The following is a 1,050,919-nucleotide window of genomic DNA, read 5'->3' as shown; positions in this document are numbered from 1 at the left end:
GGGATGTGGCCGCGGCCCATGCCCCCTCCTCCCGCCCTGCAGCCTTCACAGGCGCTTCTCCCGGGGCCGTGTGACAAGCGGCCCATGGCCAGTGCTTAGCAAGTGTGAGAGCAGAGGGCCCGCCGCCCAGAACCCCGCCGGCGCCGAGCCTTTGACCCGAGTCCGCTCCCCCTGGGAAGTCGCTGTGCTCAGGAACTACCTGGCCGGAGTCACACTGGAGGGCCAGAGCTGCATCCAGCGACTGCCTGGGGCCGGGCTGCCACCCGCGGCCCAGAGCAGCCCAGCTGTGCCTCCGCCCTCTGCTCCCTCCCCTGACGGGCAGGTGCCGACCCCAAGGTCAGTCCCTCGCGGAAGTCCTGCAGGCTCCTCTCTGCCTGGGAGGCCCAAGGAGCTGACCCTGCCGTCCTCACCACATCCGGGTGCTGGGAAGCAACGTCGACACCTGGTCGGTGCCCCAGGCCTTGGTGCAGCAGGAGAGCCGACCTCGGACGTCAGTTGGCGAGGCCCTCGGGAGAGGCCCGGGCAGCGGCCGGAGGGGGCTCCTCTGGGGAGCTGGGCCCCACTGGGTGTGTCATAGTGTCAGTGACATCGGCAACACGCTGGAAGTAACCAGGTGCCTAGCAGCAGAGGACGTGTTAAATAAAACGTGCTCCGCCCGCCAGCTGCGTGGCCACTGACGGCGATTCAGCCTGGAGCGTGAGTCCGTTTCAAAACTCAGTCGTGGCAGCTGCGTGAGCCCGCTGTCTGGAGGAACAAACACCACCTGTACACACGTGGAGATAAGGAGCGAGGCCAGGGTGTGCCCACCGAGACATTCCTGTGCTTTCCTCGGGGGTTTAGGGTTACGGTGTGTTTTGTTAGGGCTTTCGTAATCCACTGTATTTTCCGTTGTTCCACACGGACCAGAACTTTGTTCTAACACCACCGCCCCCCGCCCCGCCCTGCCGGCTCCAAGCCTCCGAAGGCAGGTGGCGGGTGCAGCCTCGCGCCTGGGCGTGGGTCCAGGGTGCCGGCCCTCGCTTCCCGCCGGCTGTCAGGCCCAGGGGCGACCCCTCAGCAGAGCCTGGATCTCCCTGAGCAAAGAGCTTCCCGCCTGCTAAGGGGGCAGTGGGGGTGTGAAGCCTGCCGGAGGGACGTGGGGAGACCAGGCAGGGTCCAGGGTACGTTGGGGCTGGGGGGTGGGGAACCGAGGCGGCAGGAGGGGTCTTGAAGCTACTCAGACGAGCGTTGGCCGCGAGTCATGGCCCTGGCACGGGAGGTGCAGCGCTGAGCAGACGGGAGACCCTCCCCCGGGGGGCCCGGAGGTCGCTGGGGAGACGGACCGGATGAAATCCAGGCTAGAGGGTGTCACGCAGTGGAGAAGACGTGGGGCCGGGGGGCCAGGAGCGAGGGCTGCCCGCACACACCCACGCCGCTGCCTGTCTGCCCACACCCAGACCAGGAGCTCCACGCGGCCCCGGCCCGGGACCCAGCCCTGCCAGGTCCGGGTCGCGCTTAAGGAAGACACTTCCGCTTCGTACCTGACAACCTGCCTCATTAAATTTAATGGGCTGGTTGTTCCCGTTAAATAAACATCAACTAATTAGGAAAAACATATTTGCTGAGGTTTGGCTATGGAACGGATAAACCAATTACACGGTTATTCCGCCTCAAAACACACGCGGCCATGAGGAGGGTGCAGACCGCAGCAGGGAGGGCTGGTGGAGCCCGGGGACTCGGAGCCTCCCCACCGCAGTCCACCTCCTCCCCAGGGCTTGGTGGCCCCCAGAACGTCACCCTGGAATGACACTCCAGGCTCCTGGAGCGCAGGAGTCCGGGCAGGGTGGACCCAGACGGGCGCCGACTCCTGCCCTGCACGAGCCAGGACCCTGCAGCACGAGGGACAAACCCCTACTCGACTTGACAAGCGAGAAGAGTGCTGGCTTGTGTGACGGAAGAGTCCAGAGGACGGTTCAGGCATAGCTGGATCAAGGAGCCTAGACAGAGGCGTCAGGATCCGGCCGGTCTCCTTCCACCTCAGCCCTGCTCTCCGCCCTTATCCTCGGGCTCCAGGAAGGGCCCAGGGACTCGTGCCTTCCAAAGAGTTTCTCTTTCCCTCTAGGTCCAGCTTGGGGGTTACGGGCAGACAACAAACCACCCTCGAGCTGACCCAGGAATGTCAGAAACCTCTGGGGAGCCCGGGAAACATGAAAAAGTGCCCCACAGCCTGGATGCATCAGGGAATTGCAGAGAAATACCCATGCGGTGGCTGGAGTTGGAGGCCAGACAGCGCAGCTGTGGGTGCTTCTGCTGGGTCGACGCCCCGAGATGAGGGCGTATGTCGCCTTGAGGGCGATGTAGGGTTGTTGGCACGGCGGCAGCCTCGGCATTGGAACCACCCAGGTGTCCAGGGCCAGCGACGGGTGCCCTGAGGTCCGTGCTTCCACGAAGAAGCACAAACCGGAGCTCCCGGAACTGCCTGGACGCACCTTAGGCATCTTGTCAGCACGAGAAGCCGGGCGGAGAGGACTTCCCACCTGACCCTGGCAGCTCGCAGCCACGTCTCTGTGGCCAGGGCCTGGGTGCAGCCCAGCAGGTCCCCCGCTCAGCGTCCCACAAGGCTGCCGTCAGGCTGTGGCCGGGTGGGCTCCCCTCCCGCAGCAGGGCCAGCGGCGGAGCCTCTTGGAGACCTACAGGAGTCCAGCAGTATCCTCCCCCTCTGCTGTCCTATCAGAGTCACACAGCAGAGTGACTCACGGGGCACCTGGCGTGTCTGCCTCGGAACTGGGTGCTTCCACTTGTGTGACCTCCGAGAGGGAGAGGGAGGGGTCCTGAGGCGGCTCTTGTGGGACGGCCTCCAAACCCTGTTAGTGAGAAAAGAAGACGTGCAAAGGTGGTTCGGAGCAGGTGTACAGGTGCCTCTTTCAGCAGACAGAGAGGCGAGAATATCCTTGTGCGTGTTGCTGCCAGGATGCAGGAAACTGGGGACAATTTTCACTCCCAGGAGGTGACCTGGGGGCCCAGCAGGGGGACATACCTTTTCACTAGGGGTCCTTTCGTGCACCACTTGGATTTTTCTTTTTACCATGAGCATAATATTTTAATAATTAAAAGGCCTGTTTTAATTGTTAAAAAACCCCGAAAGGCCAGACCTCTTGGAAGGTAAAGGACTCTGGAGCAGCTGTCGCCAGAGGGGTTGCCCCCTCCTGACCCTAACGTTACAGCGAGCAAGGGGGAGGGGGGTTCAGTCACACGACTCCAGTAGATCCAGCGAGCTGCCAGGGTTGCCTTGGCCAACAGGTAGGGAGAGCACACCTGAGAATTGCAGAGGCAGGCAGAGCTGAGAGAGATGCCTGGTGACGTGTCTGGGCCTGTGGATCCAACCATGCCTGAAGCTCAGACCTCCTTGGACCTTACAGAGAAGCAAGTCAGTGAATGTGCTGCTGGATGCAGCAAAGCGAGGTTTTCATCAAGGCTTGTCCTGTCCTCTGTCTATGTCTGGTGTCCACTCTGGCTGTTAAACATTTTGAATGTCACCTCTGGTGTTTGTCCCAGAACAGCCCTGCCGGCCCTGGAGGAGGTTTCCAGTGAGCCAGCTTATTTGTTCAGGGCCCAGCCCCCGACCGGCCCCTCTCTGCTGCCCCCTGCTCCTTGCAGGGCCTGTGCCCAGGATGGGGAAGCAGCATGGCTGACTGTTGCCCTCCCCACCAAGGACACAGAAGATACGGGCTGCCTCTGTCACACTTCCTGCCAGGGACCCTGTGACGGCTCTCGGTGGAGGAGACCCAGGCCCAGAAACAGATGGTGATGTCCACGCTGAGGTCCAGAGCCCACGAGCCCAGGGCTGCTGCCGACCAGGCGGTGGGCTGGTGCTTCGGGAAGGCTTCCCTGGAGAGGAGGGGCTGCCCCGGGGCCACGGGCAAGGTCAGCAGGGTGACCTCGTGGGCGCAGAGGAACAGCATCACATGCAGAGCTCGTGGTAGATTGGGGAAATCAGAGATTCCATCTGTGACAGAGCAGGGCGGGTGCAGGAAGGGGGTGCCCAGCAGGCTCAGCATGTCCCCTGGGCACGGGATCCTGTGCCTGGGTTCCCCGCTGTGAAAAGGGACGGTAACAGCCCCCCCCCGGCCGGCGGGTTGGGCTGGGGATGGAAGAGCTGTTGGGAGAGCTCCCTGCCCCGTGTTTCTGTGGTTCCCACAGCGACCCTGGGGGCGATGCCATCTGCCCCGTGACCCAGAAAGCGCACCGAGGGGTGGGCACGTGATGGGAGCGGAGCCCGTGTCTCTGCCCCGGAAGGCTGTGCTCTTCTGAATGGGGCCCTAGTGGCACAGGGACGTCCTCCAGGGGAGGGTTTTGCCAGAAGGGGTGACACCGCGGGGACCGTGGGTGGTTTCAGAGCCTCCCCAGAAATTCCAACTTACCTCTCCATTGCTGTGCTCACCCTGAGGCCGACTGTGCCCACGGGGCAGGCAGCCACCGAGGGGCACGTGGGACGGGGCAGGAGGCGGGTCTGTGCCTGAATGCTGGGGAGGCTCTGTCCAGCCGACTGGAGGGCCGGGCCTGCCCCGCTGCACCCCGTGGTCCCCGCAGAGACCCTCAGAGGCGGCACACGGTGCTGTTTGAAGCTACTGGATTCAGGGCGATCTGTCGTGCGGCAGAGTGAATACGCAGACTGGTACCTTGTGTCCCCACCCTGAGACGAGGCCCTGGCTTCCTGGGATCTCCCCGTCCCACCCCACGATGGAAATACCAGGGCGTTGGTGCTGTCGTGACTGAGTGGGTGGGGCCAGCCTACAGGGAGCCGGTAGTGTCCCTGAGGAGGTGACATGAGCTCTGAGCCTGGAGACCAGGAGACGAGGGCGGCTGGAGGGGGGGTGGGCGGCGGCAGGGCAGCCCCAGGACACCTGCGGGGGCTCTGCCGGTGGGACATCTGCCGTCTAACCTGCTCGTCCACGGGGCCAGCTCTGCTTCCGGAGGTGGTGGCGGCAGCAGAGCTGGGCCTGGGTCAGAGCAACAGCAGGGGTACCCTCTTACCTTCTGATTGTGAAATCATCATCATCTACAGTAACAGTAGCTTCACGAGAAGTTGGGAAGATAGTGCGGAGGCCCCATACCCTCTCCTGGCCTCCAGCATTCACATCTCGGGAGGCTGTCATACAACGTGGAAACCAGGACGCCGACGTCCACACCAGGTGCGTGTGAGCTCTGGGTCCCTCATCACAAGTGGATTCCTGGAACGGTCACCGCGAAGGAGATACAGAACCAGCCTTCCCCGCCCCCCAAGCCACGAATCTGTTCAGCACCACCAGTCTGTCGTTTCAGAGATATTCCAGAAGGGTGGATTGTGAAGCGTTGGGGTCGACTCTGCCCTCTCATCTGTGTTGTTTGCTGCCTCCCGTGGCTGGAGCGCGTGCAGGGTGGCACGTAGGTCAGCGCGTGTCTGATGCTCAGCGGTAGCTGTGGGCTGTAGGCTCCGCTCCGCAGGAGAGGGGCCCTGTCCCGCGCGCAGCCTTTCCCTATTCCCGTCTGCACGTCTGCGCCCACGTCGCAGCTGTCCCAGGTGCGCCGTCTTCTGCGCTGAGACCTCCGATGGGGGGAGTGGCGGCGGCTTCAGCGCAGCCCCGGTTCTCCGACCCTCTCCCCCGTTGCTTCCTGGGGGGAGGGCTCCCGCCAGCCATTCCCTCTGTGTCACCTGCGTGTTGGCATCTGTCGGTCCTGCGCCCCCAGGCAGGCTCCATGGTGCTTGCTCTGACGGTGACTCTGGATGGGGTCCCGCACATTTGGGGGCCATGTGCTGAGCTCCTCAGCTGCATCTCCATCTGGGGTTCGCAGCTGGCCTCCTCTGACCCCACGTGGGTGGGCAGACTGGGGGCTGCCCGTTACTTTGGGTGGGAGTCCAGCCTCCCGCTTCAGCCCACGGTGTTTCGCAGAGTGAGAAGGCCTGGGCTGCTTCCCCGTCCCCAGGTTCTCACTCCTGGGGCTGTGGGTTGCGAGGGCCACTGTGTCCCAGAGAGGGTGGAGGGGTGGCTTTTCCAGAGGCCATGGCCCTGCCGAGGGCATCCATCCTTGGGAACATCTGTGAGCTGTGAGCCCCAAGGCGACAAGCACCCACTCTGGACCTCCTGGGCGTGGCGTGCGCTGCACCAACTACAGACCCCTGGCCGGGCTCTTCCCGCTGGTGCATCTTGTTCCCTCCGCCCTGCCTGATAGCACGTCCACGCTGCTATCCGCGGGGCAGGTGCCCTCCAGCCAGCCCCTCGGTCCGGCCTGTCTCTCTGTTTACATCCCTCACCTGATTGGCCCCTGAAGTCATCTCAGTTTGCAGCCCCGGGACAAGGTGATGCTGAGGCCTCCAGGGCTCCGTGTAGTGGGGGGCAGGAGCTTTGCTACTGCCTTCTATACAGTGTAGGGCTGACAGTGACCTGGCTCTGTCCCCAGGGTCGGGACTCTCAGCCCAGGCTGGTCACCGCTGGTACCGAGTGGGGCAGAAAGCCCAAAGAGGGCTCACGGGCGGGGAGGGAGCTGTAGTAAGGGAGGCTTCCTGGAGGAGTGGGGGAGGGAACTTGGGCCTTGAGAGATGAAAGGTTGCAGTGGGGGCACTCCTGGTCAAGGGCACAGCATGGGCACAGGCCTGAGGCGTGAAGGCATCTTTGGAGCAAGAACGCTGGGCACGTGGGGGAGAAGGTAGGCGGGCGGTGGTCCGCTGACACCACGGGGTCCTGGGTGCCCTGCCTGTCCTGCTTTGGCCTACTTGTTTTAACACCTGCACCTGGACTTTCTCTGGGGGACCACCCCCGGCTCTGGAGAGCTCCCTGTGCCAGCCAGCCCACCGTCAGGTTCTACCCCCAGCCAAGGTGACTGGTTCAGGGGGGCCCTGTGATCCAGCCCACTTCATGAGGGTCCATTCTGGGAATATTCTGGACCTATTGGAAAGAAGCACCTGGAGCTACAAAGGCCACTGGGCACAGAGGCTGGGTGGGGGGGGGGGCCCTGCAGAGCCCACAGACGGGGAGGCAGCACCATGACCACGCTTCCCTGCTGCTCACCTGAGCGGCCCTGGGAGCTCGGGCCCAGGTGAGGCTTGTCTCCTGGACCACAGCACCCGCTGGGGAGGGCGGGGTGGGTGGGGATGTGCCTCCGGGCTGAGCCCCGTCCTGCTCTAGGGGACCGCTCTGTGTACATCCCTCCATCGGCCTCACTGCGACGCCGGCCCCCGACAGACCCCCGCTCCCATCTCCACCCAGCGGCCGGCGTGGGCTTCCCAGAATGCGGCAGTGACTGCGGCCGCCCCGTGTGCACGGCAGCTGCCGGGGGGCTGAGGCTGACGGCAGCCACCCCACGGGGTGGGCGAGGGTAGGCCACGGGGACCCAGGGCGCTGCACACGCAGGGCTAGCCCCGGGTGTGCATTCGCACACGTGCACGTGTCCGTGCGTGCACACGCCATGGGTGCAGGGTGGCGGGCTCCGTGTGTGAAGCAAGCCCCTGGAGGGTCTGCCCAGGGGGGGCCCCACCCTGCGTCCTCCCTCCTCGCAGACCCTCCTCCAGCCGCATCCCTCTCCATTTGTGTGGAAAGCTGCGTGGGGAGGGGCGGGCGTGAGCCGGCGCATCTTCGGGGCAGGAGGTGACAGGTGGGGGTGAAGGCCAGGCAGGAGTCAGGGCCACCCCCAAGGGGCTGAGGCTACCCCGAGCCTCTTCCTCCTGCCACATCAGCGGTGGGGTTCTGCCTCGAGGAGGGGAGAGGCCCCCCAAGTCTACTTCTGCACAAAGCTCTGAGTCACAGAAACGCAGAAACGGCCCTGGCATGGCTCCAGAGGCAGGAACACTAGAGGTTCGGAAAGGCCCTCCTCCCCCGCCCTCCCCCCGCCCCCCCCATGTTTCTGGTTCTAGGAATTGTTTTCCCTGCCTCGCCACACACTGCCTGCCCTCCTGGAGGGTGACAGAAGCGAAACCCACACAGGAAACCCAAGGAGGAAGAGCCCAGTGCCCGCTGACTCATTTCCCTCCTTGTGAGGTGGGATGGGGGGGCGCCTGAGCTGCAGTCCCCACCCCCCATGAGCCCCCGCTGTGGTTCCCCCTCCATCTGCACCCGGCCGGCCTCCTCAGGGGCAGGGACCCACTGTGCAAGGCTTTTAGGAGCAACAATTGGCCATCTTTGCTCCAACCAACTGCGGTGCTGGGGTCTCAGCCCTGTGTCCCTGTTGGACTGTGGGCTTTCCTTGTCGATCCTTGGGAATTTCTCATAAATCCTGGATACGCAGCTTTTGCAAGTGTACGTGTGTTGCAGATGTGTTTTCCTGAGTCCTGGCTTATCTTGATATTTCCTTTCCTAACTTTTAATGAACAAAAATAACCAATATTAAGGTAGTCAAATTGACCCGTATTCTCTTTTATATATCTTTGATCTGGGGTTGAAGAACTCCTTCCCTGGCCCAGGGTCGCGAAGACAGTCTGCTCCACTGTCTGGAGTGCCTTTACGGGGCCCACCTGGATTGATAGTGCTGCGTGGTGCGGAGCGGTGCCTCATCAGGTCTCCTCTGGGGAGCGGACCGCAGGTGAGGAGCAGGGGTGGAGGAAGCCGTGTAACCTGGGACGTCTCCAGAGACACTCCCGGGGCTGGAGCTGGTGGGTGCGGGCCCGGCGGAGGCTCTGAGAACCGGTGGGACTGCTGTGCTTAACCAGCCACGCTGGGATCCGCGCACCTTCGGGGGACGCCGCAGAGTAGAGCGAACGGCCCGCCTGCCCGTCGGCCACTCGGTCGCGTCCCCACGTCCCCAGACGAGCGCGACGTCCCGACAAGCCAGCCATGCCGGAGCCACAGGAAATGGAGAACGACCAGCTCAGAAATCGGGACGCGGCTGCGTGAGGCGGGGAGGGGCGGGGGCTCACCCGGGCCTGCGGGGGTCCCTCTCCTAAGGGGTGACCTCCCGGCTCGTGGCCACCCCCGCGGCCCTCGCTGCGCCCCAGCTCGTCCTCCCGCACGGGCCCCCGGCCCTTTGGTTGTTTCCATGGCTCCGGCCGCCTCGCCTCCCCTCGGCCAGGTGCCCCTGTGGCCTCACCTTCGGGCGGCTCTGGGGCGCGCGAACCGCTGCGGGAGCGCGGCCACGGGGATCGCGTCTGCCCAGCCGCCCAGGCGAGCTCGGACCCGCGCCCCCCGGACCCACTGTCCGCCCCGCGTCGCCCCGCCGCCCGGCCCCGTGCCAGCCCGCCGGCCTCGTCCCGGACCGCGCGCCCCACGCCCCGCCGCCCCCTGCGGACCCCGAGCCGTAACCGCCGTCCTCGGCCGTATCTGGACCAGGTTCCGGCAGCTCCTGGCAGCGGCGTTGCCCTTTGAAGCGAGCGATGGGCTAGGGCGGTCGGCGGGGATCGAGCGCCCCCTGGAGGCCCCCGAGAGCCCCGCCCCGCGCAGGCCCCGCCCCCGCGCAGGCCCCGCCCCGGCCCGGCCCGCCCGGGCGGCGCATGCGCGCGACGCTCCGCGGGCGGTGAGAGCGAGGCCGGTCCGCATCCGCGCGGCTGGCGCCCCATTCATGTTGGGCAGCGGCGGCGGCCACGCAGTGGATCCCGGGCGCGGCGGCCTCGGCCTGGGTGGCCTGCGAGGCTTCGGCGGCCCCGCGGCGGGGCGGGGCGGACGGCGGCTCGGGCGGCGGGCGGCGATGGCCGGCGGCGGGCGCGCCCCGGGGCAGCCCGTGAGTAGGGGTGCAACTTTCCCCGCAGCGGGGCGGGCGGGGGTCCGGCGGGGGTCCCACGGTGGTCTGGGCGCGGGGCGGCCTCGAGCCGGGGTCCGGGCGCGGGGCGGCCTCCGCGGGGTTGCGGGCGGGCGGGGGTCGCGCGGGGGGCGGCGGCGCGCGTGTCCGCGCCCCCGCGTGTCCGCGCCCCGCGTGTCCCTGCGTCTCTGGCCCGGTTCACGCGTGTCCGGGCGCGGCCGCGGCGCCGAGCCCGCGCGTCCCCGCCGGGCCGGGATGGGACCCTGCCCGCCGCGCTCGCGGGGCCGCGCCGCCTCCTCCGGGCCGGGCAGGGAGAAAGTTCGCGGCGGCGCCGCCGGGAGGGCTCTGCGGCCGGACCGGGCCGGCGGAGTGCGCTGGATCTCCGGCGCCGGCAGGCCCGCGCGGCCGGAGTGGGCGCCGGTCCGCCCAGGCCCGCAGGCCCGCGCTGGCTGGGAGGGGCGGTGCGCCAGCCGCGCTCCCGGCCTCCTCGCCGCCCCGCGCGGGGCCTCTCCAGGGTCAGCCGCTTCCCGCGGCCGCTCCGAGGGCTGCTGCGCAGCCCCGGGCCTGGTGGGCGGCGGGGCTGGCGGCGACGGGGCGCGATCGAGCGGCCTCGGGGTGGGGATTGCGGCTCCGGGTACCCCCGCCCGTTCCGAGACCCTAGGGGATCCCGGGAAGGGGGCGAGAGGGCCAGAGGGGCTCCGGTGGCTGCCTAGAGCCGGGAGCTGCCCCTGGCTCATCTGTGGGGTGCTGGGGCCACGCCCCTTGAAAGAAAGAGGGGTGTGTGTTGGGGGACGTGGACCGAGCCTCTGCCCGCGAGCCTGGGCTCCGGTAGCGCGGCCGTCCGCGCTGCTCCACCTCCTTCCGAGCTGAGGCCGGTTCTCTGGGTCTGCGCGGGGGTGGGCTCAGCCTTTGCTCCTCCGGCCCTCTGGAGGCCCTGGGCCCTCGGGAGCTCACCCCAGGCAGGTCCCCTGGCTCCCTGCTGGTTTGGGGTGTGCAGGAGAGACCAGGTGCTGCGCCAGGCAGCCCAGAGCATGCCCGGTCCTGTGCCAGAGGCGGACTTGGAAGCCAGTGATTCCCTTCAGGGCCGGGCAGCAAGTGGGCCTGGGAGGGGGCCCTGGAGGCCCCAGAAGGGCATTTCAGGCAGGGGAGACAGCTCTGCCGAGGCCTGGCCCGCCCCGGTGTGGCTGAGGTGTGTGCTTGGGGGTGGGAGCGGATGAGGGCTCTGGACAAAGCAGACAGCCCTTTGCTGGCTCCTGGCTGTGGCTTGTGTGTTTTAAGCTCCCCCGCACCCCTGAAGGTCCCAGCGTCTTGAGTATGGCGTCAGGAGGAGAGGACCCTCAGGGAAGCCCGAAGGCAGGTGCTTTTTCTGCGAAGCAGGACTCCAGTGGTCCTGGATCCTGGTCCTGTGCATGCTGGTCCCATAGGGCAGGCCTGGAGGGGGAGCGGGCGGCTGGGGACCACCTCCCGGGGCCTCTGTTGGGGGAGGTGGGGTGACTGGGCAGCTCTTGGTCCCAGTTGCTGACAAGGTACCTTTGGGTAGGAGGGCCGTGTCTTCTTGGTCCCCCACACCTCAACCTGTCCGTGCCCCAGAAGAATCCAGATCTGGTGGGGCGGGGGGCGGGGGGGCGCAAGATTGGGGCCGCCCCTCCGTGAAGAGGCCTCTGAGGGCCTTTGTTTCTCAGGGCGAGGAGTGGTGGTGGCCGCTGGGCCCGGGAGAGAGCAGGGGATGACGCTCGCTCCACGCTCTGCTGGGCAGCTGAGCCCGTCCTGTGCAGGAGTGGAGGCCACTGTGCCGGCCCGTCTGGCCTTTCCCTGCCCTGCGCACCTCCAGTCGGCACACCCGGCACCAGGCCGCTTCTCCTTCCCGGTCTGCTTCTCACTGGCCAGGCCCAGCCTGCTTCCCGTGCCGGCGCTGCGGTCACTCTCACCACCCTCTGCGTGGTCCAGCAGGTTCCACCCCCAGCTCTGGGTCCTCTGTGCACAGGATGCCCCTCCCCCGCCAGCTCTGGGGCCTGGTCCTTCTGGGGCAGGTGGAAGGGGCTCCCCAGACCCCAGCGCTGCTGCTGCTTCACCGCCCCCCCACCCCGGCCCGGAGCGTGCATCTGTTGCTGCTCCCCTCCCCCAGCCCAGCATGGAGTGAATGCATTTTCTCCTGGGCAGACCGGAGGCCTGTGGGAGTCCAGGTCCCTGTAGGAGTGCTGAGAACTAGCTGGGTGACCTTGGGTGTATCCGAGCTGCGGGCCCGTCCCTCTTGGGTAGGGGCAGTCACCCAAAGTCTTCAGTGGCCCCTGTGAGGTGGTGGCCGGGAGGACTCAGCCCCAGGCCTGGTGCCCCTTTCCTGGCTGCAGCCCCGTGCCTCTGGCTGGTCCTTTCGGGCAGCTCTGTTGGGGGAGGGGCAGCAGGCCCCCGGCCAGGCTGGAGTTTGGATGGTGCTTCTTCAGCTGGGTTCCTCCCGTTTAATATAAAAAGTAGGGCCCGTAAATGCGTTAAGACGCGTATAATTATCCCAGAGGAGGGGAGAGCCCAGCCCTTGGTAATTGCAGGCCTTCTTTGAACTGATAAACGGTGCGTGATTCATGCTTTCTTTGGAGTTCCCAGGCTGTCAGCCCAGGCCTCACCGCCACCGGGAGGAGCCACCAGGTCTGCCCTGGGCTCCTGAGCTGGGGGCAGGGGCCGCCTGCGAGGTACCCGGCGGCCATAGTTCCTGGGGTGTCTGGGCGGAGATCTGCAGGAAGGCAGCTGACAGCCTGCTGGGGGGGCCCCTGCGGGCAGCACAGCCCTGTCCCCCTACTGCGGGATCCTGGCCAAAGGCCCGCATATCCTAAGCCTCAGCATCCCCCCTCCCCACCACCTGAGCAGAGGTGTAGGTTTTCAGTGGCATCCGGTGAGTGGGGAGTGAGGACACAGGGAGGGAGCAGGTCCTGCTCTGCAGGAGCCAGTCGTTCACTCTTTCATTCGCAAGTGCTGGGTCCTGGGCCGGCCTCGGGGGGTTCAGCGGGAAACCACAGAGCCAGGCCCTGCTCTCGTGGGGCTGCCACTCTGGTGGGGAGAGCATCGGGGAGCAATACGTGACAAAACCGTTAGCAAGCACCTTGCCACAAATTAAACTGGGTGACTGAGAGGGACGGCTGCTGCCTTCGGCCCGCAGGTCGAGGGCTGTGGGCAGGGAGGGAAGAGCACCCCAGGAGAGGGGCAGGAGGCCAGAGGAGCCCTGTGCTGCAGGGGCAGACGTGGGAGCCCGGAGACCCACAGGCTCTGGGGCCAGTTCCCAGCCTGGACTTGGCAGGAGGCACCTATCCTTTGGGCCTCGGCTTCCCCACCTGTAAAACGAGAGGCGTTGTCTGGGGGCAAAGAGCGTGTGCTGCGCGCCAGTGCCTGCCTGCAGTGGGGACCTGGCATTGCTGTGGTCGGTTTCCATCCAGGAGTGGGGTGAGGCCCCAGCAAGCCCGTCTGGGGGTGTGACCAGCAGAGCCAGGGCGGGACCCCTGCTGGCCCTGAGCGGGCACCCCCCCTCTTCCGGGAGAGGAGCTGTCGTCATTACCATTGCACGGATCGGGAGACCGAGGCTGGCAGAGAGGAGTAGCCCCCACCGGGGCCACGTGGCTGCAGAGCAGCAGGGTCTAGGTTTACCCTGGTGCCCGACTGCCACCTTCCAGGCTGCGGGGAGCTGAGACTTTCCGAGAGGAAGTAGGGCCAGGGCAGGATTCGGGGGCCTCACGCACGGGGCAGGGGCACCGGTGGGCTGGGGGTGGGGATGATGGGTGGGAGGTGCAGGGCTGGGGGCTGGGCCGGGGTCAGCAGGGAGCGGCCCTGGGGTCAGTGTGACCGGCCCCCCTTCTGCGGGCCCTGCCCGAGCGTCCTTGTCTAGCTGAGAGTAGGACTGCCCAGGGCCTCGGGCAGAGAGGTGGTCACCCACCTTGGGAGCTTGGAGCTGGGGGTCTTGTTCCCTAAGGCGTGGGGAGGCTTGAGTCAGGGGGTGGTGGCCCCCAGGTTTGGGTGTCGGTGGGGCTCCCGATCTAGACCCTGAGCCCTTGTCACCCGCCTTCTCGTTCTGGGTTCATTTTTCTCCTCCACCCGGCCGCGGTGGCCCAGGCAGCGATGGAGCGTGTGTGGCCCGTGCTGCCCGCAGGCCCTAGGCTTGGTGTAGCCGCTTGCAGGGTTCCAGGCGGGGAGGTGTGCTTCCTGCACCTCGGGCTTTTCCTGGAGGGGTGGGTCACGCCCCAGAAGTGGGATGTCCCAGGGGAGGACGGGCGCGTGGAGCTCGGTGACGGCACGTGTGTGCGTGTGGGGGGGCGCGCGAGGGCTGCTAGCGCTTACACACTTTGTCCCCCGTTCTCCCCGCAGGGCTGAGGCTCCCGGCCCCGTGATGCGCATCCCTGCAGGACCTGAGCGCCGCAGCCCGAGGCCGCAGCCCGTCATGCTGCCGCCACGTCTGAGCCCACGGGCGCTGCCGCCGCCACTGCTTCTGCTGCCGCTGCTGCTGCTGCTGGGGGCCGCGCCCCGGGCGGGCGGGGGTCCACAGCCCCCTTTCCGCAACTTCACGGCCGGTGAATGGGCCCTCACCCACCTGGTGGTCCACGAGCAGACGGGCGAGGTGTACGTGGGCGCCGTGAACCGCATCTACAAGCTGTCGGGGAACCTGACGCTGCTGCGGGCGCACGTGACGGGCCCCGTGGAAGACAACGAGAAGTGCTACCCTCCGCCCAGCGTGCAGTCCTGCCCGCACGGCTTGGGCAGCACCGACAACGTCAATAAGCTGCTGCTGCTGGACCAGGCCGCCAACCGCCTGCTGGCCTGCGGCAGCGCCTCGCAGGGCATCTGCCAGTTCCTGCGGCTGGACGACCTCTTCAAGCTGGGCGAGCCGCACCACCGCAAGGAGCACTACCTGTCGGGCGTGCGCGAGGCGGGCAGCATGGCGGGCGTGCTGATCGCCGGGCCTCCCGGCCAGGCGCAGGCCAAGCTCTTCGTGGGCACGCCCATCGACGGCAAGTCCGAGTACTTCCCCACGCTGTCCAGCCGCCGGCTCATGGCCAACGAGGAGGATGCCGAGATGTTCGGCTTCGTGTACCAGGATGAGTTCGTGTCCTCGCAGCTGAAGATCCCCTCGGACACGCTGTCCAAGTTCCCGGCCTTCGACATCTACTACGTGTACAGCTTCCGCAGCGAGCACTTCGTCTACTACCTCACCCTGCAGCTAGACACGCAGCTGACCTCGCCCGACGCCGCCGGCGAGCACTTTTTCACGTCCAAGATCGTGCGGCTGTGCGTGGACGACCCCAAGTTCTACTCCTACGTCGAGTTCCCCATCGGCTGCGAGCAGGCGGGCGTGGAGTACCGCCTGGTGCAGGACGCCTACCTGAGCCGCCCTGGCCGCGCCCTGGCCCGCCAGCTGGGCCTGGCCGAGGACGAGGATGTGCTGTTCACCGTGTTTGCCCAGGGCCAGAAGAACCGCGTGAAGCCGCCCCGGGAGTCGGTGCTGTGCCTGTTCACCCTCAGGGCCATCAAGGAGAAGATCAAGGAGCGCATCCAGTCCTGCTACCGCGGCGAGGGCAAGCTCTCGCTGCCCTGGCTGCTCAACAAAGAGCTGGGCTGCATCAACTCGGTGAGCGTCCCGCGGTCCCGGAACGAGGCGCCGACCGCTCGTTGCGTGGCGCTCACCCTGCGCTGGGGGCCGCTGTTGGCCCGTCTCCCAGGGTCAGGGCTGCACCTGGGCTGCGGCTGTCCTGCCCGTTAGAAGACGGGGTGGCGTGACCGCGTGCACGAGTCCACGAGCCCCCGCGGCCGTTGGACGGAGCCCCTCTGACCACGCGTCTGCTGCTGTTGTGGGTGCTTTTGCGGGCCCCATCTTGTTTCCATTTCAGAGACAGGGTTGCCCGGGGCGGGGTGACTTGCCCAGGGTACACGGCCAGTAAGGGGCAAGCTGGGGCCACACCAGGGTCAGGTGGACACCAGATACCGTCCTCCCTCTGGGTCCTGTTGATAGGCTCTTCTGACTCTTGCGCTGGGCGCCTGGCCATGCACCTGACTTGGGAGCGGCCCGAATGCCCAGGGGCTGGGCACTCAGGAGCCGGCAGTCCCATCTCTAGGCCCTGACGGGGTTCTCTAGGGGCCAGCTGCTTTTTGAGGGGTGTCTCTTGCACACCCCCAGGCAGTAGGACCCATTGTTTCTCTGAGTAAGGTCCCAGGCTCAGAGGGGATAAGGGACTTGTTCAGGGTCGCTGGGTAGAGGACCTCCAGTGCCAGGCCTTAGACCCTCTGATGCCGCTGCCTGGGACGCGCTGGTGGCCTAGGGAAAGCCCGGCCCCTCCCTGGCCTCAGTTTTCCCATTTCCGTCCTGGTTTGTCTTCAGAGCAGTGTGGGTTGGCCCTTCTTTCTCACATCTGTTGCTGTGTGCGGCGGGGCCTCATCGTAGCAGGGCTGCTCTCCAGACCTCGGCCTCGGGTGCACAAGGCTGGTGCATCGCCCATCCTCCCCTCGGCCTCTCGAGGAAGGTGTTTGATCTCCGTCGTATAGGTGGAGAGACTGAGGCTCGGAGGGCCAGCGCTTGCCGAGATCGCCGTGTGCTCTGCGCGCCCTGTGCCACGGCTGGTCCCCCCTGCCTGGGCCTGGTCCCCACTGCCCCCCGCATCTCCCCTGGCCCCTCTTCCCCTGGCCCAGCCCTGACCCCGCCTCCTGTGCTCCTTCTGCATTGGTGACCTCGCGCACTGCAAACCTCAGACCCCCAGCCTGCTGCAGGGGAGCCGCGCAGACTCCCTCCCCCAGCCCCCGGCGTCCGCCCTGCCCTCCCAGGCCCTTCTCCGGAACCTCACGCTATCGATTGTTTCCTCTCTGGCCGTAGCCGTCTCCTCTCAGCCAGCCCCTCCCTTTGCCTTTTAGGTGTAACGCTGTGTCCTGTCTTGAATAAGCCGTCCTAGTGCCCCACCGGTCCCCGGCCACCGCCTGTGCGGCCTCACTGTCCAGCAGGCCTGGCCCCTCCCTGCCCACACCCAAGGCTGCCTCTTGCCTGCTCCCCACTCAGCGGTGGACGCAGGGCCTGTGCCTGGTGTGTGTGAGGTGCCCACCCCTGGCGCCTGCTCCTGGGCCTCGAGTGGCTTCCAGGGCCTCAGTTTCCCCATCTGTCAAGTGGGTCCAGGAGTCCCTGACCCCTGCCCCCGCCGCCCAGGCCGCTGCCCCACGTGTGGCCTGTGCAGGCCTTGGAGAGCGGCCCCTGAGCCCCCGCCCCAGCCTGGGGAGGGGAGCCGGCCGGTGCTGGCTGCGCCGCCCCGCAGGGCCCCAGGCGCCTGGCCTCACCCCCGACCCTCCCCGGCTCCCGCAGCCCCTCCAGATCGACGACGACTTCTGCGGGCAGGACTTCAACCAGCCGCTGGGCGGCACGGTCACCATCGAGGGGACGCCCCTGTTCGTGGACAAGGACGACGGCCTGACCGCGGTGGCCGCCTACGACTACCGGGGCCGCACCGTGGTGTTCGTGGGCACGCGCAGCGGCCGCATCCGCAAGGTCAGCCTGGGCCGGCAGCGCGAGCTGCCCCGCTCTGTGTGCCGTGGACGGGGGCGGGGACCTCCAGGGGCTCACGGGTCCGGGCCTGAGCGCTCCCTGTGGGCTGCTTCCGCGTCCGGCCCGAGGCCCTGGCTGGGCGTCGGGGCCTGGTGACGCCGGAGCTGCCGGAGCTGCCGGCCTTGCTCCCCACGGGTGTGGGCGGCGGGGGCGGGGCGGGCCTGTGGGGCCCCCTCCCCTCCCGGATCCGGTGTCTGCTGAGGCAGCACTCTGCCCTGGAGGGAGGCCGCATCCTGCAGGGAGACGGCAGGGCCGAGGGCAGGGCAAGGGGGCGCCCCGCCCCCGCTGGAGCGCCAGTGTTGGGGTGCTCTGGAGTGGAGGTCAGCTCCTGGGCCCCTCGTGGGCCCCTGGGACGGGCCGGTCCCGTGCTTCCAGGTCTGTGTCCCCGCCGGCAGGTGCCGGGCTGAGCTGGGCAGGGGCGGGCTTTCTGGGGCAGCAGCCCCCCACGGCTCAGCTGCGACCTGGTGGGTGGTTAGGGACCAGGCCAGGGGGGGGCCGCCCGGCTGTGGAGGAAGTTCCTGGGGCACATCGGGGTGGGGGTGCCTGGGAGCCCCAAGGATCAGCGCAGGGGCGGGGCCTCGTGCATGAAATAACAGCCCTGCGGAGGCTGCTGCTGACACAGCTCCCCAGCCGGCGTGCGCCCGGGGGTGGGCCTGGGCCCGGGGCCAGCCAGAGCCTTGCCTGCTCCCAGAGCGTGCGGGGTGGGGTGTCTCCCGTCCCTGCCATGCTGGGTGCCCTGGGAATCACGTCCCACTGCCGGCTGGCTCTGTGGCCTCTGGGAAGGGCCCTGCCCCCAGCCTCAGCTTCCCCATCTGTGAAACAAGCCTGAAGCAAGGGCTTCGGGCAGTGGGGGCCGTGCTGACCGAGGGCCCCCCGGGCCGGGTGCTGCGGAGTTCTGCTCACAGGACTTGCGGGCCCCTGGGGTGGTGGCAGCCCAGCTCGGGCCCCTGCCACCCTCCGGGCCAGCCCCTGTGCCCCCCGTCCCGGCCCTGGTGTCGCATCCTGCCTGCGCCCTGGCTGAAGGGCACTCTCCCTTCCTAGGGGTGGGGCCTCACCCAGCTCACAGCTCGCTGCTGCCGCCCCAGGGCTGGGGGAGCAGAGGAGAGGGACCGTGGACCCCCGTGGGTGTGCGCTGGTGGGCTGTGCCTGGCGGGGCCTGCCCCACTGCGGCAAGAGCCCCCGTGGGGTTCGGCTGCAGGTGAAACACTTGGAGACCTTCCTGCGGGGCCCTAGAGCCTGTCACCTGGCCGCAGGCCAGACTCCAGGGGCTGGGAGGGGCCCTCTTGATGGCTGGTGGGCTGGCGGGCAGCTGGCCGGGCGCCGTCTTGTCCCACGGCAGCCAGCCACCCTGTGAGGCTGGGGGAAGGCGTGAGTCCAGCGCAGCCTCCCTCTGCTGCCTGCCGGTCTTGCTCCCTGCCCCAGTCCCACCGAGGGGAAACTGAGGCCCCGAGAGTGGACCACGGGGGTGGCCTGGGCCCGCCTGTGAGAAGAGGCTGCTTCGGGAGTGAGGAAGCCACAGCTGCGGTCCCCTCGCCCCTCCGCACCTCCCCCGCACCTGCCCACCAGGGCACTGTCCACCCTGGTGCATCCAGCTGGGCCCCACACACCGTGTGAGTGGATGGCGCCCTTTTCGGGGGTGTGGGGTTGGCCACGCCCAGGGGCGGCGCCTGCTTGAGGCTCTGCTCCCTCGCCCGCAGACCGGCCCCCTGCACCCCTCCTCCCTGCGCGCCCCTGCCCCGTGGGCACCAGGTCTCGTGGGTGGCCCAGTCCTCTTCTCTCCGGGCCTCCCTGTCCCGCGCTGGGGCCTGGGGCGGTGTGAGGGCCGGGGGGAGGGGTGTCCCCTCTCTGCTCGTAGGCCTGGGCTCCCTTCCCCTCGGCCCACCGGTTCCTGGACCTCCTGAGGTCCCCAGGAGAGGCCTCTGGCCTTGGCCCGCTTGAAGGACGCTGCTCCCTGCGGGCGCCCACGTCTCCCTGGCCGGGCCTGGCCTTCAGCAGCAGAATTCCCACCCCTGCCTCGTCCCTCTCGTGTCATCCTGACCCAGCCCCGGGGTGGGTGCGGCCGTGGTCCGGGGGCCGGAGCCGGGGCAGGGGGCACTGCAGCCGGCACGGTGCCCCCTCCCTGCTGGCCCGCCTGGCTGCCTCCTCTGAGCCTGGGGCGGGCTGGGCCCTCGGCTCTGTCTCCGGGGTTGAAATCCAGGCCCTTCCTGCCGGAGCCTGGCCCCACCACGTGAGCCGCGAGCCCTGGCTCCCTGTCTCGTGTCCTTTGTCTGCCCCGAGCGGGAGCCTGGGCCTGAGGGCTCGCCTGCACCCAGGCACAGGCCCGCTGCGCTGACACACCCCATCCTCCCCACGTCCGGTCTTTCCCGGGCTTTAAAAAGCGACTGGGCAGCCCTGGGGACGTGGCTGGCTCTGGGCCATCTCCAAACGGTGTTGTGTAAAATTGTAGCTGATTAATTTAAGCGCTGCCCGCTTGAGCCGCTGAGGGCTGGCTGGGGTGCCCCGAGTCCGCTGCCCTTCCCCAGAGGCCCCGCCCGCCACCTGCCCCTCCGACCCCAACCGAGGCCGTCATCCTCCTGTGCAGACAACCCCAGACCTCCGCCCTGCCTGTCCCCTCCTGCGCCTCCCCTGCCCGGTGGCCTCCGGGTCCTTGGGTGCCCGCGGGGGAGTGGGGGGTTGGAGAACAGCCTGTGGACTCCTGCCGGGGCGCCTGCCCTGCGAGTCCACAGCTGGCGGCATGGGCCTGGTGAGAGCGGTTGTCCTGCCACTGCTGCAGGGCCAGACTGCGCTGGGGACGCAGCTGGCCCTGCCGCTTGGTGGCCGTGCCAGGCAGGCACGTGGCCCCGTCCCCCCAGTTAGCCGGTTTTCCGAGAGAACCTGAAGATCTGTGTTGTGTGACGTCTCTCGATGGTTAAGTGTCGGCAGCTAATCTACGTCTTAAGACAGCATCGTGGGCCGGCCTGAGCGGCGGGGGTGCATCACGGGCCCACGGGGCACCGGGCCGCGGGGTGGGCCCCGGGGCCGCGCAGCTGGACCCCCAGGCTGGGCCCACCAGTGGGTTCACAGTGCTTGCTGCCTGTGCGGTGATCCCGTAGGGAGGAGAGACCACGGGCTGCGGTCTCAGTGCTCTGTCCCCACAGCGGGCCTGGTCTGGCCTGGTCTCCGGCCCCTCGGGCATCAGTGCTCCGCGTGCCTGCCGAGTGCAGCGCTCTGGGCCTGGGTTGCCGGGAGGGGAACGTCCCTTACCCTCCAGAGATCTTGGTCTTGGAAGCTGCCTCCTGGCAGCCCCTCCCTTCACGCACCCCCCCACCCCCGCCCCAGGATTCTGAAACTCAGAGGCCCTGGAAGCCGAGTGGCTGTGGGTAGGTCTCTGCGCCAGGGCGGCCTGTCCGCAGGGTCCCTGCTGCGCGCCCCCGTCCCGGGCCGACGTCCTGCTTGGTGCGTCTGTGGAGACCCCTGCTCCCCAAAGCCCAGGTCTGTGCGGGGGTGGGGGGTGGGGGAGGCCCCGTGGCGCTGGGGACGCTGACCTGTTGAGAGATGCTGGCAGGGCCTGGCTGGGCCGCCTCCCCGGCCTGCTGCCTGCACCCCCTCGGGGCTCGTCTCGGGAGTCTGGAGGACGCGTAGATTTCCAGCATCCGCTCTGAAGGTTACCCACCCTCAGGAAAGCGCCCGGCCCGGGAGGTGTCACAGGAGAGCACGGCGGGCGCCTACTCGGGCGCTGCCCTTCCCGTGGGTCCCCTCAAGGCCTGACCATCCGTCCCTGGGCCTGGCTGTGGCCCGAGTCCCCCGGGACGTCATCTGTCTTCCTCTGCTCAGCACCCTGCGAGACTCACCTGTGCTGTGCAGTCAGTCCTGTGCCGTGGGGGCGTCCTGTGCTCCAGACACTCTTGACGACGTCGCCTCCTTCTGGGTGGACGTGACGTTGTTTCTGTCCGTGTTGCCGTTTCCAGCACCCGGCGGTGGGTGGGTCAGCGGTCAGCACGCAGCCCACCTCGTGGACAGTTTTTGGGTCCCTGCGGTGCTCCCTGCCCGAGGAGTCGTCGGTGGGGAGTGGAGGGGCTTCAGCCGCCTGCTTCCTGCGTGTCTCAGCTGCTCTGCCCATGGGGCCCCGTGGGTGCACTGCCCCTGCCCACCCAGGGCGGGGGTCCCCGGAACCTGCGGGTGGCATCGCATGGTGCCCCGCGACGTGGCTGTGTCCTGGGGTACGTGATGTGGTCTCTGGCTCTCGAGGCTGGCTGGCTGCGGCAGGCTGAGCCAGCGGGCACAGGGACCTGTTGGTCACCCTGTGGGTCTGTCCGACCCACCTCAGCCCTCACCCCAGAGCCAGTGTTGCACCAGGGCACATGCAGTGACGGCCAGCGGGGGTGCCCACAGGGGTCTTGCCCCAGGTCCACCTCCCTGCAGGGTCTGGCTGGTCAGGCTTAGGCCCGGCGTCAGCACCGGGGCACCTTTGGAAAGAACGATGCCCTTGGGTGCAGGCCGGCAGTGGCCTTCCTGTGCCCGGTCCCCCGAGTGCCCAGGCTCAGGGCCAGCCTGGTGGGGGTGGCCTCACACGGCCCAAGGTTACCACCCACAAAGTGCAGGACCCCTGCCCCCTGGGCAGACAGGGCTCTGCCCTCCAGGGCCCATCTGCAGTGGGGTGTGGGAGCCCCCGGCAGCCCAGGAGATGGGTACGGAGGCCGGAACAGGCCAAGGAGCTGTGCAGTGCGTGGGAAGGGTGTTCTGGGTGTGGTGGACACGTCACTGGTGACCCTGCAGTGGTCACCAGAGGCTGCAGAGGTCAGGCCTGGGGACGGAGCTGGAGGGCAGTGGTGGTTTTGGGAAAGTGGAGGAGGTGCGTCAACTGCTGGTGCAGGTGGGGTAGAGTGGATGGGGGGGTCTTGGGTTTGAGACAAGGACATCTGGCTGGGTGGTCACTGCTGCCTGCTGCGGCACCCTGGCCGTGTCACTGCCGTGTGACGGAAGGCTGTACGATTGCTGCTGCCTCCTGGCCCAACCTTCTGCAGCCTCCAGAAGCAGGGGGACAGGCTCCCCAGGACAGCTGTCACCTCCTCCCCCCTGGCAGGGCTCAGCCGTGGGGGCCCCCCTCCAAGCACCTCCCAACTGGGCTGGCCCCTCCGTGTTTAGGAGCCATGAGTTTCTTAATTCTCACAGCTCTGTGAGTGGGGTGTCTGTGGGCAAATGAGGAAACTGAGGGTCAGGGAGGACCACTGCTTGCGTTGGTTGGTCCCTGCTCTCCCGTCTGCGTGTTGAGGGTTGAGAATAGGAAGGATGAGATTCCTGGGCCCCCACACCCCAAGCTTACCAGGTGTATCTGGCCCGATTACAACCATCAGGACTCCTGCAAATCATGTTTTAATTACCTAATTACTGCCAAGAGGAAATTGCTAATTGCTTTTCCAGTATCAAATTCTTCCTGGCCTTTCTGAGGACGGACCCAGGAAGGGGCCTGGAACCTGCCCCCCGTCACAGAAGGGGGGATGCTGTGGTGGCCTGTGAGGGGGTGGGGAGGGGTCTGGGAGCTGGACCCATCGGGCGGCCTCAGCCCCGTCCGGGAAGGAAGGGGTGGCAGGGCTCCCGTCCCTTGTAGCCCCTCCCGGGACCACCCTGCCTCCTGGGGGCTGGGAACAGGTTTGGCCGCTGCATCTACAGGAAGAGGGGGTGCCCGTGAAGTCCCAGCACCGCGGTGGCCTGCTGGCCGCTGCCCGTTCTCTGCCTGTCCCCCCACCCAAGGGCCTGTCCTACTCCTACCCTCATCCTCGTCCGGAGACCAGGAGTCTCGCTCAGGCAGGGCAGCCCCACTTTGCAGATAGACAGGGGTGGGCGGGACAGGGAACTTGCCCTTCCCGGTAGGGGCCGAGCTGGGCAGCCCCCTGCCTCCGGGGGCTAGGGCGCGTGCCGGCCTTGGCATGCAGCCTGGACGCCCCAGACATCCTCCCTGGTGCCCACACCCGCCCTCGGCCCAGAGAATGGACCCTTTGTTGGCTCTGGGCTGGACAGACAGCTGACCTGGCCGGGCCGTCAGCTGCCTGCCCGCAGCCGTTGGCCAGGGCTTCGCAGTGGTGGGTATGGGTCAGCCAGCTGGCCAGCCTAGGGCTGGGGCCTCCAGGGGCCCCTGTGCAGGACTTCCTGTCTGCTGGGCCCTGGGCCCCAGGGTCCTGCTGGCCTGGGGATGCTGAGGTGAACCCATTCCCTGGCCCGTCTGTGTGGTGCGGTGGGCCCGTGGTGGCGGTAGGTACACAGCCCGTGGTCAGTGCCTTGCCTGGCCCTGGCTCCCAGAGGCTGCTGGGGCCCAAACCCTTCGTGGGGGCACTGACAGCCCTTGTGCCTCAGCTCAGAATCCAGGGGACTCCCCCTTGTACAGAGAAATAGGGACGACCCCGGTGGAGAAGGGAGCAGGGTCCAAGGGTCTGGGTCAGAGCCGGGCTGGGTGGGTTTCTGGGCCGGCAGGCGTGCCAGGGCAGCTGGACGGCTCCGCTCAAGCCAGGGGGACCGAGCTGGCTTTGGGGAAGGAGAGCTCTCAGCTGGTAGTGGAGAGTTCTGGTGGTCGTGGGGGGAAGGTTTGCAGAGCACAGAGGTGACAGCTGGAGGTCAGGGAGGACACCAGGGAATGAGGAGTCTCCTGCCCAGGGTGGGCCGCCCCAGGTGGGTGGCCCTCGAGTGACCGCTGTGGGCAGGGGTGTGGCGTCAGCACGCACGCTGCCAGTGGTGTGTGTCCCGCTGTCCTGCCAGCTGCTGGGCCCCGTACCCGCCCTGCGCGCCCCTTCTCCCCGGAGCGCCCTCCTGGTGGCCTGCCGCATCCCTCCTCCCACTTGTGGAGCAGACTCCGCGTCCCCAGCTGCAGCGTGCGGTCTGGAGCCCGGGGTTTCTCTGGCAGGTCCTTGTGGGCCTTCGTTTACCTCGGTGCTGCCCGGGCCCTGCAGCCCGAAAACCAGGCTCCGTGGCAGGTGTGTCCCGAGGACTGGCCGAAAGCCGGTCTGTCACGTGTGTGTGTGGGGCTCCTGCGGAGCCTGGACGGGGCTGCACGGTGCACAGAATGGGGCATGTGCACCCACTGGCCTGTGGGCCGTGCCTCCCTGCCCCCCCCTGTTCTGTGCCCTCCGGAAACAGGGGAGCCTTGCGAGGTTAAGGGCTGGGGCCGCCCAGTGGAGGGCAGGTGGGTGGTAGAGGGGTGCGTGGCGGATGGACAGCTGGACGAGCACACTCCTGCCGCAGCTGTTGGGAGCCACCTGTCGAGTCGCGGCACTTGGCGGGCCTGGGGGCGGGGCCACTCTAGAGACGGGCTGGCCGCCCTCCCACCTTGCCCGGGACTGTGCCTTCCCCTGGGTGCCCCCCTCCCTGAACTGTCCCCCTTGTCCCCTACGGGGTGGTGGGGGCACCGCTGATGCGACGTCCACGCCCCAGCCTGCACCCTCGGCCCCGAGCGGGTGGGAGAGGCTGGGGCCCGGCAGTGTCAGGTCTGGGCTCCAGGGGGGCTGCGGCGGGTGGAGGCGCCTGCAGGGAAGAGGCGCAAAGGACCCTGGTTTGGGCCATTCGTGTTGAGATGAGTCTGGAGCTCTGGGTCCCCCCTGGTGCCCTGCCCTGCTCTCTGGCCGTCCAGTGCCCGCTCCCTGGCTGTGGTCCAGCCTGGCCTTGCTGCGCCTCTGTGGCCGGCCCTTGGGTTTTGGGGGTTGCCTCGGGGCCTGGCCCCCCGGGCACCCTCTGCTGGGTCATTTAGTCCCCGGAGTGGCTCTGGTGTTGGGGGAGGCTCCCGTCGCTCAGGCTGCGTGGGGGACCCTGAGGCAGAGGCCCCGCAGCCGGGACGCGCCTGAACAGGGCTTGGGCCCAGGTGGTGTGGGTGCAGAGGCCAGCCTCCCGGCCTCCCGGCCTCCGTGGCCAGGGCCCAGTCAGCTCCCTGTGAGAGCAGGGCAGCAGGCTCTGGGGTTGGGGGGTGCAGGCTGGGTGCGTGGCGGATGGACAGCTGGACGGGCACACCCCTCCAGGCCCTACCCGGGGGGCTGAGGCTGGGCTGCTGCACGCCCCCTGCCCCCCTCCTCCCTCCCGGCCCAGTCCTGCTTCCTCCCCTGCCGGCAGGCGCTGGACTCGGCTCTTCCGGGTCTGGTTTGACTTAAGCCTGCCTGCCCGGCGGGGCGGCAGCTGAGCGGAAGTGGGGGGGTGGCCGCGGGCGCTCAGGAATGCGGCCCTCCCCTCCCCCTCCCCCTGGCCTCCCCGGCCGGCCGCCCTCTCCCAGCCGCCATGGAGCTGGCCCGAGCTGGGGGTGTTCGCCTGGCCGGTCAGGCCTGCCCTGCCCTGTCCAGTCAGCGTGAGGCGCCAGGGAGGGGCGCTGGGCCGAGGTGGAGGTGGGCTGGCGGCCCCGGGAGCCTGCCTGCGGGCTGAGCCGGCCGCCCCACGAGTCCCGTCTCTGGAAAGCCCCCTGGCTCTCGCTGCTAATTAAATACTTTTGTTTGGTAAGAGCAGCTAAAGATACTTGCAGCGTGGCGCGCAGCGGGCGAGAGCTGGCTGAGTGAGCCCCCGCGTGTCTGGGACGTAGACCGTGTATTTCCTCATGCCTGTACCATCCGCCCCCCTCCCGCCTTCGTGCTGGCGGTGCCCGCTCTCTCGGCCCCGGGCCCCCCTGCCTCCCACTTGGGAGGATCCTGGTCTCTCTCCTCAGTTGCACTGGACGTCCCTGCGGGCCCACCGCCCCTCGTGCCCCCTCCCCTCTGCACAAACAGCCCTCCCTCGGCGATGGGGATGCCCAGCCTGGCCCCAGGGAAGGCCGCCCCGGGCTCCTGCCGCCTCTGCCCTGGACGTGGCTGTGCGGCTCGGGACGGGTGGTGGCTGGAGGGCTGTGGTTTTCTCCAGCCCCCAGAGACCCCCACGCCCGGCAAAGGGGCTGGGCCGCACCGGCTCCTGGGCGTGGTGGGGGGGCCTCGGCCTCATTCTTCAAGGGCTTGGGGGGGGTTGCTTGGGGCGCTCCCAACCCCACACCTGGGCTGGGGGTGGGCAGCGGCTGGAAGGCACTGAGGCAGCACCACGTGGCTCTCGCTGCCACAGATGCTGGTGGACCTGGCGAACCCCGGCGTCTGGCCGGCCCTGGCCTACGAGAGCGTGGTGGCCCAAGAGGGCAGCCCCATCCTGCGTGACCTGGTCCTCAGCCCCGACCGCCAGTACCTGTACGCCATGACGGAGAAGCAGGTGGGTGCCCCGGAGAGCGGGCGGGGCCGTCACTGTGCAGCCAGCCTCCAGGCTTGCCCCTCGTCCCTGGACGACTGCACACCCACGGGAGCAGGTGCCCAGCGAGAGCGTTTTCAGGGGAGTGGTGTTGGGGGTTTGGGGTGTCCGTTGGGGCCCCCCGTTCCCGGTCTCTGGCCTGGCCGGCTCGTCAAGGTCGCGTGCCGTGTTTCTGGTCCAGCCTGCTTGGAGCCAGCCTCTGCCCTTCTGCTCCACCTGGTGACCCCGTGGCTGCCGGAGGGGTGCAGGTGGGGCCGCGCCTCCCTTCTCTCCTGGTGGCTCCCTTCCCCTTTGCCCCCTCCCGCCATCGGGTTATTACTCGGTCGCTCTGTGTCTCGGGCCAAGCCGGCGAGGTTGGGGTAAGCGGTGCCCTGCCGGCCTCCGGGCTCAGGATTGGGGCTCCCCTGGGAAGCTCGGGGTGCAGCAGAGCGAGAGGGACTGGCCAGAGCTGTCGCCCGCACCGACTCGCGCCCTGGAGACTGGCCCGGTCTGCTTGGCCTGGCTCGGCCGGTCAGGGTCACCCAGGACTGGCCCTTGGATAGACAACGCGTGAGGAAGGCCCGAGACGGGGCTGCCTGGTGTGTGGGGGACAGGACAGGCCCGAGAGGACCTGATGCCGAGGCCCTTCCTGCCAGGTGACTCGGGTGCCCGTGGAGAGCTGTGTGCAGTACACGTCGTGTGAGCTGTGTCTGGGGTCACGGGACCCCCACTGCGGCTGGTGTGTCCTGCACAGCACGTGAGTCCGCGCAGGCCGTGGGGGTGGCAGGGGGCCCGGCGACCTCACTGGGAGCCTGGGGGCCCGGCGACCTCACTGGGAGCCTGGGGGCCCGGCTCCCGTGACCCGCTGAGTGACAGGAGCCCAGCTTCCCGGGTCTGGATGGGGTGCAGGGTGGGTCAGGGGCTCCGCTGGCCTCTCGCCTGAGCCCGCCCCACGCCTCTGCCCACAGCTGCTCCCGCCGGGACGCCTGCGAGCGGGCGGCTGAGCCCCAGCGCTTCGCCGCGGACCTGCTGCAGTGTGTACAGCTGACGGTGCAGCCCCGCAACGTGTCCGTGACCACGTTTCACGTTCCGGTGAGCGCGGCTGCTGGGGCCGGGGTGGGGCAACGCGGCGGCGCAGGGGGATTGGCCAGTCACCCTTTTCCCCTGCCACCCAGCTTGTGCTGCAGGCCTGGAATGTGCCCGACCTCTCGGCCGGCGTCAACTGCTCCTTTGAGGACTTCACCGAGTCTGAGGGCGTCCTGGAGGATGGCCGGATTCACTGCCACTCCCCCTCTGCGCAGGAGGTGGCGCCCATCACACGGGGCCAGGGTGAGGCCGAGTGGGCCGGCCTGGGCAGCGCGGGGTCCTCCTGTCGGGGGTAGACGGTCACTGGGACAGTGGGCGGGCGTCCCGTGGTGACCGAGGAGGGCGTCAGGGGAAGGCGGGGCGGGGGTGGGGGCGGGGGCGGTGCCCTTGGCCGTTGGGAGGGTCCTCGGCGAGGCCTTTTTTCTGCGCGGGCCTCCTGGGTTCGGCTGCCCCGGGGCCCTGGTGACGGAACCTGTGCCACTGTTACAGGAGACCAGCGGGTGGTCAAGCTCTACCTGAAGTCCAAGGAGACGGGCAAGAAGTTTGCGTCTGTGGACTTCGTTTTCTACAACTGCAGCGTCCACCAGTCGTGAGTGTCTCTGGCCTCCTGCACAGAGTCCCGCGGGGCAGCACTTGGTCGGGTCGCAGGAGCCAGGACGGGGCCTCGAGGGGGAGGCCGGGTGGCGGGAGCGGCAGCTGGGGTGCGACATGTGCTGATTCCCCTCGAGTGGGGAGTGGGCCGCGGGCACCAGAGCAAGGCAGGGAGCTGGGGGCGCTGCTGCGTCGTCCAGGCAGGGCACGGCCAGCCGGGGCTCGGGCATTGGATACCTGCTGCTCTGGGGCAGGAGGGGTCCGGGTCCCCTCTGGGTCGGGCAGCCCCTGGGGCACGGACAGCTGGGTGTGGGCGCTCTCCCTGGGCCTCTGGTCTTCTGCGAGCGCGCCAGCCTCAGAGGAAGAGCAGGAATTGCTGAGGGCCCCCTGCGCGTCCCGCAGCGGCCAGAGCCCTGGGTCGGGAGGGGGTCAGCCTCGAGCCGAGGCGCTTAATTTTTCAATCGTGTTTTCGTTTGTCAACCGACTTGCAGGCTGACGCACTCCTGGCTGTTCGTGGGGCGCCCACCGTGGGCCTGGGTGTTGTTGGCGCTGGGGTCCAGCCTCCCCGCGCTGGGCGGGCTGGAGTCTTTGGGGCGGGGGCTGTGCGCCGAGGCTTGGAGGGGTCGCGGGTCTCTGTAGAGGCAGGGCGGTGGGTTATGTGGCGCTACAGGGACGGTGAGGTGAGGTGAGGTGCGGGCTGTGCGGCCCGTCCAGGCCCTGGAGACACGTTGGAACGAATCAGGCCCTTGCCAGGCGAGCCTGCTTTCTGGTCGGGGAGGCGACGTCTACCACGGCCGTCCAGCCTGCAGCCGCCACTCGACACCTACGTTTAAATCTCAGCGAATTAGAACAAGGTGGACTTTATAACGTGCTCCTCGGCTGCACTAACGCGTTTCCAGCGCTGATGGTCACGCGTGGCCTGGCACCGGCTTTACACGTGTGCTTCTCTGGGAGGTTCTGTTGGCTGGCGCCGGGGTGGACTGTCAGGCAATGGAGGGAGGAGGGAGGGGAGCCCCGGCAGGCAGAAGCAGACCAGCTCTGAGCAGTGAGGAGCGGCCTGTGCAAAGGCCCTGGGGCGGCTCCCTGATCGGCAGCAAGGTGGGGGCCCGGGCTGCGGCCTCACCACGCGCCCTCTGCCTGCAGCTGCCTGTCCTGCGTCAGCGGCTCCTTCCCCTGCCACTGGTGCAAGTACCGTCACGTGTGCACACACAACGCCGCCGATTGTGCCTTCCTGGAGGGCCGCGTCAACGTGTCCGAGGTGAGGCGTCCCGCGGGCTGGGTTTGGAGGTGCGGAGGAGTTGGGTGCCGCCTGGGGTGGTGGGGATGCTGGCCGGAAGGTATGGGGGATGCCCTCCGGGGCTGTATCGGCCTGGGGACGTCACACCCAGGGCACGTCCGGGGACGATGGGGGCAGGGACCGTCCTCCCAGTGCGCCGGGAGCTAGCTGGGAGCGTGTCTGGCTGGGTCCACGTGGACGGAGCTGGCTGGGCGAGGTGCAGGCGGCTGGTCTCTCCCGGAGTCGCTTGCAGGGCTGCGTGGTCGCCAGTAGCCATCAGGGAGCAGTTGCTTCGGAGCCGAGCGAGCAGTGGGGCTGAGCACCAGGCCTGAGCCGGGCCTGCCCGGCAGGGGGTGGGGGCAGGGCTCCCCGTGTCCAGCCTTCGGGTGCGGAGCCAGGCCTTGATGCCAGGCCTTGCCTCTCCGGTAGCTAGCGCGTCTGTTGGCTGGATGGGGTAGGAGGGTGTGAGTCCCACCAGCCATGGGGCGCCTGGGGGCTGCATCTGGACTGGACCTGCCCGTCACAGAACCTGCCCTGGCTGCCCCGCCCCCTTCCCTCGGGCTTTGGTTCTCCCACTCCCTGGTGACGACGTACAGGATAGATATACGGGACAAGACGGCAATGGCGGGGGCGGGCCAAGAGCAGGCGGGGACGTGGGGTGGGCAGGTGGGCTTCCAGGTGTGCGGCCTGCTTGAGGAGCTGGCCCGGGGGTCCTGGGGGTGGGGCAGGGGGCGGGGGCAGCAGAATGGACGTGTGAGGTGGGGGCCCGGTCTTCCCTGGCCGTCTCTGAGCTCTGTGCCCATTCGAGCCATTCCAGCGGAGCAGGCCGCCCGGCGGGACCCTCAGGGAGGGCTGGCATGGGCGTCCCGGGAGCGGCAGGGGGGTAGACCCTGCTCAGGAGCTCGCCTGCGCCAGGCGGGGCCGGGGACCTGGTCGGGGTCAAGGGGGGCTGTCTGGGGATGGACTTCACAGACGGTCCCTCCTCAGCCAGTCCCAGGTCGCGTGGGGACGCCCCTAAGGAGCGTGACGTTTCCACAGTCCCCCCATCCCTGGTTCAGGTTTGGTCCCCGGGGCGACCCCTCCCCAGCTCGTGCTCAGGCCGCAGGGTCCCAGTCCCAGCACTTCTCTGCTTCCCGCCCGGGATGGGACGGGGTCCCTGTGCTCCCGCGTCTGCCCGGTCGGCTTCGGCTGGGGCGGCCACCAGAGCACGGTGGGGACGGGGTGGCCCGGCAGGGGTCCCACGCGGAGCACCCCCAGAGCAGAGCAGCCCCGGGGGGTGGCCTGCGCCCAGACCCGGCCTCCCCAGGGTCAGGAGTGAGTGGGTCGTGTGCTCCCCCGGCAGCCTTGTCACCAGGAGGCTCTGGGCCTGAGGCCGGTGCCCCTGCGAGCGGAATGGAGGTCAGTCTTTCAGACACTTCCTTGCTTTGTGTGAGAGGAGGGGCTCTAGGTGAGGAGAACCTAACTTGAGTTATGAAAACAGAGTCGCGGTCCCTCGTTCGCTCATAGGCCCCGAATTCCCTGGACGGCAGAGCCTCTGCGTCCACACTGCTTATCAGCTCCCTGCTGCCTCCGGCTCAGCCTGGTCTCAGGCCACTCGAGGAGGCTGGGGCCAGGCCCGGGCTGACGCCCGTCCATGGCTGGAATCATGAGGTGCCGAGGCCCAGCCACAGGGAGGCTATGGCCCGACAGGGGCGTGGAGCCTGCACCCCGAGACCCACAGGGGGACAGACAGCGGTGCTGGCCTCCCGGCAGCAGAGGTGGTATCAGTGGAGAGGGAAGGTGCGAGGTTGGGGGACAGTGGGAGCGGGGCCTGGTGGCCAGGACGAGCTGGGGCTGCTGAGGGATGTGGAGGGGCAGCAGGGGCGTCCCTGGGCTGGGGGCTGGCACGGGTGCCCTTTCAGGTGGCCACCGTGCACACCGGCAGCTCCCACAGGGCTGCAGCCTGAGCTCCAAACGCAGCCCACGTGCCGGTCAGTGCCCCGTGTGCAGGTGGCCGTCAGGGCAGCCGCAGATCCGGTGGTCAGTAGTCAGCCTGCCAGTCCTGCTCAGCTAGCTCTGCTCCCCCAGTGCCCCCAGGGGCCCCCAGAACCTCTGCAGAGCCGGCCCGTGGTGCCGCGGGAGCTGCCGTGGGGCGTGGGGATCGCAGTCTGTTTTCAGCGTCTCTATTTAAAGCACCTTCCGCAGGGTTCCTGCGGGCCGGCTCCTCCACGGTCGCTGCAGCCCTGCTGCAGGGAAGCCGGGCCGTTGCGTTAGTTAGTGTTGCTGACGCGCTGGGCCCGGGGGCCGGGCTGTTTGTGTGCTCGCTCCGGCTATTTTTATCTACTCCCCGGGCCCCCAGCTGAGAGCTTGCTCCTGCTTCTGCCTCAGGGGCCTCTCGGCTGCTTCCAGATGGGGCCCCTCTGGTGGGGTCCTAGGACCCTGGGGCAGGGCGCTCGGGCCCCGGGGCGGGCCTGCCCAGCTCACAGCGTGCAGCCCGGAACCCGGGCCCGGCTGGCCGTCATCGACGTCCTCAGTGTGCCGGCGTGTAAAATGGGCGCAGGGCTCTTGTCTTGGAGGAGCTCGGGCTCCGCGCAGCCCGCCCGCCAGCCTCCGCCCCGGCTCAGCTGGAGCCTTGTCCCCCAGGACTGCCCGCAGATCCTGCCCTCCACCCAGATCTACGTGCCGGTGGGTGTGGTGAAGCCCATCACCCTGGCCGCCCGGAACCTGCCGCAGCCGCAGTCGGGCCAGCGGGGCTATGAGTGCCTGTTCCACCTCCCGGGGGGCCCGGCCCGCGTCGCCGCCCTGCGCTTCAACAGCTCCAGCCTGCAGTGCCAGAACTCCTCGGTGGGTCCGTGTTTCTGCCTTAGCAGAAGGGCTGCGCGTAGTGGGGTCTGCCACGCCCTGCTCAGGGGGCACCTCTGGCCCCCAGGCCGTGCCAGCCCCTCAGCCCGGCGGGTGAGCAGGCTGCAGGGGCCACGCCCAGAGCCACGCCCGCGTTTGGAGGGAGCGTGTCTCAGACGTGGCACCTGGGTGAGGGGGCTGGGGTTGAGGGTGCGGGGGAGTGACCCTGGGGGCCGAGGTCAGGGTGACAGCACCGGCTCCTTTAAGGCGTACTGTGTCCGGACACAGAAGCCGTGCACGGTGGCCGGTGCATTCCCCCGACCCAGACGTGCCAAGAGGCAGTCACCTTCGGAGCCTCAAATCTGATTCGTTCCACGAATTAGGGATGGTGGTCTTTGCAGGGCCAGAACCTCCTGGTGGGCGAGGGGAGAGGGCCCAGTTGGTGGTCCTGAGGCCGGCTTGTGTGTCGCTCGCCCGGCTCGCCCCGTGACTGCCAGCAGGCCTCAGTCTGCCTATCTGTCCAGGAGAGCAGTGGGTTTCCCGGGGCTAGCCAAGGCCCTGAGTGGGGAGTGGGTACCTCTGGGCCACCTGCAAGGCCCCCAGAACCCTGGGGAGGGACAGGCTCCATTCCAGAGGCAGTGGACCCTTGGCCCACCAGGTCTGTGCTGGCGGGGGGGCTGGGGTCCAGCGGTCGCCACAGTCTCCCAGCACAGGTCGGCCCCTTGGCCGGGCCCGAGGCTCCCCGAGCCTGCCGGCCTGTCCAGTCCTGCCTCCTCTCCGCTGCACCCTCCGCCTGCGCCTCACTCTGGCTCCCCTGGCCTGACTGCCTGCACCCTCTCCTTCCTTTCTGCGCGTCCCCGAGGCCAGCTGTCTCTCGGTTTCTCCCCCATCCCCGAGCCTCTGTCACCTCTGTCCCTGTGCCCCCGCCCCCCCCCCCCAGGCCCACATTTATCTTTCTTGCAGCCCTTGTGTAAAGGGAAAAGGGAGCGTTAGAGAGTTTGATAGGATCCAATTACATCCCTGCAGATAAGATGATGATGAATTGCCCTGGGGTGGAGCGCAAGTCTTCAACTGCAGAAAGTGGGACACAGCTGGGCGTCCGGGCCTGGGCTCTCCGGGGAGGGCTGAGACCCTGAGCCCAGCCCAGCCTGGGGTCGGGGGTGCCAGGGCACAGGGGACACACGTCTCACACCTCAGGGCAGTCCCGGAGGAGGGCTCGTTGAGCCCGTTTGGAGACGAAGCCGAGGTTCACAGAGCAACCCTGACGTGTGTCCAAGGGGTACGGGGAGTCCTGGCTTCCTGGCGGGGGCTCACCCTGGAGGCTGTGCCCCTGTAGCCGCTGGAGGTTGAGGGCCGTGGCCGTCCTTGTGCAGAGGGGGACCCGGGTGGAGCCCCCTCCGCGGGCCCGCAGGTGGGCAGTGCTGTGGGGAGCCTGCCTCCAGACTGGCCCCCAGACCCCGCCCTGCTGAGCCCGGGCCCCCAGCGGCCAGTCCCGCAGGTGGCCACAAGGGATACACAGGCCCTGGGCAGCGGCCCGGGCTCGGCCCGTGTGGCCTGACCACTTCTCCTGCCGCCACAGTACTCCTACGAGGGCAACGACGTCAGTGACCTGCCCGTGAACCTGTCCGTGGTGTGGAACGGCCACTTCGTCATCGACAACCCGCAGAACATCCAGGGTAAGCTGGGTGGGGCGGCTGGGGGGCGGGGCCGAGGGTGGCCGCTGACGCCCAGCCCCTCCCTGCAGCCCACCTGTACAAGTGCCCGGCCCTGCGGGAGAGCTGCGGTCTCTGCCTCAAGGCCGACCCTCGCTTCGAGTGTGGCTGGTGTGTGGCGGAGCGCCGCTGTTCCCTGCGCCCCCACTGCCCCGCGGACTCGCCCGCCGCCTGGATGCACGCCCGCCACGGCAGCAGCCGCTGCGCCGACCCCAAGATCCTCAAGGTGGGCAGGCTACCGGGCCTGGGGGGCGTCGGGGGGCGCTCCGAGCGCCCGGCCCGCATCCCAGCCTCTGCCTCCACAGCTGTCCCCTGAGACGGGCCCGCGGCAGGGAGGCACGCGGCTCACCATCACGGGCGAGAACCTGGGGTTGCGCTTTGAGGACGTCCGGCTGGGCGTGCGCGTGGGCAAGGTGCTGTGCAGCCCCGTGGAAAGCGAGTACATCAGCGCCGAGCAGTGAGTGCGGCCGGCGGGCGGGGGGGGGGGGTGGGGTGGGGTGGGGTGGGGCTGGCGGTGGCCTGGCGCCCACGGCTGCTGAGGCCCCCTGTGCCCGCAGGATCGTCTGCGAGATCGGGGACGCCAGTGCGCTGCGGGCCCACGATGCCTTGGTGGAGGTGTGCGTGCGGGACTGCTCCCCCCATTACCGCGCCCTGTCGCCCAAGCGCTTCACCTTTGTGGTAAGCCCGCCCGCCTGGCCCTGAGGGCTCGCTTGTGGGGCTGGCCCGGGCCACGGGCAGCCTCGAGTGATGGGCCCCGCCCCCTCCCCCCTCGCCCCAGGCCTGATGCCGCCCCTTGCGGCGTGGCCCCGCCCATGGGCGGTGTCTCACACCCAGTGAGCGCGGGCCTGGGCCTGGCTGGGGATGCCGGCGCTTCCCTGGGGCTCCAGCAGATCCCTTCTCCCCCTAGACGCCGACCTTCTACCGTGTGAGCCCTGCGCGCGGGCCCCTTTCGGGGGGCACCTGGATCGGCATCGAGGGTAGCCACCTGAACGCAGGCAGCGATGTGGCTGTGTCTGTCGGCGGCCGGCCCTGTTCATTCTCCTGGTACGGGGTGTGGACGGACGGGCAGTGGGGACCCCAGGCACAGGCTGCCTTCCCCTTGTGGTCATGGGTTCAGATGGCTGGTGCCCCCTCCCATTGCCTGGGAAGCTGGAGGGCTGTGGAGAGCTGGGCTAGGGTGATCACTATGGAAACCTAGAGGCGGAGAAGGTTACTATGGAGACAGACAGGCTACCCCGGAGCGGGGAGGGCGGGGTGGTGGGTGGGGCCTGGGTCTGAGGGGCGGGCACAGCCGCTCTGTCCTGGGTTTTGGGGGAGTCCTGTGGAACGTGAGAAGGGCGTTTAGAAAAATTCTTAAGAGGGAAAGAGGAAAACTTGACAAAGGCTCGGAGCCCTGAAGTGGATAATTTTAGATTAGGGATGATAATGGAGCGGGCCTTTAAATATTTTCCTGCGGTAATTACCTGTTATCAGACTAATTATTGGTGTTTGCAGCCTGCTGTGCGCGGGCCTGGCGGCTGTGGTGAAGGCAATGAGGGGATGGGGCAGGTGCCGGCGGTGACTGGCCGCTGCCCTGGGGGGGACCCAGCGCCCCCAGCCCCGCCAGCTCGTTTCATCCACTCACGGCCCAGGCCCACGATTAGCCTGTTTTCAGATCAGGGATGATGGGGGCGGGGGGTGCGTGTGTCGTGTGCGTCCCTCCGCGGAGCGGCAGTTGGCGCTGAGCGCGGTACTCCAGCCCTCCCAGGACATTGAAGCCGTGGGCCCCGCCCGTGGAGGGGCCCTGCGGCTGCCCGGGTGACTGATGGAGCCGCTGCGGGGCTGCTGTGAGGCCCGCGAGCCCTTTCCCGCCCCGCAGGCCTGCTCTCGGCACGCGTGGGCCAGGCTCTCGCGAGCTGGGGCGCGGGCAGGCTTGCCGGTTGACGCTGCCGAGGAGGCGGAGCTGGGGGTGGGGCCACCTGGACAGCAAGCTGGTGAGGCAGGACCCGCCCCTCAGCCTCCCGCCCACGCAGGGCAGCATGGGGGAGAGGGCCAGGCTGCGGCCCAGGTAGGCACACACAGCACCCGGCCCCTCGCAGGGGCTGACGGGAAGGGGCCCCGCCTGGAGACAGGCCCGCCGTGGCCTGTGCCATAGGTAGGCAGATGTAGCGGGCGGGCTGGTGACTCGCGCTCAGCCTGTTGGTGGTGGAGCCTGGACGCTCGGTGGCCTCGGAGGTGAGCTCCAGCACCTGCGTCCTCAGGAGGAATTCCCGGGAGATCCGATGCCTGACGCCCCCCGGGCAGAGCCCCGGCAGTGCCCCCATTGTCATCAACATCAACCGCGCTCAGCTCACCAACCCCGAGGTCAAATATAACTACACCGAGGACCCCACCATCCTGAGGATCGACCCCGAGTGGAGCATCAACAGGTGGGAGCCCGCCTGGGCCCCCGTCCTGCCCGTCCTGAACCCCACGACCCCCATCCGAGGTTTCCTGAGCCCCCCCGAACCCCGTCCCGCCCACCCTGAGCCCCACGCCCCTGTCCTGAGCCACCGAAGACCAGCACCAGGTGTGGGGCTCCTGCACCAGGCCCTCCGCTCCCCCCCACCCGTGGCCCTGCCGCCAAACGTGGTGCTGAAAGACTAACCCGCTCGCTGTCTTGCAGCGAGCCGGGTGGTGTGTCTGGTCCCTCCCGTTTGTGCCGGGCCGGGGCAGAGGGCCCCGGAACTTCCACCCCTGACTTCCATCTCCCTCATCTCTTAGCGGAGGGACCCTGCTAACGGTCACGGGCACCAACCTGGCCACCGTCCGGGAACCCCGCATCCGGGCCAAGTACGGAGGCGTCGAGAGGGAGAACGTGAGTCCCCCTGGGCCCTGCCCCCGCAGCTCCTGCCATCCCAGCTGCACTTGGAGGCCCTGGGAGGGGTGGGGACCGTGTGCGGGTGTGGCCGCAGCCCCGCGGTGTCACAGCCTGGATTTGCATGGGTCAGCCAGCCCAGTGTCCCTGTCTTGCATCCCCAGAGCTGCCAGGTGTACAACGACACCACCATGGTGTGCCGGGCCCCGTCGGTGGACAACCCTGCCCGCAGCCCGCCCGAGCTGGGCGAGCGGCCAGACGAGCTGGGCTTCGTCATGGACGACGTCCGGGCCTTGCTGGTGCTCAACACCTCGACCTTCCTCTACTACCCGGACCCTGTGCTGGAGCCGCTCAGCCCCACCGGCCTCCTGGAGCTGAAGCCCAGCTCGCCCCTCATCCTCAAGGTGGGCTGCTCGGCGGGGCGGGGTTGTGCGGGGGGCCGGCGCGGGGGGCCGGCGAAGCCCCCGCTCACTCCACGCTGCCCCGCAGGGCCGCAACCTCCTGCCACCCGCGCCCGGCAACTCTCGGCTCAACTACACGGTGCTCATCGGCTCCACTCCCTGCGTCCTCACCGTGTCGGAGACGCAGCTGCTCTGCGAGTCGCCCAACCTCACCGGGCAGCACAAGGTCACGGTGCGTCCACGGGTCCTGGCAGCTCCAGCCTCCTGGGCCCCACGTAGGGCAGCCCCGCTCTGAGCAAGCCCCAGACTTGCCTCCCACCCAGAGGGAGCCCCTCCCTGGTGCCCCGGCGGGCCTAGCGTCTGCCCTGGGTGCCCGCGCCCCCACCTCGCCGACCGTGCGGGGCTGGGGCGCCCCTGAGTGGCCTGCACCCCCAGGTCCGGGCCGGCGGCTTCGAGTTCTCGCCAGGGGTGCTGCAGGTGTACTCGGACAGCCTGCTGACGCTGCCCGCCATCGTGGGCATCGGCGGGGGCGGGGGCCTCCTGCTGCTCGTCATCGTGGCCGTGCTCATCGCCTACAAGCGCAAGTCGCGGGACGCCGACCGCACCCTCAAGCGCCTGCAGCTGCAGATGGACAACCTGGAGTCCCGCGTGGCCCTCGAGTGCAAGGAAGGTGGGTGGGGGCCGCGGGGAGGGTGCGGGGTGGGGGGCGCCGGGGGCTGGGCAGGGGCCCGACTGGGCGCGATCACGGGGCGCTGCTTGAAACGCAGGCTCTGTCCAGAGAGCCCCCTTTGCGTCCCAGCCTGTCCGTGGGACCCCAGGTGGGCACACGGCGTTTCTGTGCCTCAGTCTCCTCTGTAGGACAGACGTACCACCAGGTGCGGGGACGCTGGGCCTGCCCGCTCCGGGCGGGGGGCCATTTCCCCAGGTGTTGTGGGCCGTGCTCGTCCACGTGCTGGCGCGGCTGGTTCCCTCCGGCGGCCGGTGGGGGGCACTGAGGAAGGGGCCCGTCTTCAGCCTCCCTGTGCGCACCTAGCCCCGGGCCTGGGCTGCCTCTGCCCGCGGGGTGCTTGCTCAGGCGTGTGTCTGTCTCACCCTGGGGTGCACGTGACGCAAACCAGCTCAGGCCACTTCGGCGGGGAGGCTTCACCGGGGTCTGGGGCCCAGCCAGGCCCTCACTCCGCTCCCAGGACCCCCTTCCTCTGCGGCTCCCCCTCCCCGTGGTGCTAGGACGGCCACAGGGACAGGCTCGGCATCCCCACACCTGGCCACATGCCCCCTTCCCCAAAGCCTGCTCCCCCGGGAGCTCCCGACTGGGAGGTGGACCCCGAGGGCAGGTGGGGGCGGCCCAGGGAGTGAGAAGGGCAGGGGCTGCAGGCGGCGTCGGAAATCTGAACGGTGGGCCGGCGGGTCGGCGGGAAGGGCCAGGATGGTGGTCTCCAGCTGGAACAGAGCTGTTCCCGGGGACCGATGTGTCCAGGAGACCCGTAGGCCCAGGGCTGGTCCCCATGGAGCAGGTGCTGCCGTACCCGCCGGTGCTGAGTACTGGGGTCGCGGCTGCTGGGAGGCCAGCGGGTGGGCACTGAGTGGTGGGCACCCAGGCCAGGGCCACGGGGGCCCTGGGGGGTTCAGCTCCTGTGTGCCCGTGTGGGCTCCAGGCAGTAGCCTGCGCCCGTGCTGGTTTCTCTTGAGCCCGGCTGGCCTCTCTGGCTGGCGTGAGATGGGCCTCAGGGCTGGGTGTCCCCAGCCAGCTGGAGGCGGGGGGCTCTAGTTGAGCCCCAGCTCACTTGTGCCTCTGGGAGCCCCGTCTGGGTCCAGCGCTGTCACGAGGGGTGAACAGGGCGGCGCGGGTGGTGCCTGGCGGTCTCTCGCGTGTCAGGAGCCGGGGTAGGGGAGGCCTTGAGTGTCCTGCAGGGTCCGTGAGTGAATGCTGGCAGCCCTGGGGCAGACGACAGGCATCGTCCTGCCTGGGGATGAGGGCAGGGGCTGGGCAGGGTCGGAAGCCTCGCCTGGGGGGCCTCATGCCTAACAGGCCTCGTTCTGGGTGGTCACTAATTCCACTGGCCTGGGGTGTCCGGTCTGCCCGGGACCCTGGCCCGTCTTAAGACAAAGGCCCGTGTCCCAGCGCCCCCTCAGTCCCTGGCAGACTGCCGCCCTGAGGGGCTCCGGCACGTGTTGGGGGCTTGGGTGGGAGGCGGCGGCCTGGGCCTTCCTGGGACAAGGACAACCGTCTGCCTGTCCTGTCTGGACTGACCTGTGATGCCCGTGTCTGGCAGCGTGTGTGCGGGCCCCCAGGGCCAGCCAGGTGGAGGTGACCAGACTCCAGGCAGCAGTGCCGGGGTGGGTGGCGGGGGAGGGCCGGCTCCTGACCAGACAGCGCATCCTTGGGCTGCCGCAGGGCTCACACCTCAGGGCTCAGGAATGTTCTGAAAGCAGCGGGCGGGCGTGTCAGGGGCCCCTGGCCTGAGCCGGGAGGGCTTGCTTGTTGGCACGCAGGGCTCTGCCCCTTCCCAGCCGGCCTCATCCCCGCTCGTCTCCTGTGGCTGGAGCCAGGGGGCCACGGTTGCTCTGCCCCATCGGGACGTGGAGGCCCCTTCCAGCCCCATCCCGGCACCGCCTCTGCTCTCGTCTTGGTGAATTCTGCAGCAGGTCAGGGGTGGAGGGCTCAGCCTCTGTGTCAGGACTGGGGAAACGGAGGCAGAGGAACTTCCTCAAGTTCACCCAGCTGGCGAGTAGCAGAGTCAGGGGCTGGCCCGACCCTGAGTGTGTTGGGGGAGAGTGGGGGGTGCCGCGGGGGCCGGGGCAGCTGCCGTGACACCTCGTCTGGCCGCAGCCTTTGCAGAGCTGCAGACGGACATCCACGAGCTGACCAACGACCTGGACGGTGCCGGCATCCCGTTCCTTGACTACCGCACGTACGCCATGCGGGTCCTCTTCCCCGGCATCGAGGACCACCCAGTGCTCAAGGAGATGGAGGTGGGCTGCTGGCTGGGGTTCCAGAGGCGCTGCCTCTGCCTGCGGGGGCTCCTTGGGTGCTGGGGCGGCAGGGTCCTGGGGGCGGGCTCGAGACTGCTGGGAGGGGGGCCGGGTGTGGGGGGCCTCGCCCCAGCAAACCACCCTTAGCCTGGGCTCCCCAGGGCCCAGCCCTGTTTCGTTGGGCCCCTAGCCTAACCACCTGCAGCTCGTCCGGCCTGGCTCCTGGGTGGGCCTGGGTGCCGAGTTTCACTGGGCCAGGGGGGCTGTTGCCATGAGTGTTGGGAGGTGCGGGCGCTCAGCTGGGCTCTGCGCAGCCAACGCGGCCCCCGAGCCTGCCGAGGGGAAGCCGCCTGGCACCCACGTCCTCCTGGGCTGCCCGGTAGCTGGCCAGACGCCCAGGGCCCCCAGCTCGGAACGGGTAGGGGCTCAGCGAGTCTGCTCTGTTGCGCTCTGTGGGGGGCGTGTGCGTCGCGTCCTGCACCCCTCGGATGTTGGGGAGCCAGCCCCCTCACGTGGCTGTGTTGGTGGGACATTCCCTCTCGAGCTGCACCTCAGCGGGCCTTCCTGTCGCGCTGGCTCGGGCCCAGACGCCCTGGGCTGCTCACTGCCTGCTTGTCTGCTGGGGTGTCTGCCATGCTGGGGGTTCCCCATCCGCCATCAGGTGTCTCTCCCGGCATTGCCGTCTGCCGGGCCGGTCTGACTGTTCTCTTAGCTGTGACTGTGTGTCCTCTCTGGTACCTGTCACCTGTCTTGCCTGGGCTGGGAGCCGTGTGTCATGCTATGACAAGCCTCGGGGCAGATAAGAGTGGGCGGGGACCTGGAACCAGCCGTGCCTGGCATTCCATGGGCCCTTTCCCACCTCAATGCTGTGTGGCTGCAACGCGCTGCTGCCCTCTCTGGACCTGGGTGTCCTCTGTGAAGGGGGAGGGTGGTTTCTGCATTGGTGCCGGCTGGGAGGGGCTGTCGGGCACTCCCGGTGCCCGGTGGACGAGCTGGGCCACACAGAGGGTGGCTGGCGCAGGCCTCCGTTCTGCTCCCGCACGCTGCTGTGCCCCGGGCCTCTGCCTGCTGTGGCTTCTCACGCAGCGGCCAGGCCCTGTCCATTCTGCTAGGACAGTTGCAGCTCAGGGACCCGCCCTTTGTACCGGGGCCTAGACGGGCCCTCGGCCAGCAGGGGCCGGTGCGCTCTGAGGTCTGAGCAGGCCCGTGGCCCCGCAGGTGCAGGCTAACGTGGAGAAGTCTCTGACCCTGTTCGGGCAGCTGCTGACCAAGAAGCACTTCCTGCTGACCTTCATCCGCACGCTGGAGGCCCAGCGCAGCTTCTCCATGCGGGACCGCGGCAACGTGGCCTCGCTCGTCATGACGGCCCTGCAGGGCGAGATGGAGTACGCCACGGGTGTGCTCAAGCAGCTGCTGTCCGACCTCATCGAGAAGAACCTGGAAAGCAAGAACCACCCGAAGTTGTTGCTGCGGCGGTGAGTCTGCGCCCCGTGCCTGCCCCCGCGGCAGCGCGCCCACCGGCGCAGCCCAGGCGCCGCCGCTGCAGTTCCGGGGACCCACTCCGGGGCTTGCCTCGTCTGGGACCCCTCGGCGCGAGGGGACACCTGCTCTGAGGCCGAGGCCTGACCTTTGGCCCTGGGGAGGGTGGGGTGGCGAGGTGGTGGTGTGGGCGGGCCTGGCGGTAGGACTGAGGCCGCCCCTGCATGTGTTCTGTTCCCAGGACTGAGTCGGTGGCAGAGAAGATGCTAACTAACTGGTTCACCTTCCTTCTGTACAAATTCCTCAAGGTGGGTGGGCCGCGGGGGGCCCCAGGTGGGGGTGGGAGGCCAGGGGTGACTGGTGGGCTCTCAGCCGAGACACCAAGGGGCCAGGGCCTCGGCAGGACCCCCCCGGCTCGCGGCTGTCCCTTCGCGTCTTCCCTGCACCTCCTGGAGGCCGTCCTGTCCTCACTCAGCCGCCGGGGCAGAGGTGGACGCCGGGGTCCGACGTGGGTCCCGCAGCTGCACGTGACTGAGCTGGGGCGTGCGTCCGGGCTCCGGTGGGGTTCATGCAGTGCCCGTGGCCCAGACCTGAGGTCGGAGGGAGCTCCCGGGCAGGGGCGTGTGTGTGTCCAGCTCCTGGCCCTGGGCCAGCCTGAGGAGGCGCCCGGGGGCGGTGGGTCCTGTTGGCCCTGCTGTGAGGAGGCGGGCAGCTGCCTGGGCTTCCACTGTTCTTGCCCAAACAACTCCCTCTCGGGCTGGGAGAGCCCTGACCCCCAGACAGACCCTGGGGAGCCAGGCTGTTCTCGGAATGGGTACAGCCTGCAGGCCGGCTAGACGTGGGTCCAGGTGGACTTTGTCAGGGCCGTGAGCAGCTAGCTGGGTCGCCTGCATTTTAGAACTGGGAGATCATCAGACCCAGATGTCTGTCTGGCTTCCCTTGAAAACCCCAAAGGCTTGGCAGCCGGGCCCGGTCCTCGCATGGTGGCCCCTGGTTAGCTCCACGGTGGGTGAGGGAGCGGGCCGTGGAGCCTCGTGACGCAGGCGGCCTGGGTCTCCTCTCCGTGTGGCTCTGCAGGCTCCGCTCGCTGCAGTGTCCCGAGGAGGGGATGGCGGTGGGGCTTTCCGTCCTCCATGGAGGATGTGCTGAGCCCAGCTGCTGCGGCGCAGAGTGCTCAGGACAGAGTCCTGGCTGGGCTGAGGGGCGCAGATGGGGAAAGGGGCGGGGTGTCCACAGGGGCGTGAAAGCGTGGATGGGGTGGTGAGATGTGAGCATGAGGAGGGGCCGGAGGTAGCCAGACGGGGACCAAAGGCCCTGAGGTGGGCGCGAGGTCCAGAGGGGAGGGGGTCGGGCTGGGTGGGGCTCGCCCGGTGGGTGGTGGCCCAGTGATGCCCAGAGTACGACGACGTTGTTGTCGTGTAGGACAGGTGGCAGTAACAGAGCTGTGCCTTTCCTGTAAAGCGCACCTGTTTGCAGACCGCGTGACTTGGTCACGTGCTCATTAAGTCGTCTCTGGGAACCTGGAGGAGGGGGTTCAGAGGAGGCCCGCTTTCTTTGAAAAAAGAAGTTTAAAAGAAATTTTTTTACGAGAATTTTTTTTAAGTCATTGTTGAATTTGTTACAGAATTGTTTCTGTTTTGGTTTTTTGGCCTTGGGGCATGTGGGATCTTAGCTCCCCGACCAGGGATCGAACCCGCACCTCCTGCACTGGAAGGTGAAGTCTTAACCACTGGACCGCCAGGGAAGTCCCAAGAGAATGTTGAACTTTCCTGTCATTTACAGCTCTCGTGTTACGCCGAGGAATGTTTTCCGCTAGTATATGGTGTGAGACAGGGATCTCACTCGATTTTCTTTCCCGATTGGAGAAGGGCTTGTTCTAACGTTTATCGAACAGCCTGTCCTCGTGTCACCTTTTCACTTGGAGACTCACTGGAAGTCTCTGCACATCTCTTCCGGCTGGGCCTGAGAGTCACCGAGGTCGCCCTCCTCCCTGTGCAGGAAGTGGGCCCAGCAGGGAAGGGCCGGGTTCTGGGCCTTCCCAGTCTCAGAGCTTTCTGCTCCCTGGTTCCTGCTTCCCGGCATCTGGGCAGGCCTGTGGGGGTGGGTCAGAGCCTGCCAGCCAGGCTGGGAGTGAACACCCTGCTCAGCCTGCATGTTCTGTAAGGACGCTTGGCTTTTAAGGACCAGCTGCTTTAGCGGTAGATTGTCTGGGTTCGAATCCTGGCTTCTCGTGATGTGCTGTGTAACCTCACCCTCTGACCTCCTGAGGTGCCCTTTTTCTTCTGAGAGGAGTAAGTGTCGTGGCGTCTGCAGGGAGAGGCAGCTGTTAACGGCTGGACCTCTGTCCTAGCTGATGTAATGCAGCCAAGTTTGCAGATGAAACGATTTCAGAGATGGGCGTGTTGCTGGAGGGTCTCCGGATGACCTGCGCTCACTGCCACTCCCTGGCAGCTGTCTCTTTCATCACCGCAGATGCTAACGAGCTGCCTGGAGCATCTGGTTCCGGGCAGAGCCACTCTTGGTGGGCCAGGGAGCAGGCCGGCAGCTGCCTGCTAGGGCCACACTCGCTCCCAGCTCCGTTGGGGGGGGCGAGACGCGAGGGGCCTGTGTCCGGCTGAGGTGGGGACTCAGCTGTGCAGGGCACGCAGCAGCTTGGTCACTGCAGTCGGGGCAGCCCTCTGGCGGGGGCGGGACGGGAGCCCTCCTTCCGCAGCTGTTCGTTAACGGTGTTTGTTGTCCAGCAGCGTCCGTAGAGCCCCCCACGCGCCTGCTCCGTGCTGGGCACTGGGGATGTAGCGGGCGGGGCCAGGCACGCCCTGGCTGCGGCAGGCAGCTTCCACTCCAGAGGGGAAATGGCAGGGAAGCAAACAAGACCGTCGAAGAGGGCTGGCTCTGTGTGATGGCAGTGAGGGCCAGCGGGCTCGGCCCAGGGCCCGGGAGAGCCTTTCTGACAAAGGGATGTCGGGTGGGGTCTGGAAGGGGCAGTGAAGACCTGAGGGGGACAGTTCTGGTTGTAGGGGGAGCAGGTGCAAAGGCCCTGAGGTGGGGACGCGCCCAGTGGCTGCAGTGGGGGCGGGAGGTGGCACGTGGTCGGAGATGGGCAGCGCAGACCTTCCCCGAGTGCCCGGACAGCCGCCCTGCCAGCCTCCTGCCCTGGGTTGGTGCGTTTGCACCTGTGAGTGCGTCGGCCACGTGCTCTGGAGGGAGGGGCGGCCCTCTCCTGCAGGCGAGTCCTAGCTGAGGGGGCCCCCCATCTGATAGATGATGGTCGCACCGTTGTAGCCCCCTGGGCCGTGGGGGCGGCACCGGAGCCTGCGCCTCAACCACATGCAACACTGGCTGCTTTGGGCAGAGGGCCGTGGTCCTGCCGAGGCCTGAAGCGGGCGAGGCTTCAGCCGGGGTTGACTGGCCTTGGTCCTCCCCGCTTGGCCCCTTTGCTGAGGTCGTTTTCCGGGATTTTCATGCCCGTCTCCGCGGCGGGGGGGGGGGGGGGGGGGGGGGGGGGGCCGGGGCAGCGGCTGGGGCGGAGCCTGACGCCGCCCGCCCGCCCACAGGAGTGCGCCGGGGAGCCGCTCTTCCTGCTGTTCTGCGCCATCAAGCAGCAGATGGAGAAGGGCCCCATCGACGCCATCACGGGCGAGGCGCGATACTCCCTGAGCGAGGACAAGCTCATCCGCCAGCAGATCGACTACAAGACGCTGGTGAGCGCCGCCCGCCCGCCAGGGAGGGGGAGGGGGCTGACTGGTGAGCGCCGCCCACCCACCCCTCCCCGCCCGCCAGGGAGGGGGAGGGGGCTGACGCCCTGCGCTCCCACCTGCAGACCCTGAACTGCGTGAACCCCGAGAATGAGAACGCGCCCGAGGTGCCGGTGAAGGGGCTGAACTGCGACACGGTGACACAGGTCAAGGAGAAGCTGCTGGACGCCGTGTACAAGGGCGTGCCCTACTCCCAGCGGCCCAAGGCCGGGGACATGGACCTGGGTGAGCCCGGCAGGGGCTCTGTCGCGTCGTCCAAGTACTGGGCGCTGGCCCGGAGGGTTGCAGGGAAGGGGTGCGTGACCCAGGCTGGGTCTGTAGGCTGCTCCCCGGGGTGGTGGAAGCAGGGTGGCACTGAGAGGACTGCGCCCCTGCTGGTGGGGGCAGGGGTGGGGTCCCCGTGTGCTCTAGGAAGCAGGCGGGCCCTTGGAGCTGGGTGGGGGCTCACGAGCGGGGCGTGGGCAGGGGCACCTGCTAAGTGGGAAGGGCCTGGGGAGCAGAGCCGGGCTGGACCGGGCTGGTCCCTTGGTGGGTGAGGCTGGGGCCGCGATGGAGGGAGGCCTTGAGTGCCAGGCTAGGAGCTCCGGAAGGCTGGGCTGCCCAGGGTTGGGCGGGCGGGGGGCTGCCAGAGGGGCTGGGCTTCTGCTCTGGGCTGGGCCTGTCACTCTGCTGCCCAGCCTTCACTCAGGGCCCCTGGGCCCCTGCCCCCTGGGCCTGTCCTGATGGAGGGAGCAAGGAGCAGGGCAGCACTCCAGCGTTCCCCTCCCCCGCAGAGTGGCGTCAGGGCCGCATGGCCCGCATCATCCTGCAGGATGAGGATGTCACCACCAAGATCGATAACGACTGGAAGAGGCTGAACACGCTGGCGCACTACCAGGTGACCCCCAACCTGCGGCCACGGCTCGGGCCCCTCTCTCCACGACGGGGCTCAGGGCTGGGGGCCGCGCTCCAGGAGGAGAGGGCATGGTCACACGTGGGGGTCGCCCAGGGTTGGGGGGAAGGCTGAGGCCCAGGTGAGAGACCAACCGCGGGTGGTGGGTCACGCGTCACCCGGCCCTCTGCCCGTAGGTGACGGATGGGTCCTCGGTGGCCCTGGTGCCCAAGCAGACGTCTGCCTACAATATCTCCAACTCGTCCACCTTCACCAAGTCCCTCAGCAGATACGGTGAGCGCCGGCAGGGGCAGAGGGCCGGCGGGGGCAACGGGCAGACCACCGACCTGGACAGAATGCCACTCTGGGCGCCGCTGCGGCAGCCTGGGACGGCTTGGTTACAGCCTGTCCCGGGGACCCTCGGCCTTTCCCCGGGCAGCACCGTCCCCAGAAACCCAGGGAGGTGGGGGCGGACGACCCCAGCTGTCGGGGGGGAGCTGAGGCTCACACAGGGAGCCGCCTGCCCAGCAACCTGGTGCCGGGCGGGCGGGGGGGGGCGGGACGCAGCAGCTGACGGCACGGTGCCCGCAGAGAGCATGCTGCGCACCGCCAGCAGCCCCGACAGCCTGCGCTCGCGCACGCCCATGATCACGCCCGACCTGGAGAGCGGCACCAAGCTGTGGCACCTGGTCAAGAACCACGACCACCTGGACCAGCGAGAGGGCGACCGGGGCAGCAAGATGGTCTCCGAGATCTACCTGACGCGGCTGCTGGCCACCAAGGTGGGCGGAGGGAGGGGGCCCGGGCGGGCCTCACGGGGCCGGGGCAGCCGCTGGAGCTGTGCGCCGCCCCCCCACAGGGCACGCTGCAGAAGTTCGTGGACGACCTCTTCGAGACCATCTTCAGCACGGCGCACCGGGGCTCGGCCCTGCCGCTGGCCATCAAGTACATGTTCGACTTCCTGGACGAGCAGGCCGACCAGCACCAGATCCATGACGCGGATGTGCGCCACACCTGGAAGAGCAACTGGTACCGGCCTGGGGTGGGGGCGGGGCGGGGGCGGGGCCGAGGTCCCCGCTGGAGCAGGAAGCCTGGGACCTGGGGGCAGCCCGGCTCGGCTGGGGGCTGCAGTGCCAGGAGGCTGGTCCTTCTCCGTCTGGGCCTCTCTGACTCAGCCATCGGGGGCATCCGCTGACCTACCTGTGGGACCGGATGTGGGTGGGGGGGGTGTGTGCACACGTGTATCTGTGCGTGTCTCTGGGCGTGCGCGGCTGCGTGCAGGTGTGTAGGCTTCTGCGTGAGAAACGGGCTCAGTGGGACAGGCCCGTCCCATGCTGGCTACAGCGACGAGGGTGACAGTGACAGCAAACGCTCCTGGGGCTCTCAGTCCCGTCGCCCCCTCGCTGCCGGTCTGGCTTTTGCCTCCAGAGCTGCCCGGGTCCCTGGCAGGGGCTGCCTGGTCCTCACAAGTTTTGTGCCTCTGGCCTCTTCCTCCCCGTGACCCGACTCCTCCCTGTACACTGCTGCCCCCCCAGCCTGGGATGAGCCCAGGTCCTCTCCAAGCGAACCCACCCTGGGCCTCAGCTCCACCTGCGCTGCCCGTGGCCCTTGAGGGGGTCCACCGGCCACCAAGGGAGGCAGTGTAGGTCAGCACTGTCCAGGGGACCTTTCTGGACTGGTAGAAAGTTCTGGGTTGGTGCCACGCACGTGGCCACGTGTGACTAGGGGTATCTGACGTAACTGGTGCAGTCGAGCCCCTGAATCTTTAACTTTATTTAAGTTTAAACAGTGACACGTGGCCAGAGGCTGTCGCTGGCCCAGCTGAGGGTGGTCGTAGAGGTGGCCTTCTGGTCGGGGTCAGCTGTAGTGGGGCTGCGTCTGCTGGCCCCCTTCCCGGTCTTGTCACCAAGACTCGAGGGGAGCCGGCCCAGCCGTGAGCAGGCACTCAGGCCTGGAGGACTGCAGCCGGGCACAGTGGGTGCCCAAGGGCGAGAGAGCCTGTGGGTGTGCACACCCTCCCCTGGGCCCGTGGGGAGGGGCTGGCCAGCAGGAGCAGCCCTCGCTCACGGCCCAGCTCTCTGGGCCTGTCTCCCCGGCTGCATGGAAATCCACGGTCACCGTGAAGGCCAGAGCCGGGAGGACGGTGAGGCCACAGGTCAGCCCCCGCTCCCCGCCGGCCCGAGGGCCGCTGAGGCCCGTCCGACCGTGCGCCCGCCTGCCCGCAGCCTGCCCCTGCGCTTCTGGGTGAACGTGATCAAGAACCCGCAGTTCGTCTTCGACATCCACAAGAGCAGTATCACGGACGCCTGCCTGTCGGTGGTGGCCCAGACCTTCATGGACTCCTGCTCGACGTCCGAGCACAAGCTGGGCAAGGACTCGCCCTCCAACAAGCTGCTCTACGCCAAGGACATCCCCAACTACAAGAGCTGGGTGGAGAGGTGGGGGCGCGGGCCCGGGGCTGGGCGGGGGAGGGGCCGGGACCCAGCTCACGCGCCCGCCCGCCCGCCTGCCGCAGGTACTACGCGGACATCGCCAAGATGCCCGCCATCAGCGACCAGGACATGAGCGCGTACCTGGCTGAACAGTCGCGGCTGCATCTGAGCCAGTTCAACAGCATGAGTGCCCTGCACGAGATCTACTCCTACATCAGCAAGTACAAGGACGAGGTAAGCTCGCCAGCCTCACCAAGCGTGCTCCCGCCCCGGCCCGGGCTGCCTGATGGGTCTGGGCGCGTCTCCAGGGCAGGGCACGGACCATCCTCGACCCTCGGCTCCCGATCTGCTTCTGGAGCCGGGCGCGTGCGGAGCTGGGCCTCCCTGAGACGTCAGGACAGACGACTGACTCGTGGGCTGCACTGGATGGACAGAGCGCAGGGCCGGAGGGGCAGGGCGGGCCCGGCCAGAGCCCAGGCCCTGAGGCCAGAGCAGGCCGGATGCAGAACGGCAGAGGCCGTGCGGGGCTGAATCAGAATGTCCTGGGAGGAGGGGGAGGCGGGGCCGTCGCCGGGTGTGCAGGCTGTAGGGTCTTGGGCTGCTCCCGAGGGAGACGGCCTTTGGGGTTCAGAGACGGAGCCTGACTGCTGGGTGCGGGGAGCGGGGGAGCAGGGGCTGTGGCCGGGCTGCCCGGCTGCAGGGACCACGTCAGGAGCTGGAGGGCTCAGGCGCCAGCTCCAACTTTTGTGTGGGTTTGAGAGGATGGGGCGGTGAGCGCAGGAGGCCTGGCGGCAGGTCAGAGCATGGGGGTGGCGGGCTGCGGTTCTTCCCGAGGGGCTGTGCTATGAGGGGTGCAGAGACGCGGGGCGATGGGGCTGTGGAGGGAGACGGCAGCTCGGCCACGTGCTGGGGGCTGACTGGCCGCCGCGGGAGACGGGTGTGAGCACAGAGCCCAGCAGGACCCGCGGGTGCAGGGGGCAGGCCCTGGGGCTCGGGGGCCTGGAGGGCCGGCAGGGACCTGAGCCCTGTTCGGGTGGTTTTGGGGGATGAGGGGCGGATGGGGACCCCGGGGTCGCGGGGTCTGGGGGTCCCGGCTCCAGGCCCAGGTCCCTCAGCTGAGAGTGGGTGGGACAAAGTGGCCGCAGCCTGGAGCCCACTCTGGACACAGCCAATGTGTGCTACCCCGAGCCCCGGACAGGCCTGATGCCCCCCTCCCACCTCCACAGATCCTGACGGCCCTGGAGAAGGACGAACAGGCACGGCGGCAGCGGCTCCGGAGCAAGTTGGAGCAGGTGGTGGACACCATGGCCCTGAGCAGCTGAGCCATCGGCCATGACTGCCTGGCCAGCAGGAGAGTGAGAGGGCCCTCGGGGGCGGCCCTGTGCAGCAGCCGGAGCTGGGAGGTCCACGGAGGCAGCCTCGCCCCAACCATACCAGGTGCCCTGCGCTGGGGGCCGGGTGTGCAGTCCTGGCCCCCCTCGCCGCCCCGTCCCCTTCCCGCCTGCGGGGGTCCCGGTTCTTAATTGGTGTTGGTGAGACGGTGCCCTGCAGCACCTTCCACGCCCAGAGCTGCTCGCCGTGGGGCTGGGGAACCCAGGTGTGGCCGGGGGCCTTCTCAGGACAGTGGGTGACTGCTGCTGAGGCCCCGGGGGTGAGGCAGGAGTTCTCCTATAGGGAGAGGTTGGGCTGCCGAGGCCAGGAGGGCCAGGCCCAGGGGCTGGGAGGGGGTCAGCTGTGCCCGGCTCCCTAGGCAGAGTCTGAGGGCTGGGGCGTGGCTGGCGGCCGGGCGGGGAGGCTGAATGCCCAGGGCCCAGCCACAGCGAGCTGAAGTCGGTCCAGGCGTCACCACCCACCTGCCACGTTCCGGCAACACCACACGCACCAGTGCACCGCCGCCACCATCCTCCGATTCACCGCGTGCTCTCCGCGGCCGAGGCCAGAGCGCCACGTCGACCTCGCCCAGAGAGAGGCCCCCGGCTCCCTCCCATGGAGGGGCTGCAGGACGGCTCCACGCGGGGCCCAAGTGACTTCCAGAAGGACTCGGATCCCGTTCCGTCCTCAGGGCTGTTCCTCTGGGAGCCGCTGGGGCCTGGGGCTCCGGGTCATGCGTGCACGTTCCCTTATTTATTCCCCCCACCGCGCCCGCCCCCGTCCCGGCCTGAGCTCTCGGCTGTGGAGGTCCCGGGAGCAGCCCCGAGCACCCTCCTCCCCCCTCCCCGGCCCCCACCCGCCTCCCAGCGGCGTCAGTCTGGCCCCTCAGCAGCGTGCTGGTCCCTCGGAGTGGAGGGATATCTGGGGCTGTTGCTCGTCTTTTAGGGGAGCAAGGGGGTCCTGCTGTGCTCTGCTTGGGCAGCGGGGCCACGGGGGCCTCGGACCACACCCCCTGGCCTGGCCGGGAGCAGGACGCAGTGACCGGGGGGCCTGCAGAGCCGGTCTGCCCGTCCTGCTCTCAGCGAGCAAAACAGCGCGTTTTTAATTAAAAAATCTGTACATATATATCCATATATATATATACATATATATGTGGTTCTAGCCTGTCTCCAGCCCCAGTGGGGTCCTGTATAGTTACCTGGAGGAGGAGAAATTTTACACTTTAGAATAAGAGAATTAAGGTAGCGAGAAAGCAATACCAAATGGTCGTGGAGAACGTGGCCAGAGCTTCCCCGCTGCAGCACCCCCGAGGCCTCCGCCCTCGACCTGCGGGTCGTCCTGTTTTCGTTTTGACGTGAGAAGGAGAGGACTTCTCGGGCCGAGAGCTTCCCGGACGCGGGCCGTGGATTCCTGCATGACTGTGCTAGCGTTTAGTCTGACTTGATCTTTTTAAAACTGCAAGTGTTGAATACTAGAGGTGGTTAGGCCCTTTTTTCATGTTTTCTAATTAATCAGTCACTTGTGAAGGCAGTGGCCTGTTCCCTTTTCAATTCACTTTTTCGACGGTACTACAGATTCCCGCGGACTTTAAGGGACAGTTAGCTGTGGCCGGCCCCACGCCCCCGGCCGCCCGTCTTGGGTACCCCCCCCAAGCCGCGTGAGCCAGACCGCACACCTCCGTCAGCTGAGGAGCTGCTCCCTCGCGGGAGGAGGGGTGAAATCCGCCCCCTCCTGACTCAGGAAGCTCCTGGAACCGGGGTGCAGGGGGCCCTGGGCCCCGTGGGCACTGAGCAGGGCTCGGGCCCCCCGCGTGGCGGGTGTCCAGCAGGAGCTCAGGCCGGGCGGGCGCTGGCCGGGGCCGGGTTCCGTCCGGGTGCGGGTCTCGCTCCCCCCGAGTCTTCCCTGAAGCTGCTTCTGATCGAAGCCCCCGTTCTTCCAGCCCCGCTCGGGTCAGGGGGCTCCTCGGCCGCTGCGCCGCCGTCTTCAGAACCCAGTCCCAGCCCCCCTTCCTCGGGCCTCCCCGGCCCCGTGCTTGCCCCGCGGGCGGCGGGCTGGGCGGTGGTGACGCAGGAGGGGAGCCGGCCCTGCGGGCGCGAGGCCTCATGGAGTGCGTGCGCAAGCACTTTAGCGCTGTCTGTTTACACACGAGCCGATCGCTGACCTACGCCTGCAGCCCACCCCGCAGCACGGCCGCACCTTCCTCTCCCGGGGCTGGACTCGGGCCAAGTCCTCCTCCTGGCTCGTCTCCAGGGTCCTGCTGGCTCCACCGCGCCTTCGGCACTGGGCCCAGGCGCCTGCCGTCACATCCCCGTCCTCCTGCCGGGCACTCGGACCCCAAGCTCCGGCTCTGGCCTGAGGGTGGCTGGAGTGTGGCATGGGAGCGCTGCTCTGTGCAGGTGGGTGGCCCCCAAGGCCCCTCTGCAGCCCCAGGGCCGGGGCTCTGGACTGTGGTGTGGGGCGGTGTGCCAGGATGCCTGCCCGCCCCGACACTGCTGCTACTGCCCGCCGCCCCGGGCCCCCTCCCGCCCTCGCTCACACGCGTCTCAGGAGCGCCAGGGACAGCTCGGCCTCGGTCGGGAGCCTGGCCTCTCCATATACCTCGAGCTTGCCCGCACTCCCCGACCCGGGCCCCAGGCCCCAGGCCCACGGGAGAGGTCCCCCCGCCCTCCCCGCTTTGCCCTTGCTGAGCGAGCCCCGCCTGGCTCTGCCGCCAGTGCTGGAGCTGAGGGCTCACGCCGTTGGTGCTACACAAGCTAGAATAGATATATTTAGAGAGAGAGAGATATTTTTAAGACGAAGCCCACGATTAGCTGTCCTTTGACGCCGCAAACCCCACCCAAAAGAAGAGCGATCGCTCGGCAGCCTGAGCGGCCCCTCTGCCGCTGCCTCTCCCGGGGGTGGCGTGGCTCGCAGGCTGTGTAAATACACGGCCGTTTCCTAGTTTACTGTCTCAGATTTAGTACTTGTAAAGACACACACATTAAGGAGAGAATAAACATTTTTGCTAAAACTCGCGGCTCTGGGCTCTCCTTACTCAGGGGTGGGGGAGGGGGAGGGTCCTGGGCTGGCGCCACGCGGCCAGCAGAGCTGCAGGCACAGCCGCCCCCCCACCTCGGCGGCAGCATTGCCCGAGATGCCGGGACTCCTGGCCTCAGGCCGTGGCCAGTGCAGCAGGGCCTCCCCAGGACCTGGCATCACAGAGCTCCTGTGCTCCGGGCCCCTGAACCACCGGGGAACCATCAGCTGAGACTGAAAACACAGGGCCCGAGCCCCACCCAGGGGGTCCTGTTGACCTGGGCCCACACGGTGTTCTCAGCTCCCCTGGGTGTTCTGCCTCGGCTCAGAGCAGTCGGTCCCTGGAGACCGTGTTAAAGTCCAGAGGGCCTGGGGAAGCCTGGACATTGGCCTGGGTCCCCACCCTGAGCAGCAGCGTTGGAGCTGCGCGTACCAGATTTTCTTAGCTAGGAGCACCCCACTCAGAACCTTGCAGCTGAGGGGCCCAGTTTGGGCAATGCTGGCCCTCCCAGCACAGGCCCATCGATCGGTCCCATGAAGGTTCTGGAAGGTGGTTTCCTGCCCTGACGGAGAAGGTGTCGGTGCAGGCTCTCCCAGCGTGTGGCTCTGGGCAGCACCCCATCTGTCCCTGGCTGTTTCCTCCAGGGCCCAATAGGCTCGGCCGTTCCTGCCCCGGGGGGGGGGGGGGGGGCGTGGCTATCAGAGGTGACAACTGGGAGAGGCAGGCCTGGGTGTGGACGGGATGAGCGTGATGGATCCCAAAGGGCGACCTGCACGTTTGCTTGTGCCTGATCTGCAGGCGGACACAGGCAGCTACAGTGATGAGGCTGACGGCCCACTCGTGGTTCAGCCACTCTTGTGGCCAGTGAACTTGTGTGGACCTTACAGTGACCCAGACAGACAGGAAGCTGAGGGGCATGGTGGGGAGTGGCCTCGCGGGACTGGAAGCCGGCCACCACCTCACAGGAGAGAGGTTCCCCAGAGAAGCCCAGCGGCACTCCAGCCTGCCTTCCTGTAGTATCTCCGACCCAAGAGCTCTGACAGTGGGCCATAAATCATCGTCAGTACCTCCTGCTCCAAAATGGGCCCATCCTGACAGCCGGGGCTGCAGGCGGTGAGCTCGGCACCAGGCTCAATCACTAAGGAAGTCAGTGTAATCAGCATGACATTGCATCGGAAACAGATTTAGCAAACATGGACCTGTTTGGGGTGTGACGCAGCCTGTCCCCACAGCTCTGTCCCCTCCGGCTTTCCGGCACAATCAGCCCTGCCTCAATTACCCTCATTAGGCTGCCGAGGGCCCCAGCCCCACCAGCCTGAGAGCAGGCGCCGTCTCTGGGCGCAATCAGCACTCACGGTGATCAAGTGTGATTATGCAGGGAGCGCCACGCGGCAGGGCGGGTGGCGCCTTCTGATTGCCGTGCACGTGGGCTCCTCCCGGCTGTTAGTCATCGGCTGTCAAGGCCGGGGCTCGCCAGCCGCTCTGGGCAGGGCACGGGGTGGGAGTGTCCGGGCGGCAGCGGTGAGGCTGGCTGACGGTCCAGCATGTCGGGCTGAGCCCTTCTGGGTGCCAAGCTCTGCGCTAAGCCCTGGTGATGGGGTGGCTGGCGGAGCAGGGACTCTAATAGGCAAGGCCAGGTAGCACCCAGGTGACTGCAGAGGGGGCATGTGGTGGCAGCCAGCTGGACAGACAGGGAGAGCCATCTGGGGAGGGGCAGTAGCGTGGAGACCCGAGAGGGAACACTGTCCCTTGGGCGGGGGCGACCCAGGCGTGCTCCATCAGGGAGCAGAGCCTGGCGGGTGGGCAGCATGTGAGGCCAAGGGTCGTCCACGCTGAGAGGGGGCCTCAGGCCCAAGAGGAGCAGAGGCTGTTCTAGGCTCTTTGGGAAGCAAGGAGGGCAGGCTCTGATTCGCATCTGGAGGCTGTGTGTCTCCAGGGGCCTTGGCCCTGCTGCACCCCTCCGGGTCCTCCTGGAGACCCCGTAGCCTGTCAGGTGATGTTGCTTCATGGCATGTGTGGCGTTTCTGAAAATGGCTGGGTGGGGCCTTGGGACTCGTTCTGACCATGGGGGTGTCAGTGGAAGATGCTCGGGTCACATCTGCGCCGGACATCTCTCTCCTGGAGTGAGGGTTCCAGAGAGCAGGGCCGCCAGCCAGCATGCATTGGGGGAATGGCGTGAGCTTGTGCAGGACATAGACATTTGGAGAACTGTTGTTTCTGCAGCACAGCCCGGACCACACCGACTATTATAAGCTGGTAGCATTCAGGACACAGGAGGACCTGGGGTCAGAGCTGTCTGTCCACCGGCTTGCTTGGGGTCTAATTAGTTTCAGAAATCGGCTGTTCAGGCATCATTGCTGCGCCCAGCTGAAGATCCCCCCACCCCCCAGCACGTGTTCCTTGCCCTGTTTACTTTTAGTGGATAAACACTTTTTCCTTATATAACCCCGTGACATTGTCAAAATTAGTATTTGCATATTTGAATCTCCTCAGTTGTCTCAAAACTGAGTTTTCCCAGGTGGTTTGCTGAATGAGGCCCCGTGGCTTTGTGTCCTCTTCATCTAAGGCCCTGGGTCCGAGGCTCCGGTTACCGCCCTCCTTGGCTCTCGAGGCCTCGGCTGGCGGCCCCGCCCCCACCCCGGCGGCCTCTCCCTTCGCGGGTCCTTCAAACCGCCTCCTCTAAACACACTTGTCCCGTTTTAACTCAAAGACATTTTTTAAACGGCAACTTTATGGCGCTGTCATCACTGGATGACCGGTATCGCCTGCCCTCGATAGAAAATGGCCATAAAAATAATACGATGAAAGTGAAACTAATATGAAATTCTTAACAACCAGCAGCTGTCTGCGCGAAGTTACCACGTGCTGGCCCCGCCCTCCTCCGCCCCGCCCCCGAGTTCCCACCCTGCACTTCCGCTTCCGGTCAGGTTCTGCGCCACGGCCCTCCGGCCTCTCCTTCCCGACAGGAGGACGGCGCAGCCTCCTGGATGGCAGGTCTGTGCCCCGAAGCCCTCAGGCGTCCGCCCGGCGGCCCAAGGGCCTTTCCTGCCTCGTCCATCCCGTCCCCGCCCCTTGCCTGTATCTCCCTGTGGGCTGGTCTCTCCTGCGACATCACACACACAGGTGTGACACCGCGGAGGGGACGCGGGGGAGGGCGCGGAGCAGCTTGTAGGGCAAGAAAGAGCCTCTTTTCTCTTCTTTGAATGAATTTCTCAAATAGAGTTTCTCAGACACACATTCCTCTAAAATGATCAGTCCGCCCTCCTGGCTTGGAAGCCGGGTCTCCTACCGAGTGCCGTGCGACCGCGAGCAGGTGTGTGTCTCGGCCTCAGCCTCCTGGTCGGTAAAGGGGGAGAACAGCTCTAGCAGACCCTGCGGGCCGACGGTTCGAGTCGTTACCCTGGAGGGTGGAGGCCGCCTCGAGCCAAGGAATCCCGTCCTCGCTCCGCCGCAGCCTGAAGGGAGGGGCCCTAAACCCCGTAGGCCTCCTCACGTGCCACAAGCAGAGTTTCAGTGTGCAGAGGACTCAGGGTCCCTGCCGCACGCGCGGGCCTGGGGGCCGGCCGACTGAGGCCCCTGCTGCACTGGTGAGGAAAGGGTAGGATGAAGGTCTGAGGGACAGCGGCCTGGGTCACAGAGGTGCTGAGGGGCCCAGCAGCAGCAGCAGGAAGGAGCCTGCAGTCAGCAAGAGGAGGCTGCTGGGCGGGGGCGGGGACCAGAGCCACATACGGAGCCACTACAGAGGAGCACCTGCCCGCAGGCCGCGGTGTTCAGTGAGGACTGAGGCCGAGGACCAGAGGTGAGTGGGATCAGGGCTGCTGCCCACACAATTACAGGAAGACCTGTATGCACTCTAGTCTGAGCTGATGGTTCCCCATGGAGTTTTGCAGTGCACAACCTGTGCAGCTGTACAGGGAGGCCCTGAGTGCGTGAGACACTCGCACTGGAGGCCGGCAGAGGAACAGACCTCCCCTTCCTAGTGTCAGGAAGCCCTGTCAGCTTTGCCTCAGACCCCACCACCCTCCTGGGAAGAAGCAAAAAGGAGGGAGGGCCTGTTAGGGAGTTGAACTGTGACCTGGACTTGCCATTTTCCCAAAAGACACCGTTTAAATACCACAGATTGAGATATTTGAACGTTTAAGGTTTGTTTCTACTTCTCAGTAGGGCAGAAGCTTGGGAGCAAGATTAGATAAGTTACGGACAATTAAGAAATTACATTAACAAAACAGCAGCAGAGCTGTGTGCGTTTTCAACCCCAGAGGCTGCACTGGGCTGCGATTCAGGGCGCGGGTGTTGGACTCTGCCTGTGGCCTGAGTCCTTGGTCTTTGGAGCTGCTCCTCGCTTCTCACCTGGAGGGATGCTCCAGTGGGGCTGCCACGCCTCTGATGGGCACATGACCCCGACTGGCCAGTAAGAGCATCCCTGCTGGTCAGGCTCAGCATGTCACCTGATAGGAATGATGTTTTTTCCCTGAGACTGTTAAAAAGGGAGAATACTCCTTAATGTGGGGTGTTCGGGGGGCAGGGGGGGCAGAATTCATGAACTTGCCTAAGAGTGACACCAACTCAAAAACATGGACCCAAGAGATGAGGGAGAGGGAGACAAACCTCCTGGACCCAGCCCCACCTGTAGACAAGATCTGCGTGGCCTTCGGTTACATTAGCCAACACGTTCTTTTTTACGGCTTTGCCCAAATGGGTCTGTCACGTGGGATGTAGGGAACGAGCCCCACGCTGCTGGATGCTCTGCCGCTGGTCGTTCGGGGGAGTTAGACTGGCTGCCTGACCTGAGACGTGCTGCGGGTACACACCCAGCGTAAAATATCTCAGTAAGCTGTTTATGTTGGTGATGTGTTGAAATGATAGTCTGTTGGAGAGACAGACTTAAATAAGATGATATTAAATTAAGTTTTACTTGTTTCTGTTAACTTTTCAGATATGGCCACTAGAAAATTTAAAATTACATTTCTGGCTTGTGTTCTGTTTCCACTGCACAGAGTAGGACTAGACCAGTTTTCTAGGGATTCTAGGGATGAAAGAGCATGGTGTGTGTGTGTGCACTAGAAAGTGTGTGTGTGTGTGTGTGTGTGAGAGTGTGTGTGTGTGTGTGTGTGTGTGTGTGTGTGTGTGTGTGTGTGTATAGGTGTCCGTCTTAACTACTGCTGCTTCGGAGAGTCAGTTCTGCTAACCAGAGGGGTTCTGGGTTTTCTGGGCTGTGGTGGATCTCAGCAAGTTCGGGGAGAGAACTGGGCAAGAGAGGAAATGCTCATTTTTGTTTCCTAAACAGCTTTGCTGAGCTGCACGTCACATACCACACAGCTCACCATTCAGAGTGTACAGCTCAGTGCTTCATGTTCACACAGCTGTGTGACCACTGTAATCCCTTTTAGAACCCGGTCGTTGCCCCAGAAGGGCCCCATGCTCCTTAGCTTCCACTTCCTCCCTTTCTCCGCACCCCCAGCCCCTGCCCCAGTCATCTGCTCTCTGTCTCCATCCATCTGCCTGTTCTGGACACTTCACATAAATGCAGTCACACAACATGTGGCCTTTTGTGTCTGGTGTCTTTCCCTTAGCGTAATGTTTTCAGAGTCCATACCTGTGGTAGCCTGTGTCAGTGCCTCGTTCCTTTTTATGGCTGAATGATATTCCATTGCATGGATGGACCACACACTGTTCTTCCGTTCATCAGTTGAAGGGCCTTTGAGTTGTTTCCAGTTCTTGACTTATGAACAATGCTGCTGTGCACATTTGTGTACACGTTTTCATGTGGATATACGTTCATTCTCTTAGGCTTGTACCTAGGAGTGGAATTGCTGGATCATATGGTAACTGTGTTTAGTTATTTAAGGAACTGCCAGAGTAGTTTCCACCGTGTCTGCACCATTTTACATGCCCACCATTAGTGCACGAGGGTCCCCATTCCTCCAGGTTCTCACCAACGCTGGTGATCGTATGCCTTTTTGACCATTGCCAGCCTAGTGGGTGTGAAGTCGTGTATCATCGTGGTTTCGATTTGCATTTCCCCGGTGGCTAGTGACACTGAGCATCTCTTCGTATGCTTATTGGCCACTTACTGGCTATATATTTTCTTTAGAGAAACATCTACTCAGATCCTTTGCCCATTTTTAAGTTTGGTTATTTGTCTTTTCATTATTAAATTGTAAGAATTCTCTATATATTATAGATACAGGTTCGCTATCAGATACATGATGTGCAAATTTTTTTCTCCCATTCTGAGTTTTCTTTTCTTTCTTTTTTCTTTTCTTTCTGTTTTTTTTTTTTTTGGCTGTGCCACGCAGTTTGTTTGCAGGATCTTAGTTCCCGGACCAGGGACTGAACCAGGACCACGGCAGTGGAAATGCTGAGTTCTGACCTCTAGACCACCAGGGAATTCCCTCTTTTCACTTTTTTTTTTTTTAATTTTTTTTCCACTTTCTTTAGATGCTTAACTTTTAATAAAAGAATGGGAAATCTGATGTTGGGTTCGGGGGGAAGGATGGAAGCCAGGAAGCAGATTAGAGCAAGCAGGCAGAGTGGTACCTGGGAAAGACAGGAGAATGAACTCAGGAAAACAGGATCCTGAGGCCTTCAAACCTGCCACTTCGTGATAAACTCTGTTTCTTTTAATTTTTTTAAAATTGTAAAATACATATAAGAAAACTTACCATCTTAACCATTTTTAAGTGTCCAGTTCAGTGGCCTTAAGCACATTCACACTGTTGTGCGGCCATCGGCGCCGTCAGGTCCAGAGCTTTCTCATCTTCCCCAACTGAAGCTCTGTCCCCATCAGACACTCACCCTCCCCTCGCCTCCCCAGCCCCGGCCCCCACCATCTACTTTCTGTTTCTGTGGATTTGACCCCTCTAGGGACCTCATCTAAGTGGATCACACAGTGTTTGTCCCCTTGTGACTGGCTCATATCACTGAGCACAACGTCCTCAAGGTTCATCCATGTTGTCACATGAGCCAGAATTTCTTTCCTTTGTAAGTCTGACTGATATTCCATTGTGTGTATGGACCATATTTTGTTTCTCCCTTCATCTGAGGATGGACGCGTGGGGTACTTTTACCTCTTAGCTGTTAACGGATAATGCCATGAGAGAGCAAATACTTCTTTTGAGACCCAGCTCTCAGTTCTTTGGGGTACCTGCCCAGAAGTGGAATTGCTGGGTCACATGGTGGTTCTGTGTTTCATTGTTTGAGGAACTGCTCTAATGGTGTCCACGGCGGCTGCACCACTCTACGTTCCCATCAGCAGCGTGCTGGGGTGCTGATTTCTCCACCTCCCTGTGAACACTTGTTATTTTCTGTGTGGTTGTTTTCCTCCTGATAGTCGCCTTTGTAACCAGGTGGTGTCTCATTATGGTTTTGATGTGCATTTCCCCAGTGATTAGTGATGTTGAGCATCTTTGCATTTGCTTATTACCATGTGCGTATCTGCTTAGGATCTATTCACGTCCTTTGCTCATTTCTCAACGGGACTTTTGTTGCTGAGTTTCAGGAGTTCTCTCTGTACTATGGGTATTCATCCTTTATCAGCACGTGATTTGCCAGTATTTTCTCCCGTTCTGTGAGTTGCCTGTTACTCTGTTGATACTGTCTTTTGATGCACAAAAATTTTTAATTTTCATGGGGTCCAGTTTGTCTATTTTCTCTTTTGTTGCCTGTGCAAAGAAAAAACTGTTTTATTTTCCCTGAAATTATCTTAATTTTAGTTCATCCTTTCCTTTGAAAGATAGTTTGACCAGGTACACAGTTCTGTTGTTATTTTCTGCCATTGTCACGGCCTCCCTCATTCCTCTCAAGAAGTTGGCTGTCTTTCCTCGAAGGTGACCTTCTTTAGTGGCTACTTTAGTGTCTGCTTTCCATCTCTGGTGTTCTGCACTTTCCATCCCATGTCTGCCTGATCGTCACCCCACAGCTGTGGCAGAATGTTCTGGATATCGACACTTCCAGTGGGGGCCATCCAGAGGCCGTTTCTTGGCCTTTCCAGCCATGGTGCCGGGGCTTTGTTCCCCTCATTCAACACCTTTCTCATGGCATTGCTGGAGTGATCGTTTTGTGTAAGGAGCCCTCATGGCCATGGGGCCTCACCCGTGACCGCACTGCCCTGAGCTGCATTTTGCCTTTCGTTTGAGTTGCACCAGCTCTGACCCCAGTGCCTCTGAGGAAGGTCGTGGGGGGCGGGGCTTATGGTTCCCAGGTCGGGGGTTGGGGAGCCTGCATCCCCCATGCGCTTCCCCCATGCGCTTCCAGTTCTCTCCTTCCCTTGTTCCTAGTAACCCCCTACTCGTGCAGCATGGTGGGGGAGGCCAGGGCGCTCCCTGTTGGCCACCCCACAGATCACCATTATTTCTCTGGGTGAGCCGCACCAAGGCACAGATGTCGTCCAGGAGTGTCACTGCCCAGCCCCAGCCTCTGACAGTTGCTTATAAACCACCAGGGCTCCACCCTGGCCTTTCCTGAAATCTGAGAGTCTTTTCCAGCAGTCCCTTCTCTGCCTGCAGCCCCTGGCCCATACGTGCGTGGTGTCGGGGGCATCTGTCCAGAGCCGCCGTGGCCGCGAGCAGCTGAGAAGTTGGAGTGCCCCTCAGCTGAACTCCCCACTGGGTGAGACTGTCCCCTCTGCCTCCATGCACTGAGGTCAGCGGACAGCTGGGCATCCTGCTTGGACATCACTGAGAAGGCTGTGAAGCCTCGGACTGCCTTATGGCAGGAGCTCCGGGTCAGGGAGCAGCTGCTAAGCCTCAGGGCCACGCCACTGCAGGGCGAGCTCCCAGCGTGCCTGATTAAGCCCCTGAATCTCCCGGGTGGGGCCCTGAAGGCGGACAGGCAGCTGCTCTTCACTTCCAGATCCCTGCCAGTTGAAATAGTTCCATAGCAGCTGACTCTCAGAACCCCTCCTGCAGGGAGGCTGGCTTGGAGTCAGGAGAAGGAATGTCCCCGGCTCCGTGCACAGGGGCTCACAGACCCGCTGGGATGGCCGGCGTGATGAGCAGATGGGCTGTTGCCCTGGCGCGGGGTCCCGGGTTACGACCGCTGGATTCTAGAAACTGAACAAGCATCAAGTCTAGTTATTCTAAGGTTTGTGAGTCTGAATTCTCCATCCGTTTAATCAGGTGCCACCTTCTAGCGAGACCTCTGACCAACCGTATCCCCAGAGCTGTCTCGGCCTCTGCTCTGCTGTTTGTCTCCCAAGCATAGGTCATCATCATTTTCTTTGTCTTGTTGATGGCCCTGTGAGGCAGGGGCTTTGTCTGTCTTGGTCCCTGCTGGGTCTTCTGTACCTAGAACAGTGCCTGGCACACAGTAGGCCCTCAGGAAATGTCCGTGGAATGAGTGACGCGGGGATGCCCAGTCTCTGCACATGCACGGCTGCACTTCCGTGTGGACGCCTCACCCGTCTTCAGCCAGTGCATTGGCATCCGTTTCTCCTGCAGGTGAGCAGAGATGTCACCCATTCAGAGACAGGATTATCTGTTTCCACAGCCTGCTCCCATGGTTGTGCAGGACCCTGTACAGGCAGACCTTGTTTTACTGTGCTTCTCAGATATTGTGCTTTTTACAAATAAGGTTTGTGGCAACCCTGCCTGGAGCAAGTCTACCGGTGCCATTTTTCCAACAGCATTTGCTCACTTTGTGCCTCTGTGTCACATTTTGGTAATTCTTGCAATGTTTCAAAGTCTCCACCAGCAAAAGAATTACAAAACACTGAAGGCTCAGATGATGGCTAGCAGTTTTTAGTAAGAAAGTATGTCTTCATTCAGGCAAGTACATTTCTTTAGACATAATGCTATTGCACACTTAATAGACTGTAGTATAGTGTGAGCATAACTTTCATATGCACGGGGAAACCGAACAATTCACGCAGCTTGATTTATTGAGATATTCGCTATATTGAGGTGGTCTGAAACCAAACTTGGAATAGCTCCAAGGTGTCCCTGTTATTAATTGTGATTGATAACTTCCCATCTCAGAGCAGAAGCTCTGGGCCTTGGAGAGATCATGTGCCCTCCTACACTGAAGACCATTCCCCCAACCCCATGACTATGGCTCCCACTTAGCTCTGTGCCCGAGCTCCACCATCCCACGCGGAAGTCACCATGGAGTCAGTTCGGGCGGCTCCAAGGCTGCCAGGGTAGATTGAGTGCAGGAGTGTCCCTGTCCTACTCCCAGAGACATTCTGTGAAGCCACCATCAGTCACCCTGATACCAAAACCATCTACTCCCAAAGACATTCTGTGAAGCCACCATCAGTCACCCTGATACCAAAACCAAAGACACTACCAAAAAGGAAAAATTACAGACCAGTATTGTTGATGAATATAGATGTAAGAATTCTCAATGAAATATTAGCAAACGGAATCCAACAACACATAAAGAAATGATACACTGTGACCAATCTGGATTCATCCAGGGTTACAAGGATGGTTCAGCGTACACACATCAGTGTGATACACCACGTCAACAAAAGAAGAGATTAAAAACCACGTGATCTTCTCAATAGATGCAGAAAAAGCATTTGATAAATTTCAACATCCATTCATGATAAAAACCCTTATAAAAGTGGGTAAAGAGGGAACACATCTCAACATAGTAAAAACTATTTATAACAAACCAACAGCTAATATAATACTCAATGGTGAAAGCCTTCCCACTAAAACCTGGAACAAGACAAGGATGCCCACTCCCACCACTTCTATTCAACATAGTATTGGAAGTCCTAGCTACAGCAATCAGACAAGAAAAAGAAGAAAAGGTATTCAAATTGGTAGGGAAGAGGTAAAATTGTCATTATATGCAGATGACATGATACTATATATAGAAAACCCTGAAGACTCCACACAAAAATTACTAGAACTGATAAATGAACTCAGCAAGGTAGCAGGATGCACGATTAAAATACAGAAATCGATTCCATTTCTTTACATTAACAATGAAATATCAGAAAGGGAATGTAAACAAACAATCCCTTTTAAAATTACATCAGAAAAGTACTTAGGAATAAACCTCACCAAGGAGGTGAAAGACTTAATGCTGAGAACTACAAAACTTTAATAAAGGAAACTGAAGATAATTCAAAGAAATGGAAAGATATCCCATGCTCTTGGATTGGAAGAATTAATATTGTTAAAATGGCCATACTACCCAAAGCAGTGTAGAGATTTAATGTGATCCCTACCAAATTACCCATGACATTTTTCACAGAACTAGAACAAATAATCCTAAAATTTACATGGAAACACAAAGGACCCAGAATTGCCAAAGCAATCCTGAGGAAAAAGAACAAAGCAGGAGGCACAACCCTCCCAGACTTCAGACAATACTACAAAGCTACAGTAATCAAAACAGTGTGGTATTGACACAAAACGGACATATGGATCAACAGAACAGAGAGCCCAGAAATAAACCCACACACCTACTGTCAATTAATCTTCAACAAAAGAGGCAAAAATATGCAATGGGGAAAGGAGTCCCTTCAGCAGGTGGTGTTGGGAAGGTTGGACAACCACATGTAAATCACTGAAGTTAGAACACTCCCTTACACTATACACAAAAATAAATTCAAAATGGCTTAAAGACTTAAATATAAGATAGGACACCATAAAGCCCCCAGAAGCGATCACGGCAAAACATTCTCTGACATAAATCATACCCAAATTTTCTTAGGTCAGTCTCCCAAGGCAATAGAAATAAAAGCAAAAAATAAACAAATGGGACCTAATCAAACTTACAAGCTTTTGCACAGCAAAGGAAACCATAAACAAAACGAAAAGACAATCTACAGACTGGGAGAAAATACTTGCAAACGAAGTGACTGACAAGGGCTTAATTGCCAAAATATACAAACAGCTCACACAACTCAATAACAAACAACCCAATCAAAAAATGGGCAGAAGACCTAGATATTTCTCCAAAGAGACACACAGATGGCCAATAGGCACATGAAAAGATGCTCAACATCACTAATTATTAGAGAAATGCAAATCAAAACTACAATGAGGTAGCACCTCATACCAGTCAGAATGGCCATCATTAAAAATCTACAAACAACATGCTGGCGAGGATGTGGAGAAAAGGGAGCCCTCCTACACTGTTAGTGGGAATGTAAGTTGGTGCAGCCACTATGGAGAACAGAATGGAGGTTCCTCAGAAAACTAGAAATAGAGCCACCATATGACCCAGCAGCCCCACTCCTGGGCATGTATCCATAGAAAACTCTAACTGAAAAAGATGCATGCATTTATAGCCGCATTATTTACAGTAGCCGAGACACGGAAGCAACCTGGATGTCCATCGACAGATGAATGGACAAAGAAGATGTGGTATACGTACACAGTGGAATATTACTCAGCCACAAAAAAGAATGAAACAATGCCATTTGCAGCAACACGGAGGGACCTAGAGATCATCATACTAAGTGAAGTAAGTCAGACAAAAATATCATCTATTGCTTATATTTGGAATATGAAATATGACACGGATGAACATATCTGTGAGACAGACTCAGACACAGAGAACAGACTTGTGGTTGCCTTGCCAAGCAGGGGGTGGGGGAGAGATGGATTGGGAGTTTGGGGTTAGCAGATGCAAGCTATTATATTTAGATGGATAAACAACAAGGTCTTACTGTATAGCACAGGGAACTATACCCTGTGATAAACCACAATGGAAAAGAACATAAAGGAGAGTGTATGTATATATCTATATGTATGTATAACTGAGTCACTTTGCTGTGCAGCAGGAATGAACACAACATTCTAAATCAACTCCACTTCAATAAAATGGAAAAAAGAAAAAAGGGTCCCCCATCCTTATTCCTCCCTGTGACATGCTAGGCTGCCCCTCCCTTGAGGATGCAGGGTCCACCCCCCACCCCTGGAGTCTGGGCTGGCCCCGTGACTTGTTCTGACCCAGAAAATGTGGCTGAAGTGATGGTGTGCCAGTTCTGAAGGCACGCCTCAAGGGCCTTCAGCGGTCACTTTGTCCTGGTTCACGGGAACAAACGTGGGCCAACCTGCTAGCGGATGACAGACCATGTGGAGGAGAGGCTGGCTGCCCAGGCAAAGGCCAGCCAGGACCAGCCTGCAGCCAGCTGACCCCAGGCAGTTGGCCTGCCGGCCTGTGAACAATAATTGGTGCTTGTGATTTTAAGCCACAGAGTTTGGAGTGGTTTGTTAAGCATAAGGTTGCCAGAGAAAACACAGGACACTTAGTTAAATTTGAATCCCAGATAAACTACAGAAATGGGTTGCTTATCTGAAATGCAAATTTAACTGGGTGTCGTGGTGTTCTTATTTGCTAAATCTGGCACCCCTAGTTAAACAGCAGTGTTATGGACTGAACTGTGTCTCCCCCCCAAATTCATACGTCAAAGCCCTAACCCTCTGTACTTTAGAATGGGAGTGTATTTGGAGACTGGGCTTTGAAGAGATGATTAACTTAAAATAAGTTAATCAGTGTGGACCCTAATCCAGTCTGGTTGGTGTCCTTATAAGAGAAGATCGGGACACAGACACGCACACAGGGTGGCCCGTGTGAGGACACAGGGAGAAGACCATCTACACGCCAAGGAGAGAGGGCTCGGGAGGAACCAGCCCTGCTGACACCTGCATCTCCGACATCCAGCCTCCAGGACTGAGAGAAATAAACGTCTGTTGCTTAAGCCGCCCCTCGCGTGGTATTTGTAACGACCACCCAGCTGACGCAGAGGCAGTAGCTGACTGAGCTGTGGGGCTGCCTTCTCAGGGGCGGGCATGGTCCGCCGCATCTCCCTTCTGCGGCCCCTGCTCCACCCCAAGGATCACCCCCTCGCAGTCGAGGCTGGGTCTGCAGAGCCCGGGCGGCTGCACCGTTAGTTCTCAGCCTTTAACAGCAAACTGCTAAGTGGCCAGTTCTGTGCCAGTAATTGAAGAGGCCGATTTCTGCTCATGCTTGGAAGGTTCTGCTAAACCGAATCTACGTCTGTGCTGAGAGCTCGCGCTGGGGCCCCCCATGGGGGAGTGGATGAGCGTGTTCCTCAGGACCCTCCCAGCTGGGTCGCCAAATGCCGTGGGGACAGCTGGACCCTGAAAGCAGCTGCAGCGGTGTGACATCCCAGCTGCCGGAGGCGGGAGGCCGGCCACCTGGCTGCGTGCGACCTCCTGCTGCCCCCGCGCGGCCCCGCCCCCGCGGCACAGCGCGCGCGCGCGCGCGCGCGCGCGCGCCCTCCCCCACCCCCCGGTCCCGCCCCCGCCCCCGTGGCCGGGGCCTACAGTCACCCTGTCCGGAGTCGAGCCTGGCGCTCGCTGGGCCGCCCTGGCCGCCTACCCCGGCTCTGGGTGTGGCGCCCGCCCGCCGGCCACACCTCTTGTCTTCGCAGTTAGGGTTAGGGCTCCCAGAACCTTCCGGAGTCCGCGGAGCAAAGCCTGACAGAACGGAAGCAGGGCTCCCAGAACCTTCCGGAGTCCGCGGAGCAAAGCCTGACAGAACGGAAGCAGGGCTCCCAGAACCTTCCAGAGTCCGCGGAGCAAACTCTGAGTAAAAGGCAACCAGAGCTCCCCGGGAGGCTCTGGGCTCACAGAACCTTCTCGAGTGCGCCACGCAGCCCTGCCCCGCTGGCCCGGTGCTGGCGGCTGGACACGCGGCTGCTGGGCCGTCGCCGCCCGTCCTCGCAGGGGGCTGCTCTGACCCTCCGTGGCGCGGGCTGCGGCCTTGCGGCGTGGCCGCCTGTTGTCGGTGGGCCGCGGGCCCCCGGGGCAGCGCCTCCCGCACTGCCGACTCCTAGGCCTGGGGCAGCGGCCCGTGAGCGAGTGCGCCTTGGCCCTGGTTTCCCAGTTATCTGCTGCGCCACGACCAGTCACTCCAAGCCACAGGTGCTAAAGACGGAAACATCTCTGAGTCGCGCCGTTTCGGAGCGTCGCTGCTGGTGTGGCCGGAGGTGGGGCAGCTCCTGACTGCAGCGCCGGTCCACCCCATGGGACCTCTCGAGTGTCGTTACAACTCAGCGGGTGGTCCAGAGAGCCAGGACGAAGTCCCGGTGCCTCCAGAGTCCCCTGTGTCGTCACCCAGTTCGGCCGCTCCGACCGGGAAGGATGACCAGGGCCGTGACACCGACGGAGAGGATCCCGGGGCCGACACGGGGCTGCCGGCCGCTCCCGGTCCAGGTGGAGAGGCACCAGCTCCCCGCGAGCTCGCACCGTGACGCCCGGGGGCTGGAAGGTAAGCCCCGCTGTTCGGGGGGCTCTGCTCACGGGCAGGACGACCAAAAAAACCCGCCAGGGTCATTTTGTCCTTTCCTCACCTCTTAAGTGGGCTGGTGATACTGTGATTTATCGTAAGAAGTTTGTGTTTGCTCTTTGTTCCCATGCCTGGCCTGGAGCTCCCAGGACCCTTGGAGTTTCCTGAGTGAAGAGAGGGGTGAGGATGTCTTTCTGCGCCCGAGGTGACTTTTGGAAAGTCTCATGGTCCCGTAAGAGTGGGGGCTGACGATGAGAGGGGTGGAATTTTTTCAGTCCCCCCCCTCGCCGCCCCGCACCGTGGAGGGGAGGGCAGAGGGCTGGAGATGGAGTCCACTCACCGGTGGCCAATGGCTTAATGAGCCATGCCTGTGTCATGAGACCTCCATTAAACCCCCGACGAGAGGGTTCGCAGAGCTTCCTGGCGGGTGGGCGTGTGGTGATTCACGGACAGGTGTGGGTTTGGGGAGGGTCGTGAAGCCCGTGCCCTTTCCCTGTTAAGAAACAGAATTCAGCTGAGTCCATTTGAAAGCGTCGATTGGCTGTATTGTGGATTTGTGAGGCGGGCAGCGTGTTAGCAGATGGAAAGGAGCTGAGGGGCTGAGCAGGCAGAAGGACTGTTACAGGCGGAAGGAATTACACAGGCAGAAAGCAGGCTGGTTATGGCGCGGCCGCTGCCCCTTAGGGGAGGCAGGGCCTCCCAGGCAGGTGCTGGTGGTCTGGCTTGAGACCCCATTGCTGGGCGAGCCGAGACCAGAGTGGCGTCTAAGTTTGGTGACCTGTTGTCTTTGCCTTGCCCTGTGCGTCCCTTCCGTCTGGCTGTTCCGGAGTCACCTCCTTCTACAGTAAATCCGTAATCTCATGGGTAACAGGTTTCTCTGAGTTCCGTGAGCCATGCCCCCAAATTAACCGAAGCCGGGCGGGGGTCGTGGGAACCTGCAATCTACAGCCGGCGGGACGGAAGCACAGGTGACAACCTGGACTTGCGTTTGGGGTCGGGGGCCCGGGGCATCTCATGGGGCTGAGCCCTTAACCTGACGTTCCCTCCAGGTAGAGAGTGTGGGAACTGAGTTGCATTGCAGGATCCCCAGCTGGTGTTGGAGAATTGTTTGGTGGTGTGTTACAAAACACGTACATTGGCATTGGTATCAGAATTGTAGGGGTATTTAATTCAGTTATTTTCATTGCTTCTTGTTTATTAACATAAATATTTAAGGCTATGAATTTTCCTCTGAGGAACGTTAGCTCCGATGTACTGTTTGTAGTATATCTGGATATTCCAAATGTGGGTTTTGATTTCTTCTTTAATCCAAATGTTGCTTAAGAGAGAGCTTTCAGATTTCCAGGTAGAGGGCCTTTATATTGGTTTTCCGTGATTGTATTGAACTGTGAATAGAGACTTCTCCTGAACTTACTTTTAAACCTAATAAAATGGGTGTAGCTTAAAAATGCAGACTGTAGCATACCAAGCTCAGAACAAAAGCCCTGTGCCCCGTCCTACCCAGCCCCTCCCCCGCGGCAACTCTTCGCAGTCCTTTCAGATGTGTGTCCTCCTCGGTCTCAAGGACAGAACTGCTGATGCTGGGCACTTGGGTGTGAGGCGTAGTCCGCTGAGGTCATCTTCATAGGATCAGGTTGCCGCTTTTTATACCCTGCTGCCTCACGCACACGCCCCCTTCGTGTCCTGCACTTAACCTGAAACATCTCGGGTTAAGTCAACGTCCGGAGGTTCTCCTGCTCTGGGTGTGGATGTGTTCACAGTCTCCCTGACCCCATTGTTTTCTTAGGCACTTTTCCCCTGGAATGGCCCTCCTTGCTTTTGTTGTATTATTATTCAAACACATCAGGTAATCCGCCAGCTTAAATGATGACAGCCCCGGAGCCCGGGTGCTTACCTGGTGGCCGCCTCCGTCCTGGGTGCCTCCCGGGTCTGGGGTCCCCGCGCCTCTCCCTCCCGGCTTGTGCCCTCGTGTAGCCGAGTGCATTCTCGGGGCTCCTTCATAAGTGTGTATGTGGGAAGGCAGGATTTTTGAGACCTTGGTGTCCAGAAATACTGCACTTTACATACTCTTTAAAATGCGTATTTTCCACTTACCCTGAACTCCGGGTGGGAGTGTGTTTTCCCTCAGTATTTGGGGATCGTCCAGCTTCCGTGTCGCTGCGGAGAAGGTGGACGCCCCTGGCCTCCTGAGCTTGTGGGCCCCGAGCTGGCCCGACGCACGCGTCTGTGGCACTGATGTGTCTTAGTTGGGGTCCTTTTTCATTCGTTGGCCCTTCGCGAGGGCTCTCAGTGTGGAAACTAATGTTATTCAGTTCTGGAATGTTCTCTTTGGTTGTTTTCTGGATAATTTTCTGTCCTTAGTTTTCTCTAGTCTCCCTCAATTCCTGTTATTCAGACGTTGGATGTCTTGGATCGACTATCTGATTTTCTTATGTTTTCTTCCCTTTTGTCCTTTGATCTTACTCCCTGGAAGATTTCCTCAAGTTTGGCTTCCAGTCATCCTGTTTAATTTTAAAGTTTGTGCTCCCACAAATTTAACTTCTGAGAGCTCCTCAGAGGTTGTTCCCTGAATTTCCTTTGCTGTTTCCTTCATGGAGCTTCTCTCATTGCTCTGCAGGCATTCATTTTAGTTTTACTTTGCAGTTGTGCTCTGGTGCTTGCATCAGAGGCCCTCTGAGACCCTCTGTTTTCCATGTTTGAAGCTTTCTCCCGGTGATCCTTGCCCGTCTATTCATATTTAGAAGGGAGGCACTCAAAGCTGATGAAACACATAACGAGTATTAGAGCTGAAACTGGAAGTTGCCCCCGTGCCCATCAACAGTAGGGTGGATGAAGCCGTGGATTCCACAACAGATACTGTGTTGCAGTGAGAGTGTGATCTGTACACACATCCGTACAGGCAATTCTCACAAATGTGATGTTCGACAGAAGCCGTGCACACGCATGATTCAACTTACAGAACCATAAAAACAGCAGAAGGAATCTGTGTCACCAGACGTCAGCACAGTGGTTGTCTTTGAAACAGAGTGGGGCTGGCAGGGGATGAGGGGCTTCTGGGATGCTGGTGACAGGTGTGTTGGGTTAGTGAAAATCCATCCAGCCGGACACACGTGATGGGTGCACACCACCGTGCGTGGATTATACTTAAACACGGTTAAAAGCATATGAATGAAACTGTGTGTTTGGGGAGGGGCTTGTGGATGGGTGCCCCTCCTGGTGGTGACCCCACGCCCTCCCCCTGGCGCATGTGCTGTGCGTGCACCAGGCAGGGGTCTGGGGTCTCGTGACCCCATGAGCAGACTTTCTCCCGCTCCCCACTTTCTCAGTAAGGAGGCTCCCGTCTGCCCCAGAGAGCTTCTGGTTCACCTTCTGCAGAGAGTACAGCTGCTGTCTTCTCCGGGGTGGGGAAGGGGGTCCCCTGGCTGCACAGGCCGGTGGGGACCGTGCCATCCCACCGCCAGACCCGTCTCTAGGGAACCCGGCATCTCCAGTTTGCAGCCTTCTGGGACGCTTGACTGTGAGCTGGGTTCTGCGTGGCTTCCCCGTCCTGGCATCCAAACAGTGTTCGTCTCCCTGTATCTTCTCTGTTGTTTTTCTGGGCCTCCGATTACTGAGTGAGGGGCCATCTGGACTGATTCTCTGGGACTTCTTTTTTCTCTCATATTTTCATCTCCCTTTCCTTTTGTTCTACCTCCTATTAGATTTCTTCAGCTTTGTGTTCCAGTCCTCACGTAGATGTTTAAAAAACAGCTGTCATAGCTTTACATTTTTAATTAAACTGTTTATCTCGAGATAGTCCCATGCAATTATAAGAAATAATACAGAGGGATCTCATGTGCTCTCTACCCAGTTTCCCCCAGCAGTGACACAGGAAAGCATCAAGACCAAGGTACTGACGTGAATGCAGTCACAATGCAGAACCTCCCACCACCAGGGTCCCTGTGCTCCCCGTTTACAGCCACACCCACCTCTCCCTCATCCCTGGTCCCAGGCAGTCACTTGGCTGTGCTCCAGTTCTATCATTTTGTCGTTTCAGGAGCGTATGTGAATGGAATCACGCAGTGTGAAGCCTTCTGTGATGGGCTTTTTTCCACTCAGCGTAATCCCCTGGAGAGTCACCCTGGTTGTCCCTTGTGTCCGTGGTCTGTTCCTTCATTGCTGAGCAGGGTTCCACGGTGCGGGTGGACCACAGTCTGTTTAACCATTTACCTGTTGAAGGACATCTGAGTTGGTTCAGTTTTTGACTGTTATAAATAAAGCCGTGGATATTCCTATTCAGATTGTTGCAGGAACGTAGGTTTTCATTTCTCTGTGACAAACGCCCAAGAGTGCAATTGACGATCGTTTAGTTTTATGAGAAGCGGCCGCTGTTTTCCTGAGAGGCTGCACGCATTCACAGAAATGTGAAAGCAATGCAGTTTCTCTGCATCCTCACCAGCATTTGATGTTCTCACCGTTTAAATTTTAGCCATTGTGGTAGGTGTATCTCGTTGCAGTTTTAACTTGGATTTCCCTCATGGCGATGAGGTTGCACATCTTTCTGTGTCCTTACTTGCCATCTGTCTGTCTTCCTCAGTGAAATGTCTGTTCATGTCTTTTGCCCATTTTCTAATTGGATTGTTTGTTTTTTTACTGCTAAGTTTTGAGAGTTCTTTATATGTTCTAGAGACTAGTCCTTTGCTGGACTTGTGGTTTGCAGATACTTCTCCCAGTCTGTAGCCTTTCTTTTCATTCTGTTAATATGGTCCTTTGCAAGCAAAACTGTTTGATTTTGATGAATTCCAGTTTATCAGTTTCTCCTTTTATGGATCATGCTTTTGGTGACAGGTGTAAGCACTGGCTCTAGAGCTTGAAGATTTTCTTCTGTTTTATTTTCTGAAAAGTTCTATGGTTTCACCTTTTCCATAAATGCCGTGATCCATTTTGAGTTAATTTTTATGTAACAGGTGAGGCTGGAGTTCATTTTTTCTTGCAGCTGTCATCTGAAAAAGTTGGTTATTAGATTTTTTTTTTAGAACACTTTTAGATTTACAGAAACATCGAGTCAATTGTTTGGAGAGTTCCCTTATCATCTGCCTCTGTCACACTTAGTTTCTCTTATTATAAGCATCTTACATTAACGTGGTGCCCGTGTTCCAATTAATGAACCCATATTAGTGCATTATTGTTGACTGAAGTCCATAGTTCACACTTACTGTTGTACATTCTGTGGGTTTTCACAGTGCATATCGTTGTGTGTCCACCATTACAGTCCCATGCAGAGCAGTTTCACTGCCCTAAAAACGCCCGTGCTTAGTAGTCACTGACCTTTGTACTGTCTCCGTAGTTTTGCCTTTTCCAGAATGTCATCGATTTGGGATCATGTGGTGTGTAGCCTCTTCATACTGGCATCTTCAGTTAGCAATAGGCATTTAAGTTTCCTCCATATATATACTTCTGTGTTTGTGGCTTGATAGCTCCTTTCTTTTTTTTTTTGCGGTACGCGGGCCTCTCACCGCTGTGTCCTCTCCCGTCACGGAGCACAGGCTCCGGACGCGCAGGCTCAGCGGCCATGGCTCACGGGCCCAGCCGCTCCGCGGCATGTGGGATCTTCCCGGACCGGGGAACGAACTCGTGTCCCCTGCATCGGCAGGCAGACTCTCAACCACTGCGCCACCAGGGAAGCCCACTCCTTTCTTTTTTACCACTGAATAGTATTCTCTTGTATGCGTGTATCACATTTGTTTAGCCACGCAACTGTTGACAAATACTTTGAATGCTTCCAATTTTGGGCAATTTTAAATAAAGCTGCTATACACATAGCAGTAGGTTTTGTCTGGATGTAAGTTTTCAACGCCATTGGGTAGATACCTAGAACCGTGGTTGCTGGCTTATATGGGAGGACTATGTTTAGCTTTGTAAGAAACCTCCAGTTTTCCAGAAGAGCTCTACAGTTGTGCGTTCCCACCAGCAGCGAATGAGCGTTCCTGTTGCTGCACACCATCACCAGCTTTTGGTGGTGGTGTTTTTTAAAACGAGCATAGGGCTTCCCTGGTGACGCAGTAGTTGAGAGTCCGCCTGCCGGTGCAGGGGACACGGGTTCGTGCCCCGGTCCGGGAAGATCCCACATGCCGCGGAGTGGCTGGGCTCGTGAGCCATGGCCGCTGAGCCTGCGCGTCCGGAGCCTGTGCTCCGCAACGGGAGAGGCCACGACAGTGAGAGGCCCGCGTACCACAAAAAAAAACCCAAGAAAACCGAGCATAGTGCTGTCGTTTTGTGGACTGGATGCAGCATTTCTTTTGTCTCCATTGCAATGCTAATTAGCCTTTCTTTGCGGGTGTCCTGTTTCCTACCTTACTCTGTTGGCTTCAATTCTCTTTTCTATGGTCATTTTGTTCTCTGTCCTGCATCTTGGGGCTTTCTGCACATGTCTGGTCATCCCGGGCTTTCCATTCACAGTCAAGAGCTAATTGGATGCTCTGTGCTCTCGGGCTGGGCTTTTCGGTTGGTCAGTGGTCCGGAGCAGCTGTTTTATTGGGGGGAGGCCAGATGTCTGGTCTTCTGCTGGGTGCAGGAGGTGGGCAGCCTCCTTCCTGCTGGTGTTGTATGTGGGGTGGAGGGGCAGTCTGGTGGGGATGTCCACTCTGCATCAGCCCTGGGCCTCATCCTTGTGGCCTCATGCACTCACCTCCCCGTTCAGCACACCCACAGAGGGAGTCTGCAGTCCTGCCCGGTGGGGGGTGGGGGGTGTGGGGGGGGTTGGCGTCTGCCAGGTGTCGGGCGGGCGTGGGCCTCGCAAGGGACTTGCTGTAATGCGTAGAGACTCCAGTCCAGCCTTGGTTTTCTTCCCGGCGCCCCTTCCCTTTCCTGCTGGGGCTCTCGCGCCTCTGTGGGGACATGGCTCAGTCTCAGCAGGTCTCTTCACTGTCCCTTGGGGTCGGGACTTTCCTGACCTGTTAAGTCAGGTGTCCTTTTCCACACCTTCCAAAGGGCGAGCAAATCTCTAGCCACTGATGTTCCGTCTGATGTTTCTTATGTCTTTATGGGTTTAAATTTTTAAACCTCTGAAAGTCTTTTAGTATGGTCTTGGGTGAAAGCAGAAAGAAACTCACCACCTTTAACCCCAGTCCCTCAATTATTTCATAAATATAAATTAGTAGATAGAGAAATACTTCAAACGTTCCAGCCGCATGTAAAGGGAAAGAAAAAAGGCGACATTTTCTCCCTACCTTCTGCCACTTTTCCACGTCCCAGATGTCACACTGTCAGCTGTTAGGAATGTACCATGTCCGGTGTTTGTCGATGTACGTGGGTGATTACAGACTGAGAGGACACGCCTGTGTGGGCACAGCCCCACAGACTGTGACCACAGCACGTGCGCCGACGTGTGGCGTGCCCCCTGGATTCCCGCTCTAGAAGGGGCTCCCTGGTGCTAAGGCAAGATGGTGCCTTCTTGGGGAGCCTGGGCCAGGAGCAGCAGCAGGAGTCACCGGCCCTGCCCATCTCGGCTCCGGAGCTCCCGCCGGGCGGCCGGACTGGGGGGCTGCGTGGAGGTGCGGGCCCCGCCCAGCCCTGCGTCGCCCTTCCGTCCCCGGGGGGCCCTCCCGCCAGGCCTCGGCACCACCCTGCTGGCACAGCTGCCGCCCGTGGGGTCCAGCAGACCTGCTCTTTCCCCCACCCTGACGTATTTCCACGTCAGTGCACGTGGGTCTGTCCCTGCCTATTTCTTTTTCTTTTCTTTTTAAAATTTTGGGCTGTGCTCCCAGGCACGTGGGATCTCAGTTCCCTGGCCAGGGGGGGAACCCGTGTCCCCTGCAGTGGAGGTGTGGAGTCTTAGCCACTGGAGCGCCAGGGAAGCCCCACCACCCATCCTTCTTAACCTCCATATAGTACTTTGTGGCTCAGAAGTAGTGTTGTTATTTCGCCTTCTCTTTTGGGTGAACCTTTAGAGCTCTCTCCTTTTTACTAAAAATCTTGTGATATTTAAAATCTGCATGTTTCAACACAACAGACTAGTTAGTGCCCGAGCAGTGTGTGCCTCTGTTGATGTTCTCGTAGCACCTCCCACTCAGGATGCATGCACAGCAGACCCCAAGACACCTCTCCCGTAGAGCAGCCCTTGTGCTCGGAGGGAGGGGAGCGGGCCGGGGACGGAGGCACACGGGGGCTGTCGCTCGCTGCACCGGCCTGGCTCCGGAGAGCTGTTTACACACAAACCAACCACAAGGTAATCACATGCCACTCTCCTGCCCACTCATTAAACCCACCCCAGAGGCCCCGGGGAAGACGCTGCTCTCTTAGCTCTGTTTGAATTTCTACACAAATCAGAGAATTTTAAAAATATGAATTTTATTCTCCTCAAGTGTCGCTGCAGGATTTTGACAGGTATTTCTTACATTTTGATTCTTAAAAATATTTTCCCTTTTCCATGCTGGTCACCCACGGTTAAATTGTCATCTGGTCTCTCCTTCCCTGCCTCCTATGACCCTGAGCCCCGCCCTTCCCCCCCCATAGCCCTGACTCTTCTCAGTGTCTGGAGGGGGGCTCCCCTTTCTCATCCCGCCCCTTCCAGCAGGGGTTTGTCCCTGGGGACCCTTTCATGGACTCTCCCCTTCCTCCCCAACATAGCCAGGAGTGGACACTGGACAGTGTTTCTTTTAGCAGTCCAGCACCGGCCCTCCCCCCCTACTTTCAGTTTAGTGGGTGTTGTGTGGAAAGTTACCTGATGCAATGGGACTACACTGTCTGTAGGGTGGGCGTGCATACCCAGAGGTTACCAGCAGAGGTTCATGGACCATAGCAGATGCCCAAAGCGCACGGCTTGTTCAATAAATAAAAACCACACAACAAGAAGCAAGGGGCTAGAGGTGGGAGGGATGCCCACACTCCCTGCATCTGCTCTGCGATGCCCCGATGTCCAGGCTCCCTCCCCGCTCATGGTGCCGTAGGAGGACCAGAGTTGAGGACGGGTCGGGGGGCCGAGGACACGTGCTGGCCCTCCTGGCGATGCAAGAGCAAGGATGCCAGCCCGGAGCTGTCGCAGCCACTCACCAGCCAGCAGCGGCTGCAGGTTTTCTCTGGAAGAGGAGCCGAGGGGCCCCGATGGGTGTCGCCAGTGAGTGGCCGACGCAGTGCCTCATGAAACTTTTCTCCTGTGTGTTCTCAAACTGCAGAGTAGCAAATGCACATTACAGTCACCTTTGTTCTGAATTGTTTTATGAAATTATGTGGCGTTACATCAAAGTGTGTGGACAGCGCATACGTGTATCTACGTTTGTAACAGAACAAATACCTGTGCGTCACTCTCAGGGCGTAGATGGTCCTGCAGAGGCCCTGTGAGCCCCCGGCCCCCAAAGCAACGCCCCGTTCTGTAATTTGTGCCCAAAGTTGACAGCTTTTATCAGTAGGTTCATCGCAAAACAACGTATCCTAGAGAGGCCTTGCTGTCTCCCTGCTGCAGACGCCCGGCCCACACCTCGGCTCACGGGCTGCCGACACGGGGGCTCTTTGCGCAGCACGGTGGCCGCCGCGCACCACTGTCTTCCAGGGGCCGAGGCAGCTGCTCTCCCACCAGCACCTCTGGGTGTTCCACTTCCAGCCGCACTTGGTTTTTGTCCAGTTTCTATTTTTTACCCGTTTGATGGGTGTGGAATGGATCTCGTAGTTTTCATGTGAATTTCCAAGGTTACTAATAAGGCTGGTTGGACATTGAGATTTCCTTTGTGTGAAAGGCCCGTTTTTCTACGACACTGTTTCTTTCTTGACCCCTGGCCTCCTTTATAGATTCTGGATATTAATCCTTTGCAGTTGCCCATGTTACAAATATCTTCTCTTAGTTTGTGGCTAGTGATTTCACTTTCTGTGGGGTTTTGTGAACAGAAACTCGTCATTTTGATACAGTTGACTTTGTCTTTCCTGTTTTCTGTTCCTTGGAGGAGCGGCTGTAACCTGAAGTCATGATACGCTGCTGGCCAGCCTCCTGGAAGTTCTGCATTTCTGCCTCTCACCGCCTGGAGCTGATTCCTGCTTAGGGTATGAGGCAGGCTCTGATGTATTCTGAGTTTCGTGTGGGTCACCCATGAGCACATCCTGTGTTTTGACCAGTTGGTCTTTTCCTGCTGACTTGCAGCATCACCTGGGTTATAAAACGAGGTTCCACGGACATGTGGGTCTGTTTCTGGGTGCTCCTCTGTTTTCAGTGAACAACTCTCCTCCTACACCTGCCGTGCTTTTGGCAGAATCCTACTCGGGGTTGTCTTGGCGGGAGGGGAGGCTGCCTCCCAAGCGGAGGTGCACCTGGGCCAGGATGCCAACTGCTCCTCACTCCCTGCGGGGTTTGCTGGGCTCTGTCTACAGATGCCCTAGCACAGCGTGTTCCGGGCAGGTCTGCCTCCTGCTTGCCTCTGGCCCATCAGGCAGGGCACATGTGCCTCAGGGCCTTTGCACCATCTGGTCCCTCTGCCTGGACACTGTTTCTCCAGGTGCCTGCACTGCATGTTTGCTCCCTCACCTCTGTCTGGTCTTTACTCGAAGCTCCCTCTTTGAGGGAGACCTTCCCTGACCACTCTTGAAAATTGCAGCCCCATGTCCCCCGATGACTCCCTCTCCCCGCTTCCAGCTTTAATGACCTTCGCTGAACCTCTACCGACTGACATACTATATAATTACTTATTTTGTCCATTGTTTCCCCTCCCCTAAAAGAGACTGTGCCCTGATGCCGGACACGGGGTAGGTGCTTAGTCACGAGTCACTGAATGAGTAAGTGAGAGAATGAGGGATCACTGGGGCCCAGGGCCCAGCACAGAGCGGGTGCTGAGCGAGTGTGGAAGAAAGAACATTCATGCTGGGACCAGTCATTCTCTTGATGCACTTGGGGACCCTCGGGGCCCCTCCCACGTGCAGCCGTGGCTCTGCCTTTATCCCGTCTGGGCTTCCCCGCATCCTTTCAAGTGAGACAGTTCAGACGTGATCCCAGTTTGACAGATGAGAACTTGACCTCCAGAGCTGGTAATGGGCATTCCTCAAGGCAGCCCAGCCTGGCCAGAGACCTGCCCACATGCAGGCCGGCCCAGCGCCCAGTGACACTCATTTCCTCATCCCGACCATGGAGCAACCACCAGATTCTTCCAGCGTTTCTTTCTGAAGAGTGGTTGCTTGGCAATGGTTGCTAGGCAAAATTTCATAATTAATGAAGAGTTCAGGGCTGTTGATCGTGAGCCCTCAGGAATGCCGAGACACCTGCAGGCTGCGGCGGGCAGAATTCTGAGACGGCCCGAGATGCCTGTCCCCACGGGCACACACCCTGTGTGATCTCCTTCCCTTGAAAACGGGCAGAGCCTGTGATTCAGTGGGATAGCTGCTCCCTGGATTAGGTTACCTTACGTGGCAGAGGGGCGTGAGGGATGGTCACTCCCCGATCATGCTACGTCCAGCAGGCTCCGTCCCAGCAGCGGGAGAGCGTTCTCCTGGGCCGTGAGGAAGTGCGCTGTGCCGTGGCGGTGCCCACTGACAGCCAGCAAGGAGCCGGGACCTCGGTCCCACACCTGCAAGGAATGAATCTTGCCAACAACACGTGAAGCTGGAGGAGGACCCGGCCAGCACCTTGATCCTGCCTGGGAAGCCCTCGGGCAGAGGACGAGCTAACCCGGGCCGGTACCTGACCCACAGAAGCTGAGGGATCGTAGTGGGTGTTAAGTCGCTACATTCGTGGTGATTCGTGCAACAGAGGAAACCAACATGCACGCCTTGGGGCACGGGGTGGGGATCAGCTTTTAGGATTGGCCTTGCTGCAGTTGGCCGCCAGGACCATGAGGAGAGGAAGGAAGGACCCAAGACGACTGTGCACTGACGCGCAGACCTTTCCCACGTTAACTCAGGTGGGCCGACCTCGCTCTGCAAGGCTGCATCGTCCTCCTCTGGACACATGTGCTCAGTGATGGAATTTAGGTGTCCCCCCCTTTTCTGTCTTACTGACCCAAATACTTTAAAAATGGAGCCTGGGGATGTTGCATTTTGAGAAAATCTTGCTCTGAGCCTTTGAAGGAAGATCCACTCCGAGGTCAGGGCATGGGCAGGCTGGGCCGGTCCCACGTGGGCTCAGGCTCCTTTCCACTGGCTGTCTGTCAAGGACTCGGCACATCCGCCTCCCTGCCCCACAGCCACATCTGAACGATGGATGGGCGGGCGAGCCTGGGCTTGAGGATGTGCACCCAGGTGTCTCCTCTGGGCGTGGTGGTGGAGGGCCCTCAGTCCTAGAAAACCATGGGGGCCTCTTCCCAGAGAGAGGGGCCCAGGCCGCAGGTGCTGCTGGTAGAGGGGAAGGAGCCGTGGCCCCTCAGTGCTGGTGCAGCCCACAGCCCCGCCCACCTGCCGTGCTGGCTCCGCCCACCGCCCTGCTTCCCTGCCAGTCCCGTCCTGGTCCCAGGTGGACCTGCGGTTGTGAAGAAGCCCCTGAGGCACAGAGTGGGAAGAGGGGATGCAGATTAGGTGACTGGGGGGGAGGCTGGTGAGGGTGAAACAAAGAGTTAAGCGGAACAGTAAAAGAACGGATCTTGCTCTAACGTGTAGCAGAAGATTTTGAAACAAGGGGTTTAAGGAACGATGAGACCTTTAGAACGTAAAAAATCACAAAAGATATGAAAGTGAGATTCAAGGTAAAGAGATGAAGGAGGAAACCGGCGAGGTGCTGGAGCAACGATGAACGAGGCTGGAGTTAACACCCACGACATGATGTTTTAAGTAGATGAAACTGTAGATTGAACATGAGAATTAAGGGCTGAGTTGTTATGACTGGAAATGAGCATAAAAATACAATAAAAGAACAACACTTTAAACGATCCCCCCCACCCACCATCGTAACACAAAAGCAGCCCACCCATCCTCAAATAAAACCAGGAAGGAAGTCGGAAGAGGGCAGATTAAGTAAGAATGCAAGTAAGGTCAGTTCATAGCACAGACATCAATAAAGTGACATACAGATAATGAGCTTAAAAGTTGTAAAATCCTATTTTCTTCCTCCAAAAGCCCACAGCCCCAAAGGGGGGGATTTCCAGAAGCATTCAAAGCCCTCCACTCTGGCCCAGTGCTTTACCTGCCCTGCTGCCACCCTGGCCATCTTGTCGCCCCTGCAACCCGTCCCCCTCCCTCTGAGTGTGGACCCTGCGGAACTCCCCGAACTACAGCCACTGGGTCGTCCTGGTTATGTCACGGATGGACGGACAGAGGACCTGGTGAGAGAGGCTCCCAGCCGCGAGCCAGTGGCAGAATTGCCTGGAGGCGTGTGGAGCCCGGCCCCAGGAGATGGGAAGGTTCCGCACTGAGGCCTGCAGGTGAGCAGGTCGCTGCTGCTGGAACCACATCGGGAGCACCTCTCGGGACACGGGCACCCGGGAGCTGGCCCTCTGCCTGCCCACTGCCCGTGTCATGGGCCAGTGCCCTTGACCACTACAGGGTGGAGGCCTGAAGGTCGGGGGGCTGGTCTGCCTTGGCTGGAGCGCCCCCTTCCCCCGCCGATGCCCCGACCTTGCAGGGAGTGTCCCCGAAGCTTCCCACTCCACACCCAACTCCCCCCATCCTGGTCCTCTTCCTGAAAGGTGCGTGGGGTTTGACAATTTCATCAAAGCTGCGTGCTTCCCGGGCTCACAGGCAGGAGGGCGGTGCTGGGAGCCCCGGGGGGCCTAGGGCTGTCATGCTGCCTGTCTAGCACTAGACGCTGCTCTGGGTTTTCACAGGACTCAGGTGAGGAGCCCCTGGTGTGCAGACATGCGCAGTGGCGGGGCTGAGGAGCGGGGTGGGCAGGAGTAGGGGTCAGTGAGTGGGCGGCAGTGTCCCCTGGCACTGGACAGCACACATCCACTCTCTTGTCCTCTGCAGCTTTTTTCTTTGTTATTTAAAATCAGATAATGCATTTACACAGTTTAAAAACAAGGGTGGACATGCTGGACTGTTCCTGTTCCTTTGCTGCCACGAACACTGCGGGGACACCTTCGCCCAGGTGCCATTGCAGGTGGGCAGGTGCGTCCGCAGGGCAGATCTGGAGGTGGGGTCGCGGGGTCCGTTTGATGGCATCCCCCGGCTTCCCTCACACAGGGTGCTCCGTGGGGCGCCCCCAGCAGCAGTGTAGGCAGTGTGTGATTCCCGTGTTCTCGCCAACAGAGCGCGTTGCAGACACCTGGAGATTTGCCAGTTTGATGGGCAAAGAAGCTGGTTTTCCCTGTCCTCTTCAAGCCACGTTCTTAGCAGACAGTGGCAGGACGAGCTGTCCTGTGACCGGAGGATGACAAGCTTGTCTAACCTTGTTGGTGTATGTCCTTGCACACGTGTGTGCGTGTCTTACTCAAACATGCCCACCTCTGAATCTGCAGGGCCAGTCACGGAGCAGAAGGAGGCTTAATGTGAACGCAGAGCCTATTGCCTCCTGTGGGGAGGGAACGCGTGCCCTCAGCCCTGCTGAGGGGATACGTTACGGGGACCTGGCTGGCGCGTCTGCGTGACGAGGGGCCAGCCCCAGTGAGGGCTGGGCCGTGGGGTTGGCTTGGCCCTGACTGGTGGAGGGTGTGCTGAGGCGGGGCGCTCCCTGGAGCCAGGGGCAGCGCCCGCTTGCGGGGGAGGCGTGGCGGTGTGCTGCTGGGGCGGGTTATCAGGCCACCTCCGGACCCGGAGCGCTTACCGTTTCTCCAAGGGGAGGAGGGTGGGCTGAGCGAGGCTGGTGTGGGCCGGTGTGGACTGGTCTGGGCTGGCCTTGGGCTGAGCGAGGCTGGTGTGGGCCGGTGTGGGCTGGTCTGGGCTGGCCTTGGGCTGGGCTGAGCTTGCTTGAGCACCAGCGATCAGGTGCAGGCCTGCTGGGGCTGGCTGGTCTAGGTCAGCTCTGCGGGGACAGCTGGCTGTCTTCCACGGAACCTCCCACTCCACGGCAGGCTGGCTGGGCTTGTCCTCGGGCAGAGGCTGGCCCTGGGACAGAGGCTGTGGGCTCAGCACTGGCACAGTGTCATCTCCACTCCCCCCCGCCCCCCATCTAGTGGCCAGAGTGAGTCACAGGCCAGACTCTCAGGTGGACACGTGGACTCCACCCCTTGATGGACGCTCTATGCCGTTACATGGCCCAGGCTGTGGGCACAGGGAGGGGGAGCCGTGCGGCCACACTGGGACCCATCTCCTGCAGCAGGACAGGCGTGCTCGGGCCCTCTGCAGAGCTGACCACCAGCACTCAGCGCACAGGACACAGCACACGGTGACGGGCACGATGCGGCCGTGGCTCCTGGGGATGGGGAGAGCACGTGGATCTGATGAAAGATGTGGGGAGGATCCCTGGGGAGAGGTTTGGGCAGGGGATTGAAGCATGTGTAGGAGTTCACCTGTGACAGTAGGGTGGGGCAGGGGCCTCCTGACTCCTGGGTCCCCCTCCTGAGCCTGGAGTCAGAAGGCAGAGGACACCCAGCCTAGAGCTGAGGAAGGGGGAGCCTGTGTGCACGTGGCAGGCGCTCCGGAGCCCCCGGTCCCGTACTGGCTGCTCCTGACCAGGCAGCCCAAGGATTAAACAGACTTCGTTAGGATTACTGCTGCCAGTCAAGTTCAAGTGCATTTTTAAGAGCTTAATTTGCGGCCCTGGGTTTCAAATAAAATCATCAAGTCCAGTCGATTAAACTCATTAAGGCGGGTGGACTGGCTGGCGTTGGCGCTGCCATCAGATTCGGAGAATTAATTAGGGGCCTGTTATCCTTTGTGGGATTAGCGGAGCCAGCCCAGAGGCCCGGGGTTTCACTGAAAGACAGGCCAGTAATCTCTTTAGCGGGGTCCCAGGAGACAGAGCTCTGGGCAGCTCCTGCGAAGCAGGAAGCACCGTGCTGGGCGTCTCTGATCCTGCCCTGCAAACCTGGGAGCCCGTGGGTGGGGGTGGGAGACTCCAGGGACCCCACCCTGGGTGGCCTGCACACCATCCTGACCTCACAGTCACCTAGGAGGAGGGGGGCCTGTGTGGAGGGCGTCTGTGGGCACCTTTGCTTCTCAAAAGTGTCCCCCACCCCAGCTGGTGGGGTTTCAAGCCTCCGTCTTCTTGTTAGCCCGGCCATGTGACCAAGCTGGCTGCCAAGAGCATCCTCGTCTCTGGGGGTGGGTGGGGGTGGGTGGGTGTTGGTTGGTTGGTTTCTGTGAGCCATGCAGAGCCAGTCAGAGCATGCAAGGGGTCTGGTGTAGCCCAGGGTTAAACAGTAGCCTGGAGCTGCTGAGCCAGGCAGGCACTGCCTGAAATGTGAGCCAACCCCGAGGAGGATGCAGACGAGAGACATGAGCTTCTAATGACACTGGGTGAGCGCCTGGATCAAGCCGTACCTGAAGCTTTTCCTTGGACTTTTCAGTTTCATGAGCCAATCTGTTCCTCCTTTTTCTGCTTATGCCAGTTGAAACCAAAAGGGTCCTGATAAGTCAACCCGGATCTCAGGTCTTCTGCCTTCCATGCATTGGAGCTGGGGAGGGCTTTAGAGGATCTCTGTCCCTCCCATTTTGTATGTGGGAAAACTGAGACCCAGAGCATCGGAGACGACTCTGGGTGGAACTCTTGGTTCCAGGGACAGTAGGGATGGTAACCTAACTCAGTGGCCCAAGAAAAGCATATATGGGGCCCCAGGGCAGAACAGGGGGGGCCTTTGGAGGTGGCTGGAGCAGCTGCTTCTGTAGGGGTCCCAGGCCTCTCTCCATCGCTCGGCTCTTCTCTGAGGCAGCTCCCCCCAGGTCAGGCCAGGGCTTGACTGTGGTCTCTTCACCCCCTCCAGCAAAAAAAAGAGAAAGTGGGAAACTTTCCCTGTACTTCCCGGGATTGTGCCTGATTGGCTCTGACAGGGTCACGTGCCCGTGACCAAATGCCAACGCAAGGAAGCGCAGCGCCCCCACTGGCCAGGGCACATCACACGTGGGAGCTGGGGATGAAGGCCGCACCAGGAAACCATGTGGCCTGGGAGCTGGGGGGACCCCACGAACGCCTGGGGCAGTTACTGTGCACGTCAGGCAGGCAAAGACCACGGAAACTGAGTGAGAGTGCATGGCAGGAAGAAGGGATGCACTTGAGGAGGGGGAGGGGCAAAGGTGTGGGCCCTGGGGCAGGCGGCAGGTACAAGAGCCTGAGGCCCTGACGACCCTGCAAGCCTTGAGGTCCTCCTGCAGCTTGCAGTCAGGATGCCCCTGGGGAGGGGTGGGTGCCCTGGGGTCCTCCCTGTCTGCCAGGCACCGGGTCAGAACACGTGGTTCCTGGCTGCAGTGAGCGGCTCAGAGGGGGGCAGGCAGGTGTGCGAAGGACTCTTTCCACACGTGAGGTTGGAGACTCTGGGCCTGGGGCAGGTAGGGGCCCCGTCCGCCACGAGGAGAAGCCGGCAGGAGGGACAGGCTGGCCCGGGAGGTGGGAGGTTGAGGTGGGTGCCGAGGGTGCTGCTGAGCCGCGCCTGAAGCTTGTACCCCCCTGGGGCCCCCAAACCTGTGGGCCGACAGCAGAGGAGGCCAGTTGTGATCGGTCCCCGGGTCCCAGCTCCCTGTGCCCAGAGGAGGCCTGTTCTGTGCTCAGCAGTGCAGACGCCCCCCTCCTCCGCAGGGCCCGCCCATTCTCTCCCCAGGCCTCCCGCCGGCTCCCTCTTGCAAAGCGGGGTGAGAACCCTGCACAGGGATGCTGCCTGCGCGCATGTGTGCGTATGGTCCAATGCTGTTCGCTGATTCGGCACCTCCCTCACCTGGGAGCCCCGGGCGCAGTCAGCCTGGCTTAGTGAGGCCCTTGACCAACGCCCAAGTTTGGGCTCCGCTCTAAGCGTGTTCCCATCGCTGGCTCGGGCCGTCCTCACCGCAGCCGGGGGTAGGTGTGGTCGGTATCCCGGCGGAGGCCACCCCTGAGCTACACTGCTGCTGCCCGAACGCCACCACCTCTGGCGCAGCCTCTCCTTGCACCCCGCCCCAGTTCTACCCGGGAAGCTCCCCCAGGTCCTTTCCTCTCCGCTGATCAATAGGCCTGGAAAGTCTCCTCTGATGGTTTCCTTACCAACCAGCCCACAGGCAGCTGCCCTCCGTCAGCTTGCTTTCTGATCCGAAACCCAGCTCAAAGGCCCTGCCAGCACCTCCTGTGCCCGGCTGAGGGCTGCAGGGTCCCAAGCCGCCATCTTGTCAAGTGGGCAATGCTGACGCAGTGCCCGGGGAGCCCAGGACTGTGGGTGGGCCCGCAGAGGGAGTCTGGGTTCACAGGCTGGGTGTGTGGGGGGGGATGCCTACCTGACTTGACCATCTGCTGTGGGCCAGAGCGGGGAGATGGCCCCAGTGTGTGACACCTGGTGACCTGGGCGCTGGCCAGTCACCATAGGCCCCAGCACCTGCCACCTCGGGGAGCGAGGGCTCCCTTCCCCTGCTGTAGAGGAAGCAGCAGACTGAGGTGGGGCAGTCTGTGAAATGGGCCTTGACAGCACTCCCCCCAGTGGGGAGCCGACCCAGCACCCAGCTCAGACTCGGGCCAGCCCCCCCCGCCTGTGCTGACCGTCACCAGAGCGGTGTGCTGGGGCTGCAGCTCAGCCGCCTGGGCCTGTCCCCCCGCTTACGACAGCCTCCCTGAGCCACGGGTCCCCTCCCCGCAGTGGGTTGCTGTCCCTGGTTCACCCTCTGAGCCTTCCCCATCCTGGACGGTTATCCTTCCTGAGCTTGGGGCTGGGACCTGGTGGCTAGACACCGCGTCTTTCCTCCCAAGGTTTGTTTGTGTTAATTTGGGGCTGACAGACTTCCGTGTAGTTCGCATAAAAATCCCGATTCCTGGCTTCCCTTGAACCATGGGAGCCACTCAGCTGGCTCGGCACTTGGGACACTGGCCAGGGTTGAGCGGGCTGGCCCTGTGGGCATGAGGCCAGCAGTGCTTCACCCTGAGTGGACAGAGGCCTCTTAATACTTCTGTGAGCTGGGGGAGGCCCAGGACGGGGAGGCCCGGGGCCCAGGAGAGGAAGGCCCAGAGCCCAGGATGGGGAAGCCCAGGGCCCGGGACGGGGCGGTCCGGGGCCCAGGGTGGGAGGCCCAGAGCCCAGGATGGGGAAGCCCAGGGCCCAGGACGGGGAGGCCCGGGGCCCAGGGTGGGAGGCCCAGAGCCCAGGATGGGGAAGCCCAGGGCCCGGGACGGGGAGGTCCGGGGCCCAGGGTGGGAGGCCCAGAGCCCAGGATGGGGAAGCCCAGGGCCCGGGACGGGGAGGCCCGGGGCCCAGGAGAGGAAGGCCCAGAGCCCAGGATGGGGAAGCCCAGGGCCCGGGACGGGGCGGTCCGGGGCCCAGGGTGGGAGGCCCAGAGCCCAGGATGGGGAAGCCCAGGGCCCAGGACGGGGAGGCCCGGGGCCCAGGAGAGGAAGGCCCAGAGCCCAGGATGGGGAAGCCCAGGGCCCGGGACGGGGAGGTCCGGGGCCCAGGGTGGGAGGCCCAGAGCCCAGGATGGGGAAGCCCAGGGCCCGGGACGGGGCGGTCCGGGGCCCAGGGTGGGAGGCCCAGAGCCCAGGATGGGGAAGCCCAGGGCCCAGGACGGGGAGGCCCGGGGCCCAGGAGAGGAAGGCCCAGAGCCCAGGATGGGGAAGCCCAGGGCCCGGGACGGGGAGGTCCGGGGCCCAGGGTGGGAGGCCCAGAGCCCAGGATGGGGAAGCCCAGGGCCCAGGACGGGGAGGCCCGGGGCCCAGGAGAGGAAGGCCCAGAGCCCAGGATGGGGAAGCCCAGGGCCCGGGACGGGGAGGCCCGGGGCCCAGGAGAGGAAGGCCCAGAGCCCAGGATGGGGAAGCCCAGGGCCCGGGACGGGGCGGTCCGGGGCCCAGGGTGGGAGGCCCAGAGCCCAGGATGGGGAAGCCCAGGGCCCAGGACGGGGAGGCCCGGGGCCCAGGACGGGGAGGCCCGGGGCCCAGGAGAGGAAGGCCCAGAGCCCAGGATGGGGAAGCCCAGGGCCCGGGACAGGGAGGTCCGGGGCCCAGGGTGGGAGGCCCAGAGCCCAGGATGGGGAAGCCCAGGGCCCAGGACGGGGAGGCCCGGGGCCCAGGAGAGGAAGGCCCAGAGCCCAGGATGGGGAAGCCCAGGGCCCGGGACGGGGAGGTCCGGGGCCCAGGGTGGGAGGCCCAGAGCCCAGGATGGGGAAGCCCAGGGCCCGGGACGGGGAGGTCCGGGGCCCAGGGTGGGAGGCCTGGAGCTGAGGAGGAGGAGGCATGGGCACCTGGCATGGGTGTCACTTTTCCTGACCCCCAGCCTCTGGGAAAGCCTCCTGCCCCCGCACCGAGTACCCAGCCAGGTGGGCTCTGGAAACGCACGGTTCCTTTCTTCCTACCTGCACTGGGGAAGGGTGATCTCTAAACTCACTCCCTGTCGCCCACTTGGCCTCTGACCTCAGGAGCCTGACCTGCACTGCAGTGACCACCATCCTGGACACCCCAGGCCGAGGCCAAGGGGTGTGTGTCCCCCCGGCCCCCCTGCCAACATAGCAGGCCCCAGCCCTCCCTCTGGGAAGTCCCTGGCTGGGTTAAGGCCAGGAGTGGGGAGGCCCCCACTTCTGAAGGCTGAGGTCTACCCTTGTTGCCAAACCATATCTGCTGACCCCAGGTTGTGGTGAAGGAAAAGTACAGCATTTATCGTACGGCAGACAAGGAGATCGGGCAGCTCCTGCTCAGAAGACCCGAACTTCCTGATGGTTTTCAGGGGAGAGTTTTTAAAGGCTGTGTGAGGGAGGGGCTGCAGGTGTGTGAGCAGCTCGTGGACAATTCCCAGACTGGCTGGCATCAAGGTGCAGTTTCGCGCATCACCAGCCTTCTGGCTTGAAGTGGTCTGGGGTCTACGTGCGTGCGGTCAGCAGCTTTCACCTGGGGGCCGGCTTTCTGCAAAGACAGCTTAGGAAGGGGTCTCGGGCCTTTGTCTGTACTTCTCAGGGAACTGGGAGTTTGGGGACTCTACTGCGTGGCTGGTCCAGAGTCTACATTGTTCCCAGTTGCCCGGTCCAACAGCTATGCGTTGTCTCTGCATCTTTACGTTTCCTTAATCACTGACTCTCGAGCCAGCTGTTTTGAGGCCCAGAGGAGGCCTGGGAGACTGAAGTGAAAGCCTTTCATTGCAAAGGACAGGGACACGGGCTTCAGCCTCCCGCCAGACCCCCAGACCCTCTGCACGCCCACCTCCCACCCCAGAAACCACCACCACTCCCCTGGGTATTGGGGCCCAACAGCTCAGCCCCACCATGGGTGGGAGTGGGTGACACTGGGCTGCACCCTACCTGTCCCTCCTGCCACTGCCCCCCTCAGTGGAAGGAAGGCCACCTCCTAGCACTGCTGTGTGGGTCTCTCCTCGTCAGGAGCTTCCGAATGGCAGGAGAGAGGTTTAATTACAGCCCGCTCAGGAGCCCCCGTGGCACTGACCCGCCCTGGCTACACCCTAGCCGCGGCACGCTTTAATTAAGAACAAAGAACTGCTCCCAGGAGCCCCACTCAGCCTGTCTGCCTCCCACTGGTGGGCAGAGCTGGGCTGGCGTGGCCACCACGGGATGGCCAGCTGACGGTCCAGGGGCGGGAGTGGGTCTGTGCCTTCAACTGAGGGACAGAGGGTAGCAGTTGGCACACGGGGGCTGGTTTGGGCCAAGTTGCTGGGTTGTTATTTTCTGATCTGTTGACTGCAAACAGAGCAAGACATGAGCCCTGGAGCTGCCCTTTCCTGGAAACACACCTGCTTGTGGATGGCCCCCCTTTGTTTCATCCTTGGCGCACCTGTGAGCAACGCCAGTGGGGTCCTTCTCCCAAACGCCAGAGTCTTATCCACCGGGCACCACAGAGCGGAGGCTGAGCCCACGAGCTCCTGGCCGTGTGGCCTTGGGCAAGTCACCCAATCTCCCTGATCAGGGGTCCTCATCTGAACAGTGGAAGGAGCACGGCAGCCTCTCTCGAGGACTGACTGATGGGCAGTATGGTAACCCCAGGGGCGTCCTCGCCCCACCTCTGCGGCCCCAGGGCTGGGCTGCACCGGGACTGCGTCCCTCTACGTCCCTCTGCGTCCCACGCGCCCACGTGCTTGCGTCCCTCTGCTCCTGCGCTCCTGTGTCACAGGGGCTTAACAGCCTGGGGACAGGGTGGCCTGGAAGGTTAGCCCTCAGTCAAGGCAGGACGGGAGGTGGGAGATGAGCGCCCAGCTCCCCGCCCTGCAGTCCACTGCGGCAGTTCTTTTTTTAAATCTGTTATTTTTATTTTTTCTTGTATAGCTCTCCCTTATTTCCTCATGTAGTTCTTAGGGTTATTTCATTAAGGATATACTGTCTGATTACTGTTTGCTTGTTAGAAATTTTAATCGTAGTTAAATACACATAATGTAAAATTTACCAAACTAGCCAATTTTAAGTGGACAGCTCAGTAATGTTAAGTACATTCATATTATCGTGTAACCAGTCTCCAGAACTCTTCATCTTGCAAAACTGAAACTCTGTCCCCATTAAACAGTCACGCCCCATCTCCTCCCCCAGCCCCTGGCCCCACCGTCTACTTCCTGTCTGTGTGGATGTGACTCCTCTAGGGACCTCCTGTAAGTGGAATCAGACAGGATTTGTCCTCTTTGTGGCAGGATCGTTTCACAGAGCACAATGCACTCAGGGTTCATCCATGTTGTCACACGTGTCAGAACGTCCTTCCTCTTTAAGGCTGAATAATACTCCGTGTGTGAATGACCACCTTTGCTTATCCATTCATCCCTCCATGGTCACTTGGCTTTTGTGAATCATGCTGCTGTAAACGTGGGTGTAGAGATATCTGAATCCCAGTTATCGAGTCTTCTGGGTTTGCACTCAGAACTGCTGGGTCATATTGTAACTCTGGGTTTCACTAACTTTTCGAGGACCCTTCATACTGTTTTCCACAGCAGCTGCACCATTTTACATCCGCATCAGTAGTGCGCAAAGCTTCCAATTTCTCCAGATCCTTACCAACATTTATTTTATCCCTCCCTCCCTTCCTTCTTCTCCTTCCTTCCTTTCTTGCTGACAGCGGCCCCTTAATGGTTCTGAGGTGACGTCTCTTTATGGCTGTAGCTTGCATTTCTCTAATAACGAGTGATGTGGAGCATCTCTCATTTGCTCATTGGCCATTTGTGTGTCTTCTTTGGAGAAACATCTATTCAAGTCCTTTTCCCATTTTTCAGTCAGGTTGTTGGTTATTCTTGTTGCTGACCTGTAGACACTCTTTATGTACTTTGGGATATTAACCCTTTATCAGATACATGATTTGCAAACATTCTCTCCTGTCCCGTAGGTTGCCTTACCTTTTCACTCGATTGTGTCCTTTTTTTTTAAACTTTTTAAAAAAAAAATTATTTGTTTATGGCTGTGTTGGGTCTTCGTTTCTGTGCGAGGGCTTTCTCTAGTTGTGGCAAGCGGGGGCCACTCTTCATCGTGGTGTGCGGGCCTCTCACTGTCGCGGCCTCTCGTTGCGGAGCACGGGCTCCAGACGCACAGGCTCAGTAGCTGTGGCTCACGGGCCCAGCCGCTCCGCGGCATGTGGGATCCTCCCGGACCAGGGCTCGAACCCGTGTCCCCTGCATTGGTAGCAGATTCTCAACCGCTGCGCCGCTGGCTGTGTCCTCTGATGCGCCGAAGTTTCTAATTTTGAAGCAGAGTCCACGTCACTTATTGTTACTTTTGTTGACTGTGCTTTTGGTGTTACATCTAGGAGTCTGTCACCAAATCCAGTGTCGTGAAGCTTTCCCTGGTGTTTTCTTCTAGGAGATTTATGGTTTCTCCGTAAATCTAGGAGATTTACGGCTCTTCCGTTTAGGTCTTAGATCCATTTTGAGTTAATATTTGTAGATGATGTGAGGTATGGGCCCAGCTTCATCCTTTCCCTTGTGGACAACCAGTCTTCCCAGCACCAACTGTGGAGAAGACAGCCCTTCCCCACGCATGGCCTTGGCCCCTCGTCAAAGCCCAGCTGGCCGTGTACCCGAGTGGTTACCCCCATGGCGGGCACTCTGAGGCATGCTCTCCACGGGCTCTCGGAGGGCCCCTGCCCGCGGTCACACCCTGTTGACCCCCTCTTGCTCTCACCGCCTCTCCCTCTTGTATTTTCTGGGTCATTTCCCAAGAACCTGCCTGCACCCAAGTCCTTGTCTCAGGTCTGCTTTGGGAAACCACGCAGACACCCGGCACATAGTAACTGCTCAGCAAACGTTTGCTGTATTGTCAGTCTTTCTACGAGAGCTTGTTTCCCTGAAGCCTCAAATGAGCTGCTTTACACTTTCCATCCTTCAGTCACCAGGGCGACCCCGAGAGGTGCTTCTTATAACCCTTGTCTGACAAAAGGGGCGGGGCTCCCAAGGGTGAGTGCTGGGCCCGAGATGACAGCTGCAGGAGGCTGGCCTGGGGTCACATCTGGGTTCCGTGCCTGCCTTCCCCTGGACCTGGAAGCAGGACAGAGGTTGCTCAGAGCCTGGCCCCATGCTGGGCTTGGGCGCATCGCAGCCTCCATAACGCCTTCCCTTCTTGGTGCTGGAGCCAGGCCGTGCCTGTGGCCTGAAGCAACCAGTGGGGCCAGTGTCACAGCCTTCACCCCGGCTGACACCGCTGCAGCCAGGGAGGCTGGGAAGCGGGTGTTTAAAATCCCCATTTGGAAAACTGGATGTGTGCTCCAGGGAGCTGATGGTGGATGGATGGACAGTGAACATAAGAGAGAGCGCAGAAGGTTGGGGGCAGCCACGAGTGGTAGGTGTCCACTGCCCTTGGCAGCGCTGTTCCTCGTCCAGTGGCCCTGAGGGGTCAGTAAGGAGAAGGCTGGGATTCTTTCCTGCCGGGCGAGGCGCAGAGAGGGGAAGTCACCTGCCAAGGTCACACAGCTCCTGAGAGGAGGGACAGAGGTTCAAATTCAGGTGTGTCCACCTGCACACTCTGCACTCTGCTGGGAGCTTGGGAGCATGACAGAGACAGAAGCCCAGGCGCACAGTGAGCCTCCAAAGGACAGGTGGCACGGGGAGAAGCCACGAGCATGTCGTGCCCTCGCCCCGCCCCCGCCCTCCCCACCACGCAGCCCGGGGGCTGAGAGAAGGAGGGGATGCCCATTCACTGACCTCTCATCCAGAACCAGCAGGCGGAGCAGGCCTCTCCACCAGAGTTGGAGATGCAGAGCAGGGGCCGCTGCCTCATTTGGTGAACGAAGTGTTGTTGGAACACAGCCACACCCCTTCACACCGCTTCCACGAGACCGTAAATGGCAGAGCTGAGTAATTGTGACAGAGGCTGTGTGGCCTCCCTGCGAAGCCAGAAATATTTACTGTCTGATCCTTTGCTGAAAAGTTCGCCAACCCCTGATCTATTACCAACGACCACGTGTCCTTATGCCTAAAACACCATCATTAAGATTCCTTTGAATTTTGAAAAAAAGCATTTCATCCCTCTGGAGTCCTTCAGGACCGTGTAAATCACCCATAATAGAACCTGTGTTCTTTCAGGGCTCTTTGGGTTGTAAGTGACAAAATACTCAAACCAGCTCTAACAAAAATGGAAACGTACTGGCACGTGTAACTAGAAGTCCAGGATGATTGGCTTCAGGCATGGCTGGATCCAGGTGCTCAAATGACATCTCTCTGCCTCTCAGTTCTGGTTTCCTCTGGGTCATATTCATTCTCAGGCAGGCTTTCCCCGTGTGGTAGCCAAGGGGACCAGTGGTAACTTCAGGCCAGTAGCCTTCCTCGAGAAAGAAAGTGTCTGATTCCCAGTAGTTGCTGTAAAGTCCTGAAGACGGTTCACAGTGGGCTATGTGCTGAAACCCTCAACTGGTCACTGTGGCCATGGGCTGAGTAGGTGTGGGTCAGGAACTGGGCTGGGTCAGTTCCACCTGGGCCATGAGCACTGAGAGTTGGGGGGCAGGGGTTCCTGAAAGAACAGAAGGGGACAGGGCCTGGAGGGCACACAGAGCAGCCCTGCACTCCTGGCATCACCCCGGGGCGGCCCTCCCTGTGGCTGCTTTCCTGGGGGCCCCGCCTTGCCATGCAGTCTTCACCTCGTCCTGGTTCCCCGCTCCTGACCCCCACCCTCCTGTCAGGGCCACCTTAACCCTGAGTCTCCCAGCACAGCTCCTCAGCTGCTGGCAGGATTCTGCGAACTCAGAGGTGGCCAGCAGTGGGCGACGTGGGGTTGCGCAGGCAAGATTTCGAGGGTGAGCTGTGGGGCCATCTAAGAGGGTTCATGCTGGACTCTGGGGTCACGGAGACACCAGCCACCTTGAGGGGGTCCACTGTGCTGGCATGACAGTTAACAGGTAACTGGGAAGGCTTCCTGGAGAGGGGACCCCTGAGATGAGTATTGGAGGGCACTCTGGGGACACGTACATACACACACACGCACACACATACATGCACGCACACACTGGGCTAATCGTGGATGACACCTGAGTCCAGGACTTACACTGTCTGATGCCTACAGAGGCCAGTAGATAACACTGATGGGGAGGTGGGCAGAGATGAGACTACAGGGAACGGTGGGGCCTGGGGCAGCCTGGGAAGCACCCCCACTACATGGGGACCATGCTCATGTCCAGGCACCTGTTCCTACACAGGAGTGCTACCCAGGGGGGTAAATCTTTAGATATTTCAAAAGAAATGGGTAATTCTGATTTTTAAACAAAGACTTCCCATTTTTAAATGTTGGCAACTTACTCAGATTTTTATAAGACACTAAGTGCGTCCTACGAAAATAGGCCTGTGGGCTCCCTTCACCTGTGATGGTGATGAGGTCACCGAGTGGAGGGGGAGGGGGGCGAGAATAAGCCTGTTCGTGTCTGTCAGTTATCCGTCAAGCTCGTGGAGGCCCTGGACACAGGGCTTATATTCTAGTAGGGAAGTCACACACGGTGCGGGCACAGCCCTTCAAGGAACCAGGCCCCACGCAGGGTGATGTCACGCCCCGATCTCACTAACCCCCGTGGCGCCCCGTGGTGTCCCTACTGGGGAAGCTGAGGTGACACCTGCTGGTGGGCTTCTTGGTGACCAGGAGGTGAGAGAACTGGACGGGAGGGTGTGAGTGGTGCCGTGTCGTCCGTGCCCCTGTGGCACCGGCCTCCATTCACACACCCTCCGGGCCCACAGACGCGATTTCCACAGATGCTGGAGCTCAGCTGGGTCAGGACCGGCAAGCCCTGCAGCCCGAGCTCCATCCGACACAGGCTCCTGTGTCCTCCATTCTGAAGACTTAAGCCGCTGGTCCCCTGGAGCAGTGCGAGTCCCTGGTCCTGGCTGGGGGCCTGTTCACGTGAGACCTGGTGGGCTTGTCACTGCCATCTTGAGCACTCTCTGCCTGTCCCTTCCCTTTCTCTGTGGCTGTAACGGGGGCAGCATGTTTTTCTGTAACGCCCACCACACTGGGCGTGGTTGGTACAGGGGCGGGTCCTCAGCCTGAGCCTGGCCCACCCGAGGGCTTCCCTGGGACATGTCAGGACTGGAACTCAGCAGGAATGGCAGTCCTTCAGTAGCCACATGTCCACATGGAGGAAGCTGGTCGCCGGGGAGAGAGGGGACCATCCCGTGGGGGGGGCAGGTACAGGTCCCATGGCTGGTGACCCTCTCTTCCTGATGTTTCCCACCCCCCTTTGCATGAGATACCTGGATCTTTCTAAGAACTATCCTTTTTTTGTCTATTTTTAAAAAAACGTTTATTTTTTAGCTAAAAAAAATTGTGGTAAAATTTACCATTTTTAAGTGCCCAGTTCAGTGGCCTTAAGCACGTCCACATTGTTGTGCAGCCCTCAGCACCATCATGTCCAGAACTTTCTCATCTTCCCAACCTGAAACTGTCCCCATCAGACACTAACCCTCCCCTGCCCTGCCCTGCCCTCCCCTGCCCTCCCCTGCCCTCCTCTCCCCTCCTCTCCCCTCCCCCCTGCCCTCCCCCTCCCCTCCCCTCCTCTCCCCCTCTCCTCCTCTCGCCCTCTCCTCCTCTCCCCCTCCCCTCCTCTCCCTCCCCCTCCCCTCCCCTCCCCCTCCCCTCCCCCTCCCCTCCCCTGCCCTCCCCTGCCCTCCTCTCCCCTCCCCTCTCCCCCCTCCCCTCTCCCCCCTCCCCTCTCCTCCCCCTCCCCTCCCCTCTCCTCCCCCTCCCCTCTCCTCCCCCTCCCCTCCCCTCCCCCTCCCCTCCCCTCCCCTCCCCCTCCCCTCCCCTCTCCCCCTCCCCCTCCCCTCCCCCTCCCCCCTCTCCTCCCCCTCCCCTCTCCTCCCCCTCCCCTCTCCTCCCCCTCCCCTCCCCTCCCCTCCCCCTCCCCTCCCCTCTCCCCCCTCCCCTCCCCCTCCCCTCCCTCTCCCCCCTCCCCTCCCTCTCCCCCCTCCCCTCCCCTCCCCCTCCCCTCCCTCTCCCCCCTCCCCTCCCCTCCCCTCTCCTCCCCCTCCCCTCTCCTCCCCCTCCCCTCCCCTCCCCTCCCCTCCCCCCTCCCCCTCCCCCCTCCCCCTCCCCCTCCCCCTCCCCCTCCCCCTCCCCCTCCCCTCCCCCTCCCCCTCCCCTCCCCTCACCCCTCCCCCCTCCCCTCCCCACCATCTACTTTCTGTCTCTGTGAATCTGCGTGCTTTTGGAGTCTCGTATTAGTGGATCACACGGTGTTTGTCTTCTGCGTCTGCCTCATTTCACTGAGCACAGTGTCCTCAATCTAATAACCATCCTTTTGTCCAAGCAAGTTCAAGTGGCGATTTTGTCACTTGCACCCAGAATGACACTGACTAACTCAGTCATTAAGACTAATTTTTAGCAACTTAATCTAGAAGAATATTGAAAGAAACAGAAACACCTGCGCGTAAAGTAAGTACCTTTTTTCCCACGAAACTCAGCCGGTTCAGTCACTGCCTGATGAGATGCTGACTTTTCTCGCATTTTCTAGCGGTTGCATTGTCAGGACTCTCAGATCTTGTACGTGGTCCTGCGGTTCCATGCTTTGCTTTGCTCTCCCCTGGACGTCAGCCGGATGAGGGCTCTCGGTCGGGGTGCACGGCAGGGCCTGCGGTCTTTGCCACTCGGCCTCGTCCTGTGTTGGGGTAACTTGTGGGTCCAGGTGCTCGGTCTGGACGGTGCTGGACTGTTCTCAGGATGGTCTCAGCGTTTCCTCTGGATCCTTAGCCATCCTCAGAGCCACATAACTCTGTGCTGGATCTCTGCAGCCCTCCTGCTTTCACCACCTGGCTTTCTGCTGACATGACGGTTTCCCCACTTGACGAAACCCAGTTTCCAGGGTCAGATCCTTAACCACTTAGTTGCTCAGCTGCCACAGTGTCTGCTGCCCAGGCTGGGCTGTCCCAGGCCTGTCCTGAGTCCTCCTGTCTGTCTGGGCTTTGTCCCCTGCCTGCCTGTCCTCAGTAGCAAACAGAAGCTAGTGTTCAGCGGACCACACGTTAGGCTTGGAGTCCAGGACGTGTCCAGGGGATGGCTGGGCCAGGGTCCTGTTTGCACTCTGTGAGGGTGGGCTCAGCTGTGCAGGGGACCAGGTGGGGCGGGTAATGAGGCGCCTGGGGGTCAGCTGCTGGGAGGCCTGATGACTCTGGGCAGCCCCCTGCCTTGGGAAGATGGCCTTCAGCCTCAGGGCAGCTGCTTGTTGGGGGTCGCCTCCCCCTCCCCTGCTCCGAAGCCCCACTGCCAGTGATGATGGATGTCGGGGGGCAGAGGGCCAGCCCTCTGCCTGGGGACTGCTCCGTGTGCTGCGGTTCCACTCGTTCCCAAGCACACTGGGATGCGGCTCCTGCTGGGACGGTGTTCTGGCCCGTGTCTTCCTGGCCCAGCCCTGCCCTGGTCCTCACTGCCTCCGAGGCCCTGTTCAGCCTCTGCTTCTAGGAAACCCTGGGGTGGGTCCGGGCTGGAGGAATAGATAGCAGACAGGAACCAAGTGAGGAGTTCCGAATCTGAGGGGAGCTGGGACTGGAAGGGGCTGGGTGAAGGGCGAGGCCTGAGCCGGGAGGGGCTGGTGAGCTGGTCCTCTGCGAGCAGTGGGCGGGGCTCCATGTCGAGCAGTGGGCAGGGCTCCATGTCCAGCAGCGCCCAGAGCCCTCCTCCCGGCTCTGCCCTTGACGCGCGGCGGTTTGGAGCGTCCCTGCAGAGTGTGCTTCTCGGGAACCGGGAAGCTCTGGGTGGTTGCCGAAGAGCATCTGTTTTCAGTAGCTGTGCCTTTACCTGCGTAGAGTTTCGTAAAGGATGCCCAACAGCCGAAGTCAGGATTTCAGGGCTTAGGAAGTATCGAGGTGACATTAAGAAAAAAATATTCAGGGGCTTCCCTGGTGGCGCAGTGGTTGGGAGTCCGCCTGCCGATGCAGGGGACGTGGGTTCGTGCCCCGGTCCGGGAAGATCCCACGTGCTGCGGAGCGGCTGGGCCCGTGAGCCATGGCCGCTGAGCCTGTGCGTCCGGAGCCTGTGCTCCGCAACGGGAGAGGCCACAGCAGTGAGAGGCCCGCGTACGGCAAAAAAAAAAAAAAAAAAAAAAAAAAAATTCAGTGACACTCGTTAAAGATGGTACGGCAGGCTGTATCCAGCCCGTTGCGGTGGGTGTAGGGATTTTACGGTGGGAAAGGAGACTGGGCTGAACTCTGAATGCATGGACCACTGGGGGTGCACAGCCAAGGAGCAGGGTGGGTGCAGCTTGGGGGTGAGGAAACGCAGGGTGGGGAGTTCTGGCTGAACTGTGCAAGTCAGGTGATCAGACCCCCCTGGGAGCGGCAGAGGGTGGAGCCAAGTCAGATCCCAGGGCCGGCAGATATCGAGGGTGGGGGTCCCTGGTTAAACTGACTTAGCAGTTTTCTTGCTAAAAATGGGTTTTACAAGGAGGTGCAGGACGGGTCCGGGTGGTCTCAGGAGCCTGACTGAAGTTTGGCCAAGCAGAGCCTTTGTCGGTGAGTGAGAACGAGAATAAGCAGCTCTGGCAGTGCCGTGCGGCTCTGCGGGCATCTCACTGGCAGCGGCCCACAGCATCCCTGCCCCGGGAACGGGCGGGCTTGCTTCCCTCTCCACCTGCGTGGAGGGAGGGGCTGGCCCCATCCCAAGGCACGTGAGGCCTTGCTGCTTCTGGGGCTCTGGTCCCCAATAGTGAATTCCCTGTCCTTGTGTCCTTGTCCTGGGCTGCAGGCAGACATCCACAGTGGGCATTGCCTGTGGGGGAAAAGAAGGGGGTTGTCCCACTGCCACAAAGCCAGGCAGACTCCGCCTCGCCCTCAATAGGGCAGTTTCGAAAGAAAAGACCAGGGGTGGCCCAGATTCCTGGTCACTTCTCCAGCCGCTTCGAGCCCCTGAGGAAATCACCCCGTCCTTTTGCAAAAACAAAACGCAGACCGCCTCCATGTAACTTCAGGCGTTAGGGAGGACATCTGTGTTGCTGCTTTAAGAAAAGGAACAGCTCCTGTCAGCAGAAAGCAGGTTACTTAGAGCCTGGTAGAAAGGAGCTCAACTGTGTGCAAATGGAGGAGCAGAGTCGCTGCTGAGGGCACCGGGGAAAAGCCTCTGATCAGGGCCTGACAGCCGCAGAGTCATCAGTTCTTACAACCAAGACGCCCTAGAAGAGCAGCAGGAAGGGAAGCAGGAGGAGCACGGTCGCCTAGGCCTCTGTGAGCCAGGCCGCGCAGGGGCTTTGCTCGCTGCCGCGAAGCCTGCAGCACACGGCGGGCTCTGGGTCCAGACGGGCCTCCAGCGGCCCCTGAGCTCGGGAGATGCAGCGGATCTGCATACAGGCACCAGGGTTCAAAGACTCAGTGTGACAAAGAGGATGTAGGATATCTCACTGGGAGCTTCTGCGTTGATTACATATTGAGGCAGTGGTTTTCAGACGCATTCAGTAAAATCAAATACATCATGAAAAGGGACTTTGCTAGTCTTTTTGTTTTTTGCAAGTGTGACCTGTTCCTGTTGGTCTTTGCTGGTGAGGACGGGTGGCCCCTTGATGGGAGAGCCCTTGAAGGGCAGAAGGAACTAATCTCAGAACAAGCTCGGCCCCTGTGGGACCCCTGTGCCCCTGGGGCGGCCAGGCCTCTTTGTGGCTGGGTCCCCGGAGACTTACCTCCAATGTCCGAGGCTCAGTTTTCACATCTGCTCACAGGATAGTGGCAGCTCCTGTCCTTGGTGTGGTTGTGAGGATTAAATGAGACTCTTGTCACCAACTGGGCCAAGAAATAATGAGACAGGTACGCAGGAGGCTTTCCCCGTGGCTGCGTGATGGGTGGTTGTGATGCCGAAGGCCCGGGGTGACGTGACAGCTCTCGGGTACGAGGAACAGGGCGCCTGTCAGCGGGTACAGTGAAGGGCTTCAGTCGGGAGGGGGGCAGGGGGTCAGAGGCTGGGGCTGGAGCCGGGGGGGCCTGGCACCCTTTTCCCACCAAAAAGCCCCCGACGCACACGGTGACCACACAGCGCGTGTCAGGGAGGAGGTGGAGCTTGGGTGAGCAGGCAGGGCCGCATGTGGGAGAAGTGGGGCTGGCTCCAGGGAGGACTGGCGTGAGCCATTTGATGGAGTGACAGCCCGCCGGCCACTGTCGGGTGAAAGCCCCACTTCGTCCGTCCCCCCAGCTCCTTGACTTGCTCTGGGAGAAGCAGGAATCTGTACTTCTGAGCAGAGAAGGGTGGGGTGTGTGGGCACACCCTTGCAGCGGGCGACCTGGCCTCATGTCTCTGGGACTGGGCACGTGGACTCTAGGGTGCTGGGCTGGCCTGGAGAAGCTCCCGAGCCCCAAGGACGTGCACTTTCGTGCTTGGCTTGTTGTGTCCCACCTGCATTGTCCACCTCGCAGTGGGAAAGGCAGCGTTTCTGGAGGGGTTGAAAGGACCAGCAGGCAGAAGTGAGTGACCAGGACCCTCATTCATACTTTGATTTCAGCAGGACGCACCATCTTACGTGGAGTACCGAGTGGGTTGGAGGTTTTGAGACAGCTGGGAACAATGGGAAAAATCATAATGTTTCAGCTGGCCTGAAATGGAGATTGTGGCCCACATAGCTGAGAGCCATGAGACCCACAGAGAAAACTGCTGGGTATATATGTTTGAAGAAATGTCTCTTCAAATCCTTTGCCCATTTTTAATTGAGCTATTTATCTTCCTATTGTTGAATTGTAATAGCTCTTTATATATTCTGGGTACTAGAACACTATCAGATATATGATTTGCAAATATTTTTCCAATTTTGTGGGTTGTCTTTTCACTTTCCTCTTTTGAAGCACAAACTTTAAATTTTTGGTGAAGTCCAATTCATCTGTTTGTCTTTGGTTGCTTGTACCATAAGTATCATATCTAAGAAACCATTGCCTAATCCAAGGTCACCAAGATTTATCCCTGTGTTTTCTTCTAATTGTTTTATAGTTTTAGCTCTTACATTTAGCTCTGTCTCAGAACCTCTGACTCAGTTGGCATTCTGAATTAATTTTTCTATGTATTGTGAAGTAGGGGTTCTCATTCTTTTACTTTCAACCTATTTGTGTCTTTGAATGTAAAGTGTGTCTCTTGTAGACATCATGTTTTTTAAAAACATCCATTCTGCCAATCTCTGTCTCTTAATTGGAGGGTTTAATCCATTTATATTTAATATAATTACCGATTAGGTAAGATTTATTTCTGCCATTTTGCTCTTTGTTTTTTATTCCTCTATTCCTCCACTAATGCCTTTTTTTGTGTCAAATAGATATTTTCTTGTGTGTCATTTTAGTTCCCTTGTTTCTTTTCCTTTATATTTTTCTGAGTTATGTTCTTAGTGGCTTGTCTGGAGAACACAGTATATTAATTTACCACAATCTAGTTTGGATTAATACCAACTCATTTCAATAGTATACAAAATCTTTGCTCAATATAGCTTTATTTCCTCTCCCTCCTTTGTGCCATTACTGTTATACAGATGATGTCTGTATACACTTTGAGCCCATCAACATATAATTATTGCTTTATGCAGTTGTCTTTTAAGTCAGCTAAGAGAAAAAAATACTACAGATGGAAAATTGATATTTTATACTGACATTTACACCGTCTTGTGTATTTACCTATGTACAGCAGTTACCTTTATTGACACTCTTTGTTTCTTCATGTGGATTCAAATTTCTGTCTTTTCATTTCAGTCTGAAGGAGTCCTTTTAGTATTCTTGTGGGATAATGAATTCTCTGTTTGTGTTTAACTGGGAATGTCTCAATTTCTCCTTCACTTTTGAAGAATAATTATAGGACTCTGGGTGGAAGTCTCTTTTAACACTTGGAATATGTCACCTCACTGCCTTCTGGTCTGCATGGCTTTTGATGAGTTGTTAATAATATTAAGAATTCCTTGTACATGGAGAGTTGCTTCTTTCATGCTGCTTTCCAGGTTCTCTTTGTCTTTGACTTCTGACACTTTGATTATGATGTGTCTAGGAGTAGATCTTTTTGAGTTAATCCTACTTGGAATTCGTGGAGCTTCTGGGAGACGTAGGTTAGCATTTTTAAATCAGATTTGGGAATGTTTCAATCATTTTTCTCTTTGCCTATTCCTTCTGCTCCTTTCTTTCTCCCCTTCTTCCATTCTATTTATGGTGATGTGCCTGAGGGCGCCCCACAGGCTGCTGGGGCTTTTTCTTCATTCTTTTTCCTTTCTCTTTCCCAGATTAGATGATCTCAATTGATTACCAAATAGGAAGTTCATCATTGCAGATTCTTTCTTCTGCCTGTTCACATCTGCTTTTGAGCCCTTTTAGTGAATTTCTCATTTCTATTATTGTTATTTGAATTTCCATTTGGTTCTTTTTTCTGTCTCTTTATTTTTGTTCCCTATTTGGTGAGATATTGTTCTCATACTTTCCTTCAGTTCTTCAAACATGGTTTCCTTTATCTCTTTGAACGTAATAAAAATAGCTTACTTAAAGCCATTGTCAAGTAAGCCTACTGTGGGCTTCCTCAGGGGTATTTCTATTGTTTTCTTTCTGCTTTCTTCTTTCCTTGCATGTCTCCTCATTTTTTGTTGAAAAATGGACATTTAAAATAATCTAATGTATCAGCTCTGGAAATCATATTCTCCCGCCATCACAGAAGTTGTTTTGGTCGTGGCTTTAAAAAAATTATTTGTGACTTTTCTGAACTAATTCTGTAATGTGTGTATTCTTTGTCATGTGTGGTTACTGAATTCTCCATTTTGTTAGCTTAGTGGTCAGCCTGTGTTTGGACAGAGATTTTCTATTCGCGGAACCAGTGCGTCTCCCAATGCCTGCTGAGGGCTGTGTGTGTGCTTTAGGGCCTCAGCTCTTGGCTGGGCAGTATTCAACTCCGTCTTAGCGTTCACCTCCTGCCCCTGCAGATTCTCCGAGTCAGCCAGAGGTGAGAGCTTAGGGACTCCTCAGGACTTTTCTGCACAAGTGCACGGCGCTGTACATCCACACAGTCCTGCACAGCTGCATGGTCATCTAGAATCCCAGGACTCTGTAGGTTCAGTGTCCCTGTGGACATGTCACTCCCTAGCTTTTCCTTTTAAGCTTTTTGGTTAACCTGTTGTTTGCCTCAGCTGTTACTCAGGCATCTGCGACATTCAACAGTTGCCTTTGACGTTTTCTGCAAATAACTCTAGGAGACAGGCTGTTTGCTCGGGGTGGGCTCTGTCAGTTCAAATGAAGACAGTTTTGATAGTGGGGTTTTCAGGGTAGCCACTGGACAGGCCAAATGACAATGGGGCCTTAAAGCAGCACCCACACCGTGCTGCCACCCCCCGCCTGCCTGGCTGCTGGGTTTCACCACAGTGGTGGGCTGTTGGTTTCCAAGGTATCGTGGAGCTACAGGCAGGGAGGGACCGCCTAGGACCAGCTAGGAGGCACAGAGCTCCTTCTGCTCTTACCGAGAGTCAGTGAACACCACTCTTTAGGTTGCTGCACCCCTTTGGTTAAACCCCAGAATTCTGAGATGTTGATTCTGACCATATTTGCCAGGATTCTCATCGCTATTATGCAGGAGAGAAATGTTGGCGGTCCTTAGCCATTTTTGCTGCTGTAACATCTCTGAGTGGTTTGTGACTCTTACTTCACATACAGTTATAATCAGTTTGGTTTCCCACCCCCAGTGGCTAGGCAGCAGCACGTTGGAAGGCGAGAAAGTGGATGCTGTAGTGATGCACTAGTGCTAAAGTAGTGCATTGGTGCCGTAGCGATGCATTGGTGCTATAGTGGTGCATTCATGCTACAGTGGTGCATTAGTGCTTTAGTGAGGTATCCGTGCTGTAGAGATGCATTGGTGCTACAGTGGTGCATTAGTGCTTTAGTGAGGTATCCGTGCTGCAGAGATGCATTAGTGCTGTAGTGGTGCATCCGTGCTGTAGTGAGGTATCAGTGCTGCAGAGATGCATTGGTGCTGTAGTGGTGCATCTGAGCTGTAGTGAGGTATCAGTGCTGTAGAGATGCATTGGTGCTATAGTGGTGCATCCGTGCTGTAGTGGTGCATCAGTGCTGTAGAGATGCATTGGTGCTATAGTGGTGCATCTGAGCTGTAGTGAGGTATCAGTGCTGTAGAGATGTATTGGTGCTCTAGTGGTGCATTCTTTACCACAGTGAGTGTTCCTTCTTCCCATTTCTTTTCAAGCCAGGGAGACCTGCTTGGATATCAGAACAGGAGTCTAGCTGTATTGAGCGGGGAAAGTCAGGAAAGACCTGCTTCCCAGCTCCTCGTTTTCTGTACCTGCTCCAGTTAATGAGTCCTGTGCTCTGCAGACCCCTGTCTGCAGGCCCGGGCCCTTTTCTCTTTGAGGTTTGAGGAGTCTTGTGGCTCTGGCAACTAGCTGTCCTGCTCTGGAGTCCTCCTAGCATAAACCCCCGCCTCTCCCTGTCATCTTCCTATCCTGCACAGCTGGTGGCAGAATGACTTTATTAAGTACATCCTGCACTTAATTCCCCAAGGATGTCAGTCCATCAGGAAAGACTAAATCTGCTACCTGCAGCCACACAGCTGGTTTGGTCGCATCTGCGCAGACCTGGGGGGTGTCCAGGAAAGGTTCCCAGTGGCTGCTCTGCAGGCCCCCCTGATTCTCGGGTCTGGGGGCTGACCTGGAGGGAGGCCACGCCCTCTGCATGGAGTCGAGGGAGCCCTGTGGGTCTGCCTGCCTGGTGGGATGAGCCCACCTCTGAGTGGGCGTCTGGGGTCTGGGCATGCATCAGCATCCAGAGGCCTGGGAGGGGTCTAGGATAAGGACCCACGTTCCCCTGAAGCTTCCCCACAGGGGCCGTGGGGGTCTGAGCACACTCCCGAGTGCTGTCGGGAAGGGCAGAGGGAGAATTCAGATTCGAGGAGGTTCTGAGAGGGGCCGGCGGGCCCAGACTGCAGAGGTCGTGTCTCAGCAGAGGTCGTGGGAGAAGCTGCCTGGGGGACGCCTGCCGCCTTGGATGGGAGCAAGGAGTTTACACCCTCAGCCTGAACTTGTGTTGTTTCTCTGGGCCTTAACCGTCTCAGCTCTGATATGGGGATAGTGGTTCTTCACTTTTACGAAGCCCAAGGTCAGAGAGAAGCAGGGGTTGCACTCTGCACACTGCTCCAAGGCAGCTCACCATGCGGCATCGTCCTGCACTGGCCAGAGCGTCCTGTGTCTGTCAGGACCCCTCCGGCTGCGAGCGAAGGAAACCTTACTTTGCTTAACAGAGGGCAGGCGTGATAGCACACGTGGCTGAAAGTCTTGAGATGCTGGTGAGGCTGTTTGGTCCAGGCTGGCACCGTCAGGAGTGGATCCCGCCACACCCCGTCTTTCTCCTTCCTTCTACGTGGCTTCATTCCCGGGCAGGCTGTCCTCACTCTGGGTCCCGATGGCCACAGCCTCCATTCCACCAGCTCCCAAACCCGGGGAGGTGGGCCCTCAAATCCCAGCCTGACCCACTGGTCGACCCAGGGTCTTGTGTCCATCATGGAGCCAGTTGTCTGACTCTGAAAGTTCAGGCCTAGACTACAGTGCCTCTTCTTGGAAGGGAGTGGGGACAGGGCTGAGGGTGGATGGGAGAATCTCGGCTCTTTTCATACTACATGAAGTGAAAGCAGGGCGTGGTTTTCCCCCAAGAGATTGGGGTACAGCTACCAGAAGGGTGCTGGGTGGGCAAAGCCACCAGGTGCTGGATCCGTCTGCTCGGGCTGCCAGAGCAGAGTACCCTAGACTGGGGGTGTAAACCACAGACATTCATCTCTCACAGGCTGGAGGCGGGTGAGTCCAAGGTCAAGGAGCTGGCAAATTCAGTTTTTGGTGAGGATTCTTCCCAGTGTGCAGAAGGCCACCTCTGCCTGTGTCCCCCCCATGGAGGAGACAGAGTGAACACGTATCTCCTCTGAGGACGCTAATCCCATCAAGAGGGCCCCACCCTCATGCCTCATCTGACCCTCGTGACTCCCAAAGGACCCCACCTCCAAATCCGTCACATTGGAGGTTAGGGCTTCAGCATGTGAGTTTGGGGGACACATGACAGGTCCCCGCATGGCATAACCAGGTCCACCCCCCGGGGCTATGTCCAGTCAGCTTTGCATCCTCCTGGCCTCCGGAAGGCTCTTGGCTTTCCTTGGGGGTCTGAGCTTGTCCTCGCTCGTTGCTCCCTCAGCTGAGAGCCGTCTGCCGTTGCTGATTCAGGCCGGGGCTAATCCGCTTGTTCATTGTGTATTCCTTTGTGTGTCCGTCCATCGTTCAGCCACTCCTCACTGAGTGACTGAGTGAGGCGCCATCCTAGGGAATGGAGAAGCTTAGACAAATTGGTCTTTCACGGCCCCAAACCAAGGGGACGCCCTCTCCTTGCCAGGCCCTAAATTAGCTGATCCATTAAAGATAGTTTTATTGAAATGTTATTATCATACAGTGAAGTATGTGTAATTGAAGTGTACAGTTTGATGTTTTGACCTAGTACCTACCCGTGAAACCACCACCCCATCAAGACCATAGCCACATCCACTTCCCAGAGCTTCCATGTGTCCGTCCCTTTGTCGGTTTGCCCTCCTTCCCTCCTGCCCCTCCCCCGCCCACAGGCCGTAGCCGTGGTCTGCTTTCAGCCACTACAGGTTGGTTTGAATTTCCTGAAATTGTTACAAGTAGAGCAGGCGGTCTGTCCTCCGTTTGTCTCGTTCTCTCACTTAGCACAGTTCCCTTGAGGTCATGCCCTGGGCTGCCGAGTGGTCCCCATCGTACAGATACACTCATTATCTCTTGATGGACTTTGGATTTGCTGGGAATGTTCATGTGAGGTCAGCACTGTGAAGGGACTGGAGGGAAACCTGACAGCCTTGGGGTTTGTGATGTAGGAATCCCAGCACACAGAAGACTGGGTGTTTTGGGAAATGTGGGAACACGCTTGTCCTCGGACTGGCGTTTTCCACACTGTTCTGCAGGAAGTGGGTCCCCATTCTTGGAGACACACCATCTATATTGGCTTGTTAAAGGCTCTGAGAAGTCCTGCAGTGAGGAAAGTCCAGTGTCTGATGAGCTGCTCTGGCCACACAACCTCCAGCCCCTTTTTGTCCTGTGATGACGGTAGAGCCCTCATGGAGGCGGGTTGATAAGCTCAGCCCTGGACCGCGGCGCTGCCAGCACACGAGGGACAGGCGTCCACTCTCAGATACGCCACCCCAGTGTCCTGAGACTTCTTCACCCACCGGGTCCCACATGTGTTCACAACGGACTTAAATGTTTTAAATTGTAAATGTTGCAGGCATACAAAAACGTTGAGAATAAAATGACAAACACTAGTAAACAAAACCCGGTTTGTCAGCATTCTGCCTCTGTGTGTTTCAGAGAGTGTGTGCGTGCGTGTGTGCGTGTGTGATTTGAAGCAGCGGAACCTCGCCAAAAGCCGCCTGAGTCTCTTTCCCACCCTCCTCCCTCTGTACTGAGTTCGGTATTTCTCTTGTCCACGCGCACCCTTATTCTCTGACTGCCTGGGTTCTTGCATCGCTAAATAATGTGTAGTTCCGCCTTTCGCGTCTTACGCTTTCTGCTCTAAGCGTGAGTCCAGGTGTGACCCCTGAGCTGCTGCATGATGTTCCACCCAGTGAAAGACCGCAGTTCGCGCTCCGTTACCTGGTTGGTGGGCGTCCGGGTCGCTCCCCACAGTTCGCGCTCCGTTACCTGGTTGGTGGGCGTCTGGGTCGCTCCCCACTTTTCTCTGTATTAACGGAGCTGCAGCGACAGTTTCTGTGGGTGTCTGCTTGTTACACGTGTGAGAATTAGGGTGGAGTTCCTGGGTCGTGGGCTCAGGGTCTGTCTCCCTGGTATCACAAAAGGGCGGACCCGCAGATGCTCTGTCTGCAGTGCAGGAGAGCTCCACTTTCTCTGCACTCTTACCAGTGGCCGATGTTTCCAGACATTCATTTAATTGTATGGGGCAGGAGCCCCAGGCCTGGACCCATGGGGGCCTGCGTCCCAGCTGTCCTCCCACTGCGTGGGTGATTTGGGAGAGAGCCTGTACCACTGCCCAGCTGAGCGCAGCCGTGGCCTTCCCGCTTCCAGGGAGGAAGGCTCTGGAGCGTTGAGGAGCTGAGCCCTGCACATTACTCTAGGGAAGTGCCAGGGCCCCCGCAGCCCCCAGAGGACTGGCGACCCCGCCCCCGAAGTCCAGGCCTTTACCGGAAGCCATAGCAGCTCCGACCTGAACTCAGCAGTCCCCGGTACTGAAGTCTCGGTGCTGGGGTCATAGTTCAAAGATTTGCCAAGGTCATAGCACTGCCTGCCCCATCCCTTCATGCAGAGAGGCCCCAAGCTCACACTCGAAGGTCTGGATTTGGGGTGTGGTAGCGGTCACCCCACCCAATCTAAAAGCTCACAAGGCCTCCTCTGCTTCCTTAGGTCCACAGACCTGTGATCTTGAGGCTCACGTACGCGGGGGGTGAGTTCCCACATCCGGCCTGGGTTTGCATAGCAGGCGGGACTGTCTGGGAATCCCAGACTTCCAGTGGCAGGAAAATGCCTGGCCCGTTGTAGGTGCTCAGTAAACATGCAGAGAATGGCACGAGATGCTCTTTTTTTTTTTTTTTTTTTGGCTGCGTTGGGTTTTCGTTGCTGCGCGCGGGCTTTCTCTAGTTGCGGCAGGCGGGGGCTACTCTTTGTTGCGGTGCACGGGCTTCTCATTGCAGTGGCTTCTCTTGTTGCGGAGCACGGGCTCTAGGCGTGTGGGCTTCAGTAGTTGCGGCACGTGGGCTCAGTAGTTGTGGCGCACGGGCTTAGTTGCTCCGCGGCATGTGGGATCTTCCGGGACCAGGGCTCGAACCCATGTCCCCTATGTCGGCAGGCGGACTCTCAACCACCACGCCACCAGGGAAGCCCCACGAAATGCTCTTTAGCTCCCCCCTCCTTGGTTCCTGCAGCCCCACTGCCTTTCCTCCTGTTCACTGGCCACCCCCTTCCCTCTTCCGTGAACTACGTGTTTCTGTCTTTTTCCTGTCCTCTGTCTGGGCTGTTAGGCGTCTTCTTTATGATTTGTAGCAGTTCCTTACATATTCTGAACAATAATCTTTTGTCAGTTATGAGCATAGCACATATCTTTCCCAGTTTGGGGCTTGTGTTTTCATTTTGTTTATTGTGCCTTTTGTCTTACAGCAGCTTTGAATTTTAATGTACACAAAGTTCTCAGTCTTTTCTTTGGTAGTTTGTGATTTTGTGTCTTATTCAATAAATCCCCACCAGAAAACATAAAGATATTTTCATGGTTTTTAATAAGCCTTAAAGTTCTTCTTTGCAGTTTAATTCTGTAATGTATCTTTTTAAAATATTGCGTGATTTGGATTAAAGATTCCTTCTTTTCCTGCAGGGATAACCGTGTCTGTTTTCTGTCACCTACCCCACTGTCTGCAGGTCTTTTCCTTCTGTGTGATCTGCGTCTGGGTTCCCTGCTCTGTCCCTTTGGTGTCCTCTTACTGTGCCGTCATCTCCCCATTTTAGGTACTAAAGCTTTGTGGTCGATCTTAAGACTGTCTTGGCAAGTCCCCACCCCTTTGTTCAGGATGTCATAGCTATTCTTAGTCCTTCGTTCATCCACATAAATTTTAGGATTAGTTTGTCATGTTCTATAAAATTCCCTAGTGGGATTTAACTGAGATTAAATAGGGACTTCCCTGGTGGCACAGCGGCTAAGAATCCGCCTGCCAATGCAGGGGACATGGGTTCGAGCCCTGGTCCTAGAAGATCCCACATGCCGCGGAGCAACTAAGCCCATGAGCCACAACTACTGAGCCCGCGCTCTAGAGCCCACGAGCCACAACTACTGAAGCCCGCGCTCCTAGAGCCCATGCTCCGCAGCAAGAGAAGCCACCGCAATGAGAAGCCCGCGCACCGCAATGAAGAGTAGCCCCCGCTCGCCGCAACTAGAGAAAGCCAGCGCGCAGCAATGAAGACCCAGCACAGCCAAAAATAAATAAATAAAATAATGGAGATTAAATTAAACTTATAGATCAACATGGGAGGCTTGTCATCTTTACGATGCTGAGTCCTGTCATCCGTGCACGTGGCCTATCTGCCTAATTTACTTTGGTCTTCTGTGTTTTTCGATAAAGTCTTACAGTTTTCTTTACAAAGATCATACGCATCTTTTGTTAGAGTTCTTTCCAATCGTATAAATGTGTCGTTACTGTTCTTGGTGCCTTTTTGAGTTAAGCGCTCTGACCGGCGGCTGCTGTGGTCTGGAGGTGTGCTTTATGTCTGTGCTTTGGCCTTGCGTCCTTCATCAGCTGCACCAGGTTGTTGTAGGTTCCCGGGACTTTCAGTGGAGCCGATCTTGCAATCTGTGCACGATGAAAGCTTTCACTGCTTCCTTTCCAGTCCTTACGCATTTAATTTCTTTTTCTTGTCTTACTGCACAAGCTGAGACTTTCCGTGCAGCGTTGAGTAGCTGTGGTGATGGTGGGCGTCCTTGTCACATTCCTGGCTCTTACTGGGTCATGCTCCTAATACTTCGTCATTAATCGTGACTCTGTAGTGGGTTTTTCGTATATACTTTGTATCACTCTTAGGAGTTCTATTTTATTCCTCTTTTCTTAAGAGTTTTTGTGTGAATGGACGTTAAATCATATTAAAGTGCTTATTCTACATATATGAAGATGATCTTATGGTTTTTCCTTTAGTCTCTTGAGAATAAATGTGGTAATAGTGGTTTTTCATGTGAGCACCCTTACATTGCTGGAAGAGAGTTGTTTGGGTCACATATCTGGAGACGATTGTCTGGAAGTGGTCCGGCCTGTGGGGCAGTTTTTTCTTCCGTGGAAATAAATGAAGGCCGTCTGAATGAGAAGAAGCAAAGGCCGTTTACACAGAGGTTTCTGTAGCGGGGGAGTCGGCCACCATCCCTTGCGTTTGGCCGAGACGCAGAGGCAGCGGAGGGGTGGGAGCCTCACCCAGGAGAAGGGATGGCTCCAGGCGTGCCGCTGGCCCGGGAAGCTGGAGATGGCACCCTCGGGGTCAGGCAGGTCCTCCGGCTGGGGCTCGGTTGGAAGCAGGGACAAGATCAGGGAAGCTGTGTGTGACTGATGCAGTCCTGGCTCTTTGGGGCCGGTCATGACAGGCTCTCGTTTGGCTTCCTGGACTGGCTGCTGGAGCTTGTGGTCTGACTTGCAGGTGGCAGGCTGGCCCCCTGGGCCCGTGTCTGTAGGTGGTGGTCCGTTCCCCTGGGCTGGTTGCTGCGGACGGTGGGTCCGAGTTCTGTCTCCGTATGTGGTCTGGCCGTGGTCTGTTTGTACATTCAGTCTCTGCCCCATGAGGGGTCTCAGTTTCCACCCGCCTCTGCCCAAGGCCACGGCTTCCGCTGCAGGAGCCTTGGCACCTGAGCCCTGCTCTCGCGCGAGCAGGTCGCCCCTCGCACAGCCGCGCCTCCCCACCGGCGGTTCTCGTGCGGCTGCCGCTCGCCCCGTGTTTGTGGCTGCTTCGCTTTCCTCCTGGGTCTGCGTCCTGGCGCTCTCCCCACCCCCGTTTCTACCAGTTCCTCTTGCCTTTAGAGGAATCTTTGTTGGATTTTATCTCCTCTTTCTGTGTGTTTGCAGAAGGGGATTGTCAGGCTTTGCAGTCTGCCAAGTTGCTGGTACCAGAAGTCTCCAAGCATCTTTTAAAGTGGGAAGCATTCTCATTCATTTTTTTTTTTGCTAAAAAACACTCATTAGCTGTGTCTTGCAGAGGGCTCGAGCTGGCAGCCCTGAGCGGGATCTGGCCCTCAGTCATGTTTTTGTGCAAAATGGAACCGAAATCGGTTTGTTAGAGCCTGATGCAGGTGCTCTGCAGAAAGCACACCCTTGATGCTCGCCAGGTATTTGGAATTTGTGGTCGACGGCTCACAGAAAGATCCCAGTCCCTCCTGCACCCTTGCTCCCCTGCCCTGTGGTGCTGCCCCTCCCATAGGGCCCCCCTCCCCCGCCTCTGGGCCACCGGACCCGCGTTGGTCAGCGGAAGTGGTGGTGTTCTGGTTGCCAGCCCAGGTCTCAGGAGGCCTGTACTTGCCACCGCGGCTCCTGCACTGCCCACTGCCGCGTGCACCGGCCAGGCTGGCCTGCGGAGGACGGGACACACGTGGAGAGCAAGGCTGTGTCGGGAGGGCTTCCTGCTCAGGCTGCCCTCGGCCGCCGGGCGCCGAGGGGGCGAGCCCACATCATGAGCTCAGTAAGTGGCCGTCTACGCGTGTACAGGCCTCTCCGTTTGGGTGGCTTATTCTGCCGCGAAAGCCAACTGGCCCAGGGCCCCTGGCCACCCCTGTGCCTGGGTTTGCAGTCGAGGCCGCTTGTGTCCCAGACCTGGTGCTGGGTACCCAGCCTGGATGAGCAGAAGGGAGCAGCCAGGTCAGGCCCCTGTGCCCAGTGTTCCTGGGGGCCCAGAGCTGCTGCCCTGAACATGGGATCTGCAGTGTGAAAAGGGGACGAGGGGTGGGGGATGGGAGCGGGAGTCCTTGCAGAGAGAGGGAGGAAGGCCCTCAGCTTGCCTCGGAGGAGCGAGGGGCAGGGCTTGGACCAAGAGTGGGGACAGAAAGGTGTAGGGTTGGGACCCAGCTTCCAGCCACAGGTCTGACGCTAACTTGCCGTGTGACTTGGGAAGTCCTGTCTCTCCTTTGAGCCCAACGTTTCTCATCTGACTGCAGGGGGCCTGGGGTGAGATGCTGGTCTCCGCTCCCCAAAGAGGCCCAGAAAGCCCAGTGGCTGGGGGCCCTGCTGAGCTGGGTGTCCTGCGTTCTGGGCTCCTCGTCTGGTGAAGGGCAGACTCCTCCTTCCCTCCTGCTGCCCTCCTTCCTCCTCTGCTGTGACCTGGTCCCTGAAGCTTGCTCCCAGCTGGCCCACAGCCAGCCCCCACGTGGAGTCCCTGGGCTGCGTAGAAATCCCCACTGTTGGGGGCCCGGGCCCCTCTCCTCTTTTTGTAAGTGATCTGGGAAGACCGAGCATCGTCAGGACCGCAGGGACTGAGCGGACGCTCTGACATTCAGGTTTCGGGAGCCTGGTCCAGAGCAGTTGCTCGGGAGCACGATCTGTCGGAGGCACGTGGCAGCAGGCGGCAGAAACCCACCACAAAACCGCCTGAGCAGAGAGCGATTTTATGTTGGTCTGCGTTGCTTAGAGGCCAAGGGTGGATGTCGTCAGGCTTCAGGCTGCAGGGATGCTCTGCTGCTCAGAAGGCGCTGATCTCACGCCCCCTCCCCCAGCTCGGCTCCGCTCATCCTCTTCCAGGTTGGCTGAGTTGGCCGTCGGCCGCTCCAGGCTCACAGCGGAGCAGGGAGAGAGCGTCTCCTGCGCAGCAGAGGGCCGAAGGCGCTGAGGGTCAGCTGCACCTGAGCCACTGGCTGACGGAGGGAAAGGGGGTTTTGAAGGGAAGTGCGGGCTGGTGCCACAGGAAGGGGGAAGGGTGCTGGGCAGGTGAAGATGACAGGTGTCTGCTCCTCGGGACCCTGGACGCTTCCAAGTCCTCCTGGGTTAGTCCTGTGTCAGGTGGGAAGCGAGGAGGGCCAGGGCGCAGTGTGTAGCTAAGGACACAAGTCAAGAGAAGACGGCACCCCAGGGGCACTGGAGAGGCCTCCTGGGTGGGACCAGGGCTACCTGGGAGTGGGGGAACCAGACCGCAAGCCCCCTCAGACACCCCCCACCCCCACCGCAGGGATCTCGGAAAAGCACACAGCTCACCTCCTGCTTAAACCCCTGGGGGCAGCCCGCTGCCGCCTGCACCTCCAGGTGAAGGTCAGACCCCCGGTGACCTGCCCTGGGCCTCGCCCTTGGCCTCCTTGCTTACTAGCCCTCCACGGGGTAGGTCAGGTTTGCGCTCCAGCCTGCACGTCTCCACGGCACGTCCCTTGCCCGGCCACGCCTGCACAGAGCAAGCACATAAGAGGGGCGCGTCCAGGTGCCAGGCGTGTGCCCCCATGGCCACGCCCAGCAGAAGCCGCAGTCCTGTCTTCTGTTGTGGTCCGTCTTAAGAGCAGGAAGAGGCCCACTGGCTTGCTTTCAGCAGGAAGAATAGCAAACCCAGAGCTCTGTGGTGTCAGAAGAAACGTGCCCTGCTCCCTTGGCCAATCCTGGCTGCCAGAAGTGGGTTATGGGGAGACGGGAAGCCCGCGGGGCAGGCCGAGGCGCGAAGGCGGGGGCCCCGCACCTGGAAGCCCACGTCAGCTTTAAACACAGAGCTGAACGCTGCTCACCGCGCCAGGTCGAGCGGTGGAGAAGGGTTAGGGCGAGCCCGGAAGCCCTCGCAACCCCCGCTCTGCCGTTTTGTACCGCCCTCCCTGCGGTGATCACTCTTAAAGGATCTGTTTTTGTCCTGACCTTTTTTAAAATGCGCATACATATGCATATATAATTGCAGTTTAAAAAGTAAACGGGATCACGTTATATTATTATTCTGTAATTCGATTTTTTCAGTTGACAGCATGCCTCTGAGGTCTCTCTAAATCTGTGTGCCTTTCTCACAGTCTTGTTAAGAACATACTATAGTTTCTTAAGTTCCTTAATCAGTGAGTAAATTGTTTCCAGTTCTTCCTTTCTGTGTGTGTATGTGTGCCCCGTGCACGTGTGTGGTGAGTGTGTGCGCGTGCACGTGTGTGCCCAGTACCTCCTCTTCCCTTCTCATTTAGCAGGTGGCCCTCCTTGGGAGCTGCTCACCGTCACAGCCCGTCAGGTTCTGTGGGACCCCGGCCCTGGCCTCCAACGTGGTGGGCCTGGGACTCCACCCCGTGTGCCACTTAAGTGTGGGCTCCCGGAGGGTCTTGGGCTCAAGCCGGGCCCATCTGGAAATTTCCATACAGAAGCGAGTTCACCACCTGTCGGGAGGACCCCAGGGCCCCTGCAGGCTGCCGCCGTGTCAGCAGCAGAGGCCAGCGAGGTGGTCACAGGGGGCTCCCTGCGCGTCTTGGTCTCTGGATCAGGCTGCCCTCCCGGTTACGTGAGCCCAGATGGGCCAGCGCAGGTTGGGTTTCTGCACTTATTTAGTGCCTACTGTGTACCTGGTACAGGTTTCGGGCAGAAGTGAAGGCAGGGTCTCTGCTCTCGTGGAACTTACACTCTGTCCCCACATCAACTCGTGGGCCGTCGTGTCACCTTCCAAAGACGGATGCGGGTCCTGGGATAATGCCCCAGCTTTGGGAGGCGAGACGGCTGTAGTGACGGGCTGTATGGGGAGTGACGGCAGGAACTCTGCAATCGGCTGGCTGCTTCTGATGGTTCAGGGGGGTTTGCAGGAAAAAGTGGAAAAGCTCAGGGCTTTAAAATCTCAGCTGAAGGCACGTCAAGGAGTTAGAGAGCTGCCACCATGTTCCGAAAGCAGTCCCTTCTCCTTTGAAGTGACAGGGCTGGTAGAACCGAAACGAGACTCTAGCTTCGATCGTGGGGTCGCAGAATTACAGCCTACATCGAATTAGCAGCCACAACAGACCTGCTGCGTAAATGCCAGGCGCTGGTTGGAAAGGAGGGGAGCCCTGAGGGGGAGAGCAGGGCCCCTTGTCTGAGAACAGCCTCTTCTCCCCATCGGAAGAGACCAAAGACCCTGGAATGACCTCCCGTGAGCCAGTGTCTTTGCAGTAGGGTGCCAGTTCTCCCCAAGAAGTACCCCTTGGGGCTTCCCTGGTGGCGCAGTGGTTGAGAGTCCGCCTGCCGATGCAGGGGACACGGGTTCGTGCCCCGATCCGGGAAGATCCCACATGCCGTGGAGCGGCTGGGCCCGTGAGCCGTGGCCACTGAGCCTGCGTGTCCGGAGCCTGTGCTCTGCAACGGGAGAGGCCACGGCAGTGAGAGGCCCGCGTACTGCAAAAAAAAAAAAAAAAAAAAAAAAAAGAAGTACCCCAGCACCCCTGCTGCCCGCGGAGCCCCGTGTGCACCAGGAAGCAAGCCCAGCGTCCGGCCGGCTGATGCCAGGTGCTGGGCATTGCAACATCACGCTCAGAGCCAGGTTGTGACGGGTCAAGAGTTATTACCGTCTGTCTTCTCACCGTCTCTCCCAGTCAGCCCCCAAAGAGCAGAGACCTCCTTCCTCTGCCCCTCCACGCCAGCCACCTCCAAGCCACCGGTGTGCACAGCTCACCAGAAGCTGTTTTCTGAGCACCGCAGCCCTGACATTTATATGTGAGTTATGTGCCCATTCTAAAGTCAGTCCATGCAATAAATATTAGCAAAGTTTAGTTTCTTCCTTATTCATTAGGTTATATGTCTCCAGGTACTTTATTTGGCCCTCCTGCACCCAGGTAGAAAAACTATTGTCTCTGCCTCCCTGACCTGCCTCTGGGTGTCTGCGTGGTACAGGGTCCAGAGGCTGAGCGGAAGCGGGTAGAGTCAGAGGCTGGAGAAAGGGGGACCCTTAGGCGGAGAGCTGCGGGGATGAGTGGAGAGCCCCGGGGGAGGGGCTGGCTGTGCAGGCTGCTGGTTGGTGCGGCTGAGAAGCGTCCCCGGATTACAAGCCAGCCGTCGAGGCTTCTTCGTGGGCGGAGGACCAGTTTGCACACCCCTTTCAAGTGCCTTTAGCTTCTGGGCTTTTCTGAGTATGACCGTCTGCAGAGACGCAGGGCTGCGTGGGGGAATGTTTTGTCCTTTAAGTAGTAAAAGAAGAAATGATGGTTGAAGGCAGGTCTCGACCTCAGCACTGACGTTGGCGCCGGATCATTGTCTGCTGTGGGGACCATCCTGCGTATCGTGGGATGTTCAGCAGCATCTAGCCAGTCAGTGCCAGAGCGCTCCCATCCCCAGGGTGACAACCAGAAGCTCCCAGGCATTGCCAGCGCCCGGGGACACCGTCCTCCTGAGTGACGATGGCTGGTTTAAGGAAACTAGTACGGGGAGGGGTCATTTCCTCGGCACAAAAACCTTAGAATTATGGGATGCAAGGATGCAAATATTTTCTTAGAAGTAAGTATAATTTCTAATTATAAAATTAATACACTGTAGCTGCAGAAAACTTGGAAAATGCAGAAATGCACAAAGAAAACAAAAAGATAGCCCATCACACCCTCCAGAGATACTCATTCCCAATATTTCATTTTATGATCTCCTGTCATTGTCTATGCATATAAATAGACATATTTTCTGTTTTTAAACAAAAGGAGATTATAGTGCACACACCGTTCTGTAACAGACTGTTTCCGTTTAACGATGGATGTTGACCATCTTTTCATGTCAATGAATGTGATCCTACAGCCCAGACTTTCCTGGCTGTGGGTGTGACTGTGATTGTGTGATAATCTAGTCATTCACCGTTCCTCCTGAAAACATGTATTCTTATTACACGATTGATGTATATTTATGGTAGGAACATTTTTAAATGGAAATAACCGCCATGTAGCCAGTATACGGCTCACCCACAGCCTCACCAGCGGTGGGTGATCGATGTTCATAGCATACAGCCTTTCTTACTTTTCTTACAGAAACGGATGTGGGGGGCATGTCCTAGTTCACCTCTTGTTCTTTTCACGTAACAATACTACACCGATGTACCTACTCATACGACAGCATTATCGCTGGCTGCGTAGAATGCCGTTGCGTGAAAATATGTGATTTTATATAACCAGCGATTGCCTCCTAGTTGAGATTTAGGCTTCTTATTTGCCATTCAAAAGAGGACCTCGATAAAGAGACTTGTAGCGAATTATTTGTTTAGGACGAATTTCTACCAGAAGCATGGGTGGGTCAAAAGGGACACAAAGTGGGTATGGATATGGGAGGTGAAACCACAATCTAAAAAGCTACACCACTTTGTTTCCACCAAGAAGGAATAAATGCCCGTGTGCCCACACTCTTGCTAACACTGAATACAATAATAGCAATAATAAAGTGCCGATTTTACAGGTGAAGGCGTTAGCTGCTTTTAATTTGCATGTGCTTGAATGCTAAGTAGCTGAACAGGTTTTCAGTTGCCTTTTGGTGTTTGTATTTCTTCTGTTGGAAATTGTTCATGTTCTTTGCTCATTTTTCTATTTGTATGTTAATATTTCCTTGATTATTTACATGTTAAGGATATTAACCCTTTCCCTGGACACATATATTACGATTATTTCCTCAAATAATCTTCTCTTTTTCATTTCATTCTGTTTTCCATTTTGTTTGCTTCATCCGTTTGATAGAAGTTTAAGATGCTGACGTAGTCACACCTGGTGCTCTTTTGTGATCTTTGCTTTTCGTGTTGTGCTCGGGGAAGCTTTCCCCATCTCGTACGCTCAGCTATATTTTATGGTTTGTTTTTAAGTTAATTTTTCATTTTTTTCCTGGAGCTTAGTTCCTTGTGGTTAGATGACGTTATGGAACAGAACCACGTTATCTTGCCCCCCGACTGGCACTCCTCAGCCAGGAGGTGGTGGAGGGCCGTGGCCTCCCACGTTCCCCCCCAGCGGGGTCTGCAGCTCAGCGTCCCCAGCATGCGTGTCCTCGGGGCCTCGTAAGGAGCTGCGACACCGGAGACACCCAGCGTCTCCTCAGTGGCCGTCTTTTCAGCAGTTCCCCGTCCATCCGTGAACTGAATCTTCCCGGGCCACTTTTCAATGTCAAAAAGATAAAAAATAAAGATAAAAAAAAAGATTAAAAAAAAAGAGAGATAAAAAAAAAGATAAAAAAAAAGATTAAAAAAAAAGATAAAAATCCCAACTGGGTCTCGAGTTGAATTGTGTCATCTTCAGAGGTCAGTTTGGGTTGAATTTATACATTAAGATTAAACCTTCCAAACAAGGAAGAGGGCACGTCTCGATAAGTACTCAACTCTTCCTTGAACTTTTCTGAAGGCTCTTTCTGAAAGTTTCTGTAGTAAAGAATGAACTCTTCAGTTGTATGGCCTTGAGGACAGAGAACTGGACAGCTTCTCCATTTTTGTTTTTTTGTTGGCAGGGTTGATTGAGGCATTTTGATGGTCCGAGCAGTCTATTCCAGGGGTGTTGCAAAGGAAGGCGAGTTTTCTGTTTGCAAGGTTCAAAGTTTTCTACACCCGTCCCTCTGCCCCACCCCTGATGACCCTCCATATTCACACAGCCCCCCCACGCGATGTTATTACTAATATTACTCAGAACCTTTATTGCTTTCTTTTGCCTGTGTGGTCTCTCAAGATTGGACGAAGGGAATTGCAGTTCTCAATCAGTGGAGTATTTTTCCAAGCCTTCTCATGTTTCTGGGAGTTTTTACTCCCTGTACTTGACTGTGCTGTGAATTGCGTTGCAGCTCGTGACGGTTTGGCACTCTTGTCTGTGGAGCGCTTTTTCCCTTATGTGTGGCCGTATCTGAAGTTGGTATTCGACCCGTGCTTTCCTTCTGATTTTACATCCTGGTGTATTTTGATCTGTTGTAACTTCGCTTTGCACATGTCTGCCGTGAACAGGGTTTAGTTTGATTCTGTTTCACTCAGTGTGAGAAGGTGGACTCTGAAGTTGGGTTTGCTTTATACCTGTTGTGAAACACTAAGTTCAGCGCGTGTTGTAATGAATAATGTCAGGCTGACTTCTGTCATCTTCTTTTCTGGTCTCTGCTTTTTAGCCACTTAAGAGTCTGTTGCTATTTTATTTGCTTTTTATGTATGTCAAGGTTTGGGAAGTTCACATGTTCTGTTGTTAGCTGAACTCATTTCAGGTTTTCAGACACATTCTTTAGCCCTTATTTTTCTAGATGTCAGAGACAACAGTCAAGCGCAGCATCTTTGGGGGTTTCCCTACTTAAGACAACTATTAGGGACTTTTTTGCTTGCGAGACAGAAATCCAGCTGAAATTGCCTTAGTTTCCAGCGGGGGCGTTGGCTCCCAGGGGTGTGGCAGCTTCACCGAGGCCAGGGCGGGCACCTCGGGCCCCGCGCACATTTACTTTGTAATTGTCTGTTGGGAGGTCTGGCTGAGGCACTAACGGGGGTTCTGGTAGGACCGCTCCCAGCACGTGTGTTTGGCGGTCTCCCGGGCAGCGAGCTGTGTGGTCTGAATGAAAGGACTGTCCCCAGGCCCCGCGGTTGCTCTCTGTCCCCAGCGATGCTCTGCGTCCCCTGGGGTTGGTAAGTGGGGTCGGGGCGTGTTCTCGCGTGTAAGCTGCTCTCGCTAAGGTGGTTCTGAGATGTACCGCAGTGTGCTGAGCGGTTTCCGCTGCATGGACGCACCACGCCCCGCCGACCCACGCGTTCCCCCCTGAAGCACCTTCTCCACTTGGTCTCAGGAGAAAGGCCCCCCTCAGCCTTGTCTGGTTTCTTTCTCTCTCTGACTGTCCACGTGGGGCCCCGGGTCAGGCTGCGGCCTCTTCTTGTATCTGTTACACAGGCTCCTTCAGGGGCTTCCAACACTTCCCAGAGCCCCGCAGCTCCCCAGTCTGTGTCCCCTGCTCCTCCTGGGACCCGCCCTGTGCACGCAGCATTCCCTCAGCAGCCCCGCTGCACAGGTGTGTCTGCATTAGCCACGCGGTAAGCTGCCCATGGACCTGGTGGGTCGAGCAGTAGAACGCTCTCACAGTTCTGGGGCTCAGGCTCCCGGCATCGAGGTGCCCGGAGGCCCCATAGGATCTGTTTCCTGGCCTTTGCCAGCTCCCTGGGCTCGTAGCCCCACCACCTCTTCACGGCAGCTTCGATCCCTCTGTTTCCTTCTGTGAGTCTGAGCCGCTGCCCCCGTGTGAGGACGTGACCCCATGGGCCACCCCGATACTCCAGAATCACGTCCTGGAGCTCTCTTGTCCCCCCAACCCACTCTTCAGTCTCCCTCATCTCGGATGGTGGTGAGGTCAGCCGTGCCCCTCCCTCCCCTCCGCTTCTCCCACCAGCCCATCAGCACCATCTCACGGCCCCCCCGAGGTACACCGGGACCCGGCCACCTCCCAGCTGCCCGGGGTTAATGCCACGGCCTCCTGCTGGGCTCGGCCGGCAGGTCCTCAGTGGCCACGCGCCGAGGGCCGTCTGCTCCTTTGTGGTCTTACTTCCTGCCCCCCTGCCCCGCCCCCGCTCTCTCTGCCCGGAGCCCCCACCGCCTCCTCCCTGAGGCCTTTCAGGACCACCATTGACCCCCCACCCGCTCCGCTCTGCTCTTCTGTGGCCTTTATCCCCTCTCACGTGCCACACGCGTGTGCTCCACTCACTGCGGCTCCTGAGGGGGCCTTGGCCTCGCTGCTTACGAGTGACCCCGGGTGGAGCTCGGTCCTGGAACGTTCAGGACATGTTGCTGAGTGGGTGACCGGGGAGTGGACATGGGCGGGCCCAGGGCCGGGGGCCCGGGTGAGGCTGCCTGGGGCCGCAGAGCTTCGGTGAACGGGATGGTGGGCGTGAGGGCAGAGCCGTGTTGAGGATGGTCCTCCCATCCGCCAGGGTGAGATGGGGTCTATCCCAGACAGGGCAGGGAGGGGCGGCATTGCACGGCTGGGATACTGGGGGCTGGGGGGGCCCTGCAGGGAAGGGGGCTGTGTTCCGGGGGCATAGTGTGTGGTTGTGTGGACGTGCCCCGAGTGGGAGGGGTCTGGTCACCATGTCCATGTGTGCAGGACCTGTTAGGAGTGTGTCCCGGTGTGACTTGTGTGCGTGTGTGTCCTCATGTGATTATGAGTGGTGTGTGTCTGTGAGCACGAGCGTGTGTGTGTGACATGTCCCGTGTGTTCATGTGTGTCTGCGGGTGCGTCTCGTGGGCGTGTGTGTCTGTGCACGAGCGTGTCTGGGTGTGTTTTGTGAGCGTGTGTGTGCTGGTGTCTGGGTGCTTAGTGAGTGCCTGGGAGTGAGCGTGTGAGCGTGTCTTTGGGTCTGGGTGTCCAGGGTCCTGTGCGCCGGCGCGTGCGTGTGTAAGCGTGCGTGTAGCCCGGGCAGTGCTCTGGTTGGCCGTCCGGGGATCCAGTTGTGGCCTGGGCGGGGCCCGGGCCTGTCGCTGTCACAGGCGGGTGTGCAGGGCAGCTGGCACGGGGCCCTCGCTGTCAGCCGCGCCATGAGCGTGGGTAACTGACGGCAGGGGACCCATGAAGCACCCCCTCTCCCGCCGTCTGTCATTGGCTCATCCGCTGTTCTCCCACTGCCTTCACGTAATTGAAGAAAGTTTCCCCATTACCACTGTCTCTGCCATCACACGGTTTCTCGTTTCTTTCCTGCTCCTAAGAAGCTGACCTAATTTCCACTCTGTCATTTTCTCCCAAACTCCCACCGCATCACGTGGGGAGGTGGCCTCAGGCAGGGCTGCTCCCCTCTGGGCGGGTCTGGGGGGACCAGGGGGCCACGAGCCACTTCTCGGCCGTGTGCCTGGGCGCTGTGTCCCCGCCTGAGCCTGACAGGCTGAGCTGAGGTGCACCGGGACAGACGTCCCTCCTGCGCTTGTCCAGATGGACCCAGGGCTGACCTGGGCATCCTGACAAGTACAGCCACCAACAAAAGCTCTTTGTTCTCTGGGCAGCTCCTCCCGGGGGAACTTGGACCCTTACCGGCCCCCAGGGATGGCCTGGCCAGAGGCTTTCTCTTCCTGCTGGGGTCTGAGGTCGGCAAGCTGGTCTCCCCAGCACCTGCTGCAGCCCCTAGCTCCCCACCCTCACATTGGCCTCTGAGCCTCTTCCTTCCCCAGGACCCTCTGTGCCCAGCAATGTGGGTAGGAAACAGGGGCCGGCATTGTCCTGGCAGGCCCCCAGGAGGTCCTGGTGGGCAAGACCCCAGGGAGCAGCTTGCCAGTGGTTTGGGGGCATTTCTGGTGTTTAATTCAGCCTTTCCCTGACCTTCTGACCCCCGGACCCTTGGACCGTCTGCCCCCAGGGTCTCAGGTGGCTGCTGGCGCGGGCTCTGTCCTGCAGACCTCCAGCCCCTGCCTCTTCCCGTGCCTGTGCCCCACACTGTCAGAACGATGCTCCTAGCCCCCAGGGGGTCAGCAGCTACAAGGGGACCAGCTCGGGCCATGTCCACTCCACTCGTGTCCCTCTGGTGCCTGGACTTCGGTCACTCTGGGAAGCACAGAGTCTGGGCCTCTGGCTCCTGCCAGGCCCAAGAGTGCCGTCCTGCGGTCCCGGACCCGGGGCCGCTGGGCCTGATGTCGCGACCAGCCTGCATCTGGCCAAGGCCAGCTTTCCAGAGAAGCGACACCTGCACCCGCGGGTCCCTCCCGCCCCTGGTCCCCCCACGGCCCTGGGGGAGGTGGAGGCGGCTGGACCGGGCAGGGTACTCCTCACCCCGTCCACCGCCAGGCCGAGGCCACCGCAGCCGCCGCACACGCGAGCCGGCCAGACAGGGCCCTCCAGCCCCACCCCTGGGACATCTGTGCCCCCAGATGCCCCCCACCCCCAGCACTGGGCTTCATTTTGTCCTTGTCATCCCCTGAAGACGGCTCTTGTCAGCCACACGTCAGCCATAGGTCTGGAGGGGCCGTCTCATTTCCACATCTGTTTCCTCCAGTGTGGCCCACTGATGGATGGATTGATTGCAAAACTGGCCACAAACCCCGCCCTGCCCTGCACGCTCGCCGCTTCACAGTGGGGCTCTGCGGTGCCTCCCATGCAGGCGGGGTCTCTGTCCCAGCTCCGCATGGGGCTCGCTGAGGGGGCTGGACCAGCTGCTCTCCTGGGCTCTGACCAGCTGGCTCTACTCCTTGGGCGCTTTCTTCCTGCAGTGCCGCTGCGTGCCTTGGTGCTGCTGGTCTCTGGGCCTCAGTTTCCACTTCCCTGCAGTGGGTCTCCCGGCTCAAAATCTCCGTCCCAGTTTGCGGAGCTGGCATGCAGCTTCCTGGGCCTCAAAGCACCGGAGCTGTGAGCCTGAGCGCAAGGGCCCCGGAGAGCAGGTGGGGACGGATAGAGCCTGCCCCACCTGCAGCTCTGGGAGGGATTGTCTCACGCCCTCCAGACCAGCTGGGGCTTTCGACCTGTCTTAGCCCGTTCCTGAATCCTCCTCCCCCCGCCTCACTCAGATCCAGATGCTTCAGGCCCGGAAAGGTCCCCGAACTCCCAGAGCTGGTCAGAGGCCCTCCTGGGGCTCCCACAGGGCCGTGTCCCTCCCAGGGTGGCGCTCGGGGATTATTTTCGTGCTGGTTTGCCAAGCGCGTGTCTTGCACTGGACCATCAGCTCCGCGAGTGCGGGGCTGTCCGCTCACCACGGTGCCGCCCCTGGACCTGGTGAGTGCCGGCAGGGCAGCGTTGGAGGTGCCCAGGAGATAGTTGCCAGATGGACAAATGCACTTCCAAGTGCTTCTGGTGTGGGGAGGAGCGGGGAAGGGCCATGTCCCCGGGGCTGCTCTGGCGATCGATCGTGGCTGGGCCGCGCCAGGGGCGGAGACGTCAGCCAGCTGAGAGGGGTCCTCGGAGAGACAGGTGCTTCTCAGCTGCAGGCGCCCCCCGGCCCGGGCTGAACTGGCTTCCCGCAGCCCCTGCTTCCTGGGCTGACTGGGGAAGCGGAGCAGGGGCCAGAGAGGGGTGCGCTGTATTCTGGGCCCAGACTCCTGACGGTGGTGAGACACGGCGATGCAGGGAGACTACACGTGTGCGCGTGGTGTGGGTCTGTGTGTCGGGTCCACCTGGCCTTGGGACTGAGCTCTGCGTGTGCGTTTGCACGTGTGTGTGTGCTCTTGCGTCTGTGTGAACGCAGGCCTGTGCCTGTGTATGTGTTTATCTCTGTGAGCACGAGTACATACGTGCCTTGCGTGTGTCAGTGTGTCTGTGTCTGAATTTGTGTGTCTCTCAGGACTTGCTTTTGTGACATGTCTGCTTGTTCCAGTGTGTATGCTTATTCGCGCGGGTGTTGTTGGTGCCTTGTAGGTGTGTTTGTGTGTGTGTGTGTACCTGGAACGGTGTGTGTGTGAGTGAGGCATACCTAGTGAGCAGTGATTGAAGTGTGTGTGTTTGCTTACCCCCCGCCCCCCGGTGCAGAGGCCCGTTTCCACATGGGGATGGGGGACTGTCCCCTGGAGCCGCAGCCCAGCGCCAGCCTGCACCCCTCCAGCTCCCTTGGCCTCCTCCACCCGTGGCCTCCTGATTGCCCTGCCCCTTCTCTGGGCTCCAGCCTCATCCTGGCTCACCTCCATGGGTCCCTGGCAGCCCAAGCCCACACCTCCACCCTGGGCGTGCTCGCGGTTTCTGTGGACACCGTCAGACTGGATGGCAGGGTCCCTAGCAGACCCTTCACTGGGGCCTTCAGGCAGCCCCTGGTCCTCGTGCCCGTGTGGGCCTGCAGGACCTGGTCTTACAGGGTCGTCCTGCCATGGGACTCGGCCACTTTTGTGAATGAAAGAAGGCACCACTGATGGTCACACAGGGCAACAGGCACCAACCAGGACTGTCCCAAGAAATCGGGGACAGCCACCTGCTCCGATTGCCCACGCAGACCCCTGCCCCACCCCGCAGGGGCCATCCTGGGGCCACGCTGACCCAGCTGGGCGGCTCTGGCCACACCTTGCCCCCTGGGGAGCCCATTTCCCCCTCTGCACACAGTGGCCAGGAGGGGATGTGGGAGGGTGCTCTGTCCACAGAGGGCGCCCCCGCCCCTCCCACTTGCTCACTTTGGAGCAGCTGCTCCACATCAGGTGGGATGCTGGGCGCTGGGGGAGCCGCAGGGACACCCCCGCCCTGGTGCTGCCCTCCTGGAGCTTGTGTTCCGGCGGGGCATCGAGAGGCAGAAGGCAGACGCGAAACAGATAACACAGACAGACACAAAATCCCACCCGTGGGGATGCCACCAAGGGAACCCGGCGCCGTAGGTGCCAGGAGGCTTCTGGGAGGGCCCAGAGCAGGGGCGGCACGTGCTCAGGCCCAGTGAGGGGAGTCGTGGGGGAAGGTGGGCTTTGGGGGGGGGATGGGGCCCCTTGCAGGGCTTAGTGGGGCTCGGTGAGGCCCCTTTTCTCTTCCCGCTGTGTTGAGGAGGATGCTGTGGGGGGGGGCCGAGGGGTCAGTGCAGGGGTGGGTCCTGGGGCCGGAGGGGTCGGGGGAGCACCTGGACACCTGGCTGATGGCGCTGGGCCCAGCCACACTCTGGCTCTTTGGAGTATCCCTGGCCTGGTGTGGGGACAGGCAAGCTGGGTCCTGTCTGGGGCGGGCAGGAGATGGCCCTCGTCCAGAAGGAGAGAGCGGTGCCCCAAGGGGTCAGACTCGCTTGGCCATGAGCTGCTGGGCCGGCCCCGGGCCACGTTGTCAGCGAGGGTTGAGGGTCGAACTCCGCAGTCTTCTCCCCAGGTGTCTTTGCATCTTCTCGCCAGAGGTGTCATGGGAGTGGGAGGGTCCTCGCTCCCTGGGGGCAGCTGCTGGGCATCTCCTCCACGACCCTGGGCTGGCTCCCAGGTCCGCAGAGGGGAGCTCCGCCTCCAGGACAGGAGGGCCAGGCCTTCTCCGCAGCCTCAGTCCCTGGGGGCTTTGTCCGCTGGGGCCTGGGGTCTTCCGGCGGTTTGGACCGAGTGCCTTAATTGGGCTGATGGGAAGCCCGGGCCTGAGGACGGCAGCAGCGGGCACAGGACGGGCGCTGCAGAGAACGCAGGTGGTGCTGTCAGTGGTGGGCCTTCTCCCGTGGCTCTGGGCTGATGGCCCCCTTGCTGAGAGGCCTCTGGGGGTCGTGACTCACCCTTCCCTGTGGGATGGGTGGCCTGCAGCCAATGGTTGACTGACATGGGGTTCGGGGTTCAAAACGCCAGTCCCCTGGCCTCAGGGTGGGACGGCCGTGGGGCGATTCAGGCTCCATCACCCCTACTGGATCGGCAGAGACAGATGAGCTGGAACCCGTCCCTCTGTGTCTTTCTCCGGCCCCTCCCTTCCCTCACTCCCTTCCTCTAGAGGCCCCCCCACCCCAGCAAATGGCCAACACAAGACCCCGTGAGGTCGGCTCCCAGGAAAACTGCTAGCCAGCCCAATGCTGCTGTCGCGGAGAAGGAATGAGGAGTGAGCGCACAGGAGGCTTTCCCTGCCCCGCCTCTCCGTGAGCCGCTGGGGTGGTCTGGGGAGGCCGCAGTGTGGGTTTCTGTAGAGCGGGGGCTTCTGAGCATTACGTGTAGCCTGGGCCTGGGCTTCCTCTTCCTGTGGGGTAGAGTGATAACTAGGGACTCAACACAAAGGGTGCTTGCTAACTTAGGGTCCCTTAGGAAACTGAGGCCCAGGTGGGAGGCCTCCTCCAAGGGCCCAGGCCCCCACCCCAAACACAGGCGCCTGCTGGCAGCTCCCGGGAGAAGGACAATCCGGCCTTGAACCCAGATGGGAACTGTCCTTCCTTGAGAAACCCCACCAGGATGCTGCAGGCACCGCAGGTGTGCTGAGGCCGTCAGCACGCGGGCCTGTGGGACAGACCTCAGGCAGGAGCAGAGCAGACGGGGCCCTTCAGTGCGTTTGCGCACAGCTGTCCTCTGCTCACAGCCACAGGCCCAGCAGGGCCCCCACTCACGGGGCGGCACGCTGCCTGCTCCCCACCGGCCACTGTCCTGCTGGGCCATCCTGGGCAAGGAGCTGGCCTCTGTGAGTGGGTGTGAGCACGTGCAGCGTGTGCATGTGTGTGAAGCACGGCCTCGACTGGGGGAGGCCAGCCGTCCAGCACAGGGTTTTAAACGTGCTTATTAATGTGCTTGTTCATTGGCTTGTTTGCTGCTTTCATGAATATTTAGCAGTGTTGTTGCAGTGACATTTCCTGGGAGGAGGTGAGAATGGGAGGGGAGGACGGGATGTCAGAGGGGAGCTGACAGGCAGAGGGAGCAGAAGTGGGGGCCCCAGCCCCAGCGGGGGGCAAAGAGGGAGCTGAGCTGGGGACCCCAGGAGAAGGGACAGGCGACCTGGTCCAGGACCCACCAGCATGATTCAGGAGTGGGCAAGGATGAGTCGGGACTGTCATGTGCCTTCTGTGGAGTGACAGGTCCTTCACCATTCACGTGGGTATTCATTAAACACCAGCAGTTAGCACTGGCTTGCTGTGTGCCAGGCCCTGTTCTGAATATCCACTTTTCTAATCCTTACAGACAGCTCAATACGAAGGAACTAGTCTCCCCATTTTACAAACAAGGAAACCAAGGCACTGGGATTGAGTTACATGCCCAAGTCATGCAGTTGTGCACAGAGCTGGGATCTGAGCGTAGTCAGCTGGTTGCAGAGCCCCAGCCCTTAACCACTGCACCATCCTTGGTGCATGCAGTGGACACTCAACAAATATCTGCTGAATGAATGAATGGATGGATGGCTGGGTGGATGGGTGGATGGATAGATAATGGATGGGTGGATGGATGATGGATGATGGATGGACGGATGGGTAATGTATGTTTGGATGACGGATGGATAATGGGTGGATGTATGGATGGACGGATGGATAATGTATGTATGGATGATGGATGGATGATGTATGGGATAGATAATGGATGATGGATGGATAATGGATGAATGATGGATGGATGATGGATGGATGGAGGGATGGATAATGGATGATGGATGGACGGATGGATAATGTATGTATGGGTGATGGATGGATAATGGGTGGATGGATGGATGGATGGATGATGGATGGATGATGGATGGGATAGATAATGGATGATGGATGGGTGGGTGGGTGGATACTGGCTGGATGATGGATGGATGGATAGATGGATGGATGGATGATGATGGATAAAGGATGATGGATGGATGGATGGATAATGGAGGATGGATGGACGGATGGATAATGTATGTGTGGGTGATGGATGGATAATGGGTGGATGTATAGATGGATGAATGGATGGCTGGATGGATGATGGATGGGTGGGTGGATGATGGATGGATGGATGGGTAATGGATGATGGTTGGATGGATGATGGATGGATAATGGATGAATGATGGATAAAGGATCGATGGATGGCTGGATGGATGGCTGGATGGATGGATAGATGGGTGGATGATGATGGATAATGGCTGGATGGATAGATAGATGGGTGGATGATGATGGATAAAGGATGATGGATGGATGATGGATGGATGGATGATGGATGGATGGATGGATGGATGATGGATGGATGGATGATGGATGGATAATGGATGAATGATGGATAAAGGATCGATGGATGGCTGGATGGATGGCTGGATGGATGGATAGATGGGTGGATGATGATGGATAATGGATGATGGATGGATGGATGGATGGATGGATGGATGGATGATGGATGGATGGATGGATGGGTGGATGATGATGGATAAAGGATGATGGATGGCTGGCTGGGTGATGGATGGCTTTGAGGTCCCACGCATCCACTGCCTAATTTGCTCACTGTGTAACCCTGGCCAAGTTGACCAGCCTCTCTGTATGCCCCTTGTTACATGAGGGTGGTGGAGACGTGTTTTGACATGGCGGACTGGTAGCCCAGGCGTGAGTTTCGTGTGGCTCACACAGCGTTTTAAGCAATTTCAGTGGCTTGTCAGAATGGACAAATATGGAGGTTTCATGGAAAGTTCCAGATTCCAGCTGTCTGTGAAAGAAGATGGTTCTCTTGCTCTGGGGGCTGCTGTCTGTCACCTGGGGCCATACCTCACTGCAGCGAGGGGGGCTGCATCTGCCAGCTCTCCCCTGTCACGCCTGGCCTGGGTAAGCGAGTGAGACTCTGCTGTAAAGCATGTGTACCTGAGGCCTTTTCTGGAAGAAGAAAGAGCGGGCGTTCAGCGTGGTCTCCCCGTGAGGCCGACACTTGGTTTCTTCACGCCTTTGGCATGTCTGTGAGCTGGTTCCCTGTGGTCACCCAGGATGCCTGTGACACGGGTCCAGGGAACAGCGAGGGGCGTGGCCTGCCGGCACCACCCATTTTGTGGATGGAGACACTGAGGCCCCAGGGCTTACACGGCTTCCCCAGGATCACACTCGTGAGTGGCAGAGCTGAGTCTGGGGTCCAGGGCGGCCTGACTCCCCCACCCCCAGTATCAGCTGCCTCTGGTTAGGATGCCGTAACCCTTGGCAATCCCAGGCCATCTCTGGCTCTGCGTGCAGGAGTCTCTGTTCCACCGTCTCCTGGAAGGCTCTGCTTTGTCCCCTGTCCTGACCCTTCGTGGCGGGAGCTCGGAAACGTTTAATTGAGGTATTACACACAGGTAGCAAGTGCACACGTCTAAGTGTGCAGCTCAGAGGCTGCTCACACAGGTAGACTCCGGAACACGCCGGGGTCAGCATGCAAAGCACAGCTTACAATGACCTTTGTGTTGTTTTTAAACACTGTCTCCCGTCCACGGCGCAGCTAGCTCCTTGTCCCCACGATGTCCCCATCACCTTGGGGACATCCTCCAAGATACACCGTCACTCCTGTTTGAGCAAAGGTGTGAGGACCTGCCTCAGGGTGAGTGCAGGTCTCCTGGCCTCAGCGGGGCTGTCCAGGGCGGGGGGTGAACAGGACCTGTGGTCTCCGACGGGGTGGCTGCAGGGTCATTCATCCCTTCGGTAACTTCAGCTAAACGTGGTTGTCCTTTATTTGGACTTTTAGCATGGATGTGGTCACCTAACATTGAAGAGTATCAGTTGTCCTCAAAACTGTGTTCAAACCCTTCTGGGAAGTATCTGTGTGACTAGGGGCTGGATGTGTCTTCTGGAACTTAATTGCAGACGAACAGGCTGTAAGATAACAAAAGGTGTGAGTGTGTTGACATCAGTATAAGGGCTTCTTTGCTTTGAAGGTCACTGAAGAAGGTTCGCAGACAGGCGGCTGGTTGGGGAGGATCTTTGCGACGCCTACCCTGATGGGACTTGGATCTGTGCTGGTTGCTACGTGCGTTGACCGCATAGTGTCTGCGGGGAAAGTCCTGCAAATGAACTAGAGCAGCAGAGGAAAATAGGCAAAGGCCCAGTCGGGAACCACAGGAAACCAGCCTCACCACCACTCAGAGGAACACGGGTTCAGACGACAGGAGAACCTGTCAGTTTCCCCTGCTAAACCGATGAAAATGGGAGCCAGTGGATATGTGGCATGTGCTGGGGGGCTGCAGGGACCTCAGGTGCGAAGCAGGTGGGCCCAGCACCAGGAGGGAGCTCTCACGGCACCTGGTCGGGGAGAGCGCTCGCCCATGGCCTGAGCCAGCCGGCCACTCCCGGTTGGTCCACGTCCATCCCTGAGACCTCATGCCCTGCGGGCAGACAAGTGCCTGCAGGGTCCTGCGGGGATGGGGGTGGTCAGGAGAGAGTCGCACAGACAGGCCGGTCCCCTGACAACATGGAACAATCCTAAAACCAGCTGTTGGTGGGGAAAAACACACAGCGTGAGGCTCAAACATAATACTGTTTACATAAATTAAAATACCCATGGGAGAGCAGCGCTCACTTTAAAAGCACACGTACAGAGCACAGCCGTCCCGCACAGGCCGGTCACCTTGAGTGGCAGGGGGAGGGGACAATTACTAATAGCCGGAAAGGGAGGAACCTTCTAGGGCCCGACCATGCTAATCAGCTACAGAGTGAGGACGGTGGTTAAGGCAGCCCTGCACCCCTGAGGTCCAATTTCCAAAACAAACACACGAAAATTACAGAATTGCCTCAGGATTTTATATATATATATATATATCACATCTTTCTTATCCATTCATCCATTGGTGGACACTTGGGCTGTTTCCATATCTTGCCGATTGTAAATGACGCTACAGTAGACCTAGGGATGCATATATCTTTATGAATTAGTGTTTTGTTTCCTTTGAATAAATGCTCAGAAGTGGGATTGCTGGATCATATGGTGGTTCTAGTTTTAATTTTTTGAGGAAGCTGCCCACTGTTTTCCACGGCGGCTGTGCCCGTTTACATTCTCACCAGCGGTGCATGCGTGAGGGTTCCCTTTTCTTCACATCCTCGCCAGCTTTATTTCTTGTCCTTTTGATAATAGCTATCCTTTTTGTTTTGGCCGTGCCATGCAACGTGCAGGATCTTAGTTCCCCGACCAGGGATCGAACCTGTGCCCCCTGCGTTGCGAGCGTGGAGTCTTAACCGCTGGATTGCCAGGGAAGTTTCTGCCACAGGATTTCAAAGAACTTAAACTTGTTCTAAAATTTGCGTGTAAGACTACAGTAGTTCAGATAGTGACGGTCATTCTGAAGAAGCAGAGCAAAGAGGCTCAGTTCGCTCCAGCAGATTTTAACACATCCTGCAAAGCCAGGGTCAGAGACAGGATGGCAGGAGTGGACACGGTCTGTAGATGCTCCAGGCCTCTGAGCTGGGGTCCACGTCCCCCTCCCAGCAGGAAGGCCAGGTAGCAGCCAGGAGGATGGGGCCCAGGCCGGCCTGACAGACCCCTCCCCCACACCTCGCTTCTCCACGGTGAGCTGCACGCCCACCCCATTGTTCGTGCTTGGACCAAGCAAAGATTTCAGGGAACTTCCATGCATCTTATAATCGGCATGAAGTCGCCGCTGCTTCCGTCACCCGCTCCGTCACCAGCCATCACAATCCACCTGTCACTGAGTGTTTGCTCTGTGCCTGGTGCCACTCTGAGCACTTGATACAGGCTCACCCGTTTTGTCCTCCCCACCGAGCTGCGTGGCAGGAACCATTTCAGGGGTGGGCAGCATTCTTAGCCCTGCCTTCCAGTTAAGGAGCCTGGTGAGTGGCTGTGGCTGGACCCTGGCCTGAGCAACCCAAGTCCACGTGGCCACACACCTCGGGAGGGCAGCCCACGTGACAGGGTTGGGATGGTTCCACAGTCCCTCTCCACTGCCGGGAGCTCCGCGTCCCTCAGGAAGGGTCCCAGTGGGCCATGCCATTGGCACAGTACCAGTCAGAGGCCCCAGAGAGGGGTGCATCCACCCTGGGAGCACCCCGACAAGCCATGAGGGTGCAGGAAGATAACACTGCAATTGCCTCAGGAAAAGCAACCTAAATTAGACATTACATAGACACTAGAACACATACTGGTGTGCATATACTGAGGTGCATGCTCCAGTTTTTTGTCTGATGGGGAAGTGAAACAAAATGTCATAGACATCAAGGAAATGTAAACTAAAACTAGTGAGATACTCCCACACCCCGGGAGGACGGTTAGAACTAAAAGGATGTATCTGTCTGCTCTCACCACTTCTATTCAGCTTTGTGTTGGAGGTTCTAGCCAGGGAAATTAGGCAAGAAACACAATAAAAGGCATCTGGTTTGTAAAGAAAAAAGTAAAACAATTCCTATTCATAGACAACATGATCTTGCATGTAGAAAACCCCAAGGAATGCCCCACATGACTATTAGAGCTAAAAAAGAAGTTCGGCAGGGTTACAGGATACAAGATCGAATGTATTTTTTTCTTCACTAGCAGCAAGTGATCCAAAATGACATTAGGAAAACAGTTTGTTTACAGTAGCATCAAAAAGAATAAAATGCTTAGGAATAAACTTAAAGAAGTGCAAGTCCTGTGCACTGAAAACTACGAGACGTTGTTGAAAGATTTAAAAAGACCAAAAGAAACGGAAAGACATCCCATGTTCATGGATTGGAAGATTTCATATTGTGCAGATGTCAGTCCCCCCTAACTGGTTCTGCAGATTGAACACAGTCCCTGTGAAACTCCTAGCTGCCTTTTTTGAAGAAGTTTACAAGCTGGTCCTAAAATTCTGCATTAGTCTGGGTTCTCCAGAGCAGTAGAAACAGTAGGGTGGATAGCTAGCTGCCTATCTACCTGTTTGTCTATCTAGAGATTTATGTCAGTGAACTGGCTCACGCGATCGTGCGGGCTAGCAAGTCTGCCTCCCGCAGGGCAGGCCCTCAGGCTGGAGACCCAGAGAGGAGCTGATGTTGCACGTGGAGTCCAGAGGCGTCTGCAAACAGACTTCCTTCTTCCTCAGGGGACCTCCCTCCATCTTTTTTCCTTGAGGCCTTAAACCCCTGGGATGAGACCCACCCACATCATGGAGGGTCATCCACTTCGCTCAAAGCCTACTGATTTGAATGTTAACCACGTCTAAGAGACACCCTCACAGCAACATCTAGTCCGTTGTTTGGCCAAAACCTGGGTACCATGGCTACCATAGCTTAGTCAAGTTGATGCATAAAATTAACCACCACAAGCTCTTATCGAAATGCAAGAGACCTGTAATAGGCAAAACAATCTTGAAAAAGAAAATGTTGGAAGGCTCACACTTCCCAGTTTCAAAACTTACTACAAAGCTACAGTAATCAAGGGCTTCCCTGGTGGCGCAGTGGTTGAGAGTCCGCCTGCCGATGCAGGGGACATGGGTTCGTGCCCCAGTCCGGGAGGATCCCACATGCCGTGGAGCGGCTGGGCTGGTGAGCCATGGCCGCTGAGCCTGCGCGTCCGGAGCCTGTGCTCCGCAACGGGAGAGGCCACAACAGTGAGAGGCCTGCGTACCGCAAAAAAAAAAAAAAAAAAAAAAAAAAAAAAGCTACAGTAATCAAGACAGTGTGGCACTGGCATAAGGACAGATGCATAGACTGGAATTGGAAGTCCAGAAATTAATCCTTACATCTACAACCAACTGCCTGTCAACAGAGGTGCAAGTGCATCTTTTCCCAAACTATCCTGGCACAATGGGAGGTCCAAAGGCAAAACAATGAAGCTGGACCCCTACCTTACAGCACGTACAAAAAGTATCTCAAAATGCATCAAAGATCTAAATGTAACAGCTGAAACTATGAAAATAGAAGAGAACATAGGTGTAAATCTTTGTGGCCTTAGATTTGGCAGTGTTTTTTTATATATGACACGTAAAGCAAAAACAACCAGTCAAAAAAGTAGATAAATTGGCCTTCATTGAAATTTAAAACTTTTGTGCTTCAAAGGACATTATAAAGAAAGTGGAAAGACAACCCCATAATAGGAGAAAATATTTTGAAATCACACGTCTTCTAAGGGACATGTATCTAAAATACATTTTTAAAATTCTTATAACTCAACAGTAAAAAAAAGTACAAATAAGTCAATTTTAAAATGGGCAAAGGACTGGAATAGACATTTCTTCAAAAGAGATATACAAACGGCTAATAAGCACATGAAAACATGCTCACATAATTAGCCATCAGGAAAATGCAAATCAAAGCCACCGTGAAATACCTCTTCATGCTCGCGATGATGACTGTAGCTCGAAAGATAAAAAATAACACGTGTTGGAGGACATGTGGAGAAATCAGAACCTTCATCACTGCTGGTGGGCACGGAAAATGGTGCAGCCGCTGTGGAGAACAGTCTGGTGGTTTTCAGTCTTCAAGAAGTTAAACAGAGAGTCACCATACGACCCAGCATTTCCACTCCTAGATATATAGCAATACTTGAGAGAATTGAAAACAAACGTCACACAAAGACTTGTACAGGAATGTTCATAGCAGCGTTACTCATTACAGCCGAGAAGTGGGAACGACCCAAGTGTACATCAACTTGGGGCCTTCCCTGGCGGTCCAGGGGTTAAGACTCCGTGCTCCCAGTGCAGGGGGCATGGGTTCGACCCCTGGTCAGGGAACTAAGATCCCGCATGCTGGATGGCGTGGCCAAAAAAATGTCCATCAACTTACAAATGGACAGAGTGTGGTCAATCTACACAGTGGAATATCATGCAGCCCATAAAAAGGAGCGAGCACTGATCTGTGCCACAGCACCGCAGACCTACAGACACTAAGTGAAAGAAGTCGGTGAAGAAAGGCCACATTGGGGCTTCCCTGGTGGCGCAGTGGTTGAGAGTCCGCCTGCCGACGCAGGGGACATGGGTTCGAGCCCTGGTCCGGGAGGATCCCACACGCCACAGAGCAACTAAGCGCACGTGCCTAGAGCCGGTGCTCTGCAATAAGAGAAGAGAAGCCAACACAACGAGAAGCCTGCGCACCGCAGCGGAGAGTAGCCCCCGCTCGCCGCAACTAGAGAAAGCCCGCACGCAGCAACAACAAGACCCAACGTGGCCAAAAAATAAATAAATTTATAAAAAAGAAAGGCCACATTTGTATAAAATATCCAGGATTGGGCTTCCCTGGTGGCGCAGTGGTTGAGAGTCCGCCTGCCGATGCAGGGGACACGGGTTCGTGCCCCGGTCCGGGAAGATCCCACATGCCGCGGAGCGGCTGGGCCCGTGAACCATGGCCGCTGAGCCTGCGCGTCCGGAGCCTGTGCTCTGCAACGGGAGAGGCCACAGCAGTGAGAGGCCTGCGTACCGCAAAAAAAAAAAAAAAATCCAGGATTGAGACAGAGGAATGAGTGGCTGACCAGGCTGGGGAAGGAGGCAACTGGTGTCACTACTGGGCCGGGGGGTGGTGGGCGGGGGTGGGCAGGGTTCCTTCTGGAAGGGGATGGAAATGTTTGCCGTGGTGATGGTGATGATGGTGACTGTGCAACGTTGTGAATATTCTGAAAACCAGGGAACTGTGTACTTCCTAAGAGTGAATTGTGTGGTATGTGAATTGCATCTCAGTCCCTGAAAACGAGGAGCGACAGGTACGGGTGAGGATGAGGAGTGACCGGAGCTCTTTCATGGTTGGTGACAGTGTGAAACCGTGCGGCCACTTTGGAAAACTGACCGTTTCTTGTGGAATTGCGTATAGCGGTATCTACCCATAGGACTGTGCCCATGGGCGGGTTTCTTTCACCAAAATACCATGGACAGTAGTATTCTTAGCAGCATTACTCATAATAGCCCCCCAGAGGAAGCAACCCAGATGTTCAAAAACAGCAAAAGGGGAAGATCATTGTGATCTAATACTGCGACAGTGTCTACACAGCGATGGCAGAGTGAGCTGCTGTCCCACGCGGCCCAGAGGCATCTCAGACAGACGATGACGCAGAAGAGCACGGCTGCGGAGGAGCGCGCGGGGGGACTCCATCCACACGGCGCTGCGAGGCGGGTACAGCGGCGGGAGTGATGCCTGGAGCGAACGGCACAGAAGTGTCGTCTTGAAGTGTTGGTCCGGGCAGCAGTGACAAGGGTGACACACACGTGACGTTTCTCTTTGAGCAATGCCTTCAGGTCTGTGGACTTAAGCCTGTTGTAGTTCGGTAGTTTTTCAAGTGTCGGGGTCACTGGGTGCTGGGCAGGTCCTCACAGAAGCAGGCAAGAGGCAGAAGGCCCCAGATTCTGCCCTGAAGCTGCCGCCCCCGGCCCTGGAGGGGGGTGGGGTGGGGGTCAACCCCTGAGAGGGCACGGGCTCTGTCACACACGGTCGACACAGGCCCTGAGCGCTGGGAGGGGCCGTCCTCCCAGTGGCCAATCCCCAGTGGTCCCTTGACCGGGGCATCCTGGGATGGGGGCTGACCAGCCTGCAGGGCCCCCTTGACAGGAGCTTCGGGCCGCGTGGCTGGCGGCCGAGTGGAGTCGGGATGCCTTGGGCTGGCAGCTGCCCGCTCCCCGAGGGTGTGCACCAGCCAGTGTTCTCCTCCTGCCTGTTCCCTGGGTCCCAGTCTGGGCCACATGCTAATCTGGTGCAGAGCAGAGGCAGCCGGAGGCTGGCTGGGCCACACTCACGTCACAGGTCAGCACGTGACTGTGACCCAGACCTCGCCAGTCTGGCTCCTCTGCCTGCGGCCTGAGGGCCGTGGGCAGGCGCGGGCAGAGGGGAGGGCAGTAGGTTCTGGGGGCCGTGAGCTGGCTGGCTGAGCTTGGGGGGCGGCTCTGGGCCTCCTGCCTTCAGCCTGGTCTTTGAAGGCTCCCCTCCTTGCTGGCGGTTGGCTCTGAAGAGGGCACCGTGGGAGGCTCCAGTCCCTGTCCAGGTGCGTTGTCTGTGGGTCGTGTGGCTTCAGAGGCACCACCAGGGACTTGCTGGGGCTCCCGGGAGAGTTGTGTCATCTTCTGGTGACACCAGCCATCGGCAAGGTGCTGTGAGGAGGGCAGAAGGCGTTCCTTCCACGCTGCTGAGTGTGCCGTCGCCGGGATGCTGGCCGGGTGTGCGTGCCGCGCGGGCCCGGCCAGGGCGGGCATCCACAGCTCAAGGGTATCACGCCGGAGAAGGTGCAGGGCACAGCGGGAGTTCACACGGGGCCCTGGCAGGGAGCAGGCCGCGGCAGCAGCAGGGGAGGGGACGGTGACTGTGGGGCTCGGGCAGCGGGGCGGGAGAAGAGGGCCGGGCCTGGCTCAGCTGCTCCGGCTGCCAGCTGTGTCTGCGTGTGTGTGTCTGCCTGGCGGGTCTCGTCTCCTCTTCTCTTCCTTAAACCGCCCCCCGATTTTACATTTTTGTCTTAAAACAATTTTATTGTGGAGCACGTCACACGTTCAAAAGTGTGTAAAATGTATGTGTGTGTTGTCGATCAGTAAACGAGCCTGTAGTGAACAGAACGTTTCCAGATTGTGGGGGCCTCCGTGTGCCCTCCCCATCACACCTCCCACCCCCAAACCGTGCCGACCGTCGTCGAGTTTGCGCTAACGCCCTCCGCGCACCGTGCAGCCTGCCCCGGCGGAGCACCCGGGCAGCGTGTTGTTTAGGCTTTCTGGGTGCTTTTAACTTCGTGTAAATGGAATTGGGCCCGTGTACTCTTCTGTGACCTGGTTCTCCTGGGTGACGTTGTTTCTGAGGGTCCTTCGCAGTGACGTGTGTACCCAAGATCCGTCACTTTCAGCGTTGTCTGCAATCCCATTGTGTGAAGGTGCCCCGTTTCCTTGTCGGCTCTGTTGTGAGCAGACGTATGGATTGCTTCCAGGAATTTTTTTCTGTTCGAGAACAGTGCTGCTGGGAGCATCCTCACACACGTTTTCTGGGGCACATAACTTTCCGGGGTGTGGGAATGAGTTTCAGGGTCACGGGGATGAGAACAGTGCAGGGTTCGAAGTGGTTCCCCAGTGTTCCGTGCTCTCCTGGCTTCCCCTCCCCCACCCCCCTCGCGGCTCCCCTTCCGGATACACGCGGGGGTCAGACATGTGCTCAAGTCTTGCTGAGTTTGATCAGAGCAGCCTGGCGCTGAGCGTGGGCCACGTCCTGTAAACGTGGCCGTGATGGGATCCGGTGGGGGTAGGTGTCCTGGGCCCGGCTCAGTGGCCCCCGTGTGCCTGCTGATACGGCTCTGCCCCTCCCCCGCAGCTGAACCGGGCAAGCTCCTGTTTTCTGTCTCAGCCAAACCGTCATCCGCAGTGCAGCCCCCGGGGAGGCAATCAAGGTGCTCTTGTCCGCGGGGCAGCGGCCGCCCCTCTTGGGGGAGCAGAAGGCCTCCCAGCCCCGCGTCAGCTTCTCCTCCGCCTGCCCTGGGTCCGTGGCTCTGACTTCCATGGGAAGCTGCTTGGAAAACGTGGGGAGCGGGTTCTTTGTCACCGGTTTCCGGGTGGTTTGTAAGCGCTCCGAGGAGATGCTTCTCGGGGACGAGCGAGACCCGTGCAAGCAGAGTGTGTGGGCGGTTAACCCCCGGCCCGGTGCACAGCACAGCGTTGATGCCTGGCGGTTTCTGAGGTTGCACAGCTCCCCTTGCAGTGCCCACCACTGGGTATCCCTCCCACGTCGGCGTCTGTGGGGATGAGTGGGGGGGGGCAGGCGGCTCACGCTGAGGTGTGTGGGACAGTCACGGGCACTGTCAGCACTGCACTCAGATGCATCTGTGCCCGGCCGAGAACCATAGGCGGGGTGCAGGGGCACGCCTTCCCTTGAGGCTCTTTTATGGGGAGGCCACACTTGCCAGGGGTCTCCACCCCCAGGACTAGCCTGTGTCCCCCTCAGCTGCCACAGAGGCTGGGAAATGAATATCCAGCTTGTTCCAGCCCCACGGTGGAAGGCAGAGTCTGCGTTCAGGGGAGAAGGGGTGGGATGACTCCGGGTAGGTGGAGTTGGGCCTTGAAGGTTGAGTAGGAGTTCACCGGTATAGAAAAAGGGGGGAGGGAACAGCACGTGGAGGGCAAGATGCCTTCCAGGAACAGCACAGGGCTGGGGGATTAGCATGAAGAGGCGAGAGGAGGGACTGGGGGGGCCGGAGTCAGATTCCCTGCTGTGAATCACAGAGAACCATCCGTTTTCCCAGGGGGCATAAAACTCCCTGGTTTGCCCTCTTGAACTTTTCTGGGATCTCGGGAATGTTTTCTTAGGCCATCTGCCTGGAGTCCCCTTTGGCCATCAGGCCTGTGAAGGTCTGAGCTGGGGGAGGACAGAGCAGGGGCCAGGGCACAGGTTCTGGGCTGACAGCTGGCCGAGAGGCACTGGGGACATGGCCCTGCGGAGCCCGCGCTCCCCGGTCCGTAGAGCGGCAGCAGGACCTGTGTCCCGAGGCCCTGTGTTCATTCAGTGGGTTAAATCTCTCCAGGGTTTGCACGTGGAAGCAGACCCACATGCTCGATATTTGCACTGTGGCTACTACCACCTGGCCACTGCCAGGCCCGGGCACATGGCCGAGAACGGGCAGACGGGGGCCCTCCTTCTGGGGTGAGACCGTTCCAGAGAGAACTCGGGGAAAGTCAGCAGGAGAGTGTGTCAGCAGCCAGTGTGGGCTGTGTGTCTACTCTCAGGCAGTCAGGGAGGGCTTCTCATAGGAGGTGACAAAGGGCTGAGACCCGAGCGACAAGGAGGAGCCAGCGGGGCAAAGCCCTGGGGAAGAGGGAGCAGCAGAACAGAGGCCCCGAGGCAGGAGCCTGCCGGCACGCTGCAGAAGAGCAAGGAGGTGCACGTGGCCGGAGCAGGGTGCGTATGAGTGGGGTGCGCCGCTGCCCTCCTGACGGCCTGCTTCTGCTGCGCTTGGTGGGGTCTCCGCTGCGGGGCCAGGCCCAGCCCTGTCCAAGGTGCTGAAAGGTCCGCTCTGCGCTTTCCCCTCCGCAGCGTGGGGTGACGGCTCCCCCGACCCGGGCTGTCAGGGAAGAGGCAGGCCCAAAGCACAGGTCGGCGGCTGCGTTTGGTTCCCTGCTCCGCCCTTCCCGGCTGCGCCACCTGGACAGGCCTCTCGCCCTGAGAGCCCTGGTTCTACCGCCCATCACGGAGGTGGGCACCGAGGTGCGTCCTGAGCACGGTGCTGGCGGGACAAGGTGAGGGGCAGGTGCCACAGCTGGGCCCCTCCCCCAGGGCAGGGAACATGGGCCCCTGGGCTCTTAGTTGGGGCGGGGTGGTGAGGGGAACAGCCAGGAGCTCTGGCCTTGTGGTGGGGCCTCCCCCCTCCCAGATAGCATGTCCCTCAGAGATTGGGGCTGCCCTGCAACCCAAGGCTGGACTTTAGGGCACAGGTGGGGCTCTCCTGGGACCAGCTGCTCCCCTGACGGGGGCTCCAGGAGTGGGCGTTTGGGAGCAAGCGGCAGCAGCAGGAGAAGGGGTTATAAAAAGCTGGCGAGTGAAGTGTGAGGCCCGCTCTCTCCTGTTAAGAGCTCGCACAAGAGCCTCTCTGCCGTCGGATTCAATTTATTCCCATCGGGGCCCTGCTGTCTGCATCAATTCGGCTAATAAAGAGAGGGGGACGGCTGTGACCTGGGCTGCCGAGGAGGCCTCTTCTGAGCTAATTAACCGGCCTGAACAATCCCTTTTAATACTTCTGTGCTTAATGCCCTAAAAGGAAAAAATGAACTGGAGGCAGGGGAGGGGGAGGGGCCGGGAGGCTGCAGCTGGCTGTGGTGGGAGGCGGCGGGAGGCTGGTCACTCAGCGCACTGCTGCGGAAGTGGGGGCTGCCAGGGCCCGGTCCCCAGACCCCGCTCTGCACCCTGAGTGGGCACCCTTTCTGTCTGAACCCCGGTTTTCTCACTTACAAGGTTGGGGGCGGACTGGTGTGAACGCCAGTCTCCCTTCTCGTGAGGACCCAGAGGAGGGTGCGGTGTGCCGCGCTGTGCACAGAGGTGGGCCGTCCACCGGGGCTCACACGTCCCAGCCGAGGCAGCCTGGGCGAGGTTCTTCCCCACCCTCCCCTCATCCGTAGCGTGGGAATAAGAGCAGGGCTGCTCCGGGGCTGCATGAAACAACGTTGGCAAAGCACTTGGCGGTTCCTCAGTAAATGTTTGCTGTAGTCATAATCGCTGCAACGGGAATTTCTACCTTGCACGTCTGCTGGCTATGAAGAGGCAACCATTTGCTTAGAAAGCACAGACTAGACCCCGTTGTCCTGGGAATCACCCCGCAGACCTCCCAGGCCATGGTGCCCGGTGCTGGCCGCTCAGCAGCTGCAGTGCCCTGTGCCCAGGACCCGCCCGTGGTTTCCTGTCTCATTCAAGGTGGGGGCAGGAGTCCCTCCCTGGCCCCTGAGACCCTGCTGACCCGGCCCGCTGACCTCCATCTCCTGCCCGCGCCACCCACTGCCCCCGCCACTGATACATGTCTTGATACATGTCTTGTCTGAACGGGGATGTGCCGTCAGTGTAAGAGACGCACAGATTTTGAAGACACAGTAGAAAAAAAAATAAAAAAATAAAAAGGAAGTCGTATATAGCTCATTAGTAATTCTTGTGCTAACTATACGTTAAGATGATAATATTTTCAATATATGTATATTATTAAAACTAATTTCACCTGTTCCATGTTCCATTTTTTATTGTGGCTGCTAGAAAGTTCTATTTCTGTTGGGCACAACTGTTTGAGAGTGGAGTCTAACATGGCCTGGGTTTTCTTTTGTTTTTTTTTTTTTTGCGGTACGCAGGCCTCTCACTGTTGTGGTCTCTCCCGTTGCGGAGCACAGGCTCCGGACGCGCAGGCTCAGCGGCCATGGCTCACGGGCCCAGCCGCTCCGCGGCATGTGGGATCCTCCCGGACCGGGGCACGAACCTGCGTCCCCCGCATCGGCAGGCGGACTCTTAACCACTGCGCCACCAGGGAAGCCCGGCCTGGGTTTTCTTTTTCTTTGTTTGTTTTTATTTTTATAGATTTACTTATTTAATTTATTTAGTTAGTTATTTTTGGCTGCGTTGGGTCTTTGTTGCTGTGCGCAGGCTTTCTCCCCAGTTGCGACGAGTGGGGGCTACTGTCCATTGCAATGCATGGGCTTCTCGTTGCAGAGCACGGGCTCTAGGTGCGCGGGCTTCAGTAGTTGTGGCTTGCAGGCTCAGCAGTTGTGGCTCACAGGCTTAGTTGCTCTGCGGCATGTGGGATCTTCCCAGACCAGGGCTCGAACCTGTGTCCCCTGCATTGGCAGGCGGATTCTCAACCACTGTGCCCCCAGAGAAGCCCAAGCCTGGGTTTTCTTTATCTTGGTTTCCCTTGCTAGGGGCCTGGTCTGTCTCTCTGACGAGCTGACCCCTGCCCAGGCCTGGACTGGGGGTGGGACGCAGGGGGTGGGCATTAGCCATGGAGCTGTCCATTCCACGGTGCTGAAAATTCCCTGTCCTGCAGCTGGGCAGAGACCTCACTGACAGGTGCTAACCCAGCAGTCGAGCCGCTGGCCTGTTGAGCGGCCCTGGGGCCCTCGAGGATGCCCTTGCGCTGTCGACAAGTCCGTTCCGAGTCCTGGCCTCGTGCTTTGTGCCAGGCACAAGAGGAGCATCATGTCCTAAAGACGTGCTGCTCTCCCTGGGGAGGGCACGGCTTTTACAGGGGACACTTGGGAAGACAGCCTGTCATTACGGCAGTAAATTGTGGGGCCCTGATGGCAGGCGTGGGGGAAGGTGGGGAGGAGGGAGCTCGTGGCAGGCTGGCGGGGTCAGTACGTTCGTCTCTGCGGAGGACTGGACGGGCCCTGAACACAGCAGGGTTCAGATGGGCGAGCCTCCACTCCGCTTGTTCTGTTACACACCCATGCGCTGCTCTGAGGGCCGGGGACCATGGGCACGAGACACGAGGCCCTGCCCCTTGGGGCTGGCGTCATGGGAACCGCCGGGCCCCTTCCAGGGTAAGCACGGCCTCCCTTCCTGCCTGGGGCCAGTCCCAGCCGGTTCCTTCCTAGCCTCAGCCTGCTCCCTCAGCTGGGACTCCTGAGGGGTGAGTGAGAAAGGAGGGGAGGGTCCAGGTGGGAGACAGGGCTCCGTAGATGTAAAACTCCAAACTAAATCCTTCAACCTTCCTTGATTGTGATTTGCTAACATATTTTAAAACATTTGACATTTTTATCAAAGTAAAACAGTTAAAACTTCAAATTGTGGGAGGAGTTATGAGCAGCTAGCCCCCACCCTGGCCCACCCTCTCCCTCCCTGGAAGCATCCTCTTGACCCCGAGCTGTGGGAATGTCCTAAGCTGACTTAACCCACTGCATCCTGGCAGGTCCCGTGCCCTGAGGAGGGGTCTGCTCTCCCCTGCGCCCACCTCCCTCACCCCCTGAGGGCTGGTCCCTCTCCTGCCCCGCTTCCGGAGCCGGCTTTGCTTCCCATTGCAGAAGCACAAGCTGGGGACAGGAGGGGGCTTGTTCTCTGAGCCTCAGTTCTGCCCCCAAAGCCCCAGATCTGCTGGGGCGGAGCCCTGGTTCCTTCCTGTCTCCCCAGAGAGCCCGCCAGCACTCACCTGTGCGACGCTCCAGCCCGGCCGCATCCCTGCAGTTAGGCAACCGGGCAGGAGAGGTGAAGGGCTTAACCCTGTAGGAGGGAGAGGATGAGGCCGGTTCACTGGGTGTTTAGCCAGAGCGTCAAACGCAGCGCATCTGTCAGGACGACTAGCGCAGCAGAGAAGGTGGGACTAGGTAGGGTCTCGTTTAACTCCTGAGAAGGTGTTGTCAGCTCCGTGTTCAGGTGAGGGAGGTGGGGCACACAGCTTGTGAAAGGTGCAGGGAGGACACACACCCGGGCAGGCTGGCTCCCAGTGGCCTCGGGGCGTCTGCAGAGCCTGGTGCCTGTCTCCCTCCTCGGAATGTCGGCCCAGAGCAGGGGCCCCGTGCATTCTACCCGCCTCGTTTGACACAGGCCTGGTGCAGAGCGTGTGCCCAGTAAACGGTTCCAAAGGTCTGGAAAAAAGGACACAGTCTAGGCACAGTGGCGTGGGACAGCTCGCTGAGCAGGTGACATCATTGTTCTGCATTTTGTACTGTGATGTAACGTACATAACGTAAAATTTACCGTTTTAACCATTTTTTAAGTGTACAGTTGAGTGGTAGCAAGTGCATTCACGTCGCTGTGTAACCATCGCCACCACCCATCCCCATAACTCTTTCTACCTAGTGAAACTGAAACCCTGTCCCCATCAACACTCACTTCCCATCTTCCCCCAGCCCCTGGCCCCGCCGTCTACTTTCTTTCCCTAGGGATTTGACTCCTGTAGGGACCGCATGTAAATGGAATCATACAGTATTTGTCTTTCTCTGTTGGACTTATTTCACTAAGCGTAATACCCCCCAGGTCCATGGATGGACCACACTTTGTTTATCCGTCATCCATCCATGGACACGGGTTGCTTCCATGTTTTCTCTGTTGTAAATAATGCGTCGGTGGACTTCCCAGGTGGTGCAGTGGTTAAGAATCCACCTGCCAGTGCAGGGGACACGGGTTCGAGCCCTGGTCTGGGAAGATCCCACATGCCATGGAGCAACTAAGCCCGTGCACCACAACTACTGAGCCTGCACTCTAGAGCCCGTGAGCCACAACTACTGAGCCCACGTGCCACAACTACTGAAGCCTGTGCTCTGCAACAAAGAGAAGCCACCACAATGAGAAGCCCGTGCACTGCAACGAAGAGTAGCCCCCGCTCGCTTCAACTAGAGAAAGCCCACATGCAGCAATGAAGACCCAACGCAGCCAAAAATAATTAATTAATTTTTAAAAAATGATGTTGCTATGAACGTGAATTGTACACATATCTCAAGACGTTGCTTTCAGTTCTTTGGGTTATATACCCAGAAGTGGCATTTCTGAGTCATAGGGTATTTCTGTTTCATTTTCGAGGAAACCCCATACTGTTTTCCACAGTGGCGGCGTCATTTCGCATTCCCACCAGCAGTGCACTGGGGTACCAGTTTCTTCACGTCCTCGCCAACACCTGTTATTTTCTGTTGTTACGATAGTATCCATGCGAATGGGTGTGAGGTGATACCTCATTGTGGTTTGATGTGCATTTCCCTAACGTTAGCATCTTTTCATGTGCTTTTTAACCATCTGTGTATTTCTTTGGAGAAACGGCTATTCAAGTCCTTCGCCTGGTTTTGAGTCAGGCTTTTCGTTGTTGAGTTTTAGGAGTTCTCTATACATCCTGGATGTTACCCTCTAATCAGAAAGTGATTTGCAAATGTTTTCTCTCATTCTGCGAGTCACTCAGCTTTATACTTTTGCCAGATGCGTATGTGTCTTGCAAACAGCGTATAGAACCGTTTTGCAACGTTGAAACTTTATGTTTTCAGGCTGCAGGTCTTGTTTTCTCGCCCGCTGTTCTTCACGGTATGTGGCTGGTGATACAGCATCCGTTGTCTCTGCTGCGTGAAAGTGCACAGCTTGTAACGTGCGTATGCGCTTTCCTGTTGATGAGCATTTAGCTGGCTTCCGTTTTCTAACTATTATTTTTTGCCATTACAAAGGGCGACCATCCTTGTCTATCTGTTCTTCTACACATGCGCGAGGGCTTCTCTGGGCTGATACCCAGCAACGGGATGTCTGAGTCATGGGACGTGTGCACATCCTTGACCCTGCGAGGCAGCACCAAGCTGTTCTCAGTGCCTCTGTGCCAGCTTACGCTCCCCCCACGGTGCATGGGAGTCCCCGTTACTCCACACTCCCACCAACAATGATTTATCGTCACACTTCACATTTGCCACTAAGGTGATGGCTGTGGAAGGGCATCTTATAATTGTTTTAATATGCATTTCCTGAGTTTTCATGAGCTGTATTGTGTTTTCATGTTTATTTATTTAGGTTTATTCTCCTCTGAGTTGCCTGTTCATATTCGTTGCCCATGTTCTATTCAGAGTTCTGTCCTTTTCCCACTGATTTGTGGGAGTTCTTTTTAAAGCCAGATATGAATTCTCCAGCAGTTATGTGCTTTGCACAAATCTTCTCCCTTCTATTTGCTTTGATGATGGTGTCTTTTATCATCTAAAACCTTCATTTATTTCAGTAAAATTCATCAATCTTATCCTTCATGCCTTGTTCAAGCAGCTCTTCCCTTCCCCAAACAATTAAAGATATTTCCTTATTTCTTCCCTAATGTTAAGGTGCTTCTTTTCAGGTTTAGGCATTTCGTCCGTTTGGAATTTGTTCTTGCACATGGCGTGACACAGGGAATTCACTGAAAATTCCCATGTGAATCACCAGTTTCCCAGCACCGTTCATGTCCTAGTCTGTTGTTTCACTAGCAATTTATTATGGCTTCTCTGTGGTGTAAGAGTTTTCCCTGAGAGGTTCAGGGCCCTTTTTGCACTGCCTATTCTATTTCATTGTTTTTTGAAAAACTACTACTCTGATAACAAACTGTCTTTAATTACTCTGGTTTCCTAATAGGTCTACATGTTTGCCAGAGAAAAAGGTCTGGTTCGCTTTTGTGGACGTCCAGGTGAACTTTAGGGTGTGTTTCTGTTATATCCTCTCTGGCATTTTTGGTTTTTGTGGTTGGAGGCCCATCTGTATTTTTGACTCCTCTGGGGACCGCACATAAGTTGATCACACAGTATTTGTCCTTTCATGACCGGCTTATTTCACTGAGCATAATGTCCTCAGGGTTCATCCCTGTTTTAGCCTATGTCAGAATTTTCTTCCCTTTTAAGTCTGAATGATATTCCATCGTCTGTATAGACCATGTTTTGCCTGTTCATTTACCTGTTGATGGACGCTTGGGTTGCTTCCACCTTTTGGGAATAATGCTGCAATGAATGTGGTCATACAAGTATATCTGAGTCCCTGCTTTCAGTTCCTTTGGGTAAGTATCCGGAAGTGGAACTGCGGGGTTTGAAGACCCTCTGTACCGTTTTCCGAAGCTGCAGCATTTTATGTACCCACCAGCAGTGCACAGGGGTTCCAGGGGCCACGTCCAGCATCACTTCTGCCACGTCCTGTGGGCCAGAGCGGTCCTGGAGCCCGCCTGGCTTCAAGGGGTTGGAGAAGGGGTCCACGGGTCATGGGGCGGGGTGGCCAAGCCAACCGCAGAGGAGCCTTGCGGGGGACAGCGAGGCCCCCGGGCCGTGAGTGATGGTGGGTGGGGGTGGGGGACACGGGGGCTGTTGTCGGGGGAGAGCTGAGGACGCTGGGCGCAGGCTGGGGGACGTGGGGAGAGGAGTGGATGAGTCAGAGATGAGAGCAGACGGGTGAAGGCAGAGAGGGAGGGACAGGGGTGGAGGAAGGCTCCGGGTTTGGGCGCAAGTCCCTGTGTTAACTGTGCCTTTTACTTTCGAATGTTCTGGCATCTCGGGGCTGTGCCGGCTCTGCAGGGACCGCCCCTCCCAGGGAAGCACTTCCTAGGGACCGATGACTCATCCCTGAACGTGCTTTCTCCGTAAAAATCATCCCATCCAGAGCTCACACATCCCACCTCCTCCACGGGGCTCTCACACACAGGGCCACTCTCCGCCTGCCCTGATGACCCCTCACCACGGCCAGGTGCCAGACAGCGCGGGACAGCCCTGGGCCCAGAGGCCTGAGATCATTCAAACCAGCCAGTCCCAAGCCTGCTCACCTGCCTCACCTGTTCCTTCCCGGGAAAACCTCAGTAGAGGCTGTGCCCACTCCCTGCACCCCAGCCCCCTGAACAACCCCGGTGCTCCTCCGTGTGGCCCCCGTGGCATGACGTGCCCCCTCCTCTTGGGGTCTGTGAGTGTAACAAGTTATCTTTTCAATGGCAATCATTATGATCCACGGGCCCCTGAATAATAACAAAACCTACATTTAAAACAGCCACTGAGATCAGGACACCCCGGGCAGCCTGCCCCTTCACCAACGGGCTGCCTTCCTTGGCTTTCCTGGCTGGAAGAGGAAGGCTCGTGGGGTTGAGCCCACCCTCCCCCCACACACCGTACCTGTCCGATTCCCTGGTGGGAGAGCGTTCCCATGGCAACCAAGGCCAATCCCGTTCTCTAACAGGTGGACTTGGCTGAGAATCGAAGGATGGGGGGGTTGTGCGTTGTTCCTCTGAATCAAAAGGAGAGTACACGGCTGCAGTCGCGTCCACATCAGAACGCACGCTTTTGCGTATTCGTCCAGTGGGCATTTCCATGTTCCTCCGCTGCAAACACAGCATGCGTGGGCGTGGGCGTGGGTGTGGGCGTGGGCCTGGGGTGGCCATGGCAGGGTAGGGTGGTGACCTTCCGCGAGCACCTGTGCAGACCTGTCCCAGGGGGCTGAGTGCTGTCACGGAGGGCAGCAGCGTGGTGCTTCTCACCTACAGCTGCTGGGTCCGCAGGTGAGCCACAGCCAAGGAGGGACGTCCAGAAACATGACCAGGTCCAAACATGCCACGAGTGAAGGGCAGGCTGCGCTGCCAGGTCCGAGGGCGGGTGGCTAAGGGCACGGCCAAGTCCAGCAGCCAAGTCACCGCGGGTGGCAGAGCTGGGCGAGCCAGCCGCCAGGCTGGGCAGGAGCCGGGGGCCAGCTGCTCCCGGACAGCAGGGGCCCTGGGCGCCCAGGCAGGTGCACCACACGCTGCCTAAGCGGCCCTGGGCCTGTTGAGGCTTCCCATTTGGGGGGCGTTATCTTAAGTGCCTCAGTGAAGAAGGAAGGGGGGGAGCCTCTACAGAATAAAAGGGACAAAAGCACAGCGACCAAATGCAATGCCTTTCCCTCGTTTGCATCCTGCTTCCGACAAACTGATTCTAAAGTTATCTAAAACATACGGAAAAATTTGAACACGGGCAATGGATAAAAAGATACTAAACAATTATTATTGGATATGATGATATTATGATTAGATTTTTTAAAATCCTTATTTGCTAGGGATGCAAATTGCAGTATTTATGGGCAAAGTGAAACGGTGTCTGGGATTCACTCTACAATACAAAAAAAAAAGTGCGTGTGTGCGTGTGTGTGCGCCAGCGTGTGTGCCAGCGTGTGTGTGTGCGTGGTGGGGGACATGAAACAGTGTTGTCTGTGAGCTGATAAGTGTTGAAGCTGGGGGATGACACATGGGCTCATTATCCTCTTTCCTTTTGTGTGGGTTTGACATTTTCCATAAGAAAATGCTGAAAAGGGCTTCAGCCAACATATTCTCGTTCATGGCTTTTCCTCTTCCCTTGCATTGTCTCCTGCGGGTGCATCTGCAGGGCTGGGATTACGGATCCGGGGCTTGACACGTCTCCGGGCTCTGGACATGCGCCGTCAAACCGCGCTTCAGGAGGACGTGCAGTTTACGGGCTGTGAGCACGGGCGTGGCGGTGGGTTGCAGGGGGGTGGGGCGCACCCTGGCCGGTGGCCATGCCAGCACTTATTTCTGGTTTCAGCTTGTGCTAATTCAATAGGTGTAAAGCGTCATCATTTCATTTCCAGCTCCCCCATCAGCCTCTCACCGCATGTTCTCCTGGACCCTGGCCCTGTGCACATTCTAGCCATGGGATCTGTTGTTTGGACGAATACTTGTAACCCACAGACGATATCGACCCTGTACCCCTTTCATGCAAACGTCTTCTAATCTTTTTAAAACTTCTGATGTCTAGAAAGCGTGAGCGTTCACACTATTAATTCTGTTATTTCTTCTTTAATTTCTTTGATTCCAAGTCAGGCGTTAATGCCTCCGAACACCTGCCAGAGCTGAACTGTGATTGGGTCGCACGCAGTCGGATCTTTCGTTTACCTGTGTTGAGTCTGTGGCGTAAAGCGTAGATTCTTGTTTTTCCAGAATTGATCTCCAGGTATCTCAGCATCGTTTTGTAAATTACTTTTCCTGTGCATTGTTCAGTCTTGGCAGTTCTGTGAACGGGAGCCCTCCTGTACCCGAGGGGGTCTGTTTCAAGGCTCTGAACTCTTTCTCTAGCCACGACTCCTTTGGAGCCAGCGCCCCACGCTTTCAGTCACTGTTGGAGTGTGTGCTGATCGCTGGCAACGCTGGGATCTCTTCACGCCCAGGCCCATCAGACACCCACGTGACTCTTTCAGCTCCCCGTGGTCCCCAGCGCCCTGGACCTGAAGTCAGGGGACGTGGTCTGAATTCCAGCTGTGTGTCTTTGGACAAGTCCCTTAGCCTCTCTGAGCCTCATGTGTAAGAAGAGACAGTATGTGACCTGTCACCCAGGTGAAATGCCTGCACTTACTAGGTGCTGAGTGCATGCTTGCACTTGGGGATTTTATTTTACTTTATTTTAAAATTTATTTAGTTATTATTTTTGGCTGTGTTGGGTCTTCGTTGCTGTGCGCAGGCTTTCTCTAGTTGCGGCGAGCGGACTTCTCATTGTGGTGGCTTCTTTTGTTGCGGAGCACAGGCTCTAGGCACGCGGGCTTCAGTAGTTGTGGCACACGGGCTCAGTAGTTGTGGCTCGAGGGCTCTAGAGCACAGGTTCAGTAGTTGTGGTGCACGGGCTTAGTTGCTCCACGGCATGTGGGATCTTCCCGGACCAGGGCTCGAACCCGGGTCCCCTGCATTGGCAGGCGGATTCTTAACCACTGTGCCACCAGGGAAGCCCCACTTGGGGATTTTAAATCCATCCCTGAGGGTACCGGACCTGCAACTTGGGGGGGTTTGGGAGGACCTGACGGCGTCTCCTCCATCCCTCTGGGTAATGCTGGGGTTACCCCCATGGGGGCGTCCCTGCCAGACTGCAGAGCTGGGGGTCGGTTCCTGCTTAGGTGCAGGAACTGAGGCACCTCATACTGTGCGAGCCATAGCTGCTCTGGCCCTGTTTCCATGGTTACCACATCAGGATGAGATCACCTTCCTGTTCACAGGCTGGGGGCAGCCAGGCGCTCTGCCAGGGACGCCCTCCCGGCTGTCAGTGTGGGCGGCCATGCGGTGGGGGTGGGCTGCACTGTTAGTCTCTCCTGGACAGCAGGGGCGGGCACAGGGCACAGGAGGGGGTGTCACTGAGCTGAGCCCGAGAACCGAGCTTGTCCAGCCAGGGACCGGGAGCCTGTCAGCTCTGGCCTCCAGGGAGCAGACGTGGAGATGGAAGGAGGCGTGTGAGAGGCTCACAGGGAGACGGGGAAGCAGGAGGAGAGCGTTAGCCGCTGCAGGGCGGCACCTGGGAAGGGCTGGGCAGGGCCGCAGCACAGCTCGGAGACAACGTGGCCCGGGGGCAGCCCGGTGCAGAGCCCAGAGCCCAGGCTGCCCGCGGGGGAGCCCTGGGTCGGGCAGGAGCGGCTCCAGCACCTGCTGGGCTCAGTGCTCAGCCCCCAGGTGAAGCTGCTGTGGATCCTGACGGCTCTGGAGCTGTGGGCTGTCAGCCACACGCCTCCCTCCCAGCAGGCTCTCCGCCACGGGCAGTGCCTTGCTCACCACGTGGCCTTCCGGAGTTCCTCCTTCCCTGCGGGTGCGGACGTGAGGGTCTTCCCGGCCAGGCAGAGAAGCAGCATCAGGTGAAGCCCAGAGAGGGCCACCCCCACTTCTGGTGCCACGGCCAGGCCCCGTCCTGTCCCGCGGGATGCTGTGCCCACACTGGTGGCTCCCAGGCACCGGCCGGGTGTCGGGCCCTGGGCTGCGTGGGGAGGCCCTGGGGGAAGAGGCTGCCCGCTCGCTGGCTCGGTGTCTGCAGTGGGGCGACAGGACCCCTGCAGCGAGCGGGCAGGAAGGGTGCCCTCTGCCCACACGGAGGGCCTTTCGTGGGAGGCTCTGGGAAGGGAGGTTTCCTGGGGCTTGGGCCAAGCTCGGCTGCGGACGGGAAGAGGCAGGGGGCAGAGCGGGGACGGGGCTCTGGCGGCCAGGAAGTGAGAAGGTGCCCAGGACGGCGGCCGAGCTCAGGGAGCCCATTTGCGGGTGTTTGCGGTGTGTCTGCTGTCGGCTGGCGCTTGAAATGAGGGCAAAGTTCTCTTCTCTGGGGACCCACCTCTGTCGGCCGGCCCTGGTCCACTCTGTTCCAGCCTCGCGGCTTCTTTACCGGGACGTAGTAGAACCTTTGCCCTTGCCGTTCCCGGCGCGCAGACACGTGTCCCGTGAGCGCCCTGCGCCTCCTGCAGGTTTGGTCCAAGTGTCCCGTCCTTGCTGAGGCCCCTCTGGCCATCCCTCCGAGAGAGCCGCCCCAGGGGCTCCCGTAGCCGCCTCCTGCCTGTGACGACAGTGGCCTCACCTGTAGTCACCCTGGTACTTCCTTGGCTTCCTTGTCAGCTGCGGGGGGGACTGTGTCCCTCTCCTTCACGACCGCAGCCCCAGCCCCTAAATCGTGCCTGGCGCGCAGCCGGGGCTCCACAGATACCGCTGGCGGCTGAGTCGTGGCGTGTGAATCCCTCCGCGGGAGTCGGGTCCTGGGGCCCCGCGGGGAGCGGGCGTGGACTCTCCGCTTCCCGGCTTCGTGGCCCAGCGGCCCTCGCCGCCCAGCTGCCCGTCTCTGCGGCAGGGGAAGGACAGGCCCCCGGGCAGCAAGGGTGGCTGAGGCAGTGCCCGCGAGACGCCGACGTGGCCCGATGCCGCCCCCGCTCGAGGGGCCCCTCCCACGCGGCAGCTGCCCCCGCCACGGGGAAGCGTGGGAAGGGACTGCGTGTGGCCCCTCCGAGCGGGTCGGGCCCCTGTGGGGGGTTTATGGGACGGCGCTCGGAGGGAAAAGCGATTCAGCCCAGTCCCCGGGAGGCAAGAGACTTCCCGGAGCCCCGCCAAGTGGTGTGGAGGGCGATCAGTGCTGCAGACCTGTTAGTGGCTCTGGGCACCGGGGCTGTGTGCGGGACTCGGCTTAAGGAGCCAGGAGGCCGGCAGGGCCAGCAGCTACTCATCAGCTAAACTCCTCTCTGTGTAATTAAGACAAACCATTGGCCTGCTGCTGCAGCCCCCCTCCCCAGGGTCACGCGCCCTCCAGGCCGCCGCAGTCACGCTGCCTGTTTTCCTGCCCAGAACCGGCCCCTGCTGGGGGCTGCCCGCTTTGCACACCGCCAGCGACAGGCGTCTCACTACCTCCACCCTTCGGCAGACCCAGGCAGGCCGGGCAGGTGGTGGGGCGTGGCCTTGGGGCTGCTGCCTGGGGCCAAGACTTCTAGGCTGTGTAACCTCAGCCAATCCCTAGGCTCTCTGCGCCTCGGTTTCTCCATCTGCGGGTGGAAGGGCAGGGCTACTTTGATGATTGAGTGAGGTAGTGCTCACGGGGAGACACCTCCACACTCAGCGCTGGCGTGTCCTCCACGCTCCCACTGCTGTCTGCTGCTCCTTGGCAGCCGGTCCAGCCGGACCCCAGCCTGTGGGCAGGGCCAGGGCCTCGAGTGGCCTCCAGGCCACAACCAGGCGCCAGGTCATCTCACGCCCTGGACGGGGCAGTTAGGGGGCAGGTCTCAGTGCCCAGCACAAGCCCTGGTGCAGCTCAGGGACAGCAGGGGTCCTGGATGCACGAATGAATGGATGTAAATTCTTCTTCCTTGGATGTTTCCGGGCCTCGGAGAGTGAGAAAGAGGCCGGTGGGCCGGGAACTTGCCAGCCGTGCATCGATCGGGCAGCTCCACTTAGAATCCCGGTTCCCCCACGGTGTCCTTTCCGTCTTGGGGCCTCAGTGCTTCATCGGCAGAGTGGGTGCCACACAGATGCCCTCAGCCGTCTGGTCCCTGTGCGTTCCTCTCTTCTTCCTTATTTTGGGAGGGGTGCCTGTGTGTTTCTCCGCACAGCTGGGAAAGCACCCCTTTTCCAGGCCCCCTTGCAGCTAGCTGGGGGTGGCCATGAGACCCGACCCACCGGTGAGATGTCAGCAGGGTCTCCTGGGGCTCTGGGAGGCGCCCAAACGTCCGTCACCGTGTACTCGGTCATGGCGTCAGACCACCTGTGCTTTTATTTACTTCATACGTTCTCTCCAATCTCGTGCACTTTAAAAAAACTTCAACATGTGTGTATGTGGATCCGCACAACACACTGGAGAGCTAGTACCACTTGCTGTCACTGGAAGGTAAGCGTAAACCAAACACCAGGAACACCTACGATAGCAACCAGCTCCTGCCAAGGCCCTGGGCCGGATGCCTGCGCTCTAACAGAAGGGAGAGTAACGCGTGCTTGCTAGGTGGTAGAGACAGCCTCGAGGGAAGCTCAGCCTTTCTGAGGGATGCGACAAGTAGGATTGGAAGAGAATTCAAAGGGACCTGACGTCCTCATGACGTGGTCATGACGTCAGTGATGCCTGATTCAGTGCCGGGTCTGCAGACGCGAGGCCATGGCCGGCTCTGAGCAGGAAGAAGCAGTCAGCGAGTGTCACTGGGGAGACATGATCTGAGTCCCGGGTCTGCAGACGCGAGGCCATGGCCGGCTCTGAGCAGGAAGAAGCAGGCAGCGAGTGTCACTGGGGAGACGTGATCTGAGTCCCGGGGGAGATGGAGAAGCAGGTCCTTCTGAAGCGGGAGAGGGCCCCAGGCAGAGCTGGAGTCGGGAGCCGGGACACACACAGCTCGGAGGCCAGGCTCTGCCTGCCAGCGGGTGCCGGGTCTGCTCCGGCTCCGACGTCCCTCCCTGGGGGAGAATTACCCTCGGCCGGGGAGGAGGGGCCTTACCTGGGTCCCGGACGTGGAGACTGAGATGGGGAGAGAGCAGGAGAGATCCCAGGACCTCCGATCCCGGATCATGGGCTCGGAACGGCCTCTCCCAGGTCCCACATTCTTCCTGCCTTCCCACCAGCGAGGACACAGAGGGGCCACCAGGGTCGGGACGGGCAACGTGCTTCCCACCTTCCCAAGGGCAGATTGGAGGGGCTGCAGGAAGTCAGCCCAGGAAAAATTCTACGTGGAGCACGACGTGCACGGCTTGAGACCAGAGGACAAGTCAGCCGGTCGGCAGGCGCGCACGGGGTCACTGGGAAGATTTCAGCGGGTTCGTCTGCCACAGTGCACGGCGCCCATGAGATACATGCGAGGGGAAAAGGACAGTCTGCTCACCGGGTACCAGCTGTCCGTCTGTTCACTGTACTCTGTGGGGCTTACAAGGGGTTTGCTCTAGTACGAAGAGGAGAGGCATTTCAAGGCAACAACTAATAGCACTCAGGATTGTCTGGGCATTCAAGAGTAAAATGGGGCTCTCAGTTATAACCATTTACTTTAAGTCTCACTTATTTATTATTTTACTGAAGCATAATTGCCATAAAACATTGTATTGTTTCAGGTGTACAGCATGATGATCCAGCACGTGCATGCATTGCAAAGTGAGCGCCCCGATAAGTCTAGTGAGCACCCCATCACCTTACACAGATGCAGAGCCATGTCAGATAGGCAGTACAGCATTACTGACTACAGTCAGCACCCGTCACCTTACACAGATGCAGAGCCATGTCACATAGGCAGTACAGCATCACTGACTACAGTCAGCACCCGTCACCTTACATAGATGCAGAGCCATGTCAGATAGGCAGTACAGCATCACTGACTACAGTCAGCACCCGTCACCTTACACAGATGCAGAGCCATGTCAGATAGGCAGTACAGCATTACTAACTACAGTCAGCACCCGTCACCTTACACAGATGCAGAGCCATGTCACATAGGCAGTACAGCATCACTGACTACAGTCAGCACCCGTCACCTTACACAGATGCAGAGCCATGTCAGATAGGCAGTACAGCATTACTAACTACAGTCAGCACCCGTCACCTTACACAGATGCAGAGCCATGTCACATAGGCAGTACAGCATTACTAACTACAGTCAGCACCCGTCACCTTACACAGATGCAGAGCCATGTCACATAGGCAGTACAGCATTACTAACTACAGTCAGCACCCGTCACCTTACACAGATGCAGAGCCATGTCACATAGGCAGTACAGCATTACTGACTACAGTCAGCACCCGTCACCTTACACAGATGCAGAGCCATGTCACATAGGCAGTACAGCATCACTAACTACAGTCAGCACCCGTCACCTTACAGATGCAGAGCCATGTCAGATAGGCAGTACAGCATTACTAACTACAGTCAGCACCCGTCACCTTACACAGATGCAGAGCCATGTCACATAGGCAGTACAGCATTACTGACTACAGTCAGCACCCGTCACCTTACACAGATGCAGAGCCATGTCAGATAGGCAGTACAGCATTACTAACTACAGTCAGCACCCGTCACCTTACACAGATGCAGAGCCATGTCACATAGGCAGTACAGCATCACTAACTACAGTCAGCACCCGTCACCTTACATAGATGCAGAGCCATGTCACATAGGCAGTACAGCATTACTGACTACAGTCAGCACCCGTCACCTTACAGATGCAGAGCCATGTCAGATAGGCAGTACAGCATTACTAACTACAGTCAGCACCCGTCACCTTACACAGATGCAGAGCCATGTCACATAGGCAGTACAGCATTACTGACTACAGTCAGCACCCGTCACCTTACACAGATGCAGAGCCATGTCAGATACGCAGTACAGCATTACTAACTACAGTCAGCACCCGTCACCTTACACAGATGCAGAGCCATGTCACATAGGCAGTACAGCATCACTGACTACAGTCAGCACCCGTCACCTTACACAGATGCAGAGCCATGTCAGATAGGCAGTACAGCATTACTAACTACAGTCAGCACCCGTCACCTTACACAGATGCAGAGCCATGTCAGATACGCAGTACAGCATTACTGACTACAGTCAGCACCCGTCACCTTACACAGATGCAGAGCCATGTCAGATACGCAGTACAGCATTACTAACTACAGTCAGCACCCGTCACCTTACACAGATGCAGAGCCATGTCACATAGGCAGTACAGCATCACTGACTACAGTCAGCACCCGTCACCTTACACAGATGCAGAGCCATGTCAGATAGGCAGTACAGCATTACTGACTACAGTCAGCACCCGTCACCTTACACAGATGCAGAGCCATGTCACATAGGCAGTACAGCATCACTGACTACAGTCAGCACCCGTCACCTTACAGATGCAGAGCCATGTCAGATACGCAGTACAGCATTACTAACTACAGTCAGCACCCGTCACCTTACACAGATGCAGAGCCATGTCACATAGGCAGTACAGCATCACTGACTACAGTCAGCACCCGTCACCTTACACAGATGCAGAGCCATGTCACATAGGCAGTACAGCATTACTGACTACAGTCAGCACCCGTCACCTTACACAGATGCAGAGCCATGTCACATAGGCAGTACAGCATTACTGACTACAGTCAGCACCCGTCACCTTACACAGATGCAGAGCCATGTCACATAGGCAGTACAGCATCACTGACTACAGTCAGCACCCGTCACCTTACACAGATGCAGAGCCATGTCAGATAGGCAGTACAGCATTACTGACTACAGTCAGCACCCGTCACCTTACACAGATGCAGAGCCATGTCAGATAGGCAGTACAGCATTACTAACTACAGTCAGCACCCGTCACCTTACACAGATGCAGAGCCATGTCACATAGGCAGTACAGCATCACTAACTACAGTCAGCACCCGTCACCTTACATAGATGCAGAGCCATGTCACATAGGCAGTACAGCATTACTGACTACAGTCAGCACCCGTCACCTTACAGATGCAGAGCCATGTCAGATAGGCAGTACAGCATTACTAACTACAGTCAGCACCCGTCACCTTACACAGATGCAGAGCCATGTCAGATACGCAGTACAGCATTACTAACTACAGTCAGCACCCGTCACCTTACACAGATGCAGAGCCATGTCACATAGGCAGTACAGCATCACTGACTACAGTCAGCACCCGTCACCTTACACAGATGCAGAGCCATGTCAGATAGGCAGTACAGCATTACTGACTACAGTCAGCACCCGTCACCTTACACAGATGCAGAGCCATGTCAGATAGGGAGTACAGCATCACTGACTACAGTCAGCACCCGTCACCTTACACAGATGCAGAGCCATGTCAGATAGGCAGTACAGCATTACTGACTACAGTCAGCACCCGTCACCTTACACAGATGCAGAGCCATGTCAGATAGGCAGTACAGCATTACTAACTACAGTCAGCACCCGTCACCTTACACAGATGCAGAGCCATGTCACATAGGCAGTACAGCATTACTGACTACAGTCAGCACCCGTCACCTTACACAGATGCAGAGCCATGTCAGATAGGCAGTACAGCATTACTAACTACAGTCAGCACCCGTCACCTTACACAGATGCAGAGCCATGTCACATAGGCAGTACAGCATTACTGACTACAGTCAGCACCCGTCACCTTACACAGATGCAGAGCCATGTCACATAGGCAGTACAGCATCACTAACTACAGTCAGCACCCGTCACCTTACATAGATGCAGAGCCATGTCAGATAGGCAGTACAGCATTACTAACTACAGTCAGCACCCGTCACCTTACACAGATGCAGAGCCATGTCACATAGGCAGTACAGCATTACTGACTACAGTCAGCACCCGTCACCTTACACAGATGCAGAGCCATGTCAGATAGGCAGTACAGCATTACTAACTACAGTCAGCACCCGTCACCTTACACAGATGCAGAGCCATGTCACATAGGCAGTACAGCATCACTAACTACAGTCAGCACCCGTCACCTTACATAGATGCAGAGCCATGTCACATAGGCAGTACAGCATTACTGACTACAGTCAGCACCCGTCACCTTACAGATGCAGAGCCATGTCAGATAGGCAGTACAGCATTACTGACTACAGTCAGCACCCGTCACCTTACACAGATGCAGAGCCATGTCAGATACGCAGTACAGCATTACTAACTACAGTCAGCACCCGTCACCTTACACAGATGCAGAGCCATGTCACATAGGCAGTACAGCATCACTGACTACAGTCAGCACCCGTCACCTTACACAGATGCAGAGCCATGTCAGATAGGCAGTACAGCATTACTGACTACAGTCAGCACCCGTCACCTTACACAGATGCAGAGCCATGTCACATAGGCAGTACAGCATCACTAACTACAGTCAGCACCCGTCACCTTACATAGATGCAGAGCCATGTCACATAGGCAGTACAGCATTACTGACTACAGTCAGCACCCGTCACCTTACAGATGCAGAGCCATGTCAGATAGGCAGTACAGCATTACTAACTACAGTCAGCACCCGTCACCTTACACAGATGCAGAGCCATGTCAGATACGCAGTACAGCATTACTAACTACAGTCAGCACCCGTCACCTTACACAGATGCAGAGCCATGTCACATAGGCAGTACAGCATCACTAACTACAGTCAGCACCCGTCACCTTACATAGATGCAGAGCCATGTCACATAGGCAGTACAGCATTACTGACTACAGTCAGCACCCGTCACCTTACAGATGCAGAGCCATGTCACATAGGCAGTACAGCATCACTAACTACAGTCAGCACCCGTCACCTTACACAGATGCAGAGCCATGTCACATAGGCAGTACAGCATTACTGACTACAGTCAGCACCCGTCACCTTACACAGATGCAGAGCCATGTCAGATAGGCAGTACAGCATTACTAACTACAGTCAGCACCCGTCACCTTACACAGATGCAGAGCCATGTCACATAGGCAGTACAGCATTACTGACTACAGTCAGCACCCGTCACCTTACAGATGCAGAGCCATGTCAGATAGGCAGTACAGCATTACTGACTACAGTCAGCACCCGTCACCTTACACAGATGCAGAGCCATGTCAGATAGGCAGTACAGCATTACTAACTACAGTCAGCACCCGTCACCTTACACAGATGCAGAGCCATGTCAGATACGCAGTACAGCATTACTAACTACAGTCAGCACCCGTCACCTTACACAGATGCAGAGCCATGTCACATAGGCAGTACAGCATCACTGACTACAGTCAGCACCCGTCACCTTACACAGATGCAGAGCCATGTCAGATAGGCAGTACAGCATTACTGACTACAGTCAGCACCCGTCACCTTACACAGATGCAGAGCCATGTCAGATAGGGAGTACAGCATCACTGACTACAGTCAGCACCCGTCACCTTACACAGATGCAGAGCCATGTCAGATAGGCAGTACAGCATCACTGACTACAGTCAGCACCCGTCACCTTACACAGATGCAGAGCCATGTCAGATAGGCAGTACAGCATTACTAACTACAGTCAGCACCCGTCACCTTACACAGATGCAGAGCCATGTCAGATAGGCAGTACAGCATCACTGACTACAGTCAGCACCCGTCACCTTACACAGATGCAGAGCCATGTCAGATAGGGAGTACAGCATTACTAACTACAGTCAGCACCCGTCACCTTACACAGATGCAGAGCCATGTCAGATAGGCAGTACAGCATTACTAACTACAGTCAGCACCCGTCACCTTACAGATGCAGAGCCATGTCACATAGGCAGTACAGCATCACTGACTACAGTCAGCACCCGTCACCTTACACAGATGCAGAGCCATGTCACATAGGCAGTACAGCATCACTAACTACAGTCAGCACCCGTCACCTTACACAGATGCAGAGCCATGTCAGATACGCAGTACAGCATCACTAACTACAGTCAGCACCCGTCACCTTACATAGATGCAGAGCCATGTCACATAGGCAGTACAGCATCACTGACTACAGTCAGCACCCGTCACCTTACACAGATGGAGAGCCATGTCAGATAGGCAGTACAGCATTACTAACTACAGTCAGCACCCGTCACCTTACACAGATGCAGAGCCATGTCACATAGGCAGTACAGCATTACTAACTACAGTCAGCACCCGTCACCTTACACAGATGCAGAGCCATGTCACATAGGCAGTACAGCATCACTAACTACAGTCAGCACCCGTCACCTTACATAGATGCAGAGCCATGTCAGATAGGCAGTACAGCATTACTAACTACAGTCAGCACCCGTCACCTTACACAGATGCAGAGCCATGTCACATAGGCAGTACAGCATCACTAACTACAGTCAGCACCCGTCACCTTACATAGATGCAGAGCCATGTCACATAGGCAGTACAGCATTACTGACTACAGTCAGCACCCGTCACCTTACAGATGCAGAGCCATGTCAGATAGGCAGTACAGCATTACTAACTACAGTCAGCACCCGTCACCTTACACAGATGCAGAGCCATGTCACATAGGCAGTACAGCATCACTGACTACAGTCAGCACCCGTCACCTTACACAGATGCAGAGCCATGTCAGATACGCAGTACAGCATTACTAACTACAGTCAGCACCCGTCACCTTACACAGATGCAGAGCCATGTCACATAGGCAGTACAGCATCACTGACTACAGTCAGCACCCGTCACCTTACACAGATGCAGAGCCATGTCAGATAGGCAGTACAGCATTACTGACTACAGTCAGCACCCGTCACCTTACAGATGCAGAGCCATGTCAGATAGGCAGTACAGCATTACTAACTACAGTCAGCACCCGTCACCTTACAGATGCAGAGCCATGTCAGATAGGCAGTACAGCATCACTAACTACAGTCAGCACCCATCACCTTACACAGATGCAGAGCCATGTCACATAGGCAGTACAGCATCACTGACTACAGTCAGCACCCGTCACCTTACACAGATGCAGAGCCATGTCAGATAGGCAGTACAGCATTACTAACTACAGTCAGCACCCGTCACCTTACACAGATGCAGAGCCATGTCAGATACGCAGTACAGCATTACTAACTACAGTCAGCACCCGTCACCTTACACAGATGCAGAGCCATGTCACATAGGCAGTACAGCATCACTGACTACAGTCAGCACCCGTCACCTTACACAGATGCAGAGCCATGTCAGATAGGGAGTACAGCATCACTGACTACAGTCAGCACCCGTCACCTTACACAGATGCAGAGCCATGTCAGATAGGGAGTACAGCATCACTGACTACAGTCAGCACCCGTCACCTTACACAGATGCAGAGCCATGTCAGATAGGCAGTACAGCATTACTGACTACAGTCAGCACCCGTCACCTTACACAGATGCAGAGCCATGTCAGATAGGGAGTACAGCATCACTGACTACAGTCAGCACCCGTCACCTTACATAGATGCAGAGCCATGTCAGATAGGCAGTACAGCATTACTGACTACAGTCAGCACCCGTCACCTTACACAGATGCAGAGCCATGTCAGATAGGCAATACAGCATCACTGACTACAGTCAGCACCCGTCACCTTACAGATGCAGAGCCATGTCACATAGGCAGTACAGCATTACTGACTACAGTCCCCAGGCTGTACATCGCATCCCCAGCGCACATTTAGTTTTTAACTGGAAGTGTGTACCTTCTGGCCACCTTCACCCGTTTCCCCAACATCACCACCCCCCCCCACCTACGTATGACTGTTCTCACAAGCATTTATTTGGGGGTAAATTCTGGCTAAGGCGTTAACACAAGAAACTGAAATAAGAGGCAACCCGTTGTAGACAAGCAGACAGAATCATCACTGACGTGCACAAGTCCATCCGCCGGAATCAACGGTAAATTCACCGCCGTTTAAGGGGCTTCTTTAAGCTACCCAAGTGAACAGCTTCCCTGTCAGTGTAAGTAGCTAGTTATGTGCCCCCGAGCCCCCTTCACAGAAGACTGATGCTCCGTCTGCGGGGAGCACGGTCAGCAGAGAGCTCCCCGGGGATGGCACTGGGGCCGAGAGCCTTCCCCACCAGGGACACATTTTCTCAAGGCAGCGCACATCCAATGACCGAGGGGGACAGGGGTCACAGCCACAGGGCCAGCCCCGCTGCCCGCTCCCTCTGCCCAGCGCTGCCGCCTGCCCCTCTCTTCCACCCGCCAGGGCATCAGTCCCAGGAGTTGGCTTCCTGGAGAACCCGACACGTGACAGGGATGCTATGGGAAAACGTCCCATTCACAATAGCAACAGAAAGCTTAAAATATCAAAGAGTAAAACTTTAAATGACTTTCATAAAGGAACTTAAGAGCAGGGGACATAGTCCTCGTTCAGGACAAAGGCCGGGGAAGGCTCAGCTCACCCCCGCCTTTGCTAAATCCGTGAGGGCACCGAGACTGTTCTACAATTTAAGAGAGAAAGCAGGGTCCCCCTTGCACACAGGACGGGGACTCTATGGTCTGAACTTTGAGGAGTCTCCGGAACGCACAGAGCAGTGGGCTTTCAGGGTTCTTGCCGGCGCAGAGGAGCCCGGGGGGCCGGAGATGCCGGGGGGAGCCGAGGCGGCTGCACACAGGGCGCACGACACCCAGGAGGAGGTTACAGACTAATCCAGGAGCTCGAGTCATTAACAACCAGCCAGGCACAGTCACTCATGTCACCAGGCAGATAAGGACGATACCTCGCACACAAAACAAAGACAGAGGGCCATGGAAACGGGAGATGAAATATGTGCTCCTTCACGGGAAGGACTAGCAGACGGGGCGCATTGCAGGGCAACGCGGCACAAAGGAGTAAGAGATGGAGAGTGTGACGGGACAGTTAGGAAGTCTGATTATCTGCCCCGTAGGGATTCCCACCCAGAGGGAAGAAAAGAAGGACTAGACAGGAAGCTACGTTTTCAGAAAATAAGACTGAGCACCCCTTGAAAAGCAGACCAACACAAAACAAACAGCAGACACGCGGTGCTGGAATCTCACTGCATCCATGACGAAGACTCACCCTAAAGCCGCTGCCGAAGCGGACCGTCTGCAGTGAGAGACTCGGGCGAGAGCGCAAGTATGGAGCCAAGGATGGAGAACGGGCTCCACGTGCTGAGACGCAGGAGCCCGGCGGCCACGCTGTCCGCTGACAGCGACCAGGACGCGAACAGGCCTTACAGGACGAGTTGTGGAGCCGCATCCGGGGTGACGCGAAGTCCAGGAGGGAGCCGTGGTGAGCGGGGAGAAGCGTTGGTTAAAGACAGTCCTGGGACGTGTGAGAAGAGCAGAGGGGGCAGAGTGATGCCAAGAAGATGGTCTCTGCTGGGGGAGAACCACGGCATTGACTCAGTGAACGAGAATGGGTTAAACTTTCTATGGAAAGGTCAAGGCTGACAGGTAAACGCCAACGCCGGAAGGAGGGTGTAGCAGTAACAATACAGGACAGCCCAGTACAAGGCAGAGGCCGTTTTAAAGACTCGAAGATAACGGATCAGTTCTGTTCCAGGAGGAAACACTTGAAGGTTAACAAAAGAGCAACTAGCGAAATGAAAATTTATTTACAGAGGTGTCGGCGGGCTGAAGGAGCCAGCAGGAGGGGTGAGCCCCCTGGCGGGGGCCAGCCTAGACCGGCAGAGCAGGGGGAGAGGCTGCGCTCCCAGGACCCGGGCAGTGAGGCTGCAGGAGGGGAGCGGGTGGGAGGGGCCTCAGACCTGAGCTCACTCCCCTCCTGCCCTCTGGTCTCCTGGAACCCGGAGAGGGCGGGGGTCCGGGGATGCAGTCCATTGAGGCCAGCCTCTGGGGCACCCAGTGGGGCAGAAGAGAGGGGACTGGAGGTGCAAGGAGAGACTCATCGCTGAGCTGTGCATTTCATGCCGATAAAAGGAGCCACAGAGAAAACACGAGTGTAGCCCTCAGTATGTGCAGTAACACACCGGAAAACATAGAAAGCAAAGTCATGGTAGAGCTGGGAGCAGTCATGGGACCATCCTCGTAGCTGTCACAAGCAGATCACATTGAAATGGGAGCGTCGGAAATCTTCAAGATGAGATCGAATAGGGTCAATTAAAACAGGAGAGCGGGACATTCCTAGTTAGATGGAAGTTTCCAATGATAACATTGGGTCTGGGCGCGGGGGGGTGCTGGAGTCACTCAGAGAACGAAAGGATCTGAGAGGTTTGTAATATATTTTGGGATAAAGAATACAGATGTCAGTTAACACTAGAATTTGAGTAATGTGTGTGTGTGTGTTAACAGTTTAAGGATAATGACTAGAAGAACAGAACTAAAAGGTATAACTTTCAAGGCAAAATGAACTAAATGATCCAATGAATGGCAGGATGGGAAGAAGAGTAAAAATCATAGCAAATAGAAAAAAAAACCTGGGAGGAATAAACGTAAATGGGTATTTATTTATCAAGAGGCAGAGGCTCTGGAGTTGGATGAAGCCGCAGGATCAGCTATGCTGTATTTACAAGAGATGCACCTGAAGTGCAATAGAAGAGAAATGGGGAAGAGACAGTAACACAAAAGACATGGAAGACAAACGCTGACAGAAACAAAGATGGAACAGAATTATGTGGGAAATACAGTTGAGGGTAAAAGTGTTAGAAGAGACAAAGCAGTATGCTTAATTTTGACATAAAGCACATTCCACCGAGAATAAATACCTCTATTGGTCTAAAAAAGCAGCTTCAACATATATAAATAAAACCCTGCTGTAATGAGGGACTTAACCACACACCCCTGTCAGAAAGAGGCAGATCAAGGAGAAGAGCCAGGGGGAAAGGGGGAAAGGGTCCCTTTGACGTGACTGGTCTGAGCACCTGCACGCATGTGGGGGCGGGCGTGCCGTCCAAGGTTGTCGGGGGCAAAAGCTGTGAGCCTGACCCGTTTCTGAAATGGGGGCGCTGTGAGAGGGGCCCCAGCGCCAGCCCAAGTTCTCACGCGGGGCTGGGGGATTGGCTGCTGCCTCTACCACTGGGCTGTCTCCCCGCCACGTGGCCCCTCGGGGAGTGACTGCGCCTTCCTGTGTGACTTCTCAGCCCCCAGCTCTGCGCTTTCTTCCTTCAGGGCATTTTAGACGTGAGAGAGCTGTGAAAGTAAATGTCTTAAGAAATAATCTTACCGTAGTGACAGCCCACGTGTGTCCCCGCGTTGTCCCCTGGCTCCCACTGATGTAGTCGGGGAGAGGCGGGTCTCACGACAACGCCTACCTCCCCGGAGTCGGCATGAGATGGGGTCATAGGTCAGGGCAGAGCCTCTTCCCAGGGCTAGGGTTGAGGGGCCTAGCAATTTTATGTTCCTAAATTTGAATGATTTTTAAGGGAGTTGCCCCCAAATCGTGCAAATTCAGGTCTGACCGCTGCCTGCTAAGCACGTCACGCCCCTCTACAACTGTTGGGCTGCTCCTTGTAGGGGCTGAGGGTGGGGCAGAGACTGCTAGAGGGCCTAAGAAGTCAGTTTCTTGCTGGTCCAGCTCCATCTCCCCTACACCCCCTGGCTTCCAGCTCTGCCTCTGGCCCTGTGGGCGCCTGGAGGGGTCTGCTCCCCGCTGGAGCCCTGGAGCTGGGCTTTCTCTGCCTACAAGTCCTCCACTCCCTGACCCCTTCTCCCAGCGGCGCTGACTCTCTCTCCCCCTCCAGACCAGCTCCAAGCCCCTCCATCGTCTTTCCCTCCTCTGATAACCAGGTCAACTGCACACCCGGCCCCTCTCCTTGCCAGCACTCAACACAGCTCCGTCAGTAACTTGGTTTCTGGGATGTTAGATAATTGGATCAATCCAACCAACTTCTCTCCTACGATGGAGTCATGGGGCGATGGGTCATTTGACAGGAATGCTACACTCTCCTTCAGAGTCCCACCTGGTCCAAGCCCCACCCTCCCCATCCCCATTCCTCCACCTCCCCCGCCTGGGGAGTCTGGGCCCCTCCATCCCTAGGTGAGAGCAACAGTGCTGTGGGGATGCCCTTGCTACCTGGAGCCCCAGCACCCCAGCAGTGCCGCTGTGCTGCCCTGCAACATTTAAGGCCAATCTTTCTAGGCACAGAGCCAGAGAGGGACATCCCAGGACTGCAGGTGTCTCTGATGGGTGACGAGCAGGTTTTGTCTGCTGGGTTGGGTGGGGGATCCTGTTGCCTCAGGAGAAGGGGGTCAGTCTGCCCTGGACAGAGGGCTGCTGGTCCTTCCCTCCATCTCCCCTTTGCTCAGCGGTTAAGCCACCATAGGTGTCCCTCCCCACATGCCCCTCACAAGGATGCCCCCTCCTTCCTTGCCCTCTTGGCTACCTGCCCAGCTCCCCTGCCCTGAAGTTGTCTTTGAAATTGGATAGGAGAGAAAAAGAGCTACAAACAAAAACTGCATTCAGGGGCTCCCCTGGTGGCGCAGTGGTTAAGACTACGCCTGCCAGTGCAGGGGACACGGGTTCGAGCCCTGGTCCGGAAAGATCCCACATGCCGTGGAGCAACTAAGCCCGTGTGCCACAGCTACTGAGCCTGCACTCTAGAGCCCACAAGCCTCAACTACTGAGCCCGCGTGCCACAACTACTGAAGCCTGCGTGCCTAGAGCCTGTGCTCTGTAACAAGAGAAGCCACTGCAATGAGAAGCCCGCGCACCGCAACGAGGAGTAGCCCCCGCTCGCCGCAACTAGAGAAAGCCCGTGCGCAACAACAAAGACCCAACACAGCCCCCCCCAAGAAAAACAAAACACATTCATAGGTCTTTCATATACTTGCTATGTGTACGGTGCTCTTTATTTCTCCGTGTGCATTCAAGTTACTGTCTCATGTCCTTTCATTTCAGCCTGAAGGGCACCCCCCACCGCCTTAGTATTTCTTGTAGAGCAGGTCTGGCAATGAGTTCTTCGTTTTTGTTTATCTGGGCATGTGTTAATTTATTCTTTATTTTTGAAGGATAGTTCTGCTGGATATAGAATTCTTGCTTGACAGTCCTTTCTCCCTCCAGAACTTTGAATCCCTCCCCCTGCTGTCTCCAAGATTTATGTTAATCTCACTGAGGATCCCTTGTACATGCGTGATGAGTTGCATCTCTTGTGCCACTTTCAAGATTTTGCCTTTGGTTTTGGTTTTCCGTAGTTTGATTACGATACGTCCAGGTGTGGATCTCTTTGAATTTATCCTACTTGGAGTTTATTAAGTTTCATGGACATGGAGGTTGTTTTTCGTCAAATTTGTTAAGTTTTCCGCCGTTGTTTCTTCAAATATTCTTTCTGCTCTTTTTTGCTGTCCCCTCTCTCTGGGATCTCATTATGTCAATGACCTTTTGCATACGTAGGCACACGTGGAACCACAGCTCAGATTACGATATAAGGTATCCACAGCCCCCAGAAGGTCCCACGTGCTCCTTTCCACCAGTCCACTCTGCCCCACTTTGAGGGCAACTTCTACTCTCACTCCTATCACTACGGTAACTTTTTCCTTGTCTTGAATATCACATAACTGAGACCACGTGGAATGAGCTCCTTTATGTCTGACTTCTTTAGCTCAACGTGATGTCTCTGAGATTCATCCTTCCTGTACATGTAGCAATAGTACGTGTATTTCTATTGTTGTATATCCTTCTATTGTATGAACATGTCACACTTTATTTATACATTTTATTGTCGGTTAATATTTCAGTTTCTGATTTTACCTTCTGTGAATACAGTTGCTAAAAACATTCTTATACATATTTTTTGTGGACTCATACAGTCATATTTTTCAGATATAAACCCATGAGTGTAGTTTCTGGATTACAGAGTATTGGCAAACAGTTTTCTAAAGGACTATTCAAATTTAAGGTCCCACCACCAACTTTAGAGAATTCCCATTCTTCCACGTGCGTGTCAGTACTGGATAATCAGTATTTTTGATGTGAGCCATCCCAGGAGGTGTGGAATGGTATCTTATTTTGGCTTAAATTGCATTTCCCTGATGACTAATGACGTGGAACACGTTTTTGTATGTCTGCCGACCAGTTGCATATTCTCTTGGTGAAGTCAAACCTGTTTCTAAATTAGGCTACATGTCTTTCTCGTATTGATTTGTAGGAGTTCTTTGTGTATTCTGCATACATATCCTTGGCTGTATACACGTATTACAAACATAAAGAGAATGTCTTCATTCTCTTTACGGTGTCTTCTGATGAACAGTTCTTAGTTTTAATGGCGTCAAACTTATCAGTCTTTTCTTTTTCGGTTAGTAACTTTTGTGTATTACTTAAGTAATTTTTGCCTATCCCGAAGTTATAAAGTTATGCCCTATTTATTTTAACTTTTTAATTTAAACTGATTTTAGATTTACAGAAAAGTTGCAAAAATTAAGTGCAGAGAATTCTCGTATACACTTCATCTAGCTTCCTCTGATTCAATATCTTACAGAACCACAATACCTTTATCAAAAGTAAAAATAAACATTCTTTTCTTTTCTTTTAGAAGCTTTATTATTTTGTCTTTGAAATTAGGTCTGTGACCCATTTCAAACTACTTTTGTGTATGGTGTGACATGTGGGTTATATCTTTATTTTTAATATGGATATCCATGAGCTCCAGAACCATTTATTGAAAAGTATTTCACTTATATAGTGAATCGTTGTCAACTTAGCTGAAAATCATGAATGGCTCCGTTTATGTACCTAGTTGTCTACTCCTGCATAAAACCATGCTGACTTATTTATGCTATAGCTTTATAGTAGGTCTTAAAATCTGATAGTGTTAAGTTCTCCATCTGTATTCTCGTGAAAGTTATCTTGGCTATTTCTGGCTGAATCCCACTCTAAGTGTCAGAAACAGATTTTCTTTGGTGATACTGGGGGTTCATTAATCAACATAATAAATGTTAAAGATTTTTAAAACTGGAGAAATTAATCTTCAAACATAAAGATCACACCAAGTGTGTATCAGCGCAAGCCACCGTGGAACGAACAAATCATAGTTACACTCCAATGACATGTCAACTATGAAAGGATGAAGGAAGAGTGCTCTTGGTTATCAGGAGAAGAGCACCGCTTATGAGGAAAGAGATGCTGATAAAAATCACAGTTCTCAGCAGCAAACGTGGAAGCAAGAGGTTTATTAAACACTGTTTCCAAAGTGCTAAGACCAAATGACTCTGGACCTAGGATCCTATACCCAGCCAAACTATCAAAAGTGAGAATGAGAGAAGTTTTCAGATATAAAAACTTTCCAGACTTTACCATGTACAGGTCCTTAGAGAATGAATAATAGGACAGAGTTATAGGATTATTTGAATTATATATTACATTATAGAAATTATAGAATAAAAATGTAGAAGGAAATAAATCCAGAAAGAAATTGTGTTAAGTCATACAGCAGCAGTGAACAGAGCCATTAGTGAAAGCTATTGTTAAATGTAAATAAGTGTTGAGTTAAAAAATTATATACCAAGATCAAGCTAAGGTCCCAGACATCAATATAGGATGTTAGGGATATACAGGAAGATAATACAAAAATGGTGCTCAGAAATTTGTTTCCTTGGAGGGAGAATATGACTATTGATTTCCTAATTTAATGTAAACAGACATGAATGGATAACATTATTTATTGAAAGATAAATACTGACAGGTAATACTGATGACTCAACAAAAGCATGTATGGTAATGGTGGCATCAGAAAAAAATATAATTCAAGGCAAAAACCATTTCTGAAGAGTCAAGGGAAGTGTATTGGTCAAGATTCCTGTGTGAAGCATTCCGGTGGTTCACTGGAGAACGTTTAATGTTTAACGATGAACTATTTTCAGAGGCCTGGGAGGAGGTGAGGAAACCAAGAAAGGATGACCAAGCACCCCAGGGCTATGGTCAGTGGCGGGGTCCTTGCCATTTCTGGGCCTGAAGGGGCAGGAAGGGGCGGTGACATCAGTGCCCACAGAGCTACGGCTCTGAGAGAGGCCGCCTGACAAGAGCGGCAGCTTTCTGTCCAGGATGTAAAGGGTTTGAATAAGTCTTATAAAAAGCTTGCCTTTATGAAACCGTCTGTATGTACGCAAGCCACAGGGGGCTGTGCCTAGAAGCATGGAAATGCCTGGAAGCACGGACTGGAGCCGATCACCTTGGTGCAAATTCTACACTCACGACTACTGATGCAGCCTCACCTGTGAACCAGGGAGAGTAATGGGGTCCTCATGGGGGGAGGGGGTATAAGAAGTGACGTCTCCTCATCACGGGGGACCCTCAGTTGCGTCCTGCGTACATTTTCCTGTTTACTTTGGGGCTTCTCATGACCTTCTGGAATCTGTATTAACCTCACACACCTGAAAATGCAGCCCCCCATTTTAAGCGATTAGATTTCCTGCACACTGCTGGTTGGTTGCGCTCTGGTGGGTCTCACAGGAGAACGTGAGGGTCAAAAGAGTTAACACAGAGGCGCGCACGGAATCAGCTCTTGCTAAATGTTAGACGTGTTGGGGATGATCGCACGTAGGCCTACATGACTGGACCCAACAGCTCGGGCACCCAGGACGTCTGAATTCTTGTCCCGGCTACATAAGCTTCAGGACGGTCCAGGTTGGACCAGCCCCAGCTCCCCGATGGAGACCCACATCTCCAGACCCCACAAGGCCCTGGAAGGTGCAGCCTCGTGCCTCTGGCTCCAACCTTCCCAAATGTGGGCTCTGCTCCCGTCTTCCTGCGGGGCTCTGGGCCTTTGCGTCTTCTGTTCCCTCCCCCAACACAGCTGAGGCCCGTCAGATTCAACGAAAAGCCACGTCCTCTGGGGATCCTCCCTGACCCCTCCATCCTAGAGAGAGGCCTTTTTCACACCCTGGTAACACCCCGCCCCCGCTCAGACTAGCCAGTAAGCCAATCTAGTTACACCTTCATTGGGGGATAAGCAGATGATCCCATCAACCCCTCCTTGAGCCTTTTGTTTACCCTCCTGTGATCACTTCCCGGGGAGGCTGCCCATTAGCCGGATCTCTGCCCCCCCCACACCCCAGATGCATTCCTATTAAAGAGAGGCCACCTGCCCTCAGATTCTGAGCGTCCACGGGTGCAGGGGCTCCAGCTGAGGCTGCAGAGCCTCGGAACCAGGACCTCTTCGGGCCATTTCAGCTGCTACTGCTAAGCGTCGAGCGTTCCAGGGACTTGGCTAGAAGGGGATAGTCCAGGAGACTCAGGTGAGTACGATGTTGCGATGGGATGGGGTGTGGATGGCGAGTCAGATCTGTAACCTCCCCCCCATCCCCATCCCCTCTCTTTACTCAGCCGCTAAGCAGGCCCCGAGGTCTACTCCCCATGCCCCACTTGCACCCGCCTGCCTCTGGAGCCAAGCCCTGGGAGCAGAGGACCCCCGTGCCCCGCGCCCCGCAGGGTGATTCCTCCTTGCACCGCCCACCGCAGCCTCCAGCCAGAGCTGGGGTCTTGGGGTCTGGGCCTCAGAGAAGGGGGTAGACTAAGGTGTTGCCCTGCAGATTCTGCCCTGAAGACCCCAATCTGAAAGATTTAGCCCCAGGCCTGCCTGACGAGTACACCTCTGTCTGGGACATAGACGGGAGTTTGTGGGTCAGAGACGCACGCTCCACATTTCCGTAGTTGTTTCCAAATTGAACCTCCCAAGAGTAACCCGCGATGGTCCTCCAGCCACAAAACAGCACGTGTTTCTCTGCATACCCTTTAAAAATACCAGTATAGGCTTTATTCTTTACCAAATTAATTATAAAAGTCAGAGTGCCGTTCTTTATACGTTTTGATTTTTCAGACATCCGGGTGAAGCAGGACGCTCGAGCATGATAAATGGCCGGCGTTAACTGTGTGACCGGCCTGTAGGTGCCTCCTTCCCGTTTCCGTTGGCCGGTTTCTTTTATTTTCCCACTGTTGACCAGTAGGGGCGGGTATTTAGCTCTTGTCACCATATTGGAAATAGCCCCCCCCTGCCCAGTTTTGTAGTTTTGTCTTTGGATCTCAAACATGCTAATTTTGTATTTTTATTTCTTTAACCAGATATTTGCTTTCTAAATCGCCAATGTTATTTGTCTGTGTTTCTGGTCTTGGTATGAAACACAGATGGCCCCCCCATCATGCCACTTCAGCTTTTGAGAAACCGTAGACATGTTTGGATGTTAGTTCTGTAGAGGACGCTGAGCCTGCGAGGTTCCTGTGTACACACTTGGGTGTTTTTCTGGAAGTGAGCTTACTTTGCATCTAGAGCCTGCCCTTGTGCAGTCATGAAGAAGGGGTCCCCCTCAACCTTTGGGGCTAGTCTCTTCCCCTCTTTCAGGGGTCTGCATGTCCTCAGGCCTCCCCTCCAGCAGCTGGTCCTGCCCACGGGTAGGATTGAGGGCATCACCCAGGCCCTGGGAGGGTGGGCAGCTGGTCCCCATGTGGCACCTTGGCCGGGTCCGCCTCGCCCTGGTCCTTGCTGGCATCCGTGACACACCAATGCACAGGCATTTTATGAGATATGTGATAGTGAGTGTGTGTTGTACATTTGAATAAATGATGCTGATCTGTCAATTGTATTTATGTTTCATTCATTAGTATTATTTTAAGGCCCAGCCTCACTTGTATATGTATACAGTTCCTTCACATCTTCAGATTCGTTAGCAAAAAGGTTTTCATGCTGTTCTTTCCTACTACTTTTATTATCTTCGGTATCCCACTTCTCTTTCCTAATATTGCATGTGTTAAAAGAAGAAGAAATCTTACCATGGGTCTCTTGGTCTTACTGAACGCACTGTTCACTCATTGATTCTCTCGTGTCTTCTGAAGACTCTCCTCTTGTCTGTGAGCTTATCGTGCGTTTTGTAACATCTTACAGATGGCCCTCAGTCAGTTCATTTTTAGCATTTATTCTTTTCTAATATAATTTTTAATGCTATAAAATTTCCTCTGAATATACCATTTGAGATGTATTCCCTAGTAATAGTAAAACAACACATGCTGTTTTTATTTTTGTGTCTTTTTAAGCAGTTCTTATTAAGGAGGAAATCGAGTTAATTTCCAATGTCTTCTTATTGTTGCAGACAAGCCGGAATCTTCTTTGTGGTTTTAAGAGTCTCTGTAGATCTCTCTATAATCATCCAGTTACTGTTCTGTTCACTATTGGGGTTATAATAGAGTACTAATTGAAATGAAAATATTTATATAATATAGCTTGAATGTTAAAACAGACGTTATCCACTTAGAATATTCAAGTACTAATCGTATGCGCACTACCCTGAGAACTACAGTTTCTCAAGCAGCGCTTTGCACAAGCTCTCTGAAGCAGAAGTATTTTCTTATACTGATTCTGAGAGAAGTCATTAAAAATACATTTTGAAGGGAGTAAAAAGAAAATGCTCGGTTTCTTGGTATAGTTTTGGAATTTGAAATAATCGATCGGTTAGAAGGTTGAGTTAACCTTGAGGAACCCACGTCCGTGCCCGGCATCTGAAGGTTTCAGCTCTCGACCTGGAAGCGGTTTCGTCCTAAACCGGGGACGAGCCCCGGAGACCAGCCCCGTCCGTTCCTTGCATCTTCCCTCCAGGCCCCGTGCTCTGGGTGATGCTTCTTCAAAGAGGGTGCACGTGCCTCTCAGCTGAGGCTTCTCTTGGGTAGTGAAGATGCCTTCCTCTTTTTGCACTGATTGCAAGAGTCTGGACAAATCTGAGACTGCTGGGGACGGGTGCCCACGTGACTGGCCCCTAGAGGTCACGGAGGGTGGGCATGGCCTCCGGCGGCTGGGCTGCTAGGCCAGGCCTCCCACAGTGTCCCAGGGAGCAGCCCAGACCAGGTTGGGGAGCCCCGCCGTGTCGCCAGCTTCCACCCCAGGCACGACAGTGCACAAGAACGGCAAATGTCACCTCCCAGCTGGGACAGGACCCTTGGTAGGCCTGCTTGGCAGGGGGGCTGAGGGCCATCCTGCTCCCTGTTTGCATTTGAAGAATTTCAACGGTAGGAGTAACAGGAAGAATGGATACCCATATACCCTCCAGCTAGGTGGATCGTTACTATTTTGCAGTTTTTGTTTCCTGTCTCTCCCTAGTCAGCAAATATTCTTACAAGTGATGTAACCTGTATCTCTGTTAATCTGTCCACCTATCAGTCTGTCATCTCCCTATCAATCTGTTAAACGATTTCAAAGTAAATTACAGATGCCTGACACTTGCTCGTGTATCCCCATAAAATAAGGCATTTTCCTGCGTTACTGCTGTCGTTATCCTTCCTGACAGTATCGAGTGTTCAGAACACATGCAAACATTCCCAGCTGCCCTAACAGTATATTTTATACCTGGCTTTTTTTTGGGGGGGGTGGGGGGGGGTTAGGATAGATCGTATGGTGAATTTAAAAAAACAAACTTTATTTATTTATTTAGGCTGCGCCTGGTCTTAGTTGCAGCATGTGGGATCTTCCTTTTAGTTGCGTCATGCGTGCGGGGTCTCATTCCGTGACCAGGGACAAAACCAGGCCCCCTGCATTGGGAGCGCAGTCTTAGCCCCTGGACTGCCAGGGAAGTCCCAATCATATGGTGATTTGCCTGTCCTATTTGGGGAAGTGAGAGTTCCCGACCTATCACCACTGTTTCCTTGGGTTGGGGCTGTGTTCTGGGAGTGTGTGTGTTTATAAAAAGTTCTTTATGTATTCTATAGGAAAGTCTTTTGTCAGATACAAGTATTGATTAAATATTCTTCGTGGCTTTTTAAACGGTATCTGTTGATGAGCAGAAGTTCTTAACGCTATAGAAGTCTGATTTGTCAATATATTTTTCTTTATGATCAGTGCTCTGGAAACCTGTTTAATAATTCTTTGTCTAGTTCAGAGTCACGAACACATTCTCCTAAGTTTTCTCTTGGAGTTTTATTGAGTTACCTTTCACGTTTCCAACTCAAATTAATTTTTGAAACATGCTGAGTCAGCCTTTGGCACAGCACAGAGTGCGAGTTAGTACGTTTTTGTGTACTTAAAAATTCTTCAGTTGTTTGGTATAGCACACTACATATGTCAGTTAGGGCAAGTTAGGTAATCATTTTGTTCACATCTATTTTTTTATGTCTCTTGTTCTATTACTTATTGAGAGAATTAAAATCTCTAATTACAGTTTTGCATTTTTCTCTTTAGTTCTGTCAGTCTTTGCTTTATATTTTAAAGATAAGTTATTAAGTGTATACAAATTTAGGATTGTTATATTGTCTGGACTATTTGTCTCCTTTATTCTTTTTTTAAAATTTATTTGTTTATTTATTTTTGGCTGCATTGTGTCTTCGTTGCTGCACGTGGACTTTCTCTAGTTGCAGCGAGTGGGGGCTACTCTTCGTTGCGGTGTGCGGGCTTCTCGTTGTGGTGGCTTCTCTTGTTGCAGAGCATGGGCTCTAGGCCTGCGGGCTCAGTAGTTGTGGCACATGGGCTCAGTAGTTGTGGCTCGCGGGCTCTAGAGTGCAGGTGCAGTAGTTGTGGCGCACAGGCTTAGTTGCTCCGCGGCATCTTCCCGGACCAGGGCTCGAACCCGTGTCCCCTGCATTGGCAGGCGGATTCTTAACCACTGTGCCACCAGGGAAGTCCCAACCCTCATCTTCTTTATCCATTCGTCTGTCGATGGACATTTAGGTTGTTTCTAAGTCCTGGTGACACAGAGGGGGAAGGGGAGGGTGGGGCAAATTGGTAGGTTAGGTTTGACATAAATACACTACCATGTGTGAAATAGAAAGCTAGTGGGAACCTGCTGTATAGCACGGGGAGTTCAGCTCGGTGCTCTGTGATGACCTAGTTGGGTGGGATGGGGGGTGGGGGGGAGGAGGGAGGTCCACGAGGGAGGGGATGTGGGTAGGCGTATGGCTGATTCACTTTGCTGTGTGGCAGAAACTCACACAACATTGTAAAGCCATTATAGTCCAATAAAAAAATTAAAAATACATACCCTCCATTGATTATAGCCCACTAGATGCAAGGTTTTGTACCAGTTTCCAAACCATGAAGTTTAACTTCATTCTTCCCCTTCCGCCTTACGGGCTATTGTCGTGATGTACTCTGTGTCTATGTTGTAAACTTCGTAAGACGTTGTTAATGTTTTAGTCTTCAATAGTCATTGCTTCTACATTTGTCCATACTCTCCCCTTTCCAGCGTTCTTTCCTTCCTGAATTGCCACGCCTCCAACTGGAATCCTTTTCTCTTCTTTCTGTGCTGCTTTTTACTTCAGGTTCTTGTGAGTTATTCTCTCAGCTTATGTTTTCCCGAAAAATGTCTTTTTTGGTCTTTCATTTTTAAGGGGTATTTTGCTAACTCCTTGTTAGGTTGGCAGGTTTTTTTTTCTGTTTGTTTTATTTGTTTGTTGTGTTTTTAGAAAGTAAAGCATCATTCCATTTCGCTTTTTAGCGGGCATCTAGGTCAGAAGGAAGACTACACACGTCAGACAGCTTTGAGAGCGGGGAGGATGTTCACAGGTTGGGCATCCACGCCGACGTCCTCACTGCTGTCCGTTTTTATCTCATTGGAACCTGATTCCCCTGCTGGAGAATGTGGGCTGTATTAAACCAGTTCTTCAAAGTGTATGGATGTTGTAAACCCCGTAAGTTTTGTCGATTTCCTCTCATGCATGGTGATTGCAGAGTTCCACGTGTGTCCGTCGGATCACACCTGCTGAGTGTGTGGTTCAGCTCTTTCGCATCCGTAGCTAATTTTCAGTTCGCCTGGACTGTCGTTTCCTTAGAGGCGTGTGTTGGCTGTAGCGGCTTCATCAAGTTCAGCGCTCTTCCCTGTACTCCTCTTTTTCTGGGAGTTTTAAAACTTATGAATGCGTTGAAATTTTATCAGATGCTTTTCCTGCATCTCCTAAGTATCATTTTGTATTAAAATAATCGTTAAGATAGTCACTTTTTATCTTCTGTAGCCTAACGGCGAGGTGAATTATTTCCTGTTGAATCATGCTTGCGATGCCGGGGTGAACTACATCTGCTCGTAGTTTTTATCTTGAAAGACATTCTGCATTTGGTTAGTTCACGTGCTATTTAAAGGGGGGAAGAACCTATATGTGTTTTCTTGTGTTGACTTTACCAGTACTGAATGTAAGGTAATAATAGCTTGAAAATATTGAATCTCAAAATTTTCCTCTTTAAAAAAATATTCTGGAGTGTACTTATGAGAAAGTTTGGAAAATTCATCTGTAAAGTTGTCTGTGCCTGGGACCTTTTAGTAGGAAGGGTACCGTCATTTTGCGTCTCACATTTACTTGCATAATTTGCAGTTCATAAGTTTCTTTTGTAGTTTTGCATGTTGCTTACATACACCTCTCGTCTTTCTTAATCAGTGTTCCCAATGTTTTGTCTCTTTTTTTAAACCAATAGTGTTTTGGTTTTTTAACTTTTTTATTATTTCATTTCCTGTGTTTGATGATTTTCTTTTTAATATTTATTTATGTGTCTGGCTGCACCGGGTCTCAGTTGCGGCACATGGGATCTTCGTTCCCGCATGCGGGGTCTTTAGTTGCGGCGTGCAGGATCTAGTCCCCTGAGGGACTGAACCCGGGCCCCTGCATTGGGAGTGTGGAATCATAAGCCCTGGACCACCAGGGAAGTCCCTATGTTCGTGGGTTTTGTCTTTGTATTCTTTTTCTTTCGTTTTCTTTCCATGGATTTTTTCTGTTGCTGTTTCTCTGACTTGCGTTGAATCGGTCTCTCTCCTCTCTCTCTGTCCCCTTTATGATAAACCTAAAGTGACGCACTGATCTGGCAGGTGCTCTGTTTGCTGTCACCTCTTCTGCAGGGTTGAGGGCTCCTCTTAGCTGGCCGGGGGTCAGCTTCCGCAGCTCAGCCCCTCCCGTGGGGCGATATCTAGATAGACATTTAGACATGCAGTTCTAAACTCTGGTTGGTCCAGTGCCAACCTTGCAGCTTTCCCGCATTCCTGTACTTTGTATCTTATTTTAAATTAGCTTTTGTTACTTCACCTGTTGTATTTTCGATGGAAGTGTCACGTATGAAGTATAATCACTAGAGTACTTGGGAATTCAGTGTCTCTCGCCATACATAGAAAATAAACTGTTTTTTTGTTATTAAGCTGCATGAGCTGCTTGTAAATTTTGGAGATTAATCCTTTGTCAGTTGCTTCATTTGCAAATATTTTCTCCCATTCTGAGGGTTGTCTTTTTGTCTTCTTTATGGTTTCCTTTGCTGTGCAAAAGCTTTTAAGTTTCATTAGGTCCCATTTGTTTACTTTTGTTTTTATTTCCATTCCTCTAGGAGGTGGGTCAAAAAGGACCTTGCTGTGATTTATGTCATAGAGTGTTCTGCCTATGTTTTCCTCTAAGAGTTTGATAGTTTCTGGCCTTACATTTAGGTCTTTAATCCATTTTGAGCTTATTTTTGTGTATGGTGTTAGGGAGTGATCTAATCTCATACTTTTACATGTAGCTGTCCAGTTTTCCCAGCACCACTTATTGAATAGGCTGTCCTTTCTCCACTGTACATTTCTGCCTCCTTTGTCAAAGATAAGGTGACCATATGTGCGTGGGTTTATCTCTGGGCTTTCTATCCTGTTCCATTGATCTATATTTCTGTTTTTGTGCCAGTACCATACTGTCTTGATTACTGTAGCTTTGTAGTATAGTCTGAAGTCAGGAAGCCTGATTCCTCCAGCTCCATTTTTTGTTCTCAAGATTGCTTTGGCTATTTGGGGTCTTTTGTGTTTCCATACAAATTGTGAAATTTTTTGTTCTAATTCTGTGAAAAATGCCAGTGGTAGTTTCATAGGGATTGCATTGAATCTGTAGATTGCTTTGGGTAGTAGAGTCATTTTCACAATGTTGATTCTTCCAATCCAAGAACATGGTATATCTCTCCATCTATTTGTATCATTTTTAATTTCTTTCATCAGTGTCTTATAATTTTCTGCATACAGGTTTTTTGTCTCCTTAGGTAGGTTTATTCCTAGATATTTTATTCTTTTTGTTGCAATGGTAAATGGGAGTGTTTTCTTGATTTCACTTTCAGATTTTTCATCCTTAGTGTATAGGAATGCCAGAGATTTCTGTGCATTAATTTTGTATCCTGCTACTTTACCAAATTCATTGATTAGCTCTAGTAGTTTTCTGGTAGCATCTTTAGGATTCTCTATGTATAGGATCATGTCATCTGCAAACAGTGACAGCTTTACTTCTTCTTTTCCGATTTGGATTCCTTTTATTTCCTTTTCTTCTCTGATTGCTGTGGCTAAAAAGGATTAATCTCCAAAATTTACAAGCAGCTCATGCAGCTTAATAACAAAAAAACAAACAATCCAATCCAAAAATGGGCAGAAGACCTAAATAGACATTTCTCCAAAGAAGATATACAGACTGCCAACAAACACATGAAAGAATGCTCAACATCATTAATCATTAGAGAAATGCAAATCAAAACTACAATGAGATATCATCCCACACCAGTCAGAATGGCCATCATCAAAAAATCTAGAAACAATAAATGCTGGAGAGGGTGTGGGGAAAAGGGAACACTCTTGCACTGCTGGTGGGAATGTAAATTGATACAGCCACTGTGGAGAACAGTATGGAGGTTCCTTAAAAAGCTACAAATAGAACTACCATATGACCCAGCAATCCCACTACTGGGCATATACCCTGAGAAAACCATAATTCAAAAAGAGTCATGTACCAAAATGTTCATTGCAGCTCTATTTACAATAGCCCAGAGATGGAAACAAGCTAAGTGTCCATCATCGGATGAATGGATAAAGAAGATGTGGCACATATATACAATGGAATATTACTCAGCCATAAAAAGAGATGAAATTGAGCTATTTGTAATGAGGTGGATAGACCTAGAGTCTGTCATACAGAGTGAAGTAAGTCAGAAAGAGAAAGACAAATACCGTATGCTAACACATATATATGGAATCTAAGAAAAAAAGTGTCATGAAGAACCTAGGGGTAAGACAGGAATAAAGACACAGACCTACTACAGAATGGACTTGAGGATATGGGGAGGGGGAAGGGTAAACGGTGACAAAGCGATAAAGAGGCATGGACATATATACACTACCAAACGTAAGGTAGATAGCTAGTGGGAAGCAGCCGCATAGCACAGGGAGATCAGCTCGGTGCTTTGTGCCCGCCTGGAGGGGTGGGATAGTGAGGGTGGGAGGGAGGGAGATGCAAGCGGGAAGAGATATGGGAACATATGTGTATATATAGCTGATTCATTTTGTTGTGAAGCTGAAACTAACATACCATTGTAAAGCAATTATACTCCAATAAAGATGTTTAAAAAAAAAAAAGAAAGAAAATAAACTGGATGTAATGAGATAGAACACTGTGATAAAACGGGCCAGATGTCGTTGTCTCTGAAGGCCTCCCCTGCCTGGCTTTGTGAATGAGAGACATTGCAGCATGGGAGTTGGGGCCGACGGCCCGGGCCCCTGGCCGTCTCTCCGGTGTCACAGGGACGCTGGTGTGCCAGACCCCTCCAGCTGCAGAGCCTGAGCCGGCAGAGGCTGCGTCTAGGATGTTGGACGTAGCAAACCCGCTTCTGCCCGCCCCAGGCTCCCCACGTGCAGTTTCTGTTCCGTCGGGTGCACAGAGCAGAGCTGGACACGAAGCTGTGCTGCGTCCCTGGCTGAGGGACCCGGCCTGTCAGACGGCCGGGAGCCGCCCCCACGCCCCTTTCCGGCGGGCTTCTGACGCGGGTTCCCCGCACTCCTCTTCCATCTCCTGCCAGGGCCCACACCGTGAGACGCAGCGTGGGGACAACTCTGGGGGGTCCCGTGTCTTTCCCCCTCTGTGCTGCACCAGCGAACTGCGCCTCCCGGCTCTCCCCCCTTCCTGCTCCCTGGCAGGTTCAGCGATGGGCGGCGCTGGGGAGATCAGAGGGCGGGAAAGCGGGGAGAAGCCGGCCCGTTCCCGCTCTGCCTGTCCCCCACCCCCCACCCCGGGCCCCGGCTCCCCTGTACGGCCCTGCCGAATCACGGGGCCCGCGGCGTCCTCTCCTCCTCCTGACCCAGCCCTGAGACCACTCCTCCTGCCGGTGCCCCCCATCCCCTCAGCTTCTCAGCTCCTCCCTCACCCGAGTGACCAGCGCTCTGAGATCGGTCCCTCGGACTGTAGGTCACAGGACGTGCAGGGCCCGTCTCCTGCGGGATGGGCTGAGGGTGGCAGGACGGCATCCCTGAGGACAGGCACAGAGGCAACTTGGGAGGACGGGGGCGGGAACTCCAGAGCCCCCTGCTCTCCCCTTGGCCACTCAGCCGGTCGCCGTGCATTGCGATGTGGGGTGTCGGGGGAAAAGGTTCTGCAAGGAAGGGGCATCGGGGCACTGGGTCCGGCTGCACAGGCAGCCTCTGGAGTGTGCCCTGCTCACAGGCTGGCTCACCACCCGTCTCCGGCCTGGAGAGCACGCGGCGTCTAGGGCAGGGTGTTGGAAGGAGACCAAGCCTGGGTTTGGGCCTTAATTGGGCAGTTTGGGGGAGCATGTAAGCAGGTGGGGTTCACTCTGCATGGTTATTGCCAAAAAGCAGAGACAACTCCACAATGGGTTTCTGGGTCATCTTACCCGTACAGACGACCCAGGATGGGTAGAGAAGCGGCAGAAACTCATTTTAGCCGAGAGAAGGGCGCTGGCATGAGCTGTCTGGGCTGAGACACACTGTGACGGGGCCTCTGTCGTTGTCTTCGAGGGACCAGGTCCGAGGCCCTGGGACGGTTTAAGCCCCGCAGAGAAGAGCTGGGAGCCAGGCCAGCCTCCGGATGGAGGGGCTGCTCCTTTTTCTTCCTCGTGAGGCACCGTGTAAGCACTTCTGAGCGTGGCCTTCCCCGGTCAAGCCCCAGAAGGCCCTGCACGGCCAGCGGGACGCAGGCTCACAGGCAGACGCGGGCAGGGAGGCCAGGGCTGGAGCCGTCAGGCGCAGATGCTGCACGCGTACCCGTCGCTGTAACCTCAGGGCGGCCCTGCAGCCTGGCTGGTACCGTGACGCCCAAGTCCCGAGGGAGAGACTGAGGCACAGAGAGGCGGAGGCTGCGCTCCCCGGGCCTCCGTGCTCACGACCGTGGTGCCCCACCAGCCCCGGGCTCGGCCCTGCCCCTCCCGCCCCAGGCTTCCCTCTTCCTGGAAGGACCCCACAGTCTTCCTGGGCTCTGTGCTCCGCACGGAGCGCCCGCCACCCGCCATGCCTTCCCCAGCTCACCTTCCCAGCGATAACGTGCCGCAGATACTCACGACAACCTGCCGACTTAACGAGCGCCGCTTGGGGCAGAGGGATGCCGACAGGCGAGGGTGGGCCACGCGAGGAGGGACCGGCCGTCTGTCTTGCGGAGGCCACGGATGCAGGCAGGGAAGGAGTGAAGGCTGTGAGTGGGACCTGGGGCCCAAAGGTGGCCGCTCTGAGCCGGACAGCCAGGCGGAGAACCCAGTCTCACTGCCTGGCACCCGGTAGGGCTGGAGCGCCAGAGCAGCAGGCAGAGCGACCCCGACGCGGGGGCCATCGTGGCTGCCATCGGCATCTGGCCCTGTGTCCCCGGGAGCTTTGTGTGACACCAGGGGCACGTGGCCTCACCGCATCTTGTAAGAAAAGCCCCGCTGCAGAGTGGCTGCCACGCCACCACGTCTGCTCGGCTCCCCGTGAACCCAGGGCCGTGGCCAGTCGGCCTCGTGGTGGGTAGGGTGAGTTTTCAGCAGCGGGAGGGGCTCGTTCACCTGCATGACGGGCTGAAGGCGGGGTCTCCCCGGGAAATCACTGGAGGTCTGCTGAGTGGCCGGAATATCGGGGAGATGTTTCTCCCCTTTGACCCCCAAGCCACCTCTGTCCGGCCCTCGGCTGGGAGGTGCTGGCAGGTCAGCATCTGCCTTTATGGGAGGGGAGGCCGGGGCGGCAGGGCTGCATCTCAGCGACAGACGCGTGGGAGCTGCCTTGCTTGAGAATATTCTCGTGCTGCGCTCCGGGCGCAGGGAGGGCTCTGTGCAGACCGGAGCCCTGCTCTCAGGACCCCGGTGACGCGGCGGGACCTTCGGCCAGCCGCTGCTAGTCCCCACAAAGCACCGAGCGCTGGCGGGACCTGGCTGAGGGGGGCGCAGGGCGGGGGTCCCTCGCGCTGGCTCCCTGAGGGCGCCCGGCGTTCCATCCAGAGCAGGGGACAGGCTGAGAGCTGACGGGGAAGCAGCCAGCGGAGCTCGGCCTGCCCGTCAGCCCGCGCCCAGCCGGGAGGGCCTCTCGGAGCCGGGACAGGCGCAAGGTGGCTGCTGGCCGAGCGCATCCAGGCCCCTGGGCCCCAGAGGCTGGGCGGCGGGCGGCGGGGCTGTGGCTGCATGAGGGGCCGGCAGACTGGGGGCCGGCCTGCCCTTTCCACGGGGTCGACCCTGGTCCCTGAGAAGCTTCCCGTTCCTGAACCGCTTCGGGCCGTGGGGCTGGCGGTGGGGATTTTGAGAACTTGGACGTGACCCTCACCTGAGGGGCCCAGTCTGGATACGCCTCCCAGGTGGGCCGCTCGCCAGCCCCTCCCCACTGCCCCCGCCGAACGCTCAGGCCCGCAGGCCTCCTGGCAGACACGACTTTGGACCAGGCTCTGGTAGGGCGCGTGGTGCCCCCAGCTGGCTGCTCACCTGTGTGTCCAGTTCTCACCTGGCGTCCCGTCCTCACCTGCAGGAAACAGGGAGGTCACCTGCTCGGGGGAGGCCAGGCGGGGGGGCTGCTGGTCTGACTCCAGGCCCTTCATCACTGCTGTATGGCTCAGCCCCAGCACCACCTCCCCTGCCCGTGGTCCCTCAATGGTCACGGACAGGCGTCGCAGGAGGCTTAACTGGGTCGCCGTGGGCTCGGGGCCCGGACACCGCGATGCGCGTCTGTGCCGAGCTCTTCGTGGGGTTGCCGCAGCCTGGCTGGCGCAGGTAACAGGACACCACGGGGTGGACGGCGCAAGGCCTTCTGCTGAGGGGTCGATGCTTCCGGCGGCCTGACTGTGCCCTGGGGTTCCTGGGTCGTGGCCGGGACAGGCTCCAGGGGAACGTGAGGGTCGCAGCTAACTTTGATGGGCACCCACGGCGGAGCTTTTTGTGGGTCATAAAGTCAGGTGAGAAACCGAGGCCCAGGAGCGTCAGGACCTGCTCATGCACACGGCCAGGGAGCGCCAGGGCCAGGCTTGAAAGCACGGTCGCCATCCCAGCCCGGGGCTCTGGGTCTGAGAGGGGATGTTTTCGTGGTCCAGGCAGGACTACGTCTTTGGCAGAAGAGCTTTCACCCTGGATTTAACGAGACTGTTTCCAGTGTATTTACTTCTACAGCTACCTTCTGTTTAGGAAAAGTGACGCTGGGTCTCCATTCCCCCAAATGCCCTAAGTCACACCTTTAAAGAGCACGTTAAGCAAACAACGTGACTGTCACCGCAGGGGACACATGACCGTGGAAGGAGACCCCCAGCCCCACGATCGTGAGGTCTGTGAGCTCGTGGTCCGTGAGGAGAAGGCAGGGAGGCCGAGGGCAGGGGAGGTCGGGGAGGATGGCCTGAGCGCCGGGCCCGTGCCCTGCACCCCCAGCCAGGCATCCAGTAACCTGTATTTCAGGTTTCGGTTTCGCGGCATCGGCTGGGCCGAGGCTGGAGCTGGTCTGGAGGGCGCTGCCTTCTCCCAGGCACCCACGAGGCCAGGTGGATCCTGCACGAGCCGTGGAGCTGACCCCCGAGGCCAGACAGACGCAAACATGCCTCCCCGTGTCGATGCAACCTGGTGCGAGTCCCGCCATCCACCCGAGGGCGCGGCTCGGCACGGCGCACAGGCCGGCTGCTCTCCCGCTGGTTCCTCTCAGTGATCTTATTCCTGCTGTGGAGGCCGCAGGGCTGGGGGAAGCTGCAAAGCCCTGGCCACTCAGCATCACCTCAAGACTCCAGGGGCCCCTCTGCTGGGAGCAGCAGTGACACCACAGAGCCGCCCCTCCAAAGAGGCCAGAGCCCCTCAGGGCCGGACACTCGTGGTTCCAGGTGTGGAGTGACTTCCACCCTGAGGGACAGGACGGCACTCGGCATAGTGACGCCCCCAGGTCCAGGTTGGGGGAGGCCACGTGGGAAGGGCACAGCTAGTACCTGGGCCACCACGAAGGCGGCTGCCGTCCCTGGGGGCAGAGAGCCGCCGTCCAGGGGTGGAGCCCGAAAAGCGGGGCAGGTAACCCGCGCAGATGGAGCAGCCCCGTCAGGAATGTGAAGGAGCCGTGAGGAAGATCCCCGCGGGGATGGGAGGGTGGGTGTCAGGAGCAGGAACGAGCAGTGGAAGGAAAATGCCAGAGAGACGGAAGGAACGAAGGCATGAAGACCTTGCAGGTGGAGGAGGGACCCGGGAGCCGGGGCCAGGTGAGCAGTGGGGTCAGAGGGCACGGGACGGAGTCAGGATGCTGCAGGACACATCTCGGGATCCCAGGAGAACAGAGCTGATGAGGCGGAAGGAGTATTTGAAGACACTGTGACCCAAATCCTCCAGAATTAAACTTTAAAGATTGAAAAACACCAGAAAGAACAGAAGGAAAACCCCCGCCCTCCAGACGCATGATGAAATTGATTATCCTTGATAGAAAGAAACCTCTGAACCGCTCAGGAAATCGGCATCTCTGAAATAAAGGGTTAGCTTTACACTCCTGGAAATGAAATCACAGACTTCTAAATAACCCTTTGGATTAAGGCAAATCACGAAATCCTTAGAATTAACGATAATACTCCACATACAAAGTTTACAGGATACGGCAAAAGGGTGTCCAGAGGGTGAGACATTGATCAGATACGAGGAGTATTGGGAGGAAAAAGAGCTCAGCGTTGCAGTCTGGAAACGGGGGCAACAGAAGAAGGTAAACCCGGAGAAGCGAGGAAAAGGACGTCAAGATCAAAGCAGAAACGGATGCTGTCAACGCGTGTTTCCTTCTTCATCTTAACAGTATGAGAAGCCGCCTCTTGGAAAAGACCGTTTAGACATCTTCTGATACGAAGGATCAAGGAAACGGCGTATTTCTAATCAAACTGTGAACAGGAAAGAAGCCGCTGCGCTGTCGAGTGCACGCAGTCCTGAGGCGCTAACCGAATAGAAGTCCCCGTGGGAGGGGCCGCCGAGGGGGTCCACCGCCAGCTGCTCCACCCTGATGATCTCAGCACACCGCCCACCACCCCCCGACACCCCTCGGCACCGTCCCAAGGCTCCTGTTTCAGGATGACAGGAGGCCGGGCCCCCCGCCAGGCCAGGGCTCCCCCGCGTGTGCTCTGACCCCTGGGCTGTGCGGGTCACGCGTGTCCTCAGCAAGTCCCTACGCCCTCAGCCCCTTCGCTGAATCCTGCTCTCACCCTCTTACTGTGGAACGAGCTGGCCAAACCTTATCAGGCCTGACGCTGCTTTTCTGTACCAATTATTTAATAGCACTGTCGGCATTATTTTGAAAAAAGTTCATAGGTCGTGAGGCTTTCAGGCCAGACGAAGGTGGGATCCACTCACTTCTCCCTGTTCACCCCACTAAGCACAGCTGGGTGCTCTGGGTGCCACACACAGACAGACAGGACGAGAAACCTGGGGAGAAGGCACGTGGGCCAGGGCCTGGGGCTGAGGACCGCACAGTGGTGAGCTCCCCTGCTGGACCCCAGACCCGCTGCGAGAAGCCGGCCCCCCAGAGACGCCGAGGGAGCGGACACACAAACAAGCAGGCTCTAAGAAAAGCCGCCGGTCGTCAGGCAAAGGCCCGGGAAAGGGGCCACCTAGGAAGACAGGAAGCCTGACAGCAGGAAGGGCCCTGGCCCGGCACCACGGGAAACACCACGACCCCCTTCCCTCAGCAAAGGCAGGGAGACCCCGACTTCCACTCCTGTTGCACTACAAGGGGGCAGCCCTCCCCTTCCCCTCACTCATCCCCACGCCCACTGCAGGTGCGGGGAAGGCCGAGAGGGGAGCCCGGACGTCCATCCCTGCCTGGCGGGAACAAGGCCCCCAGCCTCACGGTGTCTGGAAGCTACGTGCAAAGTCTGAACTTCCACCACCCTGGCCGCTCTGTACTGTGTTTGCAGCTTCCTGGGAATCTATGATTTCAGAACTTCTTAAAATCACAAATTATAACTTAAATACACACTTTTAGGAGCTCGATGCACTTGTATACCAAGGAGAAGTGATATTTCACTGTGTCGATGCTTGGGTGTGACGTCCCAGAAGACGTGACGTCATGAGATGTCACACAACTATGAAGAAGTTAGGACGTGAGAGATAAGGCCAGAGCCATTTCCATTAGAAACACAGGAAGTGGAAGGGTGGAGGTCGCACCGCTAGTGTTCAGTGCGCTTAACATGTGCGAACTCACTTTGCGTTTCTATGTAGAATGAGTTCCCGTCTAGGCTTCGGTAACTATCAACCGATTTCTACCCCCACAAGCCCCGGGCGGGTGCGTGAGGCCGGGAGAATCAGGGCGGCTTCCTGTAGGGAGGGGCCGCAGGGTGCTGGTCACTCAGCTTTGCAGCCCCACCCGTTGGAAGCCAGCTGCACTCTCCCAACCCCGTGTCCATCAGAAAAGCCCCAGAACGTCCCTGGTCTCTGAGATGTCCTCCAGGAACGCGCATCAACTCTGTGAAGCGTCCCCTCCGGAAAGGACCCCCGGCCCCGGGGACACCGCTGTCCGAGGTCCTCTCCAGCGATGGCCGTCTCCCTTCCCGGGTCTCCTGGTCCCCCTGCCCCTCTCCGCTACTTCCTTGGACGGTTCCGTCAGACTAGCCCCAGCTACTCCCTCTGGCCCTGTCCTCTCCCCCCGTTTCTCACCATCTTGCAGCTGGGCTGGCTGTGTCTTCACCACTCTCCTGCCCTGTTCCTTGTAGCCTCCGCGCCCACCTGGACGGATCTCCCAGCAGCTGCTTCGTCCCTTTACCTTGTCACTGCCAATCGCCGTGTTCTCTGACCCCCGCGCCCCCGCGCCCCCTCCCATGGCCAATCCCAGGCCTGGTCACCTCGGAACTGCACCCGTTCCTACATGAAGCTGCAGCCCATCCTCTGCAGCCCGTACCTGCTACCTTCCCTGCCCACTGGCTCAGCCAGGGGTGGTGGCCGCACTGTGACCTGCAGAGCGGTTTGGAGCCGAGAACTAAACGGACACCAGCTTGGTGGGCGGATCTTAAGCGGAGTGACAACTCTAAGAGCAAGAAGTAGCGTCATTAGAGTACGTCGTTACGGAATCTAAAAGCACAGGCTACACCCGTGGTACGAGGTTGCAAGGATACGAGGTGCTGGCCCGCGATAAGGGCTGGAGAGGCGGCAGGGTGCAGGCGGCAGGGCTGAAGGGCAGAGGGAAGAAGCCACCTGAGGACAGATGACAAGTCGAGGGGCCTTACGTGGGCTGGTGGGAGCGTGCTGTGCACGGAACAATAGTGAACAACGTGACGTCTGAGACCCTTTAAAAAATTAAAACCCGAAACCTAAACGTCCAGCAGACCACAGCTCACTGGGTACCACGCCGTGTCTCCCCTGGTTGGGGAGGGTGATCGGGGATTGATCAGAGCTGGAAGAGGCGGTGGCGGGCCCTGGGGGGTGCTCGGCGGGGGGCGGGGGCAGTGGGGTTTGGGCTGAGGGTCATGTGGGGGGAAGGGGGGCAGAGGGCAGAGTTCTGGGCTGCAGAACAGTTTGGGGGCCCAAACGCTGAATCTGGACGCCTGTTCTGACGGAAGGACTTGGCATGTCTGCATGTGGGAAGCGTCTCTGGATGGCCCCTGCACTGCAGCCCGGGGGCTGAGCTGCCCGGAGTCTGCCACCCGACCTGGGCACAGGGGCTGGGGGCGTCCCCGCTCGGAGCTGGAAGGACGGAGGAGTATGGGGCTGGGGGTTCCCCGGGGTAAGGAAATACTCCAGAGGCCAGGGGGCCGAGCGCTGGCTTCCCGCGGGGGGTCCAAGCTGGAGACGCCCCAGGCCCAGATTGAAGGCACTGAGGCAGCTGGAGGGGGGCCCATCCAGAGACGTCAGACGAAGGGCGCCCAGGTGTACCTCCAGGGGGTGGGGTACCCCACCCAGGAGGGGCCGGCACAGGGGGTCCCCATGTCGGCCAGCAGGCGGGGTCAGTTAGAGGTCCATTCCCTGCACAGGCATGGAAGCCACAGACAGACCCCGCGTCTGCCCCGGGGGCAGCTGGAGGCATGTGGATTTCCTTCAGGGGCTGGTCAGGGGTCTTGAGTGTCTGCTCTGACGGCTCCTTCCTGGGAGGTGGCTGCCCCCGTCGTGGATGTGGCCAGCTCGCCGTCCTGGCTCCCGCCTGTGGAGAGGACAGAGGCTGGAGGCGGAGGGAGGGGGTTCGGGAAGGGGGTGAGCGGCAAACCTGAGGCCGGGGGCAGCAGCACAGCTGCAGTTCAGGGTCAGGGGGCTGGGGGTGTGCGGTGTTCCTTTGAGGCAAAGTCTCAGGTCAACTTGAGCTGCTCTCTCCTGTCCTTGCGAGCCCCCAGCCCGCTCCCCAGTGTGGAGAACAGAAGCTGGGAGGACTAACACGTGGGCTCCATAGGGACCCAGAGGCGTAAGGAAGAAAAAAATGAAGCCAATCCCAAAAGGAGTGGGGTCCTCCCAGCCAGAGTCAGAAACATAACTGGGACGGGCAGAAGGAGGGGCTCTCCTTGGGGTGTGAGACGCACGCCCTCCAGGCAGGGTGGCCCGCTTCCCTAGGAGGTCAGCGAGGGCTGAGCAGTGCACCAAGGTCAGGGCCGTGTTTCAGAAATGCACCTCAACTGAGAGGTAGAGATCGGACCGACGGGCTTCACCTCAGAGGAAGGAGCGTCAGGGGCCGTAGCGGCAAAACCAGGGGGAGAAGGGGGTGGGCTCCAGGTGTGATTAGGAGGCCAGCCTAGAGCCCCAGAGCGCAGGTGCTGGAGGAAGAGCTCAGAGCACAGCCCAGGCAGACGCGGACCTGCAGGTGCACCTTGGGCACCGGGTGGGTGGGAAGTTCTCAGGAAGCCAGCCACGTCGGAGCCCGTCTCCTGCAGCACTTCCTGGGCAGGTGGATGGCATTAAAGGCCTCAACTCTTCCCTCTCCCCGTGGCCACGTCCCAGGTCACATGAGCCACTCCAGCCGGGCTCAGGGCACGTCGGCAGGTGTAAGGCTAGCAGGTCTCAGAGGGGCTCGTCCAGTCTGGCTGGTGCCTCTGCATCTGCCTTGAGAGCCTGGCCAAGTGGGAGAAACCACGCAGCGCTGGGGCACAGCAGACGCGCACCAGCGCAGGAGACGCGGACGCAGGCCCCCCAAACCTTGGGGGGTGTAGCTGGGGACCTGGGCGCTGACTGCTGCGGAGCACCGGCCTCGGTGGTCTGCAGCTGCCTCCCAGACCCCAGCTGGGACCGGAACCGAGAGCTGAGCCCGGTGCGGGTCAGCAGGGCAGGGAGCGAAGCCGTTTGAGAGCTTCGCCGTAGGGTTAAGCGTGAGGGCTGAGCCGTGTCTGCTGTGCACTACTGAGGATCCTTGTGTTGTTACTACAGCATTGTTTTGCAATAGATGCCTGGTACACTCCCCCACACACCTGCCTTCCTAAGAGTAGACAGGTTTTAAAGGCGAAGCAAGAAAAAGTCGGGGGGCAAAAAGGCACTGGGCCCTCCTTCCTGTCCCTTCCTTTCAGAACACATTCTGAGGGGCCTGAGGGGAGAGGGGAGCTGTGCTCGTCCCTGCCCCCTTGCTGGGTGGGACAGCAACTGCGTGGAGCCAGCTGTGGGGGGCCCTGGCAGGGGCCCTGGTGGAGCGAGCAGTCAGCTGCCCTTTGCGGTGGCTGAGGAGCAGGGGTGCTGTGACGGGGCACACACGCCTGAAGGCACGAGGTCAGGGTGCAGAGGCTTTTGCGGAATGCAGGTGGGAACGCAGATGTTTAAATGGATGCGTCCACGGACGCCAGAAGCAACAGAGGCTGGTGACAGGAGGGCACAGGGCAGGGGCCCCCACAGGTTGTGCACGAGGGGGACCCACAGAACACTTTGCACGTGTGACCCGCCTGGAGCAGGACACGGCTTCTGTGCCCAGAGCTGGGGGGAAACCTCTGCTGCAGGAGGATGGGAGAGCACTGAATGAGCTCGAATCACCTAAGAACATTTTCCCCAACAAGCAAAATGGGGGCAGGTAGAGATTACGTTCAGTTGGGGGAGGGGAATAAAAGTTGTTAGTATTGAAATAATGAGACAACAGACAGCTCCGCTGAGAAATGGCAGAAGGACCTTAAAAAAAGCCACAGAGGGCTTCCCTGGTGGCGCAGTGGTTGGGAGTCCGCCTGCCGATGCAAGGCACGCGGGTTCGTGCCCCGGTCCGCGAAGATCCCACATGCCGCGGAGCGGCTGGGCCCGTGAGCCATGGCCGCTGAGCCTGCGCGTCCGGAGCCTGTGCTCCGCAACAGGAGAGGCCACAACAGTGAAAGGCCCGCGTACCGCAAAAAAAAAAAAAAAAAAAAAAGCCACAGAAAGTGCGGGTGGGAGACTAGAGGCCAGTAAATGCCTGAGAAGATGCTCAAACTTGTAGATAAAGACTGAGCATACGAGTTTGCTGGTGCAAACTCCCCTCCCCGCACGCCCTGAGATAACGACCAAGGCAGCGCACAGGAAGAGCAGCCAGGTGAGCAGAAACAGGGCAGGATGTTGGGAGGCGGTGGCCACACACTCACTGACCTGCAGAGGGAGGGAGGGGACTGACCCCTGAGCCCCTCCTCACGCTCAGCAGAGCATCACCTCCTCCCTCCCCACCCCCGGCAGAGGGGACTACACTTTCCTTCTCTGTCTGGAAACGGAGGCATGGGTGGGAGTGGGCAGACCTCTGCCTTCTGCTGAGACCCCAGGTCCCACCCTCGAGGCGCCCAGCGTGCCGCCCTGGTCCCTTCAGGGGTGTGGACGTGCCTCCTCTCAGGAGTTCAGCTGAGAGGATGCAGCTTTGGAGATTCCCCAGGGCAAGGCCCAGCCATGTCCCCAGGCTCTTTAGCACCCACTCCTAGTGAGAAGCCCACAGCCAAGCTCCCGGGCTTTGGGGAAAGCCTGTGGCTACACGATAGAGACTGAACCGCCACTGAGCAAACAGAGACGCTGTTATGTCAGGTGCCGCAAAGACAGAGAGCAAAATACAACTGAGAAAACGAAGCCTGGAGGACAGAGACAGTGTATACAGAGAGAAAGTCAGAGGACTATTACCATCCTCAGAGAGATAAGATTGTATCCTTGAAACATAAACAACATGCTTTTTTTTTTTTTTAATAAAAAATGCACTTAGAGCAAAGAGCTTGCAAATTAAATGGTTAAAATGAGAAACATATGGGTTGGAAGGTAAAGTTGAAGAAATCCCCCCAGAGAATAGAAAAATGGGAGAGAAAATAAGAAAACAAAAGGATTACTAGACATCTTCTATCTGAATAATTAGAATTCTGGAAATACACTAGAAATTGGAGGAGAGTTAATCAAAGACATGATTTAGGAAAATTTCCCAGAACCTGAAGTATGTGTCTGGAGTGAACGGGGCCCAGCAAGGGGCCAGCAGATCATTGAAAACAGGCCTGCACAAAGTATTGTGAAATTTTAGAACTAAGGGCAGAGGAAATCCTACATTCCCCAGATAAAGCAGAGACAAAGGCTTCAGAACTGTAACAGCTTCAGACTTCATCCCCACGTTGAAACGTGGAAGGAATGGGGCAGCGCCTTCAAAATTTTAAAGGAAAGTGATTTTCCAGCTTAGAATTCTAAGCCCAGGCAAGATATAAATTAAGGGTGAGGACAGAGTAAATGTGCTTTAAGACATGCGAGATGTCAAAGTTTTCCTCTTATGTATCTTTCCTCAGAAAACTACTAGAGGATGCGCTCCATTGAGATGAGGGCATCGGCGGAGGAAGAGGAGGCCAGGAATACAGGTACACGGTTCATCGTGCTCACTTTATCGCGCTTCGAAGGGATTGCATTGTTTGCAAATTGAAGGTTTGTGGCAACCCTGCGTCGAGCTAGTCTGTTGGTGACACTTTTCCAACAGCAGTTGCTCACTTTGTGTCTCTGTGTCACATTTTGGAATTTCTCCTGGTGTTTCAAGCTTTTGCATGATGATTACATTTGTTACGGTGATCGGTAATCAGTGAACTTTGATGAACGCGCTGAAGGCTTAAATGATGTTTAGAGGTTCAGGAAACCAAAACATTCACATGGCTGTTTACTGTGGTATTTGCTTCGCTGCGGAGTCCGGAGCTGACCCCACAGTGTCTCCGAGGCCAGGCTGGCCTGGACCCGGCAGGCTGGACAGATCCTGAGTTGTCTGAACACGTGGAGGGGAGGTAGGGGGAGGCACGGGTCGCAGGAGGTGCCCTGGGAGAGGGGGTGGCGGGGCAGGGCAGACGACCCCTCTTGCAATCAGCTCTCTGACACTGTTTATTCCTAAGTTGTGTGTCAGAGCTGAGGCTCTCAGTTTGCACCATCACATGGGCCCGGGTTTAAAAGACTGACAGCACTTGTGTCTCCAGAGGACAGTCTGGCAGCTGTGGGTGGAAGGGGGCCCTTAAAGGCACCCCTGGGGTTCGGGTGGGACAGACCTGGGGGCTGGCATCTGCAGGCGGGGCTGGGACACGCCTCTCAGGCTCCCAACCTCCCTCCTGAAGGGAAACCACGGATTCCTCCTGCGGGGGAGGGGTTCCTAGCCTGCGGGAGGGGTGGGCAGGCTGACAGCCGGGGAGGGGTGAAGAGTTTTGCTCATTTAGGGAATGATGGAGATAAAGAGTCACTAGGAGGCGAGGGAGGAGAGGGTGTTGGAACCGGAAGGAGGGACTAGAGTACCCAGATGCTGAGGAAGCGGGTAGAAGACCTGGGTTAACTTTGACCAGGAGACGGGACACCCCTGCTGAGTAAAGCAGAAAAGGACCCACCCCCGCTTCCTCTCCCACACACACCTGACTCTCTGGAAGGTTCTTCTTTGGTGCTGAAATGCTGTGCTCGCAGGAGGAGCCCATGGTCCTGGGAGTCCCCAGGTCAGCACTGCTTTCTGGCCGTGATGCCCCAGCTCACGCAGGCTCCAGGAAGGAGCGGCGGCCACACTGGCCTGCCTCGCGCTGTTTCCTCGCGGCCCGTGTGCTGGCCCTGCCCGTGGTGCTTCTCTGTGAGGACGGAGAGCCAGCGTCTGCAGGTGAGGAGGGCGGGGCTAGGCCTCCAGGTGTGACTCTGAAGGAGAGTGTAGGACCTGCCGTCCTCCCCGTGACTCCACAGTAGGTGATAAGCTGGTTGGATTGATCCAGTTATCGGTTTATCCCAGAAACAAAGGCACGGGGGAGCTGTGTCGAGGGCTGGCAAGGAGAGGGGCCGGGTGTGCAGCTGACCTGGTAATCAGAGGAGGGAAAGATGACGGAGGGGCTTGGAGCTGGTCTGGAGGGGGGAGCTGTTGCCGAAACTCGGCCTCTGTGCCCCGGTGCCGAATAGAAACACAGAGACAGAGTTTTGGGTGAAGGAGCAAAGAAATAGCTTTATTGCTTTGCCAGGCAAAGGGGGCCACAGCGGGCTAATGCCCTCAAGACTGTGTGTCCCCCCTGGAGGGGGCAGTGAGGAGTTGTATAGTGTTCAAGGAGCAGGGCGTGGTCAGCTCGTGGACATCCTTCTGATTGGCTGGTGATGAGGTGACCGGGAGTCGGCATCATCAACCTTCTGGTTCCAGCCGGTCTGGGGTCTACATGCTTGTGGGCAGCAGACAGTTAACTTCTCCCACGTGGTGGGGGCTTGAGTATCTGCAAAACAGCTCAAGGGACACGGCTCAGAATAGCGTCTGTAGCCCTGGAGGAGGAACTAAAGGTCCTTCACTTTAATGGCTAAAGTATTATTATTTTGTCTTGCTTGGCTGTCTTCCTTTCTTTCTGCATTTTCTCACTTCTCTGATTAAATTTCTTCTTTGACTAAAGTTCTTCTAGAGACAGGAGGCAGGTGGAGAACGTGGGTGGGGTCTATTCTGAGAAGGCCTCGTAGGGTCCTGCCGGGTTACAGAGAGAGTCAGCGCCGCTGGGAGAAGGGTCGGGGAGCGGGGGCCTTGTGGGCAGAGAAAGCCCAGCTCCAGGGCCCCCAGAGGAGGAGACCCCTCCAGGCGCCCACAGGGCCAGAGGCAGAGCCAGAAGCCAGGGGGCTGGGGAGGCCGGGCAGCCAGCTGTCCCCACCTTCCAGGGACCAGTGGGCCGGAATGAGGGAGCTGTGGTGGAGTTCGCGTTGGAAGGGGCAGGCGGGCACGGGTCTGAGTGTCAGAGCAGCGCGCCCTGCTGCGGCCCCAGGGACTGGGCGGACGTGGGCACAGCAGCCGGGAGGCTGTGCGGCATCCCCTGGATGAAGCGGGGGACGGGGTGTGGAGGAGAAAAGCTCGGGGTTGGGACACGGCCTGGCGAGAAGGCAGCCGTGCGGGGGCCGCTGAGATACCCACGGACATTATTCCCATCCCCATAGCTTCCCCTGTTTTTGTGAACTTGATCTGTAGTTTTCCAAGAAGCGAGTGTTAAAAATCTAACTTTATGATTGAGGATTTGCCAATTTCTCCTGTATTCTTGTGGCTTTTTAACACATTTGAAATTATTTATATAGTGCTTACCATGTGCCAGACACTGTCCTAAATACTTTCCAAATATGAACTCATCTAATCAATTCCAACAATAGAAGATTAGCTCAGAACATTATACAGTAGGCCTTGGCGAAAACTGTAACGAAATTTATTGATTAACAAGGAAAATTGTCCATGATATATTATGAAATAAAAAAGGCAAGTTACAGTGCAGTTTATACACGTTGAACACTTTTTTGGTGAGTAAAAGAAAAGTATCTATGCATAAGAGAACGGTCTGGAAGTGTGATACCAAACGGTGACAGATTATCTGTGGGAGATAGAATTATGGGTAATCATAATTTTCTCGTTTCTGCGTGTATGCATTTTCTGTTTTGATAATGGGGATCTATTCGTTTAGTAATTTTAAAATGAAATAAATCATTTGATAAAGGTCCTGTTAGTCACAATATGAACTTGAGAAACTGTAGGTAAACGGATTCAAAGTTCTCGTTAATGAAGTGTAAGGCGCCCCATCTAAAGATCAAAGAACTGGACGCACAGCTGTGTGACTTCTGAACAAAGAGTCACAAAATATTTTTGGAAAACTCTAATAGATTGCTCGTCATCTTCTCCAAATTTTTATTGCGATAAAAAAATGAACATAAATTTTATCACTTATAACATAAAATTTATCACCTGAATCATTTTAAGCGTCCAGTTAAATGACATTAAGTCCATTCATAATGTGCCGTCATCACCACTGTCATCTCTAGAGCGTTTTCATCTGGCAAAACTGAAGCTCTGTCTCCATTAAACACTCACTCCCCACCCTCCCTCCCCAGCCCCTGGCACCCACAGTCCTCCTTCCGGTCTGTGGACTTGACTCCTCTAGGGGCCTCGTATACGTGGGATCATACAGTGGTTGTCCCTTCGGGACTGGCTGATTTCATCGAGCACAGTGTCCTCAAGGCTCTTTGTGTTGTAGCTGGTGTCAGAATGTCCTTCGTTTTTAAGGCTGAGTCATATTCCATTGCGTGTGTGGACTGCACTTTGTTTATCCATCCACCTGTCGATGGGCATGGGGTGCTTCCGTGTTTTATCTGTTGTGAACAGTGCTGCTGTGAGCATGGGGTACAAATATCTCTTTGCGACCCTGCTTTCAGTTCTTTGGGGCAAATACCCAGCAATGGAATTGCTGGATCGTGTGGTTCTCATTTTTGAGGAGCTGCCGTACCGTTTTCCACAGTGGCTGCACCGTTTTACGCTCCCACCGCCAGGGCACAAGGGCTCCGATTCCTCTACCTCCTCACCAACACTTATCATTTTCTGTGTTTTGCTCTGTTTTATAGCAGCCGTCGCAGTGGGTGCGAAGTCCTATTTGTGGTTTTCATTTGCGTTATCTCTCATGATGAGTGATGTTGAGTATCTTTTCATTTGCTTCTTGGCCATCTGTATGTCTTCTTTGGAAGAAGACATACAGTCCTTTGCCCATTTAAAAATAGTTTTTATTGTTGTAGGGTTTTAGGAGTTCTCTGTATATTCTGGGTATCAACCCCTTATTAGATATACGTTTTGCAGATATTTTCTCCCATTCCTTAGGTTGCCTGTTCACCCTTTTGATTGTGTCCTTTGATTCACAGAAGTTTTTAATTTTCATTCAGTCCAATTTATCTCTTTTTACTTCTGTCACCCATGCTTTGGTGTCATTCCAAGAAATCATTGCCAAATCCAGTGTTATGAAGCTTTTCTCTGTGTTTTCTTCTAAGATTTGTAGTTTTAGGTCTTGCATTTAGGTCTTTGACGCATTTTGAGTTCATTCTTGTTCGTGGCATAAGGTAAGGGTCCAGCTTCCTTCTTTTGCACGTGGATGTGGGTTTTCCCAGCACCATTTCTGAGGGAGTAAAGAGACGAATCCAGGATGTGAGACAGTCTCAAGAACCACCGCCTGGTTTCTGTACCGCGTCAGCACTGTGACGAGGAGCTCGCAGAGATCTTCCCAGACAAGAGGCAGAACTACCACCTGTAACCACCCATAGGAGCTGGTTCAGGTCCAAACAACGGCTTATGACAAGGTGGTTCTGAGACAGTACGGGAAGTTTCATTCTGGATTAGAGTCTCCCAAGGACCGATTGCAACTCTTGTCAGGTGAGGTGACAGCAGCATTGGGACCACGTAGACACAAAGCAGGAGGCTCTTAATCCAGGCGGGAGATGGATGGGCGGGGACAGTGCCTTCGGAGAGAAGCGGGTAGTTCTGAGATGCGCTTTGGAAGGAGAAACACCAAGGCCTTCTGATGGGCCAGGGGTAAGGGGTGAGCAGTGCGGGTGCCCACAAGCAGTGGACAGCTCAGCAGCTCCCAGGATCTCAAAGGTGCTTGGAACGTGTGTGAAGCCAGCATCGAGGTGGTCCCCTTGCACCTGTTCTGCTCCAGCGTTCCTGACGTCAGAGAAGGCCCCACTCTCCCCGACTCATGCAAGCCAGAAGTTGGGGACACTGCTCTCCCTGGGGACACCTGGTGGGCCGGGCTGGGTCAGAGCTGCCCTGGAGGAAGACGGCCCCTCAGGGCTCTGCAAAGTGGACCCTGTTTTCAGGCCAAGCATGATGAACATCTCAAATATTTCAAATTGGAGGAAAAATCCTCTGCTTCTTCTCATATGATGCAGTAACAAGTGAATCACTGCATTCCCAGGAAGCAGACACCATAGCCCATCCTGTGGTGCAGGACCCTGGGAAGCAGAGAAGGTGTAAAAGCCAGTTTGGCTTCAGTGGCGGAAAGCAGGCCAGAGGTCGCCTGGGGCTGGGTGGGGAGGGGTCTCCTGCAGGGGCCCGAGGACGCTTCTCGAGGTGATGGAAATATTTCGCATGTCCGTTAGGTGCTTGTGTGACTACCTATGTGTCAGCACTCAAACTTCACACTTAACACAGATGGACTTCATCGTGCATAAATTACATCTCAAAGCTAATTTTTTAAAAGCCAGTTGGGTAGGGATGAGGGAGGGCATCCCAGGGCGGCCGTAAGGAGGAGAGAAAGGAGCAGTTTAGCAACTGAGGGCCTGGCATGTACCGGCCAGGAGGTACAGAGAAACCTTCTTTGCGGGTTTTGGAGACTCCACTTTCTACTTGAGGGCCTTGGCCCCAGGTAAACGCGACATACTGCCGACAGCAGGTCAGCCGTGGGCCCTGGATTTGGGGCTCTGTGCTCCGCTCAGGAGAGACCCCCAAACGGCCCACAGCAGGAGAGGGCCGCACAGGTGCCGACGGGGAAGCAGGGGGCCCAAGGCCCTGGTCTGGCCTAGAGGTTACAGAAGGTGTCTGGGCAGCGGTGGTCGCAGGTGGGGGCCTTGGGGGTGGGGAGCCCTTTGTGACAGCCAGCGTCTGGGGACTGAGCACAGCTCCTCAGGCTGCGGGCTGGGGGGTGGGGGCGAGGGGCCGCTGCGAGCTGGCTGAGCCGTGAAAGTTTCAGTCGATCCTGACGGCAACAGGGAGCGATGAAACCTGCTTAATCTAGGAGCGGCAGTCAGATCTGGCTTTTAGGAAGAGGGCTCTGAAGGGTGGACAAGGTCAAGTGGCCCCGCAAGCACCCCTTACGAGGAGGCGGGAATCTGGCAGGGATGTGTGTGCAGTGGACGGGGGTGGCGGGCGGCTTCAGAGCTCTCTGGGGGAGGAGAGGAGCGAGGACGGAGCCCTGCGGACGCTCAGGTGCGTCAGCAAGGGCCTGTGGACCCCCTGTGGCTCGGGGCTTCCATCACGAAGCGCCTCAGGTGTAGACTCCGGGCATCCAGCCAGCCTCGCGTGCAGCCGTTAGAGGCGGAATGTGTGTGCACCGCTAATTCGCTACGTTTCAATATTTAAATGCCTCTAACTGTGCTGTCCCAGTCTTGACACGTGGTCCCCTTGGGGGGCACACGTGAAACTTCCAAGCGGAGGTGGCTGGGCTCTCTCGGCCTGGGGGTGGGGAGTGGAGTGGAGAGCCTCGGAGCAAGCTCGGTGATGTCACGTTTCCGACCAGCTTTCCGGGGACGCGGGTGCTGCTGGCCCGTGGACCTCGTGTGAAGAGCGAGACTGAAGAGGGACGTGTGGGTCTGGAGCTCCACAGGGCTCCCGGCTGAGTTAGATGAAGGTGTCATGATATTCAGATGCTCTTGGGAGCAGGTGCGATGCACGGGTCACAAAGCAGAATTCCCAGGGGTCCAGGTGAGCAAAGGAAGGTGTGAAGTGGGCAGAGGGTGGAGGAGCCGCAGGCTTGGGAAGGTCTCTGTGAGGCCCGGACCCGAGGGCCTGCAATCAGAACTGGGGAGGACTCTACACATCAGTGAAAAGGACAGAAAACCTAAGACAGAAACACGAAAGAGGTTTGCAGACACTGCACAAGAGGACCCAAATGCCGTAAGCCTGCGAAAAGGTGATTGTGGAAATGCAAAGTGACGTCACAGTGAAGTGCCACCACATGGCCACCAGCGTGGCTAAAATTAGAGTCTGACAATGCCAAGAGCAGACAAGGACCCAGGGCAACCGAGTGCTGACGCGTGACTAGGAGTGCAGCCAGGTGCAGTCACCTGGCGGATTGCTTGGTGATGATAGTGAAGTAGAAGCCGTGACGTCCCACGGTCTGGCAACTCCGCCCCCAGTGACACGCCGTCTGGTTCTTTGCTTTCAAGCCCCTGGGACCCTGGGACTGTGGTAAATAGGAAAGCAGGGAATCGAATCCTGTCAGTTTCCTGGGGGGAAATAACTCTTGCAAGAGTGGGATATTATTTTTCAGTCATCAGATTGTCAAACACTAAACCTACGGGTGATCCGCCGTGTCAGGTGGGAGTGGCCATCCTGTGTTAGCACCATCGAGAATCCCGACATACTGTCTGGAGGGCATCGGGCCCTGGGGGCGGGATCTGGCGAGGGGGTGGCACATGTCAGCTCTTACACTCGTCCGACTCGGGCTTGCCCGCAGGAGGGGAAGCAGCCTACTTATGCAGGGGCCTCCGGGCCCTCTTGCCCTGTCCTCACAGCCTGTTTTAGGGTATCCGTGGGTTTTCACTCTCCCATGTACATCTGAGAACGAGCCACTAAGTCCAGGGAAAATCTGTATAGAATGTGGGATCGCACTGAACTCCTGATGGCATGTTTCCTGCCCCCCAGGCGCCTGTCCAAGCCGCTGTCCCTTCATGGAATCTGGTCATCCGCTGCCTAAGCTGCATCTCTGGTTAGGGTCGTTTCTAGGCGCGTCAGAGGTTTGGTTGCTCTTGTGAAGGCAAGTTTTTACGTGTTTTGCCTTTTTTTTCTTTTGGTCTGCATTGGGTCTTCGTTGCTGCACGCTGGCTTTCTCTAGTTGCGGCGAGTGGGGGTACTCCTTGTTGTGGTGCGCGGGCTTCTCATTGCGGTGGCTTCTCTTGTTGTGGAGCACAGGCTCTAGGTGCACGGGCTTCAGTAGTTGTGGCTCGTGGGCCCTAGAGTGCAGGCTCGGTAGTTGTGGCACACGGGCTTAGTTGCTCCGCGGCATGTGGGATCTTCCCGGATCAGGGCTCGAACCCGTGTCCCCTGTATTGGCAGGCGGATTCTTAACCACTGTGCCACCAGGGAAGCGCCTGTTTTCCATTTCTGATTGGTAATTACTGGCCTATAGAAATGTTATTGATTTTTGTATGTTGATCTTCTACTTACCGCTATGTGCGGGCACCAGCCTAAGATCCTTACATGTATGAAATTAGTTAATAGTGTTAACAAGCCCATGGGGTACATGCTAATCGCATCTCTATTTTGTAGCTGTGAAAAGGAGGCCACAGAAAGGTGTTTCTTTGTAGACTCTCTTAGATTTTTTAATAGATGACTTTGCCTATAAATAATGACAGTTATTTCTCTCTCTTCCCGAAATGTATGCTTATTCTGTTTTTCCTTTTTATTTGCATTGGCTATAATGAGAATTCTCCTATTTTTCCTAGTAAGATGTTTGCTGCAGATTTTTGATAAAAGTTCTGTTCAATTAGAGACGATGGCATCTACACCTGGTTCACTAAGAATGTTTACTATGAATGAGTTTTGAATTTCATCAAATGTTTTTTTTAGCATCTATTGAGACGAACGTGTAGCTTGTCTCCTTTAGTCTGTTAATGGAGTGAAAAACACTGATGACTTTCCTAATGTTAAATTATCCTTAAATTCCTGGACTAAACCCTACTTGGCGTTTTATTTTAATGCACTGCTGGCTTTGACTTGCTAGTATTTTATTTGAGATTAGTTCCGTCTGTTTATATATGAGATTGGCTGTAACTTTCTTAGGGTGTCTTTAACTGGGTTTTAAGTCAGGTTTGTGCTTATTTTAGAGAAACTCAGCCATAGTAATAAGTAAGCCCTTTCGACGGTGTCTGTGAGAAGAAAGCGTAGAGGTGGGTGGCCGCTGCTGTGCCTCTGCGTCCCCTTGGCCATCCACCCTTGGGTGCAGCTGGCCACCACAGCTCCAGGCACCCGGGCCCTGGCCAGGACAGGGGAGGAAGCACCGGACGACTGTCCGCGTTGACTGAGAAAATAAACACTTCCCCTAGGGCTCCCAGAAAATGTCTGCTTGTGTTTCCTGGGCCAGAACGTCCTACGGGAACCTCCAACTGCAAGGAAGAAGGGCAAGTGAGTAGTTCATCTTCCAGCCTGTCTCGGTAGTTAGATGGGGATGCAGGGGGCTTGGGACCGCGTGCAGCTCGTCGGCCAGCAGACTCGGGGAGCTGCCCTGAAGCTTCGGTAGAATCCAGCCCCAAAACCAGCCCCTCCCAGTGATATTTCACACGTAGGTCTCTGCTTCCACTTTCAGTTTATGTTAAGCTTATCGAGTACTTCAGATTATCTGCTTTTTCTTGGGCTGAGTTTTATTATTTACATTTTCCTAGAAAGTTGTCCGTTTCATTAATCATCTAAAATGTAGGGATAGTACCTGTACAAGACATGCTCTTACGTTTTTTGAAAATCTCCTCTTTACCTGAAGTTAAATTCCATTTCGTTCTGAAATGAATTTGCATCTCCTGCCCCATATTCCCTCTTGCTTACAAAGATTGGCCAATTTTGTGAGTCTCTTGAAAACTTTGGTTTTATCGATAAATACTAATGAAATTTAAAAATACAGAAGTAATTTCCTCTTTTATTAATTTTTTTCTCCCCTTTTTGGCTCTTTGCTGTTGCTGTTCATTTTCTAGAGTTTGGGGTTCATGACTTAGTGCATCTATTTTCTTTTTTATTACGAAATATCTCAAAACACTGAAAAGTGAAGAGAACAAGATAGTGAGTATCCATGTATTTACCACTATAATTTGGCAAATTTAACGAACTGTAATATTATGCCACAGTTTTTATTGGAGATTTTTAAAGGCTATTACACTTAATCTCTCTTTTTCCTCTTGAACCTGTTTCCTCCGTGTCTCCTTCACTGTTCTAACCGCCCTTCAGTTTCTCCTTTCTTTTCTTACTGTAGTAAAATGCACATGACATAAAAGTTACCACCTTAACCATTTTTAAGTGTACAGTTCGGTGGTAGCAAGCACATTCACGCCGTTGTGTAACCATCACCACCACCCATCCCCATAACTCTTTCTACCTTGTGAAACTGAAACCCTGTCCCCATCAACACTCACTTCCCATCTTCCCCCAGCCCCCGGCTCCGCCGTCTACTTTCTTTCCCTACGGATTTGACTCCTGTAGGGACCGCATGTAAATGGAATCATACAGTATTTGTCTTTCTCTGTTGGACTTATCTCACTAAGCGTGATACCCCCCAGGTCCATGGATGGACCACACTTTGTTTATCCGTCATCCATCCGTGGACACGGGTTGCTTCCATGTTTTAGCTATTGTAAATAATGCGTCTGTGGACTTCCCAGGTGGTGCAGTGGTTAAGAATCCACCTGCCAGTGCAGGGGACACGGGTTCGAGCCCTGGTCTGGGAAGATCCCACATGCCATGGAGCAACTAAGCCCGTGCACCACAACTACTGAGCCTGCACTCTAGAGCCTGTGAGCCACAACTACTGAGCCCACGTGCCACAACTACTGAAGCCCACGTGCCACAACCACTGAAGCCTGTGCACCTAGAGCCCGTGCTCCGCAACAAAGAGAAGCCCCCGCTCGCTGCAACTAGAGAAAGCCCACGTGCAGCAACAAAGACCCAACGCAGCCCAAAATAAATTAATTAATAAATTTTTTTTAAATGATGCTGCTATGAACGTGAGTTGTACACATATCTCAAGACGTTGCTTTCAGTTCTTTGGGTTATATACCCAGAAGTGGCATTTCTGAGTCATAGGGTATTTCTGTTTCATTTTCGAGGAAACCCCATACTGTTTTCCACAGTGGCTGCGTCATTTCGCATTCCCACCAGCAGTGCACTGGGGTACCAGCTTCTTCACGTCCTCGCCAACACCTGTTATTTTCTGTTGCTACGATAGTATCCGTGCGAATGGGTGTGAGGTGATACCTCATTGTGGTCTTGATGTGCATTTCCCTAACGTTAGCATCTTTTCATGTGCTTTTTAACCATCTGTGTATTTCTTTGGAGAAACGGCTATTCAAGTCCTTCGCCTAGTTGTGAATCAGGCTTTTTCGTTGTTGAGTTTTAGGAGTTCTCTATACATCCTGGATGTTACCCTCTAATCAGAAAGTGATTTGCAAATGTTTTCTCTCGTTCTGTGAGTCACTCAGCTTTATACTTTTACCAGATGCGTATGTGTCTTGCAAACAGCATATAGAACTGTTTTGCAACGTTGAAACTTTATGTTATCAGGCTGCAGGTCTTGTTTTCTCGCCCGCTGTTCTTCACGGTATGTGGCTGGTGATACAGCATCCGTTGTCTCTGCTGCGTGAAAGTGCACAGCTTGTGACATGCGTATGCACTTTCCTGTTGATGAGCATTTAGCTGGCTTCCGTTTTCTAACTATTATTTTTTGCCATTACAAAGGGCGACCATCCTTGTCTATCTGTCCTTCTACACACACGCGAGGGCTTCTCTGGGCTGATACCCAGCAGTGGGATGTCTGGGTCATGGGACGTGTGCACATCGTTGACCCTGCGAGGCAACACCAAGCTGTTCTCAGTGCCTCTGTGCCAGCTTACGCTCCCCCCACGGTGCATGGGAGTCCCCGTTACTCCACACTCCCACCAACAATGATTTATTGTCACACTTCATATTTGCCACTAAGGTGATGGCTGTGGAAGGGCATCTTATAATTGTTTTAATGTGCATTTCCTGAGTTTTCATGAGCTGTATTGTGTTTTTTTGTTTGTTTGGTTGGTTTTTTGTTTTTTGTGGTACGCGGGCCTCTCACTGTTATGGCCTCTCCCATTGCGGAGTACAGGCTCCGGACGCGCAGGCTCAGCGGCCATGGCTCACGGGCCCAGCCGTTCCGCGACATGTGGGATCTTCCAGGACCGAGGCACGAACCTGCGTCCCCCGCATCAGCAGGCGGACTCTCAACCACTGCGCCACCAGGGAAGCCCTGTATTATGTTTTCATGTTTATTTATTTAGGTTTATTCTCCTCTGAGTTGCCTGTTCATATTCGTTGCCCATGTTCTATTCAGAGTTTTGTGCTTTTCCCACTGATTTGTGGGAGTTCTTTTTAAAGCCAGATATGAATTCTCCAGTAGTTATGTGCTTTGCACAAATCTTCTCCCTTCTATTTGCTTTGATGATGGTGTCTTTTATCATCTAAAACCTTCATTTATTTCAGTAAAATTCATCAATCTTATCCTTCATGCCTTGTTCAAGCAGCTCTTCCCTTCCCCAAACAATGAAAGATATTTCCTTATTTCTTCCCTAATGTTAAGGTGCTTCTTTTCAGGTTTAGGCATTTTGTCCGTTTGGAATTTGTTCTTGCACATGGCATGACATAGGGAATTCACTGAAAATTCCCATGTGAATCACCAGTTTCCCAGCACCGTTCATGTCCTACTCTGTTGTTTCACTAGCAATTTATTATGGCTTCTCTGTGGTGTAAGAGTTTTCCCTGAGAGGTTCAGGGCCCTTTTGCACTGCCTATTCTATTTCATTGTTTTTTTGAAAAACTACTACTCTGATAACAAACTGTCTTTAATTACTCTGGTTTCCTAATAGGTCTACATGTTTGCCAGAGAAAAAGGTCTGGTTCGCTTTTGTGGACGTCCAGGTGAACTTTAGGGTGTGTTATATCCTCTCCGGCATTTTTTTGTTTTTGTGGTTGGAGGCCCATCTGTGATACTTCCTTTCTTTTTGCTGCTGGTGTTTAGAAAAGCTTTGGATTTTTGCCTGTTGATTTTGTTAACTGGTCACCTTATTAAAAATATTTTAAGGCTTTTTAATCTCTTCTCTTGGGTTGTTAATAATTAGCGTGAGCTAAGGACAGCTGGGAACCTTCCCTTTAGTCTCGCAAGAACTCCAAGGCAGGGCCCACCGCGCTCCCATTTTACAGATGAGGACACAGAGGCAGAACACAGCTGAAGGACTTCCCAAGGTCACCAGTTAGCAAAACGGTGGCGATGGAAATCAGTTCTAGGCTTAATAATCAGACCATACTGTCTCTTCAAAGTTGGGGATTTAATATTTTACTCAACATTTACGTCTTTCTTTTTAGATTATTGAACCATGTTTTCTCTCAGTAAATGACTTTATCTCTTACTTTGCAGAGGAAACACAAGCCTTTATAAGTCCTTGAAGGGTTTTTCCCTAATACTGGCTCTGGTTTTCTGACACCAGCTGGGAGTCCAACAACCAATTCTGACGCTAAAGACCAGAGTTGCCGTCAGGCCCCAGGGTTAAGGGTCGGTCACATAAGGTGAGCCCCCCCCGACACCACTCTTCAAAGGCAGCTGCAGGTGGGGAACCCAGGCTGCCCACACTTCTGCCCGGCTGACTACATGTTGGGGGTTCCCCCGACCCACCGCCTGAGGACTTCAGGAAAGCAGTTGACTTACTAGATGACCGGTTTATCGTAAAGGATGCAACTGGAGAACAGCCGAACGGAAGAGGTGTGCAGGGCAGTGCACACGGCGAGGGGCTCAGGGCTCCCACGCCCCTCTGGGTGCAGCTGCCCACTCACCCTGCAGGCCTTGGGGCCTGCCTGCCTCCAGAATCGCGTGAGGCCATTCCTTGTCATCATTTTCTATCCCTCTGTCTGTCTGTCTGTCTACATCCTATTGGTTGTGCTTCTCCGGAGAGCCCTGACTAATACAGAACCATCCCTTTCAACCTTCTCTAAACTTTATTTTCATCCTTCCCACTCTGCTGTTTTGGACCCGGACCTTGCCCCACACTATGGCAGAGAGAACAGAAGATGGTAGAGAAGGATGTCAAACCATGATACCCCTTAATCCCAATATCCCCCCAGTTATAACAGGATCGGCCTAAAACAGCTGAGTAATTCAACCGGGAAGTTTGGCTCTTTGGTGTACAGAGATCGATACTCCAAATAACCGGAGGATGCACATTCTTTTTGAACACACGTGAAAGACCGACCATTTGTCAGGCCACGAAGGCGGTCTCAGCTTGTTCCCCTGGAGTCACCATCACAGAGGTTTTGTTTGATAACACAATGTGATAAAATCACAATAATTCACAATTGATCACAACATCACAACTAGGAAAAGAAGCCGCCAAACAATCCCATGTGGCCAGAAACTGAATTACACGTTACTGACGACCCCGTGGTTTAAAACAGAAACCTGAAAATTACTAAATCTTCGTAAATCAACAATATGGAATTGTGGTCAAGCAGAATTCACTAGGAAATTTTTTTAACATCTTTATTGCAGTATGAATGCTTTACAATGGTGTGTTAGTTTCTGCTTTATAACCAAGTGAATCAGTTATACATATACATATGTTCCCATATCTCTTTCCTCTTGCGTCTCCCTCCCTCCCACCCTCCCTATCCCACCCCTCTAGGTGGTCACAGAGCACCGAGCTGATCTCCCTGTGCTATGCGGCTGCTTCCCACTAGCTATCTACCTTACGTTTGGTAGTGTATATGTGTCCATGCCACTCTCTCGCTTTGTCACAGCTTACCCTTCCCCCTCCCCATATCCTCAAGTCCATTCTCTAGTAGGTCTGTGTCTGTATTCCCATCTTACCCCTAGGTTCTTCATGACCTTTTTTTTTTTCCTTAGGTTCCATATATATGTGTTAGCATACAGTATTTGTTTTTCTCTTTCTGACTTACTTCACTCTGTATGACAGACTCTAGGTCCATCCACCTCACTACAAATATCTCAATTTCGTTTCTTTTTATGGCTGAGTAATATTCCATTGTATATATGTGCCACACCTTCTTTATCCATTCATCTGTTGATGGACACTTAGGTTGCTTCCATGTCCTGGCTATTGTAAATAGAGCTGCAATGAACATTTTGGTACATGACTCTTTTTGAATTATGGTTTTCTCAGGGTATATGCCCAGTAGTGGGATTGCTGGGTCGTATGGTAGTTCTATTTGTAGTTTTTAAAGGAACCTCCATACCGTTCTCCATAGTGGCTGTACCAATTCACATTCCCACCAGCAGTGCAAGAATGTTCCCTTTTCTCCACACCCTCTCCAGCATTTATTGTTTCTAGATTTTTTGATGATGGCCATTCTGACTGGTGTGAGATGATATCTCATTGTAGTTTTGATTTGCATTTCTCTAATGATTAATGATGTTGAGCATTCTTTCATGTGTTTGTTGGCAATCTGTATATCTTCTTTGGAGAAATGTCTGTTTAGGTCTTCTGCCCATTTTTGGATTGGGTTGTTTGGTTTTTTGTTATTGAGCTGCATGAGCTGCTTGTAAATCTTGGAGATTAATCCTTTGTCAGTTGCTTCATTTGCAAATATTTTCTCCCATTCTGAGGGTTGTCTTTTGGTCTTGTTTATGGTTTCCTTTGCTGTGCAAAAGCTTTGAAGTTTCATTAGGTCGCATTTGTTTATTTTTGGTTTTATTTCCATTTCTCTAGGAGGTGGGTCAAAAGGGATCTTGCTGTGGTTTATGTCATAGAGTGTTCTGCCTGTTTTCCTCTAAGAGTTTGATAGTGTCTGGTCTTACATTTAGGTCTTTAATCCATTTTGAGTTTATTTTTGTGTATGGTGTTAGGGAGTGCTCTAATTTCATACTTTTACATGTATCTGTCCAGTTTTCCCAGCACCACTTATTGAAGAGGCTGTCTTTTCTCCACTGTATATTCTTGCCTCCTTTATCAAAGATAAGGTGACCATATGTGCGTGGGTTTATCTCTGGGCTTTCTATCCTGTTCCATTGATCTATATTTCTGTTCTTGTGCCAGTACCATACTGTCTTGATTACTGTAGCTTTGTAGTATAGTCTGAAGTCAGGGAGCCTGATTCCTCCAGCTCCATTTTTCGTTCTCAAGATTGCTTTGGCTATTCGGGGTCTTTTGTGTTTCCATACAAATTGTGAAATTTTTTGTTCTAGTTCTGTGAAATATGCCAGTGGTAGTTTGATAGGGATTGCATTGAATCTGTAGATTGCTTTGGGTAGTAGAGTCATTTTCACAATGTTGATTCTTCCAATCCAAGAACCTGGTATATCTCTCCATCTATTTGTATCATCTTTAATTTCTTTCATCAGTGTCTTATAATTTTCTGCATACAGGTCTTTTGTCTCCTTAGGTAGGTTTATTCCTAGGTAGTTTATTCTTTTTGTTGCAATGGTAAATGGGAGTGTTTTCTTAATTTCACTTTCAGATTTTTCATCTTTAGTGTATAGGAATGCCAGAGATTTCTGTGCATTAATTTTGTATCCTGCTACTTTACCAAATACTAGGAAAATTTTGGTCTTAAATAAAATGACTAGGAATAAAAAATGTAGGAAAAATGCACTAGACATTCAAAGAAAGACATTAGACAAAGGTCAACAAAGCAAACCCAAAGCAAGAAGGAAGGAAGTAATAAAGATCAGAATTCACTGAAATAGAGATCAGCAGAACTGTCTATACCAAAAGTAGAGAGAGGGGAAGAGAGAGAGAAAAAATATAAAAATATATACTCACAGAATGAAAAAGGGAAATTAACTTTGGATACAACAGAGTTTTTACAACAATAAAAAGGTATAATAAATAATTATTTGCTGATAGATTGGAAAGCCTAGTGATGTAGGTAAGTTTCTAGGAATATAGAAAATGAAAAAAATGGTGCAAAAAGAAATAGAAAATTTGAATAAGCCAATGATTATTAAATAAATTGAAATCTAATATTTCCCTTCCCAATGAGCCCCCAGCCCAGACTGTTTTATGGGGGATTTCTACCAAACTCTTAAGTGGTGGTTAATTCCTATCTTGTCCAAGTCATTTTAGAATGTCCAAAAAGAGTAAAAACTGCTCAGCTCATTTTAGGAGGCTGGTGTAATCTTGATTCCTAAATTGAATTTTAAAAAACGAAAAGAAACACGTATTACTTACAAATGTAAATGCAAATGCCTTAATAGAGTATAAATGTATTAAAAATATATGTTATAACCAGGTAGGGTTTATCTCAGGAATGCAAGGATGTTTTCACATTAGAAAGTACATTAATGTTTTCATGATTTATTAAAGGAGAAAATTCATGATTATTTCAATTGATGCTGAGAAATCATTGATGAAATTCAACATCTGTTTATAATGAAAACATTAATTACAACAAGAACAACAGTAAGACTTCTTGATGAAGTAGGAATAGAAGGGAGCTTCCTTAGCTTAATAAAGGTAACATACCGAGACATTCTACTTCATGCAGGAACTTCAGACACATTCTCTTAAATGTTCTATTAAAGGCAGAGATGCCTTCATTAATTACTGGTGTCCAACGTGGAAGCGGAGGGCTGGACCAACACCAGGAGGAAAGAAGCAGACCCCGGAGGGGTGAGGATTTTAAACAGAAGAGATGAAACTCTTATTGTGTCTTATGTAACTATACACATGTCACTTCATTCATTATACATGTATGTCATTATATAGATGATGTTTTAGACATATGTCATATAAAAGGAGCATCACGGGCTTCCCTGGTGGCGCAGTGGTTGAGAGTCCGCCTGCCGATGCAGGGGACACGGGTTCGTGCCCCGGTCCGGGAGGATCCCACATGCCGCGGAGCAGCTAGGCCCGTGAGCCATGGCCGCTGAGCCTGCACGTCTGGAGCCTGTGCTCCGCAGCGGGAGAGGCCACAACGGTGAGAGGCCCGCGTACCACAAAAAAAAAAAAAAAAAAAAAAGCATCGCAATATAAATCAAAATCTAATAATTGAGCAAGGTTGGTGGATACAAGATCAACTTATGAAAATCAATAGCATTTCTCCACACCAGTTAGAAAATGTAACAAACATAATGAATTAGATATTATTCATAACAACGACAAAAAGTATAACGTCTAGGGATTGCCTTAACAGAGAGCACGTAAAACTCCATGGGGAAGAAACTCCAAAGGCCAACAAACACGGAAGGAGAAAGTCCTGTGTATTAGAAAAATGCAAAATTCACTGCAGGGGTTCACCTGTGCTCACCAGGTTGGCAAAAATCAAAAACTGGGTGATGCCCGTGTCGGTGGTCCCTCTTGGCTGGGACGGTGGACCCGTTGCTGACCAAGGGGGTTTCTGCAAGCCCACCCTGAAGACCCCATGTCCCCGGACAAGCTCCCGTGCTGGAAACAGCCCGCAGGCCCGTCTGGAATGAGCGGCTAAGAAAATGGTCAGGTGAACACCATGGAATAGCTTATTCGCCCGTGAGATGCCTCAGGGAAGGACCCTGAAACAGCAGGGGATGAAGGAAGTTAGAGCCAGATGAGCCCTGCATGGTTCAGTGTGGACCGCAGGCAGGACATCACCGGAGCCTGTGAGAAATTCACAGGCTCAGCCCTCACCCAGACGTGCTGAGTCACAGTCTGTCTTTTAACAAGACCCCCAGGGTTAAGGGAAGATGCGGGGGTCCCGTGTCTGACCAGATGTCACCGCTTACTGGGGTCAGAGCGCTCTGGGGTCAGTGCAGGGCAGACAGATACCCGAGTGGCTGGGCTGGCAGGACCCATGTGGGGACTCACGTAAGTCAAGGCCAAAACGGACCCCTATTTGCTGTGAGATTCCGGGAAACTGGTCGACTACCCAGAACCCGGCCCAGAGGCATGCCCCCCGCTGCAGCTTAAGGATTGCTGGTGGTTTAAAAGCCGCTCTTCTTGCCTGGCCCCCAGACGTTTGCATCTGTTCCCTGGGTTTATGGGGCTGTGGGTGCGGAGGAAACAAAAGGCAAAGCCCCTCCGCCCCGCGCCCCCCCCCCCCGCCCCGTGCCGGGTTGGGGTGGGGCGGGGAGGGGCCGAGGGGAGATGCCGTTTTCTTCCTTCATCAGCGCCTTCCTCCTGCGCTGGTGTGAGTGGGCACATTCCTAATTGTCACGGTTCCCTCTGTGATTTCCCCTCCATGTGGGACGTGGGTGTCCTCACTTGGACACCTGGTGCCCACACGGATTCCCCACTTCAGAGACTCCCTGTCTCTGACCCCCCCGCCCAGGGCAGTCCTTCGCAGGTGTCTGGTTGCATCCTTTTTAGCGTGGGTCTCACTGTTATTTGGGTTTTTTTGGAAACCATTTCGTTCAGATCCCCAAACAGACAGCATTGAGTTTGCAAGTGGAAAGGTGTGAAATGCATGATCATTTGGGAGGATTCCTTTTATGGTAAGGAGGCTTCCCAGGCCCTGTCCCGGTCTCTGCACCCTTTCCCTGGGCAGGTGAATTCTCCTCTCAGAGCTCACGAATGTACCCGTGACTTCACATCCTCTCACCGCCCGCACAACCCCGCCCCCTCCCCGGGTCAAAGGTGAAGCCCCCGCCCTCCCTGCTCCCCGCCCAGACCAGTCCCTACCCCTGTTGGAAGATTACCCCTGACCAGCCCCGGACTTTCCTGTCCCCCTTCCTGGCCCTCTCCTTAGCTCGGGGAGTGTTCCTGAGACACTGCATCGCTCACCCTTCCCAGCCTCCCTCTGCTCCCGGGAATCCGTCTGGGCGGCTCCAGCCGCCCCCGCCCCCGCCCCCTCGAGCTGCCCAGCCCGGCCCAAGCCCAGTCCAAGCCAGCCTAGCCGTAACGAGAGTGGTGGGAACGAGTGCCGGCAATCACCACTCGGGCCGGCTGGGCCAGGCCTGATTTTGTTTTCATCTCAAAAATATAAATCTTCCACTCGGGATTTTAGTTACGAAAGTAAGGTACACAGAAGCGTAGGAGGTAAAAACGGACACTCCGTGTCCTCCACTGCCCGTCCCCAGAGGCGACCTCGCCAGCCTGGGCGTGAAGCCTTCCGTCAGCTCTCTTACGGTGGGATTTGAAGGCCCCCTCGCCACCCTGGGCCCTCCCCGGCCTGTCCCCCGCATGCTCGCCCAGCGCCCTCCCCCTCACAGCCAAGCCCCTGGCAGTGCTCAGGGCCCCGGTGGTCCCCACGGGCAGGTGTGGAGCTCGAGGGGCCCTGGGGGCTTGTTTGCAGCCCACCCACCTGTTCTGTTCCCCTAATAGATCTCCATGGACCCACTTCCACCACAGAGACGCCTCCCACTGGAGCTGCAATTGCCCCTTTCAGTTAATAGCTCATCTTGGCTGTGGAAGCAGAGCAGCAGGGCCGAAGGGAATAGACGCCTCGAGTGTGAGAGCAATTTCCAAGTCCCTCTCCCTGATGGAGGAGAGTCCCCCAGCCGCGCAGGTGAATGCATCTGTCTTCACGGCCTCCGACCCCACCTGTTCGAGTCTTTAATATGCCAATCGGACAGATGGAAAATATATCCCGTCCTAACATGTTTTAAAGTTCCTGTAATTACTCTTGAAGGAGTCTCATGTGTTTATTGGCCTTTGGAAAGCTTTCCCTGTGACTCAGCTGTCCGTAGCTTTTCTGTTTCTGGTGTTTTGCTTGTTTTTGGGTTTGGGGGTTTTGTGCAGAGAGATGTTTTAAAGCTTCTTTGTCATCACATCAATTTGCCTTTAGTGCTTCCTGCCTGTGGTGACTTGGCCAGGAAAGCCTTTTCTTTTCAGATTGTTCATTTATCACTCATTCCGCGAAATGATCCAGCCACTGGGTTGTGGGTCTGTAGCGCGTTCACTTTTCCCAGAGGCTCAGATGTGGAAGGGTAATTCTGTCTCTTGGTCCTCAGCTGGATTCCACCCTCAGCCCTGGGCCACGGGCGCTGCGAGCCTGGGGGGCGGGGCGTGTCGGGGTTTGCCCCGCCCTCCACCTGCGGGCACCCTTCCTTCCCATCCGGGTCCTTCTGCCCTGGCCCTTGTCCCTCTGCTGCGGCGCCCCACCCTCCAGCGCCCCCCAGCCGCGTGGCCAGGCCCGGAAGTGGTCCTAGACTCACGCGCCCCCGCGAGTTCAGACCCCGACCCTTCTTCCAGCCTAGCGGGGTCTTCAGTCTGTCGACTCTCCAGCCGTCCCCTGCCCCGTCCATCCGGGCGCTTCCCTGAGCGGCTGGCGTCGCCCTCTGGTCCCCGCTGTCCTTGGGCTCGAAAGCGTCAAGCAGGGCCTCCTGGAGGGCCCGCCTCCGCTGAGCCCGCTCCAAGCCGCCGTACAGAGGCGACCTCCTGCGCTGGCTCTGGCAGATGGAGGCGACCCCTGACGCCCCCGAACACCTGCGCACGCGCTCCACCCACTGCCGCGCTTGTGGGGTGGAGTGTGTTGGTCACGGGAGAGGATGCTGAGGCCGAGGGTCTGCAAGTTGATGTGCACACCCTGGGCTTCCAGAAGCTTGTACCCGTCGGCGTCCAGCGAGCCTGTGTACTTACCGACCGCGACTGGGGGCTCGTCGGTGAGAATGCTAGACCAGCCGTCTTTCCATTTGACGTAAAGGGTGAGCGAGGTGGGACCTGTCATCCGCCTGGCGGTTGTGGTTCTGTTATTCGGGGCCTGCAGGTTGAGGACCCTGATATGTGTTCAGTCGACTGTCCCTTTTCTTAACCGCTGCCGCCCTCCTAACCTTCACAATACTCTGCTGGCCTGAAGTCCACTTTGATTGATGTAAACGTGACTGTGGTGGCTCAGATTCTAGGCGTGGGACCCGGACCCCTGAGCTCCTAAGCCTCCAGGGTCTCTGTTGTGTGGCATGAGGCCACGGAGGTGGCCCCGGGCCCCCCAGGTGCACAGTCTTGATGAGCGGGCGTCAGTGCGAGGAAGGGTCCTTCCCTGTCCCCCCCCCCCCGATTGCACGTTCCGTCTCACAGAGCCGGGATTCTCCACGTGTGTGACTCCTCATAGGTCTGCAGGCTGGTGCCCATGTGGTTGGGTTCTGGGGGGCGCCCCCCCTTGGGCTGCAGACGCCCTCGGACTACCTCTTCCTGGTGCACGCAGTGGGGCGGGGGGAGCCGGGCTCTCCCTACCTCTTCTTTTTTATCTTTTATAAATTTATTTTTTTTTGGCTGCGTTGGGTCTTTGTTGCTGCGCGCGGGCTTTCTCTAGTTGCGAACGGGGGCTACTCTTCGTTGCGGTGCGAGGGCTTCTCATTGCGGTGGCTTATCTTGTTGCGGAGCACAGGCTCTCTGCACATGGGCTCAGTAGTTGTGGCGCGTGGGCTCAGTAGCTGTGGCTCACGGGCTTAGTTCCTCCGTGGCATGTGGGATCTTCCTGGACTAGGGCTCAAAACTGTGTCCCCTGCACTGGCAGGCGGATTCTCAACCACTGCGCCACCAGGGAAGCCCCTCTCCCTACTACCTCTTTTTATGAGGATCAGGCCGCACCCTGATGGCCTGGTGTAACCTTGGTTGTCTCCTCAGAGGCCCCGTCTCCAAATACAGCCACACTGGGAGTCAGGGCTTCCCGTGAATCTGCGTGCGCGGATGTTCAGCCCATAGCAGTGCGTGCGCACGCTCCTCTGTGTTTCAGACAGGAAGGCCTGTCTGCAACCTCTCATCACACCTGGATCACATCTGGCAGGTGGCCAGGGCCTCCCAGGGGCCAGGGAAGTTTTCCTAGTTCTGGTGATGGGGGTGAGTTTCGGGGCCTGTGGTGCTCGCCAGGCGCAGCCCGTGTTCAGACAGTAAGGGGCCGCCTGGCCCAGAGCCAGCCCGGCAGGGCAGCCAGGAGGGGGTCACCTGCTGGGTGCTGCTGGCCTTGGGAGCTCTGGCTGCCCACCTGCCTAGGCTTCCACCTGGGTGGTCCTGTCCGGCCCTTAGGCCTGTGACCACCTGCTTCTGGCCATGAGCCTGTCCTGCACCCCGCCCAGGTGCAGTCACCCCAAAGCCCTCAGCTGCTCAGGCCCGTCAGGCACCAGGTGGCCCTGCCTCTCCAGCCAGCACTCCTGGCCCTGAGCCCTGGCACCCCATACGGTGGTGAGCCTGGCCCCGCTCCGACAGCCAGGCTCCCAGACATGGCTGTGCCGCGTGTCTGCAGGTGCCTTGCCTCTGAGACGCGGTCTCTCTGCCAGGAAAGTGGGGAGTGACCGCCTCGGCCCCGGGACTGTGCCCCGGGTCCGAGTCGCTCCTGCAGAGGGCTGGGGGCAGGAGTGCCAGCTCGTCCCTCGTGACTGGGCGGGCTTGACCTCCGGCCTCACCTCTCCTTGGGGTGAAGGGTCCCCAGGGGCCAGCAGGCTTCTGATTCTTGCTGAGGGAGTTGGACGGCCTCTGCCAGCGGAAGGTAATGACTCCGGCCAGGAAATTATTTTTAATGAGTCCACCTCTCCCGCAGGCTGTGAGGCCTGGGCGGGCTCCTGCGGCCACAGGAAAGGAGGTCTGTCAGGGTGCAGGGCTGGGCAGCGCCGGGTGCGTGGCGCGCACTCCTGCCCCTCCTGGTGTTTCGGAGGGAAGGTTGATGTTAATGAGGAGCCCTGTCACCTGCCCCAGGTGGAAAGGAGCCCAGGCAACAGGACGGCCGTGACAGCAGAGCCGAGCTCCGCCTTCATGGATCCGCTCTGAGCTGGGCCTTTCCTCTTGCCCCGCAGGAAGGGAGGCTCACGAGTTAGCAGGCCAGCGGACGCGCAGGCCCTCTGAGCCCTTCTCCGGGATGTGATGAGAAGCCCACCTCCTCGTGCAGAGGAGTTGCTGCCGCTCAACTCGGAGGCCGTGAACCTTCCCACCCGACCTGTGTCCCCCGCCCCGCCCCGTGGCTTGAATCCCGCAGGGGCGAGACCAGGCGACGTGCGTGCCGAGGGGTCTAGGAAGTGACTGCTCTGGCGGGGATGTGGCAGGGCTTGCCGGTGTCCGGGACGGCTTTGAAGGATGAAGAGGATTTCCAAGTTACGCGCCGGGAAGCGTCCCGCAGGAGGGAACCCCAGGGAAGATGTAGGAAAGCGGACGACCTCCTGGCAGCCGCTGGGGGTCTCGGGCCAGCAGAGGCCGCATTTGGTCCCACGAGGTGTGGTGGCGCCTGAGCAGAGGGGCTGGGGTTGGTCTGCCCCTGGAGAGGTCCTGGTGGCCCTGGGGGTGGGGATGCAAGGGGCCAGGGCCCAGAGCTGCCCTAGAGACCCCCTTCCTTCCTCTTCATGATGCCCCACCCAGCCCACCAGCAGACCACCCCTGGGGCTCCCTGGGGGCCCCGTGCAGGTCACCTGGCCCTAGGGACCCCTCCACTCCGTCCCACTGAGCTCTCCACGCTGGGGCCGTGGGCAGAGGGGTGCTGGCCTGATGGGTCAGGGCGAGGGTCTGGTTCTCGCTGGGGTCAGCCTCATGATGGTGGCTGGCCACCCGTTGACCCCTGACCTCAGTCCCACACTGACTCTTGGCCCAGCCACACAGTCACTCTGGAACCCAGGGGTGTTCCAGCCCCTGACCCGGCCACACGCTGGCCTCTGGCAGCTGTGCTCTGACCCTTGACCCCAGCTCATGTGGACCCTTTAACCGACAGGTGGGCAGGCCCTGATGGCCACCACTGGCCCGGAGAGGACCACACCCTGGTCTCTGCCCCAGAGCCTCGAAGTGACCCCAGTCGCTCACAGCTGGGAGCCGCGAGGGCACGGGGGCGGCGGGCAGGGCGGCACCCAGCGCCGACTTGCTAGGTGGCGGGCAGCCTCCGTCTCTGGAGCGCAGCTCGCTCAGGCATAGCAGCCAGGGTCTCGTGAACGCTAAAGAATCTTCCAAGGAGACAGGTGCTGAGGGAGCTGCCGTGGGGCCAGTTGAGATAACGCATCTGAAATGCTCAGCTCGGTGCCACGCACATCACAAGCAAGGCGTTCGCTAGACGCTGTTACTAACGTTGCTGTTAACAGCCCGCCTGCCGGCCCATCGAGTGGGTGGGGGACCAGACAGGCTGTGGGCGCAGGAAGACACTGCCCGCGGGGCAGCGGGACGTTGCAGCAGGAGGGTGGGCTCGCGTAGGGACTGGAAGTTGGCGTTCACCTCCGCAGCGCTGGGGCCAGGCCCTCCTGGATGGAGACGCAGTCCCACTGCTGGTCCCCAACGCTGGCTTCCATCAGTCCTCACCCTGGCCCCCTGCGCGGACAGGGACGCCGGGAATGGCCGGGCTCAGGACTGGCCCAGCGCACGTGGCCAGCCCGGACCAGGTTTGTGCCCAGGTATGCGGGACCTTGAATGCCATGGCCCCTGCCTCACAATGCTGGCAGTTAGGGAAGTGGGTGGGAGGGGGACACGGGACAAGCTCCCCCATGCTGGTGGCATGGCCTGGGTAGGAGTCAGTGAGGGGCTGCACGTGGACCCCAGCCCCCTCTCTGGGCCCCTCCGTGGGCAGGGAGGCTGATGCCATTGCTGCCTTTCCACGCTTGAGATCCCACCGGTCCCAGGGGGCACGCCTACCCCCGTCCCTACTCCTCCGAGTTAGCGCCGCACCCGGGCAGCCTCAGTTTGGGCTCCTGAAAAGAGATAACTTCGCTCAGCGTGTTGTGGGGACCGGTACCGAGCCACACAGTAAACCTTGCCCCTGCTGCTTCCTGTTGCACCCGTGTCTTCTGTCGGTCTTTCCAGAAGCGGTAGAGCTTCCACCCATGACACGTGAGATGATGTTAGACATGCGCAAGTCAGGGTTAAGGAACAGACTAGAGCTGTCGGGTCCCGGAGAGCGTGTCAGGGCCAGAGTGCCCAAGGAGGGGACGGTGGGAGGCGGACGGAGGAGCCAGTGGGGCCAGCGAGTCAGTCTCTTTACAGTCACCTGGGGAACAGCAGAGGGAGGCCGTCAGAGGCTTCTAAGTAGGGTCGGGAATTGATGCTCTATACGCTTTGGAAAGAATACTTCTCCCAAAAGATGGAGAGGATTGGGGGAGGGCACAGCCAGGATGAGCGGGGGAAGTTGGGGGGCTGTGACTGCGATCGGGAAGGAGGAGGTGGCACCTGAATTAGGGAGCACCTGGTGGATGAGCAGAGGAAGGGAGAGAAGAGGACGGAGCCAAGGGTTTTTTTAAAAGAGTTTTTGGCTGTGGACCATTTTTAAAGTCTTTATTGAATTTGTTACCACATTGCTTTCGTTCTGTGTTTTGGTTTTTTGGCTGCGAGGCATGTGGGATCTTAGCTCCCCAACCAGGGAGCAAACCTGCACCGCCTGCATTGGAAGGCGAAGTCTTTTTTTTCTTTAATTCTTTTAGTGGGGTATAGCTGTTTTACAATGTTGCGTTAGTTTCTACTGTAGTGAAGTGAGGCAGAGTTCCCTATTTTATACAGCAGGTTCTTATTAGTTCTCTATTTTATACATATTAGTGTATATATGTCAATCCCAGTCTCCCAGTTAACCACTGGACCGAGCTAAGATTTTTTCTGGAGGTAGAATGTGTTGGGTGTTGGTGACTGGGGGTGGGGGGGTGTGTGGACTTGAGTGTACACCAAGGCTCCGGGGTGTACAGGGGAGGCCCTCGTGAGCAAAGGATGCTGCGTGGGAAGCAGCTTCATCTTTGAACTCAGTGAGCAGAGAGCTGTGTGACGTCCCTGGGGCATCCTGATGGGTGGGTTGGATGCTGGGACCATTTATATAGCAACAGAAACAACAAATAGAACGAGATAAGTCTAACCAAAGTTGGCAAGACCTGTATGCAGAAATTTGTAAAATTTTCCTGCAGGATATAAAAGAAGACCTAATAAAATTTTTTTTTTTTTTAGGGCTAAACGTTAATAGAATGTGAAAGTTTGAACTCTTACGCTTTAAACAAACAAAACCTAGAAATTACTGATTGGTTCAAAACGGTTTTATGGAAAATCTCATCTGTTAACAAAAACTTGGCACTGAGTGCGAAGGCTCCACCGTGTGAGCAAAGCGTACAAAGGGTCCTGGGGCCCGGACATTCACAACAGCAGGCGTTTTCTCTTCTTCTTCTTGACCCGGGGTGGGGGTGGGGCGGCCGGGGGGGGGGGCAGCGGCGAGCAGAGAACCGCCCGGATAGCTTCATCAAACACTGTCTTGAGGCCTCGCTGTGTGAGCGCCAAGCGCTCCAGGCATTTGACAGCACCGATCTTCTTGGCCATGGCCAAGCCCTGCGGGTAGGTGATGGGTGTCAGCTTCTTCTCCTTCAGTTTCTCAGTCATGTCTTTATCATCCCTCAGATCAGGTTTCGTCCCCACCAGGATGACAGAGTGTTGGGACAGTGGTGTCGCACTTCAGGGTACCACTTTGCATGAAGATTTTCAAATGATGCAGGGCTCACAAGAGAAAAGCAAATTAAGAATACATCTGTTTGTGGATAGGATAGGGGACATAATTGGTCATAATCTTCTTGTCCAGCTGTATCCCACAAGCCCAGATTCACTGGTTTTCCATCCACCATCACATTGGCAGAGTAGTTGTCAAAGACAGCGGGGATACTCTCCAGGAAAGGCATTGGTCGTATAACTGATCAGGAGGCCGTGTTTATAAACTGGAAAATTTAATATCATAATATAATCTCCCCCAATTTATCTAATGATTTAATACAACTCCAATCAAAGCTCAACAAGACCCTTTAAGAACTTGTCCATTTGCTTCTAAAATTGGAATTCATCAGAATTGTCTTCTAAAGAAGGAGGGTAGTCTTGCTCTGCCAGGTACCAAGACATTATAAAACTTTAGTAAGGGATGCTGTGTGGTATTAGTTCAGGGGTAAAAAAAAAAATGACCAGTGGAACAAATAGAATGTTCCTAAACATATCTGTGCACATATGGACCTTCTATTAATGACTCAGGTCACGTGGCAAACCAGCAGGGAAAGAAGTGAGTTTTCAGTGTGTACCAGGAATAATTGGTTATCCATATGGAAAAAATTAAACTATACACAAAAAATTAAATTATCCTCTCCAGATGGATTAAGAACTTGTGTCAAAGCAAATATCTAAAGCAAAATTTTAAAATCTTTAGAAGAAAATATAGGTGAGGATTTCTGATTTCAAGGTAGGGGAGGATTTCTTAAAGTACAAAAAGCGCTAACATGAAAGAAAAAGACTGATATATTTAAATTCATTATTAAGATTAAGAGCTTCTGTAAGTCAAAAGACAATTTAAATCAGGTAAAAAAAAGCACAGTATGAGACTATACTTGCAAAACATGACTGACAAAAAATTGCTGTCAAGATTAAATAAAGAACACCTCAAATCAGTAAGAAGAAAGAAAAAAACCCAATGGGCAAAAGATACAGCAGCTGTTGCACAAAAGAGAAGGCACCTGCAGACGTACTGAGTGACACTACTGATTCAGACACGCACACAGGCTACAGCAAACGACAAGATTGTTTTATCGGCCAAAAGCAAGAAGTCTGACGATACTAAGTATCAGCTTACACAGGCAGAAGGGCATGTGATGTAGAACGATCACTGTACTGTCATCTTACAAAGGAGCATTTACGTGCCCTCTGACTCAGCAATTCCGCTCCTGAATGTGTACCCAAGACAGAAACCTGGGCGTGTCTACCAGAGGAAATGCACAGAAATGTTCATACTGGAAAAGAAACTGGAGACAACCCCAAAGCCCACCTCCAGGGGACCGGGTGAATAAAATGAAGCACACTCACATATTGGACGTTACACAGGGATGAAAATTAACGATCTGCCATTGAGCGTAAAAGCCGCGTTGGAAGTGGGTCAGTCCTCGACATCCCAGCTGTTGCCGCGTGGGTCAGGGTGACCTGCCCAGCAGAGCCTTTCCTGAATTCCTGACCTACTGCATTGTGAGCGAAATAAAACAAAACGGAGGCTCTAAGACTCTGAGTTTTGGGGTGTTTCGTTACACAACACGAGAAAACCAGAACTGCGTTTTTTACTCTTTCCATAACCTGTGCAAAAGCATCTGCTTACTTTTCCCCCTACGTTTGAATGCCATTTCTTCCAACAAAGTGGTTTAACACCCCACCCCCCAGAATAGAGCCAGAACTCTGAAAAACTGGGGTCACACAGTTTACGCATAAACAACAAGCAGGAAAGATTGAGTGGGGGACACAGGAAGCCTGAGCAGCACGTAGGGTTCTGGGTAGGACGGAACCACCCCACCCGCTTTGAAATAATAGCAGGTAGTGTCTGTCGGGTGTGCACCGTGTTCTGGGCACAGTGCTGAGCACCTAGAGTCTATGAACTCAGCTGGGAGTCCCACGATGTGACGGCCAGGAAGACTGAGAGCCGTGAGGTTAAGGAACTCATCTGTGGTGCAGCCAGGGTTGGAACCCCAGCAGCCTGGCCCAGAGGCAGTGCCTTTAGCTTCTCTTCTGTGCTGGCATAGACGGCAAGCCAGGAAGCAAGGTGTCCGTGTGTGAGAGCAAAGCGGGAAGTGAGAGAGAGTGGGGGCGTCGGGCTCGTGGACCGGCAGCTCTGGCCAGTTTGGGCCCACGTATTGGGAGCTTGGGTCTTTGTGTGCACACCTGGCCTACAGGAGGGGAAGAACTGAAGCTGAGGTGACTCCTACACCCCTGTGGGGGAATGGATGCACTGCACACACCTACTCAGGGAAGGAAGCCTGGCCCTACCGTGATTGGGAGAGGGGGCTGTAACCCTCAAGGAAAAACCAGAGTCCTGGGCTTTCCCTTCCTGAGGACCCAGCATCTGGCTTTAAACTCTGCCTCCTGGTGTGGGGACCAGAAGCTGAGAAACTGTCACGGAGTCTGTTCCTGGGGTGGTGGCACACCCACCCCACCCCCAAAACCTGGCATACGCGAAAAGAAAGCCACCGTGGAATGTCACTTTAACAGTCCAAGCACCGCGAAGTTCCACAGCAAATAGAAGCCTTGCTTGGGATCAGCTGAATGTGCGCAAGACAGGTCCACAGACACCGAAAAGGAGACGATTTCACCGCGAGTGAGATTTCGCTGCAAAAAAAAAAAAAGAAAAGGAAGGAAGGAAACCAGGAAGATTTGTTCCCTGAAAACTTCAGTTAACTGAAAAATCTGAGAGAAATTATAAAACAATGTTCAAAATGATGAAATAAAATAAGTCTTATAAAAATCAGAAACAAAGAGCAAATAACCCATCCCAGCAGATGTAGAAAAGAACAAAACGGAATATCAGGAATCCATTAAATCAAGATGAAAGAGCTGACTGAGTAGAGTAGAAAAACTAGTAAAGCAGAAGACAGATGTAAGGAAAACCAGCGGGACACAGCACAGAACGCAGCACCGTTACGAGACACACGGGTCAGAATCACGTGACCCACCATACACCAACCAGGGGTTCCAGAGGAGGAGAGAGAAAATGAAAGGGATAAGAGCTTAGAATCTTCCACTTTTTATCAAATGTATTCTCAGATAGAAGATTCTCAATGAATCTAGAGAAAGGTTTTAAAAACGTGTAGGTATGGACATCTCCTAGGGAAACTTCAGAACATCAAAGACAGAAAGCATGTTGTAAAAGGGCCCGAGAGGAACAGAATTTTACCTCCCGAGCACAGTGTTTGGGCTATGAGAAGTTTCAAAACAGCAACAAGAGCAGCCTAAAACAACAGGAAAATATCTGCAAGGCAGTGAGAGGAAACATATAGTTGTCAAACTAGAATTTTATATCCAGCTAAACTATTATTCAAGAGTGTGCACGCTATAAAGATGTTTCAGACAGAGCTTACCATGAACTGCTCTTTACTGAAAATCTCTAAGGAAGGTACTTCAGGAAGAAGGAAACTGAACACTAGACAAAGGAGGAATGGTTGAAGACAGCAAGCGGATTGGTGACTCGTGGAAATAGAGTGAAATAAGTATCGATGATAAACACTAATTGTGTTAATAATGATTATTTTGGTGATGACAAAATGGAACTGAAATATAAGACAATAATACCATGTAGAATGGAACTGGTAGTGATCAGGGTAGACATATCCAAAGGTCCTTACAGGGTAGAGAAAGATAGAGATCGAGTAACATTAGACTTTAAGGCACGTGTGTGTGTTAAAAAATTAATCATATTCAGTTGAACCATATGAAATTGCGGATGTTTGACCAACATGACGGCAACGTCCTATGGTTCAACCCAGTACACTGTGTAACTTCCAAGGGAGAGTGGAGAAAACTTATCATACCGATGGAGAACAGGAGAGAGAGTGGGGGTCCCTACCCCGCCTGAAGGCAGAGGGCCGTCCAGAGTTCTCCTATGCAGACTTGAATCATCGGGGTGAAGAACGGGTGACCAGTGAGGCGAGGTCCACAGCCCCCAGCCAGGGCGCCTTGTAGCATCTGCTGCCAGTCTTCCTGCAAGTGTACTTCCGGGTCCCGACACACGTCCTAACTGTCAGATGACCAAGGTGCATGCCGGGCTCTTTGATGCCTTCTTCGGTGGCGTGAAGGTGTAAACAGGCATGTCCTCAGCGAGAGGACAGACACCTAGGTCGTACTGTCTTGGTGTAGACTTATTATTGAAACGATGTCTGCTTCCTATATATAAAACAGAGACCAGTGGTCTTCAAGTTTGAGGACACACATCCCATTAATAAAGGCTGAATACGTGTCTCCGAATCGATTAGTCACCACTCTAATATGTACGTTATTAAACTAAAGAAACGAAAGGTGCCTCAAGATGAAAGAAAAGGCCTCCTGACGCCTGGACATTGGCACGTCTTCAGGAATGTAGGTGAAAGCACCCGAAGAGGGAGGAGTGGGGAGACTCTGAGCTCTTCCTGGAAACCCTGAATTGGCAAGTTTACCCTGGACAATGCCTAAACAGTGAAGTGACTGAGGAAACACTTCCATGCTGCTGTAAGGTGGGCCGTGCATGGCAGACATGGGCCTTTGGCCCTGGGGAGGGAGCAGGGCCTGGGGGCTGGGCACAGGGAAAGCTGGGCTGTGAGCTGAGGCTGGACCCAGCGCGCCCAAGAAACCCCCGCGGACAAGACAGTATCACTGTTTCCAATATCCGAGAAGTTCCTACAGCTTGATAAGAAAAGGATTTAAAACCCAATAGAAAACTGTGGAAAAGATATATATCGGCTATTAACAGAGAAAGAAACAGAAGTGGTAATAAATGCATGAAAAGATACTAACCCTTATTAGTCAAGACAAATCAAATCAGAACAATAATGACAAATTTTTATTCAAGAGATTGGCAAAAATTATGGCGTCCCAACATTTATCGCTGGGAAGGCTGGGCGGGAACCGGCGCCTTCGTATCCCTCTGATGGGAATTGCTACGGATACAACCTAACTGAATGCAATTTCTTAATACCTCTTAAGATAAAATATGGCCCTACTGTTTGACATGGGAATCTCACTTTGAGGATTTATTTCATAAAATTAAAAGAGCCAGTACTGAAGAGTCCACGCACGAGTGTTTTGCAAAGCATTCTGGAGGTGGAAACAGCCCGTCGGCAGAGGGTTGTTCCCTGAGAAGCCTGAAGGGTGCGCCTTGCAGAGGGTCGGCCAGCTCCCAGGGAGGTGAGGGCACAAACGCGCGGTTGAGCGCAGGGCTGACGGCAAGCGGCAGCTCCCGCCGCAGACGAGCTTGGGTGTCTGCGTGGCACCTGCTTCACACGGAGAACGGGTTCCAGCACTGCCCCCCGGCACACCTGCCACACCTGCCTGGACCCTGAATCACCCCGGGCGACCCCAGGAGGATCGCATGCCCCATTTTTGTAAAATAAAACCCCAAAGATGCCTTTAAGTACACGTATGTTCGTACAGGCCTGTAGGCTGTAGGGAAAGCACACAGTGGCAGGGAGTGGGGGAAGCAGACACTCGTTCTTTGTCTTTCTGTGTGTTTCTTTTTCTGGTTACAGTAAGCTCATCTGACGTTGGTAAGTTGAAAACTGTGAAATTTTAATAAAAGATGTACTCCAATAAAAGCCAGAGAGAAGGGTTTATTTAAGGGGATGGTTGGAGACACAAGAAAAACATCTTTCATGGGAAAAATTCTCTTCATTTACCTTGGATGTTTTCTCTTACAAATGAATCAAAATCAGGCAGTCAAAGCCTGCTTAATAAAGTACAAAATCCAATTCGTAATAAACCTCTTATCAAACTCAGAAGACGGGAGTGATCTAGGCTTGATCAAACATGTCTGTGAGAAAAGTACAGGAAACACCTGCTTAATGGCCAATGTGTAAAATACCCCTTTGAAGCCAGGAGCACAGAGGCCGCCACCCACTTACTTGCTCCTTACTTAGCGTGGTTTTTTTTTTTTTTTTTTTTTTCCGGTACACGGGCCTCTCACTGTTGCGGCCCCTCCCGTTGCGGAGCACAGGCTCCGGACGCGCAGGCTCAGCGGCCATGGCTCACGGGCCCAGCTGCTCCGCGGCATGTGGGGTCTTCCCGGACCGGGGCACGAACCCGCGCCCCCTGCATCGGCAGGCGGACTCCCAACCACTGCACCACCAGGGAAGCCCCCTTACGTAGCGTTTTGACCGTGTCCTGCTTTCTCCCTGTTTCTGTGACCCCGTCTGCCTCTTGTTTGATTCATCAAATTTTCTTGGATCCACGTGTTCCTCAGTCTGTTTGGAATTCTTCATTCTCCTCCATCTCCTTTAGAAGTTACCAGTGGGGCCACCTGCTTACAAATGCTCAGGGTTCCTCTGCTCCCTCAGGTTGAGCATCTATAGAATTCCAGGACTAGACCAGAATTTCAGTAATTTGTAGCTCCTTTGAACTCCTACATCCCCCAAATTTCGATGTCAGTGCTTCTGGAATTTTTTTTTTTTTAAATTTTATTTGTTGGCTGCGTTGGGTCTTCGTTGCTGTGCGCAGGCTTTCTCTAGTTGTGGCGAGCGGGGGCTACTCTTCGTTGCGGTGCACGGGCTTCTCATTGCGGTGGCTTTTCTTGCTGCGGGGCACGGGCTCTAGGCTCGCAGGCTGCAGCAGTTGTGGAGCGCAGGCTCAGTAGTTGTGGCGCACGAGCTTCATTGCTCCGCGGCATGTGGGATCTTCCCGGGCCAGGGAAGGAACCCATGTCCCCTGCATTGGCAGGTGGATCCTTACCCACTACGCCACCAGGGAGGTCCCCTTCTGGAATTTCAATTCCAGATTATTCATCTTTCTTCGAGGATCATACTTATTCAGACTTAATAATACAGTTTACCCATTTCCTTGCTTTCTGGTCCTTCTTGCATCCCACTTCTTCCTCTTTTCTTCCCACTTCTTTTTTTTCCCTGGCTGAAAAGCATCATCTGTGCTTTCAGGGCAGGCAGCAGAACAACTCGCCTGGAGCTGGATTTCACAGGAAGGGGCTTTGATATCAGCCTGTGAGCTCTCGAGCTCAGAGGAAGCTCCCGCTTCGGGCCGGTCTGATTAGGATTCAGGCCCCTTTCCTGTGCCTCGACCGGTGCCCAGCCCCTCCTGTCCACGCGCCACCTGGTCCAGGTCATGGAATTCGAGACTCAGGGTCGTGTGCTCTCCAGCATCCGAGGGGGTCTCCTCATGGCTTTCTCGGAATCACCGATGCTTTTGAGGGAGTGTTGATGTCAGGCCAGTTCTGCTTTCCCTGTAGGTCTCACCTCACAGGCAGCTCTTGGAATTTCCTCTTTACCCAAGCCTCATGCACATGTGTCACTCTCACACCCACTCAGGATCCGTGTTCTTCTTCCGAGGGGAACCACTGGCAGGTTTCACAGGCTGCTGGGGGACCGCCGTCAGTATCCTGACCCTGCAGCCGCTCGCTGGGAAGCTCCGATCACAGCTTCTCCATCTCGCGAGCACCCTGGGGCTCTCTCTGCCCAGACACCTCATGCGCTGCTCTGTCCCTTGGCACCGCCTGTCCTGTGGGAAGCAGACCTGGGCCTGCCGGGATCCTGGGGGAGCTTGCAGGTTCAGTCCGGGCAATACAGGTAGCGGGGGAGACAATGGGGACAGGAAGGGGACTCCAGCTGGGGGAAGGACTCCTGGAGTATTTAGCAAATGCCCAGGTCAGAGAGAGAGGGGCTGGCTGTGGTGGGCATAGGGTGCTGCGACCGAATACAGGTAGGTGCCGGAGGGCGTCTGCATGACTATCAGAGCAGAGCCCGAGGGTACGAACCCCACGTAGGAACAGGCGGAAGGCTGGACCTCCCTGAGACCCCAGAACCCGTAGGCACTGGGCGGCCCCTGGGGTCTCATCCTGAGTGTGTCACTGCCGGGGCCGGGGTTCCGCAGCACGTGTCCGTGTGCCGCGGCCGCCATGGCTGCTCTGGTGAAAGGGGTCTCCCTGGCTTCTGGCTCCGCGGGCTGTTCGGGCACCTCTCCGCTGTCCAGCTCCAAATGCAGATCTGGCCCCAGCAGGCGTCCCGGCCCCTCCTGCAGGCGGGGGTCCCTGTGCAGGCGGGGGTCCCTGCCCCGGCCTCTTTCAGCCCCCTGGCTAGCTCCCCTGTGGTGGCCTCGGCCTCTCTGTGCAAGGCGAGACGAGCCCACGAAAGCGGGGGCCTCACGTCTCACGGGGTTCACATAAGCAAAGGGTCTCGAGTGCTGGCCTGGCTGCGGGGGTCCGGCTGCCCCCCCAGGGTCTCCGCCTTCTGCACCAGGGCAGCCCGTCTCCTGGGGATGAACACCTGAGGTGGAGAGAGATGCAGAGACTCAGCAGAGGGAGGCTGGGGGGGTGGGGGGGGTGGGGGGGGCCCCTGGACGGCCACAAGCCTCCTCCAGGCTGGGCACTCCCCACGGGCCATGGCATTCAGCCCTCACAGCTGCCTGGCCAGCCAGGTATTATAATCCCCGTTGTACTGATGGGGACACAGAGTCTAGGTTCACCAGAGAGGTTCAATTTGAATAAAAATGACGGTCCCTGTCCTAACTGCGCTAAACTTCAATAGGACAGACAGACAGAAGCAAACAAAACCAAGTAACGGCGCTGACGGCCGAGGAGCAGGGAGGGCAGAGAGGCTGGGAGCCCGGCTCCCTGACTTGTAGGACAGCTGGGCAGCTGAAGGACAGCACCGCACGCGGGGCAGCTCCCCAGGGCCTCCTTGAGCTAAGCCAGGCTTGGGTTTACCCTGCGGTCCAGGGAGAGCCATTGAAAGGAAGGCAGCAGGGGCATCACAGCTGGACTTGGGGGGCAGGGAAGAGGTGTGCCTGGAGCAGGGGTGCTGGCAAGGAGGGGCTGCGGCCTCGGGGGAGGCGTGAAGGGGTCGGCGGCTGGTGGCGCCCGGGTGACCCGTCTGTCTGCAGGCGCCCTCCTGCCCATCCTTATGAGCTCCTCCCGCACCCCTTCCCCGGCGGGAGGGCATGAAGCCTTTCCCAAGGAAGAAGGTGCAGGTTTGGAGGACAGAGGAGGAACCTGATGATGCTAAGGTGTTTGGGTCATCCAGGTGGGGGCCTGGGCTGGAGCTGGATTTGGGGTCACCACCAAATGGGTTCATTTTTTCCCTCAGTTCTTGGCTAGGAAAACCGGGAGGTGAGGGTTGAGAGCTGGCTGCTCCAATGAGAAAAAAGAAGCCAAGGGAGAAAAGGACACCAGATAAAAGAAACAGGGCGTAGAATTCCAGAGGGGGATGGGATTCCCCAGCCGATGGCGGGGCGGGGTGGGGGGGGGCGGGTCGCAGGGTGACGGCTGGGGTGAGACTGCCAGTCGAGGCTGGAGCAGGTTGGAAGGGGGTCAAGTTGGTAGAGCGCTTGATTGGGTGTGAATTTTAACAATCAGGGAAGAGTTTGAGGACACTGAATTTGCAAACAATAGCCCAACTACTAAGTCCTGGAAAATTCTGAAGAGGGGAATTAACCCTGGGGCACAGGATGTCTGCGCTCAGATTAACGGGTCTCTGGAAGGCGGGTGGGAGGTGGGGCCCGGGGCTCCAGTGTGGAAAGTGAGGGTGGGCATGTTGCTGAGAACTCGTGACCGACAGCTACACACTCCTCTGCTGGGAGGGAAGACCCTGCGCAAAAGGGGAAAGTCGGCAGGAGCGGAGACGTTTAGAGAACAGCAAGTAGCGCTAAGAAACAGAGGAAGACGGTCGTGTCTGGAGGGGAAACTGAGGCGAGGGCCGCTGTTGTCCACAAAACGCCTTCTGTGTCATACACGTAAACAGCCAACGTAGAGTCAGAACTGGGGAGCACCGGAAAGGGGGTGAGGGTGTCTCACGTACCTTGATTAGCGGCCATTGAGCGAAAGCGCTTGGAGGGTCTCTGCTCCTGCATGAGGAACCTGCCCGAGAGAGGAAACCGGGTCAGTCCGGGGGCTCCAGCCACCCCTCCGCACCCCCACATCCACTGCGCAGGCGGGAGCTCGCCGGGTCAGGCTGGCGGCAGGGGGACGCGGTGTCTGGAGGGAGGGGTCTGCGGTGACCTGTTAAAATGTCTTCAAAGAGGCGCCAGTAGCGCTTGGCCTGCAGGAGGGCTCACTAATTCAGCCCAAGTGTCCGGACGAGGTGGGAGAGACGAGATTACCTTGGGCCGATTGGAGCTTTCCCTCCCCAGAGGGAAGAGGGAAGGAAGGTGGGGAGCAGAGGCGTGGAGGGCGAGGCCGTCTGGGGAGCCGGCCCTGGCCCTCCCAGGGCACCGGAGGCTCTGCGCCCAGCTGGTCATACAAGGTGTGCCCATCCCCCAGGGCGCCCGGCACGTACCTAGTCTCCCTGCTGTGCCTCTGCGGCCGGCTCTGGGGGTCTGGAGACGCGGCGCGGCTTCCAGGAGACCCTTCCGGGAAGAGGGGCCCGAGGCGCTGGAGTCCAGGGGTGTTCGCAGTCACGACCGTCGGCCTGAGGGCAGCCTTCAGAAATATCTCCCGCGGAGCAGGCCTGTCCTCTCGGCGGCCCTACAGGAAACTCACTGGTCTTGAACCACCCAGGCCCCTCTTATAAGTGTGTCGGGATCGCCCATGGTGATTGGATAGAAGGAGGGCGGGCCAGGCAGCTTAACCCGAGAAGAGCTGATTGCGTTCCAGTTTTCTGCCGCCCAGAGACCCTGCCTTGAAGACACGGGTTCTAGATGCGGTGCTGTAGGTTGATCTAATCATTACAGAAAAAGGCAGCAATGTGATTGTGTTAAGTGACTGACAGGAGGTTTGATTAGGTTTGGTGGGTGGGGCAGGCGGTCAAAGAAAGCGCCCAGGGTGGGTGTTCGGGCTGGAATTGGAAGGATTAATGGACTCAAGCCAGGCCGAGGGGGGAGGGGAAGAGCACACACCTAGGCTCGAGGTAGGGGGAGCCCCACCTCCACGCTGGTCCAGGCGGGGTTAGACAGAAGGCATGACGGGGCCCACCCAGGTTCCAGGCGCAGTGCAGATGCCGTAATGGGACTAGACCACCCTGGCCGTGAAAGGGGAACAAACTGAGTGTGTCAGGGGGCCAGGAGGCTGCGCTGACCTCTGGGATGGAGATGGTGTCTTATGAGGTGGGTGGCAGGGGGTGGCAAAGGGAGACAGTCCACAGTTAGACAGACGTTTACAGGGGAAAAAAGAACCAGAGTCGGGTGGTCCGGACACACCTTGGAGGGAAGGAGTGGGTTTATTTGGAAGGAAGTCGTACCAGGATTCTGCTCTGAGTGGGAAGATTGCAAGCTTGGTTCCTACACGTTGGGTTGAGAGAGATTGAGCCACCAGGTGTAAGGAAGTCGGGTGGCAGTTCTGGGGTTGGGAGCTCAGAGAAAAGGTTGAGGCTGGGGACCTGTGCATGAGGTGCCCTCCACAGGCATTAAAACGGCGGGTGTGAACACGGGAGTCCAGGAAGAGAGCCTTGCGGACACGGGATGGGAACCGTAGTGCTGCCTTAAAACGTCTTCCAAAATTACTGTATAAATAATGCAATCCCACTGAATCCCAATGTTATGTTTGTTTCTTTTCTCTTTTTTAAAAAAAATCAGCTTTTTTGAAGTACAGTTTAGACTCCATAGAATGCACCCTTTTTCCACACACAGGCCAGTGAATTTTGATAAACGTATCGCCCTTGGGTAACCGTCACCACAGTTGAGATATGGGACGTTTTCCTCACCTCAGGAAGTCCCCTCGGGCCCCTTTGCAGGCAGCCTCTCCCCGGGCCCCAGGCTGCCCAGGTCAGCTTTCCACCCCTGGTGATCACTGGCCTGCCCTAGAGCTTCAGCTGAGCGGGTGCTGCCTCGGCACTTTCGCCCAGTTGCCTTTGCTCTGTGCGATGCTGCTGGCACTCAGCTCTGCTGCAGGATGAACCGGGGACCCTGCCTCTGGGTTGCCGCCTCTTCTTCCGTCGCACGAACGTCCACTCCCTAGTTGGTGGACAGTTGGGTTGCTTCCAGTTTGGGGATACTACGAAAAAGCTGCCGTGGACATTCACGTACAAGTCTTTGTGTGGACATGTGGTTTCATTTTACCTGAGTAAATACCTAGACGTGGCATTTCTGGGTGAACGGTCACGTGTTGGTTTAACTTTGTGAAAACCATTGTTTTCCAAAGTGGTGGTTGTACCGTTTTACATTCCCTCCGGCGGCGTGTGAGGGGTCTAGTGGTTCCACGTCTTTGCCAGCCCTTGGCGTTGTCATCTTGTTGATTTCAGCTGTTCTAGGGTCTGTGGAGTGGTGTTTTGTACTTCTTCATATGAATACCCAGTTTGTTCCAATACCATTGGTGACATCAGTGCTAGTTTTTTTTCTTTCATGCAACTGTATGAAAGCTTTAAACTTTATATGGAGAATTAATCATTATGTAATTAACTAACGATGAAGGAAGACAATAGTGCGTTGACCCTTTGCCACCCATCAGAACAGTGTGGTGTTGGCAAAGGAACAGGCAAATCAGTGGCTGGAAAGATGAGAAAGCTACCAGCACTGACAGCAGTAACTGACATTGTCGAGGGCTCCCCACGTGCCTGGTTCCCAGGACAGCCGTGTTCACATGGAAGTCCTCCCAACAAGGCCGCTTACTGTTCAGGCGCTGTTGTCATTCCCATCTGACAAATGAAAAAATGGAGACACAGGACAGTTAGGTGGCCTGCTGTGGGCAGACTGGGATTTGAGCCAGACCCTCCTGTCCGAGAGCCCAGGGTCTGAACCTCTTCCTTGCTTGCTGACAGCTCTAAGGGAAGTTCACGGCCAACTGAGATCCCGTTTCTGTTCAGCTGGAACATGTGTGTATTAGTTTCTGATTGCTGCTGTAAAGCTTTACTACAAACCTAGTGACTTAGATTCACACAAATTTATTATCTTTGCACCGTTGTGAAATTGTACCTTACATGCTCACTCACCGTCTGCAGATCTGCCCGTTGTAGGTGCGGTGCCTGTGTGTCTTCGCCCGTCGGGCTCCAGGTGGTGGAATTACTGACACTTCTCAGCATCTTTGGAATTTGACGTAGTGTTGCTTCACTCCAGCTTTTTAAAAAATGTTCTGCACCTCGTTGGTGGTACTTAACTCTATAACTTCTGCTGCGATGCTTTACTGCGTTGCGAACACCTCGATGGTGTGACCGGGGCTCTGTAAACCACTAAATGATGACTTAGAGGCTGGGAAAAAGGTACTGCGTGTCAGGAGTTCAAAGCAGGTCCCACTGAGCTAAAATCAAGGTGCTGACGGAGCTGCAGTTCTGTTCCGGAGGCTCCAGGAGGGAATCGTCTCCTCAGCTTTTCCAGCTCCTACAGGCGCCTGAGTACTTGGCTCTCAGCCGCTCCCCCGTCTTCAAAGTCGGCAGTGAGACAAAAATCCTCCCGGGTCCCCATTTCTGATTAACTGGGGGAGGGTGAGAGGAAGAGGCACTGGAGGCGTGTGTCTTTCATAGGTTGCGATAGACACACGTTCTTCTTCAATTTTCAAAAAATACTTTCATGAGAAAGTTTTTCTTCTTCTATTAATTTGTATACATCATTTTAAGAAAAACTGTGCATTATAAAAAATTTCAAATATATCTACAGAAAAGTAAATGGACGAGTGTGATGACTCCCTGCGTAGCCCTCACCCAGCTCAGTAGTTACTGACTCACGACCAGTCTTATTTCATCTCTACCCACTACTCCCCCAATGCTGGTTTTTTTTTGTTGTTTGTTTGTTTTTTGCGGTACGTGGGCCTCTCACTCTTGTGGCCTCTCCCGTCGTGGAGCACAGACTCCGGACGCGCAGACTCAGCGGCCATGGCTCACGGGCCCAGCCGCTCCGCGGCATGTGGGATCTTCCCGGACCGGGGCACGAACCCGCGTCCCCTGCATCGGCAGGCGGACTCTCAACCGCTGCGCCACCAGGGAAGCCCTGCTGGGTTATTTCGAAGCAAGTCCCAGGCACCTTGCCGTTTAAAGCGTAAATATTTCATTATGTATCTCTAAAAGGTAAGGGCTCTTTCTATAAACATAACCACGATGAGGATGTTTAAATGAAATAAAAGAAATGAGGAGGGTCCAGCTAAGAGCAGGGGATTGAATATACAAGAGAGAGATGAGGTCATCAGAATCTGAGATCAAGGTGAGTGTGTGTATTGGTCACTGGACCGGTCATCGGCGGTTTTTACTTTCTCTGCACAGCAGCAGGGAAAAGCATTGCTGGAACTGGGGCAGGCGGTAGGAACTGGCACAAGCGGCCACGACGGAAACCCCCTCCTCAAAGCCAGGGCCTTATCCAGCCCAGATTTACTTCCCAGGTGAAGGTCAGCGTCAGGTGGCTGCCTGCCCACCTGAAACAGGTGTCTCCACGTCACTTCCACTCCCGTCTCGTGGGCCAGCTCCAGTCGCGCGGCTCAAACCACGTGCCGGTGGTACGGAGAGGACCGGCTGCTGGGCGTGGACCGTCTTCCTAGCCCACGGGACGCGTGCACTGGACGTTTATTCCGGAACTTTAGCCACTTCATTCACACGCACATTTTTAAAACAGCAAATGCATCGATTGTGTAACGAGGGATGGAGGGTGGGGTCGGCCGTGCAGACCCTGAAGCGGGTGCCTGGCCTGCAGCCCCAGCTCCACACGCTCTGTGTGGCCTTGAGTGATCCGGGGAACATCGTCTAACTGCTCTGAGACTCAAGTCATCACGTGCACAGCAGAGATTAGTGATGGCATCCTTGGTACAGAGATTTTTTTCTGAGGACAGTTTGAAATAATGGATAATATTGTTTGTAGGCAAACAAGTATTAACTATGATTCTTATTAGCATATCAGACGATATATTATCTACCTAAGGAACCCAAGAATAAGAAAATAAGAGAACTCCTTAGTTACAAATTTAAACACAAGAAGGCAAATTATTTCCTATATGCCGTTAATAACCAACAACACGGCAGAATGAGCCACTGTGGGCGCTTCCTCCACCCCACGGACACAGAATAGATCTGCTGGAAATGTGCAGGCGCAGAGCTTGAGAGACAAAAAGGGAATTGCTGTGTGTCGCTGATAAAGTAGTAGGTGTCATCAGTGCCGGCTGAGAAGTAAACCCCGGAGGATGCAGGGAGGGGTTTGGTGCTCCTCCGGAATGGAGACTTGCCCTGGTGCCCCCGCATTTGAGAGCCAGAAGCCAGACTTCAGCTGAAACCTGGGATCCTGGAGAAACTGCCCTTCAGCGACGGGGGAACGAAAATGAATCCGCCCGGCAGCTGGAGAAGCAGCAGAGCAGCTTAGGTCTCCGAGGCTCTAGCCTGAAGGTTCCAGCCTGCTCATCCTGGTACAAGGTCCCAGTTTATACGGAGCACACGTTGCAGAAATCTTAGAGACGAGTGAACAGTCTTAAAAAAACCTTATCATGAACTCCATGAGGCCAACTAGCCAAAGGAGACAAAAATGCGCTCTCTAGCAGTATTTCCACAAGGCAGAGCGTGAGAATCCCCAAAAGGGAAAAAAAAATCCTTGGTGAAGATGAACTCATACGTGAAAACTACAGACCAGGCCAGTCTCACCCCGTCTGCACTCGTGCTCACTTCCTCCACACTCGATTCTTTTGAAGCAAACCCTAGGCAGCATGCCATCTCAGTCATAAATATTGCAATATAGATCTCTGAAAGATAAGGACTCCTATCTCAGGGATAACGGAGTGAGTCTCTGAGCGGTGGAGTAGGAGAAGAAATAGGAAGGACTAGCTTACCAAGAAATTGAAATAACAAATCAATGTGAAGTAGAAAGGAAATGTGCTTAAAATTATTAATGAGATCAAATAAGGACTAGAAAACGTGAGCCACAACAGGGAAACATGAAAGCAAGCAAAGCAAGTCGATCGTAAAATGAAGCAAATGCAACTTCTACAAGTAAACACAGTCACTGAAATGTGAAATTAAGTGATTTTGACATAGTTTTAAAGGTAAGGAATTCGAGCACACTGCAGATGCAGAGGGAGAGGGCGGGAAAATATGAAAGAGAGGCTAAGAGGTGTGGAGAAGGACCACAAAGGATGCAGCGTACACCGAATGGGAAGGACAAGAGGCAGCATCCGAAGAGCACCGCCGACAGCTCTCTGGAGCGGAGCAAAGCCTTGAACGCTCCGAGGGGAGAACCAGAAGTGGCACGCAGGAAACAAATGGATTTACAGCCAGACGTTACGTGAGCGACACGGCCAAAACCAAGAAGCCAAGACAGAAAGCATAAAGGCGCCCAGACCCCAAAGAAGGGAGCGTTATCTAGAAACAGCAAGTGGACCGACAGAGGCTGCTTCTTGGCCGTAGCAGAGAAAAGAAGTCCAGGTAAGGAAAACACATGCAAAAGCCCAAGTACGCCTTCAGCCCCAAAAAATACCTGAGCATCGGGGGACGGGGCACTTCGGAGTCTGATAGGATTGAACTCATGGGCACGGTGATTGCCGTGGGTGTGTGATCCACACCAGCTAAGTCAGGACCTCTGGAAGCGGGACCCCGGAATCCTTTGTCACCTTCGGGTGATGCAGGGTGCTGCCGGGTGTGAAAACCAGTGGTCCGAGTTGATGCTGGCCCCCAGCCCTGGCTGTCCTTGACATCACCTGCAGAGTCCTGACCAGCACGGACGTCTGGGTCCACCCCCACCGAGAGTCGGGTGAAGCGCGGCCATGGAAACCCTCGCAACAAAGACACAAGCTCCAATTCCTGGTGGAAGGTTTTTCCACAAAAGTAATGAGCTGCAGGACACCCAAGACCCAGGGTTGAGGTTATTCCATAAGCGTCCAGGTTTAAATCTGCCACTTCCACAGCCCGTGGTACGAAAGCACGCGAGCTGTCGCCGTGGCGCTGGGTTCTGTTTAACGTTGCAGGCGTGAGGCAAGGGCTGTGAGTAGTAACTTGGGCGCCACCAACCAAGAAGATAACAAGGACCTGGAGCAAACAGGAAGAGCAGCTTTCAGCTGCCAGATGTGGCAAACACAGTAATTATATGTGCTCCCTTAAAAACACTTTCATATACTTTCAGTGCTCACGTCAAAAGAATACTTAAATGTTTTTCTCCCCAATTTTTTCCCTGTAAAATTGGCACGTGACACACTGTCTTCTGGCTCTAGAAAAGGCGTCAAATGAGCACGGGGCCACTACCCCCAAAATAGCGTTGGCGATGCCACCAAAGCCAGTGGGAGGTCAATGGATTTGTCAAACAAACGCCGAGAGCGGAGAGGACTCCCAGAGCCACTGAGCGTGGCTCACCCTGAGCGGGGGGAGTGGGCGGGGAGATCGGGCAGCAGCTCCCCTCGCCAGGAGAGAGGGGAGGAGGAGGAGGGGCACTGTGGCCGTGACTCCAGTCTCCCACGTGGCTTTGGATAAACCAGAGCCTGCCGACCGATCCCCAGGCAGAGAGACAGCATTCAGACAAGGGGCTGATCTGGAACTGTACGGAGTCTGGCAATCGTTGAGGAAAAGGTGGCAAATTCCATACAGCACTGAGCCAAAATATGGGAGGGGGGCTACCCACTGAAGCGTGGGCTAGAGCACAGCGCAAGAGGTGCTGACGCTCCTCCGTCCTCCCATCACGTCCGGCGTCGGAGAGAGTGTGGGTAAGGGAACACGCGCACACCGCCGGCTGGGATGTGAGCCAGTCCGGTTATTCTGGAGAGCAAGCTGGCTGTCCTTCGCGATTGAATGGAGCGTTCGGGGCCCTGTGACTCAGCAACCTGCCCTCCTGAGGGTCAGTCCTGGTGAAGGTCGCGCTGAACGACAGGCATAAACAGGAAGGTTCCTTCATTCCAGCATTACTGATGGCCTGGGAAGGTTGAGGCAACCCACAGGCTCACTGCTGGGGAAGAGGACAGATACAGACGGCGGGTGTGTGCTGGGGACCGCCGGTCGAAAGCATGGGGCGCAGAGTGTGGACAGATCCTCGAACACATGCTGTTGTAGAAAAGGGAAGAAGTACAGTTAGACCTGTTGGACGTTACCATTTATGTAAGTGGAAAACACATACAGAAAGCAATACTACCTATTTTTCAAAAGTACCTGCATTTCTAAACCCATAAAGCAAACACGTTAGATTGGGCGCTGCTCGGGGAGGGAAGGAGGGAGACATGATCAAGGCTGAAGGGAAGGCGCGTGGGGTGGTGAGAGCGGCTGTGATCTGAAGAATGTGTCAACGCGCCCTTCTGCCCCTGAGGTCAAGTTAGACATTAAATAGAACAGGGTGCTTTTTGTGCAGCCGTATGCCTGGTGCAAATAGGCAAACACGGCAAACTTTTCTTTTCCAGCCCATCAGAGGCCACCTTTCTGCAGCTTACATATTTATAAGCTCTCAGGTCCGTTTCTGGGTCACATTCCATTTCATCGGTCTGTTTTTGCATCAGGACCATGTTCTTTTAAGATTGTGGCTTTGTGGATTTTAATATCAGTTATAGAAATCCACCCCCTTCTTCTCCAAAACGTACATGGCTGTTCCTACGCTTTCATCCTTGTACCTTTGGGATCAGTTTTTCATTTTGGAAGAAACATCCTACTGAAGATTTTGAATTACGCTAAAATTAGTAAATCGGTTGAAGAAGAGTTCATACGTTTTTTTTTAACTGGAATATAATTGCTTTACAATGTTGTGTTAGTTTCTGCTGTACAGTGAAGTGAATCAGCTGTACGTATACCTAGATCCCCTCCCTCTTGGACCTCCCTTCCACCACCACCCCCCATGGCACCCATCTAGGTCGTCATAAACTTTTAACTTTAGAACAGTTTTAGATTTACAGAGATAGTACCGAGGACGTCCCCACACCCCGCACAAGTGCCCCACGACTTACTAACACCTTACCTTAGTTCCAATTAATAGACATTTGTTACAGTGAATGAACCAACACTGATACCTTATTGTTAACTAAAGTCCATACTTGGTTTGGATCTCCCTAGTTTTTATACAATGACCTTTTTCTGTCGCAGGATCCCATGTTACGTCTCATTCATCGTGCCTCCCTGGCGTCCTCTCGGCTGGGACGATCTCTCAGATTCCCTTGTTTTTGATGCCCTGGATGGTTTTGAGGAGGAATGGTCAGGGATCTCATAGCGTGTTCCTCAACTGAGACGTGTCTGATGGTTTTCGCGTGACTAGGCGGGATTGTGTGTTTTGGCAAGAAGACCGCACAGGCTGAGCGCCATTTTTAGCGCATCCCATCCAGGGTGCATTCCAGCATGACTTCGCCGGTGGTGTTGACCTCGATCGCCTGGCCGAGGTCACGTGTGTCCGCTTTCTCCAGCGCACAGTTATGCCTTTCCCGCTTTCTTCACTGCCCTCTTTGGAAGGAGTCGCTAAGCACAGCCCACTCGTAGGGGTGGGGAGTGTGCTCTCCCTGCTCAAGGGCTGAGTGTCTGCATCAATTATTTGGAATTCTTCTGTGTGGGAGGTTAGTCTCTTCTCCCTGTGTGTTTATTTGGTCATTTCTTTATATCAGGATGGACCCATGGCTATTTACTCCGTGCTTTGGGTTGGCTCCTGTGTCCTTTTACAGCGCTCCCATCATTTTGGTTTTGGTCTAGCCTCATCTTCCATGTTTCCTGCTCAGTCCTAGAAGCATCCATTTCTCCAGCGAGCCCTGGTTCCTTGTACTGGAGATGGTGTTAGACCTCAAGATCTGGACTTTGGGTGTGCTCGTTGCTACTGGGGTGTCATTGCTTCAGCCGATATTGCTGACAGTGACCCCACTCAGCTGACAGAGCTAGGAAGTAACGTGTGTGTATACACACCTGTGTATATACACCTGTCTGTCTATCTATCATCTATCTAACTGTGTTTCTATATCTAACCATATACATCTATATCAAGTTCAACATGAGTTTGTACTGATGTCTCAGCTCTACCACATAGGTCACCCTGGTCTCCTCCCTTTGCTTCTCTGTAAGCTCCCACCACCCACATCCGTGTACTTGCTTGTGAGCGCTAGTGCACAGGGCAGTGCCTCAGAATCGTCACCTGTACCCACGGGAAACAACTTTGTCGACTAGAGTCTCTGCTTCTGGGAAGCTCCTGTTGCCACCAGTTGCTCGGTTTCCACTCATTTCCAGAGTTACTGAGGCAGGACCTTTCTCTCCGTCCCCTTTGATGGGGTCGCCTCCTACATTTGTAGCACGGTTAAATTGTTTTGTCACGTTCTGCATTCCATGTTGGGATCCCTCTACATCCTAAATGACTTTGAAATTTAAATACATCAAGGGCATTCTTTATGCTGCAGGGTTCTATGAGTTTTAACAGCTCCGTATTTTCACGTACCCACCATTACACTATCAGACAGAATCATTCCACCACACTACAAAAATCTGTTTCGTCAATTCAGTCCAGCCCAGCCCCTGATACTTCATTGTCTCTGCACACTCGCCTTTTCTAGAATGTCATGTAATTGGAACCATGCGGTGTGTAGCTTTGTCAGGTTGGCTTCTTTCGTTTAGCAATGAGTGTTTAAGGTTCTTCCGTGTCCCTTTGTGCGTCGATAGCTCATTTCTTTATTTTTTTTCTTTTAATCAATAGACTTTATTTGCAGAGAGGTTTAAAGAAAACTTGAGCAGAAAGTACAGGGTTCCCAAATACCCCCCTCCCAGACCCCCACACGTCCCCCATTATTAACAGCGTGCATTAGCAAGGGAGACGTGTCAGAATTGATGAGTGAATAGTGATACAATTAACTGAAGTCCATAGCTCACATTTGGGATTACTCTGCGTTGCACATTCTGTGGATTTTAACAAATGTATAATGTCGTGTATCCACTGTCACAGCGTCACAGAGAACAGCTTCGCTGCCCTAAGAACCCTCTGTGCCCCACTTCTTCGTCCCTCCCTCCCCCCAGCCCCTGGCAGCCACTGCTCCTCCCACTGTCTCCATGGTTTTGCCATTTCCAGAATGTCAGGTAGTTGGAGTCATACCGTATGTAACCTTTTCAGACTGGCTTCTTTCACTTAGCAATATGCATTTAAGTATTTAAGACATTCACCCATGTTTTTTCATGATCTGACAGCTGATTTCCTTTTATTGCTGAATAACGTCCCATTCTATGGAGGTACCACAGTTCATGTATCCATCACCTACTGAAGGACATCTTGGTTGCTTCCACGATTGGTCAGTTATGAATAAAGCTGCCGTAAGCATTCATGAGCAAGTTTCTGTGTAGATACAAATTTTTAAGTACTTTGGGCGGATACCCAGGAACGGGGTTGCCGGATCATACAGTAACGGCTACGTTCAGCTCTGTCGTAAGTTGCGGAACTGCCGTCTGCAGTGGCTGCACCGTTTTGCACTCAGCACTGAACGAGCGTTCCCGTTGATCCACGTGCTCTCCAGCATTGGGTGTCGTCAGCGTTCCAGATTTTAGCTCTTCAGATAGGCGTGGAGCGGTGTCTCATCGTTGTTTTGATTTAGAATTCCCCAATGACAAGTGATGGTGCGCATCTTTTCACATGCTTACAAAAATGCTAGGTGTTCTTATGCAGAAATAAATTCCTCCTTTGGTTTTTTTTTTTTTCCTGCAAAATATAGTAAATTTTAATAACATTCTTCAAATTTGGGGCAAATGTTATTTTCAAAAATGTTAATACTTTCTGTCCCTGTTACGAGTGGGATCTCTTTTGATGGTACTATCTAGTAAGTTACTTACGGTATATAGAAAATCCATTCACTTGAGTAGTTATCTTGTGTTTGAACTGAAGCCTCTTAATTAATTCCACTTATTTTTTTAAACTCTTGGGAAACATAAGTATATATAAACATATTGTTGGCAGATAATTATAATTTTGTTTCTTCATGTGTAAGACTCATACCTCTTATTTATGGTTCATATGTAATTGAAGGAGCTAGAAACTGCAGGAAAAAGTTCAATAAAAATGATGGAGACCAACAGCCACATTTTATTCCTAATTTCTGTTAGACTTTAGTGCCATGGCTGCTGATTTAAGATTGAGTTTCTAAGGCTGGATAAAAAAGAATCCTTCCGAATACCCAGTTTCTCCTAGGTAATTAAATAAATGACTCAGTCAGGCATTGACAATGAAGTTGTAGACATTTTTATATGGAAAAATGTTTACAGGATAGTGTCGAGTTAAATGCAAGCTCCAAAACACTACCTAGGGTCTCCCCCGATGTGTGAGAAGTGACGCACCTGCCAGGCCGTCGTGGACACGACGCCACCAGCTGCACCCGGGGAGCAGCGTTGTCACTCCCCCGCCCACTGGCCACATCTGGTCACTTTCAGGAATGAGGGAAGTCTCATCTTCAAGTGTGAAAAAGTCCAGCCAGTCGAGATCAAAACCTCATCTCACATCCAGCGTAAAGCTGTTCCCTTCCCCACCCCCGCTGGCACGGCACGTGGCCCCGGATGGGCCCTGCGACAGAGGAGGACACCGTCTGCTCTCATCCCCTTGCTCCGTCACCCCCTCCGTGGTTCTGGCTCCTTGTGAGCCTCTCCTGACCCTCGCAGGCAGCTCCCTTGTGGGACCTTCAGGGACACCCCGCAGGGCCTTCCCAGTGCTTCGCCCCTGACACGGGCGAGGGCCTCCCCTCTTGGTCTCAGCCCGTCTCCAGTCCCTCTGGTGGCGACACGTCTGCCTGGCACGCAGCCTTTGGGTGGCGTCCGTCTGAGGAGGCTCATGACTGGATCTACTCCCAGTGTCCAGCGACAAGAGGGACATCAGACATGCCTGCCCCGACCAGCTGTGCCTGCGGGCTGCTGTCACACTTCCCTGCCCTGCCCACCCTGGGGGCGTTGCCAGCGCCCAAGAGCCGGCTCGTGCTTCAGTCTAGCAGCTCGAGTGTCCACGGCCAGCGGGCATCAGTCACGGGGGACCCTGGTCCCCCTACTGCACACAACCCGTGTTCACGGAGACTCCTGGGTCCCGTCCCACCTGGCCTGAAGGAAGGATGCGCCACGTCGGCCGCGGGGAGCGCCACGCCCTCGCGTCTAAGCAGATCACCGTTGCTCTGTTGAACCACCAGCCCTGGTACACCTGGAGGTGAGGGATGTCGACGACGGGCCCAGTTTGGTGTTAAATCCTGCACCGACACGACACGCACGGTCTTTGGAAGGAGGGAGCGCGTCTCCAAGACAGCAGAAGTGTCGTCGCAATCCCGGAACCCGGTCGGAAAGGCCCCACACAAAAGTGGTTCCTCTGAGAAGCAGACGTTATCTCATTCTTCATGCTCGTCCCTTACCTGGCCGTCTCCACCCCTGGGATGCCATCCCTCCCTGCCAGCCGAGCTCTCTGCTTCCTCGGCTTGCAAGGGAACAGAAACGCCAGGACGCCCAGAGGCAGACCCAGCCAGGGCGCTGCACACTCCGTCCGCCCCCTTACATCTCAAATTCTGTCACTGAGCAGGCGCGTGGGACTCGACAGGGCGGGTAGGAAGCAGCTTCCGCCTCTCGCGCCAGCCCTGCCCCTCGGTGCAGTTTCAGGCTGAGTCTCACAGAGGAGGTCTGGTGCCGAAACTCCAGGCTCTTGTCTGGTGTAAAGCTTCTGCCCCTCCAGATCTTGTCTCCATCAGGCCCTCGGTCGGTGTCCCCTCTCTCTCCCCTCCCTGCCTGCCCCATCCCGAGGCCTCACCTGGCACGGAGACAGGGCAGGGTCCTCACAGCTCTCCAGGCCCCCCACCGCTTCCTTCTGTGGCCTGGGCAGGACCCCTGGACCTCCCCGAACTATGGCCTGAATACATCGCAATCCAAGGACAGGAATTCGGGGCCAGCCTGGTGCCTCCCTCAGTGACCCACCTTCTCACGCACTCAGGACAGTCACCGGGACCCTCGCTTTGTTCCATGTTCCAAACAGGAAAAGGAGAAAACGGACGGGCCAGGGGAACCAGCCTCCCTTCGCTGTGCTTATGTCTTCTTGCGTCGCACGACCACTGCCCTGCAAGGGACACCGGGGAATGTCTTTAGAGCACACCACACCCAGATAAAGTGGGAGAGAGGGGAGCAGACGTCAGAGGGACCGTGCGCCTTGGCCACAGAGAACCGTGCACCTGGCCTGAGCAGGTCCTCACGGCGGCAGCCCAGGCCTGGGCTGAGCACCCTAGGAGCCATGTTCACGTCCCGTTCTAATCCCACGCGGACGCTTCCCGGACTCTGAGCCTGCGCCTCTGGAGGGGGGGTTCTCACGTGGCGGGTAGGAGACCAAGATCTCGGAAACTCCTCCAGGCTGAGGGCAAGGGGAGCCTTGTGTTGATGTTCTGTCCCTTTTTATCTTTTCTCTTGAGGCATAAATAAGAACCCAAGCTAACATCTAATCAAAATATTCTTCTTACCTTAGTTGTTGATATCAATAAACACAATTTCCCATAACTTTTTTTTTTTTTTTTGCGTTACGCGGACCTCTCACTGTTGTGGCCTCTCCTGTTGCGGAGCACAGGCTCCGGACGCGCAGGCTCAGCGGCCATGGCTCACGGGCCCAGCCGCTCCGCGGCATGTGGGATCCTCCCGGACCGGGGCACGAACCCGTGTCCCCTGCATCGGCAGGCGGACTCTCAACCACCGCGCCACCAGGGAAGCCCTCCCATAACTTTTTGTATACACTGAAAGGAAAAGCAAGCAAAACGAGAGACAGGCTGTTGAGATACAGCACAGTTATGAGAGAAAGAAAGAAAGTCTGTGCACACGGCTCTCTGGTCTCTGCAGACGCCCTTTGCCACAGACAGCGTGCGGATCTGAGGACCGTGGTACAGAGCACGGTCCTGCCTGCGGACTTGCTCCCGCAAGAAGGGACGCTCCTCAGAAGGAAGGACACCGTCTGCAAGGACTTTCTCCACTGCCCTCTTTTTCATCTTTTAAAAAATCAAGCATTATCTAGATTTCTAAGCCCATATCTCTTGTTTCCTCAAAGTAAAAACATTCTCAAAATAAAGTTATTTCCTTGAGTATGTGAATTCAATAAAGGTTCTTTTAAAATTTTTTCAATGCTTTCACAAACTTTAGTATCTTTTTCTGTGTGTGGTAAGAACACTTAAGATGAGATCTACCCTCTTAAATGTTTAAGCCCATAATACCATATTGTTAACCACCGGCAGAATCCTGTACAGCGGATCTCGAGAACCGAGGACTTTCATGTTTTTCCCTTATATTCTCACAATGATAACGCACTCCTTGTGTGTTACACATTTTTTAAAGAAACTGGTTTATAAGGATTCCATTATGAAATGTGTGTGCTCTAAGCCGGGGTTGGAGGGCCGCCTCCTGAAGAATAAGACCCCATGTGCAGGGACTTCCCTGGTGGCGCAGTGGTTAAGAATCCACCTGCCAACGCAGGAGACACACGTTCAAGCCCTGGTCCGGGAACATCCCACCTGCCACGGAGTATCTAAGCCCGCGCGCCACAACTACTGAGCCTGCGCTCTAGAGCCCACGAGCCACACTACTGAGCCCGCACGCCACATCTACCGTGCTCCTAGAGCCCGTGCTCCGCGACAAGAGAAGCCACCGCAATGAGAAGCCCGCGCACCGCAGCAGGGAGCGGCCCCCGCTCGCCGCCACTAGAGAAAGCCCGCGCGCAGCAACAAAGACTCAAGGTAGCCAAAAAAAAAGACCCCATGTGGAGCCGTGAGCAGCCCCACAGCCCTGCCTGGGACAGAAAGCAAACCAACGGAGTTGGCGACAGAGGAGATGAATCCAAAGCGAACACGGAAAGAAGTGGTTCCCGGAGCCAACCTCAGTGAGAGATTTCACGGCAGGTTCCCACAGCCAAGAATCCGCCCATTCTCTCCAAGCTCGGGAAGAAAATTTTAAAAGCTAACCCGCCAAAACATCAAAGCTGTCATTGGAGGTCATCTTCTTTTCTATGAATTTATCATCTTCTTTCACAGTTCCAAGTGGATTCCATCTTTCTGCCTTTTCTTGAGTCAGTTTTGATTATTCATATTTTTTTAAAGAAATCTTCCAGTGTTTCAGGGTTTCAAATCTGTCGCCCTCCCAGCCCACACTGCGTTGGCCAGCCAGGAAGACCCGCGGGGCCTCATTTCCAGAGTTTTTATCAGGGTGCCCTTGGGGAGGCATGGTTGATTCAGTCACTGGCCACAGGCTTGATTCCATCTCAGTCCCCCTCCCCTCCCAAGGGCTGGGCAGCAAAGCTCCAGCCTCTGGGCGCGGGCTGGACCTTCCTGGTGACCAGCCCTGACCCTGGAGCATTCTAGGGGCCCGGCAGGGATCACCTCATTAGTAAACAAAGACGCTCCTGTCACTCAGGCGCTCTCGAAGCCCTTTGCCAAGAACTGGGATAAAGACCAGATGTACTTATTATATCACAAGTTGACTTCTCATCCTGGGCAGCTCACTTGTTTATCATGAACAAATATTAATGGAACACCAGCTACATGGCAAGTGTTGTTCTAGGCACTGGGAACACGCCAGTGAACAAAGCCAATGGGAATCCTTGCTTTCGTGGAGCTTATGTGCTAATGGGAGATATTGAAATCTTATTTTATGTTTTTTTAATATTTATTTATTTGGCCGCACCAGGTCTTTAGTTGTGTCATACAGGATCTTCGCTGGGGCACGCGGGCTCTTTCTGTTGTGGCGTGCAGGATCTAGTTCCCCGACCAGGGATCAAACCTGGGCCCCCTGCGTTGGGAGTGTGGAGTCTTAACCACTGGACCACCAGGGAAGTCCCAAGAGATACTGAAATTTTAGAAAGTGCGGTTTAGAAAGATCAAGAAATCTCGAGATAACGAAGTAGGGAGTAGAGAAGCAATACGACGGCTTTGTGTAAAGGCCTTTTAATTAAATTTAAAATACAATGTAAAATTAAAAAATTACAACAGTGAGTGATAAAACAGGACAACAGTGAGTAAGGGATTCTGTTCTGTGATGAGCGTGCTGAGGGCAAAAGGAAGGATATAACTTCTGAGCGAAAGCCATCGAAGAAATAACTTTACCAGTGATATGGAGGTATTTACAACTACACACTCATACTTATTTTAAAATGCCCTTGTTATTAAAATCCTTGCAGGAAAAATAATTTTGTCCTCGTGAGTCTGTAAGTCTCTAGGCTGTAGCTCCTTTGCACCTACCGGGAGGGGGAAACTCTTCCTAAAACCAGGTTTTCCCAAATCGCACAAATATACTCTTCTGTTCATTTATTTTTAATTTTTTGTTTTGTTTCGCTTTGGTTTGGCCAGAGGTTTGGATTCTTTTTCTGGTACATTTAAATAACCAGATCTTGCCCAACTAAGTGCCGTCTATGAGAAATCTGCATTACATATAATGACGTAGAGAGGATGAAAGGGAAAAGCTATACCATAAAAGGCCAATCGACGCCTAGAGGGGCCAGATTAACATGTGACAACATAGGCTTCAAAAGCAGAAGAGGAATACTGTTAGTAGCAAAGGGGACATTCTGCACAAGTCTCCAGGAAGATGTTAACCATCCTAAATGTATACGCACCCAACAACAGAACTTCAGAACACAGGAGCAGAGGTTGGCAGGACTAGAAGAAGAAACACGTAAGTCTGTTATCACAGCTGGAGGATAAATAACTGGACCTTGGGTCCATTCGTCAGTTCTCCTGGCTTTCTGCTGTTGTTGTTTTGTTTGGTTTACAGTGCCGTGCCAGTCTCCGCTGTACAGCAAAGTGACTCCGTTATACACAGATAGACATTCTTTTTATATCTTCTTTTCCGTTATGGTCTGTCCCAGGAGATTGGATATAGTTCTCTGTGCTGTACATTAGGACCTTGTTGTTTATCCATCCAGATGTAATAGTTTGCATCTACCAACCCCAACCTCCCACTCCATCCCTCTCCCTCCCCCCTCCCCCTTGGCAACCACCAGTCTGTTCTCTATGTCTGTGAGTCTGTTTCTGTTTCATAGATAGATTCATTTGTATCATATTTTAGATTCCACATATAAGAGATGTCATATGGTATTTGTCTTTCTATATCTGACTTATTTCACTTAGTGTGATAACCTCTAGTTGCATCCATGTTGCTGCAAATGGCGTTATTTCATTCTTTTTTATGGCTAAGCAATATTCCATTGTATACATGTACCACATCTTCTTTATCCATTCATCTGTCAGTGAACATTTAGGTTGTTTCCATATCTTGGCTATTGTGAATAGTGCTGCTATGAACATTAGGGTGCGTATATATTTTTGAATTATAGTTTTGCCAGGTATATTCCCAGTAGTGGGATTGCTGGATCATATGGTAACTGTATTTTTAGCTTTCTGAGGAACCTCCATACTGATTTCCATAGTGGCCGCACCAACTTACATTCCCATCAACAGTGTGCAAGGGTTCCCTTTTCTCCAAACGCTCTCCATCATTTGTTTTTTTGTAGACTTTGTAATGATGGCCGTTCTAACTGGTGTGAGGTCGTACCTCGTTGTAGTTTTGATTTGCATTTCTCTAATAATTAGCAATGATGAGCATCTTTTCACATGCCACTAGCCATCTGTATGTCTTCTTTGGAGAAATGTCTATTAAGTTGTTCTGCCCATTTTTTTAAATTTTATTTATTTATTTTTGTTTTCGGCTATGTTGGGTCTTAGTTGTGGCACACAGGATCTTTTGTTGTGGCGCGCGGGCTTCTCTCTAGTTGTGGCGCAGGCTCCAGAGCCCGTGGGCTCTGTGGTTGTGGCACGTGGGTTCCAGAGCATGTGGGCTCTGTAGTTGTGGCACATGGGCTATCTAGTTGTGGCACGAGGGCTCAGTAGTTGTGGTGCGCAGTCTTAGGTGCCCCACAGCATGTGGGATCTTAGTTCCCCAACCAGGGATCGAACCCACGTCCCCTGCATTGGAAGGCAGATGCTTAACCACTGGACTGCCAGGGAAGTCCTGTTCTGCTCATTTTTTTGATTAGGTTGTTTGGGTTTTTTTGTTGTTGAGTTGTATGACCCCTTGTCAGTTGCATCATTTGCAAATATTTTCTCCCATTCTGTAGGTTTTCTTTTTTTTTTTTTTATGGTTTCCTTTGCTGTACAAAGCTTGTAAGTTTGATTAGGTCCCATTTGTTTATTTTTGTTTTTATTTCTATTGCTGTGGGAGACTGACCTAAGAAAACATTGGTACGATTTGGTTTTCTGTTTTTAATTCCACTTCTAGTGCTATTATTTCCTTCCTCCTATTTTCTTTACTGCTTTAGTTTCCAGTTTTCTTATCTACCATTGGTTTCTAAGTTTCAGTTTTTCTTATTTACATTAAAAGAATTAAGGCTTTGACTGTTCCTCTGAGCACAGCTTTAGTTGTCTCTGTTTAAATATGTAGCGCTTCCATTTTGTTACTTTTTTTTTTTTTTTTTTTGCGATACGCAGGCCTCTCACTGCTGGGGTCCCTCCCGTGGTGGAGCACAGGCTCCGGACGCGCAGGCTCAGCGGCCATGGCTCACGGGCCCAGCCGCTCCGCGGCATGTGGGATCCTCCCAGACTGGGGCACGAACCCATGTCCCTTGTATCAGCAGGTGGACTCCCAACCACTGCGCCACCAGGGAAGCCCCCATTTTGTTACTTTTTAAACAAACTTTAACTAGATTGATTGATTTTTCTTTGGTCAAGGATGTTTCTTAGAACACTGCAGGTACTGGTCAAAGGGAAAAAAACGTTAAGGTGATGACAGACGTTAAAGAAGGCAAACGTGTAGAAACATCCAGGTCCCTGAATGGAAGCCTCACTGGTTCGAATACGCAAATTCTTCCTAAATCACTGTAACGTATGATTCAAAATGGACAGAGTAACTCCAGAGTTTGTGTGGAAGAACACACATCGAGGGATAAGGAGGTGATCTCATGCTCCCAGATAACAGTGCAAAATGAAAAGGTGTCAGACTGCTACCAGAACTGCTGAGCAGAGAAGTGGAAAGGGAGGAATGCCCCCGGAACTGACCCTGCCGGCACTGGAACTGTATTGACGGTACAGGTGACATGGAATTGGGGAGCAAGAAAAGAGAAAGAAAGGCTAAGACGCCAGAGAAAAAGGCTGGGCTTTTCAGTGAATGCTGCTGGGATGTTGGCTAAATATTCTGAAAGAACACAGGCAGGTCCTCAACTTGCACCACAGTCAATAGTAGACGGATGAAAGGTTTCAGTGCTCAGGGGAAACTATAAAAGAACGAGAAGTAAATAGAAATGATCATTTACCTTATGCCAGCACAGAAAAAGACTTCTAAACATTTTCTTGTTGTTTTTATTAAAGTAATACGTATTCTGTGTAAAAACTATAATATATGCTAGTTAGAATAAAAATGGCCCACAGTTCCATAACCCAAAGGTTTCTCTATTACTATTTTACTGTAGGTCTTTCCAGGTGTTATATATGAGCATCTGTGTGATGCTACTGTGTATCCCATGGGCAGCACAAGAGGGTTAGCTGCTGCATTGCTTTCACCACCCCGCCCTTACTGCCCTGCGTGGGGGGCTAGGAGTTGCGCGTAACCAGGCCCGAGTCTCCGCTCCCCTGCACAGAGGTCCTTTCTCCTAACCTGATTCCTAAGCCCTGGGAATTCTGTGCCCCACCCCTCAGCCTAGGAATGCCAGGACTTTCCTCCTGCCCCGCCCCCCCCCCCTTGTAGTTGTGATGGCAACACAGGGTCCTCTGGCCACTCTAAACCACAAAGTACGTTTCAACCCCAGGACCCGAACGTGTGCTCTGTGGAAGCGGTCAGGCCAGACTGGAACCAGGCTCTGGTCCCTTCATTCTTTTGCTCCTCCACCATCCCGTCAACCTTGGCCGACGCCAGGGTTGGAGCAGAGAAGGGGTAGCAGGAAGGCCCTTCCTTGACTGGGACATGGTTGTTCTCTGGTTTCTGGAACTTTCCAGATGTTTCAAGCCAACCCTTCCTCTTACAGGTGCTTTCATGGGCTCCTCAGAGAAGCCCCCTCGGGGGGCTTCAGCCCCCAGCCATCCAGGGACCCACCTCCAGCTCTGTCCGCAGGGTTCCCTTGGGCCTCCAGGCAGCTGGGAGGCGTCCTTCCAGCCCACGGGACACACTCATCCGTCCCCCACCCCCGCACATTCCCGACCCGAGCCCCTCAGCTAGCCGCTCGGGCCGCCTCTCACTTGTCCTGTGTGCTGGTCCACAGACCACTGGTCCCTCCAGTCGCTTTCTCGGGTCACAGGCCAACACCCGGCCACCCCTCGGCAAGTGGGGCTCACAGCACAGACCCCCCCCAGAGTCATCCCATTCAGCATATTGTCCCTCTTACATCGTCAATACAGACGGGGTCAAGGGCGGTAAAAATGGTTTTTACCCCTTGGATCACTTTCCCTATAAACCACCTGTGGGTCTCATCACAGTGCAGAGCCTGAGCTGCTCCTGGGTCATTGCCTTTGGGTCTGCAGAGGAAAAGGTCCTCAGCGGCTGTTCAAGCCCACCTGGGGAGGTTTTAAAAGCGCTGAGGCCGAGCCAACCCAGAGTCTGATGCCACTGGTCAGGGGGTTGGTGGAGGGGCTTCAGGAGTTTTGAAAGCAGCTGGGGGAGAAGCAGGTGCACCCCCTGCCCCCCGGGGAGTGCGGTCTTGGTGCCTCAGAGAGCTTCTCCTACGAGGTTCCCACACTGGCGTCATGTCCTGAGGTGTTTAGGGTTTCGCTCTTGAGAAACAGAAAAGCATGAAACTTAGCAGTCCACCCAGGAGAAGAGAAAAAAGGGAAGAAGTGGAAATGATCTCGTTTTAAATCTCAAGGGACTGAATTTCCCTGGAAAAGACTAGATCAAAATGACTGCCATCTGAGGAAGGGGCGTGAAGTGGAATTAAGTAGAGAAAGAGATAAATGCAAAATGCTACCGTTGTCTGTCTACATAAACGTGCGACTCAGAACATCACATCTGCGAGAATTGCATCACTAGAGGGATAAAAACGAGTCACACCCCTAATACGAAATACCGTCGGGGCATTCAAAGTGTGCTTTCAAAGAGTATGTGGTAAAGGGTGGGGGAAATGTTAAATAAAAACGTGTGTTAAAAACCTTACAGATAATGTAATTCCAAGTTGCTTATAACATGTGTATGTCTATTCGTAGAAAGAAAGGCTGCAAGGAAATACTCCAACATATTAACAACAGTAATGGGCTCGTGAATGAGTTTAATTTTGCTCTTTCCACCTTTCTGCATGTTCAGGGATGTTTATTCTTTTTGTTTTTTCACCACGAACGTATATTAATTCTGTAATCAGACACTAATAAACACTGAGAATCAAAACAAGCAAACGGGATGAAGGAAGCAGGAAGGTGGCTGGGCCTGGCTCCAGGCCAAGGTCTGCGTCCGCATCCGTCCGTCCTGCCTCGTTAGCCCTTCCTAACGACGCAGGTGGGAAGGAGGTGCAGACCGTCCAGGAGGAACAGTGGCCACCCCGACCTTACTGGCCGTGCTGCTGCTCGTTGGGAAAGGCAGTCACACCCAGCTTGTAGGTGGGAAGAGATGGTGCCAGGTCTGGAACAGTCCTTCTGTGGAAGGCAGCCCGGGCACACCTCTTAGTTTGGGAATATCTTGCCCTGTCGGGCTCATATGTGTGTCATGGGGCCCCTGTGCAGCCCCATCACTGCATGTGTTCCCAGCGTGGAGGGACCGGGTCCTTTGCCTGCAGCATAAGAGGGCTGTGTGCAGACCATGGCCCTAGGCGGCTGGGGCTCTGGGCCAGGCCTGCTGGTCCTGGGAGGCCCGCACCCACTGCCGTAGCTGGTCCTGCCGCTCTTCTCTGAGTGAAGCATCGTTCCTGCCGTGCCTGTGGTCGCGTCTTTGGTGGTGACCGTGCCACCCACGCCACACCGTAAGTTGACAGCGGGGCCACTGCTCCTACTGGAGGGTAGCTGGTGGTGTCACTTGCCCCACAAGGCTCGTGGCTGCACGGGCGCCTTCTCAGTGCCGAGTGGGTGCAGAACGTCGAATCATCTCATGCCCTGATGAGGCTCCACCCTCACTTATCCCTATTTCACAGCTGAGGAAACAGCTCTAGGGGTTGAGCCACCTGCCCAGGACCACACAGCTCCTAAGTGCAGTGCAAATGTGTCTGATTTTAGATCCCCACACTGGAGCTTGTCTAGGCGGTCGGGACGCCTCTCCTGCCCTCAAGGGCAAGCGGAGACCTGCAGGATCGGTTGGACAGACTCCCCCTCCTCCCGTCACATCGTCCAGGTCTGGGCAGAGTTATGTGTCAGGCAGCCTCTGGCGCCACGTGAGGCTGTGTGAGATTTCGGTTAAATTGGTTCCCAACACGTTGCCTTCCTCCTGCCCCTGATGCTAGTGATTCATCTCTTGAATTTAAGGCATTTTGCTCTCCCAGGAGGCCTAAGTTCCTGTCAGCCTTGAAGATGAAATAATGAGGTCTCTAGCTGGCCAAAATGAGCTTATATAGGAATAGCAGAGGAATTGCAGTTCGGGACGAGCAAACTATGGCAAACAACAGGCCAGCCTAAGGAGACTTCCCCTGTGGGGAAGGTGAGCTTGTATTAGGTTTTGGGAGAAGCTGGGGAGGGACATGGCAGTTTGTCATTGGCTGCAAGTGGTGGGCAGCTTGTTGCTGGAAAGGAAACGTCCTTTCTTTCTTCCTGCTGGGTATGTGAGCTGTGGGCATGAGAGAGCCCCCCCATCGCTCTCCAGCTCCAGTTTGATTTAGGTTTCCTTGGTTCGTTTTCGCATTTCCCCCTTTTGATCAAGCTCTTTCCTTGAAAGCATCACTGATCAAGGGTCAGGTTATCCAATTTTAGCAGAACTGGCTTTTGTCCCTCGGTGCCAAAAAGGACCTTTCCTGGATGTCTTGTCCCACGTCAGAGGTGAAAGTGCACAGTGATCGTAAACCTTGTGAGGCCACATTGGAGTAACCCGGAAGGCAGAAGGGGGAACCTCAAGCATGACCGCTCTTAGCATCGTGTCTTGGGAAGGTTATCAGCATCAGCAATCATCTCAAAGGGTTACGCCAACATCTTTCTATTCAGGACACCATTTCTGCAGGGTGTTGACAGGCATCAAGTTCAAAGTCTTCAAATAATTATGCAAAACAGAATTAAAAGTAATATGACAGGGACCTCCCTGGTGGTGCAGTGGTTAGGATTCCGCACTCCCAGTGTGGGGGGCTGGGGTTCGATCCCTGGTCAGGGAACTGGATCCCACGTGCTTGCGGCGACTAAGATTTCGCATGCCACAGCGGAGGAGCACGTGTGCCGCAACTAAGGAGCCAGCGAGTTGCAACTAAGGAGCCCGCCTGCCGCAACTAAGGAGCCCACCTGCCACAACTAAGACCCAGTGCAACCAAATAAATAAATAAATATTTTTATAAAAATGTAATATTGACACATTCAGAGTGTATGATGGTTCTAAAGCATGACCCTAGACCGAAAGGCAGCTGACTGAACGGGTAACCAGTATGCTTGTTCCTTGATCGAGTGTGACTGTTGAGTTCTCCAGAGGTGTTTAGATGGCTGCACCGGTTGGCATTTGCCTGCTTGTTCAGCTGTGCAGTTGTCTAGAACTACTTTAGCCAATGAATCAAGCGATTGTTGTGGGGCTGCTGTTGCCTTGGCTGTGGAATTGGCCAGCTCTCTTGATATTAGGGGTAAGTTTCTGATCATACGCTCATTGGCACTTACTCCAGATCGAGGGGAAAGGCTCTCCCTATGGAGGCCAACTCAGAGTCATGTGTTCAAGACACTTGTGAAGGTTTAGTGGGGAAGATTAATGGGAAGCTTCAGATTTACCATGGATACTAACAGGGACAGTTAAGTATCTCTCCCATTTGCCAGCTCTCCAAACACTCAAGGGCTCCTGGGGAGCCCCGTTCACCACAGACAAAGACAAATCCAGGAGGCGCACTTAAGATTCTTGCTACGGTTTCTTGCAAACCCCTTGCTAGGGTTTGATCATTAACAGTGCCTTTCACTGGGATTTGTTGCTTTGCCCTTTGGAGCCAGGGGCCAGTGGCATTTGGAGAATATTCAGGGAGAAACCATCCTGTTCTGTGGACGTTGTCCCCAGAGTCTGCACAGAGAGAGGTTCTCTTGTTACGGCAAGCATACTTAACATACCACTGGAGAGTCACCGCTGTCATGGACAGATCAGGGTTTCTGGTGGCAAATCCAGTAATCTGAAGGGTTTCCCCCTTTGGCAGTAGATTGGGAAATACAGATAAGAGCATTGTCTTTCTAAGAAGAAAGGGAGAAAATAAGGTGAGAATTAATGGTGGGGAAAAGATACACAGTTCTGGTCCCGTCATCTTGGGAAAGCTGTCTCCTTCAGCTATCACCTGCTTCAATTCCTGGAAATTTTTCCCTTTAGTTGTAAGTAAAATTTCCATTTGGTATTCAGGTCCAGTCAGGGTTTGGTGATTTCTTTAGATGTGACACACGGGTCCAAGAGTGTATTCCTTGGAATTTAGCCGCACAAGGGCTGGTCAGCAGCACCTGCCGGGGGCCTTTCCAACGGGGTTGAAGAGAGTCTTTCTGGAGGTAAGAGGCAGATTTATTGGAGGATTTCCAATAGACGAAATCTCTGGGTTATAAGGTGTGATGCTTAAGGTCTTCAGCTCCTGGGAACGCCCTGTGGAAACGTTGTTCCACTAATGTATGGTTGCTGTCAATGGATGCAGTTAGGCCCTTACAATATTAAAGTATATCTCCTTTTATCAACTGTGATCAGAAGAGGCAGGGGCTGCAGAGTTTGCGGGTTCCCAGGGAGTGGGAACCAGGGTATTTGAAGGGTCTCTACAAATTCTGCCCCTTGGGTTTTGATGATGCTGTTGGTACATTCAAGGCATCCTGGGGATGGATAACCACAGTGAAAATGTTGCAGAACTGGCCGGACGGCACAGGCTTGTAGCTCCTGACCAGTAGAGCAGGTTCCCTGATCACCGTGAATTTCAGGAGGGGCTCCCCAGGTAGGAACAATCCTTTCCTGTAGGACCTTAGCCACGGGGGAGGCAGTGGCCTGTCTACATGGAAAAGCTTCAGTCCAGTGAGAAAACATGCACATCATCACCGAGACACATTTATGCCCGCAAGATGGGGGCAGCTCTGTGAAATCCACTTGCCAAACCTCGAATGGTCCATCAGGCAAATGGAGCACCTGGGAGGGAGCAGTGTGGACAGTTTCTCTTGATTGTATTTTGGGAACATGACACCAACCCCAGGTCCAACATCCTCCCATATAATGCTACATAATATTTATCTGATATCGTCTGCTGAGAATTCATTACTTGGAAAAGCATCGTGGAAGCCTGCAAGCTGGTGTTAAAATTCACACCATGCAGCACTGTAAACAGCGTCGTCAACCTGCCCCTTCACTCTGTCACCACCAGTCTGGACGGAAAGGCACGACCCGGCCATTCTGTTGGAAGAGCGCTAAGCGCTGTGGATTCGGTGTCGTTTTTCATGACCTGCTGAGGTCTACTGAGTGCTCTGAGGCAGAGGCTGTTCAGCAGTAGTGGGTTGAGCACTGGGTGCATCTCCAGTATCGATAAGCTTGGACGGAAATTCATTCCCAGTCCGGAGGGTTGTTTCCCTGAGCCGATTAAGAGGGAGGCTTGCAAAAGCTCCTGATGCCTTGGAGTCCCGTCCCTGGGAAGGGGGAGGACTTTGGAAAGATGGGTTGGGTGACCAGAGATGCCCGGAGCATTCTGGTTTCTCGAAGTCTTTCTTCCAATGTCCTGGCTTCTTATAATAATGATGGAGGCTGGGAGGACTTTGGTTAGGGGACGCCATCTGTTGAAGTTGGATATTAAGGATTTTAAGGGTCATTTTCTTAGTAGAGTCATCCAGGGTGCAGGCTAATTGGTTTGGCCAATTAACTAAGTCTGGAGTGGACATAGTTTCCCGTTCTAGTCTGGTTCTCTTAACCAGGAGAGAATGTCCTGGTTTAGCCCATTAACGAATGTAGAGTTGAAGGCTACCCAGGTGGATTCAACATCCTTGGGAGACAACAGTTCTTCTTATGAACAGTCAGGAGTCGACTGTAATAGTCGTACACGGGCTCCCTGGATTTCTGAGCGCCGCCTTCAATCTTATTTCAATCGACGGTTTTGGGGACAGCCTTAGGGTTGCCGTGTGAGGTCATTTAGGGATTGCCAGGCCTGGTCCTATAACAAGGCAGGGGTTGGCCCCGTTTGCAGTTCTAGAGATGTTTCGCAGCTAACTTGTTGGCGTGGCCGTCATCGCCGAGGGTGACCTGGCTGGTCTAAGTCTGGGAAACCCGGCTGGTTAGTCTAGATGACTGTGTCAAGTTCCTCGCTGAGTCTATGAGCATCTCCAGGAACTCGAGGAGACCCTTTGAGTACGGCTTATAGTTTGGCCTTTGTGTCAGGGAGATGGGAAATGAGGGGCTTAGCTTCAGGACCGTCAGAGGGTCTGATGTAAAGGGGCAGGTTCTAACAGGTTTAGGGGAGGAGTGAGTAGGGAGAGGCGAAGGGAAAAGGGAAGTTCAGGAGAGGGTTGGAGTGAGGAAGAGGCTTCCCGAAGCAGGTGCAGCAGGGGCAGAGGGAGTTGGGGGTGAAGAGGCCTCCTGTGCCTTTTTATCCTGTCTCATTTGTTGATTTGCCTCGGTCAAGTCAGAAGCAGCGTTTTGTAAAGAGGCAATTTTAGAGTCCTGAATATCCTTGCAATCCTCAAGGTGCCGGTTGAAATGGGCATCTTATTCAGTTTGTTTCGTTTTAGAGCTGTGGTCTTCAAGGTGGGTTCCGAGAAGGACACGTTTGGGTAGGTCAGAGCTGCCCGTAATGGCCCCTGAAGGTGGGGGGAGGGCTGCGGTGGCAGCTCACTGCTGGGTCAGAGGGAGACGTCCTTTCTTTGTTCCTGCTGGCCTGTGGGCTCCGGTGGAGGGGTGTGCGTGAGACCCCCCCCCCCTTCACGGCTCCCCGGCTCCAGTGTGGTTTACGTTTCCTTGATTCATTTTCACAGTCCAAACTTACCTGCTTTTTAAAATTCATTCATTCGTCCATTTGGTCACCAGTGTGTCACACAACCAGTACGTCCTGTTTCGTGCTGAGCGTTGTGAAGGTCCTGACTCGTACGCAGCTAGTTAACCCAGCAGGAGTTAAAAATGGGACTTGCAGGTCCAGGTCAAATGGCCGCCCGCCCCCATGCGCCCCAAGCGTGCGGAGATGCTCAGTGTCCTGTGTTATAAGAGCCTACCTAGCTCAGCTCGAAAGCAAAACCTGAAACGTACAGGTAGCAGATGCAGAGACAACTCAGTACACGTGAGTAACATGGAAAGCGCGTGGTCCGCAGGGGCCTGGGCTCTGGCGACAGGGGCTTCACACCTGAGCTGGGTCGCAGACAGCGAGAGGCTGCAGCCTCCGTCTGGGGCAGGATCAGACGCGGGATTCCTGAGCCCGGAGCCATGCACCCCTGCCCCTCCATGAACAAAGATTATGCGTTGGGTTTAAAAGTCCGTATGTTGAGAGCCATTTAGCCGTCCCTGCAAATACATTTTCCGTGGAACTCTGCATTCTGCTGTGCTCTCAATAGTAAGGAACGCAGCGCTGTCTCATACGTCTGAGCTGACTGTGGTTTGCAGGGTGAGTGAGGGAAGCAGTGGGTTAATTATCGTCAAGGTAAACGCAGAACTTTGCATGAATGCTTTCCTTGTACAAACATTTTAACAAATGTAGCGTTTTCTAATAAACATGTTTAATCTCAGGGTTACAAGTCAACACTTGCTGAAACTATTATGACAAAATTTCAATATTACAGGAAAATGGATCTTCTTAGCAAACAGATGTAGACAGAAACTCAACTTTCTGAAGGCAAGACACAAAATAAGTATAGATTGAACTTAAATTTCCTGGTAATTGGTATGCAAATATTCCCCAGCGCTCTCCCAATCCATCTAACAAGAGGTAATGGCTACCTTACTGCTTGTCTCCTCAAAGCATCTGACTCAACAGATTCCCATTTTTTTCAAGGTTCTTCATTAACTGCTAGGCAAAGCTCATAGCTTCTGCTTCAGTTTCATTTTCCAGCCAAGGCTGAATTAAAGAACACGGGCTTATACCTATCCTCTCGCACAAGTGGGACCTGAGTATTTATGCCCATCGGCTGCCCCAGCCTCTGCTGGAGCTCTCCATGGTGCTGGCCATGGCCCCGGTTATGGGACCAAGGACCCTCCCTCTAGCCTTGATCTTACCTTTGACCCGCTTTACTCCTTAGATGCTGGCTTAATCATCATGGCTTTGACCCCAGCCCTGGCCTTTGCCCCTCGCCTGACCTCCTCTCTGAAGTACACTGAGTGTCTTTCTGCCCCTCGGGGCCCCTTCACTCAGTCCATGCACCCCTCCCTGAAGTTCACCAGAAGCGTCGGGGCTCCTCATAGCAAGGGCCATTGTCTTCCTTTTTCGGGTCCCATCAGAAGGTGGGTCCGTCCTCTCGTATCATGGACCAGGGCCAAAGCCTGAGTCCGCTCTGCCCTGTGTTGTTTCTGAGCGTCGCGTGTAAGTCTCCCTGAGGTCTCTGAAGGCAGGGGTCACAGTCCGTCCTCCTCGCACCCTCTTGCTGTGCTGAGCACAGAGCTGGGCGCACAGGGCCTGGGGCTGTACCAGTTATTGGATGACTCGTGACTTAGTGGCTGAGGACTGATCCTGGCCAGGTGTGTGGGGCTGAGCAGGTGCGGCACCCCTTCCACCTCCTTCCCCCTTGCCAGGAGTCTCCATCTGTAGGGCACTGACACTATGCTGCCCGGCTGTGTCAATTACGGAATAATAGAGCTGCGGAAGCAGAAGCCCTCCGTGATGGGGAACGTGTTTGTCTGCTGAGAAGCAATTTCAGCAAAAATTAACTCCATTTCCACGGAAAGAGTGCGCCTTGGCATAAGCCGGCCAATCCCAGAGGACAATAAAATTACTTCGTCAAAGCTCTGCTTGCTTAAATTAACCAAGCGCGCACTCCAGGATCCTGGCTGGATACAGCAAGTAACTAGGTTTTAATGAACAAAAATATCTTCTTGGATAAATAAGAAAAATAAACCGCAGCCTGCGTCCAGCAGAAATGCACACGGTGCTCATCTCAAGGACGACCTTCCACCAAGGACACAGAGGCGGTGAGCGTCCTGCACAGCTGTTGGCACTGTTGGCGTCGGCTCTGTGTCCCCGAGCCTCGTTCTGGGCCGGTGATGTCCTGTCCACACTGTCCACTTTGGCTTGACCATGGCGTCTTGGACAGTGAATCCCCTCTGGCTTTCTCCTCGTGACTACGGACTGGGCACCCAGGTCCTGGGAAACTCTGAACACCGACCACTTTCTTGTGACCATCCCCTTGAGCAACCATGTCCAGGACAAGTGTCCACCTTCATCTTCTCCTCTGCGCTGTGCCTTTGCTCATCACGGGCCGGTCACCTGTGTTCTGGACGCCTGTTGTGCTGACCGTACCATCCAGACCGAGGACCTTGGCCGACTCTGCTCCGGCCACAGATGGCTGGGTGTCCGGGTGGCCGTGCCACACACGTCCTGGAGAGGTATCTGCACCGACTGGAGCAAAACATGCTTGTGGTGCCCTCTCCGAGCTAAATCCTTCCTGGCTTTTCATCTGTGTTAGCCAGGATTCCACCAGAGGAATGGAACCAGTAGTAGGTAGCTAGAGAGATGTGGGTACACACGGATACAGAGAGAGGACTCACTGCAGGGGGCTGTGTGGCGGCCGGCACATCTGAGCTCTGCAGGGCACGCCATTGGAAAGGCAGCCGCAAATGCCCTTCCTTCGGGTCTGCCCTTGCCCCGGTCTCCAAGTCCAGCTTCCTGCTAGTCTGAACTGTGACTCCAGGTGCACCGTGCGGGTGCTGACGGGACACGCCTGTCCGTTCCGTGAATCCCCAGCACAGAGAGCCCTGCGGCTTTGAGGCCTGGCTGCCTCGAGCCAAGCGGGAAACGGAGAGGGAAGCAGGGGTCGTGGGGCGAGAGGGGCAGCAGGGCTCCACCGACACCCGACACCCGAGACCCAGCTGTGCCGAGTGAGGTGGGACCCAGGCTCTCAGTCCCCACCTGGCAGAGAGCTGAGCCGCTGCAGGAGCTGCCTCTGCAAAGAACCCCCCACCTTCCCAAATGCGGGGGTGAAAAGACCCAGCCCTCTCACCTCAGTTTGGGACGACTCTGAAGCCCCTTCCAGCCCTGGAGCCCTGGGAGTTCAGCGAGGCTGCACTGCCTCCTCCTGCCTCCCTCCTCCCCCTCCTCCCTCCTCCTGCCTCCCTCCTCCTGCCTCCCTCCTCCCCCTCCCCTCCTCCCTCCTCCCCCTTCTCCCCTCCGTCCTCCCCCTCCTCCTCTCCCTTCTCCCCCTCCCCTCCTCCCCTCCTCCCCTCCCTCCACCCCTTCCCTCCCCACCTCCCTCCTCCCATCCCTCCGCCCCTCCCTCCTCCCCCTCCTCCCTCCTCCTGCCTCCCTCCTCCTCTCCCCTCCTCCTCCTCCCCTCCTCCCTCCCCTCCCTCCTTCCCTTCCCTCCTCTCCCTCCTCCCTCCTCCTGCCTCCCTCCTCCCCCTCCCCTCCTCCCTCCTCCCCCTCCTCCCCTTCCCTCCTCCCTCCTCCCCCTCCTCCCCCTCCCTCCCCTCCTCCCTCCCCTCCCTCCCCCTCCTCCCTCCCTCCCTCCTCCCCTCCTCCCCCTCCCTCCCCCTCCTCCCTCCCCTCCCTCCCCCTCCTCCCTCCCCTCCCTCCCCCTCCTCCCTCCCCTCCCTCCTCCCCTCCTCCCCTCCCTCCCCCTCCTCCCTCCCCTCCCTCCCCCTCCTCCCTCCCCTCCCTCCCCCTCCTCCCTCCCCTCCCTCCTCCCCCTCCCCTCCTCCCTCCTCCCCTCCCTCCTCCTGCCTCCCTCCCCTTCCCTCCTCCCCCCGCCCCCTCCTCCCACTCCCCACCAGCTGCTGTCCCCACCAGATTACCTGCAAGCACATTTTTGCCTCCGAGTCTGAGTCTGGAGTCTGGTCCCAGGAGGAAGTGGCATGAGCAGAAGGGGCTGATGGAAGGGGCGCAGCCTTCCTGTGCTCAGGCGGGGCGTCTCCTCCAGGCTGGGCTTCCTCTCGCGGGGGGAGGAGGCACCTCTGTGACGTCAGCACCCCCGCCCCCCAGCTCTGCACCCAGAGGGCGTGGGCGCCCCTGCTTCTGCTGTGAAGACACATACGGTGTCCCTGGCCTTGGGTGCTTCTGGGTGTTGGTGCCAAGCTCCCCACTCGAAACCAGCTGCCCACAGGGCCGCCTGAGAACTGATGTTCCTCCCCGTGGGAGGAGCAGGTGGATTCAAAGCAGGAATGACTGGTCCTCCCGTGAGGACTTGCTGTGGCCCCCACGTACTCCCCCTCCTCCAGCACCACCCTAACTTGCACTGTACCCATGTCTCAGCCGTCAATCAGCAATGCCACAGGCGTCCAGTGAAAGTCCCGGGATGTGCTGTACAGCATGGTGACCGGAGTTACCACGGCTGTACGATCTCTAGGAAACTTGTTAGGAGCGTCAATCCTAACAGTTCTCATCACAAGGGAAAAAACAGTGTTTTTCTTCTCCTTTGTATCTATTTAAGGTGATAGATGTTAACTAAGCTTATTCTGGTGATCATTTCACAGTGTATGTGAGTCAAATCATTATGCTATACGCCGTAAACGCATACGGGGCTGCATGGGAGTTACATCTCAGCGCAACTGGGAAGAAAAGGCCACAGAGCTTGCGGTTAGAGACGAGCCCGCCGCCTCCCACAGCAGCCGCCAACCTGCTGCTCTCCCCGGAGAAGTCTATCCTGAGTGTCCAGATTATATAAACAGCACATCACAGTAATAGGAAGAGATAAGCAACCGGACAGGAAATGGCTGAAGGATATGAGTTCAATGAAGAGGAAATAGGCGGCCCAGCTGGCAGACAGAAGATGCTAGACCTGCCCGGCCAGCAGGGAAGTGCACGTTGAATCAGCGCGAGACGCCATCGTATTCACCCACAGCTGGCGAAGCCGGCTGAAGCGGAAGGAAGGGCTGCGCGGCAGCCCTGAGAACCACGTGCGCCTCGGGACACGGCAGCTCCACGGGGGGGGGGAGGCAGGCACGTCCCGGGACGCCGGGCAGCCCTGTGTGGGTCACCCGCGGATGGCTAGGACAGTCCGTGATCCTGCAGTGGCATTTGTGTGGTAACTTGAACACTGGGTCTGGACCTACACGGATCCACTTGGAAGCGCGCTCTAACAGAGGAAGGAAACCCGTCCTGGCTTCTTTTCATTGTTTTAAAAGAGTTCACAGTATTTCTTGTGTGATGAGAACGTACGGCAGGAGTCTGCCTTGGGGGGAGGGGCACCTCTTTCCCATCCGTCCTGGTCCCAGTGAGCACCTCTGCACCCTTGCCTGTGGGGGACAGTCTTCTCAGGGCCCCAGTGGCCTCCCGCTTTCCTTCAGGGTCCTTCAAGCCGCATCCTGCCAACCCCCAGGATCGCAGAGAAAACTGTAGCTGCCGCAGGAGCGAGGGCTGCTGCGTCCGCGTTTCAGCCAACACCCGGGGTGGGGTGTCTTCGGCCGCATAGCTGGTCTCGGGTCCCGTCTCGCCACCCCCTCCCCCACGCGTGGACCCTCCCAGGCTGAAGGTCAGAGGCCTCTCCAGAGCGACGGAGGGCCCGATGTCAGGGCTGTGTGTCCCCAGCGCCCTGCTGTGCTGTGTGTCCTGTCGCCGGGCTGAGCCCAGCCCTCTGGCCGGGTGAGGGGGCTGGACACGTGGTCCTGGAAGGCTGGCCTGCAGCTTCCCGTTCGTCGGTAGCTTTCCCAGAAGGACCTGGGCTGAGGTCCCCAGCCAGCCCTGGGACAGCCCCAGAGAAGCGAGGCTGCAGGGCCAGGGAGGGCGGCCACGCTGCGGCTTCTCTAAGGGGTCCACACCTGGTTCCGGTCCGAGTGCCCCGAGTTTTCCCACCCCCCCGACCCCCGTCCATCTCAGCTGAGCCACCTGCCTGGGTTTTGAGCTCCAGTTCACCGCTCCCTCTCTCCCGCTGTCCCAACTTTATCGCATTTACTAAAACACCTGGAATTACTCTGGGCTGCCTTCTCTGCCACCCACAGACTGACCCCTACGCCCCGGCCCCCAGATCAGCCATGGAGTTTGGGTGGGAGTCTGAGAGTCCCGCCCAGCAAGTGAGCACCGAGTACTGTCTCTAAGCCTTTCTGGGGACAAGCTCTGCCGGCCACTCGTGGTTAAGGCCTGACCCTGTGGGTCAGATCTGAAAGGGACAGGCAGGGTCCCTCTGGTCTGGCCAGGGAGGGTGCCTGGGTCTGGAAGCCCCGCCTGCCTCATCTCGGCCACCCATCTGCCCCACGTGAGACCACTGGGGCCTGGCAAACAGGCCCCCGGCCTAGGCAGCCGTCCTGGGCGTGGGAGGCCCGAGCCCTGTGCCTGGAGCCAGCACTTGGGTTCCAACCCCAGCACTACCTGTTGGCTGTGTGACCTTTAGCAACTATCTTTGCCTCTCTGAACCTGATAGGACTGCTGTGAGCGGAAGGTGCCCAGTGAATATCTGCTTCCTCTAAATATAACTATAAAGCTTCCATCTGCCATGAGTTCTTTTAAGGAAAGGTTCCATGACTTCCAGAAGTTTGGGAATCCCTGGTGTACTCCCATAGTTTCTTTTTATAAATGCTTGCCCTGCTTATTGTTTCGAACCTGAATTGCAGAAAGGAAAGGTGAGGAGAGAAATAGCCCAGAGGATAGAAAGTCTGCAGCGTTAGGGCGAACTGGAGGGTGACGGCTTTGAAATGAAGCCACCGGCTGTTAACTGCGTTCTCTTTGCCCCCGGGCGTGTGCTCGCTGTTTGGGATCAATGTGAGGGACATGGGCAGGATTAGGGAAGGCAGACTTTGATTAGCCATCAGACAGGTAGAAAGGTATCGAGCCGGCCGCTGGTAGCTTGTCACTAGGCTCAGTTAACTGGGGCGGTTCTGGTGCGTTCTGTCTCTGCTGCCTCTGCTGCCCTGTCCCCTCCCCCTTTCTTGGGCCTCACTTCATCCCACTTAGTGAAGTGTGTACATACACACGGGGAGTGCTTGGGGCTCCCTGGAGGAATCCAGCTTACGAGGAGTAACCAGAGTTCCATCGTGGTGGACTGTGGGGACCTTATTTCCTGAAGACCTACTGTGTGCCATGAATCTTACAGCTGGTGGGTACGGAGCAGAGAGCAAACGCTTCCTGGGTCCCAAACGGGCAGTCGACACACAGGTGGTAAACATGGCGTGATGAGCACAGGTGACAGGGTGGAGAGTGAGGGGAACCTTTCAGATTAGGCGTCTTGCCGGCCTGCAGTGTACTTACCAGTAGGCATCGATTAAGCGCCTACAGCGTGTCCGGCCCTGAGCTGGAGAGAACAGGCATGGACCCTCCTCTCCAGCCCAGCGGGGAGCAAAGCCCCAGTTCTAGAGAGGGTGGAGACTCCCGGACTGGGCATGGGCATTGCTGCAGAGGCCGGAGAGGAAAGGGACGTCCACACGCGTCGTCCGGGGTGGACAGCGGGGGGATGAGGGTAGTGCTGCCCGGGTAGGGCGGGTGGAGAGGGAGCCCGGGGGAGGGGAGGGGGTGCTGGGCTTGAACACCTAGAGCTGGCGGTGAAGGGGGTTCGCAGCTGCTGGCTTGGAGCTCAGATTCTGACCCCGACCTGGGGGCTGCGGGCTTCTCATTAGGTCCCTTTAGCTCAAGTCTGAGAAAACTGGGGCGGGAAGCAAGCGATGATTGTTGACAAGCAGCGTAAATTCATGGGTTTTGCACATAACTGTACCTGAGGGTTGCATTTCTTTAAGTCTTGCTCTAAATAGTGACAACCATTCCCGATTTTGACAGAAAAAAGCCACCCCTGGTGTCAGGCGCTTCCCTGCACCATCTTTTATAAGCCTCCTAATGACAGCGGGCCCACTGCTATTATTACCATCCCCGTTTGAGAGAGAAGGGCTCTGAGCCTCGGAGAGACGGTGTGACTTGCCCATGTTCCGTCCCTTAGTTAAAGAAGGAGCTATTGTACAGTTTCAGCCATGGCTGGTGAAACGTGGAGTAAAACAGAGGCCCAGAGCTCGGACCCCAGTCGGCCTGGCTGAAACCTTCATCTGGTCTGATGCACGGCTCTGACCCATTTTTTCATAACTAGGCTCCACAGTTTTTACAGTAAGAGCTCGTGCTGAGCTGCGCTCACGGAGTCCTGTTTTCTTCACAGTAAGTAAGAACACGTAGAAAAGTGTTCCATTAATCAGAGCTAGCGGTCCGTGGCACAGGGAACGTGGCAGGTGGTCCATTGTGTAATGACGCATTGCCTTCATCCTCTGCAGGCCGCAGAGGGGTGGTAGACGGTTCCCCTGCTTTGCTGAGCCAGGCAGCATTCCTAGGGGGTGTGACAGGGTGGCTTGCTCAGGAGGGGGCCGCAGAGCTGAAATTGGGGTAAAAATGCAAACGTGAAGCAGGATCTCAGAATCTTCTACCCCAATACCTAGTGAAACAGATAAAAAATAGTAAAAACAAGGGGGGAGAAAACAATTTTTTTTTTAACACTCAAACATTGACGAGTAGTGGGCTTCCTTGGTGGTTCAGTGGTTAGGAACCCACCTGCCAAGGCAGGGGACACGGGATTGAGCCCTGGTCTGGGAAGATCCCACATGCCGCGGAGCAACTAAGCCCGTGCACCACAACTACTGAGCCTGCGCTCTGGAGCCCACAAGCCACAACTACTGATCCCATGGGACACAACTACTGAGGCCCGCGCACCTAGAGCCCGTGCTCTACAACAAGAGAAGCCACTGCGATGAGAAGCCTGCACACTGCAAGGAGGAATAGCCCCTGATCGCCGCAGCTAGAGAAAGCCTGCGCGCAGCAATGAAGACCCAACACAGTTAAAAATGAATAAATAGAATAAAATAAAAAGAAAAAAGTTGATGAGTAGTAACCTACAAGGAACTAGAAAAACCTTGTGCCATAAAACCACTATTAAAAATAGGCACCATAGGGCTTCCCTGGTGGCACAGTGGTTGAGAGTCCGCCTGCCGATGCAAGGGTCACGGGTTCGTGCCCCGGTACGGGAGGATCCCACATGCCGCAGAACAGCTGGGCCCGTGAGCCATGGCTGCTGAGCCTGCGCGTCCGGAGCCTGTGCTCCGCAACGGGAGAGGTCACAACAGTGAGAGGCCCGCGTACCGCAAAAAAAAAAAAAAAAAAAATAGGCACCGTAAAAGAAACGTTCAGGTCTGGGGATGTCGTGCTCTTGCCCACATGGCAGAGAAGTCATGGGGCGAGGAGTATGGTAGGGGTACCCGATGGGGGTGCCCAAGCTTCCCAGCTGTGCCGGAGCCCGCTGACTCCTGGGGCCACGGCCTGGGCAGGGGCTGGCCCTGGTCTCAACGTTTACTGGGATCCCAGGAGAGAGAATGGTTCCCAGGCCTCCCCTGACCAAACCAGCTTCCTACACCCACCCTCACGCCCTCAGGCTATAGAAGAGCAGACAGAGGGAGCGGGCGTCGGCGTCTGCTTCCTGAGGCCGCGGCTCCCCCGACCCCTGCCCAGCACCCACCCTGTGTGTATCCCCTGGGCTGCTTTTTGGGTGCAAGGAGCAGAAAACCCAACCAATGTGTCTTGGATTAAAGACTTGATTATCCCGCTCAGTGCGAAGTCCGAGGACCTTGTCGTTCTCAGCACAGTCCCTTCAGGCTGATGTGCCTCCCGAGCCTAGGATGGCTGCCAAGTGCCAGGCATCTCAGAGGCAACCTCACGTCTCAGTGGCCAGAATCGGGCCGCCCGCGTCTTCCTAAGCCAATCACCGGCTAGGGGAATGGAGTGACTGTGATTGGCTTAGACATATTAAGACCCACCCCCGTCCAGGACTTCCGGGAGGAGAGTGGACACCCAGACAGGAACACAGCAGAGATGGAAGGGATGGTTATTTTGGTGAGTGACCGCGCTCACTCCATCCTGGTTAGATCGGCCATCCCAGTACTTTGCTCTAAGTACCCAAAAGAGTCCTGATTGAGCCAGGCATGAGGGAGGGTGAGGATGCAGTGGAGGAGTCTGGACGGGGTCCACATTTAGGACCACGTTTATTAGGATTCTAACTGAGGAGTGGACGAGGCAGGCTGGGCGGTGTGCCAGGACCACAGCCTGCCTCCAGGACTCAGAGACAATGGACAATTCCCCAGGGCTGGGCTTCGGCCGCCCATCCCCCGGCCACGGCAGGTGACCCCCAGCCACAGGTGCGGCTCAGAGGTCCCGGAAAGCCATCAACCGCCGGATCCCCGCCTCCGGCCGGGCGTGTCCACTCCAGGGGTGCCGTTCAGGGAAGGGGGCAGGTGCGGGGGCTGGCTGGCACGCTGGGCGTGGTCCGGGACACCCCCCTGCTGTCCTGCTCCCGCGAGAAGCTGGATGCGGGCCTGCAGCGCCCACGTCCTCCCAATTTTGGCCCCCTGCCAAATGCCCCTTCAGCATTTCCCTTCGCTCTGATTTCAGACTTCCTCAAATTTCTTAGGTATTAGTTACTTTTAATTCATACCTAAATCTCTTTTATTTTTCTATTTCCTTCATTTATATTTAGTGTAACCTAACAGGAAACTTTATACCACTTCATAAATGGAAAAAAGTCTCATCTTTCATAATATGAGTACAAGAAAACACAGTGACGTCAGGATAATGTTATTAAATCCTAATTCGATACCGCTGCCTGGCAAGAGGCTGGGCCCCAGGCCGACGCCCTCTCGGTTAAACGAAGGGAGGTTAGCAGGTGTTACAAAGGTGTTAAAACATTGTAGCAACAAATCAAGTCTTTCTCCTGGAAGCCATTAGAAGACTAGAAAGGTAATTTGTAGGGAAGTAACTTCTCACTGCGGAACTCGACGGTGCTGGGTGCTGGGCTCGGGGCTCCCTTCCACGCCATGTCTCGAGCGCCATCACACTTTGGGGGACCCCAGCGGCGTCAGAGGGAGCTGAGCTCAGCTGATGCGCTGAGGACGGGCAGGTCATGTGGCCTGTTTCCTTCTCTGACAAAGAGGGTCTGTCTGCGTGCTGGGAGGGTGCAGTGGTGGAGGGAGCCCCCCGCCAGGCTCCCCAGCCCAGCACTTGCTCTGCAGCCACGTGGCAGGAGGCCACCAGGCGGGAGGACAGCCACAGGGGTTGAGTGCGAGCCTCTGAGCAGGTGGGGGTGGGCAGTGGCGTCATCAGCATCCCCAGGCAGCTCTGGAAACGCCCACGCTTCCTCCCCCTCTCGGGGCCAGTGCGTCAGTGGCCACAGCGTGTTGGGTGTCTGTGGGCACACGGTCAGCCCCGGGTCAGATGCCGTGGGCACAGACAATACACCTACGCCCGGAGGTCGGATCTGGGGGGACTCGCCCAGCCACGGGGGTCCAGCTAAGCCCAGGGGAGTGCGACACCGTGGCCCGGCAGCCTGGGTCCTGTCCCCACCGGCAGGGCGGGGGGTGGGCAGGCACCTCAGCCGGTGCGACCTGACTGGGACCAGAGACGAGAGTGGGGAGGCGGTGGGGGAACCGGGAGGCTGGCAGGGTCCCTGCTGGGCTCAGCGGCTCCGTCCCCACCTCTGCCCCGGGTCGGGGCAGTAGGTGGGCACAGGGGGCGTCCGGGGATTCAGTGGACAGCTCTCCACGTACACATCCCAGGCACAGGGTGGGCTGTCTTTCCTGTGGTTTCCTTCTGGGAATCCAGGCACATATGCCTCCCGTCTTTCACACGCACACACACATGCACACACACACACACACACACACGCACACACCCCGTAATGCACATGTACATCCTGAGTCTCGATGTCAGTGCTTTATTTCCACGGGTCACAAAGAAGTGGAAAAACACTGCTCCCAACCATTCTCGCAGCAGCGTGCGGAAGGGGGGTGAGCCCTGATCTGGGATCCAGACCCGGCCCGGATGCTCACCGGACAAGGATCCAGGCAGGGCCCCTCTCCCCCCTGACTCCACCCGTGAAACGGGGTTAACATCCACCCACTCAACCCCGGTTCCTGGAGAGTGAGGAATGGACCCACACGTCCACGAGCGCGATTTCTAAGCAGTTAAGTCCTGGACGGACGCACGACATTAAGACGGTTAACGTCAGGTCCCAGCCCTGAACCCACTGGAGCCTCGGTCCAGGCAGCCGAAGCCGGGTTCTTCCACGGCATCTGCTGAGCCAGAACTTGGTTCCCATGTGCTCCCTCCCCTCTCAGGCCCTCCGCCGCCAGCTGGAACCCAAGATGAAAAACACCATCTGGGCCCCAGTCCCTCGTTCCTGGCCCAGGACGTCTCGAGGCCGGGGATGAATTCCCACCTTCTTCTGGCTGTCTTCTCCACTGGCAGCCTGTGTTGGCATGGCTCTCCCCCAACCATGCGCCAGAAGGCCCGGGCTGCTGGCCCCCCACGCTGGCCGTTCTGCGCGAGAGGCTCCTCACCTCTGCACCCTTCACGGCTGCGCCAGGCCCGCCCTCCACTGGGTTGAGCAGTGCCTCCCTCCCCACGGGCTGCGTGGACAGAGGGCCCCACAGGGCAAAGCAGTGACCTCTGGCCCCAGCCAGTGGCAGCTATAGGTTCTCCCCAGAGTTCCCATCCACCAGTTACGAGATGTGGTGGCTGGCTGTGAACCTGGCCCCAACTCTTCATCCTCCCTGTGTCCACGCCCTTTGCACTGTGGCTTTGCAGCTCTTCCCATCAAGACGTGGGGTTCATTTCCCCAGAGACCTGGGCTGGCTGGTGACTTGCTGTGCCCACAGAACAGGGTGCAGTTCTGAGGTGGGGACTCAGCCTCCACTCCATCTTTTGGAGCCTGAACTGCTGTGTGAACAAGTTCGGGTAACCTGCTGGAGGACCCAGGAGAGAGGTTCCAGGCATCCTAGGCAGCCTGCACCCAGCCAACCCTCAACATGTGAGATCCCTGCCTAGATCAGCAGAGCTGCCCTTGGAGCCCCATGGCCCCAGATGAAAGAGTTAAGCCCACCCAAGATCAGCAGAGCTGCCCAGCCAATCCAGGGACTCGTGAGAAATGTGTGTTGTTTCAAGCCACTGGGTTATGGCGTGACTTGTTACACAGCAATAGCTAACTGATACATGCCTTCCTCCCCCAGAGGAACTAGGAGAGAAGGGTGACAACGGTGAAGGGGGAAGGGTGATGAGATGCCCCGGCCCTGCTCAGCCCTCCCCCTCTCCCACCCTTGCTCCCTATCTCCGGTCCTTTCCGTTCTGGGTGTCCCCCACCCTCCTTCACAGCCTGCTAGAGAAGTCTCAACATCCTTCTTGCTCAATTGCGTTGAGCAGTTTAGCCCTCTGCTCCCGGCCAACCAGGTACCAGCAGGTGCACGTTTGCACAAAGCCTTACATCAGTGATCTGCAAACCCCATTGTTCCCAAACGATGTCACCATTGGTGACACTGGCAGCAGTTTCGGTGGTAAATGGCCAAGCATTTTACTGTTTAAAATTCTATCTTTATTTAATTTTTTTTTTTACCTTTTGACTTCCTTCACCCATTTCTCCTACCCCCACCCCCTGTCTTTGGCAACCACCAATCTGTTCTCTGTATCTATAAGCTTGGGGAGGTGGTTTTGTTTTTGTTTTTCTTTTTATGTTCCACATATAAGTGAGATCATGTGGTATTTGTCTTTCTCTGTCTGGCTTGTTTCACTTGACATAATGCCCTCAAGGTCCATGCCTGTTGTCTCACATGACAAGATTTCATTCCTTTTTATGTCTGAATAATATTCTCTTGTATAGATGTACCACAATTTCTTTATCCTTTCATTAGGCAGTGGGCACTTAGGTCGTTTCCAGGTCTTGGGTGTTGGAAATAATGCCGCAGTGAAGATGGGGGTGCAGATATATTTTTGAGTTAGTGTTTTCATTTTCTTTGGAAAAATACCCAGAAGTGGAATGGCTGGGTCATCTAGTAGTTCTATTTTTAATTATTTGAGGAACTTCCGTACTGTTTTCCACCGTGGCTGCTTCAATTTACATTCCCGTCCACAGTGCACAAGGGTTGCCTTTTCTCTACCTCCACACCAACACTTGTTATTTGCTGTCTTTTTTGGTAACAGCCCTTCTGACAGGTCTCAGGTGATACCTCCTTAGGGTTTTCATTTGCATTTCCCTGATGATCAGTGACGCTGAGCATCTTTTCATGCACCTGTTGGCCACCTGGATGTTTCCTTTGGGAAAAACATCTATTCAGATCCTCTGCGCATATTTTAATCAGGTTGTTTGGTTTTTTGCTATTGAGTTGTATGAGTTCTTTATATCGTTTGGGTGTTAGCCCCTTAGTAGATACCTGATTTGCATTTATTTTCTCCCGTTAGGTGGTGGTCTTTTCATTTTGTTGATGGTTTCCTTTGCTGTGCAGAAGCTTTTTAGTTTGATGTAGTCCCACTTGTTTGTTTCTGCTTTTGTTGCCTTTCCTGCTGTTAGTGTCAGATTCAAAAGATCGTCACCAAGACCCATGTCAAGGGGCTTCCTGCCTGTGTTCTCTTCTAGGAGTCGTATGGTTTCAGGTCTTACGTTCAAGCCTTTCATCCATTTTGAGTTAGTTTCTGGGTGTGGTGTAACATAGGGGTTGAGTTTCATTCTCTTGCATGTGACTGTCCAGTTTTCCAAGCACCATTTACTGAAGAGACTGGCCTTTCCCTTTTGGATGAGCATTTTAAATTCGAATAGTTTGATCTCCTATTGTGAAACTCTAGTGTATTTATTTTTAGATGTATTTAACTAAACTATATCTAGCTCAAGCCATCTATGATGTAATGTTCCCATTTAAAATAAATTTCGTGCATCTGGATGGGAAACTAGGACTTTTAATACACGTGTCCAGACCCGATAGACGCTGCTCCCTGAAGGTGATTCACAAAGAAGGAGGCTCAAAACTAGAGTCAGAGTCAAGTTTGCAGGGGCAAAATCAATCAATCAATAAAGATGAAAAGAAAAAGTTTGCAGGGGCGAGAGTGGAGAAAGACGGTTTCTGAAGACAGTGTGGGGAGGGCGGCTGGCGTGCGGGGGGTGACGGAGTGACGGGGACAGTGTGCGCCCTCTCTAGCTTCGTGAGCGGGGCCCCGGGGAGAAGCTGTGGGTGCGCCGGAGTGGGACGCGTGTCTGAGGACCGTGAAGGCAGGTGGCTGTGGCTGCAGGCCTGGGGCAGAACGTCGAGAGCAGGGCGTCCGGGACCCGAGGGCCTGAGTTCGCTCCCCAGGGAGACCCTCTTTCGGGGGCGCCTCGCCGGGGCCCTGGAGCGACCTCCACTCTCCCGGGCCTACGGCCACTCAGACACGGGGAGGGAGCGAGACCGGGTGAGTGATCCTCCTGGACCGGACGTGGGTCACGCGGGTGAAACCCACACACGGGCCCCTTGGGGACAGAGCCGCCTTTCAACGCCGGACACCAGACGTCGTCTGATCAGAGCGCCCATCCAAATGGCGGGGAGGAGACGCCCCCCGAGGGTGCACTGCGAGTGCCCCCCATCGGGGGAGGGGCCTTTTCCCATACTCCCTGGGCCTGGACGCTTGCTGGAACGTGACGTGTCTCATCTCCTGAGGCTGGGCAGAGCTGGCGTCTTCATGACCAGCCCTTTGAATTGCACCCCTCAACGTCCCAGGGACACAAGTGTCCATTTTTTAAAATATATTAAATGAAATATTATTCAGCCACGGGAAATGCTGCCATTTGTGACAACTTGGGTGGACCTCAAGGGCATTATGCCAGGTGAGGTAACAGAGACAGACAAACAGTGTATGAGCTCACTTAACGTGCAGAATCTGAAAAAGCTGACCTCGGGAAAACAGAGCAGCAGAAGGCTGGGCAGGGTGGGGGGCCGACCGTGTGCAGCTGGGTGTCACTAGTCGGGCGACTACTCGAGGGTGTACAGGTGTCGAACGGTGGTTCCCCGGGGCCGGGGTTGGGGGCTTGGGGAGGTGTTGGTCAAAGGGCACAGACTTCCAGCTAGAAGAGGAACGAGTGCTGGGGAGCGGCTGTACAGCATGGTGATCACAGCTAATAACACCCTATTATGCCCTTGAAAGTTGCTAAGAGAGTACACCTTAGATGTTCTTACCACACAAAAAGAAGTGTAATTATGTGAGGGATGGCGGTGTCAGGATGGAGGTGTTAGCTGGTGCCTGGTGATCATTTCACAATGTGTAAATGCGTCAGATCAGCTCTGTACACCTTAAACCTACACAAGTCATATGTCAATTATCTCAATAAAGCTGGAGAAATAGAAAATGCTAAAAAGATAGAAAGGTAAGAGCGTCGCAGTCAGCTCAGGCCGGCGTGACGAGTAGCACGGACGTGGCGCCTTAAACAACAGACGTTTATTTCTCTGTCCTGGAGGCTGGGTGTTGGAGATGCAGGTGTCAGCAGGGCTGGTTCCTCCCGAGCCCTCTCTCCTTGGCGTGTAGATGCTCTTCTCCCTGTGTCCTCACACGGGCCACCCTGTGTGCGTGTCTGTATCCCGATCTCCTCTTATAAGGACACCAACCAGACTGGATTAGGGTCCACACTGATTAACTTAGTTTAAGTTAATCATCTCTTCAAAGCCCAGTCTCCAAACAGTGACGTTCTGAAGTGCTGGGCTTCAACATGTGAACTTGGGGAGGGGACACAGTTCAGCCCTCAATATATACAAAGTAAATAAAAGCTGTTCACACTTCAGGATCGGAGGCTAAACTAGAAACCCCAGAACCAGAACCACGCTCAAGAAATTCAACACTGAAACGCTACTATTGTCTAGCATACGGCGCACATTCAGATCTCCTGGTTGTCCCCCGAAGTTCCTTCATCTATTGTGCTTTGACCCAAGGTCTAATCAGGGTTGCACGTGATTGTCTCTTTGTCTGCTTTAAGCCGGAACATTCCTCCCGATTTCTCGTTCGTTCTTCGTGAAAACTGAGTGTTTTCCTCCGGAAAGCGGGTGGCGAGACACAGGGTGGGCTGCTGTTTCTGCAGCAAGCCTGGCAGAGATGATCTTTACGTCACTTCTAATTTCGATTTAAACGATTAAAGGTAAATTTTTAAAAAATATGTCGGTGTCCAGTGAATCATGGTTCGTAAGCGTGAGAGCAGCAGAAAGATTATCCCAGACAGGTGTGAGTTCATAAGTGACAGTCTTTCTGAAGACTCACTGGGAAAAAAGTCTACCTAATCAAGAGTCAGGAATGGGGAAGTTAAGTTAGGAAAGAAAGAAATTCTAAGTGTGAACAATTATTCTTGAAAAAGAATATGCATAATGGTAAAACAAATGAACAAATTCAAAATGAAAATTGAATCTCAAATCCTAGATTCTACCTATAAAAACCCTGGGGAGGAAGAAGGCAAAACAGTCTAATTGCTTTGTACACAGATGGGGAATCAGTCGTTATACATTTATGCTTGGTGTTCACTTTACCACACACGTCCATTTGAAAATAAAGGTAAACCAGCACAATTAAAGATAAGGCGTATACCTTCCCCATCACCAGAGGGAAAATCAAAGAAAGTGAAGTGAAAATGGCAAGAAGACAGGAAGCAAATGGACAAAGCTAAAACACAGACGACAACACCAGAAGTAGGGGCAAGGGTTATGACTATTCAGCATAAACAGGTTAAACCTCTCATTGAGAGCCAAGGGTCAAAAATAAAATCCAAGGATGATGCTATTTTATATAGACTATTTTAAAAATATTTATTTATTTACTTTTAGTTTGGCTGTATCGGGTCTTCGTTGTGGCACACGGGATCTTCGCTGGGGCACGTGGGATCTTTCATTGTGGCGCGCAGTCTCCAGAGCGCGTGGGCTTAGTTGCTCCGCGGCACGTGGGATCTTAGTTCCCCGACCAGGGATCGAACCCGCGTCCCCTGCATTGGAAGGTGGATTCTTAACCACTGGACCGCCAGGGAAGTCTTGATAATACTATTTTTAAGCAAAAACATCTAAAACAAAATGACACAGAAAGTTTAAAAATAAACGGAAGATCATACTGTCTTGTGAGACCAAAGAGAGAACACGGACTAAAAAGAAAAAGAAAAGTCAAGTAGTGGGAGTTGGGGGCAGGCGCGGGGTCGGGAGTTGGGCTGTGCTCAGAGCACAGCAAGAGGGCCGGGCAGGGGCGGGGCCAGACGCGGCGGCCGCGTCAGAGGCGGGGAGCGAGGGCACCGCCCCCCGGAGCCCCCGCCCCACTTCCCGCCCCCCACCTCGCTCCCCGCGGCCCAAGTCCGGCCTCCTTCGCTCAGGCCTCCCCACCTGCTGTCTCTCCAGCCTGGCTCACAGCCCCCTCGCTGTCCTTGAAGACACCGGGCCTGCCCCCCCACCCCGGGACCTCCGTCTCCCATGCTTGTGTCAGCAGAGCCCCCGCACGGCCCCCTCGCCCCCCTGGGGAGGCCCGCCCCGAGCGGCTGATTTTAGGTTGCAGTCCGCACGCACACCCTCACTCCCGCTTCTGCACGTCGGCATGCCCGGCATACTTCTGTAGGCCTCTTTTTCAATTAACCCCTCCCCCGTGTCCCCCACCCCTGCCCCCCACCTCTGGCAACCAGCAGTCGTACTCTGTACCTAAGAGTTCAGCCGTTTAGGGTCCGTGTGTAGGTGACGTCACACGGCGTGTGTCTTTCTCTGTGTGACTGCCTTCCCTCAGCACGATGCCCTCCAGGTGCACCCATGCTGTCACAGGTGGCAAGGTCTCCTTCTCTTTCTTACGGCGGAGCACTGTCCCACCGTGTAAACGTGCCACGTCTTCCTCCGTCCACCCGTCAGTGGGCACGGAGGGGTCTCCGTGTCTTGGCTGTTGTGAACAGCGCTGCAGTGAACACAGGGTGCGGGTGTCCCTTGAGCTGGTGATCTTGTTTCCTTCCGAGGAACGCCGTACCCAGGAGTGGCACTGCTGTGGCGTACGGCCGTTCTTTCTTTAGTGTTTTGCGGCACGCGCCCACACTGTTTCCGTCGGGGGCGCCCTAGCTCACATCCCCGTGTCCGCCCTCTATCCAGTCCCGCCTTCTCTGTTACCTCCCAGCCCTTCCGGAACCCGCGCCGCCCCCTGGCCCGGGTCGTCTTTCCTCCTCTGCCTCACGTCAGGCCCACGCCTGCCGGTGCTGAGCGTGTGGCCCAGGGACGAGACCGCGTCCCCCTCCCTGAGGACACACTAAGATGCAGACCTCGACTGCGCCTCTCAAGGAAGCCGCAGAGAAGGGGCGTCCGCCTCAGCAAGCTTAGAGCCGGTGGCTACATTCAAATGTGGTTTTGGTATCGATCCAGGGAGCCCAGGCAGAAGAACTGAGGGGTTTTCTTCTTGAAATCATAAAAAGAATGGAGAAGACCTACGAATTCTAACAGATGAGCACTAGTGAGATGAGGAGAGGTCTGGGGGATCAGAAGGAATCTACCTGGGCTCTCGGGTGACAGGCAGTGGCAGTCACGGCTGCCGTGGCGATGGGGGCTGCGCTCTCGCCAGAAGTAGGTCAAAGTCAGGGTAAGAGGAGTGGGGTCCAGGGTAGCTACCCGGGGAAGCGCTGTGCTACCGAGGAGGGAGGGTAGGTACCACCAGCTGGGGACAGTGTCAGGGCCCTACAGGGACACTCAGGACAGGAAGTACCGCTGTGGGCAACCCACCTTCCTCCTGGGGGAGGAGAGAGTGTGGAGATGAGGAGGGAGGGTAGGTACCACCAGCTGGGGACAGTGTCAGGGCCCTACGGGGACACTCAGGACAGGAAGTGCCACTGTGGGGAACCCACCTTCCTCCTGGGGGAGGAGAGAGTGTGGAGATGGGGAGGGAGGGGTCCCAGAAAACACGAACAGACCACAGCTCACTCGCACTTTCCAGCCTGATGGCTGAAGGCGAGGGCCCTGCTGGGGGGTCATGCATGTACTTCTAAGAACTCCGAGAGACCTTCTCTCCCAGTCCAGATGCATAATGCGGAAATCCTGGAGGGAGCACTGTGTAGTTGGGGTGTAGACAGGGTCTGCAGCTGTGCCTGCCGGAACGTCCTGCCACAATGGAAACGCCCACATCCGCGCTGTCCAGTGCAGCGGCCGTGACCCACACGTGGCTGCGAGCCCCTGTAAAGTGGCCAGTGCAAGCGAGGAACTGGATTTTAACTCTATTCCACTATCATTAACTTAGATTCGATTTAGGCAGTGGCTATGAGCTTCCCTGTCAGACAGCTCAGACCCAGATCTAAGTACCTCCGGCAATGACCTGAACCACTGCTGGAAGGAGAGGGGAGAAAAGTGCCAGGAACAGACCCCAGGAAGCCCACCGCCCCTCCTCTGAGGAGTCGCCCGGCTGGCCTCCCACCATCCCCCCCGGCTGGGCCAGCAAGCAGGGTCCTGGAGCAAGGGGCCACTTAGCCCACTTCTTCTGAAGCGTCACTGCAAGTAAGTGAGCAAAATAAAGTGCATGTGGATTGGAAAGGAGGAGAAAAGTGTATCATTGAAAATGGTGGTATCATCAACTGAAGACACAAACATATTGGAAACAGGAAGTGAATTCACTAAGGTGGTTAGTTATAAAATTAGCATATCAAAATCAATAACTTTCTTTTATATAAAACGGCTAAAACTATAATGAAGGGAAAGAACTCATCCTGAACAGCAACTGAAAATATGAAATGCCTAAAAAAATGAACAAAGGTGAAGGGATTCCACGCAGAAAGCTGTGAAGCTCGACTGAAAGACATAAAATAAGATACGATAATTGGGGAGTCACACCTTTTTATTAAATAAGAAGACTGAAAGTTGTAAAGATGCCAATCCTCTGTACATCAAAATTCTAATTGAATTTTTTGACAAAAAACTCAATTGAACTTGACAAAAGTATTCAAAATATGAACAGATACATCAATGGAAGAGAAAAGAGAATCCAGAAATAGACCTGTGAATATCTGAGTATTTAGTAGCTAATAAAAACGGCATGAAAATTGAGGAAATGATGGATTGTTTAATAAATGGTACAGGGATACATGTGTAACCATTTGGAAAAAATAAAACTGAATCTCGACTTCGTTTCTTGTACTAAAAGAAAAAAATCCAAAAGCATCAAAATGCAAATGTCAAAAATGAATCTAAAAACGTAATAGAAGAAGATGTGGGTGATTTGCGGGGTTGATGTGGGAATCCTTTCCGAAGCTAGGATGGACAGGCTGACAGATTCAAGTGGGTAAGAGGACAAGACTTCTGTTCAGTAAAATACCTTCTAAGAAGACAAAAGGCACCAGGCAAAAGGCAAAAAAAAAAAAAAAAAAAAAGGCAAATAAAAGAACAATTACTTGCCATCCGGAAGCAAAGGTTCAATTTCTCCCATATGTAAAATGCTCTCACAAATCATTGAGGAAAAATTACGGCACAGTAGAAAAGTGGGCAAAGTGGACGAGCAGGCAAACTATCACAGTCAAGAAACCCAGATGTTTCCCCTCCCGCTAAAGACGACAGTGAAAAGAAGCCCGATTTCACCGTAAAGGAGAGAAATGCAAATTAAATCAAGAATATGACCTTATATTGGCTTCCTCTTGGAAAAATGGAAAAGATTGACAGCCCACTGCTGGTAAGGAGTCGGTGATGGTGGGAGTGTGCCTGAGACTCTGCTGGAAGGACCCTCGGTAACAACTAAAGGAACTGTGATCGTCACTTTCTCATTGCCTGGCAATGCATCTACGTGCGCACTTACTCACAGATGCAAGAATGTCCATTGCAGCCTTGTTTGGAGTAGTAAGATGTGCACACGCGCAACTCCAACGTCCAGTGTCGAGCGGGGACTGGATAACCCACCTGGTCAGGTGAGCATGTCCCTGGTGTGGGACGACGTGCAGCCTTCGGAACCGCTGGCGATGCCCTCGCTGCCTGTGGAAATGCACGACTGGCGTTGTGTGTGGCCCCGGCGCCATCTGGCCCTTAGGCACCACTCTGCCCCCACCCCCGCTTGCTCCACAGCTCCACGACTGACTGTGTGACGGGGAGTCCAGTGCGAGGGACCAGCATCACCTGCTTTCCTGTGTCCCAGCTTGTGTTGCCAGGAAGCCCCTGGCCGTGGCAGACAGAGCCTCGGCGCTGGCGGGCATGCGGGGTGGCTCCCCCCTCCACCCCCCCAGAAGGTGCGAGCAGATTTCTCACCGTCTGCCACTGCTCATTGTCAAAGGAAACTCCACATCCCAAACATTTGTTTGCAGGGAATTAGCTCATCACCTCCCTGCTAATGAAGCCAGGCTGCGCAAACAGAGGAGGAGACGGCAGGTTGTCTGCCTCTTGGGGCGGCGGCGGCCCGGACGCCGGCAGCCCAGGTGTCTCCGAGTTCCGCACCTGCCACGAGCTGGCTTGGAGCCTCCACAGGTGGTGTTTGTCCTGGTGGCCGGAGATTCTGCCCTGAGCCGAGGCAGCTTTCTGTAGCGGGTGCTGCAGGTGCAGGACTCTCGTATAAATTTTTTTTAATATTTATTTATTTATTTGGTTGCACCGGGTCTTAGTTGCGGCCCACAGGCTCCTTAGTTGCAGCTCGCCAGCTCCTTAGTTGTGACATGCGAACCCTTAGTTGCAGCATGCATGTGGGATCTAGTTCCCTGACCAGGGATTGAACCCAGGCCCCCTGCATTGGGAGCGTGGAGTCCTATCCACTGTGCCACCAGGGGAGTCCCCTTATTATTTTTTAATTGCAGTATAATCACACAACATAAAATTCACCGGTTAGAAACGGACACCTCAGTGGTTCTCAGTGTATCGCTCAGTATATTCATGTTGGGCAACCATTAGCACCATCTAACCCCAGAATGTTTTCATCACCCCACAAGAAGCCCCATAGCTGCTAGCGGTTAGTCCCAATTTCCTCTCCGTCCATCACCTGGTCACTTCTACTCTAGTTCCATCTCTGTGGATGTGCCTATTCCAGGAGTTTCGTATCAGTGGGATCATATAACCTGTGACGTTCGTGGCTTGCTCCTTTCACTTTGCGAGGTCCACCCGTATTTTGTACTTCATTCCTTCTGCGATGGATAGAACGCAGTTCTTCCGTCATCAGCTGATGGGCGCTTGGGTTGTTTCCACTTAGTGGCTAATATGGATAATGCTGTATAAACAAGTTTTGTGTGAATGTGTTTTCACTTTTCTCAGGTGTATACCTAGGCATGGAATGGCTGGGCCAAATGCTAATTCCGTGTTTAACTTTATGAGGAACTACCAAACTGTTTTCCATAGTGGCCGTGCCATTTTACATTCCCACCAGGAATGTTCCAGGGTTCTAATCTCTCCACATCTTTACCAACATTTGTTATTTCCCCCTCTTTTTTTCGTATTATAGTTCTCCTGATGGGTGAGAAGTCATGTCTCCTTGTGGTTTTGACTTGCATTTCCTTAATAATTAAAGATGTTGAGCGTCTTTTCAGGTGCTTCTTGGCCAATTTATATCTTCTTTGCAGAAATGTCTATTCAAATCCTTTGTCCATTTTTTAAATTGAGTTATTCATCTTTTTATTGTTGAGTTGTAAGAGTTTTTTATATATTGTGGATACTAGACCCGTATCAGATACACGACTTGCAAATATTTTTCTCCATTTCGTGGGTTGTCTTTTCACTTTCTTGATAGTGTCCTTTGATGCATAAAAGTCTTTACTTTTTACGAAGTCAAATTTTTCTACTTTCCTTTGGTTTCTTATGGTTTCAGTGTCATAGCTAAGAAGCCTATGTTTCTTTCTTTCGCCTATGTTTTTTTCTAAGAGTTTTATAGTTGTAGCTCTTACGTGTAGGTCCTCGTCCAGTTGGAGTTCAGTTTTGTATGTGGTGTGAGGAAGGGATCCAGATTCACTCGTTCACATGCGGAGATTCAGTTGCCCTGGCACCACTAGTTGAAGAGACATTCCTTCTGCATTGGGTAGTCTTGGCACCTGTTGGAAACCAGTTGACCGAATTCATTTCTGAGCTCTCAGTTCTAGTCCTTTGGTCTGTGAATCTCCCCCAGTACCACGCAGTCGTCATTACTGTAGCTTTGTAGTAAGCTTTGAAATGGAGAAGTGCAGTCCTCCAACTTTGTTCTTTTTCAAGGTTGATTTGGCAATTCTGTGTCCCTGGTGATTCCATATGTCCATGGCTTTCAGTACAGTTCACAAACTCAAATGCATTTGAAGCCAAACAGGACTGGTAAGTGAGCGAAGCTGCCTGGTTTCAAAACGGCATCTCAGGTCATATTCTTTTGGTGCCTACAACTTGTTCGCATCCTAAACACATAAAAATGTTCTTCACTTCCACACAGAAGAATGCTTTCTGCACCTGTCCATGCAGGGACACCCCCCTCACAGGCTTCCTTGCCATCAGGAATGGCCACGAGATAGGTCTGCGTTCCAACCATGAGACATAAGCCAACATCTGCCAGGGGAGCTCCTTGGACAGATATTATAGCACATGAGATAAGAGGGGCAGGAGAATTTCCAGCTCTGTGCCAGGCTCAGGTCTGGGGCAAGGCAAGAGGGGTGCCCACGGTGCCAGGTTTAAGGGGGCACCGGCTCTCAGGCCACACAAAGGCACGTGCAGCCTCTGAGAGCAAATGCCTCCTGAAACGTGGGCCCCTCTTTGGCTTTGTCCTAGTCGCAGCCCTGCCCTGTCTGCCCCTTGCTTGTCCTCCCGCTCTGAACTGTGGGCATGATGCCCAGCGCCAGGCAGCGTGGTGGTGATATGAGACAGCGAGATTGGGGGCAGAAAGTCACCACGCTACAGAGGCGGAAGCGCCTGGGATCGTAGAGGGCTGCCTTTTCCAGTTTTCTGGTTCTAGGAGATAATCACGTGTGTATGAAGATAATTCCTGGAGCCCTTGAACATGAAATTTGCTGTTACTTTCTGCCAAAAGCATTTCTAATACATCAAGTGACGGCACGTAATATGGGTGTATCCCATTTAAAGGGGTAAAACCACGTTTTTAAGTTTTAAAAACGCATTGAGCAGACATAGAGAACGGGCGTGTGGATGCAGTGGGGGAAGGGGAGGGTGGGACGAACTGGGAGGTTAGGTATGACATAAATACAGTACCATGTGTAAAGTAGATAGCTAGTGGGAACCTGCTGTAAAGCACGGGGGGCTCAGCTCGGAGCTCTGTGATGACCTAGATGGATGGGGGGGGGAGGGAGGTCCAAGAGGGAGGGGTGTATGTATACACGTAGCTGATTCACTTCATTGTACAGCAGAAACTAACACAACCTTGTAAAGCAATTATACTCCAATTAAAAAAAATGCATTGAGGACTTCATCAAAATTAAATACTCTTGCTTTTCGAAAGACACTGTTAAGAGAATTAGAAAGCAGCCCAGGACTGGGAAAAACATTTGCCAAACATATATCTGACAAAAGACCGATAACCAGAATGTAAAATGAACTCCTGCACTCGGTAATAATAAGACAGACAACCCCCCTAAAACGGGCAAAAGATTTCAACAGATACTCCATCAGAGGAAGGATACAGATGGCAAAGAAGCATCTGAGACGACACGCATCATTATTAGTCATCAGGGAAATGCAAATTAGAGTGACGACGAGCAGGGACTTCAGGTCTGCCACTTGGGCTGCAGTCTCAAAGCTTTCAATACCAAGTGCGGACAAGGACCCGGAGCAGCTGGGACACGCGCGTGTTGCCGGCAGGAATGCAGGACACCGCGGCCTCACTGGGAAGGAGTCCGCCGGTTTCTTACAGAGTTGCCACCCAGCAGCCCCACTCCTAGGTGATAGGAATGAGCACGTGTGGCCAAAGGCCTGTGTACAAATACTGGTAGCGGCGTTATTATGAACAGGCCCACGCTGGAAGCGGGCCAGTGCCCATCGACTGGTGGCTGGCCTGAGAGCTCGAGCACACGCACGCACTAGAGCAGGGCTCAGCGAATGCTAGTACAGGCCACGGCGTGGAGAGTCTCAGGTACACGCTTGGTGAAAGATGCTGGACTCAAAGGCTGCGTCGTACGATCCCTTCACAGGAAATTCTGGAAAGGCAGGGGTGGGGGTGGGGAAGCGATCAGCGAGGATGCAGCACGGGGCGGGGCGGGAGGGGGGCTGGGGTGTGGGGTGGTGGCGCCGTTCCGCGTCTTGTGATGCTGGTGACACGGATGTAGGCGCCTGTCAAAACTCCTAGGGCCGCACGCTAGAAAGGGTGAATTCTACTGTGTGGAAATTCAACTTCAACAAACCCGACTTTCTAACAGACACCTAAAATAAGACCGAGACTGATGATTGGTTGAATCACTACCTGAAACGCAGTATAGAAAACACAAACAGTGGACAGTGCAATGAATAAACTGTGGGTCTGGTTTAAGGTTGTTAAAAAAATGGTAGCATCATGCTAAGAGGAAGGTACCAAAGACAGAAGGCCACGTGCCGGGTGGCCCTGTTCGTATGACCTTCTGGAAACGACAGAATCATGGGAACAGGGATCAGATCAGCAGCCGCCAGAGTTAGGGACGCAGAGGAGATGGAGGACGGACGGAGAAGCACAGGGCTGTTTGGGGTGAGGGCTCTCATCTGTATCTCGGTCATGGCGGTCGTCACGGGGCTGCACCATTCCTCAGAATTCACGGAACCGCACGCTTGAAGGGGGTGCCTCTTGCGGTGTGTAAATTATGTCTCCAATTATGGAAAGTATATACACCTGACTTTTTCAGACAGTAAGCTGAGTAAAAGAAAATCATTAGATACTTAATTGTACAGGTGGTACGCAGATACGGCAAGAATGTGGAGGTGGGAGAAGGATGAAGACATTTGGAGAAACAGTGCATTTGTGTCCCAGTGATACGCGTCTCTAAAGAGAAAAAACGTAGCTGGGGAAGGTGAGCAGGGGGCCTCTCTTTTCTCCCGTCTGGTCTGCTTCATTTAGCATTCTTGTGGTTTGTCCTGTGATAGTTTAAAGGAAACATCAATGAGAAGCCTCCAGGGAGGAGAGGGGAGACAAGCTGACCTCTGGCCGCCCATCCCCGGGCCCTGTCCCCCAGGAGAGAGCCGCTCCCATGGGGCAGCTGAGGAGCGCTCACAAGGACCGCTGACCAGATGTGGGCAGGGTCACACCGAGGGGCGGTGGCGCCGCACTCAGACCAGCAGCAGAGGCCCTCCCCGAGCCAGCCCCGAGGGGCAGGTGGAGAAAACCAATTCCAGAACCCAAGGAGGACCGTGTGGCAGAGGGGCGCCAGCCAGAGCTGTGGCTTCGCAGGGGAAACCAGGGAACCCCCCACCCAGCCCGGGGAGGGGGGCACGGGGAAGAAAGCCCTCATCTCGCCTCCCACCCTGTGGTCTCCCGCTGGTGTCCACAGCCCGCAGATACCGAGGAGCGTCCGTCCACAGGGCAGGCCCCCGGGGCACAGAGCAGGCAGAAAAGGAGGGCGGTGGGTCTGCAGGGGCACGTCTAAAATGCAGGCCAGCAGATGAGGAGAGAACTGCAGCTGGAAAGACTGAGTTAGTCGCCGACCCCTAGAAACGGGGTGGGGAGGGCCCGGCACAGGGCCACGCAGGGAAGCACCAGGGCGCCCAGGAGGCGGCAGACGCGGGCGGGAGCCTTTGCTCTGGTTCCTCAGAAAGAAACAGCGAGGCCGGGTGAGTGGGCGTGGGACCGGCTGGTGTGATTACTTGCTGGGCTCTGGGGCGTGGTCTGGTACCGGCCCAGGTGATGAGGTAGAGGGTGGGTCCAGGATCGGCTGGTCTGCATAGAACAGGTGCACGGGCAGGGGAGTCCTCTTCTGTCTCTGGATTGGCTCGTCTCCGGCGGGGCAGTCCCTCCAGGGTCAGCAAGGCCCAGAGGTCAAACCAGCAAATGCAGAAGCAAGGAAACGTGGTTCTTACCGGCTGGAGCCAGCTCGTGGTGGAAGGGGCGTGGTCGTGGGGCACAGAGACTCAACAGGTGCTGTCACTGGACCGCACAGACTGCACACCTAGGCTCCCACCCAGGACCCTGCGGCCCAGGCCCCGTTGCCAAAGGGCGTCAGGAAGTGCTCAGCTCCTCCTGTCCCCCTCCCAAGTCCCCCCCGGGCCGGGCCACACGCGGCCCACGCCACCCCCTCCCCTCCCAGCTGCAGCTCCACCGAGGGCTTAGCCCCTGTCCCCAGTCCCTCACCCACTCTCGTCTCCAGGCCTGACTCCTCCGCTCCCCAGACAGTGGCTCTGGGGGGCTGTGACCACATCTCCCTTTGGGCCAACGGGACGGTGCCCCGCCCCCACGCTGAACCAGCCTGCACGCCGTGGGAAACAGGCCCGAGACCCCCGGCCAGCCTCTCTGGCCCTTGGAGCTGTTGGGGGCCAGGTCTTGAAGGAGAGCTGCTTCCACCTGGGGAAGGAGAGACCACGCCTGGCCTGACGAAGACTCCAGACACGGCGGGGACACTGTCTCCGCCCCTTCCCGCTCCCCGGCACCCCCTTCACCATCACGGCCACTCTGGCCAAGCTTGGGCAGGATGACGACGGGAAAAAGAGGCACCAAGGACAGGCCTCGGGAGGCGGAGAGGAGGAGAGGTCTGGGACGGTTGGCGGGAGAAGCCATTTGTAAACACCTCCTTGGGCTCCGCGCTGGGCTGGCTTCCTGCGGCCTTTGCGGAAGCAGGTGGCTGGGGCAGGGCCAGAAAGCTCTCACGTGGCGAGCTCTCCAGCGGGCTTGGACAGGGGTATGTGCTCAAGGCCCCCCCCGCCCCGCCTAAACCTCGCACAGCTCCCGCGTCCTCGTGGCCCCAGGCCTGCCTTTCCCGCCTCCACACCAGACACCGGCCTGCGACCTCCCCTCCCTGCTGCTCACTCACCACCCCCTCGGCTCACAGGTCACCTGGGGAGCCCTCCCTGCTCCCCTGCACCAACCCCGGCGCCGTGGGAGGGCCCCCCTCGCTGTGTCCCCGGCTTCCTGAGGTCTCCACTCCCTGCACTTCCATTCTGTATTGTAGCCGCTGAATTCCTCAGTGTCCTCATCTGTAAAACGGGATTGATAACAGTATCCTCCTCAAAGGCACATGGAGAGCTTGGAGGAGTGCGGAACGCGAGGGGGTTTGGGCGGGGCGTGGGCACTGGGTCCCTGCCGGTTAGTAGTGCTGCCTGTGGAAGCCGGTAAGGAGCCGCCGTCACTGCCAACCTCTCACCCGCGTCCCTCACGAGCCCGAGTCTGGCTTGCGTAAGGTAGATGTTCGCACAACAGCAACAGCCCCAGAAGCAGGTCGATGGTCAAGTCCAGTCCAAACTCACAGGACTCTGAGCCCAGCTGCTGGACAGCAGCGGCTGGTGTGCTGGGCGCTGTGTGGGCACCGTCTCTGATAGTCCCCATGCCAACCAGATCCGCGCCGGGCAGGGGAGCGTGGAGGGGTGCTTTGCAGTGCTGCCTGGGGAGAGCGGGGCTGCCTGCCGGGCCTTGAATGGCCAGCGCTTGGCCGCCTTGTCCACCTCCTGCCCCCGTCCCCCGGCCTGGTCTGTGGCCGCAGAGCCTCTCACCCTGTGCCCGGCTGTGGTGCTGGAGGCTAAGGGGGGCCGGAGATCTCTCCGAGGGCTGAGCAGCCTGAGCTGCCGCGGGCAGTGCCAGCCCAGTGCCGGCGAGAGGCCCCAGGCCCTAATGTGGCCATTAGCTCCCTCCAGGCACAGGGGCAGCTGCACCCTCCCTGCCTGCCTTTTAGTCCAGCACAGTTAGGACCCATTATTTCTGTCGTGTTGATTCTTGAAAAATCATTTTAAATTGTCACCCATTTTTTTATGCTTCGGAAAAGGAAAGCACCGAAGAAGATGAAAACAGAAACGCGTACCCACACCCGCCGCCTAGCTCCTGGTCCCCCGTCCCCCCATTTCTCCTGACCCGTTCCCTTGGCAACCGTCAACTCGCTCCTGCAGCATTCAAAGGGAATCTCACAACCGCACATCAAATGGGGCACGGGGGGGGGGGGGGGGGTTTCAGTTGCCTGAGACCCATGGATGGATGGACAGACAGACCCCCGGGCAAGACACACACACAGGGAGACGGAGATGGACAGAGAGAGACAGAGAGACAAGGAGAAAGACTCGACACAAAGAGACAAAGACACCAGGGAGACGTGGGGACCAGAGACGCCAGAATGAGCTTAAGGCAGAATGATGAAGACAGAGACAGACAGACAGACACGCAGAGAGACAGACGGAGGGAGACATGTAGCAAGAGACCCATCCAGAGAGACAGAGAAAAGACACACACACAGGGAGATGGAGAAGAGGCAGAAAAGCAGGACGGAGGTGCAGGGCTGGGGCGTGTGGGGGGAATGGAAGGAGAGCAAAGAGGGGTGCAGACACAGGGGACGGGGCGACAGGTGAGTGGAGGAGGCCAGGGAGGCAGCCAGGAGCCCTGGGCCTAAGTCAGCGAGGACCCCCCAGGGGCAGCCCCAGCCCGCTGTGCCTTCCCTCCTCCCCCTCCCGCTTTCTCCCCTCCCCCTCCCCCTCTCCCCCTCCCCCTTCTCCCTGTACTCCTCCCCCTTTCTCCTCCTCCCCTTCCCCTTCTCCCCTCCCCCTTTTTCCCCTCCCCCTTTCTCCTCCTCCCCCTTCTCCCTGTACTCCTCCCCCTTTCTCCTCCTCCCCTTCCCCTTCTCCCCTCCCCCTTTCTCCCCTCCCCCTTTCTCCTCCTCCCCCTTCTCCCTGTACTCCTCCCCCTTTCTCCCCTCCCCCCTCCCCTCCTCCCCCTTCTCCCTGTACTCCTCCCGCTTTCTCCTCCTCCCCTCCCCCTTCTCCCCTCCCCTCCCCCTCTCCCCCTCCCCCTTCTCCCTGTACTCTCCCTTTCTCCTCCTCCCCTCCCCTTCTCCCCTCCCCCTTTCTCCTCCTCCCCTCCCCCTCCTCCCCCTCCCCACTCTGTTCCTGCTCTTCCTCCCCATCAGGGTCCTCGGCTCGACCTGGCAGCTCCCTGGTTCCCACACACCAGCTGCCCCCCTCGCCTTTGTCAGAGCTTCCTCACAACCTGGACTGGGGCCTGGAAGGGGCATTATCCCTCATGATGGCGTTACCTGTCCCTCCCTAGCCCCGTTACACCTTCCTAAAAGTGAGGGCGATTTTGCTGTAGATGCTGAGGGTGGAATTCTAGACACCCTGGCAGACGGTAGGGAAGAGCGTCCCAGAGGCACCCCTCAAAGTGCACGGCGGGGCCCTGTCTCCAAGGGGCTCTGACGAGGGCCCCGGGAACCCCCTCAGGGCTACGAATTGGGGTCAAGGCATGGGCTGACTCACAGCCGCATGGGGAGGGAGCCAGGGCGCCTCAGCCCTTGTGCCCTTGTGCCCTACATCCGACCCCTTCACCTCACTGAAGCCTGAGACCCCTGGGCTCTCAACAGCTGGCATGAGCCCAACCACAGGAGTGCTGTCAGCCGGAAGGTGGGGGAAGGGACTAGAGAAGTAAAGATGCTGAGGTCAGAGGTCAGGGGGCAGAGAGCAAGGGCACAGCCAGTGTCCCACTTGAAGGGAGCAGGACAGACAGACCTTGATCTGAACACCAGCTCTGCCACTGACCAGCTGGGCCACCACGGGCAAGTCATTAGGCACCTGGACCTCAGTTTACTCACCTGCAAAACGGGTAGATAGCCAAGTGGTTGCCTCTGAGGCGTCTGATTGAAAACAGTGGCACAGTGACAATGATAATAGCTCACAACTTCTTGGCAAAGACGCAGCTGGACGCCCGGCTGTGCTTCAGGAGCTCAGACGCCCTCCGGGGCTAGCAGCAGGGAGCGTGAGAAGCAAGGTGGGGCCGCGGGAGGGGGGGCAGTGGGGAGAGGGGTGGGGGCCGCCTGCCACACGGCCCAGCACGCAGGCTCCACCGAGGTTTCCAGAGGACCCGCAAACGTGCGCGTCTTGATACCAAACCTTGGAGTTTCACATCTCGGTCAGAACGCCATCTGCTACCGGAAGAATCAGGTCTCGCTGCTCACCGTTTGATTACACGATTTGAAAGGTGTGCTTGCGGAGATGAGTAGAGCGTGGGGGTGCCTGGGTTAGAAGTTAGCTACAATATACCTTTGCTAAGGTGACAGGAGGAGGGGCTTCCTGCTGAGGGTGGTTTCCTGCAGTGCGCTGCTTACGCATCTGTAAAGCGTCCCAGTGCTGAATTGGCTGTGGCCCGGTTTGCACCCTGGGCCACAGTGACGTGCCCGGGGCAGGCGCCCAGAGGGGCACCCATGAGGGCAGCTGGCAGCTCCCCGGAAGGTGAGCAGGGCAGCCCAGTCCGCACATCCATGAAGGCCCGACCCCATTGCCCAGGCCCGAAGGCCCCAGCCCAGGCGCAGGGCCTGGGACCCCAGCTGGCAGCCGGGGGAGGGGTCAGGGGACCACAGTTCTGCTGCTCCCACCCCCGCCTGCCCCGATGCTGCACCTGCCCCGGGCACCTTGGAGCAGGCAGAGAAAGGCAAGCCCACCCCACCAAAGAAAAGGCCCCACAGACTCAGGCCCAGGACCTGGGCTGTGTGAAGGGGAGGGTCCAAGGTCAAGGTCAGGAACTTGACTCCACCTCCTGGGGCTCAGCCCTGGAGGGGGGGCTGGGGGCTGGAATGCGCACTTTAGGAAGCATCCCAGGTGATCCCTACGGGTGCGTGCACCACCCCTCAGGCACCAGACTGGGGTGGTGCTGGCGTCCTGCCCCCTTGCCCCCACCAGAGCCCTGGCTCCCCAGGGAACCCCACTCCCGTCCCCCCGCTGCCCCCATGCTGCTGAACCCGAGCAGAATGTATTGGTCCCAGAGGCTTCCGCAGATGCCCTCCCTCTGCGCTGCTCCCTCTGCGATGATGCTTGTGCTGATGACCAGGCCCCCAAGAAGCCCTGGGGCTTGTCTGAGGGGAGCAGCCTGGGGCCACACTGCAGATCGCCTGGGGGTGCGCGTCCCACTTGCTCCTAAGGAAGGTGCCAGCTGCCAGCAGAGCCCACACCCTGTCCCCCAACCCCAGCATGGACGCTGGCCACAGGGGCTGGGACACAGCCGCCCAGGACAGTGGTGCTGGGACCCCGGGGAGAGTGAGTGGCGCCCTGAGGGCGGAGGAGCCACGGGGCAGCCCATCCCGCAGCTCCGGGTCCTCATCGACTGCACCCACCCCCCAGCCTTGCAGGAGGGGCCCCCGGGCCTCACAATCAGTCCCCCTTTTGCCTGAGCTAGTTGACTTTCTGTCACTTGCAACCAAATATATCACCCAAAACCTACTGACTCAGAAGTTCTGTATTTTTAACAAGTTCCCAGGTGATTCACAGGCCAAACTGTGCCTAAGAACCACTCGTACGCGCAGACAATTAGGCTGCCCGCATCCCGTGCTCTGGCCTCTGTGGGAACCAGTCAGCCTCTCTGCCAGCGGCTGCACGTCGGGCTCCTTTCATAATCCTGCGCAGCCCGAGGGAGGGGGCCTGTCCTCCGCGCCCAATCCCAGAGCAGCCCGCAGGCAGGCAGCCCCCAAGGGAAGCCCCCAGAGCCTTCTCTGCAGATCAGGAAAGATGCAGTGTGTAGGGAAGTGGCTGGAAGAGGAGAACAAAGCAGGGAGTCCAAGATGAGTTTCACCCCCTGTTTACAAATCTTCCCGACTGTCTGCCAGACACCATGCTGGGCTTGGGGGTCCGAGGGTGCAACGTGGGACTCCCCCCTCTTGGGAAGGCTTCCACTTGCGGGGGAAACTGCGTTCATCAGATCACCACTAAATGAGCAGTGGCTGCAGGCTGCAGGAGAGGCACGGGGTCTCGGGGCACACTGTCGTTGACCCCTAATGTGTTCCCTGTCCTCCTCAGCTGGGTGCATGGCCATGTGGGCATTCCTGTCTCCTCTGCAGCTACAGTGGCCACATGACAAAGGTCCCACCAAAGTAGGTGTGGGCAGAAATGCGTGACTTCCTCAGACGTGTCTTGTGGTTGGAAAGGTGAGCCTTTCCTTGCTCTTCCTCCCTCCTTCTCATTGGGTTGCGGGTGTGATGGCTGGAGCTGGGGCAGCTCTTTTGGCCCATAAGGGGTTTGCTGCATGTTTCGAACCATGGAGCAGGACAGAAGAAGCCTAAGGTGGTGGCCAACCTTTGATCTCTCTCTGGCACTACTCCAGAGCCTGCAAACACACTCGAGACTCCCCCACTCAAAAAAGTCCCACTGCCCCTCTTCACTGTCATCTGAACAGAGAGAATGTGGGGTTTAGAGTAGGTCCTGAGTGCCATTCTTGACTCTGCCACTTGCCCCCAGAATGGCTGCAAAGCCATATTTTACTCATCTTTGTACCTCCAGATTCAAGCCAGAGCCTGGAACAAAAAACAGGCTCCAGAAATGTTCTCGAGTTGGATTCCCTGAGACTCAGTGCCCTCACCTGCAAAACGTCACCAAGGAAAAACACAGTAAAAAAAAAAATATATATATAGGGACTTCCCTGGTGGCGCAGTGGTTGAGAGTCCGCCTGCCGATGCAGGGGACGCGGGTTAGTGCCCCGGTCCGGGAAGATCCCACATGCCGTGGAGCGGCTGGGCCCATGAGCCGTGGCCGCTGAGCCTGCGCGTCCGGAGCCTGTGCTCCGTGACGGGAGAGGACACAGCGGTGAGAGGCCCGCGTACCGCAAAAAAAAAAAAAATATATATATATATGTATATATACATATATATATGCAAATTAAAGCCCCACTGAGCTGCTACTACCCACCTTTCAGAATCGTTATAACAAAAAGGACAGAACTATCCCATGGGTTGAAAATACGGGAACACACTCTACTGGTGGGGAAGTAGATTGGTACAACCACCTTGGCAAATGGATTTGGAGTTTCTACTAAGGCTGAACGCCTGCTCTCCCGATGACCAAGCAATTCCACTCCTAGTTTTATACCCAGTTGGAAGGCATCCATATGTCCCCCGAAGAAGTAAGCAATGATGTTCACAGCAGCATTGCCTGGGAGGATCGACGAGGGGCTACCAAATGCCCAGGGAAGGCAGGGTAGGTGGGCGTGAAACAGGGGAAGCCAGGACAAGCAGGGAGTCACAGGAAGACTGCACCCTGCGGTGGCCTGTTGCCACCTGCCAGCCTCTGACTTTATTGAGGGGCGAGCTAGCCCAGGAGCTGGAGAAGCTGACTGTTAAATCCACTGTTAGATCCACTATTAAATCAAAATGAAAAGCGACTACGGCCACTTCTGCTTCCCAGGTTATGTGGCGCCATGCAAAACTAGTGAGGAAGTAAATGTTTTCTCTCTGTGCCCTTTCTTTGATGGAAAAATCTGTTAAAGAATGAGGGTCTAGAGTCGGTGGCCCCTGTTTAGCAAAGCCACGATGGGTCTCTGACTCTGCAAAGGTAGATCTGGGGTGAAAAGAGAGGGAAGCTGAATCTGCCTGTCTAATGAGTTGTGAGAACCTGAGGGTAGAGGTGCTGGTAAACAGAGCTGTGGCCAGTCTGTGGGGAGCATCGTGGGGGCCCTTTGAGGGGAGGCCAGAGGAGTCTCCAGGACAGGGGATGTCTCTCATTTACTTTGGGTTATTTGCTGCGAGACACTGTGACATCCCTCCCCTCCGTCTTCTTAAATCCTCAGCCAATTCTGTAACACACCCATCTGCCTGGTGTAGGGAAGGGAGATGTATCATACATCAGAAGTACCAGAAAGCAGAACAGAGGCAGCCCATATGGGTGAGAGAGACAGTCCAAAAACAGAACCGTCTCAGCTGCAACAGAAGCTCAGAGCTAAGAGTGAAGGAGCAAAATGTATACCAGGTCCTCCAGAACGCCCGGAGAGTCTGGGAGGGAACCAGGCGACACATGTTACCTAAGCTATTTCAGAGGATAGAAGTCCGGGGACCTAAACAACCGCATTCCGTAGCACTTGTGAAACTAATTTTTACTTATAAAAAGAAAACAGAAATCCTGAATAAAGTATTAGCAGAATGGATCCAGTAGGCCAGGAAGAGTATAAAGTGCCAATACAAGGCAAGAAGACGGGAATGCAAGGCTGGTTCAATATTACTGCTCTTGGTACTGCTGTTCGTGACCTTCACTGTCCAACACAGCAAAGCTTTGCTTATGTCCTTGGGACTAAAAAAGACTTTAATAATATTCAACATCCATCCCTGGTTTTTTAAAAGCAGCTTCCAAGAAACAAAGCAGAAAAGGAAACTTTCTGTCCTTTGATAGAGTTATTTGTCAGAAAGCAAACAGCAAAAGATCAGATTTCAGGATGAAAGACAAAAAGTATTTTCTTCGGGAAGTTCTTCAGGGAAGATTCTGTTATTCTCTGGGGTAGCGCTGTGTCCAGTTTCTTTGATATACACTTTCACTCCTCCCTTATTTCTCTTCCAAACTTTCCGATGGACTTTATCCCCTGGTCACATCTGTGTTTCCAGGGCCTGGAGGGATTTCTGCCACAGAGCAAATGTTGCATAAATAATGAATGAATGAACAATGGAAACAAATCAAAGATGCCTGGTATCAGATTAGTATTCAACATTATCCTGGGGATCACAGACACAGCAGCAAAACAGATAAAAGACATGATATGTAAATATTGGAGAGAAAAGGATTCAACTACCAGTCTTTGCATCGGATATAAATACCGACCTAAGATTTTCCAGAAGAAAATCCAGAAAGCTATTCAGATACAGTGTGACGCAAAACTACAGCACAGTTTCCCAAGACCTTCCATAGGTCATGATGGTACGGGTCACAGGGTCGCCCAGCGCACAGTGGTGTTTCTCATTAAGCAGACAGCCTGCCATGGTTCCACCTTCAGCACAGTGGCTGCGGGGCCTCCGCTTAATGCCCAGACACCTTTTCATTTCCCTGTCCGTGCGTATCTCTGCCTATCTCTGTCTGGCTCCGTTCTCCAGACAGGAAGTTTGCGAGTGTCGGGGAGAAGAACCGCCGGCTGCCCCAGACGCACGATCCCAGCAGGACGAGCGCTTCCGTCTCTCCCGGGCACACACTGTTTCCGGGGAGAATGGTTGGTGACCCACTTTGGGTTGCAGCCCCACTGCTGGGTGCCTCGTGCACCGAGGGCTGGGTTGTCAGCATTCCAGCCAGGGTCCCGGACCGTCCCACTGACTGAGTGTGGGTATGCGCGTGCGCGTGCGCGTGTAGCGGGGGTGGGGGTGGGGGGGTGGACCTCGACTGGCAGGCTCACCAGGACCACGTGCAGTGGGGGAAGAGCTCCCACAGCGAGAGGTGCTATTTCCACTGAAGAGAGAGGCACGAGCACCCTGAGAGGATGGAGAACAGCTGCGGCCGCTCCAGCCACCCACCCCTGGCTGCTCAGAACACGTGCTTCTCGCCACGTGTAAGATCCCAAACCGTCCACGTAAATCCAAACTCCACTCCTGTCCGCAGAGGGAGACAACCCACAGTCCATCCAGGGACTTCCTCTGGCCCCAAATCCCGGGCCCCGGGTGACACGCAGTCCTCTAAGCGTGTTAGGACACGACCCCTTGTCTAACCAGCTACGCCTCGGTCGTGCGTTTAACCCCCAGCACGTCCGTCCCGTCGGGACGCTCACGAATGCACTTAGGAAGCAGAGCTGGTCCAGCAGCCGCGTCTTCCGCCGTGTCTCCGGCGCCACTGAGAGCAGTGCAACGCGTGTCCTTCAGGTCCATCTCCCCAAAGTCACCTCCAGCCCCATCCGCGGGCCGTCCGGCCCGTCTACGGCTTTCATCCCAACGACTGTGTTTCCTGGGTCTCCAGTTGGCTCCTTTTCGTGCCCTGGTATTCTGCCCTCTCCCCGTGCAGCAGTCAGTGTCGTTTTCTAAGCTCTACTCCTCAAGGGCTCCCTGTGCTCCTTGGGCGTGTCTTCTCCAGCGTGAGCACCGAGCTCCCTGGTGAGGTGAGGGTTTCCCTGGCGCCTCCAGTGATCTCGGATGGAAGCTCGAATTTGGACCCGATCCGCCGCCTGTTAGATGCGGCTTCTGTCCACTGTGGCGTCCACGGTGCAGGGCGGCGACTTGCTGGGTCTCCCCTGGCCCGCCGTCATCCGAGGGCCCTGACCCGGCCATCGGCTGCCTCCCTTCCTGAGCCGTGTGGCAGTGGGGAGGGAGATGGGCTCCGGGCAGCTACTCAGCCCCGGCTCTGCAGCCAGGCACCTCAGCCGTGCCCTCGGGCCCCACTCCTGTGTCCGCACCTTGAGTGGAGGGGACCCCAGGATCCCTTCACCTCGGCCAGCACACACTGGGGGGCGTTCCTCAGTCCAGCCCCCTCTGCATTCCAATCCAAAGGTCTCTGCTTTGCTTATGACACTTTTGTCCCTGTTTCCTAGAGCTGTTCTAGACTCAGGAGACAGAGAGAGAGCAAGATGGAGAGGAGACAGAGAGAGAGGCTCCTTGCCTCATTTCCAGGGATTTGAAGCGGGAGGAGGTGGGGCTGTAACCCAGTCTGCCATCTGTAGCTATTTCTTTTTTCTCCCCATATTAAAAATACGTTACGACAGTGGATAATAGAGGATGTGTGTAGGGTAAGATTAAAAGAGAAATAGAAAATCAGGACTGACGAAAGGAGGAGGGGTGATGGTTCGACCCTGAAGGTTACAGAGGGGCAGCCTAGCAGCCGGAGTGAAGAGGGGGCCGGGGGTCAAGGTCGGCGGCTCAGCCCACCCGGCGTCCTCGGCATCGCCCCAATCCCAGCCCACGCTGCTCCTCAGCGAACATTTGGTGGATGAAAATCCTTGTTCCCTGGCTCTTTGTTCAGCAGTACAGTCCGTGCTAACTGGAAAGAAGGCGTGAAATCTCATTGCTGGTCGTATCATTCTTCCTCTCAGTAAATTAACAGCCGTCTGTCACGTGCAGCACAGAACGGGCAGTGCCTTTGACGCTGCTTTACAGGAAACGTGAAGACAGTTGCACGCGACCAGTTTTCAGATCACCTTTGGTGACGCCCAAGAGCCTCACATTCAGAAGAGCCCCGGGGCGGGCAGTTTTCACCCGCCTGTCCTGGACCCGTCTCTCCTTGGGACCGTCCTTCGTGGTCTTGGGGGGGATGGTGACCGGGCTGGGAACAGACGGCCCCCCCACCCCGGCTCTGAGGAAGGGCAGCTGCTCTCCTGCACCCTCCATGGCCCGCCTGCCTGGCTCCCCAGAAACAGCCCAAACTTTGGGGCCAGGCCTGCAATCACTGCTTTCTGGGTCCCCAGCACGACCCTTGGTCTGGATCAGTGCTGAGCCCGTCTGGCCAAAGGACGGCCCTCCTGTTTGCTCCTCTGAGCACCGGCCCGCGAGTCCAGGGGCCCGGGCCCTAGTCCTGGGCCCTCGATGAGCTGCCTTGACTCATCTTGATGGTGATGATGATGACAGGCACACAGCTGTTCCCACCCGTCTGGTCCAGGTGGCACCTAGGTCTCCATGAGGGCGGTGATTGGACCCTGCTTCTCGCCCCACGCGTGCGCCTCAGCCTCCCCCCGCACTGAGGAGGGGGGTGAGTTGGGAAAGCGGATTCCCAGCGAGGGGAGTCCTGCCTGTTGTTAAGTTGCCTCTTTGTCTGAAGATTAAGTAGGAGTTGTCTCCCTTCGGGAGGGGAGGGGTGGAGAGGAGAGGGGTGTTGTTAATTAGCCGTCCTCTTTCAAGGCCAAGGGCCCATGTATGGTCTGCCCGTGGGGCTCTGCAGGAGGCCGTCCTGGGTGAGTCTCAGCCCTGCCTCTTGCTGGCCTGGACCTGCCTTGGTCTCCAGCTCCCCGTCTGTAAAGTGGCATCGCTGTACCCGTGCCTTAGGTGTGTGGGAAGCGCATACGGCGGCACCCCGGAAGCCCCAGCCTGAGGGGCGCTCACGGGCCTCTCCCTTCTCTTCGCGGGGGCCGGGCCCCACACCCGCCCAACTCACAGGGTCCTGGAGCCAGAGCGGGCGGAGGAGGCTGGTCCAGCGCTGCAGGGGTCACCCCCCTTCCCCTGGATCCCGTAGCGGTAATTCCTCACGACGCTGTGCGTTCGTGTTACCTGACGGGTTGAGGGGAGAGGCGAACAAGAGCCGGGTCCTGCAGAGAGATGCTATAGAGCGAAAGGCGTGTCCGTCTGTTACACGGGGCATCTCCGCATAGGCATGGATACACCTGTAGAGGGAGAATATGCGTACATCATATGCTCAAATTCGAAGCATCAGAAAAAATACCTAAGCAGAGATTCCCTGAAAAGGTTGTCAGTGGAGACAGTGGAAATGACCCAAATGTCCATCACTGATGAGCGGGTGGCCACAGTGTGACAGGTCCACACAGTGGACTATCATTCAGCCGTGAAAAGAGATGAAGCGCTGACACGCCCCACGGCGCGGAGGAGCCCTGAGAGCAGCGCGGGGCCGAGCCCGCTACAGGGCGGCGCGTCGTACGGCATGAACCCCACTCACGCGGCGTGTCCGGAAGAGAAGCCACGGAGCTGGGGAGTGGGCTGGTGGCTCCAGGGGCTGGGGAGTCGCTGCTGGCAGCCAGGCTTCTTTTTTGCGGAGGCAGAACGTTCTGGGATTAGATATTGGCGGCGGATGCAGAAAGCGCGGAATCTTCTGCTTTAAGGGGAGGGTCTTCTAGTGCATGAATCCTATATCGATGGAAGTATTATCATTGTGCTGTGAGACAGGACCCTAATGTATCAGGGTCGTCCTCAAATTGGTAAGAGAATCACCTTGAGGCAGAGAAGCTTTGTCTCTGATGGAAAACATCTCTGGATGATCTCTTCTGTGCTATGGAAAGAGAGCGCCGGGACTATTAAGTTGTTTGAAATCTGGCAGCATATCAATAAACATGTCACTGCATTTCTCAGTGGGAAAAAGAAAAAGATGCCTGGACCAGCCCCCTTCAGGCAGTCAGGTGTCCTCCACATGGGAGCGTCCATCCATTCGGCCGGTACTCTCCGTCCAGGGTTCCTGCCCCTTGAGCGCCAAGGCGCTGGGGCCTGGGAAGTGTCTGTCCTGTGTCGCCGGCCCACAGGGGTGTCCACCAGGCTGTCTGAAGGCCACTTGTCTCCTGGCCTCGGTCCCAGATGGCTCTGCATCCCCCTCACCTTGTCCTTGCTCCCGTGGGCTCTGGGACTCTCCCTGGACCCCCTCTTCTCCGCCATTCTGGAATCACGCCGCCTTCCCCGAGTGCTGTGAAAATGGCCGTCTCTCCGGATCCCCAAGTCCTTCTGTGGCTTCTCTCCTTCCTGCTGCCCCCTCAGCCCAGGAGACGGTGGCAGGGCTGAGAGCACCTCTCCGGGACACGAGGACATCTGCCCTGCGTGCTCACCCCTGCAACCTGATTTCATGCCCCACCTCGGCCCTTGAACCTGCGCTTGGTCGGTCCCGTGACCTGCTTTGGCCAAGGGGACACCAGAGGACATGATGCAAGAAGGGGCTGGCAAGCGCTTGCCCCTCTGGCCGCCCCGAGCCCACCATGGAGAGAAGCTGGGATGCCTCTCTGAGGATGGGAGCGTGGCCCGCCCACCCCAGCCTCTCAGCGGAGGCCCAGATGTGTGGGTGAGGCTGCCATGGGCCATCCAGTCCCAGCAGAGCCAGCAAAGACCAGAAGGACCGCCCAGCCAACTCACAGAACAATGAGAAATAGTAAATTTGCTGATTTAAGTCACTGAGTTTTGGGGATGGCTTGTTATGCGGTGAAAGCTAACTGATACACCTCCGGCCCGGGAGACTGTCCCCTAGGGGAAGAGAAGCTGTCACTGGATCATCACGTGCTCTTTCCAATCCATCTCCAGGTTTTGAGATCCTCGGGGCCTTTAGTAATTGGCCTCCCAGGCTCTTGCCAATTAAAAGCATTGGCTCCTGAAATGAAAAAGCCAAGACCCTGTACCTCTCGTGCAGCTGCTGTAACTTCCCTCCATGTGGGGACAGATGCCTCATGGTCCAGTTTAAATAGGGGAAGAGCTACAGGTCCAAGAGGAATTAGGATGAACAAAAAACTAATTTTAACTCAGCGAAGTATGATCTCATCACACGTGTATTGAGTTCTCCCAGAGTCCAGGACCTTGCCAGGTGCTGGGGACACAGGAGGAGCCTAGCGGACCCAGACCCACAGCCGGGACCACACAGCCTGGCCTCAGACCCACAGCTCAGTCGAGTCATCACACAAATGATGCCTCGTCCGTTCACAAGTGTTCACAAGCGCCACGAGCTCCGGAAGGCACCAGGCTCACAGCACTGACCACCCGGGATTCTGCCCCCCGGGAGGCAGGCACACGTGGGCAGCAGGTGACAGGAAGCCTGGTCCCAGGTGGGGGCGGCGGGGGAGGGCACAGCCAGGGCAAAGGCCCGGCTGCAGCCAGGAGGACCCGGGAGAAAGTCAAAGTGTTGGGGGACACAGAATGTGGGGGAGGCCAGGGGGACAGACCACTGGAATGACCTCCTCAGACCCCAGTGGGATTCAGGAGGCTCTGGAGGGGGACTGGTCCAGGGCGTCGCCGCCCCTCCCACCTGGCTCCACCTGGCCCAGGTATTGAAGGCACCCTGTCAGCAGCCTGGCCTCCCTGCCCTGAGACTCACCCAGCCCTGGGCATCCTGCCCTGCAGCTCCCACACCTCCGCTCGTAGCCCAGCGAGTTACCCCGAAGAGGTGTCTCAGGCTCCACCCCTCCCCACGGCTGTGACACCCCAGGACTCCGCGGTCCGGCTGCAGGGCCGGCACTGGTCGCAGCAGTGCCTGTAAAGACCGCAGCTGGCACGGAGCACACGCTCAGTACCTGTGTGAAGCTGACTGTGATTCTCGTCTTCACGTGCTGGGGACTCACAGGGGGCACGGGGAGAGACGGGAGTTCTCCTGGGGTCTGGACACTCGCCGAGGAGGCAGGTACTGAAGAAAGCTGCCCTCTGCCACCAGCAGCGGCCCAGGGTCCCAGAAAGTGGGCGCCCCAAGGGGTGCCCGGGCTAAGTGCCGGCCAGGGGCAGAGGGAGGAATCCCAGCCCCGCCCGGGTTCATGGGCCCCAGACCAGAGGTCCAGCCCAGACCTCAGGGCAGGGTCCGAATCCCAGCTCAGCGGAGGAGAGGCGTGGGCCAGCCTGGCAGCAGGCGAGGGCGGCAGGGTGTGGGCAGCGGCTGTGGCCTGAGGCTTCGCCCCTTCATCTGCAGCGCAGCGCAGAGGACCGGTGCGGGCTCCGAGGACGAGCCCCCAGCCCAGGGCCCGGCTCCACAACGGGCCGGTCGCTTCCTGCAGGTCGGGCCCTCGGACACGGGCGGCAAGGGGGTTTCAGGAACAGGGCGCTACACGGGGCCTGGATCTTATTCGTCGTTGATTTGCCGCAAGGGTTGCTGAGCTCCCACCAGGTAGCAGCACTGTGTCCCACTTAGAGGTCAAGGTGCTCACTTTCCGTGGTGGCCACAGGGATGCGCCCCCTGACCCCTTGCTCGTTGCCACAGCTGCTGGGCTGTCACGGGTGTCTCAGTGTCAGCTTCAGGTGCCACCTCCCGGCCCATGTCCTGACACTGACCCACGCAGGCGCGTCGAGGCTTGGTCACATCCCCGACTCGGGACGGCCCTGGAGGCCACTCCAGCTCCAGGTCCCGAGCAGCTCAGCGCCCCCTCTGCGCTCCCGCCGCAGGCCTGGGCCGGGGCCCTCCCGAGGAGCCTGCTGTGTGCTCCCAGGGGCCCTTGACCGGCCACACCTCCACAGCCGACAATTAGTGGGTGAGGGCACGCAACAGCAAGTGAAGGACGCCTTCCCCTCCGAGGGCTGGGAGGGCAGGGGCAGGGCGCCATGACCACCGGGTGAGCGGACAAGGCGGGGAGGGGCCCCGCGGGACGGGCAAGGAGGAAACAGTAGAGTTGAGACCCAGAGGCTGTAGCCCAGACAGCCCTGCTGTGACAGCCAGGAGAGGGCGTCACAGACAGGGGTCAGGGAGCAGTGAGGGTCAGGGCCAGAGTGGCGAGAGCTGAAGGGCAGCAGGTGGGACAGGCCTCTGTCCTCAGGAACCACGCAGCCGGGGTGCACGGACAGCACCTGGAGGGTCCCCTGGGGGGATGCCTGAAGGGCACCTGGAGGGGGAGATCTGGAGGGGTGGATCTGGAGGAAGCTCACTGGCCTCGTGCCCGGCCAGGGATGGCTCAGCCCCACCCACTGTGGCACAGAGCTGCCTGCACCCTCCCCACTGCCACCCCTCCCCCTCCCCCCCATGGGTCGCTTAGGGCCGGGCACCCTCTGGCTGCGCTGATTCTGCTGAGGGTGCAGAGGCTAATCCCCCGGGGCCGCCCTGGTCGCAGCTGCTCCAAAACCAACCGCTCAGCCGTTTCACCCGCAGAAGTCCTCGCTTCGGAGATTCGCATCCAAAGCGGTTGGCAGCCTGCTTCCTGCCGTGGCCCCGTTGAATCTACTGGCAGCGGGACTGTAGGTCCGGGACAATTAATTAAAGATCCCAGGGAGCAGCCAGCCCTCATTAAACCCTGCGTCGGGCTGGGTGCCGGGTGAGAGCTCGTCCGGTGGCCGCACTTTCTCCCAGCCAAGCACTCTCTCATCTAGCATCGCCATCGATCCTGGCCGCGCGCCGAGAGAAGGGGATCATTATCTCCATGTTGCAAGTGCGGAAACAGAGACTCGGGTTAAGTCGGGTGTTAGGGTCTCCCCGCTCGAAAGCGGCGTGGCCGAGGTCCACGCCGGGCAAGGCCCAGTCCTCTGTGCCCCCTCCCACCGTGCTCGGGGCCGCACAGCCCTCCTCCCAGCATCTCGGGGGCAGGAAGAGTGGTGCTGGGTCGGCTGTGCTCTCCAGGGCTGCAGAGAACCAGCCCGGAGGTGCTACAAGGGCGAGAATTACCCTCGGTTGAGGTGAAACTTGTGATTTCCTCAGGGAAAAGCAGGATGGATCCCCTGAGCATGCCTGGGCCTCACTGCTTGGCGCTGCTGGGGGCCCAGAGACGGGTCCCCCCTCCCACCTGAGCAGAGGGGCTCACAAGACCTCCTGCCCCACATGCTCTTCCTGAAAGGACTGTGATTTGGGTTTTCCGCGGCCGTTTTAACCGACAGATAATGCTACGCGGCTTCCAAGGCGATAACGTAAAAGGCGCCTGCAGCCTTGCGCGGCTCCGCTGGAGCCCTGACCCACCAAGCGGGCTGTCCAGTCCCAGAGGCCACCATGCCGAGGGGAAGCCCAGGCACAGAGACGCACGTGGAGGCCCTGAGGCCACACAGGAGAGACGGGCAGGGCCAGCGGCTCAGCCTCCACTCCGCCCCCTCCGCTGCGCGGGCTTCTCCACGTGACACCAACCGCGCGAGAAGCACCCAGCCGGAACTGCTGGCTGGGCACGTCCCACGAGAGATAATAAAATGAGGGCTATTGTCGTAAGACACTAATTGGAGGGTGTTTGGTCACCCAGCGATAGTCACCAGAACACCACCATCGAGAGAGAGGGACAGACAGACCAGGAAGACGTGATTCCAGAGCAGACAGGAGCACGTACCGTGCCAGGGCCGACCGAGGAGGCCGATGCGGAGGCTCTGCTGGGACTCAGAGGGCCAGGCTCCCAGGGGCAGGTGCAGGACGTGCAGAGGCCCAGCGACTGGCCGGTGCCCCACGGGCGAACTCGGAACAGAGGTGCAGGCCTAGGAGCTGGTCCGCGGCGACAGGGGGGCTTGAGCCCGGATGAGGTCACGCCCACGTTGCAGAAGGAGCCTCCTGCCGGCTTCGAGAAGCCTGGAGAGGACGGGAAGGTGGTGGGGGGAGACGTGGGGAACACCCGCATGGCGCCTCCTGACCAGCTTCGGGCCGTCCCGGGTGAGCACAGCCCCTGCCGCTGCCTCTGCAGCTGTTGTGTGATGCTGGGGAGGGGCCCAAGGCTGCAGAGGTCCCCGGGGCGGCCCCCCGTGACCTGTGCACGAGGAGGAGCAGGGCCCCAGTGCAGGGAGCAGGGTGGTGGCCGGAGACAGACAGGAGACGACGGGGGTGGCCCCCTCTGCGGTTCTCGGTGCAGGCGGTCGGATGGGGCCCAGCTCAGAGCCGTGACCTTCAGAGGCGGGCGCACAGCCCCAGGCCCTGCCGATCAGAGTCGGCTCTGGGCACTGGAGAGAGCACGTGGGAGGGAGGGCGGAAATGTGCTGGCGACCGTTTCCCACTGCTCTGGGGGTGCGGGGTGTGTCGTGGACTGAATGCCTGTGTCCCCCAAGAGCCGTACGTTGAACCGTACCCCCCCCCCCCGCCGTGTGATGGTATGGAGAGGCGGGGCTCCTGGGGCGTAATCAGGTGACGAGAGCGTCACCTGGTGATGGGATTAGTGCCCGGCAACGAGGAGAGACCCGAGAGCTGGCTTCTCCTTGCTCCCTGCCCGGTGAGGACAGCGCAAGGACGGCCGTCTGCCGACCAGCACCCTGACCTCCGGCCCCCGGCCTCCAGGACCGTGAGAAATAAACACCTGCTGTGTAAGTCACCCGGTCTGAGGCAAGAGAGCTGCTGACATCGCCAGGGCCCCTGGATCCAGCTGTGCCTGACGTCTGCCCTGCACTTTTCAGTTTTATGAACCAGTAACTTCCTTTCCTTGCTTAAGCCGGTCGGTGTGAGCTTCTGTTACTTGCAAACAAAAGTAGAAGAGAGCAATTACACCTGTAATGAGATGGAAAATCTTTTCATCCCAAAATTCCTCTTGGGGATAGCACTGTCTCTACTTGGAAGAAATATTTTTAAAAGCGTTGACGCTTGAAGGGAAGAGTCCAGGGGACCCGGGCGTGGGAGAAACACTTTATGGGAGAAAGAGGGAGAGATGCTGGTGTGGACCCCCGGGCCCAACCCCACCTCACCGCCCCTGGTGCGACCCCACGCAAGGCTCAGCGGAGCCGGCACTTGGTGGGTGAGGTGGGGGGAGCCCGCTGCCAGACGCCTCCAGCCGGGGCTCTGGGTGTGAGCGTGGCTGACCCGGGACAAGAAGAGCGGCGAGGCCGCTGGCTCTCCTCACGCTGCAGCAGGAAGCCCTGCACGGCGGGGACCACGGGGCCTCTCCTGGGTCCTGCATCTCGCCCGGTGTTTGTGGCCAGGGCTCAGCGGGTGTGGACAGGCGGCTGCTGGTGGGGTCGGCGGGGCACGTGGTCGGCGCGGGCAGTTGACCCCTCCCTCGACGGGAGGACAGGAGGACCAGACCCTATGCGCGCGCAGCTCTGCCCTGAGTGTGTGGCTGTTCCCGAAGGGCCCTGCCCTTCCAGCAGGTGTGCAGTCACTCCGTCCCCTGCAGGAAGTCCTTGCTGCTTAGACTGTGAAAGGAGTGAGATTCAGGGAGGGTCGGGAAGGGCTGGCCTGCGTCCGGAACGTCTGGGAGGTCTGGGGGTTGCTCACCCATGAGCACCCGTCCCCCACGTGCCTGGTGTCCTGGACGGACCCGCCTGGTTCAGCCCCTGCCGCCGGGGCCTCGGGAGGGGCTGGACAGCAGTGCCCTCCCCGGGCGGCTCAGGCAGCAGGGGCTCTGACGGGACCACCTCTCTCTGCTTGGACGAGGCAGGACCCAGTCTCGTGGGCCGTCCCGCTGCCTGCGTGCTGCTGCCCCTTCCCGGAGCCCTCCAGGCCAGGCTTGGGGGCCGCTCTGGGGCTCAGAAGGGCAGGAGGGGGCAGAGCACTGGCGGGCCCTCCACGCGCACAGTGGGAGCTGCGTCACTGTGGGAGGGGAGGCGCAGAGGGCCCTGGGGGAGAGCCCACCAGCTCCCCAGCAGGACCGAAGCCTTTAGTAAAGTCACTAAATGCGCTTGATGCCAGGACAAGTTAGCACTTACTACGTGCCAGGCTCGGAGCAGACCTCGTGTGCACAGGTCGTCCGTTTAATGCTTTCGACGGCCCCGTGAGGTAGGCGCGATTTTTATCCCCATTTACAGACCAGGAAACTGAGGCACAAGGAGGTGAAATCACCTGCCCAGGTCACGCAGGTGGGGGGAAGGGGGTAGCCAGGAATTTTTCCCCCGGTTTTATTGGGAATAGTGGACATAGATCACTGTGTGAGTGGAAGGCATGTCGCGCGATGGTTTGACTTACAGATACTGTGCAGTGATCACCGCAGCAGGTTCAGTTAACATCCATCATCTCGTGTACAGTAAAAAGAAAGTAAAAAAATGTCTCCTTGTGATGAGAACTCGGGATCTACCCTCTGAACAGCCTTCCTGTAGCCCATAGAGCCGTGAAGCGTGTGGTCACCGTGCCGTCCATCACATCCCAGGAGTCGCTTATCTCGTAACTGGAAGTTCGGACCTTTTGATCACTTTCCTCCAGCTCCCCTCCCCCAACCCCTGCCTCTGCTACCCACACGTCTGATCTCTTCTTCTGTGAGTTGGGTGGAGTTTTTAGATTCCACGCGTGAATGAGATCACACAGTACCTGTCTTCCTGTCGCACAGCACAGTGCCCTCCAGGCCCACCCACGCCGCCATGTGGCAGGATCCCCTCTTTCTAAAGGCTGAACGATATCCCACCGTGTGCACATAGAGACGCCCTCTAGCCGCACGTCCCCCACTGGGCACTTCGGATGTTTCCATGTGTGAGGGGATTGGAGCCCGTGTGGGAGGAGCCAGAGGCCCGGCCCTCGAGGGGCTGCAGGAGGAGGTGGTGGTGCGCGGCTGAGGTCTGAGCCAAGGTTATGAGCAGCTGGCTGAGGGTGCAGGCGAGCGGGGGAGGGGAGCAGGCCGCTGACATCCGAGTGGGGGGCTCGCGGGGATTTCTCCCTAAAGCTAAACACGTTGGGCACGGGGTAACTCTTCCCCTCAACACCCCAGCACACGCACCCACGCGCACACGCACGTACATACACGTGCACACGGTCACGTGCCTGCACACGCACACTGCCAATTCCAAGCAAGACCTGTCTTCCCGCAAAGAAACACTGCAACACTGGAACAGCCGCGGTAATGATATGCTGGTGAAACTGTAAACTGGCGTAGCCCTTTTGGAAAGGAACTTGGTGATACGCAACGATAGCCTTGAAAGAGTCCTGCCTTTGACCCTGCAGCCTCATCTCTAGGGTCTGTTTTAAGGAAATAATCTGAAACGTGGGAGCTCTGTGCTCAAAGGTGGCCATGCCCGACTCATTCCTAACAGGGAGAAATTGCCAACAGTGCGAATGTCCAGCGATAATCGTGAAATAAATTACAGCGCACCCCTGTGGTGGAATATTGTGCAGTCGTTAAGATAACGAGGAGCAGTTTTCATCATGTGAAAAAAGCGTTGGCCCCAGAGACAGGTTAAAGTAGAAGCCACATCCGTACGGGACACGGGCCTGGAAGAAAGGCTGGATGCGGACACACAAAACCTTCATAGACGTGGACTCCGGTCCAGGGGATTCATTGGTTTACTGCTGCTTTTTGTACTTTCCGGTGGTTTCCAAGTTTTGCACAATGACCAGTCATTTCCTGACCAGCAAGGGAAATAAAAGTAAAAGGACGAACAGCTCTTCGTTTGGGGAGCACCCAAGCCACTCTCCTTCTCAGCCCCCGACGGAGGAGACAGGCCAGCAGGCTGGGCTTTGGTCTCCGCAGCCACCTTCACTCAGCTCCACTGAGTGACAAGACAAACAGGCTGGGACCCACGGGATGAGTGCCAACTCGCAAATTGCACCCCAAAATTCAATTGTGTAAATACAGGATGGAGAAGCCCCAGCCTGAAAAAAAAATCCTATAAAAACAGCTCAGGGGCTTCAACCAGCCACGAGCTGACCATGAAACCAACACCAAGACGGAGCTGCCTTACATCTTAAGCCGCATCACAAGAATCAGAGTGACCAGAAGAGGGAGGTGACAGTCACAGGTCTTAGGTTGCATCACAAGAATCAGAGTGACCAGAAGAGGGAGGTGACAGTCACAGGTCTTAGGTCGCATCACAAGAAGCAGAGTGACCAGGAAGAGGGAGGTGACAGTTACGGGCAGGCCACATCTGGAATTCAGGTTACACCTCTCGGCCTCCAAGACTTTCTGTCAGTGCATCCCTTCCCTGCTCTGGCCGTGTTTCCAGGGTGTCTGGGAGGTTCTTTTCTTGCCCCTCCGCATCTGGTACCAGGGAAGTAGAAGGGGTAAAAAGAGGCTAAGAGAAGAGTTGGCCATAAGTCAGGAAACTTTTTCCCACCACATCAACTGTGTAATTGGGCTACTTCCGCAGGATTTGTGCCTCTGGGCCTTCGTTTCCCTCTGTCTGCATAACTCCTGATTGGAACATTGGCTGTTGCTTTTGTGTGGTCCTAAACCCAATCCTCTCTGATGAGGAACATGACTGTGTTTCTGATGGATGTTTTCCAGAGCCCTTTGCTGCCTCCATTAAGGATAATGAACAAGAATTGTTTCTATCTGTAAAACAGCCCAGCCATTTCCCGCTCCCCGATTGGTGGGACAATGTGTCTTAATTAAGCACAAAGACGTGTCACTTCATGTACTGTCGAGACCCCCAGAGAAGTGCCGGTGGAGGCGTAGGGAAGGGAAGCCCGGTGAGCAGCTCCCAGAGGCATGTGACGCCAGCTCACGTCCGGTCACCTGTCCCTGGGGGAGGAGGGAGACCCGCTGTCCCGGGTACCGGAGCCTGGCCTTGCGTGGCTGGGCGGGACACTTGCCCTCCCCGTCGTGTGGGCGTTTGTCCCAAAGAGCGTGGTCCCTGGGAACAGGCTGCCTGGGTTGGGTCCCGGTGCCCCGCTCACCTGCCGTGTGTCTGAGCAAAGGAGCCGGTGCTCCCCAGACCCACAGGTCCCCAACCCCCTCGGGCTCCAGAAAGACAGTGACGTGCGTCCCTAGCCAGTTCCCAGTACTTCAGAAGACCTCGTCATCTGTAGAGCCTCGTCCTGAGGCCACAGGAGGCCTTTTTGCTTTTGGTGGGGACCCCCTCAACCTGAGGGGTCGCACTGGCTGCGGGGCGGTGGGCGCTGGCACTGGTCAGGTGGGTGTAGTGACGGCTGGCTACCTGGCTCTTCAGCTAATACAGAACCCGACAGTGCCACCTTTTAGAAAAGGTGCACTCTTCCCATCAAGTACGCCCTCTCCCCGAATCCTCACGGAGCCCTGGAAGGCGGTCATTATTACTCTCATTCCTGCTTCAAAATGCATCACTGCAGCTCAGAGAAACGTCCAGGGTCACCAGGCAGTTATGGAGGCAGGATTCGAACCCAGGGGGGTGCCCGGAGCCATGGCCAGCGGGCTGGCCATCGCACTAGCCCATCACTGCAGCGAACCTCCCACCCTCTGTGCCACGGCCACAGCGATGCTCGGCCGTGTCTTTTCTTTAATCGTAGTAGAGTTGATTTACAGTGTTCCGGTAGTGTCAGATGTACAGGAAATTGATTCAGTTATACATACGTGCATATATATATATATTCTTTCTAATATTCTTGTCCATTACGGTTTATTACAAGATATTGAATATAGTTCCCTGTGCTATACAGTAGGACTTTGTTGCTTAGCTATTTTACATATAGTAGTTTGTATCTGCTAATCCTAAACTCCTAATTTATCCCTCTCCGCCCCCCCTTTCCCCCTTGGCAACCGCAAGTCTGTTTTCTAAGTCTGTGAATCTGTTTCTGTTTTGTAAATAAATTCATTTGTATCATATTCTAGATTCCACATATATGGGATATCATATGGTACGTACTTGTCTTTCTTCTGTGACTTACTTCACTTAATATGATAATCTCTAGTTGCATCCATGTTGCTGCAAATGGCATTATTTCATTCTCTTTTAGGGTCTGAGTAGTATTCTGTTGTATATCTGTACCACATCTTCTGTATCCATGCATCTGTCGAGGGGCATTTAGGTTGTTTCCATGTCTTGGCTATCGTGGGTAGTGCTGCTGTGAACATAGGGGTGCATGTATCTTTTTGAATTAGAGTTTTCTCCGGATATATGCCCAGCGGTGGGATTGCAGGATCATATGGGAGCTCTATTTTTAGTTTTTTAAGGAAGCTCCATACTGTTCTCCACAGTGGCTGCACCAACTTACATTCCCACCAACAGCGCAGGAGGGCCCCCTTTTCTCCACACCCTCTCCAGCATTTGTCATTTGTAGACTTTTTGATGATGGCCATTCTGACCGGCGTGAGGTGGTACCTCATTGTAGTTCTGACTTGCATTTCCCTGATAATCAGCCACGTTGAGCAGCTTTTCTCCTGCCTGTTCTCGGCCACCCCTTTGATGGTGCTGGTACAGAGGCTCCTGGCTCATCTTCCAGCTTCTGCTGTGTCCCAGCTCCAGCGACTCTGGGAGGCAAGGGATCCCAGCCTCGGTCTCTCATGTGTCCATTTTCCCCAGGATGCAAATGGCTCACAGGGCGCCTGCCCCAGCCCCACACCTGCAACATTTGGGACCAAACCAGTATTACCTACGGCCCTTCCAGAACGAGAGTGGGGTCAGTGAGAGCAGAGCGGGTAGCTGGCGCCCTTCAACACCCCAGAGGGGGGCATGACCGGCCCCCCTGTAGACAGAGGAGCCTGGGGCCATCTGAGAGACCCACCACAGCCACCTTCTCCATGGCAGGGCACCCCCCAAAGGGAAATCCAGAACCGTTACCAAAATAGGAGGAAAGCACTGTCTCAAGAGGAAGTTAACTGGGAAGCATCAGGTCTTAGGTGAGAACAGCCTGTGTATGAGGCTTCTCAGTGAAGCAGGGGCTTCCTGGGCCCCTCCCCTCTGTGCCCACCGCACCCACTTAAAGCTTTCTGGTCCCTTCAAGAGGCCACACTGTGTGCCCATCTTCAGAAAGGCTCCAGAAAACCGTCTGGTTTGAATGCCAGCTCGGCCACCAGGCAGAAAACTCCATGCCCATGCCTCAGTCTCCACCTCCATAAAATGGGCATAAAACTACGTTCACCCTTCCTTCTAAAGAGCTCAGTGTGGACGAGAGGAGAAAGAATAACTTCATAAACGAGAAACCCTCAGCCGGGCGGTCAAGATCACTTTCGGTGATGAGTTCACATCCTGTAGCCTTGAAAGGATGTGATGAGAAGGGCGTCTACCTCTGTGTTCTTCCTCCCCAAACGGGGGCGTACCGACCGGCTTCTCAAACCTGCCAGGGCGTCAAGACCAGGGAGAGTCTGAGAGACAGTCCAGCCCTGGGAGCCAAGGGAGCCGTGAGGGGCGTGGTTCATGTGCTCCCTTGGGGGTGGGGACAGGCTCCCCCAGGCAGCTCTAGAAGGCGTGGAGGGGTGTTCTCACCCTGACTGTCACCTCCCAGGGCCAGGAGTGGCGGGAAGGCGGGCTGGCGAGGTGACGGCCTTCGTAACGCCATCACCCCACCTGAGATGTTCTCCAACTGAAACAGCAAATTGCAAAGGAGCATCGTTTCTAGGTGGAGAGCAACTTCTCATGGGAATTTTGCAAGCACGACACGTTCTCTTCCCGGTTGCAATCTGTATAGTTTATCTTCTGAAACAGGGCTCACGACTAAAGAGCCAGCCTCCCAGGCTGCTGCTTGAGAAAGAAAAAGTCACTCCTACGGCAGAGACTGGGCTTTGGGCCTGGAAAGGGGGTGTGAGCGAGGTTCCCCCAGGGTGGCTGGCCTCCCCTGTCCAGTGACGTTCCTTCCCTGCACTTTTCCACTTTCACACGTCAAGACCAAGGCCTGATTTTGAACCCAGTCCATCCTTGCTGAGTTTCTGAAGTTGCTTTTGCAGAGCTCGGAGCTGTCATCCTCTGGACACATGCCACATCCCGAAGTGTTCTTTGCTCTCTCCCTGGGGCTGTCCCACCACGCTGACGCAAATGACTCTCGGAATGAGAGTGCCCAGGCTCTGGGCACTGCTGACTTGTGCGGCAAACACTGAACAAGTGCCTGCTGTATTCCAGGCATGGGGCATGAGCACTGAAAAGAAAGAGTCTCTACCTGCAAGTGGCTCTTGGCCAAAAGGAACCAAACCTCAACACGTGACGGCTTAAACAATAAGACTATTTGATTTCCTATTTTCCTACATAATAGGAATTCTGTTGCTAGGGGAGGATCCAGGACTTGTTCATTCAGTGAACCAGTGATGGAAAGGACCCTGGCCCTTTCCGTCTCTCCACTCGTCCATCATCAGTGCGATACCTTTGCTCCTCAGACCGGCTCTCCTCGTGGTGACAGATGACTGCCACAGTTCCAGACGTCATAACCAGATACAAAAATGTTCAGAAGAAAACAGGAGTTTCCTCCTTCTGACTCCTTTTAAGAAGAGCAAAACGTCCATGCATGACTGAAAACTTCCTCCGCCTGATAAAGGGAATCTGTGAGAAACCTCCAAGTAGCATCACACGTAATGGTAAAGGACTGAATGCTTTCGTCCTAGACCAAGAACTAGGCAAGGATGTCCACTCTCACTGCTTCTTTGCAACATTGTCTTGGAGCTCCTAGCCAAGGCGATAAAGCAAGAAGCAGGAATGAAAGGCATACAGTTTGAAAAAATGCAGACGATGGAATGATCACTGTAGAGAATTCTAAAGGCTCTAAAAGAGCATCGCTAGAACTAACGGTTGAGCTTTGCAACATTATAGGACGCAAGGCCAATATACAAAGATCAAATTTTTATGGGCTAGCAATGAACGATTCAAAATCAGTATTAAAAAGTACCATTTACGATGGCTTTAAAAATTACAAAACGCTTATGTATAAATCTTACAAAAGCATGTTCCAAACCTGCATGCTGAAAACTAAAAACACTGATGAAAGAAATCAAAGACCTGAACAAATGGAAAGATATATATTCCTGGATGGGAAGACTGAGTATAGTCAAAATGTCCATTCTCCCTTAACTGATCTGTACGTACAAGGCAATTCCAATCAAAATCCCAGTGCGGTTTTTGTAGAAATCTGCAACCTGATTCTAGAAGGCAAGGAAACAAGAATAGTTAAAACAATTTTTAAAAAGCAGAAGAGTTGGAAGACTCTTGCTACTTCAAGACTTATTATAAAAAAAGGTTGCTTTAGGAAAAAAAAAAGAGACTTATCTAAAGTTGCCATCATCCAGAAGTGTGGCACTGGAGAAGGGACAGACACAGATGAATGCACCAGAACAGAGTCTGGAAATAGACCCACGCATTCATAGGCAGTTGATTTTTAACAAAGGAGCAAAGGCAGGTCTACGGAGAAAGGATACTCTCTTCGTCAAATGCAGCTGGAACAGTTATACATCACAGGCCAAAGAAGAGAAAAAGAGAAAGTAGAATGACAACAACTTCAACCCATATCTTGAACCGTATGAAAAAATTAGCTCAAAATGGAATCTAGGGCTAAATGCAAACCTACAACAGTAAAACTTCGAAAGGAAAACGTTGAAATCTCTGTGACTGTCGGTGAGGCAGAGCCTCCTTAGGTTCAACGCCAGAATCACAGTTTGTTTCATAAAAGAATGGACTTGATCAACATTAAGTACTTCCACTCTTCGAAAGATACTGTTAAGAGGATGCAAACACGGAGAGAAATCGTGTATCTGATAAGAGCCTGTGTCCAGAATATATAAAGAACCCTCAAAACTCAATAATAGGGAAAATAATAATCCACTTTAAGAATGGCCACAAGATTCAAACAGACACTTCATCAAAAAAGACGGCGACTGATACCCCAAGATTCTCAGGATCATTTGTCTTTAAGGAAACGTAAGTTAAAACCACAGTGAGATACTGCTACAGACCTGCTGGAATTTAACAAAACAGAACTCACAACACCGAGGGTGCATGAGGCTGCAGCAACTAGACTGAGACATCGCTGGGCCCGTGCCAGCAGGGCGGCGGCTCTGGAAAAGCGTCCCGTGGCTTCTTACGAAGTTAAATGCACATCTGTCTAGTGCGGGATGCCGCAGCCCCCTCCGGGGGGCCCCCACAAACCCTTTGGGAATATTATGGAAGCTCCACACCTAATCACTGAGACCTGAGACAGCCCAAATGTCCCTCAACTGGGAAACGAAGAAGCAGACTCCAGGCGGTCATTCGACGGTGCCCTGCTCAGCAGTACGCGGAAGGCAGTCCCGACATGCGCGGGACGAGGCGGAACCTGGGATCCCAAGTGCAGGGAGCCAGGCCTGCAGGCTGCGCACTGCGGGACTCCACTCACCCAGCTTTCAGAGGAGAAATCAGCTCGGCGATTGCCGGGAGCAGGGCGGGGGGACGCCACCGACCGAGGGCACAGGGAGGTTGGGGCGGGTGCCCCCACCCGTGATAACAGCCTGATGGTAGCCGTGGTGCCATGGCTGGTGCCTTTCTCAGAACTCCCCAAACTGTCCCCTAGCGAGGGTGGTTTTACTTATTAAGGTGCAAGTTACACCTTAATAAAAGATCTGGAGGACACAGGACGATACAGTCTTCCCCGAAGCAGCCTCGCATCTCCTTGGCCGGGCTCCGGCTCCCGCGGTTTCTAAAGCAATCAGCGCTGCGAGGAATCAGGTCGCGGTGACTGGTTTAGAGCCGCCAGCGCTCCCGGGACGGGCAGCACGCGGGGCGGCGGGTACCTGAACCCCGACCCAGCCTTGTTAGGAGGAAAGGAGGTGGGAAAACCGGTGTCAGTCAGGCTGCCACCTGGGAGGAGACGGAAGCCGTCAGGGCCGGGTGTTTGCGCGGGGGAAGGAGAGAGAAGGGGCCTGGCCCAGGAGGCAGGGAGGCCTGATGGGTGGAGCCCGGCCCCGAATGATGGGGGTCCCAGTGCACGGAGAGCTGGAGGTGAGGTCCGCAGCAGGAGCAGGAGTTGGGAGAAGCGACCCGGGGCAGCTCCCCGGGATGCCGCCAGAGAGGCTTTCGCCCTAAGTGCCGCGTGGCCGGACGATGCGATCCCGGTTATATTTCCAGAGGATCAGAGCTGTGTGGAAGATGGGCTGGAGGGCAGCAAAAATGAAACTCGGGGTGACTGCGGCCTCCTGGGCAGGAGACGGCACGAAAAGAAAGCTGTGGGGGCTGGCTGGTTGTGGGAGAGGGAGGGAGGAGAGGGGCCTCCAGGACCACCCCCGGGGCTCCAGCCTGCACCGTGATCCCTGACGGGGTGGGACCAGGGCTGCACGTCAGGAGGTCTACTGGGCTGGGGGAGGCTGAGAACCCAGCTAGGGTGTCAGGCAGGCAGTTTGCTCATCCACAAGACAGGAAGCAGAACACCTAACTCACAGGCGAGCGGTGAAAGCCGTCTCTGGGCAGCTCGGCTCTGCAAACCAGTAACACCCATCATTCATCTCTGATGCACCTGCTCCGTGTCTGTGGCTTTGAGAGCATCACGTGAGTGACCCTTGCAGCCTCCTGCAGGGCCTTCGGTTTCATTTCATAGATGCACAAACTGAGGCTCAGAGAGGTTCATCATTTGCTCAAAGCCACCCAGCGGGTAAGGGTGGCACCTGCATCAGAAAGGAACCCAGGTCTGTAAACTTGATCGTCTTGGCCCTCTCCACCTTGTTTCCCAAATGAAAGGGTTCTTTTTTTCAGTCCGTAAAGGAGGTATGTGGGAGACACAGGCCCCCAGCCCCTCTCCTAATAGCCAGCTAGGCAGCGGCTCCCATTCCGGCCCCGGGGGTCCGACCTGAGGGAGGGGGTGGCCCGGCCTCACCCTGCAGCCAGAGGCAGCGGGAACATCTCTGCAGCCAGGCGCAGTGTTTCCAGGCGGCAGAATTAATAGGACAATTCCCCATGCAGAACTTAGCTGGCTCCTGAACTAAATTAGCATAGATAAATATTTTCGAGAGAGGAGGGAAAATAATGCATTTTGCAATAACGCCAGAGCACAGCCCTCCACGGCCGTCCTGCAAATCTGGAGGAAATGAATTTGCACCTGGAGTAATTGGAGGCGCCATGGTCCTCCGGGGCCCGGAGCAGGCCCAGCCAGGCGGATAAATTCCCTCCACTTGGGCAGAGCTGTTGTTGTCAAGAGGCTGATCCCTGTGGTGGGCTGGGGTGGGGGAGGGGAAGCGTCAGGGCCTGGGGTGGGGGATGCATAGAGCATAAAGCCTGCCTGAGGTCCAAGAGGCCCCCGCCCCCCCTCTAGCTGAAGGGGAAGCACCCAGATGGAACAGTGTGGACGGGCCGTGCCCCAGCTAGCTGCCAGGGCCGTCTGACGACCCACGTCCCCCTCCCAGCTCCATGGAAACTGCGAAGCTCTGGGGACTCCTCAGTGAATGGCCCAGGAGGTCCAGGTTCACCATTGGGGCTCCCTGCAAACCTTTGCCCACACCCTCACGAGCGGGTGAATCACCCTCCGCCCAGCTGTCCTCCCCGGGCCTCCCCCTTCCGGCTGCACAGGGCCCCCCGGCAGGGCCCCAGGGTGAGGGCTCAGGGGACAGAGCTGGCCTTCAGCAGTGTGCACGGGCATGGCTACACCGGTCGTCTAAGAGACTGAAACACTTCCCAGCTGGCTGGCAAACGAGCGCTGCCCTGGCCCGGGCGCGGCCCACGATCCCTGCCTGCTGGCTGGGTCCTGCTGCCCCTGTTGGAGATCCTGTAAATTTCTCCCCGGAGCAAGGGTTAGACCCCTCTGTGATGTCCACGACCCCCAGCCCCCGCGGTGAACAGCCCAGTTAAGGTGGAAGAGACAGTGGATCCTGTGCCCAAACGGCCCCTCTCCCCCCACAGCAGGCTGCCTTCCAGACTGCGGCCTTCTCTCCTCTCCCCGCCCGGGCCCGGCCGGGACGGGAACGGCCCTGAATGTGGCGACGCACTGCCCTCGTCGCTCTGCTCCCGCATTCGAGGCCCCTCACCTGGTCCCCGCTGTCCTCTCCGTGCTCCCCTAAGACTAGCTGGGGGCGCGCAGAGCTGCCTGGGACTCAGGTCCTGCCCCGGGGGGTGGGGGAGGAGCTAGACCAGAGCAGGCAGGTGCCAGGCATCACACCCTGGCCGGGTGGCCGCTAAGGGGCCGCCCGGGGTCCTGCCGCTGAGGCCTGCGGCTGGACCCGCCCCTCTGATCCCGGCCCTTGACTCGGAGCCCAGGGGACGGCTGGGCGATGACCGTGCGTCCACCTGCCTCTGCCGAGCAGGACCCGGGGTGGAGGCCCCCCACGCCCACCCGCCCACCCCGCTCCTTTCCCCAGAGTTGGAGGCTCTGGTCAGGGCTGAGGCTCTGGGCCGTGTTTGCATCACAAGTCTTTGCAGATGCTTTTTCTCTAACATCAGTCGTTTTGGTGTCAGCGGCTCTCAGTAGGGGAGGAAATGTATCAGAGTTCCTCGAGGTGTTTTTTACCAAGTACACCCTCCAGGCCACTTCCTCGCTCTCGGTACTGCGTAGGGAAACTGCCAGAGCCCCCAGGGAGGGGCTCCGGGAGGGAGTGGCAGCCAGTAGAGAAGCTGTGAAACCCTGAGATTGTGGCCCCACCGCGGGCGCGGGGCCAGGGGAGCGGCGTTGCCCTCTGCCTCTGTGAGTCCCACCATCCAATGGGGTCCCTGCCCTGACGGCCGCTCAGCTCAGTGGCTCTGCGCTCACATGAGGCTCCACGTGCTGTGGCCGGTGCCGGGACAGAGGGCTGGCTCGGGGCACAAAAAGCCCGGGAGGGTCCTGCCGGAGGCCGCGGGGAGAGCCCGGCCTGGGGCATGCGGCCTGCCCCGAGCATCTCTACCTGCGCGTCGGTTTTGTATTTGCACAGTGCCGGACGCGGTCCTAAATGCTTTACTACATTAACTCATTTAATCTTCTAAAGCAGGGACTGTTGTTTCCCAATCTACCAGGTGGGGAAGCTGAGGCACAGAGGCCCAAGCTGCTTGTGCACAACCGCACGGCTCTCGGTGGCGGAGCCGGAATTCACACCTGGGCAGTGGGCTCTGCGGGGACCCTCGTCACCCCGGCTCCGCAGGGCCCCGGGGGAGGCAGCAGGTGGCGGGAGCATGGGCTCTGAGCGCTCCCAGGGCGGCGCAGGGCAGCCCTCCCACCCCAGCAGAGCGGCTGTGCGGGAACCGAACCCAGGTCCCCACAGGTCCCTCTGCTCCCAATCTATGGGCGCTTCCTGCACATCAGCTGAACGTTAAGGAAAACTCCGTGTCTCGGCCAGGACATAGCTCATTAATGTACATTTACACAAGTCATGACAGTTTCTGCAAACGGAGCCTCAAAATGCCTTCTCCGCACAGCTGGTCACAGAGATCACCCCAGTAGCACCCGGCGCGAGGCAGTTGCTTTGGGTAATTGCAGCTGACAACACTTCTCTCCTGGAGCAGGTCTGGGTGCTCCGGTGGTCTCTCCCGGGACCAGAGCCAAGACTTGAAGGTCAAGATGGGGACGGGCATTGCTCCTGGACCCTGTACACCCCCTGCTCCACTGCGCTCCGTCCCTTGTCGACTGACCTCGGTACCCCGTTCAGAAACTGGCACCTTGATGGCAGCATGGCTCTGCCAGCTGCGGAGTCTTGGGCTCCCTGAGCCTCAGTTTCCCCATCTTCACAATGGGCATCACACCCGGGTTGCTGTGAAGGTCAGAGGTGATAGACCGGATGCACTGGCACATGGCAGAAGCGTGAAAACGGGACAGACGGGACACACAGAGGAGCACTGTGTGTTGCGGGCGAGGCAGGACATTACAAGCACGATTGGAGGTGGGGGCAGACGGGGTCCCCCACTGCTGACTAAGCGCAAGGCTTCTCTGACCTCCCCGGGGTGACCTGGGGTGGGGGATGGGGGAGAAGGAAGGTGCCCTGAGCAGAGAGCGAGCCGGGAGCAGCGTTCGCCGGGGTGATCTGGAGCAAAGTCTGCTGCGGTCTGCGTCTGAGGCGCCACGGGGACAAGGTCCAGCCAGGGAGGGTCCCCTGGAGTGAGGGATCGCCGGAGCGAGGGAGCTGGCGGGCAGTGCCCAGGTAGGCTCTGGACTGAGGTCAGGCCGAGCCCACACAGCTTTCGGGAATCACGGCGCCCGAGGCCCCCTCCACCCTTCACCCAGAGGGAGACCTGGGGGCTGAAACCACAGGGCCAGCTGCAGGGGCCCCCTCCTGTGCCCTGAGAGTCCCAGGAGCAGCCAGCCGCCCTTCCTCCCTCTCCCTCGCTGGGTTTCCTAGGAAACGGGCCAAGTGCATCCTGCCACAACTGTCCCCTCCCCCACAAACCTCCATCTGCCGGGAGCCCCGCTTTCTCCTGTGGAGGGGGCGCCCACAGCTCAACCCAAGACCCCCACTGCCCTGCCGCTGGCTGGCACGCCTGGGGAGTGGGGGTTCAGGAGCGGAAGGCCCCCAGCTCGCCCGAGGGCACAGCGGGGCCTCCAGGCAGCAGTGGAAGATGGCTCGTCTTGGGTCTCAAAATCACCACAGAACGGCTTTTTTAAATGTGGTGAGAAAGTTTTTCTAGCATCATGGGAGGAGCAGAACACTAACAGCTGTTGCCCCTGGAGCCCCTCCCGAGCCAGGCCCAGCACTGTCCTCCCACAAACCCATCCTGCACCCATTCCACGGAAGGAAGTGGCTCCGAGGGGAGGCCCCGAAGCTGGCAGGTGACGTGGCTTCAGCCCCTCTGGGGTCGCTAAATCCTAGGGGAAGGGGAAATAGGGCCCCCCATCCTCTGATAATGTCTTTTGAGTACTTCGCACAATGTTCTCTAGTGAGGAGGTCAATTTTTACTAGAATCAAGAGATAATGAACCAGGCTTTTCCCCTTAGAGGAGCCCCACCAATGCCCCTCTGCTTGGAAACAGAGGTCACGCGTGTCCACAGCTCACCCAAACATGGAAGCCACATCTCCCCAGGTCTTCGTCGCCAGCTCGACACAACATAGCGGGTTTGGAGACAAATGACACACAGTATTTTTGATTCGCATCTTCCTGACTATTTGAACGAAACTGTGACTCTGAATTTCCCCATCTGGATGTAAAATCTGGGCCCCCAGCGTCCTGACGCTCAAAAAGTGACGCGGGGGCTGCCCTGGTGGCGCAGTGGTTGGGAGTCTACCTGCCAGTGCAGGGGATACGGGTTCGAGCCCTGGTCCGGGAAGATCCCACATGCCGTGGAGCACCTGGGCCCGTGCGCCACAACTACCGAGCCTGCGCTCTAGAGCCCGCGAGCCACAACTACTGAGCCCATGTGCCACAACTACTGAAGCCTGTGCCTAGAGCCCGTGCTCCACAACAAGAGAAGCCACCGCAGTGAGAAGCCGGTGCACCACAAAGAAGAGTAGCCCCCGCTCGCCGCAGCTAGAGAAAGTCCGCACGCAGCAACAAAGACCCGACACAGCCAAAAATAGATAAAATAAAATAAAATAAATTATAAAAAAAGAAAAAAAAGAAGTGATGGGGAAGTAAACGTCCCTGGACCAGCAGGACCAGTGCCGGCTCCCTGTCTTTCTGGCGGAGCCCTAGGACTCCGCTGCGATTTGAACAAAACCTTTCCAGATCCCCCCACGCGACGTGCACCCCAGCCCCTGCTGGAGCCATGCCTCCTGGGGCAGGCCCACTGTAGATCACTCCCGCCGTGGAAACAGTGATGGTCGGTGGGCGGGGAGCAGGCTGGGGGATACAGGAGCCGTGGCCACGCAGACTGACCCGTGGGCTGAGGCCGAGATTCCTTCTGCTAAACCGGCCGGAAGTAAACCTGGCACAGTCAACAGCCACGTCCCCCTCCTGGGAGGGAGCGGACCGCAAGCCACCGGCAGGAGACAAAGCAGAACCGCCGGGAGAAGCTGACGTTAGCGCCTGCCTGGACCCGCTATGCTCGGGGGAGCGCCCCCGCCCCAGCCAGGCGTACCCTGGGGGAAGCAGGGGGGCCGCGCGGGAGTCCCCTGGGGGCCTGGGCCCTCACACCCCTGCCAGGAGGGGCTGCCGTGGTCTCCATCTCACAGATGGGCAAAGTGAGGCTCAGACCGGGGAGGAATCACAGGGCTTGTGGAGGGAGCACAGTCCTGCGGCAGGGGTGGGCACAGCCCAGGGGGTGTCTGGAGGAGGGACGGGGAGGCTTGAGGCAGGCCCAGCGCCAGCCGGGAGGGTGTGCGACGGCAGCGGCTTTGGCGTCTCACCTGCAGAGGCCACATGAGCCCGCGCTGGAGGGGCTGGAAGGCAGGGCAACCCCAGGCCCCTGCTGAGTGGTGGGGAGCCTCGGCCTGCGGGACCCCGGGCTGGGGTGCAGCGCCAGGCGGGCAGCCGTGCCGGGGGCCCGTCTCCCCAAGCCGACTGCTATCCCTGCAGTGCCGGCCCCACCTCTGTCATCACAGCTGCCACTGCCCCTGTCACCACCTGGGGGCCGGGGGCCGGGAGGAGAAGTGAGAAGCAGACCCAATTTCCCCAAACCAACCCACCACCACAGAGGCCAGGCCAAACCTTCTGTGTACATTTTCCTTGGAGAGGAAGAGATAGTTGCCGTTGCTGCGGGGAGCTGTCTTCAGGGGCCCCCCTCCCCCTCCCCCCGTTCTACCCATGCGTAGCCAGGGATGACACTGGAATCTTGAATCAAGCTAAGTGGTTACTATGGTGTCAGCCTGAAATTATGAATCTGCCAGCCGGCCAGCACCGAGGCGCAGAGCCAGGGGTTCACAATGACCGCAGAGAGACCAAGAAAGAGAAGGCACGTTGTATTTCAATAGTGGCAAAATTGCACTTCCGATCACGGGAATAAAAAAAAAAAAGATGTGCTTAGAAATGCAGTTAGCGGCATCATCAGGGCCAGACACCTTCCCAAGTTCTGCCACCCACCCGTCACCTCCCCCTCCCCACACACTGTCCCCTTCTGCCCTGAGCCCTGTGGCTCGGTGCCCCCTGCCCCAACACACACCCCCCGCCCTGGCCTGGGAAAGCCTGGCCTCCCAGGACACTCGGGGCCTGGCCTGCATCTCCAGGGCGCCATCCTTGACGCCTCTGCCCCCCGACCCCGACGTGGAACCCATCCACAACTGCCGTTGGCCCTACCTTTAGACATCTGGTGAGACCCGCCCCACGCCCCAGCCACCACCCCAGCCCGAGCCCCTCATCTGGGCACTGGCGGCCTCCCTCCCACCGTCCCTCCCTCAGGTCTAACGTCACTCCTCTGACTCGTCTTCCCGGGGTGCTGACTGCAGCCTCTTGGGCATGACAGGCACACTCCTGCCTCAGGGCCTTTGCACTGGCCATCGCTCGGCCAGGAGGGTGCCCCCAGATCTCTGTGACTGCGGGGTCTGTTTTGCTCCAGGCCTAGAACAGCCTGAGCACGAGGGAGAGCTCAGGGAATGAACGAGTGAGGCTTCCCCAGTCTCTGGGCCCCATTTTCTCATCTTGACCACCTCAGCAGGGCAAACTGTAGCCCCCATGAGCAAAATCCAGTCCAGAAGCCTGTTTGGTCACCTTACACTGCACTGGACTGCAGTTGGACTGTAGCTTGAATTCATTAAGAACATATAAAAATTGGGAGAGTGAACCCACAAATCAGGACTTCCAGCATAGGACTCATCTGTGATTTAATGGTCTGGGAGAACTTTGTATCTGGACCCAATGCCTTCTTTTTTTCTTTTCTTCTTCTTCCTTTTTTTTTCCCTTCCCTCTTCTTGAGTCAACTTTGCTGCATTGGCCAGAGATCCTGGTCCTAGACCCCAACTGGCTAATCAAGGCATTTTACAGGGTTTGGAGAGTTTCCGGAATCTCTGGGAGGCTGAGGGACATAGACGAGAGTGAGGAGCAATTCCCAACCCCTCTAAGAGACCCTCCTAGCAGAAACCCCCCACGGCCCTCGCCACCTGCCGCCAGGCACCTTCGCCACAGGAGCTGGTCCCTGGCAGGAACCTGCTCCCATCCGTCCCTTTCAGCCCTGGAGTCCCGGCTGGGTCCAGGCACGCGCCCACCCCCAGCTCAAGGGCGCATGGAAATGCAGTCTCCAGGTCTCCCCGTGCCGTGGAGACAGGCCGGCTGGAAGGACTGGGGTGGGGGTGTGAGCCAGCTGCCGGCGTCTGCTACTTTGTGTGTGCGTGGTTTTCCCTAAAAACTGTTCACCTTATATTAGATTGTCAAATTTATTGGCAGAAAAATTTGCATTTCCCTATCATTTCCTAACACATCTGTGTATCTGTAATGCCCTTTCGTCATTTTTATGGTTAGCGGTGTGCTTTCCTGATGAGTCTTGCTGGTTTTGTCTGGTTTATCAATTTTTTTCGAAGAATTATCTTTCATTTGTATAGCCCAGATCTATTGTTTTATTTTATTTCATGAATTTCTTCTGTCTGCTTTCTTCAGATTTATTCTGATGTTCCTTTCCAGCTTATTGAGGTAGTGCTCAGTTTCTTTACGTTTTCAATGTTCCTCTTTTCTAATGACCGCATTTAAAGCTATTCTTGTCCTCTGAGTACGCACGTCTTGGGCGGTATCCTGTGGGGTTTTATAAGCAGTGCTTTATTACTGTTCATTTCTAAATAGTTGGTAATTCAGTTTTGATTTATTGTTTAATTCACGTTAGTCAGATTTGTTTTTAAATTTCCAAGTGGATAGATTTGGGGATGTTACCCTCTTGTTAATTTCCAGCTTTATTTGCACTGTGTTTGGAAAATGTGTTTGGCGTGATCTTTTTAATTTCTAAAAAATTGGTCTTACAAAGCAAAGGCAATAGAGAAATATATTCTCCCTGTAAAAGAGTCAATCAATACAGAAGTTTATAGAATCAAACATAAAGAAAGGTGTCCCTGGGCTTCCCTGGTGGTGCAGTGGTTGAGAGTCCGCCTGCCGATGCAGGGGACGCGGGTTCGTGCCCCGGTCCGGGAGGATCCCACGTGCCGCGGAGCGGCTGGGCCCTTGAGCCATGGCCGCTGAGCCTGCACGTCTGGAGCCTGCGCTCCGCAGCGGGAGAGGCCACAACAGTGAGAGGCCCGCGTACCGCCAAAAAAAAAAAAAATGTATAACAAGTGAAAGAACTATGGAAAAATATAGATAACTCCAGAACTGTGGTTGAATATTTTAACTCTCTCGCAAGCATGAATAGGTCAAACAACAAGCCTAAGCTAATCTGTGTGAAACGTTCCACCCCATAAAGAGAAAAGGTGTGATTTTTGAGCACATACAAAACATTCACAAAATCAACGATCTATTAAAGCACCAGTGAAGCCTGTCTAAATTTTTAAAAAAGTCAATATCATATGAACCAGTCTCTACCAATAATGTAATAAAGCAAAATCAGGAACAAAAGGATAACTTCTCAAAATTCTCCCATCTCTGCAAAGAGGAGAAAATTGCGAATAAATAAAATGTAGACCGAAAACAGAGAAAATGACTACAGACGTAAGAAAGATTTCCAAGTAAATGAATATTATGAACTGTTGTATGTCTAACAAATTTGAAAACCTGGACAAAATAGATAAATTTCTGGCAAAGTATAAAAGGCCAGCATCGGAACAAGAAGAAATAGAAGATATACATAGATCAATAACCATTAAAGAACCTAAAATAATATCAAATACATACTTTCCCAAAAACTTCAGGCCCAAATCATTTCACAAGTGAGTTCAACCAAACTTTCAAGGAACAGAAGATCCCAATAATGGACAAATTGTTCCCAGAACTAAGGAAAGAGAGAAAGCTGCCCTAGTCATCTTACACAGTGAGAAGAATACTGGTTCCAAAATTGGAAAGGGGCAGGACAAGTGAAGAAAATCACAGAGACGTGTCACCTACGAACGCACACGCAAAGATTCTAACTCTAGTATTTGCTAAACAGACCCAACCGTGTATCTGAAAACGTATTTTAATTCAATACGTATTTTAATTTAATTTCAAAACGTATTTTAATCTATCCTATGATTCCATTTCTATACAATTTACAGGCAGGCAAAACCGTCAGTCGTGCTGGAAAGAAGGATGGTTACTCTTGGGTGGTCTTCTGGGCAGACGGTCGTGTTTTGTCTCTTGATCAAGAACTGTGCTCACTTACCATCCCGTCTCTCTTGTGTATGCAAGGTACACCTCAATGAACGATTCACTTTACGACAATAACGTACCTAATAGTGTTTATACAAGGAATGAAAAGATGATTTAACATGAGAAAATCTATCGATGCAAGCCACCCGTTAATAGCCTAAGGGGAAAGTCACACAGTTATCTCAATAGACAGAGAAGTGGCATTTATGAAGGTTCAATACCTATTTATGCGTGATAAGGGCTCCAAGAAGAGAATTACTAGATGGGAACTTCCTCAGCCTGATAAAGGCGGTACACCCAGGCCCACAGGCCACCACCCTTTATACACAAACATGTGAGATGTATTCGCCTCCAGGTCAGAAATCAGTCCAGGAGGCCTGCCAGACACCTCTGCTCTGTGTAGGAGAGAGGGCAGCGGTGGGGAGAGGGCTCGTTACACACAGCGAAATAAAGTTGAGTCCCTACCTTGGACCACGGGCTCAGGGGAACTTCACGTGTGAAATACAGATTGATCATTTACGAGGGTGAACCTCAATACAGAAGATGGAGCTGTAAAGCTAATAGGGAGAGCAAGTGAGAGAATAGAGTTGTGGTCTAAGGATGAAGAGTTCTTAAACAAGACATAAAACACAAATCATAAGGGAAGAACATCGAGGGAACTGCCGCCATCACAAACAAGCACTTTTGTCCGATAAAGACACACAGTCAGATGCTGCCGCGTGACAGCTGAGGAATAGCTGAGACCCAAGAATATGCAAGGAACTCCTACAAATTAACCACGAAATAACCAGTCTCGCTGCAAAAGGATATGATTGGACAACTCATAGCAGAGGAAGCCAGATCGCCGTCAAGGGCGTGTGGAGAGGTGCTTGACTTCATTTGTAATCAGAAAAGGCACATTCAGTTACCCCACCACAGAGGCAGAAATTAGCAAGTCAGAAAATACCCACGTGGGCAAAGACTCAGGGAGTCAGAGAGACCCAGACGCTGGCTGGGAGTACAAGCAGGAACAGCCAGTCTGCAGAGCGGGCACACAGCGCTCGGCGCAAGTTAGGTGATGCGGCAAGGCCGCCGCTGGCCGCAGAGCCTCGAGAGACGTGCTCAGACGTCCACGGGTGGCCACGTGAGGAGGCTGACCCCAGCGGTGTCTGTGGAGTCAGAGGGCTTGGAGGCAGCCTTGGGGCCCATCACCAGGGGGCTGCCTAAGAAAACTGGGATCGATGCTGCGGAAGAAACACAGTACTGCGCAGCGCTAGAAGCGGGGAATTTAACAGACAGACAGCTGCGTGGACGTACCTGAAAACATCAGGATGATTAGGAAAATCTATAGGATTGATACTTTTTTTTTTTTTTTTTTTTTTTTTGGCGGTACGTGGGCTTCTCACCGTTGTGGCCTCTCCCGTTGCGGAGCGCAGGCTCCGGACGCGCAGGCTCAGCGGCCATGGCTCACGGGCCCAGCCGCTCCGTGGCACGTGGGATCCTCCCGGACCGGGGCACGAACCCGCGTCCCCTGCATCGACAGGCGGACTCTCAACCACTGCACCACCAGGGAAGCCCAGTATTGATACTTTGATACAAAACAATACTAAATATTTTATAAGGATCAATAATATCCAAAAACACATATCTAACAAATCAGTAGGTGTCTATATAGGTGTGGGGATCGGGGGAAAAGGCAAAAACAATATAAAATAAGAAGTAGACATGGTGTGGATGGTGTTAGGGGGCCATGAAATGAGGAGCAATAATTAACTCAATGTCTTACCTCTGGTGTCCAGTAAATAAACATAGTCACAATAAATTAATTCAATGTAACAGCAATCAAAAACCCAACACAATCTTTCTGAAAGCTTGACACGCTGATTCCTCAGCCTCGTGTGGAGGGCACGAGAACAGCCCCCAAATTCATAACGGTAATGATAGCAACAACAGTAGCAGTGAAACAGCACGGAAAGTTCAGGCACGGTCCGGTGAAGAAACGGGAATCTTGGGCACAGTAACATGGGCAACCCATTTCACAGCTACACAGCGGTAAATTTCAGGGAGATCAGAATTCTGAACATAAAGAATCTATAAAAGCACAAGGAAAAAAATGTGGCATAAACTTCTGAACTTGGCGGGGGGGACAAGCCCTTCTAAGTAAAACCAAAGACCGAGACGCCATGAAGGAGCCCTTCTGAGCACATACAACAGAAAGGTCTGTACGGGACACGACACATAAACAGATTTCAAGCACAGTTGGCAGCCCGGGAGAGGACACTTACAGCATTTATTGCAGGAAAAGCACCAACATTCACAAAGATAAAGAGCCCCGGACATAATAAGCAAAAGACAAACAACTCAGTGGAAACAATGGCAAAGAATGTAAACAGGAACTTGACACACAGAGGCAAACGAACAGCCTTGAAGGAGTGAAAAGAAGCTCAGTCTCTCTAGGCAAGAAACTGCAGCTTCAATGAAGACTCTCATCTCGGGCTTTGCCCATTAGATTGGTGAGACTTTAAGAGTCGGTGGAATGTGGAATTGGAAAGGCTGTGGGAAGAGAAGTGCTCCCATTCTCCCTGCGGAGCATTGATTAGCTTCTGCTTGAAATTTTTCATAATTTTTTTGGCAATCGTTCATATGTATTACAGTTAATTTTTTTTAAGATGTTGGGATAGGAGTTTTATTAATTTATTTATGCTGTGTTGGGTCTTCGTTTCTGTGCGAGGGCTTTCTCTAGTTGCGGCGAGCGGAGGCCCCTCTTCATCGCGGTGCGCGGGCCTCTCACTGTCGCGGCCTCTCTTGTTGCGGAACACAGGCTCCAGACGCGCAGGCTCAGTAGTTGTGGCTCACGGGCCCCGTTGCTCCGCGGCATGTGGGATCCTCCCGGACCAGGGCTCGAACCCGTGTCCCCCGCATTGGCAGGCGGATTCTCAAGCACTGCGCCACCAGGGAAGCCCTACGGTTAATTTTTAAACAAGAAAATGATGACTACATATTTTTCCAATTCGCTCATTTTAAGAAAACTCAGGTTATTCAGGAAGATATTCTGCCAGCAAAGACACCCCCCCCCGGAGCAATCCGTTACCGCGTGTTTCTGAGTGTGACCCCCAGACCCCTCCCCACAGCTGCCGCACACACGGCTGCATAGGGGACGTGTGTGTGTGTGTGTGTTCACACACCCTGCGTGGGGTTGGATCTTGTCTCACCGTTGAGGTCTCTGGGCAGCTGGACCCTCCCCTAGCCGTGGGTCTGGGCTCAACACCAAAGTGCACTCCAGCCCCCGGGCGAGAGGCCGGGGCCTCAGGGCGTCTGGGACCAAGGGCCAGAACAGGAGCTGAAGGGCCGAAGAGGCAGCCAGGGCCCTGCAGGTGGTCAGAGGGCACAAGCAGCTGGGCCACCTCAGGGAGACAGGTCAGAGGCGGGCAGGCAGGAGGCCAGATCTGAGATGCTCCTCTGACCAGAAGGGCCTTTTTCATGGTGCGCCACCTCTTCCAGCTGGAGTGGAAACCGCTCTGTGTTCAAGTGACTCAAAGTGGTTTCTGTGACGTGGGTTGGGGGGTGCGGGGGGGGCAGAGGGGGAACAGGAGGTTTAAGTGACTCCGAGGGGCAAGGTGGTCTCCCTTCAGACCGCCCCGTGCATCGTGTCCATCTTCCCCCGGCTCTTCCACCCCTTGGGTCCGGTTTCCCAGTGCCGGCGTCTCTCCACGTGGCAGCTCTGCCCGTTCCAGACTCAGTAGGAAGGGCCGTGTTTTCCCAACGCTTGCGATCAGAGGCCCAGCATCAAAGCTTGGGGGCAGGCGTGGGTCCCACGCCCTTCCTAATCCAGTCTCTGTGGCCGAGGGATAAAGCGCCCTGAACGGTCAGGGCTCGGTCAGCTCAGCCAGAATTGTACTGAGGGGGACAGGGCGGACCCTACGGGAACATCAGAGTGATGTCACTAGACGGCAGGAGTGGGTACGAGGGGGCCCAAAACCACAGACGTCAACAGCATGACCTTAGCAGCTTTGAAATCCTCAACAGATATCTTGGTTTTCTGATCCAGTGTTTACAGCTCTGAAACAGGGATGGAAATGTCCGTTGTGTTCTTGGATTAAACAACGTGTGGAAAGTCCCAAGCGCAGTGCCTGGCACACAGTAGGGCCTGCATTCCTGAGTTCCTCCCGCTTCCCTCCTGACGGCCCCGTCCGTTTCCCTGCACTCAGAGCAGGAGGCAGAGGCAGAGGGAGGGTGGCTCCTCCCGGCGATTTCGTCTCCGTGATCAAGGGACATGCTCGGAAAATGGAACTATTTGGCCAGGCCTTCAGAGATTTAATTAAAATTAATATTATGCCTTATCGAAGCAGAAAGTTCAATGCTGCACACGTAGAAGAATCCACTTAACCAATTAGCTGAGTCAGACAAGACTGTCCAGCCTTCAGCAAGGCCCTCTACACTCCCTCTTGGGCCAGAGCCGCTGCTAACGCCGTGTGCATCAGAGAAGTGGCCCAGCTGGATGGGCGATGAAAAACGCGACAAGAGGGAGCTTCAGGAGAGACGTGGGAGTAGAGGATGAGCTTGCCACGCCCGTCCTGGTCCACCTCAGCACGACCGTGGGTTGGAAGAGCATAGACTTGCTCCACCCCTCACCAGCTGTGTGACCTTGGGCAGGTTACTTAACCTCTCTGGGCTGGAAGTTTCACTTCACACAGCCGTAGAGAGTGTTGGACACGACAGGCATGCAGTGGACACAGCACACTGGTTTGTCAGGGTCTGAATCTGGTAAATTTTCCTTGTGTGCATTTTCCACCTGAATTTGCTCACAACGTTTTGAAAGTTTTCTAGTCACATTTCCCACCAACCAATATGGCAGAAATCCCAAAGTTTGGTAATACACTCTGTCGGCAAAGCTGTGGGGAAACAAGCACCCTCGCACATCACCGGTGGGAGCGTAAACTGTCGCCACCCTAATGAAAGGAAACTGGCAGGATCCATCAGAATTACAGATTCCATCGTTGACCCAATAATTCCACTTGGAGGAACTCATGCTGTAGGCATCCTTGCGCACGCACAGAATGAGATATGCGGCAACTTTCACTGTTCGTACCCTGTGTGTGATAGTAAGGACAGGAACAACCCACGTCTCCATCAGTGCGGGGGTGGGGGGTTAGGGCTGCCAGGTAAATACAGGATTCTCACTTCAATCTGAATTTCAGGTAAACCATAAATGCCTTTTTAGTGCAAGTAGACATGCAGGCAGTATGTCCTGTAATCTCATTTGCTGCATGTGAAAAAAAACCCTAGGCAGGTTAAATCGGCATTTCTCAACCAGGGCACTACAGACACTGGACCAGAGAATTCCTCAGAGGGTCCTTCCGGAGCCTGGACTCATCATATCAGTTCTCTGCTTATGATCAAGGGTTCCCACCACCTTCAAGTTTGAGTTGCCCAGTAAGGCATTTAGGACCCCGTGACCTGGCGCCTGCCGCCCTCTCAGCCCACTGCTGCCATTCCTTTTGTAACTAAGGAGGCCTCTCCTGATTGTGAAAGGCATTGGCTCATGTACCAGAACAGCCTTGGGGCTTCAGGCACAGCTGGATCCAGGAACACTCCAGGAATCCCACTCTTGCCGCTTCTAAGCTACACTTTGCTGTGTGCTGGCTTCACTCTCACGCAGGCTCTCCCCTCTTGGGGGCAGACACGCCCCTGGCAGCTTCAGGCTTGCATGCTAGCAACCTGAGCACCGCCAGCCTAGCGGACGGAAGGGGTCTTTTCCCCCACGGCCCGGCAAAACCCTCGGGTCTGACATGCTTTGACTCTGATTGGCTCTGCCAGAGCCATGTGCCCACCTCCCAACCAGTCCCTATAGCTGGGAGATGCCTGTGTCTCATTGGCTGGGACCAAGTCACGTGCCCATGCCTAGGTGGTGGGCTGGGGCGGAGTCAGCCCCTCCGCCCGCAGACTGAGGGCAGAGGAGAAGGGGTCTGAGCGGGGAGCTGGGAGAGGAACAGGTGCCGAGTGGGCAGAACGGCTAGTACCTGACGCCCTCACTCCTCCCTGCCACACTCGGCCTCAGCGTCTGCCTCCTCCAGGAAGCCCCGCTGGTTACCTCCCTCGGGCTCCGACGCCCGGGCTTCTCCCGTCCTCAGGAACACACGGACACCTGTGTCCCAGCTGCAAGTAGGAGAGTTACTGGCACAGAGGATGGACCCTGGGCCCGGCACGGCCCGAGCGCTTGCAGGGTTATATGTCCTTTAATGCAGTCAGCACCCCTGGGAAGTAGACACTGTGTTTAATCCCTCGTTCAGGGCTGAGGACCAGGCCCGCACTAGATGTGTGAGGACACCTGAGCTTCCGGGCTGCAGACCCGTGCTCTCAGCCTGGGTGCTCCAGCGCTCTCTGTAGCCCACAGGGGTGGGGGGCAGAAAGGGAGTTGGTTCCCTCCTGCTTCCCTGGAGTGAGCTCTGAGTTCATTCTCTTGTGGAATGCTTAAGACCACAGTCCGGGGATGAAGCAGATGTGCGCTCTAACCCTCTGAGCAAGGTTTATAATACTCTCTCGGCTCAATTTCCTCATCACTAAAGTGGGGTAACCATAGTACTTATACCTCGTGGGACTGAAGCAGAAATGAAAGGAAATAGTGCTTCGGCACTGAGCACAAAGCCTGGCACGCAGCAGAGCTTTAAAACTGTGAGCCGTGGTGATGCTGAGGACGGGGTGAAGCGATTTGCTCCTCTGATATGCTGGGAAAAAGGGGGGCTCCTGTCCCCTCCTCCACACAACACAAAGCCAGAGAAAGAGGTGGCTGGGGAACCCAAGTCCCTTCTAGTTCTGTTTAACCCCCTGCCACATTCTCGGGGAGCTGAGACTTCGATACCTGGCTCTTCTCAGAACACGGTGCCCCAAGAGCAGGAGAAGCTGGTCCAGCACTGTGGTTGCCATGGAAACCATTGAATGTAAATTTTATTTTCTGCCTTGCCCAGCTAAGCTATCGATTCAGCAAGAGGGAAAGAAATTGGGAGCATTTTCCTTCCCAACGTGAAACAGAGGGAAGTGTGGTCAGGTGTAGCGAAACCTCACTGGGGAAAGGATGGAACAGGGGTCAGCTGCTCACCTACCGAAGGGCAGCGGGGGACCTGGAGGGTCTCTGTGCTCCCATCAACCTGCCACACAGCTAAGCCACACTCGGGTGATCAGATCCCAAGACAGGCTCTAGACCACCATCTGTGTGACCTGGAGCAAGTGGCTGAGGCTCTCCCAGTCTGTTTCTTCACATGTTAAAAAAAATTAAAAAGTGGAGAAGACCGCAGTCCGGTAAGGCTAGTCCTGGGAACGCCATCACCCTGCCTTCCACAGCCTCCTCCAGCTCCTTCTCCTTCTCCTTTCCAGCCCGAAGTTCCCTCCGTTGTTGTCACCAATGACTTCAGCACCCAAGGAGAAGAGTGTTGTCCCCAGAAGCTTCCGTGAAAAGGTTGAGGTCCCGTGAAAGAAGGTAAGAGAAAGACTTTGAGGAGAAGGGACCTGGGACAGGTCCGCTTCGATCGAGCAATCTGGAGTGGAAACCTGGGTCCAAGAATGCTGGCAGATGGACCGTAGAAGTGTCCAACGCGGGGCACAGACCTTCCAGCCGAAAGAAACGGCAGTCTGGGCCCACCGTGCGTACCTGGGGCGGCTACGCCCTGTGGCCCCCACCCCCGTGGGCACTGGTGCCTGCGTCTCTCCCACTTCTCTTAGAGGCCACCCCCCGCCAGCCGGCTGCAGGGTGGGGAGAGGCGCGCTGCTTTCTCAGGTCCCAGGGCTGCCGGTACTGCCCCCCGGGGTGATGGACCCACAGCACGCCGAGGGCGCCCTGTCACACGCAGTCCTGGCGGCTGCGCTGCGGAAGCACTAATTGGGAAGGGAGCTGAGCAGGGTGCTTTAATGAGCTACCTCGCTGTAACTCTAACTGGTTGGCGTTATTTACAGAGATTCTGCTAATGAGGTGCCTGTCAGAGGGGGAGCCCATGATGGGGGAGGAGGGGAGCCGGCCGGCCTGATGGCAGAGGCCAGAATCACGGGGCAGAGGAGGAAGCCCGTCTATGCCGAGCTCCTTCTGGGCCACGTGATCCGCACCTGGGCCAGAGGCCTGGGGACACGGCTGAGGTGCAGGAACCCACCAAGCTGACACAGGCAGGCCAGGCCACGCCAGGCGCTCGGACAGCCAGCCCTCAGGGACCAGCCGCCGGCAGACCCACCTGAGGTGGCAGGAGGGGCACGTGTCGTTGGGGGAAAGCACCGGCCAGGGAGGCCACCGCCGCTCAGCACGCCGTGCGCGCCTGCACGCACAGCCCCTCAGGAGAGGCGTCCCTCCGCTCTGCGCCGGAGTTCACACACGCGCTCCCTGGGTCGAGCCTGGACGGGCCGGGGTCCCCCCAGCCACCCCTCAGGGCCTCCTCCCGTGAGGTCATGGCCGATGGCCAGGAGCTCGGAGCTCTGCCCCCTGCAGAGAGGGGTTTGCTCTGGTCACCCGCATCCCCGCTGTCCATCCACCTCAGACCCTGGGAGTGGACCTGCTGCAGTTTAACTGGGCTCAGCCTGGGTCAGGGAGACTCTCAGTCTGTGGTGTAGAGTATCAGTTTGTAGCCAGAATAAGGGCTCTGACCCTTGGTTTTAGTTTTCCCACCTGCAAAATGGGATTGACGAAACCTGCCTTTCTGGAAGATTGCAGGATCCTGAGAGAGGTCGTCAGAGTGCCTTGTCAGCTGTCAGGCACCGACCTCAGCCTTGTCACCACCGTCATCAGCAGTGGCCCTCTGGGCACGACGCTGACACCAAGCTCTCCGCCAGCGGGGACACCTCTCTGGCTGTGCTCTCGTCCTGCTGGGCCCCGGACCCCCTCCCTTCTCCGCTCTCGCCGCCACATCCCCCTCCTCTCCCGCTACCCGTCAAGGCTGGCATCTTTAATTACAACGTCTGTGAGTCCCTTTAGGAGCCGTGCAGCTCCTCCTGACAGCCACCTATTGGAAATGAAAGTCAGGCACTCGAAACTCTGTGAAGTTGAGTCTTGGGGGGGAGAGGCAGTAACTGTCAAGTGTTGCTGTTCACTCTGACGTGGTCGTAAAGAGAATATTCGTGTAGACATTCAGGAGGGCCAGTGAAAGCGGCATGAGCGCGAGGCTGGCGTCAGAGCGCCAGAGCTAGGAGCTCATCTCCGAGCTGTGCGGCCAAACCCCTCCCTCCCTCCACAGATGAAGTGCAGGGGCCCAGAGAGGTTAAGTGACTCGCTGAAGGGCGTCCAAGCCTAGGCGGCTCGTCCAAGGCTGATGCCCGGGGGCCCACGTGGCCTCCGTGCGGCAGCTGGTGGATCCGGAGAACAAAGGCCGCGCATTCCTTCTGCGTATCAACACTCAGGCCATCTGGGGTGCTGGCTGCCCTGCAGGGCTGCCGTGTTTGCAAGTGCTGCCTGCCAGGGGGCCTTGTCCTGGACAAGGGGCCTGCAGAGACCCTCCTCTGAGGCTGGCGATCCGTCCCTCGGAAACCAGGATGGTGGCACAGCCCCACTGAGCAGCCATCTGTGGCAGCTGAGCTGGGAGATGCGGGGGCCAAGTGCTGTCGTCCAAGGGCCGGAGCCAGGAGCGTGCCTGGCCGGGCAGACGAGGCGGCTCGCAGGGGCCCCCGCCCTGGCCGGTCGGACGTGCCCAGCGGCCTCTTTGAGGAAAGGTGCTTGGAGGAAAGCCACTGCCAGTGGCTGGAGCGTTGTTTCCAAACTCAGACAGCTATGAGTTCAAAGCCCGGCTAGACCCCGCCCTTGCTGGACAGCCCTGGTGAGCTGCTGACCCTCTCTGCGTTTCTGACTCTGCGTCTACCGATGTGACCAGCAGGCTCGGCCATGCACTCTCGGTTCGGGGCCTACTGAGTGGATGTGTGTGCTGTGTGACGCCCAGGGCTGCTCTCTGCACCAGAAGGGCTGCAAGGCCTAGACCAGCAAGCACAAGACAGTGGCTGGCTCGGCCCCAGCACGTTTTCTGATGTAAAAATGTGATGTGAGGGCCTCTGGACAGGGCCTGAGCGCCAGCGTGTCCGCACCCCCGCTCCCTGTGGCACACACCGGCCCCTGCATGCCTGTGCTCCCAGCCGAAGCCCACGGCCCTTCCTGGCCCAGGTCGGATAACATGGCCGTCCACGCCCACGTGCCCACTCAGGGCGGGGCCAGGCCATTCCCTCCCGAGCAGAGGTGGGGTCTTGGCAGTTATAGTCAGTCATTCAGCAGACGGGCTGAGTCGAGGCTCTGACAAGGGCCACGTCTTCCTGGACCATTAACAGTTCAATCAACAAGATGACTTAAGATGGAGAAGATGAAACGGGGTGGGGTGAGCGCCAGACCAGCGAGGGAGGGGGAAAGAAGGCTACAAATCTCTGTTCCACAACACAACAGGCAAACGTCACAGCCTCACACAGTGAGGAGCTGAATCTGCAAACCTAATGGTTCCACTAATGGGTCTTATCCCGAAAGTGGCCCCTCCGCCCACCCCCACTGCTACCACCCGGACGAGCCGCCATCTCCTCTCACCTGTGCTACTGCAGCAGCTCCTGGCTGCCTCCCCCAGTCCTGCCCCGGAAGCCCCTACAGCCAGCTCTTAGCACAGGAGCCACAGCGATCCTTTTAAAATACGAGTCAGGGGAGAATCCGCCTGCCAATGCAGGGGACACGGGTTCGAGCCCTGGTCCGGGAAGATCCCACGTGCCGCGGAGCAACTAAGCCCGTGCGCCACAACTACTGAGCCTGCGCTCTAGAGCCCACGAGCCACAACTACTGAAGCCTGCGAGACACAACTACTGAAGCCTGCGAGCCACAACTACTGAGCCCGTGAGCCTAGAGCCCGTGCTCCACAACAAGAGAAGCCACCACCATGAGAAGCCCGCGCACCGCAACGAAGAGCAGCCCCTGCTCGCCGCAACTAGAGAAAGCCCGCGCACAGCAACGAAGACCCAATGCAGCCAAAAATAAATAAATAATAAATAAATTAAATATATATATATATGAGTCAGAGCTCACTGTCCCTCTGCTCAAAACCCAGAGGGCCCCACGTCACCCTGAGGAAAAGCTGAGGTCTTCTTCGGACTCAGAAGGCCCTACGTGACCTGACCCCGTCAGTATCTCTGCCTTCATGGCCGGTCCTGTCCCCTTGCTCACTGTGCTCCTAACACAGTGTCTCCTTGCTGTCCCTGGAAGATGCCAGGCACGCGCCTGCCTCAGGACCTTGGCACGTGCTGTGCCTTCGTCTGTAATGCTTTCCCCCAAGTACCCACACAGCTCCCACCTTCACTCCTTCTGTGCTCGCTCGAGGAAGCCGAGGCCAGGCCCCTCATTACCCAAAACCGAAGGTGGAGCGGCGCCAGGCCTGGCTGTTCCTGCTCAGGACAGGGTCCTTCCGTGGACAGGCCACCAAGAACTCCCCATGGGCCGGCCAGACCCACTTGGAGCTGTGCTGTAGGCCAGGGCTCTTCCTACCCAGACTCCGTCTTTCCAGAAGGCTCAGACCTGCACCAGGGCCTGCGGCTCCCCACCCACCCCTGCCCTCTCCTCCCTTATCTTTCACAGGCGTTCCCGGCAGTTAAACCCTTGCAATTCCAACTCCATCATCCTGGCATCGGCTTTTCAGCGTGTCACCTCACACCCAGCCGCAAGGAAGGCTTCTCAGGTGTGGAATCCTGCAGGGCCCAGCAGGGGAGGGGGCTCCTCAGTGCTCCTGCGGTCCCTGCTGCCCTTCATCAGGGAGAGTGCCCCGGCTGTCCAGCTGGCTGTACCGGCACCAGCTCCTGTGGGGCTCTGGGCCTCAGTCTTCCTCATCTGTGACACAGGCACGCTGACACCTACCGCACTGTGTTGTCTGGGGCACCGGGGGCAGCACCTGCTTTTAAGAGGTGGGGAGAGGAAATGTGGGATTTTAGGTCCATCTCGTTAGAATCTAGACGATCAGATGTGGAAGGTGTCACGGAGCCCCACACTTCGATGGTTCGGGTGGAGACCTGGGGACGGGAAGGGAAGACTCTCAGGCAGGTGGGCGTGGAGGCGAGAGCAGAAGCGGGCCCCACCCCGGCCCAGAGCGGCTTCAGCCCAGATTCTGTGTCTTAGAACCTGGCAAAGAGTGAGCCAGGCGTTCCTTGGCTCCCAGCCTCTCACCCCGTTCCCAGGCAATTCCAGGACTTGGTGGGAGGAGGGGGGACTGTCTCGGGCAACCAGAGCGCGGCTCGGAGGCTGTGATGCCTGAGACGGAGGTGGTGGGAGGCGAGGCTGATGCTGTGCTCCTGCCCCCGCCCCCCACTGCAAAAGAGACCTCAGGGCCCCCTCCCTGGAAAACAGGGCAACCAGAGACCCTTGGGGCACAAAGAGATAAGGCCAGCCCTTGTCACAGACAGGACAAGAGACAGGAGGTAGGCAGGGCGACTGGGAAGGAGTTCGGGACCGACCCCGGGGTAGAAAGGAGACAGGGATGCAGAGGACTGAGGGACGGGCGAAATGTGGGGAGAGGCAGGGAGAGACCAGGGAGGGTCTGCGGGGAAGCTGGGCTGGCGGGGGCAGGGGTGGGCGTGCGCTGGGCTGCGCCACCTGGGCCGCGATACCTGCGCTACCCTCACCTGGGCCGCGCTCACCTGGGCCGGCCTCCCAGGACTGCGCGGTGGCCGCCGTCAGAGCCGCGCCTGGCTGCCGCGCACCGTCTTTGTCCCGCGGCGGAGCGCGTTCCTGTGGGCCGGGGGCGCCCCCTGTCGCCCTCGGAGGGTCGCACGGCAGAGCGCTCAGCCTCGCCCGAGGAAGGCCCGCCTCGGCCCCGCGCGTCCACTCGCCCTGCAGGAGAAGCTGAGGCCCAGAGACAGGACAGCGGGGCCGGGGCAGCGCCAGGACCGAGGCCGAGCCCCCGGCTGGTTGTGCGGACGCGGCTGCCTCCCGGGGGCCGGCCGGAGTCCAGAGGGGGCCGAGCGTGGGCCCCTCCCTGGGAGACGTCCCGCCCCTCCTGCCCCGCGCACGGCCTCCGGGCAGGACTCACGTGGCCACGTGGAAGGCGAGCAGCGCCGCCGTGAAGTGAGCCGGCCGGGCCGGGAGGACCAGAGACTCCCAGCCCGCAGCCCCTCCCGGGGAAGCCCGTGCCCAGCTTTGCCCAGTTTTCAGATTTTTCTAAAGAAGCCAGAAAATTCAGATTTTTATGGGAACGCCCCACAATTCAGTAGCTCTTCAAAACAGCGTCGTAGGGGGACGATGGGTTTGGGCCACCAGCCACTCGCTGGCGCGGTCCCAGGAGTGACCTAAAGTGCCCTTCCCTGGGTTCCAGCCACCGCCGGCCGGCCCTGCTGTGGGCATTCCCTTAAGATTTTTCTTCACTTCCAAAACTGATTGAGAAAGGAACCTCTATATCCCTGTTATCATTAGCAACCTAGTAACTTGTTCCATGAAAGCCAGGGAACCTTAGAGGTAAGAGGGGACCACTGAAAACCTGTCCCTGTTCCGCGTCACTGTCTACCTGTGAACTGCCAACCTGGGGGCCGGGGGATGGGCTGGAACGGCTCTCCCTAGGGCCCTAGCAGTGGCCTCTGGGGGTCTGGGGACCACCCCATCCATGCTGCCCAGTCTCAGCTCCACGAGGGCGGAAGCCGGGTGGGAGGAGGTGCCCCACCGCCGTCTAAACGCAGAGGCATCAGGGCGACGGCAATGGGGACAGCATGGCGGTGCCTTGGACGCAGGGCCACCAGCAGTGAACTCGCTCCTCCCTCCTGCTTCCTTAGGGGTCAGCTGTGAGGCACGGTGGCCTGATGGCAGTGGAGGAGAAGCAGCTGGATCCGCCGTGGAGAAAGAGGTAGGAGACGGAATGGGGGGCTGCGGGAGAGGGAGGGGCTGGGGTCCTGGGCCTCACAGGCCAGCAAGGGGGCTTCTTAACCCCAGGCATTGCTCCACTTCGGACCTTCCAGGGCACCCACCCTCCCACCCACTGGGATCAAGACCAAACTCCACCTGCTCAGTTAGCCCCACGTTCACTATCCAGCCTTCCCGTGACCTCTCTGCTCCCCTCGCCCCCCACCCGGCCCGCTGGCCTGCTGCCCTGCAGAACAGGCTGGGAGTAGCCGTGGGAACCAGGCTGGGAGAAGGCAGCAGGTGGCACAGAGATGCAGGTGTGGAACAGGGTGTCCCGCTCCAGGCTCAGGGAGCTGGAGGTGCCGAGGCAGAAACCGGGAGGTGGACCTGACACAGGGTGACAGGGAAGGTGGGCCAGCGAGCAGCTACACCGAGGAATGTTAGGCCCCCTGTAAAAAATTAATGAACTCTCCACCAGCGAGCTTAAAGGGATTTCTGTACGGTATTGTTGAGTGAGAAAAGCAATTTGAAGATAAGTATGTATAATACGACCCCATTTTTATAAAACAAGGACCAAAACACTCTGGGAGTGCGTACGTACAGCTATGTGTGTCTGTATAGGATTTTATTAACACAAAGAAAAAGACAGAAGGATACATGCTGGGTCGTTAACCTGGATTGTCTTCCAAGAAGTCTATTGTGGGGGAAGGGGAAGGGGAAGTAGAAGAAAAGGATATGAAAAGGAAAGGCTGCCTTTTAAAAGATGCAAGACCGCACTTCTGCGTGTCCCCACTCCACCCATCCCCACGGCTACACAGGAGGGAGCAGGCTCGGCTAGTTCCTGCCCCTCACCCCCAAAACCTGCTGGTGTCTGGATGACACCCCCGTGAGTGCATGCGCGCGCACGCACACACACACGCACACGCACACGCACACGCACACACACACACACACGCACGCACACGCCCAGCGCTCTCTCTACAGCCAACCCTCCGGCAGCCCCGAGCGCCCTGCGAGTGAAAGCCGGCCCTCAGCGCGGCCCCCTGTCCTCCCTGCAGCCGCAGCCCCCGCCCATGCCACATGGCTTGTGTCTCCAGCCAGCGAGTCCCCTCCACTCTGAGCCTGGCACCAGTCAGAGCAGATATTCGCTGTGTTCCAGTCACAGTACTGAGCCCTTGGCGTTTATTAAAATTGGTTAATCTTCACCACAACCCTATGCAAGTGTATGATAGTTTTAGTTACGTTTTGTAGGTGGGAAAACCGAAACACAGAAAGGGAAGTGATTTGCCTGAAGGTGCACAGGCAGGCGGTGGAGCGGACGGTCCCGGGGCCTGCACGTCGCGCCACTGCACTGAGCCCACTTTGTAGTCTCCGTCCTCACTTGGCTACACCCTGGTCACCACTAGGTCTCAGCTGAGGGACTTGCCCTCCTCCAGGAAGCCTTGTTGGACCCCCACGTCCGGTAGCCCGGTCATTTCTCCGTTGTAGCAGGTCTCATGCTGGTGTTGTGGAACGTCCACCCTGGCCTGGGACCTCCTTGCAGGCAGGGGCCTTAGTGCACTATTTTGAAGACGGGTCCCGAGTACTTAGCACAAAGGAGGCCTGTGTTAGAAGCTCGGGCCCTACCTGCTGTATAGAAGAGTGACTACTGGTGCCTTAGCCAGGCTAGGCTCTGCTGGCTCCAGGTGTGGGGGGGGAAGGGGAGACCTGCTGCGCCCTTTCAGCACCGTGGAGAGCGCTGCGACACCGACTGAGCTGGGCAGGGGTCTCTGCCTTTGTGTCTTTGTTCTCAGCGAGGCCCTGAGCTCCCCTGGACAGGCCTCTGCAGGCACGGAAGCTTAGCTGGTTTGCCGGAGCACAACGGATCAGGGCGGTGGGAGGGGGAGTCAGGGCTGGAAGAAGCCGGCCCTCCAGGCAGAGCGGCACCCCCGCCCCAGCGTCCAGTCAGCAGTCGCGCCCCATCTCGTGTATACTTTTTAACCAACAGAAAGTTTTGAAAGGCAGTTAGAGAGCTTGTTGGAACCAGCACCAAAACTATGTGTTTTCTCGAATTGCTGAACTAGAAAGAAATGAAAACATCAAAATACTCTTTGTACCCGTTGGATTGAGCGGCTCCCCATTCAGCCCAGGCCTCTTCCTGACTAGAATGATGAAGGGACGGGAGGGAGAGCGGATTGAAAAGGAGCGCGGCTCAGCGGGGAGCCTCAGACGGCCGATCTGGGACCGCGGCGAGCTCAGAACTAGGAGAGGGGAGGAACCAGATTGGCGGGCGAGGACACGGGGGGTGCGGCAGGGCAGTGGGGGGAGCCGAGGCACAAAGCAGCGCTCTCCGCTTCCCCCGGCTCTGGCCCCACGTGGGGGACCCTGCCCAGGGGCCAGCCTGGACCCCCAGAGACGAGCTGGCGGGCGTGGCGGAGCCTCGCAGAGGGAGGATGAGGCAGACAAGCCAGAGGCCTCAGTCCACGAAGGACGTGAGGCCCGCCAGGAGCCCCGGGCCCGTGACAGAAGGGCCGGGAGGTGTCAACTGCAGAGGCCGGGATCAAGGACAAGGCCAATGAGAAACAAAGCCAGGAAAAAGCCCTAAGGCCCTTGAGTGCCGCTGACAGCGTGGCTGGAAGATCCCCAGCCTTGGGACGGAAGCTGATCTCAGATGGAGCGAAAGGCCTTGGCCACTCCTCGTTCAGAGGCACATCTTGGGGACGGAACCCGGTGGCGGGAGTCGCCCGGCTCCGCAGCAGGCTGCCACAGGCTAAGCCCCGCACCACCCGAGACGTGCCCACGTCCTTTTGGGGGGTGGGTTGTGGTCAAAAGGACCAAGAGAAGCCAGGCTGCTGGAGGCCTCTCCCCAGCCAGGCTCTGCCAGCCCTGGCCACCCCTGCATGCCCAAGGCTGCGGGGAGCGGGGTGCCCAGCTGGTCTCAGCTGCAGAAGGGACGGTTCAGGGAGGAGAGGGAACGTCAGTGGGTGGTGAGTCAGATCACAAGGCCGCAGAGGAAGGAGACGCCTGGCTGGTCGTGTCTTCGCGGAACATGGGCTGCGCGCGTGCTTCGTGTGCCCGTGACATGCGCTAGCAGCCTGCGTGCTGTCAGCAGCCTACAGAGGTGGCCGCAGCTCTCTCGAAGCTGTTTAGCCGCAGACCTCAGAGAGGCAAGGCAACTTGCCCGGCGCCACGAGCGAATCTGCTGCAGAGATGGGACTCGGGGGTGTGTCCGGCTGGCAGGTGGGAGCGAGCACGTGGGCCCTGCTCTGTGCCGCGGCCCAGCTTGAGAGCAGCCCACTGCGTGGGGTCTCAGCCACAGGCTCTGCTGAGAAAGTGGGGTGGCGGGAGGGGGGAGTCCTGCCCTCCTCGTCCCTTTGAAGGAGCCAGGCACCCGCATGGAGGAAGTGAGCCCTGCTTCTAGCATGTGCAGCCCCACATCCTCCTCTCACTTCACCTGTCACCTCTCTCTGGATGCCCCTCCTGGCCCTGACCAGCGACCTGCGTCTAGCTGAGCCTTAGAGGGGTCCAGCCTCTGGCCCCACACACCGTCACCCCAGAAACAGACCCTTCCTGGGACTCATTCTGTGCCGGACGTTGTAGAAGCCCCCCCATCCGCGTACTAGTTCGTTTAATCCTGACAACCACCCCGTATTATGGGCAGGAAGCGGGCACAGAGCTTGGGAGTGGCTGGACCCCAGGCTCCCCACTCTTTTTTTTTTTTCTTTCCTTTTTATAAATGTATTTTGTTTATTTTTGACTGTGTTGGGTCTTTGTTGCTGCACGCGGGCTTTCTCTAGTGGCGGCGAGCAGGGGCTACTCTTCATTGTGGTGCGCGGGCTTCTCATTGCGGTGGCTTCTCTTGTTGCGGAGCACGGGCTCTACGTGCGTGGGCTTCAGTAGCTGTGGCGCATGGGCTTAGCTGCTCCGCGGCACGTGGGATCTTCCGGGACCAGGGCTCGAACCCGTGTCCCCTGCACTGGCAGGCGGGTTCTTAACCACTGCGCCACCAGGGAAGCCCAGGCTCCGCACTCTTAAGAGCCTGCTGCCCTGGGTGACGTGAGCGTGTGATCCTGGACGTTCAAGGGACCCGTCCCCCTCTTGGCTCGTGGAGAGGAAGGCTCTGGGTGACCGTGTGCTCTGGCAGCCCCTCGGCCACGTGGCTGCCTTGCACAATGAGAGCTAATTCCTCGGTTGTAGTGACTGGAAGAGCTGCCGGCTTCTCACTCATGTGTAATTACGTGAGACCTCCGTGGAGTAATTCACTAGATAATTACATGGTAGCAGGTGGGGGTGGGATTCTGCTCTGGAAGGTGGAGAGGTAGCATTTCATTTCGAGGGGGATGCCTAATCCTATAATTACTCAGTGAAGTCCTGTGTTCCCACCAACCTGATTCCCCGGGGCCGGCTTGACCTGCAGAACCAAATCCAGCAAGTCCTCTTCCCCGAGATAGAAATTAGGGGGGCGGGGGGGGGGCCTCCCAGAGCGTCTTCACAGGTGAATTATCCTCGGAGCCTTGAATACAGGGGAGAAATTGGCAAAGAAGGCAGGAGAACCTTCCTCTGTGTTCGAGAGGGAAGCGGACACAAAAGGGAGGAGCCCCCAGGGCCCAGACAAGTCAGGGGTTCAGAGCGTGGTCAGGCCGCGGGGCTCAGACCACCCGGCCACCGCGGGGTGCCTTTGTCTCTGAGACCCGCTTGCTCTCCTCCACGGAGGGGCTGAGCCACACTGCACGTGTTGTGTCTTATCACAGACGATGCTCCTAGCAAACGCCCCCAAGCAGAGGCTTTGGGAACAACCCGCTGTGCCTCATGAGTCAGCTGGTGGCCCGGCTTGAGCTGGGACTTGCTCACAGGACCGGAGACACTGCCGGGGCCGCAGTGACCGGGCCACGCGTGTCCCGTCTTCCGCAGGCTAGCTCGGCCTGTCCACGCGGCAGTGGGCAGTGCAGGAGCCGCAGTGGAAGGTACGGGCCTCCTGAGACCTGGGCTGGGAACCAGAACACCGCCACTTCCGCCACATCCACTGAGCAAAGCGGGTCCAGCGGCCCAGAGGTGGGGGAGGGGGACCCTATGGGAGGGGCAGCACCACAGGGCAGGGGAGCAAGGGTGCAGGAGGGACGAGGAACTGGATCCGTGTTTGTAATCGGTCCAGCGAGGCCGGCTGCCTGGTGTTACTGCAGGACTTACAGGCGAGGCTCCTCAGGTTCTCTGCACATGTAAGTGTGCAGGAAAGTGCAGGTCCGCCGGTTACTAGGAGCAGAGCAGAGACAGGCGTGGGCTCCTGGCGCCTGACACCCAGGCCGCCACCTTCCCTCTGCAGAGACAGACGAGGAGGTCGGGCAGCCTGGATCTGGGTTAGGGCTAGGGTTGGGGGTAGGGTGTGGGTGCCTGCCCTGCCTACCCCGCCTGCTACAGCTGTGTGACTGGAGCAGCTCCCTCCCCCCTCGAGGCCTGGCGTCTGCCGTGCAGGGGGGGTAGTGCCCTCCATAGAGCAGCACGCGGACAACAAGAGAAACTGGCCCTGGCTCTGGTCATTGTCACTTTCTTCTTAAATCCAAGCCCCACCTGTCTGGAGAATTTGTTTAGTTCTACTTTCTGTAGCTTCCATTACAAGATACAGGAAAAATAATAATTTCCTTTCATTTTCCAAATAATGCGGTATTCTTTAATACAGAAATGCTTTGTCAGACCAGATAGTTCTTCATGGAGATTCTGGTGTATTCTATGCGCCACACCCTGTCCTGCCCCCACCCCAGCCCCCATCTCCTCCCTGCTCCCCCTCCCCCACCACAGCCCCATCTCCTCCCTGCTCCCCCTCCCCCACCACAGCCCCATCTCCTCCCTGCTCCCCTCCCCCACCACAGCCCCATCTCCTCCCTGCTCCCCTCCCCACCACAGCCCCATCTCCTCCCTGCTCCCCCTCCCCCACCCCAGCCCCATCTCCTCCATGGTCCCCCTCCCCCACCCCCATCTCCTCCCTGCTCCCCCTCCCCCACCCCATCTCCTCCCTGTTCCTCCTCCCTCACCCCAGCCCCCATCTCCTTCCTGCTCCCCCTCCCCCACCACAGCCCCATCTCCTCCCTGCTCCCCCTCCCCCAGCCCCATCTCCTCCCTGCTCCCCCTCCCCCACCCCAGCCCCATCTCCTCCATGGTCCCCCTCCCCCTCCCCACCCCCATCTCCTCCCTGCTCCCCCTCCCCCACCCCAGCCCCATCTCCTCCCTGCTCCCCCTCCCGCACCCCAGCCCCATCTCCTCCCTGCTCCCCCTCCCCCACCACAGCCCCATCTCCTCCCTGCTCCCCCCCCACCCCCATCTCCTCCATGGTCCCCCTCCCCCACCCCAGCCCCGTCTCCTCCATGGTCCCCTCTAAGCACCGTCTCCCCTCACCCCGTCCAGGCTCCATCTCTTCCCCTGCAAAGTACCATCTCTGCATCTTTCCCTGACCTTCACTCTCTTTTCAGGCAACTCTCTCTGTCTGATCTAGGTCTCTGGCTTTGGGCACCAGTGCCTGGGGGTCCCTGACCTGGAGGGATGAGAGGGACATCAGTAGTGTCATCTACTCCCCTTCTTTCTGGGACCTGCCAGGCTCAGACCTCCCCAGCCTGCTCTGGCTTCAAGCCTGGGCTCCCCCCACCCGCCTGCTGCAGGCAGGCCTGGCCACTTCCCTCGGGCCACAGCTTCCACATCAAACCCGTCCTCATTAAGGAGTTCTGTGTGTGCCAGGGTGACATCTTTATTCGTGCACCCAGAGACTTCAAAGCCTTCAGGAGATCTCCTCGGTGGATTAGACATGAAAACTGTCGGAGACGAGACGGAGCAAAGAAGCAGACGGCCGCTCCGGGTGTTAATTAGGCAGGGGTAGGGGCCGCCAGCCCCAGGAACGGGGTGCGCAGGGCGGGCTCCTCCTGGCAGAGGAGTCCAGCCTGCCGCGGGCTTGCTGAGGCCATAGTCCCAGGTCGCCTGGAGGCCAGAACCTGCCCCCCTGCCGGCCAGGCCCTTGGAGGTGGGTGAGGCTGGACCCTCGGGAGAATTCACTCTACAGCCGGGATCCGCTCCACTGCTGGCCCACAAATGCGGGTCGAGCCTCCGACTGCGCAGACCTGTGAGCCTGTTGGGAGGCGAGGAAGGAGGGGGCTCAGGCCGCGCCAGGAGCTCACAGCCTGGGGAGGCAGGTAGGAGCAGTCAGGAGCTCCTGGGATCAGCCCTCCAGGAGAGGCGGGTCCAGGAGGCTGTGGGGGGTGGAATTCCCCGCAGAAGGAACAGCACATGCAAAGCCTTGAGCGTTTGAGGTGAGAGGCAAAGCCGTCCTCTGGCTGGAGTGTCACTGGCAGGGTGCAGGTTGAGATGGAGCAGAACAGGAAGCCACCGGTGGTCTTCAGCAGGGACAGCATGGTCACAGTCACGGTTTTGAGGATGTGTTGGTGGCCTGGCTGAGACCCAGCCTTGGGGGCAGAGGGTCTGGACCACGGCCATGGTCCTGGTAGAAGATGTAGGTGTGAAACAGGGGCAGCCGCAGGCACCCAGAGGAGGTAGGGGAAGGGAACCATCAGATGGGTCATGAGTGGGGCAGGGGGACTCCCAAATGGTAGCTGGAGTTTGGGCCCCCGGTGGAAGCTGGGGCCATCGCGCGGTGAGGACACAGAGGAAGAGCAGGTGTGGGGAAGGTGCTGGGGCTTGAGATGCCTTCAGGATACTTGGTGAGATGGTCAGAGGTGGGGAGTTTGGGCCCAGAGCCCAGGGGAAGCATGGAGAGACTGGAGGGGCCCACTGTCCACCCAGGATGTAGGGGCAGGGGCAGGCTCTCGCTAGGTGTCCTGTCCGCAAGGAGATTGGCTCAGGCCTGTGGGCTGGGCCTGCACCGGAGCTGGAAAGGGAGAGGTGAGGAGCCACCGCTGAGGGCCGGGGCCCAGCTGGACCCGAGAAGGGACAGAGTGAGGGCCCAGGGCAGGACTGCCAGGGGGCCGAGCAGCCCCAGGGGCCCCGTGTCCAGCCGAGCGCGGTAGCACGTGCTGCAAAGCAGAGGCGCAGACAGACGGTCCTCTCAGCTCCTGTGCGCTCCTTGCCGGGAGCCCGGGGAAGGTGGACGCCAGGCCAGGAGGCAGGACTCTGGCTGTCCCCACAGGTGTTTCCCGAAACATTGCCCAGGGGAGATGTCAGGTCAGAGGGCAGCGGAGAAACAGACGTCTCTGGGCGCTCTCATGCCTGCGAGACGAGAAAACAACAGAGAAGCTTCGTAAGTGAGCTTTCCTTCCCCCGCCGGGGTGGGAAAGGGAAAGTGGAGCTAAGGACTGGCCCGTTTGGGATGTCGACTTTGATTTGGCGTGTGTCGCCCTGGTGACCAGTTGGAGCAAGCCCGGCTCTGATCAGGGGGTGGCTTCAGGGTCTCCTGGCAGGGGGACCAAGGCTGCACGGTGGCTTCGTGAAGGGAGGGCTGGGGGTGGGGCCTGTGTTCCAGTTAAAAGCGTAAAAGAAGAAAGGGAAGTAAGTCTGTGAGAACGACTGAGTGATTCCCAGAATGAATCCCCTGACTTCCAGGGGACCCCAGCTGGAAAGGCCCTGGAGTCACAGACCCACATCCCGTCCCACAGATGGGTGACTGGACCCCCCAGATGGGCCCCAAGACCTCACATTAGGACCGGGCACTGAACCTGCCTCTGGTCTTCCTTCCAGAGACACCGGCACCCTCCCTGGTCGGATGGAGGTGGGGCGGGAGCTCTGCAGAGGCCCCTGTGACCAAGCGCTGAGCTGCCTTTCCTTTGTTCAGGCTTATCGTCATTTGTAATTAGAAAATAAATTACTTTTTCTCAAAGAAACATGCCTGGTTCTAGCCAGGAGGGTAAGGGGATAAGAAGTGACGAGCAGTCCACGGCCTGACAGGTGGAGAGCCGGCACCCTATCAGCCTGTCCAGGCGGCTGAGGCCCCAGACAGGGGAGCGCAGGAGGGGACGGGAGGGGATGGGAGGGGGGCAGAGCGGGCAGCCGCTCGGCTCGTGAAGACCCTCTGTGTCTGCAGCACCAGCCCAGCCGCCTAGAAAACAGAATCCAGAAAGAGGACCCCTTGGATTCTCGCCCTATGAGGGCCCCTCCTCGTCCCCCTCCCCCTTTTGCCTGGGAGTTGACAGCAGCCATCCAGGTGTGGTTACCTGGCTGGAGCCTACGAGGCGAGGTCCCCCCAGGGCCCAGCCTGTGGCTCCCGCCCACTTCACCTCTCTGCCTTCACCCACCCTGCTCCAGCCACTCGTCCCCACCCTGGGGCCTTTCCCTGGCCCTTCTGTCTTCGTAGAGACATCCTTACCGCATGGCCTCTGTCCTGGAGCTCTCTGCTCTTGGGGTCCGTCGCTGACCACCCCTGCAACCTGGCATTCCCTCTTACCTTCCCTGCTGATTCCTCCAGAGCACTCATCACCTGTGGACACTCCGTCAAACTTGCACTCCTGTGTTGTCTATCTCCCCTACCGGATGTAGACTCAGCCCGGGGCTCCTGGCCGACAGCAGGCCTGGGGTCCCAGGCCCCTGGAAGCTGGGCAGCCCTGCAGCGGAGTTTACTTCACCGTGTCACACCACCCGCTTCAGGGCTTGTTGAAAGCCCCCAGCCCGTGGGGCAGTGAAGCAGGGCACAGGGGGACCCCGGCGGCTGGAACTGGAGAGAGATTCCCCGGGGCAGGGAGTCTCAGGGGTCACAAGTCAGTCAGGAAGACCCTCCATGGAGAGCTCCCCCAGGCCAGCTGCAGAGATCTGAGCGGCCTGGTGCAGGGAGAGGGCGATGGACACTGCTGGCAGCGCCCTTACCTGCGGTGGAGACACCTGGCGGTGACAGCCACCGCCCGCCCCTGGGAGGGGCCAGGCCAGGCCTGATTGCGGGGAGCGCAAACCACAGCAAATTCCAGTCCCATCAGGCCTTGGCCAGAGTCCAGAGGGTCAGATCCCAGGACACAGCTGGATTCACACACCTCTTGCTTTGGCTTTCTGGTTGCCCCTGAGGTCCTGAGCGATGATTAGGAATTCAGGCCCTGAGGCCTTGGCCCCGATGTGACCCCCGTAATGTTAGAGAGGGCCTCAGATGCCCCCCACCCTCTGTTCTTGGAATTGTGTGAGACTATATATAATTGCCGTGCAAAGCCGCCAGCTTCCCCGCATGAGGAATGATAACAGACGCGACACCTCGGATGTCACCCGCCCCCCAAAGGTGACCACGTCGCGACTTCTGACAACAGAGGCATCTTTCTGGCTTTCGAACCTTCCATCCTTGAGTGCTCCTGTCTTACTCTCCATCAGGGTCGACGTCGCATGGTCGCAGGCGGTTGGTACGATACTTCAGCTCGGGCTGTCCTGGAGAACACTGCCTGTCCAGGCTCCTGGTGACCTGCAGGCGTTTCTGCTGCGCGTGGACCCCAGTGTGGAGCTGCCGGCTCGTGGGAGAAGGTGTGTCCGCTTAGTAAACAGTAGGCTGCCAGCAGCTTCTGGTGCGGGCTTGCTAGCTGCCCCCCACAGAGTACCAGCTGCAAGGTCTGCCGGTCAGCGCGGCCTGTGGACGCGTGTGGTCACTCGGTGGACCTCACCTATTTTTACTCTTTATCTGCATGCTGACGGCACAGAGTGGACGTTTAACAAGCATTTTCGTGAAAGGAGCCCAGGACGAGGGGGCCAGAGGGAGGGAAGAGGCAAGGGGGAAGTAATGAGGGAAGGAGGGGCCGTCCCTCAAATTCGTCCATGCAGCCTCTAAACGTCGGCAGTGGAGGCGCCTGCGAGGCCAGCGGGCTCCGCGGATCCAGTAGGAGCCCGCAGCCCCCGACGACGCCTCAGGCAAAGATCAGAACAATCTGGGCGCTTCGAGCCAGCTCCTGCTAGGAAGGAAAAGTCCCTGCAGGCTTGGCGGACACCTCCAGACCAGTGCAGCCTCACGGGGAAGGAGAGGAGTCTCAGGGACAAGGAGACGCGTCCTCAGACAGCCCCTCTCAGGCAGGGGAAGGGAAGCAGAGAGAGCCAGCGGCACGGGGGGGGCCGGGAGCTGCCCGGGGAGGCCGTGCTGGGCCCGGCCGAACCCTCCGCCGCTTGGTTGGAGGGCACGCAATGAGCTCTGAGGGAGGCATCGGGAACAGGACGCGACCAGGCCTCCTCTGCAAGTGGACAGAAATTAAGACGGGACGAAGGAGCCGGGAAGGCGTCAGACAGGGCTGAGACTCCTGCGCGTGCGTGTGTTTAATTTAAACCTAACGAGAGGAGCAAGGGCGGCAGTGCTGGCGTCAGACAGAGCTGACACGCCAAGTGGCCAGAGGCTCGTTGTGTCTACAGATGGGGCAGCAAGGCCGGCGTTTGCTCGCCTGCTCTCCACCTGCCGACTCGGGCCCTCCTCACGGCAGCTCCGCGCGCTGGACGCCCGCAACCCGTTACAGAGACAGGAAAACCGAGGCACAGAGACGTCACAAAGAGCACAAGGTGGGAGGGGCTTGAACCCGGGCAGTCCCGCCCAGAGTCCGCGCTCTTAGACCATCTCGAAAAAGGTTCAATTAATCATGACTTCCCTTTTTCCTTTCTCTAACATTTTTTTTTTTAAGATGTTGGGGGTAGGAGTTTATTAATTTATTTTATTTATTTTTGCTGTGTTGGGTCTTCGTTTCTGTGCGAGGGCTTTCTCTAGTTGTGGCAAGCAGGGGCCACTCTTCATCGCGGTGCGCGGGCCTTCCACTATCGCGGCCTCTCTTGTTGCGGAGCACAGGCTCCAGACGCGCAGGCTCAGTAGTTGTGGCTCACGGGCCTAGTTGCTCCGCGGCATGTGGGATCCTCCCAGACCAGGGCTCGAACCCGTGTCCCCTGCATTAGCAGGCAGATTCTCAACCACTGCACCACCAGGGAAGCTGTCTAACATTTTTTAATGTTAGAAATAAAGGGAGAGAAATCTGATTACGGTAGGACTTTTAATTCACTAATACTCCTGTATGAAATATTAAATGAAAAAAGCACAGAGGATGTGAACTGTGTAATTAAGAGGATAGAATTAATATAGAAACATCTATCATTATAACCAACAAACAGAGAACATGCCGCTAGGGTGAGCGTCGTGGAGGGACCATGAGGCATCTTTGAAGCTGACCCCATAGAGTGCGAACGTCAAAAAATATCTGAACAGATCTTTTAGAGACAACAGTCCTGACCACAATATAATAAAACTAGAGATAAATACTTTCTAAAAATAGAAATAAAATTGGAGATTTAAAACTACTGTGGTAAATAACATCTAGGTCAAGGAGGAAATCAAGCAGGAACAGACTTCCTAGAAAACAATGGAAACGCGGCCCCATGAATCAAAGCCTCTGGGACTGTCCCGCCCGCCTGGAGCCTCTCCCATAACTTGCAATGCGTTTATTGTCCCAAACCCACTTGCACACACCGAGGGAACATGAACAGATGAGCCTTTCAACCTCAGATTTCTAAGAAAAGAACAAACCCAGAGGAAACAGGAGAAAGGAAATCATAAAGATAAAAGCAAACAAATAAATTAGAGGACATAAAAGCAGTGAAAATAATAAATAAATACCAGACCTGGTTCTTTGAAAAGAAACCAATAGAAAGAAAAACCTCCTCCAAATCCAATCAAGGAAAATTCTGTAGATATGAAGTCTTCCCACTTCAAACTCAGTGCTGTTTAAAGGCAGGCAGATTATTAAATTGAGAACAACATAACCTCCACTAAGGCCACAGGGAAGGAAACTTCAGCCGACACGCACAACAGATGTCCGTCCACAGGGCACCTGTGGAACAGGAGACCTGAAGGTCCCCAGCCTCATGCCAGGGGCACCCTGATTTCTGAGAGACAGCCTCGAAGGCATCTGGGGTGGGCTGTCGTCCGAGGTCCTGAATGCTGTGGTAGGTGGGCCCCGCGGCCCCCGAGCCCATTTCACGGATGTGAGCGGTGAGCTGAGACAAGCTAAGTGACATCAGAAGGCCCCCGGCACTGGCCCCCTCGTGCCCCCTGGAATGGCCTCCCAGCCTGCTCTCCCTTTCTCTGTTCTAAGTTTCCTTAATTCCCTTTCCTGTTGAATTTCTTTCCAGAATTCTTTTATTTCTAAGCAAGGAGACAGAGGTCTCAGTGGATCCGAGTGGACGGCAGGCAACTTTGATCACCCACGAACTATTCCAGTCACTGAGGCCTACATGTGAGGGGCCCCACTGCCCCCGCTGCCTTTCTCAGCAAATACATGGAATGGTCTGTTCTGTCATCGCTTTGACATGTAGACGAGGTGAGTTCCCAGTGCACGCACGTTACCACGACGATCATATAAGGTAACCAAGCGGGGAGTTTCTTTTCATGGTCAAATCTATTTTACGTGTCTTGGTGTGTTCCTTTTTGGGTTAATCCTGTTTGGGACTCTCTGCGCTTCCTGGACTTGGGGGACTGTTTTCTCCCAGGTTAGGGAGATTTTCAGCTATTATCTCTTCAAATACGTTCTCGGGCCCTTTCTCTCTCCTCCTTCTGACACCCCTCTGATGCGAATGTTAGCGCCCTTGATGTTGTCCCAGAGGTCTCCTAAGCCGTCCTTGTTTCTTTTCATTCTTCTCTTCTTTTCTGTTCGGCGGCAGTGATTCCCACCACTCTCTTCCAGCCCACTGATCCGTTCTTCCTCTGTATCATTCAGCCTACTGTTGATTCCTTCTAGTGCCTTTTTCATTTCAGTTATTGTATCCTTCATCTGTTTGGTTGTTCTTTGTATGTTCACTTTGTCAGAAACTTCTCACTTCTCGCTCCGGGCATGGTTCTCCTCCCGAGTTCCTGGACCATCCTCAGGGTCGCTGCTCTGGACGCTTCCTCGGGCAGGTCGCCCAGCTCCACGTCACTTAGTTCTTCTGGGCTTTATCTTTTCCTTCGTCTGGAACAATGTTCCTCTGCCCCCTCGGTGTGTCTGAGTTGCTATTTGTATTTTATGTCTGTTAGTGACGTTTCTCGACCTTGGAGAGGGGGCCTCTGTAGGAGACGTCCTGTGTCCCAGCGGTGCTCTCTCCTCTCGTCACCCAAGCTGCATGCTCTGGGGGGCTGCGTGAGCCCTTCTGTGGCAGGGGGCTGACCGCGTGGGGCGTCTGGTGGGCCTGGTCGGCCCCTGGCCTGGCTGGTCGCCAGGCCTTGCCACGTGTGGATGCCGCGGGCTGCTGGTTAGCGGGGTCTGGTCACGAGGCGGCGGGTTGTGGAATCCTAGGGGACCCCAGGCTAGTGCTGGCTCCCTGGTGGGCAGAGTCGGGGTCCAGGAGACCGTGGGATGCTGCCCACCCACTGGCGGGTGAGGCCAGGTCCTGGGGTTAGTGCCGGTCTACCGGCAGGCGGAGCCGGGCCCAGGGTTCCCAGAGCTGGTGTTGGATGGCCGGTGGGGGAGCAGTTCCTGACACAGTTGGGTCTGGGGTCCAGGGTGTCCTGAAGCTTGCGGTGACCTGCCGGTGGGCAGGGCCGGGGCCCAGCTGGTCCCAGGGCGGATCTGGCCTGCTCTGGGCGTGCTGGGTCCGTGGGCTGCAGGAATGTGGTTTTTCTGGTGTCTGCCCCCTGCTGGACAAGCCTGGTCTAGCGGCCTGAGCAGGCTCCCTGGAGGGTAGGGCAGGTGCCTGCCCACTGGTGGGTGGAGCTGCGCCGTCTGGTGGGCAGGGCCGTGTCCCAGGGGGCTGTGAGCTCAGCAGGTCCCAAGGCAGCCTGTCAGCTGACGGGTGGGGCTCTGTCCCCCAGGGGGCTGTTCGGCCCAAGGCTCCCAGCACTGGGCCTACAGGCTGTTGGGTGGTGCTTGGTCCTGGCGCTCACAGGCCAAGATGTCAGCCCAGCAGCACAGCAGCTGTGTTCACGGGCCGAATGTCCCCCAGTGTATCTGCCACCGGCGTCTGTGTCCCCAGGGTGAGCCTCAACCGCCCCCCACCGCTGCAGGAGACCCTCCAAGAACAGCAGGTAGGTCTGGCCCAGGCTCCCATCAAATTACTGCTTCTGCCCTGGGTTCTGGTGCGTGTGAGGTTTTGTGCGGCCCTTGAGGAGTGGGGTCTCTGCTCCCTCGTCCTGTGGGGCCCCTGCAGTCAAGGCCCGCTGTCTTCACAGCCAGATGCTCTGGGGCTCCCGGTGCCGGACCCCCGGGCTGGGGAGCCTGACGTGGGGCTCAGAGCTCTCACTCCTCGGGGGGAACCTCTGCAGGGTCATTATTCTCCAGTGTGTGGGTCGCCCACCTGGGGATAAGGGACTCCTACTGCCTCGTCGTCGTTCCTGCTGTTGTAGGAGAAGGGGCACGAGAGGATGGTCAGCTCCCAAGTCTCGTGAGGGTCCTTGACTTCGGGCAAGAAGGAACTCAGGAGCGAGACATAGTAAAGGGAAGGGGAGTTTCTTGAGGGAGGTGCGCGCTCCGTAGGCAGGACACGGGTCTCAGTGGGTGAGAGCGGCCCTGTGGTGCAGGCGATGGGGGTAGCGGTTGTGAGCTGGGTTACTGCACGGCTAACAGGTGGGGGGATTATTCCAGCTATTTTGGTGGAGGGGCTGGGATCTCCAGGAATTGGGCTGCCGGCCTCCGTCCTGGCACCTGCGGGGGTTGTTTAGCTGCTGTATTACCGCGAGCTGGTAACGAGGCTCGAGGTCGCATCTTCCGCCCTCTTGGTTCTAGTGGGTTCTAACCCGTTTTTGTCGTATCCTGTTTTTCTCGACGGCTGTGTCGTCCTTTCAGCGGTTGTGCCCTGCCCCCTTCCCTCCGGCCTCACTCCCTTAGGCCTTTAGTTGCGGACGGCCTTTTCTGGTAGGTTCTGGCCTTTTCCGTCGGCGGTTGTCCTGCAGGGGGTTGTGATTTTGGTGTACTCTGGAGAGGAGGTGCTCAGGGTCTACTCCGCCACCTGGCCGCTCGCCCCAGTATATATCCAGATTGCCAAGTCCACTTTAAATGCTCTCACGTCATCTTGAACTGACAGTCTCATTAATTTAACATTTTTATGTAACTGACTACATTTCAGGAGGGGATAAGATGCTGGTATTATGTCACTTACAACTTCCAATGGATGAGAACCCGAATCAAACTGGTTTAATTAAGCAAAACAAAACAAGACAAGTGGGCCTCTCTCGGCAGGGGCCCTGGGAGGCCCTGAGGCTGCAGCATGGCCGTCAGAGGCTCTCCAGCGCCCAGTGCATCTGCTTCCTTAGTGTAAGGACTCGCAGCAGAGGCCCGGAGAAGTGCCCGGAGATGTCACCTCTGCCCGTGCAGGGGACCATGCCGCTGGTGACCACAGACGCCCCCAGATGGGTGTTTGCAAGTCCCAAGAGTCACGCAGGTCTCCAGTGACCTGAACCTGTTCTCGAAGACGCAGCCTGAAGGGTTCAGATGTCATGTTGTGTGTTACTTACGTTCAAGTGCAGCAAATATCGAACGCGTGAAGACAGAAGGGCAGATGGGAAACTGGCAGAACCGTCCTGATGTTTGCATCCAGGTGCAGGTTTTCACATTTCTCTCCACCAGTCTTCCCATCTCTCTCCCCTTTAAATGTTTTCATAAGAAAAGTGGCAGAAGAGTTTCCAGCCAAATTTATTTTTCAACAAGAAAGGAAGGATGCAGATTTCGTCCATAAAGGCGGACTTTCTTTGCATGAACCTGAGGGCCCTCCCCTGGCCTGGGGAGCACGTGTCCGGCACGGGAGCTTCCTGCCCTGCCCTGCGCCATCCCGGGGTCTCAGCAGACAGGAGAGGGCGCCCTCCCCGAGTGTTTACAATCCAGCTCAGAAGCCTCCAGAAAAAGTCCTCTCACGGTGAAACCGGCCCTTTGTCCTAACAACGAAAAGTGCATGTGGAGGGGACACAGATGGGGCAGCGGGAGCTGTGGAAGGGCACAGAAAGTGCTGGGTTTTGAGCTGATCCACAAACACTCAGATTGGTCGAGGTCCTTTGATAAAGAGGGACAAGGTCTCAAAAGGAAGCAGCGTGCAGACTTGGGACTCACCTAACGCCACACATCTCCTGGCGGCACCGGGCCTTTGTTGGGTGACCTTGGACAATCATTAAAGTCCCTTTTGCCTCAGTTTGCTCGCCTGTGGAGTGGGGATAAGAGCCCTCCCAACAGGGCTGCTGCGTTGGTTAAACAGCTCTCCCAGGTCCCCAGGTAAGGGAGCGGGTTGTAGACCCCAGCTCAGCGAGCAGCAGGGCTGTCGGAACCCATGGGCCGCTGGCGCCCCTCCGGCCCCTGCCCCTGCCCTGCTGCTACCGCCGCTCACTCCCCCAGACTCTGTCTTCTGCAGCCTCACGCCAGGAACACACGGGTGTGTTTGTTGCACTGTTCACGGTCCTGGGAAGACACGTCCAGGCCAGGGGGGAGAGAGCCCAGCGCGGTGCCACACGGGGCCCCTGTGTCCTGGGGCTCGGATCCCAGGTTGCGACACGACGGACCACATGGAGAGCCAGACCTAGACCAACACCACTTCCAGTAAATCTGCCGGTCCGGGAGCCCCAGGCAGGGCAGACGCGTCCAAGCTGAGATTCCCTACGGAGGGAAAGTCCACACGTGCACACGCACAGAGGGAGTAAAAGCGGGAGTCGACAGAACCTCAAGAATCACAGTAACGTTCAAGCCTGGCGAGTGTTTTGCAGCCCGCGGAGCCCCTCCTGCCCGTCGTCTCACCTGGGGCCCCCCACCTGGCAGGGTTCCCTCTCTTCAGGCTCAGCTCCCGCCATCACCAGAAATCTCAGACGCCCTTCCGTCAGGGCGCGTTAACCGCTCCGCCAGTCCTGGGGCAGGGCTTTCTACCTCCTTCCCTGCCGGTGTCTCCCCAACAGCCCTGGGCAAGGCGTGGGCCCCAACCTGTGGAGCCGGGGCTCCGGGGGCGGGGGGGGCCCTCCCGGGTCTCTGGGGGCCCAGTTTCTTTCCACCCCCTCGTGCCAGGGCTGGCAGAGGTGCGAGAGCAGAGGGATGACGACCAGCGGCTTCACCGCCTGGTTTTGCTCCTGTGCACAGACGAGCACCTGGGGCGCTGGAGGAGGCCAGTGGGCAGCGGACACGCGGCCCCGACCCCGGCGAGAGCCTTGGTCAGCTGCACCCCACGGACCCCGGAGCCTGGGCAACAAATACGTGTTTGCTGCCGGAGGCTGCAGGGTCCTGGGGTGGTTGGTTAAGCAGCGGTGATGTGGCCATAGCTGCTGGACCATCTCTAACGAGGATGAATAGTAAAAAGAACTAATTATACCTTAGGTTAGTTTTCAAAAGACTTCTGCATCGATTTTATCAGGAAATACCCGTTTTCCATGTGGTGACACTCAGAGAGCCAGTGGATGACCCACCCTGGGCCTCTGTCCAAAGAGCTCTTCCCTGGACGTCCTCGGGGGCACCCCTCACCGCCTGGGGTCTTTGCTTGGGAGTCCCTCCCTGACCTTCTGTTGTGCATTGAAGCCCCTTCCCACTGGCAACCCCTCCTCCCCTCCCCCACTCCTTCTTCCCTCCTAGGGTTTTCACCTTCTAACAGGTGATGTCATTTTCTTATTTCTTTCAGTTTCTCTCTCTTCCCTGTCTAGGATGCACCTCTCTGAGGGCTGAGATGTTTGTTCTGTTGACAGCTAAGCCACGACCCTGGTCCTGTTTCTCTTCTCCTTGGGACCTCAGTCCTTTCCCTGCACAGTCAGGGCCCCGGGCCTCTCCCTGCACCTCGCAGACCTCTTCCCCCTGCTCCCTCTTCCTCTGCCGATGCGGCCCCTCCTGGTCTTCAAACAAGCCAGGCACGCCCTGCCCCAGGGCCTTTGCATGGACTGCTGCCTCTGCCCGGAACCCTTGTCCCCGAGATCGGCACAGGACTGCTTTGTCACCTTCTCAGTAAGGGCTTCTCTGAGCACCAGGTTTAAATTGTTTACGTTCAGGGAATTCCCCAGGGGTGCAGTGGTTAGGACTCTGTGTTCTCACTGCTAAGGGCCTGGGTTCAGTCCCTCGTCGGAGAACTAGGACGCCACAAGCCACGCGGTGTGGCCAAAAGAAAAAAAATAAAACTTGTAAGTTCATAGGTGCTCAATAAAAACTCATTGTATAGGGACCTCCCTGGTGGTCCAGGGGCTAAGACTCTGTGCTCCCAATGCAGGGGGCCCAGGTTCGATCCCTGGCCACGGAAACTAGATCCCACACGCAGGCCGCAACTGAGTCCACATGCCACAACTAAGAGTTCACATGCCGCAACTAAAGATTCCGCGTGTTGCAACTAAAAGATCCCGCGTGCCGCAACACAGCCAAATAAGTAAAAATAAATAAAAATTTTAAAAAGAAGGAAAATGAGTTGGGTACCTAAGAGGGAGGAGGAGAGAGGAAGGGAGGAGGTGCTGAGTGAAGAGCCGCCAGCCGTTCCGCAGACAATAAACACTCAGGAGGTGGGACCTAGAAGAGGGCACCCTTGAGGCGGCCCGTCCTTGGGGGTCCGACACGCCACGTCCCCAAGGCCTTATCTCTCCAGGCACGGACATCCCGAGGCCTGCCTCGCGAGCTCAGCTGCCTGGGGGTTTGGTTCCGCCAGAGCAGAGCGAGGAAGCTCTGTGGATTTTGCACGTGGGGCGAGTGACGGTGTAGCAGGAAAGGGGACCCTTTCCCGGGCGCCCGGCCGGAGAGCAGGAGGGTGAGGGACCCAGGAGGGCTGCTCTGCCGCGTGGCTTGTGGTCTCGGGTCCGTGGTGCTGGGGTTCGTTCTGGCTTGTCTCTGGCCAGTCATCCTGCTTGGCCCGAACTTGGAGACTCAGGGTCCTTCCCGGCGGCGCATGCGTCTCTCAGCCAAGATTCCAGCGTGAGGACGCTGGGAGGTTGGCAGCCCATATGATGGGCTGGCGTCTCCTCCCTACTTCTGCCCCCCCCCCCCGAATTCTCCCGGTTAGTTTTCGGTGGCAGCACCGTGTTCCTTATCAGGAGCTCCTGTTGTGAGAGAGCTCAGGCAAGTGGTTTTCATCGTGCCTGTCCAGGTGGGTGGTTTCGGTCAACGGTTCCGTAACAGCAGACTCCCAGACCGCGCTCCTGCCAGCTCGAACCTGGAGGGGAAGCAGGCTGGCAGGCGGCCCAGGCCCTCCCCTCCCGGGGCCCGGGACTCCCAAGGCAGGGAAGGCAGCTGCAGAGGAGACAGCAGGTACAGGGCCCTCCCCACGCCGAGCGCTGTGGTCCCTGAGCCCCCAGCCAGCCCCGAGAGGACGGGGTGGTGGAAGGAACACAGGCCCGACTTGCCCACAGAGCCCGCATGTCCTCGTCTATACATGGGCGTCACGAGAGCCGTGAGGTTGTGACCAGGCGAGAACGCAGGGAGCCCGCGCTGTTCTCCAGACGCGGTTCCAAGTGCCGTCTTCGCGCTCATCCCACCCTCCCAGTGAGTCTCTGATGAGGCAGTGTCGGCGCCTCTGCAGGCGAGGACCCTTAGGGACTGGCCAGGCCTCACAGCAAGGGTGCAGCGGAGCTGGCCACCCACCCTGGTTCCACCCCTGTCTCCCCAGCTCAACCCCCAGAAGCCCATGCTGCGGGTCAGGCGCGTAGAGCAGAGCGCTCACTGGAGGCTGAAAACCCTCTCCTGGAGACGGGTCACTCCTCGGTCGGCACCACCCCTGTCCGCACGCACCCTGGGCTTCTGGACACCGAGAAAGGAGAGCCGGCGCCCCCCACTGAGTCACCAGGTTCTCCTCGGCCCCCGCGGCACAGGGGCCGGCTGAGCGCTCAGCAAAGCCCCATCTCGTTGCTCTGGGCCAGGAGGCCAGCGGGCGCCATGCCAGCCACTTGCCTGTGGGCTGGCCCGTGAGCGTGTGGCGTGGAGGTGACGGTCGCCGCCCGGACCTGGACCGCAGAGCCCCTGCACGGCCCTCCCACGTGCTCCTCCCGCGTCGGCCCCGCGGTTGTGGAAGGCGGCAGGTCCCCGCCAGCCTGGTCCCTGGGTGCCCGCGGGGATCAGCCACGCCGCCGCGACTGCCCATCCACTGCACGTGCGCAAGCGCGCGCTCCGCCACGTTGTCACAGCAGCGGGGCCCCGACCCCTCGTCCGGCAAACGGGGTTATGGTTCGTGCCTTCAGAGGTTGCTGAGTGGGTGAAACTACGTGTGATAAACCTCACGTGCAGGGGCTACGCCGTGAACGTTTGCTTATTTAAGTTTGATGACTGTTTGAGCGAGTCGGGGAGGGGGCCATCCGTCCGGAGGGCTCTGGGCGCCCCCCGGCCCTGGTGTCAGGCCGGCCCCCCACACTCAGACGCTGCCAGGGTCATGGCTCTGCCTACCCGCACTCACCCCTTCGTGGTCCCTGCCCACAGCCGTGGTACCTGCCCAGAGCCAGGAAAGGGGACTGGCCGCTGGTGGGCAGTGAAGCAGCTGGCAGAGACGGGAGGGGCCGGGGGAGTTGGCCTGGGGCCCAGAGAGGGGCGGGGTGGGGGAGGGCACTTAGCAGCCTTGGTCGGGAGGGCAGCAGCTGTTGGGATGAGGGGCCCAGAAGAGACTGGAGCCAGGAGTGGGTGGAATCGGGCAGAGATCAGAGCAAACACAGCTGCACGCACGCCCTGGGCCCTGAGCACCGCCGCCCCAAGCGAGCTGGGCTGGGCTATCCGTGCGCTGGTCTGAATTCTTCCCTTGCAAACAGCAGATTCCCACTCAAACGGGTCAGAGCCTTGACCACGATGGATCGTCTCAGACACCAGAAAACCCACTTAAGGTCACATTGGGTGGACCCAGGACTGCCCCTCCTGTGTTCCTCTTAGTGGGACCCACTCAGAAATCTCTTGTCTTACCCTGGCCATGACCTTATTACGTCCCGGTGGTTTCAGATGTAAATGCCAGGATCTGTTCTCTGTTGCTTGGGAGTCATATGTTTTCTAGTGAATGAGATGCACCTGCCATTTGTTTTTCTGTGAGAGTTCTCATTTTTCATTTACCGTGGTCTCTTTAAAAGCATCTGGTACTCAATTATTTTTGATACTCGTCTCTGCACAAGGCAGTGGTTCATGGATGAGCTGTTTCGTGCAGGGACCGTGGAGGGTTACGGCCAGGGCTGGCTGCAGTGTCGACCTGTCCCCACCTGGCAGGGCAGTCACCTGGAAGTCTGGTCCCAGGTAAGACGCTCCCCTTTTCACCTGGTCACATGGCCAGGTGAAATGCGTGCTCCTCCTGTCTAGGGCTGCTGGTGAGGACAGCCCACTGTTTTTCAGACCCAAACTGAGTAAGAGAAGATACTTCTTTTTTTCCTTCATCAGAAAGGATTTGGGTCTTACGGTTAAGAGTTTGGTTCTCACTCAGATCCGTGCACCTGGTCAACGGCTTCTGGTACCCGCAGCCATGGGCACTGTCACTGTGTTTTCTCCTACATTCCTGTTCAAATTGTACTGCTTTTTTATGCTTCATGTACTTTCTTGATTTGATGTTTCAGCTAAATGCTAGTTCTGACCAACCTGAAGTCTGATTTTCTTGCTCTGAGAGATTTCAGTGAGATGGGGCTGTTTTCAAAAGCCTTGTTTGTATTTTTTAATTTTGTAACAATTTTGCTTTCAATCAATGTCATCCAATTTATATGTCATATCTGATATAGTAAGAAGACAAATTCATACCTAGGTCTTTGGAAAATACAGATTTCAAGGAAAACGTCTAGCTTGTTCACGGAGCTTAAGTGATACTGTTTGATCCTAGACGACAGTGCGGTTTCAGTCTGAACATGGCATGTTACTATTTTCATGCTCTAGCAATCTGGCTTCTTAGTTGGAAAGCGCAAAAACCAACTTTAGCTGATTTATTCAGAAATAGAACTTGTTGAAAGGATACTGGGTATCTCACAGAATTATAAAAAGATCTACAGTAGCGGTCCCCAACCTTTTTGGCACCAGGGACCGGTTTTGTGGAAGACAATTTTTCTACGGACGGGGTGAGGAGGGGGATAGTTTGGGGGTGATTCAAGCACATTACATTTATTGTGCGCTTTATTTCTGTTATTATTACATTGCAATATATGATGAAATAATTATACAACTCACCATGATGCAGAATCAGTGGGAGCCCTGAGCTTGTCTTCCTGCAACTAGGTGGTCCCATCTGGGGGTGCTGGGGGACACTGACACACGAAGTATGTTGCTTATGTCCAGTCTACTCCGGGATCTCGTTTTGGTCGCCGTCCCTGCAGAAAGCCCTGCTTCGCAAAGGTTGCATGTTGGAAACAGAAGGAGGCTTTTCAGTGCTTTTGCGGCCATCTCAGGATATTCCGCCTTGACTGTAATCCAGAAAGTACGGAGATTTGACATTGTCTCAAACATATGTTTAAGGCCACCATCATCTGCGATCTCAAGCGGTCGATCCTCTTCTAGCACGGACAAAGTCGATTCACCTGGCTTATTCACACGTGGGTCGCGGACCCATTCCTTCCCAGTTCAGGGGTCTTTTGTGGTTGGGAAGTAACGCTCAAACACTTTTAAAAGCTGAGATAGGTGACCATGCACCAGCTGGGAGAAAGAAGGCCCTGGCTCCGTCTCTTTTAAAATCTCTGCTGATGTTTGAAACACGTCAAAAATCCCAATGTTCACTCGCCGCCCCCATAATTCCAGTTGGGCTTTGAATGCAGCCAGTTCATCTGTGGACTTGAACACAGTCGTCGTTCTCCCCTGAAGTGACAGATTGATGTCGTTGAGCAGGTGGAATGTGTCACACGAGTAAACAAGTTTTGCGACCCCTTCTGTGTCACTGAAACGTGCTGCCAGTGGTGACTGTTCTTCTAAAGGAAATCTCTGGAGCGGCTCTCGTAACTCAGAAACTCTGGCCGGTGATCTCCCTTTAGAAAGCCATCTCACTTCTGTGTATAAGAGAAGACGTGTGTGCTCTGCGTCCGTCTCCTCACAGAGCTGCGCGAACAGACGTGAGTTAAGGGCATGGACTTCAATGTGGTTGATAATTTTAATCACATCCTGCAAAACGTTAAGTTCAGGTGACATTTTTCGGCTAGCCAGCATTTCTCTATGGATGACACAGTGCATAGACGCACGTTCAGAAGTGACCTCTTTGACCCGAGTAGTGAACCCGGAGAGCCGTCCAGTCGTGGCAGCGGCTCCGTCCATGCAATATACTGACACAAACTAACCAATTCAGTTCTCTTGATATGTAATCATTCAAAAACTTGAATAGTTCTACAGCTGTGGTGTTGATTGGCAACAAAAGTGCACATAGCATATCCTCACGCACATCCTCCTGAAAAATACATCACACGAACACAAGCATTGTGGCCTCGTTGTCGACATCAGTAGACTCGTCACCCTGGACTGCATGCCACAGTGACTCATTAATCCCCTCTAACAGTTGTGCCTCAGTATCCTCTGCTATTTCATCAATTCGTCTAGTTGTGGCGCTGGCCGAAAGAGGAACATCTACTACCTTGGGAACTGCAGCCTCTCCTAAAAGTTCACGACACATGTCCTTAGCAGCGGGCAGGATCCACTCTTCACCAACAGTAAAGGGCTTCTCAGCTTTAGCAATGCAGTTAGCCTCTAAGAATAATACTGTCAGTGCAAACACATGTGATGAAGTGGTGGCCTTCAATAATTGCTTCTGTTCTTCGTGTTCACGTTTTTTTCCTTTGAAAAACTCCAAAGACTGGTCTTTTAATGCAGGGTCCTTGGTCTCCATGTGGAGAAGCAGTTTTGAAGGTTTCACGGCTTCATTGGATAGCCGGTCGCCACATATTATACAAAGCGGGCTTGGAGAATGTGAATCACCTGCTACAATGAACCCATAATTTAAGTAGGACTCTTGGTTTTTTTTTTTTTTTTTTGGCTGTGTTGGGTCTTCGTTGCTGCGTGCGGGTTTTCTCTAGTTGCGGCGAGCGGGGGCTACTCTTTGTTGTGGTGCGCGGGCTTCTCATTGCAGTGGCTTCTCTTGTTGTGGAGCACGGGCTCTAGGCACACAGGCTTCAGTAGTTGTGGCACGTGGGCTCAGTAGTTGTGACTCGTGGGCTCTAGAGCACAGGCTCAGTAGTTGCGGTGCACGGGCTTAGTTACTCCGCGGCATGTGGGATCTTCCCGGACCAGGGCTCGAACCCGTGTCCCCTGCATTGGCAGGCGGATTCTCAACCACTGTGCCACCAGGGAAGCCCGGTATTTTCTTTTAAATGCGGCCTTCTTTTTGTTGGCAGTCTTAGAGGCTTCTGCTGTCTCATCGTTGGGTCTTTCCCCCTTTTCAAAGAAGCTCTCCAGCGACATTTGTCTTTTTACTCATTTTGGCGAGGGTTAGCTTGTGGGCTTACCAAAGCTGTGACTGAGACAAGGGCGCAGTGCGGGAAAGAGGCGTGGACAGCAGTGGTAAATAAAATAACGGGTGGGCCACACGTAGACTAAAACAAGTGCTGGATTCTGACTTAAAGCCTGCCACCAGATGCAGCTGTACAAGTGAGGTGCATCAGCTCACCTGCCACTGTAAGGCCTGCCGCTAGATGCAGCTTAATGGTCACTTGCCACTCACTGACAGGGGTTTTTTTGCGATACGCGGGCCTCTCACTGTTGTGGCCTCTCCCGTTGCGGAGCACAGGCTCCGGACGCGCAGGCTCAGCGGCCATGGCTCACGGGCCCAGCCGCTCTGCGGCATGTGGGATCATCCCGGACCGGGGCACGAACCCGTGTCCCCTGCATCGGCAGGCGGACTCTCAACCACTGCGCCACCAGGGAAGCCCTCTGACAGGGTTTTGATATAAGTCTGCAAGCAATTGATTTATGATGGTCTCTGTGCAGTCAAACCTCTCTGCTAATGATAATGTGTATTTGCAGCCGCTCCCCAGCGCTGGCGTCACCGCCTCAGCTCCACCTCAGTTCATCAGGCGTTAGATGCTCATAAACAGTGCGCCACCTAGATCCCTCGCATGCGCAGTTCACAGCAGGGTTCTCGCTCCTATGAGAATCTAATGCTGCCGCTGATCTGACTTGAGGCGGAGCTCGGGCTGTAATGCGAGCAGTGGGGAGCGGCTGTAAATACACAGGAAGCTCCCCTCACTCGCCCACCGCTCACCTCCTGCTGTGTGGCCCGGTTCCTAACAGGCCAGGGACCGGTACCGAACTGTGGCTGGGGGTTGGGGACCCCTGATGTACAGGGCTGCTTTCAGGGCTCCATCTCTGGACCACACTCCAGAATCCTGCTGCAGACCCCAGGCTGCACCCCCAGCCCCGCTCTGCGCCCCAAGGTCTGGGGTGTGGGTCGTACACCGTCTCGGGCCCTGAGTTGGGCTGGAAGGAGGGTGCTGGGCTGTCCGTAGCTTCTGAGCGGTCAGTGGGCTCTGCCTGCAGCTGGACTCAGGAGGCGGTACTTTGTCCCTGTGGCTCCTCCTCCTCGTCCCTGTGGCTCCTCCTCCTCGTCCCTGTGACTCCTCCTCTTCGTCCCTGTGGCTCCTCCTCCTCGTCCCTGTGGCTCCTCCTCCTCGTCCCTGTGGCTCCTCCTCCTCGTCCCTGTAGCTCCTCCTCTTCGTCCCTGTGGCTCCTCCTCCTCGTCCCTGTGGCTCCTCCTCCTCGTCCCTGTGGCTCCTCCTCTTCGTCCCTGTGGCTCCTCCTCCTCGTCCCTGTGGCTCCTCCTCCTCGTCCCTGTGACTCCTCCTCTTCGTCCCTGTGGCTCCTCCTCCTCGTCCCTGTGGCTCCTCCTCCTCGTCCCTGTGGCTCCTCCTCCTCGTCCCTGTAGCTCCTCCTCCTCGTCCCTGTGGCTCCTCCTTCTCGTCCCTGTGGCTCCTCCTCTTCGTCCCTGTGGCTCCTCCTCCTCGTCCCTGTGGCTCCTCCTCCTCGTCCCTGTGGCTCCTCCTCCTCGTCCCTGTAGCTCCTCCTCCTCGTCCCTGTGGCTCCTCCTCCTCGTCCCCGTGGCTCCTCCTTCTCGTCCCTGTGGCTCCTCCTCTTCGTCCCTGTGGCTCCTCCTCCTCGTCCTTGTAGCTCCTCCTCCTCGTCCCTGTGGCTCCTCCTCCTCGTCCAGGGGCTGCCCATTCGCTCAGATGGTGCAGGCTTCCTTCTGGTCTGTGATGTCCACCGAACCCCTGGCTGGGGCGTCACCTGCCAGCAGCCCTTGTGCCCTGTATTCGCTTTGCCCCTCAGTCCCTCTGTCCCTGCCGAGGACCCTCCTGAGAGAACGAGGCCAGGGCTGCCCCTGACAGTTGCTTTCTGCCCAGGCGCCACCTCTGACAGGGGTAGCTCCCTGGATTTTCTGCCCTTTGAAAAGTGTCGAGGTCCTGCCCACAAGCTGGGCTCGTAGGGTTCTCTCATAAAGTAGAACACGTCTGTAGGATTGTAAGAGGAATGTGCTGAGATTCTAGTGGCGAGACGGGTCAGCTGAGCACACGCTGGCCCAGGGGCTCCAGGGGTTTTGGTGAGTCCTGAGGGTGACCTGGAGGAAGTGCTGTGTCCGCTCGCAGATGCTCGTCTCCTAACTGTAGGTCCTCTGGGCCCTCTGGGAGCAGAGACCTGGCACTGTGCTCAGGAGGTGGGACAGTGGTGATCGTCCAGGCCCGAGGCAGCGCCGGGAGAGGGACCCTTAGCCCCCAGCACGCACACACGGTGCCCCACCTGCGCCGACACCTCGCTGCGGTTCCCCCCGCCTGCCCTGCAGCCGGGGGCGCACGACAGCTCATGTGCTGGGGAAACCTCTCTGTTTTTCTGGATAGATTCCAACTGGATGTTTAAAATAAAAAGTAAAGTAAAAAGAAACCTAAGATGATTCTAATTTGATGAAAAAATTCATACATATGGGCCTAAGGAAAACTATTAGAGGGTATATACCTACATGGTGACAATGGTCTCCTCTGAGAGGTGAGATACAGATGATTGCATTTTTTTCTTTTGGTTTTTCCCAATTTTCTAAATTCTCTACGGTTCTGTAGAACATGCACTACTTTTAGCATAAGTGGAAAAACAGAAATAAAAAGTATAAAAGTATCAGTATCTGAAAATATAGGCCCATATAGCCAGCAAATTAAATGCACATTTAGTCACTCGATGAAAGAACATTTCAGGTTTCAGAGGGGTTCACAGTTCTGTGAATAAAATAGGCACTCGAGAAATATTTGCCGAGACAATTAATAAACGAATTCGCTCTGGGGTTTCCTGAAGCGGAGGCTCCCCAGTGCATCTTAAGTGAAATCAATCTACAGAAAGGGTGATTTATGGGCTTCCCCGGTGGCGCAGCGGTTGAGAGTCCGCCTGCCGATGCAGGGGACACGGGTTCGTGCCCCGGTCCGGGCAGATCCCACATGCTGCGGAGCGGCTGGGCCCCTGAGCCATGGCCGCTGAGCCTGCGCGTCCGGAGCCTGTGCTCCGCAGCGGGAGAGGCCACGACAGTGAGAGGCCCGCGTACCGCAAAAAAAAAAAAGAAAATGTGATTTATACCTGCCCCCCCAACACATCCACTGCGAGAAGTAAAAGATGGGACGTGACTGAATGTTCTGGTTCTGCTCTGCCACCGAGTTCAGTCGTGGTCCCCCACACCCCCCCCAGCCCCAGTTTCCTTATCAGAAAAGGGGGACTAGCAGCCACCTGCTAGCAGGACACTTTCATGTTTGTGAAGGACCTTAGGAAGCGTGAACTGCAGCCAGAGAGCGTCAGAGCTAGAGTCTGTGTGGACAGATTGGGGCCAAGGACACAGAGGGAGTTAAAGAAGTTCTTCACGTGAACCACGAACACATACAGAAAATTGCAGCAAACAGAAATGTACACGTCAGTGAATTATCACAGGCCGATCCCAGGGAGCACCTGGCAGGGCGGAAAAGCAAGCACTGTGGGTGCCCCCCAAGACCCTTCGCACGCCCCCAGTCCCTGCCTCTTCCCCCCTCCCCTAAATGACCACTTTCCTGACTTTCATGGTAATCGCTTCCCCTCTTTCCTTTATAGTTTTATCATTGTGTTAAGCCCGCATCCCTAAAACATGCTTGTTTAGTTTTACCTGGTTTTCGTGTGTTTTTTTTATAATTTTTATTGGAGTAGGGTTGATTGGCAGTGTTGTGTTAGTTTCAGGTGTACAGCAAAGTGATTCAGTTATCCATATACACAAATCCACTCTTGTTTAGATTCTTTTCCCGTATAGGCCATTACAGAGTATTGAGTAGAGTTCCCTGTGCTCTACAGCAGGTTCTTATTAGTTATCTATTTTTAGTTTTGCCTATTTTTTTAAAAAAATAGGATGGAATCATGTAGTTTGTCTCCTTTATTGTTTGGCATTTTCCGTTCAGCAGTTTTTGTGAGATTCACCCACACCGTTGTGTAGTTGCAGTTCATTGCTGCGTGGTATTGCGTTGGGTAAATACACCTCAGCTTGCAGCTCTGTTTTCCTGTTGATGGACACGTGGGCTGTTTCCAGTGGGGCTTTGCTAGTGGTGGGCCGGGACCCACTGACCCAGCTCTGCCTTCCTGGAGCCCAGCCCGCATCCCTGGCCCCCACAGGTCATCTGCGCAGGTCCTGGGACGTTCGTCTGTGACCTCCACATCTTCCCACCTCATCCCTCGCCTGGATGATGGTCCAGGAGGATGGTGTTTCATCACACACACACAGGCCGGCAGATGGGAAGAGGCTTCCCGGAGGGCCACGTCGAGGATGACGCTGAGGCTGAACCTGGCTCGACAGGAAAGGTGTTCTCATGGCTCAGCAGTGTCTGCCTGGGCTCCGGGGACAGGGCCGCCCGAGCGCCAGGGCGCTCCCAGGCCCTTGCTCTGCTGTCTCCTTACCCGGCACTGCTTCGCCCCGGATCTGCAGGTCTGAAAGCCTCCCTCGGACGTCAGCCCGCTGTCCTCCCCCCGCGGTTTTCCTGGGTTCCACAGGCCGCCACTCGTGACGCGGAAGGCACAGGGTCTTCGAGCTGGTAGACAGGAAGAAGTGAGGGGCCGGGCGTTCCCTGGCGGTCCAGAGCTTAGAACTCAGCACTTTCACTGCCAGGGCCCGGGTTTGATTCCTGGCCAGGGAACTAAGGTCCCGCAAGCTGCACGGCCTCGGTTCTTTGTGCCTGTTTCCTCGTCCACCACTCTCCCAGGACTCGGGGGTGCGAGGCTTCTCGGGGTGGTGAGTGCTGATGCGGGAGAAGCGTCCATCTGTGACCCCGGCCCTGCGGAGGCGTGCAGCTGAGGCAGGGAAGGCAGGCGATACCTTCCACGCTGGAGAGAGGGGACAGATGGGGGCAGGAGGGCCGTCTCCAAGGGCTGCCAGGGTGGGCTGTTGATTCCTGCATCCCCAGCACACTCTCCCTGTGGTTCAGATGCCCCGTTGCCTTGGAGACCAGACACAGGCTTCCCAGGAAGGAGAAGGAAGCTCTGCTGAGGGGGAGGGCGCCGCGTCTGGTGCAACCGCAGGGCACACCACCCGCCCCCTGCCCTCCTGCACGGACAGGGAACCAAGGCCCGAGAGGGCAGTGACCGACTCAAGGCCAGGACGCCTTCCAGGCTTCTCAGCAAGCAGGGCCTTGAGCTCTCCCCGCACAGGCCTGGTCAGCCAAGCACAGCTGCTGCGTGGATGGGCGGGGCCGCCGAGGCCGGGGTGCCCACCAGGAGGTTGGGCTACTGGGTCCAAGCTGCAGGCCTCTTCCCAGGCTGGGGTTGCCCCTTCCAGGGTGACAGGTGCTGTCTTTACGCGGCGCTGACTGTGTTCAGGTGCCATTCTAAGTGCTCTGCTTGTTGTAGCTCGTTAACGCTGAGAATGATTCTGTGAGGTGGGCACTTGGGTGACCCCCATGTTATAGGAGAGGAAACTGAGGCACAGAGAGGCTGAGAAACTGGCCCAAACTCACACAGCTAGTGAGCGACGGAGCCAAGGTGTGAGCGCATCTCCACCTGCCGCCCCCCTCTGTCTCAGTCACTCTTCGGCCTGCGCACCCAGGCTCCCTCGTGCTGGGTGTGGCCAGTGGGAGGCGGCAGCAGCGGTGTGGGGGTGGTGGGAGGGAGAGAGGTGGGGGCGTCCGTGCGGCCCCTGCCTGCTGTCAGCTCTTTACCACGGCTGAGCCCCGTCCTGCCACAGCTGAGCTCCACATCTGGTTGGGTTCTCTTTGGGGGACGTGCTCCGTCTTCCGATCTCCTTCCACGTCCTTCCTTGAAATCCCTTCAGGACAGAAGCAAGTTGTATGCATTCGCTGGCGGCCAGGCAAGGGGCGAGTGGCTTGGTGTAGGGGCCAACGCTTGAGAAGAGACCCGAATGCTGAAAAGGAGCCCCCAGGGCATAGATGAGGGGCTGGTGATGGCAGAGCTGCCGGGTAGAAGGTGCAAAGGTCCTGGGGCAGGTATGTTCTTGGCATGATTGAGAAAAAATGTAGTAGCCGGTGTGTTGGAGCAGAGTGAGAGGAGAAAGTGGAGGGGACAGACCATGCAGGGCCCTGTCAGCCACCGAAAATCCTTTGGGGTTTATGCATGGAGTAGGGCGACACGGGATGGGGGCCTTGAGCAGAGGGTTATCTGATGTACTTGTCAAAGGTTCCCTCTGGCTTTTACCTGTAAAGTGAGAATAGAGATGGGGAGCGTGAAGGGGGCTGTGCAGATGTCTGGGCGAGTCAGTGGTGACTGGGACCAGGGTGGCAGCAGTGGGGGTGAGAATTCCAGCTGGATTCTGGACAGTCTCTGAACGTGCAGTCTCTGAACGTGCCAGATGCTCCAGCAGGAAGATGAGAACACGCCGAGCTCTTTCCTCCGTGTCGTGGCCTCACCAGGCTCGCTCACGATCAGAGCTGCTTTCACACCTGCCTCCCGGTTTGTCTGACTGGCCCCTACAACAGACATCCCCACATGGGAAGCAAGGCTCACTCCAGTCGCTTTCTAGCTTCACCCCAGGTCATGGTTCTTCATCTAAAATGTGCTGCGTGGGTCTCGAAGAGATATTTGCACACCCACGTTCACGGCAGCATTATTCACAGTAGCTAAAAGGTGAAACGACCCAGGTATCTGTCAACAGGTGACGGATAAACACAATGTGGTCCATCCGTACAGTGGACTGTGGTTCAGTCTTTAAAGAAAGGGCACTCTGGGGCTTCCCTGGTGGTGCAGTGGTTAAGAATCTGCCTGCCAATGCAGGGGACACGGGTTTGAGCCCTTGTCCAGGAAGATCCCACATGCCGCGGAGCAACGAAGCCCATGCGCCACAACCACTGAGCCTGCGCTCCGGAGCCCACGAGCCACAACTACTGAGCCCACGTGCCACAAGTACTGAAGCCTGTGCACCTAGAGCCCGTGCTCCGCAACAAGAGAAGCCACGATGATGAGAAGCCCACGCACCGCAACGAAGAGTAGCCCCCGCTCGCCACAACTAGAGAAAGCCCGTGCACAGCAACGAAGCCCCAACACAGCCAAAAAATTTTAAAAACAAATAATTAATTAAAAAAACAAGGCACTCTGAAACCTGCTACAACATGAACGAACCTTGAGAGCATTATGCTCAGTGACGTAAGCCAGTCACATGGTGCACTTGAAAATGGTTAGATGGTAAATTTTTTAATTAATTAATTAGGTTGCATGAGGTCTGAGTTGCAACAGGCAGGCTCCTTAGTTGTGGCACGTGGGCTCCTTAGTTGCGGCCGGTGGGCTCCTTAGTTGTGGCTCGCCAGCTCCTTAGTTGCAGCAAGTGGGCTCCTTAGTTGCTTGTGGGCTATTTATTTTTGGCTGCATCAGTCTTAGTTGCGGCACACGGGATCTTCACTGAGGCACGTGGGATCTTTCGTTGCGGCGTGTGGGCTCTTCGTCGCGGCGCGCGGGCTTCTCTCTAGTTGTGGCGTGTGGGTTTTCTCTTCTCTAGTTGTGGCGCGCAGGCTCCAGGGTGCACGGGCTCTGTAGTTGTGGCGCATGGGCTTAGTTGCCTTGCGGCATGTGGGATCCAGTTCCCTGACCAGGGATCGAACCCACGTCCCCTGCATTGCAAGGCAGATTCTTTACCACTGGACCACCAGGGAAGTCCCTAGACGGTAAATTTTATATTATATGTATTTTACCACAAATAAAATTTTTTAAAAAATTTTAATGCCCTACATTGAAGTCCGTTTTTCTCATGCAATCAAGGTTCCCAAATCTGGACAGTTGCCTTGAAAAAAAAATTTGACCCTTCATGACTTATCCCCTCAACCCAGCTGGGTCTGGTTTGGGATCAGATGGCCTGGGATGCAGTGGCCAGTGTCACCTCCACCTGATGGCAAGCTCTCAAGGAAGGGCTGTCCCCTCGTCCTGTGGTTAGTGGCAGTGACAGGATCCAGCCTGGGGTCCTGAGTCCCCACGCCCCCCGCACTGTGCCTCTTATGATATACATCCAAACGTGCTCTCGTGTGCACAGAAGCTTCTGGAAGTTCTCTCTGGAACTGTGGGCAGGGTGCCGAGGACTTAGGGTGTTTGGGGGGGGCGTCCCTGAGCACCCTTCCCCTCAAACCCCCATACATCGTACATCTGTTTTATAATCTGTTCTTTACCGCTTAACACGTTACTGCATATGGTGTTCTGCGCCATTCAGTGGTCTACAACGTTCTTAATGGCTACCTGGCATTCTATTGTACGAATGCAAAATAGATGATTTAATCACTTTTTCTCTCCAGATTATGGTTGTTTCTAACTTTTTGCTATTCTAATTGTCCCTATAGGGAACACAGTTGTAGCTAAATCTTTATTCACTTAATTATTACCTTGGAATAAATTACTAGAACTAGAATTGTTGGTTCAAAAGGCCTGCGCATTTCAAAGGCTTTTGATGCGTATTGCCAAATCGCCCTCCCAGAAACGTTCTACAAACATGCACTCAGACCAGCAGGGTGTGCAAGTCCGCATTCCCCTGCACACCCCCCAGCTCCGAGTCTTATCTTTTTGGTTTCTTCATCTCTTGCCAATTGCACTGCTTTTTTTTTTAAAAAAAAAAGCATGTTATTGTTGTTTGCATTTGCATCTCTATGATCGCTGGCGATGTCGAGCACTTCTCACGTATTTATTAGCCACTTAGGGTCCGTCTTTGTCCGCATCCTTTGTCCGTCTCCCCATCGAGGCACCCATCTTCTCCTTAATGATTTATAAAAGCTCTGAGTGTACCTGCTCTCCTGACGTGGGGCCCAGCTGCGCTCCGCACCCTCTCTGGTTGCTATGCAGATGTGTCAGTGGCAGGGCCAGTCTCCATGGCCACGGATGCCTGGCTCTCAGTGAGGAGTGGAGTGGGGAGAGCGTTGCCATGGCGATGCTACCCAAGCGGGGCCTGGCTCCCCTCCCACTCGCTGAGCAGCTTTCCTGGCCGTGGGGCCGCCGGCCCCAGCAGAGGTTTGTTTGTTTGTTTGTTTTACATGTTACATTTTGTTTTGTTTTATTTATTTATTATTATTTTTTGGCTGCATCGGGTCTTAGTTGCGGCACGTGGGATCTTAGTTCCCTGACCAGGGATCGAACCCGAGCCCCCTACGTTGGAAGGCAGATTCTTAACGACTGGACCACCAGGGAAGTCCCCAGGCAGAGCTGCAGGGGGAAGGTGGAGGGGGCCCCTGGCCCTGGGAGGCCCCCAGAGAAGTTTCCTGTCTGCACCGTAAGGCCCAGGAAGTGCCTGGCACGGCTGGTCGCAGAGAGTCAGGCCACCCAGCCTCAAGGAATCAAAAGTTTAGATGATTTATCCGTAAATATAGAGATGCATGATCAAAGAAGAAGCTTCTTGTAGCAAAACTTGAAAATCATGTACCATAGCCAGACCAGACCATCTATAAGGCACCAGAGGAATGCTGTTAGTAATGTTGGAATTAACCTGTCATCAGCACAATCGTAGTGCATTATGTGTGTGAAGTGTGCTTTTGTTGGTAATTTATTAAAGTAACCATTTAAAATATAGACTAGGGAATTCCCTGGCGGTCCAGTGGTTTGGACTCGAAGCTTTCACTGCTGGGGCCCTGGGTTCGATCCCTGGTCTGGGAACTAAGATCCCGCAGGCCGCGTGGCCAAAAAATAAATAATAAAAATAAAATACAGACGAATGTTTTAAACCCTTGAGGCATATTTTCATTTTTTAATATGCCAAGATCAAAAAAGAAAAACAACCCAGCTGAAAGTTGAGGGCCTCTCTCAACCTTGGAGAAGAGCCGGCCTCCCCTCTTAGGAGCTGTTGTTCCCAGAATTCACATGCGGAAGGGCTAACCCCAGACCTCAGGACGTGACTGTCTTTGGAAACGGAGCCTTTAAAGAGGTGATTAAGTTACACTGAAGTCACCAGGATGGCCGGAATCAATGTGACTGTGTCCTTCTGAGGAGAGGAGATCAGGACACAGACACGCACAGAGGATGACTGTGTGAGGAGCCAGGGAGAACACAGCACCGTCACGGTGAGGAGAGAGGCCTCGGGAGGCGCCAGCCCTGCTTACAGGGCGGAGAGGAAATATCAACAGACGCCGCGTGTTTGCGCTGCGCAGCCCGTGGTGTTTGGCGGCCAAGCAGACCGCTCCGCCGTCACCCCGTTTCGCTCCATTTGCTCCACGGGGGGCTCATCGTCAAGCCCTTTTATGGACGCAGACACTGGGGACCAGGGGGTCAGCGGGTGTGAGGGGGGGCAGGCTGGATGGCGATTCGAACCTGGGTCAGCTCATCCCCGGCAGCCGCCTTCTCCCCACTGCACACACTTTTCCTGGGAGGCGGGAAGCCTGCCCTCCCCCTGGCTCAGAGCTGAAGAAAGGACTCTCCCGGCTCCGAGCGGTCCCAGCAGGCCCAGGTCCCTTCTCCCCTGGGCAGGTCGTGTGTTCATTTGTTCCGTTACCTCACCCACGTGGATTGAGCACCTCCTCTGCCCCCGGCGCTGCGAAGGTGGCGGTGAGCGCAAGCCCTCAGGGAGCTCACATTCAGGGGAGACAGACTGAAGCCACGTAAACAGACTGAAACCGAGTAACAGATCATTTTAGAGAGACCTAAACACAGCAGTGACCAGACAGAGAAGGCCCTGGGCAGGCGGGGGACTTCGAGGGGGTGGTCAGGGAAGCTGATGTCTGAGCTGAACCCTAATGACCCAGAGCAGCTGTGTGAAGGCTGGAGGGGGCGAGCTGGGACGGGGCCGTGCAGCAAGGGCATGGAGAGGCTGGGGCGAGCCTGACAGGTCCAGGTTCAGCAAGGAGGCCACAGGCTGGGGCGGGCTGAGCCGGGAGGGGAGGAGGGCAGAGGGGGCGGGCCGTCTGGGGCCCAGGAGCAGCGCAGACCTTGTCTGACTCAGGAGCAACGTGCAGGGGGCTGTGAATCCAGCTGCAGGCCCATCCCTTGGCAGTGCGTCTGCCTCAGATGGGCCCTGTGCGGTAGCCAGGGGCACGAGAAGGAGCATGAACTAAGGGGTCTCAGCCGTGAGCCAGCAAACCACGTGACCTCGAGTAGGTGGTTTTGCGGGGCCCGCCGTCCTGTGCAGCCCGGACAGGCTTCAGACCTACTTCCCCACCCCCACCCCCAGAGCCAGGCAGCGTGGAAGGTAGACACTGAGGGCTGAGCCCCTGGGAGTTGCCTCGGGCGCTGGTGGCAGCTCCTTTGCCCAGGGTTGTGTTACTTTTCCCCTGGTCTGGCTCTTACGCTCTGTTTGGCCTTAGACGTATGTGTACATCCGTGGGGCCCACGGCAGGCTCGCTGGGAGCAGGTGCTCTGTGTGCCCGCGCAAGGTGGGTTCACGGCACAGGGCAAGGGCTGCACTCGTCATATTTATTAGAAGATGAAGCAGAAACTGCTCATTGTCCCCCAATATCCATTCTCAAGCCTCTCGCCTGGAGACAGAACTCTAGACTTCTAGCTGGATACAGGGTCTCCCAGAATAAAAGCTGCATTTCCCAGCACTCCCTGCAGCTAGGTGTGGCCATGTGCCTAAATGCTGGCCAGCGAAGTGTGAGCAGAAATGATGTGCGCAACTCTGAATTGTGTTCTTAAAAAGAAGGGGCATGCTTTCGCCTTCCCACTGGCTGGAATACAGATGTGATGGCTGGAGCTGGAGCAGCCACCTTGGACCGCAGGATAGTGAGCCACTGCAGAGTCATCACATGTACCCAGAGCTGGATGCTTGCTGGCTCTGCTGCAGCAAATCTCTTACCTCCCAGCACCTCAGTGTTTGCACATGTGGAATGAGAATGAAATCCTAAGTGAGCCCATCTCAAACAGAGTCTTATTTTATGTAATGGTTCTATTTCACAGGGGAAAAAAATCCCTTAAAACTGCAGAGCCTGGACCTTTAGAAAGTCTTAATTCTTTTTTTTCTTAATATTTGTTTATTTATTTAGGCTGCATCAGGTCTTAGTTGCGGCATGCAGGCTTCTTAGTTGCGGTATGTGGGCTTCTTGGTTGTGGCATGTGAACTTCATAGTTGCAGCATGTGGACTTTTAGTTGCAGCATGAATGTGGGATATAGTTCCCCAACCAGGGGCCGAACCTGTGCCCCCTGTATTGGGAGCATGGAGTCTCACCCACTGGACTACCAGGGAAGTCCCAGAAATTCTTAATTCTAAATTAACTCCTTAATTAACTCATTGTGTTCTATTTGCTTTGAGGTACAGGCTCCCTTTCCCTGGGATGGTCAAGACCCCCTCACTGGGGGGCATCAGAGGCCACCTGGGAGTGGAGACTTTCACCACCATAGTCCAGCAACCACAGGCGCCCACCCTGCTATCTGGAGGAGGCCATGAGGTGGCAGTAATGAGGCATCCCTCCCAGCAAGGGCCACATCAGTGGGATCTGGTGGGGAGCTGGAAATCTCACCTCTCCCAGCAGTAATGAGAAACCCCTCCACCCCCAGTGTTAGAGGAGGGCTAGTGGGGAACCTGCACTTCCACCCCAACTGGGCAGTGATGAGGCGGTGTCCCCTCTCCCCCACCAGAACAGTGTCAGAGGAAGCCAGATAAGACAGAGGTTTAAATAAGGCCCAGAATCTCCTACCATAACCCCCCAAAATCCAGGTTTCAATTGCAAACCACTCTTCATACCAATATCCAGAAAGATCTCAACTTGAATGAGAAAAAGCAATCTACAGAAACCAACCCCAGAGGATATAGAAGTTAGTACTATCTACCAAAGGTTTATTTATTTATGGCTGTGTTGGGTCTTTGTTGCTGCACGCGGGCTTTCTCTAGTTGTGGCGAGCGGGGGCTACTCTTCGTTGCATTGTGCGGGCTTCTCACTGCGGTGGCTTCTCTTGTTGCAGAGCATGGGCTCTAGGCACATGGGCTTCAGTAGTCGTGGCACATGGGCTCAGTAGTTGTGGCTCACAGGCGCTAGAGTGCAGGCTCAGTAGTTGTGGCGCACGGGCTTAGTTGCTCCACAGCATGTGGGATCTTCCTGGACCCAGGATCAAACCCGTGTCCCCTGCAGTGGCAGGCGGATTCTTAACCACTGCACCATCAGGGAAGTCCCTACCAAAGGTTTTAAAGCAGCCATTATGAAACTCCTTCAACAATGAACACAGTTGGAACAAATGAAATAGAAAGTCTCAGCAAGGAAATAGAATATGTCAGGAAGAGCCAAATGGAAAATTTATTTATTTATTTATTTATTTATTTTTCAAGTGGAAATTTTAGAACTGAAAATGCAGTAATCAAAATTTAAAACTCAACAGGTGGGCTCAACATCAAAGGGGAGGGGACAGAGGAATAAATCAGTGAACTTAAAGATAAAACAATAAAAATGACTCGATCTGAACAACAGACTTTAAAACAGACTTTAAAAATGAGCAGAAGCTAAAGGACCTAAGAAACTATTAAAAAAAAAAAAATCTAGCATTTGTGTGATCCAGAATCTCAGGAAGAAAAAAAAGATGAGGGTGGGACTGGAAAAGTTTTTAAAGAAACACTGGCTTAAAAATTCTCAAATTTGGCAAAAGACATGAATCTACAGATTCAGGAAGCTGAGAAAACCCCAAAAAGGATAAACCAAATGAAAGCTATGCTGAGACGTAGCATATTACAACTTCTGAAAACTAAAAAATCTCAAAAGCAGTAAGAGAAATGACATCTTAAGTATAAGGGAAAAACAATGTGATTGAAAGCAGATTTCTCATCAGAAACCATGGAGACCAAAAGGAAATGGCAGACATTCTTCAAGTGCTGAAAGAAATGTCAACCCGGAATCTTATATCCAGTGAAAATATCCTTCAGGAATGAAAAAGACATCAAGATATTCTCAGAAGAAAGAAAACTGAAAGAACTTGTCACCATCAGACCTACCCTAAAGGTCCAGCTGCACAGCGGGTGTGGGTTCCTGTGCCTGGGCTCGGGTGGGGCAGACAAGGGAGGAGCAGGCCTCGTGCGGGCTCTAGGATTCCAGCTCAGGCAACGGGTTAGATGGTGGACCCCTTGCTGACCTGGAAATGCTGGGGCGTGGGGCCGGGGGTCTTAGAGTCCTTCCTGCCTGCCCCCTGCCACCCCGCCCCGTGCCAGGCCTCTCCCCGCAGGGCCACCACTTCTGTGTTCCCAGCAAACCAGTTTCTCCGCGACCCTTAGCCCTGGCGGGACAGAGCGTGCTTACATCTGTGATGAAACAGAGGAATGGCAGTAATCTATGCTCAGGTGCGGAAACGCAAGGGCTTCTCCCGGGGCAGGCGGTGCCGACGGCACCTCGAGTCTCTGCTGATTCGAGTTATTTCACTGAGCACGTATTATGCTACAGTAAGAACCACAGCAACGAATTTTTAAGCAGCTGGAATTTCTAAACTTTTCCTTTTGGAATAACTTGAGTTTGAACAAGGAGGCACAAAGCTAGGAGCTTCCCGAACGCGCTACGTGACCGGGCGCGTTGATCGTGGCTAAGAAATGAAGTCGGTGGACACTGCTGACTGAAGATTCTCCATGTCTCCCACCGCGTCCTCCTTCTGGCCCGGGGTCCCGTCCAGGACCCCACCTAGCCTCCTGGTCCCTCTGGGCTCGTCCTCCACGAGTCCGTCAGGGCCCACTGACCCTCTGGAAGAGCGCGGCCCAGTTACTCTGTAGGCGTCCGTCCCTCAGCTTGCGTTTGTCTGTCACTTTCTCGCGATTCCACCGAGTTGTGGGTTTGCAGACAGAAGACCCAGAGATGGGCGACCCCATCACCTCACGTCAGGGGTCCTGAGACACAGGCGTGTTGACCTTGAGCACTGGTTAAGGTCCTGTCTGCCGGGACCCTCTGCTGTCAGGTTTTAGCTGGTTTTCAAGCAGTGTAGGATTCCACAGGGGCGGGGGATGGAGTGGCCGGGGAGAGGCAGGGCAGACGGGTCAGTGAGGGCCTTGACTGTGGGCTGGGACCTTGTCTCAGAGGCAAAGGGGAGTCTGAGGAGGGCAGAGCCGAGATGTCCAGGTGATGGGGCGGAAGCAGGAGAGGATGGAGGTCAAGAGCAAGGGAGCAGCAAGGACGAAGAGGCCTCCGTGAAGAGCTTCTGTCGCCAGAAGGAGCGGGAAGTCAGGGGCTAGGGGCTGCCCTGCCGGAGGATGCCGCGGGCCCGCAGCCAGCCCCACCTCCTCCCGGCGGCCCTGAACAAACAGCTGCCCCCCATGCGGGCTCCCTTGTGCCCTGGGCCTTGGGACCCCCAGGTGAGGATGAAGGTTCAGGGCTTCGTCCTGAACCTTCCCGGGTGTCCCGACCCAGTGGCACAGTCAGTGGTCGGACCAGGCCGGTGGGGCACCGTGGAGCCCAGAGCTGAGTCTTTCCCCAGATCCTGCAGGCCCTTCCCCAGTCTAGCCATCAGAGATGAACGGTCTGCCCTCCTCCACCCGTCCCGGAGCCCCCTGCCCCCGGCCTCTGCCCCGAGCGTGGAGTGTGGGTGGGTGGCAGGTTCTGTCCTGTTACCTTTTGCCGTGTGGAGCAGAGTTTGGGAGGGACGTTGTGCTCCCTCCGGCTGTGGGTGGAGGATGGACTGCTGGGGGCCTGGGGGTGCGGGGGGGTGGTCCCAGGAGGAGCCCCGTCATCCAGTGGGAGGGAGGCCGCTTGGACTCGGGGGACGGCGTGGAGCTGGCGGGGGCGATTCTGCGTGCGTCTGGGGCAGGGTCGGAAGGCGCCGCCACTGGCTTGGCCGCAGGCTTTGGGGGTGAGAGTGCTCAGGAAGAACTGGGGGCGGTTGGCCTGCCGCTGGCTGCAGACGGGCTCAGCCCGCTCCCCGGGGGCCGCAGGGGGGCAGGGACGGGGTGCGGGGCAGATGAACACTTGTAAAGGGGGTGGATGGGCTGCCTCGGTCCTGTGCCCGTGGCCACCAGTGGGACACCGTGGGCTCCAGGCTGCGGGCGTGGCCCCCCGGCCCAGGCGGCAGGAGGCCGGCCTCGCGGAGGCTGTGCCGGCGGCTGAGAGCGCCGCCTACCTCCAGGAGCCCACGCAAGTCGAGGATCATTGGTGAGCAGAGCGTATCACTAAGTGCTAAACTGTGGCTGCAGGAGTGCCAGGTGCCAGGCGGGGGCGCTGCGGCCGCGGCTCGTGCCCAGCGGGCTGCCGATCAGGGGATGGGTTCAGGGGGGCAGAGCAGAGCAGGGGGTGCAGATGTGGAGGCCCCCCACCCCACAGGAGCAGCGTGGGTGCAGGCTGGGCGAGCGCTGGGTGGTCTCCGTGGGCCTCAGCAGCCCCACCTGTGAAATGGGTTTCTCCGAGCGCCCCGTCTGTGTCCAGATGCCAGCACAGGGTCTGGCTCACCAGGGATGCCCGGACAGAGGGACACACAGGCAGACAGACAAGAAAGAGACTTTCTTGGCTGGCCTCGCGCCTCCCTGTCCCCTCCCCTCCCCACCCCCCCCACAGGAGCCCCGTCCAGAGCAGGTCCTCCCCTTCTTGTCCTGCGGTGAGAGGCAGGCAGCCTGGTGGCCCAGGGCCTGGCCGAGTCCCAAGGGGCCTGTGCGGCAGGACGTCCCCACCGAGGCCTTCAGAAGCTGAGAGTGCTGGGCCCACCCCAGCGCCTTAGGGAGCCAGGGTCAAGGGGAGCCTTTCCAGGGGCTCAAGCAGACGGCTGTGGGCGCTGGAGCAGAGGGGGCCTGGGCTGGAGCAGAGGGGGCGGGGAGGCGGGGGCCGCGAGGGTCACGGGCGCCCCGCCCCAGGGCAGCCAGACAGACGCTGGATCCTGGGCACCGTGCCCCCAGCTCCGCGAGGGAGCCCGGCGGCAGGAGGCTGCCCCCCTTAGCAGCACTGTGTTTGCAGCCTGGCTCAGCAGGCCGGCCTGTTAAACAAATATTGTGACAGGCCCCTCCTGCACTCAGGGACAGCGGCTGTCACCAAGGCCACCGTCCCAGCACAGCCTCTCCTTCCAACGCCGAGGCAAAACGCTCGCCTAAACCACCCCAACTTGGCCGCGGCCGAGGGAGACACACCGCACGTGGGGGCAGGGCGCGGGCACAGGGCCACCGCCGCGCTCGGGCCTCAGCTCCACGCACAGGCGGGAGGGACACAGCATCTGTTTATCCACCCGGCGACGGGCGCAAACACGTAAAACCACGAGGTAGAGGGGACAGAGTATGACAGACGGGGGCCGGCGAAGGCGTCTCTGAACTTCAGGGAGGAGACTCAAGGGAAGCAAAGGGGCCGACGGGGGCCCCGGGGAACAGCATCCAGGCATGGGGAACAGCAGGTGCGAAGGCCCCGGGGCAAGGCTGGCCTGGCACGTTCTGGGGCTGAGTGGGAGAGGGCTACGTGTGGCTGAAGTGAGAGTACGGGGACAGATGGCGTGGGCTTTTCCTCTGAGGAAGGGGAGTGCGGCGGGTGTGGGTCTGAGCCCTCTGGCTGCCAGGGGAGCAGAGGCAGGAGCAGGGTGTGTCAACAGCCCAGTGGAGAGGGAGGGGCAGTTCAGAGCAGAGGGAGGCTGCAGGGGGAGGGGCCGGGGTTTCTTTGGAGACCGGGTGTGGGGAGGAGGGGAGGGGAGAGCTGGGGAGACCCCACTGGTCCTAGGCTTCCTGAATTTCCTCCTTCATTCGCTCAGTCATACTTTCGTTTTCCTTCTGTTTTCAGCACAGGAGGAGCGGGGAGAGAAACAAAGAAGTTCACTGCAGCATTAAGTAAGCTACAGGACGCAACGGGGGTAACAGACCCCTAGACCACGCAGCCGTCCCTCCTCCTCGCCATGCACACGACCCTGGGGCCCTGAGACACAGACCAGGGTGACGGGGAAGGGGGCTGGGGGTCTAGGTGGCAGGGCACAGGGACGTCTGTCCTCTCGGGGGGGTGACAGACTGAGCCCCCTCCTGCCCTAGCTCAGGCCAGGACCGCTTTTCCCCATCCTCTGCCCCCTCCATCCACAAGGCTGCCAAGGGGCAAATCTCAGTCGTTCAGTGGCTGCTGGGGCCTCGGGACCAAGCCCACGTCCTCAGCCCGGCGGTCCAGGCCTCCTAGGCCCCGCGGCCTCGTGCCCAAGCTCCTTCCCCATGACACAGCAGCCTCACAGACTGGCTGCCCTTCCCCAAGGCTCTCTGCTCCCACTCTCCTCCGGATCTTTGCCGCACTGTCCGTGGTCCCCCTCGTCCTTCAGGTCTACGTTCAGTGTCGCTGCCTCGGGCCCCCTCACTCCCCGCCACTGACAAGGCTGGTCAGGGGCCACTCCAGCTGCCTTTTGAGCCTGTCCCCGCCCCTCTCTTCATGCAGCCCTGGTCCCAGCCTCACTGTGTGACTGTGGGCAGGTCCCCTGCCCTCTCTGAGCCTCCAGGGAAGGGCTGAACCCCAGGGTCTGTCAGCCCAGCCGGTCCTAAATCCACACTTCTCCTTGCAGGGCCCAGCAGCACCTGGCAGGACGGGGCTGCAGCCGTGGGAGAGCTGAGCCCACCACGGTGGTACAGCTGAGCAGCGAAGTTCAGTATCTTTGAACAAAGCCTGCAGATGGACCTCGGCTGCTGGGGAGGCCAGCCAGCTCTTACACTGCCACGCAGGGACTTCCCACTAATTGGATCCCCAGGGAAGGAGAGCGGCCACCATCCCCAGCCACCGCGCCCATCCACTCACTCACTCATTCATTCACTCACTGAGAACCTGCAGTGCAGCCGAGTGCACCCAGCTCGGCTCTGGGGACCCTGGGGTGAACAAGATAAAGCCCGGCCCAGAGGCAGCGCGCCCACCCTCGGGTAGGGCCTGGTCACTGCGGCGGAAGTGTCTGGACTTTGTGCGGAGTGCGCTGGGAGCCTGGAGGGTAGGGCCTGCTGTGACCCTCTCCCATGACTGTGCACAGCCCTCCCAGCCCTCTCACACCCTCTGGCCCAGCCTGTCCCCCTTCAGGTGGGAGAGGGGAGAGGGGAGAGGCTCTGGTCGGGCCCCGCCCCAGCCCGCCTGCGTCACACTTGGCCTTGTCCCTCGTCTCTGCCCCCCCCCCCCCCGCCATGCAGCATCTGATGCTGCTGCCCTAGGCCCCCTCTGGTTGGGCCCACTGGCTGCTCCGCTGACGAGGGGCACGTATGCTAGGGATTCTCTGAGGGAATCACCACCTCAGCCCCCGCCCCCGTGATCCCACCGCTGTCTGCTCACTTTCCTGCCCCAGAATCCCACCCCCAGGCTTCCAAGACATGGATCCAGAGGCCCTACAGCCAGAGACCCCAGAGGGGGCCAACCCTGAGGGGGCCCTGAGAGCCGCTCAGCTAGCTGTTCCCAGAGCCCGGGAGGGGCGCTGTACGGGTGTGCGTCCGCTCCCAGAAGCCCTGGCCCCGAGCCCCAGCCGGCCCGTGTTTACCTGTGCGGCGGCGGCAGCCTCAGTGTGCCCGGCTGCTCCCTGGGGTGGTCGTTGTGAGGCCCTGTGAGGCCTCGCCTAGCTCACGCACCTGCTGTCTCAGGAGAGAAGCAGTTCGTCTCTGGATTCAAACTCAGCCACTGTGTGACCTTGGGCAGCTGGCTTAGCCGCTCCGAGACTCAGTTTCCCCATCCATAAAATGGGGCCATAATTCACGGGGTTATTATGAGACGCCGTCAGGCGGGTTGAGGAAAGCGCACAGTAAGCCCTCGTCCTGAGCTGACCTGTGTCCCCCTCCCCAAGGGCTCAGGCCAAGGTCATGGCCAGTGTCCAGAGAAGCCTGGGCCCCAGGCCACCTGATCCAGTGTCTACTTGCCTGAGCAGCAGAGTGCCAGCTTGAGGTCACCTTGACCCCTGACTTACTGAGTCTGTGCCATGTGCCACGCACCCTGGTCCGCTGTGGAGAGCCGGCCAGTGGAGACTGAGACTGGGAGGGGCTGCCCCAGGTCTCCTAGGGGGTGTGTATTGGGGGAGGGGGCACGCAAAGCAGAAACATGCAGGTAGGGATTGGGGCTACTGGAGATCCGGTGCGGAGGAGTGTCCTGAGGAAGGTACGTTAGAAAGGGGGGTGGGGCGGGGTGGGGGGCGTGAGTCCCGGGAAGGTCATGGGGGGAGGGCAGGTAGTGCCTGCGCAGGGAGCTTTGAGACTGCTGGAAACGGCAAGAAGGCGGGAGATGTGCGGACCTCAGGAGAAGTCGGCGGAGGAGGTGACGTCAGCCGGGCAGGGCCTCTGCAGGTCTGCAAGCCACCGCATCGGGATTCTATTTTAAGGTGACAGGAGCCCCCGGTGGGTTCCAAGGCAGCTCAGCGGTGGGGGGCGGGGGGGCTATTTCACTGCGAGGCCCGCGGCCGGCCCCGCCCTGCCCTGGCTCTGACTCCAAGCCCACAGCTCCAGGCAAGAAGATGAAGCCGGAGGGAGGGCCTGGGGGCCGGTGGAGGGAACGGGCTGGGGTCTGGGGATGTGGGCGCGGGGTGGGGCACAGGCTGGGGCCTGGGTGGGATACCAGGTGGGGACCGGGGTGCGGACACAGGCCGGGGTGCCGAGGGCGCAGCAGGGCGGTGCCGGTGCACCGGGGCAGCAGCGCGCCTGCCCGACCCGCGGGGTCCGAGCGGAAGGTCCGCGGGCCTGGGCCTGGCTCTGCCCCGTCAGCTGCAGCCCCGCAGCCCCGTGGCGGAGCGAGCGGACAGACCGAGCGCGCCGTGGCCGGTGCGACACCTCCCCCTGCCGGCCGCGCCAAGCATCGCGCCGCTCTGCGCCGGGAGGGCTGCGGGGCCGCGGGGGGCGCAGGACGTGGGACCCACGACGGGCTGCGAGGCGAGCGCGAGGAGGAGGCGCGCCCTGTCCCCTCGGACAGCCTCTCCTGCCCTGGGTCTCGTTCCCAGCGGGGCGGGGGCGGGCGCGGGTCACCCAGTGGGAGTGGCGGTGCTGTCCACGCAGGCCTGCAGGCTGCACAACCTCTGAGCCTCAGTTTCGTCGTCTGTAAAAAGGGGTCATCGTACCCGCACCTGCCTTAGAGACTTCACCTCTCAGACCGTTAAACCCCCTGCCGGAAGAGTGCAAGTGCTAAATTCTCCAACAATTTCTAGACAGTTTTCGTCTAAATCTGCCTTTTTCGTTCATTTTCTCTTAGCTCTGGAGCGAAACACAAGTGACGCTGAACTGCAGAGTCTGGTACGTAAAGATCGTGCATTCTGAGAAGCAAGGACCCTCCAAAGTCAAGCACCTTTTAGCCTATGGAAAGATGTCCGGACAGCTAAAAGTTTAAAATGCACTTAAAACAAAAGGAAAAAAAAAGTCAAAAGATACATGTCAAACTGGGGGACGTGTTTGCAATCTCACATCACGGAAGTCTTATATGGGAATCCGCATACTTTCCCTGTAAGGAGCCACGTGGTAGATACTGTCCGCTTCCAGGCCACAGGTTCTACTCAGCTGTGCTCCAGGGGAATTTTATTTATTAAAAACATAATAAGCCAGTGGGCCTGATTTAGTCCACAGGCCATAGTCCGGTCTCATTTAACCAATATATGAAGAGGTCCTAGAAATCAAGAAGAGACAGCCCAATAAAAAATGGGGAGAGGGGTTTCCCTGGTGGCGCAGTGGTTGAGAGTCCGCCTGCCGATGCAGGGGACACGGGTTCGTGCCCCGGTCCGGGAAGATCCCACATGCCGCGGAGCGACTGGGCCCGTGAGCCATGGCCGCTAAGCCTGCGTGTCCGGAGCCTGTGCTCCGCAACGGGAGAGGCCATAACAGTGAGAGGCCCACGTACCGCAAAAAAAAAAAATGGGGAGAAAACACTAATAGATGGTTTTTCAAAAAGGAAACTCAAAGGCCCTGAACCAATGTGACAAATGCCTGACTTCACGTGTGATAAGAGAAACGGAAACGAAGGACCCAGAGATACCCTGCTTCCCACCAGTACGCACCTCCATCAGGTGTGCACACACCGACTTGGCGACGCCATGGGAAACAGGTCCCTGCCGTGTCGCTGGTGGGAGCACACAGCACGCACCCTCGGGAGGGGACGTTGTTTGTCCATCAGGCTTTCCCCCGGCCCAGCAACCCACGCCAACCCTGGCCCCTGCAGGCACAGCCGGGTACCATGTTGCCAAGGTTACATCAGGAGGGCCACTGCTGCTGTGTTTGTGATGGTGAAATCACAACCCACCCAGGAGCCGTATAGAAACGCTGCCTCGGACGCCCCCGGGGAACAGTACGGAGCTGTTAACGGCAACGAGGAGAGTCCTGGCAGGTAAGGGGAGATCTACGTGCCGGTAGACATTCAGGGAAAAAACCGACGTGCAGAACTGGGTGTGGGAGTAAGAAGCCTGTTGGTATGTGTTTGTACTTGTGTAAAGAAACACTAGAAGGATCCCTAAGAAACCGAGCAGGTGTGCAGCCGTTTGGGCAGTGGCGGTCAGGGGCAGGGAGGAGAGAGGGTACTCAGTGTCGATCATTGCACCTTTGAAGCCCTGAGAGGATGTATATTCCAGTCAGAAGTTTAAAAATCTCAAGTCAGTGCATACGGCTTTGTTGGAGCGAGGGAAAGAAGCCGAGCACAGGAGAGTGTGTACAGGATGCTACGGTTTGTGCGGGAAAGGCGCGTTCCCTGATGTGTGGAGCTGCTTTGGAAGGACAACCCCTCCCCACAGGATGCTGCCGCGGTGGCCTCTGGGAGGAGCTCGGCCAGGGCTGGAGGGAGACACCCTTCACCGTTGATCCATTTGGGTGGGTGGATTAGTATTTTCTTTCTTTCTTTTTACCATATACGTGTTTCGAAGTTTTCAAGTGAAAAAAAAGGAGGAGAATAAGTGATGGGAGCCCACGGGCTGCTGAAATAATTCAGCAGCTCCCCAGCACGGGCTGCACCTCGAGCTGGGCTCTCTTCTAGGGTTTGCACGTGCTGAGCAAGTACCACTGCCTCCCTCCCTTTTATAGCTGAGGAGACGGAGGCCTGGAGAGGTCAGGGCCTCGTGAGGTCAGGGCCTTGCCTGGCATCACACGCTGGCGGGCATGCTGTCCATCGAGTCCCCAAGACGCCCCCAGGCCGGGTGGAAAACAGAGGCGGTCCCACCCTGCTCAGCACTGGAGTTCCCTCTGTAGAAACCTCTCAACGGGTTGCCCTACTCTCCAGGACAGGAAGCTCACCACCTTACAAAGAGGGGATTCCATGGCCAGTTGGTTCCGTTAAAAAGCTCCTCCGGGCTTCCCTGGTGGCGCAGTGGTTGAGAGTCCACCTGCCGATGCGGGGGACGCGGGTTCGTGCCCCGGTCCGGGAAGATCCCACATGCCGCGGAGCGGCTGGGCCCGTGAGCCATGGCCACTGAGCCTGTGCGTCCGGGGCGTCCGCAATGGCAGAGGCCACAACAGTGAGAGGCCCCTGTACCGCAAAAATAAAATAAAAAAAAAAAGCTCCTCCTCCCTCCGCAGTTGCGCTTCCCCGCCCCTGGCTCTGCCCTGGGGGCCACCTGCTCCTCTGTCAGGGAAGCCGCAGGGCACGTGGAGGCCAGAGCACCTGGCGCCAGGCTTCAGGCTGCGCGGTCCTGGTCGCAGTTTTGGGTGACTCCCCTTCCCTCCCAGCTCCGATGTGGATAACACGCCCCTTCCACAGGAGCGCTCTGAGCTTCACGGGATGCTGCCAGCCCACAGGCAGGCTCCAGCCCGTCCCTCCTCTGTGCTACCTGCTTTGGCCGTGTTAACCTCTGGTCTTGCCTGAAGTAGCTGAGACTGGGCATACCTCGGGGCCTTCTCACTTACTCTGGAAAGCTGTGTGTCTGCATCTTCCCAGCCCCAGCTTCAGGGCAGGAATGTGACCTCCTTGGGGAGGCCTGAGCACTCTGGCTGGCCCTCTTCCCCACCCGATCCCTTTCCCATCTTCCTGTTTCATCCTGGAATTGTCTCGCTTATTTCTTTGTTATCTGTGTCCCCTGGCTCCGGAGGATGAGGACTTTGTGGATCCCAGTGCCTGGGACGGTGCCTGGCACGTACGTGCTGGGTGTTCATTCGATACACGAGCGCGTGGTTGAGTGCAGGACCTACCGGCTCCCGTGTGCGGGGACGAGCCGGGAGGGGCCGCGGGTCTGAGGGTCTGTCTCTGGGGTCTGTCGCCGGCCCTGGCCTTTCATCCCCTGCTCCCCTGCCCGCCATGCAGGGCAGAGGTGAGGCCACGAGGCCACCCTCCCAGAGAGACATCAGGGCTCTGAATTCCATTTAAAACAGTGTAATTGCCTAATTGCTCTGCTCTTCGGTGCAGTTGGTTAACAGAAGCGGCTCTGCAGCCGCCGGGCCAGCCTAGCAGAAAATTGGCAGCTCAGCCGGAGGGAACTGGAGAGGCAGAGCCCTGGGTGGCCACTGCTCCCTGCTGCCCGCCCGCCCGGCCCCACCCGAGCTGAGCCTGGCACGGAGAGCACGTGTGGGCCCGGCGGGCGCTGCTCAGGCATCACCATGAGCAGGTGCTCGTGCTAACGTGTTCGGACGCCCCTGCTGTGTGCTAACCTGAGACGTGTGTGCTTCCTTTTTCCTTAATGTCTCCGTCATGCTTTCGAACAGGGAGCACATGCAAATAACGTTTTGATTCAAGGTGTGGACGGGTTTGCAGCTTCCACGAGCCTCACTTTTCCACCCTGATCCCGGACACCTGTCCCCGCCCCAGACATGGGCCGCGGTGTGTCCTGCAGGTCCTCCCAGAGATGGTTTACGTTCCTGCGTGCACGAAAACTGGTTTATACAGAATGATCACGCACCATAAACACTGTTCTGCTTTTTTTCCCACTTACTGTATCGTGGAGTCTGTTCCTCACCCGGTGTACCTGGGGGCCCTCCCTGGTCACAGTGGCAGCAGCGTCCCCGCCGGACACCACGGCTGCCCCAGCTGCCTGCCATTCAGGCAACGCTGTGGCCTCAGTCTTTATTCACAGCTCATGGTCGCACACGGGAGGGTAGGTGTGTGCAGACGCCATGTTCATCTTCCAATTCGGGTTTGTTTTTCTCACCCACAAAGCGTCACTCGCTTCCTGCAGGGACAGAAAGCCCCACAGCCCTGCTTCCTTACCGGTCCTCACTCGCTTTACACAAATGGGCTCAGGGCGTTTAGACTGTTCTCAAGCTGCGGCCTCTTCTTCACGTGACGGTAAACACGGCTGCTCTTCCCGAGGAAGGGATCCGCCTGCATTTGGTCCGAGGGCTGAGCCCATCGTGCTCTCCTGCCACGTTGGAATCCAGAGTGCTGCCAGCTTCTGAGCTGCGCTGCAGGGAAACTCCCTGAAGCTGAGTCTCGGCCCACACCCTTCATTCTGTCCTTCGGGCAGCTTCCCAGAAGTGGAATTTCTAGCTCAAGAGCTGCACATTCTTGAAATGTGTGTGTGTTTCCGTTGTGTGTCTCTGGGCCGGTGCCCGCAGGCTCATGCCTGCAGCTGCAGTGGCTTTGCACACTGGGCGTGTGTGCTTGCCCTCCACCCTGTCTCAGAACCGCTCAGAGCCGCCGCCTCTGCCCGACAGCTGGGAGAATACACCAGTGTCTCCGCCCCTGCAGCTGCCCTTCCCTCCGGACTCAGCGCTGGAGGGGCTGCAGACCTCACCCTGGCCCCTGAGCTGGGCCAGCTCTCCTCTGCCCTGGATCCTTCCGGTAACCAGGGTCAGACACCCAGCCAGACTGGCCTTAACGACACGGGGAGAAGCCCATGTCATGCAAGTCCAGGACCTCGGGCCCATGTGGATGCGAGCATTGAAAGAAGTCGTCCGGAATCTCCATCTGTCCCTTCGTTCTGGTTTGCTGTGTGCTCTCGGGCCGGCCTCCCGTGTGGAGACAGAGGCACCTGCAATGAAGGGAGGTTCTTTGAAGCTGAGCCCGAACCTCCACCACAGGCGATGCTCCCAGCCCCAGGTGCTCTCAGGCTGGATGTCTGTGCTCCAGTGAACTCCTACTCATCCTGCAAAACTTACCCAATGTCACCTCCTCAGGGCAGCCTTCCCTGGCTCCCACTGGCCAGGGTGGCCGCGGATGACCCATCTCTGCCCTCTGAGCATCCACCGTCTATCAGTGCTCTGCTCACATCCCTTCATTCCACGAGAGGGAACTTAGCATGAGGGTATTTTGATCACTTAAGGGATCATTTCGTTCATTCATTCATTCAACCGATACATAGTGACCACTTACCAAGGACAGGGCCTTGTGTCAGGGCCCCCAACAGAAGTCGCAGTCACCACATACCATCACAAGTAGATTCAGCCCTACAAAGGCAGTGCGTGAAGGAGAGGCAGCATCATACAGTGGTGGAAAGCACAGGCCCGAGCCCCATTGCCTGGATGAGAACCACAGCTCCACCACTTTCCAGTGGTAGGAGCTTGGCCAGGTCACCAAACCTCTGAGCCTCAGTTTTATCGTCTGTAAAATAGGGACAATAATAGCCGCTGGGGAATTCAATGTCTCAAGGATTAAGGGGGCCACTGGAGGTGCAGGACCTTCCAGCAGCCTGGCGCACGGGGCAGGAGCTACAGACGTGGCTCTTCTGCAGACGCCTGAGTGCAGCCTAAATAAAGAAAGATGACAGTACTGAAAGTGCGCTAAAATTCCAAATAAAACGTTTTCAAATATGTAAATGAATCCTGAGCTGGGTCTTTTTTTTTTTTCAATTTATTTATTTATCTTTGGTTGTGTTGGGTCTTTGTTGCTGCGTGCGGGCTTTCTCTAGTTGCGGCAAGAGGGGGCTACTCTTCACTGAGGTGCGCGGGCTTCTCATTGCGGTGGCTTCTCTTGTTGCGGAGCACGGGCTCTAGGCACGCGGGCTCAGTAGTTGTGGCTCGCGGGCTCTAGAGCACAGGCTCAGTAGTCATGGCGCATGGGCTTAGTTGCTCCGCAGCATGTGGGATCTTCCCGGACCAGGGCTCGAACCCGTGTCCCCTGCATTGGCAGGAGGATTCTTTCTTTTTTTTTTAACATCTTTATTGGAGTATAATTGCTTTACGATGGTGTGTTAGTTTCTGCTTTACAACAAAGTGAATCAGTTATACATATACATATATCCCCATATCTCCTCCCTCTTGCATCTCCCTCCCACCCTCCCTATCCCACCCCTCCAGGCGGTCACAAAGCACCGAGCTGATCTCCCTGTGCTATGCGGCTGCTTCCCACGCAGGAGGATTCTTAACCACTGTGCCACCAGGGAAGCCCGAGCTGGGTCTTTTACACCCATATATCAGGTGTCATGCCTGCGAGGGCTAAATACAGCGCCTGACTGAGACTTTGTTTCCCGGACCAGGGCTTTGGGTTGTTGATGTTGCTGGCGGGTGAGCCCCGGCGGGAGGGGCAGCGAGAAGGGCGAGCGCGTGGCGGCCGCTGATTCTGGTGTCGGGTGGGAAGTTCCCAGGCCACGTCGCCAAGCTGAATTAGAGTTCACAGCTGGAGCCAAAATAATAGCCCATACAATTCCTGATGAATTTAACTCAATGGCTGTAAAACAAGATGACTCAGTAACCATAAACATTCAGAGCCACGAGCCACCTCCTTCCGTCCGTGTCTGGCAGGTTAGCGCTGGGAAGCTCAGAGTCACAGGGGCCCACAGACCAGGGTGCTGGAGCCCAGCCAGGGAGGTAGGCTCCAGGGAAGGCAGGTGAGGAGGGCGGGGCCTCTGGGAGCTGGGGGCGGGGACGGGGAGGGCACAGAGGGACAGAATCGGAGCTGCATTTTCAAAGAGCCTCTGGCTTCAGCCTGCAGAGGGGATGGGAGGGGTGCGGTGGTCGCGTGGACGACGCCGTAGCTGGAAGTAGAATGCACGGGACCTGGTGACAGGACGGTTGTGGAGGTGAGGGGCGGGCGGTGTCAGGAGGCCCGTCAAGGCCTAGCTTCTGGAGCTGGGGGGCAGGGGTGCCCTTTGCAGTGGCGGCAGCGTGCTCTCCTTAGCAGGGCGCCAGCTGGCGTTGGGGAGGGGCATGTCACAGGTGAGCCCACCTCCCAGTTTTCTGGGGGAAAGTCCCGCTTTATACCTAGGGTCCCTGTGTAATTATGATTGTGCCCCCTTTCAAAAGGGTCCCTGTTTTCCTCTGAATAATAAATAAATATAAATAAATAACAAATGGATGAGGAGAAGAGGTTCCTCACAGCGGCAGCAACCTGGCAGCCTGGGGTCCTGAACTAGATTCTTTTGCCATAAAGGACATGACGGGGACCATCGGCAAAGCGTGTGTGGGGTCTGAGGCTTGGACGGTGCTGTCGTATCCGTGTGCTTTCCTGACACGAGTGCTGGCGTAGTGGTCACGCAGGAGGAGTGTCCGTTTGAGGGAAATACACAAAAAAGCGTCCGTGCCGCTGGGCGTCGTGTCGCCCGTGGCTCTCAGATGGTCCAGGGAAAGAAGTCCTCTGTTCCTTTTCCGTGCGTCTGCACCTGAGACTCGGCCGGTAAAGGTCGCTCTTGGGAGCAGAGTCTGACCTGCACCAGGCTCCCTGACTTCCTGCCTCTGCACCCCCCCGCCCCGCCCCAAGCCTCGAAAAGGATTCCCTGCTCAGATGCTCGGTGTGCCCAGCGGGACAGGATCAGAGAGGTCAGGTCTGTGACACGCCTTCAGCGCCCCCCAGCGGCCGAGGGGTCAGGCTGCGGCTGTTCTGAGAAGTGCCGAGAATTCCAGGCGCACGAACGTCCTGGGGGGGCCCCCCCGAGCAGGGCCGGTCAGCACATCTCCGGCAGCCACGCGTGCTATCACTGTGCCACCGGCGCCCCAGGAAGTGGGGAGGAGCCACGCAGCTGCCACAGCCCCGTCGGGCCCCGCCCTGGGGTCCAGGCCGTGAGTCTGTCCCACATCCTGGACCCTGCCCTGGGGTCCAGGCCGTGGGTCTGTCCCACGTCCTGAGCTGTTTGGTCTCAGGACTTCTTTACACTCAAAACCATTGAGGGCCTCGAAGAGCTTTTGTGGCTTGGAGTTTGGTCTACCAACATTTACATATTCGAAATTATATACTCAAAGTTTAATTTCAATCACAACCAAAGCACACGTGCCTTTGGCCATCAGAGCTATGACATTACCACACGCTGGTCTGGAAAATTCTACGGTGCACTCGTGAGAGGATGAGAAAGGCTGGAACATCTCACACTCCTACGAAGATGGCTTTGACCTCAGGGACCCCTAGAAGGGTCTCAGAAGCCCTGAGGGGTGAGGACCCCAGTGTGAGAGCCCCTGGCCTGTGCCCTGATCGCCACCATCGACCATCAGGAGAAGTTTGGAGCTGCAGACGCGGACACCCGTAACCCCAGCAGCTCCGTCCTCTGGATCCGCCCGAGAGCCCCTCGAGGGCACGTGGGAACCAGTCAGAGGTGGGATGTGCATCGGGTTGCCGCTCGCTTTCACGGTTTGGAAACAACCTGAAAGACAGAATTGACAAGTGGACGATGCTCTGTTTACACAGCGGAGTGCTGTAGGAAGTATCGACGTAGGAGAAGTCCCCCACACAAAACTGAGTGAAAAAAATCAGGTCGGGGAAGAAGAGCTCAGAATGAAGCCAGTTGATTGACTCAAAGCACATTGTCTGCGGACACACATACGTGTGCCGCGGGGATAAACACGAAGTTCAAGATGGCGGGAAAGTGGTTACCTGGGGGTTGGGGCAGAGTCAGGAGGGAGGCTACACGGGGGCTTTCGCTGTATCCGTGATGCTCAATTCAGAAAGTTGTTTTCAAAACACCATCCAGGGACTGTGGGGAAATGGAAAACAGACGCGCTGGCGGTGCGTCACCAGCTACCGCTGGTCTTTGTGTCCCGGGGTACGTGGCGGAGACCGCCAGCTGCCTCCCTGACACCCCTTTTCTTTCTTTCTCACTGATCTATTGGGGGCAGCACGTACCAGCTCAGAAAGGAAAAGGAAACCCTGCCACGTTCAGCCTCCCTCGCGGCGTGGCGGCCACCAGGGCACACGGCGGCCATTCAGCGCAGCCTGTGGGAAGCTCCCCAGGCACAGGGGACAGCGGCAGCCCTGGCTCCCCTCCCCCACCTCTTCCCGCCCATGGGCCCCCTGTGTTTATGAGGAGGATGAGAGCCAGAGTTTGGAGTCAGATCTTAAGGGGAAGAGCAGGAATGTTCCGGAAGGCCACCCTCACCGGGGCTGTTGGATGACTCCAGGGGGGGTGCTACCACCCATGCCAGGCAGACCAACTCGGGGCAGCCCTCGGCCCCCGTCCCGGGCAGGCCCGGCCCCAGGAGGACCGTGTCTTCAGGGCCGCTCTCCAATCTTCCCGATTCGACCCCGGCCACGTGGAACTGATGCCGCGTCCGGGGGCCTCCCGAGAGCAGCCCAGCTTTAAACGCTCTTCACGGCGGGTGGTGAGTGGGTCTTGATTTGCTGAATGAGTCAGCTGAGTCACCGCCTGCAAACAATACGAGAAATAAAACGCTGGCCACGCTCGGGCGCCCAGCGCAGCCCCTGCTCCCGGGGCCGATGACACGGGCCGCTCCCCGCAGGCGGCTCCGGCACCCCGGGAGGTCCCGCCTGGAAGGGAGCTGCTCGGTGCCAGGCCCTGCACGGGGTGGGCCTGGGGGCTGCGTGGAGGCCAAGGAGGCACGGCGGCAGCACGTTCCACTGGGGGATCCGCCCGCGAGGGGCCTGCCAGGGTCACAGGTGGGGAACAGCGGAGCTGCACCTGGAGGCCTGGGGTCAGATGGCATCCGCCTCTGGTGGCCGTGTGATCTCTGTCCCTCTGCTGCTGCGTCTGTAAAGGGGGCATCGTGTCAGTGTGGGGTCCGGAACACAGGACCTCGGGATGTGACCGTATGTGGAAACGGGGGCGTTTAAGGAGTCGTTAAATGTAAATGGGGCCATCAGGGTGGGCCGTAATCCAATCTGACTGTGTCCTTGTGGGCGCAGGGACCCCAGGGATGTGCACACACAGGGGACACGGCCAGCACGCCCAGGACAGAAGCCTTGGGAAAAGCCAGCCCTCGATCTTGGAGGTCCAGCCTCTACAACTGTAAGCAGCAGGTGTCTGTGGTTCACGCCCCTCCCTGCGCCCATGGGACCCATTACAGCAGCGGAGCAGACACATACACCGTGGTCCTGGTCGCCCTGTCACCTCCAGGGCTCCTGGCCGCAGGACCTGCAGGTTTCAGAGCTGCAGCGTCAGAGCCACGCCCGGGCTGCGGGACCCTCTGCAGCAGCTGAGCGCTCTGGGCCCTAAACCCACAGGGGGGCCATCTTATCTGCAGCCGGGCCTCACCCGTGCCTGGTCCCCAGGGCTCGGGGACGGAAGGACCTCACTCCAAAGGGAATCCCACCTGTGTCTTCCCACAAGCCCCTGCTGCCTCCGTAGCCCAAGGCATCTGGAAACAAAGTCAGAGGTCGTCCACCAGCCGCAGGCTCCCTCAACAAGTGAGCCCAGGCCCAAACTCCCTCTGATGGGGAGGGAGAAGGGTGGGCTCAGGAAGGAAAAGTCACAAATTGGTGTCTGGAAATATCCTGTCTCCCTCATGTGACACTTTGGGGGACACTTTCGGATTTTCACGTGTTTCCCTTAGGATCGGGATTGCCGTAAACAGGGTAGTCTTCCGTGTATGAGAATTCTGTTCTATCGTGTAGTAGCGCTGTGCTGGTGTGGCAGCGCCAGCATCACTGGGGACAGGGCTTGTTTCGTCTTTCTGTTTGACCATCCTTGTTGACTAGCTTCCCGAAGTCGCCTCATCACCCAGGCTGGCTGCTGGAGTCGGTCATCACGTCTGCATTCCCGGAAGCAGGAAGGAGAAGGCAGGAGGACAAAGGAGCACATGTCCGAGCTCAGTCAGCTCCCTTTAAGCAGCCTGTGCTGAAGAAGTCTCACACTCCTGCTAACATCCCAATGACCAGGACTTAGTCACCTGAGTGAACGTAAAGGGGCAGGAATGTCACCTTCTATCTGGTGCTTCGATGACCCTCCAAGCATCCTGACGCAGTTACTGAGGGAGGGAAGATGAATATCATGTGGCCACCGGTCACCCACAGCCCTGTGTCACTGATGAGGAAACAGGGTCAGAGAGGCATGATGTCAAGGTCCATGGGCTGTGAACAGCAGGAGGCCGTAAGATTGGAACGTGGAGCCAATATGGTGGACTCGTCATCCAGAGCGCCCCACATCCTGGCCACTCGTCGGCATGAGGTCTGTTCCCACCCAGACGCGGCACACGGGGTGCGGTTCCAGGAGAACAGACATGAGCACGGACTTGTGGAACCACCGAGAATTTGAACAGCACACGGCACCGGTGAGGCTGTGCTCATGGGGGTCAAAACTGGTACAGCCTCTTGGAAGGGTGTGTCGGTTCAGGTTAGGTTCGATTATGAGTGAGAGAAAAATCCAAAGTGGTTTAAGAAAGACAGAGGTTTACTTCTCTCTCACATCCAACAGGTCATCCAAAGGAGGAAGTCCAGGGCTGTTAGGGGTGCACTAGTGTCGGGGACCTCGTCTGCTTCTACCTTGACGCTCTGCCATGAGAGGCTCCCACTCCAAGATCCCCCGATGATTCAAGATGGCTGCTACAACTCCAGCCATTGCAACCACATCCCAGTTTGCAAGAAAGAAGAGCCGATCCTTTCTCTTCAAGGAAGGTGCACACACACTGACATCCCACTGGCCAGGCCCTGCAAGGAAGGCTGGAAAATGGAGTCTTTGTTCCAGGCAGCTGCGTATCCAGCTACAAGTCACGTGTCCTGTGACAGCGGAAGGAAAGGAGAACACGTGCTGGAGGACGGCGATTAGTCTCGCGGAAGACTGCGAGACTGATTAACTCACGAGTGAAGGCTGTGCTCCAGCAATCCCACCTGTGTGAGTTATTTGTAAGGATTTGGGTTGCCGCACTGTTTGTTGTTGCAAAACGTATTAGGAACCAAGGTCCCTCCCAAGGGGACTGGGTAAATCGATTGCCGCGTATCCAGAACGTTCGCAGCTCTCCCACCTGACGTGGAATGAGCCCAAGACCAGGTGTTAGCGTGGGAAACGAGCCAGACATTCACGCTCCCAAACTAGGGGTGACGTGCACACACGCGTGTGAACACAGGTGCTCCTGGAAGGTTAGGAAGACCCGGCCTTGCGGTGCTTCTGGGGAGGGGGGCAGGGAGACGGGGTCAGAGCAGCGGAGGTTCCCCCAGCCTCCACGGTCCACCAGCTGCCCTGCAACGGGCGCCAGGCCTCCTGTGCTGCCCCCTCTACCGAGTCACCACACGGAGCCAACGCAGGCTGCCGCCGTGCCGTCTTAGACGCAGCCCGTCAACGCTGCCGATGGGGAACCCAGCTCTGGATCTGAGGACCAGTTCCTCCCTGTCTGGCCCCCCCACACCTCCCCGGCTCGGAATGCCCCGCTGGCTTCCCTCCCCACCTAACAGGCTTCTGTGAGAGCTGTGGGGTGGCAGCCGGGCCGGGCACGGCGAGGAGCCTGCAAGAGCGCCCTGGCAGCCCCGCGGGCCCCGGAGTCCAGGTCGCTGGCTGTGCCCACACCAGCTGACAGCCCTGGATCCGGGGAGCCTGGCCGCTGGCCCCCCAGTCATGAGTGTGTTGGAGCTGGTGCCCTCGGTGCCCTCCTGAGAAAGAAGGTGGGCAGTGGAGGGGGAGCGCGGCCTGGCCCTCAGCCCCCCAGGGCCCCGGGCTTTATTCGGACCTGTCCCCACTTTCAGCTCATCACATCCATGATTATGAACATCAGTCCCCGCATCCTACCTTCCGAGGGCCTACTACGTGCCGAGCACTATTCCGGTCCCTAAAAATAATGCCTGTGGTCACCGTCGCTCCACCACCACGTGCCAGCCAGCCACACCTGCTCTCCGCTAACCCTTACGAACATCCCTGTGAGACAGGCCTTCTTATCCCCATGTCACAGATGCAGAAACGGAAGCTGCAGGAGGGGAATGCTGCCCGGGATAACAGAGCGTGAGGGGCAGACAGGACAGCGCACAGGAACCACGGTTCTTTCCACGGCCGTCCCCTCTGCTCCGACGGGGCCTCGCAGCAGGTACGCCGGGCTCCCAGTGCAGAGGGGCACCCCGGCCCCGGTATCCCCGCACAGCCTTCGCGTCAACACCTTCTGCTCCTTTTCCTTTTTATTAGAAAACAGATCAAGAAAATATACACACTTCAGCCCATCCGCCAGAGTGGGCTTTGGGGGGGGCGGGCGGAGGCTAAGGGGGATCAGAGCAGTCCTGGGGGCCCAGGCCGCAGGGAGCTGCCCTCGGCCAGCCTAGCCAGGCCTGGCCCTGGGATGTCAGAGTCGGGGCCGAGTCGCCGAGCAAGGGGAGGGCAGGTGGAGGGGGAGGTGGCCCCCAGCTGAAGCAGAGGTGGCCGCAGGCAAGTGGGGGACAGAGGGCGGGACAGGGCCTGCACGGGGCCGCTGCCCACGCACGGGCCTGACCCCCTGTCCTCCTGGCCGGGGGCTCTGCACTCCCCAGCCGGCCCTCCACAGGCCCCCAGGCCCTCCCGCCCTCCCGGGGCAGCCAGGCTAGGTGTTGATGGCCTTCCAGCGCTCACTGTCCGTGCTGTTGACGCTGCCCGTGTGGCAAGGCATGGAAGCCACATCGTCCAGGTAGGCCACCCCCCCGGCCGCGTCGAACTGCGTGCTGGCGGCCACCGCCGCCTCTAGGCCTTCCCGCCGGGCCACCGCATAGGGCTGGGGCAGGTGCACGTCTGGTTCCTCGGTCTCGTCCACTTGGCATTTGTAGGAGAAGAGGATCTTGGGCTCCGAGCTGGGGGGGAGAAGAGAGGCAGGGGAGCCTCACCGTGGGTCAGGAAAGGCCTTCCTCGCTGGGGCTGGGCAATGAAGCATCGGACATGGCAAGAAACGTGCTGACAGCCCCCTAACACCCACCCCGCGAGGCCCCCTTCCTTGCTTTGACGTCGGAGTCCGCTGGGACACCGGTATTAAAAGCGGCCCTCCTGCTGCTGGCCTGGGAGCCTGGCGAGCGCCTGCTTTCTCACCGTAAAATGGGTGGAAGGATTTGGACCCGGGCAAATGATGGGCCTTAAAACAGCAGCTGCCCACAGTGTGGGGCAGACGCGGGCCCAGACCCCTGCGCCGCAGCACTAACTACTGCCCACCAGGTGCCCGCCTGTCTTCAGTCCTCTGGGTAACTGTCCAGGGAGAAAGCCTCACTCCCCATTTACAAAAAGGAGCCTGAGGCCAGGGAGATGAGTCACGTGTGAGGTCATGCACATCAGGGCTGGGAGGAGCCAGTCTAGTCCTTCTTGCTCCAGAGCTGAGGCACCCCTGCAGCCCACCCTCAGACCTGGCAGGCAGGGAAGGGGGAGCTGGGGGCAGAACGCCTGCTTCCACCACGTCTGAGTCACAAAAGTGTACCCCACCCCACATTCACAGACACACTGGACTCCCCCCAACACTGCTCCCCACGCCGGTTGCCCCCAGATGGAACACAAGCTCCGCGAGCTCAGGGGTTTGTGTCTGCTTTGTTCCCTGTTGTGTCGGTGGCTGCAGCAGGTGCTGAGGAATGAGCTGATCTATCCTTAAATGAAAAACACAGTGCAGATCAGCAGGCACGGCCTGTCTCTCTCGTGAGAAAGTGCACGTCTTTGTGTGTTGTGTGCGTAATGTGTTCCGTCTGTGTTTATATCTGTGTGGACCTATGCGTGCCCGCAGGGGTGCGGTACGTGCACGCACGTGCATGTACACACATGTACCCTGTCCGCCTCCTCAAGCTCCGGCCCCAGCCTGAGCTGCCCCCCAGCCCCGAGCCCAGAGGCTGGGATGCTGCAGTGGCGGCTGCGCATGCCCAAGAGGCAGAAGGCGTGATCCCGACGGCGGCCACGCGGGGGCGCCCGCAGCCTGGAAGCTGGGGGCGAACAAGCCCAGAGCGCCACCTGGAACCCCGCCCCCCAGTCCCCCTCCCTGCAGCCCCCGCTGGAGGACTCACCCGAAGAAGCCCCGCAGGAAGGCCACGTAGATGAGGGGCGCGAAGAAGCTGAAGTAGAGGAAGGTGGTGGCGTCCACGCAGCTGGGAGGACGGGCAGGTTAGGGTTGCGGCGGAGCGACCCGGCCGGCCCCCGCCCCCTCCCGGCCACCCCCGGCCCCGGCCGCTTACCAGAGCCCCTCGATGACGTCTGCGCACAGCAGCGCGCTCCCCAGCCCCTGCAGCAGGTTGAGCAGCGCCAGGATGCCCGCGTACACGTAGAAGCTCCTTCGTGCTGCAGGGTGGGCGCGCATGAGGTCCTGCCCAGGTGTCGGGACCGGACCGGCTCCCTGCTTCCCACCCACCCAGAGCCGTCCGCTCCAGGCCCCCGCAAGGCCAACAGCCCACCCCGCGCCCAGCCCCGTCCCCAGGCGCTCACAGGGCAGGGAGATGCGCTCCTTCAGCGGGGTCTTGGGGAGCACGACCACCAGAGAGTAGACCTGCGGAGACACTGGCGCTGACCGGGACGCAGGGAGCTCCTGCCCAGTGCTGAGCCCGCTAGCAGGCCGTGCCCGAGGCTCCGGCCACCCCCCAGCTCACCAGGAAGAAGAAGCAGGAGCTGACGAGCCAGAACTGGCGGCCCCCGTGCCCGTAGATGTTGAAGTCCTCAGCCGACAGGTGGGCATCCGGGTACAGGATCTCCAGCGTGCCCTGCAGCGGCGGGCAGGGGAGGGTCTCAGGGGCTCCTGGACCTGGAACGCCCCGTCCCTGGGCTCCCCACCACACCAAGCCCCGCTCTGCCTGGCGCTCCGTCCCCGCTCTAGCCAGCTCTCCGGCCACGCCCTGCCCCGCAGCTCCAGCCCTCAGAACAGGCCCGGGGAGGGGCAGCCCCCAAGTAAGAAAGGGGTCTCTGGACGCACGGGTCTCAGTGGGATCTACAGACCTGCACTCTCCCTACCCGGACTGCTTGTTGAAACGGTAGGTTCAACCTACTGGATCGGAATTGGAGAGGCCCAGAACCTGCCTTGTTAGCCAGCAGCCCAGGGGATTCCTTAGCTGCATTTAAAGTCTGAGCCACTGCACACTCAACTCTGACTCAGGGCCCGAAGGCAGTGGATGCCCAGCCCCGGTGACCCCCGGGGCTGCCCTCCCCCACCTCACCTGGGTGACGGAGTAGGCCAGGGCCAGCACTGTGGTGATGGCCAGCACCCGCTTGATGCTCGACTTGCTCTCCAGGTGACCTGGAAGAAACGTGCTGGTCAGTCAGCGGGAGCCAGCCTAGGGAACCACGGTGGGGTCGGCCCCAGCCAGGGAGGGGCAGGGGAGCCCTGGCCGCAGCAGCAGACGCACCAAAGGCGAGGCCCAGGATGACCACGCTCAGCTCGATGGCCAGCAGGAAGAAGCGGGTAATCTCCCACAGGATCTGGACACAGAGCGGGCAGAGCGTCAGCCTGGGGGCCGGCTGCCCCCTCCCAGTGCCCAGCAGCCCTGCCAGCAGGCCCAGCCCCACCTTATCAGCAACAGTCGCAGCATCTGAGGCGCTGACCGTCATGGACACCACGGCCCGGGCGATGCCCACCAGCGCCACCACGAACACCTGGTGAGTGAGAGAGGGGTTGGGAGGTTGGCGTCGGGGGACAAGAGCTCCGGGAATCGCAGGGCCTGCACCCCACACCCCACGTCTGCAGGAGCCCTCAATTCCTCAAGAATGGAAGGATTCCACACTAAACGAGCCGCCTGGGTGGGATGCAGGGAGGCCTGGCCTCCCCTCTGGGCCTTGGCTTCCTGGCTACGCTGACAGCCTGGGAAGGCTTGTTAGGGTGACGTGGTGCAGCCAGCCTGCCGGGTTCTAATCCCAGACCTGCCGCTCGCTGCCTCTGGGACCTGTCTGTGCTGCACCTCATCTACGAAATACAGGGAGACGGCACCCTGGGATCCAGCTGGGACTGTCAGTTTCTCAGTCACTACTACCCCGCCCCCACCCACCCCACCCCACCCCGGGCTTCTGTGAGCTTAAGTTCAGTTTTCTGACACATATGAACAGAAGAGCCCAGATTTGTACACTCTGTCCTTCGTGCCTTGAAAACCCTGTCCCATCTCAGGGAGGGCGACACCACTCAGGGCCACGTGCCCACGGTGTGCGGGCCCCCACGGGGCTGGAGCTCTGCGCAATCTCACTGGGTGCTCACGGGAGCACCGCAGACTAAAGCAGGTCCATGTCACGTCGTGTAGGAGGGCACTGAGGTCCAGAGAGGCCAAGTTGTTGGCCCACGGTCACTCAGCACAGCTGGGGTTCAGAACGCAGTGGGCTTTTTCCCCAGCCCAGCATCCATTCCCCTTCCCTCTAGTAACCATTCCCCAATTTTCTTCCTGGGACCACCACCCCTCCTCAGTCCATACAGTCTGGCTAAGCTGACCCCACCATCCCAGCTCCAAAGTGTCCCTTTCCCTGCTAGTCACAGAGTCTGGCTCAGGGATGAACAGGGTTTCCAAGGTGGGCCACTCAGAGGGAATTGCAGATCAACACTGCAGCATCAGGAAAGAGGTACCCTTCTGCTGGAGTTGGCAGGGAGGTTAGCTCAGAGCTGCTCTTGGCTACCTCTGATACCTTATGGGGAGAACTCATCTGCGGTAAGGCCAGAGGAGAGCAGAGATGCAGACAGAGAGACAGTCCTGCTGACATCAGTTAATGCCCTGGATCCAGCCATACCCGAAGCTGGTTTTTCATTACAAAGACAGCTTAAGGCAGTTGGAGTTGGGTTTTCTGTCACCAACTGGAATGAACTCACCAGGATATAGAAGGTGATAAAAATGGGGCTGGAGGTGACTCGAATCTTGGCCCGAGCAAACGGAAGCTTCCAGAGCAGGAAGATGAAGAACAGCACGTTGGGGACGAGCAGCAAGAGGTCCCAGTACCGGACCCTAGCAGGGGGGTGCGGAAGGCGGCTCACTGCCGGGGTTTTGTCTGCAGCCCACCCGGCGCTCTCTCTCTCTCTCTCTCTCTCTCTCTCTCTCTCTCTCTCTCTCTCTCTCACTCACACACACACACACACACACACACACTCTCTCTCTCTCTCTCTCTCTCTCTCTCTCTCTCTCTCTCTCTCTCTCACACTCACACACCCGACCCCGGCCTCACCTAGAGGTGCCGATGTCCTCGTAGAGCAGCAGCAGACAGCGGTGCGGCACGCTGATGTTGGGCGCCGGGGGCGGGGCCCCGCTGGCCCAGATCTCCTCCTCCGGGGTGTCCATCCCGCCAGCCGCTGGCCCTGGGGGGTGAGAGCCACCACGTGAGCAGCGCAGGGGCTGTGCAGCCCTGGGCCTCTGGTGGGTGGTGGGGGCCAGCAGGTGGGGGGCAGGTGTGGCGCTCCCTCCCGCCCGGGTCGCAACCCAGCCCCTGACAGGGGCCATTCCTCGCTGTCGGCTCTGTGTCGGGGACCGGACGGCGGCAGCAGCACGTCGCAGGGAGTACATGGGCCCGGGCGGCAGCGGGACGTGACAGATGCCAGCGTTCAAAACGATGACTGAACAGACTGGGCTCCTGACCCGGCGCCCCCGTTTCTGGGCCATTCGCGACAGCCCCAGGCGGGAGCAGCCCAAGTGCCCCCGTCAGCAGAACTGACACGTCAGCGGGGCGTCCGCGTGGCCGGTGGAACGCCGGCCAGAAATGAGAGTGACTCCTGCCCTGCGGTGACACGGAGGGCCTGGCAGCCGGCCACTGAGCAGAGCCCGGCCAGCTGTGGGCACGCGGCCTGCCCCTACACGGGCACCAGGAGGGGCGCCCTGTGGAGGGCCGAGGGCGCGGGGCCAGCCCTGGAGACATGACCCGGTGGCGGGCATGCTGGCGTGCTCCAGTGTCGCGGTTCATGGAGCCACGCACCTGTGATCCGAGCGATTTTCCGTATGGGTTACGCTTCAGTAGATTTAAAGAAATGGAAAAGATGAATCGTTTATGCTGAGAGCGCAGGTATCCCGTTCAGCAAGGAGCAGCGCAGGACACCTCCTGCAGGGCTTGCAGCGAAGCAACAGGATCCCGTGCTCATGCTGCTTTCACGTCCCTGGACAGCAGGCCTGCAGGGCAGCACCCCGCGGGCCAAGCTGTGGAACGAGCGCTGCTCTGCCGAAAGTGGGGAGATTCCGAAGCGGGAGGGCCGGGACGTAGGGCTCAGGATCCCCATCCTTCTCTCCCACAGGCCACCCAGCGGCTCTGGGATGGCGTCCCCCCGGCAGCCTGAGGATACAGCAAGGACGGGAGGTACTGCAGGCGAGAACGTGTGCCTGACACGGCAGGTCCAAGGAAAGAAGCTGGTTTCCTCCCCGTTCCCGCGCTCTGCACCCTTCCACCGGTGCTGACGTGGCCGAGCACCTGCTCTGAGCCGGCAGGTCCAGGTGCCAGGACGCACCTGCCCTCTTGGGGCCCTCATTCTCGGAGGGGAGGCCGACAGCCAGCACGAATACCATCCTTCAAAAGCAAACCTCTCGTAGAGGTAAGTGCTAAGAAGAAAACACAGTCTTGGCCTGTTCAGAGGGCAAAGAGCAGGCTGGGAGAGAGAGGAGAAAGGGCAGGGGCCAGGTCAGCCGGGACCACCGGCACGGTGAGCTCACTTTAAATGCAACAGGAGGTGTAGGAAGGCAGGCGACGCGGCCCCGCTCCCACGTGGAGAGGCTGCCGTGGCGGGGCAGGGAGACCGAGGAGTGCCCGGCCAGGCGGGCGAGGACAGTGGCCGAACCGGCGGGGGCAGCGGGGGAGGAGTGGAGGGATCTGGGACCCCTTGGGGAGGGCTGGCCAGCAAGACCCGCAGACAGACGCACGTTGGGGTGAGGGAAGACGGCAGGGCAGGCTGAGGCCGGGGCTCTGGCCCGAGCCTCGGGGCGCCCAGCCCCGTGTCCCCGTGACACTGCCCCTCTGCCTCGCTAACAAGGTGCCCCGCCGTTGCAGGACCCTCCTTGATGCCCTGCGTTCAGGACAGGGGCCCCTTGCCGGAGCCAGAAGCTGAGCCTCGGCTGCTGTAAGCCAGAGGTTTCGGAGTGGGGGTGGTGTGGCGCAGCGCGGGGCACCTGAGCAGGGCGCAGGGTGCCCATGTGACACAGGGTCGGGGCCCAGGGCTGCCTGACGTCCTGCAGGGACCCCACACGGCAGAGAAGCCCGTGGGGATGAATGGGGACAGAAGCAGGAGGGCCGGATAGAGCGGGGAGGGGGGGCGGTCAGAGGGCTTCTCTTGGCCTTGCCTGTCCAGCACCCTATTTTCCCGTGGGGGCACCTCAGCACCCCAGTCCCCATCCACAGGGTTTAGGTACTGCTGACTCCACCCCTCCACCACTCCAGGGAATGTGCACATTGGAGTCCCACGTGGAAAGAAAGCCAACACAGAGGTGAGACTGATGGAAATAGATCCTGGAGATGGCGCCTTGCAGGAGCCCCTGGATCCAGCCACACCTGAAGGTAGATGCCCGCACCCCAGGCCGGACTTTTCAGTTACAGAATCCAACAAGCTCCCTTTCCTGCGTAGGCCGGTTTGACTCTGAGTTGCGTAGACCTTGCTTGTGCTTCTGGCTCTGCCAGGTTCTTTCTCCGTGACCTTGGGGGAGTCTTTCCCCTCTCTGGGTGTCACAGGACAATAACACCGCCCCCCCCAGCAAAGCTGCTGTAAGGATCAAGCAAGACCAGAGAAGTGAATGTCTACAAAAGGTCACACACAGAAAGGTAACTGCTGCTCTTCCTCCCGGAGGAGGGGCTGGGGGACGTGCAGCAGGGAAGGATCTGGTTCACGGGTCCAAGCGCCACTTGCTACGGAGTCTGAGGTGAGGAAGGAGAGCGTCAGCTAAGCCCCCTCCACCAAGCCCTGCTAGCTCTGTAATAACTGCAGAGAAGGCTCACGGAGCCCTGCCACCCTGCAGGGAGGTGCTTATGTCACCCCCCGCACAGAGCCCGGAGCCGGGCAGCGCAGACTCTCTGTCTCCAGAGCGCAGGCCCCCAACCGGCAACTTGCCAGGGGCCCCTCCTGGGGCCTTGGTGTCTCCACCTGCAGCCGGGTTTCATCCAGAGTGGAGTGTTGGTGAGAAGCAGATTCGGGTCAGGCAGGTCTGGGGGCTGAGAGTCTGCGTCTCGAACACCCTCCCAGCTGGCACTGCTGCTCTGTTGGCCCCAGAACCACCCTTGAGCCACACCGGAATTGCCACTATGTGTCAAAGCTCACAAAATCACTGAAGCCATGATAAAAAGGACAACGCACCCTTCCCTGCCCGTGTGCAGTTGAGGCTTTCCACGGGATCACCTGCTGAGCCGCCACACCAGCCTCCAAGAGAGGGGGCTGCTAACATCCCATCACGCAAAGGGGAAAGAGGCTGAGACAGGTCCGCCTGGGGCCTGTATTCCCCTCTCCCCACCACAGGTGAGCTCCTGGCCTTGCTGGCAGAAGCCCAAGCAGTGGCAAAGTAAGGGGTGCTCAGGAAAGGGGATGGTGGGAAGGCTGGCTGAGGGCAGGGAAGGGAGGGGTGAAGCCAGACCAGAGGCATGGGGGAGGGAATTCTCAGAGGGCAAGTTCCTGGGATGCCAAGTGCTCTGGGGCACCGTCTGGGGCGTTTCTTCCACCTGGGAAGGACTCTCCTGACCTCACTAACATTCCAGAGGCCTCTTCCCGCCCACCTCCCTCCCTCCCTCCCTCCCTCCCTTCCTCTGTGGGCAGGATGCCAACTGGCTAGGGTCCTGCGGGCTGGACCTGCTGTGAGACCCTGGACCAGAAGGACCTTTCCCTCTGTGGGCCTCCGCTTTCCCATCTCTCATCTGTGCAGTGGGTCTGACCACCCAGAGCTACTGGATGGGGAACGCTGGGGCAAACAAAACCCTGAGCAGAGAGGCTGCTGCTTAAACGCCTCTCAGGGCTTCCGACCGGAGCTGGTTGATGAGCCTTAAAACCCTGGAACCGAAACAGGGTGAGGAAGACTCCACAGGACAGAGCCAACCCCCTAATTCTTCAGCCTTGGGGAAGGGGGAGGTGGACCCTGCCAGGAGCCCCCAGGAGGAAGGACAGCCCTGGGCCTTCAAGGTCCAACCTGGCCTCACCCCTGCCAACTGCCCTGACGATTCCCTTCCACTCTGCAGCCCATCTTTCAGCCTGTTCTCCAAGCTGCTGTGCTGTTCCTACCTCAGGACCCCGGTGCGTACTCCTTCCCAGCTGCGGCTCACCATTCGGGCCACCTCCTCTGAGAAGCCCTCCCTGACTACCTCTGTCTGAAGCGGCCCTCGCTGTGTGTTGTTCAGCCCACGCATCTCATGACCCAGCCCCCCAGGACAGCAAACGTTGTGAGTGGACAGATGAATGTCCAGCAGAGTGCGGCCCAGCCCTTCTGGGGAGTGGGAGGACCGTCTGGGAGGCTCTCGGCCCCGTCCCTACTGCAGCGTGAGGGCAGGTCACTCCTCGCTCCCTATCCAGTGGACCCCCGCCCTCTCGGGCCCGGGGAGCCGGAAGTGGGACTCGGCCACTCGCAGGGACGTCTTCCCGCACGACCTGGATCGCAGGGTCCGCAAGCCCGGCCTCCCCGGGGACCCAGGACGCCGGCCCTCTGCGCCCCCTGCCTGCCTCTGGGCGGGAGGGTCGCTCCCGGCGGCAGGAGCGGCAGGCGGGACGGGGGCCGCCGGGATCAGTTCCCGCAGCTGGGGCAGGAGAGGGGTCCCCTCCTTACCTGAGGCCCCGGCCGCCCATCCGCCGCCGGCCGCGGACCCCGCAAGGCCGCGGGACTCGGCCTCCGGCGCTCGGGCCGGGGAGCGTCGCCCAAGAGGCGCGGGCGGCTGGCTCCCGCAGACTGGGTGGGCGGGCGGGCGGGTAGGGAGACGCCGTCGGGCCCGACACCGCGCGGCCCTTCCGACAGCAGTGACCCGGAAGGCTGGCGCGTCCTTTTCGTTCCGCCGAAACTGCGGAACAGCCACTGTCCCTACTTGCGGCACGCAGGCCCGCCCCCAGTCCGCAGCGGCCTATAGGAATGGGGTTACGCAGAAAAGAGGGCGCACGTAGCGGGAGGAGCCAATCAGATCCCCAGGGGGCGGGGCGGCTCGCCAACCTCTTAAAGAGACAGCGCACGGCCCTCTCGGCCGCAAGGGGCCTTGTCTTCAGCTGTCCGCGACCTGCGCGCCCCCCCCCACCCTCTCCCGCGACCTTTCTCCCGCAGGCGGCAACCGAGCGTCCGGGGAGGAGCCTCCGCCGCCTGCCTGAGGACCTCTGGTCCCGGGGGACAAGCTCCGCCCGGACCGGCGCGTCCCCCGCGCACCTGTCCTCGCGGCCGCAGTCGACGCAGTGCTGCGCACCCTCCGCCTCACGGCAGCTCTTCAGAACAGCTGTAATTAGTCGCATTTCAGGAGAACCTGAGGCTGAGACGTTAAGTGCTTGACCGAAGCGACAGGACCAGGAAGTGACAAAGCCCAGAACTGGGGTTTGATCCGCCTCCTCTCACCTCTAACTACAGGCAGCCAACTCCTGGAAGCCTTCCTGGATTAACCTCCTGCGTCCCTGCTGTGTTCACTCCTCTTTCCCCTCTCCCGGGTTCCACCATGTCAGGCCCCTCCTGCTTCCGAGTCCTTATCCCTCCCAACATATCCCTCCCACCCGCTCCTCACTGGGTGCTCAAGCCATACTGGTCTCTGTTTCTGTGTTTTGGCTATACCAAGGCTTGTTCCTGCTTGTGGGTCTGCACCTGTCCCCCCACCCCCACCCCGGCCTGGCTCCTGTCACATGACCCCCCTCTCCTGCTTGACACCCTAGCCAAAGAAGCTGTCCAGTCTCTGTCACACAAAGCCCCTTTATTTCATTCCCAGTGTTACCAAAACTGGGTTCGTCTGTTGGTGGACGTCGAGCGGAAAGACACAACCAAGGCAAAGAGCAGGAGAAGGAAGAACTGATCACTTGCAGTAAGTAAGGAGGACATAGGGGACTTTTCCCAAATTCGTGCTTCCCCAAACAACAAAATTGGGGACGTTTTAAGCTAAGGGTACATGCGTATTCATCAAGGGGCTTGGGCAGTCTAAGTTTTAGTTAATTGAAGTCATGAGGCTCAGAGGTGGTCACCGTCATCCTCCCTTAGGGTCCAGTTGATCTGATGGTTGAGCTCTTCAGGCTAATTTTTGCCATTGAATCACAACAGGGAATCTTTACAACTGATACGTTGTCTAGCGTTGTTACTTCTCTCACCTGATAACAGTTTGTTTCTGCATTCTTTTGCTCCTTTAAGATCATTCATTACTGAGACCTGTTTAAGGGTAAGCACTGTGGCCAGGCTTCCATCCCAACCAAGCCAAAAATGGCTTCTCTTATGTCAAGAAAGCCATTCCTGGTTCTCTTTCTCGGGAACCACCTGCCCCATCTGCTTACACAGCAGCACAGTCTCTCTAACGGGTTCATGTTCATTTAGTCACTTCCTAGTTCAGCATCAGCCTCCCCCAACTAGAATGGCAGTGTCGTGAGGACAGGGCCATGCTTCTCACGTTCCCTGAACGTGCGGAGGCTGACTCAGGGCCTGCTGCTTGTCGTAGGCACCCACTGATCACAGTAGCCCCAAGATACACACCTCGTGACACCACACTTGTTTCACAGCTGGGCTGGAATGAGACTGGGCCCCAGTCTTTGCCTTGCTCCTGTTCTGAACAAGGGGAAGGTGAGGAAGCCGCTGCCTTGTGACCATCTGGGACCCAGTTTATCTGGACCTTGGTCAGCGTGCAGTTTCTGTATCAGCCATGAGCTGATGCCATGAGGCGCCTGTCTTCCTGAGTGGACAGCTCCAAGAGTTTCTGCCAGGAAGTTACATGCATTCCCCCTGCACACCTTTAATCGGCAAAACAAGTCATAGGCCACTTCTGACCTCCAGAGGCAGGAAACTTCCCTTCCACCCTGTGCCAGGAAGGAGGAGAAATGGAGAATCGGTAACTAAGCCAAATGACCCCCCTCCCTCCATCTTTGTTTTTTTTGAGACAGTACAGACACTTTGGAGCGGGCGTGGGAGGAGGCGGGAGTTTGCTCTTATTACCACCATGCGCAATTCTGCGTTTTGTACGCTGAGTTTTGGGCCCCACGCATAGGTTTCAGTGGGATTTCATTTGTGGAGTAATGAGGGTAGCTATCTCCCCTCCCTCCAGGGCAGAGGAGTGCTGACACACTGCAGTGCCCCCTGCACACCAGACAGAGCATGGCAGCAGCGAGCTTCCCTGGATGGTAGTTCAGTAGATAAAGATCTGACTCTCAGGTTCCCTCCCTCGCCTGCACCAGGCTCAGGGTGGTGTTCCTCCCGAGGCATGGCTGACAGGAGGAGATGGTGCTGCAGAACCGCTCCCTAAATAATAGACACAAGTGCTTGGCTCAGCAGCCGGACCACGAGGCAGAGGCATCCAGCAAGCCCTGCCCAGGCTCAGGCCCAGGCCCGGGCCCGGGCCCGCGGACACTGAGACAACATGGCAGCTGTTGTAAGCTGCTGGATTCCTTCCCTGTCTTCCTCCCGCGCCCCCATCTCAGAGGTGACGCTGTCACCCACCCAAGCCAGAATCCTGCTGCCATCCTGGGTGCCTCCCTTTTGCTGTCCCCGGTCCTCAGGACCGAGAGACTCCATCTCCTGAATACGTCTTGGATATTTCCCCTCCTTGTCATCGCTCCCGCCCCTACCCGGGGCCCCATCCCGAGATGCTTGTTCACCGCACAAAAGTGCCAGGGCAAGAGGGCTGAGATCCAGCCCTGCCCTGCTCGCCTGCCCTAGCCCAGGCCGCCTGTACCTGGACGAAGAATCGCAGCATACTCGTCCCTCTGTACCCTTGGGAGATTGGTTTCAGGCTACCTGCAGATACCCAAATTCAAGGATGCTAAAGTCTCATATAAAATAGTGCAATATTTGCACGTAACCTGTGTACATCCTCCTGTACACTTTGTCATTTCTAGATTACTTACAATACTTGATACAATGTAAATGCTATGCAAATAGGTGTAAATGCTGTGTAAATAGTTAGCTGGCCTACAGCAAAATCAAGCTTTGATTTTTGGAACTTTCTGGAATTAAACTTTTTTTCTAACCACCCTGTTGGTTGAATCTGCAGATTTGGAACCAACTGTAACTGCTTCCAACCTGCCTCGATCTATGTCCACCCCTGGCAGCCTGAGGGATTCTCCTAAAACCCACGTAGCTCTCCACTGCCCTCAAGCCAGCTCAGTAGAAAGACTTGGTGATCTTTCGTGACCTGGGCTCTCCAGCCTCAATTTTTGTCCCTTCCTGAACATCACAAGCGCTTTAACTGGAACTAGGAAAGTGCTTGCAGATGCCCACCGTGCCCTGCTCTCCACATCGCTGCGCACGAGGCTCTTGCTACCTGGAACACCCCTGCATCTCGGCTCCCTCGGGGGGGGGGGGTAACCCCCACTAGAACGTCACAGCTGGCCTCCTACCATCCCCCGCCTTTCGGCGCTTGAAGGACGCAGCCTGAGCTTTTGGAGGAGTTGACATCACACAGTAAGAAAACGTCAGAAAACAAGGCCCCCAGGCGGCCACAGCACCAGGTCGTACATCTCGGCTGGCCCCGCAGCACAGAGCGCGGGCTAGGCGGGGTCTCGGGCAGCGTGGGCGGGGCCGCACGCTCGGGCCCGCCCCCGAGCGCCGGCGTGACGAAAATGGACGCCAACGTCATGACGTCGTGCTCCCTCAGACGCTTCCCGGGCACGGGCGGTCACGTGGGCCGTTTTTCGCGCGAAAACTGGCTGTTGCTGGCGGAGCGGAGAGGAGCACTGAGCAGCGATGGCGGTGAGCGCGGCGGAGTCTGTGCGTCTGCCGTGCGGGGCGCGGGCGGTGGGGGGCCGGGCGCGGAGCCGATTCCCGTGCTCCAGTCGGGCGGGTCTGCGAGGCCGGCGGGTCCCACCCCGGCAGCCCGGGCCCCCGGCCCGATCCGCGCGCTCGGGCCCTCCTTATCGTGCTGCTTTCGTCCGCAGCCTCGTCAGCTGACTGCCCCTCCACCAACCTGGGTCTCCGACCCCTTAGGTTGTGGCCGCTCTCGTGTCCCGTCTCCCCTGGCAGCTCCTGGTGCACCGGGGGCCCAGAAGGGCGGGAACGCGTGCTGGGGGGAGGAGTAGGCGGTAAACAGGTAAACCAGCTAACCAGGTAGCCTCAGTGGGTTGTCCTGGAGAAAACGGGGTCGGGTGAGTCACGGTGTGTGTGAGGAATGAGCCGGCCCCGGGCGTGGAGAAGCCTTGGGCTCAGGGAGCGTTCCAGGCAGAGGGAACAGCAGGTGCAAAGTGTGCAGGCTGGGAGGGGTTTGCAGCGTGGGAGGACAGGGTCAGCCGTGGAGAGGGAGACCCTATGGGTGGGGGCGCCACCGTATAGGAAGCTGAGTGGGCCCTCACCCCCTCCAACCCATCTCCTCTTGCAGGAATCATCCGAGTCTTTCACGGTGGCGTCCAGCCCGGCCCCGAGGCGGAGAGGCAACGATCCTCTGACCTCCAGCCCTGGGCGGAGCTCCCGGCGCACGGATGCCCTGACTTCCAGCCCCGGCCGCGACCTTCCTCCCTTTGAGGATGAGTCGGAGGGACTGCTCGGCACAGAGGGGCCCCTGGAGGAGGAGGAGGAGGATGGAGAGGAGCTTTTCGGAGATGGCATGGAGAGGTTCGGCGCTCAAGACCCTGCTCTCAGCAAGCTCTGCTGGGGGGCTGTTGTGTGTCCCGGGGAAGCAGATATATCGGAGCCTGCTTGCTCTGAGCACATCTTGGTCCAGGGTCTGGGGGGAGACAGGTTCATGGAGCCACAGCACATGTCCGTGTAACTTGCTGTGTCTACCTTAGAGTTAGACCCAAAGGCCTTGGTAAGCCCCAGCTCCATGAGATGTGCACCCCAGGGGACGCAGGGCATCTCTAATCCGGGGCCACGTCAGGGACCCCAACTGGGAAGGACAGGAAGCAGGTAGCCAAGAGTTTCTCTGCAACTTCAGAGAAACTGTGTGTGTGGGGGGTGATTAATCAAGATTTAGATTTAATTCAGCCCACAGTTACTGTGCTTAATCTGTAGCAGATCTCGTGTTCACACTTACTGATAAATGTACGAACGTAGTAAAGGTTATGGAGGCTTATTGCTAAGATGGTGGAGGAAAGCTCTGTGAGTGAGGAAGGTTAGATTCCACTGGTGTCTCACCCTGTCTTAACACCCAGGACTTGGCCTATACGTTAGCACTAGAATTATCTGAACGCCCGGGAGCCTCGTGGAGGTTCTGCTTTGGGGCTCTCTGTACTCTGACGTGGGGGCTTCACACTTGGTGTGTATGAGAGTACTGTTCAGGCCGCCCCCCAGGCCACAGGGAGAGCCCTTTGGGAGCATCCAGGGCACTCTGGACCGTTTGGATCTTCACTTTAAGCTCCATCACTCCAGGTGATGGGCCTGGGTGTGCGGCACAGGCCAGACAGAGTCTGGAGGGATGAGGAGTCTGGGCAGAGCAGCCCTGAGCAGCTTCCCTGCTGTGCCCTGTGAGGTTGTGCAGGCAGGACGCCCCTCCCCGGCCGGCCACCCTCCATCCACGCCCTCTGCATCTTCTGTCCTTCCCTCGCAAGGAAGACTGGATAGAGGTATCTGAGGACTGGATGGGCCCAGTGAGATTTGGGTTTCATGGCTTGTTTAAAAAACAACCTTACTGAGCTATAACTTTTACAGTGTAAGATTTGTCTCTTACAGGAATACAATTCAATGCGTTTTAGTAAATTTCCTGGGTGGTGCACCTATCACCACAATCCAGTTTTTCCCGTCATCCCCGTAAGATCCCTTGTGCCTGTTTGTAGTTAATCCTCATTCCCTTCCCCACCCCTAGGTAACCAGTAATCCACTTTCTGTCTCTTTGGATTTGCTAGTGCTGGCTGTTTCGTGCAGGTGGAGTCTGGAATACACACGTCGTCGTGTGCAGGCTTGTTTGGCTTACTGTGTTTTTCAGGGTCCATCCACGTTGGAGCCCACGTCAGCACGTCATTCCTTTTCGTGGCTGAGTAGTACTCCATTGCACGGACAGACTGCGTTCTGTTTACCCATTCATCAGTTGGTAGACGTTTTGGGTGCTTTACGCTTTTTAGCAATTATAAATAGTGCTGCTAGGAGTTTCTTATGTGAATGCATTTTTAAGTTCTCTTGGAATGGAATTCCAGTTCCTAGGAATGGAATTGTTGGGTCACGTGATAACTCTGTGTTAATTTTTTGAGGAACTGCCCGACTTCTCCAAAGCAGCTGCACCGTTTTACATTCCCACAAGTGGCGTATGTCGTTTGAGTTCTCCACATTCTCACCAACACCTGTTACCTTCTGGGTTTTGACAACAGGCACCCTAATGGGGGCGAGGCGGTATCTCACTGTGGTTTTGATTTGCATTTCTCTGATGACTAGTGATGTGGAGCAGCGCTTCGCGTGCTTGTCGGCCATTTGAGTATCTGGAAAATTTGTCTTCAGATCCTTTGCCCGTTTTTTATCAATAATTTGTTTCCTTGACTTTTTATCATTGAGTCGTAAGAGTTTTTAAAAACTTACTCTGGTTGTAAGCCTTTTAGCAGACATGTGATTTGCAAATATTTTTTTCTCAGTCTATGGCTTGTCTTTTTAATTTTTTTTAAATGGCGGGTTTTGATGTGTACAGTTTTAAAACTTTGCTGAAGTCTAATTTATCAAATTCTTTTAAATTGACCAATTAGAATTTCACTGCAGGCATTTCACATGACTTGAAATTCTTTTTTTTTTTTTAATTTATTTTTATTTATTTATTTTTGGCTGTGTTGGGTCTTTGTTGCTGCGTGCAGGCTTTCTCTAGTTGCGGCGAGCAGGGGCTATTCTTTGTTGCGGTGCGCGGGCTTCTCGTTGTGGTGGCTTCTCTTGTTGCGGAGCACGGGCTCTAGGTTGGTGGGCTCAGTAGTTGTGGCACATGGGCTCAGTAGTTGTGGCTCGCGGGCTCTAGAGTGCAGGCTCAGTAGTTGTGGTGCACGGGCTTAGTTGCTCCGTGGCATGTGGGATCTTCCCAGACCAGGGCTCGAACCCGTGTCCCCTGCATTGGCAGGCAGATTCTTAAGCACTGCGCCACCAGGGAAGCCCATGACTTGAAATTCTTAACGAGTTAGACAGGTACCTTTTCCTTGAGAACACTTAAGAATTTGGAAGCGATCAATCCAGAAGCATACCTGGTTCTGGGTTCTGTTTCTGGTGTCAGTAGTGTGGGATTATCTGAGAGTGTTCTTTGACAGAGTCTATGGCCAAAAAAAGAAAGAAGAAGTTCCCCAAATTACCACGTCCTCTGAGAAAGGGAGAATTCAAGAGGACCGTCGTGGAGCCAGTGTGGTATTGGAAGCAGCTAGCCACCTTGACACCCAGCTCTGTTGAGTGACCTCTGGCAGAAATCCCATCACCCCCTGCCCCCTGTCCTTGGTTTCTTCATCTTTCTGATGGAGGGTGATGTGTGCTTCCCCAAATCGCGGGGAGGGGAGCTGTGTTTGCCCTGGTGGGGGTCCTTGTTGAGGCATCAGTCCTTCAGATATCTGACAGGCAGTCACGTGGAAGGTCTCGCTGTGGCTGGAAGGACTGAGCCACAGATGTGTTCGGGAGAGGCTGGTTGGGCTGATGTGTGTGGGCCTCCTGGGGTCCGGGCTTCGAGGTGGGGCTGCCAGAAACAGGAGTGCAGGAGGGTTCCTGCCCATGGGGAGCTGTGTTGGCTCTCTGAAGGCCCTTCGAGCTGAAGGTTTTGTGGGTCCTCCGATTCCTCTTTCCTGCTGGTGCTCAGAGCTCCCCTTTTTCACTGTGGGAAAACCCACGTGACACAAGATTCCCGTCTCGGCCATCTCTGAGCGTAAGCTCAGTGGCATCACGGCACTCACGTGGTCGTACGACCGTCACCACCCTCTCCAGGACTTTCTTCCCCAAACCCAATCACGCAGGATTTCTGTCCTGTGACTGGCTTGTCTCACCGAGCAGTGTCCTCAGAGTTTGCCCGTGTCACAGCAGGTGTCAGGAGGTCCGTCCTTTGGAAGACTGTGTCCTTTTCCGTGGGGGATCCGTGGGGGAGCCTTTCGGAGCCTCTCCAGGTGCCCTGGCCGGGGCTCCGGAGCCCTCGGGAGCCCGGTTCCTGGTGGGGTTTTGTTTTGGGGTCTGGGTGCTAACAGGCTCCATCTGGGGGCCTCGCAGGGACTACCGCCCCATCCCGGAGATAGATGTCTACGAGCCCGAGGGGCTGGCCCCGGACGACGAGGACGTGGACGAGCTGACCGCCAGCCAGAGGGAGGCGGCCGAGCGGGTCATGCGGCAGCGAGACCGGGAGGCCGGCCGGGGCCTGGGCCGCATGCGCCGCGGGCTCCTATACGGTGCGTTCTCGGGGAGCCCGGGGGAGGCGGGAGGCGGTGCGGGGAGCCGGCCCTGAACGTGCCCCCGGCCCCCAGACAGCGACGAGGAGGAGGAGGAGCGCCGCAGCCGGAAGCGGCGGCAGGTGGAGCGGGCCACGGAGGACGGTGGCGAGGCCGACGAGATGATCGAGAGCATCGAGAACCTGGAGGACCTGAAGGGCCACTCGGTGCGCGAGTGGGTGAGCATGGCCGGCCCGCGGCTGGAGATCCACCACCGCTTCAAGAACTTCCTGCGCACCCACGTGGACGGCCGCGGCCACAACGTCTTCAAGGAGCGCATCAGTGACATGTGCAAAGGTGCGCCTGCCCCGTGCCCGCGGGAGGCCGCCTGCCCTGGCCTTGTGGCGGTGGGTTTGACAGACGGATGTGCGGGGCACATGGGGCGCCGGGGCCGGGGCCTGAGCCCGGGGTGCCCGTCTTTCAGACAAAGTATCGTGGGTCCAGCGCACTGTCCAGGGACTACGTACGTCTGGACCACAGCAGTCGTTTTTTTGTTTTGTTTAAAATTAATTAATTTTTTTTTTTGGCTGTGCCGTGTCTTTGTTGCTGCGCGCGGGCTTTCTCTAGTTGCGGCGAGCAGGGGTTACTCTTCCTTGCAGTGCCAGGGCTTCTCATTGTGGTGGCTTCTCTTGTTGCGGAGCATGGGCTCTAGGTGCGCGGGCTTCAGTAGTTGTGGCGTGCGGGCTCCGTAGTTGTGGCTCGTGGGCTTAGCTGCTCCGCGGCACGTGGGATCTTCCCGGACCAGGGCTCGAACCCGTGTCCCCTGCATTGGCAGGCAGATTCTTAACCACTGCGCCACTAGGGAAGCCCCAGCAGTCGTTTTTGATGGACTTACAATCGGGCAGACTTTATGTAAAAATCTGGCTTGCTGCTTTGATCAGAGTGTAGCAGCCCGTTTCTGAGCAAAGCAGCACGTGAGGCGGCGTGTGGCTCCTGGTCCCCCACCGGCCCCTCCTCTCCCTTTCGTCTCACATCCGACACGTTTCTTCGCGGGTTTCCTCCTGGCCTCGTAGGCACTCTGAGTTTGCGGTAGGCACCCCATGTGTTACTCCACTGTATCCCCCCCAGGCACTTAGGTCCCGTTTCATAGGTTCAGAGCTTGAGACCTAGCATCCGTCACTTCTCTGGGTCCCGTCGCTAACGCTGAGCGGACTTGGGAGCGAGGCTGCGCCTCCAGCTCCGAGTCAAGGGCTCGGCGGGCTGGCCTCCCCTTCTCGCGGCGAGGTGGGCCTGCCCCAGCCTGCTCCGCGCTCAGCCTCCCTTCCCACCCCGCCCGCCTCAGAGAACCGCGAGAGCCTGGTGGTGAACTACGAGGACCTGGCCGCCAGGGAGCACGTCCTGGCCTACTTCCTGCCCGAGGCGCCGGCTGAGCTGCTGCAGATCTTCAGCGAGGCTGCCCTGGAGGTGGTGCTGGCCATGTACCCCAAGTATGACCGCATCGCCAGCCGCGTCCACGTGCGCATCTCCCACCTGCCCCTGGTGGAGGAGCTGCGCTCGCTCAGGTGAGCCGGCGGGGGCTCGGGCACCCGTGGGGGGTGGCGGGTGGCCGCGGCCAGAGAAAGCCCACCCCGTGGGTCCTGGCCTCACTGGCGGGCGAGGGTCCGGCCCCCGCCCTGTGGTCTCTGACGGCGCCTCGCCTCCGCAGGCAGCTGCACCTGAACCAGCTGATCCGCACCAGCGGGGTGGTGACCAGCTGCACGGGCGTCCTGCCTCAGCTCAGCATGGTCAAGTACAACTGCAACAAGTGTGGCTTCGTGCTGGGGCCTTTCTGCCAGTCCCAGAACCAGGAGGTGAAGCCGGGCTCGTGCCCCGAGTGCCAGTCAGCCGGCCCCTTCGAGGTCAACATGGAGGAGGTGAGCGCGGGGCTGCACCGTAGCCGCGGGCGCCAAGGTGCAAGTGTGTGTTGGCCCCGCGCTGGGGCAGGCAGGCCCATGTGGTCAGCCCTCATGGTGTTCTCAAGCATTCAAGCCAGTCTGTACAAACCAGACATTTAAAGCGTCAACGTTTATGGCTTTTTTTTCTCGAGCGGGAAGATCTGGTGAAACTGGGCCCACGTCTCCCCTGGCTGCCCCTCAGCAGGGCACCTGCTTTCCAGTCCAGACTCCCTGGTACCTGCCTCTCTGGCCTTGCGCTGGGGACCCCTGATTTGTAACTGTCTGTGACACTGCTGTGCTGTCGTCGGGAGGCCCTGCTGGAAGGCTCTGGGCCTTAAGACCTCGGGCACGCAACACCCGCCTTTGAACGTGAACCACTCCCAGTGTAAAGTGTGGCGGGCTCATCACGATCGCTGCGGTAGAGCCCAGACCCCCCTCTACTGCTCTGCTGCCACGACTGATGGGCTGACGCCTCACTGCTCTACGATTCTGAGAAGCGCCCTAGCTGGAGCCGCCTTGCCAGGAAAAGCCTGGCAGCCCGCAGGCAAAGGCTGCCCTGTTTCAAAGTTCAAGTGCGCCTTGCCTTGGGGAGCGACAGCTGCAGGGCTGGGCTCCAGCTGAGCCCGTGCCTTTGCCCAGAGTCCCCCTGCCCCCTCCGTCTAGCTGGTCCCCCTCTCCTTTACAGGTTCCCCCTTCACACACGTTTCTTGAGAATCTACTTGAACGAGAGCAGAGTTGCAGGCTCTGCTTGCAGGGCACCTGGGACAGTAACCGGTGGGGGGATAATAATTACGCCGAAGTCTCTGGAGCACTTGCTCGGTGCCACGTGGTGGGGGCGTGCGTTATGTGGTCTTCATCACACCTCGTGAGGCGGGTGCTGTTGTTGGCCCTGTTTGACCTGAGGTCACCCAGCCAGGAGTGGCCCAGAGGATTAGAACGCAAGCATTTTGATGCAGAGCGTGTGCTTAAAAGCACCTTTTCCTGTGGCTCTTTTCTAGACGGTAGGTGAGATGACGGATGCTAGGTTGCACGCACAGTGCAGCCTTGTGACCTCGACAGTAAGCCCACACTTGGCGTAACTTGTTTCGTGGGCGTTGGCTTCAGTGCTTTTCACGTGTGACGTGACTTCCTTCTCCCTGTGTGGCTGTGGCTGCAGCGATCGACCCCCCTTCTGCGGGGCAGGCACGGAGAGGGGGAGGCCTCGCCAGGGCCACACAGCTTAGGCCACAGCGGAGCCTGGCTCCAGTGTCCACGTGCACTGCGCTCAGCTGTAGGGCCTGTCACAGGGCTCTGGCTTCTGGCAGGAGGGAGGCATCCCCGGGGGGGGCGGCGTGGCAGGAGCGGGGACCGTGCACCGTGGCGCTGGTCACAGTGGCTCGCCCCCCTGCCATCGTTGGTTCTGCGTATCCTAGTCAGCGGTGGGAATAATAACGCTGCTCTCCTTGCCCCAGGGCACCGGTCCAGTTCAGGTGACAAAGAATCGGTGCTTGGACCACAGCCCAGGCTTCGCCGGCTAGGGGCGGGTCCCTTTGACCATCTGTTTGTCCCGCGCAGACCATCTACCAGAACTACCAGCGCATCCGAATTCAGGAGAGTCCTGGCAAGGTGGCGGCCGGCCGGCTGCCCCGCTCCAAGGATGCCATCCTCCTCGCGGACCTGGTGGACAGCTGCAAGCCGGGAGACGAGATAGTGAGTGGCCGGGGGGCCGAGGAAGTTGGTGTGGGCGCTGTGGCGGTGGCCCGGGGAGTGGGTCGAGGTCAGCTCTCCCGTCTCTAGCACTGAGCTCCTTGCGGTGGGCGGCCAGCTGGGTGCTGGGCTTGGGAGCAGCGTGCTGTGGAGTTACTGCTCTCCTGTCGGTGACCCAGGGACCCGGAGGAGGGGTCGGGTGAAGCCAGCGAGGAGGCGGGCCCGGCCCGTGCTTGTGGCCCTCCTGACCACTCGGTACCCCCCAGGAGCTGACCGGCATCTATCACAACAACTACGATGGGGCTCTCAACACCGCCAACGGCTTTCCCGTCTTCGCCACTGTCATCCTAGCCAACCACGTGGCCAAGAAGGACAATAAGGTGGCCGTGGGAGAGCTGACTGACGAGGATGTGAAGAAGATTATCAGCCTCTCCAAGGACCAGCAGATTGGGGAGAAGGCAGGTGGAAGGCGGGCGGGCGGGGCAGCCGCAGAGTCAGGGTACCCGGGGCTCGCCGTCTGGCCCACCCTGCAGCCTCCGTCTTGGTGCCCGGGTCTTGGAAGCTGGTCCCTTCGTTTGGTTCCCTGTGTCCGCTCAGTCCACTTGCCTTGGCGGGGGCTGTGCTCCAGGGGAAGAACGTCCGGCAGCCCCACTGAGCCTGTGTCCTGCCCGCGAGGACACGGGTGAGGTCAGGGTTCCTCAGGTTGTGCCGGGCTTGGACTGGAAGGGAAACCGGGGGGCCAGTAGGAAAAGCTTGTCTGGTGGGGTGTCCCGTGGCATCAGACCCCTGTCCCCAGTCGTTTCTCCAGGAATAGCGCTACCCCAGCACGGGGGTTTGCTTTTCCCTTTAACTGTAGGCTTTTTGCTGAGGTTGGGGGGACGGGGGTTTTCGTTGCAGAATTTACAAATACAGGCGACCCCTGGACAGTGCAGGGGTGAGGGGCGCCCACCCCGACTCTGTTGAAAGTCCACGTGTTAGTGGACCCACGCAGATCAAACCCGGGTTGTTCCAGTCTCAGCTGTAGGATGTTAAGTTCCTGTTGATAAAAGTTCTGCCGCACGGCCCTCGGGCTCCTGGGTCGCCGGGTGGCCCCTCAGGCTCGTGGCCCTCCCCCAGCCCTCTTGGCATCCCTCTCCCCTCGCCTTCCCACTTCCTGTTCTCTTGTTGGTGCAGGACCTCCCAGCTCTCTCCCTGGCCGCTCTGCTGCCGCACAGCTCAGGTCCTTGCACCCCCGTCGGCCACCTTTATTAGTCTGCCAAGATTGGGGGCACACGGGGAAGGCGGGTGTCCCTAGCCCCAGGAGGACAGGCACTGCAGTTCCACCAATGTGCTGGGTCCTGAGGGACCCTCCAGGGCCGCGTTGTTCAGGCTTCTTGGTGGGAAGTGAGAGCCGCTTGTCGCCCTCATGGGGCTTGTCCTTTACTACAGCCCCGGCAACCCCCCCCCGCCCCGCCCCCGCCGAGGGAAACCAGTGCTAGTGTGACGGGCATGTTTCAGAATCTCGAGGGAGCCGGTTTCTGAGGGCGGGGACTCTGGGTCCCAGGCCTGTGTCAGCTTGTCTACACACACCTGACGTGTGCAGGTGCGGGGGGTCCGTGTGCTTCTAGAACACTTCCCTAGCGCCCGCCTGCCCTCTGCCTGCCGTGACTTCCCTCTGCCACTTCAGAGACAAGCTGACGGGTGACAGGGAAGATCCAGAAATGGTCAGGCTCATTGGAACGGTTGGAGCCGGAGGTTTGCCGGCTGGTGGCTGGTGGGCCCCATCCAGCCTGCCGACGGGTTTTTTCCAACTGGTACGTGGTTCTGTTTTTTTGTTTTTCCAAATGTTTGAATGAGTTATCATCCCTTAGGAATAGGGAGACTTCACATAAAAACGTGGGCACCCAGGTTTCGATATTGCAAGTCGGGTGGTCTGTGTCTTCAGGAGCAAGTGGTGCGCTGGGTGGCCGCCGCCCTCGGTGGGTTCCCTCCGGTCTGCTGGCTGCCCGCTGCCGTGGGCTCTCCCGCCTGCGTCCCTCCGGCTTCCACCCCGCTTGCCGCCGTGGCGTTGGATCTCGTGGGTGCTGGTGGGGTGAGGCGTTCGAGAGGTGTGTGTTGTGCCCGACACTGAGGGTCTGAAGGACTGACGGGAGACGCGCGCGGCCCGAAGCCAGACTGAGGGTGGAGGTTTGGCGTCGTGCTCGGTGTGGTCAGATGCGCTGCCCCGGCTGTGAGCAGAGACTGGGTCACACCCACTCGCAGAGTTGTTCTAAAGGCTGAGCAGGTCAGCGAGCAGGCGTGGGGTCTCCGCGGCCAGCTGTCGCGGTTACAGGTTGTTACAGCTGGGGTGCTGGGAAGGGCCAGCGGGAGGATGAGCACAGCTTTGGGCCTGCGCTCGACGATTCCTGTGCTCCCTGTGGCCGTGCAGGTGGGGGCTGGGCTGTCTGAGGGCGGCGGGCGGTGCACCTAAGACTTAGGAGTGTTAGGAGCCTGGGGTCGGGTCCTGGGCGTCCTCAGCAGCGGGTGGCCTGTTTCCTCCCGTGTGATGTGGAGGTCGTGGTGGTAAATGGAATAACCCTTGGGAAGTGGGTGTCACGCCCTGGCAGGTCTGGGTTTGGGTTCACCCCTCTTACCAGGCACTAAGTTGCCCTATCGCTTAAGGTAGCCGGGTCAGCACGGGTGCACCGAGCGGTGTGTGGCCGCTCCCGTGCCCTTCAGGCCAGCAGAGACGGCGCGGGGAGCCTGCGAGCACAGCAGGCAGGAAGCGGGCTGCTGCCCTTGGTCCCAGACGGAGACATTACCTCATCCTGCGAGGTGCCTGGTGCCCAGACAGCACCGAGAAGCGGTCTGGGTGGAGAAGCCCAGGCTGGGCAGTCCTGGCATGAGGTCTCCCAGCAGAGGTGGGGGCTCAGTAAGGGGATCGGTAACGTGTACGGAGCGCCGAGTAGCCGCTGGTCACAGCGATTTGCAGGAGGTCGTCTGTGTCTTCTTGTTGATGAGTAACCTGAGACGTGGGGCGGTGGGGGCCTGGTTTACGTGAGACGCCCACGTCACGCGGCTAACAAGTGGCAGAGCCAGGGTCCCACCAGGCCGTCCGGCCTCCACCTCTGCTTCCAGGGGCCGCCCTCTGCCCCCCCATGCGGTTCCCACGTGTGGGAGGTGCCTCTGAGTGTCGGGTTCCAGGGGACCCAGCTCAAGGTTATCGTGAGTTCCAGGGGACCCTGGCCCACGTTTTAAAAGTCACCACAGAAGTTGTGAGACGCGAGCGTGGCATGGTGTGGCAACCCTGCGTGTCCTTTGCCAACTTCTCCTATCCCCGAGGTCATGGCTGGTCTGGGCTCCTCTGTGCAGCCCCCTTCCCTGTTTTTGTGTTTTGTTTTGTTCTTTTGCGGTACGCGGGCCTCTCACTGCCGTAGCCTCTCCCGCCGCGGAACACAGGCTCCAGATGCGCAGGCCCAGTGGCCGTGGCCCAGGGGCCCACCGCCCCGCGGCACGCGGGATCCTCCCGGACCGGGGCACGAACCTGCGTCCCCTGCATGAGCAGGCGGACTCCCAACCACTGCGCCACCAGGGAAGCCCCTCCCTTGTTATTCTGACACAAATTCAGACCCGCCCTTGCGCCTGCACCTACACCAGTGTGTCTCTCAAGGCTCTTTTTTTACTAAACTGACCCCGCTACCCCTGTCACACTTGAAGATACCGGCAGTTCCTAGGGGTGATGTTCACTTGGGTCTACAGTTCCCTGGTGGTCTCTTAGTTTTTGAAAAGTTTCTTGTGGTCAGTGTCCAAGTAAGGTCTACACACTGATTCGTTGACTGTCTCTCATCTTTTTTTAAAACTTATTTTTAAAATTTTTGGTTGCATTGGGTCTTCGTTGCTGCACGCGGGCTTTCTCTAGTTGCCGCGAGTGGGGGCTTCTCTTCATTGTGGTGCGCGGGCTTCTCATTGCGGTGGCTTCTCTTGTTCTGGAGCACAGACTCTAGGCACACGGGCTTCAGTAGTCGTGGCACGCAGGCTCAGTAGTTGTGGCGCACGGGCTTAATTGCTCTGCAGCATGTGGGATCTTCCCAGACCAGGGATCGAACCAGTGTCCCCTGCATTGGCAGGTGGATTCTTAACCACTGCGCCACCAGGGAAGCCCTCTTCCTCTCTCTTATGCACACACACACACACACACACGCGCGCACACGCACACACACACACACCCCCCCAGAGCAATTGGCGAAATGTCTCGACGGCTTTCCAGGTGAACGTCTCACCTCCCGGTGGACCCACCTCCCGGCCGCCCCGTGTTCTGAGCTCGGTACCTCCAGTCCTGCGGGACCCGGGCTTGTGTAGACGCCTCCTGTAGTGCTCACAGCCCCCGTGACCTGGGCAGTGTCATCTCCTTTCCATTCGAGGACACAGGCTCAGGCAGGCCGCCGATCCTGGGTGGGGTCTTCTGCGTCCGTGCTGTTGGAGTCCACCCCCGCCCACGCGGGCCTGGGTCTCGTCTCCTGCTCCTGTTCTGCGGGCGACCTTGGGGTGGTCCTGCAACAGGACGAAGTGAAGGGGGTCAGGCCGGGGTTCTGGTCAGCTTTCAGGTTCGGTGACTCGGGAAGAGCCAACCAAGTACAAGGCCCGGAGTTGGGGGTGGGATGGGGGTGGGTCTCAATGCGGGGTCGGGGGAGTTGCAGCTGTGCATGGGCGCTCCAGGCCGGAGCACATGGTGACCGTTCCCATCGCCCCGCCCCCCACCCCCAGATCTTTGCCAGCATTGCTCCTTCCATCTACGGGCACGAAGACATCAAGCGAGGCCTGGCACTGGCTCTGTTTGGAGGGGAGCCCAAAAACCCTGGTGAGCGGGGCAGGGGGGCCGCCTTCTCTGCAGGGGGCTTGGTGGGAGCAGTTCCCGGTGTCCCGGGAGAAGGATACGTCCACGGGTGGCTCCTCATCCCAGGGAGAGCGCAGCCCACAGCCATGCCACTGTGCACACATTTAACTGTAGGAATAATACCTGAACGTGTGTTTGTATTACATCCTCAGAGGGGCTGAAGCCCCCGTTGACCTCCCTGTCTCATCACGGTCCCTCCCTGCAGGTCACCTGGTTGGTGTCGGGGGGACATGGGCAGAACTTTGTGTGGCTGTTCAGATAGATTACACGTGTGCTGATATGGAAAACACGGCACTCCGTGACCGTGGCATGTTTCTCCTAGCCAGTGTAATGCTCCCTGTCTGTGTGTGAGGGACTGTCCGTGACGTACCCAGCTGCCCCGTCAGCACGGCTTTGGCATCGTTTCCTGTGGGCACACAGAGCACGAGCTCACGCTCTGAAGTTACCGTGCGCTGGTCCACATCGTGCCGCATTCAGCTGTCCTCCTGGCTGGAGAGCACGTGCACAGCCTCCAGTGTGTACAGGACAAACAGCGTCTTCATAGGCACCTCCTTGTGCACCATGGTTCTGGGTTCTGTGCTCAGAGTGGGGTGGCTCCTGGGCATTACGTCCCTTTCTAGAAAGAATATTGCTTTGTTGTTTGCGGTAAGCAGGCTGGGAAATCGGGGATGATCCAGCTCTGTCCTGAGCCCCCTCTGCCGCGTTCCTGCCCCCAGGCGGCAAGCACAAGGTGCGAGGTGACATCAACGTGCTCCTTTGTGGAGATCCCGGCACGGCCAAGTCTCAGTTCCTCAAGTACATTGAGAAAGTGTCCAGCAGAGCCATCTTCACCACCGGCCAGGGGGCCTCGGCCGTGGGCCTCACGGCATACGTCCAGCGGCACCCCGTCAGCAAGGAGTGGGCCTTGGAGGCTGGGGCCCTGGTCCTGGCGGACCGAGGAGTATGTCTGATCGATGAATTTGACAAGGTGGGTCCCCGGGCCCAGAGCTGACATGTGGGCTGAGCCCTCGGTGGGGAGCGCGTGTTCGTGGGGAGCACGGGGGCCTCGTCTGAGAGACCGCGGTCGGGCAAGAATCCTGCGTTTGCCCGCCGTGCAGATGAACGACCAGGACAGGACCAGCATCCACGAGGCCATGGAGCAGCAGAGCATCTCCATCTCGAAGGCCGGCATCGTCACCTCCCTGCAGGCCCGCTGCACCGTCATTGCTGCCGCCAACCCCATAGGTGCGTGGGTGCGACGGCCAGAGGGGGAGCAGACCCGGGGGCCCCTGCTCTGGGACCCGCGCCACTGAGTGAGGAAGGGACCGAGCAGCAGCAAGTGCTCCTCTCCTGCGTTTCTTGCTGGGGGCGGGAGGACGGGAGACCCCCGGGCTTTCGTCGAGCCGTGTTCTCGGGAGACAGGAGGAGCACCTAGCGCTTAATAGGGTGGGACTGGCCGTCGGTCTCAGCCAGCAAGTGGTTAGAGAGCCCAGGCGCCCCTGCCACCTTGTCCCCGGGTTTTCCTCGCGGGAGGCGGCTGAGCGGCCTCGGGCCGATTGGGGCAGGTGGGGAGAGCCTCACGCGGGCTTGTCCGGGGTGCCTGGGGCAGGCCCTGCATCCCTCCACCACTGATTCCCCTCTCGTCAGTGAAGCCACACAGGTTGGAAAGAACCTTGTCCAGTCGAGGAGCAGAGGGGCCCCAGGGAGTGGGAGCCCTGATGGGGACCTGCCTTTGTGATGCAGGTGGCCGCTATGACCCCTCGCTCACCTTTTCGGAAAACGTGGACCTCACGGAGCCCATCATTTCCCGCTTCGACGTCCTGTGTGTGGTGAGGGACACAGTGGACCCAGTCCAGGTATGCAGCCCACGCCCTGGGTGTGCGCAGTGAGTTTGGGGACCTGGCGTCGGCCCAGGGCTGTGGCTCGCCAGGCTCAGGGAAGGGCTGCCACGTGGACCGTGTGTTTTCCACTTGTTCTCAGTCCAGAGTTCCTTGATTTCTCTCCTTCGCCAACCCCTCCCCGGCCACCCACCCAGCATCGCCCACGCTCTGCCACCAGCTCCCGAGTCTCCTCACTTCTCGCTGCTATGAACCTCGTCCCAGCTTCCCTCCTCTGGCCCGATGCACTGCAGCCTTGGTCCTGGGCCCCCGGCTTCTCCTGTCAGAGGCCAGCCGTCTTTGGGGGCACGGCGGACCTGCCTCTCCTTACAGACTTGCTCTCGGCCTCCCATCCCATCTCTCTGGCGGGGAGTCCACCGTCCCCGAGAGGTCTCTCCCCCTGCCCCTTCCTCATCCACACCCCCTCACCTTCTCGGGCTTCACTCGCGCTCTGTTCTCTTCTCTCAGGTGTTGTGACTGGGGCTCTGGTGGCCTCAGCTGGAGGCTGTCCTCCGGCCTCCATCCCACCACGTGCTTCTCTTCTTCCTATAGCGTGAACTCTGTCTGTCTCCTCTGCCCTCACTGGGGGGGTGCGCCCCAGGAGCTCCCGGCCCATGGCGGGTGGGGGACACGTGTCGTTACAGAGCGTCTTCAGTGAGCTGACCTGCTCCAAGCCAGGCGCCAGGCTCAGCCCGCTCTTGTCCTCTCCGTCTTGTCTCAGGATGAGATGCTGGCCCGTTTCGTGGTCGGCAGCCACATCAGACATCACCCCAGCAACAAGGAGGATGGGGGCCTGGGGGGCGCCCCGGAGCCCCCCATGCCCAACACATATGGCGTGGAGCCCCTGCCGCAGGAGGTCCTGAAGAAGTACATCATCTACGCCAAGGAGAAGGTCCACCCGAAGCTCAACCAGATGGACCAGGACAAGGTGGCCAAGATGTACAGTGACCTGAGGAAGGAATCCATGGTGAGGGCCAGGTGGGGCAGGTAGGGTGGGGCAGAGGGGGACGCACAGCAGAGCCTTGTCTGTGTGCTCAGTGGGTCCAGGAGCACTGGAGCAGCAGGACGGCCTTAAAGACACGATACTTACTCACCTTAACTGTTTTGTTTAGACGGAACTTAAACGTACGTGCGTTTGTCTGTCTCAGGGTACAGCTGAGGTCTTTGTTCTTGGGCCGTTGATTTAGTTCCAGTGACTTTGCGAAAATCTCACCCGAATGAGCACGCGCCTGAGCTAGTTTGCGTTCACTCGTGCTGGGGAGAGATTTAAAGGCAGCCTGCAGGCAGGTGGACTGCAGAGTTCTTGCAGGTTGCTCCGTCTCACCTACCTAAGCGTGACAGCCACCGCTCCTTCCCTTTCCCTCCCTGCTAACAACACCTTTTCAGTTAATCAGGTCTTTTCAGGGCATTAGCTCGGGCTTCCCAGAGACACAGCTTTCTTTTCTCCCTGTGCCGCACTGCGTCAGGCGGTCCCTGGTACCTGACGGTAACAAATACAGCCGCCCACAGGCGTGGAGACTCCGGGTGCCCGGGAGCTGCCAGGAGCACACGTGCTGGGCTGGCGGTGGCAGCCGTGAGCCTTCGCGCGTTGGGAACCAGGGGAAGCTTGGGCGCGCCTGGCTCCGGTGGGCGCCGCCCTGCAGGGGGGTCAGCTGGGCCTCCCGGCGGCACCAGCTCTGCCCCTCTGCCACGTGCTGGCCGTCCCGCGGGGAGACCTGACGCGGCCCTCCCTCCAGGCCACGGGCAGCATCCCCATCACGGTGCGTCACATCGAATCCATGATCCGCATGGCTGAGGCCCACGCGCGCATCCACCTGCGGGACTACGTGATGGAGGATGACGTCAACATGGCCATCCGCGTGATGCTCGAGAGCTTCGTGGACACGCAGAAGTTCAGCGTCATGCGCAGCATGCGGAAGGTGGGGGCGGGGCCTGGGCCATGGGGGCGGGGCCTGGGCCGCGGGAGTCCAACCTGCCTCTGCTGCCAGGAGCAGCTGGCTTGGGGGGGCCTGGCAGGAGGGTCACCTCCGCTCTCGCCGTAGACTTTTGCCCGCTACCTGTCGTTCCGCCGGGACAACAACGAGCTGCTGCTCTTCATCCTGAAGCAGCTGGTGGCCGAGCAGGTGACGTATCAGCGCAACCGCTTCGGGGCCCAGCAGGACACGATCGAGGTGCCCGAGAAGGACTTGGTGGACAAGGTATGGGCGTGGCCAGGGGCGGGGTTTGCCCGGGCCGTCACAACGCATGTGTCCTACTACTGTCCCATTACTATCACCCGTCCTGCCGACGCGCTGGGCCGGGGCAACCACGCAGCTTGTCCGAGTTCACGGCCGTTGTCCGGGCTGAAATTTCAAGCCCCGTGTCCAGCTGCAGACCCTGCCTCAGCCTCAGAGCGGTTCGCTCTTCCCTGTGACGGGGACAGAGGCCCCGCCTGCCTGCCTCCCCTGCTGGGGCCTCGGGCTCGGGACCTGCCCACGCGTCTGCACGGCTCACTGGTCGTCCCCTCTTTTCAGGCTCGTCAGATCAACATCCACAACCTGTCTGCCTTTTACGACAGTGAGCTCTTCAGGATGCACAAGTTCACCCACGACCTGAAACGCAAGATGATCCTTCAGCAGTTCTGAGCGTCCGCAGCAGCTCCGTGGTCCTGGTGGAAGGTCAGACCTGGTGCTGACTTCACTCTGCTGCAGGGACCCACAACCAAACTGCGCGGGGCTCCGAGTCCTGGGGCCGGGCTCGCAGCGGTGCCGTGTGGCTGCATCCACCCCACGGCCGAGGTGTTTTATTTCCTTGACTCACTTCCTCTGCTCTCATCTCGGGGCACTTGACTTCCCAGAGCTGCGTTTATAGCCCTCTGACAACCGCCCACCACTTGCAGGAGGTTCGCCTGACCTTCTGGGGATTGAAGTCGATTGTGTTCGGGCCCCTGGGGGCTGTTCTAGGGGGCTGAGCACGGAAGGGTGTCACCAGAACTGCTGGCCTCTTGGCATGAGTTCCGTGTCCTGTTGCTTTTGCTGCCTGTGGTTGAAGAGCGAGTTCTCAGTATTCGCAGCGTTTTTCTGAATCGTGTCCTGCAGCCTTCTCTAGGCTCCCGTGAGTAAGGGCAGCGTGTGGGTCCTGCACAGATGGGACCCTAAGCTGTCGGCACAGCCTCGCGTCCTCTGACGGCCCTGCAGCCTTGGCCTCCGCCAGTGGGAGGAGTGGGTTTGGGGTCAGATGGTGAGGGTCGTCGGAGCCGGGCCACCCCCTCACCATTGCTGTGTGATCTGTTCTCCTACCTGGCCCTTTCCTCATTCTCTCATTTGTACACTGAGTTCTTGTTTCTGTCGTTGTAGTTTTTAATAAAGTGGAGTAAACCTGAACACTGGTCTGAATTCCGTTTTCATACTGTAACCCAGGCTCTCCTGGACTCGCCCTGAAGGCCCTTCCCCCTTTCGCCTCTGGTTTCCTGCAGGCGAGGGTCGGGCTAGGAGAGCGGCTTTGTTTGTGCGTCCGGTCTTGCTGGGGAATTCGGTTGCTGCCTCTGTGGTCTCCGTGAAATCAGGGGACCTCGGGACAGACCTGTACACCCAGAGGGGCTGGAGGTGACCGTGCTGTGGAGGGAGCAGCCCTGCTCGCCCTAGCACCGCTGCGCTCTGACAGCTCCCCCGGGGCGCTGCACGCCTCTGGGTCTTCCTGCTTCTTACCCGAGACGGAGCGGAAGTGTCTCCTCGCGTTGGATCGTCCCTCTTGTGCAGGTTTTGCCTTCTGGAACCTTTCAAGGTGAGGACTCGGGTGAAAGCCCTGCGGACGTCTGATGATACGGTATGTCTGATGCCTCACTCACCTCCTCCCCCCAATCCTGGAGAGCCTGCCGTGCGGCTGCCAGGCCTGAGGAGCACGTCAGACGTGGTCTCTGCTGGGATGGGGCAGATAGACTCCAGTCAGCAGGTAAGGAAGAGCCGGGAGGAAGGGTCGGTGCTGTGGGCCTGCGTTAGGGGGGAGGTGACCCTCTAAAAGGGGCTCCTCCCAAGCGGGAGCGGGTACGGCTGAAGCAAGCAGGCAGGCTGGGCTTGCAGGCTGAAGGGAAAGCTTTTTCTGCACATATGCAACACCTCACGTGTGCATTTTCACGCCAACCCATTGTCCGGTTGTCTGCGGTCACAGACTGGGCGTCAGCTCCGACGCCAACTACAGGAGTCCAAGCAGACCCCACAGGTTCGGCTCAGACACCAGCCACAGCTCACCTGCGCCTCTGTCCGGCTGGGCTGCACATAAGAGACTCCCACGCCCCGTCTCGGGTTTGGTGACTCGCTGTAACGGCTTCCCAAACCCAGGGCGAGTTTCTTTCCATTAACCGATTTATTACAGAGGCTGTATTACAGGATGTGGATGAACAGCCAGATGGAGAGTCCCGGGCACAGGAGCTTCGGTCCCCATGGAGAGCGGGGTGCGTCACCAGCCCGGAAGTTCTCTGAACCCCTTCAGTTCGGATTTTTGTGGAGGCTTCATTATGGCGCCCGTGGTGGTCGGACCATCAGCATTGGTGATTAGATTAGCTCCTCTTTTAGCCCCTCTCCCCTCCCAGGAGGTCAGGGCCTGGGGCAAGTTCCAACCCTCTGATCACCTGGTTGGTTCCCCTGGCAACTAGGCCCTCTCCTTAGGGGCTTTCCAAAATTCACCTCCTTAACAAACCTAGGAGTGGTCAAAAGGGTCTTGTTAAGAATAACGAAGACACTCTTTTCACCTGAATTACTCCAGAGCCGTTTCTGGAGCGAGGGATAAAACCCAGATCTTACTACAAAAGATGCTTCCATCAGTGTCTCTTATCACTTAGGAAATTACAAAGGTATTTTTAGAGTCTGGCCAGGAGCTGGGAGGAAGACCAGAATATATATTTCTTACTCTATCACAGTATCACACAGGTCCAGTAAGGCTCTGAGTCTGACTGCAGTACACGGCCCTGAGGCTGGTAAGCAGGAGACGAAGCTGGTCCCACGTGTTTTACAGGGAGGTCCTATCCGGCCACAGGGAAGTGAGTGGAGAGAGAGAGTCATGGAGGGGCTGAATGGGAGCCTGGGGTGTAGCCTAGAGATGGCGGTGGTCTGGACCAGGGGACGGGGACAGTGGACCTATTTTAGGTGTATTTTGCATCTCATGAGTAAGAAGTACTGGGAGAAAAGAAGCAGCCATGGGTGATGACCAGGCTTCTGGCCTGAGAGATAGGCTGAGGTCAGGGGAAAACCGGGAGCTTCTTGTAGACGAGTTGGCTGGAAATGCGTTTGACGTCCCAGGAGAAACGGGAACTTCGCGGGCAGGTTTGAGTCTGGGCTGCTGAGTGGAGGCTTGGGCACGAGCTGTAGTGGTCCAACAGGTGTCCCCGTGGGGCTGGGTGTAATCACCCTGCAGAGAGCAGAGAGAAGCGATCGCCGCTGGAAGCTTGAGTGCCTGTCGTGTGAACCAGCAAAGGACACTTAGGAACGGGCAGGTGCTGGGGGAAACTAGAGGAGGGATTGTTCTTGAAGCCAGGAAAGGGAAACCTTTCAAGAAGGTTGAGGTCAACTGGGACCCAGACAGCTTCAGGGTCAGGTGAGACGACAGATCTGTCCCCTGTGCCGTGTTTCATCCAATGTCAGATGCCACCTGTTACAAGAATCACCATTTTAATATGCTACTGAGGCAAAAATGCTAACATTTAGAAAGGCTGGATGCCGTCAAACCGTAAAACGTCCCAGTTTAGAGTTGTTGGAAATAGTTGTAAATGTGCCTCTTAAGTTGAAATCTGGTGTTTGTGGTAACACGGAGGTTGACAGTGACCTTGACCCACAGTGTCAGTGCAGCGTGAGTAGAATAAAGGGGGTGGGAGTGGGTAAGGAAGCGGAAATCGTACGCGTAGAAACTTGGGAAGTCTCGTTCTGAAGGGGAGCGGTGAGATGGGGCAGCTGGCAAAGAGTACGGGATCGAGGGAAGGTTTTCCTTTGGTATATTTTAGGATTGAACAATTAAAAGTTTTTATTTATACAATAAGTTTATTAACGGATTAATATGAAAGGTAACTGTGACTGAAAATATAAGATACCAGAAGGTGTGATATCATACAGGTAAAAATTTTAAGTATACAGTTACTACGTACTGCTGTGTGTGCGTTATAGACTATAAAATGTATGCTTGTGGACTTGTGTTATTTTAAGTAACAAGTTTATTGAGATATGGTTAAATAACATGATTTAAAATGTACGGCTCAGTGGTTTCAGCACATCATCAAAATCAGTTTGGGGACATTTTTATTATCTCCCCACCAAACCCATAGCCGTTAACGTTCACTCCCCTTCCTTTTCTCCCACCCCTACCACAGCCCTAGAAAACCACAGAATGTACTCTCTGTCTGTGTAGATTTGCCTGTTCTGGACATTTCATACACATGGAATCATACGATATACGGTGTTTTGCAACGGGCTTCTTAGCATAATGTTTCTAAGGTTCATCCCTGTTGTAGCATATGTCAGTGCTTCATTTTTTATTACTGAGTGACATTCCATTTTAGGGATGTGTCACATTTCACTTATACACTCACCAGTTGATGAGCACTTGACTGTTGTGAATGATGCTGCTATGAACATCGCTGTAACAACTTTCTGTGTGGACGTGTGTTCTCTTCTTCTCTTGGATATGTCCCCAGGAGTGGAATTGCTGGGTCATAGGGCAGCCCTGTGTTTCGCTGTGGAGGAACCACCGCACTGTTTTCCAGAGCAGCTGCACCACTACTCTTCGTTGTGGTGCATGGACTTCTTATTGCGGTGGCTTCTCTCGTTGTGGAGCACGGGCTCTAGGCGCACAGGCTTCAGTAGTTGTGGCACGCAGGCTCAGTAGTTGTGGCTCGCAGGCTCTAGAGTGCAGGCTCACTAGTTGTGGTGCATGGGCTTAGTTGCTCCGCGGCATGTGCGATCTTCCCGGACCAGGGCTCGAAGCCGTGTCCCCTGCATTGGCAGGCGGACTCTCAACCCCTGCGCCCCCGAGCTCCTGTCTGTATATCTTTTATGGCTTATGCTTTTGGTATCATTTCAAAAACCATTGCATAATCCAAGGTCTTGAAGATATACCCCTATATTTTCTTCAAGTAGTTTTATAGTTTTATCTCTTACATTTAAGTCTTTGATCTGTTTGGAGTAAATTTTGTATGTGGTGTGACATAGGGGGTGTAACTTTCTACACGGGGATGTACAGCTGTCCCAGCACCATTTGTTGAAGAGACTATTCTTTCTCCATTGGTTGTCTTGGCAATCATATGACCATAACTGTGAGGGTTTATTTCTGAACTCTCAATTTTATTCCAAGGATATGCTTATCTTTGTGCTGGTGCCAACTTTGTTTTTCTTTCTAAGATTGTTTCAGTCGTTCTGGACCCTTTGAATTTACATATGAATTTTGAAATCAGCTTATCAATTTCCGCAAAGAAGCCACGAGGAATTCTGATGAGGATTGCATTGAGTCTGTAGATCAACTTGGGGATTACGATTTTAACAATTTCATTCCTTCTCATGCATGAAATGGAATGTCCATCCACTTACACAGGTTTTCTTTAACGTCTTTCAGCCGTGTTTGTAGTTTCGTGTTTATCTTATTAGATTTGTTTCTAAGTTGTAAGTGGAATTTTCTCTATTGCAGTTTGTATGTTTCCTATTTCCGCTATAGCAAATTACTATAAATTCAGTGGCGTAAAACAACACAAGTTTATTATCTTACGGCTTTGGAGGTCAGGAGTCTGAAATAGGTCTCACTGAGGTAATATCAAGGTGTCAGCAGGGTTCTGGGTGAAAGTTCCTTTACCTGCCGCTTCCTGCTTCTAGAGGATCCCTACGTTCCTTGGCCAGAAGTTGCGTCACTCTGAGCTCCGCTTTTGTTGTCCTGTTTTTCCTTGACTCTGACTCTCCTTCCTCCCTCTTTCCATCGTAAGAACCCTCGTGATTACACTGGGCCCACCTAGATAATCCAGGATCATCTCCCATCCCATATCCTTAACGTAATCACATCTGCAAAGTCCCCTTTTCCACGTGAGGTCATGTATTCACAGGTGCTGGAGATTAGGGACATCTCTGGGGAGCCGTGATCCCGCTCACCACACAGTGTATAGAGATACATTTGGTTTTCGTATATTGATCTCATATCCTGCTACCTTGCTGAGCTCGTTATTAGTTCCAATAGTGTTTTTAGTGGATGAAAACCTAGGATCGTCTATGTACAGGATGATGTCATCTATGAATGAGGGTAGTTTTATTTCTTCCTTTCCACCCTGGATGCCTTTTATTTCATTTTCTTGCCTACTTGTCTGGCTGGAACCTCTGCACAACATGGAATAGAAGTGGCAAGACTAGACAGCCTTGTCGTGTTCCTGGTCTTGGGGGAAATCTTTGTCTTTCACCATTAAGCATGATGTTAGCAGTGGGGTAACATGCCCTTTTTCAGGTTGAGGAAGAATCCCTTCTATTCCTAGTTTCTAGAGTGTTTTTGTCGTGGAAGGGTGTTGAATTGTGTCAAATGCTTTTTTTCCCTCTATTGAGCTGATCATGTGGGGTTTGGCCTTTATTCTATCGATAGGGTGAATTGGTTTTCAGATGTTAAATTTTAACCTTGCATTCCTGAGGTAAATCTCACTGGCCGTGGTATAAGACTCTTTTTATATGTTGCTGGATTTGGCTTGCTAATACTTTGTGGAGTGTTTTTGTATCTGTGTTCATAAGAGATATTGGTCTGCGATTTTTTTCCTTGTAACGTCTATGTCTGGTTTTGGTATCTGGGTAATGCTGGCCTCATAGAATGAGTTTGGAAGTGTTCCCTGCACTTCTAATTTTTGGAAGGGTTTATGAAGAATTGGTATTAACTTTTCTTTTAATGTTTGGTGTTCATTTTTATATGGTCGTGTACCTCATTTCCCTTATGCCTTTTGTGTTTGGTTAATAAATGACCTATATTACTTCCCAGTATTTAAAGCAACTTTTTAAATTAGATTTAGTACTTCAGTCTAATGGGAATGATGTATGATGTGAAATATGGATCTAACGTTATATTTTCAGATTAATTGACATAACACTGTTGAGTGAATATCTGTTCTCCGCCATGTTGAAAAGCTTCCTCTGTAAAACATTTTCATGTGTACAGTGGTCTGTTTCTGACCTCTCTGTTTCATTTCATTGTTCGTGCATCTATTCCAGATTCAGTACCACAATATTTTAATTTCTGTATGTGTTTTGATCAAAATTTCTATTACTCTTGAGTATTTTCTCTTCAAGATGAATTTTTTAAAATAAATTTATTTATATTTATATTTGGCTGCGTTGGGTCTTCGTTGCGATGCGCAGGCTTCTCATTGCAGTGGCTTCTCTTGTTGCGGAGCACGGGCTCTAGGCACGCGGGCTTCAGTAGTTGTGACATGAGGGCTCAGTAGTTGTGGCACACGGGCTTTGTTGCCCCGTGGCATGTGGGATCTTCCTGGACCAGGGCTCGCACCCACGTGTCCTGCGTCGGCAGGCTGATTCTTAACCACTGTGCCACCAGGGAAGCCCTTGGGGTGAATTTTTCAATCAGCTTGTCAAATTCCACAAAACATTCTACTGGGGGTTTTTGTTGGCATTCCATTGCGTTTGTTGATTACTCTGGGGAAGAACTGACACCTTTACAACATTGAATCTTCCCATTCAGGGACAAGATACATTTCCCCCTTTGTTCTGGTGTTATATGAAGCTTTAGTATTTTCTTCATTTAGACTTTATACCTCTATTTGGTTTATTCTTGGCTTTCAATAGCGGTTGTGGATGAGATCTTTTTTCCTACTATATTTTCTAGTTGGTTATTGATGATGTATTAAAAAGTTATTGATTTCTATATGTTATTTTATATCCAGAAATCTTCCTCAAATCGTACTAGTTTTCAATTAGTCTGTCAGTTGATGGTCTTGAATTTTCTAGGTATGCTTGCAAATAACTAGTTTTACCAAATTTTCTCCCAAATTTTTATCTCATTTTATTCCTCCATCAAGCCTATTGCATTGTTTGTTACAGAATATTCAATATTTGTGGTGGTAATGATAGTCCTTTTCTTGTTCCTCACTTAAATGGGGATGCTTCTAATGTTTCTTCACTAAATATGATGATTGCTGTACATGTTTAGGAGATACTCTTTACTGAATTAAGGAAGTTTTCCTTCCCTTCTATTTCTTGTTTGCTTCTAAAGTTTTTGTTTGTCCCTTTTATCAGGAGTAGAGGCTGTTTCATTGCATGCCAATGGTGGGGGGGGCATCTCCAGAGATCATTTATTTATTTATTTATTGGCCTTGCTGCGAGGCATGTGGGGTCTAGTTCCCTGACCAGGGATTGAACCCGTGCCCTGCGCAGTGGAAGTGTGGAGTCCTAACCAATGCAACTCCAGGGAATTCCCTCCTGAGATTTTAAAAAAACTGATCCTCTTAATGCTGAGAAATGAGTGAGTAGCTTTTTCTTTTTTTTTTTAATCGGAGTATAGTTGCTTTACAATATTGTGTTAGTTTATACTGTACAGAAAAGTGAATCAGCTATACGCATACATATATCCCCTCTTTTTTGGATTTCCTTCTCATTTAGGTCACCACAGAGCATTGAGTAGAATTCCCTGTTCTGTACAGTAGGTTCTCATTACTTATCTATTTTATACGTACTATCAATAGTGTATTCAATTCCAATATCCCAATTCATCCCACCCCCCCCATTCCCACACCACGCTTTCCCCCTTAGTATCCATATGTTTCTTCTCTACATCTCTCTCCGTTTCTGCTTTGTATATAAGATGGTCTATACCAATTTTTTCAGATTCCACATATATACGTTAATATACCGTATTTGTTTTTCTTTTTCTGACTTACTCCACTCTGTATGATAGTCTCTGTGTCCATCCATGTCTCTACAAATGACCCAATTTCATTTCTTTTTATGGCTGAGTAATATTCCATTGTATATATGTACCATGTCCTCTTTATCCATTCATCTGTCGATGGGCATTTAGGTAGCTACCATGTCCTGGCTATTGTAAATAGTGCTGCAGTGAACACTGGGGTGCATGTGGCTTTTTGAATTATGGTTTTCTCAGGGTATATGCCCAGTAGTGGGATTGCAGGGTCATATGGTAATTCTGTTTTTAGTTTTTTAAGGAATCTTATGTTCTCCATAGTGGCTGTATCAATGTACATTGCCAGCAACAATGCATGAGGGTTCCCTTCTCTCCACACCCTCTCCAGCATTTATTGTTTGTAGGTGTTTTGATGATGGCCATTCTGACCCATGTGAGGTGATACCTCATTGTAGTTTTTTTTTTTTTTTTTTTTTTTGCGGTACGCGGGCCTCTCACTGTTGTGGCCTCTCCCGTTGCGGAGCACAGGCTCCGGCCGCTCCGCGGCATGTGGGATCTTCCCGGACCGCGGCACGAACCCGTGTCCCCTGCATCGGCAGGCGGACTCTCAACCACTGCGCCACCAGGGAAGCCCCTCATTGTAGTTTTGATTTGCATTTCTCTGATAATTAGTGATGTTGAGCATCTTTTCATGTGTTTGTCGGCCATCTGTATGTCTTTGGAGAAACGTCTGTTTAGGTTAGGGTTCTAACACTCAACCAATCTTGCATCCCTAGGGTAAGCCCCACTTAATCATGGCATATTAACATATTTAATACATTGCAGCAATCACCTTGCTCATATATTTTTGTGAAAGTTGCATCTGTGTTTAGTAAGATTGGCTTAGGGTTTTTTTTTCTATTTGTGTTATTCCAACTTCATAAAGTGAATTGGGAGGCTTTCTAACTTTGTTCAGGAGGAGTTTGTTTCTTGAAGGTTTGACAGAATGCACTCGCTCCAAAGGAGCGATATGTCTTTTTTAAGAGGAGAATTTTTAAATTATCTTTTTATCTTTCCCCATTGTTGGTTGTTTAGCTTTTCTACTGCTTGAATCAGCAATTTGTGTTTTCCTTAAAAGTATCCATTTCAATGAGACTTTAAATTTTGTATTGATATGCGTCAAGTTTTGCTTATAATTTTAAAATCGTCTTGTTTGTAGTTTTTTTCCCTTTTTCATTCCTAATGGTATTGACTTATGTCCTTTTCTGGATGCTAAAGATTTGTGTGCTCTATTCATCTTTCTCAGGCTTTTAGCAGTCAGTTCTACTGGGTTTTTGTTATTTCAACGATAGAAACTTACTGATTCCTCTGTGTAGGTGTGTGTTAAAGCCTCTTAAGTTGAATACTTACTTCGCTTACTTTTACTGCCTGTCTTCTAATGTGTTTGTGGCTATAAACTCTCCTCTGTGAACTGTTGGCTGCACCCCACGGATTTTGATACGCAACGTTCTCAATGTCGTTAATTTATAAACAAAGTAACATTTATCTTGTGATTTACCCCTCAACTCTAGAGTTATTTAGAAAGGCATGCGTTTCTGCTGTGGTTAATGAGCCCTGCGTCCACCGGCGCGGCCTAGGGACTAACCCCTCATGTAAGTTGAGGTCCCGCGCTGCGATGGGGCCCGGGGCGCACAGGTGGGCGACCGCTTCCGCGCCGGGTCCGCGCGTAATCTCGCGAGCGCGGCCTTCAGCGCCGGGGCCACGCCCCTCCTCCACGATCCGGGCTCCAGGTGGACGCGGGCCTGAGAGGCGCGAGGTCTGAGGTGCGAGGCGCGAGGCGCCGGCGACGCGGCCCCGCCCCCGGCCTCCGCGGCGCTGATTGGCCGGTGGAGGGCGGAGGGGCGGCGCGAGCGACGGCCGCGCAGACCAATGGGCGTGCGCGCGCCGCCGCCGCCGCCCGCGCGGCCCTGAGGAGCCCAGGCGGCTGCGGAGCGGCGACGCGGCACCATGGGCAGGCTGCTGAGGGCCCCGGGGCAGACTCCGCTGCTGCCGCTGCCGCTGCCACTTCCACTGCTGCCGCTGCCGCTGCTGCTGCTGCTGGCCGGAGGTGAGCGGGCGGCGGCGGGCGCGCGCTGGGCAGCACCGCGCCAACAAAGGGCTAGGCGGTCTCGGCTGGCGGCGGGGCGGGGCGGCCGCCCGCGGTCCGGGCGCTGCCGACGGCGCGGGGCGGGGGCCCGCGGTGCGTGTCCGGGTGACAGGGCCGCGGGGCCCCGCACTGTGGTGACGGCCGCGGGGGGCGAGCGCCGTGCCGGCACGTGCGCGGAGGTGACGGCAGGTGTGAAGGCGCGGGGGGAGGGGCGCGGCCACGGAGCGGCGTGTGCGGGGCGGGTCGCACGAGGACGTGTCCTGGCAGCGCGGCGAGCCCTCCGGGGCGGGGGTAGCGTTGGGGGGGGGGGTTGTGCCCGCGCGTATGGTCCCGCCCGCCCCCCGGGTGCCTGCATTGGCTCCCGTCCTGCGGACTCGGCCCGCGGCGCTCCCCGTGCAGTCAGCCCGCGGGCCCGTGGTGCACACGTGTGTGTGTGTGTGTGTGTGTGTGTGTGTTTGGGTCCCAGCCGGCGGGGGGAGGGGGGGGTCTCTGCTTGATGATGACAGCAGAGCGGCTAGTGCCCTGGGCCGTGGTGCAAAATCCCGGGGAAGGGACACTGCCCCTGAGCGCGTCCCTGCGCGCAGCTCAGCGAGGGGACGCCTTCTGCACCATCAGTCCAGGATGAGTAAGGACACAGGTGGTGTGCATAAGAAATGGCATCCGTGTTTGTCTCAGTCGCTGCCCCACCTCTGTCCTTGCATACCTTAAGTCCTCTATGGAAGAAGGTGAGGCTCACCAAATAAGTACTGCTTGTCCATTCTTTCTCTGTGTGGCAGCCACCCCAGAACTGGCCAGTGAAGTGAGTCAGGACCGTGCCCAGCTGTTACGGTGCCTTTTCTGGCTAGCCACAGATCACTGTGGGCAGCTGGGCTCCGTTTACCCCCTCTCCCGCCTCCGCCCCCGGGGCGCGCTCTCCGTGTGCCTGTGAGCACCCCTGTGCTTGGGTGGCGTGTGTCCAGCAGCGTGTCTCCCTTGCACACCGTAGTGCAAGGACACACAGACATGCAAGCAAGTGTGTGTGGTAGGGTGGTGGTGCTGGACCATTTCTGTTACAGCTGCCACTCCAGGGTGTGGGCCACGTGACAGATGCTGCCGGGCAGCTCCCCAATGGGCGTCTGCCGAGGGCTCAGGGATCCCTGGACTCAGAGCTGCTGATTAGGGGAAGGGTGGGGTGGGCTGATGGTGGAAATCAGAGAAGGGTGTTGGGACCAAGAGCAGATTGCGGGGGAGAAAAACATGGGGCTTATTGAGAGGCCTTGTGTTCCCCACCCCCTTACGATACAAGCCTGCTTCCTTCACCTGGTTCTGAGTCCGTTTGGGTCAGATTTTCAGTTCTTTGAGGCTGATTTCCAAATCCTTTTCACGTGCCTTCTTTTTCTCTCCTTTTCACTGGGAGTGATGGAAGTAGCAGAAAATTATAGGTGCTAGAGGAAAAAAAATCACAGGGAGTGTAATTCTGAAAGTTAAAATCAGGTGGGGGTCTCAACGCAAATGAGTTGTTAAACGCAAAAGCAATTATACACGGAATGGTTAGGTCTCAGCCACTGTTTCGGTGGGCAAGCTTGAACATAAGTAACTCTCGTAATTAGCTAAAGAATTTCCCACTGCGAGAGCTTTTGAAAATATCAAGGTCTATATAAAAGAAAAATAGTCATCAGAGGGAAAAGGAACTTCAAGAAAATGGAAATGTTTATTGCAGAAAGAATGAAAAACCAGATTCCTCTTTTTCACACACAGCTTTTCAGCACCATTATCAGAACCTCTTTTAATTCCTATCAGACTGTTGGGAAAGATAGACAAGGACAGACTGTGACAGGTGGAGGAGAGAGGTTGAGAGAATGGGGACGCTGCCTAAGTCGTGTAAATGGTCGGGAATAGACCCAGCGCATTCATCGGACCACAGTGCTCTGCGCAGAGAGCTTCACCGACTAAAAAGTATTTTATCCCCAGAGGTGGGAAGTCAACAGGACTGCTGGTCAGACTTCCCCTGAGAGGGCACATGCAGGTTCCTTGTGGTCCAGGCTGGTCTGGCCAGCAGGACCGAGGGCACGTGGCTGCGACTCCTCTCCCATCACACCTCGGTTCAGCTCGCAGAGACACCTGTCGGGTTTTGACGAGGCAACGTGTGTTTGATCCTCCAGCGGTTTTGTGGAGGGTAAACTTCCAAGAATTCTTAAAGTCAGTTGTGCTTTTCTAAAACGGCTGAAGTAATGTCTTTCCCAGTAGGTAGATAACGAGCTTCACCTCTTGGCCGTCTCAAAGACCGCTGCTCTGGTGCCCCGGGAACCTGTACAGTTATTGTCATGTAATTATTTCTCATCAATTGACTTTTTTCTTCCTGGACTGCGTGAGTTTTTCCAGATTCCTGTCTTGTAGAATTTGGTTCCCCCAACCCTGAGGATACCAAGTCTGAAAGTAGACCTGTTGTATCAGCTGGTATTTTATATAAAACTTGCATTACGTTTTCCAAACAGTGGTTATTTCCCCGAGGGCAGAGGCTGTCTTGTGTTCATTTCTGTGTCTCCAGAGAGGGCCTGGCACAGTACGTGGCACAGAATGGGAACTCGGGGGGCCGCATTCCTCTGAGCAGTGAAAGTCTAATGCAGATGTTAGCTCCAGTACGATACTGCTGCCTGCCTGAAACCAAAGTAGGTCCTAATTAGCAGCATATCTGATTGGCAATATTATATGATTCTGACTATTTAAAAATTAGAAAGTAGCTCTTAACCTGAGTACCGTCGATCGACGAACTATTTCCAAACATAGGGTCTGTGCAGAAATAGAAATAAAGGGCTTCTTTGTGAAATGTAGGGGGCCACTTTACCAACTTGAGGTCTTTTAGGAGAGGAGCCACCCTGTGGTTTGGGTTTCTCGTGGGGACCCTGAGCAGAGTGCTGGGAGGAGAGGGTGTCTTCAGGTCTGGCCTGTTTCCTTGCTCCTTAAGTCCTGTGAGGCATCCGTGCCATCCTGGGTGCTCTCTTCCTTACACATCCTTTGGATGAAGGGCACATGAAGAGTAGTTTTCTGGTCTTTCTTTACGGAGCACCTGCAGGACCTTTTTGTGAGGAGAAACCAGCTAATTACAGTGCTTCTGTTGGCTGGTTGTTTGACCTTAGTGTCATGAGGCCTCAGTTATCTCATCTGTAAAAGAAAAGGGTGTTGATTTATTCGCTCTCGAACATGTCTTGAGCTCCTGTGACATTTCAGAGACTGTTGAGGCCCCGGCAGAACACAGGTGAAGCTGACACAGGACGCTCGACTCCGTGCTCGCTGCCGAGTGAGGGAGGCTGTAAGGTGGTCTGTGACAGTTTAGTGAGGAAGGTGCTGGGACGCGTCCAGAGGCGATGTAGTGGTGGGTGCCCCGCTGAGACCGTGGGGGCCGGGGTGGCTGCTCTGAGCTGAGGGTGGAAGCAGGAGTAGGAGTTAGGCGGGTTGGTGCAGGTGACCTGACGCGTCACCAGCTTCTTGTTAAAGGCTATTTGAGACTCTCATGCTATCTATGTTTCTTCCCATTAGTCTTAGTTTTTTCCTTCAGGTCACATAGAATAACTGATCTTTATTATTCACATCAACCTTTTGTTTTAACGCATTTGAAGATATCATTGTCGTTCTTAAACATTCTCTTCCTGGCCGAGAATGTCCCGGTTCTCTATCCTTCATGATACTTATGATTGTAGACTGCAGTGTGCTTTTTGCAGTGCAGTTTATACGCTGCACGGAGCTGACCACTGGGTGGCCTTTGCAGGCTGGAGGAATTCTTGCCTTGCTCTACAGATGAGGAGGCCAGGGTGCTGGTGGGGCAGACGTTCTCCTGGAGTCATTCAGCCAGGAAGCCAGGGTGCTTTCCTGCGCCACGCGCTCTTGCTGTGTCTGATCTCAAGACCTGTTTAATCCTCTTCAGCACACTTGTTATTTTGTTACGCCCCTTTCCCTGTACCCTGGACTGCTTTCCTTACGAGATGTTTTATTCGTGGCCCTGTGTTGTCCAGCTGGTGCATAGCATACGAAGTCTCCGTCCCCCCCAGACACGTTCTCTGTTTTTTGTTTTTTGGGTTTTTTTTTTTTTGCGGTACGCGGGCCTCTCACTGTTGTGTCCTCTCCCGCTGCGGAGCACAGGCCCCGGACGCGCAGGCTCAGCGGCCATGGCTCACGGGCCCAGCCGCTCCGCGGCATGTGGGATCCTCCCGGACCGGGGAACGAACCCGTGTCCCCTGCATCGGCAGGCAGACTCCCAACCACTGCGCCACCAGGGAAGCCCTGTTCTCTGTTTCTGATAGAACTCATTTCTGAGTCTGAAAAGCCCTTGTGTTCCTTAGCAGCCGCTCATTGTGCGGGCACACACAAAGCTTAGGGTTTACTACTTCATAAGGTGCTTATAAGGATTAAAATTCAGATAACGCTTACAAAGCATTTAGCACGTGGCACCAGTAGTGTTATTGTTTATCTTTATTATTAAACATCACTAAAAATTTCTATGAACTGCTGTTCGGCCACGTCATAGTGCGCTATAGGCGCAGAGTAGGAAATAAGTCCCGAAATTCCCTCTTTCTTACATCACTGAATGTTCGTTTTGGAAAAGAAAATTTGGAGGTCATTTCACCCACTTTCCTCATTTTTTGGACGAGGAAACTGAGGCCCAGCTTTCCGGAAGACTTACAGCAAGTTAGTGATATTTGTGTAATTAGTAATGACATTGTGAAACCAGCAAAGAGGGCTGTTTCCTGTTCTTAGTGAATGGGAGTGAGAGAGAAGGAAAAAAAGATGCCCTTTATTTTTGTTTTTTGTTTGTTTGTTTGTTTGTTTTGTAAATTAGAGAGGGGTCCAAGATTCCAAACAGACGTATCATTACCAGCTCTGGATGAGTTTGACCTGTGACCTCACATGGTTTTTGGTTTTTTTAAAAAATATTTATTTATTTGGTTGTGCTGGGTCTTAGTTGAGGCAGGCAGGCTCCTTAGTTGCAGCTCATAGGCTCCTTAGTTGTGGCTCGAGGGCTCCTTAGTTGTGGCTTACCTGCTCCTTAGTTGCAGCACATGGGCTCCTTAGTTGTGGCATACAAACTCTTAGTTGTGGCATGCATGTGGGATCTAGTTCCCTGGCTAGGGATTGAACCCAGGCCTCCTGCTTTGGGAACGCAGAGTCCTAACCATCACACCACCAGGAAGTCTCTCACATGGTCTTAAAGACTGTGTGTTGCTGAAACACAGATCACATTCTTAATGCAGTTTTGGAAAATGTTCAGCCTAGGATAGGAGCCTGCAGAACAGTGTGCGCACAAGGTCCAGGGAAGCAGGGCCCCTTCTCCGCTGCCCTGCACCCGCACAGCGTGGTGGAGAGTGGGTACTCAGCAAATGTTTCCTCCCTCTCTCCCGCCCATCTCCCCGTCTCGCCTTTGCCCCTGCTACAGGGAAGGAAGGCTAAGCAGTTTGGCCTTTTGGAGATGAGTACAGCATCTCAGAATCGCCTCGCAGCCCCCTGGCGTCAGGAGTGTCCCTGAAGCCCCACCCTCACCCCTGGGCTCTTGGCTGTTGGAGATGGGTCTCAACCCTGTGCCGCTCTTCCTTCTTAACCACCGGCTTTCATGTCTGCAGGAACATCCCTGGTTACGTGTGCAGCCGGGTCCGAGGAGCCTGGCCCAGAGGGCCTCACCTCCACCTCCCTGCTGGACCTCCTGCTGCCCACTGGCCTGGAGCCGCTGGACTCGGAGGAGCCCAGCGAGGCCATGGGACTGGGGACTGGCCTGGGAGCCCCTGGCTCTGGCTTTGCCAGCGAAGAGAGCGAAGAGTCCCGCATCCTGCAGCCGCCGCAGTACTTCTGGGAGGAGGAGGAGGTGCTGAACGACTCTAGTCTGGACCTGGGACCCACTGCAGGTAGCACTCTCCCCTAAGATGTGGGCTGCTCACAGCCGCCAGGAGGCCTGGCACAGTGCCAAACAGCCCTTTCCTCCGCCAGATCATCTCCTCTCCCTCTCGACCCGCGTTCACCTTCTGCTGTCCATCTGCACCTCAAAGCCAGGTGTCTGGGCTCTGAGGGTCTTATTGGCCCAGGAGGCCATTTTTACTTTTGTAATACTTCTGTGCTCATGTAATTCAGTGTAATGCTTATAGGCTGTGGGGTAAAGAATGTTATCCCTGTCTTCAACATGAGGAAGCAGAGGCTGAGAGAGGTGAAAGCACACCTGAGGTCATACAGCTGTCGAGATGATCAGTGCTGATTCAAGCCGAGGTCTGTCCAAGGTCTCGGGTTTTGTTTGTCTTTTCCCTCTTCTGTGCTGTATTGTCTCTGTTGAAGGTTCCTGGAGGTCAGCAGATCCCGTGTCCCTCCTTGGGTCTTAGAGCCCCACAAGGCATTCTAGGTGCCCTTCCCTCAGCCCTGCACCAGAGCTGGGGTCTGGCTCACAGAGCGAGCCCGAGGCCTGGAGCCAGCAGCGCACGCAGCTGTGGGCTGATCGCAGGTGCAGCAGAGCGTGCTCGCCGTGCTTCCAGCTACAGCAGCTGTGCGAACGTTCTTGGCCGGCAGGAGCCCGTTTTTAAGCACTGGACTGTCAAACTGTGTGTGCACATGCATGGGGTTGGGGTGTTCCAGAATTTAGCACTGATTTTCCTTTTTTAAATATATAGTATTTTGGGGCTTCCCTGGTGGCGCAGTGGTTGAGAGTCCGCCTGCCGATGCAGGGGACACGAGTTCGTGCCCCGGTCTGGGAAGATCCCACATGCCGCGGAGCGGCTGGGCCCGTGAGCCGTGGCCGCTGAGCCTGCGTGTCCGGAGCCTGTGCTCCGCAATGGGAGAGGCCACGACAGTGAGAGGCCCGCGTACCACACACACACACACACACACACACACACACACACAAAAATATATATATATGTATATGTATATGTATATACATATATATATAGTATTTTGGACTTATGTTCTGTAATTACAAAAATGATACATGAAAACTGTAGAAAATATGACAAATACAAAAATAACACAAGGAAGAAAATCCACCCATGACGTCAGAACTGAAAGATAATTAGTGCTAGTAGTTTGGGGTACATCCCTCCAGTCTCTCTTATATGCAGATTGGAATCATTTTTTCCACTTAAAATATTTCTGAAATTTATTTTCACATCATTAACTATCTTTTATAACTTGGTTTTCAATGACTGCGTAGTGTTTCTTCATGTAGATCATGACCCTCAGTATGAAACGGTTCCCTGTTATTGAATATTTAGTTTGTTTCCAGTCTTAATGATGCTACAAATATCCCTATATATTTTTGCACTTTTCTGATTGTTCCTTAGGATAAATTTCTAGAGTAAAATTGCTAGGTCTAAAGATGTATCAATGAGCGTCCCACCCAGAAACAGAAGACACAATCAAAGTAAGGTAATCCAAGGAGGTTGTGGTTTGTTTTTTTGTTTGTTTTTTGACAGATCCTCCTCAGGTTTATTTATACAAATAGCACAGGAGGACACCAGCCCCATGCAGACAGCAGCCCACCGGTCACACCAGTCCTTCTGTCCTCACGTTGGCAGATAAAGGCCTCCACTCTGTAGCCTCTGTGGGGGCCTGGGCACCCTTGGGAGCCGGAACTGGAGCCGCGGCTGCACCTGCCGCTGCAGCCTTGGCCTGGGACTTTGGCCAGCAGAGCCTGAGACCCTTGGCGATTGGGCACGAGCACGTTTCCTGAGCTTGGGGTGAGCAGTGTAGGCAGGTTGACTGAGCTTGCGGGCGCGGCCCTTTGGGATCTTGGGCTTGACCTCCTCGGGCTTTACGAGAGCCTTGATATCCTCAGCAGCGCACTCACGGCCTTGGCGTTGCTGGCCTGCATCTTCTTCTGGCCCTTCTTGTGCTTCTTGGCAAAGTGTGTGTTCCTCAGGAACTTGGGGTCCACCCCCTTAAGAGATTCGTGTCGTTGTGATTGGGGTTTCTTGATGCCGTTTCTGTGGCATTTTCGGGACTGGTTGTGCGTGGTGTGGTTCTTGGGCTTGGCCACGTTTGCACCGGGGCCCGCGGATCCCGAAGCGCCTGGGGCTAGAAGAGACCAAGGAGGTTTATTTATAGACCAGCGTACTTACCAGGGGATGGCAAACCCAGAGGAGTTCAGGGATGCCAGCAGAGGAGCGCTCAGCGCCCCACACCCACGGGACAAAGAAAGGGACACATGACAGGAGCCTGCGAGGACAGAGGGGTGGGGAGCAGTGGTCCTGACACGCGCAGTGAGGCGACGGGGAAGAAAGTGGAAGATAGATGCCCGGCCTCTGGCTCCTCCCGTCTCCTGCCAGGGCCCCCGTTGCTCTCCTTCCCCTGCCTCTGTGGAGGAGTCCAGGCAGGAAGCAGGGATGTGTCCCGGTTCGTGTGATTCACTGGGTCGGTCCCCGGGCAGAGGACGGGGTGGAGAAGGGTGGGGAGTGCGCGTGGGAGTGGGTGTATCCGACACAGAGGATGAGGATCTTTGCACAGGCTCCTGTTCCGCATTTCCCAGGTGACCTCCAGAAAGGTCGCTCCAGCTTGCGCACCCGTCAGAGAGGGAAATGCATGCCAGATTTTGACCCCTTCCCATCACTGAATTTTGTCACTTGGAGATTTTTGTCAATTTGATAGGCAAAATTATAATGGCCTTTGATTACTAGTAAATTTTAACTGAAGCATCTGTAAGTGAAACCCGTACACACTGAGTATATTATATTTATTGTGACCATTTATCTTTTTTTTTTATTTGAAGCAAGGGCAAGTAAGAGCAGGCTTTGGAGTCGGGCAGGTTCCAAAGTTCCAGCGCTGCCAGTCAGTAGCTGTGTGACTTCTGGCAGGTGACACCCTGAGCCTCAGTTTTGTCTTGTAGGAAATAGTGTCACAGTGTCCTGAGGTTTAAATGCAATGGTACGTTTGAAGCGCTTAACACGTCGTTAAGCACTCTGAAGATATTAGCTAGTATTATTACTTTTCCTTTTTTTTCTGTTGAGGCTTTAATGTTTTTATCACTGTACAAATCTTCTTATGAAAAAGATACAACCTCTTGACAAAAATAGAAAATTTTTTTCCAGTTTAGTAATTTTATTTTTATTATAGTAACATTTGACATACATAAGTGAGGATTCTTAAAAGCTTGGACAGTCTTTCTTTTGAAATGTTTTCATGTGTTTTTCTTTATGTTTAGAAAAGCCTGTCCCTCCGTGAGATAGACGCTCGTTTATGTCTTGTATTCTTTTTCAGCTTAAATTTTACTTGTAACTTGCTGCCAGCTGTCATCTGTTTGCGTTGTGGTGTAGGGTGAGGATCGAGCTCATCTCCCCATGTAGCAGGCCTGTAGCTACAGCAGTGTTCCTTGATAAATCTGTCCTCTCCTCGTTGAAAAGAAGTGCACTTTCCCCTCGCGCTAGACAGTGCTGTGTACTGGGGTCTTCCCTTTTGTCCAGACTCGTGGGATTTTAGTGTGAGAGTAGCCGTCATCGTTCGAGAGCCTCGGTCTGGAGGGAGCAGCTGTGTGCCACCTGTCCTCGGATCCCAGTGGGATGCCCCTGGGCCTGGATGGGCTCCGTTTCGTCTGCCCACTGCCCCACCCCCGTGCATCCCCCCTTCTTTTTCTCTCATGTCGTTTCTCTTCTCCCAGTGGCTTCTCTGGGGCTCACTGAGTGTGGCCAGGTCCTCATGCCAGCTCCATGCAGGTGTGTTTCCTGTGTCTGCTGTTCACGCCTGATAGTTGGGGACGTGCATGCCCTGGGAGTGGGGGGCGGGGAGGGCTTAGTCCTTGCTCCTTTCCTGCTGCTCTGTTTGCCCACCGTCCTGCCCTTTCCTCAGCTCAGTCTTCTCCAACACCCCGAGGAGATGTGTGCAGAAAGGGGGCCAGGGAATAAAGGCCAAACGTCTTGGCGCTGCAGAAAACGCCCTTGACAGTCTGGCCCAGCCTTATCCCCGGCCCCATCTCCTCCCCTCCTGTGACTGCATCGTCTCATTAGCCTGTTGTCCGCCCTGCATGGCAGACGTAGGACTGATGCACAGGGACGCTAAGTGCTTTGCCCAAGGTCACCGCTGGTGCTGGTGCGCGATGGGGCTGCATTGAGAATCAGTGTCTTCTTACTGACAGTGGCTCAGGCCCATCCCCCAAGCCCGCGACGCCCTTATACCCAGTCCCACCTGCTCAGCGTGTTCCTCTCCACCACGACTGCCTGCTGGGCTGTGTCCTGCTTCAGCACTTATCTGGAGAGATGCGGCCTCTGAGAGGCTCTCCAGCTCCCCCAGGTGACGGGGCCACTGCAGGTGGCTGGGCTGGTGGTGCTCTGGCCCAGGGGCTGAAGTCCAGTCTGTGTACCTCTCAGCAGGCCCTGGGCTGGATGGAAGGCACACCGTTTCCTAATTCATCCGCCAGTGGGGACGTCCTTGTGCTGGCGACGGCCCTGAGGTCAGTCTGCTCGTTCCTGCCTCCGTCTTCTCACAGCGCACGATGCTGTGCTCTGAGGACGCGACAGAGGCAAAGCGTTCGGGCTGTGGGGCTGATTTGTACAGGAAGGGATCGTGTGTGCCGCTCCCCCCCGCCCTCTGCTCCCAACCTGGGAAGTCAGAGGCTTCCCGCCAGGGGTCTCTGGGAGGAGGGAGGGCATCACTCGTGGCGTTTGCTGCTCAGGTCGGGGGGGGACAAAGAGAGAGGCCTGCTAAGGGCCTGCCAGGGTGGGGAGTCTGCCCAGAGTTCAGTGCCAACCTAGCAGGCCCCTGGGGACGGGGGTCGCTCCATGCAGCAGTGGCTGTGAGGGCTGGGGGCTGTACTGCAGACGGTCCAGCCCCAGGGCAGGTTCTTTAATAACCAGGACATCCGACCCAGGAATTGAATGCCAAGTTGTGCCAGGCGCCAAGTCAGGTGTTGTAGAGTGTTCCCTCCTTTAATCTTCAGAGAAACAGTTAAGTCTGTATTGTTACTCCCACTGGACCAGTGGACAAACTGAGGCTCACAGAGTTTGGGTAACAGCTCCATGAGCGTAAGAACCAGAGTTTAAACCCGAGTTGTCAGACTCCAGAGCCTTGGCTCTTTGTGTCGTGTTGCCTCTCAGCTCAGCAGTTTTACTGGAGACCAGCAGTAACGTCTTCGGTTTTGTGTAGGACTTACCACCATTTTTTCATAGCGTTTTCTCTTTGCTTAGCTCACCGAACTTCACAGCCGCTCTGTGGGGTCAGCAAGGCAGCACTTACTGTCTTTGCTTCACACGTGGTGAAACTGAGGCCAAGAAAGCTTGTTAGCTTTGCCCGAGGTCACACGGCTTGTGTGCGGCAGAGCCGAGTCTGGGCTCAGGGCCTCCCGAGCAGGTCTTGCCCTGAGAGCACATGGGTGGTGTGTGTCAGAGAGGAACCAGTGCCTCTGATTGTCACTGGAGCCCTGTTCTGCGTCTCCTTCTAGTTCGTTGGGCCTGGAAGAACTGGAGCTAGCACCTTTTCCTCCTGTAGCAGCGATCCCTGGGGGCCCGACGGCAGAGCAGCTGCCTGGCCAGTGATGAGGGCCGTGACCTTGTGTGGGTCCCTTTTCTAATCTTGCCTTCAGTCTCCTCATCTGAAAGTGAGACCATGGGAGTGATAGATTGAAGTCTTTTCCAGCTTTAAAATATTATGATACTCTGACATTTCGGGTGGGAAGAGTGGTCTCTACAAAGTAGGGAAAAGAAATGGAACGTAAATCACCACTCTCCCAGCTAATCAAGCCAGCCTGAAGCCTGATCAGTTAGTTCATGGAAAACTGCTAGTGACTCGGAATAGTTTCCCAGGTTACCTCTCCATCCCCAAACTGCCCTGCTGCCGCCTCACCCCTTTCACTTTCCAGTCTCCTTAGTAACATTCTCTGCACGCAGCCTTCATCTTCCCAGTGAGCAAGCTACTTAGTGTGCTACAGGACAAGAGATGACTCTCTGGAACCCCAACTCAAACAGACCCACAGACCTGTGTGAGAGAGGGGTGTGTATCGGCTTGTAAGGGATCGGTTGTTTCCCGCCCAGGCAGGTGGGGTCCAGGTGTTGAAACGGCATCAGAAGCTGCCTCAGCCCATCGTGCTTTGCGTCCCCTCGTCGGTTCACTCTTAGGCGGTCGTTCTCTGTGGTAGCTGCGCGAGGCCCTCCGTCACTCTGCTGTCATCCTCCTGTCACTTAGCAGCCCCAGCACTTCTGGGGAAGACTCAGGTGGAGGCTCATTGGTCTGGTCTAATCTGGGTCCCGAGTCCCCATGGCCCCACACTTTGGGACCAAGAAGAGGGAAGGAGGGCCCCCCAGAGGAGAATCAAGGTGCCATTAACAGAAAGGGGGATGAAATGATGGCCTCGAGTAGGGTCATTCCTAAGTGCTTACGTTTCCTCGGTCATCGTCACATACAGTTCTTTTTTTTTTTCCCTCACGCGACCTGATGCAGCCTTAAAAGCAGCCTGAGTATCTCTGTCTCAAGGCGGAGGCGACTGGCTTAGGGAGGTTCACGGGTGGTTTGAGGTTGTGCGGGTGATTGGTGGCAGAGTGGCTCTCAGCTCTGAGGTGTCTGCTTCAGGACCCGCTCCTTCTCTGTGTGAGCTCCTCCCTCACGGTACTTCAGTTACTGTTCGTCTGGAGTGAATTTGTGGAAACCAGCTCATCAAAGCAGCTGTCTGCTGGGGTGTGGAAATGGTTTCAGTACAGCGGTCTTGTTGGGTCGTATCTGTTATGCAATGATTTGACCTTCCGGGTCACTGCCCACACTTCAGGCATGTTTCCTGACGGTAGCACTTCAGCTGGACACCAAAAAAAGAAAGGAAACGCAAAAAGCTCCGTATTTTTGATTTACGCTAGTAAGTTTCATCGTATGAAAGTCAGAAACATGCAACAAGTTACAAAAAAATTCATAACTCCATTACCAACCCAGAGTCTGGGCACAGCGACATTCTGGTGTGTCTCTTACTGGACTTTCAGATAAAATACGCTTTTATGAAAAATGGAATTCGAGGGCACAGATCTTGCGGTTTCACTTACGCACATCTTTCCCAGGCAGCAAACACAGTTCTCCAGCCTCAGCTTTGAGGCCGAATTGGCATCCCAAGTGTGGACGGGCTGCCCCGCCATGTGAAAGCAGGAGCGTCCCATGAGCCGTGCCCTGACAAGAATCCTTGACACTGAATCGTCATGAGCGTCCTTAATTGTTGCCTTAGCGTGCGTTTGTGGAAGACAAGTGATAGGATCGGGGTGTTTGTCTTCACAGCTTTTTGTTCATGCTTTCCCCTCCAGACTGAGGCCCGATTTCTGTTCCCATCAGCAGCAGGTGGAGTGCCTGTTCCCGCGCTCACCCGGTACCGAGTATGGTTCTTAAATGCACTCCTATGTTGTCAGGTTGGTAGTCCAAAAGGTTTATCATCTGGTTTAATTTACATTTCTTTGATGACTACTGAGGTTGACCATTAAAAAGTCATGTTTAATTTACTGGAAGCTTCCCTTGCACCTCTGTTTTATACAAATCTATTGTGAATTTTGTGAATGTTTTTGTAAATATTAACAGTTGAATAACTGGCTTGCGTGTTGCACTCAGGGGACAGTTTTCAGTGATTTGACATTAACCTAAAGGGATGTTTAAAGTGATCTTTCGAGGCCAGTGGCCCTGATGCCTGTTTTAATTCCTTGTCTTAAAGAGAGGAATCAGTTCATTACCGTTTCAGCTGAGGCCGAAGGTCACATGAGAGGATGGCCACCCTGGAAGGCAGAAATAACGTCCGGTGCAACCTTGATAAAAAGGGAAAAAGACCTACAAAACTTGGGTGACATATTAGCAGGAAAAAAATGCGACATGATCTATTTAGGGAACAAAAGCCAGCACTGTAGTGAGATTAAGAGAAAAACAAAAAGGCCTATACGCAGCTTACGTGCCGACACTGGGTGAGTTAAGAGATCTTCCTTTACCCTCTGATCCGTTAGCCTCCGGTTAGTCAGTCGTGTTCAGTGTTTAACAGTCCCTTCACCAAACATTTACTGCATGCCTACTCTTGATTTCATGACCACCTTAAAACTGGCGAATCCAGAATTTTCACGAGAGGAGATAAATGACAAGGAAAAGGGTTGAGAGTAAGGAATAATTACGGTTATGTAGCCCCAGGAAAAGAAGGCTAAACTGGGGCAACTAAGAGAATATGTAGGGTTTTTTCCCCCTGAGGAAGATGCTTCCCAGGTTCTCCTCATTTAGCAGATAAAACAGAAATGGGCTTAAGTTGTAAGCGAACCATCCCAGTCGGGTTTAAGGAAATTGGGGAGAAAAAAAGCCAATGACACAGAAATGTCTCCCTAAGGAGGCCAAGACATGTTCTTGAAGAAGATTGCAGCCCATTTTTCTAGACGTTGTCTAAAATTTCCCTTCCGAATAATTTGCCCTTATGCATACGTAATTCTGCCATTTACAGTCTGTACAGTTTTATTTGTGTTGTAATAAAGATAAATAAGAAATTCGCTCTATTGAGTTACCATTAAAGTAACTTACAGCAATGCCATCATGCCTCGGCCAAGGGCCAAGGCCCATCAGGGAACCTCCCAGGTCCTTCTGCTGTCAGGACCCTGGACTCCTCGGGGTCCCGCCGCAACTACACCTCAGCACACACCCGTGTGCCTGGCTGTGTGCTGAGCTCTGGGATGCAGAACCTGCACGTGACTTTCAGGGGAGGAAAGAGTGCCTCGGTGGGCCCAGGGTTGTGCATCCCTTATGTCATTCATTTTAGCCTCACGTTCCAGAGTGGTGGCTGTGCGGAGCCCCCGGGCCAGTCACCCAGAATCCCAGCCCCCCTTGCAGAACTCTGAAGCTTGGCCCTGGCTCTTACATGTCACCCAGGCTGGTGACCGAAGCCCAGCTTCAGAGGATCGGGACCAAGGGGATGATGCTGCTGCGTCAGCTGAAGCTAGCTCTGGCGCTGCCTGGCTGACCGGGAACGTGTCTTGAGAGACTGGCTTCGACCACACGAGAACCTGAGGTTGGCAGCTTCACAGCTGCAACAGGTCTGGGCCTCACCACGCAGAGCAAGTGTCATCCTTTCTCTGAGCTTTGCTCTGCATCTGTGAAAGCAGGGCTGTGGGCCTGCTGATGTCACAGGACCCCACTCTGGAATGCGCAGGCCTGATGTTCCCCAGGGCTCTGGGGAAGATGTCGTTTCCAGCGGAGCCACTTGGGCGTGCTGTTGCTCCCCGCACTGTCGGCTGGTGTTTCAGGCAGGGGAGCTGATGGGGGCAGGTGCATTGGACGAGGTCCCCGGTGGGCCTCTGGTATCTCAGGGATAGTGAGGGCACCTGGCTGGCTGAGCCCCGGGCAGCGTGGCCACTCCTTGACCCTCCACCCTTTGAGGCCAAGCTGGAGCCTCCGCCTGGGGGACCTGCTCTGTGAGGGACCTTTACTGTCTCTCCATTGCCCCCGCTGTGACCGCCCTCCGGGGCACAGGGACAGGCTTTGACTTGCTTTCAGGCTGTCGCGAACGTGTCTCTTGGGCATCTCTGCTTGCTCACACCTGTGTCCAGATATGTGGTGTGTTTGTCCCTGACAGGCTATTGGGGTTTGTGGAACCCTACTTCAACGCCTGAAGCAGGTGGAAAAGGAGGGCAAAGCCTGGGCTACTAGCAGGATGGAGCACCACTCTCCACGTCCGCGGGGCTGTCAGTGGACAAGTGTCTGGTCTGGTGTCCAGGATTTGGGGCATCAGGCCATGCTTGATGCTGCTCCCGGAGACGGGAGCGCTGGTAGGGGCCACCTCGCCTGGGGAGGAGACCCATTCCCTCCCTTCATCCTGCAATTTCTGGTGCATTTTCTCCATGACCTCCCTCTAGCCCTACCCCCTCCCTCCAGTCCCCTCCTCCCCCTCCCTCCAATCCTCTCCCCCTCTCACCAGTCCCCTCCTCCCTCCTCCAGTCCCCTCCTCTCCCCCCTCCAGTCCCCTCCTACCCGCTCCCGTCCCCTCCTCCCTCCTCCAGTCCCCTCCTCTCCCCCCCTCCAGTCCCCTCCTACCCGCTGCAGTCCCCTACCCCCTCTTCCCAGTAGTCCCCTTCTCCCACCTCTTCACTCTGCCCATCTCCATCCCTCTCCTTTTCCTCCATTGTCATTTTACTCCTGGTCCCTGCAAGGTGAGTGCTGAGGCTTCCTCATTCCTCCAAGGTCGCTACCCTCTGGAATCTTGGTCTTCCTCCCTTGGACACCTGAGTGGGACGAACACTCCGCTTCTTCCCCCCTGGGATTGTTCACCTGCCTTGTGCACCTGTATTCCTTTCTCCTGGAGGTCAGAAACTGTTAGTCCACACAGCCTGCCCTGTCCCCTGCCTTCTCTGTTTTCTGGTGGGTAACTTTGTGTTTGCAGAAAACTTCCAAGAATAATTCCCATATACCCTTCACTTAGATCCCCCATTATTAACATTCTGTCACATTTGCTTTGTTATTCTGTGTATGTATATATGGATGTATATACGAGAGTTTTTCCTAAATCACTTGACAATAAGTTGCAGGCAAATTCCCCTTGACCCTTAAGTACTTCAGTGTGTATTTCTTAACAAAGACATTCTGTTACCAAACCACAGTACCATGATCAAAATCAGGAAATTGACATCGATACAATACTGTTATATAACTACAAACTTTATTCAAACTTTGCCAGTTTTCCCAGCAATGTCCTTAGTAGCAAAAAAAAAAAAAAAAAAAGTTACTGTTTCCACTTCGCTGTTCAGTCCAGGATCATGTCCTGCATTTAGTTCTCATGTGTCTTCCGTCTGTTTTATTCTGGAACACTCCAGTCTGTCTTTCAGGATTGTGATGTTTGCTTTTTTAAGGAGACAGGCCAGTTATTTTGTGGAAGACTTCTCAGTTTTGGTTTGTCTAGTGTTTCCTCGTAATTAGATTCAGGTTCTGCATTTTTGGAAGGAATGTCATACACGGTTTTTCTTTCTCAGTTCATCAGCGCGCGGTTACTCTTGGACAAGGCTCAGTTTCTTTGCTTGTTAGTCTACATTCACATTCGGATCCACTCCCCTGGGACCACCGTTCCCATCCCACCACGGTCTGTCCCCCAGCTGCCCCTGTGTCACCTCCTGTCATACTTCTGTAGTCTGTGCCCCCAGTGGGCGTCCCATTAGTTCTCATTTCTGGTGTAAGAGGCATTTCCCGTATTCAGGTCATATGCAGGCTTGTCAACAGATGATTGGTCGTTTCCTGCCTCTCTCCTGGATCCTGACTTACCACTCAGGTGCTTACTGTGCTCCTCCTTTGTGGAGCGCACTTCCAGAATGCTGCTGTTTTCTCTTAGGATTTAACAGTGTGAACATTCCTTTAATGTTGGTAGTGGAGGAGGAGGAGGTGGAGGAAGAGCTTAAACTAACGGGGTGTTTGTACTGTTGGTGGTGCCCAGCTTCATCTCACTGAATCCAGACCACAGCCCTGTGTGCTGCGTACTCTTCGTTTTTTTACAGGTGGCACGTGGGCGTTAGGTTCCATGACCGAGGCCATACGGTTGATAAGCAGTGAAACTGAAATCACACAGTAAAAGGGAAAGGAATAATTTTGGATGCTGAGAGGTGGTAAGAAAAAGTAGAAAAAGAAAATTCTGCTGATTCCAAGCACCAGTGAGCGTCAGTTAGTGATTTGTTCAGTCACCAGAGACGAGAGGCTGGAAAAGGGTGGAGGCTTGCTGGGGGATGTCAATTTGGGAGACTTTAGTGTTGAGGCAATAGAGAAAGTCTTCAGAAACAGGGAACTCACTGAGAAAGAAGTGCAGAAATGGTGAGTCCAGGGCGGGTGGTTTGGAAGTGGTCACATTTAGGGAGAGGGGAGAGGAGCTGACGCAGATCGTAAAGGAGACTCTGCACCGTGACTGGAGGCCCTGTTCTCGCCCTGTGGGGACACCCTGGGTGCGGGGGGTGGAAGGTGGGAGACGGGCTCAGCGAGCAGGCCTTGCTCTCCTGTCCACTCCGCCAGGCTCTGTGTTAGGTGCTGGGGACACAGGCGAAGAAGGTCCCCCTGCTTGTCCAGAGGAGCTTGTAACCTAGTGATTCCTGTTTTATGCTGTTCAGGACAGTAGACGAGTGGTTGCCTTCAATGCTGTTTTTATAAGACACATTTGTCAAAAGTGTCTCCGAAGCTTAGAATATCCATGCTAGAAAGAGCCTTAGAAATCCTAGGTATGGGCATCCTCATTTGTCTCGGGAAAAACTGAAGCCCAGGGTAGCTGAGGAGTTTGCCGTTGCTCAGACAAGCAAGGTGGTGGCAAGCCTTCTGGCTCCCAGATCATGTCACCAACAGCATGACCACTGTGACCCCCATGTTTGGCACGGGTCAGCATCAGGGTGAGTAGAGGGCCTGTCTGGTCAGCTTGCCCCTTGGGGACTGTCCCGCCCCAGTGGGACTCTGTGGGTCGGTGGCTCGCCATTCTGCCACGGTCCAGGCTCTCCCCGAGCTGCTGGCTGTTCCCACCGCTTCTTGAGGGTGTCCAGTGCCCTTTTCCTCTGGATTTCACTGTTTCTGTTAATGGAATGGCTCTTCCCACAGTGCTCACCTCCTCCCGTTAGCCAGCTGCCTCTGCCCCAGGGCCGGCTCTTGCATCCATTCCTGTCTCGTCACTTCCACTATTGTCACTCCATTTATCTCTCCTGATCCACTGCGACAAGCCCCTAACTCTGCTCTGCCTTCTTCCATCCCCTCCTTCATCTAATTCTTGTGCGTTGCTGTCAGATTAATCCTCTAAGAATGAAATTGCACGACTGTAAGCGCTTTTTATATGTTTTATTGCCCAGACACCCATCTGACGTTCTGTTACATAGGTTCCCGCCAGGCGGTCAGCCAGCCCATTTCAGTCCTGTTTTTATTTTGCATTTCAGTTTTAAACAGGTCTATTATAAAGTTCTTACTTCTCTTGAAGTAAAACATTTTTGTTCTCCTTGTTTTATGGTGTAATTGCCTCTTGAATCTCTGAAGAGGTTAATGATCAGCTCTTCAAAGCGCTTCTTTGTTGACAAGATTAGCTCTTCTCTCAGAGGCCAGTTGCTTTGCTTTCTCACTCTCGTGCTTGTACAGGTGGTACTAGATTGCTCAGTTTTAGGGGCTGTCGTGAGTTTCTTCAGCAGTTCTGTGGTCACTGTCCCACCAGCAGGCCTCACCCCAGCTGCTCTGTGTGGGGAACAGGTCAGCTTCCCTTCAGAGTGTGTGCAGGGGTGGAGGAGGGGAAGATCTTAAATTACTAAGTCTCTGCTGCCCTGAAGAGTGTAACTAACAAAAGTGGGGGTGGTGGACTGTTTTAATTATTCATTTAAATGTTGTAGTGGGAGTTCAGTGATCATTCCAGCTTCTAAAAATCATACTTTTTCTTAGGAAAAGTAATAATTCTTAGAGCCCTCTGGATCCTTGTTCTAATTTGAATAATTGCTCTCTAGGCCTGCTTCCCAGCTTCTGTCCTGAGATTGATTTTCATGACATTTCTCTTATATTTCTTGATTTCCCATGTCTTTTTGGATTTCTTGGAGAACTTCCTTAATTCATTCTTTCAGAATCTGTGGATAAGAAAACCTTTAAATCCTTACGTACATGACAGTGTCTTTATTTTGTAATCACATTTGAATGATAGTTCAGTTGGGTATAAAACTCCCAGTTCAAAATAAGCTTCCCTCAGAATTTTGAACACATTTTTCCCTCCTGCAATCTAGTGTTATTAATTAGAAGCTTGATGATGATTTGATAATCTGTTTCTTGTTCCTTTATAGGTAGCCCTCTGAGAGTTGGACTGTTGTGAGAATGAGGCTAGGTGTGAGTCTTTTATGATTCACCTTGTTTATTACCTTTCCAACATGAAGATTCATGTTGTGAGGCCTGGGAACTTTGGCTATTACTCCATTTTATTTCTATCTTTTTGAAAATCATATTGGCTAGTTGCTAGGCTTCGTACATTGATCACCTATATCTCTTAGCTTTTCTTTCCTTTTGCTTTTGCTCTGATGACTTTTCCTTGATTTTTCTTCTAGCTGTTCTATTGAATTTTCACATTTAAACAATCGAGTTTCAGTTTCCAAGAACTTTTCTTTTTTAAAGATTACTTCATTTTCTTGTTAGCCTGTTCTTATTTTAGGGATGCAATATTTTTAGGTCTTTCTGAGGATACTCATTAGAATTTTAAAAATTATCTCGTGTTCCCTGAGTTTTCTGTTCTGTGTCCTTGCTAACCCCACAGTAGTCTCTCTCCTTAATTCTGATGGAAAGAGAGTCTCCCTCCTCCACTGCTGACTTTTTCTTTGTTAATTTTGGCTGAGGGGTTATCTGATCTTATGATCTCATCTGCTTTCCATGTTCCCAGAAATTTATCTACATTTTTTAGACTTTCATTTTGACAGTGAAAAAAAAAAATTGTCATTTGACAGAAATTTGGGAGGAGGAGAATGAGCAGCTCAGTCAGCACCTGAGACCCTCCCCAGCCCTCTCAGTTCTACGCAGTATTTCAGACCTGTCTTTGATATTTATTATTTTGAAACAAAATGGCAGCCAATAACAGTTGTTACCTAGATATAGATTCTGATATTTGAATGAATTTCCAGCAAAACTGGTCTGTGCTTTTCACGTGTCATTATCCTGACGGAGCCTGGGGTGCGCTGAGAAGCCAGATGTCCTGGTCTCCAGGAGGCCTCCGTATTCTGCTTCACAGTGTCGTTCCAGGGATGGCAGGGAGAGGAACCTCCCCTTCCACCCGCCGGCAGTGGCCCCGTGAGTGCTGGAAGGCTCCAGACGCTGGGTGGGCTCAGCCAGTGCCCCTCTCTGCTCTCCCAGCATCTTGCATTTCCCAGTCGGGACCTGATTTACAGAATAAGAGCACTGGCTAGGGACAGTGGTGGTCATCTGTGACCACAGGGCTCTCAGACTTCATTGGGGGATTTCACCTGGAAGACGCCCACCCCAGCCCATTAGAAAAGGGGTGAAGGGTCGTGATGGGGTCTCCCGGGGAGAGCCCGGACAAGGCACCGCAGGGACCCTGTGCGCCAGATGTTAGCGGGGCCACTTCTGGGGAGCGTGTAGGCTTCGCACCTTCCCGTGTTTGTGGGACTTAAGTGGCCGAATTGTGTCGTTCTATTCCCATGAAGGAAGTGAGGACCAGCCTGGCCCTTGTCCCCCCAGTCTGTCCCCACCAATCCACTATTTCCCACTCCTTTCCCACACGATCAACTGTCCAGCCTCCCCGCCGTTCCCCTGAGGGTCTCACGGCTCTTTTCATCATCCGTTCAGCACGTACTCAGCAAGTCAACGAATGATGACGCTCATGAATGAACTCTCCATCTCTGTCTGTAGATTACGGTTTTCCAGACCTGACTGAGAAGGCTGGTCCCGTAGAGGATACGGGCCAGAGTCAAGAGGGGGCGAGCCTCCCGTCTCCCCTGCCCAAGATGAGCCTGGTGGAGCCACCCTGGCGTGTGGTCCCTGGAGAGGAGGAAGAGGCGGAGCAGCTGCTGCCTGTGACCAGATCCCAAGAAGAACCCCGAAGTCAGGTCCACGGCTTTCCTCCCACCGGCAGCAGCCAGACCCCAGGGGCCCCCGAACACCGGCACGAAGAGTCTGGGGACCAGGCCTCCTCGGGTGTGGAGGTGGGGAGCAGCATGGAGCCAAGCCTTTCCCCGCCCACAGTCGCCCCAAGTCCAGTGACCCTGGGGGGTCAGGATGTGGCCGACTGGGGGGCAGGGGGCACGGCGTTGCCAGCCGCAGGGCACGGGCTAGAGTTGGAGGCCCCTCGGGAGCCCAGTGAGGAGGCCACTGCGGAAACAGCTGGCTTGGCTGGCCGGCCGGGGGAGGGACCGTCCCCGGCCTCGTTCTCTCAGACAGAAGCTCCCGGCGGGGCTGAGGCCTCAGACGAAGACCCCACGCACCCTGGAGCCTCAGCCTCTTTCTCACTGGCTCCTGGAGACACGGAGCTGACACCTTCCTCTGCTGCCGTGGGACGAGAAACCCTAAGCCAGCTGCCCCAGGAAGGGCAGACCGCCGACACTCCGTCTAGAACACCCTGGGACTCCACGCAGGTAAGTGAGGGTGCTCGCGGGCTGCCCGGCCATGCCCAGCTCATGGCATGGGGAGAGCTCTGCCGGGCCCCGGGACGGCGGGTGGATCCCGGGCAGACCTTTGGGGGGCACAGCTCATGGCCCAGCAGCGGGCATCCTCTTCACACTGAGGTGCACAGGCTCGGCACCCCCGCCCAGTAGTCATGGGTTCGGGTGCCCTCTGCTCGTCACAGCCGCTGAGGGTGGGTGCTGACAGCGCTCTGGCCAGCCCCACCTCCACACCCCCCACCACTGTGCAGTTGCCCCTGCTTTCCTCCTCACCCGCCCACCCCGACACCAAAAGGAAAGGAGGGGTCCCAGGTGGTCAGCTGTGCGTCTGGCCCCCAGGCATGCTACTGTTTGCCCTTCAGAACGTTACACGAGTTTGCCTTCGAAAGCTTCCAGGCCGGCCCCTGCAGCCGGGCCCCTGTGACACAGCTCCTGCCTCCACTCCCTCCAGACATCGGGTTGGTGAACCTTGGCCGGGTCCTGGGCATGTCACCTTGCAGAGGCTGTCTGCTCTCACCCAGCTGTCACACCCATGCCTGGCCTCGCCCTCCTAGCTTCTCACAGGGTTCCGTCCACCCTCCCTCCAGATGCCCTTCTTATTTCTTTGCACAGGTGATCTGCAAGGACTGGAGCAACCTAGCCGGAAAGAACTACATCATCCTGAACATGGCGGAGAACGTGGACTGTGTGAGTGCTGGTGCGGCAGGCCGGGCCGGGGTGGGTGGCCTGACCCCCTGGGGGGAGCCACCTCCCACCAACGTCTGAGAAAAGAGGGCTCTCGGGTTTTTAAATCCCCAAGGCTCTTTGTGCCTGCCCCCCTCCGTTTTTGATTCTGCGTGTGATGTCGTCTCTCCATGAGGATATTGAAATTGCTTTCTGAAGAGTTGTTTTCTCCCTGTACGGGACGCTTTCCCCATTTGTTAGTTTTGTTCTCAGTTTTCCACATGCGTCCTCTCCTCAGATGTCTGGCGGCGTTTGTTTGGTGCTGTTTAAGGAGGGCCAGCAAAAGCTGGTCGGAAGCTTTGAGCCTGGGGGTGGGCTTCACTGTAGCTTCTCGGGAGGGTGGTCTGGCCGGGCCATTTCATGTGAAAATTTCTAATGTGAGTGTCTTTAGGGCCTTCCTCTTGGGTGATTAGGTTCTTGGAAAAAGGAACGTCTGTCCTTCGGGGAGGGTATGGGGCTGGCCGCCAGGGTTCTGGGAGCAGCTTGGGAGAGGGCTGTGTTTCTGTGTTAGGACACACGTGCCTGATGGGTGAGTTTATTCACCGCACCCATTCGCAGTGTGAGCCCCTCCCACGGCTGGGTCTGGTGTCCTCAAGGTCAGAGACCCTCTATTTTACCATCATTAAAGAACAAGCGTCCCGTCTTCTGCAGGGAGAAGGGATGTTTGTCAGCTGTGCGGTGTCAGGGGGAACTAGGGGTCCATCGCTTCTTAAACACACTCTCAGTGTGGTCCTGTGCTGGTGCCGTTTCCATTCTCTCTCCCAGAGGGAGCCAGTGCCACTTATCCAGAGCGTTTGGCAAGTTGGGCGAGAAGTCTGGGTGCTCCTCAGCTCTCCCCGCCTGCCTCAGCGTCTGGCTCTCTCGGGCTTGCTGAACTGGGAAACTCTGACTCATCCATCCGCTTCCGGTGATCGCATGCTGTGGCTCTTGTCTCCTCTGCTGTTTTGTTGTGGTTTTGTCTTTGTGGTTTTAGACCTTAAAAGAAAAAACCTTCATTCTTGCTTAGTGTGTTTGGTAGAAAAGTGAAGGTACATGCGCACGTTTAATCCACAAGTGACCAACGAGGTGTTCTCTTCTTCCCAGCATCTTTATAAAGTGATAGATTGTAACGTCATTGGTGTGTTTCAATCCAGGGCAGTGCAGTTATTAGTCTTACTGATGCTCACTCTGTTAACTGGAAAGAAAGCACGAGGTAAGGGCTGTGAGTCGAGTTCATTCAGGGTCTGACTGAGGACGGTGGCCTGGGAGACAGCCTCTCGGGTGGACGAGCCAGGATACATATGAACTTCGGTGAAGGGGACGCATGCAGCGGAGACCTCAGGGAAAGGTCACTGCTGGCCTTGAGGACCAGACGTCTCAGTTAACGATTTGAGTGCTTTTCTGTGTGTGGGACAGTGCAGGAATCTGGGGTCAATGCCATTCTTCCTTAGTATACATGTTAACTCTCTGGGGGCCCATATATCCAGACACAGAATGCTTCGTCCTGCATTCCTCTCAGAGTGTAGGTCAGCGACTGCAGTGGCTTAAGACTTGATCCTTGTGGAACTGAGTGCAGGCAGCCTGCGTTGCCTACAACGCCATCTTTGGCCAGTGAAAGCCTCAACTCAGAGTTGGCTTCTGAGTCCTTTTGACCAACCTTTAGTGTTTGCTAGTTTCCCTGCTTTCTGTGCACAAGGATGTTCCAGGCTGTTCTTGAATGTTCCCTTCCCCGGACACGGAATCAACATTCTTCAAGGAGCTCTCATGGCTTTCATGGGGACTTGAGACTCTGGAGTTTGGGGGGCACATACTTGAACAATGAAGTCTAAAGTTAATGTCTCTGTTCTTTTCCCAAAGAACACATAGAAGCTTATAGCTTTCATTCAGTTTCCCTGTTTTTGTCTGGTTTGTTATTCTCATTTAATACTTGACATCCACCGAATTAGTCAATATTATTTTTTACGGTGGATTTTTTAATTGTAAAAGAATCTAACATAAAATTTATCATTCTAATCATTTTTAAGTGTACGGTTGTGTTAAGTACATTTACATTATTGTGAAACAGATCTCCAGAACTTTTTCATCTTGCAGAAACTGGAATTCTGTCCCCATTAAACAACTCCATCTCCCCCCTCTCTCAGCCACCCTTCTACTTTCTGTCTCTGTGAATCTGAGTGCTCTGGGCCCCTCATGTTAGTGGGATCGCACAGTATTTGTCTTCCTGTGACATCTCGGGCACATTCCAACGGGTGGCGCCGTGGGGTCAGCGTGTATGCGTACGTTCACCTTCCCTGGATACCGTCCAGCGACTTTCCACGGTGACTGTGCCAGTGACACCGTGGCAGCACCCGGGTGCTCTGGGGCTGCCGCGTCTGCCGGCCATCGGTGTTGTTTTTCATTTTAACCATTTTGCGAGGTATGTAGTGTGGTGGCACTACTTTGTGGCTTTACTTTGCATTTCCCTGATGATTAACAAAGTTGAACAGCTTTTCATGTGTGTTTTAGCCTCTTGGTCAAGTGCCTCATCAGATCTTTTGCTCATTTATTGACTGGGTTATCTGACTTTTTATTTATTGATGTCTGTAAATTATTTATATGTCCTGGATATGAAACCTCTGTCTCGTATACATATTGTAAATGTTTTCTCCTACCCTGTGGGGTGCCTTTTCACCCTCTTAATAGTACCCTCTGATAAATGGAAGTTCTTAATTTTTTTAAACTTCATCATAAAATACTCCAACTTATCAGTTTTTTCGTTCATGGTTAGTGGTTTCGTCGGGTCCAATTTAGAAATGTTTGCCTACTCCAAGGCCATGCTTGTTTCTAAAAGCTTTAGATATGAAATGCATCTGGAATTGACTTTGGTGTATGGTGTGACCTATGAGTCCAGGTATGTTTTTTCTTTTCTGCTGAGATATCCAGTCGTCCCAGCACCTATGACTGAATAAGTCCTTTCAATCCTCACAGTAGGCCCACGGATTTAGGCCCGATGCCCACATTTTCAGATGGGGAAACTGAGGCTCGGAGAGGTGCAGTGTGTTGCTAAAGGTCCCAGAGCCGATGAATGGCAGAACCAAGATTTGAGTCCATATTTGATTCCAAAGCCACTGACACTCACTTCCCATCTACAGAATGAATGTATGAGACACCTAGTCATCAGACCCTCCCAGAACTGACTTTGTGGGTCTAGGGCTTAAGCCAGGCAAACGTCTGGACCCTGAAAATGGGGGGTGTGCGCAGGTGGTGGCGCACAGGGCTGCAGCCCCCACACACACGGGGAGGCGCCGCCCCAAGGAGGGCTCAGGCGCGGCTGCCCCTCCCCTGCACGCGCACACACGGACGGTAGCGGCCATTTCAGGAGCTGGGGCTTCCCGAGCCGCTCGCTCGGGCCATCTCCAGGTACCAGCCTTCTCCCAGGTGTGGAACTGAGCAGGCCTCTCTTAGGCTGCTGAGCCTAACACTCGTGAGAGCCTGCACTGGGCACTTGCCATGGCAACAAGGCCCTTCATCACGTCAGTAGCGTGACAGCCACGCTCCTTAGCTTGGGCCCCAGCAGAAAGGAGAGCCCACAAGGCTGGCCTGGAGAGACGCCTGGGTCTCATGGGCAGAGACACCTGGCTCGCGGCCCCGCGGCTGGGAGCATTGGAGATAGGAGCCCACGTACAGGAGGGAGGGGCTGCTGGGGGCCAGGGGTCGGGGGACCCGGCCAGAGGAGGGCCTCTTCCCAGACGGGCCAGGAAGGGACAGTGACGGGCTGGGAGCCAGAGGCAAGGCCTCCTGCCCCGTGCCAAGTTCCTGTTCAGTGCCAGCCTCTTGCCAGCCTCTTGTTTTTGTTTTTGTGTGATTACCTGTGTACAAGCTGAAGGAAATCTCAGCAGCACAAGAGCGCCAGATGGGAAAGAAGTCTCCTTTCCCTTCTCCTGCCCCTCCCTGCGGCCAGGGGTCTACCATTATGGCCATCTCTGCTAATTGTCCTGGGCACCGCTGCACCCTGCGAGGACGCAGGCGTCTTTTTTTTTTAATCTATTTTATACATATTAGTGTATATATGTCAACCCCAATCTCCCAGTTCATCCCCACCCCCCGCTTTCCCGCCTCGGTGTCCACACCTTCGTTCTCTACAGCAGACTCTTTCTTGACTGCCCAGCTTTGAGCCCTGTCTCTCCAGTGACAGGCGGAGGGGAGTTTGGGGAGGATGCCTCCCACCTCGGTGGCCGTATTGACGCGCACTCTCTTGTCCTCCCCCCCGACATACTCGTCCGTCACATGACACGTTTGGACACCAGGCCCCGCGTGAGTGCAAGAGGCCAAGGCAGGAGGGGGCACCTGGACGCCTGCAGGGACCAAGTGGACTCAGGTCTTCCTGTGCCCACTGTCCCCCGAGGCCAGGGTCACAGCCTCCTCCGTGGTCCCCAGAGGTCCCTGAGCAGCCACTCTGGGCAGCCCGCTGGCCTTTCCCGGGTCAGAGGGGCCCAGGCCTAGAGGCTGGGGTCAGGGGGCATCACCCCTCACCGAACGCGGGGCTTTCTCTCTGCCTTCGCAGGAGGTGTTCCGGCGGCACCGGGGGCTGCAGCTCCTGGCCCTGGTGGAGGAGGCGCTGCCCCGCCACGGCCGCAGCCGCCACGGGGACTGGCACATCTCCCTGAGCAAGCCCAGCGAGAAGGAGCGGCACCTGCTGATGACCTTGGTGGGCGAGCAGGGTGAGTGGGGGCTGTGGGGAGGGCAAGCTGAGGCCCAGCTGGACTGCCTGGTTCAGGGCTCAGTGACGCCCACAGGCCTGGGTTCTGGAGAGAAGGAGGATGAGTGCACCCTGGTCGGGAGGGAGGCGCAGGCCCGTGTACTCTGTGTGGTGGGGGAGGGGCCGTGGGTGTGGCTTCTGGAAGGGGCCAGCGGGTGGGCAGCAGGTACGGGTCATGGTCGGTGTGGGCTCCACGCTGGGGAGTGAGGCTCGGAGGCTCAGATGGGGTCCGAGGGTCAGGAGCCCGAGCAGCTCTGCGGCCAGGGCTGTGCTGATGGTGCGTTTCCCTAGGGGTGGTGCCCACTCAAGACGTCCTCTCCATGCTGGGCGACATCCGCAGGAGCCTGGTGGAGGTAAGAGCGTGGCCGTGCTCCCTGCACCCCTAAAACTCTGGGGCGGGGCTGCCTTCCCTGAGGCGTGAGGGCCTGCGTGGCGGGGTGCGGCCTGAAGCAGCTCTGGACAGCTCCTGTCTCCGGTCTCCGAGGCCCAGCTCCCGAGGAGCACGGAGCTACCAGCTGCGGTGCGTGTGACATGCGACAGCAGGCGCAGACCCAAGCCGCGGAGGGAGGTGGTCAGGAGAGGATGCAGAGGGAGGGGCCCCCCGAGGGGATCTTGGAGGGTAAGCGGAGTTCTTTGGTGGACGGCAGAGAAGCGAAATCGTGCAGATTTCGAAATCGTGCAGAAGCCTGGTGGGTGGGGAGAACGTGGCACAGTTCCCAAAGGCACAAAAGAAAGTGTCACCAGGCACTCCCCACTGAGAGTCGCGGCGCTGGGCCAGCTCGGGGGCCCCGGGGTGGGGTGGGGTGGGGCGACCCAGGCAGTCCACCGCCCACCTGGCCAGCCCCAGGGACCTGGGCTGAGGAGACAGGCTGGCCGACCTCTACTCCAGATCCACCTTCCCCAGAGGAGGAAGTGCAGTTCCTCACCTCCCTTCTTGAGGACAGCCCGTGTCCTCCAGGCCCCGTCCATTCACTGGAATCCAGGGGCCTTATCAGTCCCCTTAGTTCTCAAGAGTTCTGCAGTATTTGTTTGTTTGTTTGTTTTTTATTTATTTATTTTTGGCTGCGTTGGGTCTTCGTTGCTGTGCACGGGCTTTCTCTAGTTGCGGCGAGCGGGGGCTACTCTGTTGTGATGCGGCGGCTTCTCATTGTCGTGGTTTCTCGTTGCAGAGCACAGGTTCTAGGTGCGCATGCTTCAGTAGTTGTGACACGTGGGCTCAGTGGTTGTGGCTTGCGGGCTCTAGAGTGCAGGCTCAGTAATTGTGGCACACGGGCGTAGTTGCTCCGCGGCTTAGTTGCTCCATGGCATCTTCCCGGACCAGGGCTCAAACCCGTGTCCCCTGCATCGGCAGGCAGATTCTTAACCACTGCGCCACCAGGGAAGCCCCTTGCAGTGTTTTTAGTTTGTTTTTTATATATTTATTTATTTGGCTGTGTCGGGTCTTAGTTGCGGCATGAGGGATCTTTAGTTGTGGCATGTGAACTCTTAGTTGTGGCATGTGGGATCTAGTATCGTAACCAGTGATCGAACCCAGGCCCCCTGCATTGGGAGTGTGGAGTCTTAGCCCCTGGACCACCAGGGAAGTCCCTTGAGAGCCCTCCAGTGTTTGTTGACAGAGCTGAGGCCCCACCTCCTTATCTAGTCCACGCCAGGCTGGGGGTGGCCTCTGTGGTGGTTTGCGGCTTTTTGATAAGTGTGCTGAGTGCCAGACTGGGTTCTCTCACCCGGCCCTGAGCACCACCCCGGGGTTGTAAGCAGTAAATAAGGCCCCCTGTTGAGTACCATAGGTGCCCCATTTAAGACGGGAGCTGAAACCCAGAGCAGGGAGGTGACCTGCCCAAAATGGCACAGCGAGTGCGTGGCTGAGCCAGGCTTTGGACCAGGCCTGAGAGATTCAAGAGCCTGGGCCTTTCACCGTGATGCTGTACCTACACCACCTGGGTAGCCACGGGGGCCGGTCCAGTTGTGAGACTTGGGGTTCACGAACACTGGGGGGCTGGTGGAAAGTGGGGTTTAACCTTTTTTACAGACCCTTCTGCTTCTCCCCTCCCCTGGGTATTCTGGCTTTTCCGGACGTTTCATTCGGACTGATTCGGCCGAAAGGCATGCTGGGTCTTTGGACATACGTTAGTGGGCAGATTTAGCACGCGCATTGGTGGTGAGTCTAGCAGGAGACCTGAGCCGTGGTAACTTAAAAAGAGAATAGAGAAAGTGCTGGAAATATACAGGTGGTTCACAGGAAGAAGAGCTAATACCTGGCTTTAGAAAGGGGACTCCCAGGTCTCTGCGCCGGAGCCAGTGGACGGTGCCCTCACCCTGGCGCCTGTCATCTGATCACGGCACCTCGCCGTTCCTGCTTTCCTCCACCCGAGATGCTGATTGTGGAGAGTGTCTGCCTGACCCGGTGGGGACAGAGCAGACACTTGGCCAGAGAAGGCCGCCCACTCAAGACAACGCAGTGTCGGGGGTGCTGGGCGCTAAATGACATTGGTGACCACTCCAGTGGGAAGAGGGGGGAAGCTGGGAGACTGGGGGTGGCCGAGGACGTGCACTCTCTCTGGCCCACAATGGCCATAATGGTACCGGGACACCCCTGCCCCCCAAGGTAGAAGCTGTGTTTGCAGTTCCTTGCGGTGTGTGGTGGAGAATGTGAGGAGAGAGCTTCACAACTGCTCGTGTCCTTTTTCAAGCTGGTGGGGACCGTGTGGATTGTGACTGCTGGCATGGGGCCAACCTCAGTGGGGGGTTAGGGCCACCACCAGGTGGGTTTAGGGCCAAAGGCCGCCTGCAGCAGGGTTTGTGAGGAGTCTGGGGGTGGAGGCGCCCTCAGGCAGCGTGGGCTGGAGATCGGGCAAGCCTGTTCCCCGTCCCTGAGCTCCGACCCCAAGGGCCCTGTGGGGAGCCCTGGCACCCTAGGATCTCGGCTAAGGAACCGGGCCCTCCCGCCCCCAGATTGGCATCCAGAACTACTCCACCACCGGCAGCTGCCAGGCGCGGGCCAGCCAGGTACGCAGCGACTACGGGACGCTCTTTGTGGTGCTGGTGGCCATCGGCGCCATCTGCGTCGTCATCATCGTGCTCGGCCTGCTCTATAACTGCTGGCAGCGCCGGCTGCCCAAGCTGAAACACGTGGTGAGCGAGCGTGGAGCTCAGGGGCAGGGGGCTGGGCCGCGGTGGTGCCGGTGAGGGGGTGCCCAGCTCAGGCATCTGAGGCTCAGTGTCCCCATCTGCCGGTGGGGTGACTGCGGCTGAGGCGCTAGTGCAGGGCGTGGCCCCCAGTTGCCCTCTGCAGGGCGCCGGCCTCGCATTAGGTGCTGGAGGTGCAGGGAGTGGGACGTTGGCTGCACCCGCAGGGCCGCTGCTGGGGGGCGGGCGGCCTTGCAGGCCTGGGCTCCTGTGGATGCCTCATCAGACAGGCCCTGGCTTGGGGGCTTGGCGTCAACAGGAGGCTCCAGCAGCCTGGCGGCTCCCCGCAAAGGAGGGGCCCGGGCACAAAGCTCCTGTTTCCCATGAGCCCCTTTAGAAGGGGTCGGTGCTGGCGGGAGGGACCAGATGGTGTCAGGGAGGCCATGGGTCTGTTCCGTGTGCAGGGTCAGTAGTCATTTTAAGAAAGGACCCAGAGCCGAAAGGGCCTGCGTCCATCAGGGTCCGCTGGGGTTCCCTGCGTGCGGTTTGGCCGCCGGCCTGAGGCCCGGTGAAGGGATGAAGCGGGGGCGGCGGGGGCCCGGCGTGCTCTCCCAGCGGCCCCTCCCGCCGCAGTCGCACGGCGAGGAGCTGCGCTTCGTGGAGAACGGCTGCCACGACAACCCCACGCTGGACGTGGCCAGCGACAGCCAGTCGGAGATGCAGGAGAAGCAGCCCAGCCTGAACGGCGGCGGCGCCGTCAACGGCCCGGGGGGCTGGAGCGCGCTCATGGGGGGCAAGCGCGACCCCGAGGACTCGGACGTATTCGAGGAGGACACGCACCTGTGAGGGGCTGTGCCCCGCCCGGCCCTCGGCGCGGGGTCCCCGCTTTCCCCCGACTCACGACGCACCTCGGCCCCATCCCCGTCCCCACCCGACGCCCCGAGGGGCTGCCCCGGGACCCCATTAAAGCCGCCCGGAGAGCACGCCGGGCCCCGCGCCTCCGCCTGCGCGACTGGTTTTTGCGCTTGGGGGCGGAGTGGGGGGAGAACGTGTGTGATAAGCGGAGGCGGTGGACTAAGGGGCGGGGCGGGGCGGGCACATCCCGGGTCGGTCCTCCGGGCGCCAGGCGCCGCTGCGGAGCGGGCGGGGCGGAGCGGGCGGGGCGCGGCGCGGCGCGGCGTGTTTATATCCGGCGGGGCTTCGCCGCTGCCCTGGGGTCGCCGGGCCGGGGTCGGGGACGTCCGCGCCATGGACACCTGCGACCTGTTCTCCAGCTGCAGGAAGGGGGACGTGGGCCGAGTGCGGTGAGGAGCCGTGGCCCCGAGGAGGGTGTGAGTCGGCCGCCCGCGGAGCGCCTGGCCGGGGTGGGGGTGGGGGGCGGCCCGGGCGCCGAAGCAGGACCGCCCCGGTCCAGGCAGCTCTCTGAGCGGGGGCGCGGGGGTCGGGTGCTGGCGTGACTTTTTCCGGGAGTCCCGGAGGGGAGGACTGCCACGCGGACGCCCGGAGGAGGCGGAGAGGGGCAGAGAGAAGAGAAGGGCCCGGAGGTCAGACCCTGGGGGCAGGCCTGGGACGCCCCCTACGTGGCTCCTCTGATGAGCTGCGGACCCCGCGCTGGGAACGCCTGTGGCCCGGAACCAGCCTCTGGTTCTCAGAAGTTCGGGAACTCCTAATTGCGGTTGACGCAGCCCGGGTGCTGCAATCGCTGTCTCCGCGGGCCGCACGGGGAGGGGAGGGGGCTGCTGATGTGGGATATGAGGCACCTGTTTTCCTTCCCCCATCCCTGGTCCCGACCTCCCCTGGCGCCCTCCCCTGGGCCAGTCGGGGACTTCCTGAGCCCCGCAGCTTCTCCGGGCTCCTCCCCAGGGTCGGGTGACACCTGGGAGTTAGTTGGTAGCCCCCAAAGTGTGGTGCACTCTGAGATCCAACCTGGGCGTCTCCTCGAAGTGGGTTCCTGTCCATCACCATTCTTCGTGGTCTCCCCTCACCCGTCTCCTCTGCTGCTTTGTTTCCTGACTTCCGCCTTCTATATAATCTGTTCATTTTTCGTTTCCACGCTGCCAGGACGCCTGCAAGTCTCCTGGTCGTCCTGTCCACCTCCAGTCCCTCTGCCCTGGGAAGGCTAACCTGCCACCCCATGCAGCCCGAGGGTTCGGGTGGAGGCAGGGCCTCCCCCCTCCTCCTCCTCCTCCTCCTCCTCCTCCTCCCCCCCCCTCCTTCCCTCCCTCCCTCCCTCCCTCCCTCCCTCCCTTCAGCCTTCAGCCCAGATGCTCAGCCTCTTCAGCTCTGGGGCCTCTGACGCCCAGGGGCTCCCACATCCACTCTTCGTGGCTCCTTTGCCTTAAACGCCTGTCCTGCTCTGGTCTCTGCCCTCACCTGGGGAGGCTTTCCTCCTTCCCCTTCCGCAGGTCTCCTCTCCAGACCCCAAACCCATCCTGACCTAGGCTCTGACCTCCCCTGCCCAGGTACCTGCTGGAGCAGCGAGACGTGGAGGTGAATGTGCGGGACAAGTGGGACAGCACCCCCTTGTGAGTGCCGGGGGGGGGGGGGGGCAGGGGGTGGGTAGGGTGGGCGGGGCCTGCAGGCCTGACAGCGCCCCTGCCCCGCCCATCTCCCCCTCAGGTACTATGCCTGCCTCTGTGGACACGAAGAGCTGGTGCTCTACCTGCTAGCCAACGGTGAGTGCGCAGGGCAGGGCTGGGTGGGGCGGTGGACGTGGGCTGTGCCCAGGGGCCCTGGCATCCCCTCTCAGTCCCGCACCCCGTCAGCAATGCCCTTAGCTCTGCCCTCAGAGCCGGTTCTCCCCTCAGCTCCGCAGCCCCGGGTCAGCGTCCCTGCGGCTGCCCCTCCCTGTCCTCTACCGTGTGTTGTCCTTGCCACAGTGGGCATGCCCCACGGCCAGTGTGACCTGCTTCCTGGCCTGAGTGCCTTCCCTGCTGTGTTTCCCATGAGCTAGAGAACCTGGCCTGCCCTGAGCTGCTCCTTGACAGGCGCCCCCTCCCGCCCCGCCAGCCGTCTGCTGCCTCCCCACGTGCCGCTCAGGGCCTTTGCACTTGCTGTTCCTTTTGCTCAGAAGGCCTTTCCCAGGTCTTGGCATGGCTCTCACTCATTTCACGTCTCTGCACCTTGTTTCTGCCACAGTGACCTTCCACAGCCTCTCCTGTGGCAGCTGCCACCACTGTCACCCTTCATCTTGCTTAGCTTTTTTTTCAGAGCACCTGACGTCATTTGCTAACCTGTGTATGTCTTTCTGCCCCAGGAACCTCAGTTAGGTGAGGACGGGGGACTCTTCTGCCTAGGGTGTGTCCCCAGACTGCCAGTGCACAGATTAGGGCCGGCCTCCAAGCCGTCTGTTTTGTGTGGCGTGTGGCGTGTGCCTGGGCCCCGGCAGGGAGGATGCTGGGGCACGAGCAGGCCCAGGGCGACTCGGGCCCCGTAGGTGGGGTGGGGAGGGGGAGTTGCGCCTCTCCCCCAGGCCCCTCCCCAGCTGTGGCGGGCAGCCCCATGGCCCTGCAGATTGGGCAGCCCTGCCGTCCCCAGGAGCCCGCTGCGAGGCCAACACCTTCGATGGGGAGCGCTGTCTCTACGGGGCCCAGAGCGAGGCCATCCGCCGGGCCCTGCGTGACTACAAGCAGGTGACGGCCTCCTACCGGCGGCGGGACTACTACTATAGCTGCCTGCTGCGGTGAGACTGAGCGCGAGACAGCCCTGCACAGAGGCTCTGTGGTGGGCGTGGCCGGTGTGGGGACTTGGGGGCGGCACTGCTGAGGACCCCCTCCACTGCCCCCAGCCTCCTGGAGCAGGGCATCCACAGCGACGTGGTCTTCTTAGTGCACGGCAAGTCCTTCCGGGCACATCGCTGCATCCTGGGTGCTCGCAGCACCTACTTCGCACACATGCTCGACACCAAATGGAAGGGCAAGAGTGTCGTGGTCCTCAGGCACCCTCTGGTGCGTCCCTCCCGGGGATGGGGAGGGCAGAGGGTGAGCAGGGAATTTGTGTTGAGCGGCTGTCTCTGACCTTGTCTCCCTGCGGTCTCTGCCTGCAGATCAACCCCGTGGCCTTTGGGGCCCTCCTGCAGTACCTGTACACAGGTGAGCCCTGGGTCTGGGTAGGGAGGGGCTGCAGCACACCCAGACGTGGCTTTGGCGCCACTTTTTCTCTCCTGGGGCTCATCCCCTGGGGCGCAGGGTGGTTCCAGCTGCCTCCTGGGCTGGGTTTTCCCACCCACAGAGGAGCCCTTCTCGTCTGTCCCGGGTCCTGTAGAACTCGGGTGGTGGGCCGAGGCACGGCCGCGGGGCAGCCGAGGGCCCCCTCAGGCTCTGAGCCTCCCCCCAGCCCTGCACCCATACCCAGGCTGCCTGGACGTCGGTGTGGAGCATGTCGGCGACTGTGAGCGTCTGGCCAAGCAGTGCCAGCTGTGGGACCTGCTCGGCGACCTGGAGGCCAAGTGTGAGTGTGCGTGTCCAGGACTTGGGGCCCGGAGCCTCAGGCAGCAGCTGGCGGGCCGCCCGGCTCCCTGAAGCTGCGTTCTCCCCTCCACAGTGGCTTCCAAGCCAGGCACGTGTGTGAAGGTGCTGACCATTGAGCCCCCCCAGGTAGACCCCCGGCTGCGGGAGGACCTGGCCCTGCTGGCCGACTGTGCCCTGCCCCCCGAGCTCCGGGTAAGCACACCCGCCTGGGCTGGGCTTGTGGGTAGGGGGCGTGTCTGGGGATGGGTATGCGGTTTAAACCTAGAGCCCAGTTGCTTCCCTTTTCTGAGCTAGCCTGCTTGCTTTAGTTGTCTTGTATCTAAGTCAACGTGGGGCAGCGGTCGTCCTCCAGGATGAGCTAGAACGGGCTCTTGGCCGGGGCCGGCTGCTCTCCCGTCTCCTGCCTGCTCTGGTGGCACCTGCTCTGCTGTCCCCCGCCAGGGTGATCTTGGCGAGCTGCCCTTCCCTTGCGACGGCTTCAGCAGCTGTCCTGATGTCTGCTTCCGAGTGGACGGTTACAGCTTCCTCTGTCACAAGGTACTAAGTTTTTTCCCTCCGGACCCCCACCCCTGCCTTAAGCCCCGGGCCAGCTCCTCCAGGCACAAGTCTTGGCCCATCCTGAGCCCAGCCTCCCACAGGCCTTCTTCTGTGGCCGCAGCGATTACTTCCGGGCCCTGCTGGATGACCACTTCCGCGAGAACGAGGAGCTGGAGGCGTCAGGCGGCCTCCTGGCCATCACCCTGCACGACGTCTCGCCCGCCGTCTTCACCCATGTGCTGTACTACGTCTACAGTGACGACACCGAGGTGTGCGCGCTGGGCAGGGCTTGGGGGGGCTACACAGGCCACGTCACCACGGGGCTTAGAGGGAGCGCCCAGGTCTGGACTGGCTCTGGGAGGCCTGTTCTCCATGAGGCTGGAGTGTGGGTCCTGTGTGAACGTTTCTGTCAGGTGGAGGGGCCCTGGTTTCAGGGCAAGAATGAGTGACAAGACTCGTGGCGTGAGCACCTGGCACTTGGAGACACAGTGTAGCCACCTGAGGTCCCCAAGTTTTCCAGCCATGGGGTGGGCGGGGACAGTCACCCTGAATTCCTGCAACAGTGGGGATGCGTTGGGGTCACCACAGGGCCCTTTGGCTGCCCCGAGGCAGCTGCCCCCGGTGAGGAGGCGGCAGGTGTGCACTGCCTGCTTGTGCGCGTGTGCGCTGGCCACTGTAGCGATAGGGTGACTGAGGAAGGGGGTTCGTTTCCTGTTTCTCCGCGGTGAGTGCCCAGGGCAGGGTTAGCACACTTCCTCCCACAAGGGTCAGTGGGCTGTAGGATCCCTGTCACAGCTGCTCCCAGAGAACGGGGTGACGGCCAAGCAGGTGTCCCCGCCTGGACTGGGTGAAAGTTGCACCCAGCTTCCCTCGTCCTCTGGAGGCCGTGCTTGCCACAGCAGGTGGGAAACATGGGCTCTGGCTGTGGGGCTCGGGGCAGAGCTGGCCTGCAACGTGAGCCCCTGGCTCGGCCCGTGGACCCCATTCTTAAGTCTCGGGTGCCCTTCCTCACCTCCGTTCTCTTCACAGCTGCCTCCCGAGTTGGCCTACGACGTGCTGAGTGTGGCTGACATGTACCTGTTGCCAGGCCTGAAGCAGCTGTGTGGCCGTGGCCTGGCCCAGCTGCTGGACGAGGACAGCGTGGTGGGCGTGTGGCGCGTGGCCAAGCTGTTTGGCCTGGCGCGCCTGGAGGACCAGTGCACGAAGTACATGGCCAAGGTCATCGAGAAGGTGAGCGTGGGCCCGGGGTGGCTGAGGGTGGGTGGCGGGCGTGCCCTGAGCTGGCCTGTCCGCAGCTGCTGGAGCGGGAGGACTTCGTGGAGGCGGTGAAGGAGGAGGCCGCGGCCGTGACGGCCCGGCAGGAGACGGACTCCATCCCGCTGGTGGACGACATCCGCTTCCACTTGGGCAGCACCGCGCAGACGTGCAGCGCCATGGAGCAGGCAGAGCGGCAGCTGCGGGCGCTGGAGGACCTGCTGGCGTCTGTCGGCCTGGACTGCTGAGGGCTGCGCGCCATGTGGTCTGTGAGCTCGGGGCGTCACCGCGCCGGTAGGCGCTCGGCGGGGCTCCCCTCCTCTTTGTGCCTGGGGACCCCGGGGAGGGGCACCTGGGGATGAGGCCTCTCCCGCAGCACAAACCAGCCCCAAGACCCTGGGGCTGGGCACCACTCAGGGAAACCTGGCGGGCCGTTTCTTAGGGCCTCCCTCCCACGTCCCACCTGCTCCTGGCCCCTCCTCGCATGCTTTCCTGGGCGGAGGCGGCAATAAAGCTTGAATTCACCGTGGGAGCCTGTGTACCAGGGACAGGGTCGGGGGAGCTCGGGTCAGGGCCCCGCGTCTGTGGGTCTGAGTAGGCAGCCCCTCTGATGACCAGACTCCCCTTGGGGACAGGGTTTCCCCTTGGCCCTGGGAGGTTTCGTGGGGCCAGAGGTGTTTGCCCTCAGGTGAGCTAAGGCAGGGCTTCTGAGCTCGCTTACTGAGCAGCTGCTCATACGGCTCGCCGTGGGGCCTCAGCCCAGCCTGCACCTTGGGGCGCAGGGCCCCAGCTAAGCAGACCTGGCCGGGCTCCCTGCACCCGCCTCAGCCACTGGCTGTGGTGCGTATCAGTCCAGGGGGTGCTGAGGATGGAAGCCACTGTTTTACCCTCAGCCCAGGGCCTCCTCGAAGTGAACACTGTTGAATCAAAAATTTCCATACATTTTACTAGGAAATACTATATGCATTCTATTCCATCACAAGATCCCATTGGGAAAAACAGATCAACCGTTAACAGAGTAAGCAAAAACAGAAAAGAAAAACGGCTTATACGTAAAGTGGAGTGTAAGGGCGAAGAGGGCCTGCCGGCGGGGCAGCGGCCACAAGCCGACCGACCGTGCTGTGCCGAGTCCCGGGGGACTGGGGCAAAAGACAACCAGGAATCCTGCTTTGAAAGTTCATCATTAATTAATTTTGATTTAAAAGTAAAGTATTACATTAAACTATTGCTTATTTTTAATGACTATGATTTTTGGTGCACCCTTGTGTGCCTGAGGGGAGTGCCTCACTTGCCTCGCCCTAGTCCTGGCTCTTACCTAAAGATATACGTTTTTTTAACCCATCCTATAATTTCCCACCTGCAAAAAAAAAAAAAAGGCATGCATATGTTTGCTCCTCCACCTGGAAAACTCCTACATAGCTTTCAGTGTCTGCCTCAATGCGGCAGAGTGAGGAGGAGTGAGGGTGCCGTCACAAAGTTAGGAGTGTTCTTGCCAGGGCGAGGGGCAGCCTTCATTCCTGGAGCCCTCTACTAGCATAAAAATTCTCAGTTTGGTAAAAGTCTGAAGCACAGCCTCAGGCAGGGACTTCTGCGGGGGGGGGGGGGGGGGGGGGGCCTGGAGCCAGGAAGCTGCCCTCAGGCACTCCAGCCCCCCACCCCCCGGCCAGTGGCTTAGTTCTCGGAGTCCCATCAGCACCCTGCACCTGGGTGGTCACCACCTGCACCTCGGGGAGGCAGCGGCTGTCTTGCACGTGGGCCGGGGACCTGGGCTAGAGCACATCAGAGCCCTAGCATCCTTATCGGTCTAAGTGGGAGCAGTACTACCAACCACCAAACCTGGAGTGAGACGGGGTCCTGAGGAGGCACCAGCAGGGGTGGGGCTCAGCCCAGTGAACCTCGACGTGAACTCACCTCGTTCCTGGAAGATGGGACACGAGCAATTCTGGGCACGTGGTGTAGCCCCTTCTTACCCATGGAGTCGTGGAGATGGACACTCGTGTTCTCCTGATTCCTCGGCCCTCGAGGTAGCTGTCACCCAGCCTCCACGGTAGCCGCCTCCTGCCAGCTCGGCCCCAGTTGGGGCCCTGCCTCACCTCTAGCTCACTCTTACCTGCCGTGTTGGCATCTTCCAGGTGGATGCTGAGCCCAGGTCTCCCCTCCTGGAAAGCCTGGGGTGCATGCCTGGTTCCTGGGCACAGCCTGCTGTCTCTCTGAGCTCTGTGCCCGCCCTTTGCTGTGGGCACCTGGCTCATTTCCCAGCTTCCCTGCTGCCTTGAGCCGTGGCCACGCCACCAGGTCCTAGATGTGAGCAGAAACGGCAGATGGGGTCTCTGGTTTCGTCCTTGCAAAGCTCACCCTGCCCCTCTCCTTTCCTCCCTCCCAGTGGGCTGGGATAAGGATGCTGTGGCAGGAGCAGCCTCCTTGGTCCACGGGCTGGAAGCCACACACTCAGGGCCGTGAGTGGGACAGCAGCTGCTGCTCCCACCCAGCCCCCACCTGGCCACCGCCGTGTCCTCTACCCCAGGCTCCAGACACCTCCGGTCAGGGCGGGTGGCTCCCCGCTGTGGCTGGTCCCAGCACTGCACCCCCACCGCAGGCTCCCCCCACGCACCGTCCCGGGCGGGGTGCTGCTGCTGCTGGAGATCTCCGTCCCTGAGTCCCAGTCCTGGGACCAACCTGTGCTCCCTTCCCATCTACCCCGAGCCCCTCGGACACGCCCCTCTCATGCTCACCTCGTGCTCTCCCCTGCTGGGCCGGCCTGGCGCTCCATCGTCCCTCTTCCTGCCCCACCAAGATGAGGCAAGCTGTGTCACCCCGTCCTGGATCTGGGGGCAGCCCCAAGACCATGGGGCACCTGCCACGTGATGGCCCTCAGCAGGAGTCTGTGCTCTGTGGGTGCTCCCAGGAGGCAGGAACAGCCCAGAGAGGATACTGCCCACAGTCAACCCCTTGAGGCTTGGGCTGTAGGAGGAGTGCAGGCCTTGGGAGGGGACCGTTCTTCAGGTCTACGTGCCACCCAGGGGGCCTCTGCACAGGGGACAGCCAGCTCTGGCCACCTCGTGGGACCTATTCCAAAATGATTGAAAATTTCATCACAAGTCATCTCAGGAGAGCAGCTCACCTCCTCTCACGAGCACACCAACATCACAACCACCTGCAGAACCACCATCCACGGAAAAGACCAAACCCTGCCAGAAAATATCTTCTATCGCTAAAGACATAAAGAAGGAACGACGACGAGACAGTAGGAGTCCCTTAGCTAAAGACATAAAGAAGGAACGACGACGAGACAGCAAGAGTCCCTTAGCCCCAGGTGGGCAACCCACACACTGGAGAATAATGACCCTGCAGAGGTTCCCCCCGAGGAGTGAGAGCTCTGAGCCCCACGTCAGGCTCCGCAGCCCGGGGGTCCGGCACCGGGAGCCCCCAGAGCATCTGGCTGTGAAGACAGCGGGCCTTGACTGCAGGGGCCCCACAGGATGAGGGAGCAGAGACCCCACTCCTCAAGGGCCGCACAAAACCTCACACGCACCAGAACCCAGGGCAGAAGCAGTAATTTGATGGGAGCCTGGGCCAGACCTACCTGCTGTTCTTGGAGGGTCTCCTGCAGAGGTGGGGGGCGGTTGAGGCTCACCCTGGGGACACAGGCGCCAGTGGCAGATACACTGGGGGACATTCGGCCCGTGAACACAGCTGCTGTGCTGCTGGGCTGACATCTTGGCCTGTGAGCGCCAAGACCAAGCACCACCCAACAGCCTGTAGGCCCAGTGCTGGGAGCCTTGGGCCAAACAGCCCCCTGGGGGACAGAGCCCCACCCGTCAGCTGACAGGCTGCCTTGGGACCTGCTGAGCTCACAGCCCCCTGGGACACGGCCCTGCCCACCAGACGGCGCAGCTCCACCCACCAGTGGGCAGGCACCTGCCCTACCCTCCAGGGAGCCTGCTCAGGCTGCTAGACCAGCCTTGCCCAGCAGGGGGCAGACACCAGACCAAGAAAACCACAGCCCTAAAACTGGACAACTATATGTAAAACAATGAAATTACTGTAAGTCCCCTACATACAAACCTTCAAGTTGCGAACGAAATATGTGTTCCACTAACGTCAGGCGTGAGTGAAACTGCAGCTCGCCCTCCGTCTCCTATTGCTGACGATGCTTCAGCTCCACCGTCTCCCACCTCCTCTCCCTCCTCAGTCAGTAACTCTTCTTGCCTGTTCACTTGATGCCAGCCCTTGTATCCCAGCTGTTGCACTACTGTACTTTTCAAGGTACTGTACTGTAAGATTAAAAATGTTTTGGGCTTCCCTGGTGGTGCAGTGGTTGAGACTCCGCCTGCCGATGCAGGGGACCCCGGACCAGGAAGATTCCCACATGCCGTGGAGCGGCTGGGCCCGTGAGCCACGGCCACTGAGCCTGCGCGTCCGGAGCCTGTGCTCCGCAACGGGAGAGGCCACAACAGTGAGAGGCCCGCAGACCGCAAAAACAAAAACAAAAAAAAAAAAAAAAAAGTTTTATTTTTTGTGTTTATGTATTATTTGTGTGAAAAGCCTTATAAACCTATTACAGTACAGTACTACATAGCCCATTGTGTTAGCTGGGTACCTAGGCTAACTTGGTTGGACTTATAAACAAACGACTTACGCATGCGCTCTCGGAACAGAACTCATTCCTATGTAGGGGACTTACTTTAGAACATCCTCTAACACCATACACAAAATAAACTCGAAATGGATTAAAGACCTAAATGTAAGGCTGGACACTATGGAACTCACAGGAAAACACAGACAGAACACTCTATGACATAAATCGCAGCAAGGTCTCTTGCAATCCACCTCCTAGAGTAACAGAAATAAAAACCAAAGTAAACAAAGGGGACCTAAATAAACTTAAAAGCTTTTGCACAGCAAAGGAAACCATAAAGAAAAAAGACAACCCACAGAATGTGAGAAAATACTGGCAAACAAAGCAACCGACAAGGGATTAATCTCCAAAACGTATCAGCTCATGCAGTTCAATATCAAAAAACCAAACCCCATCAAAAAATGGGCAAATGATCTAGACAGATATTTCTCCAAAGAAGACATACAGATGGCCAAGAGGCACATGAAAAGATGCTCAACATCACTAATTATTAGAGAAATGCAAATCAGAACTACAATGAGGTATCACTTCACACCCGTCAGAATGGCCATCATCAAAAAGTAGGAACAACAAATGCTGGAGAGCGTGTGGAGAACAGGGAACCCTCCTACACTGTTGGTGGGAATGTGAATTGATACAGCCACTATGGAGAACGGTATGGAGGTTCCTTACAAAACTAAAAATAGAACTACCATATGAGCCAGCAATCCCACTCTTGGGCATATATCCAGAGAAAACCATAATTTGAAAGGATACATGCACCCCAGTGTTCACTGCAGCACTGTTTACAATAGCCAGGACATGGAAACAACCTAAATGTCCATCGACAGAGGAATGGATAAAGACGACGTGGTACAGATATAAAATGGAATATTGCTCAGCCATCAAAAAGAATGAAGTAATGCCATCTGCAGCTACATGGATGGACCCAGAGATTATCATACTACGTAAATCAGACAGAGAAAGGCAAATACCATATGATATCACTTATGTGTGAAATCTAAAAGGAAAAAAGAAAAAAAAAGATACAAATGAACTTATTTACAAAACAGACACACAGACTTAGAAAACAAACTTATGGTTACCAAAGGGGAAACGGGGGGGGGGGGCAGAGGAGAGATAAATTAAGAGTTTGGGATTAACATATACACACTACTATATATATAATAGGTAATAAGGACCTACTGTATAGCACAGGAACTCTACTCAATATTCTGTAATAACCTATGTGGGAAAAGAATCTGAGAAACATTGTATATATGTATAACTGAATCACTTAGCTGTACACCTGACTGAAACTAACACAACATTATAAATCAATTATACTCCAATATAAAATAAAAATTAAATTTAAAAAAAAAAAGAAAAGAAAACCACAGTCCTGCAGCTTGTGGACCCAGCCTGCCCAGAGCAGGCCAGATCCGCCCTGGGACCAGCTGGGCCCCGGCCCTGCCCACCGGCAGGTCACCGCAAGCTTCAGGACACCCTGGACCCCAGACCCAACTGTGTCAGGAACTGCTCCCCCACCGGCCATCGAACACCAGCTCTGGGAACCCTGGGCCCGGCTCCGCCTGCCAGTAGACTGGCACTAACCCCAGGACCTGGCCTCACCCGCCAGTGGGTGGGCAGCATCCCACGGTCTCCTGGACCCCGACTCTGCCCACCAGGGAGCCAGCACTAGCCTGGGGTCCCCTAGGATTCCACAACCCGCCGCCTCGTGACCAGACCCCGCTAACCAGCAGCCCGCGGCATCCACACGTGGCAAGGCCTGGCGACCAGCCAGGCCAGGGGCCGACCAGGCCCACCAGACGCCCCACACGCTCAGCCCCCTGCCACAGAAGGGCTCACGCAGCCCCCCAGAGCATGCAGCTTGGGTGACGAGAGGAGAGAGCACCGCTGGGACACAGGACGTCTCCTACAGAGGCCCCCTCTCCAAGGTCGAGAAACGTCACTAACAGACATAAAATACAAATAGCAACTCAGACACACCGAGGGGGCAGAGGAACATTGTTCCAGACGAAGGAAAAGATAAAGCCCAGAAGAACTAAGTGACGTGGAGCTGGGCGACCTGCCCGAGGAAGCGTCCAGAGCAGCGACCCTGAGGACGGTCCAGGAACTCGGGAGGAGAACCATGCCCAGAAAGATTGAGGATTTCAAGCCAGCAACAGCAGAACATTAAACCCGAGGGGGCCCTTGGAGGTGTGGCCTGGGTGAGGGCACGGGCGCCCACCAAGAAGTGGGCCCTGCGCCTACAACCCCAGTTCCAGGCTCCAGCCTGGCCCAGAGAGAGCACTGGTCCCCCACCCCCTCCCTCCCTGGACAGATATTTACCAGGGACCCCTGGAAACCACACAGAGGTCTGACGCGAGGACCCAGCTCCCGCAGCTCAGCTCCGGTGGGGGGACAGGGCTATTGAGGGTCCACAGAACGCGGTCGAGTCAGATGGCAGTGGCTGTGCTGCAGGAGTGGTGGCGGGGGCCAGGGAGTGGGTAGCTCCACACAGGGTGGTGGGAAGGCTCCACAGAGAGGCTGGCGTGTGGCCACGGGCCCAGGGCCTGCAGGCTTGGGAGGGCCGTGGCCGCCTCTGCGTGAGATGGGACCACGAGGGTTGGAGTGGGAAGGGCCACCGCCTGACTCGTTGAACACCCGCTCTGATCGCTATGTGGGAAAAGACCAATGGGACACAAGTCGGAAGATGGGGCACCCGGAGGAGGCTGCTGTGGCCACCAGCAGGAAGGGACAGTGACTGCCCTGGGGCCAGTGGGGCCAGAGGGAGATGGTCTGCCTGGACAGACAGGCAGCCGACAGCCTCTGCTTCTGGGTCAGGCGCAGGGGCGACGGAGGGAGGGGTGCAGGCACCCGCCCGAGCTGGGGTCTCCTGCGCTCAGGTGGGCGAGGCAGAGGTGCAGCCACGGGGGAGGAGATCAGAACTTATTTCTAAATTGTCAAAAGTTACGTGGGACTGTGGAGGAGGGTCAGCCGTGGAGCCCAGAACTGGGGCGGCCCGGCCTCTGGTGCCAGCGGTGGCCGCGTCTGTACGAGAAAGCTGGCGTGCAGTCCGCTCCGCAAGAGGGACAGTCAGGTCCGCATACTGGGGTGTATCAGGGGACCGGCCCAGACCCCCAGTGCAGCCTCGCAAAGGGCCGCTGGTCTCTCCGCAAGGGACGTTGCAGTCAGATCACAGACAGGCAGACGACACCATCAGAAAACATGTGTTTATTAGGGTTAGCTGTGGCAGACGTTGGTGCGTTAAGAGTTCTAATACACGGGTCCCCACTAACAGCGTACGTGTAGGAAGGTGGCTGAGCGGCAGCAATGACAATAACCAGTAAATTGCTTATGATCCTAACAGGCTGATGCCAGCAGTTGGTGAAGGAAAGAAAGAGCAGGAGGGTGGGGCCCTGCAGGGAGTTTCCAGAGCCCCCAAGAGCCAAGGGGAAGCTGGGGTCACCACTCCCCATCCCAGCAAAGGAATGGGCCCTGGCGGGCTTGGGACCTCCAGTGGCTGCAGGTGGCATCTTTTCCTAGAGACTTTCTCAGGCGTGAAACCACTTCGTGTGGCCCAGCGTGGCCTCTGAGTTACAGGGCGGCACCGAGTTCACAGGCGTGCTTGGGCCCAGCGTCCCGAGTAATATGTCCGTCCTCCCAGGCGTGGTTTGGATAGGCTGCATGTCCAGGGCCCCTCTGTGGCCTCTGTCCTCCTGTCACCTCGAGCCCAGGCCGTGTGTGACCTCGCTTCCTTTCCAAGCCCAGCTCCCCTGCACCACGGCGATGGCATGGCGCTGGTGCTCCAGGTATGGGCACGGAGCCGCCAACATGGAGGGTGACCCCAGTTCAAGACTTGCTCGGTGCAGCAAGGACGGGAGGGTGCTCCCTGGGGGCCCTCCAGACGCTGCTACCTGCACCCCTGACTCAGCAGGTGGACGTACCCTGTGTCCCCTCCCAGATGAGGAAACAGTCCTGGTTTCAAAGAACTTTTTTCTTTTAAATATGGGCGATTCTTTAACCAGATCTGTAAAGGTGACTGAATATGCCTCTAAGAGCTTTCAGATAAATAAATTCATGCATCGAAAGCTTACTGGTCAACCCACGGGCCTGGTGTTTACTCTGGGATGTGGCCTTGCCACGGCGTGCTTCTGGGAGGGGGGGGTGGGCTGTGGCCTGCAGGCGGGACGGCTGGGCGCCTGGGGTTTGTGGGTGGAGTTTCTGCCGGTCCTTCGCCCGAGAGCAGGAACTTCCTCACGGCTGCCCAGCTGGGCAGGTGGGGCCGACCTCTCTGCATTTTCTACATGTTCTTCTCCTCTGAAGAGAAGCCAGAGGAATAAGACGTGGCGATGAAGCCGCTCTCTGTGGGGACCCAGGCGCCGTCCCCCGGGGCTGGGTGCCTGGGCGCCTCTCCCTCCCAAGGGGCAGGGGCAGCAAGACACGCACCAAGGCCCCCCCCAGCTGACGGTCGCTGGGGTGAGCAGCTCGGGGGCCCTTGGAGGTGGACCGAGAAGCAGACCTGGAAGAACACGGCACACGTGGGGCATCAGCTCCCAGCGCTGGAGGGGCAAGGGAGTGGGGAGTCCTGCCCCCAGCCTCCACGTCAGGCAGGGAAGCCTTGGGGTGGCGGGACCGCACCTCCCCCAAGGTTCCACGCCCCGGCAGCTCCATCCCCACCACGGCCACATCTGCAGGTGGGGCCTCAAGACCTGACAGCGAGTCCCATTTCGAAGTCAAAGTACCCCCCGGGTGGGTGGTGACCCCGTTTACTTCTGGCGCAATTGAGGGCCCAGGGGTGGGGGGCTGCGGGTTTGGCACCGAGAAAGGCAGCGGGGCTGCTGTGGCCTCAGGCCTGAGCCGTGGGCAGGGCCACCGCGTGGGGAGCTTCTCCGGCCACCAGAGGTAGCTGTGCCGCCAGCACCGAGGCTCCCAGGGCGGCTGCGGCCCGGCAGGCAGGGGCTGGGACAGGCCTGTCCCGCACGGGGCTCCTCGGCCCGCCCCCCGGGGCTGCACAGGGCTGTCGGGCATCCATGCCTTCAAGGCCCCTGGTTCCCCCCCCTCCCCGGCTCTGCTTCAGAACAGACGCTATACACACGAGGCACTCCATCTCCAACACAACCATCCTCTGAGCCCCAGGTAACACTAGTCAGCGACGAACAGCCGCCCTGACGTGCCCCGCGGAGGGAAGGGGGCGAGGGTGCCTCTTCTGGGCCAAGCCCCACCTGCCCCACAGCCCACCCCGGGCTCCCGGCGGACAAGGAGCTGACGCGGGTCACGGGTGGACACGTGCCGAGGAAGTGCGGGCATGTGCTGGGCCGCGGCGGCGCCAGTCTGCCGGGGAAGTGGACGCCGCCCCGCATCCGGCGGCCAGAGGGGGCCCAGCCGAGGCAGTGAGGGCGGGGCGCGGGGTGGCGGGAGGGGACCCCTCCAGTTATTGCAGCGGGGGTCCTGGGACCCTGCGGAGCGGGAGAGGCGGGGCAGGGCTCTGCGGCCTAAGGCCTTCCAGCACATTCTCTGGGAAGTGCCGTGACCTCCTATTTTTGCATAAAGTGTCCACCACTTAAGGCAGATCCAGTGGCGGACGGCCTGATGTGCGACAAGACTGTCTTTTTTCTTTTTTTTTAGTAAATTGCGCTAGGGATTCCTCCAATTTGTGATTTTTGTTTGTTTGTTGGCAAGCCACGTCTAAGAAGCCAGCTCCTGCCCTTCCTCTGCCTGCTTCCCCGACTGTGGCCCGACGGCTGGCCAGGGCACTCAGGGCGGGGACCCCGTTCCTGCCGCCGCTGTCCTTTGAGAGACCCACGTGTTTATCTCACGGAAGACGGAGCTGGTCACTTCAGGAAGCTCTTTGTGGAGGATGTGGTAGGCACCTTCGTAAATCTGCAATTAGGAAAGACAGGAAGTCACGGCTACTGCGAGTGACGTGTGGGCAAGGCGGCCGCGCAGCGGATGGAGAGGACCCCCTCTCCACGCACCCACGCCTGGTCAGCAGGTGGTGCTGCAAACAGCTGGCAAGGTCCCAACATGTTCATCAGATCCTTTCTTGAACCACTGTCCCCTCTCCACGCCACTCCCCCTCCAGCCTTGCCCCACCTGCGCCTCCTCTCCTCCCTGTGGGACCCCAGCCTGACCCGGCTGACCCTCACTCCTACCCGCCCACGGTGGTGGTCCTGACACCAGCCCCACGGGCCTCACATAGCGGTGGCCGGGGATCACTTGCACTCTCGTAGGACTTGGCTTCTCGGCATCATTCAAAAGCTGGCCAGGGGAACCTTCTAGAAACACCTTCCTCCGTGGTTCCCACAGCTCTCGACCCTCCTGGTCTTGTTCCCGCCGCCCTCCTGAGCTGCAGGCTGGTGCGGCCGAGGCGGGGTCGGGCCTCTTTCCCCCTCTCCCCAGGAGCCCCGTCCAGGCCCCTGGCTGTAAAACCACCCGTGTGCTGATGACTCAGAATCTCTATCTCCAGCCAGACCTCCCCTGAACTCTCCATGTGTATAACCACCTGCCTACTTGCCATTTCAGCGATTTCTAACAGCTATCTCCAAGTTTGTTTGTTGTTTTCTTTAAACTGTAGTACACATCATATAACATGAAATTTACCATCTTAACCACCTCTGAGTGTGCGGCTCAGTGGTGTTAAGTACCTCTGCACGCGGTGCCGTATTCTCATCCTCCACAACTGAACCCTGTCCCCGTTACAGCGCCCTCCTCCCAGCCCTTGGAAACTCCACCCGACTTTCTTTTCTTTTCTTTTTTCGGCTGCGCCACTCGGCTTGCGAGATCTTAGTTCCCTGCCCAGGGCCCCAGCAGTGAAAGTGCGGAGCCCTAACCATTGGACCGCCAGGGAAGTCCCTCTACTTTCTGTTTCTATGAGCTTTGACTACTTTGCATATGTCATGTGCGTGGAATCACGCACTATTTGACCTTCTGTGACCGGCTCATTTCGCTGAGCACAGCCTCCTCCAGGCTCATCTGCGTCAGAACTTCCCCCTTTTCAAGGTTGGAAAACACCCCCTTGCCTGGACGGACCACCTCCCCTCAGTGGGCACCAGGGCTGCATCCACCTCTTGGCCGCCGTGAACATGGGGTGGAAATATCTCTTCGAGACCCTGATTTCAATGCCTTTTCTGAATTTCAACTCTCTCTCGGGTGTGCCAGCGTGGGACTTGCGGCTGGGACCGTCTCCTGCCGTGATGGGAGCGGCTTTCCTTCCCCTCCTTCCTCCTGCTGTTCGTCCGGGCCTCCCTCTGGCAGGGGTGTTGGGCCAGGGGCTGCCACTCTTAGCCGCGACGGAGGGGCGCTGCACAGTGCAGACACGTGAGAGCCTTTGTAGCACAGCGCGCTGGGGCAAGCGGTGCAGGGGGCTCGGGGCAGAGAGCTGAGTGCCAGTCCCGGCACCCATGCAGCAGGTGTGGCACCTGCGGGGAGCTGCCGCGTTCCCTATAACCTAGCGGGAGGTGGCCCTCGACTGGGCCGTCCACTCGGCCGTGCCCAAGCTGGGGCAGCACTGTCCAGGGACACGTCTGTTCGCGCGTGTGCCCTGGGGTGGCGGTCTGCCCAGCCGACCACGCAGAGCCACCTTCAGGCTCCGCTGCCACGTGGCAGGGACACAGCCGGTGCACTTGCTCTCTCCCCATCCTCCAGCCAGGGGTCTTCCCGGTTCAGCCAGACACCCGGGAACTGCTCCACCTGGAACAGCGTTTTCCATCCTGCTGTGCGTGACACGCCTAACGCCCTCTGAGGAGGACGACCTTTTCTGCCCGGAGGCCAGGTGCGGACGTGCCTCCCCGGGGGCCAGGCCAGCCCTAAACCAAGGGTTCGGGCAGGTGCCCTAGAGGGACGTCACTCTCCCCGCCCCGGGGACGTGGGGCAGCTGCTCACCTTGAGCGTCTTGTCCTGGCTCTTGGCAGACTCCATGAGCAGGTAGGCGCCCCTGCTGTCGCACAGGCGGTCAGCAGAGCCCTGCAGCAGCAGGAAGGGCAGGGTCAGCTTGGGCAGCGCCCGCTCCACCCTCGACACGGCGTTGAGCAGCTGGGTGCCGAAGCACACCTTCAGGCCCGCGCGGCAGATGAGGGGGTCCGTGTTGTAGATGTCCACCTGCGGGAGGAGAGAGACAGGGCCCGTCAGGCCCTCGCGGTCCCTCCTGCTCTGGCTCTGAAGAGCCGACCCCGGCGGCGGGCCTGGGGTGGGGACCCCCGGTCAGTCCGGCCGCGCTGCCCCTGCTTCCAGCCTGCTCTGTGACCGCCCGCCCCCCCCCGCCGCCATCCACGCCTGTGCCCTGGGACGGTTTCAGTATCAAGCTGTGGGTTTTCTTCACGTGAGCGACATCGTATGTTCGCTTTGATGAGTTCACACAGGAACAGCTCAGAAGATGTTTCGGTGTCAGTCTGAGTGGATTCTGTTTTCTCTAAGTCTGTCTGTCCTGACACAGTGTCCCCTGGTTGAAGAGGGTGAGGGGCACCCACGACTGCCGGGTCACAGGGCTGTGTGTGCGGGAACGAGGCCAGGGAAAGGCTTGGGCAGGACACCCCCGCGGGCTGCAGGACGTGGCTCCAGCAGGCGGCCTGCCAGCCTGAGAGGCAGGTCTGCTGTCCCCCTGCGCCTGTGGACGTGCGCAGCAGCCGGGCCCACCCTCCTCAGCCATCAGCCTGCCGGGACCTCCTCTGACACTGGCCTCACCTGCGGCTGAGGATCTGACCATGCCCTTTGCGGGGCTACCCGGGCCCCGTCCTTGACTTTCTGGCTTCACTCCTCTTGCCCCAAGGGGACAGTGAGTGGCCTGCTTGCCGTGAGCTGAGACGGGACACATGCCCACAGAACTCTACGGACCAGGTCGGGGCCGTGACCCCTCTTCCCTCACCTCTCTTTTCAAGAGCTGTGTGGTGTCAGGAGGGGTGAGGGAACAGAGGGTCAGCTGCCCGTGAGGAGGCTTGAGTGTCCACTGTGTCTCCATCTGACTCTCGGGCGGGGGCCGCGTCTCCCTGTGACAACTCCCCGCAGGGCCTCATCCAGGGTCCCAGATCCACGTGGAGAGGGACAGGCTGTCCCAGGTCCCCCCACCACCCTGATTCTTCCGGAGCAGGCGAGCCAGACCACTTGGGAAAAGCCACACGAGATGAATGAGCCCCTTACTGCAGCGGAGACGGCGGGCCTCCCGCGGGGCCGGGCCACCAGTCTGGGGGCCGAGAACACGGGAGCAGCAGGGGCTCCTTCAGGGTCTGCAAGGAGGGCTGCTCGGGAAGGGGCGGCGGGGCCAGAGAGCCCTGGCTGCCGGGTGTCCCGGTGAACGAACGCCCAGGGCCAGGGCCCACGAGGTCACCTCCTTCCTGAGCGGCCTGGCGCCTGCCCTGCTGACAGCCATGAAGCCCCGCAGGGAGTCGGCTCCGGGTTAACCGCTCTGACGGCACAGGTGGCTTCCCACTCTTGGCTCTCTTCCCACGACTGGAGCACGTAGGCGCTGTGTACACAATGGTCCATTCTAGACCTGGGAGGAGCCGCCAGCTGTGTCGGGGAAAGGGCAGACCCCTGTGCCAGCCACCACCGCACGGGGCGGGGGGCAGAGGGGCGGCCGGGAAGGCAGGGCAGGGACCGCCTCCTCTCAGGGAAACAGGCTCAGAAGCCCAAACCCTCCCCTAAGGAAACAGGCTCAGAAGCCCAAACCCTCCCCTAAGGTAACCAGCCCCGCCCAACCCCAGGGCCTTTGCCTTCTGAGGGCTTAAGACCTAAATCCACCAAAAGTTCTCCTAGTGGGGGAGGGTCGTGTCCTGTCCCCCAGGCAGGAGACAGACAGAGTTCTCCCTCCCAGCCCAAGCCAGGCCCGGAGCACCGGTCAACAGCCTGAGCCCATTCAAAACCAAAGACCGAACAGTCGGTGCCCGAAGATCACTTACTGTGGGATTCCGTCTCCACGACATTCTTAAAAAGACAAATCGGGGGCTTCCCTGGTGGCGCAGTGGTTAAGAATCCGCCTGCCAGTGCAGGGGACACGGGTTCGAGCCCTGGTCTGGGAGGATCCCACGTGCCGCGGAGCAACCAACCCCGCTCGCCACAACTACTGAGCCTGCGCTCTAGAGCCCTCGAGCCACAACTACTGAGCCTGTGTGCCACAGCTACTGAAGCCCGCGAGCCTAGAGCCCATACTCCGCAACAAGAGAAGCCACTGCAATGAGAAGCCCGCGCACCGCAACAAAGAGTAGCCACCACTTGCCACAACTAGAGAAAGCCCACGTGCAGCAACAAAGACCCAACACAGCCAAAAATAAATAAATAAATTTATATTTTAAAAAAAGGACAGGGCTTCCCTGGTGGCGCAGTGGTTGAGAGTCCGCCTGCCGACGCAGGGGACACGGGTTCGTGCCCCGGTCCAGGAAGATCCCACATGCCGCGGAGCGGCTGCGCCCGTGAGCCATGGCCACTGAGCCTGCGCGTCCGGAGCCTGTTGCTCTGCAACAGGAGAGGCCACAACAGTGAGAGGCCCGCGAACCGCAAAAAAAATAAATAAATAAAAGGACAAATCAGAGAAATGTAGACCAGACAAGTGGTGGTCAGGCTTGAGGGCGTGGGGCTACAAAATGGCAACATGGGGTCTTTGTGGGGACGGCCTGACTCACCCCCGAGGGTATCCTGGTCGCCATAACCCTGTGGTTTTCCAAGATGTCAGCTCTGGGGCAAACTGGGCAAGGCACACAGCTCCTCTGAGTTATTTCTCACAACTGCACGTGAATCAGAGGTCTCAAAGCACAAGTATAGTTAAAGGCACAACAAGGACTCGGTCTCTGGCGATCTCTCTTGCCCCCCCGCCCCCCATTTCTGGAGCACAGCTGCGAAGACACCAACTGGAGGCTGTGGACCCGGGTCCAAGCCAGGGCACCTTTGCTCCAGGTGACCAACCTCTGGAGGTGTGTCCACCAGCTGAGACGTGACGTCTTTTCTCTTGGGGGGAAACCCTGTGAGGAAGACCACCCAGCCCTGACGTTTCCCAGCTGTGTGACGTGGGCAAGGCTCTTCTCTCTGGGATGCAGTTTGCTGATCTGTGAAATGGGGGTGACGGTGGTCACGCCCCGGAGGACGCCGGGCGTCTGGATGGGATGTGCACCCTGGGGCCCAGGCTGGGTCTGCCCCACAGCGAGGCTAATGCCATGCGGCCGCCTGACCCCAGCGCGGGGCAGCGAGGTGCAGCGTCACTCCTCGGCCTGGGTTTCCCATCGAGGAAGGGTCCTCTTCCGAGTCCCAGCCTCTTCTGGCACCTTCCCTGTCGGGGGGTCTGAGGGCTCTCAGCAAGGTTGACTTGACAGCTGGGAACAAGCCAACTGGGGCGCCTGCCTTTTTTTTTTTTTTTTTTTTTTTTTTTTGCGGTACGCGGGCCTCTCACTGTTGTGGCCTCTCCCGGCATGGAGCACAGGCTCCGGACGCAGGCTCGGCGGCCATGGCTCACGGGCCCAGGAAACCACTGCACCACCAGGGAAGCCTGGGCCTGCCTTTTGAAAAAGCTTTGCCCTGAAGCACAGGAAGCAACCCACGGTTGGGAGCGTTCTTAAACTTCTGGCTGAGCAAAATCCAGGGATCACCCCCCACCCCCACCCAGTCAGATCTCTCGACCTCTTTTTTGAAAAGCTGTTCTGGGATAGACTCAAAATTAGATTAACTGGAACAGTATTAGAAATAGCTAGCCCTGAGCCCTCACCCCTGTGCCAGGTGCTGTGCCGAGTGCTTTACGCGTACTTGCCCCTCAAGTCTCTGCAGGACCCCTACGCAGGGGCTGCCATCATTATCCATTTTACACATGAGGAGACTGAGGCTCAGAAACGCTGGGTGACTCACCCAACGTCACACAGCAAGTGAGGGACAGAGCCAGGATGAGGACGAGGCAGGCGGGCCCCACCACCAGCATTCCCAACCTCTCACCACGCTGCGCTACGTGTTTAGACAGGAGGAGGCCAAGGTGAGTCCTGTGGGCTCAAGCGGCCAGGGGGCGTGGAGTTGCAGGGACCCAGCACGCCCCAGGAGAGAAACGGGTGCGTCCCTGGTGAGGACTGTAGCGTGCTGCCACCCTCACGGACTGCCACGGGGTGGGGGGGGCCCCTGAGCACAGGTGAGTGTCCTGCCCACGTGATTTCACACTTCCCAGAGAGGCCCAGCCCAGCAGGCCCAACCTCCTGCGTTCCCTCCCAGGCACCTACAGACATGTCTGCAGCTGGTCTTCCGACTCTCCTTCCAGCCCATCCCCTCCCTCTGCCTACGGAAACCTCATCTTCCACCTGCTTCAGGGCCACCTGGGATTCCCATCTCCTTCCTCCGCTGTTTCCATCTCTCTTAATCCACCCATTTTCACCCCAGGGAAATCAGATAGCCTTCCCCGGCACACTGGAGAGAGCAGGGCAACTCTACCCAAGTGTTCTCTGGAGCCAGAAACCTGTGGGAACCCGAAGATGAACTGGCAGGTCTTTGCAGAGGCCATGTCTTCGCCCCCGCCTTGGTCGTGAACGGCAGGACTGCTGCAGAGGGAGCTGGACAAGAGAAAACCTCTCCTAGGCCTCGCCTCTGGACTTTTTGTTGGGAAGCTCAAGTTTCCCCCTGCCCCGCCTCTTTGTCCGCTGTTAACAGACCCACGATGTGACCCTGAACACAGGGCCGGGTCCGAAGCGCGAGTGACACAGTGTCTGTTGGCCTGACGTGCCGCCTGCAGGGTGGGGAGGGGACATAAGGGTCCTGCCTGATTCCACAGAGTCTCCCCAGCACGGCCGACTGAAGCAAGCCCTGTTTACCGAGGCCCAAGTTCCCGCTATGACCCCAACCCCGGAGCAGGCGCCCCGCCCTGGGGGACTGAAATTCCTGAGCCGGACCAGAGGAGAGCCACCAGAAGTAAGGACCTGCAGTTCCACTTTGGACAGAAAGAGGACTAATGGGGATTAGCCTACATGTATACACTGCCACGGATCAAGGGCGTGTGAACTACCGAACATCTTTTCCCGAGAAGCGCTTTCTGCTACTAAAGCTTGAACTCCTGTTCACCCTGTACCTGCTTTTCGAGCCCTGAGGTGGGCCGGCAGGTCAGGCCCTGCGCAGGTGGGTGCAAGCGGTTTGCACAAACCCGCCACAGGGCACTGGAACCAGAAGTGATGCAGAGGGTCACCTTGCTTGTGCCTTGGGAGTGGTGGTCCCTGCGGTGTGACCCTGGAACCAGACACAGGTCCTGAGTGGTCACCGAGGGAAGGGAAAAAGCAGACCCACGTTCTGCACCCAATCACACGGGCCACGGCCACCTTTTCACAGGCCCAGGGATTGAATAAATAATAAGAGAAACAAGAATGAATCACTGGGGTCTTGCAGGACCATGTTCACAACTGCTGGTCACAAAACAGCAAGATCGCGTGGTCTCATGTCTTGGAATCAAATGTTGGTCACAACTGAGGAAATCAGAACATGGACCAGATGGTGAGAGGTAATGAAAGGAATGATGACAGGGAATTACTGTTACTTTCCCAAAGTGTGATGACAGAATGGCTTGTGCGTGAATGTCCTTATTCTGGGTCCTTCCTCTCGGGCAGCACATGCTGAAGTACGACCACAGGGTCTGCAACTTACTTCCTTTCAAAAGTTTCAGGGGACTTCCCTGGCGGTCCAGTGGGTAAGACTCCGCGGTCCCGATGCAGGGGGCCTGGGTTCAATCCCCGGTCGGGGAACTAGATCCCGCATGCATGCCTCAACAAAGAATTCACACGCCACAACTAAGAAGCCTGCATGCCGCAACGAAGATCCCTCGTACTGCCACTAAGACCCGGCGAAGCCAAAATCGATAAACAAACAAACAAACATAAAAAAAAAGTTTTAGCCAAAACAATGCATCTACTTTATGGCATTGGATTTGGCAATAATTTCTTGAATATGACACCAAAAGCACAGGCAACAAAAGAAAAAAATAGATAAACTGGACTACCTTAAAATGAAAACCTTCTGTTCATCAAAGAACACTATCACAGAATGGGAGAAAACATTTACAAACAATGTACCTGGATAAGGGGTTATTATCCAGACTATATAAAGAACTCCTACAACTCAACAACAGCAAACCTGATTAAAAAATGGACAAAGTACTTGAATAGACATTTCTCCAAAGAAGATATATCAATACACATGGCCAATAAAGCATGTGAAAAGATGCTCAGTATCACTAATCATTAGGGAAATGCATATCAAAACGACCTGGCAACCCCTCTTCTAAGTATAAACCCAAAAGAATCGAAAGCAGGCTTTTGAAAAGATACTTGCGCACCCATGTTCACGGCAGTGTTAGTCACAAGAGCCAAGAAGCGGAAGCAACCCAGTGTCCACTGAGGATGAATAAATTAACAAAACATGGTCTATACAGACCATGGAATATTGTTCAGCCTTAAAAAGGAAGGAGATTCTGACACCTGCTACCACACGGATGAACCCTGAGGACATTATGCTCAGTGACATAAGCTGGTCATGAAAGGACAAACACTGAGGTCCCTCGAGGAGTCAGATTCACGGGGGGGAGGGGCTGGGGGGGCTGGGGAGCTGGTGTTCAGTGGGGAAGAGTTTCAGTTTGGGAAGATGAGAAAGTTCTGAAGATGACGGTGGTGACGGATGAACAATGTGAATGTATTTAACCCCACTGAACTGTACACTTAAAACTGGTCAAGATGGCCACTTTTATATTCTGTATATTTTAGCAAAATAAATCTTAAAATATATGTCCACATTGATATTCCATACTTAAGCATAGATAAAGGAAGCACGGCAGAGTACGTCCAACTGGTGAATTATGGGGAGGAGTATACAGGTGTGTGCTATACTACTATGTCCACTTTTCTGTAGATTTGAAATTTTCCACAATTAAAATTGGAGGGAAAGCTCCAGTTTGAATTACGGAAATTAACCTCTCCTCTCCCCGCAGCCTTGGCTTTCATGTCATTTTTATCCCCTTGTCGGGAGGAGCCACGCATCCCCTGGGCAGGTTTGGGGCAGGAGACCCCCGTGGTCAGACTCATATCGGGGCTCGTATCGGCCTTGGCCAGTATCCCAAGCCTTGGCAAGTCAGTGGCGTCCTATCCGCACGTAAATGGGCCTCCAACCCTCACCTCCCGGCCTGCTGCGAGGTCACCGGTGGTACCACTGAGACTGTGGTGGGTGAGCCCTGCCCGGCCTGCAGCTGCCCCTCACCTCCCGGCCTGCTGCGAGGTCACCGGTGGTACCTCTGAGACTGTGGTGGGTGAGCCCTGCCCGGACTGCAGCTGCTTTCTTGCTGGACCCGTGACGGTACCTGGGAGAGAGGCAGGGCAGGGGGTGCCTCGTTTTGTCTGGGGCCTGGCTGGCAGCTGGAACTGCCTCTGACAGGCTCTCCACAGAGGCCGTGGCTTTTCTGCTGCCATTACAGCTGCTGACCTCAGGGATCTGCCTCTCTCGAGCTCGGAGCTGTTTCTGCCAGAGTCCCGGGGGAAAGAGGGCTGGGAGGCAGGGGTACGGACCCGTATGCAGAGCGCTGGCCTGAGCTGGGCCCGCTCACGCGCTCCCCCGCCGGCCACCCCACACGGAGGCCCACGCCAAGAGATGTTCCCATGGTTCCTTTTTTTTTTTCAAGACGTCGGTAAATTATCAGCTGCCCGAAATAGCCAAGTCTTCTGTGGCGACATGAGCCATGAACGACGGCGAGTCACAGAGTAAGATCAGATAAGCAAGCAGGTTATACTGGAAAGTAATAACCGGCTCTCAGAGGGGCTCGTGGGAGGCTGTGTCCTGGGGGCAGCATGGGAGCCTCAGCCTATCTTTAGCCTTGGTTACGATGAGTCAAACGCCTCGGCATGGCCGAGCCTTCCCAGAGCTGGCAGGAGCTTCCCAGGGCCACGGGCAGGTGGCCTCCCAGCCGTGTGGGCGGAAGACACGCAGGCAACAGGGCAACAGTGGCCTGACCCCTGAGGCAGGCACACCGCAAATACTGGGTGGGGGTCTGGAGCGGAACCCACCACAGAAATGAAAGGAAGCAGAGCTGGCCCCTTCTCAGCTCCCTGGGTGCCCGGAACTCACCATATGGCCAGCAGGCATGAATGTAAACCAGCCAGGAGACGCTTGGAGGGCGTCCCAGCACAGTTACAGAGAAGAGAGACTCGGTTCTAGAAGACAAACTGCCCCAATATATAAACAGTGGACGTTCCCAGCAGAAGAGCTGGACACGGGGCCAGGGGATGGGGCCTGGAAGGGAAGCAGGGTACCTGTCTGTGAGCGGTCGGAGGGTCATCGATGGTGTGCAGGGGGCGTCAGGAGCTCCTCAGCACTTCCCCCTCACACCTCCCCCTCCGGCGGCCTTGGCCGGAGAACTATTTAGAACATTCAAGGCTTTTCAGAGTGGGAGGGATTCATCACATTCCAAAAAACCCGTGGTTGAGGGTGGAATGATTAGCATGTCAGTACAGTAGGCCAGTGTGCTGACTGGGGGCTCTAACTGTGCACACAGACACAACAAAGGCCGAGCAGCCACTTGCCTGTCCCCAGGATTCCAGGAGCACTTCAGAGCTAAGGCTCGGACATGAGGACCTAGGCTCAAATCCTCACTTAGTAGCTGTGTGTCCCTGGACGAGTGACTTGCCCTCTCTGGGCCTAAGTTGCCACAAACATCAAATGTTAAGACTGACTTCCCGGAGCTGTGGAGGGGAGACGGAGGGCCGCGACGCGGTGCACTGGGTGGTGCTGAGCCAACGCCAGGCATGTCTGCCTTTACTCCTACATGCCGGGAGCCTGTGCGTCTGAGGGCTCGCTTCTGTGAAGTGAGGGTGTCATGCTGGCAGTCCTGGCTGCCACATCAAGCCCCAAACAAACGTCCTGCTTCCCCAGAGACACAGCCGACCTCCGAATCCCCCCGGGAGCCCGCCAGGCCCCCCGCACCCCAGCCTGCAGCCCCTTCCCCCAGGTCCCACTTCAGTGAGCTTGTGAAGCAAATGGTTCCTTTCCTCCTGAGGCTTTTAAAAAGCTGCAGGCCTCCAGGGGAAATGTCTCGGCTAAAGTGGGCCTTAAGACACCCGGCGCTGGATCTGGGAGGTGCCTCTTCTGAACACATTTTCCCCCTCGGCACTGCTATTTTTAACGCTCAGCAGAATGTTGAAAGGGCGACTCAGAGAGAAGGCAGGAGAGGGGCTCGTTCTCCATGCCAAGGACTGGAAGCTCCTGCTTCCTATTTATTCCAGCCCGAGTCCACCCTCCGAGTCTTCCCAGCAGGGGAATTTATGAGTGCTTCTGAAGAGTCATCCCGCTTACCCGACCCGGCAGAAACCTGATACAGGCTGGTGTGCCACCACGGACGGGGGCGGGGATGAGCGCACAAGGGGAGGCTGCATGCTGGGTATTCGCCCAGACTCTGCTGTTTTCATAAGGCCTTCAGTGAAATTTCCATTATTTCAGAAAGGAGATAAAAGCTCTGAAATTTGCTACTTTCAAACGATGAGGGCTCGGAATCATCTCGTTACCTTTCCTTCCTTCCCTTTTGCCCACGTGGTTTCAGGTGGTGAGGTAAACAATTCGGATTTGCACCTCGATGTTTCCTCTCAAAGGCAGGTCCCTCCTCCAGCCCACTGCCGTCCTAGCACAGCTGCCACACAGATCAGTGGTTTTTCTGGAAACTGCACGTTTGAGCCAGAGCCATCATTTGGCCGCGGCAGGTGGAGGAGGCCCTGCCCACACGACTCCCCTCACAAGCGATCCTGCACACACAGCGATGGTCTCCAGCCGCGGGCCGTGTGGACCAGTAATTACAAAGCAGGAGAGAGAGCTTCGCGCTCGCAAATGAATACTAGCTGGGAGGAGGCGTCCCAGCAGAGACCTTTGAATCAAAGGCTTCGGGTCCCAGCTCTGCCCCTGACTGGCTGTGTAACCTCGGACAAATTATGCAACCTCCGAGCTTCGGTTTCCTCACCTCGGAAATGGGGTTAATATTGATCTCACTCATGTCATGACTGGCTTCGGTCTTTCTGGGTCCTAACACTGTGCCTTCTCACCACACAGATCTGCCTTTTGGAATGAAAATCTTCTTCCTTTACTCAAATGTCCTTGACCCTGGTGGGTCAAATTTGGCCCCAGGACATAGGTTTGGGAGTTACTGCTTTTAAAATTAGATTGGGGACTTCCCCGGCGGTCCAGTGGCTAAGACTCTGCGCTCCCAATGCAGGGGGCGGGGGGCACGGGTTCGATCCCTGGTCAGGGAACTAGATCCCGGATGCCGCAACTAAAGATCCTGCGTGCTGCAACTGAGACCCGGCGCAGCCAAAAAAATAAGTATTTTAAAAAATAGATTAAATTCAAATTCAAATGGAATGTGGACGACTGGGCGGACTGGCCCACCGCAGGCTCCCCGCACAGGGCCCACACAAGCCAGATTCATAAACAGCCAGCCCTCGGAGGCCTGGGTTTTGACCCCTGATCGGGAATGTCCCCTCCTACACGTTAGGCACGATCCCCATTTAGCTGCCTGCTCTCTGAGTGGCTCTAAGGGCCAGGAGGCCATATTTTATAATGAAGCCAGAGTCCGACGGCTCAAGCCCCAAGGAAGCGGGGGAGGCCACTGGGATGCCGGGCACCCGCTCCACTTTCCAGGGTCCGTGGGCAGCCAGCAACTCCCTGGTTTCAAACTCCTGACACAAGATGGGAGGCTGAGGCAGGAGAGCAGCACAGTGATGTGCTCAACCCTGAGGAGCATCCCTTCCAGGCGCCCAGGGTGCCGCCTGTCCACTGGGTTGTTGCCCCCCAGACAGAGCGGGCTGGGGACCCGCTGACCTAAGCTCCGAGGCTAGTCCCATCAGCGGGCGGCCCCAGGCATGTGCCTGCGTATGGGGAGCCTCAGTCTGCCCCCCGCGGTACGGGAGCTGTGCACGCGTGAGCACGCGACACAAGCCTGGCACGGAGCATAAGGGCCCCGTCACAGGAGGGGGTGAGGTGCCGGCCCTTCACTATGGGGGAGGGGCTTGGTCCGCCGAGCAGCACCTTCACAGACCAACCCCGGTCTCTGCATGGACCTGGCGTCAAGGCGCACCGTCGTTCATGCTGAGCCCTGGGCTCTGGTCCCAGAGGGGGTGACGGTGACATCGCACAACCCCCGGCGTATCTGCCTGAGGCCGCCTCACCCTGCACGCGACACCTCCTGGGCTGGTTTTGCTTCCACAGAGGGCAGCGAGCTCTGCTTGAGGGCAGTAGCCCACCCCCGGCACAGCGGTGCCTCCTGACCTGCCCTCAGTTTACCCCTTGCCGCTCACCTCTACACTGTGGCCGAAGCAAACTACCGGCTGTTCTGCAAACAGGCTCTTCGTGCCGAGATCGTCACCCGTGCTGTTCCCTCTGCCACGAACCCCTTCCTCTGATCCCCCTCCGGCTCCCAACCCAGTGGACACGTGGCCTGGCCTGAATCCATTCTTCCATCCTCGATCCTATCCACCCCGCCCCTCAACAGAACTGCCCTTCTCTGCTCTCAGGCCACGAGGTTGGGTAGGACTGATGCCGCCCGCTTTCCTGGACCAGTAACCCAGACTGTCGGCCAGTAAGAACCAGCCCTGAGACGTCTGCTGGGAAGAGGTGCGGCCTTTCCACTGCAGTTGCTCATGTAAAGCTGCTGGTGGTCAGCTTTGCCTCCACTTGGGGAGAATTTGGTTGGGAATGAGGCCAAACCAGGGGACATGAGAGGTGGGGAGAGAGATGGTGAACAACACCCTGAGCCCCTGGACCCAGCCATGCCTGAAGCCTTTAGTTACACTCACCAGTAAATCCCTCTTTTTGCTCAAATCACTTTGAGTTGGGTTTCTGTCACTTACAACCAAAAGAGACCTGGCTGATACACACAGAGTTTCATCTGGTCAGCTCCTCTGCACACGTGGGTACAGCTCAGGCAGCACCGCCACCCACTCCTTCCCACCCAATCCTTCCCACCCAATCCTGAAGCCAGACAGCGTCTCACACATCTTCAAGTCCCCGTCACCTCGCACAGAGCCTTGGCTGGATAGTGGTAAACGCCGAGGCAGAGCTCACGCCTGCATTTCCCCCCGGGGCTGCTGCCTTCCCCCCCACCAGCCCCAGCTGCCCCAGGTCTTCAGAAAGACTCACCTCTGTCTTATTCCGTGAGAGCGTGCTGCTGTCGATCCGGCCCAGGGACACGTTCGGCAGGACAAGGTTGAGGACTTTCACAGCAAGGACCTAGGTGGGAGAGAAGCCAGGGTGAGTGCAGTGGGACCCCCACCCAGCTGCCCTCGGGGCCAGCTCAGGAGAGGGACACCCAGACTGGACCTCAGCCAGGCCTGGTCCCGGGCTGGGCACCCGAGGACCCTCCTCTCTCCGACCAGACGGCCTCACTGGTCTGGCTCTGGGCCCCTGTGGGTGAGCCGGGCGAGGGGAGGCCGTGCGGTGACAGCGGGACACCACGTGTGTTTTTTGCTGACCCTGATTCTGTGCAGTTACCCTCCCTAGATCCCTCATGGGTCATGATTTTGAATGATGTGCAGGACCTCCTAGCTGAGTGCTTGTGCACGAGCACCTCTCAGAGGACCTTCAAAAACACAGCAGGAGCAGACGCACCCAGTCACCCGAGATGAGGCAGGACACGCTCTGATCCGGAAGCGCCTGCTGACTGTCTTGGGGCACAAACAGTCACTGGGCCGATTAGACACGGCGCCGAGGGAGACACCGATCTGACTGCTGGTTGTGTGGCCCCAGGTGTGTGGATGGAGCTGCACATCACTGAGCCTGTCCCCTTAGCTCCCCACGGGACCACTGTGAGCAAAGGCACCGGCACACGGGAGGTGCTCAACGCGTGCTCCTTGAACATGGTCCTGGCTCAGGTCCAGGCCTTCCCACCCCCTCCTGCTGGATCTGGTGTTTACCCAGGAAAAGCGTGAACCTGGATCTCACACGTCTGCCTGCAGAGGGGGGCTGTTCCCGTTTCTGGGCTGTGCAGACACCCGGGGATGAAAGATGCTATTTCAAAAGCGAGCTGAGAAACGCTGAAATTAGAATTGCACGGAAGGTGGCGAGCATGAATCTTCGGTCTGCGCGGAGGGCGCGTGTCACAGAGCCGACAGGTGCTGCCTCTTGGCACCCTGCATCGCGGGAGGGCACACACATCCACTCAGTGACAACCCCTGGGTGTGCTGGGCACGGTCCCAGGTGCCCAGTCTTTTAATCTGGACACAAATGCTGTGAGGTGAGGGTTTACCCTCGTGTAACAGACGAGGACACTGTCTGTTACACAGAGGCTCAGTGCCACTGCACACGGCCAGCTGGAAGTGGGCAGGGGCCCGGGATGCAGCTGCCCTTTCCCTTCCAGCAACAGTGGCCCAAGGGCAACGTTATTAGGGAAAACGACGTGGATCCCAAAGCTTGTAGAACTGGTCCTAGACTTTCCGCTGTCCTTGATGCCCTGCCACGGCCTCCTGAAGGACACGGAGCCGCTCAGCTGACTCCATGTGTGACCCTGCCAGGCCCAGGAGTCTGGGGAGGCCGTGTGCGATGCAACCAGACCCTGCTGCCCACTTTGGCCCGTCTGCCTGCCTCGTCCAGCACGGACTCCTCAAGGACACGGCTCTTCCTCGGCAAGTAGCTTCCTACCCACTCCCCGATCAGATAGCCGACAGCAGGAAGAGGCCCAGGGACACATCGCCTGGGCACCTGCCCCGCGGCAGGCGTGAAGGCAGAGACTGTACAGGGTCCACTCCACTGTCCAAGCCGGGCACCGTTTCTGCGTGGACGCGGGCACGCTGCCAGCTGTTCGTGGAGGGTCAGACTCACCTTCACCCTTGCGGTCTCTGCTCCCACCATGGGCACCTCTCAACCCAAACATTCACACCCCAAAGTGCCAAGGCCTCTACCCCAGGAAGAGACACTGACAGCTCAGGCTCCACGAGGATCAGGCCAGGAGGGCTGAGACGCATGCCGTCCTCATTCTAGTTTCCCGGTGTGGGGGGGGGGGGGCGGGTGGGCACGAGGCAGCCAGGGGAGACGCTGCCTCTAGGAGAGGGCCACAGGGAAACCTGCCCTGGCCTCCGTCCCTGAGCATGTGGTCTTCTCTGCATCACTAACAGGAACTCTGCGCAGCCACGGGAAGCTGCAAGAGCCTCACGGGAAGAAAAGAGGAAGAGAGCCATTTCTGGGCAAGCATTTGCTTTACGAAAACAACAGTGCAAGGGTCCGGTCCCTGGAGGGACCAGGTAATGCACAGCAGTCCGGCTGCCCCCTCACCTTCCTGTCCCAGTACAATCGCCGAGGTCCGGCGGGGCCTCTCCTGCTGCAGTTCCGACAGCCTATGGCCCTGAGCCCCTGGTCTCCACAGAAGACGGCGCTTGGTTTTGAAGTCCTGTTCCCTGCACCCCGCTGGTGTACTGGCAGCGGGCGTGGCCCCCATCAGGCCCTGTCCCTTCCTGATGTTCCATGACCCCTGCTCTACATGTGGTCCTCAGACCAGCAGCACCGGCAGCTGCCAGGGATCAGGCTCTGCATTTTCACGGGACCCCCGGCGTTCGTGTGTGCCCTGAAGGTGGAGGGGCAGGTAGCCTGAGTCAGAGAAGCACCACCCTAAGAGGTTCTGCCTGACCTGCTCTGAGCTGTGGCCCAGGTGGTACAGTGTCCCCAACCCCCACAGTGTAGGACCAGGGACACGGACACACCTAATGTGTAAGCCTCTCTTTCAGAGGAGTCACAGTGAGACATCTTTGCACCACCCTGACCCTCAGCTCTTTTTCTAAAGCAGCAGAGTAAATTCTGGCCACATTTCCAACAAGACTCAACTGGGTAGAGACAAACCTTTGACGGCAATAATGTCCCAGCTAAAACAATCAGGTGTTTCTTAGCCTTTTCCCCACAAACACCAGAGGAGGAAAAGAGGCGGCACCGGGGAAGGATGCTCTGAACGGCTGCTCGACACACTCACTTTCCCTGCTGCTCTCTTAGGGTTGGTCTATTTCATTAGCTTTTCCGTTAGGAAACGGAGCAGCGGGAGTGGTGGATCAAGGAAGACGAGGTTCAGGAGGGGTGCTGAGGTCGCGTGGTGAGGAGGCGGGGGGTCGGAGGGAGCCCAGCAGACCCCACGCCCGAAAGAGCGATTTGTCCAGGCTGCTGCTGCTTCCTGCCGTCATCTCCCCCAGCGCCGTCCACCGCGAGAGCCCCGCACCTGTGTCCACAGGAAGAAGAGTGAGGGGCAGTGCCTCACCCAAAGGGGAGTGGGATGCAAGGCACTGGATCTTGATGCCATTCTGAGCAAGCGTTCCGAACTCTTCGGACAACCCTGCAGGGGCGCTGGAGAGAGCCCCAGACCCAGCTCAGGAGAGGGGCAACCCCTGCCGGGCCCCCTGGAGGAGAGACCCCACCCTCATCGTGACTCCAACAGGCTAAGTCAGGTCTGTGCCACCACACAGGTCCCAGGGACCCCGACTCAATGGGAGCCCCAGGGCATGTCGCCTGAGGACAATTTGGGGGCCGAGACCCATGACGACTTACACACAGTCACTGGACCCCAGCCCTGGAAAGGGAAGGTAATGAAGTGGGGGAATCGGTCCTGGAGACTCAGAGCTGGGCAAAGTGGGATTCGAACTGTGGTTCTGAATCCCGGAGAAGGTCTACGATCCTCCGTGTCTCCATTTCTAAAATGGAGAAAATGAAACGGTTTGAAGGGCTGCTAGGAGGCTGCGTGACACCTAATTCCTCCAGAGCTCGTCCCTAACCGCCCTCTGGTTTCCGGCCCCAAGGAGAAGCTCCACCAACACTCCTCGGTCAACTGAGCAAACGCTGATGTCATTCAGAGCGGGGACCCCAGGCAGGAGGTGACCTGCGGAACCAGGTGACAGCTGGAGCCCCGAACTACCTCAGCGACAAAAGAGGATGACTCTCCCGGAAGTGAGGTCCACCCCCGACAAGCAAGCGAGCGGACGGCCACGTGTCCTTGGCCTGCCCTTGGGGCGCCCCTGGGTTAACTGCAGCCCCATCGCTTTAAGTGCTCGTGACTTGCACAAATGCCTCTATTGATCCAAGGTTTTAATGGCTCCCGAAGATCATTTTTAAGCTTCTGCCACTAAAAGACTTGACACGAGGGAAGTAATTACACTCACTTTTATACAGCAGCTCAACAGGCTGACCCACGCACAGGAGGCCAGAAGTGCAGGCCTCCGTGGGCGCAGGAGTGCATGGCCGGGGCACAGCCCAGAGTTTCTGGGGTGGGGGAGAGTGCGCCTCCCGGCAGACGACAGGAAGCCCGCACGCCTTACAGAGGTGACAACACACCTGGTGCATCGCTGCTGCCAGATTCAGGGGCCGGTTTATGACCCAGCTAAGCCCTGACTCCTGAGGCTAATTTTACCTGAAGTTTGAATGAGTGGCCACTCCCCAGACCCCTTCCGTGTCCCTTCTCCACCCCCTGCTCCAGGGCCTTCCGGACTCCAGAAGCAGAAGAGTGACATTCAGAGGGGAGGTGGGCTAGAGTTGATCCAGGGCAGTTTCGGGGTGAAGGGAACATCCTGCCACGCCTGCCGCCTGAGCCAGAGCTCACGCTGACCTTCAGCGAGACAATCAGCCTCGTTTCCTCGTCTGTAAACGGGAACGGGGTGGTGACGGAGGGGAAATAAGATGGTACGTGTCTGGCATGAGTGCTCGGTATACAGCGGCCCCTCAAGCCCCACCTGGCCAGGTGCCCTGGTTGGCGGGCGGGGCGGGGGTGGGGGTGGGGGTGGAGAAGCATCCGGAAGCACTGGGATGGCTCCTGCATCTCGGACCTGACCCCAGGGGACAACCTCCAGGCAACAGGCAGAGAAGGTCATTTAGAGGATTACCCTCTGGGCAGCTGAGTCCCCGCCCTGACCCCGGGCAGAAATCCAGGGGGATGTCGGGGTCTTCCCCAGAGAAAGGACTGGGTTAACCTGCAGCCCCTCCTGCGTGTCGCCCCGGGACAAGGCCTGGCAAGCTCAGGGTGTGACACCTGTTCCCGAGCGTTCCCCTGTGTGCCCAGGGCTGGCTGCAGTGCTGCCTTCCCCAGAGCATGCCTGGGGGCATGAGACAATCCCCAGGAAACCTCCCATTAACCACCGAGACTTGTTCTGATGCACAGGACTTCTGTTTCTGAATTTCTCCTGCTCCCACCACGATCTGAACACAGACAGCATTTGGGACCAGGAGACTCTGTCCTCCTTGTCTGTTCCCCAGGCTAAATATACCCCAGCTTGTTGAAAATGGAGTAAGAACCAGATGTGCGGGATCTGGGGGGGGGGGGGTCTGGCATTCTCACGTTTGGAGCGGGGAGCTGTCATCTTCCACAAGCCCGTCTGTGCTCCAAGCCTTGGGTATCTCACGGTGGCTGGCTATAATGATTTTCAAAATCTCTCCATCAGGAACTGGCTGCCATGAAACAAACCTCTGACCTGTCAAGGAGCCTCGCTCTGGGAGAAGAGTCACAGAATAGGACACTGCCCTGTGCTCTGTGCCCTGACAGTGTGACTCTACCCAGGGAAGGGGCCCCTCCTCCCCTCAGCCAGGGTGGTCTCCAGGAGGCTGTCTGTCTTTGGGGTCCGTAAGAGTGAACCACTGGGAAGACCCAAAGGCTAGTCAGTGGGGCCTCACCTGACCCAGGGCCATCCCCATAGGGTGCCTCACCTGACCCAGGGCCATCCCTGCAGGGGGGCCTCACCTGACCCAGGGCCATCTGTGCAGGGTGCCTCACCTGACCCAGGGCCATCCCTGCAGCGGGGCCTCACCTGACCCAGGCCCATCCCTGCAGGGGGGCCTCACCTGACCCAGGGCCATCCCTGCAGGGGGGACTCACCTGACCCAGGGCCATCTGTGCAGGGTGCCTCACCTGACCCAGGGCCATCCCTGCAGGGGGGCCTCACCTGACCCGAGGCCTGCAGCGAGGCCTTTCCTAGTCCTATGCGCCAAGAGGTATCACAAAGAAAAATGACCAAACTAAACCCCACCCACAAAAACAAACAGGCCACCAAAAGAACAAAACAGGAAGCACAGAGAGCGTGTTCCCACGTGTGTGAAACACAGGGACCCACAGTGGTGTGCGCACCCGCAGAGATGCACAAACTCTGCTACGTGGCTGCCCGCCTGCAACCGTGAGGAGACTCCGCTCATGCCCTTTCCCCCCCTCACATTTTGAACCGTATAGATACATTATTTTAAGCACGTGTCAATTAAATTTTAAACAAAGATTCCGTGAGACTCCTTCAGAAGGCTGTCAGGCGAGACGTGGAGGGTAACCCCGTGGTCCGGGGGTGGCAGACGAATCACAGAACGTCAGTCAGAACTGCCGAAGCCCGGAGCGGCGACAGACTTCACGGGGAGGATGTGTCCTCTGGTCTGGGGGCAACGGGCAATCTCATTTGTCTCGGTTAATGAGAGGAGACTTGCATCCCCCCGGGGACAGCCGGCTCCTGATTTGACAAGGTGATCCATTAGCGGCAGGCTCGGAAGGTCACGCTGGTGGCCTTGCCCAGAAGTTCCCCCTTTGCCAGTGACTTGGGGGAAAGCCTGCGGGCTCCACTTTGGGGCCCAGCTGCCCTGAGCCCCTGGTGCACTTCATCCAAAAACCCCCACGGTCCTGGACTCTTCCCAAAGGGAAAACGTCCACTTTCTTCTCTGGGGAAACACCCCTGATGGGGAGAGGAGAGGACAGCCCCAGATCCCAGTCGACCACACTGGGGTGGACCTGGAGAGTCACTCGTCCCTTCCAAGCCTCAGTCGTCCCGACCGTAAAGCGCAGGCCTCGACCTCTCCCGGGGTGAGGGTGGGAGCCGAGGGAGACGATTCACCTGTGAGCCCAGCACGTGCCCGACACTGGGCAGAACGAATCACGAATCAAAGCGTGCGGCGCGCCGTGGGGACCCCCTTTTTGAAATCCTGGTCTTGCTTACTCTACTCGGACCAGGACCACTGAATGACCCTGACCCACTCACTGCCTCACTCACCCCTCGTGCTCCTTTGAGAGTCCTGAGAACTGGCTCGGGGGCAGCAGTGTCCCCCAGCGACCGGGAGAGACTGACCGTTGCTCGGGGACACTCGGGGCTGGGATTCCCCACCCTCACCGGGCTACCCGTCTCTGAAACCTCAGGTCCATAATGTGTCAACAACCCGGCAGCCCTGCTGAGGCCACGAGTCCATCTCCTTCCTCAGGGGGAGGAGGCCCAGCTCAACGCGGGAACCACTGGGTTGCGCCGCGTGGAACATTACAGCCAGGAAAACAGAATGGAGGATCCGACAGGTCAGAGGTGAAAGTGCTCAGGGATGGAAAGTACTACAGCCAAGGCGCCGGCGCTGTCCCGTTAGCAACTGCCTGCAGCTCCGCGTCCGCATGCCGTGGCCGATGCTGGCCAACGGTCCCCGGAAACGAGCTCCAGCCCAGCACGTGGCTTGTTAACAGAGGCCCCTTCGCTGGATTCCTAACCCGCGTAACCTTTCCTCCTCCTAACGTTCACCAGAGAAACAAGCACAAGCAGGAAGCCATTTTTCTTTTGCCTTTGGGAAAAAAAGTACCTGACTTGAGAAACTACAGGATTCCAGGGACAACAATGCTTGCTACTTGTCCAAACCTTATCACAATCGTGGGAGAAGCCCTTTCCCCCAGACTCTAGCTGTGAACGGACGCCCCGGGGCCAGGGAAGCTGCAGGAGTCTCATGGAACCGGAAGTCCGTTTACCTTGAAAGTCGTGGCAGACTCGGGACTGGCGAGAACCAGCGGGGAGATGAGAACCATGCCGGAGAAGTGGCCGGGCCTCTCTGCGGCCGTGAGGATGGTGATGGCGCCCCCCTGCAATGAGAACGGGCCGCATGTGGGTGTAGGCGTCGCCAGCGTGGGCTCTTAGCCGCCCCATCGCGGGTCTCCTGCTGGGCTGCAGTCCCGGCCCAGAGCCCCAAGGATGGTACCTTGGAATAGACACCCTCAAATGTTGGATAAACTAGACCTGCAATTACTTGCTTTCACATGTTTTTTCCTCCGGGTTTTCCAACAGCAAACATTTCAGGGAGATCTAAATAAGGTTCCTGCTTCTGGGCTGCAAGTTAAACAATAACATGTTTCTATTTCATTTCAAGCCCAAAGCTGGCAGACTCCCAACTCACCCATTCCGTCAGCCTTAACACGAGATCTGAAAAAATCTGATGATAATAAGAGACTGCTACCCTTTTTCTGTTTTCCTGGTTCAGTAAAGGTCCCAGAAATGTAGGTTCCAAGAAGAATAGTTAGAGAGCGCGGGTGGTGCTGAAGGCGTGCGGCCCTGGCTGTCTGCTGAAGCTGAAGGTGACCTGCACCCAGGGCTGACACCACACACGCTCACGAGGGCCAGGCAGGTAACAGACGCGCAGGAACAGAGCCCGGCAGTGACCGGGCTGGAAGGGAGGGAAAAGTCACCCAGCTTTCAAAACCAAGCAGCTCAAAACGTTCTTTGCCAGCCACTGGGGCGGGGGTCTAGAGGCGGATCCGGCCTGCATGCTGCCAGCTTGAGAGCCCTGATCTATACATTATAGTTGGCTGATCCTTAGGGGGTTAATGGATTTAAAAGGTGAAAGGGATTTGCAATGACCTTGAAGGACTTGTTTCCTCTGGAACCCCATCCTAATTCCCATGTGCACTGTGTGACTCTGAAACGGGCAGGACGCATAGGACCTCTGTTTCTCCACAGGCTGACTGAAGGGCCCTCCTGCCCTGAGACGCGCCTGCGGCCGTGCAGGGAGAAGTACCCTTGGGGCCCCACCATGAAGTGGCGCCTTCCTGGCGCCTTGGGCCCTGGCAGGAAGGAACGGGCGGAGGTGAGCTTCTCTGGGGCTGCCTCCAAGATGCTGGCCCTCGTTTCCTGAGCATAAATTGTCTGGGAACTCCCAGAGGGGGCTGTGCTGGCCAGGCAGAGTGCGATGGGGCCAGAGGCAGGGCGGCCCCCTGCATCCCGGGACCCTCACCCTCCACCCACCGCAGGGCTGGGGCTGGGGCCCAGCCTGACTTAGAGGGCTCTTCCGTGGTCTACTCACCATGGAGTGGCCCAGGAGGAAGATGGGAAGCCCTGGGTGGTCCTTCTGCACAACGTCCACGTGCTGCAACACGTCCCTGATGAAAACCTGGAAGTCAGACACCACCATCCTCTCCCCCTCGCTCTGCCCGTGGCCAACTGGAAGAGAACAGGAAACAGAACCAGTTACCAGAGGCTGACTCCTGCCAAGCCCAGGGGTCTCCTCACGGAATTACAAGCCACTCTTTAGGGAGGACCCACCGAGCCCTTCCAAGAACTCTTGACCGTGGGAACTCTTCTCCCCCATTTTACAGACTAGGAAGTTGAAGCACAGAGAGGTTAAGGAACGTGCCGAAGATCACACAGCCAGAAGTCATGAGCCAGGATGTGAACATCACAAAGCCTGTCCACGCAGCCAGGATGCCTTCCTTGTGGCCGTATCCCAGGAAAAAAGAAAGGACAGGCACGTGGAGTCTCACTAGGCCTCGTTTCTCCCCAAGTGGCCAGAAACAAGACGGATGAGGCTTGGAATTCCCTGGGCTTTCCCAAGTCCTTGACCCTCGCAGTTGTGTTTCCAAGCGTTAGCTTTTCACCAGGTAGAGTGCTGCATCTTGTCACCTCCCTTTACAGCTCTTGGTGAAGACAGTGCGACAGACATAAGACAGTCAAGCGTACCTGCCAGAACCTTCTCAGCGAAGCAGCCGTAAAACTAGGTCATGCTCCCTCCCTCCTGGATTGTACTGCCCGTCCCATATCCGTGCTGTTCACTTCCCTGCGTTCTTTCTGAGGGTCCCTCCACGCTCCCCTCTCGGAGGGACGTCAGTCGCCATAGAAACCATGCAATGTGGGGGTTTGAAAACTGCAAACGAGGAGGAGCTCCCAGAGCACAAGGAAGCACAGCAAGCGGACCTGCCCAGAGCTGCAGTGACCATGCCGCCCGCTTCACGGACGGAGAGTGGAGGGGGTGCTCACAGCGGCTGGAACGGCTGGCCGCCCAGACCTCAAACTCGGAAACCCGCTGTGTGGTCAGACCCCGAACTCCTGTTTCCTACTGTCCGTCCCCCACGAGTGCCCATCGCACACAGCCTTCTGTCACCCTCTCAGCGGCACCCTCAGTCCCCTTAAACTCATTTTTATTTTTTTATTGTGGTAACACAGCATCTTCGCCATCTTCCAGTGCAAGCTCAGCAGTATCGCGCACGTTCACGCTGCTGCACAACCGTCGCCACCATATGCACGCCCAGAACCTTCCCACCTTCCTCAGACCAAAACCTCATGCTCCTGGCGCAGGCTGAACTGCGTCCCCCTTCCCCGCTCCCTTCACGTGCTGAAGTCCTAATCCCCACAGCTCAGAACATGACTGTATTTGGAGACAGGTCTTTAAAGACGTGATTAAGTTAAAATGAGGTCGCTGGGCTTGCCCCTAACCCAATCTGCCTGGTGTCCTTTTAAGAGAAGGAGATTAGGACACAGACACACACAGAGGGACGCCCGTCTGCAAGCCCTGGGGAGAGGCCTCAGGAGGAACCAGCCCTGTCGACACCTTCCTCTTGGACTTCCGGCCTCCAGAACTTTCAGAAAATAAATTGCTATCGCTTACGTCACTCAGCCTGGGGTACTTTGTTATGGCAGCCCAAGCTGACTGATACACCCACTAAACAATACTCCCCCTACCCCACCTCCCGTCCTTGGAAAACAGTTCAGTAATGAAATGGTCAGAGTATTATGCTTAATACTGCCATTTTAAAAAGTAAATTTATTTATTTATTTATTTTATTTTTGGCTGCATTGGATCTTCGTTGCTGTGCGCGGGCTTTCTCTAGTTGCGGCGAGCAGGGGCTACTCTTCATTGTGGTGCACAGGCTTCTCACGGCGGTGGCTTCTCTCGTTGCGGAGCACGGGCTCTCGGCACGTGGGCTTCAGCAGTTGTGGCTCATGGGCTCCAGAGCGCAGGCTCAGTAGTTGTGGCGCACGGGCTTAGCTGCTCCGCAGCATGTGGGATCTTCCCCGACCAGGGCTCAAACCCACGTCCCCTGCACTGGCAGGCGGATTCTTAACCACTGCGCCACCAGGAAAGCCCCAGAGTATTATGTTTAAAGTTCGAATTATTACAAATACGTGATCATTATTTTCTCTGTGTGCTTATGTTACTAATTTGATACACGATTAGTTTCAAAATAAATTTGTTCACAACTATAGATTTTGGTGTTTTACTTTTCATTTTCTTTTGTGAATATGTAAACATTTACCTGGCTCAAAAGTTAGAAAAATAAAAGAAAAGATTCATCCAGGGACATCTTGCTGCTGCTCCTGCCTCCTCTACCTCTCCCCTCTCACTCCCCATGGCTCATCATTTTAACTATTCTGTTTTTTCTTTCAAAGCAATTGTTTTTGCAAAAATAATTATCTTTTTTTTTTTTTTTTTTTTTTTTTTTTTACATAGAAGGTAGCATGCTACAGACCCACCCTATTCGCGCCAGTTTTTTTCCCTTTTAACGTATTCTGGAGGTTATTTCATATCACAAACAGGCCAAGAGCTCTTCCTCTATCTTAGGGCTGTGCAGTGCTCCTCTGTGTGGGCGGAGTACAGATTACTCTGGCCATCTCTCATCAAGACCCATTTGTGTGACATCCAACCTCTCGTTTATTAAACATCGGACTGTAACGAATCACTGGGAATGTTTATTCCATCTTTGTGAAGGTGTGCCTTCAGGGTGTATGTCTAGGTGGCAAGGTTGTTTGGTTGAAAGGTGCGTGCAGGTGCCATTTCAGTAGAAGTCGCCCACTTGCCGTCCACGTGGGATGTGCTGGGTTGAATCTATCAGCCTCCCAACAAAGCAGGTCGTTCAGTGTTTGTATTCTTGCCCTTAAGACAGAGGAGAAAGTATAGGTCTAACATCTCCTTACATTTCAAGAGTCACTTGTATTTCTTTTCTGGTAAACTGAGAATTTCTGTCTTTGCTTGCAGGGTTTTGCATTTCTTGATATTTAAGAGCTCTTTGTATACGAGCTGGTCATCTGTGCTTTGACTTGATGTTGTGTTTAAGCTACAGAAGATTTTTATTTGAAAAACTTGTCAATCTTGGGACTTCCCATGTGCTGCATTGGTTAAGAATCCGCCTGCCAATGCAGGGGACACGGGTTTGATCCCTGGTCCGGGAGGATCCCACATGCCGTGGAACAACTAAGCCCATGCATCACGACTACTGAGCCTGTGCTCTAGAGCCCGTGAGCCACAACTACTGAAGTCTGCACGCCTAGGGCCCGTGCTCTGCAGCAGGAGAAGATGCCGCAATGAGAAGCCCATGCACCACAATGAAGAGTAGCCCCCGCTCGCCGCAACTAGAGAAAGCCCGCGCGCAGCAACGAAGACCCAACGCAGCCAAAAATAAATAAATAAAAAATAAATTCATTTAAAAAAAAACAGCTTGAGCACTAGTTGCTTTAAAAAAAAAAAAACCCTTAAAAATTATCAATCTTTTCTTTTTATTGCTTCTGAGTTTTGATTCTTAGTTATAAAAGCCTTCTCTACTCCAGGGGTATAAAGGAACTCAGCATTTTTTCTATGAGTTCCTTTATGGTTTCATTTCTTGTGGGCGGGGGGAAAACATACACATAACATAAAATTTACATTAACCTTTTTTTTTTTTTTGGCCATGCCGCACGGCATGTGGGATCTTAGTTCCCCGACCAGGGATCAAACCCATGCCCCCTGCAGTGGAAGCGCTGAGTCTTACCCACTGGACAACCAGGAGGTCCTACATTAACCATTCTTAGGTGCACAGCTCAGTGGCATCAAGTACATTCACACTTCTGTGCAACCATCGCACCATCATCTCCAGATTTGGTTTCATTTTCTACATGTTAATCTTTGATCCACCTGCAGCTTATCGTGGTACCTGGTATGAGACACGACCTCTTTCCTGACGGTTCTTTTCCTCTTAAAATCGAGGTGAAGTTCACATAACACGATGTTAACCATTGTAAAGTGTGCCAATTCGGTGGCATTTTGTATATTCACAACGCTGTTCAACCACCTCTATCAAGTTCCTAAATGGTTCTTAATTGTTCTAGCGGAATTTATGAAGAAGTCCCTCATCACCTCACTGAACTGTGGCGCCCCCCCGATCCCATGTGAAGGTTCCCCTTTCACTGGAGCCTGGCCTGTTTCTGGAGGAGGGCTGCTCGGTTCTGCCGGCCTGCCTGCTCACAAGTCAGCCCCCGTGACGAGCGCGTTGCAGTGCTACCCGCCCCGGCCGCCCCGCAGGCCCTCCCGCGCTCCTTTCCACTGTCCCATGGCTGCCTCTCCCCGCGACGCACACTGTGCGCCCCGCCCGCGCCTGCCCGCTCTCCCCGCTCTGGCACGCTCCTCCCAGAGCTGCAGATCCGCCTCGTGAACCCCTGGTCAGAAGAATCCCCCGACTGTCCTGTTGATCCTCAAACAGCTTCCAAAGTGGCTCCGCTCCCGGGTTTGATTCACCTTCTGAATCATTCAGGCTCAAAACAGGCCTGCTGTCTCTGACCTTCATTCTATCCTATGTCGAGCTGGTCCCCAAACCCTTCCAGATTTCTAGGTCCTCAGCCTCCTGGATCGGCCTGCTCCTTTGCATGCCTACGCCCCTAGCGGGGGGTGAGACGCTCCTCGCCTTTTCCCTGGCGACAGCTTCCCACCCAGCCCCCTGCCTGCCCTAACCCCCTCTGCACCCCTCTGGAAGCTGCTCTGATCCTGCAGGGCTCAGAGTCTCCACTGCTTCAGAGCTTGGTCCGCGTGTGCCAGCCCAGTTTTCGGGGCCTCTGGTAAAGGCTCCTGCTGGTCCTGCTCCCTCACTAGAAAGCACAATCGGAGCCACACTCACACCCCCCCGCCCGCTGCCCCTCCAAGCACATCCACGCTTTTCTGCTGCGCCTCTCACGCAGCAGCCCCCTGCTGCGGGGCCCTCAGCCCTGCACCAGGCCAGGAGCAAACCCTCCAAGGCCCATCGCCACTCCTAACCCTTCCACGGAGTCAATTCCCTCCACACAGGTGCAAGTTTCCCCTTCCCCCCCAACCAGGTCTTGTCTCTATCACAGGTGAGCTGACCGGAGCTCCCCCCCCTTCTCTCCTCCAGCACCACTCCTCCCCCATGGACCGAGGGGCCCTAGAGCCCGGCTGACAAGCAGCTCTGATGGGTGGCTGGTGGCCCCCACGGCACTGTGCTGTGGGAGACTGGTGACGTCTGCCACAGGCTCGGGGAGGAGGCTGGGCCCGCACGTGCCCCACACCCGCCAGGGCTGGCCTCGGGATCCCAGAAGGATCCCCTTCTGTTCTTCCGCACATTCCTCAGGGCTCCTCGCAATGGCCTGGCCCGGGGGGCAGGTGCCTGCGATACACCTGCTGAAATGAGCTGTACCAGGATTTCCATAATGGCCACTCACCAGAGATTCACCTCCATCACCCCGGCCACACTGACGGATACACTTCCTTTCCCGCCACGTACGCTGAGCAACGGTTCTGCATTGGCAATGAAAATCCTTTTCCTCATATTTTGTAAAAGAAAGAGCCCTGTGCCACAGGCCTTAATCCAGCATAGTTTTGTTTTGTTTGCCCTGATTCTGCTATGTACTGTGTTTTTTAGTTTCTGTATTTTGATGCTTTACCATCTGGTTAAAGCTGGCCCTGGAGGGACCACTGCTCCCAGGGTTAGCGAATTTCTAGAGACAGTGAAGAACTGGCCTGTGAGCTGGCCTTTCACATGCAAACCAACCCACCCAGAGCCTGTATCCCACCTCTCACTTTCTGGGCTACTCTCCTGCTGTCCTTGTCACCCAGGGCCAGGCACCGGACAACCAGGGCAGCCCCTGAGCCCGCGAGCCCACGGAAATTATTCAAACCAGCCGATCCTTAGCCTGCTCGGCCCGCCTCACCATTCCTTCCGCAGAACATGCAGTAGAGGCTCCCGTCTGCATTCCCCCCCTCCCTCTGCCTCCTGACCAGCCCTGTGTGGGGTGCCCTGCCCCCTTTCTAGGGAATTGTGAATATAATAAATTGTCCCTCGTGACAGCCATTTCCGTGTCTGTGTGTCTCACCACATCTGATTAAAACCAATCCCAAGGACCCTTAAAACACTCTAGCATCGTGTTCCGTGCACAGTTAAGTAGTTAATAATTCTTTGCTGAATGAGGAAATAATCCCCGTCTCTTTGCTTCATACAAAATATTTCTACCTGAAAATAACTTTCCACGGCACCACCGTGTGCTAAAGAGATCATGAGGAAGTATCCAGAAAGCTCATGGTCCCGTTAAAGCTGGAATAGGAAGAAATGAGCAACTGACTTCCCTCTTCTTAGGGAACCAGTTCTACTCAGCATTCATTTTCTTAGAGAAGAAACATCTGGTGAAATGTAGCCTTGAGTGAGGAAAGAGAGACAAAGCATTAAAAAATCAGTAATGACAACACCCCATATTTACGCAGCAGGTTGTAATCTGCACAGCCCTTTCCCCAGGGTTATTTCACTTGATCCTCACAACCCCGTGAGTTAGAGATTCTTTCCCCCACTTTCTAGCAGACAAGACTGACCCTCGGACGGACGGGATGCAGCTCATCCTCCCGGTGAGTTCCAGGCCGAGCAAGGGCTCGAGCACTGACTTCAGACCCCAGATCTGGTGCTTCTGCTGCCACCTGCCTTGCCGACAAGGAGGCCAGGGCCTCGCGGCACGGCTGGATCTGACCCAGGAAGTCTGATTCCAGAGCCCGCCCCTACACGGTGGTGCCTCAACACCCCGCCTCTGTGCTCTTCTATTCTACCCCTAAATCCACCTCAAACGTTCTTCCTGTTTTAATCAGAAGAGATGGGTGCGTGTGACTGAAAACACAGGCAGGCATTCACACCAGGCCCGCAAGTCTGAACGATGAGATGGTTTCCTCCAGACGCTGGGGTACCAGGCTCCCCATTTTGCCATTTGCACAGCAAAAGCATCGCCACATGCCCTGCCTGGTGAGGGTCCACAGCAGGGCCCTAACTGCGGACCACGCGCTCCCCACGGGGCGTCTGCACAAACAGAGATCTCTCATTCCTCGCCTCTGCTCCTTTGGAGGCTCCAAGCAGACAGCACTTCCCTGACCCAGGCTCCAGGGACATGGCTTTCTCTCCCTGGGAAAATCTGACCAGTAAGGGGACGGACTTCCTTCCATCCCGCGGGGGGCTGGCCCTGCATTCCTACCCGGCGCACAGGCCAGCACGAAGGAGGAGGGGGACTCCTGTGGGACGTGCGGTTCAGGCCAGCGAGACAGACGGTCACTGTGGCGCCTCTGGCCTCAAGAACCACAGGACTGGACGGGCAGGAGCCACGTGTGGGAATCACAGCCACACAGACCCAGAGGGAGAATAAAGTCACTTGGACGCGCTCCGGTGTAACAGAGCACTGTGAGGGGCCGGGAGGAGACCTGATTGAGCTCCCGCGTCCAAACTTAAAGGGCGTCACTAGCCCGTATATGTTACACAGAGAGAAGCCAGTACAATCACTTTGGAAGCCTATCTGGCATCTCGCAAGGTTGGAATTCCATACTTTACAACCCAGCCATTCCACCCCCAGGCATTCGTACACCCAAGAGAAATTCCTGTGCAGGCACCACAGGAGACGGGGCAACATCCTTCGCTACAGCCTGTTGTCACAGCTGGAGAATGGACACATTGTAGCTAAAGGGATTATTCTACAGCAGTGAAAAAACGAATACACGAAAGCTACATGTAGGAATCTTAGAAACAAAATACAAAGTGAAAAAAAGAAAGTAAGGTATTCAAGTTTAGCCATTTTATAGAAAGCTAAAAAAAAATCAAAAAAGAAAACGAAAAAAAGCAAAAGCAAACTATATCTATTTTTAGAGAGCCAAACCTATGTGATTAAAGCACAGAATAAAAAAGCAAGGGAATGAAACACAAATTTTAAGATGGTAGTTACCGCTAGTCACTTGCCCATCTGTAGAACTAGGAGACATCTCCTGACCTCATCGTAAAGCTGCTGGAATAAATGAACCAGGGCAGCACAGCTGGCAAGTAGAGGGTCTTCACCAAACGCTCCCTCCCATCCCCACACAGTCTCAGAGGAGAAAACCCGTAAGCTGTCGTCATGTTTAGGGCTCTTCCCCATCAGAGGTTCTTCTGCATGTCTAACCTGTATTTCTCCTCTGCATAATCATGGCTTGCTTTCGCCTTGGTTTCCTTCTAACTAAAAATAAATTTAACATCTAACAGAACTTTTCGCCTCAAAACATTAAGGTAGGTCTGTTCAGTCCCCACCAGATGACAGAGGCTCCCATGTGGCGCCTGACAGTTGTTTGGAGCTTCTGTAACCCACAGAAAAACATGAGAACTGGGCAACCCAAGTTTAACCTCTGTTGAAACTGCAACAAATGCTACGTTTAAAAAGCGAAGGAGATCACCCATGGTGAAGTGAACTGCTTTAGAAAGAAGCACAGATCCCTTTCTCCAGGATGGGAGACGCTGTATTGTTAGTATTTAGGAAGCAGAACTTTCTGAAAGCCTTGGAGATGCCAGCAACTAAAACCAGCTGAAGTCAGGACCCCAGAGCTTTCAAAAAGACAGAAGGTGGTCAGTGTTTCTCAACCACAGAGAGTCAGTGGAAGCGACCACAGAGCGAGCGGGCAGGAGAAACAGCCCCTTCTGCCCCTGACAAAGGGCCAGCTCTGCACACTGAGGCCCCGGCAGGGGGCACGCCCTTACACACCCGGGTACTGAACCAACACTACTGCAAGTTCAAATTCAGCTAAGATGTTACAAAGGCGAGAAGAGGAGCACATATTAGCTCCCGCCCCGTGCCAGCCCCTGGACCCGAGGCTCCTCCTGTTTGATGACAACAGCGCAAATCTCGAGGAAGAGTCACCACCCCATTTAAGGACCAGGAGAACCAGGGAAGGACGGGATATGGAGGACAGAGCTGAGCGTGGAGGTCAGGAGTCAGCTCCACCTCACCTCCCTGTGAGCTTGGGCAGGTGACTTCACCTCGGCCGGCTCAGCCTCCCCGCCTACACAAAGGGGCGCTCGTGGACCCCACTCCACAGGGTGCGTGGGGAGTCAGGGAGAGTGAGGCACGGTGGTCAGCCCTGAGTGCAGCACACAGCAAGCGCTCGGTAGTGGCTCACTGCATTGCTGGTCAGGTGAGGACGCAGGCAGGGACCCAGAGCAGCCCTGTGTTCTCTGGGCAGTGTTCCCTGCCGTCTTCAACTCCAGGACACACCAACCACCCCCAGGACACAGTGAAAGCATCCTCGATCCTCAAACCCGGCGTTAATTACGCATCAGCATCACTACTGCACACGAGGCTATGAAATTAGATGAGGATGAGGTCGGCGTGCTGGCGGGCCCGGGAGTCTGGACCTTTCCTGTTGATTCCTCAAGCAGACGCAGGGGCAAGTACACCCCAAGTCTCTGCTTCTTAAGGAGCCAGTGGGGGTCCCGTGGGATCACCGCGTGGGGTGGAGGCTGGGGGCCTGGAGTCCGGCCTCAGGCATCCTCCACCCTCTGGTGTTGTCAGAGCAACAGACAAGGCAGCAGGAGGCCTCGTGCCAAGGCCATCGGCTGGACCGTGGGCGTCCTGCTGGCCCCGGCCACCCCCCACTCCGGGCCTGCCCTTGAAAGGGTTAGAGATGGGCCACCTGGGCGCGAGGCTCGGCTCCCTGTGGAGGGTGGAGCAGGCAGGAGGGTGGCGGTGGGGCCCCAGACGAGGGCGCCTGGTCCCCAGACGCCATGGGGCAGCGACTCTGGAGGGGCGGCAGCCACAGCCACGTGGGGCCAATTTAAATTCACTAAAGTGCAAACCGTCAAAACGCAGGTCCTCAGCCTCAGCAGCCCCATCACGGAACGTTCCGTTAGGCAGCGTTGAAAACAATTTCTATTGCGGAGGTGCCACGTGGAATGAGGAAAAACACCTGGATCCGTTGGCCTGCATTTAAAATGTTACGTAAATAATAAAACCCTGCACCCCTCCTCTGATTACAGAAGTAACACACGTTCACGGCCGATTTCTGGGGAAGCCAGGAAAGCGTCGGGCAGCCCGAGTATGGGTCACGGGACGGCTCTGGGGTCAGACGTCCTTGGACCTAACCCGGCCCCGCAGGGTGCAGCCTCCTGCAGGGTTTCAGCTCCTCTGGGCCCCTGTCTCCTCACCCCCGCTCCCCGGACTGTGGGAAACGTGAACCGAGACCACCGGTGTGAACTGCCCAGGTCAGGGCTGGGAACAAAGTGGACGGCAAATATTAGCTGTGGAAACGAAAAATTAACCACAAAAAAGCAACGGGGACTTCCCTGGTGGTCCAGTGGCTAAGACTCTGTGCTCCCAACGCAGGGGGTCCGGGTTCGATCCCTGCTCAGGGAACTAGAGCCCACAGGCCTGCCGCAACTAAGAGCCCGCATGCAGCAACTGAAGATCCCGCACGCCACAGCTAAGACCCGGCGCAGCCAAACAAACAAACAAATAAATAAATTTTTTTTTCTAAAGCAACAAACCAGTCCTGCCCTCGCCAAGCAGGAGTAAACACCACGAAAGTCTGGTCTCATTTCCGTGGTGGCCAAAGTGAACTGGACCAGCTGTCCTGGGACACCCTCCAGCACACACCACTGGGAGAAAAAGAACTCAAATTGTGAGGGGTGCCTCCACTGTCACCACTTACGTTTTTAACAACCCATAAAACCATACTGTCTATTCCCTGTCCTGCCTGTGGCCCGGGTGCTACCTCGGCAGGGTCAGGGCCGGCTGGCATGGCCTCCTGGCTCTTCCCAGCCAGCCTGAGTTCTCCCAGACAAGATGAAGCCACCGCGTCCTCTGCCGGGCGAGAGGCTTACACTGGGGCACCCATGGGCCTCCCAGTGGGGCAGAGGGTCCTGGTGGAGGTGGCCAGGAGTGCTTTCCAGCCAGAGCAGCCGGGAGTACAACCGGACTCCTCGTTCAGTCAACAGCCTCATCTCCCATCCAGGCGGTACACGCCAGGATGGGGCTGGGGAGGTCAGTCCTGCAGGTGACAAGGGTCCTCTGTAGGGGCTGCTGCAGGAAGAAGGTAAAAGCCGACCACTCCAACTGGAACACGCGCTTCCCACTTACCTGCTGGGTGTCGGTCTGGCTAGGCTCTGGGCAGGGGGCTGATTTTCCACTTAACACACAAGACTGTAATATCTCCCCCACTTTCACACAAAATTTATACTTGGGATTTATATTGACTGCATGATGTCCCATCAGGGGGATAAAAATCAAAACTCACTTTACTCTCAATGGTGGAGCACTGAGGTTGCCAGCAATGTTTGCTATTCTAAATAACACTGAGATGAACATCTTTTCACAGATATTTATAGAACTGTCAGGATACACTTGCCAAGATGGGATTTCTAGATCAAAAGATATGAATATTTTGGGGACTCCCCATTTATAGAACCAAAAATGCATTCCAACTTGAGAATTTCCGTTGTCCCCAGCCAAGCACAGAAATTTGAATTTCCTCACGTCCTTGTCCACAGCGGGAGTTACAGCTCTTTGTTTATTAGAGGAGGTAGCAAACCCTCTTTCTTCCCATCACGGTACTTTGCTTCCAGGTAAAAACCCTACGGAAAGCTACTGTTTGGGTCTGAAGAACTTGTAATCAAATGTTTTTCTCTCCTCCTTTAAAGGCAGTTCATTTCTCTACCTGTGGTAGGGAGAGAGCCACAGAACACACGGTGACCCAAACAATGGTTCGTAAGATAAGCAGGGCTCTGGGCTGAGCCAGATGGAAGCCCCCACTGCCAGGAGCAGCTGTGTGACTACTTGGGCCACACCAGGTGCCCCCAGAAGAGGTGCGACAGAAAGCGCACACACTCCAGGCCCAGCAGGCTTCCCTGAGACTGTTCTGTAGCTTCTGCTTCCACTGAGTTCCCCTCGATGCTCTTTTGGAACGAGGATGCCGGAATCCCCATAGATCCTCCCCACCTTAGGCCGCAGCGTCATCATGCTACTTAAAATTTAGCCATCGGGGTTTCAAAGCCCATTTCTGACGAAGGTCTGGCTTGCTTTCCGCGCTCCTGTGACAGTCCCCAATCGTGGGATTTCATGTTGCAGAAGTCCCATGAGCAACAGCATTCTATACTGAAGTGTAAGGACACGAGACCAAAGACAAGTTAAAAGTAGAGGAGCCGCATCCTTCAGCTAAAAGGCCACCAAAAATCATGTTCAGTCATCAGCCGACACAGTCCGCCAATGCTAAAAACGCCCTTCTGAGGCTCCAAGAGCAGAGAGTGTGGGACAAAAGGACACTCGGAGGGCGAAGGGCTCACGGGCGATTTGGTGCAGGCTGGACAGGACCTTCGTGCTGCCTCTCGGGGAATACCGTGTGATCCGGGAGGTTCTGCTTCTGTCTGTCTCTCTCTAAGAAAACATGCATATGGCAGAAAGTCCAAGATCACAGCTTGCTGGCCTGGAAAACAGTTTGTTTCCCTCAACAAAAGCCATTTCCTCCTTTTCTGTTTGCTGATGGTCCAGGCTTCCATCATGGACACCTGGACCAACACGCTTGCATCTCCTGAACTCCTGCTGCACGAGCTCCCCTCGATGGGAGGAGAAAAGGGAGTTCCCTGCGGCATCCATGCACAAGCTCGACTGTACGAAGGACACAAAGAGAGAAATTAATTTCTCTACTAATTGACAACAGCTTGAAAAAGGTATAAAGATGCCAGAATTCAGCATATGGGCTATGGAAACACATTTCGGCTCAGATATATTTTTTTTTTTGAGCTGTTACAACATGCTTTATAATATAACCAGCTAAAAGGCTGTTAACGGTGCAGCGTTTCAGAAATAATGCATTCTCAGGATTTCATATTTAGAGGGTTTATTTGAAAACATCCTACTCTCCACTGCATAAATAAGAGGAAACAGCACGACAAAAAGTGTCATAACTATGGCTCGTGGTGTCTAGCGAGATGATCTTCCTTTTGTATCAAGCTGCAGGATGACTGGGCGAGGCCGGCTCCCCCTTCCCACACATCACGTTCCTTTCCTGTCTCTTGAGCAGGCAGGGCTCTGGGCGACTCTGGGTGACGCAGAATCACCCAGAACTACCAGACCTTTCACCCAGATCTCTCGATGAAAGCTGAACACATACAGAAAGTGCCCGTGGCTTATAAACAGGCAGCAGCTGTGGGGCAGGCAGAGGCATTCGCAACGGCAACTCCAGGATGCGATGAGATCAAGGAATAGAAATCTGTGACACAATAACAGGATGCTTGGCAAATTCCAAACAACGCTCGAGGCAAAGGACAGAGCTCCACGGGATCAGCAATCCCAAGAGCTTAAAAGTTCAGGAAAAGGTTTAATGTTTAAAAAAATTTAATATAATGTCCAAGGGATGGGCGACACCATGCCCGAGCAGGCAATGCCCGACCTGACCTGGCTTTTACACATACTTCCTTTTTAAAGTACTTTCTCCGTGTCCTTAAGGTCAGCTTTATTTTTGTTAGAAGACAGATTAAATAGACCACGTTCTGACTCTCATGTTTTCCTCGACCCCGTAAACCCCTCGACTGGCAGAGTTTCTGGAAGAAGAAAGAACACAGCTTTGGAAGCAGGTGTGGGTTCAAATCCTGCTGCGTTTCGGCTGTGAGCTTGGGCAACCGCTTCCCTGTTGTGGTCCTGTTTCTCCCATCAGTTAAAACTGCCCTGACTCTAGCCGGCAGGTGCTGGAGGATTAAACGAGAACGCAGATGAAAGCAGCGAACGTCACCCAGCAAATGCTGCTCCTCTTCTTCCATGCTCTGCCTTTCGTCCTTGCGGTGGCAACTCCAGGAACGGGAAAGCCTGTCCGGGGACGCTTGAGTCCCAGCACGGGGTCTGCCCCCCTCTACGACGTGGCCCCCACTCAGGCCGAGGAGGCCTGAGCCTCACCCAGAGCGGCCCCCTTGGCGCCTGTCGTAGGGACCGGCTGTGGAGCATGGAAGGAGTGGCTGCACAGGGCACCAGCCCCTACGAGACCGGCTGTGAAGTCTCCTGCTTTCACCTACGCTGCTAACAAAGTGGCTTTGACTTTTCTGCAGCAAACGCAAAGAACAGAGTTTAAACAGAACAGGAGGGCTTCCCTGGTGGCACAGTGGTTACGAATCCGCCAGCCAATGAAGGGGACACGGGTTCAAGCCCTGGTCCGGGAAGATCCCACATGCTGCAGAGCAACTAAGCCCGTGCGCCACAACTACTGAGCCTGTGCTCTAGAGCCCACGAGCCAAAACTACTGAGCCCTCGTGCCTTGACTACTGAAGCCCGCACGCCTAGAGCCCGTGCTCCACAACAAGAGAAGCCACTGCAATGAGAAGCCCGCGCACCGCAACAAAGAGCAGCCCCTGCTCGCCGCAACTAGAGAAAGTCCGCGTGCAGCAACGAAGACCCAGTGCAGCCAAAAATAATAAATAGATAGAATGAATACATTTATTTAAAAAAACCAGAACAGGACACTCAGTAGCCAGGAGCCTGGGACAGAGGTGGCCCAGACGGGCACAAATCAGGGGGAATGCAAGAGGGAGAGCAGTGGAGCCAGAAGGTCGGGAGACAGCCAGGGGGCTCGGGGGGTGGCCAACACAGAGCAGAGTCCAGCTGCAACGGGCAAGTCTTCTTCATTCTCCTTCAGGGAAAAACCAAAACTAAATACCCGTGGCCACTTCCTCCAAGCGTCTGATGTTCTATGTGCCCCGAGTCTCTCCAAGCTGCTCACACCCTGTGCGGACGGCAGCCACCTCTCCCCTCCCTGGTCCAGCCCGGGCAACTTCCCGTCTCACTGGGCTCCCAGGTCCCACTGCCATGTTTCCCCGCAGCTCCCCTCCAGCCCAGGCCTCTCGTGCTGCGTCCCTCATCTGCCCTGGTGGTAGAACCACAGGGTCCTCCCCTGGCTGCCCCTGCCCCTCGCTCACCCATCCTGGGGAGCCTGCCCACCGACTCACTGGTCCACACTCTCCCCGACCCCCATGCTCTACAGCGCCCGGCCTCCTCTGGCCCAGCACTGCCTGCAAAACCCTCCCGGTCTTCGGGCCCAGCGGGGACATACTCCCGCCCCCGCCCTCCTCCCTCCTCATTTTTCCCAGTAAGGTGGTCTGCTAATCTGATGGGCCCTGTTCTAGACCCTGACAGGGACGCCCCTGCGAGCAAGTGGACCATGGGGTGTGAGAAGGTCCTGCCCCTCCTACTCAGCAGAAACGGGGAGCTCCTTGGGTACCTCTCCAGCTCCTGCCCTTCGATGGCCTGGGGCTCAGAGGAAGGGTCAGTACCCAGGTCGCGTCCCAGGCCTCTGCCCTCTGTCCTCCAAAGGCACCACGCACGTCCAGCCTTGCACATGCTCCAGGGCTCCTTCTGGAACACTCCCCTCCCCCCTCGTGGAGCTCAGCTCTCCTGTCTCATCCTCTCCCCCCGAGGAGACCCCCTGATTTCTCACTGTCCTCTGGGGTCCCCGGCTCCAGTGTCAGCACATGATGGGGTGACCACGCTCTACCTGGAGAACCACACCCCCCAGAGACAGTGCTCCTGGGGCAAGGACACCTCATCTCATCCCTGCATCTCCAGGCTCACAGCAGACTCTCAAGGATGCAAGGAGCAACAAGAGCCAGAGGCTGTGGGTCACAAACGAGAGGGCCTCCCCAGGTCAACCGACAGGCCCGTGGGAACGGACCGCCGGGTACCAAGTCCAGCCCAGCCCAAGCGAGTGGGACCGTCACAGCTTCCTGGTGAAACTCAGGCCCCTTCTTTCTTTGGGGTTTGCTGTAGATGAAGCCTCCGAGGGACAAGGAGGCCACACAGGTGGTCTGGGACCCTGGGCCAGGAATCGAGTCACCATCCTGTCCCCAGCCTGCTGGGTGGCCTTGAGCAAGATACTTGCCCTCTCTGGGCCTTGCCTTTCCATCTGTGCAGTGAAGGACACAGCCTCCATATCTGCTACCATCGAGCTTCAAGATGCTGTGCTCCCACTTTCCCATTTCAGAAAAAGCAGAAGGAAGTGCAAAAATGAAGGAGACAGGGCTTCCCTGGTGGCGCAGTAGTTGAGAGTCCGCCTGCCGATGCAGGGGACATAGGTTCGTGTCCTGGTCCGGGAAGATCCCACATGCCGCGGAGCAGCTGGGCCCGTGAGCCATGGCTGCTGAGCCTGTGCGTCTGGAGCCTGTGCTCCGCAACGGGAGAGGCCACAGCAGTGAGAGGCCCACGTACCACAAAAAAAAAAAAAGGAGACAGAGAACACCCCAGACAGCAGGTGGAGGCCAGCCCAGTGACCTGTAAGGGGACATCTGTCCACTCTGATCTCATTTACACACACGCACGCACACAGCCGAAAGAATATACCACAAAATGGGGTACTGTCTCTGGGTAATCAGATTAAGGTTAGTTTTTTTGTCTTTTCTTTTTTTTTTTATATATTTCCCAAAATTTCTACAATGAACAGGTATTTTGCCATCAGGGGAAAAAATTAAGGCTTTTTAATCATTTTTTTAAAAATCACACTTGTACATAAGCACAGAACCATAAAGCCTGAAAATGAAATCAGCCAGCTCTGCAACCAGCCAACAATCCTATCTGCTCTCGAGAAGTGACTGTACTTGGAGTTAGTGCATTCAGGTGTCAAAGTGACAGGCGGGGACTCAGCTAGGTGTCGCGAGCTTGGAGCCTAGGGAGCTGGGTCGGGGGTAAGGAGGTAACGACAATCAGTCTGAAGGGCCCTTTAATGAGCGATGCTGCGGCTGCTGGCCTGGATCAGCGCCATCAACACAATTCCCTAACCGCCACTGAGACAGAAAAAAGTGACTAGCAAAAACAGCTCCAACAAACACTTTTCATTACATGCTGCCACCTCTGCCTTCTCGGAAACACACCTGTGGGCTCCTCGCGGTCCCCTGCTGGGCTGGCGGGAACACAGCTGCACCTCCCCCCACAGCACCCTTTGCAGTGGGCCCGCAGCTCCTCCCCGCCGGGCCTGACCCCGGCGTGGACCTGCTTTGACCACATGCAGCGCCGGTGACGTCGGCCAGATCTGGGCCCAGGCTCCAGAGGTCTCGCAGCTTCCAGAAGCCCTGCTAACCAGCCCAGGCCACCGCATGGACTCACAGGACCACAAGCTAGACACATGGCAGGTGGCTTCTCACGACAACTGTCACACCGTCCTGGGTGAGAAAACCTTGGCACAGTCTGAACCTGCCCTCAGAGAACGCTGTTTACACGTTGAGGCTCGTGCTCCTGTGATGGGCATCTGGGTCTCCCAGCCCCCCGGGGCCTGGCCAGGCCAAGCACTGTGGCAGGTGAAGAGCCATAAGTAACACCTGAGTCAACAAGCTTTGCATCTGTTGATTTTTAAGCTGTTATTTACTTTAAATGACAAAGCACATGAACACAGCCTCCCATCTGCTAACCCTATCACTTGGGTGTGTGTTTGCGAGACCTCTTTGTACAGTCACACTCACGTCTGTGCCTCCGGATAATTCTGTTATGCTCTTCTTTTTCTTTCCATAAACGGCACTCTATTTTTCTCCTTAACAATATGTCTTAGAGGCCTCTCCACAGCCAAAATTATACCTCTCTTTCCTTTCAGCAGGCGGGGTCTGAGCGTGCCCTGGTCTGGACTAGCCACCCCTCTGGGTAGGCACGAGGACTGTTCCCGACTTTTCAACTAGAGCAGTTTGTGCATACACGCTGGGCCCCCCTGGGTGGAAAGAGAAATGTGGACTTGTTGGTCAAGCAAGCATTTTAAAGAGAAAAAAGCAGTGGGTGGAGACGCCAAAGGCCACAGACCACTGAACTGCCGATCCCTGAAAAGCCAGCGGAGCTTCCCTGGCCCTGTGCGTCTGGTTTGTGTCGCTCCCATCTCTCTCAGGCTCCCTTCCTTGCCTCCCCTCCTGCAGCCTCAAGCCCACATAGCACGGGACTGTCAAATACAGTTTAATCTTTCCTGCCTTAATCTAAAAAAGCATGTCCACTGAAGTTGCTATATTTACGCAAGAGAGGAGAAAACTGCCCCATTTACTTGCTCTGGTACCTTTGATTGATTTTTCTGAGTCAACAGCCTTGCACTTAAAAAATTTTTTTAAAAATACTTTCTACGTTTGCATTGTAAAATAAACAACAGATTCTTACGGGAGAAAGACTAGGAAAGTAATCAGTACGAAAATGGGAGACAACATTCACAGAAGTGCAAAAGGAATCCAAAAAGATAAAGAAAAAAGACAAAAGGAAGAGGAGCAGCAGAACAAAGTGAAGCAGCATGGAGCCCCCGCCTGATGGGGGCCACCTGGCCCAGTGAGGGCACATTCGCTTCCGCGCCCTCTCCCTGGTGGTGAAGGACCCGGGGATGCCCTCAGGGGTCAGGCCTGAGCCCACGCACACGGCCCTGGACCCAAGGTTTTCCAAGCTGGCATGGATCTCTGTTCCCTGGATTCTCCGGGCGTGTGTGGATCAGCTGCTAAGCTGGGTGTCTGTACTTTCACTGAATCAGCATCAGGCACTCTCGGGCCTGAGTTTCGGCTCTGCCATTCGGGAGCCCTGTGCAAACACTGTCACCTCTCTCCTCGCTGGAAGTGCTGACAGTAACAAGGGCAGCATGTGATCCATGGGGAGGAAAGTTCCTTCTGCAAAAAAAAAGGAAGCTTGGAAGCCACTGATGACACAGGGCCACATGCTACAGGATGACGAGGACCCTGGTCCTCGGGACATGCAGGTCTCGCCACCCCCAGCAGGCACCCGGTCCTCGCAGATAGGTCTCCACTTCCACCCCTGCCTCTGGCGTGGTGTGCAGGGAGGGCCAGCCTGGACCAGTCTGAACCAGCTGGTACCGGCCGAGCCCCGTCTTTCCTTGGGTGGCACTCCCATCACAGCCATGTCACAGCCTCTGGGGCTCTGCCCCGCCGTGCACTTCTCAGCTGGCTTCCTGGGTCTGCAGGCCCTGCCTCCCACACGCCAGTGTCCTGTTTCGGTCACTTCTGGTTGGTGGCCATTTCAGCGGCTGGGGTGGGGAGGGGGCCGCACTTGCCCCCCTCCCCCGTTTCTCTGAGCTTCCTTCTCCTGCTGGTGCTTCCCTCTGCGAACGCAGCACCGGCTGGCGAGAGCCCGCGTGGCAACCTCTGACCCTGTGACCCGCCAGGCTCACCATCCACAGTCCCACCCAGTTCACACTGAGCTCCTGGGATGCCCGTGAAAGGAGGAGGCGCCCAGACTAAGTGAGAAAATTTCTCCATTTTTGGGAATCAGTCCTGCTGTCACCCTCACGACCATAAAAGGCAAAATAAAGAAGAAACAAAAAAAATATATAAAAAGCTCCATACCAAAATGTTCCAAGATTGCAAGAAATACTTCACTTCTGCTCCAGTTTCCTCAACCGTAAGATGAGAATTCTTAAACCTCTTGCTGAGGGAGGGAAGGCTACTGGGAAACCTAGAAATACCGTACGTGCACCCAGGGCCTCCGCGTACACCACCTGGACTACTTCTCAAAGCAGCCCTACTAGGCGGGTGCAGCTGCTGGTCCCCCATCCGACCCAGGAGGAGGAGACCCACAGCGCCCGGGTCCACAGCTGGCCACCTTCGTCTGTTAGTCCCAGCAGGTTCACCCTACAGGCTGGGAGGCAGGGTCCTGATCGGTGCCTGGGAGAGGGAGGCGTGCCCGAATTCCCCAAGGCCTGGTCCTGGGAGGCCGGAGGCTCGTGCCTGCACCCAGCCTCTCCCTGCAGGGCGCCCAGCTGGGCTCCCCATACCCTCTCCCACTCAGTAGCTGAGGAAACCAACCACAACCACGGCGAGGGAGAGGGGAATGTTGAAAAGAAAGGCGTTTTCTGGGCAGGCATCTTCTGAGATGTATTTTCAAATGTGTGCACTCACGTTCACACATCCTGCACCCTTTAGACAGGAACGTCCCCCATGCTGCTTTCTGTTTCAAAATTCACCCTGAGCCCAAGGGAGGGGACTGCGTAGGAGGGACGCAACCTCTGACAAGGCATCGGGTGTTTTGTTTTTACGCGTGCCTCCCGGCGCCCTTAGCCTTTGGGAGGGGCTGGCTACAGGAGGGCCATCAGACCCCGGCCACTCTCCCAGCTGACACAGCCCCATCTGCACGGGGCTGCCCCAACATTGCTCAACCTCAGAAAGAAAAGCAGAAGATAAAGCCTAAATTCAATTTCACTTCCCGTGAGCCACCATGACCCGGGAACAGGGGAAAATCCAAAGTTAAAACTGGGTTCACATGAGCTGTGCTCTGGTCTCTGTGACAGGTTTAAATATCTGCGTGCAGCTCCATAAAGTACAGGATGCTATTCCGCCCCGCCCGCCCTCCCATGTCTCAGCCCCCTCCCCACACACGGCAGTGACACGGAACGTCAGGCATACATCAAAGGACATTTTAACGACAGCTGCAAGAGAAAGCTGCTTCTGAGCGCACGTGGGTGGGAGCATGCAGACGTGGCGTGTGGTCAGGAGGGCGGCCACCAGCCGGCGGTGACTCAGCACAACTGGACGCAGGCAGACTTGTGGGACATGTGTCACTGTTGTTCCGAACCCAGAACGAGGGGCACCCACTGCGGGCCCCGGAAAATGCACCAAGCCTTCTGTGGCCCCAAACTTCTTGCAGAGGAGGCAGTCGCCCAGTGTCCATCACAATTGTGTCCTGGCCACGCACCAAACGTGTTAACATTTGCCCGGTATATCTCTTTACACGGGGACTCGTATCTTATACCAACACACTTACCAGACACTTTCGAACACTACTGTTAAGGGAGAACCAGAGTCGCTTCCCATAAACAGAGAGTAACTGGCACAGACTGCTGTTTGCCTACCTGGTAGCCGTTCTCTCCCTTCTTCTTAGTAACCTAACCCTGATTTTATTCACACTGGCAAGAAACCCAGCTAGAGCACTCCAGCTTCCAGCCTCCCTAGTAATCAGGTGTGGCCACATGACTAAGTTCTGGTCATTAAGACATATGAGGAAACTGATGCATGAAACTATCTAGACGGAAGGTAGGCAGCATTTCTAATGTCTGAAATATAAACGTGATGTGATGGGTGGTACTCTGGCTGCCGTTTTGGACCAAGAGGGACACGTGAGGCTGGACGCTCTTCTCTCTGGCAGAACAGATAGAAGAAAGCTGGTTTCTTGACAACACAATAGAGCTGTCATCCCAGGGTGTATTAAACGTGTCTTCTGTTATAATATTTTGACATCTGGGGCCTTATGGACCCTGGGGAAACTGGGTGGGGGGGCGGGAAGCCCTCCTAGGGCTATCCAACTCCCACAGAATATCAACCTGCCTTCCAGGGTGCCTTTCGTATGCAAACTAACCAATCCAGAGCCCACTCACCCCACCCCCTTCTCCTCTATGTGGCTCTCACACTCAGGCCAATATCCTCCTGCCCTCATCACCCCAGGGTCTGTACCAGACAACTAGAGACGGGCCCCCACTCCTCAGAGCCCACTGAAATTATTCAAACCAGCCAGTCCTCAGCCTGCTCACCCTGCCTCACCACCCCTCTCCAGGGAAACCACAATAAAGCGTCCTGTCCCCAGTTCCCTGCTCCCCCTGCCCCTCCCTGGTCCTTCCCCATGTGGCCCTGCATGGGGGTGGCATCCCCCACTTCTGGGACTGTAACAATTACCTTTTTTTTTCCTTACAACTATCTTTTCAATGGCAGTTGTCTCCTGTACCTGATCTGTTGATCTCACCATACCTGAGTAATAATAAAACCTACATCTTAAAACACAGGCCTGGAATATCTCCAGACATCTTTCCAGTTAGAGAGAAATTAACTTTTTCTTGTTTAACCCACTGTTATGATCCATCTTATTCCAGCAACCAAACTTAATTCCTAACTGATATATATTTATTTTACGATTTCTCTTTTTTTTTAATATACAGCAGGTTCTTATTAGCTATCCATTTTATACATATTAGTGTATACATGTCAATTCCAATCTCCCAGTTTATCCCACCACCACCACCACCACCCCCCTGCCACTTTCCCCGCTTTGCGTCCATACGTTTGTTCTCTACATCTGTGGCTCAACTTCTGCCCTGCAAACCGGTTCATCTGTACCATTTTTCTAGGTTCCACATACATGTGTTAATATACCATATTCATTTTTCTCTTTCTGACTTACTTCCCTCTGTATGACAGTCTCTAGATCCATCCACATCTCTATAAATGACCCAGTTTCGTTCCTTTTCATGGCTCAGTAATATTCCATTGTATATACTACCACATCTTCTTTATCCGTTCATCTGTCAGTGGGCATTTAGGTTGCTTCCATGACCTGGCTATTGTAAATAGTGCTGCAATGAACATTGGGGTGCATGTGTCTTTTTGAATTATGGTTTTCTCTGGGTATATGCCCAGTAGTGGGATTGCTGGGTCATATGGTAATTCTATTTTCAGTTTTTTAAGGAACCTCCATACTGTTCTCCATAGTGGCTGTATCAATTTACATTCCCACCAACAGTGCAAGAGGGTTCCCTTTTCTCCGCACCCTCTCCAGCATTTGTTGTTTGTAGATTTTCTGATGATGCCCATTCTAACTGGTATGAAGTGATACCTCAGTGTAGTTTTGATTTGTATTTCTCTAATGATCAGTGATGTTGAGCAGCTTTTCATGTGCTTCTTGGCCATCTGTATGTCTTCTTGGGAGAAATGCCTATATAGGTCTTCTGCCCATTTTTGGATTGGGTTGCTTGTTGTTTTAATATTGAGCTGCATGAGCTGTTTATATATTTTGGAGATTAATCCTTTGTCTGTTGATTTGTTTGCAAATATTTTCTCCCATTCTGAGGGTTGTCTTTTCGTCTTATTTGTAGTTTCCTTTGCTGTGCAAAAGCTTTTAAGTTTCATTAGGTCCCACTTGTTTATTTTTGTTTTTATTTCCATTACTCTAGGAGGTGGATCAAAAAAGATCTTGCTGTGATTTATGTCAAAGAGCATTCTTCCTACGTTTTCCTCTAAGAGTTTCATAGTGTCCAGTCTTACATTTAGGTCTCTAATCCATTTTGAGTTTTTGTGTATGGTGTTAGGGAGTGCTCTAATTTCATTCTTTTACATGTAGCTGTCTCCAGTTCTCCCAGCACCACTTACTGAAGAGACTGTCTTTTCTCCATTGTATATCCTTGCCTCCTTTGTCACAGATTAGTTGACCATAGGTGCATGGGTTTATATCTGGGCTTTCTATCCTGTTCCACTTGATCTATATTTCTGTTTTTGTGCCAGTACCATACTGTCTTGATTACTGTAGCTTTGTAGTATAGTCTGAAGTCAGGGGGTCTGATTCCTCCAGCTCCGTTTTTTTCCCTCAAGATCGCTTTGGCTATTCAGGGTCTTTTGTGTTTCCACACAAATTTTAAGATTTTTTTGTTCTAGTTCTGTATAAAATGCCATTGGTAATTTGATAGGGACTGCACCAAATCTGTAGATTGCTTTGGGTAGTAGAGTCATTTTCACAATATTGATTCTTCCAATCCAAGAACATGGTATATCTCTCCATCTGTTGGTATCATCTTTAATTTCTTCCAGCAGTGTCTTATATTTTTCTGCATACAGGTCTTTTGTCTCCCTAGGTAGGTTTATTCCTAGGTATTTTATCCTTTTTGTTGCAATGGTAAATGGGAGTGTTTTCTTAATTTCTCTTTCAGATTTTTCATCATTAGTGTATAGGAATGCAAGAGATTTCTGTGCATTAATTTTATATCCTGCAACTTTACCAAGTTCATTGATTAGATCTAGTAGTTTTCTGGTGGCATCTTTAGGATTCTCTATGTATAGTATCACGTCATCTGCAAACAGTGACAGTTTTACTTCTTCTTTTCCAATTTGTACTCCTTTTATTTCTTTTTCTTCTCTGATTGCCGTAGCTAGGAGTTCCAAAAGTATGTTGAGTAACAGTAGTGAGAGTGGAAATCCTCGTCTTGTTCCTGATCTTAGAGGAAATGCTTTCAGTTTTTCACCACTGAGAATGATGTTTGCTGTGGGTTTGTCATATATGGCCTTTATTATGTTGAGGTAGGCTCCCTCTATGCCCACTTTCTGGAGTGTTTTTGTCATAAATGGGTGTTGAATTTTGTCGAAAGCTTTTTCCGCATCTATTGAGATGATCATGTGGTTTTTCTTCTTCAATTTGTTAATATGGTATATCACATTGATTGATTTGCATATACTGAAGAATTCTTGCATCCCTGGAATAAACCCCACCTGATCATGGTGTATGGTCCTTTTAATGTGTTGTTGGATTCTGTTTGCTAGTATTTTGTTGAGGATTTTTGCATCTATATTCATCAGTGATATTGGTCTGTAGCTTTCTTTTTCTGTAATATCTTTTTATGGTTTTGGTATCAGCATGATGGTGGCCTCATAGAATGAGTTTGGGAGTGTTCCTTCCTCTGCAATTTTTCGGAAGAGTTTGGGAAGGATGGGTGTTAGCTCTTCTCTAAATGTTTGATAGAATTCACCTGTGAAGGTATCTGGTCCTGGACTTTTGTTTGTTGGAAGATTTTTAATTACAGTTTCAATTTCATTACTTGTGATCGGTCTGTTCCTATTTTCTATTTCTTCCTGGTTCAGTCTTGGAAGGTTATCCCTTTCTAAGAATTTGTCCATTTCTTCCAGGTTGTCCATTTTATTGGCATAGAGTTGCTTGTAGTAGTCTCTTAGGATGCTTTGTATTTCTGTGGTGTCTGTTGTAACTTCTTTTTCATTTCTAATTTTAATGATTTGAGTCCTCTCCCTCTTTTTCTTGATAAGTCTGGCTAATGGTTTATCAATTTTGTTTATCTTCTCGAAGAACCAGCTTTTAGTTTTATTGATCTTTGCTATTGTTTTCTTTGTTTCTATTTCATTTATTTCTGCTCTGATCTTTAGGATTTCTTTCCCTCTACTAACTCTGTGTTTTGTTTGTTCTTCTTCCTCTAGTTCCTTTAGGTGTAAGGTTAGATTGTTTATTTGAGATGTTTGTTGTTTCTTGAGGTAGGATTCTATAGCTATAAACATCCCTCTTAGAACCGCTTTTGCTTCATCCCATAGGCTTTGGATCGTCGTGTTTTTGTTGTCATTTGTCTCTAGGTATTTTGATTTCCTCTTTGATTTCTTCAGTGATCTCTTGGTTATTTCGTAACTATCGTTTAGCCTCCATGTGTTTGTGTTTATGTTTCTTTCCCTGTAATTGGTTTCTAATCTCATAGCATTGTGGTCAGAAAAGATGCCTGATATGATTTCAATTTTCTTAAATTTACTGAGGCTTGATTTGTGAGCCAAGATGTGATCTATCCTGGAGAATGTTCCATGTGCACTTGAGAAGAAAGTGTAATCTGCTGTTTTTAGATGGAATGTCCTATAAATATCGATTAAATTTGTCTGGTCTATTGTGTCATTTAAAGCTTGTGTTTCCTTATTAATTTTCTGTTTGGATGATCTGTCCATTGGTGTGTTCAAGTCCCCCACTATTATTGTGTTACTGTCAATTTCCTCTTTTATAGCTGTTAGCAGCTGCCTTAGGTATTGAGGTGCTCCTATGTTGAGTGCATATATTTATAATTGTTACATCTTCTTCTAGAAATGATCCCTTGATCATTATGTAGTGTCCTTCCTTGTCTCTTGTAACATTCTTTATTTGAATGTCTATTTTATCTGATATGAGTACTGCTACTCCAGCTTTCTTCCGATTTCCATTTGCATGGAATATCTTTTTACATCCCCTCACTTTCAGTCTGTATGTGTCCCTAGGTCTGAACTGGGTCTCTTGTAGACCGCATATATATATATGGGTCTTGTTTTTGTATCCACTCACCGATCCTGTGTCTTTTGCTTGGAGCACTAAATCCATTCACGTTTAAGGTAATTATCAGTATGTATGTTCCTATTACCATTTTTTAAATTGTTTTGCGTTTGTTTTTGTAGGTGCTTTTCTTCTCTTGTGTTTACCACTTAGAGAAGTTCTTTTAGCATTTGTTGGAGAGCTGGTTTAGCGATGCTGAATTCTCTTAGCTTTTGCTTGTCTGTGAAGCTTTTGATTTCTCCATCCAATCTGAATGAGATCCTGTCCGGTAGAGTAATCTTGGTTGTAGGTTCTTCCCTTTCATCACTTTAAACATGTCATGCCACTCCCTTCTGGCTTGTAGAGTTTCTGCTGAGAAATCAGCTGTTAACCTTATGGGAGTTCCCTTGTATGTTATTTGTCATTTTTCCCTTGCTGCTTTCAATAATCTTTCTTTAATTTTTGCCAATTTGATTACTATGTGTCTTGGAGCGTTTCTCCTTGGGTTTATCCTGTATGGGACTCTCTGCGCTTCCTGGACTTGGGTGGCTATTTCCTTTCCCATGTTAGGGAAGTTTTCGACTATAATCTCTTCAAATATTTTCTCGGGTCCTTTCTCTCTCTCTTCTCCTTCTGGGACCCCTATAATGCGAATGTTGTTGTGTTTAATGTTGTCCCGGAGGTCTCTTAGGCTGTCTTCATTTCTTTTCATTCTTTTTTCTTTATTCTGTTCTGCAGCAGTGAATTCCACCATTCTGTCTTTCTGGTCACTTATCCGTTCTTCCGCCTCAGTTATTCTGCTACTGATTCCTTCTAGTGTATTTTTCATTTCAGTTATTGTATTGTTCATCTCTGTTTGTTCTTTAATTCTTCTAGGTCTTTGTTAAACATTTCTTGCATCTTCTCGATCTTTGCCTCCATTCTTTTTCAGAGGTCCTGGATCATCTTCACTATCATTATTCTGAATTCTTTTTCTGGAAGGTTGCCTATCTTCACTTCATTTAGTTGTTTTTCTGGGGTTTTATCTTGTTCCTTCATCTGGTACATCGCCCTCTGCCTTTTTATCTTGTCTATCTTTCTGTGAATGTGGTTTTTGTTCCATAGGCTGCAGGATTGTAGTTCTCCTTGCTTCTACTGTCTGCCCTCTGGTCAATAAATATGTATCTTTTAAAATAAGAAGTGATTGCCTACTTACTGTTTAAAATCAGCTTGGGCTCCATCCTTGATAACCTGGGCCCAGGCCAACACTGGGATGAGCCTCAGCTCTTTTCTAGGGAAGCCTCCTCCACCTGAGCTCTCTGCCCCAAGTCACTGCGGGTCCTCACGCCAGGTGAGGAATGTATGATGTCCCGACCTTGGGCTTGGCCAGTAGACTATGGGCAGAGGTGATGGTGGGGCCAGTCTGAGCTGAGGCTTTAAAAAGCACTACATGGTCCCACCATTCTCTCATCCTTCTGACATGGTCCTGGGAGGAGCAGGATTTGGCTAGACCCCTGGCCCAAGGAGGACAAGAGCTCATGGAGAGGACCGGACCCAATCTGAGCGCAGCCAGGCCCAGCCCAAGTCAGCCGACCTACAGATACACAAGAAAAACAAAGCTATTGCTGTCTTATGCTCATGAGTCTGGGGGGCCTTGCTATAAAATATTACTGTGGCAACTGCTGACTGATTCGGTCAGAAAAGCTGTGATCTACAAGGATTCCTTGATTTCTTTTGTTTTTTTCTGGCTGCACCATGCACGATCTTAGTTCCCTGACCAGGGGTTGAACCCAGGGCCTGGGCAGTGAGAGCGCTGAGTCCTAACCACTGAACACCAGGAAATTCCCTATTGATTTCTTACTGTTTTTGAGAACCTGTATGAGGCATATCCCAGTGCATAGACACATATACAATATACAGTACATCATACACACATACGCGTAAAATTAGCAACACGGTTCCTGTCCTCAAGGATTCTACATCTTAGCTCTGGGACCCTCCAACTTCCCAAAACCAGTGAGACAGCTCGAGGCCCAGCCATGAGTCTGGCAGGAGATGTGTCCCCATTCCCAGATGAATGGATTCCCCCAGAGGAAGAAACTCCTCCCTGAACTCCTAAAAGATAAAGTCCCGGAAGAGCCCTGGGGACACGAAGGAAGCTGCGATGGTGTCGTGAGCTGGGGGACATCTGAAGTCGGCTCAGGGCACCCCAACTCGGCTGCCTTTAGCCAGGTGCCTCAGCGCCTTGGGATGAAGGCTGCCAGCCTGTGTGCGTGCTGCAGGAAAGGGGTGCGTGTTTGCTCAAGGTCACTGAGCTCCTCCCACACGTGTTGGTGCCCGCGATGCCATCAAGTCTGCAGCACAGTGCGTGAGGTCTCTTACCCCCATTTTACAGATGAGGGGCCCAGGGTCCACTGGGCCCTACGTGGCCTGCCCTTGTCACCTGTGTCACCTCCCCCTCCCCCAACGGCGCCTGCTCTCCTGCCGCCTGGCCTCTGCAGGTGCCCTGTGGCCCGGATACTCACGGCCCCCCTCCCCTCCTCTGGTCCTGGCTCAGCTGTCACCAGCTCAGTGAGGCCAGCCTCCTGCTCCACTGCCCACCCTACCCCATTTCACCTTCCTTCTGACACCGATCTCTGAGTTATACACTCTGAAGTCATTCATTTCCGCTTAGTGTCTGACAAGGGCAGGGACTGCGCCGTCTCCTTCACGGGTGTGAAGCCAGCCTGGCCCTGGCAGGTGATCAGTAAATCACAGAATGAACAAGTGAATGAAGAAATGAACGGATGAAGGAGTGAGGCTCTCGGGTGTGGAGGAAATGCACGAGTTCTCTGTGCAAACTGACCCACGATCCCGGCCCCGCAGCAGGTTCAACCCACAGCACCTCCTCCTGGGCGCCCCCCGTCCCTGGCACTGGGAGACAAAGCATCCTCTGTGCTCTCAGCAGTTCTGCTGTTGGAGCACGGAGAGTGGGGACATCACTTACAGTTTTCTTTTCTCGATCACTCTTTAAAAAGGCCTTAAAGTCAAACGTACTTTATGGGAAAACCAGTCAATTTACCATGCCGATGACAAGCTATCGCTAAAGGGGAAACTTGAAAGTGTGTATAAACACACTAGCTTCAAACTGTGAATGGTGTCCTCGCGGGTGAGGATGGTCTAGGAGGCTCCCTACAGCTACTTCAAATGGTCCCCTATTCTGTGACAGCGGCAGGGGAAACGCACGGCGTCAGGCGGGTCCCGGCAGACCAGCCAACGTCTCAACTGTGTCCGGACCTGTCCCCACACAGATGTGAGAGAGAGCCCTCAGTGTCGTGCCCGGCACACAGCGTGTTCAGTAGAGGTCAGCTCATCCCTGTCCTGGGTCTCGAGCTCGAGAGGGACGTCTGTGTCCACCTGCGCCATTTAGAAATCTCATCACGGGCCCGTCCTCACATCTCACGGCAGCTTCTCCCGCTTGGAGAAACTTTAGTTCACAGAAACGGTGCCGTTTTACCGAGATGCTTCAAGCCCGGGAGCCGCGTGACCTCAGGGGCTCTTGGTTGGGGGGTCGGTGGACAAAAGGAGGGGTTGAGCTGCTCCAGATCAGCCCAGCCCTCCCTCCGCCCCCCAGACCTTGGACTCTGTCCCTGGACCTGGAGATGAAGCACCACAGATGATTCCTCTCCTTTTTTGGTAAAAGAGGAAGTTTCCACTGAATAAACGCTCTAAGCAAGTTTTCCGATCTGGCGACATCTGCACAACAGCCGAGGAAAGAAATAATTACTATTACGGTGCCAGAATGATCCGGCCCTTCTCCACGACTCTGGGGAAGGCAGCCGGCCCCTGCCAGCCAACCTGGTTTTCTGTGTTGAAGGAAGGAGCAAGCGGGGCAGGGAGGGCGTCTCAAAGCTCCTAACGAGAGCAGAGCGGAGCGGAGGGGAAGAACCATGCGCTTACTGCACACGGAGTTTGTGTTGGCTGCAGTGATCTATGGTCTCTAGGGGAAGCCTCAGGCCCACCACAGATGGGGAAAATGTGGCTCTGAGAGAGAGACTGGACTGTCCCAGCCACACAGCCAGAAACACGGGGCCAGGCCCCGAGCCGCGTCCCTCTGGAGCATCACACCAAGCTCGCCCAGGCTGGGCTCACCCTGAAAACGGGGAGCCCCGCCCCCGTGGTGCTCAGAGGATGCAGTCAGTGTGGGAAGTGCGGCGACGCCGTCTCTGAGGAATCGGGGGGGCAGAAGGACTGCGTTTCCACTCCTGGAATCGGCCCAACACTCTCTGTCCATTGGCTGAGCTTGCGTGCCACCCGTGGGGGTCAGGGCATCTTCGAGCAGAGCCCTGGTGGAGGGCTCAGTGGGGAGTTGGCACCCCTCCCCCGACAGACTGCGCGTCATAAGCTGTTCCTGGAGCTGCTCGGGCACTTCTGTCTGTTGGGAGGTGCAGAAACCCCAGGGCCGCTTGCCTGGGGACTGCACTCCAAGCCAGGCTGCTCACAGCCATCGCCGGTCTGACAGGGCCTGCGACACCTCACTCCAAAGCAGTTTTCCAAAAGTCAAGGTCTTAGCAAGGCAAAGAGTGTGGGGATTTGAATCCAGCTTTGCTCCTCCCCCACTTCCCCGCATTGGCTGTGTTGACTTGGGCAAGTTACTCTCCATCTCTGAGCCAGCTGGCTTCCTCCATGGGCACGTTGGCTGTCTCACCACACCGCTGCAAGGGTTAAATGGGGGGTGATCCATGGAAAAAAATACTAGCACAGAGATGACGGATGTTCCCCAGTGGGAAAGCGTTATTTGATTTTCTTTAAACAGGGCCCATCCTCTAGTTCAAATTCATACACACACACACACACACACACACACACACACACACACACACACACACACACACACACACACACACACACACACACACACACACACACGTTCGTGAGCCTGAACTTGGGCAAACCCAGAGAAACGATCGTTTTTAGTCAACTGCCTCATAATTCACAGATGCTCACCGAGACCCTGTTATGGACGAGGCTCCGGGCAGGACCCAGGAAGCGGGTCATTGGGCTGCTGTCTTGGCGCTTACAGTTGGGTGCGTGCTTGTGGCTGACTACGCTGAGAGGGGCCTGCAGTGTGGGGGTCGTCCCCCGGGAGGTGATGACCAGTCTGCCTGCTTTCTGGGGCTCAGCAGGCAACCCCCTTCCTCCACACTGCTGTGTCGGGCTGGCTGGCTTGGATCTGGGTGGGCGTGAGATGCTAAGGGACGGGGGTCTCTCCAGGGCTCCTCCAGCCGGCAGGGCCCCTGCTGCCCACCCTCTGCTTCCAGAATCAGGGCAGGAGCCCACGGTCCTCCTGGGGAAGCTGCTACTGTGCAGTGGCCTCGGGCAGAGACTGCACCCCGACTTCACGCTCGGTTCCGAGCATGTCCTGCATAGGTCCAGCTCACGCCGCAAGTTTCGCTGGTCTCATTTTTGCAGAGGCAGAGGCCCAGAGAGGCCTGGCACACAGCTCGTCTGGGGCAGAGCCTGGGTGCAGCCACTCAGGCCGCCTCCGTCCCAGCGTGTCCTGCAAACTCACTTCTCCGGCCTGGCCCCTGGGAGCCCAGCTCTCCAGCTCCGACTCGCCCAGGTTTCACACGCAGAGCTTCCTTCGCAGATGTCCAGGCAGGTGCTGAATACGCGAGGTGCCCCCAGGGTGCTTGTCCGTGAGATGCCCCTGGTCTGAGTATCCCGCTGGGCTCCTCGGTGGCCTCTGACTTCTTCCTCTTACGGCTAACGGGACAGAAATCAAGGCACTGAGGGTGCTTCCCAGAGCTGTGAGCAGGAGTTCTGGTTCTGGTCCTGGCCCGCCCAGCTCGTTGCCTCACCTGGGAAATGGAGTGAAGATCCCTCTTGCTACCTTGAGAGCAACGTGTGCAGCGAAATTAAGCAAAGGCTACAGACACCCTCGGGAAAGCGGTAAGCACAGCTGGGCATTTATTATCTGCAGGTGGGTAACAGGTACTTGTGAAGCACCTCGTCTGCCACATGGGGTCCTTTCCCAGGGTGGGGGGAGGGAACCCGCCGGCTGCTCCCCTTCTCCCAGAGGCCCTGGCCCTTGGCGGCATCTCAGTAGTTATTTTTAGCCCTTGGTGGGACCGGGCCTTGTTGTGCTCCCACTTCCGAAAGGCTCCAGCTCACAGAACAGAGACGAGGCCCCTACCCCAGGCAGCCCCCCACGGGGCAGTCAGCGTGGCCTTCCCCAGGGACACATCCCAAGGAAGCCGACTCTGGCCCCACTGTTTTAAAATTTCTTTCGGTGGCTCCTCTTCCTGGTTCATCTGCAGCCAGTTATTTCTAATGTTAACGTACTGAAGGGCAGCGGCAGCTTCCAAGCCTGGGAGACGTGTGGGGGACCTGGGTCCCGGCCCCAGCCTGCTGGTCAGGGTGGGATCCTGAACCCGCACCCACCGCGCCTGAATCGAGGAGCCGGGCCGTCCCTGCAGGCTTGCTGCGGCCTGCGGCTTTGTCGGGGGCCCAATGAGGACGGCAGCTGCAATCACCATTTCAGCTTCAGTCACGAGTCCGCGTGGAGGGCCCGCGCCACCCCTGCCGGGCTCCCCTGGGCCAGGCCTGCTCCCTCTCGGGCCTCCCGGGTGGCGACCGTGGGAGCTCCGCCTCCAGGCACCACCGCCAGCAACCCCACCTCACAAGGAAGGGGGGCCGCGGGTCGCGTCCCTGACCACACCACCTGCCTGGTGGTTTGAACCCAGGCGATCACCCCAGGTCCTGCCTCTCACCCTGGCCGCTCCCGGCCCCTGGTCTCACATGCGCTGGAAGAGACTGTGGGTCCCTAACACTGGGGACACCCGACTTGAACGTCTTCAGGAAAAGACTCAGTGTTTGCAGATGGGAAAAAATAATCCAAAGTAATTGTTACCTAAGCGGGTGCAGACTTTCAATTTAGAAGGCGTCTGGCACACGGTGGGGAGGAGCTGGCCTCATGGAGCGCGATGCAGGGCACGGGCTGGCGCGCTCGGGGGTCGCCAGGGCTGCCAGCACATGAACCCAGCAGCCAGGGAGCAGCTGCCTGGGAAGAAAAGGCCCAGAGCGCACATCTCCAAAGCTCGTTTTTAAGACGCCCGTGACCAAGGGTGTCATAAATTGACAGCTAAAGGCACCACCCTCCCGGGCCGCCTGGCCAGCAGCCCGTCCACGGCTGTAGGCTCTGAAGGGTCAAGGACAGCTCTGACTCAGCCTGGAACGGGAGGCTCCGGACACTGAAGGCCACGAGGCCCCCTCCTTCCTGCCCAAACCAGGCGGGGACCTCTGCTGTCCAAGCACAAGGGCCCCGGACATGTCCTGCTGCTGACCCGGTGCAGGCCCGGGCTGGTGTCCATTTCCTGCTCTGCTCTGACCTCTGCGCCCATGACCCTGCCCTCCGTGGGGTCTCCTCCAGCATCCTCCTTCCCCCGACCCTGTCTCTCCCCATCTCGCTTCCCCCAAGGATGGGCCCCGACTGGAGAGAGGAGGGCAGTGACCTCAGGGGGCCACTCAGCTTCCTTATTTCCCAGTCATGACACCTCCCCTCAGGGAGTGACCAGGAGAAAAAGTCCCGCCTCCAAAGCTGGAGGAGCTAAGAGGCCAACGCGTGGACAGACAGCCGAAAAGGCACCGTGAAGAAGAACTTCCTCTGCTGGAAGTTGCTGCAGGAGCACTGAGGGGACCCGGCGCAGGGACACCTGGCGGGACGGTGGGCAGTGGCAGGCCCGCAGCTGGTGCTGGAGGTGGCCGGGCCGCCGGGTAGGCTGCAGCCGTGGGCACACGCTGGTCCAGCGCCCACACAAAGCAGTACGTTAGGAGGTGGCTGACGCTACCCAGGCCTCCAAATTCCCTTGGCCACGTGGGCAGCACCAAGCTGCTTGACGGTGGTTGTAGAGACCCAGGAGCTGATCCGTTTGAAGCAGCCAAGCCCTGCTCGGCACCCTGGTCCAGGCCATCCGTGAGGCTCTGGCAGCAGCAGGTTCCCTTCCTCCCGAGCAGCTGATGGTCCCCAAGCCCCAGGCTTTGGTCACCCAGCCCAATCGTGGCTTCTCTTCTCAACCGTCCGCATCCTGGATGGTGCAGGGAACCCGCATGCCCTTCCTACTACGTGACCTGGCCTCTGCCTCCCCAAAGCTTGGGATGTTCACCTTTAATGCAGGAGGACACGCCTCTGACTCGTGGTGCCTAGCTCGTGACGGGGAAGCCCGTGACCGCGTCCTGCCCAGGCCTCTGTGCCTCTGCACCTCTGCCTGGATGGAGTCCCAGCTGTCATTCAAGTCTCAGCTCACCTGGAGCCATTTCTGCAGGGACCGTCCCCCTGCCCTGGCTGTCTCGTTCTTCCCTGCTTCCCTTACCCTAGTGACCTGCACTTGAGGGGGTGGGGCCGGTGTGGGTGTCGGGTGTCCAGTCCCCACACGGGGCCAGGCCCTCTGCATGCACTACCTCACTTGGTCCGTTCACTGACCCTATGGGGTAGGTAGAGACTTTGATCCTTCTCTTGCTGTAGATGAGAACACTGAGGTTCAGGGAGCTTGGCTAATTTGTCCAGAGTCACACAGGAAGTAAGTGGTTGAACTGACTTGAACTCAAGTCTTGCAGATACCAAGGTACATGTTTTGCTCTACGTTCAAATATAACCTACATATACGTTAAAATGAGGTCCATCTTCTCTCAGTTCCTGACCTGTGGACAGAGAATCCATGGTGCTGAGAAGAACTCCCTTCCCTAGAATTATCCACTTTTCCTTTTTAGCACAGCACCACATGTAGGTAATTCGACTGTTCTCCTCCAACACATGACACACCTGAACACTCCAGAAACTGCTTCCTCCAGAGACGGAGAGTGGAGACTGTTTTCTCCTTACCAGAAAGCCTCAAATATTTCCACCTCGGGGTCAGGTGAGTAGTTTTGCGTGAACAAACACTCCCTTGGAGGAAATTCCTTTAGAAAGGTAACAGGGGTACTTCCTGCCCTGAGACAAGAAAAGACGGCACTGGGCTTCCAGAAGCATCCATGTGGCTCTCAAAGCCCCTCACGCTGAGCCTGATGCAGGATTCAGACCAAAACTTGCCTCTAACCCTCAAAAGGGCTGCATGTTTTTGTCACCTGCTTCACGTGTGAATAGATCAGGGCACCTTCCCCAGCAATCACTGTCTAAATGTCTTTATTTTTATTCATTGTTTTTAAAAAAATTTTTTTGATGTGGACCATTTTTAAAGGCTTTATTGAATTTATTACAATATTGCTTCTATCTTGTTTTGGTTTTTTGGCCGTGAGGCATGTGGGATCTTAGCTCCCTGAACAGGGATCGAACCCGCACTCGTGGCACTGGAATGCGAAGTCTTAACCACTGGACCGCCAGGGAAGTCCCCTAAACGTCTTTAAAAATGGAATCAGTAGTGGGTAAAGAACGGACACGATAAACGGATGCCCCCAGATGGTGATAAAGAGGGTGCTCGGTGACAGGGACATCCCTATAGAGGTCCCGTCGAGGGTGACGTGGAGTTCGGCTTAAATAAAATGGGGAGTGTGAGCCCCTTGCTTCAGAGGAGATGGGAAGCACGCCCCTAGTCTGCAGGGAGAGGGACGAGGTCCTCTTCTTGAAGACTGCGTCTGGGGACACAGAGAGCAGGGGTCTGGGGGTGGGCGGGGGGCAGCGCCGATATCTACTGATATTGATATGCACCCGGCAGCTCTACATCATGTTTCCTCACCAGGCAGATGCTCTGACTCAGTCACAGGTGGGGAAACGGAGTCTCGGGGAGGCTTAGTGCCCTGTCCAAGGTCACCGGAGTCGTGTACTCTGAAGCCTCTCCCCATGCTCACCCTCCAGGGAAGACCCGTCCCCCTTTACCCCCAGGGACACTTCCACCAGAGGCCCAGGGTACCTGCCGCCTTCCCTGCCCTGGGAGGCTCTGGAGGTAGGTACCCGGGTCTGTGTCATTTCTGCAGCCCACGCCCAGCACAGACTGCACAAGGGAGGTCCCCGGGCTGTATCTGCTGCAGGACAGGCCCAGTCTGCTGACTGCAGATATTCCACTTCCAAGTTTAACGACACTGACGCTGCACTTTTTTTTTTTTTTTGGCTGCACCACATGGCATGCAGGATCTTAGTTCCCCGACCACGCAGTGGAAGCGCGGAGTCCTAACCATTGGACCGCCAGGGAATTCCCGACACTGCACCTTATTTAAAGTAAGTTCTACCCAAGAAACACCTGTGGTGACCCTGGCCCACTTCTTGGAACCTGCCCAATTGAAGCTGAAAATCCGGGGGTGGGCCCAGCCGTCTGGGTTTCCACCAGCCTTCCCGGGACCCTGGCTTCCCCCAGGTGTGAACCCCATCTCTCTCACTTTGTCTCAGCCACAGGTAACTTCACTGTTGTTAGTATTATCGTCATCATCACCTTCATTTTACAGATGAGCGAACGGAGGCTCACGAAGGTTTTTGCTTTACGCGAGAAAGAGTCAATCCCAAACAATCCCATGTCAGAGACGGATATCCAAGCTGGCAGGTCTGGGGATGTGTAACGTGAATACAGAAGGGCAAGGAGGAGGGACCACGAAGGCCTGGAAGGGACCCAGAGGCGGCCGGGGCCTGCCTTCTGCGTCTGCCGCCTGCACCCACTGCGGGTGGGGCCCCGTGCCATCCATTTCACTCTCATGTTTACTACAGCAAGAAAATGTACACAGTTTTCAAACACTGGAAACAGAACATATGAGTGTAACTGACAGCAATTATAGACTAGATCCCTCAAGGGGCCTTGACTCAAAACTCTCCCTGTGTGGAAAACACACAGGTAGCTTCTTCTCCCCTGAATTTCCTGAATACTCTTCTTCTGACTGGGCAGGGCTCCCACCAAAGAGAGTCAGGCTTAACTGCCGCCCACAGACACTCCCCCAGAGCTTCCTCTTCTCACATACACCCCAGCCCTGTCTGAGTTTTTTTAAAAAGTTAAAAAATAAATAAGACACATACAAACTGCCTTTAACACTTTCCCTCAAATATTTGCAGGTAATTAACTCACTGTTAATCAGTGAGGAATGGTTCTTTGATACTCCGTAAATAAAGAGAGGGCAACTCGGGCCCCACCAATGTAACTCTGAATGCACCACGGTACAGAGTCAGGAGGCTGCTCATGGGAAGGGCCTGGAGCTGCTGTGCTGGAGACGGAAGGGCTCCCGCCGCCCACGTCCTCCCAACACTCCCGCCCCAGCGGCAGGTGGGACTGGAGGCTGCCCGCCTCTCCGGCCCCTCTCCCCTGCTCATACCACTGCTCCAAGGGGTTTCCAGTGAGTCACCGTGAGCAGCTGGTGACCAGGGACGGCGTGAACGAGAGGCCGGGCTTCCTCGGTGCTGTATTTCGAACAGCACAGAAACTCCCACCCCTGGTTCTCCACCTGCTCAGACCTCGCGGAAGCTCCCCCAACTCTGCCTGCCGCCCCCTCCCTCGCTGGCCCTGCCCTGGATCCCATCTCGCCGGGGGTTACTCCTTGCTTAGCGTCCTTCCCGAGCGTCCACAGGGTCTCACCACAGAGCCCTGAGCTTCGCAGGCCAGGGGCTGGCTCCCCCTCCGTTCCTGGGGCTAGACTCCAGGATCCAGCTAAACCCTCGGGCCGGGAGTCCCATCTGAACAGGACGTAAGCATGTGATCCCATGCATCTGAGTTTTGCCAGTACCGTACGGCCTCCTCTGCCTGGAACGGTGGTTCTCAACCTCAGCTACTCGTTAGACTCACCTGGGGGATTTCAAAGGTCTTGACACCACGGCCACACCAAAGTCCCGAGAGATCAGAGTCTCTGTGGAGTGAGGGGCCCCAGCATCGGTGTTTTTCAAGAACCCCACCGCAGTGTTTCGGGGGCCTCCCCGGAGAGGACCATGGCTCTCAGCTATGGGCCCCTCCTCTACACCCTTTCTTCTCCCCTCAGGCTCCTCTACTCAGCCGACAAGACCCAGAACCTCGCCAACCTGCCAGGCTTTGGGAAGCCGTGTGCCGCTGGGTGGCCAAGCCCGCCTCGAGCACCTGCGTTATAGGCCTCGAGGCTCCTCTGCCCCAGCTCCAGTCGACAGCAGCCCTGCCCCAGCCTTAGCCACCAGACCGAGTCCTGGTCCCTCTGCTGGGTCCTCTCCACCCTGCTGACACTGACACTTTCATGTGAGTGTTTGCTGATATTCACAGCATCTCTGGTCTGATCTATGCCGGGTCATACACTCCTTCGTTCATTCAGCAAACACTGGTGATGCCTCTACTCTCTGCTCAGGCCTGGGCTGCACAGCAAGGAGAAGGCTGTGGGGCTGAGGGAGAAGCGAGCACAGGACACCGTAAGTCAGTTTCAGTTTCCGTTGCCTCCAACCAAAGGAAGAGGTACCCCTCAGGGTACAAGTACTAGGACAAAGCTGAGCGCTTCACGGGGCTGCTTAAGGGGGCTGGGGGGACAGGTCCCTCGGCCATCAGGATGCCAGTGCCTATGTCCGTGCATTGCTCCTTGTACAGGACCTGACCCAAGCTTAATGCACGATTAGCAACCTTCACCGCTACATACTTATGATCCTAATAATAACCTTCACATCTAAACCTTCTGAAAGCACACAGAAAGGTGACACCGTGAGCTAAACATAACTCAGAAAATATATAAAGCAGAAACGATGAGAAACGCTCTCTTAAAGAACACGCCTGGAAGCACGGCTGTCAGAGGAGACGGTGCTTTAGCGTCCATCCTGGGTGCCTTTCCTAGCAACCAGGCCCTGTTTTGCCCGAACCAGCAAACACGCAGCAAACAAGTTAGATCTCCTGCCTCCCTTGCAGCTGGGCTTGGCCGTGTGATGCTGTCCTGGAACCTGCGGTGTAGCTGCAACACGACGGGGAGCTCTGTACTGCCTCCTGCTGAGCCCGGGAGCGGGAGCCGGTACCCGTGGGCATGAAAGCCATGCAGTGAGAACAGCTGAGCAAAGCTACAGAGGGAGCCTTGGGCGTGGATGGCACAGTGGTGTCCCGAAGCCGCCTCGGCCTTCTCATGTCACGGGAGAAAAATAAACCTTTGTTTGTTAAGCTAGCGAGGTCAGGGGTCTGATGCAGTCAAACAGCCCCTGACCGGTACGTGTGCTCTGGTGGACAAGGAGAGCCTCAGACCCTCACCTCTGACTAACTGTTATGAGGGGTAGGAAATAACGCACGAAAAGGGCCTTGGTCAGAGCCTGGCATGCAGGTGGCACTCAGTAAAGGGCAGGAATATAATTCTCATTTCTGGCAAAGCCCTGCAGGCCCAGGAGGCCATCCTGTAAAATTCAAAGGTCAAATAGAAAACAAAGGGGCTTCCCTGGTGGCGCAGTGGTTGAGAGTCCACCTGTCGATGCAGGGGACATGGGTTCGTGCCCCGGTCCGGGAAGATCCCACATGCCGCAGAGCGGCTGGGCCCGTGAGCCATGGCTGCTGAGCCTGCGCGTCCGGAGCCTGTGCTCCGCAATGGGAGAGGCCACAGCAGTGAGGAGAGGCCCACGTACCGGAAAAAAAAAAAAATAATAGAAAACAAAGGTAAGCGGGATGCTAATAGAGCACCTTGCTGTGCACACCAGGCTGCCAGCCAGACCACCCAACCCAGCGTCTCCAGGTTTCTTACTGGAGCACAGCTGAGCAAGGAGATTTAACTTAAAATCAAGTTAGCATAGGATTTGTAGAAACCCGTGTTTCTACAAATTGTGTTATAGAAACCAGCCACGAAACCGCCCTTGGTATCTGTTTACTTTGTGAAGCACTTTCCATCTATCCTTCAGCCGATCTTCACCGCAGCCTCTGCAGCCGGGCAGGGGACCCAAGAACCCAGCACCCCGGCTCCCAGCCTCGGTGTCCCCGTTGGGGCTGGAGGGGGTCTAGGAGCTGGCAGAGTGAAGGGGAAGAGGCACCACCCTCCCCTGGGCCCCCGTATGCCTTACTTTATTCTATCACTGCACTGTCTGGCCCGTTTGGTAGATGAAAAAACTAAGGCTCAGAATGGTTAGGCGTCTAAGGCCCACGGCTGGAATTGCAGTCCAGTAGACACCTGGCCCCAGGTGTGTCTGCGTCGCGGCCCTTCTGTCATCTGGGGGGCAGGTCCCCCCGGAAGCACAGGAGTGCAGATGACAACCGACAGCAGGACTGGAAACGGGGAGGTTTAGGCCAGCCTGGCACTGGCGAGGCCCTGGGGCCTTGAGAGGTGTTTTTGCTCTGTGTTTTTAATCTTTGTATCCCTCCAATTGGCCCCATAAATGCCCTGACATCTTCCCCACAGAGGTTTTATTTAAATTTAAAAGCTATGCGGGAAAGAATGAAGCACCTCTCTGCAGGCTTCATGCCTGTGTGAACACCAAGTCGTGTGCGGTGTGATAAAGGGAGGCTGGGCTGCAGAACCAGCAGGCCTGGGCTCAAGCCCCTCCGCGCCCCCCGCTCCCCTCCACACCTCTGCGAGAAGCCACCAGGCACAGGGCGTAACCACCAGTGTCTGCTTCCCCAACCGGCACAAGACCCCACAAAGGCAGCCCAGCACCTGCTTTCTCCCACTAAGGAAGCCACAGCCACACTCATCTCTAGACAACCAAAGTCACACTGGGTTCATTTCTTGAATAAAACACCTCCCACAGGCACTTGCCAGAGAGATTTCCCATGAGTCACTGGAAGAAACTGATCAATCAAGGAACTTAAAACAGGTGAACGCAAACAACCAGCTTTGAGCTATATTCAGACTGTCACAGAGAGCCAGGCCTCAGATCTGGATGGTAATTTGGAAACACCAAAAGGCAGGCTGTTTCTTTTCTCTCTTTAGTCTAAAAAAGAAGGCTTTTCATATTGTTTTTCAAACTTCTACGGCCAGACAACATAAATAAGGCACGACAGTTACTCCCCCCCCACAGATTTGGCCAAAGGCAGCTGATAAGAGGGTAGTTGACCTCAAGATTAAAAGCAGGTAACTTAAAATTCCGTTGGAGGTGTTTCGTGTTTGCATAGTACAACATTCTTTTCTTTCAGAATGCCCCCATGTTGTTCAGCTCACTTCACCAAACGTTAACAGAGACAAATGCGATAGGAAAAAAGTCGTTCCTATCATGGGCCTTACAGTGTAGAAGGTGTCAAAGTAAATAATGACAGTCCCACAGTGAAAATCAGGATAATCCTCGAATATTCTCTCTCAAACAGTCTCACAAATATCACTGGGACTGTTTGCAAAGCACTACAGAACATTATGACCATAGTAAGAAAGAATTTAGCCAACATTCTCAGTTATGAGGACCCTTGCACAAATCTGGCTGAAAAAGGGCTCTTGGTAGACCAAACTGCAGTTCCTTATATATAAAACGCCCCAGGCAAGCTTTCCCTCCTGTCGCAAGGACTCCCAGGCCTGTCACTTCGCCCCCGCCCCTCTTTTCACTTAATTATTTCCCTATCAGATAAAACGGAAGCAACGTTTCTGGATGTGGGCCAGGACGATAGCTTTCTACATTGAAGCGGTGAGAAATCACCATGGTCCGTCACAAGGAACTCTTCATTCTTCAGACTGTTAGACAAAGAAAGATCTCGACTGGGAGCCTTCCCAGCCACAGAGAAGGTCACCCAAACGATTAAGGAACTACATACTGATTCAGGCAACAAATTCTGATGGTTACTATGGATTTTGTTACGGATGAAGAATCAAAGACTTGGCCTGGGGACGTGTGTGTACATGTGTGCGTGCATCTGTATGTGCTTGTGAATGTGCCCGTGTTTGGGGTTTTCTCATGACCACACGGCCCTTGAGACCCTTACTGTTCTGGTCTGAATGCTTTGGAAGCATCCTGAGGCCGCGCTGGGCTGTGTACGGCACTCGCGCTGAGAGCATGGCATTGTCTGAAGTCCTGTGGGGGAAACCAGGGCCCGTTCTGTGCAGAGAGCGCTTTATAAACGTGAGAGAGGGTGACTTGGCCTGCGGCAAGTTCTTACACAAACACATCCCGACTTTGGGGCTTTTCAGTGGAGGTTTCTAATCAGCCTGCATTCAATCCCACACTCAACAGAAACTGCTGGTCAGACACATTTTTTGTTTACATAACTGCACATTTTTTACTTACAAACATCCCGTGGAGAACGTCTTTTCCCAGTTTCAGTGCATGAATCAGAAGTGGAAAACTGAGGAGGAGGGAGGACTGGAAGGGGGCGCCCCGGAGCGGGGGCTCAGCCCCGGGCTACTCACCATGGTCGTGGGCGAACACCAGCAGCTCCAGCCCCACCAGCATCCGAGCCAGCTCGTCGTAGCGGCCACAGTGCTCCCCCGCTCCGTGGGACACAAAGACCAGGGCCCTGCAGGGATGAGAGACGGCTGTTAGGAAGGTGCAGGCCATGGAGGCCGTGTCCAGGGCGGGGCAGGGCTCCGGCAACATCAGCGGAGAGTCAAACACTAAATCACGGGTCTAAGTGAGAGGGCACGCCGTTAAAACATGGGCTCCAGGGTCACCCAGAACGGAGCCGGTTCCTATAGAACAGTCACCACAACAGTGTCTCCAGCCGGGGCTGAGGGAGTCCCGGGAGCTCACTTCTGCAGGTGCTGGCGTATGGCGGGCCCTCCATCGGCCCCACCCAAGGGGCCAGACCTGAGCCAATCAGGGCACCAGGGTCGCAGCCGCAGTCACTGGCTCAAGTGGCTCCAGCCAAGTGAATGGGTCCAGGAGGAGCCGACTCTAGAGGACAGGTCAACCCAAGAGAGGAGAGGCACGTAGGGGGAACCCAGTCCTAACGGTGTTGTCTGGGCCCTGAACCCAGCCAGACCTGAAGCCAGCACACTCCCAGCCCTGCTCCTGGCTGTGCCGTGCAGGCACTGGGTTTTCTGTCACTTGTGCCGACAGACAGCTCTTCCCACTGTCGTGCGGATTTGCCCTCAGCTGCTGGAGTTTGTGCTCCGTGTGCACCTTTTCTCCCCTTCCCCCCTTTGCCCACCTGGCTCCCTCCTCCCTCCCTTCCAGGCCCCGCTCAGGGCCCCTCCTCTGAGGGAGATTCCACAGCTTCCTCTGGGCTCCACACCCTCTTCCCAGCAGGGGCCAAGCGGCTTGCTGCCCTCCCCGCTGGCTGTAACCTCCTTGAGGACACACTGACTCACTCTCTCTCTCCCTCTCTCCCTCTCGCTGCCTCTTTGTGGCTGGCACGGTTTTGAGCTACAGCTGGCACTCTGCAAATGCGGTTTGAATGAATGAAGGAAGGAAGGAAGGAAGGAAGAGGCTGTGACGTTCTGAAATAAACACGGTATCTCGCACCCAAGATCTGTGCGGTGGAAGCCTCAGGCCTGGAAGCAGAGCCTGGCTGGGCGCCCAGTCCCCCAGCCGCCGAAAGCCTTCCATGTGGTGAGCCCACCTGCGGACACAGACAGCAGCCCCCATCACACCGCGGCTCACCCCAGAGTGACCCAGCAGTGGAGGGTTACAGGAGGGCACTCAGATTCTTGAATATACAACTGCCCAGTCTAGTACTCAGCATGCAGCCCAGGGAGGCTAGAGTCCCCTTCAGGCGAGGGAGGAACTCCTGTGAGCCACGCCCATAAAGACGAGGGAGGGCGGAGGGAGAGGGGGCAGGAGGGGGAGGACAGCAGCTGCCCTTTCACGGAGCATTCACCATGTGACAGTTCCTCCGCTAAGTCCACATACAGGTTTCTAACCCTCATAATCATCCTACCCTTACCTTCTTTACAGCTGAGAGTGAAAACCAGAGGTCACACAAGCAGGTAAAATGTAGAGCAGAGCATGTCACCACCTGGCTTCCAGGTCTCCAGCGGGCAACCAGCAGGCCCAGAGTACAGGTCGCCCTGTCCCTTCCTGTCTCACCACTCCTCGGCCCCTTCCCGCTCACCGCCCGTCCTCGCGAGGAGCTTCCGGCCATTCTTCAGCAGCACCAGCTCCTCCCACCTCAGGGTCTTTGGCGCGTCTCCCCGGAGCATCCTCCCCCAGACCTCCCATGGCTGCTCCTCGTGCCTGGGACTCATGGAAGACGTCTCCTGGAGCGGCCTCTGTCCCTCTGACCTTTCTGACCTACACTGGGCCCTCACTGCACATCACAGTTGGCCCTTGTTCGCACTGGGCCCTCATTGCACATCACAGTTTGCCCTTGTTTATACTGGGCCCTCACTGCACGTCACACTTTGCCCTCGTTTGCACTGGGTCCTCATTGCACCTCACACTTTGCCCTTGTTTACACTGGGCCCTCACTACACATCACAGTTTGTCCTTGTTTACACTGGGCCCACACTGCACGTCACAGTTTGCCACTGCTTTGCTATTCACTTGCTCACTCGGTTCCTGGCTCTCTCCTCCACTTCGAGGTCAGCTCAAGAGGCCAGAAGCCTTGTCCACCTTGCTGCCCCAGCCTAGTGGCACTGGCACATACGTGGTGAGCGAGCAGACTCCTGGGTTCTCTCTGCAGCTCCCGCATTTTATTCTCTGAGCAGCACACAAAGCCCCAGCACTAACCTCAGTTTCCTTCTGCATCTGTCCTCCCTGCCCTTTTCCTAAAATACAGCAGACATCTCACACCCTCTTCACTGCTCCACGGAATGTCCAGCCACCTCTGCTTGATCAGACGTCAATCTGGGCAGATTACACCTGCCCACCTGACACTTCCGGGGTCGGCTGATGGGATGTCCCTCAGCTACCCAGAGCCTGGCTGGAACCTCTAAAGAGCCATCATCTGCCGTCGGCACGAGGGGCTGTGCTCCCAGAAGGGGCAGCTCAAGCACTTTAACATCCTTGGGGAACGTGGCAGCTGCTGGATTAATTCAGCCCACAGCTAACGCGGACAGACAAGCCGGGTCACGTGACAGCCAGCCAGCCTCTCCCTGCGGCCAGGATCCACTGGGTGGAGGAGGACTTCAGGGTCTCAGTTTGCATCCACAGGAGTGGCACACGGCATCACTGCCACCATGCCTGGAACTGTCTGTTAACAGAGCCCAGCCTGGACACAACGTGTGGGAGAACGGGTGCTCTTACTGTACAGGAACAACTTCTCCCCCAGCGGTTCTCAACTCGGGCCACACCTGAAATCACCTGCAGAGCCTTCCAAAGTGCCAAGGCTGTGTCCCACCCCCGGAAGCTGCTCTGGTTAACTGGTCTGGGCGGGAGAGTGCCCCAGAGGTTCCGCTGTGTGGCCGAGGCAGAGAAGCACCTCTCACCACGTGCAGTGCGGCCAACGATGCTGCTCAGACGCCACGTGGGATCCCCAGTGGCGAGAAAGCAGCCCTTCTGGCATGGAGACTATTGGGGCCACTTGTCTCCTGGAGGGACATGCTGGGTAAACCACAGGCTTACCTGGATCGCTGTAGAGGCTTCTGAGGCATGCTGCCGCCACACACACACACACACACACACACACACACGCACACACACACACGCACACACACCCCCGCACAGATGGGCAGCACCTGCACGCTCGCCTCCCCCAGACCCAGGCCAGGCTTCTCCACGGACACGCCCTCCGGCACTGGCCTCGACTGGTCCTAAGCTGCTGCTGCCATTAAGTGGGGTCCCCTTAGTTGCTAGTTTCAGCTCTCACCTGGACCCCAATTCCGAAACATCAGTCTGCCCTCCTGCTCCCCACACTTCCCTGCTCCCTGGACCTGAGCCTTTATTTTGTAGAATGCGTCTAGCAAAGTGAAGATCCAGTCACATGAGACTTCTCGCTGCGTCAGAGAGAAGCTACAGGCCCCGTGGTCACGCCCTCATCTCCCTTCTCCCCTCGGCCGAGGGCTACCCTTCTTCCTAGCGCTCAGATAAGCAGATCGGGGTGCACTGCTAAATGTTTAATAACCGTAGGGAGTGGTCCTCATTTGTAGGGTTTGCCAGTTTCCACGGTGTAAATGCTCTCAGCACAGCGGATTTCAAGTTATTAACGTGACACCACTGGACACGGTGCTGGGGAGAGGTGTACACAGTCGACTCCCGAGAGCCAGGCAGGTGGGCGCCGGCACGGAACCCCTGCGCCAACCGAGGCCTCTCTGGGGACCCCTCTTTTCTGACTGTGCTTGGACTGTCGCTTGGGTCTCAGGCCTTTTCTGACCACCTCAGGTGAAGGGTCCCTTCGGCACGCGACACCGTCTGAATCACTGGTCCACGGCCACGCCTTGCTTTGCCTCCCCGACCCCTGGCCGGCACGTACTCTCCAGAGCAGAGGTCTCACTGATCTCATTTATGCCCAAGTTCTCAGCTGAGGAACATGCCGGCACACACAGGAGCTTAGGAAGGATGTGCTGACAGGCTGCAAGACCCCTGGAGCCTGGATCCCTCTGCCCACCGCACCCCACAGGCTCAGACCTCATGCCCGGGGTGTCCCTCTGCCTCGCCCCACCCACCCGTCAGGAGACCTTCCTGCCTCCCCCACCCCCAGGCCTGCTGCACGTGGAGCCCCTGCTCACTGTCCCGTCCTGCGATCTAAACCTGAGGCCGGGCCCCAGCCCCTCCCAGGTCCCCACCTCGCTGCCACGGGAACATCCAGCCATTTCCCGAGCTGCGTGTTTACGCTGTGTCTCTGGGGAAAAGGGAACCCCCCCAGCACATTCACCACTGCGTGCTGGCCGTCACTTGGCACTGCTCCTTTGGGGTTTCACGAAACCCCGTGATTACACTTCAGCTCTGGGAAACAGCACTGTGGAACCAGCACGCCAAGTAAATAAACACCAGCCTCACTCAAGGCTGTGAACAGGGAGCAACGTCTGAAGCCAGGACAACTTGGTTTGATTCCCGGCATTGCCGCTCGTGACCCCGGGCAAGGCCCCTAGCCACTCACGGGATGGCAGCAACGGCAGTCCTTTGACTGAGATCACCCAGAAATACTGACTCAAGGCTTAACCACGTGCCAGGCCCCAGGGACATGAGACGGACGAACAGCACTGCCCCTGCCCTCACACAGCTGACAGTCCAGTAGGAAAGACAGGCCTCAGCAGAGAACACACGTGTCAGCGTGTGCTGTGAGAAGCACCGTGAACACACAGGGGGGCTGCAGGGAGCCTGATCCGCCCTGGAGGGAGCGGCCGGGAAGGCAGGCCGAGAGAGAGACAGGCGTGGTGGGAATGAGAGCTGTCCTTTGCAGGGTCCTGCCCACCCCAGGTCCAGAGAGAAGGCCTCCCATGTGGACGTTGCTGCGAAGAGCCGGGGGTTCTGCATGCAGAGGGTGGGACCGAGCAGGGCAGTGACCCGATCTGACTTCCTGAAGCCCCCGGAGCTGCTGTGGACAACAGAGCAGGGAGGCAGGGGATGACGTCTGCCGAGGAACCCGCGTGGCCAGGCCCCCAGCAGGTGCCAGGGAAGGCAATCCCCTCCCTCCTTCCTCCCCTCGTGTTTGCATCCCCGACAAAGGACGGCAGCGGAACGTCGGCGAGGCCGTTTATGCAGACAAGGCAATACCCGCAGCGGCGGCAACGAGGCTCCAGAAGACGCTGGCGAGGATCTTCTTCCTGGAACTTCTTCCCGGCTGCGGCCAGCCGGGAGCCAGTTGCTCCCATTCCGGGAGAGGGCGACTGTCGGCCCCGGGAGCAGATGGCCTGCCTGGCATCCAGCCTGGGAGGCGGGGCAGCTCCCAGTAAAGCACGTGCCGCCCCTGAGATGAGCACGCTGCGGAGCTCCTCGGCATTTACAAGCCAGCCGCTCTACCTGTGCCTGGGTTTGACAAAGCGGAACTCGCCCTCCATCAAATAACCGATTCTCTTTATTCCTCTGCTTGTTCATTGTTTAAGTGACTGACCTCTCTGGGGCTCAGTTTTCTCAGCTGTAAAAGGGGGACAATCCTAAAACCACTGACCACAGAGGAATCACAAGGTAAACAAGAAAACAGGTGTGGAAGGCTCTGGGTCCTGCCTGGCACTGTCCTCGGTGAGGATGTTTCTCCGACGGCACAGGGGGGTCCTACTTGCAGCCTGGAGGCCGGTTCACGCTGCAGCCCCCGTGAGCTGGCTCCTGCACCTCTGTGGGCCTCGGTTTCTCCACCTGTGAAACGGGGGCACTGGCGCCTCCTCGATGGGGTTGGAGATGAGATGAGAGAAGGTCTGTGGAAATACGCTGAGGGGCTCTGCAGCCCCTGTCATGGGCTCTGCCTCACTCACCCGCTGGACAGCGAGCCCATTCATGGACCCACACTGTGCAGAGGCCCCTGGAACGGTGGGCGGGAAACGGGCCAGCAGCCTCACGTGCTTCGAAGACAGAGACCGGTGCTGGGATGCAAAGGACTCATCCCCACCTATTTCCTACAGGACTTCGGCCTTGGCTGAGCCCTGCTCCCACCTCCGTCTGCACACCTGCAGGGTGGGCACACGGCCGTCAGGAGAACTAAGGGGACCAACGTACAACACTCGGCCTGGCCTGGCTGAAGGAGAAAACGTCAGCCTCCTTCCTGCTCACCCTTTTCCCAGACATGCTGACTCATCAAAGGAAGAACTGACTGTCCAGCTGAAGAGATGTTCTGCTCGTTTTATTATTTTATTTTATTAGGGGAAAAAACAAAAAAAACAAGGATTTCTTGGAGGAGATTTTTGGTCGGAGGGACACAGTAGATGTTTGCACCAGCAGGCAGCAGCTCAGGTGGGGTCACCTGACCCGGGAAGCGGCAGGCTTTGTGGGCACCAGCCCGCTGACCCTCATAACGTCCCCAATGCAGGGGGCGCGAGGGGCTCCTCCTGCCTCTTCAGGGGCTGCACTTGCTTATTTCCAAGGCGTCCCGCTCAGAAAACTAGATGGACACAGCAGCATCCACATCCACCACGCTCGTTACTGCCAAGGTTTATGACGTAAAAAAATTCCCCTGGGGCTTCCCTGGTGGCGCAGTGGTTGAGAATCCGCCTGCCAATGCAGGGGACACGGGTTCGAGCCCTGGTCCGGGAGGATCCCACATGCCACGGAGCAACTGAGCCTGTGCGCCACAACTACTGAAGCCCGTGTGCCTAGAGCCCGTGCTCCACAACAAGAGAAGCCACCCCAATGAGAAACCAGTGCTCTGCAGTGAAGAGTAGCCCCCGCTCACCGCAACTCGACCAGAGAAAGCCCGCGCGCAGCAACGAAGACCCAACGCAGCCTTAAAAAATACAAACAAAAAAACCCAGCGCATGTGTCACCAGGCCTGCGGGTGGGACTGTGAGGCTGGCTTGGACCCCTTCCCCATAACGAGAGCGGGAGCACGCCGGGCTCTGCAGAGTCCAAACCCAGCTGCCGGAGGACTTGGTTCCTCCTCCCTGGCAGGGCTCCCACAGCGTGAACAGTGTGCAGCAGAGACAAAAATAGAACAGAGCCAGTGAAGGGGGTCTAAAACTTCACAGAGGGAACTAGAAATAGACCTCTCGTTTGTAAAACAGATCGATAATGCCTATCTCCCGGGCCTTGTGAGGAATGATTGAGAGAATTTATGGAAAATAACCCAGCAGGACGCGGGGGGCAGTCAGGCGTTATGTAACAGCCAGTGCTGACAGCTGGTATTTACTTTGGCCAGATACGGGTCTAAGTGTGCTGGGCGCCAGCTCACTCAGGGCCCACAAAAACCCAGAGGTGGGCACCGCTAGACGCCCCATTTTACAGATGAGAAAAGTGGGGCCCCGAGAGGCTAAGCAGCTCTCCTGGGGTCACAGAGCTGTAAGTTTTGAACCTGCACGCTGGGCCACTGTGGGACCACACGATAAGGGGAAGACACCACGTGGCCACATCCAGATGTGCAGTCAGGTGGCGTCCCGAAGGCCCTCGCCCCGGGCAGTAGTGGGAGACTGCAGGATACCTACGCAAGGTCTGCTCTGAGTCGGTAACCCTGAGATGAGCGCAGCAGGCCCTTCGCTTCCCTGACTCACTGGACTTAGGAGCACGAAGCGGGGCTGAAGGCCATGAGTAACCCGTGGTGCTGCCTTCCCAGAGCCTCCAGAGTGGACGCCTGGGCTGCCCGCCTGCTGCCCGTGTGACTTCTCCTCCCGCCTGGGCCCCCACTCCCCACCCCCTTCCCTGCTGCTCTGATGTGAGCCTGGTCCTCCAGGCCGCTGGCTCCTGCCTTCCCCGCTGGAGAGCGTGGCCGGGTCCCCAGAGTGCACGTGTAAGGCGTGGCCGGCGAGCCCCTGTGAGGCCCTCTTCCGCTTCCTTTCGATGACGCGCATGCCCCCCACCCAATACCAAGACGCTCCCAGAAACAGAAGACAAGCTGAGCGGAGAGCACCGAGCTTCCCCACATCCCCGCGCTCTGAGCTGTACCCTTCACCACGAGCTTGTTTCCGCGTCGCCCGAAAGGCCAGATCTAGTGAGCTGAAGGCTCATCCTGCGCACCCACACGCCCTGCAGACAGAGCCGCCCGCCCCCCTTCCCCTCTGGGCTGTGTGCCCTCCTGGTTCAAAGCACCCTGCAGCCTCCAGGGTGACCACTGCGCAGCCAGAGCTAATGTCCACGCCCTGGTTACTCCACACAGTGGCGGCTGGTTATGTCTGTCTCTAGGCTGGAGGTGTCTTCTGCATCTCTTAGCTGTCCCAAGACACAGAAGCGGAGAAATTCTTATCTGCTGAGTGAGGTCGAGTCATCCTGCTGAATGAGCTCCCTGCTTACTGCGCCCCCAGGACACCATGCGGCCCGCTCACCCCAGCACTGAACTCCTGAGGCCAGGAGTTTTTCCCTCACTTTCACGGAGATTCTTCACGCTGCAACTGGTTCCACCTGCTGATGCTCCGTCCTCGCGGGAAGGAGGGGCCAGGGCCCTGTCCTTTCGAGTGCATTGTGCCTGGGGCCGCTCGGGGGGCCAAGTCCACACATCTCTCTATGGAGACCGACGGCTACGGACCTGGCTTTAAGAAACTCGTGCTAAATCAATCCATTCACTTTATCTTTATCTCACAGACCAGTAACGTTGCAGAAAAACATGGCTGTGCTCCACAAACGTCCTTCTGTAAGACCTGACGGGAAGGCCGCACAGAAAACCTAGAGTCACCAAAAAGGGGTGAGCTTTAAAAATCAGCTCTCCCTGAGCTCGGACCCCACCCCCGCCATCTGAGAAAGTCACTCGGGTAGGTACCCGTAAAAAGGGAAACGCAATCCCTGCCTCGCAGAGGTGTAAATGACGACGCCCTCAAGGTGCCTGCCCAGCGCGTGGCGCTTGGCTTCCTCTCCCTGCTCAGCCCACGGCGGCGCTGCGTGAGCCGGGCCACCTGGGAACTCACCAGGGTGCTTGCACGTGCAGCTCCTGCTCCACACAGCCATTCGGTTACCAGGCAGGTCACCTCCTGGTCTTCCACTCTGGGCATTCTACACATAAGCAGCCCCACCTGTGCCCAAAATGGACCTAAAGCCAACAGGAGGTCACGACTCGAGCCACTTGGACACGGGAGCAGGGCTGGACTGTCAGCCCACCCAAGGCTGCAGGACCTCTCCACGCCCCATGGCTGCCAGCCAGCCAGAAGTCTTCCCGGCTCCAACACGCTAACAAGAGTGGCTCCCACCAAAGAAATAAAGCAGCCGAGTGGAAGCAGGCGTGCAGCAGGACGACAGCCGCCCGGGGCCTTGGCTGGCTCAGCAGCTCTCACTGCAACCCACGCATGTCCACGGGAGGAAGGGCCTGCTTTGGCAGATTTGCACAACGGGGTGGTTTCAAAAACCCCACTTAGCCTAAATCCCCATATGCCGACGTTACTAAAACATTAAAAAACAGGTAATGTGTGTGTGTACGTCATAACATAGTTTGATTTTACAAATGATAAGAAGGGCTATTTTGAGTGCCTGTGTGCCCGGGGCTGGGCTCTGCACTCTGTGTGCACAACCGCATCCCCCAGGCTGGAAAAGCTCTGGATCTCCTGGAGCCTTCTCAGATTTCAGTCTATTCCCTCTCCGTAAGTGCCCATTCTTATTTTACAGAATGTTTTATAGCCAAGTCTTCCTGGATCCTGTTGGAAGTTATTGGAACGTTTCTAAATTTCTTGTAGCAAAGCTACCTGATAATACGTTTCCTCGAGTCCTCAGAAGGATGCCCTTCTGTGGAGCTGTAAAGTCTGGATTTCTGGTGATTTTCATCTTTTGCTCATCCTTTTTGAAAAAGGTCAAGATGTGCCCAGTATCAAGAACTGAGGGGCAATTGTGACGGTCCCGCCAAAACCTTTTAGTCCAGCTGAAGCAAAAGGGGCGGAACTACCCCTAGGGAGCCACCAAGGCTCACAGCAGGAGGAGTAACTAATGCTCCTGGTGAATCTATGAAGGGACAAAGGCCACCAAATCTCCACAAGTATAATATGAAAAAACGCACACACACACACACCCCCCACATAATTTATGTAAGTCTGAAAAAGGAATATGGGTCATTTTGAAAGATGGAAAAATACAGACACGCATAAAGAAAAATCAAATCCATCCATAATCCCACCACCCAGTGACACTGTCAGGAACATTACATTTCCTTCCAGGTTCTCCCTCTCCACAGACATTAAATTTTGTTTTTCATTATTTGTAAGTTAATTATAAATTTATAATTACAACTTACAGCTGTAATTATGGTTTATAATTGTAATCACACTTATGTTCCATTTTGGACCCCTCTTTTGATTCCTCAACGTCTTTCCATGAAGTTTCCTGCAGGAAGTGCAGCACCACCTACTTCCAGAGCTGCTGTGAGTGAACGGACAGAACACCTGAGAAGGCCCCCCGGCACTGCGCCCGCACCTGGGAAGCACCCAGGAAATGGTCAGACGATAAACATCCATCCTGCATCCAGAGCAGACATCACTAATCAACCACAGCTCCCTGTTCTGCTGAACCCAGGAAGCCTCTGAGCCTTTTCAGCTCCACACTCGGGACTCATACTGTATTCCTACACTGGGTCCTGGTTTTGAAAAGGCTGGTTCTGAACAGCTTCAATTCCTAATTCCCCCAGGATGATGTCACCACCACTTGGAGCATCAAGGCTCTCGCATTCTGTGGACCTGCAACTGGTCCTTCTGCATTCAGCGCGGCCTTCACGAATGAGTACCGTGAAACCACTGCACATGGGTTCCAAAATCGGGGTCTGGCCTCCCAGCATCACGACAGTGATGGGGCTGGATTTAGTTTGAGACCAGAGCTCCTTGATTCCCGGGCCATCGAAGGAACACTGTCACACAACCCTCCAGACAGCAACACATGGAAGCCGATGGTGCCCCGGGAGGTGTCACAGGACGCCTGGAGCAGCCACTCTTCCAGCACTGACCCCACTCAGCAAAGGTTTCCCTGTGCAAGGATAATGAAATCCCAAAGTTGGCCTGCCCTGAAGTCAGTCAACTAGGAAATCACAGGCCACACCAAAGGTGTGTTTCCATACAAATGTGCAAGAGCAAATCCAGCATCAACCAGCTGGAAGCAGAGGGCGATGGACAGTCTGATGCATTTTTAATCCGTAACTTACCACACTGCTAACATCTCTCTTTGGGCACTTATCGCATCCCCCCCGGGCCACCCGTGTGCCGGGGCGTACCTAGCCTGCTCATGTGATATCTCACCCACTCCGCAGAGCCCTTGGGCTCCTGCAACTGACAGGTGTGCCTGCAGTCAGGGCCAGCAGGGAGCAGCATGCGGCGCCGCCCCGTCACCGGGCATGGGGGGTACGCACCAGCCTGGCCCCCAGCCCCACTGTCCTCGTCTCTCTGCAGAGGACGTTATCCCCAGACTGCTCACCACTCTGCTTCCAGCACACGCACTCCTGGGGCTCTGCCAGCTTCTCCTGGTTGGCTCCCCTCAGCCCTCCGCCCCGTGTGGCTGTCCCCGAGAAGACCTGGGCCTGGCAGAGCAAGGCTGAGGTTCCTCGCCAGCCCACAGCCTTAATGTCTGCAGGCAAAGCAAGGTGTCTCGAGGATGCACAGGACTACCACATCTCCTACGTGATATGTCCCTTGACCTTTCAAGACTCGATCTAGTCTTGCTCTGCACACAGCCTTTTTCTGAGCTGGAAGCCCTCTGAAAGCAGAACCCTGGGGCAAAAAGACTGAGATCTGACACCATCCTTTTATTATAATTGTCTCTAACTCCTTACTTACATACCTACGATTTTACGTATTCTGAATATCACTAATATCCTAAAATATACCAGCTTAGGAAAACAGCGTACAATTGAAAACAAGACAAAATGGGATTTCCCTGGTGGCGCAGTGGTTAAGAATCCGCCTGCCAATGCAGGACACGTGGGTTCGAGCCCTGGTCTGGGAAGATCCCACATGCCGCAGAGCAACGAAGCCCGTGCACCACAGCTGCTGAGCCTGCGCTCTAGAGCCCACGAGCCACGACTACTGAGCCTGTGTGCCACAACTACTGAAGCCCGCGTGCCTAGAGCCCAGGCTCCGCAGCAAGAGAAGCCACCATGAGAAGCCCGCACACCGCAACAGAGAGTAGCCCCTACTCGCCGCAACTAGAGAAAGCCAGTGCGCAGCAACGAAGACCCAATGCAGCCAAAAAATAAGTAAATTTATAAAACAAAAACAAAAGAACACGCCCGGCACAGAGCAAGCCGCTCACTATGTTGATAGATTCCATCAACTTTGAAGGAAAACTTGCTCATTCCAGCAGAGAGTACTTTGGGTTCAGGTGGGAAGTTCGATTTAGGTGAAAAGACAGGTGTGGACTCCTCGCCGGTCCCCTGAGCCTCCGGTGCTCAAGGTGCATCCTGGGCGCGCGTCACAGGCAGCCGGCCTCCAGCTCAGCCTCTGCTTTGAGCCCCAGGCCTACCTCTGCGGCCGTGCCGGCCACCCCTGCAGCCTCTGGACACGGAGCCCCGGGCCTGACCCCCCGAGATGGGCCTCACCTCTCATGTGCGCTCTCTCCACCCCTTCTGCTACCACCCCCGGCCCCCGTTCCCCCAGATCGAGGCTCACAACAGCCTCCAACTCCACACCCTGCCCCCAGCCCTCCCACTCCAATCTGTGCCAACACAAACCCCAGCTTTCTGGCGTGCTGACACCTGCGCCTTCGCTGGGCCCTCTCCTCTGCCAGGCCCCTGTCCGGGCTCTGCACCTCTGCCTGTCCTAAGAGGCTCTGCTCCAGGCCCTCCCAGGGTGCCCCAGCCACGGGGGTCTGGGGAGGACATGGGTGGTCAGGGCGGCCGCAGGGAGCTGAGGCCACGGACGACGCAGCCCAGCCGGGGAGTGGCCAAGAGACACCATGGGCAGAGCAAGCGGGCGGTGGGAGGAGTCACAGGACCACAGGTAACAAGGCTCAGGACAAGGGCTGGCAGAGTGCCCACGATGGAAGGGACAGGCAGGGCTGCCTCGGACGTCGTCAAACACGCAGGGCAAACGGTCAGGGACCAGGGGCTCCGAAGCAGCCAGAGGGAAGGAAATACGCCTGGGGCCGTCCACTTACCCAAAGCCATACCCTTCATCCCAGCAGACTCTTCCCAGGAGTCCTGTGACATAAGTAGCCAATTTTGCAAAGGAGAAAACGGAGACTCAAAGAGCTGAAGTTACGCACTAGCAATCAGAAGCATCAGAAGTTGGGCTTCCCTGGTGGCGCAGTGGTTGAGAGTCCGCCTGCCAGTGCAGGGGACACGGGTTCGAGCCCTGGTCTGGGAAGATCCCACATGCCGCGGAGCAACTAGGCCCGTGAGCCACAACTACTGAGCCTGCGCGTCTGGAGCTTGTGCTCCGCAACAAGAGAGGCCACGACAGTGAGATGTCCGCGCACCGCGGGCCAATGAAGAGTGGCCCCCGCTCACTGCAACTAGAGAAAGCCCACGCACAGAAATGAAGACCCAACAGAGCCATAAATAAATAAATAAATAAATAATTTTTTTCAAAAAAAAAAAAGAAGAGTCAGAAGTAGAATCTGGATCCACCTGACCTTGAACCTGTGCTCTGCCCATCCCACCAGGATCCCCGAGGGCCCCAGCTCATGGCTCCAGCCCTCACCAGCATGGACCTACCCGCCCCTTTTGGGGGGGTGGCGAGAAGATGAAAGAGATTATGCGTACGGACTGCATTTTGCCAACTGTATGTGACCAGCTACCAGCCTCAAGTCCTCTCTTAGGGTGAGACGGGCAAATGAAGGGGAGTGAAGGATGAGTGCAATCGTGACTCGGCCTCTTTACTCTTCCCTGTTTGGTGGCCGACAGCTCATCTCCCAGCCACATTACCAGCAGAGACAGTGAACTGGGCTTCTTGGAAGCCCCCAAACCCTTGGAGGGTGGGGCAACAAGGCGGGAGGGACTTGTGCCCTGAGTGGCCGTGTGGACCCCTGGACTGGTGATGGAGAGAGACATAGACCTCCATCTTGCATGAGCACCATGTTTCTTTCTCACAACACTCAGGCTGAACCTTAACAAATGCAGACCCTCGTGTACGAGATCCCTTCACACATGCACGTGCAAGCTGATGTGCGTTCACACCCAGGCTCTGCTGTTCCCTAACTGCAACGGTGGGCAACTTGCTGAATTCTCTGCTTCCTCCCGTGTGAAACGAGGATAACACAGGACCGGCAGTGCAGATGACACAGCACGCACACTACAAAGCTGGCTACTGTCAGCGTAGTGGAGTGTTCTCCTGCCAACAGCCCCGTCAGTCAGCCTGTGCTGGAGGACGCAGGTTTTATGTGGGTCCCGTGGCGTCAGCTACTGTCTTCCTGCCCCAGCTGATATCACCGTCCTCACATCCATTTTAACGCAAGATCCTAACAAGCACAGTGGTAAGAACTGCAGAGCAAAGTTCCAATGCTGCAAGGCTCCTCCAGCATGTTTCCCAGAGCATCTATTTCCTTAAAAAAAAAAAAAATCTATCTATCCATCCAGCTATATGCACATAGACACAGACATATTTTTCCCTAGAGAAGACGAAGCCCCATGAAAGGGTCCATCCATCCATCCATCTATATGTAGATAGATACAGACATAGACATATTTTTCCCTAGAGAAGACAAAGACCCATGAAAGGGGATGGAAGGCTGCGATGACTCCACCTGTAACACCAGGTGGAGGAGCAACAGGACCACTGGGCACAGTCCAATGGCTGCCCGGCTCTCAGCCCCTCATTTCTTCAGTAACAGAGATCGACTGAGCGCTGGGTTTCTGGACCAGGCTCTGGCTTAGGCTCTGAGGACACATCTGAACTAGATAAAGTCCCTACCCTGGTGCAGACAGAATGATCAGCAAATAAACGTATGCCAGGTCACATTAAAGCACCATGGAGAGAACAGTCAGGGTTAGGGGCCAAGCGCCACTGTGCTCCACCCCTCAGAGTGCAGAATTGCTTCCTGCAGCACCAGACACTCTAGACACACCAGGTCCAAGACTGCGGTCAGACATTTTCCAAAGAAGATGCACGGATGGCCAACAGGCACATGAAAAGGTGCTCAGCGTCACTAGTCATCAGGGAAATGCCAATCAGAACCACACTGAGCTACCACCTCACACTGGTCAGAATGGCCACCATTAAAGAGCCTACAGATAACAAATGCTGGAGAGGGTGTGCAGAAAAGGGAGCCCTCCTACACTGCTGGTGGGAACGTAGATTGGTGCAGCCACTGTGGAACACAGTATGGAGGTTCCTCAAACATTAAAAGTAAAGCTACCATATGATCCAGCAATTTCACTTGAGAATATATCCAAAGGAAATGAAAACACTATGTCCAAGAGATACCTGCACCCCCATGTTCACAGCACATTGTTTACTGTCGCCAGGTTACGGAAACAACCTAAGTGTCCGTCGACAGACGAATGGATAAAGATGTGGCATATATTGGGTTGGCCAAAAAGTTCGTTCGGGTTTCGCCGCAAGACGCTATGGAAAACCCCAAATGGACTTCTTGGCCAACCCAATATATACGGTGGAATATAATTCGGCCATAAAAATTGAGGAAATGCTACCATTTGCAACAATATGGATGGACCTTCAGGGCATTATGCTAAGTGAAATAAGTCAGAGAAAGACAAATAGCACATGCTCTCGCTCATACATGGAACCGAAACAGAAACAACAGCAAAATAAGAAAACTCTGAGAACAAGAGATCAGATGTGTGGTTACCAAAGATGGGGGTGGGAGGAGGGGGAATTGGAAGAAGCAGGTCAAAAAGTACAAACTTCCAGTTATAAGATAAGTAAGTCCTGGGATGTGATGTACAGCATGGTGACCGCAGTTACCACTGCTGTACATGGTACAGGAAAGTTGTTAAGAGAGCAGACCCTAAGAGTTCTCATCACAAGGAGGAAAAAAAAACTTTTTTTTCCCATCTGTATGAGATGAGCAATGTTTACCAACCTAATGTGATAATCATTTCTAAGTCCATTAAGTCAAATCATTACGCTGCACACCTTAAGCTCATACAGTGCTATATGTCAATCACATCTCAATAAAACTGGAAAGCAACATCAGCGACAACAAAGAGTTTGGTCAGAGAGGGTGTCACTAACTCAGCTGCATGCCTTATTGCTGCCAATAAAGTGCAGAACCAACCAAATATGGGGCCCTCTGAGGTACTTAGCAGCTGACAGTTCCAGTGCCCAAAATCCAGTGAGCAAAATTGGCATCTGGATGCCCTGACGGAGATTACTCAGCCCCTCCCACGTCAGCCCCTCCTCCTATCATCTGCTCAAGGTTCCAGTGAAGTGAGGCGGATAACTGCCTTCCATAAACCAAGTTCGAAACTGATATGGAAATTATTATTCCTCCTGCCTCAAAGTAATTTCCTACGCTTTGGGGGATGCAACCTCCAGGAATGATTTATCTTCAATCGCAAAGCAGCTCTGAACTGTAAGGGGGCAGGAGATTAAGACCCTTCATTAACATGTGTGATCTCTTCAGAGGCGTCTTCTGGCAGCCGTGGCCCTGCGGCTCTGAAAAGGTTCTCGTGCCAAAGGGCTCCTCGGGGGCCGCTGTCGAGATCAATTTGGAACTGGCCTTCTGGGAAATCACTAATGGTCTGCGGAAGGCACATGGCATGGCTTTTAGGATGGTCCATTAATGAAGAGCTTCACAGCTGTCCCAAGATTTCAGAAAAGGGAAGCCCAGGGCTAGATGTTAGTGTGACTGACGTGGTCTCTGCGTGGAAGCGCTCTGAGCTCTGTCTCCAAGCCCAGGGCTCCTTTTCCCTGCACAGAAAAGGGCCTGTGCTTGCTCTTGCTGCCAACAGTGAGCCGCCGCCTGCAGGCCACAAGGAGGGGCCGCACGCAGGGGTGCTCTGGCCTGCCGCTGCTCCCCTGCATCCTCCAAGGGGCCAACCAGATGCATGGCACCGGTGACGCAGGCACCCCATGCCATCTGGGACACTCTTGCCGCAGTGTCACGTTCCACAGAAAAGAGAGCGGCAGGCTCTCGCGGGGGACTCGTGAACGCGGGCGTGTGCTGTGGACATGCGTGCACCTGGAGAAGCCAGACCACCAGTCTCTGGAAGCGAAGGTGCAAGCCTCGACGCTTCCCAGTTGGTGCAACGCGTCACGGGGGTCGGGGATGGCACACCTGTCCTCGGGCTCCCAACCTGTGGGGCCCCCATGCGGGCAGTGCTCAGGCTGAACCGGGGAGGGCTGGAGGCACAGCATCAAGGAACGGGAACGTGCACAGGGCGATGCTACTACTCCTTCATCCCTCCCATTCCACCCTGAATGCACGGAGCCCTGGGCGAGGTGCCGGTCTGTCTGAAAGAGATCTCCAACACGACCCGCCTCCGTTCTCAGGACAGAGAGAAGCCACAGGCCCAGGCTGGGGGCAAGCCCAGGGCAGAGGTGGGATTCAGTGCCGGGGTTTTCTTTTGTCCTGTGGTCACCTTCCACTGATGGCCCCTGATACTGGTTTTGTATTTCCCGAGTTAGAATAACGCTTCCTCTTAAAATAGCTCGCCAGTGAAAAGGAAAGTTGAGTCAAAGAGAACAACGAGGAAATGATAACTCAATTCAGACAGCTGCAACCGCCACAGCACCGGGGGCCTGTGGCAACGAGGACACGCAGGGCCTTCATCTGACAGGGAGGGGGTCACCAGGCCCCTCTCTCACCACCGGGCATTTGAAGACTCACCGCGAGCAGAGGTGGAGGAGGCTGGACACAGAAATGACCCGCACAGGAGGTGGACATTTATTAGGCAAACCCTCAAACGCTCCTGGAGGACGCGGAAGCAGAAAGCCCCACTGCCAGTGAGCCGAGCGCCAGGGCGAGCCGCGGGCAGCAGAGGGCTGGATGGCAGGTGGGCACAGAGCTCTGGGCCGCCTCCTCACTGGACAGCAGGTTCATGTCCAGACCCAGGTCAAGGCCCCCTCAGCTCGAAGCCACCCCAGCAGAGTCAGGCGATCCCCTGGGCTCACTGGTCACCTGCCCCTCACCTTCTTGCTTGCCTACCGACTTCCGGCTTCCTGGGGGTGGGCCCGCAGCTCACTCGGCTCAGACCCCTGATTCCTGCCACAGGCACCAGGCCTCTGCAGGTGACTGAACGGTCCTAGCTCCTCTGGCTCCCCATCTGCAGAGCCAAGGGGCTGGTCATCTTTATGGTGCTTTCCAGTTTCTCAGAGTCCACGAATGTTAACAAGGATTGTCCTGGGGTAGTCAGTTGTCCTAGCTTTCCACTCTTCCTTAATTTCTCAATGTCTTATCATGAATATGTTCACAAAAGAAGAGAGCAAATTTTATTTACGACAACAAAATTAAATGACCCAAGATGAGCGAGTCGGGAAGAGACTGTTCCACGAGGGAGAAACGGCCACAGGTGGAGAGGCGCTAGGAGGAGGTGGGTGAGGGTCCTGGGGACCTCTGCCCCCAGAGATGACTCCTATCCCTGCTTGAAGAATGGAGGACAATGTGACCAGCACAGACTGCCTAGAGGAAGGCCCATGAGTTCTCAAGGAGGAACCTCTCCTCAGACCCAGAGGAGACCCTGAAGACAGGGCAGTTCTGTGTGGGAATGGAGGCAACACTTATTATTAGAGGTTTTGCAAGGAACCGTGTTTGCAAAGATAGCTGCAGTGTGATTTTGGACCTGGATGAAACAGGAAGTAACGGGCAGAGGTAACAGGGATTCTTCAGGCTGAGAAGTGGCTCCCGACCTTCCGGTAAGAATGTGCTCGGTCCCATCTTATGTAACATTCATTTTTTTTTTTTCCTGGAAGGAGAAAAGCATGAACTTTCCAAGTCTGCAGATGGCTCCAAGTTCTTCTGGGTGGTGAAATGCCAAACGGATGGCAATAAACAATCGGGAATTTACTAAGAATGCAGGAGAGGTAAGACGAGCACACAGTGACGAATTTAAGGGAAATGGTCACAATCTTATGGGCACACAGCTCAGAGCTCTGTTATGAAATGTTCTAAAACTGATTATGATGATGGTTGTACTACTCTGTAAATATACTGCCCTGACGGGCAGCTACAGTCAGGACGGCCTAATCAGAGCAGACGGCAGAGCTGAACGCGAATGGAGGTGGATGGACCTCGGACCATGGGCTCACACCACGACCTGTCACTGTACCAGGGTCCCTCATCAGAGCCACCGTGCCTTTCCAAGCACCAGTCTCATCTATAAGGTGGGGCTGTCATCCCTACCTTCGCCAACTGCCAAGAGCATTATAAACAGCGCCTGTGCACACAGCTCTGTAAGCGTCTGATATGGCACAGCTGGGTGCTGGAGCGAGAACAGGGCCTTTAAAGCAAAACAGATGTGGGTTCAAATCCTGGCTCTGCATTCATTAGCCCATGGTTCTCTGGGACCAGTTTCCACGTCAATAAAATATCAAGAACGATGCCAACCCGCTGGTGTGTTGTGAGATTCAGGGAGGTGAAGCCAAAGAAGTATTTAGCAAGGTGTCAGACTTGGGTGTGGGCCTTTCTGAAGACTAGTTTCCTTTCCTTTCCAAAGATGATGCAAGGCCTGAAGACATGCATTCAATTTTTGTAGTCAAATTTCTAACCTCTTTTCCATGATTATATTTTTAATATGGTTGAGATCACAGTTTCATACTTAAATTTATATTTTTCCTCTGTACCATTATATCCTAAATAACTTTGTGTCGTTAGTTTTCTTGGTAAACATCGTTAAAAATGTTCGCATAACATTCCTTAACTCATTTCCTTAGGTATTTGCATTTTTTGGTAACAGCTTTAATGAGATATAATTCACAGATCATATAATTTGCTCTTTTAAAGTGTACAACTCAGTGGTTTTTAGTATATTTACAGAATAGTACAACCATCACCATAATCAGTTTCAGAACATTTTCATCACCCCAAAAAGAAACCTCGTATCCTTAGCTATCACCCCGCAACTTTCCCAATCTCTGCCCCAGCCCCTGGCAACCACTAATCTACTTCCTGTCTCCACAGATTTGCCTATGCTGGACACGTCATGTAAATGGAGTCATGTAATATGTCACCTTTTGTGACTGGCTTCTTTCACTTAGCATAATTGTTTCAGGTTCACCAATGTGTAAGTATTTCATTCCTTTTTAAGCCCAAATAATATTCCATTGTATTGATATGCCACATTTTATTTATCCATTCATCAGTTATAGACACTGGATTGTTTCCACATTTTGACTATTATGAATAATGCTATGAATATTTGTGTACAGCTGTCATCAGGGAAATGCAAATCTATCTATCTATCTATATTCTTTTTCAGGTTCTTTTCCAATACAGGTTATTACAAAACATTATAGTTTCCTGTGATATACAGTAGGTCCTTATTTATCTATTTTACATAGAGTAGTGTGCACCTGTTAAACCCGAATTGTTTTTGCTATATACCTAGGAATGGAATTGCTGGGTCATACGCTAACACTGTTTAACTTTTGAGTAACTGTCAGACTATCTTCCAAAGGGGCTGCAGCATTTTAAATCCCCTCCAGCAGTGCATGAGGGTCCAGATTGCTCCACATCCTCACCGATACCTGTCATTCTCTGTCTTTTTTATTACAGCCATGCTGGGGGATGGGAAGTGGTACCTCACTGTGGTTTGCATTTGCATTTCCCTGACCACACTTGATTCTGAGCATCTTTTTATATGCTCATTGGCCATTTGTGTATCTTCTTTGGGCAAATGTTACTCGGGTCTTTTGCCCATTTTTTTGATTGGGTTGTCTTTCTATCACTGAATTACAAGCATTCTTTTTACATTCTAGATACAATTCCCTTACCACATAGATGATTTACAAGTATTTTCTCCCATTTTGTGAACTTTTAGTTTTCTTGACAGTTTACTTTGAAGCACAGAAGTTTTTTAATTCTGATCAAGTCCAATATACCAGTTTTTTCTTTTGTAACTTGTCCTTTTGGTGCCACATCTAAGAAACCACTGTCAAATCCAAGGTCATGAAGATTTGCTCCTATGTCTTCTTCTGCGAGTTTTACAGTTGTAGCCCTTGCATTTAGGTTTTTGAGTTTACTTTTGTGTGAGGAAGAGGTGCAACTTCCTTCCTCTGCATGCAGATATCCAAGTGTCCCAGCAACATTTGTTGAGAAGACTATCATTTTCCTATTGAGTTCTTTTGGAATTCTTGTCAAAAATCAATTAGTCATAGATATATGGGTTTTCCTGGACTCTCAATTCTTGTCCATCCTTATGCCAAGCCAATAGCGCACTGGTTTGATTACTGTTGTTTTATAGTAAGTTTTGAAATCAGAAAATGTGAGTCCTCCAACTTTGTTCTTCTTCTTCAAGATTGTTTTGGCTTTTCTGGGCCCCTTGAGTTTCCACATGAATTTTACAAACAGCTGATCAATTTCCAGAAAGAAGCCATCTGGGATTCTCATAGGGATTTGGGGAGTACTGCCATGTTAACAATATTAAGTCTTCCAATCCATGAATATGGAATGTCTTTACACTCATTTGGATTTTCTTTAACTTCTCTCAGCAATGTTTTGCAGTTTTCAGAGTACAAGTTTTGCATTTCTTTTGTTAAATTTACTTGTAAGCACTTCTATTCTCTCTGATGCTCTTTTAAATGAAATTGTCTTAATTTCATTTTCAGATTGTTCACTGCATGTATGTAGAAATACAATCGATTTTTTAAAATTTTTTTTTTTTTTTGCAGTACATGGGCCTCAGTACTGTTGTGGCCTCTCCCGTTGCGGAGCACAGGCTCCAGACGCGCAGGCTCAGCGGCCATGTCTCACGGGCCCAGCCGCTCCACGGCACGTGGGATCTTCCCGAACCGGGGCACGAACCCGTGTCCCCTGCAATGGCAGGCAGACTCTCAACCACTTCGCCACCAGGGAAGCCCTACAATCGGTTTTTATATATTCATCTTGTATCTTCCAGTCTTGTTGAATTCATTTATTAGTTCTAATAGTTTTTAGTGGATTCCTTAGGATTTACTACATACAAGATCATGTCATCTGCAAATAGAGATAGTTTTAGTTCTTCCTTTTCAATCTGGATCCCTTTTCTTTTTCTTGCCTAACTGCCATAACTAGACCCTCAGTACAGTGATGAATAGCAGTGGTAAGATGGACATCCTTGTCTTGTTCCTTATCTTAGGAGAAAAGCATACGGTCATTTATCATTAAGTATGGTATTAGCTTGAGACTTTTGTCATTGTTCTTTATCAGGCTGAGGAAGGTCCCCTCAATTCACAGTTTGTTGGATGTTTTTATCATGAAAGTGTGTTGGATTCTGTCAAACACTTTCTGCATATACTGAGATGATCATGTGAGTTTTTTTTTATTTTACTAACATAGTGTATTGTAGTTACTGAGTTTCAGATATTAAACCGTCCTTGCATTCTGAGGATAAATCTCACTTGGTAATATTGTATAATTCTTTTTTCTGTTGTTGGATTCAGCTTGCTAGTATTTAACTGAGGATTTCTGCATCCATGTTTATAAGAAATATTAGCCTGTAGTTTTCTTTTCTTGCATGTCTTTGTTTGCTTTTGGTATCCCGGTAATAATGGCCACTTAGAATGAGTTGGGAAGTGCTTCCTCTTCTAAGAAAAATCTGTGAATAATTAGCATTAATTCTTCTTTACATACTTAGCGGATTTCAATAGTGAAGCCATCTGGGCCTGGGCTTCTCTTTGTGGGTAGTTGTTTTGCTTATTAATTAGATCTCATTATTTGTTACAAGTCTATTCCGATCTTTTTCATTTCTTCTTAGGTCGGTTTTGCTAGTCTGCATCTTTCTAGAAACGTGTTCCCTTTGTCTAAGTTACCTAACTGTACCTGGTGTACAACTGCTCGTACTATTCCTTTATAACTTTTTATTTATGCAAGATTGCTACTAAGGTTTCCTCTTTCATTTCTGATTCTAGTAATTTGAGTCTTCTCCCTTTTCTTCTCGATCAATCTAGAGATTTGTCAGTTTTGTTGAGCTTTTCCAACAGCCAACTTTTGGATTCGCTTATTTTCTCTATGGTTTCTCTATTCTCTACCTCATTAATTTCTGCTCTCATCTTTATTATTTCCTTCCTTCTGCTTGCTTTAGGTTTAATTTACTGTTCTTTTCCTAGTGTCTTAAGGAGATATACTGGTCCTATAGCCACCTCTAGCTACAAATAACACTGGTAAGTGAGAATGGTTTTAATCAGGTGTAAATATTCCAATCATGAGTCATACCGCTGCCCCTCCCACCCCGGGGACAAAAATCAGTAAGAAAGAAAGAGGAATGGCTAGAGAGAAGGCAACTACTGGGTCTGCACAGTACTGACAGAGCTTGTCCCTGGTATCTCCCACTCCTGTGTCTGAACCTGCCTCAGGCCAGCCGGCCAGTAGGGTTTGCTGAAACCAGGTGGTCTTAGACACAAGACATCAAGGCAAAGGCAACTTCAGACAGGCTGGGGCATCTACCATGGAATCACAGAGAAGCAAATAAGTGAAAAGTCAGGATCCTCATCCAAGTTCAATCATGGAAGATTTACCCAATTAGAGGAAAGACTCACAGAGGAAAGATCACGTGAAGAAACAGAGAGAAGGTGGCCATCTGCAAGCCAGAAGAGAGCTCTCACCAGAAACCAACCCAACCAGCACCTGGATCGTGGACCTTCAGCCTTCAGGACTGTGAGAAAAATACACTTCTGTTGTTTAAGCCACCAGGTCTGTGGTATTTTGTTATGGCAGCCCTAGCAGACTAATACAAGGGCCATTCAAATTCAGGCTCCTGAACCAGTGATTCCAAACTCTCCTTCTGCCATGTACCGTAGACTATAGTTTCCAAAGACTTCCTGTCGTTTTCAGAACATACCTCCATGCCTGTGTGAAAGTGGTTTCTCCAACCACATTCAAGGGCCGGCTTAAAGTCACCTCAACTTTTCCCTGAAACCACCCCCTCCCCCCAAATGCATTGCCCTCACAAGCAAACTCCCACGGTGCTTGGAACTGTCTCCCTGATAAATGTGGGGCGATGTCTTCAAAGGCAGACGGGGGCTGTTTCATTTCCATATCTCCAAACCAGAATGAGACACGGCACGCACAAGATGTTCAGAAAAACCTCATGGGATTGGAGGTCTGCAGTCAAGCAGACCCTGAGTCTCCACGTCGCTTTGAGGACCCCCCATCGCTGTCTACCACAGCGCTGAGTTTACATCTGGAGCTCAGTTAACGCCCACTGAATCATCCCCCACATCAAGGGGAAGCTGACACCACTCCAGATTCTGGTGTCCACGCTGACTTCTGTGCTAACAGGGAAAACACTGTCTGCTGTCCTGCAGTTCTCACCCGTAGGTGTGTCTTCACACACAGACCTTTACTTCAAAGTTAAATTGGCTAAAACCCAGCCACCTAGTATCCCAGGGGATCACCTGTAGGGAATGTTCCCATCCTAGGTGTTACTAACTTCTTCACTCGTGCTTCTGGATTTAGGTGCTGCATTTCCTGCACAAACAGTTAGCCCCTCTGACCTACACTTGATGGAAATGCTCGGTTCTTTTCCTCGAAAACCATGCCAGAAGGGATTTTTGAGACTCATCTAGCCCAATCATCTTACTCTAAATACGGGAAGTTCATTCATTCATTCAACAAACATGTTTAGATCCCTTAGTTTGTGCCAGGCACGAAAGTCTACAAGGGGCACGCACTAAGGAAGCATGAATTCTGCCCTGGAGAAGCTCACAGGTTGTTCTACCACTATGAGATGCAAAACACACCAGAGTTACATAAAATACAAAACCCTCTGGGAACTTGCTGGAAGGTCTAATGGAGGGTACCTTGTCTAGAGTCACTCAGAGGCAGAAATAAAATTTCAACCCTGGTTTCCCAAATCTGAGCACAAAAACCTTTCCTACTGTTGAATGCTATAGATTCAACAATGGCCACAAACCATCCTCCCCTCGCCTTGCTCCGTGGATGTGTCCCCACCGCCTCCGGGCTGACTGACTTCGACATTTGCAAACTCGACACAAGCAGAGACCGGGAAAGCGCGCTGCTGCTCACGAGACACTGCCACCCTAACGGCCTGGGAAAGGAGGACAGGGGATGTGGGGAAGGACAGACGTGCTCCCGCCACCAGCCTGCCAGGGCCAGACACTTGAGACCAGCAGGCCCCCGCCAGCTGCCAGTCCTGCACAGAGACACATGGAGAGCCCAGTCAAGACTAGCACAGGACTGCCCGGCTGAGTCCAGCACAGGGCGCCAACCCAGAGAATCCCTGATGCACCGACCACCCTGCCACTGCAGACGCGGCAGGTGCCAGGACGGCCCTTGCAGCACAGGCTCATTCTGTAGCACAAGCATCTCCACACACCCCGGCCCACGATCGGGACCAAAGGAGAAACACACGACAAGCACTGAGGCCACTGGAGATGGGACTCTGAGAAGCGGGTGGGTCTGTCTGCACTGGCCCCCAGCCTCCCTAAGACTCATTTGGTCCTCCAGCCAGTCTAGAGTGACACCACAAACACTGTCACAGAGGTCTCGTGTGACATTAAAGAAAGTATCTAATTGGCTACCTATGTGTTGTCTCAAAAAAGAATTTCACCACCAACGGCTTCCCCATGCCTTGGTAAACTAAGCATCTACAGAAGTTTATCGCGGAGTTTCAAATCTCACTGGAATGGAACTGAGTTTTAACTGTTAAGGAAAAAAAAAAGTCAAAACCTGGAGACTGCGGAAAGCACACAGCCTGCAACATGGGGAGAGAGGTCAAGGTGGAGTTAATAAAGGTTACTGCTTTGGGCTTCCCTGGTGGCGCAGTGGTTGAGAGTCCGCCTGCCGATGCAGGGGACGCGGGTTTGTGCCCCGGTCCGGGAAGATCCCACATGCCACGGAGCAGCTGCGCCCGTGAGCCATGGCCGCTGACCCTGTGTGTCCGGAGCCTGTGCTCCGCAGCGGGAGAGGCCACACAGTGAGAGGCCCGCGTACCACAAAAAAAAAAAAAAAAAAAAAAAAAAGGTTACTGCTTTGCCTCTGGGTCTCTGTGACTGATGCTGGACAAGAGGGTGGAGGGGAATAAGGAAGGGTGGTGAGTAACAGACAAGCCAACGGTCCCCAGAGCTCACCAGCCAGACGGTGGAGGCAAAGAGGACACACATCTCATTACCGGGTGCCAGGCGCTGACCACCCACTGATGTCTAACCGTATAATCACCTGGGGTAAAGGTGAGAAGACCAACACACTGGTCCAGTGACGGCCCCCACGCCGTCCGTGTGGACTCAGGCTGGTCCTGGGGCCTGGCTCCATGGTCTTCGCCATTCTCTGCTGCACCACCCAGCTGTGCACATACCTCTACAAGAGTGACTCAACAGGAAGAACAGAGCGGAGCTCCTAAAATGTCCAAAGGCAGCGCTTCCTAAGCGGGGGGCCTTTCATCTCTAATCCAGCCGCCGTGGACAGCCTGGGGGAAACTGGCCTGCTTTGACCAGGAGAGCCTGACCAGAGCCCGGGGTGACCCAGCCTGCAGCTTCCTCCCTGCCTTCCAGCTCCTTCTCTCGACATTCTTTCTTCCACCCTCCCCCCACTCCACTCGGGGCCCCCATCTCCTCCGCTTCTTCTCTTTTGTTCCTAGAGGCCTCCGGGCTTCTCCTCCCACCTCTGGGTCTAAGTCAGTCTCCTGCGTCCTCTTGAGGTCCGTCTACCCCCGCTCCTCAGCCCCCTGGGCACCGCACAGGTGCCCACACACTCTTCACCACTGAAAACAGAACCACCAGGACAGAGGTGTGGGAAATGATTCCTTTGGTGGGGGCAGGGGGCGGGGAGAAGGGTGGCAATTAGGACCTCTCTAAGCCGGGCCCCAAGCCAGACATTTGTTTAAACGCTTACTGGGAAGGGCTGATCTGTGCTTTAAACCCCCAAGAGGAAGGTGTGGGAGCAGCTTCTGAGAGACAGGGTGGGGCGGAAGAACTCCAGGATTGCCCTCTGGCCCCGCCAGCCCCTGGGTGACCATGCTCACCCTCTGAGCCACCTCCCCTGCACGTGATGAGGCTGCACCGAGTGCTGGGGTCACGGGCCGCCCCGACCTGGACAGTCTGGGCAAGTCTGTGATCCACCGTCCTTTCTGGGAAACGGCATATACTCGCCCATCATGATGTCAACAGGTCCGCAAACTCCACCCACTAAACCCTCCACCAGCCGTGGGAAGCCCCCAGGGAGGACGCAGTGCCCAAACCCTCCTCCTGTTCTGCCCCTCCTCTTCCTCCCTCCTCCCCCTTTCCTTCCAGAAGGTTAAGGAGAAGAGCTCCTTTGAACCTTTCTGAGGAAGGTGAGAAACTTTCCACCCCTGCATACCAGAGAGCCTGCCAAACGCGAGAGCAGAGACTGATGGCCAGCAAAGTGGGGGAGGGACGGCTGCCGTGAGACCCAACAACGTGACACAGAGCAAGCTCCTCCGGCGGCCCTCTTCCCTGCACCCGCCCCTCTGCGAGTGGACCAGGCCCTCCATACAGAGAAAACGCCACCCCCAGCCCCACTCGATGGCCACCACTGCCTCCCCACCCCCACCCCAGTGAACAAGCCTGTGTGAAGTGAAGGCACCGCCTCCAACAAGAGGCTTGGCTGACCCTGAATATGGGACAAGGGTCATCCTGTGATCCCAGCCGCAAAGATTCGCACCGCTAAGGACCGCTTCCCCATTGACAATAACCCATGTTTGGCCGGCCCTGGGGGACAAAGTGTGCCTGGGATCAGCATCTCTACCTAAAAGGTGCCAAGAGACAGACAATGGTGAACATGGCTCTCGTTCAGGAAGCAGCTTATTTTGCTATTTTTTTCTTCATCTCCACTGCAAACAAAGACAGACTTGTATCTGCAGAACATTCTCAAAGCAACTGGAAAAAATCATCCCTTAACGTAGCTGCTGGAAAAATCAGCTGCAAGAATAGCTGCGGCCTTTCCTCTCGCCATCAAAAGATCTTTGCTGTTTGAAGAATCTTAAGAAAAAAAAAAGAAAAGCCCAGAAGAGATGCCCTATTTAAAACTAAGGCAGTTTGCTGCGCTGTAAGAATGGCAGAAGCACCAGGAGGAGGACCAGCGGCTCCTTACAAGGGGAAGGAACTTTTGGAAATTCTTAAAATAGGCAAGAGAAATCTGAAGTCGTACTGGAAGGCAGTGATCGCATTAAAAATAATGTCCTTGCTACAAAACGCATAGTAAGGTCCATTTTCTCAGTGTCCACGTAGAAATTTCACGAGCCAACACGTATAAGTCAAGGGCGGTTTTTGATTCTTCGGCGTGGGGAGAAGGTGGAAGCCAGGAAGGACTCCTTTCTTACCTTCAGGAAACCACCCGCCCCCGCATTCGTATCTTACTGGTGACGCTCGCAGTGTGGTTCGTTTTGCGGCCCCGATACCTCTCCTCCACTTCTCCTACTGGCTTATCAAGGATGCTCCAGCAAGGTGCCCCACGGCGCCTGGAGTGCCACATGTCGCCACAGGCAGAGGGCAGCCCCGCGTCTTCAGAGCAGAGCAATCTAAAGGTGCCCCCTGTGCGCCGTCACCCAGGGAGACACCTGGGAGCCCCCCCCCCACCATCACCGCCACACACGGTCAGTCCCTTGCCACTTGAGGTGCCACTGCCACGCCTGACTCAGCCCCCTTCACCTGCCACCTGGATGATGGCAAACACCACCCAGCTGGCTGTCCAGGTCACATGCCTGACTGCACCACTGCCTGGCCTAACACCTGTCCGTGGCTCCCCATCCAGCCCTTGAGGCTCAAGTTCAAGGCTGCAGCTTGGCCTTCAGGACCCTGGGCGCCTGGCCCCACCCGCCCACCTTTCTAGCTTCACTTGGTTCCCTGCCCTGCACGCCCTTCTCACAGGTGCAATACCGTTCAAGGGCGCTGGCTGGAAGGATGAGTAGGAGCTGAAATCCAGCCACGCTCTGCTCACCAAACCTCACACCTGTGAGGCCACGTCTACCTGGATTGGCTCCTTTGTCTAACTTACACCAAGGTGTTGTGTGGCCAGCAGTGGTCCCGTCTCCAGGTACCTGCCCCTCGTACAATAACTACACCCACCGCTTCCTGAAACACAGCGGCCTTTGCTCCTCTCTCCCCACCCTGGTGCCCAGCTCTGTCTGGGACACGCAGGCTTCAATAAATCAGGGTCTGCTAACCGACTTTTTGGGTGGCAGTGTGGCTATGGGTAAGCGCGAAGAGCGGATACTCACGGAGCTGAGCCCTCAGGGCTTGCCTTCCTGCAGAGGCTCTGGGGAGCCCAAGAGCTATCCCAGACCCTCACAATTGGGGGAAGGTCCAAGGGGCTGGGCTGGGAGCTAGATGCGTGGTGGCCCTCACGCCCATGGAGACCAAGCGAATGGAGTTCAAAGTGGCTACTTTTAGGGACAGTGAAAGGATGTGATTTGCTTGGCCCTGGGGATGTACCAACCAAAGGTAAGTGATTCGGTGACGCCTAGCCACACAGGCGGCAGGAGTTCAGAGGGGGTGGGGTCACGAGGGCTGCAGGGGCCCACAGGGAGGGAGAAACACTGCAGGAAACACAGAACGGGGAATGCTGCCCAGGACACTGAACCCACACCGTGAGCAGCGGGGAGAAAGGCACCAAGTAACTGACACACAACCTGATGGGAAAGCCTAAGGCGGAGGGGAGGACGGGCAGGCGCCAATCTGATCAAAGGGAACAGAATTTCCAGAGGGCGGGCGCTGGAAATCAAGTCCAACCAGATGATGGACACTCTGCCTCTCTGTGGTCTGGACCAGCTTGGCCGGGAGGGGCCCAGCTCCTGGAGTCACAGATGCCACACCCAAGTGGTTGGTGACTGATGGAAGGACATCGTGAGGGGTGGCAGGAAGGGAGGACGTTCTCTAGCATTTAAATATATTCCAGCTTCAGGGAATGGCTTCTTCTCCAGGTAAATGTGCATAGGTGGGAGGAAGTGCCCTAAGACGGCATCGCCCGAAACTCCAGACACAGACTGCGAAGGCCTCGTGTCTGAAAGGGAGCAAAGTGACCCAGTAAAGGGTAGAGCAGGGGTAGGGGATGTCAGCTGAGCCCCGTTCTGGGGAATGGGAATAAAGAGGGGAGAAGGGGCCTTGGCTTGTTGATTCTAGATCCACCAACAGCCATGGCTCTGAGAACACAGGTACGTTCCCGAAACGACGCCACGCCACCCTCCTTAGTCCAGCCCCTGCCATGGGCCCCACTCCCAGCACCCTGTCACCAAGAGGAAAGTCCTGACAACCACACCGGCTGAGACTGCGAGGGGGCAGCTTGGACGCGTGGAGCTGGGGAGGGGAGAGGAGGCGTCCACGGCAACCAGTGGCCACGGGGTCACTGGAGGAAGGCCAGCTCCTGAGTGGAGGCAAGAAAGGAGAAGCGGGCAAAGCCAGGCAGACTGCAGAAGGGGCTCCGGGGCTCAGGTTGGGAGGTCCCCGCAAAGGCAGGGGCTCTGGAGCTTCCACTGAGGAGTCACCCAGGCATCTGCATCAGGCCATCGGCCCGTGGAGGGACAGCGCTCTTTGAAACGGCTCCCTCGGTACACTGGCTGTTATCACCACAGAAGCTGCAGGAGAGCCTGGTCAGTGCCTCAGCGTTGGGCGGGGGCGGGGTGCTCCTCCGAGACAGAGCACACTCAGCGCGAGGGGAGCCCCTGCTCAAAGGAGCATCTGGGCATTGAGTCCACAAGTGTCTATTTCACGCCGGCCTTGGGCATGACCGGTCCACGCCGGGAACTAACCGCCCAGAAGGTGGCAGCTGTGCGATCACACAATTACAGCGAGCTCTCTAGCCCTCCTGGTCCAGCAGAACCAAGGGAGGACTTCTTTGCAGCCAAGTCATCCAACTGAGTATTGTTTCAGACCCCCCGGTGATGTTGCCCAGGCATTCATCCTGTGGGGCAGGATGGCTGAGTAACATCCAGAAGTTAATGCAAAGTTGCCCTTTAAGTGGACTGAGGGCCCATGGTGGACTGAATCCAAGGGTGTGGAATACTACCCAAGGGCACGAGAGCCACAGAGCAACTCAAGCCTCACCTGGGCTAGTCTCCACTACCCTGAAAACACCATCAGTGGAAACTTGCTGAAGAACCAGTATTTTACAATTCCAAAGTACCGAGTCTCGGTAAGGCAGCCAGTCCCCAGGCCATCCGAAGGTTTTGTTTCAGAATGGATCATATCTCAATCTATTTCCCACTTTTAATATATTATGAAGAAACAATTAGGGAGGATTAATTATTCTATTCCTCTTTACCATAAGAAGTGACCTTCCCCCTAACAAAAAATATAAGAATTTATCAGGAAGACAGTACTTAGACAAAAGTCTGTCTTCCTTAGTAAGAGACTTGGAACCAGAGGAATGTGGACAAAATGCAGTTGGACCAGCTTTAAAAGAGGGAAAACAATGATAACATCTGCCCCACAGGTTGACGTGAAGATAAAACGAGATCACATCTAAGAGACTAGTCCGGACTCCAGAACACACGATACTTACAGAACATACTACTAGATGAGCACGAATCTGCCTTGGCGGAACCAAGCGAACCTCTGGTATAGTGATTAAAGACCGAGTGTCTGGCCAGCTCTGTTAAAAACAACACTGAGTTTGGACACACACATGGGAACAGCGACCCCAGGGCCCAGGGTGAGGAAGCCAGCATTTGTAGAGACACGATGTTTCCATCAGCAGGTTAAGCCGACTTCCCAGTGTGGTTGATGCCATGACCCTGGGTCGCTCTGAGCCGCCTGCAGAGCTGGTCTGGGAACCCAGCAAATCCTCCGGGGGCTGAATGTTCTGGCAGGTGTTCTGAACAGGCCCAACTTGTTGACCAGAAATCCAACCCATCCCAGTGCCAACTAAGAGAGACAGGCACCGACCCCTCTGCTGGACACAGTCTGTAAGACAGTGGCTTCTGAGGTCCCAAGGGCCTCTGCGGGAAAGATTTTTTAAGAGGAGCAGAGAAAAGGGACATTTGCTGGTGTTTTCCCCGCCGATTAGAGCAGACAAGACTCTGAGCTAACTGGGGGAAAGACCATGGAGGACACTCCCTGGAGGGGAAAGGGGAGGCCAGTGGTCCCCTCCCGCTCCTAGAGGCAGCCGTGCTGACACGAAGCAGCAGAGCTGTCCCAGAGCAGCAAGAGGGCTGGGCTGCCACACTGCTATCTGCCAGAGCAGCTGGGCTCAGCTTCTCTGACAGGGACACGCTCCCTCACCAGCCAGCACAGACCTCTGCCCTGAGGCCCCCGCTGCGTCCTCACCACTCGGCCTGCCCTGACCCCTCCCCCAGGACGCCAGGATGCGGCATCTGTCACCGCGGGGGGCCTCCAGGACTTTCCAATTGGTCAGGGCTGGTGGTGAAATGTTTTAAGGACCCCCTGACAGAGGGGGGCCAATCCCAGAGGGAGTTTATCGACCTGCATCATCTCAGGGGGTGGAGGTCGAGCAGGTAGGCGGGCAGCTTCTCTTCCAAAGCCCAGGGCCCAGCTGCCTCAACCATCGGCCCCTGTTCTTATTCCCATCAGCGTCCTCTGCAAGGTAAACACTAACCCCAAGAGACACTCGGTTTAAACAACTGGGAGTGGCGTTTGCCATCTCTAACTAGAGCAAAAGCGAGGGAGCACAGAGCTCCCCACAGGGCGACTCAGGGTGGAGACTGTGAAAACCACTCACAGCCCAGGGAAGGGCAGCCATTCTGCCTTGGCCCACCCACGCAGCACCGCCCCGCCCATTTGAGGACCGCAGGGTCTCCCTTCCATCAACCTCCAGCGAGGACAACCTCCCCACTTAACCAGGAAAGCCCCCAACGTCTGAGACTCAAACATCACAAACTTAGCTCCCAATTCTTTGTCCTCTTTTTGTATATTGATCAAATAATGCACCACATACCACGAAGTTGTTAGAAATTAAACCAAGAGTGTGCACTTGTACTGCCAATTAAGTCAGAATGGAGAATTAATGATAATGCTTGACAACCCCACCTCCCCGTCTGACACACATGCACATACACACACACTCTCTCCTGTAGAGGAAATCTTTAAGAAGGACATGGCCAGACCTGTAGGAATTCTTTTTTTGTTTGTTTGTTTTTTTGCGGTACGCGGGCCTCTCACTGTTGTGGCCTCTCCCGTCACGGAGCACAGGCTCCGGACGCGCAGGCTCAGCGGCCATGGCTCATGGGCTCAGCCGCTCTGCGGCATGTGGGATCTTCCTGGACCGGGGCACGAACCCATGTCCCCTGCATCGGCAGGCGGACTCTCAACCACTGCGCTACCAGGGAAGCCCTGTAGGAACTCTTAACTGCCCATTACAATAGCCGGTTTATATAGCTGCCCTGAAGCTATGATTTTAAACTAGGTCTTTAAAGTCCATATCTCTGCTTTTGTTTTTGTTTTTTAATGTGCAGCTACCTGGATTATACACACCTTGTTGAAAATGTAGGAGGAATTTTGTATCTGTACTAGGGTTGGGTGATGACTGAAACACAAAGGGAGACACAATCCTATAAGCCACAGCACACCATACATGTCCCCTAGGAGACAACAGGCCTGTGAAACAGGTAACATGTCCATGGAACAGAAAATGTTCACTTTTCACTAGGCCAATTGGTTACCACAAATAATTTCTTTCCCTGAACAACGCAAACAAGCAGGGTTTTCCCTATTTCGTGCAAGAGGAGGGAAGCAGGAGACCAGCTATCTTACTGTGTGCAGGTCCCAACGCCTGCTTCTAAGAGCAAGACAAGTCCTTGATGGAAAATGTACAAAGTAACTGAGCTGGCAAGAAATCAGAAGGAAACACCCAGACCCCTTTCTCTCTGTTACACAGGTATGACACCTTCTGAAGCTCATACTCAAACAGGAAAAGAGAACAAAAGTTACTACATATCCATTATTTTGATCTTATCTGATTAGGTGGTTTTCTATACCTGCTGGGTTGGATTTTAAAGGAATGCCTGTACAACAGGAAATCAACTCCAGTACAAAAAATAAAGTCATGTGGAATTTCTGAAAACTGCCATACGGTAGGATCCGTATCCTAGTTGTTATCATGAAAATAGAACGTCTGCTTCTTAATTTTAAAAAAAGATATATACATCTCAGTTCTGTTAGCCCACTGTGCCTGATGTTAAAATGGCACGTGAAGTTGGTCATGGAGAAAGTGGCCGCACGGGAGCTGCACACAAAGGGGCAGAGGGGACATGAACCCCCCCCCGCCAGGGCACATCCGGGTAGCACCTGGGGGAGACTTACCTGGGTGTGCCCGAGGGTTTCCAGTACCGGCAGAAGAGGTACTGTCCATCGGCGTTGACCAGGTGAGGGAGGTCCTGGTACGGAACACTCTGCGGGGTCCGCCTGGGAGAACTTTCCTCTGGCATTCTGAAAGGCTCTTCAGGTCCTGGGAAGGAAGAAGGACACATTCCAAAGTCAGGGATATGGCAAAACACATAGAGATCAGGAGGGAAACCTTGTTCAGAGTCAGCAACAAGTTTTTAAAGCAGGTTAAAAACAAAAAACCTCCATTTCAAAGATTTTAAAAATACATATATATTCCTTAAGACTGAAAAATCCCATTCGTTCTCAAGAAAAATGCTCACTTTATTTTTTAAGTGCCTCATTACAGCTTTTTCCCCCTTCCCATCTGTGTTTATTTTAAATCATTTCAGGAAACTTCATCTTAAAGACTACTTTAGCTGTAATCAAGTGGAAATTATAGTCAGCTCTATGGGTATAAAGACCCAGCTGCAAAAGACCCATCTATCTTAAAATCCCCAAGGAAGTTTCAAAGGGGCACGATAATGAGGTGGATGATATTGCGATTAATTCCTCCTGTCTGAAATTCCAAGGATGCCGTGACAAACCTGTTTCCATCACGTCCTGGCTTTTGCGGTCCACAACCACACAGCCTTGACAGTTAGAGCCAGGCAAACACGGGCTGTTCCCTCAACTCCGCGGTCACAGGTTCCCACCTCAGAGCCCTGGCTCACATATGCCGCCTGGGCTTGAAGGGTGCGGCGCCCTCTCAGCCCTCCGGGGCCGCCCTCCCTCCGCGGGGCGGGCAGCGGGCGCCTGCGAGCCTCCACTATTCGTTGACCATCACTTTTCCTAAACAAACCACTGAGGCGGCGTGAAGGGGGGCCAGGAGCCCGGCGCCCACTGCCCGGGAAGCCAGGGAACCAGCTCCGCGCTCCCAGGCCCCCCGCACACGCACACATGCGGGTCCCCGAGGAAAGTCACCCGGGCTCCCGACAAACTTTGTTCCCCTCCTGTCTCCACCAGCGCAGGCAGCACAGCCCCGCGCTGTCTCTGGAGGTGCTGCCAGCTGCTCTGCTCGCGGACGGGCACGGGGACACGGAGTTGACAGGTCCAAGTTGGTTCGGGGCTGCTGCTGGGGAGCGGGGCGCGCGCGCACCAATGCACACACAGACACGCGCGCACACGCGCGCAGGGGCGCGGGAGCCCACGCCGAGCCCAGACGCGGGGACGCGGGGACGCGGGGACCCGGGGCTGCCCCACCCGGGGACGGCGCGGCAGCCGGGGGCGGGTACGGGAGGCAGTTACCGGGGCCACGAGCGCCGCTGTCGCGTCCCCGAGCGCGGTCCTCGTCTGTGGCGGGCTAGGGCCGGAGAGCTGCGCGCTGCCGGCTCCGCAGAGACAGGGCGCGGCGTCCGCGCCGCCACTTATCCCGGCTCTCGGCGGGGGCGGCCGGAGGGGGTGGGAACGCGAGAGGCGGCGCCGGGCCCACGTGTGCGGCTGGCGGACCCGCCACGCGCTCCTCCCCGCCGGCCGCGCCCCGGGGTGGCCGCGCCGGGGACTGTCACTCCCCGAACGGGGTCGGCTCTCGGGAGTCTCCGAGCGGGAGGACACGCCACACCCACGCGCGCACACACCACGCGCGCACACCCACCCGCACAGAGACACATGCAGGGACACACATGCACACAGACCTCCCCACAGATACAAACACGTGGGCACCACGCATGCAAACAACAAACTGCACGGACACACACTCAATACACAAAGACAGACACACGCGATCCACAGAGACACACAAACCCACATAACACATAAAAAGGAACAGAGAGGCACTCAGACACAGACACCCCATGCAGACAGAGACACACACACATCACACACACACACCACACAGTCAGACACACACACAAGAAGCTGGGGGTTTGGGGGAGGATGTGCACAACCCCCAAGAGGTAGGGTAGAGGCAGACAAGTGCAGGCCTTGCCCCAGAAACCCTCCCTGGGCTCCTAACAAAACCCCTGGGAACAGGGGATTCTGAACAGCTTCCAGTGCAGCTGGCAGCGTAGCTGGGGCACAGGGACAGCACTGGATCACAGTCTAGACCACCTGGGCTCAACATTAGCACCTCCAATTTGCCTGCGAGGCTTCGTCTCCTCACCTGCAACCCACGACTGACAGTATCTCTGTCCCTGAGTGACAGGTGCCCCTGCTCACACTGACCTCGGAAGGCCTTTGCGTCCTTCCTTCTTTCACAAACAACTTTACACCATAGCAGTGTTGAAAAGAACCACTGTCCTCCAGAAACTCCCATCTCAGGGTCACACGTCTTGAGGGGGGGGACCCAGGCTGCTTAAGGCCTGTGCTCCAAATTAAGAAATACCACGAGAGAAGCCGCTGAGAAGCCGCTTGGGTGTAAGCGCTGCGGAGAGGGGTGGCTAAGTGACGGGACCCAGGCACGCCAAGTCTGGAGCAGCCATCTCAGAGCAGAGAGCCCGGAGGCGGAGGCTGTCACGCTGCAAGCACCTGGATTAGAATTTATCCAAGGAGTGGCCATTGGGGTCCAATGGACATTGTGGGGGACCCAAAGCCCACCAAGTCCCCTGTATGCAGTTGTTTCACATTTTCCCAGCTCCAGCGTCTCATGATTTTGAATACACACTGTGAAAGTTTGGGGGACAGTTTTCAGCAGAACCCCAGTGGAAGTGATGGTTAAGAGCTTGAAGAGTCTCTCCTAGTTTGGTTACCAACGTAAACGAGAGCACGGGGGTTGGTCGGCACCCACACTGGGAGTTAGGAGAGTGGGATTGTGCTGTTCCGTATCTGGCTTTTTTTTTTTTAATTAAACTTTTTATTTTGAGAAAATTGTAGGCTCGATTATTCAATTATATAAACGTAGATTCAATTCAGAAATAATACAGAGAGATACTGTGTACCCTTTAATCCAGAGATAACATCTTGCAAAACTACAGGGCCATGTCACAACTGGGATATGGATGTTGACATAACCTTCCAACCCCACAAAGATCCCTCATGTTGCCCTCTTCTAGTTACACCCTCTGCTCTCCCATCCCCACTCTCCCCACACCCCCTGGTAACCACTAAGATGTTCTCCATCTCTAAACTTTTATAATTTAAGAAGTTTTATAAATTGAATTGCACAGTGTGTAGCCTTTTAGGATTCGCTTTTTCCTTTCAGCATTTCCAGGTTATCATGTAGTATCCCATGGTATGGACGTGCCACATGGTTTAACAGTTTACCAGGTGAAGGACGTCTGGATTGTTTTCAGTGTCTGGCTACTACGAATAAAACTTCTGTAAACATTCATCTGCAGGTTTTGCATGTCTCTGGGATAAATGCCCTGGAGTACAATTGCTGGGCCCTATGGAAACTGCATGCTTAGTTTTTTAAGAGATTGCCAAAACGTATTTCAGAGTGGTTGTCCCATTTCATATTCCCACCAGAAATGTATGAGAGATCCAGTTTCTCATCAACTTGTCCGCATTTACCGTTCACTGTTTCTCTGTTTTTGTTTAGCCATTCTGTTAGATATATGGTGGTATCTCACTGCGATTGTAATTTTCATTTGTCTAATGGCTCATGTTGAGTATCATTTATGTACTTATTTGCCATCTGTATATCTAATTTACTGGATGCCTCTTCATGGCTTTTGACCATTTTCTAATCGGATTTTTTTTTAGTTTCTATTTGTTTTAGTTTTTACTGTTGAGTCCTGAGAGTTCTATATTTTAGATATTAATCATCTGTTGGATATGATTTGCAAATATTTTTTCCCATTTGTAGCTTGTCTTTTCATCTTGTTAATGTGGTCTTTTGCAAAGCAGAAGTTTTTAATTTTTATGATACAATTTATCAGTTTTTCAGCTTACAGAGTTTGCTTTTGGTGTCAAGTCTCAGAACCCTTTACCTCGTACTACATCTGAAGATTTTCTCCTATGTTTTTCTCTTTATATTTTACATTTCAGCCTCTGATCTAGTCTAAGTTAACTGTTGTATAAGGTGTGAGACTTAGATCAGTTTTGTTTTTTGTGTTTTTTGTCTGTTGATGTCCAATTGCTCCAGTTTGCTGAAAAGGCTTCCCCTGCCCCCCACTGAACTGTTTCGCAACTTTGTCAAAAATCACTCTGCCCAACTTGTTAGATCTGTTTCTGGATTCTCCATTCTGTTTTGATCTATGTGTCTATTTCTTCATCAGGACCTCACTGTCTTCATTATTGTAGCAATCTAAGAAATCTTAAAATTGGATAAACTGGTTCCTCCCACTTTATGCTTAGTTTATACATTTTTTAGCTATTCTAGTTCCTTCACCTTTCAATATAAATTTTAGAATAATCTTGTCTATATCTATAAAAAGTCTTGGTAAGATTTTGATAGGAATTGTGTTAAACATGCACATCAATTATGCTGATGACATTGTTACTATGTTGATTCTTCTTGGTATGTCACTCCATTTATTCAGGTCTTCTTTGAATTCCCTCGGTGTCGTATAGTTTTTAGTATACACGTTTTATACATCTTTTGTCACATTTACATCTTTCTTTTTCAAATAATTGTAAATGTCATGTATTTTTAATCTCGGTTTCCATGTATTCACTTCCAGTGCATGGAAAGACAACTGATTTTTGTAGGTTCATCTTGTATCCTCTGACCTTGCTGAACTCACTTAGTAGGAGGGTGTTTGTTGTTGTTGTTTGTTTTTGTAGCTTCCTTGGGATTTTCCATATGGACTATCATCATATTTGGAGTTTCTTGTAGGCAACATATAGTTGGTTCATTTAAAAAAAATTAATTCTGCCAACCTCTGTCTTTTAATTGGTATATTTAGAACATTTACTGTAACGATTGTTAAGTTAGGGCTTAAGTCCACCATTTTATTTGTTTCCTGTTATTTCTCTTTTTCCTTTTTCTGTTTTATTTTTCTTGCCTTCCTGTGGGTTACTGGAACAGGATCGTTTTATGATTCTATACATTTTTATTTATCTGTACTGTGTTTGAGTGTATTTCTTTGTATAGACTTTTAGTGGTTGCTCTAGCACTGCAAATACATAGCGAGAGCATATATTGCATGTATATTACATATATACACATATATGTACACATATATCATGTTCACTGATATCATTTTACCAGTTCTAGCGAACTATAAAAACCTAACATCTCCTTACGTCCCTTCACTCTCCCCCATTTATACTACATTTGTCAAATATTTCCTTTATGTACTCTGAGAAACAGATCAGACTGTGTTATAATTTTTGCTTTGACCATCAGATATAATTTAGAAAACTCGAGAGGAAAAGTAAAACCTATTTTATTTCCATGTATTTTTCCTCACCATGTTCTTTTTTTCCTTCCTGGTATTCCAAGGATCAATTTATCATTTTCTTTCTGTTTAGAGAACTTACTTTAGCCATTTTTTGAGGATAGGTCTGCTGGAAAAAAATTCTCTTTATTTTCCTTCATTTGAGAATGTCTTGATTTCCCCTTCCTTCCTGAAGGATATGTTTGCTGGATATAGGATTCTGGTTAATAGTTCTTTTCTTTCAGGACTTGAAACAGGTTTTGCCACTCTCTTATGGCCTCATGGAATCTGAAGAGATATCCACTGTCATTCAAATTGTTTTTCTCTTACAGGCAACGTGTCCTTTCTCTCTTGCTGCTTTCAAGATTCTTCTTTGACTCCAGTTCTCAGAAGTTTGATGATGCTGTGTCTTAGCATGGCTCTCTTAGAGTATGTACCATCTGAGCTTTGTTCACCTTCTTGGATTCATAGCTTTACGTCTCTTGCCAAATCTAGGACAGTTTCAGCCATTATTTCTTCTGTTCCTTTTTCAGCCCCGCCATCTTTTCTCCTCTCTCTTTGGGACTCTGATGATACAAATGTTAGATCTTTCATTATATTTCCATAGGTCCCTGAGGGTCTGCTCACTTTTTTCCAGTCTGTTTCCTCTCTGTTGTCCAGAGTGGGTAATTTCTAGTGTCCTATCCTCCAGTTCACTAATTCTTTCCTCTGCCTTTGAACCCAACTCTTGGGGTTTTTATTTCAGGTGGTGCATGTATGTGCCCATCTGCCAGCCCCTCTGCCATGCCCACCTCCCAAAACTCCAATCCTAAGGTTTCTGGTCTATTTTACTGGGTTGGAACATAAAGGAGGGGGAGTAGGTGTTGATGGTGGGGTGACATGTAATTCTAGACATTTTGAGTTCTCTGGGACATCCAAGGAGAGGCCTGATGGGCAGGTGCAGAATGAGACTCAGACATTTGGAAATAATTGGTAATTGAGGTCATGAGAATGGAGTAACTTGTCCAGGAAATGTGGAGGAGGGGGAGGGGAGGGGGGAGGGGAGGGGGGAGGGGGAGGGGGGAGGGGGAGGGGGGAGGGGGAGGGGGAGGGGAGGGGGAGGGGGGAGGGGAGAGGGGAGGGAGAGGGGAGGGGGAGGGGGAGAGGGGAGGGGGAGGGGGAGAGGGGAGGGGGAGGGGGAGAGGGGAGGGGAGGGGGAGAGGGGAGGGGAGGGGGAGGGGAGGGGAGGGGGGAGGGGGAGGGGAGGGGGGAGGGGAGGGGGAGGGGGAGGGGGGAGGGGAGGGGAGGGGGGAGGGGAGGGGAGGGGGGAGGGGAGGGGGGAGGGGAGGGGAGGGGAGGGGAGGGGAGGGGGAGGGGGAGGGGAGGGGAGGGGAGGGGAGGGGAGGGGAGGGGAGGGGAGGGGAGGGGAGGGGAGGGGAGGGGAGGGGAGGGGAGGGGAGTTTGCAAAGGTGATGGAGACAGAGGAAGATGATCTGGAGGGTGTGATCTCAGCATAGAAAAAGGACCAACAGAGTCTAACCCTACTGCCCAGAAATCAGTCAAAGAGGACTGAGGTGTGCACAATAGATTTGATGACAGGGAGGTCACATGTGACCTTGGAGATAACCCAGTTCATGGTTCATCAGAGCAGAAGACAGCCCGAACTGCATTATGAAGTGAGTGAAAGGGAGTGAGGCAGCGAGTGGAGACAACCATCTCAGGATATTTTCTGTGAAGAAGGGGCAGAAGAGCACAGTGGTGAAGTCGATGGGTTTGGGGGCCAGACAGCCTGGATGCAGAGCCCAGCTGTGCTGACTTCAGCGACATGATCTTGGGCAGCTGGTTTACCCTCTTTGTGCCTCCACAAAGTGAGGATAATTACAATTACTTTCTAGTTCACAGGCCTGAATAGAACAGCGCAGGTCAAGTACTTAGCACAGCGCCCGGTACAATAAAACCTCACGATTTCTAAGTTAAGGTACCTATATTTATGTGCCTGTGTGAAAAATGCCAGCGAGAACCAAAAAGTAATCAGTGAATGGTGAGTCTCCTTCCCACTCCTGTCCCCAGGGGTAACCGCCCTGCAGGTGCTCGAGTGACCTTCCAGACCCACTCTGAGGTCTGAGGAGAGTGGGAAATGCCGGAAACATCTAGGAGGAAGAAGGGAGGAACTAAGATGCAAGGGCACCAAACGCCAGTGAGAGTAACTGAATTTCTAGTGGCTCCTTAAAGAGGCAGAGCCAGCTGCTGGGCGTGGGCGGTGAGGACAGGGCCCGTGAGGCTGCTGCTCAGCAGGTGTCGAGGTTTGTTGCATCAACAGCCCCTGCGAAGGGCCACTCACTCCCCACGCCATCTGCATTTGTGACTGTGCAGCTCTTCCCATGGAGAGACGGAGTCCAGATCCCCTGCCTTGAGTCTGGACTGGCTCCACGACTTGCTCTGGCCAGTAGAATGTGGTGGAAATGATGCTGTGCTCATTCTAAGCCTGTTCCAAGCCACTGCAAGAGGCCTGCCATGCTTCCTCTCCCTTCCCTCTGCTGTGTCAACCCGCCTGGACAGCTCGCTGGGGCCACTATCGAGGTGCAGGGAGGATGAACACGTGGAGAAAACAGAGGCTCCGCAGCTCACAAGCAGCCTGTCCAGAAGCAGCTGTGCCCTGCTCACCTGCTGCTGCCCACAGTGCCTGAGGGAGCCTGGCCGGGACCAACATCCACCGCCACTGGCTGAGTCCAGCCCCCAGAATCATAAGCTGAATAGGTGGCGGCTGTTTGAAGCCCTAAGTCCTGGGGTGACTCGTGACACAGCAGGTCCCCCATTACATGTGCCTTCTTCCACACTCACAGGTTCCTTTCTCCGGCATCACTGCCGGACCTGGGAGGTGGGATTCAACAGTTCCAAGTGTAAACGTTTTTTAAAATCACTTTAAATTTGGATGGAGGAAGGAAAAGGGAACACTGTAGTGTATACACTATCTACAAAAAAGAATTTACAGATGACAACGAACAGGTTATAGGATGTACCCAAAGCTGTAACTGAAAAGGTCATTAAGAAAAAAAATCCTAGGGCTGCTATGACAGGGTGTACTGATTCTGTGGTTCTGTCTTACTGAAATGTGTTTAAAAATTTCCTAACATCACTTCTGCCTTGGCCCCCCTTCTTTACTTTTCCCATAAAGTCTTAAGTTCCTTCTTCATCAATTCTTCCTGCATAGGAGACTTGGGGCCACTAACGGCCATGGCTGAGAAAGGGCTGCTGGGTGTCAAATGCACGTGGAAGTCCTAAGACGCGTGTGGGCGCAGAAAAACTCCTGTGGTGACTCAGCCTCCACTGACTCTTTCCGAGGACACGGCTGTCAGCGTCACTGAGGGTGGTTACACCAGCAGGGTGGCAAGGCGCTCAAGGCACATCCCTGGCTTTCCTTGACCACTGAGAGTTGTGCAGGAAAGACAAAACAGTGGAATTTTAATCCTTTTAGTGTGGTTCCCACAGCAGTTACATCCACTGGAATCAAAACAGGGGGTTCAATTAAAAGGGGGAATTTGACAGCTGAGGAAACTGCACTGCCTTTCCTTGGCCACGGCCCACATGTGGGGAGGCAGAAGCAGCCCCTGAACCCCATCTGTCCGCACCCCATGTCCTTTCCTCTCCTACAGACTGCCATGTGGGCCGAGGTTTCTGGGGAGGATGGATGCAGGTGCTCACAGGCAGGGGTTAAGTGCCACTCAGCTGCATCATGGGAAAATCCCCTTCAGTGCCTGCATCTTTCTGAGGAAAACTCTTCGTTAGGTTTTTATGCATCCGTAAAGGCTCACTCATCTCCCTTTCTGATAAAGGCAACCACGCGTCCCTAGAAGTTAACCACTTGGCTTTGTCTTCATTCATTTATTTGTAGGGTTACCTTAAATTTGTGGCAAGAGTTCATTTTCTATTTAAAGAAACCTTTAAACTAAATGAAGTTTAACACCAGTTAATGTAAAGAAAGACAGTGAAGTAAATACAGAGCACGTGGTCCACAGACACGGCGAAGCTACAATGTCAGTGGTGTGGCCGTGAGTGAGTCAGGGACGCCCAGGGAGGAGCCCCGGGGCGGAGGCGCTCTGCCTCTACCTGCCGACAGTGCGTCCTGGTTCAGGCTCCTTCCACGCCAGCCCGAGACCTTGCTGCTAGGCTTCAGCCTCCTGTGGGTCAGAATAACGGTCGGCACAGAGGGTCTCCAAGGTCATTCTCAGAAAGTCATCTGTGGAGGGCTATTTTTGCTATGTATTTAAGCACCAGGGCCAGGTCATTCTCAGAAAGTCATCTGAGGAGGGCTATTTTTGCTATATATTTAAGCACCAGGGCCAGGCCTACTGGGAAAGGCCATTAAGTCCAGTCAGATCCACAAAGATGAAAACGCAAGTTCCCACCCACATGCCACCCCCTTTAAATGCGTTTGGCAAGTCCACAATGTCAGCAATTAGTAACCGGGCCCAGTCACTGTAATGAGATTCGCACTCAGCAGTAAAGGAGAAATGCTTCCACTGACTAATCTGGTTAATGGAGCAGTTAAAGTTATACACACCGAAAAATATTCCGTCAGGGTCACTCTAAGTACAAGTAAAACGGACTCCGCTAGCAAGTAACAGTGGTGGGTAACACACATCTATTTTTATTTAAAAAATGTCTTTTCAACTTCACTTGAAATAGATGCCACTCCCCTAGTGCCGAAGGTTGGTCTCTGAAGGCAAATGAGGTCGTGGTTACGTTCAGGCAGGGAAAGTCCAGTGACGGTTGAGTAACTGCAGACGGCGCTGCAGATGTACGGACATTTCCAGACACTCGAGGCAGTTTGGGGGGAGGCATGGTGCACGGCATCTCTAAACAACAGCATATTTTCTCGTCTGTTTTCATCTGGTTGATTTTGGTCAGAGAGGCTTGTTATGCGCATAGACCCTGGGGTCTTAATCAGCTCTTGGACTTTCAGGCTCTGTGCCCTTGAGCAAGTTACTTAGCCTCTCTGTGCCTCAGTGTCCTCATCAGTAAAAGGAATGTGGTAATATTACTTGCTTCACAGAATGGCTGTGAGGACTAAATGAACTGACACATTAAAATGCTGAGAACAATGTTGGGCATACAGTAAATGCTTTACGTGTGAGCTATATTCTTTTATTATTATTATTATTTGTAACACAGCATCAACACTCCCCTCCAAATTGCCTTTGTAAATACCACACGCCTGAGAACCTGTGTCTTAGGAAATCGTGGACCATATACAATGTTAAATGTACACTTCCCTGTACGTCAAGCAAAACTGGTGAGCTTGAGGAAGGATTTTACCTCTGAAAGCTGTCCTAGACATCATCCATTCTAAAGCCACCATTTTGTAGATGAAACAACTGAGACCAGAGGGGTGAGGTGACTTGCCCAAGGTTGCACAGCAAGTTGGCGGTCAAGTACAGAACAAGGGCCCATGTTGCTCCTTTTGCATCTTGGGTACAATTTACATCATCTGCTTTCATTCCCAGTGGATTCTTAGTGTTTCAGGTATGAAAAGCAATTGGAAACCAGGGATTATGATGCATGGGGTCCCTCACCCACATGCTGTCACAGGCAGTGTCAGACCTTCCCCCGCTCATTTCCTTCAAATCCACAAGAGGTCTCTGTGGACATTTGTTTTCTCTATAATTTGTTTTTTGACCACCAAACAACACTTTCTCTTTTCCAACAACAGTTATATTTCCTTTTAAGGAATTCTCCACCACTGTGTAAATTCTTGGGGCCACTGTCAATCAAAGTGTGTGCCTCCCTCCAGATGGGTTGGCCCAGGGCCCAAGGAAGGCCACTGGAGGCTCCCAGACCCTTGCACAGACTGACATGGGATGGAAGGTACAGGCAGAGCTCACTCACACCTATGCTTTCTGGGCATGGTAGCTGGGGGGTGGGGAGGAGTTGGTTCCTGCTGCAGGATGCCTGGTGCACGTCGTGGGCCCTGATCTGTGGTTTCCAAGCTTCCAGGCTCTGGTGCATCCTGTAAGTGGATCCAACAGGGCTCCAATAAAGGCCCTTTTGGCTTAAGTCAGCCAGATTTGATTTCTGTTGCTTGCAATCAAAGACCTGGTTTTTTCCCCTATTTATTTATTTATTTATGGCTGCATTGGGTCTTTGTTGCTGAGCGCAGGCTTTCTCTAGTTGCGGCGAGCGGGGGCTACTCTTCGTTGCAGTGTGCGGGCTTCTCACTGAGGTGGCTTCTCTTGCTGTGGAGCATGGGCTCTAGGCGTGCAGGCTTCAGTAGTTGTGGCACATGGGCCCTGCAGTAGAAGCACAGAGCCCTAACCACTGGACAGCCAGGGAAGTCCCTGGCCCCAGCTTCTAATACCATCACGTTGGGAGACAGATTGCAACATACAAATTTGGGCGTGGTGGTGGTGTGGGGGACACAAACATTTAGTCTGTGGCACCAAACAATCTCCAAAACACAGATACAGACATATTCCTAGGATTCCTGTCCCTTAATAAGACTGTCTAATGGCAAATGGAGATAGCCAACTCTGCATTTAGTTGAACTTTATTCACTTATTTTTTTGAAGGACTAAAATGCAGATCCTAGGGAATTCCCTGGCGGTCCAGTGGTTAGGACTCCGCGCTTTCACTGCCGAGGGCGTGGGTTCAATCCCTGGTCAGGGAACTAAGATCCCGCAAGTTGTGTGGTTCGGCCAATAAAATAAAATAAAATGCAGAGCCTAGAAGACTAGCCTCTTCACCTGCAGGAGACTTTGTGGAGACACCATGCAAATAATCTTGTGTTTCTCCTGAGTCCCCAGGACCTCATCACCCAGGGGATGGAAATTAAGTCACGTATAGGGATGGTAATACCTGATGACACCCACTACTTAGGCTCCGGGTTGATATTTTGTGTCTACAGGCCTATGTAACACTCACCACAACCTTAGGAAGGAGGAGCTCTTATCATTAGCCCCATTTTACAGATGAGCAGCCTCAGTAGTTGTGGCACACGGGCTTAGTTGATCCGCGGAAAATGGGATCTTCCCAGACCAGCGCTCCAACCCGTGTCCCCTGCATTGGCAGGCGGATTCTTAACCACTGCACCACCAGGGAAGTCCCCCACGTAATATTTTTAAATTTTTAGTAGAATTCCTCTTTTGACTCATTGTGTATCTGAAATTCAAATGGAACTGTTTTGCATCCTGTATTTTTAATTGCTGAATCTGGCAACCCTAGTCTACCAGGATCCAGTTGTTAACCTCGCAACATCTAAAAGGGCTTGAAGCTTTTAAAACAAAGGGATTCATTAAGAAGAACCAAAAGAGCAGAATGAGTGGCTTCAATTAAGGGACACTGAGTACAATTATATTTTCAACCCTGACATGAATGTAGTTGAATCACCAATTTCTCTCCACAACAGAGCAAGAACTAGAGGTGGCAGAGGGTTTAGTAAATAGTACTGGAAAATAAAGCTGAATTTCTACCTAATACCACACGAGTTACAGACCCAACAGTGAGAGACAGACTTTAAAAGAAAATACCAGAGAATGTCTTTGTTACCCTAGGTGTAGGGAAGGCATCTTAAAGCAAATTTAAAAAATACAAACCATAAGACAAAAAAAAAAGAATTTGATTACATCAAAATTAAGGATTTCCTTTCGACAAAGGACACCAAGGACAAACAGGGCAAGACAAGGACAAGGTGGAGATATTTACCAAAGACAAATTAGGGATTAATTTATAAAAGGCACAAGGAACTCTTGAAAATCAACAAGAAAAAGTCAACTGACCTAAGAGGGAAAAAGTGGGCAGAGAATATAAATAGGGGATTTACAGAAACAGAATACCAAAAAGCTAACAAGTGTATCAAAGAGATGCTCAAAATCATCAGTAATCAGAGAAATGCACAACTAAATAACATCGACACATCACTCTGTACAAGCCTGTGTCAGCCTGGCAACGAGAGAAGGCTGGGCTCAGGAAGGGGCTGCAGGAGAGCTGCACCCGGCTGGTGGGAGTGGACAGCCTCGCACCCCCGGCCGGCACCTCCCAGTCCCATTCTCACACAGCTCCAGAGGGGGCAGCACAACCCTTTGTGGGCAGCCGTCCATGCTCCCTGAACGCCATTGCTGGGGCAGTGGACCAATCACAGAAGGTTATGCAGAGTTCAAAGCAATGGCCAGACACACCCAAAGTAACAGAAGCGCCTGCAGAGCACTTAGTAAACAAAGTGAAAAACAGAAATCTATAACCCACTTCCATTTATATGTACTTAAAAACACAGGCACCCCAAACATAGTTTGCAATCATGAGCTACATATTCAGAATAGAAAAGTTGTATTTGCTTGGAAGGAGAATCGGGAGAGGGATGCAGAGATACAGAAAATGATAAATGAGAGAAAGAAGTAATAAAAATAATAAACAAAGAGCAAACAATAAAATAATAAGTAAAGAAGAAAAATGTAAATAAAATGCAAGAAGAAACAACCAAGCGTGGTAAGTAGCATGAAATGAGAGGTACTCTCGGCCCAGCCCTCTGCACCTGAAGTTCAAACACAAACCTGTAAATAAATAAATAAGTAACCATGGGGGTCTACAGTCACTGTCATCGTCCCCTTTGGGGCTCACTCCGAGGTACCCACTTCTCCGACCCTCGGGAGCCCTGGGCTCCCGGCTGCTGCTCAGTTCTGCCCAGCCTCTGGGCCTGCTGCCCTTTTCATGCAAACTGTCTCTGCATCTTGCACGTGGATGCCCCGATTCCCACTGCTGAGAGGTAGTTCTTCCCTCCTTCTCCTGGGGAAATGCAATCACTCACGCAGCGGGTGAACCCATTACTCGGCCCAGCCCCACTCTCTCTGACTCGTGGATCTGAGCTCCTCACGTTCTGGGTCTTAATCAGTGGGTCCTGACCAAGGGAGCAGAGTGCCACCTGAACTCCCCTCCTTTCCTGACATTCTCTGCAACCTCGGACGGGGGAGGGCACCTCAGCATCTCTACTTGAAAATGTTCCTTAGGTGGCTCTTAGGTTGAAAAATGCTGACTTTTTTTAACAAAACAAAACAAAACTGTAAGGCAGGCTCTAAAATTAGCACATGGACAGTTTAATTGTTTAGCCATAGAAGACTTGGTGAGATGGTTATCTGTTTTGTTCATGTATTTCTAATTATGAACCAATAATGTGGAATAGAACTAATTTTATTATAACCACTAGTCTGCAATAAAGCAAATGCACAAAAGATAAAATTAGCACACAGAAATCAACAGCCTTAAATATATATCTCAGAAGACATTAGGAAGATAAAATCCCTTTTATAGTAACAACAAAGAAGATAAGATATTTAGGAATAAACTTAAGAAACATGCAAAACCTACATTAAACACCTTCGAAAGACACGGAAAATAGATGTGAACAAATGAAAAGACATTCCTTGTTCTTAGAATGGCATCATCGTAAAATTAAGTTTTCCTTAATTTATGAAGTTTAAACAATCCCAATAAAAATAGCAACAAGCTTCTTTGTGAAGTTAGACAATTGATACGAAAGCTCTTAACCTTAAAAACGCAAGAACCAAATTTAATGCCTGATAGGCAAGAATGCCTGACAGGCAAGAACGCCTGACCAGATGCTGAAGCAAGCTTTTCAGACAGTGTGGTATCAGCGCACAAATGACTGAAGGATCCGTGGAAAAGAACAGAAAGTCCAAAAATAGAGCCAGGCACATGTAGGAATTTGGCATTTGATAAAGGTGGCGTCTCAAGTCATTGGGGCAAAGAAGGACTTTTTAACAAAGAAACTGATTAGTTGTTTGAAAAAAGATACTAGATCTGCAGCTCACACCACACATAAGAACAAATTACAAAGGGGTCAGAGATCTAGATGTAAACAAAAGAAACCACCAGAAAGCCAGGACTCTCATGTCCCTCCTGACTCTCAGATGCTGGGATTTCAACGCTTTGGCAAAGTAACTGAAAAGGCAGAGTGTCCCTCTGAAAACAAGTATTGGGTTGGCAAAAAAAAATTGTTCGGTTTTAAGTAAAAATAAAAGATTTTTCATTTTCACCAAGCACTGTATCGAACACCGTATTCACTAATCGACGAGACAATACACTTGTTTCGGTTTTCAGACCACCTGGCTCACCCGCTGTGCAGCTGTGATGCACAGGACGTTTTATGCCCACATTTGTGCAAGGACTGCCGGCTCACAGCAACCACCAGGCATTTCCCAGACACCCTTGCACCTGAAGCGACCACGAGGATCAAGTTCAAAAATGCTGAAAACAACGTGTGGTTCTCTAAGTTAAAACTCTCCTGAGCTGATTTAGAGATTAACCCAGAACAGTCGGCGGCATCACGGCAGCCCCTACCCAGCGCAGTGGTGAAGGAGCACCGCTAGGTCAGATCAGGGACAGGGCAGCCTGGGTCGGAAGGGAGCCACCGGTCAGGCAAAACTATTACAGGGGTGGTAACATTTAGAGTTTCTTTTTTGAGGTCAAAAGAAGTTGTTTTCACATCGCCAGCAGCCCCCCACCTGTTGTAACAGGAACCCAGATGGGGGAGCGCGTGGCCCAGTTAAGATCTTAAATCACTTCCCAAGAGTGACAAGCATGACTTGGCGGCCTCCTGAGCACGGGTCAGAAGCTGCTCAGCAGAGGAAGTGACAACAGCACCCTGGCCTCCCAACCCCAGAGGCCAGCAGGCAAGCTCAGAGCTTCTGGGGCTGGTGCGGAAGGGCGCTGCAAGGGAAGGGGCTGGGAAAGGGAGAACACATCTGTAAATACTGAGGGGTCCACAGGGAGAGCGGAAGGGGCTGCAGCAGAAAGTCAGCCTTGCAGGGATGTGCGCTGCAGCCTCAGAGCCACAGATGCACAGCCGGGGGCAGGGGCGGGGGGCGTGGTAGTGGCGGAGGGGAGGCTCTGCCCTTAGGCAGCACTGCAAACACCAGTGTGTGTTCAGAGTGCAGGGACTTGAGCTGGTCAGCAGCACAGACAAGAGCTGCCTTCCTCTGTTAAGGGAGAGGAAAACCTCTCCAAACATCTGATCCTAGAGAAAGGCTGAGGCACATTTATAACCCTTTTAAAGCATGATCGTGATACGTGTGGAATAGATACATTCAGCGGGCATGACGGTGACTTGAGACACCTGCAGGGAGAAAATGCCTTTAAGCAGGTGCGTTGGCATGTGACGCTCTCAAACCCCAGACAAGGTGTCCCCGTGTCCAATCACAGAGGATTCATGGCAGGTGCTGTACAAAGAAACCCTCAGGGAAACTGACAGAAGACACACACACGGCTGCATTTAAGGGTTAAGGCCTAAGACAGCATCCTTTGACATGGAAGAGCTGGGAGCACCCAGGAAACAGGAGCACGGATTCACATCCTCCAGAAACAAGCTCCTTGCCTGGCCTGCAAGGTTCCATGGGTCCGGCCCTACCCCGACAGCTCTGAGCACCCCCCCCAATCTAACCCTTCTGTTGCCCCCTCCACACCCGCCACTTTGAACGCACCCACTGGTCCTGACTCAGGGCCTTTGTTCCTGTGGGTCCTCCACCCCGGAAGCCCTGTGCTGTCCAACCTTATTAGCAGGACTGTCCCTCACTCTCTCAGGCTCTGCTCGGGTGTCAGCTCCAGACAGGCCCCCCTGCCCTCTCCCAACCAAGTAGCCCCTGATCCTCTATCGCCCGACCTCCTTCCTTCTGTTTCCTTCACAACACCCTCACTATTCTGAGTACTTCATAATAGGTCACAGCACTCAATACTAAAATTATAGTATTTATAAATGCATTAATACTTAGTATATCTTTCTGTCTTTACTTGTTTACTGTCTAGGACACACCGTCCAGCACGGTACCTCTAGCAACACTTGGGGTTCGGCGGGTCTGAACTGAGGAGTGCTGCAGGTGTAAAACACACACTGGATTTTGAAGACTTAGCATAAAGAGAGAAGGTAAAGGATCTCACCAGTGATCTTTATATTGATTACATGTTGAAACAGTAAATTTTGGATTAACTCAATATATTGGGTTACCCACAATTTAATACTGAAATCAATTTCATTTACGTCTTTTTACTCTGTCAATGTGCCTACTAGACAAGTTTAACTTCCACATGTGGCTTGCATTTGTGATTTTCGTCCTGTTTCCACTGGACAGCAGTGATCTAGGATGAACATCCTGTGAGAATACAGACTTTGTCTTGTCCCGGCGTCTAGGAGAGCACCTGGTGCACAGTTCAGGCTTCAGTCACTTGTTAGCGGGACCCTGTGTCCATTGCATTCTCTCCCTCTGTCCTCACTCTCTCACAATTCCTTGCCCCCTGATGACATCATTACATAGGATGCCAACACCCTTCCTTGTCTGCTTAACTAAGCCCCTGTCCTGATCTGCTCCCTTCTTGGTTAGATCTTAAAATGTGTTTGGAAATAACCTTAATTCTTTTCCAAAATAGTTACTGCATTTTGAAGAGCCCATTTTATGGATAAATTAATCTAATTACCCTGAAAGGACAGGTGGAAGAAAGGGAAAGAAAAACAAACAAACAATCTCATCATAGGGAGCAGTGTGGGGTAGCAGCTGAGACAGCGAAGGCCAGGGGGTCAGAAAGGTGCCAGATGCCTGAGCAGGAAAGGAGGGGTCAGCAGTGAGGACAGGAGGGGCAAGCACTGAGAACCAGCCTCTGCGTCCCGGCCCCAGGCAGGCGCCCCCCACTCGGAGCAGCTGCTGAGGCAGCAAAGACGTCTACGTGCGGAGAGACGCCAGCCACTCAAAGTCACTCTGCAGAATTGCTGAGCACTTCCTATATGCCAGTGCTGGGGACACAGCCAGAATAGAACAGACAAGGTCGCTTCCTGGACCTTATATTCTGTCTGAAGGAGACAGGAAATGAGCACACAAGCACATACATACGTATGTATTCTATGCGCTTCAGTACTGCACACTCAGAGACTGGAATCCACGTTCCCAATTCAATTTTAACATCCACAGCTTGGCGGATAAAGTTGGGCAGTGGAACTGTTTGAGTATAATTCTAGGACTTTTACAAGTTAAGGATATCTAAGACAAATCTCTGCAGAAATAAAACCCAGGCTAGATTTGAGAACACAGAGGCCACTGTGTAAAGGAGCATTTAGTCCCAGCTGGGTGCCACTAATGCGGGACAGCTCCAAGACTTGTCACATACACTGCATGTTGAAACCTAGAAAATGCTAAAAATTACATTTCTAGAGAAGAAAAAATCATTTTAATACCAGTATTAGCATCAGTACAAAAGTAGTACAAAACGCACCTGCAGAGCTGCTAGTGTTGCTATGATATTTGGCACAGAATGAAAGAAAAGCAAAACATGACACCCACTGGAATAGAACTCGCTTGCCCGAAAAGCCCTGAACTCTGCAGCGCTCCAGGGCAGGAAAATGCTCTGAGCATGCCCCAGCACCTTCTGGAAACTGCTGGCACTGCCGCCCAGATCGCTGGCTCTGAGCTGAAAGGAGCCAGAAACAAGGAACAAGGACATTGATTTAACATTCTGCAGTCACCGCAGCACCAGGGCAGGGAGCCCACGTGCAGGGTGGCTCAGCAAAGGAGACCTGGCAAACTGTAACGCAGGCTTTTGGGCAACACGTAACCAGTCCCTGGCTTATGAATTATGTGCTACTACACTGATGCTCCGTGAATTTCTGCAGGAGGGATGGCTGTGCTATTCACAAGTGGCGTCTTACTATAAAAGGAAACACTGAGGAGATTGGTTCAAGATGGTGGAGTAGAAGGACGTGCGCTCACTCCCTCTTGCGAGAGCACCAGAAACAACTAACTGCTGAACAATCATCGACAGGAAGACACTGGAACTCACCAAAAAAGATACCCCATATCCAAAGACAAAGGAGAAGCCACAATGAGACGGTAGGAAGGGCACAATCACCATAAAATCAAATCCCATAACCACTGGGTAGGTGACTCACAAACTGGAGAACGATTATACCACAGAAGTCCACCCACTGAAGTGAAGGTTCTGAGCCCCACGTCAGGCTTCCCAAGCTAGGGATCAGGCAATGGGAGGAGGATTTACCAGAGAATCAGACTTTGAAGGCTAGTGGGATTTGATTGCAGGACTCTGACAGGACTGGGGGAAACAGAGACTCCACTCTTGGAGGGCACACACAAAGTAGTGTGTACATCAGGACCCAGGGGAAGCAGCAGTGACCCCAGGGAAGACCGAACCAGACCTATCTGCTAGTGTTGGAGGGTCTCCTGCAGAGGCAGGGGGCAGCTGTGGCTCACTGCAGGGACAAAGACACTGGCAGCAGAAATTCTGTGAAGTACTCCTTGGCGGGAGCCCTCCCAGGGTCCGCCATTAGCCCCACCAAAGGGCCTGCAGGCTCCAGTGCTGCATCGCCTCAGGCCAAACAACCAACTGGGAGGGAACTCAGCCCCACCCACCAGCAAACAAGTGGATTAAAGTTTTACTGAGCTCTGCCCACCAGAGCAACAGCCAGCTCTACCCACTACCAGTCCCTCCCATCAGGAAGCTTGAACAAGCCTCTTAGATAGCCTCATCCACCAGAGGGCAGACAGCAGAAGCAAGAAGAACTACAATTCTGCAGCCTGTGGAACGAAAACCACATTCACAGAAAGATAGACAAGATGAAAAGGCAGAGGACTCTGTACCAGATGAAGGAACAAGATAAAACCCCAGAAAAACAACTAAATGAAGTGGAGATAGGCAACCTTCCAGAAGAAGAGTTCAGAATAATGATAGCGAAGATGATCCAGGACCTCGGAAAAAGAATGGAGGCAGAGATCGAGAAGATGCAAGAAATGTTGAACAAAGACCTAGAAGCATTAAAGAACAAACAAACAGAGATGAACAATACAATAACTGAAATGAAAACTACACTAGAAGGAATCAATAGCAGAATAACTGAGGCAGAAGAAGGGATAAGTGACCTGGAAGATACAATGGTGGAATTCACTACTGCGGAACAGAACAAAGAAAAAAGAATGAAAAGAAATGAAGACAGCCTAAGAGACCTCTGGGGCAACATTAAACGCACCAACATTCGCATTATAGGGGTCCCCGAAGGAGAAGAGACAGAGAAAGAACTCTAGAAAATATTTGAAGAGATTATAGTTGAAAACTTCCCTAACATGGGAAAGGAAACAGCCACCCAAGACCAGGAAGTGCAGAAAGTCCCAGGCAGGATAAACCCAAGGAGAAACACACCAAGACACACAGTAATCAAACTGACAAAAATTAAACACAAAGAAAAATTATTAAAAGCAACAAGGGGGAAATGACAAATAACATATGAGGGAATTTCCATAAGGTTAACAGCTGATTTCTCAGCAGAAACTCTACAAGCCAGAAGGGAGTGGCACGATATATTTCAAGTGATGAAAAGGAAGAACCTAAAACCAAGAGTACTCTACCGGGCAAGGATCTCATTCAGATTCGCTGGAGAAATCAAAAGCTTTGCAGACAAGCAAAAGCTAAGTGAAATAAGCACTACCAAACGACCTCTACAACTGCTAAAGGAACTTCTCTAGGTGGGAAACACAAGAGAAGAAAAGGGCCTACAAAAACAAACCCAAAACAATTAAGGAAATGGTAACAGGAACATACGTATCAATAATTACCTTAAATGTGAATGGATTAAATGCTCCAACCAAAAGACACAGGCTCGCTGAACGGGTACAAAAACAAGACCCATATATACGCTGTCTACAAGACACCAACTTCAGACCTAGAGACACATACAGACTGAAAGTGAGGGGATGGAAAAAGATACTCCATGCAAATGGGAATCAAAAGAAAGCTGGAGTAGCAATACTCATATCAGATAAAACAGACTTTAAACAGTGGTTAAGAATCCTCCTTCCAATGCACGGGACATGGGTTCGATCCCTGGTCTGGGAAGATCCCACATGCCACGGAGCAACTGGGCCTGTGTGCCACAACTACTGACGCTCACACACCTAGAGCCTGTGCTCTGCAACGAGACAAGCCAATGAAATGAGAAGCCTGCACACCCAAAGGAAGAGTAGCCCCCGTCAGCCTCAACTAGAGAAAGCCTGCACGCAGCAACAAAGATCCAAAAAAACGCAGCCAAAATAAATACAATTTAAAAAAAAAAACGGAAATTGACAGTAACTCACTAATAGTGGGGCACTTTAACACCTTACTTACACCAATGGACAGATCATCCAGACAGAAAATTTATAAGGAAACACAAGCTTTAAATGACACAACAGACCAGAAAGATTTAATTGATATTTATAGGACATTCCATCTGAAATCAGCAGATTACACTTTCTTCTCCAGTGCACATGGAACATTATCCAGGATAGATCACATCTTGGGCTACAAATCAAGCCTTGGTAAATTTAAGAAAATTGAAATCATATCAAGCATCTTTGCCGACCACAACACTCTGAAATTAGAAATAAATTACAGGGAAAGAAACGTAAAAAACACACATAGAAACTAAACAATATGTTACTAAATAACCAGCATATCACTGAAGAAATCAAAGCGGGATTCAAAAAATACCTAAAGACAAATGACAACGAAAACATGACAATCCAAAATCTGTGGGATGCAGCAAACGCATTTCTAAGACAGAAGTTTACAGCAATACAATCCTACCTCAAGAAACAAGAAAAATCTCAAATAAGCAATCTAACTGTATACCTAAAGGAACTAGAGAAAGAAGAACAAACAAAACCCAAAGTTAGTAGAAGGAAAGAAATCATAAAGATCAGAGCAGAAATAAATGGAACAGAAACAAAGAAAACAACAGCAAAGATCAATAAAACTAAAAGTTGGTTCCTTGAGAAGATAAACATAATTGATAAACCTTCAGCCAGTCTCATCAATTAAAAGAGAGAGAGGACTCAAATCAATAAAATTAGAGAGGTTTCTCTGGTGGTGCAGAGGTTAAGAATCCGCCTGCCAATGCAGGGGACACAGGTTCAAGCCCTGGTCTGGGAAGATCCCACATGCCATGGAGCAACTAAGCCCGTGCACTGCAACTACTGAGCAGGCGCTGTAGGGTCTGTGAGCCACAACTACTGAGCCCGCCTGCCACAACAACTGAAGCCTGTGCACCTAGAGTCCGTGCTCCGCAACAACAGAAGCCACCGTGATGAGAAGCCCGCGCACTGCAACGAAGAGTAGCCCCCGCTCACCACAACTACAGAAAGCCCGCACACAGCAACAAAGACCCAACGCAGCCAAAAATAAAAATAAAATAAATTTATTTTAAAAATAAATAGATAAAAATAAAATTAGAAATGAAAAAGGAGAAGTTACAACGGACACTGCAGAAACACAAAGCATCCTAAGAGACTACTACAAGCAACTCTATGCCAATAAAATGGACAACCTGGAAGAAATGGACAAATTCTTAGAAAGGCACAACCTGCCAAGATTGAATCAGGAAGAAATAGAAAATGTGAACAGACCAATCACAAGCACTGAAATTGAAACTGTGATTAAAAATCTTCCAACAAACAAAAGCCCAGGACCAGATGGCTTCACAGGCTAATTCTATCAAACATTTAGAGAAGAGCTAAGACCTATCCTACTCAAACTCTTCCAAAATATAGCAGGGGGAGGAACACTCCCCAACTCATTCTACGAGCCCACCATCACCCTGATACCAAAACCACACAAGGATGTCACAAAGAAAGAAAACTACCGGCCAATATCACTGATGAACATAGATGCAAAAATCCTCAACAAAATACTAGCAAACAGAATCCAACAGCACATTAAAAGGATCATACACCATGATCAAGTGGGGTTTATTCCAGGAATGCAAGGATTCTTCAATATATGCAAATCACTGTCATAAACCATATTAACAAATTGAAGGAGAAAAACTATATGATCATCTCAATAGATGCAGAGAAAGCTTTTGACAAAATTCAACACCCATTTATGATAAAAACCCTGCAGAAAGTAGGCATAGAGGGAACTTTCCTCAACATAATAAAGGCCATATATGACAAACCCACAGCCAACATCATCCTCAATGGTGAAAAACTGAAAGCATTTCCACTAATATCAGGAACAAGACAAGGCTGCCCACTCTCACCACTCTTATTCAATATAGTTTTGGAAGTTTTAGCCATAGCAATCAGAGAAGAAAAGGAAATAAAAGGAATCCAAATCGGAAAAGACAAAGTAAACAAGTCACTGTTTGCAGATGACATGATACTATACATAGAGAATCCTAAAGATGCTACCAGAAAACTACTAGAGCTAATCAATGAATTTGGTAAAGTTGCAGGATATAAAATTAATGCACAGACATCTCTGGCATTCCTATACACTAATGACGAAAAATCTGAAAGTGAAATCAAGAAAACACTCCCATTTACCACTGCAACAAAAAGAATAAAATATCTAGGAGTAAACTTACCTAAGGAGACAAAAGACCTGTATGCAGAAAATTATAAGACACCGATGAAAGAAATTAAAGATGATACAAATAGATGGAGAGATACACCATGTTCTTGGATTGGAAGAATCAACATTGTGAAAATGACTCTACTACCCAAAGCAATCTACAGATTCAATGCAATCCCTATCAAACTACCACTGCCATTTTTCACAGAACTAGAACAAAAAATTTCACAATTTGTATGGAAACACAAAAGACCCCGAATAGCCAAAGCAATCTTGAGAAGAAAAAACGGAGCTGGAGGAATCAGGCTCCCTGACTTCAGACTATACTACAAAGCTACAGTAATCAAGACTGTATGGTACTGGTACAAAAACAGAAAGATAGATCAATGGAACAGGATAGAAAGCCCAGAGATAAACCCACGCACATATGGTCACCTTATCCTTGATAAAGGAGGCAGGAATGTACAGTGGAGAAAGGACAGCCTCTTTAATAAGTGGTGCTGGGGAAACTGGACAGGTACATGTAAAAGTATGAGATTAGATCACTCCCTAACACCATACACAAAAATAAGCTCAAAATGGATTAAAGACCTAAATGTACGGCCAGAAACTATCAAACTCTTACAGGAAAACATAGGCAGAACACTCTATGACATAAATCACAGCAAGATCCTTTTTGACCCACCTCCTAGAGAAATGGAAATAAAAATAAACAAATGGGACGTAATGAAACTTAAAAGCTTTTGCACAGCAAAGGAAACTATAAACAAGACGAAAAGACAACCCTCAGAATGGGAGAAAATATTGGCAAATGAAGCAACTGACAAAGGATTAATTTCCAAAATTTACAAGCAGCTCATGCAGCTCAATAACAAAAAAAACAAACAACCCAATCCAAAAATGGGCAGAAGACCTAAATAGACATTTCTCCAAAGAAGATATACAGACTGCCAACAAACACATGAAAGAATGCTCAACATCATTAATCATTAGGGAAATGCAAATCAAAACTACAACGAGATATCATCTCACACCAGTCAGAATGGCCATCATCAAAAAATCTAGAAACAATAAATGCTGGAGAGGGTGTGGAGAAAAGGGAACACTCCTGCACTGCTGGTGGGAATGTGAATTGGTACAGAGAACTACGTAGAACAGTATGGAGAACAGTATGGAGGTTCCTTAAAAAACTACAAATAGAACTACCATATGACCCAGCAATCCCACTACTGGGCATATACCCTGAGAAAACCATAATTCAAAAAGAGTCATGTACCAAAATGTTCATTGCAGCTCTATTTACAATAGCCCGGAGACAGAAACAACCTAAGTGCCCATCACCAGATGAATGGATAAAGAAGATGTGGCACATATATACAATGGAATATTACTCAGCCATAAAAAGAAACGAAATTGAGCTATTTGTAATGAGGTGGATAGACCTAGAGTCTGTCATACAGAGTGAAGTAAGTCAGAAAGAGAAAGACAAATACCGTATGCTAACACATATATATGGAATTAAAAAAAAAAATGTCATGAAGAACCTAGGGGTAAGACAGGAATAGAGACACAGACTTACTGGAGAATGGACTTGAGGATACGGGGAGGGGGAAGGGTGAGCTGTGACAAAGTGAGAGAGAGGCATGCACGTATATACGCTACCAAACGTAAGGTAGATAGCTAGTGGGAAGCAGCCACATAGCACAGGGATATCAGCTTGGTGCTTTGTGACCGCCTGGAGGGGTGGGATAGGGAGGGTGGGAGGGAGGAAGATGCAAGAGGGAAGAGATATGGGAACATATGTATATGTATAACTGATTCACTTTGTTATAAAGCAGAAACTAACACACCATTGTAAAGCAATTATACCCCAATAAAGATGTTAAAAAGTAAATAAATAAAATAAATAGATAAAAATAAAATTAGAAATGAAAAAGGAGAAGTTACAACGGACACTGCAGAAACACAAAGCATCCTAAGAGACTACTACAAGCAACTCTATGCCAATAAAATGGACAACCTGGAAAAAATGGACAAATTCTTAGGTATAACCCTCCAAGACTGAACCAGGAAGAAATAGAAAATATGAACAGACCAATCACAAGTAATGAAATTGAAACTGTGATTAAAAATCTTCCAACAGACAAAAGTCCAGGACCAGAGGGCTTCACAGGTGAATTCTATCAAACATTTACAGAAGAACTAGCACCCATCCTTCTCAAAACGTTCCAAAAAATTGCAGAGGAAGGAACACTCCCAAACTCATTTTACAAGGCCACCAACACACTTATACCAAAACCAAAGATACTACAAAAAAAGAAAATTACAGGCCAATATCACTGATGAATATAGATGCAAAAATCCTCAACAAAATACTAGCAAACAGAATCCAACAATACATTAAAAGCATCATTCACCATGATCAAGTGGGATTTATCCCAGGGATGCAAGAATTCTTCAATGTACTCAAATCAATCAATGTGATACACGATATTAACAAACTGAAGAAGAAAAACCACATGATCATCTCAATAGATGCAGAAAATCTTTTGACAAAATTCAACACCCATTTATGATAAAAACTCTCCAGAAAGTGGGCGTAGAGGGAACCTACCTCAACATAATAAAGGCCATATATGACAAACCCACAGCCAACATCATTCTCAATGGTGACAAACTGAAAGCATTTCCTCTAAGATCAGGAACAAGATGAGGACGTCCACTCTCACCACTATTATTCAACATACTTTTGCAAGTCCTAGCCAGGGCAGTCAGAGAAGAAAAAGAAATAAAAGGAATACAAACTGGAAAAGAAGAAGTAAACAAGTCACTGTTTGCAGATGACATGATGCTATATATAGATAATCCTAAAGATGCTACCACAAAGCTGCTAGAACTAATCAATGAATTTGGTAAAGTTGCAGGATAGAAAATTAAGGCACAGAAATCTCTTGCATTCCTATATACTAACAATGAAAGATCAGAAAGAGAAATTAAGGAAACAATCCCATTCACCACTGCAACAAAAAGAATAAAATACCTAGGAATAAACCTACCTACAGAGGTAAAAGACCTGTACTCAGAAAACTATAAGACACTGATGAATGAAATCAAAGATGACACAAACAGATGGACAGATATACCATATTCTTGGATTGGAAGTATCAATACTGTGAAAATGACTATACTACCCAAAGCAATCTACAGATTCAATGCAATCCCTATCAAATTACCAACGGCATTTTTTTTTTTTTTACAGAACTAGAACAAAAAATCTTAATATATGTATGGAGACACAAAAGACCCCGAATAGCCAAAGCAATCGTGAGGGGAAAAAAAGGAGCTGGAGGAATCAGGCTCCCTGACTTCAGACTATACTACAAAGCTACAGTAATTAAGACAATATGGTGCTGGCACAAAAACAGAAATAGAGATCAATGGAACAGGATAGAAAGCCCAGAGATAAACCCATGCACCTAGGGTCAACTAATCTATGACAAAGGAGGCAAGGATATACAGAGAAGAAAAGATAGTCTCTTCAATAAGTGGTGCTGGGAAAACTGGACAGCTACATGTAAAAGAAAGAAATTAGAACACTCCCTAACACCATACACAAAAATAAACTCAAAATGGATTAAAGACCTAAAAGTAAGACAGGACACTATAAAACTCTTAGAAGAAAACGTAGGTTGAACACTCTTTCACATAAATCACAGCAAGATCTTTTTTGACCCACCTCCTAGAGTAATGGAAATGAAAACAAAAATAAACAAATGGGACCTAATGAAACTTAAAAGCTTTTGCACAGCAAAGGAAACTATAAACAAGACAAAAAGATAACCCTCAGAATGGGAGAAAATATTTGCAAACGAATCAATGGACAAAGGATTAATCTCCAAAATATATTTACAGCTCATATAGCTCAATATAGCTCAATACATTTTTTAATTAATTATATATAGCTCAATATATAGCTCAATATATTTTTTAATTAATTTATTTATTTATTTTTGGCTGCACTGGGTCTTTGTTTCTTGCGTGGGCTTTCTCTAGTTGTGGCGTGTGGGGGCTATTCTTCGTTGCAGTGCGCGGGCTTCTCATTGCGGTGGCTTCTATTGTTGAGGAGCAGGGCTCTAGGTGCGTGGGCTTCAGCAGTTGTGGCACATGGGCTCAGTAGCTGTGGCTTGCAGGCTCTAGATCACAGGCTCAGTACTTGTGGCACACGGGCTTAGTGGCTCCACGACATGTGGGATCTTCCCGGACCAGGGCTTAAACCCATGGCCCCTGCATTGGCAGGCGGATTCTTAACCACTGCACCACCAGAGAAGCCCAGCTCAATATTAAAAAAACAAACAACCCAATCAAAAAAAATGGGCAGAAGACCTAAATAGACATTTCTCCAAAGAAGACATAGAGATGGGCAAGAGGCACATGCAAAGCTGCTCAACATCACTAATCATTAGAGAAATGCAAATCACAACTACAATGAGGTATCACCTCACACCTGTTAGAATGGGTATCATCAGAAAATCTACAAACAACAAATGCCAGAGAGGGTGTGGAGAAAAGGGAACCCTCTTGCACTGTTGGTGGGAATGTAAATTTATACAGCCACCATGGAGAACCATATGGAGGTTCCTTAAAAAACTAAAAATAGAATTACCATATGACCCAGTAATTCCACTACTGGGCATACACCCAGAGAAAACCATAATTCAAAAAGACACATGCACCTCGATGTTCACTGCATGCAGCACTATTTACAATAGCCAGGTCATGGAAGCAACCTAAATGTCCATCGACAGACAAATGGATTAGGGAGGTGTGGTACATATATACAATGGACTATTACTCAGCCATAAAAAGGAATGAGATTGGGTCACTTGTAGAGACATGGATGGACACACAGACTGTCATACAGAGTGAAGTAAGTCAGAAAGAGAAAAACAAATATCGTATATTAACGTATGTATGTGGAACCTACAAAAATGGTACAGATGAACCAGTTTTCAGGGCAGAAACAGAGACACAGATGTAGAGAAAAATGTATGGACACCAAGAGGGGAAAGTGGTGGGGAAGGTGGTAGTGGTGGTGGTGGGATGAATTGGGAGATTGGGATTGACATGTATACACTAATATGTATAAAACAGGTAACTAATAAGAACCTGCTGTATAAAAAAATAATTTTTTTAAAAAAGGAAACACTTTTAAGGTGAGGATTTATGGGCATACATGCAATTAAATCATCTGAGCTCATTCATCCATTCACCAAAGATCTTGATGTGCCTCTTACAAATTTGTTTTTAGGGATACAAAAAATGAATAAAATATGGTCCCTGACTTCCAGAAAACCACAGCCTAGTTCTAGAGATCCACATGTGAGAAAATAATTATGGTGCCACGAGGTAAGTATAACAGAGGTTTGGACACTTTACTATGGGCTCAAGGAAGGGATATAATGACTCCTGGCTGGCGAGAGATGGGGGTCCAAGCAGGCTTCTGGAGGAGAGGATGTCTGAGTGGAGTACCGTAGGGTGAGTAGGAGTTTACCAGGCAGATGAGAGCCGAGGAAGACCATGTACAAAACGCATAAGCAGAAGCATGTGTGGGTAAGTTTGCGCGTCCTTAGAGACCAGCAGTGCGAAAGGAGGACGGAAAGTGGGGTGAGATGAAGTTGACGGCGGCCTCGGTGTTAGTTTGGACATGGGTTCAGCCTGTCTTAAAAAATATGTCCCCAGATAAAAATGGCTTTAAGAATAAAAATGTTTTAAAAGCAAGTCTGAGAAACTGTCACAGACACAAGGAACTTAAGGAGACTTGATTGAATGTAATGTGGTGTCGTGGACGTGGCTCTGGGACAGAAAAAGGACACTGGGGAAAGACTAAGACAATCTGAATAAAGTACGCACTTTAGTTAATAGAAGTGTCTCAACATTCATTCATTGTAACAAACGTACTATTCTAACGTGAGATGTTAGCAAGAGGGCAAACAGGACGCGGAGTATATGGGAACTCTTTGAACTATCTTCCCAAATTTCCTGTAAATCTAAAACTTCCTAAAATGAAAAACTGAATAAAATCAATCAAACAAACAAAATTTCTCTCTCATATAATAATATGAGCATGAGAGGTCCAGGGCTGGCAGAAAGTCTTCTCTGTGTCAGAGACCCAGGCTCCTTCCACATGCCAGACCTGGTCCTCGCCCACATGGTCCAACAAGGCTCAGCCCCTGCACCCTGTACCCGCCCCCTCCACTCCTGCACTCTATCCTCTCCACGGCTGAAGTGACAGCACACCCTCCGGGCACTCCCTATCCACCCCTACCACTTCGATATTCACAGCACATCCTAAATTCACCCCTACCACTTTTATACACTCACATTCTACATTCTGGATGGAAGGGGGAAGAGGATGACAAACGAATTCCCTCTCTGGGAACACTTGGAAATTGCACGTACTGCTCACAGGGAGAACCTAGCTGCGAGGAAGCCTGGGAAATGTAGTTCTTGCTCTGGGCGGCTGTATGGGCAACCGGGGGCCAAGTTAAGCGTGGGAGGTCCTGTTTCCAGGAACAGGAAGGGGAGGATGGAGCCTGCAGGGGCCGTCAGCTGCTTTGCTCGCTGTACCCGAGATCTCTGCAATGCTCTGGGGGAGAAACTGATGCAACAGCCTTGCATTTTCTGCTTCACTTATTCTGACATGCTGGCTCGACAGTGATTTTTCGATTCCTCAAAACTAGAATTTTCAGGATGTGAGCGGTTATTCAATGCCAGCGAGTAATGAATGAGTGCTGACCCACTCACGTGCTTTGTAAGCACAAATTCGGACACTGTTTCAAAGGACCCTTTCGAACCTCTGGCATGTATCCAGTGCCCAAGTTTATACTAGCAAGTCATGAGCTCATGTCCCCAGGTGAAGGAGACAGGAACAGAGCGTGGGGGGGGGGGACGGTGGGCAATGAGGCTGATGTCAACTTTCACCGTCTTGGGTTGGAATCCCAGTGTATCACTTAGTGTGCTACTGGGGACAAATTACTCACCTTTCTTGGCTTCAACTACATCACCTGTAAAATGGGGATAATAATGACTCTCCTTGGCCAAATTAAATGAGGTACTAGAATTGACCCATAGAGGAAGCTCAAAAAACATCTTGCTTTCCTTCGAACTCAGGACATCGGCTGTCAGTTACTATGTGCAGAGCGCTTGGATAGAAACTACACCCCAAGAAAGGATTTAAAAACCTAGTTTCTTGTAAAGAGACATGGGCATGTTTCTAATGATGCGTTAGCCAGGTGATCAATCCTAACAGGTGTAATAAAGGGACAAAGTGACATCACGTCCACCCACTGCACTGCACTGGGGACAGAGAATCATCACCTCTATGATGTTCCTTCTAAAAATGCGTGATCTGAATTTAATCATGAAGAAATGGAGACAAACTCAGATCAAGGGACATTTTCGAAAACAACTGACCTGGACTCAAAAATATCAGTGTCATGGAACACACACATGCACACATGCACATGTGCACACAAAGGAGAGGGAACTATTCTTGCTTAAAGGAGGTGAAGACGTGTAACTAATGAACACAAACATTTGAAATCTTCCATCGGGAAAACCTGTAAAGGACATTGTTGTAACAACTGGGAAAAATTGAATATAAACTATACATTAAATAATAGTGTGTGTCAATGTTAAATTCGTTGACAGAGAATCTTGTGATGGTTAAGTAGGCTTATGCCCTTTCTCTCAGGAAATACATGCTGATTTATTTAGAGGTGCAATATCATGATAACTGAAATTTACTTTCAAATGATTTTTTTTTTGCAGTATGCGGGCCTCTCACTGTTGTGGCCTCTCCTGCTGCGGAGCACAGGCTCCAGACGCACAGGCTCAGCAGCCATGGCTCACGGGCCCAGCCGCTCCACGGCATGTGGGATCCTCCCGGACCGGGGCACAAACCCATGTCCCCTGCATCGGCAGGCGAACTCTCAAGCACAGCGCCACCAGGGAAGCCCTCAAATGATTTTTTAAATGTGAATGTGTGTAGGTAAGTATATGTGAAGAAAGAGACTGTAAAATAAAATGTGGCAAAATGTTAACCATCAGTGAGTCGGGACACGGTGTATAATTTTTCACTGTATTACTCTTTTAAGGTGGATTTGAAATTTTTCAAATAAAAGTTGGAGAAGAAAAATAAGATGCTATGAAGGGAAAGAACTTGAATTACATAAAAGAGGGTTAGGGACTTCCCTGGTAGCACAGTGGTTAAGAATCTGCCTACCAATGCAGAGGACACGGGTTCGAGCCCTGGTCCGGGAAGATCCCACATGCCGCAGAGCAACTAAGCCCGTGCACCACAACTACTGAGCCTGTGCTCTAGAGACTGTGAGCCACAACTACTGAGCCCATGTGCCACAACTACTGAGCCTGCATGCCTAGAGCCCATGCTCCACAACAAGAGAAGCCACCACAGTGAGAAGCCTGCGCAGGGCAACGAAGAGTAGCCCCCGCTCATCGCGACTAGAGAAAGCCCGCACGCAGCAACAAAGACCCAACACAGACATAAATAAACAAATAAATAAAATGTATTTTAAACAATAGGGTTAAACTGGGGCAATGTGTTCAAGAGAAATTCTGATTCTACTGACCTACTGCTTCTACCAGTGACAATGTAAAAAATACTAAAATATTTACATTTTTTAAAAAAAGGAAAAAAGCAAGATGTTTTAGTCCATTCAAGCTACAACAACAAAGTACAACAGGCTGGGTGCTTTATAAGCAACAGAAATTTATTGCTCACAGGTCTGGAGGCTGGAAGTCTGAGATCAGGATGCTGGCACGGCCGGGTCCTGGGGAGGGCCCTTTTCTGGGATGCACACAGCTGACCTCTTGGGTCCTCACCGGTGGCAAGAGCATGAGCTACCCCTCTGTGGTCTCTTATCAAGGCACTAATCCCACCCACGGGGCTCCACCCTTACCAGCTCATCACCTCCCAAAGGCCCCACCTCCTAGTACTGTCACACTGAGGGTTAGGTTTCAACATATGGATCTGGGGAGACACAAACATTCAGTCCATAACACAGGGGTCCCTGGCTCACAGTGGGCCCAGCACTGTCAGTGCACAGTGGCTGAACCTGGATGGACAAGATGGCCGTCAGCTTCACCCCTCGCTCTGGGACCTCATCAGGTTTGCCACTGATAACAACACGTAAGATAATGTCACAAGCTGAGGCAGGAAAGGGGCTGACTGTCTTGTAAAATATATTCACACAAATGTGAATTTCCACACGAGATCAAAAAGCATCAAGCAGCCGCCGGCAGATTAAGCCTGAGGACAGACGCTCGTCAGAAGTTGGGAATTCTGGCTGCTGGGGCAGTTGGTAGAGCCAAGGAACGCAAAGGCCTCTGGGGGGATCTGAAATCCCGCCCTCCATTTTCCTGTGAGTGTGCAGAAGTGGTTTACTCTCGTGCAGCTGGATGGTGGAGTAACCCGAAATTCAATTTCATTAGAGGAGGACTTTCCATTTCAGTGATTAACGCCGGCTCAGCTGACAGGGAATTGCCTGGCTCTGCAGCAAGGAATGTCGCCAAGAGGACACAGAAGAGGACTCAACTAAGAATCAGGAGAACACATGTGAAAAAGCTCCTAGCAGCTCCTGGAGCGCAGGAGGTAGGCAACAAATTTTACATTAAAAATAATTTAAGGGGTGGGGCTTCCCTGGTGGTCCAGTAGGTAAGACTCCATGCTCCCAATGCAGGGGGCCCAGGTTCGATCCCTGGTCAGGGACCTAGATCCTGCCTGTGCGCCGCAGCTAAGAAGCCCACGTGGCGCAACTAAGAGTCTGCATGCCGCAACTAGGGTTCACATGCTGCAACTAAGAGTCTGATGCCACAACTAAGAGTCCGCATGCTGCAACTAAAAGATCCCACATGCCGCAACTAAAGATCCCACGAGCCGCAACTAAGACCTGGTGGAGCCAAAATCATTCGTTCATTCATTCATTCATTCAAGAAACTTCCAGAATGTGACATATGTCCTCAGGGCAGTGTGGGGGGAGCAGTTCGCCCAGTGAATTTGGAGAACCCCCACTCACACAGCTGGCCCCCAACGGGGAGGACCCAGCCACACACGTTCACTGTAAGTTTGCAATCATTTTCACTCTCTTTGGGCTCCTATCTCCAACATATCAATGGTATGGACACCTCATCTTCCTGCTTTTAAACAGGAGATTCAACACAAAAAATGATAGCACAGTCATTTCACTGAGGAAGAAAGGGAACATGAGTTACTTTAGTTCTTCATCTTTTACTGATGACTTGGAGTTTCTACTTCCGGTGAAAAGTTAAAACCGTGAAATTGAGTATGAATTCAGTATAAATTCCCCTCTTGAAAATTAATGTAATTAAAATTTTCATGTTGCCTCTTCCTTTTTGGACATGCGTGTGCACGTGTGTGTTTGTATGCACTGACATGATTGTACGTACAAAGTTCAATAAAAGCTGTTCAGCCTGCAGCATTCTCCTCCAGACAGTCGTCGTCATCATTATGGCGTCATGACGACTGCCGAAGAGAACTTCGTTGTGTGCGAGGAGAGGCGTGTGACGGAGCGTTCTCTTGCAGGCGCGCCCGGCACACGCAGCAGGTTGAGCCCAGGCATCTCTTTTGCTCCGAACTCCCTTTTAGGTGAACACAGCGTTGCTTTAAAGCCATCATCTGTGATCAGAGGAGGCAGGAGGGGCGGGGCGGGAGCGGGAGCGCAGCCAGATTCAGGCTGCAGAGCCCCGGAGTGCCCGGGCTGGGGCGCTAGGCCCCTGTGGCAGGCGGGGTGATGAGAGGCAGGGGGCACTCAGGCCCCTCCCCGCGCTGCATCACTGGTGACTGCCCCTCCCCCAGCCTAGCAGAAGACAAGAAATTTATTTGGGGGGACATAAAGTGAGTCTCTGGACTGGGGGACACGAGGGACAACTGAGCGTTGTGATACCAAAAAAACAAAAAGATCTGTGTATTTTGGATGGTGAAATCCCCAGCCCTCTCCCCGACTCAGTCTCCAGAAATCTAGCCCTTGAGGCAGGAGACTGGAGGACCTTTCTAGATGGAATCTGATGAGTGACACTGGGACATCCCAACTAAACGACTCGGCCACACCACCCTGCCGCGAAGCTCAAAGTTGTCAGGCCCCACTCATGCCCTCGCTTTCCAGTCGGCATTTAGTGTCCCACGCCCGAATATGAGGAGACCTACAAAGGTCATCAGACATCAGAGGAAAGGCCCTAACCTGAAAGATGGGCCGAAATGCAGATAGAGGTGGGCCAAGATGGAAAAAAAGAACAACAATTTGCAGAAAACAGGGATTTTTGCAAGAGAAGAAAGCTTTAAAAAAAAATCATTACTATCCTCAAAAAGATAAAACAAGATATCACAAACATGAAACAGACAGGATGTAATAAAAATTAACATTCAGAGAACAAAAAAGAACTTTGGTAATTAAAATCATGATGGCCAAAATGGGAAGCTCAGTAGAAAGTTTAGAAGATGAAAGTAAGTTCAGAAAGTAGACAACAAGACCAAAGTTGGAAAATAAAAGAGAAAAGTTGAGAAAATTTAAGGACTGGCCTGTGAAGCTCAGGATTCAAAGAACCGCACTTTCAGAAAAAAGAGAATCATATAGAGGGTGGGTGGGGACAGATGGGGGAAGGGTCTAAAAACCTCCCCAGAGGATGAGATGCCACATTGCAAAGACCCACCAAGTGCCCAATGAGGCACATGGTCCTGAAACCTCAGGACGCTGGAGACAGAAAAGACGCAGGAGCTTCCAGCAGAAGACGGAGAAGGAAAGATCGAGATTCAGATAGAGGGTTTTCCTGGTGGCTCAGTGGTTAAGAATCCGCCTGCCAATGAAGGGGCCACGGGTTCGAGCCCTGGTCCGGGAAGATCCCATATGCCGCGGAGCAACTAAGCCCATGCGCCGCAACTACTGAGCCTGCACTCTAGAGCCCGCAAGCCACAACTACTGAGCCTGCGTGCCACAACTACTGAAGCCCGCGTGCCACAACTACTGAAGCCCGCGTGCCTAGAGCCTGTGTTCTGCGACAAGAGAAGCCACTGCAATGAGAAGCGGGTGCACAGCAACAGAGAATAGCCCCCGCTCGCCGCAACTAGAGAGACTGCGTGCAGCAACGAAGATCCAACACAGCCAAAAATAAATTAATTTTTTCAAAAATCAGCTGGATAGGGACTTCCCTGGTGGTCCAGTGACTAAGACTCTGCGCTCTTTCCAAAGCCAGGGGCCCCTGGTTCGATCCCAGGTCAGGGAACTAGATCCCACATGCTGCAACTAAGACCCGATGCAGCCAAATAAGTAAGTAAATATTAAAAAAAAAAATTGGTTGGATAAGCTGGCATTGTATTAGTTTCCCATTGTTACTATAAATAATAACCACAAATTTAATGGCTAATAACAACACACATTTAGTATCTGACACTAAATGGGGATCAGAAATCCCACATGGATCTTACTGGGCTGAAGGCAGGATGTAGGGTCAGCTGTCTCTTTCTGGAGACTCTGAGGGAGAATCCGATTCTCTGCCTTTTCTGGCTTCTAGGGGTCACCTGTGCTCTTTGGCTTGTGGCCCCTCTATCTTCAAAGCCAGCATCATAGCATTTTCAAGCCTCTCTATCCTCCTTTCCCTTGCCAACCACCCTCAACTCTGCTTCCACTCTCACATGTCCTCCTTTGATTCTGACCCTCCTACCCCCCTCTGGTAAGGACCCTTGTGATTCCATTTGACCCGCGAGGACAGTTCCCCTCGTTCAACACCCTAATGCAGTCACACCTGCAGAGTCCCTTCTGTCATGTGAAGCACCATGTTCACAGGCTCCAGGGTTACGGCTGTGTACCTCTGGGTCGGGGGCATGAGTGTGCCCCCCACCCCAGCACTGGGCTTCTAAAGAGCAGCCCTGGAACACAGCCGGCAGTTCGGCACCCCTCTCCACTCTGCACGAAATCACTTCCTGCCTGGAAGCTTTCTCTCCTCCGCCAAACCATCAATCAAGGGGGAGAGGAAAATAAAGACATTTTCCAGAGTAAATTCTCAAAACACTTACGTCCCACACAACCTCCCTCGAGAAACTCCTGGAGGATGTTCTCAGACAAATGACTCAGCTAAGAACGAGAAGGCACTGGGGTTACAGGAAAGAGTACATACAGGGAGGAAGGAAAGGGAATCAAAATGGTACTGAAGACACAGTGCAGGACAGCTGTGGGCCGTCCAGACTCGAGCGGTTCAGAAGAGTCCAGAGACGCTCCCTCGGGAAGATGAACTGAGAGTTTATCTGATGCATGTGACCTTACTGTGAGAAAATACACATAATGGGTAAACAGTCTGGGACAGAATTAACAATAAGTTCAGGGAAAACCAAGCATATGAAAATAAAAGACAACTATTTACTCCAAGGAAAACAAAAGTTGTGCAGGAAAAGAAACGTTAATCATACATTACCACTTTGGGCAGTTTCATAGCTGCAAACAGTATTTCCATAGCCATGAAAATGTGAATATCGCTCATCTGTTTAACCGAAACCAAGGTAAAGCAACCATAGGAGGGTGAGGGTGGCCCAGAGTGGGAAGCAGGGCTGGGAAGCAAGTCTGAGTGGGGACCAGTAGATATGGAGGAGAACTGAAAAAGCCAGAAGAAGCAATATGAGAATGTTATTCAGGGGCCCGTACGCACAAGCCAGAATAATCGTCCGGAAGAGGTAAAGGCGAAGGGAAACGTGGATGAGAAAGAGAAACGGGACTGTCTAGTAAGGGTCAGCAAACCTCTTCTGCAAAGAGCCAGACAGTAAAATCTACAACGGATCCATTCTCTATGCTGCGTCACAACAGTCACAAATGTGGTGACTCCACACCATTTATTAACCCTCAGCTCCGTAGGTCAGAACACGGCACAGCGTGGCTGGATTCTCTGCTCGTGGCTCACATGCCCAAAATCAAGGTGCTGGCAGGCTCCTCTTACCTGGAGTCTCTGGGGAAGGAGCTGCCCCAGCTCAGCCGGTGCTGGCAGCTTCCACGTCCTGGCGCTCGTAGGACCGAGGGCCCCATTCCTGCCACGTGGCCCCTCCATCCTCAAGGTCTCGTGCGCTTCCAACCTCTCCAGCTCCCTCTTCTGCTTTTAAGGACCCACCCAGATGATCCAGGAGAACTTCCTTATTTTAAGGTCCACTGATTAGCAACCTTAATCACCTCTGCAAAGCCCCTGTGCCCAGCGAAGTAACACAGTCGTGGGTAACACCAGACAGGGAAGGTCACAGGGCTTTGGGAGTCACACCGCCCCTGGCACCTGGACTCAGCTCTGCCCTGTAGCGCAAGCACACGCACAGGACAGCCAGGGGAAGAGCTGCAGGAACAGCAAGTCCTAACTGTTATCGCCTCTGGGGAAGGGGCTGGGGCTGGGCATTTTATGCTGCATCCCCACCATCCTCTCATTACTTCACAGCGTTCTGATTAAGCAAGAAAAATCTTAAAATTGTAGGTGTATATAAATAAACAAATGTTAACACAGGCACCGAGAAACCCAACCAACAATGGTGATTATAACTAAGGAGCTTTCTCTCTCCAAATTACACATTCCTGTCACCTCTGATTGTTCTCTTACCATGAGCTATGGCTACGGTTAACAGAAAAATACATATACGTTTAATTGTACGGATGTTTATGAAGACTTTAAGTAAAGACCTAGGTAGTAAACAGCTAAAACAGTTATCTATAGAAGACAAATACTCATGTTGCAACTTAAGTTAAAAGTGCAATATAAAAGAGTGTACCCAGAAAATGAATCCAGCTACATAAATATTCATGGAAAACGACTGGAAGGAAACCCACTAAGATGCTAACAGTGGGTGTTCCAGGCAGTGAAATCACAGATAATTATTTCCTCCTTTCTAGTTTTTTAATACTTCCCAATTTTCTATTATAAGCATGTATCATTTTTATAATTGAAAAAATCAGCACTCTTTTTTAAAAAACTAAATATAAGTGCCAAGTACACTGCAGGATTCACGTCAGTGGGTTGCCAAGTTTTCTTTCCAGCAGAGAAGCCTGCTTGGGAAACAGAAAAACTCAGAGATGTTCTTGGTGAATCTGGGTTCTCAAGAAAAGCAAACAGGATGCCCAGGTGGGAAGGTGAGATCACGCCATTTTACAATCACAGGTGGGGCAAGTCCTGCCCAGACCAGAGCTCCCAGGAATACTGAAGAGGCCCCCCGCCCCGGTCTATAGCTGGCATGTGCTGGTGAGCTGCTATTTTCCATACACACCAGATTTCTGATTCCCATATTCCTAACACCACCTACTCTTTCAACACCCCATGTGTGATATTCTAGCAGGTGGCTTCCTCTGCAGGTTGATGATATGCTTTGTGAGTGCATATTCACACAGCTCAGGGGAACACACATGCACGCGAAATGCAGCTCTCACCACCCCTTCCTGGACAGGCCCTTCCCCAGACATGCGCGTCTGTGACGCTTCAGTCCCTGGACAGCTAGCGTGGAGCCCCTGCTCCCCACCAGGTGCTGTGGGCGATTCGAGGATGCCAGGGTAGGGACTTACAGGGACTCATAACCAATGAGACACAAAACGCATCCAAAAAAGGAGGCACACGGGAGAATGATAAGCGCCCTAAAAGGTCAAGTTCAAATGCCTTGTGGGGGGAGATTAATGCAGTTGAACGGAGGGAGTGACAATTGAGCTGTGCCTTAAAGCATGTGGAGGATCTGTTCATGATGAGATGGGAAGAAAAACCAAAAACATTCCAGCTCATTCCCAAAAAGGGAGCAGGAACACAACCATAATTTTTTTATGACTTTCTAGGATCCGAAATATTAAAGTATTACCTAAAAAAGAATGAAACAGGGCTTCCCTGGTGGCGCAGTGGTTGAGAGTCCGCCTGCCGATGCAGGGGACACGGGTTCGTGCCCCGGTCTGGGAGGATCCCACATGCCACGGAGCGGCTGGGCCCGTGAAGCCATGGCCACTGAGCCTGTGCGTCCGCAGCCTGTGCTCAGCAACAGGAGAGGCCACAACAGTGAGGGGCCCGCGTACCGCAAAAAAAAAAAAAAATGAAACAATGCCATTTGCAGCAACATGGATGGACCTAGAGATTATCATACTAAGTGAAGTCAGACAGAGAAAGACAAATATCATATGACATCACTTAATGTGGAATCTTAAAAAATGATACAAATGAATTTATTTACGAAACAGAAATAGACTCACAGAAAACAAACTTATGGCTACCAAAAAGGGAAGTGGGGGGAGGGATAAATTAGGAGCTTGGAATTAACAGATACACACTACTATATACAAAATAGGTAAACAATAAGGTCCTACTGTATAGCACAGGGAACTATATATATACACACACACATATATATATATATATGACTGAATCACTTTGCTGTATACCTGAAACACTGTAAATCAACTATACTTCAATAAAAAATAAGATAAAATAGAAATAAATTAATAAAAAATAAAGTATTACCTGCAGACTGGAGGGCAGCAGCCCCACCTGAACCATCACATTAGGCCAAGATGCACCCCTGAGGGAGCAAATGAAACTTCCTGTCTGGATCCAATGTGCTCTGAAAAGCCACCAATAAAAAGGTTCCGAAACCTCAGCCTGGCTACAGGAAGCTCTAATTCAAACCACACTGGGAACCAATGTCCTCTGCAGGTGAGGCTGTGGGGAAACTGGAATCCTCATACACTGCAGGTGGGAGTACAAAATGGTACCACCCCCTGGGGGGGATCTGGTGATACCCAGGAAAACCATCTCTTGGGACCAATGTTGCTTCCGGGAGCCTTCAGTGAAGACACAGTGCATTCCATGAGGCATATATACACAAGGCTGCTCTTCGCAGCTGTATGCGTAACACAAAAGAATGTAAACAAACAAATGCCCATCGATCGGGACTAGGTGAACAAAGTAAGGCAGATCCACGCAGTGGAGTGCTGTGCACCTATATGTAAGAATGACGAGTACCTCGGTCTTGTGCAATATAGTCTCCAGGAGACTATATAAGTGAAAAGAATAAGGGATGGAATGTTATGTACAGCAGATCGGATACATCTGCCTAAGAGAGGGGGAATATATGTGTGTGCTTATGCTCTATATATTTTTTTAAAAAATGAGAGGGATAACCCAAAAGCTAATAGGTTACCTGTGAAGTAGGGACAGAATGAGTCAGAAGGAACAGGAAAGGAAGTTAAACCTACAGAGGGTTTCCAGATTTGACTTAGAAACAGTGATTTGCACCCCTCCAGTGGGAGGTGCTCTAGGGACCAAAGAAGTGCAAAGAAATCTTACAAGCGTTTTCAATAATCATATATAGTTAATGGTAGCACTGGAAGTGTAATTCTGAAACACACACACACAGTAAATAAGAAGTAGGCAACAAGTATCACTAGGAACGAAGCTTTTTGTTGTTGTTGTTAAAAATATATAAAATCTAACAATTTAAGGAAAAACTCCATAAGTCTTCATTTGAATGAAAAATACCATTATACCCTCAGCACACTCTTAAAAGAATAAAGCATTTCCCAGCAATGTCTACAAACAATGATGGACCCAGTAATCACAAGCACCCCTAGCACCCAGGCTGTGGCTTCTAAATGCCATTTCCTGCTGAGAGTACCAAGGCTCCATGGAAAACAGCTAATTCCAGATACGGGGCAGGAAATAGAAAAGATAAGCCTGTAACATCTGTCCTTCCTAGGGTCATGTCAAAAGGACTCAGGAGCCAACTTGGAGAGGCTCAAACTAGCCAAAAATGAGGCAATTTGACCGTCAGAAAGAATAACTGCAATGGACTGGAGCTCGTCGCCCACAGGTTCAAAATGAAATTAAAATTAAAAATCTCCTTTGTCATCTTTGCAGGATGTTTGGAGAAACTAATTATTATTCTGAAAACTGGTAAATATAAAGAAAACAATCAGACATCTAAGGAACCCTGCCCCAGAATAATCATATAGTCAATGAGAGCAAAATCTTCTTTTGGAAAGAAATCCAGCAAATAATAAAGAAGGGAGGACAGAGTCAGAACTGTGCCATTTTGCCTCCTTGTCCTATGATGGATCTGGGCAAAGATCATCACTGCTCCTAAACCCAGAAGGCCACCCACTAGCAGTGAACATGACGGATCAGGCTGACCATCTGAGTCCTCTTGGTTGAAACACCTGCTGACCAGACATGAAGGTGATGGAAGAACATGGTGGAGTCAGTACATGACGTGGGAAACTCTACGGGACAAGAGACCTGATTTCCTCACTAAATAAACTGCAAGAAAAAGATGAAAAGGGCAGAGGGAGAATCCATAAATTAAGAGATTTAAGAGACCTAATGAGCAAACGCAACGTGGGGGTCTACGGATCCTGAGCCACATAAAGCAACTGTGAGAAGCACGTACGAGTCACGGAGGGGATGTGACCGTGGACAGCTGGCGATGCTGCTGGATAAGTGACCGATGCTTGGGATGTGCTTTAACATAATCACTGCACCACCTCACCGCGGTCAGAATGGCCATCATTACAAAGTCTACAAATGACAAATGCTGGAGGGGTGTGGAGAAAAGGGAGCCTTCCTACACTGTTGGTGGGAATGTAAGTTGGTGCAGCCACTATGGAGAACAGTATGGAGGTTCCTCAGAAAACTAAAAGTATAACTACCATATGATCCAGCAATCCCACTCCTGGGCATATATCCAAACGAAGCTCTAATTCAGAAAGATACATGCACCCCTATGTTCACAGCAGCACTGTTCACAATAGCCAAGACATGGAAACAACCTAAATGTCCATCAACAGATGAATGGGTAAAGAAGACGTGGTACATAGATACACTGGAATACTACTCAGCCATAAAAAAGAATGAAATGATGCCATTTGCAACATGGATGCAACTAGAGGTTATCATACTAAGTGAAGTCGGAAAGAGAAAGACAAATATCATATCACTTATATGTGGAATCTAAAATATGCCACAAATGAACCTATCTATGAAAGAGAGACAGAATCACGGCCATAGAGAACAGACTGGTAGTTGCCAAGGGGGAGGGGGTGGGGAAGGGAAGGACTGGGAGGTTGGGGCTGGTAGATGCAAACTATTACGTTAGAATGAATAAACAACAAGGTTCTACTGTATAGGCCAGGGAACTATATCCAGTCTCCTGGGATAAACCATAACGGAAAAGAATATTAAAAAAGAATGTACAGAGGCAGAGTCAAGATGGCAGTGTGGAAAGACGTTGAGTTAGCACCTCCCCACTACTAGGGCAGCTGCTGGCACTGCTGGGAAACCATGATGCCCAAGGAGATAGGAGGAACCCCCAAGTGAACCACTAGGATGTGGGGAAACTGAGGGGGGAGGAGAAGTGGAAGCCAGACAGGATCAGCGCCCCTGAGGCCGGGGAGATACGGAGAGGCAGGCGGGAAGAGCCATCTGGGAGGAGTGGGAGAGGAGTGGAGGGTGCTCTCCCCACCACTCGGGCCCAGGGAGCCTGCTGAGCTCCCAGGCTGGTCCCCTGCCCTCCAAGGCTCCCCTCCCCCCAGCCACATTAGTCCGGGGGGCACAGGAAGGAGGCCACGGGGAGAACAGGAGAGGCAGGCGGAAGGGGCCCTCCAGGACTGGAGGAGCAGGAGAGGAAGGCATTTGCCCCGCCCACTCAAGTCCAGGAAGCCTGCTGGGCTCCCAGGTGAGGTCCCCCGCCCTCTGAGACGAGGGGTGGGGGGGCACACCTGGGCCCCTTCTGTTCCTTGAGCCTAAGCCCCAACCCCCACAGCCCCCAGGGCCTCTTCCAGCCCTGTGGGTCCTGAGCATCGGCCCCGCTCACCACCCAAACCTCGCCCTTGCTTAGGCCCCGCCTCCACAGCCAAGGCCTTCCCCCCACCACCCTTTTATTCTTTTTCCTTTTCGCTTCTCCTCTTTTTTACTATTGTGGTACTATTGTACCTTCAGTTAGTTGATTCATCTATATTTTTATTTTTATATCTAACGTTGAATCTGTTAGTTTCCTAGTCTAATTTTATTCTTTACTTTGTTATTGTTCTCTATTTATTTATTTATTTACTTACTTACTTATTGCCACCCCACGCGGCTTGCGGGATCTTGGTTCATGAGCCAGGGGTCGGGCCAAAGCTCCTGCGGTGGGAGCTCCAACTCCAAACCACTGGACTAACAGAGAACCACAGACCCCTTCATCAGAGTGAGGTCTCACGGAGGTCCTCATCTCTGCACCAAGACCCAGCTCTACCCAGCAGCCTACAAGCTCTAGTGTTGGAAGCCTCAAGGCAAACAACCAGTAAGACAGGAACACAATCCCACTCATATTAAAAAAAAGAAAAAAGAAATGAGACGGCAAAAAAATACATCACAGATGAAGGAGGAAGTTAAAAACCTACAAGACCAAATAAATGAAGAGGAAATAGGCAATCTACCTGAAAAAGAGTTCAGAGTAATGATAGTAAAGATGATCCAGAATCTCGGAAATAGAATGGAGTCACGGACTGAGAAAATACAATAAACATTTAACAAAGATTTAGCAGAACTAAAGAATGAACAAACAGCGATGAACAACACAATACCTGAAATGAAAAATACACTAGAAGAAATCAGTAACAGAATAACTGAGGCAGAAGAACGAATAAGTGAGCTGGAAGACAAAATGGTGGAAATAATGGTTGAGGAGCAGAGTAAAGAAAAAAGAATGAAAAGAATCAAAGACATCTCAGAGACCTCTGGGACAACATTAAACACACCAACATTCGAATTATAGGGGTCCCAGAAGAAGAGAAGAAGAACGGGTCTACGAAAATATTTGAAGAGATTATAGTCAAAAACTTCCCTAACATGGGAAAGGAAATAGTCACCCAATTCCAGGAAGCACAGAGAGTCCCATACAGGATAAACCTTAGGAAAAAAACACCAAGACACATATTAATCAAACTAACAAAAATTAAATGCAAAGAAAAAATATTGAAAGGAGCAAGAGAAAAACAAAAAATAACATTCAAAGGAATGCCCATAAGGTAATCAGCTGATTTTTCAGCAGAAACTCTGCAGGCCAGAAGGGAGAGGCACAATATATTTAAAGTGATGAAAGGGAAGAACCTACAACCAAGATTACTCTGCTCGGCAAGTCTCATTCAGATTCGATGGAGAAGTCAAAAGCTCTACAGACAAGCAAAAGCTAAGAGAATTCAGCACCACCAAACCAGCTTTACAACAAATGTTAAAGAAACTTCTCTAGGTGGGAAACACAAGAAAAAGACCCACAAAAACAAACACAAAACAATTAAGAAAATGGTAATAGGAACATACATAGCAATAATAACCTTGAATGTAAATGGATTAAATGCTCCAACCAAAAGACACAGACTGGCTGAACAGATAAAAAAACAAGACCCATATAGATGCTGTCTACAAGAGACCCACTTCAGACCTAGGGACACATACAGACTGAAAGTGAGGGGATGGAAAAAGATATGCCATGCAAATGGAAATCAAAAGAAAGCTGGAGTAGCAATACTCTTATCAGATAAAATATAAAATAAAGACTGTTACAAGAGATAAGGAGGCACACTATATAACGATCAAAGGATCAATCCAAGAAGAAGATATAACAGTTATAAATGTTTACGCACCCAACATAGGAGCACCTTAATACATAAGGCAAATGCTAAGAACCGTGAAAGGAGAAATCGAAAATAACACAATAGTAGTGGGGGACTTTAACACCCCACTTACACCAATGGACAGACCATCCAAACAGAAAACAAATAAGGAAACACAGCTTTAAATGACACAATAGACCAGATAGATTTAATTGATATTTATAGAACATTCCACCCAAAAGTGGCAGAGTACACTTTCTTCTCAAGTGCACATGGAACATTCTCCAGGATAGTTCACATCTTGGGTCACAAATCAAGCCTCAGTAAATTTAAGAAAACTGAAATCATATCAAGCATCTTTTCAGACCACAACACTATGAGATTAGAAATAAACTACTGGGAAAAAACTGTGAAAAACACAAATACACGGAGGCTAAACAGTGCACTACTAAATAACCAAGAGGCCACTGAAGAAATCAAAGAAGAAATAAAAAAGTACACAGAAACAAACAACAAAAACACGATGACCCAAAACCTATGGGAGGCAGCAGAAGCAGTTCTAAGAGGGAAGTTTACAGCAATTCAACTCACCTCAAGAAACAAGAGAAATCTCAAATAAACAATCTAACCCTACAATGAAAACAGCTAGAGAAAGAACAAAGGTTACCCAGTCAGTAGAAAGAAATCATAAAGATCAGACCAGAGATAAATGAAATAGAAATGAAGAAAAACAATAGCAAAGATCAATAAAACTAAAAAGCTGGTTCTTTGAGAAGATAAGCAAAGTTGATAAACCCTTAGCCAGACTCATCACGAAAAAAAGAGAAAGGACACAAATCAATAAAATTAGAAATGAAAAAGGAGAAAACACAACTGACACCACAGAAATACAAAGGATTATAGGAGACTACTACAAACAACTATATGCCGATAAAATGGACAACTACGAAGAAATGGACAAATTCTTGGAAAGGTACAATCTTCCAAGACTAAACCAGGAACAATTAGAAAATATAAACTGACGTATCACAAGTAATGAAGTTGAAACTGTAATTAAAACTCTCCCAACAAACAGAAGTCCAGGACCAGATGGCTTCACAGGCAAATTCTATCAAACATTTAGAGAAGAGCTAACACTGATCCTTCTCAAACTGTTCCAAAAAACTGCAGAGGGAGAAACACTCCCAAATTCATTCTACAAAGCCACCATCACCCTGATACCAAAACCAGAAAAAGATATCACAAAAAAAGAAAATTACAGACCAGTATCACTGATGAACATAGACGCAAAAATCCTGAACAGAATACTAGCAAACAGAATCCACCAACACATTAAAAGGATCATACACCATGATCAAGTGGGATTTATCCCAGGGATGCAAGGATTCTTCAGTATACGCAAATCAATCAATGTGATACACCACTTTAACAAACTGAGGGAAAAAACCATATGATCATCTCAATAGATGCAGAAAAAGCTTTTGACAAAATTCAACACCCATTTATGATAAAAAACTCTCCAGAAAGTGGGCATAGAGGGAACCTACCTCAACATAATAAAGGCCATATATGACAAACCCACAGCAAACATCATTCTCAATGGTGAAAAACTGAAAGCATTTCCACCAAGATCAGGAACAAGACAAGGATGTCCACTCTCGCCACTATTATTCAACATAGTTTTGGAAGTCCTAGCCACGGCAATCAAAGAAGAAAAATAAATAAAAGGAATACAAATTGGAAAAGAATAAGTAAAACTGTCACTGTTTGGAGATGACATGATACTATACATAGAAAATCCTAAAGATGCCACCAGAAAACTACTAGAACTAATCAATGAATTTGTAAGGTTGCAGGACACAAAATTAATGCATAGAAATCTCTGGCATTTCTATACACCAACAACAAAAGATCAGAAAGAGAAATTAAGGGAACAATCCCATTTACCATTTCAACAAAAAGAATAAAATACCTAGGGATAAACCTGCCTAAGGAAGCGAAAGACTTGTACTCAGAAAACTATAAAACACTGATGAAAGAAATTTTCACATTTCATTTGTGAAAATGACTATACTACCCAGAGCATTCTACAGATTCAATGCAACCCCTATCAAACTACCAATGGCATTCTTCACAGAATTAGAACAAAAAATTTTACAGTTCGTATGGAAACACAAAAGACCCTAAATAGCCAAAGCAATCTTGAGAAAGAAAAATGGAGCTGGAGGAATCAGGCTCCCCAACTTCAAGCTATACCACAAAGTTACAGTAATCAAGACAGTATGGCACTGGCACAAAAAGAGAAATACAGATCAATGGAGCAGGATAGAATGCCCAGAGATAACAGCACACACATATGGTCACCTAATTTATGACAAAGGAAGCAAAAACATACAATGGAGAAAAGACAGCCTCTTCAATAAGTGGTGCTGGGAACACTGGACAGCTACACGTAAAAGAATGAAATTACAACACTACCCTACACCATACACAAAAATAAACTCAAAATGGATCGAAGACCTAAAAGTAAGACAGGACACTATAAAACTCTTAGAGGAAAACATAGGAAAAACACACTTTGACATACACCACAGCAAAATCTTTTCTGACCCACCTCCTAGAGTAACGGAAATAAAAACAAAAATTTAAAAATGGGACCTAATGAAGCTTAAAACCTTTTGCACAGCAAAGGAAACCATAAACAAGACAAAAAGACACCCCTCAGAATGGGAGAAAATATTTGCAAATGAAAAACAGAGAAAGGATTAATCTCCAAAATATACAAACAGCTCATGGAGCTCAATATCAAAAAAACCAACAATCCAATTAAAACGTAGGCAGAAGACCTAGACATTTCTAGGTCCTAGAAATAGACATTTCACCAAGGAAGACAGATGGCCAAAAGGCACATGAAAAGATGCTCAACATCACTAATTATTAGAGAAATGCAAATCAAAACTACAATGAGGTATCACCTCACACTGGTTAGAATGGCCATTATCAAAAAATCTAGAAACAATAAATGCTGGAAAGGGTGTGGTGAAAAGGGAACCCTCCTGCACTGTTGGTGGGAATGTAAATTGATACAACCACTATGGAGAACAGTATGGAGGTTCCTTAAAAAACTAAAAATAGACCTACCATATAACCCAGCAATCCTACTACTGGGCATATACCCTGAGAAAACTATAATGAAGAAATGTACATGAGAATTCCCTGGTGGCGCAGTGGTTAAGAATCTGCCTGCCAATGCAGGGGACATGGGTTTGAGCCCTGGTCCGGGAGGATGCCACGGAGCAACTAAGCCTGTGCGTCACAACTACTGAGCCTGTGCTCTAGAGCCCACGAGCCACAACTACTGAGCCCATGTGCTGCAACTACTGAAGCCCACATGCCTAGAGCCCGTGCTCCACAACAAGAGAAGCCACTGCAATGAGAAGTCCGTGCACGGCAAGGAAGAGTAGCCCCCCACTCGCCACAACTAGAGAAAGTCTGCATGCAGCAACAAAGACCCAACACAGCCAAAAATAAATAAATAAATAAATAATTTTTTTAAAAAAGAAAAAAGATACATGTACCACAATGTTCACTGCAGCACTATTTACAATAGCCAGGACATGGAACCAACCTAAATGTTCATCAACAGATGAATGGATAAAGAAGATGTGGCACATATATATATAATGGAATATTACTCAGCCATAAAAAGAAATGAAATTGAGTTATTTGTAGTGAGGTGGATGGACCTAGTCTGTCATACAGAGTAAAGTAAGTCAGAAAGAGAAAAACAAATATCAATGTTAACGCATATATATGGAATCTAAAAAAAAAAAAAGTGGTACTGATGAACCTAGTTACAGGGCAGGGATAAAGATGTAGACAGAGAATGGACTTGAGGACACAGGGTGGAAGGGGTAGCTGGGGCAAAGTGAGAGTAGCATCGACATATATACACTACTGAATGTAAAATAACTAGTGGGAAGCAGCAGCACAGCACAGGGAGATCAGCTTGGTGCTTTGCGATGACCTAGAGGGGTGGGATAGGGAGGGTGGGAGGGAGACGCAAGAGGGAGGGGATATGGGGACATGTGTGTGCGTATGGCTGATTCACTTTGTGTGCAACAGAAACTAACACAGTATAAAGCAATTACACTTCAATAAAGATTAAAAAAAAAGAATGTCTATCTGTGTGTAACTGAGTCACTTTACTGTACAGCAGAGATTGGCACAACATTGGAAATCAACATTTTGATAAAAATAAAATTAAATTAAAATAATTATTGCAAGATGGGGGAGGTACAGGTAAAACAAATAGACCGTTAATTAATAATTCATGAAGCTAGTAACTGTTTATTCTCTTTTCTTTTATATATGCTCCAAAAAATCCCCAAATAAGTTTCTAAAACATTTGAAGGTCTTCTAGTCACAGCCCTGCGTGGATTCAGGAGGAGCTACTCAAACCACCTATGAAAGACGGCACGTTTTTGGAAATCTGCTTTGGGTGACTTTATAAGCAACTTTAGAGCAAAGATGCTGAAGTCAATGGGACATGCGAAAAGTTTGAAAAAATTATATTCATAAGATGAGAGAGTAGAAAAATAGAAGCATTTGAAATTAATATACTGTACAATATATAATTTTAAATGTGTGTGTAACTGAAATAATAAATAATATAATCAGGCCACTGACTATTTAATCTATATCCCTGCCTGAAAGTTTGTATATTCAAATTAGCAAAAATGAAGCTTCCTATTTTTGTCCTTTCATTGGGAAAATAGAGGATTGCCTAATATTTAGGTTGTCTTATAGTAAGTCAACTCCATGCTACCTGGCAAAAATTTAAAATCAGGTCCTTTCTCCCACGAAGTCCAACAATATACTTGTTAGTCTTTGCTCCTTGCAAAATTTTAGGAGTTCAGGTTTGCGACTGCAACGATATAAGAAATACTGGTACCAAAGATTTACATTCAGTAGTATTTAGTCAACATTAGGTCAGAGGAAGACCTGATCCATCCCGGGCGCCCACAGTGTCTGTGAAGGTTGGGCCAGGCACCTGGGAGTGCACCCTCCCCAGGACTCCCTGCTCAGCAGGAAGTCTGCACCCCACAACCTCTGACTTCATCTGGTTGTGCTGTATTTGTGAAAGTTAAAAGCAGAGAGTAACCTTGGAAATCATCTATTTCAATCTCCTCACATGTCAGAAGAAAGTCTCAAGGTGGCACCCCGGGTCCCTCAACTCCAGACAGAGCTGATCTGTAGCTGGGGCAGACCCACCGACATGGCCGCCCCGAGGCTGTCAGAAGAGTCCGTCCTTCTGCGTCAGTCAAGAGACAGCTGTTCCCATGAGCCCTCTGAGGGCCCACTTCCATCCCAGCTGCCCTGTCTCCTCCTCTAGAACCTTCCAGACACTGTCACGGTCCAAAACCTACAGGCCTGTCCACCAGAATGGCTGAAATTTGAAGGACTGCCAGCACCCAATGCCAGTCAGGGAAGAGGAGGACTGGAACTCTTACACATTGTTGGGCAGAGGGTAAAATGGTACAACTACTTTGGAAAAATATCTGACAGTTTCGTAGAGAACAAAACATACACTTCACCTATGACCTGGAAATCTCATGCCCGAGTCGTTGCTGAAGAGAAATGAAAACATGTCCACACAAAAACTTGTGCAAGTATGTTCACAGCAGCTCTATTCTTAATCACCCCAAACTGGCAACAAGCCATGTGTCTTTGAACTAGTGACTGGATACACACCTGGGCTACCCGCCCCCCCACCCCATGCAATGGAATACTGCCCGACAATAACAAGGAACAGACTCCTGACACATGCGACAGGGTGGGTGAATCTCACATGCATTATGGTGAGGGAAACAAGCCTGAGATAAAAAAGCGCTGCGATTCCATCTACAAGACGCTTTAAGACAGTCAAAACGATACTTTGGTGGAGAAATCGGAACAGTGCTTGCCACTGGACGCTGTGGTGGGGGAAGGAAGTTCTGGGGTGATGGTATCTTTTTTTTACGGAGGTATAATTGACATAAAACATGTTATTAGTTTCAGGTGCACAACATAATGATTCGATATTTGTATCTATTGTGAAATGATCGCCAGAATAAGTCTCATTACTATTTGTCATCCTACAGTTACAGAATGTTTTTGCTTGTGATGAAAACTTTTAAGACCTACTCTCTTAACAAAACTTTCGAATATACATACAGCACAGAATTATTAACAACTGTCACCATTCTGTACCTTCCATCCCCAGGACTTATTTATTTTATAACTGAAAGGTTGTTCCCTTTGACCTTCTGGGTGATGGTATTTTGATTAGGATCTGGGTTACATAGGTCTGCATATTTGTCAGAAATGACAAGTCATAAGCTTGAAATTGGGACTTTTCATTGTAAGTAAATACTACCTCAGGCGTAGAGGACAAACGTATGGATACCAAGGGGGAAAGGAGGGGGGCGGGATGAATTGGGAGATTGGGATTGACACATATACACTATTGATAGTATGTATAAAATAGATAACTAATGAGAACCTACTGTACAGAACAGGGAACTCTACTCAATGCTCTGTGGTGACCTAAATGGGAAGAAAATCCAAAAAAGAGGGGACATATGTATACATATAGCTGATTCACTTTGCTGTACAGCAGAAACTATCACAACATTGTAAAGCAACTATACCCCAATAAAAATTAATTTTAAAAAATGTTACCTCCAAAGAAAAAAGTGTTTAGGGGTGAAGTACTGACGTCTGTGAGCCATTTTTAAAGGCATCCTTATAAGCTAGATTTGTTTAGAGGCATGGATAGATGGACAGACGGGTGAGAAGCAACTATACAGTAAATGTTCCAGAGTCCATGTGATAGGTATAGGGGAGTTGGCTGCAATATTCATCTTTTCTGTAAACATCCTCATAATAAAATGCTGAGGAAAAATCTACAGATAAAACCCACAGAGGTGTGGGCAGGAGTTTGCAGGAACCTGCCCACGTGTCCCTGCTATCCCAGTTCTTGGCCAGGTGTTAAATACTTGGGCAATCCCACCTGTCCCCAGTCCGACCTGCTTCCCCCCACCCCCTGGATCACTCTGCCCAGCCTGGAGCATCTCCCCCTGAAGTAATCTTCCAGATAAAGTTACCTGGCAGATCTTGGTGATAGCTATAGTCTAGCCAAGCCCTCCATTCTGTGAACTCTCCCCTCTCGGGAATATCTATTTATCTTTGACTTCAGGTCAAAGCAGAACCGAGACACCCGTTAACAAACATCATTGAGTGTTTACTAGGTGCTACGCAGTGGGGTGCAGAGGACATTAAGAAATGGTCCTTAGAGCTGCCTTAATGGTCAGAATGGGATGTTTTGGAGGTGGGGGGAGGGGTGGATGAACAGAGGCCAGATCACAATCTTATCTTTTATAGCTGCTAAGAGGTTTGAACTCTAATCTCAAAGTAGCAGAGCCCTCTAAGCCCTCCTGAAAAGCTGGGTGTAAATCATACCACATTTCAAACATTTTACCAAAATGCCCAGGAGATTGTGAAATTTAAAAAACTATATGGGAGATCTTTTTGGAGATGAAAAGTTATTCTACATTGAAAATCATTCATTTTTACCTTTTTTTTCCATTTCAAATTTGAAAATATATGCTATACTTTGCCTTCTTAAAGAGAAGCATACTAATTACAAAACCAACTCTGTTCACAGACAGTTCCCAGCAGCTAAGGGTCTTAGGTCAGAAGATGATGTGGTCCATATCTCAGGAGACACTGGGGGTAACATCTGTACCGTTAGTGAGTTTGAGAGTCAAATCAAGACTCCTCACCCTCAAATGGTCTTTATTTCATCAGTGAGCAACTTGATTACACATATGTATGGGGCTGTTAACTCTTAGTTAAATCAATTAGATCTCAATGCATTGATATGCTAGTTTAACACAGAACCACAACCTAACAGGGCTGAGAGAGGGGTAGGAATCACCTGGTCCAAACCCCCCCTCATTTCCTAGTGAAAGCCGATAAAACCAGACTATGTTAAGTGACTTGGAGTTACACAGCTAGTAAAAGGCAAGGCTGAGACTCAGATCCAATGTTATTCCAAGTTCAGTGTTCATTCTACACCACACACTCAGCTGTCATAAACCCTTCACCACTTGTCTCTATTTTTTCTTAATCCACAGTATTTTACATTTCTTGAGAGAAAGGTATAAATAAAAATAAATTTTAAAATTTGAAACATTTCTAGTATTTTAAAAGTTTTTGTAAGAAAAAAATGTTTTGGGGAAAACTATTACTCAAAATGGCGAAAGCCCAAGGTCTACGGCATGATCCCATCATATACATTCCACATCACGTGACTCTCTGTGCAGAGAGAAGCTCCCTAAGAGTTTATGGAGTCTGAAAACACAACCTACTTCACTAAAGGGTATGGAAATATCCTTCCGTGAAAGCCAAGTTCCACCAAATGAGAAAAGAAAGTCTTTAAAATGCATGGCCTCTCTGAATGCCCTGTCATTGACAAAGCACCGAAGGGCTGGCATTCCAGCCTTTGCTCCAAAGGGTGAGCCTGCATTAACTCATGTCCCCTTACAACCACCCCTGGAGGCGCTACTCTTAACTGCTGCTCCAGTGGGACCCTCAGGCACAGAAAACCCTGCACTTCCAAGAGGCAAAGTCTGAACCCAGCAGTCTGGCTCCCAGGCTATTCATTGAACCCACAAAGCAATCCACTCAGGGATGTCTTGTTATCAATTCTGCGGGGAACTTAGTTCCTTCAGGGGAGTCCGTCCTTCTTGGTCTTTCAGCTTTATCCTTTATTCTCCCTTATACTATAGGGGATGGAAGCAGACGTCCCAGACAGCAGGATTCCAGCTGGGTTTTTCCAGTGGGATGCGCTCATGGACCCACATACCCCCAGACTCCATAGTGACTGCAAGCTGGACTGATGGGGGGACAGCAGCTCCATTTACCCGCTGCTCTCTGGGCGCCAACAGCTCACCCCTTAACACACCTCCAGCCCTTCCTTAGTTGAAAACCAGTTTCCTCCATGCAGTCCCTCTCCTGAAATACACAGGTCAACTTTTTTCTTGAATGCTGATTGATTCTGACATCTCACTTAAATATATAACATTTCCCTGTTTTCTCAAATGAATTTAATGAACGAGTGTAACCTTGACTTGATGAGCAAAGATAGTCATGATGCTAAAACAGTGAGGTCCTTGGGACCTGTTTAAAGAGCACAAGCACCTGCCACCCCTGCTTCCCAGGATCTCTTTGTAATGATGGGAAAAAAATATATTTTTTAATTTATGAGCTGTAAAAAGCATTAGAGGGTTTCCCTGGTGGCGCAGTGGTTGAGAGTCCGCCTGCTAATGCAGGGGACACGGGTTCGTGCCCCGGTCAGGGAAGATCCCACATGCCGCGGAGCGGCTGGTCCCGTGAGCCATGGCCGCTGAGCCTGCGCGTCCGGAGCCTGCGCTCCGCGGCGGGAGAGGCCACAACAGTGAGAGGCCTGCGTACCGCAAAAAAAAAAAAAAAAAAAAAAAAATCTGTACTACACTTGCATAATTCAAAAATCAAAGGAAAATAAAGAGAGTACATTGAGAAGTCTCACTCTCACTTTGCCCCTCAGCCTCATTCCTCCCCACCCCACAGGTAATCATTTATATGCGTTTCTTGTGCAACTGCAAGCAAATATGAAAAAATATACTTATTTTCCTTCCTGGCTTACACAAAACATGGCATAGTACATGTATTAGTTTGCTAGGGCTGCTGTAACAAAGCACTACAAACGGGGCGGCTTAAACAACAGAAATCTACCGTCTCAGTTTCTGGAGGCTGGAAGTCCAAAATCAAGGTATCAGCAGAGTTGGTACCTTCTGAGGCCCAGAGGGAATCTGCTCAGGCCTCTCTCCTTGGCTGGTAGATGGCCATTTTCATGTTCACAGGCCATCCTCCCTGTATGCATGGCTGTGTCCAAATGTCCCCTATTTACTAGGATGCCAGTCATACTGGATTAGGGCCCACCATAAATGACCTCATTTTCTCTTGGCTACCTCTTTAAAGATCCTATCCCCAACTAAGGTCATAATCTGAGGTACTAGGGGTTAGGACTTCAACATGCAAATTTGGGGGGACAAAATTCAACCCATAACACTATAATACTGTTCTGCTCTTTTTTCACTTAGTCGTATGACCCTGGAGATCTTCACATATCAATACATAGAGAGTTTTTCATTAGACATCATTTTTCGTAAACACCAAATTCCCATAAAAACATGAGTTGGTTTATGGACTGTATTCGGTTCCAGCGAAATAACTACCTATTTTTCCTTCAGTACTATATTGCTTTAATTTCTCTACTTATAATGTTTCAATATTTGATAGGCCAAGTCACCTCTCTTCACCATTGCCTTTTCTAAGTTGCACTGGCCATTTCCGTATTTCTTTCGAAAAATTATTAGTCTTCATTAAATTAAAAACAAAAATTAAATAATTTAAGAAACACAGAAAATATTTTAAAAGAAAGTTAAAAAAAAAAAACACTGCCCAAAATCCTATGAAGCAGGAAAGAAAAGTGTTAAATATGGGCTGAATGTCATTTCAGACATATGTCTAAAGCTATATATAAATTGAAGGGTTCTGTTGAATATTTGACCTTCACAGAAGAATGAAAACTTGTGTGAAATTCAAAAAATTGCTGAACTTCAGAAAAAAAGGGGTTTTTTTCCATAGGATGTCCCTAAAAGATTTCTCTAAGGTTGTAAAACAATTGGAAAGTTGGATTTATTATATGTTTGTATCTACATGTCTCAATTTTGGATGAAAACTGTGGATTCCCTGCTATGAAATAGACCTGTATTCTTACACTTCTTTCTCCACTAGCATTTCGTTACTTATATTTTCATTTTTATTTTGTCAAGTGTTATAACACATTTAGTTGAACAAACATTTCTCCAGTTGCTTCGTTTTAGTCTGTGTTTACATGAATTTAACACTAAGCCTTTCTTTTTTTACTACATAAAATTTTTTATAACATTTTTTAACCTCATCATTGGTTCTATTTATTGTAAAAAGGAAAAATGACAAGAAGTGCTATATGCAACATTTCTTGGATTCTTCCGTGTCTGCGTGTGACTTCCTGTTTCCTTTCTTTGTCTGGTGACAATTATCTTGGGTCCCACTTCCTTCCCTCAGAACATTACTAATACTTCACCCCCACCCCGCCCTGCAATGTTTACTGGTCATGAATGCTGCTGACCTTCTCCCTGATAAATGACTTGTTTATCCACCTGGATGCCTGAAGAATTATGTCTTCAGTCTTAAAGTTCAATAATTTAACAACGTCTAAGTTATTGACTGTTCTGTATAAATTTCCCCCTAAACACTATGTGCCCCTATGAGCAAAAGATTTAACAGTTTCTCCATTACAGGGTTTACCTTTATTATATTCATGAACATTCTCTCTGTTCCACGTCCTGGGTTCTGTTTTTGACTTACTCCAGTTATCCTTGTGTTGGTTCATTGTCATTCCTTCAAATCGTCACCTTAATTGCTTTAGTCTCTTTGTATTTCTCCTCTGAAATTACTGTGTTATCTCAAACCCTTTGTTCTATATTAGGAATCTGATGTCTTACTCATTCCAAATTATTTACTCAATCTGTAGTAGTGCTGGAATCTCATTTTTCCATACCTCCTTACTTTTCATCTCTCTGTTATTACCTTAGCACTGAGCTAGGTTTTATGGAGTTGATATCCTTTTTTAGATCTTCCATATCATGAAACACACCTGGAAGTTTTCTTCTGTTTCTTAGACTATGATTTCCTCCAGACTGCATTCTTTGTTACTTCTGTGCGGTATTTTATGCATTTTGGTTGTTATGAATTTTCATAGCTGCATGTCATTTCTTTCATTTTGCACATTCTTAGGATGGTACCCATGTGCCCAGATTTTCTATTTGCCCCACTATCGTGTGGATGGTTCTCCTGGATATCCTTCTTAAGAGGTATTTTATATTAAGTTTTGTGTGACTTGAGGGCATGTGGTGTGGCCAGGGGCAGTGTTGAGCCAGCGAGAGTTGTTAGAAGTCCTCACCAGGGCGCTGGACACTGGCTCCCTCTTCAGAGTGTTCATTCGGGGTCTTGTACTGGGACACCCTCCCTCACTCCTGCAGGCTTTGAGTCACTTCCCCATGTGGCAAAGACACTGAGACGATGCCCCTCTGGCCTCCTCTGTAGCCTCGTGGTGATAACGTAAGCTTTCCCACTCTCAGGGTTTCCTCTCTCTCATCTGCAACTCCCTAGTTACTGCTCTGTCCACTTTTCTTCCCACTGGAGGATGTTTGTAAAATTTTCTGTATTTCTTTTTGTGGGAGTGGGTGAAGGAGAGGAGATTCAGTACTTTAAAATCCCTCTGGGGGAATTTCAGTAAAACACTTTACTGGACTATTTTACATATCAAAAGTTGGACCTCAGAGTCTAGTGTAGATTGATGAGAAGAAAAACTCCAAAATGAGGAGCAGGGGATTGCAGCAAGCTAAGGAGGAGATGAGAGAACATTAAAAGTGGAAAGGAGAGAGCCCAGCTATATGGCCAGATACTGGTTATAAAATGTAAAAAATGACCAATGAAACATCCAATGGGGCATATTTATCATTTGATGTGCTGTGTTGTGAGACTGAACTACCCTAAGGCTTCAAAATTTCAGTCAAATAGGCTCGACACACAACCTTGAATCAGTGGTACTTGCAAGAGTGAAAATATTGTGCTGGTTTTATGGAGAGTGCCCAAGAAAAGAAAGAAACAGTGTGAAAAAAGGAAGTAAAATCCAGAACACAGATCAAAAATCACTGGAAGCAGAGTCTTAAAGGCAGGAGTGATCGAGAGAATTGTAACTCCTTCCCCTTATGAAGCCCTGAAAATACTGGCTGGGGAAAGCAGGTTTTTAAGTATCCTTACCAGCCAACGGGAGGATGGGGTGGCATTCAAGATACTGACATACAGTTACAAATGTTTAATAACAAAAGTTGCAAATTTTCCTTGAAACAGTTTTCGTCACATCCATGTTTCCTTAGTTTTGCTATGTGGAATTATTATTAGTGCCTCCTAAATCATTAATGTGGAATCTACATCAGAAGACTTCTAAAGACCATTCATACATAAATATTAGATAAGACTATAATTCATTGGAGATTTTTGCATTTTTTAATTGAAGTAAAATTTACATACATTGAAATGCACAGATCTTAGTATGCAATTCAATACATTTCGAAAAATACCTACACCCATGTAACCAATAATCAAGATATAGAACCCCTCTATCATCCCAGAAAACTCCCTTGTTCCCACTTCTACTTAACTCTCCCATTCCAAGCAACTACTGCTCTGAATTGTGTTGTAGATTATTCTGCCTATTTTCGAACTTCCTCTAAAAGGAATCATACAGCGTGGACTCTTCTGTGTCTGGCTTCTTTTGCTCACTGTAATATTTTTGAGATTTTTTTTTATGCTGTTGTATGCATCAGTAGTTGGTTCCTTTTCATTACTGATTAGTATTCCACTGTATGGATATGTTGCAAATTGTTTACTCTCATACTGATAGACATTTTTCTTTCCAGTTTTTTTTTTTTTCTGTGTGTCTTCTTGTGAACAAATATTTTGGTTTCACTTAGGTAAAACTTAGAAGTGGAATTTCTGGGGCTTCCCTGGTGGTGCAGTGGTTAAGAATCTACCTGCTAATGCACGGGACACAGGTTCGAGCCCTGCTCCAGGAAGATCCCACATGCTGTGGAGAAACTAAGCCCGTGCGCCACAACTACTGAGCCTGCGCTCTAGAGCTCGCGAGCCACAACTACTGAGACCGTGTGCCACAACTACTGAAGCCCGCGCGCCTAGAGGCTGTGCTCTGCAGCAAGAGAAGCCACCCAATGAGAAGACCGGGTACCACAACGAAGAGTAGCCCCCGCTCACCACTTAGCCCGCACGCAGCAACAAAGACCCAACACAGCCAAAAATAAAAATAAATAAAATTTTTTTAAAAATGGAATTTCTGGGCAGGTGTATGCTTTATAGGAAAACACCAGTCTTCCAAAGTGGCCATACCATTTTATACTCCCACAAGTAATATAGGAGCATTCGAGTCGTTCCTCATCCCTGCCAACACTTGATACTGTCTGTCTTTTTAACATTAGCCATTCTGTTGGGTATGTAATGGGCCCGCATTTTGGTTTCAAATTGCATTTCTCTGATGACTAAGATGTGAGCATCTCTTCATGTGCTTATTGGCTATCTGCATTCTTCTTTTTGAAGTATCTGCTTAAGTCTTTTGTCCATTTTTAAAAACTGGGTTCCAGTGTCATTTGCTGAAAAATCAACTGACTGTGTTTGTCTATTTCTGGGTTCTCTGTTCTATCCCCGTGATCCACTTATCCTTTCTTACTCCAGTACAATGCTGTCTTTTGATTTCTGTAGCTGTATAGTAAGCCCTGAAATCATCCTGTGTAAGTCCTTCAGCTTTGCTGAACTTTTTCGAGATTGTTTTGGCTCCTCTGTGTTCTTCGCCCTTCCTAAAAGCTTAAGAATTTATCTATCAATTTTTGCCAATGGTCTTCTGGGCTTTTGATTAGAATCAGATTAAATCTATAGATCAACTGGGGAAGATTTTCCATTTTAGCTAAATCAAGTCTTCCAGTCTATAAACATGGCAAACTTCTCCATTTATTTGGATCTTTAATTTCTCCTAGCAATGTTTTATATACAAATGCATTTTATATCCATATAAAATGTGAATGACTTATATACAAATAGTCAATGAAACTATGATTATGTAATTTTTTTAAAATTATGGAGTTCTAAATGAACTGATAAAAGACAGAGTGGGGAAAGCACACAGTAAATACTATATGGATAAGGGCCACTGGACACTCAGGATCTTTAAGTACTATAATAATGGTGATTTTATTTTATTTTATTTTATTTTATTTTGCGGTACGCGGGCCTCTCACTGCTGTGGCCTCTCCCGTTGCGGAGCACAGGCTCCGGACGCACAAGCTCAGCGGCTAGGGCTCACGGGCCCAGCCGCTCCGCGGCATGTGGGATCTTCCCGGACCGGGGCACAAACCCGTGTCCCCTGCATCGGCAGGCGGACTCTCAACCACTGCGCCACCAGGGAAGCCCGGTGATTTGATTTTTAAGCACAGTAGTAACTCGTAGTGAAGAAAAATGATATTGGAAACAAGATTTTAGTCTGACTGCCGTTTTGTGTAAAACATCCTGACCAGCCTCATGTCTCATCACTTGTTCCAACGCTCATCACTCAGAGGTCTCTCCTATCTGTCCATGAAAGCTGTCCTCTTGCTTCCAGCTGACCACCACTTCCTGGGGTCAGGTCCTCCTCACCTCCTCCCTGGACCATTGAAATTACGTCCTAACTGGTCTCTGTATCCCCAGCTTTTCAGCTGCCAACTCATCCCATGTGCTGGACTCCAAAGTTACTTTTTAAAACATACACCTGCATGTGTAATATGTATTTGTTATCTCTCTTAAACAAAATGTTTCGGATACATTGCTTGTTTTTCTTTAATATGATATGGCAAATATATTCTCCAGATATCCATGGTAATTCTGTTAAATTAGAAATGACTAATTTCCCAGTAAATAAAAGAATATGCTTTGAATAATTTGATTAAGATGCCTGAATCATCACTATGTTTCTTATTTAATTATGAAATTATTAAATCTGAAAACATGAAATTAAAATACTGCAGTAAAACAGAATACACCTCCTACCTCTGTGAAGAAATTAACTTCCCACCAAACCAAACCTCTAGACTGCAGAAGAAGCAAGTAGCAAGTTGAGTCGATTAATGATTTGAGTCTTCCTGCCTGTGACATAAATCATGATTTAAAATGTGGTTAGCGGGACCTCCCTGGTGGCACAGTGGTTGAGAAGCCGCTTGCCAATACAGGGGACACGGGTTCGAGCCCTGGTCAGGGAGGATCCCACATGTCGCAGATCAACTAAGCCCGTGCGCCATAACTACTGAAGCCTGCGCACCTAGAGCCCGTGCTCCACAACAAGAGAAGCCACGGTAATGAGAAGCCCGTGCACCACAACGAAGAGTAGCCCCCGCTCGCCGCAACTGGAGAAAGCCCGCGCGCAGCAACAAAGACCCAACACAGCCAAAAATAAAATAAATAAATAATTTTTTAAAAAAACGTGATTAGCAATGATGTAAATAAAATCCATACTACCTGGAAGCCCTGTATCCAAATGTATGGATAGTTTGCCATCATGTAAACGACCCTGAGAGAAGACTCTGATGTGGTTTTCAAAATATAAACAAGCAAAAGGAAATTTCTACTCAACAGAATTACAGCTTTGTGCCTCAAAGTGGAACATACACTTCACTTTCAATCCATTCTACAAACCTGACATAATTATGCCAAGAAGAAAATCCAAAACAGGAGACGTGGTGCGCTACTGCATGTCTGCTTGCCAAACTGGAAGGGAAGAAAGCAAGTCATTATGCTGCTTTGCCGTCCTGCGCATTCCAGCAGTTCCGACGGACAGAACAGCATCCATCATGCTTTGCATTACAATTTTTCTTTGCCACTTTCTCCCAGCTCATCATAACATAATTATATTCCATTTTTTCTAGCCAGGGGCTTCTATTTTCTCTCATTCAGGACAACAGCTGCAAACCCCAACCTTGATGCCTCCTCAAAATGATGAAATGTGTTTGCTTTTTGTTTCAGTCTTGGCAGTTCCAATTTTCACACTTCTGCTTGACAAATTTTCTTGCTGCCAAAAAATGCATTCAGCCCTGAAACTTTCATAGGGCTGAGCAAAGGAGCTCCCAGGGTACTTAGAACTTGCCTGTACTGTAATTTATCCCCAAGCCAAGTCATTCTGGAAATGTGTCGAGAGGACGTGCTGCTTTCATTCTTTTTATAGCTTCATAATTGCTAAAGGAGGACTGTCTTTGTGTCAAGCCCATCTGAACATTTTTATTCTTCCTTCTATTTATGTCTACTCACGTATACGTGCATCAAAGTTTTTGCTGAGGGTTGGGGACATCAGGCCAAAATCTTGTCAATAAAAATCCTATCCTTCATGGCAAAAAATCCAAGATTTTATGTGAATGTTAATACTAGTCAACATTTTCTTTTTGCATTACTCTGTGACAGACACCTTTCTCAGTGCTTTTGGTGAAATGCCTAGTCTAGTCTCCATGCAAGTCATGAGGTGGGTGCCACTAGTGTCCTCACTTTTCAGAGGACAAGGAGGCTGAGAGGGGCTTGAGAACGCTGCTTGGGAGCGCACCGCAAACAGGGTGGAGCTGGTGTCAACTTCAGGCTGCTGGAGCCCAGTTCTCTCTGCCTTGCCCACCTGCCTCTCACCGTGGTCATCCCCAGTTCCCAGTACTCAGGAGGCCCAGAGCCCTCCTTCTACGCTGCCAGGAGTCCTAGGCTCCTTCCTCAGAAAGTCCACAATGGATACTAGAAACCTGATAGACAGAACTGGTTGCATCTTACACACTGAGCGCCTTGTTGAAATTTCTCTTCCTCATTATATACATTTTAAACTCCTATGGTCTTTATTTATTTATTTAAATAGTGGGACATAGGGTTGGGAAGGCAGGTCACACCTAGATGATCATGATGATGAAGCCCAGGTTTTTCTCTGATTCTCTGGAATTTATGGTATGGACAGTCACAATCAGTGAAGGGTTATAAGGCCCAAAAATTGTTTAAATGAGTGATTTGGACCTATTATAGACAGGACCTCTGTGCCAGGCTACACAGGATATGTACTGCCCAGCTCCATGGGCTGCCTCCCAGTTACCCTGCGGTCCATGGCGTGTGCCCTATCTACATAATGTGATCACCCTAATCAGATACCTGGCGGAAATTTGCAGCTGGTTATAAAGATTGCTTTTCAGTAAAATGCTATGGTCTTGATCACACACTTTTATCTGAGTACTACGTGTTTTCTTTCATCCCCAAGGGATGAAGTTGAGTAGGAAATACAGAGATTTGCAAGCCACCAGTGGACAGAGGCTCAGCGGCCACATAAGAAGTCTGGCTGCACTGCGATTGCTGCACTGACAGAGACCTGTGGAAAGATGAGAGACAGACAGACACAGATGCCCGGGGAGCCCCAGCTGTTTAACCTTCCAGGTGCCAGACATGTGACAAGTGAAGCTTCCAGATAACCCGGCCCATCACCAACCACCTATAACCTCACAAGAGACCCCAAGCAAGGACTGCCCAGCTGGTCCAGTCAAGCCCCAGACTCACAGGCAAAACAAATGGTGGCTACCTTTTAGACCGCCTCTTTGAGATCGTCTGTCACGCAGCCACGGATAACTGAACACCACGTGAAACGTCATCAGACAACAGCCAGGATAATATCCTAGTGAGCTCACGTCGTAACCAGATTTGTTTTTTTCCTTTTGCCAAAGGACCCACCATTGTGATGAGCTTACAGCATCTTCGGGTGGATATGCCACGGTAGCACATGCATAGGTATCATTACCTGTCGGACGTGCATCCCTTAGACTGGGTCTTATTTGAGGACTGAGATAATTCATGGGTCATTTATTGAAGTTTTACCTGCCACCCGGGGACTGAGAAAAGTCTGTCCCCAAAACAAGAACCAAGGGGAAGGGCCTGAGAGGCAGATAAAGGAGGATCACTTTCTTGGCCAAGCAACAGGCAACACAACGTGTATGAGAGGCCAAGTCGTGGGCCATGGGTGGCGCCTTCCTTGGGGACAGCGGCCAGGAGCGGGAAATAAGAACCCATGGCAAGAGCCTGTCTAGTTGCACCAGCCCCTGGGGACTCAGGAGGAAAGCAGTGAACAGCACAGGGCCCCTGTCCCCATCAAGGTTTCCAAACTAAGATCTTTTATGAGCTGAACACTTTTGACGCTTTTCGTAGGTTCATGGTTTTCTCTTTTGTTCCCCTTGATATTTAATAAGGTCTTACTGAAAACTCCATCCTACTTTTGGATACGCTACAAGAAATCATGCATGGCCGCGGCTTTAAAAGGGGAGTACTACGTCTTGAAGAGACAGGTATCTTCCCCCGTGTTCACTGCAGCACTATTCACAACAGCCAAAATGTAGGAACAGCACAAGTGTGCATCAACAGATGAATGGAAACAAAACGTAGTCTGTGCAATGAATATGTGTGTATCCACCCCAGCCTGAAAATGGAATAGAACTCTGACACCTGCGACAGCACGGATGAACCCCGAGGACGCTGCGCTCAGTGAAATGAGCCAGAAGCAAAAGGACCAGCTCTGTACGACTCCACTCACACGGAGTACCCAGGATAGGCAAATTCATAAAGACAGAAATCAGATCAGAGGCCATGAGGGCTGGGGGAGGGGGAGGGGGAGAGAGACGCAGTGTGGGAAGATGAAACTTTTCTGGAGATAATGGAGGTGATGGTTGCCCAACATCATGAATGTACTTAATGCCACTGAACTGCATACTTAAAAATGCTTAAAAGGGTAAATTCTGTGTTATGTATGCTTCCACAGTAAAAACAGAGAGAGAAAGGGATACACATCCCCACCCAACAAGATGAACTTTATGGGGGACAGAACCAGGGCCACTTGGTCTAGTCACCCCTCTCTACAAATAATTCTGCAGCCACTGCTAAAACCAGAGGTCTTTGTTTCATTGACTAAAGAACCCCTTCACTAATTATGATAAAATAATAATAATGACAAAAACAACACACATTTCCTGAGCACTTACTAATGTCACTCACTGTTCCAAACACATTTACTAACGCATTTAGTCACAACAATAACCTTATGAAGAACGTTCTGATTTTTAGTTTTGTGTGTGTGTGTACATATATATACACACACAAGAGAAACAAGCAACAGAGAGCTTAAGTAACTTGCCAAGAGTCACACAGCCGGTAAGGGGTAAGTAACTTAGTACCCAGCAGCTGGCCCTGGGTGGGAGCCCCTGTGGCTCAGAGCCCCCCACAAACGAGGGGACAGACAGAGGAGCTGCCCATGAAGGAAGCTGGTGCCCCACAGAAGCAAGGGTCCTGCCGACTCGAGTGCAGGCTCAATATAATGAACAGATTACATGATGGAACGATGAGACTCAACTGGAAACAGGTTCTAAAACCTCCTCAGGTTTTGTTCTTTTTTTATTTTTTGTTACAATTCACAAAAAGACACACTGTCCAACTACCAAGTGGCTTGAAACAGAAAACCTCTCTAAGAGCTCTATGCAGGCATCTAACTTCTCCTGGGAGGACACAGTGGGCTCCAAGCACACCCTCCCCCTGCCCCGCCTTGCAGACCTGATCCTCTTTCGGAAGACTCCCCTGCAAACTCAGCCCGAGTACCACAGGGGCTGCTGACCCCAGGAGGTGCCCTGTGCCGGAGCCAGTCAGGGCCTGGCATTCCCTGGCTGCAGCAGTGGGACAGGAAGGGCCATTTAACTGCTCAGTCTCCTGCCCATACCCCACCCCACTGGGGTGCAGGGACAGAGCCAGACCCATGGGCACAAGCGGAGATTTCCTGTGGACCTGTGGGAAAGACATTCTAGAAGAGACGTTCTCTCCTCCTTTGGATGTTGACTGAAACCAACATATGAAACGGGGCAGCTGGGGACCAATAGAGACACGAAGCTGGAGCCTCCGGGTAACCCTGCTGCAGCTCCAGCTCCAGCTTACCCACTCGGCCGTAAACCTGGACCACCAGTGACTTAAACACTCTCCCATCTCTTTCTTGTTTAAACAAACCCAAATTAGGGTTTCTGTTAACTACAGCCAAGTGTGTCTAACTGATTTATGTGTATTATAACTGATACATACACACACAGGCACACTCAAAACTTTACGCACTAAATGGAGTTTCTTCTTGATATGTCACCCTAAGTATACACAAATTCAGGCTTGGTGGTTTTGCATATAGTGTGTCAAGTAAATTAACAGAAAGTGAATACAAACACTCGAGACCAGAACTATTTATTAGCGTTGTCACCAAACAAGCTCCAGTTATTATGGTGCTATTACAGACACAGAATAGTACTAGAATTCCCCAGGCAGGTGTAGCCAAGCACTTACGTGAAGACCTTGGGCTCGAGGGGGAAACAAACCAGAGTCCCAGCCACACCTCTGCAGTTTTCTCTCTGGCTGTGTGACCTGAGGTGACTTGCTTAACCTCTCTGAGCCTCAGTTAAATTAGGTTAAATTATCTGCAGAAGGTAATAAAATTATCAAATTGCAAAAACAGGATGAGAATCTATATTGCCTTCTGGCTCCAAGGCCCATGCTCTTTCCACTAACCCACACTTACATTTAAGGCAGTGCCCTACAGAACCGGTAATGAAGTGGACCCGCGTGACAAATCAAAGCTCTGCTAAACAATCTCAGCCACTTGCTGCTTGTGCGCTGATCCCCAGCTTCCTGGTTTTCTCCTCATTCATCCTTAATGAGCACAGAGTTCCTTTAAAACCAATTCCCAGCTCTCTGGGCCAGGATCTTTGAGGAATGTGCCCTCGGGCGCATCCTCCTCCTGCCTTCTTGGTGTCCCCTTATCACCTGTCTGGAACTGCCCTTCTCCTCCTGGAACCCATCAGACTGCTTCTCTTCCTCCTCAGGTGAAGGAGCCCTTTGCACAGATCTTTTGCAATCAGGCCCTATGATCCTGAAATGGAGAGAGAAGGAGAGACCAAAGAGGAAAGGTCCTCAGGGATTGCAAGAGCTTTGTTTCCCAACAAGTTGGAACAGAACCATCTACTAGACTGTGTGAGCCTCAGGTCAATGGCTTTAAATCCTGAATTATAAATAAACCAACTACTTTGTGATAAGAGTCCAGACCTCCTGAAGGAGAAACACTTAGCTCAGGAAAGAAATTAAACCCAAGAGGAGCCAAATTATTAAGTGAGCTGTTCTAACAACATCTCAGTCCTTGAAACGGAAAGCTACTGAATCCCTTTCTTAACAAGAGGCCACGTGGACCATTGGAAATTGTGTATTTTAGTAAAATAACTCAGAGACGAGTCCCACTGTCTAGTGTGACGTATTTATTACGATTTATGATTACACGTGAACTCTCTAGCCCATGCCCCAAATAATTCATCTCTTCTAAGAGACATTATTAGTGTTCACTAACAATGAGCTTGTTTGTGGTACCTTTGAGCTGGAATCATGGGGTCCAGCAACCCCTTCATTTTGCAGCCGGGAAACCAAGATACAGAAGGGCTGCCCAGTTCATAAGCAAACTCAAAATGAGAAGCCATAGCTCCCAGCCCGGTAAACTGCCCACTGTCCCATTACATCTAACCTAACACATCTCCTCCTCGTATCTTCATGTTCCAGAGCTCGCTGCTGGAAGCTACACGGGCTAAAGATGTCCAAGGTACATTAAATTAAAACGCAAGTGACGGAGTACATGCAGAGCACAAGTCCACTCACATAAATGGTGTGGGGACTGCCACCTTAGCCGGTCCATTCCAAGTGATCTCGGGGCTTCTGCTGGAAATGCGCGACAAAAGAAGTGCTCTCTCTTTCCTACTGGCTGTGAATAAAGAGCCATGGGCCCCCAGGAGCAGCCAAACAAGAGGGGATGAGAACCCGCTTTGGGGCAGGAGGAGGGAGAGAAAGCAGGTATCACGAGAGTCTTGAGCTCCCAGATCAGGCCTCACGCAAAACAAGCCCCACCTCCAGGCTTTCCAACTACCTGAGCCAATGCCCTGCCTTTCTGGTTCAAGGAGGAGCTCACCTGAACTGCCTGCACTGATGCAGCTCAGGCAGCAGGGAAGGTTTGGACGGATGCAGAAGAAACTGTTACACGTTCATTGTTATCCTTCAGGTATGGAAATGGTGGGGACTCAGGGGGCTTTGCTTTCTACTTTTCAGCCTTCTGCACAGTTTGAATTTTTATTTTTATAATCATGAGTAAATAAATGTTTCTGAATGACTGGAAAAAATACTTCCGATGAAAATTCAAGCTTGAGTGTCAGGTCCCCTATAATCTCTATGACAACGGTAAGGGCTGATTAGTAGGGAAGGTGGCCTCCTTTCTGATATCAAGTTGGATCTTTCCTGTCCCTTTTTTACACATTTAAGATGAGATTATATAAAGGTTATTTAAGGAAGATATATCACACTCACAAATTATAATTTAAAGTAATTGATTACTTATAATGTATTTGTGGACAAATTACAGAAACACAGAATAAATGACAATCACTTGAATGATTTAAATCTGGTTGAATTCAGAAAAAGGTTTTGGTGGCTAATTCCAAACTACAATGAGGTCCTCAAAGCTCTGGACGTGACTCTCAGTTATGACACTCATAAAAATATCTAATTAGATTAATAAAACATATGGATAAGAAAACTGATAGCATGATAATCAAATTTCCATATGACACTGAACTATGAAAAATAATTTATATTTTACCCAAACACATTCTAAGAAAGACCTCAGGAGGTTGGTAGGCTAGTCAAATAGAAGAAGATAGGGTTCTGAATTTACACAGAAAAAAATGACTGAAAAAAACCATGGGGTTGTGGGAGACTTTTCATCACAGCAGCACAAATTTTGTCTTCTCACGTAAATATTAATCACTGTAGAACAAAGCTTCCCCCAAATTAGTACACATGGAATCCAGGGTCAGGGGTGGCTTTTCACATGTGAACTAGAGTTGCCTCCCAGGTCTGGCTCTGAGATTTTAGCATGAAACCTCCTTCGGAACCTTGGGTATACTTAGCCACCCCCCACATACAGAAGAACCAGCCTCACCATTTTCAGTTCCATCACTGTTTTTACCTCATGTGTTTTTCAACTCCACCTTTTGGTGTACGCACATTTAGGACTGCTATTCCTTCTTGGTGGATTATGTAATGTCCTTCTCCGTCTCTGGTAATTTGTTGTTGTTCTTCTTCTTCTGAAGTCTGCTTCATCTGATATTAGTATAGCCACTCCTGCTTTTTTTTTTTTTTTTTTTTTTTTTTTGCGTTACGCGGGCCTCTCACCGCCGCGGCCTCTCCCGTCGCGGAGCACAGGCTCCGGACGCGCAGGCCCAGCGGCCACGGCCCACGGGCCCAGCCGCTCCACAGCACGTGGGATCCTCCCGGACCGGGGCACGAACCCGTGTCCCCTGCATCGGCAGGCGGACTCCCAACCACTGTGCCACCAGGGAAGCCCTCCTGCTTTTTTTTGATTAATATTTGCATGGTATGTTTTTCCATCCTTATGCTTTTAACCTACGTACATCTTTATATTTGAAATGAATTTCTTACACACAGTATACAGTTGGGTCATTTTTATCTACTGTGTCAATCTCTGTCTTTTAAGTTGTATATTTAGACTATTTCCATCTGATGTAATTTTGATACGCTATGGATTAACTCTGGAATTTGGGGGAGGGGAATGTTTTCTGTTGATTTCCTCTCTTTTTCATTTCTGTTTTCTTTTTCCTGACTTACTGATATTTTTCAAAATTCCATTTAAGTGTATCAATACTCTTTTAAGTGTATCACTTTACATTGATTTTTTAGTGGTTGTATATTATATACATAAGTTATCACGGTCTATGGCGTTGACATTTCACTTGTTCAAGTCAAGTGTAGAAACCTAACCTTACTTATATCCCTCAACTGTCCCCCATTTATGACTGTTTTATATACTTTATATACCCTACATATTTTGAGAATCACATCAAACATGGTTTTAATTTTTCCTGCAGTCATCAAACATAATTTAGAAAACTAAAAAGGAGAAGGAAAATTTATGGTATTTACCCTTATTTTTACCCTTACTGTGTTTTTTCTTCTTCCCTGATATCCCAAATTTCCTTCTTTTATCATTTCCTTTCTGTTTCAAGAAGTTTCTCTGGTTATTTTTTCAGCTGGCAACATGTTTTCCTTCATCTGAAAATGTCTTAATTTCCCTAAAAGATGTCTGCTGGATATAGAATTCAGTACTGATAGTTTTTGTTGAACTTCATGGTTTTTTATGAGAAATCCACTTGCATTCTAATTGTTTTTCCCACATACATAAGGTGTCATTTCTCTCTCAATGCTTTCAAGATTTTTAATTTGTCTTTAGTTTTCAGGGTTTTATTTCAGACACACACAAACCAATCCTGGCATGGATTCCTCTGGGTTGTTCTGATTGGGGTTTCCTCAGCTTCTTGAATCTTTAGGTTTATGGATTTTGCCAAAGTTGGAAAATTTTGAGCCATTATTCTTTGAGTACGTTTTCAGCCCCAACATCTCTCTCCTCTCCTTCTGGAACTTCAATGACACAACTGTTAGACCTTTTATTACTGTCCTCCAGGTGTCCCAGAGCTCTGTTCATTTTTTTCAGTCCATTCCCTTTGTTTTCCAGATTGAGCAATTTCTACTGTTCTAGCTCCAAGTTCACAGTTTCTTTTCTCTTGTCTTCTCCATTCCTATTTAGCCCATCCACTGATTTTATTATTATTGTATTTTTCAGTTCTAAACTTTTCATTTGGTTCTTTTTGCCTTGTATTTTTTGCTGAGACGTTCTATGTTCCCACTTGTTTCAAGCACATTTTCAATTGCTTGCTGCAACATTTTTTATGATGGCTGCCTTAAATCCACTTCAGATGATTCCAACATTTGTGTTATTTTGGTATTGCTGTCTGTTGACTGTCTTTTGTCATTCGAGTTGACATTTTCCTGGTTCTTGGCATGACTCGTGATTTTTTTATCATACCCTGGACATTTTGTGTGTTATATTATGAGCCTCTGGATCTCATCTAACACTTCTCTTTTAGCAATAAGCCTCCCCTGCTGCCAGTGAGGGAAGGAGGGTGCTGCCTGTCACAGCAAGTGCACCACTCAGCCTCCAGCACAGACCTCATCACTGCTGAGCAGGGCTGGGAGTTTAGGCTCTCGACTAGACCTCCACGGATACCTGCCTGGCCAAGGAGAGAAGGACACCTTATTACTGATTCTCAAGTGGCCTCTGTTAATGCTGCAGGGAGAGGGGCTTGTTACCATTGGGTATAAGTCCTGGTTCCCGCCTGGCCTTCTCTGATACCCGCCAGTTGGGAAGGGGGTCATCTCATAACAACTGGGTGAGAGGGAAAGTCCAGGCTCCTCATTTAGCCTTTGCTATGCGGAAGAACTGGGGCCACAGTTTTCTCTGGGGTGTTTGGCAGGAGTAGAACGATTATTGTCTAGAAGTTTTCTGTCTAGAACTTCCCTGGTGGTGCCGTGCTTAAGAATCCACCTGCCAACTCAAGGGACCTGGGTTCGAGCCCTGGTCTGGGAAGATCCCACATGCCGCAGAGCAACTAAGTCCATGCACCGCAACTACTGAGCCTGCAAGCCACAACTACTGAGCCCACATGCCACAACTACTGAAGCCTGTGTGCCCAGAGCCTGTGCTCTGCAACAAGAGAAGCCCCACCACAACGAGAAGCCCACGCACCACAATGAAAAGTAGCCCCCTCTAGCTGCAACTAGAGAAAGCCCGCATACAGCAATGAAGACCCAATGCAGACAAAAATAAATTAATAAATTAATTTTTTTTTAAGTTTTCTGTCTAGCTAAGCTATCCTTTTCCTGGTTCTCTGGCTAAAGAGAATTTTATCAAGGTATTTTGGGTCTGTTCTCATTGGTGTTTCCAGGTTGTCATCTTCTGCAGCAACCATTCATTCCAGGGCACACGAGGCAAAAGGAGAACCCAGAGAACTCACTGCTGTGCCATTCGTCAGATCCCAAGATCACTGATGGTCTGCCTTTTCCTTTCCACCTTTCAGAGTCTTTTCATCTTTGTTTTATAAATAACGTCCAGGGTTTTTAGCTGTACTTAGCAGGAGGAATAGGGAAAAGTTTAACTACTCTACCTTATCCAGATCCACTATTCATTTCCTTGCTTTTAAAAAAAAACTGTTTTATCACTTATGTATATCTCCCTAAATGGTACGTCATCCAATTTTCCTATCTTTGTAAAAGTTATCATACTGTGACTTGTCTTTTCAATTCAATGTTATGATTCTAAGGTGCATCCCTGTTGCTGCATTATGGCAATGGTCCCCTAATTTCCATTGCTATGTAATACTCCATCCTGACTAGAACACAATTTACTATGCATTTTCCTGCTGATGGACACTGTTGCTTCTGGTTTTTTGCTATTGTGCGCACCGTCACAATATACTTTCTTATACAAGGTTCCTATTGCACAGAGGCAAGAATGTCTCAGGAGTGGAACTGCTGTGAATGTAAAAAATCATTGAATTTCATCAAACTGAAACTAAAATCATTTGTAAGGAAAATGTTATCTAAAGCTTTCCTCCGGCCATTAAGTATCAGTTTCTTGGACTTCTTCATCTGCTCTACAGCTCTTTCCATCTCTCTCCTCTGTCTTCTGTGGTATTAACTATACCCTAAGGCAGACTCCCTCCACAATCCCAAGGCGACTGCCAAAAGCTCCCCGATGCTAAATGGCCTGGGACTTCCCTAGGGTGTGGGTCCGATCCCTGGTAGGGGAGCTAAGATCCCACATGCCTCGTGGCCTTCCTCCTGCTGGTCCAGAAGGAAAAGAGAGAAGTTTTGCTCCAACATTCCCGAGAGAACTGTTGACATCACTAACATTTAACCTTAGTAACTCACCACATTTGATGGACTGAGAACAAGGACCAGGGAAGAACAAAGCTGCAGTAACAATGTGGGTGGTAGACAGGCACCTGGATCCCCTCACCAGTTAGAGGACTTTCCAGTCTGGCCGCATAATGCAAACAATTCAAATTTCCCCTTCAGTCAAAACTGAAGACAGTGTCCTGGACTGTTCGGCTACTCCACTAGCATTGACTGAGCACCCCTAGCGCACCAGGCAACACCCTGCATGTCGGAAGGGTGAACGGGACACAGCAAGGCCCCTGCCTTTTGCCAGAGGCTAAGGAAACAAAGATAAAGATAGTACATTCCTTAGCCTTCAAAGATCTCACAGCCTGGTACAGTCAAATAAGCACACGACTGTAATACAGCATGGTTAGGGACTGTGAGAGTCCATTTTACAGATGAAACAACTAACTCTCAGAGAACTTGAGTGACTTGCCCAAGGTCACACAGCTAGTTATGGAAGAGCTAGGAGGAGTCAAACTCCAATCTCAGAATCTCAGACTCCAAAGTCACACTCCAACTACGCACTGCATTGTTACCATAAACAGCACTTAAAGTAAGTGTTCCCTACAATTTGGAAATAAATTTACCCTTTCTGATGGAAACCAGTAGAAATTAGCAGTCAATACAAGAGGTCAGCTGCATGTAGAAGTGCCCCTCTTAAGAGGTGTTCTGCAATTTGGAGGAGGTGGGAGAGATGGAGGACCAGTGTGGAGTCAACACAGAATGAAGTGGTGGAAGGAACAGAGGCTTATAGCCAGCCAGACCTGATCTCCACCTCAGCTCTGCCACTCCTGTGTGAACATCACTGTGTCATTAAACTGCTCTGACACTCGCTTTGCTCACTTGGAAGATGATGATGCTCACATCACAGGCGGGCTGAGGAGTCATCAGGATAACATGGTGATACATCAAAGGCACTTGCCCACATTGGACACTCAAGGAGTGCTAGGCTTTGAACGTGACCAAATGTAAGACAGGGCCATGCAGGGAGTTACAGTACAAGCCAGAGAAAAAAAGAAATCCCTCAGAAAGGGAAGTGAGGATGAGAATTTGACAGCATTATTGCTATGAGAGAGGAGCATGGGCACCAGGAAATGAACTCTGCCTTTTCTCAGGGTCCACCTGAGCTGCACTTACTGGAATCACCTAGGCTGCTGGTTAAAGATGCAGGTTCCTGAGTGTGATGACCATGGTTTAGAAAGTGTGCTTACTGATGCTTACATTAAATGGCTCAGATTATTACTTCCACTGCCTCAGTTCAGAACTGACTGACCTAGAGTTGGACACCATAAGGCTTCATTACTGGTGAATACTTGGTTGTTTTCCGAAGTGCACGGACATGTAACATTCTTCAGGATTAGACCACATGCTGGGCTACAAAGCAAACCTTGGTAAATTTAAAAAAATAGAAATCGTATCAAGCATCTTTTCTGGCCACAACACTATGAGATTAGAAGTCAATTACAAAAAAAAAAACTAAAAAACACAAACACATAGAGGCTAAACAATATACTACTAAACAACCAATGGATCACCAAAGAAGTCAAGGATGAAATTAAAAAATACCTAGAGACAAACGAAAACGAAAACACGACGATCCAAAATCTTTGGAATGCAGCAAAAACAGTTCTAGGAGGGAATTTTATATCCAGACAATCTTACCTCAAGAAACAAGAAAAATCTCAAATAAACACCCTAACCTTACATCTAAAGCAACTAGAGAAAGAAGACCAAACAAAACTCAAAGTTAGTAGAAGGAAAGAAATCATAAAGATAAGAGCAGGAATAAATGAAATAGAGACGAAGAAAAATATAGAAAACATCAATGAGACTAAAAGCTAGTTCTTTGAAAAGATACACATAACTGATAAACCTTTAGCCAGACTCATCAAAGAAAAAAGGGAAAGGGTTCAAATCAATAAAATTAGAAAGGAAAAAGGAAAAGTTACAACTGACACCACAAAAATACAAAGGATTGTAAGAGAGTATTATAAGCAACTATATGTCAATAAAATGGACAACCTAGAAGAAATGGACAAATTCTTAGAAAGGTAAAATCTTCCAAGACTGAACCAGGAAGAAATAGAAAATATGAACAGGGGACTTCCCTGGTGGCACAGTTGCTAAGAATCCACCTGCCAATGCAGGGGACACGGGTTCGAGCCCTGGTCCGGGAAGATCCCACATGCTGTGGAGCAACTAAGCCCGTGTGCCACAACTACCGAGCCTGCACTTTAGAGCCCGTGAGCCACAACCACTGAAGCCTGCACACCTAGAGCCCGTGCTCCACAACAAGAGAAACCACCACAATAAGAAGCCCGCGCACCACACAAAGAGTAGCCTGCTCGCCACAACTAGAGAAAGCCCGCGTGCAGCAACGAAGACCCAACATAGCCACAAATAAATTTATTTTAAAAAAGAAAATATGAACAGACCAATCACAGGTACTGAAACTGAAACTGTGATTTAAAAACTTCCAACAAACAAAAGTCTGGACCAGATGGCTTCACAGGCAAATTCTATCAAACACTTAAATAAGAGTTAACACCCATCCTTCTGAAACTATTCAAAAAAAACTGCAGAGGGAGGAACACTCACAAACTCATTCTACAAGGCCACCGTCACCCTGATAACAAAACCAGACAAAGATACCACAAAAAAAGAAAATTACAGGCCAATATCACTGATGAACATAGACACAAAAATCCTCAACAAAATATTACCAAACCAAATACAACAACACATTAAAAGGATCTTATACCATGATTAAGTGGGATTTATCCCAGGGATGCAAGGATCCTTCAACATACGCAAATCAATCAATATGATACACCACATTAACAAACTGAAGAATAAAATCCATTTGATCATCTCAAATGGATACAGAAAAAGCTTTCGACAAAATTCAACACCCATTTATGATAAAAACTCTCCAGAAAGTGGGCACAGAGGAAACCTACCTCAACATAATAAAGGCCATATATGACAAACCCACAGCTAACATACTCAGTGGTGAAAAACTGAAAGCATTTTCTCTAAGATCAGGAACAAGACAAGGATGTCCTCTCTCACCACTATTATTCAATATAGTTTTGGAAGTCCTAGTCACGGCAATCAGAGAAGAAAAGGAAATAAAAGAAATACAAATTGGAAAAGATGTAAAACTGTCACTGTTTGCAGATGACACTATACCTAGAAAATCCTAAAGATGCCAGCAGAAAACTACTAGAGCTCATCAATGAATTCAGTAAGGTTGCAGGATACAAGAGTAATACTTAGAAATCTCTTGCATTTCTATACACCAACAACAAAAGATCAGAAAGAGAAATTAAGGAAACAATCCCATTTATCATCACATCAAAAAGAATAAAATACCTAGGAATAAACCTACCTAAGGAGGCAAAAGACCTGTACCCTGAAAACTGTAAGACACTGATGAAAGAAATCGAAGCTGACACAAACAGATGGAAAGATACACCATGTTCTTGGATTAGAAGAATCCATATTGTCAAAATGACTATACTACCCAAGGCAATCTACAGATTCAATGCAATCCCTATCAAATTACCAATGTCACTTTTCACAGAACTAGAAGATGAAAAATTTTAATTTGTATAGAAACACCAAAGACTTTGAATAGCCAAAGCAATCTTGAGAAAAAACAACAGAGCTGGAGGAATCAGACTCCATGACTTCAAACAATATTACAAAGCTATAGTCACCAAAACAGCATGGTACTGGTACAAAAACAGAAATATACATCTATGGAACAGGATAGAAAGCCCAGAAATAAACCCACACACCTATGGTCATTTAATCTATGACAAAGGAAGCAAGAATATACAATGGAAAAAGTCTCTTCAATAAGTGGTGCTGGGGAAAATGGACAGCTACATGTAAAAGAATGAAATTAGGACATTCTCTAATACCATACACAAAAATAAACTCAAAATGGATTAAAGACCTAAATATAAGACTGGATATTGTAAACTCTTAGAGGAACATAGGCAGAACACTCTTTGACATAAGTTGCGGCAATATCTTTTTGGATCCACCTCCTAGAGTAATGAAGATAAAAACAAAAATACACAAATGGGACCTAATTAAACCTAAAAACACACAGCAAAGGAAACCATAAACAAAACAAAAAGCCAACCCACAGAATGGGAGAAAATATTTGTAAATGAAGTGACTGACAGGAATTAATCTCCAAAATATACAAACAGCTCATGCAGCTCAATATAAAAATAATAATAATAAACCAATCAAAAACCGGGGAGAAGATCTAAATAGACATTTCTCCACAGAAGACATACAGATGGCCAAAAAGCACATGAAAAGATGCTCAAGATCACTAATTATCAGAGAAACGCAAATCAAAATTACAATGAGGTATCACCTCACACCAGTCAGAATGGCCATCATCAAAAAGTCTACAAACAATAAATGCTGGAGAGGGTGTGGAGAAAAGGGATCCCCCTTGCACTGTTGGCGGGAATGTAAACTGGTGCAGCCACTATGAAGAACAGTATGCAGGTTCCTTAAAAAACTAAAGACAGAGCCACCATATCATCCAGCAATCCCACTCCTGGGCATGTATCTGGAGAAAACCATAATTCAAAAAGATACATGCACCCCAATGTTCACTGCAACACTATTTACAATAGCCAAGACATGAAAGCAACCTAAATGTCCATCGACAGAGGAATAGATAAAGAAGATGTGGTACATACATACAACGGAATACTACCCAGCCATAAAAAAGAACGAAATAATGCCATTTGCAGCAACATGGATGGAACTAGAGATTATCATATTAAGTGAAGGCAGACAAAGACAAATACCGTATGATATCACTCATATGTGGAATCTTAAAAAAAAGATGCAATGGAAGCAACCTAAATGCCCATCAACAGATGAATGGATAAAGAAGATGCAGTACATATATACAATGGAATATTACTCAGCCATAAAAAGCAACGAAATTGGGTCATTTGCAGAGACGTGGATGGACCTAGAGACTGTCATACAGAGTGAAGTCACAAAGAGAAAAACAAATATCGTATATGAATGCATATATGTGGAATCTAGAAAAATGGTACAGATGAACCTGTCTGCAAGGCAGAAATAGAGACACAGACATAGAGAGCAAACATACGGACACCAAGGGGGGAAGGGGCGGGTGGGATGAATTGGGAGATTGGGACTGACATATATAAACCAATATGTATAAAATAGATAACTAATGAGAACCTGCTGCATAGCACAGGGGTTCCTCTACTCAGTGCTCTGTGGTTACCTAAATGGGAAGGAAATCCAAAAAAGAGGGGATATATACACGTACAGCAGATTCACTTCGCCATACAGTAGAAACTAACACAACACTGTAAAACAACTATACCCCCAATAAAATAAATAATAAAAAAATAAATGATATAGGGGCTTCGCTGGTGGCACAGTGGTTAAGAACCTGCCTGCCAACACAGGGGACACGGGTTCAATCCCTGCTCCAGGAAGATCCCACATGCCGTGGAACTAAGCCCACGCGCCACAACTACTGAAGCCCGCATGCCTAGAGCCCGTGCTCTGCAACAAGAGAAGCCACTGCAATGAGAAGCCCGCGCAGCACAACGAAGAGTAGCCCCCGCTTGCCGCGACTAGAGAAAGCCCGCGCACAGCAACGAAGACCCAACGCAGCCAAAAATAAATAAATTTTTTTTTGAATGATACAAATGAACTTGTTTACAGAACAGAAACAGACTCACAAACTTAAAGAATGAACTTAAGGTTCCAGTGGGGTGGGGAATGGTGGTGGTGGAGGGATAGATTAGGAGGTTGGGATGAACATACACACACGACTATATATAAAACAGATAATCAAGAAGGACCTGCTGTACAGCACAGGGAACTCTACTCAATACTCTGTAATAACCTATATGGGAAAATAATCTGAAAAAGAATGGATACAGGTATATGCATAACTGAACCACTTGGATGTACACCTGAAACTAACACAACGTTATAAATCAACTACACCCCAATATAAAATAAAAAATTAAATTAAAAACTAAGACAATTATAAGCAAAAAAATTAATAAATAAAATAAAAAACAAAGTGCACCTTAGTGAGGTCCTCTTTTGGGGACTGAGCTAACTGGGATCCAATCATTTGTTTTGTGTTTTTAGATTCCTTTTGGAAGACAGGCTAGGACTCTAGCAACTTGGGTTTTCAGGAGAACTTAGAAAAATGGGATCCCAGTCATCTAAATGCTCTGAGGGCAGCCCTCCTCCAGGGAATCTGGCCAGTTTTATGCTTAAAAACTATGTACTCCCCACAGGCTCATTTTTAACTAAGCAGGCCAAGCAAACTAAAAGTAATCCAGAGTTACAATGGCCATTATGGGGGACTTTTGATCTCCCCAACCTTGTTTTTCTTAGGATTAAGCTGGAGGACCATGGCTCAAAAATTAAGTAAAATGAATGATGTATTTGTTTTCACTGGTATCTGAAAGCTTCCAACTGTGCACAAAACTATAAAATTGCCTCTTTGCAAGACACTGTTTCTAAACTGGCCAAAACAACTAAAATAAACCAGAAAAGAGTAAAACGGGTTTCGAATCCACATGCTCCTTGTGTTCCCCTCCTCCAGCTTCTTTTTCTGGGGTACCATCTTGCGTGTCTTCCAGACCCCTTTGCCCCAGACTCCACCAGGCAGCCACCACCACCCCTGACACCAACTCCCTCTTCCCCTCTGCTCTGCCCCCTCTTCTGTACCCTCCCCTCCCCAACTCTAACCCACTCCTCTGATAAGTGGCACCTTCTCAAAAGTTCACCCCTGCTACCACAGTGCAAGGGACAAAGCAAGCAAAAACCTCTATTCCGTATGTATCAGGCGTCACATGTTCAAATACACCTTATCTCCTTGAAAAGCTTTTTTCAAGCACCAGGATTCTGTCTTTCAAGCACCAGCCCTGAAGCTTGTCAGCATCTTGAACTGGACTGAGCCGAGTTCTACACGGCGGCCAAAAGCGCAAGCCCCGTTAAGGATTTTCCAAAAGCAGCCGAACACCCCCATCGAGTTGAAGATGAATTCAGCACGGTCATTCAGACGTGCTCCCTGGGGTTTTCAGATTTGTATCAGTTGGTGCACATGCCTGTGGGTGAAAGTCAGGCTCAGCTCTGGACAGAGTTGGCTCAGTGGGGACTCCCCGAAAGGGATTCAGAGAAGCCAGCCTCTACAGTCTTGGGGGGACGCTGGAGACCTTGGCACAGAGAGCTCCACCCAGCAGTCACCACAGCCTTTTCTGAGCCTGCTGCCTGGGACAAAATTCAGGCGTGCGTGCAGAAGTGTGTTGAATCAGTCCATGGCTACCATAATAGGGTTCAAATCTTTAAAGAAGACTCCAGTCTCCCTACAGAGGCTAAATCCACTCGGGTAGCCTTTAATTCTGTGTTAATGGATGAACACAGAGCTTTTCCTCCTAGTGGAAAAAAACAGGATGGAACGGGAGACCGTGTCCACCCCAGATCTGTTCAATTTGGCAAATCAGCTCTCTTGCACCTTAGATGATTCAGCAACAACAAAAAGGAGTCATAAAAACCCTCCGTTTTCAACTTCACCAAAAGCAAAACATTCTTGGTTTCTGCCATTATTGCAAGACACCGGGACATTTGAGGAAGGACTGTTACAAGTTAAGTGCTCCAGGCACCTTCAGCCCTCTAGCTGATCTGGTCCCCAAGGAGCCACAGGGGCTGGTCCCAAGCCCTCTCCTTAAACAGCTCGGGGAAGCCCCTCTCCAGGTCAGGAATGAATCTTCACCTGTCCTTGTAGGCACGGGTCCTACACTCTCTGTGCCCACCCCTCTGCCATTAAACAGCCCCTGCCTCGGAGCTAAATAGTTCAGACAGAGGGGTCTCACCTCAGCAAGTCCCTGCCTCTACACCTGTTCCTTTTTGTTTAGGCTCTTTGAGAGATACATACCCTTTTCTCCTTAGTTCCCCCTGTTCATTTGTTGGGTCGAGATTTCCTGGAAAATCCCAGGCGGGTATTTCTTTCTCCCCAGAGGAGATGACAATTATTGAGTTTGAGAGCAGCAGTGACGGCAACAACCAAAATTGTCAACTGGGCAAATTAAGCGACTCTAGAACATGCGGTCTCTGTTCTGTATCTGATGGTGTCAAACGAACTCGAACACCAGCCACTCAGCCCTGTTAGACTGGCTGTCACCTTTCCTGTGGCAAAGGTTGCAGCTGACGTTGGCAGAATCCACAGGGCAGCTCCTGTTAAATTCCAGAGAGACCCTGAAAAAGCCTCTTCCCCACATTAATCATATTTGACTATGATTATCCTATAAATAAGCAGCCCTCCAGAGCCATTACTCTGATAACAGAGGACTATAAGGCCCAAGCCTTTATTGGCCTCTGCACGAGTCCCTGTAACACCCCTATGTTACCGGTAAAGAAACCCAATGGCAGAGGCTGGAGATTTGTCCAGAACCTCCAAGCAGTAAATAACGCTGTCCTCCCTCAGCACCTGGTTGTCCCTAACCCTTATACTGTATTGGTGTCCATCCCAGCTGGAAGCAAATTCTTTAGAGTCACTGATTTATGCAGCGCCTTCTTTTGTGTTCCAGGTGAGGAGGCTGGCCTGTGCCCTTTGCTTTCACTTAGGGGGGAAAACAGTTCATCTGGACAGTGATACCTCAGGACTGTACTGAAAGCCCATCTGACTTTTCCCAAGTCCTGAAGGATGATGTGGAAGATAAAAGGTTTCCTAGAGGTTCTATTGATACGTTGTTGCAATACTTGGATATCTTACTTCTTTGTTCCCTCTCCCAGGCCTCCTCACAGGAAGGCAGCATCCATTTACTGAAAGACTTTAGCCCTAAAATAATACAGGGTCACCAAGGAGAAACTTCAGTTTGCGGAAAGCCAGGTTCAGTATTTGGGTCACCTGACAGCAGAACAAGGGCTATACCCAGATCAGAAAGGCTCTGTGGCATGCTGAGCTTCCCCAAACTCCAAACTAAATGGCAGTTATGATGTTTTCTTGGCCTGGCTGTTGTTGGAATTGAATTCCGCACTTTTCTCTTTTGGCCAAACCCCTGTGGGGTTTAGTGTTTCACTAAAAAATGACCATCCCAACTCGATTCTATGGGGAGAACAGGATGACACAGCCTTTAAAGCCTTAAAGGAAGTTTAATGAACACTTCTGCCCTTGGGCATCCCAATTATCAACTTCCCTTTTCCCTTTTTGTGTATGAGAAAGAAGGGAACGCTCGGAACGCTCTTGGGGTTCTCACTGGAAAGCAAGGGGCTCACCATCAGCCCACAGGGTACTACACCCAACAAGCAGACCCTGTAGCACAAGGGTACCCTCCCTCCCTTAAGGCCATCCCCCCCACTGCCCTTTTGGCTAAGGCCACCAAGGAAACAGCTGTAGGATCTCCTGTGACCATTTTCATGTCTCATGCAGTGGAAGCCCCTCTAAATTCTCACCACACACATCTGTCTGCTAGCCATCTTACCTCTTATGAAATTCTCTCCTTGTATAACTCACTCTCTCATTTTAATAACCTCAACCCGGCTACTCTTCTCCCCTCTGTTACTGACAAAAAACCCACAACCGTTTAACACTGACAGATCGCCTCCTGACACCCACCCTCATGACCTACAAGAAAGTCGAGAGTAATGCTGGCATCTCATGGTTTACTGATGGTGCTTATTTAAGGAAAATATTGCACTGAACATTCACTATCAATGCCTTTTGATGTATTTGAAACCACACCCTTGCCTTTGGCTACTTCAGCCCAACAGGCCAAATTATATGCACTTACTCAAGCCTGTACACTAGCCAGAGGCAAGACTGGCAACATTTATACCGATGGCAGGTGTGCTTTCAGAGTAGTCCATGACTGTGAGACGCTACGAAAGCAACACAGTTTCCTCACTCCAGCAGGGACAAAATTAAGAATGGTCCTTATGCTCAGGAACTATTAGGTGCTGTTCTAGCCATTAGTAAGATACCAGAACATCCTAACCTTGACTTCCTGGAGACGAGGGGAAGCCACCTTGCTGACAGTTCAGAGAAAAAACAAACAAACAAAAAAATGCTGCTCTTAAAGGAGCAAACAGCAGCCAACCTCTGTCCTGGGCCAGAGGAGTGTTTCCCCAAACGAGATCTTAGAAAAACTAACTCGAGAAGCCCAACGATTTGCCTCAGAAAAGCAAGAGTAGGAATTCAACAGTCAGTGGTTTCTTTTATATATATATATATATATATATACACACACACACACACACACACACACACACACACACACACACACACAGAGAGAGAGAGAGAGAGAGAGAGAGAGAGAGAGAGAGAGAGAGAGAGAGAGAGAGAGAGAGAGAGAGAGAGAGAGAGAGAGTTCTGGTTCGGACCAAATAACAACCCAGTCCTACCAGAGACTTTTAACTCCTATTATTGACCACTGTACATGCCCTGAACCATTGGTCCACCAATTATATGATAATCTTTATGCATCAGTACTGGTGGGGAAATGTCGAAAAGGCTGCAAAAAGCACTTATTTTGCTTGCCCTACATGTCCAACATACACTTCACGGAAACCTGTTCGTATCGCTCCTGGACATTTGGAGCCTTGGCAATTGGATTTTATCCAGCCTCCCTCATCTCGTGGATATAAATATGTTCTGGTCATGGTGTGTATGTTTTCTCACTGGAATGAAGGCTTCCCTTGTGGACAAGCCACTGCCTCTGCTGTGGCTCAAGTCCTGGTGGAGCAGACCGTTTCCACCCAGGGAACCCCTCTTGAAATTCACAGTGACCAGGGAACTCACTTTACCGGCCAGATCCTTACAGCAGGTCTGTGTTGTCGGGCTGGTTGTGCAACGCTTTCACTGTGCTTATCATCCTCGATCCTCTGGGCTGGTCGAACGCACTAACGGCGTCACTAAGACCAGCCTGGTGAAGTCTGCAGATGCCCTGGCTGAAAGCACTGCTGCTACTCCTTCTGAATCCTGGCTCTACCCTCTTTGAGAATCATAAACTCTCACCTTTTGAAATACCATAGGACACCCAATGTACTTGCCTCCTGCTTCTTTTTATCCACAACTGATAAATGGAGACATGCTTCTGTGTTGCACAGGCCTAATGGCTTCTGAAGTAAGTCAGAAAGAGAAAAACAAATACCGTATGCTAACGCATATATATGGAATTTTAAAAAGCGGTACTCATGAACCTAGTGGCAGGGCAAGAATAAAGACGGAGATGTAGAGAACAGACTTGAGGGCGTGGGGTTGGGGAAACGCGAAGCTGGGATGAAGTGAGAGAGTAGCACTGACGTATATACACCACCAAATGTAAAACAGATAGCTAGTGGGAAGCAGCCGCATAGCACAGGGAGATGAGCTCAGTGCTTTGTGACCACCTAGAGGGGTGGGATAGGGAGGGTGGGATGGAGGCTCAAGAGGGAGGGGATATAGGGATATATGTATACATACAGCTGATTCACTTTGTTATACAGCAGGAATTAACACAACACTGTAAAGCACTTATACTCAAATAAAGATGTGAAAATAAATAAATAAATAGAAATAAAAATAACCACGCTCTGGTAGAACACTTTCCACAGTGCACTCCTGGGAAATGAAAACTAATACTATGCCCTACAACCTGGATCCAAAAGGACTCTCTCCAGCCTCGCTGAAAGGACCCCATCAGGTCCTGCTGACTAACTTTTGTGCCACAAAACACCAGGGAGAGGACTCCTGGATCCACATGTTGCACCTAAGGAAGGCACTGAACCCCAACTGGACCTGCACACTATCCAGAAACCTGAAGATAAAGCCCATTAGACCTGAACCAGAGGGCATATGAAGCCGACAGATTTCCAAAGACGTCCGGACCAGATCTGAATACCTTTCTTTCAACATTGCCTTTCACCTGTGTCCTCCTTCCCTTCCATGAAAGGACAATGGCGCCATCCACATTTCCCAATCCCTTGCAAAACCTCTCTGATTGCTGGATTTACCGTCAGAAACCTCAGTCCCTCCAGGATAGCAATGGCCCTTTGGTTCACCCTATAATTTCACTGGGGCTCGAGATGCTGTTGTCTGTCCAGATTGTTCCACACGTCCATTTAATACAGTCAGGGTGCTAAGCCCACCTAAATTTATTCCTTGCTTCAATTTGACCCTGCCGTGAGATAGGAAAACAAGATCTTGACTATTTGTATGAAAGGCTCTGTGGAGTTGACAATGCAAATCAGGTCATTTGTAAACTTGCTGACATACCTGTAGGTCTAGATAACCTCTCAGTGTGTAACACCTAATGTCTGGCTAAGTAATGCTAAGCCTCTGTGCCAATAAAGGTATCCACAGATACTATCACTTGTGCGAGGGCCGGTGTACACCCTCTGGTTACACCTTCATATGTGGAAGTTTGGGCATGCCCTTATGCTTGGGCAACTCATTGCCTTGATAGCTGGAGAACACAGCAAACTGTGCCCTGCTGTATTCACTGTCCCCTTCTCCCTGCATCACCAAAGAGAGCCTCTCATTGGTCTATCCTATTAAGCCTCTATAACCGCTTCAGCAAGAACTTCCAGGAGGGATATGAGATTGTGGTTTTGCCTCCATAGGGAGAGCTTTCTTCCCACAGATTGGAGTGAACACCAATGCACAACTGATCAGGAATCTCTCCCTGATACTAGGAGTGTTAGCTGACTCTGTAGCCACTGCAGCTTCAGCTCAGCAACAGTCACTTAACTCACCAGCCACAGTGGTTTTGTATAACTGCATAGCCCTTGATTACTTACTTGCTAAGCAAGGAGGCATTTTTTCAATAGCTGCATGTGGAGAAATGCCTCTGGGGAAGTAGAGACCCAATTACATCAAATTAAAGAGCAGGCGCATTGGTTACAGCAAGTATCACCTGACAACCACTATTTTTTGAATTATTCAGCTGGCTACATTCAGGTCTTGGCTCCTGGTTTTGAACCACCTTGAAAACTGGGTTTGTTAGGTTTTTAATTCTGCTTTGTACACTTATTGTTAACTTCTGCACTTACTGTCAAACTTTGGTAAAAATGACATGCCTAGTAAGGTGATGCTAGTTCAGCACTTTGAGATCATTTCTAGTGCTTACAACCATGACTAAAAAGGGACTTTTAATAAGAAACACCTGAGAGTTCCCCTTACTGCCTTTCCTTGTTACTCAAATGAGGCCTCCTGAAGTTTCTGATTTATATACTTTCCTTCCCTGGAGGGAGCTGACAATCAGGGAAGGTCCTTCCTGGCATCAAGAGACAAACCACTACTGTGCAGAGATCCTGACTCTTGATCAGCAATGCTTTAGAGGAAAGATCTTGATCCAAAGGGGGGAAAAGTGGAATTAATTACAGAAACTCAGCTAAAGTTGGAGTCAGGCCTGTAGGGGTCGCTCTCATGCCCCACCATGCATGTCAATTACCCCAAACAGGAAGAGGCTTCCACCTACATCTGTCACAGGAAGGGTCCTCCACCTACTGTCCAGCAGGAAGAAACCGGCCCTCAGGCCAACAGCAGCCCAGCCAATCGGAGACTGCAGCGGCCCAGCCAATGGAAAGCCTCCAGATCCCAGCCCCTCCAATGGACTTGTTGGTCATTCCAGCCCCTCCCAACTTCCCCCTTTTCCCTATAAAACCAAGCTCCCCTTCCTTGTTCTCTGGATTAGCCTAGGGTCCACCCTACTTCACATACCCTGAATCGCAATTTCTCTGCTATTCCCAGTTAAACTTGCTTTTGCTGGTGAAACAACTGCCAATTATATTGTTAGAGTTGACAAGTCACATCAGCTATATTAATATTGCAATGTATTAATATGGCTGAATCAGCTTTCTTTATTTTCTTTTTTTTAATTTTTTTTTTAGCTTTCTTTAAATGATACAATTTCTTTCTCTATTCTTTTAACCTCCCTACATTTGTATTTATATTTGTGTTTATAGTTAACAAGTGTTTTGTAAACATAGTCTTTTTTTTTCTATCAAATCTAACAATCTCTGACTTTTCAGTGGTGGGTTTAGTCCATTTACATTTAAGTCACTCATATGCTTCAGTTTAAGTCTACCATCTTGCTATTTATTTTCCATTTGCCCTTTCTGATCCTTTATTCCTCTTTTCCAGGCTTCAAGCTTTTTTTAAGTATTCCTTTTTATCTCCTCTACTGGAATTGAGTTTTAACTCTTCAGATTATAATAAACCTCCTTACTTAAGCATATTCTACCTCAGATTGATATATTTTATTTCTACATATGATATATATCCCTCCACATACTTACTATTTTGCTTTACATGGTCAGTAATTTTCAAATGTGTTTTTTAAACTAGTCTTTTATATTTACCTATCCATTTACATTTCTAGTGGTCCTCATTCCTTCTTGAATATATGGACTTCTAACTGGGCCCTTTTCTCTTCATCCTGAAGAACTTCCTTTAGTAGTTCTTAGAGTGCAGCCCTTCTAACAATAATGTATTTTAGCTTTTATTTTTTGAAAATGTCTTTATTTCACATTCATTTTTGAAAGACATTTTACTGGGTTTAGAATTCTACACCGACACTTTTTTTTTTTTTAACACTTTTCAGATGTCATTCCTTTGTCATGTGTCCTCCATTATTTCTGGTGGTCAGCCATCATTCTTTTTATTGTTCCCCTATGTTAATGTCTTTTTATGGCTCTTCTCAATGTAATTTCTTAAATTTCCTGTCTGCTTTTAAGATTTCTCTCCATTTTTGGTTTTCACTACTTTGGCTATGATGTGCTTAGATGTGCCTTGGTTTTCGTGATTTTTCTCAGAGTGCACTGGGCTCTTTGGATCTGTGGGCTCATGTCCTTCATCTATATTAGGAAATATTTGGCCATTATTTCTTCATATGTTTCTCTGCTCTACTGTTTCTCTTTTCTCCTTCTAGAACTTCAAATGTACATATATTAATTTGATATTGTCCTATAGATCTTCAGTCCTCTGTTTTTAAAAAAATTATTATTCTTTTGCCTTTCTGTACTTCACGTGGGTAATTTCTATAATCTGCTTTTGTGTTTACTCACCCTTTCATCTGTTGTGTCTAGTCTGCTGTTAAACACTCCTAATGAGTTCTTCATTTCAGATATTTTTCAGTTCTAGAATTTGGTTCTTTTTTAGAGTTTCCATTTCTCTGCTAAAATTTTTCATCTGTTCATCCATTTTGTCAACTTTTTCCAATTAATTCTTTCATATATAACAGTACTGTAAAGCTCTTGTCTGCTACTTCCAACATTTGGCTTATTAGTAAGTCTGCTTCTTTTGACTACTTTTTTTTTCTCCTTCTTGATCATGAATCCATTTTCATCCTTTTTCACATATAAAAGTGATTTTTTTTTTAACTGAATGCTGGGCATTCTGTGAATCCTACTAGACACTCTGGATTTTGTCATCTTCCTCCATAGGGTGCTGAGTTGTGTTCAGAGACACTGTTGGATCACCTCAATTTTGTTGAGGCTTGATTTCCAGCCAGTTTTCTCTCAGTCACAGGGCACACCCCTTATTCCTATGGCATGACTCTTACTTGTAATGAGGATATTCAGGATATGTGAGTAGGCCTTTCTGGGTTTTAACTGAATGCCCAGAAGGGAGGTTCACCAAGGTCTCTGGCTTGGTTGGCTGAAATTCTTCAGTGCTATGTCACCTCTGAAATCTCTGTTCGACTCTCTGTTCCCTGGGAGCTCTTCCCTACTAAGCCCCATGGCATCTTGACCTAGATTTTGCTCAGTTGAGGATTTAGCCAAGCACCTGAAGGGGAACCTTCCACAGCAGGGGTCCCCAACTCCCAGGTCTCAGCATGGTTAGGAAACCAGCCGCACAGCACGAGGTGAGTGGCAGGCCAGCAAGCGAAGCTTCATCTGCTGCTCACCATTGCTCGCATTACCACCTGAACTGTCCCCCCACCCGTCCCCAGTCTGTAGAAAAATTGTCTTCCACAAAACCGGTCCCTGGTGCCAAAAATGTTGGGGACCACTGTTCGACAACATTAAGGGATTCCTTCTCAGCTGCTCTCTCCCATCTGGTACCAACACACGAATTGCAGCCGTCTTAGCAGCCCCAATCTCTGCTGTTTCCTCCAGGAAACTGATGCTCTTCACTGGACTAAATTTTACTGTACTGTGGTTTGCGCATCACCCCCCAGCAAGAAGCCAGGTTAAATACGGAGGTCATCCTGAGTGCTTCCCTTGGCTCAAGGATCATGGCTAAAAACTACATTGCTGCCCACTTCCCTCTGGGCCTACCCTACAGCTGAGTTGGTGCCCTCAGCACAGGTCCCAGCCCCCTCCTCTTTCGCATCAGGCAGTTATAGTCAGTCCCATTCAGGCTGACACCCTATCCAATGCCCCTACTCCTTTCATTCTGAGCCCTTCCTAAGACACAGGAATTACAACATGGCCATTATTTGGAGGAAGGTGACATTCAACAAAAAGCCTCCAAAATGTCTCAAAATACAAAGATTATATAACAACAACAACAACAGGACAATGGCTTCTAAACATAGGAACGTATTCTACTGAAGGCCTAATTCAACATGAGAAATTAGAAACCCCGGAATAGCTGCTGGCCTGCATTGCACTTTAACAGGGCAGAAAATCCTCTGGACAATATGCCCTAATGGAGGAATGTCAATGACAATTCAAAATTCAAAGCAGCTATGCAATTCATAACAAACAAACAAAACACGGAAAAAATATATATATTTCACCCTGCGATTGAGAGTGTGTGTGTGTGTGTGTGTGTGTGTGTGTGTGTGTGTGTGAATGTGTGTGTATAATGTATTCCCAATCTCCAGCTGAAGTTAAAAACACAAGTAAAAAGTTCTGCTCCAAGAAGGCATCAAAAAGTTTCCAGGAATATTCTGGGCACCTGCTGTAGCTGGCAGCAGATTGGGATCGAAGGTTTATCACAGAGAATCTGTAAAATGGAAAGCAGGGACTTCCCTGGTGGCGCAGTGGTTAAGAATCCGCCTGCCAATGCAGGGGACACGGATTTGAACTCTGGTCTGGGAAGATTCCACAAGCCGCGGAGCAACTAAGCCCCTGCACCACAACTACTGAGCCCACGTGCCACAACTACTGAAGCCCACACGCCTAGAGCCCGTGTTCCTCAACAAGAGAAGCCACGACAATGAGAAGCCCGCGCACCGCAACGAAGAGTAGCCCCCGCTGTCCGCAACTAGAGAAAAGCTCGCGTGCAGCAACGAAGACCCAATGCAGCCAAAAATAAATAAATTTATTCTTTTTTAAATAGAAAGCAACGAACAATTAACATTAACAATTCATTATATGCAATACTAAGCCCGCTGTAGGTGCTTTCAAATATTTTCGAGTAAATGTATATAACCCAAATCTTTAAGCATTCATCACAGTAGGCTTCCCTTCAAGCAACACACTTAGATTCTTCCCCGGTTCCCTTTGTTGACCTGAGTTCTTATCCAGCCACTGCTTACTGTTTTTGCAAATTTGTTTAACTTGGAAAATGCTGCCACGTCTCTGAGAAGCATTTTATCTTCACATCTGGCTTTGGGGACCATCAGCTTACCAAGTCCACTCAGCCTGCCAATGTTTACACAAGCTGTATTTTAGAAATCTGGGACACTCTGGCTTTGAAACACGTGTATAGAAGATTTTTAACATAAGAAGCCCTGCATGCATTGTTATTTTAAAATAAATGTCTGCAACTGTTACATTTTGTGCTTCTGGGGTTTTGTTTTCCACAGCTGACTGGGCACACTCCCAGTCAGGAAATAAGGTCAGTAAAACAGCTGCAATCATGACAAAGCGACCAACAGCTGAGAGAACCAAGGAAAAGGACTGCTGCTGTATTAATGTGATGCTGTGGAAGGAGCAACCCACTGAAAGATATAAAATGCTAAGGTGTGAGGTTTCCATACAGTGCTTCTTAAAGGCTCAGAAAATTGTAAATATGTTGGCAACACTTCATGGATATATTTACACATATAAAATATATCACATGAAATGTAACATTTATCCTAAAGGATGCTTAGTTCTGAGGCTAATAAACACTCAGGTAGTGGAGTGGAAGAAATTTAACATTTTTCGTCCTGGAAACCAGTAACTTTGTTCTCATCTCAACCCTACTTCTATCTAGTTGTGTGACCCTAAGTAAATCGTTGAAATAACCTGAGTTGTCTTAGTTTCCTTGTTTGAAACCAAACGATTCCTCAGAATTCTGTTATTTTATCCACCCCACTTCCAGAAGTCTGTAATTCTCTGGGAACTTGATGTATTTGTTTCAGTTAATTATTGAATACACTCTCTTAGCTGAGTGCTCATGGATTGCAATGAAAGAATGGTTGGTAGGAAATATTTATGCCGTGTCAAAGCTAATGTTTAGAGCATAGAAAACAGGCAGCAAATGTCTGACTCAGGATCCTGGTATACACTCTTATTGTCAAACCTAACCTTTTAAATTTTAAGTCGGGTGCTCTGAGGTTGAGGAGTTAGCCTCAACCTCACATGATGAATTAATTCATAAATGACTTTCATGCTTATATGTCCCTACATGGACCCTCACATGGCAAGTACTGCCATAGCTATTCTCTATAATGAACATACAGATTGATGCTAAAGAATTCATTAGCATTTTCTTTAAAATGCTTAAAGCATCAAAACAATTTGCTAGCATCTACAGATTCATACTTCTTTTCACTTAACTAATTATACTTCCCTATGGCTCTTCAGATCTTTATGTCCCTCTAAACACCAATTTGCAAGTTACAAGATAGAATCACACAAGTATATGGTCCATTTTCTCTCATATATTGTACACTTTTCCTTTAGAACTATGTAATCTTCATTTATAATGGCTAAAAATATTTAATGGAGTTGCTATAACAATTTTTTTTCAACTTTATCTCTCTTAAACTAAAGTAAGTGAATTAGGGTCTACTATTAGCATGTTTTCGTCTATTTCTACTTGTATCTCAATTTCTGCCTAATGAAAGATATGTGATACATAGATATTTATCACCACTATATTTTCATGGTGGTTTGTATTCACTAGCATTATAAGGTGCTTTTGTCTTGTTTAGTACTTTTTGGCCTGGATTTTGACGTCTTTAATATTAGGGACATGACTCCTTTACACACACACTTTGGGTTTTTGCTGCGGTATCTTTGCCCATGTTTTTATTTTGCTTTCCTCTTTTGCTTTGTGACTCAATCTGAAAATCCTTTTCTTCTAATGGGAAAATTATATTTACATTTATTAGTATGACTTGTTTGATTTTAGTTCTATCATAATTTATATGATGTTTTCTGTTTTTAGATACTGCATTATGACAATTCCTGAAGCGCTTTTAAAAAGTGTTAACATCTTTGGAATTGGGATGTCTTAAAATTGATGGTATGTCATGACTTAATTGGCAACACTGTTTCCTTATATAATGATGATTAAAATAATGGTGATTTTATAACCAATACAATCTTAAGAGTCAATAAAGTTTGGTATATATTTTAAAATATATTTGAAGCATTTTGTTTACTTTTTATTGTTGTTCTATATCTATTAAGGAAGATTTGCATTCTGTTCTAGTGGTTACTTTTATATGTTTATATAAAACCTGTAACCTCCTCTTTCTTTTGCTAGTATCCATTGGTTCCTGGAAAAGTAAACAATAGAATTAGCTTTTGTCTCTTCCTCCCTAACCCCTTCCCATCCTCCACAACCCAAAGCTAGTCAATAACACTGTTTCTATTAACGTTTATCTTTTCATTCTTAAATATTCTTAAATGTGGACAACACAACTCGTCAGCGTTAAAGACAAGGCAATCCACAAGCTTTTTCTATCTTATTTATACACTGCCAGGGCCTATGACATTTATACTATGCATCCGTTTTCTGTTTAACAAATCACCTCAGAATGTGGTAGTTTAAAACGATGAACGTTCATTATCCGTCACAGCTGAGCAGCTCCTGGGGGCCAGCTTGGCTACACCATCCAGGTACGAGGCTGGCAACGCGGTGGCCCCGAGAGGCCTCATTCTCAGGTCTGGCAGTTAGCTGACCTGATGTCAGCTGAGGCAACAGCCAGAAGCCCCTCATCATCCAGCAGGCTAGCCTGGGCTTGTTCAGATGAAGGCAGAGGGGCTTTCGGCAGCAAGAGAGGGCAAGCCCCAACACGCAAGCACATGTCAAGTCTCTGCCTGTGTTACATCATTCTTGTTCCGCCGACCAAACAAGTCACATGGCCAAGGCCGGAATCAGTGCCGGAGAAGGGCCGTTTTGCAGTCTACCCCGTGCCCTAGCCCATTAATCTGGTTCCTTTGTTATTTTTGCCTATTGTCTCTTGCCAAATGTATTCGACATTCAATCCTTTTCTGAAGTTCGCTCTGGAGTTCATCCTCCAATAGTCCCCTGCAGAGGGATTCATGAAGGCGGCTGTAGGTTGGGGAGGAGCCTTCTTCTAACCTGCACAAAGGCACGGTGTATTCCGGCTGCGGTGCTGACTTTCAGCTGAATCTGAGAAGGAGGATGTGGCTACAATACACAGGCTGGGACGCCAAACTTCCACCCCTGCACTGCTGTGTTTCATTCAAAGGCAGCTGCCAGGCCCCAGGCCTCACTGGATTAGGACACAACTCTTTTGCATCCAGGAGCAGCACTGAGGTCTCTGGGGCAGGGGACGGAATTTACGTTCCTGAGGCGGAGCCAGCACCATGGACCCACGGTTCCTGGGTTCACTTGCTCCCCAGTTAGAGCAGGACACATCCGGGCCCTTTTCTAAGTAACTTCCACCCACAATGGCAAGGTATTTCCTATCCTTCCAGATGCTGGGGCCAATGAGATTTTAGCAGAGGCTTGAAAGTGCCTGCGTGCCTGGACTGCCATCTGTGCCTCTTCCGTTTCCGTGAGGAGAGCATTCCTGGCCAGTCCATTGGTCCAAGGCAGCCGAGAGGTCTGCGAGCAGAGCAGGGGCCCCCAGCCGAGCCAACCAGGCCAGCCCAAGCCACGCTGTGGTCCTGAGTATTGTCCTAAGCAACTGAGTTGTGAGGTGGTTTGTCACACAGCAGTGTTGTCATCATTGAGAATGTAGTCTGTGAGTGTCGGTGACCCTGGCAAAACTCTCAAGGGCCCCAGTGAAAAGGCGACCTACATTCTGGCTTGGACCACAGCCCTCGCAGACCCCCGCTGGAGCCTCTCCTCTCACAGCTGACGGCAGGGTTCTGCCCCTGGAGTAGCCAGAGCCCCATACGGCTCCGGGCTTCCTTTATTCCCCCAGTTCTCTCAGTCCTCACCACTCCCAGACTCCAAAACATCCCAGCTCTTTCCCACTTGGCACAGTGCTGAAGACGCAGGAGTCCCTTAAGACCTATTATTTGAATAAATTAATCAGTGAATGCATTGCAAGGTCATTTTCTGAAAGTGTCATGTGAGTTAAAAGGTCCACATCGTATCTAATGCACTTCAATACATCACTGATATTATGAACAAATAAGCAAAATTATATTTTCAGTGGAATTTGATTTTGATTGCATTTCATTTAAAATCTAGCTCCAGGATTCCAACACTGACACACGTTGTGATGGCTGGTAGGACGCTGTGACAATAGAGAAGGTAAAATTCCCCTAAATGTCCTCTAGCTTCTGAAGTTAGTATCAAGAGAAACCCATTTGGCCTAAAAGAAATCTGTCCCTGCACTAGTACACTTCCTTAATCACTCAGCAGAACTAAAGCTGGATTCTTTACTGCCTACTTCTCAGAACTTTTAATATGCTAATGCACATTGTAAAGCTCTGAGAGGGGGAATCAGTACACCGCATTTCCTAAGCCAACTTGGCCCTGGAACGCTGAGAACTTCTTGTGCTTAGAGCATTGGTATGATTGATACCAGCCCATGGAACAGTTGGAAAATTTCTGCTCTTTTCCAATGGCCTACAAAGTAATGAATCATGTTGTCACCTACACAGTTATATTTAAATTCCACCTTCCTGGCCCTAAATTGACCGTCCCGGTGGCTGGTACCCTCTTTATGGCTGCAGCACACTTGAAGGAAATAAAAGGATCAAGGTGGGGGGCGGGGGGGGGGAGCTGGGTAGGAAGCCACTGAACAGGTCCGAAATGACTGCAGTGAAAACCCTTCTTCAGCTGCACAAAGTCTCACAGGTCCGTAAACAGTCCATGGTTACCTCACTATTCACCCTGTGACACTGGGTCTTGGACTAGACTTGTGGCTGCAGCTGCCCTAGTGAGGAAAGCTTTGAAGCACTCAGGGAATCCTGGGCCTTGGGACCGGCGCAGGTTACAAGACACCCGTTCACTCCTGTTGAGCACAAGCACCATCCTGCATCTCACAACCTGATCGCTGCTGTGGCTGCACACAGACGAACTTCGAGCAAAACAAATTCACACAGGCTCAAGATTTAACAGCACACCTGTCCTCAGAAGGCACAGCATTGCTGTGGGCTCTCCGAAAACCAGAGGCAAACCAAAGAGCCAATCGTGGCAAATTACACAGCCCCCAAACTACACAAACATGGCCGATTAAATGATATCCAAGCAGGTCACCGATTTTTTCAACTGTACTCTGCTTAATTTAGTTATTGCCACCCTGGTGGCACAGCGGTTAAGAATCCACCTGCCAACACAGGGGACACGGGTTCAAGCCCTGGTCCGGGAAAATCCCACATGCCGCGGAGCAACTAAGCCCGTGCGCCACTACTACCGAGCCTACGCTCTAGAGCCCTCAAGCCACAACTACTGAAGCCTGCACACCTAGAGCCCATGCTCCTCAATGAAGAGTAGCCCCCGCTCACCGCAACTAGGGAAAGCCCATGTACACAGCAACGAAGACCCAAAGCAGCCAAAAAATAAATTAATTAATTTTAAAATTTTTATTAGAATTATTTCAAAACAAACACAAATACAAAATGAAAAAGGCCTCTAGCCCACTTGGTCCTCCAGAGGTCACAGGAATAGCATGCATGACCTTGGACCCACATGGGTTGGGTTCCAAAGTCTGGATGTATGGAAAAATCAGTGACAGACCAAACTGCCCTTAAAAATCTCTCTTCTCCAAGGTGCATGACATGTGGCTTGTGGCTGCAGTCCTGCTCCCTCAGTGAGAGCCGCCGAGGCTGAGAGTCAGAGGCATTTGCCACGGAGAGAAAAGTAACGTTATCAGTGGACACAACAGGTAACTCTGACAAATGGAAAGGCCTGCCTGGGTCTGGGACAGAACACTCAACATTGTAAAATTGCTTAGTTTCCCCAGACTAGCATACTGGGGTTTTTTAGCAATCCTAAATAAAATTACAAAGTGATTCTTCTTGGAAATTTGACAAATGACTCTAAGACTGAAGTGGAAAAGTAAACATGTAACAGTAGTCAAGAAATACTGAAAAAGAAGAAAAACTTATCCTGAGTTTGAAGCCAAGCAGTCATCAACTAGATTCCTTCAACTGTAAGTTGCTTAATAAACAATATCCTGTAAGCTGCCTTCACTAATTGTTCTTGCAAACTGCATACCCTGCAAACTTCAGGTAGCTTAGACAAAGCATCACCAGACTCCCTGTAGATAGCGCCTCTGACACAGGGTCACTATAGTAACAGTGGCTTCCATTGTTTTTCAGGAACAGGGAGCTAGTCTTCCCCAGTTCAAACCGGTCAAGACCACAGACCATTCAGCTGGGCCTGTGCGAGTATCTGATGGATGACCTTTTGTCGTCAGAAGGCCAAAAACTCCACCCTCAGATCATGCTAATGCTGCCATTTTCTGAACATGCTTCCTTCCCATGGAGAGGCATGTTACTCAAATACACGTGCATGGACCACTGATTACCTTACCTTCTTCCTTCCTCTAATCACCTCCCTCTGCATCTCCAACCACCCTATACGCTTCCCTCATCAATATCCCGAACCCCTCGCCTTCAGGGAGAAGGATTTGAGACTGGTTCTCCTATCTCCTCACTTGGCTGCCTTGCGAATCAACCCTTTCTCTGCTGCAAACCTCGGCATCTCAGCGTTTGGCTTGCTGCGTGTCGGGCAAACGAACCAAGTTCCATAAAAAGTTAAAGGACATTATAAAGCTGTAAGAGTTAAAGTAGAATGTTACTGAGACAGGATAGACGGATCGCCCAGTAGGAAAAAAGAGAGTGTAGAAACGGACAGAAGTAAATAAGAAAAGTTAGTACAGGAGAAAGTTAGAATTTCAAACCGGACACTGCAGAGAGAGTGTTCAATATTGGATTGGGACAACCAGCTCAACACTCAGAAAAAAACAAAATAAACCTGGATTCCCACATCACTCTTTACACAGAAACAAATCCCGAGAGGGGTAACATTTAAAGATTTTCAAACAGACAAAGCCATAAACACACTAGAAGAAAAACTGATGCATTTTTAAATAATCTTGGGTTGGAAAAACATTTCTAAACATGTTGCAAAACCAGAAAAGAACAAAAAACCCTTGTAAAAAATCCATAAAGTTGAAACACAACAGGAGTAGGAAGGAGATATTTGTAATGCATTACAAGAAAAAAACGTAGTATCATTTATATCTCAAACCTCAAATAAACCAATAATAAAACAAACAGGGAAAGAAGCTGGACGACAAAGCTACAAAGGGATACAAATGGACAATAGCCATATGAAAAGATGTTCAACTCTGTTAACAATAAACAGTGAAAATAAAAACAGGATCATATTTCCAGCCTAACAGAATATCACAGGTGAAAAAGACTGCAAAGGCCAGTGCTGGCTAAGAGGTAGGTACTTACACGTTCGGTGGGTGCAGGCTGCTGGCAAAGCCTCTGATGTGAAGTACGCACACCTTTCGCCCAAGAAATGCCATTTCTAAGAATCAGAGGAAGAAAATCATTAGAAGTTCAATAAGCTTTATGTACAAGGATTTTCATCACAGTATTGACAATTGCTAAAAAAAAAAAAAAAGTTAGAAAGGACTGAGATGACCATTGATTAAAAACAGTTAAGTAGGGCTTCCCTGGTGGCGCAGTGGTTGAGAGTCCGCCTGCTGATGCAGGGGACACGGGTTCGTGCCCCGGTCCGGGAAGATCCCGCGTGCCGCGGAGTGGCTGGGCCCGTGGGCCATGGCCGCTGAGCCTGCGCGTCCGGAGCCCGTGCTCCGCAACGGGAGAGGTCACAACAGTGAGAGGCCCCCGTACCGCAAAAAAAAAAAAAAAAAAAAAAAAAAAAAACAGTTAAGTAAACTCTGGTACAGTTTGTACCATACCATGCAAACACAAGTTATGATCTGTGTTTACTGACATGAAAAGCTGCCTATAAGTTGTCAAAGCATCAAACCAAGCCACAGAAGAAGTGTGGTTCCTTTCAGGAAACAGGGTGTGTGTTTGCCTCAAAGGGCACATGACATTATTTTCTAGAACAAGGCTTGTCAAAAGGGTGCTGTGGTTGTTATCTTTTTGGTATAATTTGATTTAGTATACTATGCTTACATAAAAATTTCCATAACCAATGTTTTCAAAAAAGAAAAAACAAGTTAAGAATAAACAGGTAAGAAAAGCTAGGCTAAACTTTGAACTGAAGGAAGTGACTAGGGGGTCCAGAAAGCGATCCAACTACAGGTGAGAGTTTCTTGTGTGATTAGGGTGGCTTTCCCAGTCCATAAGAAAAAGGTGAATTATTAACAAACGGTGGTGGAAAAACTACAGCATCAATTAGGAAAAAGATGGCTTCTCTCCTCTCATCACAATTGATTCCAGCTGGGTTAGAATTTAAATGTAAGGAAATAAAGACAAAAGAGACAACAGGCTATAAGGATGTATCGCACAACACGGGGAATACAGTCAGTGTTTTGGTATTTTGTAATTACTGTAAATGGAGTGTAACCTTTAAATTTTTTTAATTTATTTTTTATACAGAGTACTAGAAAATACAACAGAAGAAAGTTTTTATAACCTTCAGGTGTGTGATGGGAGGGGGGTCTTCAGAGAATCCCAGAGGCCTTAAAAAGCAGATTAATACATTTGGTTCTATAACAAATTTTAAATCCTATATGAAAAGGTGCCATTAACCAAATTAAAATACAAATCTCATAGAATGAAAAATATAGTATTTATTAGCAATATAACAAAGTCTTCCTGGAAAGATATAACCAAAGCCATGGTTATGGGCCATTTTGTTTTCTTCTTCTTAATGTTTTGTATTTCCTTAATTTTTGCCATTGAATAAAAACTTCTATAAGTAAACCAAAACTCTTTTTTAAAAATTAAAACCAAAAATATTTGGAAGGAAATAAAATTATTCACAAAAATGTTTGAAATAGGGAATGGAAAGCAGGATTTTCGAAGCTTAGAGGTAAGAGAAGGAAAGGAAGCCGTTTCCTATGAGGGCCCTCCACCAAGGTCTCAGGCCCCCAGACTCCATCAGATCGCCGTGCCACCTCCTGGGGAGGCGGTGAGACCCCGAGCTCGGACCAAACCATGACGGCCACACGGAGGTTCAAACGTGCCACTCGAGGAATGACAGGGCCTGACAGTTTTCGCTCAAAGCTCTTCAATATGCATCATGTCACAAAGCCCAATCACAGCTCCTGGGAAACAACAAAAGAATCTGGGTAATGAAATAAAGTCTAACCTTTTTTTTTCCTTTGTGCGTAGTCTAGTTTCACTCGCTCACAGGAGGCCACGTGCAGAGGCCTCGCACCCCGAAACCTGAGCCCAGCTCCCCGTAGGAAACAGCCGCGCAGAGAACCCAGAGACGCCACCGAGAGCTCAGTTCAGGACGGCGGCGGCAGGCCGTGTGCAGAAGCACCGCCCACAACACTGGAAGATAGCGGCGGGCCGTGCGCAGAGGCGCCGCACCTGCACCGCGACGCCAAGGATGAGCAGCTCAGGTGCGCCCGATCCACAAGATCCACAAGAACTCCGCCCCCTTCCCCCCTGATGCCACTGAAAACCTGTAAAGCGGCCCCGCCCAGGAGCCCCCACCTCTCCTATCATCTGGTCAGAGGATAAAGCCTTCTTTTCCTTCTCAGCTGAACTCGATCTCCTTTTACTGGCTCCAATGGCGTGGGGCAGAAGGACCCGTGTGGGGAACTAACTGGAAAGGTCGGTAACAACCAGCGGGAAGGGGAAAGGGAAGGGCGTCTCGCTACCTCCTGGGGATCACTCCCAGAAGTTACCCGCACCTCCTCCTCTCAGATGCCATACGTGGCTGCAGGGCAGGCGGGGAGACGCCGTCTTTATTCTGGGAAGTCTCGCACATAGGTGATAGTACCACGGGAGCTCAGATGCCGTACGTGGCTGCAGGGCAGGCGGGGAGACGCCGTCTTTATTCTGGGAAGTCTCGCACATAGGTGATAGTACCACGGGAGCTCAGATGCCATACGTGGCTGCAGGGCAGGCGGGGAGACGCCGTCTTTATTCTGGGAAGTCTCGCACATAGGTGATAGTACCACGGGAACTCAGATGCCATACGTGGCTGCAGGGCAGGCGGGGAGACGCCGTCTTTATTCTGGGAAGTCTCGCACATAGGTGATAGTACCACGGGAGCTCAGATGCCATACGTGGCTGCAGGGCAGGCGGGGAGACGCCGTCTTTATTCTGGGAAGTCTCGCACATAGGTGGTGATAGTACCACGGGAGCAAGAGAGGATGGGTATTGCAGCCTAGCACGTAGCGCACGATCCCATTTGTATAAGATACACCCCCAGCATTCACACACATGCACCTGGACCATGGGAGGACGCCTGAAAAATATTGGGACTTTGGGTGAGTTTTGCTTACTTCCTTGAACTTTTTGTATTGATCGAATTTTTGGAAATGGATGTATTTTTCAGTATAGCTTCTTTTCCAAAATGAATGATGTACATGAAATCGAAGGCCAGAGACTTCTTGTTGAAAGACATGTGACCCACGGGACGTTCTGGATCTGGGACGGCCCTTCAGAGTCTCCCAAATTGAGGGCCTTTGTACCCCCCTCAAAGACCAGTCATTGGAGGCACACTGCCTCCGGGGAGGGGTGAAAGCTTGGGCAAGGCAGCTCCTCTGGGCCCAGAGAAATTCCAGGAGGGGACCAATCTACGGGGGGCTCAGCAGCTAACACTCAGCAGCTGGAAAGTGTCTCCCTGCTGAAGGGGGTTCTATGTGGTGGGCTGCAGTGTACACGACACCAGGGACAGAAAGGCACGGCCTGGAGCTGGAGAAGGAAGCAGAGGAAAATCAGAAATGTCACTTTACACAGAACCACTGTATGCAACCACTATTTTTCTTCAAATCTTCCTCAGAAAAGAGAATACTCTTAGAACTAAACCTAGGTATGGCAAAGTATGAACCTGAGCCTAAGAAAGAGAAAACACTCGGCAGATCCAAATGGAAAGGCTCTACAAAGTAACTGGCTTGAACATTTCCGAAACGTCAAGGTCATGAAAGGCGAAGGAGACCTAGGAAATATTCCAGACTGAAGGAGACCAAAGAGACACAAGAAAATGCAGTGTGTGATCCTGGATAGTGGACTGTGTGAAGAACAAGATTAGGACTTGGGCAAAATTCAAATGTAGACTGGAGGTATGATAATAGTTTTCTTATTGATGTTAAATTTCCTGACTTTGATAATCACTCCAAGGATGTGTAAAATAATATCCTTGTTCTTAGGATTACATGAGTAAGTGTTCAGGGGTGAAGGGTCTCATTATCTGGAATTTGCTCTCAAATATTCAGAAAAAATAAAATTATATACATAATTTAAATCCTGAGAGAGAAAAAGTAAATATGACAAAACATTAATAATCGGTGAACCTAGGTGAAAGGTATACGAGAGTTCATTGTCATAGTCTTGCAACTATTTTGAATGCTTGAAATTCTTTCAAAATAAAAGGAGAAAGAGAAACTTCCCAAAATAGAAAGCCAGTAGGATAGTACCCAGCCACACTAAAGGAACTCAGATCTGAAAAGGCTCTTCATGGACAAAGGTTGCAATTGATAAAAAGTGGATTATGATCATTATAGACTGTAAACTTGAAGTTGATTCTGGGAAAATTCTATTGTATTTTCAGATGGATGCATTGTGAGTGCTTATTAAGGACAGTGAGGCTCTCTAGTGGTCAACATGAACGTCCCCCACTAAATAAATAAATGCAAATTCGGTCAAACGAGACTCATGTTCTTTTCTAAAATAACTTAAAGAAATGGTCATCAGGATAGTGTATCTTGGTTTGGCAAAGTTTTGGGGAAAGCTGTGCATGACTCGCTCATGGATAAAATGATGCAGCACTTGGCATTTTTATAGCAACCTGAACAGCACCACCCAGAAAACTGACTGAATCTGGGGGGCAGTGGTAATAGTTTCCTAGGGCCACTGTAACAAAGTTCCACTGAGTGGTGGCTTAAACAACAGAAATTTCCTGTGTCACAATTCTGGAGGCTGGAGGTCAAGATGATGGTGTCGGCAGGGTTGGTCCCTTCTGAGGCCGTGAGGGAAGGCTCTGCCCCAGGCCTCTCTCATTGTCTGGTAGACCGTTACCCAGTCCAAGCTCGTCCTGCTCGCCACACAGGCCAATAAATCAAGAGACGAGTTGTTGGGGCAAAGAATAGCGACTTTATTCAGAAAGCCAGCAGACGGAGAAGATGGTGGCCTAGTGTCCCAAAGACCCATCTTCTCTGAGTTAGAATTCAGACCTCTTTTTTATACTGAAAGGGGAGGGGGTAAAGTCCTAGTTCTGGTCAGACTGCGGAGGGGAAGTGTTCATTTCTTCCTTCCCGGAAGAGGCAGGGTTCCCCGGAGATGGGCCATTATGTAGAATTTAAGCCTACAGGCAACATCCCTTTAGTGATTAACTTTTAGAAAAAGCAATAGAATACAAAGGTTAAGAGAAACACAGCCAATATGAAGTCAGATTTGTTCTTCCCTATCACAGACAGCTGTATTCATAGTCGTACGGTGTTCTCCCTGTGTGCATGACTGTCTCCAAATCCTCCTTTTTCTACAGACACCAGTCATACTGAATTAGGGCCCACCCTAATGACCTCATCCTAACCTGATTACCCCTGTACAGACCCTATCTCAGTGGATGATGAGACAGATGGTATAACAGACATGGAAGGATGGTGGGTGGTCCAAAGCCAGGTCCCTCACACGTTCACTGTGCCACCCTGCCATTCACCACTGGCCGTCCTGAGGCTCATCCTGCTCCTGGGTGGTGTGAGGATTAAATGGAAAAATGAGCAAAGGCATTGTGCAAACTGCAAGCCCCCCGCAGTCTCCTGAACTCAGGACCACCGCCTGCCAGGAGGCAGTCAGTGCTCCAGTACGTGAAAGGACTGGGTGGGATGAGACAGGGTCCTCAAGCGGGCGAGAGCCGTCATCACATCTTTTACAGTCATCTTTATCAGGTTCGGGAGACAGGGGGTTACTCATCTACAAATCTAACTGTGGGCTAACTTATAAAACATACTGAGGAGATTTCCTCCCATTTCCACCCATTATTCTTCGGAAGAGTGGAGACATGCAGTCCTTTAAGGATTCTCCACAGCTTCCTTCTAGATGGTGTCTTCTCAGACCCCCAGCTTCCCCTCAGCCCCTCTATCAGCCAAAGGGTCTCGCGCTTCCTTCCAGGAACTGAGTCGATTTCTCTGCACCCAGCAAAGACAGCTGGCATTTCTGCTCCCACTTTGGTTTCTGTTCCTTTCTACTTCCCCAGCCTAGATCCTGCATCTTCTCTCCCCTCTAACATTTGGAGCCTCCCCCTTTCCAAGGGTGTCTTGGTTTTTGTCTTCATACAGACTTAAAGCTTCTATCTTAACACATCCTCAGGCTACCCTAAGGCCTCCTTCTGCCCCATCAGCATTTCCCAGGTGTGTCCCATGGGGACCCATATTCACATCATAGACCCAGAGGTCCCAAAGTCAAGAATGGTTAGGAAATGCCTTGCCTCTTGACTGCAGGATTCATTAGAGCCTTTAATACTGTATTTTGATTCTCCCCAAAGGGACAAGGAATGCAGCATTTCCCAAATGCTTCTAAACCATTTCCCAAATGGTTCTAAACCAGTTCTAATGGCTTTAGAACTCTGTCTTCTGGAAACTCTTGAGGGACTAGCATCCGGCTTCCACGAGTGCTGGTCTGCACCCAGTGTCTCTGCTTCCAGTTGGTCTGTGACGGACATGGCCGTCTGTCTAGCAAATCCTTTTCCCTTCCTCTTGGTCACAGAGTGAGACTCTATTTCCCAATCTCTCTCGCAGTGAGGTGTGACCACGTGGCCTCCATCTTTCCAAAGGGAGTGAGCGGCCGGACATTTGCCTCTTCCAGGCCTGACCCCCACAAATCTGCTGTGCACTTGTTCCCCGACTCTTTCCCTCTGTCTGGAGACCAACAAACACCCAGGGGACTAGGCAGAGCCTCCACCGGGGATGTGTCCTAACAGCTAAGCAGAGGAGGACAGCCACCTGGATGATGCAAACACCTGCAGGGCTCCCGCAGAAGCAGAAGGCGGGTGAGCCTCTCTACGTTAAGCCCTGAAGGGCTGCGGACTGTTCCTACTTCAGCCCAGCTCTCACTTTGCCACCCTTGTCAGTGGCGTTTTGGCCAGATCATGGGGTCTGGTCTTTGTTCTTAATTCTTCCCATAATCCGACGCTCCTCCTACCACTTCCCTCCTCTGCAGCCACGCTCTGTTCGTTCCTGTTGCTTTTATCCACGGAATATTCTTTTCCTCTCCATCGCCCTCTCTTCCTCCACCTCCATCCCCAGCCTGGGTGTGTCTTTGATCCCCTTGCTTCTCTCTCTCCAACATGGCTTCATCTCTGATTTCATGGCTTCTACCATCTCACCCAAGGAAAGAGAGGGAGAAGGGAGAGCTGAGAGATTAACTATCACCTCACCAGAGTATATTCTTCCACGGACCAAGCCTGTTTTATTCACAGCTGTTCATTAGCATCTAGTTATGCCTGGCACAGAATAGTTGCTCAATAAATGTCTCTTAAATGACTAGACAAATGCACAGACGGCAAGGGAGGCATTACTCTTCCAATGGCAACACCCCGATAATGGGAAAGGACAAAATCCAGAGTTCAGCTGGAAGTTTAGAGAGCAACTGGGATCACACCGTGTCACTGGTGAGTCGTACACTGCACGACCCCAGGCTTTCTCGTGCAATGTGGTGTGAGCGCCAGCAGGTGGAAGGAAAGGGCTGGGGACTTAATTAAAGAATGCTTCGAGAGAGGAGCTACATGAGCAGTGGTGGGCAAAAGCAGAGAAGGGGAAAGCAAAAACATTTGCTCTCTATAGAAGCCAACTGTTTTCAAGCACAAAAAAAGTCAACACAAATTTGTCGAGGGTCTTCTACGTGCCAGCCATTGTTGAGCTCTGGGGATGCAGGGATGAGAGCAGCCGCTCTCTGCCTGGAGGTGCCCACCACCCAGCAGCATGTGAGACCCAAAACCACAGTCATCAGGCCATGGGCCCAGTGCTACCTGTCAACAGCAGAGGGGGAGGGCCCTGGGAACACAGACAGTGGCGTCAGTCATTCTGCTGGAGATGTGTTCTGCGAAAGATACACGGAGGAGGTGACATCTGAGCTGGACTTGGGAGATAATTCCCTAATTATGTGCATCCATTGGGTCCGCAACCATTTACTGAGCACCAGCTTGGTGCCAGGCTCTGGGCACAAGGGTGAGCAGAAACAGATACAGCCTTGCCCTCACTTCGTGGGGAGAAGGGCCATTGATCTCACAATTACACCAACAAATGCAAAACTAAACCTGAAACCAGGGCTACAAAGGAGTGGTGCAAGGTTTTATGGGAGGTGAAATAGACGTTTGTGGATTGATGAATCTACAATGTGTAGGGCAAAGACTGCCGGCCGGATCGTAATGTAAATAACGGAGCTACTGGCCACCCAGGAGAGACTAGAATTCCCAGTCCCACCGCCATGCGCGAGGTTTGACCGTATAACTAACTTACAGACAACAGTATCTGAAGAGTGACTTCTGGGTGTGTCCTTAAAGGGGGGAGGCTTCCCCCCTCTCCTGTTCCTCCCAGATGGAGGTGGTGGTGAGCTGTCTTGGAGCATGTGGACCAGGGCAGTACTCTAGGGAAGGTGGAGTAAGAAGGGTGGAGGGGAGGCGCCCGGGGCAGTGACTGTGGAGCTGCCTGAGGAGCCTTGGAGCCCTTCCACCAGGCACCGTAAGAAGGAAAACTTACCTTCTTTCCTGTTAGGGAACTATCACTGGAATTCCCTGTTAGAGCAGCTGAACCTATACATCTTGACTCACACGGTATGCAAGATACTAACCACTGCTTAATAAAGCAACAGAAAATAACAGTTAGTGTACCTGGACTCTGCCTCATGCAAGATTTGATGATTCATAGACTCAGGATTTGAGGATTTCATTGCTTGGGGGAAATGAAATAATCTTGGGATGTGGAGAGAAATTTGGCATCCAGAAGGTTTGTGACCTTTCAAAAACCCTGAAATCTATTAGATTAAGTTGTGTGCAGCCTTGAGTGCCCCAAGGCTGGGCTCTGGGTGGTTTATCATCACAGGAGTGGGCAGGTGAGGCTTAGTAGACAGATGGAACCTCCCTTCCCCAGCTTCCCTCTGACAGATTCTTATTTATTTATTCATTCGTGTATTTATTTATTTATTTATGGCTGCACGTGAGCTCAGTAGTTGTGGCTGGCGGGCTCTAGAGCGCAGGCTCGGTAGTTGTGGCACACGGGCTTAGTTGCTCCACGGCATGTGGGATCTTCCCGGTCCAGGGCTCAAACCCGTGTCCCCTGCATTGGCAGGCGGATTCTTAACCACTGCGCCACCAAGGAAGTCCCTCTCTGACAGATTCTTAAAGCAGAAGAGCCTCCAAAAGAAATGTCCCTGTCTCTGCCTCAGGACAGGATACAATCAGTACTATCAGTAAGAGGTGGCCTTCTGCCCCACTTTCAAGACCTTTGGAGGAGTCTGCATTTAATAATACCTGCCTCATCAGGAGAAAATGACTTGGGTTACTTGATAGTTATCAAAGCACTTTCACACCTATTGGCTCTCCTATTTCATCCTCCTAATAACTTGGGTGTAAGCCAGGTGCAATACGGTCTTGTCTACTGTCCTCCAAGAATCTGAGCTAATCACAGGAGGTCATGAGGCTTCCAGGGGCAGAGCGGAGCTAGGACACCAGGTAAGGCCCTCCTTCCTGTCACTTACCAGCTTTGCCCCTCCATCACCCAAATCAGTGACCGCTCCCTGACCATCCGTTCTCTGGAGGGCCCCAGCCAGCATGTGACTGGGCCACCAAGGTGGACAGGACAGAGCTCTTGGCCTCTGGGAGCTTTCGGGGGTGTGGGGAAATGTGACAGGTTTGCACACCTGGCTACAGTGTGACGCTCTGTAGGGTGAGCACTGTGTGATGGGCACAGGCCACAATGCTCCCAGTCCTTCAGGCCAGAACAGTCACTAAGGACCCAAAAACTGAGTTTGTGGCAACTGCTGGAATCCCGCCCACCCGTGCCCACGGGTGCTGAGCATGAAGCCTCAGGCACTGATGCCCTGCACCTGCGCACACACTGTACACACACGTGTACACACACGTGTGCACACACCTGTACACACGTGTACACATGTACACACACACGCAGGCGCTGCGGCGCGTAGTCCCTGCAGCCCAGAGCGGGAGGGTGGGCGCGGATGGCGAGCACGCGTCCGCCCGCGGAGCTGCCAGGCCGCCTCCTGCCCGCGGGCGCCCGCGCCCTCTCCCCGCGCCGTCTATTTATATCGCTCGCCGGCTCTGCCCATATTGGGCAGCGCCAGCAGGTCAGGCGCCCCAGGCCGGGTCGCGGCGCCATTGCGGAGGCCCCTGCGGAGCAAGTGCGGCGGCGCCTCCCGTCGGGGTAGCCCCGTAAGTAACGGTGACCGGGCCGCGGGGACCACCCGAGGCCCCTCGGCACCTGCGCCCCCGCCACGCGTGCAGCCCCGCGCCCCTGACCGCCTGGTCCTGGACCGCCCTCGCCGGCCCTGGCGGCCGTGGAGGGGGCGCCTGTGTCTGCCCGTCCCGGGGTCCTCCTGGAACCGAGAAGAGTGCCAGGCACTCGACAGGATCCGCTCTCTGAACTGTAGACCGAGGAGTCTAATCGCCCTGCGTTTCCCACCCCCCCCACCCCCGCGGGATTCTTAAGAGTAACTAACGAACTCGATGCATGGTAAAGGCTCTGGTAAGAATGCAGAACGTCAGCTCTTCAAAGGAAAGGAAAGAGGAAGCTTGCCTTATTTAGCTTTATCTCCATCCTGGCCGTCATTAAAAGCCAGGTGTGTGGAGCGGATTATTACTTTGCAAAAAATCCAGTATTTTCCAAAGCTCCGGGGAGACTCGGAGTGCATTCAGGGTGGGGCAGGTGTCCTGAGCCATTTTCAGCCAGGGTCTGTACAAGATGGTGATGCTGAAGCAAACTAGGGTGTGGGGAGTAATGGGGAAAGCCAGGGGTCACCAAGGTAAATGCTGTAGGAGAACTAAACGGGCAGGGGTGAGAGAAATTATAAATGAGGACTGACTCTCAGGTCTGCATTAGGGCGGGGGGAGGGGGCTGGGAATGGGGAGGAGGTGTGCCATCTGAGCGGTGGGGCTACTCACGTCCTGCTGGTGGTTGTCGCCATGGGAATTAAAAACCCACTGTTGCCCTAGCTTGCATTTTTTTTTTCAATAGATGCTGCAATGTTTCAGCGCTGCGTGTTGACAATTAATTTACAAAAAAAAAGTCCGAGCAGCCAATTTGCTATCTCTGGCTTCAGTTCTCTAAGAATGGGGACCAAATTCCTGAGCGCAGTGCTGACGGGGAATTAATTTTGAGGATGGGAGAAGTGGGTGTCAGAATGTGTCAGGCTGTAGGCAAGGAAATCAAGTTAATGATTCTGGGTGATTTATTTGACTTGGACAAACCGATAGCAGCTTGAAGAATCAAAATATCTTCAAGACAGTGGTTAATAACATGTATAAAACCTAAAAGAAAAAAAAGTTATGAACTTGTAATTTAGGACTAAGCAAAGCATTCGCTTAATTGCACAAACCGTCTTGAGCAACTGTTCTGTGCGAGGCACTGTCACAGGCAGACGCTAAGAATACAGAAAGGGTTAAGACCTGACCCCCTACCCTCAATATGCGCATCAGTGAAAGGCGAGGAGGGCGAATTCGTAAATAAATTGCAGTAACAGCGGTGCAATAACCACCGTGTTCAAGGTACAAGCAAGGAAGGGCAGAGAAGGCTTCACTGAGGAAGTGACGTCTGGGCTGAATTTTGAAGAGCCAGTTACATTTTTTCAGGTGGAAGCAGGTGAAGAATATTCCAGACACAGGGAACAACATGTGTATTCACATAGCATTAGAACAGTGAGTGGTTCAGTACTACTAAGAGATTGGAAAATATGAGGAGGGAAAGTCCAGAGATGGGGTAGTAAGGGCTGGGAGGTGCCAGGTTAGGAAGGGCCTCCTAATGTCTGGAGGACGGGTAGTGCTGGTGCAAATAGGCTTGAGGTATTTTTTAAACGTGGGGTAATGATTTCATACATGAGAGTCACCAACTTACAGAAGGGCTGTGTTTTAAGCGTTGGAACTGAGACATCACTGACGTCATGTTGACATTCCTTGGCGTGCCAACCAAAATCCGTTGAAGGGGGCTTTAGGCTGGAATGTAGGACCCTAACCAAGTCATTTCTCAGGTCTTCAGATTTTTTCTTCGATAAAATTCAAGGCTTTGCTGTTGATCAACTCCATCACTTCATATTATGACCTACTCACATACTGAACATTTCTACGGGAAAAAAATGTATACACTGATTCTGGAATCCAGTAACTTCTTTTCCCACCGAACCACAAGTAGGAAGGAGTTGTTTCTGCCTTTCTTCCAGAGCAGTTCTCATTAAGACTGGAGAAGCAGGTTGTAAGCATCTGTATTTTCCAATGACTCATAAGTTGGGCTGACTACACTTTGACAGGTTAAAAGGAAAATTCTCAATGTATCTACGTATCCTGTCTGCCTGTCTGTCTGTCTCTCTATATATATGTACACGCACTGATGTGGTTTACACTGTATGGGGCTGGCCCAAAAGTTCGTTCGGGTTTTGATGTTATGGAAAAACCCAAACAAAACTTTTGGCCAACCCAATAGGTTAGGTTTTCAGAGTTGTAAGTTACTCTAATGTTAATACAATTTTTACTTTTAAACTTAGTTTATGCAATATTTAAGACGTGCAAAAAGGCCTAATGAATAATAAAGTATGTTATCGGGTTCCTGCCATACAGCTGATGAAGTCGCACGTTGATTACGCAACTGAAACTCCTTGTCACCCTCCTCCAGCTGTGTGCCCTCGCTTCCACGCCTCCTGAAAGCAACCACTGTCCCGAACCTGGTGTTTAGAATTACCTTTCTTTATATTCCACTACAGTTGTACATGCCCTTAAAGAATATACAATTCTTTTAACTTTTTAGTTTGATATAATTTCAAACTTACAGGAAAGTTCTAACAGTAGGACAAAACACTCCCATAGACCCTTTACCAGATTCACCATTTATATTTATTTTGTCATAATATATCACCTACATTTACTCTATTAGAATATATAGTATTGTTTTGCATATTTTACAGAAGATATCAGTGGCGGGCAGCACCTATTCTTTTTAGTCTTTTTCACACATTGATGTTTGTGAAATTCATCAATGTCGACACATGTAGCTCTAGTTCATTCCTTTTTTTTTCTTTTTCTTTTCCTGTATAATATTCTCTTGAGTGAATATGCTACAGTCTATCTGTTCTCCTGTTAATGAATATTTAGGTTATTTCCAAATTTTTACTATTTCAAACAGTGCTGCTATGAATTTAAACTAGTTTTAACTTCAGCAAAACATGGAGTCATGGTCATGTATCAATCATTTTTTAGAAAAAGTAGCAACTTTAAAGATAATATAAAGATTATAAAATTAAACACTGTAAAAACAAAACATTGGTAGTTTAAGTAAACTAACAGTTTTATGCCACTTTAAATTTTATTTTATTTTTTAAATAAATTTATTTAGTTAGTTAGTTATTGGCTGTGTTGGGTCTTCGTTGCTGTGCTCGGGCTTTCTCTAGTTGTGGCGAGCAGGGGCTACTCTTTGTTGTGGTGAGCGGGCTTCTCATTGCGGTAGCTTCTCTTGTTGCGGAGCACAAGCTCTAGGCACATGGGCTCAGTAGTTGTGACTTGTGGGCTCTAGAGTGCAGCCTCAGTAGTTGTGGCGCACGGGCTTAGTTGCTCCGAGGCATGTGGGATCTTCCCGGACCAGGGCTCGAACCCATGTCCCTGCGTTGGCAGGCGGATTCTTAACCACTGCGCCACCAGGGAAGCCCCACATTAAAATTTATAGGAATCCATTTCTTAACACTAAGTATACTGGACGTGGGTAAAACTGCATTTTGGATTTGCAAAGTAATTAGGCTTTATTCTTGTGATTTATATTTATTTTTGCTACTCATTTTTTCTCCATTATTATGGGTACTATTAATATGACTGCACAATTCAGTCTTCTATAAATTGGAGCAGAGAATAACTTCCCATTGGTATCACTGAGAACATTTATACGGTTTTATCTTGCTGATGAAAGGAGAATGCCCTCTGGGCCCTCATTACAAGAAAAAGTTGCTGTCAGCTCTCTTTTATTTGTGAGCTGTGTCTGTACCCACAAGCAGTTTGTATATGAACCCAAACATTTTTATTGTTCAAAAAATGTTTGTACAGGTGTATCCAGTTTCAGCTTTACCAAGCAAATTACATGTTATACATGCATGGCCTTATTTAATTCTCCCAGCTATTCTTATATAATTCTCAAAACTAATTCCAAGCAAGGAATCAAAAAGAGGCTAAGAAACTTGCTCACGTTGTAAATGGTAGAGCGAGGTATCAGAATCCAGGTCTCAGGAACCCAAGTCAAAGCCCACGTTCCGAACCTCTGAGGTACTCTCTGCTACCCCACTGTGAGCACTTGGATACAAAAGACTGATCCAACTACTTCATTTATATACAGTAACCCCAATTTACACATGCAGAAACCAAGGTTCAGTAAGGTTACACAATTTTATGGGACTTCCCTGGTGGTGCAGTGGTTAAGAATCCACCTGCCAGTGCAGGGGACACAGGTTCAAGCCCTGGTCCGGGAAGATCCCACATGCCGTGGAGCAACTAAGCCCGTGCACCACAACTACTGAGCCTGAGCTCTACAGCCCGCAAGCCACAACTACTGAGCCTGTCCTCCAGAGCCCATGAGCCACAACTACTGAGCCCACGTGCTGCAACTACTGAAGACCGGGCACTTAGAGCCCATGCTTTGCAACAAGAGAAGCCACCACAATGAGAAGCCCACACAACACAACAAAGAGTAGCCCCCGTTCACTGCAACTAGAGAGAGCTCGAGCACGGCAACAAAGGCCCAACGCAGCCAACAAATAAAAAAATAATAAATAAATTTAAAAAGAAACGTTACAGGGCTTGCCTGGTGGCGCAGTGGTTGAGAGTCCGCCTGCCGATGCAGGGGACGCGGGTTCGTGCCCCGGTCCGGGAAGGTCCCACATGCCGCGGAGCGGCTGGGCCCGTGAGCCATGGCCGCTGAGCTTGCGCGGCCGGAGCCTGTGCTCCGCAACGGGAGGGGCCACAGCGGTGAGAGGCCCGCGTACCGCAAAAAAAACAAAACAAACAAACAAAAAACAAAAAAAAAAGAAACGTTACATAATTTTGGGATGACAGAAAGCAGTGGCTAAACTGAGATTCAGGCCCAGGACCGTCTCACTTCAAAGCCCCATCTGCAATGCCAGCATCTTCTGTGTACCTTACGTATACAAGAACAATGCTGAGAATGCTTGCTGAAGCATGGTGGCTAATGTAACTGACCAGGTATCTCTCAGGATTTACACCAGTAAATTCATTTGGTCTGTAAATCCACAGCAATTAGAGTAGCTCTCAAGAGTTTTATAAAAGGCAATTAGAAGGAAGGGACACTTAAATATATGTGCCCATCTAAAAAATTCATAAATGTTTCTTCTGAATGTTCGAAACAGTTATTTCCTTTTTAAAAGTATTTTTTGTTGCTGAAGCCAGCGTTTGGGGCAGAGAAACTGTACCCAAGTAAAGTATTTATTCAAGAAATTGATTTATCTTTGGGAATCTTGGGGACACCAGATGATCCTTTTAAAATAGGAATTTGACTGTTCCCCTTCTCAAAACTCTTCATCTGGAGTTAAGCAGAGAACTGGAGATTAGGCACCAGACATAATCTAGAAAGTGGATTTATTTATGACAGTGGCACACGAGTTGTTGCCCCGTTGCCTGTTTTATATCACCCATGAGCAAGAATGAATTTTTTAATTTTAAATGGCTTTTTAAAATCAAAAGAAGATGTGAAAATGTATGAAATTCAAGTTTCAGTATCCGTAAAACAAACTTTTTGGCACAGAGCGATGCTCATTGGTTTATGTATCGTCTGTGGCTGCTTCTGCATGGCAACGGCAGAGCTGAATTGTTAAGGCAGAAACCCTACAAAGCCTGAGATATTTTCTCTCTGGCCCTAGTTTGGTGCTTGCTCTAGAGGGGGTGATTAAGAGTGCAGACTTTGGAGTCAGATGGAACTGGGCTCAAAACTCAGTTCGTGCGCTTGTAAAATGGTGTAGCCATTTAATGAGAAGAGGTAAACTCAGAAGAGCTGACTTAGGTAATTTTGCCTTCTATCAAGGAGAAATGCGCATAATTAGAAGTTTCTACAGTTCTTTTACTTGACAGTGTACTAATAGAGAATACAAGAATATACCTAAAGTGAAACTTTATACAATATCTAATTGCAGTTACCTTAAGCAACCTTGTCTCAGTATTTTTGCAAATGCCACTTACACTAGTGAGGACTCCTGAGTGCCAGGACCAGCACTCCCAACTCAAACTGGCTTAAACAATGAGGGGAATGGTCTCTCTCAAAACTGAAAAACACAGATATAAGGCATGTTTCCAGCTCCACTGCTCTGAAATCTCTGCCTTCTTTCCTATACTGGCTTTGTCCTCATGCTGGCTATGGGGACACGGCTGCAGTGGATCCAGACCTCTCATCTTTGTAACACGTGGACACCCCCAACCAGTGAACCAGAGACTGAGCTTCACTCCAATCGGGCCAATCTCAGGTCTCCCACCAGCCCCTGAACCAGTCTCAGTGGTAAGAACGGGAGTCAGTCCCACCCCAGTGGCACCAAGGAAAGGCAGGCTGAATGTGGGGAGAAAGCCAACGTTGTCCACTATAGAGCTGTGTATAAGATATTACCTATAACATGTTTATTGAGAAAACCAGTCCATAATGTACTAGGTATTTCATTTTTAACCTCTCTTTGAAACTAATGCCACTTACGTTTTCATTAAACTAGCCCTATGCCAAAACGTTCAACGAGGGTAGCTTGGTTCCTGCCTTAAAGATACAAAATCCTAGGTTGTGGTCCTAACATTTGGGTCCCCGGCGTCTGGTTTCTTTCCAGCAACATCAAGAACTAATGACTCTGAACTATCTGCATTGTGTTAGATCACGTGATCCTATCTGGAAGCTGCCCTTGGCCTTCTAGCATTGTGGGTACTGGTACCCTTTGAGGGATTCTTGTATATCAGTACAAATGGAATAGAAATTTTAAAATATTTCCTTATAAGAACGGTTTTACCGATTTTTAGTTTGAAGTAACCCCTGTCATCTATAAAGTTGACTGATGTGTTTATGTGTAAAGAAGCCTACATAATATGATTTGGGCTAGTCATAATGTGTTGTAGGAGAACTTAGAAATATAATGACCTCTTAATTACCCATAATCGGATTCTCTTTGTAAAAATCTAAAACAAATAAAGGGAAAAAGCAACCGTTCACTTTTAACCTGCAAACCCTTGCACAGAAAGTCTTAAGTTCTCATTGAAATAAAACTGAGCCATTAACACCAGAAAATCCAGCGAGGAGGCTTTTATTTCTACTTCAAGTATACGGGTTCCAAGACTGGCTACTTGTTATGATTCCACACCCTTCAGCACAGCGATTTTTAGGTCTTACAGTTGCCATTATATAATTAAACATTCCTATCATGCTTAACATTTCTTTCCTGAAATGAACTTTAATTCAACACTGAAAAAGTGCCAAGTCTCATTGAGACACATGAGATTTCTAATCCTTTACAGGATCACAGAAGTTTAGAAGATGTATAAGCTTCACGGCTGACAGATTTTGCTTTCACAGTGTTGAAATTATCACCTCCCTGCCTTTCTGAGCTCCTCGTGCTGACTTTTCTACCATCGAGGTTTATTCTCGCTGCTGGGACTTACAGCCGCATTAGACCTGGACAGGGTGACAGAGATTGAGCTCTGCTCCTCCCGTTAAGGCTTCTGGCTCTAGGAGTGTTCTTTAAATCCAAAGAGCTAATTAGCTTCCTTGAAACATCCTGTTTGCAGTTCCCCGGGGAAGGGGAAGCTGAGACAACCAGCTTAAAGAGATTTTTAATTAGACTAGTGCTTTTTCAGGCAAGAAGTGATTCCACCTCTGCCTCTGTGAGACAGGGAAGAGAGAGAAGCCACGCAGGAGGGGCAGAGAAATGGGAGGACTTTTGTGTGTTTTCTAAGATTAGGATGATTTACTTGTAAGTTTCAAGTATTGTGAATTCTCACATCAGCACGTATTTGGTTGCGCTTTCCAAAGCACTGTTTTGAATTATTTGCCACATAGCAAAGTTTGAGCAGAATTTTAGTGGACTTTTTTTTCAGCCAGCCTACAAGACCCCCTCCCTTGTGATTTTTCAGACTGGTGCTGATAGCACTTGGGTGCATTTTGGGGGACGGTGCACATAACCTTTTCAGTGATGTTGCACCTCCTCAGAGAGGATGCTTCCTAATGCCTCTGTATCCTCCATCTGTGGGTCAGCTGAATTTGGTAACTGGACGTGTAAATGCGAAAGGTGCTCATCTTATCCCTTTTCTCTTCGTTCACCTTGGGAGGGAGGACTTTCCAGCCTCCGCTAGAAAAATCTCTGCCGCCAATTAGGAAAATATTGTTAGTGCTTAATAATTTCCTGTTTTTAATTTTACAATCAACGACGTTATTTTTAGATACCAAAGTAGCTATCTTAATGTTAAACTACTCTGCTTGGAATGAATAATATTTACTTATAAATACTTCTTAGAACTAAGGCTGCATATTTAAATTACAGAGAATTTTTTTCTTAGAAGAAAACTCCCTCTTTTCTTTCCTTCAGGAATGTTACATGACATCTCTGTTGCTTGGTGAGTAATAAGACATGTAAACAGGACCTCAAGAATCAAGCTACATTTAAAGAAGACTTACTTAGAAACACTGGAGAGGACACCATGGAGTGCAAGACTGAGGGAAAAGAAAAATACCAACACAGCTTGAATTTACTGAATAAAATTAAGAACATGAAAGAACTAGCAGAGATGATTGATGTTGTACTCATCGCAGAAGGGGAGAAATTCCCTTGCCACAGGCTGGTCCTGGCTGCATTTAGTCCTTATTTCAAAGCGATGTTTACCTGTGGACTACTTGAGTGTACTCAGAGGGAAGTCGTACTTTATGACATCACAGCAGAAAGCGTGTCGGTGATATTAAATTATATGTACCATGCGGCTCTGGAGATCAGTAATGCCAATGTACAGACTGTGGCTATGGCCGCCTATTTTATGCAGATGGAGGAAGTCTTCAGTGTGTGTCAGAAGTATATGATGGGCCATATGGATGCCTCGAACTGTTTGGGTATCTATCATTTTGCAAAGCAGATTGGAGCTGAGGATTTAGCTGATCAATCGAAGAAGTATTTATATCAGCACTTTGCTGAGGTGAGCTTACATGAAGAGATACTAGAAATTGAAGTGCACCAACTTCTGACGCTTATTAAATCAGATGACCTGAACATATCCAGAGAGGAGAGCATTCTGGACCTAGTTCTGAGATGGGTAAATCACAACCGAGAACTGCGCACAGAGCATCTTGTGGAACTTCTGAAGCAAGTTAGGCTGCAACTGGTAAATCCTTCTTTTTTAAGACAAGCCCTGAAAAGGAACACAATGCTTCTGTGTGATGCAAATTGCATTGACATCATTCAAAACGCATTCAAAGCCATCAAGACCCCTCAACAGCACTCTCTCAATCTTCGTTATGGCATGGAGACTACCAGTCTTTTGCTGTGCATTGGCACCAATTCTTCAGGAATCAGGTCGAGACACAGGAACTACGGAGATGCCAGTTTTTGCTATGATCCTGCATTGCGCAAGACCTATTTCATCTCCTCTCCCAAGTATGGGGAGGGTTTAGGCACTGTGTGTACTGGTGTTGTCATGGAAAACAACACTATCGTTGTGGCTGGAGAAGCAAGTGCCTCTAAACTCTCCAGACAAAAGAGCAAGAATGTTGAAATCTACAGGTTCGTATCTAGCCATATACTTGTAACTTTGTTTCAATTATCTTGCTTTGACATTAGCAGCCGAAGTACTTCTGAGTGATCACATCTTAAATTATGTGTGGTCAGAATTACCCTGTAATCATGTATTTTACATAGATGTAAAATTCATAATGAAATCATCCACATTTTAAAATTATTTTTCTCTCCCTTTCATTATTAAGAACATATAGTTGAATTTGCATAAGTTAAATGTATATACTTTATGATTCCTTTGTATATTTTCACTCTTAGCTTTCACTATTCATATGCTATAATTGCTTTGTTTTTGAAGAGCTGAATATAACTTTTAACAAGAAGAAAAGTTTATTAACGCTGACGCCTTGAACTGACTTTTATTAGTTCACAATTCAGAGTAGTAAGTAATTTTTCTTCTTGACCAAAAAGTATTATTTATCTGTCAGTTTTCATTCTGTACTTTTTTTTTTGGCTGTGTTGGGTCTTCATTGCTGCACGCGGGCTTTCTCTACTCGTGGCGAGCGGGGGGCTACTCTTCATTGTGGTGTGTGGGCTTCTCATTGCGGTGGCTTCTCTTTGTTGCAGAGCATGGGCTCTAGGCATGCAGGCTTCAGTAGTCGTGGCACGTGGGCTCAGTAGCTGTGGCTCGCAGGCCCTAGAGCACAGGCTCAGTAGTTGTGGCGCACGGGCTTAGGTGCTCCACAGCATGTGAGATCTTCCCGGACCAAGGCTTGAACCCGTGTCCCCTGCATTGGCAGGCGGGTTCTTAACCACCGCGCCACCAGGGAAGTCCTTCATTCTGTACCCTTAACGAGTGGGTCTTTGCTAAACCTCTAATAGTGTAAAATGTTTGTAGCCTAAGAATTCTTCAACCCTAGAACTGTAAGAGGAACAGGAGTATCTGCTAAGAAGTAGTGTATGTCTAGGAACAGGAGTATCTGCTAAGAAGTAGTGTATGTCTAGGTGTTGTGTGTGAGGACAGAAAGATTTGTTTCCTGTTACTCAGCAAGAATTCAACCCTTAAATCTACCTGGGTGAATAAGAGTTGTACGTGTAGGTCCTTGAACTCTCCTTGCACTCCCTCCCCTCTCTGGGCCCTCGTAGCACGGTTTCTCAGACTTTTCAGTCAGTTGGTAAGTGATTCTCGACAGCAAAGTGGGGACAGAGAAGGAATGAGAGGTCTGCTATTTTCCTGTCATCTCTCCTCATTGCAGTATGTGCTTCAGGCTCTCGGCCCGTCCTGCTGTCACCTTCACACGTTGAGCAAGTGTCCCTTCTTCCCAGAAGTGGGGGCGGGAACACAAGCCCTGGATAGTGACTGGCCCTCTGCCTGCGGTGACAGGCTGTCACTGAGCAGCAACAGGTACAGGCCCTCAGGTGCTTGTGGGAAAGGGGGCATGTTTCTCCTGGGACGGATCCTCTGGGTCCCTGACCTTTGTTTCCTACTTGCTCTTGGCTGGGTGCCCTTCTTTTCACCTTAGAGCCTCCTGTACCAGAACCTCAGGTTCTTTAGATACCTATTTTCTTCCTCTTAAAGGTAGTGCAGGGCTTCCCTGGTGGCGCAGTGGTTAAGAATACACCTGCCAATGCAGGGCACATGCGTTTGAGCCCTGGTCCGGGAAGATCCCACATGCCACGGAGCAACTAAGCCTGTGCACCACAACTACTGAGCCTGAGCTCTAGAGCCCGCAAGCCACAACTACTGAAGCCCGCACGCCTAGAGTTCGTGCTCCGCAGCAAGAGAAGCCGCCGCAATGAGAAGCCCACGCACTGCCATGAAGAGTAGCCCCCGCTTGACGCAGCTAGAGAAAGCCCGTGTGCAGCAACGAAGACCCAATGCAGCCAAAAATAAAATTAATAAAATTTAAAAAATAAAATAAGGATAGTCCACAATTCTGCCATCAGAGTTAATTGTTAACAAACGTCCAGCCGTCTCAAAAAGTGTGTTTTCATCCTTGAAAGTCTTTCCTCTTAACTGTTTTTGAATGCCTGCTTCCCTTTTTATGCGTGTGTCTAACTACACACCCCGCGTTTCCCTTCTTTCCTGTCTTGAACTCACGCCGGTTCCCATCACCAACAGCTCTTCCACGTTGGTCAGAATTAGGGTAAAACTATCAGTTGCCCTCCTCACTTCTCGCAATAGTGAAACTGTCAGCAAGGCAAATAAAGAGATTATCAGAAGCACTGCTTGAGGCTTACATGAGACTCCCAGTGCTGTCTGCATAGTTAAGGTCTGACAGTACCACCCGAGGTCACTGTCTTTGGTCCACTCCTGCCACTTCATCTCTGCTCCTTACCCCAATTACCTTTGCCAAGATGCTCTTCAGCGTGCCTCTACTCTGTAGTTTACACATTTCCATGCAGATATATTTCTTTTTGACTTAAAAGAGGAAGTAGATTAGCATTACAGCAGGTTGTTTCTTTTTTAAAAAAATACACCTTTCCATCTCTTTTAACTCTCGTACTTTGGTAGACAAACAGCTGAGGATGTAAGTGTTGTCTTTAAACTGTCAACCTCTGTGAACACTGAATGCTTTTGCCACTATTATTTTCTTCTTTATGTCATATCGAAATAATAAGTTTTATAGTTTCACCTGGGCATTTTCTCTCCCCATTTTTAATTCAAAATGTTAAAACAAAAATCCAATTAGCAAGTTGTCCAGCAAACATGTACTTCCCATCCTTCGTGGGATTTATCTTGTTCCTGGCCTATTTTCTTAAACCGTGCCTCAGAAAACCAAAACCCATTTTTTAGTTCTATTTATATATTCATTGTCTTTGCTTCAGTAGCCCCCACCTGTAGACACCTAATTGTCCCTTCCCCTCTAAAATCCAGAACAATTAAAAATAGTGGTGAAAATATCACCTGTGCTGCTAGGGACTTTGGTTTCCATAAGAGTTGGCCTAGAACAATGGGGAAAACTGTAATACGATTAACTGTCACATGTCTGATGCAAAATTTGTTTCCAAACAACAAATTTTTTTTCTTATTTTCCATATTTATTCTGGTTTTTGTTTTTTGTTTTGTTTTAGTTTTGAATTCCAATTATACTTTCTGGATTTTCTAGGACAGAAATAATTTCACATATTTTATCCCACTGTCTCCATGGGTACTTTTGTCCTGGGCTATGTGTCCCGATCATGATTTGAGAAAATAGACTTGCCATTGTCAACAGGCAAGACAGAAGATGGGCACAGACTCATCCACTTGGTGACCATGTAATGCTACACACACACACACACACACACACACACACACACACACACACATGCACACACTCAGATAATTACTTAATGTGTTGGACTCTAGGAGGTGTTGAGAGACCATATCACCTAGTGTCCCTGCTCTTCTCCCAAGACTCTTCTCAGACCAACATAATTATTTGTGGTAGAAATTACTGAAATTACCATTCCTAGTAGATTAAAACAGTTGAGAAATGCCCAGCAGACACCTACAGGTGGGTTTTTATACAGTAGCATGCTCTTGACTCTGTTCTAAGCCAGTTAGAACCACAAGAACAATCCTTAAAATTCTATATATCCTGCATCATCCCATTAGAAATCTGAATTTAAATATTTCCAGATTTTCTGCTCTAAACACATTTCTTTAATGTAGTATTAAAATGAAACTTCTAGTCAACAGAATAAGACATTTTTTATGTTTATTTTTACATATTCTCTTTTAGCAAATGACTTGCTCAAAGACTTTCCTATTTTTAGTAATTTATTTATTTTTGCTGTGTTGGGTCTTCGTTTCTGTGTGAGAGCTTTCTCTAGTTGTGGCAAGCGGGGGCCACTCCCCATCGCGGTGCACGGGCCTCTCACCATCGCGGCCTCTCGTTGCAGAGCACAGGCTCCGGACGCGCAGGCTCAGCGGCTGTGGCTCACGGGCTCAGTTGCTCCGCAGCATGTGGGATCCTCCCAGACCAGGGCTCAAACCCGTGTCCTCTGCATTAGCAGGCAGACTCTCAACCACTGCGCCACCAGGAAAGCCCAAGACTTTCCTATTTTTAATTTTCTTTCCCAAAATTAGGAAATGAAGGCTAGTCCCTGGATAATCTATACTTTTTCAATATATTGTTTTTTTCTAAAATTCTCTAGGTGGGTGTGGTTGACTGTTTCTGTGTACATTATATTTTGTTCAGCATTTCTTTTCCCCAAAAAACACAAACCTGTATCACTATCTTAATGGTTTTTTCTTCTCCAATTAGAAGAACCAAATCATATCGGTTTTCGTTGGAAAAGAAACAAGTGTGTTTTTTTGGCAAGTTGTTTTTATATTAAATCTAATTCTGGGTTCTCTCTCTGTTAACTTACAGGTATCATGATAGAGGAAACCAGTTTTGGGAAAAGTTATGCACAACAGAATTTCGAGAGCTCTACGCTCTGGGCACCATCCATAACGACCTCTATGTTATAGGAGGACAGATGAAAATTAAAAACCAGTATCTTATTACAAACTGTGTTGATAAGTACTCTGTAGAAAGGGACACTTGGAAAAGGGTGTCCCCCCTTCCACTACAGTTGGCGTGTCATGCTGTAGTAACAGTGAATAATAAACTTTACGTGATTGGAGGCTGGACCCCTCAGGTTAAGAAATTTCCTGTGTACCTAACTGGCATGGCTGTGCTGAGTCTGGCCGCTCTGTTGAGAAATGTTGTAGTTGTTGAATACTAAAAGAGTATGACTCACATTCCGGTAAAATGCCTTTTATGTTATAGAATATTAAATGGAAGATTTTAAAGTGTTAAAGCAGCTCAGGAGAATGAATTTTAAAGTGTTATTCATAGGCATGACTTCATTCAGTATTTGTGCTGTGTTCTTCATAACCCTTCCCATCCTTGCTGACTATGAAGGATGCTTATGCTGAGGGGTTATCTGTAAGGAGCATCTAAGTAGGAGGCGAAGAAGCTGGATCCTCATCCCACTTCTCTCTGCTTTACAGCTGTATGACCTGAGGCAAGGATTCTTAGGTCTTTTTCATACTAAAGTTCTTACTCTAAGTGGGAAACCAGAATGTTCATCCTGTGATGGCACAACCATTTCCACAAAAGTATATTGCAATTTTAACCTCTTCATGTCTTTGCTGGGCATCAGCAGATAGAGAAACCAGAGACTGTCTTGAAGCCCAGAGAAGGGACGCAAGACAGGATGGAGAAGTCAGTGGAGTGGGACCACAGAGGCCCTTTCTCTCCTCTTTCGTGTCCCTCCGAGCGCCTTGGGGCTCTCACAGAAGTTTCACTCCAGCTGCCTTCTGCCCTGGCCAACCAGTCTTTCTAATAAAGATTAATCTTACCAGCTCATTTTCTGTCCCCATGACATAAACTAATTTTATTTTAGCCTATGTGATTTCTTCTTTCGCCAGATTCGCTTCATGATAAAACTGGTGCTTTTTAAATCATTTCATAAGCTTAAATTTTGCCTTTTATGGTATATCATACTTGTTTTAATAACAAACGTCACATTTAATACATTTTAAAATTCATGCTATGTATCAAAAAGTAGCTTAGATTTAATCACAGTTAGTAGCTGAAACCTGACAAATTATTTGTAATAAAGCTTTTTCAGAACTATTCATTTACATAGTTAATTTTGCATGAATATGCTCCAAAGAAAAGCTTTTCTTTGCTTTTTTCCACTAAAGCAAATATTAAATACTTAAATTAGAAGGAAAATTAAAACAATAAAGTCAGTATTTCCTAATTTATAATGTCTTCAAACACGTCAGTATTTACTGCATAACGAAAGCTTTTGCTAGTCTGTACCGAATACAATACATTAAATTGCAAGAAAGCATGGGGTAGTGATTGCACTACAGTGATTGTAACCCTGAGCTAAAACTAACTGCATACAACTTTCATAAGTATGGAAATTATTTCTCTGTTGAACACCTTCATCCAAAACAAAAAGCAAAAGACACTTAAGCATCTTTAGCTTGAAGTCATAGAAGGTCCTAACACATTATAGACAAAAAATATTACTTCACCTCAAGTTCAGGAGTAGGAAAACCTACATACATCTGTGTGTATTCAACTTCTACTTTCCCTAGTCACTAAAATATATACATATATATATATATATATATATATACGTACATAAAATAAATACATAAAAATAATTGCAAATAATTTCTATTAATCCATGTATCTTTAAAATTAAATTCAGACCACTCCTATATTATGGTATAAAAATACTCTCATTACTAAAACACTCAAATGTTTTTGTAATTTTGTTCCACTTGGATTAGAAAAATATTATAAAGAAAAATGCTTTATAAATTATTAAAATTAGTTTCTCACAAATATTATTTAATCCGCCACTATAAAGCTTGGTAAAATAAAATTATACTTTAAATACTATTCAAAAAAGCTTGGTTTCGTTTTTAAGGCTTTGCAGTGCTTCATTTTTTAAAAAAAATGCTCTATGTATTGCCTCACTGCTCAGATCACAGATTGTTTGCTATAACCCAACACCTTAGCCCCATTATCGTAGAATATAAATTCCTCCGATACTGACAGTGTACTTATATCTCCAAGTCATGGGATTTGGTGTGTTTGTGAGTATGACTCACTACGGTTAACCTCTATTTATCTCCTTGGCTGTCTGCTTTGATTAATTGCATTCAGGTACTCACGAAGATCTCTAAGTGGTACGTTATTATACTGGCTGTCATAATTTCACACAGATGGATCTTCCTGACGAAGAACCTGATCGATTAAGCAACAAGCTGCTGAAGTATGACCCCAGCCAAGATCTATGGACAGAGCAGGCACCCATGAAGTACTCAAAGTACCGATTCAGCACAGCTGTGGTCAACAGTGAGATTTATGTTCTGGGTAAGAAGAAGCTAAAAGAGTGTAACTCCTTTTATTTTTTCTCAGCAGTTTGCCTCAGTGAAAATGAAATATTCTCCCTTCCTCTTGCATTTCAGTTCAACTATATACACAACTAGCCCCCAATTCTCTTTTGTTTCTTAATTTCTAGAGCACAGTCAGGTAAGATTAAATGAAAGTCTATTGACTTGTTGAAAGCAAAGTTATTTTTATCAAATTTTTAAGTCGCTTGGAATGCAAGAACAGTAGTGATACATCCTTCTATACCCACCAAGTAAAATATGGTGACAAGGCAGTAAGCCTTTGGCTGCCTTCAGCCGATGAAACGTGGGCTTTTGCAACCAACTGATTCTCTGTACTAACAGAAGAGAAAGGCAGCAGACGTAAGACGATGCCACAGATACCAGTCCTCTTTGTGTTGCCTCACCCACCAAACTTCTACAGAGGTTATTAAGTAATTTTTTACCCGAATGCATTTTTTTCTTTTCTCTGGCATGAATATGTGTGGTCCTGCACCCCCCACTAGGGACTGGTGAAAGACTGGTTTGTTCCCACTAATGTGGGTTAAAGTGACTCTGAACATCCTGTGTGTCTCCCCACCCTTCCCACTCCTTCTATTAAGTCCTTTGCTCGTCTAATCCCCATCCCGCTCCCTAACGTCACCCTCTGTCACCTCGCTTCCCACCCCTCCATCACTTTCCCATGAGTATGGGAAGAAAGAGGTTGAGACAGGAGGCTGAGTGGACTGGTAAAATGATGGCGATGCCAATTTTTTATTTCGTCCCATCTGCATTGATGCCTAACTGGCAAAAACAACACGGGGAAGATGCTGGGTAACAAAAAGATGGCCAAAAAAAGAAATATGGGCTGAAAGCAAACCAAGCACTTGAGCAGCATTTTTTTTTTTTAAACTAAAGGGAAGCCGTTATCTCTTGGCTGCCTACACAGCCTGAAGCAAATAATTAACGCACTCAAACATTAATAGTTCTATGATTTTAAGAACAAGAACATTATGCAACATAATTTATGACTGCCTCAGTTATGAGGCTCACTTGTGATTATAAGTGAGTTTTTCCTCTGGGTATATATTCGTTACTTTCGTTATAACCTTATGCAGTGTCATAGGCCCAGTAGAGATAACATCTAAACTAGGATGGATTACGTGGGATGGAGGTATAACTCAGGAGTGGAGTGCTGATCCACTTATTATATTAAAGTTGGAGGCAGTCAAAAGTGGGAAAAAATGATGTGTCAATTGAAGCAAAATGAGATTCCCCCACTGTGGAGCCACAACTAGGCTAAATGTGGAATACAACTGATAGTGTCATCTTTTTGTAAATTGCCTGGAAAGGACACCCAAGACACCCTTTGGAGCTCACGCTTCACAGCATGAACAAACGTCCACTGAGTGAATGGAAGGGAGTAGATTTTTAGAGGACCTGTAAGATGTGGGTAAGAGAAATAGAGGAAAGAGCGTGCTCCAAGAAAGGAGGCGCTGGGGAAGGCTGGGGAGTACAGTAGAAAGAAAGGCAGAAGCAGAGGTTCGGAGGTGAGAAGGAGATGCTAGGAGTAGACGATGCGAGAAGGATGAGTGAATGAGCCCACAAGAGCAGGGACGGGTGGGGCTGAGAGTTGGACACGTGCATGGGAGCAGCTTACAACGGCTGGTGGATGAAGAATTAGGAGAACAAGAGGGAGCAGTGAGAAAGTGCACAGAAACATGATGAGAGAATGTCTGAGGAAGGTTGCCAAGGTCAGGATGTAAGGAACGCGTCAAAGGTGAGAAGAAAATGTCAGTGGGGACATCAGTTAGAAAGTCTTTTGCAGCAGCATCAAATATAGTTTCTGGATATTCAGGGCTGGGGACCAGATTCACAGTCTCTCAAATAATTTTACCATCTTGGCAGATTGAATCCAAAAGGTTCCAGTTTCCCAACGTTTGCTACTTAACTCCCAAGTATATGTATAAAGCTTTTAAATGGAATGAATTTCAGTTGTTTAGGTATTTTTGTGGTACACTTAGTTCAGATTTAATTGTTCATTGCAAATATAATTGGAATGTGGGCAAATATCATACAGAGCCCTAAAACCTTCTCGATGACTCACACAGGTACCAGGCACTCATGTGTTAACTGTCTTAGCAAAAGCCCTGTCTGCTTTTGGGAATCTCTATGTGTCCCACTGTGATTGGAGTCACTGCCAACTAGTACAGCAATGAGCCCTCTCCCTAATACCTGTCCTGGATTTAATTCCTTATGGTCTCCTAGATAGTCTACAGGCCACCCCAAAAGAGCAACCACGGAAATCTTCTTCACCATGGAGGGAGCAGGACCGAGGGGGGAAGGCACCAGACCCTGACTCCATCATTTACTACCTGGTATGGCCCTAGTCTAGTAAATCTTTTTTTTTTTTTTGGGGGGGGTGGGTAATATCAAAATTTGAATGCCTGCCTCTTAAAGATATGATTAAATAAAATAATGTATGTAAAATCCCTACAATACAAGTATTCAGATATTATAACTAAAGTTCTTTGAGCCCTTCATGTTACAGACACTTTGCTTAATTCTTTACATAAAAAGTTTCATTTAATGGTCATAAAAAACTGAAAGTATTAACTCTCTCTGTATGGCCGACTAGATATCTAGACTGATCCTCCCACTGAAAATACCAAAAAATGTTAGGTGAAACGTGTTTAAAATCCCCTGAACTAAGAACTGTTATGGCAGTAAACACTCAGTGGGCCAGAATCTAAGTGAAAGCAGGAGACTTCTAGCAATGGAGAAGTGAGAAGGGAGACATCCCCTCCCCAAAAAGCAACTATAAAGACAGACAAATTTGTCAAAAACAACAATTTCAGATCTCTGGAAACCAACCAAAGATAAACAACAATTTGAGAAGAGCTTAATTTCTCGAAACTGCTGAACTTGAAGTCAGTCTTCAGGCAGCCTGTGACATCCTGGCCTGAAACTGCCCCGACTTGCAGCCCAGAGCATTCAGCGTAGTTCTACTGGAGTGGGACTAGCTGTGAATCCTAGCAGCTTTGTTTGCCAAAGGGGTCTGATACGTTTGGGAGCAGAGGGTGGAAAACCCACACTCAGAGTGGCAAATGGAAAAAGCCTGCAGCTCTCCTAAGCTTGAGCTTTTAGTCCTGGTTGGGACAGCAGCAGATAAGAAAACTAGCCGGAAATGTAACAGAGATCTTCTAGGGAAATCCTAGAATAAGAGCAGATTTGAGAAGTCTGAAGAAAGAATCTGTGAACTTGAAATAGATCAATAGAAATTATATAATCTGAAGAAGAGAGGGGAAAAAAATTGAAGAAAAATTAGCAGAGCCTCAGAGACATATGGAATAACATGAAAGCTACCAATATAGGTATAATGGGGATCCTGAAAGGAGAGAGGGAAAGGGGCAGGAAATCTCTTTTCAAATGAATATTTGTCAAAAACTTCTCAAACTTGATGGAAAAACATTAATCTACAGTTCCAAGAAGCTCATCAAATCCCAAGTAAGGTAACGTCACAGAGATCCTCACCATAACACATCATAGACAAAATACTGAAAGACAGAAAATCCTTTTTTTTATATTAATTAATGAATTTATGTTTGTCTGCATTGGGTCTTTGTTGCTGCGCACAGGCCTTCTCTAGTTGTGGCGAACGGGGGCTACTCTTTTTTGCGGTACGCGGGCCTCTCACTGTTGTGGCCTCTCCTGTTGCGGAGCACAGGCTCTGGACGCACAGGCTCAGCAGCCATGGCTCACGGGCCCAGCCGCTCCGCGGCATGCGGGATCTTCCTGGACCGGGGGACGAACCCATCTCCCCTGCATCGGCAGGCGGACTCTCAACCACTGCACCACTAGGGAAGCCTCGGGGGCTACTCTTTGTTGCGTTGTACAGGCTTCTCATTGTGGTGGTTTCTCTTGTTGTGGAGCATGGACTCTAGGCGCACGGGCTTCAGTAGTTGTGGCTCGCACGCTCTAGAGCGCAGGCTCAGTAGTTGTGGTGCACAGGCTCAGTTGCTCTACGGCACGTGGAACCTTCTTGGACCAGGGATCAAACCCATGTCCCCTGCATTGGCAGGCTGATTCTTAACCACTGTGCCACCAGGGAAGTCCCCAGAAAATTCTTAAAAGCAGCAAGAAAAGAATGACGTCACATAGAGGGGAGCAACAATACGCTCAGCCAGTGACTTATCAGAAATAGTGGAGGCAAGAAGGCAGTAGAGGGCTTCCTTGGTGGCACAGTGGTTAAGAATCCGCCTGCCAATGCAGGGCACATGGGTTCAATCCCTGGTCCGGGAAGATCCCACATCCTGCGGAGCAACGAAGCCCATGTGCCACAACTACTGAAGCCTGCGTGCCTAGAGCCTGTGCTCCGCAACAAGAGAAGCCACCGCAATGAGAAGCCCCCTCTCGGCACAACTAGAGAAAGCCCGTGCACAGCAACGAAGACCCAACACAGCCAAAAATAATTAGTTAATTTTAAAAAAAGAAACAATTAGCAACTGAGTCTAACAACATAAAAAATGATTATATGTCATCAAAAATTCTTAATAAAAAAATGAAAGAACTGAATCCAGCAACATAAAATATTATTATATATAATATCATGACCAAGTGGAATTTATCCCAGGAGTGCAGGAATGCAAGGTGGCTTTAATTTTAAAAACTCAATTAATATAGTAAACCATATTAATATAGAACAAAAACCAAATGATCATCTAATAGATGTAGAAAAAGCATTTGACTTGAAATTATTTACAAAACAGAAACATCACAGACTTAGAGAACGAACTCATGGTTACCAGGGGGGAAGGGGTAGGGGGAGGGATAGTTAGGGAGTTTGGGATTGACATGTACACCCTGCTATATTTAAAATGGATAACCAAGAAGGACCTACTATATAGCACAGGGAACTCTGCTCAACATTATGTAACAACCTAAATGGAAAAAGAATTTGAAAAAGAACAGATACCGTATATGTGTAACTGAAGCACTCTGCTGTACACCTGAAACTAACACAACATTGTTAATCAACTGTACTCCAATATAAAATAAATACTTTTAAAAAAGAAAAAGCATTTAACAAAATCCAACCCCCTATCATAATAAAAATTCTCAACAAATTAGGACTAGAAGGGAATTTCCTCAACTTATTAAAAGGTATCTATGAAAAGACTACAGCTATGGTACGTAGTGGTGAAAGACAGCTCTTATTTCTAAGATCAGGAACAACTGACAGGTGCCTGTTCTTGCTGCTCCTATTAACATTGAAACAGAGGTTTTAGCCAGTGCAATAAGGCAATAAAAAGAATTAAGCCATACAGATTGGAAAGGAAGAGTTTAATAGTCTTTATTCACAAATCATATAATCCTACATGTAGAAAATTCTAAGAAAGCTACAAGAAAAGAAAGACAGAGAGCGGGAGAGGGAGAGAAAGGAAGGAAGTCAAAGAAAGAAAGCAAAAAAGAAAGAATACTAGAACTAATCATTAATTTTAGCCAAAGTCACAGGATACAAAATCAGCATACAAAATTAATTGTGGGATTTCCCTGGTGGCACAGCGCTTAAGATTCCATGCTCCCGATGCAGGGGTCCCGGGTGTGATCCCTGGCCAGGGAAGTAGATCCCACATGCATGCCACAACTGAGGAGCCCACGTGCAGCAACTAAGGAGCCCACATGCCACAACTAAGGAGGAGGCAAGCTGCAACTAAGGAGCCCACGAGCCACAAATAAGACCTGGTGCAACCAAATAAATAAATAAAAATTTTAAATTTATTTGTATTTATATGTGCTAGCAATGAACATTCCAAAAATGAAACTGGAAAAACAATACTTCCCAATAACATCGAAATGAGTAAGATATGTATGAATAAATTCAACCCAAAAAGTGTGAGAATCATACACAGAAAACTATAAAACACTCCCAAGAGAGTTAAAAAAGAGCTACATAGGGGACTTCCCTGGTGGTCCAGTAGTTACAAATCCAATGGTTAAGAATCCAATGCAAGGGATGTGGTTTCTATGCCTGTTTGGGGAACTAAGATCCCACACGCCGCGGGGCAACTAAGCCCGCACACGCCGCAACTACTGAGCCTGTGTGCTCTGGTGCCCACGCACCTCAACTAGAGAAGCCCGCATGCTGCAACAAAGATCCCCTGTGCCACAACTAAGAGGCGATGCAGCCAAATAAATAAACAAATTAATTAATTTAAAAAAGTGGTTCCTTCTGCATTTGTTTGAAAAAAATAAAAATAAATTAAAAAGAGCTAAATATATAGAGACATATTCCTTGTGTATGGATTTGAAGACTCAATATTCTTAAGATAGCAATATTCCCCAAATTGATCTATAGATTCATTGTTTTTTAAAGTTGACAAGCTGGTCCTAAAATTATGTGTAAATGCAAGGAACCTAGAATAGCCAAAATAATTGTGAAAAAGAAGAAAGTTTGAGGACTTATTTAACCCATTTTTAAAACCTAGAGTTACAGTAATCGAGCTATAGTGGTATAAAACCAACGGCAGACATATATATCAATGGAACAGAACTAAGAGTTCAGTAATAAATTTTTACATTTTTACTCAGTTGATTTTTGACAAAGGTGTCAGGGCAATTTCAGTGGGGAAAGATGAACCTTCCATCAAATGTGTTCAGCCCATTACCTCACACCACAGCAAAAAACAAGGAACAATACTGTATCGTGCACTTAAAATTTTGTTAAGACAGTAAATCTCATGTTAAGGTTTTTTACCACAATGAAAAAAATTTTAAAAATTAAAATTACAAAGCATGCTGTTAAGGTAAGAAAAATGTAAAGGGGTGGGGGAAACACACATATTGAGGAGAGAAAATATAGTGTAGAAGTTCAAAATTATACATTGAAAGAAGTAGGAAGAAGGAGGTAGCAAGAGCCCTGGGCTCGAGGGGAGAAGAAGCATCGAGAGACTCCTGAGTGAAAACAGTTATTTAGGAGCTGAGTGAAAATGAGGAGAGGTCTTCTCAGAATTCTCAGAATTGAAGGGAGAAAAAATTCAGGGGAAAGTAAGTCTTTTAAAAGGTACAGGTACAGGTACAATTCAATTGAGTAACATGGGTGTCAGAGAGACTAATACTTTCCATCAGAGAGATACTGCGTTTTCTTATCATACTGCAGTTTGATTCAACGAATACCTGTTGGGGCATAAGATTTGTCAGACCCTGGGCTGAGTGTTGAGGACCCAGGGATGGGAGACACACACTGAGCCCAGGAGGAGTGATGGCCTAGGACAAGGTACAGACAGATAACCGTGCATACATAGGGCTAAGTGCACACCTATGTGGACACATGGTAACACCTATGCAGACGCTAACTAACTCACACCACAGGTAGGAATTAGTCAAATGAAGAAAAAGGAGAATGATACACTTGGCACCAGGAACAGGATGAGTCCAAATGTGGCAGAGAAAGATTACATGGAGTTACTTTAATGCTCTCATATCTCACTTCACCAGTGAATATGAATTTGGTCTGTTTCTCAATTAAATGCTGACTACTGGCTGCTGTTAAAGGATAAGACCACTGCTCAGCATCTGAAATCAAAAGCGCTGACGTTATTGCTCACCTACGTGCAGGAGGGTTAGCTGGTCAGAGACCTTCTCATTGGGCAAAGCAGATGGATGATCATAAGATTGTGGGCAGGAGTTTGTTTTGGATTAGTGTTGTCACAAAGGTGGGAGTGGGGTGTTGTCAACCTTAGACGTGTGGTTTGTGTTCGTTGCAGAGGCAGGAGTGTCAAGTCAGCCTCGGCAGAGGGGTCAGAGATGAGTCAGCTTCTGACTGGCTGTCTTTAGGGGCAAGGCTCCAGCTAACCGGCTGCTCCAGAGTCAAGTTCACTGAAGCAGGTTGTCACCGACTGATTAATCAGGTTGAAAACCAGTTCTGATGTTGGCTTGTTACAATACCTGTAGTAAAAATAGTTTTTTCTTAGGGGTGCAGACCTTTTATATTTTCTCACTCTCCCCTTTGGTCTTCTATCAGCCAAAGCAAAAGGAGAGACCGTGAGTGTGATCCAGATGTCCTCCACTGTGCTTGTTTCTCCTTGAAGACAAGATTTTATCTGTGGGTCTGATTTTCAGTTTGCATGTCCGTCAGCATAAGTCCATTGTGTTTTTGTCTCTAAGTCATTTGTTGGAACATTTGTTAGGACAGTGGCTCTGTAGATTTAAGACTCTGGATAAACAAATCAAGCTGTGCAACATACAAGCGTAACAGATTACTACATGGAGGAGGTGGAGGACACTCTCAAGGCACCATCTGGATTTTTCCAGGTCCGACCATGAAAACACGTCCCAACAACTGCCTGAGTCTTCCTTGATCGTCTTCCTTGATAATCCACTTTTCTTTTTGCGTGGATAGAAATTGTTGTACCTCATCTGTGGCGTTGATCCAGGTACAAAATGAAGTGTCAGCAATGGCACAGACTCCCCTTGGTTAGCAACCGAAAAATCCAAGGCTTTGCTGATTTCCATAACTATCTGGGCAAAGGAATTTTAACTGTTTGGTTTACTATTTTCTACATCAGCCAAAGCGGCGGACAAATTGTTGAGGACCCCCTGAGTTGAAGAGCAGCCATGCATGGACGGTTAGCCTCAGGATTCTACTCCACCAGTGTTCGCCCTGTCCTTTCAGGCTCTGTTAGAGGATGTAAACCCCTGAGGGTATTGGGACATGGACACTAAGACACAGTGTCTAACTAATAGGCTGATAGGACAACTGGTCCTGGTCCTGGACTGGTACCCAGAGCCTGGCTCACACATAGGAAGAGAGAAGCAGGGGGGCTGCATTAGAGATGTGATCAGCCTCAGTGGAGCCATAGGTAGACTGTCTTTAGGGCTCGTGGTAAACTGTCACTATTACATCCCAAGAAAACTGTAATCCCTTTGTGTCAGTGCAAGGACATTGTTTTTCATTTTCGTATTGTATCATTATTGGTAACATTCGTGTAGCCTATCTCTATATCATACTTCCAGTTAGCTGCACAAGTGACAGTTTGGGAGAGCCAAGTAACAGAGTTACAATGGTCATCATCCCTCAGTAAGACAATAGAGAGAAAAATATCATCAGAGACATAAAGAATAAAAATACACAAAAAAGGGCTTCCCTGGTAGCGCAGTGGTTAAGAATCCACCTGCCAATGCAGGGGACACACGTTTGAGTCCTGGTCCGGGAAGATCCCACGTGCCGCGGAGCAACTAAGCCCATGCGCCATGGCCGCTAAGCCTGCGCACCACAACTACTGAGCCTGCATGCCACAACTACTGAGCCCACGTGCCACAACTACTGAAGCCCGCGCGCCTAGAGCCCATGCTCCACAACAAACAGAAGCCACCGCAATGAGAAGCCCGCGCACCGCAACAAAGAGTTGCCCCTGCTCACCGCAACTAGAGAAAGCCCGCACAGCAATGAAGACCCAATGCAGCCAAAATACAAAAAAAAAACTTTTGAGTTAATTCCATCTATACAAAGATTTCCCAGGTGTCTTCTTTGCTTAAAATAAAGTAAAGGTCCTCCTGCAGACAAATCCTATCCCTGCAACTTATTATCACCCCATGATTTTTTTTTTTTTTTTTTTTTTTGCGGTATGCGGGCCTCTCACCGTTGTGGCCTCTCCCGTTGCGGAGCACAGGCTCCGGACGCGCAGGCTCAGCGGCCATGGCTCACGGGCCCAGCCGCTCCGCGGCATGTGGGATCTTCCCGGACCGGGGCATGAACCCGTCTCCCCTGCATCGTCAGGCGGACTCTCCACTGCGCCACCAGGGAAGCCCACACCCCATGATTTTAAGCAAGTTGGGTCACTTCTCTGAGGCTGTTTACTTTTTTTTTTTTCAAAGGTGTTTGGCTGATGGGACCATCATTTCTTTTTTGTTTTTTTAACTTTATTGGAGTATAATTGCTTTCTGCTTTGTAACAAAGTGAATCAGCTATAAAAATATGGAATGCCTCACAAATATGTGTGTCATCCTCGCGCAGGGGCAATGCTAATCTTCTCTGTATCGTTCCAATTTTAGTATCTGTGCTGCCGAGGCGAGTGCTGAGTCTGTTTTCTTCATTCATGAAATGAGGATGCTAATAACAGTTGTGACACTTGAGAGAGATGGATACTGTGCCAGACATTTAAGTGCTCGATAAATGATAATGATAGGGATTATTATTACTGAAATAAGTGGCAAGGGGTCCTTTTTCACTCTAGTGCCCTAATAATGCTCAAAATCTTCCTTTAGTAGCCTGCAGTATTCCAGCTCCACCCTCAACAGGTCTCTGTGCTGGCCGTGCAGCCTACTGAGGGGCCGTCCTTGTGCTGGGGTCACCCTGTCCTCATGCATTTGGAGTCTAAGGACCGTCTCTTTCTACTCTCTTCGCTTCCCCTCCTTGCAAACACACACAATGGCCCAGTGCACATTCACACAGCCTGCACTTCTGCGTGGGGAGGGACTCTTAAAATATTGCCTAGGGTGTGTTCTTCCTTGGGAACTAAAGGTGAACCCGTCAGACTGCTGGACCCTCTGGCTAATGCTGACCCTAATTTAATTTGAGTTGCAAAGATTTAAGAATGTTGGCCTCAGTTAAAATCTGCGCTAAATTTTCATTGTGGAAATGCTTGTTTTTGAAAACCATGTCATCACAGATACCATGAGTAATCTGAATTTAGATGAAAATGATTTCTGGAATTATGGCAAACTAGCAAGGGGTGTATTAGTCAGCTATTGGATGGTTTTTCCTGGAAAACTATATATTTCCTTCTTCAAAATGCAGAAAAAGATATGCCTAGATCGTTTGCTTAAAGTGGTTCTATTGCTCATGCAGTTACGTGTGCACTTTACCAGCTTCCCCACGCTGCAGTTGGCTCTTCTGGCGGGTAACTTTCTGGAAAGCTTAAAATAATTTGAAGAGTCTATATGAGCCTTATGAATAAATGAGGCCCTTACTAAAAACCCAGGTATTTAAAATGGGCTGGTTTCCATTTTGACTTTTTTCTGAGAGTTTTCTCGGGTAGCCCTTTCTCAGGAGAGCAGGAAGGAGTGGGGCTGTGTCTTGATGACAGAACCCTTTGAAATCCTCTGGTAGGAGACCGAGGAGAAGGGTGCTGCTCAAGGTCATGCATTTTAAGATGCTTTGTGTTTCAAGGAAGATCTTTTGTCATTTGTACCATGAGAGCTCATTATGAGACAAACTACTTTAATCCAAAATATATCTTAATCTTCTAAAACAAGTTCTTTAAAAAGATAGTCCAAAAAATTTTAGGTTAATATATCCTATTGCTATGAGAAAACGTTAACTCCTCGTTTTGAAGGCTTTCAATCCTACTTTTATGAAGAATCAAGTAGGAAACGAATTAGATGCAGACTCTTACTAGTAAAGTTTTGAGAAACATAGAACCTTCTGGGCTCCACCTCATCAAACCCAATTTTGAGCTCTTGTTGATGCTCTGTTATGAAAATACCGATTTGAATATGGTACCGGGGTTCTCTCTTTGAAAAATGTTTCTGTGAGATAAAACTTCAGCTCTCATAGTATTAGTTACACTTTTGAATATATTATGCTTGCTTCTGAAATGACAATGTACATTCGTAAATATACTTGGCGTTTCCATCAAGTGTGGGTTTTGTTTTTTTTTTTTTTAAATTTTATTTATTTATTTTTGGCTGTGTTGGGTCTTCGTTTTTGGACGTGGGCTTTCTCTAGTTGCGGCGAGCGGGGGCCACTCTTCATCGCGGTGCGCGGGCCCCTCACTGTTGTGGTCTCTCTTGTTGCGGAGCACAGGCTCCAGACGCGCAGGCTCAGTAGTTGTGGCTCACGGGCCTAGTTGCTCCGCGGCATGTGGGATCTTCCTAGACCAGGGCTCGAACCCGTGTCCCCTGCATTGGCAGGCAGATTCTCAACCACTGTACCACCAGGGAAGCCCAAGTGTGGGTTTTTTTAAAAAACCTTTTTTTTTTTTAATTTCATTTAATTTTATTTTTTAAAAAATAAATCTATGGGCTTCTCTGGTGGCGCAGCGGTCGAGAGTCCGCCTGCCGATGCAGGGGACACGGGTTCGTGCCCCGGTCCGGGAAGATCCCACGTGACGCGGAGCGGCGGGGCCCGTGAGCCATGGCCGCTGAGCCTGCGCGTCTGGAGCCTGTGCTCTGCAACGGGAGAGGCCACAACAGTGAGAGGCCCGCGTACCGCAAAAATAAATAAATAAATAAATAAAAAATAAAAATTTATTTATTTTTGGCTGCATTGGGTCTTTGTTTCTGCGCGCAGGCTTTCTCTAGTTGCGGTGAGCGGGGGCTACTCTTCGTTGCGGTGCGTAGGCTTCTCATTGTGGTGGCTTCTCTTGTTGCAGAGCACGGGCTCTAGGCACGCGGGCTTCAGTAGTTGTGGCTCACGGGCTCTAGAGCACAGGCTCGGTAGTAGTGGTACACGGGTTTAGTCGCTCCACGGCATGTGGGATCCTCCCGGACCAGGGATCGAACCTGTATCCCCTGCATTGGCAGGCGGATTCTTAACCACTGTGCCACCAGGGAAGCCCCCCCATCAATTGTTTTAAAAAAGTCAAATTGTATTCAGAAGTTGCTTTAGTTTGACAGGTCAGGCGAAGTCAAATATAGAAAGTGAGCACCGGAATCTATTTGTGGAAACATTTAGACCTTTCTCAGGCTGGCCCCAGCCGGCCTCTGCAGCCACATCCCTCCCAGCCCCAGCCTTGGGCTCTGAGGGTCATTCCTGAACAAGCCTCCCTTCTGCACTTTGTTTACGCTCTTCCCTCTGCTTTTCAGCCTCTGCCTCTGGACAACGCATCCTTCAGGGTCTGGCAGAAACGCCATCTCCTCGAGGTGGTTTGTGTGAATTAGTGGCACTGTTCTTGGCAAGGCTGCTCTGCCTCTGCCCGTGGCCCTCCCCATGCTCCTGGGACCATCGAGGGGCAGACACCCTGCCTCCCTCTTGTCTGTGTCTCTTCTGACAGCTGCCAGGCCTGCTCCATGTGATGGATGCTTACAAACGTCAGGTGACTGAATTGACCTTTCTATCCTGCTCTTCCATCAGGGCAAAAGCCTCAAAAATCATCAGAGTTACAGGCCTTGTGGAGAATGTTTTAAAGCAGGGAGTTTTCACCTCCCTGTCCGAGGAGCCAGCTAATAGCAAGTCTCCCCACGCGGCTACGGGTGTTGTTTTCTCCATCGGACAGCACTCTGCCCCCGCGCACCACGAGGGGGGTTACACAGAGGGTTCCAGTTACTGCAGTAAATGCGTGTCAGAGATCAGTCTAGAGGTGAATTATGCTGTGAGATACAAGGACCAAGTTTCATCATGGTTAAGGTTTTTCCTTTTTCTTTCTTTTGATAAATTTCTGGAGACTTCCCTGGTGGCGCAGTGGTGAAGATTCTGCGCTCCCAATGCAGGAGGCCCAGGTTGGATCCCTGGTCAGGGAACTAGATCCCACATGCTGCACCTAAGAGTTCACATGCCACAGCTAAGGAGCCCGCCGGCCGCAACTATTACTCTGTGCAACCAAATAAATAAATAAATATTAAAAAATAAATACATAAAATTCCAAACAGTTTTTTAATAAATATAAGTTTGCCTCAGATCACCCAGGCTGTTCATTAAAATGGCAGATTCCTGGCCCTCACCCTTGGCCAATTCTGGGCTAGTGGGTCTGAAGTGGGACCTGGGGATCTGAGCTGTGGGAAGCGTCAGGCGATTCTGGTGGGAATGCCCACAGGACTGCACGTTGAGAAACACTGATACTGTGAGGAAAGGAAGAGGTGACGTCATGTTAATGGAGGTTTTATACGCTCAAAATATTGACTAAGCCTGTGTATGGAACATAATCGGGCCCTGAGCTGGCTTTTAGGAGAGACCCAGAGATGAATGAGGGAAGGTGTCTTCCCTTGGACAGCACGTGTGTTCCAGGAAGCTAGGTCAGGCCATTGGTCAGAGCATCCTGCACTCACAGGTCATCAGAGCAGGCTGTTGGGTACATTCTGAACTCATTCCAAGAGCGTTCTGGGCTTAGAGACATACTTCTTAAGCTCAGGTTGAACAAGGAAAGAAATGTACTTTTTCAACGGCCAAAGAAGTTCTCCAGGGAATGCCAGTGTCTGTTTATTCTGAGAAAAGACTTGGATTTGAACTGCACCAAATGACTCACCATGTTTTTGATGTCAGTGTCCATGAAATGTATCTGCAGTTCATCCTATGAAGGAGCTTCACCTTGATTATCTGGCACCCTCAGTGGGGAACCCAGAACTAAGTACTCTCAGAGGCCAAAGTTTGCCTATGGCTCTCAAATCACAACTTAGCTTTAGTCATTTTCATCACTGACATCCTACAAATTCACAAAGAGTGGACAGTTCCACATTTCATTGTGACAATTAGTGAGAAATTGCACTCTATTCGATCAATGTATAATTACAATGCTGTATTATAATGGTTTCATATTTGTCTTTGATTTCTCAGTAGACTGTGTCTTATGGAAGAAAAAACACCTTAAACTTGTTATTCTCTAACACGTAGTACGGATATGAAGTGGATAGCCAAAGTATGCTTACAGATTGCTTAAAACTAACTAGAAGTTTAAAGTGTTTTTGATGCTGAAATGAGAGAATGTTCGGAAGCTTCTACAGTGTGAAAACCCCTGATGGACAGAGATAATAATGTTACTGAGAATAGATGAGAAATGTCTTGGGAGGATGTTGTCCAGGCCTCTGACTTGTTGTTTATGTTTGCAGAAAAGCTTAAGAGAACACAGCCAAGGCCCTTTGCTACTACATGTTTTATGCTTTGCTTTTATGAAAAGAGGTAAATTGCTAAAAGCCACACCGATAGCAAGAATTTTCTTCAACAGGGCTTCCCTGGTGGCGCAGTGGTTGGGAGTCCGCCTGCTGATGCAGGGGACACGGGTTCGTGCCCCGGTCCGGGAGGATCCCACATGCCGCAGAGCGGCTGGGCCCGTGAGCCATGGCCGCTGAGCCTGCGCATCCGGAGTCTGTGCTCCGCAGCGGGAGAGGCCACAACAGTGAGAGGCCCGTGTACCGCAAAAAAAAAAAAAAAAAATTTTGTTCAACAAAGCAAATCTTAGGTATGTCTTCATGTAGCCTAGTGTATAGAACCATCTATGTCCATAGCATATTGTGAAAACAGATTGTATTGTTACTTCTGAATCCTTAAGAAAATGTTAAATCTGAAATCGTCAATTCACTACGGCGGGGAATAACGTAATATATGTTTTAAAACAGTATGAAGACTTGAAATGGAAAAACTTTGATGTTTTGAAGAAGATATCAATTATTTTAAAATCCTGTCATTTTGAGTAAAATGTATTATCTTCAACTACTTTATCCATTTATACATGTGATCATTTTTTTTAATTACTCCCTTCCTTTACCTGTTCTTGGGTAAATATAGAAATGAGCACAAATTATCACTTTCTGTAAATCATTTTATTTACACAAAAGATAAACATATCAAAGACTTATTAAGATCTTCTTTTTTTTTTTTTTGGCCGTGCCATGCAGCTTGTGGGATCTTAGTTCCCCGACCTGGGATCAAACCTGGGCCCCGGTAGTGAAAGCACCAGAGTCCTAATCACTGGACTGCCAGGGAAGTCTCAAGACCTTTTTTCTATAGTAGTTATTCAGCACATACTGTCAAGCCTCCTTTAGAAGAAACTCAGGGAACAGAATGATGCATACTTCGCCTTCATACTTTACATCTTGTGTGTCTACATTTCCAAGGTGTGGAATATATTTGATTAATGGTTCTTTGCAGGGTCACTTGAGAGAAGTACTAGTATAAACTTGGCCTGTGTCCTGTTAGGTTATGTCCAGCCCAAGTTAAGGGAGGTTAGTGATGGTTCAGGCGGGCAGACCTGGGGGGAAAATGAGCCCAACAACAGACAGCAACAATTTCTCTCCATATCTGGACTGAGAGTCCTATATCCTTAAGAAGGTAATATTTATTATCTGACAGGAAGTGAGTTTTCAGCTGTTTGGACTCAGCGCTTGACACATTCTGGAAAGCTAGTCATCACTTTTTGTTTTGACAAAGAGCATAAGAAGAAAAAAAAAGTACCCGGGATGCAGGTGAGAAGCTGGTCCATTCACGCGCTCAGTTATTTTTTCTTGACTGTCTGCCCCGGCTGAAAAGCATGGGGCATACAGATGTGAATTAGACATTCTTCTGCCCTCCAGTGACTTACAGCCTAATCAAATAGGGAAACGCGCACAGAGATAAGTAAGAGCAGCACTATTTATAGGAATCTTGATCTCTGTTCAGAGGGCAGCAGAGGCTCGAGGAGGGAATGGCCGCTTGCAAAGATACGAAGGCTTTCCTAGGGGTGGCTACTGAGCTGAGCCTTGAAAGAGGAGTTTGTCACGTTGGGGAGGAGAGGCCAGTCCAGGCAGAGACCAGCCTAAGCGAAGTCCTGGAGATGAATAACCTCACTGCTTGGGGAACTGCAGGCAGCTGGGAGAGCCTGGAGCACAGGGTGCTGGGGATGCAGGGCGGGGGGCGATGGGAGGGGAAGGAAGGTGAGCACGGCACAGTGCGGTGTCCGGTCGTCCAAGCTCTGTACACCTACGGGGGAGGGACAGGCCTGAGATGTCTGAGGGGTCCTGTCGGCAGAACTGGGTGACGAGCAGGCGTGGGGACAGTGACATTAGTCTGAACTTGTGGCATCTGCACTCGGGCTCCCAACCACGACCCCGGGCTCTCCCTCCCCCACTGTGGGCTCAGCTTTTGGACCTGCAGGACAGGCTGGGGAAGTGGGATTGGCAAGAAAGAAGGGAAAGATGAGCCCAGGATTGGAAAGAACTGACGGGCGAGGCGCGTTGAAATCCGAGGCCCAGGGCTGGGCCGGACGGAAGCCCAGGGGTCATCCGGAATCAGCCACAGATGGGACAGTGATTCTGTAATTGCAGCTTATTTGGCACCCAAGGCTCAGTGCCAGAACTTTCTGGTCAATTGTCTACATTTCCTCTTGGAAATGATAAGATATTTCAAGCACTTGAGTTTCCCTCCAAAACCAAGCAAATCCAGGCTCTAGCCAGTGCAACTTGGTCTGCCCTTTCAGCTCTTTTATTTGATTTTCCTGGTCGTCTGTTTTGAGGAGCGAACAGAATGCAGATGGACGTTTTCTTAGCAAGAAAAGGCTGGCGAAGGGCAGGGAGGGGTTAGTGGGTGAAAAGGGTGTGCGCACACGAGAGAGCACCACCACCCGTGTCCTGTGAGCCCAACACACTTAGACAGGCCTATGGCGTGACCCGGAAGTTTGTAAAAGGCAGATGAGCCTACTTTCCACCCTGTCCTGCAGGGCTTTTTTTCTGAAAATACCCAAGAGAGCCCTAAGAAGGGACAAGAAGCTAGATCATGTCTTCTAGCACTTTAGGCTCCAAATCTGGAGCTCCGAAATGAGTGAAGAAGAAAACCAGAGAGCAGACAACCAGGGTGAGAAGGACATTGTCGTGAGCATTATATTAGCGTGACTGTCTCCTATGCTGCCACCTGACAGCTCCTACCCGTCTCGAATGTTTGACCAGTGCACTACTCTGATCCATCGTGTCAGCGAAACTTTCTCCCCACCTGAAGGCTCAGCTTATTTCTCAGCCCTTCAGCCTCTGACTTGCTCTATCCAACCTCAAAGTAAACATTTAAGAGAGCTTCGCCCCTACAGCCATCAATCATAGATGCAGCGGACAATTAAACTGAGATCACGCAAACCTAAGACCAGAGGCTTCAGTGAGCCCTGCTTCACTTACACAATGTTCTGGAACACGAGAGAGGAAGAATGACCATCACACGGAGTGCATGGGAAGAACTAAAAGGAAATTCCCATCATAGTACTTGGGAATAGTTTACAGCGCATGTCCATCCTCCTCACCCTCCTCCACCTTTACATAGTTACCTATAAGTTAACCTTTGCAATTTGAAATTGCAATTATTATCCGAAACTTACAGATGAGAAAACTGAGACTTAGAGAAATTATACTGACCAAAGTCGTCCAGCTGTAAGTGGTGACACAGGCATATGAACCATGCTCTGTTTCCGAAAGCCCACATGCTTTTTCCCTGGCCCACGGGAGCCTTCAACAGTGAATATATTATTAAAGCTTGTTGAGCCGTGCAAGCAACTTTGGGAGCTGGTGAGAACTGCTCCAGACTCACCCTCCCCTTTGGGGTGCAGCCTGCCACCTGAAGGCAGGACTGCAGGCAGAAGGACGTCAGGAACCAGCCCCGCTGTGTTCAAGGCCCCATGGACAGCAAGTCCTAGAGGATGTCAGGGAAGGACCACGCCCCCGCCCTCTGCCAGTGCCCGGCCAGGCTTGGTGTGGGGAGACGGTTCCTCCCACGCCCTGCAGAGGGAAAGATTCTATGACCACCAAACACAAAGAGAGCAGGTCTTCATCTTGGTAGAAATAAAAGAGGAGAGAGAGGCATCTTCTTCTATAATCCACACCCCCTGACCCCACCAAAAAAACCTAAAGTATGTATTTTGCACTGGAGGTCCACTGGGGTATGACTTGCAAAGATAACTTCTATTTGCCTGTTTTTGAATAAAGGAAAGTCAGGCGCAGAGGTACTGATGGCATGTAAATTAAAGATATGAAGTATCTCATTGAAATTCTAAAGATGTGCTGATCCTACCCCAGGATCAAAAGAGTTCTCTTGTCGTGCTGGTGCTGACTTATTAATAAAGACCATGCTTTTATTTGATTATTTATCTAATCAGCATTCACTTTCAGTTTAAGCTCATTAAGTCGCTGGTAACAGAGTGGTGCTGAGAGTGTACTTGGTGGAAGAATTACATCCAAGTGAGACAGAGAGTGTATTCAGGGGCGGGCGGTCAGAAACAAAGGCAGAGCCTGCAAGCCCGTGTCACCCGAGTGGAGCCTGTGAACTGTCTGACAACCAAACAGAAAGGGTACCTGTGTAGAAGTTTAGTTTTGTAGCGTAAAGGCTGAACGTTATAATTAAATACACTTAGTAAAAGGGAAACGGAAATGACAAGCACTCTAATTATTTCAACAACCGAGAGAATAATACCCATTCTTTATATGCTTTATGCTGGGGAAGCTTTCTTAACGGGCTTTTGTGTGAACTTCTGATTACGCCCAGGTTGCTGGCTGCTGGGTGTGCCCAGACTGGCTCTGAGCGACTTGCATCTCATCTGTTTGCCCCCACTGACTGGTCTTCGAAAGTGCTCGTAATATAAACCAGCCGAATAGTATCTCTTACGGAGCAGGTAGCCAAATCATCTTGTTCTTACCTGATGGGTGGTGGCCATGGTCAGCTGCTAAAGATAAATCCTCTTCTTTAAGCCCATCCTGCCCCACAGATAGGAAATTCCACTTTTTGTTGGACTAAGAAGCCTCCAGCTGCCCCAGCGCCACACTGGAAGAGGGCCTGTGAACAACAGAGTGTGCAGTTAACTGAGGCCGGCGTGTCCCCTCCTTGGAAACGCTGCTGCTCAGACTTGGCACGGTAACGGGCTAAATTATTTATCCAGGCGGAAAAGGGAAAGCAGCTAAGAGCTTCCTGAGTTTATAGCCTTGATCCCTGGGTTCGTACTGAGACAGGAAACAGGCCAGGCTCCATAGGCAAAGAGAACAAAAAGGTTCCCTCTGAAGTCCTCTTATGTCTGCGTGAGTCCCAACCAGGGTGAAAATAAGCTGTTCCCATCAATCTTCTCGGATTCACTGAGTACCATGTGTCAGGCACTGTGAGATATAAGACAGGTGAAAAGTGGTCTTTGCCCTCACTGTAACATATCCACTAGGCCAGAGGAAGCTGAGGAAAAGTTAACTTTCTGGTTCATTCATTCCAGACCCGCACATGTCAGGCACTGTGCTAGGTCCTGGGGTGCAGTACTGAAGGAAGATAGGAAACCATGTGATGATGCACGGAAGGACCATCCGACCAGCATGACGATGGGAAAGGGAATTAAATAACACAAAAGAGGAAATGCCACGAGGTGTCATGTGATTAATCTCTAAGTGACACATTGAGTAAAGGCCATGTGATGAGAGCAGTCTCGGTTCTGGTCTTGGTGTTGCTATAAACAACAGAGCCAAGCCCTCACCCACACCCCACTGCACTGACCCTTCCAGGACCCTCCAGGGTAGCCTGAGGCCAGCACTCTCCCAACTTTGATTGGTCGTGTTGACCAGGTCACCAGATTGGGTCTACATGGAATGAGGTCACCGAAGAGAGGACTGTCTCTCCTTCCAGGGGATTCACCTCCATCCCAGGAGCCACGCTTCAGATCAGGAAATATAGCCCTGACATTTAAGACCTTTCATTGTGGTACAAAAAAGGTCACCTACAAACTTGTGCTTCTTATTACAGCGGATTGGAAATTCTTATGCCATTACTTTCCCATGGAGCATTGTACTTAAAGTCACAACTATGTAAATGATATTTCTGCTACTTGCTACAGTCTCTGGACTTCTGAGTGTAATGTGTATCTCTTTTAAGGTACTTGTCATGATGTCGCTATCTGTTTATTTGTGTATATGGCCCTTTGCACCACATTAATTTCTTTTCTTTTCAAAGTTTTTTTGGATGTGGACCATTTTTCAAGTCTTTATTGAATTTGTTACAATATTGATTCTGTTTTATGCCTTGATGTTTTGGCCACGAGGCATACGGGATCCTAGCTCCCCGACCAAGGATCGAACCCTCACCCTCTGCACGGGAAGGCGGAGCCCCAATCACTGGACCGCCAGGGAAGGGCCCACCCCATTAATTTCTTAATAATGGCAAGAAACATACCTCGCTCATCTTTCTCAGCTCCTCATCATGAGCATGCTGCCTTGCGAGTAACAGGTAATCAGGGAATATCTACCGAATGAACTGTGTCACTCAAAAATGGAAGACGCATCATGCATTTGTGTTTGGGGCTTCCCTCTGACCCCCAAGCCTGAAATTTACCAAAGATTGGCCCTGCTCTAATGGGGAAAAATTCCTGCCACTTAAGTAAAGAAGAAGGCCGTATCCGGCCGCCGCCACGAGAGGAGCTGCCGCCATGTCCGCGCATCTGCAATGGATGGTCATGCGGAACTGCTCCAGCTTCTTGATCAAGAGGAATAAGCAGACGTACAGCACCGAACCCAATAACCTGAAGGCCCGCAACTCCTTTCGCTACAACGGGCTCATTCACCGCAAGACTGTGGGCGTGGAGCCGGCGGCGGACGGCAAAAGGGTCGTGGTGGTCATGAAGCGGAGATCCGGCCAGCGAAAGCCAGCCACTTCTTACGTGCGGACCACCATCAACAAGAACGCCCGGGCCACCCTCAGTAGCAGCCGGCACATGATCCAAAAGAACAAGTATCGCCCGGATTTGCGTATAGCTGCCATCCGCAGAGCCAGCGCCATCCTGAGCAGCCAGAAGCCTGTGACAGTGAAGAGGCAGCGGACCCGCCCCACCAAGAGCTCCTGAGCAATCTGTCCCCTTCCCCAATGCAATAAAGCTGTCAGCTGACTTGCCACAAAAAAAAAAAAAAAAAAAGCGGGAGAAGGAATTCCCTGGTTGTCCAGTGGTTAGGACTCTGCGCTTCCACTGCAGGGGACCCGAGTTCGACCCCTGGTCGGGGAACTAAGAACCGGCATGCCGTGCGGAGCAGCCAAAAATAAAAAATAAAATAAACAAGAAGGGAAGGAGAGACAGGCTGGCAATGATGGGAATGGAAAGGATGTTTGCCTCTCTAGCCAGGTCTGTGGAATCATAACGAACAGGAAGGCAGATGTCAGAACCGGGTCACCCTCACATTCAAACCGGAAATTCTTCCTCTAAAGGGAGGGTCATTGTGTGAGCCAGTGTTGGATGTTGTAGGTTATAAAGCCTGTGGTGGAATCAGCCTCATGCGTGAGCACAAACAGAATACTATGGATAAAACGAGATTAGCCTTGGCTAAGGAGTCCACAGTAGACATTAGCATTGCTTACAAATTATCTCAGAAGAAGCACCAGGCAACAGAAGCACACCAAGGTCCATGAGCCTGAGATACAGACCCGGCAGAAAGGGGGCACTGCCCATGGGGACATCTCAGCTCTGGTCACCTCCTTTCTGTGTCACCCTCTGCAGGTGGAATCGGCTGCATAGGTCGAGACAAGGGTCAGGTTCGGAAGTGCCTTGACACGGTGGAGATCTACAACCCGGACGGGGACTTCTGGAGGGAGGGCCCACCCATGCCCAGCCCCCTGCTCTCACTTCGCACCAATTCTACCAATGCAGGAGCCGTGGACGGGAAGCTGTACGTCTGCGGGGGCTTCCACGGAGCAGGTACTGGTCGAGTTTTAAATGTTTTGTACCTCCTTTGATGTCAATTTTCACCTCCCTTAACTGACCCAACGAACAATCCTAAGAGCAGGGGGCACTGGCAAAAGCAGTGACCTTGGGCAACTCACCAACCTCTGACCTTGGGTTTTCACGTCTACAAAGTGGGGCTACTCCCTCCACGGGCTGTCATAAGAATTATGTGAGATCTGGTCTGTAATGTGTCTGGCACACAGCAGACACACAATACACATGAGTTGAACACGACAAGAGGAGAAATGGGGGAGGGAAGGCTAATGCCAGATTGTAGGACTAAAGGAGAGATTTAAAAATATGAAGAGGGACTTCCCTGGTGGGGCAGTGATAAGACTCTGTGCTCCCAATGCAGGGGGCCCGGGTTCGATCCCTGGTCGGGGAACTAGATTCCACATGCTTGCTGCAACTGAGAGTTTGCATGCCGCAACTAAGGAGCCCACATGCTGCAACTAAGGAGCCCGCCTGCCATATCTAAGACCTGGGGTAGCCAAAATAAATAAATATTTTTTAAAAAATAAATAAAAATATGAAGAATGCATGGAAATAGGGGGATGACCAGAAACACGGGGGGTTAGATCTGCATTTATTGATCTTTACTGAAATCCTGCCCTCGGAAAACTCTCTTACTCCCCACTACTGACACGAGAAATAAATTGCTTGAAAGGCTTTCTAAGATAATACCTAATCTACGTGTTTATTACCAAACTCAGCTTCCACATATCTAATTGCCACCATCATTGCAATCTACAGTACGGATTTATAGTTTTTTAAAGTAACAGGGAGATTTTTATTCTTTATTTTTTTTAATATTTGTTTATTTATTTATTTTGGTTGGCTGTGCCGGGTCTTAGTTGTGGCACACCAGATCTTTTAGTCAAGGCATGCGGGCTGTTGGTGGTGGCATGCAGAATCTAGTTCCCCAACCAGGGATTGAACTGGGGCTCCCTGCCCTGGGAGCACGGCGTCTTACCCACTGGACCACCAGGGAAGTCCAGGGAGATTTTTAAATATGCACAAATTTAATAAGTAACTGTCTCCAAAGTTTGATTAGTTGCATCAGTAAGTAAGGCAGAATGCAGCTACAGTAAAAATGATTAACAGTTTAATTCTAACCTTCCTAATAGAAGTACTAGGCCAGGACATAGCCAGGAAAAACATGCCCCAGGAGTACTTACAATTTTGGAAGCATGCCCAATTAAAACAGAGCTGCCCCTGCAGCAAAACCAGGCCTGCTATACACCTCCCTTCATTTTTAAAGCACGTAATTATATGTAAGTTAAAGAATAAAGTTTTCATTAGGAATTAAGAGAGACTTAGGAGGTATATGAACCAAATACAATGAGTGGACCTTATCTGGCTCCTGATTCAAACAAATCTTGTGGAGAAAGATATTTTTCAGGTAATATGGGAAATCTGAGTGTGGACTGGAGTATTAGATGATATTAAGGAATGGTTAATTTTAGGTCACAATAATAATGGCATTGTAGTTTTATATGAAAGAGGAAGAAAAAGGAAAAACGTTATGAACGATGAGAGACTGTGTAGAAGTTTTTATGGATGAAAATGACATGCTGTCTGGAACTTGTGTTAATCTACTCCAGCAAATATTTTTTAAACAGTGAATGGGGATGGGGGGCAAGAACAGATTTTACAACGTTGGTAAATGTTGATCATTGTGAAAGCTGGATAATGGCTACAGGAGCTTTATTTACTAGATTTTTTTTTTTTCTTTCCGCACCACTCGGCTTGTGGGATCTTAGTTCCCTGACCAGGGATCGAACCCCGGGCCCTTGGCAATGAAAGCGTGGAGCCCTAACCACTGGACTGACAGGGAATTCCCTATTTACTGGTTTTTGTATTCTTGAAAGTCCCCATGATAAGAAGCTTCAATTTTCCTTTCTCTATTTGTTCTTCAGAGAACTTTCCAAAACTTTTTTTAACGGTTCTAATATCTTTTATATTACACATCACATGCTTCTGTAAAGGTAGTAACCTGTCACAGTAGCAAGAAACCTGGCAGGGCAAGGAGATCTTTTAAAGACCCCTGTTGCAACCCCGTGAGTGAGGAGGCCTTGGAGGAGACAGGAGAGCGCCCAGGTGCTGGACCACTCCCCGCCCCCCCCACCCCCCCGCCAGGGCCTACTCTCCATCCCCTGGCTGCAGGCTTTCTCTTGACCAGAAGAGAAGGGCAGAGAATACAGAGGGCGGCCTCAGGACCTCCAGAGCAGTGGGGGGTAATTAGTGTCTAAGGATCTAGAAGATAACTCTCTTTTGTCTTGTTTCCTTGTCCTATTTTCCTTTGTATAATACTGAGTTAAAGAATTGATATCCCCAGTTTTTCAAGAATGCCTGAACTCACCCTCTGAGCCGATGTCTTTTCTTGGAACTGTAATGGACTAATAATGCTTCCAGCCAGAGGGAAAGGGATTTACTATGCGAGCTCTCAAAGTCCCTTTTAATTATTTGGTTTTAAGATGGAAAATTGTCCCGGATTAGCTAAGTGAGTTGACAGTGGGGTTTTATGGAAAACAGAACAATTGTATAATAGCGTGCCCATTACAAACTAGAGATCTCAGAGTCAGACCTAAAAACAGGCACTGAATTTTCTCTCCTTGTTTGACACAAACCTACTCATCCCATTTATTTACTCAAAAAAACACAGTCAAGAAAGTACTCTTTTAATCTGTTTAGTTAATTCCATAAAAATGTATTGAAACAAACTGTTTAGAGGCACTTGGGCTACAATCTTGAGATGCTCAACAGTTGACGGGAAAGACAGACACCAAAACACGTAATAAACATAGTAATTGCATATTGGTTAAAATAGATTGAACACCTCTGTTTTCTTCCACGTCCCACGAAAATGACGGTAAATGGAATGAACACAGTCAGACAAAGAAAAGAGGAGAGAGGGCAACAGCAACACAATTTTGGAAGCAGGAAAGCAGATGGATGAATAACTGCTCAGACATGAGACAGTTCAGTGCTAACCTGGCAACAGGAAAAGGAAGCACAAACCACAGAACTCCAGGGAGTCTTGGGGGTGGACAAGTCTGGAAGAGGGAATGAAGGTGACGCTGAAAACACGAGGACAGCGGAAAGACAGGAAGAGCCCAATCTCCTGCCCTTCCCTCGACACTGAGATAAAGCCCCTCCTGCACCCCAGCAAAGACCAAAGCTAAGGATGGGGGTGGGGGAGGCAATCAGTACTAAAAACAGGGAGCGGAAGAGAACAGCTACACACTGAATCTGGAGATCAGCAGCTTTCTTCGTCTTCTGGCTCCCAGACGTGGGCAGCCATAACCTCCAGTCAGGAGACAGGAAGATTCTTCTTTGGGAATCTGACCTGCCCCAAAATAAGGCAAAGCCAAATCACCCCACAGAGAACCTCACGGAAAAGGCTTCCATGGTATCCCTCTCTTAAAGATGAGCAAACAGCTGGGGCTCATCAGACCTTTGAGGAAAGCATGTACAGAAAAGACAGAAATCAAAACATAAAAGAAGAAAAGCAACTGGAGGAAACGGGCTGTGCCAGGAGGAGACGCGTCCTCGGAGGTTAAAAATATGACAGCAGAAATTGTATATACAACAGAAAACTTGGAGTGTAGAGTGGAAGAAACTTCTCAGGAAGCAGAGCAAAAAGTAATTAGATAGAAAATGAGAGAAAGAGAAAGTAAGTCCATGAGGTCCAATGGTTGAATAGGAGTTTCAGTAAAAAAAAAAAAAAAAAGAATAGAGAAACTGGAGGGACAAAACATCCATGAAATAAATTAGGAAAATTTCCCAGAACTAAAGTTACCAGTTGAAAGGAAACACCTCATCCCCAGCAGAGTGGAAGAAAACGGACACAGAGTAAAGCACATCCCTGCAATGTCACAGAACGCCGGGGACAAATGAGGATCCTGAAAGCTGCCAGAGAGAAAGGACTCATCTCGTAGAAAGTGTCAGGAATCAGAATAGCACCACACTTAGGAAACGTGACACTGGAAGCTAGAAGAAACTTAAGCTAATGCCTTCAAAAACCCTAGAGGAAAGTTACCTTCTACCTATACTTCCGTACTTGCTGAACCTCTAAGTGTGGGAGCACGTTTTCAGACATGCAATGTTCCCAAAATTTATCTCCTGTGCTCCCTTCTGTTAGGTTTTGCTTCCCAACAACGAACACCTAAGCCAAGTACTAGAGGACAGGGGGCCAGGAGACAGGATTAAACACAGTGGAGGGAAGGATACTGAGGGGAGATCCAGGGATGACAGCTTGTACAGTGGCCTGAACAGCCAGTTCAGAAGGCAGCTGGTCAAAGGCTCTGGGGGAGGGGACTTCCAGAAGGGAAAACTGATCAAATCTTAATATTCTGCAAGATGTAGACACTTGGAGAAGAGCAATGAAAACTAACAAAAATAGAACAATTGACTTGAGAGGAAGCAAGCAGTTGTGCAGGAAAGGAGAGTGTGTCACCCGGTCATGTATGAATAGCACTGATAACAATCACGTCTAATCATGTCAGTGGTAAACACGGAGCCTCAACCCTACGGGGGAGTGGGGCACACACGGTGGGGATGTGGAAGAAAGCTGAAACCACATTTTCTACAGTGGAAGTCAGGAGTGCATGGCTTCATCTGAGAAATCAAGAAGTTGCAGTAGGGACTTCCCTCATGGTCCAGTGGACGTGGGTTCGATCCCTGATCGGGGAACTAAGATCCTACGGGCCACGGGGCAACTAAGCCCGCGTGCCACAACTACCGAGCTCAAGCGCCTCAACTACAGAGAAGCCCGCGTGCCGCAAACTAAAGATTCTGTGTGCCTCAGTGAAGATCCCGTGTGCCACAACTAAGACCAGACACAGCCAAAAAAATAATAATAATAAAAATAAAGAAAATAATTTTTTTTAAGAAAAGAAGTTGCAATAGTATAAAATATGTTATTTATAGATGACAGTGTTCAGTGCCAGAAGAATCAGCCAGGTTGAAAGGCAGAAAATGGGGAGGTGGGTAGGACACAACCATCTTTAAGGCCTGAACCTTGTTGAGCTGTTTGGCTCTTTAAATCGTGCGCGTGTATAACTGATAAAACAAAAGCAAATTTGAGATACATAAATAGAGTACATGTAAGAGAGGAACAATGAGGGGAGTATTAAGGAAAATATTAGCAGGTGAGCCTGCTGGAAGGTAATCCTCTGTGGGTCTCATGCATCTCTGAGCATCTGGGAGCAGAGACACTGCCTGCCTTTGTTCTGGAAGACCCTTTCAAGCGTGTTTGTACAGCAGACAACCTTAGAAAAGAGAGACAGTGTCTCCCTCCACCGCAAGGGCCATTATAAAAGCTTCCGGTTCCTAAGCTTAGGGCTCCCGTCCTACAAGGCAGCCCACTGGTTGTACAGGTGTCGCCTGACACTCTCCATGCTGCCCTGTGGGATTTGCGGCTCAAATAACTGTACTTTTAAAATGCGGACACACTGCCTGCTGCTGTTGCTACGAGCGACCCCGTCCTTCCTCTATGACCAGGAGTTTCGTGTTGTAAAGTCTAAGACTCTTCACAGTTCTTGACAGAACTGTTGAGTTCTTTGACTCAGCAGAGGAAAGTCAGAATCAAAAACTCTGTTCTCCACCCCCAGCACAGAGTGAGGAAGCCAACATTATGTTTCCAAAAGATCAGAGCTCATAACACCAACTCTTCACACACTTACAGAATATAGAAGAGGAGGGAACATTTCCCAACTCTTTCTATGAGGCCGGAATTTCCCTGATAGCAAAACTGGACAAAGACATTCCAGAAAACTACGGGCCAACGTCCCTTATGAATACGGTTGCAAAAATGCTCAGTAAAATACTAGCAAGCTGAATGTAGCAACATACAAAAAGAATTATGCATTCTAACCAAGCAGGCTTTATGCCAGGAATGAAAAGCTGGTTCACCGTACAAAAATTAATCAGTGTAATACACCGTATTAGGCAGACCTGCTCTAAAAAAGGAAAGTTACAGAAAATTCTTCAAATGAAAGGCAACTGGTATCGCTGAGAAACTTGGAACCTCAGGAATCCAGGAAGACAAAGAGAAATAGTGAATACCCGGGTAAATATAATGGACATTTTTCTCCTCTTCAGTTCTTTAGCACATGAATGGCAGTCGACAGGAAAAATTTTAACACTGTCTGATAGTGTTCTCAGTGTGGGTTAGTGTTACACAGAGAGGGCTGTCTCCCTTGTGGTGACAATTAAACGTAATGGGGTAGGTAGGCAAAGGGACTAGATGGAAGTGAGGGGGGTTTCTGCACCCACTTGAAGTGATGAAGTATCAGCGAAATAGTCTGTTAAAAGTTGCTGTACTCCTGGGCTTCCCTGGTGGAGCAGTCATTAAGAATCCGCCTGCCAATGCAGGGGACACGGGTTTCAGCCCTGGTCCAGGAAGATCCCACATGCTGCGGAGCAACTAAGCCCGTGTGCCACAACTACCGAGCCTGCGCTCTAGAGCCCGCAAGCCACACCAACTGAGCCCGCGTGCCACAGCTACTGAAGCCTGCGTACCTAGAGCCCGTGCTCCACAACAAAGAGAAGCCACTGCAGTGAGAAGCCCATGCACCACAACAAAGAGTAGCCTCCACTCGCCGCAACTAGAGAAAGCCCGTGCACAGCAACAGAGACCCAATGCAGCCAAAAATAAATAAATAAATTTTTTTTTAAAAAGTTACTGTAATCCTTAGAACAACTACCAAAAAACAAACTATACAAGGAAGAATGCTTAAAAATTCAAGATAAATTAAAATGGGATATTTAAAATATTCACGTAATCCAAAAAGAAGAAGGAAAGGGGAAACAGAGGAGCAAAACATAAAAAAAATAATAAAATAGTAGACCTGAATCCCAGTGTGTTGATGTTTACATGAAATACAATGGTTTTTTTTTAATATATAAATTTATTTATTTATTTATTTTTGACTGCGTTGGGTCTTCGTTGCTGCATGCGGGCTTTCTCTAGTTGTGGTGAGTGAGGGCTACTCTTTGTTGCGGTGCTTAGGCTTCTCATTGCAGTGGCTTCTCTTGTTGTGCAGCGCGGGCTCTAGGTGCACGGGCTTCAGTAATTGTGGCTCGTGGGCTCTAGATCGCAGGCTCAGTAGTTGTGGTGCACGGGCTTAGTTGCTCCATGGCATGTGGGATCTGCCCGGACCAGGGCTTAAACCTGTGTCGCCTGCATTGGCAGGCGGATTCTTAACCACTGCACCACCAGGGAAGCCCCAATACAGTGGTCTTTATCAAATCATTTCACCTCACAGACCTTCCACTTGCTTAATCTCATTTTTTAAAGTATTTTTCTTAAGAAAAAGAAAATAAAAAACTAATTTTCTCAAAAGCACCATTTCCTATTTGAACTCCTGTGTATCTCGAAGGGTAAAACACATTCTATGTTTCTTATAAATAAGCCCAGGGAATTCCCTGGTGGTCTAGTAGTTAAGACCCCACGTTCCCAGTGCAGGGGGCAAGGGTTCGATCCCCTTTCAGGGAGCTAAGATCCCGCGCAATGCACGGCACGGCCAAAGCAAAGAAAAAGGCCGAGAATACTCAGAAGTTTGTTTATAGTCATTACTTGGGATGCCAATTACCCCTTGATCAAAAGTGATTTTGTACATCCATTCCTTCAATCGGTGGAAAATATAAAATCTCTGATTAATTGAATCTCCAGACAGCGGAAGACTGTTTCTGTGCCACATGATTTTACAGTATGCTGATGTACCGCAGGGGGCTGCAAAGGACTCCCCCCCATCCCAACCTCGTTCGCAGAGGCAACTGCACGTCCTCAGACGGTCGTGTGGCTTTGGTTCTGGTTTTGCCCAAACCGGGTCCCTCCTCTAAGAGGTGCTCACTGCGGTCGCGCCTTGGTTACACTCATCACCCTCTCCTTCCTGCTTCAGTCGGGGGCAGCTATATCACTCTTTTTGCTGACCGCTGGCTCCACCTCACTAGAGAGGGTAGGTAACACCCCCACCTGAGGACAAGACCACTAGCTGGACAGGCCAGGTCAGCCTGTGCTCAGTAACCCGGTTTATGATTTATGATTGACTCACATACCTATTCATTCAAAATGCAATGGAACTTGACATAGCTTATAGAGAGGCACATGACACAATAAGATAGAAATTAAAATAAATCAGGGGGCTTCCCTGGTGGCGCAGTGGTTAAGAATCCGCCTGCCAACGCAAGGGACACAGGTTCGAGCCCTGGTCCCGGAAGATCCCACATGCTGCAGAGCAACTGAGCCCATGCGCCACAACTACTGAGCCTGTGCTCTAGAGCCCACGAGCCACAACTACTGAGCCCATGTGCCACAACTACTGAAACCTGCGAGCCTAGAGCCATGCTCCACAACAAGAAAAGCCACGACAATGAGAAGCCTGCAAGTGCAACGAAGAGGAGCCCCCGCTCGCCACAACTAGAGAAAGCCGGCGTGCAGCAACGAAGACCCAACGCAGCCAAAAAAAAAAAAAAAAAAAAATCAGGAAATGGATGAAGGGAAAATAAAGACATATACACACCACTATATATAAAATAGATAAACAACAAGGACCTACTGTACAGCACAGGGAACTCTTCTCACTACTCTACAATGACCTATATGAGAAAAGAATCTAAAAAAGAGTGGATGTATGTGTGTGTATAACTGATTCAGTTTGCTGTGCACCTGAAACTAACACAACATTGTAAATCAACTATACTCCGATATAAAATAAAAATTTTTTTTAAAGAGGAAAAAAAAAAGCAAGCCAGATGGGGTAAAGTCGCCAGCGCTCTCATGCACTGGCTGTATGAGGACCACCAGTTCATCTCTGGTCCCTCTAGAGGCCAGAGCTGAAAGGACCACACGCCCAGCTACGGATTTGCAGTGTCCTCAGAGGGGCACAAACCACTGCTAGCGGGGCACAGCTTTTGAACGTGGAGCATTTCTCCCCGTAGCCTCATATAGGGCAGTGGGAAATGTCCTCAATAATATTTCTGCAATAAATAAAACGCAAGTCAGCATTTCACCGAAGAGCACCGAAGAGCACCGAAAAAAACTCTATAAGGGACTAAAAAATATCCCACGCTTTCAGTTTTCTGACAGTCTCACTGAATTGTACGATGAGATCTAGACTAAGGTGGTGCTTCTCAAGTTTGTCCACTGAAGGATATCCAACAACAGGGAGCAGCCCTAAGGCACGTGGGGCTACAGCTGAGGCGTCTGCCACACTCACAGCATGCCTTTGGCATTCTCATCTTCAAACGCTTACGCGAATTCTTTATTTGCTTCGTATAAAATAACGTGTTCAACTGCTGACCCCTGGAGGCGGCCGGCCTCAGGGAGAGTTTCCTGACTCCTCGAGTGAGTAAGATGCTGTTGCATTAAGTGTCTGTTTTTGGAGAGTTAACTGAACTGAAACGAGCTGACACTGAATTCGGCCACCGGTTTCTTCTTCCTTGTGAGAGGACAACGTTTCACGAGCCCAGGCTCACACACACGGGTAGGTACACAGCTCGCTCTCTGAGCTCCGTTAGGGTGGGAGTTTAGGAGAGCACCGGGTCGGCCCACCGCGGTGTGTGCCCTGTCAGGCGGTCCTGGCGGGAGCCTGGATCCCCGGTGTGGCTTCTTCCTGAGTCCCCGGCCACACCCAAGTCTGGGACGACTCAGTACACTCTCCCCTTCCCAGTCAAGAAAGCTCACTCATTACCTGCTTTACTTCTTTGGCAGTAATGCGGTAATTTTCATTCCATGTAAATTAGAGATTTCTAGGAAAGATGGTAATACCCATACATCGTTTAAAAAAATACGTCTCGGGCTTCCCTGGTGGCGCAGTGGTTGAGAGTCTGCCTGCCAATGCAGGGGACACGGGTTCGTGCCCCGGTCCGGGAAGATCCCACATGCTGCAGAGCGGTTGGGCCCATGAGCTTGCGCGTCCGGAGCCTGTGCTCCGCAGCGGGAGAGGCCACAACAGTGAGAGGCCCACGTACCGCAAAAAAAAAAAAAAAGTCTCCCCAATAAACACTGAAATGAGCGAAAGGAAGCAAAATTAATGAAGAAAATTCCGTCTACTCTAAAATTTTAAAAGCCCCAGCCTGTATTAATTTGAATAAAGACATTGCAAGCCTTCATCCAGCTAAACCAAAACAAAACGAAACAGAAACCCAGGTGTGGGAGTGGTAAAACACATGTTCCAAGACACCGGCAGTAAAGGAGCCAGAGAACGCTCCTCCACCTCAACAGGAGGACGGGCAGGAAGAGGAAACGGTCGTCCCGGACGTCTGCCCCTCGATGGGCGGCCCCTGGGTCAGACCCGTCAGCCTCTCGCCGCCAGGGCTCTGCGGGGAATGGTGGTTTCCAGCACTGACGCCTGCCAGCAGCCGCAGCGAGAAGGCCAGTGGGAGCCCCCAGCCTGACTGGGCCACCCACAACCCTCTCAGCTGCCCTCAAGCTGCCGAGCTACCTTCTGTCCAGTAAATCCCCACTTTGCTAAAGCCGGACAGAATTCGTGTCTGCTGGTGCCGCCAGGAACTCTTAACAGACTCAACAAGCATGATTCCTTTTGCACTTAACAACACAACTCAGAGACATATAAAACAGAAACTACACAAACCACAAGATAAATGGATAAATCCTCAAGAACTGCATGGACTTTGAGGCACCTGTCTCAGAAAGTCACAGACCCAAAAGATTTCTTCTAAAAAATTAAAGGAAAAAAAGATTTTGAGCTTCATGTCTACGTAAGTTCTTAATTTAAGCTAATTACAATTAAATAAAAGTTAAAAATCAGCTCCTCAGTCTCACACTTCAAATGTGTCTAGCGGTTTCTGTATTGGACACTGCAGATTACAGAACATTCCCTTTATCACAGAGTTGTATTGTACGGAGCTGATATCAAGAAGATGTGGTGTGTATATATTTCTATTCCATGGAATATTATTCAGCATAAAAAAGAAGGAAATCCTGCCACTTGCCCCCCAAGGATGAACCTGGAGGACATCATGCTAAGTGAGACAATCCAGACACAGAACAACAAGTCCCATGTGACCTCACTTGCACGTGGCATCCAAAGTAATCCAACTCACAGAAGCAGAGCGCAGAAATGGCGACTGCCAGGGCCTCGGGGGAGGGGACATGGGGAGACACTGGTCAAAAGCTACAGACCTCCCGCTATACAGTGAAGACGTTCTGGGGGTCTAATACGTGGCTGGTGACTCTAGTTAACACTGGGAATTCCCTGGTGTTCCAGTGGTTAGGACTCGGTGCTTTCACTGCCGTGGCCCAGGTTCAGTCTCTGGTCAGGGAACTAAGATCCTGCAAGCCGCGCCACGTGGACAAAAAAAACAAAAAAAAATACTGTATTGTATACCTGAAATTTGCTAAGTGTTCTCAACACACACACACACACACACACACACACACACACACACACACACGTAACCATGCGGGGTGATGGGTGTGTGAATTAGCTTGATTGTGGTGATGGTTTCACAGCGTGTGCACATCTCAATCATCACATCGTGTACCTTAAAAGTATACAATTTTTATTTGTCAATTGTGCCCCAATAGAGCTGGAAAAAGTAAATACTTCCATACCTAATTTTGTAACATGTTCCTTAAAGAGGGCCTCCCAAGTCATATAAGCTTTGGGTCCCACAGAGCCTGTCTCCTCCTGCCTCATCAACAAGCTGCAGGAAACACAGTCCCACCACGTCCTTCTTCATTCGAAAGGGCTCAGTGGTCTCGAGCACAGGCTTTGAGGATCGCAGATCTGGGTGGGAATTCCGGCTCTGCCACTTCTAGCCGTGTGCCTGTAGGCAGGTCCTCTGAGTCTTAACCCTTAGTCTGAAAACAGGGGTAAACTGGTGCTTGCCCCACAGGGTGATGTGATATAACATCTCAGCGCACCCGGCTCACAGTGAGCACAGCACACGCAGCCCACTGTAAGCACACAGTGAGTGTCAGCTATGACTACTTTTTGGTGTTTTTGGAGTGAAGGTTCATTCAGGAAATGCAGGTGAAAAAGGGCATTTTTAGACAAACAAAAGCTGAAGGAGTTTGCCGTAAGAAGACATCCCCTACAGTATGTACTTCGGCATAAGGAAAACTGACCCTGATGAAAAGTCTAAGATGCAGGAAAGAAGGAAGAGCAATGCAAGTGTAAATACGTGGGTCATTCCGTGAGCATTTACCGTACAGAACAATAATAATAATATCTTTCAGAGTCTACAGATAGAATGAAGATGCACATCAACAAAAGCTAATAAATTGGGAGGGAAGTAAATATAAACTATTCTAAGGCCTCCAAGAGGATGGTCAAGGTATTGCTTAATCAGATCTTGGTAAGTTGGGTGTGCAAGTTTTAATCTAGGGTAACCCCCACCAAAAGAATAGAAATGGGGGTGAATTCCCAGGAGATCCAGTGGTTAGGACACAGTGCCTTCACTGCCGGGGCCCAAGTTCAATCCCTGGTTGGGGAACTAAGATCCTGCAAGCCACACAGCTTGGCCAAAAAAAAAACGAATACAAATGGGGTTTATAATTTCTGAATCAGTGGAGGAGAAGAAATGGAATGATAAAAAAACACTCAGGGGCTTCCCTGGTGGCGCAGTGGTTGAGAGTCCGCCTGCCAATGCAGGGGACACGGATTCGTGCCCCGGTCCGGGAAGATCCCACATGCTGCGGAGCGGCTGGGCCCATAAGCCATGGCCGCTGAGCCTGCACGTCTGGAGCCTGTGCTCCGCAATGGGAGAGGCCACAACAGTGAGAGGCCTGCGTACTGCAAAAAAAAAAAAAAAAAAAACAGTCTAAAAGACAGCATTAAAGGAGAAAAGAACGAGTGAGACAAGGATGGTTCACAAATGGGATGTTAGATTTAAACCAAAATATATCAGTTATTGCATTAAACATAAATAGACTAAATGTTCCAGTTAAAAGACAAAGATTATCAGAATGTTCTTTAGAATTGTACCTTTTGCTAGTTATGATATTAGTCAAAAGAATTCTAATGGAACTTATTCTAGAGAAAGAGGGTCAATTAAATGATAAATTTATAAATGATAAAATCTGTATTCACTTAATAACAGACTCAAAATGTGTACACTAAAAACTGACAGAACTAAAAGGAGAAATAGACAAATCGATAATCTTAGTGGGATAGCTTCACACAGCTCTCTGAGTAACAGACTGAACAAGCCCACAAAAAGCAGTAAATATGTAGAAGATTTGAATGACATGACCTAATGAACATATATGAACAACTATAAAACCCACATTCTTTACAAGCGCACATAGACCATTTTCAAGTATTGACTGTTACATGCCAGGACAGGGCACTTTTCCATACATTATCCCCTCTTATCATCATAAAGTTGTGAAACAGTCATCTGGGCTGGAAATCTCCCATCTGCCCTCCCAACCCACTCACCCCTTCTCTATCTTACTCTGTGTCCTGCAAAGCCGACCTCTGTGGGCTGCATTCACAGGCTCCTTTCCCCTCTGGCCTCTGGTTGGGTTTAGCCAGAATTGTTGGGAGAAAGAAGGGTAGAATAAGGGCATTTGTTCTCCGCACCCCTCTGCGGGGCTGCCAGGAGGGTCCCTGGGGATGGCTAAGCTCCAGGCAGCTGCCCTCTCCAAATTCCTGTTCCCACCCCTCCCCCGCGGCCTTTCAGGTGGCAATGGCCCAGCTGCTCTTAGTCCTGGGGGCTGTGCCATCCCTCGTGGGTCTTCCTAAACGCTACCCAGACCTTTCCAAACTCTCTTAAATTGCCCAGTTAGACTGTGCCATCTGTCTCCTGCGAGGACCCTGGCTGTGTCCCAGCATCCTATCTGCAGTTAAGGAAACGTAAGCTCAGGGAGGCCAGTGACTCACACGAGGTCGTGAGACCTCCTCCTACAGGTGCAGAATTAAGGACAGCCTCCCCCTTTGCTGGCATCTTTAATAAATCGTTAACACGACCCTGGCATACCCCTTCCACTTGAGACAACAGTATGCCTTGTCAGAGTGTCTGAATAACTCCTGAATGTGAGTGGTCACGTGGCCTTTCTTGGTTTCTTAAACATCAGGAACACTGTGTCTTCCACAGTACAGTATTCGGCTGTTTGTTAATTAATTTCTGCTGCATAATACCTTTTAGAGGAAGTTGTTTAATAGCAATGATGACCTCTGAATTTAATACTGCGTGATATTTGATATTTTGTCCTCCTCCTTTGCTGTTTTTCAGATCGCCACGAAATTATCTCCAAAGAGATATTGGAGCTGGACCCCTGGGAGAACCAGTGGAATGTCGTAGCCGTCAACGCCCTCATGCACGACAGCTATGATGTCTGCCTGGTGGCGAGGAAGAATCCCCGCGACCTCATCCCCCCGCCTTCAGAGTCAGTGGAGGAGGGTGGGGGGCACTGAGGTCTGTGTCTCTGTGGAACCCCCAAGGTGTCTGCCAAGGAGGCACTAGGGATGGAGAGCCCACAGCATGTGTGGGACGTGTGCACTGCATGCGTCGTGACCCGGTGCAGAGCGGCATGCGCTGGGCGCTACAGGGGTTGTGTGCAGAGTCCGCCCTCCGGTACCCAGGCTTTGCAGTGTCTTCCCCAAGCTTGGAGGGTAGGGATGGAACCGCCTGCTTCACTCACAGTTGAGCATAATCAGAAAACAGCCACTCCCAAAATATAATTTAGGGATGACATTTAAATAACACATAGAAATCCAACTATTTTACTTACTGTCTATGCTTCTGGAAGCCCAGTGGATTCAAAGAATGCATTTTGGTAGTTATTCTTCACCAATTTCCCAGGAGTTTCACATGCACAAGGCTCTTGTTTAAGCAGGAACAGTCGGTAAATTCCCTAGAGCTTTCCCAGGGGAAGACCATCCTAGACTGAGACACTTTCTTCAGTGCAGAACTGTGTGACTCTCATGACCGCTCCCCGTGTCCCCAGGTTCCAGCTGCTAACCCAGGCAGGAGGGACAGATCCATGGAAGCTGGAGCCAGTTGGAAACCTGCTTCTGCCACCACAAAACAGGACCAGCCAGACCCAGGGCGGGCTGTCGCGAGTAGGCTAGACTCTCAGAAGGCGGGGCTACACCTATGTCTTTGCAGGTGTACCCCAAGTGCCCATGGCAGTGCCTGGCACATGCGTGGGTCTTTGGGTGGCCAGCATGGGGATGCCCCTGCTCCAGCCACGTGACCACAGTGGAAGCTGCTAGTTTCCCTGGATGGGGCTGGGGGGGGGGGGGCTCGTGGGAGGGCCATGACTTTTCTAGATGCACTGAGTTCGGGATCTAGGCTCTCGTCCCAGCTCTGCTTCTTAGCACGCTGCATGATCCTGGGCAGCCCAGCCTTTCTAAAGCCTTATTCTCCTCCCGTGCAGAATGGGAAGGAAAGTGCTCCCTAGGGTTGCTGGAGAATTGAGTGCGGAAGCGCTGAGCACAGTGCCTGTGAGACGCAAAACAGGAAGCGTTCTTTAGCTGCTGATACTTTCCTTATCATTATCGCCGTAATCAGTATTCCCCGAAGCACAGCACCCAGAACACCCGGGCTTGGCGTGGCATCTTGGGGTTCCAGGGAGAGATGTGCATGGGGGCTGAGATCGCTCTGAATCCCCGGCCCCCCCAGGTCCAGGTGGGGTACGGATAACCCAGGGTTTCTTTTCGGCCCTGGATGCTGCTCCTCTGACCCATATCTGTAACTCTGCCCTCCTGTTGTTGGATAGCGTGAGAGATTCTGCCTCAAACATTTCCCTGTCTTCCCTGTTCTCACCTTAATTGAAGGCTGTCCCAATGTGGCATGGGAGGACTCATAAAACTGGGACTGTTTGCTAGTTCTGTTCCTTGTGAGACAGGATGGTTAGGCGCTGAGCAGGGGGCATGGGGGAAGCGGTCCGGATGCTGACAGAAGCTGCAGCTGCCAGTCACGCCGGCTCAGTCTGTGCTCGTCAAGGAGGCGTCACTGTTCTCACTGATTGACTTTATAATGAGCAAATGCTCTAAAAATGAATATTAAATAAAATGTCACTGATGGAAGATCGCTTTCATTTTGGTTTTCGTCCTGCAATTCAATGTAATTTTCATCTGAGGAGGGGACGCTCAGCACCTCCTGGGCAGGAATCAGAGTCGGGGATGACCAGCCTCAAGGACATTGGGAGCGAGGCCCAGAGGCCAGGACGTGTGAGGTGGGCAAGGGCGGGAGGGGGTGCGGTTCCCAGGGCGGCTGAAGCACCGGAGGAAGCCAAGACAAGATGATGGGGCCACACAGAAGACCCCCAAGGCCACCCCAGGAGCCCAGCCTTGGTACGTCAGCCACACGTCTCCCGGCGAGGAAGTCCTTTAAGACCGTCCCCCACAGTCCAGTGTATTCGAGCAGGGTGACAGCAGACACAGCAGATGGGCAGGAGGCCTCGTGGTAGCCCGCGTCTCAGCTGAACCAGCCCCATGGCAGTGGGAGCCGTGCAGGGCCAGTGCAGCCGGATGGAGGGCATCAGCAGTCTGCCGCGAGTCAGGGTCAGAGATACCAGAAGTTTGAGCACAAGAGCACAGTGGGTCAGCCAAACCGAAAGACCAGAAAATCTTTCAAAGGGTGGTGCCCCCTCCACCAGGGGTCCTTAGAGAGAGCCCCAACCAGATGGCCTACGCTGTCCACCCCAGGCCCTGCTGGAGCACCAAGAAGAGAATAGCTGGGGGGTGCACAGTCAAGGCGCCCCACTCCTCCGCCAACACCAGCACACCCCGCCGGGGGGCCCCGGCTCTTCTTGTTCCCACCTCACTGGCCATCGCAATCCCGTTCCCGTCTCCGGCGGTCAGCTTAGCACAACACGTGGACCATTCAGGGAAGGAGACATAAGGGAGCTCTACGGAGGAGCTTCGGGGAGAGGCCTTCTTGCTCTTTGACAGACATGGAGAAGAAGACGTGGGCTCTTCTGCTGAGACTTTTCTAGGCTGCGGGGCCCCTGGAACTGCAGAGACTGCGCTGCCGTGAGGAGTGGGCTGCAGCTGGTCCAGAGAGCCGGGTGGGATGGGGGATGGGAAGGCCCTGGTCCTGGGCGACACAGCAGAGCCACAGAACAAACCAGCCACAGGACTTCCTGCTAGACGCTCACTGTTAGGATAAATGTTCCTTATTGTTCAGGCTGCCTGGAGTTACTTGCAGCCCGAGATTTCCGAACGATACTCCAGCCTTCCTCTGCCAAAGTCTCTTTTTCCTGGGATGACACATGTCACCTCTGCCAAAGGGGAGAGGTGCTGGTGATGAGGTGCTCTGGTTCTTGCAGTGAGGAGAGGTGTGCACGCCTGGTGAGTGCCCGTGGTTCATGATCCCGAGCCATTTCTTAGCTATCTCTAGGATATTTCTTTTCTCTCTGACCTTTGACGTTGTTGATTACTGCATATCCCACCCACCACCTGTTTTTGTAACTAAATTTTACTGGAACACAGTTATGCTTACTGTGTACGTATTGTCTGTGACTGGTTTCACACGGCAACAGCAGGGCGCTGGAAGTGCAGTAGAGACCTCTGGCCCTTTCAGAAAAAGTCTGCCAACTTCTGGTGTATTCCATCAAACTTTCTTGAGGAAAAATACTGAGCTAAGGGACTATGTAGATTATAAAGGAATATACATGCATCTTCCTCTATTTTTACATATATAACCTTTCACGTATATGTGAACGTATAGAACATGGCTCTATTCCATTCTTCTTTCACTCAATAGTGTGCTTACAAAGACTATCCACGCGCTCCCCCTTTAACAGCCACACAGGATTCCATCATTGATGCAGCATAGTTTCTTTAACAAACCAGCATGCGGTGGATGTTTCCACTGTTTCCTCCAGCTGTTCTTTTTTTTAAAAAATTTTCTTGGCTACACCCTGTGGCATGTGGGATCTTAGTTCCCCGACCAGAGACTGAACCCACGCCCCTTGCATTGGAAGCTCGGAGTCTTAACCACTGGAGCACCAGGGAAGTCCCCTTCTTCCAGCTGTTTTTTGAAGGGGACTCCATTCTTTGCTTTAGGCTCTGACACCAAAGTCCAGGCTGGGGGCTGTTTAGGGGGTGGGGTCTGCATTGCACTTAGGTTCTCTACAGAAGCTCAGGAGCATTAGGGGTGGAGGCAGGAGCCTACCTAGCCATGCTGTACGTGGCCTCAGGCCACTTAGAGACAGGACAGGTAGCAGCCACGTCGTCGGGGAACAGACCAGTCTCCTGCAGGTGGGTCTGAGTTGGGCAGGGGGCCATCGGGAGCGAGCGGGCAGGGGGCACCGAGAGGACACCCCTGGCAGGCTGTGCCCATCCTGCAGCGTCAGAGGCTCAGCGGTGGATGGTCTCCACCGGCCGTGGAGCCCAGGACAAATACACGGGTTGGAAAGAGCTAACAAGCTAACAAGTTCCAGGCCAACATGAGGCTTTTCACACCAAGGCCACCAGTTTCAGATCGGAGGCAACCCCACTGAAGGCTGTTTCTCAGCCTTCCCAGTGCTGTGGGTCTGTAGAGCGACATTCCAAAAGGGAAGTGCGCCAGTGCAGGACCTGCAGCCTCTGAGAGCCTGGACCAGGGAGGGGCGGGGGCGGCCCCCAGCTCTGAAGAAACCACTCTCTCCCCTTCTCCACCTCCGCTGAGCACACACCAGACCCTGTCAGGTTGTCGAGAATAAAGCAAGAGGCCACCACGCCACGGAGGGATTGCTCAGAGGGAAGGTGGTCAGCACGTTCTGAGCGCTTTTCCAGAGCCTGGCCCTGCTCCCCATGCGGTCACATCCTGGAGGAGAGAAGAGATCTCAGGGACAGTGACGTGACCTCCTGTGAGGGGCTGGAGTCCAAACCCAGCTCTCCAGGCAAGCACGTGGCACAGCCCATCGCCGCCAGGTGTTGCGCTGTCTCACACCTGCGTGGTTCAGAAGTCCATGGAGGGTCTCAGGAAGCCAAGGTCAGGACGTTGGCAGGATGCGCTCCCCTTGGAGGCTTTGGGAAGAACCCACGTCCCTGGCTTTTTCAGCCTCTAGAGGCCACTGGTGTTTCTTGGCTTGTGGCTGTTCCTCCACCTTCAAAGCTGACAATCCATCTTCACATCTCCTCCTCTGACATCCCCCTTCTGATTCCCTCCCACCGGTGAGGACCTGAGATTGCGCTGGGCCCACACAGATATCCAGGACCACCTTCCCATCTTAAGGGCATCTGATTGGCAATTAATTCCCCTTTGCCATCAAAGGTTCCACGGGTCAGCATGCACACGTTTGGGGAAAACCATTGCTCTGCCTACACGCCATCTAACACGTAGAATTGCCCATAAAGCACATCTGTTCACAGCCTGTGTGGGATTTCACGTGGATACCAAGGGCCGGGGCCACTGGGACACAACAGCAGGTGTAAATGCAGGCGCTGTCAGAGGCCCCATGACATCCCTGTGGGGGACAGTGAGAGGGAAAGGCTCCCGTCACCTGCGGGATGACCTGCAGGATGACCTCCATTCTGCTCTAACAAGGGCCACAGATTCAAAGAAGGTGACCACTACACATGAGCCATCACATAAGTGACTCACTTCTCTGAGCAAAGTGACACTAACTGCTGGGGCAACCTGGCGCGGGGGGGTTGGGGGGGAGTGGTCCTGGGGCCAGTCCGCAGGGCAGGCGACTGGCGGGCTTGGGCGTGCTGGATAGATGAACATGACGGGCATTCCAGACCCAGGAGCAGCCTGTGCTGAGGCCCCGCATGGGGAAGGGTGTGGTAGGCAGTGTGAGGGCAGGCAGCCGCACTGGCCAGGCTGAGCGGGCCCGGTCACCATCCTGGGGTCCGGTCATCCCCTCCTGGGGTGCCTACCCACTCCCACCCCCACGCCTTCCCCGGCTGGCATCTCCCAGAACCTCAAGGAGCTGAGACACACGGTCAGTGAAGCAGCTCCTCCCCCTGGTGGCTGGACCAGACAGTGTTCCTGCAACAAGGCTGCAGCTGGGAGCCCTGACAACCAGGACACATTCCCTCCCTGGGGGCCAGGGAGCCACCTGCAGGTGCAGAGCTGCTCGGACACCACCTGGATGGCTGGGCTCAGGAGAAGCTAGAACCTGGGACAAACTCCCTTAGGGTTGTCTACAAGTACAGGGAACAGAAAGAAGGCCTATGCCTACGAACGAGTAAGCAAAAAAGCTGGGAAAATGGGCAAAGAGATGAACACATTTCACAGAAAGGGCGCCTGGACTGGCCAATAAACTATGAAAAGGTGCTCGACCTCTAGGATCAGGGAAGAGCAAGTCCACCTGGAAGAGGGACCACTTCACGCCCTCGTGGGCAGGAGCGGAGGCAGTCCTGGGGGCGCTGTGCTGGCCCCGCGGTGGATGCGCTGGAGAGGCCCGAGAAGCCCCTACAGAGAACAGTGTGGCGTCACGGGCTCAGGCCCCACCCACCCTCCTGGAGGCCGAGCCGGCGCCCCCCCTCCCCCCACCATCAGCTCTCACCGACACTCACAGCACTGTTCCTGCGATGGGGGTAAGGAAACAAACCAGTGCCCTGGACAGGAGAAAGGACGAGAGTCCAGGTACAGCTGTGCTCGGAACCCCCCGCGGAAGTGAAGCAGACCAAACCAGAACACACGTCTGTGTGGACGAACCTCAGAGACACAGCACCGAGCAAAGACAAGCAGTGAATCATCGATTCTGCACTACGCCACGCCGTCAGGCTTAAAACACACGAAAGGTCGCCCTGTTTGACTTAGAGAGCCAGCTGTGTGTCGAAGAAGAGTAACAAGCTGGGTGGAAGGACTCCGCCGACCGCGACTGGCGGCCAGGAGGGAGAGAAATGGGGTGCAGGAGGCCTTGGGGGCCGCTCACCCGAGCCCCACCAGGGGGGGCCCTCCCAAGGCCAGCCAGCAATGTCAAGTGCACCCCAACACAGACGCTCCCGACGTTTCCTTTTCGGTTCCCTTACCATCCTCCCTTCTGTGTAAAGGACAGGTCCCCATGGGGCGAGGACATCTTTACATCTCTCCAGCATGAGCCAATCCCCCCTTACACCTGGAAGACCGGCCTTTCTCAGACAATCGGGCAGATGGGGCTAGAACCTGAGGAAGCACTCGTGGGCTGGGGGGGTTCCCAAACCTCAGAGTTTAGAGCAGAAGTCGGCAAACTTTCTCTGTAAAGGGCCAGATAGTAAACATTTCAGGCTTCGTGGGCCAGATGGTCTCTACCGCATAGTCTTTGCTGGGTTTTGTTTTGGGGCTTTCCCCACATCCTTTAAAAATGTAATTCTCGCACTTAAGCCTGTAGCTTTACAGAGACCACCGGGAGGGTGTATAACTCAGAGGCCTAGGCCCCATCCCAGACGCTCTGTGTCAGGAAGTCCAGGGGGAGGCCTGGGACTAGGCATTTTCCTGTGCACGCTGCCTCCTTCTCCACCCCACCCCTACCCTCCCTCTCACTCCACCCCCCCAACACTCCCCCCCCCCCCCCCCCCCCCCCCGGCAGACTCTCCTGCAGGGAGAGGCTGTCCCCATGGCCACTCCCGTCGGTCCCCTGGGACCCCAGGAAGGCCCACGATGCTGGAGTCACCCTGGTATGGGCCTCCCATGCCCTCCAGACCTGGAGCTCCTTGGGGGCAGGGACCAGGTCCAGTCACCTCGTGCCCCAGGCCTATCTGGCCTGGCCCATAACCGGCCTGCAGAGGCAAATCCCGCCGCCCCCAGGCCGGCAGTCGGCCTCCCCTCACTCAGCTCACCACCTCCCTCCTGTGGTTCGTTTTTCTCCTTCCAGCTCCACCCTGCCCGTTTTACTCCGTCTCATCAATCTGTTCTGCCTCGGCCGCACGAATTGTTCCTGGGGATGCCAGCCGGGGGCACCTCTGAGCAGCAACGGGAGGAGGGGTTTGGGGCCCAGATATGGAAGTCATGGCTGGGCTGGTGCAGCCCAAACACTGCATCCCCAGCTTGCAGAAACACCTTCCGACAAGGCCAGGTCGATGGGTATCAAAAGAATTCCCTGGCGGAATTTCCAGCGAAGGAAAACATGTCTTGGCTAACCAGCCAAGCAGATCATCGAATGAAGACACAAACAGGCAAGCACAGTTTGTAACAGTTTTATTGAGATAAAACTCACTTATCATAAAGGTCACCCACTTAAAATGTACAACTGGGTGAGTCAGTGTATTCAGAGCTGTGCAACCATCGCCACAACCAATTTTAGAACATTTTTATCTCCCCAAAAAGAAATCCCGAGGACAGAAGGAAACAATGGGATTGGGGCGTTAGGATGAAGAGACTTGACCGATCACACATCTCCGCTCCTCCTCGTTACTCTCTGATACAAACAGGTACTGTCTGAAACCAGCCTATTTGTGCTCATTAGAAAAAAAGAAACCTCACACCCTTTAGCAGTCACCCCCTCATTTCCTGCACCACCCCCAGCCCTGGCAGCCACTAATCTGACTTGTGTCTCGACAGACTGCCTCTTCTGGACACTCTGCACAACCCGTGGTCTCCTGGGACTGTCTTCTTTCACTTACTGCGATGTTTTCGGGGCTCACCTATGTTGCAGCAGGTCTCGGTGCTTCACTTCTTTTTGCTATCCATTGAGTGGATGGACCACCTTTATTTATCTATTTTTATTTTTACTTATCTCTTCCTTATTTGATGGGTTGTTGCCACTTTTTGACTCTCGTGAACAGCGCAGCTGTGAACATTTATGTACAAGTGTCTGTTTGAACATCCCTTTTCCATTCCTTTAGGCATTTTTTTTTCTTTTTGGGGTACACAGGCCCCTCACTGCTGTGGCCTCTCCCGTTGCGGAGCACAGGCTCTGGACGCGCAGGCTCAGCGGCCATGGCTCACGGGCCCAGCCGCTCCGCGGCGTGTGGGATCATCCCGGACCGGGGCACGAACCCGTGTCCCCTGCATCGGCAGGTGGACTCTCAACCACTGCGCCACCAGGGAAGCCCTAGGCACATATTTAAGAGTGGAACTGCTGGGTCGTAGGGCACCTCACAGGAAGAACATTTAATAGTTAAGCAATAAGTCATTCATCTAAACTTGACATTAAGCATTTAATCATTAGTCATTCAATCATTTGAGGAACAGCCAGACTGTTTTTCAAAGCGGCACCACCATTTTAAATTCCCACCAGCAGCGTGTGAGAGTTTTGATTTCTCCACGTCCTTGAAAACATTAATCGTCTGCCTTGTTAAATACAGTTACCCTATCTGTGGGAAGTGGCATCTCATTGTGGTTTTAACTTGCTCATTTCCCTGAGGATGAGCATCATTTAATTTTTTCTTCTGGTGTTTACCTCCATGTAACGCACTTATAATTCCAGATTTTTAACTTTAGACGTTTTCTACTGACTTCCTTACACATAATCAAAAACTAACTCTTATAATTCCAGAGTTTTAACTTTAGACGTTTTCTACTGACTTCCTTACACATAATCAAAAACTAACTCAAGATGGATCATAGACCTAAATGTAACTGCTGACACTACACAAGCTCCAGAACCAAACATAGGAGAAAATCTTTGGGACCTTGCATTAGACGGAGATTTCTCAGATGTGACATCAAAAGCACAATCCATAAAAGAAAAGCTTGGCAAACTGGACTTCGTCAAACTGAAGAACTTATGCTCTTCGAAAGACACTGTTTAGAGAGTAAAAGGGTGAGCCAAAGCCGAGGAGAAAATAGCTATATTATTATATATCTGATAAAAGATCTTTAGCCAGAACTTGTAAAGAATTCTCAAAACTCAACAGTAAGAAAATCCAAACAGCTCATTTTTTTTTAATGGGCAGAATATTTGAAAAGATACTTCACCAAAAAAAAAAAAATCTCTGGATCACAAATATGCACATGAAAAGAGGCTCAGTATCACTAGTCATTAGGAAAAGATAAATTTAAAAGCACAATAAGATACCACATCAGAATGACTAAAATTTGGGGGGGGGGGCGCGGGGGTGGTTTGGCCATGCTGCGTGGCCTGGGAATCCTAGTTCCTCCAACAGGGATCAAACCCAGGACTACGGCAGTGAAAGCGCCGAGTCTTAACCACTGGACCACCAGGGAATTCCTGAGAATGACTAAAATTTTTGTAAAAACCTGACACAACCAACTGCTGATGAGTATGCAGAACAAGTGGAATTCTCACACATCATTGGTGGGATGGCAGAAGGGTACCACCACCCTAGAAGACAGTTTCGCGGTGAAGCCTACGACTTGGCAATCCTGCTCCCAGATATTTACTCAAGAGAAATGAAAACTTAGCTTCCCGCACAAACCTGCACACAAGTGTTTAAAGTGGTTTTTCTCATAATAACCTGAAGCACCCTAAATGTCCTTCACCTGGAGAATGGATCACTACTCTGCCATAAAGAGGAACGAACCACGGGGACTCCAACAACATGGGTGACTCTCAAAGGTATCCTGAGCAGAAGGAGCCCATGACGAAGCCGACACACTACGTGGGTCAGTTTCTATGACATCAAGGGGAAGGTGAAACTGCGGGGAACAGAAAACACGTCCGTGGTGGACAGGAGCTGAGAGTGGGGGACAGGCCAACCACAGAGGTGCGTGGGAAGCTGGGATGACAAAACCCTTCTGTGTCTTGACTGTGGTGGCAGTCCCAGGGCTGTATGCGTTTGTCAACATTTGCATAACTGTACAGGAAAAAAGGTAAATTTTAGTGTATGTAAATTATGCTCTCATATTTAAAAAAGGGGGCAAAAAGCTAGTGCAGAGAGTAGAAGTATGAACTGGCCAAGGAAACACAGGCAGACACCCTGGGGGCTGTCTGAGCTTGGGTGGATTTGTGGTGGGTCCTGTCTGGCCAGTATCACTCTGCTCCACAGGCCAGCGAGGAGAAGGGAGATGGCCAGATTCATCCATAGCTTGTGCCAGACGCATAATTCAAAAGACAGACACAAGAGCATTAGTGCTATTTATACATGTAGAGAAACGATCACCACAGTGAGGCTAGCTAACATCTGTCACCATATCATTGCAAACTTTGAGTGTGTGTGCGATGAGAACTTTTCAGATCTATTCTTTTAGATCTTAGGCCATCAGTCCTTATTTATTGAGATGCCGGGTCAGGGAGGGAAGGGGGACGAAAGGAGAGCACTGGTGGGAAAGTAAAGGCCTGGATGTCTCCCCAGGATGCAGATCAGCCATCTCAGAAGTAGTTCCAAGTTCCCGTAGGCTTTCAGGACCTCCAAGGACCCTGCCAACTCTAAATCCTGGGATGCTGCGAGATAATTATAACAAGGCAAATGTGCTCCAGGACTGCCAAGGTACAACACACAGCGGAAGCAGATGGCATGAAGAAATCGGGCCCAACCGGGGGGTGCAGGGCAGGCTGCGTTAGGTGGAAACACCTGTGCTGTGACGCGTGGGTTTTGTCTGAGCAGAGGGGGGCTGCAGGTTGGGGAAGAGGAGGAGGAGGATGCATCCCAGCAGACAGAGTAGGTGTGAGGAAAAGCAGTGGGCAGGGCAGGGCGAGGGCTCAGGCTGGGGAGACAGGCGCGGAGCTTCTGCAGAGAGCTACTGTCTGAGCACCAGGAGGGCTCGGTTCCACGTGTGGGCAGTGGTACCCCTCAGAGCTGCTGGTGATGCTCAGTACCTGTTGTTCTCTTCTTCCATAATGACGGAGCACTGTGTTTATGGATGTCATCTGAATGCACAGCCGTGTGAAACAATGATCAGACACCTAGACTCAGCAATTCTGCTCCCAGACACAGACCCAAGGGAAATGAAAAGACCTGTACACAAATATTCAAAGCAGTGCTATTAAAAATAGCCCCAAACTGGAAACAATCCAAATGTTCATCAACAAGAACGGGGGTAAATAGATTGTGGTGGAAAACCACAGAGCATTAAAAAAAAAAAAAAAAGAGCAAAATTACTGCACACACAACAAGGATGCCTCTCACAGACATAAGGTCGAGTGCCAGACACAAAAGATCCCATGCTGAACGCTTCAATGTACTCAAAGTTCCAAAATAGGCAAAGGTCATGGACAGCAACAGAGGTCAGGATAGTGCTCACCTGGGGGAGGTCTCGAAACTGGGAGCTGCACAGGGAGCCTACAGAGGCACTCAGGGTCTTTGTCTTGGTCCTCGGTATGGTGACCCAGGTAGAGACACATGCACACACTTCTCATGCTGTGTATTTTAGTCAGGGTGAGCTATACATGCCCCAGCCTCCCTTGCAGCTACGTGTGACAATGGACTAAATTCTGGCCTATGAGATATACATGGAAGTTGTGTATGCAACTTCTAAAGAAGGTCTTTAAAGGAAGGAAGTGTGACTTTCCCTTCCTCCCTCCTGCTGGATGGAATGCAGATGTATGGCTGGCACTTGAGCAGCTATGCTGGACTATGAGGTGTCACACGTGGCAGGGCAATAACATCGAAGGAGCCTGGGCCTCTGAGACCACGGAGACTGGCAGCAGTCCTGGGACGGCTACTTCCAGACTCCTTGAAAGTTAGAGAAATGAAGTGTCTGAGCTGTTGTTATTTGGGATTTTCCGTAACAAGCAGCCAAACGTAATCGTAAGTGATACAGACACCATGGAGGACAAGTGAGCAACGGACAGGAGCGCTTTAGAAGCCTGTGGAGGGTGGACTGGACAGGGCCACCCAGGAGGGAGGAAGGACAGTTACTGGGTGATGAATTTGTCCTGGCAGTGGACGCTCTGCCCAAACAAGGGCGGTGATGGCGGGGGATGGGCCAGAAGACATGGAGGAGGTCAGTGTTGGATGTGGATGTGATGACCACAACAGAGCAGTGAGATGGGCTCAAATTTCTGAGTCTGGAAATTAGGAAAGTGATGATTCTGTTAAACACAGTAGGAAACGAGGCAAGGAGAATGTTTGTAAAGCAAGGGAACAAACTTGATTTTCCCTTCTTGCTCATATACTAATTTTCTGAGTCCTTTTAGACTAATTTCCAGTGGGCTTACTAATAAAGAATTGCTTTATTTTTTTTCTTTCTTGCGGTACGCGGGCCTCTCACTGTTGTGGCCTCTCCCGTTGCGGAGCACAGGCTCCGGACGCGCAGGCTCACCGGCCATGGCTCACGGGTCCAGCCGCTCTGCGGCATGTGGGATCTTCCCGGACCGGGGCACAAACTCGCGTCCCCTGCAATGGCAGGCGGACTCCCAACCACTGTGTCACCAGGGAAGCCCTAAAGAATTGCTTTTAACAAAACTCAGGGGAGTGATTTGTGGACACAAAGGCGATCGTCAACTACCTTCTGACGGACCCCCCTCCCCCCCGCCCCTTGAGGAAGCACCAGCATGCTAAGTGCTTTACACACTTTTGCTCACTGAGTTCTCAGCCCTGAGACACAGTTCAGGAGATCACGACTCGGGTTAAGCTACCTGCCCGCAGTGCCAGGGCTCATCAGACCCCTGGGTCTGAAGCCGGGCCTTCCGACTCCGAAGCCTGAACTCGGAATCTCGACAAGAGTGCTCTTCAAAGCAGCCTGGGCTGAGCACGAAGATGCAGGCCTGCCTCGCACATGGAAGGCGTCCCCCTGACGGACCAGCCCAGATCCGCCACACTGGAGCTAAGCGCACCCAGAAGGCCCTTTCTCGCTCCAGAGCACCTGTCTTTCAAGCCCCTGGTGTCACAGCAAAGTCCCTCTTGCACATCAGAACACAGACACACCGCCTCTTGTCTTTGGCCACTTCCCGCAGCAGCCCTGACCTCCTCGGGGGAGGAAGCCGGGCTTGGAAAGGAGACAGGAAAGTCACAGCAGCTACCACGGCCCCAGGCCTGACCCCCGGGCCCGTTCCCGTCCTGCCCCGACCCTGGTCACTCAGGATGGCGGAGGGACACCGGAGCCAGGGCGCCGGGCGTCCCTCTAACCCTGCGACTCCCAGCAGTGCTGCCGTCATTCACTCAGCAAACACTGCCGAGCAGCCCCCGGCGCCCTTTGCTAGAAGCCCGAGCATGAAGGCAGGCGGCTCACCTGCTTTCTCAGAGGTAACAGGGCAGAGCAGGGGCAGCGCACATACAGGAGGCTCAGCCCGGCGCCTCAGGGCTCCGCTCCCCTGGGGCCGGAGGCCTGCGGCGCCCAGCCCCTCCCCTGAAGGGAGCCGGCCAAGCGTCCCTGCAGGCGGTGCTGGGAGCAGAGAGGAAACGTGGGACCCGCTGGTCTGCGGAGGCTGTGAGGCCTGGAAGATGCTCAGAGCAGCCGCTGTGCACCTGGCAGTCAGCAGAGTGCCCGGCGGCTCTGGGCTGCCCCAGGCCGCAGTCCGCAACTGTCGCCCAGTTCCCGGGAAATGAGAGAATTTGGGTAAGAAAATAAAGTCTAACCTGTTTTTTTCCCTTTGTGCTTAGTCTAGTTTCACTCGCTCACAGGACGCCACGTGCAGACGCCTCACACCGGGCACCTCAGGTCAGAGCTCCTCCTGGGAAATGGCCGCCGGCAGAGACGCCGCGGGAGCACAGATCCCGCGATCTGCGCCAGCCCCGCGAGAACTACAGGAACCTATAAAGCAGCGCCGCACCAGCCTTTCAGGGAGAGCGTGTACCGGGGCGTGAGCTGACCCCTTCCATTCTTAGGTCGAAGGATAAAGCTTTCCTTTGCTTCTGAACTGAACTCGCTCTCATTTTGCCGGCTCCCGTGACTCGGGGCAGGAGGACCCTTCCCGGGGACCAACTCGAAAAGGTCGGTAACACTGACAGCGCACGGGCTTCTCGGCTGGCATCAGTTGGCAGCGACACCATCCTGCAGAAAACCACAGGCCCCAAGCACAAGGAGGCGGCTGCGGGGAAGGGTGGGAACATTCTAGAAGGTCCAGCAGCTGTTCCTGCAGGCCAAGTCAGCCTGGATCCAAAGATGCCTGCACACAGCCTTCTTTCAACCCACCTGAGAACGTGGGCCTTTCAGGTTTAAAATATCATTTGCCAAACACTGTGAGTCAAAATAGATACAGTCCATCTTCAGAAACACGGCAATACACACCAAGAACTTTAAAAATGTTTATTGCTTTGGACCCACCCGGAAATTCGCACTTTTGGAATTCTATCCCGAGTAAATAACAGGATATGTAGGCAACATTTTGGTCATGAAGATATTCATCCCAGTGTGATTTATAATAGGGAAAAAACAGTAAACAATCTAAACCCCTAACTTCAGGGAAATCGTTACAGAACACCGTGGTGCCTCCCTGGATGTACCTCCCATGAATATATTAGAATGAGGTTTAGGGAAAAAAATGTTAGACAGTAGGAAAACAATACCTAATAATACCTAGAATACTTATTTAAATATTTCAAAATCAAAAATGATTTGATATAAAAGCAATATACAAAATGATACATGGTCACGGTTATATTAATAGTAGGTAAGGAACGAAAGACAAAGGAAACCGACCAACACTCTCTCCAGATAGGAGATTACGGAGCTTTTACAGCACTTGTCTGTACGTTTACGTATCTTCTAATGTTCTGTAATGCCCTGAGTTATTTTCTAATCAGAAGAAGGGAATCGCCCCCATCTTCCTACCAGCGAGAAAACATCGCTGCGCCCTCTTCTGCCTCCTTGCTGGTGAGACCTAAAGCCTGGCTACACCTGACGCCTTCCGGCCTTGCTCTGCGCCCAGCGGCCACTGTGGCTGAGAAGACATTTCAAGACCAGGAGCTGGCGCAGGCTTTCGGGTGCACTCCCGCTCTCCTAGGCGGGGCTGTCTTGAGGAGATGCAGGCTGGAAACCTGAACACAGATGCCAGGCCTCTTTGGAAAAATCCAAAGGCTGAATTTGGGATTCAGTTTGCCATGGGCCCCCCCCCCCCACCCCGCACTGCATACCCAGCTTCCTTCACTCAATTATGGTACTCCCCTGACCCCAGAAAGCATTTGCACTTGTGAGCCCCACAGGAAGACTTGAAACTCCTAAGTTATGGACATCCATTTTTCCTGCTTTATGAAGGAAGACAATGCAATAGGAAAGAATGAACTTTATGAGCAGAAACATGCAATGGTGAGGAACAGTGGCTCTTGGCCTCTGGTTCTAGGTGTCCCAAGGCCCAGCAGCATCTCCATCCGTCCTGCAGTTCAACTGCTCCACCAAATCTTGCATTTCATGAGCTTAATTGCGAACTGGGCCTGAATCTGCCACCTTACCTGCTACCCTCAATCCCTACCGGTGATACTGTTTTTAACTGCTGTCTTAGTCGATGTTCATTGACTGTTGTGTTGGTCATGTCCGCCATCTAGCTTCTTTGTCCATCCAAGCTGAACCCCGAGAAGACGCATACAAGTTGGCCCCGGGTTCATCAAAAGAGATTTGGAAGTATAGTTCACTCCTGAAGAAACACTTCATCTCTCCTTCAACATGGAAGAATATTTTCTAGTAAGTATATTTCTAGACCAACAGGATTTAACTGTCATGTTGTAAAAAACAAAATTATGTACCTGACTAGATTACAGTAAAGTGCAGTGAGTAATCTGTTAGTAATGATTTGCTTTTATATAAATCAGATTGAACCCATTTGGACTTTAAATGTGGTTTCTTAGGAAGGAATGAAGGTCTTACAGAGAGGACAAAGAAGGTAACTGCACACAACTCGAAGGACTGTTTGCAATATAACTGCTACCAATAATAGACATCCCAGCAGAATGTTCTGGAGTCCAGAGTTTAGCCCATGACCAATAACACACTTTGTTGTTATTATTGGGATAATGGGAATCTAAGTGTATATAAAATACACCTCATGATCCCCTTCAAGAAAGACTATCTACTGCACCAAACTGAGCCCCTTTTGTAGGTCTCATGCTCACCAATACTAGCAATTGTCATATACTTCCTGTTTGCTTTGCGTTGTTTGCTCTCTTTTCTTTTCCTCTAGGTAAGCTCAATTGATCCTGAAGGTCTGATTCTTTCCCCTGCCTAGTGAAATCTGCTGTTGAGCCCTCTAGTGAATTTTCCACTCATTATATTTTACTCCCAAATTCCTGTTTATTAATTTATCTTTATTGATATTCTCTATTTGGTGAGACAGTGTTCTCACACTTTAATTCTCTAGACATGCTTTACTTTAACTCTGTGCTTAATTAAAACAGCTGACTTAAAGTCTCTGTCTAGTAAGTCCAACGTCTGCACATCCCTAGGAACAGTTTCTATGGATTGCTTTTGTTTCCTGTGTATGGACCATATTCTCTTTTCTTTTTCTTTTTTTGCATGTTTCAAAATATTTTTTTGAAAACTGGGTATTCTAAGCAATATAATGTAACAACTCTGGAAATCAGATTCTCTCCCCTCCCCAAGGTTTCCTTTTATTTTTGTTGCTGTTCGTTTCATGATTTATCTGAACTGATTCTGTAAAGGCACATGTGACCACTGAAGTCTCTGCAGAGATAGCTTAGTGGTCAGCTAGTGATAAGACAGGCATTTCCTAAGCCTCTAGGCCCAGCAAGCCTCCCAGTGTGTGCTGAGGGGCCCAGCACTGGACAACTCTGCCTAAGCCTTCACTTCCTGCCGTGGGGAGCCTGGAGGTTGGCCCAGTGAGAGCTCAGGGCCTTCCCAGGGCTTTCCCGAGCATGTCACAGCCTTGGGCACGTGACTCCTCTACCTGTGCGTGTGGCGTTCTAGAAGAGCAGGATGTTTTGGGGCTTCTCAAAGCTGCCCTGGATGCCCATTCCCCAGTTTTTCCCTTTCAGCTTTTTGGCTAGCCTGTTGTTTGTCCTAAGCATTATTCACTGCCTCAGGCAGCTGTGAAGTTAAACAACTGCCTCTACATGTTTCTGAGAAATGCCCTGGGGAGAAGACTTTTTGCACTGGATGAACTCTGAGCTCCAAGTCAGGTCAAATAAAGACAGCTTTGCAAGTGGGGTCTTCCAGAGAACCTCCAGGCAAGTCAAACAGTCTGAGACTTTTATATATTCAATATTTCTATTATAACTAAGTCACAAAAATCACTTCATGAATTTGCTACTGTATTCAACCTCAATCCATGGAGCTTCACAAACCAGTTAGCCAAATCTCAGGATTCAATTGAAAAGTTCATTCATTTTTCCATCAAAACCCTTTTTGTATTATTGATTAGACAATCCAATAGTTTTTCTCTTGGAATTGATACTTCATTTTGTTTCAGTGTACCTATTTTCTTTTCATATCTGTATCTTCCGTTTCAAAGTTTCCTTTACTTGTTTATGTTATGCAAACATAAACAAATGTTGTGTCTCTCCAAAATTCACGTTATAAAGCCTTACCCCCCTACCCCCACAATGTGATGATTTTAGGAGGTAGGGCCTTTGGGAGGTAATTAGGGTTAGATGAGGTTATAAGAGTGAAGTCATGAGGATTTAGAGCCCTTGTAAGAGTCCCAAGAGAGCTTGCTTCCTCTGCTCTGCAGCAGTCTGCCACAAGGGGTCGGCAGTCTGCAACGTACAAGAGGGCTCTCACCACAACCCAGGCGTGCTGGCGCCCTGACCTCCCAGCCTCCAGAACTATGAGAAATAAATTTCTGTTGTTTGGAAGTCACCCAGTCTGTGGTGTTCTGTTATAGAAGCCTAACCAGACTACAGTAATTTACAAGTATTGTTCAATCATTACATTACGATTGAACACTACGTTACAGATAATGTTCAATCATTCCAGAGTCCACTGAAATAATGTCAGCTCTAATAATTATGACATTTTCCTCATAAAGCTAAAATATTGATATTTCCATTAAAACATCTTTTATTAAAGCCAACAAACACTCTTAAAGTTATATTCTTCGATGGCTAACTCTGCACTTCAGCTTCTATCACAGTGAACACACAGAACTTCCTGATTTCCAAACTGCTTCTGCTGCTCTCGCACTTCAAGCTGTCCATCAAGGTGCAATTTCCAGTACTTAATTTGCAGTTCTTCCTGATATTTATCTGATGCATGGTAAGAAATACAATTTATTGAGAAAAACATGAGAATTACTTAACTTAAATCTTGTATTGCTTTATCCAAAATTAAATTTGATCACTTAGTGACAAATTAAAATATCCAAATTTTTTTCTAAACTTTTGGCTGAAACTCCAGACTCTTCCTACCATTATTACACTGGCACTTTTTGTACAAAATCCGATGACCTTTTCAAAGTTGTAAAATATTGCAATGATATTTTTACAAAAGTATCTTTCCATTGTATATATATATATTTCCCACCAACAAAGCTCAATACACTGTATTAAATGCAGCTCCCAGTGTCATAAGATCAACAAAAACCATTATCTTCAAAATACTGAAATTTGTATTTTAAGCAAACTATTAAAACACTTTTATGTGAAGCAAATGAAACTTCCTTGAAGATGATTTAAAATGCACTGCTTTGTTTTCCAAAAAGTTTTCTCATTAGATACATCTGTTTTGTAACAAGTTAGTCCATAGTACCCACCCCCATATCAATACAATTCCTTTAGAAGTTCTATTAAATATTTTTATGGAAATGCTCAATTATACAGTGCTAAAAATTTCGACAGTTCCTCTGTATCTTTTTGACTGCTTTATCCTCACTATGATGACATTTTGGGAGTTTTAAGTTTCCAAATGTTTAATATATGAAACTGATTATATTTTATATTTCTTCCTCATTAATGACCACAAATTTTTTTTTCACTTGAACCATACGTTTTAACAGCATCCTGATGAAATATACATGTTTAGCACTTCGCTCTTTTTTTTTTTTTTTTTTTTTGCGGTACGCGGGCCTCTCACCGCTGTGGCCTCTCCCGTTGCGGAGCACAGGCTCCGGACGCGCAGGCTCAGCGGCCATGGCTCACGGGCCCAGCCGCTCCGCGGCATGTGGGATCTTCCCGGACTGGGGCACGAACCCGTGTCCCCTGCATCGGCAGGCAGACTCTCAACCACTGCGCCACCAGGGAAGCCCAGCACTTTGATCTTTTAACACATAACTTTTGAGCACTATTTATAGCCAAAAATTTGTCATTAGCACTAACACAAATTCCTGGTTGAAAAAAATCGTCATTTCTCACTCCAGAAATACAGATTTTATGTAATAAAATGTATTTAATACAAGTTTTATTTTGTGCAGATTCTTGCACAGTATCAGAACAAGTTCCAGGCTGGGACTCACTACTACTGTAATTCCTTCTTTGTTTTGCAGATTAACAAGACTCACATTTATTATATATGAAACTATTAAAAATTTATCCAGATTTTGTTGCCTCTTCACTTTAGTATTTGTTCTTAATATTTATAATAAAATCTTAAGTGTATAAGTATAAATACACTGCACGCCTGCTACTGTAATTCAAAAGAATTACACTATGCTAAGTTATTTTTAGTGATTCTCCTAAAGCAATTTGTTTTAACACATGCAACTTAGCCACCGTCGCTTCAGTGACACAAGATGTTCCTCAGATGTGGCTACAACAGAAGGCCCTTTTTCTATGGTACTAACGTCCTGAGACTGTCAGTACAAACCCGAGTTTATATGAAAATTTACATTAGCTAATTGTAACTGTACAGTTACTATGATACTATTTACTATGAAGCATTTCAATATTTTCACCATCAGTATCGTGCAGGGTGCATATGGGCTAAACATCAGCTCTGATCTACCTGCTGAATTGAGTCCAAGGGCTGCCAGTTTCAGCTTCTGGTCAAAACTCCAGAAGAGATTAAGAACGGGTCCTGGATGGCAAAATGGGGCTGCATCTCAGAAGCAGCCCTGTGACAGTAGTCGTGCTTACTTTCTTTTTATGTGAGGAATACATATCCAGCGATGCCACACCTGGGTCACTTCACTGAAGTTCCTGCCCGCCTCCTGCAGTCATTTGAATTTTCCACCCATAGGTTAGGTTTGAACAAAAGGACTTCCCGTCTTAGAAAAAATCCTGAGGCAAAGATTTACAAATCCTGGCTACCTGCTAGAAATGGAAGGGAAAGGAAAAACAGAAACAGCAATCCCTAAATTAATACTGCACAAAGCATCTGGCCACATCGGCATCTCCAACTCCGACTGGTACAGCTCCAGACTGCGCTCCACGAACCTCCCCTAACCCCAGGCAGCGGCGCCCACCTCCTCTAGATGCTGACAGCACGAGGTCTCTTCCCGTAGATTACCTATCACGTGCGACCCGTGATCACACGTGCCTCGGAAATAAACTTCAAAAGCCCCGTCTGGCACCCCTCGCCCCACCCACCGGCCCCAAGAACGTTAAGTCTTATCCCTCCCCTTCACACAGCCCCGGCTCCAGCCAAGCAGGAATCCTCTCCCCAGAGATCTCGGGCAGGCACAGCGCCTGCCGTGCTCGCAACAGTTCCTCCCCCGGGACGTCTCCTCCGGGAGGCCTCCCTGGACTCCCCGGGCCTCCTGACCACGACCTCATCCCCTCCCCCTGTCGACGGGGCCAGCGCCCCGACCGGCCCCAGGTTCGCTCAAGGACCCCACAAAGGGGTGTCCGTCGGCCCCGCGCCGCGCACCTGCTGGGCTCCGGGCACTGAGGTGGCGCCGGGACAGGCCGGTCCCAAGGCGCTCACTGTCTACACCTGCGCAACAAGTTACCGGTGCCGTGAAATGAACTGGGTGAAGCCTGCGTCCCACTCAGCTTCCCCGCCCTGCGCTCGCGGCTCAGTCTGCGCAGGCGCATAACCCCGTCCCGGCGTGCCCCGCGCCCCTCCCGCCCTGCCCCGCCCCGCTTCTCCGGCCCTCCCTCCGACAGGCCGCGCGGCCCCGCTGCAGGCCGGGAGTTGTGGTCTAGGCGTGGGCGGCGCGCGCGGCTGAAGCGCGTGGCAGGAAGCGGAAGCGGAAGCGGCCGCCGGGGCGCTAGCACTGACGTGTCTCTCGGCGAGGCGCGGCGCTCCAGAGCGGGACGGGCGGCCTCGGAGCCGCGGTCGGAGAGTAGCGGAGCCGGAGCTGGAGCCCGACCCGGAGCCGAGCAGCCGCCGCCATGGCGAGTGAGTCCCTCGGGGCAGCCCGGACGCGGCCGGCGCGGGCGGGACCTCGCTCCTCCGGCCGTGAAGCCCACCCGGCGCGCGCCCCTGCCCCACCTGGCCCCGCGGACGGCTTCCCGGGGCGGCGCGGCGTCCTCTAGCCCTAACTTTACTCTTGTCTCTTCCCCCCAAAGTCAAGTTTCTGGAAGTCATCAAGCCCTTCTGTGTCATCCTGCCCGAAATTCAGAAGCCGGAGCGGAAGGTGAGTCCGGGGAAGGATTGGGGAAACTGCCTGCACCCCGTTAAAGTGGCCCCAACACGCCGAGTGGACGCTTCCTTCCCCCGAGAGTGGTCCGGGTGGCCTGCTTGGTGGGAGCCTCCACCGAGCCGCCGAGCTTCGATTGGAGCATCCTCCGTGGAAGTTACTCGGGCGGCAGAGCCTCGGGTTTGGTCTGTCCCGAGGTGGATCCCGGCCTGAGTGAGTAACGCCTCGAGAGCCTCAGGTACTCAGGTTGGGCGCCCCCTTCCCGCTGCAGCTCCCGCAGAAGCTGATCGTGGGCGGGTCCTTCTTCTAGGAGATGCTTTTTGGATCCAGCTGCTACCAGGAGCTCAGAGCAGTCACTTTACTCTGTACGGTCGAGTTTGTGCCTTTTCCGTGGGCCGTCACCTTGCTGAGAAAAAGGGCATTTTGTGACCCCTCCTTTTACAGCAGGTGCATTAAAACGTGGAAAGGTAGAGATGTAGAGCTGTGTTGAATCTTTATCAGAATTTCCGCTGCTGCACAGTTTCAGGCCGAGACAGTGTTGCCAGTGTAAGTCAGTCTATGAAACCATGAAGAAAAGTTTCATTGGGTTCTTACAGAGAATTAATAGGAATACGTTTCTGTCCTCACGTTCTTTGCATCTGCACCACATACGTGCTGCCTTTGACGGGCTAATATGCAAAGTTGTGTGTGTGTGTGCCCTCAGTGTGGTAGAAATGGCGGGGCTCTGGAGGCAGGCGCGCCTGGGACCCACCCACCCTTCACACAGCCTCTTGATAGCTGTGTGACCTTGGCCTTGTAACTGAGTGTGGTGCATGAAGCAGTGGCAGGATGTGCAGGGTACAGCAGTGGCTCCAGAAGGGATTAACCCTGGGAGACATGATGTCTGATGGCGGCCTTGAAGGAGGAATAGAAGTGTCCTTGAAGGAAGGGAAAGGAATTCTAGGGTAAGAAATATAGTGTGCGCTAAGGCAGAGAAAACCAGTTGAGGTGGGGCGGGGGGTGTTAGATGTGCTTCACTGTTGATAGACTGGAAAGGATGGGTGGGGAGCAGTGGGAGCCCTAGGAGCCGGACAGATTAGAAAACTGCTCTGGGGTGGGGTAGAGGGTGAGAGCGGTGGAGGGGCTTCTGCCGTCGAGAGTGAACTATGGGACTGGCCTAGGAGATGGGGGTGGATGGCGGGCTGGTAAGAGGTAGAGTGACAAGACTTGGATAAACAGTTTTGGATGTTTTGCTGTTGAATTTGGCTGCATCCAGGAGAGGAGACTTGGTTATTTAAAAATGAGAAGTCTTGTAAAAATTGTCCACTCTTTTCCCATAAAGAGTCATTTCCATACAAGTTTGTTGTGTTACTGGTCAGCCTGACGTGGTGTTGCCCTCCTTGGCCTCCTGATTTCCTGGTGGGATCAGATGACCAGAGGACGAGTTCTGTGAATTCACCCCAACTTCGCGTGGAGTATCTGCGCCTTTGTGTGCTTGTCTTGTTGAGGCCTGTCTACAGTGGTCAACACGGAGGCACTGCGGCCCCATGCTGACCAGAGGGCCAGGACTTCGACTCCATGCTCATTCAGATTGCAGCTTAAAAGAGTGTTTTTTAAGAACACGATTTTGTCCATTTAGTACCGTCGCTCACAAGGTATTTCCATGTTAAGATCCTTAGTCCGCACAATAATTGCTGTGTGGTTTTTTAAGCCCTTTAAAGCCATTCTTGCTGTGCAGGCAGCAGGTGCTAGTGAAGACACTTAGGTTTTAGAGCAGAGGAGCCTTGGGCAGGCGGTCTCAACTTCCCTAATGATGCTCATTGGTCATCCATAAGATGACTCTGAATGGTCACCTATCCTAAAGTTAAACAGATGCTAGTAGTAGTTAGTGAGTAGGTTGAACACGCAGCTCTCTTTCACTCTTCTAGTGTTTATTACATTCTTTTACCCTAAATCCATGGAGAATACACAAAGAAACAATCACAGATTGCAAATTAGTTGACTCCAGAATAACAAGATTTTGTCAGGTACAAAACCTTTTCAAATGAGAAGTCATTGCTCATGTGTTGTAAAGGGGGGTGTGATTTGGGAATCCCTTTCTATTGCAACATTCTTTGATCTTGGGTCTGATCCTAAACTGTTCATGCTGATGGTTAAGAGCACAGGCTCTGGAGTCAAACCCATTACAGCTGTGGGATTTGGGACAAATTACTTAGCTTTTCTAAGATTCAGTTTTCTTGTTGGAAAATAATAAGATAATGTTCCGTGGTGTGAGGATTAAATGAGATGATGCACATGAAGGTCTCTGCATCTGTGCCTTGTGCGTAGAAAGCACGCAATACATGTACTTACGCTTGGTGCGTGGTTTGGAGTGTTGAGGGCTCCTCTGGTGAGCAGAGGAAGGGGTCTGATCAGAGGCTGTTTCTGTTAATTTACTTATGAAGATAACTTGTTGCCTTAATTGGCTCTGTTTTTCTGTAGATTCAGTTTAAGGAGAAAGTGTTATGGACCGCCATCACCCTCTTCATCTTCTTGGTGTGCTGCCAGGTGAGCGCGCGTTTGGTGTTCCAGTGTCGGGGTGGGGGTGTGAGGGGCCGGAGACAAGTGTGCAGGCTGCTCTCTGCTTGTTTCCAGATCCCTCTGTTTGGAATCATGTCTTCAGACTCAGCCGACCCTTTCTATTGGATGAGAGTGATCCTCGCCTCTAACAGAGGTAGGACTGGCCCTCTGCATCCCCTGTACGGTGTGGGCTTCACTGGCCTCCTTCAGTTAAAGTACAGGCCTTGGCTTTACAAAGGGTTCAGAGCGTGCTGTGCTGAAACACAGCCTTAGTAAAAGCCAGCTTCAGCACCCAGGCACGTCGTCCTATTCAGAATTGCTCTGAATGCAGTACAAAACCTGTAACAGCAAGATAAGTCTACATCATAGAGAATTTCTTAAAACATGGAAAAACCAGAATGCTTTTTAAACAGCTGAAATGATGACATTTCTACCTGTCTCCTGTTTTGATAACGTTCTTTAGAATATGTAATTTGTTTCTCAGCTGCGTCTTTTCCATATCTACAGGTTACATATACACGTGCAAAAAAAATAAATATATAACAGTGTATTGTATACTCCAACCAGTTACCTCCTTGGGGTGAGGCGGGATTTTGAATGTTTATGCTGATAACTGCTTTTGATTAACTCATTTTTAAAATACGTTTCAAATTAAGTTCCAAATCAGTTGGAAGTATAGCCCATTTTAGCATAATGGAAATAGAGGTTTATTCACAACTAGATAGAATTGTACTGGCCTCCTTTCCAGACTCTGGAAATTATTTGAGTGTTATCCTTTTTTATTAACTGATGAAGAGACGAACCTTTCTTATCTCTGTACAACAGCATGAATCTGTTTACGGCGAATTTAAATGCAGCGATCAGTTTAAATGCCATGTGATTCCCTAAACAGAATAAGATGTTACCGGGCAGACTGAACAGAATGAATTGAATTACCCTCTGATTGCTGATATTGGGGGGTTATTCTCTGGATTAAATACTGCTGGCAAACTGAAACACTGGGTTTGTATCAGGGGCACACAGTCCAGTTTCGCTCATTCATTTTCTTAATAATGTCTTGCTTCTCCATGCTAACTTCGGTTGTACTTTGCCTCCCCCTTTCCTTAAGGCACATTGATGGAGCTGGGTATCTCTCCCATTGTCACCTCCGGCCTCATCATGCAGCTCTTGGCTGGCGCCAAAATAATTGAAGTTGGTGATACCCCAAAAGACCGAGCCCTCTTCAATGGAGCCCAAAAGTGTAAGTGAGATTTTGAATGATGTTCAGATGACTGTAGTTGAGAATTTGAATTTGCTGCAAAGTTTGGGGCATCAGAAGGCCTTTTGGTTTTCGGGGGAGGGGGTTGTAACCTCCGTGGCCCGCCAGCCCTGCCTGGCCTGGCTCTGTGGCCTGTGTTAGCCAGAGAGCATTTGGGGCCGCTGGACAAGGCAGGGGACAGGTGTCGTGCCCCGAGGCTGCGTGGTCCAGGGAGGTCGCCTTCCACCGCCACAGTTTCCTTAGCACTTAGAAGGAGATAATGTCTCCTTCAGAGCTGTTGGAAGAATTCATTTGAATAATGTGTGTAAAACATCATTGAGTGCCTGGCATGTAGTAGTTACCTGGCAAGGGTTGTATTTCTTTTTTCTGGGAGTTTAAAAGGATTCACCTTAGGGGAAGGATGGTCCTCTCAACTTAGCTCTGCCAATTACCAGCTCTGTGACTTTGGGGCAATGTTAGATGACAGTTCTTATGTCCCAGTTTCTTCATCTATAAAAATGGGGATAATAATGATACTTGCACAGTAGTAAATAATAAGCGGCACTGGTAACAATGACCAGTCATCAGAATTCACCAAGTTCAGCCTGACTGTGAACTGACATATATTAATTAGGAAGTGATATTTGCAGTTTCCTACCCAGTCATATTTTCTTCCATACCAGCATGTTTTACACATCTTAAGTTAGTAGGTTAAAGAGTTGAGTAAGGAAGAGTAATCTAATTTAAACTTGTCAGTTTCAGACACAAATCAGGATTTTTAAATATATATATGTGTTATTTGTCAGAAGTAAAAATCAGCTGTTTCCTCTTTGGTCTTGGACAATTTTTTTAGCTTTTCTCTGCTGTTTTTTCTGCCTTAAGAATTCAGTCTTATTGAGCACTTCTTAAGAAGTCAAATAGGGACTATATTTGACAGGCACTTCGGAGTAAAATTTTATTTTTTTGGCAAACTAAGCAGAAAAGCCGAAATGGAAGCCCAGTCCCATACTAAGAGATCCATCTAGCATCGTGGACTCGGTAAACATGAGTCGATTCCATTGTGCATCACAATGAAGTGCAGTGAATGATACAGGCTACAAGACCATCTACTAAAAAGAGAACGTCCCGTAGGAGAGCTTTGTGGCAGGAGAAGTGGGCTAAGTGATTTGGTGGCACTGTGAGTTCTTTCCTTAATTAACACGTTAAACAAACTGGGAAGGGATTACTTTATCCCAGCTAGTGTTCTGTGCCCTGGACTCAGACCTGAAGCACAAGCCTGTCAGGTGGCCTGGGCAAGTGGTTCTCCCAGAACCCGAGCTACCTGATGACCTGAGCATGGGGGCTGCAGGTTGGGGTGCCTCTGAGTGTTGTCTTCAGCAGCTGTCATAAGAAGCAGGTCTGTCATGCTTCAACTCTTTCCCTCCTCCCATCACCGAAGGGAAGTGAATTTAGGAGGAGGTGGAATTAAAGAGCTCACGCGCTTTTGTTGCACATATTTCAGTTATTGTGTATTATTGTCACTCTGACCGTGCGGTGGTTGAGTGTTTCCTGGACGAGCCCCTTGGAGGCAGGGTCAGTCGTCTTCACCTTTGTTCTCCCAGTGCCCGGCACGGAGCTGGTGCCTGGGAAGTGTTTCCGCTACGACCGTGTGGTGGCCCAGCCTGAGAACAGTTTTCTTCTCATTTCTAGTGTTTGGCATGATCATTACCATCGGCCAGTCCATCGTGTATGTGATGACAGGGATGTACGGAGACCCTTCTGAAATGGGTGCTGGGATCTGCCTGTTGATCACCATACAGGTAAGGTTAGGCCAGCACCCCCTTCTGAGGCGCCCTCACACCCACACTTGCCAAACAACAGATCTGAATCGAGCGTAACAGGAACTCTTTCTGAGAAGAAGCCCGAGCCCTGTGTTTGCCCTTCTGAATTCACAGAGGAGCCTCCACCAGCCAGTGTCCCCTCAGCCTTCAGGGCCCTCAGCAGAGAAGCCAGTTCCTGGGGAGGGACAGCACCACGCCGTGGGGAGCAGCAGTGCGTCTCTGCGTTTCCTTACCTCTGTTTTTTAACATTCACAGCTCTTTGTTGCTGGCCTAATTGTCCTGCTTTTGGATGAACTTCTGCAAAAGGGGTACGGCCTGGGCTCTGGGATCTCCCTCTTCATTGCCACAAACATCTGCGAGACCATCGTGTGGAAGGCGTTCAGCCCCACCACTGTCAACACCGGCCGAGGTGAGACCCTGGGGACAGGGTCCCATCGGTACATCTCTTCTGATTTTTCTCCGTGCATCTGTAAAGTGTTTTAAAACACAGGTTTATGCTCATGATGGTATGTAACTTGCATTTTTCACCTTAAGAGTATGTCGTAGACGTTCGCCCTGCCAGAGTACGTTATCCTGCCTCACTTTTCTGAGCTCAGCGTGGATTTCACTGCAAAGATGAAGCAGGTTCTTTCAACACGCCTTCCTCTGGTGGACGTCTAGGTTGTTTCCAGCCTTTGCTGTTATTACAGCAGTGAGATGGTAAACATCCTCATATGTTCATCTTTACATGTTTTGACAGTTGCTCTCGAATAAGTTTCTAAAAATGAAATCACTGAACCAAAACACTTGGTCACGTAAAGGGCAACTTTGTAAAAGAGGCAGGAACTTTGGTGCTCATGAGCCGGGTTCAGATGCTGACTGTGCCCTTGGTTGCCAGGATTCAATGAGAAATAACATGAAATTGTGTGATGCCTGGCTCACAGTAGATGCTTGGCGAATGTGCGTATTCTATCTTAATGCCCACAAAGAGTGCCAAGGAAATCTTGTTACAGAGGATGTTTTTAATGAAAAGTTCTAAACATTCAGGGACGTATGACTTACTAAATATAACATAACTAAATATGTTATTCACTCAAAAGAGTCCCATGAGAAATAGTCACGCACATTTGATTTTTCTTTGAAGTGAATGCTGGAAACAGAGGCCCTGACCTGCAGAGACCACAAAATCTCGTTAGTGAGACTAAAAATAGGTCCCCAGACCAAAGAAGGCCGTTCTTGCTCTTTTCCTTGGGCCTCTGTCGAGCTCGCTCTGCTTCCTGGCCGTGTTTTCCTGGCTCTGTTGCTGGCCTGCATCCCTGGGCACCCTCTTGTGGTAGGGCGTGAACTCCGCTAGAGATCGGCTGTGTGGTAGGCGCACGTGTTGTCCTTCCTGCTTGGCCGTCGATGTGAGGAGCAGAGAGCCCAAGCCCGCCTTGTCCGGGCAGCCAACACCCCAGAGCTGGGGGGCTGTGCTGCCCGGGAGTCCCCAGGGACGTGGGTTAGGCAGCTCTGAGCCCCTCCTCAGGCAGGACCCCTTCGGCTGGAGGTGAGCAGACCCTGCTCTTAGGACTTTGCAGTTGATTGTTCCACACGTCTGGTGGCCATTGACTCACAAGCCAAAGAAATAAGATCGGTTAATTCAAAGAGGCAGAACAGCCTATTTCTGCAGGTTGAAATCTCTACAGAAGAAACAAACGAGGGCTGAGAGCCCTCACTGTGTCCCTGTGGTTATAGGAGCAGGCACTGTGAGTCACAGAACTAATTCCATCTCCTCTCGGTTTTGGCCACTAGGAAGCTTAGAGCCAAATTGAGTTGCTTGTTCCTTTACCTTCTCCTGTAACAGGAATGGAGTTTGAGGGCGCCATCATTGCACTGTTCCACCTGCTGGCCACACGCACAGACAAGGTCCGAGCCCTTCGCGAGGCGTTCTACCGCCAGAATCTCCCCAACCTCATGAATCTGATCGCCACCATCTTTGTCTTTGCTGTGGTCATCTACTTCCAGGTGCGTTCAGATCCAACCCCGGGGAGCTTTGACGTCTGCATTTAAGGTTCAGAAGGCCTTGGTGTGCGTGTCCCACGTCCACACCCCAGCGGTAGTGTGACCCTTCGTATCGCACTGAAATGATGAAATGGCATTTGAAGGAGCAGGTTCCATGGCATCACGGGCACTTGGCTGAACTAACACAGTTGAGGCAGATACAACGTTTCTGAGACAATGTTCCTTTGGGTTGGGACTGTCAGCAAATAGAGATTTTTTTTCAAGGTCTTATAGCTCAAGAGAAGTGAAAAGTAATCAAAGCCTAAGACCTCACTGCTGTCTTGCCCAAAGTTTGTAGGTGCTTTTAGGCAGTATCCTCATCCTCCTGAGACCTCTTACCTTTCCCGTTGTGAGTCTGTGTAACTTGCTTCTGAATAAGAGACCTGAACTGCCCGTTGCTTTTCTGTAGTTGGATTGGTCTTTGTATTCTCTGATCAGCCGCTTTGTATCCTGACATTTATTGAAAAGAAAAGAAGGGAAAGCAGTTGAGAAAGCAGTTTAATGCTTGTGAAGAGGTATTTATACCACCACGTGCTGAGGCCCGAACGCATCTGTTCCTTCAGCCAAGACTGTTAGTCCGATGCCTGGTGAATGACAGGCTAACTCTTCCCGGGCTTGGGGTCGGATCGTTAAGATTTTATTTTAAATCTTCTATATTCTGAACTCTGTTCTAGGCACTGGGGGATTGTAAAAAGTACATAAAGGAAACCGTTTCTCTTCTCCAGGGGTTTCAGAGGGAGCGGTTATGTTCATGGGAAAGTAGAAGAGCCTAGGTTTTCTGTAATGACAAAGAACACCCTGAAGGTGGCCGTGCTGGCTGTGAGGCAAGGGCGTGGAGGCCCTGTCTGGCCTCGGTCGAGGCACGGGGTCGGGGCACGGGGAGGGCGCTGGAGCGCCCGTCGGAACTTCTGGCGTTTTCCCCGTAGATGTGGCTGTCACGTGGTGGGCTTTGTTTGTTTTTGACAGAAACACTGTGCTGTGCTCAGGGGCATTTTAAGCCAGCCTGTCGGGACCCTTCTGTCGGTGTGCCCCCAAGTGCAGTGCTGGCTGGGGAGGGGCTGTGAGGCCCTGGGCACCGCCGCTTGGGGCAGCTCCCTGGGGGCACGCCTGGCACGTGGCTGGACTGAGGCAGTGAGGGTGTTTGGCTCTGTTGGCTTCTCAGGGCTTCCGTGTGGACCTGCCCATCAAGTCAGCCCGCTACCGAGGCCAGTACAACACCTACCCCATCAAGCTCTTCTACACCTCCAACATCCCCATCATCCTGCAGTCCGCCCTCGTATCCAACCTCTACGTCATCTCCCAGATGCTGTCCGCCCGCTTCAGTGGCAACCTGCTGGTCAGCCTGCTGGGCACCTGGTCGGTAAGTACAGCGGCTTCAGAAGCCAGATGTTTCGCCCAGAGATGCTTTCGAATTGTGCCTATTACAAGCTCACGGGAAGGTTTCTTTTTGGTAAGAAGCCTGCACTGTGGGCACTTGGGCAAAGCTGTTCTTTCCCACCTGCTGAGAAGTGTCTTTGCCCTGATGCTGAGGTGGGGAACGGCACTCACAGGCTCTCGCAAATCCTCCCAGGACACTTCTTCTGGCGGCCCAGCACGCGCCTATCCCGTTGGCGGCCTTTGCTATTACCTGTCTCCTCCCGAGTCTTTCGGCTCCGTCTTGGAAGACCCCGTCCATGCCGTCGTGTACATAGTGTTCATGCTGGGCTCCTGCGCCTTCTTCTCCAAGACGTGGATTGAAGTCTCGGGCTCCTCTGCCAAAGACGTGAGTGTGCGCGACCGCTTCTTGGGGGGGCCAGCTGGGGACCGGCGTTTCCCTCCTGCAAGTGGCATCAGGGCTTTCGGCCTGTCCCCGCCCCTGGGATGGTGGCCTGTGAACGCACGCAGTGCTTTGTCCTCATTAGGGCCGGTTCCAGAGCGTTCGTGGCCGTGGAGGGAACCCAGGGTAAATGAATCCATGCTCGCCTGGGAAGCTGCAGCCAAACTAAAACTAGACTTTCTCATCTGACGTCTTTGTGGCAGTTTTAAAGCTACCTTCACCACTGTTGTTAGGGTGCTGGGGAGGGGAGTCTGTGGCTGGTACCACCGTGAACTGTCTACCTGGCCCTCAACTCCACGTCTGAACTTGAACGTTGTCCTTGATGGGCATCACGCAGGTTGCAAAGCAGCTGAAGGAGCAGCAGATGGTGATGAGGGGCCACCGAGAGACGTCCATGGTCCACGAACTCAACCGGTGAGTGCTGGCCGGCTGACACATTTCCCCGGGCCTTCCAGCATCAATGAGCTTGCTAAGGCGCATCGATGCTGGACAGAGCACATGGGCGCACGCGGCACCTCTCCTCAGAGGCAGCCACACCGGGGGAGACAGAGCGTGTGTCCAGGTGGCCGCCCGCGGGGCAGCTGCTGAGGCGGCTGACCGCATGGGACCTCGCCGTCCTCCTGTGGGCAGCGTCCTGCAGGCAGGTCCTGCGGGGGCCCTTCAGGAGGAGGCGGGCAGCGTCAGGCTTCTGCCGGGGTGTCCGAGTTCAGGTGAGCCTAGGGAGGCTGGCAGAGAGCGCAGGGAGGGCTCAGTATTCGGAAGGTCAGTGCTGGAGGCTGAGACCCACCGGTCGGGGTAGGGGGGCGGGGCGGACATCGCGAGTCTGGGCAGAGGTGCTGGGGGCCAGGTGGGGCAGTAACCTGGGGACACAGGAGAGGCCCCTGGCACTTGGTGACCCGCTGGGGGAAGGTGGGGGTGAGGAGAGCACCGCAGCCTGCAGGCCTCTCCCCTCACAGTGGGGCTGCCTCTTGGGCAGCTGGGTTGGCCGTAGTGAGTGTCTTATTTAGACTTTTAAGCCAACTTATTTCAACTCATTTCTTCCACCATTGCTGGATGAACGTGAATGGTTTCCTGTAGAAGTCTGTTTACAGGATCAGGTTTTGTAATCAGGACCAGGTCTGTCCTGGGGACCATAGCTCGCTCGCCTCAACCGCAAGTCAGTATGGCAAATGCCAGATCATTTTCTGATCCCTATCAGAGATGCTGGGCAATTTTGTTCATTCCCTTAAGAATTCTCTGAAGCTGAGAGAATTTATAGTGCTGTTCAGTAGAAATATAATGCAAGATGCATGTGAAATTTTAAGCATTCTGGTAGCCACGTTAAAAAAGTAAAAAGATACGCCTAAAATGAACAAAATGTTATATGTCCATTATCTCTTAATAAAAAAGAAAGCAAAAAGAAGCAGGTGAAATTAATTTTAAGAATACATTGGGGCTTCCCTGGTGGCGCAGTGGTTGAGAGTCCGCCTGCCGATGCAGGGGACGCGGGTTCGTGCCCCGGTCCGGAAAGATCCCACATGCCGCGGAGCGGCTGGGCCCGTGAGCCATGGCCGCTGAGCCTGCGCGTCCGGAGCCTGTGCTCCGCAACGGGACAGGCCACGGCAGTGAGAGGCCCACATAGCAAAAAAAAAAAAAAAAAGAATACATTGTATTTAACCCAATATATCCAGACTCTCATTTCAAATTGACATAAGAAAAGTCATAATGAGATATTTTATGTTCCTGTCTTCAAAATCTCGTGTGATGTTTTCAACACCTGCTTTGGACTGGTCCCATTTCACTAGCCACATGTGACTCGTGTGGCCACTTACTGGACAGCAAGCCTTAGTCTAGACCATTAAGGTGTGAGTAGACGAGACTTTATGGGGGCCACGGAGTGACCCCTAAAGGAGTCCGGTTCCTAACTCAGAGGTAAGACAGGTCAACTGCCCGGCCCTTCCTGTAGCCTGGGGGAGGGAGGCCAGGCTGGAGGGATCTGCTGGCGGCACGTGGCTGACTCGTCTCCCTCCCCAGGTACATCCCCACGGCCGCGGCCTTCGGTGGGCTTTGCATCGGGGCCCTCTCCGTGCTGGCTGACTTCCTGGGTGCCATTGGGTCTGGAACCGGGATCCTGCTTGCGGTTACCATCATCTACCAGTACTTTGAAATCTTCGTCAAGGAGCAGAGTGAGGTCGGCAGCATGGGGGCCCTTCTGTTCTGAGCCGTGGCCCCTGGACCAGGCAGAGGCGGCGTGCTCCACGATGGCCAAGAAGGGAACAAGGAAGCCACGCTGTGGGCGCTGTCTCGGGGGTGCTGCTGTGGCCTGAGGACTTTGGTTTAATAACCTGTTTGAATTTCCCATTCTTTCATTCCACTTTCTAAAGTGCTAGAAATTTTTCAATTTGCAATTTTGCTTTTCATTCTGGCATTGGCAACAGAACTGTAGAAGCGAGGTCTTACCCAGCTGACCGCCAGAAGTGACTGTCCCCGGTGTCCACGTCACTTTTGTGTTAACCTTTGCACCTCTCAGTGCTGTCGGCGGCTGCAGTGGTCTCAGCTGCTCCCCCTCGAAGGGAATGTCTTGTTGGTTAGAAGCACAAACATTGTTGAAATGTCTCCGTCTCAGGTGGCAGGAGGGCGAGCACCCGGGAGCAGGTCATGTGTTTTCCGGTGCGTGTGGGCTGCTCCCTGGCATGTCCCCTTCACGGTCAGGCGGGAACATCTGGCTTAAAACGGTTTCTCTGGAAGACACAATTGTTTTCCCTTTTAAAAGTTGTTTTTTAGGACAGAGCTTCTTCCAAAAGAAAGGGACGAATTTTCCAGAAGACCCCTGGCCCATCTGTGCATCTTTCTGCCTGTGCCTGTTGGCTGACCTGGCTGTGCCGTCTCTTTCTTCAGTGGTGGAGCCGGGCCACGATGCCACAGCTTTGCATAGTCGAGCCTGGCCGAGCTAGTGGACATCATGCGGAGGACCCTGAGGTGCTGGCTGTCCAGTTCCTCCCGCTGTCACTGAACTTGCTCTCCATGGTGTGTCCCTTCCGCTGTGGCTGGCCTCAGACGCTACCTTCTAGGCTGAAGACTTTCCACTGGTATTTTTTTAGAACATTTTTACTGTGCTTAGGACCAAACGCAAGCGAAGTAAATGACAAGATGGCTCTGATCTCTGCTTTCACCAAAACTGCCCAGCAGAGACGAGGGCCCAGGCCCTAGATCTATGGTGAAATCAGGGTCAGAGAGCTTTTTTTTTTTGCCAAGTTTCACCCATGTTTGATATGAAAAGACTCACAACTATGTCTAAGATAAACTGCAATAACAGGTGACCTAGACCTTAGGAATTAGAACCTTCCCTAAGGCGTTTAGGGAGGCCCCTCTCGGGGACCAGCAGCGCTTGGCTGCAGAGACAGCAGAGGTGAGCTCCGCAGCCTGAGGGCTTCTCCTTGCCCCGCGGAGAAAGCAGACCCCACCAGCAGCGGTGCACAGCGGCCTTCAAAGCACAGAGCCAGTCGAGGTGGCCAGCTTGGCACCCGCCTGAGTCCACAGGGGCTCTGAGACCTCATTGGCTGTGCTGCCCGGGAGACAGGCCAACCAAGGGACAAGAAGAGACTTGCCGAGCACCACCCGGCAAGTTGGCGGCAGAGCCCAGATGGGCCCACAGCCCATCGACCCCAGGCCAGGGCTCCCACCGTACCACGCGTGGCCTTGTCCGACCCAGTCCCGAGCGGAGACCTGACGCCCCTGCAGCCCTGCTGCAGCCTCTGACCACTGCGTGGCTCGGGCTCCTGCCCTGCAGTCACTGGTCACGGGGGGCGGGGTGGGGCTGACCCCAGCTTTCAGGGGACTGTCACTGTGGACGCCAAAATGGCATAACTGAGATAAGGTGACTAAGAGACAAATAAAGCCAACTTTTCACAAGCCACCTGGTGGTGTTCTCTTGGTTTTCAGTTCTCCTGTGGTACCGAGGCCAGTGAGGAGGGTGGGGCCTTGGGTGCCTTCAGGGGTGTGCGGGGTTCCCAGGTGCCCCCCTTGATGGAAGTCCCTCCTCAGAAAGGCACGTGCCTGGAAAGCTTCCTTGTCCTGGTGATGGTGCCAGCTGCACACTCGGGTGTTTGGTGCTGAGCGCGTGGGCCATTCCAGCCCCCGCCGGAATGGACAGTGGGGCGATGTCTGTCCTGTGAGCGCAGCGCCCTCCAGCCCTCCAAGTCCAGGCTAGGAGGCACTGCTGCGCTTGGCTGAGACAAGGGACCTCACGCACCAAACCTGTAGGCCTGGGAGGGTCTCCGCCCCGCCCTGGCCCCCAGCATCTTGTGGACGGCAGAGGCGTGCGCAGTGGCTGCTCCCTTGGATGTGCTGTGCAGAAAGGCTCCCGACTGTTTCCACCGAGCGGAATGGCAGGCGTTTCCAGGGTGAAGTGAGAGAAAACCTCCCGCTCGCCCACGTTGTGAAGCCAACGCGCCCATCCGGACGAGGCCTCACCCCGAGCCCTCCACCACCACCCTCTCCTCCGTGGCGCCCAAGGACACGTGGCCGGCCTTCCTCCTGAGCCGGCTCAGCCTCAGAGTTTCCACGTAGAGCCTTAGACCTCATCTTGGAAATCTGATCTCTGAGGTGCTGTGCAGCCAGGGCAGGAGGTCCTCTGGGAGCCCTGGAGGGATAGGGCCTGGGGCCTGGCCTGTGCAAGCCGCGTGGCCACAGGAGCCAGGCGAGCAGGCACTGAAACTCGAGGCAGGCAGGTGGCCCTGTTCGGACCTCCAGAAACTCAAGTCAGAAAAGCTCCTGCCCGCAGGAAGCATGCACCCCCCTCACTGCCCGGCAGGCCTGCTGTGCCCGTGGCCGGGAGCAGAGCCCATGCAAGCAGCCGCGTGCGTGGCTCAGGTGACATGGGCGGCCCCTCGGCCCTCACTGCCCGCCTGTGGCCTCTGTGCTCGGAGCCGTGGGGCAGCTCTCCTCTCCTGTGGGGCGGGCCGTGCACCAGCCACCGCCCACAGGAGAGCTCATCCTCCCACGGCTTCCGAGAAGAACCAGGCCCCGGGAACTAGACTGCGGCCAACGGTCACACAGCCCCTCCTGCAGGCACCTCTGCCAGGGGCCTCGTTGGCATGAGGACTGAGGGGCCCGGGGAAACGCGCCCCACTCCAGTCAGCCAGCCCCACTCCAGTCCCACCGCCGGCCCCACCTGCTGACCCCACCCCTGCCTGCTGAAGGCCCTTCCTGGGCCGAGTCCCCACCAGGCTGAGTCTTCAGCAAGCTCACGTGCAGGGGAAACGGGTGAGCTGCCCATCTCCACCCAAGGGTCAGCCCATGGCCCAGGTTAGAGGCTGGCTTCCTGACACGAGAGCCAGGAGGTGGGCGTGTGACAACGTCCAAGGGTCAGCAGAAGCCTCGGCGCACACTGCAACACGCACCAGTGCCTGGTTCCGGAGAGCCCCAGACGGACTGTCCCTTGGGCAGTACCCCCCCTCACTCCCCTGCCCCAAACCCTCTGGGGCGTGCCATCACCCTGCCCCGAGCCTGTGGCCAGCACACGTCCATGTCACCCGTTCCTTTCACCCGGCACACAGCAGGTCCCGGGGTACACAGGGCGAGAGCTGCGTCCGCCCTCAGAAAGCCACATCCTAACAGTTGGAGTTCTGTGGTGCCCACCAAGCCTCTGGGACTTGCCGCAGTTTCCCTCTGTCTGTCTGCCTGCCAAACTCCTGTTCATCCTGCAAAGCCCAGCTCAAGGAGAGAAACAGCTAAAAGCCCGTAAGAAGGGGAGAGAATAAATTACAACATCTCCTTTCTGTGGAAAGGAACTAGGAGAATATCCTTTACATCCTGAGTTAGAAGAAACTCCAGGATGTGCTGTTGAGGGGAAAAAAAAGACAAGAAGCAGAACAATGTACGCTATTTGTGTTTAAAGGCAGAGTCAGGGGAGGGATAAAAAATGGACTGTACGTCATGAAAAGGCCTAGCAAGTTCTCATGAAACTCAACATCTATGTATCCTATGCTCAGCTATTCCACTCCTGGGTATTTACCCCAGAGAAATAAGATGGGATGCCACCCAGAGACTCGTACAAAAAGACGAACAAACAGCACTACCCCACACAGCATCACACTCCGACGTCACAACTGCTGACACGAGGGCTGGGATCTCACAATTCAAAGGCGGTTGAAAGAAACCAATCACAAAAGAGATGTCCACACGCTATGATCCCATTTTTATGATGTTGCAGAGCAGGCAAAGCTGATCTGTGGTGGGAAAAACCAGAACAGTGATGCCTCTGGTTAGCGTGTTGGAGATTGACTGGGCAGAGGCCTAAGGGAGCTTTCTGGGGTGACAGGAACATGCTTGACACGACCTGGGTTTCATTTATCAAAACTCATGGAATTGTCCACTTAGGGTTAGTGCAGTTCACTGTGTACACATTTAACCTTTTAAAAAACAAACAAATATCCAACTCTAGGTAACTGTACATATGCCGAAGTATTAAAAGTACATATATGCATGATGTGGCCTGATGTCTGCAACTGACTGTGAAATGCTTAAGACAGGATAAAAATGGACTGAAGGATGGAGGGAAGACGGAGAGCACCCAGGTGACAGGGATACGGGTATTCACAGGTTTCTGCAACTGCTTTTTCCTTTTGAAAATTGAGATATAATTGACATACATTATATTAGTTTCAGGTGTACAACATGATTCAACATTTGTATATACTGCAAAATGACCACCACAGTAAGTCTAGTTAACTAACATCCAACACCACGCAGTTACACATTTGTTTCCCCCTGTGATGAAAACTTTTTAGGACCTCTCTCGGCAACTTTCAAATATGCAATACAGTGTTATTCACTATCATCACCATGCTCTACACTACATCCCCAGGACTTATTTATTTTATAACTGCAAGTTTGTACCTTCACCCATTTGACCCCTTCACCCATTTCACCCAGCCCCTCCCTCCCGCCTCTGGCAACTACCGACCTGTCCCTGTATCTGCGAGCTTGGTTTTTCTGTTTTGCTTTTTAGATTCCACATATAAGTGGGATCACAGGTAGCTGGCTTTCTGTGTCTGATTTGTTTCACTCAGCGTATTGCTAAGTCGTGGATACGTAGTAAAGCCCGGGCCTCTGCCCATTCTCTCCTCTCTGCTCCAGAGCCCTGCAACTTTCCTTATCTTTGAAATTTCTCCTAATAAATGCTGGGAAGCATAGGGTGGCTGACGGCAGGGGGCGAAGGAGGTTGTTCACCTACACCGCTTTGCACTTTTTACATTTTGATCCATGTTCATATATATATATATATATATATATATATATATATATATATATATTTTTTTTTTTTTTTCTTTTTTAATTAAAAGCCCAGCTCAGTAAGCTTTCCCTGACTGCTCTCTTCCCACGTGCGCGTTCGGTCACACACTCCCTCCCTGCCCGGCCCCGGCCTGGCCAGGCTTGCCCACGCCCCCTTGAGGAGGGGCGGGGCGGGCGGCGCGCGGCGGGGAGGCTGCGGAGACCCCGGAAAGGGGGAGGAGGGCCTGGCGCGACCCCAGCAGCTGCTCGCCCCTGTCACCTCCTCGCGGAAGCCCTCCAGTCCGCCCCCGAAGCACTGGCTCACACTTGCTTCCCTGCGGCCTGCCGGCAGCTGTCCGGAGCCTGTACGCCCTCTCGCGCGGGGCCGGGGGGAGCGTGCGGGCTACCGGGCCAGACCCGGGGTTTTCAGAGACGCCGGGCCGTGGGCGAGGCTGGCGGCCCGCGGGTGGAGGTCTCACAGCTGTCCCCCTGCCCAACCCTCGTGCGGGGCCGCGCATGCGTGTCCTGGGACCGGCGGTCCCGCGCGCGCCTGCGCGCGCCCCCCGCACCGCAGCATCCCCATTAATCACTAGGCGACGGCTGTGTCGAGCGGGCAGCCGGCGGGCGCCCATCGGCGCATCTTATCGCGTCGGCCCAGCCGCAGTGCGCGCCGCCCATTGATCGCGCCGGCCGGGCCGGGGTCAGCGCGGGCCGGGAGCCTGACAGCGAATCCATCGCCGCAGACGCGCGCTGACGGCGGCCCGGGCAGCGCGGCCCGGCCATTAATCACTGCGCCTGCCGCGAGTGACGGCCAGGGCGACAGGACCAGCCGGCGACAGCCAGCCCGGCGGCCGCCCTCCCCGCGCCCCGGCACCCTGCACCCTGTCCCTGGGGCCTGCTATCCCCAATAAATGGAGGAGGCAAGACGACGACTGGATGGGTGGACCCCGTTCTACCTCTCAGTGGGCCTGTTCCCAGACACCAAAGGGAGGGCTGGGCTGGGACAACGCGGGCAGCCACTCCTCCCCTCTGGTTGCCCAGCCCTGCCTGGGCCTCACTGGGGATGGGGGGCCAGGGGCCCAGGGAGGCCCAGCACATCATTCGTGGATGTGGTGGACGCGGAGGCAAAAGCCCACGCCTCTGCCCGTTCTCTCCCCTCTGCTCCAGAGCCTGTGGGCCCTGAGCTGGGGCTTATCCTGCTGGGCTTAACAGAAGCGTCCAGCCACAGGGGACCTCCAGGCCTTGCCAGGGCCTGCCCTCTGGGATCGGGAAGGGCAGAGCCTAACGGCTTCCAGCTCCTGTTGGATAAAGTGTGACCTTCGCTTCTTCCAAGAGGGACAGGGATCGGGAACTCTTCTCTGAATCATAGTATCTCGAGTGCCTGATGCAGCCACATGTCACCCCACCAAGTCCGCACACAGACCTACGCGATATGACTGCCCCCATCCTACAGAGGAGGAAACCAAAGCTCTAGGACCAGAGGGATCAAGGGCCAAACAATCCAAATGGCGCCCCTGCCTGCCATGCCCCCTGGACCCCTCTGCTCCCCTCTCCCACCTGCCGCCTCTGCCTGGAATCCCTCCAGGGCAGGGGCTGCTCAGGCTGGTCCAGATGCGGGGTTGGGTGCCCAGCACCTGCTGCTTTCCTGGCAGAGGCTCGCTGGGGTCTGAGACATGGAGGCCAACAGGGAGTGCCCCCCACCACTGTGCGGCTCCATTTTATTAGAAAAATAACCAGTAAGTCACCATCATCTGTTTAATCCTAAAAACCAAAATATTCTAAGAACCAATCTAGGGGGTGTAACCTAAGAGGTGTGGTGGTGAAAAGACACCGGGGCTGAGAAAACGAAGGAGAAGCCAAGGTGGCTCCCCAGCGAGGGCCAGGGACCCATCTTTCAAGAGCCCCTCCGGCCCGCTCGCATTCCTGGCCATTAGCACAGAAACAGGGAGCTGGGGTTCACGCAAACACTCCTCAGCCACCCAACTGGCTTGCTGGGAGGCACCCAAGAGAGCCCAGGCCCAGAGCCTGGAAAAACAGCCACTTCCTACAACCAGCCCCCACCCCGCCTCACGTTAATATTACAATTCTTCACGACAGAGCTGAAATAGTGCAAAAAATGGGGCTGCTGTAATTGTTGGTAGCTTGTGTGTCAGCCTGATAAGATATAACAAATATTTTCCTCCCCACCAGGGTCTGTTTCCGCCTTGGTAATGGATGGAGAAACTTCTCATAGTCGGCGAGGGATCGGTCGTAAAAACTTCGCCTGGAAGATTAATGTAATAATCACAGGCTTTGCTGGAAAAAATAGGAGGGATTAAAATAACCCAACCTTCCTACCTGTCCAGAACCATCTCCCTCACTGTGGAGCACAGACAAACGAGGAGGCCATCTCTCTGGGCACCACCAAGGCCAGGAGACCTGAGGAGCAGGACAGGGGGCCATGACCACACATGGCCGTCCTCCCCAGGACTGCTCTGGACGGCCCGGCCCCTGTGCAGCTGGGAAGATCTCCGCCCAAGCTGGGCTGGAGGAGGAGGTCCAGCCAGGGCAGAGCCTGGTTCTGTCCTCTAGGGTATGACTTTCCTCACACCAGCCCTGCCTGCCTCACCTGCCCGGCACAGAGGTCAGGGCTCGAAGGCCCCTCCAACAACTTGGCACACTGAGGAAGGCAGGTTAGCCACAGGGGTTAGGAGCACAGACACCAACCGGCTGATTCATCCTTACTAGCTGGGCAAGTGACTTAACCAGTACCCATCCCGTGGGGCTACTGAGAGAATGCGGAAGGAAATGCACAGCATCACACAGGCCCTAGTACACAACGGGCTCTCGCTGCATCTTAGGCATCACTCTTCCTTTGTTCCAATGTGGCTTAAGTTGGGAGACCAGAGACACAGGTGCAGCCTTGGAGGAGACGGGTAGCCACGTCAGGCCTGAGCGCACAGCCCTGGCCTCAGGAAGCGTCCCACCACCCCTCCCTGTGCCTGGGTGCCTCACACACACCCCCAAGACCCCCACGCTGGGATCTCCCTCAGGGGCGGGGCCACAGAAGATCCATTTTGGCAGCACGAATTCGCTTGGGGCCTTCTCAGGGCCTGGCGGCCCTCCAAGGGCTGGATGGATCCCCAGGCCTCAGCCCTCCTGCCCGGCCTCCTGCACACGCTCAGGTGATTGTCACTACATGGGGAACAGCGGTGCTGGCCGGCTTGCATTAAGGTGGTGATTAGATCAAGATGACCATCTTTGTTTGGTCCCCTCTCCCACACACAGTAACAGCAGGAAGACCCTGCCCGTGTGGCACTGCTGCTGGGCTGAGCCCTGCCTCAAATGAGCAGCACTGCGCTGGAGACAAGGACCGGGCCTGGCACACAGCACACTGTGAAGTCTGCCAGGAGCTCCACTGCCCCTCCCTCCCAGTCGCAGTGAGGGGGGCCCAGCAGAGGGACACAGGAGCCAACTGACGGGGATCCCAACGGTCAAAGCTGGAACAATTTGAGCAACAAAATAAAGGCATATTGGGTTATAACCCAAATATATAATAAATTTCCGTGAGTCCATCCTGATAGAAATGACTGAATAAATGAGCAAATGGGGAGAACAGGTGACCTCAGCCCTCCCGGAGGTGGAGCAAGCTCCCCTCCCCTCTGTGAGGGCTGTGCTTAGAGACGCCTTCCCAGAAGGACAGTGAGGAAAGGGAGATGGAGAAACCCAACAGCACATCCTCAGCCGGGTGATCAAGGTCAACACAACAGCCGTGAGCCTACCGGCGGCCGCACCTTTGACAGGACGTGATGGAAATGTCCCTTTCCCTGTGCTCTTCCTCCCAGTGACCCTCAATCCCAGTTTAATTATGAGAAAAACATCAAACAAGCCCCACTGAGGGATATTGGACAGAGTACCTGACCAGCACTCCTCAAAACCGTCAAGGTCATCAAAGACAAGGAACGTCTGAGCAACTGTCACAGCCAGGAAACCACAAGAGACATGACGACCGAATGTGACGCGGGCCCTGGACGGACCCTGGGACAGAGAGGACAGCGGATCACTGAGAAAGCATGCACAAAGCACAAGGACACGTGCTGCGGGCTCATCGCACACGACAAACATGCCACGTGGCTGTAAGATGTTGACAGCAAGGGACCCCTGCACCATCTTCACAGCAATTCTGTACATCTCCAGCTGCTCTAAAACACAAAGTTTACTCCTTAAAAAATTAAAAGAAAAGTCAGACAGGTATCATCAAAATAACCTATCAGGGTTTATTAGAAAACACACCAGATAAGGCAGGGTTTCTTCAAAGCAACCACGGGATGAGTCACAATAACTTAAAAAGAAACTCTTCCACACTAACTGACAGCGCTGCCACCCGCCCGAGTGGGGAAAGCCCAGCCCGGGGGCAAGCCGCCTACCCACAGGCCAGAGCGGGAGCAGGCCTACCCGGAGTCTCCGCGCAGACGACCCCGGCCGTCTCACTTCATGTACTTGTCCTGCTGGTCAGCCAGGATTTTGGCTGAGGACTTGGCGTCGTAGAAGAGCTCACTGATCTCCTCGACGTGCTCCTTCTCAATGCCGTCCTTCCCGTTGATCTTGGCCAGCAGGTTGGCCGGGGTCAGCAGCTGCACCGCGTACCTAGAGCGGCCGGGGCCAAGGCAGGTGTGAAGCAGGGCCACGGATGGGAGCCCCCTCCCCAAGTCAGCAGGTGCACTGAGGGAGCTGCAGAAGCTTGTGGCAGCTGCTGCAGACACAGCAGACAAGGGGAGAGTTGCACTTTTCAGAGACCTGGAGTCATAGCCTCACCAGGGAGGGGCCAGAAGCCACCGGCATGACGTATAAGCCCTGCTCCCGGAACCTGTCACTGCCTAGAGGTCCTCCCCTCCAGCAGGAGGCCCTCCACCACTGCTGGGAAGGGACCACAATCCTGGATGTCTACAGCGGCAAGCAGGCAACGCCAGGGTCCAGATCGGGACAGGGACCATGGCGGAGAAATGAACACACAGCCCCATGGAAACAAAGGCCCCAACCAAAGGCAAAAAGTCCAGGAGTTTCTGAAAGCACCACTCCACCCAAACAAAACAGCCTGCATTCTGCTTCAACCTTAGGAGCGAGGAACTGACTCAAAGGGAAACGGCCAGGCCGAACACTGTGAAGTCATGACTCATAAGCAGTCAGGACACTGAGAAGGGTCACCCTCCAAGCAACTGGCTTCCGGCCGCTGGTGGGCAGTCAGGAGAGCCACCTCTGCCTGTGCTCCTCCCCGCCCAGCAGACGCTGCAGCACAGGGCCGGAGCAGAGGGGCTGTCTGCCCTGCACCCGGTCTCCGGTTCCGTCCATCTCCCCCACGCAGGGGGCCACCAGGCAGAGCACGCTCTCCACCAGCAGGACCGTCTGCTACAGGACGGGGGGGACTTAACCTGTCGCTCAGCTTTCTCAACACCACTGTCTAGCTGCGCTGCACCTGCCGCAGGATGAGACCCACCATCCTGGAAGGGCAGGCACGGTCCCGCGCCCTGGGAAGGCGCTGCTGGGGTCCGGGCACGGCCAGCTCACCTCAGAGTGGTCTTGGTACCGATCTCCCCCAGGTGGTTCAGCGCCTCCTCACTGATGTTGATTCCCTCTGTCTGGGCTCGGATTTTAATGATCTTTTGGAGGAGAAACACTGTGATCAACAGTGACAGACCTCAAGTGTTCCCATCCCACCTCCTAATAGCACAGATGCCCCAAGCGGGGCCGGTGGGGCAGAGCCGACCCCGCGGGCGCTGCTGTCCTCGCACAAGTCGGGGGCACAGCCCCACGCCGACTGGAAGGCAGCTGGTACCCCGAGGTGTGCACCAGGGCGGCGCTGCCCCTGCGCCCACCCTGCCTGCCCCGGCTCCCTCAGCGGCAGCTAACCTCCCCAGCAGGGGCACCGCCACCTCTAAGCACTCAGGCAAGAAGAGACACTTCTTATTTGCTTGACAAATGCGATGCTTAAATAAAATTTAAAAGTTACTTTTAAGCATTTACCAGCTCTCATAACATCACTGGGAGATATCTCATCTGTCAAGAAAGAAGAGGCTGACACTTGTGCAGTTTGAGATCCTGGTGAAGTTGGAGGGGAAGCAGGCTGGCGTGGGGACACGGTAACACAAGTGGCACCAGGATCCTGCAGGCGCACAGCACTGAGTGATAAGGGGCAGCGGGATAATGATGCTGTGTGTTGTGGAGCTGAGATAACTGGAGGGCTTCGAGCCTCATATAATACAGGAATTTTTCACTTTGGCAGCTTCGTAAACAAGTTATCAAGAAGCCCCTGTTTAAATTAAAGCCATAAACACACCCGGGATACAGGCGTGGAAGTGGGAAAGACTGGGCCCCCAGCCAAGCCTCACAAGGGGAGAGGGACCAGAGGGTTAGGAGGTGGACACTTCAAATGGGCGTTCGGCTCTCAGGCAGAGACCCCGAGGGCAGGAGCTGCAGGGGTACGGAGGTTAGCGTCTGGTGACCCTGGTTAAGGGGACCCCGCGTGGCAGCCGCTGTCAATGAGAAAGGCCCGGCTCGGTAGGAACCAGGTCCCGCAGATGTCAGCAGTGAGCGGACGGGGGGCCGAGGTGGACGGGCCGGCACATACCAGGCAAGGTAGCCCCGCTGCTGCAACCAGCGCCGCCAGGGCTGAGGCCCGGGTGCTGGCAGGAAAGGCTCTCATTTCGCCAAGAGAGACTCAGAACTCAGATTTTTGTATGAAACGTCCTGACTGCTGAATGTTGTCAACTTATTTCAACATTTCACAAACACTGCACTGGCCACATCTGTTCAGCCAGGGGGCTGCCAGGTGTGACCTCTGTCAAAAGAATCTTAGTACGTGCGTGAGGCGTCCACTGTCTGGGGTCCAAAGTGAAATGCAGCTGAGCAGAGACGTTACTGGACGGGCACAAGGACGGCAGGGAAAGGAGAGAGCAGAAGGCTCCAGCCACAGGACTCCCCTCCGGCCATGACCGTCACAGCAGGGCAGCTCTGTGCTCCCAAATAGAAAGAGCTTCTCACCCACAGCTGGGATGACCAAGGAGTCCCCTGGGGGCCTTTGGAAACTCTAGGAGATGCAAACATTGGGTTCTGGAACCTGGTCTGGGGAAGAGCACCAGCCCGGAGCATCTGGCCTTCGGCGAGCCACGGTGACACTGGAGGGCTGTCAGGGATGCTCTGCTCTCATTCTCTCTAGAGCAGGTCAGAGCAATCCCAGGAGCTCCTGTCTCAGACCGCTTGGAAACGGACAGTTCATAAGTTAGATCTTTAATCATTTAATAACCTGCAGGGATAGTTTATGAGGGTGTCGGCGCTGACGGCAGAGTACACAAGTTACGTTTACTTTGCTTTTTAAAAAACTCACCCCGGGCTCCAGTAAAAATGCTGATGTTGTCCCCTGAACAGCACGAACAAAGCGGTGCTCGTCTGGCAGCTGGTCTATCCTCTGCTAACCCCAGAGAAAGCCCGAGAAGAGACCCCCTGGCCGAGCCTCCAGACTCTGGGGCACAGCGCACGTGCCAGGGACCTAGGACCGCGTGCTCTGGGTTTGTGAACAGCAGCCGTGACAGCCGCACCCCCCCAAGTGGCCGTCACTGTCTCCCTCGGTCCGCACGACAGCCTTGAGCCGAGGGAGCTCATCTCCTGGTGAACAGAGGCCGCGAAGCACCGCGGGGTACAGGCTGGGGCTCCGGTCCAACAGTCCGGGTAGGGAAGGGGGCAGTTTCTCCCCTGCTTTGGCTTCTGCTCCTCAGCAGTGAAAGCCCTGGCTTCAACCTAGCGTTCATCCAAGAGCAAGAGACCATCACCTGGTGACAAGGCCCCAGCCACGAACGCCATCTCCTAACTGACACACCCAGCTGCTTCCGTGAACTAGAACCGCATGGGTGTCCTGTCTGTGCTGCTTATGCAGGGAGATCTCTGGCTCCACACACCACCAGCGCTCCTCGTGCTGGTCAACAAGACATGCCAGCAGGGGCCAGGCCAGACGGGCCGCGGGCAGGCAGGGGAGCTGCTGGCGCGTGTCCAGGAGCGGCCCTCTGAGCTCCAAAAGGAGAGGCTAGCTGACCAGCTACCACAGGGGCTCCACTCCCAGATGAGACACCTCTAGCGGGGAGGAGGCTGGCGGCAAAGCGATCAAAAACACAGGCTTCAGGATCAGACAGCCTGGATTCCAGTTATACGTCCTGCCACCGCCTAGCCACTGACGAGGTGTATGAGCTTGGGCAGGTTAACCAGGCTAAGTCTCAGTGTCCTCCTCTTTAAGAATGCCAGTGAAAACAGTTCTCCCTACCTCGAGGTGACGGGGGATCAAATGGCCCAGCACAATGTCTAACAAAGACTGCCTGTGCTCTGGCGAGGAGAGGGTCCGGCAGAGCTCACCGAGATGTCAGTGCAGCCCTGGGCCACTCCACGGCCCCAGCTGTGGCCACATGCTGACCCCCACAGTGAGACACCTATGCCTCAGCAAAACCGTCTGGGGCAAGGGTGGGCAGAGTAGATGGCTGGGCTCTGCAGGGCACAGCCTGGCTTTGAGTCCTGGACTCGCCACTCAGTGACTCAGCCGTCAAAGGGGGGAAACGACTGCCTGGAAGCATCAGAAAGGGGACTGGGGCTTCCAAGGGTGCCGAGGCACTGTGGGACACACATGGGGTCGACGAGGCCAATCCCATGCATCCCGCCAGCCCCCGCTCCCAAGCCTCAGCCAGACTCAGTTCATGCAGGGCTGAGCACACGCTACGTGGGGCGCTGAGCTAAATGCTCCCCTGTGCACCGTCATGCCTCTTCCTGTGAGCTTAGGTTGGTGTTCTCCATTCCACACGCCCTCTACACTTGTGCTGCTGTTTCACTACCATCTCCACAGCCTCGGCAGCAGCCCGGGCAGAGCCTCCGCTAGGACTTGGGTTCTGCGCCTGCCAGAGGTGCCTGTGTGGGTCCTGGCGGGCCAGCGCCCAGGCTAGAGCCTCTCACTACATGATGTTCTGCAGCCTCTTTCCTAGAGCTGGTGGCCTCCCTAATGGCTGTCACCAAGGCGATTTTCTCACTGTCCCTTTCCTAAGTTTACAGGAAGGGATGGAGTAGAAGAGAGAACAGCCAAGGCCACAGGCAGCTGAGGTTTTGTGCCACTTCAGGCCACGTGCAGTTGGCTCACACGCCGTTCAGATGGGGGGCCTTCCCGCTGGGCATCGGGGACACGGGGAGCGAACGAGGGAAGAAGGGGGCGGCGCTCACCTGCTTCATCTCCTGCGGGGTGTACAGCGTGGCCCGGATGATCATCACTCGGTCCAGAAGGTCAAGAGGGATGCCGTGGGGAGAGGGGATGTCCTCCGTGCCCCTGAAAGGCCAGAAGTGCCACATCGCTCAGGCCCCTCTGAGACCAGAAACTGGACACTGGAAACAAGGCTGAGGCCCTCACGATGACAAAGCAGCTAGTTCTCGCCCTGAGAGTCAGAGGCAGGACCGCAGAGGACACAGACTACTAACTCAGGTGGTGTCAGAAACAACGTCATTATTTTAGCAAGTATCAACACCACAGGAAATTTGGGGAGGAGAAAAAAAGCCACCTAAAATCACATTAAAAATATTCATATAGGTATTTGCCAAATTTTCGTAAGTTACACTATGTATGTATATTTTTTCTTTTTTGCTTTTGTCCATGTTGCTTCAGTCTTAACAGACCATCAAGTGTTTTACTTAATTCAAACCGTTGGGCATTTAGGTAGTTTCCAGTTGTTGCTATTATTATTCACGGTGTTTTGATACATAATTGTATGCATGCAGCCATGAACGTTTCCTCGGCAGCTCTCACAGAGCGTGACACTACTGTGAGTATCTCCTTAATCAAACGAGTGAATGAACGAACGAATATCCTAATTTACGCAGCTACATGAGAGATCTGATCCCATTGCACTGTAGCCAATACTGAGTATTCTAATTCTTAAATAGTTTGCTGTGACTTCCTGGTGGTGCAGTGGTTAAGAATCCGCCTGCCAATGCAGGGGACACAGGTTCAATCCCTGGTCTGGGAAGATCCCACATGCCGTGGAGCAACTGGGCCTGTGCACCACAACTACTGAGCCTGCGCTCTAGAGCCCTCAAGCCACAACTACCGAGCCCGCATGCTGCAACTACTGAAGCCGTGCACCTTGAGCCCATGCTCTGCAACAAGAGAAGCCACTGCAATGAGAAGCCTAAGCACCGCAAGGAAGAGTAGCCCCCGCTCACCGCAACTAGAGAAAGCCTGCGCGCAGCAACAAAGACCTAACGCAGCAAAAAAAAAAAAAAAAAAAAAAAAAAGTTTGTGGGCTTCCCTGGTGGCACAGTGGTTAAGAATCTGTCTGACAATGCAGGGGACACAGGCTCAGGGAAGATCCCACATGCCAGACAGCAACTAAGCCCGTGCGCCACAACTACTGAGCTTGCACTCTAGAGCCTGAGAGACACAATTACCGAGCCTGCGTGCCACAACTACTGAAGCCCACGTGCCTAGAGCCCATGCTCCGCAATAAGAGAAGCCACTGCAATGAGAAGCCCACGCACTGCAATGAAGAGTAAACCCCGCTCTCCACAAAAAGAGAAAAGCCCGCACGCAGCAACGAACACCCAACGCAGCCAAAATAAAAACAAATAAATAAAAAAAATTATTAAAAAAAAAAAGTTTGCTGCTTAAAGGTGTAGAAAAACGAAGAGTATAACACATCGTCTGATTTGCATTTCCTTGATTACTAATGAATCATTTGAATGCTTTCCCTGTTACTTCATTTCGTTCTGGGAACTGTCCCGTCACGTCCTTTGCCTGTCGTTCTCTCGAATCCTTAGCCAGACCAGAGGAGAGCGGCCCGGGAGAAGAACCCCGCCAACCCACCGGGCCGCAGGGCGGCAGCTCCTGATACGATGAGGGCTGGGCCAGCCTGGCGGCACGCGGGCCTACAAGCTCAGTGAGCTGAGCCGGGCCTGCCTCCGCCTTCAGGAGCCCATCAGCACCGAGGCTGGCCTCCCCAGCGAGACGAGCCTGCAGTCTACGGTCAAAGAACGAGGGCAGGTTGTTTGCAGCTAACCTTCAGTAAGTTTCAAAAATAAGTAAACATTCTAGAAATATAACTTCAGTAAAAGAAAATCTATCTGTTGAAACTCTATCCGGTCAGTTGAACTGTAAGTGTATATTTATTGCTGCAAGAATAAAATGTCCTGACACATGCTACAACAGGATGAACCTTGAAAATGTTACGCTAAGTGAAAGAAGTCAGTCACAGAGGGGCAAATACTGTATGATTCCACCCATAGGAAATACGCAGAAAAGGCAAATTCACAGAAGCAGAGTACATCTGAGATTACCAGGGGCTGGGGGAAGGGATATGGAACTCACTGGTTAATGGGGACAGAGTTTCTGTTTGAGGTGAAGGAAAAGTTCTGGAGATGGATGGTGGTGATGGCTGTACAACATTGTGAAGGTAATTAGTGTCACTGAACCATACACATAAAAATAATTAAAATGGCAAACTCTATGTTATATACATTTTACCACAATGAAAAAATTCAAAAAAAGAATAAAATGCTTCATCAATAATTGTTAAATCTAATATTTAAAAATAAGTAAGACCTTTCCAAACAAAAAGGAAAACAGTAGCAAATATAAAATATTAAGATACCATTAGAGAAAACAAATCTTTTCCATCAACAAATATTTCTAAAACTAATAACGAAGAATTATTAAGATGGGGGCTTCCCTGGTGGCGCAGTGGTTGAGAGTCCGCCTGCCGATGCAGGGGACACGGGTTCGTGCCCCATTCCGGGTGGATCCCACATGCCGCGGAGCGGCTGGGCCCGTGAGCCATGGCCGCTGAGCCTGTGCGTCCGGAGCCTGTGCTCCGCAACGGGAGAGGCCACAACAGTGAGAGGCCCGCGTACCGCAAAAAAAAAAAAGAATTATTAAAGATGAAATTCTATCATGATTCAAATTTTAGTATATTTGGTATATCTGTAATCTTCCTATTAAACAAAATAACCTTGAAAAACTACATTTAATTTTTAGTTATTTACTTCTATTTAAGCCGTGTGTCTCTCCTTGTTTTAGGTCCTATTTAGGAATTCTCTTGGGAAATGTTTAAAAGACCTCAACTTGCCGTCTTAAAATACCCTCAACTCTCTAACACTCACGATAAATTAACTTCAATTCAGACATAATAAAAAGTCTAAAGAAGAAGAGATTAGAGGAAAAAACACAAAAGAACAGAATTTATAAGAAAATGTTAAAATTTTTTCTTATAGTTTTGAGTCCATAAAAGTAAAAATTTAAACAAAAAAACTCTGCTTAAAGACTGCTAAGCATTTTTCAGGAATTAAAGACCAAAGACTGGAAATTTGTCCAAGCTATGAACCTTAGGTACACAGTTCCTTTCAGACAACATATTAGTGAAAAATAGTTTCTGGAACTCACATCCCTCTGGACGGGGATGGGGTCAAGTTTCCCAGGCCCCACTGGGCAAGCTGAGATCAGAGCCACCTTTCTATGCACTTTTTTTTTCCCTAGATGGGATGAAACTAAGAGAAGGACTCCGATCCTAAGATATCTTGGTCCTGCCCTAAGCTGCCTGGCTCTGCGGGGCCTGAGAGGGAGGGGCGTCTATCAGCAGAGCTCCCTCGGTAGGGGGCGCCATCCGCCCAGGCTGAGCCCTTCCGCCAGCTGTCAGACTGAAGCCAGGCAGGCCTGACCAAAGCAAAGCCCAGGAAGCTGACAGGGCCTGTGCGGCAGGGACACCAGGCTCACCAGGCCACGTGTCCAGTTTCCAGATGCTGCCCAGGTAGCCAGGCTCCCGCTGGCTGAACCTGGTACAAGCTGCCGGCCCTTTAAGATTGCAGAAGACACCTGTGATGATGACAGGCGGTGGTCTTGTCAAGACATCATCACAGGGATTCAAAGAGGGGATGCAAGATGCTGCCGCCGCAGGCACTTGCATCGTGCACACAAATCCTCTTTCTGAGCGAGAGTGATCACCTGAGCAGGGGGCCTGCCCCACAGTCAGCAGCACGGCTTCTGTATAAGCTCAGCAGAGACAAAGCTCCTCCAAGGCAGGTCTAGGTGAACCAGCAGTCCAGGCTCCCCACTAGCTTTGGCTCCAGCTCCGTGCCGAGACCCTCAAGGGCCTTGGGGTCTCTTTCCAGATTCCTGCACCCCCCTGCCACCAGAAGCATGTGGCCTCCGGGGCTCTGCTGCCCTCACTACTGTGCTGCAGGCTTAAAGAGGGCTCTGTACCACCCCCTCATGCCCTAGCACTGCTGAGACCAGGCCCCAACACTCAAGGGAGTGCAGAAAACCAGTGAGCCAACTACTGGGCACACTGGTGCTTAGGCTCGAGAGCTGAAAAGAGGGCGAGTCCTCTGGGATCCCTTCTTGAAGGTGGACCTAAGGGGGTTGGGTGGGGGGAGGTGCCAGTGTGGCTCCAAGAATGTCTGGGCCAGAAAGAAACGACTGGTTTCACTGTCAGAGGCCTGGGTTCTCATCCTAGCTTTATGACCAGGGGCACACCACGTTGTCATTCTGTTTCCTCTCTGAAAAGTGAAGGCAAGACACACACCTCCTGGAGCTTGGAGGAGGTCGGAAGTTAACACAGGCCATGTCGCCAAGGGCTGGCCCATCTGACCTTACCTTTGCCCACTCCAACCGGATGACCAAGACACACCCCAGTGGAACCCCAGTCACCACGACGAGGCCCTCATATGCAGAAACAGGATGGCTGCTGCGCTGGTGACCGTGACAGAGTGAAGTCAAGCCACTCTGCTTCCCTCGAAATGAACACGACCACCCCTCACCCTCATCCTGACTCGCGACACTACGGGATGAAGGTGATCCTGGAGGAACACATGAGCCCGGGCAGAAGGTGGAAAAGCCTCATGGTACCTGATGACACAGTTGCCTCGGTTGGACGCAAAGATGACGATGGGGGCAATGGAAGACTCCAGCGCCCGGTGCAGGTAGGTGAAGCACTCGATGTCCAGCATGTGGACCTCATCAACGAACAGCACCCCCGGGACCAGCTCTGCCACGCCCTGGTCGATGTACTTGTTCACCACCTTGTTAATCTCCCCTCGGAGTTTATCTAGGAGTCGGCAAGGATGGACAAGCAGGGTCAATGCCAGGTGCGGAGGCTGTCGCCTTTCTCTTCTCTTCCACCCGAACTCAATCCAAGCCTAAGTTCAGGGCCGGGTTTGACTGCTAGCTCTGTGACCCCACAAGCAGGCTATAGCCCCACTCCAGGCGTCAGTTTCATCTGAAAATAGGGTTAACTTTACCTAAAAGTCACAAAATTGGCTGCCTCCCCTGAGTTGTGTTTTGTTAAGTTTATAAATGGCTTTTACCACATTCTGCATGTCTGTCACACTCCCCACCAGGCCTTATTATCTCACACCCCCAACCCAGGAAGAAGGGAGCTTTCAGATGCAAATTTCCCTGTGCTGCACTCAGTGAATGACCCTTTCTCTTGGCCCTGTGTGACAAAGCTTCGTTAATTAACTTTCAATCAAGTACTTGGAGGAAGGAATAGGGTGCGTGCAGAATCCTCTCCGGAGGGAAACCTGTGAGGAATGACAGGTTCTGAGGAAAGGCACCATCTCAGAGCTCTAAGAGGGACAGAGCCTCTCAAAAGCTGAATAACCGTCCAAGGTCACAGTTCTCATTGTCCAAACCAGCGCCTGTACTAACAGCAGGAGGGAGCAGCCCACAAACCAGCACCTTCTACCACTGCCATGAAGCGGGATGGTCAAAGCTGTGTTAAGATAAGGACGCTGCTCTAGGCAACTCTAATAGAAAGGGCTCAGATCATGCCACTGGCTGAAACTTTAAAGAAAACAGAGCTTTAATGTTTAACATTTTCAGGTGACAAAGCTATAGGTGGTAATTAGAAAAAAGAGGGGCGTACCAGTTAGCAAGGGGAGCAGGTAAACTACAGGCCCACGAGGGGCAGCCACACTCCCGCCTCGCCTGGGGACTCCATGTGCTGCAGAAGCAACGTGACCCGTGACAGCCTCCATCGGTGGGATGAGCGCGAGGACACCGAGGACAGCCACACACTGTCAGGGGGGAGAAGTGCGCCTCCCGACGCACTCGCCAGGCTGGGGACCGGGTCCGTCAGACCCCAGGCCCCCAGCTCTGCTTCTTCTCTCACCTGTGATCTCCGTCTTCTTTGGCTTCATGAGCTGGCCCATCATGGACAGGATGTCTTGTCCCCCCTGCAGAGGAGAAGACTCAGGAATCAGTCCTGCTTCCTAAGGCAGCTGCAAATGCCTCATCGGCACCCCCCAACCCCCGTGCCCCTCGTCAATTGCCCCACGTCAGCTCGTCAACTCGACAGGGGTCCTGAGATGTGGAGACCCTGGGCACCTGCACTGGAAGCTTGAGGAGCTTCTCAACACAGAGGAGTTTTTAAGAGGCTCCCCCGAGCGGCCAGAATTAAACAAAATGCCTTTGTGGGAAGAACAAGCTCCGTGGGGCCGCCCCCCCCACCCCGGCCGTGTCTCTTCCCAGTCCCGGACGGCTTCACCCCACAGGTCTGCCAACTCTTCCCTGGGCATTCAGCTCTTCTGGACTCAATTCGAGCCCACCTGTCAGGAACCACAGTCTGTTTCCTGGGAAGCCCCTCCGTGGGGCGTCTGACCCCAACACTGTCCTGCTGCTCCAGCCCCCTGGGGACAGACGCATGGACTCATGTCCCCCCCCTCCTCTCACTAGGCCCGGCTACCAGACTTGCTCGGAGCCCAGGGCTTGTCCCTGCAGCTGGCTGACCCCGCGCAGGCTCACCAGCTGCTGCACCCACCTGCCAGCCCCTCAGTGCAGGTAGCAAGCAGTCAACATTTCGTGATCACCTGCTGTTTCCAGGCCCTGGGACACAGGTGCTCCCTGAATGTTCAACAGTGAAAGGGAGCTAATGTTTCCCAAATACTTGCCGGGCCAGGTAGGAAGTATCATGCCCTTTCCACAGAGGAGTAAACTCAAAATCAGAGAGCCCTAAATCACAAAAACCTGAAGACCCGAAGTGACTGTCGGCCGAGCCCACAGTGTTGGAGCCACAATCCCGGACTCCACTTCGGTGAGACTCGTCAGGCGAGTGGCTCCCAGCAGGCTGGTTTCACAAACTGGGGGGAGATTCTTCAGCAAGCTCTCTGCCAAGGCTCCAAGGGACAACACCCATGGATCAAATTTCAGGTTAGAAAGCCTATTCCCTTGTTAGTGAAGAGGTGGCCTCTTTTAGGACGAAGAGGAAACCAAACCCAAAGACCACCAGCAGGGAAGAGTCGGCTTCTCTGAATTGCACATTTCCCAGAGATGGCATAAAATCATCCTGTACTTTCCCCACATTTTATTAGTCGGGACACAAGCATCCATCTTCTGCTCGCATAAGGAGCAGGGACAGTTCCAGCTCAAAGCTATAAAACTGGGGATTCTGCTAAGCAGGGGGAAGACACAGCTTTCTCAGGCTCCCTGAAATCCTGCAAAGGGCTCAAAGAACACTCCTGCCCTCTGCCATTCACACCCAGAGCAGCCCAGGCCCGAGCCGCGTGCTGGAGAGGAGCCAGGGAGAAGCTGGCCAGCTCGGGGGCCAGAGGCTGGGCTGGGAGAAGGAACAATACGCAGGAAACCATCTGTGACTAGAGCGTTTGAAATGCAACAAAGGAGCCCCTCGTAGCTCTTGTCCATGTTAATTGCTGAACATTACAGACAGAAAAGGACTGCCTGCCCTAAGAAGCAGCAGCAAGACTGACAGTTCATCCCGGAGCCTCCAGCACACAAAAGGCTCCCGCGCCAGCAGGGCCGCCAGCAGGGCCAGCTTCCCGGCGGTAGCTGGGGGCAGTACCTGGGGCCGTGCGTTGGCCACGTCCAAGTCATGCAGGGTCACGTCCTGGATGATTTCCTTCTTCTTGTGCACGTCCCCCTTGGGCAAGGGGACGTACTCTTCAGCTTCAAGGTCGAATTCGGTGGCGTAGGTGTCACACCTGCCCTGCCTCTGCAGAGAGAGCGAAACCTGAGTGCCTGGCGAGCTCCACTGCCAAGTCCCCAAGCGGCACAGGGTGAGATAAAAGTCTCAGGTCCCACTGCGGCCTGACAGCCGCCTTGACAAACTGCAAACATGGCCTCTGCTTCCCTGCTGCCAAGAGAAGGAGCTATCTGCCCATCGCTGGGTTCCAAAACCCGGCTGAAAACACCCGATACTCTCTCCCAGAATCTTCCCCCTCTCTCTTAACTGTATGCAATTCCCGATAAAAGGCAAATCCAGTAGATTAACTGGAGACGGAGGGGCTGTTCAGACTCTTTTGTAGGTGGGTGATTTATTGTATGATATGAGGTATCATGCTCATCCATTAAACAGTGAGGAACTCTGTACAGGACACTGGAAGTCAGATATAAAAAGAATGCCAGCTGATGCAGCATTCCTTTCCACATGCATAGATCTTGGGAAGAAAATACCAAAGAGATAAAAGGAAGATTAAGTACCCTGCACATTTCAATTTGAAAATGACTACAGTTGTTTCGCGTCCTCGCCATTCTCCCCCTCTAAACAGGTTTTGGTATTTCTCTAACAGACTGTCTGTTTTAATCATGAGAAGGTTAAGGAATGCAGATAAAGGGAAAGCAAACTCGACTAAACATAAAGGGGCAACCTGCTGCCCTTCCAGCAGCATCGCAGCAGACACGGTGCCCCTTCCCACGCACCCCGGACCCCCTGAAGAAAGCAAGCCGCCTCCCGGCCACCCGGGTCTCCTCGTGGCATTACCTTCACGGCCCCACTGTTGGCTTCAATGTAAATCACATCTCCAGCTTCTACTCGCTCTTTCTGCAAACTTTCAAAAATGCTGGGGTCCAGCTTAAAAAAACAAACAAACAGTGAACCAGAGAACTATAATCCACGTTGTATTTATTTCTGATATACTGTAAGGTAGTTTCCTCTATGAGAGCTGAGGTAGCTAATGACCGTATGGAGGGAGAGAGGGAGAGAGGGGGGGAGGGAGAGAGGGGGAGGGGGAGAGAGAGAGAGAGAGAGAGAGGGAGGGAGGGAGGGAGGGAGGGAGGGAGTGAGTGTGTGTGTGTGTGTGTGTGTGTGTGTGTGTGTGTGTGTGTGTGTGTGTGTGTGTGTGTGTGTGTGTGTGTGTGACAGGCTTTGGGGTTTGAGTGTCCCAAAGAGAAGGCAGGAGAGGGGCACAAAGGGAGACCTAAGCTCCTCCTTCCTTTTACTCCAGAGGCCGCAAACTGGCAACTATGGCTCTGACCACTTGCAGGTGGGGCCCATACTGTCCATGGGACCAGAGGCCCTAGCACCCCCTTTGAGATTGCTTTCCCTGCTTCCATCCTTTGCCCTCCCCACACCAGCCGGGGTGGCAGTTTCTGCACCGGAAGCACGGACAGAACCTGCTTACTCTCCATGGCTGCCCTTCTGTGGGCCCATGGTTTTAGACAAGGCTCTCTGAGCTTCAGTTTCCTCGTCTATATGACAGCAGCCAGCTGTGATCACATCATAGATGTGTAAAATTCAAAGAAAACATAAAAGCAGGATCTTTCCCAAGCCAGTCGATTCAAATTCCAGTGTTTGCTCCCTTGGGCCCACCTGTTTACATCTCCAGAAAAGGCAAGTAGCACACTCTGGGAACTGTTGCCTTCTCCAGATCATCCAGACTCAGGCCCCCTCAGGTGATCGATGTTGTGGGACAGCATCTTTTGTACAGAGTCAGTATTTAGAAATGTTTCTCTCAGTTAGATTTCAAGGGGAGCTATTACTCTCAACTCTCAAACAAAATTAAAGAGTAAAACCTTCCCAGGACTCAGCAGAAAAAGCAAGACATAAAAGAACACATACTGTATGATTCTATTTATATGAAATGTTCAGAAAAGGCAAATATATAGACAGAAAGTAGATTAGGCATGAGGTTTCTTTTTGCAGTAATGAAAATGTTCTAAAATTGGATTGTGATGATAGCTGTACAACTCTGTAAACCGATTAAAATTCCTTGAGCTGTACACTTAAAATGGGTGAATTTTACTAAAAATGAGACCTCAATGAAGTTGTTACAAAGAGTAACCAGAGGGAACCCAGGGCTCTATCTCCCTGGTGGGATGGGCCCGACGGCTCCTGGACCACTGCCATGAGCATGAAGACGGGGGTGGCAGGCCCCTACCGCAGGGCTGGGATGAGGGAGGCTCTCCATAAATGGCGGTACTTCCTCCTTCACACGTAAATATTCACCGAGTATTTGAACTCCATCTATCCAAACAGCTTGTACATATGCTCAAAGTGCCTGGAAGTACTCATTTTGGAAGCAAAACATTTACCCTTTTGTTATTTTCTTAAAGAAACTGTGCAAAACAGCTTTGTGGGTAGCTAAAATTTAAACTGCATATCTTACTTTGTATATCCTATATTGGAGAGTACACTTCTTTTTTTTGCCTCCAACATTTTTGTATCAGTTAATTTCCCAAATGAAGTGACTGAAAATGTAATTACTGAAAGGTGGTAGACACTACTAAGAAATCTAATTACTACAGAATGGGAGAGATGAAGGGGGAGGGTTTTAAGAGAGGTATTTGCAGAGGCAAGCTCCTGAGATGGGAAACGCTGTTAGGATAAAGAAAAATGGTCCTTTGAAGAAGTGACATTTTTATGATCTCCATAAAGCAGTGACCAAGAGACCACCTTACAGAATCAAAGAACAATAAAATCGCAGAGGAGGGCAAAGATGGGGAAATTATATGGTCAATCTACCACAGTTTAGATAGGGAGGCCCAGAGAGCTCAACTGACGTCTAAAGGTCACACAGCAAGTTGGAGGGCAGGCAGCATAGTGGTTAGGACTCAGAGAGTCCGCCCTGCCACTAACTAGCTGTGTGATCCGAGGATGACTGCTTAACCTCCTCATGAGCCTCAGTTCTTTTATCTGTAAAATGAGGGAAATTACACACACACACACACACACACACACACACACACACAGAGATTTGTTGATGCACTTGGCCCAGGGCCTGGCACATACAATAAGTGAGAGCTGTGAAGAAAAGGTTATTCATTGTTATCAATAAGGCAAAGCCACAATAAGGCTGCCCCATCTCACAACAACATCAACAGCTACCACTTCTTAGGTAACTGGGTACCACCCCCAAAGCTACAACTTTTATCCTCACAATAACTCTGTGAGGTAGACAATTATTATTCCCATGTAACAGATAAAGAAGCCATCGCTCAGAGATGAAGTCACTGCAGAAGGCCACACTGCAGTGAGCGGCAGACTCCAAACCCACGCTCCCCGCCAGGCGTCCCTGCTGCCCGCCTCCTCCAGGCTTACAGGACAGGAGTGGGAGGCTCACCCAGGGCCTCCCCGACTGCCACCGCCACACTGTCTCCGGGACCCTGGCCTGAGCACAACCGACCACTGAAGCCACCTCGGGTTAATAGGGCCCGACACACAAAAGGGACTGCAGCCGGGACTCTGTGTTGGGCCACTAGGGAGTCCGCTGTCATCACTCTTCAACTCTTACCAGATCCCTCAGTGCTGCTTTTCCTGTGAGCACGAGCACTGGAACCGAACAGCCAATGCCCAGGCCTGTGACACACGGTCACTGTGTGGGACGCAGGATGGCACCACACAGCCCAGGCCTAACATACACAGCTCCCTCGTCAACAAGAAAAGAAGGGGGCTTCCCTGGTGGCGCGGTGGTTGAGAGTCCGCCTGCCGATGCAGGGGACATGGGTTCGAGCCCCGGTCCGGGAGGATCCCACATGCCATGGAACAGCTACGCCCGTGCGCCACAACTATTGAGCCTGTGCCTGTGCTCTAGAGCCCGCAAGCCACAACTACTGAGCCCGCGAGCCACAACTACTGAGCCCGCGAGCCGCAACTACTGAAGCCCACACGCCTAGAGCCCGTGCTCCGCAGCAAGAGAAGCCACCGCCGTGAGAAGCCCGTGCACCTCAACAAAGAGTAGTCCCTGCTCTGCGCAACTACAGAAAGCCCGCGTGCAGCAACAAAGACCCAACGGAATCAAAAATAAATGAATGAATAAATAAATAAAAAGAAGAGAAGAAGAGCCACGTCTTTACTGAGTCCTCCGTGTGCCCGCCCTGCCCGACACGTGACTCTGTCGGCCCTGTGCACAGACAGGTCACGCCGCATGGGGCGACCCTGGGGCAGAGCGATGGCCCACGAGCAGGCACTCACTTTCAGCTGCTTGGTCCCCTTGGCTGTCTTGAGCCCTATGATCACGTGGCTGATGGTCTTGCCGTAGCCCCCCATGGGGTTCTCCGTCTCACATGGGGTGAGCTCCGTGACCTCGCCTTCGTATACCTCCTTGGTCTCCTTTATCCGCAGCCCTGGAAGAGAAACACGGCAGATGAACGAGCCCTGGTGGGAAGCACGACTCCCTCTCATTCTTTTAACAGCCATTTTAGCCATAAAGCCTTCACGTCATAAGAACCAACAAGTCAGCCTCACCCGTACTTAACCCTGGGTGGGGAAGCACTGCCCACACACACGTAGTGGAGGAGCTGCTCGGAACGCAGAGAACTGTTCTATTTCACCTTCTCAAAGGGACCTTCTAGGTTCAGATCTAGAACTAGACACACAGGCCATCGGTCCTCAAAATTGTTTCAGACAACTGCTACTCCTCCAAGGGGGTGAAATTTCGCTTAAGCCTCTAATCCTGTCTCTGAACCCAAACCATCCTACTCCGCTGGAGCAGCAACTACATGGGCCTTTGTTTCCTGCACTTTTGACTCTTGAAGGAAATTTTTAAAACCAGTGGAGTAACTCACCACACCCCTTCTGACACCATCAGGCCTGAGCAAGGCATAGGATAATAATGAGAGGTCCGTGCTGAGAGCAAGGGACAGCCACCCCGCCAGGCATCTGGGCCCCGGGCTGCTCCTCACTGCACACCCCAAGAAGAAACACCCAGCTGTCATTCACGATTTGTAGCGGGTGGTTCTACAACTCTTTGCAATTCATCTCCAAAGCAAACCGCCCCCAATAATAGAGCATTTACAGTTCTTAGATTAGAATACTGTAAAGGAAGGCAAACTTCTCTCTCCTGTTCTAAACATCACCCACATTAGCTGTTCAATAAATGTTTGTTGTCAAGTTAATTTTTAGAAGATGGCCTCAGTGCCCTCAAGTACAATGTTTTTGCTGCCGGAAGCATCCTTCCCTCCCTTTGGCCTCACAGACTTCCAGGTAGAGACTTGCCGGCTCTACAGAGCTGCCCTGACACAACCCTTCCTTCTTCCTCACCCTCCAGTCACCACCTGGCACCCTGCGTCTCCCCGTGCAGGGACCTACAGCGCCGAGCGGCCCCCGCGAGACTGTCAACACCTGGGCTGAAGGCTCAGCCCCACAGGCACACGTGAATGGACGGGCCAAAGAAGTCACTTAGGGGTGAGGGGGTGTTATCAGGCAGACCATCCAACACCCAAGAAATCTGCCTGCAGATGTGCCTGCAAGTTCTGTATAAGGCCCACGATCTCTTAGGAGGGCGCCACGGGATGCTACGGCCCCTGCACCGCGGCACCCCCAAACTCAGCACGAAAACCCAGGCCTTGTCTGGATCAGACGTTTTTTCCCCTCATGCGATACACGCATGTCTCTGCCTGCTGGCCCGGGGGACAAGAAGAGTAGCTAGAGAGGGTGTGAGCAGCTTCTGGAGTTCTAGTAAGGTCTGTTTCTTGATCCGGGTGCTGGCTGCGTGAGTGTGTTGACTCCATGAAAACTCATCGAGCTACAGTTACGACTTGTGCTCCTTTCTGTATGTGTGCACGTTATGCTTCAATAACATTCACAGTAACTTGAGAAAAAAAGGAAACAGGGTTTTTCTAACAAAGCAATGGTAATCATTAGTAACTGAAGTTTTTCTTAAAACAGGAAGACAAATGCACATCACCACGCCAGCTTCTCTGAAAACACACATAGCACATACACACTCCTGCACAGACTCTAATTCCCGAAGTCCAGGTCAAGAGACACAAATGGCTTCCTCCGAAACCACAGCCATGCCACAGGTAAGTTAGCAGCTATTAAATCTATTTTCAGAGGATTCTAAAAACGTCAACAAGAAAGCCATTCTAACTCACTGTGCCTGCCATCAGTTCAAAGGTGAGGAGGGAAGCATCCTCGGGTCAGATCAGGTGAAGATGGGCTACAGAAGGCACCCCTGAACTTAGGGGAAAGCTGGCAGACCACACCAACAATAAACTAAGAGTCAAGGCTGCAGCAGCTCTTCGCCCTTAGAAGCAGCCCCCAACCCGGTCCAGAGGGTTGGGGCCGGGAGACAGCAGGAGGGCCGTCAGCCCCGAAGCAGCCGTGGAAGGACTCTGTCTCCGCTTCGCAGATGCAACCGTCAGCGCCAGCGGTGAGGCGGAGAGTCTATCTCTCTTCAGGGTGGACCCAGGACTGGGGTCCAAGTCTCCAGGACCCGTTTCCTCCGATCCTACCGCAGGGCCTTTCTCATGAAACTCGCCCTGTCCTTTCGCTTCCAGTTAGCATGTACCCACAGTGCTCACCACCCACTTTCTGCCAGCCCTTGAGTACGACCCCAGTCTCTATCTAGTTTGTATTTTGCCCAAAGGTAAAAATAGAAACATAAGAGAAACACAGATTTAAAAGATAGAAGACATTTCCCAACCAATCTACTATGTAGACCTTTATTTGTATACTGATTTGCATAATAATACTATAAAAGAAACATATTATGACACAGGACAACCTGAAATGTGAAGATTAACTAGATATGTGATGATATTAAAGAATTTACTGTTAATTTTTCCTAGGTATGAAAATGGTATTTTTTTAAGTCCTTCTTTTTCGGAGATACATAACTGGAATATTTATAGATACGAAAGCAGCTCTGCAATCAGATGGGACCATGGGGGAGGTCATCGTACCACTTGACCACTTCTTGGGTACTTGATATTTTCCAAAATAAAAATTTTAACAATGGAAAAAGAAAAAACAACAAAATACTACTCTACAACCTCCAGAATCACTAAAACTAAAAAGACTGGCAATATCAAGAGTCGGTAAGGATGCCGAACAAAAGGAAAGCTTACACTGCTGGTGGGAGTGTAAGTAAATAACATGGTATTTATTGTCTCCTAAAGTTGACTACATGAATACCTGTGACCCTGCAATTCAACTCCAAGGTATATACCCAAGAGGCCTGAGTGCACATGTGCACCAAGGGACACAGTCACACAGCATCATTCTTAGTTGCCAAACACTGGGAAAAGTCCCATGTCTACCTGCAGTGGGAGAGGTAACTGCACTGTGGTGTATTCGCACAATAGAATATCATGGAGCAATGAGAAACGATTATGGCTACCCGCAGCCATAGGGCTGAATCTCAAAAATGGAAAGATAGATGTAACCATACAGATGCTCTGGGGTATTGGCAATAATCTCTCTCTTGACTGGGTGCTAGTTTCATGGGTTTTCAATGTATAATAATCCACCGAGGTATACACTGATGTTCCATGCACTCTTCTGTATTTGTGCACCAAACTACCAAGTCACTTTAAAAAGAAATACCTAAGTAAATAATACCAGTGGGCCCGGGCAAAAGAGGACCACTGCTGGCTTAAGTTGAGGGAGCACGGCTCCGAACCTCTGCTGGACCCACTCACAGTTCTCACCCTGCACACTCACCTGACAGCTCCTACAATTCCTCCCTCCTCGACTGCACTCAGACCATTTGCCTCCGAATCTCAAGGGGTGGGACCCTGTCATCTTTATGAGTTTAAAGCTCCCCAGATGTTCCAATGTACAGCCCCAGCTGAGAGACACTCATCTAAAGAATGAGTGAAGAACTCTGTTCTGCTCATGACGTGGAGCTGTACACTACTCTGCGGGTGGGAAGCCCCGTAATGGTTTGGGTGTCCTCACCACCAAGCCGCCTCTGTCGTAACAGGGAAATATCCCAGTGGCACACAGAAACACTGCCCGTGGTTCAGACATTCTCGGTCACTTCCCACCTTCAAACCTGGTCATTATCCTATCACTGGGTTGTTTGCCTTCTTTCCCCAGAAACCCAGTCAGGGCAAAGACTCTCAGATATTAAAGTTTTACTCCACCTTCCTTTAATCTGATCACCTACAAATGGAAGTCTTGGAATAGTCCCAAAAGAGAGGCTGCATTTCATTTCTACCTTACCTAATGCTTAGTTCCTGAACATCAAGACAAAAATTTTCCAAACAACATGAATTGTGACAACAGAAGATTGTGACAAAATTGGAAATTTCTGTACTTTTAAAATTAACTTGATTTATTTTTAAATCAAAACTTTTATATCCCACATAGATAAGTTCCTTCAAATGGAATTGCTTCCCTCTATTTACTGGTAGACGACTGTAACATGAAATTCCTTGAGTAGGGGAAGAAAGGCATTCCCGTCTCTCACTAGCCCCCATATTTGTTTAGAAGTTGCTCTGTGCTGACAAGCAGGCAGGGGATGCGGGTGATGGACAATGAAACCGGCTGTTAGCCAGGAACAGGGTCAGGCTGGCGCTATCTCCGGCAATGACATCGTGAACGGCACAGGTTTCATCTGCTGGCTCAGGTTTCTACATCCCTGACAGGGACCTTCATCACGCCAAGGAAACAGCACAGACTCCTTGCTTTTCATTTCTGGGCAGCTCACCACTTCCTCCCCAACCCCTCCGCCACTTCACAGGAATTCAAAGGCAGAGGAAGACGGGCAGGGTTCCTTTTTGAAGATAGTCAATGGCCTGTCTTTTTACTCTGTGTCAGGATCAAGAAATTTCTCTTCACCTTGCTGCCATCAAAAGAACCGCATTGTCTCGTCCCCTCAAAAATGGCAAATCACAAAACAGAATCCCAGGAAATTTATCTCTATTTTTTCAAATTTTAAAGCATGTAAGTTAACTTTAAGCAACCCAAACATATGCATTCATGTAAAGGTGCGTTTTGTCATCTTTTATCAATGTCAGAAAAAAAAATACGTGTGTGTGTGTGTGTGTGTGTGTGTGTGTGTGTGTGTGTGTGTTTTAATTTTTGGCTGCGATGGGGCTTCGCTGCTGCGTGCGGGCTTTCTCTAGTTGCAGTGAGCGGGGGGGCCCCCCTTCATCGCGGTGCGTGGGCCTCCCACTGCAGTGGCCTCTCTTGTTGCGGAGCATGGGCTCCAGTCACGCGGGCTTCAGTAGTTGTGGCACGTGGGCTCAGTAGTTGTGGTTCGCAGGCTCCAGAGCACAGGCTCACTAGCTGTGGCGCACGGGCTTAGTTGCTCCACGGCATGTGGGATCTTCCCGGACCAGGACTTGAACCCGTGTTCCCTGCATCGGCAGGCGGATTCTTAACCACTGTGCCACCAGGGAAGTCCAGAAAAATATTTTTTTTAAGAAATAAAAATACATTTAAAATGTACTCAGATATTTGAACTAATTGTAACACCTTACTTTTTATCTCATTACTTAAGGAGTTAAATAAAATCTGTCACATGTTCATTAAGTTTTCGAGAAGTACTCAGAAAGATTTTAAACTAGGAAGGGGGCCCTCTGAGCCACTTCCACTGTTATTCCAGATACAACACCACGAGCTGAACCTCACAAAGAAAAGGCTGGTAAAGAAGCAAGACACAGCACCTAAAGTAGGTTCCGCTCAGATAAAGTTTATAAAAGGGGCAAAACTAAACCACACTGCCTAGGACACACACCCGGGTGTACAGGGTTATGACTGCCACAGAAGCCACTGCCACACCACTCTTGCGCTCTGTGGGGGACGTGTAGGAAAGGTGAGGGGCTATGACCTGTGAGGGCACGAGCCATGTCTGTGGTGCCGCCCGTGCTCTGTTCCTTGAGCTGAATGGTGACTGCATGAGCGTCTACTTCATTATTGTTAAACTATAGGTATTTTTACACTTTTCTATGTGTATGTTATATGTCACTTTAAAATAGGCACAAAAAAAAGAAATCCAGTGTTTCAACGTAAAAAATATTTCCAGTAGGAAATACTTTGCAGTTTAAAAAATCCAGAACTTAGCCTATGGACAGAGTGCACAGTTTCTGGTTTCTAAACCAACCTCTAACAAGAGTCCCCAAGTCCAGTGCTCACAGGGCCCTGGCGGGGACTGTAAGGCAGCAGAGCGAGTGCCACAAGGAGACCGGGGCGAGCTGGTACAGGCTGCTCTGCTAGGGAGGGTGCCTGCTTCGCCTGGACCACCGCGGCTGCCAGGGAATGAAAGCTTCTTTCATTCTATGGGACATCTCCCAATTTCCAAATACTGGCAACTCACTCAAAAGTTATTAAAAAACACTGTGTAAACCAAACATCTGTCTATCGACCAGACACAGACTGAGGGCTAGAGGCCTCTGTTTTCTTCTACCTGCTTCAAAGTGCACCCCTTCTCTCATTCAGAAAAACGTCACGGAGCACCCACCGTGGGCCAGGAACTGGGGCTACACTGATGAACGCGGCCCACTACACCCACAGCGACATTCAACAGATGCCCAGTCTGCTCCTCCCCATACTCCCACCTCCAAACCCGGCAGCGCCTGGCACTCATCCTCACCTCCTCTCTCTTCTCTCTCTTCCAGCCCCACAACTCATCTCTCAGGAAATCGCATCAGCTCCACCATCCCACCAGACCCAGAATCCAACCGCTTCTCCCACCCCCAGCTCCACCGCGCCGGCCGACGCACCACCACCTCTTGCTCAGACTCCTCGTGGGCTCCCTGCTTCTGCCCTCACGCTCCACACCCAGCCACAGGGACTCCACTCTCCCATTGCTTCTCCCTTCATTTCGCACCACGTAGCACGCAAAGCCCTACCATGTTCTAAGGCCCTACATGACCATACCCTTCAATTAGACTCTACCATTCCTGAGGAAAGAATTCTGGGCTTAGACAAATCTACTCTTTCTAAACTTTCATAATTTCCTTGACGTTTTCTAGTAAGTTTCCTTCTTGATAATACTTACCTTGCTTTTTGTTTGTTTGTTTTTTAATAAATTTATTTATTTTATTTATTTTTGGCTGCGTTGGGTCTTCGTTGCTGTGCGCGGGCTTTCTCTAGTTGCGGTGAGCGGGGGCTACTCTCCGTTGCGGTGCACGGGCTTCTCATTGTGGTGGCTTCTCTTGTTGGGAGCACGGGCTCTAGGTGTGCAGGCTTCAGTAGTTGTGGCACGCGGGCTCAGTAGTTGTGGCTTGCGGGCTCTAGAGTGCAGGCTCAGTAGTTGTGGCGCACGGGCTTAGATGCTCCGTGGCATGTGGGATCTTCCCAGACCAGGGCTCAAAGCCGTGTCCCCTGCATTGGCAGGTGGATGCTTAACCACTGCATCACCAGGGAAGCCCCTTACCTTGTTTTGACAACCAAAGGGACTGTAAAATGACACAGGCACTCTGACAAGTGTTCATACTTGTAACTCAGCAAGTATATCCTAGATATAGACACTCACGTGTGCATTACATACTTTTTCATAGCTTAACAGGAATAAGCTATGTCTACAAGTAGGTCTGAGGGAAACTAAGATTTCCCCAGAACTAGATCAGCAGGAACGAGGCCAGGAGAACGCCCCAGCAGTCCTGGCTGGTAAGAGGTACAAATTCAGGAGAGCGGCCATTTTCTGCTCGCAGCACATGGTCAGAGCACGGGCTCCAGAGTCAGACAGGTGTAGGGTCAGACTGCAGGGCTGCTGCTACTTACTAGCTGGGTCACAGTAGGCAAGTTAGTTAACTTTATGAGACTCTGTTTCATCAGATGCAAAGTGCAGACTGAGAATTTCCTCTTGGGGAGTGAAAGGCCACAGTCAGTGGCAGGCCTGGCACGTCACAGGCAGGCAGTACAGCAGCTCCAGGCCCTGCACGGTTGGCACCACAGCCTTGAAGCTCCACCGTCCCACATGGTTTCCTCGCCTGCTGACCAGCTCAGCATGCAGGCCGGGCGTTCTGACAGCACGACACACAGTGCTGTTGGCTTACATCCAGAACTTTTTCAGGGGACTGTCATCTCTAAAAGCACAGTAAGGCCCCCAGGAAGATCTACTTTGTCAGATGAAGAGCCCCAGCCCCACAGCTGGGCTCACATTCGCTGGCTGCTAAAGCACTTCCATTGGAAGAACTGGGTTTTCGTTTCGTTTGCAAAGATAACTCTAATGGCACCAAAAGAAAACAGCAGTGCCACGAATACAAGTCCTAGAGGCATTTTCACAAGGAAGAGGCAGGTGAGGACAAGCCTCGGACAGGCATGGACAGGGTATTAGGCGCAGATGGGTACTGGGCGCAGGCAGGGTACTCACCAATGGCCCTGCGGAAGTTCTCCATCAGCACTTCTGTCTTCTTGATCTCCGTGGAGTAAACTTCACTCCCTACCATCGGGCAGAAAGGGACCTTACTACCCAGCTCCTGAGCAATAGCCAGAGCTAGAGCTGTCTACAGAAGAAAACAAAGGAAATGCACTTGTTTCACATTCTTGAAATACAATTCAGGAACATATGCTATAAAAAAATTATTAACTAGGAACTGAAACTCTAGCCCTTTAGTTTTAATACGGTTTGCATGTTTCACAATAAACGTTTAATGACTTTTGTGGACAGTCGATTTCTAGCAAAATGGGCCCTGTCATCACAACACTTGCCACGACTGAGACTTGGCCAGTCCAGTTCCCGATGTTTCACATGCCCCTTCCACTCACCCTACGAAGTGGACACCACTACTCTCCCCATTTCACAAATGAGAAAGCTGAGACACATTAGATAACATGTCCTCGGTACCATAATCTAGAAAATGGCACAGTGGAACCTTAAAGTCTGACAGCAGGGTTCCAGAGATCAGATTCCCATCAGAATAGTCAGTATAGTCTCCCAAAACTGTTCCCTCAGTGTCAAAACAGGGTTCTGACCTCGTCGCAGTAGAACAGCACCACTGGGTCTTTGAGATACTGCTTTCTGTCTTTACAGACACAGGAAGGCACCAACTTACAACCCATTAGAAATCAATAATCAAGGAACAAATGACAGGATGTTCACTTTATGCTGAGTGGCCCCGCAAACCATGAAGAATGACACACAAGCTAGGATTCTGAAGCTATGAACTGGTGAAGTTACACTTGAACATGCCCTAATAAACTACAAATTTACTTTTGCTAAGATAACTACCATAGGCAGATGCTGAGCAGACGAAGACTAACAGATGTACGGTCAAAGAGCAAGTATGAAAAGCCAGTGCCTTAAAGCTGGTGCAGGACGGGGAAACACCACGGCCTTTTACTACTGTTTTCACCTTTCCTCAACTTTGACACGAGAGCCCAGGTAAGGTCCCCAAGGCGTACAGGCTAAGGAAGAAAACAAGGTTGCTACTGAAGGATGACACAGATATCCGAGACAGTTTTAAAACTGGCTCAGTAAAGGTTCCTCTTCTGTTCACTGCCCGTTTGGTGCTAGTTTAATCTTCAGCGTGACCCTGGGTACATGGCAAATCTCTGGTGCCTGACTTCCTCATCTGTCAAATCGAAGTCCTGGGTTAGATCACCGGTAGCAAACTGGTTGCCCACAGACTACTCCTGTTTCGGCCTGCAGAGTCTCATGTGTGTTTTCTTTCTTTTTTTGGCTGTGCTGGGTCTTCATTGCTGTGCACGGGCTTTCTCTAGTTGCGGCGAGTGGGGGCTACATTTCATTGTGGTGCGCGGGCTTCTCACTGCGGTGGCTTCTCTTGCTGTGGAGCACGGGCTCTAGAGCACAGGCTCAGTAGTTGTGGTGCACGGGCTTAGTTACTCCGTGACATGTGGGATCTTCCCAGACCAGGGATTGAACCCATGTCCCCGGCATTGGCAGGCAGATTCTTAACCACTGCACCACCAGGGAAGTCCTCATGTGTGTTTTTAAACTCAATTGTTGCCCATTTTCTAATGTTGGGAAATTTCACATAAAAATACAATTATTTAGCTTCTTCTGAGAGGCAAGAAGGTCTGGCCACAAGGGGCCCCTATGACCACATGGCAGCACTGGGAGTGGACACGCGGGCAGCTGCCTCCCCAGCAAGGGCTCGTGCGGGCTCCCGGGCGCTTCACTCAGCCCCGCTGCCCGTCTGAGTAGGCATCTGGGTCTGTGCCCTCAAGGCTGATACCTCTAAAGCTGTATTCTCTCGTAGCCTAAGAGCGAAGGGAAAATCTCTGGAGCATAACGGGGCAGGTAGCAGCACAAGACACCAGGACTCCCAGCAGGAGCCTCAGGCCTGCCACGCTCACCTTCTGTCCAAACCCCGCCGCCTTTCCAGTCACTCCTCTTTCTCTTCCCCTGTCGCTACAGGCGCCAACTCCCCTCCCTCAGTTGTGAACTCCAAAGACAGTGCTGCATCTGATTCAATGCAGACCCCCACCACTACCAAATACAGAAGAGATGATCGACATATTCCATTAAAATATGATAAATGCTTGGTTAAGAAATGCTTCAGGTGTGTCTAGTTTCCTCCATTTAAAGGCTCCCAGAAGGCTGGCATATGATGTGGCTACCGTGCAGACTATACCTACACCTACTATATAGGGCTGGGTGACTTGCACGAGGGATCCCACTGAACCCTCCCAAGCAGCCTATGAACTTGATAATCTAGTTCACCTTTTGTGAATTTAGAAACCGAAACTCAGAAATTTCCAGCTCACCCAAAGTCAAACAGTTAGCAAGCACAAGGGTCAGGATGCAAACCCCGATCTCCAAGACCTATTTCTGTGTGCCCACCCCCCATGCAAGTGGCACAAAAAAGAGGCTGTTGCCAAAAGATTAAAAAACCTACTTTGTTTTCAACTTCATCCGAACACCTTTTTCTAAAACCCAAACACAAAGCCCTATTATTAAGCATGTGTAGGGCTTCCCTGGTGGCGCAGTGGTTGAGAGTCCGCGCCCCAGTCCGGGAGGATGCCACATGCTGCGGAGTGGCTGGGCCCGTGAGCCACAGCCGCTGAGCCTGCACGTCCGGAGCCTGTGCTCCGCAACGGGAGAGGCCACAACAGTGAGAGGCCCGGGTATCGCAAAAAAAAAAAAAAAGAGTGTGCAGGCCTCAGGAGGGGAATGGCCATACTCTGAACAAGCACCACACTCCTGCCGGCCAATCAGTTAAGTCGTCTGAACGTTGAGGTCCATGGGTACAATGTTACAAAAGCACCAGAAACCCATGCTTCCAGCAAAGCGGCCACTAGGGCCACGGCCACTCCCTCCTGTTACAAAACATCTAGAATAAGTAAGTAGTCATGATAGACCCAAAGTAGTAAACTATCATTGCAAGGTAGTTTACTACTCTGAAAAGCTGGGCAGGTGTTTGACAGATGCCAGAAACCCCTGGATAAAAAGGAGCCTTGAAGGGCACACGTCAGTAGACAAGGTGGCCACAGAGAAAATCTCCAACGGACAAAGACAGGCTTGTCCGTCTCACCACAGCTCTGGCTGAGGAAGTCTCACCAGCAGGCTCTCAAACAGATTAAGGATTGGTCTCTACACTGCCTGATGGCCAGAAAACCCAAGCCACAAAATCTCCTTCATGTGCCCTGTCCTGGCAGCACAGCAGGGGCCCTCCCAAGTCCTCTCAGGAAGCACTTGGCCCTAATCAAGAGATCAGGGAAGCCTCAGATTTGATCAAACATGAGTCCACAAGCAGATACAGGATACAAAATAAACAAGAAAGTATTTCACGAACAAGGAACAAGAGGCTATCAAAAATAGCCAGATTTTGGGACTTCCCGGGAGGCCCAGTGGTTAGGACTCCACGCTTCCACTGCAGGGGGCATGGGTTCGCTCCCTGGTCGGGGAACTAAGATCCTGCAAGCTGCATGGCACGGCCAAAACAAACAAACAAACAAACAAGCAAAAAACAGATTTTGAAGAAATTAAAAATAATGAGTGGGGGAAGGAGGGGCTTCTTCATTACAAAAAAAAAAAGCAAGCTAATATATGTAGAGGATATGACAGATTTAGAAATTCACCATTTGCAACCACCAATATGATAACTGATAAGGCAACGACCATCAATGAATGCTACAGCCATAGGGTAAAAGGACATTCAGGACATCTCAAAGCGCCACTTCCCAGATGATTATAAATTTCAGAGGGAACCAGTCCCCTCATAGCAGAACGTGGCGTCAGCCCCCTGTTGTGATGCAGGTTCCAGACACATCACCTGCATCGCGTTCTGCCAAAGAGCTGAATGTTTCAGACATAATCAGACAACCACTGGAGGACAGCTGTAGGGTACTCTACAAAACAACTGTCCTGGGCTCTTCAAAAATGTCAGTGTCGTAAAAGAAAAGAAACCAAAAATGCAGGGGACAGGAACCGTTCTCGATAAAGAGACTAAAGAGACAATAATGAATGCAATGTGTGCTATGTGATTATAATTCAATTTAAAAATATAAAAAAATGAAAGAGCCACAAACTGAAATGACTTGGAGATATTTTAATATAAACTAGATATTAGCTAATTTTATTAGCAACATTATATTTCTTGGGTGGATGACAGCATCATGGGAATGACAGAGAAGGTCCCTTGCACTTACTTTCAAATGGTTCAGAAGTAACATAGAGAAAACACAAATCTCACAAAATATTTACACTTAGTTACCTAAGAGTAGGGTACAGAGGGATTCATCAAACTGTTCTTTCCACTCTTTTGTAGGTTTCAAATTTTTCAAAATGGAAAATATTCAATGGACTAGATTAAAGAGTAGCTTCCTCACAGCTTACAAGACAGACTGGAAGACATGTCTAATGAAGCTACTCAGAACGCAGAAGAGTCAAAACAACAGAAAACATAAAAGAGGTTCAAAGACTAAGAAGACAAAATGAGAAGCTCCAGCCCAGGATTTCCGTCTTGGCACCGTGGGCATTTTGGGCTGGAGAACTCCTCTTGCAGGGGCTGCTCTGTGCTCTGCAGGGTGCCCTGCAAACCCCCCGGCCTCCACCCACAAGATGCCAGCAGCACTCCCGGCCCAATCAAGTGTAACAACCGAAAACGTCTCAGGACAGTGCCAAATGTTCCCCGGGGGGCAAACTCGGCCCAAGCGGAGGACCTCTGCAGTGGAACCTCACCTAGCTGGAGCTCCAGAAGAGAAGACAGAGAACAGGGAAAGGCAGCATCTGAAGAGACAAAGGCTGACCAGTTCCCAGAACTTATTAGACACAATATGTACTCAGATCCATATGAAGCAGGATAAATGAAAATAAATCCACACTTTGACATGTCACAGTGAAACACCAAAACCAAAATATCCCAAAAACATCCAGAGAGAAAAGACAAAATCCTCAAAACCAGTCTTCTCAAAAGCAACACCAGAAGCCAAAAGGTAGCAAATATCACTGAGAGAAACAGTACTGACAGAACACATCTGTCAACTGAATTATATATCCAACACAACTATCTTTCCAAACAAGGGCAACACAATAAATACAAACCTGACTTTGCCACCAACAAACTTCTAGAAGGACCTTCTTAATGATGTACTTTAGGAAGGAAATGGAGGGAGAGCAAAGGTCTAAGATATGAGAAGGAACAGTAAGCAAATAAATGGAAATACAGTGACAAGCAGAAAGGGAATTAAAGCTCACGTTTATACCTGTTCACAAATATAGCACTTCCTCCCCTATGGTTAGACACCAGTAAAAGACATACTATCAATTCAATCATATGACTTCAAAATGATAATGAGAGTCGTCATCCTACAACCGCCACTTTAATAGCTCCCTCCAACAGGCAGGGCTGTGCTACCGCTTCAGAAAGGCTAAGGGACCTGCCTGGGGTCTCAGCACCAGCGCTGGAACCCCTTTCTTTACACAGTGACTCCCCCAGGCTCCTCCTCTCCTGCACCAAGCAGCCCTCCAGAAGAACAGCAGGGCCCAGACTGGGGACTCTAGTGCGTTTCAAGCGCCCAGCCAAGCCCCTCACAGATCCCACAAGTTGTCCTACACCCTTGCCCTGGAAGGCCCTTTTCTTCCCTGCCAAGTCAAATGTCAAGCTTCAACCCCTCCAGCCACACCAGCCCAAGTGTCACCTCCCGCTGCAATTCCAGCTGCATTTAAGATCAGGCGATGCCTCGCAGCTTAGCGCTCAACTGGAGTTTTTCATGCTGCCGTGGTGTCCTCTCTGCCCTGGAGAGACTGTAAGGCCCTTGGAGATAAAAATCACGTCTCTTATTCTTTTTTCCTTTTTCTTTTTTTTTGCGGTACGCGGGCCTCTCACTGTTGTGGCCTCTCCCGTTGCGGAGCACAGGCTCCAGATGCGCAGGCTCAGCAGCCATGGCTCACGGGCCCAGCCGCTCCACGGCATGTGGGATCTTCCCAGACCGGGGCACGAACCCGTGTCCCCTGCATCGGCAAGCAGACTCTCAACCGCTGCGCCACCAGGGAAGCCCCCTTTTTTCCTTTTTCTTTCCATCTCTCACGCAGCCAGAATAGTGCTGGGTCAAGTGAGCATTTGGAAAATTGCTTGCTGACCGGTTTTCTTTCCCCCTCAAGTAAGATGTCACTCCCAAGATTTTATGAAGCCCTAGGCCAACAGAAATATATTTCCAAAGCAAAGGAGACTTGAAAGAGATAAAAGACAAATTACAGAGACAATGAGACACCCCTGAGGACTTCACTCTCTTTTCTCTGGAGGTCAGCCAGGGTAATTTGAATTTTAGAAGCATGGATTTTAGATACTCAACTGTATTATTGCACATTGGTTTTAAAAACATACATATAACCAATTTAGCTAAACAAAGACTAGTTAAGACACAAATTGAATTTGGCTTAGACATTAAGATCATCCTCTTGGGTAGATTTTAAAAAATGAGAGAAAATGAGTACCTTGCCAGTTCCAGGAGGCCCTGCCAACAAGACAGCTCTTCCAGCCATTTTCTTGCTTTTGATTAATTCCACTATCACACCACATGCCTAGACACCACAACAGAAAGAAATAATAAATCAATATTAAAATGTTTCACAGGACGAAAAAGTCCAGTGTCTGGTCCACACAACTCAGACTCATCGAGTGCCAGGACACCACAGGCACTGTTCTAGGCGCCCGAGGCAGTAGAGGGCCATGGAGCTCATGTCCTAGTGGAGGAGACATACAAACACAGAATCTCTACTATGAAGAAAAAAGGGCAAGAAAAGAGCAAGCGGCTGGAGGCAGAGGTTACTCTATAATAAAGAGTGATCTGGGAAGGCCTCTTTGACATTATATTTGATATACGAAGCTGCAGGCAGGGCAGGAGTCAGTGTTCCAAGCAAAGGAAACAATAAATTCAAAATACAGGAATGAGCTTGGCATGTCCAAGGGACAGAAAAGCTGTGCTGACCAGAGTTCAGAAAACAAGCAAACCGGGAAGATGAGGTTGTAGAGGCAGGAGGGGCAGCACTCAGAACAGAATCTTCCAGTCCATAGTAAAGTTTGGATTTTAGTCTACATGTAATGGGAAGCCAGTGAAAAAGTCTTAGGCCGCATGTCATGTTCTGAAAATTTGTTTTTAAAGTATCTTGATGGCTGCTATGTGGGTAACAGACAGGAGGGGTACAAATGGGAGCAGTGGCATATACTCCAGGGGCCCCCACACCTCAAAATTGGTAACGAGACTCTGTGTATATGTTCAAATGTGCATTCTTCCAGGGAGGGGTCACAGCTTTCATCACATTCCCAAATTAACCCACTAAGGGCTAAGAATCAATGACATACGCTACTAGTTGGCCATCAGTTAACTATCCCGGAATGCTGTAAGCAAATGCTGCACGTGAGGTTTAACCTACAGCATCCTCAGATCCGAGGAATGCCCTTCAAATCCTCAAGATTAAATTACTTGTGCGTTCGTGTATTTTAAGTATTCTGAGTATTAAGCCATTTACAGCATCTATATTATATATAGACAGGTATGGACATTCTATACATACAGCATGTATTTCGCATACACATACACATATATACAGTTGACCCCATGAAGCCTTGAAGTTAGGGGCACCCAACCTCCACGCAGGCGAAAATCAGGGCATAACTATACAGTCAGCCCTCCATATCTGTGGTTCAGCAGCCCTGGGTTCAACCAACTGGGGGTCATGTAGCACCCTAATATGTATTTATTAAAAGAAACCTGTGAATAAGTGGACCCATGCCGTTCAAACCCATGTTGTTCACGAGCTGACTGCATATTGATACGTGTGTTTAGAAATTCCATAAATGCGTTCCTGGTTTTGTGTATTTTACAATATTTAACTCTAAAGGAGTAGGGCTGAGAAAGTCACACTCCTTTAACACCTGATCTCAAGGTTTCTCACACTGATCTAAAAACCGAAAGCACAACTGTCTCCAAGGTGCACCGTCCTTGCCTCAGGGCAGGCCCACAGCTCCTCTACCTGGGTGGTACCTTGTGGACAGGGTCTTGTGAGCACATCTTATCTCCTCTCCCACTTTCCCCATGGACTGTGGAGACGTACCTTGGTCCCACACTTAGACAGCCCCTCAAAAACGTGGGTTCAGGGAATGCATGTGGATGTGCCCTATTCCACTTCTGGCTCAGCTGGAAAAGCACAGTACACTTAACAGAGCCTAGAAGATATTCTTCAGATGCTGCATCTCTAAAAAGACAAAAGAGCCATTATGGTCTTTCCACAGTAACCTCTGATATCATGATCCTCAGCACTGGAACTCTTTGGGCAACTCAAAAGAGGTAGAAGAGCCTTTGCCAACCTTGGCTACGTACTCTTACTCACACTTCCCCTTCCATTTAATCTTCTTCCATTTAGGCTCCTTCTCTCCAGTGAGACATGTCCAGTGAATTCCAAAATTTAAAAAGTATGAACTGGAAGGGCCTTTAAAAGATGACCTAGTCTAACTCTCACTGTTCAGATGAGGACAGGCTGCTGATGCGACCAGACTCAGACAAGGACCTGGTAGCAGAGGTGGGATGCCTAATAACTCCGTACGTAACTTCTGAGTCCCTATAATGAGTCAGGTTCTGGGTACATGATGCTACCCGGTCTCTATCCTTGGGAAGCTCACATTCGTATGGAGGCACACGGCGTCAGAGTCAAGAGTATGGGTTCTGGAGTCAGACAGACTTAGGTTTAAATCCTGGCTCTACCAATTACCAGCCGAGTACCACAGATCCATAACCTAACCTCTAGGAGCCACAGTTTCCTCATCTGAAAACAGAGTTCACAGCACAGTGGCACAAAGGCTAACGGGTTTATGGTAAAGTATGCTAATGTCTACAACTTACTTTGAAATGCAAAAGCAGATTGTTAGATGGATAAATGAGCAGACAGAAGACAAAGCAACAGAGTAAAATGTTACTTGTAGAATTCAAGCACACAGGTACACACTACACAAGTCTTTCAACTTTCTGGCATGTCTGAAAAGTGTCATAACAAAGCGGAGGAGGGACGGGTATAAGGGTGGTGATGAACAATAAGACAATGGAAACGGAGCTGCTTAGCACAGTGCTCGGCACCTGAAAAGCACTCAACAGCGTCAGCTACTCGCAGAGACAGGCCCTCCGAGAGCAGAAGCTGGATAAAGAGAAATTTCAAAGTCACCTTGGCCCTGTCACTATTTCCTCTCTGGAAACCTGATGTTCCAAATGGAAACCAGAGGCTTCTCTTTGGCCCCTTCTATTAGCACAATCAGGCTAGGAGGCAAGAGTCTTACCCAGGAGTTCTGTAGCTGCCGAGCCACCGCAGGGGCAGAGGGGCAAAATGGGCTGAAGTTAGGGCTGAAGGGGGCCCGAGGGGGCGGTCCTACCACAGAGCGCGCTGCTTCAGGAGTCAGGGGCACACAGGCACAAACTCCAGCATTACTATTACTAAACTGGGTGGCAAGCGGATGGGTGAAGTGACCTTTCCCACCCTCAATGTTTTCATCAGAAAAAAAAAAAATACACACACACACAAAGAGCCTGAACAGTTCTGTGATGATAATGCGGCCGAAGGCACTTGGCACCAGCATCACTTAGCAGAAGTGGGCTTAACGGGAATGTTCAGAAAGGCCTCTGTAGCTGCCACCTGCTCAGGCGGATCACCTCCCGACTATAAAAGTCCCAGAGCCTCTCACTGCGCTCACAGCAACTCAAACGCCGTGCCCGGGCCCGCAGAGCCCCGCAGGAACTGATCCCCGAGGTCTAATAACGGCCCTTCTGTTCAGCAGTTTAAATGTATGTGTCTGAAACGCGAGCTCCCAGAGAGCAGGGACCTGGCCCATCCTCTCCCCGCCGACCCCCGTGCCGCGCGGACGGCCTGGCCCCGAGCGGCGGTCAGTCGGGACTGGCGGTCAGTCAGGACTCGCGGCCAGGAGCGAGGCCGCGGGGTCGTCGCCGCGCCCCGGGACGTCCTCCCCACGCCCCACCCCCAGGTCCGCGCCGCCTCAGTCTCCCCCTCAGTTCAGTCCCCCCGCCTCAGCTCCCGCCCCGCCGCCACACCTCGCGCGCGTTCTCCTGGCCCACGAGCCCCGAGGCCGCCTGCTTGGCCAGGCCGCTCTCGTCCAGCCCCAGCCCCTTCACGTGGCTGTGGGAGGCGATGCGCTGCGTCTTGGTGGTGCTCTTCACCTCCTCGATCTTCATCCTGCGCACCTGGAGCCCGAGCGCCCGCTCAGCCCTAGCAGCGCGCAGCCGGTTACCACGCGGCCGTTACCAGGCGGCTGGTCCGGCCCCGCCTCGGTCAGCTCCCCATTGGCCGCGGCGGGAAATCCTCAGCGTCCCATTGGCTCCTGGCTTTGCCCGTCGCGGCTGCCGGGAAGGCTCCGCCCACCCGCTTCCGGCTGTGTCCCGAGGTTGGCTTCCCCCGCAGCCGGCGCTTCCTGCCCGGGTGGGCCCGAAAGGGCCGCTGCGCCGCAGTGAGGGCCCGAGTTCCGCTCTTCACGGCGCCTTCGCGTCAGTGACCGCATTCGAATGGATACCCTTTTGCGGAGCTCAAGTTCGACCTCGGTGTTGGAGATGAAGAGACAGGTTTAGAACTTAAGCTTCGACTTGTGCCCACTAAGCAGTTTTCTGACTCCCACGCCTTTCATCTCCCTGGGGAGGCTGTGCTCAGCATCCGCCTTGGGGGTTGTCCTCCTCTTCTCCTCGCCTCCACCTCTCCCTTTACTTAGATTAAGTTGGCTGTGGATGACGTTTAGTGTAATTCCTAATTCAGATAAAGATGCGGGCTAAAAGAGGCCCAATAACTTATGAAGAACGCACAGCAAGTAATCAGAAGAGTTGGAACTCCACCTGAGGACTTCAGGCTTTGCAGCCGGTGTAAACCTCATCCCATCCCACGACCTCAGGTGAGACAATTAGCCAGTGGCTGTGTCCTGTCCGGTTCCGTGATGATATTAACACTCCCCCCAAAAGTGTACTCTTCCCATCCACCCAGTCATTCCACAAACATTTGTTAGCACCTGCTGTGAGCCAGACAGTACAATGCAGTAGGATGCACACATAAAATACAAAATCTCCAGCCTTGACAAGCTCAGTCCTTAGTTGGGAAACTTGCAACATGAGGTGTGCCAAAGCAGGTACCCCCACGTGGTGTGCAAGCCCAGAGCAGGGACATCTGGAAACGCTGGAGAGCCAAGGAAGGCGCCATGATGTGGTAACGCCTGGACCGATCCCTGACAGAAGGATAACATCCTCGGAAGCAGACGTTATGTCACCATTTCACACCTGAGTGGACTCAGGTCCAGAGAAAGGGAGGGACTGGCCCAGAGCTCAGGGGAGCTTGCATTAGGGTTGAGACAGACCTGAAGTCAAATCCAGGTGCAGGAGTTCCTGACTCTCACATCTCCTTGTACTTCTCCATCGTAACTTTTGAGTCTAGGTTTCTGATTACTTGCAAGACTATCAGGTCAATGTTAGTCTCTCCCACTAAATGGCAGGCATTATGAAAGTGTAGACCACGTCTGTGTTGTTCATCATTTTAACTCCAGTGTCTGGCACACAGCCTGGCTCACAGTTAAGGCTTCTTATAAATTCAGTAGGGCTCTGGACACTCACATACACACAAAATCATGCAGTTTTGCTGGAGGTATTTTACACAGCAGATCTCATGGGACTTGATAATGGTTTCTGTCAGTGAATGGAAACTTTTGGCCCCCACCTCCCCCTCCACCAGAGCTGTTACATGTTTTTCCTGCTAAAGAACAGTTCAAACATCTGATCCAGCCTAGCATTCTCTTTTTACAGGTGAGGAAACTGAGGCCCTAAAAGGGTATGGAGTTTGTCCAAGATAGCAAATTGAGCAAATGCCTTTCCCAGGCCTAGACCCCAGGTCCGGTGTGCAAAGAAGCTGGGCCTGGCTGCAGAGCCAGGCAGTTCCTTTCATTTCAACAGAAGACGACACGGCAGGCCAGTGTCCAAAGCGTACAAGGTGCATGAAGGTAGGTGAGGCCAATAGCAGTGGACAGGGGTTATTATGCCCGCCCAGCACCCTTCCTACCTCTTCTGGCCACCTTCACTCTAATTTTCTGTAGAGAACCACCCTTCCCCCACTTGGCATCTAGGTGGTTTAGATGGGTTGACCCCACCCCCAGCTTTATTTCAGGAATGGACACAGGACCCTGGCCTGGCCTATCAAAGTATCCCCTCCTCCCCAGAATGGTGATTGGTTCAGAGATGTGAGCGGACAGTCCAATGACACTCAGACCTGCACTTTTACTGGAAATATTGGGAAAGAGACTTGGGTCCTAGGTTTCCAGGTCATCTTGGCCACTTCATGGGAAGACTCTGTCTGAGAATGAAGCCAGCACAAAGGAAAGGAAAGCTGGCAGATTCCTGATGAAATCCTCTACGTTCCCAGATCCAGCTTTGCCCTACTTGGCAGTGTAAATGACACTGACATTGGGGCTTAAAATAACTTGAGTTAGGGTTCCACCCATGGGTTTGTGCAGTGACACACATACAAGGAATGGAGTGGACAGTTGCATCCCAGCTTGTGCTGTGTGACAACCCCAGACCTGCCTGCTCTCTCACTCTCACTCCCGTGAGCCTTGCTCTTTCGCCTCCAGTGCCTTGACCCCTCTTTTCTTCAGTCCAAGCTTGAGCATCTCAGCCACTGGTTCCCAGTGCTTCTGCTTGCTCCTTGCTTTGACTTCTTTCACACCTGACCTTTGAGCCCACAAGCCCAGGTCAAGCCTGCCTCTGCCTTCTCCAACATCTTGAGAAGGCTGCTGCATGTGGAGGGGGGCAATGACCCAGGGGCCCCGTGGAGCCACACGTTGTCATGGTCTCGAGGCTCAGCTGAGTGCTGAGAGTGTATCCTAACTAATGGGACATTGAATAATGGTCTGCAGTAATCAAACAGCATGGCACTGGCACAAGGACAGACATATAGACTAATGGAATAGAATAGACAGCCCAGAAATAAACCCTCAGTATATCAGCAAGAGTGCCAAGACCATTCAAAGGGGAAAGAGCTGAAACTTAATTCTTTTTTTTTTTTTTTGTCGGCCATGCCACGTGGCATGTGGGATCTTAGTTCGAACCTGTGTCCCCTGCAGTGGAAGCGCGGAGTCTTAACCACTGGACCGCCAGGGAAGTCCAGTAACTAAGTCTTGATTTGGTGACTTGAGGCTTAGCATAAGCCACTGCGTTTTGGGCCCATTGTCTTATTTTTAACAATTTCCCCCTTTTGACCAGTCTCTCAGCCTGAGGGATGCAATACAAATTGAAGGCATTAGCGCTATTCCCAGCTACCACTCTGGAGGCCTCGCAGCTTCTGCTGACCCTCTGTGTGGTGCTCACAGGTTATGACGTCAGGTTCACGTTCTCTGCCAGTCTTTCTTTCGTTCTTTTTCTGATGTTTCAGTCGTAGGGAGATCGTTTGCTTGGTGCTTAGTGGCTGCAAACATGCATAAAGCTCTTGAGAGAATACAACGCACGACAAAGATTATTACGATGATTACGAGCAGGATAATTCCCAGTGTCTGGGGTGCGCTTCAGAGCCATGATCCCCAAGATCCAAACCAATCAGAATCAAAATCAAAGAAAGTCCCTGTTGAAGGAGTCCCCTGTGTAAGCTAATGGGCTTAGTCCCTGGTCTTGTATTCCCACATTCTCGCCCCCCTTTCTGATCGTTGCCAACCTCATTGGCATGCTTGTTATTTCAGCCCCAGGCTGATTTCTGGGGACAGAAGGAACACCTTAGAGGTGGTACAAAGGCATAAAATTAAATAAAGTTGATCCACATAGTGAGAACATTATTGCCTTTTTAATTCTAATTCAGTGAGTCTTAGGGGGTGGAGTGTGACTTTAACCCCTTTCTAACGCTTGCTAATCTCTCTTTTTATTAACGATCCTGATTCTGAGGTTGTTGTGGTTCCCAGCTATTTATGGCAAGTGATAATGTTTTTCTGTGTAAGGGAGATACTTTTATTTATTTAAGTCAAACTTAAAGAAAAATATGAAGTTGTAGGTGGTACCTGGATATTGCATAAATTATGAAGATGATTCATATCACTGAGGTTGAAAACAACCTGACATAAAACAAGGATCAGCTGGCAGGGAGCAGAGGGCCTGAGCAAGTCACCTCTCCTGGCCCTCTTCCCTCTGCTGTAAAGTAGCGATAACAGCACCTCCTGGGATTATTAAAAGAATTCAGTGAGACCTTTTACAATGGGCTCAAGCACTGGGAGGGGCACAGAAAATGGCATCAGAGCTTTGGAACATAAAGACATGGGCTATCTCTCCCTTGGATATCTGCCTGCTGTGTGTGCGTCCTGCCCTTCGTGGTAATTTTGTCATGCTTTTCAAACAGAAACAGTACCCGAGGGCACTCACTGGAATTGCTTTGGAGCCCGAGGCAGGAAGCGGGGCTGGGGACGGGGTCAGGTTAGCCAGGGTGAGGCCTGTGCCTCCGATTGCAACCTTCTCTGCTGGGGAACAGTTTCCGTCCGTCTCAGCAGGCACATCCCACCGCCGTGGGGAAACCCGACAGCAGATGCCGAGAAAGCAGCTGGAGCCTGCAGGTCCCCTGGGCTCCATCTGGACCATCGTCCCACTGGCATCCCACTGGCGTCACATGGCAGTGGGGTCAGAGGTCAGGGCAGTCTGGGCGAAAGCAGCAGGTCTGACCAGCGGACAGGCCGTGAGGCTATTTCCAGTGTAGGTCTTAGCTGTCAGACTCTGATTCTCTGACCAGGTGGGAGGGAGTTAGGAGCCCTTCACTGATTTAATAAATGGGAAGAGACTCCACACTCCAAGTAAATGTTTGTATTAGTTTCCTATGGCTGCAGTAACAAATTGCTACAAACTTAATGGCATAAAACGACACACAGGTATTCTCTTACAGTTCTGCAGGTCAGTGTCCAAAATGGGCCTCACTGGGCTAAAATCAAGGTGTGGGCAGGGCTGCGTTCCTGTCTGGAGGCCCTGGGGGAGCACCCACAGCCTGGGTTTTTCCAGCTTCTACAGGCTGCCCACCTTCCTGGACTTATGTTCTGCTTCTGCCTTTAAAAACAGTAACGGCCAGCAGCGTCTTCTCATGACACCATCTCTGGTTCTGATCCTCCCGCCTCCCTCCTGTAACGACCCTGGTGACTACATCAGGCCCGCAGGATAATCCAGGGTGAGCTCCCCACCTCCCCCATCCCTGCCATCGCAAGATCCTTAACTGAATCACACCTGCCAAGTCTCGTTACCGTGGAGGGCAACACCATCACAGGTTCCAGGACACGGACATCTTTGGAGGCCACTGTTCTGCTGTGGCCAGGCTTCCCTCCAGGGGTCCCATTAGGGCCCAGACTGATTTCCCCAGGCTTTAGTCCAGTATCAGAGAGCACACTTTTCTATTGCCTGTCCTGGAAAAAATTCCAGGGTTTTCTCCGACTGTGCTAACTTGGGTCACACGCTCACTGCCAAACCAATGGTCATGGCTACTGGAATGGACCTGAGTCTCAGGCTCCTAGAGCTAGCGTTCAGTCAGCCCCCATCGTGACCTGGAGGAAAGGAGTGTGAGACCTCCAAGGAGAGTTGAGGAGTCTTACAGAAGAAGAGGGAGGGGACGCCAACCACTGTAGACCTTAAAGAGTTTGTATCCATATCCAGGTGGAAAGTGTGCTCCCAGGCACACAGCCAGCACGAGGTAGGGCCGTGATTTGAACCTGTGTGGGGCCAGTTCTTGCCAGGACATCAGCTCCCACCCTGCAGCTAACGGGGCATTAGCAGATCTGTTCAGTACTGGCAGTGCCATGGAGCACAGTGGTGGCCTGGGCGACAACCTCATCTGAGGTTAGTATGGGACATGTCGAGGAAGGTACGTGGTTAACACAATCACTGGCAAGGTAGACACCCTCAGAGAAAAAGGAAATTTCCATTTTACTCCTAAAAGAATCTTTAAAGCCAAACTCAAATCAAAGAGCAAAGTATAATAACTTCCTCTGAGCAAATTTATAATTAATCCTGGATTAATTGGCCTTAATGAAGTTGAATTAATTACTAGCTGTTCGTAAAGAACTTTGAACTACCTTCGTACAAAATGGCATTAAAGAAACAGAAAGGAACCAGCATCGCATTAACATTAAGAACAAATCCCCAATAATCGCTGTTCTGCAGGCCGTTCCCTGTCAGTCATTTCCCAGAGACAAGGCCCAGCCTTGGAACCCAGGCTGGGACCCAGGAGTCTGCTGCAGAGGATGGTGTCTTTGTGGGCTGGAGGTTTGGAGGTGGGTCCACTCAAGAAACAGTTATGGAGCCTTTGATGTGCCAGGCCGAGGGGAAGCAAAGATGTGTAAGGGATCCTCAGCCTGCTGGGACAGGGGAGAGCACCAGGGCACCAGCCTGGTCTAAAGCAAACTCGCCTCACTGGGGTAGAAGCCAGGATAGGGACAAAGGACAAAGGAGGGGGCGTGATGTGACCTGCATTTTGCTGGCAACAGGGCTCCAGTTCCTACAGGGTGTCCCTCACACTCCCTGGCTCTTGGAGTGAGCTTATGACTCACACCTGCCTAGGCAGAGGTCTGTATTTCTCTGCTTGGTGCAGGGGCACAGCTGACCCCAGGATACAGTCTGAATCTGGCTGACTTTTCAGACAACTCAGAGCTGCCGTCTCCTTGGCACTTGTGGAGACAGGGCTAGACTCCAGGCTACTGCTGGGGCAGCACCTGTCTTGGAGCCAGCTGTGGTGGGAGTTGGAGACGGTAAGACCTGGCTTAAAGCCCCAGCCCTGCCGCTGGTGAGCGTTTAGGTGTAAGTCGGGCCGGGTAACAGCTACAGCCCGCAGCCCCAAGGCTCGGCGGCCTCACCAGGCAAAATGTCTCTCAGATTTCACATAGAAACACTCTCGTCTCTTGAAAAGCGGGAAGATGGGGCAATGTTGGGCTAGCATTCCTGCCTGGTGTCACTTGGCCAAAGCTGAGCCGTGGCTCCCCATCTGTGGCCACAGGACATGTGCTCTCCACCTCCGCAGTCTCCACCACCCCGGGCACCTTAAACCCTGCTGATTACTCTCTGGCGAGTCACCTGCCTGGCCAGGGCAGACATTTAAATTTGTGATCCGTGTTATTGCCCGTGGGCGACACCTTTTCTGTGGGTAACATTTCAAGAGAATGAGCGTTGCGGGCCCTCCCCAGCACGGGCGCACTCACACGACCTTCTGCGTACAGTTTGGCGGCCCCCTGAGGCCAGGCTGACTGCCCGGTCCGAGATTCTCCGAGCAGCCTTCCCAGGTTTCCCGCGCTGGCTCTTAGGCAGGACTGGCTCAGCTTCGCGGCCCGCCCTCCGTGCCCCGGGCCTGGTGCTTCCACCGCTGCTGTATTTCCCCAGGGCTTCTCGGCGTCCGTAGCGGTCTGGTTCCGTCTTTACTCCCGGTTATTGTTCCCCCCCACCTCCGGGTCCCCCATGTCCTGCGGGGAAAGCGACCTGTCCCCGCGTGGTGGACAGAAGGCGCCGGGTGCCCAGAGGGCGCTCAGCTAGAGCCCGTGGAAACGAACGAACGAACGAACGCGAGGACTGACGGAGGTCGGCCCCGGCGCCTGGCTCCCCGGCTCGGGGGACTGACCGCGCGGCCGGAAGCTTCGGCGCCGGAACGTGCGAGCGGGGCGCGGGCGGCGGGGGCCGGCTTAGCGGGCGGACCGCAGCGGCGGCATGGCGGGCCGGCGGGTGAACGTGAACGTGGGCGTCCTGGGCCACATCGACAGCGGCAAGACGGCGCTGGCGCGCGCGCTCAGCACCACAGCCTCCACCGCCGCCTTCGACAAGCAGCCGCAGAGCCGCGAGCGCGGCATCACGCTCGACCTGGGCTTCTCGTGCTTCTCGGTGCCGCTGCCCGCGCGCCTGCGGCCGGCGCCGCTGGGGGCCGAGCCCGAGCCCGGGGCCGAGCCGCGGCTGCAGGTCACGCTGGTCGACTGCCCCGGGCACGCCTCCCTCATCCGGACCATCATCGGCGGTGAGCGCGGGCGGGCGGGGGGTGCGGGGCTCGGACGCGCCGGGGCGGAGGCGCCCGCCGGGAAGTCTCTCGCGCCGCCCCCAAAACAGCGAAAGTGTTTTTTACCACATGCGTTCGTAATACACTGCGTTCGTAATACACAAACAGGTTAGGGAAACTCAGAGACCCTGAAAGTGCCCAGAAGGCGTCCACTCGCTGTCTTTTGGTCTCCTGCTGCCCATCTCTGGAGTCAGCCGCTGTCCCGTCCTGTGCCATTTCGGAGGAACTCCGTGTGCAGGCAGCGTTCCTATGTATATGTCGACCCCTCCTTTTCTCGTTCTTTTTTTTTTTTTTTTTCACAAAATGGTAACACCACTCTATTGAGTACTTCACTCAATACTCAGGCCTGCCCATTCGTACATATAAAGCAACATCATTCTTTTTAAAGGTCACATGAAATTCCGTTGTACACTTGCACCACCGTTTTCTGAATGTCTTAGTGATGGACATTTATGTCGTTACTCATTTTTGCTAACGATGCTTCAGTGAGTTTTATAGAACAGACGTCTTTGGTGGGTGTGCTAGTGTGTCTGTAAGGAAAGACCCTAGAACTGAGATGCTGGGGCAGAGAGTCGTGGTGGGTACTGCCCAAAAGCCTTCGTGAGATGTACCATTTAATTAATTTAAATTATACAAGTAGTACATGAATACATTCTACTTCTGAAGAAATAGAACGTTACAAACCAGGTAGAAGGCCCCTAATTACCCCTCCCATCTCGCCAGAGGAAGCCACTAGTACACCTCTGTGGATTACTTTTCCACACCCATTTCAGTATACTTGACTCCATGGACAGGTGTTTTGTTTATATAGAAAAATGGTAGCACGTGGCACAAAGGGTGTATATATAGTTCAGAGACTCCTCACTGCTGACCCAGGGACCTGGTACCTCCCTGCTTTCCACTTCCTCCAGACCCTTCCGGTGGCATTCTCTGCACCCGCGAGTACGTATAGGAACACTTCTTGGTCAGATGGTTTTATCGGCCTGCTGGTGGACAGCTGCACTGGTTGCTTGCTGGGCATAGCGGGCCCTGCTGTATGATGAGTGTTGAGTACTTTCACCTTGTCACCTCCCGTCTGGTCCATGCTGCAGGCAGTCTGAGATCATTTCCCTGTTTTCAGGAGAGGAACCGGAGGCTCGTAGAGGAGCAGGAACCTGCTCCGGTCCCCCGCCTCACATCTTCTACTCCGCCGTGTTCTAGCCACAGATGCATGTGAAGGGGCACGCGATCCTCTCTGCTCTCCCCTCCCCTTGTCACTGATTTCTGTTTGGTCACGTCCAGGTACATTTTAGGACACATTCTCTGAGCCAGTGTAGGTTAGAGGTTAAAAAATGGGAAGGCAGATTGGTGGTCTTTTCTTGTGACAGGTGTAGGGAGTGAAGGACATGCTTCTGGAGTCTGTGGTGAGGGCTGGCTTTCTCCCTCACTGACCTTCTGACCTCGGATGTGATTCTGGACTGTCCACACTCTGGCAGATCTCAACTGGCTTTGCTTTTCTTGCACGTTTGCCACTTCCCGGGCAAACGCTGCAGGGAGTGTGGTGGTTACTGTTCAGCCATCGAGGGGCTTGGGACTCGGGGAGGCTGCTAGGAAGTGGCCGACCCAGGGCTCTGCTTGACTCCAAAGCTGCCACTTCCCGGGTCACTGTGCTCTGCCCTCCCCTTCCACGTGTACGTTCGTGGTGTTTCTTCATGGGACAGAAGGTTTCAGGCACCAAATTATAACGCCTCCAAGCATTTGACAAGTCCTTGGTTTAGACTGTAAATTGTTGAAGAAATGAAGAGGGATTTCTCTCCTGTCGTAGGAACATTGCGGCTCTTACGTTTCTCTCGCCCCTGAGAGGGGAGACTCTCCTTGTCTTCTTACAGGTGTTAACATGTGACCTGAGCACATTGCAGTGGTGGGACCAGGGCTGCTACTCTTCTTCCTTCAATAGATGAGATTCCCACCCTCCACTCAGGGAAGTGAGAAGAAAAAGTGGCTTTTTTCTTTGGGGGGGAAAGGAGCTGCATCTGAGTGTCTGCCAGGGTCCACGCCTGTGGCTACAAACTTGCGTCTGTGCGATAACGCTGAGTGATGGGGGTGTAGGGGGGCATGGGCCCCACTCTTCTGATGAGAAAACTGAAGCTTGGAAAGTCAAGTTCCCTGGGCAGGCGTTGGGACCTGCTCTGCCACCTCTGACCCGGGTCTGGTGAATCCCCTTCGTTATCCTCATGTTGCAGAGGCCACGTGTGTCTTTACTTGTCCTTCCTCTCCAGACTGTGGGCCCTCCCCTCCTCCCTCTGCTGACCCCCCACACGGTGGACAGTCTGCTCCTTTTATGGATGTCTTCAGATCAGGTCAGCCGTCAGCTGAAGACTGTCCGGGCGCTCATTGCCCCCCCCAGTGACCCACGATCTGGCCTCTGCCCTCTCCTGAGCCTCATCCATGGCTCCTGACCTCCAGTCACACTGGCCTCCTACTTACTGGATGGGCCAGTGTTGCACCTGCTGTGCCCTCCTCATTTAAGTCTCAGCTCGAGTGTCACCTCCTCGGAGAGGCCTCCTCTGACCTACTGGCCTAAAGTGTCCCCAGTTCTCTACCGTCATACCTCCTCATGTCCGTGTTTTGTTTCCCGCTAGCCCTTGGTGTTGTCTGATACGCGTGATGTGCTTGTTGATGGCCTCTGTCCTCCACGAGAGCATAGCAGGAATCGGGCCAGAGCCTGGCGTGGAGGAGGCACTCGGAAGTCCCAAATGAATGAAGCTGGGGTTGGGGGGTGGATCGAAAGTCACCAGCAGGGCCCCTCTGGGGGCTGACAGCAGAGCCAGGGGGAGAGTGCTGTGTGGTGTGCAGAGTGACTCATTAGGGCTCTTTGCACAGCGGTGACTTGCTTTGCGGGGCATGGTGGAGAAAGAAAAGCTTGCCCAGTGGCGGCACAGCCTGGGTGAGGCTCTGAGGCGTGAGCCTGCTGTCTTGTCTGTTCAGAGCCAGGGGTGGCTGCCAGCATTTAGCAGCTGGAAATGGGCCTGGTGAGCGGGGAGAGGTGTGGAAGGTGACGGCGGGCTCGTGTAGAGAGGTGAGTGGGGAGAGGTGTGGAAGGTGAGGGCGGGCTCGTGTAGTGGGCCTGGTGAGTGGGGAGAGGTGTGGAAGGTGAGGGCGGGCTCGTGTAGAGAGGTGAGCGGGGAGAGGTGTGGAAGGTGAGGGCGGGCTCGTGTAGAGAGGTGAGTGGGGAGAGGTGTGGAAGGTGAGACGGGATCGTGTAGAGAGGTGAGTGGGGAGAGGTGTGGAAGGTGAGGGCGGGCTCGTGTAGAGAGGTGAGCGGGGAGAGGTGTGGAAGGTGAGGGCGGGCTCCTGTAGAGAGGTGAGCGGGGAGAGGTGTGGAAGGTGAGGCGGGATCGTGTAGAGAGGTGAGTGGGGAGAGGTGTGGAAGGTGAGGGCGGGCTCGTGTAGAGAGGTGAGCGGGGAGAGGTGTGGAAGGTGAGGGCGGGCTCGTGTAGAGAGGTGAGTGGGGAGAGGTGTGGAAGGTGAGGGCGGGCTCGTGTAGAGAGGTGAGTGGGGAGAGGTGTGGAAGGTGAGGCGGGATCGTGTAGAGAGGTGAGTGGGGAGAGGTGTGGAAGGTGAGGGCGGGCTCGTGTAGAGAGGTGAGCAGGGAGAGGTGTGGAAGGTGAGGGCGGGATCGTGTAGAGAGGTGAGTGGGGAGAGGTGTGGAAGGTGAGGGCGGGCTCGTGTAGAGAGGTGAGTGGGGAGAGGTGTGGAAGGTGACGGCGGGCTCGTGTAGAGAGGTGAGTGGGGAGAGGTGTGGAAGGTGAGGGCAGGCTCGTGTAGAGTGGGGAGAGGTGTGGAAGGTGAGGGCGGGCTCGTGTAGAGAGGTGAGCGGGGAGAGGTGTGGAAGATGAGGGCGGGATCGTGTAGAGAGGTGAGTGGGGAGAGGTGTGGAAGGTGAGGGCGGGCTCGTGTAGAGTGGGGAGAGGTGTGGAAGGTGAGGCGGGATCGTGTAGAGAGGTGAGCGGGGAGAGGTGTGGAAGGTGAGGGCGGGCTCGTGTAGAGTGGGGAGAGGTGTGGAAGGTGAGGGCGGGCTCGTGTAGAGAGGTGAGCGGGGAGAGGTGTGGAAGGTGAGGGCGGGATCGTGTAGAGAGGTGAGTGGGGAGAGGTGTGGAAGGTGAGGGCGGGCTCGTGTAGAGAGGTGAGTGGGGAGAGGTGTGGAAGGTGACGGCGGGCTCGTGTAGAGAGGTGAGTGGGGAGAGGTGTGGAAGGTGAGGGCGGGCTCGTGTAGAGTGGGGAGAGGTGTGGAAGGTGAGGGCGGGCTCGTGTAGAGAGGTGAGCGGGGAGAGGTGTGGAAGATGAGGGCGGGATCGTGTAGAGAGGTGAGTGGGGAGAGGTGTGGAAGGTGAGGGCGGGCTCGTGTAGAGTGGGGAGAGGTGTGGAAGGTGAGGCGGGATCGTGTAGAGAGGTGAGCGGGGAGAGGTGTGGAAGGTGAGGGCGGGATCGTGTAGTGGGCCTGGTGAGTGGGGAGAGGCGTGGAAGGTGAAGGTGGGATCGTGTAGTGGGCCTGGTGAGTGGGGAGAGGTGTGGAAGGTGAGGCGGGATCGTGTAGTGGGCCTGGTGAGTGGGGAGAGGTGTGGAAGGTGAGGCGGGATCGTGTAGTGGGCCTGGTGAGTGGGGAGAGGTGTGGAAGGTGAGGGCGGGCTCCTGTAGAGAGGTGAGCGGGGAGAGGTGTGGAAGGTGAGGGCGGGCTCCTGTAGAGAGGTGAGCGGGGAGAGGTGTGGAAGGTGAGGGCGGGATCGTGTAGAGAGGTGAGTGGGGAGAGGTGTGGAAGGTGAGGGCGGGATCGTGTAGAGAGGTGAGCGGGGAGAGGTGTGGAAGGTGAGGGCGGGATCGTGTAGAGAGGTGAGCGGAGAGAGGTGTGGAAGGTGAGGGCGGGCTCGTGTAGAGAGGTGGGTGGGGCTTAGGTCGGTCCCGCGGTGCAGATTTCTTCTAAGGGCCTTGGGATGCTTTTAAAGTAGGTTTGTGATGTGATGAGGCCGGAGCTTTAGAAAGAGGCAAGGTGGCTGAGCAGGGACTCCAGCGGGCAGCGCACCTGTGCCCGGATTGCTGGGAGGCGGGGCTGCCGCTGCAGTTCCCAGCTCACTGGCAGTGATTCAGACCCCTTGCTAAGTGCCCTGTCCGAAGCAGAGGGAAATCAGAGTGACTGTCAGAGTTCCATGATGATAGCTCTAAAGTTTAGTGTATCTTAAAGCCAGCTCTCTTTAATTCCATCGCTCCCCCAAAGTACTTTCATGTACAAAAAGATCACTTTTTAACTTAGAGAAAATTGGGTTTTATCTCCTTGGTCCCTGTGGCCATAGGTGAAACTCCTAAGTGGTGCTGGGGGTTAATAGTGACAACAGTACTTAGCATGTATTTAGCGCCAGCATTGTGACTTTTTTTGTTTGTTTAACCCTCACAGCAATCCTGGGAGGTAAGAGGTGATACTCCCATGGGACGGGTGACGAGGCAGAGGCTCAGGGAGGTTAGGGAACACAGATCAGAAGGGTCAGAGCTCGTCTGAACCCACGCTGATCTGCCCTTGGAGCAGTGGCATTCTCAGTGTGAGTGGACAAGGGGGCCTGTCCGCTCCAGGCCCTCTGATAGTGTTTCTGGGCAGTATTTTTCTCTGATGTGTTTTAGAGTATAAATCTTTCAGGGTTAGAACTTCAAAAAGATTCAGTAATGTATGTTTTAAAGACTTGGGTGGGAGTGAGGGACTTGGACCCATCCTCAATCTCATGCTGGCAGGAAGGACGGGGTCTGAAAAATGCTGGTATCTTGGCTTGGCAATTTATAGTCCTCTGGTGGCTGCCACGATTAACAGTGCATTGTCTCCCCGTCTTTTGTTCCTGTGGTTAATGAACAGCAGCTCTTTTGCCACGACTGTCACCCTGATCGCTAGCCTCCTGTGCGCCCCCCCACGCCCCTCCGTTTAAGCGGTGCTTCCTGCCAGGTTTGAGCCCTCTGGACCCCCCTGGCTGGAGCTGCTGATCTACCACAGCCTCGCAAGTGTGACTCAGGGCTCCTAGCCTTGGAGGTCAGTCGGCAGCCCTGGGGGTGCCTGTCTCTGCGGCCTGGGAGGGAGCATTCTTTATGACACTTAAGCTGCTTCCCCTTCTCTGTTTTTCCAGCTCTGTGCACGTGTGACAGCGTGGAGAAGCACGGTCCCTTTGGCCGTTTTATCCAAGAGTGCACCTGCAGTCTGTCTGAGATGCTCTCTTTGGACCCATGAGACAGGTTCATGTGCGGACGACCGTGTGTTTTCCACCCGGTTTTTACACTGCTCTTTGGGCGTCTGCGCGTAGTCCCCAGCAGGCGGCGTGGCCCAAGCAGAAACGACAAACCAGAGGCCTGGCCACCCCAGGAATATGGGTGTTTTTCTGATGCAAAACCAACCAAAACAAAAAAGACACTCTGGTTTTCTTAGCCCCTAGTCTTCTAATGAATCTGTCCAGAAATGCATTGTGTTGGGCTTCCCTGGTGGCGCAGTGGTTGAGAGTCCACCCGCCGATGCAGGGGACATGGGTTCGTGCCCCGGTCTGGGAAGATCCCACATGCCGCGGAGCGGCTGGGCCCGTGAGCCATGGCCGCTGAGCCTGCGCGTCCGGAGCCTGTGCTCCACAACGGGAGAGGCCACAACAGTGAGAGGCCCACGTACCGCAAAAACAAAAACAAAAACAGAAATGCATTGTGTTATGTTATGGTATCGTACGTTTGTCCTAAAATATTGAGGCATATTTAAAGGCCTTGATGTAAGTGGAAATGCTTCTTTAGCCCTAGCGTCTTTAGCTCCTAGAATCTGTTGGGTCTTCATTTCCTTTTCCTCAGTGCGCACTTGGCCAGGACCCCCTCTCCTTCCAAGCTCAGCGCCCTCAGCGTCTCCAGGAAATGCAAGTCCAGCTCCGTCTGTGGCAATTTCTCTGCCCCTGGATAGTGGGTGACTGCTTGGGTTTGGGTGACAGTGTGGGAGGAGCGTAACATCAGAGCCGCGGCCTTGAGTTTAAATGAATGCAGAATATTTGAGTAGGAACCAACAAGAAAGAACAGTGGAAGCAGGTAGTCATATTTCATTCTGTTGGGGTACATTCTTCTTCTCGTGGGGCTTGCCCTTGAGAACAAAACATATCAAATGTTAAATCAAAGAATATTTTGCAGTCATGCTAAGAATAGAAAATAATGCAGACTTGCCTTGATGAGACGAATATTTTGCTGGAAGGTTATAATCAAAGTCAGAAGGAAATCATAGCCACAGCTTTCGGTAAAGCTGTAATCATTTAAAATTAATTGCTTTTAAACTTTTCACTTAGCATCGCCTTCGTGGCTCTTGGGTTTTTCTTCAGAATCACTCCATCCAGGTTGGAATAAGATTTGGGCAGGCGCCTCAGGAACCAACCGGTAAATTAAGCCCTGAGATCTATTCCCCGCTCTCTCATCCTTGCATTGGCCAGGGCCTGGACCAGGCTGCGCCCGAGTCTCCGTCTGACCAGCAGGCCTTCGAGGCCGTGCTGCGCGGGGTGACAGAGATGACGGTCTCTGGAGCTCTGGGTCACCTGAGGTGACCAGGAGGCGTTCTACCTGTTGTTCCCGTTAGCCTGGAGGCCTCTGTGTGGCTCTAGGGCCAGTCCAGGGCCAGGCACAGAGTGGACAGTCAAGGCTGTTTTTAAACATTTGTATTGAGATATAATTCACATTCCATAAAATTTGCCCATTTCAAGTGCACGCTCAAGTGTTTTCATCCTCTTCACAGAGTTGTGTAGCCAGTGCCACAGTCTAAGCTCCATCACTGCGAAAAGAAACCCCACAGCCATTAGCAGTCCTGCACCTTCTCCCTGACCCCAGGCCTGGCAACCTCTGATCTACTCAGTGTCTCTGCCCATGTGCCCATTCTGGACATTTCGTATAAATGGAATCATACAATATGTGGCCTCTGTGTCTGGCTTCCAAGGTTCATCCATGTTATAGCGTGACCTATACTTCCTTCCTTTTTAAAAAATCTATTATTTTTAATTGTGGTAAAGTACATATTTCATAAAATGTACCATCTTAACCATTTTTAAGTTTATAGTTCAGTGGCCTCCATCTCTAGAACTCTTTTTATCTTACAAAAGCTAAACTCTGTGCCCATTAAACTCCCCTTTCCCTTCCCCCATCATTCCTTTTTTATGGCCAAAGAGTATCCATTATATGGATGGATCACTTTTTTAAAATCCGTTATCAGTTGAAGGACATTTACGTTGTTTTCACTTTTTGACTCCTATGAATAATCCTGCCGTGGACGTTTGTGTTCAGGTCTCTGTGTGGACGCACGTTTCCATTCTCTTGGGTTTATCCGTAGGGGTGGAATTGGTGGGTCAGAGGGTAACTCTGTGTCTGCTTTTTGAGGAACTGCCAGACTGTTTTCCACAGCAGCTGCACTGCTTTTCTTCCCACCGGCAGTGTAGGAGGGTCTGATGTCTTCACTGCCTCGCCAGCACTTGTTGCTGTCTTTTTGTTTGTACCTGCTCTAGTGCGTGTGATGTGATATCTCGTTGTCGCTGTAACTTTCATTTCCTTGGTATTTTCTTGTGCCATTTGTATATCTTCTTTGGAGAACTGTGTATTCAGATCCTATGCCCTTTTTTTCAGTTGGGTTATTTGGCTTTTATTATTGAGTTGTAAGGGTTCGTTATGTATTCTGAATACCAGTCCTTTATTAGGTATATGACTTGCAAATATTTTCTCCCATTCTGTGGATTATCTTTACTCAGTAATAGTTGAATTAAACAAATGAACACATTTTGAGAGGATTAGGTGTGCGCGACACGTTATTTAGGCTGTGGTGGGTGTGTAGGAGGCGCCATTTGCTTGTTTCTGGAAGGCCTTTAGGGCACCTCCTGACCTCTTCCTAGACCTGCCCACTCCTGTCCTTAGTGCCGACAGGAGGCAGCCCATCCTGTCTGCCCACCCCTGGGAGGGTCTCGTCCCACACTAGGGTCTTGTGCAGATATGTTTTGATGGCCCATATGCTAAAGTCTTTTTTTTTATTTTATTTTTTAAATTGATTTAATTAATTTATTTTTGGCTGCCTTGGGTCTTCATTGCTGCGCACGGACTTTCTCTAGTTGCGGCGAGCGAGGGCTACTCTTTGTTGCGGTGCACGGGCTTCTCACTGCAGTGGCTTCTCTTGTTGTGGAGCACGGGCTCTAGGTGTGCGGGCTTCAGTGGCTGCAGCACACAGGCTCAGTAGTTGTGGCTCACGGGCTCCAGAGCGCAGGCTCAGTAGTTGTAGCGCACAGGCTTAGTTGCAGCGCGGCATGTGGGATCTTCCCGGACAAGGGCTTGAACCCGTGTCCCCTGCATTGGCAGGCGGACTCTCAACCACTGTGCCACCAGGGAAGCCCAAAAGTCTTTTTTTAAAAATTCATTGCCAGCGTTTAAAAATTGGCAGATTTCCTAAAACGACCCAGAAGTTCAGTGCTTCGGGTGTGGGCAGGTGAGCAGCTGAGCTGCAGAGTCCGCGGGGCCCGGAGCCCAGGAGCTTGGGGAGCCTCCTGTCAGGGGAGGGCGGGTGTGTTTTCAGCTGGGAGATCCTTCGGGTGCTTTTAAAGAGTCTGAGGAGAGGACCTGGGACAGAGGTCTGGGGCCACTGGAGGCAGGAGGGGGACACCGCCAGGAGGGAGGGAGAGTGTGGCTCTGGGGGTACCGATGCAGGAATGCCCCGTGGAGGGCCGGAGGAGGGGCGTGTTTCCCTCTACACTCAGGGCGCCGCCCACAGAAGGGAGGCTGCGGAGGCCAGGAGCCGGCCCCAGGTCACGTGCCGGCGGCCTGGCTGCCCAAGCTGCCCTGGCGCCTCAGCCTGCACCTGCTTTGGTGGGAGCCCAGCTCCTGAGCAGCACTTTCTGTGTAAGCCAGTTTGTCAAACACAGAGACTTCCGCCTCCTTTCTCCCCGGGATTATTGGAGTTTTGTGTTCTGTTAATTGGGTCTTTTATTTTCTTACGCTTTGTGATTAGGCTTCTGCTGCTTTGAAGTGGCTGTGGCTGCATGGGGAAGGGGACTTAGTTAACGTGGGTGATCCGCTCTTGGCAGGAGAAGAAACAAGTTTTGCTGTTGAGAGAGAAGTTGACGCTCCCTCTTGCCGTACCTCTTGTGTTACGACGGTGCGTCTCTCGTCTTGGGGCCTTCAAGGAGACTAGAATAATTTCCTTTGTCTCTAACCTACTTCCCGAGGATATTTATCTGCTGGCATGCGCAGGTGCTACCTAAAGATAAACCTGACTTTTTCCTTTTAAAATTAGTGCTTGGAATTGCCAGCATTGACCTGCTTGGCCTCTGGAGCCGGCCTTGCTTGGCCACGGGGCTCCACACTTTGCTGTGGGGTTACGCAGGTGGCTTAAAGCTCCAGGAGTGGGTGGCTCGGCCTTGGTCACCTGATGCCGGGACGAGGGCTCTGCCTTCCGGTTGTACTGCGGGGTGGCACTTACTCTGCTCGGGGTCATTTCCAGGTGAATTTCAGGACCTCATGCCCTAGGCATCAAGACCCTCCTGTGTGTGTGTGGGTGTGTGGGTGTGTGGGTGTGTGGGTGTGTGTGGGTGTGTCCGTCCCCAGCGTTCCCTGCTCTCTAAAATGATGATCTGTTCAGAGACGGTCCTCAGAGCATCTGCTCTAGAGAAAAAAGACTTTCTGTAAGCCGGTCTCCATTTCCTGAGCGCTTGGTGTTTGGAGTCCGCGGACGGGCAGAGCACGGGAGGCTGGGAGAAAGCTGCGGGTCACCACTGGCGTCGACCTGGCTGGGGAGGGCTGGCACACGCTGGCTGCGAGCGACAGTGTTTGAAAAGTCTGTGCAGAGCTTTCCCAGCGCCACGCAGAAGGATCCTCTGTGCTGGTGGGAGTGTCTTCCAGCGGCGCAGCCCAGGGTGGCAGCCACGTAACCGAGGAACTGAAACTGTAATTTGATTTTCGTTAAGTCACCTTTCAGTAGGCAGCTCTCGACCTGCTATCCAAGTGCCTGCTGGGCTGGCTTCTTCATCAGTGAGCCCACAGGCCCCCAGACTCCACGCTTCAAGACCCCATCCCCACCCCCGCTTGGCAGTAAGTGCCCACAGTGGGGCAGGCCAGCCACGCGGTCCTCAGCGTGTCCTCCTTCGCCCTCACGGACTCCTTACAGACTCTTGCCTGTCCTTCGCCTCCTCTGCCCATCACCACAGCTGCTCCTTGGACAGGCCTCTGTCCACTCTGCACTGGGCGAGCACGACCTGCCTGCAGTGTCTCGATTCCAGCCCCCTCTTGAAACTGCCCTCCCCTCTGTGGCCCAGAACTCTTTCTAAACGGCTAATGTGGTTATTTGACTCCCCTGTCTAAAAGTCTTCCTTTGCTCTCTGTTGGCATAAAGGCTAAACTCCACATAGGCTGACAGGGCACTTCCTGATGGGTCGGTGTCTCTGTGTCGCTCAGGACTCCAGGCTTAACGAGCTGCCTGCAGGTCTCTGGACAGACAGACCGGGGTCTCTCGTGGTGTCCTCTGGCTACACCACGTCTCTGGGAAGCCTCACCGTCGGCCCTCCCCAGCCTCGACCAGGTGAGGGTCTGTACCATCCCGCGGGGCCCCCAGACCCCTTGTCCTCCCATCTGTTGTCATTGCATTTACTCGACCTGATCCCTTTGAGGATGGGGTCCTGCTGTCATCCGACTCCAGGACCAAGGGCAGGGCCTCGGTGCAGGCATGCAGCATGGACGAGTGAGTGAATGAATGAATGAGCGGGTGACAGGTCGTTTCCCTCTGCCCGCGGCCAGCAGCCAGCCTCCTGTGGGGCTTCAAGCCACCGGCCGGCCACACAGGGTTCACAGCCGAGCAAGCCTGCCTGGAGGTTAGACAAGTTAATCTTTCAGTGGAAATTCAATCCTCATATTTCATTTTCAGGCCACTTTGCGTAGCAAAGTAGTTTAACTCAGAGCAGATTTCTGCTGTGCTGATGGTTAATTTCATGGCCCACAGAGGGTCAGCACACTGATGCTGGGGACACGGCGACCCCGTGCAGCTCACCGCACACGGCGAGGGCCCGCAGCCCTGTTGTTTTAGAGAAGCAGTTTTCAAACATCCTTCAGTGGGCTGATTTTGAGTTAACAGGGGTGACCTTTTCAAGAGCATTTTTAAAAGCTATAACATAGATCCCTCCCAGACCGTATATTTTCCTTTCTCCACGCAGTTCAAAGGGGCTGAGTTGTCTCATAGGTTTTTGCAGGCAATCTTCAGCTTGACCCTGGTTGTTTAAATCTGCCGGAGGAAATTTGAACAAACTTGTACTTTGGTAATTCTTCTGCCTCTGTGAACCTTTAACCTTAAGGTTTCTTTCAGAGCCTGGGGCTGCATTGTCACCAGCCGTCCCTGCTGGGGCTCTCAAAGGCCATTGTTTAGCGCGTCTGTTTTCACTTTGCTACTGGAGTTCTCTGGAGGAAGGGTATTAATTCAGACCTGATCTGAGACAGGACGAGGACTTCTAAACTTGCCCCGGAGCTTGGGGACTGGGAAATGAGCATAATGTGAGCCTGTGGCCCGGCACGGTGTCCTGCAAGCAGCCTGTGAAGCTGAGGGGAGGAGGCCCTCCAGAGGCGGGCTGGCGTGGTAGCTTCCAGCAGGTGACCCAGCTCAGCCAGGTCTTGTCGGACAACATGACCAGAAGTGGCTGCTGTCCCTGGTGGCCAAGCCTGGGGTCCGAGTCCCTCCTGAATGTAGACTTCCTGGAGCACCAGGTTCTTCGGAACCCGGGAGGCTGGACATGAACTCGGGGTCCACACACCCTTACAGAGCCCTCGTGTGATGAGATGCTCCGGGGGAAAGAGAACAGGCTCCCCAGGCCAGAGGGCACAGGCTGGACACTGGGTCTGCCAGTTTCTCCATCGAGTTCTCCATGTGTTTCCCCGAAGGAAAGCTCAGAGACCCCGAAAGTGTGTGATGCCACGGTCCTGGCATCAGGGGTGCTGTAGCGTCTGAGATGGACCCTGCCCACCCCTCTCCTGACACCTGTCTCCTGCTGGCTCCTGGTTCGTTCTGCCACCTGCTCTTTGCAGTAAGGTTGGGCGCTGTTTGCATAGGTTAGCCTGGTTCCTTGGCTGTCTTTCCCTTCTCTTCCCAGGATTCTTAGTGTCCTGAAATCTGGCTAGGTGACCTAATTCTGTAAGATCAGACGTTGCAGAAGGAAAGGCATGTCGATGCATTCATTCATTCATTCATTCTGCAAACCCTGACCCACCTACTGCACGCTAGGAGCAGGGTTTACGTGGGTGAGCCGGGCAGAAGTGGAGCGCAGTGTGCATCGTGGAGGAGGCGGGTGTTACGGAAGTGAGCAGCAGCACGCAGCATGCAGTTGTGAGCGTGCTGGGAAGGACAAGGTGGGACGCCCGCAGAGGGAGTAGCACGTGGCAGGGGTTTGAGGTAGGAGATGGTCAGGCTGCTCCACACATGAGAGGCTCAGTCTGGCTGACCGTGTCAGAGCCAGGGTCCACAGAAGGAATCTGCCGTGGGGCTGGCGTGTCTGGACGGATATATATATGTAGAGTCTGTCCATCTTGGCTTTGCTGGAGGTTAAAGCAGCCGCATGCCCTGTGGTTCTGATAGGGAGACAGAGAACGGGAGGGAGGGCCGCAGCCAGCCTCCTGTCTGGCCTCCGCAAGGCCGTCCTGTCGGCTGCATGCACCTGAGCCCTGTTTCTGGTCTTGGACCCCCGTTTTCTTCCCGTGCTAGAGGAAGGGGCTGACGTGGAAACAGGAGGCGGCAGGTAACCCTGGCATAACGTGAGCTGGACAGCTGTCACGACTCTGGGGCCGTGGCTGGCCGTTTAACACTGGCCCTTTGACCACCTGTGGTTCACACGTTCCCGAACCACTGAGCCAAGCTCTGGGCATCACAGCTGGTATGTAAAGGAGCTGAAGTCGCTGGCACCCAGCCCACCTCCTGACTCCTGGCCGCAGGCATGCAGACACTCCCGAAACATTCTCTCGTCCCCGTTCCTTCCGGGGTGCCCACTGGGTTGAAGGTAATGCACTGGGGGCAGATTTTGCCTTTTCTTGCCCAGAAATGAGTTTGGCGTGAGATTTGGCCCATCCTGGCTTGTGCCCGGAAGGGTGGAAGAGTGGGTGCAGCATCTGGGTGGCTCATAGTTCGGAACAGAACTGGAAGACTCACTCAGAGAAGACCAGGGCTTCCCCTGGAGGTTCCTGCCAAGTAGGCCTGGCCTCAGACTGGACTGGATCTTTGCCTTTGCTCTTGTCATTTTACATCCTTTGAGGCTCTCTTGCGATGCCAGGTTGGTCTTCTGGGCATGGAGCCCTGTCCCCAGGTTGCAGGTAACCCTGCAGGTCGGGGCTTCTCAGAAAGAAGAGGAACCACGACTGATCTTTCGGTGTTCCTCTGAGAAACAACAACGTGGGTTCCCTCTGCCTTTTTTTTTCTCCTTCTAAAATCAAATGGAATCTTCTCCTGGCAAATATTTCCTAGATTAAAAAAAGTACTGTATACTGTTATTGTAGATTTATTAGTCAATTCTAAAAGTTTTTTAAAGTAGGCGAAAAGAAAACTTGCCGTGGTAACCAGTAAAGTTTTTTTAATTAATTATTTGTTTTTATTTTGGCTGCACCAGGTCTTAGTTGCGGCATGTGGATTCTTAGTTGCGGCATGCATGCGGGATCTAGTTCCCCGACTGGGGCTCGAACCTGGGCCCCCTGCATTGGGAGGGCGGAGTCTTACCCGCTGGACTGCCAGGGAAGTCCTGAGGAATGAATCTTTTCTAGGAAAGATAAGAGTCAGTTATTTTGGGTCTGATTTCTTCATCTGAATCTTTCCCTCTTCCTCTTACCTCATGGTCTGTCCCGGAAGGCAGTCTGGGGACACTGTGGCAAGCACCCTGGACACAGATGTGTGTCATCCTTTCCCAACACCCCTCCGGGCCGCGGAGAGGCAGCTGTACGCCTGCCTGCGAGCCGTCCACGGGTGCTGGGTGGAAACGTCTCCGCGCCGACTCGGCACTGTTCAGTGCACAAGAGGGCAGTGTTTGCTTGCGGTCCTGGATGGAGATGATCACTGTGGAGGGTAACAGGTCAACAGAGTTAGAATGACCTCGGGCTTTTCCAAGACAAAATAAACCATAAGCTGCAGCCAGGGTGGCGTCCCATATACGCCTTTAAGTGGTGACCCCTCCAGAAAAGAGCTGCTCGCTATCTTTTTTTTTCCTTAAAAAGAAAAATATTGTTTCTTTCAGTGTTCGTTTTTTATTTTTTTAATCAATGGAAGTATCGTTTGCAACCTTGTACCTACAGTGGCAGAGGTTAAAGAGTGTTGCGAAAGCAAAACAAATGCCTTCCAATTAAAAACCATACGGGAAGATTTCTGTTTGAAGCAAGGGGTCAAATGTGTATTCTCCCCTTTTCACATCATCAGATTATGTGACTTAACTTTGAAAGCGTCTGAAGATGTGGGCCCGGCTGTCAGTCCTCTCCACTCAGTTTGCTCTCACTTTGTGAGCCCATGGTGCTAACCAAAGCAGGGGGTCTCCAGGAGAAGAAGGTGGCCTCCCGCCTCCCGGAGGGACAGGGTCCCACCGAGCGGAACCGTTTCTGCGCTTGTATGAGGACGTGCCTGTTTCCAGCTCTTAGGTGGTGTTTTCCGGGAGCGGCTTTCAAAGGCTGAAAGTCACGTATTGGTGCACGGCCCCTCCCCCCACCATATCCCCCACCCCAGACTCGGGATCTCAAACCCTCTTTGTTCCTGCCCGACCTGGAAGCACTGGTTTTGGGTGCCTCCAGGATGTGAGCACCCCAAGCAAGGCCCAGCACCCCAAGGCAGCAGGCGGAGGTGGAGCTCAGGCGTGGCCCAACCTGGCTCTGGGCAGCCCAGCGCAAGGCCACTTTTCTAACTGAGCCTGTTACACCTGAACCGCAGGTGATTACCTCACTCAGGTGGCTGTATCAGAGGAGCTGTCTGCAGAGCTTCCGGCACACGCTTGGGATGGTTGTGATGACCCCTGTGCCCCGACCGTGAGAAGCATACGGGGTGCAGGTTGTTGACGTGAGGCCAGAGGCGCGGACGCGGACGGCTGTTCGGTGATGTGCAGCTCGGCCCCTCTGAGCACGTGCGGCGGGGGTGGAGTCTGGGCGGGGATGCCACGCTGCCGCCCAGTCCCCTGCCCTCCGACGACGGCGGCCGACAGCCGTCCAGGGGGAAAGCTGGGATCCCAGACTCAGCCTGTGTGAGACCACACGTCTTCTAATCTTTCCTAGTCGCAACGCAAATCTTCCAAGTTTAGTGCGTCTACAAGATAGACGCCGCGTGCGCGGTGGGTATGTTAGCACATGTGACACCCTCGCCGTCATTAGTTGAACAGTGGCGTCTAATACAGAATTTGAGTTTAACACTACCAGTGCGGAGAGCCATGGGTGGCCTTCTCGTTTGCTTCCCTGTGAAGCCCCTGTCCTGGCTTTTATTAGAAGGGTCTGCGTAGGAAAGGAAGCCTGAGCTGAGGCTTTCAAAAGGCGCTCATGCCATGTTTTTCCAGGAACGTAATTTCTGAAAAATGCCAGAACCCTCAATTTCCAAAGGAGCCTGGTTTGTAAGGGGAATGAAAAGTTGTTTCTGCGTGTGGATTCTGAGTTGTTTTCCATCTTCACTGCCCGAGGCAGGGTTGGCAAGCGGGGCACGGGACAGATGTTCCTTGGTAGTAATTTCCAGGCAGATTCTTGAATGCCTCGTATACTCTGGGTCACCGTCAGCTCATAATGGAGCAAGATTGAGCGAGAATTCCTGCAATGAGAGACGTGAACGGCACACCGGAGAGATATGATGGCGCAGATAGGGGGCATTCTGTGAGAAAATATTTCCTGTGCTATCTGTAAAATTCAGATTGAATAACCATTCTGAAGTGCTCCCTTTTAAAAGAGTTCCTTCCACAAGCATTGCAGGCTGAGTAAATACTAATAATTTTTATTTCCCTCTCCTTATCGGTCCCCTTACTGAAATGTTCCTGCACAGCCTATCTGGTCTTTTCAAGTGAACATCAAATGATTAGTGTCAGCCTCCAATTTGAATTATGATCCGCATTTCAAAACACAAACTGCTGCTCAGCTTCTGCCTTTGGAGGCAGTTATCAATATTTACCAATACTGGGGAAGGGCTGGAGAGGGAGGGTATGCTGCTGAAGCGTGGCCCCAGACGCAGAGGCGCGGGGAGGTGTGTGCCCACATGTGCAGGGGGCACAGGGCCTTCCCCGGGCGCCCACCCGCCGCCTCTCAGGTGGGTGAGGGGTTGTGTGGCCCCGGGGACTCAGAGGAGGTTGGGAAAGCCGTTCCCGACGCCAGTAGGAAATGCCCGCTCTGGCCTCTGCTCTCCGAGGCCCTCCCCTCTCTTTCCTGGGGACTACCCAGCGTGCCTGGTGTGGGTGCCCTGGGGGGGAAGGGCTGCTCTGAGACCACATGGGCCTGAGGCCACCCCACGGCCTAGAAGGCAGACACACGGGAGCAGAGTGTGCTGACGTCCCCCCTAAAATACGTTTATGACTCTTACCTCCACGTTGCAGCCCAAGTATACTAGGCGGCCTTCTCTTATATCTTAGTAGACTTTCAATTCAGCTTTGAATAATTCCAGTTTTTGCAGTTCTATGTTTGTATTTTGGAGCCAGTAAACCTTTTAAGTTTGCAAACACTTTAAACTTCAGTACTTTGCTTGTCGTGTCTGATTAATGGTGCCTTTGGGAAGTCTAGAGCTGGTTTCGACTTTGCCCTGTGGGACTTCCCTCAGAGTCAGGAGGCTGCAGGCAGTGGGCCCCGGCTCTGGGCTTGGAGAGACTGAAGTGGGAGTTTCGGCTCTTCTAGTAGCTTATTGCATGACTGCGGATGCTTTGCCTTTCTGAACCTTAGTTTCCTCACCTGTTTAAAAAAGGAGTAATACCTTTTCTATGGGGTTTGCCGTTGGGGTCCGCAGTGGTAACGGTGATGTGGTCAGCGGCGGCCCGGGTGCCCGCAGACCAGCACTGAGGGTCTGCACAGGATGTCCCGCTTCTCAGGGCTCGGGAGGGGCGAACGCCCCCTTCCTTCAGCGTTGCAGACAGCAGGAGCAAGCACTGAAATTATGCAAGAGCTATGTTTCAAAGAAGGGAATGAAATTCTTGAATTTTTTAAGGCAAAGAAGGGGAGGGAAGAAAATAGATTCATTGTTTTCCTTGGCTGGTCCACAGGATGCGAGACAAAGGTGGCCTCCCTCCTGTCTAATGGCATCATCGGCCTTCTTTCTTTCTCTTCCTCTTTTTCTTTTCCCCCTCCTCCACCTCCCCCCTTCCTACTTGTTCTGCAACAAAACCCCCCTTTTCTCCAAGTCGGGCTCAGGTTCTGGCCTGGGATTAAGTCTCGTGCTGTGGAGATGCTGTAAGGCTGGGACTGTTTCCTCTTTTGTGGTCTCTGGGCTCCTGGTCAGCGTTTCCTGTTTCGTTCGAAGGGAGGGGCCAGCGCCTGGCCCCGTGGCTAGTTTTGGGTCTTGTGAGGAGGTGGTAAAGAGGGGCTGTGGCTCCCGGTTCTGGGGAGTGTGCTGTGCTGTCCCTTTGTCGTCCAGCCAAGTCAGTGGGATGGTGACAGGCTGAGTTCGGCCTGAGCCAGAGTTGGAGGGAAGTGGACGTGGATGGAAACTGCGGGCTGACCGCTGGCTCAAGCGGGCCTGGGGTCTCAGGCCTGTGGAGGCTGGCAGGCGCTGGGGGAAGTTGTCTGGGAGGGCTGATAAAACCCAGCGCCACCTCACCATTCAGTATGGACCAGCAGTTTGGGCTCTGCCAGCACAGCACAGGGCAGGCTTAGCAAAGGCCAAACGGGAAAGATGAGGGCCCTGCTTTGGGGAAGCTCAGTGCAGAGAAGCTTGCCTGGCTTCTCTTTCAGACCTGAAGCGGCTTGGGTCGCGAGTGCCTTGGTTGGGCCCCAGTCACTGCTCCGCTCCGTGTGGTGCGTCTTCCCCGCCAGGGCCTGGGTCTGCAGGCATCCTTCTCTCCTGACGGCAGCGTGTGACGTCATAGCTGTGCTTCCGTCTAGGGAGTAGTGGAAAGAGCCGGGCTCGCGTGCTGGCCCAGCTTTGAACCCCAGCTGGGTATGGTGAGCTGCTTGGAACGTCAGTTTTCTCGTTGTCAAGCTGGGGAGAATCACCAGCTTGTGGGTTTTTGTGAGAATCCACGAGATGAGCTGTGGATAGTGCTTGCCTCAGTGCCTGCAGCCTGCAAAGTTCTCAGTAAATGGTGTTAACTGTTGTGATCGTGATCGTATGATTTGACTTTTTAATCTTTAAGAGACTGTTCATATAAAAATAAATCGTTCGGGACTTCCCTGGTGGTGCAGTGGTTGAGAATCCGCCTGCCAATGCAGGGTACATGGGTTCGAGCCCTGGTCCGGGAGGATCCCACATACCACGGAGCAACTAAGGCCATGAGCCGTAACTACTGAGCCCACGTGCCACAACTACTGAAACCCGCGTGCCTAGAGCCCGTGCTCCGCAACAAAGAGAAGCTACTGCAATGAGAAGCCCGCGCACCGCAACGAAGAGTGGCCCCCGCTCGCTGCAACTAGAGAAAGCCCTCGTGCAGCAACGAAGACCCAACGCAGCCAAAAACACATAAATAAATTTATTTATTTATTTTTTAAAAATTAAATAAATGAATAAGTCGTTTGTCAGAAGTCTCTCTTGTGTTTGGTGGGGAAGGAAGGCCAGATGGATGGCGACCGCTACCACGTGAATGTATGAGTTTTGCCTCTGCTTTTAAATTGGTGGTAATGTCATTGGGGAGAAACTAAATTGACACAATTGAAGTACAAGTGCTTAATTATGTTGATTTGGCTGTAAAACTGAGAGGCAGTTGGAGTTGGAAGGAGGAAGGCCCACAGTGGGGAAAGACGGGATGGAAACCAGAGGAGAGAAGTGGACGTTTGTTAGAAAGCAGCGTGTTTTGTCTACCAGGAGAGGTCGGGCTGCAGGAGGCCTTGGCTTGTTTTGTGTTTGGAAGCGGAGAGGTGCCCAGTCACTGCTGAATGCAAGCGAGCCCAAAATATGTGATGCAGGAACAGAGCTTTTCTTGAAGTGATTTATGCATCCGTATTACAGGGAAAAAAACGCACCCACAGAACAGCATAAATGCAAACATGGCACAACTTAAAAACCTTGAAGTTTAGAGTCTGAGAAGCTGAATTTGAGTCTGGCTTCAGCATCTGTTAGCTGTATGTTCTTGGGTAGATTCCCTAACTTCCCGGTGCCTGGACTTCCCGGTCTGCAAAATAGGAAAGAATCGTCTTGAGGATTAGAAGAAATATATCTGGTGCATGATGAGCTTTTAATAAACTGGTGTAACTGTTGTGACCGTTACTTTCCTCCTGACAACAAGGCCCCCAGTCTCTGCTGGGACACGATGTTGCAGTTGTAAACGTGGGCTTCCCTGAAACGCTCTAGTTCCTTCTGTCGTATAAACGAACGTCCTGGACCGTCGATTCAGTGTCGTGGGAGGTTTATAGGTGAGTTTACATGACTAAGCTTTGGAAAGCTCTTTTTTGTTAACTCCTTATTTTAATACCAGGACAGAAGAGGGCCCTTTATAGCTTAATATTTTTGAAGCCTGAACTTGGCCTGTGTATAGACCCGGGGAAAAATTCAGAAAATGTTAGTTTTTCTAGAGACTGGATAGGGGCGCCCTTCTTTAAATTGGGGAAACAATTCTTCCCCCTGAATTTACTGTTTATTTGGGGGGCATGCATATTTCCAAATATATCAAATATAATACATAATAATGATGTATTTTAAAGTTTCTAAACTAACAATAAAACTTTACGGGAGTTTTTAAAAGGTCTTGCTGATTTTTAGTTTCCCCCAGATTTGCATGACTGAAATTTTTGGAAGCTTTGCCTCTCTAGCCAAGCAGAAAACACCTCTGTTTAGAGATGGTAAAGAGATCCACGTCCAGCCAGTCTCATTACAGCAAACTCTAGGGACCCTCCTGCATGCTTTCATTTTGCTGTGGCGCATGCAGATGGCTTAAACCAAGGGGGTTTCTTACAATATAGAGGTACTCATTTTTGTCAAATGTGTCTTCGAGAAGCAGGATCCAGTTTGTTTTTATAAACAGGAAAGTTGATTTGCGAGGAGGTGGATGAGGACTCCAGACAGGAGGTGGCACGTGGCACCTTTAGGGCTTGTTTGGAGGCGTCACACCATGAACAATGTGTAGACGTTCTTTGTGTAAACGGTCGGTGTCCGGGTCTCCAAAGATGCTGTTGATACAGACGCATGGCACTTGGGCGGGTTTCAGGTTCGGGATGGGTCGGTGCCTGTGTGGAAAACTCACGGCAAAACAGCGTGTTGTAGTCAGTGCAAGTACAGCAAAGAACGCAGCGTCGGGGTCACCAGGGACGTAGTGAAACTCGTGCACCAGAGGCTTTGTTATTGAGGGACTAGACTTTCTAGTTGTTTTAAAAGAGAGTCTCTTGGGCAAATTTGAAGTGTGGAAACCATCTTATTTTCCTACAAGTGAAACATTTAAATACTTTTTCCCCATGATATTTTTCAGCATATGAAGTGAAACTGGAAGTGGTTTCAATAAGTAACTTATATTTTGGGGGCCGAGGAGAAGCACTAAAAATTCGGCTTCCGAAGATCATTCTTCACGGGAAATCAGCAGCTTCCAGACGAACTGTCGGGTGAATATTTTCTAAGCCAGAACCAAAGTTTACTTCTGTTGTATTCAGACTCAAACTTAGTTTAATAGTGGTATTTCTAAGTGAAACTTTCTAGAGGTAGGTGCATTTGGGGGCCGACAAATTGGTAGAAGCAGTACACAGGATCCAAGTTCAACGTGGCACATTGTATTTTCCCATTAAGCTCGCTTACTGTGTGACCTTCCAGAGTCCATATTGAATCTTTACCACGGAACATTTGTGATTCCAGAAGCCCAGAACCCAAACTGAGTTAGTCTGACCTCCTGTTCCTTTCCCGTGCCGGCTGTCAGGACCTTATTACTTTACCACGGATCAAAAACCACTTCTCACTGATAGCTCTGCCTTGTTCTGTTAAATCTCCAGATCCCTGTTGTTATTATTGTAATTGTTATTTTACTGTAAAAAATATCGTTGTCACTATTATTGAACAAGTCTGGATTTCAGTGTGAAAAGATGCAGTCATGCGTTCTGATTCAGTGCGTGTGAAGCCACGCCAGGAGTTCGAATGTATTTTAGGGCGTTTTCACTGTGAGGCCGGGAGTAAGACCTGTTTTCACAGCCGAGAAAGGTTGCCGTGAATTCCAGCACTTGGGAATCCCAGCTTTCATGCCGACTTGTTCTAGTAAAAGGAAAATTAGCCCTTGATACTGTTTTAATCTCTTGAATGAATGGGACCTATTTCTGATTCCGATTTGACTGAGGCGATTTCTCCGTTTCCCTAAGTGCCACTTCCCAGGGTGGACAAAACATGTTCTGTGCACGAGAAACGTGAGATGCTGGCAGCACGGGGGAGGAAGGGGGAGAGGAAGCTGTTTGCAAAACTACTTAAAATAAATTTGAGGGGTCAAACATGGAACACAGTTGCAGAAGAGAAAGGAAAAAGTGCCTTAGGTCAGTTCAGCTGAGTAGCTAGGCATTCACATTGGCTGGAGGGTTGAGTACTTCTTGCTAATCAGATACAATCGGCGCAGATAATATTTGACTATCTGAGGCTCGATCTCACCGCCTCTGTATCAGGGAAATTAACCAAGAGGGGCGTGTTTTAAAGGGCTGATTTGGGCGAACAGATACTGTTCGGAAGAGATGCAGGCAGTTCACCTCGTCATCCGAAGCGCTCAGACTGGACTCTCCAACTCACGGTGTGTCCGTCAGAGCCTTGGGCTGTGGCAGCAGGGCTGGCTGGCGTTAGCACTTCATTTGAAAGCGATCGGTACTTTTAAATTAAACATGCAGAGTTATCTTGGTGAGGCATTGAATGGGAGGTTGCTGGATTATTGAATTTGGCCCACAGTTTAGCCAGTTCAGCAGGGATTTGGGGGTCTGAAGCAATTAATATGCAAGTACATTTGAGTCAGCAAGGTAGGAGATTACTGTCTTATCAGGGCAAAAAAAAAAAAAAAAAACATTTCTTTCCCCAAGATCCATCCTTTTTAGGAGGTAGATAAAACCCGTTCTTTGAGGTTCCTGTTTGAGAGTGACCACCTCCAATTGCCAGATTTTAACCACTAAAGCACACAAGATGGAATAACTGCGTTAAGGAAAAGGAAGGTTGATCTTTCATCTGCACTGTGCTTAACATAGAGGAAACCCTGAGTTCTTTCCTCATGTTCTTTTTTTTTGCTCATATAGTTTGGGAGAAAACTTAATTTTCTTTGTTGAGAAAAAACATTCACTGAAGTGATCCAAGCACATGAAGTTGTTTTGTCCCGTCAGATTGAGTGCGTGAACAGACAAAACTGAAAAGGATTTCCTTTACTCCTGCGGGCAGGGACACTTGGTACAGCCGGAAGCTTTAGTCTTTGAAAATCACATTTGCCTTAAAAATGAAAAATAAGAAAATGATGGCTCATGGAGTGGTGAAGGCCTTTATTTCTGTATTTTCTATGGAGACCCTTTCCTTCCGGAAGCTTTGATTTGAACCGCCTGACTCGGAAGAAGGTCATCCTTCCTTTTGCCAGGGCCTGAGCGCCCCTGAAAAGCTTGCGGCCCTGGCTGTGTGGGGGCATTTCAGGACATGGCCCTGGAGCATGTGGCAGACAGACCGCGTCCTCTGGGCAGGTGACACGGGGACGCAGCCTGGGCGCGAGTGGGTGTGTGGCCCGGTTCCCTGGCAAAGGGCCTCCAGGGTTTCCTATGGGGCCTTTTCCATCCAGTGCAGCCCCTTTTCTACTGCAGATGAAGGATAAAATGCTTGGGAGAATGACTGTCATTGTTCCCATTCCCAAGTCCTTTCTGTGTGTGGAGAGCATTCTGAGTTTGTCTGCTTGTTCGCTGTCCTCCATCAAGACTCATGGCCCAGCCGACATTCTTCCGAGCAGATCACATGCGCTTGGCAAACGGGTGGGCTTTCTGAGCACTTTTTTTGTGTTTTCAGCCACAGTCCTTAGTTCTCAAGGGATCCTCCTGCCAGCCTCCATCCTAATTTCAGATTTAGGAAAAGAAAAAAAAACAAACACAAAACAAAACAAAAAAAGGAGGCTTGGTGTAAAATGGAAGTAGAACTTGGCAGTGGCCAGCGAGATTGTGATAACGGTTGGAAGCGTCTCTCCTCGGAAAGGTCTCCCTTGCTGGAGGAGTGGGCTCGTCGGGCGGCAGCTGGGGTGGGCGGGCTCCGCCTCACCCGCAGGCTGGGTTTCCTTACCTTTGGACTGAGATGTGGCCCCTTTGTGGGTTGTTGGCTTTCCTCAGTGGGAGAAAGCCCCCGGACTAAGTCTGTGGACGGCAACTGAGGGTCACAGACCTGCAGGCTTGGGTCCCTGTTACTCTGCGTTGTCTCCTCTAACCCTCCACAGTTTCTGGGAGGAAAGTTTGTTTTGTGTTTTCCTTTTTAATAAGTGAAGGAAAGGTAATTCAGAGGGTACCCCAAACTGTATAGCGGGAAAGTGACTGATACAGAGTTTTTATGAAAAGTATTCTGTATTCCTTTAGATGCCACATGCCCGTGGTGGGAAGCGCACCCGGGACTGGAAGACGCACGGTGGCAGTCTGTCGTCCTCCAGTCCCCCAGCCGGCGCCTCATTGCTGGTTGTGTCTGGGAGCTGCCCTGGGGACACCACTGCTGTTTCACACCGTACTGCGTGGACTTGGTGGTTTCCTCTGCTGCGTTGGTGCACGTAGGTTAAAGGGTGGATCCCGAGACAGCCCTGCCTGGTGACGTCCCTCCAGGCCTGTGCAGATGCCCCTGCCCACTCTCCTCTCCTGGGTTAGTGCTGTCCTTGCCCACAGAGGCCAGCAGAAGCCTGCTCCCGGCTTCTGCTCTGGCTCCTGGCCTGTCCCAGCCCGCCTCGCAGGGGTGGTGTCTCGGGTCGGTGGCCTTGCCCGAGAGAAGGAGGAGCAAGAGGCCTTTCTTTCCATCCACCCTCTGTGTGTGCTCTGTAATCTCGACCTTCTTTGCAATCCCACCGACCCAGGCTTGAATTCTGGTTCTGCTGTTGTATTACTAGCTGAGTGACCTTAGGCTACTACTTAACCTTTCTGCGCTTCAGATCTATCTAGGGAAAAGTGGTGCTCCTAGTACCTGCCGGTGAGAGTTGCTGTGAGAAAATAGGGTAAATGATCCAGCTCACACCTTCAGTAGCCGGTTAGCTTTACTGAGCTCGTGTCTGACACTGTCGTAAATCCTCTGACCACCCCCCGCCCCCCCCCCGCCCCGTCCTATCCTGCTAAGTGACTTAAGTGAGGTCCCCTGTTGAGGGCCATCATCTAATAGTGGTGGAGCAGACTTCTGATGCCACCTTGTCCCTCCAGAGCCCACAGTCTTGACCACTAGGCTGTGCTGGCCTCCTGTGGATGTGGCCAGAGTGGACTGTACACACTGAATGATGCGCCGCTCAGTGAATTCTGCTTCTGGTGAAGCTGAAGCTCTTTTCTTGCACGTTCGCGCCAGAGAGGGTCATCTCTTCCTGAGGAAAGCTCTTGGAGCTCTGCTTCTAGGGCGTGTGACCTGGAGCGTCAGGGATGGGTTGAGCCCAGGGATGAGCCGTCTGCCTGCACCTGTTTCCACGGCTGTAAAGTGGCGTAGCAGCACTTCATCTTCTCGTGGGGCCTGGCAGGCAGGAGGTCCTGCGTCAATGTGTTGGCTCCTCTTTCTTCTTATTTGGCCAGTTCATAAGACTACTGGAGAGAAATCTGGAGTTCTGCGGATGTCCACGGAGCGGCTCAACACGAAGTTGCTTTCGGTTCTTTGTTCCCCTGGCAGTGATGGGCCGGAGTGCTGGGGCACGGGGGCAGCCTTGCTGCTCCGCGGACATGCTGTCTGTGCTGCGTGTCTCTGTGACTCTGACTCCTCTAGGGACCTCACATAGTAGAGCCCTACAGTGTTTGTCCTTTGTGACAGGCTCGTTTCACTGAGCACAGTGTCCTCAGGGTTCATCCAGGTTGCAGTGTGTATCAGAACTTCCTTCCTTTTTAAGGCTTGAATAATATTCCATTGTCTGTATATTCTTCCAGGTTTCTAAAGCGTAGGTTAAGTACATAAACACACACCTGTACTTGCCAGTGTATTTATTTACAACCATCTTTGTAGTTTTGTATTTTGCTCTGACTTAAAATGTTATCTTTTCTGTATTATTACTTGATCTTTGTTAATATTATTGTTAGTGACGACATAGTGTTGGATTCTGTTTAGAATGAGCTATTTATTTTCCTTATCTCTTGCAGAGTTAGTTGTACTGAACTCATTGCATATTTCTAAGGTTAGCAACATTTCTTGGGGACACTGGGAAGTTTGCGGTCTGCTCTGCCTCACTCTCTGTGAGATTCTTGGCTGCATTGTGAACTCTTTGGCGTGGGTGAGCAGCAATGGCTGTATTTTGTACCTTACCTGGACACGGTAAGAAATACGGGTCTCCCATATCTGATCCATAATTCCAAAATTCCAAAACCTCTAGAAATTGCAAGTGTTCTTTTGGGAGTTTGGATGTAAGCCTGATATGAGCTAACTGAGGCTGTTTATAACTTCTGATAAACTTTTATTTGTAAACTTTTCAGTTTTCCCATTTAGTGTGAATACTATAGGGAATGCCCCATTCCTGCTAATGCAGTACATAACATGTGGTATATTTTTATATGTATAGAATTCCCTTTTTAGGGGTAATATTTTAAAATTTATTCATAATTTCATAATTGAAGTACTTCACATGTAACTTCTTTTTGCTTAATGATACAATGTGGACATCTTTCTATGACGTTAATTTATAATAGAACATTCCTTTGTACAGTAAGTATATATTTTTGTAAAACTGTTTTTATGGGCTTCCCTGGTGGCACGGTGGTTGGGAGTCCGCCTGCCAATGCAGGGGACGCGGCTTCGTGTCCCGGTCCGGGAGGATCCCACATGCCGCAGAGCGGCTGGGCCCACGGGCCATGGCCTCTGGGCCTGTGCATCCGGAGCCTGTGCTTCGCGGCGCAAGAGGCCACAACAGTGAGAGGCCCGCGTGCCGCAAAAAAAAAAAAAAAATTAAAAAAAAAAAAAACCCAAACAGTTTTTATAACAGCTTTATTGAGATACAATTCATATACCATACAACTCAGCCATTTAAAGTATCCATTTAACGGCTTTTAGTATTCACAGAATTGTGTAACCATCAGCACAGTCAATTTTAGAGTATTTCATCACCCCAGAAAGAGACCCCATCCCCAAGAGCAGTCACTCCGCCTCTCCCCCTTCCCTTCGCCCTAGGCAACCACTAATATACCTTCTATGTCCATAGATGTGCCTATTCTGGACATTCTGTATAAGTGGAGTCACAGATAATATGTGGCCTCTTGTGTCTGGCTTGTTTCACTGAGCGTCATGTTTTTAAGGGTTGTCCACCTTCCATGGGAGTCTTACTTCATTCCTTTTTGTGGCCAAATAATATTCCGTAGTGTGGATAGGTCACGTTTTGTTTATTAATCAGTTGAAGGACATTTGGGTTGTTTTCACTTTTTGACTACTGTGAATAATCCTGCCGTGGACATTTGTGTTCAAGTCTCAGTGTGGACGGATGTTTTCTTTCTCTTAGGTTCATACCTAGGGGTGGAATTGGTGGGTCAGAGGGTAACGCTGTGTCTGCTTTTTGAGGAACTGCCAGCCTGTTTTCCACAGCAGCTGCACTGCTTTGCTTCCCACCAGCGACGTAGGAGGGTCTGCTGTCTTCACTGCCCTGCCAGCACTTGTTGCTGTCTGTCTTTTTGATTGTATCCGTTCTGGTGTGTGTGATGTGATATCTCATTGCAGTTTTGATTTGTGTTTCCCTGATGGCTAGTGATGTGGGGCATCCTTTCACGTGGCCATTAATGTACCTTCTTTGGAGAAATGTCTGTTCAGCTCTTCGCTCATTTTAAAACTGGGTTATTTATCTTTTTATTGTCGAGTTATAAGAACTTTTACTGTATTCTAGATAATTCCTTATCACATATATGATTTGCAAATATTTTCTCCCATTATATTGTCTTTTCACTTTCTTGATGGTGTTCTTTGTTTTTGTTTTTGTTTTTTCGGTACGCGGGCCCCTCACTGCTGTGGCCTCCTCCCGTTGCGGAGCACAGGCTCTGGACGCGCAGGCTCAGCGGCCATGGCTCACGGGCCCAGCCGCGCCGCAGCATGTGGGATCTTCCCGGACCGGGGCACGAACCCGTGTCCCCCACATCAGCAGGTGGACTCTCAACCACTGTGCCACCAGGGAAGCCCTTGATGGTGTTCTTTGAAACACGAAAGTTTTCAATTTTTTAAAAAAATTTTTATTGGAGTATAGTTGATTTACAATGTTGTGTGAAAGTTTTTAATTTTGATGCAGTCCAACTTATTTTTCTTTTGTTGCTTATGCTAAGAAACCCTTGCCTAATCCCAGGTTATGAAGAAGAATGCCTGTTTTCATCTAAGAGTTTTGCAGTTTTAGCTCTTATATTTAGGTCTTTCATCTATTGGAGTTAATTTTTGTGTATGGTACGAGGTAGGGGTCCAGATTCATCCTTTTGCATTGCGGATATCCAGTTGTTCCAGTAACATTTGTTGGAAAAACTGTTCTTTCCCCCAAAGAATTGTGTTGGCACTCTTATCAAAAATCAATTGAGTGGGGCTTCCCTGGTGGCGCAGTGGTTGAGAGTCCGCCTGCCGATGCAGGGGACACGGGTTCGTGCCCCGGTCCGGGAAGACCCCACATGCCGCGGAGCAGCTGGGCCCGTGAGCCATGGCCGCTGAGTCTGCGCGTCCAGAGCCTGCGCTCCGCAACGGGAGAGGCCACAACAGTGAGGGGCCCGCGTACCGCAAAAAAGAAAAAACAACAAAAAAAAAAACAAAAAATCAATTGAGTGGAAATGTGAGAGTCTGTTCCTGCAGCTCAGTTCTATTCCATTGATCTATATGTCCTTATTCTAAATTACTTTTTTAAAAGTTCTGAATTCTGAAACACATTCACCCCCAGAGTTTTAGGGACTAGATAATAATATTAGCTTGCTGTTGACCCTTGGGGAGGGTACTGTTTTTTCAGCTCCGCAGACACCATTACACGTCCCTCTCTTGTCTGTCTCACTAGGTGATCTCCATGGCGCACTCTGCAACCCGCGAGCAGGGCGTCCACACTGCCGCTGGGTCAGTGTGGTAATGCCGTTACTTTCAGAATGCAGGCTTCAACATAAATGGGAGTTGTTGTAGGCACCAGCTGGAAGGTTGACAGCCCACGAGTCCCCCATCTCCAAACACTCTGCTCTGCAGGTGTGGGCGCCCAGGGACCGTGTCTGAGCTTTGTGACCCTGGCCACCCCCAACCCCATCCATACTTAACTGGTCCAGGGGGAGATACCTAAAGAGATGTTCTCCTCTAGGGACTTGAGTCTCAGGGAAAGAGGCAGAGACCCGTGAGTCCCGGAATCGGCATTGGATGCAAATAGTAGAGAGAGAAAGCTACCGAGGTCCCCACAGCTGCTGTGAGGTACCCAGGATACTTCTTGTAAATCCTCCTTTTTGCTTAAAGTTAGTTTCTGTTGCTTGTGAGGAAAAATTCTTCGTCAGTACCTTAGTGAGTGGGCCTGCGTGGTGAAGGGTGGATGTCATTTTTTTTTTTTTTTAACAAATATGCATTTCACACCTGCCGGGAGCAGGGCATTCTGAAGGCTGAGACCCTGAGAAGTGCCCTGGAAGATAAAGGGACCCGCTGTTCGTTGTGTTGGAGGATAGGGGGTGGGCGTGTAAGCAGATGTGGCGAATACGAGATACATGTACTATAGTCAGGGACCAAGAGAAGCGCCATAGGGGTTGAGAGGCAGGAGAGTGAAGGAAGGCTCCCCAGAGGAGGTGACCTTATGTGGGGTCCTGACGGATGAGCTGGAGTCTGCCTGGTGGCAAATGAGAGATTGGGAGTTCCAGGAGAAGGGCACTGTCTGTGCAGGGGCTCAGGAGCGCGAAGGGTTGGGTGGGTTTGGGCCCCTCAGCGACCGTGTGATCAGGTCACAGGTGTGAGCAGCAGCTAAAGCAGGTGGGAAGCAGGTCACGGAGGGCTTTGCATCTTGGGCCAAGACATGTAGACTTTGTTCTGGGGGCTGCAGGCCCCTTGTGGGGTTGTGAGCCGGGACGTGAAGATCAGTGGGTCACAGAGCTCACCTGCGACCGCGGGGTGGAGGGAGAGGCCGGCATGCAGGGCCCTGGGTCAGGGAGGTGGCAGGGATGCGAAGGAGGGAGAAGGGAACCCAGGTTGGGGGGCGGGCGCTGGGCGCTGGCCGCACTGGGCGACTGGCTCCCGCCAAGCCAGGGGGAGGGGAGGAGCGAGGCTGCTCGGAGCAGAGTGGTGTGAGGTGTGGGCGTGGGGGGTGAGGCCTGCAGGCAGCCTCAGGGCCCCTCTCTTGTGGGCTAGATGAAAGGGGCTCCATTTGACTTTGCCTTATGCCAATCAGGTGCAGCTCTTGGGTTCCTGGCGAGCTGCCACGTGGCCCCCAGGCAAGAGTTTGGCAGCCTTGCTGTTGTTGACCCTTTGTACTGGATGGGGAAAGTATCTGCCTTGCAGACCAGGCCCTGGGATCAGGTATTTGGAATGCATAGCTAATGCGTTCCACCCCGACCTTTGGTATTACTATTCCACAGAATCACATCTAATTGACTGTTTCCAAACATCCTTGTACGTTTTGACTGTAGAGCAGGGTAGGTTGCCAGCAGCCCCTCTCTGCTCCGGCTGCCTTCCTGGCAGAGGTTGTTGGTACCGCCCCCTTCCCCGGGCTCTCAGCTCCTCCGTGCCCAGGCACCTTGCCCCTCTCTAGCCTCGCCCACCTGTGTCCTGGGCCCTCCTCAGCTGGGGTTGGAGGAGGGGCTGTCGTGGGGGGAGGACGGCTTCAGCCCCCAGGATGGCCTCCCGTGCCCATGGGTCTGTGGGGAGCCGGACGGCAGTGGAGGGGAGCAGTGCCCCCCGAGGTGGGTCACCCACGCCAGTGCACGGGAATGGTGTCAGGTGACCTGCAATGCCTGCTGGCCCAGCCTTTCCCTTCTCAGTGCTCGCGCACCCTGACCACCCAAGGGCGAGGGGCCGAGGTGCTGGCTCTGGACACTGCCCACCGCGCCGTGTGCCCAGGGCAGGCAGCTCGCAGAAGGCCCAGGCGGAGCAGCAGCGTTTCATTTGTCTTTAATGGTCGCCGTCCCCTTGTGGCTTGTCACTGTTTTCCATTTATGGCAGCCATACAAACTTTGCTTTTGTTTTTTTTATTGGGGTAAAATATACATAACATACATACGTGACATAAAATTTACCATTATGACCATTTTCAGTGTGTGATTAAATAACATTAAATACAGCCACCGTGCTGTGCCGCCATCACCTCTATTTCCAAAACTTTCCGTCACCTCGAACTGAGACTCTGTCCCCATGAAGCACTAGCTCCCTAGCCCCGTCGCCAGCCCCGGCAGCCACCGTCCTACCTCTGTCTCCATGGAACTTCCAGGTACTTCCTGCGAGTGGAATCGTACAATACTTGTCCTTTTGTGTCTGGCTTACTTCACTGGGCATAAGGTTTTCAAGGCTTCTCCATGTTGTAGCAGTCGTGAGCGTTTCCTCCCCTTTAAAGGCTGAACAGCCTTCCCTGTACGTGTACACCGTGTTTTGTTGCTCCATCTCCCGTTGAGGGACACTTGGGCTGGTCCCACCTTTGCCTGTGGTGCATGGTGCCGCTGTGACCGTGGCGCACAAGTCTCTGTTTGACTCTCTGCATTCAGTTACTTTGGGGATCTAGCTAAGCGTAGAATTGTTGGGTAGAATGAGATGAATTTTCCTTTAAGGAGCGTCTGGGGTGGGCTTCTGGCTGCTCCAGCATCATCTGTTGGCCTTGGGCTGTTACCCCACCTCTGAGCCTCAGCCCGACAACCTGTAGAATGGGGAGGACCCTTCGTTTCCCTGCAGGTCATGATGATCCCATCGTTGGGGGCGCCCGGCTGCTGGCGCCCCACCCTGTTGCTCTCCCCCTGCTCGGCCCCCACGGCGCTGGGCAGGCTCACTGGCGAGTGTGCGAGCAGGGTTCCGAGCCCGAGTCCTGCTGTCCGGGACCACGTTCCCCCCTGGCCGCCTCCTGTTCTGACACCTAGACTGGAACCCGAGACACTTGGGGATCTTCCCCGGCTTCACACATGTAAACAGTGCTCCACCGTGGGCCGATTTTCTCTCTGGCTTGGTTTTTTCTTCTCCCTCCTATTGAATCTGTCTTTTGACTCCTTTTGTCATTTAACTGGTAACCCTTTCCCCGATATTATTGAGCACCTATTCTGCTGGGGGGGCACCAAGGTGGAGACGCCTTTCCTGCTCCCAGTACCCCCAGTCTCCGTAGATAGAAAAGAGAGGGATGGTCGCCATCGTCAGGGGGCAGTAATCACGTGTCGCAGCCATTTTCCTTCCTTCTGGAGGCTGCCCCCCGCCAAGGCACAGGGCGCTTGCTTGTCTTAAGTGAGGGGCTCCGTGGCGTTATAGGAAACAAGATGGGTCTCAGAGTGTGAGTTTGAGTTTGAGCTGAGTCCAGGTGTGTGCAAGGAGCCCGCAGGGTGGTTAGTTGCTATGCCCCCCAGGCCGCTCGCTCCGTCCTCCCGAGTCACTGAACGGTGCTGCAGTTCGGGTCCCCCACCAGGTGCTGTGCCGTGGCCACGGAGCCCCCTGCAGAGAGAGCAGCCCCCGAAAGGAAGCAGAGGAGGCCAGCCTCCAGTCATCCGTGCTGGCGGGCCGTGACAGCCGCTGGTGCTGCAGGAGGGGACCCCTCTCCCCGCCCCCAGCCTGGGTCTTTTAGTGCCTGACTTAGAGGATGACCCACCTGGTCGTCTGGGTGGTAATAATGACTTTAAAAGGCTTTAACTTCCTCGACTGGTCGCGGCCACCAGTCTTTGCACGGTTACCTTGTACAACCCCACGACAGCTCTCCCTGGTGGGCTGGGATGTGAATGGAGCTTGCCCAACTCCAGAGCAGTTTCTCTGAAGGAGGAAGGTTTCTCCTCTGGACGAGCGGAGTGGTGGTGGGGCAGGCACTGTCCACCGGGCGGGAGGGCAGCCGCTGCCCCCGGGGTGGACGGCTGCTCCAAGCCCCGCAGGGCCGCCCTGCGTGCCTCCCCGGCCCCTCCCACCCACGCAGCACCTGTCCTGGTTGGTGGCCTTTGCTCTCTTCAGGATGGAAACAGCATCTCGGGGGTGCCTGCGCTTCAGACACCTTTGGGGCAGCAGGGACCGTGGGCTGCCGGGAGCGCGACGGCCAGTTCAGCGGCAGTTACTGGAAAGTTTTGGCTTCGTCCAGCCTTTCTGGGGACTAATTGTGGGACGTGTCTCTAGAGCCTTAAATAAATTCTATTTGTGATTTCATAATCCATCTTCTAGGAAATTATCAAGATGAGCCAGAGCTTTCTGCTCAGAGATGTTCTCAGCATCCATCACTTACAGCAGCAGGTGAACAAATTAAGGCACTCTGTGCCACCCTTCTTGAAGATGATTCTTATGGAGAAATTTAAAAACATGAAAAATCACGTTAAATATAATGTTAAGTGAAAAAGCAGGGAAAGGAATTCCATTTCAGCCTAGTTCAGTAACGCACGAAATCCGCAGGCACAGGAGAAACACTAGAAAGAGACATCACATGTCAATTTAGGGACTTCCCTGGCGCAATGGTTAAGAATCTGCCTGCCAGTGCAGGGGACACGGGTTCGATCCCTGGTCCGGGAAGATCCCTGGTCCACATGCTGCGCAGCAACGGAGCCCGTGCGCTACAACTACTGAGCCTGAGCTCTAGAGCCTGCAAGCCACAACTACTGAAGCTCGCGTGCCGCAATTCCTGAAGCCCGCACACCTAGAGCCCGTGCTCCGCAACCAGAGATGCCACTCCAATGAGAAGCCCATGCCCCCGCTTGACACAACTAGAGAAAGCCCACGTGCAGCAACGAAGACCCAACACAGCCAAGAATAAATCAATAAATTAATTAATTTTAAAAAATGTCAGTTTAACAGCCGACTTTAGGGGATGGGAATATAAGGTCACTTTTTTTTTTTTTAATTTATTTATTTTTGGCTGTGTTGGGTCTTCGTTTCTGTGCGAGGGCTTTCTCCAGTTGCGGCGAACGGGGGCCACTCTTCATCGCAGTGCATGGGCCTCTTACTATCGCGGCCTCTCCCGTTCGGGAGCACAGGCTCCAGACGCGCAGGCTCAGTAGTTGTGGCTCACGGGCTTGGTTGCTCCGCGGCATATGGGATCTTCCCAGACCAGGGCTCAAGCCCATGTTCCCTGCATTGGCAGGCAGATTCTCAACCACTGCGCCACCAGGGAAGCCCTAAGGTCACTCTTAGTTTTCATTTATAAAGGAGGTATTTTTTTCCAAGGTTTTTTCTTTCCCCATGTGATTTCCCACAATGTCTGCAATGAGCATTATTAGTTTAATAGTCCTCGCTTCCCCCCAATTACATAAAAATCAAACCAGAGCTCTGGCCTCAGAGCTCGTTCCTGTCCAGGGAGGTGGCCAGGCGTCCGCTGTTGCCGCCCCTCTGCTCCTTCTGAGGAGCCGCCCTGTGATGCGTACTTCACACAGTCTTTGCGTGAAGTCTGTTGGCAGTTTGGGGTTCTTCCTTTAACCTAAACTAATTTTAAAGTTGAGGGGCCAGGCTGTTCTGTGGCTTTTGTTGAGGAAACATGAAGAAAATCTGCCTTCCTTGTATTGGTTTAACTATTAAAGCATTTAAAATATTATTTTTCCTCCTTTCGGATACCCAGAACACAGCTGACTGTCCACTGCTATGCAGTGCTGGAAGCTAGCCCCCAGTGGTTAACTCCATGGTAGTGGAGAGGGCAAATTTTAAAGAAATAATTTAAAAGCTCTTGGGAACTTGTTATTCTTTTGTCTCATGATAGAAAACCAGGCCTGTGTCTTGTTGAGCACAGTGTTTGGTGACCGGCAGAAAAGAACATCCCAAAGTCCACCTTGGAGCTGTTGTCATCTGCCAGACCTGGCCTGTCTAGTGGGGTGTGGGCGGGTCCTGGCTGTGAGACCCTCTCTGAGCCTCGGTCGGTCTCACCTCCACGATGGGCAGAAAAGCGCCTCTCAGGCTCAGGTGGAGGTGCTGGAGGCGTCTCATTTTTTGAAGACGGCTAAGCCTTCCCTGTGTCCCCAGAACGTAGCTTGGGGTTTGGGCAGAGGGCAAAGCCAAGGGGTTTGCTGTGAGGACTTGCTCTGAGGTCTGGGACGGCACGTCTAGACAGTGACCAGAGAGCCCTTTGAGCAGCTGGGTGGGTGGGGGTGACTCTGGCCCATGTCCCAAGGAAAAGGTACAAAACTGTTGCAGGAGGTGTCCGATGCCAGGCCTTCAGGAAGCAGCTCTGGCCTGGCTGGACTCGGGCAACAGGCCGCCCTGGGTGAGGGTTGTCCTTGCTGCCTTTCTGGGAGGGCCTGGAGTGTGGGCAGCCCTCCCCGCTGCAGTTAGGAGGGAGGCCTCAGCATGTACGTCTGTGCCTCTCTGCTGCCTTGTGTGAGAGTCTCCGCCTGAGGAGAAAAAGAAAAAGGAAACAACTCATTTATAGTAATTGTCTTCTGACATGCATAACCCCAAATGGTTTGTAAAGACAAAGTTCTGAGCAAAATGAAATTGTTCCTTTATGATTAACAGAACGATGGACACAAACACAAGATGTTCCTTCGCTGATGTGGACTTTCTGATTCTACTGCATATGTAGAATTTTTATGGAAAGCAGAAGTGGGTTGGTGTGCGCATGGGTGGGATGTGTGCTGTGATACAAGAACACAGAGGCCCTTTATATAGTTTTTAAATACAAAGTCATTTTTTTCTGATTATAAAACTAATACAGACCTATTTTAGAAAATATGGATAATAGGCAAAGTTATAAGGAAGAAAATAATCATCTAGTTTACATGGTTGAAATTATGAATTTTCTGTACGTTTTTCTGCAGCTTTAAAAAATATAACATTATATCCTAGGCAGTTTTCTCCACACCATTAGTCCCTTTCTCTAAACGTCGTGTTTTCATGCCTGCAGGCGCTCCATTGTATGAATACACAGCTTCTTTAAGCGCGTGGTGTTGGGGAAAGCAGACACGCTCTGCTTAGAGAAAACCTGTGTTCAGAACCTTGCCGTGACTTCCTCGCCCTGGTGACCTCTGGAGCCTGGGCTCCTTATCTGTGAACTAGGGACAGAATCGGTCCCTGGTGGGCTTGCTGAGAGGGCTCTGTGAAAGTGGGCGTGGGCTGCTGGGTGCTCAGCAGGTCCACGCAGGTGGCCGCTGCTGTCACGGTGGATGGCGGCGGTGTGAACGTGGGCCTCCGCAGCGCATTAAGAAAAAGCAGCCCAGCTCTGGCCTCATTTTTTAAACACATTCTTTTTTCTCTCGCTGTGATTCCTTCTCTTGCACTTGCCCCTTTGTCCTGTGTATTTATGTAACCTGCCTTCCATCCTCTTTGCAGTAAGGCAGGTAGAAACGCACAAACACTTAACCATTTCCTCCAGCGCTGGACGTTATATTGTTTCTGATTTCTTGCTCTTGTAAGTGATGCTGCGCAGAGTATCTTTGTGTACCAGGTCCTCCTGGGTTGGATCATTTCCCGGGGCTTGAACACCGGAAGTGGAATTACCGAGCCCAAGGGCACGTGCGTTTTCACGCCTCTGATCCACACTGGCCAGTTCCTCTTAGGAGGCTGTACCAGTCTGTGCTCCTGAGCGTGGTGTGAGGGACGCCCTGTGTCGCCGGCTCCCCGAGTTCACGTGACCGTGTCCTTCTCCAGCCCTTCCTCCCCGTGGCCCACTGGCTGCTGTGCCCCACGCCACCCTCACTAACTGGAGCCCGGGCCTCCTCCCCCTTGGTGACTCTGACTCGTGATGGGAAGGCCGTGCTGTCGCCAGCCAGTCCTGCCTGTGTAGACGCCCCTCTACTGAACAATGAGCACATTCAGGCCCAACTCGTGTTTTCAGTTATTAACAAACGGAGCCGGCTGTCTCTGCCTGTGACTTTAATCTTTAAGCCTTTATTCCCTCTCCCCCACCCCCTTCCCCTAACCTTTTGTTTGTGCAGTCCCGAGCTCGGGATGTGTGGGTCCAGGAGCTTCTGAATGTGCCGCGCCTCTCCCGGCAGCTGCACATGGTGGTGGCCCTGAGCGGTGCTGTTTCAGGCTGGGGGGCTGCACACGGGAGGGGAGGCTGGTGCTCTCGCCCCCAGTGGCCCCTGGGACTTTGCACAAGCTGTTTCGGTTTTATGTAGCTCTGGAGCCAGTGCCCAGTCCCATCCTCTCCCCAGATTCAAATTCGGTAGAGACCCCTCCTGACTCGGAGTCGCTTAGTCTTAATAAAGTTTACATCTTCCTGTGGCCTCTTCGCATTTCCTCCTGGGGAATAGTTCTTGTGGTTGAATTACATTTGTGATATTTAAATAAAAGCAAGAGTCCCAAGAAAGGATCTTCAGTAGTAACCCTAGGCCTCCCAAAACAGCCAGAAGCACACAGCCGGACAGATGTGTCTTCAGGGTCAGGAAGGCGCTGTCCTGGCAGCAGCGTGGACCGGGTGCAGGGTCCCGGGGGCAGGGCTGAGCCCTGGCCGCAGACACGGGCACACATGGGAGGCGGGGCTGCGCGGGTTCTGGCCCAAGAAGGCCCCCCTCCTGCGGCTGCGGCGCCGTGTCCTCCGAGCTGCCTGTCCTCCCAGGGCCCGGCCAAAGGCGCTGCACGTGGAGGGGCCTGTCTGAGTGAGGCCGAGGGGAAGGAGATGGTCTTTCCAAGTCTTCCTAACAAGTGTATGCGTTCTCACCTGCAAACACGCCTTGTTTGACTGCAGACTTTTTGTAGCATCCCAGCATATCATAAATGCTTTAGAGCGTCTCCCCGCCCGTCAGAGGTTAACAGATGGGCTGGTGCGTAGTCATGTGGCTTTTTCCACGTGGATTTATATTAACACCCATATTAATTAATGTATTCATATTGTCGTTTTTAAATTTCCTAGTAGGGCTGTGCCACACCTGCTCTTCTGCACTTTGTTTTCTCCACTTAACAATGCCTTGGTTTTTCCACGTACATTCAGACCATTCAGATCCAGCGTGTTAGTGGCTGCAGGATTCCCCTGTGTGCAGGACACGCCCCTGTGTGCGGGGTTCCCCCGTGTGGGGCACAGCGTACCTAGTCTTTGACTGCTGGCTGTCCAGGGTGTCTCCTGACTCTGCTCGAGCATACCTTTTTGCACCTCGTGCAAGTGTTTCGATGAGTTTCTGTCTTAGAAGTAGCGATTGTTGGGGCAATTACATTTTAATAGATATGCCACACGCACCCCATGTACTCTTTATCTTAGTTTTATAAAAATAATATTTTAAGTGAGTTACCATCAGGGCATCAAGAAAATGTAGGCTGTGTCTAAACTCTCAGGACTGTATTTCTTTCACGACTTTCTGTGCACACCGTCACACGCCTGGGTTTGCAAACTTGAACTTGAAAAGCCAGGCTCCAAGCTTAGTCGCCTTCCTCTCTTCATCCAGTTTTTACTGCGTGCCTACTGTGAGCCAGCTTCTGACCCCGCATCGAGAAACACGGAAGACGTTCCCTCTCCGAGCGCTAACGGGAACCTTTCTTGGCGGCCACGTTTTTACAGCTCTCTTGCCACACCTTGGGGCAGGAGGGGAGGAGTATGGGTTGAAACCATGCTTGGCGGCCACGTTTTTACAGCCCTCTTGCCACACCTTGGGGCAGGAGGGGAAGAGTACGGGTTGGAACCGTGGCAGCACATAACTGTGCAAAAATACATGGGACGCAGGTTTCATACAAAACGACCACCACAGAGCTGTTGTGGAATCCACCTTTGTTCTGCGTGGTCAGGGTTTTGGTCTTTATACCACCCCGACCGGGTGAACGTGGCACCTTAGGGTGGAGTGGAGGGGCTCAGGGGCGAGAGAAGCTAGAGTTTCTCCTGGGACGGGACAGTTTGCTGTTGATTATTTTGTCAACTGCTGGTGACCCATGGTACTGGTGATCCCAGACTTGAGTTGTTCACTATTCACCCTTGCAGTTTTCATCTTGTCCACATACTGCTACTAGTACTGCTATTGTTATTATTTTCCTTTAAATTGACTCATTTATTTAATCTTCTCCTAAGTAACATTATCCTTGAGATATGGGTTTAAAGTGCTAGTTACCTTTTCCTGCAATGCATGTGGAAATAAATACGTAACTATTACAGGAACAATCTGATGGGGTGTGTCCTCTACTTCGGGAAGCACCGTGTCCTGGCATAGTTGCTCTGCACCCTCTTCCCTGCCTGGGACGCGGGGTCTGTACTGGTAGGTGTGGCGGCAGGGGCGGGAGGTGAGACGTCTCCGAACCCAAGCTGTGGGTGTGCTCAAGAGGGCAAAGGAAGGTTCTGGAGAGCAGAGATGCTGTGAGGAGCTGGGGTCTGTGAGCGGGGAGAGGCCTGCAGGGTCCAGGTCCCTGGGACTTGGAGGGGCAGGGTGATGGGCCAGAGACTGGAGCACCCGCAGGGCCTGAGCAGACACCGGACAGGCCCTGGGGCCGAGGATGACTTCTCTGTTCCTGGACTTGCCCGGCTCCTGTGCGGATGGCCACCCGGCCTGACTCGGGGTGGACGCTGACCCAGGCTGGGGAAGCGCCTCGGGGTGGGGGGAGGCCCAGGGAAGGAGTGTCAAGTTACTTCAGAGAGAGTGAAGCGCTGCGGGCTCTGGGTGTTTCTGTTCGTTGTTTTGTGATGTTTCCTTTTTTACGTTTGTTTTCTGAGAATTCATTATATGTAAAATGTAACACAAATCTTACTTGTATGATTCTTGGAGTTTTGACAAACTCATACCCGTGTACCCCGAATGCCGACCAGGACGGAGAACATTGCGGTCGACGCAGAGCGGCTGTGTTGCTGGTTGGAATCCCCGGGGAAGGCTGCCTGGGATGCTGATCTGCTTGTGGGGTCACCCGGCTGTGGGCTTGTGCTGGGAGCTTTTCGAGGGGATTCTCATGGGTAGACGAGTTTGGGAATTACTGCTCTAAAAAGTTTCCGTTTCCCCTCCTCTCTCCCTGGAGATAATCACGGGTGTGATTTTTTTCCCACGTAGATTAGCCTCCCTGTGCTAGGACTTGATGTAAGTGGAATTGTCCCTCTTCCCCGGGGCAGAACAATATTGAAATTGGGCCAGTTAATCACCCTACAGTGGCCTCTAAACGTTGAAGTGAAAGGAAGACTTGCACATCTCTCACTTTAAATCAAAAGCTAGACATGATGAAGCTTAGCGAGGCAGGCCTGTCGAAAGCCCAGCTGGGCCGAAAGCTGGGCTTCTTGTGCGAGCAGTCAGCCACGCCGTGAAGGCAAAGGACAAGTTCTGGAGGAAATTACCGGTGCTCCTCCAGTGAACACACGAATGGTAAGAAAGCAAAACAGGCTTATTGCTGATGTGCAGAAAGTTTCAGTGGTCTGGATAGAAGATCAAACCAGCCACAACATTCCCTTCAGCCAGAGCCTCATCCAAAGCAAGGCCCCAGCTCTCTGCAATTCTGTAAAGGCTGAGAGAGGGGCGGAGGCTGCAGAGGAAACGTGTGAAGGTAGTAGACTTGGCTCGTGAGGACTAAGGAGGGAAGCCGTCTCCATAGCATCAAAGTGGAAGGGGAAGCAGCCAGTGCTGATGTAGAAGCTGCAGCAAGTTACCCGGAAGGTCTAGCTGAGATAATTGGTGATTTTCAATGTGGATGAAACAGCCTTCATGGGCAGAAGAGGCCACCTAGGACTCTCATAGCGAGAGAGGAGAAGTCAGTGCCCGGCTTCAGCGCCTCAGAGGACAGGCTGACTCTCTTGTTAGGGGCTAATGCAGCTGGTGACTTCAAGTTGACCCTAGTACTGAGTTATCATTCCAAAAATCCTAGGACCCCTAAGAATTACGCTAGATCGACTCTGCTTATGCTCTGTTAACGGAACAACAGAGCTTGGGTGACAGCACGTCTGTTTACATGGTTTACTGAATATTTTAAGCCCACTGTGGAGACCTACCGTTCAGAAAAAAAGATCCCTTTCAAAATGTTACTGCTCACTGACAACAGACTTGGTCACCCCAGAGCTCTGATGGAGATGGACAATGGGATTAATGTTGTTTTCATGCCTGACAACACAACATCCTTTCTGCAGCCCATAGATCAAGAAGTAATTTGGATTTTCAAGTCTTATTATTTAAGAAATACACTTTGTTAGGTTATAGCTGCCATAGACAGTGCTTCCTCTGATGGATTTAGGCAAAGTAAATTGAAAACCTTCTGGAAAGGATTCACCATTCTAGATGCCATTAAGAACATTTGCGGGACTTCCCTGGCGGTCCGGTGGTTAGGACTGCGTGCTTCCTGTGCAGGGGGTGCGGGTTCGATCCCTGGTCGGGGAACTAAGATCCCACGTGCCTCACGCGCATGGCGTGGCCAATAAAAATTAAGAGAAAAAAAAGAACACTTGTGATTCATGGGAAGAGGTCAGAATATCCAAATGAAGAGGAGTTTGGAAGAAGCTGATTCCAGCCCTCCTGGATGACTTGAGGGGTTCGAGACTTCATGGAGGAAGGACTGCAGACGTGGTGGGAACGGCAGGGGAACCAGAACTAGAAGTGGAGCCTGAAGATGGGACTGAATTGCTGCCATCTTGCGATGAAACTTGGGAACGGATGAGGGGCCGCTTCTTATGGATGAGCAAAGAGAGTGGTTTCTTAACACGGAATCTACTCCTGGTGAAGAGGCTGTGAAGATAGTTGAAACGACAGCAAAGGCCTTAGGATGTGACACAAACTTCGTTGATAAAGGAGCTGCGGGGTTGAGAGGATTGACTCCAGTTTTGAAGGAAGTTCTGTGGGTAAAATACTGCCAAGCAGCACTGCTGCTCCAGGGAAATCATTCATGAAAAGAAGAGGCCATCAGTGCAGCGAACTTCATGCTGCCTTTGTTCTCAGAAATGGCCGCAGCCATCCCAGCCTCAGCAGCCTCCATCCTGATCAGTCAGCGGCCGGCAGCACCGGAGGCGAGACCCTGCGCCAGCAGAAGGGCTACAACTGGCTGACGCGCAGGTGATGGTCAGGGTTTTTTAGCATATTTTTAAATTAAGGTCGTACATTGTCTTTTTAGACATAACGCGACTGCACACGTAATAGACTACCGTATAGTGTAAACATAACCTTTTACACACTGGGAAACCAAAGAATTCATGTGATTCACTTTATTGTGATATTTGCTTTATTGAAGTGTTCTGGAACCAAACCTGCAATATCTCTGAGGTATGCCTGTAATAACGTTGACTACTCTTTAATACGTTTATTGCTCTCTGTATATCTTTTTCTATGTAGCATCTTTCAAATCTTTTGCCCATTTAAAAAAATATATATGTTTATTTGGCCACACCGGGTCTTAGTTGCGGCACGCGGGATCTTCGTTGCCGCATGCAGGATCTTTAGTTGCGGCATGTGGGACTAGTTCCCCAATCAGGGATTGAACCCAGGGCCCCTGCCTTGGGAACATGGAGTCTTAGCCACGGGGCCACCAGGGAAGTCCCTCTTTTGCCCATTTTTAATTGGATTTAGAGTTCTTAAAAAATTATAGAAGTTCTCTATGAATCTGTTTACCAGTTTTTTGTCACATATATGTTTTGTAAATATTCTGTCACAATCTGTGGCTTTGCCTGTTTGTTTTCTTGATGTCTTTTGATAAGCAGACGTTTTAGTTTTTTGTTTTGTTTTGTTTTGTATTTTGGCTGTGCTGTGCAGCAAGCAGGATCTTAGTTCCCCGCCCAGGGATCAAACCTGTGCCCCGCCCCCCCCCCCCCCCCCCCAGTGGAAGCTCAGAGTGTTAACCACTGGAGTGCCAGGGAAGTCCAGCGGACGTTTTAAATTTTGATGAAGCCTCATTGTTCATTTTTTTCTCTAACGGTTTTCGCTTTCTGTGCCCTGCTTAAGAGATCTTCGCCTGTTCCGAGTCACGAAGGCATCCTGCTCTGCTTCCTTCTGAAAGCTTTATGGCTTTAGCTCTTATATTGAGGCCTTCGATCCACCTGAGTTAGTAGTATTTGTATCTACCATGAGCTGGCGTCCACCTGACCTTTGTTGACCTTGTTCACAGGACTCTTCAGCGGTTCCAGTTCAGCGTTTGTCCCTGTCCATTTGCTGACCTGGTCACTGGTCCGTGCACTTGTCTGCACCCAGCATGTGGGCCCTCCCTCCTATGGGCCAGGAGAGACCCCCTGCCCCGTGGGAGCTCTCGGCCGCGGGGACAGACGCAAAGCCCCCTCCTCAGGGCTGCGGGCCCAGAGAGGGGAGAGCAGAGGCGGGACCCCTGCCGACGGGTTGCGGGTGGGGTGCGTTCCTGCCATTGCAGTGAAATCTCCCTGACGAAAGGGTCGCCAGACCCCAGCACAGGGCGTGCTGGTGTCAGGCAGTCTTTGTCTGTAAGAACCTTCGCCTGTAAACATTTTATTAGACCATTAAGTGGCCTTCAGCCTCTCCCACGTTCACTAATGCCAGAGAAGGCGGAGCATATGTTGCCATTTTTATGAAACTCTTGCTTTTCCAGAGGCTTATTCTGGGACCTAATTTACTCTGAGTCTCATCCCACAGATCTGGTTTAATTTGTGCGACTGGGATGACCGTCTGTAGACAGGGCCTTCCTAGAGTTGAGAGATGAGCTGCATGACAGTCACACGCCTCTTAAAAACCGTTCTGCTTGTGAATGTACCGACCTTGGGACACTCTGGGTGCGGGGTGCCAAGGGCGCCAACCCACTTGGACCATACCTTTGTCCTCGTTTTCAAGTTAACATAGTGATTCCACGTGTCTTACGGTGCCAAGCATGTTGGTGTTCAGAACCCTGCTGGAGACGTAGGGGCACATGCAGAGCACAGGGCACTCTGGTGCTTGGCGTCACGTCCCGTGTTCCTCTCAGGATGTGGAGCTGGGCCGTGGGATGCATTCTGGAGCAGCTCTCTGGAAGGGGCTGCCTGGAGAGCCGAGGCAGAGTCTTCTTTTCCGTCTGGTCCCCAGGTGGTATCTGTAAACCTGTGTTAGCGGTCCCCCCGGGCTCCAGGGAGGCGGACGTTTCCCATGCAGTCGGCTTGCTTGGACTCATTTGACCAGCCGCCAACCTTGAAAAATTATCCTTGCCTTTGTCAGGCATCAGAGGAAGGGGTGATCTCTGGGTGACAGGCCAGGAGCCGAGGCACCAGGAGCAGAGCGGGGACTGGGCGCGCAGCATTGCCTGCCACACCTCGGTGCCTGGTCAGCGGACAGAGGGGAGTCAGCTCTAGAGAAGCCTTTTCCTGCCTCCCCGGAAGCCCACCCGCAGGAGGCAGCTGGGGTTGGAGGGAGGGTGGAGGGCGGGCAGCCAGGAGCCTGCACCAGCAGCCTGGGCTCTTCCCACATTGCAGAGGGCCCTCCTCTGCGAAAGAAAATGTTCAGAGAAAATGGCATCTTTGAACATAGCGTGAGAGTAGAGTACATTTATTTCTATACTTCAGAGTTTCTTGCTTCGTTTTAAAAGCTCCAACTTGTTCAACCTGAGTAAGAGCCTTAGAAAACAGTACCTACAGGAGGGTGGCCCGCTGTGGGGCGGGACTTGCCTTCAGGTCCTTTTGGAGTCCTTGCTGACTCTTCTTTTCTGGAGCATCTTTAATATTATATTATGGTGTCATAAGAAAAAGTGTTGAACTAAGGAAAATCATTCAGTGACACGTCACTAATACAATGCAAGTCGGTTCGAAATATGGTATGAGACTTTTAAAGTTTCACTTTCCTCAGTTACGTAAAATAAGACTAAAATTGAACTGAACTGAACTAAAACTGAACTAAAAGTTTTGTCTCAGTCAGCGAGGCACAGTTCCTTCAGTGACTATTTGCAGAAGATAGTTACTCAATGGAAAGTGACCTAGTACAGACCCAGAGGCCATCAGTTGACACCAGAGTATTAACTAAGTGATGCAGGATTGTAGAATTCCTGAGGTCTCTTTGTTTCCAGGAGGGAAACTGGAAATTGCCGTGCTCTGTGTCACCTGAGAGCTGTAATTAAGGTGCTTTTGAAGAAGGAGTGTGGGTAAGAGGGAGCACTTCCGCAGTCTTGGGGGTGGGCTGCGACAGCACAGTCACACAGCTGAGGAAACCCTGGTTGAAGGGGGAGTGGGGGAGTCCCGGCGGCTGGTGGAGGACTGAATCTGAAGGTGCAGCCCTGGGTCGCTGAGGTCACGGCGATGGGGAGACTCTGCACCAGCCTGCAACTCTGACGTGTGGCCTCTGCGCCGTCTCAGCTCCCTGCCCTGTGGATGGTGCCTGGACCTCACGCTTGGACTCTTAGCTGTGTTCTGGCGTTCTGCATCCTTAGTGGGCTCATGGTCTTATGTCCAGTTTCCAGGTGACTGCAAGCCCTTGATGTGAGGGGTGAGGCCCACGGCCTTCGTGTCTCTGCCTGCATTTAGGACAGGACTGTGCACACCGAGGCAGCGGGGCCTTCCTGGGGGGGAGGAGTGTAGGTTTTGGATTCAGAGGATGTGAATCTGGATCCCGGCTGCACAGCCTAATATCTGTGTGACTTTGGGTGAAACGATGATGATTGCGACAGCGACGGCGGAAGTGAATAATTCCTCGGCCTTGTCTGTGAAGTAAGGGTAGCCATGATGTGCACTGCACAGCGTCGGTGGTTCAAGTGAGATCACGTGTGTAAGCACTCAGTTTAGTTGCTTGGAAAATGCCATGAAGGCACTAAAATCAGGACACTTGAGTTGAGAAGAATTGTTAAAGCATGTTAGTACGTAATCTTCATTAGTAAAGGACAGAAATTCATCCCAAACTGCTTCTTACAACCAGCATGGTTTGTGGGCTGCGTTTAGGCCCCCCTGGATCCAGGGCCCCCCATCTCTCGGGCCAGGTCCCTCGTGCCCGCTTGTTTCTCAGGCCGGCTGCCTCCTGCAAGGCTGCGGACCTGCCCGTGGCTCTGGGCTCAGCTTTCCCGCTGCCGAGTCAGTGCCCCGGCAGAAGACGCAGCAGAGACTGAGCGGCTGGATCTGGGCCCAGCCTGTGCCTGGCGCTTGGCCTGGGGTTCCTGCCAAGTAAACAGAGAGACGGAGCCGGGGGACGAGGACCTCGGAGGAGAGCGGCTCTGTGAGCAGTTGGTGGACGGGGCACAGGGTCCCCGTATCGGCAGCAGGCGCAGTTCCCTCGTGGGTTCCGAATCCCTCAAAGTGGGAGCTGTTCTCGTGTGTCCCCCAGCCCAGCACAGCTACCAGCTTCCGTTACAAACCAAGCATTCGGCTATTCTTCTTGCTCTGGGAATGGTTGATAAAAAGTTTCTGTTTAGTTGAAGCATTGCAAAAGTTATGCAGGAAAAATAAACCAATCTGAGGACCTGGCCAGTTGTGGCCTGGAGGGACATCAAAGGTTGGCCAGTCACCAGGCCCCACTTGCACTGGGGCGCGTTGTGTCCACCCTCAGGTCTGCAGACCTGGGGCTGGAAACCAGCTCCACACGGCTGTGCTCGGGCTGGACGTGCTGAGCCCACGCTGGAGCAGCTGGTGGTCTGTACCGGCCTTCTTCCTGCCCCAGCCCGGGGCCCTGCCTGCCCGCCCCCGCTTCCACCCCTCGACCAGCCCCCTCAGGCCTGCACCGGCCTCTGGCAGCTGCCTCTACACGGGCTGTATCTCATACCCTCTCACTCCTCAGCACTCAACTCACTCGCCCCGTCTCCCAGTGAATCACTCACAAGACCCCCAGGAGCCCTATTCGCCCAGCTGGCAGAAGCCACAGGTTACTGGCCGGTTTCTCGCCGGGCCACTCTCAGAACGGGGCCCCGTGTGGTCCTGGTTTAGGGCAATGGGGACCATAGGAATGGGGACTGAGGTTGGAATCCTTTGACAGGAGAGGCGGGTGGGGGCAGCCTTTGTCCGGCTGGCTTTGGCAGTGGTCCTGAAAACTGTTTTCAGATCCCTGACGTAGCAGAGGGAGACCTCTGGTCCTGGGATGGACTCTTATCACATAAGAATAGCCCAAGCGTTTTCCCCCTAACATTTTAGTAGGTAATGATTTTTGTTATAATGTATTTATAGTTATTGCGAAGTGAATTTTCTTGTCCCGGTTTTGGAAAACAGCACGGGAAGAAGAAAACAAAAATCACCCATGACCCCACATCCGTGGGTGGCGATGATGTTAGGGCAAGGGCGGTGAGAACCAGGAGAACCAGTCGGATCTTAATCATGCCCCGTTTGTTGGGCACCTTCTACGTGCCGGGCTCTGTGCTGACGCTCGGAAAGCTCCACAGCCCTCGGGTGTCACAGGTGAGGAACTGGGGCTCGGGATGGGCTGAAGAGCTTGGCCGCAGCCACGCGGCAGGCCGGTGAGGAGAGAGCTGGTGTGGGAACCCAGATCCCAGTAAGGGAGCCAAGACCACAGCGCACGCACGTTTCTTGTAACCCAAGTCCCTGTTTAAGGGGCTCTTTGCAAAGAGCATCTAAAGCACCGAAAGATGCTGTGCAAGGGGTTTTACTGTGCGTGACTCAAGGCAGCGAAACGCAAGCGGGGAATGAGAACAGGACCAACCGTAGCCGGCCTCCCGAGTGGACCTCTCTGCCGTCTCTGGCCCCAACCCAGACGTGACTGTAAGAACCGCTCCGGAAACAGCTGGTGACAGACTCTGTGCTTTCAGCCTTTCTGTTTTCGCTGTTGCCAGAAAAATAATCAGCTCTGTGTCTCAAGTGCTTGATAAAGTGGCCCAGACACCAGCTGTAGCTTAAAACAGTTCCTGGTTTAGTTGCTTTTAGCCAACAGATGGGTGGCCTCCTGGGCTGAGTGTGGCGCCCCTGTCCTCACCGCGCCTCGTTCTGTGCCTTCGGTCCTCCTTTGCCTGTGCTTCCGGAGGCTTGGGCTTGGCTTGAGAAGGGCGATTCTGGGCTGGGCGTTGGCTGCCCGGGGGCTGTGCGGGGCCCGGCCTGCGGGAGGTGGGGAGCAGAGGCGGGTGCAAGGGCAGAGCCTGCCTCTCTCCAGCCACAGCCGTCCTGGCTCTCTAGCTGATGATTTCTTCTGTAACTTCGTTACGTACTTTTAGTTTTTCTTGGTTTTGGACCTTCTCTGCGGCCTTCCTCCTAAGGAGGACGGGACTCCCTCCCCTTCCTGTCGCCGGCCTCAGCTGCAGTCACGGGGTTCCGGGAGCCTCCGCAGCCAGGGGGGCCCCGGGCCTCTGCCGAGAAGCTCACAGACGGTGGGAGCAGGCAGTGGGAGGAGGGAGGCCACTGACAGGGTAGAGGGTCTGTATTCGCACGCCCTCCCCCGGCCCGGCCTCCCGCAGCCGGCCTCCCTGGCCACTGCCTTGAATAATCACCGTCCCCGGGCACCGCTGTGGACTCCCCACCTGACACTCGGCCGCTGGCCCTCAGTTACCAGTGCGAGGAAGTCCAGGCCCTGCCTTGGCGGGTGGGGTCCGCAGCACAGGCGCACCCTCACCAGGGCCTCTGCCCACTGCTCCCGCTGCAGGAAACCCGTCCCCCTCTGTCTCCCAGGGAGTCTCCCACCTCCCCTCTCAGAGTGTTGCCTGCTGCACCCTCCACCCCGGGCCCCAGCCCCGTCGTACTTCCTGACTGTCGTCTCTGCGTGAGCGTGTCAGTGGTGCTGGAACGTTCACTCTGTGAGGGCAGGGCCTTGCTTGCCTTGTGGAACTGCGGTGTCCCCTCAGACTAGTGCTGGGCCCATGGTGGAGCTGGAGCCAAGTGCACTGCCTGGTGAGTCCTGAGCGGGTGCTCGTCCGGTACATCCCTGCTGGCTGGGCCTTCGGCCGCAGCTGCCGCCGTCACCCTGGCGCGTGTCCCGGGAACGCAGCTTTGCTGCCCGTAGCACTCGGGAGCACAGAGACGACCCCTGGCACGGACAGTAGCCGCGCCTTCCACGGCACCTACTGTGTGCCAGGCGCGGTGTTGTAGTAACTTGTTTCCCTCCACCCACCCCGTGTTGTGGATGAGGAAGCCGAGGACAAAGGGTGACGTCACTGCGGCAGTGGGCCTGGAAGCGGCAGGGCTGACTCTGGCTCCGTGGCCTGGGCTGTCATCCGGAGGTGCCCGAGCTCCTTTCAGGGAGCAGCCTCGGAGGTGAATGATCAGACACGTCCCCTCTCTAGAGGTGGTCCAGGCGCAGTGGTCGTTGCTCCCACTCGCGGAGCTCGCTGTGTGGTTCCTGGAGCTGTTGCAGGGGGCTGGGGCCGTTCGGGAAGGGGGTGCACACAGTCAGCCGTCAGGCAGGGACGCCAGTGGCCAGGTCTCCCAGAGTCGCCGTGGGGATGTGCAGCTGGGGCTGTTGCTAGCCGCAGTCTAAGGATCCTTCCAGGTGCTAGAAGTTCCCCGGCCACTCCCAGTCCCCCCTGGTCCCTTGCTTCACAGTCGCTGTCCTGAGGCTCTGCCTGGAGCTGGTACAGAGCTCTCCTAGCCTGTTCTTCAGTGTGAGCTGTGTCACCAGGTGCAGCAAAGATCAGCTCCCCAGGGACGGGCCCCAGCAGACTGGGCTTTAGGCCAGTTCTCACCGTGCCCCTGTGAGTGGAGGGCTGGGGGTGAGAGGCCCCAGATTGCAGAGCTGGCAGAACCAGGGTTCAAATCCAGGTCTTTGTGACTCAGAGTCTACAACGCAACTCTGGTTATAGCAGTTCTCTGTTCACTAAAATGATGTCTAGTTACCTCCAGTACATTTAGTTTCCATCATTGTTGTCAGGTGGTGAGAGGGGCGTGAGGTCGAGTGTCCCTCGCTGTGTGCCCCCTTGACCCTTTATAATTGCCCCGTCGCTTCAGACGTGTGGGTGACACAGTGGGCTGCGTGGCCCCTGGGAGCCTTGGGTCGCACAGACGTTGACAGGTTGGGTGAAGTGAGGAAGCACGAGGAGGTTGAGGTGCAGAAGCCAGGAAGGAGCATCTTCAAGGGCTGGACGTGGAAAGGCGTCAGAGGCACAGCAGCAAGCAGGCCTGGACGCCAGCTGGTTCTCAGGGGTGTCCACACTGGAGATGTAGAGGATCCCTCATAAACGGAGACAAGGAACTAGGAAAGGTCTCCTCCAGAAGGTCGAGGTTAAATGGCTGCCCCAGGAGAAGACAGGACGTCCTCCCTGAGACCAAGTGCACTCGCGTCCGCGTCATCTGTGCTACGGAAGCGCTGGTGTCGCACGTGGCCCTGGCCCCACAGTCCGGCCAGCCCCCGGGCACACTCCAGTCACACACTGGGACCTCCCACGGAAAACAGCCCTGGCTGAGGACCAGTCACAGGGCATATGAGGAAAGTTACCACCGTGCAGAAGAAATCATAGGCACAAGTGCGGACATCCCCGTCCTAGGAACCAGAAACCATGAAACAAATCTGCAAGGGGCTTTAAAATAAGAATGTTTGAAATGTAAATGAAGAAATGGGACACATAGTGAGCTTAGGACATGATGAAAAAGAACCAAAAAGCAATTCTAAATAGTGAAAATACAGTCGCTGCCATGTGCTTTCAGATTAAGTAGCTTATTACTGCTTCATGGGAGTTAGTGTACGTAATGTTATTCTTCATGTGCTATTTTTTAAAAGCCCTTTTTCCCCTGAATGTATAATAATTTATGCCTATTGAGAATGTGGAAAATAGAGGAAAGTATGAGGGAGAAATAAGAATCTATTTACTCAGGATAACTCCTCTTGGTATTCTGACATAACCCCTTTCCTAGGAGGGATCCCACTGCACGTAACGTTTTAGGCGCTGAGCCATGAGCCTGCCCTGTGTCATTAAGCGCTCTTTGACAGCGTGTTTACTGGCCCCGCGGCGCCCCCGGCTTGTCCCACCGCAGTGCCCATCCCTCCCCCCTCGAGGGACCGACGTGCCGTGGACGGTGTCTTCCGCTCTAGCAGCACTCCGGGGGCTTCTGCTGCCTTTCAGACTGTCGCTCAGAGCAGCTGTCACAACGCAGCGCATTCATCAGCAGCGAGTGGGGGACGGATGGAGGGCAGTGGTGTGTGAGCGTGTTTTAGCCTTACTGCTGTATTAATATAATAAGGAATCTGGCTTTTGTCCTGGGATCTTGGGACAGAGCTTCTGAAACCTTGGAATTTCCCTAGTGACCGGAGTGTCCTTACTGTTCCTGGTGGTCCCCTGGACCACACCTGAGTTTATGCTAGAGGAAGACTAGAGACCAGCCATGTGACTAGTGGGCTGGGGCTTTGGGCCAGAGACACCAGCCTGACCTCTTGACCTCTGAGGAGGGCAGAGCGGATCAGTCGAGTTCCGTCTCCCGACCAGTGATTCAGTCATTCGTGCCTAAGTAATGAAACCACCATAAAAACTCTGGACCCAGGGGCTCAGTGGGACTTCGTGGTTGGCGAAGAGATGGATGTGCCAGGAGGGTGATGAGCCCCGATTCCGTAGTAGAGGCCTGTGTTTGTGCCCGCCCAGGTCGTGCCCTGTGTGTCTCTTCCTTTGGCTGGTCCTGATTTGTATCCTTTATAATAGAGCTGGAATCGTAAGTTCAGTGCTTTCCTGAGTTCTGTAGGTGTGGTTTCTTCTTTGGTTTGGCGTCTCTTCTCAAGGGCCTCCTCCTGGGGCGGGGGCAGGAGCGGGGGCAAGGCCCCGGAAGCTGAGGTCACGTGGCTACGAGAGCGCTCTGGTGGGTGGTGGAGGAGCTGGGCCCTGCCGCCTGCTCACTGTGTGTTTGGGCCTGTGGACGGACGTCCCTGACTGAGCTGCTGCCTTTGGAAGATGGAGTCACGGCTGGGCTGTCGTGGGGATGGTGGAGCGGAGCTGTGAGCGTCTGCATGCGGTGCTGGGCACACAGTGCTCGTCATAAGTGGGAGCTTAAGGCCATTGCTGTCTGCCTGGGGGGAGAACGGGGCACGTGGAGTCAGTGCCTGCCCTGCCCTGCTGAAGACCCCATGCCCCCTCCCCTACCCCTGCCGCCATGGAAGCTGGTTGGCGGCCGGCAGACAGCCTGATGGGGCTTTGAAAGGACGAGTGCCAAGCACTTGTCACTCCTTCCCCTGTTCTGTATGTAGGGTGCTGGGTGCAGGGGCCAGGCCTCGTTTTCTTCTCAGTATCCCCATCACTCCCAGCTTCAATCTGAGAGGCCCGCTGTGTGGACGCAAGAGGCCGGCAGAGCTGGTTCTGACTCGTGGGTGTGGAGGAGGTGGGACCCCACTCAGGGTCGGGCCGGGGGCCCAGGGGCCGTGGAGATGCCGTGCCCCAGCGAGCCTGCCGTGAGCACAGAGGAGAGGTTCGAGGTCCTTTCAGGGTAACCATTCACTCCACCTTGAAGGAGACGGGGCCCAGGGAACCTGACGAAGCTAGACCATCGTCAGGGAGCCGCCCGAAGGAGGACTCTGGAACCCACTGGGCTAGAGAGGGCCTAACAGACTGTGTCGCCCACGAGGACCCAGCGTCTCCCGTGCCTTGGGTGGCCGCGTGTGCCGCACTCTTGGGAAGATTGGGAACAGCCGTCCCGAGTTGTGGCCATTGAGTCATATCTGGTCCCTGAGCCAGCGGTTGGCACCTCTGGTCATTCCGAGGAGATCTGGCCCCGTCCCCGAGGGTCCAGGGGAACCGAGTGGTCGGCATCCTCTGAGGTGCTGGTGGCTGGGCCTCCGTGGCCTCCTGCTGTGTGCTCGGCCCTGAAAGGCCCTTCCCTCTGCTTTCCGGCCCCCTCCCTCCCTCCGGTTGCTAAATTCCCCTCTTCTGTGCTTGCTCAGCAGGAACTTCACGTCTTACTTTGATGCACTTCACTGCGGTGACCTTGTGGGTTTGTGTGCGTCTCCCCCACCAGACCGTGAGCTCCTTGAGGGCAGGGACTCAGCCACGCTAGTCCCTGAAGGCGGCACTCGGCCCCGGGCGCAGCAGCAGAGGCCGCGGGGGATGGAACCAGACTGTTATTTCGGGCTCCGGGCGGCTGCAGGTTCTGCAGGAGGCATCGTGGCAGTGTAACGCGGGGGGAGAGGTCCCAGCTGATGCCCCCCACCCCCCAGCCAGTGCTCAGGGCGCTCGCACGGTGGCCCTGCCCTGAACGTGCCCTGCCGCTCCCTCTGAAACGCGGCCGCCTGCTCAGTGCCCTCTGTCTCCGTCCAGAAAAACGTCTAATTGTGTCTTGAACTCATTTTCGTTGCTTGCTTCAGTGGCCTCACTTGGCAGCTGAGGCCATATGCTAATTCCACCCTTTTCATAAAGGAATTCTGCTGATTTTACTTACTTTTATGGTAGATTTCCCCCCTCTTTTCTTCTTTTTTTTCCCCTGTTTCTCCAGTAAACAGTTTCCTGAGGCCACGCTCTCAGGCTCTGCGACCCTGAGCTCTCATACCGTCTCAGTCGGAGGAGCCCGGCGGGCTTTCCAGCCCCTTTGGCCTGGGCCAGGCAGGGACGCCTGCCGTGGTTTCTCTGCCTCAGACGAGGGGCTCGCCGTGGCCTGGGGCCCTGTCTCTAGAAGAGCCTGTCTGTGTCCAAGGCCACGGCAGCCATCGTCCCTCAGAACAAGCAGAGTGTGGTTTTCCTGTCTTGGTGCCTCGTGAGTGGTGGACCCACCTCTACGGTGGTGGTGGTTGGGAGCGGGGTTCAGAGGGGTCAGGATCTGCGTCCCCACCCTGAGTCTCAGCTTCTTCGTCTCTCAGGGGGACTTGTGAGGGCCCCTCCTCCCCATCGCTGGGGGTCTTCTCCCAGGGGAATGCAGCCCTTGGAGGCCCCTGGACACTGTGTCTGCAGGTCCCAGCCCCCTGGTATTCACAGCGTGCGGTCCTGTCCGTGCTCCCTTCTTCCTTCTGTCTCTGCTTCTGGACAAGCACACGTGCCTCTTTGCAGTGTAGGAGGACGTCACCACTACAGAACAGAGAGGAATCCGTGCATGGCTGGTGGAGGGCCCTGCTCAGTGCTTTAACTGCGTCCCAGCTCTGTTCATTCCCTGTAGGGGCACTCGCTGACCACCGGCTCTGTGCTGCTGCCCGTTGGGGCCTCTGTCCCTGGGGGTAGGCTGCAGGGGCACGGACGAGCCACAGAACAGGGCTGTCCTGGGCAGCGTGGGGACCATGGCACCCCAAGGGAGGGCCGCCTCATCCAGACCACGGAGAGTCGGGAAGATCCCTGGGAGGTGACATCTGAGCTGCAGTTCAAAGTCGGAGGTGCCAGGAGAAGGGACGAGATGGCAGGAGCGCTTCGGTGCGTGGGCTTGTGCCCAGGTCCCGGGGGAGACAGCAGGGCTGACCGGGAGCTGCGGGGCACATGGCGGGGGGCTGCCCTTCTCTCTGCTCCTCGGGGGAGCTCTGAGCTCTTCCCCACGCGGGGTAACGTGGTGCTTGTGGATCCAGGTCTCTGGGCTGAGCGCCTGCCACCGACTGGCTCTTTACCTTGGGTGTGATGTAGCTTCTCTGGGCCTCCACGTGTCCATCTGCAGAACGTGGTGTTGATAGTGGTACCTGCTGCCGCTAGACGTTAGCTGTGAAGACAACGCGCGGCGCTCGTGGAAAGGGCTCGTCCCAGGGCCGAGATGAGGAGAGCGTCTGTCCTAGAGGACATTCCGGCCTGGTGCCACTGAGGCTTTCCTGCTTCACCCTTCCAGGAAAATCACCGTCTTAGGTCATCTCAGACTTTCTACCTAGTGGGAGCGTTTTGAGACTCGGTGTGAGAACCGGTGCTTGAAGCTGTAGTGAGAAGACCACCAGAGAGCAGCCGTGTGTCAGCCCCTCCCATCCTGGTAGACAGGCTGTGACAGCTACAGCCTCGGTTCAGAGCATCGGGGCCTGGGGATCCCTACACGAGGCGCCGGGGAGGGGCGGCTTGCCCCTTGTGGCCTACAGGGACCGGGTCCAAGCTGAGGTTCGTCTGACCACAGACCCGTGGCTTCGTGTCCCCGGCTGTAGCCCAGTGGGACCTGGTGACAGCAGAGAGCCTGCCACCCTTTCCCTCCAGGATGAACTTTCCTGTCCTCACTGAGGCCCAGTGTGGGTCATGGGGGCAGGAGGGGCCGGAGCTCAACAGATGGGTCCCTAAGTGCTTTCCTGATTCACAAGGCCAAAGAGGTGGTTGTTTGTTCTGGTTCCTCCAACCTCTCTTTCTCGAGAAAACTCCCTCCAGAGACCTCACACTGGGAGCTGCAGGCCGGTTTTGGCCAATGGACATGTTTTGTTTGGGCCATACAGTTTAAACATTTTGTTTTGAATTGGTTGTCAACATTTAAAAATTGGCAAATTTCATACAGTGGTCCAGATTTTTGGCTTCTCTTGAAAAACCAGAAGATCTGACAACTCCAGGCCCACATTCCTTTCTGGCTATGTGGGCTGGAGCTGAGGGGGGACTGTCCCCTCCAGCCAGGGCCCAGGAACGGCTGCGGCGTCTAGACTTGCGCCTCGTCTCGCGCCAGGCGTGCCGCTCAGTTGAGGACCCACCAGGTCCTGCGGGTGTTCACGTCTGCCCTCCTGGGCCGTGAGGTTTGCACGTGGGATCTGGGAGCCCCACGCTGCCCTGTAGGTGACAGGAGATCTTGTTTGCAGACGGGTGAGGGTGAGGCTCAGAGACCCGCTCTCCCCGGACAGGCAGGGCGGGGGGCTGAGGTGGGAGGCAGTGTGTCCCCCCCACATCCCGTCCCTGTTCTCACGTGGCCTGTGTCTGCAGGCGTTTCCCCTCACACCTCTGCACGGGGAGCGAAGGCATGTGGGCCCTGAACCCAGGGCACGGTTCCTCCTTGGGATCACGGGCTGCTGCCTTCAGGAGAATCCTCTGTGGTGCCACTTCAGGGAGGAGGCCTGGTGGAAGGACAAGGGGCCTCAGGTCAGGCGGAGCCTGGCTCTGCTCCCGGCTCCACTACCTTGGTCCAGCTGCTGCGGCAGTTGTGCCTCCTGGATGCCTCCCCTTCCCCGTCCCCTCTCCCTCTCCGCTCCCCTCTCCCTCCCCTCTCACTTAGTGAGTGCCGACTGTGTACTGAGTACTGTTAGGTGCTGTTCTGAGCCCCAGGTGGCTCTTGCAGAGATGGGCTGTTGGCTGCACCTTGACCAGCCACGTTGAGACCCTTGATCATTGCAGCCGCTGTTCAGAGCGGTGAGGCTTTCGTGCTCATTCTCACAATGGAGCTCACACTGACAGGGCCCTGGGCTTGCAGCGTTTTAGTGAAAAACACTGACTTAACAGTAGCATTTTCACCCAGGCCCCTTGTGAAAGCATGGGGAGGACCTGGGTCGGACGGGACCTCCTGCCCTGTGGGTCCCAAGGCTGTGTGAGGCCCACCACACAGCCTTGGAAAAGGTTCGTAGTGGCTTTATCTCCATTCTGTAGATGAAGAAATGGCCCAGAGTGCTTAGCTGCTCCATGGAGCCGAGGCGCAGACTCGCCACCGTGGGGCCTGACCACGGCCTCTGTCCCCGAATCTGCCCGGACACCGCGTGTCCAGGGACCACGTGACAGAGATTCAGGCGTTCTCTGTCCCGGGAAGTCCTGTCGGTCCTGGTTGGTCGGCAAGTCCGAATGTTTACTCGGTCCTGCTGGGGAGACGCCCTGGTTCTGTTCTGAGGTCCTCGTGCCCGCAGATGACCACAGGGTAGGCCTCCGGGGTGAGGTTGTCAGGGCCCCAGACGTCCCTGGTGGTGAAGGGGCTGCGGGCGCACGTTCCCGCACCCTCCTCTCAGTGTTTGTCCAGAAGGAGCTCCTGCATCCATATTTGGTGATCTGTCTCTCTCCCCAGCCCCCTACAAGGTGTCTGCCAAAACCCTGTATAATTCGTATCATCTCCCAAGCTGTTATAGTATATGAGGACAGAGAATAATTTAGTTATTTTTGAAAAAAGATTCTTAGCAAAGGTAAAAAAGGGGGGGGGAGTTTTCATACTCACTGCATGAAATAGACAATATTTCCTGAGACAGGAGATACGAGCCTCAAAGAATTTAAAATAAAACATTCATTTTATTATTTTTTTAAAGAAGGAAAACGAAAAAAAAAAAAAGTAGAATAGTCAGTCTTTTTATCCTAAGTACAGATGAAATTGATTAAACCTTAAAGACTGGCCTCCGCACACCCGGTTTATTAATTGAAGAATTTCCTCTTACCCAGAATGGGAAGTTCACATTAAACCGAGCTGGCCCCTGAGTGGCAGTGACACTTGAGAGCTGAACGTTTTCCACAATCCTATTTTCTCTTCGGAGCTAGAGGAAATCCTAAAATGGTTAAAGGGGGGAGGGGGATGGGGGAGAGAGCAGAAACCGTACATTTTAAGGAAGGCTTCTTTCATTTCCCTGTAAAGCATGAAATCAAATTATAGCTCATGGGCCACAATTATTTTATTTCTACATTTCAAATTCCATTTTCTGCTCCTTTTCGCTGCTCTTGAACAGGAGTTGTACTGTTGTGCAAAGTCAGCTAAAAAGATTACCCCAGATAGACTACGACACAGTAGCTTAAGGAAGCAGGGGCAGGACTCCCTGGCTCGTGAGAGCCCGTGGCCCTGGAGCCCACACGTACACCTCCATCTCCTCCGTCCGGGAAGGAGTGGCGGCTGACCCGCGTCGGCCCCTCTGCCCTGAGGAAGCGTGGACACCTCTGCTCTTCCTGTGCGCCCCTCCGAGGAGGCCGCTGTGAGCCGTGTATGTACTCTGTCCGGTGCTTCCAGGGCGGCCAGGAGAGATGGTGTGAGGCCATGCCTGGCGCCCGGTAACACTCCGCCCTGGTGGGGTCAAAGGTCATGCCTTTCCCAGTTCTCATCCAGTCCCCCTATTTTGTCGAAGAGAGAGACTCGATCTAGGGCTAGTGTGCCTTTTACCGGCTCTGGCTGATCCCTTAATATCAGAGCAGGCCTGGGGCTCAGTTTCAACTCGAGTTAACATCGACAGCAGTGCGTTCCGTTGTTTTGCTTTGTTGTTTTATTTATCTTCTCTGTTAACTTCTACTTACAGCACACTTAATGCATTTACTGTCATGTAAAGTTCTTTTTAACGTAAATGCATTTGAGTTCAAAAAAAGGACTTGATTTAAACACACATAGCTCAGTAGTGGTAGTAGTAGTGTCCATGGGCGTGGCAGGTCCACGGGTGGGGAATCCGGGTAACTCGGACTCCCTCCCTGAAGTAGGACACGCCAGCTCTCCAGACCCCCAGCGGAGAGCTCCAGCTGTCCAGCCCCATCTTTACCTGCCCTGCCTCTCAGGAGGTTGTCGTAAAGATCCAGCCAAAGTCCTTCATGCTTCCATTCAAGACCACGTCGGCCACATGGCCCGTCCTTCCGAACGGGGCCCCAGCCGCTGCCCAGCCTCCACCCGCACAGTCATCACCCCGCTCCGCCAGACGCCAGCATCGGGGCTGGCCGTGGCGTCTCGCACCCCTCCCCGCCGTGCGCTGACTCCCGCTCCTCCGCTGAGACCCCCCCCCACACACACTGCGGCTCACAGACCAAGGCCTGGGTTTTCGGTCTGTGTTCGCAGCCTCCAGCACAAGACACAGCTCGGGCACAGCGTCATTGATCTCTGTTGGACCGAGTGAGCAGACTGTAGCTTCCCCACCTCCTCCACTTGGTGGACCAAGAGTCCAGTCCTGACGCTGAGATTCCAGTCCCTGCTGGTGTATAGAACTACCTGAGTGCCTTGTCTTGGCCCGCAAGCTGGAGGGGAAGGCTTGTGTTCTCTCCCCATCTGCCCACTCACTTGTGATGCCTGCTGGGATCCCAGGAATGGGAGATAAAACTGAACTAACAGGCCCAGAACGATGCATGCAGACGGGACCCAAACACTCAGGGGCCGTGGGGCTTCATCTGCAGCCTCAGTCTGGCGCCCACATGCTACCTCTGCCGCAGGAGCCCCGCTGCCGCGCAGCTGACATCAGGGACTTCTGAGGGGTCCAGAGGTCACGGCGACTCGACTGACCCACTGGGAACCGGGTCAGCACCAGGCACCACCCGCGACTGACCCCACTGGAGACCCGGGTCAGCTCCAGGCACCACCAGCGCCTGGCAGTAACCCTCGGTCAGTCTGTTTCTCCATCAGACTTTGATCAGGCGACAGGAAGTGACATAACTGGCCCGTCTTGTCTTTTTCAGAATCCCTAGTATTTCCCCAGAATGAATCAAACAGTGTCCTTCCCGATTCCCACGAACCCAGGGTAGGAAATCATTCTGAGACTAGAGGGGCAGAGTGAGCGAGTGGGTGGGAAACACAAGGCAACAACTTGTAGCTCACAAATGACCCTCTATATTTCTCAGTCTATCAGAGCTTTTCATCTAGTTGTACTGACTACAGAATCCTTTAAAGGTTTGCAGAATAATTATAACAGGGTTAGAGTTTCTCAGTACTTTAAAAAATTACAATTTCCAATTCTGTAGATTATATATCTTAATCATTTCAGAAATAAAAATAAAGGAAAACTTAGAAAGGTCAGCATTTAACAAGTTATCTGTGAGATGCAACTTTCCTTCTGGGACTAAAGGGGGAAAAATGCGTTCAGGGAAAAGAAGTTTTCTGCTGGAGAGACTGAATATAAAACTTTAAACATTTTAGCAAATCAGATATTTAACCCAAATTTGATTTTTAATCAGAAGCTATGGGCATCCTAAAAAAGGGGAAATAATATCAAATTTGACATAAAGAAAAAACGAAATTTAACTGGTGACATTAAGTATTCACTGAGCGGTGCAAATGCACCGTTATCGACAACGTAAACCGCAGTGGAACTTGATATCCTGCTATCATCACGGCCATTTCCCAGTACACCGACTCCCCGAGTGCGGCAGCCTCCTCAGTCTGTGCGTGGGGACTCGCGGGCGGAGTCGCCGGAGGGGACACATGCAGGGCTGTGGGAAGCGCCTCGGGCACAGGGGCCTCCAGGAAGTGCGCTGCTGGGATGGTTCTTCCTGGCGGAGGAGGGAGAGGAGTTACCGCCACATGGAACAAACACTGCCAGCCCCCAAATCCAGCAGACCCAGGAGGCCCCCACAGGGACCTTGGGAAGTGCCAGCCAGTGGCCTGGAGCACCGTGTCCCCCAGTACGCAGGCGATCCTGCAAAGGGGGCTCCCCCACAAGCATCCTGCTGAATTCCCCCAGACCAGCAGGGAGCCGCCTGAGCGGGACCACCTGGGCAGGACTGGACATCTCCCCTGGTCACCCAGGTGCCACGATGCACTAGCTGCGAAGCCTGGCTTCCTCTTCTCTGGGAGAATGAGGAGCTACACCAAACGGACCAGGAGGAGAGCAAGCTTCAGGCGCCCCGGATCCCGTAGGTGACGAGCTGACCCAGCATCCAGCAGGACCAGCGTGCCGCCCCACTGGCAGGGAACCCCAAAGTGGCTGCCTAACCCAAGTGACCGGCACACGGGTCGGGAGCCGAGCCCGGTCTCGGGACTGCACACGGCTGGCTGCAGACAGGTGGGCCCTGGAAGGGGCGCTGCGCAGCCTGCACGAACTGCCCACACTCACAACCAGGAAGGGTCGTGTAAAAATTCTTTACAGGTCGGCAGATGTGGCAACACCGGGCCTGCACCTGACGTGGCCGAGGAGCACTTTCGCCCGGGGCCCCGCAGCTCCCCGTTGCCCCTCCTCTGGCATTTGTACTGCCCGCCTGGCTCCTGACAGCAGGTCAGCTCGTGACTTCTGCCTGATGTGCGTCAGCTCTGACCCTCACCACAACCCCGCGAGGAGGAGACCCTCCCGTGCTAATAGAGAGAACTCTGAGGTCAGGTCACACGACAGTGAGCAGCAAAGGCAGGGCTAGAACTCGGAGCTGTCTGAATTCAAATGTCTGCTTTTTCTATTGCCAGCTGCCTCTTGGCCGGAATCCTGCATTCCTGAGTCTCTGGGGACCCTACGGCGTCCCGAAGAGCAGGTGGGAAAGGGCCCGAGGACGGGAAGAGGAAGGGGAGTGGACAAGGTGCAAAGGCAAACGGCCAGTGTCCTCAGGACAGCCCTGAGCCCGGGCACAGCCCCTCACCACCACCCGGAGAGCCCAGGACAACAGGGCAGGGTCGGCAGAGGAGGGACAGGAGAACAACAAAGAGAGCCGTGTCAGACACAAGGAAAAACTAAGCAGCCGAGGACAGGACAGGAGACAGAGACGTGCTGCAGCCCTGCCGAAAGGAAGAAAAGCCCAAACCCAAGAAGTGCCGGAGACTTGCAACAGAACACCCGCAGCGCTGAGTGGGGAGGGGGCTGGCCGAGAGCGCAGGGTGCGTGGTCCAGAGTCCTGGGTACCCACCCTGTCCAGGTCCGTAAACGGGGGAAAGCACGTAACTGTGACTCAGGGACGATGAGGGGTAGCCGTCCAGATAAAACTCAAGTTAGATCTCCATCTTGCACTTTACATCAAAATCCAGTCTAAATGGATTGAGGTTGGAAACATAGACATTTAAAACTGTAAAAGTACTGGAAGAAAGCACATGACTAAATATATATAATCTTAAAAGTAAAAAAATACCTAGGTAAGATACCAAACCCAGAAACAAGAGAGAAAGACAGAAAGACTGACCATTTCAACATAAAAGTCAGACATTTCTGCATGGCAAAAAGAAGTCATAAAAGCCAAAGATAAGTGGGGAGAGAAGCCTAACATGCGCCTTCCCCTCAGAGGATGTGCTCCTCAATGTTTAAAAAGTTCCTTTAGATTGGCAACAAAGAGCAACACGCCAATGGGAGTGGGAAGCAGTAGCAACAGTGCCCATGCAGCACCCCAGCACCTCCTCTTGGCTCCTCAGTGTTTAAAAAGTTTCTGTAAATTGGCAACAGGGACTTCCCCCTGTGGTCCAGCGGCTTAGACGCCGTACTCCCGATGCAGGGGGCCCCAGTTCGATCCCTGGTCAGGGAACTAGATCGCGCATGCATGCCGCAGCTAAAGACCTGGCGCAGCCAAATAAATAAATAGAATATGGAAAAAGTAGATTAAATGAATAAATAAATCAATTGGCAACAAAGAGCAACAATCCACTTGGAAGGAGACATGGTATTAAAGGTGCCCGTGCACGCACCCTCAGCACCTACTCTTGGCTTCGTTAAGTTGGCAACAACGAGCAACAATCCAGTCAGAAGGGAAAGCAGTATCAATGGCAACCCTCTGGCCTCCATCCCACCCTTGCAGGGCAGTCGGGGAGGCCAGGTCAGAAGCAAACAGTGCACGGTGCATGAGTTTCACGGACAGGTGGAGGGTGCTAAGTGTCCTGGGGAAACAGGGCAGGAAAAGAAGGCTCGGAACGTATGGGAGGCGGGCGGGCTGCAGCCGTGATCGAGCTGTCCGGATGGATCTCACTGAGAGGAGATATTTGAGCCAGGACTCAGAGAGGGCCGGCAGTTAACCCCTCGACAAGCGGGCCGGGCAGGGGGAGGGGCTGGGGCAGAGGGCTTGCAGGGTGGCAGGGGTCCAAGGACCAACAGGGCGGCCAGGTGGCTGGGGGGCGTCAGACAGGAAGCAAGCAACTCACATCAGAGTGAGATGCCCTCCTCGCCCACAGCAGGAGGCAGCATGAGTGCCCTCCTCGCCCACAGCAGGAGGCAGCTTGAGACTACACCGAGACCTGGTTTTCACCTAGCGGGCTGACAAAATGACGCTGGGCACAAGGAAAGGAGCTTCTGCGCAGGGAGTCCTCGCGCTGCCAGCCCCATTACACGCACGGGCTCCTGGAGCCCCTAGCAAGCCTGCCGGGCTGCCCATGTAGAGATGAGGGGCATCAGGTCTCAGAACTGGGAGGGGGCCAGCGTTCACGGTCGAGAGACTCCCCTGCCTGGTGCTGGGAGGTCATGGTTGTCGTTCACAGCCCGACACCCCCGACTTTATCTTGGCTCGTTTTGCTGGACCTAGGGCATCGGGCAACTTTCTGCAGAGTCAGCTGCCCTGTTTCCTCCCTAACCTTGTCCTCTCTTCTCCCAGGGGCCCAGATCATCGATCTGATGATGCTGGTCATTGACGTGACCAAGGGGATGCAGACCCAGTCGGCTGAGTGCCTTGTGATTGGGCAGATCGCCTGCCAGAAGCTGGTCGTGGTGCTGAACAAGACAGACCTCCTACCCGAAGGGAAGAGACAGGCGGCCATTGATAAGATGACCAAGAAGATGCAGAAGACCCTAGAGAACACCAAGTAGGTTTGCTGATGAGAGGGCGTCGGGGCGCACCTGCTTCCGCCGACCCGGATGGGGCAGGCAGGGTCCCGCCGGGCGCTTGCTCGCATCCCGGGTGGAGGCTGCAGTGCTGTTGCAAGAGGCCAGAAGAGCCAGGAGCACAAAGAAGCCACAAGTGGGTCATAGGAAGGGCGGTCCAGCTCTGCACCGCGTTCGGAATCCCAGGCTGCCGGTGTCTTGCCGGCTCGCCGCCGTGGGGTGTATCCTGCGGGAGCAGTCAGAGCCGGGCACCGCCCAGACAGGTCCGGGTGTCAGCCCCACGCCCCCCGCACCCCTCCCCATCCTGTCGGTGAGGACTCAGTCCTGCCTGCTTACCACCCACTTAGCTGCACCTCGGTTATCGAAAGGGAGAGGTGCGTTTGGGTGAAGAGTGGATATCTGTCCCAGAGGCTTATAAAGTCGGACGGATGGATGGACCAGTGGATGGATGGATGGAGAGGACACAGAGAAAGGCCAGATCACATGGCCTGTAGTATTTCATGCCAAGGGGTTATGATTTCATCTTGTGGGAAGTAGGGGCGGGGGGGGGTGGGGGGAGTCCAGGGGGCAGCAGGGAGCCGACAGGGAGAGGACAGCAGGGCGGCCCGGGAGGTCTAGAGCAGGAGGCCCTCCAGCCCTGTCGAGCTCCTGCCGCTTATCGTGGAGGTCTGCGGGGGCAGGAGGGTGACGGTGCTCCCGGGCAGGGCGTGGGGGAGGGGTGTGGGGACCGCGGGGCAGAAAGCCACCTGGGCACTCGGGCGGCCATGGGCATGACTTGTTCCCACGTGGTCAGGAAAACGAGAAGGCACTCTGCTGAGCACACGGTGTCGGCAAACCTTGCTTTATCGGCTCCTCTCCTCCCCCCGGGCCAGCGCCTTTTGATCGATACTAAATAGCAGTCACTGGGCGACAGGGCTGCTTCCTCTTTGCTCCGCAGCCCGAGACAATATCCTGCCTCGGCCACCTCTCCTTCTCCTGCCTGTGGAGGGCACGCAAGTGGAAATGGTTTTGTTTCCCCGTCATAAAGATTGATATGCCTTCCCATTTATGATTTTTTTTTCAGATCTAACACCTGCAGCTCTCCCTCAGAATTCTCAAGTTGGTTAAATTAAAGCTTCAGCCCTGAGAATGGGCCAAATATGTCATAAAAGATTTCCTAGTGCTGCTTTTGTTAGCAAAATTCATCAATCTGATAAAATCGACACATTTAGATAAGTGTTGCATAAGAATTCAGACTTTGTTATTCCCAGCGGAAGTGGATATGAGACTGTAAAAAGGAAGATAAAAAATTATATCTTCTTTTTAGTGAGTTATTTGATCTCCCTGCCGTTTTATTTACTTGTCAGAAAGGGGAGACCAGGTCCTTTGGACTCCTGCATAAAAGCCCAGCACAATGTCAGTGTCATTTGCTATAAACGAGACCTTCTGGGAAGGGCTTAGGATACTATCAAGGGTAAATTAATATCAACTATTTCGATTAGTTAAATTTAAGGAAAATTCTCACTTATGTGTTTAAATTACTATTCCTATTTTAATTTATTGGTTGAAGGTCAAATCACAGCGTTTCTCACACATCCAGAGGATATGGGCCACCGAAGGGCCTTTGACACCTCTGCTCTCCTCATTCAGCACGCACCGGGCTGGAAAAGCTCCAGTAAGGAAAGCTCAGTGGGCCGATGGGCCCGGGCCAGCCAAGGCAGTCACCTCTTAGGAGAACTTAGCTGTTACCTCCGTGCAGCGAGAACTTCTTTAAATCATTTTAAAAGTGACGATTTCCTTTTCTTATGGTGCCTTGTTAGGTAAATCCTTTGTAAATGCTTGTCCAAATGCGAAGAAACTTTCTATCTAGAAAGGAGAAATTCAGACTGCTGAGCTATGTACGTATCAAAACCTAAGAAGTGTTAAAAAAACAAAACTTTTTTTTTTCCTATCCGAAGAGTCATCGAAAGAACCTTTGGAAAATAGAGAAAAGGAGTTAAAAGAAAGTGGAGACCACCCAAACGTTTCTCAGAAGAGCTGCTACTGACCTTTTGGTTTACTCCATTCCTGTCTTTTCACCGTGCATAGTATCACCCCCACCCTTTCTTCCACATTCAAAAAATCGTAGTAAAATATACACAACATAATGTTTATTATTTTATCCATCTGTAAAGTTACAATTAAGTGGCATAAATACCTTCACAAAGCTGTGTGCCCATCACCACTGTCTGTAACCTAATCCTTTTTCATGATCCCCAACATAAACTCTGTCCCCACTGACCAGTCACTCCTCCCCGCTCCTCCCCCAGGCCCTGGTAACCTCTGTTCTGCTTTCTGTCTCTGTGAATTTGACTGTTCTGGGGACCTCATATAAATGGAATCATGCAGTATTTGGCCTTCTGTGTCTGGTTTGTTTCACTTAGCGTAATGCATCCGTGTTGTAGCGTGTGTCAGAATCCCACTCCTTTTTATAGCCAGATAGTATTCTATTGTGTGTATAGGCCGTATTTTGCTTATCCATCCATCTCTTGATGGACACTTGGGTTGTTTTCTTTTGGCTGTTGGGAATGATGCTTCTATGAACATTGGTGTACAAATATCTATTCCAGTCCCTGCTCCAGTTCCTTTGGGTGTGTACCTAGGAGTGGGATTCCTGGATCACATGGTGGTTCTACGTTGAACTTTGGAGGAGCCTCCATACTGTTTTCCATGGTGGCCGCACCGTTTTCTGTCCCCATCAGCAGTGCCTCAGGGCTCCGATTTCTCTGCATCCTCGCCAGCACTTGTCGTTTTCCTTTTTTCTCATAGCCATCCTAGTAGGTATGAGGTGGTACCTCATTGTGGTCTGGGTGCGTTTCCCTAGTGACTGATGTTGAGCATCTCTTCATGTGCTTATTGGCTACCGCATGTCTTCTTTGGAGAAACGGCTATCAAGTCCTTTGCCCATTTTTTAGTCACGTTGTTTTTGTTCTTGAGCTGAAGGAGTTCTTTATCTATTCTGGACATTAATCCCTTGTCAGATTTGCAAATGTTTTCTTCCATTCTGTACGTTGTCTTTTCACTTTCTTGACAGTATTCCTTGATGCACAAAAGTTTTAAATTTTGATAAAATCCAATCTTTTTTCTTTTGTTTCTTTCTTTTCTTTTCTTTTCTTTTTTTGCCTGTGCTTTTGGTGTCATAGTCCTGAAATTATTGCCAAATTCAACGTCATGAAGATTTTCCCCAATTTTTTTCCTAAGAATTTTACTGTGTTAGCTCTTAAGTTTAGGTCTTTGATCCATTTTTAGTTATTTTTTATGTATGGTATATGTTAAAGGCCCACCTCCATTCATCTGAGGATATCCAGTTTTCCTAGCACCATTTGTAGAAGACTGTCCTTTTCCCTTTTGTCCTTGTCAAAAATCAATTGACCAAATATACGTGGGTTCCACTGGTCTCTGTCTGTCCTTATGCCAGTTCTGCGCTGTTTCACTTACTGTCCCTTTGGGGAAAGTTTCCATCGGGAAGCTGAGTCCTCCAACTTTCTGCTTCTTTTTCAAGATTATTTTGGCCATTTGGGCTCCTTGCAGTTCCCTCCCATTGGAATGTGAGGATCTGCTTTTCCATTCCAGCTTAGAAAGTGACGGTTGGAATTTTAATAGGGACTGCATTGAATCTGTAGATGGTTTTAGGTAGCATGGACATCGTAACAGGAGTAAGTCTTCCGATTCATTGACACAGATGTCTTTCTATTTATTTAGATTTTTAAAAATTTCTTTTATACAGGTTTTGTAGTTTTTGGTGTACAAACCTTACATGTCCTTGGTTAAATTTATTCCTAAGTGTTTAATTCTTTTAGATGCTATTATAAGGTCAACTTTGCTGAATTCAATTCCCCCTCTTTAAACGTATAATTGTAATCATGAAGTATTTACATTTTTGATTTCTGCTTTTATTACTTAACATTATATAGAGCAGTTCTTCATGTAACCATCACCCTGTTCCTGACCCTTTGAAATGGCTTAAGTTTTCCTTCTTGTAAATAAATAGTCCTGGGTGAACATCTTTGACCATCATTAAACTTTGTCTGTATTTTCGGTTTTTCCTCTTGAGAGAGCCCCAGGTATGGGGTCACTAGGTCAAAGGGAAGGAGCCCTTCAGAACCTTTTGTGCATCTCTGTGTTCTTTTCCATTTTACACAGGTGCCAGCGGTGAGCTCTAGTATCTAATTTAAAAATATATATGGGGACTTCCCTCGCGGTCCAGTGATTAGGACTTTGCCTTCCAATGCAGGGGGTGCGGGTTCAATCCCTGGTTGGGGAGCTAAGATCCCACATGCCTCACGGCCAGAAAACCAAAAGATAGAACAGAAGCAGTATTGTAACAAATTCAATGAAGACTTTAAAAAAATATTTAAAAAAACACATATTTGAAACATTTAGGATAGAATGTTGTTTTACTCTTGTTATAATATGTGATTCTTTAATTACTGGTAAGACTGAACATTTTTCCTTAAGTGTATTAAGTAGTTGTGTTTTTGTGTGTTTAATTTGCGCCCATGTGTTTTGTCTATTTGCCTCGTGATTTTTAATGCTTCTCTTTTTGGTATTCAGGAGTGTTTAATATTAATAAGGATGTTGTTATTAATTAACCCTTTGTCTATCATACTTCCTACAAATAAGTCTTTTGCATTTGTTGTTTGTCTTTCTGTTTTAGTTTTTTTTTTTTTTAACATGCAGAAGTTTCCAATTTTTATGTAGTCAAGTTCTTTGGTTTTCTTTGTGATTTCTTTATCTCTGAAAGCATTTAAAATTACTCTTGCATAAGCATTTATCCATGTTAACAGAAATAAAAAGAGAAGATAAAAAGGTACCCACAGTCTTCCCAACACGGCGAATTAAAGTGTGTTTTCCCTCGGAGCCCTTTCAGTCTTTCCCACCTGTGTGTAGCTTGAGGTACAGCCTTGACGTTGTTCTGTGTTCTAGGCTTTTTTGTTTATCTTTCCACTAAACGTTATTGTCTCACAGCACCCTGGGAGCATCTTTCTCCCAGACTCCCTCTGTGTCTCCTCCTGCCTTTAAACCCTTTCTTTTCCCTTGTTTATGTTTTAGCCACGGCCGTCTGCTTAGTGCCCATCTTCTCCCCGGGACTGGGTAGGATGCCAAATCCACGTGACCTGGCTCCTGCCAGCGGGCTCCTACAAGGTGTGCATTCCGTACCTGCTCTACGGCTGACTCACTTTCTCTCTCAGCGTTGGTATTTCTTCCTCTGTAAAGTGGGAGCTGGTAAGTCCAGCCTCACGGTGTTTATTATGAGGGAGCGTTTGACATTGGGGCCTGGCACATTGTAGGGGCTTAGTAACAACAGCTGTAACGTGCGGAGCACCTACCGCGTGCGTGGCCCTGTACTAGGGCTTTCCTGAGTGCAATCAGTCAGATGCTCACAGTTACCCCAGGCTTTTGTATCTGGCTTGACTGGTGAGAAAAATAAGGCATAATAAGTATCGCTGGTTTTTTTTAGTATCACTATTTTGAATTCTCTTCCAAACCTAAAACATAGACTCTCTTTGTTTACATCTTTTACACGAGTTACACACTCACAGATTCATGTGCACTTTTTTTTTTTTTTTTTTTTTTACTGATGTGAGTTGTTTTTGTATGTTGATGAAGGTCAGCCTGCATGCACAGTCAGCAGGTCTGGGCCCGGCTCGCGCCATGAGGTACCACAGCTGCGCAGGGAGTGGGGTGGGTTGGGCGGGGAGGGGCGCTGGGAACAGGAGGCGCCCTCGGCTGTGCTCTGGGTCAGCCCCCACCTGGGCTGTGGGGCTGTGCTCAGCGCTCTTCCTGACATCTCTGGCTGGAGCCCCTTGTGTTCCTAGAGCCCAGACAGCAGCCTAGGTCTGGAACCCAGGCAGGAGGGGCCTCTTGTCCCCCGGGGGCTGCCAGCAGCCAGGATGCCCCATTGTGTGGCGTGCTCAGGAAACCAACAAGGCCAGCTTCTCTGGAGCCTGGGAAAGGGCCAGACACCCAGCCCGAAACACATTTATGTTTTGTTACAATACGTTGCCCAAAAGGGTTTGGATAAACAATAATTGAATTTCCGAAAGCTTTATGGTTAATCGCTGGAATTCTCAGCGCACGCTTTTCCCCTTCTGCGGCCCTGGGCCTGGGGCTCAGAGGGCAGGCAGAGACGTGCGCGTGGGACGGGCCTTGGCTCAGGGCGGGTCCTGGCTCACTGACTCCGAGGCCTGAGCCCCCGCTTCAGTCTAAGGGTGGGCTCTTCCAGGGAAATGCCAGAGAGGAAAAAAAATGACATTTCTCTGGGAAAGGGGCTTTGATGGAGCTCAGACACATTCTGCTGCTTTCAGTGGCTGTCAAGCCGCTGTTTCCACTCTGAATACAGACTCCAGTTATTAAGGCTACTGCGGAGCTGGGGAGGGGTGGATAGGAATAAAGCAAGTAAAAATGCCACCAAGTTCCCTTATTCTTACTGAGATTCAGCTGTTTTCCTTGACTAAACATTCCATAGATTGCTGCAAGGCTTTGGTTAATTTGCAGAGTTCTGAAAAGGTTGTTTCTGATCATTTTTCCCAGTGTTCTTATTGCCTTATGGAGAAGAGCCTTTTCGAATGTCCTCACTCCACATTTTGCTGATTTTTCAGTTTGTTGAGTCTTCGACCTGTACCTCATGAATTTATCCCAAATCAAGGCCAAGAAAAGAAAAAAAAGGAAAAGTCATATCCACCAACATATTTATCACAATGGTGAACAATTGGGATGTTCTAAATGAGTCACATGGGGGGAAAGCTTGTGAATTCTGAGTTGCACTGTTACGCAGCTGTTAAGAATGAAAGAGGAGGTGGCCGGGGGGCGGGGAGGCAGGAGTGTAACGTGGTGGTTGTGAGCCCTGGTTCTGGAGTCGGATGGGGTGGAGGTTGGCTCACCTCTCTAAGCCTCACTTTCTCATCTGTAAAACGGTGCCAGTTCCATGGTGGTTTTGTGGGGTTTCAATGGAAGCGTCCAGGTCGTGTTCTTGGCTTGGTCAAGTGAGTCTTCTTATTATCACCGCTGTTGTTATTTTTCAATGGAAAATTCTTTCCGATATAATGGTAAATAAACTAGAAGGATATGAAATTGTATGAATATTGTAACCAAAATATGAAAAAAATAACTCCTTGGCAGCGCACGGAGGAACCGAGGTTGGAAGAAAGCACACGACAGTGATGGGATCATGGGCTGTATATTTTCTCTTTTCTGTTTTTTGTTTTTTTGCTCTGCAGTGGAAGAGGTAAAGGTATACTCATAGTTAGAGGCTTTTCTTCAAGCGGCAGGCTCTCCAGGAGGCCGGGAGGCTGTGGAGGGGCCTCCGGGCAGGTCTCCGTACCTGTGCTTCCCGAGTCTCTGCAGGAGGCCGGGCTGTGCCCCATGGTCCTCCCCAAGGGCATCTTTATTCAGGGGCCTGGGGCCTGGGCTTCACCGCTTCTCCTCAGGGAGGGTTTGGAGTAGCGGCTACACCTAGGAGCCCCCTTCTAACTTCTTTCGTTCAACACGAGGTGTTCCCTTCGGGCCTCCACGCCCTGGTCTGCCAGGTGGGAGCACAGCTACGCCGCCCGCCTCGGCGCCTTCGACGGGGTGAGAGCAGAGACCTCCCATCGTGCTCGTCGGTGACCGTGGTGGGACTTGTCTTTCTGTTCCAGGTTCCGAGGTGCACCCATCATACCCGTGGCAGCCAGGCCTGGGGGACCGGACGCCCCTGAAACGGAAGCTCCACAGGGCATCCCAGAGCTCATTGAGGTACCGCCAGCTTGATCCGCATCGGGGCTCCGGCTCACTCCGGGGGGGCCCAGCGAGGGGACTCTCCACACTGACCCCTCGGCGCCACCTCCCTCGCCTTCCTCACGGAGTTCAATCAGAGCAGAGCTGCAGGCGTCCAGTGGGCAGCCCCGGCCCTGCAGAGCTGTCCACGTCCTCGTGAGCCTCCTCTTCCTTTCCCCGTCAAACTCGTCCACGAGGCAGCTCCCGCCAGACTGGGGCTCTGGGGCTGCGTCACCCATTCCAGCACCTAGGGCTGTGCCAGCCCCTCCAGTGGGCCCCTCCCAGGCGGGTCCAGCGTGGCTTCCATCCTCGTCCCTTCCGCCAGGCTTGGGGATCACGGACAGAGGCGGAGCCCAGCCATTGGGAGGGCCCGGGGCACCCAGCGGGCAGGGCGAGAGTGGAGTCCCTCTGCTGAGCCCCCGGGCAGCTCAGAGGCTGCAGGGGTGAGGTGTTTTGACCCTGGCCCTGGACGGCGCATTAGAGCACTGGCCTCACCACATCTCTGTGACCTTCCGCGCTAGACCTGCTCTCTCTGGCCTCGGTTCCGTCACTTATAAAGTCAGGGAGATGGTACCACCACTTGGCGTGTGGAGTTCGTGTTCACGCGTGTCACATGCTGGAATGGTGCCGTGTCAGAGCTTACTCTGACGGTGAGGTTGGTTATCACGTACCAGGCACCACCCTGAGTTCTTTTCGTATGTGATTATTAACGTCCATGATTACATGATTGTTAACAAGACTTGAGAGGTTTAAGGTATTTATCTGCATTTTGCTAAGAAAGAGCCTGAGACTCAGAGATGTTAAGTGACTTGCCCGGTGTCTCACAGTAAGCATGAGGTGGAGCTGGGATTCAGATCCAGGTTGATTGTGTTGGGGTCCACCTGCCCTGGGTCCGCAGAGCACGGCTGCTGTTTCTGTGATTACACGGTGCTGACCTTGCTAACTTAGCAAAACAAACATTTTCTGGGTGAAGCTTTTGTTACTTTTTCATCAGCTCCAGACAGCACTGGTCTAGGAGCCTGGGACAGTTGTTTCTGTTAAAGCAAAATCCACAGAAATGCCGGCTGTTGAAGTCGTTCGTATGTCCCTTTGAGCAGCCTCGGCGCACACCTCAGGCCAGGCCTGCCTTGCGACTCCAGCCTTTTCCCACAAGAGGAGTTATCATGAGACTAAGAGTGTGGGACATTCACTACCAAATACTTTTCTGACAGTCTCTTCCCTAACGCAATCAGAAAGAAGCAAGAGGACTGACGTGGTCTTGATTTCCATTTGTTTCTTGGTAATCAGCTCCGACAGCACTGCGGAGCACAAGGGCAGTGGGCTGGCTGAGGCAGAAGCACGCAGGAGAGCGTGCAGAACAGGAAAAGCAGGCCCACCGCGGAGGGCCAGTCCCTCTGTCCCCGCCGGGGCTTGGGGAAGGGGCCTTCACCGCTGCCCTGCCAGACAGAGGCTGCCGCCCTGGGGATGTCCTTCAGGTTCCCTTCAGGCACCCCGATGCAGCTGCCGGGGCTGCTTGGGGTGCTCACGGCCTGGTGGGGGCGTGGACAGACAGACGATCCCAACTGCATGTTACCTGGCGACACAGCCAGCGCAAGAGCCTTTCTAGAGGCAGCGTCACCGGGGGGAGGGGGAGGCCGCACTGGCTGGCGAGCTGCCGGGGCTGGCCGGTGGCCGATGCCCAGTGTGAGCGGGCACGTGAGGCTGGGGAGCGATGTGCCCACGGGTGCCCTCGGTGGGCTGCCTCCGCGGCTGTGTGCGGGCCTGGAGCCCCGCCCGTGGGGACGCCGCTGTGGGCATCCCAGTGGGAGAGGGTAAAGGAGCGTCCTCCACGGGCCCTTCCCTCTGCGCTGAGAGCGGGAGTGGGGCCTTGGCGGAGGCTCGGGGTGCAGTCGGAGGCGGTCTGCTCGGAGCTCCGGGGCCAGCTTGCCCGAGCCCTGGTCACACCCCCTGCTCTTCTCTGCGCTGCCCCACCCAGCTGCTCTCCCGACAGGGTGTGGCACCAGCATCTCTTTTCTAGCTCCTGACGTCCCAGATTTCCATCCCAAGGAGAGACCCCTCGGGACCGTTCCTCATGTCTGTGGACCACTGCTTCTCCATCAAAGGCCAAGGCACTGTGATGACAGGGACCATCCTCTCAGGCTCCGTCAGCCTCGGGGACAGTGTGGAGATCCCCACCCTCAAGGTCAGTCCTGCCTTGCCCTTCCTCTGGGCCCCTCCCTCTAGCGGGAAGGGGGGGGACAGTCCCTGTGCCTCTCCAGCTGCAGGGCCTGCTCCTCCTTCTCTCCTGCCCTGCCCCCGCGCTGGAACTCCTGCTCGCCCCGATTCCCGGAGCAGCAGCAGGTCGTTGGGAGACTCTCAAGCAGGCATTCTTTATGAAGAAATGGAGCCCCCAGAGGGTGTGTGGGCTCAGGCGCATGCGGCCCAGGAGTGAGGGCGCGGGGTGGAACCCCTCCCCCTTCCTACAAACCCCCCAGGTCAGGGTGGCAAGTACGTGTGGACTCATTTCTGGGTCCCTTTTGCTTAACCACAAGGATTTCAAATTAAACACAATTAGAACCTTGTGTTGCTCAGAGCCGTACAGTCTGGACACCACCCAGATGAGTGTCACATTCCTAGTGACACTGGCAGCTGCCACGTCATCTGTGGAAGACCTGTGAGAAGGGTGGCAGCTGGGGTCTCCCCGTCACCCCCGACTCCTGGTAACTTCTGGCCTGGCTCTGATGTAAAACGTGTCCAGTGGCCTTGATACTTCCCTTCAGTGGGCTTGGCTTACGGTTTTCCCTTCAGTGGGCTTGGCTTACTGGAAAAGAAAAACTTACAGCTCCCTAACCACCCTTCTCCTTCAAGGGGAATCCAGGGTGGGGAACAAGGGCTGGCTAGAACTCGGAAAGCTCCCGGGAATTCTGGCGTCCAGGGAAGGTCCCTGGTCCTCAGAGGAGGCTACAGTGCAGGGGAGTGGAGGCTTGCTCTCGGCCTCTGTCCGAGGCCAGGGACGGTGCCGGCCACTGGAGGTGCTCACAGCCCAGGTGCGTGGAGTCCGGGCGCCTGTGAGGAGACGGGCTGTGTGGTTGTCTGGCTCACTGGGTGTATTAGTCACCGACCTCCAGAGAAACAGAACTGACAGGGTGTGTGTGTGTGTGCGTGTGTGTGTGTGTGTACAAAGAGAGCGATTTTAAGGAACTGGCTGGTATGATTGTGAGGCCAGCGGCCTGGAGACCCAGGGCAGAGTCGCAATTCAAATCTGAAGGCTGTTGGCTGCAGAATTTCCTCTTCTTCCTGGGAGGACAGTCTTTTCCTGTTCAGGCCTTGTCCACCGTCTTTATGGAGTGTCATCTGCTGTACTCCAGGTCTACTCATCTAAATGTTAGTCTCATCCAGAAAACACCTTCACAGAAATCAGAATAGTGCTTTCGGCAAATATCTGGGCCGCGTGGTCCAGCCAAGTGGGCACATGAAACTCACCGTCACCCTGGGGGGAGGTCCGTGCCTGCAGGGCCTGCCCTGAGCGAGGGGAAGGCCGGAGCACTGCTGACCCTGTGCCTGGCCCCGGCCGTTTCCGGGCAGGGCAGCCTGAGGCAGGAGAGGGGCATCTCAGGAGTGAGAGGAGTGACCAGTGCCTCCGCAGGTGACGGAAACGTCAGCTTGAGGTCTCTCCCCTCCACCCATTCCTCCTGCAGAGCCGGGGGTCGTAGGGAAGAGTCTCGTGACCAGGGTGGGCCAACCTGAGGGCTGCCTGGGGCGGCAGCAGGAGTTGGAGGGCGAGGGTCCCCTGACACTGTGAGGCGTGACCCCCTCCTCCCCTGGCTGTCGTGGGGCCTCGCGTGAAGACCGTCAGTCCTGGAGAGAAAGACTAGTCAGCTCAAATCCATGTTGCACCAAAAGCACTAAAAGTGCAAATCTTAAAAAACAAAGCACAGAATTAAGAAAACAAACTCGACTTACATTTAACACAACTAAGCTTACACTCGTGGCTGTGTTTTAATTCCCAGCTGGGGCAGACCCTCGGGGCCCCCTGGCCCCGGTCCCCCTCTGCCCTGGACGAGCAGCTGGGAGGGGGCGAGGAGCAGAAGAGGGCAGACTCGGGTGCTGGAGGCTCTGGAGGGAGGGAGAGGCGTCTGATGACCGGGTCAGTCAGTGGCCGCGGCGCTGGGGCCCAGGGCCCGGAGGAGGCGGAGGCAGGGCCAGTGGCCACCTTAAGCTCTCGGGTGCGCGTGGGGGCTTCTGAGAGCTTTGGCTACTGTTTTCGTACTTATAAAGATGAACTTGTCTCTCGGAGTCCCAGGTGCTGACCTGTGGTGCTGGGGCACACGGAGGTCGCTCGGCAAATATAAAATTCATTGTCCTCTTGCTTTGGGGCGCCCGTTCTCCCCCAGCCTACTTTCCAACCCTCCTGGCATCTATTGCCGTGCACGCCTCTAACTTAGGAGTCGGGAGAAGCAGAACTTGTAGCAATGAACTTGGATTTGGCCGAGGGGCTCTCTAGGCAAAGCGTGGAAGGTGCAGCCTGGTTTCTCCTTTGCCGCTTATGATACAATGTGAGAGGAGAGGAGTGAACTGAGGAAGGAGCTGTGATTCGCAAGGGAACCAGCTCCTGCTGGCGTGGGAAATTCTTAGCTCGTGCAGATCCCTAAGGACACTGAAAGCAGGAGATTCACTTCTGAGAGTGCGTGCCCTGGAGCAAGGCCACGGGTGAGGCTGGACAGCCTTTGCCGAAGAGCTTGGGTGTGTGTCTCACGGCTGCCATCAATTATCTAGCAGAAGCCAGGAACGAGCTGGGCTTCTCCAGGAAGGATCTGTGGAGAACCCTCTGGCTGAATGGCATAGATCCCCTTCACATACATGAGAGACCCATAGGTTTTTGAGGCTGTTAATATCATCAGAAACACTGCCAACCAGGATGTACAGGGACAGAGACCCGACAAAATTTAAAAAAAAAAAAGCAATTGGACTTCTGGGATTGTACATGCAGGAAGTAACAGGTAGAAGGACTCAGCCACAACGTGTGTTATCCTTCAAGGTAAAGGAGGCATGACTCCAAGGGCAGAGCTCTGGACACAAAGGCAGAGGCTAGAGAGGCAGGCCCGGAGGCCAGGGCCAGTGGAGCTTCCATGGGCCCAGAGGGCAAAGGCTCAAGCCACAGAGGGTCATTCGCAGGCCTGGACACCCAGTGGAATTTGTTTTGCTGGGTTTCAAACTTGCTTGGGACCAGTGACCTCTGAGTTCCTTCCATTTTCTCCCTATCCCTGTATTTTAAAGACAGATAACTTGTTTTCCAGTATTACAGGTCCACAGATAGAGAGGCATCTTGCCCCAGAATAGATCATTCCAGATCACTCATGCCTAGTTAGGTGACTTAGCTGATGATACTTTTGAGCTGATGATATTTAGATGAGATTTTGGACCTAATTAGAGTTAATGCTGTAATGGGGTGAGAATCTGGGATGTTGGGATGGGGTGAAAGTATTTTGCACGTGAGATGGATGTGACGTTTTGGGGACCAGAGGGTGGACTGTAGTGGGTTGAATTGTGCCCCACAGAAGATGTGTCCACCCAGAACCTCAGAATATGACCTTATTTGGAATGAGAGTCTTTGCAGATGTAATTAAGATAAGGATCTCTAGATGAGCCCATCCCGAGCAGGGTGGGCTCTTTATCCAATGACAAGTCCTGTGACACAGAGGCTCTTGGGGAGGAGGGCATGTGAAGCTAGAGGCTGGGACTGGGCTTCTGCAGCCTGGAGCTAAGCAGTATCCGTGGTTGCCCGCATGGCCTGAAGCTAGGAGAGGGGGTGGAAGGGGTTCTTTTAGAGACCCTAGAGGGGGTCAACCCAGCTGACACGTCGGCTTTGGACTTGTGGCCTCCAGAACCGCTAGAGGTTACACTTCTGTTGTTTGAAGCTGTCAAGCTTGTGGTGACGTGTTGTGGTGGCCCCAGGAAGCGAATAGAGATTTTGGAAGAAAGGACTGAAGTCAGGAAGAGCTTCCAGTCCCCTGGAATCTTGGGCAGGTCCCTTAACGCCTCTGAGCTCTGACTTTCTTCTGAGGAATCGCAGCCCCAGCTCACCCTCTGGGGTTGTCGTACGGGTGACGTTGGCTTTCAGCACTTTGCGGGTGGGTCCGTCGCTTGCTGACGGCCAGCTCTGCTCTTCCTTTCTTCCCCGTGACCCCATCTGACCGGGGAGAAGACCTAGACAGCGGAGCCCGCATTTGAAGCCATTTGGCCGGCACCAGAGACCGGCTCTGGGCATCATGCCCACTGCCCCGGGAGCCCCCACGGAGTCCCCCCGGGCTCTCCACTCACCGTAACGTGCCCGGGGCCTGTCGGACACTGGGGCACCGCAGGGCAGCTCGCCCCCAAGGCCAGTGACACCCCAGGCAGGTTTCACTAGTCCACTTGGGCACATCTGACGGCTTGAACTCCCCCAGGGGCACAGTGCGGCCCCTCCAAATAAATAGTTGTGTCCCCTCCCGGCCAGGCTGCCCGACGGAGCCTGTCAGACCCTGGCCCTGTCTCTGCTGCCACGTCCGTCCAGCTGGGGCCCATTAGCTGAGGGGGGGAATGTTGGGGCCCAGGGAGTGAAGGAGAAAAACCAAAGCCCACTTAGACCCAGACTGCTTTAAACGCAGACATCCTGCGGCTCGCCAGCCTTCTCCTCAGGCTCTTTGGCTCCTTCCATCCTCAGCAGGGGGAACCCGTCGGTAAGATCTGATCTGGGGATTCTAGGCTAGTGATGTTTCCGGCAGTGATTGGCCATCAGGGTTGTAATGTCAGGAACTGTCGGAGACGCAGATGGTGCAGAAGGAGAGGCAGGGACCCAGGACCAGCCACAGGCAGGCTCCCCTCTCCTGCGCTTCACTGGCCATCACGGCTCAGACCCCGAGAGCCCCCTCTGTCCCCGCCTCTGGCAGAGGGCGGTGTGGGGCGCTGCCCACTAGGGGTGATGGCCGTAGAGTGCCCAGCACCTGGGAGGACACTTTCGTCGTTCAGTAATACTGTCACATGGAACTCCTGTTGTGGGTTCCACAAGTAGTAAATGGTGGGGTCCTTTCCCGGTTGTGAGGAAACAGGTCTTTGCAGGGCTACTAAATGGGTTTCTGAAGCGGAACCCACGTCGGTTCTTGATAGTAAGGGGGCATCCTCAGGGGTGTGTGGATACCTATTTAGTTGATAAAAGTTTTAGAGAAAGTTCAGAATTTGATAGCATATTCCTCCAAATCGAGTCCATATTCAGGTTTCCTTACCTCATTACTAAAAACCCCCAGAAAGGAGAAAGAAAATGCGAACCAGTATTTGGCGTTGTTCCTCTTCCCTTTGCCTCCGCTCTCGGAAGCTGTTGTACAGGGGTGAGGTGAGACTGGGACTCGGCAAGGAGGCTGCTTTCCTGCCCCAACAAGCCCGCGGCCCAGCCCCTCCTGCCCCACCTCCAGCGACCTCTGCCTCTTGCCCTGGTTCCTCACCTGCAGCCTTCGTGGGCCGGCTCCCCGCCCAGAGGGGGTCTCTCCTTGCAGCTCCCACGGCCCCGCCCTGGGTGGCTGGCCGCTCGCCCCCATGTGTGTCTCTGCCACGCGACCCACTGCAGAATCTCCTTGAGGACAGAGGCTGCACCCGTCCGGCTCCGTGCCCTCAGCACCTGACCCGGAGCTTGGCCCAGACGAGGCCCCAGAAATTATTTAGTGAACAAAACAGTAGGAAAAAGCCAATAAGCAAATAAGCATTTTGTTTCTGAGTAGGATTTTGATTCAGAGTGTGCGGTTGATGACCGTAGAGGGCTGTGTTTGTAGCAGCTGCTCCCCGTGGGCCCGGAAGCAGGAGTGGAGCGGGCAGCGGCCACTCCCCTTCAAGGCTTGTGTCTCGGTGCCTCACCAGCTGGAGGCCCAGCGCTGGCTTATTTTTCGGAGAATGACTGTAAGTCAGGCGCCCAGGGCCGCAGAGCTGGCTTCTCGAGCCACCTTTCTCTCAAGACTGAGCCCCTCTGCTTCAGTGCTTTGTGTCTAGAAGTGTAGCTCGCCCATCTTCATCCCTAGCCGTTTCCTGTTACAGAAGATTCATCAGGAAGGAAGCAGCGCCAGGCTGGCCAGGCCACCTGTCCCAGCCCCGCCAGCCCCTCTGACTGGCACCGCGGGGAGAGGAGGGCCACCTGCGGCCTGTGGTGAGCGGCTGTGGTCCCTACTGCCCTGCCGTCTTTGCGGGCGCTGCTGTGACCTTCTTGGTTTTATTTTTCTCGTTAAAGGAAAGTTTAGTGTTTCCTGAGTACACAGAGAGCAAGTGTACCACTTAAACTGAATATTTATCATTCTTTCTTTTAAGAATAAAACAGTAATAAAAATACCATAAACATTGCTTTAATTATTCACAGGCTTCAACTTGTAATAATCATGGGGAAAGGGCAGTGAGACGTCTTTTTAAAGTAAAGGCACTTGCCTGCTTTCGTTTGAAGTTTTGTTAAAATGCTTTATTATAACGTGTTCTTGTTTAAAAATAAATGCCGGCCACTAGAAGTTCTTTTTTTTTTTCGGTCTTTTCAAAAGCATTTAAATGAGATGATTCTGGGCAAGGGAAGTCCAGAGTCTGAGCCAGCCTTATGGGACTGAGCTGGCTTCCGTCCGACCGCCAGCCGCGTCCTTGGCTTGCTGTTGGTGACCAGTGTTTGTGAGGACACACACAGGGGTGTGTGGATTAGGACATGTCCCGCCGGATAATTGCATCTGCCTGCCCGCAGGCACCTTTCCTCGCCCTGCACGCGTGCTCGGGTGGAATTGCAGCCCGAGGCAGGGCCTCTCCGCGACAGGGCAGCGTCCTCTGAGAGCAGGTGGCAGGTCCCTGGTGTGAAGGAGAGGAGTGGGGCTGGGCGTGGAGGGGTGCTCTGGCAGCGGGCACCGTGCAGCGGCCTGGCGGGGAGGCAGCCTAGTGACCTGACGGCCTGAGAGAAGGTCGCTGGGGCTGGTGCTCAGAGAACAGGCACCGAGGAAGAGGGGCTGTGGGGCTAGAGGCGGGAGCGGAGCCCTAGGGTCCAGAGGTCTCCGTCCAACAGCCACTGAGACACGCAGGTGGTTTCGAAGGGTGGAGAAGGGAGCGTGGCTGTGTGTGTGCATATGCGCTTCCTGGTGTGCTAGAGAGGCCGACCGTGTGGAGAATGGGTGCAAGGGGGCCAGAGTGCCTTTCTGGGGACCATTAGGAGGCCGTTGTGTAGTCCAGGCAGATGGAGGGGACGTGGATCAAGCTGGCGGCAGTGCAGTAGGGCTTACGGCTGTTTAGGAGGTGGCCTGAGCAAGGCTGGTGAGGCAGTGGGTTTGGGCCAGGTGCGGGGGGGAGCCACGTCCGAGACAGCCCCCAGGTCTCTGGCTTGAGTAGCAGGTGGGGTGGCGGAGCCGCTGCTGCGGGGGAGCCGGGAGAGGTCTGGGGCTGAGGGCGGAGGCAGAGGGGAGCGTGGGTTGGGTTTTAGCAAGATGGAGGTATTTGGGGCATCCAGTTGCAGGGGAGGTGTATGGGGCTGAAGCTCAGACGCCAGGGAAGACGTGAATTTGTGCGCTGTTGGCGAATCCAGCCGCTGCCTCGGGGCCTCTGGCAGGGAAAGATGAGAAAAGTTAAAGAGCGCGCTTCAGCTGTTTCTCCTAAGGCTTTATTTCTGGTGCTTACAGGCTGCCAACCCTCCTCCTGTTGGCTTGGGAGCCTTCCCAGTTGTGCACGGTGAGGGTCTGAGTGGCCCTGGTGTTGGCATCTCAGGATACAGGGGGAGGGTCTTTCTGGGGGTGTTGGCGCTCTTTCGGATGACAGACGCCCCGGGCCAGCCTCGGGAGGAGCTGCCCCGGCCTGCCGGAGCCCGTGCCCGACTGCGCAGCGTGCGTCCGCGGGGAGGGCAGCCGTGCCCCGGGCTCCACGACGCTGCCGCGCCAGAAACGAACGGGGTGACTGGGCGGAAGGTCAGGAGTTTAAGAGCTTGTTTCATTCAAGACGGGGGTAAGAGACAGGAGGGGAGTGCGCGGGGTTATGTGTGGATCCTGGTATTTTCTTTGAGCTGTGGGGAGAGTGGTCGGGGCAGGAGGGGAGGCAGCCCGCCAGAGGGAACGCTGCCAACAGAGCTCCTAATGCGATCCAGACGCAGCCCATCTCCCGCCCCTAATGCAGTCCTGGCGGCAGGAAGGCCCGGCAGCAGGCCGTTAACCCTTTGGGTGCTGGCCGCCCGCAGGCCTCAGCCCTCAGCGCGCTGATGTCGGCCCCTGACTCGGTCCCAGGCGCGTCCTGAGATGGTCAGCAGCTGCAGGTGACAGGAGCTCGCCCTCCGCAGCCGTGGAGACCAGGGTCTCCGGTCACTCGGCTGCCGACCCGCACCCTTCAGGGGGCCTTCCCCGGACACTGACTGGGGCCGAGTGCGTGGGCGACATTTTCTCAGGAAGGAGGTGGCAGCAGGGTCCAAGGGGAGGGGTGGCTTGCCCGGGGTTACGTGGCTGCTGGGAGGTGAGCTGGGGTGGGACCCCGGGACCCTCGGCCTGATCAGTGTCTCTGGTTGCCTTGGGGGCTGTGGAGCCTGCGCCTTCCTAGCTTCCTGGGGGGACCGGCCCCGTGTCTGTTTTCCTTGCCCTCTCCGAGCCCAGCAGCCAAGCAGTGCGCGGGTTTTCCGTGCTGTGAGTGGACTGACAGGCTCATCGCGGCCCCGACAGGGTGACGTAAATGTGGGTGGAGAGAGCACGCTGGAACCGCCAGGCCCACGAGCCTGCTCTGGGCCCTCAGTGAGTGTCTGTGGATAAAGGGGACGCACAAGCCCGTCTCCGCACGCGTACAGCTTGGTCCCACCCGTTCAGGAAAGCCGTGCATATGTGCGTATGTTTGTGTATAAATGCGTCAAAAGAGATCTGAAAGGAGACACAGCAAACTGTGAATAGCGTTTCCATCTTGGGGGAGGGAGGGAAGGCGGAATTCAGGGCTGAGGGAGAGCTTTCATGTTTTAGTCCATGTAATTGGTGTTCAGATCTTTTACAACGAGCTTGGATTCATCTGTTTCTTGTGTGGCTTTTAGGGAAGAAAACACAGAAAGAATTAGAGAAAGAGCAGCTTCTGTTCTGCCCTTCCCTCTCCTCTCTCACCTCCCTGTGGCCTCACCTGCCTCGCCCTGGACAGCCACTCTCCGCTGGGGAGGCCCCCAGGGGCCCGGCGTGCTGTGTTGGGGGCCACCTCCTCTCAGGAAGCCCGAGGGGCCTCCGTTCCCGGCCCTGCAGTGTGGCCTGCAGTCACTTGGCCCCCTGCGTGGATTCCCGGGCTGCCCTCTGGCTGCGGTGTCCGGGCCACTGCCCGCTCGCCCTCCCAAGCTGTTCTCCCTCACCCCTCCCAGGCTCCCAGCCTTTCCTCTCCTGTCTCCCTCGTGTCTCTCCCCCCCGAGCTTCACAAAAGCCCTTGTTTGCTGGCCATTGCCTCCTGCCCTGTGGGGTGGCCCGGTGATACTCTTGTCCCTTTAGCAGTAGCAGCCGTCTTTCCCGTTTTATGCCCGGGAAGGCCGGGCGCCGCTCTCCTTGCCCTCGCCCTCGTGCCGTGCTGAGCGCGTGCCTCTGCTTATCGAGAGCCTGCCCCCACCTCAGAGCCACCGTGGTTCTCGCCCCCCCTTCTCCACGACCCCCCAGGGACACGAGGAGAAGCCAGGGCCCAGAGGAGCTGAGTCGTCCTCCAGGCTCCCGTGTTTCGGGTGTAGACCTGCGTGCCTCTCCCGTGGCCTGTCCCGGGTCCACCGTCCCTGATTTGAGCCTCCCGTTATGTGCCCACTTTTCTAGGCTGCTGTGGGGTGCTCGGGAGTGACCCTGCCTCTGCCAGTGTGCTGGCCTCAGGCTCTGCAGACCTCCGGTGTCCTCCTCAGTTTTAGCTTAACCTGGGCCTTGAGAGAGGAGGGTTTTGGGTGATGCGGCCTGGGCCCCGGGGCGACTGCAGCCCGGCTCTGGTAAGAGCCATGTCCCCAGAAAGGCACCTGGCAGACAGACGTGAGCTGTGATGCAGGGGAGACCATGCCATCCTGGCCCCTTTGGAGGTTTAGAACCTTGTGAACTTGACCACCTCCCTGAGGGGGGACCCTGAGGCTGCCCGCTGCCCCTCGCTGTCCCCTGCCCGGCAGGGCCCCCTGGAAGGGACTGTGCGGAGGCGAGCAAGGGGCTCTGTCCTCTCCTGCTGGCCTCCCGCTCCCCACCCGGGCTCTGCTCCTGTGACCTGGATGCGCTGTAGCGACCAGCGGCCTGTCCGCTTCGGGCCAGGGGAGCCTCAGCCCCAGCCCCCTTCCTGGCTGCGGCCTGGGGTCACGGGGAGCCTGCGAGGGGCTTTTTGATGTGCACCGTGGACGCTTGGCTCGGCCAAGTTTGCTTGCTTCAGCATCGCTCTTGCCAGATCCTTCGGACCTTCTCTTTCTTTTAAAAACATGCTGCTTGCCAAAGGTTATTTTGGATCTGTTTTTGTTTATCAGGTAGAGTTGTTCCAGCGCGATTGAAAGCAGACCCACATGCTGACACGCGCCTGAGCTGCTCTCGGCCCGCGCACATGCACACACTCGCACATGCGCGCGCACAGGCTCTGCGCACGGCCGTCCAGGGCCCTAGAACATACACGGCTTACGAGTGGGGTCTGGGGCGGCAGCTTGCAGGTTTTCATCGTCCAGGGGACAGCAGTGGCAGGATTTCAGGTGGGGAGCAGCTGGGGGCTGTGGCCTCTCGGGAGTCTCAGCCAGGTGGGTGTGGTGGAGCTTTGGGGTCAGCGGGCCTGAGTGACCTGCCTGCTCCGGTCCAAGGCTTGCCCCACCCAAAGGCCCGCGGGGAGCATCGCGCGGGCTGTGGCTGTATCCTTGGGGAGCATCGCGCGGGCTGTGGCTGTATCCTTGGGGAGCACCCAGGGCAGCCTGCAGTCAACAGGGGCGAGGGAACGAGTGTGGGGCTCCAGTTTAGGGGACTGGCGTTCTCCTGTGGGCACCTTTGGGTGCTCCCTGCCAGAGGGCCCGTAGTGAATTTCTTCTGAAGATGCGCCTCACTCTCGTCGGGACCTGTGTGTGTACGCGGGGCTGCTCAGAAAGGCCTTTCTGGAGCTCCCTCTCAATCCTTGCCGCCCGGTCCCATCGTACGCAGAGGGACACGGTTAGGGTTACCGTCTTTCCTGCTCCAGGCCGGCAGCTGGACCAGTACTGAGAGGGTGCACTGTGCCCAGAGCGGGTCGGTGTGTTAGCTCGCGGGTGTTTGATGACCTGTGACAGGGACCCACACGGGTGAGCACACCTGACAAGGGACTGCGTCTCCTTCATGACGGTCAGCCCGCTTCTGCTCTGAGCACGGCTGAGTCAGGACCTGCAGGCTGTCAGGACCAGGTCACTCGACTTCACTCTGCTCCGTGTGGCTTGGCCTCAGGTAGACTCTGTCCTCCTGGGAGCCTCCTTCCCGGCCGCGCTGCACAAGGTCCCCAGACCCAGGGGCTGCCGTCAGTGGCTGGGCCAGCGGGGCAGGCCGGGCCCGGGGCACACGTGCGGTCTCCCTTTAGCTGAGCTGGGGATCCCAGGCGCGACATCTGTGTGACGCTGCCACCACCCCTGGCCTGCAGGGACCCCGCTTCCATTTCCAGCCTTAAACCAACGAAGGTCCACGTTGAGGGTTTGGAGAAAGCTTCGTTCCTCCCCAAATGGGAGCGGGGAGACTCATTTTATTATAATAACATTTTCTTCAGATTAAAAAAATAGTAAGTGCTTGTCACTAAAAATGTGACACTACTGAAAAGGATGCAAAAATGACTTCCAGTCCCACCCATTGGAGAGAAGCCCTGTGACCCTTTGTCAGCCCCCCAGAGAGCTTGAGCGAGCACAGACACTCGGGGGCAGCACAACGCGGTGAGGCTGTGTGTCACGTGCAGCCGGGTGCCCTCCATCCCCACCACCCCCCGAGCTGGACGTCGTTCCTTTTCAGTAAAGGGAGATCGTATAGTCACGAAGCTGACTGCCAAGCTCAAAAGTAATCACGCCTGAGCTTGGGAATCTCTCTAACATGTATTTTACACTCCCCTCTTTCGTCAAACTGCACAGTTCTTCCTAGAATACTGCTTAGAATTTCACCTTTTCGTGATGACTCAACTCATTTTGATGAACCAGTGGACGTTATAGGCTTGGCTCTGTTGAAGTGTGTGGTCTTTTTGCTCCTCTGAAAGGCTCCCTGCACACAGCCCTGTGGGCGCTGGTAGCCTGCTGGGGGAGCAGGGGGAACTGTGCGGTGTGCAGGCCACGGGCTCCTTCCCTAGTTATGGGGCCTTGCAGAGGCCAGGTGTGAGCGGAGGGTCCAAGTGGGCTTCTGGGCACTCCTAGGGTTGCCTGATGAGGGCAGAACCCTCCTACCATTTGCCTTTACCCCGAGAGCAAGGGGAGCGCTGAGGGGTGTAAACAGGGGAGGAAGGAGGGGGAGGGCGGGAGTAGACACCCCGGCTGGGTAGACGGGTAGACGTCTGACCGAGGGGTCCAGAGTGGGTATGGGGAGCTGGCTGGGTCTCGGCGAGGGATGGCGGTGGTTCGGTCCATGGTGGCGCTGGCAGAGAGGACAGGCCGTGCCCAGCAAGTGATTCAGTGGGTGCAGGGCTGGGGGGGCAGGGGCTCTGGGATTTCCGGCCTGTGTGACAAGATGGGTGGTCGCGCTGAGGGTGCAGGGAGACCGGGTGTGGCGCACGCGGTGCGGGGGCCATTGGAGGTGACACAGGGCTCCAGCGTCCAGGGCAGGACTCGCGAGGCATCCTGTCCTCGATGCCTGGTCCCCGGAGTTGTGGGTGGTGCGACACCAGCTGGGGAGCTTAAAGACGACGCTTCGCTTTTTGAAGACCTGGGGCCTGTGGGGAGGGTGCCTCCTCGCTGTGGACACCACCCGGCTCCTCTGGCCCTGCCCATTCTCCTGCCCCTTTCACGGCTGTCCCCAAGTCTCCGTCCTGCTTCAGTGCATTACCTGTGCGTCCAAGTACTTCCTGGTAGCTTAACCAGCACACCTTTAAAACAGGAACTCGATAATACCTGTGAACTCATGAGTTTGCTCTGCCAGTTACCTTTTTTTCTATCTGGAATGTGGTACAGATGCCTCTCCCACATAGGTTTGTATTCACTCATAATATGTAACATTGTTTTATTTAAAGCTACGTGTAAACGATAACACCCTGTGTATTCCTACTCCAGGCTTGCTCTTTTCATGTTCATTCAGCATTTTGTGTTGAGGTTTATCTTCGCTGGTAGGTATGGTTTTAGCTGCAGGTTTTAGCTGCCGTGTGCCGTTCTGCTGGGACTCGGCACAGTTCATTCATCCGTGCTTTTCTTCTTGGAATTCCCGTAGCATGTTTGCACCCTTCCCTGCAGCTCTTGCACACACAGTGGTGTCTGTCTGGGGTCTGCTCCCGCCTCCACCTCCCCACTGGAAGCCGCTCGGTCAAGGTGGGGGTGGGAGAGGGAGTGAGGCTGCACCTCCTGGGGGAGGAGTGCCTGTGTAAATTACTGGAATTCTTATTTATGGGAGCGTTGTCTCTCCTTGCTGTTTATTTAATCAGGGTACGTTTTACATGCTGGGTTATAACCTGCCACCTCGTCATCCTGCTTCTCCGCTCGTCCCTGCCGTGGCCCTGGGAGCCCTTTCAGGCTCTCCTGTGTCCCCTGGACGTGCCCCCCTCCTTTCGCCTTCTGAGCACTTGCTTCACTTCTGGGGCCCCATGCTGCTCCAGGCCCATCTGGTGTCATCCCTGCCCCAGCCCCGGAATCAGCCATTTCTCCAGGGAGCCCTGTCCCTTCCTTGGAGAGTGAGTGGTGCCGAAGCCAGGGTCTGGAGCTGGGGTGTCCCTGCTTCTGGGCCTCTCAGCAGACAGAGCTGGGAGGTACGAGTGAGCGCACCTATCTGTGATCACAGACACACACACGTATCCATCCGTCTGTGTCTCCGCGGGGCCTCGCGTGCAGCCAGACTGATGTGTGAGTTCAGTGGAGCCTCCCGCCGGGCCTGTCTGCAGCTCCACCCCCACAGTGGCCAGCCCGGCCCCTGCCATCCACCGTCCTCCCTCCGTCCACCTCCTTATTTGTTCAGCTACTTGTACTGGATTGTGAACTCATTCCCCGGGAGCTGTTTTTGACTGTGGGCGCCCACGGTTCCTGAGCCCTGATCTGTGGCAGCAGGAAGGTTGCTGTCCATGCAGACATTTGGCGTGAACTCTGAGAGCTAACTGGGCAGGTAAGATGGTGACGTGCCCGCTCCAGCCTGTAGTTAACTTTATTTTTTAATAGTTAAAAAAATAGGTGATACCATTTTCATGATGGGGAAAATCCAAACTACACAAAGATGTAGAGTGTTTCCCACCCTTGTACCTTTTCAGTTTCTTTCCAGGAGTCTGTGTGCTTTCAGGCGTATCCATGTACACGCCCTCCGCCTGATTTTTTCTTTATATTAATACCTTAGTATACACATTGTTTTGTACCTTGTTTTTTTTCCCGCACAAAAAGTCTGTCTTGGAAGACAGACAGTGAGAACAGACAGCTCTGCCTTTTCTTCTCTGACTGCCTGGGAGTGCTGGCATGGAGCCGCCTGGACCCTGCCTTTGGGCCTGTGCTCGCCCTCCCCGTGGGCTTCCTGCCACGTGGCTCTGGGGCCGTGCGATGGAGTAACGGGACGCTCCCTTCTTCATGCGCTTGTTGGCCAATCAGTAATCATCTTCCGAAATGACTGCTCAGTCCTTGGACACATTTCCACGTCCGGTTGTTTATCTCATTGTGGATTTGTAGTTCTTATATATTTGGGCACACGTCCTTTGTCAGATAGCATGTGTTGAGTTGATTTCTCCCAGGCTGTAGTTCGCCTTTTCATCTTCTTGATCTTTTGAAGGTTTTTAATTTTGAGAACTTCAGTTCATCAATTATTAAGTATATGGCTTGTCCTTCCTTTGTCTCTGAGAAGTCTCTGCCTATGCCCACCCCATGGTTAGGAAGATAGTCTATGTTTTTCTTCTGGAAGCTTTATACTCTTAGCTTTATGTTTAGGTCTGTGTTCCATCCCAGATTAATTTCTTTGTATGGTGTGAAGAAGGGATTGAAATGTATTATCTTTTTCATACGTGTCTTTCAGTACTATTTATTGAAAAGATTTGCCTTTCCCATTGAATTGCCTTGGCATCTTTGTAGGAAAAAAAAATCAAGTGATGAATATGTGTGGGTCTGTGCCTGGACTCTGTTCTGTACTATTGGTTGGTCTACTTTTATTCCAATCTTATTCTGTCATGGTTACTGTAGCTTTACAGGGAATTTGGAAATCAGGTAGTGAGTCTTTCTTTTTGTTCTTTTTAGATACTGTTTTGACCTTTCTAGGTTCTTTGCATCCGTGTAAATTTTCAAATCAACTTAATTTCTTTTTTAAAAAATGTGCATTGGAATTTTGATTGTCATTTGTATGGAATCTATAGAACGCTTTGGGGACAATTGACATTTTATAAATATTGAATATTCCAATCCATGAACATGGTATATCTTTCCATTGATTTAGGTGCCTATTTTCTCTCAGCAGTGTTTTGTAATGTTAAGGGAAAAGTTATGCATGTATTTTATTAAATCTTTCACCAAGTATTTTATTTGATGTTATTAAAATGATGTTTTTAAATTTCCTAATTGTTTGCTGCTAATATGTAGAAACAAAATTGGTTTATGTATGTTAATAATGTATCCTGCAACCTTGCTAAAGTCAGTCACTAGATCTAGTACTTGTTTTGTGGAATCCTTAGGACTTTCTTTGTAAACAGTCATGACATCTGGGAATGCAGATGACCCTTTTCTACCCTTTCTGCCTTATTTTTTTCTTGCCTTAATTCCCTCACTTGGAACTCCAGTGCAGGGTTCGCCAGAGGGGAGGAGAGTGGATGGCTTTGTCTTGTCCCTGCCATCAGGACAAAGTGTGTGCTGCTCTCCCAGTAAATACTGTGTTAGCCATGGGCTTTTCCCTGTGAATTGAGTGAGGAGGTGCCTTTCTATTCCTAGTTTTGCTGAAAGGTTTTTTTTTTTTATCATAAATGAGTGTTGAATTTTGTAAAATGCTTTTTCTGCTTCTGTTGAAATGATCATATGCTTTTCCTCCTTTATGCTGTTAATGTGATGAGTTATATTTACTGATTTTTGAATGTTAGGCCCACCTTCCTTGCTAGATTTAATCCTGTTCGGTCCCGAATATTATGTTTATATATTGCTGGATTTGATTTGCTAACATTTTGTTTAACATTTTTATGTCTGTGTTCATGAGATACTGCTCCACAATTGTCCTTTCTTATAATGTCTGTATCGTATTTTAGTCTCAGCATTATTCTGGCCTCATAAAGAGAGGTGAGAAGTTCCTACTCATTTTATCCTCTGGAAGATCTTGTGTAAAGTTGCCATTATTTCCTCCTTTAAAAGTTTGGACTAATTCACCAGTGAAGCTATGAGGGCTTATACTTTTCTTTCTGAGAAGGCTTCTAGTTATGAATTTAACTACCTCAATATATATATGACTATTTAGAGTTTTATTTCTTCCTACATCAATTTTGTTATGTTTCTATAAGGAATTAGCCTATTTTTGTCTGTTGACATAAAATTAATCATAATTAGCTTTTTTTTTTTGGAATCTGTAGTGATGTCTCTGTTTTATATCTGATATTGGTAATTTGTGGGGTTTTTTTCTTTCTCTTGATCAGTTTTGCTAGGTGTTTATCATTTGTATTATAAAATAACTAACTTTTGGCTTTGTTGATTTTCCCTCTTGTTCATTTGCTTCTATTGCGTTGGTTTCTCCTCTTAATTATTTCCTTTTTTCTACTTTCTTTGGGTTTACTATGCTGTTCTCCATCTGGCTTCTTGAGATGAAGGCTTAGACCCTTAATTATCAATTTATTTCTTTTTCTAATATATAATTTAGAACTATAAATTTTCCTATAAGTACTGTTTTAGTTTCATCCCAGTGATATGTCATTTTGTTTTATCATTTGGCTAAAATTATTTAAAACTTCTCATGGTGGTTCCTTAGTTGGTCCACAAGTTATTTATAAATGCATTGCTTAATTTCCAAACATTCGGGGATTTTCTAGTTAAATTTTCGTTGTTGATTTATACTTTCATCCCACTGTGGTCAGAGAGCAGAATTTTTATGGTTTCAGTCCTCTGAAGTTTGTTGATAATTCCTTTATGGCCTATCCGAGGACTCTGGGAATGTGGCCAGGCAGGTGCCGGCAGTTCTGGTGGCCTCGGAGAGGGTCGCTGTCGGTGCACGGGGCCCAGCTCACAGTGGAGGGGGTTCCTGGGAGGCATCCCCTCCTTCTTTCCCTGGCTCAGTGTCTGTGTGCTCCTAGCAGACGTCCACGTTCGCTGCTTCCTTTTTCATTTCCCTTACAGGATCACGGGGCCTCAGTCAGGAAGTGCTGCCTTAGGATGCCACCCCTGTCGCCTCTGGCTTGCTGACCCTGGGCAAGCGGCTTTACCTTTCTGAGCCTCAGTTAACAGTTAACGGTGATGGGAATGCCCTGTGGGGCTGTCGGGAGGATCAGATGACAAACGTATCTGATGCCCTTCATAGTCCTAGGCTCTGTAAATGGCAGTAGCGACTGTCAGAGAATTTAGGAAGGCTTCCGTACACAGGTAGGCGCTTCTCCCATTGGGTCTGTTGTCAGAAGCACTTGTTCTAATGCTGGTGAGAAGGCTGCTCCGTGCCCATGGCTGTGCCCTCGGCCCAGGGATCCAGAGGACATGGCCGAGCAGAACCAGGCCCCTCTGGGCGGGCCGTGCCAGTGCTCGTGGGGGTGCATGGGCGGAGGGCCTTCCGCAGCCGGGCTGGGGGCCTCGGCCAGCTGCCCGCTGAGCAGTCCTCCTTGCCGTGGAGCCCCTGCTCTCCTGCCGCCCCCGCAGCTTTCCCAGGAGAGAGGTTGCTGACCCACCAGGACCTGGCATTTGAAGGGCAGGCAGGAAGACCCGTGTCTTCCTGAAAGTTTGTTCTCAGCAGGGGAGCTTAGAGGGGAAAAGTGAATCAGCTCAGTCGCGTCTGAGCATTCAAAACAAGTCCAGTGTCGGCCCTCGAAATGGCAGGTCCGTCCTCTTCTACGCACAGAGGGTGAGTGAGGCGTTAGCGGCTGCAGTGAGTGGCAGAACCCGGACCTGAGTCTGATGCCAGCTCTGCTGCGGAGCTCACGTCTGTCGGGGGGAGCGTGCTCGGGTGGAGAGGGACCCCGAGGACAGACTGGGTGGCCCCCTGGAAGGTATGGCGGGCTCTGCGAGGAGGGGGACGTGATGACTGTTCCTAAGACACAAGCAGACAAGCAGGCGTTACTAAGTGGAGAGGTGAGGGAAGGGCGTTCCCATCAGAGGGAACAGCATCTGCGAAGACCGTGAAGAATGGAAAAGCAATTTCTGTTCTCGGACGCTTGACCTTTCTGTTTGCATCATAATTGTTACGGAACAAAAACAGAAACAGCCAGTCCCTCCGTTGCATGTTGCTGCCGTTTTGACCGAGAATCAGCCTCCTGCGTGTACCTCCAGGCCTGTGCCGTGCTAGCAGGAGGGCTGTACCCGTGCACCTGGGAGGACAGCTGTGACCGCCTCAGCCACGGGCCGGCCCGGGGCATTTTGCAGCTACAGTGTGTGTACTGTCGGCCCAGCGCTGGAACATGCCCGGTCATGGGGCGTTTCATCTGGGCATCCAGATGGGAGTGAAGCAAAAGGGGGCCGATTCAAAGAGCTGCAGCTGGTCCAGGCGCCCCAGGATGCCTTCTGCCCAGCACTGGCCGCAGTGGGGCAGCCCCTTGGTGCGGCCTGACAGGGCGCTGTCCACTCCGGGAGCCGCGCTGGCAGCAGAGGAAGCAAGTTCAAGTCTGTCACCTGTTTGTAGTTTTCATAATTTTTGATTTGGCATTTTGATCAGTCTGGTTTTGGTCAAGGAAATGCATCCGTATCTCATAACAGGAAACCCCTTTTGTGATCTTTACTTCAAGGCATTTTTCTCTCTCTCTACTTCCCCCATCTTTTTTTTCCTTTTTGGCAAAAATACAGACCTAATATGATGTGCATCTTATTAAAAGTTCAGCATAATTTATTGCCATTGGTTTGTTTACAAAGTAAACAATTCCAAACTGCATAACGTGGCCTTCCTACAGTCACTGCTCTTTTGTAATTTTTTTGACTCTTCCTCGGGGCTGGGGTTGGGGTGGGAGATGGAGAAGGACCCACACTTGGGGGAAGTCACGTGGCTCCAGGCTGCTTCCCATCTGGGTCACAGCGTTAACTAGCGGGGTCCCGGCCAGCCGCACGATGTGACAGAGCCACCTGGGGTGCACCCTGCCCTCCGCATCGATGCAGGGGTCCGGGGGGGGAGGGTGGGGTGGACCCCCAGGAAGTTCCACCTTCCTCAGCCCAGCTGTCTTCCTGCCCACAGAGCCCCGTGGGAAGTGTGGGAACGGGGAGTGGGGGTAAGCAAGCCCAAAGGAACGTGTCCGGCGCGGCCGCAGTGCGTGTCTCTCAGGAGGAAGGACAGGCGGCAGGAGGCGGGGTTGGCCCTGGTCCCTAGGACTGGCCTAGCCTGGCTGCCTCTGGGGGGCAGGGTCCTGGCAGAGCGTGAGCGGCTGATTCTCCTCTCAGGGCCAGCTCACACCTCGTCCCTCTTTGCTGAGGCTGCGGTGGGCACCCTGGGATGTGCTGAGTCTGGAGACCCAGTGGAAAGTGTAGGCCACGCAGGATCTTGGAACATGACCAGCAGGAGGAGGCCTCCTGGCCCTCGGTAGGGAGCAGGTGCGGTAGAGGCGAGGAGGAGGACCGCCCTGCGCAGCCGGCACGCCACGCGCCCCCGTGACCTCGACCTCGTCTCCTGTCCCCAGCCCCAGACTCCAGCGTGCAGGCCTGTGCTCCGCGACTCCCTCAGCCTCGTTCGCCTCCACGTGTGCACGGGACCCCTGGGCCGGGAGCAGCTCGAGGGGCTGCCTTCTCCTTTCCCCACTTCTCCTGTGCTCCCCGGCCTCTGACCTGCTGCAGCCTTGTGCAGTGACCCTGAGCGGCCCGAGCGACTCTGCAGGTGTGCGTTGCCTGAAGGGCCCCTGGTGGGGGGAACTTGCAGCCTCTCCAGCATCCCCGCCACCGAGCCGCACCTCGTGCTGTGCGCCCCCAGGTGAGGGCGTCTCCCAGAGCCCCCGAGGTTCGGCAGAGCGCCTGCAGTCTCTGTGATGCCTGCGGTGATGGTGACCCCCTGGTGACCCCTGGGAGACCAGAGTGCACGGCAGGGCCGAGCAGCCACCGCGGGCCTGACGCGGGCAGCGGGGTGTGGGCGCTGGCTGGGGAGACGTGGGGGACAGCTCGTGAGGCTCGCTGAGCTTGAGGTCGGGAGTCTCCGTACAGGAGTCGACGCTTCGCCGTCCCTTGGTTACTGTCGGTTTGGTGATAACTTCCTGGAGGCTTGGCGTCGGCAGTGCCTCTGCCTCTGATTTTGGGTTGAGCTCCTTGCTCAGGTTTCCTTCGTGAGAGGAGAGGGCGGAGAGCCTTCCGAAGTCGGGTGAAGAGGGGCTGCCTCGGGCAGCAGAGAGTCACGCTGGCGAGCTTGCAGAGCAGCTGTGGCCCAGGGGATCTGCAGTTTGTGCTGCCCCGTCAGGGGGCTTCATGGGCCGCTTTCCCCGTCAGGGGGCTTCACGGGCCGCCCTGGATTCTGGCGCAGCCTGTGAGCCTTGGGCCCTGGGCCTCCCCCATGCCGCTGAAAGACTTGAAAACACCCACATACCGACATACAGCATGTGCAGTTATGAACTAGGTCCTTCCGGCCTGCTCTCTCGAGCTGGTCCCACCACTCTCCCACGTGCTGGGTTCAAGGCAGTGCTTGTCTCATTTCGCTGGAAACCCTGGTCCGTGAGCTCCCGGCCGCCCTGCTGATTTCTCTGAGAGCTCGCTGGACGCGGGTGGGAGGCCCTGCCGCAGGAGAGGGAGCGCAGCGTGCGGGGCGTGGGAAAATCCTCCCCTCTGGAGCGGTGTTTAGGGGGCCTCCTGGGGGTCACCCGTCACCCCAGGACAGAGGGTGTGTGCTCCCTGTGTGTCACCACTGCTGTCCGGCACGTTACAGGCGCTCGGGCTGTGTTTGTTGCATGCTCTGAGAAGACGTGGACACTGGGCACAGGCCTGGGGTCAAGGCCAGGTCCCGCCGGTGGCTCCCCGTGTGGCCAGGGTTGGTCCCTCTGCTGTACTTTCCTCCTCTCTGAGGGGGGCTCGTGCGGCTGCGTCACAGATGGCTGTCCTCCCGTCCTCCCAGTAGAGTCCTGTGAGGCTTCAGTCAGAAAAGACAGGGGCCTTGGGGCCCCTTGTGCACCCCGTGTTCCGCGAGTCCGTGGCCTGGACCCCGGCTCCCCGCGGCTGGGCCGTCCTCCCCAAGCAGTGCTGCCCGGCAGAGCAGACCCCGGCTTGCCATTGTCCCCGAGTCTGGGGGTCCTGGAGCTGGTCGAGAGACCCTGGGCGGGACAGTGGCCACTGCGCAGCCGCCTTCCTCCCTGTCCAGGCATTTCCCCACCTCAACTTTGTCTTCTTTTCATTTCCTGTTCTTGACCCAACACTGTATGCAGGGATATGGCGTTTTCTCTCATTCCTGGATCTTGAGAGGCTGGAATAATGATAAAAAGCTACTGCAATGAATTATATTATTATGTTATTAATGACAAGTATACTAGTTTCCTCTTGCTGGGTTGCTGCAGGGGTTCCGAGGAGGCTAGACCACGCCGGGCGTGTGTCCCATCCCGGGGCCGCGCTGTGAACAGGACTGTGCCCACTCAGAGCCGCCGAGGAAGCCTGGGAGGTTGTGTGCCCGGGAGCCGTGCCCTGGCAGGTCCTCGGGCCTCCCCTCTGCCCGGGGGCGAGGGCTCAGCGTTGGCTGGACTCGGGCGTCTGCAGGAGGGGAAGGAGTGCTGGGACCTGACGGTTGAAGTTACAGGGAGCCCCCCGACCCAGAGGTCGTCCGAACGTGCAGGGAGTGGGATTGGATTCCAGACCCCGAGCTCCTCTGCCCCCTCCTCCCATCACCCACGGGTCCAGGGTCCTCTTTGGGCCCCCGCCTCTCCCTCCCCAACCTCGTTTTTCTCCTTCAGGCTGAGGGGACAGGAACTGGGTGGGTTGGGAGTGGGGTGGTGAGGGACCGGTGCCCAGAGTGACGTACGGACACGTGGTCGTTTCACGGGTGGAAGGGCCGAGGTTCGGCCAGGCCCCGCGGGCAGGTGGGCCTGTGCAGAGCGGCCACTGACCCCAGGACCTGGGTGGCTGCTGCTAAGTCCTACGTGAAGAAGATGAATTTTCACATCGAAGTGGAAAAACTGCCCGATTTTTATCAGGGCAGGTTGGCTAGAGTGTTAGTTAAGCTCATTTTGTGTCAGAATTAAATCGTGTCCCCCCATCTCCTGCAGGGTTGGTTATAATGATCACTGTCTCGGAGCAGCGTTTATCACCTGGTCCAGGTCGGGGGGTGCAGTGGGGGCAGCGGGAGGGTACCCAGAGCCGTCTGACCCCCGGCCCTTCTACGGCAGGAGCGTGCTCTTTTAATAACATCGGGCTTTTGTTATCACTTACAACATTAGTGTTCGTTTAGCTGTAACCGTGGGCCTGGCTTTAAAGCAGAACAAAACCAGTGGTCGTATTCACGAGGCAGGGAAAGGAACGTGGTGGGTAGTTAACCCCCCTCTGTTGACGCTGATAACAGGAGAGGATGACCACACAATGCAGGGTTCTCATTTCCAGCCATGAAATTTAAAAAAATTAAAATCCTAAAATAATTATTTGAAAAAAAGCCTTGGCTTATAGAAAAAAAAAGGGTTTTGCACATAAAAAAAGAGAAAATGGTCCAATGTCTCATTTCTGAGATAATCCTCGACTTTTCTAGGTAAACAACATACCTGGTTAAAAACCTCAAACGGCACGAAAATTACAAGTGAAGAGTGACGGGTCTGTCCATCCCACCCCACCCTAGACCCACCCCAGCCAGTGTTAATGATTTTTCTAAATTTTTCTCAGAAAAAATTTTAGGCAATGCCAGCATATACACAGCTCTGTATATGTACATAAAATTCTTTTAATAATTATACTCAGAAGAGTACTTGCTTTTTTTATTATTACTATAATCTCTGGGATGTCTGTCAGCATGTGTGGTCACATCTGTCTCACTTTTAACTGTTTGCTATGTGTGAGTCTGCCCAAATCAAGTATTATCCGTCATTTTAATCCTTACCTGACCTGGCAAGGTAGTATTTCCTTAATTTATGAATGAGGTTATCTTTACATATGTTTATTGGCCATTTGTGTTTCATTGTCAATAAATTACCTGTTAATAGCCTTTGCCCATTTTTGTACTGGGCTGTCTTTCTCACATTAATTAGTGTAAACTCTGTAAAATGAGGAAATTAGCTGTGTCAGTTGTGTTGTAAATAACTGATCCCTCCTCCCTTTTGTGCGTCTTTGACTTTTTCTACACGTTTCCGTGGTCTAAGGTATCAGTCTTTCAGGACTCCTGTGCGTTCTGTCCTTTAGAATGGCCTCCAAGATGGTAAGTTCCCTCCCACTTTCTTCTGAAGTTTTTTATATTCTTTCATTCGTTTGCGTTTAATCTTTGACTTTGTTTTGATACAGGAGAAAGGTGGTACCAGCACCATTTGCAGTGCCACCTTGGTAATCAGTTGTTTAAATCCATCTCTGAGCTCTGTTATATTGTTGTGGTGGTGGTTTCATTGATTTGTCCACTTTTTCCTCCTGTCAAACTGTTTCTCTTCTCTCTTTCTGGTTAGTCCAGCTTCATAATAATGGACTTCATCTGGTGAGGCTGGTTCCTGCCTCTCCCCACTCCCATGTCTCCTTTTGTTTTTTCTCAGTATCTTTGTAGCTATTATTGTGTGTTTATTTTTCAGATGAACTTTAATATCATTTTTTCAATTGCCAGAAAGTAATTTTGATATTGTAATTGGAATTGAGTTGAATATAGATTAATTCAAAGAGAGTTTGCATCTTCATAATCTCTAGTCTTCCTATCTGAGAGCACTCTATGTCTTTCCATTTACTTAGAGTTTTTGAGTTTTCTTCAAATAGATCCTGCACATTTCTTCAGTTTTTACCTAGGCATTTCATCTTTTTGGTTGCTCTTATCAATGGGATCTTTTCGTTCATTGTAATTTTTAATTTGTCTTTGTATAGAGAAGCTGTTGATTCTTTTTAATATTAATGCATAACGTACCACTTTGCTGAAACAGACTTCAATATTGTTTCTCTTATTTTTTCCCATGGATTCTCTTGAGTCTGCTAGGTGTATAGTTACATCCTTTGCAAGTAGGGACAATTCCATTCTTCCTTTTCAATATTTAGACCTCACTTTCCTCCTCTTGTCTTATTACATTGCCCAGTGGTTCCAGAGAAGTGCTAAATGGCAGGCGTCCTTTCGTTTATAATTCTGATGAGAATGTGGCTAATGTTTTAACCTAAGGAGACCTAGCTTTTGGTTTCATATATCTTTTTTCTCATGATAAGGAAATATTCATTTATTCTAATTATTTTTTTGGGGGGGTTCGCGGGTCTCTCACCGTTGTGGCCTCTCCCGTTGCAGAGCACAGGCTCTGGACGCACAGGCTCAGCGGCCATGGCTCACGGGCCCAGCCGCTCCGCGGCATGTGGGATCCTCCCAGACCGGAGCACGAACCCGTGTCCCCTGCATCGGCAGGCAGACTCTCAACCACTGTGCCACCAGGGAAGCCCCCTATTCTAATTTTTTAAAGTCAATTATTACTGTCGAATTTTGTCAAAACCCTCTTTGGCATCTTTTGGAGTGATTTATGGTTTCTGTCTCTTGACCTGTTAACATGTGCTTTTATATCAGTAGTTTTTCTAGTGTTCCAGTCCTGGCTATACCCTCCTTAGTCGTAGCGGATTATTCTTTTAATATTCCACTGAACGATATTTGCAGATGTTGTAGTTACCACGTTTGCATTAATATTCATAATCAAAATGTCTGGTGGAGCCTGTTTTTGTCAGGTCAGGTTTGGGTATCAGAATGCTAGCTTCACAGAAAGAACTTGGAAGCTTTCCTTCCTTATTCTTTTTAAACAGTTTAAATAGTTGTATGTTCCTTGGAAGGCTGAAGAAGGAAGTTGTCTCTGAAACCATCTGGACTTGGTACTTTTTGGGGGTTCGCACTTTGATAACTTTAATTTTTTTTCTTTTGTATTAGTCTTTTTGGTTTCCATCTCTTCTAGGGACAATTTTGGTAAAATACTTTCCTAGAAAATTGTCTATTTAAGTTATATTTTCAAATTTATTTGCATTGAGTTTTGAAAGTAAACCTCTTTTAATTTGTTTACATATGGTCATTTCCTATTTTTATCTCTAATATTTTGTGTTTTACAGTTTTTTGTGTGTTATTGTTATGATTTCTACTATGATTTTTAAGAATGATCTGATGTATACCTTATACGGGACACCTGGTAATACATATATTCTTTTTTGGTTTGTTTTGTTTTTTGTTTTCCTATTTTATTTTATTTTTTAACCATCTTTATTGGAGTATAATTGCTTTACAATGTTGTGTTAGTTTCTGCTGTATAACAAAGTGAATCAGCTGTATGCATACGTATACCCTCATATCCCCTCCCTCTTGAGCCTCCCTCCCACCCTCCCTGTCCCACCCCTCTAGGTGGTCACAAAGCACCGAGCTGATCTCCCTGTGCTTTACCATTTTTTAAGAAATTGCTTTTGCATTTATCTCTCAATCCTACTATTTTCTTTACTAAATGAATAATTTGTGCTTTTGTTTTTTTGTACCTCTCTCCTTGGGTTGATTTTTTTTTTTTTTTCTTTTTTTAGCTTCCTAACTTAGAAGCTAAAGGTATTGGTCTTACATAGTTCTTTAGGTGTGTGAGGTTGTGAATGTCCTCTGAGCTCTGTTCCACTGTATATTTTATTGTTACTTTCTAGATATTTTGCCACTTTGAGTCTTCCTTTGACTCGAGTTGTTTAGTGAGAAAATCTTTTTTGTCTCCAAGTTGGGTTTTTTCCTGTTAGTTTTGTTGTGCGTTTAGAGTTTTTATTGCCCTGTGTGGGGAGAATGTGGCCTGTGTCATGTTGACTGGAGTTTATTGCGTTTTTCTTCATGGCCTAATATATGATTTTGTACATGTTCCAGGGACTCTTAAAAAGAAGACTTATCTGTTATCAAGTTTGAGATAAATACACACACACACACCCCTTGTATGTCGTATATGTGTAGAGCTTAGTGTGAGCTAATCGCTTATTCTTGTTCAGCTCCTCTGATATTCTTAGTTGTTCTTCCTGTGTGATCTGTTAGACGCTCACTGGGGCGAATTGGTTGTTTTTGGTGTTTTCCTTCCCTTCCCTTATGCTTTCTATATTATGTGCTCCGCTCTGGTATGTGACCGTTTATGACTCACGTTCTTGTCGTAGATTAGGACCTTCATGAATCACTGGTGGCCCTTTGACTCGTTTCACCTTTTTCCGCCCAGAATTCAGGCTTCGTAGATTTAAATTTGCCAATCCAGTTTTCTTTCTGTTTGGGTAGTAATCTTTATCTTTTTTTACTTTTAACCTTTCTGAGTCATTCTGTTTTAGATGTGATTCTTATTTACAATACAGCACACAGTGGCCTTTTGAAAATCAAAATGAATGTTTAAAAGTCCCACAGAGCTTTCTGGACTTCAGTTGCCCCATCTGTAAAACGGGTAGTTTTCTTCAACTACAAAAGGTTTGAATAAGACAAGGTTTGTGCTATTCGCTGCACACATTGTGTCGCTAACCTGCATAATGCTATCCCTTCAAGGTGTTTCTTTTTCTAACCTTTGATAGACGAGCCAGGTGGGACCCAGGGAGGTGGATTTTCAGGGCTACCCGATTGATCAGCGGGTGAGCTGTGATTCACCCCCAATCCAAGACTTTCTAATCCCAAAACCCACATTCTTTCTACTCAGCCCTTAGAGCTGCCCCAGCACCGTGCATGAAACCCCAGGTCACCCCGTGTGAAGTGATTTCTGGCTTTTCAGACGAGTTTCAGCAAGTAGGGTAACCTAGTAACTAGGCTCATTTTTGTACTTAATTGGAACCAGACCGCAGTGGGCTCAAGGGTCAAGCAAACAGTCTTCTCACCAGCACCCTCCTACCCTGCCCCGTTCTCCGAGACCGAGGGCAGCTTTGCTGCGGGCATGGGGGCCTGGCCACACGCAGGGCCACTCCTGCCCTGCCCGGCCCTCCCCGAGCCTGTGCAGCCTCACAGCCGCCCTCCGGACACTGTTTCAAGCCTCAGCTCCTTGTGACATTCAGAGACAGCAGATGGAGCCAGAGACTTGGGGAAAAGTGACACCCAGTTCAGAGTCCATGTTTCCCGGGGCCGAGGCCTCGGTGCTGGGTGTGGGGGGAGGGGCTTGGCTCCTTGGCGCGGGACATGGAGATGAGGGGCCCTCCTTGGACCCTGTCCTGGTGGTGGATTATGTCTCAGTCTACCCGTGAGGAAGAGGGGCTCCGGGGACCAGCTAGAAGGAGAAGCTCCCGGGAGTTAAGGCCTGAACCCCACAAGCCCAGTCTGGTGCCTGGAAGGCCTTATGAAGCATCCCAAGGGGTTGTCCATGCTCCCTGTCCGTTCCTTCAGGGCCTGACTCCAGTCGGCTGGACGGCCGGACAGGAACTGACTGAGCTGCTCTATCTGCGCGGGGACAGTCAGGGCACGCCTGGCCCTGGTGCGAGCAGCCCGGCCTCGCCACTCGCAGCTGCGGGAACGCGGCCATTGCTGGGTCTCGGGGCCTCCTCTGTCTGCAGAGTTGGGCCCTGACCCTGTTCTGTTTGGGGGGCCATGAAGACGGTTGCGGGTGTGCCCGCTGCGTGCTGGGGGAGCATCTCTCCTCAGTCCCTAAGCCGTGGGGCCCAGACCCCTTGTGGTCCCAGTGGTGCCCTGGGCCCACCTCGGCCTCTGGGGGGAACCTCTCTCCTCAGTCCCTAAGCCGTGGGGCCCAGACCCCTTGTGGTCCCAGTGGTGCCCTGGGCCCACCTCGGCCTCCCTTGGCAGTCGGGCAGCAGGTAAGGGTGAGCGCGCCAAGGAGTTGGAACTTGCAGCAGTTTGCAGACGTGTTTTGCATGTGCAGATAAGCACGACTGGAAAAGCGGAGCTCCGAGCAGTGACCCAGGCCTCTGCCGTTCAGACCCGGGGCTTCGGGAGAAGGGGCTGGAAGCCAGACTCCGGCGTGGCTCTGCCTTCGTGGCACGCGATGGCCCAGGGTCCTGCCCGCTCAGGCCGCAGGAGCCAGGCTGTCCGTCCGTCCCAGAAGGCACCCGGGCTGTGACCTCAGCCCTTCCGGGGCCAGGTTCACTCTGGCTTAGTGTGCCCCAGGCTGGACTGGGTCCCGGGGGTGGGAGAGGCATGAATTGGGAGAAGATGCATTTTTATTGAGTTCCTGCTGTGTGCCGTGTGCTGAACTAGACTTTCCACACACTCACCCGCAAAAGAGTCTTCCTGCTTTGCAAACGAACAACGGAGGCCCGGGCCGTTGCATCTCACAGCGCTGGCGTCAGAGCCCGTGGAGCGTCTCCTCCAGCCCACGCTTTGCCCCTCGTGGCAGCGGCTCTGTTCTTTCGAGCTGGAAAGGGAGATGTTGAGGGCCTACCGTGCGCCCGGTCGCCCCCTAGATGCGTGAACATGTTCCCTCTCTCGACCGTGGACCGTGGTCGTGGGAGGACCTGGGGCAGATGACCGCATGCTGTTGGGTGGTCCTGACAGAGAGGTACCTGTCGTCATGATGGGGAGGGCAAGGGCCTTCGGGGGAAGATGAATGTGTTTGGTGCTGAGTTTCTCCCAAGGGTAGGGTCCATCCAGCTGCAGGTGATCGTGAGTGGCGGGTGCAGAAAAGGCGAGATCCAGCCCAGAGACACGGATTTGCACAGCGCAGGGTGGGCAGGCAGGTCCTCGTAGGGAAGAGCCCAGGGTGCGGGTCCTAAGGCTGGGTCAGTCAGAGGAGGCGTGGGGCAGCGTGACGGAGAAACCTCGGGGCAGGAAGTCAAGGGCCAAGACCCTCCTGGCGGAGAGGGCTCAGCACCCGGGGGACAGGGAGGGGGGCTGCCGTTTGCTGAGCGCTTGCTGGGTCCCCCACAGGCGACACACGTGCCCAGGCACCTTCCCCAGTTTTCAGACGGGGAACAGGTACAAAGAAGAACCTCAGGACCAGGATCACACAACCAGTAAGTGGCAGAACCAGGATTCAGATCTGGACTTTTAGCTGCCAGAGACCATCGGTCTGTCCACAGATCCTTGTGGTTTTGGATGTGAAGGCAGAGATCTACGGCTGAGGCCGAGCAGCAAGGTCAGAGCCGCCTGAGGGCGTCCTTCCAGCCAGCCCAGCGCGCCCCGGAGGGGCAGAAGCGCGTCCCAGAGGTGCCGGCGAGTGCGCCGGGCCGCTCCCCTGTCCTGGCTCTGCTGGCCAGCTGGGCTTGGCCTGCTGGGAGGCTGGGTGCCACATTCTGGGATCTTATTCAAATGCCACCTTTTCCTACTTGAACATCCACTGACCCATTTAAAATAGACACATCCACTGACCCATTTAAAATAGACACATTTCGGGAAGGAAACTGAAAAGCAACACAAAGGAGCGGTTGTTTTCCAACCACGTCCACCTTGTGCAGCTTAATGAAGTCGTAACGGGACCAAAGGCAGAGCTCGGTATCTGAGCTTTCCAGGAGGAGAAGCAGCTGTCACCGTTATCACCTGGATGCCCTTTGGCCACAGTGTTCTCAGACCATCTGAGGCATGGTCGAGAACAGCCCTGTGGCGTGGTGTCTGATGAGCCTCTCGGCAAGGTTAGGGAACAAGGACCCACCGGAGTTGTGTGTGTACTTAAAGCCGGGGAGAAAGTCGCAGGATTTCCCGTGTTTTCTCTTCTTTCCCCTGGCAAGTAAGGGGCCGTGTAGAGCCATTTCCTGCCGCCCCCTGGCTCTGAAGCCCCGGGCTGAGCGGGAGGCTGCCGCACCTAGCATGACCCCTGGGGCCCTGGCCTCCACCCTGCCCTGTGCTGTGCTCCCTGGGGGCTCAGATGGGGAGCCGGGGCCGGAGGGCAGTGGGCCCACGGGAGTAGGAGTGCAGCGTCTTCCCGCTGAGCACGCCCTTCCCTCCTGGTGTCTTTCATGGAGGTTGCGTTACTCTACGCGTCCTGCTTCTTTTCCTGAAGATGTACTGTGGGTGGTGCCCCCTGTGCCTCGCCCTGTCCGGGCAGCAGTGCCCCTGGCCTGGGTTGCCCGCGGTGCGGCAGGGGCCGGGGGAGGTCTCGTGAAAGCAACCCTCTTTGTGGACAAAAGCCCACTCAGTAAAGCTTAAAAATGTTTAAAGGTGTCTGGTAAGGAAACCAACTATACAACAATGTGAACTAACTGGAAACACACCTGAACAAAGATTATTTATAACGCAGAAGATATCCCTCTAAGAAAATTTTAAAAATTAAAAATTGGATTCAGATCAAAATCACATAAGAGGATGGTGATGTGTTTTAGAAAAGGATTAACTATGCAATTCCTTTTAATTGCATGGTTCCTTCATTCACTGAAAATGTAGTTTTTTACAGAAATTTGGTCTCTGCAGTTTTCAAAAGCGGGCAGCATTTGGCACGTAGGGAGTACAATGGGTTCTCCCTCTGCGGTGCCCAGGGTTCCCTCTCTGGGCGCCCCCAGCCTCGTTGCAGCCCCTCTCCTGCAGAGCGGGAGTCTGGAGGGTGGTCAGCAAAGAGTGAGCTTGGGAAAAGGCTGGGAAACGGGGCTTCTTCGGGGAGGGGGGTAGTTTAGCTCAGAGCCGTGTTCCCATGACCTTCAGGACACATGGCCTCAGGTGTGCGGCTGGCAGCCCCTGGGCGGTCGGGGGGTCCAGCAGCCCCCTCCCCCAGCTTGGGCAGCTCTCTTCCTGTGTGACCTTGGTGGGTGTCCCCTGCTGGGCCTCTCTCCCCTGGGACAGGGTTCTGAGAAGGTGCTGGTCCTAGCCCTTGAGTGCAGCTGCTCTTCTGTGTCGGGTGCTCTTTCCATCCCCAGCCCTTGGAGACACTCTTTGAAATCCTTCAAACTCCAGTTGGTGCGTCCGGCGAGGAGCCCGGCGAGGCCCAAGTCAGAGCCAGTTCTCCTGCTTGGCTCTGCTTCTTGCCCAGAGGCCCCTGCCCGCTCCGTCTTGGAGTCCCAGCCCCAAGCACGGTGCCCGGGCCGCCATCGCACTCGTGCGTGGCCGTCGGCCCCCAAGGGGAGCACGGCAGGTGCAGAGAGCTTCCACCTCGGAGGGTCGGTCCTGGCGGTCAGGAGGCCTGTGTCGGGAAGATTCTGAGACAGAACTTTCAAAAGATGGAAGGAGGCCTGCTCCCCAGCAGGTATGGGGCTAAGCATTTTCTGCCCATCTTTCCTTCTGATTTAACCCCAGGCAGCCCTGTAGAGCAGTGCCGTTCTAAAGCTTTTCCCTCTGGGAGGACAGAACCGAAGTGCGGAGGAGTGAGTCTTAACGCTGAGCTGCAGTGGGCTCGGACGGGCAGGGCCCTGGCGGCGCGCCTTCTTGGGCCAGGCTCTGTTCTCTGGGGTTTGGCCCTGTCCACCTGCCAGCCTCGGACACACGCAAAGGCGGGGGAGGGGGTCCTGCCGCCCGTGTGTCCCCAGGCTGCCCGGTACAGGGAAGCCTTTGTTTGGTCGAGCACCCACCGGGAGAATGGCGGTGTTAGGAGAGGGTCGGCCCGCGCCCTCCAAGGAAGGACGGGGCGTCCTTGCTTGTTGAAAACTGGAATGCCGGCTAATGAGGAGCAGTTGAGAGACAGCTGGGCCACCATCCCTGGGGCAGAGCTCACTGCGGTCCCCACTTCTCGAGGTGCAGCCGTGGCTGGGCGGGAGGCTGCGGCTCCCAGCCTTCTGGTCACAGGACGCAGCAAGAGCTCTGGGCCAAGGGGGTTTGGGGGGGGTGGTTCTCTTCCCTTTCCTTCTCTTCTCTCCTAACCATTGAGCTGTAAAGAACACTCAGACAGTTTTCCTGCTCACCATGTTTGCTAGGGAATTCTAACCCCTTCTGCAAAGAGGGAGTTCCCCGGGAAGGTGGCCTGGTCTGGGGTGAGCATTAGTTTGGACTGGGGCGGCTCTTGGTTGAAATCGGGCTTGGTCAAGTCACGTGGCCTCGTGGGTCTCGTCCCCATGTCTGTGCATCACTTCCCCGTCACGGCGTTGCTACGGGATGACCGAACTGATGAGGGACCTGGTGCGTCGTAGATTCTGGGTAAAATGCTACCGCCTCCCAGCTGTGGGACTTGGGGTGGGTACTTAAATCAGTGGGACTCGTTTTCCTCAGCTGGGAAGTGCGGTGATGGTGGCAGCAGCCCCGCGCTGTGGGGATGCGTGGGTGCCCGTGGGGCGCCCTGCACAGAGCGGGCCGTGGTCCCTGCTCCCTGCTCGTCGGTGCGTCCCTGCTATTATCTGCGCCCTGTGCCGGGGCCTGCCAGTCGGGACAGCGCTTACGCTGGCTGCCATCCTGGGGGTGGACGCTCATCCTGAATACGTTCAGGACACGGCCTGTGCTCGGGGCCACGGGGCTGGCAGGTCATAGGGAGCAGAGCCGGGCCACGGGCCAAGCTCAGGCTGCTGCAGCGTCTGCTCCGTGCGTCCAGAGGGCAGGACGTTCTCCCGAGGGCAGCGGGGCCGCGGGCCTCACTTGACAGAGGTTCTCTTTGGCCCGAGGTCCCCGCGGTCCTGCCGGCGGGAGGGCGCGGCTCCCCCTCTGGAAGCTGGGCACTCGCCTGGGGCTGCAGTGCCACCCCAGCCCGCCTGTGCCTCCGGCGCGAGGCCCAGCCCTCTCCTGCACCACCCGGGCCTCGGGATTGGAGGCCCTGACTTGGACACACTTCTTTGGAATCTTTTCTTCTTCTCTGTTGGTGACATCTTTTTTTCTGATTATAAAAGCAGTGTCTACCTAGTGGGAAAAATACAGAAAAGTATACAGGGAAAAATTGACCATAATTCTGTCAATCACTTTTGTATGAATTCTCTTTAATTCACTTAATTATATGCTGTATATCTGTGTATAGCGGAGATCACTCTATTTCATTTTTACTTAATATCGCGTCACTCGTTCTGACGCCTTTAGCGTCGCTGTTTCCCAAGTATGTCCTCGTATCTTTGGAAGTGCTTGGTTAGTTGCTCTTGTGTTGTTTCATAACATTATCTTTACGTTAAATGCTTTCCTTCTTACATTTTTCTAAAGTAATTTGCATTAGGCGAGTGGTCCAGGAAGTACACCTTTACTGTAGCACCTCACGCATGGCCAGGAAGGGTACAGCCCTTCTGATCACCCTCGACTCTAGTCTCTGTCACAGGGGTATTGCCGCTTGTTTGTGGATCTGTTCTTTGACGAGTGATATCTACGTATTGCTTTATTCGATTATAATAGAAATGCAGACTTGTGAAAAATTAATACACTGTCACCTAAAGCTGAAAGTTAAAGCTGCCGAAAATTCCGCTCTCCAGAAAGAACCAGCGTTAAGAGCGTGTGCACGTCCTTTTTGACGTACACACACGCACACACGGGCACGCGTGTACACGCGCGCGTGCTCAGGAATAAAAGCACGGTGGGTTCCCTGATGGACCTGTTTGCTGTGTCAGTGTCTCCTCTTGACGTGCAGTGGTTCTGGTCCACAGGAGGGGGACGCCACACTACCTGCCGTCCCCTGGGCCTGACCCTTGGACTGTCCCACGTGTCTGGCCGTGGGGAGGTGGCTGCACGGCTTCTCCCCGAGCGCCTTTTCAGGGCTGTTTCCAGCTTTCTGGATGGCTGTTGACATGGCTGGTTGTCCTGTGTGCGGTGTCACGTGGTCCTGGCGGTCAGGGGGTGAGGGACGCGGGGGCTGAGGAGCGAGCCCTGGGCCTGCGCGGAGGCTGGGTGCAGAGGAGCAGGGCGGGGAGCCGGGGCTGGGCCCGGTGCCGCCAGCCTCCGTGAACCGGCCGGCCCTCCCTCGGCGCCCTCGGTGCCGTCATTTTCCCTCCATGACATTCGGCAGCGGGGAGCTGGGTCGTTTGTTTCATCTCTTCTTAAGGAAAAGTTAAATTTATAATCGCAGCCCTGACCTCCCTTGTAACTCATGTGCTCGTCCTGTTAACTGGTTTAATATACGGCACCACTATTTCATTAAACAACATACAGGAATAATTAGTTCAGCAACGATGCCTAAGAACAAAAGCCCTTGATTTAGTTTAACTTTATACGTTGCTCTCTTTTGATGTGTAGGGACACATCTGGGGTCTTAAAGAAAGCAGAAAGAAAAATAGAAGACGTCTAGTCAGGCTGGGGGTTAGGGTTTTCCGAGCGCAGCAAGTAACCCTTTGGTCCCAGGCCCCACCGGCACTGCTCAAGCCCTGCACACACGGCCTGGGGTCCTCGTGCTCCCAGCCTGGTGGCCCGTGCTTTCCCTCCACCCAGGCTTCCCCGAGTCTAGACCCTCCTTTTGTTCTTTCATTCACTCCGCAGACCCCGCGGCCTGCTGTGTGCGGCCGCGTCTCAGGCGCTCTGGGCGCAGTGGGTGAGCAAGGCTACGGCTGGGTCCGTCTTGCCCTGGGTCTTTTCTCCCGTCAGCCTTTCCTCCACCCAGGCTGCCCCAGGGGCCTTGCTGACGGCGCGGTCGGCACCCGTCGTCCCCTTGGCAGCATCTCACGGCCCCTCCGGCCGGCAGGCGGAGGCTCCAGCCCTGGCCCGACCTCCGGGCCCTGCACCGCCGGCTCTGGCCTCGGGGGCTGTCCCTGGTGCCCACAGGCGCCTCCCCGCCCTGCGTGCGTCCTCCTGGGCCTCCGGGCCTTTGCCCCTCTCCTGCCTGAGCTGCTCTCACCTCCTCGAGGCCCCGCGCAAACGTCACCTCCCGTCTGGGTTCCCGCCCCAGCCGAGTCCCTGCCAAGTGGGAGCTGTGGCTGCTTCCTCAAGCCCCGCCCTCCTCGCCTCCCTGCGGCAGCCCTTGCCACCTGGTGCACAGGAGGGGGCGGACTGTCCAGCGGCTGGAAGCTCTGGGGGTGGGGGTGGAGCTTGTGTCCGACGCATCCTGGTCTCCTCAGACCCCGCAGAGTGCAGGGCACGCAGGAGGGTCTGGCCTGGTGCGCCGTCCTGGCCCAGCCCCATCTGTGTGAGTCTGAGAGCCTCAGGTTCCTCGGCAGTACGGGACCGTGCGAGGCAAGGGCTGCTGGGAGGCCTCGTCTGACGCCAGTTACAATGGGTGCTCCAGCAGTGGTAGCGCTGTCCTTGCAAAGGGGTTTTGGACCAAATTCACACAGATTTTGTTCCAGCTGGTTTTTTAGAGCCTCGAGGGCAGATTAAGTGACTCTCTATCTCTGGCTTTTGGTTTCTAGGGAACCGGGTTTGTGACGGGCAGACAGGTGCCCCACATTTGCAGGCCGCCAGCAGGGTCCCTGAGCCACCCGTCACAGCACCCTTCATCCCCGCCGTCCACTCCGTCTCCTGCTCCCCTTGCCCTGTCACCCAGGACAGCAGAAGGGTGCTCGCTTCTACCAGCAAGACCTGGCTAGAGTGTCAGGATCTCCCCTGGCCTCCCCACAGACAGTTAGTAAGCCCAGCTGGACGGTTGCCAGGCTGCACCAGGATTGCCCCAAGCGGGAGTCGCTCCCACTCTGCAGGTCTGTGTCGCCCCTTGGCCGGCATCACTGCCCCGTCAAGCCATCCTGGTCCTTGCCTGTGGAGCTGCAGACCCCTCCCGTGTCCCGCCCTGTAGGCACCTTGCCTACCCGGCTCCAGATTCTCACATGGGCCTGGGAGGGAGGCAGTATTTATCCCCACTTTCCAGGTGAAGCCGCTGAGGCCCAGAGAGGTGAAATGACACGCCCCAGCTCCAGGCCCTGGCCAGGGTGTGAGCCTAGGTCTGTCAGCTCCTGAAGCCCTTGCTCCTTTGCCTGCTCAGAAACTCCTCAGCCATCCAAAAGAGAGGCCTCTGGGCATTGGCACACCTTTCCCACCCGGAAACATGCTTCCGTCTTCAGCGCCGTTGGGACTGCTGCACCGCGTGTTTCCCAGGGTCCTGACCGCCCCGCGACCCCTCGCCCCCTTTTCTCTTGCTCCTGACCCTCCAGGCAGAGGTACCAGGCCAGCGGGAAGGAGCAACTCCCCCGCCTGGCTCCCTCTCCGGGGACAGCAGGCTTCAGGGGGCTCTCCTGTAATCTCTCTATCCACACAGCCCTCATTTTAATTTGCAAAATTGAACCCAGATCGAGAGCAGTAAAGCCAGAGGACGGTAAATATTCATGCCTCAGTGAGCGAGGGTGGCTCCATTACCGTCGCGAGATTGGGAGAATTACCTTGAGGATTATGTATATTCATGGGCCGATTTTTATTTGCGATATAACATGAGTCACGTTGGCCTGTGTGTTACCCGTTCTACCCCAAACAGACTTTGCACGAAGCTTATGCCCTTAAGCTTCTGAAAGTCATCTCAAGTGGATTTCCCTCCGCTGCTGCTTCCTAGGAGACCGGTAGGAATAGTAATCACTGCAGCACCCAACCAGGGTCTGCGCGTGCGTTCTTCTCTCTCCGCTTTACAAGACGTGGTGTTATTCTTGTGTCCAGGATACAGATGAGGAGACTGGACCTGCAGGTCACGCCCTGTTCTGCTCGCACGGCGGTCCTCCCCCCGGGCTGCAGGGCCAGGTCTTGCCCGTGCCGTGTGCCCAAGCTGAGAAGGTGCTCAGAGGCGGCCGCCACGGGAGGCCCGTGGACGGCAGCCTGCTCTGCGGGGCATTCGGCCGTGCCGCCGCCGCGGCTCAGGCAGCACCCGCGGCGCCTGGCGGCCCGGATCGGGCACAGATTGATCTGACCGAGGCGTGTCTGGCTGCTGCAGCCACGGGGCTGCTGTTTCTGTTCCAGGCGGCTCAGCTCACAGGAGCCGGGCCTCGGAGCTCAGCAGGTTCGGCAAGCTGCTGCCCGCAGGCTGTTTTTCTACATGACGCCGTATGTCCGCAGCTTCTTTCATGCCACGACAGCAAAGCTGAGTAGCTGGCGACAGAGGCTGTAGGGCCTGCAGAGCCTGAAGCAGTTGCTGTCTGGCCTTTTACAGAAAAGTTTGCAACCCCTCGTCCCTCACCTTTGGGGAAGCTGGGCCTTCAAGCCTCTTCTCACGCCGGGCGCTGGCTGGGTGCCCGCACGCCTCATAATCTCATTGTCGCGGTAACCCCGATGGGGCCAGGATGCGCGTCTCCTTTCTGTTGATGATGAAATAGTAACAGTAATCGTGTTGATCACTAATCTTTATTGAACAGTTTCTAGCGTTTTGATGCCATGCAAACTGTTCCACACAGATTACCCAGCGTAATCCTCGCAACTGCCTGGTGAGGCAGGGGCGTTTTCCATTTGAGGAAAGAGAGAGAGGTTAAGCCCCTTGCCCAAGGTCGCAGGATAACTCGAGGGATTTGAACCAGGAAGTCTGACTCCAGGACCTGCTTTGTAACCGCTGCGCCACACAGAGGCGCGCCCCCTTGCCCTCAGTCACACGTTCGTTCAGCGGTTTTTGCCACCGAGGATGTACCAGGTCCCCTCCCCTGGGGGCAGGATACAAAGAATCAAGAGCTGCGTGTTCTCAGAGAGCCCTGGCCCAGAGCTCCCCCGGCAGGGTCTGCATCCCGGCCCCACCACTGCTGAGCTGGGTGACCTTGGGCCCCAGTCAGGTCCCCTGGACAGCGCGGGTCACAGTAGGACGGACCCTCAGGGGCGCTGCGGGGATTGAGCTGGCTGACGTACGTGAGCCTGTTGGAACACTGCCCGGGGTGTACAGTAGGTGCTCCCTGCGTGTCAGCGCTGGGGGGCGGGGCGTGGAGGTGATGGTGGTGACGGCGGCGGAGTAGGCCCTGGGAGAGGCCCTGGGAGCCTGGGCAGTCTTGGAAGGCGGCCCAGGGCCGTGGAGCCTCAGCTGAGGCTGCGGAGTCAGCGGGCAGAGCAGTGGGGGTCCTGAGGACACGAAGAGGGGGCCGCTCGTCAGTTGCACGTGGCAGGTCCCCAGTCGCCTGAATGGCTTGGCTTGGTGGACGGCCCACTGGTTAGCGCGTTAGAGTGTCTGCAGACCACAGGCTCTTGAGACAGAGCGCAGTGGCCAAGCTGCGGGGCAGAGACTGGAGTGGACCTCAGCGGTCGGCTTGGAGCCGGGGCAGGCGGTGCTGGGCCGCGGGGTCGGAGGGGGGCTTGGGTCTGGAGCGGGCAGAGTGGGGCTTGGACCCCGCTTCCGCCCTGCCTCCACCTCCGCTTGTCCGTTGCCTGTCCACAGCTGTCCTTACAGCTGTCGCCTTGACGGGAAGCTCCATCTGACTCTCCACCCACGCTGGGGCCGCTTATTTCCTTCACTTTTTCACATTCGAAGTTCTTGCTTACGTGTCTAAAGCCATTTTCATTAATCTCAACTACAACTCCTGAACTTTTCAGATAGTATTAATATTGACATCTCAACCTACTTTCTGGGCCAGAGCTTATAGATTCCTCACAGATTTGGGGGAAGAGCTCCCCTCAGCCCCACACAGCAGGCAGATATGTTGGTGGCCCACACGCAGGAATAATTCAGATTTGAGAAATCTCTCCAGATTTCCAGGAAGACGTTAGTCAGCCCCGAGCTTTGCCTGTACCTTTGGAAAGATCTCTGGGGTGTGGAAGGCCAATCTTCTGGCCGAGGCCGAGTCTCCTTTGAGCACCTCTGGTCACCTGGCTCCTCGGAGCTCTCCCCTGCAGGTGGCTTCTCCAGGGCCGAGCTCAGCAGAGCCACAGGGCCTTCTCTGTGCCGCAGCCCAGCCTGTCTGCTTTGCTGGCTCTGGCTGGGGTTATGTGTGGCTGGGGACTTTAGAGCTTGGCCTGGGCGTGGGAAGCAGGAATGAGCGCCCCTGACCTTTGTTACCGACCTGCAGCACTGGAACCAGCGCGCCTGCTGGGTGCAGTTTTCTGCGGCAGGGGTTCAGGGTGAATGCCACCTCGCGCCAGGGACTGGCAGCCCAGGGCCAGCAGGTCAGTTTCCTGCAGTGTCAGTTTTCGAAAGGGCAGTTAATTCCAAACCTGATTTTTATTTTCAAACAAACATGGATCTGTTGTGGTGTAGAACACGAAGATTTCCATGAATCTTAAAACTTGGGACGTGGAAGAAATTCTGTGCTCCCAGCAGGCAGCATCCTGCACCTGCTCTCCTCCGCCATCAGGAAAGGCGGGAGCACTTCCTGACGCCTTTCGGGACAGCTGGGCTCCGGGACCAGTTGGAAAATGCAGGTTTCCTGTAGGTGTTTGGGCTCCTTCCTGCACTGTGACACCAGGAGCTTTCCCTGAAGGAAGACCCGGGGAAGGGGGAGAGGGACCCAGAAGGAGAAGTTGCTCTTTCATTTCTGACACTCTCCTGGTCTCATTTGCATGGCATTGTCCTTAAACCCAGTTCAGATGTCACCTCCTCTCCTGGCCCCCTGACCCCTCTCTCACGGCATAACAGCTGTCCTAAGTGGCACTTATATCTGCCCCACATGCTCCCAGGGTCAAGTGTAAGGCCTGCCTCGGAGCAGGTGCTACAAGAATGTGTTGAGTTAAACCCAGTTGAGGGAATGTGGGTGATGACTTTGAAAACCGGACTTGACGAATGCCCACGTGCGAGGTGAACAGGGAGGCACGTGGCCTGGCGCGCTTGTGGGAGCAGAGGGTGGAGGGTGCCGGGCCCAGGTGAGCGCTGGGAGAGCCCTGCACTGACGCGGGAGGAGGCTGGGCCGGGCGCCAGAGGGATGACGCTGGACCCCTGGAGCCCCATGGGCTGAAGACCGGCGGCGTCTCGCCCGGGCTCTGTACAAGGCGGGTGGCCCGGCAGAAACATGGGGAAGGGGCCCTCTTGGGGAATCTGAGCGAGAAGTGAGGCCCAGTGGACGGGAAGATGCTCTGGGATTTGCCACTGACGGGCTGCAAGCCCTTGAAGGATGAGGATGGAGCCAGGGGCTGAGCTTGGGCCGCCGCGCCCCCCGAGGACCTGCGCTCCCCGGACCTCCGCAGATGTGGACACAGGCTGCTTACATTGCCACGACATCTGGGCCAGGGGTATGAGCCGCTCTACTGGTGACAACACTGAGGCTCAGAAACACTTACAGAACTCACCCCCAGCTCAGCGCGTGAGCAGAGGCGGCGCCCACCCAGGAGCGGGGCCCGGGGGGCGCGGCGGGGACGGGCCGAGGAGCCCAGCCCTTGGGACCTCGGGCCCCTTCTGTCCACCTGGGATCCAGGCCGCCCGGTTGGTTCTCCGAGGCCCAGGTGTGGCCGTGTTTGCTGCTCCGGCCACAGCTTCTCCGGGCTCAGCCCCGGGACAGAGCTGGCCCCCTTGGCGCACCTCCCAAGGATTCCTTACCCCCCAAAAAGCCCAAGAATGTCGTTAAAAACAATTAAAGCCCCAGTCGTATGGAGAACAGAAGAATCAGGCATTGGCGTAATTCAATTTAAAGTTTTATGGGATGACAAATACGTGGAGGGCGGCTGGGGGAGGAACGTAACGCTTCCTGGCAGGCCCCTTGTCACTTTTACGGTTTTTCATCGTTGCAGGACTGGGTGGTTAATAACCAGGGTTAGTTTGTGAGGTCGCGGTGGAGGGGTGGGGCCTTCGCTGGGCCGAGCGGTAGAAACTGAATCCGTCCCCTTCCTCCCCGGGTGCCCACCACATGGCAGGTATCGAGAGGGGGGCCGGCGGTGAGCAGAATGACCCAGCCTGCCCACGGGCCGCTGTCCGCCTGGCGCGGGAGCCCCCCAGAAGGGAGCCAGACGCGCGGGCACGTGGTGGGAATGACGATGAGGCCGTGAGGAGCACTGTCGGGGCTCCGGGACCCTGGGCAGGGACCTGGACTGGTGTGGGGCGTGACTGGGGAGGTGGGCAAGGTGCACGCTGGGCCCAGGGGTGACTGGCCACTGGAAACGCAGCCTGGCCGGGCGCTTGGGGCAGGGCGGGCCTCCCGGAGAAGATAGACACGTAGCCACGCAGAGCCCCACGCCATCTCTGACCCTGGAGCTCGGTCTATGGGTCCCCAGGCTTCTGAAGACCCTCCTCCTTCTCTTAGGGGGTGTTTCTCATTTCTACGCAGGGACGCCGGAGAGGAAGGTCTCCTCAGCTCTCCTCCTCCCCAGGGAGTAGTTGGCTTTAGTTAGGCCCCAGCGGGATGTTTGCGTGGAACAGAGCCCACCTCTGAGCAGCCAGCACCGTCCCCCAAGACAAGGCCGGGCGGGAGGAGAGTGGCCCGTGCTGCTAGGGCCCAGTTCCTGGCCCTGGTGCCCAGGGGGCAGTGGGCCCAGGAGCAGAGCCAGGACAGAGGGGCCTGGCCCGACCTCGTGCGGTGTGTCACCCTCCGGGAGCACGCCCTGGAGGCCGCTGGGCCTGGCAGGGTCGCAGTGCAGAGGGGCTTTCACCACTCCGCCTTGGGGTGAAGTGGCGGCAGCAGGACCCCGAGGAGCTGCTGTCCTGGTGATCTGACGGCTGGGCAGCAGTTAAGGGGCCTGCGGTGCCGGTGCCGGGGCAGGTGCCGTCCGAGAGGAGGCCTTTCTCAGCACCGCTGGAAGGCTGCGAGCTGGCAGCTGGGAAGCCCTAGTGAGACTGAAGCTGTGCTCTGCACACCACAGTTTTCTGTCCCGACACCTGCTCGGGGACGCTCCGTGTGCGCGTGTGGGCTGACGCTACAGGAACGGCCACCGCAGCATCGTTCACAGCGGCCCACGTGTCCATCAGTCAGGGCGCAGATAAATAAAAGGTGGTGTTTTCATGTAAAGAAGTACTATGCAGCAGCCAGAAAGAGTGACCTGGGTAGATTGTACGAACGGATAGCTCAGTGTCTACGTAAATATACAGACGTATATACAGAGATAGATCTGTGTACAGATATGTCTCCCGATATGAACAGATGTCGAAACCACGATACAGAGGAAGAAGACAAGTATTTGAATTAAACAGTAATAGGGCGCCGTTGTATAAAATAGCAATCGGTCCTATCCAGGGTGCACACGGGGCTGTAAATGTGTCCAGTGGGACACATGAGGACACAATGAAGGTGATTACTCCAGGTGAGGTGAGGCCGGGGACAGGACTGGGGCCTTCAACTGGACATCAAGACAAAGTACAAGTGACAGGCTCACAGAGGTCCATTCCAGTGGTGGGAACACAGGTAGTTACTTCATCACTTGACTCCCTGTACCTTTCTGAATGGTTGTCATTTCTCTAAAAAAATAAGCGGGTGGGAACCGAGTCCCCAGGGCCCATCTGCTCCCCACTCCTGCCGCCTCCACAGCTCACGCCGCTTCCTCCCCGAGCAGCATCCCGAGTTTGGCTTTTTTGTGCAAGATGCAATTAACGCATTAGGCGGGGGACGTCTTATCTGTGGCCGGCCCAGCTCAAAGAAGAGGGAGAAATGAGAGCAGCCAAATTGAAGTCTTATTAAACCAAATTGGTTGGGTCTGATGGAGCCAAACCTAGACGGGTCTTTAAAAGCTGATTTCATTTTTCCCTCCGGTCTGAACCTCTTTGAATTGAAGTAACTGATCCTGGTGTAAGCTTATTAGTGTCAACCTCGTGTGTTTCTTTTCCTCTCCAATTTACATTTTATTAAGTAATGATGAAGTTGCAAGGCCTCGACCCTCGCCTTTGGCACAGCCAGGAGCTTCCAGGCTCAATAATGGAACGAAAACGGATAATGGGGTCCAATCTCATTACAGCCAGTACCATTATTACAGAAATCTCTGCACATCAGAAAGACTGCTAAGCCCCCTTCTTTCTAGCATCTGTTGATGCTGGAGGATGTCCGGGGTCCCCAGACCTGCTGTTCCTTTGCAGGAGGCTGCAGTGGTGTTGGCCCATCCATTTCTTACCCTACAGAAGGAACGCTGCCAGAGAGCCCGCTCGTGGGGTGAACTGTACCGTGCACTCCGTGGTGGGGTCGATGCGTGTGATATGGTGTAAGAATAGGGGCTTTCAGGATGGGCAGATCCGGATGCGGTGGGCACGTGCCTTGCCCTCTGGGCCTCAGTTCCCTGGCCTGTAAACCGCGGTCACTGTTACCACCTGGACAGTTGTTGGGCGAACGGTAAGGACCAGCTTAGCACTTGGTGAGCATTCGGCAGATGTGTCTCTCCTCTGCCTTCTGTGTTGGCCGATGGTGAAATCGTGAGGTCTCCGTCCCGTGGCTGGGTCCCCGCTCTTGCACGCACACTGCTCTGGAGAGCCGAGACGGATGCCTGGTGAACCCCACCTCGGGTCACTTCTAGGCCGCTGTTCATTGGCCTCGGAAAGAGCCCCGGTCATCGTGAGCCCAGCGTCCTGCCAAGCGCTCCAGGTGCTGGAAACCACAGTGCAGGTGCTCGGAAGACACGTGTCAGGCCTGGGGGCACATGGGGCATTTGTTTGCTCTCCCACCTGGTCAGTCACAGACCTCCACGGAGGGCCTGTCCTGTGCTGGGGCCCTGCCACCCAGAGACAGGCGCCAAGGGTGGCCAGAGGGGGCGGAGCAGCTGAGAAATCAGGTCTGAAATTGTCCACTGCGCCTGGCCAGGGCAGGAGAGAGGGGCTGGGCGCCCTGCCTCTGCCCTCCCGGCTCCTTCCCTGGAACCGCCTTTCTGGGTTTGCGCCTGGGGGTGAGGTGGGGGTGGGGGTGGGGGTGGGGGTGGGGCGGCATCCACCCCGCGGCCCCTGGCTCCGCCCAGCTCTGCAGGGTGGTGCGCTTTCTGCTCGGGTGGTCGGGAGACAGGCCGGGATGTCAGGCCTGCCCCGACGTCCCAGCACTTACTGTCCCAAGTCTCAGCCTGTTTGCTCTGTGACCTTGGAGACATCGAAAACCTTTCTTCATCCATAAAATTGAATGTGAAAATATTGACCTACCTCGTTGCGTTTTTATGAAGAATAACCGGCCCAGACGATGGTCAAACTCTTTGTGAATCAGAAAGGGCTGAACTGCTTAGCAAGCGCGAACTGGAGTTTGAAACATTGCTTGCCTGATGTATTCCTGCCTCCCTCCTCCTCGGGCCCAGCCTCCCTCCCCAGAAGTGCCTGGTGCCGGGGAGACGGGAAGAGGCCCTGCAGGCAGCCAGCCCTCGTGGGAGCCGAGCTCAGGGGGGCCAGCCTGCTGATCCCAAGCAGAAGGCCTTCCTGTCCCACTCGACGGCATCCCTCCCCCCGCCCCCCGCCTTCTCTGTTGTCACTGTTGGCGAGCCTCAGCCCTGCTTCTCCCCTGCTTGGAAGGCTTCTCACCCTGGGGGAGGTCTGGAACCTCTAACTGCCCATCCAGCCTCGGGGCCGGTCTTGCCCCCCACGCAGGTGTGGAGCTCCACGGGCCTTTGCGGATGTGTAGGGCCCAGGCCAGGACTGGAGCTCCCTGGGGCAGGGACGGTGCTGCATCTGTTTACACCACACATGTGTGGTGAGGTCTCCTATCTGTCAGGCGCTGTGCTGGGCACTAGAGATGTGAATGGGAAAAACAAAATAAAAACAAAGCCCCTGCCTCGTGGAGGCCACATCCCATACGGAAGAGAGAGTCAGTGAGCAGATAACGTAATGTGTCGGGGGTGGAGAGCACTGTGAATAAAAGGGAACAAGCAAAAGGAGACAGAGGAATGGGGGCGGTGGTCCTGTCTCTTACTGGGTTGCAGGGTGGGGGGGGGGGTCCAGGATGGATAAACATTTGAGCAGAGACAGGAAGGAAATGAGGGAATGAGAATTGTGGCTCTCTGGGGGAAGAGCATCCTGGTCAGAGGCCCTGGCAAGTGCAAAGGCTGTGGGGTAGGAGCCTGGCGTGTCTGGGGAGCAGGAAGGGTCATGTGACTGACATGACGTGGGTGGGGGCGGAGCAGTCGTAGCAAATAAAACCAGGGCAACAGCAGGGGCCGACTGTGAGGCCCAGTCGGAGTGCGGACGTGGGCTTTTACAGAGCGAGCTGGAAGGCAGGGAGGGTGCGGGGCACGACGACCCTCACAGTCAGGGGGGCCGGCGGTGGGGGGGCGGTGGGCGCAGCGGAGGGGCCCGGGTGCTGGGCCTGTGTGGGAGGTAGAGCCTCCTGGGTCTCCTGATGACGGGCACGGCGACGAGGGTCACACAGGGTCAGGGAACACGGAAGTGGTGCTTCCGAGGAGGACGGGGCTGCAGCGCAGTCCAGGAGGAACTTAGCACGTGTCTCCTCCGCGCAGCCTGCCCTCCCCTCGTGTGTCTCCCGACGCCTCCTGCCCTCTGAGCTCTCGGCTGCCCTCAGGCTGGATGCTGGACGTGCCCGTTACCCCGGCCTCCGCCGCCCATTCTGCTGCTGCAGAAAGAACCCGAGTATCCTCCTTGCTGGCTTCCCGCCTTCCTTTCCTGTTCCCTGCCCCCCCGCCCCCGCGCCACGCAGCCAAGTGGCCATCGGAGTGCGTCCTCCCTCTGCTCAGCCCCGGGCCACCACCGCCGGGACGTGTGTTGTCCTCATGGGGCAGGCGCTGGCCCCACTCCCCTGGCCACCTCTTTTCCTGCCCGCCTTGGGGCCTCGGGCCCGCTCCGCTCTTCCTCTGCCTGGAGCCCCTGCGGGTGGTCCCTTCTCCTCTATCTGGTCTCAGCTTCAGTGCCACCTCCTCAGGGAAGCCCTCCCTGACCACCCAGGAGTCATGAGGTCCCCAGTTAGTCCCCCTCACAGCACCTCCCCGTGGTCTTAGGATTCTGCCTTTATTAGCTGATGGTTTAATTAGCATCCCCTCACCTGCAAGCGGTCAGTTCCGTAAGGTCAAAACTGTGTCCGCCGCCCCTGGGCCGTTCCAGGGCCTGGGCCGGAGCTTGAGGGAAACTGGGTGACACGTGGTGAGTGGGCGTGTGGGTGGCGCCTCGGTCCCTCCACGTGGGTCTTAGTGAGGATTTGGTGAGGGAGTTGAGCAGGAGTGTCTCTCGAAGTTGCCTAGAAAATGACAGGAAAGCCTGTTGTTCCTGCCCTTAAGCTGGTGAAACTATCCACATCTCCTCGTTAGTGTCCTCAGTGGGATCTTGTGTTCCTGACGTGGATCCGGGGCAGCTTGGCGGCCGATGGCGTGGTGCCCCGCTGCCCGTCCCCGTCGATCTGTTTCCCAGCTTCCTGTCTGGGCCCTAAAATCTTGATTTGCACAGTTATTTGTCTTGCTGCTCTTCACGGCGCCCTCTTAGGGCATCTGTATTATTTCAGTCCTAAGAACGTGAGCTCCGTGGGGAAGAGAACATGCTTTGAATGGCGCCTGCTTGACCCTGGGCCTGGGGGCCGGGGGGACCATCGGGTGGCACGAGGCCTTGGCCACCCTCAGGGGAGGCCCGTGAACACGCGGGCCCCGCTCAGGCCCCTGCGGGTCTGGACTCCGAGCTCGTGCTCTGCCAGCTGTGCTCTCACCATGAGGGGCGCGTCTCTTCTCCCTCCTGAGGGGCTGCCATGGACCGGCTCTGTCAGCAGCCCTCCGTGCCAGGCGCTGGGGGTGCAGCAGCAGGTGGAGCCTGGCCCTGCCTTCAGGGTCTAGGAGGAGAGACAGACACATTTGATGGACAGAAATGGAGAAGTCAGACAGTGCCGAACGGTGTAGAAGACGTGTATCCACTGGGCGGACACATCCACTGGGTGGACGTGCACTGGTGCTCAGTTTACCTGGCAGAGGCAAGCACTCACTCTCCTGTGACCCAGCAGCTCTCGTCCAGGCCTGGGTCCTGCAGCCTTGTCCCCACACCTGCACCCTCAGGACTCCTGCATAGGAGGGGACCCGTCACACCACACCCAGCAGAAAACTGGAGACGACCCAGGGGCTCGTGGTTGGGAGACTGGACAGGGGCCTGTGTGCACCGTGAGATGCACGGTGTCACGACAGGTGAGCTGCAGGTGCAGGCAGCATGGGCACCAACTCCCAAGTTCAGAATCTCACAAAACAAAGCAAGTTATCGACTAGACACATGTACTGCATATGTGGTAAATCTCTACACAATTATAGACACGTATCAATAAAAAGAAAAGACATGTTACACGCCAAATTCAAGAGAGCAGTTCCCTCCGGCTGGGGGGCAGGCAGGAGAGCTGGCTGGGGGAGGAGCACGTGGCGAGACAGCCGTTGATGGTAATGTTTGGGTTTGTATTGTAATTTAAGTCAGTAAATGCACGGAGGCAGGGACTGACAGAGCTGTCAGCCAGCAGTGACCACAGAGAAAGTCAGGTTCAGAGTCAGCCGAGGAGAACAACCCGCTCTGTCCAGAGCGGGCAGGGAGGAGGTGCGTGGGGAGCTGGGGTTTAGGGATGGATGGGAATTTGCCAGGTGGAGGTAGTCCCAGGGAGAGGAGCCTCAGGGGCAAAGCTCAGAGGCGTGTCTGCGGTGGGGGGGGGGGGGAAACGTCAAGCCTCCAGGCCGGGCCGGGGCTTAAGCGTTGCGAAGAGCTGTCCAGTGGGCCGTGGGGCGGGAGGTTCCAGGGAAGGCCGCTTGCGCTCGCGGGGGAGCCAGGCCAGCAGGAGTCCTGGTGGGGCAGCAGAGGGGGTGCCCTGGGTGGTGGCACCGATCCCCTGTGGAATTTCAGTTGGTCAAAGGGGCTTCCTCATCACGACAGTTCCACCCACAAGGTTTGAAAGTCACGCTGTAGGAGATGGGAACCCTTGTAGAGGCTGGTGCCGAGGAATTGCTTCATCAGACGTGTTAGGGAGCTGGCCTGGAGGGGCTCCGGGGTTGAGGGCCAGGGGACAGCTCCCGGCTCGGGGGGAGGAGGCATGACTGGGTCCTGCCTCGCTGGGCAGACGCTTAGTGTAAGATAATGTTCTCCGGTTACTCTGAGGTGCGTTCCTGAAAAGCTTAGTTTCCCGTTGCCCCTGTGGACCGTTTCAGAGATGTTTTATGTTTCTCTTTGATTGATCTTGCCTGTGGCTTTTGACACTGTGCTTCTCACTTTCTCTGCCCCCTGACCTCCTGGTCAGGTCGTTAATGGTCTTTAAACAAACACGTAAGTATCAGGCTCTCCAGGAAAGGACTGGGCTCCTGCGGCTCATGTCAGCACAGCACCCCCTTTATGGGGAGAGAACGGGGGCTCCGCACGCCCGACTTCATAGGCGGGGTGCTCGCGACCTGAAGGTCAGAGCTGGACTGGGCTCCTGCGGCTCATGTCAGCACAGCACCCCCTTTATGGGGAGAGAACGGGGGCTCCGCACGCCCGACCTCGTAGGCGGGGTGCTCGCGACCTGAAGGTCAGAGCTGTCTTTGGTGTGATGATTTTTGACGGCAGGTTTTCGGAAATCGATTTCACGTTTCTCTGCTGCGCTAACCAGGGGTCCCAGCACAGATTTGATCTTATCACTGCGACGTGGATCTTGGCGTAGACGTTTGTTCATTTTGTGAACGTTTGTTGGGGCCTTTTCTGTGTCTGTTCCTGATTTAGCAACCGTGGGTGCAGAAATGTGCTGGTGTGCCGGTCGGTGTGATGGTTTGGAAACAGATCGGGCGCTCCTTTGCCATCGCTCCTGGTGACGTCCGGCCTGCTCCCCCGACTGCAGGGCCTCCCCCCACCCCCGCCTTTGCACCTGCGGGTCCCCCCATTTAGAGTGGACTTTCTCTGGCCTCCGCACAGCCGGTTCTTACGATGGGGTCTCGACTCAGACATGGGCTCCGCAGAGATCTCCCTGGCCTCTGACGGCAAAGAGCCCGACTCTCCCCACCCCCGGGCCGCCTCCAGCGTCGCCATGTGTCGTTTCCTCTGGAGCGTCTCATAAACAGTATACAGATTATGGTGGTATTACTTACATGTATCTATACACAGAAATGTTATGTGTCAGTTTTATTTATATTAATATAAATTTTGTTACTATTAATATATTTGTAATGTTGTTGCTGTTTCTGGACGCTAAGCGCTTTGAAGACGTAGCTGGCTCTGTCCCACTCCCGGAACAGCGCCTGCCGCCCAGCAGCCCCAGGGGACCACGTGTCTGGTCAATGAAGAGCCGCCCTGCCCTGGAGAAGCCCGCCGGCTGGCAGCGGGCAGGCCCAAAGCAGACAGTGACAGCACAGCAGGCGGTGTGGGCCAGGAGGGGCTGGGGCAGCGCTGAGGAGAGGCAGCAAGTCCTGCCCACGGGGGTCTGGGCAGACTTTCCAGAGCAGGGGTGTTTGTCCTGGGCTTTCCAGGCAGCCGGGCATGGCTTGGCAGGCGTGGGGCTGGCAGGGAAGCAAACCTAAACAGAGGGCTGGGGAAGAAAGCGTGGGATGGGGCCTGGGGGTGGAGCAGCAGAGGGGACCCCGGTGGTGCTGGATGGGCTGCAGTGACCGCTGCCTGTGTCCCGGCCTGGGTGCCCTGTGAGCCTGGCGCCGCGTTTGCAGGGTGGAGCCTGCTCCGTGCAAGGGGCGTGCGACCGGGTGCCGGTGAGTGTTGGTAGCGCCGGGACGGGGGCTTCTCCAGCTGGAGCCCCCCAGCCTTGAGGCTCGGCCTCAGCGCTCCCTCTCTTCCTCCCGACCAGGTGGTGAGGAAGGTGAAGTCCATGCAGATGTTCCACACACCCGTCACCTCTGCTGTGCAGGGGGACCGGCTGGGCATCTGTGTCACCCAGTTCGACCCCAAGCTGCTGGAGCGTGGCCTGGTGTGCGCCCCCGAGTCTCTGCACACGGTCCATGCAGCCCTCGTGTCCGTGGAGAAGATCCCGTATTTCCGGGGATCCCTGCAGACCAAGGCCAAGTTCCACATCACCGTGGGCCACGAGACGGTCATGGGCCGGGTGATGTTCTTCAGCCCTGCCCCCGACGGCTTCGACCACGAGCCCGTGCTGGACTCCTTCGACTTCTCCCAGGAGTACCTCTTCCAGGAGCAGTACCTGTGCCCGGGCTCAGTGCCGGCCGAGACGGACGGTGGGGAGGCCGACAGGAGGGTGGGCCAGGCGTCCGAAGGCCGCTGCCCCCGGCAGCAGTGGGCCCTCGTGGAGTTCGAGAAGCCCGTCACCTGCCCGCGGCTGTGCCTGGTGATTGGCTCCAGGCTGGACGCGGACATCCACGCCAACACGTGCCGGCTGGCCTTCCACGGCGTCCTGCTGCACGGGCTGGAAGATAAGAACTACGCCGAGAGCGCCCTGCCCAGGCTGCGAGTATACAAGCTGAAGCACAAGCACGGCATCGTAGAGCGGGTAAGCAGCCTCCCCCTCCCTCCCGCCCACCGCCCTGCCGGGTCTGACAGCCAGGACGGCCTCGGAGACCTGGCTCCGGCGCCTGTGGTCTCCAGACAGGGAGCCAGGCGGGAGTGGCCTGCGTCCTCTCCGCCAGTTAGAGCCAGGCTGACACGCAGGCGGGGCCCATGAACCCGCCTGGCCCGCCTGGTCAGTGCAGGTGGTTCCTTGGGCGCCCCCCGACCCCCTCATCTGTGCCTGCAGCCCTGCATAGGAGCCCATGCCTACCAGGCCACAGGTGAATGGGTGGACGAACACGCAGGCCTCACTGTGTCCCTGTGGCGCATGCTCGTGGGGGTCAGGCATGGCAGTGGTGGTCCTGGGACTCGACCGGGTTCCGCTGACTCAGGGCAGCAGTGCTGAGACCCCAGTGTCGGGAGCCCAGGTTCGTGTGGGGTCTGCCTGGAGGCTCCCAGCAGGCTATGGTTCTGATCCTCGTGCAGCAGAGGAGGGTCACCCCTCCTGGTCCAGCCCTGAGTCAGTGCGGGCGCCGGGTGACAGGAGGAGGTGTCCAGGGCCTGACAGTGGGTGTGCCGGGTTTTCCATCGCTCACGCCCTCTGGTCTCGCCCCTCCCCTGGGCCCCCGGGTGTTCCCCTCCCACCCCACCCCTCCCTTCTCAGGATCCTCCCTGGCTGCTCAGGCCCTGCGCCCCTTCCTCTGCAGCCCCATGGGGAGACGAGAAGACGCCCTTCCTTACCCACTCGCAGGTCCAGATGCAGGATCCTCAGCCCCGTGGGCTTGGGCATAGCCCTACGGCCCAGCCAGCAGAGCCAGGGCTCCTGTGTTGCCTCGTGCACACCCTGGAGCTGGTGCACACGGCTGCCCCCGCTAAGCTGCTCACTCTGTGGGCCCCTGTTTCCTCATTTGTAAAAATCACATGGACGTGGGACTTCCCTGGTGGCGCAGTGGTTAAGAATCCGCCTGCCAGTGCAGGGGACACGGGTCCGAGCCCTGGTCTGGGAAGATCCCACACGCCGCAGAGCGACTAAGCCCACGAGCCACGACTACTGAACCCACGTGCCGCAACTACTGAGCCCGCGAGCCACAACTACTGAAGCCCGCACACCTAGAGCCCGTGCTCCGCAACAAGAGAAGCCACGACAATGAGAAGCCCGCGCACCGCAACAAAGAGTAGCCCCCGCTCGCCGCAACTAGAGAAAGCCTGCGCTCAGCAACGAAGACCCAACACAAACAAAAATCAATCATTCAATCACATGGACGGAGGTGGGCAAATGAGGGCTCATACCTGGGATAGTAAATGCCCTGCACCGCCCCACGCCTCCGACTGCTGCCACAGCCCGGGCCCAGCAGCCCCACCGCCCCCTGGCCACGGCAGCTTGCGTAGTTCCACCCACATCACTAGAAAACAAAGGTGTTGCGCCAACTCCCACTCACTCACCTCTCCAGGCCACCGGGATGAGGACGGCACTGCGCCCTCACGCGCATGGTGGGCCCAAGGCCTGGTGGGCACAGGCAGGCCGGCGGGCTGGGCGGGGGCTGCCAGGGGACCCAGGCGGGGGCGAGCAGAGGACTGGGCATGGCAGGTCTCCCGCCGAGGCCACAGGGACCCAGTGTGCATGGGCTCCAGGCCCGCTGGACGGGCCCCTGCAGGCCAGGCGTTGGCTGAGTCTCTTCCCCTCAGTTTCCTTGCTGGAAAAATGGGGGCCGTGCTCCCCACCGCTCAGGGCGGTAGAAGCGGGGGAGGCCGCTGTGTGTGAAGTGCTAGCGCAGAGCGCCGGGCTCGGTGCTGTTCACTTGGACTTCGCTCGCGGCGCGGCGGCCCGGGCTACCAGACGGCTGCACCTTTCTCTCCCCCGTGGTGGGGTCAGGCCGGGCGTGCCGGCCACCCTGGGCCTGGCATCCACTGGCGCCGGACAGGGAAGGCCTGAGGGCATGGCCAGAGGAGCCTGTGGCCTCTGCCCAACCAAGGGTAAACACGCAGACGCCACCAGGAGCGCTGGCCGGCTTTGAAGTCTGAAGCGGCACTGCCTGCCGGCTCCCAGCTCTCCCCGCTCCACTGCTGATGGCTTGTTAGACGTGCCCGGGGCACCAGGTGCGGGCCGGCCTGCGACTGCCTCTGGTCAGCACGGGTTCCTCGCCATCCGGCAGGCTAGGCCCCCCAACTCCTGGAGGAAGCAATGCTGCGGTCCAGCCAGCCGCTCGGCCAGCTCTGCTGCCCCCTGCCCCCCACTCCGCTCCCAGGCTGCTCAAGGAACAGAGGTTCTTCCTGCAGCAGAGGCCGAGCGGGCCCTCGCCTGGGGAAATCCGATGGCTGCCCACGTGTGCTGACCCAAACCCAGGCCTCTCTCCTGCCGTCTAAACAGCGTCTGATAGCCAAGACTCTCCCTCAGCTGCCGAAATGCTTATTGGCCCCCCTTTGAAAATTGCCTTTTTATTGCTGTATAGATGCAGGGTCAAGGCAGCTGGACACGGTGGAAAGAGCTGGCTCTGGATCTGATGTACTGAGCAGGTGCTGCTGCCTCGGCCCGGCCGCAGACCAGTCACACCCCTCCCCCACCCCCGGAACCCATCGCTTCTTTAACGGAGTTGGTGGGGAGCTGACGCGACCACGCGTGCAAGGGCCTGGCGTGAAGCGAGCGCCCAGCAAAGAGTTAGCCTCCCTTTCTCTCCAGGAGAACGCAGCTGCCTCTGGGGACGGTGCCTTTGTACCTCCTCGTCAGCACCGGCAGGGACTCTGCCTGCGTTGGTGCCTGGTGACGGGAACAGAAAGAGGGAGGGAGGCTCCGTGCGTCGGGGTCGTGGGCCGCCAGGCTCGTCACTGCCAGGCTGGGTGCCCGTTCGGTGCTGGGCAGGCCCAGTTTTGAGGAAGACGGCCTGGTCGGCCTGGGAGCGGGCGTGGCACAGTCCCCCTCGGGTGACGCCCAGAGCCTGGCCGCCCGAGGCCTCCCCGCCTGGGCCTGTGGAACTCGCTTGACCAAGTGAAACAACTTGAAGGCTAATGTCCGTTCCTGGGTTTGCCCCAGGAGATAACAAGGGGTGGATCGTTGCCCCCCAGTGTACTTGGGCATCAGACACACCTCGCCCTGCGCTGGGGGAGGAAGAGATGCAGTCTTGGCCCCTGGTTTCTGAGGCCGGGCATCGTCGTCCAGGGGCCTGGGAGTTGTCGTTCCCGGTGACTCCGAGGGCCCATTCGCGGCACAGGTCTCCCCCGCTCCCGTCCTCCGAGGGTTGGCTAACTCGCTCTCGAGGTTCTGGGTGGGCTAGAGGAGCCCCCGCCGCAGGTACTGCTTCTGTCATTCTCCCAGCTTCATATTCTGGTCATCGAGGTTCTGGCCGCTGGGCAGTTGTCCTGCTACCAGGTCTCAGGTGTTCTTGCCAGCACCAACACCCTTCATCCTAGCAACAGCCTTTTCCAGAGGAAGGAACTGAGGTTCAGAGAAGCCCCATGCCCCGGACTGCAGAGCTGGAGGAGATGGACCAGGGCCCCAGCCTTGCCAACCCTCTCTGCTCGGGGCTCCGCTTCACGGCCAGCCGCCCCTGTCTCCTTGCTGCCGCTTCTCCAGTCTGAATTAGAATAGTCGCTCCAGAACTTGGGCAGTTCCCAAGCCTCATCACGGCAGCCGGCCCTGAGAGAGACACACACGTGTAATGACATAATTACATGCGCCGCCAGCCAAGTCCCCGCTCAGAGGCCGGGGACAGAGGGGACTCGCCTGGTGTGGAGGTGAGGGCCCGGGCTCTGTGAGCGGCAGTGACTGCTCTTGGGGAGCTCGGCCTCCAGCCACCAAAGGCCAAGAGACGAAGCGGATAGCTCACGCAGACGGTGCACGTTTCCCTGGGAGCTGTGGCTGTAACCGTGTGGCGGCTCAGCGTCGCTCCCGGGGAGCTGCCGCCCGCAGGTTCCACGCACGTTGCCTTTGGCTCCTCGTCACGGCGGTGGGTTCAGAAGGAAAAGCCTCTGGCTAGTCTCAGAAGGTCTTCCCTGGTTGGATGTGCTGGTGTGTCTGATCTCTGAGGTCCCTGCCTCGGCTGGAAGCGTCATCTGGAGAGGAGCTCAGCCCTCAGGGGCACGCACGTTCCAGAGACGGAGGGGCTGAGGTTCACCATTTCCCGCAGCCCGGACAGATGCCGCCTCTGGTCTTCCTGCAGCACTGCAGAGGCCTCCCCTCTGACCAGCGTCATGAAATGAGGGCTCCTGCCGCAGCCGTTTGCTGAGCCCCTCTCACGGCCCCACCCCCTGTAACTACTGGAGGGGTGTATTCTGGGGGCGCAGAAATGTGCACCTGCCACTCCCGCCAGTCCGGAACGCTCCTGCGGGGACATTGCAAAGGCCTGGCCGGCTGGGGTTCGAGTTTCCACTGTGCCCCTGGCTCTGGCATTCGCGACCCGCTCAGATCTCATCCCTGAGCGCAGCTCTGACCTCTGCCAAGTGGCCGTGGAAATCCCTTGCAGACAAGGGCTCTGCGAGGGCTCAGTGTGACCCACTGGTGCCTCAGTCCGCACAGGCTGGGGTCTCCGAGGGGCTGGGGGTCGGGGGTCTCCGAGGGCTCTCCTCCCAGCGACAGGCAGTCTCAGCGGCCAGGCTGACCTCGGGACCAGCCCCTGGCTGTGGGGAACGTGGAATGCCTGGTTCAGAACCATTGGGTCGGTTCAGCCAAAGTCCTGGCACCTGCCGGACCAGGCTGGGCTCCTGACGAGGCTGGGACAGAGTTCCACGTGCAGGCCGTCCTGGGGGGGGTGGGTACGGATGGGGATCCTGCGAAAGCGATGGGGCCACCCTGCACCATTGGGGCTGGTGACGTCTGCTCGCCTCGACTCCCCTGTGCTGAGGTCGGAGGAGCTGCCTCCGCTCAGTTCACCCTGCGGCCTTGCCGGATGCCCTGCAGCGGCAGCGGGGACGCCCGCAGACGGTGCGGTGCGGAGGGCCGAGCCGGGTCCGGCCACGAGGGGAGCCCTGTGAGTCTGGAGGACAAGGAGGAGGTCTCGTGTGGGGACGAGACTGAATTACAAAGGGCTGTGCAAGTGGGAACGATGATTCTTATCATTGCCCGTATCCGATTCATCCATCACTGGGGAGAGGAGGAATGCACGTACCTTTCATCTAGCGCTATGAATCAAACAGGATAGGATATGTTTTTCCAAAAGGTTTTGAGGGTAAATGGGACAGTTTCTGCTTTTCAAAACAATCCATCCATTTGGCCCTTGGCCGGATCGTGGCATCTTGGGCAGAAGCAAGATGTTTCTGAGCCTGGCCCCCGGGGGCCCCCAGGAGCAGGTCCCACCACTGGCAGTACGTCCGGCCTCCACGCGGGTGCCCGAGCTGCTGCCTGGTCGGACTCCATGCAGCTGCCCCAGGCCGGCGCACGGGGCCAGGAGGGCAGGAGGAAGCCTCCCCAGTCTCTCCCGTGGCCCCCTAGTGGGACCCGGCATTCTGAGGCCTGGTAGAGCTGGTCTTTACACATGCGTGTGCACACACGCCCCCTCCCCTTCTCTCTGCACAGAGGCCTGGCACCTTCCTGGCACAGGCCCTGGAGAGGAGCCTGGCAGGTCCAGGGAGGCCTGCGCCTGAGCCGCCAGAGGCCAGGGCTGGCGGGACTCACGCATCGCCTGCCCCGAGCTCAAGCCCTTGGGAGAAGGTTCCAGAGGAACACAGCTCGGGGCGAAGCCAGGGCTGCCCCAGGCCAGCTTCCTCACACACACGTGTGCCTCCACTCAGCCTGGGCCTCCACGTGGACAGCCGCGAGCCAGGGGAAATGGGGCTCCAGCAGGGAGAGCCGTGGGGGCACTGCGGAGGTGGGGCCGCGGTCTGCAGGGAGGGGGGCCCTAGGCTGGGACACACGTGCGTGTGGCGGGCGGGACGGCAGAGGCCGGGTTCTTAGAGCCTCCTCGGTGCGGGGGATGCTGGAGAGAGGGTGGGCACCATCCCCTCAGCCTGCAGTGCCGTGAAGGCTTTCCTGAGGAGCGCTGCCAGCTTGGGGACAGGTGGGCGGGCAGCCGTGCAGAGGCGGGCAGCTGCGGACTCTCGTCACCTCTGCCTGTGGACTCTGTGGCCGTGGACGGGCAGTGCCTCCCCCTCCCATCTGTCAGGTGGGAAGTGCCACGTGGACGAGCCGAGCGCGTCCAGCCAACCAAGTGCCCACAGCCGGCCTGGTGCAGCCCAGGCCCATCTGGTGTCCGTGGGGGGGAGTGGCAAGCGGGCCCGGGCACCACCCGTGACACAGGCGGACCGCCTGGGCAGTGTGGCAGCCCAGCCTTTCCCAGGCACTAACGCTCTCTCCGGGGCTGGGTGTGGGCGCAGGTGATGGACGACTACAGTGTGATCGGCCGCTCGCTGTTCAAGAAGGAGACCAACATCCAGCTCTTCGTGGGGCTCAAGGTGCAGCTGTCCACCGGGGAGCTGGGGGTCATTGCCAGCGCCTTCGGCCAGAGTGGCAAGTTCAAGGTCCACATCCCTGGTGAGTGTGGTCGTTTTTTTCTGCTCACGGGAGCCGTGCAGGGGAGGTGGAGACGGCGCCCAAACGCTGGCCCTCGGCTCAGGGTCTAGGCCCGCCCATGCCAGCACTGCGGGCTCAGCCCGCGTGGCATCATGGCTTCTGGTCCCGCCACCTGTGGCTGGAAAGCCATTGTGCGTCCTGGGGGAGCCTGGTGTGGACCCGGCATCTGGTCCGACCGCCCACTGCACCACCCCGTGACCTGTGCATGGACGGGACAGTGGTGCTCAAACAGGCGTTTCCGAGGGACACGCTTGGTGAGGGAGACCACCAGGGCTGGCACGCGGCCCCGGAGCCAGAGCGTTGCCCAGGACGTGCGTTGCCACCTCCTTTCCTGCCTCCCGCTCGGTTTGAGGTGGGACTTGTCTACGGTGGGGTCGAAGTGCGCGTCTGCTGCTAGGACAGAGCACCCAGGTGTCCTCAGCTCCACCCCTGTCACTCCTCGCAGCCCAGCTTCCTGAGGTCCCGCTGGCCAGGTGTGGTGGCCGTGGTCGGGGCAGAGCGAACCCGTGTAGGAGGTGTGGACTGTGAGCTGAGCACGAGGAGAGGGCCGAGGACGGCCGGGGGATCCCAGGAAGAGGGACAGCTGAGTAGGGCCTGGCCACGGGGGGCGGGGGGCCCGCAGAGAGGGAGACGCGGAGGCCCTGAGGACGGGGCGGGGGACGGAGTGGGGGGCCTGCAGAGCCCCGGGGCAGGCGAGGACGGGCCCGAGGGGTGCTTCCGTTAGCGGATCCGTGGGGTGCACACGCGTGCCTTCACACCCGCACGTGGCTATGCTGCTTGGAGCTGCGGGACTAGGGGATGGGAAGCTGCGGGTGGGCTGCATCTGGTGGGCCTGGGGCCTCGGAGCACGGCTTCTCCGGCGGACTCTCCGCGTGGGGTGGTGCCCGCCCGGCTGGGAAGCAGGGTCCTCTCCTGAGAGCCTGGCCCAGCTGTTGCCTTGTGAGACCCCCCTGGCCCTCGCGAGGGAGGGCGGCGGTCAGCAGAGGCCCGCTTCCTGCGGCCCGGGCTGTGGGACTGTGCCCTGAGGTCTCTACCGAGGCGGGAGCCCCGTCACGGATGAGGGACCCCGGGCAGGCAGGGGTACCCGTGGGAGTCCAGCACAACACCGGGCTTCAGGCTCCCATCCTGTCCTCCCCACTGTCCCTCGGCCACTCCTGCTCGGCACTTCAGCCACACTGGGCCCCAGGGAACACGTGCAGGCCCGTGTCCAGACCTCAGTCCCCAGGGCCCCAGCCTGCACATGTGGGGCCCTCTGAGCACTGGGGGGTGAGAGCCAAGCTGCCTGAGGGGAGAGGCCCACCCCGGGCGCCCGCCCACCAGGCCTCAGGGCCCTGCTGGTCCACACAGAGGGACGGAGGGCGGCGTCCGTGTCCTCTCCCGGGGTGGACGGCATCACGCCGACCTTGCCCTGCTCCCCTTGCTCTAGCCCGAGGCAGACTCAGAGTTGGGCGTCCCAGAGCAGGAACGTGGGAGGAGGCGTGTTTGGGGCCCTGGGTTCTGGGGTGGGGCAGGGGCCGTGGTGACGCTGCTTCGGGCAACTCGAGTTCACATTCCTGCCGTAGGTCAGGGTTGCCTGTTAATAGGTCTGCTTCCTGTTTGTGGCTCTTAAGCTTCTTATTAAATATAACTGGTCAGATTCCTTCATCCCACCCACTCCCACTCCCGCCCTCCCCGCCCTCCACCGACGCTGCTTGTCTTTTCCTGCCATCCCTCCCCTAAAGGATTACTTTTAACCTTTTGGGTGTGCTAATTGTGAAAGAATCTTCAGTAAACCGGACGTCCGGCGCCAGGTGGCGCAGCGGCGGGACTTTTGGCCCAGGTTGGGGACGAGCCAGGTCGGGAGCCCGGGGTTTGGGGGCTGCACACTTGTCGGCCCCCGGAGCAGGGGGCGTCTGGGGGCCCGCAGACCGTGGACGGGGCGGCGTTCAGTGTGGCGTACGGGCCTCCCGCTGGCTCTGCAGGACAGCTGGCCAGAACGGCGACTGAGGAGCCCTCTGGGTGTCCTCCCCTGCCCCACCCGCAGGCCCAGGTGCACTGGGGCCTCTCATCTCGGAGGCAAGGCCCACAGGGCCAAGCCGGGGTGTCAGAGGCCGGTGGCAGGCGGTAGGGAGTGGGGGCAGCGTGGTAAACAGGGACCACTGCTCGGGCCTCGCTGCTCCCATGCGATGGGACGCAGGCCCAGGAATCAGACTTCGTCTGGTTCAATTTTTATGGAAAATTTCCTGATTGAAAACTGAAACTGTCTGAACTAAACGAACCCTGCCTTTGGGCTGGGTTTGGCCGTGGTGCCTTGTGACTCCTGCTTGGATTTCTGGAAGGACGCTTGGGCCTCGGGGTCAGGAGTCCAAGCCGAGCCGTAATACGGGAGCAGTGTCTTATGAGCCGTCACTGCTGGCTTCCGAGACAAGGGTCCTGACCCTCGAAACCAGATGGGCTAGAGGGACGACCCCATCCTGACGCCCAGGGAGCCTTCCCAGAAAGTCCTCAAGGTTGGAAGGCCCCCACGTTCACACAACTGCTCCTTCAAAAGGGTTCTCTCCGTTTGTAAGCCCCGGGGGCCGGAAGCCCTACGAGACGAGTTGGGGGCCCACCGGGCAGCACTGCTGGTTCTCGAGGCTGGTGGGAGGATGTTGCTGGGCAGGGACGGCTCCTCCGGACAGACCTGCCCCTGTCCCGGCACCGCACCGCTGGCGTCGGGTGGCCCTCGGCCGCTGCCTCTGCGCGACCCAGAGTGCCTGCACTGTGCGGCCAGCGCCCCGAAGGGTGTGAGCAAACTAAGCGGGGGCAGGGGGTGGCGTGGAGACGCGGCAGGGGCCGCTCGGGGAGCGGGGCCTGGGGGTCCACCAGAGGCAGGTCTCGAGTAAGAGGCTGACTTCATTTGGTTCGCGATTTTAAACGACCCCCTGGAGAACGGTTTAAGGAAGGCTGGAGGGGAAGCGGGACAGCAGAAGTCTGCTGCGGTGCACAAGTGACTGTGAGGTCTGTGTCGTGTGCGTCGGAAGCCCAGGAAGGCTTCCCGGAGGAGGGGACAGTCAGTCAGAATCCTGCCCCATCCGTGGACCGCCTCAGGCCAAGCACGAGGAGGAGGCCACGCTCCAGGCCTGAGCGTGTGGGCGTGTTTGGGAAGCACAGCAGGAGCAGTGGGAAGGGCCGCAAGCGGGGGCTGCGGAGGGCATGAGGGCCGGGCCTGGGTCACCGAGTCGGGAGCCAGCGTGGTCCTGAGCTTCCCCACGGGGCGGAGCACAGCCTCAGCTCTCAGTGCCCCCACCGGGTGTCACCACACCGTTCTCACGGTGTCCCTGAGGACATGCGCAGCTCTGCACAGCAGACGGGCAGCTCTCTGGTCTGGGCTGCTCGGGGTCCTGCCGGCCCTGCACCGGCCCTAGCCTGGGTCCCGACACCCACAAGGAGAGCCCCGTCCTGTCTCCACAGGTCCAGCTCAGAGACACCATGAGACTGCAGCACCCCCGGGCCGGCGCTGGCCAGGCGTCCAGGGCTCGGGACCAGGTGTTCGCTTGTGTCCCCGTCGCATGTCTTAGGGAGGGAGACTGAGCCTTGGGAACAAGACCCGTAGACAAGCTTAGCAGCGCGGCTGGAGCCCTGCCCACCACCGCCTGGCCTCGTACCCGCTTGGTCCAGCGTGCGGCGAAGCAGTGCCTTGGGCAGACGCCCTGCCCTGTACCTCGCGGCATCGGGAGCACGAGGGCCGGCCCCCGCGGGAGGTGGCCGCAGCCCAGGCGAGCTCTGGAGGAGGTGGGAGTTGGAGCTGGGCCGCTATGGCTCCTCTCAGGCTTCGCACCTGGTCCCGTCTCCAGCTCGGCTGCAGCAGGCCGGGGTGGACAGCCGTGCAAACAAGATCCGGGGAAGCTGTCCGTGGTTTGTTTATTTATTTATTTATATTTGGCTGCGTTGGGTTTTCGTTGCTATGCCCGGGCTTTTCTCTAGTTGCAGTGAGCGGGGGCTACTCTTCGTTGCGGTGCGCAGGCATCTCACCACAGTGGCTTCTCTCGTTGTGGAGCACGGGCTCTAGGCGTGCGGGCTCAGTAGTTGTGGCGCACAGGCTTAGTTGCTCCACGGCATGTGGGATCTTCCTGGACCAGGGCTCGAACCCGTGTCCCCTGCATTGGTAGGATTCTTAACCACTGCGCCACCAGGGAAGTCCCTGTGGTTTATCTTTAAGAAAGAGGAGTTTAAGCAACAGCCGCTGTCCGGGTGGTGGACAGTGGTCCCTGGATGTGGTCGCTCAGCTGGGGGCCCTGCGGGCCGCGCCGCCTCCCCACAGGCCTCCCATGTTCCGAGCCCGCCCAGGAGGGCAGCTCACTGCGTTCAGAGCCTCCATTTCCCTCTGGTGAAATGGGGGTAGTCGTCCAGTTGCGAGGGGCTGTGAGGATCAGGCCAGTGCACAGAGCCACCCTGATGGCCTGCCGTGTGTGCGCCCACGGGCTGCGGGCCGAGGCCACCAGGTCCTGCGGTCGGCCACACTCAGCTCCACACAGCACAGCCACGATAGAATCAGGTCGGGCCCCGTATCTGGCCTCCGTTGGTCCAGGCCCTTGATGCGCTGCCTCTTCCTCCTGCTGCAGCCCTCGCCCCGCTTCCCTGAAGGGTACGCGGAGGCTCAGAGGATCTGGACGCCTGGCCCAGCAGACCCTGGAGTCCCCATATGGAAGTGGGTGCTTCTCATGGGCGCTGCTCCACTGAGAGGCTTCTGGAAACCCAGTGAGGAGGGAAAGTGTAAACTCGTCTTGGTGCCAAAGGGAGGGGCCGCAAGGAGTCCTGGTTGTGGGTATTGTCGTGTTCCCATAAATAGGCCTTTGGACAACGGGCATTTGGGCTGCATGTTCCCTCTGAGGTTTAAAATGAAACTGGTTTTCTTTTCCTGTAAAATGTGTGGTCCCCACACACATCCCCAGCCACCCAGTCTGGTTTCCCCGGCGCTCCCAGGAGTGCCCTGCAGAGCCCTTCCCTGGAGGAGGACTCGGGGTGAGGAGGACACCCTGCATCTGGTGGTAGTGTCCCCTGGAAGAGCCCCAGTTTCCCCGCGTGGGGGACGTGGGTGAGAGCAGGTGAAGGCAGCCGCAGCTGACGTTCAAAGTCATCTTTGAAAAGAATCAGAACACCAAGTTGTACATGCCATGTCCTCTCAACCACGTAAAAAGAAGCTTTGCAGAGAAAAGAAAGAAGAAACCAGGTGAAAACATTAACGATGGGACTGTGGGAGACTTTTTCCCTTTTTAGTTTTCTCTTGACACGCAGATTTCATTGAATGAGCCTGGTGCGTCCACAGCTCTGGGCCAAAGGCATGGAGACTCCCCTGCCCTACTCAGATCCCGGGTGCCAGGCCCCGGCTGGGTCCTAAATCCAAGCCCAGACCCAGGGCCCGCCTTCAGCCGCCCTCAGCTGCCCTCAGCCGCCCTCAGCTGCTCTGTCCCCTGGCGGGCCAACTGTATCACGGGGGCAGACCCCCCCAGGCCACCACCATCTGACAGACCGTGGGAGGGAGTCTAGGCTTGGAGGCCTTCGCCGGGCCTGAAAGGACGGGTCACCCTGAGCCCCAAGGCCAGGGCCCGTGTTGGGCCCACGCCCCCCATCCAAGGACTGGCACCGTCCAAGGAAGGCAGGTGGGCTGCACCCCAGCCGGCGGGCGGCTCAGAGGGGAGCGAGGGAGCTCAGTGAGAGGCCGGGGAGGGGCTGGCCGGGCTCGCTGCAGGCCGCGAGCACTGAGGGGGTTTGGGCAGAGGAGGCCGGGATCTGAGGCATGTGTAGACGGTGGTCCAGGGAGGCTGCAAACCCCCCGTGGAGCCCCGGAGAGTTCACAGCGGGCTCCGGAGAGCAGGCGGGGCGGGAGCCTCGGGCTGCCCTCTGTCCCCAGCCCCGGGCCGGCTGCCACCCAGCTGCGGGCCGGCTCACTCCGACGGCTGCCTTCTGCCTGGACAGCCCGGCCCACTTCAGCCCCACGGGGGCCTGAAGCCGGCTCTGTCGGGGCAGCGACCCTGAGGTGAGGGGACCCTCCCCAGGCGGTCAATGGCCTCCCCCTAGGTCCTGTCACCGGCTGTCCACGGAGACTCCGGAAAGCAGCTTGGTTGGGAGAAAAGCGGGTTGGAGAGAGTTGAGGGGTGAAAGTCGAGGTTTCAGAAAATCTCTATAAAATGAAAACAGACCGTCCGTCTCTCTCACTGGCGTCTCACCCGACAGTGGCCCTTGTGGCTTTCACCCCACCCCGTCCGTGGGTAAGCAGCTCTGAAACCCAGTGCAGAGCCAGCTCCGGCTGCCAGCCACCCACCGCTGCCTCTCCTGGAAGCCAGCCTGATGGAGGGGGACCTTCGCCAAGCGCAGGGAGCACTTGGGGTGTCTTTTCTCCCCCAAAAGAATGGCCAACCCTCCTCCCCTTTGGCCATTGAAGCATTTCAAAGCAATTGTAAAAATTATATGAACCCCATCGAAGAACTGTTACAACAATGTTTATACCCAGTATTTGAAACAAAGACAATGATATTATAAATAATTGTAGATGATGAAGATAGGCAAGAAAAAATAACATCATTAAAAGAATTTTACAAGACGGCCCGTTCACCAAGACGGGTGGAGTAACACAATACGTTAAAAATATCTGCAATTAACATAAACATGGCACAGTGTACAGAAACCATCTGCCGACCAGCCTCACCCTGGGCATGGTCCCTTGTCATCCACATGGGCCGTGCCAGGGCCTCCCCGTGGCCCCGGCGAGGGCAGGGCCCCCAGGAAGAGGCCATTGGCGTGTGCCTAGCGGGCCTGGGACCTAGTTCCAGCACGAGGAACCGGGGGCTGAGGAGTATCCTCCTTCCCGGCCCTGACCCCGGCTGAGGTCCGCCCGTCCGCGTCCCCACGGCGCTCACTGCTTCTCCATCACGGCTCTCAGACACCGTGCTGTTTCCCGGGGGTCCCAGCGGGGAGTCTCTGCAAGTCTCTGGCCTGTCTCGGGCGGCGTTGCGGTGGCAGCACCTAGGGCCACGCGACAGCTCTCACCCTATCCCCGGTGGGTCCCCTGTGCCTCTTTCTCTTTCTTTTAATCAGTATTTGATTTTGTTTTTAACCTGGGAAAACTTTGGCCGCACAGAAGAGACACCCCTGAAAGCAGCAAGATCAAACAGACGTGAATGTCCCCTCACATGCTCAGGCGTCTCTGTCTCTCTCTGTCTCTCTCTCAAACACTAGAATCCTGCAGACGACGCGAGAGCCCCACCGCTCTCCCACAGGTGACACCCCCTCCCCGTGCGTCCCTGTACTCTCCCTGCCTGAGGTTGTGTCCCTAACAGAGGTGGCGTTGCTGCGGTTTCAGTGGCTCCGTTTTTGGTCTCGCACTGACCCAGGGGTGCTAGAGCCCTTGCTGCTTCCGTTTCAGAACCTGCGCCCCCGGCGGGGTCCTAGTTGACTCACCTGACTGCTGTGTGTTGTCCCGCAGCCCGGGCAACTGTCACCTGTGTGAGCACGGGTGGGTGGTTTCCACGTCTCCCTGCTTCACAGCGTTTCCCCGGGTGGGCACCAGGAGGCCTGCTTGTCTCGTCCTGGAATGGAGTGAGGCCCTGCCCGCCTCTCCTCCACCCTCATCCCTCCAGCCCGCGCCTCCCCCATGGCCTGTCTCTCGCCACTCAAAGGATGCAGCCGTTGGGCTTTCAGAGCAGCTTGTCCTCGGCCTGGTTTCTTGGAGGCCCAGGGTCAGCCCTAAGTATCAGGCCTCTGCGGGAATCCTCCCCTGCGGAGCAGAGCCGGGGGTGAAGCGAAACCCCGGCGTTTAATCAGAAACTGGGCCCCTGGTATGCTCTGTCCGATTCTGCAGGCAGCCACTTCCCATCTGTAACTTGGAGTAAGGTCCCCAGGAGGTCGTGTCACAGTCTTGAGGCTGTCACGTTCCCTCAGGAGGGGGAGTGTGCGAGGACGGATGAGCAGGCATCTGGAAGCGCCTGCGTGTGCCTTGTTCTGACGCCCCGCCCCTGCCCAGGGGCCCGTCTCTTCTGTGGTCCACGGCTGGAAATTGGCCCCTGGGCTGGGCCTTGCCCCCGGTGGTGGGTGATTTCTCTGAGGCAGGACGGGCGGCCCAGGGCCAGTGGGGACCTCGGAGGAGCCACCCGAGTCCGGCTCCTTCACACGCCACTCCCCGCCCTGTGCTGCGCGCTCGGCTCAGCTCGGACTGGGGACGCAGGGGCAGGAGAAGTTGCTGCTCCCTGCCCTTCCGGGCTCCGTACCTCCAGACAGGCCGGGAGCTGGGGAGGACGCGGGCAGGTGACAGGGAAGGCGCAGCTTCCTCGGTCTGGAGGAGCCCGGAGCACCCGTGAGGAAGCAGCATCGTGTGAGACCGGCCCGCGACTCACAGTCACCGGGGTGGCCGGGGGTGGGGGCAGGTGCGTGCAAACGCCCGGTGGGAGGTGCAGCGGGAGAGGTCGGCGGGGCCTTTGTCCCCTACCTCAGGACAGGGGAAGCCACTAGAGCCAGGCTGAGCTTATGACTCTGCAGCCATTGCCTGGCTCACCTTAGGCAAGGCCCTTGCATGTCAGTTTTTTCTTCTAAAACGGGGCTCCCGACACCCACTTCCCGGATTATGAAGAATAACAAACCTGGCAGTCTTTGGCCTTCCGGTGGCCCCTGGGGCTGCCAGAGGAGAGACATTGGAAGCTGCCTTCAAACTGCTGGACCTTGAGGTGACCCTCCTGGGAAAACGGGGTGCAACTTCCCCACCACACAGAGTCCACAGGAGGACCTGGGGCCTTGCCTGCCAAGGGCAGACACTGCAGCCGCCAGCAGGGCCCGCGGCACAGGAGGAGGGCGCGTGCCAAAGCTGAGGTGTGCAGGCTGGTCCCCGGTCGGAGTCCTCTCCCCGCAGCCCCAGGTCCACCTGAGAGCCCCGGGCCAGCGGGAGCTGCATGGGCCGTACATCTGTGCAGGTGTGTCTGAGCGTGTGTCCACGAATGTGTGCCCGTGCCCGCGAGTGTGAGTCTGTGCCCGTGAGTGCTTGTGTGTGTGTTGTGTTTTCACAGAAGGGGGGTGAGTGAGAGGCCAGCTTCCTGACAGGGCAGTTGTAAAACGTTCATAAAACTTTTATTGGACTTGCTACCCTTCCAGATAAATATTTTTCGATTTTATGGGCTTGTTTTAGGGCCCTGAGCTTAATCATGGCTTTGTAGCCGTCTTTAAAAAAATTAAATATTGTTTTGGCAAAGGGAGCCCCCTCCCCCAACCCCACCAAAGGCAGCCGCTCTCTGAGCTCATAAATTCCTGCCGCTCTCAACTCCTGCCCTCTCTCCCTCCGTACCCTCACAGCCACACTAGGATGAACCTAGAAAACGAGGGAAGAGGGACAGAGAAAAAATAACTGTTATTTTTTTTCCCGCTGCCGCCCCAGCCTAGCGCTGGAGGGGCGTCGGTCCAGCCCATAGCGTCCACAGGAGGAAGCCAGCGAGGGGTCCGATGGGGCCCCTGCTGCCTCCTGAGGGCCACTGCCTGTCGTGGAGACAGGGATGGGTTTGCATAGCCCCCAGCTCCTCCCCAGCTCCCTCCTGCCCCACGTGGGTCCTGAGCAAAACCCCCTCTCACGCCCCCCGCCCCAGGACTCAGCACATCACCCGTCGCTGTGCTGCACCCCCTGCGCTCATCCCTCTGTCCTTCACGTGTCGGTTGTAAGTGTGTGCCCTGGCAGAGGTAACCCGTACACGGCTGTGTCCCCACACCTAGAGCAGGGCCTGGTGCTGTCACGCGTGCCCGGTGGACACCCCAGCGGTGGTGATCGTGGTGTGATAATAAGTGGTTCATGCTGTGTAGACTTGCTTTGTGCTGGACACCGTCCTAAGCGTTGTGTCATGTTAACTCAACATGCGCGTTACGACAACCTTGTAGAGTGCATTGTACTGTTGCCCCATTTTTTGGATGAGGAGACAGGCACCGAGAGGCAGAACGCTCGCGTGAAGCCACACCGCTGATCCGTGCACAGCCGGGCTCTTGGCCGTTCCTGCTGATTCCTGGGGGGGACCAAGAGGGAGAGCCTGTGCCCTTCCAGGCGCTGCAGCCTGGACCGAGCCCTGTCCGGTGGGCACAGCCAGCACTGGAGCCCGGCCCTGGGCCTGGGGGGCTGGGACAGGGGCTGAAGCTCAGATGCCTACCCTGCCGGGTCACCGACTCGGGTGCCTCCAGGGACGGGCGGGTGACAGAAATGAGTGGAGCCAACGGGCCCGGCACAGGCCACAGAGGAGCTGTCACGGCCGCCCCCCCACTGCCGCGGGGTGGGAACGTGAGGGTAGGTCCTCTGGCTTTTCCGGACAAGCTAGTAACGCAGAACCGCGTGTCCGGCGTCCTGAACCTGAAGGTTGTGAGTCACTCATGTATTTCAGAAATGCCGTGGGCACAGAGACGCGTCCGCCAGGCCTAGCTAGGGAGGAAGCCTTCTCAGAGGAGGCGGCCCTGAACTCGGCCTTGAAGGGGGCGGGGGAGACGGCCTGGGGAAGGCTGTCCCAGGCGGAAGGAACGTTGGCTCTGCTCGGGAGGGCGCGCTCCTGCGGCCCAAAGCAGGGGGCTGGGGGGACACTGGGGGGTGGCGTGCGGGACGCCTGGACGCCTGAGGAGGCCGGGGTTCCCCCAAGGGGCGGTGGACGGAGTCCGATGGAGCCCCCAGAAGACCTCCTGGGCCGCCTTGGGAGGGGCAGGGGCAGAAGTGATTGGGGGGCCTGGCTCCAGGAGGAAGGGGTGACCCAGGGTGGAGAGGCAGAGACAGGCACGAAGACCAGGCCAGACCAGACACAGGAGCACGTCTGTGTGCTCAGAGCAGCGCATGGCGCTCACCCCCTGGTACGGGCAACGTGGGCCCCTGGCACTTAAGACCCCTCGAGCTTTACTGGAAAAAGCAGAGAGGAGGAAGCCTTGTTTCCAGGGCTGGGAAGGCAGGGCACGTCCACGGAGCCCGTCCGCTCCAGGCTCCCTGAGGCCGCTCGCCGCCTCTTCCAGGGAGGGGCTGCTCCCTGCTCGTGCGGCCCACTTCCCATCACGGACACTGGGATCTGGGGGCCGTCCCCAGGTGCCCAGTGGAGCTGCCTCTCCTGAGCCGGCGACCCACCCCTGGCTGACGGTGGTGCAGGGCCAGCCATCCTTGGGTACACGTGCTGTGATCCGCATGTGTCATACTGGTGCAGAGACAGCCACGGACACCAGCTCAGGTCCCCTGGCACTGTCCTCCCCACCCCGGGCCTAGGCCCCTGAGGGCAGAGAGACGCCTGGTTGGAGCTGCTCTGAGCTGAGGCTGGGCCCTCCTCAGACTCGGGGACAGGCTCCCCACATGTAGCATATGCCCTGCCCCCTAGCCGCAACGAGAGAGCTGAGCCACAGACAGACTAAATCCCGCCCAGGGCAGAGCCTGGGAGGGAGTTTTGGAAGGAGGGGGACACATGCCGGTGTGTGAGGGTCCACGCCAGCCTGTCAGCAGTTGCGGGGGGCAGTGCCGAGCCAGGCGGGTGCTCCGTCCCCATTGCGCCTTCAGGGAGCCCCGGGACAAGGACAGTGCACATTGCGGGGAGGGGAAGGAGCAGAATGCGGTGAGAATCGGGCGGTGATGCCGCCTGCAGCACCTGCTCTGTGCCTGGCCCTGCACTGCGGGCTGGGGACCCACGTGGCCACGTGGGCGTGAGGGCTGCCATGGAGGGAGCCGGCGCAGGGCTCTCCCGCTGGTACCTGGTGGACACATGGCAGACGGCTGTCGAACGGATGACGTAGCGATGCAGTAGCGTCGAGCCAGCCTCGGCGGCATGCTGGTGTTGGTGGGTCAGGGGGCAGTCAGCCCTCACACCTGCATCCCCTGAGTCCGCCAGGCGCTTGCAGGCCCGGCTCTGCCTGTGAGGGGCTGTGCCTGCGCTCGCGGTCCCGCGTGCCCGTGCAGGGGGGGCAGCCGTGCTCGCCCCGGCTGCAGGCTGCAGGTCAGGGAGCGGTAAACTGCCGGAGCCTGCGGCTGTTGAAGCAAGAGTGTGGATGGGGACCAGAGGCTCGCCCCCCGCCCTTCCCTGTCACCGGAGAGGACCGCCAGCCCTGGCGCCGCCGCTCCCAGCGCACTGGAAACGGGGCTGATATGTAATCACGCTGCCGCACACGGGCCCTGGGAGGCGACTGCTCCCCGGACCTTTGTGCCCCTTCGTGATTCTGGGTGAGGGCTTTTTTCCCGAGTCATAAAAAGGACATTTTTAATATGTGGAATTTTTTTTAAGAAAAGCACTATGAGGAAGACTTTTATTGTCCATAAGCTCTACGTTTTACACCAGTGATCTTGGTTTCTGCCCTCGGTACTTTAACTGAAGATTAACTGCTGCTAAAGAGTGTGCGCATTCAGGGAGTGTTTGCAGTGTTAAAATTCAGCTTCCTCACTGTGGGGACAGTGTCCTTGGGGCCACCGGGACCCGTGCCCTCCCTCGCCAGCCTCCAGGGGAGGTCCGCGGAGGAGGCCCCGGCAGGAGGGGTGAGTCCTCGCAGTCCGTGGGGGCAGGTCGGGCGTCCAGGAGCAGCGTGGGCTCCTGAAGGCAGGGCCCTCACGTACCTTAGCCCCGAATCCCTCGTGCCGAGCCAGGAGGACGCCTCTGCTGAGAGCAGGCCGGTAAGGCCACCACGTCCGCACCGGGCTGTGGGCTCGGAGCTGCGTCCCCGAATCCTGAGGGCTTAGGTCACTTCTCTGCCGCTAGCCGCGTGACCTTGGGTGAGTCCTTCACAGCCCCGGGCCTCAGCTTCCGCCTGTGGATGGTGGCACGGACGGCGCACCTGCAGGCTGCTCGTGAGAGGCGAGGCACGCAAAGTGCTTCTCTCCTCCTTCCTGGGCCGGGCTCTGGGATCCAGGCTCTGCCCTGGGAGAGCCTTGGTCGGTTAGGGGTGAGGTCGCGGGCCAGGCCCAGGCCCGGGTGCAGGGCCCTGGAGCTCAGCCCACTGCGTCTTGGCTGTGACCTCGCGCTCGCTGCTGACGACCTCGTGCCGGCCTCCTTGTGTGCAGAGTCCCCCCGGGACACGGCGTGAGGTCGAGGGCCCTGCTCTCCTGAGGCAGCGGGAGCAGTGCCTGCACGTGGTTGGGGCCCATGGACGTTAGCCGGGGTCGCTGTCGGGGTCCTCGTGACCGTGGAGAGCTGGCTGTGCCCATCCTCTGGCCGTCTGCGCCAGGTGTGCCTCACGGAAGATGGTCTCTGCCCTTCACACCCACCTGCCCCCCGCCCGCCGTGGAGTCCACCTTCAGCATCTGCAGGCAGTGTGCGAGGAGTCCCAGCAGTCCCGTTGAGACCCAGAGCACGGAGGCACTGCGGCCTCGTCCCTGGAAGTACCTGGAGACAGTCCCCATGGGGCCGGCCCACGCTGCCCGGGCAGGGCACCCCCAGTCGTTCCCCTGCCTTGTGCCCTTTCCTCCCCACCCCTGTGCCCCGCCCGGCCCTTCAGCTGTGTACCCAGCGAGAAGCAGCAGGGTGCTGGGCTGGCCAGGCCCGAGCCAGGCGGCGGAGGGCGTGGCTTTGTAAGGCCATGGGCCTGACTAGCTGTGTGACCTGGACAGTCACCTCCTGTGCCTGGAAAGGACATCTGGAGGCTTGCAGGAGACGCTGAACGCTCCTGGCTGGGCGGCGTGTCGAGGAGAGCGCCAGCTAAGTGGTTGCGGTGACGGTGGTGGCAGGGGCGACCTGGCCGGGCCCAGGCCCCGTGCTCCAGGCGGCCTTCCCCGCCCGGAGACTTGGTCAGACCTCAGCCCGAGGGCTAGCCGGAAGGGCTCCCCCGAGCACTGCCACTGAGGCAGGGCAGCGCCGGCCTTGGGTCGCGGTCAGCAGGGTCCCACCCTGCCCGGACAACCCTCACTCCTGGGGCTCGTAGCCCATCCCCTGTGTGCAGTCGCCACCCCCGGGACCGTCTGCTCGCACCTGTCCAGCGTCCAGGTCCCCACGTGCCGAGGGGGCCAGCGCGTTCTGCCTCCCCCAGTGCCTGGCTCGGCTGTTAGCTGTGGGAGGGTGACGGGAGCCAGGCGGACAGGTGGGCGGCTCTGATTCCCGGGGCGTGGGCGCTGCCGGGGCCCTGCCCTGGCAGATGAGACAGGGCAGGTATGCCAGGTGGCCAGCGTCCCCCTTCCTGGAAATGCTGGCATGGCTGCAGGCTGCACCCCGTCTCCTGGGCACACAGGTTCTGGACGTGGGACAGTGTAGAGGGCCTCAGTGGTCCTGGAGGAGGGAGGCCTGGAAGGCTTCAGAGGAGCCAGAGCCATACGCTAAGCTCCGCTGAGACGCGAGCAGGGGTGGGGTTTGCCAGGTGGACGGGCCTCGTGGACACCTCAGGCTGAGGGGGCACCAGTGCAGAGCCAGGGCGGGGCGGGGGCGCGTGGGTGAGTGAGGAAGCACGGGGTGTGCCGGAGGCGCTTGGCGAGGGCCTGGTTAGAGGAATTTGGACACCTGCCTGAGGAGCGGCTGGAGGTTTCTGAGCCGAGAGGGATGATCAGGTCTTTGTTCTGGAAGGATCTCTGGCAGCCGACCCAAGGCCAGATCAGAAGAGAGAGCTGGCAAGAGGGCCTGGAGGCTCCTGCCAGGAGGCCAGTGCAGGGCCTGCTCCTGCGGGGCCTGTGGGGTGCCGAGGCAGGGGTCCCGGGGGATGCCGCGCCCCGGGAGCAGCCCTGGGTGAGAGGTGGTGAGCCCTGGCTGCCCCGAGCACCCGCCCCAGGGGCCCCCCGCCCCCCAGCCACCTGAGGGGGTGTGGCCCCAGCCCGAGGAGCAGTGGGAGCCGACGCTGGGCGGCATGGGGCTCGTCACAACCCCCAGCAGCCCCGCACCAGCTGCACCCCTTCCAAGTGACAAGGGATGCTCCTGTGCCCGGGCCGTCACCCTGTAGGTGAGCCTCTGATTCTCAAGACCAAGTCATTTCCTATTTCAGAATCGCTTTGTTTCTGGCCTTAAAACAAAATCCTTCCTTCCACACAACGCCCTGGTTTTCACTCCCTGCACGCCCCCAGTCTCCAAAGCCTTGGCTGCCTTATAATTTCAATTTACATGGTGTGGGAAAGATTTCTGCAAAGGGCCCTTTTTTGTTTTTGAAGAATTCATCATTGCTGCTAAGAAGCTTAATATAAATTAAAGGAGGAATTAAGCAACATTAAGACATCAAAATGGGGGTGCGGGCGCCCACCGCCTCGTCTCCGCCCATCAAAGGGGCCGCGTGGAGCCCGTGGAGTGTGCGCTGAAGGCCTCAGACGGGGCCAGCTCCAAGGAAGGGCCTGTCTGTCGCCCGCCTCTCCTAATTCCCTTTGTTGCGGGGACAGCGGAGCACACGTCTGATAAAAACTTAATCACCTTATCTTTTTAAAGCAAATTGCATCTCTGTTTACATATGGGATCCATAGCAGGAAGAGAAAGGAGGGAAAACCAGGCAGCTGTCCCCCCCCAGCCAGCCACGCTCCCGGCTCCCGAGGATGAGCGCGAAAAACCAGGCCTGCAAAGCCACGGCAGGGGTTCCAAGGCTGCCGTCACCCCAGAAGACCCCAAAGTTCAGGAGGGTCAGCAGGAAGGGAGCCGACCGGCGCCCCGGCTGCCCGAGCGGCCGGTCCTTCTCTGCCCGAGCGGCCAGTCCTCGCGCCAGCTCTGGTCGCCAGCCCGGCTCTCCCTCACCCGCTAGGCCTGCCCCGTACCACACTCGCCTCTGGGCGTGTCGCTGAAAACCAGGCTGCCTGTCCTCCTCGGGCCTCTCCGCCGTGCCGGCTCCATCGGAGCCAAGCTCAGCCCAGGCCCAGTTCGAGGGACCTCAGCCACACTGCCCCCAGGGCGGGCATCCAGTCCAGAGTCGGCTGTGGCTGAATTCAAGGCCCTTCCCGACCATCCAGCCCCCAGCCCAGCTGCTGGCTGTGCCCCTCTGTGCCCCTCAGCCACCCGTCATCCCCGGGATGCTGACCCCCCAAAGGGCCCCCCTGTGCCCCGGCTCCCTCCCCGCCCTGCATTTCTGCTCTCTCCAAGGCTGCCTGCTGCGGGAGGGGGCGTGCTGGAATGGCGGGAGCTGGCACAGCTCTGAGGGGCCACCGCGGGGGCCAGTGACCCCGAGCTGCCTGCAGGGCTCGGTTCCCCCTGGAGGGTGCAAGCCGCCCACCAGCGTGGAGGCCGCTCTTCCAGTCGGGCCCCAGCATGAAAGCGAGGCCAGCAGTTGGGGGCAATCTGCCGGCTTTGATGGCCGTGTCAGGGCGGCACCCACGGCCAGGGCTTGGGAAACAGCGCGCTGCCCGCATTCTTCCTTGATTACCCGAGCCCCAGCCAGGGCCCAGCAGCCTCCAGCCCATTGTGCCTTTGTGTGGAGCTGGCGCTCGGTGAGAAAGGCCAGCCCGGCCCTGGGAGAGTGTCCCCAAGGGAAGCCACGGGTAGCAGCGTCACCCCCAGGGTCACGCCAGCCCTCCCCACCACATCCCGGGGTCTGGGCTGGTCGGGGGGTGGAGCGGGGCCGCTGGGCTCCAAGAATCCTGAGGGTTAGAGAGAAAAAGCAGGGACGCCTGTGAGCCCCGTGGGATCATGGGGACAGCGTGAACTTGAAACCTGCAGCAACTCTACCCTCATGCCCACCCCACCAGGCTCCAGGTCACGTGGGGCGGGGGCCTGCTCTCTAGACCCAGCTTCTGGGCCGCAGGCATGCAGACGAGTTTTTCTGGTCCTGGAGGCACAGCTCTGCTGGTGGGTTTCCCTTCCTCGCCCTGCACACCCACTCGAGACCCCACTCATTCTCTGCGTCTTCGTCCAGCAAATCCTCCCTGTACCCGCAGGCCAGGCCCTGTGCCTGGGCCCTAACTCCCACACAGGCCGCTGGGGAGCGGACACAAAGCAAAACTCCTGCGAAATGGGGCTCCAGCAGTGATCCCGCCAGCCAGGGCAGGGGCGGGGAAGCCTTCCCGTGGGGCAGTGGCTGAGTAGGAGTTGGCCAGACAGAGAGGGCCGGGGAGAGTGTTCCAGGTAAACGGAGCGGGTTCAGAGGCTCTGCTTTATGTCTGCTGGCTGGAGCAGGGAGCCCGTGATGTGGCAGAGTATACAGGGAGGCACCCGCTGGGTGACACTCAGGACCTTGGATGCCAAGCAAGAGGAGAGACTCTGTCCCGTGGGTGGAACCAAGCCGGGACAGCCACACGTGCCTCAGCGCGGCCCCTCCGCCCCTGGGGGTGGGACTAGGGAGAAGACCAGCACAGTGGTCCCCCAGGGCAGCGCCACGGAGGCCTCCTGTGCGGGGCCGGGCGGCAGGGATGCAGAGCAGGGATGCTTGCTGCAACGGCGGCGGCAGAATCCGCGGCCTCCCTGGGGGCGAGCAAGGACCTGAGACCCTCCCTGTCTGGGCTCCCACGGGCCCAGCACACGGGGTGCCTCGTGGACACGGTTAGCCCAGAGCCCCGGCCCTGCAGCCCCACCAACACGTGGCCATATGTGCTCTCTGTTCTCGAGCACCATGCCCACCCCACCCAGGACTTGGCGCTCAGGCTCTCTGCCTGCAGACCCTCACCCGGCATCTCCATGTGGCCGGCCCCTGATCTCCAGCCCCAGGTCCCCCCGGTCCCGCCCCAGTTCTTCCTGGAGAAGCTAGCCCTCGGCGTTATTTCCCTGGTGGCCCTGGTGGCTGTCTGCCTACCTTGCTGCCTCGTTTACTGCCTGTCCCTTCTCGGGCCAAAGTCTGGCGGGCAGGCCCACCATCGTCTCCCAGGCCTGGAGAATTCTGTGAAGGTTTTCAGGCAATGACCACCCGACACCCTGACCTGCCCTCGCTTCACACCACTTGCCGCTTGGCTGAGGGGAAAGGCCACCACACAACAAGGTGGCCCCCAGTGGTATCGCCACGCATCCCCACAGCCTGGCTGCCCCAGCAGACGGTCTCCGCTGGTCGGCACTCAGGCCACCCCACAACGGAGCAGAGGGAAACAAGGCGGCCATCTCAGAAAAACAATTAAATGGCCTCGTCCTCGCCAGCGCCAGATAGATTTTCCAGCTCTGCCTGCTTTGGGCCGCGCGAGGTATGCGCTCGGTGTAACGAGAGCCATCGCGGGCGAGATGGACCGCCGATTGGGCCACGCCTGTCTCCCCAGCCCGGCGCAGACGCCGGGGAGCCCCGCGCCTCTTCAGCCATCAGACCTCCTGGCACCAGAGGGGGACGGGCTGCCCGTGCATTTGTCAGGGTCTGGTGCCAGCCGCCTCCTTGCAGAAGGAAGGCCGGGGAGTCAGACATACCTGCAGGACCGGCACTGGCCTGAGGGCTGCCCCGGGGCCTTTCCCACGCCCCACGCCCGACCCCAGCGGCGGGCGTGGGGCCTTCGATCTGACACCAGGCTGCCCAGCAGGAGGGAGGCTCCCCTTGGCCCCAGCATCCTGGAGCCCCGTCCGCCGAGAGCCCCGCCTCCCCAGGGAACGCAGGCTTTGAGGTGGGCGGTGGAGAGGGAGACCAAGTCCCTCATGCAGCGAGCAGGGCCGTCCCCGCTGACTCTGCGGTTGTCCCTTGAGCCAGCCTCCTGGTCACCTTTCTAAACATCCAGCAGCTGCAGGGCAATACCCAGTGCTCTTCCGGGCTTGCTTCCTCTGCAGAGCCGTTGTCCAGAGCCCGTTTCGGGTGGACACCCCGAGCGATGGGCTGGGTGGCGGCAGCCCACATTTGCGACCAGATGTGGACCAGAGTTCAAATCCTGGCTCTTCCCAGCTGACTGTGGGGCCTCACATGAGGCACCGCCCTCCTCAGGGCTCCGTTCTCCTCAAGTGCGTGGAGGGCCCGGGGGACGGGACGGCCAGGATCCTCCCTGCACTGAAGCGCGACGTGAGCTTCCGCTGGCCCCTCTTCTTGGGAGCAAGCCAGCGCCCAGGCGAGACTGGGCCCGGGAGGACACCCCTCACATGACGGCAAAGGCACAGTAGGTGCACCGGGTGTGCAGGGGGCGGTCCACCGCCTCGTGCCCATCCCAACTTCCCACCGGCTCCGGACGCCCAGCCGTTAGGTCTCCTGGCCAGTGGAGCCTCTGTGTGTGGATTAGAAGTGAGTGCCCTCTCTGGGGACACAGCGGCCTGCCAGGACCCTCGTTTGGTGAGCGGGTGTGGGCTGGTGCCCCTCACTAGGGTGTGGAGTCTGCACACCACCTGGTCCATCCAGGCTCACCCTCACCCCAGCCCTGCCAGCCTGCTCCCAGCAGGGTTGTGGGACTCACAGAGGGGGAGCGGCTTGTTCTGGGGTGCCCGCTGGTGCAGAGCTAGTCTGGGGCCTGGCCAGAGCCTCGGCCCATATGCTCGGGGTAACCAAATAGCCTCACCCTGGCCGGCAGCCCACGGAGAGACTGCCTCGTGCTGCCCCCAAGCAGACGCCTCGTAAAGACAAGCCCCAGAGAAAGGGCACCGCAGCCTGGTGTTGGACACGGGGAAGGACGTCCCAGGCAGGAGGAACAGCATAGACAGAGGGGGGCCCGGGGACGGCCGTGGGTTCCTCAAGGCTGCCGGGAAAGCACGAAAGCAGTGGACGATGGGGCTGGAAGGGTCGGGTGGGCGTTAGGGTGTCAGCAGGAAGCAGATTTCCGCTCGGTCGTTCGGCTGGAGGGAGTGGACAGAGGGTCTGTACCGAGGCGTGGGTGCTGAAAGGAGCCAGTGAGCCGTGGGGGCCGCTCCACCCCCGCCCGGGGTTAGGGGGACAGCGTCTGCCAGCGCCCAGGGAGGAGGACCCCAACAGGAGCTCTGGCCAGAGAGTGGGACCGTCGCCCCACTTCTCCCTCCCTCCGCCCTCCGATCCACTGAGGTCCTTTGGCAGAACCGTGGTGCCGTCTGCAGAGGTCACCACCCGGGCACACAGCAGGGCGGGGAGAGCATCTCCAGGGGCTGTTGGAGAGTGCCGAGCCCGGGGGGGCCTCAAGTGCCAAGTCTCGGGGTTGAGACTTAGGATGAATGTGCCGGGAACGGCGGGGCCGCTTAGAGCACCGAGGGCGGGGCGGCCCACAGGGGCCTGAGTGCTGGGTGGGTGGGCGGGCAGGGGACCGGGAGAGCCAGGTGGGAGCCATGCTGAGCTCCAAGCCAGCCGGGCTGGTGGCGTGGACCAGTGCGGCGAGGGGCCCGGAATGCTGGTTGGGGAGGCAGGGGGCCGAGCCCAAGGTGGCACTGGGGTCCCGGCTCCGCCACAGAGGGTGTAGGGCGTTGCTGAGTCGTGGGGCACGATGGAGCTGGGCCAGCACACGTGCCGTCTATGGTGGCGGGTGGCAGAGTGACAGGCTCTCCCTCTGTGCCTCACGCAGGTGGCCTCAGCCCCGAGTCCAAGAAGATCTTGACACCCACCCTCAAGAAGCGGGGCCGCGCCGGCCGAGGGGAGGAGGCCGGGCAGCCAGAGCCCGTCCAGCACGTGGCTCTCAGTTTGTCTTTCAAGCGCTACGTCTTCGACACCCACAAGCGCATGGTCCAGTCTCCCTGAGTGCCCGCCGGCCGCCCCAGGGCACCGTGCCCAGGCCCGGGGGCCACAGGGCCACATGTGCCTCCACCTGCAGGCTCTCCCCGGAGCCCCCGCACCCCCGCCAGGGGACAGCACCGTGCAGGAATGGGCTTCGGCTCCACAGCTGGTGGCCGGTGTCCCCCAGGCTGCCCGGCTGGCGGCCAGCGCTCGGCAGTCGCCAATAAATGCCCCGTGGTGCCGCCCGTTCCGCTGGTCTCTGTGATTTCCTGGGGTCCCCCCACCCTCCCAGATCTGTTCCCAAGGGCGATGTCGGGAATTGCCAGGGCTCCTGCCGAGAGCAGGGCTAGGGGAGGGACCCGTTGGGCTGAGGGGGTCCACAAAGTGTCAGGCCCTTAGGTCAGGCTCGGTGGCCCCTCGGGTCTCCTGGGCCTTGAGAGAGTCCGGGAGTCCTTGGGCAGCCGAGTCCAGGAAGGGCGCCCAGGGGTGTCTGGGAGCAGCGGGTGCCAGGCCAGTGCTTCGGGGCAGAAGGCAGGCTGGGGGGTTTGGCCCTGCATCCCAACACCAGGAGTCCCCAGGCCTTGTGCCTGCAGCCGGGCCTCTCTCGAGCCCAGCAAGCCCCGCCCTGGCTCCTCTGCCCCCTGTGCCTCAAGCCACCCCACCCTGCAGCCCGACCTGGCCCTACTCAGAAAAGGGTGAGGTGGCAGAGCTGACGGGCTGAGGGGGTATCAGAGCTTTTAAAGACATTTGCAGGATGAACACATGTTCCAGAGTCCCTTTATCTGGCCTCCAGGTGGACGCAGAGGCCTCCCTTTTACCCTGGTGATCGGTGTATTATGCTTTAATTTGCAACAATGGCATTAAAAATATTAACAGGGATGGCTCGTAATCAGATGACTTGGGCCTGGTAAGCCCTGGAGCCAAGGGCCCCGGGCAGAGAAGGATGCTGTGGACCCGCCGGGCCTGTGCGTGGTGGCCGTGCTGGGCAGCGGGCAGGCCTAATCCAGCGCCAGCATGGGTGCCGGCAACAGTGGTGGCAGCCACCCCACGGCAGCCCTCACAGGGTCCCAGACGTCAGGCCAGGCAGCCGTCAGGGCGACAGCTGCGGGCTAGGTGGGCAGGGACAGTCCGGGCCTGGCCCCCATCCCCCCGGAGCTGGGAATGGGGCGGGGGCAGCTGACGCTGCTGCGGCACCGTCAGGAAACTCCCCTGGGAACCGTCCCCGACACCCCACCATGCGCCAGGCTCCGGGCCCCACTCTCGTTTAGCCCCACCCCTGCCCTGCACCCCATCTCACCAGGGAGGCGGTACCACCTGGCTGAGGCCACCGTAGGTCACAGGGTGGGCTCCCAGCAAGGACTTCAGGCAGAGGCCCCGCCCCCAGCCCAGTCCAGTCCAAGGGGAGCAGGAAGGGCCTTCACGAGCACCTGCTGGTACCAGGCCCCGGGCTGGCCGCTCCCATGGGTACTCGGCCCTTTGGAGGGGACGCTGGCAGGGCTGGGGCCTCCCGGGACTCACCCCTCAGACGAGGAAATCTTCCTTCGTCGTCCTCAGTGCGTGGGGAGCTAGGTGGGCACCACTGGGACCTCCAGCCAGGCCAAGTCCTCCCCGACTGAGGGCTGTGAGGGTGACCTCTCCCTCCAGGCCCCCTCGGGGTGGCCCTGCCCTGCCCTGCACAGGCTGTGACCGTGAGCACATCACTGTCTAGCTCCACGTGAGGGGTCACGTGACCCAGCGGGGCGAGGGGTCCTCCGTGAGCAGGTGCTAATTCTGGGGGCAGATCCCTGGGAGAGAGGGGCCCCGAGCCACTGCTGGGCGTCACATCCTGGCTGCCCACTGACCAGCACTGTGCCCTCGGGCAAGTCCCGGCCTCTGCCCGGGTCCCTGGGTACAGCAGGAGAGTCAGAGCAGCAGCTGGCCTCCGTGTCTCTGCAGCCGTGGGAGGGGGACCAGTAGATGTTGTCTCCCCACCGGGAGACTGGGGGCCTGAGCACCTCTCAGCGGTGGTGTGGGCAGCCCAGACCCAGCTCTGCCCCCAGTCGGCCACTTCTCCAGGACCTCTGAGGGTGCCCATGTCTCGCCTGAGGGCAGCACTCTTCGGAGCCCCGGGAAGCAGGCGGGCTCAGGCCGCGGGAACTAAGGCCCAGGGAGGAGGGGGCAGCCGAGCCGCGGGACAGGGAGGGGCTGCCAGGGTGCAGTGAGACTGCCCGCGTGGCCAGCGGCCCAGGAGGGGACGCTATCAGGTCTGGCATCGGTCGAAACCCGAGCACCCCAGCTGCGTCGGCGGGGCGCAGCCTTTGAAGGGGGAGCACGGCGGGCAGGTAGGGTGGGGGCCGGCGCCTGGTGCTCTCCGGAGCAGTGTCCCCCTTCCCTTGGCTCCAGGCACCCCCAGACCTTCCACATTTCGTGGAAGAGAGGGCTACAGCATGCGGAGCCCACCGTGGCATCATCACGCACGTGAAGTCGCAGAATACGCTCACCCACCCGCAGGGGTGGCCGGTGGGGCAGCCCCGGGGCCCAGCCATTGCCTCAGGTGGAGCTGGGATTTGAACCCTGGTTCTGGACACCTCCAGGGCCCCCCTCGCCCCAGTGCCTCAGCTGCGCCCTGGGGCCCTACTGTGGGCTGAGGGCCGGGGTGGGGGCCGCCCCGCCCGCCTGCCCCCCAGCATGAAGTCGTGGGCAGGCGCCCTGCCACGGACTGGGGCAGGAGGGGCGGCGGTGATCGGCAGGCCCGGCTGGCTGGCTGGCGGGGCTAATGCACCAGCAACGAGATAAGGCTTATCTGGAAACGTCTCTGGAATTGAGACTCTGATGGAAACAGGCTTCTGGGTTAATATACTTCTGACAGATAAAGTGGGAAGCCCTGGGGGCCCGGGGCAGGAGAAGGGGCAGCTCCTGTTCTCCCAGGCCTCCTACCCTGGCCGGCGTGTGTGCACATGTGTCTGTGTCTGGGCGTGCACACGGATCTTGGTCTCTGGATGTGTGTGTCTCATTTGCGGAGGCTTTGTCAGGCTGGGTGTCTGGTGAAGAGGTGGGTGTCAGGTCCAGTGTGCACAGGGTGGGCACACACATTTGTCCAGGGCCAGTTTGTCCCTTGGGCCTCTTCCCCAGGACCTGGTGGGGTGGGAGTGGGGCTCATCACGCCCATTCCGCAGACCCAGAGTTTCCTTGAGGTGTCCCAGGACCCTCTCAGTGCCGGCTCACCCTCAGGCGATCCAGGCCCCAGGCCTCCCCAGTCTCCTCACGGGGCATAGAATTTCCAGGTTTCCTTTGAGGGGGCTGAGGCCAGTCCTGGCCATGGCCTCCCAGCTCCAAGTTCAGCGATGTCTGTCCCCCATGGCCATGACTAGAGTGAGGAAGCCTCTCACTAAGGGGCCACCTGGGCAAGGTCTTGAAGAGAGAGTAGGAGTTTGGGGCAGCAGGTGGGGGGGGGGATGCTTCGGCAGAGGGGACAGCAGGAGTGAGGGCTCTGGTGGGAGTGTGGAGTTGGGGGGCCTGCGAGAGGAGGGACAAGGTCACGGCTCCCCGGTCTCCCTCCAGCCCTGGCTGGGCCTCCAGTGGCCCCCGCACTGGCAGGTCTGATTAAAAAGAGTAATTAATGCCTGGCTGATAACACAGTCGAGCCATTAATTGGGCAGCTCGGCCAGTGCCAGGGCCTGACTGCTGGACGGCACCCAGGCAGGGATGCTGGGCATGGGGCGCTGTGCTCCCTGGGGGCAGTTGACCCCGACCCTGGGCTCGCGGGGTCTGCTGCGGGAGCACCGTTCCCTCTGCCGAGGGCCTGTGGCAGGGCGGGGAGGCAGTGGGGGCAGCTGTGGAGGGAGGCTGGGCCGAGAAGAGGCCTTGAAGGGCCTTGTAGGGCAGAGGCAGGGCGAGTGTGTCCGACCAGCGTTCGAGACCCCCCCCCGCCCCCGCCCCGACTTCCGACCAGCGCTGGACACTCCTGGCCGAATCCCAGGGCCTCCCGGGGGGCGGGCACTTGGTGGGCTGGAGGAGGACTCCAAGGTTGGCCGGTGATGGGCCAACGGGAGGCCGAGCAGGCTGAGGCCCGAGGCCCTGGGGGGAGGAAGAGGACATGTGGGAGGTCTGGGGCTTCGGCGCAGGGTGTGGAACTTGGCGGCAGGGGCAGAGCACAGAAGAAGCCCAGAGCTGGTCATTCGGCATCCCCCAAGCACCTCCTGTGTGCTGGACGCGGCGGGGCGGGGGCAGCCCTGGAACCCCCACCCAAGCCAGCAGGTCAGAGGTCGTACACCCACGAGGTATTGCTCAACCCCCCACTGTTATCACCGGGTCCGGTGGGGAGACGGTGCAGCAGAGAGGAACGGCCACTTCCTACGGCCACAGCTGGGCTCTAGATAAAGGCCCACTGGGAGCCCCGGCCAACCTGGGGAGGGCCAGCCACCCACCTCGCCCCTCGAGGGACGCCCCCCAGACTCAGCCTCTAGGCTTCCCGCACAGTCACCGCCGGACAGGGCGGGCGCCAACCTGCTGAGTGCCATCCGTCCTGCTCGGGCCGGGGCTTCCGCTCCCCTCCCCAGGGTGGGCCCACCGAGCCCCGCCGAGTCAGGCAGGTGACCAGCGCGGCGCCTGTGTCCGGGCACTGCTGTCACAGCAGCACTCACCCGGCCCACCGGGGCCCTCGGAGGGGCCGCGTAGCTGGGGGAGGCGCCCTCGCCCACTCTGCCTCTGCCTCGGGGTCTCCGCGTCCATCTCTCGCTCGTCCTGCACAGATGACCTTGGCTCCAGGCCCAGTTCACTCCTCCCACCTGCCACACCCTGAGGCGCGGACCTTGCTTGTGCCGCCAGCCGAGGGGGGCCGGTTGGAGGGGCAGCTGGGCGGCGCGGGGTCTGTGGGCCTCGTCACCCGCAAAGGGCGCCCGTGGCGTCCGGTTGGCTCCCCCTCCCACCCTCCTCCCTGCACGGTCCTCCCTGGCGCCTGCCACCCCCCCAGGTATGATCACACCCTCTCAACCCCCTCTGCAGTCTCTGGGGGCCTGTCCTTGCGCCTCCTGAGGGCCCGGAGAGGTGGGGGTGGAGCCGGCAGGATGTAGGAACCGGGCCTTCCCTGCAGCTCCAGGCAGCCCTTGGAAGCCCAGATTTCCCAAGGCTTCCAAAGCTGGGCCACAGAGCCAGGTCCTGACCCATCCTGGGCCCTCCCAGTTCCTGCCCCTCTCAGCCAGTTCCTTACCCTGTCCCTAGACTGTCAACACCACCACCACCCCGAACCTGACCAGCACCCCACATACACCCTTATCACGAGGGGCCTGTACAGATACCCGTGGGGAGGGCCTGCTGGGGGCACAGGCCGGTGGGAGGGAGCGTGAGGCTGGTGGCCAGCAAGGAGGGTCCGTAGCCAAGGCCAGGGTAGGGGGACGCGACGTGGCCTCTTGCCTTGGCACTGGGAGGCACACGAGGCGGCGAGAGGGAGGGGACCTGGGACACCTGGCGAGCCTCCCCGCGGTCACACGTCGGCTGCGAGGGGGAGCCCCGCGGCGGGCACGGGTGTGGGACACCTTGACGAGCTCGCTGGGCTTCCCGAGCCCAACCCCGCAGCCCCTGGGAGACACGGGACCCGGGGCTCGGGGCGGTGAGGGCTGGAGACCGGCGTGCGTGAGACCAAGCTGGAGAGAAGAAAACTCAGGGCGTGCGCTGCGGGCCCCGGGCGGGAGAGGACATGCGAGCCGGGGACAATGGACGTGGCTTGAGATGCGCAGCCCAGGGCAGGGTCCCGCGGAAGTGGGCCAGGCGCCTCTGGGTGGCAGGCAGGTGTGGCAGGCTGTTGTGTAACAGGTGCGGGGCGAGATGGAGCAATTTGTTCCCCGATCAGATGCGGCCCCAGACAACAGGGGACGCTGGCCCCCAATCGGCAGCATCTCTCCGCTTCTCAGTATTCAGGGGTCGAGGGAAACGCGCCCGCCCGCCACCCAGGCCCTCACCGGTCACCTGCCTGACTCGGTGGGGCTCAGTGGGCCCACCCTGGGGAGGGTGTGGGAGTGCAGGTCAGGGGAGCAGAGGGAAACTGAGGCAGGAGGGCGGGGTTGGTCCTCTGCCCCAGCCCCCCAGCACGGGGAACCCTGTGGGGCAGGTCCCGGCGCAGAGCTGGCCCGGGGACCAGGGGGTCTGGGTGCGTGTGGACATGCAGGCAAGCCACGGCCGCCCCTACCCTGTGGACAGCCGGGTGGGCTGCTGTTAAGGAGCAGTTGTCAGTCACAGGGCGCCACTGATAAGACAGACAAGCATCTCCCGGTGGCCGGAAGGTGGTGGGAGGAGACCCAGTCCCGGGGGTGCCCCCATTGCGGGTGGAAACACTGAGGCTGTCGGTTCCGGGCAGGGCGCCTCCCACCCACCCGGGCCGGAAGCCTCTCCAGGGCCTCTGGGCAGCTGCCGCACACAGCGAAGCCATGGGGCCCCGGCCTGGCCAGGGACGGCCAGCCTGAGGTCACCTGCAGGCCTGAGTGTAGGGTGGCAGGTGACTCCCGAGAAGACCCTGGGGGGCAGGGAGGAGCCAGTAACTCACCCCCTCAGCCCCAGCCTTGAAGCTGCAGCTCGGAGGCCAGAGAGGTTGCAGGCGGAGGTCCCATGGGGCTCGTCAGAGCTGGGGTGCCTGCCTGAGCCCTGTGCTGTGGGGAGTGGCCAGAGCCAGGGACAGTGAGACACAGGCAGAGACATACGGCGGCAGAGAAAGAGCGAGACAGACGCCCAGAGAGACGGAGAAAGAAGCAGAGAGAGAGATAGGGGGACCCCGAGAGCTGAGTGCACCCAGGGGAGGGCCCCAGAGACGGGGAGGAGAGAGAGGGTCCCTGGGGTCGGCCCCACTCTGATTGGCCAGGACTGACTGCAATTAAAGCCCATAATTGATTCCCTGGTCTGACGAGGATCATTTCCATGCAGAGAATTAAGGTTTTCTTCCAAGATGGAAATAAAGATTAATTTGCAATTTCCTTCCTCACTGCACACAGGAGAGCAGCCCCTGCTGGGAAGAGGGCTCAACCTGGCAGGTGGGCTGGGGGGGGATGGTGGCGCGAGATGGGGCAGCCTCCAGGCCTGGGCGCATGGCCTCCCTGGGAGAGGGCAGCCTCTGGAGGCTCCAGGACCCCTGTGTGCCCATCACTGGCCCAGAGGGGCCCAGCCTGTCCCCCTCGGGCTCCTGGCTCTGTGTTGGTGCCCCGCTCAGAGCGCTCCCACTGTCCTGCTCTGTGCCCTTGGAGGGGGAGGCTTACGACTCGCGGCCCCCTCACGTGGTCTGAGGCCCGGACGGCCACGGTAGATGAGGCAGGAGAGTCCTCCTTCAGCCCCAGCCTCCCCCCCAGGCACAGCTAACGGAGCCCCTCCTGGAACTCACACAGGGCTTCCCTGGAGGGAAACACGCTGGAGCCCAGGAGGTGTCCCCACGGCCCCGCGACCCTGCACCCTTCACTGAGGGCACCCCAAGCACAGGCACACATGCAGAAAGTGACAGCCCTGGGGCCTGTCCAGGCCCAGCCACCGAGGGCCGCCCCTCGGAGAGGCCTGCCGAGTCCCAGGAGGCCAGAGGGGCCACCCACGCCCGTGTCCCCAGGAGCCAGCGTCGCATCCTCAGACCTGTCCCCGGCAGGGCACACCGTGCGGCCACATCACCTCCTCCACCCTCTGCAGGCCCACACCTGCCGCGGCCCAGGCACAGGGAGGGTGATAGGCTGGTCTTCCGGCCCGTGCAACCTCTGAGCGAGCACAGCTGGGACCACTTGCTGCCCCCGGGGACAGCGGTCCGAGCACAGGACGGGGGGTGCCGGCTGTCTCACCGGTGGTCTTCCGAAATCCTGTCTGCACTCCCTGAGTGCTCCGGGGTTGTGTTCTGCGTGAGCTCTGGGCAGGGCCTCCAGGATCCCCAAGAATTTGAACTTGGGTTCTCGGCCGGGTATAGCCTGAGACCCACCACCCAGCACTTCCCGCCTCTGCTCCCTGCCTGCCCTGCCTGGTCCGCTGTGGGCGGCACAGCCCAGGGCTGTGAACGGCCTGGAGCTGGCCGCCGTGCCTTATGCCAGCCTTTCCTGACAGCCACCTCTGGATGACCTGTGACCTCGCCCGGCACACGGGCGGTGGGGAGTTGGGGGAGTAGGTTTATGAGCAGAGGGGCTGGCGCATTCCTCCACGGCCTGGTGGCCTTGGCCTAGGTCACCATCGCCACGGGACTGAGCGGCCGGCCGCCCCCCAGAGTCCCGACCGCTCCTCCCCGGCCCACCTGCGACACCACGTGCTCCAGAGCAGGGACTTCATCTGGCCTGTGTGCCCGGTCCACCTGGGGCTGGGCGGGCTCACCCCCCGCCCCCCCTCCACTGCTGCCGCGTCCTCCAAGTCCAGCCTCTGCTCACATACCTCCAGGCACGGGGAGGTCCCTCCACACTATCCCGGCCGAATGACAGCTGAGACGAGCAGCAGCTCTGGGGCAGCCAAGACAGCCCAGCACAGTGCAGGCCCTCTCTGGGGGGCGCTCTGGTGGGTCCCAGGTCTGCCCTCTGCACCTGCAGCTCCTCTGTCCCCAGGATCCTCCTCCAAGGCGGCGTCCCCTGACCAGCACCTCCGAGAAGCTGGGCCCAGAACCTCGCTTCCCTGCCCTGGCCCTGGGCCCTGAAATGCCCCGGCCGCTGGTAGCTGCTGCATCTCGTTCATTAGTTCATTGATTGCTTTGACCAAGACTGGACCAAAGTTTCCTGCACACTTGCCAGGGCCTTGGGGCGGCTTGGAACAGCCTGATGGGGGGTGCCTAGAAGGGCGGGGACAGTTGCCGCCCTGGCCACCATGTCTGGGAATCATAGGCTGGCCTCTATCCTGGGAGAGTCAGCATGCAGATCCTTCCTGCAGGTTCCACAGACCACCAGCACCTAGTGGTCATGTAACCAAAGTGTCTGGTTCCCAGACCTCACCTCGCTCAGCAGCCCTGGGACCCAACGAGGCCTGGAGCAAGTGTCTCACCCTCTCTGTGCCACAGCAAAATGAAATGGCTGTTAGGACCTGCCTTGCTGGATAGTGGTGTGAATGGAAGGGGCACACAGCAGATGCTCACTAAATGCTCTGTGGCAGCCACCTGGGAGAACAGTTGGGGTGTTTCCTAAAAAGTGAAACAGAGTTATTGCCCAAAAGTGGAAACAACGCTAATGTTTATCAACTGATGAACAGATAAAAAGTGGTGGGCGCACCCACACACTACCTGGAATATTATTCCGTGGAATATTTAAATGAAATATTATTCAGTGATAATATAATAATAATGAAAAGGGATGCAGTACCAATGCTTGCTAATGGATGAACCTTGAAAACATTGTGCTGAGTAGAAAAAGCCAGATTCAGAGGATGCCGTGTTGTATGGCTCCACGTGTATGAGCTACCCAGAAGAGGCAAGTCCACAGAGACAGAAGGGAGGCTGGTTTCCTAGGGCTGGGAGATGAGAGGAGGAGGGTGGCGGCCAGGAGGTGGGGGGGGGGGGGGGGTGATGCAAATGATCTAAAATCGATCGTGGTGACGGATGTACAGCTCTGTGAATATACTGAAGCCACTGAATTATGCACTTTACATGAGTGAATTGTGTGGTGTGTGTGATATCACAATAAAGCTGTTAAAAAAAAACTAAGCAATGAAGTTACCATATGACCCAGTAATTCCACTCCTAGGTCTGTACCCAAGAGAACTGAAAACATACATCCACACAAAAGCTTGCACACAAATGTTCAGAGCAGCATGAGTTGGGACAGTCAGAAAGTGGAGAGGGGGCTTCCCTGGTGGCGCAGTGGTTGACAGTCTGCCTGCCGATGCAGGGGACACGGGTTCGTGCCCCGGTCCGGGAAGATCCCACATGCCGCGGAGCGGCTGGGCCCGTGAGCCATGGCCGCTGAGCCTGTGCGTCCGGAGCCTGTGCTCCGCAGCGGGAGAGGCCACAGCAGTGAGAGGTCCGCGTACCGCAAAAAAAAAAAAAAAAAAAAAAAAAGTGGAGAGGACCCGAATGCCCATCAACTGATGAATGGATAAATGAAATGCGGGCCTACCGTGCAATGGACTGTGTGATTAGCCAACAAAAGGAAGGAAATACGGACACGGACTCAACATGGATGAACCTTGAAAACATTACGTTCAGTGAAAGAAGCCAGATAGCAAAGTCTAGATTGTAAAATTCCACGTACCAAAGTGTCCAGGATGGGTGAATCCATAATGTAGAGTACCTCTGTGGTCGCCGGGGGCTGGGGACCTAGTGGGACGGCACTGACTGCTAGTGGCTGTGGCTCCCTTTTTGGGGACACAATGTTCTAAACTTAGATTGTGGTAATGGTTGCACTACTTTGTAAATATGCTAAAACCACTGAACTGTACACTTTAAGCGGGGAGCTTTATGGCATGTAAATTGTATCTCAATAAAATTGTTTAACAAATGAATGATGCTCGAAGACTGTCCTCACCACCTCACAGCCAATCCTGGGTGGCAGCCCCGCACCGTCTGGTTCCGGCCAGAGCCTTGCCTGCTGGGGAGACAGCGCCCACTCCCCGGGGACTGTGGGGCAGAGTGAGCTTGGAACTGTGGCAGGGGGTGAGCGACACCCAGAAACACCGGCGCAGCCTGGCTCCTGGTCCCGGCCGCCCTCTGTGCCCACCCGCGGTGGCTCTCAGCTCCCAGGGCTGCAGGAGAGGCTGGTGGGATTCTGCAGTGGGAATCCTGCTGTTCTTGTCTTAAATCATTTTAGTATGTGTCGTGTTTATTAAGGAAATAGTTCAAACATGTGAAAACTGCACAGAGCACAACACAATGAACTCCCACCAACACCAGCGAGGGAAACAAGGAGTGGGGGAAGCTGCTGGAACTCTCCAGGCTCTGCAGCTGCGCCTCTGCAGACCCCCTGCCCGCCCATCTTTGTGGAGCGGCCCTGCTCAGGAGGCGGGGGGCCTGCCCCCACTTTGCTTTCCTGGGTTGGGGGATCAAAGCTCACCATTGGGACCAGAAAGCAGTAGGGACTGAGTCGACCTGAGACTCTGAAAGTCTACAGCTCTGTTTTTAAAAATCACGGTTTGCTGCATAAAGAAAAAATTACCCTTTCAGATGTACAGTTTTGTTAGTTTTGAAAAACACGTGCAGTCACAATACAGAAAAGTTGCCCCCCTCCAGATCCTTCATGTGCCCGTGGCCCCCCCCCCGGCAGTCACCGGTCTGTTTTCTGTCCCTATAGTTGCGTGTCATCTAGAACGTCACGTGTCACATGGCCACATTTACACCTCTGGGTCCACCCGCGTCCAGTGCCTGGACGGCGGTTCCCTTTGCTGCTGGTAGATTCTTCTGCGTGAATGTTCACCAGCTGCGGGACAGTTGGGGGGTTTCCAGCGTGGGGCAGCTGTGAACAGAGCCGCTACAAACGCTCATCGATGAATTTTTGTGTGGACCTAAGCTTGATTTCTCTCGGGTTAGCACCTGGCTGTGGAATGTTGGGCTGTGTGGTAAGCGGCGTCTAACTTCCCTGGTGACCACCAAGCTGCGTCCCCTCCTGACACGGCTTTCTCGCTCTTTCCGTCAGGCACCTACGTAGGGCCAGGCACTGTGCCAGGTCAGGGATGGCCGTGGCCAAGACCGGCAAGGCCCTGCCCTCCTGGGGCTGCCAGTCCAATGGGGGAGGCAGACAAGAAACAAGAAGACTTCAGGCACACGCAGGCTCGTGCTGGGTGGCGACACAGGCTCTGAGGGTGACAAGAAGGAGGGGATGGTCAGCGAGGCCCTCCCTCACGAGGGGAGCCGTCCGATCCTAGATCTGGGGGGTGAGCAGGTACAAAGGCCCTGAGGCAGGGGTGTCCCGTCATGGTGCTATGACCGTGACGGATTTACTGGGCACATTCTGTGCTCAGAATGTGCTGGAAACCTCAGAGACGTCTTCCTACTTAATCCTCACACAACCCTGAACGGAGGAATTACCGTCCCGTCCCCCCGGTCCTCCCTCCCGCTTACAGCTGTGGAACCCTGAGAATCACAGCCAAGAGGGGCAGAGCCAGGATAGGAACCCGGTGGGACCCACAGAAGCGTCTTAACACTTGGGTTCCAACCTCAGCTGGGGTCCCTCCTTGCCGTCCTGCTGCATGACCCGGGGCGGATGACCGGTCCTCTCTGAGCCTCTGCCCTCCCATCTGCCCCGCAGCCCGCAGTGGGAAATGGTACCACGGAGCCTGGCAGTGGGCAGGGGGCTGTGGCCATCTGCGGGGCGGGGACAGATCTGGCCGGGCGGGGCGAGCCGTGGGCGCTGCACCGCCGCCAGGCGCCGACAGAGGGCAGGAGCGGCCCGCGCGTCTGAGGCCAGGGAGCGCAGGCGAGCGAGGGTGCAGCGGGGGACACCCACGTCCTCGGGGCTCAGAGCTGTGAGGTCCAACTGAAACGTCCACCTGAAATGCGGCCGGTGTGGCCGGAGGTTCTTGCAGGTCCAATACACACCGACCTCCAAGGCTTAGTGTGAAAAATGAATGCAAACTACCACGGCCATCAGTTTTTGCATGGATCACATGTTGAAACGACAATATTTTAGACATACCGTGTTAAATAAAATATAAAAGTTAATTTCACTTTTGTTAAACATGGACACGTGAACTTAAAGCTCCGCGCACGCTGGCATTGTTGGCTCTCGTGCTGTCTGTGCAGGACCAGTGCTTGTGCCTTATGCCACGTGACCCTCATTAATCCTCCCCGTGAGGCCTGGACTGTAGCTAGCGGTCCCCATTTACAGATGGAGAAACTGAGGCAGCGAGCGGTGACACGGCGTGCTCGGGGCCAGCTGTGGGCGTGCACCCCGTGCCCAGGTGCACACATGCGTGTCACGTGCACGAGTCCACGTGTAACAGACGGATGAACCAGCGCAAACGCACGCTGCCAACGCCCCCGCCACGTGTGCAGCCAGTCTCGCGACAGCCTCGCCAACACACACGTCCACACCCCGCACACACCTGCAGGAGTGCGGCCCAAGTGCCACCTGGACAACTTCCGGGGAGCTGCCGTTGGCCAGCAGGCCCAGGACGGCCGCTGGTCTCCCTGCTCGCCCAGGGCCCGGACAGGGGGGCCTGGCTGCCGTTCCGTGTGTGTCTGCAAAGGCCACCCCTGCGGTGAGCGAGTGGCCTGCCGCCCGGCGCTTCGGGCCCTTCCTTCTGGCCGCAGACCATTTGCATAAAGCTCCCCGAGCCCACGGATCGCATTACATGGAGGCCTGATGATAATCTTTGTTGAAATAATATTTAACACATGCTGCACTTTTAATTAACTATCTGAATAATCTCAAATTAATACCAGAGCTTTAAAAAATAAGTTTTCGTTTTCGCGTTTGGTAACATAATAGCGGCCCGGCTGGCCCGTTTCCCCTTCCTTTGATTTAATTAAAAGCCCTTTTGTGTGTCTCTTGTCACTTCAGAAACGGACAAAAGCACCCGGGTGGGCAGCCCGGGCTCCCGACTCAGGGTCCAGGGCTGGGGTCGCGGCCGCGCCAGAGCTCTGGGGTTCGGGCAGCCCCGCGGCACCATCCGGGAGGCCGCGGTGGGGCTGAGCGTCACCCGTTCGCACAGGGACACGGTGACGGACATGCACACGGAGGCGGGCGGTGACCTGCTGCCACTCGTCCACGCATGTCCCGAGGCCACTGCCTGCGCCAGCCCCGCAGGTGCCTGCTCGGTCACCGCCGCGCGCCGGGCAGTCAGGCGGTGAAAACCAGGCCGATCTGGGCTGGGGGTTAACAGTCGGCGTCCTGAGTCCGGATCCGAGAAGACCACGGCTGCCGGTCCCAGTCCCATGCCCAGCCGACAGCTGAGTGTGTGGGAGTCTCTCTCCCTGCTCTACTGTCTCCGTCTCTGTGCCTCTGTCCCAGGCTCAATGCTTCTGGAAACAGGGCCAGGCAGGCAGCTTCCTGGGGCTGTTGCTCCCCTGCTGTCCCTCTGTCCATTGTGCCCAGGCCGGCCAGCCCCCCAGGTCTCTTCCGGGGTCCTGAGGAGCAGCAGGGGGACAGCGTTTCCTGGGGTCTCTGGCTTGCTCCCCGCTGACAGGCCTGAGACAGGCCGAGGGAGGCCTTGCACAGGCGAGCAGCCCTGGAGAGGCCAGCGGGGATACGCAGGCCCCTGCGGAGCCTCAGTTTTCTGTGCAGGTCCAGGCGGGTGGGGATCTTTCTGCTCGGTGGGCCTGAGGCCCTCAGGAACTGTGCAGAGACACGGTGCACAGCAGACACCCACCGCCAGCCACGCCTGGATTCTTGGGAGGGGGCCGCGGAGATTCTTTTGGTTCTGGGGCTGAAGGTCGGACGTGGCTCCCACGTGGAGAGTGGTGGCTGGGCGCAGAGCCTGTGTGTCCCTCTAAGCCCGTCTGAAAGCTGGGGGCCCAGGACAGCTTCCGAGGCTGCTGCCGCGGGTGCAAATGGCCACATCTCCACCACACACGCAGCCTACGCATCCTATCAGCAAGCAACAGAGGTTTGGATGTGAGTTGAATGAGCGTTTGGCGTCCTGCCTCCCCACGGCCGTGACCATGAGCGGGTCCCTGCCCTCCCCAGCCCCCCAGTCCGGTGGGAGGACAGTCACGTGGGTGCAGAGCGCGGTGCTGCTGTGGGAGCTGCGAGGCCGGGCTGCAGCCTTGAGGTAGAGGATGAGGTGGGTGGGGACCGGTGCTCGGCTCTGGGCCCTGCCGTGCCGGGGGCCTCATCGGTGGCGCGGTCAGAGGAGAGGCTCCCGGGGCTGCAGTGACCGACGCCAGGGTCCAGCCGCCCTCCCCGGGCACTGGCCCTGGGACCTGGAGCATGACCGGCAGGGCCGGGCCTGGGAACTGACTGCCCTGGGGTACAGCTCCCCTCCCCCACACCAGCCAGTCCCTTCTGGCTCAGGCTGACCTGCCCGCCCCGGTGTCAGCGGCGGCCCCAGCGGACTCCTGCCTCGACGGCTACCTGGGGGAGCGGGCGAGCCAGCTCCCACCCACTTCACCTTGGCCGGTGAGGACTGGCCAGGCCACTCCAGGCACCCGGACCCCACCGCCACACACACTCACACGCGGCCACTCACACGCATTCACACACGCGGTTCCGAGTCACCCAAGACCACACACGAGTGACCACACAGATGGCCAGCTGGCCCGCAGGGAGGAGTGATCGTCCTGGGTGGGCTCCAGGCGTCCATCCACACACGGGGTGGGGGCGCTGTTGTCCTGAGCACCTACTGTGTGCTGGCGGCCGTGTGTGAGCCCAGGAACCGGCACAAGTCTCAAGTCGGGCAGGGGTCCCGGTTCACAGAGGGGGTAACGAGCTCAGAGAGGCGGGTGAAGTTGCTCAAGGTCACACAGGGAGAAGCGGCGAGAGCCAGGCCTGATCTCGAGCCTACGCGCCAGTCAGCCCACCCCTGGCCCTTCTACTGCTGAAGGCTCCCCGGCGACACGGCCTGACCAGGAGCGAGGCTGGCGGGCGGGCGGGAGCCGGGCTGCATCTGGAACCCCAGCAGGCGACCCTGGTGCTGACCCAGAAGACTCGGGGCCCCGCGTCCATGGCGAGAGCCTGGGGAGCTGGGGGCAAAGTGAGAGAGGGTTCCCCAAGCCCCTCAAGGTGGTCACAGAACCAGAAACCACTGAGGCCTGTCCCGCTAGCAAGGGGCCCGCGACCTCGTGCCACCCAACCTGTGAGCTCCTGCCGAGAGCGGCAGGGCACAAGTGTGAGCACAAAGTACCCGGGAAGGGCCCAGAACCAGCGGCGCTAAAGGAGAACCCCTCATTCATTCATTCATTCGGTCAATCAACAGGTGTCCGCAGGGGCAGGTGCTGTCCTTCCTGGACAGGTGTGGCAAGGCTGACCCGGGCCCTGCCCTCCTGGGACTGCCATTCTGTTGGGGAAGAGGGACAGCGTGCACCAAAGATGGATGAAGTGATCTCAGATAATGACCATTAGCCAGCGTAATCAGGGAGGGCTTCTCTGAGGACGGGACCTTTGGGCGAAGACCTGCCTGAGTGACAAGGAAGAGGCATCCAGGAAGAGAGTCGTGGGGCAGGACTCCAGGCAGAGTGACCCGGAAGGGCAGAGGCCCAGAGGAGCGAAAGCTCGCAGGACGGGGGCCTGAGCGGGAAGCGGCCTGATGGAGCCTAGGCAAGTGGGGTCGCCCACACCCTGTCTGAGGGGCGAGTGCTGCCCAGCTCCAGCCCATGGTCGCCTGTGGGACTGAGCACCCAGTGTGGCCAGAGGTTCCGATTCTCCAAGAAAAGCTGGCGGTCTGGGTTTTTACATGAAACCTCTTGATTTTTTAAGTGGCCACAACCGGTTCAACTTTTTCTGAAACTCTTCAAGCCACAGAAAATGTTTCTGGAGGCCAAAACCAGCGTGTGGGCCTCTAGTTTGAGACCTCGCTAGGAGCCGTGTCCTGCCTCCCAGGCTTCCTAGTCGGGAGACCCTGGGCAGGTTGCTTGCCCCGTCTGTGCTTCAGTGCTTTCACCTGTGAAGCGGAGGCGACAGGGCCTACCTTGCAGCGCTGCCGTGCAGGGGTAAGTGCTTTAAGTTATTCATTCATTCAGCAAATATTTACTGAACACCTCTGCGTAACAGAGTCAGTGCTAGGTTTGGGGGTCGTAACAGCGGGCAAAAGAGACAGTCTGCCCTGGTGCCTCTTACCGTCCACAGGGGACAGAAAATGAGCAAGTACGTGAGCGAGTGCCGCATAGGAATGCCACGTGGCCAGAAGGACCGAGACGGAACCCGGAAGGCTTGACGTTGTAGACGGGGTGGCCAAGGAGGGCCTCGCTGAAGAGAGGGCGTCGGCGTAAAGGCCTGAAGGATTTGAGGGAGTGAGACACACAGATATCCGGTGAAGTGATCGAAGCAGGGCCAACAGCCAGTGCAAAGGCCCTGAAGGCCTGGCTGCTCAAGGAATGACTAGGAGACAGGTATGGCTGAAGTGGAGAGACTCAGGCCAGGGAGGTGGGGAGGTGGGGCTGGAAGGAGGGGAGGTGGGCCTCGGGGGCTGTGAGGGCTTCAGCTCTTCCCCTGAGTAAGGTGAGAGCCAAGGGAGTGTGTGGAGACGTGAGGTCTGCCTTTGGTTTCCACAGGATCCTTCTGGCGGCCGCTGGGGTAGAGGTGGGGAGCACAGGACGGAGGCTACTGCAACCGTCCAGGCAAGAGGGCGTGGGGGCTGGACCAGGGGCAGCAGTGGGGCTGGAAGCAGTTGGCTCTATTCTGGAGAGACTTCAAAGGTCCGCCCAGCACAGAGAGATGTCAGAAAGATGCCTAGGTTTGGTCGAGGCACCTGGAAGATGGGAGGATGGAGAGGTGGGGAAAGCTGGGTCAGGGCAGATGTGGACCTGGGGGGCTGCGCAGGGAAAGCAGCTGAGGAGGGGGGTGGGAGCGGAGGCCCATGGGGGACACGACGCGGGCACCCCGTTGGGGATGCATGAGTGGGGGGGGTAAGTGTAGACGGCCGTGAGGACAGCGGCAGCCGTGGTGCGCAGCAAGCTAAGACGGACGGATGCTGACATCATTTGTCAACTCGGGGTCCAGGGGAGGGGCCTGGACGCAGCTCCGGAACGCAGGCCAGGGAGGCGACGCCGGGGGAGCCTGGGCGGCTGGGGGCCGCAGCCCTCCCCTCCCCCTCGCCACCTGCGGGGTCGGTCAGACCCGGCCTTTGTCCCGCGCCGCAGCCCCGCCGCCCCGCGCGGCGCCCCCCGAGCAAACACAGCTGAGCGCCGGGCTCGCGTGCCGCCCCCGCCCCCAGCTCCGGGCGGGCGGCGGGCGCGGGGCGGCGGCTTAGCGGGGCAGCTGCGGCCGCGGGCGGGCTCCGCTCGGCCGCTCCCACCGGCGCCGCGCTTTGTCATGCAGATGCCCGCTGGCGGCGCGCGCCCGCTCCCCAGCTGACCCGGGGCGCCCGCTCCCAAAGCGGGCCCGGGCCGGCCCCAGACCCGCTTTGTCCTCCGGCCGGAACCGGATCTCCCTGGTGCTGGGCGGCCCGCGCCAGTGGCTGGGCGTCTCTGGGCCTGTCTCCTGGCATTCCAGGCGGAGGACCTGCGGGTTTCCGCTGCGGGGTGCGGAGCACATTTGGGGAGCAGCCTCCATCCCTCCTACACGGACGGGACCCAGTCGAGCAGGAGCCGCGGAGCAGGCCTCTGTGGCCATCCCCGACCCCTGCCGGCACCGCGGGCGGTGGGCACCCAATCCCTGCCCCCGCCGGCCTCAGCCTTCCCATCTGCGCTTTGAGGGCGGCGCCCCAAGCCAGGGAAGGTGACTGGGATGAGCTTCTGGGCTCAAAGGCCGCGGGGAGGCTGATGACACAGGGTGTAGACATCCCACCTTGGTGGGTGCTCTCGATAAAGGCACAGATGCTCCCGATGCCAGACCCCCCCCCACCTCCCAGAGCTGCCCCTCCTACGGCAGGCAGGCGGGCGGGGCCTTGCCTGGGGATACGCCCACTTTCCCCAGAGCAAAGATTCACCAAGAGAGGTGATCAAATGGAAAGTTATTTACTGCCTGGTGTCAGGAGTCAGGCCTGAGGCCAGGCCTGGGAGGAGAAACATTCCTGGGCTGGAATCAGGCCGGGAGGCGCTGGTGTCCGTCCGGCAGGGTCACCACGTCCTCCCTGGGACCTTCTCTCCCCACTTTGCGGGTGAGGAGCCCAAGGCAGGGAGCAGCGGAAACGTGGCCCCCAGCCCTTGTCCTTGCCTGCGAAGAACAGAGGCCTGGAATTCAGGCCGGAAGGTGCAGACGTGACCAACATGCGTGGACCTGATGCTTGGGGTCCAAGAGAAGCAGCCAGAGTAGCAAGTCCTCTTCCCGCCTCCCAGGCAGAGCCGGTGGCCGGCAGCAGGGCGCTGTGGGCAGGGCTCCTCTCCCGGGGGGGTTCCCCCGCGGGCACCCCTGCTGGGACCCAGTTTGTCAATCCAAATCGCGCTTGCAGTTCCGTGGGAGCTTCGGTCCAGTGATTTCACTTCTAGGCCTTTATCTTTAAAGGGCTTTCCGGCCATGTGTGACCTTGGGCTGCGCAACCTTGGGCGACTGACCCCAGTTGTCCTCATCTGGAAGTGGGAACATCGCGACACCTACCCCTCCAGGGCCGTCTGAGGAGCGCGTAAAGCCAGGCACGTTGGGGACACGCGTGACAGAGACTCCCATGAAGGGGAAGCAGTGTCCTGATGTGATGGGTCAGCGCAGTTTTTACAAATGGAGATGAGACCCTCTTCCTGGGTGCCTCCTGGTTTTCCCCAGCGACCCCCCTCCCGTGCCCAAGTTTTGACCGGCAGACCCAGGAGGTTGGTGGGAGAGGGGTGTCAGTGTCAGTCCCAGCACAGACTCAACCTTGCCTGTTACAGGAGACGGTGGGGGAGGGGAGGGGAGACCAGCAGCCCAGCACCTCCACCCCAGGCCCTGGCCCTCTGGCTCAGGCAAGCAGGAGAGACCAGTGGAAGGTGGAGGGTTTATCTCCCACACCCCTCCAGGGAGGGGCCTTTATGCCCAGATCCAGTTTCTGGCAGGACTGGTTGGTCCAGGTGGCCCGATAGATGGCCAAGATAAGGTCCGTGCAGGTTGGCTGGGCTGAGCGGAAGACCCACGCTGGGCTAAGGTGGGGGATGGCCCAGGCCCGGCCTGACTCAAGGGTGGCAGGGGGTCTGGGCCTGTCTTGTCCCAGCTGCTGGCGCTTTTGGGGGCCACACGGGTGCCCTCTCTGGACCCCCTTCCCTGCCTGCAGTGAGAAGTGGCACAGAAAGAGGTGATCCTGGGCAGGGGTGGTACAGGCCCAAGGCTGCCCAGGCTGGACGTGCTGCAGGTAAGGTTTGTACGGGCACATGACGAGGTTCCAGAGCCACGAGCCAGGCAGACTGAGGTTGCCCGGACGTGAGGTTGTCGGGACCCCACGTTTCAGGTGAGCCCAGGCTTGGTTGTGTGTCAGACCTTCTGGAAGCCCCAGGGCTGGCTGGGCGAGCTCGTCCTCATGGGCCGATGGCGTCCTGCTGTCTGTAAAGTCACCACGCCCCAAAGAGTCCCTTCATTAGACCCTTCCACCTGAGAGGTTTGAGTGTCACCTCTCTCCTGCCGGGACCCTGACCAATAAACCTCTGGGGTCTCACAGCCCTAGGGAGCAGTTGTGGTCCCCACACTTCCTAGGGAGGAGCCCCGTGGGGACGGCCATGGAAGGAGCCCTCAGTCCCCGCAGACAGGACTTCCCTCATCTCAGCACAGACCTTGGGAAAGGCAGCCCTCGGATCTGCGTGGAAAATGGGGTTTGCGTGCAGGAAGTATTTGAAGGAAGTGGTCCCAGGGAACAAGGGCGGGGTGGGGGGCATGAAGCCGGGCGAGGGGAAAAGCCAGCCAGAGGAGGTGCTGTGGGTCCACCGTCAGTGGGGTACAGACTCCACCGAGGCCATCTGAGAAACCTCGAGGGACGTGCTGAGAACCGTCCACCCCAGGGACAAAAGGGGACGTAGCCATAGGCTCCCCTTCCACCGCATGGACAAGGTGAGGCTTATCCACCAGCCTTCGAACTTTAGGGTTCATGTACACAAGTGCCCAGCAGGCCCTGCGGGCGTCCTCGCGCTGGGTCAGAGCAGCTCTGGGCAAGAGCGAGCTGGGCCACCAGCCGGCATCTGCACAGGTGGGCCGGTCACCACAGAGCCGTGGCTGGCCTGAGCTCGGCCGGGAGGACTTGAGGTGGGCCGCCGAGGTGCCCAGGACAGTTAAAAATAGCGTGTATTCAGGGGAAATGTGAGGTTCAGTAAGGCCACAGAGCAGGAGATGACTGCCGTTGGAAAGGTCATTTCTAAGCACAGTCCCAGAGGAGGGGGACGCCACGCCACGCCACGCCGAGCCACGTGGGAAAGCACGGGGAGGTTAGGAAGTGGGGGGAGCCTAGAACCGGGGACAGGAGACTTTGCTGCGGTCTCTGCAGGAGGGATGGGCGAGGCAGGGCGAGCAGGCTGACCACTGGCTGGTTTGAGTAATTTCATGGGCCCTGGGACAGACGGGCTGCCGCAACTTGCCTGGTACCTGACCCCGGGTGACTCAGGCAGGGGGACGGTGGCCCAAGGGGGAGAACCCGATAGAGGAGGTGTTGGGGCTGTGCCTTCTAGATTGGTTGCTTTGCATTTGAAAGTCACCCTCTTGGACCGGTGGGTGGGTTACACTCTGCGGGAATCGGCCAGTCCTGGGAGGGGCAGTCCCTCCAGGGTCAGAGCATCAAACCCAAGACACGGTTCCTGCAGTCCACCCCTCACCCACCTCAGCTCCGCTCGTGGCCTCGGTGGCCCAGGGTGGCCCAGGGTCCGGTTCAGGGTGGGAGCCGGCCCGGAGCCCCGACAGGCCTTAACTAGCCCCTCCTGCTGCACCTGGTCCCGAAGCTGAACCCTTTCTGGGTTCGCCTCACCTTCGGCCAGCACTTGGGTGGCTCTAGGTTCGCCTGGTGGGGCGACCGGGGCGTCTCCGGGGCTCTGAGACCTTAGTCACCTTGCCCCTGTCAACAACTGCCCCGTGGTCACTGTCACCAGTTCGAGGGACAAGAAGCAGCCCCAGAGAATTTCGAGTCCCGGAGACCCTCGTCCCCGGCCCTCCTCTCACACAGGTCCAAGCTGCCCCCCCACCGGCGTGGTGGGACTGCAGGTTCACGGGAGAGCTGCTGCGTCCCTGGCCCCCCCCGAACAAGGACCTCAGACCTGGCCAAGCCTCCGGTGTGGGGCAGGGCCAGGAGTTCTGCAAGACGGTGACGTCGGGACGGACGGGCCTCCTTCCTCCGCCCGCGGGCTGTGCTCCGGTGACGGGGCCAGCACCGCGTCCACGGGACTGGACCCCAGCCCTCAGGATGTCCCAGGACGGCGCCAGGGCTAGGCTGTTCCTCTTTAGATCAGCTGCTTCTGAGTGACGTGAACTCGAGTGCGGCCAGTGGGCCTGTGGCTCTGTTCCCGTTGTCACCTCCTTGTGGTCAAACGGTCCCTGGTCTGAGGCAGCATCGTGCAGGACACGAGGGTCCAGCTACCGTGGTCTTTGCACAGTCTACACCGACGTCACCCTCCTGCTTCACACCCTTCTGTGTCACCACTGCTCTTGAGATCAAGGTGGCAGCAGCCATGCCAGACCCCCCGCTCCTTGAGCTCTGGCCCCTCCCAGACCCCCCCCCCCCGCCCCCGGCTCCTTGAGCTCTGGCCCCTCCCAGGCCCCTCCCTCCCCCCCCCACCCCCGCCCCGTGCTCACAGGCCTCTCCTGCTGCAGGCGCAGTGCACACGCAAGCCCCTCAGCCTGAGGCACCACCCCCGCTTGCCTGCCTGCTCTGGGGCAGCCTTCTCGCACCTTCCCGCCTGGGGCAATCCGCCTAGACGCTCTCCCCGCGTCTGGTCTGGCCCCTGTGGCGCCCCTCTGAGCTGCAGTCTTCGTTTCCGGGGTGACCAGGTAAAGCCTCTGTGCCCCTAGACTGTATTCCCATTGCAGGTGGGAACGATCTCTGCTCGTCACCACCGTCGTGCCTGCCGCCCACAGGGCACGCAAATCCTTCCTGCGTGAGTGAACGAAGTATGGCGCGTCTCTGGGGATGACAGTGGCAACAGGGTGACGGTGGACGTGGTGGTGGTGACAGTTGAGGGTGATGCTGTTGGCGAGGATGGACCACCTTCCTCCGCACGTGCTGGGCCAGTGGACACCTGAGCGGTCCCACTCGAGGGCGGAGCACCGTCGGGGCTGACCCGTTCCCACGGCAGCAAGCTGAAGAGTCCACCCCGCGATCGGAGCTGCCGGGGTTCCTGGCCTTCCCACAGGTGTCGGGATTTCCTTTTCCTTTGATCCGGCTGTACCCGTTCAGTAGTGCCCCTCCCGGGTTCAACTCGCTTTAGCTGGGATGGACTTCTGTCCCTGGGGACCTGAGAACCCTAACCGGTACAGACGGGGCGACAGGGGTGAGCTGAGATGGAGCCCACGCCGCCCCGCTCTCCGTGCCAGTTCCACCTCCTCTCTGGCTTCTGAACGTCTGTGGAACGTCCTCCATCTCTGCTGACACCTGGCTGAGCTCGTCCGTTCCAGGCCTTTATGTGCCATCGCATGTGCTGAGTGATCTTGATTCCTCACCGCTGGTCCTGACCTTTCTCCTGAACCGCAGCTCACGGCTGACTGTCGTGCGTGTCACACTCAGCAGGCCCCGGCTGACTTCTTGATTTCCTCTGCACAGTTGTCCCGTCTCAGAGAGCGGACAGACGTCTCGGAGATGACCCGGGCCTGTCCACAGCTCCTTCCCACTCCCTTCAGCAGAGGCCGCTGCCTCAGGGCCTGCGCGCTTGCTAACTTCCCTGCAGGGAACACTCGCCCCAGACCTTCCTCACCTTCCGGGAGAGGGGGCTTGTGAAGGCTGAGCCCAGGGCAGGGCAGAGGGCGCGGAGGGGAAGAGAGGGAGGAGTTCTGGGTGATTCCCCGCACCCTGGGTGGGCAACCGGGTGGCCGGAGGGACCACCCCTGAGAAGGGGCCCGGGATGGGGGTCAGACCTGGGGAGGAAGATGCCAAGTCCGCGTCTGGCACGAGGAGTGGGCAGCATCCGTGGGCCGTCCAGGATGCCGCCCAGCAGATCCCTGAGCTGCAGCCAGGGCAGAAGTAAGATGGAGAGGCAGTGCCGGGCTACAGTCCTCGGTCTGGGCAGCACCCACCCTCCTGAACCAGCCGGGCCTGCTGGGAGGAGATCCAGCAGCAAAATTCGTGGCTGTACTAACGCGAACAGAGACGGTGCCACTGACCGGGCTCACGGAGGAACGCAGACGCACTCAGGGTGGATGTTTCCGCAAGCCAGCCTCTCCCAGCCGGCCACTGGCAGCCAATTGATAAGCCTAATTAATAATTAACTTTTTAATTAAATATCAATTTAAAACAAGTATGGGAACCAGTCTCTGGCAATTAACACCCTTGCTCTGCTTTCCTAAAGGGACTCAGTCCAAGGCCCAGGCTCTGGGAACTCTTGGGTGGGGAGGGCAACCCGGGACCCAGCAGAGTGGGGAAGGGGCCCGGCCTGGCCTGCTCCACCTGCCCTGGAGCCGCAGGGATAGCTTTCTCCACCCAGCGGTCACCGCCCGCGCCCTGCCCTCAAGGAGCTGGCGTCTCGAACGCCGGGCAGAAGATGCTCAGGAACGTGCGAGTGGCGAGACGCTGCTTCCCGGGGTCCCAAAGGAAGGAGAAACAGGGCCACAGGAAGACGGCTCCACTGGCCGTGACGGTGAAGAGTTGGAGGGACACTCTGGCGTGGGAGCTGCGCGGCCAGAGGTGTGGTGGTGGGGATGCCCGTGCAGGTATGTGGCGGGTTTGGGATGGCACAGGGTGGACCAAGCGTCTGTAGAAGGAGATGGCTCATGCATACCCTTGCTGCCATCCCAGAACCCCAGGACCCCAGGGGTTTCCTGACCAGCTGCTTGGGTGACCGCAGGCATAACCACGGTGCCTGGGGACCCAAGTGGCTGGCGGTGCCAGGTTCCTGCTTTGGGGGCTGTGACAGCGCAGTGTGGTTGGCAGGCAGGGCGGCCCCGGCCCAGCGCTGCCCGGCTCCCATGCCTCCCAGGCCGCACGGAGCTCCCCGGGTCCTCGCAAGATGCCTGGGGGCCGCCGGAGGCATCCAGCACCCAGTGGGTGGGCAGATCTGAAGTCCTGAGGCAGAGGCGGACAGCGTGGGGAGGGCAGTGGGGCCCATGCAGGTGGCTGAGGGCCGGGGCTCCCTCCCCCATCAGGCAGGGGCGAGTTCCCAGGGAAGGGGCAGCACCTGGGAAGGCGCAGAGACCAAGGGTGGGACGTGCTAGGCCTCGGCCGTGATGGGGCACCGGGGGGCCTTGGATCTAAGGCAGGCCGGCCCTCAGCCAGGACGGTTGGGGCATCGGGGCAGGCAGCAGAGCCCAGGCGTCTTGTCCCTGCGCCTTCCAAGGCCTGGAACCCAGGGGAGGTGGGTCAGTATTTGTTGCCTAAGCTACAGTGGGAGCTCTTTGCAAGTTGCCGTGCTGCAAAAGGGCAGGGCTGTTGGGAAGCGCGCGTGCTGTGCGATGGGCAGAGCGCGCAGTAAGTGCTCAGCACCCGCTGCAGCCTCAAGAAGCCACTGTTGACTTGGCAAGTTGCGACGATGTGATTGTCCTAAAGGCCAGACCAACGGCGCTTGGTGGAAACAGCTGATTCCCAACTCTGGGCTGAGCTTGGGACCCTGCCTGGCCAGGGAGGGACCCTGGGGTCTGCGGCCCTTTTGTGGCAAAGGGGGTGGACTGGGGAGTTCTGAACATGCCCCGCGCCCTGCCTTGGGGGAGCGCTACTGTGGAGGCCACAGCGGGGCTCTGGAAGGGGCAATGGGGGCAAGGCGCCTCCGTCGCCCGTTGTCGCCCGCACCAGCCTTGCCCCCGCCCCGTGCTCAGTATCAGTTCCGCAGCTGCCCCCTGGTACCTCCCCATCTCTCCTCACCTCGGTACCCTCAAACTGTCTGCCTCGTGGCTCTGTGCCTCTTCCACTCTTGGGTCTCTGGGTCTCTCCTTGCCCCCCATCTTCCTGCCCATCCCCGCCCCGCCCACTGCAGTCCCCTCCAGCCCACTCCAGTGCCCTTATCTGGGTCCAGCCCCTGCACTATTGCTGGGAGCCCATCCCCATGACAACGGGGCAGATGTCGGCTGCGATTAGCCGCTCTCCCTCCCGCCACAGCTCAATCCGTCTTTGAAATTAAATCAGCTGCGATAACATCGACTGGCCAGGGTAGTGGGGGGGCAGGCAGGAGGCTGCCTGGGCCCCACCCACCCCACCCCAGGCCCCGGCGCAGGGGGAGAGGAGGAGGAGTAGGGCAGACGGGCTTCCAGTGCGGCTGTGCGACCTTGTTCAAGTCTGTAAGCCTCCGAGCCTCAGTTTCCCCATCTGTAAAATGGGGGCAAATAGCCCTCCCTGTTTTGGGGGTCGGTGCGAGTCTCTGGGGAGAGTGTGCAGGAGAAGCCCTGGAGAGGGCTCAGTAGGGCTGAGAACTGCCCCCATCCATGGAGAAGCCGGAGCCCTGGTGGAAACCCCTGGCCAGGCCTTGGGGTCGCAGCGGCCACTCAGACCACGCACAGTTGGAGGCCACAGACCTGCTCTGTGAGCCACGGCACACACACACACCCCCCCCCCAGGGCTTTGTTGCCCTCGTTCATAAAAGGCTCCAGTGTCACCAAATCCTCCTGCCCGAGGGACGTGCTGGGATGCCATCGTGTCCACCTGGCGACGGAGAGACCACAGGATTTGGGTCCCTTCAGACAGTCAGGGGCCCTGGAGGGATGTGGGGACCCAGGAGTGGTGAGGGGAAGGGGTAGTAAGGGGTCTGCCTGAGGATGTGGTGGCAGGAGTGGGTGGGCATGGGCGCAGAGGGGTGTTTCAGGACCCAGCCAGTCTGTGCAAAAGTCCTACTTTGGGAAGGAGGAGTGGGGGAGGGGCGCCACAGCACAGTGAGGCGAGGGTGGGGAGATGGGCAGAGACCCAGGGGAGGCAGGGAGAGAGGGGACTGAGGGAGGAAGATCTGGGAGGAGGGTTCCAGGCAGTGGCCCGGCCAGTGCAAAGGTCCTGAGGCAGAAGCGTGCCCAGTGTGTATGCAGGACAGGGAGGAGGCCCGTGGGGCTGGGGCAGAGTGAGTGTCAGGGAAGCCGGGGAGGTTTGGGGGCCTCACGGGCCACTGGGAGGAGTTGGCTTTCCCTTTGAGTGTCTCACAGAACTCTCAGGTTTTCACAAGATCCTTGTGGCTGCTGGGGTGAGAACAGGGTGAAGGAGGGGAAGGGGGGAGGCTGGTGCACTGTCCAGGTGAGCGATGAGCGGCCGAGGAGCTGGTGGCAGCGGTGGAGGTGGGGACCTACGTGCGGAAGGTGGGGCCTCGCCCCTCATGAGCAGGGTCCATTCTGGGGCTGGGCCGGTGGCCCAGGGGCCTCAATGCAGCCCCATCCTTAGGGCCCTCCTGCTTGGGAAGTGGGCCTGAGCTGGACCCGCGCAGCCAGTCCCAAACCAGGGCGTCCGTTCTGGATCGTCGGGGCTCTGGGTGGCGCCCTGGCTTCCTCACTGCCACAGCCCCAGCGCCCGCACACAGTCAGGCCCAGAAGGGGCTCCGTGAAGTTCTTTGGCCAGAATGTCCTGCCCCAGGGCAGCTTGCTGAGGCCTCCCCAAGGTGCTGACCAGGGGCGGGGCCTCCAAGGATGAATTTAACAGGCCAAAAGGAGATGGGAAGGGTAGCCCGGGCAGGGGGAACAGCATGCCTAGGAGACGGCCGCTAAGAGTCTGGTGCGGGCCATGCCGGTGGCGTGGGCAAGGTGTGGGGCTGGAAGGATGGCAGGGGCCTCAGATGCCAGCTAGGAAGCAGGACTTCATCTGGGGTGTGTGCCCCTAGCTGCACCTCAACTGTCTGGGCTTCAGTTTCTTCATCTGTCAAATGGGGCTAAGGGTCGAGACAAGGATGCAGAGAGGGCCATGTCGCCCGCTTAGCCGGGCCCGGCAGCTGCCACGCTCGGTCGACACAGGGGACCGGAGCAGCGGAATGCCACGATCGGCCTGTGCCTCAGGGGGAAGACACCGCCTTCAGGTGCGAAGCTTGGAGAAGGGGCAGGGGCCGAAGGTGAGCCCGGTCCTGGGGTCCTTGGGGTGTCCATGAACACCCGTGCCTTGCAAGCACCCAGATCTCTGTTGCACACCAGCCCCGGGACCGTGCGACCGCCCGGGCTGCTGGACCATAATTGGATTTGCCCAGCAGCTGTCGGGGCTAAGCAGGCCCACTTGACGCAGCCGTGCTTGGCCAGTAATTGGGGAAATTAGCAGGTCGGCAGGGGCAGAGGTCAGGTGGTTAATGCTGTGGTGGGGGCTTTGATGAAGTTAGTCCCACCGCAGGACTGGGAGCTGGGGCTCCACCTTCTGTACGCCACGGGGCTCTCCTGCCCCCGTCGTAACACGGTTAAGGGACATCCAGCTGCCGGCCTGTCCCAGGGGCCCGGGAGGCCGGACCCAGGGGGCCTGAGCCTGGAGGTGCAGCAGGTCGTCTGCTGTGTCCTCCTGGCCAGGGCACCTGCAGCACCCACGTGGCCTTGCAAACCCCTAGAGACCTTAGGGAGATGCCCCGTGCCTTCCTGTGGAGCCTTCCGTTGGAGAACAGCACTCAGGCCCACCTCTAGGCTTTCGGCCCCCACCACGGCTGCTGGTCATCCGGCTCTGCATCTGGAAATGGGGATGACCGCCTCCCCGGGTCTGTCCGTGACCAGGCCACACCCTCCCCGCGAGGTTCACGGCCTCCCAGTGTCTCCTCCCGTCATGAGCTCCCAGGCTTTGTCCTCTGAGCATGCCCCCAGGTTCTTGCTATTCCCTGAAACAGTGCGCTCCCACCTTCTTTCATGTCACATCATTTATTAGACACCTACTCCACGCCAGCCACTGGGCTTGGAGCTGAGATGCATAGGTGAACAGAGTCAGAGCATGTGCCAGCCCAGGTGGCATTCCCGGCACCTTTCCTGGCCAGGCCCACACTCCTTTCTTCCTGGGAACCAGGGACGCCGTGACTAATCAGCCTGGAACCCCCAAACCTGGAATCACCTCCTTTTCTGGCTCCGCTCCAGCCCCCAAGGAACGGGGACTTGCCAGCCTGCCGACGCTTCACACACACATACACACACCACACGCAAGAGCATTCTTTCCTCCAACAAATCTGTGCCCTGCCCCTCACTGCCAGGCACTGCTCTAGACCCTGGGACACAGCAAAGAACGAGGCGGGCACAGGCCCTGCTCCCGGGACCTGCAGTTAGGGCTGCGGAGGCACACGGCTCTCAGGTAGTCACGCAGACGAGGCGGAAGGGCAGGGAGACGCAGGGAGGGGCCGTGAGAAAGCCGAGCTGGTGGTTCTGGGAAGGCCTCCTTGGGAAGGGAGACATGAGGCCTTCACCAGGGAGCACGGCCATGCAAAGGCCCAGAGGCCACAAGGCATTTGGTGCCGGGGAGGACCGGAGGGGAGGCCGGTGTGGCCGGGCTCAGGGGGTGAGGGTCCGGGAGGGTGGGCAGTGGCCAGGCCCCCGGCGCCCGGTGGTGAGGACAAAGCCTGAGGTCTATGCTCAGGGCCGCGGGAGCCCCTGAAGCCAGGCGTGGCGGTGGGCGGAGCACCCTCGCGGGCTGGTGGGCGTGGAGCCGCGGGCTGGGTGGGCCAGGCGCTGGTCAGGACTCTCACGACCCGAGGACGCAGGCGCAGGCGCAGGCGCAGGGAGCTCCTAACCCCCGAGCCTGAACGGCGTCCTCGCAAAGTCAGCCTGCGCCAGGCGCTGGGCACGTCCCCGGGCCTCGCGGGTGCGCCCAGGCTGCCCGCCCCCCACCAAGCGGGCAGCTGTCTCCGTGAACCCGCTCGGCATGTTTATTAAGCATCGCCCAGGCGGTGGGCACAGGCAGTGGGCGGAGCCTACTTGCTGTCCGGCCGTTTGAGCTGCTCCTTGCCATTGACGGTCACGGACTTGAGCCGCCCGTCCTCCTCCACCTCCACGCGCTCCTGCCCGTTCTCCACGATGCGCTTGGTGGTGACCTTGTGTCCGTTGACCATCTTGGTGGACGACATCACCGACTTGAAGCCCGAGCTGCCCGAGCCAGAGCCGGCGAAGGATGCAGACGAGAAGGTGGCACGGCTGGCGCCGCCCCCGCTGCGGCCCAGGGTGTTCAAGGCCGAGAAAGCCTCCACGAAGGCCGGGAACTCGCCGAAGCCGGCCGAGAGGGCGCCGCGCAGCCCGTGGCCCCGGCCCGCGTGCTCGCTGCCGAGCCGGCTGTCCCAGAAGCCGAAGGAGAAGGGGTCCAGGCCTCCGAAGAACTCGCGGAAGATGTCCTGGGGGTTGCGAAAGCTGTAGCCGCTGTCGAAGGGGCTGCTGTAGCGGGTGCCGGCCCGCCAGCTGTCGCAGCCCGCGCGGTCGTACACCAAGCGCTTCTTGGAGTCGGACAGGACCTCGTAGGCCTCGGACACCTGCTTGAACTTCTTCTCGGCCTCCTCCTCGTTGTCAGGGTTCTTGTCGGGGTGCCAGCACAAGGCCAGCTTGCGGTAGGCCTTCTTGATGTCCTCCTGGGAGGCGCTAGCCTGCACCCCCAGCACCTCGTAGTAGTTAGGCATGCCGAGGGCCGGGGCGGTGAGGAGACGCGGGCCTGGGGCCCGGGCGGCCTGTGGGCGCGGGCGGCAGCGGCGGCCTGGGTCCCTCGACGGGGGCCTGGCTGGAGTCTGCTGGCTCCAGGGCAGGTTACCGTTTCATAGTACCAGCACCTCCGCTAGAGGGGCAGGGGGAGGGGAGGGCACTGCCGCTGGGACCCGGCCACCAGGCCCCGCAGAGGCAGAGCTGGCTGGCCCTTTGTGACATCAGCCCTGGGCGGGGCGTTTCCCTGCCCAGGAGGCCGAGCCTCAGCTGCCGGCTGAGCCCTGGGGGCAGAGGCAGGACCAGCCGCAGGAGCTGGGCGAGGTGGGCCACGGGCCAGGGGGCAGGGAGGCGAGTGAGGGCTCCTGGGGTGTGTCCACTTAGCCCAACCGCTGGGTGGTTGGCGCGCAGTGAGGGGCCTGAAGTGGGGGACCGGGCGGGGTGGGCTCGGGGCCTCAGTTCATTCTGCTTGTGCCCCGTGATCCCATCAGATCCTCTGAGATGAGCCCCACAGAGGCAGGGGTGTTCCTCAGTGTCTAGGACGGTGCTTGGCAATCAGTACACGTTTGTTGAATGAATAAGGCTCAGAGACATGCGGCATCAGACTCAAGGTCACACAGCAAGTCAGTGAGAGAGAGGGAGATGCAAACCCAGGGCTGTCTGAGGCCAAGGTGGGCAGCACATTGGAAGAGGCATTCCACTCAAGCCTGGTGACAAAAATAGGCGGCGTTGGTAATGAGTATAGTGGTGGCCCCCAGAAGACAGGTCCCTGCCCAAATCATAGAACTTGTGAATGTGCTCTTATCAGGAAACATGGTCTCTACTGATACAGTTAAAGTAGGGATCTCGAGATGAGCTGGCCCTGGATGATCTGGGTGGGTCCTAGATCCAATGGCAAGTAGTCCTTAGAAGAGACAGACACGCACTGGGAGCGGGGGCATGGAGTGGGAGGCAGAGACCAGAGCTGGGGCATGAAGTGGGAGGCAGAGACCGGAGGCAAGCAGCGCCGGGAACGCAGAAGCCGCCCCCCACCCGACACCGGGGGGGCGGGGCCTCCCCCGGGGCCTCCGGAGGGAGTGCAGCCCTGATGGTACCTTGACTGGGGGCCCCCGGCCTCCAGAACTGTGCAGGGATGGATTTCTGTTGTTTCAAGTGGCCCAGTTTGTGGCAGTTCGCCGTGGCAGCCCTAGAAAACTAGCAGTGTGTGCGAGGTACCCAGCTGTACCCAGGTGTTCCTGTGTCTTTAATTCTTGTTCTGTTGTTGGAGTATATTTAGAAACAGCAATTAACAAGCCTGATTAACACCTGTTCCTCCTTTCACCTCATCCCCGCCCCCCCAGGTGAGATGGAAAACACGCTGCCCTGCGGTGAGGCACTTAGCGTCTTAACTGAGATAGCTTTCCTCTCGCTTCTCCCCCTCCTTCCTCCCTTCCTCTTTCTCCTTTTTCTCGTCTTCATCCGTTTCTGTTATTCTCCCTCTTTTTCTTTTCCGTCAGCACTCATGGCTGCTGGGCTCCAGGCACCTGGCAGGGGACAGCGTGTTCTAACCAACCCCACGTGCTGGGAGGTACGAAGCAGACTCTGGAGACGCTTTGTCCTAGATGACAAATGCTGTCACCCGCACAGCCCTGGCCAAAAGCGCGATTTGCCCTCCGTCCCCAGCCCATCCGCCCACGCGTGCTGACACGCCTCACACATTGCTTGGTAGAGGAAAGGAATGGCGGAATCACTCCACTGGGCGCGGCTGCAGGTGGAAATAGTTCTGTGTGTTTGTAACTATGTTTCTCTCACTATAGCTAGAACCTGGTCTCGCCAGGCTCGTCCACTGGTGCTGAGGAAAGATGGCCGAAGACCGAGACCATCAGTGACGACTTGCTTCCCTGATCTTTATGCCCTCAGGTCACCCAGTGGTTGTGGAAACTTGTGTTAAATGTCCTTGTACCTGTTACACAGTCAGTAACCGTACACATGGTCATGGTGACAGTGGCTCAGATGAAGTTGGTAGTAGTGGTGGAGGTGGGCATGGTGATGGTGGTGACGACACAGGCAGTGGTGATGGTGTGATGTCAGCATGATGTTGGAGGGGGTGGTGGTGGTGGTGATAGAGGAGATGATGGTGGCGATGATGAGGAAGGTGATGAGGTGGTTGCCGTGGAAACGGGGGTGATGCAGGTGGTGGTGATAATAATGGTTTGGTCATGATGTAGAAACGGTGGTCGTGCTAACTGGGACATTTGTTGAGGTTAAGGTGGCAGCGGTGATGGTGGGGATGGAAAGGATGAGGATGCTGGTGGTCATGGTAATACAGACCCTGGCTGTGGTGGAGATGGCGGTGTGACGGTGACGACAGGGATAGAATGAGGCAGTTAGTGGTGATGGTGATGATGGTGGTGGGGAAGGAGGTGGTGATGGAGGTGATGTCAGAGGTGGGATGGTGGCAGTGCGGATGGAAGTGGTGGTGACGGTGATGGTGCTGGTAACGATGGGCATAATGGTGGCCACGGTAACGGTGATGCTGGTTGAGGTGATGGAGGTGATGTCAGAGTTGGGATGTGGTGGTGGTGGTGGTGGAAGTGGTGGTGTGACGATAGTGATGTGATGGTGATGCTGGTTCAGGTGGGGACCGTCGTGGTGGTGCTGATGGCAGTGGTGGTGGTGGTGGCGATGAGGGTAACCGTGGGGGGATGAGGGTGGATGCAGGGATGCTGGATGCTGTGGTGATGGTAGTAATGGGGGGATGTGATATTGGTGACGACAATGTAATCAGGATGGTGCGTGGGTGGTTACAACAAGCTGAGACACGGGATCCAGGGTGTTGAGGTGCCTGAGCACCCCACAGAGGCTTCCCCCTGACCCACGCGGCCTCCCCCCGCCCTGCCTGAGGCTCATGCTGACCTCCACTGGCCTCCCTCAGAAGGACTTCCTCTGGCCGCCCCGCCGATGCTTCCGGAGCCCCTCAGCAGGTTCCCTGCCCTGCTCTGCCCGCAGGTCCTGTGCTCAGCCTGAGGCCTCTCGGGTGGGCAGCAGGAGGCAGCTGGGATGGAGACGGGCTGGGGGGCCACCCAGTAGGACTCACGGGGAGGGGCAGACCCCAGCTCCTCACTGCCACGGGGCCCCGAGGGGGGAGAGCCTCCCCATTACCGAGGAGAAGGGAAGCGCCCCATAAAGGGTGCTGTGGAGTTCGGGGGCTGCATGCCGAGGTGACGTCCCCTCCTGCAAGGGGTTTGGACTAGTGTCCTCTGAGGCCCTACAGCGAAAGTGTCGACAGAGACCGGTGGGAGTGGCAGGGGCCTCTGGGGTCCCTCCTCAGGGCCCGCCCAGAGGAACAGGGCTGAGCTGACGCGACCTTCGCTCAGCCCCCCCCCCCCCCCCCGCCCCATCCCGCTCTCAGCTTGCTGGCCGTCCATCACTTTCGCTCTCTGAGCCTCTCTGCCCTCATTTGCCGCGGCGGGGAGGGGGGGCTTCTCCCCTCTGGGCAGCCAGCCTAGCCTCCCTGGCCCACCCTGAAGCCCCGGCCTGGGAAGAGAAAGAGGACCTGGATGAGCAGGGGATGGTAGGCAGAGCCTGAGCTGATGCACAGGGAGGCCCAGAGAGGGCAGGGCACACCCAAGGTCACACAGTGGTCCCAGGAGCTCTCCCCAGGGTGAGCTGATGGCAGCCGATTAGGCAGCCACTTGGTATTCTGAGCAGCCAGAGGCCCCTCTCTGTCTCTGTAATTAATGGAGTGGCTTTTTAAAAGGATTCTAATCACCCCTGATCCTATCTGCTTATCACTAGCGTTCCTAATTAGATGATCCTGGCAGTCACTTGGCTAATTCCCCCCAGCCCTGTGCAGCCCTGCCCAGCCTGGGGCAGCCCACCCCACCCCCCAGACAACCCCAGCCCAGCCAGATGGGCGGTTCAGGCCTTCTCTCCCCTCAGGGCCCCTGGTTCTCTAACCGCATTACCTTCAGGATGGATGGGTGACAGCGATGGATGGGCCGCTGGATGGCCAGTGACCGGTGAGTGAAGGAACTGAGTGATAGACAGCTACAGGGGTAGGTGGATGGACAGACGGACAGACTGGGAGGTTGAGAGCTCAGCCTGTCAGGTCAGGCGGCACGGCTGTTTCCTAGCTCTGTGTTCTTGGGGAAGTCACCTAACCTCTCTGTGCCTCGGTCTCCGCATCTCATCTGTAAAATAGGGGTAATCATAGTATTTTCCTCATAGGGTTGCTGTGAGGACAGCTTAGAAAGGAGGAGAAGCTTGCTGGTGTAAATTAACTACAGCAGTGTGGATAACGGGGGGCGGGGGGTGCTAGACGGATGGGTGGAAGGACAGACTGACAGATGAGTGAAGGGAGGACTGGTAGACAGATGGTCCGAGGAAGAATGGGAAAAGGGTAGAGGAACATACACGCTAGTGGGCTGGTGGGAACCGGGCAGGTGGTGGGGTCGCCAGACAGGCAAGGGGAGTGGGGGGCAGCCTGTCTTCTCCAAACGTAACAGGACGATCTCAGCTCAGGTCCCAACACAGACATGGCTCAGACCTGCCTCTCCTCCCCAGGACCTCCAGGAGAACTTCCAGCCCAACACCCCCAGCCAGTGGACAGGTGCCCACTGGGTCCCCTGCATCCTTACCCTCCAGCCCCACCCAGGTAACACCCGCTGCGGGTGGGCCACATGGTCTCTGGAGGTCATATTTAGCCTCAGATGGCATTCACTGCCTGAGAGAAGCCATCGTTTGTGGGACCACCCTCCCCACCGCCAAGGTCCAACGTGTGCCAGCCTGCAGGGCAGCAGCTCTCACCTACCCGCCAACAGTGCCATAGACCCCAGCCCAGCACTGCCGGGAACAGCCCTGGGAAGGGCTCTGATCCCAATTCCAACAGCTGGTCCTAAGCATCCAGGAGAATTCGACCCCCAGGGGCTCCCCCAACACCCACAGGCCTCTGCAGCTTGAGTTGCGGGGCTTCCTACGTCTTCCTGGAAAAAGTATAGAACGAAGAAGCTGAAGCGTCTTTCAGAGCGAGGGCCGGCACACGTATGCACACATTCATGCCATCTTCCACCCACCCACCCACCCCACATGTTTCCTGTGCTCCTGTCACACCTGTGCTGTGGTCCAGACACTCTTCTAGGTGCCGCAGGTGTATGTGCCAGTGAACACACTAGATGGAGCCTTGCCCTTACGGAGCTGACTCTAGTGGAAAGATACAAGAAACTGATGACAAGTGAAGGTTTCATCTAACGTCAGGCAGTGAGAGCTGCCGTGAGGAAGAAGCAGAAAGAGGGCTGCCCTTTCAGATGGGGCGGTCAACTGGTCTCAGCCTCACTCACATGAAGGGCCCTGGATTTAGACAGCGGATGTCTTTCCAAATGACGCAAAGCCCTCAGTCATGGGAAACATAATATTTCCAGGGGGGAAGGTGTTCCTCGTGCAACTGTAAACACGTCTGCGTTCTCAGTCTGCACTGTCCTGGGTGCAGTAGGAATTCATCTTTTTCTAAACCGCTGGTGCCAACAGGGGCGGTGCTCCCTCCCCAGGGGCCATTTGCAATGACTGGAGACACTTTTTTTTATATAAATTTATTTTATTATTTGATGTTATTTATTTTTATTATTTATGTATGTATTTGGCTGCGTTGGGTCTTCGTTCCTGCGCCTGGGCTTTTCTCTGGTTGTGGCGAGCAGGGGCTACTCTGTCACGGTGCGTGGCCTTCTCATTGCAGTGGCTTCTCTTGTTGTGGAGCACAGGCTCTAGGCGTGCGGGCTCAGTAGTTGTGGCACGTGGGCTCAGTAGTTGTGGCACGCAGGCTTAGTTGCTCTGCAGCATGTGGGATCTTCCCGGACCAGGGCTCGAACCCATGTCCCCTGCATTGGCAGGCGGGTTCTTAACCACTGCGCCACCAGGGAAGCCCTGGAGGCATTTTGAATTGTCATGACTTGGAGGGGGTGCTCGTGGCATCTTGTGGGGCAAGGCCAGGGACGCTGCCAAACTCCTGCAGTCACACGACAGGCCAGGTGTCAGCAGAGCAAGGCCAGGAACCCTGGGCTCCACCCCAGAATCATCACTTGATGTGCAGTTATGCTGCATCCGTGCTTTCTGTGCCAAAGGCATTCGCTTCCTTCATGTGAACATTGCAAACATAAGGCTGACCTGTTTGGCTGTTTATTTCCTAATAAATTCATCAAGTCAGAACCTCGAAACATCGAGCGGTTGCCTGGGCCTGAGGGGACGAGGGCTGCAGAGGCTCAGATGCCAGGCCCAAGAGCTTGGATGTGTCCCAGGGTGGGGAGCCCTTGGGAAGATTTGAAGTGGGGGGAGGGAGAGGGACGTGATCAGTTGCATGTTCCAGAAAGATCTCTCCACAACGACACTACTTCATACCCAACAAACTGGTAAAAATGTAAAAGGCTGACATGAATGACCAAGTGGTGGTGAGGATGCGAAATTCCCGAAGCCTGCTGGTGGGAAAGTTAATTGGGACAAGAAGTTTGGAAAGTCTTGACCTTGTCCTGTCAGTGTGAGGGTGCTGAGTCCCTTGACTCAGTAGTTCCAGTTCTAGGCTTACCCCGCCGCCCCCCCCCCGGAGAGGCGGGGCCTGGTGTCATTCCGGGACTACAGGACATTGTATAAGCTGTCATGTTGGTCCCTCTTGCAGAGTCTTTTCTCTGACTGGCTTTGAAGCAGGAAGCCGCCGTGACAGCCGATCAGTGTTTCCCTGGTCCAGCGTCTGATGAGAACCCAGCCCTGGTCTCCATCTTGCTGGCAGCCGCGTGGGACCGTAGCTACACCGCGCCTAGGCTCCTGACCCACAGACCGTGAGACAGAAACCTGTGTGCTTCTAAGCTGCTGAGTTTGTTGGGATTTCTTTTTTCTTTTATATATATATATTTTTATTTATTTATGTATTTATTCATTTTTGGCTGCATTGGGTCTTCACTGCTATGCGGGTTTTCTCTAGTTGCGGCGAGCGGTGGCTACTCTTTGTTGCGTGCGTGGGTTTCTCATTGTGGTGGCTTCTCTTGCTACAGAGCATGGGCTCTAGGCGCATGCGCTTCAGTAGTTGTGGCACGTGGGCTCAGTATTTGTGGCATGCAGGCTCAGTAGTTGTGGCGCACAGGCTTGGTTGCTCTGCGGCATGTGGGATCTTCCCGGACCAGGGCTCGGACCCATGTCCCCTGCATTGGCAGGCGGATTCTTAACCACTGCGCCACCAGAAGTCCCTGTGGGGATTTCTTACACAGAATAGAAAATCAGTACGGGGTCAGGGAGGGGGGCTGTTGTATTGTTAGTTATATATTTGGCTATCTGAAATATTTCATAATTTAAATTAAAAGGTTATGAAAGATCCCAATGGCTGAAGAGACAGATCGCAGAGCACGAGCTGGAGGCCGGGGGGGTCACGAGGAGGCCAGCGTGCTGCTGTGTGGGTGAGGGTGGAGCTGGGCAGTGTAAGGGGGCTCAGGGAATGTGTAGAAACGTCCCCTGCATCCCTAAATTCTGAGGAAGGGGAGGGGCCGTCCCAGCGTCCCCGCCACGCCTGGGAAACCTGGATCACAGCCCTCCCCCCAGGTCAGCACAGCCCAATCTGGGGGGAGGAGCAGGGAGAAGGAATAAGGATGGCATTTTCCCAGGGTCCCCTAGGGAGCCCTGCAGTGTGGGCTGGGGGGACAGATGGAGTGGTAGGAGGAGGCCGCTGGGCTGGGTCCACCACGTCCGTCTCCTGGGAGAAGACCCCCACCCCCACTCCAGCCTGCATGCCAGGGGGAGCCATCCCAGGGAGTGGGAGCCCCAGCCCTGCCTGTACTCAGTGTCCGCAGCTATACAGGAGGATGATCTGAGGGCACCCTGCCCACTTGGGGGCCGGATGGGAGGAAATGCTGAAAGCACCTGCTGAACAGCCAGGGCCGTCCCTTCGGCCCTCCCATCCCTGGCAGCCTTAGGTGCTGTGGGGAAGGAAGAACAAAGAGGTCCCCAAACACCCTGGGCTTCTAGGAGTGGAGACGGGCATCAGGGCTCAGTCTGAAGCCCACTGACTGAAATGGCATTAGAAGGCGACCTCCTTGTTGGGTGAGCTCTCCAAGGACTGAGGAACCTTTGCCTTCCCCATATTATCCTTGTAACAACCCTGCAAAGTGTGGTCTTGTTTTACTGGTGAGGAGTCAGGATTCAGAGAGGCTAAGCCACTTGCTCAAGGCTGCACAGCAAGAGAGAGGCAGCTCTGTATGCCCCACAGTCAGGCCTTGTCCTTCGGTGACATTGGTTAGGAACTAGGGAGCTCTGAGGGGCTGAGGGGAGGGAGACTTCAGATAAGGCTTCCTCTCATATCTTTGGCTGGGGTTTTGAAGGATGAAGAGAAGTTCTCCCGGCAAATCTGAAGGGGAGAACATCCCAGGGAGAGAGACCAACCAGGAACAAGGCAGAGAAAAGAAAAAAGGTTTTGTGAATGATTATTTCCTACATTACAAAAGTGGCACATAACACCTTAAAATATTAGCCCAAGTTTATAAAGTGAAAAGTACCCTCTCACCACCCCGGTCTCTCATACTTCCCGGAAGTAACCACTGTTACTCATTAGGCATATGTCTTCCCGGGTTTTTTTCTATATGTACACAAACATTTTTTTTTTTTTTTGTGGTACGCGGGCCTCTCACTGTTGTGGCCTTTTCGTTGCGGAGCACAGGCTCCGGACGCGCAGGCTCAGCGGCCATGGCTCACGGGCCCAGCCGTTCCGCGGCATGTGGGATCTTCCCGGACCGGGGCACGAACCCGTGTCCCCCGCATCGGCAGGCGGACTCTCAACCACTGCGCCACCAGGGAAGCCCCGTACACAAACATTTTTAAAACAAAAAATCATACATTATATATTGTTCTGCAGTTTGCTTTTTATCCCCCCAAAGAACCCTGCAGTTTAGCTTTTATTTCTAGTGTTTCTGTGAAGTGCACCTGAGGAGAGCTTGGAATTTCGATCAGCATTCCCACATATGGCACATGCTAGCAGCTGTTTCTACTATGGCGGGCCTTTTCCATTTTTCTGAGAGGAGAGGTAAAAAGTGGTACCTCCTTGCGAAATGTGCATGTACTTGATTCTTTCTGAGGTTGAGCTCCTGTCCAAATGTTTATCAAGTGTTTATTTACATGTCTATTAGGAAGGACCTGTCTGTATCCTTTGCCTGGTTTTCTCTTTTTCTTGACTGTGTGTGTGTGTGGGGGGGGGTCTTTTTATTATGTACTGCATTTTTGTATTTTGAGTTTTTGCATGTTTGCATAATTGCAAAATTATCTCCCATTTTGCAAGGATTATCTTTAAATATTACTTTTTATCATTAATGCTATTAACCCTCGTTACAGAAAACTTGGAAAATGGGGAGGAAAAGGAGAAATCATCTATCACAGAGCTGTCACCATTTGTTAGCATTTGGTGACAGTTCTTTTCCCACATGCTGCAATGACTCTTGTCATCGTGTTAGACGCTTGTAGCCCGTGACTCGGCTCTAAGAGCGTAACCTTCGGGAGGCATTTTAAAGGCTTTCTCGTGGATGTCCTATAGTTCCCTCACCTGTCTCCTCTTTTTATTGTGGTAAAATACACATAACGTAAATTTTACTATTTTAACCATTTTAAAGTGCACAGTTCAGTGGCCTTAAGTACAGTCACACTGTTGTGTAGCCATCACCTCCATCACCTCCAGAACCTTTTCATCTTCCCAAACTGAAACTCTGTCCCCATCAAACACTAGCTCCCCCTCCCCCTCTCCCTGTCTCTATGAATCTGACTGCTCTTGGGACCTCAAATAAGTGGGATCACACAGTATTTGTCTTTTTGTCAGAGTCGTTTCACTGAGCATAATGTCCTTAAGGTTCATCCATGTTGTAGCAGGTGTCAGAATTTCCTTTCTTTTTAAAGCTGAATAATATTCCATCGTATGGATGGACCACATCTTCTTTATCTGTTCATCTGTTGATGGACACTTGGGTCGCTTCCACCTTTTGGCTACTGTGAACAGTGCTGCTGTGAACAGAGGTGCAGATGCCTGCTCAAGTCCCTGCTTTAGGTCTTCTGTGAATGTACTCTCATCATGCCCTTTTTCTGAGCATTTAGGTTGTATCTAGTCTCTCCGTTTTGTAAATAATGATGTCCTGAACATCTCTATGTCAGAGTTTCTTGTTAAAGGTATCTGGAAGATTACTCAGCATTCAAGTCTTGGAATTGGAATCGTGATCTCAGAGTTCATTTCAAACACGTGATCCCAGCCATTATCCCACCACTCCCTCCCTGCTCCAGAAGCTTTGGCATCTTGTGTGTTCAACAATTTTTCCTTTTTTCTCTTTGGTTCCTAGAAAGGACAAACTTAACCTTGAGGTTTGCAGTGTTCCTTTGCCATTTTATCTGTTGGGGAACCAACCTGGGTGATCCAGCTGGTAGGTTGCAGTGGATTGTTTCGAAACTAACTCCTTAAGAAATCTGGAATGTGGAATAGAATACATGTGACCTGAGGACTCAAACCCAGTGTCCCTGAGACCCAGACAGGCCTGGGCAAGAGGGGCCAGGTAGAGACAGAGACAGGGCTTCCTGAGGGGAGAGATGCAGAAATGGCCCTGCAGACACACAGTCCCTTCCGGGCCAGATCTTCTACCTATTTTTAAGTGAATTTCCTAATTTTTTTTTTTTTTTTTTTTGGCCGCACTGTGCGGCTTATGGGATCTCAGTTCCCCAACGAGGGATTGAACCTGGGCCATGGCTGTGAAAGCCTGGAATCCTAACCACTGGACTGCCAGGGAACTCCCTGGATCTCCTAATTTAAAATCATTTGCCATTCATTCGTATTTTTGTCAGACCTCAGGCTGCTGGTCCTAGATCAGAGCAGGTCTTCGCCCAGGGAGGTGCTGTTCCGCCGGGTGTTCCAACACCGCTGGATTGAATAACCCTTCCCACTGCATTGATCAGGATACCTCCTTTATCATCCATTATCTTATAAATAATAGGGGCTCTTTCGGGCTTACCCGAGCCTGAGCCATTGATCTACTTATTCTGACGGCACAACCACAAGGTTTGAACAATTGTGATCATAGAATCTTGTTTAATATTAGAAAGCGTCACACACACACACACACACACACACACACACACACACACACACACACACACCCACACACACCCACACACACACACACACACACACACACACACACACACACACGGCCCTCGCTCTATTTTCCCTAATTTTCTGACTTGTTCTGCTGGTCTTGTTAGTTTTTCCAGATAAAGTTTGGAATCGTTTCGTCATTTTGCCTAGAAGCAAAACAAACCCAGTGGCCTTGTGATGTGCCGGCCGTCCTGTCAGCACAGGACAGCGCTGTGGTGTCGTCTTCCCTTCATCCCAGGTGAGGTGGATGCAGGCATTCCTCCCAAACCCGGTTCCCCTGGGGTGGGGTCCGTTCTGTGGCCTTGGGGACTGGAAGGCTTTTTCCCTTCCCTGTTCCCAGCAGTGGGTCAGCAGGAGGCAGGAGGGCCTTTGTGGGGGACAGAGCTGGTCTGTAAGAATTACAGCAGGGGGTTGGGTTCTTCTACTGAACATGGGAAGAAGCAGCCCGGGAAGCAGGAAGGGAGGAAGGGCCCTGGGCCGCCAGCCCCACTGGGTGCAAACAGACGGAGCAAAGGCCAACCCAGCCCGGGCACCCTGGCGCCGCCCGCAGAGCCAGAAGGGCACCATCGCCCTGAGAGGCCTGCCTGCCTCCCGCCCGCCCTACCTGGGGGCTCTGAGGCCACGGAATCGAAACCGTTGCCAGCACAATGACTCTGGGCTGCGGGACTCATCGCCACTGGGGTGGGCACAGAAGCTGCAGGAGCCCTGACCCTGGTTGTACTGCTCAGCAGTGACTTGCTGGGCCTTGAACCTGGGCCTCCAGGGCCAGTGTGCGTCCCCCGCTCCCGGAGGCCGCCCGTGCTCCTCAGCGGCATCCCCCCGACCCCCACCGCCTCCCCCCCAACCAGCGCCCCAGCAAGGATCTTTGTATGTTTCATCCCCCACCCGAATGCCAAGCACAAATGGGGTCAGTAAACATTCGTGGGATAAATGAGTGGATCTCATTCAACAGATGTTTGGGAAGCACCTACCGCCAACCCATGAATGACCACGGGGACGGGAGAGGGACGGGACGGTCGCCACCCTGCTCTTCGGAACCTGAGCACCTTGCGCGATGCCTGGCCGGGGCTCCTCCGGTAACGCTGGCCCGCAGAAGGAAAGAAGTAAGACTGGGAGTGATAGAGACGCGAGGGGAGGCCGCTGTCAGTGTGGTCCTTCTGGGCTCTGGATTCTGGCTGGAGGTCCGGAGCCACGGTCTAGACTCGGGGGTCCACGTCGTCAGTACTCAGTTCTGGGTTCTGAGCTCCACGCCCTAGGCTGTGGCTTTCGGGTCCGCCTCCAAGGCCCAGGTTCTGGGCTGTCTGTTCTGAGCTCTGGATTCCGAGGTCCAGGTTCCGGGCCCCAGGTTCAGAGTCCTCGCCCCAGGTTCTGGATTTGGGAGCGACGCTCAGTGCTCTGTGTTTGGCCTCTGGCTCCTGAGTTCTGGGGTGCAGACTGTCTGGGTCTCTAAGCTCTGGACTCCAGGTTCTGGCCCGGGCTCTGGATTCGGGCCCGGCGGGTAGGCCCGTTTGCCAGAGGCCCCGCTGGGCTGCCGCGGTGCTCACGGCCTAGGATGTAAGCTGTCCGAGCGCAGAGACTCTTGCTTGTCTCGTGTGCCGTGTGGTCCCCACCCCCAGAGCAGTGCCTGGCGTCTCAGCGTTCATCGGGCACGCGCGTGTGTGCACTTGGGTGCACGATCTGATAGACGCTCTCACCTGCAGTCAGGAGCCGGGGCGCAGGCCAGCAGGACCAGCCCTGCCCTCGCTGTGGCCACGGCTGCCAGGAGGGGAGGCAAGGGTGCCATGAGCTGGGGAAGGGCTGGAAGGGGAGCTGCTGAGGGGGCCTGAAAGGGCCCGGGGCCCCTGCGCTTTGAGATGGGCCGGCAGTGCCCCCCAGCTACACACCGGAGCTGTTCCTGCTTGCTCTGCTTCTCCACAGAAAGGACACGGGCAGGGTAGCAGTGGCACAGCAGGGGCAGAGGCGTCCTGAGGCAGAGTCCCAGGGATGCTCCCCCATCGCTCCCCCGTCTCTCCCCCGGCCCCGAGTGACCCCTGCCGGCACATGGTCTGGGGGTGAGGAGGATGGAAGGGGAGCCTCCTGGACAGGGGACTTGAGGGCTGCGGGGAGTGACCATCAAATACCATCAGGGACGCAGGGAGCAGAAATTATGATAATAAGGGTCAGGGACGGTGGCACACGTCACGGGGAGACGGTGTCATTCAAACGTGGCACAGAGATCTTGGTGATCAGAGTGATCTCTGGTTGGCGATATCATTAACCATACACCAGGAACATGGGGGGAGTGAGGATGTGATGGGAGCATTGGTGTCACGTATTCGATAACCAAGGGTAGAGGAGATATTGGTGGTCAGAGTCAGTGATGAGCCCCCCAGAGATCTTGGTGGTGTGTGATCTTCTAGGGATCAAAGGCATTGATGCTTAGAGAATCAAGTGATCAGAGACACAGGTGACTGGTGATACCCACGACCAGGGAGGTTGGCGATCGGGGTATAAGGGACATTGGTCGTCGGGGACTTGGAAGGTGAGAAGACCCAGCAGCCACCGAAGTAGGACACGATGATGAGCGCTGAGCAGTCAGGGTTATTAGTAACCAGTGTGACGGTGACCATGCTGGTAGTCAGAAAACTTGACGGTAAGAGTCCACGATCAGGGGCATTGGCCATCACGTACATGGTTGGCTAGAGATGTTGGTGATTGGAGAAAAGTGGCCAAGGACATTGCTAAGAAGACATCAGTGATGAGAAATTGTGTGCTTGGAGATGCTGATCCCATATGAGTGATCAGATCTGTCATTGATGAGAAAAATAGTGATCAGTGACACCGGTGATCATACTTGTTGATGACCTAGGACGTTAGAGACAGGGTGCAGTGGCGATCAGCACGCTGGTCATCAGGAAACATGGGTGATGAGAGGTCCCGGCGATCACAGACGTGGCGGTTATCGGATGTTAGCAACCAGACACACTGGACAGAAATACTGGTGACGAGGTGTGGAACGTTGGTGGTAAGAGATATTCATGATCAGACCTATTATTGGTGAGCACGGTCAGTCTCTGGAGACATCGGTGATCACATCTTGTGGATGTCAGTGATCAGACACATCACTGATCAGAGGGCATCGATGAACTATTGGTGATCACATGTTGGTGATCAATTGTTAGTAATCAGATGTCTGTGGTCACAGGCTCCAGTGATCAGACATGTCATTGATCAGGAATATCAGTCATGATGACTGTCTCCAATAACCAGTATCACTGATTAAAGAGAACAGCTGTCAATGACATGAGTGATCAAAGACACTGGTGACCAGGTTTGTCAATGAACGTGGAAGGAAGAGGACGGCATGGGGAGGGGGATCAGTCCTTGCTGGGTTCTGTGAGCCCTTAGGAAAAGGGTCAGAACGTGGGCTAAAGGCTGCAGAACCCGTAGCCTTCCTGAGCCTCCCCGGTATCCACCCAGCCAGGACCAGAATTCAGACGGGAGCAGTTTTCAGGGGAGGAGGGTCAGGACCTCAGACCCCGGCCAGACAGGGCCCCTCTCCTGTTCCAGGGGCCCTTCCATCCAAATCACCGGCTGCAGGACTGATTCGGTCTTAATGACCTCAGCAGCTGGGACCCAGGAGCCCCAGGAGCCCACAAGACAGGCCAGAGGCATTCACAAAAAGTATTTTATTACTCTTAACAGTTTTCACTTTGAAGGAATAGGAAGATAGCATACAATTTTTACAGACAATATATAAATGTTGTACATAATTAACAATAACTTAGTTCACTAATCCAAAATAAAACAGGCCAAATAAAACATAAGACTAGAAAATACTGCCGATTCTTTTTCTTATGCGGATACTAGTACAAAATAAGTTACTTCTGGCTGTGGTGCCCCCCATATTGCACTTGGACTATATCAGCACAACCCTCTTCCTGGGCCGGGTCCTTGCTGGCCACCGCACCCCGCCACTGCCGCATACAGAATCTAAGCTCGGACACAGTTATGTACAGCTGTACCTTGGGAAGGATCCAGACAGCCACAGCAAGGCAGAGCAGAACCCTGGCACCTCCCAGGACCCAGCAGGGTCGTGGCCTCTCGCTCGGTCCTGGCTCTGACCCACCCCCAGCTCCTGCCTTCGCCACCTGCCAGGTCAGCCCCCTGGAAGCCACGAGCAGCCGAGGCCCCACCCCTGGCCCCTGGCTCCCCGTCCTAGGGCCGTGGGATCTGAGAACTTTTCCAAAAATAACTGCGAAGCTACAGCCTTGGTTTGTAGGTTTTATTCCTTTCCATAGCAAGGGCTTTCGTGGCAACGTACAATTGACTGGACCCAAAAAGAGTTTAAAAATAAAACAACTAACTCATCGGCGAGTTAAGCTTATGTAGGTTTTTTTTGTTTTTTTTTTTTTAAACATTTTCTTCTTTTGTCTCAGAATTGGAGAGGAGGGGGTTTAGGGGTTAGCAGAAGGAGAATGTATGTACAGGGGTCCGCCGAGCAGAGGAGGTGGCTGTAGCTCAGACCCGTCTAGGGCGCACGGGTCACCCCAGCCTCAGCCTCAGAGGCCAGGGGAGCAATCGGAGAGACGCTTCCCCTCTCAAGAAAACGTTTCCTTCCTGTGACCCAGCCCCGGCCTGGGAATCTGCGCGGGACCGCCCGTGATTGTCTCTGCCCTCTGCGCCCGGCCTGGGTTCAGCGCTTTCAGAGAGGGAGCCAGTGGAGAGGGTGCAGGCCGAGGTCCCCGAAGACCTGCCCCCGGAGCCGGGCACGGGGAACGGTCAAGTGGCCCTTGGCGCCGAGGAAGCCCCGCGAACTTGGGGCAGCTCAGACCGCCCAAGTCTCCCAGTCCTCGTGAGAAACAAGAGCAAATAAATTACTTTTGCCTCTACTCCCTCCTCCTTCCACGACGCGGTTTCCTGCGTGGGTCCCTTGCCCCCAGTCTTCGTAAAGTTGTCCTTTCTGCTCGCCAAACAGTTATCCGTGGTGGAGGCCCCACCTGGGAGGCCGAGGCAGCCTCCCAGCCCAGGGAGCATCTTCACAGTGACGGCCGACGGGCCCACAGGTGAGGCAGCGCGGGGCTCCAGCTGGGCTGGCAGGGCAGCGTCAGTCTCCGGGGAGGGACGGGCAGCCGAGGGTCTGGTCCCTGCCCCCCGTCCCGGGAGCGCCTTCCCCGGCATCTGTCTGTCGGTCCGTGGGGGGCGGTCCCTAGCCCATGGCGGTCACCATGCTGGATGGGTGGGGGTGGCCGAAGGACAGGCTGGAGGAGGGGTGGATGGGCGTCGGGGTGGGCAAGATGTGTCCCGAGTGGCTGAAGGGCGGGAGGTGGCCCACAGGCGCCATGTGTCCGGCCAGGGCAGCCGCGCTGAAGGGGGAGGCCTTCTCCTGCATGCACTTGGACAGCTCCTCGAAGCACTCGGCCCCCTTCTTGTTCTTCTTGGACTTGTTGGACATCTTCCGGTTCCGAGTCTGGATGCCTTCCTTCTTCATGGTCAGCGGCCTGTTCACCTGGGGGCGACCACGGAGCTTTCAGGGGGTGGAGCTCCCTTCCCAGAGCAAGAAGCCCACCCCCAGCTCGCACGGGGCGGGGAGGGGGCCCACTTCCAAAGGCCCACCGCCCACCACCGTCTTCCCGCCAGCACCGCTGCCATCTTGAGAAAGGCGCCTTTCACTGCGTGGGGCTGCCCGGCAGCCTGCAGGGCGTTCGGCCCACGAGGTGCCAGCGCCGCCCCCCAAACCCCACCCCAAAGCCGAGATACCGCTGTCCTCGACCCACCGGCCCCTGCCCCTCCCATCCTCCCAGCCAGCCAGCTCGCCCCCCTCGTGGGAAGCCCTTCTGGCGCTCGGGGCGGCTTCCCAAGCCAAGCCACGCTGGAGGCTGCCGCGCGAAGCGCAGCGGTCCCCCGGGAGGCGGGGCGGGCCAGGCGGGCGGACCTACATTGTGCAGCTTGTAGTAGAGGCCACAGGCGTTGCACACAGGGTCCCCGTTGGCGTTGCGGCGCCATAAGGTGGTGGTTGTCGTCTGACAATTTGCACAACAGGTGCCCGCTCTCCTGGCGGCCGACTGGAAGGGAAGGGGGGAGGGGAGGCGTGGCGTCAGCAGGCTGGGCTCCCACGGCCCCCCCCACCTTCTCCCAGACCCTCGCGCCACCCCGGCCCCCGCCAGCTTAGCCCAGGAGCAGCAAATCTCACAGGGGAATCAAGGCATCTCAGAGCCGTGGAATTCTAGAATCGGAGACCTAAACCGTCACAGAACTTTAGAATAAAGGACTCTCTGAAGCCTGATCTCAGAATCAAAGGGGTTGCAAGAGCTGGAAGGAACACGTAGCCACCTCCCCCATCACCAAACAATCTAACGCTACAGATGGGGAAACTGAGGCTCTGAGAAGGGGTCTTCTGGTTGAGAAGGCTAGCTGGGCCCCCTGGAGCACCTGGGTCTGGAGCCGCACTCCCAGAAAACCCATAATCCTGGGCGTGCCTGAACCCCTGAGGCCAGAGGAGGGGGCCCTGCAGCTGCCCAGGGCAGGGATGTGAAATGCTCAGGGAGTCGAGCTGCAGTGTCCAATGCAGTAGCCACTAGCCCTGTGGCCATTTAAGTTAAACTGAACTAGAATTTAATTCAGTTGCTTCAACTGCACCAGCCACATTTCAAAGGATCACTAGTCCCAACACGAGCTAGAGGCAACCACAGTGGACGGGGCAGACGTACAAAGTGTCCATCTTCACAGCTTTTATTGGACAATACCAGTCTATGTGTCCAGCACCCCATACCCCAATCCTCGGAGTTCTAACTGCCCCCTAGCCCCTCAGGAAATGCAGGGCAGAGGTGACCTGGAAACGTCTGGTTTCTGGAGAAGGGAGCTAAAGGCTCCCAAGAGAAGAGGCAAGAGAGTCTTTACCCCAGAAAGCAGAACGCCCTCTGCAAACCCACAAGAGCACTTCCCAGGGAACCGCGGGCAGCAGGGGTGGGGGTGGGAGGCGGGGAGTGGCCCCAGGCCCCAGCCTGGTCCAGAGGGGCCGGCCTGCAGCCACGGGGGTGGGGAGGGGTGAGGGTGAGTAAGCAGCCTGAAGCTGGAATTCTGACTCAGGGACCAAGCCCGCATCCTCCACCACCCGGGCCCTCACCCCGCCCTCGCTCCAGGGGGAAAAAAAAAGGGGGGCCCCCGAAGCAGCAAGCGATTTAAGCCTCATAAATCACTTCGCCCTGAAAAAATATATTTATTATTCTTAGCATTTTACGCATTATTTGCAGAGTGGAGGGTATTAGAAGTTTCAAAACAGCCCAGCGAGAGGCAGGACTGAGCCGAGGAGAGACTGAAAACTGGCGGAGTCCGGAAACAGATACGCGAAGTTTCCTTATCTTTGGGCTGCAGATGTCCGGATAGGAAACTCCGGCAGGAGATCCGAAAGGGCATTTTTTTAAAATCACTCAAATGAAAATACACAGTATAGGTGACTCCATGGAAAAATAATAAAGGGCAGGTTTTTTTTGGTGGTTGGTGTGTGTGTTTTATTTAAATAAGCGTGAGGAGACTGTGTGGGGAAGCCAGGGAGAGCAGCCTGGGCTACAAGGAAAATTACTTCACGGCCCTATTTTTAAAAGGAGTTTAACAGAGGCCAGGGGACCGGACTTGGGCCCCTGGAAGCTCAACTTTGGGGGATCCCTGAAGGTACCAGGTGGGCTGCAGAGGGGAAATCTGGCCTGAAAGAAATCTCGCCTAAAAGCCGGGCAACCCCAACTGACACCCAAGTGATTTTAATGACGAGTTCAGGCGCCAGAGCACCTGTATTTGAAGGTTTGCTCTTTTTGTCATTAACTGTCAGCTCCCGCCCAGGCCGACGCCCCCAGCCCAGGCTGCCCTGCTCTTACCAGTCTCCGTTTGGGCTTGATGAGGGGCCGGTTCTGCCCGTTCATCTTGTGGTAGAGGCCGCAGGCGTTGCACAGGTAGTGCCCGGTGCCGTCCCGCCGCCAGAGAGGGGTAGCCGTGGCCCCGCAGTTGACACACTCCCGGCCTTCTGAAAGGGGACAGGGGGAGACACCAGCCTGTTCAACCGACAAAGTCACAGGAGGGGGCCGGCGGGCCAGCCAGGCTGCTTCAGGGTGGGACTTTTAGCTCCAGCCTGGTGGGAAGAGGGACCCCGGAGGTGGGAGGTGGGATTCGGAGAGTAGCTTAAGGCAGGGGAATGGGGCGGGAGGGAGGAGCGTGGCCAGGGCCCCAGGGATCTTCAGCACTGCCGGCCCGGGAGAGGGTATTTGGCCCGGGAGAGGGTATTTACAGCAAACTTCGTCGACGGCAGCAAGGGTGGGGGCACGAGTCGCCAGCTCAAGCCGGCTGGGCCGGGAGGATTCGGCCCCCTTCCTAGTCCCTCTCCTCTTCTGTCCCTGTCCTTTCCCCCCAGCGGCGTCCCCGCTCCCTGTCCTGTGTCCTCAGCCCCGTCTTTCTGTTCTCCGTCCGTCCGTCCACGGTCACTTCCTTCTCAATCCCCCACCTCCCTGCCTTCCGCCGAGGCCCTGGACCGGGGTGGAAGTTGCTGTCCTTTAAAATGAAATAAATAATAAGCCCTTTCGTTTTTTGAGGCTGAGTAGGCTAAGTGACCTTGGTCTGGTGGTGGTGGTATTTTGTTTTGTTGTTGTTCAAGGGCCATCTGGAATTCAGATAGAATGTAAAACAAATTTGGGAGAAAGAACTAATTAAAGGCAAGCGAGCTGGTCTGAGCAAAACAGGGCCCCGAGGTGGGACGGGAGTGGGCACTGGCGGCGGCAGGGTGGAGCCACACAGCTGCTGTTACCCTGGACATTTCTCCCCATTTAGTTTAAGCTGTCAGTCCATACGGGCAAGAAAAGGCGGTTTCTGGACTCAGCAGCAAAAGTTTTAAAAATCTTCCTCTTCCCCGTCTCAAAGGGACTGGAAGGAGGTGTGGACAGCAGGAGCCCCACACCAGCCACAGCGGCGTCTGCTCTGCAGCCGCATTCCTGGACAACCCAGCCCGGTCCCAGCCAGTTCCCGAAGCAGAGGGGCAGAGGCACCTACAGCTCCTGCCCCTCACTCCAGCCCTCAGGGAGGGAGCGTGAAGGACGTGCCAGGGGGCAGGGAGCGGCATCGGGTCCCGGGAACTTTGCCTGGGGGGTGGGGGTGAAATCTCCCGAGAAGATTGGGAGCCATCGAAATCCCAAGACCCGGACTGATGAAGTCGGAGATCCAGATTCCTTAAGGGTCTGGAGCCTCTGGGAAGGGCTGAGTGCACCCACAGCACGCACACACGCTCACAAACACATGTACACGCACGTATACACCGCCTCACTGCTCTCACCTGCATATTGCATTCTCTCACATGCTAAGTCATGAGGCTGCTCGAATTTTTGCTTAAGACGCAGGGAGGGGAAGGGGGGATTCCCGTTGTGTGTTCTGGTCGGGCAGTGGCCAACCTCGGAGGGGAGGGTGAGGAGTGGGGATGGGCAATAAACTTTGGGGCCACCAGGAACACTTAAGGGCAAAAGTTCTAGGGTCCCTTGTCCCCCGTTCTGGGGTCTCAAAGGTCTGCTGGGGGCCATTAGAGAGGGACGTCACCCATCCCGGATCCAGGACACCGACACTGCCCCATCTCCCATATCACGGCCCCCTCCCCCGCAAAGCACAAACCGTCCCCACGTCCACTAGGTCCCTGGCCCTGCCTTTACCTGAGCACGAGCGCGCCTTGCTCCGCTGCTTAGGGGTGAAGCTGGAGGCCGGGCCACCCAGGAAGCCTCCGGGGTGGAAGAGCCCGCTGCTGTAGTCGTGGGCGGTGGCCGGCACATAGGAGGGGTAGGTCGGGATTGGGTGGTGTGTGGCAGGCTGGGTGCCCATGGCAGCCAGGCCTGGGCGCAGGGGACTGCCACTTTCCATCTTCATGCTCTCCGTCAGTGACACCTGGTATTTGACGCCGTCCTTGTCCTCCCCCCGGGCCGCAGCCCCCCCTGCGGAGGAGGAGGCTGGGGAGGCAGCCCCAGTGGTGCTGGGGTCGGGAGACACTTCTTTGGGTGGCGTGGGTGGGAAGCCGAAGAGGTGGGAGCCCGAGTGGGCTGCAGTGGGGGGGAGGGAGGCCACAGAGCTGCCAGTGCCTCCCCCGCTCCCACCCCCTGCCCCCGGGTACACAGAGAGGGGGCCTCCGGGGCCTCCGGCAGCCGCGGGGTGCAGCGGCGTCTTGGAGAAGGGGCTCACGGTCCAGGGGTTGTGGTGATGTGCTGCAGCCGCGGAGAGGGCTGCTTTGCCCCCGTCCAGCCAGGGCAGCCCCGGGCTGTGCAACAAGTGTGGGCGGCACATCTGGCCTCCGGTCAGCCGGGCTGCGGGGGGAGGGAGAGGGGTCAGGGTGCACGAGGCTGCGCCGAGCCGGGACACGGACACACAGGGCCACAACTCCCCACAACCAAGTGACCCCTCCCCAAAGAAAACCAGAAATGTAACACCCCAACCGGCAATAGTCAGGAATGTCCGTCCGGAGGGGAAGGACCAGTGGCACACAAGGACCCCCGAACAAGCCTGGAGGAAACCCTCACAGGCCAGCTGGAGACGGGCAGAAGCCCTACGGGGCCCAGACCCTCCCCAAGAGGCCGCTGCCCCGCTCCTTTCCCGGCCCGATTTCTCAGCTGCTCCGATTCCTGCGGATCCCACATCCGGGAAGCAGGCAGCCGGGCCTCGTCCCCTCCCGCGCCGGGCGCTCGGCGTCTGGGCTCCCAGTCACCCGCGGGCCCCGGCTCACCATGCGCGGGGCTGTAGGAGACGCGCGCCCGCGCGTGGGCCGGGTTGGCGTAGTACGGGTTGCCCTGCGAGTCGAGGTGGTTGAAGAAGACGTCCACCTCGTCGGGAGGCAGCAGCTGCGCGGGCTCCATGTAGCTGTGCGCCAGGCCCGGGTGGTGCGGGTCTGGGTGCTGAGCGTTCAGCACGGCGGGGTGCGCCATCCAGCGCGGCTGTTCCGGAGCCGCCTCCATGGCCGGCGGCGGAGGCCCGGGACCTGGGCGGAGGCGGTGGCGGCGTCCCTGCACGACGGAAGGGGGCGTGAGGGGCGCCACCACGGCCCGACACCCCCAAAGCCCCGCCACACGGTGTCCCGCGCGCCGCTGCGCCCCAGCCGAGTTCAGCCGCAGACCGGTCCCGGCTGGGAGGAAAGCCCAAAGCTCAAAACGAAAGGAGAGTGGGGGAGCCGGCTCAGCCACGCACGCTCCCACGGTGACCCGGGTCCCGGAGCCACGCACCTGTGCGCACGGGGTCACACGCGGGGCCAAGCACCGACACCAGCGGCCCCAACAAACGCGCAGAGTCGCACTTCAGCCAGACGCTCACCGCCCCCCCCCCACCCTCGCACCAGCCCTGTACACAAACACATAAACATCGACTGGAAGTTGAAGACAGGCGCCCGAGCACCCACGGCGGCACACGATGCTAGCGACACGCACAGAACTACAGTTGGCGCTGACACGGACTGACCTCGCCTCCCCAAACACACACGCTGCCCCACGAGCCCAGAGCCAGCCCACCCCCACACCCCGCGCGCACTCCCCGGCGACACGAGCAGGACCTCTCACCGAGGCACACCAAAGCAGTCACCCGCAGCCTGGCCCGCAGGGCCCAGGCCCCCGCAGTGACCTCTCAGAGCCCGGCGCGCCCCAGGCCCCCGGCCCGCTCTCGAAGCCCAAACTTACACACGCAGCGCCGCGGGAGGGGGGCGCGGCCTCGGAGCGGGCAGCACGGGCGGGAGCCCGGGGGGCGGCGGGCTCAGGGACGGCGCGTCGGGCGGATGGCGGGGCTCACGGGGTGGGAGCGGGGGTCAGCGCGCGCCTCGGCCTCCGGCCCGCCCGGCTCCGGCCCCTCGGCATCCTCCGGCCGCCCTGGCGCCAGCTCGCGACTCCTGCACAGACATGAAGCGGGGGCCGCGCACGCCTAAGAAGCCCGCGCCAGCCAATCAGCGCCGCGCGCCGCCCAGCCTCCGCCCCCCATTGGCTGCGCCCGCAACTCCCGGTCCCCTGGACTCCCGGACGGACCCGCGGGCCTGCCCCCCTGCGCCTGCCCGCCTCCTCCCCGCGCCCTCCCGGCGGCCCCTGCTGCCGACGTTCACCCCAGGACCCGCACCCCGCAGGCCGACTGTGCGCCCCCTCTTGCGGACACTCTTGGTTCCCCTAACCTCCGGGCCCTCTTCCCAGTAACTAACCTCCAACTGGGCCCCCTCCCCGGGAGCCTGGGCCGCGCACCCTCTGGGTGTTTGCGTGTCCTCTCCCCGGGACCCCAGCCCTACCACTCTCTCGGATCCCACCTCCTTTACCACTGAACGTGGCCATGGGAGTCCAACTACCTACCGACACCGTTCCCTGCCCCAATTGGGGCTCTGGCTAAGCGGGGGGTGGGGGGTGGGGTGGGAGGACTGCTGCGGGACAGCAGGATCGGTGAGGGGCAGGAACTACAGGGCCCCCGTGGGCACCTGGGCCTCGGACAAGAGGCCGCTTAGGACGGCCTGACCTGGTGGAGGTGGCCTGGCTGGCGGCTCCGGAGAGGGGGAGGGGGCGTCCCCTTCCCGGGCGTGGCCTTCGCAGACCAACGGGCCGAACTGCCTGGGGCGAGGCCGTGCAGACCCGGACTGGCGCCGGCGCCGGCTCGAAGGAGACGCCTCCGGGCAGGAGGAGGCATTTTTTTCCTCGGGAAGGGGGGGGGGTCCCTAAGGCGGCCCCTGGGGAGAGGGAGATGGTGGTCTGAGAACTCCGTCCCCTAAGTCACCTGGAACTGCTCTCCACAAGCCTCCAGTCCAGAGATCCGGCTCTGTGGGTGAAGTGGGCCGGGTGCACAAATCTCTTTGCTCTCTCCCATTGTATAGACGGAGGAGACCAAGGCTTGAAGGGAGCCTACGGCCAAGGAGGGGGGTCGGGAACAAAAAAAAATGGGGGGGGGGATGAAGAGACAGGTGCGGGGGTAATGGGGAGTAATCGACATCCTCAGCCCCCTCCCCTCGCTGTTCCACAGCTCTCGGGGGTAGAAGCCCAGAGGGATGCTAGGTGGGTCCGCAGCAGGGGGGAGGGCCGGGGCCCCGGCCACCCCCGGGAGGGTGGGGGGAGGGGCGGCGGGATTGACAGTCGGTAATTGGGTAACTGGAGGCGGCTTCTCCGGCCGGGCAGCCCCGCCACCGCGACGCCGGGCCCCTGACGTCACCCGATTCGCCAGGAAATGAACTTTTTAATAATCTGAGGAGGGAGGAAAGCCCTCGGTCCCCTCGGCTCGGGGGGCACCAGGCCAGGCCCGGCTCCGCCGGCGCGCCCCCGTCACCCTCTCCCAGGCCAGCTCTGGGCAGCGCCAAGGGGGCGCGGGCTCGGGCTGGGGGCCTCCTCCTGCCTCTGCGTCCGGCTGTCCGTTCGTCTGTCCGAGGCCCTGGCGCAGGTAAAGGCGCGGGGACAGGGGTGCAGAGCCCCATCCCGCTGGGAACCCACGCGTCTCCGGCCCTTGGGGCCCGTCTGCCCTGGCCGCCCGCGCGCCTCCCGCTCCGCTCCACTCCAAGGCGCGCGGGGCCCGGGCTTCTCGAAACTCCGGTCTGCGGGAGAGGAGGCCGGCGCCCGCCGAGTAAGGCGCGCCAGGGCCGGGAGCAGGAGCTCGAGGCCGCGGGCGCCGGGCCTCGGCAGCCGGACCAGGCAGGTGAGCGGCCTCCGTGCCTCCCTGTTCGCGCGCCCCGAAACGCGTGCGGTCTGGCCCAGACCCGCTGTCTTTCCGTACGTCTGTTTCTCCTCCCCGCCTTTAGCTTACGATTCATCAACGCCTAAAACGCGATCGCCGCGAAGCCTCCCAGCCTGTTTCGTCGCCTCGGAGCCCAGCAGGAGCTTCTCAAAGACAACATGGCCTCGGGGACAATACCCCGTGTCCGGCAAGGCTGCCCCACAGGAGCTCAAACCCCAGGACCGAGCGCGGGAGGCCCCCGACCCTCAGGCCGGCCGCGAGGCGGTGAACGCCGGAGCCGAGCGGAAGCTTACCGCGGGGCCGCGATCGGAGCCTCGGCTCGCAGGGAGGTGGTCGTTCCCAGCCCTCAGGAAAGCAGGTAATCGCCTTTTTCCCCCCAAAGGCGCGGTTCAAATTATCTCCGGTTCTGGGTGGGTCTGCAGTTTCATCACCGCGAGCTCGGCTTCAAGCTCCTCCGGGGCAGCCTGAAGCCCCTCCGGGGCAGCGTCCTGCCCACTGCCGGGATGGAGGTGACCCGCCCGGGTGGGCCCCTGCCCGAACGGCAGCCCTTCTCTGCCCGCCGGCCTGGCGCAGCACGGAGCGCGGGCGGGGATTTAATTACCCCGATCGGCGGCTCAGAAAATCGCCGCGAAGAGGAGCTTAGCTGGGCAGTTAAGCAATGCTCGAGCAGGGGCCTCGGGAGATCGGCACCAGCCTCCCTTCCCGCAATCCGGGCCTAGAGAAAAAAAGGGAAAGGGGAACCCTACCAGGGTCTCTCGAGGCCGTGGGGTTGCATCCCTGCAAAAGGCAGGCAGGCAGCCGGCTTGTCTGAGGCCTCCACGTTGGCTGGAGCTCCTGCGTTGGACGCGGGACTGCTGCGTTCTCCAGCAGGAACTAACCCGTCTGGGAGAGAAAAGCGGGGCACCAGGCCCCAGGGCCCCTAGCTGGCCCATAATGGGGGGGGGTCCCGCTGGTTGAGTGTGCCTGCCAGACAGACCGATGGACATAACCAGGCGCCTTGCCCACCGGGCAGCGAGACCATCTCATCACTTCGGATGGAAAAAACCTCCAGGGAGGGTCAGGTCAGCTCCCAGGATGGACTGGGGTGGGCATCCTCGGGGCTTCGGAGGGCGGATTTATTTCGGTTTACGGCCTCGGACTTTGGGGTCTCCAGAACACGTTTAGAGGGACACGTTCCTTTTTTCCTTCTTTTTTTTTTTTTTTTTTGTTCACTCCCAAGTATTGTTGCAAATGCGGGCCGTTGCCCTTTGGTCGCACTAAAGCTGTCACTTTCCTTACATGGGAACAAGATTTTATAAAGGACTGGGGAAGGGCAGCGGCAAAACTGAATTTTCTAACGACCTTTTCCAAATGACCGGAGATTCCCTAGCAGAACGCGGCTCGGAGCCTCCCGGGTGCAGAGATCCGATGCCCGGTTCTAGAGACCCTCAAGGCCTCGGCCCCGGCACTCAGCTGCCCAGGTGTTCCCCATCCTGTGCGACCCTCCCCTCCCTGCCCTTTGTTTCAATTTGGCTCACCTGAGGCGGCCCCTCTGGGACCATAAGTTTGCCCTCTCTCTGCAACCTAATTCTCACCTTTTCCTATGGGCATCTAATTGGCCGGCAGTGGACGGCGCGTTTAAAGAAATCCGTTTGCTTAGGGGCTGCCTTTCTTAGGGATATTTAATTTGCAGCACAGCGGCCTCACTGGCGATGTGCCTCGAGGGGTACTGAGGAGGAAGTGGGGGCCGCTCTAGCCAGAGGGGTTCAGATGTCCCCTCTAAGGCAAGGCCTCAGGTCTTCTCGGGCCTCAGCCATCCTCCAGAGGGGCTCCCCAGTGAGGCGACCAGGGATCCAACAGCCCCTCCTGCTCTTTCAGGTTCACTTCCAGCCCCCAAAATCTGAAGTCTCCCTCTCCTCCCGCCACCATGCTAATTCTCCCACCCCAACCGTTTTCCGGGCCTTTTTGAATTGTAAAGACCAGGGTCCAACGTCCTACTCGTGTCCGCACCCTGGGTGCAGGCTCCTCGGAGACCCTGGATCTCTTTATGAGGTTCCAACCGCCACCTCCAAGCCCGACAGCAAGGGGCCCTGCTGAGACCTGCAGACAATCGAGCCGCGTTTCTCCCTCCTCCATGAACTGCCACGGTGTGCTCGGAGGCCGGGCAGCCCCGCAGCCCAGCAGCAGGACAACTGGTAAATCCGTTTCGTTAGACGCAATTTGTTTGCAATTTGTCAACCCGTCTGGGAAACGCTCCCCAGACGCCTGGGCAGCCGCACTGGCCCTACCTGCTTCTCGAATCCTGCCTGCTCATGAACGAATCCCAGCGCGAGGTGCCTGCGTAGACCCAGAGCTCACTGCCAAATGTTCCCGACCCCCGGGAGACGTGGCTTTTTCCAAAACAACGAATTTCCTTCCGTGTTTTCCGGGAAAGGAGCGGCCGCCACATCCGGGGGCCCTGAACGCCAGAGCTTTCCCCTCGCTGCCGAGGCAACCTGGAGTTCAAGCCTGGCCTCCGCCGAAGGATTCTAAATGCCCTGGGTCCAGACAGACCAGACCGCCGCCGTCTACGCCTCCCGCCTCCCGGAGGCAGATCCCGAGACCGCGGCGGCCCCATTCTTATTGAAATCCCACTAAAAGGATTCCGACTCCGGCTCAGGGCAGGGGGGAGACTTCCAGACCCCGTGCTCTCCCCCACCCGCACCCCAGCCACGCAGGATAAAGGGCCGCGGGGCGCGGCGCCCGGGGGCGCACGCAGGAGCGCGCCGGGTTAAGCCGCGCAAAGCCGGCGCACGGGACCAGCCGGCAGGTGCAGCCGGCGAACGGCGGCCCGGCTCGGGCGCATCGCCGCCGCGGCCCGGAGGTGGGGGGCGGCCCAGACAAAGGGCCCAGCACTGGGGCTGGGCGGGGCGGGGCTTTGCGGCTCTCGGAATAACCGGGCCTCGAGGCCTACGGCTCCGTCCGAGAAATGGGAAGGCGGCAGGCCCCAGGCGGGCCTGCTGTCCACAACTCTCCAAACGCTCCCTCAGGTTTAGACCCCTATGACCTGGGGTTCCAGGCGCTGGTATAGCCAGGGCGAGCCCCGAAGGCCACACTTAAGGGGCCACTGGGCCAGGCAGACCGCGCGATTAGGGTGCCAGCTGGGCCGAGCCTGGGGGCTGGAAGGGCCCTGGCCAGGCGGAGAAGGGGCGACTTACCGAGCGAGATGTGGCGGGCGGCGCCCCCGGGCGGACGGGGCCGGGGCGGAGCGGGGCGCACAGCGCGGTGCGTAGCGAGCGGGGCCCAAAGGATCCCGCGCAGGCTGACGGCGTTACCAGGGGGGCCCGGGCGGCGCGGCGAACGGCCGCATGGTGCGCGTCGGGCCGCTTTTGTTCGCCGGGTGGATGACGGGGGCCGGCTGGGGTGGGGGCGACGGCAGCCGGGAGATAGACTTGAGCGGCGTGCCCCGGCGGCGCGGGCCCCGCCGCCTCCCTCTCGCTCCTGCTGCTTCTCCCTCCCTCGGCCGCAGCGCCTCTGCTTTTATTTCGACAGCACTTTGAGGGGGGGCGGGCGGGAGCGCTGCAGGGGGGCAGGAGGGTGCCCGGGGTTCTGTGCCCTGTCTCCCTGGTCCAGCCGCCGGGCCGAGGGGCGGTAGGCACTCAGGGCGCACACACCCTACTCGCCACTACTCCAGACCACTCCCGCCCTCGCAGGGGCGCACACACAGGCGCACCCCTGCTCTCCGGGATGCGCGCTCAGAAAGGCCGGCCGTCTCTCTTCCGAGACTCTCTCACCGGGGACCTCCAGAGCCGTGGGCACAGGCGCTCACACACGCACGCACACAGACGCCTGCGCCTCCTCCTCTAACCCGCCTTCAGGAGTGCTCACACAGCCACACACATATCCGTGCACACGCGTTAGCACACACAGCTGTGGCCGCGTGGACATCCTCAGGCAGGAGGTCTGGGCCACACGGACATGCACACACTCAAATGTAGCTTGACACACACACACATCTGGCACACACACAACTGCCTCACTTCCAGGCTGACTTGGCTAAGTGCAGACAAAGCCCCTCTCCCTGCCCCACCTGCACCCCCCCCAACTCCCCAACTCCAGACACCAGAGCATTGTAGAAGTGGAGTTTGAGGCATCTCCCTGGCCCGTCCCAAAGCAACCCTCCAGGGGGAGGAGGGAGGGAGTAGAGGGCTTGTCCTTGGAAGGCTGGGTGGAGGAGTTGGGGTATGGAAGGCTTCACCCCAAGAAACTCCTGGGTTTGGGAGCTAGGAAGTCTAGTTCTTGAACTTCCAAAGTTCCTACCAGGAGATTCGACACGGCAGCTGAAGTCCCATCCCAGCTGCCCAGGGAGAGTGAAAGTGCTGTGGGGACCTTTGGCCCAAAGAGAAAGTGCTTTGCCTTGGAGAGACTGGGAAGTCCCTGCCCAGGTGCGCCCAGAGAGGAGGTGTGTCCAGCCTGCCATCTCTGGGGGCATCTGCTGTGTGTGGGTTTTTCTTTGAAGCTGGCGGTGACTGTACTGCCCGTGCATGTGCTCTGGGCTGCGTGCCCGTGTGTGTGTACATGTGTGAGCACATGGGAAGGGAAGTCTGCAAAACTGAGTCTATTAGTATGTCCGTTTCTTCTTGTGGGTCCCAGACAGTTCGTGTATTGAGGGTCTCTATACCGTGGGTCCCGGAGAGTTTGTGTATTGTGTGTGGGCGTTTCAGAACGTGACCCCGAAAGTGCACTTGGGAGGGAGTATCTGTGGCACTGGATGTATGTATCTGTGAGATCACTGTGTCCATGGACCTTGTGATGGGAAGTGGGTATTTCCAAGTGTTTGTCTATAAATTGGCGTCTGTCCCTGTGTGGGTCAGTAGCAGTGTGTCGCTGGGTATCCTGCGTCTATGAATCGCGGTCTGTGTCTGTCTTGAACAGCACAGGCACGGGTGTGTATCATTTTATGTTAGAACTGACGGTGGGAGGGTGGAGAGTGTATTCAAATGTGTCTGCATATCTGTGTATAGCTCCATGTGGAATTGATGTGTGTTGGGTGGGTGTCTGTATCTGTGTATGTGGGGTGTGGGCGTCTGTGTGTATGAATCTATCTTTGAACGATGTAGGTTCCCCTACCTAGTGTTACTCTGTGTCTGTGGTCTGTGGAGGAGCGTGTCCCTGGGTGACACTGTATGTGTGTCTTCCCAGATGGCCTGCCGTAGCCACACTTTCCCTAACCAGCAGGGCAGGCAGCCAGAGGAGCTCCGGGGTGCCATTTGTGAGGGTACTTTCTGTCTGTCTGTGGGAGGGGGAGATGAGCTGATAAGGCTTATCTGCCTACACCAGCGCCATGCTGAATAACTGCTCTAATGAGGTGGCCTCTCTGGGACCACCCGCTCCCAAAACCCCAGCTCTTTGGGGGAGGGGGGAGGGGGAGGGGAGCCAGTCCTGGGGCACAGGAGCACACCCCCATGAACCCAGCAGGGGCTGTGTCTACAGGGCCTTTCCTAGTTCTGCCCTGTTTCCTTGGAGGGGGTTCCAGGTCTCACACTCCCCAGCCCAGCTGCCATCTCCCGGCTGGGCTGGGCCAGTGAGAGCTGGCTGCAGCCTCCCAGCCTCTGGTCAGCGGTCAGGAACACGGCTTGAGAGGACAGGAGACGTGGGGCCCTCTGGGGTGGATGGAGAGACATGGAGAGTCTGTGATAGAAAGGCTCAGAGAGATAGGTAACGGGGACGAAACGGGGGACACAAGGACAGATTTTAAAAAGTAACAGTGATAGAGGGACTGGTGAGGGGTGGAGGGGTGGGTTGGGGACACACAGGGACAGAGAGAAACAACTAAAAAGTGGCAGAAAGGGTCAGAGGGATGGGAAGAAAAGCAGGCAAAGTGTTAACCAGAGAGAGACACGGACAGAGAGACAAGAGAGAGATAACAGAGAGGATACAGAGAGGAGAGAGCACGAAAGGACAAAAATAGAGATGAGAAGAGAGAACCCAGAGAGGCTCGGAGACCTTGGTGGGTGGAGGGAGGGAGGAGAAAGGGCCCCAGAGAGAAGGAGGGGAAAGTGGGGACACGAAAGATGGGCTGGGCGGGGTGGACAGACTGAGACGGAGGGACAGCCAGGGGCCCCGCGCGGAGAGCCCACGAGATCACTCAGGGCGTCGGGCGGGCCGGGAGGGCGTGAGCGCAGAGCCCGCGGGCCGGGCGGGGCACCAAGGCGCGGGGCAGCAGCAGCGGGCAGGGGGGTCCGCGCGAGGCTGCGCCACTGTCCGGGGTAATTTTTCATCTCGGCCGGCTAATCTTTGTTCCCGGCGAAGATAATGAATAGCCAATCGTTATCTGCCCGGCTCCCGGAGGCTGCCCGAGAATGGGGTTGTACAGGGCTGGGAATTGTTTCCAAAGTGCCGCGGAATAAATGGTGTTCCTTATCTCTGCCTTCCAGATTATCGGAGCCCTTTCAGAGCGCGCACAACAAATGCGCCCGCCATCGAATGCATCATTTACCACCGCAGATCCGCGCGTTGATGGGCAGGCAGATAGCCGTCTGCGGGGGGCACTCGGGCGCCTGGTGCCGTGCCGCCTGCCTGCCTGCCTGCCAGCGGCACCTGAGTGTGAGCCCCCGGGTGTGCCTGGCGTGTTTGGATGGGCAGGCGGGTGTGCCAGTGAGTGGGCACTGAACAAGCAAGGGCGTTAGTGTGCACGCGGGCGCTTCGAACAAGTGGAGCGCTCACGCCGTTTGGGGATGGCCCAGGTGAGGCTGCTTGAGGAAGGGGTGTTGCACGTGACCGTGTGGGCATTCATGTCCCTCAGGGTGAGTAGACACGTGTGTGAAAGAGCAGCTGTGCAAGCGCGTGGGCACTGGTGTGTGTGGCGGGCGGCACTGTGAGTGCCTTCATGAGTCTGCCCTCCGCAGGGCCGTCTAGGGGTGCACACAGGAGGTGGTGTCGCCTGCCACCAGGGCGGGGGTGTATGTGTACCTTCAGGCATGGGTGTGTTACGGGGCTCGGGGCCACGCATCCTCTTAGGCATGTGCATCCTCACATGCCTGTGACTACCAGGAGTGTGCACCCAGCGTGGGGCTTGGGGTGTGCACAGATCTGCGTGAGGGTGGTTGTGTCCTTGTGTATCTGTCATGTGTGCTACGGGGCGCTGCTAGCGGGGCAAGGGGGCAGGGGCCTGTCCCTGTGCCTGCTTGGGGCTGGGGGCGGGACACACGAGCTGACCACCGCCAGGACAGAATGGTGCGTGCGGGTGTGACAGACGCCACAGTGGAAGGAGTGGTTTGTGCCGTGTAACAGGAGTGCTTGTGACCCAAACGGGGTGTGGGGGTGTGTGGGTGTGTGAGGGAGAGGGGTCTTCCGAAGAGTTTGGCAACACCCAGGGGTCCCAACCCGTCTCAGTGGGACGCCCTGCCAGGGGCCCCAGAGCCTCGTCGCTCTGCACCTGGGGTAAGACAGACCAGAGCCCAGCCGCCAGAGGTCCCCGCGCCGTGAGTGACACGCGCCGCCGACAAAGGCTGTATTTTTCCGGGCTCGCGCCCCGCCCGTGTACGCGCTCGAGAGCGCGTGCGATGATCCCCATGGCGACGCAGATAGCGCCGCAGCCATTTTCCCTATCTCCCCGGAGTCTATTATAAGGCGGGATTAGCTCTTCTCCAGGCAGGTCAAACCCAAAGTCACATAACCTGCGGCGCGGGCCCCGCCCCCGCCCCCGCCCCCCGCCGCCTCTCCCCCGCGCGGGTTGGTCTCGGCCCGGCGACCCCGGAGCGGCGGCCGGTGCGCAGGCGCAGAGCGCCACCTGGCGGCCGCGGGTCTCCGACCGGGGTCTGGGGAGACTGCCGCCGGGGTGCGAGCTGCCAGGTTGGAGAGGTGGACCGGGGTCTCTTCCTCCAGGAGCTGGGCTCTGCAGAGCGGGGGCTTTGTTCTGTCACTGCTGTGCCCCCAGGGCCAGGCTGGCCCTCAGTAGATGCCCCATAACCTTTTGTTGAAGGATGGATGGGCCAGCAGGAAATTATAGACGTGCCAACTGTCAACGTCACACAGCTTAGTTGGCAGCAAGAAATCACTTATTAGAAGTACCCTCTGAACTTAGAGTAAAAGCCAAACTCCTTTGGAACATACATAACAGGGCTTGCTGACCCCTCAGACCCGGTCCCTTTCTCTTGCCTCCTTCCTGTTCTTTGGGGCCAGAACTTTCCCAGCCCAGGACCTCTACCCAGATGTCACCCCCCCCCCCCCCCCACCGAAAGGAAGTGTTGCCCTCCTCTGCCTCACTTTTCTCGGTCTATTCTATGTATTTCTTTTATAGTGAGTACTTAGCACAATGTGAAAGCGGCTTGTCTGCTTGCTCCCTGGGGGGAGGGGGTCTGTCTTGTTCCTCACCACAGCCCAGCGGCTGGAATCCTTTGGGGACCAGGGAATGAGGGCAGATGGGCCGGACCCGGCACCTTCTCTTCACCGTTATACCATCCCACCACCCACGCCCTGGCCCCGGGGTGCCTGGCTCCACTGACCTGCCGCAGCCTGCAAGTCTGAGGTCGGGGGCTTGAGGAGAGAGCACCACGGAGACCTCCAGCATGTGCGCCCACTGTGCCTGTGAGGGCACCGACAGCCCCGTCCTCAGGGTGCCCGGCCTCTCTCCCCAGGCCTAAGCCCCCGAGACTTCACTCATAATACAAGGTAATTATACCAGCGTTGTCAAGAGGCGACAATGATTTATTGCTGCGCGTGGGCTCGGACAGCACGGTGTCTAGAGCCAAGAGAAGACCACAGCCCGAATGGGCTTCCAGGTGGAGCTCGACCTGCCCATCTCCCTCTGCAGGGGCTAATCGGGCACCAGGCCAGGCCCACCCCACCCAGGGCTCTGAGAATTAGCTCCCTCCTCCTCAGGAATGCCCCCATTCTCTCCTGGAAGTAAGTAGCTCAGGATCTAGGGCCAGGACTTCCCCAACACACACTGCACACTACCCCTCCTGGCTGGGTGGCCTTAGGCAAGTCGCTTTCCTACTCTGAGCCTCAGGTTGGCCCCCGGGGTTGTTACGAGAATTACTCATGAGCATGTATTTAAAAAGAGTTTTGTAGCCCAGCCTTTGAAAATGGGCAGCCCAAGCCTCAGGGGCTCATGCGACAACTAATTGTTGACAATATTCTGAAGTGGGAGATTTCACATAAAGAGACTCATTTCCAGCTTCTCTTGAAAAACTGGCTACCCTGGGCCCACATTCTGCACAGTGATGCCATAAGGGACTTGGTATCGCCTGCCCTGGTGGCCCCAGGGTCCCCATCCACCCAGTTCAGGCCCCTGGGTCAGGGACATGTCCCTCATAGAAATACTGGGTGCTGTGGCTGTGTTGCTTTCAGCCTTCCTTCTCTGCACACTTTGGGGGTATTTCCAATATCTTTCTCCCTCCAGGTACTGTAAACCACTTAGTAATTGGTTAGTTAATAAGTCCAATCAGCACTTTAAAATGGTGTGCTAAGCCACACTGTTTTTGACCCTGGGTATACAGTGTTGAAAACAATGGCTGTGGTACCCATCCATGGATTGCCTCAGGAGGCAAGCCGACTTGACATCAATTAATACATTGTCACAAACCGTGATAGGAACTGTAACGGGGAAAGACCACAGATGTACAAATATTGAACCCAGGCTTTTTTGCAGAGACCTACTCTGGGCCAGGTCCTCTGCTGAGAGGTCAGGGATGTGGACTGAGACCAGGTACGGTCACTCTGTGCAGGCAGCTCACAGGGTGGTGGAGAGGCAGGCACATCAAGAGACTCTGCTCATTCTCGTCTACGGGGATTGGAATCCCAGGTGCCTGCTTGACGAAAGGCACTTAACCCAGTCTGGGAACATAATATATAAAGAGTGTCTGCAAATCAATAAGAAAAAAATACAATTAAAAAATGGGCAGGGACTTCCCTCGTGGTCCAGTGGTTAAGATTCCATGCTCCCAATGCAGGGGACCCAGGTTCAATCCCTGGTCAGGGAACTAGATCCCTCATGCTGCAAATAAGAACCCTCCATAACTAAAGATCCTGCACGCCACAACTAAGACCCAGCGCAGCCAACTAAATAAACAATTTTTTTTTAAATGGGCAAAGGTATGAACAGAAAATTCATAGAAAAGGAAATAGAAAGGTCTCTTAATGAAAACATGCTTAATCTCAGTCAGAGAAATGAAAATTTTAAATACACTGACAGGGACTTCCCTGGTGGCCCAGTGGTTAAGAATCTGCCTACCAATGCAGGGCACACGGGTTCGAGTCCTGGTCCGGGAAGATCGCACATGCCTCAGAGCAACTGAGCCCGTGTGCCACAACTACTGAGCCTGCAGTCTACAGCCCATGAGCCACAACTACTGAGCCCACGTGCTACAACTACTGAAGCTCGCGTGCCTAGAGCCCATGATCCGCAACAAGAGAAGCCACCGCAATGAGAAGCCCGCGCACCGCAACGAAGAGTAGCCCCCGCTGCACGCAACTAGAGAAAGCCCGTGTGCAGCAACAAACACCCAACACAGCCAATAAATAAATCAATCAATAAATAAATTTATTAAAAAAATACGTTGACAGATTTGGGATGAGAGAAATGTTCTAAAATTAGATTGTGGTGATGGTTGTGACTCCATAAACTTACTAAAACTCATTGAAATGTACGCTTAAGTTAACTTTATGGTGTGTAGATTATACCACAATTGCTTAAAAATAAATAAATTAAAAACCACTTTGAGATAACATTTTATACCTATCAGTATTAGCAAGTATCAAAACTTCTGGTTACATATTATGTTCCTGAGGGGGTGGGGGAGACAAGCTGGCGGGTGTCAACTGATGCACTCAGGGTGGCGTGGGAAATGTGACACTATCAAATTTACAAATGCACTTACACTTTGAGCCAGGAATTCCATTTATAGGCCTTTATCTGATAGGTAGGCTCTTACACTTGTGAAATTTGTGAGGAAATTCATTGCAGCCTTGTACATTATGGCACAATTGGAAACAAAAGATGCTCACGTGGAACAGACTCTTAAAAATATACAGCCAAACAGTGGAGTGTTATGCTCCTGAAGAGAGAGAGAAAGAAAGAAAGAAGGAAGAGAAAGACGGAAGAAAGAAAGAAAGAAAGGGAGGAAAGAAGGAAGGAAGGAGAAAGGAAGGAAGGAAGAAAGAGAGGACGGAAGGAAGGAAGGAAGGAAGGAAGGAAGGAACAGAGAGAAGGAGGGATGGAGGGAAGGGGAGAAAGGGAGAAAGAAAGAAAAAGAAAGAAAGAAAGAAAGAAAAGAAAGAAAGAAAAGAAAAGAAAAGAAAAAGAAAGAGAAAGAGAAAGGAAGAAACAGAGAAGGAGGGAATGAGAGAAGGGGAGAAAGGGAGAAGAAAAGGAAGGAAGGAAAGTAAGAAAGGAAGGAAGGGGGAAGGAAGGAAGGAAGAAAGAAAGGACAGAAGGAAGGAAGGAAGAAAAAGGAAGGAAGAAAGGAAGAAACAGAAGGAGGGATAGAGGGAAGGAGAGAAGGGGAGAAAGGGAGAAAGAAAGATAAAAAAAGAAAAGAAAGAGAAAGGAAGAAACAGAAGGAGGGAACGAGAGAAGGGGAGAAAGGGAGAAGAAAAGGAAGGAAGGAAAGTAAGAAAGGAAGGAAGCAAGGGGGAAGGAAAGAAGGAAGGCAAGAAAAGAAAAGAAAAAGGCAGCTCTTTCTGTAATGGATATCAAATGATCCCAAGAGAGAATTAGTGGAACGGTGCAGAAGCCTAAGTTTGGTGTGATTAAAAATGGGGATAAGGAGAGAAGATACATACAGATTTGTGTACATATTTATAGAATTTCTCTGGATGGAAAGCAGAAGAAACTGTTAACAATGGTTGCACCGACAAAAGGATCTAGGTTTGTGGGGCTGGGAATAGAGAGAGGAGAAAGACTACTGTGTAAGCTTTGATCACTGTTGAAATTACACAGATGATAGTTAGATGGAGATTGAGATAGGGATAGATAGACACACATACATATATATATCCTATATAAAAAATAAAGATTAAAAAACAAAAAAAAATTTTTTGATGGAAAAATAAAGATGGAGAACCTGCTGTATAAAAAAATACACAAAATAAAATTCAAAAACAAAAAAATAAAGATGGAGAGGCACAGACGTTTGCCAAGAAGGTAAGTGGAGGAGAAAATTCCATCACTGGCTGGAACACAGGGAAACAAGAATTCTCTGGCCCTCTTGGCTGGAATGTAAATTGGTACAAGTATTTTGCAGAGTACTTTGGTTGTATCTAGTAAAGTTGAAGATATAAATGCACATGACCCAGAAATTCCTCTTCTAGGCATTTGAGAAACCCTCCCACATGAGCAGAAGAGATGTGGACAAGGATATTCATGAGGCACTATTAGTTAAAAAAAAAAAATTTATACAGAAACTCTGGATGCGAGCTAATGGACTAACCAAGAGTGGGACCTTCTTTGGATGGAACGCTGTGCAGTGGTGACGTTGTGTGAATGGATATGAAGCACAATGCTTCAGTCAGAGGAAGAACTGGCAGAATTTTAAACACAAAACAGAACTGTATATTCTTTATGGAAATGAAGCACATGAAGTAGAAGTATAGAGACACAAATGGGATTAAATCTTCTGGAAGATTTCAAAATAAGATCTGGGAACTTCCCTGGTGGCACAGTGGTTAAGAATCCACCTGCCAATGCAGGGGACACAGGCTCGAGCCCTGGTCTGGGAAGATCCCACATGCCGCAGAGCAACTAAGCCTGTGTGCCACAACTACTGAGCCCGCGTGCCACAACTACTGAAAC

At 54.3% G+C, this 1,050,919-nt stretch overlaps 13 protein-coding genes, 4 long non-coding RNA genes and 2 pseudogenes across 45 annotated transcripts; 11 read left to right on the top strand and 8 right to left on the bottom strand.

The window, feature by feature from the left end:
• Positions 1-9,465: 9,465 nt before the first annotated feature.
• PLXNA1 (plexin A1) lies at positions 9,466-51,558 on the top strand. Its single transcript, XM_079934824.1, has 32 exons — positions 9,466-9,663; positions 14,026-15,283; positions 16,997-17,179; positions 26,270-26,410; positions 27,082-27,182; positions 27,394-27,517; positions 27,601-27,754; positions 28,001-28,100; positions 29,246-29,360; positions 32,001-32,201; positions 33,778-33,874; positions 33,943-34,136; positions 34,216-34,367; positions 34,468-34,588; positions 34,818-34,954; positions 36,151-36,318; positions 36,653-36,746; positions 36,911-37,150; positions 37,236-37,379; positions 37,583-37,817; positions 39,978-40,120; positions 41,339-41,595; positions 41,841-41,907; positions 45,154-45,300; positions 45,420-45,579; positions 46,128-46,231; positions 46,423-46,519; positions 46,817-47,007; positions 47,085-47,254; positions 48,451-48,663; positions 48,741-48,891; positions 49,884-51,558. The coding sequence occupies exons 2-32, from the start codon at positions 14,048-14,050 to the stop codon at positions 49,977-49,979; spliced, it is 5,733 nt and encodes a 1,910-aa protein (XP_079790950.1). The 5' UTR covers positions 9,466-9,663; positions 14,026-14,047; the 3' UTR covers positions 49,980-51,558.
• A 15,793-nt stretch (positions 51,559-67,351) lies between these two features.
• LOC307193243 lies at positions 67,352-339,585 on the top strand. The gene is made up of 4 exons (XR_013830261.1): positions 67,352-68,245; positions 194,373-194,441; positions 333,152-333,254; positions 339,521-339,585. It is a non-coding gene; the product is annotated as an uncharacterized lncRNA (long non-coding RNA).
• LOC307192361 (ras-related C3 botulinum toxin substrate 1-like) lies at positions 221,224-222,141 on the bottom strand (annotated as a pseudogene). Its single transcript has one exon. The product of its transcript is annotated as a ras-related C3 botulinum toxin substrate 1-like (transcript).
• Positions 339,586-395,820: 56,235 nt separating the features above from the next.
• On the top strand, positions 395,821-397,139 carry LOC307193242. Its single transcript, XR_013830260.1, has 3 exons — positions 395,821-395,944; positions 396,236-396,807; positions 396,951-397,139. It is a non-coding gene; the product is annotated as an uncharacterized lncRNA (long non-coding RNA).
• A 1,468-nt stretch (positions 397,140-398,607) lies between these two features.
• On the bottom strand, positions 398,608-408,376 carry TPRA1 (transmembrane protein adipocyte associated 1). The gene is made up of 11 exons (XM_079933343.1): positions 408,116-408,376; positions 403,572-403,701; positions 403,222-403,354; positions 401,943-402,029; positions 401,783-401,855; positions 401,594-401,673; positions 401,033-401,143; positions 400,872-400,932; positions 400,625-400,727; positions 400,457-400,537; positions 398,608-399,274 (listed from the first exon to the last, which is right to left on the bottom strand). The coding sequence occupies exons 2-11, from the start codon at positions 403,682-403,684 to the stop codon at positions 399,031-399,033; spliced, it is 1,086 nt and encodes a 361-aa protein (XP_079789469.1). The 5' UTR covers positions 403,685-403,701; positions 408,116-408,376; the 3' UTR covers positions 398,608-399,030.
• A 399-nt stretch (positions 408,377-408,775) lies between these two features.
• Positions 408,776-430,429, top strand: MCM2 (minichromosome maintenance complex component 2). Of its 2 annotated transcripts, XM_079933339.1 has the most exons (18): positions 408,783-408,859; positions 409,242-409,334; positions 411,501-412,198; positions 412,821-413,053; positions 416,585-416,760; positions 416,836-417,096; positions 418,082-418,301; positions 418,445-418,652; positions 420,228-420,362; positions 420,626-420,817; positions 425,082-425,175; positions 425,928-426,178; positions 426,309-426,435; positions 426,934-427,046; positions 427,789-428,034; positions 428,804-428,986; positions 429,110-429,265; positions 429,581-430,429. In XM_079933339.1, exons 3-18 carry the CDS (start codon positions 412,193-412,195, stop codon positions 429,689-429,691), a joined length of 2,712 nt encoding a protein of 903 aa, XP_079789465.1. In that variant the 5' UTR covers positions 408,783-408,859; positions 409,242-409,334; positions 411,501-412,192; the 3' UTR covers positions 429,692-430,429. The 2 variants fall into 2 exon arrangements, with proteins under 2 accessions (XP_079789466.1, XP_079789465.1); XM_079933340.1 differs by lacking the exons at positions 428,804-428,986; positions 429,110-429,265; positions 429,581-430,429 and adding an exon at positions 428,462-428,531 and having other exon boundaries at positions 408,776-408,859.
• Positions 430,430-439,671: 9,242 nt separating this feature from the next.
• On the top strand, positions 439,672-471,605 carry PODXL2 (podocalyxin like 2). Of its 4 annotated transcripts, none has more exons than XM_079935262.1 (9): positions 439,672-440,007; positions 445,638-445,916; positions 461,299-461,495; positions 461,823-462,020; positions 462,660-462,734; positions 467,293-467,449; positions 467,779-467,840; positions 470,440-470,619; positions 471,247-471,605. In XM_079935262.1, exons 1-9 carry the CDS (start codon positions 439,908-439,910, stop codon positions 471,457-471,459), a joined length of 1,461 nt encoding a protein of 486 aa, XP_079791388.1. In that variant the 5' UTR covers positions 439,672-439,907; the 3' UTR covers positions 471,460-471,605. The 4 variants fall into 4 exon arrangements, with proteins under 4 accessions (XP_079791388.1, XP_079791387.1, XP_079791386.1 ...); XM_079935261.1 differs by having other exon boundaries at positions 461,299-461,591; XM_079935260.1 differs by having other exon boundaries at positions 439,676-440,007; positions 461,299-462,020; positions 470,440-470,493.
• On the bottom strand, positions 447,538-451,000 carry LOC307192360 (large ribosomal subunit protein eL29-like; annotated as a pseudogene). Its single transcript has 2 exons — positions 450,979-451,000; positions 447,538-448,068 (listed from the first exon to the last, which is right to left on the bottom strand). The product of its transcript is annotated as a large ribosomal subunit protein eL29-like (transcript).
• Positions 471,606-471,751: 146 nt separating the features above from the next.
• On the top strand, positions 471,752-479,827 carry ABTB1 (ankyrin repeat and BTB domain containing 1). Of its 11 annotated transcripts, XR_013830312.1 has the most exons (13): positions 471,752-471,917; positions 473,076-473,138; positions 473,233-473,288; positions 474,151-474,295; positions 474,401-474,560; positions 474,659-474,704; positions 474,877-475,068; positions 475,156-475,274; positions 475,524-475,619; positions 475,721-475,888; positions 476,649-476,849; positions 476,915-478,897; positions 479,006-479,037. XR_013830312.1 is itself a non-coding variant. In XM_079935272.1 (12 exons), the coding sequence occupies exons 5-12, from the start codon at positions 474,507-474,509 to the stop codon at positions 477,119-477,121; spliced, it is 1,083 nt and encodes a 360-aa protein (XP_079791398.1). In that variant the 5' UTR covers positions 471,752-471,917; positions 473,076-473,103; positions 473,233-473,288; positions 474,151-474,295; positions 474,401-474,506; the 3' UTR covers positions 477,122-479,827. The 11 variants fall into 11 exon arrangements, 10 of the variants coding, with proteins under 10 accessions (XP_079791398.1, XP_079791395.1, XP_079791394.1 ...); XM_079935272.1 differs by having other exon boundaries at positions 473,076-473,103; positions 476,915-479,827; XM_079935269.1 differs by having other exon boundaries at positions 474,967-475,062; positions 476,915-479,827.
• Positions 479,828-484,525: 4,698 nt separating this feature from the next.
• Positions 484,526-761,860, bottom strand: MGLL (monoglyceride lipase). Of its 7 annotated transcripts, XM_079933168.1 has the most exons (10): positions 761,541-761,860; positions 730,237-730,373; positions 684,469-684,544; positions 586,662-586,806; positions 552,390-552,496; positions 510,490-510,626; positions 509,165-509,275; positions 501,598-501,687; positions 489,379-489,594; positions 484,526-487,377 (listed from the first exon to the last, which is right to left on the bottom strand). In XM_079933168.1, the coding sequence occupies exons 4-10, from the start codon at positions 586,784-586,786 to the stop codon at positions 487,252-487,254; spliced, it is 912 nt and encodes a 303-aa protein (XP_079789294.1). In that variant the 5' UTR covers positions 586,787-586,806; positions 684,469-684,544; positions 730,237-730,373; positions 761,541-761,860; the 3' UTR covers positions 484,526-487,251. The 7 variants fall into 7 exon arrangements, with proteins under 7 accessions (XP_079789294.1, XP_079789295.1, XP_079789296.1 ...); XM_079933169.1 differs by lacking the exon at positions 761,541-761,860 and having other exon boundaries at positions 730,237-730,725; XM_079933170.1 differs by lacking the exons at positions 730,237-730,373; positions 761,541-761,860 and adding an exon at positions 686,306-686,353.
• On the top strand, positions 694,297-711,240 carry KBTBD12 (kelch repeat and BTB domain containing 12). The gene is made up of 4 exons (XM_079933190.1): positions 694,297-694,555; positions 702,931-704,112; positions 708,426-708,696; positions 710,792-711,240. The coding sequence occupies exons 2-4, from the start codon at positions 703,043-703,045 to the stop codon at positions 711,056-711,058; spliced, it is 1,608 nt and encodes a 535-aa protein (XP_079789316.1). The 5' UTR covers positions 694,297-694,555; positions 702,931-703,042; the 3' UTR covers positions 711,059-711,240.
• Positions 731,799-732,450, top strand: LOC307193090 (large ribosomal subunit protein eL28-like). The gene has a single exon (XM_079934611.1). The coding sequence runs from the start codon at positions 731,995-731,997 to the stop codon at positions 732,406-732,408; it is 414 nt and encodes a 137-aa protein (XP_079790737.1). The 5' UTR covers positions 731,799-731,994; the 3' UTR covers positions 732,409-732,450.
• A 1,784-nt stretch (positions 761,861-763,644) lies between the features above and the next one.
• LOC307192550 lies at positions 763,645-768,861 on the bottom strand. 2 transcript variants are annotated; one of them, XR_013830099.1, is made up of 3 exons: positions 768,655-768,861; positions 767,922-768,098; positions 763,645-766,097 (listed from the first exon to the last, which is right to left on the bottom strand). It is a non-coding gene; the product is annotated as an uncharacterized lncRNA (long non-coding RNA). The 2 variants fall into 2 exon arrangements; XR_013830100.1 differs by having other exon boundaries at positions 767,922-768,095.
• An 80-nt stretch (positions 768,862-768,941) lies between these two features.
• Positions 768,942-782,829, top strand: SEC61A1 (SEC61 translocon subunit alpha 1). Its single transcript, XM_079934255.1, has 12 exons — positions 768,942-769,128; positions 769,299-769,366; positions 771,830-771,895; positions 771,983-772,061; positions 773,016-773,147; positions 774,834-774,943; positions 775,220-775,373; positions 776,787-776,947; positions 778,146-778,343; positions 778,554-778,745; positions 779,137-779,213; positions 780,813-782,829. The coding sequence occupies exons 1-12, from the start codon at positions 769,122-769,124 to the stop codon at positions 780,997-780,999; spliced, it is 1,431 nt and encodes a 476-aa protein (XP_079790381.1). The 5' UTR covers positions 768,942-769,121; the 3' UTR covers positions 781,000-782,829.
• Positions 782,830-790,269: 7,440 nt separating this feature from the next.
• RUVBL1 (RuvB like AAA ATPase 1) lies at positions 790,270-825,646 on the bottom strand. The gene is made up of 11 exons (XM_079934063.1): positions 825,446-825,646; positions 821,847-821,933; positions 815,319-815,451; positions 807,242-807,393; positions 803,813-803,902; positions 802,895-803,044; positions 801,209-801,272; positions 799,945-800,143; positions 795,279-795,381; positions 791,598-791,689; positions 790,270-790,679 (listed from the first exon to the last, which is right to left on the bottom strand). The coding sequence occupies exons 1-11, from the start codon at positions 825,584-825,586 to the stop codon at positions 790,520-790,522; spliced, it is 1,371 nt and encodes a 456-aa protein (XP_079790189.1). The 5' UTR covers positions 825,587-825,646; the 3' UTR covers positions 790,270-790,519.
• A 189-nt stretch (positions 825,647-825,835) lies between these two features.
• Positions 825,836-984,139, top strand: EEFSEC (eukaryotic elongation factor, selenocysteine-tRNA specific). 6 transcript variants are annotated; one of them, XM_079933162.1, is made up of 9 exons: positions 825,836-825,970; positions 826,158-826,290; positions 827,189-827,382; positions 896,383-896,590; positions 904,265-904,361; positions 906,400-906,564; positions 955,789-956,445; positions 962,745-962,901; positions 983,168-984,139. In XM_079933162.1, the coding sequence occupies exons 4-9, from the start codon at positions 896,403-896,405 to the stop codon at positions 983,338-983,340; spliced, it is 1,437 nt and encodes a 478-aa protein (XP_079789288.1). In that variant the 5' UTR covers positions 825,836-825,970; positions 826,158-826,290; positions 827,189-827,382; positions 896,383-896,402; the 3' UTR covers positions 983,341-984,139. The 6 variants fall into 6 exon arrangements, with proteins under 6 accessions (XP_079789288.1, XP_079789289.1, XP_079789286.1 ...); XM_079933163.1 differs by lacking the exon at positions 825,836-825,970 and having other exon boundaries at positions 826,068-826,290; XM_079933160.1 differs by lacking the exons at positions 825,836-825,970; positions 826,158-826,290; positions 827,189-827,382 and adding an exon at positions 833,082-833,384.
• A 15,121-nt stretch (positions 984,140-999,260) lies between these two features.
• Positions 999,261-1,002,989, top strand: LOC307192772. The gene is made up of 3 exons (XR_013830171.1): positions 999,261-999,799; positions 999,936-1,000,198; positions 1,002,252-1,002,989. It is a non-coding gene; the product is annotated as an uncharacterized lncRNA (long non-coding RNA).
• A 9,369-nt stretch (positions 1,002,990-1,012,358) lies between these two features.
• Positions 1,012,359-1,013,419, bottom strand: DNAJB8 (DnaJ heat shock protein family (Hsp40) member B8). The gene has a single exon (XM_079934180.1). The coding sequence runs from the start codon at positions 1,013,348-1,013,350 to the stop codon at positions 1,012,658-1,012,660; it is 693 nt and encodes a 230-aa protein (XP_079790306.1). The 5' UTR covers positions 1,013,351-1,013,419; the 3' UTR covers positions 1,012,359-1,012,657.
• A 12,039-nt stretch (positions 1,013,420-1,025,458) lies between these two features.
• On the bottom strand, positions 1,025,459-1,036,320 carry GATA2 (GATA binding protein 2). Its single transcript, XM_079933166.1, has 6 exons — positions 1,036,155-1,036,320; positions 1,035,215-1,035,491; positions 1,034,157-1,034,798; positions 1,032,348-1,032,493; positions 1,030,416-1,030,541; positions 1,025,459-1,029,985 (listed from the first exon to the last, which is right to left on the bottom strand). Exons 2-6 carry the CDS (start codon positions 1,035,441-1,035,443, stop codon positions 1,029,686-1,029,688), a joined length of 1,443 nt encoding a protein of 480 aa, XP_079789292.1. The 5' UTR covers positions 1,035,444-1,035,491; positions 1,036,155-1,036,320; the 3' UTR covers positions 1,025,459-1,029,685.
• Between the last annotated feature and the right edge of the window lie 14,599 nt (positions 1,036,321-1,050,919).

The sequence above is a fragment of the Stenella coeruleoalba genome (assembly GCF_951394435.1).
Source record: "Stenella coeruleoalba genome assembly, chromosome: 10".
NCBI lineage: Eukaryota > Metazoa > Chordata > Mammalia > Artiodactyla > Delphinidae > Stenella > Stenella coeruleoalba.
The sequence above is the reverse complement of the archived record's forward strand: the minus strand, read 5'-3'. Positions and strand labels throughout refer to the sequence as shown.

Excerpts from the sequence above, each read along its gene's own strand:
- TPRA1 (XM_079933343.1), bottom strand. The coding sequence starts at position 403,684 with ATGGACACCCCGGAGGAGGAGATCTGGGCCAGCGGGGCCCCGCCCCCG. Across the intron at positions 402,030-403,221 it reads TTATCACCTTCTATATCCTG|GTGTTCGTGGTGGCGCTGGT; the intron begins GTGAGTTCATTC and ends CTCACTCACCAG. Across the intron at positions 401,674-401,782 it reads CATCCTGGGCCTCGCCTTTG|GTCACCTGGAGAGCAAGTCG; the intron begins GTGCGTCTGCTG and ends CGTTTCTTCCAG.
- EEFSEC (XM_079933160.1), top strand. The coding sequence starts at position 833,084 with ATGGCGGGCCGGCGGGTGAACGTGAACGTGGGCGTCCTGGGCCACATC. Across the intron at positions 833,385-896,382 it reads CATCCGGACCATCATCGGCG|GGGCCCAGATCATCGATCTG; the intron begins GTGAGCGCGGGC and ends CTCTTCTCCCAG. Across the intron at positions 896,591-904,264 it reads AAGACCCTAGAGAACACCAA|GTTCCGAGGTGCACCCATCA; the intron begins GTAGGTTTGCTG and ends TTTCTGTTCCAG.
- DNAJB8 (XM_079934180.1), bottom strand. The coding sequence starts at position 1,013,350 with ATGCCTAACTACTACGAGGTGCTGGGGGTGCAGGCTAGCGCCTCCCAG.
- RUVBL1 (XM_079934063.1), bottom strand. The coding sequence starts at position 825,586 with ATGAAGATCGAGGAGGTGAAGAGCACCACCAAGACGCAGCGCATCGCC. Across the intron at positions 815,452-821,846 it reads GGCCTCCTGGAACTGGCAAG|ACAGCTCTAGCTCTGGCTAT; the intron begins GTACTCATTTTC and ends TTTCTTCTGTAG. Across the intron at positions 801,273-802,894 it reads TGGCCAACGCACGGCCCCAG|GGGGGACAAGACATCCTGTC; the intron begins GTACTGCCCCCA and ends TCTCCTCTGCAG.
- LOC307193090 (XM_079934611.1), top strand. The coding sequence starts at position 731,995 with ATGTCCGCGCATCTGCAATGGATGGTCATGCGGAACTGCTCCAGCTTC.
- SEC61A1 (XM_079934255.1), top strand. Across the intron at positions 778,344-778,553 it reads GCCTGCTGGGCACCTGGTCG|GACACTTCTTCTGGCGGCCC; the intron begins GTAAGTACAGCG and ends AAATCCTCCCAG. Across the intron at positions 778,746-779,136 it reads CGGGCTCCTCTGCCAAAGAC|GTTGCAAAGCAGCTGAAGGA; the intron begins GTGAGTGTGCGC and ends GGCATCACGCAG.
- KBTBD12 (XM_079933190.1), top strand. The coding sequence starts at position 703,043 with ATGGAGTGCAAGACTGAGGGAAAAGAAAAATACCAACACAGCTTGAAT. Across the intron at positions 704,113-708,425 it reads AAGAATGTTGAAATCTACAG|GTATCATGATAGAGGAAACC; the intron begins GTTCGTATCTAG and ends GTTAACTTACAG. Across the intron at positions 708,697-710,791 it reads TTGGAGGCTGGACCCCTCAG|ATGGATCTTCCTGACGAAGA; the intron begins GTTAAGAAATTT and ends AATTTCACACAG.
- MCM2 (XM_079933339.1), top strand. Across the intron at positions 420,818-425,081 it reads ACCAGCAGATTGGGGAGAAG|ATCTTTGCCAGCATTGCTCC; the intron begins GCAGGTGGAAGG and ends CCCCACCCCCAG. Across the intron at positions 426,179-426,308 it reads TGATCGATGAATTTGACAAG|ATGAACGACCAGGACAGGAC; the intron begins GTGGGTCCCCGG and ends CCCGCCGTGCAG.
- MGLL (XM_079933167.1), bottom strand. Across the intron at positions 509,276-510,489 it reads TCCTCCTGGGCCACTCCATG|GGGGGCGCCATCACCATCCT; the intron begins GTGAGTAGACCA and ends TTCTCATTGCAG. Across the intron at positions 501,688-509,164 it reads AGTCTGCCACGACTTTCAAG|GTCCTTGCTGTGAAAGTCCT; the intron begins GTAAACGGACTT and ends TCTCCCACCTAG.
- GATA2 (XM_079933166.1), bottom strand. The coding sequence starts at position 1,035,443 with ATGGAGGCGGCTCCGGAACAGCCGCGCTGGATGGCGCACCCCGCCGTG. Across the intron at positions 1,032,494-1,034,156 it reads CAAGGCGCGCTCGTGCTCAG|AAGGCCGGGAGTGTGTCAAC; the intron begins GTAAAGGCAGGG and ends GTCCCCTTTCAG. Across the intron at positions 1,029,986-1,030,415 it reads TCTACTACAAGCTGCACAAT|GTGAACAGGCCGCTGACCAT; the intron begins GTAGGTCCGCCC and ends GGTCGCCCCCAG.
- PLXNA1 (XM_079934824.1), top strand. The coding sequence starts at position 14,048 with ATGCGCATCCCTGCAGGACCTGAGCGCCGCAGCCCGAGGCCGCAGCCC. Across the intron at positions 29,361-32,000 it reads GCCGCGTCAACGTGTCCGAG|GACTGCCCGCAGATCCTGCC; the intron begins GTGAGGCGTCCC and ends CTTGTCCCCCAG. Across the intron at positions 46,232-46,422 it reads ACACGCTGGCGCACTACCAG|GTGACGGATGGGTCCTCGGT; the intron begins GTGACCCCCAAC and ends CTCTGCCCGTAG.
- ABTB1 (XM_079935265.1), top strand. The coding sequence starts at position 471,862 with ATGGACACCTGCGACCTGTTCTCCAGCTGCAGGAAGGGGGACGTGGGC. Across the intron at positions 474,705-474,843 it reads CCTGCAGTACCTGTACACAG|AGGAGCCCTTCTCGTCTGTC; the intron begins GTGAGCCCTGGG and ends TCCCACCCACAG. Across the intron at positions 476,850-476,914 it reads TGGCCAAGGTCATCGAGAAG|CTGCTGGAGCGGGAGGACTT; the intron begins GTGAGCGTGGGC and ends GCCTGTCCGCAG.
- PODXL2 (XM_079935259.1), top strand. The coding sequence starts at position 439,908 with ATGGGCAGGCTGCTGAGGGCCCCGGGGCAGACTCCGCTGCTGCCGCTG. Across the intron at positions 440,008-445,637 it reads GCTGCTGCTGCTGGCCGGAG|GAACATCCCTGGTTACGTGT; the intron begins GTGAGCGGGCGG and ends TCATGTCTGCAG. Across the intron at positions 470,620-471,246 it reads TGCCCAAGCTGAAACACGTG|TCGCACGGCGAGGAGCTGCG; the intron begins GTGAGCGAGCGT and ends CTCCCGCCGCAG.